Below are 1,153,433 nucleotides of genomic sequence, written 5' to 3'. Positions count from 1 at the left end.
CCCTGGGCCTGTCCTCCCCCTGTCGCACAGCAGCCTTCCCAGTTCCCCTGTGTTCCTGGGCCTCTGTCCCCTGAACCGTGTGCCCACTACCACTGCCCCCAGGTCCCTGGTGTTGTTGGGGTGGTGGGTTAGCCTGGGTTCCCTGTAGTGGTGGACACACTGCTGATTGACGTGTCCTGGGGACAGGAGTATGGGCCCGCTGGGTGGGTGCTGTGCTGGTGTTTCCAGAGGGGGGAAGGTCTGTAGTGGCCTGTGACTGTGTGAGGGGAACCGATTCTCCTGAGGTCCCCGATGGGCCGGGCTGGTCATCTAGATCCAGTTGGACAGAGCTGCTGTCATCACTGTGGGCCTCTTCTGTTGGTGGTGTGGACATGTCTGGACCCTCCTGTCCGGTGACGTTGGGTAGGGGTCCTGCAGGGGTGTAAAGGCATGATTATTGCATCTGTATGTGCCATGGTGTGCAATGGGTGGGTGTCCGTGTACCCCAGTGCTTGCATTCCTGTGTAGGACCTTGTGTGATGGTGGTTTAGGGGGGTGTATGGGTATGTGCCGTGGGCATGCTTTGTTGATGGGTGTCCATGCTTTGTTGTAGCATGCAGGGCTTGATGTTGGGATGGGTGGGTTGTGATAGTGGGCCATGTGTGAGGAGTAGGAGTGATGGGGGTGAGGGCGAGGGTGGGGGTATGTGATAGCATGCAGGTAGGGTGGGGGATGAAGTAGTTAAGATTTGACTTACCAGAGTCCATTCCTCCAGCTACTCCTGCGAGGCCCTCAGGATGCAGTATAGCCAAGACCTGCTCCTCCCATGTTGTTAGTTGTGGGGGAGGAGGTGGGGATCCGTCGCCAGTCCTCTGACCTGCAATCTGGTGTCTTGAGACCACGGAACGCACCTTCCCCCGTAGATCGTTCCACCTCTTCCTGATGTCATCCCATGTTCTTGGGTGCTGTCCCACTGTGTTTACCCTGTCCACGATTCTGCGCCATAGCTCCATCTTCCTAGCTATGGTGGTGTGCTGCACCTGTGATCCGAAAAGCTGTGGCTCTACCCGGACGATTTCCTCCACCATGACCCTGAGCTCCTCCTCAAAGAACCTGGGGTGTCTTTGCTGTGCCATGGGGTGGTGTGGATGATGTGTGGGGTGGTGTGTGTTGTGATGTGTGGGGTGATATTTAGGGGTGTGTTGTGTGAGGTGTGTGGAAGTTCTGTGGGTGATGGTATTGTGTGCCTGTGGATGCTTGGTAGTTGTTTGTGGTGTCTAGGGCCTACCTAGGGGTGACATATATGTAGTAAAAGAGGAGTTTAAGACTTGGCAAGTACTTTTAAAGGCCAAGTCGAAGCAGCAGTAAACTGCACACACAGGCCCCACAATGGCAGGCCTGAAACATGATTATGGGGCTACTTATTTGGGTGGCACAATTAGTGCTACAGACCCACTAGTAGTATTTAATTTACAGGCCCTGGGCACATGTTGTACACTTTACTAGGGACTTACAAGTAAATTAAACATGCCAATTGGGTATGAGCCAATGTTACCATGTTTTAGGGAGAAAGCACATGCAATTTAGCACTGGTTAGCAGTGGTAAAGTGCCCAGAGTCCCGAAGCCAACATAAACGAGGCCAGAAAAAGAGGAAGAGGAAGGCTTACATTTTGGGGTGACCTTTCAAAGAGGGCCATTTTCTAAGAAGTGCCAACTTCACTACTGTTCTGGACTATTTTAGGACATGTTCAAGTGTGTGTGTGTTCATAATTTTTTAGAATGCTCTCTCCTCGCCTTCCATGCTCCTCCAGCTCCAACTATTAACCCAATTTCTTAAAGGCATGTTTCATTCTCGTTGGCTTTCAGATTGTGACCTTGTTTTCAAGACCCATCATCAGGACTAGGATTCTCTGATTCTGACATCATGTCACTTACTTGCTCTGTATTTTCAAGCTCTGTGGGGTTTAGCCTTCTGTATTTTTCACTCCTTTGTTTCATTGGATTTTGTGAATAAGGGCTTGTACTCCTGTGTAGAAAATTGGGTTTTGGTTGAGTAGGCTGCTACCCTTCTGAAGCAACAACTACAATCCTTGACAGGTGAACCACAAAAAGTCACTAAAGTAACTTGTGCTTAACCCTCTGGTAGTTTTGCACAAAAGCAGTGCGTCTTAACTTAGTGGCAATGTGGAACGTATTTATGCAGCACTTAAGAAGTAATAAAGTAAAAACACAATACAATAAAAATCCCACATCAATTTTAAAAAATAGTATAAAAAAGTAAGAAATAAGGTGACATCAAGATGAATTAAGTCCACCCGGAGTTATGAATTCTTAAGGTTTTTAGTGAAAAATAGCACACATAAAAGATCAAAGTGCCAACCGCAAGCATGTAGACATGCAACACTGGGGCAAAGTCAAAATTTATGCCTAACTGCGTGGGAGTGCCATTCGGATACACAGGGTGGATAGGGGCTGGTCTCACCTTACCTTCGGACTTAGAAGAAATTTGAAGAAAAAGTTGCTGAGAAGGTAAAGTTCAGTGGGGTAAAGAAGCCAGTGGTTTCCTAGGAGGAGACTTCGTCACTGGGGAGCCGCTGGATGAAGTCATGGTGAAGATTTCAACATTCAGAGTTTCAAATTTTTTTGAATGTCAAAAATGTACAACAATACGAAGCTGCAAGCCTTAGCCGACAAGGGCTCCATGATGCTGCTTACCTCTTATTGAGAGGACCTGCTGAACAGAAATGTGATGAGAGCTACAGCAAAGTCAGGCCGACTAGAGATGCACCTTGGGCAGATTGGCGAGCAGGTAGGTTCTGGTTTACTGTCAGTTCTCAGCAAAGTTTTTGATGAAAAATATTTGAATTCCTAACTTTCTGTTTTTTGATTTTGGGACACCTGTAGCACCTCTGGCCTCCTGAGGATGTGCCCCCACTCACAGTGTCTGAGTTGCAGTCACTAGTCTTTCTTCTATTTATATACTCTTCTAGCTCCTAGGCACTCTGCTTCAGATGCTGTTCTGTGCCTGGGTGCAGCCAGACCATGCAAGGCACAGGCTAGCATTGATCTGTCTCACTAATCCTCTGCTATGTCTCATCAGGTCCACCGCTAACCAAAGGCAGCCCCAGGTGTTCTCATTCCCTCAGGACTGTGGGCAACCCCGCCCAGGTCTGATCTTCAGCTCCCACTCCAGCTTCCATTGGTGTAAAAGGTCACCGTTCCACCCTATCACCTGAGAGGACTCCAGTGTGGCAGCACACCTCAGTTCCCCTGGGATCAAGTCATCAGTCCTCCTGTAGTGCTTTGTTCTACTGAGTGCTTTAAATGGAAATAGAAAAGGTCAGATACTCACTACTATAGAGTACATGCTTGCCTTTGAGAAGTACTGGTACTCACCCATTAAACGTATTACATCTGTACTAAGAAGCACCTGACAGTATCTGCCCACTAGTCCTATGATGGCCATTTTGTTGTCCTGCCTAGCCTGTCTCTGCTTGCTCCGGGCTTCTACTACTCTCTACTAGCTGATCTTTTACATCTGGCATGAAAGTGTCTGTAGGAATAAAGGATTGTGTCAGATGCATGGCAGCTTTATTTGGAACCAGCACAGAGTACATCTCACTTCAACAACTCCATATGAATCGTCCCAGGTCATTTTTATTAAATGCTCTCAAAAAGTGGCAAAGTATGAATAATGACTCTTTTGGACTATGCATGCTAAGTGGTTTTGTAGTGCAATTAATTTCTGATTTTATGGATGTTTTATCAATCTGAATAAATCTATTCTTGATTCAGTGATTGAAACCTGAGCTACCTTTCTTCAATGGGAATGTATTATCTGCAGGCGCATCTTAACAACTGGTTTATTAATCCCCTTGGAAGTATTATTCCATTTAGTAAAATCAGGATGTCTTGCATGGCTGCCTAGTCTTTCAAACCTTCTAGAAAATTAAAATTCAAAATCTGTTCACAATTGAATTTTCCTAACACATGCCTGCCAAAGAATTGACATAGGGATTCCTGGCAAGCGTATGCCCATTAACACGTGCAGCTATCTCTGCCCAAAGTACAGAGGTCTTCACACCTGTAAATTCCACTCAGAGAGTGGAAAGTAGTCATTCCAAGGCTTGGCCATCCTGGGACATTTGTAAAAACCAGCACACATGGCTGTTTGCTGACATTCACAAATTCCTCTTCTTCCCTTCTCCACCCATGAAAGAATTGGAGATTTACTCCAGGCAAGTGCTAGCAAACGTTCCCTATCAGGTTTGGAAGTAGATGGATCACAGTACTGCCAGTTGGTGAAGGGGTTTCTCCATGAGAAAAATATTTTCCATGTGAAGAAAAAAATTGAAATATGTGCATTTGCACAAAGGATCATATTTCCCCTGTGCAGAGTTCTCTGCTGTAAGGAACTCGAAACAGCAGGAATATGATCCAGTTGTAAATGTCACAAGAACTTCCCAGCTTTTCATGTGTATTTCTAGGAATATTTTTGAATTCCGAAAAGTTTGCAAATGTACATTTGCACATTAGTGAAAATTTGCAGACGTACAACCTTCTTTGTGAATAAGACCCAGGGTACTCAGCTCAGGGATGAGGCTTTTAGGCTTGGAAGGTGCTAGGGTCTGCACGGTTGCCTTTTTTCACTTACTCTGACATCCATCCTGTGTCTTGTTCAGTAAAAAAAACATATTCATTCAGCAGAATGACTGACTTCATGGTCCCTTTTTATCAAGGCCAACCACACTGCGGATTTGGGACATCACCTTCCCTTGTTAGACACTTATCAAAAATGAATGTTTTAGGAAGCTGGCTTTTTATGTGGACTGCCAATGTAGGATTGTACCATGCAAAAGGTCCACATGACCCATATTGGTTTACAGGGGCATACTTTAATAATCCCAAGTGCTATTTGTGTGGTAGTGTGGCCGAGCAGCATAGGCTTATCGGAGGGGAGTGTTGAGCATTTGTTGTACACACGTCAATAAATGAGGCACACACTCAACAAAGCAATCAAAGACTAATTTATTAAAAAAACACAGATTTTTATGTATATTTAGACACTACAATCATCAGTATTGGGTAAGTACTTTAGGAATTGTATTTTTTTCAAGAAAAACAGTAAGACCAACAGAGCTATCAGATTTGTGGCATGAGCTTTAAATGTGGTAATGTTATCTTACTGGAGAAACATACACTGCATAGGTGTACTTGCAAACAACTTTGGGAGTGTGATCCAGGACATAAGGAGCTTAGGAGCCAAGATCCAAGAAACCACCAGCAGTTCGGTGTTACCTGCCCTGGTGTGTCCGGATGCATGGGTGCTGGTTACGTTGATAGCCTCGAGCAGTTCAGTTGAAGTCTAAGAAAGGGGGATCTGCAAAAGAAAGGCTGCAAGTGGGGACTTGGGGACAAGTCCGGCAGGACCCAAAGTGTGGCTCTGCTCCTGGGTACTCTTGTCCTCACCAACTCATAAGCCTTTTTGCCCAACCTTCTAGGGCTAGAAAGTCCTGAATCTACTAGATACTGGTGCAGTTTGTCTGAGGTACAGTTGGTTAAAATGAGCTCTTTCATAATCAAGTTATAGGGCCCTTCATAGTTTTGCACTTTACTGCCTTTCAACCAGCCACCTAGTGTTTTGACTGAGAAGTCCACACAATCTACCCAGGACTACTTTGAGGCTTTATGAGTCTCCCTGGGTTTAATCCTGTACTCTTCAGTGGTGAGTCCATAGCCCTCAATCAGGGTATCGAGTTCATTGAAATCAACATGTTCCTCATACAGAGTCAGAAGTCTATCTCTGCACTTTCTTGAAACATAACTCCCAGAGTAGAGAGTATAGGAGGCTGGCCCTCTATGTAGTGTGCAAAACTATGCACACTGTGCAGGGGGTCCAGGCAACCACATGTTGTTTTCCAGAGGTAAAAACTAGATCACCTAATGCTCTAATTTTTGAAGAAGCTTGGTCGAGAAGATAGGCCAATCGTGGAGAAGTGCAAAGCATTTGTTGTACTCACAGTATTAATCATGCAACTCATACATTTCAAGGAATAACTCAAGACCAATTTATAAAAATACTTTAAATTTGTAGACCAAGACATGCAGTCTTTCTGTGCATAATTATGCACCATAGGAATCAATAGGAAGACATTTTTAAACATTTATATAAAATCACACAGTTGCTTTACCAAGTTACACTTTTGCAGGTTGGTTGAGGTCCTTGGTGGACATGCTGTGTCAGCAGGAGAAGTTTGGGCGGCTCCTGGTTCCGGCAGGAACAGCAGTGGAATGTCTCTTGTAGCTGGTGCAGGGCCACTGAGGGGGACCACTTGGAAAAGGTCTATTCTGGTCAACTTAAAGGTGGTTCCTTGAGGTCACAAGGGCTGAGGGACCCTTGGGGCACAGCTGGTTCTTTGTTGCATGGCACAGGGTGGCCGGGTGCAGAGGGGATCGGTGAGCCAGAAGCTGTGCGCAAAGATGTCCTTTGGATCTGGAGTAGGTCTTTTTGAAGGTTGGTTACAGGACAACGGGGGCACTCTGGTGGGAGGTCTGGGGTGTTCCTGAAATCCCTTGGCTTCCTCTTGGTCCTTTTTTAGCTCCAGGTGAGCTGGTTTTCCTGGTGTCCAACGTCAGCTGACTAGTACCCAGGATATTAATACATTCCGGCCACTGGAGGGTGTAGTGCCACCAAACTTGGCACACTTGCAGGGTTTGTCCTCAAGGTTGTTGGTGTGTCATCAGGGCTGCCTGTGACTTCCGGTTCGGGAGATATCGGCTAGTCAGTGGAGTGTCCCTCACTGAGTTGCTGGTTCTGTCACGACCTACTCGTTGTCTGTGTCTGTGGCCCACTGGATATGTGGCAAGGTTTTTGTTCCTATAGGTTCTGCCTTGGCCCAAGTAGGGGCAACCCTTTTCTGGGAGCCACGGTGCTGCTGACGGAGGGAACGCCAAAGGCAGTCTGTACCCTCCAGAAGGAGTGCCCGAGGGAAAAAAACCCAAAGGTGAAAAAACCTCAATAGGAACTCCTGGAAGAAAAACAAAAGGTCAAAATAAATCTGAACAAAAGGCAAAAATGACAAAGAAAAAGCTGGAACAGGTTCAGAAATCAAATATCTGACGCAGAAGAACAGGAGCGAACATCACCACCCAAAGGAAGTGTTGCAGCACAAAGAGAACAGAAATCACACACCTTATATACCCAAAGAACAGGAAGTGACCAGCAGGAAGTAAAAGACACCATATCGGATTGGGAACATAACATAGAATTCCATAGTAAAGTCACCATGTTAAGTAAGGTTTCAAAGGAAGGCAGGAAGAAGGAAGGCATACTGGGAAAGAGAAAAGAATTATGGACATGAAAGAAAGGCAGAAAGGCAGGAAGAAACAAGGAAGATAGAAAAGAAGAAAGAAAAAGAAGCAGAAGGTAAGTGGGGGAAAATGGAGAGTGGGGAGAGGCAAGAAACTACCGGGGGCACGTTGCGCCATTACTGTAGTGAGGCCCCATCCCCAATTTGGGGCCTCGATAAAGATAAGATATTGCAGAAGCGCGGTGCGTCCTACCGCTGCATGCCGCGGCCGCGCCCTGAGCCGAATGTTCGGCTCGCACCGCGTGCTGCGGCGCGACAGTAGGTCCCCCCGTGGACCCCCAGGTTTGTGCAGAAACAGGCAAAAAAATCGACGAATCAGAAGAGGGGCGTGAACAGAATAGGCATCTTCCCAAGAACATTCACTAAGAGGATAGCCTTTCCAATTAATAAGATACTGAAGATGGTTCCGGAATATACCAGGGTCACATATTTCCTGTACTTCATATTCAGGTTCATTATCTACCAACAAAGGAGGAGGACATGTGTAATGTCGGGAAAAGGGATCAGGAGTATAGGGTTTCAACTGAGAGACATGAAAGACTGGATAGATTTTCCAGGTTTGAGGTAAACGGATACGGAAAGTTACAGGATTAATTTTCTGAAAAATACAGAAGGGTCCGTAGTAGGGAGGATTAAACTTATTTTGTGAAAGACACAGGGGCAAAAATCTTGAAGAAAGCCAGACTTTTTCTTGGACGTGATAAGCTGGAGCCTCACTTCGTTTCTTATCAGCCAGTCTTTTCATGTATCTTTTAGTGACTAATAGATTAGATTGAATAAGTCTTAGAATTCTACATAGTCTTTTGGAAAGAGAGGAGATAGCAGGAAGTGTAGAGGAGGTCTTGGGAGTAGTAGGAAAAGATGTGGGATGGAATCCATATGAACAGAAAAAAGGAGTGACCTTGGAGGCACTATGGACGGTATTGTTGTAAGAAAACTCTGCAATGGGAAGATATGTGCTCCAGTTACTCTGAGTGGAATTACAAAATCAACGAAGATATTGCTCAAGTCCTTGGTTGAGGCGTTCGGTCTGCCCTTTGGTTTGGGGATGAAATCCAGATGATAACACTACAATGATATTCAAGATCTTACAAAAGTGTTTCCAGAACCGTGATATGTATTGAGGTCCCCTGTCTGACACAATACTTTGTGGGAGACCATGGAGACGAAAAATGTGTTGAATAAGGATCTGACTCAATTCTTGTGAGGAGGGTAATTTCTTCAAAGCAGTAAAATGAGCCATCTTAGTAAATTAATCTATTGTCACCATTATAACTCGGTTTCCTGCTGATGGAAGTAATGAGCACATAAAGTCAGTTGATATCGTATGCCAAGGGGCTGGTGGAACTGGTAATGGTTGAAGTAGTCCTGCAGGCCTAGTATGGGGTACTTTCACTTGGGCACAAATGGGACAAGATTCCACGTATCTTTCAGCGTCTTGTTTCAACGTAGGCCACCAAAAAGAGCAGAGAAGTAATTCCTGCGTGGCTTTAATACCCCGATGACCAGCTACTGGTGAATCATGACAAAGCTGAAGTGCCTTTTCTTGCACTTTTTTAGAAGGTAGAAATAAGGTGTCCTTGTAATAGTAGTATTCTTTATGTTTGCGTATCTTGGGACGCAGATTCTTTAGTTCTTGTTCTGAAAGGGTTGTGTATTCAGATTGTCCTTCATCTAGGAATGACTGAACCTCACCAATTATCTTGTCTGGTTCAAGTAGATATTGTGAAGGGGTATTAAAACTGTCAGGATAACGGCGAGATAGGGCATCCGCCAAAATGTTTTGAGATCCTGGAATATAGGTAATATAGAAATTGTATTGACTAGAGAAAAAGGCCCCATGAGATTGTCGACTGTTTCAACAGTGAAAATTGCGTAAGCATTGCAGATTACGATGGTCCGTTCTTACTTCAAAAGGTTCCTTTGAATCCATGATGAATTGTCTCCACTCTTGGGAGGCAGTTTTTAGAGCCAACAGTTCTCTTTCCAGTACTGAATAACTTTGTTCAGAATCAGAGAGCACATGGGATAGATAAAAGATTGGATGTTCTAATCCATCGTAGTCTTGTTTTAGTAATACCGCCCCAATGGCTCTTTCGGAAGCGTCAGTAACAACTATGAATTGTTTGTTGGTGTCCAGATGTCTCAGCATGGGTGCTTGAGTGAAGACCTGTTTTAGGTTTTGAAAAGCAGTCTCAGCCATGTCTGTCCAGATGAAACCGTTTTGCAAACTCTCCTTTTTGAGAGTTTGTGTAATTTGACTGGTTTGTTTCGCAAAGTCCAGGATAAATTGACGGTAGAAGTAGGCCAGCCCTAAGAAACATTGAGTCTCCTTGATTGACAAAGGGGATGGCCAATCTAGAATGGCTTGAACTTTTTCCGGATCCATAGAGATACCAATTGGACTGATATGATAGCCTAAATATTTCACCTCAGTCTTATCAAATTCGCATTTCTCCGGTTTACAATAAAGTTGATGTTGCCTGAGTCTATTTAAGACTTGCTTAACGTGTGTAGGATGAAGTTCAGGGCGTCTGGAATATATGAGGATATCGTCTAAATAAATCACTACAGTGTGGTTTAATAAGTCGGAGAATATGGAATCCATAAATCTTTGAAACAGTGAGGGGGCGTTAGTTAAGCCAAAAGGCATTACTTTATATTCATAATGTCCAAAAGGGGCCCGAAAGGCAGTTTTCCACTCATCTCCCTCCTTAATACGAAAGAGATGATAGGCTCAGTGAAGATCTAATTTTGTGAACATTTGTGCCCCTCTGACAGCCTCCAAAATGTCTGTGATGAGGGGTAGTGGATATTGATCTTTTATGGTGATTTTACATAATCCACGGAAGTCTATACAGGGAAGCAGATCTTTTGTCTTTTTAGGTACGAAGAAGAGGGGAGCCCCGCAGGAGAAGAAGATGGTGTAATAAGACCACTCTGTAGATTTTCTTGAAGATAGTCCTTGAGAATCTTTCTTTCTGGTTCAGTGAGAGAATACATTCTTCCAAAAGGAACAATCGCTCCAGGTTCCAGGGGAATGGTACAATCATAGTCTCTGTGTGGAGGTAATATGGGCATTAATGGCTTTTGAAACACGTCTATAAATTCCAGCTATTGGCTTGGTACCTTCTGGACTGAATTTATGGAATGTCTTACATTTGTCTCTGAGGTTATTATTTTTCTGGGAGACCAATAGGTGTCAGAAGCATAGCAATGTTTGTGACAGAACTTAGAAGACAAATAAATGGTTCTGGTTTCCCAGTTAATATACGGATTGTGTCTTATGAACCATGGGATTCCTAGGATTATAGAATGATTGGGGGAGGAAATGAAATCAAAAGAGACATGTTCCTGATGTTTCCCAAAGTGTAGACCTAAAATCGAAGTGGTAATAATAAGGATCCGTCTACAGTATGCACTTGTTCTGGAACGTCTTTAGGCAGTATTGGAAGTTGTAGTTTTTTAGCCCAGGTCATATCCATATAAATGCCACTAGATCCACAATCTAATAATGCCAGGGTCCTTTCTTCGCGACCATCAGGTAATTGCAGGATAACAGGTAACATAAATAGAATAGTGGCATCTTCCTTGGAAGAACTGATGTAAGGTATTGCAGAAGATCCTGGCCTCTCCCTTCTCACAGAGGACGGCAAGTGGCGTTTGCTGAGGACTTCATAGGACGAACTGCACAAGTGCAGAGCAAATGATCAGGTGCACCACAATAAAGGCAGAATCCTCTTCTCCTTCTGTCTTCACGTTCGCTAGTTGAGAGTGGACCATGAGCAGTATCTACCTGCATAGATTCTCCTTCTGTCTCTCTAGATACAGGTCGAGGTTCTTCAGGACGATGTACAAAGACACATGAGTTGCATGACTGGGAAGGTCCACGATTCTTTCTTTTTTCTAGATGACGTTCTTGGAGACGGTATTCTATAGAGAGAGCTAAATCCATCAAACCTCGGGGATCTTCTACTCTGGTAGAGTGTACTAATTCGTCTTTAATGTCTTCTCGCAAACCTCTGCGAAAAAGAGTTACCATGGTACGCTCTACCCATGTTGTCTCGGCAGCCAATTGTCTGAAGAGTGTGATGTATTGGATAACATCTTGAGTGCCTTGTTGAATATCACAGAACGCTTCTTCTGCTGATGTTTCCAATCCTGGGCGTTCAAACAATTGTTTGAATCTCCTCACAAAGGCTGAGTAATCAGACAACACCGGGTCTATGGAGGCTACTATCGGAGTCGCCCAGGCCAAGGCAGGACCTGACAAGGCACTGATGAGATAACCCACTTTCGTTTTATCTTGTGAAAATTGTGTGGTTCTAAAGGCAAAGTAGACAGTCAGAGCATCAAGGAATTCTCGCAGCTTATTTGGGTCTCCTGAAAATCGAGGTGCAGTAGTAGAGACAGTAGGAACATCAGTACTTCTGGATTCCAAGACTTGTCTTAGAGCTACATTTTCATTTCTTAATTGTTGCAGTTCCTGGGCTTGTTTCTGAATAGTTACGAGTAGGGACTGGTTAGGGTCTTGGGTTGTTGCAGAATGGTACCTCCACTCTAGAGGGAGTTCTTGGGCAATTGGTGAAAACTGGAGGTTCTCTGGGCTTCTTGAGGTAAGTCCAGTGTCCAGCTTCTCCACAGTGGCGATTGTCGGGTCCTGGGTGCAGCAGGGGGGGTTTGACGCCTTTCCTGGCAGGTCCACAGTTCTCATGCCATCGTTCTTCTTTGTGCTGGTCTTCTTTGTGTCCTTCTAATCTAGTTTCCTAGTCTAGGGATGCCCAATAAATACTGAATTTAGTGGGTGTTTTAAGGGGAACCTAGTAGTGTCCAATGGGGCACTTACCCTTGGGTGGTTACACCCACTCTAGTAACCACTTCCTGTGGGTAGGGTCACTTCCCTAAACCTAATTGACTATTTTTATTCCATCTAGGATGGAGGAAAATGAAATGGAGTGTCTACCTCACAGGCAACACCTTAGGTGTGGTGCATGCCAGCTGGAGCCACTCCCCCTACCAATTGTGTGGTTTCCTGCCTTTGCTCCTGCCACAAGTGGTAGTTTGGAAAGAGGGAGGCCATCTGCTGCTAGCAGCAGGCCTGGGGGTCGAGTTTCAAGGGTGGTAAGCCCTTTGAAGCTCACTAGCAGGGCAGTGCACATTCCTGGGGGACGGAGTGCTTTACAAACTAGAGATACAGGGCTCTCCCCAAGGTTGTAGATTGGATGACTGGAGGTGGCAGGCTGGATAGAAGCAGTCAGCAAACATTGCCAGGGTGGTTAGGTTTTGCAGTGGGCACCTCTAAGGTGACCACTGGGTACATCTTCTACTAAATCCACTACTGGCACCAGTTTGGATTTATCATTCTGAGTTGTTTGAAACCAAACAACCCAGGGTTCAGAGTAGCCATCATGTAGCTGGGAAACTCGTGTTGACCAGTGTGCAACACATATATTATAATGGCTGCTCTGTTCACTCACTATGTCCCAGATTTGACAAGGACACAGTGAGGGCACATTGCTCATTCATCTATGCCCTCACATATAATATGTTGCACCCTGCCTTAAGGCTAGAAGGCCTGCCAAAGGGGTGTCTTTTCCATAGTGTATGCATTGTATGGTGGACAGGGCACACAGGTAGTGTGCCGTGTCGAGGTTGTGTTTTAGGTTTGCACCAGGACACCCAGCCTGCAATGGCAGTACTGGTGCATCTGGATGCATGGAGCTAGAGGGTGGCACAATTAGTGCTGCTGCCCTCAGGGGCCTACCCTTTATACCCCACGCCCTGGGTATCTAAGTACATTTTTGTAAGGACTTATACTAGTAGCTAAAGTGTTTGCAATTACCTTTACAACGTTTTAGGGATAGAACACTGGCTCTGTGAACCTGCTTAGCAGGATCCCAGTGCACTCCAGTCCAAGTTGCATCCAGAAACCAGGCAAAAAGTGGGGGTACTGCAACAAGTTTCCAGTTTCCCACAGAGAGCCCCAGTGTCTGCGGTGTAACGATCTCATTTTACAAGCCCTTTCAAAGGCTGTAAACTACTTTGTGATATCATCACCCTCAACATATTTAGGGACAATCCCTTTGGTACCCGTGTGATCAAACATTTTCTTTCTCTCAATATTTAATTTGTTACTGCCACCACTCATGAGTACTAGACCCATCTCAGCCCTCTCTTTTTCTATAACTAGGATTTTGGCTTCAACAGCTGCTCTTCTGGCTAGTCTCTCAAGAATTGCTTCTTCATCCTGTAGCTCTTCTCTGTGCTTTGAGAGGCTTGACCTACCCCCAGCAGTGGAAGGCACTCGAAGTACACTCTTAGGGTATCTGTGAGGAGGTATCTCATCATCTTCCCTATTGAGTTGAGGAGGACAACCTCCTGGAGAACTGTCACCACTTTCATTGTCACTGTCTACCTCCTTCCCTAGAAGGGTGTCAGGATCCTCTGTTAAATGAGTGGCATCAAACTCTGCAAGGAGCCCCGGGAGCTATATTTTTTTAAGGTTTGAGTCACTTTTGATTTTGCTGGCTGTACACAGATTCCTTAACTGCTTCATACTAAATTGGAGATAAGGGATTAGGTTGAGTATCTGCACGATTTCCTCTAAGCCAGACATATTTAGAGCAGTTGGGACCTTTTTAGAAAATCAACAAAACATTTAAAAAATATTTTAAGGCCTAACTCACTAGTGCACTTTTAAACGTTGTAATGCAAAAGACTGGGGGGAACTTAACACAAGGCCCTAACAGTTGAGATTAGAACATTTGAGAAAAAAATAAAATATATGTAAAAAGTTTTAGTGAAATCACCTATTGACAGAGTGGTGTCAGCTAGTGCAAAGTCTTGTATACCACCGCCGAACCATCATTGTAGGAAGCTAGCTTTTTATGTGGTGTACCAATATAGTGGTACACCATGCAAAAACTCCAGATGACTGTTTTTGGTTTACAGGGGTTTACTTTAATAATCCCAAGTGCTATTTCTGTGGTACTGTGGTCGAGCAGCATAGGCTTATCAGAACAGAGTGTTGAGCATTTGTTGTACACACAGTCAATAAATGAGACACACACTCAAGAAAGAAATCAAAAACCAATTTATAAAAATAACACAGATTTTTATGTATATTTAGAGACCAAGATCATTGAAATTGAGTAAGTACTTTAAACGTTATAGATTTTTCAAGAAGAACAGTAAGACTAACAGAGCTGTCAGGCATGAGGCATGAGCCTCGAACACGGTAATGTTATCCTAATGGAGACACATACACTGCTTAAGTATACTTGCTAATGCCTATGGTGGGTGTCTTCCAGGATTCAAAGTGCTTAGGAGCCAAGAACCAAGAAACCACCAGCAGTTTGGTTTCACCTGCCCTTGTGTGTCTGGGCGCAGAGGTGCTGGTCGGTTTGGTATCCTCGAGTGCTACACGTTGAAGTCTATGGAAGGGGGACCTGCAAAAGAAAGTCTGGAAGTTAGGATTTGGGACAAGTCCAGCAGAACCCAAAGGGGAGCTCAGCTCATGAAAGTCTCTGTAGCACAGGGACAGAGTCGGTTTTGATGAATCTGGGCTAGGGGGCTCAGGTACAGAGGTGCTTGGTCCGACAGGTCGCTACGGTTAAAGGTTCTCACTTGATTTTAGTGACCTGGAGAGGGAGAGAAAACAGGTCAGCAGGACCATTCTCAAAGATGGCCTTGTGGATCCTGAAGTCCCTCAATAGCAGGTCACTGTTGGCATCGGTGGTGTCCAGACTGAACACACATCAAGACTTTGTAGTTGCAAGGGCTGCGGTACACAGGATATTGGTGCTGGGAGGCTCTTGGAGGGGTCAGCATCTCCAGACTTGATGAAGCAATAGGGCTGACCTCCTGGACTCATGACAACCTGCGGATGCTGTGGGTTGGCTCCTCTACCCCAAGGCAGATGCTGCTTGTTTGTTGAAGGATGGAACAGTCCTCCAAGGGTTTGGGGAGGCTGTTCTGCTTCTGGACGAGTTGGTCTCCGTGATTGTTGGGGTGCTAGCAGCCAGGCAGGGTTTGGTGCAAGTTACGGAGCAGGATACTCTTCTTTGTCCTTCCTTCAGTTCCCAGTAGACGGGTTGAGGTTCCTGGCATCAGGAGGACACCTAAATACTTAAGTTAGGCGCAATAAGGGGAGTGTAAGGTAGTAGCCAATGGGCTACTTTCCCTTGAAGTGACCATACCTCCTATATCACCACTTCCTGTGGGGAGTGGGCATATTTGTAACCCAGAGTTCCTAGTTTCACCAAAAACAAGAGACGGTAAAACCCTTCCTTGGCTGGGCACTAGCCTACAAGTGCAACATGCCTCCTAAATATCTAATGTCCCACCTGCTCTGGTGTCAAATAGGCTTCAGGGCAGGGGGTGGTGTTCCCCAGGTCTGGGGGGAAGCCAGGGTTGCATATCAGAGGTGGCAGGGGCATTAAAGCCCAGATCTCTGATATGATAAATTGCTACCCATCCTGCTGGAGGAGGTTTGAACACCATCCACTGGAGCAGGCATTATTTTTGGCCTCTGATAGTGCAGGCTCTTACTTGCAGGGGATCAGAAACTAGTCTGTGGTGGCAGGCTGGTCGATACCAGTCAGCCAGCCCACTAAGGGACTAGTAGGTTTTCAGAGGGCACCTCTAAGGTTCTGTAGGAGGCTGGCCTGGTTTGTAGTGGGTACCAAGGGGTACTTACACTCTGCACCAGGTCCAGGTATCCCTTATTAGTGTAGAAGAGGTGTCTAGCAGCTTAGGCTGATAGAAAAGGGTAGCTTAGCAGAGCAGCTTAGGCTAAACTAGGAGACGTGCAAAGCTCCCACTATACCACTAGTGTCATATGCACAATATCATAAGAAAACACAATACACAGATATACTAAAAATAAAGGTACTTTATTTTTATGACAATATGCCAAAAGTATCTCAGTGAGTACCCTCAGTATGAGGATAGCAAATATACACAAGATATATGTACACAATACCAAAAATATGCAGTAATAGCAATAGAAAGCAATGCAAGCAATGTACAGTCACAATAGATTGCAATGAGAGCACATAGGTATAGGGGCAACACAAACCATATACTCTAGAAGTGGAATGCGAACCACGAATGGACCCCAAACCTATGTGAGCTTGTAGAGGGTCGCTGGGACTGTAAGAAAACAGTGAGGGTTAGAAAAATAGCCCACCCCAAGACCCTGAAAAGTAGGTGTAAAGTGCACCTAAGTTCCCCAAAGAGCACAGAAGTCGTGATAGGGGAATTCTGCAAGGAAGGCCAACACCAGCAATGCAACAACAATGGATTTCTGGACGAGAGTACCTGTGGAACAAGGGGGCCAAGTCCAAGAGCCACGACAAAGTCGAGATTGGGCAGATGCCCAGGAAATGCCAGCTGAGGGTGCAAAGAAGCTGCCACCGGATGGTAGAAGCTGTGGATTCTGCAAGAACGAAGAGGACTAGGAACTTCCCCTTTGGAGGATGGATGTCCCACGTCGTGAAGAAGCTTGCAGAGGTGTTCCCACGCAGAAAGACCGCAAACAAGCCTTGCTAGCTGCAAGGGTCGCAGTTAGGGTTTTTGGATGCTGCTGTGGCCCAGGAGGGACCAGGATGTCGTCAATTGCGTGAGGAGACAGAGGGGGCGCCCAGAAAGACAAGGAGCCCTCTCAGAAGCAGGCAGCACCCGCAGAAGTGCTGGAACAGGCACTACGAAGAGGAGTGAACCGGAGCTCACCCGAAGTCACAAAAGAAGATCCCACGACGCCGGAGGACAACTCAGGAGGTTGTGCACTGCAGGTTAGAGTGTCGTGGACCCAGGCTTGGCTGTGCACAAAGGAAATCCTGGAAGAGTGCACAGGAGCCAGAGCAGCTGCCAATCACGCGGTACCCAGCAATGCAGTCTAGTGTGGTGAGGCAAGGACTTACCTCCACCAAACTTGGACTGAAGAGTCACTGGACTGTGGGAGTCACTTGGACAGAGTTGCTGAGTTCCAGGGACCACGCTCGTCGTGCTGAGAGGGGACCCTTAGGACCGGTGATGCAGTCTTTTGGTGCCTGCGGTTGCAGGGGAAGATTCCATCGACCCACATGAGATTTCTTCGGAGCTTCTAGTGCAGAGAGGAGGCAGACTACCCCCACAGCATGCACCACCAGGAAAACAGTCGAGAAGGTGGCCGGATCAGCGATACAAGGTTGCAGTAGTCGTCTTTGCTACTTTGTTGCGGTTTTGCAGGCGTCCAGAGCAGTCAGCGGTCGATTCCTTGGCAGAAGGTGAAGAGAGAGATGCAGAGGAACTCTGATGAGCTCTTGCATTCGTTATCTAAAGAATTCCCCAAAGCAGAGACCCTAAATAGCCAGAAAAGGAGGTTTGGCTACTAAGGAAGGAGGATAGGCTAGCAACACAGTTAAGAGCCTATCAGAAGGAGTCTCTGATGTCACCTGCTGGCACTGGCCACTCAGAGCAGTCCAGTGTGCCAGCAGCACCTCTGTTTCCAAGATGGCAGAGGTCTGGAGCACACTGGAGGACCTCTGGCACCTCCCAGGGGAGGTGCAGGTCAGGGGAGTGGTCACTCCCCTTTCCTTTGTCCAGTTTCGCGCCAGAGCAGAGCAGGGCTGGGGGATCCCTGAACCGGTGTAGACTGGCTTATGCAGAGATGGGCACCATCTGTGCCCATCAAAGCATTTCCAGAGGCTGGGGGAGGCTACTCCTCCCCAGCCCTGACACCTTTTTCCAAAGTGAGAGGGTGTAACACCCTCTCTCTGAGGAAGTCCTTTGTTCTGCCTTCCTGGGCCAAGCCTGGCTGGACCCCAGGAGGGCAGAAACCTGTCTGAGGGGTTGGCAGCAGCAGCAGCTGCAGTGAAACCCCGGGAAAGGTAGTTTGGCAGTACCCGGGTCTGTGCTAGAGACTCAGGGGATCATGGAATTGTCTCCCCAATGCCAGAATGGCATTTGGGTGACAATTCCATGATCTTAGACATGTTACATGGCCATGTTCGGAGTTACCATTGTGACGCTGTACATAGGTAGTGACCTATGTACAGTGCACGCGTGTAATGGTGTCCCCGCACTCACAAAGTCCGGGGAATTTGCCCTGAACAATGTTGGGGCACCTTGGCTAGTGCCAGGGTGCCCACACACTAAGTAACTTAGCACCCAACCTTTACCAGGTAAAGGTTAGACATATAGGTGACTTATAAGTTACTTAAGTGCAGGGGTAAATGGCTGCGAAATAACGTGGACGTTATTTCACTCAGGCTGCAGTGGCAGGCCTGTGTAAGAATTGTCAGAGCTCCCTATGGGTGGCAAAAGAAATGCTGCAGCCCATAGGGATCTCCCGGAACCCCAATACCGTGGGTACCTCAGTACCATATACTGGGGAATTATAAGGGTGTTTCAGTATGCCAATGTGAATTGGTGAAATTGGTCACTAGCCTGTTAGTGACAATTTGGAAAGCAAAGAGAGAGCATAACCACTGAGGTTCTGGTTAGCAGAGCCTCAGTGAGACAGTTAGTCATCACACAGGGAACACATACAGGGCACACTTATGAGCACAGGGGCCCTGGCTGGCAGGGTCCCAGTGACACATACAACTAAAACAACATATATACAGTGAAATATGGGGGTAACATGCCAGGCAAGATGGTACTGTCCTACACAACCACCCCCCCCCCCAAACGAAGGACAATAAGACTAGCCATGAACTGATGAGTCTTCATTGTCTAGGTGGAAATATCTGGAGAGTCCATCTGCATTGGAGTGGGTACTCCCAGGTCTATGTTCCACTGTATAGTCCATTCCCTGTAGAGATATGGACCACCTCAACAATTTAGGGTTTCCACCTTTCATTTGTTTTAGCCAAAGTAGAGGTTTGTGGTCTGTCTGAACAATGAAGTGAGTGCCAAACAGGTATGGCCTCAACTTCTTCAGTGCCCAGACCACAGCAAAGGCTTTCCTCTCTATGGCAGACCAACGCTTTTCTCTAGGGGTCAACCTCCTGCTGATAAAAGCAACAGGTTGATCCTGGCCCTCAGAATTGAGTTGTGATAAGACTGCCCCTACCCCTAATTCAGATGCATCAGTTTGGATAATGAATTTGTTGGAGTAACATGGGCTTTTTAGGACAGGTGCAGAGCACATGGCCTGTTTCAGCTCCTCAAAAGCTTTCTGACAGCTAGCTGTCCACAATACCTTTTTAGGCATTTTCTTTGAAGTGAGGTCATTAAGAGGGGCTGCAATGGAGCCATAGTTCTTTATGAACCTCCTGTAGTACCCAGTGAGGCCTAAGAAGGCTCTCACCTGGGTCTGAGTTGTAGGGGGAACCCAATCTATTATAGTTTGGATTTTCCCCTGAAGTGCTGCAATCTGTTCTCCACCTACAAGGTGTCCCAGATAAACCACTTTCCCCTGCCCTATCTGGCACTTTGAAGCCTTGATAGTGAGGCCTGCCTTTTGCAGGGCCTCCAAAACTTTCCACAGGTGGACCAGGTGATCATCCCAGGTGGAGCTAAAGACAGCTATATCATCTAGATATGCTGCACTAAAAGCCTCCAACCCTTGCAGGACTGTATTCACCAACCTCTGAAAAGTGGCAGGTGCATTTTTCAAACCAAAGGACATTACTGTGAATTGGTAGTGCCCTCCAATAGTCGAAAATGCAGTTTTTGCTTTAGCATCCTCTGATAACTTGATCTGCCAATACCCTGCAGTCAAATCAAAGGTGCTTAGATACTTGGCAGATGCCAGTGTATGTATGAGCTCATCTGCCCTGGGTATAGGGTGAGCATCAGTTTTAGTTACCTGGTTGAGACCTCTGTAATCTACACAAAACCTAATTTCTCTTTTCCCATCTTTAGAGTGAGGTTTTGGTACAAGCACCACAGGAGAGGCCCATGGGCTTTCAGAATGTTCAACCGCTCCCAGTTCAAGCATTTTCTGAACCTCTTGTTTTATGCAGTCCCTGACATGCTCAGACTGCCTATAGATCTTACTTTTGACAGGCAAGCTGTCTCCAGTATCTATAGTGTGCTCACACCAAGAAGTGGTGCCTGGCACAGTAGAAAAGAGTTCAGAAAACTGACCCAGGAGATTTATGCAGTGGTCTTTCTGCTCAGCAGTAAGACAATCTGCCAAAACTACACCTTCCACTAGAGCATCTTGTTCTGTGGAAGAGAAGAGATCAGGGAGAGGGTCACTCTCTTCTTCCTGTCCTTCATCTGTTGCCATGAGCAGGGTGAGATCAGCCCTGTCATAGTAGGGTTTTAGGCGATTGACATGGAGCACCATAAGGGGACTCCTGGCAGTGCCCAAGTCAACCAAGTAGGTGACTTCTCCCTTTTTCTCAAAAATAATGTGGGGACCACTCCATTTGTCAAGACCCACACCTTCTGTCCTGGTTGGTACTGAATCAGAACAGCCTTCTGGTCATGCCATTGCTTTTGGAGCTCTTGGCTGGCCTGAAGGTTTTTGCTGGCCTTTTTCATATACTCAGCCATTCTGGATCTTAGGCCAAGTACATAGTCCACTATGTCTTGCTTAGGAGCTTTTAAAGGTTGTTCCCAACCCTCCTTTACAAGTGTTAGAGGACCTCTTACAGGGTGCCCAAATAGGAGTTCAAAGGGGCTGAAGCCCACTCCTTTCTGGGGTACCTCCCTGTAAGCAAAAAGGAGGCAAGGTAACAGGACATCCCATCTCCTCCTGAGTTTTTCAAGGAGTCCCATTATCATTCCTTTGAGAGTTTTGTTAAACCTCTCAACCAGTCCATTTCTTTGTGGATGATAAGGCGTGTTGAATTTGTATGTTACACCACATTCCTTCCACATGGCCTTTAAGTATGCAGACATAAAGTTGCTACCCCTGTCTGATACCACCTCTTTTGGGAAACCCACCCTGGAAAAGATTCCCAGGAGGGCCTTTGCCACTGCAGGAGCTGTAGTGGTCCTTAGAGGAATTGCTTCAGGATATCTTGTGGCATGGTCCACTACCACCAAGATAAACCTATTGCCTAAAGCAGTAGGAGGGTCAAGGGGGCCAACTATGTCAACCCCTACCCTTTCAAAGGGGACCCCAACCACAGGTAGTGGAATAAGGGGAGCCTTTGGGGTGCCACCTGTTTTGCCACTGGCTTGACAGGTGACACAGGACTTACAAAATTATTTTGTGTCCTCTGACATTCTAGGCCAATGAAACAGGGGGACAAGCCTATCCCAAGTTTTCATCTGCCCTAAATGTCCAGCCAAGGGAATGTCGTGGGCTAGAGTCAGGAGGAACTCTCTGTATTGCAAGGGAATAACCAATCTCCTGGCAGCTCCAGGTTTTGGGTCCCTTGCCTCTGTATACAAGAGGTTGTCCTCCCAGTAAACTCTGTGAGAATCACTGACATCCCCATTTTGCTGTTTGACAGCTTGCTGTCTTAGACCCTCTAGTGTGGGACAGGTCTGCTGTGCCACACTCAGCTCCTCCCTGGCAGGCCCCCATCCACCCAAAAGCTCAGCAGTGTCCTCAGAAGTTGAATCCACTGTAGAGGGAGGGATAGTAGGTAGGGATTTACTAACCCTAGCTTTAGGGAGCACTTGGTCCATTGTTCCAGGATCCAAGTCACCCTGTCCTTTTTGCTTTTTGGCCTGAGCCCTTGTCAAAGCAAAAATATGCCCAGGAATGCCCAACATTGCTGCATGAGCCTCCAACTCCACTTCTGCCCAAGCTGATGTCTCTAAATCGTTCCCTAGTAGACAGTCTACAGGTAAATCTGAAGCAACCATAACTTTCTTTGGACCAGTAAACCCCCCCCAGTTGAGATTCACAACAGCCATGGGGTGGCTAAGAGTGTTGTTATGAGCATCAGTTACTTGGTACTGGTGACCAAGTAGGTGTTGTTCAGGGTGGACCAGTTTCTCTATTACCATGGTAACACTGGCACCTGTGTCCCTGTAGGCCTGAACCTCAACGCCATTTATTAGGGGAAGTTGCTTGTACTTATCCATATTAAGGGGACAAGCAACCAAGGTGGCCAAATCATTGGCACCTTCAGAGACTAACACAGCCTCTTTGGTCTCCCTAACAAGACCAACCCCAACCTAATTACCAAAAGTGAGCCCAGCTACTCCCTTGGATTGGCTATTAGTAGGTTTGCTCCCACCACCACTGCTATTACTAGGGGCACTAGGTGTAGCAGTAGGGGTTGTAGTGGTGGGAGGCTTGGTGCTTTTCTTTGGACAACTGGCATCAGTTGTCCAATGGCCTTTTACTTTACATAAATAGCACCATGGTTTCTTTATTTGTTTAGAAGAGGATTTGGACCCACCACCCCCACCAGAGTGTTTTTGTGGGCCTGATGAAGACTCATTTTTAGATTTGTCCCCACCCTTGTCTGAAGACTTACCATCCTTCTTCTTGCCATCCTTGTCACCCCTTGTATGAACTTTTCTGTTCACTCTTGTTCTGACCCATTTGTCTGCCTTCTTTCCCAATTCTTGGGGAGCGGTCAGATCTGAGTCCACTAGATATTGGTGCAACAAATCAGACACACAGTTATTAAGAATATGCTCTCTCAGGATCAAGTTATACAGGCTTTCATAGTCAGAAACTTTACTGCCATGTAACCACCCCTCCAAGCCCTTCACTGAATGGTCAACAAAGTCTACCCAGTCTTGTGAAGACTCCTTTTTGGTTTCTCTGAACTTAATCCTGTATTGTTCAGTGGTTAAGCCATAACCATCCAGGAGTGCATTCTTTAAAACTGTAAAATTATTTGCATCACTTTCCTTAACAGTAAGGAGCCTATCCCTACCCTTTCCACTGAAAGATAGCCATAGGATAGCAGCCCACTACCTTTGAGGGATCCCCTGTACAACACAGGCCCTCTCAAGTGCAGCAAACCACTTGTTAATGTCATCCCCCTCCTTGTAAGGGGGAACTATCTTATGCAGATTCCTAGAATCATGCTCTTTCACTGGATTACTATCTGTAATACTGCTGCTGCCATCATGGGGTCCAAACCCCAACCTCTGCCTTTCTTTTTCTAAGTCTAAAGTTTCCCTGTCTAGAGCCAGCTGTTGCTGTTTAAGCTTCAGCCTGGACTCTTCCACTCTCAATCTATTGAGTTCCCTTTCTAACATTCTGTCATCGGGGTGGGTGGGTTGGGCATGCTTTGACACAGAAGAATGGTGTGAATGAACAGAGGGAGACCTGTCCCTAACAGTTGGCACCCTAACAACCTGGCCTATAGGAATGACATCCCTACTGTGATGAGAGCTCACATTAGTACCAGCCATGCTAGGGGGTCTGCTAAGGGGCAGGTTGGCAAGAATACCATCTAACATTCTTACTGGGGCTACCCCAGAATCAGAGTGTGAACCATCTGCTAATTTCTCACCTGATGTGCCACCTAAGGCCTTATCATTTTCAATGAGCATATTAACCAACAATTCTCTAGAGGGATTCTTCCCTACCCCTAAACCTCTATCAATGCAGAGACTCCTTGCACCTTTCCAGCTAAGGTGGTTGTGAGAAAGTAGCCTCTTTCTAGCCTTGTTACCCCCACTTTGGGCCTGTTTGTGAGTGTATGTCAGGGTGTTTTCACTGTCTCACTGGTATCCTGCTAGTCAGGACCCCAGTGCTCATAAGTTTGTGACCTATAGGTATGTGTTCCCTGTGTGATGCCTAACTATCTCACTGAGGCTCTGCTAACCAGAACCTCAGTGGTTATGCTCTCTCATTTCTTTCAAATTGTCACGAACAGGCTAGTGACCAATTATACCAATTTACATTGGCTTACTGGAACACCCTTATAATTCCCTAGTATATGGTACTAAGGTACCCAGGGTATTGGGGTTCCAGGAGATCCCTATGGGCTGCAGCATTTCTTTTGCCACCCATAGGGAGCTCTGACAATTCTTACACAGGCCTGCCACTGCAGCCTGAGTGAAATAACGTCCACGTTATTTCACAGCCATTTTACACTGCACTTAAGTAACTTATAAGTCACCTATATGTCTAACCTTTACCTGGTAAAGGTTGGGTGCTAAGTTACTTAGTGTGTGGGCACCCTGGCACTAGCCAAGGTGCCCCCACATTGTTCAGGGCCAATTCCCCAGACTTTGTGAGTGCGGGGACACCATTACACGCGTGCACTACATATAGGTCACTACCTATATGTAGCTTCACAATGGTAACTCCGAATATGGCCATGTAATATGTCTATGATCATGGAATTGCCCCCTCTATACCATCCTGGCATAGTTGGCACAATCCCATGATCCCAGTGGTCTGTAGCACAGACCCTGGTACTGCCAAACTGCCTTTCCCGGGGTTTCACTGCAGCTGCTGCTGCTGCCAACCCCTCAGACAGGCATCTGCCCTCCTGGGGTCCAGCCAGGCCTGGCCCAGAAAGGCTGGTCAAAGGACTTCCTCTGACAGAGGGTGTTACACCCTCTCCCTTTGGAAAATGGTGTGAAGGCAGGGGAGGAGTAGCCTCCCCCAGCCTCTGGAAATGCTTTCATGGGCACATTTGGTGCCCATTTCTGCATAAGCCGGTCTACACCGGTTTGGGGACCCCTTAGCCCTGCTCTGGCGCAAAACTGGACAAAGGAAAGGGGAGTGACCACTCCCCTGACCTGTACCTCCCCTGGGAGGTGCCCAGAGCTCCTCCAGTGTGCTCCAGACCTCTGCCATCTTGGAAACAGAGGTGCTGCTGGCACATTGGACTGCTCTGAGTGGCCAGTGCCATCAGGTGACGTCAGAGACTCCTTCTGATAGGCTCCTTCAGGTGTTGCTAGCTTATCCTCTCTCCTAGGTAGCCAAACCCTCTTTTCTGGCTATTTAGGGTCTCTGTCTCTTGGGATTCCTTAGATAACGAATGCAAGAGCTCATCCGAGTTCCTCTGCATCGCTCTCTTCACCTTCTGCCCAGGAATCGACTGCTGACCGCGCTGGAAGCCTGCAAAACTGCAACATAGTAGCAAAGACGACTACTGCAACTCTGTAACGCTGATCCTGCCGCCTTCTCGACTGTTTTCCTGGTGGTGCATGCTGTGGGGGTAGTCTGCCTCCTCTCTGCACTAGAAGCTCTGAAGAAATCTCCCGTGGGTCGACGGAATCGTCCCCCTGCAACCGCAGGCACCAAAGTACTGCATCACCGGTACCTTGGGTCTCCTCTCAGCACGACGAGCGAGGTCCCTTGAATCCAGCAACTCTGTCCAAGTGACTCCCACAGTCCAGTGACTCTTCAGTCCAAGTTTGGTGGAGGTAAGTCCTTGCCTCCCCACGTCAGACTGCATTGCTGGAAACCGCGACTTTTGCAGCTACTCCAGCCTCCGTGCACTTCCGGCGGAAATCCTTTGTGCACAGTCCAGCCTGGGTCCACGGCACTCTAACCTGCATTGCACAACCTTCTAAGTTGTTCTCCGGCGATGTGGGACTCCTTTGTGCGACTTCGGGTGAGCACTGTTTCACACATCCTTGTAGTGCCTGTTTCTGGCACTTCTGCGGGTGCTGCCTGCTGCTGAGAGGGCTCCTTGTCTTGCTCGACGTCCCTTCTGTCCCCTGACGCAATTTGTGACATCCTGGTCCCTCCTGGGCCACAGCAGCATCCAAAAACCCTTACCGCACGATTTGCAGCTAGCAAGGCTTGTTGGCGGTCTTTCGGCGGGGAAAACACTTCTGCACAACTCTCCACGGCGTGAGGGATCCGTCCTCCAAAGGGGAAGTCTCTAGCCCTTGTTGTTCTTGCAGAAACCTACGCTTCTACTGTCCAGTAGCAGCATCTTTGCACCCACAGCTGGCATTTCCTGGGCATCTGCCCATCTCCGACTTGCTTGTGACTTTTGTACTTGGTCCCCTTGTTCCACAGGTACCCTCAACTGGAAATCCATCGTTGTTGCATTGTTGGTTTGTGTCTTTCCTGCAGAATTCCCCTATCACGACTTCTATGTCCTTTGGGGAACTTTAGTGCACTTTGCACTCACTTTTCAGGGTCTTGGGGTGAGCTATTTTTCTAACCCTTACTATTTTCTAATAGTCCCAGCGACCCTCTACAAGGTCACATAGGTTTGGGGTCCATTCGTGGTTCGCATTCCACTTTTGGAGTATATGGTTTGTGTTGCCCCTATCCCTATGTGTCTCCATTGCATCCTATTGTAACTATACATTGTTTGCACTGTTTTCTAATACTATCACTGCATATTTTGGTATTGTGTACATATATCTTGTGTATATTTGCTATCCTCATACTGAGGGTACTCACTGAGATACTTTTGGCATATTGTCATAAAAATAAAGTACCTTTATTTTTAGTATATCTGTGTATTGTGTTTTCTTATGATATTGTGCATATGACACTAAGTGGTACTGTAGGAGCTTCACTCGTCTCCTAGTTCAGCCTAAGCTGCTCTGCTAAGCTACCATTATCTATCAGCCTATGCTGCTAGACACCCTATACGCTAATAAGGGATAACTGGGCCTGGTGCAAGGTGCAAGTACCACTAGGTACTCACTACAAGCCAGTCCAGCCTCCTACATTGGTGGCAGCGGTGGGATAAGTGCTTTGAGACTACTTACCACTCTTGTCATTGTACTTTTCATAAGAGAAAAATATACAAAACAAGTTCAGTGTATGTACACATAACTAAAAAGTTTTGCATTTCCTCTTTTCACTCTTTTCACTCTTTTCTAAAGTGCTGAAAAGTACTACTAAACTTTCTAAAAGTTCTTAAAAGTTTTTAAAGTTTTTTTTCTGTCTTTCTAAAAGCTCTAAAAACTTTTTTATCACTTTTTCTGTCACTTAAACTCTTTCTAAAATGTCTGGCACAGGCCAAAATGTTGATCTGTCCAAACTTGCATATGACCACCTTAGCTGGAAAGGAGCAAGGAGTCTCTGTGTAGAAAGAGGTTTGAGTGTAGGGAAGAATCCTTCCTTGGAATTATTGCTTAACATGCTTAGAGAACAAGATAAGGCCACAAGGGCCCCATCTGTTGAAAAAGTAGCTAATGGTTCCCAATCTGATCCAGGGACTCCCCTGGAAAAAGATTCAGGAAAGAAACTTCCTAGCCTGCCCATTACTAGACAGTCTAGCATAGTTGGTACTGATGTTGAGTCACACCATACAGATAGTGTTGTCTCACATCATAGCAAGAGCATTCATTCTCACCACAGTAGAACTGATGTTTCTGTTAACCAAGCTGTTAGGGTGCCCTCTGTAAGGGACAGGTCTCCTTCTGTCCATTCTCACCATACTTCTGTTTCAAGACATGTCCCTCCCACCCACCCTGATGACAGATTGTTAGAAAGGAAGCTCAATAGATTGAGAGTGGAACAAACCAGACTGAAGCTCAAGAAGCAACAGCTGGATTTGGATAGACAGTCCTTAGAAGTAGAGAAGGAGAGACAGAAACTGGGTTTAGAAACCCATGGTGGCAGCAGCAGTATTCCCAATAGTCATCCTGCAAAAGAGCATGATTCTAGGAATCTGCACAAGATAGTTCCCCCTTATAAGGAGGGGGATGACATTAACAAGTGGTTTGCTGCACTTGAGAGGGCCTGTGTTGTACAGGATGTCCCTCAAAGGCAGTGGGCTGCTCTCCTATGGCTATCATTTAGTGGAAAGGGTAGGGATAGGCTCCTTACTGTGAAAGAAAGTGATGCCAATAATTTTACAGTTCTTAAGAATGCACACCTGGATGGTTATGACTTAACCACTGAACAATACAGGATATAGTTCAGAGAGACCAAAAAGGAGTCTTCACAAGACTGGGTTGATTTCATTGACCATTCAGTGAAGGCCTTGGAGGGGTGGTTACATGGCAGTAAAGTTACTGATTATGACAGCCTGTATAACTTGATCCTGAGAGAGCATATTCTTAATAATTGTTTGTCTGATTTGTTGCACCAGTACCTGGTGGACTCTGATCTGACCTCTCCCCAAGAATTGGGAAAGAAGGCAGACAAATGGGTCAGAACAAGGGTGAACAGAAAAGTTCATACAGGGGGTGACAAAGATGTCAATAAGAAGAAAGATGGTGAAAAATCTCAAGATAAGCATGGGGATAAGGGTAAAACCAAAGATCCCACTTCAAATCTTAAACACTCTTCAGAGGGTGGGGATAAAACTAATTCTTCCTCTTCTTCTCAACCTGCACACATTAAAAAGCCTTGGTGCTTTGTGTGTAAAAACAGAGGCCATAGGCCAGGGGATAAGTCCTGTCCAGGTAAACCCCCTGAGCCTACCACCACTAATACATCAAGCTCTAGTGCCCCTAGCAGTAGTGGTACTAGTGTTGGGACTGCTGGCAACAGTCAAGCAAAGGGTGTAGTTGGGTTCACTTATGGGTCCATCATAGAAACTGGGATAGTCAGTCCCAAGACAGTTTCTGTCACACCTAGTGGCATTGGCCTTGCCACACTGGCTGCTTGTCCCCTTACAATGGATAAGTACAGGCAGACAGTTTCAATAAATGGTGTTGAGGCCTTGGCCTACAGGGACACAGGTGCCAGTATCACTTTGGTGACTGAAAACCTAGTGGCTCCTGAACAACACATCATTGGACAACAGTATAAAATTATTGATGTCCATAACTCCACTAAGTTTCTTCCCTTAGCTATAATTCAGTTTAGTTGGGGTGGAGTTACTGGCCCGAAGCAGGTGGTGGTATCACCTAGCTTACCTGTAGACTGTCTCTTAGGTAATGACCTAGAGGCCTCAGGTTGGGCTGATGTAGAATTTTATGCCCATGCAGCCATGCTGGGCATCCCAGAGGAATTGTTCCCTCTCATTTCTACTGAAATGAAAAAGCAAAGGAGAGAAGGCCTGAAAACTCAGGATCCCTCTCCATCAACAGGTAAAAAGGGTATCACAGTATCCCCTAACCACCTTGCCATTCAGGATACCATTCCTGTGGTGGGAGAAACCTCTCCTGGGGTGGCACCTGTTCCAAGGGAATCATCAGCTGGCAAAGCTGTACTCCCTGAGGTAGAAGTACCTCTCTGTGGGATAACTAACATTGGTGACAAAAAGAGCACCATTTTAGTTAACACGGAGCATCCCTCCAACCCTCCCAGAGAAACTTTAGTGCAGAAACTCTGCACTGCCTCACAACACTTAGGACAGCATCCCTGTCCTAGTGTGGAGCTCATAGGACAGCATCCCTGCCCTGCTCCAACCCAAGAGAAACAGCATCCCTGTTCTCTCTTCCAGCCATATGGACAAAGTTTTTGCCCAGCTATGGCTTTTCTGAGACAGCATCCCTGTCTGGCATTTCCATCACTACAAATAGGTTCAGTGGGCAATTCCCACTGCTCTAAACTAAAACTTACTGATAGAAACTCTGAAAATACATCTTCACATTGTTGCTTAGCTAAAAAACTTCAAACAGGGTGGTTTACATCCCCACAGGGAAGTAACCATATAGTGGATGATAAAGGGAGTAACCAGTCTATTGCAGAGCTACTCTCTACTTATCACCACTTAGACAATAAAGTCTCAACTGGCCAAGGCTAGCCTTATTGTCCTTCGTTTGGGGGGTGGTTGTGTGAGAAAGTAGCCTCTTTCTAGCCTTGTTACCCCCACTTTGGGCCTTTTTGTGAGTGTATGTCAGGGTGTTTTAACTGTCTCACTGGTATCCTGCTTGCCAGGGCCCAGTGCTCATAGTGAAAACCCTATGTTTTCAGTATGTTTGTTATGTGTCACTGGGACCCTGCTAGTCAGGACCCCAGTGCTCATAAGTTTGTGACCTATAGGTATGTGTTCCCTGTGTGATGCCTAACTGTCTCACTGAGGCTCTGCTAACCAGAACCTCAGTGGTTATGCTCTCTCATTTCTTTCAAATTGTCACTAACAGGCTAGTGACCAATTATACCAATTTACATTGGCTTACTGGAACACCCTTATAATTCCCTAGTATATGGTACTAAGGTACCCAGGGTATTGGGGTTCCAGGAGATCCCTATGGGCTGCAGCATTTATTTTGCCACCCATAGGGAGCTCTGACAATTCTTACACAGGCCTGCCACTGCAGCCTGAGTGAAATAACGTCCACGTTATTTTACAGCCATTTTACACTGCACTTAAGTAACTTATAAGTCACCTATATGTCTAACCTTTACCTGGTAAAGGTTGGGTGCTAAGTTACTTAGTGTGTGGGCACCCTGGCACTAGCCAAGGTGCCCCCACATTGTTCAGGGCCAATTCCCCGGACTTTGTGAGAGCAGGGACACCATTACACGCGTGCACTACATATAGGTCACTACCTATATGTAGCTTCCCAATGGTAACTCCGAATATGGCCATGTAATATGTCTATGATCATGGAATTGCCCCCTCTATACCATCCTGGCATAGTTGGCACAATCCCATGATCCCAGTGGTCTGTAGCACAGACCCTGGTACTGCCAAACTGCCTTTCCCGGGGTTTCACTGCAGCTGCTGCTGCTGCCAACCCCTCAGACAGGCATCTGCCCTCCTGGGGTCCAGCCAGGCCTGGACCAGGATGGCAGAACAAAGGACTTCCTCTGAGAGAGGGTGTTACACCCTCTCCCTTTGGAAAATGGTGTGAAGGCAGGGGAGGAGTAGCCTCCCCCAGCCTCTGGAAATGCTTTCATGGGCACATTTGGTGCCCATTTCTGCATAAGCCAGTCTACACCGGTTCAGGGACCCCTTAGCCCTGCTCTGGCGCGAAACTGGACAAAGGAAAGGGGAGTGACCACTCCCCTGACCTGTACCTCCCCTGGGAGGTGCCCAGAGCTCCTCCAGTGTGCTCCAGACCTCTACCATCTTGGAAACAGAGGTGCTGCTGGCACATTGGACTGCTCTGAGTGGCCAGTGCCATCAGGTGACGTCAGAGACTCCTTCTGATAGGCTCCTTCAGGTGTTGCTAGCTTATCCTCTCTCCTAGGTAGCCAAACCCTCTTTTCTGGCTATTTAGGGTCTCTGTCTCTTGGGATTCCTTAGATAACGAATGCAAGAGCTCATCCGAGTTCCTCTGCATCGCTCTCTTCACCTTCTGCCCAGGAATCGACTGCTGACCGCGCTGGAAGCCTGCAAAACTGCAACATAGTAGCAAAGACGACTACTGCAACTCTGTAACGTTGATCCTGCCGCCTTCTCGACTGTTTTCCTGGTGGTGCATGCTGTGGGGGTAGTCTGCCTCCTCTCTGCACTAGAAACTCCGAAGAAATCTCCCGTGGGTCAACGGAATTGTCCCCCTGCAACCGCAGGCACCAAAGAACAGCATCACCGCTACCTTGGGTCTCCTCTCAGCACGACGAGCGAGGTCCCTTGAATCCAGCAACTCTGTCCAAGTGACTCCCACAGTCCAGTGACTCTTCAGTCCAAGTTTGGTGGAGGTAAGTCCTTGCCTCCCCACGCCAGACTGCATTGCTGGAAACCGCGACTTTTGCAGCTACTCCGGCCTCCGTGCACTTCCGGCGGAAATCCTTTGTGCACAGTCCAGCCTGGGTCCACGGCACTCTAACCTGCATTGCACGACCTTCTAAGTTGTTCTGCGGCGACGTGGGACTCCTTTGTGCGACTTCGGGTGAGCACCGTTTCACGCATCCTTGTAGTGCCTGTTTCTGGCACTTCTGCGGGTGCTGCCTTCTGCTGAGAGGGCTCCTTGTCTTGCTCGACGTCCCCTCTGTCCCTTGACGCAATTTGCGACATCCTGGTCCCTCCTGGGCCACAGCAGCATCCAAAAACCCTTACTGCACGATTTGCAGCTAGCAAGGCTTGTTGGCGGTCTTTCGGCGGGAAAAGACTTCTCCACGGCGTGAGGGATCCATCCTCCAAAGGGGAAGTCTCTAGCCCTTGTCGTTCTTGCAGAAACCTATGCTTCTACTGTCCAGTAGCAGCATCTTTGCACCCACAGCTGGCATTTCCTGGGCATCTGCCCATCTCCGACTTGCTTTTGACTTTTGGACTTGGTCCCCTTGTTCCACAGGTACCCTCGACTGGAAATCCATCGTTGTTGCATTGTTGGTTTGTGTCTTTCCTGCAGAATTCCCCTATCACGGCTTCTATGTCCTTTGGGGAACTTTAGTGCACTTTGCATTCACTTTTCAGGGTCTTGGGGTGGGCTATTTTTCTAACCCTTACTATTTTCTAATAGTCCCAGCGACCCTCTACAAGGTCACATAGGTTTGGGGTCCGTTCGTTGTTCGCATTCCACTTTTGGAGTATATGGTTTGTGTTGCCCTTATCCCTATGTGTCTCCATTGCATCCTATTGTAACTATACATTGTTTGCACTGTTTTCTAATACTATCACTGCATATTTTGGTATTGTGTACATATATCTTGTGTATATTTGGTATCCTCATACTGAGGGTACTCACTGAGATACTTTTGGCATATTGTCATAAAAATAAAGTACCTTTATTTTTAGTATATCTGTGTATTGTGTTTTCTGATGATATTGTGCATATGACACTAAGTGGTACTGTAGGAGCTTCACTCGTCTCCTAGTTCAGCCTAAGCTGCTCTGCTAAGCTACCATTATCTATCAGCCTATGCTGCTAGACACCCTATACATTAATAAGGGATAACTGGGCCTGGTGCAAGGTGCAAGTACCCCTAGGTACTCACTACAAGCCAGTCCAGCCTCCTACAGTGGTCATAAGCAGTGCTGGCCAGATCAAGAGTTTGACCTGTACCAGACATGATAGAAAAAGGTTTAAGGGACAGAAAAAGAAAGAAAAAGTTTCAGAACTTTTTAAGGAAACAGAAAAAAAACTTTTTCAACTTTTTAGAACTTTTTGAATGTTTTAGAGGTACTTTTCAGCACTTAGCAATAGAGTAAGAGAAGAAAAGCAAAACTTTTTGGTTAGGTGTACATACACTGAACTTGTTTTGTATATTTTTCTCTTATGAAAAGTACAAAATGACAAAGTGGTAAGTAGTTGCAAGTACTTATCCCACCGTTGCACAACCAATGTAGGAGGCTGGCCTGGTTTGTAGTGGGTACCAAGGGGTACTTACACTCTGCACCAGGTCCAGGTATCCCTTATTAGTGTAGAAGAGGTGTCTAGCAGCTTAGGCTGATAGAAAAGCGTAGCTTAGCAGAGCAGCTTAGGCTGAACTAGGAGACATGCAAAGCTCCCACTATACCACTAGTGTCATATGCACAATATCATAAGAAAACTCAATACACAGATATACTAAAAATAAAGGTACTTTATTTTTATGACAATATGCCAAAAGTATCTCAGTGAGTACCCTCAGTATGAGGATAGCAAGTATACACAAGATATATGTACACAATACCAAAAATATGCAGTAATAGCAATAGAAAGCAATGCAAGCAATGTACAGTCACAATAGATTGCAATGAGAGCACATAGGTATAGGGGCAACACAAACCATATACTCTAGAAGTGGAATGCGAACCACGAATGGACCCCAAACCTATGTGAGCTTGTAGAGGGTCGCTGGGACTGTAAGAAAACAGTGAGGGCTAGAAAAATAGCCCACCCCAAGACCCTGAAAAGTAGGTGTAAAGTGCACCTAAGTTCCCCAAAGAGCACAGAAGTCGTGATAGGGGAATTCTGCAAGGAAGACCAACACCAGCAATGCAACAATGATGGATTTCCGGACGAGAGTACCTGTGGAACAAGGGGACCAAGTCCAAGAGTCGCGACAAAGTCGAGATTGGGCAGATGCCCAGGAAATGCCAGATGAGGGTGCAAAGAAGCTGCCACCGGATAGTAGAAGCTGTGGATTCTGCAAGAACGAAGAGGACTAGGAACTTCCCCTTTGGAGGATGGATGTCCCATGTCGTGAAGAAGCTTGCAGAGGTGTTCCCACGCAGAAAGACCGCAAACAAGCCTTGCTAACTGCAAGGGTTGCGGTTAGGGTTTTTGGATGCTGCTGTCGCCCAGGAGGGACCAGGATGTCGCCAATTGTGTGAGGAGACAGAGGGGGCGCCCAGAAAGACAAGGAGCCCTCTCAGAAGCAGGCAGCACCCGCAGAAGTGCCAGAACAGGCACTACAAAGAGGAGTGAACCGGAGCTCACCTGAAGTCACAAAAGAAGATCCCACGACGCCGGAGGACAACTCAGGAGGTTGTGCACTGCAGGTTAGAGTGTCGTGGACCCAGGCTTGGCTGTGCACAAAGGAAATCCTGGAAGAGTGCACAGGAGCCGGAGCAGCTGCAAATCACGCTGTACCCAGCAATGCAGTCTAGAGTAGTGAGGCAAGGACTTACCTCCACCAAACTTGGACTGAAGAGTCACTGGACTGTGGGAGTCACTTGGACAGAGTTGCTGAGTTCCAGGGACCACGTTCGTTGTGCTGAGAGGGGACCCAGAGGACAGGTGATGCAGTCTTTTGGTGCCTGCGGTTGCAGGGGGAAGATTCCGTCGACCCACGGGAGATTTCTTCGGAGCTTCTAGTGCAGAGAGGAGGCAGACTACCCCCACAGCATGCACCACCAGGAAAACAGTCGAGAAGGCGGCCGGATCAGCGATACAAGGTTGCAGTAGTCGTCTTTGCTACTTTGTTGCGGTTTTGCAGGCATCCAGAGCAGTCAGCGGTCGATTCCTTGGCAGAAGGTGAAGAGAGAGATGCAGAGGAACTCTGATGAGCTCTTGCATTCGTTATCTAAAGAATTCCCCAAAGCAGAGACCCTAAATAGCCAGAAAAGGAGGTTTGGCTACTTAGGAAGGAGGATAGGCTAGCAACAAAGGTAAGAGCCTATCAGAAGGAGTCTCTGACGTCACCTGCTGGCACTGGCCACTCAGAGCAGTCAAGTGTGCCAGCAGCACCCCTGTTTCCAAGATGGCAGAGGTCTGGAGCACACTGGAGGACCTCTGGGCACCTCCCAGGGGAGGTGCAGGTCAGGGGAGTGGTCACTCCCCTTTCCTTTGTCCAGTTTCGCGCAAGAGCAGGGCTGGGGATCCCTGAACCGGTGTAGACTGGCTTATGCAGAGATGGGCACCATCTGTGCCCATCAAAGCATTTCCAGAGGCTGGGGGAGGCTACTCCTCCCCAGCCCTGACACCTTTTTCCAAAGGGAGAGGGTGTAACACCCTCTCTCTGAGGAAGTCCTTTGTTCTGCCTTCCTGGGCCAAGCCTGGCTGGACCCCAGGAGGGCAGAAACCTGTCTGAGGGGTTGGCAGCAGCTGCAGTGAAACCCCGGGAAAGGTAGTTTGACAGTACCCGGGTCTGTGCTAGAGACTCGGGATATCATGGAATTGTCTCCCCAATGCCAGAATGATCTTAGACATGTTACATGTCCATGTTCGGAGTTACCATTGTGACGCTGTACATAGGTACTGACCTATGTACAGTGCACGCGTGTAATGGTGTCCCCGCACTCACAAAGTCCGTGAAATTTGCCCTGAAAGATGTGGGGGCACTTTGGCTAGTGCCAGGGTGCCCACACACTAAGTAACTTAGCACCCAACCTTTACCAGGTAAAGGTTAGACATATAGGTGACTTATAAGTTACTTAAGTGCAGGGGTAAATGGCTGTGAAATAACGTGGACGTTTGTCAGAGCTCCCTATGGGTGGCAAAAGAAATGCTGCAACCCATAGGGATCTCCTGGAACCCCAATACCCTGGGTACCTCAGTACCATATACTAGGGAATTATAAGGGTGTTTCAGTGTGCCAATGTGAATTGGTGAAATTGGTCACTAGCCTGTTAGTGACAATTTGGAAAGCAAAGAGAGAGCATAACCACTGAGGTTCTGGTTAGCAGAGCCTCAGTGAGACAGTTAGTCATCACACAGGGAACACATACAGGGCACATTTATGAGCACTGGGGCCCTGGCTGGCAGGGTCCCAGTGACACATACAACTAAAACAACATATATACAGTGAAATATGGGGGTAACATGCCAGGCAAGATGGTACTTTCCTACAGGTTCCCTCTGGGTGCATGCCATAATAAATCTGATACTGGCATCAGTACAAAATTATTAAGATGAGGGGGTTGATGCCAAACACCAATATTTTCATTGAAGCCATCAAGTAGCTGGGTAACTTGTAATCACCATTGCCCAGTACATATCCTCAAAATGGCTTCCTGAACACTTGTAGTGTCTAATAATTGAACTAGGCATCACAGGGGTATATCTGCTCATGCAGATGTGCCCTCACTTGTAATATAATGCACCCTGCCTTAGGGCTTTAAGGCCTGGTGTAAGGGTGACTTATATATATTACATACAGTGGCTGTGGGCATTACACATGGTGTGTGCAAAGCTGTGTTTTTCAAATTGTTTGCACAATTTTACACATACAGCAATGGCACTATACATAGGTTTGAGTGTGGGTCACTTAGGCTGGCATAATATATTCTGCAGTCCTTAGGGACCCTCTTTAGTACCCATGCCCTGGGCACCAGGGGTACCATTTAGTAGTGACTTTCAAGGGTGCTAAAGTCCTTGCCAATGGGGTTACAATTGTCATTTACATTGTTTATAGGGAAAGAGCACTGGCACTGAGGCCTGGTTAGCAGGAACCCAGTTCCCTACCAAAGTCACAAAGTATCAGCAAGTAGTCCAAATGGGGGCAAAAATCATAGGACAACCTGCAAAAAGCCTGGGTTCTTACAAATGTATACCAATTTCGATGATTCACTCCCTGATATTCCATAATGGGCTGCTCTGAGTATATACTGTGACTCGTTCTATAATGTTTGTACCTCTCCTCTTCCTAGGTGAACTCTTGTAATATTGTCTTGTTACTTAGCCTTGCCTCCCATGATTTCATTTTTAATACTTCTGGGTTGACTTACTAATCCATTCTCAGGCTTCTTAATTCTGCACCTAGGTTTTAGACTGATGTTGCTTCTAGGTGGGTATTATATATTATTCTCTGGTTGCTGAACTGTGCCATCACGAAGTCAGGCTTATGTCGATTTTTGGTGGACACAATGTAGTTTTGTTGGGGGGCATAGCCATTCCTCCAGAGCTTGGGCTTCTGTAATACATAGGGAAATCCATGTAGGATGTTACATGTAGACTCATTGATCCAAATCACTGCCAGCTACTACTTTATATTTCAGACCATCCTAAAGGTGCTCAGGATCTACTAGCATGACTGGGTATGAGCTCTTAGATATGCAGATGAAAGAGACAACATTTGTGTGGGCCATTTTAGGTGAGTGAGTTATTTTTAAGTAGTAAATAAAAGGTGTTATTGCTACTCAATGTGGTTCTAATTTTACCAATCTTACCAAATCACAGTCTGTTTCTCTGGTATTCAAAGCTATGCGTCTGAAGGTTAAACTGATTTATTCATCTCATATATTCCAAAATTGTCCAAGTATTGAGATTTCGGTACATGCAGCAAGTTAAAGCATACATTCTTATCAATAGCACTACAAATGTATCAGTTTTGGCATACATACCAATGCACATTGCAAATAAAAGACTGAAGCGCATTGTGAGAAATCAGTAAGATGTTGCTGTACTGTGATACCCGGTAGCACAACACAACATGGCTAGAATCTGGGCAGGGCCCTCTGGAGCCCAATATGACCACAGATTTGTGTGTCTCCTTTGAGCACTAAGCGCCTTGGGCCTGCTGGAGTTGGTCAGTTGTGGTTAGACACCAAGGTATACCCACAAGTTTCAGGAAGAAATGAATGGCTAAAACGTGGTGGACAATGAGCAGCTGATCACCAATACCTTGCCTCAGGACTTGGAGGCTCCTGGGGCTGTTATACTCACAGGGCACACTTTTCCTGTTTGGGCCTTGCTGCACCTTTCAAGGGGTGTGCTGAGCGCTAACAGGGAAAGTGCACCCTATGACATTGAATGTGCTGCCTTCAGAACAGGCAGCACTTCCGTAAACATGTGCCTGCTCGGGGAGTGCATTAAAGTGAAATATGGAGCAACAGTTTCACAGTACGGATGGGAACCTGTCTGCACTTCCAAGAGAGGAGAGAGATCCCCTTGCAGGCGGGTGCAGTGACTGACTGCACCCACCTGCATTTGGACATCTGGGGAGTCCCTATTCTCATTTTTAGAAGGCTGCCATCAGGGGGTGCACTAACAATGTGCCTCCTTTTTGTGATGTACCTACAGTGCATATCCTGACAGCTTCTTTGCCTTTTCACCTGCGTCCATAATATGGCGTGTGAGTAGAGACAAAGAGATTCCCTCATTTACATGGGCCACGCCCGATGCAAGTGAGGGAATGCCCCCTTGAGGTAGCTCTGGTGCTACATGTGCACAAGCACTATAAGTATTACAGTAAGGGCCGCATCTGTAATACTAAAGTACCCTGGAGGTGCCCAAAGTGAGCACATATACTTGTTGCACTCTCGGGGCATTTTGGCAATATGGCTCCAAGATGTTACCTTTGTACCAGAATTGATGAAAAGGACAGTATCAAAAGCTAGTCTGAGACTGCCTGTGTTAAGAAGGGAAACATATTTTTCACCCACTGATGCTGATTGCATTAGTCTAAGTACTTGTGGTAACCCAAAGGGATCACACAGTGCAAGGTCAAAGGCAAATGGCAATGTGAGAGAACCGAAAAAAACTCAGGGGCCTCATTTACAAACATTTGGCATAGGGCTGCGCAACAAGCCTTTTAACTGTGCTGACCTACGCCAAATGGAAAAGGCAGGAATGCACAGTTTCTACAAGATATAGTGCATTCCTGTCCTTTCAGCCAGCACCAGCGCAGTAATTGCAGCCTAATTCAATGGTGCAAGGGTGTCTGTGTTGCTGGCACAATTGTTTTTGTGCAGAAAGGGGCACATTCCTGAAGAAAAACAATCATGAGAGGCATTTTCCTCATTCTATGTGTGCTGCAGAATGTAGGGTGGCTTTGCATGGTCTTGTAGATATGGGTCTGCACTGTGCACCACCGAAGCATCAAAAAAGTGACACTCCGGTGGTGCAGGGGGCTCGTAAATATTCCGAAAACTATAATGGCGGTGCACCCCCGGAATAACAGTAGTTTTTTTAGAAAGTCCAATTCTCCTATGGTAAAGATGAGACAAGTCTTCTTTTATTATTTATTGTTGTTTCCTTCCAATTCTACAACGTATTTTCACAAAGATTGTAATGACAGAATGACAGCCAACGCGTTTCGCCCTTTGGCATAGGGCTTCTTCAGGGCTGTAACGTAACATGAGACAATAATAAGAGGTAAAAAGTAATAAAAAGAGGACAAAAGTAAGAGATACCAATAACACCCCAATATGTAAATATACATAAAACAGTATCACAACACAAGACATGTCAATACGTAAACAGAAATATATACAAGAGTAAATGACAGTAAGTCAAATAGAATGAAAAAAGTGATATACAGAAAATAAGATATAACGCAGGGAACTGGCATGGCAATAGAATTGAACCCAAGATGTGAAAAATCAGTCAAAAAGTAAGGGGAAATAGGTAAAAAGTGTAAAATGCTACAAAAGAATAATAGTTTAGCCCAATGTGTGGTCAAAATGGTGCTCAAAACATATATATATGTAGTGACAAGTGTAAAAAAGACGAACATACCAATATAGGCCCTCATTCTGACCTTGGCGGGCGGCGGAGGCCGCCCGCCAAAGTCCCGCCGTCAGGTTACCGTTCCGCGGTCGAAAGACCGCGGCGGTAATTCTGACTTTCCCGCTGGGCTGGCGGGCGGTCGCCTTCAGACCGCCAGCCAGCCCAGCGGGAAAGAGGCTTCCACGATGAAGCCGGCTCGGAATCGAGCCGGCGGAGTGGAAGCTGTGCGACGGGTGCAGTTGCACCCGTCGCGTATTTCACTGTCTGCGCAGCAGACAGTGAAATACATGTAGGGGCCCTCTTACGGGGGCCCCTGCAATGCCCATGCCAGTGGCATGGGCACTGCAGGGGCCCCCAGGGGCCCCGCGACCCCCCCTACCGCCATCCGGATCTCGGCGGTCCGACCGCCGGGATCTGGATGGCGGTAGGGGGGGTCGGAATCCCCGCGGCGGTGCAGCAAGCTGCGCCGCCGCGGAGGATTCAATGGGGCCGCGGTACACTGGCGGGACCCCGCCAGTGGTGCCGGTCCGACCGCGGCTTTACCGCCGCGGTCGGAATCCCCATTGGAGCACCGCCGGCCTGTCGGCGGTGCTCCCGCGGTCCTCCGCCCTGGCGGTCAAAGACCGCCAGGGTCAGAATGACCACCATAATGTCCAGTTGGTCAGATATGAAATATTCTTAAGAACATATATCTAATATGCCTAACAAAAAAAAAGGGGGGGCTGGGGGGAGGAAGAGAAAAAGAGAAAGCAATAAATATGTACTTAACGTCATAAAAACCGTGATACAGTATGAGTCTTGATCAAAGGAATCCCGAAAGGTTATTTTACTTATAACATACATGTTAGCTAAGTAACTGTTGTGATTATCACAACGTAGTAGTTGACAGGCAAACAATAAAACCAAAAGGCAAAAAAGTCAAAAGTACTAACACATGAGTATCTGCAAAAAATATACAGGTGAAACGAGATCATACCTAAGTTCGTTCGGACTCTCAACAAAGTAATGTCCGTAATAAATCATGATCGAGTAAGGAGTCCAGATCAAAAGAAACCCAAAGGGTTATTATACTTATAACTTACATGTTAGCTAAGTGACTGTTGTGTTTGTCACGACGTAGTGAATATAAGGTGAACAGTAAGCCAAAGGACAAAGAAGTCAAAAGTACTCGCCTCATAAGTACCTACAAACATATACGGGCGAAAGGAGATCATACCAAAGTTCGTTCGGACTCCCAACAAAGTGATATCCAAGGCCAAAGTTCCTGTAGACGGCCAATTGTATGGATAGTAGTCATGCCCTTCCGCGCCGGTCCCACTTCGCGTGTATCACGAGCGATCAGAAGCAAAACGCATCTAGTTAAAACGTGTGTAAACCCGGAAGTCCGGGGAGAGCAGGCAGCGGGTGTAAAAGTAGAAAGTGGACTGAATAGTGGCGGCCATCTTAAGAAGTGTCAAAACATGCGTTGCTAGTGTTTTAACCCCTTCGCTGCCAGGCCTTTTCACTCTCCTGTGCCGAGACTTATTTTTGGCTATTTGGGGCAGTTTGCGCTTAGGCCCTCATAACGTTTTGTTCACATAAGCTACCCACACCAAATTTGCGTCCTTTTTTTCCAACATCCTAGGAATTCTAGAGGTACCCAGACTTTGTGGGTTCCCCAGAAGGAGGCCAAGAAATTAGACAAAATACAGTGAAAATTTCGTTTTTTTTTTAAAAATGGGAAAATGGGGCTGCAGAAGAAGGCTTGTGGTTTTTTCCCTGAAAATGGCATCAACAAAGGGTTTGCGGTGCTAAACTTACCAGCTTCCCAGCTTTCAGGAACAGGCAGACTTGAATCAGAAAACCCAATTTTTCAACACAATTTTGGCATTTTACTGGGACATACCCCATTTTTACTATTTTTTGTGCTTTCAGCCTCCTTCCAGTCAGTGACAGAAATTGGCGTGAAACCAATGTAGAACAAAATTCTGAATTCAGCAAGGGGTAATTTGTGTAGATCCTACAAGGGTTTCCTACAGAAAACAACAAATGGAAAAAAACAATATTGAAATTGAGGTGAAAAAAAATTAATATTTTTCTCTACGTTTTACTCTGTAACTTTTTCCTGCAATGTCAGATTCTTTAAAGCAATATACCGTTACGTCTGCTGGACTCTTCTGGTTGCGGGGATATATAGGACTTGTAGGTTCATGAAGAACTCTAGGTACCCAGAGCCAATAAATGAGCTGCATCCTGCAATAGGTTTTCATTCTATACCGGGTATACAGCAATTAATTTGCTGAAATATAAAGAGTAAGAAATAGCTATCAAGAAAACCTTTGTATTTCCAAAATGGGCACACGATAAGGTGTTGAGGAGCAGTGGTTATTTACACATCTCTGAATTCCGGGGTGCCCATACTAGCATGTGAATTACAGGGCATTTCTCAAATATACATCTTTTTTTACACACTATTATATTTGGAAGGACAAAATGTAGAGAAAGACAAGGGGCAATAACACTTGTTTTGCTATTCTATGTTCCCCCAAGTCTCCCGATAAAAATGATACCTCACTTGTGTGGGTAGGCCTAGCGCCTGCGACAGGAAATGCCCCAAAACACAACGTGGACACATCCCATTTTTTGACAGAAAACAGAGGTGTTTTTTGCAAAGTGCCTACCTAGGGAAACCTACCATACCTGTGCATTCTTGAAACCTAGAGACCTAGGGGAATCCAAGATGGGGTGACTTGTGGGGCTCTGACCATGTTACCCAGAATCCTTTGCAAACCTCAAAATTTGGTTAAAAAAACTAATTTTTCTCACATTTCGGTGACAGAGAGTTCTGGAATCTGAGAGGAGTCACAAATTTCCTTCCACCCAGCGTTCCCCCAAGTCTCCTGATAGAAATTATACCTCACTTGTGTGGGTAGGCCTAGCGCCCGCGACAGGAAATGCTCAAAAACACAACATGGACACATCCCATTTTTTGATAGAAAACAGAGGTGTTTTTTGCAAAGTGCCTACCTGTAGATTTTGGCCTCTAGCTCAGCCGGCACCTAGGGAAACCTACCAAACCTGTGCATTTTTGAAAACTAGAGACCCAGGGGAATCCAAGATGGGGTGATTTGTGGGGCTCTGACCAGGTTGTGTTACCCAGAATCCTTTGCAAACCTCAAAATTTGGCTAAAAAAACACATTTTCCTCACATTTTGGTGACAGAAAGTTCTGGAATCTGAGAGGAGCCACAAATTTCCTTCCACCCAGCGTTCCCCCAAGTCTCCTGATAAAAATGATAACTCACTTGTGTGGGTGGGCCAGGTGCCTGCAACAGAATAAGGCCAAAAACTTGTAGAGATAGAGGGGATAGCACAGCAAGTTGATAAGGACAAATTCTTCTTTTATACATCTTTAGGCTGACTCTGCTTTGGGGACCCACACAAGTGAGGTGTCATTTTACTTGGGAGACCGAAGGTAACGCTGGGGAGTAGGAATTTTGTGCTGGAGCGGTGATCGTACAAATGAAATTCAGGAAAATATGCTTTTTTAAGCAAATTTTGAGGTTTGCAGAGGAGTCTGGGTAAGAAAATGTTGGGGGATCCATGCAAGCCACACCTCCTTGGACTCCTTGGGGTGTCTATTTTTAATAAATGTCTGGGTTTGGTAGGTTTCCCTAGACGAAGGCTGCACCCAGGACCAAAAACATAGGTGCCCCCTCCCCCCCAAACACAGGTAGTTTTGTAATATATCATTTTGATGTGTCCACATACGCCTGTGATGTGCCAAACACTAAAATTGTGAAAAGAAACGCACTTAGGTTATGTGAAAAAGTCCCCTCACCCACCAACCAAGTTGGTGGCATGCTTCATCATCGGGGTCCCACCCGAGGCACCTAGCGTGTCACAGGTGTACTGCGACGCCTGATTACAGCGGAGCAGGTTTTGTCATTTTTACCACACATACTGGTTGGATTTGGCACGAGGGTGAGTGATGGTTCAGTGGATCAAATTTTATTAACAAGAGATTTCACAAAAAAGAAATGCACTGTTAATAACTGAAAGGCCAAAAAACTGAACCAATGACTCACAGCTCGTGAGCTGTAAAGCCACGGCAAGGCACCAACCGCTTTACAGTCCATTCACACACCTTTCATACATGACACGCACAAGACCATTCACGCCGCCAGCCACGGGCCCAGCACATTACAACACTCGCATCGACAGACAGCGCCACTCAAGGGCCCATCACTTACATACGCCCACATGCCTGATACAACAATCACACCAGCTGATGGGAGTGTGTGGACTGGTGTTTGGCGGGCAGTGTGTTGCAGTAGCCAACAGCAAGTCAATATGTACACTATGTACACCCTCAGCCAAGCCCCACTCCACACACAATGGCATCACTTTTTTTTTTTTTTTTTTTAAACAAAGAAACCCCTAACTAATTAGAAACAATTACAAAACTACAAACACAAAAGCTCTAACTAAGTACATGACAGAAATGCTAACCATGAAACTGAACACATGAAAATACAAAACAGACATGAGTTTACACTCATGGTTGTTCCCAGTAATTCTTCTGGGTGTGGTAATTCTTAAAACAACCACCCACACACAGCCCAGGCTTTGAAGGACAATCTGGGCAGCACATTCAAGTCTCCCTCCGGATACCTCTTTGAAAACACACTACATTTCTTAGCTGGAAAGTCTTTTTTGGGCGTGGGAGGAATGTGCTCAGCAAAGTTACGATCTTTTAATCTTGCCACATCCTCCACCACTGCTTCTCTAGGAACTCTGGCCTGTTCCACCACAATAAGGCTCTCTATCACTGACTCCTGAAATTTCACAAATGTCATCTTTGACTCTGGAGACCTATCCTTAAACACAATAAAAGCATTAAAAGTTGCTAAGTGGAAGAGGTGAATTGCTAACTTCTTATATCAAATGTAAGACTTGCGCATAGCAGTATAAGGTTCCAACCTTTGATCAACTCTGTCTACACCTCCCATGTGCTTATTATAATCTAAAATGCACACAGGTTTGCACACTTCAGCAACCTGGCCCTAAACAGTCACGGGGGAAGTACTCTCATCATGGATGGTACTTAGCATGTAGACAACCCTCCTGTCTGAAAACTTCAAAGCTAGCAGCTCTTCTTTCCTCAAGGCACTGCACTGTCCCTTCTGAAGTTTTTTACAGACAAGCTCCCTTGGATAGCCTTTCCGGTTACAACGAATTGTGCCACAAGCAACAGTGTCCACTCTAAACAATTCCTTGAACAACTGCACTCCAGTGTAAAAGTTATCTACATACAAATGGTGACCTTTGTTGAACAGTCGCCTACCAAGTTCCCACACAATTTTCTCAGTAACTCCAAAAGTGGGAGGACAACCATGGGGGTCAATACTGGAATCCCTACCAGTGTAGACACGGAAATTATACACATATCCTGTACTACTTTCAGACAGCATGTAAAATGTAATTCCACATCGTGTCCTCTTGCTAGGAATGTACTGCCTAAAAACCAAACGACCCTTGAAGAGGACCAAAGACTCGTCCACAGCTATTTCTTTGCCTGGAACATAGACCTCTGAAAACCGGTCTACAAAATGATCAAGGACAGGCCTAATCTTAATAAGACGGTCAGAATCAGAGTGATCTCGTGGCAAGGCTAATGCATTGTCAATAAAATGCAGCATCCTAAGAAGAAGCAAATACCGATTACGACTCATTGTTGCAGGAAATATAGCTGTTGCCATCAAGGGACTAGTCGACCAATAAGAAGCCAGTGACGGCTTCCTTATCAACCCCATCAAAAGAGTCAAACCTAAAAACCTTTTAATCTCCTCCAAATTTGTGGGAATCCACTGGGCAGCTCTAGAGTGCGGCCTAAGTCTAGCAGCGTTGTCCCTCAAATACTGCTCCACATACAAATTAGTCTGCTCAACAATCTTCCAAAAACACATCATCCACAAATAACTCAAAGAAATTGACAGGCAAAAAGTTCTCAGTATTGACTCTACACCCCAGGAGACCAGTAAAGGCAGGCAACTCTGGCTGCTCCATGTTTGGGGCAACCCAGAGTTCAGGTCTTCTAACGGGAAACCTTTCAGCCCCAGGTTGCTGCACTAATGGCACATCAGTGTCCTCCTCTGAAGCAGGCCCTTCATCTGCACTGAGTGTGGATTCCTCATCAGAAGATTCCTCTCCGGCAGAAACTTCACTGCCAGAATCCCTCACTTCCTCCTCTGCCTCAGATGCAGAGTCCGTCTCATAATCATGATCAATGACTCAAAAAGCATACCAACCACCTGCTGAGCGGTCATCCTGCGGCTAGCCATGATATTTCCTACGAAAATTAACTGGACAAATGCACCACCAACAACTAGCACTGTGTAAGATAAGTAATAAAGTGTAGCTTTATTAGTAAGAGTTATAAACTCAAAAAACTATACCGCTCACTTGCCTGAAAAAGCTTGAATCACCAGCAACTACTCTGCACAGACACAGCAATCACCAATGATATCCCACTAAAAAGAAAGAAAGAAAGAAAGAAAGAAAGAAAGAAAGAAAGAAAGAAAGAAAGAAAAGCAAATTAGAAATAAGACAACACAAATATCATTGTGCACAAATCTAAGGACAATTTCACACAAACCTGCATTTAGTACACCACCTACAAACATGTCATTCATGCATGGCAACAATACTCCTTTGGAGTAAATTGTTTTTACTTACCTAAAACATGCAACTATGCAAACCGCAGGTCAACCACTGCCAAAACTGCAAGGAGCCACAGCAAAGAAAGCAAAAGCTTTGAACTAGAACAAAAAGGAGGAAAAAAATTATCGCAAATACTTCGTCAGTTGACAAACATCCCACCATCAAGCATTTAGAAATTGGTGCCTAAGTGGATTCTGCCATAGAGGCAGATGGGCCTACTAAAAAATAGGTCTATCTGCCCCAAGGAGGGCAGAAAATACCTTTAGTAGTGTGTCCCCAGGGGGAGAGACCCTTGCCCAAGGGCCCACCCCCAAACAAAAAACAAACCACACACACACACTATCCCTGGTGCCTACGTGGCTTCTCCTAACAATAATAGGCTGATCTGTCCCCAAGGGGGCAGAAATGGCCTTGGTACATGTGCTCCCAAAGGGGGGGCAACCCTTGCCCAAGGGGCCGCCCCCCCTTCCACTAACACACGCACACACACTATCCCTGGTGTCTAAGTGGCTTCTGCCTCCTTGGGGTCAGATAGGCCTAAACAAAAAGAGGCCCATCTGCCCACAAGGGGGGCAGAAATGGCCAACAGTTCAATGCCACCTATGGGGGGGTGCCCCTTGCCCAAGGAGACGCCCCCCCACATAAATAAACATATTAAAAAAATCCCTGGCGTTCTAGTGGTTTCTGCTCCCCTTGGGGGCAGATGAGCCTAAAAATAATAGGCCGATCTGTCCCCAAAGGGGGCAGAAACGGCCACAATAAACATGCCCCCAAAAGGGAGCGACCCTTGCCCAAGGGGCCGCTCCCCAACGATAAAAATGTAAAACGTAAAACAAAAATAATTAATCCCTGGCGTCTAGTGGCTTCTGCCCCCCTTGGGGGCAGATCGGCCTAAAAATATTAGGCCGATCTGCCCCCAAGGGGGGCAGAAATTACCATTCAACATGTCCCCAAATGGGAGCGACCCTTGCCCAAGGGGCCGCTCCCGACACACACATCACTCTACAGTAAATAAAATAAAAAATCCCTGGCGTCTATCTGCCTAAAAATATTAGGCCGATCTGCACCCAAGGGGGGCAGAAATGGCCATTTAAACATGCCCCCAAAATGGGAGCGACCCTTGCCCAAGGGGCCGCTCCCCACACACAAACAGCACACTAATAAAACAAAAAGGAAAATCCCAGGCATCTAGTGGGCATTCCTGCTGCCCGATCGCAATGCGATCGGGCAACAGGAATGCTCAAAGAGACACCGGGGGAAAGGAAACGCCTTTCCTTTCTCTGGTGCCTCTTTGGCCCAAACCCCCCACCCGCCTGAGGAGAAACTCACCTGTTTCTCCTTTTGTCGCACTGGAAGCAACCGGCTTCCAGTGCGACCGGCGCGCGCTGACGTCATTACGGGGAGGTGAGGGGGGGTGGGGGTGAAAGGGGAAGGTCTTCCCCTTCCATCCCCGCCTTGGGGGGGTGAGGGGTGAACCCCATGGAGGGAGCGCTAGCACTCCCTCCGGGCTCCGTGCCGAGGATGTAATGGTTACGTCCTCGGCACAGGAGCACTGTGCCACGGGACGTAACCATTACGTCCGTGGCACAGAAGGCGATAAAGTGAAGGAATTATATCACAACAAGTATTAACATAGAAAAAGGACCAATGAGACGCGGCCATTTTGAAAGTATTAAAACACCATTTCTGGAATTACAAAGACAAAGTGAATATTATCCCCTCAATTTACCTCCATCTCCAGAAAAACACAGAATGCTTGAAGGGACTGCAGAGATTTCTGTTGACCGTGACCCAAGGTCTGTGTAGTGCAGAATTCCGAAGGTGCAATTATTGTAACCCTTGTACCAGGTCCAGAGCATGATCCATAGGACTACAAAACCTATAGAATCATTGATGCTGCATTCTATCAAAGACCTGATGCTTAGAAAGTCTATTGAGTACCCTTCCTTCTAGATTGTATGAGAAAATGGCAACTCTTCCCAGGGAGCAGTGTGCCACCCTGCAAAGAATAATATACATGAAAGGTGTCAAGTGTTTCCTTTAGAGGGTATAGTTAGAAGAATAAACCGATAAAGGAGGAACCTCCCTTTGAAAATCTCACAATTATTGATTTGATGTGGGAGGTCAGAACAGGTATGCATCATGAGAACTAATTTGTTGTTTCAGTAATGGAACTGTTGTGCATATCACAGGACAGAATAGATGCACGCTGTGGCACTCATTTTGAAATTACAAGTGGCTTGGGAAATGGGCTAGCATCTGCCCGCAAAGCAACTGATACTGTGGAAATGGGTCACTCTGGCTAGAGCAAAATGTAGCAAAACTAAAGGTAATGCAATTAGGAATGACCACGGAACAAGGAATACTGCACCCAGTTCCCCACGTGATTTGCAATCTCCCTTCTTTTTTCACCTAGCTCTCCAATATACATGTCTGTAAATGGAACATCAATACAAGGAACAAGCAAAATAAAGGAGAATAATAAAAGGCTGTTTACATTATTAATGTTATTGGGGAAGTATATTTTTCCCAAAAAATCTGCAAATCTATTCTGCATTGGCAAAATCATAGCACCAGGCCAGCTCACTCACGACTTGCCACACTATGTGTCACACGATATTGGTTTACCTTCACACAGTCACCCAATTTCACATGGTGGCATGGATAGTGATCTGAAAACCTCTTCAGTGAGTGTTTTTCCACCTTTTCTTTGTAGGCTCTAAGCAGCTGATGTCTACTAAAAGATGTGAAAACACACCAGGACAGCAGCGGCAGTTTCAGTAAGCATTTGTTTGTAAAAAAATTTAATGGGGCAGAGGTAGGTGGGAGTAAGGGACAGACGTGTCTCTCAGGCAGTTCTCACCATGAAACCCCACCACCTTCAAGGTCCTACGTCCTACTCACATGGTGATTGTATTTCAAATTGTCAGGTCAGGTCTGTGGAGCTGTAATAGAAATGAAACTAGGCCCCTTCTCACAAGATATCCAGAGCAGGTCTTTCTCGTTCTGTTTTGGCACTATTTTCTATTATAGCTTTGTGCAGCTATGGATCTTTTTCAGTTTTACACCCATTCTGGAAGTTTTCCAACTTGTATCCTAGGCCTGTTGCCAAGGTTAGATATTTTGTGGGGCATCTCCCTAAGGGGTAACCGCAGTATAAAAGGGGTCTTGGATGTGTCTCTCCCAGAATAATTTTTAAAAAACAGCACAATATAGTGAAGTTATAAAGAACACAACAATTTCGACGGTATTTTTCAAAGTATTCTACATTGACAGCTATTTGTGACACATAGCATTCCTTCCTCCATCTAAACCGGGCCCTATGTATTGTACCTTTTCTGTGAGCCCTGCCTGCTGCCAGTTGCATCTGTTGGGGGAGGCGGGTCAAACATTAATATGTGGGGGGAGGGGGCCTGGTCCTTCCAGGAACCTCTTCCCCCGTGGGTATAGTCCTGTTGTACCCAGTACTGCAGTTAGCAGTTCTTTAACTATTTCAGCCTTTCTTCCACCTTGCAACCCCTATAAAATAGCCTTATGAGTACACCAGGTTAACACCGTCCCAAGCCGGGCTTTTTTCCAAGAAATGAGGAGTGCCAAATGTACTTGTTTTTGGAGTGCTCCTTCCCCCTCCTCGTATGCACTTTCGCTAAAAAGTCACCATAAACGGAGTCTGGATTGCTAGGACTATTATTGTGAAGAAATTGGAAACTGTCCTTGCATGAAAGATTGAACTGGTGCCACCTTTTGTGAAGTCTCCTGCCAGCAAACCTCAGATTCAAGATATTGCTGCCTGAGGATGCCTGCTATTTATTTTTTTATCAGACACATTCAGTCTTGCCTTTTGAAAGTAGATTCGCATTTTTCAGTCAATTTACAAGTTTTATTTATTTTTGTGCAACCTCACTTTTCAAATGGAACGTTGCTGCAAGGTCTGTTGATGCAATTTCCCAAATTGCACCCTCTCTGATAGTCATTGCGCGCTCATTTAGCTTTCTTCAATTTGTATACTACAGACGTGAAAATGTTGCTTTGTCAATGATTTGCATCAGAAACCGTGCCGATATGGATCAAGGAAGAAAATTAATGCAAACAGCGAAACAAAAGGCCCGGCCTGCGCAGCCTTTATGTTTTTTTTTTGCATTGTCCCGGAACGAGGTAAAAGTTTAGTGCTGTCAGATAAGAATGTATGTTGCGAGCGTGTGAGGGTGAGAGACCATTGCTGAATAACCTGTTCCACACGGTACGCTTTGAGAAACCCGTTTTATCAGAGCTTTAAGACGAATGAAAATAGTGTCTGTGTCTCTCTAAGGGGTAATTACAGTATAAAAAGGGGGCAGGTGTCTGGGGGGGTGGTCTCTTACAGGGGAGTGGCCAGGTGTCTAGGGGGGTGGTCTCTTACAGGGGAGTGGCCCTAAAAGCATAACTAGGAATCTTTTCCAAGAGGTGTGTAATTAAGGGGTGTGTCTTAAAACATGTCAGCTAAAATCCTGTGGTTAACACAGCGTGCCCCCCAGCATTTGAGTTAATTTGGCTTTACATCATTCAGACATATTGTTCACACAACAAACACATGCGTGAAACAAGCCAGACATATTGGTTTTGCCAATGCTTGTGAGCACTATCAGATGAATGAATGTAGTGTGGGGAATAATGACCTCGGACACTGAGAGTATCAGATATGGAAAAAAAGGTTGTTTATTCCAGAAGACAATAAAGCCCACAACAGACACTGCTTCCTCCAGCTTCGGGAAACAACGGTCATCTGACCCGTCGTCACCGAAGCTCGAGAATCCCCAACATCCGACCAATGAAAGGACATTCCAACATTACCCCACAAAGGAATGTCATGACAGAACACATTAGAACAAAACAATTACATCACCTATTACAATGAGTAAAAATGATTTTGTTGTGAATTATTACAATTGAAAATATTTTACTTATGAAAATATGAGTCGGTGAATTAAACATTACTAAGAGGTGGTGAAAGAGGAATGGTCTTTGGAGTGTCTCAGTCGCTTCCGTTCTCTTCTACACATCACCTTACTCGTGAGTGTGTTTCCACTCATGTTTTAAATCATTCATTTCAACATTTCACATGACATCTCCTTCTTCTTCATCACTGTCTTTTCTCTGTGCTGGCCTACATGTACTTCCTTGCATCATCTCCCCTTCACCATGCCCTCTCTCTCACAAATGCTCTCGCTCTCTCTTCCTGCAGTCATTTCCCTTTAGTCGTATTTCAAGGGCTGTGCATACCTCCTTTACACCATTTCACAATAAGTGGTAATTACAATTGGTATATATGTGGACTTCACTCTCTGTATTCTGCAGAGCGGCAAAGGACTGGATGAGCATGTACTCTGATCATCTTTATGGCCCACCGATAAGCACCTAGGGAAACTCACTCTGCCTTCTCTCAATTACAGACCTCTCAATAGTGCCCCATCATGAGCACTTAGCCACAAATTGAACTCACCCAGACACCTAGATGCAACGGAAGTCGTAGCATATACAAGTAGTCTCCAACAGGTCCATCACGAGCTACCAGCACACCCTTGTCTGTCATGGAGTAGCTTGCTACCTCTTCCCTGAGTCTTGGAGGCAGGGGCGTAGCTTGGTCAATAAGATTGAGGGGTGTGAGCTTCAGATCTCCTAACCATCACACTGGCACATAGAGGGGCTTAAGAGGTAGTGCAAAGGTAGAGGAATGAGGACTGGTAGGGGGTAGGATGTGAAAATTATTTTTTGTGTGAAATAACTAACATTTTTTAAGCCTTTCCAAACAGTTAGAGGGAAAGAGTGCGGGTGCATTTTTGTCTGTGTGCCTAAAAGTTCCTGGTGAAATCTTACAGATACCTAATCGTACCCGACTGAGAGCACCTGTGCCCTAGTAATTATCACAAAATACATTTATTATGGGGTGTAACACCTCAAACCCCCACCCTCCCCTTGAAGTTACACTCCTGCTGAGAGTATGCAGCTGTGTCCCAGCAGATGCTGCAATTTTAAACTGTGAGCTTGTCATGTGATGCAGGGAAAGGGGACAGGAGCAGCAGGTGCTCCACCCTCTCCTTAAATAAACAATTTTTCCACCTCCGAAAGAAGCTCGACTATAAATAAATGTATGAGATAGGCGTACCTTATTTGGAAACTTTAACCCTGAAAAACATTGAATGCATGACATTTTATTGCGTTAATCTCACTGTAAAGTGTTTGGAGGCTTATTACATTACATCCAAAACACACATTTTTATGAGCTGCACTATGCTTAGTTTTGCCTTCTATTTCTTTATTTCTCTCCTTTTCCTCTCCATCATTTATTTTCTTTCTTGCTTTCTTTCTTTCCCCACCAGGTGCAAAACCAGAAATTTGGTTCTGTGTGGACTACTGAGGCCTCAATCTCGTCACCAAGACTAACGCCCAGCCCATCCCCAGAGCTGATGAGGTCATTGACAGGCTAGGCACTGCCAAATTCCTCAGTACCTTTGATTTGATATCAGATCACCTTGACTGAGAGGGCAAGCATTCTCAACCCCAGAGTTACATTACCAATTCTGGGTGATGCCCTTTGGTTTGAAGAATGCCCCAGCTACCTTCCAGCAGTTGGTTAAAAAGGCCCTGGTTGGTGAAGCGGCGTCCTGTGCCACATACTTAGACGACATTGCCGAGTACAGTGCCAGTTGGGAGGAACACCTGCTTTATCTCCAGGAGGTGCTCTAGGCCTTGTAACAGGCAGGACTGACAATCAATGCCAGTAAGTGCCAAATTGGGAAGAGTTCTATGGTGTATTTTTTTACCCTGTTTTTGCAGGTTTTAGGACTCTGCTCACTTTACCACTGCTGACCAGTGCTAAGGTGCATGTGCTCTCTCCCCTAAACATGGTAACATTGGTTCCTACCCAATTGGAATATTTAATCTACTTGTAAGACCCTAGTAAAGTGCACTATAAGTGTCTAGGACCTGTAAATTAAATGCTACTAGTGCTGCACTGGTTGTGCCACCCACATAAGTAGCCCCTTAACCATATCTTAGGCCTGCCATTGCAAGGCTTGTGTGTGCAGTTTCACTGCTACTTAGACCTGGCATTTCAAACGACTCTTTTTCTACATATAAGTCACCCCTAAGTTAGGCCCTAGGTAACCTAAAGGGTAGGGTACTATCTACATAAAATGAAGGACATATACTTAGGTGTTATACATGTCCTGGTAGGGGAAAACTCACAAATTAATTCTCCATTACTGTGAGTCCTGCTCCTCTCATAGGTCAGCATTAGCACTGCCATTATATACTTTTAAGTGGTATATTCTGATCTGAAAGGAGTAGCCCTGTCATGGTTAGTATGGCCAGAATGGTAATAGAAAATCCTGCTTACTGGTGAAGTTAGATTTAATATTACTATTTAAGAAATGGCACTTCTAGAAAGTGTGCATTTCTCTGCACTTACTTCCATCTGTGCCTTACAGCCTGTTTCCAATCCACATCCGGTCTGTGCTGGTTGACAGCTTTCCGTGTGCATTCCACCCAGACAGCCATAAATACAGGCAACTCAGTCACATCTCTATTCATCTGCATACTGACTGGGTCTCCCTGGGTAGGAACGGCGGAGGGACTCTCTCTTACACTTCAAAGGCCAATGGCCTGTTCTCACACAAAGGACTGATAACCCCCCACAGGGATCCTGGCAGACAAGAGTGGACTGCAAGGGGAACTTGTGCACTTCAAAACCACTCTTTGACGTTTCCCCCACTTCAAAAGCATTTTTGGATATATAGACTGGGTCTCTGACCCCACCAAATCAGACACTTCTGGATCAACACCTGGACTCTGTCAGAGGGACTGCCTGGCTGCCCAAAGGACTCATCTGGACTGCTTTGCTGAGAAGGACTGCTGCCCTGCTTGTTGCCCTGCCTCCCGCTGGCCTGTGACTCTGCTGGAAGGACTCTGCTCTCCCCACAAGTGCTCTCCAAGGGCTTAGATTGAGCTTGCTTCCTGTTCTGAAGTCTTAGGGCCACAAAGACTTCACCAAAAAGAAAAAAATCCCCATGCATTGGAAAATCAACGCAATGCCTGCAGAATTCAACACAGCGCCTGCCTCACGACTGAAAATTCACTGCATCACTTACCAGATCGACGCAGCACCTGCACCTTCTTACCAGCGTGCCAAGAATTTTCAAAGCATCGTCCCTGGACGTCAAAATATCCCCACATCAGTGTGAGGAACCAAGGCTGCACTCCTGGAAATCGAGGCATCACCTTGCATAGTGGAAAGAAACGACCCATCATCCGTGTTGTGTCGGAAAATCCAACGTAGTCCCTTATTTTTTAATTAATCTCCTCCTCCGCTGCCCCGTGCATTCTTGTGTTTGACGAATCCCATGTGCTGTGTGTTACAAGGACACAACCACTGATTCTTAAGGATTAAGGGGGTCATTCTGACCTCGGCGGTAAAAGGCCCTTACCGCCGGTCAGAAGACCGCCATAACACCGCCGCGGCCGCGGTTAACCGCCACGGTCATTCTGACCCACAACGGCCAAACCTCCAAAATTCCGTCCTCCACTGCAGCCCGCCACATCAGCGGGCAGCGAGAAAGTGGAGATGACCAAACCTCCACCGTCACGCCAACAGAAATACGCCCATGCCATTACGACCCACGAATCCACACGGCGGTCATTCAAACGCGGTATTCCATTGGCGCTACACACCGCCGCGGTCAGAATACACACACAGCACCAAAACACAGCCACATTGGACAATTTGAAATACACACACCTGATACACATACACACACCACTCCCACACAATCAACCAACTATAAAACACACACCCACATCACCCACAAACCCCTGCGACCATAATTACTGAGAGAAGGAGAGAGAGACACAGCAGACAATCCAAAGCAAGACACACTGAGGCACACTACACCATCACACACACCACATAGTAGCACAAAGCACCACTCACCAACATACTTATCATCACATACACCACCCCACACCTCACCCACACCACCCCATGGCACCCCAAAGGCACCCACGCTTTTCGGACCAAGAACTCCGGGTCATGGTGGAGGAAATCCTAAGAGTGGAACCCCAGCTCTTCGGCTCGCAGGTGCAGCACACCAGTATAGCTAGGAAGGCGGAGCTATGGCAGCGGATCGTGGACAGGGTCAACGCGGTGGGACAGCATCCCAGGAATAGGGAGGACATCCGCAAAAGATGGAACGACCTACAGGGGAAGGTCCGATCGATGGTCTCCAGGCACAACATCGCAGTCCAGAAGACTGGCGGCGGACCCCCACCCACCCCTCCCGAATTCACATCGTGGGAGCAAGACGTCTTGAACATCCTGCATCCTCAGGGCCTCGCTGGAGTAGCCGGAGGAATGGACTCTGGTAAGTCCAATCTCAACTACTATATCCCCCCCACCCCACCAGCATGCCAACCCACACCCCCACCCTCACCCCCAACCCCCCAGCACACATCCTCCCTGACAATGTCTCACCAGCACAACCCACCCATCCCAACACCAACTCCTGCATGCCAACACAAATCATGGGCACCCATCACCTAAGCATGACCACTGCACTACCCCCCCCCCCACTAACTACCCTCACAACACCTCCCTCAAGGGAATGCCTGCACTGGGGGACAAGGGCACCCATAACACGCACGCTATTGCACACACAGAAACAATAACCAAACTCTCTTACCCCATGCAGGACCCGAACGACAACACACCAGCCAGGAGGGTCCAGAAGTGTCCATCCCACCACCGGAACAGGCCCACACTGAGGATAGCAGCTCTGTCGACAGTGAACCTGATGACCAGCCCGGACCATCGGGGACCTCTGGGCAGTCGGTTCCCCTCAGGCAGCCACAGGCCACACCAGACCCGACCCCCTCTGCCAACACCAGCACAGCTCCCACCCAGCGGGCCCATGCCTCTGTCTCTAGGACAGCTCAATCAGCGGTGTGTCTGCCACTACAGGGCACCCAGGCTAACCCAACACCCCAACAACAACAGGGACCTGGGGGCAGTGGGAGCGGGCACACCGTCCAGGGGACAGAGGCCGGGGGAAACCGGGCAGCTCGGAGGGCTGCTGTGCGACAGGGGGGGGAGGAGAGGCCCAGGGAACCCACTCTCCAAGAGGCCCTCACCACCCTCATGGGGGCATACCACCACTCCCAAGAAACGATGGCGACGGTACTGGCCAGGTTCACTGAGATCCAGGCACAGCAGGAGGAACGCTACATGGGGTTCAGGGAGGAGCTGAGAATCATCGGGACCGCAATGGGGACCATCGTCCTGGCCCTCCACAGGATAGAGGACGCGTTGCGGGACCATGGTGCACCACACAGGGCCCCTGTCACTAGCCCGGACCAGGAACAGCCTACCACCTCCGCCGGCGCTAGTGGACAGGAGGTCCCAACACCTCGACAGCCCCCCAGAACCCCACCTCCTGCTGAAGAACAACCACCCCGTAAGAGGAGCCTGAGACCAAAAAAAAAGACAGAGTAGGATGTCAAGACCCCCGCCAGCAGGACATACCCCCTCAAGTCTTCCCACTGTCCCACATTGCCATCCTGTCCAACCATGAACTGCCTATGCTCCATCCTTCCACAGGCAAAAGGACAATGCACCTGTGAGACTGAGAACTGGACTCTGCCATGGATATTCCTCCACCCCCACCCATCACCCTTAGAATCACATGTACCGATATCTAGCACTGTAAATAAATCACATTTTGCACACAAATCTGTTTTGAGTCATGCTGTATTATTAACAAATGTATTACATATTACTGTTCAATTTCTGTTCTGTCAATTAGTCATGACAACATACCAATGTCAATACGCTGTATTTCATGGGCGAACCAAGCAGAAGTCAGGTACTGAGTCAGACAGCACTGAGAAGGGAAGGGAAAGGCAAAAATTAATGAAAAACATCTGTGGGGAACTACAGAAAGTACAGATGCAGGAGGCTATAAGCAATTGTGAAATGGCGTGGGTGATTCTTACCTGTGTGTTACTGGAAATACTGTTGTATCACTCTGTCCCTATTGTCTGTGTCGTCCTCAGAGTCTTCCTCCTCTTCACTCTCCACAGGCTCCACGGCTTCTACAACACCACCATCTGGACCATCCTCCTGCAGGAAAGGTACCTGGCGTCGCAAAGCCAGGTTGTGGAGCATACAGCACACCACGATGATATGGCACACCTTCTTTGGTGAGTACATTAGGGATCCACCTGTCATATGCAGGCACCTAAACCTGGCCTTCAGGAGCCCAAAGGTGCGCTCAATCACCCTCCTAGTACGCCCATGGGCCTCATTGTACCGTTCCTCTGCCCTGGTCCTGGGATTCCTCACTGGGGTCAGTAGCCACGGCAGGTTGGGGTAACCAGAGTCACCTATTAGCCACACACGCTGTCTCTCTAGCTGTTCCATCACATAGGGAATGCTGCTATTTCGCATAACATACGCGTCAAGCACTGACCCTGGGAACTTGGCATTTACATGGGAGATGTACTGGTCAGCCAAACAGACCACCTGGATATTCATTGAATGGTAATTCTTCCTGTTCCTGTACACCTGTTCATCATCATTTGGGGGGACTAAAGCCACATGGGTCCCATCAATTGCACCAATGATGTTGGGGATGTGTCCAAGGGCATAGAAATCAGCTTTCACTGTAGGCAAATCACCCTCCTCTGGGAAAATGATGTAGCTCCGCATGAGTTTCATCAGGGCAGACAACACTCTGGATAAGATCTTGGAAAACATAGGCTGAGACATCCCAGATGACATGGCCACTGTTGTCTGGAATGAGCCAGTTGCAAAGAAATGGAGGACAGACAGAACCTGCACTAGAGGGGGAATTCCTGTGGGTTGGCGGATGGGGGACATCAGGGCTGGCTCCAGCTGGGCACACAGTTCATGGATGGAGGCACGGTCAAGTCGGTATCGTAGTATTATATGGCGTTCTTCCATTGTCGACAGGTCCACCAGCGGCCGGTACACGCGAGGATTCCTCCTTCTCATCGCTAGTCCCAGCGGACGGTGCCTAGGATGGAGTACAGAGTCAATCCACTCACAGGTACGTACAACACAGCTTGCACAGTACAGGTAAATGTATGGTTTGATATGTTTGTATGTGTGCCATTGCAAGGCCTAGGCCTGTGTGACGCATTAGAAATTAAGCCATGTGGGCCCTTGAAATGGCCGATGCCTGACCTGTGAAGTGGGACAATGGGATGTGAGGTCACTGCGCTGGCGGGGCACACCGTGGCGGTAGGCGGTCGAAGACCGCTGTGCGAAGACGCATTGGTTAACATTGAAGCCTATGGGTTTCAGGAGCCAATGACGATGTGCGCCGGCGGTCGCGGGACGCACCGCCGCGGGCGTGACCGCCATTTTCTATCTGCTCAATCATTCGAGGCCTGATCATCCACAGGAGAGGACCTATACTGCAAGTGCTGCTGTGAACTCGGTCTGGAAGTGACAATGGCTGCTGCTACTGGTGGAAGGGCCCCCGCCTTCAGTTCAGAAGAGTTGGAGAAGCTCGTGGACGGGGTCCTCCCCCAGTATGCGCAACTCTACGGTTCTCCAGACCAACAGGTGAGTACACTCAGTGCACATTGAATGGGTTATGCCTGTGTGGAGGGGGGGGGGTGTAAGTTGGTGGGGTGTGGAGGGAATGGGGAGTGCAACGCACGACAGATGAGAGAATGGGAACCATGACAAGGTTGGGGAGGGGGGGGGCATGTACTCCAAACATGCAGATATGTGACGGTTTCTCTTTCCCACCCGGTACATGTCAAACAGGTGAGCGCCCACCAGAAAATCGATATTTGGGGTGCCATCGCCGAGGAAGTCCGGAACTTGGGGGTCCACAACAGACGGGGCACCCACTGCCGCAAGAGGTGGGAGGACATCCGCCGCGGAACGAGGAAGACCGCAGAAACACTGCTGGGGATGGCCTCCCGACCTAGGAGGGGTGCCTGTCGCACCATGACCCCCCTGATGTCCCGGATCCTGGCGGTGGCCTACCCTAATTTGGATGGGCGCTTGAGGACAGCACAGCAGACACAAGGGGGTGAGTATCCGCACATTCTCCTATCTGTATGCGCATTGGAGGCGTCTGGGTGGGGGAGGAGGGCTGTGGGTGACATTAGGCCCGGGCGCTCTCTGTAGTGTAGTCCGTTCCCTTAGGCATGGCCCTGTGCCCCCGCCCCCCACCTCTGTAGGGTGCCAAGTGCAGCTACCCATGCTCCAGCATCACACATGTGCGCGTGTGTTGTCCCTAGACCTGTTTGCCTAGTCAGAAGTACTGAGTAGTGTACCCCAAGTTCGCGACTTAGTGCACGAGGCACCTGTGTCTGTCCTCTCCGCAAAGGGTATTGCTAAGGCATGCACTCAACTTTGTTTCATTTCTCCCCCCACCCTAAATCTTTGTCTTCTTGTGTTTTAGCATCATCAGGCGGAGGAGATTTGGCGTCGGAGCAGGAGGGAGCTGCAGGTCACCAGGCCCAGGTGGGCACTGACACAGACACCGAGGGCACCAGTGATCCGGAGGGCGAGGGGAGCACCACAACGGGGGCCGGTGGAGACACCAGCGACACGGACACGTCCTCGTTTGGGAGCTCCCTAGCGGTGGCGGCACCATCTGTGCCCCCCGCAACAACAGGTACAGCCGCCACCCAGTGCACCAGCACCGCCCTCCCAGCAGCCCCTCAGTCTTCGCTCTGTGGCCGCTCGGCCAGGAAGGCGCGTGTCTCCTTCGCCCCAGGCACCTCAGCCCCTGCCTCTGTTACCCCTGCTGCCCTCAGTGCGGAGCTCATTGACCTGGTGAGGACGGTCATTGTTGGGCAGACTACCCTTCTGAATGCCATCCAGGGGGTGGAAAGGGAGGTGCATCGGAGCAATGCCTACCTGGAGGGCATTCATTCGGGTCAGGCTGCCCATCAACGAGCGTTCACTGCTCTGGCCTCAGCACTGACGGCAGCCATTGTCCCTGTCTCCAGTCTCCCTCTTCTATCTGCCTCCACCCTTTCTCTGTCTCCTGTACCTCAACCTATCCCATCCACACCATCAGACCAGCCTGCACACACCTCAACACCCAAGGCCAGCTCATCCAAACATAAGCACCACAGAAAACACAAGCATTCACCCAAGCAACACACAAATGCAGACATATCAACAGTCACTACCACCTCTGTGTCCCCGTCCTCCTCGTCTCCCTCCTCCCTCCCTGTGACGTCTACACTCACACCTGCATGCACCCCAACATCAGCCAGTTCTTCCACCACCAGCAAACCCTCCACTACAGTCCGCACACCTGCAGTCACCACCCCCACTGGCATTTACATGTCCCCTGTGTCCTCTCCCACTGTGTCTGTCACCCCCTCTTCCAAGACACATAAACGCAGGCAGACACCCAAACAACAGCCAACCACCTCACCACAGCCTACGTCCCAGTCACCTGCACCCAAGGACAGCACACCTGGCTCTCATACAACCACATCCTCTTCCTCCACTTCTCTCACCACTACTCCTACCCCTTACCTTGGTCCCAAGAAAAATTACCTCTCCAGTTTTGACCTCTTTCCCTCCCCCGACCCACCCCCTCCAACTGGGAAAAGTCCCAAGGGCACCTCAGCCACCACCAGCCCAACTACTACAGTGCAAGTGGTGCATGGCATGTGGAGTCCACCCTTTGGCGGCAGTAACACTTCGGTGAGCAGCAAGGGGACAGCCAGCCCCCCCCCCAGGCAAGAGGACCCAGAAATTGAAGGGCCGCCGTGAGCGGACAGAGACGGCTGCCCCCAAGGAGGTGACTCCGGCCACTTCACCGGCCACAGCAGCCAGGGGAGGCAAGGGCCCGAGAGCCCCATCTAATGAGCGGAAGGACAGCAGGGCGGAGAGGACAACCACCAGGAGCGCGGAGCAGGAGGGCCCCACAAGCCCCATCCCGGCTGCAAGGGACGACACCAAAGGGCCCAGGACTCACTCCCCGAAGGGGCCTGACACAGCACGGTCGGAGGGCGACTGAGCAGGGTGTCCAGGCCAGGTATGACTCCCTTGACATACTGCAAGAGCACCGCTGAACAGGGCCCCGCCGTGAAGACAGGTACCGCTGAACAGGGCCACGCCGTGCAGAAGAGCACCGCTGAACAGGGCCCCGCCGTGAAGACAGGTACCGCTGAACAGGGCACCGCCGTGAAGACAGGTACCGCTGAACAGGGCCCCGCCGTGAAGACAGGTACCGCTGAACAGGGCCCCGCCGTGCAGAAGAGCACCGCTGGACAGGGCCCCGCCGTGAAGACAGGTACCGCTGAACAGGGCCCCGCCGTGAAGACAGGTACCGCTGAAGAGGGCCCCGCCGTGCAGAAGAGCACCGCTGAACAGGGCCCCGCCGTGCAGAAGAGCACAGCTGAACAGGGCCCCGCCGTGAAGACAGGTACCGCTGAACAGGGCCCCGCCGTGAAGACAGGTACCGCTGAACAGGGCCCGCCGTGAAGACAGGTACCGCTGAACAGGGCCCCGCCGTGCAGAAGAGCACCGCTGAACAGGGCCCCGCCGTGCAGAAGAGCACCGCTGAACAGGGCCCCGCCGTGCAGAAGAGCACCGCTGAACAGGGCCCCGCCGTGAAGACAGGTACCGCTGAACAGGGCCCCGCCGTGAAGACAGGTACCGCTGAACAGGGCCCCGCCGTGCAGAAGAGCACCGCTGAACAGGGCCCCGCCGTGAAGACAGGTACCGCTGAACAGGGCCCCGCCGTGAAGACAGGTACCGCTGAACAGGGCCCCGCCGTGCAGAAGAGCACCGCTGAACAGGGCCCCGCCGTGAAGACAGGTACCGCTGAACAGGGCCCCGCCGTGAAGACAGGTACCGCTGAACAGGGCCCCGCCGTGCAGAAGAGCACCGCTGAACAGGGCCCCGCCGTGCAGAAGAGCACCGCTGAACAGGGCCCCGCCGTGAAGACAGGTACCGCTGAACAGGGCCCCGCCATGAAGACAGGTACCGCTGAACAGGGCCCCGCCGTGAAGACAGGTACCGCTGAACAGGGCCCCGCCGTCTCAAGCACCGCTCCGCTGGGCCCTTCCTGTCAAGCACCGCTCCGCTGGGCCCTTCCTGTCAAGCACCGCTCCGCTGGGCCCTTCCTGTCAAGCACCGCTCCGCTGGGCCCTTCCTGTCAGGCACCGCTCCGCTGGGCCCTTCCTGTCAAGCACCGCTCCGCTGGGCCCTTCCTGTCAAGCACCGCTCCGCTGGGCCCTTCCTGTCAGGCACCGCTCCGCTGGGCCCTTCCTGTCAAGCACCGCTCCGCTGGGCCCTTCCTGTCAAGCACCGCTCCGCTGGGCCCTTCCTGTCAAGCACCGCTCCGCTGGACCCTTCCTGTCAAGCACCGCTCCGCTGGACATCGCCATGTCATGCACCGCTGCGCTGGGTCCCGCCGTCTCAGGCACTGTTTATGGTTCACTGTGCCCACCATGCCTCCTCCTTGACCAGTGGACTCTGTAATCCACCTGAGAGACTGTGGCTTTGCACTCCCCAGGATGGCACAGTGGGCAATCCACCCACTGTAGAGACTTGAGAGACTGTGGCTTTGCACTCCCCAGGATGGTCCAGTGGGCAACCCACCCACTGCAGAGACTTGAGAGACTGTGGCTTTGCACTCCCCAGGATGGTACAGTGGGCAACCCACCCACTGTAGAGCCATTGAGAGACTGTGGCTTTGCACTCCCCAGGATGGTCCAGTGGGCAACCCACCCACTGCAGAGACTTGAGAGACTGTGGCTTTGCACTCCCCAGGATGGTACAGTGGGCAACCCACCCACTGTAGAGAGATTGAGAGACTGTGGCTTTGCACTCCCCAGGATGGTCCAGTGGGCAACCCACCCACTGCAGAGACTTGAGAGACTGTGGCTTTGCACTCCCCAGGATGGTACAGTGGGCATGGTGGCTCCTCGTGGATCTGGCGTCGTGGACTCATGTGGCTGTGGTGGCCCCCCCTTCCCTTCCCCCTGAGGTGCCTGTAGTTTTGACATCGGATGCCCCTGCAGTGTTCTCTCCAAAGGACTCAGGTCTCGTGTGTGGGCTTTGCCCTTGTTTCGCAGAACCTTGGCCCACGGACATGTTAGATTCGTAGGATGTGCAGGACTTGTTACTTCAGTGATACACTGATGTGTATATCTTTTTGGTTTTTGTAAATATTTTTCACGGTTGCTCAATTATTTCCAGGTGCTTTTTTTGTACATGAAAATTTATTCCAAATTTGGTTGTGTCATTGTATTTTTAAAGGGTCTTTGTGTGGTGTCACTGTGACTTCCTGCTCTGCATTGGTGTGTACATATTGGGGGGGGTCGCATATGTGTATGCCCATAACCTTTCTTCCTCCCCCCTCCCGTGTGTCGTAGGTGCAGTACTCACCGTTGACGTCTGCGCCGGAGTTCGTACTCGTGGTAGATGAGCAGGTAGACGAGAGCAGGTATGATGTTCAATTCGGGTTCCATGCTGTCCGGATTCCGCGTGGAGTGTCTTGAGGTGAGCGTTTTCCATTGGAAATGTCTGTTTCCGCCGTGTTTTTATCGGCGGTGCTCCCGCCCCGGAAAAGGTGGCGGATTGGTGGGTCGTGATAGGGTGGGCGGTACATTGTCTGCCGCCTGGCTGTTGGCGGTGACCGCCGCGCTGTTTGTTTGTTCCGCCGTGGCAGTCGGAGTGTTAATGCGGCGGGCTGTGTTGGCGGTTCCCGCTAGGGTCAGAATTGCATTTTTTTGACCGCCGGCCTGTTGGCGGGTTGGCCGCCGCTTTATCACCGACCGCCAGGGTCAGAATGACCCCCTAAGTCTCTTTAACCTTTAAAAAGTGATATGTCGACTTGTGCATATTAAATTGTTGTCGTTTTGATCTTACTTTATTCAGATAAATATCATCTATTTTTCTAAACTGGTGTGGAGTACTTTTAGTGGTGTTTTCACTGTGTTCCTGTAGGAGTTATTTCACAAATACTTTACACATTGCCTTGTAAGTTAAGCCTACCTGCTCAGTGCCAAACTTAGGTACTCAGGGCATGGGGTACTAAGGGTAGGCCCCTCAGGGCACTAGCACTGATTGTGCCATCCTCTAGGGCCATGCATCCAGCTGCACCTTGTCTTACTATTGTAGGCTGAGTACTCTGGAGCAAACCTAAAACACAAACTCGACATGGCACACTGCCTGTGTGCCATGTCCAACATACACTACATACACTATGGGTACGACACCGCTTTGGCAGGCCTTCCAGCCCTAAGGCAGGGTGCACTATACTGTATGTGAGGGCACAGCTATATGCGCAATATGCCTCCCATTGTGTCCTTGCCAAACCTGGGACACAGTGAGTGAACAGAGCAGCCATTTTAATATATGTGCTGGTCACTGGTCAATACAAGTTTCACAGCTACATAATAGCCACTCTGAACCCCGGGTTGTTTGGTATCAAACAACTCAGAACGATAAATCCATATTAGTACCACTGTAAGGAAATGCCTCCCTGGCATGGTTACCCCCTAACTTTTTGCCTTTGCTGATGCTAAGTTATGATTTGAAAGTGTGCTGGGACCCTGCTAACTCGGCCCCAGCACCAGTGTTCTTTCCCTAAACTATACCTTTGTCTCCACAACTGGCACAACCCTGGCACTCAAGTAAATCCCTTGTAACTGGTACCCCAGGTACCAAGGGCCCTGATGCCAGGGAAGGTCTCTAAGGGCTGCAGCATGTCTTATGCCACCCTGGGGACCCCTCACTCAGCACATGCACACTGCTCACAGCTTGTGTGTGCTGGTAGGGAGAAAATGACTAAGTCGACATGGCACTCCCCTCAGAGTGCCATGCCAACCTCACACTACCTGTGGCAGAGGTAGGTCACCCCTCTAGCAGGCCTTACAGCCCTAAGGCAGGGTTCACTATACCACAGGTGAGGGCATAGGTGCATGAGCACTATGCCCCTACAGTGTCTAAGCAAAACCTTAGACATTGTAAGTGCAAGGTAGCCATAAGAGTATATGGTCTGCGAGTTTTGTCAAACACAAACTCCACAGTTCCATAATGGCTACACTGTAAACTGGGAAGTTTGGTATCAAACTTCTCAGCACAATAAATGCACACTGATGCCAGTGTGCAATTTATTGTAACATACACCCAGAGGGCATCTTAGAGATGCCCCCTGAATACCTACTCGACTTCTAGTGTAGGCTGACCAGTTTCTGCCAGCCTGCCACACACCACACACCAGACATGTTGCTGGCCACATCGGGAAGGTGCCTTTGTCACTCTGTGGCCAGGAACAAAGGCTGTACTGGGTGGAGGTGCTTCTCACTTCCACATGCAGGAACTGTAACACCTGGTGGTGAGCCCCAAAGGCTCACCCCTTTTGTTACAGCGCCCCAGGGCATCCTAGCTAGTGGAGATGCCCGCCCCTCCGGCCACTGCCCCCACTTTTGCCGGCAAGGCTGGAGGAGATAATGAGAAAAACAAGGAGGAGTCACCCACCAGTCAGGACAGCCCCTAAGGTGTCTTGAGCTGAGGTGACCCCTGCCTTGAGAAATCCTCCATCTTGAGTTTGGAGGATTCCCCCAATAGGATTAGGGATGTGCCCCCCTCCCCACATGGAGGAGGCACAAAGAGGGTGTAGCCACCCTCCAGGACAGTAGCCATTGGCTACTGCCCTCCCAGACCTAAACACACCCCTGAATTCAGTATTTAGGGGCACCCCAGATACCAGGAAATCAGATTCCTGCAACCTGAAAGAAAGAAGAAGGACTGCTGACCTACAAACCTCCAGAGAAGGTGGAAGACGACAACTGTTTTGGCCCCAGCCCTACAGGCCTGTCTTCAACTCTAAAAAACGGCTCCAGCGACGCATCCGACAGAGACCAGCGACCTCTGAAGCCTCAGAGGACTGCCCTGAACTACAGGACCAAGAAACTCCTGTGAAAAGCGGCCCTGTTCAAAACCAGCTACTTCTTTGCAACAAAGATGCAACTTTCAAACACTGCACATTTCCCGCCGGAAGCGTGAGACTTCACACTCTGCACCCGACGCCCCCGGCTCGAGATTCAGAGAACCAACACCTCAGGGAGGACTCCCTGGCGACTGCGAGCCCATGAGTAACTAGAGACGACCCCCCTAAGCCCCCACAGCGAATCCATAGGCTCTCCCTGACCGCGACTGCCTGTAACAAGGGACCTGACGCCATAACCAACACTGCACCCGCAGCCCCCAGGACCTGAAGGAACCCAGCTTCAATGCAGGAGTGACCCCCAGGCGACCCTCTGCCTAGCCCAGGTGGTGGCTGTCCCGAGAAGCCCACCCTTTGCCTGCCTGCACTGCTAGAGTGACCCCCGGGTCCCTTTATTGTTTCCTACCTGAAACCCGATGCCTGCTTTGCACACTACACCCGGCCGCCCCTGTGCCGCTGAAGGTGTGTGTTTTGGGTGCCTACTTGTGTCCCCCCCCCCCAGTGCTCTACAAAACCCCCCTGGTTTGCCCCCCCTATGATGCAGGTACTTACCTGCTGGCAGACTGGAACCGGAGCACCCCTGTTCTCCATAGGCGCCTATGTGTTTTGGGCACCTCTTTGACCTCTGCACCTGACTAGCCTTGAGCTGCTGGTGTGGTAACTTTGGGGTTGCCTTGAACCCCCAGCGGTGAGCTGCCTATGCCCCAGGACTGAGACTTGTAAGTGTTTTACTTACCTCCTAATCTAACCTTTACTTACCTCCCCCAGGAACTGTTGATTTTTGCAGTGTCCACTTTGAAAATTGCCATTTTTACAAAGTCTGTATATGATATTGCTTTTATTCAAAGTTCCTAAAGTATCTAAGTGAAATACCTTACATTTAAAGTGTTTAATGTAAACCTTGAACCTGTAGTTCTTAAAATAAACTAAGAACAGATATTTTTCAATATAAAAGCCTATTGGCCTGGAGTAAGTCTTCGAGTGTGTGTTCCTCATATATTGTCTGTGTGTGTACAACAAATGCTTAGCACTACCCACTGATAAGCCTACTGCTCGACCACACTACCACAAAATAGAGCATTAGAATTATCTACTTTTGCCAGTATCTTACCTCTAAGGGGAACCCTTGGACTCTGTGCACACTATTTCTCACTTTGAAATAGTATATACAGAGCCAACTTCTTACAACCAGTATTGGATGTATCACTGAATGTACCCAGGGGTCAACTTAGAGGTGCCCCCTGCAAACACTAACTGCCCTGGCATGGTTGCTGACTGGTTCTATCCAGCCTACCACCTTCAGACAACCAATCTACAACCATGGGGTGAGAGATACTTCTCTCTGGTTTGCAGAACAAAGCCCTTCCTGGGTGGAGGTGCTAACACCCCCTCCCTCAGGATTGTGCACTGCCCTGGACGTGAGCTTCAAAGGGGTACCATATTTCAAAACTCAACCCTTGCTGTAGCAGCAGATGGCCACCTCCATTGCAATCCCCCACTTTTGGCAGTAATAATGGCAGGAAGTTCAAACAAAGGATAGGAGGGGTGGTCCCGCCTTGCATGCACCACCCCTAAGGTGTTGCATGCAAGATGACCCCTCCATTTAATTTTTCTCTATTGTGGATGGAAGCAAAATAGCCAATCAGGTGTAGGAAAGTGGCTCCTTCCCACTGGAAGTGGTCACCTAGTGGGTGTAGCCACCCTAAGGTAGATGACCCATTGGTCACTACCAGGTCCCCCGTTAAATGCCTACTAAACACAGTATTTAGTGGGTATCCCTAGACCAAGACATCAGATTCAATGGACGGAAGAAGACCAGCACCAAAGCACAAGAAATGTGGACCTGCTGCACCAAAGAAAAGGCGCTCAACCCTGCCTCCTGCACCCAGGACCTAACAATCACCACTGAGCAGCTGCTGGACAACTGAAAAACTCTATAAAAACTACAGAGGACCTCCAGGCTTCACACATCAACAGAGAACTTCCTTCAAAGTGGAGGTACCATGCTAAAACCACAGGAAAGCAACAAGCCAGTGAGGGCCACTCCACTGACCAGCCACTAACTCCAGAACCAAATGCCACAGCTGGAGCAAACTGCACTCCAATGACCTTGAGGACAAACCCTAGCAGTGTGCCATGTTTAGTGGTACTGTGCTCTCTTGCGACCAAACCGTGCCAATACCCTAGGTATTAGTCAACCTACGTCGGTTCCCAAGAAAAACAGCTCACCTGAGGCTGCAAAAGGGACAAGAGGAAGCCCCAGTAAAGAGACTTCAGAAACAACCTAGATCTTCCACCAGAGTGCCCCTATTGTCCTGCAAACGGTCCTTGAACCAACTTACCTCCTGCTCCTGAGGGCATCCTTGCACACAGCTCTTGGCTCATTGATTCGCTATGCACCCGGTCGCCCTGTGCCCTGCACTGAAGAACCGACTGTGCCCTAAGGGTCTCCCAACCCATGAAACCTTAACAGTCCAAGAGGACTCCCAGGATTCACCTTTAAACTTACCTGTGCAGTGCTTTTCCAAGTGGTCCCTCGCAGTGGCCCTGCACCAGCTCCAGAGACTTTCTCCCGCTGCTCCCACCAGAACCAGGAGCCACCCGAACTCCTCCAGGTAGCACGGTGTGCCCACTGACAACCTCCACCAACCTGCAAAAGAAGAACTTAGTAAATCTACTGTGTGATTTTATATGTATTTTTAAAGTTTATCCTCTATTGATTCCTATGATGCGTAATTACGCACAAAAACACTATTTTTATTAAAATTAAAAAATTCATATCTCAAAAAGTACTTAACCAGTTGTGATGGTCTTGGCCTTAAAAACTACATAAAAATCTGAAGTATGTTAATAAATTGGTCTTGAGTCATTAATTTGAGTGTGTGAGTTGCAAGATTGATGCTGTTAGTACAACAAATGCTTTCAACTTCTCACAGATTGCCCTAACTGCTTGCCTAAGCTACCTTAAAAATGAGAACATTAGGTGATCTAGTTTCCCCCGCAAACCAATGTGTGGTTCCCTAGACAGTGTGTCTAGCTTTGCACACTACATAGAGGGCCAGCATCCTACATTACTCTCTGTTTTTTATGTTCAGAAATGGTTACTTGAAATATACTGTTAATCCTTTGACCGCACAGGGACTCAATAAGGATAGGAATGAGGAAAGAGAAGAAATATTTTGAGCCTTGCTGATACTTGAATTGTAAAGAAACACAACAACTGCAGAATCACAGCTGCTTGAAACATGTTAGAAAGAAACATCAGTACATATATCCTTGCCCCTTTGACATTTTCATCAACATGTTATGTGTTCATCAGTATTATAAAAAGTGTCTGTACATTGTCCAAAAATAAATTTGCCCTTTTGTTAACAAGATAGCTTAGAGAAGCATTGGCAAAGATAATGTCTCACCTTCATAATGAGTGCTAAACTGCTGATATTGTAATACGAGTTTATAAAGCATATTTAAAAAAGGAAAGGAAAAATGTAAAATGCTGGAATAAAAGCAAACACTTATCGTAAGGGATCTTGAAAGTGCACTTTGAATTCCATTTTTCCATTCTTTGTGTGTGGCATGGATTCATTTTCTTATTTCGCTCGAAACTCAGAGGACAATTTGCAGGTACTTAAATAACTTTTAACAAATGTAATTCATACAAATACATGTGACTTTAAAATAACTTTAACAAATAACATTCTACAACTAAATGCTAAATTAAAATGAGTTTTCTTTGTACTAATAAAAATAATTCTTAAAATAGTATTATTTGAAAATAAATAATGAAACCCAATAAAACATATACAATACATAATATTTTAAAAGTATAGACATAATATAATGTACTGAACCATTAAGGAAACTTTTTAACTATATTAGTAAAACTAATATTTATAAAATACTACATCACATAAAAATTAAAGCAAATTTTAAAATGAACACACACTTAAAATTAAAAGAACATCTAAAATCTTAGGGCCTGATTTAGATATTGGCGGACAGGTTGCTCCGTCTCAACGGTGATGGATGTCCTGTTCACTGAAATCTAAATCCCACTTATGTCCTGTGGGATTTAGATTTCCGTGGATGATATATCCGTCACCATTGTGATGGAGTTACCCATCCACCAATATCTCAATTAGGCCCTTAGTCCCATTTGGATGGGCCTCACATACCTTGACCTCAATATAATTAACCATCTTGAGGGCTGGATCAAAGCGAATTGGACTGAATACCGCTAAAACACCCCTTTATATATCCTAGTTAGGGTAAATTGTGAAAAAAATAAACAAATGCCCCAGATTTTTCTATTTATTTCAGTCTCTTCTTACTCCCATCCCTACAGCAGATATTAAAATGCCTCAGAACAAGCTCTGAGCATTCATCTCAAGGGGGAGGGAGAGAGAGGGGGGAATGACACCGCATATCAAATAGGTTTCTCATGTTGCTGAGAGCCAAGGGTGGACTCACCTTCCCTAATCAGTTGGAACAGTACTGGGCAGCAAAACTTCTCTCCCTTTCATAGTGAGTAGTGAAGGAAAGTGAGATGCCCTAGTTTCACACAGACTGCACAGCAGCATAATGACCACTGTGGGATCCAGTATGACGTGCCTGCCATAAACGTTCGAAGAGTGCATACCTTCTCACACCCACCAAAACAGTGCTTGAAATTTTGGATTATCTGTCAGCCATCAAGGGTCTTGCCTCGTTCCCCTCTCCCAATATTCCTGTAGCAAGGAACCCCAACTTCACACCAGTAGCATCTTCTGCATTGTTTCCAGACTGCGAGCAGGGAGACTGTAGAATACTGAGTGATCTACTTCAGAATAGTAACATAAAAACATTCGAACAATGGAAAAAAGAATTCCACCTTCCTGAAAAATCCCACCTCAAAAACTGCCAACTTAGACACTGGGCACTACACCCACCAAAAGCCCTTGCTACCACAAAGCCTCTGTCCCACTTTGAGAAGCTAATTCATTCATGTGAGGGTACAAAAGGCCTCATATCTAAAATGTACAGCATCATTCAGGAATTTAAGCTGCCTACCAAACATCCGTTTCAAACTCACTGGGAGGCAGTTGTGGATGTACCTATCCTGGACGACCATTGGGAAGGTTTTTGGTGAGATACCTCTAAGGTGCACAAAAGCATTTCCCACAGGGAATCTGCCTACAAAGTATTGTACCAGTGGTATTTGACTCCCATAAGACGTGGCAGACTATACAGTTCTAGTGACAGCACACCAGGAGAAGACAGCTCCCCCCAAACCACAACTCCTGAGCCAGTTTAAGCCCCTCACTGCTCCTGCATCAGTAGTACTGGCTGAACATTGACTCTGGGGGTGGGGACATATCAGTAACTCTGTTTCCCCCGTCTCCCTGCTGACTTCTCCCACTGCTGGCGGTGACCCATTCCTGAAACACAGAGCACAGACCAAACAGCAAGCAGCTGAGTCTGGAGGCTCTATGGGGTTGGCTTGAAACCACTGCCTGCACCAGCTTTGCACACCATGAGCAGTAGTTTCCACCCGCTACATTGTTCCTCCCCTGACACGGTGTCACAACTCTACAAAACCTCTGCATGAGACATCACCACCCTACTGCAACCTTCCCTGTGGAGTGCAGGAATAGCACAAATTTGTGAAGAGCAACAGCAGAGGAGCTCTGCGGGGACATGGTGAAGCCCATGCCGGCCCCCTAACTCAACAATGGGCCACCAGAGACCATCACAAGGGCCTTCTATGCCGCTATCTCCAGCACAGTCACCAGGATCCATGCATTCAGGAGACAAACTTGGTGCTATTCTACAGGCAATAGAGATGTCCAGATCCTCTATGGAGATGAAGATCAGGGAGCTACGTGTTGAGCTCAGTTTACTCTGAGATGATCCGCAGAAATTAGCCACCGGGGAGACAGACAGTGAACACACCCTGAAAGACATTAAACCCCCAATTTTCAACACAAGAGAGAAACACTCAAGACCTTACCAAGAGGGTAAAACGTCTTGAAGATTGAGCAGAAGACGCAGAGGGATGAGCATGTCCAAACATCAGAGTGGTGGGTCTCCCGGAAAAAACAGAGGACACCAACTTGATGATTACCTACCTGGAAGCCTGGATCTACACTTTCACTCCGCAAAAACAGAATGGTCACCATACTTCTCATTTGAATGGGCTCATTGGGTCTCAGCTCATTGCCCCCTGCTGGGGTCTCTGCCAGGACCTGTTGTAGCCCGTCTCCTACACTACACATATAGGGATACCATTCTGTGAGTGGGTCATTAGGCCAGCCCACTGAAGGTCAAGAACTACAGGGTTTCCATCTTCCCAGACTACATAGTGATAGTACAACGTCAACGCTCCTGCTTCCTTGTTGTCAAGGGTCAACTCTGGGACCTTTATCTCCAATACTCTCTATTGTACCTTCCAAATGTAAAGATCATGCAAAACTCCCATTCTTATTTTTTCACAGAACCATCCACAGCCTGGGACTGGATTGAACAATAAGCAGATGCACATGCTTGCTCCCAAATGAGCACAGCAGCATTGTCAAAGACCGGGACGAGGTGCAGCTGACGAGGTCTCAGAACCAATGGTTCCACTGACTGTCCCATGGTGCCACCTCCCCAAGAGCTACAGAGGGGACAGCAATCTGCCATAGCTATGGCCCTGACACTCTGTCGACCCACACCTCACCCGGACTCGGAGTCCAACTCAGCCACTAGTAGGAACCACCCCAACATGTTTCTTCCACGATCTCCAGAACTTGCCATAGGCCCATAGACAGCAAATGACCTGCTCTAAAGCACCCCTACCACCAGCATGAATGATGATATGCGGATGCCCTCTGAACCACACAACATTAGGTGTGAGTTTCCCCCACCCGAGGGCAGAGTAGCCCGGTGAACCCCCCCTCCCCCCCCATGGCTCACACTCACCGATTGCATGACCTGTGAGGTCTGGACTCACAACCTACACCTGATCTATATAACAACAGGCCAGCACTGAACTTTGATTTCCTGCCATTTCCCAGTGGTACGACTCCAATCTTGGAACCTCCAACCCAGTCATTAGTTGATGTCAACCCCACCCATCTATATAATGTTCCTCGAACTATTGTTTGGGCATGCAGCCTGTTCATACAGGTCCCAGTCACTGTTTCCAATCTTTTCTTTGTTGTAAAGTTTTTCCAGTGGCATCCCACAGAGCACAAGCAAAGCCACACACAAATCCAGAATCTAATGGCGACAGGGAAAGGACTGGCCAGTCCAGGGGGGAGGTGACACCCGACCTCGCAACCAGACACACCCTTGGCACACAGATTGCAAACAAGGGCAGTGAACCTTAATATCAGAGGCATGCATACGACGTGCCACTGGAATTCAATATACTCATATCTCAAGTGGCAACAAGCACACATTTTTTTCCTTCAGAAAACTAATCTCATAAGTGGAGAGCTTCAGAGGCTGAACAGGTGCTGGAGAAGCACAATCTACAGCACTACCTACTCTGCATATGCCTGTGAAGGTCTAATTTGGCTGTATTATGGCACACGCTTCCACCCCATCTCCATGGTCATTGACAGCGAGGGAAGGTAGGTCTTTGCAGAAGGCTGACTTAATGGTACCCAAGTACTCCTGGAATGCATCTACTTGCCCAATTCCAAACAGCCCAGTTTCTGGGCATCCATATCGGAGGTTTTGTCCCAGTGGACACAAAGTCCATGGATACTTGGGGGTGACTACAATAGTGTGTTATAAGTCTACCTCAATTGGTCACGCCCACCTCTCCCCCAAATCCCAGCCCATCTCCAGTTTGTGCACTTCACCTGTTGGACCCAGCACATTGCCAGATGCCTGGAAACACATAACCCCACTCTTAAGCAATACTCACGCATTCAGCCCCCCACAATATGTAAGTCCGTCCTGACCAATTCCTCTGCTCCACCTCCCTCGTCACCCAAATCAAACACTCTGACTACCTTGGACGTACAGTCTCAGATCATGCAGCACACATCATTGACATAGACTGAACTGTCTCACTAGCACCAATCCACACATGGACACTCCCTCTGGACATCTTAGATGACCTAACTTTCCAGGACTCCCATATCACACACATTAGCCAATATTTGACAGAAATTCATGCCACGGCTTCCATATAAGCCATAGAATGGGGCTCTTTCATGGTTGTTGTAGGAAAATGGCTCCCTGTTGCAGTTACTCCCCACGTTTTGCCTGATATTGATGCTGACTTGACTGAGAAGTGTGCTGGGACCCTGCTAACCAGGCCCCAGCACCAGTGTTCTTTCACTAAAAATGTACCATTGTTTCCACAATTGGCACACCCCTGGAACACAGATTAGTCCCTTGTAAAAGGTACCAGTGGTACCAAGGGCCTTGTGACCAGGGAAGGTCTCTAAGGGCTGCAGCATGTGTTGTGCCACCCTTAGGGACCCCTAACCTAACACATGCACACTGCCATTGCAGATTGTGTGTGTTGGTGGGGAGAAAAATGCAAAGTCGACATGGCATCCCCCTCAGGGTGCCGTGCACATAACATACTGCCTGTGGCATAGGTAAGTCACCCCTCTAGCAGACTTTACAGCCCTAAGGCAGGGTGCACTATGCCACAGGTGAGGGTATAGTTGCATGAGCAATATGCCCCTACAGTGTCTAAGTCTATTCTTAGACATTGTAAGTACAGTGTGGCCATATTAAGCATATGGTCTTGGAGTTTGTCAAAAACGAACTCCGCAGTTCCATAATGGCTACACTGCATACTGGGAAGTTTGGTATCAAACTTCTCAGAATAATAAACCCACACTGATGCCAGTGTTGGATTTATTAAAAAATGCACACAGAGGGCATCTTAGAGATGCCCCCTGTATTTTACCCAATCCTTTAGTGCAGGACTGACTGTTCTGTGCCAGCCTGCTGCTGAGAGATGAGTTTCTGACCCCCGGGGTGAGGGCCTTTGTGCTCTCTAAGGACAGAAACAAAGCCTGCACTGGGTGGAGGTGCTTCTCACCTCTCCCTGCAGGAACTGTAACACCTGGCGGTGAGCCTCAAAGGCTAATGCCTTTTGTTACAGCACCCCAGGGCATCCCAGCTAGTGGAGATGCCCGCCCCTCTGGACACAGCCCCCACTTTCGTCAGCAAGTCCAGAGGAGACAATGAGAAAAACAAGGAGTCACCCACCAGTCAGGACAGCCCCTAAGGTGTTCTGAGCTGATGTGACCCCTGCCTTTAGAAATCCTCCAACTTGAGTTTGGAGGATTCCCCCAACAGGATTAGCGATGTGTCCCCCTCCCCTCAGGGAGGAGGCACAAAGAGGGTGCAGCCACCATCCAGGACAGTAGCCATTGACTACTGCCCTCCCAGACCTAAACACACCCCTACATTTAGTATTTAGGGGCACCCAAGAACCCAGGAAATCAGATTGCTGCAACCTAAACTAAGAAGAAGGAGTGCTGACCTGCAAGCCTGCAGAGACGACGGAAGATGACAACTGCTTTGGCCCCAGCCCTACCGGCCTGTCTCCTTACTCGAAAAACTTGCAACAGCGACGCATCCAACAGGAACCAGCTACCTCTGAAGCCTCAGAGGACGGCACTGAACCTCAGGACCAAGAAACTCCAGTGAGCAGCAGCTCTGCTCAACAAACAGCAACAATCTTGCAACTTTCCTGCAACTTCTAAAGACCTCACTCTACCCGCCGGAAGCATGAGACTGCACACTCTGCACCCAACGCCCCCGACTCGAGATCCAGGGAGCCAACACCACAGGGAGGACTCCCCGGCGACTGCGACCAACTGGGTAGCCCGAGATGACCCCCCTGGACCCCCACAGCAACGCATGCAGAGAATCCAGAGGCTCCCCCTGACCGCGACTGCCTGTAACAAGGGACCTAACGCCTGGACCAAGCACTGCACCCGCAGCCCTCAGGACCAGAAGGAACCGAACTTCAGTGCAGGAGTGACCCACAGGCCACCCTCTGCCTAGCACAGGTGGTGGATGGCCCGAGAAGCCCCCCTGTGCCCTGCCTGCACCGCTAAAGTGACCCCGGGTCCCTCCCTTGAAACCAATACAAAACCCGATGCCTGCCTTGCATACTGCACCCGGCCTCCCCTGTACCACTGAGGGTGTGTTTTGTGTGCGTACTTGTGTCCCCCCAGCGATCTACAAAACCCCCCTGGTCTGCCCCCGAGGACGCAGGTACTTACCTGCTGGCAGACTGGAACCGGAGCACTCCTGTTCTCCATAGGCACCTATGTGTTTTGGGCACCTCTTTGACCTCTGCACCTGACCGGCCCTGAGCTGCTGGTGTGGTAACTTTGGGGTTGCCTTGAACCCCCAACGGTGGGCTGTCTATCCCCAGGAACTGAGACTTGTAAGTGTCGTACTTACCTCACAATCTAACCAATACTTACCTCCCCCAGGAACTGGTGATTTATGCACTGTGTCTACTTTTAAAATAGCTTATTGCCATTTTAACAAAATCTTTATATGTTATTGCTCTTATTCAAAGTTCCTAACTTACCTGTGTGGAGTACCTTGCATTTTATGTATTTATTTCAAATCTTGAACTTGTGGTTCTAAAAATAAATTAAGAAAATATATTTTTTCTATATAAAAACTATTGGCCTGGAGTAAGTCTTTGAGTGTGTGTTCCTCATTTATTGCCTGTGTGTGTACAACAAATGCTTAACATTAACCTCTGATAAGCCTACTGCTCGATCTCACTACCACATCATAGAGCATTAGAATTATCTAATTTTGCCACTATCTTACCTCTAAGGGGAACCCTTGGACTCTGTGCACACTATCTCTTACTTTGAGATAGTTTATACAGAGCCAACTTCCTACCGTTGACATCAGGGGGAGCAGTATCCAAAGCATTGTGGTGGTCTGTCATGAGTTAGAATAGGGACCTGGCTCAGGCAGAGCCAGCAATGGCTGACCTTGAGTGACATGCCCCTCCCAGCACCAACACCTGCTCAACACTTAGATCAGCCAAATGCCACCAAGCCACCATTATCAAACGTCTCTGATGCTATAACTTCGCAGCCTATACTGTCCTCATACACTCCATGGGAGACAAAGCGGGTCGTCTCGTAGCTTGGCTTGGAAGTCAGCACTCCCCTATCAATGAGACAATCACAGGTCACAACATTCAAAACAAGGTATCCTCCAAGCATTTCACCACTTTTACTCTACCCTCTACCACTCACCACCCGCACCGCAACCAATATCAATTTTGTTGTTTCTGGCAGATCTTCCCCTTCCTCAGATCACGCCAATCAAGCATAGAGAACTTGATGCTCCTATCACTGTGGACGAAGTGAAGAAAGCCATTCAGGACCTAGCCCATAATCGAACACCAGGCATGGACGGGCTACTGCTGGAATTATATGACTGCTTCTCGATCCACCTACGTCCCAAACTGGTAGCCATCTACAAGGAAGCTCTCAACCTGAGGACACTTCCGCCATCTTTATGTTTTCAGTGGGGACAGCTGGCTAGCCCCACACCTAGTGCCAACAGAAACCAGCCCCAAAAACCTGCAACCTTGCATTTGGGGCTGGCGCAGCCCCAACAAGGACAGATCAACTGCTCATTCCCCCACATGTTTGGGGAGCGATGGTCCGAGACCTAAGGATTAGGCCTGGGTCTCCCCCACCCCTTCTGGCGAGATACAGAGACATCCCAGAACGGCCTGGACTTGCACCACAAAAAGGAACGCAGCATCAGTGCCAATTGTGGGGGGATTGGCCTGCTCCAGGCAACTGTCAGATCTACAATGAGGTGGGAGCTGGCAGATGGGGGCCCGCAACACCCAAAGACTCAGCAAGGCCCGACACCAGAAACGACCCATTAAGGCCCTAATGGGTCATCACATCCCTAATGAAACCCAGTAGAAATCCCACATACTTAGCTTCTTATTGGACCATAGTCATCCTAGGCAAGGTACTAGCAGATCTTTACATTCAGATCCTACCCTACATTATACATCATGACCAGAACCAGTTTGTCCCAGGTCGAAGTACGTCTAACAATCTTCAGCAATTCTTCCATGTAACGGACCAGGCATAACTGACGTTTCGCCAGGATGTAAGCCTTATATGAGACCTGGAAAAGACAGTTGACATGCTGTTCTGGGACTATCCCTTCTGCTTCTTAGCTAGACTGACCAAAATCCAGATTGCAAACAGGTTGTCTCATCCACTCCCTTTTTTGATTCATCGTGACACCCGCCAAGGCTGCCTACTTTCACCAGTCCTGTTTGCAATCACCATGGAGCCCCTGTTCATCCACCTCAGAGTGGAGGGGGAACACTGGGTATACCGCTGGGTGGAGCGACACATGCACTGTCGCTCTACACTGACGATCTGCTACTGTACTTACGCAATGTTAACGTTTTCACTGTAGCAATACACAGTACACTCCAGGAGTTCAAGAGGGCTGCAGGCCTACAAGTAAACTGAACGAATGAAGTCACACACCTTCCCATTCCGTCAGGATGAAACACCACAGATCCTCCAACTCCATGGCACCCAACTGACATGGGCCAGGGAAACAGTGCGATATCTTGCAATCCAGTTATACTACTCACAGACCGACCTCTTTGAGGGCAATCTGAAGCAAGCCCTTACGATTCTCAAATTCCAGATCAAGTTCTGGAAACAGCTGCTTCCAGCCAATGCGGGTAAGATCGCACTTTCCAAGATGATAATCCTCCCCCACCTGCCACAGTATTTTGTTAATGTACCAGTCTGCTCACCCCGGTCATTCTTCCAAGAGTTGGACTCCATGCTGAGGGAGCTCATATGGGCTGACAAACTGCACCATATAGCCCTTCGAAACCTCCAGGTGGCAATAGGTCAGGGAGGGGTGGGCACTCCTTCCTTTAAACTGTATTACACAGTAGTCCAACTCCAATGGGTTTCACATTGGCTAGCAGGCAACAGTTTATACAAAACCTGCACCGGCAATAGACCTCTTCCACTGGGCATCCTCCTGGCCTGAACTTTCTGCCTTACAAGCCACTTGTTCCCATATGCCCCCCGATCCCTTCATAAGGTATGCCACTCTTTCCTGGGTCCTTCACCCCAGTGGATTTTGATCCGTGACATGACTGGTCTATTGAAACAAGAGGTACTCAGTCTACCTAACACCATCCAAGTTAAATTGAATATTCCCGTCTGCCAACCTTACATGAACTAGGTGTCAATCCCAGGTAGACTTCCAATGTATTATTTGAGGGTGCCCCACCCTGACACACTACTGGCGACCATCCACGATGCCACGACCACAGTAACGGAATTCACCCAATTGAACAAATGGGTGGCTAGTGCCCTCTGGATCTATAAATATGACAAAAAAACAAGTACTATGGGCCAGCTATGTGAATATGGCTCTACTGCTAGTGAAGTGCACCCTTACCCTTTACTAGCAAACCCCCCACCCCAAAAGCAACCAACCCAGATACAGTGGCACAAAGCCTTTCTCTGTTGGGGCAAAGCAGAAAGTACAAACCTACACTACGAGGAGGCACATCGCTTCCTGAAGAGCTCCATAGCAGCAGCGTGGAACACCATGCTATCACAGTTTCAAGAGCTTATGTGCGAGGACAACCCCCATCTTCAGGATGACCCGCAGTCACCCTCACTCCATAATAATTGGCCTCCACTGGTCTAGGAAGTTGGCTCTGTATATGCTATCTCAAAGTGAGAGATAGTGTGCACAGAGTCCAAGGGTTCCCCTTAGAGGTTGATAGTGGCAAAATTAGATAATACTAATGCTCTATTTTGTGGTAGTGTGGTCGAGCAGTAGGGTTATCAGAGGGTAGTGTTAAGCATTTGTTGTACACACACAGGCAATAAATGAGGAACGCACACTCAAAGACTTCACTCCAGGCCAATAGGTTTTATATAGTAAAAAATATTTTCTTAATTTATTTTAGAACCACAAGATTCAAGATTTGAGGTAAGTACATAAAATGCAAGGTACTTCACACAGGTAAGTATAGAACTTCGATTTAAAACAGTAATACACACAGTTTAGGTTAAAATAGCAATAAGCTATTTTAAAAGTGGACACTGCAAATATTAACTGTTCCTGGTGGAGGTAAGTTTGGTTAAGTTTCTCAGGTAAGCAAAGCACTTACACAGTCAATCTCCAGGGCATAGGCAGCCCACCACTGGGAGTTCAAGGCAACCCCAAAACCACCACACCAGCAACACAGGGTCAAGTGCTGAGGTCAAAGGAGGGCCCAAAACACATAGGTGCCTATGAAGAACAGGGGTGTTCCAGTCCTAGTCTGCTTACAAGTAAGTACCTGCGTCCTCGGGAAGCAGACCAGGGGGTTTTGTAGAGCACTGGGGAGGACACACACAAGCCCACAAAACACACCCTCAGTGGCACAGGGGCAGCCGGGTGCAGTAGGCAAAGTAGGCGTCGGGTTTACTATTGAAAGCAATGGAGGGACCCAGGGGTTACTTAGGCGATGCAGGCAGGGCACAGGGGGGCTTCTCAGGCCAGCCACCGACTGGGCAGGATGAGGGCCACCTGCTGGTCACTCCTGCACTGGTAGGTGGTTCCTTACGGTCCTGGGCGCTGCGGGTGTAGTGCTTGGTCCAGGCGTCGGGTTCCTTGTTACCAGGCAGTCACGGTCAGGGGGAGCCTCTGGATCCTCTCTGGAGGAGTCGCTGTGAGGGTACAGGGGGGGTCGACTCAGGGTGCCCACGTCATCGTAGTCACCTGGGATTCCTCTCTGCGGTGTTGGTTCTCCTGAACTCGCGCTGGGGGTGTCGGTTGCAGAGTGTGCAGTCTCACAGTTCCGGCGGGAAGAGAGAGTTCTTTGGAAGTTGCTTTAAAGTTGCAAAGGTGTTGCAGTTACTGAACAGTACTGCTGTTCTTGGGAGTTTCTTGGTCCTTCGGGTTCAGGGAAGTCCTCTGAGTCCTCAGTGGTTGCTGGTCCCTGTCGGATGCATCGCTGTGCAGGTTCTTTGAGTCTGGAGACAGGCCGGTAGGGCTGGGGCCAAGTCAGTTGTCGTCTCCGTCGTCTCTGCAGGGTTTTCAGGTCAACAGTCCTTCTTCTTGTTGTATGTTGCAGGAATCTGATTTCCTGGGTTCAGGGTTGCCACTAAATACTAAATTTAGGGGTGTGTTTAGGTCTGGGAGGGCAGTAGCCATTTGCCTACTGTCCTTGAGGGTGGCTAAACCCTCTTTGTGCCCCCTCCCTGTGGGGAGGGGAGCACAGCCCTAATCCTATTGGGGAATCCTCCAAACTCAAGATGGAGGATTTCTCAAGGCAGGGGTCACCTCAGCTCAGGACACCTTAGGTGCTGTCCTGACTGGTGGGTGACTCCTCCTTGTTTTTCTTATTATCTCCTCCAGCATTGCTGCCTAAAGTGGGGGCAGTGGCCGGAGGGGCGGGCATCTCCACTAGCTGGGATGCCCTGGGGCGCTGTAACAAAAGGGGTGAGCCTTTGAGGCTCACCGCCAGGTGTTACAGTTGCTGCAGGGGGAGGTGAGAAGCACCTCCACCCAGTACAGACTTTGTTCCTGGCCACAGAGTGACAAAGGCACTCTCCCCATGTGGCCAGCAACATGTCTGGTGTGTGGCAGGCTGGCAGAAACTGGTCAGCCTACACTAGAAGCTGGTTAGGTATTCAGGGGGCATCTCTAAGATGCCCTCTGGGTGTATGTTACAATACATTGCACACTGGCATCAGTGTGCATTTATTGTGCTGAGAAGTTTGATACCAAGCTTCCCAGTTTTCAGTGTAGCCATTATGGAACTGTGGAGTTCGTGTTTGACAAATTCCCAGGCCATATACTCTTATGGCTACCCTGCACTTACAATGTCTAAGGTTTTGCTTAGACACTGTAGGGGCATAGTGCTCATGCACATATGCCCTCACCTGTGGTATAGTGCACCCTGCCTTAGGGCTTTAAGGCCTGCTAGAGGGGTGACTTACCTATGCCACAGGCAGTGTGAGGTTGACATAGCACTCTGAGGGGAGTGCCATGTCGACTTTGTCACTTTCTCCCCACCAGCACACACAAGCTGAGAGGCAGTATGCATGGGCTGAGTGAGGGGTCCCCAGGGTGGCATAAGACATGTTGCAGCCCTTAGAGATCTTCCCTGGCATCAGGGCCCTTGGTACTGGGAGTACCAGTTATAAGGGACTTACCTGAGTGCCAGGGTTGTGCCAATTGTGGAGACAAAGGTGCAATTTAGGGAAAGAACACTGGTGCTAGGGCCTGGCTAGCAGGGTCCCAGCACACTTTCAAGCCATAACTTAGCATCAGCAGAGGCAAAAAAAGTTAGGGGGTAACCATGCCAAGGAGGCATTTCCATACACAATCCTCCCTCCCCCAAACGAAAGAGGATGAGAGTAACCTTTCCCAAGAGAGTCTTCATTTTCTAAGTGGAAGAACCTGGAAAGGCCATCTGCATTGGCATGGGCAGTCCCAGGTCTGTGTTCCACAAAAAAAGTCCATTCCCCATAGGGATATGGACCACCTCAACAGATTAGGGTTTTCTCCTTTCATTTGCATGAGCCATCTGAGAGGTCTGTGGTCAGTTTGAACTATGAAGTGAGTACCAGAAAGGTATGGTCTCAACTTGTTCAGGGACCAGGCCACAGCAAAGGCCTCCCTCTCAATGGCACTCCAACGCTGCTCCCTGGGGAGTAACCTCCTGCTAACGAAAGCAACAGGCTGGTCAAGGCCATCATCATTTGTTTGGGACAAGACTGCTCCTATCCCATGTTCAGAGGCATCTGTCTGCACAATGAAATGCTTAGAGTAATCTGGAGCTTTCAAAACTGGTGCTGTGTACATTGCTTGCTTCAGGGTGTCAAAGGCCTTTTGACAGTCCAAGGTCCAGTTAACTTTCTTGGGCATTTTCTTGGAGGTAAGTTCTGTGAGGGGGGGTCACTATTGATCCATAATCCTTCACAAACCTCCTATAGTAACCAGTCAAGCCAAGGAATGTCCTGACTTGAGTCTGGGTATTTGGAGCTACCCAGTCCAGAATAGTCTGGATCTTGGGTTGGAGTGGCTGAACTTGGCCTCCACCCTCAAGGTGTCCCAAGTAAACCACAGTACCCTGCCCTATCTGACATTTAGATGCCTTGATAGAGAGGCCTGCTGCCTGCAGGGCCTGCAAAACCTTCTTCAGGTGGACCAGGTGATCCTGCCAGCTGGAGCTAAAGACAGCAATATCATCAAGATAAGCTGCACTAAAGGACTCCAAGCCAGCAAGGACTTGATTCCCCAACCTTTGGAAGGTGGCAGGGGCATTCTTTAAGCCAAAGGGCATCACGGTAAACTGGTAGTGCCCATCAGGTGTAGAGAATGCTGTTTTCTCTTTTGCTCCTGGTGCCATTCTTATTTGCCAGTACCCTGCTGTAAAGTCAAAGGTACTCAGGTATTTGGCAGCACCCAACTTATCAATCAGCTCATCTGCCCTTGGAATGGGGTGACCATCTGTTTTGGTGACAGAATTAGGGCCTCTGTAGTCCACACAGAACCTCATCTCTCCCTTGCCATCTTTGGTGTGAGGTTTGGGGACCAAGACCACTGGGCTAGCCCAGGGACTGTCAGAGTGTTCAACCACTCCCAACTCCAGCATCTTGTGGACTTCCACTTTGATGCTTTCCTTAACTTGGTCAGACTCTCTGAATATTTTGTTCTTGACATGCATGCTGTCTCCTGTGTCCACATCATGGGTACACAGGTGTGTCTGACCAGGGGTTAGGGAAAAGAGCTCAGCAAACTGCTGGAGGACTTACCTGCAGTCAGCTTGCTGTTGGCCAGAGAGGGCGTCTGAGTAGATCACTCCATCTACTGTACCATCTTTAGGGTCAGTGGAGAGGATATCAGGGAGAGGTTCACTCTCTGCTTCCTGGTCCTCATCTGTAACCATTAACATGTTTACATCTGCCCTGTCATGGAAGAGTTTTAGTTGGTTAACATGGATCACCCTCTTGGGGGATCCTGCTAGTGCCTAGGTCCACCAGGTAGGTGACCTGACTCTTCTTCTCTAGCACTGGGTAAGGGCCACTCCATTTGCCCTGAAGTGCCCTGGGAGCCACAGGCTCCAGAACCCAGACTTTCTGCCCTGGCTGAAACTCAACCATAGCAGCCATTTGGTCATACCACATCTTCTGGAGTTGTTGGCTGGCCTCAAGGTTTTTACTTGCCTTTTCCATGTACTCTGCCACCCTTGAACGTAGGCCTAGTACATAGTCCACTATATCTTGCTTAGGCTCATGGAGAGGTCTCTCCCAGCCTTCTTTCAGAAGAGCTAGTGGTCCCCTAACAGGATGGCCCAACAGAAGTTCAAAGGGGGAAAACCCTACTCCCTTCTGAGGCACCTCCCTGTAGGCGAAAAGCAGGCATGGCAAGAGGACATTCCATCTCCTTTTGAGTTTTTCAGGGAGCCCCATGATCATGCCCTTCAAGGTCTTGTTAAATCTCTCAATAAGACCATTGATTTGTGGATGGTATGGTGTAGTGAATTTGTAAGTCACCCCACACTCATTCCACATATGTTTTAGGTAAGCTGACATGAAGTTGGTACCTCTGTCAGAAACCAATTACTTAGGAAATCCCACTCTGGTAAAAATACCAATGAGTGCTTTGGCTACTGCAGGGGCAGTAGTGGACCTAAGAGGAATTGCTTCAGGGTACCTAGTAGCATGATCCACTACTACTAGGATATACTGATTCCCTGATGTTGTGGGAGGTTCAAGTGGACCCACTATATCCACTCCAACTCTTTCAAAGGGGACCCCCACCACTGGAAGTGGAATGATGGGGGCCTTTGGGTGTCCACCTGCCTTACCACTGGCTTGACAGGTGGCACAGGAGACACAAAACTCCTTTACCTTCTGGGACATATAGGGCCAATAGAAATGGTTGACTAACCTCTCCCATGTCTTGGTTTGTCTCAAATTCCCAGCAACGGGAATGTCATGGGCTAAAGTCAGAATTAACTCCTGAGGCACTACCACTCTCCTAGTGGCACCAGGTTTGGGATCTCTTGCCTCAGTGTAAAGGAGTCCATCTTTCCAATAGACCCTGTGTGTTCCACTGACAATTCCTTTTTCTTGTTCAGCAGCTTGCTGTCTTAGGCCTTCAAGAGAGGAACACGCGTCTTGCCCCTTGCACAGCTGTTCCCTTGTGGGTCCCCCTGGGCCCAAGAGCTCAACCTGGTAAGGTTCTAACTCAATAGGCTCAGTTCCCTCAGGGGAAAAAACTTCTTCCTGAGAAGAGAGGTTCTGTTTCTTTTACTGTGCTGAAGCTGGTTCCCCAGTCTTCTTTCCTTTTCTTTTAGAGGATTGGGCCATTATTCCAGGCTCCAACACCTCTTTTTCACCCTGAGCTCTGCACTGTGCCCTAGTCTTGACACACACCAGTTCAGGGATACCCAGCATGACTGCATGGGTTTTGAGTTCTACCTCAGCCCATGCTGAGGACTCCAGATAATTTCCAAGCAGACATTCTACTGGTATAGCAGAAGAGACTACCACCTGTTTCAGGCCAGTGACCCCTCCCCATTCTAAAGTTACCATAGCCATGGGATGTACTTTAGTCTGATTGTTAGCATTGGTGAATGGATAAGTTTGTCCAGTCAGGTATTGACCTGGGGAAACCAGTTTGTCTGTCACCATAGTCACAATGGCACCTGTATCCCTCAGTGCCTCTACTCTAGTCCCATTAATAAAGAGCTGCTGCCTGCATTTGTGCATGTTAAGAGGCCAGGCAGCTAGTGTGGCTAAGTCCACCCCACCCTCAGAGACTAATGTAGCTTCATTGTGGACCTTGATTTGCTCTGGGCACACTGTTGATCCCACCTGAAGACTGGCTATTCCAGTGCTAACTGGAGTAGTAGTTAAAGTGGTACCTTTCTTGGGACAGACCTTGTCTCCAGTTTGGTGTCCATGCTGACTACAGCTGCGACGCCAGGCCTTATTGGGATCAAAGTTTTTACCTTTGTACCCAAATGAGGATTTTGAAGAGGCTTTGGACCCACCCTCCTGTGCAGGTTTTTGGGGCCCTGTAGAAGACTCTTTACTTTTTCCCTTTGGATGTCTCAACACTCTTCTCCTGGGGAGGCTTTGTGACCCCTTTCTTTTGGTCACCCCCTGTGGAAGTCTTGGTCACCCTTGTCTTGACCCAGTGGTCTGCCTTCTTTCCCAATTCTTGGGGAGAAATTGGACCTAGGTCTACCAGATGTTGATGCAGTTTATCACTGAAACAATTACTTAAAAGGTGTTCCTTCATAAACAAATTATACAGCCCTTCATAATCATTTACACCACTGCCATTAATCCAACCATCTAGTGTTTTGACTGAGAAGTCAACAAAATCAACCCAGGCCTGTCTCGAGGATTTTTGAGCCCCCCTGAACCTAATCCTGTACTCCTCAGTTGAGAATCCAAAGCCCTCAATCAAAGTAGCCTTCATGAGGTCATAGGATTCTGCATCTTTTCCAGAGAGTGTGAGGAGCCTATCCCTACACTTTCCAGTGAACATTTCCCAAAGGAGAGCACCCCAGTGAGATCTGTTTACTTTTCTGGTTGCACAAGCCCTCTCAAAAGGTATGAACCATTTGGTGATGTCATCATCATCTTCATATTTTGTTACAATCCCTTTGGGGATCTTTAGTATGTCAGTATTTTCTCTGACCCTATTTAAGTTGCTGCCACCCTTGATGGGAGTTAAACCCATCTCTTGTCTTTCCCTCTCTATGGTTAGGAGCTGTCTCTTCAAAGCCAATCTTTTGGCCATCCTGGCTAACAGGAGGTCATCTTCATTGAGGCTGCCCTCAATGCTTCCAGAGTTACTGGACTCCCCTGTGGGAGAACTAGTTTCTATGACTATCACTTGTGGAGTCAGGGTTTGAGGGACGCTGGCCTCCCTAACTAAGGCAGGAGGGAGGGAATTATCCTCCAAGTCTCTAGTTTCCCCCTCTGTAACGTTATCTTCAGAGGGGTGGTCTCTTGCAAACTCTGCCAAAAGCTCCTGGAGCTGTACTTTGGTAGGGTTTGACCCAGTTTTGTTATTTTTTAGCTTACAGAGAGTCCTTAACTCTGACATCCTTAGATGCATGTAAGGGGTGAGGTTGAGTTCCACCACAATCTCTTCTGTGCTAGACATTATTTTTCTAAAAGTTGGGATACTTTTTAAGAATCTAAAACTATTTCTAGAACTTAATCCAAACTTTTACAAAACTTTTAAACACAATAGAAATGCTAACAGGGACTTACACAAGGCCCTAGCAGGACTTTTAAAAATTTGGAAAAATAGCTCAAATTGCAAAAATCTGTTTCTACTGACAATTTTTTATATTTAGTCACGTGATCAGGTATTGGCTGAGTAGTCCAGCAAATGCAAAGTCTTAGACCCCACCGCTGATCCACCAATGTAGGAAGTTGGCTCTGTATGTACTATTTCAAAGTAAGAAATAGTGTGCACAGAGTCCAAGGGTTCCCCTTAGAGGTAAGATAGTGGCAAAAGTAGATAATTCTAATGCTCTATTTTGTGGTAGTGTGGTCGAGCAGTAGGCTTATCAGAGGGTAGTGTTAAGCATTTGCTGCACACACGCTCAAAGACTTACTCCAGGCCAATAGGTTTTTATATTGAAAAATATATTTTCTTAGTTTATTTTAAGAACCACAGGTTCAAGATTTACATTAAACACTTTAAATATAAGGTACTTCACTTAGATACTTTAGGAACTTTGAATGAAAACAATATCATGTACAGTCTTTGTAAAAATGGCAATAGGCTATTTTCAGAGTGGACACAGTACAAAAATCAACAGTTCCTGGGGGAGGTAAGTAAAGGTTAGATTAGGAGGTAAGTAAAACACTTACAAGTCTCAGTCCTGGGGCATAGGCAGCCCACCGTTGGGGGTTCAAGGCAACCCCAAAGTTACCACACCAGCAGTTCAGGGCCGGTCAGGTGCAGAGGTCAAAGAGGTGTCCAAAACACATAAGGGTCTATGGAGAACAGGGGTGCTCCGGTTCCAGTCTTCCAGCAGGTAAGTACCTGTATCCTCGGGGGCAGATCAGGGGGGTTTTGTAGAGCACTGGGGGGGACACAAGTAGGCACACAAAACACACCCTTAGCGGCACAGGGGCGGCCGGGTGCAGTGTGCAAAGCAGGCGTCTGGTTTTGTATTGATTTCAATGGAGGGACCCGGGGGTGCAGGCAGGCACAGGGGGGCTTCTTGGGCCAGCCACCACCTGGGCAAGGCAGAGAGCCGCCTGCGGGTCACTCTTGTGTCTAAGTTCGGTTCCTTCAGGTCCTGGGGGCTGCTGGTGCAGTGTTGGTTCCAGGCGTCGGGTCCCTTGTTATAGGCAGTCGCGGTCAGGAGAAGCCTCTGGATTCTATCTGCAGGCGTCGCTGTGGATGCTCAGGGGGGTCGTCTCTGGTTACTCACGGGCTCACAGTCGCTGGGGAGTCCTCCCTGAGATGTTGGTTTCTGCAGGTCTAGCCGGGGTGTCGGGTGCAGAGTGGAGAGTCTCACGCTTCTGGCGGGAAACGTGAAGTCTTTGGAAGTTGCTTCTTTGTTGCAAAGAAGTAGCTGGTTTTGAACAGGGCCGCTGTTCACAGGAGTTTCTTGGTCCTGTAGTCCAGGGCAGTCCTCTGAGGCTTCAGAGGTCGCTGGTCCCTGTCGGATGCATCTCTGGAGCAGGTTTTCGAAGTTGGAGACAGTCCGGTAGGGCTGGGGCCAAAGCAGTTGTCGTCTTCCTCCTTCTCTGCAGGCTTGTAGGTCAGCAGTCCTTCTTCTTTCATCAGGTTGCAGGAATCTCATTTCCTGGGATCTGAGGAGCCCCTAAATACTGAATTTAGGGGTGTGTTTAGGTCTGGGAGGGCAGTAGCCAATGGCTACTATCCTTGAGGGTGGTTACATCCTCTTTGTGCCTCCTCCCTGTGGGGAGGGGAGCACATCCCTAATCCTTTTTGGGGAATCCTCCAAACTCAAGATGGAGGATTTCTCAAGGCAGGGGTCACCTCAGCTCAGGACACCTTAGGGGCTGTCCTGACTGGTGGGTGACTCCTCCTTGTTTTTCTCATTATCTCCTCCAGCCTTGCCACCAAAAGTGGGGGCAGTGGCTGGAGGGGTGGGCATCTCCACTAGCTGGGATGCCCTGGGGCGCTGTAACAAAAGGGGTGAGCCTTTGAGGCTCACCGCCAGGTGTTACAGTTCCTGCAGGGGGAGGTGAAGCACCTCCACCCAGTACAGGCTTTGTTCCTGGCCACAGAGTGACAAAGGCACTCTCACCATGTGGCCAGCTACATGTCTGGTGTGTGGCAGGCTGGCAGAAACTGGTCAGCCTACACTAGAAGTCGGTTAGGTATTCAGAGGGCATCTCTAAGATGCCCTCTGGGTGTATCTTACAATAAATTGCACACTGGCATCAGTGTGCATTTATTGTGCTGAGAAGTTTGATACCAAACTTCCCAGTTTTCAATGTAGCCATTATGGAACTGTGGAGTTTGTGTTTGACAAACTCCCAGACCATATACTCTTATGGCTACCCTGCACTTACAATGTCTAAGGTTTTGCTTAGACACTGTAGGGGCATAGTTCTCATGCACTTATGCCCTCACCTGTGGTATAGTGCACCCTGCCTTAGGGCTGTAAGGCCTGCTTGAGGGGTGACTTACCTATGCCACAGGCAGTGTGAGGTTGGCCTGGCACTCTGAGGGGAGTGCCATGTCGACTTAGTCATTTTCTCCCCACCAGCACACACAAGCTGAGAGGCAGTGTGCATGTGCTGAGTGAGGGGTACCCAGGGTGGTTAAGATATGCTGCAGCCCTTAGAAACCTTCCCTGGCATCAGGGCCCTTGGTGCCAGGGGTACCAGTTTTAAGGGACTTACCTGAATGCCAGGGTTGTGCCAATTGTGGAGACAAAGGTACAATTTAGGGAAAGAACACTGGTGCTGGGGCCTGGTTAGCAGGGTCCTAGCACACGTTCATGTCATAACTTAGCATCAGCAAAGGCAAAATGTTAGGGGGTAACCATGCCAAGGAGGCATTTCCTTACAGTGGGTACTTACCTGCAAGCAGACTGAAACCGGAGTACCCCCTGTATCCATAGGTGCCCACGTTATTTTGGCTCCTGTTTGACCTCTGCCCCTGACTGGACCTGTGTTGCTGGTGCTGGGTGCTTGGGGTTACCTTGAACCCCCCCAGTGGGCTACCTATGCCCTGGAGACTAAACTTGTAAGTGTGGTACTTACCTTTGAAACTGTACTTTATTTACCTCCTCCAGGAACTGTTGAAGATTGCAGTGTCCACATTTAAAATAGCTTTCTACCATTTTAATGTACAAAAATATTGTTGTATTCAAAGTCTCAACTATTACTATGCAAAGTACCTTTCATTTAATGTAGTTGCCTGCTAAATGAATCTGGTGGTTCTAAAAATAAATAATATTTTTATGTATAAAAACCTATTGGCCTGGTGTTGTCAATGAGTGTGTGTTTTCACTTATTGGTTGTGTGTGTACAACAAATGCTTAACACTACCGTCTGATAAGCCTAACTGCTCGACCACACTACCACAAGTAGAGCATTAGTATTATCTATTATTGCCTCTGTCAAGCCTCTTGGGGAACACCTAGACTCTGGGCACACTATATCTCATTTTGATATAGTATATACAGAGCCAGCATCCTACAATTCCCCATTTGGAAATCGTATCTACGACTGTCAACAGTTCGTGTATTTCACCAGGGAAACAATGTTTTATGAGTTTATTGCTCCCAAAGAAATGTATAAAACCTGGGTCATTTTGATGTATTATGAGAGACAGTCCTCAAACCCTGGTGCTGTAACCACTCTCCCGGCTGTAATGTTTAATCAAACAAACCAGTTCCTGTTTTGTCCGACTCCTCTTGTCTCTTATATTTTAAAGTAAATCCTCATTTGAGCTACATTTTGGTGAGCCAGTCAGGAGCTGATTGCTTCTTCAAACTCAACTGCTACCAATGGAAGGACCCCATCAAGATTGATTCACATTTGTGCAAGCAAGAAAACAAGAAAGGTGAGCAGACACCACAATTGATTGAAAGTTCTGCTGAATCCGCGGGGCGAAGGTCTGTCCTGAATCCACCGTCACAAGGGAAAGAGACCAAATCAGAGCCTTAATCCTAACATTTGGCATGCGGCAAACACATAGGTATGATATAGGGCCTATACCTCAATCTTATTAGGCTAGCCTGGTTTTCTAAGGGCCACCGGTTTCTTAACTCTGGTGGTATTTGAAAGAAGTGAGAGGTGTGCTTCGCTTGGACCGCTGTGCATGACACAGGTGGTACGCAGGACCCCGAGGTGTGACATATGGGGAATTCGGTAATTAGGGTACTAGAGCCATTGGCATCCCACAGATTAGGAATAGCTGTGTTTTGCCAAGAAGAATCTATGGTCACTAAAGTAAGTCCTTTCTTTCTCCATATAAATTGTTGCAATCTTTTCCACCGAAATGGTATCAGCAAGATTATCAGGCCCGTCTAGCTTCACGCAGTGCAGAGCTTCCCTTGGTCACAGGATAACATGCACTACTAGTTGGAAGGTCTAAGATATTGCGGGCGGGCCATTCCCCTGACGTTTTGGGGCCTCATCAACATCTCCCCTGCCAGTTGAAATGGTGTTGTTATGCTATTGTACTGCTGGTAAACCAGCGTGACTATGTTTGTCTTAAGGGTTGAATGTTGTGTTTTGTCAATGTTTAATCTATACATGATGAAATTGTTGATTTGCACAATTTGTTGTTTGATGTAAAAGTAAGGCTTGGTATTTTGTTGCCAAATTGCAGGCTGTTATGAACTAACAACTGCACGTTTTCCTAGGATTGTGTCTCTTCTTTTATTTGTTTGCTAAACATTTATTTCGATGCATCAGTGAATAATGTTGAGTTCATTAGATCTAGGGATCCCTGTGTGTATATTCTCCCCCACCAGATTCGTTTTGGTAAACTCCTTATGTATATACAGTAACACTCTTGTTCATATTTTCCCAGCACCCGAGTAAAATTTAGAAACCCATAAAAACAGAAAAGTATCAACTAGAGGAAAAAACTAAATAAAAATAAAAAGTTAGAACTCATGTAACTTAAAAATCCCTTAAAAAACATAAACTTAGTAGACTAACTGTCCCCTGAATAGACCACTCAAATACCACAAAGGGATCAGCTTTACAACACATGCAGAGTAAATTCCCCACTCCGGCCAAAAAGCTTATCAAACTCTTCCACAAGTTACATGTACATACCAAGATTCATATGTCCCCCAGGCCAAAAGAGGGAACCGTCAACACTAATATCGCACACACAAGGAAATACATATAAACAAAGATTACAGGGAAAAAGAGGGGCAAAAAGGGACCATTGCTAGAGCTCTGGGCCATTTTTTAGGAAGTCCAGGCTAATAACCTTGACCCATCACCAGTAAGCGAGGAGTCCGCACCGCACCCACCATATGTAGGTATGGAGGTGCTCTTCCCGATGCCTGCTATCCCCACGTTGGGATACACTAACCTGCCTGTCAAGGGAGCTCAAAGGGCCCCTATTGAACAGCAGGCTGTTAGGTCGAGACATGGTGGACCGACAGGCTCAGAGGCCCCTACACGCCCTGCACCACGCCAGTCCAGTGCTAGCCTCAGTGGCATGGGGGCACGCACCCCAGCTGGTTCCAGGGAACCAATGCAAGAGAAGGGAACATTTCTAGCCATCTTGGATAGTGAGATAGCTATCAAGAGTGTGAGAAGAGGACCCAGCCCTCTGAGATCAGGCAGTGAGAAGCAAGCCACAGGGTACCCTTAGGTAGCCGAGGAGACCATGGAGCGTGAGATTGAGAGCAGGTCCTGACTTAGAAGCACAGCACATAGCTCTGACCAAAGGAGGCAATCTCGATGGAAGTCAGAGGAGAGACGTGAATGGAGGAGAGAGATAGAGCTTGCATCAGCATGGAGCAGGGTAGCACACCCTCCACCTGAGGAGAGCAGGAGTTGGTATAGAGCCGCGGTCACAGAAGAAACTGAGCTAGAGTCAGAAGGGAAGCTTTTAACAGTGGTCAGTACCTCATAAGTATACCAGCACAGAAGGGGGGCTGGCCAGGAGATTAGGGACCAAAGCAGCCTGGTGTGGACCCAGCTTAGACATAGAAAGACCAAAATGGCACCATTGTGTGCACACAAGGAGAGGAGTGACAAGGACTTCTGCTACTCCCCCTAAATGTGCAGGACAGGTGAACCAACTCCAAAGGTCATAGTAGTGCAGGAGGAAGGCACAATATTTGCCCGACCCTTTTGTCACCTCTAGCCGTCTGGACCGAGAGAAGTGATCAATATGATAGGCCCTGGCAAGAGGACCAATCGTTCGAACCAGAGGACATAGCGATTGCCGAGGGACCATGCTAAGATAATCCAACATAAGCTAAGGAAGACCGTCCTCGATGGCAGCAAGCGTGCAAATGGCACCAGTCATGAAGGGAACTCCACCACAGGGCCTCCGAGGGTTCCAAAATGGCTACAATGATAGAAATTAGGGTGGCTGTCAGAAGCCAAACCCCACGCAATGCTACTACTGCCATAGGCTGGGCCACATGGCTGACAGATGCTGGTTAAAGACACACCACGTGCAGAAGTCAATGAGCCAAGGGAAACATAGCAGCACCTTAAACTCAGCCGTATGAAAATGAGTCCACTACCACACCACCGCAGCAGAGGTCAGGTAATTGAATCAACGTATGGCATCCACAGCTACAACCGATAAACAGGCCCATCACGGATCTGGGCCACGACAGGGAGAGGTAGCCAGTTGGGGAAGCAATGCGTTCCCGCAGACACAGAACCCAAATGTGCAGTAAGCCTTAGTGCCCCAGTACTAATTATACATTTTGAGCATACCTTAAAATTAATTACAGTACTATTCAAAATGAAAGGCAAATGAGAATAACATTATGGATTTCAATCTTTTACTTGTGTTTTGGACATTCAGGGTTGTTGCGTGGCTGTCGACCAAGTGTCCTCACTAAAGTCAGTCATCCCTGGCTACCGTGTGGCTGTTGATCAGAAATCTTCACCGGGGTTGATCACCTAGGGTGCCCACCAGACTCTGGACCCGGCTCTGCTGCTGGTCTCCCAAGGGGGGGCTAACTGGCCACACCGGGGGGGGGGGCAGCCTGACTGAAAGGGGCAGGGTGGTTTCCCAACCGCTACTTCAAAGGAGGGATCCTTGGTCCTCAAACCCTAAGTAAAGTGGGATGGGTTCCTATTACCAAGTCAAAAGCTCCCCAATTTCGGGCCCCCAGCTGGGACCTAAAATATCTTTGTTGTGTAGTCCTAACAGCAATAGTGCCTCCAATGGCTCCCATTTTTATTCCAAAACGAAGCTGTCCTCCAGTGTCGGGAGTGAGGGCCTCCGAGGCCCTCGGGGTAACATGACCACATAACACTCACAACGCACGCATGAGTTACAACGAGGCACTACACACCATCAAGTTAGTAGATAAGGGGTTCACTAGGACATCCATCCACCCCCTTCTGTCACCAAAAACCTCAGAGTTTCCGGCCTTGCTTCAGACTTCCCACATGGCAATGCTTTCTGTCTCCTCCTTACCCTTGGGGCTTCCTAATAGCAGCCAGGAACATAAGGCCTAAAAGATGTGGTCCAAGGGAGAGTGAGGTGGTAGGGAGGGGAGTCCAAAACATCCATCTCACCCCCAAACAGAGCATAACGCAGGAGTAAGCCCCATAACAAATGAGAGAATGGGGGAGAATTTGGCTCAGAGGAAGAGCCAGGACCCCATACTGTCTCCCCATTATTACAAATCCATATACACAAGGAGTATGGGGTGTGGTTAGGGGACCAGTGGCAAAGAAGTTGCCATTAGTCCTAGAATCACAGATTTTGAGACTTGGTGGTGTGTCAAGAATAACTGTGAAGGGGAAAGGAAAGTTTCCTTTACGGACTAGGTGGTCTCACACACATTCTAGTGTCTTGCTTCATCATATGACAACCTAGCTCCATCCAGGTAGGACAGTGCCACCTGGACAGACTCAACCTCCAAGTTAAAAGAACTTGGGGGGGGTGCTGAAATTAGAATTATCTGGATAAACAGGGGATCCAGTTGTGCTAGGGAAAGTATACAAATACCTAATCAGTCACCTGTGTAATGGTACACCTTTAATCGTGGTGACTGCTGGTATGGTTAAAAGAAGTGATGGGACATGTACTGAGAATAATGACTCGAAGGGTCTCCTAATTGTTGATGCATGGCCAACACGTTTCTGCCCACTTCGGGGAGCAAAAGGAGGTCTGGGGGCATTCGTCAGGGCCTGGGATCCCTAAATATCTATTTTAAATATTCAAGTAAGAGTACAGAGGTACTCTAGTAAGGAAAGGAAAGGAGGCCTACCTGTGGGCAGCTTAACCACAGCAGTCCTATTCCTGGCAGGCTATTTTCCCCTGGCCTATGGGGGGGGAGTCCCCTTATACTCACACATACTCCAAAGGGAGGTGCTCGCCTTGAATATCTAATCCGTTGGTGGAGTAGTAACAGGTCCAAAAGTTCACTGAGTTGGTGGTGTCAGAGGTCCAGTACTTATACCCAGTTTGGCCTTTAAAGTGGAGCAGACTTCAAAGATGGGCCGTTGAAGTGCACAGAGGACCTACCCTTCTTTCCCTGGCTCAGGACTCATTACAGGGGGTTATGCAGCCCTTTCTGTGGAGACAGGACTCAGGGGGTTATTCTAACTTTGGAGGAGGTGTTAATCCGTCCCAAAAGTGACGGAAAAGTGACGGATTTACCACCAGCCATATTACGAGTCCATTATATCCTATGGAACTCGTAATACGGCTGGTGGTATATCCGTCACTTTACCGTCACTTTTGGGACGGATTAACACTCCTCCAAAGTTAGAATAACCCCCTCAGTCTATTCAGGTGTAAGTGAGGCTGTGACCAGCTCCTCTTTCCCATTCTACGAGGATGGTCCATTGAGACCCATCAAGTCACACCTAAGCTTTCATTGTGCATGGCTATCTAAGGGAAATACACAAAACTCAGCTGTCACCCACCCCACACAAGAGGTCAGAGACATGCAGCAGGCACCAAATGACTAAAGTAAGCAATTGCCAACTTTCTAAAAGTGGCATTTTAAGAATTACATAACTCCTTTTGTTTTCCTGCACTTCCTGGGGAGTCTGGGCTTAAATGGCAACCAAAACAACTTAAATACTTGGGAATGTGGTTTACCACCAATTTAGCCAATACAATACAACTCAACAAGATTAAAACTATCAGTAAAGTTAAAAAAATACTTACTTCTTGGTCCCCAAAACATATCTCATGGTGGGGCAGATTCCAACCATTAAATATGATGCTTACACCCATTGTAAACTTTGTATTCTCCATGGTAACTATTAGATTCTTCCCCTCCTACTTCCATACAATAGACAAACTGACATCAAATGTCCTATGAAATGGAAAAAGGGCTAGGAACTCCTATAAGGGTCTTATACATAATCATACTGAGAAAGGTTGCAATTTACTGAACTGGAATCTATATCAATCCATCTTTTTAGCTGCGCAGGGTGTCTTTTGGTTATTATCGGCCCCCACAGATCCTCCCAATGGTTAGCTATTGAACATATGCTATGCTCCCCTTTCAGTATCTCTTCCTTCATCACGTCAAACCACTTCACTTCCAACTAATTATTTCAGACACTGTAAGGGCACTAAAACTTCTTGATAACATATGCTACCTCCCATTCACAGCTCTATGTTGGCATCACTTTGGCACAACTCCAAAATAAAATTGAACGCAACTTAATTGTTGGCCCACTCTTGGGCCTCTAAAGGCATCAATCTAATACGTGATCTATACGATAGCAATACACTTTTTTTTTCTTTTTTTAGACCTTGCATATAGACACAATCTCCCTAACTTGGACTTTTATAGTTTTTTAAATCTCAAAGTAACATTATCTAAACTCTCTTACACAAAAGATGCATCCATCTTACAGTATTTGAATACATGGTGCTCTTCTGGCCACATACCTTCTAAAATTGATAAAACCATGAACAAATTGCAACCTCTTTATAACAATCAATTTTTTTCCACAATTAACCTCTTACACCCACCCACCAGATAATGCAAGTTGAATCTAAGGGACAAAGATACTTGCTGGAACTCTGAACTAGCTCCTGGTTCATAATAATTTATGTTCTTTTAGTGCCAACATCTGAACACCGATTGGTCCTCAATCCAGAATCAACTAGCCTCTATGTTTGGTCTTTGCCATTCCCTTAAACTTCCCATTGATAGCTCTTGGGCCTCACCTACCACACTGAACCTTACACATAATGACAGAGTGCTGTTAGATCTCCTCTTAACAACTGCAGTTAAAGTCATTCTCTCCTAATGGAAGTCTTTCAATCATATCTCATATCACAGATGGTGGGCATGGGTCTCCTACCTCAGAGATGCACACAACTCCAGTGACACAGACCCACTCTTTCCTAAGATATCCAATGCCATTTGGTGAACACTTGACAAATTTATGGAACAAACTAGAGGAAACCTGTTTTCTGTAGACACTTGAGGACCAACTCTCTGGGGCCTCTTAGCCACCTTCTCGTACAGCTCCCACAACTCTCACTGTCCTCTCCCACCCGCCTCTGCTCCCTGCCGTCCCTTCTAGTTGACATTAGCTTATGATACATCGTCATGTCATCCATGTGACTACCTCAATACTCTATTAGATCCAAAATGTAATCCTTACAGAACTGTGTTGTTATCATTCTTTTATCTAATATTTCATCAGCACTGACACATCATCAAATATGCCACGAGCCATTATGATTTGCCGCTATTTTTCACTGATTGCAACCCTTTATGTATCACTGATTTCATCTGTTTCTCCTGTATGTTTTCTTTGAAAAACAATAAAATGTTTGGAACACAAAAAAGTTTTGGGACACTGTAACAGACCACTGAAAACTGCGACTGTCCGATGAAAGCCGGGACATATGGTTACCCTAAGTTTGATAAGTCCACATATGAGCGTCATCAATGTTTATCAACTGTTTTGACCACCGAAGTCATAATGAGGGCCTATGTGTTCTTTGCAGGTATGATCTATGATCTGTAATACACAGGTGTTCAAGGTGCTCCGCATATTCAATTCTGGCCTTCTGCAAGCCTGGAGAGCATGAGGTGCTGGTGCCTCTGCCCTCTACAGGTGTCCAAGACTGTCTTCCACTTGAGCAAGGTCTCAGATGACCTTCTGGCAGGATCCCACCATGGCGCCCATTGCTGTCCCTCTAACCACCACCTTAAAGGCTTTCCACTCTATTAACAGAGAGGATGCCATATTAGTGTATTCTGTAGTGTGTGTCTATGGCCATGGCTAGTGTACTCCAGAATGCCGCATCCTCCAGGATCTGCAGCTGTAATTGCAAGTAGGATGGGTATAGCTGCCCACCCCAGGATAGTGTCACCACTAGTGGATTATGATCCAATAGGGTTTCCCCTAAATAAGTTGCATGTGTTATATGAGATTGGAGAGGAGTGGTGCATAAAATGCAATTGAGACAAGCATGTAGCAAGTTTAGAGGAGAATAAAACAAATATTTGTGCATACACTGATTGCAAATACGCAACACATCTGATAACGTCCAACCCTGCACCCAATTCTGTAATGCCTTCACTTGTTTGATTGAACAAGTACCCAGTAACAGGGGGTGTGAATGGTTAAGATGAGTATCAAAAACTGCATTAAAATACTCCCTATGATTCAGGGAAATTGTGCCCACTCTGCTAGAACAGTGGACTGATGTGTGAGGAATACATCTTATTCTGTATTCAGGGCATGTATGCTTTCCATCACCACCAGCATTACATCCAGTGTACCCCACAGCAGCAGATACTTGCCATTTGTATCAATTTTGGTGTTGTCAACAGCCAAAGGGACCGCTGAGCGAATCCATATTGCTGCCCTTCGTGCGAAAGCAGAGTATGAGGTATGGAATAATTGTCCCTCCATTTCTTACTTTGTTTTTGGGCCTTGTGATTGATTAACTGTGTTTTCTGCAAACATACCACATGTGCCTTACGACGATGTAAGTGAGCTAAAATTCTATGCTGCTTCTATATAGATCCCATCCCACACATGTTTCAGGTAAGTATACTATAATGACGTACCATAGACATTGACATTCAAACCAATAATGAATAATGCATCATGTATATGCCTACAAAGAACATATTGAGGCATATACATCAATCTGAAAGGTGTCACACTTATGTAAACAAAGGTCATAACAAATCTCAATCTAGGTCCAGCAAGTGAAGTTTGCTTGACCAAACCTGAAAAGAAAAACATATGATAAACAAAACATTTTGTGCAATAAATTCCCAGAGTTTTAGTTGGGTTCTATCTCTCGACCATCCAGACTGTCGACCTGTCAAAAGTTCCAATAGTGATAAGACCCCAGTATCTTCCTCCTTCAGAACCTGCTCCAATCTACCATACTGTATGCACTTGTAAGGGTCTCAGTGTTACAGATCATTCACTGTTTGTGAGATGATGGAGGAAAACAGAGCAATAATGCCCTCAGAGTCAGAGCTGGAGGCACCATCCAAATACAAGGCAGTGTCGAGGGGCGAACGTGGGCCCTGGAAGGAAGTTGCCTAACTGAGGGCCTCTCTCTGCCCTTCTAAGACCCGTTGGGGGGATGGAGCAGCTCTCTCCCGAGTTCATTGTTCCGAGCTTTGGCTCCCTCCCTACAGTGGTCGCTGTTTGTTGGGCAGTGGCAGCTGAGACATTTCCGGTCTATGTGAGCGGAAAGAGTTATACCAGCCAATCGCATATTGCTTCAGGCATGTCGAAGAAACAACTCTTGTGCTCATGCACCACCTGCAGCCGAACCAGCAATAATACTGTGAATGAGTGGCCCTTTGCTCGAAGTCGTTGCTTGGCTGCCTGAAGGGAGGCTCTCCAAGGGTAGTCTAAGAGAGTAGAGTCAGGAAATAGGGGTACATGAGCATTGCCTATCATGATAGGCGCTGCCTCTCGGGCGCTGCAGAAGAGGGCATCTCAGTCCCTGCAGTTTAGGATCCAGACCATCATTGAGCGCAGTGGCGCTCCAGGTCGTGGCTTCTCTTCAGGGACACAGTGAGCTCTTTCAATCGTAAATAAGGCAGAGAGTCCGGTTGGCAACACTGTCTTCATCCAGTTCTCAATATATTGTGTGGCATTATGTCTGCCCTTCAGTTCCTTCCAGTTTCTCAGTAATCTGAACATTATTTCACCACGCCCTACCCTCTGCATCTTCTGCCGGCTCCTGCAATGTATCCACTTGATGCTAAAGTTGCATGATTGCTGATGTGCTTTCAATTTGCCAGGGTGACAATGGCACCGTATCCCCTAATTTGTTATGGTGTTCTTTGAGTAGGCTAAGGTCGGAGGTGATGGTCCTGAGGCGCTGTTTCAGCGCTGATCTAGATTTGTGGATTTCCCACAGGATTACATCCAACTTGTCTGCTAGTAAGTCCATATTCGTGGGTGGGATGCAGTCCTCACGCAGCAACACAAGGGAGCTTTTAGAAAGTGTGAGTTGGTTTCTGGCATGTTCTTTTGGGTCAGCATGTTTACCCTTAGTGTGACCCATGGTGTTGGGAATTCGATTTCTGCTGGCTCAATATCCACCAACTATGGCTCCAATTTGCCAATACACCTCAGATAATCTAGGCTATGCAATCTTTATGGAATCAACAGCCTCTAGTCAGTGTCCGAACCGTGAGTGGTCCCTTTAGATCTCCCCTGAAGAATATGGGAGTCAATGTGGGGTGATTTCAGGGGGCACTCATTGTATTGCACTAACTGTATTTGACTTTTGAGAGGCCAGGTGAGTAGGGTCATATATACAGTAGCCCTCTAAGGCAGGTGGTAGTCTTCAAGATGTAACTAACAAAAAGGCACACTGTTCCTAAAAGAAAACATAAACGTATGGGCACTTCTACATTCAGAAGCTAGAACCCTCACGCATCCTTTGGATGTCAAGCTTCATCACTGAGTCTGCTCCTCGCCGGCCTGGCGCTGCAATGCCCAACGGGCCCCTTCAAGGGGGCTCTATGCTGGAGGATTTTTGTATAGTACACATGCCACAGAAGTAAGTAAGAGAGAATTCAGACCTACTACGAATATAGAGAGAACTGAAAAGTAAAAAATAAAATTGACTCGAGAACCACCCAAAATCAGATTTATTAGGGATGGTGGGTCTCGGGCAAGATTAAAAATACTGGAGAGTAAAAGGAAAATAATGTTCCTATGCTCCAACCATAAGAATAAGGGATATAGAGGACAGTGACTCTCACCTTAATTACAAGGTCAACATGTTTCACGCCTCAGCTGTCCTACAGGATCAATTGGTGTTTCATCAGGACCAAAAAAGGTAAGTTCTTCTTAACCAAATCAGTAAGCAATCAGTTAATGAAAAACAAAAACTTACATAGACAGCTACGCAAAAAAGGAAGAAAGCCTCAGTCGGTGTAAACCCTCCTCAATTTGGGGAACGGGCTTCATGGGTCAAGTGTACTATACAAAAATCCTCCGGCATAGAGCCCCCTTGTAAAGATACCTTTATTTCCACAGGCAAAAAGTGATTATTCTTGCTTCGGGCGACGCAGGAGGAGGTAATTTTGAGCCACAGTTCATGCTACCAGCGGATCGGAGAAGCTGACTTAGGGGCAGAGAGGAGGTCATGCCATTTTGCCATAGAGCGGAGGTCTTCAAACTTTCTGATGCCGGGACCCCCTCTTAAAAATTTTTAGGTGTAAGGACCCCCTTCTGATATAAATTTCTAGAACCTGGTATTCCTCATCATCAACAATAATAAACATCCCCATTTCCCACACCAAATCATTTTTACTGTGAGGAAATATTAAACAGTGATTAGCAAACCAAAGGTCAGTGAGTGTGGGGGTGGCCAAGTGTGTGGCTAAAAACAAAGGTCCTCATTTATGAGGAATTGACGTGGGGCAGCGCTACAAGTCTTCTTGCTACACTGGCCCATGCCAATACAAAAGGGCAGGAATGGACTGTATTTATTAAATATAGTGCATTTCTGTCCTTTCCCGCTGCGCTGGTGCACAATTGCTGCATAGTGCCAACATAGGTAGGATTGTGCACAAAAACAATCTAAAGAGGCATTGTACCTCTTTCTATATGTGCGACAGATAGCAACACACATGGAAAGAGAAAAAAACGAGGAGAAATTAAAACATTTCTCCTCATTATGCCTGCTCTGGGGAGGTGTAAGGTTTTGGCACTGCTCCAGTTTACATGATTTTGTAAATCTGGGGCAGCATCAGTGTCAAAATCCATCTGTGCTGCATGGGAACACCCACCACTGCACCCATGGAACGCCTCCTTGACGCAAAGGCAATGCAGTAGCTTGCGCTGTTTGCCTTATTCAATATCTACAAGGCCATTCAAAGCCACTCAGGGTGGCTTTGCGTCACCTCATAGGTATGATTGAGAGGCTTGTGACGCTGGAGCGTCAAAAAAAGTGATGCTCCAGCACCAGCCTCTCATAAATAAACCCAAAATATTCTCTACGTTTTTTTAAAGTCTTTCACCATCAGGTAGCTACATGTAAAATAACAGCGCGCTTAAATGAAAAATAAATAAAATAAAGTTGTTACTCAGTGGGAAATGCACCATAGTGCATTATGAAACCTCTAGTAGTTAATGCACTGCAGAGGTCTGTGTGTAACCGGAGAGGGTGACAGAACTAAATCTTGATTGGTGCAATTGAGAATAGTGACTTGTGTATTTTTTGTGCTATGAGGTCACAGCCTGTGACAGAAAGCACTGTGAATATTAAAGGCATTATTTTATACTTGCATTACACACAGAATAAGATTGGCCACTATAAAAAGGTTTAATATAAAATGGTGCTTTCAAAATGTGGATTTAAGTAATATCAGAGCATATGCAATACCTTTTTTTTAATAGCTGTCCCTTCAACACCTCCAGGTAAGGTAAGCGCTGTGTAAATACAATTAAAATGAAAAGCACAGTTTGTCCTCACAAAGCTTTGAGTGATTCGATCATTTAAAGCTGCTCCCCAGCACCCTTTACATTTGCACATCAGCTCGTAGAGCACGTTTGCAAATCATTCTGGAAGCAGACGCCATAGGATGAAGGTCTCCTTAGCTGTCTGTGCGGCTTTCACAGCACAGGAGACTCAAATTAAAGTTCTGCCGAGGCATTTTAAGGATCGGCTGGGGGAATGCGCGACCCCCTTTCCAGGACTTCACGGCTCCCCTGGGGGTCACGACCCCCAGATTGAAGACCTCTGCCATAGAGGATGTTTTGTAAATGCCAGTCTAAAAGAATCAGCACATTCAACATTCAGAATGAGTCTGTGCCCACAATGGACACAATTATGCTGGATACACCATGTCCACAATCCTTTACTTATCAAGGTGCCACGTGTATACTTTAGGTGAAAGTAACTTAAATCTATATGTGAAAGTACCAGAGCTAGGGCCTGATTACGACCTTAGCGGATGAGATACTCTGTCACAAACCAATATAATGGAATTTGCAATATAGCAGATGGGATATCCGTCATGTTTGTGACGGAGTGTCCCATCTGCCAAAGCCGTAATTCGGCCCCCTTGTCTCTAAAAATGATTTTGAACTGCAATATTCAGTCACAAAGTTTTTTGCAATATTTTGAGGTCACTGCCACACACATACACATTTCCTATATGTCCTCTCACCCTTTAGTCCTACTTGTGTGTCCCTTTTTTTGCTTTTCTAACTCTGGTCAGCCTAATCAAACTCCAGTTTCGAACTGAGGCCCAGATTCTCAAAGCTGTCAAGCAACACAGAACAACACCCAAAGATGCAGCGCTGCGCTACTTTCGGTGACAGGGAGAGACCAGGAGAGCTCCATATTCACAGAGATATCGCACTCTCCTCCCCTCTCCCTAGCGCTGGTGCAGATTTGTGTTGCCGAGTGCCATTCATACATTTTAGCGCCATAGTGCTATGGTGTGTGTGTGAGTCTAGCATAGGTTTAGTACAGAAAGGGTACCCTATCTGTACAAAAATACTATGCCTAAACAAATGTAAAAGCTGTTCCTACTTTGTATGTGTGCTGTACAGTGCACCACACAAAGAAAGTCGGAAAAGCATGAAGAAATGAAAATATTTCTCCTTTTAATGCCTGCTTTCAAAAGGCGTTAATTTTTAGTGCAAAACTCTGAACCTCATTTACAAGAACCTGAAGCATCGATGCGTCACATTTCTTATTCCTGCAGCAAATGCCCTAACATTGCCATGGGTGCGCTGTATTACAATACAGAGCTAACGCATCTTAGATACACTGTTCCAAAAGGGGGAAATATAAGAGAACACAGAGCACTCCTTTTGCTGGAAGCAAATGCCCTCACTCTTCCTATTGGATGTCATGCTTTATCACTGGGCCTGCTCCTCGTCAGACCGGCACTGCAATGTCTGACGGGCACCCCATAAAGGGGTCTCTTTCCCGGAGATCTTTTCTCAATACTTCTGTACCGTGGTAAGAGATATAGAAAACAGTGCCAACCTACAGCACACAAAGGATAGGAGAGCAACAACAAAATAGGTTTAAAATTGGCTCAAAACCTAGCACGAAACCACTATTTATTGATCAAGGAGGGGTCTTGGCCAAGGTTAAAACGCAGAGGGGAGTGAGAAATGAGGTAATGCTCATTCACACTCTCAATCACAATAAAGAAAGAGAGGAGGGAAGTACTTTCACCCCTTGTAATGGGTCAACATGTTTCGCATCTCAGAGGTCCATACAGATCCAGTGATGCTTCATCAGGATCAGGTCACTCAACACTTCTCCTTAGCTATACACGAAGACCACAATAAGTCTCAAACCGTCAATCTAAAAATCTTCGGTCACTTACTCAAATAAACTGCACGTCAGGCTAGTCATATTTAAAGGTCGACCTGTGGAGGAACAACAAATGGCCAAACATCTGAAACCCAATGCATATAATGTCATACAATGTACACATGAATGGAGGCGTGGCACTCTGTGAACAAAAAGTGCTGTCATGGTAGTGTGGGATGCAGCGATATACTAGCTTACCGTCCCACATTATAGATCTGGCTCCATAGGAATCCGCTTGCCGGGAGACTGGCGCAATCACTATAATGATATTGGAAAGATGTTATACAGGTACTTCGACAAGTAGTCCCTCAAATCCAATAGATAGGATAGTCCGAGATCTAATCAATCTTAGTCACGATCCCTCCGAAATTCTTGGGATCAGCTATACAGTGTACCTGTGCACACCCGTAAGGGGCGCCCAGGCATTAAACAAGACCACAAAAGCCCAACCCCTTAACAATAATCAGTCCAAGAGGATCTGAAGCGGCATGTCACCATTGACACAGAAAAGCTTATATCGGTGTAGGAAAGTACCATCTTGCCTGGCATGTTACCCCCATATTTCACTGTATATATGTTGTTTTAGTTGTATGTGTCACTGGGACCCTGCCAGCCAGGGCCCCAGTGCTCATAAGTGTGCCCTGTATGTGTTACCTGTGTTATGACTAACTGTCTCACTGAGGCTCTGCTATCCAGAACCTCAGTGGTTATGCTCTCTCATTTCTTTCCAAATTGCCACTAACAGGCTAGTGACCAATTTCACCAATTTACATTGGCATACTGGAACACCCTTATAATTCCCTAGTATATGGTACTGAGGTACCCAGGGTATTGGGGTTCCAGGAGATCCCTATGGGCTGCAGCATTTCTTGTGCCACCCATAGGGAGATCTGACAATTCTTACACAGGCCTGCCAGTGCAGCCTGAGTGAAATAACGTCCACGTTATTTCACAGCCATTTACCACTGCACTTAAGTAACTTATAAGTCACCTACATGTCTAACCTTTACCAGGTAAAGGTTGGGTGCTAAGTTACTTAGTGTGTGGGCACCCTGGCACTAGCCAAGGTGCTCCCAGATTGTTCAGGGCAAATTCCCTGGACTTTGTGAGTGCGGGGACACCATTACACGGGTGCACTATACATATGTCACGACATAGGTATAGCGTCACAATGGTAACTCCGAACATGGCCATGTAACATGTCTAAGATCATGGAATTGTCACCCCAATGCCATCCTGGCATTGGGGAGACAATTCCATGATCCCCCGAGTCTCTAGCACAGACCCGGGTACTGCCAAACTACCTTTCCCGGGGTTTCACTGCAGCTGCTGCTGCTGCCAACCCCTCAGACAGGTTTCTGCCCTCCTGGGGTCCAGCCAGGCTTGGCCCAGGAAGGCAGAACAAAGGACTTCCTCAGAGGGAGGGTGTTACACCCTCTCCCTTTGGAAAAAGGTGTCAGGGCTGGGGAGGAGTAGCCTCCCCCAGCCTCTGGAAATGCTTTGATGGGCACAGATGGTGCCCATCTCTGCATAAGCCAGTCTACACCGGTTCAGGGATCCCCCAGCCCTGCTCTGGCGCGAAACTGGACAAAGGAAAGGGGAGTGACCACTCCCCTGACCTGCACCTCCCCTGGGAGGTGCCCAGAGCTCCTCCAGTGTGCTCCAGACCTCTGCCATCTTGGAAACAGAGGTGCTGCTGGCACACTGGACTGCTCTGAGTGGCCAGTGCCAGCAGGTGACGTCAGAGACTCCTTCTGATAGGCTCCTTCAGTTGTTGCTAGCCTATCCTCTCTCCTAAGTAGCCAAACCTCCTTTTCTGGCTATTTGGGGTCCCTGCTTTGGGGAATTCTTTAGATAACGAATGCAAGAGCTCATGAGAGTTCCTCTGCATCTCTCTCTTCACCTTCTGCCAAGGAATCGACTGCTGACCGCGCTGGAAGCCTGCAAAACTGCAACAAGTAGCAAAGACGACTATTGCGACCTTGTAACGCTGATCCTGCCGCCTTCTCGACTGTTTTCCTGGTGGTGCATGCTGTGGGGGTAGTCTGCCTTCTCTCTGCACTAGAAGCTCCGAAGAAATCTCCCGTGGGTCAACGGAATCTTCCCCCTGCAACCGCAGGCACCAAAGAACTGCATCACCGGTCCTCTGGGTCTCCTCTCAGCACAACGAGCGAGGTCCCTTGAACTCAGCAACTCTGTCCAAGTGACTCCCACAGTCCAGTGACTCTTCAGTCTAAGTTTGGTGGAGGTAAGTCCTTGCCTCCCCACACTAGACTGCATTGCTGGGAACTGCGTGTTTTGCAGCTACTCCGGCTCCTGTGCACTCTTCCAGAATTTCCTTTGTGCACAGCCAAGCCTGGGTCCCCGGCACTCTAACCTGCAGTGCACGACCTCCTGAGTTGTCCTCTGGCGTCGTGGGACCCTCTTTTGTGACTTCGGGTGAGCTCCGGTTCACTTCACTTCGTAGTGCCTGTTTCAGCACTTCTGCGGGTGCTGCTTGCTTCTGAGAGGGCTCCTTGTCTTGCTGGGCGCCCCCTCTGTCCCCTCACGCAATTGGCGACATCCTGGTCCCTCCTGGGCCACAGCAGCATCCAAAAACCCTAACCGCAAACCTTGCAGCTAGCAAGGCTTGTTTGCAGTCTTTCTGCACGGAAACACGTCTGCACGACTCTTGACGACGTGGGACATCCATCCTCCAAAGGGGAAGTTTCTAGCCCTTGTCGTTCTTGCAGAATCCACAGCTTCTACCATCCAGTGGCAGCCTCTTTGCACCCACAGCTGGCATTTCCTGGGCATCTGCCCACTCCCGACTTGATCGTGACTCTTGAACTTGGTCCCCTTGTTCCACAGGTACTCTCGTCAGGAAATCCATCATTGTTGCATTGCTGGTGTTGGTCTTCCTTGCAGAATCCCCCTATCACGACTTCTGTGCTCTTTGGGGAACTTAGGTGCACTTTGCACCCACTTTTCAGGGTCTTGGGGTGGGCTATTTTTCTAACCCTCACTGTTTTCTTACAGTCCCAGCGACCCTTCACAAGGTCACATAGGTTTGGGGTCCATTCGTGGTTCGCATTCCACTTCTAGAGTATATGGTTTGTGTTGCCCCTATCCCTATGTGCCCCAATTGCATTCTATTGTGACTATACATTGTTTGCACTGTTTTCTATTGCTATTACTGCATATTTTGGTATTGTGTACATATATCTTGTGTATATTTGCTATCCTCATACTGAGGGTACTCACTGAGATACTTTGGCATATTGTCATAAAAATAAAGGGGGTTATTACAATTTTGGAGGAGGTGTTAATCCGTCCCAAAAGTGACGGTAAAGTGACGGATATACCACCAGCCGTATTACGAGTTCCATAGGATATAATGGACTCGTAATACGGCTGCTGGTATATCCGTCACTTTACCGTCACTTTTGGGACGGATTAACACCTCCTCCAAAGTTGTAATAACCCCCAAAGTACCTTTATTTTTAGTATATCTGTGTATTGTGTTTTCTCATGATATTGTGCATATGACACTAGTGGTACTGTAGGAGCTTCACTCGTCTCCTAGTTCAGCCTAAGCTGCTCTGCTAAGCTACCTTTTCTATCAGCCTAAGCTGCTAGACACCCCACTACACTAATAAGGGATACCTGGACCTGGTGCAAGGTGTAAGTACCCCTTGGTACCCACTACAAGCCAGTCCAGCCTCCTACATTGGTTGTGAAGCGGTGGGATAAGTACTTGCAACTACTTACCACTTTGTCATATTGTACTTTTCATAAGAGAAAAATATACAAAACAAGTTAAGTGTATGTACACCTAACCAAAAAGTTTTGCTTTTCTTCTCTTACTCTTCTTGCTAAGTGCTGAAAAGTACCTCTAAACTTTCAAAAAGTTCTTAAAAAGTTTTAAAAGTTTTTTTCTGTTCCTTAAAAAGTTCTGAAAAGTTTTTCTTTCTTTTTCTGTCCCTTAAACCTTTTCTATAATGTCTGGTACAGGCCAAACTGTTGATCTGACCAAACTTGCTTATGATCACCTTAGCTGGAAAGGAGCAAGGAGTCTCTGCATTGAAAGAGGTTTAGGGGTAGGGCAGAATAGAACTGTTAGTTAACATGCTCATTGAACAAGATAAGACCTTAGTTGGCACTTCTGTTGAGAGATTAGCTGATGGTTCCCACTCTGATTCTGGGGCACCCCTAGTAAAGGAGTTAGAAGGGAACCTTCCCAGGCTGCCCCCTAGCAAGCCACCTAGCATGGCTGGTACTAATGTGACTTCACATCACAGTAAGAGTGTTACTTCTCATCACAGTAGGAGTGTTATTTCTGTAGGCCAGAATGTTAGAGTGCCATCTGTTAGGGACAGGTCTCCCTCTGTTCATTCTCACCATTCTTCTGTGTCAAGGCATGCCCAACCCACCCTCCCTGAAGACAGAATGTTAGAAAGGGAGCTCAATAAATTGAGAGTGGAAGAATCCAGGCTGAAGCTCAAGAAGCAACAGCTGGATTTAGATAGACAAGCATTTAACTTAGAAAAAGAAAGTCAGAGGTTGGGGTTAGGACCCCATGGTGGCAGCAGCAGTATTCCAAATAGTCATCCTGCAAAAGAGCATGATTCTAGAAATCTGCACAAGATAGTTCCCCCTTACAAGGAGGGGGATGACATTAACAAGTGGTTTGCTGCACTTGAGAGGGCCTGTGTTGTACAGGAAGTCCCTCAAAGGCAGTGGGCTGCTATCCTATGGCTATCTTTCAGTGGAAAGGGTAGGGATAGGCTCCTCACTGTTAAAGAAAGTAATGCCAATAATTTTACAGTTCTTAAGAATGCACTCCTAGATGGTTATGGCTTAACCACTGAACAGTACAGGATGAAGTTCAGAGAAACCAAAAAGGAGTCTTCACAAGACTGGGTAGACTTTGTTGACCATTCAGTGAAGGCCTTGGAGGGGTGGTTACATGGCAGTAAAGTTTCTGACTATGAAAGCCTGTATAACTTAATCCTGAGAGAGCATATTCTTAATAATTGTGTGTCTGATTTGTTACACCAGTACCTGGTAGACTCTGATCTGACCTCTCCCCAAGAATTGGGAAAGAAGGCAGACAAATGGGTCAGAACAAGGGTGAACAGAAAAGTTCATACAGGGGGTGACAAGGATGGCAAGAAGAAGGATGGTAAGTCTTCTGACAAGGGTGGGGACAAATCTAAAAATGAGTCTTCATCAGGCCCACAAAAACACTCTGGTGGGGGTGGTGGGCCCGAATCCTCTTCAAATCAAAACAAAGAAAAGGAACCATGGTGCTATTTATGTAAAATTAAAGGCCATTGGACAACAGATCCCAGTTGTCCAAAGAAAAGCACCAAGCCTCCTACCACTACAACCTCTGCTGCTACACCTAGTGCCCCTAGTAATAGCAGTGGTGGTGGGAGCAAACCTACTAATAGCCAATCCAAGGGAGTAGCTGGGCTCATTTTTGGTAATTTAGTTGGGGTTGGTCTTGTTAGGGAGTCCACAGAGGCTGTGTTAGTCTCTGAGGGGGCTATTGATTTAGCCACCTTGTTTGCTTGTCCCCTTAATATGGATAAGTACAAGCAACTGCCCCTAATAAATGGTGTTGAGGTTCAGGCCTACAGGGACACAGGTGCCAGTGTTACAATGGTAATAGAGAAACTGGTCCACCCTGAACAACACCTACTTGGTCACTAGTACCAAGTAACCGATGCTCATAACAACACTCTTAGCCACCCCATGGCTGATGTGAATCTCAATTGGGGGGGGGGTTACTGGTCCAAAGAAAGTTGTGGTTGCCTCAGATTTACCTGTAGACTGTCTACTAGGGAACGATTTAGAGACATCAGCTTGGGCAGAAGTGGAGTTGGAGGCTCATGCAGCAATGCTGGGCATTCCAGGGCATATTTTTACTTTAACCAGGGCTCAGGCCAAAAAGCAAAAAGGACAGGGTGACTTGGATCATGGAAGAATGGACCAAGTGCTCCCTAAAGCTAGGGTTAGTAAAGGTAAAACACTACCTACTATCCCTCCCTCTACAGTGGATTCAACTTCTGAGGAAGAAGAATTTCCACCCTGTGCAGAACCTACACCAGAGGAGCTGGAAGCAGACACTGCTGAGCTTTTGGGTGAAGGGGGGCCTGCTAGGGAGGAACTGAGTGTGGCACAGCATACCTGTCCCACACTAGAGGGTCTAAGGCAGCAAGCTGTCAAACAAGCAAATGGGGATGTCAGTGACTCTCACAGAGTTTACTGGGAGGACAACCTTTTGTATACTGAAGCAAGGGATCCAAAACCTGGAGCTGCCAGGAGATTGGTGATCCCTCAGGAATACAGAAAGTTTATCCTAACTCTAGCCCACAACATTCCCTTAGCTGGACATTTGGGGCAAATGAAAACTTGGGACAGGCTTGTCCCCTTGTTTCATTGGCCTAGAATGTCAGAGGACACAAAGGAATTTTGTAAGTCCTGTGAAACCTGTCAAGCCAGTGGCAAAACAGGTGGCACTCCAAAGGCACCCCTTATTCCACTGCCTGTGGTTGGGGTTCCCTTTGAAAGGGTAGGGGTTGACATAGTTGGCCCCCTTGATCCTCCTACTGCTTCAGGCAATAGGTTTATCTTGGTGGTAGTGGACCATGCCACCAGATATCCTGAAGCAATTCCTCTAAGGACCACTACAGCTCATGCAGTGGCAAAGGCCCTCCTGGGAATCTTTTCCAGGGTGGGCTTCCCAAAAGAGGTGTTATCAGACAGGGGAAGCAATTTCATGTCTGCTTACTTAAAGGCCATGTGGAAGGACTGTGGTGTGACATACAAGTTCACCACACCCTATCATCCACAAACAAATGGACTGGTTGAGAGGTTTAATAAAACTCTCAAAGGAATGATAATGGGACTCCCTGACAAACTCCGAAGGAGATGGGATGTCCTGTTACCTTGCCTCCTTTTTGCTTACAGAGAGGTACCCCAAAAAGGAGTGGGCTTCAGCCCCTTTGAACTCCTATTTGGACACCCTGTGAGAGGTCCTCTAACACTTGTGAAGGAGGGTTGGGAACAACCTTTAAAAGCTCCTAAGCAAGACATAGTGGACTATGTACTTGGCCTAAGATCTAGGATGGCTGAGTACATGATAAAGGCCAGTAAAAACCTTCAGGCCAGCCAAGAGCTCCAAAAGCAATGGCATGACCAGAAGGCTGTTCTGGTTCAGTACCAACCAGGGCAGAAAGTGTGGGTCTTGGAGCCTGTGGCCCCAAGAGCACTCCAAGACAAATGGAGTGGACCCCACATTATTGTTGAGAAAAAGGGTGAAGTCACCTACTTAGTTGACTTAGGCACTGCCAGGAGTCCCCTTAGGGTACTCCATGTCAATCGCCTGAAACCCTACTATGACAGGGCTGATCTCACCCTGCTCATGGCAACAGATGAGGGACAGGAAGAAGAGAGTGACCCTCTCCCTGATCTCTTCTCTTCCACAGAACAAGATGCTCTAGTGGAAGGTGTAGTTCTGGCAGATTGTCTTACTGCTGAGCAGAAAGACCACTGCATAAATCTCCTGGGTCAGTTTTCTGAACTCTTTTCTACTGTGCCAGGCACCACTTCTTGGTGTGAGCACACTATAGATACTGGAGACAGCTTGCCTGTCAAAAGTAAGATCTATAGGCAGCCTGACCATGTCAGGGACTGCATACAACAAGAGGTTCAGAAAATGCTTGAACTGGGAGTGGTGGAGCACTCGGAAAGTCCATGGGCCTCTCCTGTGGTACTTGTACCAAAACCTCATTCCAAGGATGGAAAGAAGGAAATGAGATTTTGTGTTGACTATAGAGGTCTCAACCAAGTAACCAAAACTGATGCTCACCCTATACCCAGGGCAGATGAGCTAATAGATACACTGGCATCTGCCAAGTATCTAAGCACCTTTGATTTGACTGCAGGGTATTGGCAGATCAAGTTATCAGAGGATGCAAAAGCAAAAACTGCATTTTCAACCATTGGAGGGCACTACCAATTCACAGTAATGCCTTTTGGGTTGAAGAATGCACCTGCCACTTTTCAGAGGTTGGTGAATACAGTCCTGCAAGGGCTGGAAGCTTTTAGTGCAGCATATCTAGACGATATAGCTGTCTTTAGCTCCAGCTGGGATGATCACCTGGTCCACCTATGGAAAGTTTTAGAGGCCCTGCAAAAGGCAGGCCTCACTATCAAGGCTTCAAATTGCCAGATAGGGCAGGTAAAGGTGGTTTATCTGGGACACCTGGTAGGTGGAGAACAGATTGCACCACTTCAGGGGAAAATCCAAACTATTATAGATTGGGTTCCCCCTACAACTCAGACTCAGGTAAGAGCCTTCACAGGCCTCACTGGGCACTACAGGAGGTTCATAAAGAATTATGGCTCCATTGCAGCCCCTCTTAATGACCTCACATCTAAAAAAATGCCTAAAAAGGCATTATGGACAGCAAACTGTCAGAAAGCTTTTGAGGAGCTGAAGCAGGCCATGTGCTCTGCACCTGTCCTGAAAAGCCCCTGTTACTCCAAAAAATTCATTGTCCAAACTGATGCATCTGAATTAGGGGTAGGGGCAGTCTTATCACAACTTAATTCTGAGGGCCAGGATCAACCTGTTGCTTTTATCAGCAGGAGGTTGACCCCTAGAGAAAAGCGTTGGTCTGCCATAGAGAGGGAGGCCTTTGCTGTGGTCTGGGCACTGAAGAAGTTGAGGCCATACCTGTTTGGCACTCACTTTATTGTTCAGACAGACCACAAACCTCTACTTTGGCTAAAACAAATGAAAGGTGAAAACCCTAAATTGTTGAGGTGGTCCATATCCCTACAGGGAATGGACTATACAGTGGAACATAGACCTGGGAGTACCCACTCCAATGCAGATGGACTCTCCAGATATTTCCACTTAGACAATGAAGACTCATCAGGTCATGGCTAGTCTTATTGTCCTTCGTTTGAGGGGGGTTGTGTAGGAAAGTACCATCTTGCCTGGCATGTTACCCCCATATTTCACTGTATATATGTTGTTTTAGTTGTATGTGTCACTGGGACCCTGCCAGCCAGGGCCCCAGTGCTCATAAGTGTGCCTGTATGTGTTACCTGTGTTAAGACTAACTGTCTCACTGAGGCTCTGCTATCCAGAACCTCAGTGGTTATGCTCTCTCATTTCTTTCCAAATTGTCACTAACAGGCTAGTGACCAATTTCACCAATTTACATTGGCATACTGGAACACCCTTATAATTCCCTAGTATATGGTACTAAGGTACCCAGGGTATTGGGGTTCCAGGAGATCCCTATGGGCTGCAGCATTTCTTTTGCCACCCATAGGGAGATCTGACAATTCTTACCCAGGCCTGCCAGTGCAGCCTGAGTGAAATAACGTCCACGTTATTTCACAGCCATTTACCACTGCACTTAAGTAACTTATAAGTCACCTATATGTCTAACCTTTACCTGGTAAAGGTTGGGTGCTAAGTTACTTAGTGTGTGGGCACCCTGGCACTAGCCAAGGTGCTCCCACATTGTTCAGGGCAAATTCCCCGGACTTTGTGAGTGCGGGACACCATTACACGCGTGCACTATACATATGTCACGACATAGGTATAGCGTCACAATGGTAACTCCGAACATGGCCATGTAACATGTCTAAGATCATGGAATTGTCACCCCAATGCCATTCTGGCATTGGGGAGACAATTCCATGATCCCCCGAGTCTCTAGCACAGACCCGGGTACTGCCAAACTACCTTTCCCGGGGTTTCACTGAAGCTGCTGCTGCTGCCAACCCCTCAGACAGGTTTCTGCCCTCCTGGGGTCCAGCCAGGCTTGGCCCAGGAAGGCAGAACAAAGGACTTCCTCAGAGAGAGGGTGTTACACCCTCTCCCTTTGGAAAAATGTGTCAGGGCTGGGGAGGAGTAGCCTCCCCCAGCCTCTGGAAATGCTTTGATGGGCACAGATGGTGCCCATCTCTGCATAAGCCAGTCTACACCGGTTCAGGGATCCCCCAGCCCTGCTCTGGCGCGAAACTGGACAAAGGAAAGGGGAGTGACCACTCCCCTGACCTGCACCTCCCCTGGGAGGTGCCCAGAGCTCCTCCAGTGTGCTCCAGACCTCTGCCATCTTGGAAACAGAGGTGCTGCTGGCACACTGGACTGCTCTGAGTGGCCAGTGCCAGCAGGTGATGTCAGAGACTCCTTCTGATAGGCTCTTACCTGTGTTGCTAGCCTATCCTCCTTCCTAAGTAGCCAAACTTCCTTTTCTGGCTATTTAGGGTCTCTGCTTTGGGGAATTCTTTAGATAACGAATGCAAGAGCTCATCAGAGTTCCTCTGCATCTCTCTCTTCACCTTCTGCCAAGGAATCGACCACTGACTGCTCTGGATGCCTGCAAAACCGCAACAAAGTAGCAAAGACGACTACTGCAACCTTGTATCGCTGATCCAGCCGCCTTCTCGACTGCTTTCCTGGTGGTGCATGCTGTGGGGGTCGTCTGCCTCCTCTCTGCACTAGAAGCTCCGAAGAAATCTCCTGTGGGTCGACGGAATCTTCCCCCTGCAACCGCAGGCACCAAAAGACTACATCACCGGTCCTCTGGGTCCCCTCTCAGCACGACGAGCATGGTCCCTGGAACTCAGCAACTCTGTCCAAGTGACTCCCACAGTCCAGTGACTCTTCAGTCCAAGTTTGGTGGAGGTAAGTCCTTGCCTCACCACGCTAGACTGCATTGCTGGGTACCGCGTGATTTGCAGCTGCTCCGGCTCCTGTGCACTCTTCCAGGATTTCCTTTGTGCACAGCTAAGCCTGGGTCCCCGGCACTCTAACCTGCAGTGCACGACCTCCTGAGTTGTCCTCCGGCATCGTGGGACCTTCTTTTGTGACTTCGGGTGAGCTCCGGTTCACTCTTTTCCTTGTAGTGCCTGTTCCGGCACTTCTGCGGGTGCTGCTTGCTTCTGAGTGGGCTCCTTGTCTTGCTGGGTGCCCCCTCTGTCTCCTCACGCAATTGGCGACATCCTGGTCCCTCCTGGGCCACAGCAGCATCCAAAAACCCTAACCGCGACCCTTGCAGCTAGCAATGCTTGTTTGCGGTCTTTCTGCGTGGGAACACCTCTGCAAGCTTCTTCACGACGTGGGACATCCATCTTCCAAAGGGGAAGTTCCTAGTCCTCTTCGTTCTTGCAGAATCCACAGCTTCTACCATCCGGTGGCCGCTTCTTTGCACCCTCAGCTGGCATTTCCTGCTTGAGTGTGACTCTTGGACTTGGTCCCTTTGTTCCACAGGTACTCTCGTCCGGAAATCCATCGTTGTTGCATTGCTGGTGTTGGTCTTCCTTGCAGAATTCCCCTATCACGACTTCTGTGCTCTCTGGGGAACTTAGGTGCACTTTGCACCCACTTTTCAGGGTCTTGGGGTGGGCTATTTTTCTAACCCTCACTGCTTTCTTACAGTCCCAGCGACCCTCTACAAGCTCACATAGGTTTGGGGTCCATTCGTGGTTCGCATTCCACTTCTAGAGTATATGGTTTGTGATTCCCCTATACCTATGTGCTCTCATTGCAATCTATTGTGACTGTACATTGCTTGCATTGCTTTCTATTGCTATTACTGCATATTTTTGGTATTGTGTACATATATCTTGTGTATATTGGCTATCATCATACTGAGGGTACTCACTGAGATACTTTTGGCATATTGTCATAAAAATAAAGTACCTTTATTTTTAGTATATCTGTGTATTGTGTTTTCTTATGATATTGTTCATATGACACTAGTGGTATAGTGGGACCTTTGCATGTCTCCTAGTTCAGCCTAAGCTGCTCTGCTAAGCTACCCTTTTCTATCAGCCAAAGCTGCTAGACACCTCTTCTACACTAATAAGGGATACCTGGACCTGGTACAGGGTGTAAGTACCCCTTGGTACTCACTACAAACCAGGCCAGCCTCCTACACAATGTCAATGTACATGTTCACATACCCATGTTACACAGTTGTTGGCCAGCAGTAAACATAGCAGAGGGCACAAAGTGGGACCCAGATCTGTGAAATCGAAAGGCAAAGTGACATGTCAGGGTCCATACACAGAGGTAAAAAGGCAGATTTATGCTAGGTCCTACAATAGTATGATATGTGGGAAGCAGTTCCATCCTCTTACCTGTGTCTCACTGGAAGTATTGGATGATGATGTTGTTACAGTTGTCTACATCTTCTTCTTCTGCCTCCTCTTCTTCACTGTCCACAGGCTCCAGAGCTGCCACAAGACCACCATCAGGCCCATCCTCCTGCAGAAAAAGCACCTGGCATCACAAAGCCAGGTTGTGCAACATACAGCGTGCCACGATGATCTGGCACACCTTCTTCGGTGAGTAGTATAGGGATCCACCTGTCAGATGGAGGCACCAGAATCTGGCCGTCAGGAGGCCGAAGGTGCGCTCTCTTATCCTCCTAGTTCGCCCATGTGCCTCATTGTAGCGTTCCTCTGCCCTTTTCCTGGGATACCTCACTGGGGTCAATAGCCATGACATGTAGGGGTAACCAGAGTCACCTGCAAATATCGAGGGACAACTGTTAGACATCCTCCAAACATTAGGGAATCTCCCATACCCAGACACCTAATTAAACTGTGTGGGGACCTTGGGCTCACCTATTAGCCACACACGGTGCCTCTGGCGTTGCCCCATCACATAAGGGATGCCGCTATTCCTCAGAATGTAAGCGTCATGCACAAAGCCTGGATACTTGGCATATACATGGGAGATGTACTGGTCTGCCAAACACACCATCTGCACATTCATTGAATGGTAGCTTTTCCGGTTTCTGTACACCTCTTCATTCCTGCGGGGGGGGGGACAAATTCCACATGTGTACCATCAATGGCACCAATGATGTTGGGGATATGTCCCAGGGCATAAAAGTCAGCTTTCACTGTGGGCAGATCCTCCACCTGAGGGAAAACGATGTAGCTGCACATGTGTTTCAGCAGGGCAGGAAACACTCTGGACAACACGTTAGAGAACATTGGCTGTGACATCCCTGATGCCATGGCTACTGTTGTTTGAAAAGACCCACTTGCCAGGACATGGAGCACTGACAGGACCTGCACTAGAGGGGGGATTCCTGTGGGATGGCGGATAGCTGACATCAGGTCTGGCTCCAACTGGGCACACAGTTCCTGGATTGTTGCACAATCAAGTCAGTAAGTGATAATGATGTGTCTGTCTTCCATTGTCGACAGGTCCACTAGGGGCCTGTACACTGGAGGATGCCGCCATCTCATCACCTGCCACAGCGGACGTGCCCTATGGAGGAGAACGGTGAGCAGAGGGTCATACACCACATAGGTTTCGCAAGGCTGTTTAGCACAATCGTGAAATTATCTCTATGTGCCTTTGTCTGTCCGTATTCCTGGCCTAAATAGGTGTGACACAGTTAGTTGGCCTGCCATGTGGCCCCCTGAAATGGCAGCTGCCTGACCTGTAAGGTGGGACAAGGGGAAATGAGGTAACTGCGCTGGCGTTGTGCAGCATCGCAGTAGGCGGTCGAAGACCGCTGCGCAATTCAGCATTGGTTATCATTGGGCCCTATGGGTTCCAGGAGCCAATGATGATGTACGCCGGTGGTGACGGTACGCACCGCCATGGACGTGACTGCCACATCTGTTCCCTCACTTGATACCTGACCTTCAACAGGAGAGGACCTATACTGCAAGTGCTTCTGTGACTCCGTCTGGAAGCGACAATGGCTACAGTGTCTGGGGAAAGGGCCCCTGCCTTCACTGCAGAGGAGTGGGAGAAACTGGTGGATGGGGTCCTCCCCAGTACACGCTACCCTACGGTCCTCCAGACAAACAGGTGAGTGAACCGTGTGCATAGTGAATGGGACATAATTGTGTGGAGTGTGGTGGTTGGAAGAGACGGGGGGGACAGGCCAGCATGTGAGGATGGTGAGTGTATGTTTTTCTGAGACCGGGTGGGAGGTTTGTGGCCAATGTGTGAGAAGAACTGTACGGGAAAGTAACATCCTTTTTAACTTCACTATTTCTCTAGGTCAGCGCCCACCAGAAGAAGGGTATTTGGCGTGCCATCGCCAAGGGAGTGCGGACCCTGGTGGTCTACCATAGACGGAGCACCCACTGCTGGAAAAGATGGGAGGACCTGCGATGCTGGAGCAAGAAGAGGCGGAGGCCCAGCTGGGGATGGCCTCCCAACGTGGAAGGGGTGCCTGTCACACCATGACCCCCCTGATGTACTGGATCCTGTGGGGGCATATCCTGAGTTGGATGGGTGCTTGAGAGAATCACAACAGCCACAAGGGGGTGAGTACACTCTCATTCAGCTGACTCTGTGCGCTTGACGAGGTGTCTGGGTGGGGGAGGTGGGCTGTGGGTTCCCCTAGGCCAGGGCAGACGTGCAAAGGTAGATCCATTGATTTGCAGGCTCATTCCCACTCCAACCCCAAAAGTAGTATTTGCCTTCTACACCTAGTCAGGCTCCCATGGGTTCCAGCTGTGCATGAAATGGGTCTAGACAGAGTACCCCTTGGGCATATGCTTTTCCCCTGCCCTGTTAGTGCATGGCTTAGTGCATAGGGCTGCTTCCTGTGTGTTGTGTCTGCCAACGGTAGTGGTGTTGCAGGCATTGACAATGTGCCTCCTCTGTCTCCCCCCCTTTTTGTTTTGTCACCCTGTCCCTATGTGCATTATCATCATCTGGAAGAGGAGCATTGGCACCAAAGCAGGAGGGAGCTGCAACCCGCATGGCCCTGGAGGGTGAAGTAATGGAGTCAGAAGGCACCAGTGGGATGGAGGGCGATGGGAGCTCCTCAACGGGGACAGGAGCAGACAACAATGACAGCAACTCCTTCTCTGATGGGAGCTCCCTTGCGGTGGCGGGCACCTCTGTGCCCACCGCATCAACAGGTACAGCTGCCACCCCCCCCACCAGCACTGCGCTCCCAGCAGCCCCTCATCGAGTTTCCCGTGCCCACTCACCCAGGAGGCTGGGCATCTCCTTCGATCCCAGGCACCTCAGGCCCTGCCCCAGTCAGCCCTGCTGTCCTCAGTGAGGAGGCTATTGAACTCCTGAGATCCCTCACTGTTGTGCAATCAACCATTTGGAATGCCATCCAGGGTGTTGAGAGGCATTTGCAGCAAACAAATGTATACCTGGAGGGCATTCATTCTGGCGTGGTGGCCCAACAGAGAGCATTTCAGGCTCTGGCCTCAGCACTGATGGCAGCCATTGTCCCTGTGTCCAGCCTCCCCCCTCCAACTTTCTCCACCCAGACCCAATCCCCTCTACATCAGCCTACCCCAAGCATACCATCAGACCAGCATGCACACTCATAAACACACAAGCGTGGACATGGCAAACATAAGCACACATCCCACAGGCACTCACACAAGCACCATCCCCATGCAGACACACCAACATCCACTGCCTCCACTGTGTCCCCCTCCTCCACGTCCTTCTCCTCCCTCCATCTTGTCTCCACTCACACCTGCATGCACTACATCTTCATCCACTACCTCCATCACCAGCACGCCCATCACCACACAACGCTCATGTGCAATCACCACCCCCACTACCATTCACACATCCCCAGTGTCCTCTCCCAGGGTGTCTGTGAGCCCTCCTCCCAAACTACACAAACGCAGGCACACACCCACCCAACAGCCATCCACCTCACAACAGCCTCCGGCCCATGCACCTTCACCCAAATTCAGCAGACATACACCTCCTACAACCACTATCTCTTCCTCCACTCCCAAACCCCCTCCATCTTCCCATCCCAGTGTGTCTAAGAAACTCTTCCTGGCAAACACTGACCTCTTCCCTACACCTCCCCCCTGCGTCCTTCCCCTAGGGCCAGGCTGTCCAGGTCCCCACCCAGCACCTCAGCCACCAAATCATCCAGCACTGTGGTCTCAGCAAGTCCAGTCATATCGTGGGCAGCACCCATCAGGGCTGCCATTGTGCCACCTAGCAAGGCCAAGGATCAGCCCATTCGGCCACCTGCCAAGGTGAAGAAGGTGCCCACATGCCAGAGGGAGAAGCTGCACCAACCACCAAGCAAGGGCTCCTCCAAGCCAAAAGGGGACAGTGGCAAAAGACCAGCAGCAACATCAAAGGTGGGGAAGGGACACAAGGTGAATGGCAAGTCAGGACAGGGCACGGAGCCTCCGGCTGAGGGACCAGAGTCACCCCTTCTGTCAACCAGAACATCAACCTGTACGGCGGTGGAGACCGCCACCTGCACTGCCACCTGCACCGCCACCTACATTGTCTGCTGCCTCAGCAACAGTCCCCAGCATCATCCCCAGTGGGCAGCCATCCGAGGCTGCAGGAGACGTCCTGCTGTGTCCCTCCACAGGTGCTGACACATGCACCACTGCCAGCATCTCCGCCACAGACACCGCCACCATTCCCGCGACGTGCTCAGACAGTGCAACCACAGCTGACATGGCTATCATCCCCAGTGGGCAGCCATCCGAGGCTGCAGGAAACATCCTGGACTCTGCACAGCGTACATAAGGCACGACACCCAGCACTGTTTGTACCTGCAGGTGGCAGGCAAAGTCGCAGCAGGGTGGAGTGTGTCTCTGCCTCCATGGAGTATCATGCTACCTGTTCCCAGGCAATCTCGTGGCACACACACCCAGGTGAGAGAATGGGACCTGCCACACTGCATGTGAAGCACTCTGGGCACTAAGCCCCCTCCAGAACCAGTGGAGAAAAGCATCCACACCCCCAGTCCTTGGCAGGATGAAGCACTCTGGGCACTAAGCCCCCTCCAGAACCAGTGGAGAAAAGCATCCACTACCCCAGTCCTTGGCAGGATGAAGCACTCTGGGCACTAAGCCCCCTCCAGAACCAGTGGAGAATCACATCCACTCCCCCAGTCCCTGGCAGAATGAAGCACTCTGGGCACAATGCCCTCTCCAGAACCAGTGGAGAATGACATCCACTTGAGAGACTGTGGCGTTGCACTCCCCAGGATAAAGCAGTGGGCAAACCACCCACCGGAGAGACTTGGGAGACTGTGGCTTTGCACTCTCCAGGACCAAGCAGCGGGCAAACCATCCACTGGAGAGACTTGAGAGACTGTGGCTTTGCACTCCCCAAGACAAAGCAGTGGGCAAACCACCCACTGGAGAGACTTGAGAAACTGTGGCTTTGCACTCCCCAGGACCAAACTGTGGGCATGGAGCCCCCTCGTGGAGCAGTGGCGTCGTCCATTCATCCTGCTGAGGTGGCCCCCTCCCCCTGAGGTGCCTGTTTAATTTAGATCTGATGCCCCAGCAGAGTTCTCTTCGTTTCAAGTCAGGTATCTTGTGTTGGCTTCGCCCATGCATTTTGAGACCACTGGTCCACGGACAATGATTTCATTAATATCCGGACTTGTGTAGTTGGTGTTCATATTTATATATACTGATATTTTAATTCGGCCTACCTGATTTTTCAATGATTAAACTTGTTACAATCATTTCATTTTGTCCTTGCGTTCTTCCAGGGCTTGACGGGGTGCATATGTAATGTTGCTGCATGTCTTTGTGTGTATGTTGTTGTGGGTGAGGGTAGGGGTGTTGCGTGTTGCGTGTGTGTGTGTCACTCTCTTTTCCCTCCTCCCCTCACCTGTGTGCTAGGTGAAGTACCCCACGTGGTCGTCGCCGGCGTCTTTGCTGCTCCTGATACAAGAGGAGGTAAAGCAACATGGGCAGGGCCTGTAGCTCGGGCTCCATGGCGTTCTGGTTCCTCGTTGGGTGTTGAAAGGTGAATGGTTTCTGTTCCACAGACTGTTTCTGCCGTGCTTTTGATGGCGTTGGTACTGCCCCAGAAAAGGTGGCGGATCGGCCTCTTGTAATACAGTGGGTGGAACCTTGCTTTCCGTCTGTCTGTTGCCGGTTACCGCTGCGGTGTTTGTTTCTACCGCCGTGGTGGTCGGAGTGTTAATGTGGCTGTCTATGTTGGCGGTTTCCAACATGGTCGTGATCTCATTTTTTTTACTGCCTGACTGTTGACGGTAATTACCGCTGCTTTAACACCGACCGCCGGGGTTGTAATGAGGGCCTTAGTTTAGTAGTGGCGCGGCCACATCTGATATTACTGCGGTGCTTCTTAATCCTCATTTTGATTGCTCTGGTGGTTATTCCAATGTAGCGTAGGCCACAAGGACAAGTAATCATATAAATACAATTGCAAGTGTTGCAATTGGTATGTTTAACAAACCGCCATGTGCCTATGGGTTCCAGATCAAGAGTGTTCAGTTGTCTGGTAAGTGGACAAACATTACAGTTGCCACATGGGTAATGTCCTGAAATAGGGAGAAGATGCCACAGTGTAATTTGTTTGGAGTCCACAAGATTCAATGGCGGTTGGTATGTACCACCATACAAACAGAGGTTTTGGAATACATCCCCCTCTGCTCACTAGAATGTACCATCTCTTATTGATCAATTTCTTTATGGTATTAGACAGTGGAGTATATGTGGAAACACAGGTCTAACGGGTGTCAGGTTCATTGGGAGTTGGAGTCATTAGTGCTTTTCTGTGGTTATTCCATGCCCGTTAACGGGCAGTATTAACTACATGGCATGGATATTGTTGTTCATGTAGTTTAGTAATAAGATCATTAGCTTGAGTATCAAAAGACTGGGCACTACTGCAGTTGCGACATAGTCGCAAAAACTGTCCATAGGGTAAGTTGTTACGTAACGCTTTTGGATGGTGACTCTCATAAAGTAGCAAACTGTTGTGATCTGTGATCTTTTGATAAGTGCATGTTTTCAATTTCCCCCTATCAATGCTGATCATCGGTTTCAAAAAAGAGATGTTGGTTAGAGAGACAAAGGAGATAAATTTCAAAAAAGGGATCAAGGCTATTGATCCACATAGTGAAGGAATCTATATCCACTGTCTGGCCTTGCCATATAATCAGAATATCGTCAATATAGCGACACCATAATTTGATGTTATCACAAAAAGGATTAGTAGTCAGACGTATGTACAGTTTTTCAAAATCGTACATATACAAACAGGCCAAACTGGGAGCAAAAGTACTGCCCATCGAGGTACCCCATATCTAGTGGAAAACTAGATCCTCAAATTAAAAGAAGTTTTCAGTCATGGCTAAAAGCACATTGCATGATATAATGGACTGGAGTGGAAAAAATCCATGTTCCGTCAAGAAGAGCATTCCCAACTACTCCCAGTGTAGCCTCCTGGGGTATAATTGTATATAAGGCTTTAACATCAAGTGTTATGAGTGCGTGGACTTACACTGTGGAATTGATAGATTCAATCAGATTCAAGACATCTTTTGTGTCTTTTAGGTAAGTGGTGGATTCCCTAACTAAAGGTTGCAGAAAATGATTGCAAAAGGTGGGAAGAGGCTCTAAAACAGACCCTATACCCGAGACTATGGGGCGTCCGGTTGGAGGTACCCTTATAAGATCCCTTATGTATCTTATGGAGGCAATAAAAGTACGGGATACGTGGATGGACAGTATCCAAAAACTCGGGCTTCTTCAATCATACTATGTATCTGGATCTGTAATCTCTCTGTAGGATCGCTTGTGATTGGAGCATAATAGGTGGAATCACTTAAGAGGCGTATGCATTCCTGTCTGTAATCATTTGCATTCATCACAACTATAGCCCCACCCTTATCTGCAGACTTTGTACCAATAGTTTTGGTCAGCTGCCAAGACTTTCAGAGCATTCCTCTCTGTAGTCGGAATGTTGACAAAGGTTTGTTTAGGTCGTTATTTATTTAAGTCAGTCAACACTGCTTTTTCGAATGCAAGTACTTCACAGGGCATAGCTAATGAAGGAGGTACAAACGAAGATGGTTTTGTAAGTCAATAATCCTCCTTATGTGGGTCAATAGGTTTGTCTTTGAAGAAGACTTGTAACCAGCTCATTCTCAAAAATTGCGAAAGTTCACAGTTGAGTCAAAAAAAGTCTTTAGCGGCTGGCACAAAACCCAGGCCTCTTTTCAGGGCATTGGTCTCATCAGTGGAAAGTAGTCTGGTGGATAGATTGACCACTAGATTCTCACTGGCTGATTTTTGCCCTGGCTCCAGGTCACCACCTGGGGTTCTTCCTTGGTCCAATGCACATGTCTGCCTCCCTCTTCGTCTGCCTTTTCCTCTGCCCCGGCCTCAGCATGAAAAAGGCATGAAAGGCATCATAGTGCGAGGATGGTAAAAAGGATACGGCAGTTGCTATGCTATAGATTGATTAGCAGGGAACTGTGGAAAATTATAGTTGTGGCATATTATCATCAGTGCTCCAACCATCAGAGGAGGAACTGCTACTATAGTTGCGCGACTTCTTAAAAGAAGAAGCTGACTCATCTGAAGATCGTACCTGAGTGTCAGCCTCAAAATCTTCCTTCATGTATGGGTAAACCTTTTCTCTACTGAATGTATTTATGTCCTTCTGCAGTTTAGTAATCTTCTGTTGAACCAGGAATTTTTTTGTTTCATTTAATTCAGAATTGATTTCTGCTAACCGACTTTTAATTGCGGAAAAGGAAACAGTTTTTCTTAATGTACTTTCCACCAGATTAATCTGGATTGTTGTGGAATCAGCTAACCGTTTTGATGTATTAATTATAAGGACTAACCAGTCCGTTGTACACTTCCAGGCAATCTGGGACCAATCTTTTCTAAACATCAAATCTTGTAAGAAAAGTCTAGGCATATTGGACACAAGTAAGCCATTCGGGGCAATGTTAGCTCTCAGGTATTCCGTCATAATAGTTCCATGCATAATACAGAGCTCCATGGTACAGGTTTTCATGGATGCGTCAGAGATTCTGATGCATCTGTTGGCGCTAAAGTGACGCATTCCTGGAGTTGCGTTGTAAAACTGACACAATTCCAGCAATGTATCAGAACACAGAGGAGAGTCCTATTTTAAAAGCTCTGCGTCAATCCTTCCGCCTAGTCTGAGCAGGCGTTAGAATTTTGATGCAGTCAAGTCGCAGAGTGACACAGTGAAAAATTGTATATTTCACTGCATCAGTTCTGCATGGCTTGTAACATGGGAATGCCTAGCCTGCATACATTATACCTGGCGCAGGTATAATGTGATGCAGACCTCTACAAACTGGTGTCTTGGACCCAGTACATCAGTTTGTAGATATGGAGCAGTGTGGAGCATTGATTGCGCCACCACTGAGTAAAAACAAAATCACCCAACGGCGGTACAAGCTCCTTGTATATGAGGCCCCCTGTCTACTAATGTTAGTAGATACGGTGTTGCGTCAAAAGGCAAGGGTGGCTGCATAGGAACGCCCATGTACAACCCATGTAACGTCCCCTTGACACTAATGCCCATATTTATACTTTTTTTGCGCCGTTTTTGCGCCGCTTTTTGACGCAAAAACGGTGCAAACGTACAAAATACAATTGTATTTTGTAAGTTTGCGCCACTTTTGCGTCAAAAAGTGGCGCAAATGCGGCACTAAAAAAGTATAAATATGGGCCTAAGTAACACAAAGCAGTGCTTACCACTGCTTTGCGTTACTTTTGGGATACTTTCCAGTGCAAAACTAATGTTGCGCTGGAAAGTAAATTAGTCAAAAAACATTTTGTGCTGCCTGGCGTCACTTTTGGGAGGCTAACCTAGAGCAAAATGTTTGTGGATCTCCCCTGAATCATTTTTTATCATTCATCATGTGAACACGCTCTAAGCTTAGGGTGACCACCCGTCCATAAATTTCACGGACTGTCCATAATTTCGCCCTGCTGTCCGTTGTCCGTGATGAAAGCTTTAACGGACGGCATTTGTCCGTAATTTTAGACTTTCACCTAAAGGGCAACGGAGGCAGGGCGAAATTACGGGCAGATCAGTTTCCCCAGCTGGGCTGGAAGGCAGGGAGTCTCCAGTGCTCTGAGGGAGGGGCAGACAGATAAGAATCAGACCTTCTTGCCAGGGGGTCTCCTTCCCTAAAGACATGCAAATGTGCCCAACTGGTAAATCTGCAAATACAAAAGGGCTTGAAAACCTGCATTGACTTTACTAAAAGGAGTCACTTGAAGTTTTCTGATGGCAAAGACATTACTTTTAGAGAGGTATTGTAATGGTGTTCCAAGGTGAGCTGTGGAGTGTGTGGTTTTAATGGAGTGTTATGATTTTTTTTAGTACTAGGTATAAACTGTATATTATTCAAATTTGTATTTCAGAAGCACTTTTTTTTTATTTAACCGAAATCTATTTGCGCATTTTGTACCAGCCTTTATTATGATGTAATTGTATTTTTCACAGTTCTTTCAGGTACTTTGGTACCTCATAGTACTAGCAAACATTGGCAAAGCAATAGGTCTCACCTACGAAAGAGTTATTGGCTTTGCTAATGTGTTTTAGCCATTAGCCATGTTATACACCAGAGTAGCTGCTGTTCAGCATGGCTTAAAGTTAGTGGCATAGTGGTGTGGAGTGGAGTAGAGTAGCATAGGAGCAGTGGTGTAGAGCCCAGTGGTGCAAAGTACAGTGCAGTGGGGTACAGTGCAGTTGTTTAGAGTGTGTTAGCGTAGAGTGCAGTGGTTTAGAGTGCAGTGGCATGGAGTGGCATGGGACAGAGTAGAGTGGCATAGAGTGCAGTGGAGTAGAGTGCCATACATTAGAGTGGCAGAGAGAGCAGTAGCATAGAGTGGTGCAGTGGCATAGATTGCAGAGTAGACTCACGTTGCAGGGAGTGCAGTGCCACAGTGTAGAGTGGTGCAGAGTAGAGCAAAGTGCTGTAGAGTGGAGTGATGCAGAGTAGAGTGGCATAGAATGCAGTAGTACATAGTACATCGGTGTATAGTACAGTGGTGGAGAGTGCAACGCTGCAGAGTAGAGTGTCAGTGCAGTGATGTAGAGTGGAGTGGAGTGGCACAGAGAGCAGTGGTGTAGAATACAGTGGCATACAGTGCAGTTGTTTAAACAGAGTGCAGTGGCATAGAGTGGCATGGGGTAGAGTTACATAGAGTGGAGTAGAGCGGCATACAATAGAGTAGCAGAGTGCACTAATGCAGAGTGGTGCAGTGTCATAGAGTGCAGAGTAGACTCATGTGGCACATAGTGCAGTGGTGTAGAGTGGTGCAGAGTGGAGTATTGTAGAGTATAGTGCCTAGAGTGCAGTGACATAGAGTAGAGTGGTGTAGAGTGCAGAGTTGCAAAGTAGAGTGTCAGTGTAGTGGTGTAGAGTGATACAGAGAACAGTGGCATAGAGTACAGTGGTGCAGAGTAAAGGGCAGTGGCATACAGTGCAGTTGTTTAGAGTGCACTGGTGTAGAGTGCAGTTGCATATAGTGGCATTGGGCAGAGTAGAGTGGCATAGAATGCAGTGGAATAGAGTATATTGGTGCAGAATGCAGTAGTACAGAGCAGAGTGGTGTAGAGTATAGTGGTGGCCAGTGCAGTGTTGCAGAGTGTCAGCTTGCAGTGGTGTAGAGTGCATTGAACTAGAGTGCAGTGGTCAGAGTGGATTAGAGTACAGTGGCGTAGAATAGATTGTTTCAGAGTAGAGTGCAGTTGCATAGAGTGGAGAGGTGCAGGGAGAGTGCAGTGGAATTGAATGCAGTGGCACAGAGTGCAGTGGCATAAAGTAGATTATTTCACAGTAGAGACAGGTGGCTTAGAGTGGAGAGGTGCAGGTTATAGCAGAGTTGCATAAAGTGGCATAGAGTGTGATGGCATAGAGTAAAGTAGTGTAGAGTGCCGTGGCATAGAGTGCAGGGGTGCAGAGTAGATTAGAGTGATGTATAGTGTATTGATGTAGAGTGCAGGGGCATAGAGTTGAGTGTTACAGAGTAAAAAGCACTAGCATAGAGTGTATTAGCTTCGAGTGCAGTGGCGTACAGTGCAGTGTTGCAGAGTGGCAGAGAGTGGAGTTGTGTGGATTAGATTGGTGTTGCCTAGACTGGAGTGGTATGGCGTGCAGACGAGCAGAGCGCAGTGGTGTAGAGAGGCATAAAGTGTAGTGGCATAGAGTAGAGTGGTACAGAGGAGAGTAGAGAGGCATGGTGTGAAGTATCATAGAGTGCAGTGGCATAATGCGGAGTGGTTCCGAATGGAGAAGAGTGCAGTGGCATGGAGTGGAGTAAAGTAGAGTGATACAGAGTAGGGTGCAGTGGCGTGTAGTGGTGCAGAGCAGAGTGGAGTGCAGTATGGATGATATGCTAACACACTGCCATTACAGACAACACATTTTTTATTGAAATGACCGTTACATTTGCACAGATATACAGTTTTTCAAATCAAACTATACTGTGCACAGACGATGATGTGTGGAAATTGCATCACCTAATGCAATTATTTGTTTTAATCATGTAAAGGAATTTGTTTCCAGCACAGTTCAGAATACAAAAATGTGCTTGATTTGTACTTCTAATTCTGATATATTCTGAAGTTTATTTAAATGTTGTCATAGAAAAAACTCTTTCCTAACCCCAGTATCCAGCAAGATTGTCGCATAAATCCTCTCACTTTGAAGTCAGAGAAAGGAAAGTAAACACTAAGTTCCCACCGAAGACAGAGCCTGACATTTGACTTTGTTCTTTGAATGCACAGCAAATATGATAAGATAAGAACAAGATTTACAGGCCTCTTTACAGAAAGGGAGCACTCGGCAGGATACTGTAAACAAGGTTTTGGCAAGGGAAGGGACGAATTCAAGCTGCATAGCCTAAAACAAATAAAGCCAGCAAATTGGAAGCAACAAATTGTGAGTTACAAACCACAAGGTCAATGGCAAGCAACGGGCAGAATGCATTCACAAGGAAGCACTATGAATTTACTTACAGTTACAGCTGTGGGGTACTTTGTGGGGGAAAGTCCAGTATTTTAGTCCATATCTTGCAGAGGTTTGGCTACATCAATCAGCCAGGTACTATGACGAGAAGACCTGGAGTGGTTTCCATGTTGCAGGATAGGTCTGTACACCCATTCTATCAGTTTGCCACCATTTCCTATGGTTCAGAGGTTCTGGCACACCTCTTGTAGGGTTAGTGCTAGGTGGCAGACATGAAATAGGGCATTTAATGATTATTTAAGGTGGTTGTAAGTAAGGAGTTGACCGGGGTGAAGATGGTAGTCTGCCACAAGGGTTTGGAAATTTAGTAGCTTACTGTTCAGAAACAAAGACCCCAATTTTAAGACACCTGCAACATGCCACTGATGGAGATGCTCTGAGCACAGCCATCCTGTGTGAGTGGGAAGGCTTAGCAAAGGTAGTGCAGGAGCATAGGGTTTCTTCGTGTCAGTTTACAGGTTCTGGCAAGGCAAGAGAAAGCTGTGCATGATAACCCCGGATGGTGATCCGTAGAATGGTCAGTAGGAAACAATGAGCATTGCATTAAGCCTTCCTTAAAAGTCTTTACTAGTAAACCCCCTCTCATGCAGGGAGGTGGGCAGAAAGCCAGTGAGCCACCCATTGGATCTGTGCAGCTGAATAATAGCATTCTAAGTCCAGAAGACCTAATCCACCCGTAGTCACAGTTAGCTTTAGAGTGGAAAGAGCTCCCGATGGCGCTGCAGTGACCAAATCAGATGTGTGGCATATCTGAAGAAGGAATGAAGGACAATCAGGGGAAGGTTTGCAAAATAATACTATCATGGGGTAGCACACCATCTTCACTAGTGCCACGTGGACTTTACAGAAAGCAGAAGAGAAGACCAAAAAGCAAACTGTGCTTGGAAGGACCGTTCGATCTGCCGAGATTTTCATCCTGGAAATCAGTGTAAGAATGGTAGATATTAATCACTAGGTATCAAAAGGTAACTGGTTCCCAGTTCAAGCTGAGATCTAATTGTATATGAAGGTGAAAACAGTGCCATATGTTAAAGAAACACTAATTAAATTTTTAAATTTCTAAATTTTGTGTTTGCAATTTACATCCCAAATATTTTGAAGATTCTATGTGTACTTGACACTTAGGGATAACACAGATCTGTAGTTTGGCTTTTGCTCAATTTCAAAACCATATAAAGACATGGACAAAGCGGGCAATTGCCTTGCACAACCTTGCAAGGGGTCTGGCCCCTGCTCACCCTTCAAAAGCATTAACAGCGGACCATTGCACCAGAAGAGTTTGCCAAGGTGGATTGGTGTTGCTTGTTCAACCACTTGACAGTGCCCCTTCTGTTTTGCCCCTGTGTGCAGAGACAACTCCCCAGGTACCCAATACCTTTGAATAGTCTTGGTCGACCCATCTTGTCTGATTTTAGGAATTGTCCCACCTTGTTCTTCTCTTCTTTATTTATCCAGTTTTTAGCAACAACCCTTTGAATTACTTGCTGTGGATCTCCCATTTGATCTCAATTTCATCCTCCTCTTTTATTATCTTTGATTGGTAGTCCGGGCTCCCATTTCTGAGATAAATGTAGAGTCCATTCATACACTCTAGTGCAGTGAGACTACAGACAAGTTATGGGTACATCACATCCTGACATTAGGTGTGAGACTGTCGCCCACACCATCTGCCCTGCCTCTTTAAAAAAAAATGAGGTTGAAAGTCCATGGGCGGTTGGGGTAAGCCAGATGTTTTTGTTCAATTTGTTTAAACTAGCATAAGGTTAATTGCCTTAATGTGTCCCAAACTGTTTGCCAGGGGTTTTAAAATGTTCAGAAACATAATCAAAATGTTGCTGTTACTTTCTCTTCAGGAAAGATCGGGTAGATTTGGGTAGGTGTGATGGCCTTGCCACAGTACTGAAGGGCATTAATTTACTACTGAACAAGGACGTAATGTGAACCTGAATGTAGCATACCAGGAGACAATCACAAAAGGTCCACAGTGAATAAATAGTGCTATGTTAAAAAAGAGTAAATAAATGCACTGACAACATAGTGAGGCATGGCCTCTCTTGCGTGTGTCTGTAAAACTGACGTTTGTTCTTGAATTTTTGTCCTGAATTTTGACCCTTTGTCCTGAATTTTTGTCCTGAATTTTTACCCTTTGTCCTGAATTTTTGTCCTGAATTTTTACCCTTTGTCCTGAATTTTTAACAGTCCTGTCCAGAATTTGCCTCAATGCCAGGTGGTCACCCTATTTAAGCTGCTTCCAATCTACTTTGTTTGTTTAACACATAACAGTTTCTGGTTTGTCAGTCGAAAATTACCTTATTTGTCTATTGGAAACAAACATAACGCATGCCATTTTTTCAGTTGGTAAAGGACTTAGCCAAAAGCATTCCTTTTGCATTTCAGCTAAGCATTCCGTAAGCCTGAAGCGAGGCAAACATGCAAAGGAATTTCCCATTGCTCAACCTGAATCCTACTAATGAGCGCTAAGGTTACGTAGAACAAGCGTTCTTTATAACAATGTCAGCAAGCTGTGGCTTGGGCAATGCTTAGTACATGACACGTAATGACGTCACGATACGTTGTAAAACTGGCCAGCCGATCTTGTGGGTCTGATTCCGAATAGATTGACTGTAAGAACAACGAAGGCAGTGAAAATCCAAACTGAACTTTTAAAAGTAATATATAACACACCTTAGGAGCGGTGGGCGCGCAACAACCATTTGGGCTGAAAGGGCTCCAGGGTCCCCGACAGGTGCACGGTCTGGGCTGGAAGGGCTGTCCGGTAATCAAACGCAGTCCTTCGAAAGCCGGTCTGAACACAAACATGCGAGCTTCTGCGGTCGCTATACTTTTTTAAAACTTATTTTAGCAGCGTCCTCTGTCAGGACCTTTTCTCGGCCTAATGGCTGCATTTGCATGATAACAGCGACGTCATGGGCACGTAACTCGTCCATAGCTGTGAATTCAAACAGCAGGATTTCTCGAAACACACCCACTAAAAGAAAGGGAATGAGTCCCTCATCACGATCAGCATTCCTCCCGTTGGTCGGGGGAAAGTGAGAAGACCAGGGCATGAATGGGACAGGTGAATGTAAAAAGGCAGGGGTGACAGGTCAACATGAAGTTGCTAGATTTTCAATATAAAAATAGCTGACGTGTACCAGGTCAGAGATTCTCAACAGGCATGGAGCTGGGGCTTAAGTAGGATTTTTTTATATAAACTCTAGCATAATACGTCCATTTTCGTACGATAATGGCATCACTCCTAGTCCTACTCCCTTGCCTTCCTTTACATCAATGAGGCTTCCTGCCTCCCACTAGACCCTCCCTTCCCCTTTTAAACCCCCCCCACACCCCTACCCCCTCCTGTACAAAAACCAAGCCCAAGTAGCAACTCAGACAGTCCGTACCGGGAGGGCGGGAGGGAACGGAAAGGAAGGCGAGGGAGTAGGACTAGGAGTAATGCCATTATCGTACGAAAATGGACGCATTACCTCCCGTCCCTCCCTCGCCTTCCTTTACACCAATGAAACATAGCAATTAACACACAGGAGACGGACACTGAGTTGCAAGAAGTTTATTACCCTGCACAAAGGCCACCAATAACCTACCCCTATTACCTCATAGAGGATAAGACTCGGTGACCCAATACCGACTCCAAACCCCCCAAGTCCGACAGCCTATAATGCCGAACAAACGTCGAAGGAGAGGCCCAAGTGGCGGCCCTGCAAATTTCCACTACTGAAGTCCCCTGAAGCTCCGCCACCGTAGCCGCCATACCCCTGGTAGAACGACCCTGAATCCCTTGTGGAGGAACCACCCCTTTCAAGGAATAAGCCAACATGATCAATGATCTCACCCACCGACTTAAGGAAGCCGTGGAAGGCTTCTCCCCTTTACGGGCCGGACCGAAATTCACAAAAAACGAATCCCCCTTACGGAAAGGAGCCACCACACGCAGATACTCCAACAAAGCCCTGCGTACATCCAACGAATGTAAACGAACGTCCTCCACCGAGGAGGGATTCGGACAAAAAGAAGGAAGGATGACCTCCTGGCGAGCATGGAAAGAAGAATTGACTTTCGGGATAAAAGAAGGCACCGGAACAAGAACCACCCGATCCTGAAAAACCTTACAAAAAGGAAAAGAACAAGCCAAGGCCCCCAATTCCCCTAAACGGCGGGCCGAAGTAATGGCCACCCCAAAAAAAATTTTCAAGGAAAGATGGCGTAAAACACAGTCCCCCAGTGGTTCAAAAGGGGCAGCCGTTAAAACATCCAAAACCAAAGAAAGATCCCATGAAGGAAAGGAACGTACAGGGCGAGGAAACAAATTAAGAAGCCCCTGAAAAAATCTAGGCATCAAACGACCCTCGTCCGTAAGATTACGCCACGGACCTCTAAACGCCTGAATAGCCGCCCACTGCACCCGCAGAGACGCCACTGACAACCCCAATGGCGCACCATCCTGCAAGAACTGCATTACATCAAAGATAGACGCGCAGGTAGGATCCAACTCATGCCTTAAGCACCAAGAAGAAAAAACCTTACACTACCTACTATAAGAAAGCAAAGTGGAACGCCTCCTGGAAGCCAGTAAAGTAGAACTCAAAGCCACTGGCACCCCCAGACCCGTCAAACCCCGGCGTTCAACTTCCAGGCCGTCAAGTGTAACCTCCTCAATGACCCCATCGAGAGGCAGGGAAACTCCAGGGGCGACGGACAAAGAAGAAGAGGCCACATCCGGCCGGATGCCATCAGCTGCAGCAATGGGAACCAATTCGCCCTCGGCCAATGGGGTGCAATCAGGATAACCCTGGCCCCCAGAAGCCGCACCCTCAACAGAAAAGACCTGATTAGCTGAAACGGCGGGAAAGCATACAAAAGGCCCCTCGGCCAAGGACACGACATCCCGTCCACCTCCCAAGCCTGAGGACACCGAAACCGGGAGCAGAAGCGACCGAGCTTCGCGTTTTCCGCAGATGCAAACACATCCAGCACCGGAAGACCCCAGAGACGAACCAGATGAAGAAACAGTGACTTCCGGAGGGAGAAAAGTTGAGAGGAAGGAATCACCCTGCTCAGCAGATCCACCCGAACATTGACCACCCCCCCGAATGTACGTAGCCCTGAGAGAAGGAACCCACTCCTGAGCCCACACAAAAATCCTCCTGGCCAGACTGAACAAAGCCCTCGACCTGGTCCCCCCCTGTCGGTTGACATAAGCCTTGGCCACTAAGTTGTCCGTCCGCACAAGAACCGCAGCTCCCTTCAGGGACACCTGGAAATGGATCAGAGCCAACAATACCGCCCTCAACTCGCGCCAATTCGACGACCGATTGGCCTCCAGCGGGGACCAGAACCCCTGAATCTGTGGCGACTCCATCCAAGCACCCCATCCGGAAAGGCTGGCATCCGTAGTCACCACCACCGGGCTCAGAGGAGACAAAGACACCCCTACCCGAAGATGATCGGCATCCAACCACCATCTTAACTCCCTGCGAATCAATCCTGACCCCGGAATCCTGGTCATCAGAGAACCGGACCCTGGCGTCCACCTTCTCAGGAACCAGGTCATTAAGCACAGCAGATGGAAACGCGCCCAAGGTACCAGAAATATCACAGATGCCAAATGACCCTGCAGACGTAACCACAGAAGAGCATGGGGGAAAGACCGTAACACAACCTCCCTCACCATGGACTGGAGCACACCTAATCTCTTTTCGGACACTATCACCAAGCCTAGAAGAGTCCGAAACCGAACCCCTAGAAAAACCAGATCCTGGGATGGGACTAAATCTGATTTTCCCCAGTTGATTAAAAACCTGTGGTTTTGCAGGACCACCAGAACTTGGGCCACCTGCCTCTGCAACAGGGCCCGCGAGGGTGCATGGATCAGGATGTCGTCCAGATATGGATGAATAAACACCCCTTCTGAATGCAGCAAAGCCACCAGGGGGGCCAGCACCTTTGTAAAAATCCGAGGAGAAGACTTCAGGCCGAAAGGCAGTACACAAAACTGGTAGTGCTCCTGATCCACAGCAAACCTCAGGAACCTCTGAGAAGTCTTTGCCACAGGCACATGCAGGTAAGCATCCTGCAGATCCAGTGACACCAGAAAGTCCCCTTGACTGACCAACGGAAAGATTGTCTGAATAGATAGCATGCGGAAATGCACCATCCTGATCCAAGCATTCACTTCCTTCAGATTGAGCACAGGTCGAAACCCCCCTGATACTTTCTGAACTAGAAATAAGACAGAATAAGTGCCCTGACCCCTTTCTCCCAGCGGAACGCGGGAAATGGCCCCCTTGAACAGTAAATCCCGGACTCCGTCCAACAATGCCTTTCGCCGCGCCCCTCCTGTAGGCAGAGGAGTTGGACGTACCCCAGAGTCTGGAGGCACCACAACAAAACCGATGACATAACCATTGGCCACAATGTCCAGCACCCAATGATCGCTGACACTCTCCTTCCAAGTTGAAAGAAAGTGTCTCAGTCTTCCCCCAACCGGCCCTATGCCAGGCCCACAGTGATTGTCAGGACCCCTTCTTGAACACACCCCGGTTCGAAGGAGCAGACTTCTTAGGGGAAAAACGAGTCTGAAAACGACGTTTCCTAAAATAAAAAGATTTGGCATCCATCTTGGGAGAAGAACGGGAATGTTTCTTCCACCCTTTTCCTGAAGCAGATCCCCCTTTATAAGGCAAGGCATGCTTCCTTTCCTTAAACGCCTTGGAAAGCATGGAAGGCAATTGATCCCCAAACAAGCTACGACCCTCAAACGGCAGTCTCAGTAAGGCAGACTTCTCCCCCGGGTCGGCCTTCCAGGATCGCAACCAGAGGGACCTACGGGCCCCAATCAAAGCACCAGACGCCAGAGCCGAAGTACGGACCACATCTGACGACACATGTGCCAACAACCTGGCCTGCTGTTCCATACCAGCCAGGAGCTCTGAACACTCCGCCCCTTCCTGAACAGCCACCGCCAGCTTATCAAAGTCCTGCACCAAGGACTGGGCCGCATAAGCAGAATATATACCTGCCCTCAGTGCCAGATTCTCAGCCGCAAAAGCCCTCTTAAGCCCTGAATCCACCTTACGGTCCGTGGCATCAGTAGGCACACAATCCTCCGGATTGACTGCCGTTTTGCCAATCAGGGTAGCCAAAATTGAATCCAGGCGGACCGAGGGGGTAATACCACCTCACCCTCAAGTAAATAAAGTTTCTGCAGGAATCGTGGAACCTGAGCCTTATCCACATCCTTCCATTCTCTAAACACCATATCTTTCACAGGTCCCTGAAAAGGCATGGCAAACTTAGAAGGCGTCTGATATTGCGGAAATAAGTGAGAGTCCGAGTTTGTAGGCTGAAACACTGGAAACCCCAAATTGTCCCGTACATGTGCCATCACATCCCACATCTCCTCCCTGGAGACATATTTACCCCCAGAGGACGTAGATGGAGCTTCCCCTTCCTCACTCTCTGAGGAGGACTTCCCTGCAGATGCAGGTGTATGGGTAGCCCTAGACGTACTAGGCCTGACCATCCCCGCTTGAAGAGCTCTGGAAACAGCCACTTCGATCATCTCTTGCACCTCCTCTCTGGACATGAGAGGCGCAGCACCACCACCCGGAATCTGGGAGCCCCCAGGATTCGAAACGCCAGCAGCACCCTCCTCCTCTGAGGAGGAAGAAGAAACAATCCTCCGTCTTTTAGCCGGCACTTTAGGCATGATAGCAACAAAAACACAGTACCACCAACCCTGAAAAACACCCCCCAAATATATAGGGCCCAGGACCTCCCAACACAACCATTAACCAATCCTCACAAAGGGCAAATTAAACAAAAATGCAGACAAATTACGGGCAGAACGCCCGTCCTACCCGTTCAGGAAAGCAAAAAACGTTCCTCGGCATCTCTACGCGGCTCCGTGGCGTAGAAAAACAGAACTTGACACCCCAGCCACAAAGAGCCGGCTGACCATGTCAGCCAACTCCCAGGACGCGTCTTACGAGCAGCCCCGCCTGCTCTGAAAAGACGCGCCCGGCCGAAGCACACTTCGCGGAGCTCTGCGTCCCGAGGAGTGCAGACAACGATGTCCCCCAGGCCCCGCTGTGGGAGCAAGAGAAAAGGTAAGTCTAGCGCGGGCTAGACAAAAAGAACAGGAGGGGGCAGGGGTGGGTGGGTTTTAAAAGGGGAAGGGAGGGTCTAGTGGGAGGCAGGAAGCCTCATTGGTGTAAAGGAAGGCGAGGGAGGGACGGGAGGTAATGCCTTTTACAATTCTGCCTGTTCTGTTAGCTTTAATAATACTTTAAAGAATTTTCTATACATATGAAGTGATTTATATTTGTATGTACTGTTCTAACCTCATATTTAAAACCGGAAAACAATAGCAACTTTCGTTTTTTTTACTGGCCTTTGTATAAAAAAAATTGGGCCTCATTTAGAGTTTGGCAGAGGGATTACTCCATCACAACGCTGACAGATAACCCGTCTGCCGAAATATAAATCACATTACATCCATTGGGATATATACTTCGGCGGACGGAGTATCCGTCACGGTTCTGATGGTGGAAACCCTCTGCCAAACTCTAAATCAGGCCCATTGTCCTTGGTGCCAGAACACTGACTAAAAGAGTACAGCATGAAGGGGAGAAGTGCATGTAAATGGGACAGAACAAATGAGGAAAAATTCAGACAGCGGCGGCCGCCACATATGTCAAGGGGGAGAACGGACAAAACATAAAAAAATAAAAAAAAAACACCTCCGCCACCCGTCTCCCACCCCGTCTTCTGCTGCCTCGCTGCTTTTGTGGTGTCCCAGCACTTTCTCCCCAGGAATCCTGGTGCTGCTTACATCCTAAACATAGCATGGAAGCAATTCCTCTGAGCGGCAGTCACTGCTGATCAAACACAAGCCTGGGGTCTGTGCTGTTTCTGCAGCCCAGCTGTGTATACAGCCAGATTGGAGATCCCTAAGTGCGCATGTGTGTTTGGCCGACGTCAGACAGCCGGGCAAACACATATGCAGACTTAGTGCACTCTCCCCTCCTCCCTGTGGCCCAGCCCGGCCCCTCTCTGAACCTGCTGTCTGAGCCAGCAGATGTAAAATGATGATGAAAAATCAAACAATAGCAAGCTATCATTTTATTTTTCATCTGTTGGCGCAGCAAGGGGGGCGACGCCCCTCCACCACTGAGGAGGAGCCACCCCTGAATTCAGAACCTGGGGAAGAGAAAAGAGGGAAGTAGACTACAGAGGAGAGAGAAAGAAAGAGAATGTATGAAAAAGAGAGGGAGGGTAAAAGGCTGGCAGAGTGAGGGAGTGACTAAGGGGAGTGGTCAGTGTAGGAGGGGTCGAATTAGCCAGAGAATGAGAAGAGAAGCAGAGGTGGCTGTAAGAAGGCAGAACCAGCAAGATACGGTAAAGGGTTGTGGGGAGATGATGATGGGTGAATTATACAGCATTGAAGGCAGTGCTGGAGAACAGAAGGTTAGAAATTGCAAAAGAAAGTTAGAGGCTGGGAGCGGATAGCAATGGGCGAGCCAATAAATTCAACGAGAGCACCGAGCCAAGGGTCAGCTCTTGTTCTAAGAGCCCAAGCACGAGCTGAGACTTGAAAATATTAGGTATGTAATTCGTGCAACAATCATCATGTAATGTTTTGTCTTTTGATTTTTGGGGCATAAGATTAAAACTTGGAAGACAGGCAGAATCCACACTTTATGCCTGTTTTTATAACTAGTGCTTCATCTGTAAACAAATGAGTGCAGTTGCCTGAAGCACTGCTTATTAAATATCGGCGTTCCAAACACCAAGGTTCCATAGCTTAAATCTACCTCATGCCTCTTTAATCCACCACTAGACACTCCCTTCCCTATATCTCATTCCTTCAGGTTTTCCCGTCTTTCCTGTCATTCACTTCCCTTGACTTTACTTTTTGTGTGTTTTTCCCTCTCGTGCTATTGATAACTGTCTAATACAAAAAATAGGTGCTGGTCCCATAAATGAGTGCCGGTGGCCCCCACCTGCAACCACCAATTCAAATTAAACACTATCTATGACCTTGCCAAGGGCCATTAAACACAGGGACTTTTGCTGGGGTTTACAGAATGCTGAACCAAGACCAGGATTCGAACCTGGTACCCATGTTGCATGGACATTACTAGGCCACATCACCTTTTGTGAAAGCTCGGCTCACTTTAGGCTCAAGGTTCCAAGAGAACCTCGAATTGAGCCAGAGCCATGTTTCTGGCATGACCTTTCAAGATCTGGGGGGATCTGTTCAATCAGCACTCCTGAAAGCTCTCCCAACACCTCTTTCTAGAACTCCCTAATCATGGGGCAGTCCCACATAACGTGAAAGAAGGAACCAATCTTACTACAACCCCTGGCACAATTTGGGTGTCTGGCCCTCCCCATTGAATATAGTCTGTGCGGGTCATAGTACACTCTGTGTAGAATTTTAAATTGTATCAGGCGAAGTCTAGACCTAATTGCCACTTCCCTTGGAAACATGAATGCAGCCTCCCAATCTATGTCTTCCATAGGTCCTAGGTCCTTCTCCCATTTAATACGTAGGGTTACCAGCGTATTTGGCATATTATTATTGATGGTCTTATATACGGCCGATGTCGCTTTCTCCATTATTTTATTTGTTAGGAAGCGGCCCTCCGGGGGGAGTGGTCCAAGATTTCTTGTCCCAAAAGACCCTCCACCCTCCATGCATGTCTCAGCCGTATATATTGAAAATATTGCGTTCCGCTCAGGGCATATTCCTGTTGGAGAGACTCAAAGGGCATAAGGTCTTCATTCAGTATCAGATCCCCAATTTTGGAAATTCCAATCATGTCCCAACCCTTGAAGCCCTTAAGTTTCTTAATTTCCTTTAACAATGGGGTTTTACTGGTGGGACGCCTGTACCATCCTATCTTCTTATTGGCTCTTTTACAGGCCAGCTGGGTCAACCTCGTGGCTGGAGTGAGGTGTCCAGTCCCAGTACCCTCGTATAAAAATTGTCTACAGGACCTTCCCTCCCATTGTAGCCGCTCCAGTCGGAAGGTGGGGTGTTGATCTGTGGCATATAACCAGTCATTAACATTAATTAGATGAGCTGCCCAGTAGTATGCCTCAGTATCAGGTAGGGACAATCCACCTGCATATTGGCTTCGCTGCAGCGTTTTTAGGGCTATTCGTGGGTGTTTCCCTTCCCATAGGAAATGTCTAATATCCCTGTCTATGGCTCTGAATTGGCAGGGGGGAATTTGGTATTATGTATTTTGTAAAGCGTATAAGAACTTTGATAAGGAAATCATTTTAACCATTGCCACCCGGCCCATCAATGTCAGGGGCAGTGTTGTCCATCTACCAAAGTCACTACTACATTCCCTTACTATCCTCCTGAGGTGACGCCCATGGCATCTGTCAGCTTCATGGGTGACGTATATTCCTAGGTATTGGAATCCCTCCCCTGTGCAATGCAGCTGCATCGGCAGTGGTGGTAAAGATACTCCCTGCTGTGGTGTGTATAAGATCAATTTCTGCCAATTAATGCAGTATCCCGAGTGCCTTCCATACTCCTCTATCAAGTGAAACAATCTCGGGAGTGTCGCCTCGGGACGGGCGATGTAGAGGAGGACGTCTTCCGCGTACAGGGAGATGCGCTCCTCCTCCCCTCTTCCCCTCCTCCTGGTTTCAATCTAAAGCCATTAATGCCTGCGGAGTTTCTGATCTTGCACGCTAGAGATTCCAGCGTGAGGGCGAACAGCAGGGGGGCCAAAGGGCACCCCTGCCTCGTGCCCCTCTCAATGGGGAACTCTGAGGAGATGACTCCATTCACCCTGACCGCAGCCGTAGGTCTTGTGTAAAGCAATTGTACCCACTCAATGTATTTTGGACCAAACCCAAATCGTTTCAAGGTCGCCACCAGAAATGGCCAGTGCACTGCATCAAAAGCCTTCTCCGCATCTAGGGCAAGAAATAAGTGAGGCTCTGGGCGATTCATCACTGTGGCCAACCATATGTGCGCTCTTCTCAAGTTATGTCTTGTGGACCTTCCAGGCATGAAGCCAGTCTGATCCATGTGAACTAATGAAGAATTGACTCCAAGCATCCAGGATGCCAGCACACTGGCCAAAGCCTTGACCTCCACATTTAACAGGGATATCGGCCCGTATGAGGCGCATCTGTCTTTGGGTCTTCCCTCTTTGTGTATTACTGCAATCTCAGCCCTATGTAAATCGGAGGGGGAACACCCCCTGCTCACGAGCCTCTAGATACATATTTAATAAGTGGGGAGCTATTGTCTCTCTGAAGTTTTTAAAAATCTCGGCCAGGAAGCCATTCGGGCCCGGGGCTTTGCCCGGTCTGAGCCGTGCCAGGGCTGCAGAAATCTCCACCACTGTGAGCTCTCCCTCAAAATCCTCCCGGTCCTCCAAATCCAGTACAGGCATATCTATCCCGTTCAGATAGTCAGTAATAGAATCTACACCTTCTAGTGGTCTCGCTCTATAAAATTCCCTATAGTAGCCTGCAAATGTCTCCGAAAAGTCGTTATCTTCAATAACTCTAACCCCATCTTGGGTCTCTATTTCTTGAACCCATCTAGCTTCCCTTTCTTTCTTTCCAAGCAAGGCAAGAAGTTTCCCAGCTTTGTCTCCAGTCTCATATAGTCTATACTGAGTCGCTCCGAGGCGTGTCTTCGTCTCTTTTTCAGCTATCTCTCTATATTAGGCTTTTGTGAGCTCGAGTTGTCGAAGTAATGAGGGTGTTTGCATCAGTATCGCTTCCCCTTCTATCTCCAGGAGCTTAAGCTCTATGTCACTCAATTGTTTATTATCTCTATGTCTTTTTTGAGCCACTAAATTTTGCGCACTGTCTCTAAGCACTGTCTTATAGGCTTCCCATAGAATCACTGCAGATCTCACTGACCCTACGTTTTCATTGAAGTATGGGTCGGTGTCCACTCTTAAACCTCTTGCCACTTCTCTATCTTGCATATCCCACGAATTCAACCTCCAGCCCCTGCGTCTCTCAGACTTCCCACCTAAAGTGACCAACAAGGGGGAGTGATGTAATCTGCCCTTTGTATCTTACCTATAGCCCCAGCCGGAGCAAAGATGTAGTCTAAGTGAGAAAAGACACGGTGTGCCCCTGAAAAGTATGAGTATTTATTTTCCCCCGAGTCTCCTTCGCCACACGTCTGTTAATCCCAGGGAGGTTGCGAAGTCGTACAATGGGGTACCCTGACCTGTTGTCTGTCTCTCCCCTGATCTATCCAATGCTAGGTCCATCACATCGTTAAAGTCTCCTCCCAGTATGTGAGGGGAGGCAGAAGATATTAGTAGGATTCTTGCAATCTTGTCAAGAAGAGGGCCCTGCAGTCTCGAGGGGGGGCATATGCACTCAGGAGTAGGATTTCTCTTCATCCCCAGGAGCCTTCAACTCCCACAAAGCGCCCGTCCGTATCCTCCCACCTACGGATGACCTGAAAGGGGGGGTCTTACGGATCAATATTGCTACCCCTCTAGAACCTGATGTGTACCCCGCATGAGCGAGCACTACACAGGGACCTCTATTTAGAAAACCACATTTCGTACCTTTCAGGTGAGTTTCTTGTAGGAGCACTATGTCTGGTTTCTGTCTTTTGATATATTGGGAGACCAGACCCCTCTTGACTCCATCACCTAGTCCATTTACGTTCCACAAAAGCACACTAAAGCCTCTCTCATTCTTGGGGAGTGTCACTCTATCTGTATGTAAGGAAATGGCTCCCTGTTGCAGTTATCCCCCACTTTTTGCCTGATACTGACTTGACTGAGAAGTGTGCTGGGACCCTGCTAACCAGGCCCAAGCACCAGTGTTCTTTCACCTAAATTGTACCATTGTTTCCACAATTGGCACACCCCTGGCACACAGATATGTCCATTGTAAAAGGTACCAGTGGTACCAAGGGCCCTGTGACCAGGAAAGGTCCCTAAGGGCTGCAGCATATGTTGTGCCACCCTAAGGGACTCCTCATCTAACACACGCACACTGCCATTGGATTTATTAAAAAATGCACACAGGGGGCATCTTATAGATGCCCCCTTTATTTTACCCTATTGTTCAGTGCAGGGCTGACTGGTCTGTGCCAGCCTGCTGCTGAGAGACGAGTTTCTGACCCCATGTGGTGAGGGCCTTTGTGCTCTCTGAGGACAGAAACAAAAGCCTGCTCTGGGTAGAGGTGCTTCACACCTCCCCCCTGCAGGAACTGTAACACCTAGCAGTGAGCCTCAAAGGCTCAGGCTTCGTGTTACAATGCCCCAGGGCACTCCAGCTAGTGGAGATGTCCGCCCCCTGGACACAGCCCCCACTTTTGACGGAAAGTCCAGGCGAGATAATGAGAAAAAAAAGGAGGAGTAACCCACCAGTCAGGACAGCCTCTAAGGTGTCCTGAGCTGAGGTGACCCCTGCCTTTAGAAATCTTCCATCTTGATTTTGGAGGATTCCCCCAATAGGATTAGGGATGTGCCCCCGTCCCCACAGGGAGGAGGCACAAAGAGGGTGTAGCCACCCTCCAGGACAGTAGCCATTGGCTACTGCCCTCCCAGACCTAAACACCCCCCTAAATTCAGTATTTAGGGGCTCCCCAAAACCTAGGAAATTAGATTCCTGCAACCTGAAGACGAAGAAGGACTGCTGACCTGAAAGCCCTGCAGAGAAGACGGAGACACCAACTGCTTTGGCCCCAGCCCTATCGGCCTGTCTCCCCACTTCAAGAAAAACTTCAACAGCGACACGTCCCCCAGGGTCCAGCGACCTCTGAAGCCTCAGAGGACTACCCTGCATCTAAAAGGACCAAGAACTCCTGAGGACAGCAGCCCTGTTCCACAAAGACTGAAACTTGCAACAAAGAAACAACTTTTAAAGGACTCCAAGTTTCCCGCCGGAAGCGTGAGACTTTCCACTCTGCACCCGACACCCCAGGCTCGACCTGCAGAGAAACAACACTACAGGGAGGACTCCCCGGCGACTGTGAGCCTGTGAGTAGCCAGAGTTGACCCCCCTGACCCCCCACAGCGACGCTTGAAGAGGAAATCCAGAGGCTCCCCCTGACCGCGACTGCTTGCTTCAAAGAACCCGACGCCTGGTAAAGACACTGCACCCGCAGCCCCCAAGACCTGAAGGATCCGACCTCCAGTGCAGAAGCGACCCCAAGGTGGCCCTCTCCCTTGCCCAGGTGGTGGCTACCCCGAGGAGCCCCCCCTTGCCTGCCTGCTTCACTGAAGAGACCCCTGGGTCTCCCATTGAAACCTATTGCAAACCCAACGCCTGTTTGCACTCTGCACCCGGCCGCCCCCGTGCCGCTGAGGGTGTACTTTTTGTGCTGACTTGTGTCCCCCCCAGTGCCCTACAAAAGCCCCCTTGTCTGCCCTCCGAAGTTGCGGGTACTTACCTGCTGGCAGACTGGAACCGAGGCAACCCCTTCTCTATTGAAGTCTATGCGTTTTGGGTACCACTTTGACCTCTGCACCTGAGCGGCCCTGAGCTGCTGGTGTGGTAACTTTGGGGTTGCCCTGAACCCTCAACGGTGGGCTACTTTGGACCCAACTTTGAACCCTGTAGGTGGTTTACTTACCTGCAAAACTAACAAATACTTACCTCCCCCAGGAACTGTTGACATTTGCACTGTCTAGTTTTAAAATAGCTTATTGCCATTTGTGCCAAAACTGTACATGCCATTTTGCTGATTCTAAGTTCCTATGATACCTGAGTGAAGTACCTTTCATTTAAAGTATTGATTGTAAATCTTGAACCTGTGGTTCTTAAAATAAACTAAGAAAATATATTCTTTCTATATAAAAACCTATTGGCCTGGAATTGTCTTTGAGTGTGTGTTCCTCATTTATTGCCTGTGTGTATACAACAAATGCTTAACACTACCCTCTGATAGGCCTACTGCTCGACCACACTACCACAAAATAGAGCATTAGAATGATCTCTTTTTGCCCCTATCTTACCTCTAAGGGGAACCCTTGAACTCTGTGCATGCTATTTCTTACTTTGAAATAGTACATACAGAGCCAACTTCCTACACTGTATATCTGGGGGCCATCTCGAATATTGAATCTTTGCATTAAAACTTCTCAACCAATTGGAGCACATAGTGTCACCATAATGGGATCTAGCGGGATTCTCTGTCCTCCCTTGATATTGAACTGTGCATGCCTGTCTCTGTGGGTTAGCTGTACAACTGAACAAGAACAATATGGTAAACATCCATTGAAAACTTAACACCCCTCCCCACCTCCCAGTGGTCCCTATGAGCATGTTCCCTCATGTCCCAACTCCACTAGAGTCCGGAGGTCTGTAGCCCCACCTCCCCCTTACCCCCTATACCGTGTGGAACTATGAAAAATAGTTCAAACCACCCTAGTATGAAGGGGGAGTAGTCCTTTTCTAAGTTCGGGGTAGGACATAAACAGATCACCATCCCCTTCAGTCTTCAGTCTTTCGGGTACCCCTCCGAACCCCGGGGGTCTGGTTGTCCTTCTCTACCTCCATTCTGTCTATGGCCTCCAGCAATGGGTGGGGGGACTCCCCCCCCCCCGGGCCGGGCCCCTCACTAGGGGTCCGTGGATCAGCAACGACCTTTCCATTTCAAGACCGAGCTCCCACACTGTAGGTTCCTTCCGAGTCTGTAGTGCCCGCTAGCCCTTCTGCTCTTCTGGGAATCCTCCAGGGCGCACTTCTGCCCGTTTTCTGTCTCCTTCTACCTCTACGCACCAGGAGGGACCATTCCTTGGGCCTCGCGCCCTCTGTTTCTCCAGATGTCTTTTCGGGTTCTCCAGTTCCTCCCTTAACAAGCCGTGGTCGCTCCTCGATCCAGTCCCAGGCCTCCTCAGGGGATTGAAAGAAAAAGGATTTTCCTTGGAACATAACTTTAATTTTGGCCGGAAAGAGGAGCATATACCCAAGCTGGAGGCCACGAAGCCTGGCCCTGACCGAGTCAAAAGTGCATCTTTGTTTTTGAACTTCTCTAGTGTAATCCGGAAAGACTAGGATCCTTGAGTTCTCATGTCTGACCTCTCCCAGTTTACGGACCTCCATTAGGATCATGTCTCTGTCTTGGTAGTTGAGAAAACAAGCTATCACTGGCCTGGGGAGGGCGCCCGGGGGCGGTCTCCCACCCAGTGCCCTGTAGGCTCGCTCTATTATGAAGCATGCCAAGAACTTTTCAAGCGGAAGGACCCGCTTTAGCCATGCCTTGAGAAAGCCATTCATATCCGCCCCTTCTATTCCCTCAGAAAATCTCTATTTTCTGCGTCTTCTAGTCGCCATATTACATCTTTATTGATTACTTTGAGCTCCAATACCTTCTTTCGTAGGTCTCTGACTGTGTCTTCCTCTTCTGCTATAAGGGTCTCCGCTGATGTAACCCTCTCCTCCTCCTTGCGTAGATCCTGCCTGAGCAGTGATACCTCTGAATGCACTTCACCCATCCGTTCCTCAAGAGCTCCCCCGGAGGTCTGTATCGCTAATAGAAGCGCGGTATTGTCCGGAGCAGGCGTAGGCTCTGCCACCGACACTGGGCAGGTCACTACTTTCGTATATCTGTCCATTTTGCCCTGTCGGGCAGTTTAGGATCCTTGTCTCGCGCCATCCAGGGTCAGCTACCGCCTTCCGTAAGATTTCAATTTCCGAGGAGCACGGGTTTCGTGCAGGGGTCACTCCTCCACCTCAATCAAGACAAACCACTACAGGGCCAATCCCAAAAGAAGTATCCAAACCCCGATGATCAGTGCAGTTTTGGATCACACCCTGCTCCCCTCCTCATGGGGGCGCTTTCTCTGGCCAAGCCTCTCAATGGGGGAGGGTCATTGTTAAAGTTGTACCATCCAAGTAATCCTTTCTCAAACGCCCTGGCAGGGCATTCAGTATTTGCAATCACAGTATCTCAAAACCAGGTCTCACACAGGCCCTCCCGTCAGAATCTCCTCTTTTTTAGTGAGGGTCAGCAATATTTAGACTCAAACCAGTCAACCACCGCCTCGATGGACGGGCATGCGTGGCACACCCCCTGAGAGCAGGCACCAGTCGGATTCCACCTGGGGAAGGCGACTCCCCCCCAGTCCAAACCGGGAGATCCCCATATAAGCCCTGAGATCACCGGGCCCACCTTCACCTCCTGGGCTCTCGGGGACCACGGCCTCGTCGGGCATGTTGTCGCCCCTCCTCCCTCGCAGTGCTGTAGCGTGGTGTCCGGGAGCAGGCGACTCCCGGGCTGAACCGCACTCGAATGGGAAACCAGCATCCGAGGCCTTCAAATCAGGGCCGGCTCTGCCGTAAGCCGCGCTCGGGCTAACCGGTTTCCCCCTCCTCTCTCTCAGCAGTCGCTCCCTTCGTGGGCCCGGCCCGTCCTCTCAATCCTGTCGCGTGAGTTAAACCCCAGTCGTTCGGCTTCCTTCGTAGGATCCGGGGGGTTCGGAAGGCAGGTGGACCCCTTCCCCTCACCGCGGTTAGTACCGGAGGGGCAAGCCATGTACATAGGATCTTTTTTTCTGGAGACCATCTCGGAGCTCCTCAAGATGCATCCGACTAAGGCGCCATCTTGGCTCCTCCCCTCCGTTAGCAGTACTTTTAAAGCTTTGGAAAACCTTTGCAAATGTTTGGGTCCTGTGGCCCGCTTTGGGTGACCAGCTCAGCAGGGATCAAGTTGAGGGGGATTTGTAAAACAGTTACCTTGTCAACAAGCAATCTAAAGTCCAGTTCCAGAATCTATAAGTAAACTGCCATAGAGATGAGTGAAGTGGTTCTGATATAAGGGATGTAGGTTGCTGAAGATGCTGTAAAATGCATAGGATGCTGTGCAGTCGACGTGAGGCTACACCTCAGTCCATGATCTTGGTGGGGCAACTTTGGCTATAGAGATCAATGTCAATCGAAGTCCCAGTGGAATCCAGCAAAAGTCCAGTTGCCAATGGATTACTGGTCTCCAGTTACAACTAAACTAGTGGTTCTCTTTGGTGGAGACTAGTGTCCTTCTTGACCAACCAAACCACACTCTGTTGATTCTACGAGGACCAAAGGACTCAGGTGCAACTTTTGTGTGCTTGGAATAGGTTTGACTAACTGCAAGTTGGCTGTAAGAGGAAATCAAGCAATTGTGTCTACAGACTAGCCTTCAGCTTTTGTGGCCATGTGTCTGAGAACAGTAAGTCAGCCAACTGATCCTTGAAGTCACCTCTTCTGGCAGGGGCTTGGGGACAACTTTCCTTGAGCCAGTCACCACCGGCACAGTCCTCTATTTACTAGTCCAGGAGCAGCAGATGCAGTACAGTCCTTTGTGCAGCCTATCTATGATGGGTCTAGGGTACAGCAGAGGAGTCCTAATTCAGTACCCTCTAGTCCTGGGGGAGGTGAGTTTGGTGTGATCTGAGGTGTGGGTGTCAGGGGTGTCATATTGATGCCCAGGAAGTGCCCTCCAGATGTGGCATTCACAATGAGGTACTTGAGTCCCTCCTGCCTGATGACATCTTACCTTGATGTGTGTGATCTAGCAATCCTAGAGGTGTGGGCTACCTGGGGTTATACACCCATGGAAAAACAGTTTGGAACTGTGTTCTCCCTCTCTGACACTGCCACCAACTTGTCCACTAGAACAAAATGGCTTGCCCTTCCGTGTGAGTACTGTCTTTGCCCTTCAAAAGTGGCTTCGCCTTTGAAGCGCACCTTTTGGGCTCACACCTAATTTGGCTTTCCTGCCGGGAAGAGATCCACACCTCTTCCTTTGGCAACAGGGCCATCATTAGGAATTAGCAGCATGGGCAAGGGCCCTGCACACAGTGCCCATGTCCATCCTTGTCCTGGGCCTTGCAGCTATGGTGTAGTAGTGCGTGGAATATGGAAAGGAGCCCTTTCTCCCCTGGGCCTCAAAGCACTGGACCACAGCTACTAGTCCTAGCAAATGGGTCCCTTCTCCTCTGGGTCTCGTAGCCCCACACCACAGATGTGAGACCTGTCCCCACTTGGCAGGTTCAGCCTGCAACTGGGGATCCTGTCCCTATGCCCACTCAAAGGCACTACATGACACCCATCATCCTGCATTCTGGTGCCATGGTATGTTTAACCCTTTATGAGGTGCAAAAGAGATGCTTTTCAGTGGCAGGCAGGGAGGCGTTGCATCACAGGAGGGGTCATTCAGGTTCAGGAGCACCTTAAACTACTGAGATGCAAACAAGCTTGAATGAGGGAATGAGACCTTTTTTTTTTGTTTTGTTGCAATTTTATATAGTGCAAACTTGATGCAGGTATTTCAGACTTTACCTTAGCACTGGTTGCATCACACAATGATCAATCCTTTTTTAGGGACACAGAGATTAAGGGGGTCATTCCGACCCCGGCGGGCGGCGGAAGCCGTCCGCCTGGCGGGAACCGCTAGAAGACCGTACCGCGGTCAAATGACAGCGGCGGTCATTCTGACTTTCCCGCTGGGCCGGCGGGCGACCGCCAGAAGGCCGCCTGCCGACCCAGCGGGAAAGCCCCTTCAACAATGAAGCCGGCTCCGAATGCAGTGGCACCCGTCGCGATTTTCAGTGTCTGCTAGGCAGACACTGAAAATCATTATGGGGCCCTGTTAGGGGGCCCCTGCACTGCCTGTGGCATGGGCAGTGCAGGGGCCCCCAGGGGCCCCACGACACCCGTTCCCGCCATCCTGTTCCTGGCGGTTTTTACCGCCAGGACCAGGATGGCGGGAAGGGGGTCGGAATCCCCATCCCCCTACCCATGCTCAGGACCTGTCCAGGGAGTATACCCGTGATGATTATTTCTTATTTCTTACATTAAGCCTATTTCAAAGTGCTACAATATTGTCAGATTAGTGGACGAGACACAGGTAAAGTATTGTTTGCCGAGGATCAAACAGTTGGTTAAATTAGTAGAGCCAGGACTGCAGTGCATTGCTACTTGGAGCAAAGGCTATATATGTCCATCTTTAATGCATTTAGGTGACTATACTATGTGACCATACTATGTGGCTGGCTCCTCACTCCTCACAACTAATGTAGGAATCTGGATCTTTATATACTGTATCAAAATGAGGTATTGGCCCTCACTACAACTCTGGCAGTAAATCCCGCTTACCGCCGTGCTGACGGCCGTCAAGATACCGTTGCCGCGGTAGAAATCCGCTACAGGTATTACGACCCACAACTCGTAATCCGCCACAATACAGATACCCACACAGGTCCGCCACACCAAAGGTCAGTGATAAACTGGCAATAGCAAAACGTACACCATCACGCCAACAGAACTACGCCCACGAATCAACGCGGCGGTCATTCAACCGCAGTAATCCATTGGCGGTACACACCGCTGTGCTCAAAATACACGCACATTCAAAAAACACAACCACATTGGACAATTCAAAATACACACACCTGATACACATACACACACCCACACACCCACACCATTATAAAACGCACACCCAAATTACCCACAACCTCTTACAATGATTTTTTGGAAGAAGCAGAGAGAGAGAGAATAGCAAACACAACACCAGCATCCACAGGCACACAACACCATCACTTATACAACATCCACGCACCTCAAAGAAAACACACCAACACAACACATCACACAGCACAACAAACATCACCTCACACATCACCCACACCACATTATGGCACCTCAAGGACACCCCAGGTTTTCTGAGGAGGAGCTCAGGGTCATGGTGGAGGAAATCATTCAGGTAGAGCCACAGCTATTCGGATCACAGGTGCAGCAGGCATCCATTGCAAGATGGAGCTATGGTGGAGAATTGTCGACAGGGTCAACGCAGAGGGACAGCATCCAAGAACACAGGATGACATCAGGAAGAGGTGGAACGACCTACGGGGAAGGTACGTTCTGTGGTATCCCGACACCAGGTAGCAGTACAGAGGACTGGAGGTGGACCCCCTCCTCCTACCCCACAACTAACAACATGGGAGGAGCAAGTCTTGGCGATCATGCATCCTGAGGGCCTCGCAGGAGTAGCAGGAGGACTGGACTCTGGTAAGTCAAATCTTTACTACTATATTTCCCCCACCCTACCTGCATGCTATCACAAACGCCTACCCCAACCCTCACACCCATCACCCCAACACCCCACAGATACCCCACTATCACAATCCACAAATCCCAAAACTAAGGCCTGCATGTTACACCAATGCATGGACACCCATCACCAAAGCATGTCCAGTACAGATACTCACCCAAGCCCCAAAATCCCCAATCACCCAAGGCCAAAGACAATAAGCCAAGCACAGGAGTAGAGGGTAACTCACCCATTGCACAAGATGGCACACACAGATACAATACCTATGCATTTACCCCCCAACAGGACCACTACCTAACGTCATCGGACAGGAGGTGCCAGACATATCCAGTCCCCCCACAGAAGAGGCCCTCAGTGACGACAGCAGCTCTGCACGCCTGGATCAAGATGACCAGCCCGGCCGATCAGGGACCTCCGGACAGTTGGTTCCCCTGCCACTGTCACAAACCACCACTGAACCTCCCCCCTCAGGAAACAACACCACAGCACCCGCCCAACAGGCCCATCCCTCTGTCCCCAGGACACGTCAGTCAGCAGTGTGTCCACCACTACAGGTACCCCAGGTAAACCCACCAACCCAAGACAATCAGGGACCTGGGGTCAGTGGCAGGGGGCACACGGTTCAGGGGACAGAGGCACAGGATAATAGGGAAACTGGGAGGACTGCTGTGCGACTGGGGGAGGACAGGCCAAGGGAACCCACTCTCCACAAGGCACTCTCCAACATCATGAGAGCATACCACCATTCCCAGGAGACCATGGGCACGGTACTGGCCAAGTTTCTGGAGACCCAGTGGCTGCAGGAGGAACAGTATCTGGGGATCAGGGAGGACTTGAAGTCCATTAACACCACCCTTGTCACCATTGCAGGGGTGCTGGCCGACATGGCCAACACCATGAGGGACACAGTGGCACACCAATGGGTCCCTGGCACTAGCCTGAACGATGAACAGCCCTCCACCTCCACCGGCACTAGTGGACAGGAGGTCCCTCCATAGGACCAAAAGGCCACCAGCACCCCACCCCCTGCTGAAGGAGAACCAGCCCGCAAACGGTCCCTGAGACCCAGGAACAAGACAGAGAACATTGCCAAGACCCCCGCCAGGAAATAAGACTCTCTTGATTGTCACCCTTCTGTCCCACTATGTCACCCTGACAACCTTGAACTGCCATTACTCCACTTCCTATGCCCCCTCGGACAATGCACCTGTGATACCAATAGACTGGACTCCACCATGGACATTCCTCCACCATCACCCCAGCCCATTGCACAGCCCCCTCCACTTATTAGCACAGAAATAAACACCCTTGAATCACAAATCAATCTGGAGTCAGTCTGTACTTTCACAAATGTGTTATTGCAACCTCTCAGAAAAATAGCAATGTCAATGTTCATTTTCACATACCAATGTTCGACAGTTGTTGGGCAGCAGTAAACATAGCAGAAGGCAGAAAGTGGTACCCAGATCTGTTAAATGGAAAGGTAAAGTGAACTGTCAGGGTCCATACACAGAGGTAAAAAGGCAGAATAATGCAATGTCCTACAGTAGTATGATATGAGACAAGCAGTGCCAGTCTCTTACCTGTGTCTCACTGGAAGTATTGCATGATGATGTTGTTTTGGTTGTCTATATCTTCTTCTTCTGCCTCCTCTTCTTCACTGTCCACAGGCTCCACAGCTGCCACAAGACCAACATCAAGCCCATCCTCCTGCAGAAAAGGCACCTGGCGTTGCAAAGCCAGGTTGTGCATCTTACAGCATGCCACGATGATCTGGCACACCTTCTTCAGTAAGTAGTATAGGGAGCCACCTGTTAGATCGAGGCACTGGAACCTGGCCTTCAGGAGGCCGAAGGTACGCTCTATTATCCTCCTAATTCGCCCATGTGCCTCATTGTAGCGTTCCTCTGCCCTTGTCCTGGGATTCTTAACTGGGGTCAGTAGCCATGGCAGGTTGGGGTAACCAGAGTCACCTGCAAATATCGAGGGACAACTGTTAGACCCACACCAACCCTTAGGGACTCTCCCATACCCAAGACACCTATTCAAACTGTGTTGGGACCTTGAGTTATACACCACAGAGCTTGAACAAGGGTGGTTAGAACAATTGTGATGTAATTGGTGTGTTGCGCTGTATGTCCGTATTCCTGCACAAAAGTGCTGTGACACAGTTAATTACCCTGCCATGTGGCCCCCTGAAATGGCATCTGACTGACCTGTAAGGAGGGACAAGGGGAAACGAGGTAACCGCGCTGGCGTTGTGCAGCGTCGCCGTAGGCGGACGAAGACCGCTGCGCAATTCAGCATTGGTTATTATTGAGCCCTATGGGTCCAGGAGCCAATGACGATGTACTCCGGTGGTGACGGTACGCCATTTTCTATCTGTTCAATCACTTGATACCCGACCTTCAACAGGAGAGGACCTACACTGCAAGTGCTGCTATGACCTGAGTCTGAAGCGACAATGGCTACAGTGTCTGGGGAAAGGGCCCCTGCCTTCACTGTGGAGGAGTCTGGTGGCTGGGGTCCTCCCCCAGTACATGCTACTCTATAGTCCTCCAGACAAACAGGGAGTACACTGTGAGCATGATGGATGGGACATGAATGTATGGAGTGGCATGGATGGAAGAAACACGTGGGGGCATGCAGAGGCCAGCATGTGATGATGGTCAGTGTATGTGTTTCTAGGCCAGGGTGGGAGGTTGTGGCCAATGAGTAAGATGAACCTGACGGGGGAGTAAAATCCATTCTTACTTCAGTTTTCCTCTAGCTCAGCGCCCAACAGAGGAAGGGTATTTGGCGTGCCATCGCCAAGGAAGTGCGGACCCTTGGGGTCTACCATAGACGGAGCACCCACCGCCGCAAAAGATGGGAGGACCTGTGCCGCTGGACCAAGAAGACAGCCGAGGCCTAGCTGGGTTTGGCCTCCCAACGTGGAAGGGGTGCCCATCGCACCATGACCACCTGATGTACTGGATCCTGGCGGTAGCATATCCGGAGTTGGATGGGCGCTTGAGGGCATCACAGCAGCCACAAGGGGGTGAGTACAGTCTCCTTCAGCTGACTCTGCATGCTGTATGAGGTGTCTGGGTGGGGGAAGTGGCCTGTGGGTTCCCCTAGGACAGGGCAAACGTGCCAGGGTAGATCCATTGTTAGGCATGCTCAGTGGCAGTCCAACCCCAAAAGTGGTAGTGGCCCTCTACACCTAGTCAGACTCCTGTGGGTTCCAGGTGTGCATGAAATGGGTCTAGGCACAGTCCCCCATGGGCATGTGATTTTACCCTGAACTGTTAGTGCATGGCCTAGTGCACAGGGCTGCTCAATGTGTGTTGTGTCCGCCAATGGTGGTGTTGTTGCAGGCATTGACCATGTGTCTCTTCTGTCTTTCCTCCCCCTTTTTGTTTTGTCACCCTGTCCTTGTGTGCATTAGCATCATCTGGTGGAGGAGCAGTGGCACTGGAGCAGGAGGGAGCTGCAACCCACATGGCCCAGGAGGGTGAATGTACGGAGTCTGATGGCACCAGTGGGACGGATGGTGAGGGGAGCTCCATGACGGGGACAGGAGGAGACACCAGTGACAGTGACTCCTCCTCTGATGGGAGCTCCCTTGCGATGGTGGGCACCTCTGAGCCCACCGCATCAACAGGTACAGCCGCCAACCCCCCTACCAGCACCGCCCTTCCATTATCCCCTCAGCATGTTTCCCGTGCCCGCTCACCCAGTAGGGTGGGCATCTCCTTCGCACCAGGTACCTCAGGCCCTGCCCCAGTCAGCCCTGCTGCCCTCAGTGAGGAGGCTATTGACCTCCTGAGATCCCTCACTGTTGGGCAGTCAACCATTCTGAATGCCATCCAGGGTGTCGAGAGGCATTTGCAGCAAACAAATGCATACCTGGAGGGCATTCATTCTGGCGTGGCAGCCCAACAGAGAGCATTTCAGTCTTTGGCCTCAGCACTGATGGCAGCCATTGTCCCTGTGTCCAGCATCCCCCTCCAACTTCCACTACCCAGACCCAATCCCCTCTACCTCAGCCTACCCCAAGCACACCATCAGACCAGCATGCACACTCATCAACACACAGGAGTGGACGTGGCAAACATAAGCACCACACATCCCACAGGCACTCACACAAGCACCATACCCATGCAGACACACCAACATCCACTGCTCCCACTGTGTCCCCCTCCTCCACGTCCTCCTCCTCCCTCCCAGTCTCGTCTCCACCCACACCTGCATGCGCTACATCCTCAGCCACTACCTCCATCACCAGCACGCCCATCACCACACACCGCTCATGTGCAATCACCACCCCCACTACCATGCAAACGTCCCCTGTATCCTCTCTCAGTGTGTCTGTGAGCCCTCCTCCCAAAGTACAAAACGCAGGCACACACCCACACAACAGCCATCCACCTCACAACAGCCTCCAGCCCATGCACCCTCACCCAAACTCAGCAGACGTACACCTCCTACAACCACTACCTCTTCCTCTACTCCCAAACCCCCTCCATCTTCCCGTCCCAGTGTGTCTAAAAAAAATGTCCTCGCTAACATTGACCTCTTCCTTACACCTCCCTTCCCCCCGTCCTTCCCCTAGGGCCAGGATGTCCAGATCCCAGCCCAGCATGTCAGCCATGAAACCCTTGAGCACTGTGGTCCCTGCAAGTCCAGTAACATCGCGGGCGGCACCCATAAGGGATGCCAGAGTGCCACCTAGTGAGGCCAATGATCACCCTATTCCGCCACCTGCCAAGGTGAAGAAAGAACCCACATGCCATAGGGAAAAGCCATACCAACCACCCAGCAAGTCCTCCTCCAAGACAAAAGAGGACAGTGCCAAGGTCCCAGCAGCGACTTCCAAGGTGGGGAAGGAACAGAAGGCTAAAGGGAAGTCAGCTCAGGGCACGGAGCCTCCGGGTGAGGGACTGGTGACACCCCTTCTCCAAGACAGAACAGCAACCTGTACGGCGGTGGCCACCGCCGCAACCCCCACCACCTGCACCGCCACCTGCACGCCCACCTGCACGCCCACTTGCACGTCTGCTGCCTCTGCTACAGTCCCAAGCATTATCGCCAGTGGGCAGCCGTCCGAGGCTGCAGGAGACATCCTGGTGTTTCCCTCTACAGGTGGTGACACATGCACCACCGCTAGCATCTCTGATGCTGACACCACCGCAGCCACCGCTACCTGCCCCGCGAAGTGCTCAGCCAGTGCCACCACAGATGACATGAACATCATCCCCAGTGGGCAGTCGTCCGAGGCTGCAGGAGACATTGTGGACCCTGCACAGAGTACATGAGGCACCACAACCAGCACTGGCAGTACCAGCAGTTGGCAGGCTAAGTCGCTGCAGGGTGGAGTGTGTCTCTGCCTCCATGGATTATCATGCTACCTGTTCCCAGGAAATCTCGTGGCTCTGACACCCAGGTGAGGGAATGGGAACTGCCATACACCATGTGCAGCACTCTGGGCACCAAGCCCCCTCCAGAACCAGTGGAGAAAACCATCCACTCACCCAGTCCTTGGCAGGATGAAGCACTCTGGGCACCAAGCCCCCTCCAGAACCAGTGGAGAAAACCATCCATTCACACAGTCCTTGGCAGTATGACGCACTCAGGGCACCAAGCCCCCTCCAGAACCAGTGGAGAAAAGCTTCCACTCACCCAGTCCTTGGCAGGCTGAAGCACTCTGGGCACAAAGCCCCCTCCAGAACCAGTGGAGAAAGACATCCACTCACCCAGTCCTTGGCAGGATGAAGCACTCTGGTGACAAAGCCCCCTCCAGAACCAGTGGAGAAAATCATCCACTAGAGAGACTGTGACTTTGCACTTCCCAGGACCAATCAGTGGGCAATCCACCCACTTGAGAGACTTGTGAGACTGTGGCTTTTGCACTCCCAAGGACCAATCAGTGGGCAAACCACCCACTTGAGAGACTTGTGAGACTGTGGCTTTGCACTCCCCAGGACCAATCTGTGGGCAAACCACCCACTTGAGAGACTTGTGAGACTGTGGCTTTGAACTCCCCAGGAGCAAGCAGTGGGCATGGAGCCCTCTCGTGGAGCAGTGGCGTCGTCCCATCATCCGGCTGAGGTGCCCCTTCTTCCCCCTGAGGTGCCTGTTTTTTTTCAACATGATGCCCCTGCAGTATTCTCTCCGTTTTGAGGTAGGTATCATGTGTGGGCTGGTCCACGGACAATGAATGGATCACTATCCGGACTTGTGTAGTTACTGTCATATTTGTATATAATGATCATTTACAGACCTGTTTCCCTTCTGGGTTTTCGATGATTACACTTGTTACAATCATTTAATTTTGTCCTTGTGTTCTTCCAGAGGGTTAAGGGTGTAAATGTACTGTTGAAGCATGTATTTGTGTGAATGGTGGTGTGGGTGAGGGTGGGGGTGTGGGTGCCGCGTGTTGTGTGTGTGTGTCACTCTCTTTTTCCTCCCCCCTCCCCTGTGTGCTAGGTGCCGTACTCACCGTGGTCGTCGCCGTCGTCTTTGATGTTCCTGGTAGAAGAGAAGGTAAACGAACATTGGTAGCACCTGTAACTCGACCTCCATGGCATCCTGGTTCCTTGTTGGGTGTTGAGTGGTGAGTGGTTTCCCTTCCCAGTACTGTTTCCGCTGTGCTTTTGCTGGCATTGGTACCGCCCCGGAAAATCTGGCGGATTGGTGCCTTGTAATACAGTGGGTGGTACATTGTCTTCTGCCTGTCTGTTGGCGGTTACCGCAGCGGTGTTTGTTTCTACCGCCGTGGCGTTCGGAGTGTTAAAGTGGCTGTCTGTGTTGGCGGTTTCCGCCATTGTCATGATTAAAAAAAAAATCCCGCCAGCCTGTTGGCGGTATTACTGCCGCTTTAACACCGACCGCCAGGGTTTTAATGAGGGCCATAGTGTGCACAGAGTCCAGGGATTCCCCAAGAGGCTTGACAGAGGCAATAATAGATAATACTAATGTTCTATTTGTGGTAGTGTGGTCGAGCAGTTATGCTTATCAGAGAGTAGTGTAAAGCATTTGTTGTACACACACAAGCAATAAGTGAAAACACAAACTCATTGACTAACCCCAGACCAATAGGTTTTTATATAGAAAAATATTCTTGGGTTAGTTTATTTCTAGAACCTCAAGATTCATTTAGCAGGTAAGTACATTAAATGAAAGGTACTTTGCATATTAATACTTAGAACTTTGAATGGAATCAACAATGTCACAGTGTTCTTTAAAATAGCAAAAAGCTATTTTAAAAGTGGACAGTGCAATTTTCAACAGTTCCCGGAGGAGGTAAGTAAAGTACAGTTTTTGAGGTTGCAGGAAGTGGGCTCTGTATATAGTATCTCAAAGTGAGAGATAGTGTGCACAGAGTCCAAGAGTTCCCCTTAGAGGTTGATAGTGGCAAAATTAGATAATACTAATGCTCTATTTTGTGGTAGTGTGGGCGAGCATTAGGCTTATCAGAGGGTAGTGTTAAGCATTTGTTGTACACACACAGGCAATGAATAAGGAACACACACTCAAAGACTTAACTGCAGGCCAATAGTTTTTAAATAGAAAAATATATTTTCTTAATTTATTTTAGAACCATAAGATTCAAGATTTGAGGTAAGTACATAAAATGCAAGGTACTTCACACAGGTAAGTATAGAACTTTAATTTAAAACAGTAGTACACACAGTTTTGGTTAAAATGGCAATAAGCTATTTTATTTTAAAAGTAGACACAGTACAAAAATCAACAGTTCCTGGGGGAGGTAAGTTTGGTTAGGTTTTTCAGGTAAGTAAAGCACTTACACAGTCAGTCTCCTGGGCATAGGCAGCCCACCGCTGGGGGTTCAAGGCAACCCCAAAGCCACAGCACTTGCAACACAGGGCCGGTCAGGTGCAGAGGTCAAAGGAGGGCCCAAAACACATATGCGCCTATGAAGAACAGGGGTGCTCCGGTCCTAGTCTGCTTAAAGGTAAGTACCTGCGTCCTCGGGGAGCAGACCAGGGTTTTTTTGTAGAGCACTGGGGGGGAAACATGTGAGCCCAAAAAACACACCCTCAGCGGCACAGGGGTGGCCGGGTGCAGTGGGCAAAGTAGGCGTCAGGTTTGCAATAGGAGGAACCCGGGGGGGTCACTTAGGCGATACAGGCAGGGCACAGGGGGACTTCTCGGGCCAGCCACCGGGCTAGGATGAGGACTGCCTGCTGGTCACTCCTGTACTGGTAGGTGGTTCCTCTCGGTCCTGGGGGCTGCGGGTGCAGTGCTTGGTCCAGGCATCGGGTTCCTTTTTACCAGGCAGTCGCGGTCAGGGGTTGCCTCTGGAGTCTCTCTGCAGACATCACTGTGGGGGCGCAGGGGGGTCCACTCAGGGTGCCCATGTCGTCGTAGTCGCCTGAGAGTCCTCTCTGCGGTGTTGGTTCTCCTGAACTCGAGCCAGGGGCGTCGGGTGCAGAGTGTGAAGTCTCATGCTTCCGGCAGGAAGAGAGAGTTCTTTGAAAGTTGCTTTAAAGTTGCATAGTTGTTATAGTTTTTGAACAGTGCCGCTGTTCTCTAGAGTTTCTTGGTCCTTCCGGTTCAGGGCAGTCGTCTCTGTGTGGCTTTCAGGTCAGCAGTCCTTCTTCTTCTTGTAGGTTGCAGGAATCAGATTTCCTGGGTTCAGGGTTGCCCCTAAATACTAAATTTAGGGGTGTGTTTAGGTCAGGGGGCAGTTGCCAATGGCTACTGTCCTTGAGGGTGGCTACACCCTCCTTGTGCCTCCTCCCTGAGGGGGGATGGGTTCATCCCTATTCCTATTGGGGGAATCCTCCAAAACCAAGATGGAGAGTTTCTAAAGGCAGAGGTCATCTCAGCTCAGGGCACCTTAGAGGCTGTCCTGACTGATAGGTGACTCCTCCTTGTTTTTCTCATTATTTCCTCTGGACTTGCCGCCAAAAGTAGGGGCTGTGTCCAGGGGGCGGGCATCTCCACTAGCTGGAGTTCCCTGGGGCATTGTAACATGAAGACTGAGCCTTTGAGGCTCACTGCTAGGTGTTACAGTTCCTGCAGGGGGGGGGGTGTTAAGCTCCTACACCCAGTGCAGGTTGTTTCTGGCCTCAGGGAGCACAAAGGCACTCACTCCAGGGGGTCAGAAACTCATCTCAGTGGCAGGCTGGCACAGACCAGTCAGTCCTGCACTGAAGGATTGGGTAAAATACTGGGGGCATCTTCTAAGATGCCCTCTGTGTGCATTTTGTAATAAATCCAACACTGGCATCTGTGTGGTTTTATTATTCTGAGAAGTTTGATACCAAACTTTCCAGTATTCAGTGTAGCCATTATGGAGCTGTGGAGTTCGTTTTGACAAACTCCTAGAATATATACCTAATATGGCAACACTGTACTTACAATGTCTAAGAATAGACTTAGACACTGCAGGGGCATATTGCTCAAGCAGCTATGCCCTCACCTGTGGTATAGTGCACCCTGCCTTAGGGCTGTAAGGCCTGCTAGAAGGGTGACTTACCTATGCCACAGGAGGTATTTTGTGTGCATGGCATCCTGAGGGGGATGCCATGTCGACCTTGCCTTTTTCTCCCCACCAACACACACAATCTGCAGTGGCAGTATGTATGTGTTAGGTGAGTGGGTCCCTTAGGGTGGCACAAGACATGCTGCAGCTCTTAGAGACCTTCCCTGGTCACAGGGCCCTTGGTACCACTGGTACCTTTTACAAGGGACTTATCTGTGTGCCAGAGGTGTGCCAATTGTGGAAACAATGGTACATTTTTTGGGAAAGAAACCTTCTCAGTCAAGTCAGCATCAATATCAGGCAAAAAGTGGGGGGTAACTGCAACAGGGAGCCATTTTCCTGCAGAGGTAAATAACAAACATACGGGTTCAGTCTCCGGGGCATAGATAGCCCACCATTGGGGGTAACTGCAACAAGGGCCAATTTCCTACAACTAATATTCAGTTCATTTTTTAAATCCCACTGAATAGCAGTTTTACCTTCATTCAAAATACATCCAATCTTGCAAAAATGGTAGCAGCAGAGCATTAAGTTTAGAAAAGTGATTGCCCAAGAGCACACAATTTACCCAAATGGGAGACCGGGATGGAAAACCACATCTCCTGGTTCCACATTTCCAACCAATCCACCATACCACAACTGGGGTGTCAGTGATTCTGAAAGCAAGGGGAAGGGGCTGCCCCTCTCAGGAAATTGTCACTTTGTAATGGGCCATGTTCATCTTTAGAACACTGTGTTTATTTTCATTATAGAGCTGATATAAGATTTCAAATATCTTAGTTCCATGGCTAAAATTTACCCAATGAGCCAGGTATTGTGGAAGTGGGTATTTTAACTGGACAGTATGCATAGTTAGTACTGATATTTATCACTGGTGTTTCAAAGTTTAGGACTATTTCATTCTGTTTGGATACCAGAGTTCATTTTCTAAATTTGTCGCTCAATATTTCAATAGCAAGTGGTCATGGCTTACTCCAGGAGATGGTATAGGGATTAGAACTCAAATGAATTATAAAGAGTAATCACACTCGATACAGTTAATCTCCATCTGAGTTATCTTTTAACATGGCCTGTTTTAGAGGGGGGATTTAAAACAAAACCGCAAAAAACTCATAGTTGCCCTGCTACCAAACAAACAACTTCTGATTTCTGTGCACATACAATGTTTCTCCAAACGTGCAGTGTGTTTACAAAGGCTCAAATTGTCCTTTGAATTGATAATGGAAAATTGGCCACGCTACTTAGCTCTCACAGCGATGGCTGGGGACCATGGCTGCGAGGCCCAGGAAAGGGGACTCACCTCCCTTCGGCCTTGCAGCTCCAGACCATGGATGTGGGGCCCAAGGCAGTGATACCACAGTCCCTGGGCGTTGTAGCACTAGACCATAGCTTTGAGGCCTACGGGATGGGACCACACCCCTCTAGGTCTCGCAGCTCTGGTTCATGGTGGGGCTGTCCAGGGGAGTGAACTACACCACTGTTACACAGCCCATGGCAGAGGACTCCCCTATTCTGGGTTCCTCTCCTGTGCCTTACCGTACTAGACCATGGTTGTGTGTCCTAGTAGAGTGGTGCCCTACCGAACTCCTCAAAGCCATGGTGTAGAATTGCTAGGCCTTGGGGAGGGCCCCTCTTCCCGGGGTCTCATAGTCATGGTTCAATGCTGTGAGGCCCGTAGGGAGTGGGCTCCCTTCCCTAATCCTCACAGCACTACACTCTGGAACCATGTAAGTGTATACTAATTAATAGTATCAGAACATTTAAAGGGTTCAGAGAATGTTGATAGGAGTGCTGTAGCCCTGGCTCATGGCGCATGACATTGAACACTTTTAGCCTACATAGCATTGCATACTGGTAGCTTCTGGTATTTTACAGTGACTTGGGTAACGGCTGTAACAGAAGCTAATCTGTCTTCATCTGTTTTATTTGCTTTCGTATCTTTCTTGAACATGCCTTATTGGAATTGTAATCCACACCAGACCCCCTTAAGTGTATTCTACATGCTACAGCACACCTCCCTAGGACATGAGAAATATGACCAGATCATTCCACCGTATGGAACTCCACAGATTCCGCTAGCCAAACCGCACCAACTTCAAACCCAATTTAATTCTCTAAATAGCCAGCACAATGCATTAACAGTCCAAAACCCAGCTACGTTTCCGATCGCTACTTGACTTTACGCTTGTCTTTGATCCTGTCCAGTGCTCTGCTGCCTTTTGGATAGGTTTGCACTACAGAAATACCTAATGCACATGACTGACACCCCTGTCTACTGACAAGCTCTCCACCACAAGTGGCAGAAAAGCCACCTTTAGATGGAAGAATTACTAAAAAGAAAAAAACAAGCAAAACACTTTCCCATCTTTGCACTAAGGATCTGGAACAATATCCACATAGCCATCTGGACAGCTTGACCCCTGCTCCAGTTTAGAAAACAGAAAATACTTAACTCTTTAAAAAAACTACATCATGATGCAGTCACAGTCCACAAACTATCTATCCTCCTATCACTTGTTGACCGTGTCGTTAACTTTGACCCTCTACAGCACTTTGCAGCCTTTTGGCTAGGTTGTGTGATATAAATACCGCATACATAGATACATGTCTCATGCACTAATCTGTTACCAAATTATTTACATTTGATAAACGAGAGAAGTTTTGGAGAGACAGGCCAAACATTTCCATCCAATGTGACTAATAAAACGTATTCCCACTTAATGAAAATTACATTATGTACGTGTTGTATTAGTGTTAATCTATGTACTTATTTCATTAGTGTTAATATTGATGTTTTATTGTTTTACTGACATCCACACTAAGAAAGTTGCTTCTTGTAAAGTCACTTCAACGATAGTCGATTGATGCCACTTCCTGCACTGTCATTTCTTGTGATATCACGCTGTATGAAATTGGAGGGGTCTCACACATTCCCTTTCTGCCCAGGGCCGCAAAAGTCCTAGAGCCAGCCCTACATGGCAGGCCCTTGTTGTTCCTTCCTGTGAGTCGTTCACATTCCACCCCAGGAGAGAAGAAAGCTGTCTTGTGGCCTACAACAGTAATGACCACTGGGAACTTGGGCAACATGGTGGCAACTTTCTAAAGTTGCCTTTTACTGAAAAGTTACATTAAATTTGATTTAAGCATTACGTCAGATGCAATGCAATGTCATGATTCTTTTGATACCTTAAAATATCCTTTTTAGTAATCCCATTCATAAATTAGCACTTCTGAGTGGTCAGCATGTAAAATTGCACTTACCAATGGGGAGATTAACTTTGTTCACAGTAAAAATAACAATTTAGAGTTTTTACTGTCAGAACATGTAAAACATGTGTTTGGCTTCCTAATATACTGCACCCAGCCCTTATACTCAATAGGCTTGCTTGAGGGTTGACATTTATATTACAAAAGGAAGCATGGGCTTTACCATTAGTTTCAATGGCACAGTCGAATTAGCAATTTGTTACTGCTCTGCTAGCCTGCAGTGGTGGGCTGTGAGCCACGTTTCACATTGTCACATTGGTAGTGGCACAGTAAGTGCTGCATTCCATGATGGACACCTTAAATTACAGACTCTAAGTACTCCTGGTACCATATACTAAGGACTTTTAAGTAAGTTAACATATGTCACTTTGGTATGTCAATTAACCATGTGTGTTTTAAGGGTCAGAGCACTGACACTGAGGCCTGGTTGGTAGGACTCAGTGCACTTGCAGAGTCAAAAAAACAGCCCTTTGGGGTGATCATGGAAAAAGAGGCATTTCCTTATACTACTTAATGCAATTTCTTAGCTATCTCTTTGTTTTTTTTCTCTTACAATCTATGAAAAAGAAAATAGCCACCAAATCTTCTTCAATGAAATACTAATACTTGCCTCATCCGACGGTTGTGGCCTTACCCTGGCATCTTCTCTCACTTACGTGTTATCCATTAGATTCCAATCACTAAAGGATTTAAATTTAAAGCATGGGTAATGTCATTGTGCACTTCAGAAAATAGTTATTTTCCTTTTTCAGCATTGCATCCCTCCTTATGTTCATTCTAGCTGCTCTGAGTCAACAACCACCATAAAAAAAAAACACTAAATCAAGTTAGTGTGAATGCAAGGCATCATTTTGCACTCATACATCATGCCATAGTTATGCTTAAGTTAAATTTACACGCAGTATTGGCTTTGTGAATTGCGCCTCTAGAATTTGCCATGAGTCAAGGTGGGATTTCCTAGTTCATTGACCTGCTAGCATAAGTTTTGCACAGCCTGCCTTCCTCACATACTTTTTCATTACTTCATGTCAAGTCTCCCTCAAATTATTCTCTATTGATACTAGAAATACAGTTCTCTTCCCCTTCTGCTCTATTCACAATGATAGCCCCGATTCTGTGAAAGCCTTCCGACTTGGTTCTGTTAGCCTTACCAGAAATGCAAGGAGAATCAGAACGGTGAACGCTGCCAGGATACAGTCAGGTAACATTGATAACAGTAGTGGCTATGCCACCAAAGAGAAGTCAAAGGCCAGTACTTGTTTGGTTTAGTTGGGGGCACTCTTGCGATTCCACATATTGTGAATACATGGGTACATGGCAGTCTGCATGGTGTTAAAGCACCAGTGGCAGGCGCCGCAAATCTCAAAGGGAGGGACGGACATGGACGAGTGAAATAAAAAAATATTAATACTAAAAAAAAAGTACATGTACTGCTGCAGCCACTGTCGGCCTCCTTGGTCCTCTTCTTTGGTGTCTCAGCAGTCCCTGGGACACCAGCACAGGCTGCCCACGTAATCCTGGCACTGCTCTCATACTATACCTAGCATGACAGCGGTGTCAGGATCAGTCTGAGTGGCCTTGTCTGATGCTCAGACAGTGCATTGGAGTCTGCACAGTTTCTCTAACCGGGCTGTGCGTACACAGCTGCGTTAGGAACGTAAGTGCGGGTGTCAGTTTGACTGGCCTAAAACGGATGGCCAAATTGACATGCGTACTTAGTGCACTCACTCCACTCCTCCTTCCCCCTCCTGTGGCCCTCCCCGCCCTTCCCTGCAAATGCTGGCTCAGAGCCAGCAGCTGAAAAATAAAAACATAATCAGATATTGTTTTATTTTTCAGCTGTTGGGTCTGAGCCAGTGGGGCGACCATCCTTCGCCATTGCGTAGGAGCCACCGCTGTAAAAAGCACTGATCTTAATGAACCGCGAGGAGTATGGAGGGGCTTCATGACCAATGAAGCTGTGCTCGCGCAGGGCACACGGCAGTGCTGCCACGACAGCAGAGAGAAGCCCTTGTATAAAAGGTGCTTCCGCCTGCACTGCGCTGCCTGTTATTCTCATGAGTCGGCGGGAGGCGGAAAACGGATTCAGCGCGGAAAAAAAATCTTCGATGCGGTAAGGGGCACGTGCACTGTTTATCTCAGTTCTCGAGTGCATGCTGTGGACATATTTACCCTTGCAATATTGATTGTCTGGGACATTGTCGAGCGTATTAGAAACTGAAGTAAGTGAATGCAGATTGCTCAACAAGGATAGTTGTGTGTTACTCTGTAAAAACTGAGAAGCGGCAGGAGCGAGGTGTTTGACTATTCTTTTAGGTGAACTTGCACAGGTAGAACAAGAGGAGTTTTCCCCGCGTGAACGAAACGCCCCAGATAACAACAGCTGAAAAATACCTGTTTCTGGTTATGTGATGCGCATAAGTTTGCAGGTTCAGAGACATTTTTATTGGTTTTCAAGACATTTGGTCTGAATGAAAGCTTACTGAATCCCCGACTGTAGGATTTATCTTACCGGTTTCTATTGCTCCTCTAACAGGTGGTTGTGCAAGGGATCATCTCACAATCTTGCAGCCACCCCTGTGATGAAAGGTTGCTCCTCCTAGTGGTGGGTATTGCAAAAAGACAGTAGCCATGTTGACCTATGTAGCGCTTGAAACAGAAGAAGTGGCAGGTAAGTGGTAACCCATGTTCCTTATCATTGTGTTTTTCTAGAGAAGTATAATTTAGGAGACTTTATGGTAGTCAGGCATATTTCGCCTGTTTTCTTTTTTAGGTAAGGTGAAGGGGGATTAGTAGGGAGTTGAGTTGTGACAGAATTTAAATAAGTCAGGCTCTGGTGTACTAATTCTTCTTCTTTCCTTAGGTCTCTCTCCCACCTGTCCCTACCCCTTCTCTCACTTAATCACCTTTACCTTCTGCACTGTTCTGGCATACAGAATTGAGGTTGTTGAAAGGTTGGCACTGTTGAGCATAAAACTGATCTTGAGGATTCATCCGGCTGACAGGTTCCCTCTCTGGTCTTGTGGTCACTTTTTGTCTATGATAAATTGGTAATATCTTAAATGAATGTTCTCCCCTATTAATTCCAGATTTTAAAGTAATTGTATTGCAAATTGGTAGCTACAAAAATATCTCTACGTGTCAGTATTTAAAATACATGTAAAATAAATGTGAAGCCAAAAGAGCTGAAAATAAAAACATAATTAGAATGCACAAATAAAGTTGTCAGGATTTACATTTGATAATTGACATATTCATTTCATGGATACGAATTTCATAAATGTAACATTAACACAAAGTTATTAAAACCACCTAAGGAGACCATGCCTGTTTCATTTACAGGATGGGTCCCCACTTATAGAAACATACACTTTAGATATTCTTTGCCCAGTTTAATGAGGGATAGGCAAGATCAAGGACACAGCAAGGGCACGTAGAAGACAATTTACCATTCTGGGTCACCGAGTCAAAAATATGATGTTTTGCCCCTCGGATTTCTCCATGGGACCATCTCACCAGGGCATCCCTATCCTGCTCCCCTATGTGTTTTTTAAAATACTTTTTTGTAGGGCACTGAACTGGGACCCCGAGTCCTAAAATAGCTGCTACCACATCTTTGTTGATATGGTCGCAGCCAATCAGATCTTCTTATGAGATCTGTCGGCTCCACTGATCCTCATCAGCATGACATTTCTATATTGTTTTAACCTTATTTTCTCTGAAACTGCTGAACAGAATTACAGCAAATCATACAAAGCAAGCTTTCTTGACCAAGCTCTATTTGTTTGGCAAATTTAGTGTAATTCTGTTCAGCAGTAGTTGTGTCTAATTTTCCTATGGAAAAATTAGTTTTGGGACCTCCCACTTTTTCTTGGCTCCAGCTTGACTGATCACCCCAAACCTTTCCATGTTTTGTGAAGATTTGTCAAACTGCGACACAGTTATAAGCAAATGAATAAATGATTTTCTTACGGATACGTGGTCCTAACTATTCTACTGGGTAATAAAAATGTATGTATTGGGTACTCCTGAAAACCACCTCCCTCATTTTAAAACACACTATGAATTCTCACTTTTTCAGTAAGGGACCAGCACACAAGAGGGGGTTGTACAACTTATTCACCTATGTAGCAGTATAAATGTCTACACATTTCAGCTACCACAGTGCCTTTGTTATGACAACAGAAAACATATTGAAAGTGCACTTTTAAGTCCTTGTAATTACTTGAATTCATTAGACACAGAAAACGATACTGGAAAACATGCTGTGTGGCATTCGTCATCTTAGTGGGCATTGACATGGACATTACAACAATATCAGATAGTGACATTGGACCAAAATTATTCAAAGTCAAGTACAGTTTATAGGAATTGCAATCAATTTTTTTCTTAGATTAAGGTTCTGCATTAATGTGTGCCTAATCTTTCTTTTCAAATACACATGCACTCTACATACCTCAAATCTCCTGCCCCATGTGCACACTCCCAGAATATTCTTTTCCATATTTACACACTCCTGGAAGACCTCTGTTCAGTTTTTCCTATGCCAGTATGGATTGTACCAAGAAATACTTTAATGCTAAAGTCACAGTAATACTGTTCATTTTACAGGCAATCCTCTGATACACCTGTACATCCTGTCACAATTCATGCAAGTTTGGTTGTGTCAAGCCCCAGAGGGCCATTATTCCCAGTAGTTGCTGCAAACAGATACATATTCTGTGTCAACCAGTTGTTCTGTAAAAATTAAGAAATAACTAACATTAAAACCTTCGTTCTGGACATCTAAATCCTAAACATGCGGGAAAGGCTGAAGGTATCTAATGATTGAACATGAAGCTTCACATCATTGTTCAGCATTGAGGTTCCATATTATCATATTCCAGGAACTACCTAGACTCCAGTCTACTTAACTCTGTTTCTCCATCACCTCCCCTGATGCTTCTAGGGACAGAATCTTCCATGAAGTAGAAGACATTTGTCTCATCTCCCATATGGAATTTGCAAATTAGTTTTTAATTGGATAACTCTCATTGTTAAAGCCCTGATATGTTGCAGGAACCTCTTATATAATGATAGTGAGATGCTACTTATGTCTGTCTTTGGACAATGGCATTTGACAAGATACACTATATGATCACTTTTTATAGTTGAAATTCCCTATGATCTTAAAAATCCTATTGAGAAGAATTTTAATAGTATAATATTAACATAATAATATTAACCATCCCCTGTCGACAAGCTTTACATTTGTTACATTTTGTGAAACCATATTTTATTCTCAACAAGTTTTCCGGTTTGGTTTTTATGTCACTCTTCACAAGGCAATACCTCATTTGTCGTGCCTTTTTGAAGGATATCTGAGGCTTTCTGATAATCTCTGACTCTTTACCTGGATTGCTCTTTACTAGATGCCTATAGTTATTCAGTAACCATGTTACTGCCATATGTTGTTTATTGTAGTGAATCTACAGGCTGTATCTCTTTTCCTAGTTACTGAACCATCAGTGTTGATAATTATGTTTTCTCTTTTCAGTTTATACACTCTATTTCTGGATGTTCTAATAATTATAATCTAGCATCCTCTTTTCCTAAAGCATGTTAGCAGCTCTGTATCTGCCTTTTTGTAACTCTCATGTGTGCTATACTTCTTCTTGGCTCTTAAAATTTCCCCATATGGCACACCGTCTTTGAGGGGTGTGTGATGAAAACTGTTAGCTTGCAGATGCTATTGCCCTCTGTGGGTTATCTGTATAGAGACAATGCCTGCTTTTAGTTCTCTATCCTTAACCCCACATCCAGAAATTCTATCTCAGTTGTTATTTATAAAACTCAGATTAAAAATATAGTGATTGATAACTGTCACAAAATATTTGGTCTCCTCTTCACTCCCTTTCTGTATTATGAAGAGGTCATCAGTGAACCTGACAAAATCTCCATATCTGGGCCATTGATCACCATCCCCTCCCACCAGCCCACAGAGACATTTTTAATCATGGGCAAAATGGGCAATAGCCCAGCGCCCCTTCCATCCAAGGGGTCCCCAGGTAATGTGATCTTTTTTCTTTTTTTCACACCAGCTTACCGCTGTTGTGCTGGTTTGTCTGACCTCTTTATCTCTAACTCTGTCTCTCTCTCTTTAAAGTGATATATATATATATATATCACCACAAACACAGTTCCGGTAAATGCTGAGGTCGTTTCTAAGCGGTCCGGTCTTCGTCCCGGAAACCCAATATATTTATCCACAACACTCTCCCAAGAAAAGAGATTCCGTACACTGTAGGAAAGCAGCCATCATAATGTTTAATGACGCGTTTCAGCCGTAGCCTTGTTCACAAAAAAAACCAAAACTACGCCGAAACGCGTCATTAAACATTATGATGGCTGCTTTCCTACTGTGTCCGGAATCTCTTTTCTTGGGTGAGTGTTGTGGATAAATATATATATATATATATATATATATATATATATATATATATATATATATATATATATATATATTGTGGTACAAGCAGCTGATTTTGGTCTAACATAATTCTATCATTTTTAGAATCATTATCATCTGATGATACAGTTTCAGTTGTCTTGCCCTAAGGAAATGCTTGACTGCCCTAAGACCATCTTTTAGCATTATAGTAGCGTACAATAATGACACATCCTATGTCATCATAAAAAATATCACTTCCCTAGCTTACAACAAAGATTTTGTCTTAGGAAATCTGATGTTTCCCTTATGTGTGATGGAAAACACAAGGCAAGAGGTTGGAGGAAATTCTCTCCATAATTAGATGTATTTTAAAAGAGGCTGCCATGTGCTGCTATTATTGGTCTCTCCAAGGGCTGGCGACTGCCTTGTGTATCTTAGGAATCAATACTGGTAACTTAGGATCATCAGTTTTTAAAAACTTGTATTCATCCTAATAAGACTTCCATGTCCCTCCATTCTGCCAGCTCTGATTGATAGTCATGTTCACCCTTCAGGTATTCTGTTTTGGCAAATATAATGTAACATTATCTATCATTAAGCTGAATGCATGCTTCCAACATGTACATGGCCTTGGAGCACAGCACCACATTGTCCCCTTAGAGCACCGCACAACACAATTACTTTTAGCATTTCATTTTTTCACAATTAGGTTGTATTCACTCAATCTCTTATGACTGGGGGTGGCCCCTTTTACACTGTTTTACCTGCATTTTCTCTGGTTCTCTGGTTCCTGACTACTGTTTCAGGGAACATATGAATTTTGTGATGTGATGTGTGGGGTATCAACCTGGAATTAGGTTTGAATGCCGTATCAGCTTCCTCTCATACATTGATACACAAAGTGCTTTAAATGTATCTGCGTCTATTTTATCCCTCACCCTAGCAATTTAATTTTCCAGCTCAATAAGTTCCTTTATTAAGTCCATATCAGAAATCTGCGAATTGTCAACTAGAGAATGACCTTCAGATCTAGTCAAACTCTATTTCTTATATTTGCCGTCCTTAAACACTTTCATTACTTTAGTTTCATGATGAATTTGAATCAATCTATTTATCTCTGTGCATATTTCAAATATTTCATTCCTGGCAATATAGCAGGCCTAATGACAAAAGTTGTATTTGTGTTGCTGTAAAGGTGTCTTTAGTGAGATTAATTACTGTTTTAACATTAACAACTGTTTCTGGTTGTCCCTTGTCAACCTAATTGTCTGTTCCTCTCACTCTTCCTCTGCTTTGCCCCCGTCTCCTTGGCTTCCACCTCCCTTTACCTTTTTTTAACCCTTCCATTGTCTGTGGTTTGTTCTTCTCTCCATCCGCAAAAAATGAAACTCTTCTATAATAGATGTATGGGCTGTTTTAGACAATTTACTGCTTTCTGTGTTTTCTTCTTGTTCTAGCTCAGAACTCACAGGATTATGACTTTTCTCATTCATTCTATTCCATTTGCCCAGATTTCGTCTATGGATAGAATGAAATCTTTGGAAGAATGTGCACTTTTTCATAATCCATTCTGTCTCTTTTGTACTTGTGGTCTTTTTGCTCTTTGATTGTATCCTATAATTTTGCCAAACTTTCTTCCATACCCTGGCGGATTCTGTAACATACTCTTCATTCACATTTTGTCTATTTCATCATTCAGTTCTTTAATTATTCCAATAATGTCCTTCCTGTTGATGATAGCATATTTGCTGAGGATTTGCACCACATACATCAATGTTTTCACTTTATTCTCCGCCAACTATCTCATCATCTCAGGATGGGATTTTCATAGCCAGGTGTGATTAAAGTATCCAGTCCTCTCAGAACCCTCCCCACTGTGACATACCACTTTAGGGAAGCACTCTCCCACCATTTAGCAAGTTCAGTCTTTGAGAGTTTTTCCAGTTTTTGTAACTTCCTGTGGAGATTTTCATCATTATGGAGTGTTCCGCTGTCCTCTCTAAAGTTGCTTCCTTCTACCATGGAGACTTCATTAAATACAATTTCAGCCGCCAATATCCTAGTTTGGAAAATGTTAGCTGACACATTTGTACAGGTGTTTGCTACACCACCTCCACTGTTCATATGAATCAGTCTTATAGTCACAATAAATCCATGACAGCTCTGTCTCCCACTGTGTACACCTATGTACTCACCCAGTAGAGTGTGCCATAACTCAAAACATCCTTTGACCCTCCTCCTACCACTGTCGACCTCAGGTGTGCTTTAACCAGTGAGGTGAAGGGCCTGCCGATCAATATCTCTGCCCTAGCAGAATGGCAAATGCCATCAGGCACCTTAGTGGCAGCAGTGTCTATACACGCAAGGACCGTCATCCTCGCTTAAAAATCAACTATGAACTTTCACTCATTCCAAAGAGAGATCAGCACTTAGAAGGCCGCTTGTAGAGATTATTCACCAGTGCAGGAGTACAAATATGTGTGCGTTTCAGCTACCTGGTAGAGAGATGCCATTTTGCAATTTAAACCCTTGGTGATCACCTGAATCCATTAGACATATAAAGCACCCTCCTAGGTAATCTCCATTTCAATGGGCATTAACATGATGATTACAGCAACATCACGTAGTGTTATTAGACCAAAATTAATCAAATTCAAGTACAGTTTACAGGAACTGTAAGCAGGCGCTCAAAATATTTTTAGATTCAGGTACCATTTTGCTGTGTGCATAACGTTTCTTGATAAATACACATATATCCTCCATTTTTTAATGCAACCTTAAATCTCCTGCGCTAGTTCGCACAATCCCTGACCTTCGGCCAGGCCCTGTGCCCAGCTTGCTGCAGTAGACCGTCTCCAAACAGGCAGCCATGCTGTGTCTCTTAGGAGTACCACAGTACTTGTGGCATGATATGTTTCCTCTGGGTGACCCCGCAGTGAGTGCCAGAGGATCAGGGTGTCCATACCTTGCCCCTTATATGCTTTATAACTTTATCTTAGGACATGGGGACTAGGTCCCCTTGTCCTTTAATGATAGCTGAAACATTTCTGTTGAACGTGCCACATGCCAATAAGTGAAATGGCCGACAGAAAAAAAAATCTGAGATTGCTTCTTTTTTTTTTATTTGTAGTACTACAGGAGTAGAGTACCACTGTCCAGATATACCTTTTTTCAAATCTTTCACTCCCCCCTATCAAGCAGCTCTTTAAACATATTTTCTTTTTAAAACAGCTGGCCAAATTTAAAGCAAATAATGAAAAACCCACTTTAAGAGTAAGGTTCTAACTTTCTGCTAAATTTGATGCAATTTAATTCTGTCAGTTTTTCTCTATCACTTTCCAAAATTTCCTGTGGTAATTAACATAGAAAAAGTATGTATGGGGACCCTCCCACGCACATGCGTTTCTTGACCCCCTGTTGATCAACTCAAAACTTTCCAGGAATGAGCTGAGGTAGATAAACATTTTTCGGAAAGTTTCTTGAAGATTTCTCAAATTGTGCCAAGATTATTAGCAAAACAAAAAACTCTACTCCTTTAGAAACTTTTACTTAGCTACAACTACAAGGTGGAGATACAAATATCCAAAATGTAGTTTTCAAATTTGGTTTAGATATGATGGTAAAATCAGCTCTGCTTAGTAGCTAAAAGAGGTAAATGAATAACATGAAATTGTTCATCTGTGAGGATAGCACTCCATTGATTTTTTTACGCTGCTGTAAATAATAGCAAATAGCAATTTATGTCTCACAAGCATATAGCCATGTCAAGATGTGAAAGGTGCAAAATAACGAAATGAATAATGCAGTCTTGATTTCGTTTCTTGGATGTAGATAAATACTATGGGGGTCATTCTGACCCTGGCGGTAATTACCGCCATGGCGGAGGTCGGCGGTAGCACCGCCAACAGGCTGGCGGTGCACCGCTGCCCGCTGCCCTTGAGAATCCTCGCGCTCCGCCGCCATGGGAATTCTGACACCCCCTACCGCCATCCGGTTCCTGGCGGTTCTCCCGCCAGGAACAGGATGGCGGTAGGGGGTGCCGCGGGGCCCCTGGGGGCCCCTGCAGTGCCCATGCCAATGGCATGGGCACTGCAGGGGCCCCCGTAAGAGGGCCCCACGAAGAATTTCAGTGTCTGCTTTGCAGGCACTGAAATTCGCGACGGGTGCAACTGCACCCGTCGCACCTTCCCACTCCGCCGGCTCCATTCTGAGCCGGCGTCCTCGTGGGAAGGGTGTTTCCCGCTGGGCTGGCGGGCGGACTTTCGGCGGTCGCCCGCCGGCCCAGTGGGAAAGCCAGAATGACCGCCGCGGTCTTTCGGTGGGAACCGCTTGGCGGGCGGCGACCGCCGTCCGCCGCGGTCAGAATCACCCCCTATATATTACAAACTGAGTTAGAGACCCCCAAGGTTAAGAGAAAAGCATGTGGCTAAAACTAAGTCATTGTCCTCAACTAGAACTGTCTACCTTGAATCACTAGCCACCTACCTACTCAGTTGGCACCCCCCCCCCGGGTTCTGTGCAGCTTCATTTTATCTGCTGCTTTTTCAAAAGTGACCAAACCATCTATCTGTTCATAACCACATTTGATGAAAACTTACAATCTCATTTGAATGAAAGGAAGTGAGCACCCCACTTTCTCATTGCATGAGCCAAGTTCCATGAGACCAATGCAATAAAATTTGTGATAGGTTGCTGAAACCCTCATATTCGACAAGATATGCACAGTTGCTGTTCCCCAAGATAAATCCTGTGTTCTAAGTTGGGATTAAACTGGGTTAGAGGAGTTATTAACAATCCACCAAGCCATCTATGACTGTGATGCTGTAGGAACACCACTGTACAATGCCTGTAAATGACAAATACAAATATGGTGCTTTGCTGTATTAACCTTTAAAAGTATATCTAGGTCATACAAATGATCCTAGTGACCAATATTCTTTGTAAAGCGTAAAGGAAAAAATTGCTCACCCAATTTACCTGTCAGCTCCAATGACTTGATAAGGGACTCAGCGAGAAATGTCCTCAGAATGCCAGGATATAACTTTGAAAAGAGGTCATGGTTGTAATCTTATTCAAAGTAACAGTGATGCCCACATCTTCTCAACATAAGCATTTGATACTAAGGTAACCTGACTGCTCTTATTCTGAGGCCCATCTTTTACCGATAAAAACTCTATTTGAATAATTCTAGAAGAGTCGATATGCTTTAGGTCTATGGCTATCTTCATGATGTTTACTAAATGACCTTTATTTAAACAATCATGTAGACTTTGCAATATAATTAAGGAGGTGAAAATATCCTTATTCTAATAATATTTTAACCTCTTAGACAATATAAAACCTTTGTGATATTCTAGTTGCCATCCTATGTATAAAAGCTGTCACAGGGAAGCGGTTTCCCTGCCCGTGCTTACCGCCAGCACACACAAGGCCTTAGCTGGGGTGAAACTGCGTCCCCCAGCCTTACCGTGCACAAAGGAGGGGCCAGGTAGCAGCTGACGTGCTCTTAAATGCCATTCCAGTCCTGCAGCACAGGTGTCTACAGAGATGCAGTTTCCATGACCGCGCTTACTGACAGCACACCTGAGGCCCTGGCTGGGGTGGGACTACGACCTTCAGTCTTCCCCTGCACAAAGCAGGGGCAGGCAGCAGCTGGTACACTCCGCTGCAATTCTGCAGCACAGGTGTCTACATAGAAGAGGTTTCCCTGCCCACTCTTATCGCCAGCACACACTGGGCCTATCTGGGGTGGGACTACATCCCTCAGCCTTCCCCTGAAAAAAGGAAAGCCAGGTAGAGCTTACGTGCTCTTATGTGCAGTTCCAGTTACCCAGGTTGGGTGTCTACAGAGAAGCAGTTTCCCTGTCCGCGCTTACCGCCAGCTCTCATGAGGCCCCGGCTGGGGTGGTACTAAGCCCTCCAGCCTTCCCTTGCACAAAGAAGGGGGCCAGGCAGCAGCTGGCGCACTCTTAAGCGCTGTTCCAATCCCACAGCCCAAGTGTCAACAGAGAAGTGGTTTCCCTGTCTGTGCTTACTTTCAAGTGTAGGACACACACAGGAGTGCGCGTGGGCCAATACCTGGTCCGTCTTCATCTGTCATTGTCCCCCATCTGTCATCTCAGTAGCACACCTGCTGGTGTCTGCACTTTTCAAGTTATGCAGATATTTTTTCCTTGCATTATGTTGAATAGCTTTTCCTCATATTTATAAGGGAAATGTGCTGATTGCCAAGTGGTGAAACCCAGTGGAATGCAAGTGTCAACAGAGAAGTGGTTTCCCTGTCTGTGCTTACTTTCAAGTGTAGGACACACACAGGAGTGAGCGTGGGCCAATACCTGGTCCGTCTTCATCTGTCATTGTCCCCCATCTGTCATCTCAGTAGCACACCTGCTGGTGTCTGCACTTTTCAAGTTATGCAGATATTTTTCCTTGCATTATGTTGAATAGCTTTTCCTCATATTTATACGGGAAATGTGCTGATTGGCAAGTGGTGGAACCCAGTGGAATGCAGGTGGCCAAGATATGGGTTAAAAAAAGGCATCCGAATTACCCAAAGTTAATGCTAAGAAATCAAAGAAACACACTGCCGAGGGTACCCACTGTAGTTTACCTGCAGTAAAGAACTGTACCCTGAATAATATTGACCACCTAATTAAAAAGGTGGTGACAATATTAAGTATGGAATCAACTGAGGGCACAGTGACCACCGTTAATGTGCTGGCAGTGTTCAAGAAAGGTGCGCAGAAAGCTACAACTGTAGCCAGCAAAACTGCATTATAGCTCGGAGAACCTTCTGTAAATGATTCCTTGCCTCAACACACTGAGCTACTGTTATCTCCTAAAATATTATTCTTCCTACTGTTTCATGTTACTCCTATTGTTTTAGGTACTCCCCATTGACAGATGCTGGTATACCAAATCTGCTCACAATCCAAACTATAACCCAGCCTCAATATTCGCTCATACCCAGGGCTAATATCACCCATGCTGGTCCAGGTTTTACTGTGGACACTATACCTTCCATACGTACCTACACCTAAGAAAACTTCCACGCCTCCCTCTATTCATCTACGTCATTCAAGAACATATTCTAGTTCCCATTCTTCTGCTGCAAGAGACTAATTTGTAAATAGGCATTCTGATTGGTGTGGACTGCACAATACGCCATTCAAACACAAGATCTTTATACTTGACAACAGTACCAAAATTGGGAGGCTATTCTTTTGAAGACACTGATTCACTAATAAATAAGGTCATATAATGGATTAGAATCAAAAGGGTCTGCCTATCTATTGTGAGATGTGATGTTAAATGTGCTAAGAGATGCAATACTGGCTCATCCTCCCTTGATTCCATTATGATTGTAATAAAAAAATGAAGTGTTGGTCGATGAACTCATAAACTTCGATCTCCACCATCTTTGCAGATTCCTATCAATAATCTTGATTCAGATCAGAGCATGCATTATGTTGATTTAAGATCTTATTCATCAGGCAACCATGCAAGTGATGGAGTCTGTAGCCTGAATGTGGGAGCTGATGTTTTTGGTGAAAAACAACATTGCATGCTGTCATACATTATTAAACATCGATTCCCCTGATTTAATAGTCCTCCTGCTTAAATTCCCGTTGGGTCTGACTATGGTGATACTAAATGTTTATGTGAAGTCAATGCCTGCTAGCAGTGACTCATCTGTGTTATCTTTGCTAGATGATCTGCTTGGAGCAGAAGACTTTAATGTATCATTTGAGCCCTCACTATTTATTAATATGGTAACAGCAAGAAGATGAACATTGGGCTATCCCCTGCCTGACAGGCAAATTACAACATCATTACTCTAATGTAGCCCTGCAAATTGTACAGTAGGATGGAGTCTTAAAGCATGTAATGGGAGAACTCGCTCTGATCAGGAAAGAGCGGTCACGTTTAAGAGGGGCTGTGTTTCTAATGTCATTGTTTATGTTCTACTTGATGTTAAGCTTTGGCCACAACTTGATGACATGAAGGTTGTAATAAGCACCAATATGATAAAAACCTACTACCTCCCTAATTGGGAATGCCTTTAAATTGACTCTAACAACTTGCTACAAAGTCGTTCCTGAACCTATTTTAGCCAATAACTTTAGAAGACTCTCTTGGCCCAGTGTGATGTCAAACCATAAATTGCATTCAGAGATTTACCAATCATGTTCTATCTGTCTGAATATGAGAATATTCCTGTTACTGCTATACCGATTTTAGATGTTCACAAACACTTTTTTAGCAGATGACCGGGTAATTTTGTAAATAGTCTAATCCAAAGGCAGTCATCTACCCAAGAGATCCCAAATGTTTTAATTCAGAGTGTAAGCCCCGTCATGGCTCTTGGGAATGGTCTTGGTCCTGCAGATGATCTCGGGCCCACTACTGGATCAGTTCCTATGATCGGTCGTCCTTGAAATTCAAGTTCAATTCAAGTCCAAGTCATCATCGGGTAAGTCCAAAAAGAAGAAGTCGTTGAAGTGTAGTAATTAACTTAATTTTGAACTAAAACTAAGGGCCACATGTAAAAATGCAAAACTGTGTGAGTTCCTATTTGCGAATCAATGCGAATTGCAAATAGGACCTCACAAATCCCCATGTAGATATAATGTGAGGCCTCAAATTGTGAGTTGGTAGCAAGTTGCATCGCAATTAGAGGATTCGCTAAAAGCAATTACCTAAATTTGTGATTAGCATAGCAAATTGCGAAATGTAATCCAAATTGTGAACGGCACTGCAAAATAGGAAAAAACACTCCCTGGTTATGGGTAAACCTCTGAATCCAGACGTGACTCACAAAACCTGCCTGGAGACTGGCCTGAGTGGAATAGGAGTGCAGCTGACATTAGACAGTGCATAAATGTCAATGTTTTCAAAGCCCACTACATCCTCTGTAGTGGGCTTTGAAAACATTGACATTTATGCACTAGGATCATCACAAAGTAAGTGTACAATATTTACTATTGTCACAACTCAGACCCCACAGCTAAGTCAAAATTGCAATGGTCCAGCAGCATGCATCAGACATGTGTGTCCCAATTGTAAAGTATGTAACCATCACAGTGCATTATGGGCAATCTAGTCAATAAAGTCATCTTAGGAGTTGTATGCACATTTATTCTGGCAGATTTCAGAAAGGGAATATAATGTATCACATTTATTCCACAGATCCCCCTGAGGTACAGAGTAAGGATGCCAATGTTGAGGCAGTGGATGATGCCAACATGGCAGCAGGGGAACCCATCCCTGTGGACAGCACCACCCCACCACACTGTAGCATGATGCCAATGTCAACAGAGCCTGCATCAATGGAGGACGACGATGTCCTTCGGTCACCAAATCCAATCCCACAGTCAACTGCAGACCAAGACCAATGTCTTCTTGTGTGTGGGCACAAGAGGCGTTGTGAGGCACATGATGCTGTTGAAGATAATGGCAACGCACAGGTGTTTGTTGGTTTAGAGGCATCCCTACTCCAAAGTCAATGCCTGCAAAACAAGCATTTAAAAATAATCAGCAGGAATATGCAGAGCATGCAGCAGAACATGTGTGTTGGCTTCAAAAACATCGGAACAACATTTGCAACACTGAACACCAATGTAGTGAGCTTGACCACTGCCATTCAGGATTTGTGCCAGCAAATGAGTGCTGAATGTGCCCATCAGTGGCTGCTGCTAGAATGGACTGGCTAAATTGTTCCATAAGTAGATTAGACACTTCTACTAACCTCTCTCCAGGAGAATCGTCACATTGCAGGTGGAAGTGGGACACTTTAGCAGTTACGTGTCCAGGGGCCTAGGACAGATCACTGCTGCTGTTGAACTGTCACAGACGGCACATTTTGCAAGAGGTGCAGGCGATGCCCCTCCGTATAGTAAGGAGAATTTCAGTGTGAGCTGTGTATCAGCCACTGCTGCCTTGGCCTTGTGCCGCAGTGGCCGCCTGTTGGTGAACATGCAAGGACAGGGCATGTTGGACGTTGCCGCAAAAAGCCATAATGGACACTTATCTGTAGCTTGGCAGTTACACATGGCTATTATTTGTTTGGTGATGTAACCAACACTATTTTGTATTTAACCTACACTTGGGAATCATATAGTTCAGAATGACACTGCAAAAAGAGCAGTCTGACATTAAAGTTTGCTTTAGTTATATAAACTGTGTCTACTTTCATCATTTTTGCAAATGCAGTGTTAACTAAAACTTACCTTACAAAGTAATGTGTTGCTGTGTGATCCCGTCAGCTTCTCCCCTCCACTGCTATGGTCTGGTCCAGAGGCTGTAGAAGTGGTGTTGCTGGTGTAGGAGGCTGGCCTGGCTTGTAGTGGGTACCAAGGGGTACTTACACCTTGCACCAGGTCCAGGTATCCCTTATTAGTGTAGAGGGGTGTCTAGCAGCTTAGGCTGATAGAAAAGTTAGCTTAGCAGAGCAGCTTAGGCTGAACTAGGAGGCGTGTAAAGCTCCTACTATACCACTGGTGTCATATGCACAATATCATAAGAAAACACAATACACAGATATACTAAAAATAAAGGTACTTTATTTTTATGACAATATGCCAAAATTATCTCAGTGAGTACCCTCAGTATGAGGATAGCAAATATACACAAGATATATGTACACAATACCAAAAATATGCAGTAATAGCAATAGAAAGCAATGCAAGCAATGTAAAGTTACAATAGTTTGCAATAAGGGCACATAGGGATAGGGGCAACACAAACCTTATACTCTAGAAGTGGAATGCGAACCACGAATGGACCCCAAACCAATGTGACCTCGTAGAGGGTCGCTGGGACTGTAAGAAAACAGTGAGGGTTAGAAAAATAGCCCACCCCAAGACCCTGAAAAGTGGGTGCAAAGTGCACCTAAGTTCCCCAGAGAGCACAGAAGTCGTGATAGGGGAATTCTGCAAGGAAGACCAACACCAGCAATGCAACAACGATGGATTTCCTTTACGAGAGTACCTGTGGAACAAGGGGACCAAGTCCAAGAGTCACGATCAAGTCAGGAGTGGGCAGATGCCCAGGAAATGCCAGCTGTGGGTGCAAAGAAGCTGCCACCGGATGGTAGAAGCTGTGGTTTTTGCAAGAACGACAAGGGCTAGAAACTTCCCCTTTGGAGGATGGAAGTCCCACGTCGTGAAGAGTCGTGCAGAGGTTTTTCCCTGCAGAAAGACCGCAAACAAGCCTTGCTAGCTGCAAGGGTCGCGGTTAGGGTTTTTGGATGTTGCTGTGGCCCAGGAGGGACCAGGATGTCGCCAATTGCGTGAGGAAACAGAGGGGGCACCCAGCAAGACAAGGAGCCCTCTCAGAAGCAGGCAGCACCCGCAGAAGTGCTGGAACAGGCACTACGAAGTGGAGTGAACCGGAGCTCACCCGAAGTCACAAAAGAGGGTCCCACGACGCCGGAGGACAACTCAGGAGGTCGTGCACTGTAGGTTAGAGTGCCGGGGACCCAGGCTTGGCTGTGCACAAAGGAAATCCTGGAAGAGTGCACAGGAGCCGGAGTAGCTGCAAAACACGCGGTTCCCAACAATGCAGTCTAGCGTGGGGAGGCAAGTACTTACCTCCACCAAACTTGGACTGAAGAGTCACTGGACTGTGGGAGTCACTTGGACAGAGTTGCTGAGTTCAAGGGACCTCGCTCGTCCTGCTGAGAGGAGACCCAGAGGACCGGTGATGCAGTTCTTTGGTGCCTGCGGTTGCAGGGGGAAGATTCCGTCGACCCACGGGAGATTTCTTCGGAGCTTCTAGTGCAGAGAGGAGGCAGACTACCCCCACAGCATGCACCACCAGGAAAACAGTCGAGAAGGCGGCAGGATCAGCGTTACAAGGTCGCAGTAGGTGCAACTTTGTTGCAGTTTTGCAGGCTTCCAGCGCGGTCAGCAGTCGATTTCTTGGCAGAAGGTGAAGAGAGAGATGCAGAGGAACTCTGATGAGCTCTTGCATTCGTTATCTAAAGAATTCCCCAAAGCAGAGACCCTAAACAGCCAGAAAAGGAGGTTTGGCTACTTAGGAGAGAGGATAGGCTAGCAACAACTGAAGGAGCCTATCAGAAGGAGTCTCTGACGTCACCTGCTGGCACTGGCCACTCAGAGCAATCCAGTGTGCCAGCAGCACCTCTGTTTCCAAGATGGCAGAGGTCTGGAGCACACTGGAGGAGCTCTGGGCACCTCCCAGGGGAGGTGCAGGTCAGGGGAGTGGTCACTCCCCTTTCCTTTGTCCAGTTTCGCGCCAGAGCAGGGCTGGGGGATCCCTGAACCGGTGTAGACTGGCTTATGCAGAGATGGGCACCATCTGTGCCCATCAAAGCATTTCCAGAGGCTGGGGGAGGCTACTCCTCCCCAGCCCTGACACCTTTTTCCAAAGGGAGAGGGGGTAACACCCTCTCTCTGAGGAAGTCCTTTGTTCTGCCTTCCTGGGCCAAGCCTGGCTGGACCCCAGGAGGGCAGAAACCTGTCTGAGGGGTTGGCAGCAGCAGCAGCTGCAGTGAAACCCCGGGAAAGGTAGTTTGGCAGTACCCGGGTCTGTGCTAGAGACTCGGGGGATCATGGAATTGTCACCCCAATGCCAGAATGGCATTGGGGTGACAATTCCATGATCTTAGACATGTTATATGGCCATGTTCGGAGTTGCCATTGTGATGCTATACATATGTCGTGACATATGTATAGTGCACGCGTGTAATGGTGTCCCCGCACTCACAAAGTCCGGGGAATTTGCCCTGAACAATGTGGGGGCACCTTGGCTAGTGCCAGGGTGCCCACACACTAAGTAACTTAGCACCCAACCTTTACCAGGTAAAGGTTAGACATATAGGTGATTTATAAGTTACTTAAGTGCAGTGGTAAATGGCTGTGAAATAACGTGGACGTTATTTCACTCAGGCTGCTGTGGCAGGCCTGTGTAAGAATTGTCAGAGCTCCCTATGGGTGGCAAAAGAAATGCTGCAGCCCATAGGGATCTCCTGGAACCCCAATACCCTGGGTACCTAGGTACCACATACAAGGGAATTATAAGGGTGTTCCAGTGTGCCAATGTAAATTGGTGAAATTGGTCACTAGCCTGTTAGTGACAATTTGTACAGAGAGAGCATAACCACTGAGGTTCTGGTTAGCAGAGCCTCAGTGAGACAGTTAGGCATCACACAGGGAACACATACATATAGGTCACAAACTTATGAGCACTGGGGTCCTGGCTAGCAGGGTCCCACTGACACATAACAAACATACTGAAAACATAGGGTTTTCACTATGAGCACTGGGTCCTGGCTAGCAGGATCCTAGTGAGACAGTGAAAACACCCTGACATACACTCACAAACAGGCCAAAAGTGGGGGTAACAAGGCTAGAAAGAGGCTACTTTCTCACAGCTGGTTCATCATCTTCTGAGTCTGTGCCCTCCAAATTGAGGTGTAGCCCATGCCTGATCGCTATGTTGTGTAAGATGGTACAGGTTTCCACAATTTTGTATGAAACTTCTGGGGAATACTGGAGTGCACCTCCAATTTTGTGAAGGGACCGGAATCTGGATGTGAGCATACCAAAGGTACGTTCAATTACAGCTCTAGTGTGGCGATAGGCACGTTTGTATTGCCTCTCATTGAGGTCTGCGGAGGCTAGGTATGGGGTCAAGATCCAAGGTCGTAACCCATAAGCACTGCCTCCTGGGTGAAACAAAGATAAGTATTAGCATGGCAGTACCTGCTGTTAGACAGACACAAAGATGCGATTTGTGTTAAGGCATCACATCACCTAGTAAATATTCATCTTCAAACTCCCCACATTCCAGACGTTGGTGTACTCCACTGTGCCTGAAGAAGTATGCATCATGGGTGCTTCCTGGGTATTTGGCCACTATCTCTGATGACATTATGAGCATCACATACCACCTGAATGCTGAAGGAATTGGTATTTTTCCTGTTTCGGAATAGGTATTTGAGATGTGATGGAGAACAAATGGGAACATGTGTCCCATCTACACACACTAATACATGGAGGAAGTTGGCAATCCTGTAAAAGTTGGTTTTTGTGTTGTGCATTTTTGCTGCATTCCTGGGGAGGTACATGTAATTGTTTATGTGGATGAGCATGGCATCTAGAAACCGGTTAAAGAAACGTGACAGTGCACTTTAGGACACCCCACCAGCAACTGCAATTACCCCCCTGGTAGCTACCCAAGGCCAATAGATGCAGTGAGCACAACTTGCACATGCGTGGGGATGGAGTTGCTATGCAGGGTACTGCTTTCCATATGGTGCTTTAACATAGCTATTAAATCTTAGATCACAGCACCACTCAGCCTGTATTTCTTGTATCTTTCCTCCTCTGTCTGCTGGAATATGGTGAGCCTGACTCTGAACATTTGCTCCTGTTTCCTCCTCCTCCTCCTCTTCCTCTGCTGGACAGCCAGGTATTGCCCCCTCATAGCATTCACATAAAGTGTAGCCGTTAATGAAACCCCTGATACATTCTGGGCCTCCTTTTATACTTTGCACACATTTACCACCTGATTGAAATCAGTGTATAATTGCATGTGCAAACATGCTGTAACATACAGTTTGTGACTTGCAAATGATTTGGTATTTGCGAATTGCAAAACCCGGTTGCTGTTGTTACTGACTTGCAATTTGGTCGCATCGTTATTGTGACTACCGAATGGCGTTTGTACATACCGAAACGCAACTTTTCAAGTCCCAAATAGGTTTGCAACCATTTTGTGAGTCGCAAACCATAGTACATCTGACCCTAAGTCGCAACTTCAAGTTTTGATCCAACTGTCTGTTGATACACCCAAAGGCGATTCAGGAGCAAGACATGATTCTTCTTGCATTGCAGCAACACAAGTCACCTCATCGCTGTTGGTAATGGTCTTGGCCTTGTAGATGATCTCAGGTCCACACCTGGAGCAGTGCCAGTGATTCGGGGCCCTTAAAATCCAAATCCAAGTCATCATTGGGTAAGTTTAAAAAGAAGACGTTGAAGTGTATTAATCAACTTATTTTGAATTAAAAACTAAATTTATTTTAATATATTTAATTTTATTATAATATTTTTTCTCAAATTTAAATTGAAACATAAATTCCCCGCATAATAAAAAAAATAAAATTATCATGTGTTAGTAACTATTAAAAGTGGTGTCTAGAATAACTCACAGTAATTTAATTAAGATTTTGTAAAATGTTATCTAACAGTAATTCTTTTATGCAAATAAGTTCTTAAGATATTTTATAATTTATAAATATTATTTTTTGCATATTTGTTTATATTAAATCATATTTATATTTATATTTCTAAAACTATTTTAAATGATTTGAATTATTTCAGCATGGTTCACTACAGGCTTTTATTTTTAATCCTTTCCTCCATTTATTTCAATGGAAGGGTGTTGCAGCACCAGTGGTTGGCCATGTGTATTGCTGAGCTTACTTCAGCTCTGAGATAGAGTATTATATTACCATTTTGGGTCTCTTTTGGCTTTAGGAATTTTGGCAGAGCATTTTGTGAAGGGCTGGAGGGTTACTCTTTTGTGTGTGGGTACACGTCCCTTCTGAAGTCCTGAGCAAACTGTCTCTTAACCCCACCTTTATCCATACTAAACATCTCCCTTTTAGTACTAAGTATTCCCTATTTTCAACCCACTCTCCTGTCCCTCCCATGTTTACCACGAAAACATATATTTACGTGTGCAGAGACACAGTAATCAGGGCGGAGGTCTCCACACAGAAAAAGATAGGGCATGCAGAGGCGAAACCTCTGCACGTATGCTTGTGCATCTTGTAGTACATTTGTAGTAGTATTGTAGTACTGTTAAACACACATACTAAACTGAAGCTTTGTGAATAGACCCTTCTGCGGTGATACTGAGTTTCTTTGATTTTTTGGTTTAGAGTGTTAACACTCTTTCATGTGGATGTTCAGACTAATGTTATGTTTCTGTCTTGCCCTCTTCATTTGGAAATTGGAGTTCCTTTTAGAGGGTGTAGTTGCAAATTTTTACTGAACAGTTACTAGTTGAAGTACCACAGAAGGACTGTTTGATCAGTTTGCAGCATTTATTACTTGATTCTTGTACCTGTTGTGTGTTCTGTATCTCAATAAAAAAGATTTATATATACCAATGCAATATCAACTCAGTCCCAGTAACACATGAATTAGTTCAAGAAGTAAACAATGCTCAAGACACAGACTTGTGTGCTGTGGGGAACTTCAACAGTCATCTGGTCTGTCTTTCCCAAGATGTAGTGCTCGACTACTATGTCATCCTACAAGTTATTGATACAGTTGAGCCCAGACAAGATTGCAGCACAGTGAAGTGGTATTAAGCAGCGTGTATACTGGCAGTACTACAGTAATGTGTAGCTTGTGTACCAGAATAGGCTATCGTTCAGATTAGAAATATATCTTGTTTAGAGTAGTGCAGAGTGTCTTACAGTCCGATCTGTTCAGCACAAGAATGTTTGCAGCAAATGCTTGGGCTTCAGTCCTTTAAAACGGTAGACCAGTCTTATTTCTACAATCTAAAAGCTTGTGTGTTAGTGGAGATGTTGCAGCAGTTGGGGCAGAATTGAGCTCCTCAGTCTGGCTCATACTCGTCTATGAGATTTTGGCCTACAGTTAGTGGTAGCAAGCTTACCTTATCTGATTCTGTTCATTCTCTTTGTAGCCTGGCTGATGTCACTTTGGCATTGGAGAGACTGGGCACTTAAGCTAATGGCTTCCATCCTTCTAATGGATTCCATCACTGTAGCATCCTTCCTATCCTTCCATGGCTTCCATCCCATTCCATCCTTGTAGAGAAGCAATGTTCACTTTTTCAAGTTAAGAGTTCAGTACATCAAGGTGTTGAGCTACACAAAATTATCCTGTCTGCATAAAAGCAGCTCAAGCACAGTTTGGCCTACTGGTCAATATGCCCACAACAGTGAGATGGGCGTAAGATTTCCAGATGAATCCATGTCACCAAGAATGCAGAATGCAGTACTCGAGTGCACAAATTTTCTTTCTTATAAATCAGTGTGTTTGTTCATTTCAATCAACTAAAGTGAACCTTCACTTTTTCAAATTTGATTTGATTGTTAATCATCAAAGTATTAAGTACACCAAATGAAAGCAAAACACATTTCTGTAAATTAAATACTATAGTCTGAACATTAAAAGTAAGTGCCTTAAAGAGGGCATGTTCACAAATAATATATATTTCATACATATTGGTTTCTTAAACAAGGTTGCTCTTCGCTTCTCTGTGTGGCTCGCGTGTTAGTCTGTTCGGTCTCCATCATCCCATAGGCCTAGCCCAGGTATTGCACTACTGGTGCCCAAATGTTGTTAGTGCGTGATTTCGGAGGCAACCGTTACTACAACTTGAGAACATATTACTTTCTTGATATAAACCCAGAAGACGAGCACTGCATTCTTGGTGACATAAAGTTACCTGGTAGCCCTGGAACAGGAACATAGTATAGAGATCTCAAAGCTAGAAGGATCCAGTGAGTCTCGTGGCTGAAACAGGCGGGTATTGCTCTCCTGGATCTGGCATCATTGTGGCATGTCCATCTTCAACATGTGCAAAATGATCTGTCTCAGAAATATCAAATCCTTATCCATAAAATCATAATTCTTGGATTCTGTCTTTATGAATCTTTTAGCTTGTGAAGAGAAATGATGCTTCCATGGCACTTTCATGGGATGTTGCCATTCCAAAGCAGTGAACAATGTCAAAGGGCCTGATTTAGGTCTTGGCGGTAACAGTCCCACCGTCAACTTTTCGACAGAACACCCATCATCTGCTGTGACGGCCCACCCACTGTATTTAGATGGTTGCGGTCCCATAGCTAAAAGTGGCCATTAGAACTGCTGTCTCTGCCAAGAAACACTGTTCTCGTCAATGGAGGGAGAGGGAAAAGTGGATGCCAGCGGGAACCCAGGCACGCCTCCCACTGTGCAGATTTGGATGCGCCTTACCACCAAGAAAAAAGAGGCAGTCCGACCTCTACTTCTCAGTTGGCTGACTGGGGGGTAAATGGGTGAAACCCCACCTTTTTCCCTATTTCACCTCTGTCTTCGGCTGGAAACTACTGGACAACACCTGCTGTTACTGCAGCCACCAGACCACAGAGAAAACATGACACACCTATCACCGGATTCAAAGGTAGGGACGCCACATTTCCAGGGTATATTGGGTGGGCACTGCAGGTCAGGACCACTGCAGGCATATACATGTTACAGTAATTTTTATAGATCACTGTGACATGCAAATGTCGGGGAGAAAATTGTGTCACACCTGGCAGGGGACATACTGGCACAACACTTACATGGCACACATACACAACTGTTGTGGTGTCATCATTCATTGCAAAATGAATGCTGACACCACTATGATGGTACACTCACACTGGACAATGTGGCCATGTTTGCCCATTGCAAGGGGACCTGTAGGCATACGTTTCTGCTATCTGTTGTGTATGTGAGTCAGTACGTGTTTGTGTATGTGTGTGTGTGGATTGACTGAGAAGGAGGGAGCTGAAGTGAGTGGTGTGGTGGTGTCTGTATGTGCGTCACTTGCATGTGAGACCGATGTGTATGTTGTGTTGCGGTGTGACCCATTCAGGTGGGTGTTGTTGTGTGGGGGACGTTGTTGTGATTTGTGTAGTTGTACTTGTGTGTGAGGGTATATGTGTATCTTAATGTGTAGTTGTGTTGGTTGTGGTTGTATCGTCTCTGGGCAGTGTCAGTGGTGTTGTGCATGGACGTATGTCAATGTGTATTTTCAGCATGTACGGGTTGTGTTGGAATTGTAATGGATGATAGCGTGAATGTGGTGCGTTGTGTAGTGCAGAGGTACACATATGGCTAAGGAACAGTGTGTCCATTGGGTTCTGCCACCGTCTCCCTACGTCAGGAATCTGTCACCAGTCCACCACTTGCAGAGATGTAACATCTAAATGCAGTGGGCGGACCCCATCTGGCTTGACGGTCATTTTGGGTCCACCACCGACACGGCTTGGGGGTAACACCATAAAGATCTAAATAAGGCCCAAAATTGTAACATTGTATGTATTCAGAACATTTGCAAGGCACAAACATTGCACTTCCAGCCTCTAATCTGAGTGTGGAACAAGATTCCCAGCAACCCCACATTCTAAGGTCTGGGGTTAAGTTCGACCAGCCTGCCTGTTACACTCATGGCCCACCATGCCCCTTCCCATTCCCATTAGCACAGACATTGCCGACCATACATGCTGCACGCTGCCCAGGGCCCATCCACCCCCTACATGAGGCCTTCACACACACCACTCCATGCATTCACGCCCCATGCATCGTACTCACGGTGTACTCACCTGTTGGTCTGGAGGTCCATACAGCATTCGGTACTGGGGTAGGACCCCCATCCACCAGTCACTCCAACTCCGCCAAGGTGAAGACAGGGATCATTTCTCCAGTCACACGAGCCATGGTCAGTTCCAGACACAGGTCACAGCAGCACATGCAGTGTAGGTCCTCTCCTGTTAAAGATCAGGTAGCAAGTGAGGAATTAGATCGAAAATGGCGGTGATGTCCGCAGCGTTGCATACCGTCACCGCCGGCGTACATTACCATTGGCCACTGTACCCCATAGGGCCCAATGTTAACCAATGAGGAGTTGCATGGTGGTTCTCGACCGACTCCCGAAATGGCGCACAACTTCAGCGGAATTACCTCATTTCTACCTGTCCCTCCATACAGGACAGGCGGACACCATTTCAAGGGGGTGAGGGCAGGCCATGGATCCTAACTGCGTCACAGTACACAAATGCACCATTTGGACATCTCCACCAAATAGTGTTACAATCACAACATGCATTGAACTGTAGTGGTTGGAATTAAGAGATAATGACCAGCTGCTCACTGTTTTACCCTATAGTTTGCAACTGCTGCAGATGAATAGGAGATGGAGACATCACCCCGTGTACAGAACCCTGCTGGACTTGGCAACAATGGAGGACAGGCTCATTATCTTCACCTATAGACTTGACAGGGCCACAATCACGGAGCTGTGTGCCCAATTGGAGCCTGACCTAATCTCTGCTATCCTTCACCCCACCGGGATCCCCCCTTTTGTGCAAGGGATATCAGTGCTCCATTTCCTGGCAACTAGCTCCTTCCAAGTGACAATGGGCTTGGCAGCAGGAGTGTCTCAGCCAGTGTTCTCAATAGTGCTGACCAGAGTGTTGTCTGCCCTGATTAAACACATGTTTACTACATCGTTTTCACCCAGGTGAAGGATTTGGCCACAGTGAAAGCTGATTTCTTTGCAATGAGACATATCCCCGACATTATTGGGGCTATTGATGGAACACATATTGCATTTGTCCCCCACCCCCCTGGCGAAAAGAACAGGTGTTCAGAAATCGAAAGAACTTTCACTTTATGAATGTGTAGATGGTGTGTTTGCCAGACCAGTACATCTCCCACGTCAATGCAAAGTATCCTGGGTCTGTGCATGATGCCTTTATGCTGAAGAATAGCAGCATCCCAAATGTGATGACTCAACTCCAGAGGCACAGGGTGTGGCTAATAGGTGAGCCCTGGTTCCCACCCAGTATTTGTTGGTGTATGGGTATGGTGGGGGCCCTAAGGGTTAGTGTATGGCTAAAACTTGTCCCTCGATGTTTGCAGGTGACTCTGGTTACCCCAACCTCTTATGGCTACTGACCCCTGTGAGGAATCCCAGGACAAGGGCAGAGGAGTGTTACAATGAGGCACATGAGCGAACAAGAAGAATAATAGAGAGGACCTTCGGTCTCCTGAAGGCCAGGTTTTGTTGCACCATGTAATAGGTGGATCCCTGTGCTACTCACCCAAGAAGGTCTGCCAGATCATCGTGGCATGCTGTATGTTGCACAACCTTGCCTTGCATCACCAGGTGCCTTTTCTGCAAGAGGAGGAGGCTGGAGATGGCTGTGTGGCAGCAGTGGACCCTGTGGACAGTGAAGATGAGGAGGCAGAGGATGAGGATGAGGACAACAGAAGTGCAATTATTCGTCAATACTTCCAATGACACAAGAGTAAGACAGTGTAACTTCACATTTAATTGACAGTTTTGTGTTTGACATTGTCACTGGCAGGCTGTTTTTCCCACTTCAATGGCCACTCACTGTATCCTTTGGCATCTCTCTTTGCAGATATTGGTGCCCCACTATCGCTCCTGGCGTGTTCACTGCAACCAACTACAGGTCTTTCCTATGTATACATTACTCTACAGTTGAATTGCAACGTTTAAACCTTGATAATCGAATACATACTTACATCATTTGACATACTCCATACTTGTATTTTTTCTAAGGGTGTTTATTTAAGTGATAAGAAGTAGAGGGGGAAGTGCAATCGGCTGGGGTGATGATGGAGGAAAGTTCAGGTTAGAGTCAGTCTATTTGTATCACAGGTGCATTGTCCAAGGGGGCATAGGAAGAGGAGCAATGGCAGTTCAAGGTGGACAGGGTGACAGAGTGGGAGACAAGGGTGACAAGCAGGAGAACCTCATTTCCTGGCGGGGGTCTTGGCAATAGTCTCTGGCTTCTGCCTGGATTGCAGGGAATGTTTGCGGGGTGGTTCTCCTTCTGCAGGGGGAAGGGTGCTGGTGGCCTGTTGGTCCTGTGGCGGGGCCTCCTGTCCACTAGCGGTAGTGGAGGTGGATGGCTGTTCATCAGTTTAGCTAGTGTCAGGGGCTCGGTGGTGCGCCACTGCCTCCCTCATTGTGTTGGCCATGTCTGCCAGCACCCCTGCAATGGAGACTAGGGTGGTGTTGATGTCCTTCAAGTCCTCCCTGTTCCCAGGTACTATCCCTCTTGCAGCCGCATGTTCTCCTGCAACTTGTCCAGTATCTGGCCCAGCACATCCTGGGAATGTTGGTGAGTGCCTCCTGGAGATTTGGTTCCCTGGGCCTGTCCTCCCCCTGTCGCACAGCAGTCCTTCCAGCTTCCCTGTTGTCCTGTGCCTCTGTCCCCTGAACCGTGTGCCCACTGCCACTGCCACTGATCCCAGGTTCCTTATCGTCCTCTGTTTGTGGTGTGCCCTGGGGTCCCTGTAGTGGTGGACACACTGCTGATTGATGTGTCCCAGGGACAGAGGTATGTGCCCGCTGGGTGGGTGCTGTGGTGGTGTTTCCTAAGGTGAGAGGCTCTGTGGTGGTGTGAGACTGTGACTAGGTAACCGACTGTCCGGAGATCCCTGATGGGCCAGGTTGGTCATCCAGATCCAGGCAACCAGAGCTGCTGTCATCACTGTTGGCCTCTTCTGTGGGGGGACTGGATGTTGCTGGTACCTCTTCTCTGGTGACATTGGTTGAGGTACCTGTGGGGATGTAAATGCGGTGTTATTGTTTCTGTGTGTGACATATTGTGCATGGGTGTGTTGCCCTCTGTGGTTCTTTTTGCCTTGGCAGCTTTGCCTTGTGCAAGTTGTTATTTGGTGGGCTAGGTGATTCTCTCCAGTGTGCCTGCAGTGGTGATAAGTGTCCATGCAGGTCTGTGAGGGGTGTCCATGCATTGGTGTTGCATGCAGTGCTTGGTATTGGGATGAGTGGGTTGTGATGGTGGGGTATGTGGGAGGTGGTGGAGTGATGGGAGTGAGAGTAAGTGTGGGGGTTTGTGATGACATACAGGTAGCGGGGGCGATAGTAATAGAGATTTGACTTACCACAGTCCAGTCCTCTTCCTACTCCTGCCAGGCCCTCAGGATGCATGATTGCCAAGACTTGTTCCTCCCATGTTGTAGGTTGTGGGGGAGGAGGTGGGTGTCCACCGCCAGTCCTCTGTACTGCGAGCTGGTGTCTTGCTGCCACGGAACGCACCTTCCCTGTAGGTCGATCCACCTCTTCCTGATGTCATCCCTTGTTCTGGGGTGCTGTCCCACGGCACTGACCCTGCCCACGATTCTCCGCCATAGCTCCATCTTCCTAGCAATGGATGTCTGCTGCACCTGTGATCCAAAAAGCTGTGGATCTACCCGGATGATTTTCTTCACCATGACCCTTAGCTCCTCCTCTGAGAACCTGGGGTGTCGTTGTGGTGCCACGGGTGTTGTGTCAGTGGTATGCGTGAGGGTGTGTGGGGTGATGTGTTGGGGTGTGTGATGTAAGGTGTGTGGGTGGTGTATAGATGATGGTGGCATGTGGCTTTGGTTGTGTGGGTGTTCTTGCTGTCTCTCTCTCTGTTGGCAGTGGTTAGTAATCGTAAAGGTTAGTGGGTAATGTGGGTGTGTGTTTTATAGTGGTGTGGGTGTGGTGTGTGTATGTGTGTCAGGTGTGTGTTATTTGAATTGTCCAATGTGGTTTTGTTTAAGTGTGTGTATTTTGAGTGCAGCGGTATGTACCGCCAATGATTTACCGCCATTGAATATCTGCTGCAGTGATTCATGGGTCATAATGTGATGGACGTAGTTCTGTTGGCATAACAATGTGGGTTAGGATACCACCAGTTTATCACTGACCTCTAGGCTGTTGGACTTGTGTGTGTGGCTGAATAATGATGGATTGGTATGTGTGTGTCATAATATGGTTGGCGGTTATCCGCCTCAGCGGTGTTATGTTGGCGGCTGTCAGTGTGGCAGTAAGTGGAATTTACCACCAATGTCATAATGAGGGCCATAGTTTTCCCTGAGCAATGTCTGGATCTATAGTGCAGAAAACTACTCACATTATCAGCTGAAGCCAACTCCAGCATGGGCTACCTCATTTAAATAAAAATTTCAATAAAATGTATTATGAATTATACCCATATGTGCTCTGAATTACAAGCATTTCTCTTTTGTGTGCACCCTAGAATGAGTCTCAGAATGACTTCCCAACAAGGCAGATATTAGCTTTCTGTTTGTATTGTTATTTGACACAGTCCTAAAGTTTCTCTCTAGTTGCATTGTCTATTATTTTTTGGCACATTGCTTTCTGTATTTGTGTGAACATTTCATAGCTCAGTAACCTACAGTAGCAGCACTCCTTAAAAGGATTAGGCGTAGAAACATTTGCAGGCAGGGCCCAAACAAGTTTGACAAGTTTACTCACCCAAACATTTTGCTGTGGTTGTGATACAAACCCTAATGCCAGTTTACTTCAAGGTGCGTACTCTATTTGTATACTGTTAAGAAAATATATTATGTTTCTTTTTGTTCAAAATGTGTTTTTGCATTTATAAGAAGAACATAAACATCAACACAAATTCTACTTTCAAGAACACATAGCTGAATGTATAATGTAGACCTAGTCTGACCTCAAGCATGAAGTCAACAAGTGATACAAGAGTTGTGTACAATGCAATTGCACATTTCAAATATAATAGAGATTATCAGCATCATGTGTGATCTGAAATCGCAAGTAGTCATAATGTATTAACACAATGAAGATGGGTGATGTGACTGTCATAACTGTTATTTCTATGTAGAAGTCAGTAGTTAGTTTATTACAGTCCACTGCAGTCATAGACAAATGGGTAGAGATTTTGCGGTTTAATGTTCAGGTGAGAAATGTGGATCAACAATAAGGTCTGATGAGAAGATTAGGCGCCAACATAAAGACACAGGGAATGTGAGAGCAGAATGGAGAGGTACAGAGCAGAGCAGAGTCGTAGTCCTGGTGATAGTTGGTCTGGATATAACAGGTGCTCTCATGTGGTGCATTCCTGAATGGAATGATGAGCAAAAAAGGGCCAAGGAAGATCTATATGTGATACTCGTGCTGGAAATGTGGGGTGATTAACCTTTTGTGCATAGGTAACTGAACACTTCTTAGTTACATGAGGCACTCCCACCATGCATGTCAGAATATATGCTCTGAGGATTTCCTTTCTGAGCGAATGAAGTTATTCGCTATTTTTAGCATTAGGTCTACCTAAAACACTGGTAGTAGTGTCCAAATGACTGCACAGATCTGTTTCACCTCTGGCTACTCAGTCCCACTGTTTTGACTGCCCACAAAACTCCCTTTGATAAAAGCCACTCTTGGGGAGTGTAACCAATATATTATACTATTGCAATCCTCCCCGGAGCATGCAAAAATATCTGTTAGTTAGGTGGTTGTATATCCCAGTTCATCATCCAGTGTCTGCAGGTTCATCAAACCTCAAAGAAAAGTAGTCTCCACATCTTTCAAGGTATTTTTCAAATTTTGTTTCCAATTTTCAAATTTAGGTAAGCAACCAATGAGTTTCGTCTCACAACAGAGACTTCATCAGGTCCCACAAAACATATACAAACAATTCCAATAATCATCTGTTACATTAAAAACTATAAAACTTAAAACTTTTTTCATCAATTTTTTCTGAATTTCCATACAAAATATACATACCATCATGGTGTGTATATGGCTGAAACATATTTACCCAACACCTATATCACCCGAATTCATTATTTTCAATCCATTTCTTATGTAAGATCACCTAAAAACCCTCTTATTGACCACATGTACTAGTTCATCGATAAAATTCAATTTAAATAACAAATTGTATACATAATTCATAAATGCATGTCCCAAGATACCCATTGCAATCACTATGCCTTATCAAGATGATCCAATATTTTCCTTAATCCATAAATTCATAAATTATATTATATAGTATTTTATTTTATGGGGGATTTTGATCAAAGCTAATTACAGACTTATGATTGTAAAGGGAATGTGGGACTAAGGTTGTTTTCTTCTTTTAACAGTGATTGGGAAATTAATTGATGTGCGTAATTGAGAACTTGAAGTTGAATATGAGAATTCAGAATTTATGGTATACAATTTGTTATTTAACTTGAGTTTTAATAAAGATGAAGTAGTACACATGGTTAATAGCAGGGTGTTTAGGTGGTCTTACATAACAAATTGATTGAAAATAATACATTTGGGTGATAAGGGTGCTGGGCAAATATATTTCAACATATATACACAATGATGGTATGTGTATTTTCTTTCTGAAAAATCACAAACAAATTAAAAAAATGTTTTATATTTTTTAATGTAACAGGGGATGATTGGAGTTTTGTATATATGTTCTGTAGGCCCTGATGGAGTCTCTGTTCTGAGATGAAACACCTTGGTTGGTCTACCTCAGTTTGAAAATTGGAAATAAAATTTGAAAAATACCTTGCAGGATGTGGAGATTACTTCTTTTTTAAGTTTGATGAATCTGCAGACACTAGACGATGAATTGGGATATACAACCATCTAATTAAATGAGATATTTTCCATGCTCTTTAGAGGATTGAAATAATACATTGTATTGGTTGCCCTCCCCAAGAGTAGTTAGCATGAGGTTTATTAGAGCAAGTTGTGAAGCAGGTAATTTAGGCACCTCGGACAGCTTCTATCCAAAGTGCTGATATGCACATATGACGAAATCAAGGTTGCTGTATGCCTGGAATATGTCTTGGAGGAATGTACTTATGGACTTCCAGAGATGGTTTACAAGCTTTCAAATAAAGGGAGTGTGTTCCATGTTGCTTGTGTTTCCTGTGCAGGTCTCACGTGCATCAGATGTGAATAGACCAAGTCTGGCCAGTTTAGCAGGTGTCCAGAACATTTGCTAAAGTGAGAAGGGTTTGTATTGGCATAGTGTTAATATTATTTTATTTCGACAGCTATTAGCATGGTTGTTTGTCCGTGCCTACTTGGTTAAAGGCATTCTGTTTAAATTCAGTTATTTGTTATTCCACTTACCTAGGAGTGGGATTTTGATGTTGTTTGAGATAATCATTTTCTATCTTCTCAATGCTAGGCAATGCAGCTTGTTTAATTTGTTAAGTAGATTGGTAAATTAGTTTCCCTAACTTAGACAGTCTGGCTTTTAATTGAAGGGAGTTCTAGAATTCAATATTTGGTAATTGGTGTCTTATGTAAAGTTCACATATGTACAACAATGGTTCCACATAAAACAGTTGAATCAAAGAAAGGGATATACAATCATCATTCAACAGAAGAAAATTAATAAGCTATCAAAAAAAAAAGAAAACTTGTAGATATCATTCAAAATTATGCCTGTTATAATTTAAAAAGGTAAGGTGCTTAGTGCTCAGGTGAACACACTGTAAGTTATAGAAGAATGGTGCAATAGTATATGTAATGTAATATATTAGACAACGGAAGAATGAAACAGTTCAATACATTTCTCTCCAAATGTTGGGGTATTATGATTCAGGAACACTGACAGTTAATCAACATATTTAGTTTACAGTGCGCTTGTTGTTTTTGTTGTTGTTTTTTTTACCATCTTTTATTGCTTTTAACAAATGATTATGTCTCATAACAAATACAGATACTAAGTTATTCCCAACTGTGTATTCCGACCCCCCTCCCCCCATCTCACATTTTGTCCATCATCTATTATTCTAATTACAACTCTCCTTGCTGCCAGAATATTAGTCGGTGATGCTTATTGTATGTTATGTCGTAGTAGTTGTTGACTGTGCAGGGTCCGATTCCGAGTCAGATGTGCTATACTCTGATGTGGAGGCGTCCATCGCCTTTAGATTGTCCAGCAGTGTGTCCCAGTGTTTGGCGCTGTCTCTAGGTCTTTGACCTTGCAGCGCTTCTTTCAGTAGTGCTGTGCTTTCGATTTCGGCCCACTTCACTAGTGCATTTTGCCATCTGTCCACCAGAGGACCTCCTGGGTTTCCAGTGGGAAGTAATTTCCCTCTTGGCGAGTATTAGTGCCAGATCTATGAACCTGTTGGATATTTTCTTTGCTGAGGGGCGAGGGAAATCTCCCAGTAGAGCAACCAATGGCGTGGGCGAGATTGTTCTTTCTGTGCTGGAGGCTAGTTTCCTGAACACTTCTGTCCAGAACAAGTTTATTCTTGGGCAGTTCCATAGCATGTGCAGAAGGTCCGCTGATAGTTCTTCGCATCTGGGGCATTTAGAATTATTCGTGTTAAAAAATTTGGTTAGTAATTGTGGAGTCAGGTAAGCTCTATGATAAATGTATAAGCTTATCAATTTGAACCTTGCGTTCCTGGATACAGAGTAAATGTGGGAGGTGATTCTGGCCCATTGGGTATCCTCTAGGGTACAATCTAGGTCGGTCTGCCATTTGGATCGAAGTTTGTTCAGTGGGAGACAGGTGGTGTTTTGTAGGGACTTATATATTCTCGATACTACCCCCCTCTGGTCTTCCGTTGTGCAGAGGAGGTGCCAACTTTCGTGTATGTCAGGTTCAATTGATTTTGTGCCCCATAGTTTTTGGATAGTATTTATTAAGGCAGAGTGGGTGAGGAATAAGCCCGAGGGTAGGTTGAACCGTTCTTGTAATTCTATATATTTGCAAAGTTTACCATTGTTAAACAAGTCTCCTATTTTCATGATGTTATACTTTATCATTTTGTTAGCGTGCACTATGATGTGTCCCTTCGGGTGAGGTTTAGAGCTGTTAGGGGGATCTCAGGTGAATAGGGGGTTCTTGTGCGCGTGCGTTTTAGGAATTGGTCCCAACAATATCTAGGCGCCTCCAATTCTAATGGGAGCTGTTGTGATGGTTTTTTGGGGTTCAGTAAGATGTTTAAAATGTTTTCTAGAGGACAGTTTAAAGAGATCCGTGGGTTGCTATTGTTTAGGAACTCGCTGCTTATCCTTGCTATCCATTGTAGTTGCCCTGCCCAATAGTAAATCTCTAGGTTTGGTGCAGCTAATCCTCCCTCTGAGGTAGGCCTCTGGAGTGTATTAAGCGCGATTCTGCGTCTGTTCGCTCCCCATATAAAATTCACAATTAGGGAGTCTATGTTTTTGAATACTCTTTTTGGGATTATAAGAGGGATGGTGGAGAAATAGTATAGTAGTCTAGGCAGTGCTATCATTTTTGTCAGGGCAACCCTCCCAAAGACAGTCAGGGGGAGTGTATTCCAGAATTGCATATTAGTTTTGAGTCCATTAATAGCTCTCTGTATGTTTCCTTCTAGAAGGTCTTCTATTTTATGGTATACATTGATCCCCAAGTATTTAAATGTATTCGGGGACCAGGGAAGACCTCTAGTATCTGCAGGCTCGGGAGTGTCTGCAGTAAGTGGAAAGATGGTGGACTTTCTCCGGTTGATTCTGAGACCAGAAGCCCTACCGAAATTTTCGAGCATGTCTATTGTCCCTGGTAGGCCAGTGTCCAGCTTTTTGAGAAACAATAGCATGTCGTCTGCATATAGTGCTATGTGGTGTGTTTGATTGTTGATCGATATACCCTCAAAGTACCTCTCTGATCTCGCTGTTTGTGCAAGGGGTTCCACTGCCATGGTGAACAGGAGGGGAGACAGTGGGCAGCCCTGTCTGGTCCCCCTGCCCACCGGGAAAGAGTCGGAAATAATGCCACCTGTGCGTACTCTCGCTGTGGGGTTGGTATAGAGTAGCCTTGTCCAGCGCGCAAAGCCCTCTCCAAGCCCTAGTTTTAGCATAACCAGTTCCAGGTAGTCCCACCGTAGGCTATCAAAGGCTTTTTCTATGTCTATTGAGATTATCGCTGCTTGGGGTGGCGTATTAGTTGATGGCATGGCGTGTAATATTGAAACTAAGCATCTAATATTTTGCGCTGTGCTGCGTTGGGGTATGAATCCTGCCTGGTCTTGATGCATTAGGGACGTCATGTGGGGTAATAGTCTATTTGCCAGTATTCTGCTTAATATTTTATAATCTAGGTTTAACATAGAAAGTGGACGGTATGAGTGAACTTCTGTGGGAGGTTTATCGGGTTTTAGTAGGGGTTCATTACGGCCTCATTGGTTGATTGGGGCAGTTTGTTGTTATGCCAGGCTTCTGCGTATAGTTCACATAGGGGGTCATTACAACATTGGCGGTAAAAGCCGCTTACCGCCGTGCAGAAGACCGCCAATACACCGCGGCGGGAGACCGCCACAGCTATTATGACACACATCACGGATTCCGCCAAAATTCAGACACCCACACAAGTCCGCCACACCAAAGGTCAGCGATAAATATGCGGAAACAAATCCTCCACCTCCACGCCAACAGAAACACGCCCATGCTATTACGACCCACGAATCCACGCGGTGGTCTTTCAACCGCGGGATCCCATTGGCGGTACACACCGCCGCGCTCAAAATACACACACACCTCCAAAACACCGCCACATTGGACAATTACAAATACACACACCTGATACACATACACACACCACTCCCACACACCCAACACAATATAAAACACACACCCACATCACCCACAAACCCCTACGACCACAAATTAGAGACGAAGGCCAGAGAGAGACAGCACAGAATAGATAACACCATCACACAGAGGCACACTACACCATCACCCACACAACATCCACGCACAAAACACCACATACCACTACACTCACCACACTCATCAACACATACACCACCCCACACATCACACACACCACCCCATGTCACGCCAAAGACACCCCCGCTTCTCCGAGGAGGAGCTCAGGGTCATGGTCGAGGAAATCATCAGGGTAGAGCCACAGCTATTTGACTCACAGGTACAGTAGACATCCATAGCCAGGAAGATGGAGCTATGGCAAAGAATAGTCGACAGGGTCAACTCTGTGGGACAGCACCCAAGAAATAGGGAGGACATCAGGAAGAGGTGGAACGACCTACGGGGGAAGGTGCGTTCCACTGTATCCAGGCACCACATCGCAGTACAGCAGACTGGCGGCGGACCCCCACCTCCTCCCCCACAACTAACAACATGGGAAGAGCAAGTCTTGTCCATCCTGCATCCTGAAGGCCTCGCAGGAGTCGTTGGAGGAACGGACACTGGTAAGTCAAATCTTCACTATCATATCCCCCACCCTACCTGCATGCTATCACACACCCCCACCCTCATACCCTCCCCTATCACCCTAACTCCTCACTAATCTACCCATAACACCAACCACCCATCCCAACCCCAAGGCCTGCATGACACAACTAAGCATGGACACCCATCACTAAAGCATGCCCACTGCACATACCCACAACACCCCCCAAATATCACCACACAAGCCCCCACACAGGAATGCCTGCACTGGGGTTCATGCACACCCAACCATTGCACACCATGAAACACACACATGCAATAATCATGTACTTATACCCCCGCAGGAACCCGAAGGAACGTCACCACACCAGAGGGTCCAGACAACACCACTCCACCCCCAGAAGAGGCCCACAGTGACGACAGCAGCTCTGCCCAACTGGATCTTGATGACTAGCCCTGACCATCGTGGGCCTCAGGACAGTCGGTTCCCATTGCCCAGCCACAGCCCAACACCGAGCTTACACCCTCTGGTAACCCCAGCACAGCACCCACCCAGCGGGCCCATACCTCCCTACCCAGGACAGGTCAATCAGCGGTGTGTCCACCACTACAGGGCACCCAGGGTAACCCACAACCCCAACAACAACAGGGACCCTGGGGGCAGTGGTAGTGGGCACACGGTCCAGGGGACGGAGGCACAGGAACACCGGGGAACTGGGAGGGCTGCTGTGCAACAGAGGGAGGACAGGCCAAGGGAACCTACTCTCAACGAGGCCCTCTCCTCCATCATGGGAGCATACCACCACTCCCAGCAGACGATGGCAACGGTCCTGGACAAGTTGCAGGAGACCCTGCATCTGCAGGAGGAGCAGTATTTGGCGTTCAGGGAGGAGCTCAGGACCATCGGCTCCACCCTGGGCACCATCGTAGGGGTTCTGACGGACATTCAAAAGACCTTGAGGGACACCGTGGCACTCCAAGGGGCCCCTGACACTAGCCAGGACGATGAAATGCCCACTACCTCCGCCGGCGCTAGTGGACAGGACGCCCCACCACAGGACCAACACACCAGCACCCCACCCCCTGCAGACGGACAACCGCCACGAAAGCGGGCCCTGAGATCCAGGAACAGGACAGAGCAAGATGGCAAGACCCCCGCCAGGAAATAAGACCACCCTGATTGTCCCCCCACTGTCCCACTTTGTTACCCTGTCCAGCTTGGAACTGCCCAAGCTCCACTTCCAATGGCCAGATGTGCAATGTACCTGTGAGACTAATAGACTGGACTCTGCCATGGACATACTTCCACCATGACCTCTCCCCATTTCACAACCCCCCTACATTTTTATGCACTTCAATAAACACCCTTGAAACCTCAATAATATTGGAGTCAGTCAATGATTGTGAACTTTGTATTGTCAATTACAGTGTTAAAAATGGTTACCCATTGGAAGGTCAACATACCAATGTCACACATCACAAGCCTTTCAAGGGTGCAAGCTGTTGACACGTAGGTTACCACATTACTGAAACTGAAATGTAAGGGGACAACTCAGTTACCAAATAGGGAGTGAAATGTAGGTACAGGATAGAGGTAGACGTGTGAAATGTAATATAATATGAAACATGAAATTGTACTCACCTGTGTCTCATTGAAAATATTGCTGTATGACTCCTTGTTGTCGTTTTCATCTTCATCAGCTTCATCCTCATCACTGTCCACAGGCTCCACAGGCTCAACCGCTGCAACAACACCGTCATCTGGATCATCCTCCTGCAGAAAAGGTACCTGGCGTCGCAATGCCAAGTTATGGAGCATGGAGCAGGCGATGATGATGTCGCACACCTTCTTTGATGAGTAGAATAGGGACCCACCTGTCATATGGAGGCACCTGAACCTGGCCTTAAGGAGGCCGAAGGTGCGTTCGATAACCCTCCTAGTCCCCCCATGGCCCTCATTGTACCGTTCCTCTGCCCTGGTCCTGGGATTCCTCACTGGGGTCAGTAGCCAGGACAGGTTGGGGTAACCAGAGTCCCCCAATAGCCATACACGGTGCCTCTGGAGTTCACCCATCATATCAGGGATGCTGCTATTCCGCAGGATGTAGGCGTCATGCACTGAGCCAGGGAACATTGCATTTACCTGCGAGATGTACTGGTCTGCCAAACAGACCATCTGGACATTCATGGAATGATAACTCTTCCTGTTCCTGTACACCTGCTCATTCCTGCGGGGGGGACCAGAGCTACATGGGTCCCATCAATGGCACCTATGACGTTGGGGATATGTCCAAGGGCATAGAAGTCACCTTTCACTGTAGGCAAATCCTCCACCTCAGGGAAAATGATGTATCTCCTTACGTGTTTCAGCAGGGCAGACAACACTCTGGACAACACGTTGGAAAACATAGGCTGGGACATTGCTGATGCCATGGCCACTGTTGTCTGAAAAGACCCACTTGCAGGGAAATGGAGCTCTGACAGCACCTGCACGTCAGGGGGGATTCCAGTCGGATGGCGGATTGGTGATATCAGGTCTGGCTCCAACTGGGTACATAGTTCCTGGATTGTGGCACGGTCAAACCGGTAGGTCACAATGACATGTCGCTCTTCCATTGTCAACAGGTCCACCAGCGGTCGGTACACCGGCGGATTCTGTCATCTTCCAATATGTCCCAACTGACGGTGCCTAAGAAGGACAACAGCGAAGAAACTGTCAGCATTCCTCCAGGTATGTACCCACAGTCACACACAAGACTACAACAGACAACCCATCCGGGAAAGGTTTTGAGTGTAGGCCTCAGTATGTGTGACGCAGTAGTAATTGAAGCCATGTGGGCCCCTGAAATGGCGGCTGCCTGACCTCTAAACTGGGACATTGGAATTGTGGGGTAACTGCGCTGGCGTTGGACACCGTCGCGGTAGGCGGTCGTAGAGCGCGGCGCAATGCTGCATTGGTTAACATTGGACCCTATGGGTCCTAGGAGCCAATGAACAGGTGCACTGGCGGTGATGATGCGCACCGCCGCGGACGTCACCGCCGCGGATGTCACCACCATTTTCTATCTGTTCAATCACTAGATACCTGACCTTCGACAGGAGAGGACCTACACTGCTAGTGCTGCTGTGACCTCGGTCTGGAAGCGACGATGGCTGCTGCATCTGGGGACAGGGCCCCTGCCTTCACTGCACAGGAGTTGGAGAAACTTGTGGATGGGGTCCTCCCCCAGTATACGCTACTCTACGGTCCTCCAGACCAACAGGTTAGTACACAGGGAGCACGTTGTATGGGCTAGGCCTGGGTGGAGATGGCTGGGTGGATGAGGGAAGGGGGCAGAGTACATAGAACAGTCATGCATGGGGATGAATGGGCCACAGGGATAGAGTTGGGAGGGGGCCAATTACAACGACGGTGCTGTAGGTAATGACTGTTCCTCTTTCCTTGTGCATGTCATGTAGGTCAGCGCCCACCAGAAGAGGGACATTTGGCGTGCCATCGCCAAGGAAGTCCGGACCCTGGGGGCCCACCAGAGACGGGGCACCCACTGCCGGAAGAGATGGGAGGACATTCGCCGCTGCAGCAAGAAGACGGCGGAGGCTCAGCTGGGGATGGCCTCCCAATGTGGGAGGGGTGCCCGTCGCACCATGACCCCCCTGATGTTCCGGATCCTGGCGGTGGCCTACCCGGAGTTGGATGGGCGCTTAAGGACATCACAGCAGACACAAGGGGGTGAGTACAACCTCATCCTATGGACTTTGCGTGCAGTGGAGCTGTCTGGGTGGGGGTGGTGGGCTGTGGGTGTCCCTAGGCCAGGGCGAGTTAGGTAGGCAAGGCCCCTCCGTTATGTAGGCCATGTGGCACTCTACCCCAGCTAAAAAAAAAGCCAAATTGATGTATAGTTGCCCCTTTGCCATCCATGTGGGCAGATTTCTATCATTGCCATGTAGGCCATATCCCAGAAATTGCATGTGCAGAGGGCAGGAGCACGGCGTAATGCAGGGGGCTGCTGCATTTGTCTTGTCCGCCAACGGTAGCGGTATGCCATGCACTAAAACTCTCTTTCTTCTGTCTCCACCCTTTTTCTGCTCTCCCTGTCCTTCTGTACATCAGCATCAACAGGCGGAGGTACAGTGGCACCGGAGCACGAGGGAGCTGCATCCCACATGGCCATGGAGGGCCACACCACAGACTCTGAATTCACCAGTGGGACGGAGGGCGAGGGGAGCTTCACGTCGGCCACAGGATCAACAAACAGCGACACGGACTCGTCTGCCGATGGGAGCTCCCCTGTGGTGGCGGCACCATCTGTGCGCCCCACTTCTACAGGTACAGCCGCCACCTCCCCTACCAGCACCGCCCTCCCAGCAGCCCCTCAGCGTTCGCCCCGTGCCCGCTCACCCAGGAGGGTGGGCATCACCTTCGCCCCAGGCACCTCAGGCCCTGCCCCAGTCACCCCAGCTGCCCTCAGTGAGGAGGCCATTGACCTCCTCAGGTCACTCACTGTATGGCAGTCTACCATTGTGAATGCCATCCAGGGTGTAGAACGAGAGTTGAAACACTGTAATGCATTCCTGGAAGGCATTCATTCTGGTCAGGCTGTCCTTCAGCGAACCCTGCAATCTCTGGCCTCAGCACTGATGGCAGCCATTGTCCCTGTGTCCAGCCTCCCCCCTCCAACTTCCTCCACCCAGACCCAATCCCCTGCACCCCAGCCCATCCCAAGCACACCTACAGACCAGCATGCACACAAGTCAACACACACAAGTAGCTCAAGCAAACATAGGCACCACACACACCACGGGCACTTACACAAGCATCAGACCCATACAGACACAGCAACATCCACTGTCTCCACTGTGTCCCCCTCCTCCTCTTCTCCCTCCTCCCTCCCAGTCTCGTCTACACACACACCTGCATGCACCACATCTACAGGCACTAGGACTCGCACCAGGACACCCAGCACCACAAGCCGCTCACCTGCACTCACCACCTCCACTGCCATTTACATGTCACCTGTGTCCTCTCCCAGTGTGTCTGTGACGCCCCCTCCCAAAGTACACAAACGCCGGCAATCACTCACCCAACATCCATCCACCTCACGACAGCCTCCAGTACCTGCACCTACACCCAAAACAGCTAAAGTGACACCTCCTACAACCACCTCCTCTTCCTCCACTCCCAGAGCCCCTCCAGCTACCCATCCCAGTGTACGTCAGAAACTGTCCCTATGTCAAATTGACCTTTTTGCCCCCACCCCCCCTCCAATTCATCAGTCCCGTCGTAGCGCCTCAGCCAAAAAGCCTCCAGTACCAGTGGTGCGTGTACCAGGTTTTTGGAGTGCCCCGTCCACCAGGGCAGGCAGTAGGACCCGGAGCCAAGGCACTGTCAGCCCACCCCCTGTAAAGGCTCCGAAATTGGAGAGTGGACGACGGGTCCGTGTCAAGACTCCTGGTGGGACAAACAGTGAAATGGGATCCAAGGCGATTGGTGAGTCATCTGTTACTCAAAAGAAGGTGGGGAAGGTCCTGAGGAAGTCTCCCCAACCTGTTGTGAGTGTCACGGCGGAGAAGTGCGCCATCATTTCCGGCGGTCAAGACACAACCGCCAGCACCGTCGTTACTGGTCCGGAGACCACCGCCAGAGTCATAGCCCAGGAGGGCTCAAGTATCGTCACTGGTCCGGAGACCACCGCCAGAGTCATAGCCCAGGAGGGCTCAAGTATCGTAACTGGTCCGGAGACCACCACCAGAGTCATAGCCCAGGAGGGCTCAAGTATCGTAACTGGTCCGGAGACCACCGCCAGAGTCATAGCCCAGGAGGGCTCAAGTATCGTAACTGGTCCAGAGACCACCGCCAGAGTCATAGCCCAGGAGGCCTCAAGTATCGTTACTGGTCAGGAGGCCACCGCCGGAGTCACAGCCCAGGAGGGCTCAAGTATCGTAGCTGGTCCGGAGACCACCGCCAGAGTCATAGCCCAGGAGGGCTCAAGTATCGTAACTGGTCCAGAGAACACCGCCAGAGTCATAGCCCAGGAGGGCTCAAGTATCGTTACTGGTCAGGAGACCACGCCACCGCTGAAGTCACAGCCCAGGAGGGCTCAAGTATCGTAACTGGTCAGGAGACCACCGCCACCGCCGGAGTCACAGCCCAGGAGGGCTCAAGTATCGTAACTGGTCAGGAGACCACCGCCAGAGTCACAGCCCAGGAGGGCCCAAGTATCGTTACTGGTCAGGAGACCACCGACACCGCCGGAGTCACAGCCCATGAGGGTCCAGAATCCCACAGCCCCGCTGGGCAATGATGGAACGTCAAGCCACACACCAACGTCCAGTGTGGAGTTCGTCATGCCACACGCCAATGTCCAGTATGGAGTTCATCATGCCACACACCAATGTCCAGTGTGGAGTTCGTCATGCCACACACCAATGTCCAGTGTGGAGTTCGTCATGCCACACACCAATGTCCAGTGTGGAGATCGTAATGCCACACACCAATATCCGTACCAGAACCGCTGAACAGGGCAAAGACCGCCATGGTGAAAACCGCTGAACAGGGCAAAGACCGCCATGGCTAAGCACCGCTGAACAAGGCCAAGACTGCCATGGTGAAGACCGCTGAACAGGGCAAAGACCGCCATGGTGAAGACCGCTGAACAGGGCAAAGACCGCCATGGTGAAGACCGCTGAACAGGGCAAAGACCGCCATGGCTAAGCACCGCTGAACAGGGCAAAGACCGCCATGGTGAAGACTGCTGAACAGGGCAAAGATCGTGTGGGTATGAATAGTCCGGCACATCAGGCATCGTTCTCCCATGTGCAGCTGGGACTGTGACAGGACATGTACTTTCACGGGGAGACTCATCCAGTCTGGGCACCAGTCCCACCCAGTACCAGTAGAGAACTGCATCTACTTGCGAAGATGTGTCTTTGCACTCCCCAGGATGTAACAGTGGGCAAGCCACCCACTGTAGAGACTTGAGAGACTGTGGCTTTGCACTCCCCAGGATACATCAATGGGCATGGAGCCCCGTCGTGGATCTGGCTTCGCATTCATCTGGCTGAGGTGCCCCCCCTTCCCTTCCCCCTGAGGTGCCTGTATTGTTTCTATCTGATGCCCCAGGAGTGTTCTCTCGGATTTTGGTCAGGTATCTATTGTGGGCGTCGCCCATGCATTTTTGGACTGTTGGTGCACGTACATTGTTGTGTACATCTCTGCACTACTTCTTGTATTGTACATTTATTTTTGACAGATTTCCTGATATATATATCTGTATATTTTTTAATGAGTAGTATATTGGCACAATACAAAGTTTGACCGCTAGTCGCTTTGTCTTTGCATTCTTCCGGGGGGATTGTGGGTTGTTACTGTGATTTTTGTGAATGCATTGGTGTGTATGTTGTAATATGCGAGGTTGGGGGTGTTTGGTGGGTGTCCCTGTAACTTTTGCCTCCCCCCTGCCCTGTGTCGTAGGTGCTGTACTCACCGGTATGTTCTGCGCCTACGTCGCTGTTGGTCGTAGATGAGCAGGAATGCAAGGGCAGGTAAGATTTGTAGTTCCGGCTCCATGGTGTCCTTGTTCCTCGTGGGATGTGTTGAGGTGAGCGTTTTCCCATAGCACAAGCTGTTTCCGCCGTGTTTTTATCCACTGTGAATCCGCCCCGGAAAAGGTGGCGGATTGGTGTGTTGTGATAGTGTGGGCGGTACATTGTCTTCCGCCTGTCTGTTGGCGGTGACCGCCGCGCTGTTTGTCTGTACCGCGGTGGCGGGCGATGTGTTAAAGTGGCTGTCTTAGTTGGCGGTTTCCGCCAGGGTCGTAATTCACTTTTTTTGTCCGCCGGCCTGTTTGCGGTATTACTGCAGCTTTAACACCGTCCGCCAGGGTTGTAATGACCACCATAGTCTTGGAACTAACAGGTCTTGGTACAACAGATGAAACTCCATTGGGAGTCCATCTGTTCCAGGGACTTTTCCCCTAGCCATACCCTGTATAGCTGCTTTAATCTCTGTGATTGAGATAGGCGCAGCTAGTGCCTGACTGTCCTCTGCGCCTAATGTTGGGAGGGTAAGTGCATCTAATTCCTGGATCTGGATATTACAGATAGTAACCGCTGGGGGGGCGTAGAGGGTTGAGTAGTATTCGAGGAAGCATGTGTTTATTTCCTTTTGACCGTGTATACTGCCCCTTGAGAGTGTTTTGATCTCAACTATGGGGGTTTGTTGTTTATGAGGCCTGGCAAGCCAAGCTAGCAGGGCTCCTGCTTTATCGCCCTCTGTATGTTGTCTGTTTAGGTGCTGTTTGTAGTCAAAGCGGGACAATCTTGAGCCAGCTTCGATTATTTTAGTTTTCGTTTTGTTCAGGCGGGACATCAGTTCGGGATGTGTTGGGAGTTTTCGCTCGGTTTCTCTGAGGGAGTCCTTTAGGTTTTTGAGTTCAGTTTCGATAGCTTTTCGAACGCCAGTGCTCTCGCCAATGCAGTTACCCCTTGTTACTACCTTGAAGGTTTCCCACTCCAGGGTTCTAGAAGGAGTTGACCCTGCGTTTAGAAAGAAAAATTCCTCGATGCTTTGGTGTAGGGTGTGTTTGAACGCCTCGTCTTCGAGTGCCTCAGTTCTCAGACACCAAGTGGGGATTGCTGGTTTCTCCCCGGCCCATGCCAGTGAAATCATCAGGGGATTATGGTCCGATATAGTGCGGCTTAGGTATTTGGCTGTTGTTACAATATGTTGCAGATCCTGGGAGACCAGGAAGGTATCTAGTCTAACGTGTAGATCGTGTGTTGTCGAATAATAGGAGTAATCTCTGCCTTGTGGATTGTGTTGTCTCCAACAATCTTCAAGTTGCAGTGTTGTTGACATTCCGCAAAGTATTTGGCAGTTTTTTGAGTTTGCGTGTGTTGTAAGGGGGGGTGATCTATCTAAGTGTGTGTTGGTTATGCAGTTGAAGTCCCCACCGAGAATTTTTGGGCCTGTAAGGGTCGGTCCTAAGTCTTGTGATAACTTATCTAGGAAATTTTTGTGGTCTGAGTTCTGCGCATAGAGGCCTCCTATTGTCACTTCTTTTCCATCCAGCCTTCCCCTGATTACCACATATCTCCCTTCCTTATCTATCGATGTTAGTAGTGCCTTGAATGGGACCCCAGGGCGGATCCATATTAGTACCCCCTGGCATAAGCGGAGCAGTTAGTGGCAAATATTTGGCCTCTCCGTCTTTTTTTGAGCGCTGCGACTTCCTGCTCTAGTAGGTGTGTTTCTTGGAGCAGGGCTATATGCGCTCCTCTACGTTTAAGGAAGCTGTGTACTTTATATCGTTTGGACATGGTATTTAAGCCTCCGACGTTCCATGTTATCATTTTGTAGGTTACACCCCTGTGTTATGAATTGTAAATTGTTGACTATGTGCGGGAATGGACCGCTGGACAGGTCTTCTGTTATGTGAGTTTGTTGAGGAGTGATGACGAGAGTTGTTAGGTTCGTGGATGATTAATGCGACCTGGACCCCTTTAACTATAAGAACAAATTTAAACCCCAACTCCCATACCCCAGGACCGGTAACCAATATTTTCCCCGTCCAAACCATGAACATTCTTAGTTTAAAGTCCTATAGGTGGGTGGCGTGGCAGGGGCCGAGAGCTTCCGTCCCGAGTCGCTCCCGGGGCCCTGCTTTGTCATATCTAGGACCCAAAAGAATGTACTTTGTAAACCTAGCCTAGTGACAGGGTCGGAGGGGTCTCTACCTGAAGACGGTAAGGGTCGTGCCAGTATGCATACAGGGCATGATCTTTGGAGCTAGTGATTAGATAATCTCCTCAGCAGTGCCTGGTGTGATTTTCAGCAGGCTTGTTAAGGTGTCATGCGACAATGAGGAGCTCCCACAGTCCGAATCAAGATCCGATGTATTTTCCAGGGATTGCGTGCGAGGGCTCGTTCCCCCGCTTGGGTTGCTGCTGTTTCCACCGCGTTCCTCATCTCACGGAGGGATTGGTGTCTGGGAGGGGCCGCCATCGTGGTTCGTTTGGAGGATCTGCTGAGTTTCCCACCCGGTTTGCGTGGGGTCCCAGTGGAGTGGATCAAAGTGGACATATTCCGAGCTTCCAGCCACTCCCAAACCAGTTGCGGCGAGGTGAAGAAGTACGTTTTACCATCATGTTCCACCCTGAGTTTAGCTGGGAAGAGCTTTGCATATTTGATGCCGTTCTCGCGCAATGCGCGTTTGGGGACATTAAAGGAGGCCCTTTGTGCTTGCCTTTCCCTGGTGAAATCTGGAAAGATCATGATCCCTTGGTTGTTGCAAGTGATCTCTCCGAGTTGACGTGTTTGTGAGAGAATATAGTCTCTGTCTCTGTGGTGTAGTAATTTAGCCACTATTGGACGTGGTCTAGCTCCTGGGGGTGGGATCCTGTTAGGTACTCTATGTGCTCTTTCTATTGCGAAGAAAGCTGAGAGGCCCTCCGGGGCCACTGTGGTCTTGATCCAGTTTTCTAAGAAGGACTCCATACTGTCTGCAGATGTTTTGGTTTGCTCAGGGATCCCAACCAGCCTAAGGTTACTTCTGCGATCGTGATTTTCAGCGTCTTCTGCTCTGGTTTCTAAGGTTTTGATGCTGGAGGTGAGAGCTGTGAGTTCTGCAGTTGTTGCTTTCTGTGTTAAAGTCACTGCTGCAAGCGATGTTTCGATGGTTCCTACTCTCTCCTTCAATTTGCGATGGTCATCTCTCAGTAGAGTGAGGTCCGTTGCTAAGTTATCTATTTTCTTCTCCAGTGCTTAGCGGGACTCTCTAATGGCCAGGAGAACCGTGTCCAGAGTAGTTTCATGTAGTGACAGATCGTCTGTGGAGTGCGATTTTGTGGGGTGGGTAGTGGGTTTAGTGCTTGCGGCCTTGCCCTGGCTCTGTTCTTCGCGTTTTGGGGTTTTCCCCATGGTTAAAGGAGTCGTTAGATCAGATGTTGGAGTGTTATGTTGGTAGTAGGGAAGTTACTTTCAGGGGGATTCTTCAGAGTCTTTAGTATTTGTTGATTTTTTTCGGCGGGGAAGCCGGGGCCGCAAAAAGAACGGAGGATAGGAGCAGAGCCAGGGGCACCCCCAGTAACTTTTCCTCTCCTAGCCAGCTCAGGGGTCATCGGCGCCGGGGGTCCCCCCTCTCAAGATCCAGATTGGCAGGTAGTCGTTATGGGGATGGGCTTATCTTCCTATGCCTCTGCACAACCTTCGCTAGCTTGCAGACCCCGATTTCTGGGCTCTTCCTCTCTTTGATTACAGCGTTGTGGGATAGGTGTCACGCCGGCATTGTCGATTGGCAGGGGGGTTGATAGTTGATTGTCTCCGGCCCCCCGAGCCACCCGGCTGCCGGTCTTGGTTCCCCCGGGGAGCGCGACTCCCCTCCACTCACAGCGTCTCGTGAGACCTCAAGGGTGCAGGGCCCGATCGTGGTTCGCGACCAGGTGGGGATGCCGCAGCCCCCTGGACTGCTGCCCCTCCCACCTACCGGTTTCACTTCTGCCCAGCCGGAGGATCGTCCAAGTTCGATGGTCCTGCTAGGCCGATCTCAGTCCTCCGGGTCCTGTAGTACTTGCCCCGGCCTCTCCGCTCCCCGCCACAGGATCACTGCTCATTCAGTTAGTTGCGGCCGCCATTTTGACTCGGGCGGTCGCTGTGTGAAAAATCGTTCTGCGCTGCGTTTAAGGCACGATCCGAGTCCATGAGAGTTTCTTTGCGCTCCCGCTGCTCTGTGGTACTATTGCCTGCGGCCAGCTTCGGTTTTCAGGCGTCAATCAGGGGTTTTAAGCTGGCCGGGCCCCGTTTGCAGCCCCAGAGCTCTTCCCTAAGCGTGCGGCTCCATCAGCCGCTAGCCACGCCCCTGTGCGCTTGTTGTTGAAGGTGTTTCGATCCCATGTTGATTAGAGGGTCAGCACCCTTCTGATGCAAGAGCAAAAGAACATCTGGAAGTAAAAAGATACATTACTTGGTATTAATCTTTCATAGTTTTGTTGAAGGAGATGGTTAGTGCCCAAAAAAGGGTGTAGGAAGCTGGCTCTGTATAGACCATATCAAAACAAGGTATAGTGTGCACAGAGTCCAGGGGTTTCCCAGAGGCTTAACAGATGCTAAAGTAGATAATACTAATGCTGTCTTTTTCTGGCAGTGTGGTGGAGCAGTTAGGCTTATCAGAGGGTAGTGCAAAGCATTAGTTGCACACACACAGTCAAGAAATGAGGCACACACTCAATTACTAACTCCAGGCTAATGCATTTATATTGGAAAAAATATACTTTGTTATTTTATTTGTAGAACCAAAAGGATCTTGTTACAGGTAAGTACTTTTGCAAGTTATCAAACATATGAATCAATTGCACTTTGTTTGAGTTTGGCAAATAAAACAGTTTACTGGCAAGTAACACTTTTTACATTAAAAAATTCACAGTGCAATTTTCAGAACAGTCCTGGCGGGGAGTGTTAGTGCAGTTTTGAGGTAAGTACTCAACTTACAGTTCCAGTCTCCGTGGGTTAGGATGTCCACTGATCAATGTTCAAGATGGCCCCAAACTTACACCACCAGCACCACGGGGCCGCCCGGGTGCAGAGGAGTTGTTGTTAGATTTAAAATGGGATCTTATGGAAACTGGCTGCACTTGGAAACAGATCTGCTAGCAGGTAAGTACCCGCAAATTCAGAGGGCAGACCTGTGGGGGTGCCACAGGTCAGCAATAAACAACCCCCCTGCGGCATGGGGCGGCTGGGTGCAGGGTGCAAACCCAGTGTTTGTCTCCCATTGCTTTTCAATAGGGGGACCCCGGGGTTCACAAAGATGCTGCAGGCTGGGTCCAGGGGGTTGGTTCCGAGAAACCACAGGCTGGACAAGAGGAGGGCCACCTGCTGAACATTTCTAGACTGGTGGTCAGATTCACCAAGGCCAGGGGGCTTTGTGTGCAGGGGTACTGTAGGAAGTTGGCTCTGTATGCACTATTTCAAAGTAAGGAATAGTATGCACAGAGTCCAAGGGTTCCCCTTAGAGGTAAGATAGTGGCAAAAAGAGATAATACTAATGCTCTATTTTGTGGTAGTGTGGTCGAGCAGTAGGCTTATCAAAGGAGTAGTGTTAAGCATTTGTTGTACATACACACAGGCAATAAATGAGGAACACACACTCAGAGACAAATCCAGCCAATAGGTTTTGTTATAGAAAAATATATTTTCTTAGTTTATTTTAAGAACCACAGGTTCACATTCTACATGTAATATCTCATTTGAAAGGTATTGCAGGTAAGTACTTTAGGAACTTTGAATAATTACAGTAGCATATATACTTTTTACATAAAACACAATAAGCTGTTTTAAAAGTGGACACAGTGCAATTTTCACAGTTCCTGGGGGAGGTAAAGTATTGTTAGGTTTCACAGGTAAGTAAGTCACTTACAGGTTTCAGTTTTGGGTCCAAGGTAGCCCACCGTTGGGGGTTCAGAGCAAGCCCATATTACCACACCAGCAGCTCAGGGCCGGTCAGGTGCAGAGGTCAAAGAGGTGCCCAAAACACATAGGCTTCAATGGAGAGAAGGGGGTGCCCCGGTTCCAGTCTGCCAGCAGGTAAGTACCCGCGTCTTCGGAGGGCAGACCAGGGGGGTTTTGTAGGGCACCGGGGGGGACACAAGTCAGCACAAAAAGTACACCCTCAGCACACCCTCAGCAGCGCGGGGCGGCCGGGTGCAGTGTGCAAACATGCGTCGGGTTTTCAATGGTTTTCAATGAGAGACCAAGGGATCTCGGGGTAGCCACCACCTGGGCACGGGAGAGGGCCTCCTGGGGGTCACTCCTGCACAGAAGTTCCGTTCCTTCAGGTGCTGGGGGCTGCGGGTGCATGGTCTTTTCCAGCCGTCGGGACTTTAGGTTCAGGCAGTCGCGGTCAGGGGGAGCCTCGGGATTCCCTCTGCAGGCGTCGCTGTGGGGGCTCAGGGGGAACAACTTTGGTTACTCACGGTCTTGGAGTCGCCGCAGGGCAGTCCTCTGAGGATTCAGAGGTCGCTGGTCCTTAGGAAAGCTTTGCTGGAGCAGGTTTCTTTGGAAGGCAGGAGACAGGCCGGTAGGTCTGGGGCCAAAGCAGTTGGTTTCTTCTTTTCTTCCTCTGCAGGGGTCTTTCAGCTCAGCAGTCCTCTTCTTCTTGTAAGTTGCAGGAATCTAAATTCTTAGGTTCAGGGGAGCCCTTAAATACTAAATTTAAGGGCGTGTTTAGGTCTGGGGGGTTAGTAGCCAATGGCTACTAGCCCTGAGGGTGGGTACACCCTCTTTGTGCCTCCTCCCAAGGGGAGGGGGTCACATTCCTATCCCTATTGGGGGAATCCTCCTTCTACAAGATGGAGGATTTCTAAAAGTCAGAGTCACCTCAGCTCAGGACACCTTAGGGGCTGTCCTGACTGGCCAGTGACTCCTCCTTGTTTTTCTCATTATCTCTCCTGGACTTGCCGCCAAAAGTGGGGGCTGGGTCCAGGAGGCGGGCATCTCCACTAGCTGGAGTGCCCTGGGGCATTGTAACACGAAGCTTGAGCCTTTGAAGCTCACTGCTAGGTGTTACAGTTCCTGCAGGGGGGAGGTGTGAAGCACCTCCACCCAGAGCAGGCTTTGCTTCTGTCCTCAGAGAGCACAAAGGCTCTCACCGCATGGGGTCAGAAACTCGTCTCTCAGTAGCAGGCTGGCAGGGACCAGTCAGTCCTGCACTGAACAATTGGGTAAAATACAGGGGGTATCTCTAAGATGCCCTCTGTGTGCATTTTTTAATAAATCCAACACTGGCATCAGTGTGGGTTTATTATTCTGAGAAGTTTGATACTAAACTTCCCAGTATTCAGTGTAGCCATTATGGAGCTGTGGAGTTCGTTTTTGACAGACTCCCAGCCCATATACTCTTATGGCTACCCTGCACTTACAATGTCTAAGGTTTTGCTTAGACACTGTAGGGGCATAGTGCTCATGCACATATGCCCTCACCTGTGGTATAGTGCACCCTGCCTTAGGGCTGTAAGGCCTACTAGAGGGGTGACTTACCTATGCCACAGGCAGTGGGAGGTTGGCATGGCACCCTGAGGGGAGTGCCATGTCGACTTAGTCATTTTCTCCCCACCAGCACACACAAGCTGGCAAGCAGTGTGTCTGTGCTGAGTGAGGGGTCCCTAGGGTGGCATAAGACATGCTGCAGCCCTTAGAGACCTTCCCTGGCATCAGGGCCCTTGGTACCAGGGGTACCAGTTACAAGGGACTTACCTAGGTGCCAGGGTTGTGCCAATTGTGGAAACAATGGTACATTTTAGGTGAAAGAACACTGGTGATGGGGCCTGGTTAGCAGGGTCCCAGCACACTTCTCAGTCAAGTCAGCATCAGTATCAGGCAAAAAGTGGGGGGTAACTGCAACAGGGAGCCATTTCTTTACACAAGCCCCCCCCCCAGCCCACAGGCCAGGAGACTCAGCCAAAGCTGGGAGAGTCTTCCTAGTCTGTCAGGCGAGGAAGAGTAGAGGAAATAGGCTGGTTTGTTGCAGGGCCTACTCTGCCTTACATCCTCCTGTTCAGGTCATTCCCTCTGGGGAACTGACCCACTTCCACAGTGATAGGACCTAGTCTGAATTGCCTCTTGTCTGTATCTTTAATGTCTCCACCCATTCTCTCTATTTTGGGGTTAGAGGTATCCACCTCTGCCAATCTTATCTTAGCCAGGGTCACCCCTAGCTTACCCAAAGAGGTTACCCAGAGCTGGAGTAACCCCACCATGACCAACAAGGTCAGGGGGCCTAACTTGCTATTTGGCATGGGGTCAGACCACCACGCCAAGGATAGTGCAGCCATAAAGACTAACACCCACCAGAAGCCACTGACAGCTGTCAGTGCCCAGAACCATACCTTGAGCTCTTCACCTACAAGGGAAGGGGCTAAGTTACAGGCTTCTTTGGGTTCAGGGTGCCTGTCTGCTGTATTAGAGTGGGGGGTTACTACCTCTTGTAGCAAACACCCTTCTTCCACTCTTTCTTCTGTTAACTGAGGAGCCACCCACTCAGGTTTAACAGTTGCCTGACTAGCCAGGACTTCTTGTTGGTCAGGTTGGACTTTACCAGTGCCACATTTGGAGTTCTCCCCTACTGGAGCAGAATCTCCTTGGCTTGCTGGAACCTTGGCTAAAGGTTGTCCACCTTTCCTACTCTGTTTTCTTTTCTTTTTCTTCTGGGGCCTACTTGCAGTTACTGCAGAGGCAGCACCTCCAGAATCCTTGGGAGAGGACTGGCACTGGACCAGTTCCTCTTTTGGGCTCTGACTAACCTCTGGGTAGTCATTTCCAAGGAGACAATCAAGGGGGAGGTCTGTACTGACTACCACCCTTCTCCAGCTAAAAGTCCCTCCCGCTTCTATGGGCACATAAGCCACAGGCCTATCAGTGACCCTGTCTGGGCTAACTCTTACTCTGGCAGTCTCACCTGGGATGTACTGGTTTGAGAACACCAGCCTGTCATGCACAATGGTGTGACTGGCACAAGTGTCTCTCAGGGCAGTGGCTGGGATTCCATTCACCAGTAGGTGGTGGAAGTGTCTACTTCCCTCTGGAATCTCCAACTCACCTGTTGGGCCCTTTTTCCAGTTGAAGGCTATGAAGACCTCCTCATCTGAGGAGTCATCCCCAATGGCTACAGTGGTCACCCCTGGGATTTTGCTAGGGGGTTTGGTTTTGGGACAAGAAGTGTCCTTGGTGTGCTGCCCTGTCTGTCTACAGTTATGGCACCATGCCTTAGTGGCATCCCAGTTCTTACCCTGGTACCCACCTTTGTTTTGGGTTGTGTCTCTGGGCCCACCCACCTGGTCTGGTTTTTGGGGGCCTACAGAGGACTCTTTTTCTTTATTTCTAGTGTCACCCACTTTCTCCTGAGGAGGTTTTGTAACCCCTTTCTTTTGGTCACCCCCAGTGGAAGTTTTGGTTACCCTAGTCTTGACCCAATGGTCCGCCTTCTTTCCCAATTCTTGGGGAGAAATTGGTCCTAGGTCTACCAGATACTGATGCAACTTTTCATTGAAGCAGTTACTTAAAATGTGTTCTTTCATAAACAAATTATAAAGCCCAACATAGTCATGCACTTCATTTCCAGTTACCCAACCATCCAGTGTTTTCACTGAGTAGTCTACAAAATCAACCCAGGCCTGGCTCAAGGATTTTTGAGCCCCCCTGAATCTAATCCTATACTCCTCAGTGGAGAATCCAAAGCCCTCAATCAGGGTACCCTTCATGAGGTCATAAGATTCTGCATCTTTTCCAGAGAGTGTGAGGAGTCTATCCCTACACTTTCCAGTGAACATTTCCCAAAGGAGAGCACCCCAGTGAGATCTGCTTACTTTTCTGGTTACACAAGCCCTCTCAAAAGCTGTGAACCATTTGGTGATGTCATCACCATCTTCATATTTAGTTACAATCCCTTTAGGGATTTTCAACATGTCAGGAGAATCTCTGACCCTATTTATGTTACTGCCACCATTGATGGGACCTAGGCCCATCTCTTGTCTTTCCCTTTCTATGGCTAGGATCTGTCTTTCCAAAGCCAATCTTTTGGCCATCCTGGCTAACTGGATGTCCTCTTCACTGAGGCTATCCTCAGTGATTTCAGAGGTACTGGCCCCTCCTGTGAGGGAAGCAGCATCTCTGACTATCACAGTTGGAATCAGGGATTGAGGGTCCCTGGGTTCCCTAGTTAGGACTGGAAGGGGGGAATTCTCCTCCAAGTCACTAACATCCTCCTCTGGGTTGTCATCCTCAGAGGGGTTGGCTTTTTCAAACTCTGCCAAAAGCTCCTGGAGCTGTTGTTTGGAGGGTCTTAAGCCAATTGTGATTTTCTTTATTTTGCAGAGTGACCTTAGCTCCCTCATCTTAAGATGGAGGTAAGGGGTGGTGTCGAGTTCCACCACATTCACATCTGTACTAGGCATTATGTTTCTAAAAGTTGGAATACTTTTTAAGAATCTAAAACTAGTTCTAGGTTCTAATTCAAACTTTCACAAAACTTTTAAACTCTAAAAGAAATGCTAAACAGGGACTAACACAAGGCCCTAGCAGGACTTTTAAGAATTTAGAAAAATAGCTCAAATTGCAAAAATCAATTTCTAATGACAATTTTTGGAATTTGTTGTGTGATCAGGTATTGGCTGAGTAGTCCAGCAAATGCAAAGTCTTGTACCCCACCGCTGATCCACCAATGTAGGAAGTTGGCTCTGTATGCACTATTTCAAAATAAGGAATAGTATGCACAGAGTCCAAGGGTTCCCCTTAGAGGTAAGATAGTGGCAAAAAGAGATAATACTAATGCTCTATTTTGTGGTAGTGTGGTCGAGCAGTAGGCTTATCAAAGGAGTAGTGTTAAGCATTTGTTGTACATACACACAGGCAATAAATGAGGAACACACACTCAGAGACAAATCCAGCCAATAGGTTTTGTTATAGAAAAATATCTTTTCTTAGTTTATTTTAAGAACCACAGGTTCAAATTCTACATGTAATATCTCATTTGAAAGGTATTGCAGGTAAGTACTTTAGGAACTTTGAATAATTACAGTAGCATATATACTTTTTACATAAAACACAATAAGCTGTTTTAAAAGTGGACACAGTGCAATTTTCACAGTTCCTGGGGAAGGTAAAGTATTGTTAGGTTTCACAGGTAAGTAAGTCACTTACAGGTTTCAGTTTTGGGTCCAAGGTAGCCCACCGTTGGGGGTTCAGAGCAACCCCAAAGTTACCACACCAGCAGCTCAGGGCCGGTCAGGTGCAGAGGTCAAAGAGGTGCCCAAAACATATAGGCTTCAATGGAGAGAAGGGGGTGCCCCGGTTCCAGTCTGCCAGCAGGTAAGTACCCGCGTCTTCGGAGGGCAGACCAGGGGGGTTTTGTAGGGCACCGGGGGGGACACAAGTCAGCACAAAAAGTACACCCTCAGCAGCGCGGGGCGGCCGGGTGCAGTGTGCAAACACGCGTCGGGTTTTCAATGGTTTTCAATGAGAGACCAAGGGATCTCTTCAGCGGTGCAGGCAGGCAAGGGGGGGCTCCTCGGGGTAGCCACCACCTGGGCACGGGAGAGGGCCTCCTGGGGGTCACTCCTGCACAGAAGTTCCGTTCCTTCAGGTGCTGGGGGCTGCGGGTGCAGGGTCTTTTCCAGCCGTCGGGACTTTAGGTTCAGGCAGTCGCGGTCAGGGGGAGCCTCGGGATTCCCTCTGCAGGCGTCGCTGTGGGGGCTCAGTGGGGACAAGTATGGTTACTCACGGTCTTGGAGTCGCCGGAGGGTCCTCCCTGAGGTGTTGGTTCTCCACCAGTCGAGTCGGGGTCGCCGGGTGCAGTGTTGCAAGTCTCACGCTTCTTGCTGGGATTTGCAGGGGTCTTTAAATCTGCTCCTCTGTAACAAAGTTGCAGTTCTTTTGGAGCAGTGCCACTGTCCTCGGGAGTTTCTTGTCTTTCTTGAAGCAGGGCAGTCCTCTGAGGATTCAGAGGTCGCTGGTCCTTAGGAAAGCGTCGCTGGAGCAGGTTTCTTTGGAAGGCAGGAGACAGGCCGGTAGGTCTGGGGCCAAAGCAGTTGGTGTCTTCTTTTCTTCCTCTGCAGGGGTCTTTCAGCTCAGCAGTCCTCTTCTTCTTGTAAGTTGCAGGAATCTAAATTCTTAGGTTCAGGGGAGCCCTTAAATACTAAATTTAAGGGCGTGTTTAGGTCTGGGGGGTTAGTAGCCAATGGCTACTAGTCCTGAGGGTGGGAACACCCTCTTTGTGCCTCCTCCCAAGGGGAGGGGGTCACATTCCTATCCCTATTGGGGGAATCCTCCTTCTACAAGATGGAGGATTTCTAAAAGTCAGAGTCACCTCAGCTCAGGACACCTTAGGGGCTGTCCTGACTGGCCAGTGACTCCTCCTTGTTTTTCTCATTATCTCTCCTGGACTTGCCGCCAAAAGTGGGGGCTGGGTCCAGGAGGCGGGCATCTCCACTAGCTGGAGTGCCCTGGGGCATTGTAACACGAAGCTTGAGCCTTTGAAGCTCACTGCTAGGTGTTACAGTTCCTGCAGGGGGGAGGTGTGAAGCACCTCCACCCAGAGCAGGCTTTGTTTCTGTCCTCAGAGAGCACAAAGGCACTCACCGCATGGGGTCAGAAACTCGTCTCTCAGTAGCAGGCTGGCAGAGACCAGTCAGTCCTGCACTGAACAATTGGGTAAAATACAGGGGGTATCTCTAAGATGCCCTCTGTGTGCATTTTTTAATAAATCCAACACTGGCATCAGTGTGGGTTTATTATTCTGAGAAGTTTGATACTAAACTTCCCAGTATTCAGTGTAGCCATTATGGAGCTGTGGAGTTCGTTTTTGACAGACTCCCAGCCCATATACTCTTATGGCTACCCTGCACTTACAATGTCTAAGGTTTTGCTTAGACACTGTAGGGGCATAGTGCTCATGCACATATGCCCTCACCTGTGGTATAGTGCACCCTGCCTTAGGGCTGTAAGGCCTACTAGAGGGGTGACTTACCTATGCCACAGGCAGTGGGAGGTTGGCATGGCACCCTGAGGGGAGTGCCATGTCGACTTAGTCATTTTCTCCCCACCAGCACACACAAGCTGGCAAGCAGTGTGTCTGTGCTGAGTGAGGGGTCCCTAGGGTGGCATAAGACATGCTGCAGCCCTTAGAGACCTTCCCTGGCATCAGGGCCCTTGGTACCAGGGGTACCAGTTACAAGGGACTTACCTAGGTGCCAGGGTTGTGCCAATTGTGGAAACAATGGTACATTTTAGGTGAAAGAACACTGGTAATGGGGCCTGGTTAGCAGGGTCCCAGCACACTTCTCAGTCAAGTCAGCATCAGTATCAGGCAAAAAGTGGGGGGTAACTGCAACAGGGAGCCATTTCTTTACAGGTACCTCTAGCCGTCTGGAATATTAGTCCAGTTCTCATGCGGTCAGGGGGTCCTCCGGATTTAGGCTGCAGGCATTGTCATGTTGGCCAGGAGGGGCAAGCCAGGGTAGACACAAGGTCAGAATCGCCTGGGTTTCTGCTCTGGACTAACCTGGAGATGGGTCATGGGCTTCTGGTGCAGAGTGGGCATGATTTGCGGATCCAGGTCAGTTCTGGAGACCTTTTGGAGGGTTTCTTCTGGTCAGGGCTGCTGTGCCCAGGAGGTCTTGGTACTCTGGGGGCAGGCAGTCCTCTGGAGGTTTAGAGAGGTCTCTGGTCCTGCTGGAAGTGTTGCCTGTTGGTAGCAAAGTTCTTGAAGCTGCAGACAGGCTGTTAGGGCTGGGGCCAAGTCAGTTGTCGTCTGGAGTATTCAATACTGGGGGTTCGGCTTAGCACTCATTCCTCTTCTTGTCTTGAGGTCGCCTGGAATCTGGTGAGCTAGGTTCAGGGAAGTCCTTAAATCCTTCATTTAGGGGTGTTACAGGGGTCTAAGGGTGGCTACACCCTTCCTACGCCTACTCCCTTTGGGTGGTGTGCAAATTCTCTGATTGTGCACCAGGGTTCCAATGAATAGTCTGGAATCCCTAACTTGAAAACTAATGTCAGTAAATGGTGGCCTCTTACACTATTGAAAGCATCCATCTGTATATGCGGTTGTGTTTACTTTAAGGGCAGCAAGACATTAGCTTTGGATTCGGCGTCCCGTTCAGTGAATTAAGGATACACCAGAGGAACATCCAACTGTCAAACATGGCTGCCTGTCAGTGCATGGAAATAGACATAAAAGAGACTCTTCAGTTGCAAGTAGAGCAAGATATTTGGAGAATTAAAGTGAGAAATGAAAAGTGAAAAACTGAGTGTTGCAAGTTGGGAAAAGGAAAGATGCATAAACAATATTTTTATTTATTGCTTAAATCAAAAGACTAATGAATTGGGAGTATTGTGCTAAAAAACAAGATTTGTCAGGAATTATATTGAAAGAATACAATAAAAGAATGACTGCAATCAAAAGTTGCCCATGAGCAAAGCATAGTATACAATGTCAAATAATGGAAACTAGGTGGCATATTTAGGAGCCCTGTGCACTGCCAGAATATCACTTTTTTATGCTTCGGTGGCACAGACTACAAATTTATTTCTATGAGGCCACACAAAGCCACTTTGCATGGCTTTGAATGGCCTTATAGATATGGAGTAAGGCAAGGCAGCACAAGTTGCTGCGTGCCTTACTCTGTGCCAGGGAGGGGTTCCCTGGGCATTGCGGTGGCTCTTCCCATGCAACACCCATGGATTTTGTCACATACCCAGATTTAGGATAAACTTTAAACCTTGAGAAGCACCAAAACCTTATGCCTCCCCAGGGCAGGTGTAACAAGGAGAATTATTGTTATTTCTCCTTGTTTTTCCTCTTTCCATGAGTGCTGCATATGTGCTGAATACTGCTCCACACATGTAAAGAGGAAAATGCCTCCATGGATTGTTTCTGTGCAGGGAGATGCCCCTTGCGGCGCAAAACAATCCTGCCAACAACTAAGGCACCCTTGCATGATGCTGCAAGGATACATGCATTGACTCTAGGCTGCCAAAACTGTGCCAGTGCAGGGGGAAAGGACAGGAATGCACAGTATTGCATAAATACATTGTATTCCTTCCTTTTCACTGTGGCATAGGGCAGTGCAGCAAGGTGACTTGCTGCGCTGCCCTACGTCAAATCCCCTTAAATGAGGACCCCAATCTGAGGTCAGTATGTGGAACTTATGGGCCTGATTTAGAGTTTGGCAGATGGGTGTACTCTGTCACAAACATGACGGATATACCGACCGCGTATTATGATTCCATTATAGCCTATGGCGATCGTAATACAGGAGAAGGGATATCCGTCACGTTGGTCATGAAGTAACCCGTCTGCCAAACTGAAAATAGGCACTTTGTCTCTGAATGTGCAGCATAGAGTTGCTACAATGAGCCACAAAACATGCTTTGAAAAGACAAAGAGTAATATATGGAGGAAATCAAACAATATGCCCATATTACAATCAACAAGGAGCATTACAGAATAACTGTTGTCCGAAGATACCAATGAGTGCAGCATGGTCTACAATGTCATATAACGGGAACTTGATATCCTAGTTCGGTATGTGGAGAAAATGTCTTTAAATGTTTCACCTAGAATTGATACACTGAGAGATAAAACATGCTTGGAAAAAACAAAGGGTATAGCAGAGGCAGTTGAGCGATATGCACATACTACAGTAAACAAGGTGTATTACATAGAGGAAATTAGATGATGTGCACACATTATATGGAGGTGCTGTCAATAAGATGGATGATGAAGTGATGCTGTATTGTCAGAGCAAATGAAAGTTGCTTAACAATTGGAATGTGCACTTCAATGTGTCTTATAAAATTGTATTTATGTATGAAGTTGGGTCCATTCACAGTGTCATTACTTTGTGAGAGTCACTGGCATGTGCTTGATTTAGTAAATCTAACATCCCATAAGAATAGAAATGCTAGCATTCTTGAGTTAGGACAGAATAATGTGTAATGTTTACATGAAAGAATAATAATTGAACCTAAATTTGTATCACAAGGCTGCATTCCTCCATGGAATTAAGCCTGTTTATAATGTTGTTTGTAAGAAATTGGTTTGTAAGTTCTTCCGGGTTTTAGGCCTGTGCAAGTAATAGAAATACAATTTCCCCTTAATTGCCCTACTTGGAACCAAGCACCTCAGTATAGCACTTGACTCAAAGTAGTGAAGCAGAGCAGTCCAAGGCCCAGCCAGGGACGTGGTGTGGGCTAATAATCGCCATTTGCTGAACTAATAATAGCCCTCAAAGACTGGTTGTCTAGTCAGTGCTTTTTCTTTGAAAAATGAAAAGTACATTAATTACATTCACAGTACTAAATACTATTCTTTAATTTACAAATGTATACCTCAGGCAGATAGAAATTGATTTGGTGACATACCGTAATCACATTTCATCCCTCCACAGGGTCATGACCCCTAAAATCACAGTTCCGCAACCTATACCAGATAAATCATCACAGTATAGGGGGTGTCGCTTTAAATGAAGCAATAACACACATGTTAACAACCACCTTTTCATCACTGAAATCAACTACCATCTATCTCTAAATGCAACCATTATTTTCAAGAAAGCATTATAATACTTTGAAAATATCTCTGCCAGCGATATATTTTGAAAAAGATTTTAAAATCAACATAACGTGCCTGAATCTTTTAGACCACATAAAATGCAGCCAAGAAACCAACCACTGCACGTCCCACGTTGAAGTATTAGGAATGCTTTAAAAAGATGAAAAATTCTCTCCTAGTTATGCTTCCTTTGACCTAAGAGACATAGGGTTGAGAAAGTGTAATTTATGTGTTTCATGAAGTTCTCCTTTATTCTGTGCCAATTAAGTTTAATTTATTCCTAGTTGATCTATCTGTTGTTCGATGTCTTAGAAATGCTTATCTATTCGCATACCACTAACCGCCAAATGTTCCTGACACTCAGAAACAGCTGAATAGTATTATTCTTTTCTGTCTTGTAATAGCTCAAGGCTTGTTCCTTTACAGCTGACGTCAGCTGAAGTCTGCAGGAAATTCTTCTGAGTTACATGTTTTTACCCTGGAAAGCCTCTGATTAGCCCTTAATTGATTTATGTATGAAACGAATGTGAGAAAGGTGACAAGTCCGAAATTAAGAAGTCCAAAAGTGGTAAATATGTCAGGAACCTGTATGGACCACTACCTTTCAAGGATGGTTGCACACACTGTGATATTTTTGTTTGCTGACTCATCTGTTTCAATTATAACAAATAGTGTCTTGAACATATCTATGTTGTGTGCAAATTTAATTTGGCTGAGTTGCTGGTCTGAAGTGTTCCAGGCTAGCTTCAGCACATGAATAAACAATATAATATTTTCCATGTCTGCATCTGTCCTTTTGTGAGCAGTGACATTATTTACACTTGATCAATCTGGAGGCACTACTGACAGAATCAGTCCAGCTGTATTCTCTACTCCACGGTCCAGGGGCTGTTTTTGTTCCTCCTAGGTCTGATGTGTACACCTCCAGAGGGGATTGCATTTCTGGTAGTCAGCACCAACCGAGGGACTGACTGTATAATCCTGAGACACAAAACTGATTGCTTGCTTTCTCTTCAAACTAATGCATATGCAGACATCGAGATTAGATAAGATTGAAATCTCAGAGGTTTCTCATTTGCTACGTTACAATGTATTAATTAGTCAACAGTTGCTACAGAAAATAGGGATTACATTCGCCAATGAAAAAGAAAGGGTTAAAGTCTTCAAGAAAAAGAAGGGGTTAAAGTCCCCAGACAAATAACAAACTAATAGAGGTTAGAATCTCTAACAAAATAGGTGTCCTATTTCTTCTCTCAATAATGATGTTAAATTACTGTCCTATGAAAAGTTTGCTAAATCTGTGCATGTTTTTGGGGTTCCTGAGAAGTAAGACAATGAGTAACCTATTTGATTCACATACCAAGATGGATCAAGAGCAGCCACAATATTCACCTGCTTTTCAAATAATGATGAAAAAGAGACTTCAGTCTGGACTATTTGTGAAACAGAATTACTATATTAGGATAAAACGTAGACTTACATTACCAACTACAGGCATGTTTGCTTTTGATAAACTAGATTACCTTAGTGAAACACTATACACACCAGGTAAGAAAAAGATAAGATTAGCACAATTTAAAATATTATATGGGGTGACTATGTAGGAGAGCGATTGGTAAAACATGCCATGAAGAAAAGAGATAAGAATAAGAATGATGGAGTAGTGGCCAGGTAAATAAAGGAACAAAGAAAAAACAAGGTAGGCAGAATGAATTAATAGCAGCATCTGAGCCAGAACCAAAGCCAGTGGAGGGAGACCTTTTTATAGAGGGGTTACTAAATGGAACGATACATCTCCCTCCATATGAACAACCTAAAATAGATAAACAGAAAGATGGAAGTGAATCACCTGAACAGTCTAAAACTTCAGCATTAATTATACTGGTTGTATCTCCTAACCAAACTGAAAGGTCTAAAAGATTAGTAGGTACAGTATTGTCGAATGCTGTTACTTGTACAAACAATGTGATATGCCTCGCATTATCATTTTGGGGGTGACATTGAAAAAATAGAGTTCCCTGGAGAATTTACCTTTATCATAAAAAATCACGTTTTAGAATGTGTGGAAACACATATTTCAAGGCATGACAAGAAAGTGGAATTAAAATGAGAATGAGATACAAAACTGCAGTATATTGATTACTAAGCTTATGAACCTTCAAGTTTGGGAAGAAGAGGCACCTTCTATTGAGGCATTTAGTATCTACAATTGAGAAGATAAAACAATTACGTATTGATTTCAATGTGAGAAGCTACTGGGTTTAACGCTACATATTCTGTGTCTCATGTACACACACCTTGACAAAGCACAAAGCTATTAGCTTTCACTAAAGACTATCAAAACATTAGGGAAAATATAAATGGATGGTATACCCACACAAGAAGGATACTAAAGATAGAAAAGTTGACAATAAGGGATTAGATCAGATGTTTTCCATCATCTTGCCAGCAGAGATATGGAAAAAGTGTAAAGAGGACCAACAGGTAGAGAAATGGCATGATGCAACATTTAAAAGAGGAGAGAAAGGATGATGGGACCATACATGATGAAATACAGGCATTGCCAACGTTAATTTTAACATTTTTACAAACGATTATGCCAAGAAAGAAAGTAGAATGGAATATACTAACACAAGTGAAGCAGACTAAGGATGAAACAGCCCATGCCTATTATGCCTGTATACATAAGTTGTTTTTGGCACATAGGCCCTCATTATGATATTGGCGGTAAATCTCACTTACCGCCATGTTGACTGCCTCCAACTTACCGCCGCGGCACCAGATATCGGTTCACTATATTATGACACACACACACCAATCTGTCAGTATTAAGCCACACACACAAATCCACCAGACCAAAGGTCAGTGATAAACTGGCAGAATCAAAACCCACACTGTTACGTCAACAGAACAACGCCCATCAAATTATGACCCACGAATCACCACGGCGGACATTCAATGGCAGTAAACCATTGCCAGTACATACCGCTGCACTCAAAATGGACACACACATACAAAACAACACAACATTGGCACATTCAAACAACACACACCTGACACCTGTACACACACCACACCCACACACCCACACCACTATAAAACACACACACTTTAACCCACAACCCTTTACCATTCCAAACCATTGCCAGTAGAGAGACATCAAGACCACAGACACAACCAAAGTCACAGACTGTACACACCTATACACCACTCACACACTCCACTTTACACATCCCAACACATCACCCAACACACCCTCATCTACACACCTCAAACAACACCCATGGCACAACAAAGACATCCCCATTTCACAGAGGAGGAGCTAAGGGTCATGGTGGTGGAAATCATCAGGGTAGAGCCACAGCTGTTTGGAGCACAGGTGCAGCAGTTATCAATAGCTAGGAAGATGGAGCTATGGCGGAGAATCGTGGACAGGGTCAACGCCATGGGACAGCACCCAAGAACCAGGGTTGACATCAGGAAGAGGATGAATAATCTATGGGAGAAGGTACGTTCCATTGCAGCAAGACACCAGCTCACTGTACAGAGGACTGGCGGTGGACCCCCACCTCCTCCCCCACAAATAACAGCATGGGAAGAGCAAGTCTTTGCAATCCTGCATCCTGAGGGCTTGGACAGAGTAGGAGGAGGACTGGACTCTGATAAGTCAACTCTCTACTTCTATCACCCCCACTACCTGCATCCCATCACATACCCCCACCCTCACTCCCATCACTCCACCACTTCCCACACACCCCACCATCACATCTTACTCATCCCAATGCTAAGCCCTGCATGCTCTACCAATGCAAGGACACCACTCACAGCCCTGCATGGATACTCATCACTAAAGCATGCGTAGCATAGAGAACTAACAATCCCACTATACACCAACATACAAAAGTGAAAGCTGACAGGGCAAATACAACCATAGAGGGGAAGCCACAGAAGCACAATATGCCAGAAACAGAAACCATAACACATCATTTACATCCCCACAGGTATCCCAGCCAGTGTCAGCGGTGAGGAGGTGCCAGCAATATCCAGTCCCCCAACTGAAGAGGCCCACAGTGATGACAGCAACTCTGGTCTTCAGGATCTTGATAACCAACCTGGCCCATCAAGGACCTCTGGACAGCCGGTTACCCAGGCGCAGTCACACACCACCACAGAGCCTCCCCCATCAGGAAACACCACCACAGCACCCACTCAGCGTACCTACACCTCTGTTCCCAGGACAACTCAACCAACAGTGTGTCCACCTCTACAGGGACCCCAGGCCACACATCATACCCAAGTCAATCAGGGACCTGGGGGTCAGTGGCAGTGGGCACATGGTTCAGGGGACAGAGACACAGGCCAACAAGGAAACTGGGAGGACTGCTGTGCGCCAGGGGGAGGACAGGTCCAGGGAACCAACTCTCCAGTAGGCACTTGCAGAGATCCTGGGAGCCTATCAACATTCCCAAGACACAATGGGCCAGATCCTGGACAATGTGCAGGAGAACAGGCGGCTGCAGGAGGAACAGTACCAGGGAATCAGGGAGGACTTGCAGGCCATTAACAACACACTGATCTCCATTGCAAGGATGCTGGCAGACATGGCCAACATTATGTGGGAGGCAGTCTCCCCAAGGGTCATGGTGGTGGAAATCATCAGGGTAGAGCCACAGCTGTTTGGAGCACAGGTGCAGCAGTTATCAATATCTAGGAAGATGGAGCTATGGCGGAGAATCGTGGACAGGGTCAACGCCATGGGACAGCACCCAAGAACCAGGGTTGACATCAGGAAGAGGATGAATGATCTATGGGAGAAGGTACGTTCCATTGCAGCAAGACACCAGCTCACTGTACAGAGGACTAGCGGTGGACCCCCACCTCCTCCCCCACAAATAACAGCATGGGAAGAGCAAGTCTTGGCAATCCTGCATCCTGAGGGCTTGGACAGAGTAGGAGGAGGACTGGACTCTGATAAATCAACTCTCTACTTCTATCACCCCCCCTACCTGCATGCCATCACATACCCCCACCCTCACTCCCATCACTCCACCACTTCCCACACACCCCACCATCACATCTTACTCATCCCAATGCTAAGCCCTGCATGCTCTACCAATGCAAGGACACCACTCACAGCCCTGCATGGATACTCATCACTAAAGCATGCGTAACATAGAGAACTAACAATCCCACTATACACCAACATACAAAAGTGAAAGCTGACAGGGCAAATACAACCATAGAGGGGAAGCCACAGAAGCACAATATGCCAGAAACAGAAACCATAACACATCATTTACATCCCCACAGGTATCCCAGCCAGTGTCAGCGGTGAGGAGGTGCCAGCAATATCCAGTCCCCCAACTGAAGAGGCCCACAGTGATGACAGCAACTCTGGTCTTCAGGATCTTGATAACCAACCTGGCCCATCAGGGACCTCTGGACAGCCGGTTACCCAGGCGCAGTCACACACCACCACAGAGCCTCCCCCATCAGGAAACACCACCACAGCACCCACCCAGCGTACCTACACCTCTGTTCCCAGGACAACTCAACCAACAGTGTGTCCACCTCTACAGGGACCCCAGGCCACACATCATACCCAAGTCAATCAGGGACCTGGGGGTCAGTGGCAGTGGGCACATGGTTCAGGGGACAGAGACACAGGCCAACAAGGAAACTGGGAGGACTGCTGTGCGCCAGGGGGAGGACAGGTCCAGGGAACCAACTCTCCAGTAGGCACTTGCAGAGATCCTGGGAGCCTACCAACATTCCCAAGACACAATGGGCCAGATCCTGGACAATGTGCAGGAGAACAGGCAGCTGCAGGAGGAACAGTACCAGGGAATCAGGGAGGACTTGCAGGCCATTAACAACACACTGATCTCCATTGCAAGGATGCTGGCAGACATGGCCAACATTATGTGGGAGGCAGTCTCACACAAGCGGTCCCCTGCCGCTAGCCAGACATCTGAACAGCTTTCCACCTCTGCTGCCAGTAGTGGCCAGGAGGCCCAGCCACAGGACTCACAGGCCACCAGCACCCCTCCCCCTGCAGAAGAAGAACCACCCCACAAACATTCCTTGAGATCCAGACAGGAGCAAGAACCACTTGCCAAGGCCCCCGCCAGGAAATTAGACTCTCCTGATTGTCACCCTTGTGTGCCACTCAGTCACCCTGTTCACCTTGAACTGTCACTGCTCCCCTTCCTATGTCCCTTTGGACAGTGCACCTGTGCTACAAACAGACTGCAATAAACGCCCTGGACTTTCCTTCATCATCACCCCATCCCCTTGCCCCTTTATATTTAGGCACTTCAATAAATACCCTTGGAAAAAAAAAGAAGTTTTGAGTATGTCATGTGTTTCAATTATGTATTCATTGAAATAGGTACAAACATTGCAATTCAACTGTAGAGAAAATGAGTAATGACCTGTAGCTGGCTGCAGTGATCACACCAGGAGTGTATGTGAGGTCACCAACATCTACAAAATGAATTGCCAGAGGGAACAGTAAGTGGGCATAGAAGTGGGAAATATCAGCATGCCAGTGCCACAGAAATTCAAACAAATGTAATATGAAGTAACACTGTCCTACCTGTGTGTCATTAAAAATATTGTCTGATCACTGATGTTCTGTTGTCCTCATCCTCATTGTCCCTAGGGTCCACTGCTGGCACATGGGCATCTCCAGCCTCCTCCTCCTGCAGGAGTGGGACATGGCGTCTGAGGACTAGGTTATGCAACATGCAGCATGCCACCACTATCTGGCAAACCATCTTAGGTGAGTAGCACAGGGATCCACCTGTCAGATGGAGGCACCGTAACCTGGCCTTCAGGATGCCAAAGGTTCTCTCTATGATCCTTCTGGTTCTCCCATGTGCCTCATTATAACATTCCTCTGCCCTTGTCCTGGCATTCCTCACAGGGGTCAGAAGCCATGATAGGTTTGGGTAACCAGAGTCACCTGCAAATATTGAGGGACAACATTTAGCCACACACTGTCCCTTATGGCCCACACCATTCCCATACACCAACATATACTGGGTGGGAACCAGGGCTCACCTACTAGCCACACCCTGTGCCTCTGTAGTTGGGCCATCACATTTGGGATGCTGCTATTCCTCAGGACAAAGGCATCGTACACCGACCCTGGATACTTAGTATTGACGTGGGAGACGTACTGGTCCACCAAACACACCATCTGTACATTCATAGAGTGTAAACTCTTCTGATTTCTGAACACCTGTTCATTCTGACTGGGGGCGGACAAATGCAATATGTGTTGTATGTTAGGGATATGTCCCATTGCATAGAACTCGGCCTTCACTGTGGCCAATTCTTCTACCTGTGGGAAAACGATGTAGCTGCAAATATGTTTAATCAGGGCAGACAACACTCTTGTCAGCGCTATTGAGAACATTGGCTGTGACATTCCTGCTGCCAAGCCCACTGTCACTTGGAAAGAACCATTTGCCAGGAAATAGAGCACTAAGGGAACTTGCACAAGAGGGGGGATCCCAGTGGAATCACGGATAGCAGATATCAGATCAGGCTCCAGTTGGGCACACTGCTCTGTGATTGTGGCCCTGTCAAGTCTATAGGTGAGTATTATGTGCCTGTCCTCCATTGTTGCCAAGTCCACCAGGGGTCTGTACACAGGGGTAGGTCTCCATCTCCTATTCATCCGCAGCGGTAGGTATCTATGGGGCAAAAGAGTGAGGAGCTGGTCACAAACTAAACTATGGAGCCATAACAGAACTTTGCATGCTGTTAACTTGGAATGGGTCAGTGTGATTTGTCCAGTATCTCCTAATTTCACTAGTGACACAGCCATTTTCCAGGGCCTGCCCCCCCGAAATGGCATCTGCCTGTCCTGTGTGGAGGGACAGGTGGAAGTGAGGTAATTCCGCTGACGTTGTGCGCCGCTGCGAACCGCTGTGCAACTCCTCATTGGTTAACATTGGGCCTTATGGGTTACAGTGGCCAAAGGTGATCTACGCTGGTGGTGATTGTATGCACCACCACAGATGTGACTGCCATTTTCTATCTGATCCCTCACTTGCTACCTGATCTTCCATAGGAGAGGACCTACACTACATGTGTTGCAGTGACCTGTGTCTGGAACCTACCATGGCCTGTGTGACTGGGGAAAGGGCCCCAGCCTTCTGTTCAGAGGAGGTGGAGAGACTGGTCGATGGGGTCCTACACCAGTACGGACTGCTGTATGGGCCTCCAGACCAACAGGTGGGTACACTGTGGGATCGATGCATGTGGCAGGAATGCATGGAGTGGTGTGTGTGAAGGCCTCGTGTAAGGGGGGTGAGTGGATGTCCTCTGGGCGGCATATAGGTTGTGTGCTGGGCCATGTGTGTGTAAATGGTGATGGAAACGAGTATGGTGGACCATATGTTTAACCATATGTTTAACAGGCAGGACTGTTTGTCTAATTCTATTTCCCTGTGTGTGTTGCCTCTGTAGGTCAGCGCCCATCAAAAGAAGGGTATATGGCTTTCCATCACCAAGGAGGTGCAGACCCTGGGGGTCTATGGCAGGGGGAGCACCCACTGTTGCAAACGATGGGAGGACCTGAGACGCTGGGCACGTAAGACGGCAGAGGCCCAGTTGAGGATGGCCTCCCAATGAGGAAGGGGTGCCCATCGAACCCTGACCCCCGATGGCCCACATACTGGTGGTGGCATATCCTGAGCTGGATGGGTGCTTGCGGGCATCACAGCAGCCACAAGGGGGTGAGTACAGTGCCCAGCATTACAACTTACGTGTGGTAGGGTGGTATCCGGGGGAGGATGTGTGTCAGTGGGTGCCCCTAGGCCAGGCTTGACATTGCAGCGTAGGTCCCCTGGTGGTTAGGGTTCTGAAGGGATAATTCTGCTACTTAGCTCGTAGGTACCCACTACTGGTCAGGGCTGCGTGGGTCTGCATTTGGCAGTGTGTGCCCCTCCCCAGGCCTTGGTCGCAAGCTATTTCTCTGCTAGTGCTATAGCATATTGAGTAGGGCTGTTCCCTATGTGTGAGGGTGCTGTGTAAGCCAACAGTGGTGTTGGTGCAGCCATTGACCCAGTGTACCCTTTGTCTCTTCCCCCACCCTTTTTGTTTTGTCATCCTGTCCTTATGTGCATTAGCATCAACTGGCGGAGGAGCAGTGGCACTGGCGACGGAGGGAGCTGCATCCCACAGGATCCGGGAGGCAGAGTCCACCGACGCTGAGGGGACCAGTGGGACGGAGGGCGAGGGGAGCACCACGGCGGAGACTGGAGGGGATAAACCTGACACAGATACCTCCTCCGATGGAAGCTCCCTAGTGGTGGCGGACACTTCTGTGACCACCCCAGCTACAGCACCACCCTCCCAGCAGGCCCTCATCTGTAGGGCAGTCAACCATTGTGAATGCCATCAAGGGGCTGGCAGCCCAGATGCAACAGACAAATGCATTCCTGGAGGGCATTCACACTGGATTGGTGGCCCAACAGAGATTGATCGAGGCTCTGGCCTCCTCTCTGATGGCAGCCATTGTCCCTGTTTCTACCCTCCCCCTCCAGCTTCCACTGCCCAGTCCCATTCTCCTCAACCCCAACCCATCCCAAGCACACAGGCAGATGAGCATGCACACAAGACAGCACACAAGAGTGGTACAGGCAAACACAAGCACCACACTTCATCCCACAGGCACTCACACAAACACCATCCAGATGCAGACACACCTACATCCATTATTTCCACTGTCTCCCCCTCCTCCTCCACCTCCCTCCCAGTTCCATCTACACTCACACCTGCATGCACTACATCATCTTCCACTACCAGCATCATCACCACACCAAGCAGAACACACACCTCACTGGCAGACACCTCCACAACATCCATGCACATGTCCCCTGTGTCCTCTCCCACTGTGTCTGTCCCCCCCCAAAGTACATAAACGCAAGCACTCAGGCACCCAACAGCAATCCACCTCACAACAGCATAAAGCCCATGCACCTGCCCCCAAAACCAGCAGACACTTCCAACAACCACTCCTACTCGTGGTGGAATAGGATCCAGGCCACATGTCCTGAAGGTGAAGGAGGCTGCACCAGGCAGCCTCAAGGGAAAGGAGCCTGCCCCAGCTGCCAGAAAGAGCAAGGAGCCTGCCCCAGCAGGCAAGTAGGGAAGGGAGCCTGCCCCAGCTGCCAGAAAGACCAAGGAGCATGCACCAGCAGGCAAGAAGGTAAAGGAGCCTGCCCCAGCTGCCAGGAAGACCAAGGAGCCTGCCCCCAGCAGGAAAAAAGGAAGAGAGCCTTACCTAACTGCCAGGAAGACCAAGGAGCCTGCACCAGAAGACAGGAAGACCAAGGGGCCTGGGGCAGGAACTGTGACGGAGCCCCCAGCACCAACCATGGTTGTGCAGCCATCCGAGGTTGCAGGGGATGGGCAGGAGCCTCCCCCCCAGCAGCACCATCACATCTACTGAGCAGCCATCTGAGGTTGCAGGGGATGTGCAGGAGCCTCCCCCCACCAGCAGCACCACCACCTCCAATGAGCAGCTGTCCGAGGTTGCAGGGGATGGGCAGGGGCCTCCCCGCAACAGCAGCACCACCTCCACAGAGCAGCCGGCACCGCCGGCGGACGGTATATAATCCTGCCTCCATGGGCTGCTGTGCGGCCTGTCCACTACAGCACCAGTGGGTATGACACCCACCTGAGAGACTGTGACCTTGCACTCCCCAGGACCAAACACAGGGCATGTTGCCACCTCCAGAACCAGTGGGCAAGTCACCCACTCGAGAGACTGTGGCCTTGCACTCCTCAGGACCAAGCACAGGGCATGTTGCCCCGTCCAGAACCAGTGGGTAGGTCACCCACTTAAGCGACTGTGGCCTTGCACTCCCCAGGACCAAGCACAGGGCATGTTGCCCCCTCCAGAACCAGTGGGCAAGTCACCCACTCCAGAGACTGTGTCCTTGCACTCTGCAGGACCAAGCACAGGACATGTTGCCCTCTCCAGAACCAGTGGGTAAGACACCCACATGCCCAACACTCCCCAGTATCAAGAGCATAGGGCACAAGGCCCCCTCCAGAACCAGTGGGTAAGACACCCACATGCCTAACACTCCCCAGGATCAAGAGCACAGGGCATGTTGCCCCCTCCAGAACCAGTGGGCAAGTAACCCACTCGAGAGACTGTGGCCTTGCACTCCCCAGGACCAAGCACAGGGCATGTTGCCCCCTCCAGAACCAGTGGACTTGTAACATCTCCCGGCTGAGGTGCCCCCCCACCCCTGCCCCCTGGGGTACCTGCCTTATTACCAGCTGATGCCCCTTCAGTGTTCTCTCCGTGTTGATGCAGGTGACATGTGTGGCCGTGGACTTTGGCCTGTGGTTATGTGGCCTACGAACATTGTGTACTGGGCTGTGTCCCTTTTTCTGTACATATATATATATCTATTATCTTGCCTAACTTATTTTTCATGCTGTGTTGATATCATTACATTCACTTTTTCAAAATTGTTTTTTCCTTGCATTATTCATTTGAGTTCCGGGGTTAAATTGTTTTTGTAATTTAGCTGATTGTGTGTATGGTGTGTGTGTGGGGGTGTGTTTGTGTGTGTCCCTCTCGTTTTCCTCACTCCCTCCCTTGTGTGCTAGGCAGCTGTACTCCCTGTTGTCGTCTTTGCCGGCGTTGGTGTTCAGGGTGGAGCAGAACGTAGAAGTTCATGGGGAAGACATGCAGTTCAGGTTCCATGGCGGCGTAGTTGTTCCCTGTGTCTCCAATGGTGAGTCCTTTCCCTTCTGAGCTCAGTTTCCACCAGGCTTTTGATGTCGTTGGTACCACCCCAGAAAAGGTGGCGGTTTCCAGGGTCTTAATATGGTGGGCGGAACATTGACTTCCTTCTGGCTGTAGGCAGATACTGCCATGGTGGCTGTTGTTTCCACCCTAGCGGTCGGTGTGGTACATTTGCTGCCTTTCGGAGATCTTTCCGCCATGATCATAATTTGGCGGTAGTTACCACTAGCCTGTTAGCGGTATTACTGCCACTTTAACACCAACCACCAGGGTTGTAATGAGGGCGATAGTGGCATGGATCCTTGAAAGGAAAATAGCACAAGATAGAATTCAGCATATAATAGAACACCCAATTTTCCAACATACAACAGATCAGATCCTTATGAGGCATGACTGGTTATTGTAGACAATCAATTTCAAACTTTTCCCTAATTTTCAAACCCCTTCAACAGTTGACATGAAAAGATGTCATCAGTCGTGCACCATGGTCACAGGAACATCAGATTGCATTCGACCATATTAGAAAAGCGTTATGTGATGTAACACCCTTGGGTATTCCAGATGATGAAAAATAATTCCATTTGTAGGTATATGAACAAGAAGGATATGCCTTTGCTGTTCTTACTCAGCAACATGGTGATCGCAAAAGACCATGGGCCAGATGTATCAAAGCTTTTTGCATTCGCAAACGGTGCGAATGCCCGTTTGTGAATGCAAAAAGCCCTTTCAGAATGTATCAAAGGCATTCTGGATGCAATTTTAAGGAATAGCTAAAATAGCTATTCCTTAAAATTGCGACCCTGTTTAGAGAGTCGCAAGTTGCGACTCTCTAAATAAGAAATCGCAAATAAGGAATCCTTATTTGCGACTTCTTAAACACATGTATGAAGCAATTCCTTAATGCGAATTGGGCATTAAGGAATCGCTATTACCACCAAGTTAAACTTGGTGGTAACCATGTGCAAATTTTAAAAATGCATTTAAACTGCATTTTTAAAATTTACATGTAAAGCACAAATGCCATTTTGGCATGTGTGTACCTTACATGTTGTTAAAAAATGTTTTGGGGTGCAGCAGCCTTAGGCCCCCAGCACCCTGGATTTTGCATTTCCCAAAATTGTGAATTCCAGTTAGGAATTCGCAATTTGGGACATGCAAAATATTTGCACATATGGGCCGATGCGAATGGGGGCCGGTATCGCAATTTGCAATTCGGTAATAGCATTTGCGATTTTTAAGAAATCGCTATTACCGAATCGCAAATATGATACATTGCATTTTGCGAATCAGAAATAGCGGTTTCTTAAAAATCGCTATTTCCGATTCGCAAAAGGCTTTTTTCATACATCTGGCCCCATGTGCATAATTTTCTGTGATGTTAGACCCTGCAGCTAGAGATCTTCCAAATTGTTTGAGAGCTACAGCGGCTGCAGTATCATTGCAACAGGCTGAAACTTTGATATTAGGAAATACATGTCATGTATATGTTCCACATGCTGTTGATCTGATATTGAACAAAACAAAAACATAGGATTTAACTAATATTCAATTGCCACATTATGAATTACAGTTGTATGCCCCCAATGTTATTCTGCATGGATGCACCAGATGCACCACCTTTAACACAACCACATTTATGCCCCTGTTTGAGGAAATAAAGGCTATACCACATGATTGAGTCCTCGTAACTGAAGAGCAGACTAAAGGCCAAATTGATCTAACAGATATTCCCTTTCAGGAAAGAGATGGGATCTATGGGTAGATAGGCCCTGCCCATATTGCTGCATTTGCTGTTAACCACAGTGAAAACTGTTGTTGATACCTGTGGAATTGCATAATTATGCATAGAAGCAGCAGCAGCAGAGATCATCACATTGATTACTGCATGTGAACTAAGCAAGGGGTTGAAAGTAAATGTGTACATTGATAGTCAGCATGCCTTTGGAGTAGCCCATAGCTTTGGAAAGCTTTGGCAAGAAAGAAGGTTACTCACATCCACGGGAGAGAAAATAAAACATGGCTTGCTCATAAGAAAATCATTGATAATGTTGGTAAAGTTAATGCATTTGCAGACTACACCGCAAAACAAACTGCTCAGACTGAGAATACATTAATTTGTATATCTCATTGTGTTACTGTATTGACAATTGATCCTCTACACGTAAGTCCCCAAGAATTGCAGAAGTCAGCAACCCACAGGAGGTACAAGAATGGCAAAAAGAAGGAACATTATTGCCTGATATTGGTTGGGACCTGGGAGAAGAATATGATTACCTAATGCAGTGGTTTAAAATATGGCACTAACCATACACAGATCGATCCATTTGGGGTGGGATGCAATGTGTAGGCATTGCTCACGGTTTTGGTACAACATGAACTTTCACAAATATGCTGAAGCTGTATGTCAAACATGAATGACTTGTGGACGGCATCTTGCTGGAAAGAATATCAACAGAAAGTGTACATTTTATACCATATGACATACCTTTTGAATATTTGCAAATTGACCGTATTGAGATGCCTCCAACAAACAAATATCTGTATGTACTGGTGGTAGGCTGTATGTTTTCAGGCTGGATAGAAGCCTACCCCACTACGTTGAATGATTCCTTGAATGTTGCAAAGAACTTGGTGAAGGAATTATTTCTAAGGTTTGGGCTGCTGAAAATATTATCGTCCGACAATGGGCCCCAATCTTTTTTAACAAGGTGATGAACTGGGTGAGAAAAGCCTTAGTGTAGGAAAGTACCATCTTCCTTGGCATGTTACCCCATTTTTGCCTGTATGTCAGTATGTTTGTGCCTGTCTCACTGGGATCCTGCAGGCCAGGACCCCAATGCTCATAGTTTATGGCCTATTGTGTGTGTAGTACTTAACTGTGTCACTGAGGCTCTGCTATTCAGAACCTCAGTGTGTATGCTCCCTCTGCTTTTACATTTGTCACTGTAGGCTAGTGACTTCATTTACCAAGTTCAATTGGTACACTGGACCCCCCTTATAAGTCCCTAGTATATGGTACCCAGGTACCCTGGGCATTGGGGGTTCCAGGAGATCCATATGAGCTGCAGCATTTCTTTTGCCACCCATAGGGAACTCAGCCAAACCCTTGCACAGGCCTGCCATTGCAGCCTGCGTGAAATAACACACATGTTATTTCACAGCCATTTTCACTGCGCTTAAGTAACTTATAAGTCACCTATATGTCTAACCTTCACTTGCTGAAGGTTAGGTGCAAAGGTACTAAGTGTGAGGGCACCCTTGAACTAGCAAAGGTGCCCCCCACATAGTTCAGGGCCATTTCCCCAGACTTTGTGAGTGCGGGGACACCATTACACGGGTGCACTACATATAGGTCAATACCTATATGTAGCTTCACAATGGTAAATCCGAAAATGGCCATGTAACATGTCTAAGATCACGGAATTGTCCCCCCATTCCACATCCGGTATTGAGGAGCCTATTTCATGCATCCAGGGGTCTCCACCATGGACCCCCAGTACTGTCAAACCAGCTCTCTGAGGCTTGCACTGCAGCTACAGCTTCTGCCACCTCACAGACAGGGTTCTGCCCTCCTGGGGTCTGGGCAGCCTAGGGCTATTTAGGGACTCTCCTGTGGGTTTTCCTCAGATTCTGCTTGCAAGTTTCCTTCAGGAATCCTCTGCAACAACTTCAGCTTCCTCTGGCCTTGGATCAACCGCAGCCTTCTCCAAGAAACTCTGTAACTGCAACAAAATATCCACCAGAGAAACTGTTCTTCAGCAACCTCAGCTCCAAGTCAGCAACTGCAACAGTTTCCACAGTGAGCACGCTCTGAGGACTCCCTGTCTTCATCCTGCACCAGAAGGACCAAAGAAATCTCCCGTGGGGTGACGGAGACATTGCCGTGCTCCAGCAGCCACCTTCCAAGATGACGATTGGTACCCTTGGACTCCTCTCACAACGACGGGTATGCTCCTAAAGACACAGAGGGTGGAAATCATCGACATAGACTGTTCTGAGGTCCTGCTGCACAATTTGGAGGAGGTAAGACCTTGCCTTCCCAGACAGTGACAGTACCCCTGTGTACTGCGTCTTCTTCACCCCCTGAGGCCTCTGTGCACTCTTTGCAAAATTTGTTTGTGCACTACCTGGCCCAGGTCCCCAGCACTCCATCCTGTGATGCTCAACTCGCTGAGTTGTTCTACGGCGGTGTGGGACCTTCCTTTGTTGTGCTGCATCAACCACGTTTTGCACCTCCTTTGTCCCTTGTCCTGGGACCTCTGAGGGTGCTGGCTGGCATCCTGAGGGCTCTCTAAAGTGCTGAGAGCCCCCTCTTCCTCCTCACACAGAGTTGAGGCCCCCAGGTCCCTCCTGGGTCCATCCAATTCCATTTTGACGCAAAACTCACTTTTGTCATAGCCAAAGCTTGTTGGCGACTTCCAACACAAAATCACATCTGCAACGATCTTCACATCGTGGGACATACTATGCATCATGCAGGAACCTGCTGGCATTTTCACAAGGGTACATTTCTGCAGTCTTTGACTAACCGTGGACTCTTCTTTTTGCACCCTCTTCTGGGTTGGCGGGCTCCTGTCCTTCCTGGACCTTCTTTCGACTTCTGGACTTGGTCCCCTTCCTTTGTAGGTCTTCAGGTCCAGGAATGCAACAGTTGTTCTTTGCTGACTTGGTTGGCTGCTGCAAATCCCAATCACGAGGCGTAGTGTGTCCTAAGGAAACTTGCAGTACTTTACTCCTGCTTTTCTGGGCTCTGGGGTGGGGTAATTTACTTACCTTTACTGCATTCTTACTCTCCCAGCGATTATGCACACACCACACTTGTCTAGGGGGGAATTTGTGATTCGCATTCCACTTTCTTAGTATATGGTTTGTGTTGCCCCTAGACCTATTTTCTTCCATTGCATTCTATAGCATTTCCTATTGCTTGCATTGTTCTAGTGTATATATTGTGTATGATACTTACCTCCAGAAGGAGTATTGTCTCTAAGATATTTTTGGTACTGTGTCACCCAAATAAATACCTTTATTTTTGGTAACACTGAGTATTGTCTTTACTTGTGTATAAGTACTGTGTAACTATAAGTGGTACTGCATGAGCTGTGCATGTCCCCTAGTTCAGCCTAAACAGCTCTGCTTTAGCTACCTCTATCAGCCTAAGCTGCTAGAACACTACTACATTTCACTAATACGGGATAACTGGACCTGGTATAAGGTGTAAATACCCAAGGTACCCACTACAAACCAGGCCAGCCTCCTACACTTAGCCATTAAGCAGAAGTTCTATGGGGTATATCATCCATAAGCTGCAGGTGCAATGGAGAAATTAAATGGCATACTGAACACCAAAACAGCAAAAATATGTGCTGAAACACCTTGACACTTATGAATGTGTATGATACATCTGGTTCAGTAAACAAACTTAGCCCCCATAAAATCGTCATAGGGTGCCTGATGTCTGCCTGGACAGACATACCCAACATGTTGCAGCATTGCATTTGCCTAATGAATTGCTAAGAGACTATTGTATTGCCCCAACTAAGCAAGTACAACGTTTGCACCAGCGGGTGAAGGAAGTCTTTCTGGATCCTCTGCAGACCCTGGGGCATGATCTCAAGCCTGGTGAGTGGGTCCTAGTAGAGAGAACAAGAACAAACTGTCTACAGCAGAGGTGGAAAGGTCAGGTACAAATTTCGCTTGTGACCAATACTGGAGTAAAATTTATTAATTATAAAAACTGGATACATGCCTCTCATGTGAAGAGGGCACCTGCATTGATGTGTTAAGAAAAGTCTGAACACAGACCAGATTTACCACAAGCAGTGCATACCAACGAACCACAATATAATCTGAGGCCACAAATGCAAAGGAACTATAAGGAAATAAAAAATTGATAAAGGACTCCTAATTGTCTAAACCTCTGTGAGCCTTATATCTACACACTTTTGGAAATAATGGATGAAGAAAGAACGGAGAAGTTGAAAGAACTAAAAAGGAAAATTTCTACTAATCCTGCATGTATTATGATATTAGCATTCTTGATGTGTTGCTTGATAGTTTATGCCATATTCATCTACAAAATATTAATAGATGTTATGTTGCCTACGTCATCCCCTGTATTTCAAGATGTCTGTGATCATCACCATGAGGAATATAAAGACAATACTGCTATATAGACTATGAATGCTTATCATAAGGAAAGGAATGTTTCAGACTGTTGGATATGTTTGAAACTCCCAGCAACAGTAGAAAAGGAATGCCTTTCTTACATCTTCCTTTTTATATGATTCATGTTTTATTATTCTTAAAATGGTCATTATTTGGGTTCCAAGAAGCAAACAAACTTACTTACGAAACCTATATCGAGAAAAGGTAATTACACCGGGTTGCAGTGATTTTTTTCAGAGGGCAGTTGATAATACAGGGGAGGATTAAGCATACAGAGATTTGATAAATGTTACTACCATGTCTAGGAGTTCTAGGAATTTCCTCATTCAGCTGAATAACTCAGAAATGGAAGACAACAATATTCCATAACACTCCAGGATAATTAGGTATTCATGCCAATAGGTCACCAAGTCCATCATAGTAGGGGACAGTGTTTGTAATACTACATTTTCACTTACCAATAGTTCATGGTCTAGCGTACCTTTATATGCAGGGGATGGAATCTCTTCAATATGTGGAGTGAAAACCTATAGCTGGCTACCTTTAAATTGGGTAGGTACTTCTTACCTTGGAATTATATTTCCCTGTGTCAGATATCACAGTAGAGACAGTATGAAGTATCAGATGGTGGTTTTTAAATAAACAAGGAGAAAAAGGGAAAAACAACAAGACAATTCAGTGGGAGAAAGAGTTTCTGACCTTGCAAGGCGTCTCTTTATAGCGTGGGTATCTATATCTCTCAATTCTGTGCAATCAGGATAATGGGCAGATTGCTGGAAGCAACAATAAATCAAACATCAGTGGGAATAGCTAATCTAACAGTAAAAGAAGCTGCAGTATGTTTAGTAATTTTACAAAATATGACTGTTGTTTGGTTCATGAGGGTCATGGTGGACAGTCCTGCTTAAATAAGCATTAAAAATAATTGGCCTACTAGTTGGTAGTTGTCTGTTAGTGAGTTTGTTACAGAGTTGTTTGACAGCCTGTATGGTTACATGTTGTTCTCAAATTACTAGGTGATGATCGCAAGACCAATGACCACACATCAAGTTGATAATTGTGATGAAATATATGATATGATGAAAATAGAAATAGGTTAAAGTTGAACAAGTGGTTCAGTATTAGGTCAAAAGGAAGGATTGAGAAAGTGTCATTTCTATGTTTCATGCAGTTCTCATTCATTCTGTTCCAGCCAAGTTTAATTTATTCCTGTTCACTAGTTGATCCGCCTACGTGTTGTTCTATTTTTGAAAAATGCTTATCTATTCCCATACTGCTAACCACCAAATATTCATGACTCTCAGAAACAGCTGAATAGTATTCTTCTTGCCTGTCCTGTAATAGCTCAAGTCAGCTGAAATCTGCAGGAAATACTGCTGAGGTATATGTTTTTACCCTGGAAAGTCTCTGATGAGGCCTTTTCTAAGTTATGTTTGAAACTAATGAGGGAAAGACGAGAAGTCTAAAATTAAGAAGACTAAAACTGGTAAATCTGTCAGGAACATGTATAGCCACATTCCTTCAAGGATCTTTGCACCCACTGTGATATTTCTGTTTCTTGACTTGCCTGATTCAGTTATAAATAATGGTGCTTGAACATATATCGTGTGCATGTTTAATTCAGCAGAGTTACTGGACTGATGTATACCAGGCTCTCTTCACTGCTGCAGATGAATTAACAATAGATTATTTTCCATGTCTGCACTCTGTCCCATTTGTAAGCAAATACAATATTTACGCTTGATCAGGGTTAATTTCTGTAAGCTAGTCAGAGGGGGGCTGCTGTGCTCCTGCAGCCCCAACCCCTTCTTTATGAATTTTGGTAGTGCACCTGCTTAGATTAGGGCACCATAAGCTAAGTCACATATGCAAATTGAGGCCATGCAAGCATTATGAGGCATTCCCTCAGCCAGAACAGTGAATATTTTTTTGGCTGCTCTCTCACTGTGTTTGAGAGATCCACCTGAATTTTTTGTGCTTTTTTGTTTCTTTTTTGTTTTTATTTGGAAGGGGTGCCCCAGTTTCATCCGGGACACCCGAAACCATCTACTCTGTCAGGGGCATCCCGGTGAGCCCACTCTGTGTCCAGCCAGCACTGCTATTTGCCAGTGTGGGAGCCAGAAGCTGCATACTCCCTACTCGCTCCATGCGGGCAGCGTGTTGTTTCTGCTGTGACCACCCTGCTCATTTCAAACATGGGAGTGGCAGCTAGCCCACCTCCAATGTGAGGGGTGCAGCGGAGCTCCCCACTTTCGGTCTTTCAGTCTTCAACTTTGCAGTGACCCACTTGGGTGTAGTCTTCGGACTTGAAGCAGACTTCCCTGCACTCCATGTAGCAAGGAAAAGGTGAAAACCTTCAAAGGTGTATAACTCGGTCCCCGTTGGGCTGATTTTGATGATCTTGAACTCACTTTACTCTTAGTGGCAAGTCTCTAGCTTCATGGCCTCTTACATGTGCCTTTGCATGGAGCTGGTTTCATTGGTTTTCTGTGCCAGTTTTCTACTGTGCTTAGCTCCTGGTGCTTCCCTTCTCCTGCTGGGGCATAAAAGTCCAGGTCTTCCCCCAACTGGTTCTCTGTGGGTGTAGGGAGACCAGCATCACTGGCATTGGAGAGAACCCCACTAGTTCTGAGGTCAGCCGTAAGCCAATCCATCAGCCCATCAGCGGGCTTGTCCTTCCAGCTGTCCATGGTGTTGCCTCTGTTGTAGTCCAAGTCCATAGTCTCACTCTCCTTTATATTTTAGGTGCATCCTTTATACCCAGTCCAGCAAGTGGGTTGGGAAATTCCACTTTATCTAACATTTCCCTTTTTCCTGAGATCCGCTCTGGTCTGGCTAGTGACACAAAAGGCTATTGCCAGGAATTGCCAGGACTGTTTGTGTACTGGGGAGTCACCTTGCAGTGTAATGAGGGCAGGGTTCAACTCCTCCCCACCATCCAATCAGGGAGGCAAACTCACCTTTTGTGCACTATCAGGCTCCAACACTAATTTCTCAGTGGGAGTGCTATTACCAGCCCTGGCAGCTGGAAACACCCAGAAACTCTAGCAGAAAAATGTCAACATTTTAAAAGAACGATTTCTAGCATAATTTAAAATCTGACCTCACCTTTAAGGAGGACTTTAAATGACATTACATTACATTAGGTATTTTTCCAGTGGGGGGCATGGTTAAGCCACCAAACATGGCGGGCGCGAGCTGGTAGAGCTACGCACCGCAACCGGCCTGAATAGCACCTAGGTGGGAGTGCGGGGGGGGCACGACGCCCCGCGCTGGCCGCATGGACGCGGGGGACACATCGGAGCTCCTTGCGCTGGAGCTGCTCCTCCGGTGTCCTCGGCCCCCGGGCCGGGTTCACGGCTATGTGGGCCGCATCGGGAGGCGGAGCTGTGAGGCAGTGAATGCAGGCAAGAAAGGACTGCTGACGCGGCCGGGGCCGCGCGTGGGGGCCGAGACGCTGCTGGCCCCCCCACCAGGGACGTCTTGAGCAAACCGGTGAGAGAAGGTACCCCCCCCCCTTGCATAAAAACAACAAATAGCAAGGCGCCCCACCAGGGCTGTGAATGGTGCCCGTGACCCCCTCTCCCCCCTCTGCTTCCCTGAATCTGTGCCCCGGGGGTGCCCACGAAGCCTTGGATACTGGGATTGGCCGGTGGATGAAAGAAAGCCCCACCGGAGTGACACATCGGAGCTGGGGAGCCCTCTTTGACCATTAACTTTAAAGGAGGAAGGGTGAAAAGGAAGGGAGAAGAGGGAAAGAAGAAAGAAAAAAAAAGTACATAGGCCCTACAGGGGAGCTGCGCCGAGACTGCGAGAGACACCGGGGGATACCTCCGGCCCTCCTTCTTCCCCACTTACTTCATTCTCAATGGGGAGGAGGCGATGAGGCCCTGAAAACTGGACCTACGGGCCATTCCCAGGGAGGCCTAATCACGGAAACAGAAACGACTGCTGCAACCAGGACTGAACACCGGGGCTGGCGCGGCTTTCCTTTTGCGCTGTGGCCCTCCTGCCCGAGATGCGACTGAACCCTTGGGGCGGGGGCAGGGTCGATGTCGAAGAGGCAGAATGCGAGTGCGGCCTAACTAATTCTTGTGCCATACATTGAGGTGAACCCGAACAACACGCATGAACACTTGAACGGGCTGGTGGAGACCGGGACATCAAGCCCCTCGACACTGGTGGAAGCGTTCGGAAGAAGGAAGTGAACCCCTCCTGGCGACTGGAGCCCAGTGGGAAACGCCTGGAGATACACAGTCAGAGATCCCCCCTGACGCATATCAAAGCTGCTAAAATCGATAAAGCAAAGACCGTCCGGGACCCCTTGAGGCACGTGAGATGCCGCTGGGGCAGAGGTGGGTGGCGCAGGACTTGGAGGGAGGCGTTGACCGACTGGGCTGCACGTGCTGTCGTGGGGACACAACCTCCCCACCCCCGACAAGCGGGCCCGACCCTCCCTGATTAAACACAGGAGCTCAACTGAGGGGATACAGCACTGAAGCCACGCAACCTGCTGAAGACTAAAGACGAATGAAATACTTCTGAGACGCCTCTGCCAAATGTGATTTCTTGTAAGACTAGTCACGATGGGGAACCCACGCTGAGGACCCAGGAAAGATTTATAATAGGGAAACCCTTCACCAAATAGCCGGGAACTGGTAACAAACAGCATACCCCCCCAACTCGCCAATGGACACCGATCCATGGTATGTAATGTAAGCGAAGACAAGTTGAGCGGAAAGTGACGACCAGAAACTAAACCGAACTTCCCAACAAGCTAAACCATGGCTGGAACCAGGCGACTTCGTTCTGGAGCTGGATCTGGGAAAGCACAAGACCTCCCAACTCAAGATAACCAAAAGTTAGATGCGGTACTTGCTGCGGTGGAACGCATTGGGGACTCGCTGGAGCGTGCCCGCACATCTTTAGAAGCCAAGATAGATAGAGTGGCGAATGACCTTATCCTCTTACACGCGGATCACCGCAAACTATCAGACAGAACCAAGGAGATTGAAGCCACAGTACAGGAACTAACGCCTGTGACCACCCAGCTGAAAACAGGAATGGAAGACATACAAGGCAGAGTGGTAGAACTGGAGCGATGGGCAGAGGACGCGGAGGGCCGATCCAGAAGGAATAACATACGAGTGGCAAACCTACTGGAAGGCACGGAGGGTCGAGACCCGACGACTTACTTGGAGACTTGGCTGCGAGGGCTGGTACCAGATGGAACGCTCGCCCCCTTTTTCTCTGTGGAACGTGCTCACCGGATTCCGGCTCGGGCGAGACCGCCGGGGAGCACTCCACGCCCATTCATCATTCGCCTCCTCCACTACACGGATAGAGATATTATACTGCGGACGGTAAGGGCTGCGCCACCACCCAGAATAGATGACATGCAAATATTACTGTTCCCAGACTACACCTTAGCAGTGCAAAGAGATCGGGCCTCTTACCTTCCCTTGAAACGTAAGCTACGATCACTGGGCCTAACCTATTCACTGCTGTTCCCTGCCAAACTCCGAGTAGTGATTGAGGACAAAACACACTTCTTCCCCACCCCTGAGGCAGCTTGGGAATGGCTTGAATCGACAGGACTCTCCACTGGTGACACGCTGGAGTGAACTTTGCGAGTGCCCCGGGCCAGGCGCAGTCGAAACAAGCGAGATCAGAAAAGAAACACAACTCATACAGGGCCAACCAAATGTGCTTCAGACCTGGAACAACTAATTCAGGAGAGAAGGGAGGCGATACACACCGTGACAGCGATGGGCGCATCCCCCCCAAGCTCTGGATCAGACACTGAACTCTCACAAATGACCGGCGACCATCTGTCCACACCGGACCGCTTATCAGAACCGGGCCCTATCGAGGGACCCCCTGTGACACCGACCACTGCAGATGAAATCTTCTAAAAGACCCTTGTACAACGTAAAGTCATACCACTCTGCAGGAAACATCCAATTAGAGACACCCACGTGAATTGCTCTAATAGGCGAGCAAGCAGCCAACACAACTAAGAAACACCCGTGCCAATCCATGTAGAGCTACGAGCGCACAGACGGAGGCAGGGGCCGGCGCTGCACACTGCTCTGCCCCTCTTCCCCCCCCCCCCCCTTTTTCTTTATTCCTTTTTTTTTTTTTGATGAACAAACGCATTGGGGGTCCCCCTGTGCTCCCACCTATCATCTTAATTATCCGTCGTAGCCGGACTACAAGGCCTAAGACTACACCATAGGCCTAAGACTACACCATCTCCTGGTACAATTGGCCTACCCCCATACTCCTAACAGTGGAGTCACAAAATGTATAGACACGCGTCTGCATGTTCTTGTTTTTGTTGCAATGTTTGGGCAGTGACCAGTTGTTTAACTGCTCTGATAGTATTAATTAAGCCTTGTTTTTGCCGATGGTCACACACAATCTTTTTAAATTCCAGCTGGGAACGGAAAACTAACGAAATAGCGCAACGTAGGGGACATAGGCGGGCGAAGCAGAAAAAAGACCTAAAGCTCAAGACATGGCTACATACACAACAATTACCTGGAATGTAAGAGGTATACATACCCCCAGGCGGTGATATGCTATCTACTCCTACCTTAAAAGACACTCAGTTCAACTGGCATTCCTACAAGAGACACACCTAACAGACCAGGAAATCCCCTGACTGCGCCAGCGCTGGAGAGGGCAATTGTATGCGACAGGCCACTCTGCTTATGCCACGGGCATGCTTATCTGGATTAGGGCAGGCACCCCCTTTGCGGCGGAAGAACAGATTATAGACCCGCAGGGTAGATATGTACTCGTCAAAGGGAAGCTGGCAGGGCGCACAGTTATATTGAGCTCCATATACGCCCCAAACACAGACCAAACTACCTTTCTACATACCCTATCACACCACCTGGCACACTGGAGTACACTCCCGTGGATACTAGGGGGAGACTTCAACAGCTTGCTAGACATTGAACTAGATCGCTCCTTCCCTCCACTGCCAACATCCCCAGTGGTAGCTGCGTCATGAGGTCTGATAAACTGGACTCAGCAATGGCAACTAGTGGATGTATGGCGGCAGAGGCGTAGAGAGGACAGAATCTATTCTTTCTACTCCGCCCGCATTCCTTACATGTACGCCTAGACCACATATTTTGCACTGCAAACCTTGCCTCAGTGGTGGAGAACCCAGAATACATGGTACGCAAATACTCAGATCATAACCCTTTGATAGCGCGGTTGTGCTGGTGATCCCCCCGCTCACCTGTCCCTACTTGGAAGCTGAGGCCAGAACTCTTAGAAGATGCTGATTTTAGAGCATCATTAAGTGCTGCAATCCTAGAGTATTTAGAACACAATTAAGGCACAGCTACCTCGGGACTGATCTAATGAGATGCGTTCAAAGTCTTCATCCGAGGACACTGCGTGGGAGCTCTCTGTAACATGCGCCGAACTATTGAACGTGACTCGACCCGAATAGAGCGGATCCTACCGCAGTCAGAGGACGAAATCACTAATAACCAAACTGAAAAGGCGAGACTAGCAACACTACACACAGAACATCAGACACTATTAGAGCGCCTGAGATGCCTAAACTACGCCGCACATTCCACGAGAAATCATGCATCAGCGGATAAAGCAGGTAAATTACTGGCCTGGCTGATACGACGGGACTGTGAGAGGAAACCGATAATGGAAATTCGCTCACAAACAGGGGAGGTAGTATACACACCTGTAGAGATACAAACCAAATTTATAAGACACTATACGACGCTCTACACCTCAAAGACAGCCCCTGGGGAAGATCACAGTGCAGAATTTCTTACCAAAGTGAAACTCCCAAACCTAGAAGACAACCAGACTGAAACTCTCGAGGCACCTCTTGACCTCAAGGAGATCAAAGCTAGTATCAGAGACCTTAATTCTGGTAAGACACCAGGCCCAGATGGGCTACCAGTCGACTTATTCAAAGCATTCACGGTGCAGCTAGCACCCAAACTACTCCAGGTATACGAGGCAGCCGAGCAGGAGGGCCACCTATTGGATACACAAAGGGAGGCATTACTTGTCTCCCTTCCCAAACCTGGAAGAGATCCAATAGACATGGGCTCATACAGGCCGCTAGCAATGCTAAACACTGATTATAAAATACTAGCCAAGATATTAGCAACAAGACTGGCACCAAGCGTACCAAAACTAATACACCTGACCAAAATGGGTTTGTACCAGCCAGAGACACCTCCCAAAATATCAGAAGACTATTCCGGGTTATGGAATACGCGAGACGTGACTGGCCGCAGGCGGGCTGCCTTGTCCTCGATCTAGAGAAAGCTTTTAATTCTCTGGAATGGCCCTACTTGTTTAAAGTGCTGCAAAAATACAGCATGGGACCATTCTTCACTCGCCTAATTAAACTACTATATACCAGACCAATGATACGGGTGGGTCTGGGCTCCGATATATCAGAACCAATCCGGGTAGGTAGAGGCACGAGACAGGGCTGCCCCCTCTCACCGTTACTATTCTCACTCGCAATGGAGCCCCTTGCGGCCGCCCTACGCGAGGAGGGAGCCAACTGGGGAATACCTCTAGGAGACGACTTACATATAGTGTCGCTCTACGCTGACGACCTCTTGCTATATTTCAGAGACATCACGCAGATTCCGCAAAGGGCTGGTTCGCTCTTACAGCACTTCGCGCTGATGTCAGGTCTTAAGGTCAACTGGTCTAAGTCAGGCCTCTTCCCATTCGACCCAGACCTACCAGACCCGAGACTTATCCTAGCTGAAATTCCTAAAAATGGTGGTACTTCCACAAATCCTATACTTCTTCTCTAACCTACCATATTATGTCTCCCCCAGCTTCTTTAAAGCACTGGAAACAGGGTTGAGAGAATTTATATGGAATGGCGGCCGCTGTTGGGTAGCCCTGAAAAAACTGTACCTACCGCCCGATAAGGGCGGACTTGCGGTTCCCAACCTGGAGCACTATTATCTGGCAGGCCAACTTCAGTGGATATCTAGATGGCTGGCTGGTAAACAACTGGCAGATACAGCAACAGAGGCAGGACCATTTTCGCTTTAACAAATACAGCATTTATTCCACCCTCTCACACATGCACGAACCCCACGACAACAGTTCCTTAAAACAGCTCATAAATGCTATCGCAGATCACTCCGCCTTACGGGACCGATGATCCCATTTGCACCCACTCTAGCACAGGCGGGCACACCGAGGGGCTCTAGGATCACGTCAGACACAGAACTGCGCACATAGCACGAACTAGAATTACACACACTGGGCGACATATATGATGAAAACCAACTATCACTGTTTGCTAGACTCCAAGAAATGGGGCTCCCATCTGGCCAATTCCTTTTATACTGCTCACTAGTGAGGTCTTTGAGCTCCAGGTGGGGAGACATCACAACGGCTCCGCCCACCCACCTGTTGGTCCAGTACCTCCAGGTGGTGGGCTGTGGCCGACACCAGGTCAGCTGACTGGCGGATGCCCTGAGAAATCCACAACTATACAGACACCCACACAAGTCCGCCAGACCAAAGGTCAGTGATAAATTGGCGGTAGCAAAACCGACACCATCACGCCAACAGGAATACGCCCACAGTATCAGGACCCATGAATCACCATGGTGGTCTTTCACCACGGTAAACCATTGGCGGTACACACTGACGCGCTCAAAATACACACACACTAACAAATCAAATCAAATCATTAACATTTATAAAGCGCGCTACTCACCCGTGCGGGTCTCAAGGCGCTAGGGGGGAAAGGGGGGGTTATCGCTGCTCGAACAGCCAAGTCTTTAGGAGTCTCCGGAAAGCGGAGTGGTCCTGGGTGGTCCTGAGGCTGGTGGGGAGGGAGTTCCAGGTCTTGGCCGCCAGGAAGGAGAAAGATCTCCCACCCGCCGTGGAGCGGCGGGTGCGAGGGACGGCAGCAAGTGCGAGGCCAGCGGAGCGGAGGGGGCGGGTGGGGACGTAGAAGCTGAGGCGTCTGTTGAGGTATTCCGGTCCCTTGTTGTGGAGGGCTTTGTGTGCGTGGGTGAGAAGACGGAAGGTGATCCTTTTGCTGACTGGGAGCCAATGCAGGTGTCTCAGGTGTGCGGAGATGTGGCTGTTGCGGGGTACGTCGAGGATGAGGCGGGCCGAGGCGTTTTGGATGCGTTGCAGGCGGTTTTGGAGTTTGGCGGTGGTCCCGGCGTAGAGGGTGTTGCCGTAGTCCAGGCGACTCGTGACAAGGGCGTGGGTCACGGTTTTTCTGGTGTCGGCGGGGATCCAGCGGAAGATCTTGCGGAGCATGCGGAGAGTGAGGAAGCAGGCGGAGGACACGGCGTTGACTTGCTTGGTCATGGTGAGAAGAGGGTCCAAGATGAAGCCGAGGTTGCGGGCGTGGTCTGCGGGGGTCGGTGCGGTGCCGAGGGCCGTGGGCCACCAGGAGTCGTCCCAGGCGGACGGGGTGTTGCCGAGGATGAGGACTTCCGTTTTTTCAGAGTTCAGCTTTAGGCGGCTGAGCCTCATCCAATCTGCGATGTCCTTCATACCCTCTTGTAGGTTGGTCTTGGCGCTGGCGGGGTCCTTGGTGAGGGAGAGTACAAGTTGGGTGTCGTCGGCGTAGGAGGTGATGATGATGTCGTGCTTGCGTACGATGTCGGCGAGGGGGCTCATGTAGACATTGAAGAGTGTCGGGCTGAGCGATGAGCCTTGAGGTACGCCGCAGATGATCTTGGTGGGTTCTGAGCGAAACGGAGGGAGGTAAACTCTTTGGGAGCGGTTAGCGAGGAAGGAGGCGATCCAGTCCAGGGCCTGGCCTTGGATCCCGGTGGAGCGTAGGCGGGTGATTAGGGTGCGGTGACAGACGGTGTCAAAGGCAGCCGAGAGGTCGAGGAGAATGAGGGCGACTGTTTCACCGTTGTCCATCAGGGTTCTGATGTCGTCTGTGACTGAGATGAGGGCGGTTTCCGTGCTGTGGTTGGTTCGGAATCCGGTTTGTGAAGGGTCGAGCAGGTTGTTGTCTTCCAGGAAGGTGGTCAGCTGTTTGTTGACGGTCTTTTCTATTACCTTGGCTGGGAAAGGTAGAAGAGAGATGGGGCGGACGTTTTTCAGGTCGCTTGGGTCAGCCGTATGTTTCTTTAGTAGGGCGTTGACTTCAGCGTGCTTCCAGCATTCGGGGAAGGTAGCAGAAGAAAAAGAAGAGTTGATGACGGTCTGGAGGTGCGGGGCGATGATGTCGTCGGCTTTGTTAAAGATGAAGTGCGGGCAGGGGTCCGAAGGGGCGCCGGAGTGGATAGAGTTCATGATGGATTTGGTTTCTTCCGTGTTGATGTGGGTCCAGTTGTTGAGGGTGATGTCCGGGGAAGCGGGTTCAGTGGTGTATGGTTGGGTCTGGTGTCCGAAGCTGTCGTGGAGGTCGCTGATCTTGCGATGGAAGAAAGTGGCGAGGGATTCGCACAAATCCTGTGAGGGCGTGACGGCGTTGGCGCTGGCGCTGGGGTTGGAGAACTCTTTGACGATGCTGAAGAGTTCTCTGCTGTTGTGGCTGTTTTTGTCTAGTCTGTCGGTGAAAAAGTTCCTTTTGGCAGTGCGGATCAGGTGGTGGTGTTCGCGTGTAGCGTTCTTGAGGGCGGTCATGTTGTCAGCGGTGTGGTCCTTGCGCCAGGCCTTCTCAAGGGCACGACAAGTTTTCTTTGATTCTTTGAGGGTGTCAGAGAACCAGAGAGGTTTTTTGGTGTTGGTCTGTCGATGCGTGCGTTTGAGGGGAGCAAGGTTGTCAGCGCAGTTGGAGATCCAGTTTGTGAGGTTGAGAGCTGCGTCGTTGGGGTCGGTGGTGAGGGTGGGTTGGTTGGCGGCGAGAGCGGAGAAGAGTTGCTCTTCAGGGATCTTGTTCCACTGTCGACGAGGGATGGGTTGAGTGCGGAGGTGGGAGGTCTCGCGTCGGAATGTGAAGTGGACGCAGCTGTGGTCGGTCCAGTGTAGGGCAGAGGTGTGGCTGAAGAAGACGTGTTTGCTGGCGGAGAAGATAGGGTCGAGCGTGTGTCCGGCGATGTGGGTGGCGGTGTTCACCAGTTGTTTGAGGCCGAGGTTGGCGAGGTTGTCGAGCAGGGTGGTGGTGTTGGGGTCGTTGTTTTGTTCCAGATGGAAGTTGAGGTCGCCTAGGAGGATGTAGTCCGGTGAGGCGAGGGCGTGCGGGGAGATGAAGTCGGCGATGGCGTCGCTGAAAGAGGCGCGAGGTCCGGGAGGACGGTAGACGAGGGATCCTCTGAGGGTGGTCCTTGGGTCGGTGCGAATCTGAAAATGCAGGTGTTCAGCGGCGAGGGGGGGGTCTTCGGTGGAGGTGGTGACGCTGATGGAGTCTTTGAAGATGATGGCGACACCTCCTCCTACTTGGTTGGTGCGGTCTTTTCTGGAGATCTACAGAACAAAACTACACCACATTGGACAATTCAAACAACACACACCTGACACACATACACACACCACACCTACACACCCAATCCAATATAAAACAACACCCACATTCCCCACAACCCTTTCTACAAAACAAAAGATAGCAAACTGAGAGAGACATGCCAGGAGCATCCATTTAATCAGAGCAACAAAACACCATCACCCATACACCATCCACGCACATCACACCACACACCCCAACACAGCATCCCTATCCTTGGCAGGATGAAGCACACTGGGCACAAAGCCCCCTCTAGAACCAGTGGAGATATGCATCCACTTGAGAGACTGTGGCCTTGCACTCCCCAGGACACCGCTGTGGGCATGGAGCCCCTTCCAGGATTAGAGTCGTTATTCCATCTTCCGGCTGAGGTGCTCCCCCCCCCCCTTCCCTATCCCCCTGAGGTGCCTATTTGTTTTTGACCTGATGCCCCTGCTGTGTTCTCTCCATATTGAGGCAGGAGTCAAGTGTGGGCTTGGCCTATGAGTTTTGGTCCAGTGGCCCATGGAAATTCTGAGTGGACAATGTACCGCCTTATGTACCTATTGTATATTTTTGCAAATACTGATTTTAAAATTATTACGTATGTCTGACTATTTCTCAAATATCACTGATTTGACTCTATTCCTTTTGTCCTTGCATTCTTCCAAGGGGTTATGGGGTGTAAATGTAATGTTGATGCATGTGTTTGTGTGTATGGTGTTGTGGGTGAGGGCGGGGGTGGGGGTGTTGCGTGTGTGTCACTTTCTTTTTCCTCCCCCCCCCCTGTGTACTAGGTGCAGTACTCACTGTGGTTGTCACCGCCGCCGTTCGTGCTCCTGGTAGATGAGGAGGTAGACCAGCATGGGCAGGATGTGCAGATCAGGCTCCATGGCGTCCTGGTTCTTCGTTGAGTGTCGAGAGGTGAGTGGTTCCCCTTCTGGGTACTGTTTCTGCCATGCTTTTGATGGCGTTGGTACTGCCCCGGAAAAGCTGGCGGATGGGCGGGTTGTGATGGGGCGGGTGGTACATTGACTTCCGCCTGTCTGTTGCCGGTTACCGCCGCAGTGTTTGTTGCTACCGCCGTGGTGGTCGGAGTGTTAAAGTGGCTGTATGTGCTGGCGGTTTCCGGCGTGGTTTTGATCCCATGTTTTTAACGCCGGCCTGTTGGTGGTGTTACTGCCGCTTTAACACCGACCGCCAGGGTTGTAATGAGGGCCCAAATTAGTTATTTAATAAATATACCAAGATTGCCCAATGATTCCCTATGGCACTAGCCAGCCTTGCTAAAGTGAAAATAATTTTTGGGGATATTACACTGTAAAGACATGTTCAACATTAATTCCTCATGTTCTGCTTTTAAATATCTGCACACTGTTTTTAGGGTCAATAAGGCCTACAAAAGGGTGACTCATTAAGACGTAAAAGGAAGATGTATGCTTGTCAAAAAGGGTATTTTGACAGACAGCTCAAATGTGCAGTTTAAAACTGCCACTCGACGATTAACTGTGCACTACTGTGGTCTCTCATTTGCAGCCTATACCTGTGTGTATGTGTGTTCACGTGAAACTAGCCTACTGTTCCTGACTCTAGCTGCATTGTAGCAACCTTATTTTTTTTAAAAGACAGCCACTGGTGGTAGACATGCACAGTCCAATTTACCATAAAATTACTGGGAGTGAGGCACAGGTAGTGAGACTAATCCCCGTAAAGGTCCAAAACCGGTCGATCAAAAAGCATAAAAGCTGGGCGTACTAAATGAGCAGAATCCATTTGCAACACTATTGCAATGTGCAATCCATCGACATTCTGCCCTTTTTTTAGTAGAGCTTGGAGATCACTGCCATGAGGGGTCCTAGTAATAAGCTCAATAACCTCAATAAATGTTCTCTGTGTGACATTTCAACAAAGTGTGCTACCAAACGGTCAGACATGACTGCATTTTATTCTACTGAGATGTTGACACAGTTATGCCTTGATGTTTTGTGTTGTCTGAACCATGTAAAAAAGATTACAAGGACACCAACAGCCGTAGATCACATTGTTGGAGTTGCATTTCCTATAGTATCTGAGGGCATACGTAATTTCCCCTTGTTTAAATTCTTTTATACATTATGCAATTGCCACATCAGTAACAGCCCAGAATTTTGTCTGTCCCAGCAGACATATCGTAGGTCCATGGGCCCATAACTTCTCAATGCTGCATGGACCAAATGGCCTTTCAAGTTCTTTCCCTTCTTGAAAGAAAACATAGGGGAAGTTATCTTCAAGCTCTACTGAGCAAGGCTGAAGGCTGATGTGTATACTGTTATTACAAGAAATTATGCATCGCTGCATTGTGGCAGCGATATGGCAGCAATGCATCAAAATTAGTTACCATGGGCAGGAATCTATTACGACGCCATGGATGCTCCATAGTTACAATATGGGGCAACATGGTGCAAGGACCCAAGGTGCATCAGAAATTCTGATGCATCTGTGGGAATTCTGCCATAAAGAATCAGCCCCAAAAGTGGTGCATTGCTGAAGCTGGCCTCACAACTGATGCAACTTCAGCGATGCGTCAAAATTTAGAGGTATTGTGTCCATTTTAATTGACACAAGTATCCTAATGTTTTAGGACCAATGTAAAAGACTGTAAAATGGCGTAATATCACCTTCTATACTTTTACATTGGCCCTGGATATAAGAGGTTATGTATGCAGTATGCTTATGTGTCACATTACAGTGGGCATGCTCGTTATGTTTATGTACAGACTTCAGTATGTGTGACATAGTGAATTACAGTGTAATGTAAATGAATACTAGTATATGTTGGGATGTGAAGTGCAGTACATGTTTGACCTCCTTACCTGGACATGAGAACCCCTTCCTCCACGGAGAAGTGACAATCGAGGCCAGTCTCTTACTAAAAGTACACAATGTCACATTGCCTTGTTGCAGTGGATGATGAAATCATAGGTGCCATGGTCCCAGCTTGGTCAAGAGGTCCTACAACATGATTGTCATGTGTGTAGACCCACTACTAGTAGAGGGGAAGTGAAATACCAACATATTCCAGTGTATAAATTGACTGCTGGCCAGATTCCTGCTGAAAAGCCACTGCATCATTTTTGTGCCAGGGAGGCGTAGGAATGTTTATGCATTTTGGACTGCACGTCATTTGCCAACGATTCGTCACTTTCCTAAAAACTTGTAAATATGGGTGCGTCAGTTTTGCATGGGATTTTAAGAGAGAACAACCACCTTGCATATGATTAACGTTATCTGACTTAGCTGGTTGTAGTGCAGGTAAAAAATGAACCAGGACAGAGAAAAGGGACACAGTATACCTAATGCGTCACTTTGTAAATATGAAGAACTGAATGCGCCGCTGCTACATCAAAAAAATTACACAGCGATGGCACAAGCTTCTGGTAAATATGCCCCCTTGTCTTTTCAAAGCATGTTTGTGACTCAGTGCATCAACTCTATGTGTCACATTTAGAGACATATGTTCCACATATTGAGCTTAGATGTTGGGTTTCCAGTGTTTGACATTATATACCAGGCTGTGCTCATGTACAACTTCTTATTACAGTCATCCTTTTAATGTATTCTTTCTACATCAATTGTTTCATACCTGTCATGCCTTGTTGTTTTTGGCAAAAAAAGTCCCCATCCAACTGGTCTTTTGAGATAGGCAATAAACAAAAATAATCTTTCTCCCTCCTTACTTTTCCCAACTCGCAACATTCAGGGCCTCATTTACAAGGGGCTTGCTCCGCCCCTGCATCACTTTTTTTTTGATTCAGCAGTGGCACAATCAGTGCTCCACATCAATCCATATGCACAAACAGATGCGTTGGGCCCAACGTATCAGTTTGTAGAGGCCTGCATCACATTATACCTGCACCAGGTATAATGTATGCAGGGTAGGTGTTCCCATGTAAAAAGTCACTCAGAACTGATGCAGTGAAATTTACAACTTTCAAAAATTCTAACGCCTGCTGAGAACAGGTGAAAGGATTGATGCAGAGCTTTTACAATGGGACCTCTGTGTTCTGATGCATTGCTGGAGTTGCGTTAGTTTTATGATGCAACTCCAGCAATGCGTCACTTTAGCGTCAACAGGTGCCTCAGAATTTCTGACTCATCCGTTAAAAACTTGCACCATGAAGCTCTGTATTGTAAATGCAGTTCATCCATGGCGTCTTTAGGGCATTTGCGGCAGGCGCAAGAAATCTTACACATCAATGTGTCAGAGTCTTGTAAATGAGGCCCTCAGTTTTTTTTAGTTTCCATTATAGCAGCATTTTATACACACTTGCCACTAAAAGAGGATCATTTATTGTCTTTCTCAACATCAGTTCATATTACAGGCCACTTTTATTTAGTTTGTGTTAAATCATAATAACCGATTCCTGGGTAAACAAAGAGTGGGATATGACCATTACATGAGAGAAGATTTCCCCATACTGGCCCACCCATTACATTGTTAGATTGATCATGAAGAAGGTGGACTGCCATTTCTTTTTCATCCACAGAAATGTACGTTGACACTCCCGTTGTGAGATCCCAGCCCAAAACACTACAACGGCAGAAATTTGGAATTTGTTTCCCGTTGTTTTTAGAGTGTATGTCATATGTGGTTGGGATGGGAATGTGTGGAAGACGAGAGGATGTATGTGTTCTGGGTATGAATGAGATAGTGGAGTGCAGTAAGGGTTTAGAAAGTATTGCTATTGTAGAGATAGTCCATATGTTACTGTAAAATGTTTTTATGTGTAATGTATCTGACATGCACAAATTAATCATCTCTTTTCTGTACTAATGTACTTTTGATGAATTGGAACAATATATGGAAAAAATTGCAAACAATGTTTAGAATAGATCATTGTACTGCTGTGGGAAAACTGGCACTTTGTTGCAGTCCCCCAACCCCCCAACTTTTTGCCTGGCTTCTGGACTGGAGTGCACTGGGATTCTGCTAATCAGGTTCCCAGTGCCAATGTTCTTTCTCTAAAATTGAAATGGTAATTGGCAACACCTTTAGCTGCCACTGTAAGTCCCTAGTAAATGGAACTTAGGTACCCAGGGCATGGAGTACTAACGGCAGGCCCCTGACTGCAGCACTAATTTTGCCACCTTCTAGGGTCATGCATCCAGATGCACCCAGCACTGCCATAGCAGGCAGAGTGTCCTGGTGCAATCCTAAAATGCAAACTCAACATGGCACACTCCCTGTGTGCCCTGTCTATCATACAATGCATATACTATGGGTAAGATGCCCCTCTGATAGGCCTTCCAGCCTTAATAGCTGCATGAGCAATATGTCTCTACTGTGTCCCTGCTAAACCTGGGACATAGTGAGTGTACAGAGCAGCCATTTTAATACATGTGCAGGACACTAGTCAACACAAGTTTCCCAGCTACATAATGGGCACTCTGAACCTGTGTTGTTTGGTATCAAACACCTCAGAATGCTAAACCCAAACTGGTACCAGTATTGGATTTATCCCTGAATATACCTAGGGGTCAACTTAGAGGTGCCCACTGCAAAAGTTAACTACCCTTACATGGTTGCTGACTGTTTCTATCCAGCCTGCCACCTCCAGACATCCAGTCCACAAACCTTGAGGGTGAGATCTGTCTCCCTGGTTCGTAGACTAAAGCCCTACCTGGGTCAAGGTGCTATCACCCCCTCCCTCAGGAATGTGCACTGCCCTGCTGGTGAGCTTCAAAGGGCTTACCGTCCTTGAAACTTGACCCCCAGGCATGCTGCTAGCAGCAGATGGCCTCACCTTTGCAAACCCCCACTTTTGGTGAGAGCAAAGGTGGGAAACACCAGAAAGGATGGGAGCAGTGGCCCCACCTGGCATGCACCACCCTTAAGGTGTTTTCTGCAAGGTGGACACTCCTTTTCATTTTCCTCCATCTTAGATGGAAGGAAAATAGCCAATCAGGGATTGGGAAGTTACCCTTCCCACATGAAGCGGTCACTATAGTGGATGTAGCCACCCAAAGGTAGGTGTCCCATTGGACACTACAAGTTCCCCCTAAAACACCCACTAAATTCAGTGTTTAGTCGGCATCCCTACATCAAGAAATCAGATTCAAAGGACACAAAGAAGACCAGCGCCAAGAAGATCTAAAGCACGAGAACAGTAGAGCTACTGCACAAATAAAAGGTGCCAAACCCTGCCTGCTGCACCCAGGACCCAACAATTGCCGATGAGGAGAAGAAGGACAACTGGACTGACCTCAAGAACCCCAGTGGTCTTCCAGGCTTTGCCAATTGCCCAAGAACTCCCTCCAGAGTGGAGGTACCACTATGTAACAAAGAAGAAACTAGCAACCTAGTGAGTGTCACTTCACTAACTGGCCACTAACTCTGGAACCGGAAATCGCAGCCAGACTCGATGACACACCAACAACAATGAGGACAAACGTTTGGTGGCTCTACATCTTCCAGTGGCTGACCCGTACCAATATCCTGGGTCCTGGTCAGCTGACGTGGGACACCAGGAAAACCAGGCCAACCAGGGCTGAAAAAGGACTAGAAGGAAGCCCCAGTCAAGCAACTTCAGGAACACCCCAGGCCTCTCACCAGAGTGCCCCTGTTGTCCTGCAAGCAGTCTTTGAAGTGACTTGCTTCCAGATCCAAAAGGTATCTTTGGGCACAGCTCCTGGCTCACAAATTTGCTCTGCACCCGGCCACCCGATGCCCTGCAATGAAGAAACAGCTGTGCCCTAAGGGTCCCTCACCCCTTGCGACCTCGACACTCCAAGGGTACCCAAAGGAACCACCTCTAAACTTACCTACACCCACCTTTTCCAAGTGGTCCCCGGCAGTGGCCCTGCACCAGAGAGACTTTTCACCGCTGATCCCATCGGAACGGGGAGCCACCCGAGCTTCTCCACCTGTTCTTAACCTTCAAAAATCCATATCTCAAAAAGTACTTAACCAATTTTGATAATCTTACTCTTAAAAATTATATAGAAATGTGAAATATGTTTATAAAGTAGTCCTGAGTTATTCCTTTGAATGTGTGATTTGCATGATTGATACTGTGAGTACAACAAATGCTCTGCACTTCTTCAAGATTGGCCTAATTGCTCGACCAAGCTACCTTAAAAAATAGAGTATTAGGTGATCTAGATTTTACCTCTGTAAACCGACGTGTGGTTGTCTGGACCCCTTGAACAGTGTGCCTAGCTTTGTACACTACATAGAGGGCCAGCCTACTACACCTGCATCTTAGGACATATATAGTATGTTGAATAAAATTGAAAAAATATAAAATAAAAATGAATGGCATATTTAAATGTTCTGAATATTGGTGTTGGTCAAGTCATAGACTACTGAGAATTATTTCAGAAGATATACAGGTCAATTGGGATTTTGGAGTTTGTCTGGGTTCAGTTCATGTTATTCATTTTAATTTCCCAACATCTTGCTCCATTCAAAATCAAAGAATTTATTTTAAGTCTATTGCCACACACTCAAATATTTAAGGTACACTGTTCCAAAAATTAAACTGTCGCCCTAGGGGACCACTGGTCTCAGGAGCGAGAGCCCTCAAGCATCACAATGGATGACTAGTATCATCATCGGGAAATGCTCCACACCAGGCTGGTACTGCAATGCCTGATGGGCACCCCAAGCAGGGGGCTCTAGACCATATTCATCTAATCATGACTGGTGAAAACTACTGTGCAGTCAAAGATGCTTACATTCAAGCACCAGTACAAAAAGAGAGGTCACTGACAGGTGGCCATTTTTGACAAATGGTTCTCCTTGAATGCCTCCTTCATTCACTGAATGGGACGATGACTAGCATGAGTGCTCCTGATCAGAAGATGATGTCTTGCTCCCTTGAGGTTAGCACATGATTTATTGATTATTATTATTATTTTCCATTTAGGGATTCCAGACTATTCATTGCAACCCGTGTATGCAACCAGAGCACTTGCATGCCCCTGTATTGACGGTGACAGTGACATCAATATGTAAGTTGCTTCTCACATGAATGAATGTTAACGGCAAAGCTTCACACGTTTTTTCCTATTGCTTGAAACAAAAATGTTTATAGTTTTTATATAAATATCTCTTTGATTTAGATTAATTTTGATTCCTGAGACTTCAAGAAATTGGTTTTCTTTTTTTTTCATTCCTAACTGAGGTAGGAGGTAACGTTTTTGTTTCTTTTTTCTATCCTTAGCCCATGATGAAGATCTTTTTAAACTCATTTTAACTCATTTTGTCATCTATTTTTTCACAGACTGTACTGGTTGACTTCTGACCATAACAGTAAGTCGATACCCTTTTTTATGCATGAAACGTCCCATCATGTATATCCATCCACGTAATATCTCTTTCACTTGCAGATGTTCTTTTGCTCTTGCACCGTATGAACTCGTTATGACCTGATAATGACCTTTTAATCACCTTGTTAAATGCTGCTGACAACAAGGGCAATGTAAACTAAATATGTTGATGAACTGCTTGTCCCAAATTATGAGGACCAACATTTGGACCGAAATTGCACACACTACTGCATTGTTCTCCTATCACTCACTATGGCCCTCATTACAACCCTGGCGGATAGCGGTAAAATGGAGAAAAGTACTGCTAATAGGCTGGTGGTACATTTCCCCATAATATGACATTGGCGGGTTGGCTCAAGCCAAACTGCCAATGTACCACATGGTCTGCCACAGCGGTAACAACCGCTGGCCCGGAGACTGCAGTCTCCAGCCAGGTGGCCGTCACTAGCCCGTCTGCGGGATTATGACCCCGCCTACCGCCACGGTTTTCGTGGCTTCCTTACCACCATGAAAACCATGGGAGTAGTCACTATCAGTGACAGGAAATCCCTTCTCTGTCACTGATAGGGGTCTTCCCTGCCCCCTTCTCCTCCCCTGGTTTTCCTTCCACTCCTGTCCCACTCCAGACCCCCCCACGACATACATGCACCATCTAACACACGCATATACACACTCATACCCAAAGTCATCCACGCATGCATATATCCATTTACACACACATCCACACATACAGACATACATACATGCACATACACATGCACACAACACAACATACACGCACTCACACATCCATACACGCACACTCAGACAACACGCATCTTACACCTGCATACACGCACCAGACAGACAGACACACACCCCCACTCCCCTGTCGGAGCACCCAACTTACCTGATTGCTGAGAGGCCTCCGGCAGGAGACGGGATGGGGCAGCGTCCACCAGCAGAACACCGCCAGGCCGTATCATGTGTCATGATACGGTCTGCGGCGTTCGACTGGCGTGGCGCTGCTGCTGGCAGCAGTGCCACATTACCGCCATCTGCCACCATGGCCGCAGCTGGAATTCCGCCATCCTTCTGGTGGAATTCCGGCTACGGTCATAATTTGGTGGACGGCTGGTAGCCGCAGCGACGGTCTTTTGGCCGCCATCGCCACGGCGGTAGGAGGTATATACCACCAATGTTGTAATGAGGGCCTATGTGTCCTGCTGACAACTGAGCACCTTCTCTTTCTCTTAAATTTTGGATTACGCCTATAAGTGTTCTTTTTTATTTTGCAATAGCTTATGATTTGTTCTTCTGCTGCTTAATGATAGTATATCATTTACTTTCATTTAATTGTTACATGCAGAACCATTGTTGCACATATGTGTATATGCCCTGGTTCCAGGTGGTTATTGGGCAGCCCCTGTTTCTTGATGCTGCTCATGAGTTCAGCAAAGTAAAGGGAATGCCCCAAAATGTCTAGGTCTTTAGTGAATGAAATGGCTTTTTGGGCATAGATGTGCCAGTAGTTGGTTTTATATTTTAGCTTGATTGTTTTGTTGTATGATTGTGCTAGCAGGCTGGATTTAGAGATGGGACAGTCAATCTATGTATCAAGTTGGAGTAGACTGGACCCCGTATCCAAAAGAATATTTTTGGGATGTGGCGTCATAACCTCATAATCTGCTTCGTTGTGAGGGTTATCACAATGTGAAGTGAATATGTGATCCTTTCAGTTTCTAGTACCTTGTTACTGTTTCACTCTAAAAAGGCAGATTAATAGTTATAGCAATTCGGGATATAATAGTCTATCCACACTCCATTCAATATTTATCTGCTTAGTTTTGTCTAATTAATCTTAATTCAAGTTCACAGAGATCACAGCAAAACCCTTGGCCTGATTTAGATCTCGGCAGAGGGTTACTCCGTCACAACAGTGACAGATATCCCGTCCACCAAAATCTAAATACCATTATTTTCTATGATATTCAGATTTTGTCGGACGGGGTATTTGCCAGCCTCCACCAAGATCTAAAGTGGGCCCTCTGTCTTCAGTGGCTCTAGTTCTCCTTGAAATATTCTATTTTTTTCTATATAATCATACAAAGGTCTGAGTAGGGAAGACATCTTTGCTCTTCTAGCATGATTTTGCAGTCTCTGCATATCAATCATTGTGTACTAGATTACTGTTGGAAAGTGGATTATTGCCAAGGGCAGGTAAGTATACTCTTAGCAGTAGGACACAAACCCCCATTAGGTCCAGTCAGGGTTTCAATAAATTAATCCCAGCTCAACCCTTGGTAGGTTGGCAACAAGCAGTTAGGCTTAATTTAGGAGACAAGTGTGTAAAGCACTTACTAATCACAAAACAGTAAATAAGTAAAACACAAAACACAATAAAAATCTAACACCAATTTAAAAAAAAAAGATTAGATTTGTATCTTTAAAATGACACTAACATGACAGAAATTCAATAAAGGGAACCAGAGATATGAATTTTTACAGATTAAGGCCCTCATTACAACATTGGCGGTAAATGCTGCCTACCGCAGTGATGACGGCCGCCAACATACCGTGACCACGGCGGTATACCGCTACGGGTATTATGACCCACACAGAGAAATCCGCCACTATACAGACACCCAAACAAGTACGCCAGATCAAAGGTCAGTGATAAACTGGCAGTACCAAAACCCACACCGTTACGCCAACAGGAATACTCCCACAGTATCAGGACCCACGAATCACTGCAGCGGTCATTCAACCGCGGTAAACCATTGGCGGTACACACCGCCGCGCTCATAATACACACACACTTACAAAACTCCACCACATTGGACATTTCAAACTATACACACCTGACACGCATACACCCATCATACCCACACCACTATAAAACACACACTCACATTACCCACAACCCTTTCAATAAAAAAAAGATAGCTAACAGAGAGAGAAACAAGCCAGGAGCACCCACTCAATCTGAGCCACAGAACACCATCACCCATACACCATCCACGCACCTCACAGCACCCACCACAACACATCACCCCACACATCCTCACACATACCACTCACACCACATCCATGGCACCCCAAAGACACCCTAGGTTTTCAGAGGAGGAGCTAGGGGTCATGGTGAAGGAAATCATCCAGGTAGACCCACAGCTATTCGGATCACAGGTGCAGCAGACATCTACTGCAAGGAAGATGGAGCTATGGCGGAGAGTCGTGGACAGGGTCAATGCCGTGGGACAGCACACCAGAACAAGGGATGACATCAGGTAGAGGTTGAACGACCTACGGGGGAAGGTGTGTTCTGTGGGTGCAAGACACCAGGTAGCAGAATAGAGGACTGGTGGTGGACCACCACTTCCTCCCCCACAACTAACAACATGGGAGGAGCAGGTCTTGGCAATCATGCATTCTGAGGGCCTCGCAGGAGTAGCAGGAAGACTGGACTCTGGTAAGTCAAATCTTTACTACTATATCCCCCACCCTACCTGCATGCCAATACAAACTCCTACCCCTACCCTAACCCCCATCACTCTACCACCTCACAAATACCCCACTATCACAACCCACCCATCCCAATACCAAGCCCTGCATGCAACACCTATGCATGAACACCCATCACAGACCTGCATGGACACCCATCACTAAAGCATGCCCATTAGAGAGAATCACCTAGACCACAAAATCACCACGCACACAAGGCAAAGCTGACAGGGCAATCACATCCATACAGGGAAACACACCCATGCACAAGATGGCACACACATACAATAACACTGCATTTACATCCCCACAGGACCCCGACTCAACGTCACGGAGAGGAGGTGCCACCAACATCGTCCCCCCACAGAAGAGTCCCACAGTGATGACAGCAGCTCTGCACTCCTGGATCACGATGACCAACCTGGCCTATCAGGGACCTCTGGACAGTAGGGTCCCCAGGCACAGTCCCATACCTCCACATACCCTCCTCCTCAGGAAACACCAGCACAGTGCCCACCTAGCGGGCCCATAACACTGTCCCCAGGACACGTCAATCAGCAGTGTGTCCACCAGTACAGGGACCCCAAGCAACCCCACAAACCCAAGACAATCAGGGCCCTGGGGTCAGTGGTAGTGGGCACACGGTTCAGGGGACAGAGGCACAGGACAACAGGGAGGCTGGGAGGACTGCTGTGCGACAGGGGGAGGACAGGCCCAGGGAACCCACTCTCCACAAGGCACTTGGAGGGATCCTGGGAGCATACCACCATTCCCAGGAGACCTTGGGCCATATACTGGCCAAGTTGCAGGAGACCCAGCGGCTGCAGGAGGGACAGTACCTGTGGATCAGGGAGGACCTGAAGGACATCCACACCATCCTGGTCACCATTGCAGGGGTGCTGGCTGACATGGCCAACACCATGAGGGAGGCAGTGGCACACCAACGGGCCCCTGACACTAGCCACACCAAAGAACAGCCCTCCACCTCCGCCAGAGATAGTGGACAGGAGGCCTTGCCATTGGAACAACAGGCCATCAGCAGCCCATCCCCTGCAGAAGGAGAACCACCCTGCAAACGGTCCCTGTGATCCAGGCAGAAGCCAGAGAACATTGCCAAGACCCCCACCAGGAAATAAGACTCTCCCGATTGTTACTCTTGTGTCCCACTCTGTTACCCTGTCCACTTTGAACTGCCGTTGCTCCCTTTTTATGCCCCATTGAACAATGCACCTGTGATACAAAGAGACTGGACTCTAACTGGACATTCCTCCACCATCACCCAAGCCCATTGCACATCCCCCTCAACCTCTTAGCACTTAAATAAACACCCTTGGAACAAATACAAGTCTGGAGTTTGTCACTTGATTGAAAATTGCAATTCATATGTACAGTTATATATACAATGGTATGACCTGTAGTGGGCAGCAGTAAACACACCAGGAGCCAGAGTGGGGCACAGAGATCTGAAAATAGAGATGCCAAAGGGTACAGTAAGTGGCCATAGACATAGGGAAATCATGCAGCCATGTCCAATGTCCAACAAAAACTGCAATGTAAAGTGAAGTTACAGTGTCTTACCTGTGTGTCACTGGAAGTACTGCTGTAGGAGAGAACGTCTGTTGTCCACATCTTCATCCTCTGCCTCCTCTTCCTCACTGTCCACAGGCTCCACCGCTGCCACAAGACCATCTCCAGGCTCATCCTCCTGCAGAAAAGGCACCTGGTGTCTCAAGGCCAGGTTGTGCAACATGCAACATGCAACGATGATCTGGCACACCTTCTTGGGTGAGTAGGACAGGGATCCACCAGTCAGATGGAGACACCTGAACTTGGCCTTCAGGAGGCCGAAGGTTCTTTCAATTATCCGCCTTGTTCGCCCATGTGCCTCATTGTAACGTTCCTCTACCCTTGTCCTGGCATTCCTCATTGGGGTCAGTAGCCATGAGAGGTTGGGGTAACCAGTCGCCTGCAAATACCGAGGGATACCTGTTAGCCACACACTCACCCTTAGGGACAACCCATACACCAATATATACTGGGTGGGGACCTTGGGCTCACCTATTAGCCACACCTGGTGCCTCTGGAGTTGAACCATCACATATGGGATGCTGCTATTCCTCAAGGTAAAGGCGTCATGCACAGAGCCAGGATATTTGGCATTCACATGGGAGATATTCTGGTCCGCCAAACACACCATCTGCACATTCAGAGAGTGAGAGCTTTTTCCATTCCTGAACACTTGATCATTTCTTCGGGGGGGGGACAAATGCTACATGGGTACCATCAATGGTACCAATGATGTTGGGGATATGTCCCAGGGCATAAAAGTCAGCCTTCACTGTGGCCAAATCCTCCACCTGGGGGAATACGATGTAGCTGCGCATGTGTTTCAGCAGGGCAGACAACACTCTGGTCAACACATTGGAAAACATTGGCTGAGACATCCCTGATGCCATGGCCACTGTTGTTTGGCAGGAACCACTTGCCAGGAAATGGAGCACTGACAAGGCCTGCAATAGAGGAGGGATACCTGTGGGGTGGTGGATAGCTGAAATCAGGTCTGGCTCCAGTTCTTGGATTGTGGCCCGATCAAGTCTGTAGATTAGGATAATGTGTCTGTCCAACATTGTCACCAGGTCCACCAGGTGTCTGTGCACTGGAGAATGTCTCCATCTCATATTCATCCTCAGCGGTTGAAGTCTAGAAAGGAAAACGGTGAGCAGAGGGTCATATTCACACATCTATTGTAATAATGATGCATATCTTCATTTACAGAACCAGTGTGTGAATCCGAGAGTCAGTTGATGTGCCTATGTCTGCTGTGACGCAGTTAGGTGCCATGGCCTGTGCCCCCCTGAAATGGGGCTGCTTGACCTGTGAGGAGGGACAAGTGGAAATGAGGTAATTCCGCTGGCGTGGTGCGCCGTTGCGGTCGGCGGTTGACGACCGCGTGCAACTTCGCATTGGTTAACATTAGGCCCTATGGGTTCCAGGAGCCACTGGCGATGTACGCCGGCGGTGATGGTACGCACCGCCACGGACGTGACGCCCATTTTCTATCTGTTCACTCACTTGCTACCTGACCTTCAATAGGAGAGTACCTACTCTGCAAGTGCTGCTATGACCTGTGTCTGGAAGCGACAATGGGTCATGTGTCTGGGGAAAGGGCCCCTGCCTTCACTTTGGAGGAGTTGGAGAGACTAGTGGATGGGGTCCGACCCCAGTACACTTTACTCTATGGTCCTCCAGACAAACAGGTGAGTACACTGTGAGCATGATGAGTGGTCCATGAATGTATGGAGTGCTGTGTGTGTAAGCCACATGTATGGGGGGGCTGAGGTGTCCTGGGCAAATTGCTGCATGTATGGTGGTCAATGTGTGTGCGTAAGGGGATGGAAGGATATAGTGGGCCATGAGTATGACAGTCCAGACGGTATGACTAATCCCTTTTCTGCTGTATTTTTTGTGCAGGTCAGCGCCCATCAGAAAAAGGGTATTTGGTGTGCCATCCCCAAGGAGGTGCAGACCCTGGGGGTCTTTGACAGGCGGAGCACCCACTGCTGCAAACGGTGAGAGGACCAGCGCCGCTGGGCAAGGAAGACAGTGGAGGCCCAGCTGGGGACAGGCCTCCCAACGAGGAAGGGGTGCCTGTCATACCCTGACCCCCCTGATGTTCCGCATCCTGGCGGTGGCCTATCCGGAGTTGGACGGGTGCTGGAGGGCATCACAGCAGCCACAAGGGGGTGAGTACAAACTCAGAATCATGACTTTGCATGCGTTAAGGTTTCACCTGGGTGAGGATGTGGACTGTGGGTGCCCCTAGGCCAGGGCGAACATGGCAGGGTAGGACCCTTTTTGGGCAGGCTCTGAAGCACTCCAACCCCAATGGTGTTAGTGGATATCTCCTACTGGTCAGGGCCCTGTTTGTTTCAGGTGTGTAGCTGATGGCATTATGCTATGTACCCCATGGGCTAGTGACTATCTTTGTAACTGGTAGTGCATGGCCTAGTGCAAAGGGCTGCTCCCTGTGTTTTGTGTACGCCAACGGTAGTGTTGTTGCTGTCATTGACCAAGTGTATCCTCTGTGTCTCCCCCCTTTTTGTTTTGTCACCCTGTCCTTGTGTGCATTAGCATCATCTTGCGGAGGAGCAGAAGCACTGGCGACAGAGGGAGCTGCATCCCACAGGGGCGTGGAGGCCGAATCCACCGAGGGTGAGGGCACCAGTGGGACAGAGGGCGAGGGGAGCACCACGACAGAGACAGGAGGGGACACTACAAACAGCGACTCCTCCTCCGATGGAAGCTCCCTGGCGGTGGTGGACACCTCTGTGCTCATCCCAGGAACAGGTACAGCCGCCACCCCCCTACCAGCACCACCCTCCCAGCAGCCCCTCACCGTGTTTCCCGTGCCCAAGGTGAAGAAGGAGACAGCATCCAGCAAGGGGAAGGAGCCACAACCACCCAGCAAGGCCACCTCAAAGACTCCAGCCGTCAGGCCCAAGGTGACACCACCATCTGCCAAGGGCAGGAAGGGGCACAAAACACCAGCTAAGGCATGTCACCTGTCCGAGCCTGCAGGTGAAGGCCTGGTGGCTACCAGCACAACCGCCAGCACCGTCACCTGCACCGCAGCCAGCACCGCCACCTGCACTGCCACAAGCACCGTCGCAAGCACCACTACTGTCAGCAGCAGCAGCCCCAGTGGGCAGCCGTCAGAGGCTGCAGGAGAAGGGCTTGAGCCCCCCCCACCACTGGCAGCACCGGCACCAGCTCCTGCACCGCGGCCAGCACCGCCACCTGCACCGCTGCAAGCACCGCCGCAAGCACCACCACCTGCACCGCTACCTGCACCACTGACAGTAGCAACAGCCCCAGTGGGCAGCCGTCCGAGGCTGCAGGAAAAGGGCTGGAGCGTCCCCCCACCACTGGCAGCACTGGCACCTGCACCGCGGCCAGCACCGCCACCTGCACAGCCGCAAGCACCGCCACCTGCACCGCTGACAGTAGCACCACTGCCAGCAGCAGCAGCCCTAGTGGGCAGCCATCCGAGGCTGCAGGAGAAGGGCTGGAGCCTCCCCCCACAACTGACAGCATCACCACCAGCACCGGCACTACCAACACTGTGCAGCCGTAGCCGCCGGCGAATGGACTGTAGCCCTCCCTCCATAGACTGTCATGCATCCTGGCCACTGCAAATCTTGTGGCTCTGACACCCAGGTGAGGGACCTGGCACCCCCCATGTGCTGCATCACTGGGCACCAAGCCCCCTCCAGAACCAGTGGAGAAAGGCATCCACTCACCCTATCCTTGGCAGGATGAAGCACTCTGGGCACCAAGCCCCCTATAGAACCAGTGGCGAAAGGCATCCACTCACCCTATCCTTGCTAGGATGAAGCACACTGGGCACCAGTGGAGAAAGGCATCCACTCACCTTATCCTTGGCAGGATGAAGCACACTGGGTACCAAGCCCCCTCCAGAACCAGCAGAGATAGGCATCCACTCACCATATCCTTGGCAGGATGAAGCACACTGGGCACAAAGCCCCCTCCAGAACCAGTAGAGAAAAGCATTCACTCACCCTATCCTTTGCAGGATGAAGCACACTGGGCACCAAGCCCCCTCCAGAACCAGTGGAGAAAGGCACTCACTCACCCTATCCTTGGCAGGATGAAGCACACTGGGCACAAAGCCCCCTCCAGAACCAGTGGAACATGTCACCCACTTGAGAGACTGTGGCTTTGCACTCCCTAGGACCAAACAGTGGGCATGGAGCCCCCTCCAGGAGCATTGGCGTAGGACTATCTTCCAGCTGAGGTGCCCCCCTTTTCCTTCCCCCCTGAGGTGCCTGTGTGTTTTTGACCTGATGCCCCTGCAGTGTTCTCTTCGTTTTAAGGCAGGAGTCAAGTGTGGGCTTGGTCTATGTGTTATAGCCCAGTGGGCCACAGACTATTTTTGTATGGACATTGTCCCTCATTTTGTATATAGTGTATATATTGTACATACTGTTTGTATGTTATGTATTTATTTATGAACGTTTTTCTCTAAATTTCTAACATTACACTCATATGACTCCATTCCTTTTGTCCTTGCGCTATTCCAGAGGTTTACGGGATGTATATGCCTCTGTTTGTGTGTATGGTGTTGGGGTTAAGGATGGGGGTGGGGGAGTTGCGTGTGTGTGTCACTCTCTTTTTCCTCCCTCCTCCCCTGTGTACTAGGTGCAGTACTCACTGTGGTCGTCGTCGCCGGCATTGGCACTCGTGGTATATGACAAGATACACCAGCATGGGTAACACCTGTAGTTCGGACTCCATGGCATCCTGGTTCTTCCTTGAGTGTCCAGAGGTGAGTGGTTTCCCTTCAAAGTACTGTTTCTGCCATTCTTTTGATGGCGTTGGTACTGCCCCGGAAAAGCTGGCGGATGGGTGGGTTGTAAAGGGGTGGGTGGTACATTGTCTTCCGCCTGGCTGTTGGCGGTTACCACCGCAGTGGTTGTTGCTACCGCCATGGCGGTCGGAGTGTTAAAGTGGCTGTAAATGTTGGCGGTTTCCGCCGTGGTCATGATTCCATTTTTGTTACCGCTGGCCTGTTGGCGGTATTACCGCTGCTTTACGACCGTCCGCCAGGGTTGTAATGAGGGCCTAAATGTTTTCTAGTGCATAGTAGTCAAAAGAGCCAATCTGGACATCTGGTTGCACTTGACTGAGAAAAAGTCAAAAGTTGAGGCGGACCTTGACAGAGTCCTGCTCAGCTACACTGAGTGTGAGGCCTCGGCCAAAGTTTTATCTTAGGACTTAGAAGAATTTTTGAAGATCTCTTACCGACCGGGACGAAGTCACAAGTTGAAGCCGACCTCGCTGGAGCCCTGTTTGGATATGCGTTGCATGAGGCCTTATTGAAGAGTTCTACTTCCAGACTTAGACAATTTTTCAGGACAGAAAGCTTCGTCCAGGATCACGTTGAAGTTGAAGCAGACCTCCCTGGAGCCCTATGCGCAGGAGGCTTCGGTCAACTTCTTACCTTCGGATTCAGAAACTTTTTGGGAGCTCTTCTTCTCCGACATCTGACGACCCTCCACACCAAGCCGATTTCGATGCAGCGTTGTCGGATTGCTTTTCCATAACCCTCCGGTGAAATCTCAGAAGTCTAGAGCTCTGAGCTTTTTTGCAGGACGAACTTGCAAGTCACGCCGGGTTGTGATGGACGTTGGCCGGCTTGACTCATGATGTCAGGTCGGTTCACTTATAGAGCTTTTTTCCAAAGGTACTTCAAACATCTCCAAACTCATAGATCTTCTTCCAGGAGTTCATTCAAGGTTCTTTAGGTGTCCGCAACTTACCCGAAGGTTCCAGAAGCTCTGAGTTGCTCCTTGGGTGTTAGGAATCCAACTCCAACTCCCAGAATGCATTGGTTCAACTCCAAAAATGACCAAAGGTCAGTTGGTCAATTTCTTCTGGGCTTGATGCATCGAGCTCTGGTCAGCTATTTTCTACCTGTAGCATACAGGGAGTCCCTCTTTGAATTAGTAGAAGCAAGGCAAAAAAATGTCTTGGTGAAGCCCAAGTGTTTAGCTGGTGCAGTCCTTCTGAGTGCAGTGTCCAGGTACAGGCCAGGGCTCCAGCAGGGTAGTCCTTCTTCCTCTTGTTCCAGTAGGGAACTGAAGTGGGGTGCAGCTCTGCCATATTTATCCTGGCTCCCCGGGTGGCAAGTGGAGGGGGGGCTATGCCCAATCCCGTGCAGGTTACCACCCTCTTGAGTGACCACTTCCTGGGAAGTGTGGCAAAAACTAATCACAGGGTGCAGCATTCCTCCAAAATCCAAGATGGCAAAAATTCAGTCTTAGAGTTTAGATCTGGCTGAGCCCACATTATCTAATCAGGGGGAACCTGGTTGTCTGGGCTGCAGGAAATAGTGGAGGTACAGTTGCTGTCCCAAATGTCCTTCCCTCCATTAAAGTCCAGTTTGCTGCTCTCCTCCTATCCTGTTCTACCATCTGTTGAGGCAGACCTCCTCTCACCAGATGCTTCCTTTGTTTCAGCCCACTTCACACCTCATCAAGGCAACCTGGCTCAGGCTGCCAGAGGCTGGCCAGTCAGATAAGGGCACCACAGGGCTGAAGTTGGTAACTTTTAGCAATAGTTATAAAACTCTTTCTAGGTACAAGTTATATTAAATTTAAAAGTAGCAAGTTGTTGGATTTATTCACTCCTGCGGGGGTCCCAAGACCACATGTGTCCCATCAGTGGCACCTATGATGTTGGGGATATGTCCCAGGGCCTAGAAGTCACCTTTCACTGTAGGCAAATCCTCCACCTGAGGGAAAACGATGTAGCTCTGCATGTGTTTCAGCAGGGCAGACAACACTCTGGAGAACACGTTAGAAAACATAGGCTGGGACATCCCTGATGCTATGGCCACTGTTGTTTGAAAAGACCCACTTGCTAGGAAATGGAGTACTGACAGCACCTGCACTTGAGGGGGGATTCCTGTGGGAATGCAGATAGCTGACATCAGGTCTGGCTCCAACTGGGTACACAGTTCCTGGATTGTGGCACGATCAGGCCTGTAGGTGATGATCACATGTCTTTCCTCCATTGTCGACAGGTCCATCAGCAGTCTGTACACCGGAGGATGCCGCCATCTCTTCACATGCCCCAGCGGACGGTGCCTATGGAGGAGAACAGTGAGCACAGAGTCAACCAACTCTAAGGTACGTAAACATGCATGAGTGTTTAGGCAAGGCCTAGGTATGTGTGACGCAGTCAAAAATAATGCCATGTGGGCCCCTGAAATGGCGGCTGCCTGACCTGTAAGGTGGAACAAGGGGATATGAGGTAACTGCGCTGGCGTTGGACACCGTTGCGGTAGGCGGTCAAAGACCGCGGTGCAATTCTGCATTGGTTAACATTGGACCCTATGGGTCCCAGGAGCCAACGACGATGTACGCCGGCGTTGACGGTACCCACAGCCACGGACATCACTGCCATTTTCTCTCTGTTCAATCACTCAATACCTGATCTTCGGCAGGAGAGGACCTACACTGCAAGTGCTGCTGTGACCTCAGTCTGGAAGAGTCAATGGCTTGTGTGTCTGGGGAAAGGGCCCCTGCCTTCAGCATAGAGGAGTTGGAGAAACTCGTGGATGGGGTCCTCCCCCAGTACACGCTACTCTACGGTCCTCCAGACAAACAGGTAAGTACACTGTGAGCATGCGGTATGGGTAATGCCTGTGTGGAGTGGGGTGGATGAAAGATGGGGGGGTGAGAATGAGGCGTGCATGAAACGACGGTGAGTGCATGTGCGTCATGGCAAGGGTAGGGATGCGGGCCAATGACTGTGATGGTGCAGTTGGTAATTACTTCTCTTTTTGCCCTGTACAATTCCTGTAGGTCAGCGCCCACCAGAAGAAGGACATGTGGCGTACCATCGCCCAGGAAGTCCGGACCCTGGGGGTCTACCACAGACAGAGCAACCTCTGCTGGAAAAGATGGGAGGACATTCGCCGCTGGAGCAAGAAGTCGACGGAGGCCCAGCTGGGGATGGCCTCCCAACGTGGGAGGGGTGCCCGTCGCACCATGACCCCCCTGATGTTCAGGATCCTGACGGTGGCGTACCCGAGTTGGATGGGCGCTTGAGGGCATCACAGCAGCAACAAGGGGGTGAGTACACTCTCATTCTTCTGATTCAGCGCGCATTGTAGGTGTCTGGGTGGGGGAGGTGGTCTGTGGGATTCCCTAGGCCAGGGCGAGTTTGGTAGTTAAGTTCCCTTCTTCAGGCAGGCCCTGTGGCACCCCACCCCACCTGTGTACAGTGCCAACTACACCTAGTCAGGCTCCTGTGACATCAGCGTTTGCCCCGTGCTCGCTCACCCAGGAAGGTGGGCATCACCTTCGCCCCAGGCACCTCAGGCCCTGCCGCATTCACCCCTGCTGCCCTCAGTAAGGAGGCCATTGACCTCCTCAGGTCCCTTACTGTTGGGCAGTCTACAATTTTGAATGCCATCCAGGGTGTTGAGAGGCAGTTGCAACAAACCAATGCATACCTGGAGGGCATTGACTTTAGTCAGGCAGCCCTTCAGCGAGCTTTTCAGACTCTGGCCTCAGCACTGATGGCAGCCAATGTCCTTGTCTCTAGTCTCCCCCCTCCAACTTCCTCCACCCGGACCCACACCCCTGTACCTCAGCCTATCCCAAGAACACTATCAGACCAGCATGCACACACCTCAACACAAGGGAAGCTCTGGCAAACATAAGTACCACACATCCCAAAGGCACTCACGCAAGCATCACACACATGCAGACACAACAACATCCACTGCCTCCATTGTGTCCCCCTCCTCCTCATCTCCCTCCTCCCTCCCAGTCTCGTCTCCACTCACACCTGCATGCACTACATCCTCAGCCACTATGTCCATCACCAGCACACACACCACCACACCCCGCTCACGTGCAGTCACCACCCCCACTACCATTCACACATCCCCTGTGTCCTCTCCCAGTGTGTCTGTGAGGCCACCTCCCAAGGTACACAAATGCAGCCACACACTCACCCAACAGCCATCCACCTCACAACAGCCTCCAGCCCATGCACCTTCACCAAAAGTCAGCAAACGTACACCTCCTACAACCACAACCTCTTCCTCCACTCCCAAACCCCCTCCAGCTACCTGTCCCAGTGTTCCTAAGAAACTTTTCCTGTCCAACCTTGACCTCTTTCCCACACTTCCCCCACCCCTTCAGTCTCCTAGGGCTCGACTCTCCAGGTCCCAACCTAGCACCTCAGCCACAACATTGGCGGGACCAGTGTTGCCAATAGTCACCGGATTATGGAGTGCACTAGGCAGCAGGGCAGCCAGTGTGGCAAGGAGCCACAGCACGGACAGTCCTCCACCTGTCACGCATAAAAAGTTGGAGAGTGCCCGGCGGGAGAGGGGAAAGAAATCAGCCACCAAAGCTGCTCCCAGGGGTATAGTTGGGAGTGTGGAGATAGCTGCAACACCATCCAAGGTGGGGAAGGGGCACAGTAAAACCGGCAAGTCTGGGAAGATCAGCAAGGCGGACAAGACCGCCAGCAGCCCCGCTGCCCAGGAGACGACCGCCAGCAGCCCCGCTGCCAAAGACAGGACGGCCAGCAGCAGCCCGCTGCCCAGGAGACGCCCGCCAGGAGCCCTGCTGCCAAAGACAGGACCGCCAGCAGCAGCCCCGCTGCCCAGTAGATGACCGCCAGCAGCCCAGCCGCCAAAAACAGGACCACCAGCAGCAGCCCCGCTGCCAAGGAGACGACCGCCAACAGCCCCGCTGCTAAAGACAGGACCGCCAGCAGCTGAACCGCTGCCCAAGACAGGACCTCCAGCAGCTGAACCCCTGCCCAGGACACCGCCGCCAGCAGCACCGCAGGCCAGGACAAGACCGCCACCAGGTGAACCGCTGCCCAAGACAGGACCGCCAGCAGCTGAACCGCTGCCCAGGACACCGCCACCAGCTGAACCGCTGCCCAGGACACCGCCGCCAGTAGCACCGCAGGCCAGGACAAGACCGCCACCAGCTGAACCACTGCCCAGGACACCGCCGCCAGCAGCACCGCAGGCCAGTGAGCGCCAATGATTCCGATGCTACTGAGTCCGCCACAGCCAGGATGAAGCACTCTGGGCACAAAGCCCCCTCCAGAACCAGTGGAGTATCACATCCACTACCTCAGTCCTTGGCAGGTTGAAGCACTCTGGGCACAAAGCACCCTCCAGAACCAGTGGAGAAAGGCATCCACTCCCTCAGTCCTTGGCAGGATGAAGCACTCTGGGCACAAAGCCCCCTCCAGAACCAGTGGAGAAAGGCATCCACTACCTCAGTCCTTGGCAGGATGAAGCACTCCTGGCACAAAGCCCCCTCCAGAACCAGTGGAGAAGGGCATCCACTACCTCTGTCCTTGGCAGGATGAAGCACTCTGGGCACAAAGCCCCCTCCAGAACCAGTGGAGAAAGGCATCCACTACCTCAGTCCTTGGCAGGATGAAGCACTCTGGGCACAAAGCCCCCTCCAGAACCAGTGGAGAAAGGCATCCACTGCCACAGTCCTTGGCAGGATGAAGCACTCTGGGCACAAAGCAGCCCCCTCCAGAACCAGTGGAGAAAGGCATCCACTACCTCTGTGCTTGGCAGGATGAAGCACTCTGGGCACAAAGCCCCCTCCAGAACCAGTGGAGTATCACATCTACTACCTCTGTCCTTGGCAGGATGAAGCACTCTGGGCACAAAGCCCCCTCCAGAACCAGTGGAGAAAGGCATCCACTACCTCAGTCCTTGGCAGGATGAAGCACTCTGGGCACAAAGCCCCCTCCAGAACCAGTGGAGAACTGTTATCCACTTGAGAGACTGTGGCTTTGCACTCCCCAGGATAAAGCAGTGGGCAAACCACCACTGTAGAGATTTGAGAGACTGTGACATTGCACTCCCCAGGATAAAGCAGTGGGCAAACCACCCACTGTAGAGACTTGTGAGACTGTGCTTTGCACTCCCCAGGATTGAACAGTGGGCAAACCACCCACCATAGAGACTTGAGAGACTGTGGCTTTGCACTCCCCAGGATAAAGCAGTGGGCAAACCACACACAGTAGAGACTTGTGAGACTGTGGCTTTGCACTCCCCAGGATTGAACAGTGGGCAAACCACCCACTGTAGAGACCTGTGAGACTGTGGCTTTGTACTCCCCAGGATTGAACAGTGGGCAAACCACCCACTGTAGAGACTTGTGAGACTGTGGCTTTGTACTCCCCAGGATTGAATAGTGGGCAAACCACCCACTGTAGAGGCTTGTGAGACTGTGGCTCTGCACTCCCCAGGATTGAACTGTGGGCATGGAGCCCCCTCGTGGATCTGGTGCCGTGCACTCATTCGGCTGAGGTGCCCCCTCCTTCCCTTCCCCCTGAGGTGCCTGTTTTATTTCTAACTGAGGCCCCTGCAGTGTTCTCTCCGTCTTGTTCAGGTATTGAGTGTGGGCCTCGCCCATGCCTTTTGGGCCCAGTGATCCACGGACTATGATGGTGGAATCCCTTGGACTTGTGTTCTTGGTGTATATAATTGTATATGGTATAAATGTATATATTTGTAAATATTTTTGATGTATGTAATTGACTATATCACAATTATTCGGCTCATTTCCTTTTGTCCTTGCATTCTTTCAGGGGGGGATGGGGGGAGTAACTGTTATGTATCAATATGTATTAGCGTGTGTGTTGTAGTGGGTGAGGGTGGGGGTGTTGCTTGTTGCGTGTGTGTGTCACTGTTTTTTCCATCCCCCCCTCCCCTGTGTCGTAGGTGCAGTACTCACCGTGGTCTTCGCCACCGGCGTTCGTGCTCCTGGTAGAGGAGCAGGAAGATGAAGGCTGGCAGAATCTGGAGCTCGGGTTCCATGGCGTCCTGATTCCTAGTGGGGTGTGTAGAGGTGAGCATTTTCCCTTCGAAGTTCTGTTTCCGCCGTGTTTTTGTTCGCGGTGAATCTGCCCCAGAAAAGGTGGCGGATTGGTGGGCTGTAATAGTGTGGGCGGTACATTGTCCTCCGCCTGTCTGTTGGCGGTAACCACTGCGGTGTTTGTTTGTACCGCCGTGGCGGTCGGAGTGTTAAAGTGGCTGTCTATGTTGGCGGTTTCCGCCACGGTCGTGATTCAATTTTTTTTATGCCGGCCTGTTGGCTGTTTTACTGCCGCTTTAACACCGACCGCCAGGGTTGTAATAACCACCTTTGTCTTTCCATTGCTGCAGAATAAATCTGAAACAGAAATTCATATTATACTAATACAAGGGGCTAATTTAATGGAGAGCACTAGTGTTAAAAAAGTGGGGTTGATGGTTGGCTAGGGTATGCACCTCAGCCAGACAAAAACCACCGTTCTAGTCAGGGTAAGTAAGTTACACACTAAAGATAACATGTGCTTCCCCCTTTGGAAGCGTGGATCAGAGCAGTCAGTCTTATCCTCAGAGGTCATGTGTAAAGCATTTGTGAAACACACTCCCACCAATGACACAATAAATACACCAAAAAGGAGGCTCCACACTGAACTATATAAAAATATATGTATTTTGTAGCTTGTGCATCAAACATTTTCAACATGACAATACTCATAATTACCGTGTGCACTATGCACGTCCTGAGTCAGTGCTCATTATCTTGGCTAGGCAAGAATAAAATTGGCATGTATCAAAACATCTGGGCATGAAACACCACAGGTAAGTTATTGTAGTAATTACAAGAATCACCAGGTACCATTAAAAATACATAAATTAGCACATGTGCACCCTGGAAGCTATAGCTTCTATGGGGCTAGCAAAGAGATGTACAGTTTGTACAGTGGTTTTCAAAATATTTATTGTCATGGCCCCTCAGGTGGAAAAATAAATCTTTGTCCCCCCTCAGAATTTTGTCACAATTATTCTACTAAATTGGCAATGCTTAAATATGTCTAGACTTATATAAACATTGCAGTTCAGTTATGTTCCCTTTTTATTAAATGAAATGAATTATTTTCTGCTTAAACAGAGCACTGTTATCTGCATAATGCATCTTTGGGCCAGAGCCTGGCGCCCCCTCCTGGAATCACTTGAGCAGTGATGATCATGTCCTAGTGTCCCAGGCACAGACAACAGGTAAAATGCACACCAGGCATTAGTTCCAAGGTGACAAGGGGCCCTAAACAGTGCTCACCATGAATTGGGCTCAGCAAAGACACCTTAGGGTGGGACACAAAAGTAGGCAACAGTGGACGGAGAGGTCAGCACCCTAAAGGCAAGTAGGGGTGTTTCTTTCTGGAAGTCCAGCAATGCCAGTGAAGTCCAAGTCAGGGAGCAGTGCAACAAACAGAAAAGAAATCCATGGAGTCCTTTATGCCACACAGCAGCAGCAGGTAGGAGTGCAACAACAGAAGAGCAGTCCAGATGAGTCCTTGGTGCAGCCCAGCAGTCCTTCTGACAGAGGTTCCATCCCAGTTCCGAAAGTGCTCTAAAAACCATGGGGTGAAGGTACCTGTACTTATACTCCAGGTGCCCTGCTTCTAGAAGGTGGGATAAGTTTCCAGCTAGATTTGACAAGTTCCAAGAATTTCCCTTCTTCCCTACGCTGGCTCCTGACAGCAGTAGGGGGTAAACAGGCCCTTTGTGTGAGGGCAGGACACAACCTATTCTAGTGTAAATTGTAAACGACCCTTCATCTCTCCCAGCCCAAGAAGACCATCAGTATGTAGATGAATGCGGTTGTAAACCTGTTACACCTAACCCTCCCTGATGGATAGCTGTCTGGAGAGCATGCAGAACTGTCACTCTGTCCTATACATGGATTGCAGTCAGGCTGCAAAGCACCAGAGTTAAAAACACAGAGAAATTACCACTTTCTTAAAGTGGCATTTCTAAAAGAGTAATGTAAAATCCACCAGCAGACTTTCTCACTACCATTCCAAACATACCAAACATGTCCACGCTACTCCTCACAAATCAGAAATTAACACTTAGACATTTATAATGGAGTTCCCAATGCAAACCAATGACAGGAGTAGCACTCACAGGAATGGAAAATGAAATAGTCTATTTGTCACTACTAGGGCATGTGTCACATAAAAATATATGTCCTACATTTTACACACAGAGCACACTTCCTATGGGGCAATCTAGGTCCTTCCTTAGGGGTAACTAAGGTGTAGTAAAAAGGGAGTTTAGGTCTTGGCAAGTAGTTTGACTTGCCAAATCAATGTGGCAGTAAACTGTGCACACAGACACTGCAGTGGCAGGCCTGAGACATGTTTGAAAGGCTACTTCTTTGGGTGGTGCAATCTGCGCTGCAGTCCCACTAGTAGCATTTAATTTACAGGCCCTGGGTATATGGTATACAGTTTACAAGGGACTTACAGGTAAATTAAATAAACCAAACAAGTGTGAGCCAATGATGTCAAGTTTTAAGGGAGGGAGCACATGCATTTTAGCACTGATTAGCAGTGGTAAAGTGCCCAGAGTCCTAAAGCCAACAAAAAGAGGGTCAGAAAATTAGGAGGAGAAAGTCAGAAAGTTTGGTGATAACCCTGCAGAAAGGGCCATTTCCATCAACGAGGCTGGGATTTGTTAGTGTTCCCCAGACAAGCAATATTCCAGGATCCATGACCTGAATTCAAATCGTTCATCTAAGGGCATTTCTTTCTTATTCCAGTATAATATAGAAGGAATCACAAGAAGAACTATCTTGTAGCATGGAGCAGAAAAGTGATTGTAGATTCATTACCAATCGGATTAAAGCAACACCAGCTGGGGTACAACATACGGTCAGTTCTCAACTGGAGGCACCCTACTGACAGTTGTTGTATCAGTCTGCAGATATCGTGGATTACTCTAAACAAGTTGCTGTTTGACAGTGACTCCGATGATGTTGCTGTATCTATTCTTTCAATTATATGTCCTATTTATTGCTACTGTGAAAGTAGAGTGGCTCTAGACTTTTTTTATACCAGGGGAGCAACATCCTGATTGGTTGTGGATTCATGTTTTTATTGATTGATTTATTTCCAAATTGACAATTGGAAATGAAGTTGTTTAAACTGGCTGCAGTAATAATGAGTGGAAACGACTGGAAGCATACTGCTCATCTTCATATCTCTGTGTCTGCATTGCATTGCAATCATTATATTAAATTATTCTCATCATTTGAGTATTTTGTGAGCATTGGTCTACAGTCTGCAGGCATGAAGCACCAACACACTCGTACACAAACTAGAGTTTATGTGCAACTTAGCGTGCTTGTGTATGCTTGTGAGACCCTTCTGTATAGTCGCAAATGCTAAAGCCTATCCTGCATCTCTGCATCAGTGTATGCATGTCAGTACACCTGGGTGCCTTAAAGAAATGGAAAATAGACGGTAAGGAGTGTTACATTCATATTACAAAAAATGATAGAAATTGACCAATAGGTCAGTAAGGTGATCAATCTCTCACAGAGTATCTGGTGGCAATGTATCCTGCCTCATGTTATGGGAGTTGGGCCACTCTGAATGTGACAAGAGGTCTGTAGTTCATGAACGTTTCTTCCATCTCGAGAGTGTTATTGTTGTCCTGAATAGGGATGAGATGCCAGAGGTAGGAAGGGGCCCTGATTGTAATGTGAATACATGTTTGAGTTATCTCAGTCTTTTGAACACTGCCACTACTTCTGTGTCACATTCTCAACAGAATATATTCATGTGCCCGTGGGCCTTCCTCTGCATGTCTCTGAACATCATGAAGAAATAGATGTTCCTGGTGGCTGGCCAATGTTTATGAGCAGCCGTACCTGTGGCTCAAGGTATTGCTGTGATCAGGAAATCCTGGTTTTATCCTCAACTAACATCAATGGTGTCAAACTAGATGACTAAGCACTTGCTGTCCCACTTTTGTATGAGAGGTACAATCGCCAAAGTTCTTGCTCACATTCATTTTTTTTAATTGCACTTTATTCATGCAGGATTCAATGGCGGTGGGCAGATGAGTGCCTGCATGTCTTCAAGAAAAAGACATTGTTTGTGGTTGTCCAAACTGGTGTCTTGTCGTGGCTTTGTTTATGAAAGTTCTGGCTTAATCTGAAACTTTCATTTTGGATGTCAGGCTCACAAAAACACTTAGGGCCTGATTTAGAGTTTGGCAGTTGGTTTACTCCATCACAAATATGATGGATATCCAGTTTGCTATATTATGATGTCCATAGGATAGAATGGAATTGTAATATGGCAGATGGGATAACTGTCACGTTTGTGACTGTCACCCTAGCCGCCAAACTCTAAAAAAGGCCCTTAATCTCACATTTGCGTAACCTACATACCATCAGCTATCTTTGTGCTGTTGTCAGGCATGTGAGGGCTGCTTTGATAGCCCCAAAGTAATCTGAATATGGCTAGTTTTTTAATTACATTTCCTCTTTTGCTATTCCCAGGGATTGAGTATTCATGCAAGTCAAGCTCCTTGACTCAGCTGTGGCTTGAAGGCAGCAAGAAGTAATTCTATGATTGTTTCCAAACTTAGCTGGTAGCAGTGGTGCTTGCAGAATTGTCTGATGGATACTATAGCCCTCTTTTATGGGGATTAAAGGTAGGGAAGTGCAGCAATGTCCTATGCCAAAGTGAAAGGGCAGGAATGCACTGTATTTGTGAAATAAGGTGCATTCCTGTCCTTTCCCTCTGTCCTGGCACTGTTTCGGCTGCCTATCGCTAACACAGGAACCAGTGCAAGGGAGCCTGTGCTGTCGGCAGGATTGTTTTTGTGCAGGAAGGGACACCTTCCTGCACAAAAGCAATCCTCTGAGGCTTTTCCTCTTTTTATGTGTGCTGCAGAATGACACACACAGAAAGAGAAAGTAACAAGGACAAATAAATAAATTTCTTCTCCATACACCTCCCCTCGGGTGGCATAAGGCTTTGGTGAGTCCCCAGGTTGACATTGTTTTTGTAAATATGGGAAAGCATCAAAATCCATTGGTGGTGCGTGGGAACACCCATTGCAATACCTATAGAACGCCTCCGGGTGCAGAGTAAGGCAACACAGACATCTGCACTGTCTTGCCCTACTCCAAATCTATGAGGCCTTTCAAAGCCATGCAGAGTGGCTTTGGGTGCCCTCTTAAAGATGATTTTGTAGTTTGCGCCACTGGGGCATCACAAAAAGTGACACTTCGGTGGCACAAAGGCTCATAAATATGCCCCTAGGTATGTTTGTCAACTACTACAAGCAGAAACTGTCCATTTGTAGGGTTCAGTAGTTACCAAGCAGTGGCTGGAAGTCTGATTTCTCATTACAGATATGATGCTTCATCAGCCACACATATGCCCTCAAGGATAGCACAGTAATTTTCTGCTTTTATAATCTTCCATGTGCATGGGACCCAGCTGCCTTTTTGGCTGTGTGCATGGCAGCCTGTATGTCTGCATGTGTGCATGTGTGCATATATGCATGATTTACGCTAGAAATTGGGCGTGTGTGCATTTGTCTCTGAATGCAGGAACTAGACGAAAGCTAAACTGAATGGGGTTGTCAATGCTTATTTAAACATGCAAATCCACATTGGACATAATCAGGTTGTCACATGTATTCACTGCCCTGGAAGACACTGTTGGCCTTCTGAGGAAAGTCAGTATGGTTGAACCCACAGTAGGGATGCTGGCACAAATCATAACCATCTGAAACACTCTGAAGGCTGAACGGTTGCAGAAGCCTCTAGCTGAGTGAGGAAGGTAAGTTAAGGAAATCGACAGGAAACTGCCAGTTGACCTGCTCTTGTAAAGGTGAAGTAAGGAAGCAGATTGGCCAGTGTGTGCTTGTTTATGTAAATTAAAATAAATCATTCGCAGAGAGTTCTCTGAACTATTTTTATATTGAGTAACTGAACATTGACAGTAATGGGGAACATTTCAGTTGACCTCCAGGTGCAACCTTGCACTAGGTATAAATGTCTAATGCAATCCGAAGGTTTCAGATGGTGTGCTCTTTGACTGGCAGCTGTCTCTTCTCTTTTCTTTTTGCTGAACATACATAGTTCAACCTGTAAAGAGACATATGCTTCATTGGTATGGAGTAGAAACCCGTTGTAAGATCTGAAAATTGTACAAGGCAAATGCTAAGGAGCATTGTTTACACCAATGGCGTAGGAGACACAAGGGGGCATATTTATACTCCGTTTGCGCCGAATTTGCGTCATTTTTCTCGACGCAAATTCGACGCAAAACTAACTCCATATTTATACTTTGGCGTTAGACGCGTCTAGCGCCAAAGTTCATGGAGTTAGCGTCATTTTTTTGCGTGAACACCTTCCTTGCGTTAATGATATGCAAGGTAGGCGTTCCCGTCTTAATAAATGACTGCGATGCATACGCGTCGTATTTATACTCCCGGGCAAAAATGACGCCCGGGAGTGGGCGGGTCTAAAAAACCCGCATTTGCGCGGGATTTTAGCGCCTGGGTCAGGGGAGGCGTTAAGGGACCTGTGGGCTCAGAATGAGCCCAGAGGTGCCCTCCCCTGCCCCCAGGGACACCCCCTGCCACCCTTGCCCACCCCAGGAGGACACCCAAGGATGGAGGGACCCACCCCAGGGACATTAAGGTAAGTCCAGGTAAGTATTATTATTATTTTTTTTTGTGGCATAGGGGGGCCTGATTTGTGCCCCCCTACATGCCACTATGCCCAATGACCATGCCCAGGGGACAGAAGTCCCCTGGGCATGGCCATTGGGCAAGGGGGCATGACTCCTGTCTTTGCTAAGACAGGAGTCATTTCAATGGGGGATGGGCGTTGTAAAAAAATGGCGCAAATCGGGTTGTGGCGATTTTTTTGCCTCAGCCTGACTTGCACCATTTCTGGACGCCCATACGCCATTTTCCCCCTACGCCGGCGCTGCCTGGTGTACGTCGTTTTTTTTAACGCACACCAGACAGCGCCGCCGGCTAACGCCGGCTAACGTCATTGAATAAATACGGCGCCCGCATGGCGCTTCAGAATGGCGTTAGCCGGCGCTAATTTTTTTGGCGCAAAACTGCGTTAGCGCAGTTTTGCGTCAAAAAGTATAAATATGGGCCAAAATTTCTAGGGGCCCAAGGCAGGTGAGAAATGCATATATATATGTTGTATTTTGGTAATAACGACACAACATTGCTCCCCCACCCTACATAGTACCCGGGACGGTTTTTAAGAGCACACTTTCTGGCAGCTTTTAGATTCTGAGGGCCGTATTTATACTTTTTGGCGCACAACTGCGCCAACGCAGTTGTGCGTCAAAAAATTTAACGCCGGCTAACGCCATTCCAAAGCGCCATGCGGGCGCCTTATTTATGGAATGACGTTAGCCGGCGGAGCTGCCTGGTGTGCGTAAAAAAAAATGACTTACACCAGGCAGCGCCAGCGTAGGGGAAAATGGAGCTTGGGCGCCAAAAAATGGGGCAAGTCAGGCTGAGGAAAATTTTTCGCCTCAACCCGATTAGCGCCATTTTTTTTGACTCCCAACCCCCATTGAAATGACTCCTGTCTTAGCAAAGACAGGAGTCATGCCCCCTTGCCCCCTTATGTCCCCTGGGCATGGTCATTGGGCATAGTGGCATGTAGGGGGGCACAAATCAGGCCCCCCTATGCCACAAAAAAAAAATATATATATACTAACCTGAACTTACCTTAAGTTCCCTGGGATGGGTCCCTCCATCCTTGGGTGTCCTCCTGGGGTGGGCAAGGGTGGCAGGGGGTGTCCCTGGGGGTATGGGAGGGCACCTCTGGGCTCCTTCCGAGCCCACAGGTCCCTTAACGCCTGCCCTGACCAGGCGTTAAAAAATGACGCTAAAACGGCTGGACATCATTTTTTTTGACCCGCCCACTCCCGGGCGTCATTTTTGCCCGGGAGTGTAAATACGGTGCACATGCCTCGGAGTCATTTTTTAGACGGGAACGCCTACCTTGCATATCATTAACGCAAGGTAGGTGTCCATGCTAAAAAATGACGCAAACTCCAAGATCTTTGGCGCTAGACGGGTCTAACGCCAAAGTATAAATATGGAGTTAGTTTTGCGTCGGATTTGCGTAAACAAAAACGAAGCAATTCCGGCGCAAACAGAGTGTAAATATGCCCCTGAATACTTCCAGACTTGACAAAAAACAAAAGCAGAGGAATTATTTCTAAAAGTGGTTTCCCAGAAGCACACAATTTAGCCATTTGTAAAGACCAGGATTATAGCCATGTTTCCAGGCTCCACAGTTTCTAACTAACCCACTAGGTCACAAGTAGTGTGACAATGATGCTGATGGCAAGGCCAAGGGAATGAGCTTTCCAGGGAGGTATCACTTGTTGTGGACTCTGCACAGACAATGTATTTCCACTATACATACTTGAAGTGGAAAATTGGAGCTGTCCCAACCAGCAGGCAGAGGAGACAACTATAACTTCCCGCAATAGAACCAATAGGGACAGGGAACCAAGTCACGAAACGATTTTACATTGCTATCCACAACATAACTCTCACTCGAAAACCACACCAGGCAGCAGGACATGAGAACTTCCACCTTTCCACCACAAATATACACATAAACACAAGCCCAGAGAGACTTCAGGCAGGAGATATGTGCCCATATTTATACTTTTTGAGCACTGAATTTGCACCGTTTTTTTATGCAAAAATGGCGCAAATGTACAAAATACAATTGTATTTTGCAAGTTTGCGCCTTTTTTGAGTCACAAAATGTCGCAAATGCGGCGCTAAAAAAGTATAAATATGGGCCTAAGAGTGCCAAGGTCCACATCTACTGCAGTCACTGCACATGGCAATCCATCAAGTTACTACAAGAGTTCAGTGCTTAACTGCGTTTATCATCAGGATAACCAAAGTTATACTTATTGATATTTTTGCATTACTTTGTACAGCACAGGCATGTCACCCAAGCAATTTCAGAACACTGATACTAATCTATAGTGCAATATACCATTCTCAATATACAGTGTGGATAAATAGGTATATAAACATATTAACAATGAAAACATCAATTGATCATGGTGGACAATTATTGTCCTGTTTTTATTTTTAATAATAAATAATGTTTTTGTGTCTCTCTATTCGACTCATATCACAAAGTGGAGTTGCGTAAATACAACAGTACATATAATGAATATAATGATAACACTCAATTCTTAAACTGATACACATAAGAATAAATACAAAAAAGAAACAAATGTGAATAAAAAGAAAATAGAGTCAGTCTTTTTTAATTATAAAAAAGCTGCTAAACCTTCCTCTGGCAAGCAGTCTTGTATCATGAGGTAATGATGCTTGGTATCGTTTGCTTTTAGGGGTATTTATTCCCAATAGTTATGCACAATACCATTTCATTTCAATTGTTCCATTGCTCCAAAATTTTCAAACCGTTCCTCCAAAAAATGGTTGACGCGTTTCGGCCTTTTAACTTCTGGCCTCCTCAGGACATCAGACACAGTGCCTATATACAAATTTACAATTAATTACTATAATTTAACATCATATAAACAACACCACCAATGCTGCAAAAGGCAGCAATGTTCACACTTATCTTACCCCATATATGTACTCTCACTATGTGTTATTTGCTACTTAGTCAGTACAATGCATACCATCCAATGTAGCATGCTCGTCTATTTTGTTTTTCATCATGCTGTTTATAAGTGCCCATTATTAAAATTAGCAAGCAACATCATACATATCCAGATAGGGCAAGGCTTTGTTGTTACAAACTTATTTTGTGAGTGTGATTTTTTGTCCATGCTGACAAAATAAGAATTTGCTGACCTTCTTTTTATTTTTATCTGCAGTGGCCTTTCCTGAAATCGTTTTTTGTAAAGAAGTAGCTGTTCGCATTAAATTGATCTTCTGTAATGCTGAAACCATTGTAACATTATTTTAAATGGATTCGTATTGTTTTCACTTAACCGCTATATTTTTTATATTTTTATTGCCTGTAACTTTGCTTACATATGATGCTCTATCTTCGCTTATGTCACCGCATACGGCGTGTACGAAACCGCTGCTCTCATTTTGAAGGGCAAACCTTTTTCTATATAGGAGCGCGCGTGTATTTAACCGCAGTTATCCTAAGAAGCGATTACCTCAAGACATCAAATTGGCAGCAACATTAAAGAAGGACATTACATCCTGACAGGAAAGCTGGCTACAATCTATATTACCATGTTGCCCATCTTAGACTCTTCAGTGTTATATCGTGAATAAATGCTCCACATTTGAAAACTAACAGTCAATCACTCTGCTGTAAGCGACAAACACTGTCATTAATTAGAGTCTTATTCTTAATTACTCACTAGTATTTCACCAGATTATATTACAAAAAACTACACATAGTGCAGCACATAAAATTTGATTTAACACTCAGCTAGGCAAAACACAATATACAGAGAAAAGAGATGTAAATTTTTTTTTTTTTTATTAATGCCCACATTTCATCAAGGTCATTCAAACCTCTTCTGGCCGTACCGAGTTTTTCAATTAATCTCGCCTCCATACAATGTAAAATGGAGGTACAATCATCAGCTGTTTGTGTTTTCTCTACCAACACAAAAGGATGATGGACGGAGTGCTGAACAATGCAAACACTCACCCCCAGTCACAGATCTGGGTTTAATCCATTGTTCTTTTGCTCACCATGCCACCCCAGTTTGGACCCAGCCATATGCAAATCAGTCTTGACCCTATTCCTCAAGGGAACAGTCCAGCCCGAACTGCCAAGCCAGGGCCTCCCTGGACCAGAAACAAGAATCCTGGAACCAGTTTCAGGGTATCACCCTTCATCAGCCAGGCTAGCTTGAATCCAGTGGCACAGTGAGCTGTAAAATACGCACCTTTACTGGTTGTGTAGTCTGGCCGATGTATGTCAGCTTACATGGGCATATGACACAATAGACTACATTTCTTGTATTGCAATTCGAAAACCGGAGTTGCTGGTGTCTTATCCCATTTACTTCAATGTTTTTTGTATTCTCTGTGTATTGACAAGCCGTACAATTATTACATTTGTAATGACCAATGAGAGGTGGTAACTCTAGCATTGCCCTCAAGTAATCTTCTTTGTTGGTACAATTTCTACGGATACGCAGAAATTGACCATAGGGTACATTTTCTTTCAAATTCCGTGGGTGGTTATTGGAAAAATGCAATAAAGAGTTTCTATCTGTGGGTTTTTTATAAAGTTTATCTCCTATTACTCCCTCTTGTGCCTCAATCCATAAATCTAGGAAGTTGATACGTCTAGGATCAGATGTCATCGTGAATTTCAAATCAGGAGTAAGATGGTTGATCCAATCGTGAAAAGCTGACAAAGCGGCAGACCTATACTATTCCACACTGCAAGATGGAACTATCAATGTTTAAGTGGGATAAGAAAAGTGGGATGCTAAAATGTTTGTGACCAAAAGAGCATAAAGAAGACCCCCTTACAAGGGGCATGACCTATGTAATCCTCTGCTTGACATGCATTTTTTTTTTTTAAATATAGAAAACGCAACAGAGAAAGTCGAAGGTACGGAAAGAGAAAGAAACGAAGACAGGAACAGGGAAAGGCAGAGGGAGAGAGTCAAGGAGATGGAGAAGAATATGAAAGAGAGGAAGGCAAGGGGAGGGTGTGAAAGAAAAACACAAAAAAGGGAAAGAGAAAAAAATCCATCTACATTTCTGTCTATTTCTATCCACATCTGGCCCAGATTCTAAAAGGTGTCACGCAGCGCAGTGCAGCAGCTAAAGATGCTGCACAGCATTGCGTGACAGGGAAGGAGCAGGAGAGCCATATTCAGATAGAAATGACACTCTCCTCCCCTCTCCCTAGAGCCGACGCTGATTTCAGCCGTCGAGCGCTACACAATGCTAGGGTGTGTGCGTGAGTCTAGCATAGGTCTTGTACAGGAAGAGTGCCCTTCCTGTACAAAATACGATCCCTAGACAAGTGGAAATGCTATTCCTACTTTGTATGTGTGCTGTACAGTGCAGCCCACATGCAACGTGGGAAAAGCAGGGAGAAATAAAAAAAAATCTCAGTTTAATGCCTCCTTATCAGCTGTGTTAATTTTTGGTGCTAAACCCTTTCTTTTGATGGTCCAGAATAGGATTTAGCACTATAAAGCATGGGTGGTAGCACAGGTATGCCCATATATCACCCATGTAAAGCCCCCTTGATGCAAAGTAATGCAAAGCAGCGTTTTGCGCTGCTTTGCAATACTTTGTCACACAAACCAAAGCAAATACCAATTTGTGTTGGTTTATGACTCCCCCAAAAGGTTTCGCGTCGGTTTAACGTTACAAAAGTGACGCTAACCCGACGCTAAACCTTTGAGAATCTGGGCCTCTATCTGTATCTTCCTATAGCTCTCCTTGTCTGCTCCTTATCTGTCCATTTATATACACCATTCTGCTTCTTTGTCTCCCACACTCTATCCCTCTCACTATACATTGGTCTGTCAGTCTTTCTATCTATAGTTCTATCTTATTTGTTTAGCTATACACCTACCTCTATGTTTCTCTGTCTGTCTCCGTCTCTATTGGTTGTATGTATTTCTCATTCTCTAGCATTCAATGGCCATCTATCCTTCTCTATACCCATGTCTCTATCTCTCTATATTTATGTGCTTGTCTATATCGTTGTCTCTCTATATGTACTCAACTCTATCAATGTATCTATCTACCTATGTCTGTTATATATGTCTCTAAATATGGTTCTGTCTTTATATCTTCCCCATCTCAATCTCCCCATCTCTGTTTATCTCTAGCTGCATCTATGCATCTACGTGCCTATCTAGCTATATCTATCTAAAAAAACTAGGGCTACTGTGCAGGAGGTGTATCAGCAGAGCGCCTTTATTGAGGGTGTGTACTAAATAGTGAGTGGATGGTGGTGGTGCTGGCAGCCCATGGGGGTGTCAGTGGGACAGAGTTCATTAAGATAACGCTAAGCACTTGGGGTGAGTGCAGAGCCAAGTATGACTGGATTTGGGAAGCACAATTGTTTGAAACATGCAGCAATGTCTGTGGCAGGCAGTGCTGCACGATTACATCCTCATTCCTCAATCCTCATCCATATTTCTCATCCCTACTTCTCATCCATCATATATCATCCCTACTTCTCATCCATCATCCCTGCTTCTCTTCCATCATCCCATCTTCTCTTCCATCATCCCTACTTCTCATCCATCATCCCTACTTCTCATGTATCCTCCCTACTTCTCATCGCTGTGTCTCATCCCTGCTTCATTTCCATCATTCCTACTTCTCATCCACCATGCATCACCCCTACTCCTTTTCCATCATCCCTACTTCTCTTCTATCTTCTCTACTTCCCATCCTTACTTCTCATCCATATCTCTACTTCTTCTCCATCATCCATATTTCTCATCCATTATACGTCATCCCTACTTCTCATCCATCATCCCTACTTCTCATCCATCATACATCATCCCTACTTCTCATCCCTCATTCCTGCTTCTCATCCCTACTATTTATCCATCATCCCTACTTTTCATCCATCATCCTTGCTTCTGTTCCATCATCCCTACTTCTCATCCTTACTTCTCATCCATCATCCCTACTTCTCATCCATCATCCCTTCTTCTCATCCATCATACATCATCCCTACAACTCATCCATTATCCTTACTTCTCTTCCATCATCCCCACTTCTCATCCATCATCCATGCTTCTGATCCATACTTCTCATCCATCACTCCTACTTCTCATCCCTCACCTATCATCCCTACTCCTCATTCCTCACCCATCAGTTAAACCAACACATTTTCAGTTTTGTGAAACACACATTCAGACTGATTGGTTGGCATCCACCAATCAGAGTTATGAGAGGGGCCTGCATTGTTTTTCACGGAAAAACAACATTCTTATTGTATGTGCTGGGTGCAGACGGAGGAGAAGAAATGGAGCTGTGTGTTTGTTTCCAGTGAATTCAAAGCTGTACAACATTTCATTTTATTTAACTAAGTGTTTTTCTGTTTACACAGGCCTCTGCAGAAAGCTCTGCTGGTTTGGGAAATACAAGGAGCCCACAGCTTGGGTCATAAATCAGCTCTTGGAGAAAGGGTTATACAGTTCATCTAAAGCCAGTAGCGGCTCAGTTAGAACCCTGACAGAAGGAGTACTGGAGGAGATTGGCAGACTGAATCCGAGTCTGACTTCCTGAGGACAGAGCAGTAGCTAGGCAAGCTGAATAACAGATAGGAGAAGTGCCAGTGACCACCTGACCAGGTCTGGTAGTGGGCAGTGTGGGTGCAGTATCTCCAGCACCACCACTCCTGCTACTGGTTTCAGGAGAGAGACCTTTTTGCACATGTTCCGCGGCCCACACAACAATTTTGTACCATTCAAGAAAGCCTGAGTCTGCTTTTTCTTACAAGAGGTCCCAAGCCTGCTATTGCCGGTTTTGAGATCCGTCAGTATGGTGTTTACTGGCTGAGTGATGGAAGAACTATTGTTCTTAAACTGCTAAGTGCTGCCATCTACCTATTCTTAGGGGAGGGATATTGTATCATGTTTCTCCAATACACTTCAAAATGTGAAGTGACATTAAGAATCTGGGGCAATGTTAAAACGAAAATCAAGCCTTAAAAATGTGGAGACTATAAAAGATGACTCTAGTTTCACTTTGTAGGCAAGGTCGCCTGTGGTCAGTAAAGGGAGGGAGGAGAATTGTGAGGTTAAGTGTGAACAGGTCTTTGATTCACCAAAATGCAGTCACATGCCCTTTAATCCAGTGTCACCACAGAACCGTTAACCATGAAGCTAATACAGCACGAAGATCACGAGTCCTCTATTCCAGATGACCCTTATGGCATCACAGAACCTAAAAAAGCCTATAATATGTTCAAGGTCAATAGAATAATAGAAACATGATGTGAGACAGGCTCATCAAAGAACATAAATAAGCCAGCAATATGTTTAAATTGAATGAAATTAGAGTAAAAGATAAAAACTAATTTAGTTAACACCGAATTAATGACTAGGGCCAGTCAACAGAGTACAGCCCTTGAAGATGATGTAGTCTAAATTTTAGTGATGTCCCTCATGTCAGAAAAGTCATTAAAATGTGACAGTATATGCCTTATGTTAATCAAAACACTAATGGTTTAAATGTAGAAATTGCACTGGCACATCTTTATTAATATGCATTCATATACACTGTAGAGTTCGACATAGGTGGTATTTGAATTAAATCAAGTGTTTGCAAGATTTAGATGATATGAATTTATAAGTTAAGTATTAGACTAACAGAATATATTGAAATTCAAATTATTAATTATTTAAATACATGTGCAAAAAATTAAAGAAATGTACTTCTCTATCACATTTGATGAAATATATTAACCCAGTTCTTTTCGTTTAAAATTAATGTAACATGCATAGTATTGAAGCATTATCAATGTTGAACAATTTATTCTGTTGCCATGGAAAACCCTTGGTGATTATGTACCTTTATAACTTGGTCTTGCGAATTGTCTACATGACTTTGAGCTTGAGTTTTATTGTCATCATATACCCAAGTAAAACATTAATGGCCTGATAACAAACTTAGATTACCAGGCACCCCAAATACAAATTCAGAATCTGTCATCATATACCCAAGTAAAACATTAATGGCCTGATAATAATCTCAGATAACCAGATACAGCTATCATATGCACATGCACAATCATCATATACAGAGCACAGGCCCAAATGTCCAAATATATCATCACATACCCAGGCAAAGTCTCAAATACTCAGGCATATCCTAAAATAAGCAACAATAGCTTTAATATCCATTCAAATTGTAATGGGCTACTGCTGTAAGATGGGAGAATTAATTTATTAGTCCAGAGGAGGTACACATAAACATGGGAAGATCTTGGGGCAATGGTGGGATTTTTCAGATTAGTCTACCAATGGATATACAGGTAAGCAAAACTAAGAAAGGATTTTTGATTAAGGTGGCCATTTTCAAATGCGCTTTTATGGCAAATTTGATGATCAATAAAATATGCCTCATAAAAAACATATCCATGCACACACTCCAAAATCTGGGTTATAAAAAGGCAGATCCACAGGTAAACTTGCCTTTTAGTAGTTGAAGTGTAAAATAAGTGGATACACCCACTACATCAGAAGGAACACTGGTAAACAACGTTTTGTTAAAGTGAAATCCGGATAGAGTTAAAAACATAAGAAAGGGCCTATTTCAGGAAGTAGCAAAGGTCTGGCCAAAGTGAGAATAAACTGGCAACAAACTGTTCGACATAAAAGTAGAGAAATGCACCAAAATCATCATTTGAGCTTAAACTGCTCACTGACTCATAGGAAGTGACTTCTTAGATAAACCCCACATGACCCACTCAAGATGAAAATGAACGCTATCCAATAATTGTCATAGTTCAACCTAAAAACAAAATCAGGGGGAGAAAGCCCTTGTACCTAGAACAGACCACAGACCAGCAACAATATATCTGTCATCTTCTGCTAACATTTTAATGTTTCACATTAAAAAAAGCTAAATAACTCGAGAATATAGAAAGTGACAACATGCAACCATGTGAGAACATTACTAAACTTTAAAGACAGGCATTGGGAGATTTGACCATAAATATGATCGTAGTCATAGAACCAGCAGATAATGGGGGAGCCATCATTCTGGGTACATACGAGTACAATGAAAATTTGCCAGGCAGCTTGTCAAATTCCCACCTGAATAGAACAGACAAGACTTACCCAGGTGAGGTCTTAGCCCCTATAAACTCATGAAACTACTAATGAGATTTTCAAATTGTGAGTAATTATGAAGGGAAGTACAGTTATGATGTACAAAGAATAAACCAGAAAGCCTCATAGAATTTGTGCTGCAACAACGTTATTGGATTCAGGATCAAAGTGAGCATGACTAAAACTGTAATATAAGACTGCAAGGTGACTAGGTACTTATGCCACTTTTGCATGCATCAGCAAATGAGCATATCCTTGCAGTTAGTATCATCAAGAGCAACGTAAGGCAGAGCACACCCAAGAGAGCCCCAAAGCTAGAAACTAGAAACATGACCATACAGTTGTCAGGACATCATACTGCACCATTAGACCATCCAAGAGACAAATTGAATACATGCAAAGAACTGAAAGAGTTAAAGGACAGGAATTGCATGAGTGAACCAGGGAGAAACACTCTTACAATGGGCATGGGCAAGGATAGATGACAAGAGGTAAGCTCTTATCATGACTAGATTATGAAGCTCGTCTAAAGACAATAAAGATATACATGCTTATATTTCTTCTGGTATTGTGCATTATGCTGTTGTCAACATACACTGGAGAACATTACTAGAAGGAATGGCCCCTCGCTAGTATTTAGCTCACTGCCAACTAGGATAAAACTAGATTTTTTTTTTTTTTTTATTTGTTTATTAAACATTATGCATAAGCAACAGTACATTACGTTATTAAAGATTATACGATCAGTCTACACACATTTGTAATCTTGTACAGTGCAATTGCATTGTGAAATGCTGAAATACAACATAAAACTGTGCAACTAGCGGTTAAAGTCACATTTGAGTACCTAATCATGTACGCTGGTATCAATAATAGCGCGGGCTGCTCCTGCCGGAGGGCAGGGGGGAGGGGAGGCACATCTGTCATGCATGCAAGCTGTGGAGCCAGGGCCGAGGTTGGGGGGCCAGGATAAAACTAGATTTGAGTAAGTAATCTACAATCAAATCATACTGTGCTCTAATCCCTAGAGCAAGGAGTAAGCCCCTGAGAATCTAGATTGTTACGAAAACCAATACAAATTGATGCATGAAAGAGGACAACTTAGGGGCGCGTCAATGTTGTTAACCTTGACCTAACAAACACAGACCCTTGCTGATACTATATTGCTGATTCTATCAAGGTTAACATGGCAAAAGATATCATACATCACTTATGTTCCATATCACTACATTATTACAAACATCTGTTGTAACATGTTTTACCCTTAGAACTTTAGGAGAAAGGATATTTCTACTGACCCCTAAGAAGCACAGCCATCTTTAGCAGATTTTACTTACTATTTGTACATCTGAAAATGTTAATTTTGAAGAGAGCAAGGAAGAATTTACAGAAAATCTAATTGTGGAAAGGGAAGGTATTAGATAGCACATCAATCGGGCAGTGTGAAAAAATGTAACACGGCAATTAGGGAAACTACACTAATACATTCATAATGTGTCATAAATATTCTTTGGGGTTCACTTTCTGTTCATTCTCATAATACATCTTCGTGCTGTATTACCTGATATTATGGTTTTGGTGATAATTATAATATATATGATTAACAGATTTACATTATATTAGCACATAATAAACCCAAATTAATAAATAATTCAAACGTGTGTACATGTTTCGGGAGGACATGGGATTCAGTTACTCAATTGTATATTGGAAGACCCTGACTGTAATGTCTGTTCTTTTCCCAATATCTCCAATATTCCCATGAGTATAGTTAGGAAGTACCTGTCTGTTTATCTTTGTTTTGCAGAGATCAAAGCTATATGCATGCTTCTGGTGGTGTAGTATATCTAGCTTGGTGTTACTCCCAGAATGCAATACAAATTTATAATTGCAACTCAACTTTAAATCAACCACTAGCTAGTTAATTAGAGCTGACCAAGGTAATATTAAATGTGTAGGCATCTAATTATGAGGGGTAGAAATTACGATTAATTTAAGAAGCCACCTAGACATACATTGCCCATTCGAGGCATTGAGATTTCACCACTTTTTTTTATCCCCACAATAATCAGGTTTCCACCATGTTAATTGCAATGGAGGGTTATAATTGCCCTAATAATTGCCCTGTACTTATACTAGCCTTCTTCTCACACTTAAATCCAAAAGGAGAGGGGCAATAAGGGATATGCTATAGTGAAGGGATAATTTGTGCAGAAAATATATACTTGGAAGATTATATATACAACAAGAAAAGATTCTGTTATAATCAACTCCCTTTGACAGTTTGCAGAGGGAGACACACTCCCAGGAGATAGCAGGATACTTTAATTTAGAATGGGATGCAAATCGATACAGGATGTCAGACAGAGAAGTCTGAAAAAGGGTTTCTAATAAAGCGAGGAAGACAAGTATGTGGGAACTAGGTTTGATCAACTCAAAGACAACAGTCATTTTTTCAAACGTTAATCGTACATACTCCAGAATAGATCATTTATGGGCTGGAGAACCTATGATGGGTAAAACAAAAGGGGTAGTGACACAATATTAGACTATGAAACATTCAGATGAACAGTAGAAAAGTGCAATGGTAGGAAAGCACATAAGAAATGGAATTTAATGTAATAGATTATTGTGGGACCTTGTTTGAATGGAAAATTAAAAGAATAAATAGAAAATCACCTTACACTCAAAGATAAAGAAGAAATAACCTAATCCGTACTATGGAATATCTTCAAAGCTACAGTATGAGAGTCATCTACATAATGTTACTTTCTAATATAAATAATTTGTAGACCCTAACCAAGAGAAATTAGTACACAAACTCAAAGAGGTGAATGGGGCAAGATACCACTAAAGAACATGAAGTAGATTATAAACTTGAGAGGGTAATTTAATGAATAAAGATGGATAGGGTTGGAGTTGTAAGGTGATTCCTTGCTTTTAATGTGCTAAGTGTTTACTGTGTCTCGTGGACTTACTGTATCCCATGTATTGTTGTTATATTGCCTCATGATGCTTGGTGAGGTTGGAGATTTCATGATTGTCATTGATTAAGTCATTACTCACGGGACTTACTTGGACAACAGCTGAAAACTCCAGCTCATCCTTGCATCCTGTGGGCCTGTCATGTTACTTGAAAGCTAATAAATGTTTATTAAAGATTTAGGCCCTCATTACAGCAACCGCTGCCCGGCAAGTTGTAACCGCCGCGCGGCTGCCAATGCGGCCGCACTTCCACAGTGGCCATTTCAACATCCAACCTGGGCCGGCGGGCAGAAACTGAGTTTCTGCCCGCCGGCCCAGCAGGGATGTCAGCCGCAACACGGGAGCCGGCTCCAAATGGAGCTGGCGGTGTTGCGGCGGGGCGACGGGCCTGACTGCGGTGACACGTGTGCAGTTGCACCCGTCGAGCGTTTCAGTGAAAAGCTCCATGGGGCCGTGGCAGGGGGCCCCGTGACTCCCCTTTCCGCCAGCCTTTTCATGGCGGCTCCTACCGCCATGAAAAGGCTGGCTGGAGGGGGACTCGTAATCCCCTGGGCAGCGCTGCAAGCAGCGCTGCCCTGGAGGATTACAACCACCGGGACCAGCGTGGCGGTAAACCGCCGGTCCCGTAATTTCATGGATTGCACCGCCAGCCTGTTGGCGGTGCATCCGACGAAACAGCCGCCAGGGTTGTGATGAGGGCCTTACTGTTGATGTAATTCATCTCATCCACATCAGACACAACAGTTGGGAATGACCTAGTAACAATTTAACATTTGTCTATGAGAAGCAATGTATAGGATTAGAACACTAAAAGGTAGACCGAAGGAACAAATAAGGAAGATCCGAATGAAATTCACAGAAATTAGTAATTATAACATCAGATGTTTTGAGATTAAGGTAAATATTAGCAAAATTCGAAAGGTATGGCACTATTTAAATCTCTTAAGAGTGGAGCTCAAAGCAGATTACAGAACAAAGAGTGTCTAAAAGACATTAAGGATGTTACTTCATGATTGACAGACCCACCAAATTTAAAGTGTGTGGGTATTTTCCCCTTGAAGCTGCTCCTCCTTCCATGGCAGGTGTTTCATTTGGGAAAAACAAACAAATGCAAAAGGTTCACCATATAACTAACGTTTTAACACACATTTCCACCTTAGGACACATCATCACAAATACCTCCTCAAATGCCCCCCCATGTACCAGACGTTTCTTGCAGCGTTTGCTTCACATTTCTCCGCTTCTTCTGTCAGCAGCTGCATGGCTGACTTGGTGCACCCAGAATGAATGGACAACAGAGGAAAATGGCTTTGGAATTCATGACCTGCAAATGTGATAATAGTGCAATACTCTATACAAGCATTAACTTTGGCTGTGCCATTATGCATTTCTGAAATAATGGTAAACTGTAATCAATCATATAATGTGTGTTCAAATGTCTTCATGTCAATGTGGTGCACTGGAAAGTCATACAATCAAATTACACTTATAAGTAGAAATGTAGAACAGTTGTATATAAGTTTTGTAGTGACATTTATTGATTTGACTGATGAAAAACATGTAAGTATTCTTATTCAATGTACTGGGGTCATAATACCCTAGTTAAATGTGATTTTTTTCTGTAGTTATTTCTCAATTATTGTACTAATGAGAAGCACACATATAATCATGTATTTGAATTTGTACTGATTTCTATGTTAAGTTAGCTAGAGTTAAGGCCTGAAATGTTTTCGGTGTTTAACCTTCAATGTGGAGTTTTGCTCTCATTGCATATTTCTTTACTTGCAGGTGTGTCTGCACAAGTCTTCAGTTAATGAAGAGCTTATTGTTAGTCTTAGGTAAAAAGGGTATTGGAAGATGGGTTGCTAAGGATAAGGAGTGTTAACAAGGAGCCATGAAAAGGAAATAACTCCCCTCCAGACTCCTGGACACAGGAGGGATCCAAGGTCGTCCTAATGTTTTGTTTTAGAAATGAGAGTTGTAACTTCTAGCTGTGCACAGAAGAAGGAAAGTTACACATCAGCTTTTGAATGTCCTGCGAGGATTAAAGTGGTGTTTAGTTGGTGAGAGAGGCAGACCATTTGAGTAGAGCAGACCCTTAGAGACTTAGGGGCTTATGTATAAGACCCTTGCACCACTGGTGTATCACTTTTTATGATGCTCAAGCAGCACAGAGTGCAGACCCATATCTACAAGGCCATGCAAAGTCACTTTGCGTGCCTTTTCATGGCCTTCTAGATATGTTGTAAGGAAACGCAGCACAAGTCGCTGCATTGTCTTACACTGAGCCAGGGGGCTGTTCCATGGGTGTTGCGGTGGGTTTTCCCATGCAGCACCCATGAGCTTTGAAGTATTCCCAGGTTTACAAGGATTTGTAAATCTGGGAATGTGTCAAAACTGTAAATGAGGAGAAACATCTTTATTTTTACTACTTTCTATGTGTACTGCCTCCATGGACTGTCAATCCTGCCAACAAGGCAGACACCCTTGCTCCATGGTGCAGGGGTGTCTGCGTTGGTTCAAGGCACCAAATTGTGCACCGACTCTGGCTGAAAGGACAGGAATGCACTGTATTTCATAAATATGGTGCTTTACTGCCCTTTCCAAATGGCATAGGGCAGCGAAGCAAAAAGACTTGCGGCTCTGCCCTACGCCAGTCCATTGTAAATATGCACCCTCGAGAGGTACAGACTTCTTTTCCTTTGCTTTGGCTGATGTGACTTTATGCTATGCACATCTCTCATCTGCAGAACTTCTACTGAGGTTTCTGTTATGCTGACACTTTTGACTACTTCTGTTTCCCTATTTCCCAAGAGAAATCTTAGGGTTTCCCTTAACTTAATTTGCATATTTAGATTTATTTAGGTTTAATGGTTCGATAGGAAGATCGTCACTTGGACTCAGAACATCAGTTGTTTTTCTGATCTTTTGTAATGCCACAACTAGAATTTTGATATGCCTTATGCTTATATGATTTAATTTGAATAGACACTTTAATTCGTCTTTAGTGATTCTGTACTTACATAGTATGACTCTGAGACTCATTTACATAAGTCTGGCTTTGAATTTGTAATAAACCTTTTTAAACTTTAATTTCCACCTCTGAGATTCAATGTGTGACCAAATGGATTACACTGTTAATTGATGAACTGTATTAATGCGTCTCTCCTCACCCCTCTGGATTCCTAAAAAGATTCATTGGAACTAGAAAATTATCGAATGAGCCAGACGCGTTAGCAACATCAAAGACAAATATGTTGGTATGAATGTGATTTATGTATTACAAACCTATCTACAAAGAAATAATGTTTTGTACAATAACAATGTTTTCACTGTGTCACAGAAGAGATACAGAAGGGAAAGAAGGAGAGGAGACATGGGGTGAGGCGAGGGTGGCTCGGAGATGAACTGGGAAACATGAGGAAGGCAGAACTGGTGTTGTATTCGTGGAGGAGACGGGTCAAGAGGGTAATTCTACTCCAGCATGATTTACTCCAGAAAGGGATTCTCTACAAGGGTGCCATCTCGGAATATTGTTTTTGTGTGGTGCATGGTAATTGGGTAGTCACAAAATGACATGGTGTTGCTTTGAAGAGATGGGTATTCTGTTTTCTTCAGGAGCAAAGAAGGGATGGAGTCTGCAAGATCTGGACCTTGATTCCCTTTCATATTCTCGTTGCAGGGCAAGAGAAACCCTGATATCGTCTTTCCCTTCCTGCACTTTTTAGTCTAGATCTATAGAAATTAAATTTCAAGCTACACACAAATACATTGGCTGACAATGTGCCAAAAAGCTCTTCTTAAGGTACCTAGGGCTCAAGATGAGTTTGAGTGAATTAGTCAATGACTCAACATGTAAATACGTTTGGTCAAGAGTTGGTACTTTATCTATAGAACGTTCTATATGCAATATGCACACATTTCCTTAAGACGAATTTAGAAATGACAACTCACAACAGTCCATTAAGTAGATATACATACGATACTCAAACGTATGCATTAAGTCTGATGAAAAAGGTGTTGCCCCATATTTAGTAGCCTGACTCAATAATTAATTAATTCTGGCCCGTTATTCTGAATAAATCACAGTAGTATTTTGCCATGTGCACAAGTATTTATACTTTTAAGAGCTACAATGAAAACTATTTAAGTATTCGACTATGATTTTAACCACTCAATTGTTACAGGTACATACAATTTGTGAAAGGTAAAACTGTGGAGAAATCAATTGTGAAACAAAAATATCACAGTTTTAATTGTCACTTTTAAAAAACAGTGCACAGTTAGAACAGATTACTTTGCAGTAACTAGGACCACCAAACTGCAAGATAGACAGTGTAAGAAATGTTCTCTAACAACGGAGGGCACTTGCTATACATTGAGCACCAATAATCAATTATAATGGATAGCATTTGACCTACCAATGCACATTGTAACCTGTAGTTGGGGCACAAACGTGTACATTATTTGCTTCACTGTGACCAGAGTGTCGATTTTTTGGGTATCTTGGATGAACTTTGACAATGATGTATTTGAATGAATCCACCTTTGACCACATACCATATATAACTGGGCATGATGATATCCCCAGCTATCTGCAGACTGTTCTTAGAAGTGGCAAATACAGAATTGCCCCGAACTCCTCCTGAGGATACTGGGCTACAGAATGGCCAAGGCACGGCCAAAAACAAGACTATACATGTGAACCAGAGTCCATTCTGTGAGTAGGTAGCCAATTCTCTCTACAGAACAATTGAATTAATCACCCTGGGGTCCCCAGCATCCCTGTGGAAGATGGCCTATAGACCCCTGATCTGAGACCAATGTGATTTGCATCCTGCATTGAAAATCAGTGAAAGCCTTCTAGTGAACCTATAATGCAGGCCAGTGTCCTTTCACAGCATGTTTTTTTTACATTTCTTTATTGGTTTCAAAATTAAGAACAAAACAATGACAATGTAAGGGCTCACAGAGTGTACTCACCATGTGACCAGCAATACAATTACAGCAATACAGTAACACTACATTACAGTCTTCTCCTCTTTAGTTGTCCAGTTCACAGAGGTGACCCCAAAGCCAATACATCCACGGTATGGGAGGTATGCAGGTGGCAATCTGTGCTGGGAGGCAATACAAGATTAATACATATAGCTGTTGACAGTTCATCCAATCGCCCCCATTCCTGGGTGCACTTCGATCTGACATTGATATCAAGGTAACATGGGTGCTTATGGTATTTCCAGTCTATGGTGGTCTGGTATCATCCTTCGCCTCCAGCACCTTTGCCTCTAGTTTTTACATATGTGTCCCATATCGTCATCCCTTGTTCAGTCCGGGGCTCTGTGAGTGTCGCTTACTCAGCCTTGTGCTGTGTCTGGTGCGCTGGCAATTTCCATGCCATCACTATCTGGCCCTTGCATAAAACGAATGCCAGATCACTGAATCTATGGAAGTATTTATCCCCCTTGGCTCTGAATCGGATACCCAGCAAGCAGGACTCTGGGGTAGGCGGGGCCATGGTGTGAACCAGGGTTGATGTGATCTTCTTCCCAGACTTGTTGCACACTCGGACAGTCCCCCTCCATATGGTAAAATCCTGTGTGTATGATGTGGGGTGTATGGTATACTTGATTTAGATAATTAAATAGGATGAAACAGAAGTGTGAGTTCTGGGAGATGTCTTTAAAGTGACGAAGGGCTTGGGCCCACTGTTTGCCCGTCAATGGGAGGTGGAGGTCTGCTGTCAAACTTTCTCTAGTCTTAGTAACTGGCTTCTGTCCTTGTTCCAGGAGAGCTGCATATAGAGTTGTGATACCTTACGTGTACTCTCATACGTCAGCATGGTATGGAGCAGGAGTGTGGTCTTAGGTTCCATCTGCTCATGTCACCAAGCAGAAGCCAACACATGACAGATAGCTCCATAGGTCAAAAACTGCCCAGCTGGTATATGGAACACTTCACTGAGTTCTGGGAAGGGGCATGCCACTTCACTGCTTAACTCTGTCACACACTCATTTGTACATACCATCCAATCTCTTAAGGATTTTCACCCTGCTGACAAATGATAATATTATCCTATGTTGTAAAAATTCTCAACAACTGCATAGCTAATGTACTTAACTACCACAAGGTCTACATTTGAAACACAAAGGTTGAGATCGAAATGCTTACAACGTTCTTTAAAACTATGCACCATTGAGCTGAATTGTTCTTCTCTCTGCTGTTACAAGAGTGGATTAACCATATACTAATAGGTCTGGCATCACATCTAAATGGGTAGCACAACCAAAACTAGCAGGCCAAGACCTCTCTACATTGAACAAACAATCCCACATGCAATGAAAGATGACTTGGTAGGCTTATATATTTTTGTTTCTTGTATTTTCTTTTCTTTTGGGTTTATTTATTTATGCCCTATATGTAATTGCTTGTGGTCAGTACAAGCTTCTGCTGGTGGCATCAGAAAATTGAATATGTTTTCAACAAGAAAGGTTTGATACCTAATTTAAAAAAAACATACAGTCAGTTGATCTGGTGATGACATGCCTTCAAATCTGTTTATGTATTTTTTTGCAAATACATACAATAGTCATTAACAGTGTAAGTGTAGCAAGAAACTATAAAAATATCTTAATGTGCTTGCACATCTTTGCAGAAACAATTAAACTACAAAGTGACCCGTCGCTAAAATAAATTAAACAAAATCATGAACTGGGCGCAGAAATGAGTAGATATTGTCCTACTACCTCTGGCACTGAAGTATACTTCTTTTCAGACAGATGTGCACACGTGCTAGAGTAAAATGTTGTCATTTACAATTAAGAAAGTCTATGGCTGAAGTGGGCTGACCAGATGCACATTCTGTAGGCTGTAGTGGGCGGAAACAAAATGCGAATTCATTTGTGTATTTATATTTATAACTATATGTAATTCAGTACGGTTTATTGGGAAAGTATAAGGCTAGCAAACAGCTAAGGTTTAAATGTTTTCCGTGATTGTTTTCTCTGTAAAGAAGAAAAAAACTATTTTCTGCCGCAACTAGCCTTGTTTAAAATTTCAAAGCTCACGCCCTGGGGGATTTTAACATATTTTCAACATAACTTTATCTCTTAGAGCATTCACATCCCGTCAGCCCTTCAATTCAAACAAACACTGATGTTTCTTCAAACGGACAAAGGGAACATGTAAGCCCTCTTCGATTTGTGGATAAAGCTGACACCGCTTATTTACTCCCTGGTTGGAGAAAGGGAGAGCGGTCTAATCTTTGTAGTCTTTCCTGGCGCTCGTGGCTCAGGGAGTGTGTGCGAATAAACTGAGTTTTGCTGAATCCTTGGCAAATCTTTTGGTGTCACAACCTCTCACTTATTAATGCTAAAGGTCACATTTTTGATGGCTGGTTAATTGTATCAAAGATGCAAACCTTTTGTATTGACTATAAAAGAGGCAAGCTGAGCGCAGTATTCGCCATTACCCAAGAACTAGACCTTGCTGTTTTGTACTTTTTTCAGTGAGTGTTGTGATGGGGATGGGCGGCCTTGAGAGCCCCGGTGGATCTCCTTCTGCCCAGGAGCCCAAAAACCCTCGTGCTATATGATTATTATGAAGTAATGGCCACATAGATACGTACCAACGTATTACACCGGACAGAAAAATTAGGAAACTAAAAACACCTTTGTAGGGATGCGGCCTCAGAAAAGCTGAACCAGGATTATTAAATGCTCTGAGCCTACCAGTGAGTTGGTTAATTCCGCTCCGTGCTGTTTAAGCATGGGTGGGAATTACACGTTTTATTTTATTTAACGTTAAAACCTGCCGAAATGTAATAGGGGTGGATTGCATGGTATTTACCACACGGATTGGTCAAACTCAGCATGTTACTTCCCACAAACTCGCAATAGGTGGTATTTATGGCACACAATAAATAATGTATGCAATGGTATTGTTATTTATAATGTGTGATAAACAACTTCCAAACTCGTAATCAGGCCCTAAGACACAAGCCCTGCTCCTGAAGAGTAAGGAGACACTTAACCTCAATTGATTTAATCTAATTCAACTCCCAATTTTGTATGCTGCTTGGACTTCCTAGATCTGACTTCAATCACCACTACTCTTTGCGGGGAATCCTCCACATGAGGGCTATGAAGGCAGCTGAGACCCTCAAAAATACCAGTGAAGGATAATCTGATATCTCAACTGCTCCTGGACCCTCGTTAAAAGTTGAGCGAAGGAGGGTTGGGTATTTGCCACATGTGTTAAATACTTCCTACCCCAAGTCTCCATCAGAAGATTGAGATATAAAATGTAAAATCAGTTTTTAACACACAAAATTCTGCAGGTTTCGAATTTTTACAGCCCATCCCCTCTGATAAATTTTGTCAGGTCAGACCTGCTAGAATCTATGGGGGGTGGGGAACTACAGAGGTGTGCTAATTATCATACAAATCGTAATCCGACTCCTGTGCAGACTTCATTTTCACAGAACCTAGTGCTGTTCAAAATGTCGGAGGTGGGGTTTACTCCTCATCCACATTTGATGGGTGACCGCACATTGCTGCACAGATTTGCTGTGTGGGGAGGCTTTCTTACAAGCTAGATACCTAGCATATGATCATATTGATGCCAACAAGCCACAGTCTCACATCCACACACCAAATCTATGTACAACATCTTGGTGTGGTAGACTGTGCTGGATTTTGGCCTGTGCAAGTATCTGTACACCAGCATATCCATGTCACACAATTCCCTTTAATGTCTGTCTCTCCATGCCTTTCCCTCCATTTCAATGTATTGGCCGCAGCATGTTGAAAAGTGGAGCCTGCCCTGTCAAAATTAGAATCTAGTTCTTCATCGCTGTGCTACCTTATCCAAAGTTAGTCTTGTGGTCTTTATAAGCAAGTAAATGCTTATGCTACCACGAAAATCTGAATCTATTATTCCAAAGGATTGGCTAGTCTGCTGATAGTTTACCTAAAAAAAAGGCCACTTGAACCTTTTAAAAATTTTGCTCTTGAGTATAGGGGGAAGAGAGGCAAAGATACAGTGCACGTGGAATATTACCTTGCCAGTTTAATGCATTTAAAAATGATTGTAATCCCACTAGATAAGATAGCCTAGTGAGCTAATGCACATGTTGCTGGGATATGTGTGTAATTTGAAGTTCAAAGACTACAATCCAGGGAGGGCTGTCTCAGTCTTTCACCATTTACAGTGAAGTGTAGAGACAGCCTATATGGAGCTTTGTGTGACTACTAGGTACTGTGTTGCCACTATTCCCTGTCTGTGGTTTGATGGACCTTTTCATGTTTTTTTTTTTAGACTGGCCATATTGTGGATAGACAGGCACAAGGCTGTAATGGGGCTTAGAACAAGCTTGATGATGGCAGTATAGTTGGAAGGGGTGGTGAGCTCCAACATCTATATGCTCAGCCTATGTATGGGACTGAGGGGCATATTTATACTCTGTTTGCGCTGAATTAGCATCACTTTTTTTTAATGCTAATTCAGCACAAACTTAACTCCATATTTATATGTTGGCGCTAGACATGTCTAGCGCCAAAATATTGGAGTTAAAGTCATTTTTTGGATGCGTGAACCCACCTTGCGTCAATGAGATGTAGGGTGGGCGTTCCCACCCAAAAAATGACTCTAATGCCCTAGCGCCCTATTTATCCTCTGGTGCAAAAATGGTGCACAGCAGGTAGGCAGGCCGAAATAATGGCGCTAAGCCTGCTTAGCGCCATTATTTACCACCTGGGTCAGTGCAAGCGCTGGGGTACCTGTGCCCCATTTCGATGGTGGAACACCATGGAAAGAGCCCACAGGTGCCCTCCCCAGGCCCCAGGGACACCCCCACCCACACCAGAGGTACAGTGGAGAATGGGGGACCCACCACAGGTAAGTATAGGTGAGTAGAGGTAAGTATTTTATTTTATTTTTTAAAGGACCATTGGGGGCCTTGAAACGGGCCCCCTACATGGCACTGGGTGCAATGGCCATGCCAAGGGGGCCCTTGTCCCCTGTGCTGGCCATTGGGGTGGTGGGCATGACTCCTGTCTTTTACAAGACAGGAGACATGTGGTATGGTAGGTTTTGCATCAAGAAATGACGCTAGACAGGTTAGAGTTATTTTTATTGACTCTAATCAGCCTAACCTCATTTTTTGATGCAAAACCCCCTTCTCCCATACCACTACCCCCACCCGGCTACTGTAAAAAAAAAATACGCTAGCCCACCCTTGGTGCTGGATTGCACCATTCCATTAATATGGCGTCCGGCTGGCATCCTGGAATGGCGCAAGCGGACGCTATACGTTTTGATGCAAAACTGCGTTAGCTCAGTTTTGCATTACAAAGTATAAATCAGGGCATGAGTTTGCTGAGAATCCATTTGGCCAATAATTTCAGCACCACAGTAAAATTGTATTTGGTATCCCCGAACTATGACAATGTCCAATCAATATTCATGGTGTGTCTGGCTCTCTGAGGTGAGCGTGACTGTCCTAGAAAAGCGCAGCGTGCAAAGCACAAACAGGAAGCCAAAATGTAAATGCATTCACTTAAGGAAAACAGAACCACAGAACGGGGGTCGACTAGACATCCCTGCCTATCAGCTTAAGCTTATTAAGATGATGTTTGATACTATGGAAATGTGGTTACAGTAGGCCTAAATCTGCCTAAGAGAGGTAGCCTAATGCCATTGAAAGAAATCACAAAGAAGCATTGCAATTCTAACTTTTGAATAACTGAAACAGCAAATACAATTATTAATCGGACCCTTGCCTGAGGCATCAACTCTTTCTAAAATTTACTTTTACAGTAGAACATGGCATATTTTACATTGTGATCCGAGGGCTATGGGAATTAGCAAAAAAGACAGAGGCAGATCATGCAACGTCAAGAGTGTGGACCAGCTTCTGAGCCTGCTTCCTTTGCCCTCTGTCTGCACTCTAAAACTCCATACATCCTGCAAAAAAGATACTACCTCAGCTCTGCCACTATGTACACAGTCTCTTCAGGTCACTGACTGAAGACAACTATTAAACTAATATTCTGTGTTTGAGGCTGCTGCACTTCTGACACTTCAAAAAGGCCTCCACTGTATCCCATTCTATAAAAGTGTCCATCTGGCCCTGATGATCCATTTTGGGTGTTAGCTGGTAGTTTTGGGTTCCTGCAACCCAGGGAGTTCAAGTCTATCTTCATTGCAGGGAATGAGCCTCTATTTGCCCAGTGTTCTTGGCCTCTAATTTATGAACCGGAACTGTTGATGCTCACCATAGTGGCCCTCCTTCCATCTGATCACTCCCTATAGGTCCCAGTCCCTCGTTTCCATTGATCTCAGAATCGCTTTCACTGTACCTCCTCTAGCCAGTGCGGTTGTCAGATGCTGTGGCGTTGTAGCTGCCAAATGTCAGACTAGACTATGGGGCAATCAGTCAGTGCCTGATGGGCTGGTCTGATAGGTCAGTGTGTGTGCTGGTCTTTGGCTGTTTGTGGGCTTGTTGTATGGTCTGCTGGGCTGCTTTTTGTTGTTGATTTCCCTGATCTTATCAAAACTATTGCCTGCAGCAAGCACAAATCCATGCAGTCTTTCATACTTTGCAAAACACTTATAGAGCGTGTCTTTGCATGCTCAAAGCTGTCCTAATTTGCAAACATGGGTCACTTTTTGGGATATCTGAATACCTAATGATGCTGTGGTTTTACGGCCCTAAAGATTCTTCAGTGGTAGTGTTCCATAATTTTGGGACTGGTTGTACTGGGAGGTCACCAACATATGAATTTGTACCTTGTTGACTTAATTTTTACCCTGGTCTTCAAGTGAAATAGGTTTCAGGACGTGGGAGAGGCATTCAAATAGCATATTAGAAATCTGATTCATTGCTGGAGTGTGGTCTGACAGTGTGGGTACCCTACAGTGCTGGGCCAGGTGCAGTCAGCATCTCTGCTCGCCAGCAGCTAACCTTTGATTGCCAGGGCCCAGAGGAAGAGAGTGGAGCAGGGAGTCCCATTGTCACTCAGCAACCTCAATGCTAATTAAATCCATCTTCTACCATAGTTACAATCAGCTTTTGCAGTTATGTTTCCCCCTCTCCCTGTCGATTTCTCATGGTTCACTTATGAATTGGTCATATTCTATATTAAATGACCTTTACATATTTTGGCCCTTATTAATACTTTTTTGCGCCGCATTTGCGGTACTTTTTGATGCAAAAGTGGCACAAACTTACAAAATACAATTAGGGGGTGATCAGTGTAGTAGTAGGGAAAGATGCGGAAGACATTGTAACGCGAAGGGTTAATTAGCTTGAACAGTGTAGATGAGCGTGATGCCTGCCGAAGCCAGAACAACGTTTCTTTTGACATTCCGTAGATAAACTTATTTGCAGCTGCATGTGTGAGAAACAGGCTGTAAAGGAGAGTCAGTCTCAACCTTGAGAACGAGACCACAGTAAAAGATGGAATTAAAACAATGGCCAGGTAATGGCAAGGCAGCCAAGAGACATATACTGATAACATAGCTAGAAAATACTGGAAGGGGATAGAATCCAAGCTTCAGGTTATTTAAACACTGAAAGGTGGGTGAGGGAATTTTGAAGTTCTCAGATGGAGTTATGAAACTGTCATCTTCAGACCCAGAGCTGCCTCCCTGTTTTGCTGTTCCAAGACCGTGACGCTCGAGGGGGAGAGAGGTCCAAGCGGGCGGTAGAGGGCTTCCCAGCATTCGTGGACTAAGTTAAGTTCCACCCAGGGATGAAAGGCTTTTTGTTTCTCTGCTCTATTATTATGATTGATTATTATATTTGCACTGTGTTTATAATCTGAGAAATTCAGCTCGTTTATAGTTTTTTCCTGCCTTACTGAACATCGTAGTGTGAGTCTGCCACAGTAATTGAAATGTGCATTTTAGTGTGCAGTAAATCAAAGCTTATCTGAAGTATTCAACTCGTTAATATTCTGGTCCCTGAACATTATAGTGTATCACATGTTGGTATACAGTTATTCCAAGTTTATATCTGTCAATGAACTCTTTACTCAGATGTATGCATAGATGCTCTTTGTAGTGTACTTATATATAAACATTTATATAGATGTTTTTTTTTTATTTACTATTCTTACTCTGTCAATGAACTCTTTGCTCATTCGTATACATAGATATTATCTGTAGTGTACATATATATGAATAGATGCTTTTCATTGCCATTCTTATTTCACTATTGTTAATGTGCAAAATGCCTGCATTTACCTGAAATTATAGTAAAGCTAAATTTATTCATAATTGGCGTGTGGTCCTTCATTGAGCGTCCTTATTGACTTATACCGAACAGGTGTCAACCAGCCACCTGGATAAGACATTTGGTACCAGAAGTGGGGTATAAGTCAATAATGCCTCTTTGGGGACGTAAGAAAAGTGAGGCAGAGAGCGGAAGGCAGCATGGGGCAGAAGCCAGATCCATTCCCGGGTGGTTAGCAACTGACCCGTTCTCTGGTGTGGCAGGGCTCCTGAACCGGTGGGCAGCGCCGGTGTTATGGGAGACATTAGATGAGAAAGTGACTCCCCTTTTAGTGGAAGATGCGGTTGAGAGTGTGAAGCTACAAGGGGCAAAGCTGGAGCTGAAAGCAGCAGGGCAAGTGGGATGGCTTTTCCTGTCTGCGCTCCGTACGGTATACAGGAAAACATTAACACAAGATGCAGAAATAAGAAAACTGCGGGATGAGGTTGCAGCCTTGCAGGAAAGGCAGTTACATATGAAAGAAACTATCGAAAGTGCAGTGAATAGGGGTGATCAAATGGAGGCAAGGTGCACCGCATTAGCAGTTCGAGTAGCAAAACAGAAGAGTAGTCAGAAGCCTAAAATACCCTCAGCTGTGCAAGTGAGGGCATTGGTACGCAAAGAAAACTGGGATCCTCATACTTGGGATGGAACAGTTTCAGATAATGATGATGACTGGAATTGGGAGGATGAGGTGGAAGTACGTGTAGCAGAACTAGGTGGAGTTGAAAGTGGAGAAGGACGTGCAGGTGAAATTGAAGGTGAAAGGGGAAGTGTAATGGAGGTTCGCCCACTCGTGCAGAATAAATCAAAGGGGGTGAATGGTGGGCAAATACAGAATTCACGTTTGGTAAGAGATTATACACAGAGTGAATTGTTAGAAATAACTCGTATGTTTAGACAAATGCCTACAGAGCCCTTGTTTAAATAGTTGGTGAGATTGTGGGACACTGGAGCAGACGGTACATATTTATCACCAACTGAACTTTTGAAAATGGGATCAGTAACTACACACGCTATGTTAGGGCAACGGTTACGAGGTGCACAGGGGCAACAAGCTTTCTCTCTAATGGGTTGGTTGATGGAAGGAGTGAAGCAATTGTACCCAACTGCTATAGATGTGGAGGAGAGTTGGGGTCCTTGGCATACGATTTCAGAGGCAAATGAACAACTGCGAGAAATGGGGATGCAGAACGCAGTATACTCCCAGCAATTTTTAGTACCTGATGTTGAACCCGTGACAGCAGGGATCTGGGCACGGTTAATCAGAAATGCCCCTCTGCATATGAAAGGTGCCTTGTTGGCCCTTCTAAGACCCACTCAGCGAAGACCAGTGGGGGATGTGGTATTATTAAGGGCACAATTAGAAGGGCTTGATAGACAAAAATCAGCAAGAGCAGTGGGGCAGGACAATAAGTATAAGGGAAGAGAATCTACAATAAAAGTGACCAGACGACAAATGTGGATAGATTTGTTGAATGCTGGGGTGAAGAAAGAGGAGATAGATGGAAAGCCTACCCCTTATCTGCTTAATAACTGGAAAGCATTGCAGCGTAGACAGAAAGAGAAAGAGGCAGTTGATGAGAAACAGCCCTCAGCACCACCCATGGAAGAGTCTGAGAAGGAAAAAACGGAATCAGGGAAAAATAGGAAGGTGCCTGTCTCAACTCTATATCCTGACTTGTCCAGCGATGGCTGGGAAGTCCCAGACCCCTTATTATGAAGGTCAGGCCAAACCCCGGGGGTCAGAGCAGTGCAAGAGGTAAGCCCCGGGGACAGGCGGCCATATGTACCTCTCATCATTTATTGGCACAAAGGAACACAACATGTTATGGCACTGCTCGACACAGGTGCGGAAGTAACTTTGATAAATGAAAACCCTAAGAGGCTGCCAGGGAAGGGTGTGATCATTAATGGTTACAGGGGTGCAGATACAGAGGCCAAACCTGTTCAGCTTAAATTGTCAATCGGTAAAGGACCCCCGTTCACGGAGAAAGTTTTAATAGCTGAAGTACCAGAATACATTATTGGCATGGATTTGTTACTAGCCAAAACTATTGATACGCAATGGGGAACATTTACTTTTGGTGTGAGGAGCGTACACATAAAGAAATCTAGGACAGTTCTGGTTGGGCATGCAAAGTGGAGTCCATTACATGTGTGCCTCCTCCAAAGGAGCCGGTGTGCATTAAACAGTACCGCAAACCCGGAGGTCATAAAGAGATTTCAGAAACCATACAGGGGTTGCTAGATGCAGGTGTGTTAAGGCCGGCTGTGAGCCCATTTAACTCTCCTATATGGCCCGTGAAGAAACCAGATGATACATATCAAATGACTGTCGACTATCGACAACTGAATAAAGTGGCTCCACCTTTGGCAGCCACCGTCCCAGACATCATCACACTAGTGGAACAGTTGAGTAAAGATGTGGGGGAATGGCATGCTGTGATTGATCTAGCAAACGCCTTCTTTTCAATTGATATCGATGAGGCCAGTCAAGACCAATTTGCAATAAGCTGGCAGGACAGACAATTCACATTCAGGAAGTTGCCCCAGGGGTACGTGCATAGTCCCACATTGTGTCATGGGCTGATAGCCAGAGATTTAGCCAATTTCTCAGCTGGAGACACCCGACTTGCACATTACATTGATGACATCATGATCACTGTGGACACTAAAGAGCAAGTCACAGACACGCTGGAAAGATTAATTGAATACTTACAGCAGAGGGTATGGGCTATTAACCCAAAAAAGGTCCAAGGCCCGGCACAAGAGGTAAAATTCCTGGGCGCTATTTGGTCAGGACCAATAAAAAGAATACCACAGAAGGTGATTGATACGTAAGGCAGCTAAAGACTCCTTCAACTAAGGCAGAAGCACAACGATTTATTGGTTTGATGGGATTCTGGAGACAACATATCCCTCAATTAGGATTAATATTGAGACCACTATATCAAGTTACACGAAAAAAGCACCCTTTCCAATGGGGACCTGAACAGCAAGAGGCCTTTGAGGGAGCAAAAGATGCATTACAGAACTATTTTGCGTTAGGTCCCATCACAGAAGGAGACCCATTTGAGCTGGAAATGATAGTACAGGATGATGTAGTGATGTGGAGTTTATGGCAGAGGCAAGGAAAAAAGAGAGTGCGACAGGGATTTTGGTCGAAGAGATGAACTCCCTCCATGAGCAATTAAACCCCGTTAGAAAAAGAACTAGCAGGAGCATATTGGGCGTTAGTAGAAACAGAGTGCATAACTGGTGACCGTCCGGTTACCCTAAGAACACGGGTCCCCTTACTAGGCTGGATAAGAGAAGGAGGGGTTGGTACTAAAGTAGGCAGGGCGCAGGAGTCTACCATCGTAAAGTGGAAATGGTATCTGCAGCAGAGGGCAAAACCGGGGCCAGCAGGAGTGTCGAAGTTACAAGAAGATATGCTGGGGGCAGTGGATTTACAAGCAATGGTCCCCTCACCAGAGCCATCTGAGATGGAGTCCTCACCATTTAAAGCAGCCCCACCTTTTGAACAGCTCACAGAAGAAGAACAGCAAAATGCATGGTTTACAGATGGTACCGCCCGGTACCATCAAGGAAAGAGACAATGGCAAACAGTCGCATTCCAGCCTGCTACAGAAACGCTGTTGCTGCGAGGAGGAAATAATGGATCAAGTCAGCTTGCAGAACTGCAGGGGATAGCAGCAGTAATCGAGCAGGCCCCCATCGGAGAGAAAACGTTTGTGTACACTGACAGCTAGACCACCTACCAAGGACTAGTAAACTGGGCCCCGACTTGGCGCAAGGATGGATGGAAAATCAAAGGCACCCCCATTTGGGGAGGTGAGCAGCTATGGGAAGAGATGTGGGAGAAAGGGCACAAATGTCAAATCTATGTGGGACATGTGGACGCCCATTGCCCATCAGACACCTCTCTTGTATCTCTATTCAACAACACCGCAGATCAGATGGCCAAAACACGAACAGTAATCATCAATGAGGAGGCTGAAGCTGCTCTAGCAAACTGGGCTCATGCAACATCGGGACATCTAGGAGAGAATGGCACTTATGCATGGGCACAGCAGCGACAGATTCCAGTCACTAAAGAACAGGTCCAACAAGCAGTAAAAGAGTGCCCCACATGCAACCAGATAAAACAAATGCCCCTGCAAAAGAAGCCTAGCGGCCACATCAGGAGAGCAACCGCAGCCGCTACAGTGTGGCAATTGGACTATATTGGGCCGCTACCAAAGGAAGGAGGAAAAAGCTACGTATTGACCATGGTGGACACCTACTCTGGCCTTATGTTGGGTATGCCCTGTAAGTCTGCAGACTAAAAGTCCACTTTGCGAGGGCTAAACTACCTGATAAAACATTATGGGGTACCTGATGAAATCCAAACAGATAGGGGCACACACTTTTCAGGGAAAACAGTGCAGGATTGGGCGCAGGAACATGGAATTCGGTGGATTTTACATCTTAGTTATTATCCACAAGCTGCAGGCATGATTGAGAGATATAACGGATTGTTGAAAGAACGGCTAAAAAAGTTATCAGCACATCAGACTCTAAAAGGATGGAGTAGTAATTTAGACAAAGCCTTGTTTGAATTGAACAATAGACCAGTTGGGCAGCAGACTCCTTTCATTCGGATGACAGGGCATGATAAAGAAATCACCCACACAATGATTGTCTGGAAAACAGACCCTCGAGCTCGATAACCTTTACAGGCTACTTCTGGCAGTATAGGACTGGACCTGTTTGCTCCAGAGGATGGAGAAATACCCGTAGGACAGGTGAAGACTATTCCCCTAGGAATAGGAGTGAGAGTACCATCCGGAACATATGGTAGAATTGCCCCTCGATCCAGTCTAGCCATCAAGGGAGTGTCGGTGCTAGGGGGAGTCATAGACCCAGATTTTAGAGGAGAGGTTAAAGTAGTATTATTGAACCAAGGAGATGCTACTGTATCGTATCAAGCACATGACAGACTTGCCCAATTGATTTTGTGAACAAGCGTATACCCCCCACATTGAAGAAAGATCTGCCCCCCCGATAACACTCAGAGAGGTGAAGGAGGATTTGGAAGCACAGGAAGAAGAGTATGGGTGTATCATCCAGGGAAAAAGCCAGAGGCAGGAGAGATATTGAGTCAAGGGGTGGGGAGTACATATGTTGTACTTTTAAAGAATTCTAATGTACCTGTATTTGTACCTGCAGTGAGACTTACCCCACGGTCGTAAATGATGACTTCTGCATCGATGACGTGGTTCCTGTTTGCGGTCATGATTATAACCGGGAAAAGTATATTAGTCCGACCAAATGAGGCAGAGAATGTCATCACGGACCTTCATGTCACTTGTGCACCTCAAGCCGCTAAGGTAACTGATGACCAGGGAAATGTTTCACTCTGCAACGTGAAGGTACCTGGAGGCAAATGGATGGCTGCCAAAGCTGTAACCTGGAAGGTAACTGGACAGCAAATCCGACATGCCTATGGACTGAACGAGTTGCAGGGAATGCCCGCAACGGTACAGGCTTTGAATTATACGCTAAACATGATATGTAAATATTGTGATACCGTTGTACCTTTTACACCAGTACAGACATATCCGTGTAGATCCTATGATTGTTAAGACAAACATAACATTTTACCAGGACATATGGTGGTTGTTACAATGTCTAATAGAACTACAGGAGTTCGATACTCCAAACCACCTGCCTTTATGTTTTATGTAGCCGAAAGACGCATGGTCAGCAATTTAGGCAACGTTTCCATAGTTCGATATAGAATAGGATGTAAGCAAGCTTTACATGCAAGCATAATTAACCATATAGTGTTACAGATAACTATTGCCAAGGGGAATGTCTCTAAGTACGATCCATTATGCACACCATGGACACTACAGTTATGGCCCTTGCCGAAGTTACGCATCAGAAGAGATCTAGGATCCATGATAGCCGGGGCCACCGGAATTGGGGTAGGGGCCCTGAACGCTTTTGATATTGAAGCCATCAGGAATAAGCTATCTTCAACAGGATATAATACAGGGGAGGCCATAAAAGTAATTTCACAATGGGGGCCCACACACTCACAAGAAGTATGGAAGGTTCTGCGTGGGTTGTATTGTGATTGGCAATGGCATAATTTCACTTATGAACAATTTGGAAAAAGCTTTCAAAGCACCCAAACAATGTCCAAAGGAATTCAGTGCATACTATGGCAAAGTATTATTAATCAACAGTATGTAGACTTCAAGGCAGAATGGGGACAGCTTCAAGGTGAATATTGGAGACAACAATTGCATTTGCCTGAAGAAATATGGGTAAAGCCTATACAATTCCATTGTGAGGGAGAGGTGTGTTATGCTCATTTTGATATAGCTAGAAGTAATCTTCCTCCTGAAATATGGTGCCCCTTTATATTGCTCCCTGTAGTAATAGGTGAAGAATGGTGGATACCTCACTCTGACAAAAAATGGATTGATCAAACAAATCACACCGTAGATCCCACTAGATGTGCAGATTGGTCTAAGGGGTGGGTATGTACCCACACTGGACGGGCGCTAAACCCATGCCTTCACCCAATACCAGGAGAATGTGAATGGTTACCTTATCCTATGAATGGCACAGACTTATATCAGATAGGAACAGAGAGTATATGTTACGTTACTAATCACCCCTTACTTATTAACAGATTTGTACAAACCACCGGAGAGCGGGTAATGTGTATGTGCAATATTACCAGCATTATTGACATAAGTACTCACATCCTATACCAACCGACTAAGTTCACCACAACCACATTACAGACGCAAATGCAAGCACAGTTAGAATGGAACATTCCGCTTGTTGTGAAGCTACCTAGATTAGAGGCAATCAGGCGCTACGCACAAATCACATTTGCTAAATTCGACATGGCAGCTAAATATACCAAGGATGCAGCCATACAGATGACCATAGATGCCAAACAGCTTATGCACACTGCTACACGCATCCAGCAAGAAAATGAGCACCATTGGTATGACATCTTCTTAGGTTGGGCACCAGGAGCTACGAAAACGCTAAATATAGTGTTACATCCGCTAATCTGGTTACTGATTTTCTGTGTCACGCTAATGATTATACTATGTAGACTATATGTACGCACAAATCAGCTTTATACTAAAATGCAGGCGCTCAGAATAATGCTAACAAGTATTCGTAGCAATCTAGCTAGCGAAGTGTTACAATAAATACTTCTGGCTTCGCAAGCATCGTGCTCATCTAAGGGGTGGAGTGATCAGTGTACTAGTAGGGAAAGATGCGGAAGAGATTGTAACGCAAAGGGTTAATTAGCTTGAACAGTGTAGATGAGCGTGATGCCTGCCGAAGCCAGAACAACGTGAAAGAAATTCACAATGTTCGCTTTCAAGCTTGTTTTCTTTTGACATTCCGTAGATAAACTTATTTGCAGCTGCATGTGTGAGAAACAGGCTGTAAAGGAGAGTCAGTCTCAACCTTGAGAACGAGACCACAGTAAAAGATGGAATGAAAACAATGGCCAGGGAATGGCAAGGCAGCCAAGAGACATATACTGATAACATAGCTAGAAAATACTGGAAGAGGGTAGAATCCAAGCTTCAGGTTATTTAAACACTGAAAGGTGGGTGAGGGAATTTTGAAGCTCGCAGATGGAGTTATGAAACTGTCATCTTCAGACCCAGAGCTGCCTCCCTGTTTTGCTGTTCCAAGACCGTGACGCTCGAGGGGGAGAGAGGTCCAAGCGGGCGGTAGAGGGCTTCCCAGCATTCGTGAACTAAGTTAAGTTCCACCCAGGGATGAAAGGCTTTTTGTTTCTCTGCTCTATTATTATGATTGATTATTATATTTGCACTGTGTTTATAATCTGAGAAATTCAGCTCGTTTATAGTTTTTTCCTGCCTTACTGAACATCATAGTGTGAGTCTGCCACAGTAATTGAAATGTGCATTTTAGTGTGCAGTAAATCAAAGCTTATCTGAAGTATTCAACTCGTTAATATTCTGCTCCCTGAACATTATAGTGTATCACATGTTGGTATACAGTTATTCCAAGTTTATATCTGTCAATGAACTCTTTACTCAGATGTATGCATAGATGCTCTTTGTAGTGTACTTATATATAAACATTTATATAGATGTTTTTTTTTAATTTACTATTCTTACTCTGTCAATTAACTCTTTGCTCATTCGTATACATAGATATTATCTGTAGTGTACATATGTATGAATAGATGCTTTTCATTGCCATTCTTATTTCACTATTGTTAATGTGCTAAATGCCTGCATTTTCCTGAAATTATAGTAAAGCTAAATTTATTCATAATTGGCGTGTGGTCCTTCATTGAGCGTCCTTATTGACTTATACCGAACAGGTGTCAACCAGCCAACTGGATAAGACAGGGGGCATATTTATAGGCTTTTAGTGCCACCTTGCGCCACATTAACATAATTTATTTTGATGTTAATGTAGCCCAAGGAGGCTAAAATCCCCACACAGTATTCACAGTGGTGCAATGCATGCATTGCACCACTCTGTAACCCTTTCCGCTAGGCATAATGTATGCGAAGGGGGCTTTCCCCCATTAGGGGAGCCAGAAAAATGGCGCAAGGAAATCTATGAGATTTCCTTGCGCCATTTATTACTGCACTTTTAATGACTGCCCAAGAGCAAGCGTTAAAAGGGGGCTTCCATTCTTTAGAATGGGCCTCTATGTACTCTGCAGGAGTAGCGCCAATATTTTGCCTCTACTCCTGCAGAGTGCATCGATAGCGTCATAAAAAATGCCACTTTTGCCCCCTACCTTGCACCGTGGTGTGCTGTATATTAAATATGGTGCACACATGATGGAGGTACGGGGGTGTTAAGGGGCACAGGGAAAGTGGCGCTGCACTCGTTGGAGCGTCACTTTCCATAAATCTGCCCCTATATTTTGTAAGTTTGCATTGCTTTCGCGTCAAACAATGAGGCAAATGCGGCGCAAAAAGTATAAATATGGGCCTTTGTGTTTTCTGTAGCATTTGTTCACCCCATTGGTATTTTTTCAAATGCATCATCTGTAAATGAGGACATTCACGGTAGCCTGTAAAAGAAAGTAATGGTAGGAATGCGGGGCAAAAACACGAGGAACACTTGGCCTCCACGCTGCCATTGCCATCAGGCACAGCTTGCCACGCTGGGCACCAGGGAGTGCTAGCAGTTTTATAGAACACACACACAGATATCTGTCAAATAGTTGCCGCTACTCTCGTAAGATCTCATTGTAAAGGTGAAGATGAAATCTAGGATTGCAGGGAAGACGTTGGTCGGATTTATGAGCTTGTCTGCATAACATGACAGTAGCCGACAGGCATGCCACCTCGTACTAGCAATCTCTCTTCTTAAATCTCTTAAGTGGTTAGTGATTAGCCCCTGCTAGTGCTTGTGGAAGAATTCAAGGAGAGGCGCTTCCTAGAAGCATTACACTCAGGCTCAGTCAGAGGGGTGTGCGGAAGCAGTGGTTTGTATGTTCAGACCTCCAGTTTTAAATGCATTTTTCCAATAGCGTAACTTGAAGCGTCCAGGGGCTTGTGGATTCATTAGATTCCGTACGCACGTGCAAACCGAGGTGCCTAAATGCGCTCAGGCACAAAGAGGATCGTGACAAAGCTTTATTCGAGAGCCTTTACACCCCATTCTATTATCCATAAAAACCTATTAGTATGTATTTCTAAAATATTTAATCAAAGAAAAATCAAGAATGGAAAGAAAATTACAACATACATATAAATTAAATATTTTTTTCACAAATTCAGCAAAGCATATGGAGATAAAAGTAATTTGTTCAAGAAATTAAGCTTCGGTAAAGCTAAAATGTGGTTATACAGTAGAACCAAGGTTTACAGGCCTGTATATAGTCACATTTCGCCCATCAACCAGAGCTCTTAGGAGTAAAAGTTCATTAAATTCACATTTTTAAATACAGCTAGATATTTCTCGTTCAACTGAATCATGTGGCGGTGCTCACAAGCTTAATGTGTGTTTGTATATTTTAACAGCAAAGGCGATTACATGTGACACTAGATGGACTAGACATGCATGTTTGTGGAGCGTGGATGGCAGAGTTCAGGTTTGGATTCTGAAAAATAAATATATATATAATGAATAATATATATCTATATATATATATAGATATATATATATATATATCCCTACTGGCAGTCGCCACTGGGTAGTCATGGTTAATCCCATGTTTCCATTGAAAAAGAGTTGCTTGACTTGCCTATAACTTTGGCATCGTTTGAAGAATCTTCACAAGGTTTATAAAAAGAGTGCCCTGCTGATTCTTGTTGCGCATGGAAAGTTTTGGGGTGATCCGTCAAGCAGGGGTTGAGAAAAATGGGGGAATCAAAATAGTTGGGTTTCCCATGTTAATTCCCGTACAGCCACTGATGAAGGCTATAGCCCAAGCCACTGGATGTAATTACAACAAATTTGACAGAAAGTCAGCTATCGGTACACAGATTACGCTTTCTCTTAGTTGGTGTAAACCCGTTGGGTAGTTTTTGAGAAATTTATAGAAATCCAAATTTGTTTATCTCTGGCCGTGATGACTTCGCGGATAATTACAAGCTTGTGCTGGGAAATGCACAGCTCTGATTGACTGTCAACACTTCAAACCAGGGAGTGTTGTCAGCCATCCACTAAAAGTGTGAGAAAAAGGAAAAGGGGCCAGGGAAGGGACACCCTGACTCCTTAGCTCTGGTGGTGGTGTTCCAGAGGGACCCCCCAGAGCTAAAAAGCATTTTCTTTTATTTTTTTGCTGCAAATTCATTTAAAAAAATTAAAAACAAAACAAGCATGGGCTCCCACACTTGTTTTTGTGAGGCGCCGGGTGGACCAGGTCCCGGGGGCCTCCCTAGGGCTTCCAACAATTGAGGACCGCCACCTCCCCGGGGCATTTCTCAAACTGTACGCAGGAGCTGCACAGCCCCCTGCAGCCCTGGGGACCACCACCTCTCTGGGCCATTTCCCAAATTGTGTCCGGTGTGGCCGTGCGGACCCCTCCCTGTGGCAATTACAAAAAAATAGAAAGGGAGTCTGTTTTGGACCCCCCAGCCCCAAGGACCACCCCCTCCCCAGGGCTCTTTTTGTGGGAGCCACAAATTGCCCAGGGCCGGCGCCTGCTATGTCCCTGGATGCCCACCCCCCAGACATAGCTGTTTGCTGTGGCTTGGCTGCAGTTTTGATAGCTGCTGCCAAGCTACAGCAAACACTCCACTTGCAGCAAAAGAGAGCTGCCAAACAGCTGTCCCCACGTGGGCCTCCCTGCATTAATTTAATAATTTTCCCCTGCGAAGTGGTGGTCCCTGGGTCACTTGTGGAGTCCGCATCATTACATTTATAAGTCCCGGGGAGGTGGTGGTCCCTGAGGTATAAAAATGGCCTAGGAGGAGGGACCCGTGTGCCCCCTCCTTTATTTTTCACATGCCCCTGGACCCGGCCCACCCCGTGGCTTTATTAAAACAAGTCCTGGAGACCAAGCTTGTTTTTCAAAAACAATTTTGCCCTGCCATCGTCCCCAGCACCAGACGTAAGGTGTCAGGGTGTCCCTACCCTGGCCTCTTTTCTTTATTCATCTTTCTTTCTAGGACTCGGCTGAAGCTCAGTCCTAAGATGACTGCCAATACATCCCGGTTGAAGTGTTGGCAGTTATAGTTAGGACCATGTTACCAACTACCTAGGTTACATATATATATACGTATATAAAGTGGGGGGTCAAAAAAGTGTGTTTCCCATGTTAATTTCCATAGGAGTTTTGAACATGACTACAGACTAAACCGCTGGCCTGAATTACACCAAATTTGGCAGAAAGCTAGAGTTTGTTCCTCAGATTGTGTTTTGTTATGCAGTGTAAATCTCTGTTCAGTAGTTGCTGAGAAATTTAAGGAATTTCAAATTTGTAGATCTAGGGTCATGGATCCTCCCCGATGACTTCACTCGTGCAGGGCCCCCCTGTGTAACGTTGCGACGAATTTGGGAATATCTGCAACAACAAAAACATTGAAGGATTTACTTATAAACTATTACATTCGGACAAAGTAGCAGTGAGACTGCCATGCTCCCATTTACAGATCCACCCAGTGTTAGACCTGTGCAGACACTCAAGTACCAACTCACAGATCCACTCAGACACTCACGCAGCCACTCACAGACCCACTTAGACCCTCTCAAACCCACTTACAGTCCCACTCAGAGACTGATGTATTCAGTCACAGACCCACTGAGACCCTAATGCACCCACTGACATACCCAACAGCACATCCTTCTGCGCCCATTCACAGACAGACTGAAAAACTCATTGTCTTTCAGACCTACTAAGAGACTCAGGCACTCAGCCAGAGACCCATAAAGACACTTATGCAGAGACTCACAGATCTATTGAGAGCCTCACACACCTATTCACATACCCAGTCAGACTGTCACACACCACTCAAACACCCACTCACACCCTTACGCACCCATTCACAGACCCACTGAGACAGTTGTGCACCTACCCACAGAGCCATTCAGACTCTAACACAGCAAGTGACAGGCCCACTCAGACACTGCCACACCTACTCACAGACCCATTCAGACCCTAACGCATCCAGTTGTAGACCCACTCAGAGACTTACACACCCACTCACAGACCCCTTCAGACCCTAACGCATCCAGTTGTAGACCCACTCAGAGACTTACACACCCACTGACAGACCCACTCAGAGAGTAACACACTCACTCACAAGCCCACTCAGAGACTGATGCACCCACTCACAGACTAACTCAGACACTCATACACCCACTCACAGCCTACTGAGAGTCATGCACTTACTCACAGACCTACTTAGACAGTTTTGCACCCATTCACAGACCCACTCAGACAGTCACACACCCAATCACTGACCTACCTAGACCTTCACACATCCACTTACAGACCCACTAAGATACTGACACGCCTACTCACAGACCCAATCAGAGGACTAACTCACAAACTCTCTGAGAGCCTTATGCACCCACTCAGAGACACACTGAAAAATTAATGGACTTACTCACAGACATACTCAGATAATTAGGTAGTCACTTACAGTCCCATACGGAGAATTAAGCAGCCAGTCATAGACCTACTCAGATCCCCCCAAACCACTCACATACCCAGTTGGACCCTCACACACCCACTCAGAGAGTCATGCACTCACTCACAAACCCACCCAGAGACTAATGCATCCAGTCACAGACTCACACAGACACTCACACACCCAGTCAGAGTCATACAGTCTCTCATATACCCACTTACAGTCATGCACCCATTCACAGACTCAATCAGCCACTGTCACGCCCACTCACACACCTAGTCACAGATCCACTCAGAGACTTACGCACCAACTCACAGACCCATTCAGAGACTCAAACACCCACTCACAGACCTACTCACTCAGACACCCAGTCACAACCCCATTCTGAAACTCACACAGTGTCTCACAGACCCACTCAGACACTCACACACTTTCTCACAGACACACTTAGACACTCATGCCCCCACTCACAGACCCACACAGAGACTCACACACCCACTCACAGACCTACTCAGTCATGCTCTCACTCACAGACCCACTTAGACAGTTATGCACCCATTCACAGACACAACCAGAAACTAATGGACTCTCTCACAGGTACTCTGAGAGCCTTATGCACCCAATCAGAGACAAACTGAAAAACTCATAGTTACTCACAGACCTACTCAGACACTCAGGCACTCACTTACAGACCCAAACCAACAATTATGCAGCCAGTCAGAGCCTCACACACCCACCCCACTCACATACCTAGACAGACCCTCACGCACCCACTGAGAGAATCACACACTAATTCACAAACTCAGAGACTCATGCACCAGTCACAGACTCACTCAGACACTCACACACCCACTCACAGGCTCACTCAGAGCATCACACACTCACTTATAGACCCACTTAGACAGTCATGCACCCATTCGGACAGACACTCACCCAATCACAGACCCACTTAGACCCTCACACACACACTTACAGATCCACTAAGATACTGACAAACCTATGCACAGACCCACTCAGATGCAAATGGATCCACTCACAGACACTCTAAGAACCTTATGCACCCACTCAGAGACACACTGAAAAACTCATGAACTTACTCACAGACATACTCAGATAACTAGGTAGTCACTTACAGTCCCATACAGAGAATTAAGCAGCCAGTCACAGACATACTCACATCCCCACAAACCCACTCATATACCCATTCGGACCCTCACACACCGACTCACAGACCCGCTCAGAGAGGGGAAACATCCTGAACAACTAGGTCCTAAACAACTACTTGCCTAAACCACTACTGCTAAACAACTAAAAAATCTCTACAACGAAGTAATGAACAACTACTGTCTAAACAACGATTTTGCCTGAATAACAATTGCCTGAACAACGAATTTTAAGGTAAGTGTTTCTTTTTTTTATGGTTTATTAGTTGTTTAGAATTTATATATATATATATATAGTTTAGAATTGATATATATATATGTGTATATATATATATATGTATGTATATATATATATATATATATATATGTATATATATATATAAATATATATTTCACCAACAGTCACTATATAGCACGCAGGAACCAAGATTTACCAGCTTCTCGCCGCAAGAATGACGCTGGCACCGTCAATCAGTTCAGACGGTATCTTCTTTATTTCATAATGTAAAGTACAAAGTGCAAAATGCTATTCCAAACAAATATGGGAACGCGTTTCTGCCTGAGCCTTCGACTGGCCATAGAGTTGTGTGCGATGTCAGTATATTTAAATCATGTGATCACCCACCATACACCAATTAAAAATCACTTATTGTTTTTCATCGCTTAATGATGTCATCGTCTATTTTATACCCATCATTAGTCCTTTTTGGTAGTTTTGTGTTTCCTGCTGAGTGTAATTAGGTACTATTTCTTCATGTAATATATATTTATCAATTCTAAACAACTACTAAAACTTTAGAATTGATATATATATATATATATATATATATATATATATATATATATATATAAATAAATTCTAAACAACTAATAAACCATTAAAAAAAAATGTACCTTAAAATTCGTTGTTCAGGCAATTTTTATTCAGGCAAAATCGTTGTTTAGACAGTAGTTGTTCAGTGCTTCATTGTAGAGACTTTTTAGTTGTTTAGCAGTAGTGGTTTAGGCAAGTAGTTGTTTAGGACCTAGTTGTTCCATCACATATCCCTCAGAGAGTCATCCACTCACTCACAAACCCACTCAGAGGCTAATGCACCCAGTCACAGACTTACACAGACATTCACACACGCAGTCAGAGAGTTACACAATCTCTCATATACCCACTTACAGTCATGCACCCGTTCACAGACCCAATCAGCCTCTGTCACGCTCTCTCACAAATCCACTCAGACCCTTACACACCTAGTCGCAGACCCACTCAGAGACTTATGCACCAACTCACTCACAGACCCACTCAGATAATCCTACACCCAGCCACAGCCCCATTCAGAAACTCACACAGTCTCTCACAGACCCACTCAGATACTCACACAGTTTCTAACAGACACACTTAGACACTCATGCACCCACTCACAGACCCACTCAGAGACTCACACACCCACTTACAGACCCACTTAGACCCACAAGCACCCATTTAAAAGCCCATTCAAACTTTCATGCACCACTCACAGACCCATTGAGATCCTGAAGCACCCAATCACACACCAACTGAGACCCTGACGCGCCCACTCACAGACCCATCCAGACTCCTACACACTCAGAGACCCATTTAGAGACTTATGTACTCATTCATGTTGTTAGTTGTTAGTTAATTTGTGAAGTGCACATCGTTGCCTCTATCAATACCATGCTTGTAAAACCGCAGGTTGTTGTGGTAGGTACAGCCCATGTTATGGTCTCTGAGTAATGCAGAAACAGTTTTATTAACATGTTTCCTGGCCTTGTCAATCTGTGGACAGAATAGATTTGACCAATGCTATTTCTGTCTTTGGTATATGCTGGAATATACTAAGACAGTGTGGGGGAAAGTGTAATCAATTGTGCTAAAGTATCCTTCATTAGGATTTCCAGTCCTACGCCAGTCAATGTACCTAGGTCATTACCACCACAGTGCACAATCGTGAGTTCAGGGGGTTGGTAATCTCTAATGCTTTTAACTAAAGTCAGACATTTATGCCACTTCAACCCTCTTTGGCCAATCCATGTAATATCCATATTAGGCAAACCCAAGTCCCTGTCAATGCCACTTTTTCTAGCAGCCTCCCTAGCACAAAAAACATAGCTGTGTCCAACAATTCACACTTTAACCATTTTCAAATTAAGGAATAGTAGCAGAGATGAGAAGGCTGAGGTGAATGAGGTAGCAATTAAAACGGAGGGCAGTTAAAATAGGAGGTCTGCTTCATATTTTTTTAAAAAAACATTACATTGGATACTGTGAACTTCCTACTGAATAAATTTAGGTTGTGATTTGAAAAGATGAATAAGTTGCTCTATAATTGGGTCTGGCAAAAATACAAAAATATAATACTGTCTTGGATATGCTTTTCTTGCTGTACATTAAACCACACCTGTTGTAGCTCATTTTATAACTAGTATGCCCTTTCTAGAATGCTCTCTGAACTTGTGACCTATTGGTTGTACTGGGTTGCTATGGAGACTGTGCTAAGAGTGTTTTGGGGGAAGGGTCCTTAACAAAAGTGCATGAAAGGGTTAACACATGTTAACCATACAAAACTGTACTTACAAAATTAAAATATGAAAGGTATGTTTTTATTTTCTGACTTCCACAGTATCTGATTTTGCAAAGTTGAAAAGGTTGCCATTCATGATTCCTTTGCATGAGAGTGGTCTGTCATTCTTATGCTTAGTTTTTACAATTCCTGAGAAGTTAAAATCTATCCAATGAGAGGAAAAAACTATTTTACCAACAAACTCAATCTTCAGGTATGTGAATTACAGTTAATTGTGAGAAGAACAAATGATTTAAAATGCATATATGTATGTCAATCTGTTAAAAGACTGTATGAAATGGATACAAAATTAAGTAAAGTAGGTGAGATGATTTATTGATTTATGAATAGTATTGTGACAGGTTTTATATATTTATTAATAGGCAATTCTTTGAGGTACAGAGCAGGTGTGTGAGAGGTTGGTGCATAGAATGTTGTCATAGAACAACATTCTATATATGTGCTGTTTTACTTCATGGTGTAATTGCTAAAAAAAGCAGTACAGAAAGGGTTAAAGTTGCACTTAACAATGCATTACTACATATGAAAATTGTAAACATCTGTAAATGATGTGTTCTTCAGAAAGAACAATAATCCTTTGAATTCTGAGAGTTGTAGTGCTATTTATTCCAATTTCAAAGAAGATTATAAAACTAAAAAACTAAAAACAAAAAATGAAAGGGGAAATCATGCACTGTAGGCATATATGAAACTTGAACCTGTTGAAGTTGGCAACAATGTATTAGATACTCGTTTCGATAGGTGTTGGGGTAAATTATAAGCCAGGTTTGTATGTAGTTGGATTCTTCCATTTGTTCTTTGAAGTAATACTAAGACTCATGTGTAGCAGAAGACTGGAAAACATACTTATAAATTAGGGGTTTAGATATGGGTCAGCTCTAGTAGTGCAAACCCTGTCTATGGTGTCACACAGGCAACTTCTGATGGCATGTCAGAGGTGTTTGTTGCCTGTGAAACCAACCTTCTAGTAGCGATTACTCATTTCCAAAATATGATGTTGGTATGTCATATTCTAAGGTGGTTTTGTTTCAAACAAGACAGATTTGTTTTGTAATAGAATAAATTACTTATGCTCTTACAAACATCTATGCCAAGTACTATATATTTATGCAGGACTATCAAAGGCAGTTGCACACACACTCACATACCACTGTATTCCCTAACACATTCAGTACGGTATTTGTTCAGCCACTTGTATACAAATATACAGAGCCATACACGTATTAAAACAGGCACACACATACCGGTACATATACTAAAACATCTCATGGTACTACCACTATGTACACCTACATTCACTGAGATATATAGGCAAGTACTGTAACAATCTTGTCATGTATCCAGACAAAAACTGCTTTAATTATGGGTGAGTCCTGCTAGTGCAGAGCCTGTGTGTGCTCTGTTACTGGCCACTGAAAGTGGCCTGTAAAACCCTTTTCTCAAGTCTCAAACTCACGGTTATGTACAAATAAGTCACCTCTGTGATGTGCTGTAGGTATGTCATCAAACACTGTGGATTGTGCTTAAGTGGTTAAGAAATGTGCTTTTCTGTTTGAGATTCTTAGTGATTCACTTGCAAAGTTGTAGGACAAGTACAATATAAAGCATACCACAAAAAAAGAAACTGATATTCATGTTTCCAAAGCATACATCCTGTCTCTCAGCCACGGACAGAGTGACAGACAGACTTCTACATACACTCACATACTCAGACAGTAGGCATATATGCAGTGCTAAGAAAGGTAATGGAACATACACTCACATACTCCTTTATTCCTTAACAGAGGTAGTGAGGTATTTGTATAGCTACTTAGGTACAAATATAGAGAGCTATACCACTTCTAAAACAGAAACTCACGTACAGTCAGATGTACCTAAATACCTCTGGGCACTACTACGTGTACAGAACTACATTCACTGAGATGTATAGGCAAGTACTGACACAATCCTGTCATGTATTTAGTCAAGTACTGCTTTAACTGTTGGTAAGGCCTAGTAGTGTAGAGTCGGTGTGTGCTCTCTTACTGTCTATGTCAAGTTGGTATGTGAAACCCCTTTCTCTAGTCTCAAACTCATGTTTTAGTAGATATAACTCACCTATGTGATATGCTGTAAGAATGCCATCAAGCATAGTGCATTGTGCTTAAGTGATTAAGAAATATGCTTTTCAGTTTCAGAAACTTACTCATGCACTTCCGGACTGCTAAGCCAAGCACTAAATAGAGCACCCCACTCACCAAGGAACTGATATTCATGTTTCCAAAGCATGGATCCTGTGCCTCTGCCACTGACAGAAACTTTTCTACATTCACTCACATACTCAGAAAGTACTTAAATATGGAAAACTATCAAAGGTAATTGCAGACACACCTATATATTCCTGTATTCTGTAACACAGGCAGTGAGGTATTTATTCACCCACTTACGTACACATTTACAGACCAATATAGGTACTAAAAGAGGCAGTGTAATACTGGCAGATATACTAAACCATGTCATGGCGCTAGTACAGGGGCATACCTACATTCACTCAGATATATAGCCAAGTACTGACACAATCTTGAGTTGATATATAATAACAGAACATTTTACATTGATATTATGTAATTAACATGTTTAATGTAAAAGTATATATTTTAAATAAACAATCTACTGTTTTTCTTTCTTTTCAGATACAAATTTCTTCTTAACTACACATAGTTACAATGCTGTTGAAAAGTCAGAGAAAAAAGAAACAGACACCACAATACTATCCCCTTGCAACTGAGAAACAAAAGGGGCAAAATGCAGAAAGAGCAGAACAAGAAAGTAGAACAACTGGATAGAGAACAAAGACATTTCTAAAGATAGTATGTGGTCAACTTAAAAGACAGCAAAATTAAGTACAAAAGAAACAAAGGGGCTCATTTCCAAGCCCCCTTACGCTGCGGTAGAGTTCTTTTTTTGACACTACTGCAGCGCAAAACAGTCCCCCACCCCATGCCGTATTTACAAACTGGCACAATGTCACCATTGTAAACCCCTCCACCACATTATACCTGTACCAGGCATAATGTATGCAAGGGAGGCGTTCCCCCACAGGAAGGCTAAAAAACATATGGCACAGTGACAGCTACAAGATTTCAATGCACCATTCTAGCATCATTTTTTAACACCTGCCCAGGGCGGGCGTTCAACTGATGCTAGCCCCTTTAAATGGGCCTCCCCAAGCTTTTTTTGAGCCAAAATGCATGTTAAGAAACCTAGGAACAGCATCATGGTTTCTGACACTCAGTTGTGCTGAGTATGCATGGGATGAGCTCCTTCATTTCTTACGAGAAGCAAATTCAAATATGAGAGACATCAATCTCAAGACACCTGGAGAACTCTGCTAATTGGATCCAGAAAATGTTTGCTGATATTTTAACCACAGGTTTCAAGCAATGATGGCTTTCATCTGCAACAAAAGTAATTCTCTTCTTGGCGAAGTAACTGTTTTCTCTTGGTGCAAAGAGTACCAAGCCTGAGGTGCTTCACATATTCACATACTCATATGGATAAAAAATGCAAAAAAGTTTGGAACAGACACTGAAGAGTCTGTCTTGTCTTTTATAGAACAGTATGTATCATGTGCCATCCCAAAAGAAACTGCTATGAAAGGATTGAGACAACAAGTCCTATGATTCCAAAATCATAGGTGTGGTGAATACTATCGTCAAAAGTACATATCAAAAGACAAATTTTACACAAAATGTTGTTTTGGATTCCCGCAACTGGTCATCTCAGAGGGAAGAGTAAACAGCTTTATGTCAGCCTAACACAGAAATTACCAGAAATACTTAGGCCCATATTTATACTTTTTAGCACCGATTTGCGTCATTTTTTTATGCAAAAGCGGCACAAACTTACAAAATATAATTGTGTTTTGTAAGTTTGCGCCGCTTTTGCGTCAAAAAGCTGCACAAATGCGGTGCTAAAAAAGTATAAATATGGGCCTTACAATCTAAAAAAGCCAGGAGCTTCAAAATGAATAAATGACTATAACCCTGTTATTCTAAAGATGTGGAATGCAAATATGGATCTACAATTTATAGCAGATAACTCCATTGCTGTTGCTCGGTATGTAACATCTTACATCACAAAGTCAGAGAGGACAGAGATGAAAGACGTCTGGGAGGAGATTTCTGGAGAAAAGAGTCTTACCAAGAAATTGTACAATTTTGGTTTGAAAATTCTTTCCCACAGAGAATTTGGATCTTATGAATGCACAAATTGGTTGAGCTAGGTAAGTTTGTTTTCCTAATCTAGAGGAATTGTGTAGGTAAGCCTAAGGCTACGCCTTGCAAACACTTGTAATAGAGTATTGAAGGCTTTTCCAGAAATACAGTACCTTGCACAATTTGAACTTGAGAGTACAGACATTCTAAAATGTAAAATGCTGAATACATACTATCCAAGAAGGAGTTCTCATCTTGAAAGCATGTGTCTCTATGAGGTACTTCAGCATTATACTCGTAGAAGTAATTTAACTGAAAATGTATAGGAAGGAAAGTTTGCAGTCATTGGATGTGGCAGTTGTTTGGTGAGACACAACAAAGAAAATCTAATAAACCACAGATTGCAGAGATAAGAGAGTATTTCTATTTGACACTTCTGCAAATCTTCAAGCCTTGGTGTGCTGAATTTGATTTACTTGCACAGTATGATTCTTATGAAGACTCATTCATTGCTGTGAAAGACAGTATTCAGTGTTCTGTGTTTGAGGATTTTGAAAGATGAGATGGAACAGGAAGAAACCATCCCTGCTGGGATAGCCAAGGAGAGCTCACAAAGCAGCCAAAGCTCTGTTCCTGGAAGTCACGATCCTCTGGGAGAACCAGTAATTCAAAATGAAGCAGCAGTAGCTATGAATAAGGTGAAGATTGCAATGCAACAGGCAAGAGATTAAACTGTGGATTTCGAACAGTTAGTGGAATAACTGAATAATGAACAAAGATAAATTTATAATGAAGTGAAAGGTAAAATAGAACATGGATTTCTCCATGGAAAGAAACTATGTGAATGTTCTTCTTATAATCCAATATGAACATATATCAGTGGACCAGCTAGGGCTGGAAAAAGATTCTTAATTAAAGTTCTCACCAGTTCTCCACAGAAGACTACAGATGTGAATTTGCCATGTGTAGTTACTGCTCCAACAGGACTTGCTGTACATAATATTAAAGGTATTACTCTAAATCGACTACCAATGCTACCTGTTGAACATGACCATAATTTAGAACATCAAACATTATCTGGGGACACTTGTCATGAAGTATCAAGAGTTTTGAATTACACTTTTGCTTGAAGAAATAAGAAATTCCCTGGGAATAACTGGTAACGTTAAAATTTGGTTAAACGTTGAATATAAATAATTAGTAAAGAACATGAGGCAAGCATCTGATACGCAATATGGAGGCATACTAAAACACATTAGAGTGGGAGTCCTGATGAAACAAGGGAAACATACTCTGGAAGCTCGCATTATCAAGAGCCTATTCCCATCTAACATTACAGCACCAGAAATATTATTCAATTTCATTAAAGAAGAGACATCTAAAGTTTGTTTAGTGCAAACACTTCAAGAGTGCTCCAACTTTTATGAACAACTACTACAATTGGAGAAAGAAGATCGGCTATTGTTAAAATGGAACCTCAGGGAGTTACAGTACTACTTACAGATAAGCTACAAGCGAAATTGGATTCTTTGGAGAAATCAGTGTCCAATACAGCAGGATTAGAAAAGCATTTACATATCTGATAAAATTGTTGAGTTATTTTGTGACATAAGTTAAATGTTGAAGAAGGCTTAGTAAATGGTGTAATGGGTAAAGTAATTGATTTCATTAATAGAGAAGAGGCTGACTACTTGGCTATTAAATTTGATCAGATAGATGATGGGAAGAAGATTGGGCAGTGCATTGTATGGTTTTTGCTTGTAAAAGATTTATATATCCGACGTCAACAATTCCCTCTCTCTTTAGCATATGCTGTAACCATCCATAAATCCCAAGGTTTAAGCGTATGGTTAATATTGGAATTTCTGTATTTAAAGAAGGAATTTCATATGTAGCGTTGTTACGAATTAGAACATTACTGGGTTTGTGTTGTTTTTGATTGATTTTGAACAAAGTTAGTGCTGATGTAAGCTTTGTAAGAGTGTACAATCAGTGAAAATGTCTATGTGCTTCTCATTTAGGCCAGTACCCTCTTTATGAGAAACGGTGACTCGGTGCAAAGTGGACGATCACAAAACAAGCTACGGACACTTAAGAAAAGAAAGGACAAAAGGACAACCCAAACACTGAAATTGAAGGTTACCAGTTAGAGAACAGTTCAGGTGTCAACTGCTATGAAAATGTCATCCTCAACACACTATTTCATTTATCACATTTAGTGAACAACATTGAACAAAACACAGATAAGAGAATGTCTTTGCCATTATATTTTTTTCTTCAACTTTTACTGAATTGAAGTGTAATACATTCTGCTTCAGGGATCAGTGATCTTTTAGATACATGCACTGGATCAATAATATTTACTCTGAACACTCAACAAGATGCAAATACATTCATTATGGTCATGCTTGGAGTCTTAGAAGAAGAACAACTAAATATTGATAATATCTCTGGACTCAGTTACAAATGGACCCATGACTACGAACAGTGCTCTTTTACATCTAGCATTGAAATTAACTCTGAACGTTTTCTATACTTAACATTAGCAGATTGTAAAACTGTACCTTTTGACAAATTGTACAGAAACGCTATTCAAAATGTGACATGCCCAACTGCAGATCTGACCTCTCCACACTGTTTCTGCAAATGAATAGGAAAATATCTTGTGGTAATGCTACAATGATCCAGACCAGATGGTTCTAAATTGGAAACTGAAATTCAATTTTTTAAAGCTGGACAAATATCACTTAGAGGAAGAACTTTCACTACTCTGGCTATAATTTTTATGAACGAGTTACTACAATGTCTGGACATTGCGCTATGTATTAAAAAAAGTAAATGAGGTTGAACAGAATGCAATGACAGCAACCTAAATCACAAACAAAAACTTCTGTTCAAACTACTAAACTCATATCTTCTCTTTCTTCAACCAAAGTTCTACATATTATTCGGCCTATTAAGGGTAATATCTTTTAAAACGATTTCTCAATGTCAAGACTCATTTTAATATTCCAAAAAGAAGTCAATATAAGAAATCATTACAACACTCTCTAATCAAAGTGTGGAACTGGATAGGCATACTACAATTACAACAGCCTTAAGTTGAAGGAATAAAATTCATTGAAAACTACAAAACATACCCTTTTGGTTCTCCAAGTATTCTTCTACAACCTAATTGAAGAAAAAAACTACTGTTGACGTTTCTGTACATGGCTCATCAGCACTATACACATTATTTGGCCTACCAGGGATGATGTTTTCAAAACGTTTTCAAAAATGTATATTGTACCAGATGTAATCAATAAAAAAATTAAATCTGTTTCTTTATATTATTGTAGTAACTTGATATAAAGATACTACATAATGAAATGTAGTGAGTGTGAAGCATAGTCACTTATTGGCACTGATCTACTGTGCAGAATGTTTTATTTTAGAATCTTTTTGACTGTTTTTCCATGCTGTTCGAAGATGATGCTTTAAACAAACCATAGTTTATGGTGAAGAAGTATAAATGCTGAGACCAGAAATGTTCTCTCTTTTTTAATAGCGGCTGCAATTGAAAGACAGTTTATGAAAAGACTCCTTCAACTATAAAAAGATTAGATACACATATGAATGCAAAATGTTTTTAACTATAAAATGCTGTTGCCATACATTTTCATTACTTTATTCTGTCTATATCCCATTTAAATGTTCAAAGTAATCTACGAAATCTTCAGATTCTGAAACCGGCACTTATTCAATCATTGAAGCAGTTGTTTATGCAAACACTCACTCTACGTTTTCTTTATCGATGCAGTCTCTCACAGAAAGACTCAGGCCCATTTTTATACTTTTTTAGAGCCACATTTGCGTCATTTCTTTACACAAAAGTGGCGCAAACTTACGAAATATGATTGTGTTTTGTAAGTTTGTACCACTTTTGCGTCACAAAATGACGCAAATGCAGCACAAAAAAGTATAAATATGGGCCTCAGTCTGTGACAGACCAACTCACATACCGACACTCACATACCTACACTCATAATCCACTTACACGCCCTCCCAGTTAGTGATATGGCTTCTTAGCCACTTACTTAACCATACATCAACTCACACTACGACTAAATGAATTATATACCCACTCATAATACCATTTGCCATACCATATAAACACACAGCCAGTCACTCAAGTAAAGAACTATTCACTCAGGCACAAACTCAGTTATACAGCCATGCATGCACTCTCTCAATCACTGTTAGAACCACTCACACAATCACTTACCCATATATACATTCACTCATACACTCAGTCACTTATACATCAGTCATACTCTAACTCAATCACTCATAGATGCTCTCATGGTGTCACTAATTCAATTATACACCACTCATACATTAATTCAGTGACACACCTAGCACTTATGCACTCACTCACCCACACACCACCCTCACATTTACTTACTCACTCACAGACGCACTCAAGCAGTCAGTCACTCATTCATACACACATGCATGCAGTCAGGGAATCACCCATAAATACACTAATGTACTCACGCAATCATCTATACAGCACTCATAGAATACTAATGCACTTACGCATGAACCACTATCATACTCACTCTGTCACTCATAGGCACACTCATGTACACACCCACTCACCAATACACACATTCATGCCCTTAGTTGATCTCCCATTCACAACTCATGCCCTCATTCATATAGCCACTCATGCAATCACAAATACATACACTCATGCACTCATCCAATCCCCCATACACCATGCATACATTCATTCAGTCACCCATACAGTAGTCATGCACTCACTCATACATGCACCACTCTCACACTCACTCACTCAGTCATAAACACACTCATGGACTCACTCACCCATGCACAAACTCATGCACTCACTCAATATCCTAAGCACCATTCACACACTCAGTCACTTACTCATAGGCATACTCATGCAGTCAATCACTCACTCATACATGCACACATGCACTCAGTTAATGTTCCACACAGAACTCCTACTCATTTACTTATCTATACATCCACTCATGCACACAGTCAATCAGCTATCTATCATTTGTGCACTCACTTAGACACCTATATACAACACATATACATTCATTCACTCACTTATACACAACTCACACATTCACTCACCCATACCCCACTTATACAGTCACTCACTTATCCATAAACCATTCATCCACCCACTCATGCACCCATACATGCTGTCATGCACTCACTGAATCACCGATACAGCACTCATACATCCATTCAGTCACCCATACAGCACTCATGCATTCTCCTAAATAGCAACCTCACACTCACATACTCATAAACACATCCATGCAGTCTGTCACTTACCGATACACACATGCATGAACTCAATCACCAATACATGCAGTCATGCACTCACTCAATCACCTGCACATCACTCATCCACTAATTCACTGACCCATACAACACTCATGCACTCAGTCACCCATGCACCACTATCACACTCACTCAGACACTCATAGGTGCCCTCATGCACTCACCTACTCACCCAAATTCATATCCATGCATTCAGTCAATGCCCCATTCACCACTCCTTCACTCACTCACTCATCCATACATGCACACATCCACACAGTCAGTCAAGCCGTATCTACACTCACACAGTCACCGATACATGCACTCACTCAATCAACCAGATACCAGTCTTACATTCATTCAGGCACCCATTTACTACTCATGCACTCACTCATAAACACTCTCAAGCACTCAGCCAGTGTCCCATGCACCACTCATGCACTCACTCGCTCATCCATACATGCACTCATACTCACAATAAATCACCCATATACCATTCATGCACTCACTCACCAAAGACCAGTCATACATTTATTGTCACCCATACACAAGTCGTACATTCATTCAAACATCCATACATACACTGTTTCAATACCCCATACAGCAGTCATACACTCAATCACTCACCCATACATGTACGCTTACCTGATTCTCCCACCCATACATAAATAAAGCACACACATAGCACTGTTTTTCTTTCTTTTAACTGTAAAAGGCGGTTCTAAAAATAACAATTTTTTTCTTCTTCTTTAGAATTTTTTTGTTTTTTTGTTGTTATTTTCAAAAAGTTTGTGATTTTTTGGGTATTTCTAGTACAAAGAATGGCATTAAGGTGAAAAACACTGCAACCAGCAATGTCAAAAAATTGTTTGCAATGAACACAAATTAAAATTTGTGCTGGTCTCCAGCTTTAATAATAGTTCTTTATACTTGCTTGCCTGCTGTAAGAGAGGTTTTACAATCCAAGCAGTATGTGCCAATACGCCTGAACTGAGGAATCAAATCAGGATGACGCGTCTGCAATTCAGATAGTATTTTTTGACCAGGGACAGATGGTGTTCTTTGAGAAGTTGAAGGCTTGTCTGCTTCTCTCTCCCTCCTTCCCCTTCTCAAACTGTTTCCATTACATGTTTTAAGATGATAAAGCATTACAGTGGTACCACATGAGTACTTTTTATTAGTACCTCTCGAGAGGATAAGTTGCACTTAACAAGTCAGACAACTGTTTTGGATTCTAACGGCAGGTTGGAAAATAACCCCATGCAATACTTAGTTTATTCTGCAGAGGCTCTTCATCCAGTTCAGTTTCTTTACCCACCTCACGCTGCTCGTCTTGATTGTTCTCTCCTCTGTCCTCTTGATGTTCTGCTATTGCTGCCAATTTTTTTAGCGAAAACATAACCCAAAAAGTAAAGGGTGCAGCACAGCTCCAAAAGTACGATTGTTCTATCTCCAATCCACAATGAAATGGAAGGTTCAAGAACTGAAAAAAGGGTGGACACTTCCTACAGATATAACTGAAAATTGCTTTGACCAAATCAAATTACCCTTTACACTGTCACATGTCATTTGTGTTAACGACTTTGCGGCATCTGACGTTGCAGCGAAAATGGGAAAAAGCTAAATAAAAGTGTTTTATAACTATAGCAACAACAGAATCAAAACTTTTCAAACTTTAGTAAACATCTTCAGTCGAACATTTTACAGAAAATGACTACATGTGTATGTAATGTCCGGCCGTTGGTGCACCGCGCAGGTAATAACGGCCCGGAGACACACAAGTGTTGGTAACGCTTTATTACTTGCTCCGTCTCTTTGCAATTGCAATTCCCGCCTTCTCACCTTTATTTGTACCCTCCCCCCGTGTCCTCCTGGTGCGATCCACCTCACACCTTCAGCAGGGTGGTTTCACCCATTACTCACTTCCGATCCTGTGGAAGTGGTGCTGCCCACTTCCTGTGGCAACACTACATCCCTCCCTAACGGGGAAGGGGAAGTAACCAAAATAACGGAACAGTACAAAACTTGAGATGACGCTGAAACCTTATGGGTCATTGGTAGGGCATATTAGAGCATCTTGCCCCTGGTCTCACCTGCTAGGATCAGTCACATGCAAAGTCTGCATACCGCCGAGAAGGGCCTGGGTTGTGCCTCAGCATGTACCTTCCACTCCCGGACCTGTCGGATACTGGGACCTGCTTTGCTCTCATGTCACAGTTACTGCACGCGCTCTCCGTTTCCTGGAGGCATACGCATTAGTGTTGGCTCTTCTCACCACTAATCGGTCTGGTGGTGGTGGTTGTGTTGCCCACAACGGGTGGTGTGGGTTGGCATCCGTTACTGTTCTTCCAAAGCAGAGTTGACTGGGGGTGATTCCGGTGGTGGCGTGAGGCGTGACCCTGTACTCCCGTAGGAATGTGTATATGGCACTTTCTAGGTTTCCCCCTTCTGCCACGGAAATGCGGACCACTTTGTTTAGGGTTTTGACAAACCTTTCCACTTCTCCGTTTGCTTGTGGCCACTGGGGCGTGATTCACTGGTGTTTGGTGTTTGTGGAGGCCAGGAAATCTGCCCGCTCACGGCTGTTGAAAGGAGGCCCGTTGTCTGTGCGTACCTTGCCAAAAAACCCATGGGTGGCCATGAGTTTCTCGAATTTTGGGATGACCATGTGTGCAGATGTTGAATGTACCATTTCAACTTCAGGGTATCGCGAGTAGTCGTCCGCTACTATGATCATGTAGGACCCATCAGGAAGGCTCCCAAAGTCCGCGCTTACCCTTTTCCATGGGGCTGAGGGCCCCTTTTCTGTGATGACCGGGGCTAAGGAATCTAGAGAGCCACTGGTTTGGCAGACGAGACACCTTTTGACGGCGTCTTCTACTAGCTTGTCCAACTCTGGGAACCACACCTTGTTCCGGAGGTGGGTCTTCCACTTGACAATGCCATGGTGGGCTCCTTGAGCGAGGGACACGGTTCTAGCAGTCAAACTGGATGGTATTACTAGGCGTATGTTGAACAGTGCGTGTAGACAGGCTTGGGCATCTTGTGTCCGGAAGGCGTCTGGGCGTTGGAGTGGCCGCCAATCTCCTGTCCGGGTGGCTGTTATGGCAATTTGTAGGCATTCGTCCTGGTTGATTGCTGTTACTACTTCACTGAGTGGTATGGGCAGAGGTCTGGTTCGATCTACCACTAACCGCACGTACTCTTCTGTTTCTTGGGCCTCTGCTACTTCTTGGGGGGTGGCCAGGCGAGCATGACGACGGGACAGAAAATCAGCAGGGTTCTTTGTACCTGGTTGGTACTCAAGGGTAAAGTCAAATTCTTGGAGCTGCAGGATCCATTTTTCGATCCTGTGTGGCGGTTTCGAGGACGAACCCTTGAAGAGGGGCAGCAGCGGCTTGTGGTCAGTCACCACGGAGAATGGCTTGCCATACAGATAGATATGGAAGTGGCGGCACCCCCAGTGGATGGCAATGACCTCCCGTTCGATTTGTGAGTACCTTTGCTCCGTTGGTGTGAGCGTGCAGCTAGCAAAAGCGATGGGGGCCCACTCCGCACAGTCTTGCTTCTGCGCTAGAACTGCTCCTAGGCCTGTGGGACTGGCGTCGACGACCAGTTGTGACTTGCGTTGGGGGTCAAAGAATGCTAGCGTGGTGTCGGCGGATAGTGCGTTTTTGGTGGCTTGGAAAGCATGCTCTTGTTCCTCGCCCCATTCCCATTGGTGGCTGGCTTGTGTGAGCTGTCGCAGAGGTCTAGTGATGTCTGCCAAGTTCTTCATGAAACGGGCACAATATGTGACCATGCCTAGGAAGCTTCAGACCCCCGAGACTGATATGGGAGCTGGGGCTTCTTGGATGTCCCCGACTTAGAGGGGGTCTGGTCCGGCGCCATGCTTGGAGAACCGATAACTGAAGAAACAGATCTCCTCTTTTAGGAAGTCGCATTTCTCTCGGTGGAGCGTAAGTCCTTGTTTCTGTAGCCTCATGAACACAGCTCGTAGCCTCCTCAGGTGTACTTCCACGGTAGGGGCGTGAACCAAAATGTCGTCACTCACGTTTAGGACTCCTGAAAGTCCTTGCAGGACTCCTTTTATGACATGTTGGAAGACTTCTGCCACACTGGATATGCCGAAATTGAGTCGCTTGCATCGCCAGAGGCCATTGTGTGTGGAGAATGTGGTTATTGGCCGTGACTCGGTGTAGCATGATTTGGTGGTACCCCGACCGGAGATCCATTTTGGAGAACCAGTTGGACCCCGTTAGTTCGCTGAGGATATCGTCTATGGTTGGAGTCAGGTGTCTCTCTCTCTCTTGATTGCTAGATTTGGCATGCGCATGTCTACACAGATGCGGACAGCATCTGACTGCTTGGGCTTCCTTGCTACGACGATCGGAGATACCCATGGTGTAGGGCCTGAAACCCGTTCAATGATGCCTTCTTGTTCTAGGAGTTGGAGTTCGCGTTCTACTTTGGGGCGGAGGTGGAATGCCACTCGCCGGTTCCTGAGGGCAGAGGGGGTGACTGAGTCATCTATGTGGAGCCGGAGTGGGGGCCCTTTCAGGCAGCCGATGCCATCGAACAGTGAGCTGAATTCCTCTGTTAGGTCTCGGAGCGCGTTGGCATGGATGCTAAACACAAAATGCACTAGGTCGAGGTCTTGGGCAGTTTGGCAGCCTAGCAGGAACCCCGCTCCGTACTTGGATACATATATCTTCATGGCTTTCCCGGTGGCATCGTGGGAAACTTCTGTCGTGAATGTCCCCGCTATCTCTAGGGGTTGGGTGTTGCCAAACGCGAATACCTGCACACTTGTGGGTCGGAGTGGCAGTAGTGGTTTGGGCAAGGTTCGATATATGTCCATGGCCATCAGATTTATGGAGGTGCCGGTGTCTTCTAGTGCTGGTACGGGAAGTCCTTGGATTAGAATTTGGCATGTGGGTAGTCGTCGGGTCCTGATGGCATGCACCACGTGGACTGTGTGGTGGTCGCTGTCCGAATCTTGGTCTGGAGTGGCCTCAACCATTTTGATTGACTTTTTTGTGGTATGAGCTGTTGGCTTCGGCATAGATCTGCAGACTTTGCAAAATGGTTGGCTTTTCCGCATGCACAGCATGTTTTGCCCCAAGCTGGGCAGGTGGTAGGGTGTGGTACTGGGCCGCCGCACCACTTGCAGAGTTTGCCTTTGTAGCTGTCACCTTTTGGTCGCAGTAGGTTTGCCGTCACCGTGTTGGCCGCCTCCGCTTTCATCTGGGCTGGTGGTGCTTGCTCCATTTGTGCTGCTCCAGCTCGCGATAGTTCTTGAGACCGTCCGAGGGTGAGGATGTCTTTCATGGGCATGTTTGGTTGTTGCAGGATGCGTTCCCGGAGCTTTGATGACGAACACCCTTGGATGAACTGTGCCCGAATTTCGTCCTCTTCGTTGGGCAGTGTGCAAGTGCTAGCTAGTTCTTTCCGTCTGGCATAGAAGACGTCGACTGATTCGTCTGTTGTCTGGCAGGCTTGGCGCAGCAGGAATCTCTCATAGTCCGGGTTCGCGTAAGGGTCTAAATGTGCGGTGATTGCGCCTTTCAGGGTTTCGTATGTGCGCGGTCTTGCTTCTGTTACTGATTTGAAGACGATTTGAAGGAGAGGTCTCCGTCTTTCTGGCTGGACGTCCAGAGCTTCGAAGTATGTTTCAAGGCGTTCCACCCAGACTTTCCACCTTGCGGCTTGGGTAGGAGGCGAGCCGGTGATGGTGAACAGCTCCAGTGGCGGTATGCTGGCCATGGCGCGAGGGAGTCTGGTTGCGGTGGGGTGCTGTGTGCAGGACTGGGATTTTCTGTTGTGTCTTGGGCTTGCGGGCTTGGGGTTGACTTGTCCAGCGCTAATTCTCTCCCCTTTGTTTTTTTTGTTTTTTTTTTGCTGGAGGAGGTGTTGTGCCAAAATGCTGCTGCTGACGTATCCCTGTGCTGGTGGCGAGGATGTGAGGAGGTGACAAAAAAAGCGTTCTCCTCAAGGTAAGTGTGTCTTCTGTTGGTGGGTGGGGCTGCAGCTGGTGTGGAATGAGCTTTTCTCACCTGAATTTGGCACTTGCCCCAGTGAAGGACGTGTTGGGATGGAGCAGCCCTCAACCGTGTTGAGCGCCAAAGTTCGGCATGTTGCAGGGGCTGTGCTGGCTGCTGGGGCAGTTGTCAGGAGGCGATCGCGGCCGCCGGCAGTGCGCGCCGCGTCCTTCCTGTGTTTTTCCCCTTTTTTTCTTGCTGGGGGAAGCTGGCGGGGAGCGATTGCGGCCGCCGAGCAGTGCGTGCCACGTTCTCCCGGAGTTCCTTTTCTGCCGTCAGGACGGGCGGTGCCGGCATTTGCTGGTGAAAGCCGGGCGGCCTATGGATCCGGCCGGTGGTCGTCGGGGTGCGGTTGTGCATGTGTCGAGCCGTGCAGGTGGGCCGCGGCACCAGGCTGGTTGGTGCAGCGCGCTGGGGTGTCGCTGCAACCAAACACGGTAGGCTCACTTCATTGCCAATTGTAATGTCCAGCCGTTGGCGCGCCGTGCAGGTAATAACGGCCCGGACACATGCAAGTGTTGGTAACGCTTTATTACTCGCTCCGTCTCTTTGCAATTCCCGCCTTCTCACCTTTATTTATACCCTCCCCCGTGTCCTCCTGGTGCGATCCACCTCGCACCTTTGACAGGGGGGTTTTACCCCTTACTCACTTCTGATCCTGTGGAAGTGGTGCTGCTCACTTCCTGTGGCAATACTACAGTGTATTTTAAACTTTTTATCTAACATGCTGTAATCAAGATTATCGTGATATCTGCGAAAGGGGAAGCACGCTGCCACACCAATGAGATTGCAAACACCAGCATCCCCGCAATTACATCATCTAATATGGAATATTTTTTGTACAATAAACAAGGAAATATAATGTAAAATGTAAACTTTATTTATGAAAATACTGGTGCTACATCACACTTATGAAAAATGTCACAATGTCTTATGTACTTTATTGCACTCATGCTATATTCGTGAATACCGCGAAAGCGGACAAACACCCTGTTATATTTCACGACGAATCCGCGAACACAACTTTTAAGTAAAAACATTACCTACCAAATAACCCAATGAAATATATGATACATAGATCATACTGAAATACTGTTATCGTAACGCTTATCCACACATTTTAAATTAACCAACAGCAGAAAAATCTATTACTCATTTTGAAATATTAAAAAAAAAGAAAAGTCAATCTAGCACCACAGTACAAGTAGTGAGTGTCGAACATACATACACTTATCCACTCAGTCAATCACAAACACAGCACTCTTAGGCCCATATTTATACTTGTTTTGTGCCACATTTGCGTCATTTAGTGATGCAAAAGTGGCGCAATCTTACAAAATACAATTATATTTTGTAAATTTGTGCCGCTATGCATTACAAATTACGCAAATGAGGTGCAAAAAAAGTATAAATATGAGCCTTAGACTGGCAATCTCACATATACACAACTAATGCACTCACTCACTCACTCTATCCACTCATGCACTGACACTCACACTTCCAGTCACTCATACACTCCTTCAATCACCCAAACAAAACTCATGCACTCACTTACTCACCCATACATGCACTGATGTACTCAGTCTCTTACCTATAGAGTCATTCATGCACCCACTCACTCACCCATACAGCCGTTAATAGACCCACTCACTCACACATACATGCACTCATGCACTCAGTAACTCACCTATGCACACACTCATGCACTGATTAACTGACTCAAACACACACTCAGGCACTCACCCACATATACACTCATGTCCTTGCTCATTTAGCCAAACATGCACTCGTGCACTGACACAATCAGCCATACAAATACTCATGCACTCACTCACTCACACATACACAACTCATGCACTCAGTCACCCATACATGCACTCACTCATGTATAATAATAAAAATTACTTTTCGGTCCAAAAAACCTTAAAAATTCACTGAAAAAAAACAAAGATTACAGGGACGTTATAGTTAGGAAATACATTTAAAAAACCATACAAATTCACTGAAAAAAACTTTTGTTTTTTTTCAGTGAATTTGTATGTTTTTTTAAATGTAATTCTTAGGTTTAAAAAAAATTATATTTCCTAACTATAACAACCTAAGAAGTCACTGAAAAAAACAAAGGTTACAGGGACGTTATAGTTAGGCTGACATTTCACACACACAAAACCATAGAAATTCAGTATAGTTAGCTGAGCTAACTATTACTTGCACCCCCATAATGCACTGCTTATGACTTCACATATTACATCACATGGTCAGTGACATCACTGCTGACATCTCAAATGACATCACTGATGATATCAGCCACAGAACCACTCACACATCCACTCATACCCCGTAGAAACTCTTGTACATCCAAACACACACACAACTATTCACATATTAATTTATATACCCATAAAACCACTCACTCACTGATATGTTACTAACTCAGTTATTCACCCACTATTACAGCTATTCATAAATCTACTCACAAACCCATACAGCCACTGACACACAAACATTCACATACCCAGTAACAGACCCACACAACAATTTACACACCCTCTCACTCATCCATACAGTCACTCACAATAACAGACACTCAGACATAGTCACAGACACAGCCACTCACTCTCCAATACAGTCACTTACACACCAGATCACTCACCCAAATAAACACTCACACACCCACTCACTCATCTGTAAATGCACTCACTCACCCATACACCACTCATTCACCCACTCATTCTCTGGTATACCTACTCACACATCCCCTTAGTCTCCCATACACTCACTGACACATCCACTCACTTATGAATACACCCACTTACCCACCTATACTCTCACTGTCTCACACACTCACTCACCAATACAGTCACTAACATACCTAGTCATTTACCCATAGTACCGTTCACACACCCACTCACTCACCCATGGAGCCAATCACACACCTGTTCACTCACCAATACAGCTACTCACACATCCATTCACTCTCCCATACAGTCACTGACACATCCACACACGGATGTATTCAGCCATTGATACACCCACTCTCCCACCCATGACAAACCAGTCTCCCAACAGAAGATGCCCCCAGTGACTACAGTAACTCTGGATTTCTGGATCTGGATGAACTACCTGGCCCATCAGGGACCACTGGTCAGTCGGTCACCCCATCCCACTCCCAGTCAACCACAAAGTCTCCCTCATCAGTATCCAACACGACATCACCCACCCTGCATCCCCACACCTCTGTCCGCAGGACACGTCAATCAGCAGTGTGCCCACCTGCACAGGGACCCCAGTCCACACCTCGTCCCCAAGACAATCAAGGACCTGGGGTCAGAGGCAGTGGGCACACCGTTCAGGGGACAGAGGCACAGGGGAACAGGGACACTGGGAGGACCGCTGTGCACCAGGGGGAAGACAGGCGCAGGGAACTGACTCTCCAGGAGGCACTCACCAAGATCCTGGGGGCCTACCAACAATCCCAGGACATGATGGGCCAGATCCTTAACAGCATGCAGGAGAACAAGCGGCTGCAGGAGGAACACCATCAAGAGATCAGAGAGGACTTGCAGGCTCTCAACACCACCATGATCTCCATAGCAGGTGTGCTGGCAGACATGGCCAATATCATGAGAGAATCAACAGCACACCAGCGGGCCCCTACCACTATTAAAACACAAGAAGAGAGTATTGGGAGTGTTTCAACCCCACAATAACTCCCGAACCCAAGGAACTAGCACACAAAAGCCCTCATTACAACCCTGGTGGTAAATGCCGCTCACCGTCGTGCCGATGGCCGCCAAGATACCATGACCGCCGCGGTAATCCACCACGGGTATTATGACCCACACAGAGAATACCGCCACAATACAGACACCCACACAAGTCCGCCACACCAAAGGTCAGTGATGAATTGGAGATAGCAAAACCCACACAGTTACGCCAACAGGAATACGCCCACAGTATCACGACCCATGAATCAATGCAGTGGTCTTTCAACCGCGGTAAACCATTGGCGGTACACACCGCTGCACTCAAAATGCACACACACTTACAAAACCACGCCACATTGAACAATTCAAATGACATACACCTGACACATATACACACACCACACCCTCACACTCATACCACTATAAAACACACACCCACATTACCCACAAACCCCTTACAATGAAAAAAAGAGACCAAGCACAGAGAGACAAGCAAAGTTCACCCACTAAATCAGAGGCACAGAACACCATCACTCATACACCATCCACGCACATCACAATATACACCCCAACACATCACCCCACACATCACCTCGCACAGCCACACACATATCACTCACACCACAACCATGGCACCCCAAAGACACCCCAGGTTTTCAGAGGAGGAGCTAAGGGTCATGGTGGAGGAAATCATCCAGGTAGAGCCACAGCTATTCGGATCACAGGTGCAGCAGCCGTCCATTGCTAGGAAGATGGAGCTATGGCGGAGAATCATCGACAAGGTCAACGCCGTGGGACAGCACCCAAGAACCAGGGATGACATCAGGAAGAGGTGGAACGACCTACGGGGGAAGGTGCGTTCCATGGTTTCAAGACACCAGATTGCTGTACAGAAGACTGGCGGTGGACCCCCACCTCCTCCCCGACAACTAACATGGGAGGAGCAAGTCTTGGCTATCATGCATCCTGAGGGCCTCGCAGGAGTATCAGGAGGACTGGACTCTGGTAAGTCAAATATTTACCATTATATCCCCACCCTACCTGCATGCCATCACATACCCCCACCCTTTCCCTCACTCCCATCACTCCACCAACTCACAAATATACCACTATCACAACCCACCCATCCCAATACCAAGCCCTGCATGCAACAATAATGCATGGACTCCCATCATAGACCTGCATGGACACCCACCACCACAGCATGCACACCAGAGAGACTCACCCAGCCCACAGAATCACCACTCAAACAAGGCCAAGGCAACAGGGAAAGCACAAGTATTCAGGGAAACACACCCATTGCACCTACATCCAGCCCCCCCAGAAGAGGCCCACAGTGATGACAGCAGTTCTGCACGCCTGGATCACGATGACCAACCTGGCCCATCAGGGACCTCTGGACAGTCGGTTCCCCTGCCACAGTCACAAACCACCACAGAGCCTCCCCCCTCAGGAAACACCAGCACAGCACCCACCCAGCCCATACCTCTGTTCCCAGGACACGTCAATCAGCAGAGTGTCCACCACTACAGGGACCACAGGCAACCCCACAAACACAGGACAATCAGGGACCTGGGGTCAGTGGCAGTGGGCACACGGTTCAGGGGACAGAGGCACAGGACAACAGGGAAGCTGGGAGGACTGCTGTGTGACAGGGGGAGGACAGGCCCAGGGAACCGACCCTCTACGAGGCACTCTCAAACATCATGGGAGCATACCACCATTCCAAGGAGACCATGGGCACGGTACTGGCCAAGTAACAGGACAGCCAGCGGCTGAGGGAGGGATAGCACCAGGGGAAGACCTCACAAAAATCGATACCATCCTGGTCACCATTGCAGGGGTGCTGGCAGACATGGGCAAGACCATGAGGGAGGTAGTGGCACAGCAAAGGGCCCCTGACACTAGCCAAACCGAGGAACAGCCTTCCACTTCTGCCGGTGCTAGTGGACAGGAGGCCTCACCACAGGACCAACAGGCCACCAGCACCCCACCCCCTGCAGAAGGACAACCACCCCGCAAATGGTCCCTGCGATCCAGGCAGAAGACAGAGAACATTGCCAAGACTCCCACCAGGAAATAGGACTCTCCTGATTGTCACCCTTCTGTCCCACTCTGTCACCCTGTCCACCTTGAACTGCCATTACTCCCCTTCCTGTGCCCCATTGGACAATGCACCTGTGATACCTAGAGACTGGACTCTACCCTGGACCTTCCTCCACCATCACCCCATCCCCTTGCACTTACCCCCATACTATTTAGAACAAAAAATAAACACCCTTGAAATATAAACCATACTGGAGTCAGTGTAATGATTGGAAAGATGTATTCTTACAACATTGGCAAAGCATTGCAATGTCTATGTTCAGTGAATCATACCACAGGATGACAGTTGGTGGGCAGCAGTACATATAGCAGGAACCAGAATCGGGTACACAGATCTGAAAAAAGGGAATTCAAAGGGAACAGTCAGTGTCCATAGACAGAGGGTAAGAGGCTGCCATGTACAATGTCCAAAAGTATACTGAAATGTGAAGTTGAGTTACAGTCTCTTACCTGTGTGTCACTGGAAGTACCGCTGTATAATGTTTGTTCAGTTGTCCACATTTTCTTCATCTGCCTCCTCTTCGTCACTGTCCACAGGCTCCACTGCTGCCAAAAGACCATCTCCAGACTCATCCTCCTGCAGATAAAGCACCTGGTATCTCAAGGCCAGGTTGTGCAACATGCAGCATGCCACGATGATCTGGCACACCTTCTTGGGTGAGTAGTACAGGGATCCACCAGTCAGATGGAGGCACCGGAACCTGACCTTCAGGAGGCCGGAGGTCCTCTCAATAATCCTCCTTGTACGCCCATGTGCCTCATTGTAACTTTCCTCTGCCCTTGTCCTGGGATTCTTCACTGGGGTCAGTAGCCATGAGAGGTTGGGGTAACCAGAGTCACCTATTAATATCGAGGGACAACTGTTAAACACACACTAACCCTTAGGGACAACCCCATACTCAGACCCCAACTTATACTGTGTGGGGACCTTGGCTCATCTAATAGTCACACCTGGTGCCTCTGGACTTGCCCCATCACATAAGGGATGCTGCTATTCCTCAAGACATAGGCGTCATGCACTGAGCCAGGATATTTGGCATTGACATGGGAGATGTACTGGTCTGCCAAACACACCATTTGCACATTCATCGAATGATAGCTTTTTCTTTTCCTGTAGACCTGTTCATTTCTGCAGGGGGGGACAAATGCCACATGTACACCATCAATGGCACCAGTGATGTTGGGGATATGCCCCAGGGCATAGAAGTCAGCTTTCACTGTGGCCAAATCCTCCACCTGGGGGAATACGATGTAGCTGCGCATGTGTTTCAGCAGGGCAGACAACACTCTGGTCAACACGTTGGAGAACATTGGCTGAGACATCCCTGATGCCATGGCCACTGTTGTTTAAAGGAATCACTTGCCAGGAAATGGAGTACTGACAGGACCTGCACTAGAGGGGGGATTACTGTGGGCTGACTGATAGGTGATATCAGGTCTGGCTCCAATTGGGCACACGGTTCTTGGATTGTGGCACGATCATGTCTGTATGTGATGATAATGTGTCTGTCCTCCATTGTCGCAATGTCCACCAGGGGTCTGTACTCTGGAGGATGCCGCCATCTCATCATCTGCCTCAGCGGTTGTAGCCTATGGAGGAGAACGGTGAGCAGAAGGTCATATTTCCACATAGATGGCACAACTGTTTTTGAATGTATGTCACAGAAGCAGTGTGTGAAGTCGAGAGTCAGTAGATGTGACAATATGTGCTGTGAGGCAGTTAGGTGCCATGCCATGTGCCCCCCTGAAATGGCAGCTGCCTGACTTGTGAAGAGGGACAAGGGGAAATGAGGTAAGTGCACTGGCGTTTTGCTGTGTCGCAGTAGGCGGACGATGTCCGCCGCGCAACTTCGCATTGGTTATCATTGGGCCAATGGCGATGTACGCCAGTGGCAACAGTACGCATCGCCGCGGACATCACCGCCATTTTCTAGCTATTCACTCACTTACTACCTGACCTTCAACAGGAGAGGACCTACACTGCAAGTGCTGCTGTGACCTGAGTCTGGAAGAGACAAAGGCTACAGTTTCTGGGGAAAAGGCCCCTGCCTTCACTGCGGAGGAGTTGGAGAAAGTGGTGGATTAGGTCCTACCTCAGTACACGTTACTCTACTGTCCTCCAGACAAACAGATGAGTAAACTGAAAGCATGATGTGTGGCCAATTCATGTTTTGAGTGGTGTGTATGTAAGCCACATGGGATGTGCTGAGCCGTCCTGGCCTGAGTGCTGCATGAGAGGTGGTCAGTGTATGTGCATCAGAGCATGGGTGGGAACTGGGGGGCAATGAGTATGCCGGCCTGGACGGGTGAGTAATTACATTTTCCGCTGTCTTTTCCCTCTAGGTCAGCGCCCACCAGAAAAAGGGTATTTGGCGTGCCATCGCCAGCGAGGTGCAGTCCTTGGGGGTCTATCACAGGCGGAGCACACACTGCCGCAAAAGATGGGAGGACCTGTGCCGCTGGACCAAGAAGACGGCGGAGGCCCAGCTGGGGCTGGCCTCCCAATGTGGAAGGGGTGACCGTCGCACCATGACCCCCCTGATGTTCTGCATCCTGGTGGTGGCCTATCTGGAGTTGGATGGGCCCTTGAGGGCATCACAGCAGCCACAAAGGGTAAGCACAAATTCCGAAAGATGACTTTTCGTGCTTTAGGAGCTAGCTGGGTGGAGGATGTGGGCTGTGGGTGCCCCTAGGCCAGGGTGATCATGGCAGGGTAGGTCCCTTCTGTGCAGGCTCTGAAGCACTCCTACCCCAATGGTACAAGTGGCCAACTACTACTGGGCAGGGTCCTGTGGGTGTCAGGTGTGCAGATGCTGGAGTTAGGCATTGTAGACCATGGGCTGGTGACTACCTTAGTGACTGGTTGGGCATGGCCTAGTGCATAGGGCAGCTCACTGTGTGTTGTGTACGCCAATGGTAGCGGTGTTGCAGGCATGTATCCTATGTCTCCCCCGCTTTTTTGTTTTGTCACCCTGTCCTTGTGTGCATTAGCAACATCTGGCAGAGGAGCAGAGGCACCGGTGACGAAGGGAGTTCCATCGCACATGGCCCATGAGGGCGAATCCACTGAGGGTGAAGGCACCAGTGGGGCAGAGGGTGAGGGGAGCTCCACGACGGGGACAGAAGGGGATACCAGTGACAGCGACTCCTCCTCCGATAGAAGCTCCCTGGCGGTAGCGGACACCTCTGTGCCCACCCCAACAACAGGTACAGCCACCACCCCCCACCAGCACCACCCTCCCAGCAGCCCCTCAGCGTGTTTCCCGTGCCCACTCACCCAGGAGGGTGGGCATCTCCTTCACCCCACGCACCTCAGGCCCTGCCCCAGTCAGCCCTGTTGCCCTCAGTGAGGAGGCTATTGACCTCCTGAGATCCCTCACTGTTGGGCAGTCAACCATTCTGAATGGCATCCAGTGTGTCAAGAGGCATTTGCAACAAACAAATGAATACCTGGAGGGCATTCATTCTGGTGTGGCAGCCCAACAGACAGCATTTCAGGCTCTGGCCTCAGCACTGATGGCAGTCATTGTCCCTGTGTGCAGCCTCCCCCCTCCAACTTCCACTACCCCGACCCAATCCCCTCTACCTCACCATATCCCAAGCACACCTTCAGATCAGCATGCACACACATCAACACACAAAAGTGGCTCAGGAAAACATAAGCACCACACATCATCATACAGGCACTCATACAAGCACCATACCCATGCAAACATACCAACATACACTTCCTCCACTGTGTCACCCTCCTCCTCTTCGTCCACCTCCCTCCCAGTAGCATCTCCACCCACACCTGCATGCACTACATTATCAGCCACTACCTCCATCACCATCACGCCCATCACAACACACCCCTCATGAGCAATCACCACTGCCACAAGCATGCACACGTCTCCTGTGTTCTCTCCCAGTGTGTCTGTGAGCCCTCCACCCAAATTACACAAACGCAGGCACACACCCACTCAACACCCATCCACCTCACAACAGTCTCCAGCCCATGCACCTTCACCCAAACTCAGCAGATGTACACCTCCTACAAAAACTACCTCTTCCTCCACTCCCATACCGCCTACATCTTCCCATCCCAGTGTGTCTAAAAAACTTTTCCTGGCTAACATTGACTTCTTCCCTACGCCTCCCCCGTCCTTCCACTAGGGTGAGGATGTCAAGTTCGCAGGCCAGCACCTCAGCCACCAAGTCGGCGTCCGCTGTGGTCCCTGCAAGTCCGAGGGATTGAAGGGGGCACCCATCAGGGCTGGCAGTGTGCCATCTACGAATGCAAAAGACCAACCAATTCCGCCACCTGCCAAGGTTAAGAAGGGGCCAGCATGCAGCACGGACAAGATGCACGACACACCCAGCAAGGCCTCATCCAAAAAACAAGAGGGCAGTGCCAAAGTCCCAGCAGCGTCTACCAAGGTGGGGAAGGAAAAAAGAAGCAAAGGCAAGGCACTTCAGGGCTCGGAGCCTCCAGGTGAGGGACTGGTGACCACTATTGGTCCTGACAGGCCTGTGACCTGTACCGCGATAAGCACCGCGGCAAGCACCACCACCTGCACCGCCATCTGCACCACCTCTGCACCGCCGCAGCCACATCGACAGTCACCAGCATCATCCCCAGTGGGCAGCCGTCCAAGGCTTCTGGAGACGGCCTGGTGTCCCCCCACCACTACTACCAGCACCTGCACCACGGGCAGCACCGGCAGCATCTCTGCAGCAGGCACCGCCACCTGCACGGCCATATGCACCACCACATACCCAGCCGGCGCCACTACATCGCATCCCCAGTGGGCAGCCGTCCGAGGCTGCAGGAGACGGCCTGTACCCTGCACCCACCACTTGAAGCACCACCACCAGCACTGGAAGTACCAGCAGTTTGCAGCCTGTCGCCGCAGGATGTAGTCTGGCTCTGCCTCCATGGAGTATCATGCTACCTGTTCCCTGCACATCTCGTGCCTCAGACACCCAGATGAGGGAATGGGAACTGCCACACCCCAGGTGCAGCTTCACTGGGCACCAAGCCCCCTCCAGAACCAGTGGAGAGATGCATCTACTCAGCCCCACCTTGGCAGGATGAAGCAGACTGGGCACCAAGCCCTCTCCAGAACCAGTGGAGAGATGCATCCACTCAGCCCCACCTTGCAGGATGAAGCAGACTGGGCACCAAGCCCCCTCCAGAACCAGTGGAGAGATGCAACCAGTCAGCCCCACCTTGGCAGGATAAAGCAGACTGGGCACCAAGCCCCCTACAGAACCAGTGGAGAGATGCATCCACTCAGCCCCACCTTGGCAGGATGAAGAACACTGGGCACCAAGCCCCCTCCAGAACCAGTGGAACATGTCACCCACTTGAGAGACTGTGGCTTTGCACTCCCCAGGAGCAAGCAGTTGGCAAACCACCCACTTGAGAGACTTGGGAGACTGTGGCTTTGCACTCCCCAGAAGCAAGCAGTGGGCAAACCACCCACTTGAGAGACTTGAGAGACTGTGTCTTTGCACTCCCCAGGAGCAAGCAGTGGGCAAACCACCCACTTGAGAGACTGAGGCTTTGCACTCCTAGGACCAAGCAGTGGGGAAACCACCCACTTGAGAGACTGTGGCTTTGCACTCCCCAGGACCAAGCAGTTGGCAAACCACCCACTTGAGGTACCGTGGCTTTACACTCCCCAGGACAACGCTGTGGGCATGTTGCCCTCTCCTGGAGCAATGGCGTAGTAGCATTTTCCGGCTGAGGTGCCCCCCTCCCCCTGAGGTGCCTGTGTTTTTTCAACCTGATGCCCCTGCAGTGTTCTCTCCATTTTGAGGCAGGAGTCAAGTGTGGGCTTCACCCATGATTTTTTGGGCCACTGGTCCATTGACATTTGCAATGGACAGTGTATGGTCATCTGTACATATTGTAAATATTTGTATAAACTGTTGTTTACAATCGTTAACTTTCTATGCATTTTCTAAATATCACAGATTTGACTCAATTCCTTTTGTCATGGTGTTCTTCCAGGGGGTTACTGGGTGTAACTGTAATGTTGCTGCATGTGTTTGTGTGTATGGTGTTGTGGGTGGGGGTGGGGGTGTTGCTTGTGTCACTCTCTTTTTCCTCCCGCCCTCCCCTAGGTGCAGTACTCACTCTGGTCGTCACCCCGCATTCTTTGAAATTCCTGGTGTATTAGCAGATACACCAGCATGGGGGGGACCTGCAGTTCGGGCTCCATGGCGTCCTGGTTCGTCGTTGAATGTCGAAAGGTGAGTGGTTCCCCTTCAGAGTAATGTTTCCACCGTGCTTTTGATGTTTTTGGTACCGCCCTGGAAAAGCTGGCGGATTGGTGCCCTGTAATAGCGTGGGCACTACATTGTCTTCCGCCTGTCTGTTGGCGGTGACCGCCGCAGTGTTTGTTGCTACCGCCCTGGCGGTCGTTGAGTTAAAGTGTCTGTCTGTGTTGGCGGTTTCCGCCGTGGTCGTGATCCCATTTTTTTTTTACCGCCGGCCTGTTGGCGGTATTACCGCTGCTTTAAAACCAACTGCCAGGGTTGTAATGAAGGCCAAAGTGTGTGGGGGATGTCAAGGACAGGTCTCTTGTAGCCTTTGTAAGGTAATTTTATTATCACCTTTCAACTGGATCCCTTGATTTATCCAGGAAGATAAAATGTCAGCATTCCCTCAGAGTTAATTTAACAACGAGGTTGAGTCCGCCCAGGTAGTATCATCTTACCTGGGTGGAGCTAGGTGGTCATATGATGAAGCATGACACTATAATGAGTGTGAGACCACCTAGTCCGTAAAGGGAACTCCCTCATATACCTAACTTTCATGCGTATGAAGGCGATCGCCTAACTGGCATACTCTCATCCTAAATAGGCTACAAGAGTCCTATCCTTGACATCCCCCACACACTTTGTGTGCTGGACCCTACCACTAGCCAGTCTATTGACCAGCCCTCCACTTCCGCTGTGGGCGGGAAGCCCCACCGCAGGACCCACAGGCCACGAGCCCCCCTGCAGAAGGTGAACCATCCCTCAAATGTTCCCTGCGACCCAGACAGAAGCCAGAGACACTTGCCAGGACCAAGACCACTGCCAGGAAATGAGACTCTCCTGCTTGTCCCCCTTGTGTCCCACCCTGTCACCTTGTCCACTTTGAACTGCCTTTGCTCCCCTTCCTATGGCCCCTTGGACACTGGACCTGTGCTACAAACAGACTGGAACAATACCCTGGACTTTCCTCTACCATCACCCCATTCCATTGCACTTTTCAGTCAATTATTTGTACTACGATAAACACACTTGAACACAACTTGAGTGACACGGTTTTATGTTTTGAAAATGTGCATTTATGGGAACAGTCACATTTAGTGCAAATGATCTGAACACTATGATAGCATACAAATAATTACCTGTAGCTGTCTGCAGTAAACACATCAGGACACTGTTGTTATATCACCAACATCTGTAAAAGGACAAGCCCTAGGTGACAGTAAGTTGAGATGCAAAGGAATTGAATGCCTTCATGCTACAGCCACACAGAAAACATCAATAGTCAAAGTAATGGTCAGTTCCATTGTCTCACCTCTGTGTCATTGGAAGTATTGTCGTATAACTGATGTTTTGTTGTCCTCATCCTCATCCTCTGCCTCCTCATCCTCACTGTCCTCATGGTCCAGTGCTGCTGCAGGGTCATCTCCAGTCCCCTCCTCCTGCAGAAAAGGCATATGTCGGCTGAGGACAGGTTGTGCAACATGCAGTATGCCACTACTATCTAGCAGACCTTCTCGGGTGAGTAGCACAGGCATCTGAAACTGGCCTTCAGGAGGTTGAAGGTCCCCTCGATTATTCTCCTGGTTCGCCCATGTGCATCATTATAATGATTCTCAGCCTCTGTCCTGGCATTCCTCACAGGGGCCAGGAGCCACAATAGATTTGGGTAGCCAGAGTCACCTGCAAGTATTGAGGGACAAACGTTAGCCTTACACAATGCTATGGGGATAACACTTGAAGGCATCCACTGACATACAGTGGATGGGAACTCTGGCTCACCTATTAGCCACACCCTGTGCCTCTGTAGTAGGGCCATCACATTTGGGATGCTGGTATTCCTCAGAAAGAAGGCGTCATGCACGGACTCAGGATACTTGGCAGTGACTTGGGAGCCAGGCACACCATTTGCACATTCAGTGAGTGGAAACTCTTCTGATTCCTGAAGACCTGTTCATTCTAGCGGGGGAGGGACAAATGCAATATGTGAACTGTCAATCGCCCCAATAATATTGGATATATGTCCCATTGCATAAAATCCCGCTTTCACAGTGCCAAATCTTCCACCTGGGGGAAAGAAATGTAGCTGCAGATATGTTTCAGCAAGGCAGACAATACCCTTGCCAGCACGATTGAGAACATTGGCTATGACATTCCTGCTGCCAAGCCCACTGTCACTTGGAAAAAACCAGTTGCCAGGAAATGGAGCACTGATAGAACCTGCACAAGAGGGGGGATCCCAGTGGGACGACAGATAGCTGATATCAGGTCAGGCTCCGATTGGGCACACATCTCTGTGATCGTGGCCCTGTCCATTCTATAGGTGAGTATAATGTGCCTGTCCTCCAGTGTAGCCAAGTCCACAAGAGTTCTGTACACAGGGTTTTGTCTCCTCCTCCTATTCATCCGCAGTAGTAGGTGGCTAAGGGGCACACGAGTCAGTAGGCTGTCACAATTTGAACAATGGAACCACCACCTCAGTGTGCATACAGCATTAATGTGATGGGACAGTGGGAATGGCAATGTATGTGCAATTTTCAGCAATGACACAGTTATGGAAGATCTGTATGTAGTCCACCACCATGAAATGGCGACCGCCTGTCCTTTATCTAGGGACAGGTGAAAGTGAGGTAACTCCGCCGACGTTGGTCGTCATGGCAGAAGGCGGTCTTGCACCGCCGTGCAATTCCTCATTGGCTAATATGTGGCTCTACGGAGTACATTGGCCAATGGGGATCAGCGTCAGCGGTAACGGTGTACACCACCACGGACATGACTGCCATTTTCTTTCTATAACCTCACTTGGGGCCAGATGTAGCAAAGCTTTTGCGCCTCGCAAACAGCAAAAATCGCTGTTTGTGAGGCACAAAAGCCACATCGCGATGCCCATTCCCATTTTGCGAGTCGGTAACCTGGTTACCGACTCACAAAATGGGAATGCAAGTCGCAAATAGGAAGGGGTGTTCCTCTTCCTATTTCCGAGTCGCATCACGGTGCAGAATTACTTTGTGACCGCGAACGCGGTCGCAAAGCAATTCGCAGTTACCACCAGTGTCACACTGGTCGTAACCCATTCGCAAAAGGGAAGGGGTCCCCATAGGACCCCTTCCCCTTTGTGAATGGCCCTGAAAAAATGAAACTGACACGTTTCATTTTTTCGTTTGTAATGCATCTCGTTTTCGTTTAAGGAAAATGGGCTGCATTACAAAAAAAAAACTGCTTTATTTAAAAGCAGTCACAGACATGATGGTCTGCTGTCTCCAGCAGGCCACCATCCCTGTGAGTGCTGCGACTCGCAAGGGGGTCGCAAATTGCGACCCACCTCATTAATATTTATGAGGTGGGCCTTTGCGACCCGCTTGCGACTCGCAGATGGTGTCAGGGACACCATCCTGCATCCGGCTTTGCGACTCGCAATTTGTGAGTCGCAAAGCCGGAATTTCCTACATCTGGCCCTTGAGTCCTGGCTTTCCACAGGACAACACCTACACTGCGTGTGCTGCTGTGACCTGTGTCTGGAACCTACCATGGCCCGTGTGACCAGGAAAAGGGCCCCTGCCTTCACTTTGGTGGAGTTGGAGCGCTTGGTGAATAGGGTCCTCTCCCAGTATGGACAGCTGTATGGGCCTCCAGACCATCAGGTGAGTACACCTTGGGCATGATGCATGTGGGATGGTTGCATGGAGATGTGTGTGCAGGCATTGTGTCATATGTGGGGTGGTATGTCTGGTGGTAGTGTACCTGGTGTGCGCTGGTTGATGTGTGCCAATGGATTTGGAAACGGGATTTGTGGGCCGTTTGTGTGACAGGTTGGATTGTATGTATAATGCTGTCCTCCTGTCTGTATTACCTCTGCAGGTCAGCGCCCATCAAAAGAAGGGATTGTGGCGTGCCATCCCCAGGGATGTGCAGAACCCTGGGGTCTACAGCAGGTGGAGCACCCACTGCAGGAAACAGTAGGAGGACCTGAGACGCTGGGCACGGAAGACCATGGAGGCCCAGCTGGGGATGGCCTCCAAACAAGGAAGGGGTTCACGTTGGAACCTGACCCCCCCTGATAACCCGCATACTGGTGGTGGCCTACCCAGAGATGGATGGGTGCTTGAGGGCATCACAGCAGCCACAAGTGGGTGAGTACAGTGGGCATTACTACAATAATTAGTAGGTGGCGTGGGATCCAGGTGGTGGATGTGAGTTAGTGAGTGCCCCTTAATGCCAGGCCAGACATTGCATCGTGATCCAGCCCAAGGGTAATGGGTGTATGGCAAATGAAGGTAACCAAGCTCACTTGAATTCCATGTCAGTCAGGGCTTTGTGGGTCCCAGGAGGGGTGCAGTTGGCGGTGTTTATCCCTCATCTTGCAGGGGCATCTAGCCAATTCAATGCCAGTGCAATGCATAGTGCTCAATCCTGATCCCTGTGTATGACAGTGCTGTGTATGCCAACTGTGGTGTAGGTGCTGTAATTGACCCAGTGCTCCCTTTCTCTCCCTCCGCCCTTTCTCCTTCTGTCATCCTGTCCATGTGTGCATGAGAATCATCTGGCAGAGGAGCAAGGGGACCGGCGACACAGGGAGCTGCATCCCACAGGACCTAAGAGGCAGAGTCCACCAACGCCGATGGAACCAGTGGGACGGAGGGCGAGGGGAGCCCCACGGCAGAGACAGGAGGTGACAACACAGACCCTGATTCCTCCTCCAATGGAAGCTCCCTGGTGGTGGTGGACACCTCTGTGACCACCCCAGCTGCAGATACAGCCACCACCCCCATACCAGCAACGCCCTCCCAGTAGCCCCTCAGTGAGTTGCCCGTGCCCGCTCACCCAGGAGGGTGGGCATTTCCTTCGCCCCAGGCACCTCAGGCCCAGTGAGCCCTGCTGCCCTGAGTGAGGAGGCTATTGACCTCCTGAGCTCCATCTCTGTAGGGCAGTCAACCATTGTGAATCCCATCCAGGGGCTGGCATCCCAGATGCAGCAATGCTATGCATTCCTGGCGGGCATCCACAGTAGATTGGCGGCCCAACAGAGATCGATTCAGGCTCTGGCCTCCTCTCTGATGACAGACGTTTTCCCTGTTCCTACCTTTCCCCCCTCCAACTACCACTTCCCAGTCCCAGTCTCCTCAACCCCAACTCACCCCATGTACACATACCGATGAGAATGCACACAAGACATCACATAAGAGTGTCACAGTCAAACACAGGCATCACACTTCAGTCCACAAGCACTCACACAAACAACAGACAGTTGCACACACATCCACATCCACTGCCTTCCCTGTCTCCCCCGCCTCCTCCACCTCCCTCATAGTCACGTCCACACTCACACCTGCATGCACTGCTCAAACAGCCACCACCAGGATCACCACACCAAGCAGCACACACACCTCACTAGCAGGCACCTCCACAACATCCATCCACGCATCCCCTGTGTCCTCTCCCACCATGTCTGTCCCCCCTCCTAAAGGACACAAAGGCAGGAACTCAGACACCCAACAGCCATCCACCACACATCAGCACACTGCCCATCCACCTGCACCCAAGTCCAGCAGATGTACTCCTCCAACAACCACTCCCTCAATCTCCACTCCCATGCCTCCTCCCTCATCCCGACCCATCGTCCCTAAGAAGCTTTTACTTGCCCAACTTGACTTCTTCCAACCCCCTCCCCCTCATCCTGCCGTTAAGAGCAGGGTCCCAACGACCTAGCCCAGCACCTCAATCAAACAGTCCACGGGGACAGTGGAGGCACCTCCTAGTCGTGGAGGCAAGACAGTGAAGGATCCCACTCCACCAGCCAGGAAAGGTAAGGATCCCACTCCACCAGCCAGTAAAGGGAAGGATCCCACTCCATCATCCAGGAAAGGGAAGGATCCCACTCCACCAGCCAGGAGGGGTAAGGTTCCCACTCAACCACCAATGACAGAAGTGGTTCCCACTCAACCACCAAAGACAGAAGAGGATCCCACTCAACCACCAATGACAGAAGAGGTTCCCACTCAACACCAATGACAGAAAAGGTTCCCACTCAACCACCAATGACAGAAGAGGGCCCCACTCAACCACCAATGACAGGCAAGAAGCCCTCACCTCCAGCTGGGACACAGCAGCCCTCACCTCCAGTAGAGGCTGCCCAGGAGACACCTCCTCCAGTAGAGACAATGCACCCCTCGCCTCCAGCAGAAGCTGCCCAGGAGACACCTCCCCCCGCAGAGACAATGCAGCCCTTACCTCCAGCAGAAGCTGCCCAGGAGACACCTCCCCCAGCAGAGACAATGCAGCCCTCACCTCTAGCAGAGGGCATGTAGGCCACTCTTAAGGGACTGTTGTACAAGGAGCCCCCTCCAGAAGCAGTGGGTATGTTCTCCACCTCAGAGACTATGACCTTACACTACCCAGCATTGGGAAATGGGCATGTAGCCCCCACCAGAAGCAGTGGGCAAGTTCCCCACCTCAGAGACTGTGACCTTGCACTCCCCAGCATTGGGAAATGGGCATGGAGCCCCCCAGAAGCAGTGGGCAAGTTCCCCACCTCAGAGACTGTGACCTTGCACTCCTCAGCATTGGTAAATGGGCATGAAGCCCCCGCCAGGAGCAGTGGGCAAGTTCCCAACTTCTGCTAAGGTGCCCCCCACTCCCCTGAGGTGCCTGTCCACTTCTGAGATGTGTCCCCTGCACAGTTTTGTGCGGAGTTAGTCAGGGTCAAGTTGGGACATGGACTGTGCCCTGTGGGCATGTGGACCTTATGTACTTTGGACTGAGCATTGGCCCTTTCTGGACAATTGTACATGTATCTTTGTTCTAAAATTGGTTCAGATGGTGGCTGTTGACTTGCTATTACAATTTCAGTACTGCCGACCTGTAGTCCTTGCATTATTATGCCATGTGTCCTTGCCATTGGTTTACGTCTGCAGCTGGTTGTGTGTATGGTGTGTGTGTGTATCATTCTCCTTTTCGTCACTCCCTCCCTTGTGTGCTAGGCAGCTGTACTCACCATTGTCATCTTCGTCGGCGTTGGTGTGCCAGGTGGATCATGGCGTAGAAGAACATCAGGAAGACCTGCAGTTCCGGTTCCATGGCGGCGGCGATTTTCTCTGTGTCTCTGTTGGTAAGCCGTTGGTCTTCTGTGATGTGTTTCCGACAAGCTTTTGATACCGGAAATCGTGGCGGTTTGCAGTGTCATAATATGGTGGGAGGTACCTTGTCTTCCGCCTGGCTGTTGACAGCTACCGCCGTGGTCCGTGGTGTTAACGCCCTGGCGGAAGGTGTGGTACAATGGCTGTCTATGGGAGTTATCACCGCCGTGGTCTTAATTTGGTGGTAATTACCACCAGCCTATTTGCGGTATTACTGCCACTTTAACAGTCACTGCCAATGTCATAATGACCACCTATATTTTTTGTTATTTGGTGTAAATCTGTTAAGTAGTTTTGTATTGTATATCTCCAGCTGATCCTCCCCGATGACTTTGTGAATAATAATGAGCTTGTGCAGGGAAATACAGAGCTCTTATTGGTTGTCAACACATCAACCAGGAAGTGTTGGCAGCCACCTTGGGACTCAGCTTCAGCCGAGTCAGCAAAACAAGTACAAAAAAAAGAAAAAGGTGCTGGGTAGAAGTACCCAGACCAGCAAGACTTGTTCCTGGGTTCCAGAGGGACCCCAGCAGGGGAAAAAAAGCATGTTTTTTAAAAAAAAAGGTTTGCTACAACATTGGGAAATTCATGAATTTGCAGCAAAAATGAAGAAAAAAACCCAAGTGCGGGCTCGTGCGCTTGTTTTGGAAAAAGCCCCCGGGTGGGTCAGGTCCCAGGGGTATTGTTTAAAAAAAGGATAGGGTACACAGGGCCCCCCTCCTTAGACTCATTGAGCCTCGGGGGCCACCACCTCCCCAGAGCTAAATATTAGTCATAGGGGGGCCTCCCAGACCACCCAGGGACCACTACCTCCCTGGCACTGAATCTTTGTAATAGGGGGGCCTTGCAGACCACCTCCGTGCTCCGGGGACCACCAACTCTAACTATAATTGCTGAATTTCTATGGCTTAGTGCAAGTAAATTCAGAACCTAACTAGTTATAGTTAGGATCTAGTTTCCATTGGAAAAGCATTTTTTTTAGTTGCCTATGTAGGAAGATGGCGGTGGGTATCTATGGTACTTACACGTTATACCAGGTCCAGGGTTCTCCTATTAGTGAAGTGTAGGCACTGTCTAAAAGACAAGCTCTCTTGAGGTAGCTGTGGATGAGCAGCCAAGGCTTATCTAGGAGAAATGCAAAGCAAATGCAATACCACTGTAGTCACACAGCACATGAAATAACCACACAGTGTTACAAAAATAAAGGTACTTTATTTTAGTGACACAAATACCAAAAAGTACTAGATAGGCAATTCTCTAATAGGAGGTACGTAAACACACTTAGGGCCAGATTCAAGTGAAAATAACGGTGCTCGTCGCTGCGCCAAATGGGCAGTGTAAGGAAATGCCTCCTTGGCATGGTTACCCCCTGACTTTTTGCCTTTGCTGATGCCATGTTATGATTTGAAAGTGTGCTGGGACCCTGCTAACCAGTGTTCTTTCCCTAAACTGTACCTTGTCTTCACAATTGGCACAATCCTGGCACCCAGGTAAGTCCCTTGTAACTGGTACCCCTGGTACCAAGGGCCCTGATGCTAGGGAAGGTCTCTAAGGGCTGCTGCATGTCTTATGCCACCCTAGGGACCCCTCACTCAACACATACACACTGCTTACCAGCTTGTGTGTGCTGGTGGGGAGAAAATGACTAAGTCGACATGGCACTCCCCTCAGAGTGCCATGCCAACCTCACATTGCCTGTGGCATAGGTAAGTCACCCCTCTAGCAGGCCTTACAGCCCTAAGGCAGGATGCACTACATCACAGGTGAGGGCATATGTGCATGAGCACTATGCCCCTACAGTGTCTAAGCAAAACCTTAGACATTGTAAGTGCAGGGTAGCCATAAGGGTATATGGTCTGGGAGTCTGTCAAACACGAACTCCACAGTTCCATAATGGCTACACTGAAAACTGGGAAGTTTGGTATCACACTTCTCAGCACAATAAATGCACACTGATGCCAGTGTGCACTTTATTGTAAAAATGCACCCAGAGGACATCTTAGAGATGCCCCCTGAAAACATACCCGACTTCCAGTGTGGGCTGACTAGTTTTTGCCAGCCTGCCACACACCAGACATGTTGCTGGCCACATGGGGAGAGTGCCTTTGTCACTCTGTGGCCAGGAACAAAGCCTGTACTGGGTAGAGGTGCTTTTCACCTCTCCCTGCAGGAACTGTAACACCTGGCGGTGAGACTCAAAGGCTCACCCCCTTTGTTACAGCACCACAGGGCATCCTAGCTAGTGGAGATGCCTGCCCCTCCGGCCACTGCCCCCACTTTTGGCAGCAAGGCTGGAGGAGATAATGAGAAAAACAAGGAGGAGTCACCCCCCAGTCAGGACAACCCCTAAGGTGTCCTGAGCTGAGGTGACTCTTACTTTCAGAAATCCTCCATCTTGTAGAAGGAGGATTCCCCCAATAGGATTAGGGATGTGCCCCCCTCCCCACAGGGAGGAGGCACAAAGAGGGTGTAGCCACCCTCAGGGCCAGTAGCCATTGGCTACTGCCCTCCCAGACCTAAACACACCCCTAAATTGAGTATTTAGGGGCTCCCAGAACCGAGGAAGATAGATTCCTGCAACCTAAAGAAGAAGAAGGACTGCTGACCTGAAGCCCTGCAGTGAAGAAGGAGACGACAACTGATTTGGCCCCAGCCCCACCGGCATGTCTCCCTACTTCAAAGAAAACTGAAACAGTGACGCATCCAACAGGGTCCAGCGACCTCTGAAGCCTCAGAGGACTACCCTGCATCTAAAGGACCAAGAAGCTCCCGAGAACAGCAGCCCTGTTCAAGAAACTGCAACTTTTTAAAACAAAGAAGCAACTTTTAAAGACCACACGTTTCCCGCAGGAAGCGTGAGACTTTCCACTCTGCACCCGATGCCCCAGGCTCGATCTGCAGAAAACTAACACTACAGGGAGGACTCCCCCGTGACTGCGAGCCTGTGAGTAGCCAGAGTTGACCCCCCTGAGCCCCCACAGCGACGCCTGCAGAGGAAATCCAGAGGCTCCCCCTGACTGCGACTGCCTGCTTCAAGGAACCCGACGCCTGGAACCAGCACTGCACCCGCAGCCCCCAGGACCTGAAGGAACCAAACTCCAGTGGAGGAGCGACCCCCAGGCGACCCTCTACCTAGCCCAGGTGGTGGCTACCCTGAGGAGCCCCCCCTGTGCCTGCCTGCATCGTTGAAGAGACCCCCGGGTCTCCCTATTGATTCCTATTAGAAACCTGACGCATATTTGCACTCTGCACCCGGCCGCCCCTGTGCCGCTGAGAGTGTACTTTCTGTGCCTGCTTGTGTCCCCCCCGGTGCCCTACAAAAACCCCCTGGTCTGCCCTCCGAAGACGTGGGTACTTACCTGCTGGCAGACTGGAACCAGGGCACCCCTATTTCCATTGAAGCATATGTGTTTTGGGCACCACTTTGACCTCTGCACCTGACCGGCCCTGAGCTGCTGGTGTGGTAACTTTGGGGTTGCCTTGAACCCCCAATGGTGGGCTACCTTGGACCCAACTTTGAACCCTGTAAGTGTTTTACTTACCTGTGAACTTAACATTTACTTACCTCCCCCAGGAACTGTTGATTTTTGCACTGTGTCCACTTTTAAAATAGCTTAATGCCATTTTTGTCAAAACTGTACATGCTATTGTGATTATTCAAAATTCCTAGAATACCTGAGTGTAATACCTTTCATTTAAAGTATTGTTTGTAAATCTTGAACCTGTGGTTCTTAAAATAAACTAAGAAAATATATTTTTCTATATAAAAACCTATTGGCTTGGAATTTGTCTTTGAGTGTGTGTTCCTCATTTATTGCCTATGTGTGTACAACAAATGCTTAACACTACCCTCTGATAAGCCTACTGTTCGACCAAACTACCACAAAATAGAGCATTAGAATTATCTCTTTTTTAACTATCTTACCTCTAAGGGGAACCCTTGGACTCTGTGCACACTATTTCTTACTTTGAAATAGTATCAGAGCCAACTTCCTACAGGCAGCATCACGCACATCATTTATTTTGAAAACGCAGGGATGCACTGTATTTACAATAACATGGCGCACTCCAGTGTTTCCCCCTGCGCCAGTGCTAAATTTGCTGCCTCACACCAGCGCAACCACCCTTGCACCATAGTGCGGTGGCACTGGGGGCTCTTAAATACGCCCCTAAGTACGTACATTAGTAAATCAGAAATAGGCATAAAAAGCAATAGAAATAAGTGCAATAGCAATAGACAATAGTGACCCTAGAAGAAGCCCACACTAAAAACCAAAAAAATGGAATGCGAAAGCAGGACCTTCACCCAAGTAAGTGGAATCTGTAGAGGGGAGCTGGAGGAACTAGGAACCCCAAAAGGTAAGTACCACAGTGTCCCCCCAGCGACCAGGAAGAAAGAGTAAGTTACTGGACTTTCCCCAAACCACAAAAAGGTTTGAAAATAAGGATAATGCAACACCCACACATGATTGCAAGAAACCAGTGGTGGATCCTGAAGAAGGAAGACCTGAAAAAGAAGGGGACCAAGTTCAGAGCTCAGAGAAGTGCCCGGTGGTGGCAGGAGGCACTACCCTGGTTGCAGGGGTTGGTCAACTGCACGACAAAGACGGTCAGCAATGCAGCCCTGGAGTCGGTGAAGAGTTCCTGGAGGATGCAGTCAATGTTCCACGCTAGATGGAAGATTGCAGTCTGTCTGTGGTGTGGAAAAGCCACCAACAAGCCTTTGCAAAGGCAAGAGTTGCGGTAGATGAAAAGTGGAGCTACCCAGAACCAGCAAAGTCCAGGAGGACTTGACCTACGGGGGAGACCTAGGTGGCCCTCAGCAAGTCAGAGAGTCAACAGAAGAAAAGGCAGCCCTCCCAGAAGACCCACTGGAAGAGGACCCAGGAGTCGGAGGAGCCAACGCAGCACTACTGAAGAATGGTACCATGCCACAGGAGAAGCACGCAGAGGGTTGTGCTTCATAGGGAAGAGTGCTGCGGTCTGGGGCTACACGGATCCTGAAGAGCCCTTGGAGAAGATGCCAACAAGCCTTGGTAGCTGTAAGAGACTTGGTTCCCAGGGTACTGTCCTGCATGGGAAGGCAAGGGCTTACCTTCACCAAAGTTGGACAGCTGTCAGAGAGGAACAAGGGGACCACTCCAGACCACCACCCATGATGCAGGATCCATGCAGCTGGTCGTCTTTGCAGTTGGTGCCTGCAGATGCAGGAGAGTGACTCCTTCACTCCAAGGCAGATTCCTTCTTCCTTCTCGTGCTGATTGAAGGCTTGTCACCCTCAGAGGAGGTACAGCCGAGGAAATGTTGCAGAAGCTGGAAGGAGCCGTGGAAACAATGTTACAAGCAGAGTCTTCATTGTGGATGCAGATTGTCGGTTCCTGGAGGGTCCAGTCGCAGTTCAGGTGGCCAGAAATTAAAGTAGAGGTTGCAGAGGAGTCCTGCTGCACTCTTACAAGCTGAATCTGATACCCCACCCAAGAGGGAGACCCTGATTAGCCCTGGAAGGGGAATTGGTCACCTAGCCAGGTGACCACCTATCAGGAGAGGGCTCTTCAAATCATACCAGTGGCTTGAGGAGACTACCCCTCCTAAGCCATGAAACACCTGTTTCCAAAGGGAGAGATTGTTTCCCCCCCTCCCAAAGGAAATCTTTTTTTCTGCCTTCCTGGGCTTGAGCTGATCAAGCAGCAGGAGGGCAGAAACCTGTCCGAGGGACGGCAGCAGCTTGGGCTGCCCGGAAAACTCCAAAAGGCTGGCAGGAGCAATGCTGGGGTCCTCTAAGGAGCCCCCAGAGTGCATGGAATCATACTTACAATACTGGCAGCCGTGTTGTGGTATGATTGTGACATGTTTGATACCAAACATGCCTAGGTTCGAAGTTACTATTATGTAGCCGGACATAGGTAGTGACCTATTTCCAATGCACACGTAAAATGGTGTCCTTGCACTCTTGAAGTCCATGAAAATGGAGCTGGAGTTCGTGGGGGCACCTTTTCTCATGAAGGGGTGCCTTCACACACAGGTACCTGCACCCTGCCCTCTGAGCTAGGAGGGCGTACCATAGGGGTGACTTACAGTGACAGTGCAGTGACCTGTAGTGAAAACGGTGCATGCACCCTTTTAACGCAGGCTGCAATGGCAGGCCTGCAAATACACTTTGCATGGGTTCCCCATGGGTGGCATAATGTATGCTGCAGCCCATGGTGGACCATTGGTACCCCAATACTTTGGGTACCTGGGTGCCATGTACTAGGGGCTTATATGGGAGCACCAGTATGCCTAATGCATGTGTGTGGTTCAAGCAACCAAGTTTAAAGGTAGAGCGCATAGTCACTAGGGTCCTGGTCAGCAGGATCCCAGTGAACACAGTCAAAACATATTGACAACAGGCAACAAGTGGGGGTAACTATGCCAGAAAGAGGGCACTTTCCTACAACCTATATTTTTGGTGCCGGTTGATGAATCTTCACAAATATTTCCTGAAAAGTTTGACGCTCACTTCAGCTGCTGTTTGAAACGTTTCAGGGTGATCCCCCAAGCGGGGCCTGAGAAAAAGGGGGGTCCAGAAACTCTTTTTCCCATGTTAATTTTCATAGGGATTTTGACCATGACTACAGCCTGAGCTACTAGACAATTTATACCAAATTGGGCTGAAAACCTTTTGTTATATGGTGTAAATCTGTTCAGTAGATTTCTTGTTATTAAATGAAACAAATTTGCATATATAGGGACGCAGATCCTCCTTGGATCAACCGTGAATTCAGAGGAAAAGCAAGGCCCTGATTGGCTGGCCACAACCTGACAGAAAAGTTGCGGCCACCATTTTGTTTCCCACATTGCCTGTGGGGTAGGAAAAAAACAGTATAAATACATATAAGGGGTCAGGATATAAGTATCCTGACCCCACAGGACACATGGAGGGATCCCTTTCGTACCCCTCATGTGCAAACATTGGCCATTTTATTCAACTAATCCTCAAATCCTCCTCGAAACCTCCTGCGGATCCTCCTTGAATCCAGGGGAAAAGCTGGGCCCTGACCGGCTGGTTGCAACTTGAGAGAAATATTAACATGCGTGTTAAAAAAACATAGAAATTCACTGAAGAAAACAAAAGTTACAGGGATGTCATTGTTAGGCTGATGTTTTACCTATACAAAACCATGGAAATTCAGCAGTTATAATTATACTTATAGTTATACTTGTCTGAAGAAACTATAACTCATGCTGGAAAGTAACTTTGGGCAATTAGTTAAAGTTTCTTGAGATGAGTATAACTATAAGTATGATTATTTCATACTGATTTTGCTGCACAGCATTTCTCAAGTTTTTGGCCATTAATATATTATTCTGTATTGGATAGCCTTCATGGAAAATGACCTCTGTGTACTTTTATGACATTATTGCTGCAACTGCACCTTAATATTTGTGTATTGTAGCTTTAGATTTTGTAATAAATCTTCATGGTTTTCTAATTTCTAATCTCAAACTCCCTTTTTGAGTCTGCCATTAACTGACTGTATTTTGAATTGCTGTTTTGAATCTTGTTTCTAGGGACACATTGCCTCATTGATTTTGAGGTTAACACAGTTCTCAGTCCACCAATTGTTTGGGTGTGTTACTGTCATGCATATTGCCAGGGGACCCACATGTGTACAGTTTTTGGCAGCAGAGGATGGTTCTCAGAGATAAGATAAGAAATCACTATTGAAACAATTGTACCTGAACTGGATTTTCGCTATATTCTGAAGAGTCCAAATTAGATTAGTTGCTATGTCCTGTTCCTCCAGTATTCTTCCTGAGCAAAGGAATGTGAGCATCAATAAATCAAATGATTGAGGTGATTGAAAGGGTAGTGATGTGTGAATGATGCATTGTGACATTTGTAGGTGACTATGCAGATTTAGGTTGAGACATAAATTGTGATACTGCATGTGAGATCTTTTGTTTTGCGTTGCTGATTCTCGGTTCAGTTGGTCATTCAATTACAGTGTTTTTGATGTATTTGTCATATTTGTCATATTTCGGAAGTGCATCAGACAATTATTGATTTTGTTATTAGTTGGTCAAGGCTATTAGAATGGAAAATGCCAGAATTAAATAATTAAGAGTTTTTCTGCTTTACTACAGGAACCCAGGCAATGAACCTGGAAGGTCTAGTGAGAGACAAGTTGAAGCTGCAATCAAAACATTCAACAGTTTTCAGTATATGGATGACATTTCTTTTAAGAGCCAATGATGAGAGTTTGAATGAAGGTTAACGATATTTATTTTCAATTTTCTTAGCTCTCATTTTTATTGACAAGATCAGAAATCATATATCAAAGATTTATACTTCAAATTTAAACAGACCAAAGCACAAAGCAGGTTCCATACAATTCAATTTCCTAGTCTAATCTAAAGGATGGTTTTATTTTAAAAAAATTGAATCAATCTGCTAAAGGAACACATATTGATTTGATAAATCAAAAATGTGAAAGCATTTAGAAACTCAAAACAGTTTACAGCAAATCTCGAATTTGAAGCTTAGTGTAAAAAATAAAGCAGCTCAAAGTGAGTCAAAGTAGCTTCTCATAGGGCATCTGTGAGAAATCAGAGTATCATAATGGAGGAGGGAATTGCTGCTGAATGAGTCCAAGCTTTTCTGCTAAAAGCCTCTCTGAAAAGTATTCTCACACTAACCTAGGAACACACGTTATAATCTCACCATTTTAAAACTTGTATCTTTTTGTTCATCTCCACCACTTGTTCACCAAATCAATGTAAATGTCTTCATGAGAACAGGACAGCTTCAATCGACTAATCATCTCTCTAGCAAAGCAGCTAAGAAACATATTTATTTATTTTGTTCTAACTTTGCAACTAAACTATCTACTGGATACTGGTGTCACCATTTCAAGAAACAAGAGAGTAAAAGTTCATGGTTAGGTGATATGCATATTTGCAAATCACATTACCATTCTCATATGCTCTTTTCTATCCAGTCTATTCATAAAGAAACAGATTTCGTGATATTACTAACATTTTATTGATTAGATGAACCTATTAACATGTGAAGGTTAAAGGAACTATACTGTATATTATAATGCATGGTTCATTGTTAAAACTATTAAACAAGTTTTAACAGTTGTTCAGTATACATTTTAAACTATGACAAAACAAGTAAAATATATGCTCAATGGAGCATTCTTTAACTAAAGACGGCCACTGGAATTATGCAGCAGGAGAGGACCAAATTATGCAGCAGGGTTGATTAAATTATGTAGCAAGAAAAGCCAAATTATGCGGCATAATGCGGCACATTTTGTGATAGTATGACTTCATTATTTCAACATTTTTAAAATTGGTAACACTCTCTTGGCATTGGTTGCTTTACATAAGAACCACATTTAATACCTAAATATAGCACTAAGAAACAGAGAGGCAACCAGTTAAGATTTCCAAAAGTCATTCTACTGTGTGGCAACACCTGTCATCACATTTTAGTAACTTATGAACCATTCGATCTAGAAACTGTTTGTTTGGTAACACCTGTAGATAATGCAGCGGATGATGGATTAGGTGGCAAATGTACACTCAATAATTTCTGCAAAAATCGCCACAGCAGCACAATCACATAATTCTAGTGGTCTGGACGAAAGGCTACAGATTACTGTTGCCTTTGTGCTTTTCAGCTGCTAGGATAGCAGAGAAAGGAAAATAAATGTATTTCATTCTTGTTTTCAGGCCTTCATGTTATTTCTACACATTTAATTATGAACACCATATTTTGCTAATTAGAAAATGTTCTTACAACCCCCCATCTGATGGTTTGGAACCATCACAAAATCACATCCACAGATATATTCAGTGTTCATGCTCACCTTCTGCTGACTCATTCCTTTTCTTTTTCAGATTTTCTCTTTCTTTTAGTCTATTATATTCTTTAAAAATGCTCACTAATTCTAAAAATGTTTTCATTCTATTCATCCCTCTGCCTCTCTTTTATATTAATAGCATTTTTATTGTCTTTTAGATTACAAACAACTACTATTAGTACAGGAACTAAGATAGCCGTGAGAATTCCTCTTCCTACTGCTTTTATTCAGTTGCCTATTGAAGAGATTCCCTTCGTAAAGCTTTGTACTATGCTAGTGATTTCTAATGGTTCTAAATCAAGCTTCAAGTCATGAATGTTCTTTGCATAACCTATAACCGTCTTACTCTTGTCTGGGATGTATGTGCAACAGTTTTCAATCTTTAGCATCTTGCAGACTCCGACTTTTTCTGCAAGTAAAATGTCTAAACCATAGCGGTTTTGAAGTACCATTGATCTTATCTCTACTAATTCAATCTGTGTTTTTAACTAACAAAGCTCCAGATATACTAGTCATCAGCTTATCTACTCCTGTTGAAAACTTTCTTATCTTTTCATCATGTAATACTATTCCCACTATTGGTATCATGGTTCCAAATGTGTCTCCCACTAAATGCGATCCCTCATTCACACAGCATGAATATCTATGTGCAGATGTCATTGTTAATGCATTTAAACTATGTACATGAAACATTTTTTTTTTTAAAAGGAAACCTAAAAAGCAAATTCCTCCCCAGTCAGTTGGCAATCTAAAATAGTCATTCTCTCCACAGATAAAATATACTCCAGGCATAGTTGGATCATCCTCCTGCAGAATTTTGCATTTTCCTCCTGACAATTCAAAAACATGTTCACAGTTTGTATTCCCTACTGGTGTCTTTCTCCCATGAATTCTTCTTTAAAACACACATATTTTTTTGTTTTGTCTGTTCTCTAATTTTGATTTTGAATCAGGTATGTTCCTTCTAAACTCATCTTCCTCTCACACACATTCTTCAAGACATCTTTTTATATACATTTAGTGCAAACTGTGTGTTTCTCTCCTCCACCATTAGAATAAATGCTTTTTCTAGTTGCTTCATTAAGCAAGTTAGGTTATTTTCATGAGCTTTAACAGCATTCACAGGAAAGAAAGATCTAAAGTTATACTAAGCTGTCCCCATCTCATTAGCTTGTGGATGTAAATTTATGTTTTTCATCAGCAGAACTTTTGAAAGAGCACTGTAAAAGTTTGAAAAGTAGTATTCAAAGTGTCTGTATATTAAACGAAGCAAAATACTGCATGATATAGCATAGGAAAGAGGAATGTGGCAATAGGTTACTTGTTAATCAGCAAAAGAAGACATGTGTTTACAAACATAGCAGTCATTTTACTTTCATAGCTTTTATATACTCTTGCACTAATCTAGAATAAACATTTGTTGCATAATCTTCTTTCATATAAGCTACAAAAGAAGCCTTCAATTCATCTTCATTAGTCGCTGGTCTAGATTTTGTGTTAATAAATGTATCCACAGATTTCTCTGTCTCTGGTGTGAAACGCATTAGCAATATAGCAACTGCAAACAAAACTATTAGTGTGAATAAGATACCCACAATAATCTTACATCTATTTCTGGTTAAGGCACATATGTTTTTCTAGAGTCAAATCGTATAAAGCGAAAAATAAATGTAACAGCAAAGTCTCAGTTTTGCAGATTTTCTTTATTTTCTTTTTGTTTGTTTCTTGCAGGTTTATTTACAGCAATCTTCATTTAGTCTTCCTTAATCCTGCTGTTCTTTTAACATGTTATCCCTACATGTCTTCCACTGCCTCAGGCCTAGGTACTCTTCCTATCTTCTTTAATAACTTTATTTAAATCTCAGTTAAAACAGATAATTAAACAAACTGAGTCACAACCTAATTTCTTTAGAAATTTCAAGGGTGTTCAAGCAATTCCTTACTCCAATCATGCAAATCTGAAATTGGGAAGTTTAGTACTTGGCTCACATAATATGTCCATTCAGGTGCTGAATATCTTCAACAAGATACACTAGCTCTTTTGGATATTTTGAGTATGTGTTGGTCTCTGTCTGTGTCACATCTGCCACTTGATTCTGTTTCTGCTCCAATAGTTGGTGGTATGGATTCAACTGACACATTTGATTTCAGTTTCTTTCAGTTGTAGGTCTTTTGCCATTGAGCAGTGTGGGCATATTTTGTTGATCTTGACCCAGAACGTGTTCCTTTATCTGAATCAGCTTGTAGTTCTTCAGGTGATTCAACTGTCACTTCAACTTGAGTTTCTGTTTATCCACTGTAGGAAAGTTCCCCTTTGTGACATGGTCACCCCCCACTTTTTGCCATCGGTTCTGAGGTTTTTGGACTGAGGTGCCCTGGGTTGCTACTAAATGGGTCCCCAGTGCTAGTGCTCTTTTTCCAGAACAGACTTGCCAAATTTCCCAAAAATCCCACATTGTGAGGTATTTTCACACCCATAATGGACATCAGAGGTTAAAGACTTCAGAAAACTAACAGAAACCAGTGCCAAAAACAGGTAACATTGTGTACAACTGCCACATTCCTCAACCCCTATAAGTCCCTAGCAAGTGGACCCCTGGTACCTAGGGCCTGGGTAGAGGAGAGGGACCCTAAGGGCTGCACCACAGATTGTAACACCCTCAGAGATCCCCTTTAAAAATGAGAAGCCCACAGCTGCCATTGCAATATGCGTTCCTTGGTGCAAGCCAGGAGAAAACACGACATGGCACACCCTTGGTGTGATATGCTCCCTTCACTGCAACTAAGTATATGGAAGTCACCCTTAAGGCAGGCCTAGGAGCCCTAAAGCAGGGTGCAGACACTTACTGTGTGGCAATATCTGCACGAGTGGCTATGGCCCTGTGATGGTCACCCCCATTGCTGTGCATTGCATGTGAACCGGGAAGCCATTTTAAGGTATGTGCTGGACACTCATCAACACGAGTGACCCAGTCACATAATGGCTTCCCTGAACCCTATCATGTTTGGCATCAAACACCTCATCCTGATAAATCTGGATTTAATCAGACAGGCACCTCCTGAACCCCACGAGTCTCTTGGTGTGCTGACTGGCTAGTTTAGTCCAGTCTGCCACCACCAGACATGTTTCTGACCCCCTGGAAGTGAGAGCCCGTGCTCTCAGAGGTCAGAGTCAAGTCCTGCTCTGGAGAGGGATGTTACCACTCACTTCAGCAGGATGGCCAGCAGATCTGCATACCAAGGCTGGAGTCTTCAAAGACCCTGCTGTCTTTGGTATGCATACCTCTGGCTTCCCCAGTCCTTGGTGTAGCCACACCCCCTGCCGTGAGGCCCATTTAAAATCAGGACTGGTGGGAAAATTAGCTAGTCAGTAGGTGTGTACCACCACTGGGCTAACCACACCCCTAAGGTGGGCTACCCGAGGTGGACAATCGAAGAAGAGGTCCACCATCTTGGTTTTGGTTGGAAATAGTCCTTCTAGGACAGGGATCTGCCCACTCCCCACAGGAAGTGGGCATACTGGGGTGTAGGCCCACCAAAGGTAAGTAGCTCATTGGCTACTACCCCACACTCTCCTAAAACATCCCTAATTTAGTATTTAGGTGGCTCCCCAATGCCAGAAGAAATATTTACCTGACAAGAAGAAGAAGAGGACACCGATGAGCCAGAAGAACGACAACTGCGGACGCCTGGTCATCTTTTGGCACAAAACCCTGCCTGTTTACTTGCTGCCATCCTGACAATCGCAACACCACCGCTCATCCTGCAGCACTAGGGACTCCAAAATCCTCAGAGGTTTCCCAGCACTTCACCAGCCCATCAGCATCTCCTTTGGAGTGGAGGAGCCATTTGCCTGCTTCTTGCAGGTACCAATCGCAATGCCCAGTTCCCCGGCCTGCTGACCCCCGGGTCCACCATAAGAGCAGCCATCCAGGAGGAGGTCCCCGTGCTTCAAGAAGTCAGTCCTGTCTCCTCACCAAGTGAGAGGACCCAAGGATCCACTGGAACCAAGCTGCAGCAACACCTGGGGTAGTGGACCACTTGCAAAAACTAAGACTTGTTGAAGTCCACCAGGACTCCAACAGCAGAACCGAAAGCCTGTTGGCAAGGACATCAGCATTGCAGAGGATGGCATTCTCAGTAGTTCAGTTGCTTTGTTCTTTCTTTCCTTCTGTAGGTCACCCAAAGAACCGTGTGGCCTTGATGCAGGAGCACCACCACTAGGACCCATATTTATACTTTTGTAGTGCTGCATTTGCGCCGCTTTTTGACGCAAAAACTGCGCAAACTTACATAATATGGCGCTAAAAAAGTATAAATATGGGCCTAAAGATCCACGGCACCTGAGCAGCCCGGGTCCATGACTTCCAATGGTGTCCCCCTGCTTTCTGAATACCCAGCGACCGAGCGCCCCTGTTGGGAGCTCACGGACTTGTATTCTCTTGCCAGGTGGCCCCCTCGTTGCCAAGTGTTTGGTGCACAGGAACCCGACACAACCAACACCACTGCCCCCCAGACGCTCGTGGGCAAGTAAACCTGCACTGTTGGTCTTGTCCATAACCCTGCACCCCTGGCATCCTCCTACCTACAGGGGACCCTCGAGAACTGAGTGTAAGGACTTCTATGCTGACACAATACTCTGGAACCTGTGCTGCACAAAAACACATTTATCTACAAAAGTGTTACTTACTTGTAAATCGTCTTAAGAGCTGCAACATTATTTATTATTCTGCAAATGTTCTGGTGTTTACTTATAATACAAGCAATGTAACTATTTTTCTAACCAAATGGTCTAGAGTTGCTTCTTAAGTGTATGACTCATTTATTTACTCTGCGCGTTCAACAAATGCTTAGCACTACCCTCTGATATGCCTAAATGCTCGCCCACACTACCACACAATGGCACGTTTGAGATTGTCATTTTTACCCATGTAAACCAACAAGGCTCACCCTGGACTATCTGCATAGTGCCCCCCTTCATTGGGTCACTGCATAGATAGCCAGCTTTCTACACCCACTTTCTACATCAAGAGCTCCAATGCCACTTTGTAAGACATCCGTAAATTTGATTTCTTCACTTGTTTGAGGATCTTCACCCTTTTTTTTCTTGTCTCTGAACACAAGCTCTTCTTTTCTCTTTTTGAGTCTTTACAACTTGCTGTGGTACATTAATCAGTGTTCTCAGTACAGGCTCATAAAACACTATGACTCATAAGGAACTCTTGTTCTCTGGGTATGAGACGCATGCACCCAATTTGGCTCACCAGCATATTTGACAGCTGTATTCGTGAGCAGAATGATTTGGTAGAGGCCTTCCCACCTTGGATCCACACAGGATTTTCATGCATGCTTCTTCACCAAGATTCAGTCTCCTGGGCTAAGGTCATGGCACTGCTCTTGATGTGGATTTACAGTGGCAGCTTCACCCGTCAAGAGACAGAATGTTTCACATCCGCTTGACCTTTGCAATAATTGAGTACCATGTCATCTGTTATGTTCCCAAGTGCATTTGCAGAACAGCAGGTAATCTCACTGCTCACCACATGAGTATCTCATGTGGGGATAAACAAGTCTTTCTATCAGGGTACTTACTTTGCATACTCAGCAATGCTAATAGTAAAGCATCAGGCCATTTCAGTGAAGTTGGAGCACAAATGTTTGCCAATCTGGATTTGATGGTTGTGTTGTTCTGCTCAACAATTCCAGATGCTTCAGCTCAATAACTGTAGTATAGCTTTTGTTCAATTTGCAATGTTGCACACAACATTTTAATAATCTCACTGTTAAAGTGAGTTTCTCAATCAGACTCCAAAGAAACAGGCACACTGTACCTTGGAACTAACTCTCTAAACTGTAATTTGTCTACAGTAAGGCTGTCATTTTTCCTTGTTTGGTATGCCTCCACCCCTCAAGAGAAAATGCACACTATAACAGGACATATCTCAGCCTGTTACAAACAGGCATCTCAATAAAATACAACTGCATTCTGTTGAAAGGACCTCCTGACCTTCCTATGTGGCTCACTGTAACTGGTGTTTGTTTCCCAACATTCATTTGTTGATATGTTACACATCTGTGACATAATTCTTCTGCATGGGCTCTAAATCTAGTATTAAACCAGTTTTGTTTCAAGGACCTCACCAATGCGTCTCTACCTAGATATGTAGTTCCATGGAAATGTTTTGTCATTTGGCATAATAGGTTGTCTGATAACATTGGTTTCCATCTACTGAAACCCAAATGTCATTCACATCTTTACCACATCCTGCTCTGATCCAACTCTGCTGTTCTGCTTCAGACACATTTTCCTGCATGGCTTTTACATTTTTCCAAGTATCATCGGCATTGAATAGACTGTTCTCTTGAGATCCATCTGTGAATGTTCCATTAAATTTACATGCCACAATTGCACAATAGCATGCTACTTTAACTACATATCTATTGCCGACAGTGCCATAACCATTGTCGCTCCTGTGTGCTGCACATTTAGCAACATTTCAGTTGAAAGTTGTAAAGCTTACAACAGTCGCCTCACCTGTACATGGTTCCTGATAGGTGAACTAGAAGTGTCCGAAATCAAGTTATTACAACCCTACTTTATATGAAACAACACCTTCTGACCAATAGTTGATTGAGATATAAACAGTTGGTAGGCTTTTTCAGACTGAGTTGGTTTCTGGGCAATTAGTGTATGTTGTTGGCATAATTTTCAATATTAGATATGCATATCCTTTTGAACAGATGACTATGATGACCCGATCTCTTATTACTAGCTGAATTTTTTTTTCCATTCTTTCATTTTTTTCGTTTTCTTTCGTGCCCCCATCATGGAACAAGTATTTTTGTGTATTTAAGTTTTTTTGGCCCATTCTTCATAGATCAGTTGACTGGTCTAATGTCATGGACGACTAATACATGGTATCAATGGTCAGACTATCTTACTCATTTGAACTTTAAGATGGCCACCCTGTTTGTATTTAGTGGCTTTTGTTGGAAGAGGACCTTCTTATACTAAGACTCCGATTTTTTCTATCTTAAGATGGCCGCCAATACAAAAGACTTTAGTCCTTCCTCTATTTTTAGCAACAGGAACAACCGGCTGGTTGGTTCCGGCATAGATGCGCTTATAGCGTTTACATAAATACCTTCCCGACGCACCTGCACACTGTCTTCAGGTGCGCGGCATGGGGCAGGTTTCCCGACACACCGAGGAGCTAACCAAGTAAGCGTGGGGCTACGGAAGTTATTTTGTCCGTCCCCGTTTATGACTCCCCATTTTACAACTTTCTACCCTTTACTTTCCATTTACTTTCTGAATTGGGCGATCGGTATCCTCCTGACCCGATGATCGTATTGCATATCTTTGAAATTCTTTTGACTGAGGAATTTATATACATTGATTAATACTGGTCTAATTACAGCACACAAGCAGTTCTTGATATCCTGATAGTAGCATTATCAGTAGAGGATGGGTCGAAGATTAAAGAGTGATGGTGTTTTGCCACGTGGCTAGAGTACCTACAATGTTGACTGTATTGACATGTAGTTTAAAATATTTTACTCTTTTGCCATAATTTATTGATAACAGACTATTTTTGACCAATACATGCCATTCTGTCAATTACTGAATCCAGTGATTTGTTCCAGACGGCATTATAATGACCTCCCAATTGTTGTGTTATTATATACTGATTGCGGTATTATACTATTATATGTTATATTATTTTTACCTAGTACTATCTCCTTGGTTGATGCTAGCGCAGACCTAGGAAGCCCAATCTCTAATATGGGATGGTAAGCTTCTAATTTTTACTTATTTTCTTTTACTACACACTGAGGGTGGTTGTCACTATAATTGTTCTTCTGTTTTTTATCACTGGCACTAATTGTTATGTGTTTTTTTGATTCTACGCAGGGCGACCTTACTGACCAACTGACTTAGACATACTTTGTCTTCTACTTGTAAGTGACTTTTTAGCACTTGATTAATTGTTGATATACAGGAGAAGTAGTTTAATAACAATTCCTTTTTTTGGGCCCTGAAGAAGCGTCATAGGATCACCTTGTGACCAACCGAGGACGCGAAACATTTTGACCATTTAGGATTAGGTAAACTCCCTTCCCTAGTTATAGAGTGCAGTGGTACATTATTTCCATCAACACTCTTTACACCCCTGTTTTAATCTTGGCCTGTACCTTATTTCTGACTCATTAAAATGATGGTTTTGGTTCAGAGCCAATTTTAGAGTTTTGTCTCTTTCTATACTCTCCGTTCTTCTTCTTAGTCAGTTTTCATCCCAGACCTCTTTTTGGCAATTTAACAACGGTTGAGCGCCACCCTGAATTTTGGGTGGCCCGCCAGACATTGCAGCACCGGTCTGACGAGGAGTAAGCCCAATGATGATACCTGTCACCCTATCGGGTGCTTGAGGGCTCTCCTAAACATCCAGCATAGACTCGCCCTTGCTGAATAGGACTTTAAAAGTTTTTTTGTCTTTTCTCTTTTTTCTTTTGGAACAGTGTACCTATATAGATATAACGAAATCAAGCACCACACTAAAGCCATAATATCTGTAAATATAGTCACTCTTATTTGGGCCATTAAGCTACAAGCTCTGGTAACAGCAATCACTTCTGCAACTTGTGCTGATGTAACTCCTTTAAGCCATGAAGCTCCTATTATTTATTGTATTGTGCAAATAGCATAAGCTGCTCTAAAGAAACCATCATTTGTTCTCAGACATGAGCGTTCACAAAAGGACATAATGAGAGTTTGTCAAAAGGTCATCCCTTATATCAGGTCTTGGCTTAATGCAGAAATCCATGACATCAAGACAATCACGTTCAAATCCATCTGATGCATCATTTTCAGGTAGGCAGAGCTGTGTACTAGGATTCAAAACTTTCATTCTTTTGAATGTTATGTTAGTAGAACCTAAGATTTGCTGCTCATATTTAGTAAGCCTTGTACCTGTCTTGTATTTGGCTTGGGTTCTGGTAAGCAAAACCTCAACTGAGTGAGGGACTACAACAGTTAAATGATGTCCCATCACTATGCTTTCACATCTTTCCAAACTTGCACTGATAGCTGCAACTGATTTAAGACAACTGGGCAGTGCAGCAGTCATGGGATAAAGTGTGACCGAAAAATAGACCACAGGCTTTTTAGCATCACCTTGCATCTGTGTAAGCACTGAGAGAGCATAGCCCTTCCTCTTACTGCAAAACAAAGTACAGTTTTTTGAATAATCAGGCATTCCCAGTGCCGTGGCATGACAGAGATTTTCTCTCAGGTCTAGGAAAGCTTTCATGCAATTGTTGTCTCATTGAATCGAATCAGGCACATCTGTGCAAGCCTCCATAAAGGCTTTGCTACCAAGGAAAAGTTAGGAATCCACGGTCTACAGTAGCCAACAATTCCCAAATACATTCTGACCTCTCTTTGCATTTTTTGGGGACTTATTCGTAAAATAGCTTGTAGTCTCTCTCTCAATACTTTTCATGTTCCGTTTTCAGGGATATATCCCAAATATTGAACTTCTTTTTGAAAGTATTGTAACTTGCAAGGGGACACTTGGCCCACATTACGACATTGGTGGTATAAACCGCCTACTGCCGCGGTGACGGCCGCCAAAAGACTGTCACCGCGGGTACCAACCGTTCGCCAGATTATGACCACAGCTGGACTTCTGCCACAAGAAGGGCGGAAATCCGGCTGTGGCCATAATGGTGGATGGTAGTAAGGTGGCGCTGCTACCACCAACATTGCCACTCCAGAAGACCGCAGCCAGCCGTATCATGGCACATGATACGGCCTGGCGGTGTTCTGCTAGCAGGGGCTGCTGGCGGTAGCAGCGCCCCATCCCGTTCCCTGACGGAAGACCACCTGGATGCAGGTAAGTTGGTCTTCCGAAATGGGAGGCGGCTGGGGGTGTTGTGTGTGTGTGTGGGGGGGGGGGGGGTTTGTGTGCATGGATGTGTGAGTGTGTGCGTGAATGCGTCTGTGTGTGTAGTGTTGTTTGCGTGGGTGTGTGCATGTGTGTGAATGCATGTAAGAATGGAAATGTGAATGCGTGTCTGCATGTCAGTGTGAATGTGTGCTCAGATGTGTGCAAGCACGAATGGATGTATGCGTGAATGAATGTGTGGATGCCAGTGTGAGTGGGTGAAGCGTGGTGCGTGTCTGCAAGTGTGTGCATGTATGGAGAGGTGGGGAATCGGAAGGGGGAGCATGGATAGGGGGTTGGGGGTTGTCTGGGGAGTGTTTGGGGGTGGGTGAGCCTCCTACCAGTGACAGGGAAGGAATTCCCCGTCACTGGTAGGGCCTACCACCATGGTTTTTGTGGTGTTGCTAACGCCACGAAAACCATGGCAGTAGGCTGGCTCAAAATGCTGCCGGTAGTGCAATAGCGGCCACAAGGCTGGAGATTGTTATCTCCGGCCTGGCGGCTGCTACTGCCATGGCGGTAGGAATGGTAAATTGGCGGGTTGGCTGCAGCCAACCCGCCAATGTCATAATGTGGCGGTATGTACCAACAGCCTGTTGGCGGTACTACTGCCACATTACCACCTACTGCTGGGGTCATAATGACCCCCTTTATGTCTATTCTAAGCAAAATGATTTAGTAAAATGTCTTGTTTACAGGATTCTCTTGTCCCTGATGCCAATACTAGGTCATAAATATACTGGACAAGGACTGAGTTACAGGACATGATCAGTGTTTCCAGACTCTTCTTTAAAATCGGGTTAAAACCAGACAGACTTTCAGTATAGCCTTGTTGGACTCAACACCATGCTTATTTTCTCTCAAAACACGAAGAAGAATAGGATCTGGCTATCCTCATTGTCAGACCACGCATCCTTGGCATGGTTTCTCCAAATGTTTTTCCTTCTGACCTGTTCTTCTGACTTCATTTCTGCTGGCTTTAGGATTCTGTGCACTTTACTACTGCTGATCAGTACTAAAGTGCAGGTGTTCTGTATTTTAAAACATGGTGACATTGGCTTATTCACAATTGGCATATTTAATTTACTTTTAAGTCGCTAGTAAAGTGCAGTATATGTGCTCAGGGCATGTAACATAAATGCTACGAGTGGGCCTGCAGCACTGATTGTGTCATCCAGTAGAATAGACCTTCAAACATGTCTCAGGCCCGCCACTGCAGAGCCTGTGTGAGCAGTTTTTAACTGCTACTTTGACCTGGAAAATGTACACACTTGCCAGACCAAAACCGTCCCTTTTATTACCTAGAATTTACCCCTAAGGCAGAGCCTGATTAGCCCCAACAGCAGGGTGCAGTATATTTAAAAAGTTGGACAAGTACGTTTAAGTTTAAAATGTCCTGGTAGTCAAAGCTGCTAAAATTGTTTTTCACTACTGCAAGGCCTATCTCTCCCATAGGTTAACACTGGAGTTACCTTAAAGCAACCTTCAAGTGTAACTTACAATTGGGAAAAGATAGAAATTTGGAGTTTGGTGTCTCTAGACTCACAATTTAAAATCACAACTTATGGTGAAGTTGGATTTTACATTGTAAGCTGGAAATGCCACTTTTAGAAAGTTTCCATTCTCTTACTTTAACCATTCTGTGCCTCTGCTTGTCTCTGAATACATGTCTGGGGTGAATGACAGCTAGGCTTTGTGCATTCCCTCTAGACAGTCACAAAGGGAGTTTGGGTGTAACATTTGCATCGTGATAGCCCATCACCAGGCTGATGGGTCTTCTTGGGCTAGATGGGAGGGAGGAGCTGACACCTACACCAGAATAGAGCTGTGTCTCTCCCCACACAAATGGCTGCATGACACCATGTAGAGTGTTTAGAGCCAGGTAAGGAAGGACAGGGACCTTGTGCACGTCAAGCTCCTTTCTTTGAAGCCTCCCCCACTTCAAAAGCTCAACTGAGTATAATTACTGGACCCTACACCCCACCAAATCAGAACTCTACTGAAACCAAGGACATTCTACCACGAAGAAGGACTGCTGTGCTGCCAGGAGGGACTGCTACTCTGTTAACTGCATTGCTGTGTCAGTCTACTACTTGCTGTGTGCTAAGCTGTAGGAGGGACTGCCACTTTGCTACTTGCTTTGCTGTGCTGTGCTGTGCTGGTCTCCTGCTTGCTGCTTCCTGCCAGGAGTGAGAAGGACTGGACCTGTTCTCTACACCTTGAACCCAAAATTCTCCAAGGGCTTGTTGGCTTGCCCCGTGTTCTTCTGCAGTCTCAGGGACATCAAAGACTGCCTGCGACTCTGCCTGGTGCTGCTGGACTCTGCCATCGGTGAATTCTACCCTTGCCTGAGGTGCCCCCCTGTGAATCTTGGGCCTCAGAAGTGGGCCCTGCAGCTGTTTTCCTCAATAAGAGGTGCATCTACCTGACAACAGAGAGGCTGCTCAATGACAGCGGATCCACAGCCTGTGCCGCTCAATGATGATGCATCACATTCACCTCAACAGAGTTTGATGCAGTTAAGAGACCCGAGTTCAAGGTTCTACTATGACGCAGTGATCCAACTGCAACGGAAATATTGACGCATAGCCTTCACCTTTTCTCCTCAACATCGACACTTGCTCCATCCAAGGTACTGTGTCACTGGACCTGGTGTGGGTTCTGTATCCGGCCTACTCTCCATTGTGGTCAGCCTGAACTTTGAATTTGTACCAGTTCCTCACAACCTCAAGTAGCCTTTTGACTACTAGTGAATTCTAAACAGTATTTTTAGTTTATTCTTTAAAAATGTATATCTTGAGTTCTACTTATTGGATTTTTTGTTGGTTTGGTTGTGCTTTACTCAGATAAATATCCTCTATTTTTCTAAACTGGGGTGGTGTCTTTCACTGTATTACAGTAATTTAAGTGTTGCACACATACTTTCTACATTGCCTCTTGAATTAAGCCTGACTGCTCAGTGCCAAGCTACCAGAGGGTGAGCACAGGTTAATTTAGAGAGTGTAACTGACTTACCCTGACTTGGACTGTGGTCACTATTTAGACAGGGTTCATACCCCTGCCAACTAGAGACCCAATTTCTACCACTCATGTAATGGAATTGAAAAGAATGCTTGCAAAGATCTACAGCTGTGAACCATTCTGCTGTACATGGAAAATGATAAAGTATGGTGGCAGCATTTGGTACCACAGGACACTAGGGGATCACAACATCATTAACCTTTATCAGGTCCTGCACAATCCTGTACGTGCCATTGGGCTTTTGTAATCCTATAATCAGTGAGTTGTATGGACTACCAACTATTGCTTTTCGAATTCCTTTCTGTATCGTCCTCAATTATTAGTGTTATTCCCGCTATTGTTTCTGGAGTCATTTAATAGGGTGGTGTTCTTGGGCAAATGGCATTCGGTTTAACATTTATCTGGACTGATTCTACTCCTATTATTAGTCTGATATATTTTCCTCTGAAATCCCATACTTTTGGATTCACTGTCTCTTTCAGATCTGGTGGTAAATCCTCTACATCCAACATTGAGTAAAGTTCTACTGTTTATTGTTGAGCCAATTTGAACTCAACATCCTGATCATGGGTCTGAAATTCAACCCCATTTGGTGTACAATAAATTGTATCATTTAGTTTTCACAGTAAGGGCCAGATGTATCAAAGTCCCGGTTTGCCTTTCCTAAATAGCAAATTTTAGGAAATCGCTATTTAAGAAATGCAAAATGGGATGTATGAAAATTGAGAGTCGGTAATAGCGATTTCTTAAAATGCGCAATCACTATTACCGAATCGCAAATAGGGAATGGGACTCCATTCATCCCTATGGGCCTGTAAGCCCATAGGTGCGAATAGTTTTGCATTACATAATTTGCGAATTGCAGTTAGGAATTCACAAATTAGGTAATGCAAACCTCAGGGTGCTGGGGGCATAAGGCCCCCTTTGATACACCCCAAAAAGATATTTGCGGCCAGGAAGCACACAGATGCCCTAGGGGCATGTGAGCGCTACATGTCATTTTTAAAAATGCATTTATAAAGCATTTTTATAAATTGCACATGCTTACCACTAAATTGGACTTGGTGGCAATTGCATTTCCTAAATGCCCAATTCGCATTTAGGAAATGTTTGAGACATCAATCAATCAATCAATTATTTGTTGACTGCACTACTTACCCGGAAGGGTCTCAAGGCGTAGGGGGGGCAGACAGGGGTTGCTACTGCTCGAAGAGCCAGGCACTTCCTGAAGGTCAGGAGGTCTTGGGTCTTACGTAGGTTGGCTGGGCGTGAGTTCCAGATTTTGGCTGCGAGGTGGGAGAAGGATCTGCTGCCGGTTGTGGTGTGGTGAATGCGAGGGACTGTTGCGAGGGCAAGGTTGGCAGAGCGGAGCTGGCGTGTCGGGATGTAGAAGTTGAGTCGATCGTTTAGGTAGGCCTGTCAGGTGTCGTGAAGAGCTTTGTGAGCGTGGATTAGGATTTTGAAGACGATCCTTTTGTCGATAGGTAGCCAGTGGAGGTCCTTGAGGTGGGCAGAGATGTGTTTGTGGCGAGGGAGATTGAGGATGAGATGTGCTGAGGCGTTCTGGATGCGCTGGAGTTTTTTCTGGAGCTTGGCCTTTGTTCCCGCATAGAGGACGTTGCCGTAGTCCAGTCTGCTGCTAACAAGGGCGTGAGTGACCGTTCTTCTGGATTCTATGGGAATCCACCTGAAGGTCTTGCGGAGCATTCGAAGAGTGTTGAAGCATGAGGCCGAGATGGAGTTGACTTGCTGGGTCATGGAGAGTGAAGAGTCTAGTATGAAGCCGAGGTTGCGTGCATGGGTGGTGTGCTTTGGCAATCGCAAATAGGTATTCCCTATTTTTGATTTCCTATTTAGAGAATCGCAATTTGTAATTCTCTAAATGGAGTCGCAATTTCAGGGAATCGCTATTTTAGCGACTCCTTGAAATTGCATTGCAAATGCCTTTCATAAACCCTGAAAGGCATTTTTGCATTCGCAAACGGTCGATCTTTGCGATTCGCACTGTTTGTAAATGCAAAATTGTTTGATACATCTGGCTATAGGTCTCTTCCCATTAAACTTACAAGACGTAAGTCACAAACAACAAATTGGTGATTTTCTTCAAATGGTCTATCTTTACAAAAACGTCTTTTGAGATTGGGTTTGAAATTTCTCTATTTGGCACACCTATAACTTGGATTTTCTTTCCTGAGAGGGGTAAGTCTGGGACTTCATTGTTCTTTCAGTGGCGTGCCTAAATCTAAGCCCTCATCATCAAACAAAGGAAAATGCTGAATCGCATTTTGATTTTCCATTTGCATTGTATTTTTATTTATTTTGTCAAGGGTTTTGATTCAATATTGTGTTACCCACGTTCTGGTGAACCATTGGGGCTTGTGGAACTAGTATCATTTGAACTTGATTTCGCATTGGCATTTTCAATTGCTGTGTGGCCACATTTTGCATTTGCATTTGCATCTGGTTTTCTCCCTGCAACTGATTTTTGTTTATTCTATCTGGATTAAGTCTACACTTGTGCTTTCAATGGCCCACCTTGTTACAGAAATGACAAGGAGGAGTTTTCTTTAGCATTGACACTTCCATTCCAGTACTCAAATCAACCAGAGCCCCTCGACCTCTGCCCTGTGAAACAACTATACCTCCTAGAACAACTCGTATTCCTGCTTGAAGTCCAACACCTTGTATATCACCTTGAGCACCAGCGGCTTGTTCTGCACTACCATTTCTTGAAACAACTGATTCTGAAAGCCTCTTTGTGCTAGCTTTGCCTCAGCTAACATGTCTTCTCTTCAAGCTTTCGCTGTTTCATCTTCTGCTCATCCCTACAATAATTAGCATATTTCAGGATCTTATTTAAACACTTTGGCCCTCATTATGACCCTGGCAGTTGGTGATAAAGTGGCCGTAATACCGCCAACAGGCTGGCGGTAAGTACCGCCAAATTATGACCATGGTGGTGATATCTCCGAAAGACAGCCAATGTACCACACCGACCACCAGGGTGGAAACAACAGCCACCACGGTGGTAGCCACCTACAGCCAGGCGGAAGACAAAGTTCCACCCTCCATATTACGACATAGCAAACAGCCACCTTTTCCGGGGCGGTACCAACGCCATTAAAAGCCTGGTGGAAACAGAGCCCAAAACTCAAAGGACTCACCATTGGAGACACAGGGAAGAACCACGCCGCCATGGAACCAGAACTGCAAGTCTTTCCAATGATCTTCTATGTCATGCTCCACCACGAACACCAATGCCAGCGAAGACGGCGAAGGTGAGTACAGCTGCCTAGCACACAAAAGAGGGGGAAGGAGAATGACAGTGACACACACACACACGACACACACCCCAGACACACAACCAGCTGCACAAGATAATCAATTTGTCCCCGATAATTGGCAGAATACTGCAAGGACAACATGAACCGACGAAAGTGATTTTAAAAAGATCAACATCAAAAATAATAAGTCGATGTGACAATGCAACAGATATGTACAAGTGTACAAAAAAGGTACACTGCCCACTCCACAGTTCACAGGGGCCACATGGCAAAGTCCAAGGCCCCACTCGATCCTTGCACCAATACGGAGAGAACGCTCCAGGGGCATCAGTTGGCAAATAGGCAGGCACCTCGGGGGGAACTCAGCCAGATGCGGAAACAAGACCACTGGTTCTGGAGGGGGCAACATGCCCTGTGCTTTGTCCTGGGGAGTGCAAGGCCACAGTCTCTGGAGTGGGTGTCTTTCCTACTGGTTCTGGAGGGGGCAACATGCCCTGTGCTTGGTCCTGGGGAGTGTAAGGCTACAGTCTCTGGAGTGGGTGTCTTTCCCACTGGTTCTGGTGGGGGCAACATGCCTTGTGCTTGGTCCTGGGGAGTGCAAGGTCTCAGTCTTTGGAGTGGGTGTCTTGCCCACTGGTTCTGGAGTGGGCAACGTGCCCTGTGCTTGGTCCTGGGAAGTGCAAGGCCACAGTGTCTGGAGTGGATGTCTTTCCCACTGGTTCTGGAGGGGGCAAGATATCCTGTGCTTGGTCCTGGGAAGTACAAGACCACAGTCTCTGGAGTGGAAGTCTTTCCCACTGGTACCGGAGGGGGCAACATGCCCTGTGCTTGGTCCTGTAGAGTGCAAGGCCACAGTCTCTGTAGTGGGTGTCTTTCCGTCTGGGTCTGAAGGGGCAACATGGCCTGTGCTTGGTCCTGGGGAGTGCAGGGCCACAGTCTCTGGAGTGGTGTCTTGCCCACTGGTTCTGGAGGGGGCAACATGCCCTGTGCTTGGTCCTGGGGAGTGCAAGACCACAGTCTCTGGAGTGGGTGTCTTTCCCACTGGTTCTGGTGGGAGCAACATGCCCTGTGCTTGGTCCTGGGGAGTGCAAGGTCACAGTCTCGGGAGTGGGTGTCTTGCCCACTGGTTCTGGAGTGGGCAACGTGCCCTGTGCTTGGTCCTGGGAAGTGCAAGGCCACAGTCTCTGGAGTGGGTGTCTTTCCCACTGGTTCCGGAGGGGGCAACATATCCTGTGCTTGGTCCTGGGAAGTACAAGACCACAGTCTCTGGAGTGGAAGTCTTTCCCACTGGTTCTGGAGGGGGCAACATGCCCTGTACTTGGTCTTGTAGAGTGCAAGGCCACACTCTCTGTAGTGGGTGTCTTGCCCACTGGTTCTGGAAGGGGCAACATGCCCTATGCTTGGTCCTGGGGAGTGCAAGGCCACAGTCTCTGGAGTGGTTGTCTTGCCCACTGGTTCTGGAGGGGGCAACATGCCCTGTGCTTGGTCCTGGGGAGTGCAAGGCCACAGTCTCTCAGGTGGGTGAATACCCCACTGGTTCTGGTGGGGGCAGGCCGCACAGCAGCCCATGGAGGCTGGATCAAATGGCACCTGCCGGTGGTGACGGCTGCACTGTGGTGGTGGTGGTTGTGGGAGGCGCCTACTCAACCCCTGCACCCTCTGATGGCTGCACTGTGGTGGTGGTTGTGGGAGGCTACTGCTCAGCCCCTGCACCCTCTGATGGCTGCACTGTGGTTGTGGGAGGCTCCTGCTCAGCCCCTGCACCCTCCGATGGCTGCATTGTGGGGGTGGTGGTTGTGGGAGGCTCCTGCTCAGCCCTTGCACCCTCTGATGGCTGCACTGTGGGGGTGGGGGTTGTGGGAGGCTCCTGCTTATCCCCTGCATTCTCTGACAGCTGCACAACCACGGCTGGAGGTGTGGTCTCTGTGACAGCTGCTGGTGCAGGCTCCTTCCCCTTCTTGCTGGCTGGTGCAGGCTCCTTCCCCTTCTTTCTGGCTGGTGCAGGCTCCTTCCCCTTCTTGCTGGCTGGTGCTTCTTGCTGGCTGGTGCAGGCTCCTTCCCCTTCAATATTTGTGGCCTGGAATCCTTTGCACCAGAAGTAGGTGCTGCTGAAACTGGGCCCGTGGACTGTTTGGCTGGGACCTTGATACCCTGGCCATACGTGCAGGATGGGGGAGTGGTAGGGAAGAGGTCAGTCTGGGAAAGGAAAATATTTTTAGGGACATTGGGGCAGGAAGAGGGAGAAGTGATGGGAGTGAAGGATGAGGGAGTGGTTGTTGGAAGTGTTTGTCTGCTGGATTTGGGTGCAGGTGCATGGGTTGTATGCTGTGGTGAGGTGGATGGCTGTTGGGTGTCTGAGTGCTTGCGTTTGTGTACTTTAGGAGTGGGGGACAGACACAGTGGGAGAGGACACAGGGGACGTGTGCATTGATGTTGTGGAGGTGTCTGCCAGTGAGGTGTGTGTTCTGCTTGGTGTGGTGATGATGCAGGTAGTGGATGATGATGTAGTGCATGCAGGTGTGAGTGTGAACGTAAATGGGTGGGAGGTGGAGGAGGGGGAGACAGTGGAAATAGTGGATGTTGTTGTGTCTCCAACTAAATGGTGTTTATGTGAGTGCCTGTGGGATGAAGTGTGGTGCTTGTGTTTGCCTGTGACACTCTTGGGTGTTGTCTTGTGTGCATGCTCGTCTGGCTGTGTGCTTGGGATGGGTTGGGGTTGAGGAGAATGGGACTGAAGTGGAAGTTGGAGGGGGACGGTAGAAACAGGGACAATGGCTGCCATCAAAGAGGAGGCCAGAGCCTGGATCGATCTCAGTTGGGCCGCCAATCAACTGTGAATGCCCTCCAGGAATGCATTAGATTGCTGCATCTGGGCTGCCAGCCCCTGGACGGCATTCACAATGGTTGACTGCCTGTCGTGGGTGTATGTCTAGGACAGGATTGTAGTATTAAGAGAACTCTGGTTATGTAAATAGTTGTTGATTCGTCTATGTTTATTGACTATACACAATTCACCAATTTTTTTTCTATTATTCTCCTTTCCATGCTCTTTTCCTCGTTGTTTTTTATTGCCTGTTTGTTTTTAGTGTCTTTTCGTCTTCTTTGTCTTTCTGTAGGTAGTTCACTTTCCTTCTTGTGACTGACTCTTTTCTTCCTTCTTTTTACAAGTCTCGCTGTGGTTGAGGCGTCACTCCCAATGGTGTGGAAATGAGGTGACTCAAACAAAGAAAATTGGGAACAGGTAAGTATTTTACTCTGCTCTGGGGTTTTTTCTTCTCCCTAAAGACGAGGGGCGTGAGGGTTTGTGGCTAAATCAGGTGAAAATATTAGCTTTCTTTACTCATGTGCTCCAGTGCCGGTGGTATATTCAAACAGTTGTTCTAAATGTGCTCTGCTTCTCCCTCCCGCTGTTATGACCCTTCTTCCCCCCCTACCTTCCTCCCTGTCACAAATTGATATAAAGTTGGTAGACGCGCACATACCTGTAGTAGCCACGTCCCTCTTGGGACATGGCAGCCGGTGTTAGCGTTTTCAGGTGTTATCTTGTCTTTGGCAGAAGGTTCCGTGTCTCGGGTCTCCTCCGTTGTTTTGTTTTCTCCACCTTGTCCGTTCGGTTGGTCTCCTTTTTCTTCCTCTGGTCCGACGCACTCCTTCTCGGACCCTCGTTTGCCGTCCAAGACGCCGACTTCTTCTTACGGCGTCCTTTCCCCCCCCCCCTCTGCCCGCAGCATTTTCCTCAACTTCCGGGGTCACGCTCGTAAGGAGAGCTGTCCCCTTTTCTGAGGCGCCCCCGGGGGACCAGGTTCGTGGTCCTGTGCAACTACCAGGAACGCTCGTAACAGCCAGTCTGTTACATATGCCACCCCTGGAAGAGAACTGATCGAGTCCCGAGTCTAATGGATTACAAGATAGGAAATCCGCCGTGACCAGCTTCTTGCCCGGGCACTGCTGAACCTGAAACATAAAGAGTTGCAGTTCCATAAACCATTGCAGAATCCTAGAGTTGGTATCTTTATTTCTGGCCAGCCAAGTAAGTGGGGCATGATCAGTGATTAGAACAAAGGGGTGTCCAAGCAAGTAATATTGCAGGGATTCAATAGCCCATTTTACTTCTAAAAACTCCTTTTCATTGACAGGATAATAGGTTTCTCGAGGTAATAATTTTCTACTGATATATACAATAGGATGTATAACCTCGTCGTCATCCGTTTGTGATAAGACAGCCCCGATATCGAAGTCGGAAGTGTCCGTTTGTAGATAGAAGGGCTTAGAAAAGTCAGGGCAACATAAGACTGGTTTGGTAGTCAGGCTCTGTTTTAATGACTCATAACTCTTCAACTGGGTGGTTGTGAGTCCCTTAAGCTTACTAAGGTGCTCTTTTTTTAGAAGGTTTGTCAAAGGAGTTGCCAAAGTAGAATAATTAGGAATAAATCTTCGATAATAACCGACCAATCCTAAAAAGGATCGGATTTATTTTTTTGTTTGTGGGAGTGGTACCTTAAGAAGTGCTTCTACTTCATTGAGTTGGGGTTGAATACGTCCCTTCGCAATAATATAGCCAAGATGGGAAATGGATTCTTTGGCAAGATTACATTTTTCGGGGTGTGCGGTTAAACCTGCACCTATCAGGGTTTGAACCCCTGATAAATGTTGTAGATGATCATTCCAGGTCTCACTATATATGACTATGTCATCTAAATATGCAGCCGCATATCTCGTATGTATACGTAATACATTTTCCATTAAGTGTTGGAATGTAGCTGGGGCCCCATGTAATCCAAAAGGAAGAACTGTGAAGTGATATAACCCTGATGTTGTGGAAAAAGCTGTTTTGACTTTATCTGTTGGGTTTAGGGGGATTTGCCAGTGCCCTTTTGTTAAGTCCAAAGTGGATAAATATCTTGCTTTTCCTAAACGTTCTATCAATTCGTCCACTCCTGGTATGGGATATGTATCAAAGTCAGATATACTATTCAGCTGTCTAAAATCGATGCAAAAGCGGATGGTTCCTTTCGGTTTGGGAACTAATACCACTGGTGAACACCAGGGACTGGTGGAGGGTTCAATAATACCCAATTGTAACACAGACTCTACCTCCTGTTCTACCACAGATCTAAGATCTTCCGGGATATGATATGGTCTGAGACGTACAAGTTTCCCTTCCTTTGTTTTGATTCTATGGTAAATTAAAGAGGTTTTGCCAGGTTTTAAGGAGAAAAGCCCTTTATGCTGCTTAAGGACCTCAGTTAATTGCTCTTGTTGTTCGGGGGATATGTGAGGATTGATATGAGGCAACCAAGATTCTCCACTCTCGGGTTGTGGATATTATGTTATATCTAGGGCATTTACCTTATCCACTGTCAAATTGTGGTATAGAGATGTCTGGTTCTTTCCATTTCTTTAATAAATTAATATGATAGATTTGTTTTTCCTCTGGGACTCAGAAATGGTAAGGCAATATGTAACTGGGTTTATCCGTTCTATTACTTAAGGGCCTTGCCATCTAGCTAATAATTTATTATCGGAACTTGGTAGAAGTACAAGTACTTTCTCACCCACTTTTATTTCTCTCAGGGATGTTCCTTGAGAGTAATATATTTTTTGTCTACCTTGGGCTTCTTCTAAATGAGTCCTAACATCCTCCCAAACTGTCTGGATTTGTTCTTTCAATTGTTGGGTATACTCTAGTAGTTCTTTATGTTCTGATTCCTTTGCCTCCCAATTCTCAGCCGCCATATCTAGTAGGGTTCAGGGCTGACAACCAAAAGCAAGTTCAAATGGACTATGTCCACTTGAAGATTGTACGTGTGTTCTGATAGCATAAAATACTAAATGTAGTTTTTTGTTCCAGTCACATCCCGACTTGGCAATGGATTTCCTTAATATGGTTTTGATGGTTCGATTGGACCTCACTACCAAACCATCTGTTTGGGGGTGGTAGACGGAGGTGCAAATTTGTTTTACTCCCAATAGCTGACATATTTGGGCCATTAGTCTAGACATGAATGGGGTGCCCTGATCTGTTAACAATTCTCTGCGAAATCCCACTCGAGAGAAAAACCTGATCATGGTTGTTGCATAGTCAACTAAAACAAGGATGTACATATTCCCTTTAGATGTCGGTGTTCGGGGTCCTACAAGGTCCATACCAACTCGAGAAAAAGGGATATCTATAATCGGCAGGGGACGTAAGGGAGCTCTCTTGATTGTTCCCAGATTGACTAGTTAGCATTTAGCACAGTGAGCACAGAATCTCCGGTTATCTGAAAACACTGTTGGCCAATAAAAACGTCTGAGGAGGTATTCTTCCATTTTGTCCCTCCCATAATGCCCGCCCCCTATTTGACTATGGGCTAAGTGCAATACTTGAGTACGATAAGGTGTAGGCACTACTAACTGTTTTCTCTCTAGACCGTTGTGTTGTGTTACCCTGTATGTAGGAAGTTGGCTCTGTATATACTATTTCAAAGTAAGAAATAGTGTGCACAGTGTCCAAGGGTTCCCCTTAGAGGTAAGATAGTGGCAAAAAGAGATAATTCTAATGCTCTATTTTGTGGTAGTGTGGTCGAGCAGTAGGCTTATTAGAGGGTAGTGTTAAGCATTTGTTGTACACACACAGGCAATACATGAGGAACACACACTCAAAGACTTACTCCAGGCCAACAGGTTTTTATATTGAAAAATATATTTTCTTAGTTTATTTTAAGAACCACAGGTTAAAGATTTACAAGTAATACTTTAAATGTAAGGTACTACACTTAGATACTTTAGGAACTTTGATTAAAAGCAATATCTTATATAGTCTTTGTAAAAATGGCAATAAGCTATTTTCAAAGTGGACACAGTGCAAAAATCAACAATTCCTGGGGGAGGTAAGTAAAGGTTAGGTTTGAAGGTAAGTCAAACACTTACAAGTCTCAAAGTTGGGGCATAGGTAGCCCACTGTTGGGGGTTCAAGGCAACCCCAAAGTTACCACACCAGCAGCTCAAGGCCGGTCAGGTGCAGAGGTCAAAGAGGTGCCCAAAACACATAGGCTTCAATGGAGAACAGGAGTGCCCTGGTTCCAGTCTGCCAGCAGGTAAGTACCCGTGTCCTCTGGGGGCATACCAGGGGGGTTTTGTAGGGCACCGGGGGGACACAAGAAGGCACAGAAAGTACACCCTAAGCAGCACAGGGGAGGCCGGGTGCAGTGTGCAAACAGGCGTCAAATTTTAGATAGGAAGTAATGGAGGGACCCAGGTGTTACTTCAACGATACAGGCAGGCACAGGGGGGGCTCCTTGGGGCAGCCACGACCTGGGCTAGGCAGAGGGTCGCCTGGGGGTCGCTCCTGCACTGGAGTTCGGTTCCTTCAAGTCCTGGGGCTGCGGGTGCAGTGTTGGTTCCAGGCGTCAGGTCCCTTGTTACAGGCAGTCATGGTCAGGGGGAGCCTCTGGATTCTCTCTGCAGGCGTCGCCGCGGGGGGTCATCTCTGGTTACTCACGGGCTCGCAGTCGCAGGGGAGTCCTCCCTGGGGTGTTGGTTTTCTGCAGGTCGAGCCGGGGGCGTCGGGTGCAGAGTGGAAAGTCTCACGCTTCCAGCGGGAAACGTGAAGTCTTTAAAGTTGCTTCTTTATTGCAAAGAAGTTGCAGGTTTTTTAACAGAGCCGCTGTTCACAGGGGTTTCTTGGTCCTTGGGTGCAGGGCAGTCCTCTGAGGCTTCAGAGGTCGCTGGTCCCTGTTGGATGCGTCACTGTTGCAGTTTTCTTCGAAGTTGGGAGACAGGCCGGTAGGGCTGGTGCCAAAGCAGTTGTCGTCTCCGTCTTCTCTGCAGGGCTTCAGGTCAGCAGTCCTTCTTCGTGTTAAGGTTGCAGGAATCTAGTTTCCTAGGTTCTGGGGTGCCCCTAAATACTGAATTTAGGGGTGTGTTTTAGGTCTGGGAGGGCAGTAGCCAATGGCTACTGTCCTTGAGGGTGGCTACATCCTCTTTGTGCCTCCTCCCTGTGGGAAGGGGGCACATCCCTAATCCTATTGGGGGAATCCTCCAAACTCAAGATGGAGGATTTCTCAAGGTAGGGGTCACCTCAGCTCAGGACACCTTAGGGGCTGTCCTGACTGGTGGGTGACTCCTCCTTGTTTTTCTCATTATCTCCTCCAGCCTTGCCGCCAAAAGTGGGGGTAGTGGCCGGAGGGGCGGGCATCTCCACTAGCTGGTATGCCCTGGGGCACTGTAACAAAATGGGTGAGCCTTTGAGGCTCACTGCCAGGTGTTACAGTTCCTGCAGGGGGAGGTGAGAAGCACCTCCACCCAGTACAGGCTTTGTTCCTGGCCACAGAGTGACAAAGGCGCTCTCCCCATGTGGCCAGCAACATGTCTGGTGTGTGGCAGGCTGGCAGAAACTAGTCAGCCTACACTGGAAGTCGGGTTGGTATTCAGGGGGCACCTCTAAGGTGCCCTCTGGGTGTATGTTACAATAAAATGCACACTGGCATCAGTGTGCATTTATTGTGCTGAGACGTTTGATACCAAACTACACAGTTTTCAGTGTAGCCATTATGGAACTGTGGAGTTCGTGTTTGACAAACTCCCAGACCATATACTCTTATGGCTACCCTGCACTTACAATGTCTAAGGTTTTGCTTAGACACTGTAGGGGCATAATGCTCATGCACATATGCCCTCACCTGTGGTATAGTGCACCCTGCCTTAGGGCTGTAAGGCCTGCTAGAGGGGTGACTTACCTATGCCACAGGCAGTGTGAGGTTGGCTTGGCACTCTGAGGGGAGTGCCATGTCGACTTAGTCATTTTCTCCCCATCAGCACACACAAGCTGTGAGGCAGTGTGCATGTGCTGAGTGAGGGGTCCCCAGGGTGGCATAAGACATGCTGCAGCCCTTAGAGACCTTCCCTGGCATCAGGGCCCTTGGTACCAGAGGTACCAGTTACAAGGGACTTACCTGAGTGCCAGGGTTGTGCCAACTGTGGAGACAAAGGTACAGTTTAGGACAAGAACACTGGTGCTGGGGCCTATTTAGCAGGGTCCCAGCACACTTTCAAATCATAACTTAGCATCAGCAAAGGCAAAATGTCAGGGGGTAAATGCCAAGGACGCATTTCCTTACACTGTATAATAGCCCATCTTGGGTAATAAAATGAGGATCTACCTGTCCGGTTTTCTCTGCCAATGCTGAGACCCAAGCATTTTGTAAGGTAGTATCATCCCTTTGGCTAGCTTGGAAGGTTGGTAACGTTGCTAGGACAGGTTTCTCGGTCAGGGATGAAGATATGGCTGAAAAGGGAGTGGTTAAACGATGTTGCCTTATAAGTTCTCTCTTCCCAGATCTGGACCGTTTAATCTCTTCTTTGCCTTTCGTTAGGTCTGATTGGCTAAACGGGGCCTCAGTTAACCACGAATTCAACACCACTTTTTGTGTTATAGTATTTAATAAATCCGTAAAAGCACTGTAGTCCGTTCCTATGATTAGTTCCACTACCAGGTGGGGTATTACTCCTACTGCAATAAATTATTGTTTTCCCCCTCCATTCTACCTGAATTCTGGCTAATGGATAGTGTCCCAGATCTCCATGAATACAGCAGATGGAAACGGGCGTATCGATATTCGTTTGCTCTGGGGTTACTAGATCTGCCCGAATCACCGATTGGCTGCATCCAGAGTCGACTAACACTCCGATGGGTTTGTCATTAACCATCATTTCTTGCATATATCGAGTAGGTCCTTGAGCTGTGCCCAGTACCCTTCCCCGGGTTACACCTATCTCCATTGGCTCCGGTTTAGCTATTTTATGGGGGCAGTTGCGGGCTATATGGCCCCATTCTGCACAGTTATAAAACTGGGGTGCTTGGTTGGGTTCTCTATCTGGGATATGTACACTGGTGCCTTCTACGGTCTCACTCAATATCCGCAGTTTGGAGATGGTTTTCCCTCCCAGAGATGGATTTTTTTTATGGCTGGCTTTAAACTCGGGGGCTCAATGAAATGCGCATGCTAGGTCTATGGCTGCAGTAGTATTGACATTGGGGTGTTGTTTTATCCAGTTCCAGGTTTGTAGAGGAAGAGCTTCTAAATATTGTTCTAACAAAACCACTTCTATAACTTCTTTTCTAGTGGATCCTATTGGTCCCAACCACTTTAACCCAACATTCTGTACTCTACAATAAAGGGTTCCAGGGTATTCCATGGGTATCCACTTTGTTTTACGGAACTTTATTCTATAATATTCAGTGTCATATCCTACCTGCTCTAAAATGACCCTTTGTATCTACAGATATGGGATTGTACCACCAGGATTTACAGCCTGATATGAGGACTGCAATGTCCCGGTCAGAAGGGGGCTATATACTGGCCCCACTGGTCTTCGGGCCAACTAGCAGAATAGGCGACCCGTTTGAAATTAGTAAAAAATGCGTTGGGGTCTTCCCCTTCTTAAACCTTTTGCAACACTGAGCTAGCCACATTGGGGTGCACTCTAGTGGTGGCAATTGTATCTGTTAATTTTTGTAGAGCCGTTTCGTGTACTGATTGTTAGCAATTATAGTTGCTTGGCTCTTTAATGCACCTTGTAGGGTTTCTCTATCACTTCGAGCTTCCGGTACTTGTTCTTCCTAAATCATTCTAAGGTGTCTCTGTCCCTCCGCCAGCTGTTGAATCATGTCCTCTAGGGTCAGTTTTATTTCCATCTGTACGGCAAATATATATCATATATATATATGAATATCCCACTTCTGACACCAATATGTCGTGGGTGTATGTCTAGGTCAGGATTGTAGTATAAAGAAAACTCTGGTTATGTAAATAGTTGTTGATTCGTCTATGTTTAATAACTATACACAATTCCCAGTTATTTTTTCTCTGATTCTCCTTTCCACGCTCTTTTCCTTGTTATTTCTTATTGACTGTTTGTTTTTAGTGTCTTTTGGTTTTCCTTGTCTTTCTGTAGGTAGTTCACTTTCCTCCTTGTGACTGACTCTTTTCTTCCTTCTTTTTACAGGTCTCTCTGTGGTTGAGGTGTAACTTCCAGTGGTGTGGAAATGAGGTGACTCAAACAAAGAAAAATGGGAACAGGTAAGTATTTTACTCTGCTCTGGGGGGTTTTCTTATCCCTAAAGGGGAGGGGATGTGAGGGTTTGTGGCTAAATCAGGTGAAAATATTAGCTTTCTTTATTCATGTGCTCCAGTGCTGGTGGTGTATTCAAGCAGTCGGTCTAAATGTGCTCTGCTTCTCCCTCCCGCTGTTATGACCCTTCTTCTCCCCCTCCCTTCCTCCCCGTCACAAATTGATATAAAGTTGGTAAATGCGCCCGTACCTGTAGTAGACGTGGCGGCCGGTGTCAGCGTTTTCAGGTGTTACCTCATCTTTGGCAAAACGTTCCGTGTCTCGGGTCTCCTCCGTTGTTTAGTTTTCTTCACCTCGTCCATTCGGTTGGTCTCCTTTTTCTTCTTCTGGTCCGACGCACTCCTTCTTGGTCCCTCTTTCACCGTCCAAGACATCAACTTCTTCTTCTGGCATCCTTTTTCCCCATCTCTGCCCCTCAGCGTTCTCCTCTACTTCCGGGGTCACGCTCGTAAAGAGAGTCATCCCCTTTTCTGAGGCACCCCGGTTAACATGTTCGCAGTCCTGTGCAACTACCAGGAAAGCTCGTAACAGCCAGTCTGTTACACTGCCCTACAGAGATGGATCTCAGGAGGTCAATAGCCTCCTCACTCAGGACAGCAGGGCTCATGGGGCAGGGCCTGAGGTGCCTGGGGCGAAGGAGATGCCCACCCTCCTGGGTGAGCAGGCACGGCAACTCACTGAGTGGCTGCTGGGAGGGCGATGCTGGTACGGGGGTGGCGGCTGTATCTGAGGCTGGATTGGTCACAGAAGTGTCCTCCACCACCAGGGAACTCCCATCAGAGGAGGTATCTGAGTCTGTATTGTCCCCTCCAGTCTCCGCCGTGGTGCTCCCCTCGCCCTCTGCCCCACTGGTGCCCTTAGCGTTGGTGAAAACTGCCTCCTGGGTCCTGTGGGATGAAGCTCCCTCCATTGCCGGTGCCTCTGCTCCTCTGCCAGATGATGCTAATGCACATAAGGACAGGATGACAAAACAAGAAAGGGGGGGAAGAGACAAAGGATACACAGGGTCAATGACTGCACCAGCCAGTGGCGTACACAGCACCCTCACACACATCGTACACTCCTACGCACTATGCATTGCACTACCAAAGATATTGCTATCCACCAAGGCATGAGGAGGAGCACAAGCAGCCAATTGCAGCATACCTGGGACCCACGCAGCCCTGACCAGTAGTGGATGCTAACAAGCTAGGTAGGCAGTATTTCCCCTTCAGACCCTTAGCCACTAGAGGACCTACGCTGCAACATCTGGCCTGGCCTAGGGGCACCTACTGACACACAACCACCACCCGGATACCACCCCTCCCGCCGTTTCCTTCGATGATGGCCACTGTACTCACCCCCTTGTGGCTGCTGTGATGCCTTCAAACGCCCATCCAGCTCTGGATAGGCCTCCACCAGTATGCAGGCCATCAGGGGGGTCAGGCTCCGATGAGCACCCCTTCCTCGTTAGGAGGCCATCCCCAGCTGGGCCTCCGCGGTCTTCGGTGCCTAGCATCTCAAGTCCTCCCACCGTTTGCGACAGTGGGTGCTCCGCCTGCCATAGACCCCCAGGGTCCACACCTCCTTGGCGATGGTACCCCATATACCCTTCTTTTGATGGGCGCTGACCTGCAGAGGCAATAAAGACAGGAAAACACCATTACATAAACAGTCCAGCCAGTAACATGATTGGCCCACCATACTCGTTTCCATCACTATTGGCACACACATAGCCCAGCACTTCACAGGTACCCAGCCAAGAGGACATCTCTCCCCCCTTACACGATGCCTTCACACACTTCATTCATGCCACATGCATCGTGCCCACAGTGTACTCACCTGTTGGTCTGGAGGTCCATACAGCAGTCCGTACTGGGGTAGGACCCCATCCACCAGTCTCTCCAATTCCTCTGAAGTGAAGGCTGGGGCCCTTTCCCCAGTCACACGGGCCATGGTAGGTTCCAGACACAGGTCACAGCAGCACATACAGTGTAGGTCCTCTCCTGTGGAAGGTCCGGAAACAAATGAGGAATCAGATCGAAAATGGCGGTCACATCCACGGCACTGCATACCGTCACCGCTGCGTAGATCACCATCGGCCACTGTACCCCATAGGGCCCAAGTCTAACCAATGAGGAATTGCATGGCGGTTCCTGACTGTCTCCCGCCATGGTGCACAACCTCAGCGGCATTACCTCACTTCCACCTGTCCCTCCACACAGGAGAGGCAGACGCCATTTCAAGGGGGGGGGCTATGGAATAATGCTGCGTCACAGGAGAAACTGGCACATACTTCAAAAATTACACTGTCCCGTGACATGTTTACAGATTGCGGACTACTGTTGTGGCTCCATTGTTCAGTTTGTGACAGCCTACTCATTATTTTGTCCCTTAGATACCTATTGATGCAGATGAATAGGAGATGGAGACATACCCCCATGTACAGACCCCTGGTGGACTTGGCTACAATGGAGGACAGGCACATTATCCTCACCTATAGACTGGACAGGGCCACAATCACAGAGCTGTGTGCCCAATTGGAGCCTGACCTGATAGCTGGTATCTGTCACCCCACTGGGATTCCCCTCTTGTGCAAGTGCTATCAGTGCTCAATTTCCTGGCAACTGGTTCTTTCCAAGTGACTGTGGGCTTGGCTGCAGGAATGTCACTGCCAATGTTCTCAATAGTGCTGGCAAGCGTGATTGTCTGCCCGGATAAAACACATGTGCAGCTACATTGCATTCCCTCAGGTTGAGGATTTGGCCACTGTGAAGGCAGGGTTTTATGCAATGGGACATATCCCCAAGATAATTGGGGTGATTGACGTAGCACATATTGCATTTGTCCCCCCCCCCACCAGAATGAACAGATGTTCAGGAATCGTAAGAGTTTCCACTCTATAAATGTGCAGATGGTGTGCTTGGTGGACCAGTATATCTCCCACATCAATGCTAAGTATCCTGGGTCGGTGCATGATGCCTTTGTCCTGAGGAATAGCAGCATCCCAAATGTGATGGGCCAACTACAGAGGCACAGGGTGTGGCTAGTAGGTGAGCCCTTGTTCTCAACCAGTATAGGTTGGTGTATGCCTATGATGTTGGCAAAATAGAATTGTGTGTGGCTAAATGTTGTCCCTCAATATTTGCAGATGACTCTGGTTACCCAAACCTATCATGGCTGCTGACCCCTGTGAGGAATGCACACCGTTATAATGAGGCACATGGGCGGACCAGAAGGATCATTGAAAGGACCTTTGGCCTCCTGAAGGAGGTTCCGGTGCCTCCATCTGACAGGTGGATCCCTGTGCTACTCACCCAAGAAGGTCTGCCAGATAGTGGTGGCATGCTGCATGTTGCACAACCTGGCCCTCAGACATCATGTACCTGTTCTGCAGGAGGAGGAGACTGGAGATGCCCTGTGGCAGCAGTGGACCTTCTGGACAGTGAGGATGAGGAGGCAGAGGATGAGGATGTGGACAACAGAATGTCTGTAATCCGTTAGTATTTCCAATGACACCCAGGGGAGACAGTGTAACTTTTACATTTCAATGACTTTGGTTGTATTCTGTGTGGCACTGGCATGCTGGTATTTCCCACTTCTATTCCCACTTACTGTTACCGCTGGCTATTCATTTTGCAGATGTTGGTGATCTGACAACTACTCCTGGTGTGATCACCACAGCCAGCTACAGGTCATTGATTCTATGCTCATTCTATTTAAAGTTCATTTGCACTGGTTGTACCTGTTTCAATCAATACATATTTGAAATACATGACATACTTGAAATCGATTTATTACAAAGGGCGCAATGGGATGGGGTGATGATGGGGGAAAATCCAGGGTATTGTTCCAGTCTGTTCGTAGCACAGGTGCATTGTCCAAGGGGACATAGAAAGGGGAGCAATGGCAGTTCAAGGTGGACAGGGTGACTGAGTGGGACACAAGGGGGATAATCAGGAGAGTCTCATTTCCTGGCGGGGGCCTTGGAAAGTGTCTCTGGCTTGTGTCTGGATCACAGGTAACGTTTGCGGGGTGGTTCACCTTCTGCAGGGGGAGGGGTGCTTGTGGCCTGTGAGTCCTGTGGCGGGGCCTCCTGGCCACTAGCGGCAGTGGAAGTAGAAGACTGGCTAGTGGCAGGGGCCCACTGGTGTGACACTGCCTCCCTCATAATGTTGGCCATGTCTGCCAGCAGCCCTGCTATGGAGATCAGGGTGTTGTTGATGGCCTGCAAGTCCTTCCTGATTCCCTGATACTGTCCCTCCTGCAGCCGCCTGTTCTCCTGCACATTGTTTAGGATCTGGGCCATTGTGTCCTGGGAATGTTGATAGGCTCCCAGGATCTCAGGGAGCTCCTCCTGGAGAGTCGGTTCCATGGTCCTGTCCTCTCCCTGGTGCACAGCAGTCCTCCCAGTGTCCCTGTTGGCCTGTGCCTCTGTCCCCTGAACGGTGTGCCCACTGCCACTGACCCCAGGTCCCTGATTGTCTTGTGAGCGAGGTGTGGGCTGAGGTCCCTGTACAGGTGGGCACACTGCTGATTGACGTGTCCAGGGGACAGAGGTTTGGGTACACTGGGTGGGTTCTTTGGTGTTGTTTCCTGGTGGAGGAGGCTCTGTGGTGGTCTGTAACTGGGATTGGGTAACCAGCTTTCCAGTGGTCCCTGATAGGCCAGGTAGATCGTCCAGATCCTGAAGACAAGAGTTACTGTCATCACTGTGGGCCTCTTCAGTTGGAGGACTGGATAGTGCTGGCACCTCCTCTCCAGTGACATTGGCTGGGGTAGCTGTGGGGATGTAAATGATGTATTATGCTTCATGTGTAAGACATATTGTACATCCCTGGCTTCCCCTCTATGGTTGGTGTTGCCCTGCCAGCTTTTACTTATGTATGTTGGTGTATTGTGGTTATGTTAGTTTCCCTATGCTGTGCATGCTTTAGTGATGAGTGTCCATGCAGGGCTGTGAGCAGTGTCCATGCATTGGTACTGCATGCAGGGCTTGGCATTGGGATTAGTGAGATGTGATGGTGGAGTGTGTGGGATGTAGTGGAGTAATGGGAGTGAGGGTGAGGGTATCTGATGGCATGCAGGTGGGGGATGATAATTGTTGAAAGTTGACTTACCAGAGACCAGTCCTCCTCTGACTCCGGCCAAGCCCTCAGGATGCAGTACTGCCAAGACTGGCTCCTCCCATGTTGTCAGTTGTGGGGGAGGAGGTGGGGGTCCACGGCCATTCCTCTGGATAGCGAGATGGTGTCTTGCTGCTATGGAACGTACCTTCCCCCGTAGGTCGTTCCACCTTTTCCTGATGTCATCCTTTATTCTGGGGTGCTATCCCACGGCGTTGACCCTGTCCATGATTCTCCGCCAAAGCTCCATATTCCTGGCTTTTGATATCTGCTACACCTGTGCTCCAAATAGCTGTGGCTCTACCCTCACAATTTCCTCCACCATGACCCTTAACTCCTCCTCAGTGAAACGGGGGTGCCTTTGTGGTGCCATGGGTGTTATGTGATGTGTGTTGGTGAGGGTGTATTTGGTAATGTGTTGGGGTGTGTGAAGTGGGGTGTGTGAGGGATGTATGGGTGTATGTGGTGCGTGTATGTAGTTGTGGCAGTGGTCTTGGTGTCGGTCTTGTCGCGTAGGCTCTCATTATCCTAATGAGACTACTGGATTTTGAGCGGCAAGATCGTTCACAGTGTGGGGGACTAAGTCTGACCCACAGTGAAGGACCCTTGTCACTCTAAATCCGGGTTTTGCTATGGCTAATTAGCAGTGCCTCATCTCTCCCAAAGGGAAGAGACAATTGGGCAGCCGAGCGCATGACATCTTAATACTTCCCAGGGAAGTCGTGGTCACTCAAGTCACAACTGGTTCTCTCATACACAGTGCGGTCTCATGTATAAATGACAAAGGCAGTTTAGGTTTTAAAGATTGGTTTAATAAAACGACTGCATTTTAGATAGCAAAGCGTGAGCTGCAATAACCAGAACTATACAACACAGTAGGATTAAAATAGTAACAATGAGAGTGAAGCACAAGAATAAGGCTATCATAGTGCAACTAGATTAGGTTCTCTCTAAGTTATAGTCTGAGCACAGCATGTAAAGCTCTAAGCCTTCCTTTCAGGTTCCCCCGGGAGGACATCAACCCTCATACCTGAGCAAAGGCCCGTATTCTGCATCAGCATCTGCAACGATGCAGTCAGCATCTAGTTGTAGGTTCCTGGTCGGAATCTCCCTCTTCCGTGTACTAGGACTAGAAAGTGTTTTCATAACTAACACGCAGATGTTCTAAGAAAATGTCCCTACGTAAGAATGTGTATTTTCTACGAACACTAGAGACTAAACTTCTACCACGTTTACCGGCAATGTACCAGACTGTAGCCTTGACTGAAGCACAGAGTGAGCAAGAATGCATTGTTTGAAAACACAGTGCTGAACTAAGCTAAACAGTGTGATAGAAATAAATAAAACAAGACCGTAAAACTGGTTATTGTAAAATAACAGTGCGAGGCTGAATAAAATGTAACTAGGGCAAAGTGTACAGAGGCCTAATATGTTAAGCTAACGCGCATGAAGCTATATTAAAAAATGGCTACACTATATTCTCATGCCTATGATTTGTATCTGTAAAGGGTTGTGGGTAGTGTGGGTGTGTGTTTTATGGCGGTGTGGGTGTGTGGGTGTGGTGGGTGTACGGGTGTCAGGTGTGTGTTGTTTGAATGGCCCAATGTAGTGTTGTTTTATCTGTGGGTGTCCATTGTGAGCACAGCGGTATGTACCGCCAATGGTTTACCGCCGTTGAATGTCCACCATGGTGATTTGTGGGTCATAATGTGGTGGGCGTTGTTCTGTTGGCATAACGGTGTGTGTTTTGATACCGCCACTTCATCACTGACCTTTGGGCTGGCAGATTTGTGTCTGTGGTTGTATTCTGTCAGACTGGTGTGTGTGTGTCATAATATGGTGAACGGATATCTGCCGCCGCAGCAGTAAGTTGGCGGCCGTCAGCGTGGCGGTGAGCGGGATTTACCGCCAATGTCATAATAAGGGCCTTTGTCTGCCAACAAATCACATTCTGCTGTATATGCTGGCTAATCTCAGGTCTCAAACTAAGCACAAACTGTGAAATAAAGAATCCCATATCTGTTGGTCCAAGATGTGTTTGACCCATATGCTCTTGGAATGCTATCAACAACCTCTCATAATATTCATGCACTGATCCCCTCACTTCCTGATGAATTAGATTCAACCTCACATAATCCAAATTCTTAGGAGGAACTCTGCCCTTCAAAAAAAACCAATCCCCTCATTATACTTAGTCATTACAAGAGGTGAGGGCGCATTTGTACAAGGATCTCTTATTACTTTGCATCTGGCTACTGAAAAGCAATTTTACATTCAGCCCTTAAATCATTTGGAACAACAATGTCAAAGAACGTATTCAAACAGGTCCACAACACTTTTGAAATTTTAATAAACCTTTCAACTAGTGTGTACCACTGCATAGGGTTCTCATTCAATTTCGTAAATTGTTTGTAAATTATGCAAGGTATCTTCTACTCAATGGCACATGCACATACCCTCCACCTCAAATTTCTCTTAAAGGGTACGCTGTAGCTCCCTCCTCATCTGCGGATTCAGATGGTGTTTTTTGTTTTCCTCCCATTCCTGCTGATTCTTTCTTTTTGTCATGTTTTCTTGCCCATTTATTTTCTAATTTTTCAAATTCACTCTACCTGCGGACACATTTATCAATTAAACAATGTGTTATCCCATTCCTGAAGAACGCATGTTTTCAATTGACTCATCACACAGATTTACTCTAAACATTTTCTACAGTAGGGTGCTCTTTGAAATATCGACATTGTATTTATTTGCCAATTCTGCTAGTTTCTCATGCACTGTTGCTGCTCTCTGTAGGAAGCTGGCTCTGTATACACAATAACAAAATGAGATATAGTATGCACAGAGTCCAGGGTTTCCCAGAGGTTTAACAGAGGATAAATTAGGTAATATTAATGCTCTCTTTTGTGGTAGTGTGGTTGAGCAGTTAGGCTTATCAGAGGGTAGTGCAAAGCATTTGTTGTACACACACAGACAATAGAAGCACACACTCAATGACTTAACTCCAGACCAATGGTTTTTATATAGAAAAAACATATTTTCTAAATTCATTTTTAGAACCACAAGATTCAAGTTGCAGGTAAGTACTTGAATAGATTCATATTTTACACATGTACCAACAGTACTTTGTTTGAAATTGGTAAGTTATACAGTTTTTAAATTATTGGCAATAATCTGTTTTTAAAATGGACACTGTGCAATTTTCAGAAACAGTTCCTGGGGGGAAGAAATGTTAGATCATTTTACAGGTAAGTACAATACTTACAGTTTCAGTCTCTGGGTTTTAGGAAGTACACCGGTTAGGGTTCAAGTTAACCCCAAACACCCACCACCAGCAACATGGGCCCGGCCGGGAGGAGAGGTCAAAGTTGAGCAATTTTAACGTGGGCTGCTATAAAGACAGGGGGTACTCAGAATCAGGTCGGCAAGAAGGTAAGTACCCGCAACTCAGAGGGCAGACCAGGGAGGATTTCAAGAGCACTGGAGGGGCCACAAGTAGGCACCAAACACACACCCTCAATGGCACAGGGGCGGCCAGGTGCAGGGTACAAACAGGACATCGGGTTTCCAATGCTAGTCAATGAGGAGACCCCGGGGGTCACTCAGAGACTGCAGGCGAGGTCCAAGGGGTGTCTCGGGCACACCACCGGTCGGAGAGGGAGGAGGGCCGCCTGCTGGACATGACTGCACTGGGTGTCAGTTTCTCCAAGGCCTTGGGGCTGCCGGTGCAGGGTGTCTTTAGGCGTTGGATATCTTCGTCCGGCGCTTTGTGGCCAGGGGGTCCTTGAGATTCCCTCTGCAGGCATTGTCGTGGAGGGGTGGAGAGGTCAACCCAGGGTGGGCACTTACTCGCAATCGCCTGAGGATCCTCTCTTGCCGGTGGACCACTTGGACACGGGCTGTGGGTGTCGGGTGCACAGGGGTCAGGACTCACGCATTAGGAGTGAGGTGGGAGTCCTTGGTGGTAGGTTTCTTAGGCAGAGACGCTGTTCTCAGGAGTTATTGATCCTTTTGGGTGTAGGGCAATCCTCTGGAGTTGGATATAGGTCGCTGGTCCTGCTGGTTTTTTGAAGCAGGAGACAGGCCGCTATGGTTGGGGCCAAACAGCTGTCATCTTCCTTCTTCTCTGCTGGGAGTTTCAGCTTAGCAGTCCTTCTTCTTTTATAGGTCGCTAGGAATCTTGTGAGCTGGGTTCAGGGACGCCCTTAAATCCTAGATTTAGGGGCTTTTTAGGAGTCAGAAGGCAGTAGCCAATGGCTACTGCCCCTGAGGGTGGCTATACCCTCCTTGTGCCCACTCCCTTTGGAGAGGGACACACAAACCTAGTCCTATTGGTCCCTATCCTCCAAACCAAGATGGAGGATTCTGCAGGGAGGGGGGTCACCTCAGCTCTGGACACATTAGGGGTGGTCTTGGCTAAGGTGGTCACTCCTCCTTGTTTTCCCTAATTTTCCCACTGGACTTGCCACCGAAATTGGGGCTTTGTCCAGGGGTCGGGCATCTCTACTAGCTAGAGTGCCCTGGGGCACGGTAATCTGAGGCTTGAGCCTCTGAGGCTCACCCCCAGGTGTTACAGTTCCTGTAGTGGGGAGGTGTGAAGCACCTCCACCCAGGAAAGGCTTTGTTTCTGACCCCAGTGTACACAAAAGCACTCACTCTATGTGGTCTGAAACTTGTCTGAAAGTGGCAGGCTGGCACAGACCGGTAAGTCCTACACTAGCAGTTTGGCTAACATGGAGGGGGAATCTTTCTTTTTCTGAACACTGGCTAGTTTTCAGACTTTAACATGGAGGGTAATCTCTCAAATACCCTCTGTGTGCATTTTTCAATAAATCCCACACCGGCATCATTGTGGGTTTATTGTGCTGAGAAGTTTGATACCAAACTTCCCAGTATTAAGTGAAGCCATTATGGAGCTGTGGAGTTCGTAATGACATATTCCCAGACCATATACTCAATATGGCTACACTGCACTTACAATGTCTAAGAACGGACTTAGACACTGTTGGGACATATTGCTAACGCAGGTATGCCCTCACCTGTGGTATGGTGCACCCTGCCTTAAGGGCTGTAAGGCCTGCTAGAGGGGTGACTTATCTATGCTGCAGACAGTGATTTGTGGGCATGGCACCCTGAGAGGGTTTCGATTTTGTCTTTTTCTCTTCACCGGCACACACAAGCAGCAGGGCAGTGTGTATGTGCTTAGTGATGGGTCCCCTAGGGTGGCAAAATGCATCCTACAGCCTTTAGACACTTTCCCTGGCCACAGGGCCCTTGGTACCATGGATACCTTTTACTAAGGACTCAACTGTGTGCCAGGGTGGTGCCAATTGTGGAAACAAAGGTACAGTTTTAGGGAAAGAACACTGCGGCTGGGGACTGGTTAGCAGGGTCCCAGCCCACTTTCAATCAAAGTTGGCATCAACACTAGGCAAAAAGTGGGGGGTAACCATGCCAACAGTGGCACAGTCCTACATTCTTCTTGCAATTTATCTACACAAATAAATCAACTATTTTTCCTGAGAATGATTCAACTCAAGTTAGTATTCGGACTTCAACCAGTACTAGGTATTTCTGCATCCTCAATTTTCATACAATGTCTGGCAGCTTCTTTAAATCATGGGGGGAAATAACATTTTCTAACAGATTAATTTTGCCTGGTGCTGTTTGTGTTGTGAAGACAATTTATCTGCATTCTCCTAATGTTGGAATAGTTTGTGGAGGTGGACATACTACAATCTGAGAATTTTATGATGTCGGAATGTACCCATCACTGGAGTACCCATCACTGGTATACATATTTGTATGCCAATGTCATGCATTGTTGCTGCTCTTCTTGTAATTTCTTTACACAAATAAATCAATTATTTTTCCTGATAATGATTTACATGATCACAATACAGACATTATTTCTTGTAATTCAATTTTTAATCTTGAGACATTGAATGGTCTTTCTTTTTCTGAACACTGGCTAGTTTTCAGACTTTAACTAGTACTAGGTCTTTCTGCATCCTCAACGTTCATACAATTTCTGCTAGCTTTTTTAAATCAATGGGGAAACTTCTGTTGTCTATCAGATTAATTTCACCTGGTGCTGTTTGTGTTGTGAAGGCAACTCATCTTCGTTCTCCTAATGTTGGAATAGTTTGTGGAGGTGTCCATACTACATCACTGGAGTGCCTCCAACAACCCCTTGAGTCACTCTATTTGGGGAAAAAGCAATTTGAGCAGATACTGTCTGTGTCGTAATTTTCCTAGTAATATGTGCTGGTATTGTAATTACAGGAGCAGTAACCCTTGTAGGCATCACAGTTTGAGCAGCTCCTATTTGAGTTTGTACCTTATTAGGAATCACTTGTTGAACAATTGGCTGTGTTGTAACAGACTGTTCCATAATTGGCTGAGTTATAACTGGCTGTGCTCTTGCCATTTCCATCAACACTCACTGTGTAACAACAGGTTTTACTACTTGCAACTGTCTAGTAATCTGATATGCAATAAAGTCAACAGGAGCATTAGCTACTTTTACGTTATTATTTTCTGTTGTATCAACTCTTGCTTATCCAAGTTATTCCAAAATCTTATCCCCAGAATTTGTTTCAGAATCAGTTTTTGCTTTAGTTCTGAATCTCCTTTTGTCTTTTTCCTTATAGGTTTCTCACTTTTCTCTGACTGCTTGCTTTATTCTTTTGCAATGGCAGGATATAATCTAGTTTCCTCTACTATGTATTTTTTTATCTTTGTTTATGTTCATCCCAAACTGCAACTGCATAGTTTTGCATAGCTTGTTTTGTTTGTCTTCGGTATTTGTCTCTATCCCTTTCCCTTGCCATTTTCTCCCAAGCACTTAAGGCTTCAAATTGTGTGGGTCTGTGTGGTGTCTTCATTTCACAAAGAATTTCTCATAGCCTGTCTATAATCCTTGAATTAAATAATCCCCCATGAGGAAATTCAATTGACCCTCTTTTTCAGTGATCTTCCATCATTGGCAAAGCCATACACATGTATGTAACCCTTCCTTAATCATCATATGATACGCAGGCATACCCTCAGTACCGCTTCATTTTCCCGAACAGCAAGAGTCACATCACCCCTAATAAGATTTTTAATAGCCTCGAAAAATTTCATGACCTTGAATTTAATTCAACAAATGACAAATAAAACAAAATACGAAGTTTCATTGTTTTGCCTTTGTTCCGTATAAGTCAAATTCAGGAAAGCCTTTCTTCCAATCTTAGCGCAATTTTGTAATCCAATCCACCAATGAATAAGGGCCACTCAACACAACTCAGACAATCACGGTGCAGTGTTTATACCAACCAACCAATACCAGCACGGCACAATATGGCGCAACAACTCACTCACTGCAACAGTTCACCCTCCTTTACAATTTCTTCGAATATACACAAAGCTTCATTTTTTCAAAATAACAGTCTTTGCCTTCTTCTTATAAAAAAAAAAACATAGAACAATTGTAGGAAGTTGGCTCTGTAAATGCTATCTCAAAGTAAGAGATAGTGTGCCCAGAGTCCAAGGGTTCCCCTTAGAGGTAAGATAGTGGCACAATTATATAATTCTAATGCTCTATTTTGTGGTAGTGTGGTCAAACAGTAGGCTTATTAGAGGGTAGTGTTAAGCATTTGTTGTACACACACAGTCAATAAATGAGGAACACACACTCAAAGATTTAACTTCAGGCCAATAGTTTATATATAGAAAAATATATTTTCTTAATTTATTTTTAGAACCACAAGCTCAAGATTTGAAGTAAATACATAAAATGCAAGGTACTCCACATAGGTAAGTTAGGAACTTTGAATTAGAGCAGTAACATACACAGTTTTAGTTAAAATGGCATTAAGCTATTTTAAAAGTGGACACTGTGCAAAAATCAACAGTTCCTGGGGGAAGTAAGTAATGTATAGTGCACCCTGCATTAGGGCTGTAAGGCCTGCTAGAGGGGTGACTTACCTATGCCACAGGCAGTATTTTGTGTGCATGGCATCCTGAGGGGGATGCCATGTCGACTTTGCCTTTTTCTCCCCACCAACATACACAATCTGCAATGGCAGTGTGCATGTGTTAGGTGAGGGGTCCCTTAGGGTGGCACAACATATGTTGCAGCCCTTAGGGACCTTCCCTGGTCACAGGGCCCTTGGTACCACTGGTACCTTTTCCAAGGTACTTATCTGCGTGCCAGAGGTGTGCCAATTGTGGAAACAATGGTACATTTTTAGTGAAAGAACACTGGTGCTGGGACCTGGTTAGCAGGGTCCCAGTACACTTCTCAGTCACGTCAGCATCAATATCAGGCAAAAGGTGGGGGGTAACTGCAACAGGGAGCCATTTTCCTACAACAATCAACAAGGTTTTTATACCTTCCAATTGTTCAACCAAAAAGAGCTTTACACCCACAATGATGAAATCTTGACCAGCGGGAAATCACCTAATCAATGTAGTCACCTTTGCACATCAAGGCCCGTATTTATACTCCGTTTGCGCCGAATTTGCGTCGTTTTTTTCGACGCAAATTCGACGCAGAACTAACGCCAACTAACGCCATATTTATACTCTGGCGTTAGACGCTTCGGGCGCCAAAGTGCCCGGAGTGTGCGTCATTTTTTAGCGTGAACCCCTTCCTTGCGTTAATGATATGCAAGGGAGGCGTTCCCGTCTTAAAAAATGACTCCCAGGCCTTTACGTGGTATTTATACTCCCGGGCAAAAATGACGCCCGGGAGTGGGCGTGGCCAAAAACGGCGCTTTTGCGCCGCTTTTTAACACCTGGGTCAGGGATGGCGTTAAGGGACAAGTGGGCTCAAAATGAGCCCAGAGTGCCCTCCCCTGCCCCCAGGGACCCCCCCTGCCACCCTTGCCCACCCCAGGAGGACACCCAAGGACGGAGGGACCCATCCCATGGACATTAAGGTAAGTTCAGGTAAGTATTTTTTTTTTTTTTTTGTGGCATAGGGGGGCCTGATTTGTGCCCCCCTACATGCCACTATGCCCAATGACCATGCCCAGGGGACAGAAGTCCCCTGGGCATGGCCATTGGGCAAGGGGGCATGACTCCTATCTTTACAATGATAGGAGTCATGTTGATGGGGGATGGGCGTCGAAAATAAATGGCGCAAGTCGGGTTACGATGATTTTTTCGACGTAACCTGACTTGCCCCATTTTAAGATGCCCATGCGCCATTTTCCCCCTACGCCGGCGCTGCCTGGTGTACGTGGTTTTTCTCGCGCACACCAGGCAGCGCCGGTCTGCTTGCGCCGGCTAACGCCATTCAATAAATACGGCGCCCGCATGGCGCTTCAGAATGGCGTTAGCCGGCGCAAAACTTTTTGACGCAAAACTGCGTTAGCGCAGTTTTGCGTCAAAAAGTATAAATACGGCCCCAAGTTTCACAGACACTGATCAATATTAGTACAACTACAACAATTTGTTATTGTCCCAATCTAAATTGCGCAGTCGACAATATCTCAGGACCTGCACTTCGACTCATTAGCAGACAAGAATACCATAAATCAACATTTATTCCAGGATCCTAAGCTACTTCTTAGTTCAATAACCTCTTGATCTAATTCAAAGAAAAGTGCATAAACATCGGAAATGCAATTAACTTCAATGATCAAACATTTTTTCAAAACAATAAACAATTCACAAATCACACTTTATCATTACAATTATGACACATAACCCTGTTGATACTCACACCTGACATTGAGTTCACCACTCTGCAACTACTACTGGCAACTGCTTCAAGAACTGCACTCCATCAATATACAAACTCAGGCTTTGGGCGATTGGGCATTTATCTACCTTTGACACTTCTGTAATTTTTGCAGTCTCTTTTATCTCATTACCCAACCTTCCCTCTGCTACAAACTTTGTTAGAGCGGAAAATTCTGATATGAAATAATTTAGAGTTTTTTACGTTACTGCTGGACCCCAGACAATGAACCTTGGAGGTGTAGAAGTGCAATCAAAACAATTTTATCAATGACATTTCTTTTGTGTCAATGCTGCTAATTTGAATGAAGGTTAAGCATTTTTATTTTCAGTTTTCTTAGTTTCTCATCTTTATTGACAAAGTCAGAAGTTATGTATCAAAGATTTAGAAATCCATTTTAAACAGATCAATGCATGAAGTAGGTTCCATACGATTTAATTTCCTAGTCTAATCTAGAGGATTGTTTTTATAAAAGAAAGACAAATCAACTTGTAAAAGGAACCCATAAGGAGTTCATAAATCAAAGATCTAAAAGCATTTAAAAAACTCAGTAGAGTTTAGAGCACATATGTTTCAGGCAAAAGTCTCAGATTTGAATCAAAGTGTCAAAAATAATGCAGCTCAAAGTGAGTCTGAGTAGTATCTCTGAGAGCATCGGTGAGAAATCACAGACTATCAGAATGGAGGAGGGAATTACTGCTGAATGAGGCCAAGCCTCTAAAGCTTCTCCACTCGCAGCCTCTCTAAAAAGCATCCCCACTCTAATCTAGGAACACGCATTTTATAATCAGAGAAATTTGAAACTTGGATCTTCTTTCTTCATCTCCACCATGTGTTCGACCAATCAATTTTGATGTCTTCGTGAGACCAAGACAGCTTCCGTCGCATAATCTCTCTAACAAAGCAGCTAAGAAACATGTTTAATTATTTTGTTCTAGCGTTGCAATTAAATTATCTACAGTTTGCCGGTTCTCAGCATTTCAAGAAGCGAATAAGAAGCATTTCATGGTTAGTGTAACGCATATTTGCAATTCACATTTCCTTTTCCATACGCTCTTTCCTATCCAGTATTTTCGTAAAGAAACAGATTTTGTGATATTACTATTATTTTAATCATTAGATGAACTTATGAACATGTGATGGTTAAAAGAAAAATAGATTTTATAACATGGTTCACTGTTAAAGTTAATAAGCAAGTTATAACAGTTATTCAAAATACACTTTAACATAGGACAGTAATGACAAAACAAGTAAAATATGTGCTTGATGGTGCATTCTTCAACTAAAGACTACAGATTACTGTTGCATTTGTGCTTTTCAGCTGCTAGGATTGCAAAAAAATAAAAACAAATTAATTTCATTGTCATCTTCAAGCCTTCCTGTTACTTCTATACGTTTAATTTTGCACACAATATTTTGTAAACTAGAAAATGCTCTTCCAAGGCAATCAGATTTGCTGTAATCATGAGAGATTGTTGAATTTGTCTGCAAATAGAGTGATTTGTGACACTGCATGCATACAAATTAAGGATTTTCTGAAATTAACAAAAAGCCTTCTTTTCAGGGTTAGTGTGTTTAATCTGGATTGGTATCATTTGATCTCTCTTGCACAGAAGTAAATGTGGTAATCGAGAAGGACTACTGCAGGTCGTGAATCTATAGCATAAATTACTACCTCCTACTACTAGTTCTGTTTCCTATTCAATACACTGCTGTGTTTATCAACCTTTTGTTTCTCCTTTTTGTTTACTTTGGTTAGGCAAGATTTAACTTTTGTGGTTGTGTGTTTGGTGGCGAATGGCATTTTAGTTGATTTCTATTCATGGAGAACACTTGTTGCAATTGGTTAACTGATACTGGGAGCCAAGCTGGGACTGGGGAGACATCATCATAATTTGCACTTCCATTGGTTGGTTGTCACTGTAACTGTTCTGTGATTAGTTTATCTTTGTCATATTCATGATGGGATTGGTTGAGTGCTTGTTTTGTAATTGTGTTAATTTTGTGATGTTTTTTGGGTTTATTTCAATTGAGAATAATGGGTGTTGTATTGAATAAGCCTACTATTGGTGTATCTGGTATGAAGTTGTGAGAAGATTTATTCTTATGGATGATTCGAAATTATGATAAATGGCAGATATTACAAGTTCATGTGGTTGCAATTATTATTATTATCATTATTATTAATGGATTTTTGTAAAGCGAATGGCTACCCAACACGGGCTTTCCAGGGCTGATAGGTAAGCTGTTTAAATAAAAAGATAGGTTTCAAGTTGCTTTCTAAAGCTTAATAGGTTTCGGTTTGTCCTAAGATGAATTGGTAGAGAGTTCCGAAGTTTGAAATAAGATAAGGAGTGACCCCTATTTCTTACTTTCTTGATTTTGGGGTCACAAGAAAAGAACAGTTAATGTATCTCAATTCTCTATAATGAGGTGCCAAAGACCATGTGGACCAGGAGTGTATTTTATATTGTGAGTGATACATAGAGCGTTAAATTGTATTCTTTTGTTAATAGGCAGCCAATGAAGTTTGGTGAGGGCTGGGAGTACTGATTGTGTTTTAGGTATAGCCAGCAATACTCAAGCCTTAGCATTTTGGATAACTTGCAACTTCTTGGTGACAGATAGAGGGCTGCCTAAATAAAGAGAGTTGCTGTAGTCTAGGTGAGATAGTATAAGGCATTGGACCACCTATGTGTTTCCATGAAGAGCCACTTCAGCATCTTTCTTAGAGCTCCTAGGAGGCTAAAGCCTGTACCTGCAACTTTATTTGCCTGGAAGGTCATGGTAAGATCTTTGTCCTAAATTACCCCATGACTTTTCACTTCTAGTTGGGGTGGGTCAGGGGGTGTTTTCTCAAACATAGGGGCTAGAGTAGTTGATCCCATAATGAGAGGTTGTTTCCAAATACCATGACCTCTGTTTTGTCAGGGTTCATCTGCGTACAACAATATAGTAGAACCTAGGGCACAGATGATGGCTGATTGAGGGGGGACGTACAAGCTGAAGAACGTAGGCCTAAAATAGTGGCATGGGTGTACTTCTGGGGACTAGGAATTTCCTTTCGAAGGTGTCTTTAGTACTAGAAAGCTTTTTTTCCTGAGACATGCAGTGTGTGACTAAAAGCCACAACCTAGACCTTCCCAATTTGAGGAACTAAACAAATGTGAAAGAGAGAAGATGAAAAGGCAGTTTAAAAATTAGAGTAATCCATTGGTTAGAATCCAAGGGGAATATTTAAGAAAAGTGGTACTGCACACAGTGCAGCGCCCCTTAGCACCCCACTAACGCCACCATGTGTGTACCATATTTAAAATACGGCACATCATGGCAGCAGTTGGGGGACTAGCGTCAACATTTTTTATGCTAGTCCGGGGCTTTGCAATGACGCAAAAAATTACACTGACATGGCGTTGGAATGCAGCTAAGGGCTCTTAAATATGCCCCACGTTTGGCAAACTGAAAAAAGCATGGAGAGAGCATACAATGCAAGGTGTGAGGGTTTTTCCTGCAATAATGACGATTCAGACAAAAATAAAAGTTGATCTATCTAAAACTGAAAATCAAAAGAGAATTGAGGGATTCAATTTATCTGAGGGGGATAATTTCTTAAATAACCCACTGCCTATACAGAGGGTGCAAAGGCACAAGCACAGAGGCAGCCAGTACTTGATGTAGGTGTGGATGAGCCAGGCATGAATACACAAGAAATAACAGTGCTTGACACTACAAATGCAAAGGGTCCTCCTAAGAGTACATTGGCATCTTTAGCTGGCCCTATTGAAGTTACAGCTGCTGTGGATGCAGTGGTTACCATGAATGAATGTAACACTTACAGAGTACACTGTCACTCAAGATTGAGCATCTTGGCACTATGCTAGGGAACAACAGGGATCCTTATGTAGAAGCTTAGCGTAGGTCAGATAAGGGAGTGGCAGAGTGAATCAGGGGCGATAAAGAGCCAGGTCTTTAAAGATTTTTTGAAGATTGTTTACGTTTCAATGAAACAGAGAGAGTCGGGGACTTGGTTCCATGCTTTGGTGCCCTGCACCAGTATGGACTTTTCTCCTCGTGTTTTTAATCTGAAGGAAGGGGGCCTCAATAGATTTGCTTGGGAGGATCTCAACGTTCTCTGAGTCTTGAAGTGGCCGAAATGGGTCATGAGATACTTAGGGCCAGTGGACTTAACAACTCTGAAGACTAACAGTAGTATCTTCAATGGAATTCTTTTGTGGATGGGTAACCAATGGAGTTTTTTTAGGGCGGCTGAAGCGGACCTCCACTTTGGAAGTTGCAGCACCAATCCAGCTGCAGCATCTTGCACCATCTGGAGCCTATGAATTAGCAGTTTGGATCAACCTGCGTACAGGCTATTGCAGTAGTCAAGTCTTGATGTGACTGGGGCAGAAACTATGTTTTTTCTGGCAGCAAGATGTGAGAAAGTGAAAGAAATGTTTATGGATTTAACTAGATTGAAACACATGCCTGCCACAGCAGAGGTTTCTGCACTATCTATTGCTAATTTGAAAATCGAATTTGGAGACATTTTACAGGGAACAATTGATATAAACAGGATACACGTCACAGAGGCACTCGCTGTCCCATAACTCTGCATTGCCCAGTCAGAGGCGGGCCAATAAGAAGTGATGCCCTCGCAAGCCGTGACGGGCTGCAAAGTGCTTTCTGCATCACGCTGTTTGCCACAGACGGACTCTGCAGTGCCCAGTGAGAGGCGGGGCCAACAAGAAGGGATGCCCTCGCAAGCAGTGACGGGCTGCAAAGCGCTTCCTGCATCCCCGTAGCCTGGGACTCTTCTTACCCTCTGCATCACGCTGATTGCCACAGGAGGACTCTGCAGTGCCCAGTGAGAGGTGCGGTTAACAGGGAGGGAAGCCCTTGCGTGCCGTGATCCATTACAAAACACTTTCTGCATCCCCACAGCGCGGGACTCCTCTCAACCTCTGCGTCATGTTGACTGCCACGGAGGGGCTTGCTGTCACATACCTCTCAGAGGTGGGGCCAACAAGGAGGGTACTGGGGTTCCAGGAGATCCCTATGGGCTGCAGCATTTCTTTTGCCACCCATAGGGAGCTCTGACAATTCTTACACAGGCCTGCCAGTGCAGCCTGAGTGAAATAACGTCCACGTTATTTCACAGCCATTTACCATTGCACTTAAGTAACTTATAAGTCACCTATATGTCTAACCTTCACCTGGTGAAGGTTGGGTGCAAAGTTACTTAGTGTGTGGGCACCCTGGCACTAGCCAAGGTGCCTCCACATCGTTCAGGGCAAATTCCCCAGACTTTGTGAGTGCAGGGACATCATTACACGCGTGCACTATACATAGGTCATTACCTATGTATGGCGTCACAATGGTAACTCCGAACATGGCCATGTAACATGTCTAAGATCATGGAATTGTCACCCCAAGGCCATTCTGGCATTGGGGAGACAATTCCATGATCCCCCGGGTCTCTAGCACAGAACCCGGGTACTGCCAAACTGCCCTTCCGGGGTCTCCACTGCAGCTGCTGCTGCCAACCCCTCAGACAGGTTCCTGCCCTCCTGGGGTCCAGGCAGCCCTGGCCCAGGAAGGCAGAACAAAGTATTTCTTCTGTAACACCCTCTCCCTTTGGAAATAGGTGTGATGGCTGGGGAGGAGTAACCTCCTCCAGCCTCTGGAAATGCTTTGATTGGCACAGATGCTGCCCATCTCTGCATAAGCCAGTCTACACCGGTTTAGGGATCCCCCAGCCCTGCTCTGGCACAAAACTGGACAGAGGAAAGGGGAGTGACCACTCCCCTGACCTGCACCTCCCAGGGGAGGTGCCCAGAGCTCCTCCAGTGTGCCCCAGACCTCTGTCATCTTGGATTTAGAGGTGTTGCTGGCACACTGGACTGCTCTGAGTGGCCAGTACCAGCAGGTGACATCAGAGACTCCTTCTGATAGGCTCTTACCTCTCTTAGTAGCCAATCCTCCTTCCTAGGTAGCCAAACCTCCTTTTCTGGCTATTTAGGGTCTCTGCTTTGGGGAATTCTTCAGATACCGAATGCAAGAGCTCATCAGAGTTCCTCTGCATCTCCCTCTTCACCTTCTGCCAAAGGATCGACCGCTGACTGCTCAGGACGCCTGCAAAACTGCAACAAAGTAGCCAGACGACTACTAGCAACCTTGTATCGCTTCATCCTGCCGGCTTTCTCGACTGTTTCCAGGTGGTGCATGCTCTGGGGGTAGCCTGCCTCCTTCTTGCACCAGGAGCTCTGAAGAAATCTCCTGTGGGTCAACGGAATCTTCCCCCTGCAACCGCAGCAACAAAAGACTGCATCACTGGTCCTCTGGGTCCCCTCTCAGCACGACGAGCGTGGTCCCTGGAACTCAGCAACTCTGTCCAAGTAACTCCCATAGTCCAGTGACTCTTCAGTCCAAGTTTGGTGGAGGTAAGTCCTTGCCTCCCCACGCAAGACTGCATTGTTGGGTACCGCGTGATTTGCAGCTGCTCCGGCTCCTGTGCACTCGTCCAGGATTTCCTTCATGCACAGCCAAGCCTGGGTCCCCGACACTCTAACCTGCAGTGCACAACCTTCTGAGTTGTCCTCCGGCGTCGTGGGACTTCCTTTTGTGACTTCGCGTGGACTTCGGTTCACTCCTCTTCTAAGAGCCTGTTCCGGTACTTCTGCGGGTGCTGCCTGCTTCTGTGAGGGCTCCCTGACTTGCTGGGTGCCCCCTCTGTCTCCTCATCCAAGTGGCGACATCCTGGTCCCTCCTGGGCCACAGCAGCATCCAAACATCCTAACCGCAACCCTTGCAGCTAGCAAGGCTTGTTTGTGGTCTTTCTCTGTGGAAACACCTCTGCAAGCTTCTTCACGACGTGGGACATCCATCCTCCAAAGGGGAAGTTCCTAGTCCTCTTCGTTCTTGCAAAACACCAAGCTTCTTCCATCCGGTGGGAGCTTCCTTGCACCCTCAGCTGGCATTTCCTGGGCTCCTGCCCACTCTCGACACTGTCGCGACTCTTGGACTTGGTCCCCTTGTCTTACAGGTACTCAGGTCCGGAAATCCACTGTTGTTGCATTGCTGATGTTGGTTTTCCTTGCAGAATCCCCCTATCACAACTTCTGTGCTCTCTGGGGGTTGTAGGTGCACTTTACACCTACCTTACAGGGTCTTGGGGTGGGCTATTTTTCTAACCCTCACTGTTTTCTTACAGTCCCAGCGACCCTCTACAAGCTCACATAGGCTTGGGGTCCATTTGTGGTTCGCATTCCCCTTTTGGAGTATATGGTTTGTGTTGCCCCTATACCTATGTGCTGCTATTGCAATCGATTGTAACTTTACACTGCTTGCATTACTTTTCTTGCTATAACCTGCATAATTTTTGGTTTGTGTACATATATCTTGTGTATATTTCTCATTCTTATACTGAGGGCACTCACTGAGATACTTTTGACATATTGTCATAAAAATAAAGTACCTTTATTTTTAGTATATCTGTGTATTGTGTTTTCTTATGATATTGTGCATATGACACCAGTGGTATAGTAGGAGCTTTACATGTCTCCTAGTTCAGCCTAAGCTGCTTTGCCGTAGCTACCTTCTATCAGCCTAAGCTGCTAGAAACACCTCTTCTATACAAATAAGGGATAACTGGACCTGGCACAAGGTGTAAGTACCTCTGGTACCCACTAGAAGCCAGGCCAGCCTCCTACACTAGCTTTGAAACAAGGTGTCCCATTGGCTTTACAGGCATTCTAAGTTCAACATTTGGGATTATAGTAACATCCTGCTGGTACACCATGTGGCTTGGATTGGGTCATCTGCGAAGTCTATACAAGGGGACTATGTCATAGTTAACTTTAGGCTTCCAGTCTGTAAGGAAATGCCTCCTTGGCATGGTTACCCCCTGACTTTTTGCCTTTGCCGATGCCAAATGATGATTTGAAAGTGTGCTGGGACCCTGCTAACCAGGCCCCAGCACCAGTGTTCTTTCCCTAAACTGTACCTTTGCCTCCACAATTGGCACAACTCTGGCACCCAGATAAGTCCCTTGTAACTGGTACCCCTGGTACCAAGGGCCCTGATGCCAGGGAAGGTCTCTAAGGGCTGCAGCATGTCTTATGCCACCCTAGGGACCCCTCACTCAGCACATCCACACTGCTTGCAAGCTTGTGTGTGATGGTGGGGAGAAAATGACTAAGTCAACATGGCACTCCCCTCAGAGTGCCATGCCAACGTCACACTGCCTGTTGCATAGGTAAGTCACCCCTCTAGCAGGCCTTACAGCCCTAAGGCAGGGTGCACTATACCACAGGTGAGGGCATAGGTGCATGAGCACTATGCCCATACAGTGTCTAAGCAAAACCTTAGACATTATAAATGCAGGGTAGCCATAAGAGTATATGGTCTGGGAGTCTGTCAAACACGAACTCCACAGCACCATAATGGCTACACTGAAAACTGGGAAGTTTGGTATCAAACTTCTCAGCACAATAAATGCCCACTGATGCCAGTGTGCACTTTATTGTAAAAATACACCCGGAGGACATCTTAGAGATGCCCCCCGGAAACATACCCGACTTCAAGTGTGGGCTAACTAGTTTTTGCCAGCCTGCCACACACCAGACATGTTGCTGGCCACATGGGGAGAGTGCCTTTGTCACTCTGTGGCCAGGAACAAAGCCTGTACTGGGTGGAGGTGCTTCTCACCTCCCCCTTCAGGAACTTAAACACCTGGGGGTGAGCCTCAAAGGCTCACCCCCATTGTTACAGCGCCACAAGGCATCCCAGCTAGTGGAGATGCCTGCCCCTTCGGCCACTGCCCTTACATTTGGCGGCAAGGCTGCAGGAGATAATGAGAAAAACAAGGAGGAGTCACTCCCCAGCCAGGACAGCCCTTAAGGTGTCCTGAGCTGAGGTGACTCTAACTTTTAGAAATCCTCATTCCCCCAATAGGATTAGGGATGTGCCCCCCTCCCCACAGGGAGGAGGCACAAAGGCCATTGGCTACTGCCCTCCCAGACCTAAACACACCCCTACATTGAGTATTTAGGGGCTCCCAGAACCGAGGAAGAGAGATTCCTGCAACCTAAAGAAGAAGAAGGACTGCTGACCTGAAGCCCTGCAGTGAAGACGGAGACGACAACTGATTTGGCTCCAGCCCCACCGGCCTGTCTCCCTACTTCGAAGAAAACTGCAACAGCGACGCATCCAACAGGGTCCAGCGACCTCTGAAGCCTCAGAGGACTACCCGGCATCTAAAGGACTAAGAAGCTCCCGAGAACAGCAGCCCTGTTCAAGAAACTGCAACTTTTGGAAACAAAGAAGCAACTTTTAAAGACCACACTTTTCCCGCTGGAAGCGTGAGACTTTCCACTCTGCACCCGACGCCCCCGGCTCGACCTGCGGAAAACTAACACTACAGGGAGGACTCCCCAGCGACTATGAGCCCGTGAGTAGCCAGAGTTGACCCCCGTGAGCCACCACAGCGACAAAGTCAGAGACTTCCCCTGACCGTGACTGCCTGCTTCAAGGAACCCGACGCCTGGAAACCACACTGCACCCGCAGCCCCCAGGACCTGAAGGAACCGAACTCCAGTGCAGGGGCGACCCCCAGGCGACCCTCTGCCTAGCCCAGGTGGTGGCTACCCCGAGGAGCCCCCCCTGTGCCTGCCTGCATCGTTGAAGAGACCCCCGGGTCTCCCCATTGATTCCTACTGAAAACCCGACACCTGTTTGCACTCTGCACCCAGCCGCCCCTGTGCCGCTGAGGGCGTACTTTCTGTGCCTGCAGTGTCCCCCCCCCCGGTGCCCTACAAAATCCCCCTGGTCTGCCCTCCAAAGTCACGGGTACTTACCTGCTAGCAGACTGGAACTGGGGCACCCCTATTTCCTTTGAAGCCTATGTGTTTTAGGCACCACTTGGACCTCTGCACCTGACCGGCCCTGAGCTGCTGGTGTGGTAACTTTGGGGTTGCCTTGAAACCCCAACGGTGGGCTACCTTGGACCCAACTTTGAACCCTGTAAGTGTTTTACTTACCTGTGAACCTAACATTTACTTAACTCCCCCAGGAACTGTTGATTTATGCACTGTGCCCACTTTTAAAATAGCTTATTGCCATTTTTGTCAAAACTGTACATGCTATTGTGATTATTCAAAGTTCCTAGAATACCTGAGTGAGATACCTTTCATTTAAAGTATTGTTTGTAAATCTTGAACCTGTGGTTCTTAAAATAAACTAAGAAAATACATTTTTCTATATAAAAACCTATTGGCCTGGAATTGGTCTGTGAGTGTGTGTTCCTCATTTATTGCCTGTGTGTGTACAACAAATGCTTAACACTACCCTCTGATAAGCCTACTGCTCGACCACACTACCACAAAATAGAGCATTAGAATTATCTCTTTTTGCCACTATCTTACCTCTAAGGGGAACCCTTGGACTCTGTGCACACTATTTCTTACTTTGAAATAGTATATACAGAGCCAACTTCCTAGAAAGTCATTGCAAGGAGTATTTTGACCCAGTATCATGAGAGGGACACAGTTGGTAACAGCATTAATATCTTACCCCTTGGCTTCATTTATAGGCATCCGCCTATGATTGATGATTGTCCCCTGTAGGAAAGTACCATCTTGCCTGGCATGTTACCCCCATATTTCACTGTATATATGTTGTTTTAGTTGTATGTGTCACTGGGACCCTGCCAGCCAGGGCCCCAGTGCTCATAAGTGTGCCCTGTATGTGTTACCTGTGTTATGACTAACTGTCTCACTGAGGCCCTGCTATCCAGAACCTCAGTGGTTATGCTCTCTCATTTCTTTCAAATTGTCACTAACAGGCTAGTGACCAATTTTACCAATTTACATTGGCATACTGGAACACCCTTATAATTCCCTAGTATATGGTACTGAGGTACCCAGGGTATTGGGGTTCCAGGAGATCCATATGGGCTGCAGCATTTCTTTTGCCACCCATAGGGAGCTCTGACAATTCTTACACAGGCCTGCCACTGCAGCCTGAATGAAATAATGTCCACGTTATATCACAGCCATTTTACACTGCACTTAAGTAACTTATAAGACACCTATATGTCTAACCTTTACCTGGTAAAGGTTGGGTGCTAAGTTACTTAGTGTGTGGGCACCCTGGCACTAGCCAAGGTGCCCCCACATGGTTCAGGGCCAATTCCCCGGACTTTGTGAGTGCGGGGACACCATTACACGCGTGCACTACACATAGGTCACTACCTATGTGTAACTTCACAATGGTAACTCCGAATATGGCCATGTAACATGTCTATGATCATGGAATTGCCCCCTCTATGCCATCCTGGCATTGTTGGCACAATCCCATGATCCCACGGGTCTCTAGCACAGACCCGGGTACTGCCAAACTGCCTTTTCAGGTGTTTCACTGCAGCTGCTGCTGCTGCCAACCCCTCAGACAGGTTTCTGCCCTCCTGGGGTCCAGCCAGGCTTGGCCCAGGAAGGCAGAACAAAGGACTTCCTCAGAGAGAGGGTGTTACACCCTCTCCCTTTGGAATAAGGTGTCAGGGCTGGGGAGGAGTAGCCTCCCCCAGCCTCTGGAAATGCTTTGATGGGCACAGATGGTGCCCATTTCTGCATAAGCCAGTCTACACCGGTTCAGGGACCCCTCAGCCCTGCTCTGGCGCGAAACTGGACAAAGGAAAGTGGAGTGACCACTCCCCTGACCTGCACCTCCCCTGGGAGGTGCCCAGAGCTCCTCCAGTGTGCTCCAGACCTCTGCCATCTTGGAAACAGAGGTGCTGCTGGCACACTGGACTGCTCTGAGTGGCCAGGGCCAGCAGGTGACGTCAGAGACTCCTTCTGATAGGCTCCTTCAGGTGTTGCTAGCCTATCCTCTCTCCTAAGTAGCCAAACCCTCTTTTCTGGCTATTTAGGGTCTCTGCTTTGGGGAATTCCTTAGATAACGAATGCAAGAGCTCATCAGAGTTCCTCTGCATCTCTCTCTTCACCTTCTGCCAAGGAATCGACTGCTGACCGCGCTGGAAGCCTGCAAAACTGCAACGAAGTAGCGAAGACGACTACTGCAACTCTGTAACACTGATCCTGCTGCCTTCTCAACTGTTTTCCTGGTGGTGCATGCTGTGGGGGTAGTCTGCCTCCTCTCTGCACTAGAAGCTCCGAAGAAATCTCCAGTGGGTCGACGGAATCTTCCCCCTGCAACCGCAGGCACCATAGAACTGCATCACTGGTCCCCTGGGTCTCCTCTCAGCACGACGAGCGAGGTCCCTTGAATCCAGCAACTCTGTCCAAGTGACTCCCACAGTCCAGTGACTCTTCAGTCCAAGTTTGGTGGAGGTAAGTCCTTGCCTCCCCACGCCAGACTGCATTGCTGGGAACCGCGTCTTTTGCAGCTACTCCGGCTCCTGTGCACTTTCCGAGGGAATCTTTTGTGCACAGCCAAGCCTGGGTCCACGGCACTCTAACCTGCATTGCACAACCTCCTGAGTTGTCTTCCGGCGGCGTGGGACTCTCTTGTGCAACTTCGGGTGAGCACCATTTCACTCCACTTCGTAGTGCCTATTCTGGCACTTCTCCCGGTGCTGCTTGCTTGTGAGAGGGCTCCTTGTCTTGCTGGACGCCCCCTCTGTCCCCTCACGCAATTTGCGACATCCTTTTCCCTCCTGGGCCACAGCAGCATCCAAAAACCCTAAACTGCGAGCTTGCAGCTAGCAAGGCTTGTTTGCGGTCTTTCGGCTGGAAAACACTTCTACACTACTCTTCACGACGTGGGACATCATCCTCCAAAGGGGAAGTTTCTAGCCCTTGTCGTTCCTGCAGAATCCTCAGCTTCTACTTCCTAGTAGCAGCTTCTTTGCACCCACAGCTGGCATTTCCTGGGCATCTGCCCACTCTCAACTTGATCGTGACTTTTGGACTTGGTCCCCTTGTTCCACAGGTACCCTCGTCTGGAAATCCATCGTTGTTGCATTGCTAGTTTTGGTCTTTCCTGCAGAATTCCCCTATCACGACTTCTGTGCTCTTTGGGGAACTTTAGTGCACTTTGCACTCACTTTTCAGGGTCTTGGGGTGGGCTATTTTTCTAACACTCACTGTTTTCTTACAGTGCCAGCGACCCTCTACAAGGTCACATAGGTTTGGGGTCCATTCGTGGTTCGCATTCCACTTTTGGAGTATATGGTTTGTGTTGCCCCTATCCCTATGTGTCCCCATTGCATCCTATTGTAACTATACATTGTTTGCACTGTTTTCTATTACTATACTGCATATTTTTAGTATTGTGTACATATATCTTGTGTATATTTGCTATCCTCATACTGAGGGTACTCACTGAGATACTTTTGGCATATTGTCATAAAAATAAAGTACCTTTATTTTTAGTATATCTGTGTATTGTGTTTTCTTATGATATTGTGCATATGACACTAGTGGTACTGTAGGAGCTTCACTCGTCTCCTAGTTCAGCCTAAGCTGCTCTGCTAAGCTACCTTTTCTATCAGCCTAAGCTGCTAGACACCCCTATACACTAATAAGGGATACCTGGGCCTGGTGCAAGGTGTAAGTACCCCTTGATACTCACTACAAGCCAGTCCAGCCTCCTACATTGGTTGTGCAGCGGTGGGATAAGTACTTTGCAACTACTTACCACTTTTGTCATTGTACTTTTCATAAGAGAAAAATATACAAAACAAGTTCAGTGTATGTACACCTAACCAAAAAGTTTTGCTTTTCTTCTCTCACTTCTTTTCTAAGTGCTGAAAAGTACCTCTAAACTTTCTAAAAAGTTCTTAAAAAGTTTTAAAAGTTTTTTCTCTGTCTTTCCAAAAGTTCTGAAAACCTTTTTTCTCACTTTTTCTATCCCTTAAACACTGTCTAAAATGTCTGGTACTGGCCAAACTCTTGATCTGTCCAACATAACTTATGACAACCTTAGCTGGAAGGAAGCAAGGAGTCTCTGTATAGATAGAGGTTTAGGGGTAGGGAAGAATCCCTCAAGACAACTGTTGGTTAATATGCTCATTGAACAAGATAAGACCTTAGGTGGCACTTCTGGTGAGAAATTAGCTGATGGTTCCCACTCTGATTCTGGGGCACCCCTAGCAAAAGAGGTGTGAGGGAAGCTTTCCAGCCTGCCCCCTAGCAAGCCACCTAGCATAGCTGGTTCTGATGTGAATTCACATCACAGTAATAGTGTTGTTTCTCATCACAGTAAAAGTATTACTTCTATAGGCCAGAATGTTAGTGTCATCTGTTAGGGCCAGGTCTCCTTCTGTTCAGTCCCAGCATACTTCTGTCTCTAGACATTCCTCACCCACCCACTCTGATGACAGAATGTTAGAAAGGGAGCTCAATAGATTGAGAGTGGAACAATCCAGGCTGAAGCTCAAGAAGCAACAGCTGGATTTAGATAGGCAGTCCTTAGAGATAGAAAGAGAAATACAGAAATTGGGTTTAGAAACCCATGGTGGCAGCAGCAGTATTCCAAATAGTCATCCTGCAAAAGAGCATGATTCTAGGAATCTGCACAAGATAGTTCCCCCTTATAAGGAGGGGGATGACATTAACAAGTGGTTTGCTGCACTTGAGAGGGCCTGTGTTGTACAGGATGTCCCTCAAAGGCAGTGGGCTGCTATCCTATGGCTATCATTTAGTGGAAAGGGTAGGGATAGGCTCCTTACTGTGAAAGAAAGTGATGCCAATAATTTTGCAGTTCTTAAGAATGCACTCCTAGATGGTTATGGCTTAACCACTGAACAGTACAGGATGAAGTTCAGAGAAACCAAAAAGGAGTCTTCACAAGACTGGGTAGACTTTGTTGACCATTCAGTGAAGGCCTTGGAGGGGTGGTTACATGGCAGTAAAGTTACTGATTATGAAAGCGTGTATAACTTAATCCTGAGAGAGCATATTCTTAATAATTGTGTGTCTGATTTGTGCCACCAGTACCTGGTGGACTCTGATCTGACCTCTCCCCAAGAATTGGGAAAGAAGGCAGACAAATGGGTCAGAACAAGGGTGAACAGAAAAGGTCATACAGGGGGTGACAAAGATGGCAAGGAGAAGGATGGTAAATCTTCTGACAAGGGTGGGGACAAATCTAAAAATGAGTCTTCATCAGGCCCACAAAAACACTCTGGTGGGGGTGGTAGGTCCAAATCCTCTTCAAATCAAAACAAAGAAAAGAAACCATGGTGCTATTTATGTAAAATAAAAGGCCATTGGACAACAGATCCCAGTTGTCCAAAGAAAAGCACCAAGCCTCCTACCACTACAACCCCTGCTGCTACACCTAGTGCCCCTAGTAATAGCAGTGGTGGTGGGAGCAAACCTACTAATAGCCAATCCAAGGGAGTAGCTGGGCTCACTTTTGGTAACTTAGTTGGGGTTGGTCTGATTAGGGAGACCACAGAGGCTGTGTTAGTCTCTGAGGAGGCTATTGATTTAGCCACCTTAGTTGCTTGTCCCCTTAACATGGAGAAGTACAAGCAACTACCCCTAATAAATGGTGTTGATGTTCAGGCCTACAGGGACACAGGTGCAAGTGTTACAATGGTAATAGAGAAACTGGTCCACCCTGAACAACACCTACTTGGTCACCAGTACCAAGTAACCGATGCTCATAACAACACACTTAGCCACCCCATGGCTGTTGTAAATCTCAACTGGGGGGGGGGGGGGAGGTTACTGGGCCAAAGAAAGTTGTGGTTGCCTCAGATTTACCTGTAGACTGTCTACTAGAAAATGATTTAGAGACATCAGCTTGGTCAGATGTGGAGTTGGAGGCCCATGCAGCAATGCTGGGCATTCCAGGGCATATTTTTGCTTTAACCAGGGCTCAGGCCAAAAAGCAAAAAGGACAGGGTGACTTGGATCCTGGAAGAATGGACCAAGTGCTCCCTAAAGCTAGGGCTAGTAGAAGTAAATCACTACCTACTATCCCTCCCTCTACAGTGGATTCTACTTCTGAGGAAGAAGAATTTCCACCCTGTGCAGAACCTACACCAGAGGAGCTGGAAGCAGACACTGCTGAGCTTTTGGGTGAAGGGGGGCCTGCCAGGGAGGAGCTGAGTGTGGCACAGCATACCTGTCCCACACTAGAGGGTCTAAGACAGCAAGCTGTCAAACAAGCTAATGGGGATGTCAGTGACTCTCACAGAGTTTACTGGGAGGACAACCTCTTGCACACTGAAGCAAGGGATCCAAAACCTGGAACTGCCAGGAGATTGGTGATTCCACAGGAGTACAGAAAGTTCCTCCTAACTCTAGCCCACGACATTCCCTTAGCTGGACATCTGGGGCAAATGAAAACTTGGGACAGGCTTGTTCCCTTGTTTCATTGGCCTAGAATGTCAGAGGACACAAAGGAATTTTGTAAGTCCTGTGAAACCTGTCAAGCCAGTGGCAAGACAGGTGTCACTCCAAAGGCACCCCTTATCCCACTGCCTGTGGTTGGGGTTCCCTTTGAAAGGGTAGGGGTTGACATAGTTGGCCCCCTTGACCCTCCTACTGCTTCAGGCAATAGGTTTATCTTGGTGGTAGTGGACCATGCCACCACATATCCTGAAGCAATTCCTCTAAGGACCACTACAGCTCTTGCAGTGGCAAAGGCCCTCCTGGGAATCTTTTCCAGGGTGGGCTTCCCAAAAGAGGTGGTATCAGACAGGGGAAGCAATTTCATGTCTGCTTACTTAAAGGCCATGTGGAAGGAGTGTGGTGTTACATACAAGTTCACCACACCCTATCATCCACAAACAAATGGACTGGTGGAGAGATTTAACAAAACTCTCAAAGGCATGATTATGGGACTCCCTGAAAAACTCCGCAGGAGATGGGATATCCTGTTACCTTGCCTCCTTTTTGCTTACAGGGAGGTACCCCAAAAAGGAGTGGGCTTCAGCCCCTTTGAACTCCTATTTGGACACCCTGTGAGAGGTCCTCTAACACTTGTTAAGGAGGGTTGGGAACAACCTTTAAAATCTCCAAAGCAAGACATAGTGGACTATGTACTTGGCCTCAGATCAAGGATGGCTGAGTACATGAAAAAGGCCAGTAAAAACCTTCAGGCCAGCCAAGAGCTCCAAAAGCAATGGCATGACCAGAAGGCTGTTTTGGTTCAGTACCAACCAGGGAAGAAAGTGTGGGTCTTGGAGCCTGTGGCCCCAAGAGCACTCCAAGATAAATGGAGTGGACCCCACATAATTGTTGAGAAGAAGGGTGAAGTCACCTACTTAGTTGACTTAGGCACTGCCAGGAGTCCCCTTAGGGTGCTCTATGTCAATCGCCTGAAACCCTACTATGACAGGGCTGATCTCACCCTGCTCATGGCAACTGATGAGGGACAGGAAGAAGAGAGTGACCCTCTCCCTGATCTCTTCTCTTCCACAGAACAAGATGCTCTAGTGGAAGGTGTAGTTTTGGCAGATTGTCTTACTGCTGAGCAGAAAGACCACTGCATAAATCTCCTAGGTCAGTTTTCTGAACTCTTCTCTACTGTGCCAGGTACCACTTCTTGATGTGAGCACACTATAGATACTGGAGACAGCTTGCCTGTCAAAAGTAAGATCTATAGGCAGCCTGACCATGCCAGAGACTGCATAAAGCAAGAGGTGCAGAAAATGCTTGAACTAGGAGTGGTTGAGCACTCTGAAAGTCCATGGGCCTCTCCTGTGGTACTTGTACCAAAACCTCATTCCAAGGATGGAAAGAAGGAAATGCGGTTTTGTGTAGACTATAGAGGTCTCAACCAGGTAACCAAAACTGATGCTCACCCTATACCCAGGGCAGATGAGCTAATAGATACACTGGCATCTGCCAAGTATCTAAGCACTTTTGATTTGACTGCAGGGTATTGGCAGATCAAATTATCAGAAGATGCAAAAGCAAAAACTGCATTTTCAACCATCGGAGGCCATTACCAATTCACAGTAATGCCTTTTGGATTGAAAAATGCACCTGCCACTTTTCAAAGGTTGGTGAATACAGTCCTACAAGGGCTGGAAGCTTTTAGTGCATCATATCTAGATGATATAGCTGTCTTTAGCTCCAGCTGGGATGATCACCTGGTCCACCTATGGAAAGTTTTGGAGACCCTGCAAAAGGCAGGCCTCACTATCAAGGCTTCAAAGTGCCAGATAGGGCAGGGGAAGGTGGTTTATCTGGGACACCTGGTAGGTGGAGAACAGATTGCACCACTTCAGGGGAAAATCCTAACTATTATAGATTGGGTTCCCCCTACAACTCAGACCCAGGTGAGAGCCTTCTTAGGCCTCACTGGGTATTACAGGAGATCCATAAAGAACTATGGCTCCATTGCAGCCCCTCTTAATGACCTCACCTCCAAGAAAATGCCTAAAAAGGTATTGTGGACAGCTAGCTGTCAGAAAGCGTTTGAGGAGCTGAAGCAGGCCATGTGCTCTGCACCTGTCCTGAAAAGCCCCTGTTACTCCAAAAAATCCATTGTCCAAACTGATGCATCTGAATTAGGGGTAGGGGCAGACTTATCACAACTTAATTCTGAGGGCCAGGATCAACCTGTTGCTTTTATCAGCAGGAGGTTGACCCCTAGAGAAAAGCGTTGGTCTGCCATAGAGAGGTAGGCCTTTGCTGTGGTCTGGGCACTGAAGAAGTTGAGGCCATACCTGTTTGGCACTCACTTCATTGCTCAGACAGACCACAAACCTCTACTTTGGCTAAAACAAATGAAAGGTGAAAACCCTAAATTATTGAGGTGGTCCATATCCCTACAGGGAATGGATTATAGAGTGGAACATAGACCTGGGAGTACCCACTCCAATGCAGATGGACTCTCCAGATATTTCCACTTAGACAATGAAGACTCATCAGGTCATGGCTAGTCTTATTGTCCTTCGTTTGGGGGGGGGGTTGTGTAGGAAAGTACCATCTTGCCTGGCATGGTACCCCCATATTTCACTTTATATATGTTGTTTTAGTTGTATGTGTCACTGGGACCCTGCCAGCCAGGGCCCCAGTGCTCATAAGTGTGCCCTGTATGTGTTACCTGTGTTATGACTAACTGTCTCACTGAGGCTCTGCTATCCAGAACCTCAGTGGTTATGCTCTCTCATTTCTTTCAAATTGTCACTAACAGGCTAGTGACCAATTTTACCAATTTACATTGGCATACTGGAACACCCTTATAATTCCCTAGTATATGGTACTGAGGTACCCAGGGTATTGGGGTTCCAGGAGATCCCTATGGGCTGCAGAATTTCTTTTGCCACCCATAGGGAGCTCTGACAATTCTTACACAGGCCTGCCACTGCAGCCTGAGTGAAATAACGTCCACGTTATATCACAGCCATTTTACACTGCACTTAAGTAACTTATAAGACACCTATATATCTAACCTTTACCTGGTAAAGGTTGAGTGCTAAGTTACTTAGTGTGTGGGCATCCTGGCACTAGCCAAGGTGCCCCCACATGGTTCAGGGCCAATTCCCCGGACTTTGTGAGTGCGGGGACACCATTACACGCGTGCACTACACATAGGTCACTACCTATGTGTAACTTCACAATGGTAACTCCGAATATGGCCATGTAACATGTCTATGATCATGGAATTGCCCCCTCTATGCCATCCTGGCATTGTTGGCACAATCCCATGATCCCATGGGTCTCTAGCACAGACCTGGGTACTGCCAAACTGCCTTTTCAGGGGTTTCACTGCAGCTGCTGCTGCTGACAACCCCTCAGACAGGTTTCTGCCCTCCTGGGGTCCAGCCAGGCTTGGCCCAGGAAGGCAGAACAAAGGACTTCCTCAGAGAGAGGGTGTTACACCCTCTCCCTTTGGAATAAGGTGTCAGGGCTGGGGAGGAGTAGCCTCCCCCAGCCTCTGGAAATGCTTTCATGGGCACAGATGGTGCCCATTTCTGCATAAGCCAGTCTACACCGGTTCAGGAACCCCTCAGCCCTGCTCTGGCGCGAAACTAGACAAAGGAAAGGGGAGTGACCACTCCCCTGACCTGCACCTCCCCTGGGGGGTGCCCAGAGCTCCTCCAGTGTGCTCCAGACCTCTGCCATCTTGGAAACAGAGGTGCTGCTGGCACACTGGACTGCTCTGAGTGGCCAGGGCCAGCAGGTGACGTCAGAGACTCCTTCTGATAGGCTCCTTCAGGTGTTGCTAGCCTATCCTCTCTCCTAAGTAGCCAAACCCTCTTTTCTGGCTATTTAGGGTCTCTGCTTTGGGGAATTCCTTAGATAACGAATGCAAGAGCTCATCAGAGTTCCTCTGCATCTCTCTCTTCACCTTCTGCCAAGGAATCGACTGCTGACCGCGCTGGAAGCCAGCAAAACTGCAACAAAGTAGCGAAGACGACTACTGCAACTCTGTAACGCTGATCCTGCCGCCTTCTCGACTGTTTTCCTGGTGGTGCATGCTGTGGGGGTAGTCTGCCTCCTCTCTGCACTAGAAGCTCCGAAGAAATCTCCCGTGGGTCGATGGAATCTTCCCCCTGCAACCGCAGGCACCAAAGAACTGCATCACCGGTCCCCTGGGTCTCCTCTCAGCACGACGAGCGAGGTCCCTTGAATCCAGCAACTCTGTCCAAGTGACTCCCACAGTCCAGTGACTCTTCAGTCCAAGTTTGGTGGAGGTAAGTCCTTGCCTCCCCACGCCAGACTGCATTGCTGGGAACCGCGTCTTTTGCAGCTACTCCGGCTCCTGTGCACTTTCCGAGGGAATCCTTTGTGCACAGCCAAGCCTGGGTCCACGGCACTCTAACCTGCATTGCACAACCTCCTGAGTTGTCCTCCGGCGGCGTGGGACTCTCTTGTGCAACTTCGGGTGAGCACAGTTTCACTCCACTTCGTAGTGCCTGTTCCGGCACTTCTCCGGGTGCTGCTTGCTTGTGAGTGGGCTCTTTGTCTTGCTGGACGCCCCCTCTGTCCCCTCACACAATTTGCGACATCCTTTTCCCTCCTGGGCCACAGCAGCATCCAAAAACCCTAAACTGCAAGCTTGCAGCTAGCAAGGCTTGTTTGCGGTCTTTCGGCGGGAAAACACTTCTGCACGACTCTTCACGACATGGGACAGCCATCCTCCAAAGGGGAAGTTTCTAGCCCTTGTCGTTCCTGCAGAATCCTCAGCTTCTACTTCCTAGTAGCAGCTTCTTTGCACCCACAGCTGGCATTTCCTGGGCATCTGCCACCTCTCGACTTGATCGTGACTTTTGGACTTGGTCCCCTTGTTCCACAGGTACCCTCGTCTGGAAATCCATTGTTGTTGCATTGCTGGTTTTGGTCTTTCCTGCAGAATTCCCCTATCACGACTTCTGTGCTCTTTGGGGAACTTTAGTGCACTTTGCACTCACTTTTCAGGGTCTTGGGGTGGGCTATTTTTCTAACCCTCACTGTTTTCTTACAGTGCCAGCGACCCTCTACAAGGTCACATAGGTTTGGGGTCCATTCGTGGTTCGCATTCCACTTTTGGAGTATATGGTTTGTGTTGCCCCTATCCCTATGTGTCCCCATTGCATCCTATTGTAACTATACATTGTTTGCACTGTTTTCTATTACTATACTGCATATTTTTGGTATTGTGTACATATATCTTGTGTATATTTGCTATCCTCATACTGAGGGTACCCACTGAGATACTTTTGGCATATTGTCATAAAAATAAAGTACCTTTATTTTTAGTATATCTGTGTATTGTGTTTTCTTATGATATTGTGCATATGACACTAGTGGTACTGTAGGAGCTTCACTCGTCTCCTAGTTCAGCCTGAGCTGCTCTGCTAAGCTACCTTTTCTATCAGCCTAAGCTGCTAGACACCCCTATACACTAATAAGGGATACCTGGGCCTGGTGCAAGGTGTAAGTACCCCTTGGTACTCACTACAAGCCAGTCCAGCCTCCTACATCCCCTGCCTCTGGGACCTTAGTAAATACTGTCCAGGGGGGTGGTCTCTTCCGATGTGCGAACCAATTTACACCACTACAGGATCTCAACTAGTGTGACTGACTTCCCTTGCCTCCCAGGAAAAAGTCACTGGCATCTGATCTAGGGTCTCTTATTCAGCACAGGCCAGGCGGCCTTCTAGACTGTCCTATGGGGCCCCCTTGGAACGGGTCTAGTATTGATCAAAGGGTTCCCACTGTGGTTTCATGTATGCATTCTCATTTTTCCGCTCCTATTTCGGTTTCCAAAGGAGGTACAACCAAGGGTAGGGCTTCTGGGGTTAGTGAGGCTAATCAGGTAGATTATTTTCCCTCATTAGTTGGAATGTGGTTAGGCTGAAAGGCAAGATAGATAATCCAGAGCGGCTGGCCTTTATTAATAAATATGATTTTGTGGTTATGCAGGAGACCTGGGCCACTTCCACTATCTCATGTGAGGGTTCTTCTTGTTGTTAGTGTCCTGCAGTGGCTTCTAAACTTCTAAAGGGAGTGCCAGGTGTGTGTGTGTGTGTGTGTGTGTGGGGGGGTGAGTCTGGGTCAAATTAAACCTTACGCTTGTTGTCTTCTTGGTACACACACTTAATCATACATTCCAAGCCCTGTTTATTAAGGTTAGCCATAGCCTTTTTTGTTTTATATGATTAATTTTAATAATATTGATTTTTCAAGGTCTTATCGTAGTTTATTTGAGGAACTATTTAGATTTGTTATAGGTCTTTCATGAAAGCAAAGTGTACTGCAACCACAACTTCTAATATGTGGAAATTTCAATGCCAAGCTAAGGGCTGAAGTATTGGAGCTGGGCAGGGTGAGCTCTGTTGCTGTGAGTGCAACTCAAGATGCTGGAAGGTTGGAATTGAGGAAGTTTGTTTCCTCGCTTTATCTTGTTGATGCCATCAATTATTTTCAGGACGAGGCACTCAGTAAACATACGTATCCGGGCATGGGTCTGGCATCAGTTATTGAGTACATGTTTGTCACCAAAACTCTTTTGCAGTGGTGCTATAATGGGGACGTTGTGGGGCGATCTTAACGTAATTTTGATTGAAGAGGTCTTCCCGATGTGTAGGGACAAAACACATATAGCACATGATGGAATTAGCCAACACTTCAGAGATGGTCTTAGGGTTGTTTGACTTTTAAAAGATCTGAATGCCACATTGGGGCTTCTTCTTGAAGACTATCTGCTGGTTTTCTTGGGCTGCTTAGCTGAAGACCCTAGGAAAACACTATCTTCTTGTTTCCAACTTTTATGTATTCATAGTAGGAACCATTTGTCAAAGCCTGACGATCCAGCCTCCGAGCACCCCCATTGGTTTAATGCAACCTGCTCAGCGGCCCTTTGCCACTTTAAGAAAGCTTTGTTGAGGTCCCCCAGGGACCTTGGGGAAGTCCAGGAAGCCAGGCTGGTATACAAGCACACCCTTAGAGGGAGGAAACAATTTCCGCATAAACAGGACTGGGAAAAGTTAGAACTTGCGGCTGCCCACAACTGCAGTAAGGTATTCTGGGACACAGTTAATACACTTAGACAGCAGGGGATCCCCCTAATCACCTTTTTGATGGGTAATATTGTGGGACAGGAGTGAGTGAAGCACTTCAATTCTATATACCGCATTCCAAGAGACAGAGTGTGCAATGATAAGTTGCGGGAGCACCTGGATCACTCCCCCTCCAGATTTCGCTTCACAAAGAGGAAGTTGCAGTTAGGGCAAGTCCAAGTGAAAAGGCCCCCGGGCCGGATGGGATACCAATGGGCTTGTTCAAATGTAAATTGGAACTGTAGGGGCCTCTGCTTACTAACTTATTTAACAATTCCTGGTGCTGTTGTTACGCGACCCCAGAGTCTTGGTCTCTATCAATCATTGTTCCTATATTTAAAGAAGGTGATAAGGATCCCCTAAATGTTACAAGCCAATCTCTCTCCTCAACAGCTCTGAAAAGATTTTGGGAAGGGCTAGCTTTCATCATTTTCAGACCTGGGGTTGAGAATATAATTCTATCTCCATGTCAGCATGGTTTCCCCCCTAGGCCTGGTACCGTGGAGCAGTGCCTTTAACCTGCACTTGATTGCAGGAAAGTATACCAGTGCCAGGCGCTGCCCTCAGTATCTGGCCGTTATGGACCTGTCTTCTGTATTCCACCATGCCCTCAGGAGTAAATTGTGGCTGGTTTTAATCAATTTCGGGATAGAAATTATTTTGGTTAACTTTCATTTAGAATATCTTTATTAGAATTAACAGTTGAAAACAAAGCTGTATGCTGAGGACAATCAGCGCCTTGTTGCGGACGCACAAGAGGTAAATACAAAGGATATCAGTTAGCATAGCCACATGCACAAGTAAGAGCATTAAATACAATGCCAAACAGTCAATAGGCCAGCCCAAGTCTGCAGAGGAAAGGCAGGGGAGTAGGGGAAAAAGGGGGAGTAAGGGGGGAAGGGAGTTGGAAGGGGTGACAGCAAAGGCAAGAGATAACCATTAACAATGAACATAAAACATTCACAGGTCATCATTCAGGTCCAATGAAATGAAGGCGGCGCAGTGAGTACTCTGGTGTGTGGTGCACTAGAAATGGCGCACCCAGATGTTTCGGGGGCGGGGCCAGCTGGGTGATGGTAGCAACACTCATTCTGGTGACAAGTTATCATAGGAAGTCTTGCAACGTTCGCAGTTTTGGTGGGTTGAAGCAGGTAAAATCGATATGAGAGAGGCAATGTATCAGTGGTTTCCAAGTGGCCTGAAATATACCATCAGGAAGGGGACAAACTATGAGAGATCCTCTCCATCACCATCACATGCCATAGGTGGGTAAACCACTGGGCTAAGGATAGTGACTCTTTCTGTTTCCAGGTTAAGGGTATTACCTGTCTGGGTGCGTGTATCACAATCCTAATGAGAGTCCATTCTGCGTTGGGCATGGCTTTCAAGTGAGCAGGCCGTAGCCCAACAACTGCCATATGCTATATGGCTGGTAGGTGGAATCCCACTGCGTCTTTGATATGGCTGAGGACTTCTTACCAGAAGGTAGCGATCAGAGAACAGGACCACCATATATGAGGGAAGTTGCCTTGCTTGGCACAACACCTCCAGCAACAGTCTGAGATGCCAGGGTAGATAACAGACAGTCGCGAGGGGGTGTAGTACCACTGATACATGAGCTTGTAGGCAGTTTCTTTAAGAGAGAGACTGCGAGGGATTTTAGGAATGTCCTTCCACAGCTTCTCCCATTGTTTAGATGTTATTTCTTCGGTAGGAGCAGTCGCCCACTGTCGCTGGTAGGAGTAGGTCTGAGGAGGTGTGGAGTGCTGAAGAGTATGATATGTGTAAGGAAAGGCCTTCCTTGACATGATTAACCCCTGACTTTTTGCCTTCGGTTGATGCCAGTTATGATTGAAAGTGTGCTGGGACCCTGCTAACCAGGCCCCAGCACCAGTGTTCTTTCCCTAAACTGTACCTTTGTTCCCACAATTGGCACAGCCCTGGCACACAGATAAGTCCCTTGTAAATGGTACACCTGGTACCAAGGGCCCTGTGTCCGGGGAAGGTCTCTAAGGGCTGCAGCATGTCTTATGCCACCCTTGGGACCCCTCACTCAGCACATGCACACTGCCTCACAGCTTGTGTGTGCTGGTGGGGAAAAAATGACTAAGTCGACATGGCACTCCCCTCCGGGTGCCTTGCCCACCTCTCACTGCCTGTGGCATAGGTAAGTCACCCCTCTAGCAGGCCTTACAGCCCTAAGGCAGGATGCACTATACCACAGGTGAGGGCATAGTTGCATGAGCACTATGCCCCTACAGTGTCTAAGCAAAACCTTAGACATTGTAAGTGCAGGGTAGGCATGAAGAGTATCTAGTCTGAGAGTTTGTCAAACACGAACTCCACAGTTCCGTAATGGCTACACTGAAATCTGAGAAGTTTGGTTTCAAACTTCACAGAACAGAAATGCACACTGATGCCAGTGTGCACTTTATTGTAAAATACACACCCAGAGGGCATCTTAGAGATGCCCCCTGAATACTAGTCCAACTCCTAGTGCTAGGCTGACCAGTTTCTGCCAGCCTGCCACAACCAGGCGAGTTTCTGGCCACATGGGGCGAGTGCCTTTGTCACTCTGTGGCCAGGAACAAAGCCTGTACCTCCTCACCTGTACCTGTGCTTCTCACCTCCCCCTGCAGGAACTGCAACACCTGGCGGTGAGTCTCAAAGGCTCATGCCTTTTGTTACAGCACCCGAGGGCATCCCAGCTAGTGGAGACACTCGCCCATCCGGCCACTGCCCCCACTTTTGGTGGCAAGGTTGGAGGAGCTAATGAGAAAAACACCACCACCAGTTAGGACAGCCCCTAAGGTGCCCTGAGCTGAGGTGACTCCTGCCTTTAGAAATCCTCCCTCTTGAGATTGGAGGATTGCCCCAATAGGAATAGGGATGTTCTCCCCTCCCCTCAGGGAGGAGGCACAAAGAGAGTGTAGCCACCCTCCCGGACAGTAGCCATTGGCTACTGCCCCCCAGACCTAAAACACACCCCTAAATTTACTATTTAGGGGTGACCCTGAACCCAGGAAATCAGATTCCTGCAACCTACAACAAGAAGGACTGCTGACCTGAAAGCTCAGCAGAGACGACGGAGACGACAACTGACTTGGTCCCAGCCCTACCGGCCTTCCTCCAGACTCAAAGAACCTGCACAGCGACGCATCCAGCGGGACCAGCGACCTCTGAGGACTCATAGGACTGCCCTGCACCCAAAGGACCAAAAACTTCTCGAGAACAGCGGCACTGTTCAGAAACAGCAACAAACTTGCAAAAAAGAAGCAACTTTAAAGAGACTCTCACTTCCTGCCAGAAGCGTGAGTCTTCACACACTGCACCCGACGCCCCCCGGCTCGAGTCCAGGACAACAAACACCGCAAAGAGGACTCCCAGGTGACTCCATTGACGTGGACACCCCGAGTCAACCTCCCTGCACCCCCACAGCGACGCCTGATTAGAGGATCCAGAGGCTCCTCCTGACTGCCACTGCCTGGTAACAAAGGAACCCAACGCCTGGACCAAGCACTGCACCCGCAGCCCCCAGGACCGAGAGGAACCACCTACCAGTGCAGGAGTGACCAGCAGGCGGCCCTCATCCTAGCCCAGTCAGTGGCTGGCCCGAGCAGCCCCTGTGCCCTGCCTGCATCGCCTAAGTGACTCCCGGGTCCCTCCATTGCTTTATAGCAAACCTGACGCCTACTTTGCACACTGCACCCGACCACCCCTGTGCCGCTGAGGGTGTGTTTTGTGTGCTTGTGTGTTCCCCCCTAGTGCTCTGCAAACCCCCCCGGACATAGGTACTGCTAGCAGACTGGAACCGGAGCACCCCTGTGTTTTGGGCCCTCCTTTGACCTCTGCACCTGACCGACCCTGTGTTGCTGGTGCGGTGGCTTTGCATTTTGCCTTGAACCCCCAACGGTGGGCTGCCTATACCCAGGATACTAACTGTGTAAGTGCTTTACTTACTTGCAAAAACTAACCAAACTTACCTCCCCCAGGAACTGTTGATTTTTGCACTGTGTCCACTTTTAAAATAGCTGATTGCCATTTTAACCAAAACTGTGTGTACTACCGTTTCAAACCAAAGTTCTATACTTACCTGTGTGAAGTACCTTGCATTTTATGTACTTACCTCAAATCTTGAATCTTGTGGTTCTAAAATAAATTCAGAAAATATATTTTTCTATATAAAACCTATTGGCCTGGAGTTAAGACTTTTAGTGTGTGTTCCTCATTTATTGCCTGTGTGTGTACAACAAATGTTTAACACCACCCTCTGATAAGTTTACTGCTCGACCACACTACCACAAAATAGAGCTTTAGTGTTATGTAATTTTGCCACTATCAACCTCTAAGGGGAACCCTGGGACTCTGCGCACACTATCTCTCACTTTGAGATGGTATATACAGAGCCAACTTCCTACACCACTTTTATCTCTTGGTGCCCATGCTCCATATCTACCTTTGGAGCTCACTCGTTGGGAGAGGTCTCTTCCCTTCAGATTGCGGTCTGGTACAGTTTGGCACAAAATGTGTTTTTCTGAGAGCACTGGGGCATGGACTAGTAACTTGCCCCTATACCACTGTGATGGGAGGTCAGTGCAATCCTTATTGCCCTTCATATGTTCCTGCTATTTTTATTGCAAGTTCTTTCAACCCTGCCTTAAGCAACTTTTGAAATTGCTAGCTTTTAAGAAGTGCAGGGTTGCATTAACATACCTTCAGTCACTTGATAGTCCTCTTGTATGCTTTAGCATCTGTAGTTCCCTCAAAATATCGATTCATAGTAGCAAAACCATGGATTGGTCATAAATGGGATGATGGTTTAGTACCTGATTCTGCACTTTATGGTTAGATTGCTCTGCTTTGAGTTGCTGTAACTGGTTTTATTTCTTTTTTTTTGTTTCTTTTAATCCTGATTTGTCATGTGATCTCATTGCAACATTTGAACTGTCTTTTAAATATTATGTCTAATGATGTGAAGTTTGTGTTTTCCCTATGTGCTTTCATGATTCTTCTCTTAAAGGTCGAATAAATATATTTTGAATTGAATTAAATAATGGGACTCATATATATGTCAGGTAAATTTAAATATTTGAGCAAAGAAGCAGTATAATGTACCAAAGAGGCTAAAAATAAGCTTAAAGATTTAGCTGAAGAATTTGGGGGGGGTTTAAACAAACAGTAGTTTGCATAAAAATTACAAAATGGAACTGAGTGGAACATAAATTGTGGATGGGGTCTAATAACCCTGAAAGCTAATATCAGAGACTTAGTTGAGAATATAAAGGACAGACATGACTTGCAAATAAACAAGGATGAATGGAAGAAGAAATCTAAGTCTAAAAAGAAGAATATAGACACAGGAAAGAAAGTGAACATGGTCATGAGTGAGCATGAAGCAAAATCAGTGACAAAGTTTCCTTTCCAAGAAGTACATGGAGAGAATTATGTGCATATTTTTTGGTCCAGGGGTGATCTCTGTGCTTTTACGACAAAGTTTCTGAAACTGGGAGAGAAACCTGCTAAATGGTAAAAAGAGGTTCACAAAGTAGTGACAATTTCGAAGGTGTTTTGGGATGATATGGATATGTTGTTTGAAGTTGTACCAAAAGATGTGTGGGCAGAATGCTAGCCTGCTTTCACTTGACTGACATATGAACCAGCTAGAGTTCCACCTAATAATGTTCCAGCTGATTGGGTGATGGAAATGATGGAAAAATATACAGTAGTGATACAGTATTTGAAAAATAATGTGCTGGAAAAATAAGTCAATTAGACAAAGATGAGAGCCACATAAGAGCTGAAGGAGGTGGTGCATGCTTATTATGAGAGACTGGCCTATTTATAGTAGGTGCATTGGTGTCGAAAAGCCAGAAAGAGTAGGCATTTTTTAACCCATACCTGCTAGCCAGTATCTTTTTGGTTCCTTAATAAAGTCATTCTTTGTGTCGAATCCTACAATGGTATAACAAAATCCCAAATTTTTTTGTTACATTCCAAAAAAGTTGTGGAGAACTTGAAACTGTCCTGTAAGTGTGACCTACTAGTGGCATTGAAGACAAAAGACAAAAGAAGATTGCAAGTTGGAGATAATTGTGCTCTTGAAATATCTTGCTGACTATGGTCATAAGGGTTTCACCTACAAAGATGCTTTACTGTAAAAGATATGTGATTTATTTTGGTCATCATATTAAAGAGGGGGGCGCAAGGAAAGTGTCCAAAGAACAGGTTTCTGCAATCCTAAAGATGAATCCTTTAACTACCCAGAGGGAAATGAGGATATTTTTGAGAATTTAAACATTCAACCTCCACAGCCAGGTAATGCAAGTCACACTTCTTCCTCTGTTCTCTAACAATACATGTGGCGTGAACACTGTTCAACATCAGCCACTAAACTGCAAGGCAAACCAGTATAGATTCACAAATATATAGGTGCATCCCTAAAACAGTCCTAAATAATTAGTTCAAAGTTTCTTGTATCTTCTTTATTTTCTTCCAAAATTCTTGGGTATCTCACAGCCAACGCATTTTGTTTGAACATCGAACTGCATCAGGTTGTTTAGTCTCCAAAGTTTATATCCTCAAACATCATCCAACACAGCAAGTGCTATGTTACTCCAATAGCATCATAAATCATTTATTTCCAATCGATCCATCTTCTCATTTATTTATATATATAGTCAGTCCACATGCCTAAAGTAGGCTGTATCATATAGTTACACCTGAACGTGTGTCCAGTATCGTAACCAGCACTCCACATATCAACTAGAAAAAGGTTTTTGGGACTAGTTGGCTATTGTTTTCAGTGGCTTCCAAACTTTTCCCTGAGTGCAAATCCTCTACTGATGCTCAGTTGTTCTAACATTAAAGATCCAGTGCCATTTGACAGTTAATGCATGAAAGCTTTCCTAGAGCTCAGAGAAAATCTTTGTCGTGTACTCCCTCTCTGAATACTGGATTATGATAAAGAATTCTACCTTTTTTGTCACAAAAAAGAAAGTTGTGCTCTTTCTGTCTTGGTACAAAAGCATGGTGGAGTAAAGCGGCACTCTGCTACATTAGATCGTACAGCCATAGCTCTTCCTGATTGTTTGAAATCCATTGCCGTTTTTTGCCTTGCAATTGGACAGAGTGAGGGTATTGTCATGTGTCATACTCTCATTGTGTTAGTCTCTCATTCAGTTGAGATTTTGCTGACTCATACACAAACTCAGCATTTGGCAAACAGCTGCCCTTCAAAGTAAGAGTAAATGATAGTGGCAGCTGAGGATATTTAAATCAAGAGATGTAACATTTTAAATCCTGCAACATTGCTTGAGATTCCAAACAATGATGAAGATCCCAACAGTGATTGCATTAATGTGACAGAATTGAGTACCTAACCAAGGCCAGATATTAAAGACGTTCCCCTTAAGATATCTAATCTGATTTTGTTTGTGGATGGTTCTTGTCTGAGAGATCATCAAGGAATACTGAGAGCATCCTATGCAGACTGTTCTATTCCTGAAACTATTCAAGCATCTTATTGGTCTGATGTAATTTCAGCACAAGAAGATGAGCTAACCGCCCTAACAAAGCATGTGATTGGCTAACAAATTGAGTGTGACAATTTATACAGACAGATAGTATGGATTTTGAGTGGTGCATGATTTGGGGCAGTTATAGTCACAAAGGGGCGTTATGACATCTGGTTCTCCTATCTAAAATGGATCACAAATCTGGGATTATTGGAGTGTGTACAGCAACCTCAGGAGATATTGGTTGTAAATCCATTGCTCATACGTCTGGTGATGAAGGAACCAGATTGGGCAATATCTATGCTGATGAGGTTGCAAAATACTGTGCTCTTAAAAATGTAACAATCGAATCAAATATACAGAAACAAACACAAGAGTCAGAACAATGTGACATTAAGACAAAGACTGATGAATAATGTACGTTGTGTTTGTCCAATCCAATGCAGGCTACACTGAATGAACTCATTCAATTACAGGAGTAGGTACCAGAGCATAAAAAGAAAAAATAGGAGTTAGCTGGCTGTAAGAGGGATTTTAATGCTATATGGGTAACTTTAGATCATCAAAATGTCCTTCCTGACTTTATGCTTCAGAATATGGCAAGATACCTACATGACCAGACTCATGTATGGCGCAATGGTAAGGTCACGTTGTTCAAGAAATTTTGTCACAACACAAAGTTCAGAAGCATAGCTGAAGATTCATGTCAAACATGCATTTCTTGCTAGAGAATTAAACAAAGCAAACATACATTAGTTACCATGAGTCATGTAGGCAAATCTGAAGGTCTATGAATTCTACCTGACTTCTTAGAGATGCCTGTTAGCAATAGGCTCTGATATGTTCCTGTGATTGCTTATTTTCTAAATGGGTAAAGGCCTATATGACCAGGAGAAGTGATGGCCTGACTGTAGCCAAACTCTTGTTGAGGGAGTTAATACCCGTTTTCGGCATGTCTACATCTATTGCGGCAGACAAGGAATTCATTTGAAAATTAGGTCCTACAATTACTGTGCACTGCTTTTATAGAAACACTTTATTGCAAGCTTATAAACAAAACATTTCCTCTGTTACTGGTGATTCACTTGCAGCCTGATCCACCTCAATAATATATTCCCACGTCTTGTTCATCACTTTGTCCCTCCAAACATTCTGGGCATCACTTCAGATTTGTCTAACCCTCTAGTCCGTGGTAATCCCACCATTTCTTCCAAACTTTATCATATTTGCAGGGACAGCCCCTTGCTTTGTAAATCCTATTTTCTAGCTTGCCACACCAGTCCATACCTCTTGTCCATGACTCCATTGAGGGGGCCATATCTCTACTGTGCACGGCTTTACATAAAGAGCAAACGTTCCACTGCAGTTACTGACCAGAGGCATCAGGCATTGTTGAGAAGTTGAATAGCACCATTGAATCCAAACTTGCCAAAGTGTGTGCCTCAACAAGTCTGAAGTGGCCTGGTGCCCTTCCCCTTGTTGTCATGAGCATTAGAAGTACTCCAAATAAAAAGACTGGTCTCTCATCTTATGAAATCCTTATAAGCCGAGCTATGTAAATCCCATATTTCCCTTCAGAAGCACTTGTGTGAATAACTGATAACAGTGTGTTGGATTATGCGGTAAAATCTGCCTTTCATCAGGTGAACTTAACAACAACATCAACAAATCAAGTCCACTGTCACACACTGCAATCAAGAGACTGGATTCAAATTAAGTAGCACATTTGTTTAAATTGTCTAGAGTCAAGGTGAGGAGGCCATGTCAATTTGTGCTTATGATAAACACTGTTCTGAAAGGCACAGGAATTCAACAGTGGATCAATGCTACTCACACAAAGAGAGGGAAGCTACATTTGCTGCATGGATCCACAGGGGAGAGAAGAGGATCCTGGTGAAGGTACAAGTAACCAGTTTGAAAATCAGCAAGTTGAAAATCAAGAAGAAACATACCAAAGTTAAAAGTGTATTGAATCCTAGTTTGTTTTAAGGGGATAACAGGAGTTAGCTTAGCCTTTGGCTTGCAGACTTGTGCCCCCATCACCTAGTGACTTTTAACCTACTTAGCTTGCTCTGTCTTAGACCATTTATTTAATTAAATCTTCTAAGATGGCTACTGTGTTTATAGTTAGGCCTTTTTGTTTAGAGTTATGTTATCAGTGTCACCGTGCAAAGGCGTAAACTCATGCAACAAAGACAAACAAACTGTAGGTGCTCACATTAGAAATTACTGTCCCAAGCATGCAGCATTATCTATTGTTTTGGAACAACCTACGTCAAGGGTCCAAGTAGATCTGTATAAATACATCACACTTTAGACAGATAATTAGAGGGATTCCGGCCAGATACCATCACTGCTATTGATGCTGCACGTCGCCTTGATGCTGACCCGGACTTCGTGTTCTTCCGAAGTCTGAGCTCAAGACCTCATTCAAAGTAACCAGGGTTGGGAGCTCCTTCCAGGGACATGGCATTGGTAGATTAGGTTTAACATACCCAGCTCTCCTCTAGGTAGAAGGTTAAGCCTATTATGATAGGGTACACGTGCATATGATACACTTTATGTGTTTCTATGCTAATACAAGAGGGTGAGGGTCTTCATAATCATTACACTCGTCTTTACTATTCTATCTCTTGTACTGTTCATTATCTTAATCATTGCAGCCAATACAATTTGCCGCATTGTATTAAATAAAAACGACTGAAACATTACTGAATCTTTGTTATTGCCTGTGTTTGGTTGAGACATAATATATCTGTGAGAAAGGGGTAATCTCCGTTTAACAACAACACTCCCTGAGTTGTCATACTTCTGAGTCCATGTTTAAAGGCTGCCACAAATCACCTTTAACTGTTTGCGTTGTTGGTGAGGTACTGATAGTGACCTGGAAGGGTTGGGACTACAGTTGCAAATTGTTGTAGGATAGGCATAGTCACCTACAAACATACGTACTGTCATCCTTAAATCAAAAGTCTTGCCCACAGCAAGAGTCCAAACTACGACAAAAGCATGACATTGAACTGTTCCAGTTTGTGAAAAAGTTAAGCTGAAAATCTGAGTCTCAAGAAACCCCAAGGGAGAGCGGTTGGGGATGATTCAAGTTGCTGATCAAATCACAAGTTCGGTAGTAAGAGGAGAAGAGTCAGCAGTAGTCACAAGTTAAGACATAGGAATCAAGAGAGTGCATCAAGGAGGTACGTGGCCATAGTCAGTAAAAAGAGACAGTAAAAGGCTACACTGGAAGACTCAAATACCAGAATCAATCAGAAAAGAACCAGAGTCAAATAAAATTGATTCTGAAAACAGTAAGAGTGAATTTGAATTGGGTGTTGCTAAAAACCAACAAGAAAAAGGGTGCCAAGTGGCACCTACATAAACACCGCTTAAATGGACGTAGCTAATAACTGTGTCAGACGAAGAAGAGGAATCAAATGTAGAAATCTGTGGTCTGACAACCTAGGCCAATTTATTCTGGAAGTCAAACCAGAAGAAGAAGAAAAGCCACCTTGAACTTTTACTTGGTCCTAATGAGTTTTTGTATCTCAAGCTCTTGAATGTTGCAGAAATTATTGATTTTTATTTTCTATCTTATATATCTAGAAGAAGACAATATTGTTTCTGAATTCAAGGAACTTAATCTTTAAAAAAAGAGAGAAACTTGAAGTATGTTTTCAAAGTTTGATTTTCAGAGCCTTTCAAACCTTTTTTTCCTTAGTAGAAGATGGCATACAGTAGATGCTATAAACGTTTTGACATACTTGCGTTGATAACAAAATTTATTGATTTAATTGGCACAATGTTATGTCTGATTTCTCCAGTTGGATATGTCTCACCTTCGCAGAATGAAAACATAATGACGTAAAACACATGAGATTTACACATAGGGAAAGATCATTAGATAGCGTTAGGTAAAATGTATATTGCAATTTGTTATTCGAATACACAAAAATAATGAATATTCAATTTGTTTCACAAGTACATTTCTTCTTTCTTCAGCTGAAGAAGGTTCTACTTATTTACAGTTACCAGTGTCCTGTAGCCTAACATGAAATGCGTTTGTTAGTGTTTTTCATGAGGAAGAGTTTTTGTTGCCATATCCTTGGGATTTCAATGCTTCGCTGGAAGAATGTCCTATTGCTGAAAATTCTGGGAATCATGTGACTTATTCTAAATAATTAAAGAAGATTGCACACATTAATTTGAAAGACAATAGACCAAAATTGGGCATGTATGTAGTTTTAGTGAAGAGCAGTGAAATTGTTTTAGGGAATATAATGAGAGGAAATAAGGGTCTACAGAGAACCAGCTCAGCAGAATGTTTTGGAGAGAGTGAGTGTGAAAGAAGTTATGTTGTCTTTGATTAGTTTTTGGCTGGTGAAGCGCCAATATTTAGAGGGATGTATTGTGTGTGTGGCAAGACTGTTTATTTTAACCTGCCTCGTAACTGGGTGGGTATCGTTTATCTTACTTTGGTATTCCTGAGGGTTTAACATGTAAATGAGATGAGTGATGCTATTTGTTTGAAAAGAGTAGATCATGGATTTGGATAAATTGTGTTAGGCGTGTTGGGTGCTATGATTCCATTTATTGGAGTGGCTGTGAGTGATGTGAAGATTATAATGTTATCTACGCTTGTAGATTGCCTTGCTTCTAACAGTGTTGAAGCATTAACCCAGATAATTGCATTGAGTGCTATAATTATTCAGAATCAATTTGCACTAAACATTCTTCTTGTGAAGAAAGGCAGAGTTTGTCAGGTTTTGAGAGTAAAAGAGTGCTGTATCTTCATCCTGAGTAACAGTAAGCTTATAGATGCATCTATTAATTACATCACAAACATTTATCGTGAAGTCAAAGCTTTTGAAGAGTGTGGCCTGTGAGAAACAGAGGGTTCCTGGCTTGATGTGACTGGAAAAGGCTTTTGAAAGGTTGGAAAATGGTTTGATGGTTTGTGGGGGAGACATGTTACGTGCCATATTAAACCCTTTAATCATTGTGTTATTTGGTGCTATTAGCTTTGTTTACATTATTTGGATTAATCATTTCTGAAATAGGTCTAAATTGTGGGTGCAGGAAGAAACAGTCAGCAATGTCCAAGAGGAAAGGAGAAGAAATGGAGTTGGAAGATGTCAAAGAGCGTGTATATGATCGACTTAAGATCTTGGAAGATTCAAGACAAAAGAGACAGAAAGTGATGCATCCTGTATTGTAAATAGTTTGGATATTAGTGATGACCTAATCATCGGAGAGGGGGAACTGAGGGAGCTTTTGTGCATTTGGACTAAAATGTGCATTAACATTAGTTGCCTTGCACCTTAACACAGATGATTATACTGGCCTAGAGCTATTCCAATTCAAACAAACCATTATAATATGTTGAAGTGTGTTTGCCCGAGGGAGACTTGGAAATATGGCTTACGAGACTTTACTCGTTGGTGAATATTGGAGTTTATTTCGACCAACACACAAAAAAAAATATTTGCATATGAGTATTTGGCAATAACTCTCAAAGGTTATTGAACTGATTGTGTACATTTCCTTTGTCTTGAGGAACTTTCTTGGTTTTTCTTGGCAGATCTGGGTCAGTAGGGTAGCTCTTGTCTGCTTTCTTCCTTTTCCTCCAGGTATTATAGCCCACCAATGCCCTCGGGAGAAGAAACACAACGCAGTGAGTAGCTAGCTAATTTAAATATATTATTCCACCACATAACACCCAGGGAGTGTTGCATGGGAGAGAAAAGTACACTGTCGTCTTTGCGCTCTTGCTGTAAAGGGTTGGAGTGTTCTGGAAAGGCGGTGCCATTTGCGTAACCAACAAAAGATGAGAATTCCCTGGGTACCATCACAAACGGTTCCCCAAGCAGCATGCTTCCATTACCGTAGCAAAGGGGGTAGGGCGGGCTTGACACTGTCTCAAATAGACCCTCAACTTGTGCAGGAATAATAAGGGAAATTAAAGGAAAAGACCAAGAGAAAAAAAAAAAATCAAACAAGCAAAAACAGACACCCCAATGTAAAAAATGAATAGTTGGCTTCCTACCCACTTACTTTGATTGCCACAACTCTCTGTGAGTTTTATCGGGCGCAGGAGTGGGGAATGGCAGTGGTGGACACCATCCGTCCTCCAACCATGTCTCTTCCTCATCATGCTGGTTCTCGTCTTCACTCCTGGGGTTGCTCTACACTATCGCTTGCCTATTGGAGCAACCGTTGTCCTTTTCACCTCTCTCTGACACCTTCTCGGGATAGCCCGTCGGCTCCACCTGTCCTGGGCCTCCGTGTTCCTGTTCCTCCACTCCTTCCCTCATCGTGTTCCTTCTCGGACTCTCGTCCTGGGCCCCAGAAGTCTCACATATTCTGCAGCCTTCCTCTTTATTCCTCCAATGCGGGTCTCCCACACTTGCTGTACTTCCAGGTCTTCTCCCCTGAAATGAGAAGTCCTTTGTTAATGTCGGTTGAACTACTTCCCTAGCCTCCACGCCCTTGGTGTTTAGTTTATTTTCCAGGTCTTGAAACGGCGTGAGGCGGGGAACACCTTGGAGCTCCTATGACCTGAAGACGTGATAGGTAAGGATGGTCCTTCGTCACAGTGTTTTTATGGGTTAGGCTAACCAGGCCTCAGTTAGGCCTCAATGCCATCTTGTTAACCCCTTCGCTGCCAGGCCTTTTCCCCCTCCTGTGCCAGGCCTTTTTTTGCCTATTTGGGGCAGTTCGCGCTTAGGCCCTCATAACTTTTTGTTCACATAAGCTAACCAAGCCAAATTTGCGTCCTTTTTTTCCAACATCCTAGGGATTCTAGAGGTACCCAGACTTTGTGGGTTCCCCTGAAGGAGGCCAAGAAATTGGCCAAAATACAGTGAAAATTTCGTTTTTTCAAAAAATTGGAAAAAGTGGCTGCAGAAGAAGGCTTGTGGTTTTTCCCCTGAAAATGGCATCAACAAAGGGTTTGCGGTGCTAAACTCAGCAGCTTCCCAGCTTTCAGGAACAGGCAGACTTGAATCAGAAAACCCAATTTTTCAACACAATTTTGGCATTTTACTGGGACATACCCCATTTTTTGCAATTTTTTCAGTCAGTGACAGAAATGGACATGAAACCAATGCTGGATCCCAGAAACCTAAACATTTCTGGAAAGTAGACAAAATTCTGAATTCAGCAAGGGGTCATTTGTGCAGATCCTACAAGGGTTTCCTACAGAAAATAACAGCTGAAAAAGAAAAATATTGAAATTGAGGTGAAAAAAGCATCAATTTTTCTCTACGTTTTACTCTGTAACTTTTCCCTGCAATGCCAGATTATCGAAAGCAATATACCGTTACGTCTGCTGGACTCCTCTGGTTGCAGGGATATATAGGGCTTGTAGGTTCATCAAGAACCCGAGGAACCCAGAGCCAATAAATGAGCTGCACCCTGCAGTGCGTTTTCATTCTATACCTGGTATACAGCAATTCATTTGCTGAAATATAAAGAGAAAAAAATTGCTATCAAGAAAACCTTTGTATTTCCAAAAAGGGCACGAGATAAGGTGTTGAGGAGCAGTGGTTAATTGCACATCTCTGAAATCTGGGGTGACCATACTAGCATGTGAATTACAGGGCATTTCTCAAATAGATGTCTTTTTTAAACACTCTCCTATATTTGGAAGGAACAAATTTAGAGAAAGACAAGGGGCAATAGCACTTGTTTTGCTAATCTATGTTCCCCCAAGTCTCCCAATAAAAATGATACCTCACTTGTGTGGGTAGGCCTAGCGTCCGCGACAGGAAACGCCCCAAAACGCAACGTGGACACATCCAATTTTTTTTAAAGAAAACAGTGGTGTTTTTTGCAAAGTGCCTACCTGTAGATTTTGGCCTCTAGCTCAGCCGGCACCTAGGGAAACCTACCAAACCTGTACATTTTTCTGAAAACTAGAGACCTAGGGGAATCCAAGATGGGGTGACTTGCGGGGCTCGGACCAGGTTCTGTTACCCAGAATCCTTTGCAAACCTCAATATTTGGCTAAAAAAACACATGTTCCTCACATTTCTGGGGCAGAAAGTTCTGGAATCTGAGAGGAGCCACAAATTTCCTTCCAACCAGCGTTCCCCTAAGTCTCCCGATAAAAATGATACCTCACTTGTGTGGGTAGGCCTAGCGCCCGCGACAGGAAACACCCCAAAGCGCAAGTTGACACATCCAAATTTTTGAAAGAAAACAGAGGTGTTTTTTGCGAAGTGCCTACCTGTAGATTTTGGCCTCTAGCTCAGCCGGCACCTACGGAAACCTACCAAACCTGTGCATTTCTGAAAACTAGAGACCTAGGGGAATCCAAGGAGGGTTGACTTGCGGGGCTCGGACCAGGTTCTGTTACCCAGAATCCTTTGCAAACCTCAAAATTTGGCTAAAAAAACATATGTTCCTCACATTTCTGTGGCAGAAAGTTCTGGAATCTGAGAGGAGACCCAAATTTCCCTCCACCCAGCGTTCCCCCAAGTCTCCCGATAAAAATGATACCTCACTTGTGTGGGTAGGCCTAGCGCCCGCGACAGGAAACACCCCAAAGCGCAACGTGGACACATCCAAATGTTTGAAAGAAAACAGAGGTGTTTTTTGCGAAGTGCCTACCTGTAGATTTTGGCCTCTAGCTCAGCCGGGCCTAGGGAAACCTACCAAACCTGTGCATTTCTGAAAACTAGAGACCTAGGGGAATCCAAGATGGGGTGACTTGCGGGGCTCGGACCAGGTTCTGTTACCCAGAATCCTTTGCAAACCTCAAAATTTGGCTACAAAAACACATGTTCCTCACATTTCTGTGGCAGAAAGTTCTGGAATCTGAGAGGAGCCACAAATTTCCTTCCACCCAGCGTTCCCCCAAGTCTCCCGATAAAAACGATACCTCACTTGTGTGGGTAGGCCTAGCGCCCGCGACAGGAAACGCCCCAAAGCGCAACGTGGACACATCCACATTTTTTAAAGAAAACAGAGGTGTTTTTTGCGAAGTGCCTACCTGTAGATTTTGGCCTCTTGCTCAGCCGGCACCTAGGGAAACCTACCAAACCTGTTCATTTCTGAAAACTAGAGACCTAGGGGAATCCAAGATGGGGTGACTTGCGGGGCTCGGACCAGGTTCTGTTACCCAGAATCCTTTGCAAACCTCAAAATTTGGCTAAAAAAACACATGTTCCTCACATTTCTGTGGCAGAAAGTTCTGGAATCTGAGGTGAGCCACAAATTTCCTTCCACCCAGCGTTCCCCCAAATCTCCCGATAAAAATGATACCTCACTTGTGTGGGTAGGCCTCGCGCCCGCGACAGAAAACGCCCCAGAGCGCAACGTGGACACATCCAAATTTTTGAAAGAAAACAGAGGTGTTTTTTGCGAAGTGCCTACCTGTAGATTTTGGCCTCTAGCGCAGCCGGCACCTAGGGAAACCTAACAAACCTGTGCATTTCTGAAAACTAGAGACCTAGGGTAATCCAAGGAGGGGTGACTTGCGGGGCTCGGATCAGGTTGTGTTACCCAGAATCCTTTGCGAACCTCAAAATTTGGCTAAAAAAACACATGTTCCTCACATTTCTGTGGCAGAAAGTTCTGGAATCTGAGAGGAGCCACAAATTTCCTTCCACCCAGCGTTCCCCCCAAGTCTCCCGATAAAAACGATACCTCACTTGTGTGGGTAGTCCTAGCGCCCGCGACAGGAAACGCCCCAAAGCGCAACGTGGACACATCCAAATTTTTGAAAGAAAACAGAGTTGTTTTTTGCGAAGTGCCTACCTGTAGATTTTGGCCTCTAGCTCAGCCGGCACCTAGGGAAACCTAACAAACCTGTGCATTTCTGAAAACTAGAGACCTAGGGGAATCCAAGGAGTGGTGACTTGCGGGGCTCGGACCAGGTTCTGTTACCCAGAATCCTTTGCGAACCTCAAAATTTGGCTAAAAAAACACATGTTCCTCACATTTCTGTGGCAGAAAGTTCTGGAATCTGAAAGGAGCCACAAATTTCCTTCCACCCAGCGTTCCCCCAAGTCTCCCGACAAAAATGATACCTCACTTGTGTGGGTATGCCTAGCGCCCGCGACAGGAAACACCCCAAAGCGCAACGTGGACACATCCAAATTTTTGAAAGAAAACAGAGGTGTTTTTTGCGAAGTGCCTACCTGTAGATTTTGGCCTCTAGCTCAGCCGGCACCTAGGGAAAGCTACGAAACCTGTGCATTTCTGAAAACTAGAGACCTAGGGGAATCCAAGGAGGGGTGACTTGCGGGGCTCGGACCAGGTTCTGTTACCCAGAATCCTTTGCAAACCTCAAAATTTGGCTAAAAAAACACATGTTCCTCACATTTCTGTGGCAGAAAGTTCTGGAATCTGAGAGGAGCCACAAATTTCCTTCCACCCAGCGTTCCCCCAAGTCTTCCGATAAAAATGATACCTCACTTGTGTGTGTAGGCCTAGCGCCCGCGACAGGAAACGCCCCAAAGCGCAACGTGGACACATCCCATTTTTTGAAAGAAAACAGTGCCTACCTGTGGATTTTGGCCTGTAGCTCAGCCGGCACCTAGGGAAACCTACCAACCCTGTGCATTTTTGAAAACTAAAGACCTTGGGGAATCCAAGATGGGGTGACTTGTGGGGCTCGGACCAGGTTCTGTTACCCAGAATCCTTTGCAAACCTCAAAATTTGGCTAAAAAAACACCCTTTCCTCTCATTTCGGTGACAGAAAGTTCTGGAATCTGAGAGGAGCTACAAATTTCCTTCCACCCAGCATTCCCCCAAGTCTCCCGATAAAAATGATACCTCACTTGTGTGGGTGGGCCAGGTGCCTGCAACCGAATAAGGCCAAAAACTTGAAGAGATAGAAGGGATAGCACAGCAAGTTTATAAGGGCATATTCTTTTATACATCTTTAGACGGACTCTGCTTTGGGGAGCCACATAAGTGAGGTGTCATTTTACTTGGGAGACTAAGGGGAAAACTGGGGAGTAGGAATTTTGTGCTGGAGCGGTGATCCTACTAAGAAAAGTCAGGAAAATATGCTTTTTTATGCACATTTTGAGGTTTACTGAGGAGTCTGGGTAAGAAAATGTTGGGGGAGCCACGCAAGCCACGCCTCCCTGGACTCCTTGGGGTGTCTAGTTTTAAAAAGTTTCTGGGTTTTGTAGGTTTCCCTAGATGAAGGCCGCACCCAGGACCAAAAACATAGGTGGGCCCTCCCCCCCAAACACAGGTATTTTTGTAATATATCATTTTGATGAGTGCACATACGTCCGTGATGTGCCAAACACAAAAATTGTGAAAAGAAACACACTTAGGTTATGTGAAGAAGACCCCTCACCCACCAACCAAGTTGGTGGCATGCTTCATCATCGGGGTCCCACCCGAGGCACCTAGCGTGTCACAGGTGTGCTGCGACGCCTGATTACAGCGGAGCAGGTTTTGTCATTTTTTAGCACACATACTGGTTGGTTTTGGCACGAGGGTGAGTGATGGTTCAGTGGATCAAATTTTATTAACAAGAGATGCACTGCTAATAACTGAAAGGCAAAAAAGTGAACCAATGACTCACAGCTTGTGAGCTGTAAAGCCGCGACAAGGCACCAACCGCTTTACAGTCCATTCACACACCTTTCATACATGACACGCACAAGACCATTCACACCGCCAGCCACGGGCCCAGCATATTACAACACTCACATCGACAGACCGCGCCACTCAAGGGCCCATCACTTACATACGCCCACATGCCTGATACAAGAATCACACCAGCTGATGGGAGCGTGGACTGCCGTTTGGCTGGCACCGCCAGCCAAGCGCCACCCCACGCACACCGCCAGCCAAGCGCCACCCCAAGCACACCGCCAGCCAAGCGCCACCCCAAGCACACAACCAGCCAAGCGCCATCCCACGCACACAACCAGCCAAGCGCCACCCCAAGCAAACCGCCAGCCAAGCGCCACCCCAAGCACACCGCCAGCCAAGCGCCACCACAAGCACACCGCCAGCCAAGCGCCACCCCAAGCACACAGCCAGCCAAGCGCCACCCCACGCACACCACCAGCCAAGCGCCACCCCACGCACACCGCCAACCAAGCGCCACCCCACGCACACCGCAATCACTTTTTTTATTTATAAACAACAAAGAAACCACTAATTATAAAATAAGCACAAAACTACCAACACAAAAGCTCTAACTACATACACGACAGAGATGCCAACTGTGAAACATATGGAAATATAAAACAGACAGCTTACGCTCACGGTATTTCCCAAAAGTATTTCCTTGTGTGGTAACTTCTAAAACAGCTGGGCACACACAGCCCAGGCTTTGAAGGGCATTCGGGGCAGTACATCCGGCTCTCCCTCCGGATTGATCTCCGGGCACATACTCTACATTTCTTTGTGGGCATGTCTTTTTTGGGAGTGGGAGGAATGTGATCTGGAAAGTGCCGATCTTTCAATCTAGCCACATCCTCCACCACTTCTACTCTAGGAACTCTTGCCGGTTCCACCACAATAAGGCTTTCTATCACTGACTCCTGAAATTTAACAAATGTCATCCTTGACTCAGGTGAACAATCCTTGTATACAATAAAGGCATTAAAAGTTGCCAAATGAAATAAATGTAGGGCCAACTTTTTATACCACACATAAGACTTACGAAGAGCAGTGTAAGGTTCCAACCTCTGATCTACTCTATCAACACCACCCATGTGCCTATTGTAGTCCAAAATGCACGCAGGTTTGCGCACTTCCGGAACCTGACCCCAAACAGCCACAGGGGAAGTACTCTCATCATGGATGGTCGATAGCATGTACACATCCCTCCTGTCTGAAAATTTCAGAGCTAGCAGCTCATTATTCCGCAAGGCACTGCACTGTCCCCTCTCAAGTTTTTTACAGACAAGCTCCCTTGGATAGCCTTTCCGGTTAGAACGGATTGTGCCACAAGCAACAGTGTCCACCCTAAACAACTCATTGAACAACTGCACTCCAGTGTAGAAATTATCTACGTACAAATGGTGACCTTTGTTAAACAGCCGTCTAGCAAGTTCCCACACAATTTTTTCGCTAACTCCAAAAGTGGCCGGACAACCAGGAGGGTCAATACTGGAATCCCTACCAGTGTAGACCCGGAAATTATACACATACCCTGTACTGCTTTCTGACAGCAGATACAATTTAATCCCATACCGTGCCCTCTTACTAGGAATGTACTGCTTAAAAACTAAACGCCCCTTGAAAAGGACCAAAGACTCGTCCACACTTATCTCTTTGCCTGGAACATAGACCTCTGAAAACCGATCCACAAAATGATCAAGGACAGGCCTAATCTTAAAAAGGCGGCCACAATCAGGGTGATCTCATGGCAAGGCTAAAGCATTGTCTACAAAATGCAGCATACGAAGAAGAAGCAAATACCAATTACGTGTCATAGTTGCAGGAAATATAGCAGTTGCCATCAAGGGACTAGTAGACCAATAAGAAGCCAGTGACGGCTTCCTGATCAACCCCATCAAAAAAGACAAACCTAAAAACCTTTTCATCTCTTCCAGATATGTGGGAACCCAATGAGTAGCTCTAGACTGAGGCTTACGTCTGGCAGAGTTGTCCCGCAAATATTGCTCTGCATACACATTTGTCTGCTCCACAATCTCTTCCAAAAATACATCGTCCATAAACAAGTGGAAGAAATGGACAGGCAAAAAGTTTTCCGTATTAACTCTACACCCTGCGAGACCAGTAAATGCAGGTAACTGTGGCTGCTCCATGTTTGGGGCAATCTAGGTGTCAGGTCTTCTAATGGGAAACCCTTCAGCCCCAGGCTGCTGCACTCCTGGCACATCAATGTCCTCCTCTAACACAGGCCCTTCATCTGCACTGAGAGTAGCTTCCTCATCAGAAGAATACTCTCAGACAGAAAACTCACTTCCAGAATCTCCTGCTTCCTCCTCTGCCTCAGATGCAGAGTCAGTGTCATAATCATGGTCTGAAGACGACTCAAAGAGCATGCGAACAACCTGCTGAGCGGTCACTTTGCGGCTAGCCATGATCCTAACAACAAATGGATTGCCAACAACAACTAGCACTAAAATAAGTAATAAACAAAGTGTAGCTTTATCACAAAGAGTTATGTACTACAAAAAACTATACCACTCACTTGCCTGAAATAGCTACTCACCAAGCAACTACTCTGCACAGACACAGCAATCACCAATGATATCCCACTAAAAAGAAAAAAGAAAAAAGCAAATTAGACATATGACAACACAAACATCACTGTGCTCAAATCTAAGGACAATGTCAAACACACAATACTGCATTTAGTACACCACCTACAAACATGTCATTCATGCATGTCAACAATACTCCTTTGGAGTAAATTGCTTTCACTTACCTAAAACATGCAACTATGCAAACCGCAGGACAACTACTGCCAAAACCGCAAAGATCCACAGCAAAGGAAGCAAAAGTGTTGAACTAGAAGAAAAAGAAGAAATAAATTGTTATAATCACAAATACAAATACTTTGCCAGTTGACAAACACCCCACCACCAAGACACCACCAAGAACTTAGAAGTTGTCCCTGGTACCTAAGTGGATCCTGCCCCCCTCGGGGGTAGATGGGCGTAACAAAATTGGCCAATCTGCCCCCAAGGGGGGCAGAAATGGGCAACACCTCTGTGCCCCCTTTAGGGGGCGACCCTTCCCAAAGGGGGCACCCCCAGCACAACACAAAACAAAACAAAAAAATCCCTGCCGTATTGGTGTTTTCTGCCCTCCTTGGGGACAGATGGGCCTACAAAAATAGGGGCAGAGATGGCCAATACGAACTTTCCCCACCTTAGGGGGGCGACCGTTGCCCAAGGGGTGCCCCCAAACACACACCACACACACACCACACAATCCCTGGCGCCTAGTGTGCTTCCACCCCCCCCGGGGGCCAGATCGTCCAAAATATGGCTGGTCTGCCATCGGGGGGGCGAAACAGAAAAAAAAATATCTCCCCAGGGGAGCGACCCTTGCCCAAGGGGTTGCCCCCAAAATAAACAATAAAAACAAAATCCCTGGTGTCTAGTGGATTTCGCCGCCCCCCCCTTGGCGGCAGATCAGCCCAAAAATTGGCAATCTGCCCCCGGGGGAGGGGGGGGGGAACACTAAAAAAATTGACCCGGGGGGGGGGGGGGCGACCCTTGCCCAAGGGGTCGCCCCCAGAATACACACAAAAAATAAAATCCCTGGTGTCTAGTGGTTTTCGCCCCCCCCCTGGGGGCAGATCCGCCGAAAAATCACCAGATCTGCCCCCAGGGGTGGGGGGGGAGGCGAAATACTGAAAAAATTGCCCCCCAGGGGAGCGACCCTTGCCCAAGGGGTCACCCCCAAAATACACCTATTACAAAAAATCCCTGGGGTCTAGTGGAGATTCCTGCGATCGTGGAGCAGGAATCTTGTGAAAACAGGCACAGGGGGAAAGGAAAAACCCTTTCCTTTCCCCCGTGTCTGTTTTCACCACCCCCGCCCCCCTAAAACGGAAAGGACTCACCTTTTAGGTCCTTTCCCGACGACGCGCTGGAAGCAAATGACTTCCAGCGCGCCCGGCAACACTAGATGACGTCAGCATGCTGTGCGCGCGCTGATGTCATCGGATTGCCGGGGGGGGCGGGGGTGGAAGGGGAAGGTCTTCCCCTTCCATCCCCGCCTTGTGGGGGCAGGGGGGTGCACGGGGGGGCGCGCTAGCGCTCCCCCAAGTTCCCCTGTGCCTTGGACGAGATGATGTCGTCCAAGGCACAGGGGAACTGTAGCCTTGGATGAGATCATCTCGTCCAAGGCATAGAAGCGGTTAAAAACGGATGCCGTATCATGATGTTCATTCTGTGTTTATATTTCTCACCTGCAACTGCATGCATCAATATATGAATTTTTTATTTATGCATGATGTTGTTTGCCAAGGGTTCACTAGAGGAAGCCTTTTGCTGCAATCTCAAAGGTCATCCTGCTTACACATTGCATTGCGTTCAATACTATGGCTCTGTGTTGTTTATGTATCTAGGACCTCATTTACAAGGCCTGTGGCACAGGGCGGTGCAACAAGTACCTTGCTGCCCCACCCTGCGCCATCAGGAAAGAACGGAAATGCACAAGATACAGTACATTTCTGTACCCTCCCCTCTCCATGGCGCAAGAGTGCCTGCGTTGTGGGGATGATTATTTTTGTGCAGGAAGGGACACCTTCCTTAACAAAAACAACCACAAGAGGTCTTTCCTCTTTCTATGTGTCCTGCAGCCTGCAGCACACAAAGAAAGAAGAAAAACATGGATAAATAAAGATATCTGTCCCTGCGGTGTCACTCTTACACCATGTGCTGTGCAATAAGTGACGTCATAGTGTTCAAGAAATGTTTAAGCTTGAAATCACAGAATAAATACCATTTTTTGTTATCTTCAACAGAAGTTGCAATCATCTTGTATAGCACAGTGATCTATTTACTAGCATCAAGGTGCTGCATGCAAATAGAACACGGTGATGGAGATACAGAAAAGCAGATTAACCCACCTGCGACCGGAAGGGCTGCTGCTCCTTTGTAAAAACTATACTCATGGTGTGTGTGTGTGTGTATATATATATATATATATATATATATATATATATATATGCGGAACACCCGCCCTCTCTCAAATTGAGTAACTTGACTGCGCTTAGGAACCAAGCATCCGTCCCAGGATACTGCGAGATTCTGTCAAATTGGCACTTGCATATAAATAGCAGTGCGACTGAATTTACTCCTGTATGTCTGTCTTGGAAAAGCCACATGCTTGCTTGACAGTTAGGGGGCGTAACACGTGTTGGATGCTCATTAAAAGCTGCTTTGAGTACTAAAAGAGTCTATGAGATTGTACTGTACATAAATGGATTGAACATGACTCTTGACCAGCTTAGGCGGCTGCACTAATTGGTGCATTGAACCAATATTCAAGGGACTTGCACTTTCCAGCACTCCCTATAATATTTCTATCACTCTTATGCCACCCCTGAGGTGGCGTAGGAATCTGATGAATTCCCAGACTAATGTAAGTCTGGGAATGAATCAGATTCCTTTGGGTTGCATAGGTGTTCTGTGGGAACAGCCCAAGCAACACCCATGGAACACCCCTCTTACACAGTGTTATACGTAGAAGGGGTCCATATTCACAAGGCCATGAAAAGCCACACATGGTGGCTTTGTGCAGCCTTGTAAATATGGGCTGGCACACTGCGCCACCAGAGTATTACAAAAAAAACTGATGCTCCGGTGGTGCAGTTTGCTGCTAGGGCCTCGTAATGAGGCCCTGGTTTGTTATGACACAGACAATTTTAGGTCAGAAGGGGCAAATCAATATTCATAAAGTGGGTTAGTGCTATGATAGACATGATACATGATAGAGTTATGTAACATTTTAAAATGTGAAAATGTAATTCGTTGGAGCAATGATAATACCATCGTAACTTTGGAGTCTTAATAATTTCTATACAAGACAACTGCATATAAACCCTTGAATTGGGAGTGAACGATAATTCTTTTGGCCTCTAAAAGGGATGCTGCCAGAGACTTTGCATTCCTCTGAGTTTTGCCCATTATTATATCATTCTGTATTTGAGTTCCTTCATGGCCAAAGATTTTTTATGTGGCTGAATGAGATTATTGCTGCAACTGCATTTTATTATTTTTGTATTGTACTTTTAAACGTAATAAACCTTCATGGTTTTCTATTGTCTAATCTCAAACTCCCTTTTTTGAGTCCATCCTTTTATTGACTGTATTTTGAAATTCTGTTTTGAATCTTGTCTTTAGGGATGCATTGCTTCATAAATTGTGAGATTAACACTGTCCCCGATCCACCCAAATTTTGGGTGCAGCACTGTTATGGAGCTTTCCCAGGGCCCAGCGCACACATAAGCATATCACCACAGAATCCAGGTTTACCTAACTCAAGTACCCTAGTGCTGTTAAATCCTAAACTCAACATTTCACTGTTCCTGAAAAATCACTTGTCAACATTCACTTATCAGTGACAAGTTACCCATATTACACACTCAAATGACAACTCACATGCCTTAAAAACAAGGTATGTTGGTGAGTCCAGATACTGGGAAAGAAAAAAGCAGAGTGACATAAGTGTTGGAATACTCTCAGCAGTTTTCAGTGAGTGCAAACCTCCCACTACATTTGAAGCAGAGCTAAGAGATTCACACCTAGCCAACATCTTGACATGCCACTTGGGTGGCATGCAAGAGGGGGTTGGGTTCGACTTTATAGCAAATTCTATTTGCTAATGAAGATCTGGCCAATTACTCTGGTATGAACACATACATTCTCTCCTAATGGGTCACCTTGAGTCTTATGTGATAATCTGTAACTCTCCTGAAGACCAACAAAGCTCATTTTCTATGGTGTGCATCTGGGCTTGAAACAAGGAATATGAGAATAGGACAATCTCCATATATGATTACTGTCATTTTTTCGGCAGTGCTCAAGTCTTTGTCTATGTCTACAGGAGATCTGACAATTAGCATTGCGTCCTCGACCTACATCACCACAGACATTCTCCCCTAATGGGTCACTTTGAGTCTTGGGTGATAATCTGTAACTCTCCTGAAGACCAACAAAGCTCATTTCTATGGTGTGCATCATCTGGGCTTAAAACAGGGAATATGCGAATAGGACAATCTCCATATATGATTACTGTCATTTTTTCGGCAGTGCTCAAGACTTTGTCTATGTCTACAGGAGATCTGACAATTAGCATTGCGTCCTCGGCTTACATCACCATCTTTTACCCCTTTGTTAAGGACTCGGAAGAACCACCACTGCAACACCAGATCTTTCCTGATACAGCTTTACAGCTTTGCCATTGTTTCCACGAGGGTTTCTCTTTGAAATCAAGTGAGAATCCAATAATTTGATCTGTGATCCTCTGTATGGATTCCCAAAAGTACTTCAAATTTTAAAATGGTGGCAATATTGATGAACCGCCCCCAAAAGAGGTCTCTGATGAGCATCGTACCCATCCAAGGAAGCTGATTCATTCCTCAGCTCAATTGTGTTTTGCTCCAAAGCAGGCATTTTAGCAGACAGTATCTCCATTTCAGGTTGCACCATATCAATAGTCACCCAGTATTGCCTGTAAACTCTACTTCAGTGTAGATTGTAGATCTAAGCAGCATTGTCTCACCTCTCAAGAGCTCCTACGTGTTCATAGAGGCATTGGTTGTAGCCTGCTTTGGCATTCCTTGCTCAGTGAGAGTCCGGTTTGGACTGGCTTTTTATTCCTTTTGGCATTTTCCTGGTGCGGTGGAGCCATTGTAGGCTGGTTTTGAAACCCCAGTGCTGCTCCAGGTGCCTCTGTCACTTGCCCCAGCTCCTCAAGAATAACTGCAACAGGCAAAAGGGTCTTGAAGAGAGAGAGAGAGAGAGAGAGAGAGAGAGAGAGAGAGAGAGAGAGAGAGAGAGAGAGAGAGAGAAAAAGAGAGTGAGGCATGGACAGTGAGTGAAAGATCAGAGATAGTGGAGAGAGTGAGAGAGAGAGAGGATGTATGGATAGGGAGCTAAAGCAGGAAGAGTTTTGAAAGCTGGTTATCTATATAGTGCACTAAAATGAATTGCACTCTGCAGAGAGAGCAGTGGATCCCCAAAGGTTTGCAGAGGTATAAATAGATAGGCCTAGTGCTCTTTTTGGGGTCGTGTTGGCGAGCAGTTAGGCTTATCAAGGAGTCTTGTTAAGCATTTGTTGTACTCAAAGAGGCAATAAAAGAGACACAAACTCAAGGAATAAATTCAAGACCAATTTAGAAAAATAACAGTTGCTTTTATATATGCTTTGAACCAAATAACTTCGTTATAAGGTAAGCAGTTTTTAAATTAAAAATACTTTGTTTCAAAAATCAACACAGTGCAATTTTCAGTCTTCTATGTTATCCTACAGGGAAATCAAGGATGCAGTTTCACAGGTAAGTACACGACTTGCAGTCCCAGTGTTCAGGGGTTTAGGATATCACTAGGCAAGCTTCAGGTATATACCAAGGTTGCATCCACAGGGGTTTGGGGGTGGCTGGGTGCAGAGGCCAAAGTCAGAGTCAGTGCCCAATGTTAGTCAAAGGAGACAGGGGCGGGGGAAGTGTTGATGCATTGCGCAGAGGTTAGTGCAAGCAGTGTATGTGGTCAGACTCCGGGGGTTGAGGCAAGCTCCAGGGGCCACAAGGCAGCACCATACTTACACCCTCAGTGGCACAGGGGTGGCCGGGTGCAGAGTGGCAACACAGCGTCGGACACCCAATGGAGACATCTGCTGAACTGCAGCTTACAGGTGAGTAAAGCAGTGTCAAGAGTCAATCTGCTGGAGTTGAGGTAAGTACGAGGATGGCCACAATGCAACACCAAACTTACACCCTCAGCAGCACGGAGGCAGCTGGGTGCAGAGTGCCAATGCAGCATTGGGAGCCCAATGTTATTCAATGGCGGAGATTACTTTCAGAAATGGTCTGCAGACTCTGGCCAGGAGGCCGAGAGAGGTCAACCCACAGCTTCCCAGTAAGTGGAGATGCCAGGGGTCATGGGGGCACTGACTGTTCAGCTCCCCAAGGCCCAGAGGCTCCGGGTGCAGGGGTGTCTTTAGGCATCAGGGTCAGCTTACTTGGCAGGTTGCGGTCAGGGGCACGTCCTCAGATTCAGGCTGCAGGTGTCACTGGGGAGTCAAGCCTGGGTCAGCATGCAGTAGACTCTTGGTCAGAAGTGCCGGGTAACCTTCACTGGATGGGTGGGTCATGTGGGCTCGGGAGTCGGGTACAGTGCTCACTTCTGGTGTCATGTTTCGATGTTCCTCAGGTAGGCTTCCCTTCTTTAAAGATGGTTTCTTCTGGACAGGTCCACTGTCCACAGGAGTTCTTGGTCTTTATTGAAGGCACGCAGTCCTCCCAAGGCTTTGGAGGTTTCTGGACTGCTGGATAGTCATCTTTCGGATGCAGGTTTCCTTGAAGGCTGCAGACAGGCCGGTGGTGCAGGGGCCAAGTCAGATGGTGTCTTCAGTCTTCTCTGTTGGTGATGTGTCCAGCTCTTCTTAGGTTACAGGAATCTGATTGTAGGGTTCAGGGGTGCCCTCCAAATACTGAATTCAGGGGCGTTACAGGTAGTACCAGGTGGTAGCCAATGGGCTACTCAACTTTAGGGTGACTACACCCTTCCTTGACCACTTCCTTATTGGCCTAATTCCTTCCATGCAAGATGGAGGAATTTAAAAAGTAGTGTCCACGTCAGCTCATCCACCCTAGGTGTGGGACTGGCATGTAGTGGGCACTCCTCCTAATTTACTTAATTTTCCCACCAGTCCTGCCAGCAAATGTGGGGTCAAGAACTGGTGGTCGACCTACTCCACTATTTGGAGACTCCTGGGTTACATTTCAAAGACGACAAGGCCTTTAAGCTCCCTGCCCTGGAATGTCCATTCCCGCCTGGGAGAGGAGGTCACACCTCTGCCCAGAGCAGGCCTTTGTTGTGAGCCCTTGAGAGCATTGGCTCTCACCTCAAGGGGCCAGAACTCTGCCTAAGGTGGCAGTACTGGTTTTGAGTAGTCAGTGCCCATGCTAGGAGCTGGTAGGCTTTTCAGTGGGCACCTCTAAAGTGCCCTCTCAGTGCATGCATTAAGAAATCCATCACTGGATTCAGTGAGGGTTTATTAATACGAGACAATTGTTGCAAACATCCCTATGGTCAGTGTAGCCATCATGTAGTTGGGGAACTCGTAATGACCAGTGTCCAGAACGTGTCATTAAAATGGCTTAACTGTTCACTTACAATGTCTGAGAATCGATAAAGACATAGCAGGGGCATACCTGCGTATGTAGGTATGCCCTCACATGTAATATATTTCACCCTGCCTTTAGGGCTAGAAGGCCTGCTACAGAAGTGACTTACATATATTGCAAGCAGTGTAAAGGGACAGGGCACACAAGCTGTGTGCTGTGTCATGTTTTCATTTTAGTTTTGCACCAAGACGCACAGTCTGCAACCGCAGCATTGTGTGCACTTACTGAGGGAGTCCCTGAGAATGGCATGATTCGGGCTGCAGCCCTCAGGGAGCTTCCTTTAGTACCCCATGCCCTAGGTTCCAGTGGTACCATTTACTAGGGACTTATAATGGTAGTTAAAGATTTGCCATTTGGGAAAAATGACTGTGCAGTTTTAGGGAAAGAGATCTGGCATTGGGGAAATGTTTAGCAGGGACCCAGTGCACTTTAAGTCAAAATTGCACCAGCAACTCGGCAAAAAGTGTGTGGGGGTGACCATGTCAAAAGAGGCACTTTCCTACAAAGAGCAAGGAAGTGGGGCTGGTTTGAGCATTTTCGCTGGGGCTACTTTTGGTCCCACAGACGGCTCTGTGGAAAATCGTGGTTTTAAAAACTAGTCCCTCTAATTTTTTGTTACTTACTTTATTTCTGATTCCAATTCCTCCATCAGCACAGAGTATTCTGCTTGCTTGGACCTTTTTCACCACACTTAGAAATCAATTTTAGGTGGAGAAAGGGGGCCTCATTCTAGGCAGTTTACTTCAGGCCCACGGCCACTACACCTTCTTCCTGTGGGCTTCTCTGGCTTACCCTAAGACAACTGTCTTGTGTGTTTTTCTTCATGCATTCCTTCATCTCTGTCACCTCCAAAACTCTACTTTGCCTGCAGACTACACAGCTCCAGTCATGCAAGGATTATCAATAGGTAAGCTCCACTCCCTGAGACTCCCTTCAGTTTAGAGAGAGCATCCAATTTGAAAATTGCAGGCGCCTTCTGTAGATTTTATCACCTTCAGTGATGTTGCTACATCAGCTGCTGGGAAAAGGGACAAGACAACTTCATGGAGTTGGCTGTGATCCATTTCAGGTAGGTGTTTGTAGGAAAGTACCCCTTTTACAATGGTTACCCACCCACACACACACTTTGGGCCTGATTACAACTTTGGAGGAGGTGTTAATCCGTCCCAAATGTGACGGATATACCACCAGCCGTATTACGAGTTCCATAGGATATAATGGACTCGTAATACGGCTGGTGGTATATCCGTCACTTTTGGGACGGATTAACACCTCCTCCAAAGTTGTTATCAGGCCCTTTGTGCCTGGTATTGATGCTACCTTGACAGTGTGTGCTGGGTTCCTGCTAACCAAGACCATGCCTCAGTGCTCATTCTCCTCCTTTAAGCTTTAGGACCACAGTCCAATGATATGGGGTTGATATCAATGACCCACAGAAAATGTTACTCAGGATAACCCCAGTAAGCATTGAAACCAGAAGAGGCAGGTAGCTGTCCTGGAATAGCTGATTTGAGTAAGCAAGGGATTCTGGTGCCGATTGTTGGCAGATGCAACACCCTGATTGTGCTGATATGCAAAGTGGGTAAAGAAAGCGTGTAAGATTCGTGCAAGGTCTTAAGGTGATTAATAATGAGGGCATCTCAAGTTTCCATGTGGTCTGCAACCACGAAACCATCCTTTACTGCATTACCTCAAACTTCTAGGGGCTTACTGTAGTAGACATCTGTTCTGCCTTTTTTCCTAGATCTATAAATGAAGAAGTAAGATCCTCTTCACTTTCCCATTCTGAGGCTCTAAACGTTTGTGGCAAAGACTCCCTCAAGAATTTATAGAATCTCCATCAATCTTTTTCCAAGCCTTAAACAAAGATCTGAACAAGTTGGTCTTCTCCCAGGTTTTACTTTAATTCAGTATACTGACAATTTAATATTGGTATCTGTCACTCTGGCCCACTGCAAGTTAGACTCTGTCTACCTACTCAATGAAGTGCCTAAAAAGAGATGCACGGCTTCAAGAAAAAAAACTTTAGCCTTTCTTCCTCAAATATGATATGTTGGTCATGAAATTTTTGCTGGTGAGCACAACCTGTAGCCTGACACAGTTGAAGTACTCTGTAACTTGCCCCATCCCTTCACCGTTTCCAATGGACTTACTTTTCTTGGTATGGCTAGATACTGTAGAAAATGAATTATGGGCTATGCAGCTATGGCAAAGCCATGAGAGGACTGTGTCAGAAAAGACACCCACCAAATCTTGCAGTGGTCTAAGAAAGCCAAAAATGCATTTGTTCAAATTAAATAGGCATTGACGTTTGTGCCAGCATTAGGACTTCCCGGTTATGCTAAACCTTTTAACTTCTACTGTCACATCCTCAATGGATTTTCTCTTGGGGTACTGGTCCAAAACCATGGGTATTGGAGAAAGAGTGTAGTCAATGTTTCCACATTCTTGGACCCAGTTGCAGCTGGTCTTGTGCCACTCTACACTCTTTGACTTATTGAGATCTTACTTGAATGCTGCGGTACCCCATGCTGTTGCAGCAGTCATCTCTCACATAGACTCAACACCTATGTACCGCCCTGTTATCCCAATATGCAATTCTATTGTTGTCCACTTCTCACATCACCTTGCACATTCCCCAACTCTGAACTCTGCTTCTCTGATGCTCACTGTCGAGGAGGGAGAGCCATATGACTGTCTAATTGCTACTGATCATATCACCAAGTCCCTTGTTGATATGACATACTCAATTTTACTGAGGGATTCTGTCTCAGAAAGGATGAAAGTGCCCTGGTTGCAGGTTATGCTGTTTGTAATGCATATCAATGGAAGATGCATGGAGGAAAAGAAGATTTGTAGGCGCCGATATAGAAAAACTCAATGTCATTGGTCTAACAAACGGACCACTTAGTCTAATAATATTCTTTTCCTTTTGGGAAGTGCTTTACAGAGTAACTGGAAATTCCTTAAATTCAGTCTTTTCCGGATCTGCCAAGAATCCAAGAATGGGGAACATTATTAATTATGCAAAGTAATTAGCTCCATATCGTTTGAGCCGAAATTCAAACAGTTTATTTGGCATACCAGGTAATCATGCAATTAAACAATTGCAATTGGCAAGTAGTTTTAGAAGCCAGCAAAGACACTTTAGGCATTTCGTTGACCTTCTTGTGTTGGGATATGAAAATCTACACATTGGTAAATAGCACATTTTCTATCCTTCATAAAAGAAGTATCGATTATTCTGTTGTATTTCACAGAGGCTAAAAGTCAAGCAAGTGACAGAGAGGTGCCATAAAGATAATTTGGCTCACTGCCTAAGCCGGAGTAGTGACATATGAAGTATGCAGATATTGATATTGAAAGCACCTAGGATTGTTTTCCATGAAGTAGGAGAAAGATTGTGCACACCGCATGGGGCTCACCCAAACAGGCTAAAGGGCTGAATCAATTCATCCTATCAAATAAGATGACATAGGAAAGGACTATGTTTTTGTCCAATTCCTAACAAACATAGTTCAGATTGTAGAAGACGATTCATAGGTTTGGTAGACCTTCAGCTCCATCCCCCACCTTCTAGTCACTGGCTACCTGAGGGTCCATCATTTGTTGGATCCCTGACTGATGTTCGGGCACTCAGCCTTAACAAGTTTGGAGTAATCATTGACAAGACTGACAAACACCACGGTCACGAACAACTACATCGTCCTTACTTGGAATTAATGGTTCCAAAATAGCACCGTATCCCACCTAAAGACATAACTTTTTGAACTCCAGGAACTGTGAGCTAATAATTATCAGCCAGATAATAGATCCCTAATGCATCAGATCAGAAGTTGTTTTTGAGCTGCACGTGATCAATTTGGTTTGCCAGAAATTCAGATCAAAGGGTTCGGGACTTGTAGCTATCAAATCATTAGACATCATTAATCCCAGTATCTCTAATCCCATATTTACATAATGTCCGGATATCAACGTTGAAATATGATGTTTCATAAAACATTAACAAATCAACAGTACTTTACATTACAAAGAGTATAAATCCAAGAGAGGGTTCATATTCTATATTACAATTTCACATTCTACTCTGAGAACATTACTGAACAAGCACCAGTTTCCCCCTCTGCTCCAGTAGGTATTTAAATGCCACTTTTCTTTCTATTTCACATTCCGTCCATTGTGTTTTTGACAACCTACTTTTTTTACTAGAAATCTTTTTATTGGAAGTTTTTTGTTTCACAAAACAAGATGGCAAGGAACACTATGTGATGATAACGTACAAAAGTATCCAGCACAATGCAGTTCAGTGTAATATCACAGTAGACTGGGCAGGCTCAGACTGTGCAGATTTGGCAAACAATACGATGCTAAAATAGGAGGCCAAACAAAAGCGACCCAGCCAGTATGGAGTCTGCACGCATATCTGCAAATAATAAACCAAAGAATACAAAGAGAAATTTATACAGAGAAGGTCAAGTAGATGCCTCCAAGGGCTGGCAAAACACCAGGAAGTAAAAGGGACTTAGGGAGGAGGGTAGGGGCAAAGGGGGTGGGGGGCGGTGAGAAAGGGAAGGGACGCAGGTGGACACGGGCTGTCACCATTGAGAGATTTGATGCTATAGCTATGAGGTATCCTAGTTGAAAGGTTGTAGCGCTCTAAGCCTGGGTGGTGTAAAACAGGAGTCTCTCAGGCACTAAAATAAGCTATCAAGAACTGCCAAGTGTGGGTAAACGTAGCTCCCATGTGTTTTTTTAGTGGGATAAAAGCTGCATAGCCATGACATGCCATAGATCTGTAAACCGCTGGGCTTCAGTAAAGAACAATGAGCTGTTTGAGGGTGCCTAACATATGACTAATTAGTCGCCAATTCATTGCTTCTAAGTGTATGGGGCACATGCCTAAAACCTCTGTGTTATGAGAGTCCATAAGAGGGTAGTCCACCACCCTTTTGATATGACCAAGGACCTCCTACCAATATGTGGCCAGTAGGGGGACATGGCAACCATATGTTATGGTAATCTCTGGATGTTCCACTACAGAGCCAACATAGAGCTGAGGTAGTGGAGTAGATAGTGCAAAGGCACGTAGGAGTACCATACAACTGTGTCATCAATTTGTATGCTGTCTCATGCTAGGGTATGCTTCTATAAATCTTGTTGAGCCACCTTATTTGCCATTGTTTCTAGGAGATTCCCTCGTTGGTGTCAGTCCGCCATTGCGATTGGTATGTGTGTGCTCCTACCTACATTGAATGTTGAAGCACCTTGTAGGTGTGCGATATAAGGCCTCTTGTCCCATTGAAAGCCCTAACAAGAGTTTCAAATGCGGTGTATTGTTGTGTTGCTCCTTGTGCGTTAGAGGAGTTGAGCTTCCAATGGTACACCTGATAGAATTGTAGGCAGGCAGACTCTGGTATGTAGAAGTCTGTTTTGCATTGCTCTAATGCCTTGATGTTCTCTCCCTCTAATAAGTCACAAAGGGTGTGACAATCTCCCTCTTCCCAGATGGGGAATGAGTGGGTCGGCAAGGCCTGGGTGAATCCGGGTTGTGAGCAAGTGAAGTATTGGGGGAGGGGAAGGTGGTTAGGCCCCATTAAAGCACTATTTTGTCCCAAATATCCAGGACAGTTCTAGTGGGAGTCGCTATGTAGGTGCTTCGTGGTCTTGCATGCTTGGGAAGCTACGCCATGTCCGAGAGAGGTCGACAGGCAACCGCTCGGTCCATGTGAAACCAATTGTTTTCACTCTCCGAGTTGGCCCAATCCGAAATATAGCAAAGGTGTGCCACCCAGTAGTATTCAAGAAAGTTGGGGCAGGTCAACCCCGTGAAGGTGAGCAATGTCATCTTGGGGATTGGGGGTGGACAAAAGTTGAAATAAGTAGAGGAGCTTGTGGAGGATGGACATTTTAACTACACTGAGACAGCTCAGCCAGGACACATGTAACAGCCTCCACCGGCGGAGGTCTTTCAGAACAGAACTCCAGAATTAGGGAAAGTTGGCCTGCATCCAAGTAGTCAAAAAAGAGGTTAAGTTGAGACCTAGATATCTTATGGTTCGTGGGGCCCACTGGAAGGGGGCAAGAGATTGCCTAGTATGGAGGTCCGAGGTGGGGATGGTGAGGCTTAGGACTTGGGATTTAGCATATTTGCTAAAACAAGAGCCAATGAGAGCTTGTGGGGCATCTTCCCTTTTGTATAGGGCTTCGTAAAATCTATGGAATGCTTGCGGTTTCTTCTGTTCATTGGTGGCCCAGGTTGCCTCCCCTGTTTTGATCTTGGAATGTGGACTCATGCTTGTTGTTGTAGTTTTCAGGCAAGGGAAGACCTCACTTTGTCTCCCTGCACCATTGTTTCAGGGCAAGTAGGGACCATTCAGCTTTATTAATCTGGTATGCCCTTAGCTGGATCCTCAGAAAAAACAATTGTTTCTTGTTGCATCTGGAAGGGGCGGATAGATCAAGGCGCTCACGATTATTGATCTTGTTTGCTAACCCCTTCTCGACCAGTCTAGATGCCCCTGTATGGGCTATGGCTATGGAGGATATAACTACCATTATGGTGGCCTTGAAGCCACCCCAGAGTGTATGTTTTGATATCTTTGGCTGGTCGTTTAAGTTGAAGTAGTCTATGATTTATTTTTGGATCTCATCAACAGGGTCCCTAAATAGATGTGGAGGAAGGGGCCAGCGCTGGTGATCTGGTTTCAGACTCCCTCCTCTGATCCAAACCAATTCTAAATGGGTGCGATCCAAAGTAGAAATGTCTGAGATAGTGGCTGTGTCTTAGTCATGCAGCAGTGAATGGGTGAGGAAGAGGTGTCAGGGTGCTTACCGCGCTCTGCATCTACTAACCCCAGGTCAGCAAGGTTGCGTTTAAGAGCAGCAGACATTGCCCCTGTACCCTGGAAAAAAAGCAGCACAACAATTGAGGCCTGGGTCTCAAACTAGGTTAAAGTCATCCCTCACTAGGAGGTCTCCCCGTTCATTGCCTACCAAGTGTCGTAGGAGGTCCCTACAGTAAATGTCCTGTGCCTGGTTGGGGAGTAGATGTTCAAGAGGCTGAGGCAGCAGACTCCTTGTTGAAGCGTGAGTTTTAAGTAGAAGCCATTTACATCCCTTACCAATTTCAGAACCTTGGTACAAAACCTGGCTTTGCACTTGATGGTGACCCTGGTTGTTTTGGTTGAAGTGTAGGCCCAGATACAGGTTGGGTATTAAAGATGGGACATGCAGCGGGCATTCTCACGCAAGAGGTGAGTTTCTTAAATAAAGTGGACTTCGGTTTCTTGCAAGAGGATATAATACCAGACCAGCCGTCGTTTGTTGGACAAGTTTAAGCCCCCAACATTAAAGATAGTAGTTTAGTGTGGTGAGTAGCAGCCAGTATAGGAAAAGTTAGATTGAGCGAATGTGCCACGCGGGGGCTTAGTGAGGGGCTGATGTACCGCAGCTTTAGGATAAGGATCTGGGTAGGAATGAAGGAAGGAAAAGGTGAAGTGGATGGGCAAGGAATAGGCTGGAGCGGCAAGTTTTGGGGTGGAGGGGAACAGTATTGTGCCGCATATGACAGGGGGGTGGGAAAGGGGTACCCCTGGGGTAGCTGTTGACCTAGAGAAAAATACACTCTTCTAAGGTTGAATCGATGGCGGGAGGAGGGTGTCCAGCGGTACAGTTAGTTCTCCGACTGTCCCGGACCGTCTCAGCTGGTGAAGGTTAACATTTATATCATTTGAAGGTGCAAGGAGGCCAATTAGGTGCCCATGACTTCTTGCAACCGCAGAACCACAGTTAGAGAGCTGAAAGGAAAAGTTGTGGAGGAGTCTGTGGTGGCAAGTCATACACCATGTCTCTGGAAGAGAAGCGGAGATACATTCATTCCACGTGAAGGTGCACAATGCTGGTGGTGCAGGATCTGTCCAAGGAGGCTAAAGTCACAATGTGGGAAGGGCAGTAACATGTCTTGTTTAGATCAGGTTAGTGTAGGATAGTGCCCCTTTTGGATATGGTCACCTCCACTTTTTGCTCACTGGTACTGAGGTTTTTTGACTGAGGTGCACTGGATCCCTGCTAAACAGGTCCCCACTGACAGTGTCTTTCCCTAAAACAGGTAACAATATGTACAACTGGTACACAACCCTTTACTTTTGTAAGTCCATAGTAGAGGGCACCCATGGTAGCAAGGGCCTAGGTAGTGGAGAGGGATTCTAAGGGCTGCAGCATCCATTGTGCCACCCTCAGTGACCCCTAAAACAAGATGCATGCAGTTGCCATTGTAGTCTGCATGTCCTGATGCAAGCCAGGTGGAAGCAAGACATGCCACACCCACTGTGTGCCATCCCCCAGTCTCTCGATCTAAGTATATGTAAGTCACCTCTACAGCAGGCCTTGGAGCCCTAAGGGAGGGTGCATTTATTTGATGTGTGGTTCTATCTGCATGAGCAGATATGACCTTGTGATGCACAGCCCCGTTACTGAGTACTGCAAGTGAGAAGGGAAGCCATCTTAAGGTATGTGCTGGACACTCAACATCACAAGCTACCCAGCTACATAATGGAGTCACTGAAACCTATGACGTTTAGTATCAAACACCTTGTCTTAATACAGCTAGGCTGATGCCAGCCTCAGATTTAGTATGACATTCACCCAGAGGGCACCATAGAGGTGCACCCTGAACCCCACCAGTCTCTGAGTGTGTTGGCTGACTGGTCTCGACCAGCATGCAGCCACAGACAGGTTTCTGACCCCTGGAGGTGAGAACCTACACTTTCACGTTCAGAGGCCAGAAACAAAGATTGCTTTGGAAAGAGGTGTTGTCATCTACTTCAGCAGAATGGCTAGCACATCTGCATACCAAGGTCGGGGGACATACCAAAGGCCCGGTCACTGGCAACTCCTGGATGTAGCCACCCCCTTCCCTGAGGACCACTTAGAACCTGGACAGGTGGGAAAATTAGTTAGTCAGTAGGTGTACCACTGTTGGGCTAGCCACACCCCTATGGTGGGCTACCCAAAGAGGAAACATGAGTAAGCATTTCACCATCTTGTTTTTGGTGGTACTATACCTTCTGGGATAGGGATATGCCCCCTCTCCGCAAGAAGTGGTCAAATAGGGGGTGTAGTCTCTCAAAGGGTAAGTAGCCCATTGGCTACTAATCTACACTCCCCTAAATTGAGAATTTAGTTGCCCCCCAACACCAATAGAACAGATTCGAGTGACACAAAAAAAAGGACACAGAAGGGCAGGAAGAGAGAGAATTGGGGATGACTGGTACATTTGTGGCACAAACCCTGCCTCCCTACCTGCTCCTGTCCTGCCAATTGCAACATCATATCTCACCCTGCTGCTGTGGGGACTCCTAAAGCCTCGGAGGTTCTCCAGCACACTTCGCCAGCGTACTCTACCCTGCTTCTAGCAGGCACCAACCGCAAAATCTGGTCCATCGCTCTGCTGACCACTGGGTCCACCAACACAGCAGCCTTCCAGTAGGTGGTAGCTTGCTCAAAGAGGCCATTACCGACTCCCCTTTAAGTGAGAAGACATCAGCACAAACTGAAGCCGAGCTGCACCAATACCTGGGGCACTGGACCCCTTGCACCAACCAAGGCTTGTTGAAGCCCACCCCGGACTCCAACAGCGCATCTGAAGAACTGCCAGCAAGGGACATCAGCATCGCAGAGGGCATCCTTCACATTCATCCAGCTGCCTTGTTTTGTCTCTCCCTCTGCAGGCCACCCAAAGAACAGTGTGTGCCTTGATACAGGAGCACCGCTACTAAGGTTTCTCTGCTCCTGAGGCCTGCGTCCATGGCTTCCAATGGTGTCCCCCTGCTCCCCAGATGCCCACCGACCAAGCCTCCTGTTGGGAGCTCCCGGACTTCTTCCCAAGTCCACCCTTGCACTCTCCCTCTAGGTGGCCACCCTCGTTGCCAAGTTTGTGCGGTGCATAGGAACATGATTCAACTACCATCACTGTACACTGATGCCCCAGGGCAGATAAATCTGAACTGCAGGTCTTGTTTGTTACTTTACACCTCTAGCACCCTACTTCCTGCAGGCGACCCCGAGAACTGATTGCAAGGACCCCTATGCAGTAAAAGTACCTTGGAACCTCTACAACATAAAAGTACATTTGTGTAAACGTGTTACTTGCAAATCTTCATAAAGACAGCACTTATTCTCTTGAAAGTATTCTGGTTTTGAAACATACTATAAATAAAGTAAAAACATTTTTTAAACAATTGGTTTATTGACTGTGTGTTCAACAAATGCTTAGCACTACCGTCTGATAAGCCTAACTGCTTGCTCATACTACCACAAAAGAGAGCTTTTGGGGTTAACCCTGTAAACTGAAAAGGGTTGCCTGTAATATCTGCATAGTATACCCCTACATTTGGTACACTACATAGATAGCCAGCTTCCTACAGTGAGCATGTAAAGAGGCAGCTCACACACGAGGATCCAGTGACTGAGGGGGCTGGGAAGGGGCCCCTTTCTATATTGTGAAGGTGTTGGATGATGTCTCTTTTGGTTTTCCGAGAAGCAGCTGCTTTGTTTTTTTTTTTTATCAGAGCATTGGGATTTCTCTGTGGTCCAAATGGGGGGCAGTGATTCATGAGAGGTGGAGCAAGGTGAGGTTGGGCTCTCCTCTTGGGAGCTCGTCATTAGTTTCAAAAGCATCAGTAAATGGAGGACCTGGTGTTTGCCCTCCCATGTGAAAATAGCGAAGCAGTTGCCCCACTGGTATTGGATGTTAACTTCCTACAGTTTGTCGGTGACAGGTCTGAAGTCCCTGCACCATCACAGAATAACAGGCAACAGATCTTTGGAAAAGCTGAACAGTGTGGCCTAGGAAGATCAAATCAGCTTTACTCCGTGATGCCTTCAAGATGGCTTCCTTTTCAGTAAAGAGGTGGGCTCCTGTCAAAGTATCCGGGACTAAATCAGGGCATCCTGGTATAGATTCCATGCTGTGTGCTTTGTCCAATGGACGGGGAGAGGCATCCGCATATTCGTGGATTGTGTGTAGCAGCTCGGCAGTGAAGTCCATTGTGTCAGTGCCCTCTGCACCCCTGGGTACTCCCAGGTTTCGGATGTTGTTTCTCTGACTTCTATTCTCAAGATCTTCCTGCTTCATCTGTTGATCTATTTGCTGTTCTTCTAATGCTGACCTTGGGCCATTGTGCTTCTTTAGCTTCTGATCCAATGTCAACAGAGTGCTCTAAATCATCTCCTCGCCACTCCCCCTGTTTGTTGACATCATGCCTAATGTCCTGAATGCACGACTTGAAGAAAGCAGTCCAAGTAAGTCTAAGATATGGGCACGGGGAACCATGTCTCTTGCCACATTTGCAGGTTGAGCATAGGAGTCCATGGCTCCTTGGGATGCTTTGTGCCACAACAAGGTAACTGGGTTGTATTTAAGCAGCCCACTTACAGCATCTTTTGAAGACTTGCTGCGTGGCATGGCAAGCAACAATGGGCGCCTTGGGGGCAGATGGCGCTCAATTAGAATGTTTTGCATAGCACGACAATTGGGGGTCGTTTCAAGGAGAGCAGAAGAGCAGTGTAAAGCAATATTTGATGCTAAAGGGGGGCTGAAGTTGAGAACAGGCCAGTGTTTCGTTGAAGTGGCGAGCGCTCTTCCGATATAGCAAGTACGGGCTAGAGCTGAGGTACAGGCATCACAGTGTGCTTCCAGGACCAGGCTGGAGGGCAGCACCTCAAATAGAAAAATTCACTGAGCACATGTTAAGGTCTTCCAGCCCCCCTCAAAGGGTTCAGTGATGATAAACTCAAGCAGAGAGGTGGCCAAAGTCCTTTCAGGAGTGCAGTGGCAAACTGTACTCGGCCTGCAGAGCAGTTTAAGTCTGTGTGGGCATTGAGTGTCTATGAGGGCAGCCTGTGCAAGATTCCTTGGCAGGTGATGGGGTGTAGGCTGAAGGTGCAGCCAATAGCTGTAAAAAGGGGGTGAGAGATGTATGTCTGACCAGCAAGGCCACAACAGCCCTCCAGCAGTGCACAGGGGATCAACATTTTGGTGACTTAGCGCAATAAATAGTGGTGGGAGTCGAAAAAATTGCCACAGAAGATTGCACTGGTAGTTGGAGGCCCAAGGAAGAGGTGAAGGGGATGCTGCCCCAGTCACAGTGTATCTGGGTTCAGAGTCAGTGTAAGCAGGGGAGTCAGAGGTGGGTAAGTGTGAGACTCAGCAGAAGCAGCGGACAAGAGCAGTGGGTCCCCAGTACGGTCACAATCTTCCCCTATGCCAGAACAAGGGGGGGGAGGGGGGGGAGGGGGGGGAGCAGGGAAAAGCCGTGGTGCACATACTACGCTCGTGAAGGTGGTCATTGTGCAGCCCCCTAAGGCACTGTGTGATGGGTAGAGGCACCATGTCACGATAAAGGGCGGCCCAGCTTTGAGGCTCAGAGATGTTGCAAGGTAGCTCAGAGTAGGGAAGTGTATTCAAGTGTGGTTATGCTTCGATGGGCTGGAGGAATGAGTTAGAATGCCCAGTCTCACCTTATGTGTACAGTTCAATCTATGAGCAGTTGATGTATAGGCCTGGCAGGGACCACTCCGGCTCGGCAGACTGCGTTGTGTCCCTCGCGAGATGTTGGTCCGTCAGATGAGAGCCGCACCCATAACAGTTGTTTATTCACTGGGGACCCCAGCAGTGTGAGAAAGCTGAGAGGCCTAATTATCTGCAGCCGCAGACTCAACACTGGTCCACTCTGTGTTTCCTCACCCCAAAAGACTTGCAGAGATGTAGGTCGCAGAGACATCACCACGCCGCCCACATCGCTGGGGATTGTGCCTTCCGGTGCAGGGTTTCCCGCATTAGCAGGCCAGTGGACATGTCTTCAGCAGCCAAGGGAGTAAGTTGTGGAGGCTGAAGGATCGCCTCTTTTTTTGTGATCTGGCCCAGAACGGGAGTCAAACCAGGCGGCCGGGAGGGCCCACTCTGGTGTGATAGTGGACGGGATGTTCCTTGTGGTGAGGCAGCCTGGTAGGTGTGGGTCATGCCCTGGTGTTTATGTCCCTCTGCTGGGAGCACTGGAGGATGAAAAAGTCAGGGGGCTCCGACTGTGACTGCCATGGCCCCAGCATGTTCTGGAAGCCAGGTAGATCTTCCCAGCAACCTCTGCTCTCTAGGCCTGTCAATGAAAGCTGCAGGCTAGATGGCGGCTTAAGGTAGGCTGCTGCCAGGTGTCCAGGCTGTTGCTGCCAGTCTCTTTCTCAAAGCCGTTAGAGCTCCCCCTTTATACAGAGGGAATGTGAATGTTTTGCAACTTTTTTGCTGTGTGGGCGAGGTCCCGGTGCCATGAATGGCACTGGAAAGCGAGCATGGGTCCAAAACAGAAACAAAACGCATCTCACTCCATGCTCTGTTAGGCCAAGCTCCCCCATAACCTACTTTCTAACAATTTCCACTAAACAAACAGCTACTTTATGCTGTTAAATTCCACTTCATAACATTTTTACTTCATATGGTTTATATTAGGTTTTGTAGCTGGTAACTTGAATATAATACATCACTTCATTCGTTCTGTAATACTTAAAGGCATATAAACTGCTTTATGATAGTAATTTCCACATAAAGAGATACAGAGTCAGAATCAAATATGGGCTTTCAGTAAGTATGACAAAATCGCTGTATTTGCAGATTTATTGCTATGGGCTGGATTGTGGTGTTTCTAGCTGGGGAATCATGGAGAAGTAGATGAACAAGTGTCAAGTGTACATGAGTGTTAGGTGCTGGAAATTTTCAGAGTTTGTTAGGTCATCAAAGCAACAGTGTAAGTTGTGATTTGGATGAAAAATCAGAACCTTGTGTGTGTTTTGAAACGGCTAACAAAACGTAAGAGCTAGTGCAGGTTATGATCTGTGATGGGGATTCTAACTGTCAGGAAATGATTACAGATCTGGGCATTAAGGTAAAGATTGAGAAGAAAAGGTGTATTACATAATCAGATTCATCAGCTCGTACCACAATAGTGTCAACTGACAAAATCATGTTGTTTTGGGCCAGAAACTTTTTGCTACCCCCCGATGTCACTACCACGACATTAAGGGGAAGCAAAATTCATGTGATAAAATATTTTTGGGTGGACTTTGAAATCCAGATTAAGAGAATTAGGGGTAATGTTTAGATAGAAAAAATATTTTAACATTCTGGTCTTGCAGCATCACATGGAGTTACAGAGTACCATCAACCCAGGATTAAAGTATACTCTGTTTAGGGATGACTGTGTGTCATCGGTAAACGAGATACGTAGCAGTCTATGGGGAGAGAAGTCTAGCTCTATGTTTTAAGAACAAATGGTTAAGGCAAAGGTTTTATGCTGTCAACCAATATCAAGCATGATGCCATATAGTTTAGGCACAGGATGAGTACAGTGTAAGGAGTGATCTATAATGTATGTTTCAAGATGTGTTTGCAGAGATAGTCGAATCAGTACACTGAGAAAACTAAGGTTGCCTCATATAATCTTGGCATGGAAAAAGACTTGCAAGTTGTGTTTGTGTGTAGTTTGAGATGCCTGATGATGCCACCTGGGTCAAAAGATGTCCCCTGTCAAGGATTGAGGATCGCATAACCAAAATTAGTCATTCCAGTTTGTTTACAAACCTGGATTTAAAGGTAACCTATCATCAAGTAGAGATGGACCATGACAGCATCTTACAGCATTTGTTACACCAGACAGCATGTTTCAATTTTTCAGGGTACCCTCTGGGTTGTTGGTTTCTCTGGACATGGGTCAGGGGCATCGGGTGCAGAGTGGTGGGGACTCACGCTTCTGGAGTGAGGTGAGAGTCCCTTTAAAGATGGTTTCTTCTTTCTTGGTTGGACAGGTTAGCTGTCCACTGGAGATCTTGATCCTTAGGTGCATGGCAGTTCCCTGAGTCGGCAGAAGTCGTTGAGCCCGCAGGATGCATCACTGGGGTGCAGGTTCTCTGAAGTAGGAGACAGGCCGGTAGGGCTGGGGCCAAAGCAGTTGTTGTCTTCCTTCTTCTATGCGGGGTTTTTCAGCTAAGCAGTGCTTCTTTGTAGCTTGTCAGGAATCTGAAATCCTGGGTTCAGGGTGGCCCCTTAATATTGAATTTAGGGGTGTGTTAGGGTCACAGAGCAGTAGCCAATGGCTACTGTCCTTGAGTGGCTACACCCTCCTTGTGCTCCCTCCCTTTGGGGAGCGGAACACATCCCTATCCCTATTGGCTAAATCCTCCAAAACAAGATGGAGGATTTTCCAAGGAGGGGGGTCACTTCAGCTCTGGTCACTTTAGGGGTGGACCTGGCTGAGGGGGTGATTCCTCCTTGTTTTTCTCATCATCTCCCCAGACTTGCTGCCAAAAGTGGGAGCTGTGTCCGGGGAGTGGGCATCTCACTAGCTGGAGTGCCCTGGGGTGGTGTAACACCAGGCTTGAGTCTTTGAGGCTCACCGCCAGGTGTTACAGTTCCTGAAGGGGGAGGTGTAAGGCACCTCCACCCAGGACAGGCTTTGTTTCTGACCACAGAGTGCACAAAGGCACTCATCCCATGTGGTCAGAAACATGTGTGGAAGTGGCAGGCTGACACAGACCGGTCAGTCACACACTAACAGTAGAGCTGGCATGCAGGGAGCATCTCTAAGATGCCCTCTGTGTGCATTTCTCAATAAATTCCACACTGGCATCAGTGTGGGTATATTGTGCTGAGATGTTTGATACAAAACTTCTCAGTATTCAATGTAGCCATAATGGAACTGTGGAGTTCGTTTTTGACAAACTTCCAGACCATATACTCAATATGGCTACCTTGCACTTACAATGTCTAAGAATTGACTTATACACTGTAGGGGTATAGTGATCATGCAGCTATGCCCTCACCTGTGGTATAGTGCACCCAGCCTTAGGGCTGTAAGGTCTGCTAGAGTGGTGACTTACCTATGCCATAGGCAGTGCGTTGTGGGCAGGGCACTCTGAGGGGAGTGCCATGTCGACTTAGTCTTTTTCTCTCCACCAGCACACACAAGCTGTGATGTAGTGTGCATAGACGGAGTGAGGGTCCCCAGGGTGGCATAATACATGCTGCAGCCCTTAGGGACCTTCCCTGGCCACAGGGCCCTTGGTAACAGGGCTCCCTTTTATAAGGGACTTAACTGTGTGCCAGGGTTGTGCCAATTCTGGAGACAAAGGTACAGTTTTAGGGAAAGAACACTGGTGCTGGGGCCTGGTTCGCAGGGTCCCAGTACACTTTCAATCATAACTGGCATCAACAAAAGGCAAAACGTTAGGGGGTAACCATGCCAACAGTGCCATTTTCCTACAGGGAGACCCTAAATAGCCCTGGAAGGGGGTCTGGTCATCTAGCCAGGTGACCACCTATGGAGAGGGGGCTCTGATGCCACCTGCCTGACATGGCCACTCAGATGCTCCCAGAGGTCTCTGCTCACCTTGGATTCAAGATGGCAGAATCAAGGGACCCTGTGGAGGAGCTCTGCGCACCACCCTGGGGGGGGGGGGGGGGGGGGGGGGGGGGGTGTACAGGGGAGTGGCCACTCCTCTTTCCATTGTCCAGTTTCACGCTAGAGCAGGGACTGAAGGTCCCTGAACCGGTGCAGACTGGTTTCTACAAGGAGGGCACCAAATGTGCCCTTCAAAGCACACCAGTGGCTTGAGGAGGCTACCCACCCCGCAAGCCATGCAACACCTATTTCCAAAGGGAGAGGGTGTAACCCCCCCCTCCCCAAAAGAAATCCTTTGTTTTGGCTTCCTGGGCTTGAGCTGATCAAGCAGCAGGAGGGCCGAAACCCATCTAAGGGGTGACAGCAGCAGGGGCTGCATGGAAAACCCCAGAAAGCTGGTAGGAGCAATGCAGCAGAGGGGGAGGTCCTCTAAGGAGTATCCAGAGTGCATGGAATCAAACAACCAATACTGGCAACAGTATTGGGGTATAATTCCAATATGTTTGATAGGTTCGGAGTTACCATTATGTAGCTGGACACTGGTAGTGACCTATGTCCAGTACACGTGTAAAATGGTGTCCCTGCCCTCACGAAGTCCAGGAAAATGGAGCTGGAGTTTGTGGGGGCACCTCTGCCCATGCAGGAGTGCCCTCACAAACAGGTTCTTACACCCTGCGCTCTGGGCTAGGAGGGCCTACTATAGGGGTGACTTACAGTGACCTGAAGTGAAAGGGTGCATGAACCTTTTCACATAGCCTGCAATGGCAGGCCTGCATACCCATTTAGCCTGGGCTCCCATGAGTGGCACAATACATGCTGCAGCCCATGGGGAACCCCTAGTGCCCCCAATGCCCTGGGCACCTAAGTACCATATACTAGGGACTTGTATGGGGGTACCAGCATGCTAATTGTGGGGTGTGCTAAGTCCTAAGCACCCACATTTTGATGGATAGAGCGCAATCACTGGGGTCAGGTTAGCAGGATCCCAGTGAACTCAGTCAAAACACACTAACAGCACCACCAAAAAGTGGGGGTAACCATACCAAAAAGAGGGTACTTTCCTACATCAGCCAACTTAACTCAAATATTCAGCTTCTAAATACCCGGATGTCCCAGGAAGAGCAAAGGATCTTAGACTTGGAGAACTTGAAACAGAAGACTAATCCAGCAATTTTAAAATTATAGTCCGCACTGGCAGATTTAGTGTGGAAGTTTGATGATATGGAGAATCAATCTCACAGGTCCAATCTGCGCTTGGTCGGTGATCCAGAAGGACGTGAGAATGGAACCACCATTACGGCTGGTTGTAACTGAGCTCATAAATAAATATATCTGCCCTGACATGCTAGCTAAAGAGGTGGATCTCACTATTTCTAGAGCACTTTGTGTGCTTCCAAATCAGAATCCTAACTTTCAGCAGCCACAAACCATATTGGTTCACTTTGGAGCATTTCGGATAAAAGAGCATATCCAGTCTAGTGCGATCAAAGCTGGGGTGTTTCACACAGCTGAAAACTTTTTATTTAGAGTGTTCTCTAGCATATCACTTATGGCAACTCACCGCAGCAAAAAACTAAAGGGCATGATTGACACTTAAGACATATGGGGCACCGGCAGGAATAGTCCAACAGTCAAAATTGAAAGTCTTACATAAGGGCCACTCATGTCTTTCAGTAAGTAGACCAAGCCAAGACTTTCTTGGACCAAATTCATCCGAACTGATCAGTTGTAAAATTGGATGGTCTATCTTCATATATCAGCTTTCTATTGTAGCAGGCGGTGATAGGTGGTGTGTGGTTCATATACATGAGATCAACTAAATGGGATCTGTTGAGGGACATTAAATTATTGATGGTTAGCAAGTCTGGAGCGTCCTCTGACACTCACAGAGAGACACACATGTAGTGTAAGTGAAGAAACCCAATTAGTTGGACATTTTTGGAGTAATCATCCCACCGGAGGGAGTTGTCTTAAATGACAAAAAGATGCAAAAGCTTTCAACAGCAGTGGGCAAGCTAGCAAACAGTACTTCTGGCACTTTATTAGTTGCTAATACAAAGTGAGTTACTGTTAGAATAATGGCTTTACAAAACTGTTTAGCATTAGACATTTTACTTGCGGCAAAAAGGCAGAGTCTGCAAGGTGCTGCAGGTTCAGCATTGCTGCACTTACACACCTAACAAGAGTAAGAAAACCTTTAGAATACACAAAGAACATTTCATCACTGAATCCTGAATTAGCATAATTCGAAATCACTAGTGTGTTACTGAGTTTAGGTAAACTGGTTTACAACAGCTAGTGTGTTACTGAGTTTAGGTAAACTGGTTTACAACAGTTGGAGAAGGGATTATCAAAGCAATGTTAGTACCTATTTTAATTTTCGATGTTTGTTTCCTAAACTTTTTAGGATTTTACAAAGGTATCAAATGCTATCTTGAAAAGAGAAAGCGCAGAGAGAGAAACAGGCAGAGAAAATTCGATTTAAAGGAGCACATCAATCGAGAATACCAAAGGTTGAAGGAAATCAGAGTTTAAAAAGAAAGATAAAAGACTCAGCTGACGATAAGGATGAACTTTGAAGATTCATTTGTGAAGAATTTATGATGGTTGATAACCATCACAGGCAGGAGGTTACAAAAGCATTTTACATGTAAATCATAATAATAATAATAATGCATTAATGTGCAGACCTTAGAAGAAAATTGGTGCTCTGAAATGCAAAGAAATGTATTAGGCAGTCATATTTACATGCACGAGGCCTGCATAGCTGAAGCAGCATTTACTGACTAGCTAACTTGGTTTACGAATGTGAAATATATTTTCCTGACATTCCCACAGGCATATTTTTCATAATGAACAATAGTTGTAAAAAACCTTTCATTTAACTTTGCAAATCTTTCTACTTACACAAAGAACATTGTTGAATGATGAATAAGCAACGTGTCTTTCAGTGAGGTAATGTAGAAGCATATACTTCAAGATACAGTTTTCTAAAGGCAAATGAATGGTGAGAAACCTTTTAAGCTTAAACTTTCTATTTGATAAAAATGTTTCATTCAACACTGCTGCATGTTGACTATTGTGTTCCTGGTGAGAAGATGGGGTGATCCTGTTCACAGGAGGGCAACGAAAGCAGATTGGCTGACTGGAGAAAGAAGAAGCAACATGTTTCAAAGGGTTAGATTATACTGTCAATATTAATGTGTGTTCCTAGAGTAGGTTACCACTTACCTCATTGCCTCTCATTCTCCCAGACCATTTCAACCTTGCCATTCAGACGCTGAGTATGAGACTCTACTGAGGGTCCCAACCCACTCTTTATGGAAAATTCTGCTTTGATTACTTATTGAATCCGAAATGGTAGTCGACACTGAAGCTTTATTCTTTTGAGCTCCCTCTAACTGGAACTCTTTACAGGGTGTAGCAGATACCTTTTCTAACCATCCTCCTTCTGAGAATAGGGATTCCTGCCTTCGTGGAACACACATTATGCATTGAATATGAATTATTGATTGCTTATATAGAATAATGACTAAACTAATAATTGATATTGCTGAATTTAAATGTTCACTCAAAGATAAAATACTAAAAAGATTTGATTACTAAAACGTTTTAACTCACACAAACTCTCACTATTGACCGAAGAATCTATTGAAATTGTGATAATTATTTGATTTGATGAACAGCTCTTGGTTAATCTAAACTAATGTCAAAGACCCATCGGCACAAAGTTAAAACAGTGGGATTTCTCCTTGATGAATTGGTAAGCCTTACCACCGATATTTAAACTGGGATCTCCACTCTAGTACAGAGGCTAAGCAGTGGGTAAAAGGGAGAAGTAGAGTAGCAGATGAAGTACCATGGAGATGTTAGGGGTGTTAAGAGTACAGTGAAGTAGGGTTGGGTAGAGTGGTGTTTGGTATAGGAGTAAATAGAAGGACAGCTAAGGGAGAGAAGATGGGGAGGGAATGCTGAGAAAGTGATAAAGGTTCAGATTCTTGACAGGGGAAGCAGGAGAGGGGTGAGCTGATTCATGGCCTGGAGGCTACAGTGAATTGAGATTAGGGAGGACGTGTAGTGAGAATGATATTTCCTCAAAGGGTTCTTGTCACCCCACAGTGGTTGAGGTGAAGTTTGGAGATTTTTCCTTCTTTGAGACATTTTGTTCCACTATTGGGGTGGAAAGTACACGCAGGCATTTCCCTTAGGATTAACATATGAACATCTCTGGAGGTACCTATATTGTTTGCAGCTCTGACGATAATTTATGGAGATGATGGCCTACACCTGCAACCACAAATGCCCACCCCTGGACCGCATGTTTCCTATATTATTGTTACTTTGTAATTTTCAGTAGTAATGCAGCTCTAGTAATAATTTATGGAGACAATGGCCTACCCCAGCAACCACAACTGCCCACCCGTGGACTGCATGTTTCCTACATTTTGGAGTTACAGTGTAATCTTCAATAGTTGGTGTGAGGTCTGCTCTGAAACAGTATTGCTGCTATTCTGTAGGCACCTTACTCGAACCCAGACCGCACAGGTGCAGTTCTGGGGTTGTAATAATAAAATGTGTATGTGAAAAGGTAAGAGTTGCACAATAAATCATATTAGTTGTAGTAGTATCAGTAGTAGCATTAGATGTGGTAGTACCAACAGACGTTTGACAACTACTTGTAGCACAATAACATGTAAAGATCCTACTAGTAGGATATGTTTAGTAGTAGCAGTGGAGGAAAGGGCAATAGTAGTAGTAGTAATCATATAAGTAGTAGTAATAAACTCAATAACAGTAATGTTTTCACTAATGTTAGGGCTTAGAGTCATATCATCTGTACTGGTAACAGTAGGACAAGTAATAGTTATTACATTACTGTTGGTAGGTTGTATTCTGGTACAAGACTTACTAATACCAGTAGTTGATGGTGCTGTGTGAATAGAAGTACTATTAGCATTGTTAATGAAAGTAGTACCAGTAGATGTAGAAGATAGAAGTGGCGTTGATGGGAGGTCTAAAGGGACCACTGCTAGGATTAGTAATAGAGAATGAATTAGCCACTATATATCAGTCCCTACTGAATGTTATTTTGAATAAAATAGAAGTTATTATTTTAATTTTTAAAAGAAGATAAAATGGAACACCTAATGCTAATATGCTTTTTAGATATGAAGGGATGCAATGATATTGACTCCTTGATTTTGGTAGAAGATGAATTTGGAGTCTATTGAATTTGGGTTCCCAAGGTGGAATGTTTTTGCAGATGAACATACTGCTTAGAGTCTATCATGTTTTTAATGATCACAGTTGTTGCGGAGAATTGTTTTTTCTAAATGTGAGGATTTTGTCCACCTATGAATCAATTTACACTCACTTATTTCCAGAATATATGCACAAACTGTTTGCCAGCACATCCAATGAGAAAAACCTTTTGCTTCTCATTGCCTTGACAGTTGTAAACATTTTTATTCAACCACATGGCAGGGGCGTTACTACAGTGGTGCAGCAGTTGCAAAATACTGGGGCCCAACTAAAACAGTCCTTTGAGGCCTGAAAGGGCACCTAAATAACAATGCAGGAGTTGTACAACTGAACAACCATAAACTATGTCTTTAAAGTATGTTTTTAGGTTGTAACATTTGCTGTGCATTCAAAGACAAAGGCCAAATGCCAGTCATGTCTTCTGACAAACTTCTGCTTACTGGTTTAAAATGAAGACTTGTGTTTACTTTTCTTTCACTTAGTGCAAAGTGTGTGGATTTTGTAAAGTGAACTATGTGAAAATGTTGCTGGTGTGAAATGAAAGACTGTGGGATGTTGTGCTCTTCTTATACACAACACAATTTAAATACCAATAAATGAGCTGTACATACATTTTAAAATAAACATGAAAGCACAAATGAAGCATTTTGTTTTAACTTCAAAGTGTGATGGAAAAAAAATTAATAGGGCCAAAACAAATCAAGACACTTTACTTGGTGATGCGCATATGACAAGTATTTGTTGACAAAGAGTATTGATGTGCGCTATATAGTTTTATCAGTAACATTGTATGTCAGTGCAAATGTAGGGGTCGCTTCAATTGAAAATGTGTTGTTTGTAAATGCCAGTGGATCTCACACCATGCTTTAGTAATATATTTGTGACAATGTGCTCCTATATGCAACACCAGCTATATATTACACCCTTACTACTCTCCCCTATGAATGGGTGTGGTTCATCTGCGACACATACTTTGTGTGATACTTTGAATTTTCAGAATCCCTATGGGTTCAGTGATGTACCACCGAAGGTAGCACCAATAGTCTGAAACATTGCTCCAGCATCACTTCCTGCTAGGACCTCTTAAGGCACTGGGAGTTTGCTATTATCTCTGTCGGATTCCTTCGGCTTCAGGAGTATGACTCTAAGCAGCAGTCGCACATGCGTGGGCACTGGACTCATTGCGAGCATACTGAATGGCTCACTTTTGTGAATGCAGTGTGTGCCAGTGGCTGTTTGACACCACCAGAGGTCATGCCATGCTGCTGGGTGGCCTCTGAAGACCAGACAGTCACAGTAATCACTGCATTCAGCCTGATTAGTGGAGGGCGTATGGTGGCAATTAGTAAAAGAACACAGACCTACTTAGGACAGAGTGCTTGATCTGGGAAAATAAATAGATTGAATGTGGTTTGTTCCTTTTTTGCTAAAAAAAATGCACTACTTCTTAGAGTTGTTAATGCACAAGTCTTCCTTATGAAAACAAGAAGTAGGAATATTTATCGGAGATTCGTGAAAACTGACCAGAATCTCAGAAAACAAAATGTTCCTCTCCAGAAGGAGTTACTCAAGAAATTGTTATACACAGTACTGTAACAGAGGTGAATACGCCAACAAATTAACACATAGAGCCAAGTTAAGGGCCTGACTTGGCTCTAAGAGCCAGTCTTTGCTCTCAAACCCAGGCACTAGCTGGCCCAACTGAACATTTGGCATGCCACAGAATATGCAAAAATATAATAAAGGGCTTTAAATTAAAATTCAATATAATAGATCTTTGACAAGTGTTTCATCTTAGTACATCAGATGGTATCACTGCATTCAGGGGCATTTATTACCAGTGATCATTTTTAAGCATTCACATCCCCATCCCTCACTCTGGCAACAATACCTTTAGTGAACACAGAGGCAAGTTGGCTGTAATGTACACCCTATATGTGAGCTACATTCTTATTTTACACAGAGCAGTTTTATAGTTAATGAAGTTAAAAACAAGAGACTTTTTGTACAGCACACATCATCCTATTTATTTCAATATTTTCTTATATGTTATAATGGGAAAATGGGGGCACAATAAAATAATATAATTGCCAATGATCACACAATTTGGTCATGTAGCCATGCCTGGATTGATCCTAGGTTTCTGGTCTCATATTGTGTAATTCAGCCACTAGATTGATACCCCTTTCTTGCTCCAGTTTGATGTCAAAGATTAATGCTTTGTCTTTCATTCTTGGTTGTTGAGGTTAGAGGGTGAGTAGCAGGCAAAAGCCACAAGACAGCTAAGCCCATTTGGGGCTTGAGGGCACAAAAGGACCGCAAGATGAACCAAAGCCTAGCGTCTAGCTGGAGCCTTCAGTGACTATGCCACTTCTAAACTTTACTCTGGGTATTTAAATGCTGTTGCCAGTTGGATACCTGTTTTGTATGTGAGTATATCTTAGCTTCCACTGCTGAAGACCATCTTGTGCTTATTATGCTGCATGTGAGGAGAGCTTACAAAGCTGCCAAACATTGGAGAGAGAGAGAGAGAGAGAGAGAGAGAGAGAGAGAGAGAGAGAGAGAGAGAGAGAGAGAGAGAGAGAGAGAGAGAGAGAGAGAGAGAGTGTGTGTGTGTGTGTGTGTGTGTGTGTGTGTGTTGCTGTCCATGTTCTGTGAGTGTTAGGGAAGCTTACGTTGTCTCTGACTAGATTGGTTTGTGTTCTATTGATGTGAGGGAAGCATGAATTTCTTCCTTCTCCTGTTCTTCTTTTGTGTGTAAAAATCTTTCTTTGCTTCTGAGACAAACTTGCACCTATACACCTCAGTTTTACCAAATCTGAAAAGCTGCTTTTTTATTGTATTCAAGGGAGGTGGTACATGGTGCTGCCCGGTCCCATATTTTGTTCATGTCTATGAAGGCAGCTTCAAGTGGTCCTGCAGTACCACTCTTGTTCCATGTCTTCAAAGCAAGCTTCCATTAGTTTCTAGTACCACACGTTTTCCATGTCTTTGAAGGAAGCTTGGCATCTTTGAATGTAGCTTGCACTGACCCTGCAGTACCACATTGGTTCCATGTCACTGAAGGAGGTTTGCATGGACGGGCCTCCAGTGCAATTCTAGTTTGATGTCTTTGAAGGAAGCTTGCAGTGGCTGTCACTACAGTTCTACACTTGTTCCATGTCTGCAAAGGAAACTTGCACCGTTCCTGCAGTGCCACTCTTATTCCATGTATTTCAGGGAAGATTGTGATGCTCTTGGCGATTACTTCAAATCTTTTTCATATGAACCAAGGACCCCTGCACTCCTGCCTCCTGTGGTCTATCTATTTATGCGTTGTTCAGGTCTGACCAAAATACTAGTCTAGCGACCTCTCCACTCTCATTTCTTTCTCAAAAATAATGCATAATCCTTCTTAGATAAAGTGGGATTTTGGTAAAGCCACTTCAGTTATTCATCAGTGTCATTCACATAATAGTTCAGCCCTTCAGAACTGCATATATAAAACTGGGCAGTGGATCAACCATTTCTTAGCTAGTGGCTTTGTTACCAATGTTTGTCTCTGCCTCATAGACCATCGCTGGTCTTTAAGATGTGAGGTAGTCTGAGTAACAGTATTTTGTCTGCTTCCTCTGCTACCCTGAACCACAGGTGATATTTACTTAAGTTCATCCCCAAGAGCTCATCTGTATATGCAGACTAGTGCTAATTGAGTAATGACAGTAATGATCCATGAAAGAGAGTACCAGCAGCCCTGCTGCCACTGAACCACAACTTTCATGTCACGAGCATCAGGCATCACTGCTTCAAGCTTCAACACCAGGCCACCATATTGAAACGGTATTCTGCATACTCTAACAAATGTAACTATTCCAAAAAGACAGACTAGTGTAAAGAAACCACCTCCTTGTTTTCTAGGTGGCAAATGGGACTTTTTGATGCCAAGACACTCCCTCACAAAAGTCCACAAAGATCAGACTTGCAGAGGTGATCCAAGTGTGACCAATGGGAGATTAGATAAGCTCAGTAGACATTCAGGTTTCAATTTAGCTTACTTCAAGAGCTTTGAATTATACCAGAGAACCAATGCAAAAGATAATCAACCTGTGTCTCTTATGCCACTGTCAGTCAAAACTCTGTTCATTCCTGTTGAGCGCTGCAACTGTGTGTGAGCGGTGTGCTAATGGGAGTGCAGAAGAGCCACCATGTTTTGTGAGTGCATTGTGAGGAAATTGCCTGTGTGGATGCAGGATTAACATTGTCTTTTGTGAGTGCTCTCCGGAGTGGCTGGACGCTAGGTCGCGCTGGTAATAAAGCTGTCTTTCAAGCTTGTTTATGCTGTGGACTTTATAGCTTTCATTCACCACAGTTTGGCGACGAGAGTTTTGCGCGACCTAGGTCAGCCCTGGATTCTATTTCTGCTGTTCTTTTGTTCCGGTTGTTGGTAGCGGCTGGTCGTGAGGATCCTGTTTTGCCTGGCGGCGGCTTTCAGCAGCGGTGTCTCAAAGAAGCAGCTTGAAGGTGCGAGAACACGGATTTGGGGTCATTTTGGCCATACTTTCGTCTGTTTCTTCTTGCTGGCTACTCTGGAAGGGGCTGATTACTGCGCTCCTACGGCATTTCTTATTTATGGGCCGGCAAGTGTGTCAGCGTCTCCTAGGCAACCAGGAGCGCTTCGCACATCGGCCGGCAGCCTGTCAGAGTGTTGGTGTCTCCGGGGCAAATTTAGACACTCTGCATTTTGGCCGGTAATGTGACAGCATTCTAGCGACGTGAAATCTTAGACTCTCTTTACTTTGTTGAGCCTTAGCGTCTACTTGGCAACAAACAGGGAAATCCTTTGATTTATTCAGGAACACAGGTTGAAGGAAAGGAGCTTGCACTATAGGGACCCATGGCTACCCAGGCAAATATTTCTCCGCCACCATTATTCCTTCCACTTCCAGGAGTTCCAACTCTTCCTTGGGAAGATTGGATAGAAATGTTGGAGAATTATATTGTAGCGTTGGATGGACAAGGTTTTTCTTCTCTAAGGAAGAAAGCTATTCTTTTAAGTACTTTGGGGTGTGAGGGTCAAAGGATTTTTAAATATCTTCCTCCTTCCATGGGGCCAAATGGACAGCCTATGGATGATGTTTTTAAAGAGGCCATTAAACGGTTGGAGAATAGGTTTGCTAAGGAAACCAATTTGGTACTAGTTAGGTATAAATTCTATACGCAACCCCAGGATTTTCATGAGTCTATTGACGATTTTGTGTCCAGGCTGAGGGAATTATCAGTCAAATGTAGGTTTGGTACTATGACAGATGAACTGATACGTGATCAACTTATCGTTCAGTGCCGTGATAAAAGGATTCAGGAGAGGTTGTGGGCGGCAAAGGATCCCACCTTGCAAGAAGCGATTGACCTTGCGAAAGTTATTGAAGAATCGAGGCGTTGTATAAAAGAAATAGAAAGGAAAGAGAAAACTGGAGAAGTTATGGTTTTATCAAGCGAGTCTACTGGATCTCAACAGGAACTTGGAACTGTACCAAAGAAAGTGGGGGGTACTAAAAGCAAAGGAAAGGAGTGTTTTCGGTGTGGCAGTACTTTACACTTGGGGGATTCCAAGAAATGTTTTGCTATCAATAAGGAATGTCGCAAATGTGGTCGCAGGGGGCATTATGCTCGTGTGTGCAGGGAAGGTAACCGATTTGTTAAGGAGTTGAAACCGAGCATAAATATTGTGGAAGACTGTTGTGAATCAACTTGTGAGGACAGGATATTAGCAATTGAGGATGGAAGGATTCCGAGTGTGTGTGTGAGTGACCGTAGATGCTCTAGACCAATGGCTCAATTCTATATTGGGGATATTCAAGTGAATCTCATGGTGGATTCTGGTTCTTTGTACACCATAATCCCTGAGAGTCTCTTTAAATGTTGGTGGGCGAAGGAAGAATTGTTGCCAAAAGATATATCCCCTGGTGGGTATCAAGGTGTGGAAATTCAACTGCTGGGATATATGTTAAAAGAAATTCAATTCAAGGATAGAAAGGTTATTGGGAAAATCTATGTGGCAGTTGAAGGTCCACCCATCCTAGGTTGGATGCATCAATTTGATCTCAACATAGTTATCAGTCCCAGGACATCCAATCAGGTTTTGTTGATACATAACATTCAGTTGGATGATATATTAAAGGGGGCTGGTAATGTTTTTAAGAAAGAGTTGGGATGTTTAAAAGGTTATGTACATAAGATTATCTTGAAGGATGATGCTTACCCTACTCAACACAAGGTTCGTAAAATACCATTTGTTGTCAGGGATGAAGTCAAGAAAGTAATAAGCAACATGTTGAAAGAGGGTATCATCGAACCTGTGGAGGTTTCTCCATGGGTTTCTCCAGTTGTTATTACACGGAAGTCAGATGGCAATGTGAGGTTGTGTGTGGATTTGAGGTCTGTCAACCAGAATGTTGTGGTGGATGTCTATCCTTTGCCAAATATTAATGAGCTGTTAACCTCAGTTAAGGATGGTAAGTTTTTCTCAAAATTAGATTTGAGAAGTGCCTATCATCAGATTAGGCTTCATTCTGAATCCAAACATATTACGGCGTTTATCACTCCAGAAGGTACTTTTCAATTTACCCGCATGCCTTTTGGTTTGGCATCTGCGGCAAGTGTGTTTCAGCGAATGATGGCTAAATTGTTTGGGGATGTTAAAGGAGTATTATTTTTCCAGGACGATGTGCTAGTGATGGTGGAAACAGTTGGTGAACACAACATTACACTCCGAAAAGTTCTTAAGATTATTGATGAGGCTGGTCTGAGCTTGAATAAAGAGAAGTGCACCTTTCTGGTAGAAGAAATTGACTACCTAGGGTACTCGATTTCGAATGGGAGTATCAAGCCAAAGAAAAGCTTATTAGAAGCTATTAAGTTGGCACCAGCTCCGACTGATAAGGAACAGTTGAGGTCCTTTTTGGGTCTTGTGGAATATTACTCTAAATTTGTAGATAAGTTTGCAAGCAAAACTGAGGATCTTCGGAAATTGTTGAGGAAGGGAAGTAAGTTTTGTTGGTCGGATGAGCAGGCGTTGTGTTTTAATGGGATCAAAGAAGAAATTTGTGGAGCTGGTATCTTAACAGCTTTTGATATTAATATGCGCTCTATTTTGACTGTGGATGCCAGTAGCACAGGGTTGGGAGCGGTGTTGTCACAAATGCATGGTAAGGGTGAAAAAACGGTGGCGTTTGCGTCTCGAACTTTGACCATGACAGAACGTAACTATTCTGTTATTGAACGTGAGGCCTTGGCGGCTGTCTGGGGAACAGAGTACTTTAGAACATATTTGTGGGGATTGGAGTTTACTCTAAGGAGTGATCACAAACCACTATTAAGGATACTGTCTGCTGGTGGTGTGGGAAAGGGGTCAGCGAGGTTGGCCAGACTTTCTGCTAGATTACAAGAATATTTGTATCGTGTGGAGTATGTTCAAGGTTGGAAAAATGTTCAGGCGGATTGCCTGTCTAGGTTGTCTATTGATTGGGAGGGAGTTGATTCTCAATCGATAAGGTGTTGTGATACTGATGATGCTGTGGCCTCCATTGGTGATGTGGTAGAGTGGGGTTTAGGTACATTCACATTGGAAGAATGGAAACATGAGATGGCTATGGATGATTGTCTGAAATGTGTTTTTAAGTTAGTTTCTTTAGGGGTTAGAAGAGGGAGTTCTCTTCCACTGTCTGTGAGGCCATTTTTGGATGTGTTGGATGAATTGTCGTTTTGTGGGGAGAGTGTATTGATGCGGGGTGAGCGTTTTATTCCACCAATTGGGTTGAGGTTTAAATTATTTTCTCTGGCTCATGAGGGTCACTTGGGTCAGGGAATGACAAGTAGGAGGTTGAAGGAGTTTTTTTGGTGGCCAGGCTTAGATGGTCAGGTTAAGTGTTGGGTGGAGCAGTGTAGGCTGTGTAAGGAGAGTGAAAAAAGGTTGAAAGTCGGTGTGGGCAGGGTGGAAGGGCATATTGAGGATCCAGGGAAACCTTGGCACACAATTTGTTTGGATTTTATCGGTCCACTATTGGAACTTCCGCTTCAAATGCGTTTCGCAGTGGTGGTGATAGATGTGCACTCAAGATGGTTAGTGGTGAGATTTGTACGTGATATCACCACGATCACAACCATAAAGGTTTTGGAGGATATTTTTATGGAGGAAGGTATTCCCACGGTTCTTATTACAGACAATGGCACTCAATTGACTTCAAATGAGATGTGTTTATTTTTGAAGAATTGTGGAGTGCGTCATACCAGGACGTCCCTATATTATCCACAGGGTAATGGAATAGTTGAAAGAATCAACAGGTTAATCAAGGGTACTATACAACTAGCTCTGGCTAATCATTGTTGTGTGCGGAAAATGATAATTGATGTTGTACGAGCTTATCGTTCCACGATTCATAATGCTACTGGTAGCTCTCCTTTTCGAGTGATGAGGGGACGATCGGTGGGGACTAAATTGATTCCTTCTTGGCTTCAAGAGTGGGTTGCATCTGGTGGATGCAAGACTTCTGTACCCTCTCAGCACAAGCATGGATTGAGGGTTGGAGATTGGGTCAAAGTCAAGTCTGGTAGACTGAAGGGGGGTGTTTCTAAATTTAGGGGGCCGTTTTGTGTGAGGAAGGTGGGAAAATTTCATGTTGAGTTCGAAGGAGGAGAGAAGTGGAATGTGAGGAATGTAGCCTTGTACCAGAGGGGTGGTGAGTGTGATTTAAGTCGGGGGGAGGAAGAATGTTCTAGCTCTTTCTTCTGGGGAGGAGAGGAAGTGTCTACTTCTGGTGTAAGGCATGGTTCTGGTCATGAAACTGAGGGGTGTGAGTCACAAGGTACCAGTGCAAATCAAGAGGGGAAGAATCAAACAAATGTTGCTGTTCGTGAACAACCGATGAGGACTCGGAAATGTCCTAATTATTTGAAGGATTATATAATGATGTAACAACTGGTTTGCCATAGATGTTCTCTGTTTTTCTTATGTGTTCTCTTTTTATAATTACAATATAAGTTTTCTTAGCATCCTTTATTAGTTATTTAATGTGAAGGGAAGAGGATAATGTTATGTGTGTGTATTCTTAGCACGTTCCTGCGAACGCAAGCGTCTGAACATTCGGGAGTTGGCAGTTGAACCTGTGCTCTCCGGAGTGGCTGGACGCTAGGTCGCGCTGGTAATAAAGCTGTCTTTCAAGCTTGTTTATGCTGTGGACTTTATAGCTTTCATTCACCACATGAGTGCATGGTAAGTTGTCTAGAGGTTGAAAGCCGTGCTTGTATGAGTGCAGAATAAGGCCGATGTCTGTGTGAATGTGGCATGAGGGATAGGTTATGCCTATAGAAAAGCAGCAGTGCGAGTGTGGGATGCTTGCATTTGTCTTTCTGCGTGTGCACTTTACAAGGGCCAGACCTGTTGGCTTTGGGAATGCATTGGGGTCAATAGTGTGTGTATGAGAGTGGGAGTGAGTTTTTATAAGGCAGATGTAGACTGTCACAGGAGGTTGAGGAGTGCTGGGGGCAGTGGACAGACTGAGATATCATCCTACTAAGGGGGCCTAATTACTTTGCTTGCACTAGGGCGCATAGCAACCTACCTACGCCACTACCAGCCAGATCTACGTATTTTTAGGACGTGCTATGACTACACCCAGTTTCGCTTCCTATTGCAACCAACAATGTTTTTCGCTTGAACTTCGGCAGTGCACCTTGCAGTATAAAGGTGTATGATGCTAGTATGTTTTGTAATATGCAACCTAAACAGACTCCTCTCTTGGCGCTCACATAATTGGTGTTATCATAACCCAACTCGATAATTCTTAATTTAATGGTCAAGGCATGACGAACGGCTGAGCCTGCCACTGTACAGTTCAATCAAATGAACTGGCTTTTGCTGACGGATGCCTGCAAATTGCCTTATTAAAGTCTGTGTGAAATGTAAAATAGATATGTAAAGTTACTTGAAACTTCACATGATTTCACTAAATTTTCACTCGTGGAAAAATGTCCGGCACAAAAATGTCTTGTTGAGAGATATTTGCAGCTCACACCAGTCTACTGCCGTAATCTCAAGTGATTGTTTTACGAGAAGTATGCCATCGCATAAAAAATGTACACCTGACACTGGCAAACCACATTTTATGCTAAAAGGGTAATTCATGAAATTTCCACTTAATTTCACGAAAAAATTGTACCATTTTGCACACCCTTAGCGTCACTAGCTAAAAGCTGCTGAATAAAAACCTTGGCTATAAAAATAATACATCATGAATAATTAAAATATAATTGAAATGATCGCAAGATTACAGTTTATATGGCTCGTTTTTCCATCAGTGCACCCGTTGTTTTCCATAGCTCTTAGATTTCAAATATATAGCTTGAAAGCAGTTACCATTTTTGAACGACAGAAGCTGTGGGGAAGACCGAAGGCGAATTCATTTAATATTTGACCCCTGTTTCCAGAGATCTGGAGTTCATTTTTTCAGCATGATCAGGCGCTCAGAATGTGACACCATGGCTATGGTGCCATCGAGGGGCTATGGTGTAGCAGAACAGGCTTCCTAAAGAGAATTTCAATGGCTTTTGTATACATCGTAAACCTATACGGTCAGTGATTGTTCATTTTCTCGAACAAATGCTGAGTGTGATTACATATTTACTACAGAGCGCAGGTCTTTGAAATATATTTGTACTCAGTGGAGACTAATATCGAAATTGTACTATGTTGTGTGGTGGTGTCTGTTATCTCGGTAGGTTCTTGGGAGCAAGCTCAAGATGGTTCTTTATAGAGTAAGAGTTTGGACCAAATCATTAGTGAACCATATTTGTTTTTAGTAAGAATACATTTTTTATGATAGTGGTGATTATACATGCTGTCTTAATAGAAGCAAGATGGAGTCTTGAAACTGCATTCAATATCAAAGCCAGCAACATGGCTAATTTCACATTGGTTTTAGGTCAAGGCCTATAAGACGTCATCATTTTCTGGTATGCTTATGTCTGCTTGGGAACATTCTGAAAGCTTCCCTAGGAATGCATTCCGCCCATTGCTTAACATTAGCTTTGTGTTCTGTAACTCCCATTCGCTTGCTTTCTATTTACTGGCTTTATTTGTTTTAAGCGGTCCAGCTTCACTTCACCCCTTCCATCGAGTGTAGCCTGTTTACTGTATTTATCCAAAAATTCTCACTTTCTATCAACAGACCTTTACAGCTGGTTCTTATCTTATCACAATAGTTGTGCATTCAAAGACAGAGGTAGGTCAAATGTCAGGCTTTGTCTTTAGAAGGAGCTTGATGTTTACTTTTCTTTCTATGACTTCAAAGTGAGAGGATTTATGTGACAATCTTCCTGTGAAAGGAAAGTTTTTTGTGTAGCACACAATAACATGTAAATGTCTGTAAGTAAACTAGACAGATATTTCAATATACATCAGGGGTAAGGAAAGCACACTCTATGTCACTCCACTCTACAAATCTGTATGCCACGCCATGACACTGCTTCACAAATAAATCCAAGGAGAATTTTAGTATCATCTCTGAATTATCAAAACCAGACAGAGTTCATTACCCATCACTCTATCTCAGTCCCTCTGTGACACACTTAATTTTTTCATTGATAAAATAAAGATCATTAAAGAAAGCATAACAACAAGCATATTGGAAAGCAAGACTACTCAGGAATATATGAACTCTGTCTCCCTCCCCTCATTCCCGGTCATCAGCAAAGATTGCTTCAAAGATCTGCTAATTAAAGTAAAATCAGGATCCCCAAATAACTCCTGCCCACCAAAACCCTAAAAAATATATTCTTTAATTTTCTGAACCCTGCACCCTCACTCCTCAATCATTCTATTAGTTCAGGGGTGGTACCTAGCACATTCAAGGAGGCCATTGTGGTACCCCGCCAGAAGAAAAAGGGTGAAGACCCATCAACAATGAAAAATTATAGCCCAATATCTTTACTGCCCTTCCCGGCTAAAATATTAGAAACCCATGTGGCACGAAACCTCTGCACCATTTTTAGATGAGACTAAATTCTTGGTCTCATGTCAGGCTGGTTTTCACCCAGTCCACTCAACGGAGACAGTCACCTTCTCTGCAATAGAATGTGATATAGGTATTGCACCTTGGCTATGGTCCACCTGGACTTGTCCACAACCTTTGAAATGGTGGACCACAATCTCCCTGTGGACAGTGTTGAGACCACAGGACTTGGCACTCCGCACTTGATTGGCTCAGCTCCTTTCTAAAAAAAATAAATAAATAATTACAAGTCAGTTTGTCTAACCCCATTTAACTCACCTATGGCCCACCTTGATTGTAGAATCCCACAGGGCTCGTCCCTCTCACCACATCTTTTCAAGCTGTACATCTGTCCACTAGTCCACTCTCTTAAAAATAGGAAATGTACCATATACATCTATGAGGATGACTTAAAATTACTTTTTAGGATTTATAACTCCCAAAAATTCAACCACAAAGAGGTTCACCCATGACTGGATGAACAGCAACCATCTGAAAACTAATTCAGATAAAACTGAAATTGTCATTACTAAAAGTAAGATTGATTATTGGACAGCCTCATTCTGGCCCCTTGTGATAGGAGACCCCTCCACCCCCAAAGAAAAAAAACCGTAGAGAGCCTCGGAGTGATTATTGATGACGAACTATCCATGAAGCCACAGATCAGCACAATAGTCTTCATCTTTTTTAATGCTTTGTAGAATCAGGAAAACTGAAAAAGTCCAGACCCCAGAGGCTTTTACCCAAGCTGTCATTGCACTCGTGATATCTAGGATAAACTATGCCAACTCCCTATAGATGGGCCTTCCTAAATGCCTCCTCAATAGTCTTCAAATTGTTCAGAACCAGGCAGCCTGATTAATTTATCGACAGCCTAAACTATGTCATATGACCCCTCTGATGAAAGAACTCAACTGGCTGATGGTGCAACAAAGAACAATATTCAAACCGGCTGCATTTTTTAAAGCACTTAACACCACCAGTCGGGCATTTATTATTTTTCAAATTAGGAAGTACACTCCCAAATGAACATTAGATCCACACATATGAGCTAACTGTTGGCACCCAAATTAAGAAGAAGAGGATAGGATGTCTTAGATTTTCAGTCATCACACAATTATCTGGAACTCCTTCCCCCCAGAAAGCAGATCAGCCACTCGTTCCAAAAAATCAGGAACCTATTAAAAACATGGTTATTTAGTCAAGCATACAATTACATTTTCGCCAGCAATACCTTCACCTCATCATTCCATTTCAGCACCAAGAAACCGCCATGTGTACATGCGCTTTAAAGGCTTTGCAAACATAACACACTAGACCCCTTCCACTCAACTTTAATCCCTCCACAACTATCTAATCGACTCTGAGCCACCCCACAACACTTAATATTACTCTATTCTATGACACTCAACTCTCCCCATGCCACTCCACCCTATGACAATCTACTCCACTCCGTGTCATAACACTCCACTGTACGACACTCTAGAACACCCCACTCTCATCTGTGCCACTTACTTTTGGTCATGCTGATCAGCAGCCACGCTTGAGGGCAATATGCCTAAAAATCATTGGCAAAGGCAGGACCTATTGGTTTTCTTAATGCTAGCTGGTACTTACTACAGTAACAAAATGTATGTGTGTGTCCAGTCACATAACTGGCATTGGTGTTTAAGTGAAAGCTGCCACAGGAAAACCATGTTGTTCTCACAACAGAACAGGATAGTGCAATTTTCACAGTTTCCATTTTGTTACATCATCGGGAGAGCCAACATTTCAGAAGATGGCTTAGGTACTTGTAAGGCTATTTGTATAGCATTCCTGTGGTTCAACTGAATATTTAAGAAGCTATTTTATATCTAAATAAATATGGATTTATTTCATCTGTGGTTCAACATCAGTCACACTGGCTAAAAACACGGCTTGTCTCCCTCACTCAAAATCAATGGTCTACCATGTGTTTCAAAGAGTGTGTCATGGATCAGCTCTTTCTTTACTCTTTTTAAAAAATTACATGTGCTCCTGCTTTTTTCCATCATTGTTTCATTCACTGCATGTCAGCATTTCATACTTGGACACACTCAAGTGGTTAACATTCAATAGCAGTAACACCAAGGAGATCCTCTTAAAGAACTGCTCCAACCGAAGGGTCTTTCACTATAGTACCCTTTTATTGGTCCCCTACTGTTCTCGCAAATAAAGACCCTTGGTTTATATCTTGATCCAGGCCACTCTTAAGGCTTCCAAGTGCATATTCTACTTCTGTATTACAGGGAAAGAAATGTCCCCTTATGTGTCACAATAATGCAGGCCCTTCTCCTAGCCCTGGAGTATCGAAATGCATTCAATCTTGGCCTCCTATAGTAGCTCATCTATACTTTGCAAAGAGTTAAAAACAAAGTATCGTTTCTTCTCTTGAAGGTATGCAGATCTCCCCTGCCGTGGTATCACATCACCTCCTACTGACCACATGCACCTAGTTAGAGATTTTCTCCATGTAAGGTTTAGGTGTTATGTCAGACTGTTTGTATGATCTTGTTATGCTATTGGCCTACATAACAAAATCAATATTGCTCTTGTATCAATATAAACATCCATTATTCGTGTTCGTAGCTTCTGTCTTTAGGTCAGTCGATGCTGTGGATTCTCCACACCTTTTGTTCTGTCCCAGCTGGAGGATGTACCCACAAGCTCAAACAGATTTAATGGAAACTTACATATTGCACCAGACTAGAAAAGATGCTAGTTTCCAGGAGGTGCTGAAATACTGCAACGACGTTGTATTTGAGTACTGCTCTCATTGGTTCCGTCCGGTTCTTGTCTGTTTAGTATAAATGTTACATCCTCTAACTTCGAAGACACACAGCCCTTGCATGGCGCCACGTTACTAATAAATTCCAGCGTTGGACATTCTATCAATAACCAAGCGCACCACATATTGCGCTCCTCTGTTGTTTGCTACAAGATTTCACATTGCTCTTGCGTTCCTTTCGAAAGCTCCTATAAAGGTCAGGCTTCTAAAGGGTCAAGGCCAAGTTTCTGTGCATTCCCCACAGTCAACCTCCGGATGGAATGCTATCTTCAACTCACTACCTAAATGAAGAAATAATGAGACTCTGGAATCGCAGAATGAATGGAAATCTACATAATTACTTGGAGTCATGCTTGGGTGATTTTTCTTCTAATAATTCTAGACATTCTTGTAGAGGAGTCAGTCCTTTTGTTGTACACATGCTTGCTATCGCCAATGTCTTCATGGTAGTAGCAGAAGTGCAATTTAAGGTGCCGCTGTAACAACAGGTTACTTGTGATATAAAGGTTTGGTGAAAGCAAAAGACTTAAACCAGAATCGACTCCAAAATTGAGTATTAGGCATGAATTAGCCCACACAAAATGCAGATTTCTGGGTCTAGTAAAAAGGACAACTTTCAGCACCTTCACCATTTTAGGACACTGAAAGCAACGTATTCTTGAACCATAAATGAGAATTTTCAATGCGTCTCTGCTAAAACCGGCTGGGCACACACTTAAGGTGGCATCTTTTCCAGATTACTGACTACTACTCCAAGAAGGCTCCCAATGTATTGAGGTAGATGATATTTTCAATCCTAGTGTAGCCAAAGGTCTACTAAACTACTGACTTACTGGAAAGCTTCTGGTCTTATGAGTCGGTCTTAGGAACCATGTCAAGTAGTTCATACAACATGATGGTGCTGTTTTCATTTATACTACCCTGATAAACCCAGAACTTGCTGACTTTGTTCCATTTACTCTGCACTTAAGCCTGCTGACAATATCTCCTCTCGAAAAAGCAGTTTCTATTGCAGTCACTGATCTGAGAATGTAAGCAAGAAGTGGTTCCTGGTCATATGGCCAACGGATTTGTCTCTGCCTACGCCTGCCTCACCAGAAAACACCTGCTCAATTGCTTGGACCCTGCACCAGATCGTAATTGGCAAAAAAAAAAAAAGGTCTGATGGACTAATTCTCTTTACCAAGATGCACATACCTGTAGAAAATGCTTGCAATATAAATGTGAGCATGGGACAGTTACTGTACAGTGCAGCACACTTTAAATGCCATGATTACAAGGAGTGATCAATTCAGATCCCTGGGAAAACCCTGGTTCGGTAAACACCGTAACCCCAATTATGCACTGGTAAAATAAGATCAAACCTGCCAAAAATCATTTGGAGAAAAAAGTACTGTAAAGTAATCCATCCCATACCTCTGCATGGCTTTAAGTCATTCCACAAGTGTGCAGTGGCTCTGACAAAACATTGAGGCACAGCAGCTGGGAAGCACCACATCGGCATCATGGAAGGAGCATGTCCTTTGAGGTGAATCTGGTTACAATAAATAGAGTGAGGAGACTTTACAAGACCACCTAGCAACATTTGCTGCTTTAGGGCACATAATCCTATTATTTCGCACCCACAGCGAGTCCTGCACATTCTTTATTATTATTTTTCTGTTTTTCTGTGTTGGGGTTTCTAGGTTATCCATTGCGAAGGAGAAGCCCTGCTGTTAAACAAGGACATGTGGACTATGTTCTATTTCAGCCCTATCCCATACACATGCAGACTGCTGCAAAAATGAGCAGAAATATTTAATGTCTAGTGTATTCTGACACCGTGCCCAGGTAAAATCCTATAATCAGGTACTTGCCGTTACTGAATGAAACAGCTTAATTTGTCTCCACATGTGAAGTGTAAATGCAGCGTTACAAAAGAGTTCCATGTCTGCTGTACACTACAAAATAAATTCAAAAAGTCTGTGTAAAAGACAGTACAAATTTCATAAACATTGTGGAAGGCACTTTATCTAGCCATCAACAACATATACTGGTAACACATAGGTCCACATTTGTCAGCCTGTGCAGTGTTTTCGCAGTACTTCATCAGATCGCCATCCAGAGTCCTGCAGGAGCGATTTATTTTTTTGATGCAGAAAAGGCCTTTGACTTGTTGGAGTGGCCATTCCTTTTCCAGGTGCTAATGAAGGTGGGCATTCTCATGGACTTTATTGCACCCATTAAATTACTGTACATTAATTTGACTGCCTGTATTCTGGTTAATGGCTATCTCTCAAAAAGGACCCTATCCCAATAGCTAGAGGTACAAGGCAGGGGTGTCCCCTATAGCCTTTATTGTCAGTGCTGGCTATGAATCCTCTGGCCAGCTGGCTGCAGTCACTTCTTTCTCAAAGGGGCCTGGTGTTTCATGCATGGCCCCTCCTCTTGTCCACGTATGCGCATGATGTTTTGTTGTTTGTTCATGACCCTGCATCCCATCTTTCTAATATTATTCTTGGGACAACATAATTTTTGTTGTTAGTCTGGCCTACCTATCAAGTGCACAAAATATGACATTTTCCCCACTTAGAGACTGCACCTTACAGGTTCCCCCTAAATACCTCATTTGTTCAGTAAATGACACAGTCACATATCCAGAGGTAACACTACATTCAGATAAACAGATTATCTAACAAAATTATGGCCCTGTGCTGGAATGTCCTGAGGAGCAGGTGGAACTCTGGGTCAACTGCCTCTATCCACGGCCGACACATTTGCCATTATCAAGATGGTGCCCCTTCCATGTTTTCTCTCTCTCTTTGTCAACATCCCCATCTCACACCTGTAAACCTTATTCAATATGCTCAATAGCATTCTAACGAAGTTGATATGGGTTGGAAAGCAACCACGCATTAGTTGGTGCACTCTTACGTTGCCATAGGAAAAGAGTGGCCTAGAGGTCCTGGACCTGGAGCTTTATTATATGAGGCACTGTTCTCATCCTAACACCAAACTCCCTTACTTGCGACCAGAGCGTGATCAAGCCGGCAGGATACACCTCCAGGCGCTCCTCTTGGTGGGCCTTCCTAGGGACACATGCACAATGAAAACAACTGCAATGACTCGCTGGGCCTGAAACGACTGAGCAGACAATTGGGCCACCCTAGATTATACTCTCTGGCCATACCCATTTCCAATAACCCACTAATACTGGTGGTGGTACTCCTCCTCCTTTGGACTGTTTCCTCTACCTGAGAGTGCAGCACACTGCCCAGGAGTATTTGCCTGCTTTTCCCAATGAGCCCCCAGTGTTTGCACCCTTGTCCTTCATTATCCGCTCTACCGAAGCCACTAAATGTGTATCCCGCCTTTATAAAACCTTCTCTGCCACACGCTTCGACCACCCGGATGGCTCTAGCCCAGCATGGATCAGGGACTGCCATCACCATTTCCCAATGGACATACTGATGCATGCTAATTAAACTAGTGTCATTGAACTACAAGCACAAACTCATACACTTCAAATATTTGCACCGTTTATATTCCACACCTGCCTAGCGATCCAAAATAGATCCTTTGGTTGAATCGCCATCTGTAGTGCTCCCATGATTATACAGCCTTTCTCCTCCTGGTGTGGGGCTGCCCTGACATACAGACCTTTTGGGGGAGGTGGCGGACACAAAAACGGACATGACTGAGTTCCTAGTTGCCATATTGTGTTTTGTGAAACAGACCCCGAAAGGAGTACATAGATTAATCACAATAGCTCTACTAATGAAAAAGAGACTTATAGCAATGAGCTGGGTGAGTAAGAGGGTGCCACCAAGCAGGACTAGAAATTTGGTGCACTGCAATTCGCAATGCAAAATGTGTACGTAGATACATCCTCCGAACTCCCGACCAAGGGACATCTAGGAACACTTAACAACTTATCTGGCTCGAACTCTGGACTCTGACACCTACTCAACAATACTTGATGATGAAGAAGAGCCAGCCCTTCCCTCTCCCTTGGACTAATATAGGTGAGACTGCTGATAAGCCTTCCCGTATGTACTTTTCCTAGTCCCCTTCTTTGATTATCCTGGAGGGAGGGCTCATTCAAGACTACCAGAATTGTGTTACTCTTATGTTCCCTCTTGTATATGTGTTCATGTCTATTAGCTCATAGTGTGCTCATGCCTAATTAGGTCTCAAAAAAGCTGATTAAAGAGTGAACCAATTACAATAAGGTAGGTGAATAACTCTATAGGCAGAGTACGTTACACATGAACATAAAACTCAGCCAAGGAAATCCCATTCGAGGGATGGTAACAGGGAAACATTTCTTCCCCTAAAACAAATTTGCCTTGAGCCATCATAGACACGTACCGTGAATCAAATTAAAACTGAAGAATGCATGACTGAATAATCGTACAAATGGATACTTTTCATTTGGTAAAGAGTCACCACATTTTGATGCATTACATCACATGAGTTACAAGTAATGGACGTTTTTCAAATCAACATTTTTGTACTAATGCAATGGTTTCATATAAATGATATTCCCTTCTCCAAACCTTTCACACTGAGGACAAAACCTTAATGTGATCTTTTTGAGGCTTAGAGCAACTGGGACAATCTATTTTACCTTGTAATTCAGAATATAATTCATCCATGGGCATGCACAGTTATTTTTAAAACAATGCAAATGCTGTGGTGAGATGTGGTCAGCTCCAGGACAGCTGAGTTAACCTGCACACAGAGCCATCACGTGTTAATACATCTACTATACTGATAATTTTAATTTGGAAATAAAATAAGGGCAGCCGTTTTAAGAAAATTGTGACACATCATTATTTAAATGCTGAAGCTATCATCTGTCCAGAGCCCTATAGTCAGACCTAAGAACTATTCTTCTTGTTCAATGTAACACCCACACTTAAACACTCTGAAAATCACTTGAATATCATGCTTTACTGCAATCTGCAATGCATAAAAATAGGAATGGAAATCCAAAGTAATCTGAGAGAGGTGTGAACAATAAAGATACTGTAATACAAACATATGGCCAAAAAATACTATATTTTTAACCAGCAAGATCATTTGGGGCATTATCATACAACATTAGTTTCTTTTTTCAAAAAACTATTTCCCATCCCCAAACAATAGACAATACATGCATTTGAATGACATTTTAAGAACAGCAAATATGATTCCTTAAATACTGCAGATTAAAAATGTATCTGACAAAACCCCCTCAATATACAGGTCTAATAAAGGTTTGCACAGAATACTGGGATTCCCAGCAACATGTGTCGTGTAGCATACTTGGAGAAAAAAGTAACACTCTCTTACAATCAGATTGGTCCGCTTTTTCCAAGAGTACTATTTAGGGGTTGATTTTTTTTATTTTTTTTATTTTTTTACAAAAGTGCATTTGAAAGCCAATTTAGTCCCCAATCACATTAAGGACAAATAAAACAACGAGCACTACAATTAGATATGTATCTCTATGCTTGGGGGACAGAGATACAAATTGTTTTCTATATTTGATGTGCTTTGCAACTGACTGTAGACGTGTAGTACTGGTGAGGCGTCCACCCTGCCTATATGGAAAGAGAACTGTAAGAATAGTTGTATTTTGCCTTAGTGTGACATCAATATAGGGATTTTCTAAATGGTCTAAAGAAATCTGCCAAAAAAAGTCTAACAGATAACAAGTCGAATATGTTACATGTGAAGAATCAGGTGTAAACGTCAAAAATGCAGAAATGTATTTTAACTGCATCAATGTCCATCTTCCATTCCCAACTTAACTAGACCAGTATGCTTAAGTCAGGAGTCATTATGGTAGCCTTTTAATACATACATAATGTTTAACTGGAAGGCAGGTCTTTGGTAGGCCAAGATGCACCTCAAATATGTCTTCAAATGCCTTTGATGATAACTGATATGCTAAAATGTTTGACAGCCCTTATTGTGGGCATCAGTAACAGCAGCAAATAATTAATCACTTGACTACACTTTCTCTTCCAATGTTAAACATTTCAGTCTGCTCAGCATTGTCATTCTACCATGAGAGAATGCAGAACACCTTTAAGGGATCAATAACCAGTGAACTGTAAAGAGTATTTGCATCTCGCAAATAAAGGCTTCAGGATACAGCGCATTCCTCCACAAACCAAGTAGTAAAATGTTGACTGATGGAGCTTTCAGTACAAGGAGTCTTCTCCCCTATTGAATAAAAAAAAAAAAAACAGCAAAAACCCAGAGGAGTAACTGAAACAAACGTCATATGACACAGAATGACTTAAAAAAGTTACAGTCCAAAAACAAAGTCACAATCAAAATAATCTAAACTATAAAAAGTAAACTGCCCTTGTAGCTGCATTACACATTTGTGTCAGGACACTGATAGTTAACTTGTTAAAAAAGGCAAGTTCAAGGTGTTTTCTTTTTTAGCACTAACATTACTGCTCTCTTGTGCTAGTCAACATCTTGTATACACTGAATCCCAAGTCTTTTTATGACATTCAATTAAACACATACTTTTGGCAAAGTTAAAAATAAAGGTTTTTTGCCTCCAGCTTTAGATATGAGGCACACATTTCTGGGACTGACTCTGTAAGGCATAGTAAAGAAAGAAATCACCAATTTACAAATGTTCTGTGATACATTCTCAGCGGGAACTGCTGTGCCATTGAAAAGGGAAAGCCACTTTGTAAACTGAGACTGCACAATGGGGCACCGGATGATCACATGTTGTACGTAAAAATTATATGCTCATTCTATTTTTATTATCTCCACCCTTCCCCCGACAGTCTTTTTAAAATTTGCCATATACTCCAGAGTACCTCATGAGGCACAAGTAGCTTAGTGGCAAACATTCACCAAATGTTTCTGTTAAAAGAGTTGTAATTATGAAACACAAGTTAATATTCACAGTCCCAAAACTGTCACAAAATTATCTGGGATGGTGATGTGTTTTCAGAAACAGATACACAGAATAAAACAATGATATGTGTAATAAAATTAGAAAACCTGACAGGATTTCTGCACTTGAAATAATGGCCGTGGTGCTTCAGGCAGCACTAAATATTATTTGTTGCCAATATTAAACAGTATTAACCACCTGTTCAACAGAATGGAAACCTGACAATTTAACACATGCAAGGTATGCTCTAAAGCTGACAATTTATAGCACTCAACAGATCGTGGCTCATAAAGTACACTGTTGATGGCGCAGTTCAGAGGAGCAGTTGACGTGCAAATGGTTAACTATGCCTTCTTTCCTGTTGGGGGTCGATTTACATTTATGAAGTCATCACGGATACTAATGTATATTGTGAACCCACAGAGAATGTATTTTACATAAAGCTGACAACCCATTGGATTGCAGAATATTAATGTATAAAAACAACTTCTTACTGTAGCACGGACAGTTGAGCCCCTGAATCTTGAACACAGAAGCCTTTAGATCTTCTTTCCAATTTACCTCGACTCGGAAATGCAAATGATTTTGTATAGTATGATGCTAGTACCATTCTGTACAAAAGTCAATTTGATTTATTGTCTAAAAAAATCTGTCCCTGGTCAGAAACAAACTGACAAACTTTACATTCTCCTCTTTTAAAAAGTAAATAAAATAATATTGTTCAAATTGTGAATTAGCTATAAGACATACATTACAATTACATAGATACATTTCATCAATACAGCACATTCAAGTTGCCCAAAAAATTAATGATTACAAAGCCAATATGGATGCTGCCATATATATAGAAAGATGTATGTACAATGATATCATTCATAAACTGAATTATACCTACAACCAGGATTTTTTTTTTTTTTACCTTTGTTACGTTAAATTACAGGTGTATTCCCGATGGAGCAAAAAATGCGGTTGACTGGGTTTTTATTTCAAGAGAGGATGGAAATGAGAAGGACAAATGAGGATGAAAATCATTTCATAAGTATGCATTTTTTACTTTGGTATTTAACCAACAAATCATTCATTCTTCACCTCTGTCTCTACGCCACTCAATAACACCAATATCTTCAGTACACCAGCCAAGAACCTCACAACAGGTGGAAGAACCATTTGCACGGCTACTACACGCTTGATTGCTACACAACTTGATTTGCAATCTTCTTGTGTGAAAAGAGGGAAATATTTTCAAGCTAAGATTCAAAACAGAGACACATCAACATGTGCTTCAATTCATTTCTATAAACCATGTAGTAAGATTTTTTACAACGTTTGATTCCTCAACAATACTGACCTCAAAAAAAATGTGAAAGAGTAGTGAGTAAGAAGCCATGAGAAATAGCCTAAAATGATTTGTCAGCAACTACAGCGAGAGAAGTTCTCAAGAATGAAAACTCACCAGTTATCTCTGAGCTGCAATACATATACCTCAATAATACCACAAAGTGTTCTCCATATCCACCTGTGGAGTTATGGAAAGAGCCAAGCTTCCTTCTACTCATTTCTGAGTCTAGTGCACCCAGTAGCAAATTCTCTTATAGAGCCAAACTTTTGGCATTGATAATTATTCACTTGCTTTGAAAAAGCAAAGAAACCTTTGACCAAGACACAACTCTAACAACTCTAAATTTCAACTCAGTTGTGTTCACAACAGTCAGTTTGGCATTTCAATCAAATACAATAATGAAAAACTCAAGATCTTCTGAAAAAGCCAGATTAAGAATAATGAAATTGTCAAAAAAAAAATCAAAATCAAAATATAATACATCTCCTCTACATGAAGAGCAAAAAGTATACAATAAAACAACTTGTGTCTGACTGCAGGCACTGGGAATCGTGTAGTGTTAACGGTATGCATGTGTTAGGCTTCTGCATCTTAAAATAAACCATAGAAAATGGCACTTGAAAATGGGAATTCTACCGAACAGGTCACCCATTTATGCCTTTGCATCTTTTCCTTCTGCTACAGGTACTTGTTAACTGCCTTCTATGCATATGGCTAGATAACCCAGTTATGGCTAAAGGTAAACTCCATGTACAGTGATCTATTGCTTGATGAGCTCCCACTGGCTTAAAACAAAGTGTCAAAGACAGTGCCAAAATTAGATGTGCTTTATACATAATAATTTAAAAATCACAGTATCAATATGTCTTATCCTTCAGGAAAAAAAGACATAAATTAGAAGACTGATGGCTTGATGTATACTGGAACTAAATTATGCCTAACTTTACTACACTAGAGAAAGACAGTCTAAAAAGGTGTCTTAAGAAAAGGAGAACAAAAAAGGTTTGTATGGAGTTGACAAAGGTGAGACTGGGATAATCCAACTAGATTTTGCCTCAGTAGCCAAAGAAATAGTCACCATTACCCTGCCCTTGTAAGTGCACCACTAAGAGTTCCAAACACATTGTGTCACAAGGTTTCGCTTAAAAACAACTGAAAAAAATCAGGAACTGTGCTGTAGTGAAGGTTCTCCAGCATCTTTTGTTTCCTCTATATAGTTTTAAATAAGATGATATTTACTACAAACTCTGTGAACACTTACAGAGTCCAGGACGGCAATAAATTAGTATTATGCAAATCGTTTTTCACAGATAATACAGTCCCTCTTGTATTTTCTTCAATGGCCCGAAAGGGGAAGGGAGGTTGAAGTAGGCACAGTTACACTAAGTTGTATTCCTTCAGATTTAACTGTAAGATAGTGTCCTTGACGGCTGCAAAGACAAAGCGGATGTTCTCTGTGTCTGTGGCACACGTGAAATGGGAATAGATGATTTTGTCGCTGTCGGGGTTCAGGTCCACAAACATTTTCAAGATGAATTCTCTTGCTGCTTGTGCATCACGCTGTGGTCCTGGTTTTGTTGAAGAAAAAAAAAAAAAAGAGAAGAAGAAAACAGCATTAAGGCTAGCTTTCTTTAATGTTCTTATAATAGCACAGATCTTGCCAAATGAAAATTTTAAGATGAAAAATGCAATAAGGGCTCCAATACCATACCACATGCACCTGAATAGACCAAAATGTGAGGCAATTGTAGGGGAATATTTTCGAAAGGCTGTTGGGCTTACTAAATCAGATATTAATGTGAAATCCTACATAGTCAGTTTGAACAAGAGCATTATAAATGGATACAATGTTCATGCTTCTGCTGGAGTGCGTATTTGAAATTGTGTATTAGTAAATAAAAACGTATAGCTGACACCATAAATAACATATATCATGAGAAAATAACTGTCTAATGAAAATGTATTTTGACTAATAATTAAATGTAGTTAAAAATAAAAATTAATGTACTAAAAGGATTAATGGTTAAATATTATGAAATGTTTTTTTCTTCATGTTTTAGCATTGGTTTTAAAAGGTCTCACATTTTAGTCATTTTCCAGAAGCAAAGTTTTAAAAGTGTTAACTATGCGAAATGGTGTTTCACTAAGCATCCTGTGTGACTTGCTCACTGTAGAAAAGTTATGTTCTTATGTTGTAACTTTAGTTTGTCTTCCTGGGACTAGATAATGTGTACCCATGAACAATAGTCCTCATGTATAACCTGCAACAATTGTGTTATACTGCAGAAACTGGTGACCAAGAGCAGAGAAGATGAGCCAATCGTGAATGGAGAAAGTGAAGAAAATATTCTTCTGAAACGTGGATCAATAGTTATTGGCTGAACAATAAAACATCCCATAGTCTGACCAATAGAAACTTAGCTAGTTGCACTTTAGGAATTTAATATAGCAAAGTTTAGATGATGTAAGGTCAGATTTTCCTTTTTTCAACTACTGAAATGATGTGTTTCTGTTTGTTAACTTTTTGTCTATGACTCTGTCATTTCAGATACATTGAGGCCAAACATTACTGAACTGTTCGCTATTATGCCATTGCCCAATTAATGAAAATCATACATGCGCTACTGATAAAGATGTCGCTGTTTGCTGATCCATTTAGGGGAGGTATAACCAAATGAGCATCTATCTTTCTTGCAGATTTTATGTTATTCTCTCTTAAGAAAACCCAACCTCTATTTGTGGTTAGCGCCATAGATGTTTTCCAAATAAATTTTTGTCTTTTTCTTTTTGTATAAAAACATGCTTATCGAATTACAGTGAGTTAGGGATGCCAAAACCTAAATTCAATTGTAAATAATGAATCTGCAATAACTAAATGTATTCTGTTATCATTCGTCTGTTATTGTTGTTATTCTGTGTTATGGTATTGTATGGTTCTTGAATGTTTAATGAGAAATATCTTGTTTAGGTTAAGATTCTTCTAAATATTTGGTCAGCCTTTTCTTTTTCTGTACTTGTATCATTTGGTCTTGCGTTTGATTTGTGTGATCTTAGCATTGTTAATCTAAAGAGCAATAAATGTTTGAACTTTATTAAACTGGTGTGGTGATTCATTGCCACACTGGTCACGGTGCGTGTAAATTACTGACTCAAAACTGAATGTGAGGTTTATTGATTTGATATTGTTAATGTTGTTTATTAGGGGGGGGGCGTGGCCAACCAAGATCCTACAGGCATCCTGCGTGCCAGACGGCAGTGCACCCCCGCAAAGCAAGAGGAAGTGCCCTGACGACGGCAGCAGGTTCCTGCCCGCTTTTGGCCGCAGCTGGAGTCCCCGGTCGGCTGGAGCGCCGAGTCTGGCCTGGTCGGACGAGCGCAACTAACACTGGTGCGGTGGGCCTATTGCGGCCTTCTCCGCCAGGCGCAGCTGCCGGCCGGCCTCTGATCGGGTGGCTGGTGTGCAAGGGGGGGAGCTTCTGAAGGCTGTTCCACCCCCTCCTCCCCTGGGGTCAGCAGGGTGGATGACTGGAGCCAGGACGGGCATTTGCACTGGCTTGCCCCGTAACACCGTTGCGAGGTGGAGGAGGTGGGGGGCGAAACGTTTTATCCTCTGTACATGTGGGGAGCAATATGCTGGCAGGTAATCCAGAGAGGAGGCAGACCTGCACGCCAATGGTGAGGTGCAGGGACAGGAGTGGAGGTGGTGCATAGCCGAGTGGAGGTGGTGCATAGCCTAGTCTGGGTTACATAGGAGTGGCCTGGGGTGGCACACCGTTCTGCAGAGCTCTCTGGTGAGAGGCGACAAGGGATGCCAACCTGGGGGCCGACGGATGTCTATGCTGAGACAGCAGGGTGTTCGTTTTTTGCGCTTTTGGAGTCTGTGCAGAGGTGTAGAGGACTGGGAACTGTGATCCTACGCGCAGTGAGTACACCTGATCCATGGCAGGTTGGAGTGGTCGGCACGGTGGCGTGGGCATTCGGAGGCCCCTACTGTGGACATTTGGGCTAGACAGCGGATCCCTTAGTGGAGGTAAGATGAGGAGACATTGGCAGACCGCGCCGTCGCAGGGGAACACAATGGAGCAATATAATACACCTATGCTGCTCCCACAGAGACAGACTCGTTTGGGAGGGTCTGGAGAGGCATTGGTGGTGCCAGCCACAGCGGACGAGCCCACACGTGCTGAGCTGTTAGCCACCATTCATGAGTGGCCCTGGAGGGGAAAATAGACATGGCGGCTATGGAGGTAAACCTTCTGCGGGCTGACCTCTGCAAGGTATCTGGTAAGGTCAAGGTGGCGGAGGGGTCTATTGTGGATTTGCAAACAGAGGTTGGCGCATTGCGCAAACAGATGGCTCAGGTCACTTCTACTGTCAGGACATTAGAGGTGAGGCTGGAGGATTCAGAGGGCAGATCTTGACAGAACAACATGCGCCTCCTTGGATTCCCAGAACACGCGGAAGGCTCCACGTTGGAAAGTTTTGTTGAACAATGGATCAGGGAAGTATTGCAGCCGGAGGGGTTGTCCATGGTGTTTGTGGTGGAGCGTGCTCATAGGGCTCGGACTGCTCATCCTGGGCCTGGGGGGCCACCGAGGGCCATCATAGAGTGCCTCATTAACTATAAAGACAGGGACTGTATCCTACGGACCGCCTGTGAGACTGACAGGGCTGTTTTGAGAATCACAACATTTCCATCTACCCAGACTATATAAATATGGTCCAGCCTCCGGAAAGGGGTTTCTGGAGGTAAAGGCCAAGCTTCGTGCCATGAACATCAGATACATGTTATTGTATTCAGCACGGCTGAAGGTGATCTCCGGAGGCAAATCGCAGTTTTTTTGATTATCCCGATGGAAGACTGGAGATGGCTGGAGATGTGGAACAAGGTTGGCCTGGGTCCTTCTGGGCGGTCTGGAATTGGTTTGGCTTGTACTTCTGGAGTGGACGGTACAGACTGGAGGAGGCGTGAAGATGGCCCGTCTTGGGTCTCTTTGCAGCGTTGTGATAACTCTGTCAGCAGAATCGAAATCCAACAGGATGGTACTATGGCGGTGGTGGATCCTGAGCAGGCTGTTGAACTTGCTGACCCATCGGATGTGGAGGCTGGGGTGCTGTCTGTTGATTCTTGAATATGTTAGCCTTTGGTGGATACTGCACTTGCGGCCCAGCCGGGGGTCTTGTATTCAGTCCGTGGAACACACCTCGCATGATTGGGAGCAATGGAACTGTTACAGATGTTAGTTTGAAGGGGCTTCATATGTGTTTGAAGGGGCTTCATATGTATTTGTATTTAAGGGGGGAAATGCTTATCCTAAACAATTATTGGATGGAGTAGAGGGCACTGTGTATACTGTTGTTTGGACGGGGGTGTTCACTTCCACCGTTGTGGTAGGGTTTTTGGGTGTTGGGGTGTGGGCTGTTGTCGTGGCAGCATATCTATGTATGGATCTACAGTATGTTTTGATATGTATGTTTAACTGTTCATACAGGGTGGGTATAGGGGCTTGGGGGAGCACAGTTTGCCCAAGATCGCAATGGTTTGATGTTTATAATGGCAGTGCATTGCTGAGTGTGAGATGGGCGGTTGGGACTTGTCTTGCCTTCTCCTTTTGGGTGTGGGGTTGGAGGAGGGGCCCTAGCGGGAGGGCTGGATATGCAATCTTAACATGGGTCAACATATTAATATACTGACATGGAATGTTAGGGGACTGAAGAGCTACACTACGTGTTATAGAGTACACTCCTTCCTGAGACGGCATAAGGTTCATATAGCGTGTCTCCAGGAAACTCATATGACAGAAGAGAAATCACATAAGTTGGCTAGAAAGTGGTGGGGTCAGGTGTTCTCTTCATCCTTCTCCTCCTATGCAAGGGGAGTGTTTATATGGATCACTCTTGGGGTCCCATTTACACATATCTACAGTGAAGCAGATGTGGTTGGCAGATATATACATTTACATGGCACTTTGGATGGAATGCCCCTTACCATTCTAAATCCTTATGCAACTAACATAGATGTTCCCTCCTTTTATGACAATATACCTGAAATGCTGGGGAGGGGATAGTCTCCGCTCTGATATGGGCTGGAGACTATAATTGCATATTGAATGGCAAGGTGGATCGTTCTCCGCTTAAGTTGGGAACAAAACCATTGATGACGAGACCCTCACAGAGGTTATGCACAATCTAGGGCTCTGGGATGGATGGAGGGAACTACATCCGGAGGCTAGGGAATACCTGTCATTCTAAGACACAATACATATAGTCGGTTGGACCTTTTCCTCTTGGGTGGACCGACTTGTTCACAGGTAATGGATGTCAAGCATTTGGAGAGGTTTTTGTCTGATCATGCACCAGTCCAGTACTGATGCACGTGCTGTGGGGATCTGATGCTAAAGTGTCTCGCAGTTGGCGAATGCCTGCGTCGTTTTTGATGGAGGCTGGCTGTTGTGAGAAAATGGCGGTGGCCCTTGAGGACTATTTGGATTTGAATTGGGGTACGACTAACTCAATGGGCACGGAATGGGATGCCCTGAAGACGGTATTAAGGGGAGTGTGTATTGGCACTGCATGTGGAGTGCGCAAACAACTAGAACAGGATCTTACAGAGTGGGAAAGTGCACTGGAGGTAGTGCAGCACCAGACACCGGTAACTCAAGAGGTTGAGCAAGAGCAGCTTTGGCTGTTTAAGAAGGTCAGTAACTGCTGGGACATGGTGGATAAGGTTAAACTTACATCGTATAGACAGAGTCTCCATAGGGAGGGAGACAAGTCTGTTAAACTGCTGGCATGGTTCCTTAAGCGGGTGGTTGACTCTCCTCCCATTCTGCGCATTAAGAACGCAGAGTGGGTACAGGTTACTAATCGCAGAGATATTTTTCAGGTATTAGTGGAGCATTTGCAGGTTTTGTCCAGGGCTGGTCCTCCTGTCTTGAATGTTAGCTTAGGTGAGTTTCTGAAATGGATGAGACTTCCGCAGCTGGAGCCGGACTGTATTGAAAGTCTAGAGGCTGAGATAACAGTTGAAGAAGGGGGTGTGGCTCTGGAGGCGTAGTCTAAATCGCCTGGTGGGGATGGTTTCCTGATCAAGTTGTACCAAACGTTATCTCTCTTTCTGAGGGAGAGGTTCTTGGTGGTGTTTCAGGAAGTCCGGGATCAGGGTATTCTTCCTGAGACCATGCGGCAGGGCATTGTCTGTCTAATGCTTAATCCGGGGGGTATCTTGATGACCCTTCCTCAAATCGTCCGCTCGCTATGCTCAATACAGATGTCAAGATTCTGTGTAAAACTTTGGCTACTCGACTGCGTGGACTGATCCGGGTCTGGTACACGAGGATCAATGCGGATTCATTCCCAGTCGTAGTATGACTTACAACTTACGCAGTTTGGCACACGTTCTACATTAAACTTCTAGGGCGGTAGACGAATTGGTATTAGTATCGCTGGATCTAGAGAAGGCTTTTGATACTGTGGAGTGGGACTACCTATTGATAGTTCTGCAGGGAATGGGATTTGGCCCTCAATTTTGTGCCTGGGTTCGTTTGTTGTACACTCCTCCCACTGCACGTGTTCGGGTGAGCAGAGAGCTTTCTGATTCTTGGGTGATTGGTAGGGGGACCAGACAGGGATGCCGTCTGTCACCGCTCCTCTTTGCCTTAGTGGTAGAACCGCTGGCGGCATGGCTACGTGAGGAATTGGAGCCCTGGGGTGTACAGGTGGGACGGGTCACTCATTGTCTCCCTATATGCCGATGATGCTTTGATATACCTTCGAGAGCCACGCGTTTCGGTCCCTTTGTTGTTACAGTTGATGGAAGAATTTGGGGCTGTATCTGGTTTACGGATGAATAGGAAAACGTCGCTGCTGTTTCCTCTGGGATCACTATATGATGCCCTGCCAGAGGATTTACCGGAGGTCGGGCTCAGGTGGGAACTTGAAAGTTTTCGATATTTGGGCATATGGGTTACACATTCGACGGTGGCACATCTCACGCACAATGTGGAATGGGTAGTGAAGGGTCTGGAGCACTCTGTATCATTCTGGAATAAGCTGCCTCTATCCGTGATGGGAAGGGTGGCTGTGGCCAAGATGGTGTTCTTGCCGCAGTGTCTTTACCTGGTCCAGAGTTCTTTTTGATTCCGTTGACAGCACAGCTTTTTAATCGTCTGGATAGCTTGTTGATTTCCTTGGTTTGAGCTGGCCGTCGTAGCAGGGTGGCGTTGTCCATGTTACAAAGGGATACGGAAGATGGAGGATTGGCACTCCCTAAGAAAATACTCTGACGTGCCCCCTTTGATAGGGAGCTGAAGATCTGGAGTCTGGCCCCCTTTCGGGATATGGATACTTTAATGTCAATGGAGGCTTGGAGAATGGGTTGCTGCTTGGTGGCTGGTGATTTATATCCCAATGGGGAGTTTATTTCCTTTCGGGAGGCGTGAGATACGTTCGGATTGAGCACTGGACAGTTCTTGCAATATGCCAAGGTTGAGAGTGTGGCTCGAGAGGTCTGGTCTGGATTCCCGTTGGCCCCCTCAACATCAAAGGTGTTGAATGGGTTAATAAACTGGGGAAAGGATTCCCACTTGGTTATTCTGTTTTACTAAGTGCTGCATGGGGATAGTGTGGGGGTGGAGTGTGCAGCACTTAGGGCCTGGGATCGAGAACTGGAGAACCCTCTAGAAGACGTGGACTGGAATATAGCACTGTCTCTGGTCAGAACGGTCTCTTGTAACCACAGACTTAAGTTGTTGCACTTTAATTTTGTCCACTGTGTATACATCACGTGCACTCAACTAAATAAGATGGCCCCGAAAAGGGAGACTGGGTGTTACAGAGACCACAGGGTAGGTGAGTCCCATACAGATTTGCACAGCTCGCTCTGGTGCTGGATAAGCGGAGGGTGGCTATAGGGTGGATGAGTGCACGAAGCCCATCCCCTTCTAGCTGGTCCCGTGATGTTTTGGAATGGGGTGTGGCCGAAGAACAAAACATGAGACTGACACATAGGGAGGAAGGGGCTCTGACTGACATAACGGCTTGGAGTACATTATTAGAACGCTTCACAGGGGTTCAGGAGTTCAGCTCCGATTGGAGCACTGATGATGATTGTTGACCGTGGAATGTAATGCTATGCACACAGGTGACAACCAACTGTAGTAATATAGTAACACTGGTAAACATGATGTATGAACGACTTAGTTACATACGAGGTCCTTGGGGAGCGGAGGTGGGGGTAGCTATTGTTGGACTGATTGGATATGTTCCATGTTTTTGTATGTAGGTGTCGTCATCCTCTGCCCAGGAGAACAATGGACATTGTGGTATCTCATATGGAAATGCACTGCTTGTTTTTTTCTTTATTTTTAAGTTGTTTATTATAAACTCAATAAAATAGAGTTATAAAAAATAAAAAAACAATTGTTTATTAGGAAGTTATCACACTCCTATCTGAGTCCAAAGATTTGTGTTGATCTCGAAGGGTAACCTCCATGCCACCACAGAGGCATGCAGAACTTACAAAATAAGCAAGCGTACTCATACAAACATACTTATGTCTCAAACGTACTTATGAAAGGTCTCCTGTCACTTTTGTTAGCTTCTTTCTAAAAATTAAAAGGAGAGGTAATTGCTGTTCACAATTTCACATAGGGCTGGATAAATATACCTCTATGACTTGTGGAGATTACTACAGCTTTGCTAATTCACAGTCTGCAAAGGAAACATGCATAAAACCTGAACACAGCGTGGACTTCTGAAAATACTCAACCACTGCACATGCTTAAGCAGATTGTCAGCAAATCTTAACTTTTTCACTCTGAAGTAAGTTCTCAATAGGGTTAATTTGTGAATGTTTTTCTGCGGCATAAAGAAGCCACAAAACATTTTGTGTATACCCACAAATGTATGGGCGTTCACCTCCGTATGCACGCCTGCAATGCCAGGTCCCACTTCCCATGAAACACTGATTTTTCCACCCCGCCTCTACAATAACATCTGCATACAATTCACTGTACACTGACTGTTCACAGGTAAAAGCGGAAACTTCCAGTGATCAGAGATCAGTGATAAGAGATCAGTTCATTTCTTCCCACATAACACTCTTATACATGCAAGTCCCAGTAAATGTACAACATTGAATACATTAATTCATTAACAAGTGTGATCTGATAATTTTCTCTTTAGTTTAGGCTACTTACTGTTATCCACATTAAATCTTTGAATAATGGTGAGCCTTTGGCTGTCTCAAAGCCAAAGAGCAATGTAGGAAACTCAAGTATAGGGATGAAGTGGGCAGTTACATTTAAGACATGAACATCTATCATCTCATAATTTGTATACTTCACAAAGTTGTGTAATAGCAATAGGACTCTGAGTGCCCATTTCAGTCAAACAAGGTCAGTCTTATGGCAGCGTAAATAATATGATGTAGTGACATGGTGCTGGCAGTGCTTAAATGTGCTTGTTGTTTCCGGTGAAGAGAACCAGCACTTATATTTGAGAGCCAGCACTTATTTTTCTGCCTCAAGCATTTGCTGCGGGCAAAAGACACACATGGGAAAGACTGAGGAAGAGAAAAAATGAAAAACTGTTACAATGGGGAAAAAACTAATGCTGCAAGAGAGAGCTGAAGGGGCAGGGAGTGGCTGTAAATGGATTGAAGAGCCCGGAGATGGCTTCAGGATTACGCTGCCTCAGTAGTCTATGTTCACATTTAATTGCAGCAGCCGAGTGTTTAAGAGGGAGGATTTGGGCACCAGCACTTTTTTTCTTTTCTTTTTTTTTTTTAACAAATTAAGCACTCGGTGCTGGAAACCTATAAAGTTCGCACCGTGATATTTTCTGTGAGGTTATTTCATTCTATATTCAGTGAACAACTGCTAATTGTGGATGCTAGCTGTAGGAAAATGCCACTGTTGGCATGGTTACCCCCTAACTTTTTGCCTTTTGTTGATGCCAGCTTTGATTGAAAGTGTGCTGGGTCCCTGCAACCAGGCCCCCGCACCAGTGTTCTTTCCCTAAAACTGTACCTTTGTTTCCACAATTGGCACAGCCCTGGCACAGAGATAAGTCCCTTGTAAAAGGTAACCCTGGTACGAAGGGCCCTGTGGCCAGGGAATGTCTCTAAGGGCTGCAGCCTGTATTTTGCCGCCCTGGGGACCCCTCACTCAGCACATGCACACTGCATCACAGCTTGTGTGTGCTGGTGGGGAGAAAAAGACTAAGTCGACATGGCACCCCCCTCGGAGTGCCAGGCCCACAAACCTAGGTAAATCACCCATTTAGAAGGCCTTACAGCCCTAAGGCAGGGTGCACTATACCACGGGTGAGGGCATAACTGCATGAGCCCTATGCCTCTACAGTGTCTAAGCAAAACCTTAGACATTGGTACTACAGAGTAGCCATAAAGTACATGGTCTGGGAGTTTGTCAAACACGAACTCCACAGTTCCATAATGGCTACACTGAATACTGGTATGTTTGGTATCAAACTTCTCAGCACAATAAATCCACACGGATGCCAGTGTGAGACTTATTGAGAAATGCATACAGAGGGCATCTTAGCCCACTGCTAGTACTAGGCTGATTGGTCTCTGCCAGCCTGCCACTTCCAGACTAGTTTCTGGCCATATGGGGTGAGTGCCTTTGTGCACTCTGACCAGGAACAAATCCTGTCCTGGGTTAAGGTGCTTCACACCTCCCCCTGCAGGAACTGTAACTCCTGGCGGTGAGCCCCAAAGGCTCCAGCCTGGTGTTACAACGCCCCAGGGCACTCCAGCTAGTGGAGATGCCTGTCCCCCGGACACAGCCCCCACTTTTGCCGGCAAGTCCTGGGAAATAGTGAGAAAAACAAGGAGGAGTCACCCCTCAGCCAGGTCCACCCCTAAGGTGTCCAGAGCTGATGTGACCCCCTCCTTAGAAAATCCTCCATCTTGTCTGGGAGGATTTAGCCCAATAGAAATAGGGATGTGCCCCCCTCCCCAAAGGGAGGAGGCACAAGGAGGGTGTAGCCACCCTCTGGGACTGTAGCCATTGGCTCATGCCCTCCACCCACTAAAAAAACCCTAAATTTATTATCAAGGGGCAACCCTGAACCCAATAAATCAGATTCCTGACGACCTACAAAGAAGAAGGACTGCTGACCTGAAAACCCAGCAAAGAAGAAGGTAGACGACAACTGCTTTTGTCCCAGCCCTACCGGCCTGTCTCCTGATTCAAAGAACCTACACCAGCAATGCAACCTAAGTGCCCAGCGACCTCTGCCGACTCAAAGGACTGCCCTGCAACTACGAAGGACCAAGAAACTCCAGTGGACAGCGGCCCTGTCTAAATAAGCCAGAAGAAACCGTCTTTACAGGGACTCCTACCTCACCCCGGAAGCTCTGCACCCGATGCCCCTGGCCTGTGTTCAGAGAAACGAACTACGCAGAGAGGACCCCCAGGTGACTCAGACGACGTGCCCACCCTGGGCCAACCTCCCTGCACCCCCACGACGCCGCCTGCAGAGGGAGTCCCGAGAACCCCCTCTGACCGCGACTGCCCAGTGAAAAGAAACCAGACACCTGGAAGACGCACTGCACCCGCAGCACCCAGGTCTGTGAAGAACCAACCACTGGTGCAGCAGTGACCAGCAGGCTGTCCTCACCCTTGCCCAGTCATTGGCTGGCCCGAGAAGCTACCCTGTGCCCTGCCTGCAACGTCTGAGTGACTCTCTGGTCCCTCCATTAATTTCTATATCAAACCAGACGCCTTGTTTGCCCACTGCACCTGGCCGCCTCTGTGCCGCGGAGGGTGTACTTTGTGTGCCTACTTGGGGACCCCCCCCCCCCCCCAGTGCTCTACAAAACCCCCCTAGTCTGTTTCCCAAGGACACAGGCACTTGCCTGCTAGCAGACTAGAACCGGAGCACCTCCTGTCTCCATAGGCACCTATTTTATTTGGGCCCCTCTTTGACCTCTGCACCTGACTGGCCCAGTGCTGCTGGTTCTGGGTGTTTGTGGTTTACTTGAACCCCCAACGGTGGGCTGCCTATGCCCTGGAGACTTAACTTGTAAGTGCTTTACTTACTTCAAAAACTAACCTGTACTTACCTCCCCAGGAACTGTTGAATTTTGCAGTGTCCACTTTTAAAATAGCTTATTGCCATTTTATGCCAAACTGTTCTGATTCAAAGTTCCTACCTGCAATTTGAATCTTGTGGTTCTAAAATAAATTAAGAAAACAATATTTTTTCTATATAAAAACCTATTGGTCTGGAGTTCAGTCAGAGTGTGTGTTCTCATTTATTGCCCGTGTATGTACAACAAATGCTTAACACTACCCTCTGATAAGTCTAACTGCTCGGCCACACTACCACAAATAGAGCATTAGTATTATCTATTATTGCCTCTAGGGGAACCCTTTGATGCTGTGCACACTATCTCTCACTTTGAGCTAGTACATACAGAGCCAGCTTCCTACACTACAGTTTTAAATGTGTACTCACCTCAGACTTGCGCCCAAATACACATCAAACTCAAACATCACCATTTTGGATGAGAATAGTTAGTCTCCAAGTCAATCCTTTCTTTTGGATCGCTGAAGTTTGTATTTAAAAACCCTGCATCCAGTCCATAATTCATTAAACATCTTGCGTTTGTAGCAGGATTCATTATCTGTCAACTCTTTGGTGCCCGAAACATCATTTACATCACTGCAAAAAGGTATGATGAATTTGTTTGAGCATAACACTACTTAGCATCTCTTTGGTATGATATTACACTGCCCACTGTCAATTTAGTTTTTCCAAACTAAACATTGCGCTTGATTTTGTGAACCTTGGCTATCTATAAAATCAAGTTCAATAATATCTAACATTGCATCAGAACCAGTATAACGACATCTAAAACACATTTAATCACAAGAAAGAGTAAATCAAGTTCCGTAATAGGGTACTACAAATTTAAATGTTCAAAATTAATGATGGTCAATTTGTTTCCAGACGGCTATGCTATTTATAGGTCTCTTGATGTTGACTACCTTAATTTAGTCAGTCAGCCTATCGCTACCATTCAACAGGGGAACACTCTTCATGACTCTCCTTAAGACCCAAGCAGTGATCCAAAGGTACACTGCACGTTCGTCCCATTATTAAAGTCTTTTTTATTTTTAAGTTATTAGTTGATTACTCCGTTTGTTTTTGCTTTATCTTGTGCACTCAAGTCATTGAATGTCCTCAGTGTTGCAGCTATTTATCTTGGCAATGTAGATCTCACCCTCTGTTTCGTCCCCTAGGTGTCGAAAACACTTATCAGAGGGCTATGTAGTATCTTCTTGGGTAATTCCATTCAAGTCTTACACTCTGATGCAGTCACTCATCTGGATCTCTCCCTTCTGCGTTGCCTGCCATATTTCAACGAGCCTACCGCCAACCTTTCCTATGCGTGAGGACAACTGATGGTATGCTGTGTAGTGTCAACACAGGCAAACAATGCATGGATGCATATAGATACAGGGGTGACAGTCTTCTGTCAGAGGTTATGGGACACCTTAACAATAATCAAACAAATTTGGGATTAACCATGATGTGTTTTGCTGCCTTGCAAAACCTAATATTAATAAACATAAACTAGTCCTTACATACAGAAACACAGTTATGATCTTCCTCGCATCTGAGCAGGCTACAGCTAATTATAGCTGACACTGCCAGGGCATTTGTACAAAAAAAAAAACACACACATTAAAATGGCACACTGAGAAATATAGTGGGTAAGGTCATTTCAATCAATTGTATTTGGCTGCATAGTATTTGCTCCTGCAGATTTGCTGCTTAATAACATAACCAAAAAAAAACTCACTTTTGACTCAGATGCTTTTTTAATGGCCTCGAACTGATGAAAGGCTTGACCGGTCATACCAGGATTCGACCTTATCAGGTGTACAGAAGCATCACTACAATGAATCTACACTGTTTCACTACCAGCAACATACAGAGCACAGTCTTCAATGGAGGTCTCAAGTTGGACAGTTAATCTCCATCGGAGTTGGTGCATGCTAGATCTACTCAACTCTGTCTTCGTCATGGTGCGCCACTGGTACAAGCTCAGTTCTATACATAAATGCACACACAGAGACTTGGAAAGCAAACAAATGCTGACAAATCTACAAGCACACTGATGCATACACATCAAACATTTTAGGTGCAATTTCTTTGAAGCATCATTCAGTGAAATGTTTTGATGCATCTAGTCTTTCCAGAATATAGTCATAATGGAAAATCATTGAAACCAGTTCCAACAAGATTATAAGAAACATGAAAACAAACAAGCAATGGCAAAGCCAATAGGTCTGACATTGGTGGTCAGTAGTTTGGTCTTATCAATGCGTCTCTTATTTTGACATGGCTTTTGTAAAATTTTATTTTTGTTGGAGCTGCTGGCCCCTCACCATTGTAACAAATATTGACAAAAAGCAAAAATATTTTTTGGTCTCCAAAAAGCACACATTGTCACAGTAGTTTCTGGGACCGAACGGAACTATTTTGTGTGCCAATATGCTCCTTGTGAAAGAACAGACTGCTATCACTCACTCACAGTGGAAAAAAAAGGGAAAGGATTGATTTTAATAAAAAACAAATGGTCTTGGTTAACGCCAGACCTAATTAGGGGCCCTATTGTTAAAATAAAGTTGCAAAAGATCATGCATGTAATATGTCTTTGTATTAGTGGATTTACATATTTCATGAATTCAAATGAATTTACAAAAGTAGACCAGGAACTGGTACTCCTAGAACATATTTGTGAACTTCATTTTAGCATGAGCAAATATGCATATGTATATGTATATTTAGAATTTCACTTTCCCATTAACCACTATTTAACCAACCCTGGAAGAAGTTTTACTTCTGCCCTTGTCAGGAGTCAATTTCCAACCTTTCCTAGTATGGAAAAAGATAAAGGAAGAGTGTGTGAAAACCCCTAAAAAACATGCAAGCTAGTAGGTTTGCACAGACTCAAAAAGGGCATTCCAACCCTGGAATGTTTGCTTACTGCTGCCTCCAGCCCCAGAATGTAGATCTGCAGAAAAGTGGCAAATTAAGGAAATTGCTAGTATTCAAACCCTACTATAGTATTAGCCCTGGCATAATCAGAGAGGCTATTATGAGAGCTCTTGTATAATGAGATTGCTGCCATGGGTCGCTGCTCTACATGGCAACAAAGGGACAAGCAGTTTTTGTTTTGTTACAGGACAAATAGATTTATGAAGGAACCCGTCCTACGGACAAGTAGATATTTTTATTAAATTCCACATCCTTGGGTAAGTTAGGCGTTGATTCAGACAGTGTGTAGTGGTAGCACAACTTGTTGACAAGGGCCTGGGTGACTGTTCTACATGTACTGAGTGGGAGTCATTTGGAGATGTGTGTGAGGATCTTTAGGGTGTAGAAACAGGTTGAGATGACAAAGTGGACTTAGTTGATTATCAAGAGTTTCTTGCCCACCACTATACCCAGGTTTCTAGCTTGACTGGTCAGACACGATGTTGATTCAAGTTATGCTGGCCACCAGGCAGACGTCTATAAAAAGGTGTTCTTGTCAAAAGAGTCACTTCTGTTTTGTCTGCATTGAGTTTAAGTCAGTTGGTCTTTATCCAGCTGGTGGTGTCAGATATGCAGGAGGTGAAGTTAACTTGGGTGCTGGAAATTTTAATCGGAGGGAAAGGATGAGCTGGATGTCATCATCACAGGACATTTATATTGATTTGGTGGTATTGGATGATGTTGGCTACCAGTGCCATGTAGGCATTTAAGAGCATAGGGCTGATCCTTGGGGTACTCCTCAGATGAGGTTGGTGGTGGTTGAGGTGTAGGGTGCCAGACTAACCATCTGACTTGCCGCATCTGGTGAGGAAGGAGCAGATCCAGTAGACAGCGGGTCTTTGTATGCCAGCTTCACAGATGTGTTGAATGGGGAGGGGTGGTAGACTGTTGAAGTGTTTCAGGTAAGTATTGTAGAATCACAGCTGTGGTGTCTCCTCTGTCATGATTAATCAAATGTCATCTGTGGCAGCCATGAGGGTTCCTCCTTGCCATGGTTGGGTCTGAATCCGGATTCGGTGGGATCGAAGAGGTGGTTGGCGAGTAGTATGTTGATAACCTTCTCCAGGACTTGGGTAGGTTAAGGCCACAAGGAGATCAGCTGGTAGTAAGATAGTGTCTTTGGGTCTGCAGAGGGTTTCTTCAGAAGGGAGAGTATGGTAGCATCTTTACGTGTATCTGGGAAAGTGGCTGTGCTGATGGAGTTGCTGAGTATCAGGGTCAGAGTGTGCAGATGGGGTCCAGTCCTTTGGTGAAGCTGAAGTGTGGCCCATGATCCAATTAAACTGCTGAGTGGATGGGTCACACACAACTTCCATCATGGTGATGATAGGTCATGAGGTCATGGCCAGATGCATGGGATTCATCTTGTCAGGCAGGAGGGCTGAGATGGGGGATAGAATAGGTCTGGCTTGAGGTCGAAGTTGTTGTAGATGTTGCAGAACTTCTGGCTGTAATAGTGGGCGAGCAGAGTGAAGGGTTTTTTAAATGGGTTGTCTGTTGAGGATGTGGCAGTGGGTGATGTGAAATCCTTTGCATTGGCAAAAATGTCATTAGTGTCCTTTATAATATTTTGGATGCGTTCAGTGAGTGCTGATCCCTTGGTGGATCTGATCTGGTAGCGCTTGAGGGCTGCTTTTAGGCGCTTGTCCGTTTTATTGTTTTTCTCTCTCTCCATTGGCGTTCGAGTTGCTTACAGTGGCATTTGGTGAGTGTACCAACTTGGATGTGATCTGGTCCTGGTGGTTTTGAGCAGGACCAGTGTGTTGCCGCAGGTTGTGATCCAGGTGCTGAAGGTGGTGACAGATTGTGCAAGGTTGTCGTGGTTGGAGGACTTGAAGCTCTATGGTCCATGTTTCTTTCAGGATCCTTTGTAACATTAGGAAGGATATTGATATGTCTGAGTGCATTTGTGCCTGTCTGTACTGAACCCTTGCACCTGTTTATGATTTGCCTTTTTTGTATTCATATCTCGATTACGTTGTCTGTGCCTTTAATGTTACCAAGTTTTCAGCCACTATAATAAAGCCAGACCTATTAACTTTGCCACTAATGCTGAATAATTTTTTCTTTACCGAACCGACATGTGTCTACCATGGTGAAATGGTAAAAAGCCAAAATGGCAGCTGCAGCATCTTACACACGTGATGCATGTGCACATATGCGAGCACACACATGCAACACAGCTGCTAGCTTTACCATTTAGAGATGGCTGCTCTGTGTGTATATGCATGTACATACAACTGTCTCAATCAATCAAGCATGAGAACAGTTCCGGGGAGGGCAGCCAAAATATAAGCTTTCTCTTTTTTTTTTATTGCAAAAAGTAAACAATGATCGTGTTGACTATAACATCTGTAATCCAGTCAATCCATGGTTTTTATTCAGTGCAAGAGAAAGAATTCTCAAAACATGTAACGTTTCTATAATATAAAATATCTGAACAATTCATCTGTGCCATTGGACTGTTACATGATGGATCAAGTAAGTCCTCAATGCATTTTGCCTCATCAGGTCCTATACGGCGAAGAATACTGCAAATGGATTAACACATTTCACAACATGTCTGTTATAAGCAGTGAATTAAGAGGACACTGTCTGTCAATGTAAATATGTATATTTTTCACATGTATATCAGTTTAACATAGGAACACAGGTTGTCGTCAATTTACATTAAATTAAGCCACAAGTAGTAATAATAGTACATTCCGTTCTTCCTGGAATGTTGAGACACTGGAATCACCGGGAGCTTGAGGTAGAATGTTGAAGTGGATTTCTGTGAGTGGCTTGTGAGGAGTTGAGAATTAAACATCTTTCCTGCAGTATCCGTGAGTTGTCTGTGTGGTTACTACAGATAACTTAAATTGGCGACGAAGGTGGGATCACTAATCTACTAGTAAAGAACTGCGCTGGGGCAGTGTGACTCCTCACCCCTGTACCAGTTAATTGACCACTCTTCCTCCCGGGTGATGGTGCATCGTGACGTCCATCGTGAGCAGATTAAACATTCCTTCTGATCAGCAGTCAAGTCGGGGTGAGTCTTAAATTGTCTCACCGTCGTGAACTTTTGTAGTATACCAGTCTCCGAGATGCAGGACGTGCACAGTCAGGACTGTGGCTTGTGAAGGTAAAGGGAGGTGATTATCGCAGCAGTATTCGTCGGAGCAGTTTTCCTTGCCGAGTATAAGGATAAAGGAAGGGAAGCATCCGGAAGTGTTCCCTATAGCTTGATCGGCGCTAAACACGCGTTCCTGGCTTAGCAGGAGGTGTCTTACCTGTGGGAAGAAGAAGGGCGTGGAAACACGGTAGCTGAACCGGAGCACCTCCAAGTGCTTCGGAGGCGCTCTGGTGTACAGAGGAAGTTCGTCGTGGCATGAACGGTGAATCTCAGCGGCGTCACTTGGGAGAACTCCTGAGTGACTAGAGACGCGCTTGTAACAAGCTCATAATCGCATTAGGAAAACACGTCAGGAAACCTTCGGACGCAGCGCGATTTGAGGGCGTCATCGGAAGGCAGTCCCTAGCGGCTAACTCCAGGGCAATGTATGGTCTTATTTTGCATGACAGCAAGCTTCCGCATCGCGGCGAGAACTTAAAAAAAAAAAAAAAAAAAAAAAAAGCAAAACTACATAGCCCAGCAGGTTTGACGCGGATGTATTAGGATAAGGTCATATCTGTCAACATTTTGTCGTTATTGTGTTAATGTGAGGAACTTCATATTTTCCTAGTGATCCGAAGAATTCTTTAGTTCTTCAAAAGGGCATGAGGTATTTCATATCACGACAGTGTGTAGTCAAGCAATATCTAGCTAACTGTTAAAGTTATATGTAAACACAAGATAGTGTGACAAGTACGAATATATTGGTCATAATACTTAATGGTGCAATCCCGGTAGGCAGAATACACTGTGTAGACTTTGTATGAATAGGAGGATCTGTTGGGAACATGGCTGCAGCTAGCATGAATCCACCTCCTCCCTTCCTAAATGATGCAGGTGAATCAAGCCTATTAAGGAAGGACTGGAGAAGATTATTTGAGTCCTACTTAATAGCGATTGGTGGAGAAAGGTTTTCCCCACTAAGGAAACAGCACATTTTACTGCACAATTTAGGTGTACATGGGCGCAAAGTGTAGGACAATTTAACGGATTTTGAGGAGGAGGAGGATGAGGATGAAGAACTTGATGTATATGATAAAACTCTTAAAAAGTTAGAAGGACATTTTGGAGTCAAAGTAAATATTGTGTTAGAAAGGCATAAGTTTTTCAGTAGAATCCAAGGGAGGGAAGAGAGAGTGTCAAGTTACATAGCTTGTCTAAGAGGTCTGGCTGCGACCTGTGATTTTGGTCACCTGGAAGACTCACTCATTAGAGACCAACTAGTGAGATGTAATAATAATAGTAAAGTTCAGGAAAGACTATTAACTACAAACCCGTCCTTGAAGGAAGCTATAGAAATAGCAAAAAGCATTGAGCAAACAGCAGAATGTATAAAGGCTTTTAAAAATTCTTCCATTAAGGAAGAAGTAATGGAAGTGAAACCTACACTCAACCAAGAAAATAGGGAACATAATGAGTTAGAGGAACACAAGGTTCATGAAATCACCAATAAGAAAAGTGTTATGGGGAACTGTAAGAATAGGTGTTTCAGGTGCGGTAGTGTGAAACATTTGGCCAACAGTCCAGAGTGCCCAGCTCGTAATTGCATATGCAGGAAGTGCGGTTATAAAGGGCATTATGCAAGAGCTTGTAGGGGAGAGAAAAGTGAGAACTATGGTAGGAAAATGGTACATAAAGTGGAAGAGACCCAAGATAATCACAACAAATTTGTACTGCAAGTGGTAGAGAATAACACAAGCATGAAGTCCCGGTATCCATCATGTGAAATAGATCTCGATGGAGAACGAATAAAAATGTATGCGGATTCTTGGTCACCATACACATTTATAAACTTTGACACTTATGTGAGTAAATTCAAAGATAAAGGGTATGAGTTGCAACCGGCGGACATTAGTCCAGGAGGATACAATAGTGATCCAATACCACTGAAGGGAATGAGGTCTATGCAGATAACCTTTAAGGGTAGATCGACTAGGGCCAAAGTGTACTTCACCAGCAAGGGCTCGAATATATTAGGATGGGAACACCAACGTGATCTAGGGATACGTTTAGACCCTAACAGAAAGGAACCAGTTTGGTTAGTGGGAAATCCAGAGAATGATTATATTGTATGTGATGAATTTCCTAACCTTTTCGAAGATAAACTGGGCAGATTAATAAATTATCAGCACAAAATCATACTTAAAGAAGGTGCAGTTCCCGTCGCACATAGGGCCAGGCCGGTGCCACTAATGATGAGAGAGCCTTTAAAACAAGAATTGAGGCGGTTAGAACAGCTAGGAGTCATCGAACCTATTGACAGTGCACTATGGGTTGCTCCAGTCGTGATCACCAAGAAATCAAGTGGTCAGGGGTTGCGTGTGTGCATCGATCTCAGGGATTTAAATGCAAACATTTGGATAGAGAGGTTTCCACTGCCAAAAATAAATTAAATGCTAAGCACCATGGGTCCAGCAAAAATCTTTAGTGTGCTGGATCTTTCGTCAGCGTATCATCAAGTGGAGCTTCATCCATCATCACGCTCCCTCACTTCATTTATTACACCGTTTGGAGCCTACCGATATCGCAGGATGCCCTTTGGGTTGGCTTCGGCGGCAGCGGTATTTCAACGCATCATGCAAAATATTTTGAGAGATGTGGAACACGTGTTGTGCTTCCAAGATGTTGTGTTGATTTATGGGAATTGCAAATCTGAGCATGACGACACTCTAAGGAGTGTTCTTCAAGCTTTAGATAAGGCTGGCATGACAATGAAGAAAGACAAATGCCGATTTGGGTTGTCATCAGTAGAATACCTGGGTCATAATATATCGGAGGAGGGGATCAAGCCTAAAAATGATCTAGTAAAAGCAGTCAAAGAAGCCTTAGCCCCCTCTAACAAACAGGAACTCAGATCCTTTTTAGGCCTTGCAGAGTACATGGCAAAATTTGAAAAGAACTTTGCAATGATTACTACTCCTTTGAGATCACTTTTGAAAAAAAACACTCAATTTGAATGGAATCAAGAATGTCAGCAAGCATTCGACGATATAAAAGAAGCCATAATTAATTCACCTCATCTAGGAAAATGTTATCCTAAACTAAAGACTTATGTATCGACAGATGCTAGCGGGCAAGGGTTAGGAGCCATGATATGTCAGAAGGCCAATGGGCAAGAGAGAATTGTAGCCTCTGCATCAAAAGCATTAAATAATGCAGAAAAGAAATACTCAACCATCGAGAGGGAAACATTAGCTTGTTTCTGGGCAATAACACATTTTAAATTCTTCCTATGGGGTCTACCATTTGTAATCAAAACTGACCACAAACCCTTAATTAACGTATTCACCACACAAGGCAGGGAACGTGCTACCCCACGTATAGCCAAATGGTTATTGGGCTTGGAGGGATATAATTTTAGCATGGAATATGTACCGGGAAATAAAAACAATGTAGCCGATTTCTTGTCCAGATCCACAGGAGATAACAAAATAGAGGGGAAGGTAGAGGAACAGGAAGAGGCTGAATCCATATTGTGGGTAGATCTGACTTGTCTCACTAAGAAGGAATGGATTGAAGAAACAGAGAAAGATCAAATATTGCAGTTAATAAAAAGCAAGATTATAAATGGTTGGCCGGATAGGGCAAAGGATGTAGAAGAACCTTTAAAGAATTACTGGAATGTCAGATTTGAACTTCACTTATCAAATGATTTAATTATGAGAGGTGAAAGAATAATACCTCCTAGTGCTCTGAGGACCAAGCTAGTCGAATTGGCACACGAGGGACATTTAGGGCGTAGTCTCACAAAAAATAAATTACGGGCTTTGTACTGGTTCCCCCAGATGGATAGCGAAGTAGAGAGAGTAGTGAAGGATTGTTGGGCATGTGCGGCAAGTGACAAGTCTCATGTGACACGTAAAGTCCCACTGTCTCCAGTAGAAATTCCCTTGAAACCGTGGGATAAACTGGGTCTTGACATCTTGGGTCCTATGAATCGTTTGGGGAACAAAGGGCAGTATGTGTTCGTATTAGTGGACTATCACTCACACTGGACTATGTACAAGATAGTTAACCAAATAACCACAAGTGAAACCATCAAATTCCTGACAGAAGCTTTCATGAGAGAGGGAATCCCAAGCACCTTAGTGACGGACAACGGGGTTTAGTTCACGTCGGATAACATGAAAGAGTTCCTTAAGAATTGGGGAGTGCAACATTTCAGAACGGCATTATACAATCCGAAAGCTAACGGGTTAGTAGAAAGAATGAATAGAGTAATAAAAGAATGTACTCAAAGGGCCAAAATATCAGGAGTTCCAGGAGATCGAGCACTAAATGAGATGCTCTGGTCATATAACACGCCGAATTTGGTCACGGGTCTGTCACCGTTTCAATTGTTGAAGGGCAGACAACCCGGTACTAAATTGAATCCCAATTGGCTAAAGGGTGGAGAACAAGTACATGAACAAAGAAATGTATCGGTAGAGTGCTTCAAGCGTAAACAGAACAAATATGCAGAGTGGTACAACAGGAAATTTGGAACCAAGAACAAACAATGGTGTGCAGGCCAATGGGTAAGAGTCCGACTTCCCAGATATAATCCAAACGACGGAAGCAAATTTTCTGATCCCATTAAAATAAAGGAAGTCTATCGGAATGTAGTCAAGTTACAGAATGGTAAGGTATGGAGCATGGATCGAATCGTACCTTGCTATGAAGGAGAAAACAGGCCTGAAGAAGAGACCGGAACAATGAACAATGCCGGACAAGTTCCAATTACGTCTCGAAGGACAAGTACACGCGACCGAAGTGTCACAAGGTGGCAGAGAGACTATGTTTTCCTTCCGTGAGGAAAGGAGATATGTGTTATAAGCAGTGAATTAAGAGGACACTGTCTGTCAATGTAAATATGTATATTTTTCACATGTATATCAGTTTAACATAGGAACACAGGTTGTCGTCAATTTATACATAAATTAAGCCACAAGTAGTAATAATAGTACATTCCGTTCTCCCTGGAATGTTGAGACATTGGAATCACCGGGAGCTTGAGGTAGAATGTTGAAGTGGATTTCTGTGAGTGGCTTGTGAGGAGTTGAGAATTAAACATCTTTCCTGCAGTATCCGTGAGTTGTCTGTGTGGTTACTACAATGTCATTGAAAGGCAGGAGCAACAAACTTGGCTGGTAGTAGTAGTTTACAAATGCATGCGAACCGCACAAACATAAGTGCCTTTAATCCATAATTACAAGCAACATTGTGATTTTTTCTGGTCATTCGTCCTTATACAGCAGCAACCTTGAAAACAGATGGTAGGCAATTACAATTTTCTCTTTAAGCACGATTCCGTCCGTTTAGTTGGTTTGCATCCAAATCATTCCACGTTAAACAGGTCAGCTTGTTCTGTTAAATTCCCTTTATTCCTTAACGAGAAACTATCACGACTATTGATGCATTTACAGCTTTCTACTCCTTTTGACACTTCCTCTCTTCTATGTGCTCTAGAAACCTTGAGTATTTCAAGGTCTGTTCTATTTTTAGTTTTCATTCTATCTTTCAAATCGTTCTTTTTCGGTTTTTGAAAAGGATGTTTGTCTTCACCAGTTCCTTTAACGTAGAATGATCTTCGTGGCTCTGTGCTTGGTCCTTCATCGTTTACTTTTTATATCCTACCACAGTCTTCCACTATTTGCTCTTTCGCCTTTAACATAATGAGCATTCAAGTTTTTAATTTCTTTGTTTCAATGGCTCTTTTAATATACCTTATTGCCATCGAAACATGAATGGCCTCCACCCCCATTTTCTTCACTTGAAAGCATCTAAAAATTAACTACCATACTTTTCTTTCTTGGTTGCTTCTGATTCTTCTTCTGTTCTTTCTTAGATTTATCTTCTTCCATATGGCCTTGGCCTTTGAGTGCTGATATTGTTGTGTTTTTTTATTTTATTCTGGTTCAGCTTTCCAAACAAATTCCTCCAATCTTAAACATGACTATTTCAACTTCACAACACCAGGAAACCTGATGTGTTTCCCCCTTCAAACCAAACGTTTTACTCAATCTTCTGAACTGTCACATTTGGATTAATGTGGTTCACTCTATGCAGATTTCCCACACGCCTCGGGGTTCCCATTATAATCTATGTGCAAGTCTTCTTTTTGCAATGTGTTTGAACTTAGGAATTTTGCTTGTATTACACCCTACTTTATCTTGTTTACATTAAATGTATATATTCTATTGTTATATATGTAGTTATTTGTGTATCACTTAATGGTGTAGATCACCTTGCTCCATCTTACCACATTGACTTACTCAATTTTAACAACCTGCTAGAAATGCACAAGCATTTGGATAGAGCCTCTTTGTGAGTCCTTGCCTTCTCTATGGTACTTCCCAATTTAAGTAATTTGTTCTGCTTGGTCAAAAATTGTGGAATGAACTTTCATTATCTAACTATGCATCGACATCATTGAATGTGAATAAATGAATGTTAGCTTATTTGCTTACTTTAATAGTTTTTTGTGGTGTTTAAATCTGGTACTGTCTGTTGTCTTGCTATTTTTTCTAATTTGCTCATTTTTCTTTTATATCTGCATTTTTCATTTGTAGCAGCACTTTTAATAACAGTGCTACATGAAATGAAGTAAATATATAACCAGGGAGGTTTTCTAGTTTATTGTAACAAATGCCTTGCACTTAACAACCATCATGAACTTTGCAAATCCTTCCATCTTCTTTTTTGTAGTACATCACTATAGTGTTTGTAATATCTTATTGCGGTGATCAAGAATAACAGGCAGTCTTTACAACAGTGTGCCTAACTGCAAGAGATGTACAGAGTGATGGGACGGAAATTTATCATTTTGACTAGGGAAATAAGCAACACAAAAGAAATGGGGAAGTCGATTCAGAAACCTCCAGCACATAGTAAACACTAAACACACAATTCTACAACACCTCCTTATCCAGGAGCGTGGAATTTAATAAAGTATCTACCTGTCCATGGGAGATGCTACTTTATAAATCTACCTGCCCTGTAAAAAATCTACTTGTCCCTTCGGTGCCATGTTGTGCGGCAACAAATTAAGGCATCAATCTCTTTCTATAAGAGCTCTGTTATCAGCCACTCTGATATCAGCCTTTCTGATTACTCCAGTGCTAATGTTAGGGCTTGAATACTAGCAATTGCCTTCGTTTTGCCACCTTTCGGCAGATCTACATACTTGTTCTGGTGGTAGCAGTAAGCAAAGGTTCCAAGGCTGGAATGCCCTTTTGAGTCTATGCAAACCTACTAACTTGCATGTTTTAAGGGGTTTCACTGGCTCTTCTCTAATCTTTTCCCATTCTGAGAAAAGTTGGAAAATTACTCCTGACAAAGGTAGAAGTAAAATGTCTTCCACGGTTGGAAAAAAGTGGTTAGCGGGAAAGTGAACTTGTAAACAGTCAACAGATTTTTGCATGAGTGAATCTACACACGAGTAGTTACTCGTGCTAAAATACAGTTCAATTTTCTTTTCTAGGAGTACTATTTCCTGGTCTATTTCTGTAAATTCTTGTAAATTCACAAAAAACGGCAATCTGCACTAATGCAACAACATGTTCCATGAGTGCACTTTTGTGATTTTCTTTAATATTTGGGCCTCTAAATAGGTCAGGCATTAACCAAGACTGTTTGTTTTTATTAAACTGCTATCTATCTCTCTCTCTCTCACTGTGAGTGATAGCAACTTGCTCTTTAACAAGGAGCATACCGGCACACAAGGTAGTTTTGTTCAGTGCAAGGAACTACTTTGGCAATGTGTGTTTGTCACAATGGTGAGGGCCTGGCAGCTCCCACAACAATAATATTTTACAAAAGCCATGTCAAAACAAGACATGCATTGACAAAGCCATAAGAAGGGCCAATGGAATTATGAGGCAGGAGAGAGTCAAATAATACGGCAGAGTTCAGTAAATTATGCAGCAAGGAAAGGCCATTTTGTAATAATATTACTTCGTCGTTTTTAAACTTGGTAACACTCTCTTGGCATTGGTTGGACCTCATTAGTACCAATTTAACATCCAAATATAGCAAGAAGTAATAGAAAAGTGACCAGTCCAGTTTTGCAAAGGGCGTTACGCTGAGTGGCAGCACATCTTTGAGTTTTTATTAACTTTTGAGCCATTTGAGCTAGAAACACATTTGTTGTTCAAATCTGTAGATTATGCAGCATATGATGGAAAATGTAGCAAAGGCAGCTTATCTATAATTAGGCAAAAGTCATCACACCCGCACAATCACATCATTTCAGTGGCCCTGGCAATAAGACTGACCACCAACCGTGGACCTATTTCCTTTGGCAATGTTTGTTTATATTCATGGTTTCCATAATCTTGTTGGAACTGGTTAGACTTATTTTCCTTTATTAATATTTTTCGGAATTACTGCCATGCATCAACCCATTTTACTAAATTATGCTACAAAGAAATGTTACCTAAAATTTCACTGCAATTTTGCAAAACATTTTTTTCTTAGTTGCCTTTTTGTGAACATTTTATATTTTAAAAGCAAAGAATCATCGGTTTTTGCTTTCAAGCTTCTGCAAATATTTGCCTCTAATCTGAGAGCATTATACGTAGCCTCATATTGTTAAACTTTTTTAATGTTTGTGTACACATTTGTTTATTGGAACCTCTGTCAGATGTGCAGATCGAGCTTACAACTCTTATTTACAGAGCTCACCCTATTAATAAAGGCTTTGCATGAATCATAAATACAAGTTCGAACAGCATTAACATTTGGACACAAATATTACCTCAACCGCAGGCAATTCCCTTCTCTGCTCCATAACGTAAACTGGCACCCAAAGGATTTGTGCTTAAGGGGGTTGGGCATACTTGACCCACAGACAAAATGGAAATGAAAACAAATTGTCCTGGGTGTCGGGCTATAGGAATTCCACGCCCCTGTTAAATCTCATATTTCCCAACTACATAAAGGTTTTGAGAGGTGTTTAGTAAGTAAGGCGGGAGGCTCACCGGGTCAGCAGAGGTCGTAGTGGAGACTTCCGGACAAATCTAGAGAACCTGACCTAAATGCATTTATGATTTTTTTTTTTTTTTTTTTTAACTCCAGGCATTCCTTTTTGTTTTACAAAAACGAATTCAGATTGTGGAAATGAGTTTGTGTAAAACAAAAAATATAAATATCCTGACAGAGTTTCCTTCTTCTATTTGTGGGATGTAAAACATTTCTCTGCTTGGTCTGCGGTGCCTTGCATGCTAGATCCAGGCAGGGGAAAACAAAATAAAAAAATCAATAACGATTAATAGTTTGGCGAGCTCCACTGTGACTTACTGGTCGATGGCAGACAGGTCATCAGGTCAAGGGTTTTCAATGGCAGAGTCTGTTGAGGCTCTGCTGTTGGAAAACCTGCTGTTTCCCTGACTCCATCTATTCTACATTTACTATAGCAAATACCTAGCAGTCTTACCAATGTTGGAAGTGCAATGTATACTGTCGATCGCACAACCATCAGATTGTAACGTGTTATACAAGTTGTTAGGTTTGCTCTAGTAGACCGATTTTCCAGCTCTTCCTAATGTGGGTCACTAGTTAAAGTATTTAAATTAATGGGTTGCAAAGAACTTAAAGACGTTAACATTAATATTTATATCCATCTTCTAGGTGAAGCAGAATCAATCTGACTACCCTATTGCATGTTACTTCATAGCAATCTTATCGTAGTCAACAGGTCATCACAAATTTGTATAAGGTAAACTTGAGTCCTAATTCTCTGATTTCTGTTTAAGGAAGGATAAATATCAATCCTAGCTGCTTGCAACGGTGTACTTTGGATATACCTCTTTCCCTGCTTTCATCTGAAATCACATTGTCCTTCGTAGCATTCTCAGGAATTGTTTATTTCTAGTACCCTTCATTGTGAATATACTCACACTTGCCTCAGTTTCACCTTTACTACTATAATTGAGCCGACACTCGATTCATGACCAACTCTTTGAAAATCTTCCCATACAATGCTCTTTGGTTATTTAAATAATTGAGTCACTCCAGTGGCTTTCTCTTCACAATTTCTCCATCTGCAAATGTTTCTCAGTTTATTACCAAGCTTTACCTTGATGCTGGTCGACAAACCTCATTTATCTCTGTATCCACTAATCACTGTGTAATCAATTTAATCCAACCCACCTATTTCAATTTTCCCTTCCACTGACGATCATGAAAGCCTTCACTACAATATTTAGAAAAATGTTCATGACCTTCTTCGAAATATCAAGGCCAAGCATCCAGGAGCTTATCTTCAGAGGGGTGTATGGATGGAAAAACCCCACTCCCCGAATACATTCACAATCTGCTCAGATGCCTTGGGTGCTTGGTAACAGCAGGTTTGTTTGCTGAGTTACTGCGGCTCCAAGGCGTTGTCACCATCCTACTGATGAGCCTGCAATGTAAAGGCAAGGGTCCAAAGGCTGAACCGGGGTACAATTGAGAACTAACTGCTGACTTCACCTTTGCCCATTACACCACTGCCAGTCCGTTAGCCTTTGTGCAGTGGGTTTTCTAAATTCGAAAAATATCATCACTGTGGTCATGGGGTCACATGTCCAGCCCTGTAGTTTTGACAGTGAGCTATAGGATCCTATGGTTGCTCAAGGGCCAAACATTTTAGCATACATGTTACATCCTTGGAGAGTGATATTATTTTAACCAGGATATGGAGAAATATGTAAAAAAAAAAAAGTGTATTGTTTTTTAAGAAGCACTTCATATCTCAGTTTGATGGCACCACACTTTAAAATGGGTTTTTCAATGCCCAATATTATGTGGAAACTCGAGTGGTTAATGCACTTGATTTAGAGTTATTTGTGTGGCCTGTGGTCAATAGTCTGAAGCCTGATAAAACAGTTTGTTGGGTAGGGTGAGGTGAGTGGGAGAGAGGGCGATAAATGTCATAGTGGCATGGGCCAGCAGCAGCTAACTCCTCTTCAGGATTAAATGTGTTGGCAAATCGGTTTATTTGTCATTGAGTGGTGGATACAAATAGCTTGGCCAGGTCAGCGTTAATTGTGTGTCAGTAGAGGCTACTGGCAAAGCTCCTCACTGTTATTCTAGCATGGCTAGTGGTGAGTAGCAATTGTGTGTGTATGCGCCTAGCGGTAGCTGGAGGTCAGAAGTGATTGCATTGTCAGAGCTCTCTTTGGCACCCAACATAAAAGCAGTAGGGGCAGGTAATGACTAAAGCTCTCTGGTAGCGCACTTTTTCTGTCAGGTGTGGGATAGCAGGGACTCCTGATGTTCAGACGTAAGTAAATCAGCAGAGTAGTCTCTGTGTCTTAGGAGTTACTTTGCAGGAGAGAGCTGGGTTTGCTACACTTGACAAGTAGTTTTACGGGAAATAAAGCATGTTTTAATTCAAGAGCTGTAGGTCTAGACTCCATTGCTATGGTAGAGATGTGGGTTACTTCAGTGAATAGAATCAGGTGCTGCACTGTCAGGCTGTGTGTCTCAAAGGCTGTGTGTTTGTCAATCGTGAGTATCTAAGAGGAAGAATGTGTGTGAGAGAGAGTACACTCTAGCCTACAATGGGCATTTTTAAACAGGGACCTCCCTTTAAACATACTTTAAAAAAATATACAGTTCAGTGATTCAAACCTAGGACACATCATCGTGCAAAAGTGGCACAGTGCCATAACTCATGTGCATCAATACTGGTGTGTATTATGTGAATTTGGCATTGCATTGTGCCACTTTGCAAACATGGTACTATGGCACTTCTTGGATTATAATATGTATTTCTCATGCAACTTGGCCTTATGGCATGTATTTGGCTAAGGGTGTAAAATGGTTTGTTTTCACAAGAGTATGGAACTATGCCCGAAGAAAGGGTACCAAGAAGGTTCCTTTGTTTGCCGGTAGAGACCACCTATGTTATTTTGTAGTCTAGTGCACCCTATTGTCTGTTGGGAATGATCAGACTCACACACCCTAAAATTATTACCTGACCTTCGCCCCACCAGTATCTCAAAATATACTTTTGTTTACATGTATAATCTACCTTGCACTATCTTTGCAAAATCAACAGCTACTTCACTTTTCCCACAGCATCTATATTCTTTAACTTTTTGTGTAATTTTTCAAGTATTCTGTACTTCATGAATGGTGGGACTACAATACCGGATTAATACACACTGAATTAATTTTATCTCTCAAACAACTGTTAGATTTTGTTGAATTGTAATGTTTTTTTAGATGCTACTACACTACAGAGAACCTGTCAACTGACCAGCCCTTTTGTAAATATGACTAAATAATGTACAGAATAATCTGTCTTCTACTATTCATACAAGGGCTGTGTAAAGTCACCAGTACCCCGGTCTTCATAAGAAGAAACTCCATAGGTGGTCACTGAACCTTAACCTTTTACGGACCACGGAAATACAGGATGAGTCCTTTTTAGTATATATGTACAAAACATATCATGCACAATAAGCTGCATTTAGTTTGGAAAAATCAATTGTTTGGTCTCATGTGTTTCTCACTTGGTAGCTGTATAGCATACTTGCCCTTAGAAATCTAATTCCTTGTGGAAATTATAGAGATCACACATTGCAGCAAGTTTCTGTCTACTGGCTTTAGTTGATGCACAAGGTATTTTGGACGCTAAATTACAGGTTCAGTAAAATAAAAAAAAACAAATAGAAATTCTTGTGATCAAATAAAATACTAGCTGAAACCAATAGGCACAACTAGAAATCCATAATCAGTTACCAATTTCAGAATTTGGCCAAAATCCATATGACATTAACTAAATCCACTGTAAACTATTTGTAACTGGTCATCTTGAATTTCCAATTTAGGGGAAAGGCAAGTACGCCTTTTCAGTAATGTGTCCCTTCACCTGCTAAATAACGTCGCTTTGACCAGATATTAATTTATGGCTTTTATACTACAGACCGATCAAATTATACCACATAGTTTACAGATCTCAAATATATGACCATATACGATCTATAATATATGACCATATACGTCTATGTTTGCCTCCATTTTCCCCATGTGCTTCATCTGTAATTTATTCACCCCACACGACTTTAAATAAGTCCTTTTGTCGGGGGTGAATCAGATGTCAGTGGTCACATAGTTATCTTCTCCCTGACCTGCCAAATAAGATATCCTGAACAGAAGACAACAAACAAAACATCCTTGCAGTGCCCCACGGAGCAGTGAGGAAGAGCAGGATTACAGAGACATCCGAAGGTGCGCTGAAGCAAAGATTTTGCAGCCGATGTGGGCACAGTTTACCATGGGCCACACAACCAAGATGGTACCGACTGGCACCTGTTCTTGAAGGAGGAACCAGCATTGCCCTTGGCTCAACTACCCCTTTCCCTCCCTCACCTGCCACAATGGACAAGCAAGAGTGGTCCCATGGGGGTGTTGGATTGGGAGGGACAGGGAATCTGCTGCACCGCTGACCAGAGTAAGCAGAATTGAAGCGAGGACTGTGGGAAGTTACGGCCCAGTTCTCAAAATCTAAGGACACTGTGACTAGGAGACTGCCCAACTAGGAGGGGCTAGGAATCAGGGAGGACAGTGGTGATGCCCTGTTGAACAGAACTTAGTCAAAGTGAATTACTGGTGATATCCTTTGCTCTTGGAAAAAGCTGAGAACTAAAGTGGCAGCGGATTACAGAGCTTGTTTTCACCCAAACATTAAAAGAGATCAAGCCTCTTCAATCAAACTATTGATGAAGGAGGCCTTAGTAATAAAACACTGATGGAGCAATGTGAAACTTTTATCTGCGTTTATTAAGTTTGCAGCCACATAAGGGCACGTAAAGTGGTTGCTACCAACAGAAAAGGGGGCTTTCACTCTGCTCATAACAAAGGCTGAGCAGTGTCTTATCTTCCAAAAAAACTTTTGGGAGCGAAATTTAACTTGCGTCGGTAGAGCAACTGGGGCCTGCAAACATCATATACAAGTTCCTCTGATATATAGCAGACTTCATAGGTGGAGAACGTGTTAAAACACTAAAGGGTGTAAAGAGAAGAGAGAAAACCAAATACCAAAGAATACTGGGGAGATAAGATACTGCCTCAAAGGGTGTCAGAAGAGCAAAACAAGAAGCAGAAACAGAGAAAGGATCAAGGCACACACAAAGATGGGGAGACCTAATGCAACAAAAGACACCACCAGTGGAAGATTTCCCGTCAGATAGGGGAATAGAGAAACTATCAGAGATTACCTCAAGATTGTTGAAAACATACCAGTTGGGCACATTTACTAAAATAATGCACAGTATCCAGAGCATCAAGAAATTACAATTCAGAGCAATGAATAGGGAAGGACTCCTGTGACTCAACAAAGGAGCCTTGGATGACCCTAAATAAACAAAAGGCCCAAGGTTCTTAGAGAACTGGTTAAAGAAAGAATACCTGAAGGAATACAAAGTCATTTCCAGTCCTGAACCGACCTTCACCCCCACCTGCCTTCCCCCCAGCCACCCCGCCACCCTTGAGGGTTCATTCCAGGCCAATAGTGATGTATTTGCTTCTCTTCCGAGATAGACTATATCCAGAAAGTGGTTAATACTAGATACATGTAAGAAAGTACCCATTTTGGCATGGTTATCCCCCCCCCCCCCCCAACACACACTTTGTGCCTGATATCTGATGCTAACTTGACTGAGTGGCTGGATCCTGCTAACCAAGCCCCAGCAAATGTGTTCTTTCCCTAAACTGTGCCATTGCTTCCACAATTGGCACACCCCTGGCACACAGCTAAGTCCCTTGTAAAAGGTATCAATGGTGCCAAGGGCCCTGTGACCAGGGAGGGTCCCTAAGGGCAGCAGCATTATTATGCCACACTTAGGGACCTCTTACCAAACACGTGCACACTAGCATTGCAGATTGTGTGTTGGTGGAGAGAAAAAGGTAAAGTCAACATGGCATCCCTCCCTGGGTGCTATGCGCACAAACCACTGCCTGTAGCATAGATAAGTCACCCCTCTAGCAGGCCTTACAGCCCTAGGGCAGGGTGGACTACACAACAGATGAAGGCATAGCTGCATGAGCAATATGCCACTACAGTGTCCAAGTACATTCTTAGACCCTGTAATTGTTGTGTAGCCATACTGAGAACATGGGCTGAGAGTATGCAATTACGAACTCCGCAGCTTCCATGGCTTCAATGAATGCTGGGAAGTTTAGTTATCAAACTTCTCAGTTCAATAAACCCACACTGATGCCAGTTATGGATTTATTGAAAAATGCACACAAATGGCACCTTAGAGATGCACCCTGAAATTCACTCAACACTCTAGTGTGGGGCTGACCGGTCTATGCCAGCCTGCCACCCCCAGACAAGATTTTGACCCCATTGTATGAGGGCCTTAGTGCTTTCAGGGGACGGGGACAAAGCCAGCTCTGGGTGGAGGTGCTTCACATCTTCCCACTGCAGAAACAGCAACGCTTGGCGGTGAGCCTCGAAGGCTCCTGCTTTTTGTTCTGCTGCCTCAGGGCACCCCAGCTAGTGGAGATGTGCCCACCTGGGCACAGGAAGGGTGTAGCCACCCTCAGAGTCAGTAGCCATTGGCTACTTCCCACTTACCCCTGTAACTCCCCTAAAACTAGTAGTTAGGGTCACCCATGAACATTGCTCTTCAGATTCCTGGCAACCTAAAGGAGGAGGACTGCAGAGCCGCACCAGCAGTGAGGACTCCAGATGACAACTGACTTGGCCCCAGCCCTACCGGCCAGTCTGTAGCTTCAAGACTCCTTCTACAAGAAGATGACTTGTCCTGCAGGACCAGCGATCTCTACAAACCGTTAGAGACCAACCTGCCTTCCCAAGGACAGTGGTCCTGTCCACCAAGAAACCTCCAACAAGGCCTCCTGAACCCTCCAGATCCGCAAGCCCTGCCCACTCTTCACCTGCCTGACCAACGGGAGTCTCTTTGCCATTCTGATCTCTAATCCACCCTGGGTTGACCCCTCCAGGCCACCACATCATCTGCAGCCTGAATCCAGAGGACCCCACCCGAACGCGACTGCATCTGGTGAATATACCCGATCCCTAAAGGTACCCCTGCACCACACCCCCCTGGCCTTCAGGAACCAAGCTGATGGTCCATCAATGTCCAGAGGAGCCTTAACTGACCTCTCCAGCAATCGGTCTTTTTCAGCCGACCCCTTGGACCAAGCTTGCAGTCTCTTTGTGAACCCAGAATTCCTCATAGGAAAGCACTGGGCGTCCGACATTGTGTTTGCACCTTGCACCAGGCTGCCCTAGTGCCACTGAGGGTGTGGAACTTATCTGTCCCCCCCCACCCCCCACCCCCAGGTGCTGATCTAAAAAAATGCAGGGCCCGAGCCCGGAGACTGCAGGTACTTACTTGCAGACCGTTCTCTTTTGAGCACCCCCAGACTCCAATGGATTCCATTGGGCACCCAACACTACTTTGACCTCTGCATCCAGTCGACCCCATGTTGCTGGTGGTGCACTCTTGGTGTCTTCCTAAACTTAGTCATGTGGACATCTTAACCCCGAAGACTGGGACCATAAGTCTACTACTTACCTGAAAACGGTATGTACTTCTCCCACACTAGGACTGTATTATCATCAATGAAAATTGAACTGTCTACTTTTGATATTGAAAAGTATTACTTACCTGAAAGCGGTTTTATCTGTGCATTACAAACAATGTCCATTTGATGCTTGAAAGTGATACATTCTTGAAACTGTACTTACCTGCAACACAGATCCTTTTGGTTCTAGAAATAAAGTAACAAAGTATATTTTTGATACATTAAACATTGGACTGGAGTTAGATATTGAGTGTGTGCCTCATTTCTTGACTGTGTGTAGAACAAATGGCTAGCACTACCTTCAGATAAGCCTAACTGCTCGACCACACTACCACAAAACAGAGCATTAGTCTTATCTACTTTAGCCTCTGTAAATCGTCTTCGGATCCACTTGACTGTGCACACTACTCCTCACTTTGGTATTAGTATATACAGAGCCAGGTTCCTACAGTACACACTCAAAATACCCCAGCAAAACAGAGGGGAATGGACACACACACACGTCTTCACAACTTCCCAAGAGGCGTGGACATGGCTGGAAACAAATGGATGACAATTACAAATACTAAACGTTGAGACAGAAACGGAGAAATCACCAGACACCGGGGGACACAAGCTAGAAGTCAAAACAGAGGGAGCCTACTAAAGAATAAGGGGAAAGTGAATGAACCATGTGGGTAGAGGAAGTCGTTCAACATCGGCGCCTCAATGAAACCAAGACAAACACTAAAAGAAACACCTTCAGAGAAGATGCAGAATCTACACCTGGAGAAATCGGGATGGAAACTAACAGGGTCCTATGATTGTACGTGTGCCAGTTGAGAACATATTCTGAACCCCGTAAAGAACACAAGAGGCTGGATCAATGGATAACAGCGTGCAGATGCACACTAGTAACCTAACTTTATGCAAGCCACTTGGGTTCCCCTTGAATAGCCGACTGGCATTACAGAGTTCTCTGAAACAGACCATCAACTTGGTAATTTCCAGTTGTTGGGAATCCCTTCTCACGCAGGATGTGGAAATTACATTTGTAGGGGGGCACATAAATACCTTTGGCTCACAAACCACAATCCCTTGAAAGCCAGCAAAAAGGCTTTCACCATTAATGGGGTAGTTCTAATTTTATTATCAGACCTGCTATGAGCTTTGCCCTATGGGTGAGGGTGCAACATATATTGGAGACAGCATCTTTGATTTTGTGTTCTCTTGTCCTGATGGATTTTCCTCAAATTCAGTTTGGCAATGAAACAACTTGGCCTGGCACCAATAATTGGTCCTAACATGTAGATATGTTTTAACATGTACCACTTGTGTGGTATTAAATACATTACAGCTATGCATACATTCTTAGCGGTTTTGTGCATTATAGCGCACACGAGAGGACACCCTCATAGGAGATTTTTTTAACATCCCCATTTAGTCATATTGATTTAGTCATACTGCTCTATGTACAGGACATAGGAATAGTTAGGCACTCACCACATACAAGACAAGAGGGGCTGAAAGTGATATTCTACCCCCCTTGACATTGCCTATTTGGTGAATGGGGACGCCTGTGATGAACCCCAGGGTGCAGTAGAGTTGATATCTGCAGCTCTATTATATTTTTCCCATGAAGAGCATCCTCGTATTTGTATTGTTTGTGTTTTTATGCATTGCGCTTGTAAATACCTCTTTCAATAATGATCACTGCTGGGTGGATTATCTGTAGCTGGAATTATCTGAGTACCTACATCCAACTGAGTAGTTCACTACCATGTAGAGCGGAGTCTTGTTTATTCCACATGGCAAGATACATAAAATAATTTTTATACATGCTTTGCAGTGTCCTACTTGGCTCTGTAGGAGTATTATAGCGAGTTGAAGGCATCTTCCAACCGTCTTCCTCTCGGTTCTTTTTTGATAGCACATATCATTAGAAATTGGTCTGCCAACTATACATTGAGAAACATTGACGCTACACTCAAGAGATATGGGGGGCACTAAAATAGTGTGCACACACATTCAGTGCACACACATTCAGTGCACCTTCTTCGGAGATGGTGAAAACATAGAAAGAGAAGACATACGTGTTTCATTGCCTGTTGTAACCTTACTTGAGGCAGTGCTAGGGAAAGTGAATCTAACAGCAGAACACCTGCGCGTCTGATCACATTTAGGTACGGCTCGCAAACATATGAAAAAGCTGAACATGCAGGCAATAGCTGCACCAGAATTGCCATTGTGGTGTCTTTCCAGTTTTGTAGTATCATATTGGATATAAGGCAAATGAACATGGTCAGAGGCTGGTTCGAGAGGGTACATCAAAGTAGGTTAATTAATGGCAAAATGTGCTCTGATTTGACCACCATCAGTAACATTTGATAAGAAGATGCTGGACCACCTAAATCAGAACTACTGCAGCGAATGCGGACGAATAGATACATTAAACGAGCTGAGCCCTTGATACACAAAACAAGCATTGCCACAGATAATAGACATCTCAGGGATTTTAGGGAAATGGCAAACTAAACTGGGCAAACAGATCTCATGACATGCAATGGACTAAAGATATGGAATAGGTGAAAAGGATTACTAGAATTCCCAGAATCAAATTTACCTACCTGCATCAAATATGCTCTCTTAAAAAATAGACCAAACTTACTAGGTAGCAGCAAATAAGGGTCTTGTATTTTTAACGCTGAAACGTTTTACAGGCTTTATTTTCAATTACCAGGGCTGTATACTTCACTGGAAGGAAGCCAATTAGAAAAGGCGACCCTTTAAAATATGCATGGAAAGAAAAGCACGCTTTAAATGTGCGAAAACAAAAAGAGTAATTTTAAAAAGTGGGTCTCCCGGTTCTGTTGTAGGGATATGCCACTCACATACAGCGTGACAATGTTTTGCCCCACCATCTACACAAGAAGCATCATATTCCAACACTGTTTATCCAGGCGCCCAGCAGCAGTTACTGCATCAATCTGTGGCCTTAACTTCTTTTTTACTACTTTGTTACATATTTGCTTATTTCAAGTATAACCCAAAAAAGGAGACGCCTGAATTAATCTATGTCTTGGGTTATCCCCTAGGGACCCTATTAGGACGGGTGTACACTATTCCCTTGTCAAAAGACAAATAGGTATGGTCTGCGGGAACAGTGTGCTTTTCAATCAATCGAGGATCTGGCCCACTAATTACAACATCAAGATAAACTGCACTACACAGAGGAAAACAGCGACGCACATGGGCCTAGGTGCAGACACGCCGCATTGCCACTAGCAACCATGCAGACTAACAGCCCGCGACAGACCTTGAAACAAACCTCTACCACACCAAATCATACATTAACAGCTCAAGAAATATCTAAACTAACCACTAGGGCATACCTACCACTGAAACTAATGCTCAACCTTTACATAACTCCTTATACACAATACAGTTTTAGGAATTAGCCTGGATACTATACCCATAAAACTTCATTGTGTGGAGGGTCAAATTTTGGTGTGGGGGGAACCAAGAGAACCATGTGGAAGTAACCATTTTAGAGAGCCCAGTGCTATATGAATCCATACTAATGGCAGATATCAGCTATACAAATGCTGGTCGAATCACATGCATCAACATTTTCAGAACAACAGTATCTTAAACCCTATTAGTCTCTTATCTTCCTCCCCTCTCTCATCATTAAAGAAATCTACCGCTTAATCTCAGAAAGAGGACGTTTTTATAAAATGTGGACAAAAGCAATTGAAATTCTTTTTCAACGATGAAAAACTTAGAAGACAGCCAGATAAGACCAGGACATCGTTATAAATGATGAGCACAAGCAAATTGCCTTCTAGTGGCAAAAAACAATAGCAATCCTATTAATACAGGTAATGCAGCAAAAGAAAATATTCTGTGCATCAATTTTAACTCCAAGGCCCTACTTACCGTCATACTCTGGAAAATAGTCAACTAGATGTGAGTACATTATTTTCTCCTCCAGAAGATCCTTCTTGTTTAGGAAGAGAATGACTGATGAATTCTGGAACCAGGGGTATGTAATAATCGTTCTAAAGAGTGCTTTGCTTTCCTCCATCCGGTTCTGAAACAAAAGGCAAGAACACACACATTTATGAGTGATGCTACTCTTCATTTTATGTCACCCGGAGTCCACAGGAAATTAAAAAGCATATGCCAACACCATATATCGATAACTGCATGCCAGGAAATTCAGAAGATGAGGGGAAGAGTAACTATTAGTTCTCAGGCCCTGCTGCATGCACGCCCCCAATTGTTTAGTTAAAGTTATTTATATATTTTTTTAATTGGAAACAAGCTTGGCATCTTCTTTAAAGATAAAGAGGTAACTTGTGTGCACAGCCTACTAAATGGTGCCAAATCAGATGTTATGTTTCCTCTTTATTAAGAGCAGATTTTTATGTTACTGCTTAGAAACAGATGCTTAGGCATTTCGACTATACAGAGGAAGTGTCTGTAGGGCCCCGCATTACATTTTTCTCTTCGCCTCGCAAAACTAAAGTCTTCACATTGCAGCACAGAGAATGCTCTTCATTTTCTTCAACAGCATCACTAAACAGTTTTTCTTTGCAGAAATGAACACTGGATTAGGAATACCGGTTTAAAGTATTCTAGACAAGAGGTGGAACATGTCTAGGTCTCATCTTCACTTTTTTAAAACAAATCCAAAAGTTGAGTCTCGGATCTAGAGATAGTGAAATCACTGGACCAGTCCGAGAAGACAGGAATAATCTACCCATGTCGCCTTAACAGTTAGTAACATCCAAGACCTTTCAAGGAATACTTGCCCAAAAACTAATGTGGCAGACATTTAGTATTTTAGGGCAGGGACATTTGAGGCAAACCACATCAAACAGTAGTCGGCTTACCAGGAGATAGCATCACAGTAGTTGCGATAAGGTGCAAAGCACTGAAGATCTGTGCCAGAGATACCTTGTGCTAGGGGGTTCCATTAGATGCTTGTGCCAAACATTTTTGTGAAAGGTGTTAGTCTAGTAAATTTGGGCCTATAGCAATTGTGCTGGCTACTTTAATAGCAAACATCCAAACAGTATAGATAAACAATCGGATTTCACAAGAACAATGCGTTTACCAAAATGCGATGTTTTTCATAGGCTTCAAGGCAAAGCTAAGGTAGGCGAAAGCAGGCTTTAAGCAAGAATTAACAAACAGCTCAAGAAAGCCGAGTTCTGCAGAGAAAGAAGGATACATAAATACATTTAAAAATCTGTGATACGAAATGATCCACACTGTTGTGAATAGAAAGAACTTAGAGGCAAAAAAAAACCATACAAATGGAGAAACGCGATTCCAAAGTTCCAGGGGTACACATGACTCCAGATAAGAGGCACAATGTCCTGCGATGACTACAGACAAACCCAGCAATCAACTGCTACAAGAAAAATCATGTTGATATAATAAAATGTGCCAAATGCCAACTCCAGATTATACACCAGGAGAAGCCGCTCACAACAAGCATTACAAACGCAATGCATCAGGCCTGGCTTGCATTCCGAAGATATGGATGCAATACGTACAGTAGGCCACACGGCGGTGCCATTAGACAGCGTAGTTAAATTGGAGGCACTACTTTGTCACAAGAAAGCCATAACGGTGAGTCAATGGCACGGTGTGTAAACATGTAACAACCAGGAATATATGCTCAGTACAGCAGATGTGCGACACAAACACTTGACAACTGACGGCTACAGCAGTCCGTAGCGAGAAGTATACACCAAATTCAGAATCCGGGAAGAACATAAAAGAACGATCTATTTAAGAAGTTTACTATGAAAACCCCTGGGAAAAGAAATAGCTGCGACAGTAGATGAAAGTCGGAGCTAAATAAACATGAACTACCACAGAGCAGGACACAATAGATGTTTTCCCAACCAGGGAGCAATGCTTATGAAATAGGGGAAAAGTACACCCCCTTATTCGAGCTACTGGCCAAATGGAAGCACATTCATTCCTAACCAATAAGACAGATGCACCTAGAAAATATGCTTCACAAGATAGCCAATGAGAACATACTGAGAGGGATCCCCTTTAAGGAAGGATGGATTAGCGCGATAATTCCCAGGGAGGACTAAAGTGCTTTCACTTAGACACTTCATTTACAATAGATGGGAATCTGAAGATGTTAAGTGAGAACAACTGCCTGGACTGCAGGTTGGTGACTTGGTGCACATACACTTAAAGCAGACAGTTTACTAAAGCGAAGTCAACGAGGAATGTGCAAATGTAGCACATGAGCGCTACTGAATTTGTTAACTATTTACTTTGTTAGGTATAGCGGAGTCAGGATATTCTAATAACTGCGTGTTCACCCTAAGGTGAAGCAAAGTGAATATTCTGCTAAACACCCGGAACAACGACTCCTTAACCACGAAGTCGTGGAAAACGAAAGCGAAACAACAGTTTCGTTTTCCATGACTTCCTGGTTTTCGTGCCTTTCCCACGCATGTGTGAACCACGTACATGCGTGGTTAAGGCACAGAAGGGAGTCGACGCAGTGAAGGAGGAGGTAAGTTGGGCTGGGACTGGGGCTGTTTTTTTTGGGGGTGGGGGCTCGGGGTGATTAGGGTTTGGGGGAACAGGGGAACAGGGGGCCAGGGTTTAGGTTTTAGGGGTGGGTTGGGGTGCTCTAGGATTTAGGGGCGGGGTAGGGACTCGGGGTATTTTAGTTTTTGGGGGTTGGGGGTTTGGGGTGATATGGGTTGGGGGGGTCAGTGTTTAGGTTTTAGGGGTGGGTTGGGGTGCTTTAGGTTTTAGGGGAGGGTTGGGGTTGTGGTAATTTTGGGGGTGGGGGGTTGGGGTGGTTGTGGCGGTGGGGAGGTCGCAGTAATGTTTAGGGGTGGGGGGCTAGCGGGTAAGCATGTTGGAACCGTGCATGCTGATCACTAATGCCTTTACCAGGAATGCCTTTACAACTAAAAATCGTTGTAAAGGCATTCGTGGTAAAGGCATTAGTGATACCAACAAGTTCGTTGTTCCGAACTCGTTGTTGAGCCATGGGTGCTTGAAGCACTCGTGGTTTCGAGATATAACCGAATATTCTGACTTCAGAAAATGACAATTTGAATGCAGTGCATCCGTTTTATATTCCTAAAGTACAAGTTACTTACCTTCGGTAACACAATATCTGGTAGAGACATATTCTAGTTGCAGATTCCTTAACTTAGAATTTTCCCCAAGGCATGAGCCTGGATCTCGAGATTTTTCTTCGAGCAGTACCCTTGCGCGTCGGTATGTGGCGTCGGTCAGTTCCACAGATGTCGTAGGCATTGTGGTCGCCGTGATGACATCGGAAGTAGTACATAGACGCCCCCTTGCGCAGTGATGTCAGTTTCTTTTAACGACTTTCCACGCCAGAGCGCAGAGCCACTAAGAACACAACACTGAGATTGTTGCGCCAGAGCTAAGGACCTGAAAAGGGGAATCCCTGTCTCTAGAAATCAGTTCGCAAGCGGGGAGGATGGTTGGGCGGTAAGGAATCTGCAACTAGAATATGTCTCTACCAGATATTTTGTTACCGAAGGTAAGTAACTTGTACATCTGTTAGAGACTTCTAGTTGCAGATTCCTTACCTTAGAATAGATAGTCAAGCAATGCCATCCTCAGGTGGTGGGATGCAAACCAAGATAATACTAGAAAGTCCTGCAGGACCGAACTACCAAAGTAGCCATCTCGACGGACCTGACTATCCAGGCAGTAATGCTTAGCAAACGTGTGCAGGGATGCCCAGGTAGCTGCCTGACAGATATCCAGGACAGGAACTCTGCGTGCTAACGCAGTGGAAGCCGCAGTTGCTCTGGTGAAATGAGCACGCAAGCCTTCAGGAGGTTGCTTTTTAGCCAAACCGTAGCACATTTTGATGCAAAGAAGCACCCATCGAGAGATGGTACGCTTTTGCATTGCCTTCCCTTTCTTAGCACCCACATAGCCAACAAAGAGTTGATAGTCCACTCAGAAATCTATAGTACGTTTGAGGTAGAACGCCAACGTTCTTTTTGGATCCAGACGGTGGAGTCTCTCCTCCTCATGGGAAGGATGTGGGGGTGCTTAGAAGGTAGACAAAGGGATAGGCTGGCCTACATGAAATGGTGTAACCACCTTAGGAAGGAAGGAAGCTCTAGTGTGTAACACCACTTTGTCAGGGTGTACAGACAAGTATGGAGGCTTTGAAGAAAGGGCCTGAAGCTCACTCACCCTGCGAGCAGAGGTGATAGCGACCAGAAAGACAGTTTTGAATGTGAGGAGCCGCGACGGACAATTATGCATTGGTTCAGAGGGGGTACACATCAAATAAGTAAGTACAAGATTAAGATCCCACTGAGGCATGATAAATGGAGTGGGAGGAAATAAATGGGTGAGCCCTTTTAAGAACCTACTCACAATAGGAGACTTAAAGAGGGAGGGCTGATCAGGTAGCCTAAGAAAGGCGGAAATTGCAGACAAATACCCTATATAGCTCTGGATACCACACTCTTCGAGCCCAGTCCAGAGCCACCAAGATGACTTTGGTCCGGTCGTACTTGATTTTCTTGAGAACTCTGGGCAGAAGTGGGACAGGCGGGAAGGCGTAAAGGAGGCCGGAGCTCCACTCGAGACAAAAAGCGTCTCCAGGCGAGTGCCGCCTTGGAAACTCCAATGCATAAAACAGCTGATATTGCGTGTTCTCTGTGGAGGCGAACAGATCTAACCAAGGCTCTCCCCACTTGAGAAAGAGACCTTGCGCCACCTCCGGATGGAGACACCATTCGTGATCGACTGTACGTAAGCGGCTGAGTTCGTCTGCTCTGGTGTTGAGAGAGCCCGCCAGATGTTGAACCATCAGGGTAATGCCCTGATGAGCCAGCCATGTCCAGAGGAGTAGTGCCTCCTGACAAAGGGTCCAGCACCCTACCCTGCCTTGTTTGTTGGAGTACCACATGGCAGTAGTGTTGTCGGTGAACACCTGCACCACATTACCTTTGAGAGAGGGAAGGAATGCTTTCAATGCAAGTCTGATCGCCCGGAGCTCCAGCATATTTATGTGGAGCCCTGACTCCGCCATAGACCAGAGGCCTCTGATCTCGACCACTCCCATGGGGCCGCCCCAACCCAGAAGTGACGCATCTGTCACGATAGAGAGATCTGTTTGGGGAAGGGAGAGGGATCTGCTGTTGACCCAATTTGGATTCGAAAGCCCCGACTGCAGGTCTTTCGCAGTCCCCTCCGAGATCTGGACCATGTCAAAGAGATTTCCCTGATGTTGCCCCCACTGGAACTTCAGATCCCACTGCAGAGCCCGCATATGCCATCTGGCATGGGTTACTAGCAGGATGCAAGAGGCCATGAGGCCCAGCAGCCTCAGAGTCAGTCTCACAGAAACCCAAGACCGAGGCTGAAAGATTGGAATCATAGCCTGAATGTCTTGGACTCGCTTGTTGGGAGGATAAGCCCAAAATTGCACTGTATCCAGCACAGCTCCCATGAAAGGGAGCATCTGTGATGGAGTCATGTGTGACTTCGGCACGTTGATAGTGAACCCCAGCTCCGTGCCGTAGTCTGAAGGTGGGAGACGACTGTCTGGGGCGAAGGTGCCTTCAACAGCCAGTCGTTGAGGTAGTGGGAAGACTGAGACCCCTAACCTGCGCAGATGAGCTGCAACCACCGCCATCACTTTTGTGAACACCCGAGGGGCGCTGGTAAGGCCGAAGGGGAGCACGGTAAACTGAAAGTGCTTGTGACCTACCATGAATCATAGGTAACGTCTGTGGGCAGGCAGGATGAGGATGTGGAAATAAGCGTCATGCAAGACCAACGCAACCATCCAGTCTTCAGGGTCTAAAGCAGACAGAACCTGAGCCAGGGTGAGCATTTTGAATTTCTCCTTCTTGAGGAAGTAGTTCAGTTCCTGAAGGTCTAGGACAGGACGTAAGCCCTTGTCCTTCTTTGTTATCAGAAGGAAGCAGGAATAACAACCACAACCTACTTCTGGCACAGGGACCCTTTCTATAGCTACCTTGGCCAAGAGAGCCGCGACTTCCTGGCGGAGAAGCACCAAATGATCCTCCGGAAGATGATGGAAGGATGATGGCATGTGTGGTGGTGCGGATTCGAAAGGGTTTTGCAGATTCAAAATGAGCTGCAAAACCCACCCGTCCGTGGTGATATATTCCCAGTGGGGCAGGTGATGGTGGATCCTGCCACCAACTGGGTGGGAGTGAGGGAACGGACTAGGAGGGTTTGGGTGCTGCAGTGGGGGCAGAGGTGGACTGGACAGACCTCTGGTTCCCTGTCCCACGGCCGCGTGGGATTCCGCGTCATCGGCCACGCATAGGCTGGCCAGCGTGCGTGGCATGGAGGCTGGGTGGAGGACGCGACAGGGCACCCCTTCCGTGTCCACGAAAGGGACAAAAAGCGAACTGTGGTCGGCGAGTGGCAGAGGAAAGACCAAGGGACTGAGTCTTAGCCCGGGAATCCTTGAATCTCTCGAAGGCCGAGTCCGCTTGGTCTCGGAAGAGACGGGTGCCATCAAAGGGCATGTCCATGAGTGACTGTTGGACATCCCCCGAGAAGCCTGAAGTGCGTAATCAGGCGTGGCGCCATGAGGCCACGGTCGTTGCAACCGATCTGCCCAGAGAGTCGGTCGTATCCAGCCCACAACGGATAGTGTACTTAGCCGCATCTCTCCCATCTTTCACTGCTTGGGAGACAATAGCAGGGGCCTCCTCCGGTATCTGCAGCAGGACTTGGGCAACTGTATTCCACAGGGAGTGGGTATAATGGCCCAAAAGACATGCAGTGTTCACAGACCGCAGTGCGAGGCTGTAGGAAGAAAACAACTTCTTGCCAAATTGTTCCAGCCTTTTGGATTCCCTATCCGGGGGTGCGGAAGGGAACGCGCCTGAAGAAGAGGAAGCCTGGATAACAAGACTCTCAGGTGTGGGGTGTTGGGACAGGAATTTTGGGTCGTTCGGTGCAGGCCGATGGCGGTGAGCGATAGTCCTGTTCACAGGAGTCCCTGTGTTGGGTTTTGACCATGTACCCAAAAGGACATCAGTGAGGCCTTCATTGAATGGTAGAATGGGTTCTGAAGTAGAAGCCCCAGGCTGAAGCACCTCCGTCAGGAGATTAGACCTGACTTCCACAATAGGTAGCTCAAGGCCGAGGACCTCAGCTGCCCTACTGACCACCATGCTGTAAGTCGCTCCCTTTGCTGTAGCCACGGTAGGAGGAGACAGCATGCCAGCGTCAGGAGAAGTATCCAGACCACTGGCTTCGCCAATATCCTGTGCCCAGTCCGTAGCAGGGTCATCCTAGTATTCATAAGGGTCCGGGGACCCCTCCAATTCCTCCCTGTATTCGTACCCATAGGAAAAAGGTTCCGAATCTGACCTCGGGCGAATAGGCCCCACCAAAGCCAATGGCGACGTCTGCGGATGCCGCTCCGACTCCAAGTCGCCGGGGATAAGAATTGGGTTGACGTCGATAGTGGGCACTACCGATGTCTGGAGCACTGATAATCGACCCGGCGCCAGGGAAGGACTCGAAGGTGCGACCGACGTTGGTGCAGATCTGCGCACAGGTCTGGAGGTGACCTTGGTGGCTGGGGCCGAAGTCGCCGGCGCAGAACCCGAAGGCCCCTCAGCCGAACCCCTTGGGCCCGAAGGCACCGTATCGGGGTCGGCCCGCCCAAATATGAGCAGCAAGGCCTCGTAAAACTCCTTTAGTTGGGCGGGGGTCGCTCCGGCAAACTCTGGGAAGCGCGGAGTCAACCCAGACACAGGCTCCGAGGACAGAGGCCTAGTGTGTGGACGCTCGTCCCATGTCGTGTCGGCCGAGCGACGGGGTGAAGTCTGAGATCGATGGGACTTCTTCGACTTCTTCTTCTTACCTTGACCCGAGGATTTCAAAGAAGACGAGTGGTGATGACTCCGCGACCGATCTCCAGACCTTCCTTTCGAGTGAGACCAGGACCTACGCGGAGTCGAGTGCCTGGCCGCCATTAGCTTTAGGGACCGCTCCCTCAAAGCTTTTGGGTGCATGGCCCGACACTCGGAGCACGACTTCGGGTCGTGGTCACGCTCAAGTCACCACAGACAAATGCGATGAGGATCCGTCACCGACATCGTCCGATGGCAGTCCTCACAAGGCTTGAACCCGGTATTCGGGGACATCTTGATGCACCAAAGTCGTACACAAAAACTTCGACAAAACGGTTGAATTCAGCTACAAAAATAGCCAGAGTAGCTCTCTCCGGATCAGCGCGTGGCGCGGAAAGAAAAGAACTGATGTCACTGCGCGAGGGTGGCGTCTATGTACTACTCCCAACGTCATCACGGCGACCACGATGCCTACGGAGTCGACCGATGCCACCTACCGACGCTCAAGGGTATTGCTCGAAGAAAAATCTCCGGATCCAGTCTGACACCTGGGGGAAAAGTCTGAGATAAGGAATCTGCAACTAGAAGTCTCTATCAGATCTCTCAAGCATGTCGGGAGCAATATAATTTGTAATATCAAGTTAATGCACGAGGCATTATATTTGATGCGTTTTGGCTTCTGTAAACTAAATCTTTGTCATATGTATTGCTTTCTATCAATAAGTAGATAGTTGACAGCCCTGAAATAATTACATTCTTCTCAAAATCAGTTAGTGATTTCACACTCTAAGATCCCAAGACAAGTTCAATGATTAAACCTGGAGGTGCTCACACATATTTTAGATAAATTACTCTCAAAGTTGGTATATTTAATCCGAGTTGTGTGGGATACTCTAACTCTCTGCAGGTCATGTGACCAAGTCTTACACTAAGCCTGTTTTGTGTCAAATAAAACATTCACTGTGTATATCTATGGACCACCAGGATGCAGCCCTATCGGTCAGACTCCGCCAACATCGAGGAAGATCACTGAATGTCTGATATTCGGGCATCTCCTTATATTCCAGCCGAGACACTGTCACACTCTCCATCACCTTCTGTTTTAGAAGGATATTCAGATAAATTGTTGTGATCATAAGATTATTTGCTCTGAGTTGCTCTAGTGCTCTTCAGAAGGACATCCTTCCACATCTGTCTCTAGCGCAGTTCACCTATGGCTAGCATGCTCAGAGTATGGGCTCTGACCTCAAGAAATCATGCGCTCTGCCCTGGAGGATAGAGGGCTGCACAACAGCAGCTAATCTGTCTGGAACGCCTGACCACCAATCTGCCTTTACATCCCACATGAGTCTTGGAATAACAAAGTTATTAGATAACAGAACTGTAATAAAGTGCTTAATTGGAGTAGATGGTAGTCCACTGCAAGCCAAGTCTCCAACTTGGTAGGTCCAACACAACATTTCAATAGTTTAAACCTGAGCTCAACCCATGTAGCTATGGCACAGAGCAGACAGGCTTAACTTAGAGAAAATGTATAAAGCTTTAGCAAGTACCAACAGATGAAAAGTCAAAACCAATACAATAAATTCTACTGCACTTTATACTTATAGAGAAAAAAGTACTAGGTATTACACCAAAACCATAAGGGGAAATGGAGATATGATTTTTTTTTCAAGATTTACAAGAAAAAGTTGCAAGGAAAAGTAAAGCGACAATCACAGGTGACCATAAAAAATAGGCATGCTTTCAGGGCAACCACAATGCAGCACTGATCAGATAGGATAAGTGGGGTTCATCCTGGTCAAAGACTTTACCTAAGGACTTAGTCTTGGAAATGCAAGTCAAAATCCTTCAGCAGTCCAAGACTCCAGACTACATCTGAGGATATTCTCTCAAAGCTAGAGATCTGTTTAATGAAGCCCTGCCAAAAACTTTGGGACTAGCAGGAAAAGGTCCAAGAGGGAACAGTTCAAATTTCACAGCCAGGTATGTCGTCTGTCAGATATGTTTGTTGTCTTTGACCAGTCAAGTTTTCTATGTTCAGACTTAAGTCTTTTTTGAAGCTCAGAATCCTGCAGTGAGGCAAGGCTGCAGACTATTTCTGTGAAGGCTCCACAAAGTGGGATAGGTGTGAGGGTCTCTGAACACGTTTAAGTGGCAAAAAGCTGAGATAATGGCCAACTTGATTTTCTTCCACAGCGAGGTTGCACCATAGGCAGACTAACTTGGGTGGTTTTCCCTGTTCACAAGAGGTCTGGGAGTCCAAACTTTTCAGAGATTTCAGAACAAGACCTTTTGGACACCGCTAAGGCTCTATGGACCTTGGGGTCAGAGCACAGGGGTCAAGTCTTACTCCAGCAGAAACCATTGCAAGAGTCTGGTCTTCTTTCAGTTGCAACAGGTCACTGGTAATTCCATGAAAAGGGCCTCTTGCAGTTTATTGTGTCCCTGTGACCACACAGGAGGAAAGCCAACTGTGCCTTTGAGTCTACTTCTTTGCCCCGAGTACAAGTGGGAGCAGGTTCAGCCTTTCAGGTCTCCTCAAAGAACTCAAGTAGCAGGTGTTTTCCTTTTCTGTTCTTCCAGCAGTCCAGAAAGAGCTCAGAAGAGCTGATGGGGAAGTCACTTTTTGTACAGTTCAGAAGCCAGTGGGTGGGGGAGACACCTAAACACACCCTAACCATTGGGGAAAAGGTTCCCAGGGGCAACCATAGCTACTTTTACAGCACATATTGTGGGGTTTGCTGCAAACTGTTCCAGAATGTACTATATTAAGGGGAACCCAAGATGGCACAGGCCTTCTGTCTTTGGACAGAACATGTTTGCCAGGCAGGGGTGTGTTCAAGAAATGACCAGCCCACTCCTAAGATACACAAAACTGGCTCTAGGACCAACTCCCTCTCCCACAGGGCTATTGTTTAATTGACTACCCTAGGCTTGAAGAACAAAGGTTTTCTCTTTCTCAGGTCTCTCCTTACACTTAACTAGGAAGAAGCAGGCTTCACTTCGGCCCCCTTCAAGTTGATGAGGTTCCTGAAACCACTCAAATAGCCCCTCTTCAGCTGATAGGGATCATCTGGCCTGCACCAGCCCATCCTGCCACCAGTTCTGAGCTCGTGCCCTGCTTTGGGGCAATTTTCACACCTTGTTAAGGTAAAGCACTGCAGAGAAGATCCTATGGGGTTAATGCAAATTAGTCTCCAGGAGCTTCAGGGAGGGGAAATGTAACTTTATAAATGTCACTTTTACATAATATTTAGTACACATCGAATCTCACCATTGAACTATATTTTAATTTAAAAAAATAAATAAATTGGGATAGCATAATAATTCAATCTGTACTCTAGTTGTCTCATAGGACAGCCAGAGACTTCCACAGTGAAAATGCCATCTGGGGGTTGTCACTGCAGTGCCATTGTACAAATTTCTACATGTCCAGTTTTAAATGCCATGCACCCTATTACAAGGTTGCAAGGCCTACTTAGGGGTGTCTTATTAATATTTAAAGAAAAGTTGCTCCCTAGTCAAAAGGGTTATTTTGACAAGTCGTCCTGCAAGTTTAAGCTGAAGCAGTCAGGCTACAATGATAGGGCTGAATCTATGTTTAGCTTTGTGACACTATGGGATGGCACAATATATGCTGCTGTCCACAGGTGGAAGTTAGGTTTTAATGCCATTTGGGAACGTTGGTTATGGCAAACGAGGACTAGCCATGTTTAGGGTTCAGAGCACAAACACTTGGCAGCAGTGCCTAAGTGTTCATAGTCTAAAACAAGCAATAAAATTCAGCAAAAATGTCAGCACAAAATTAGGGTGAACGTGCAAAAAAAGGGCATTTTCTCACTAATACAAATAATCTGTTTATCTCTTAACAAGAGCAACAGGTGTTACTTTTAACCTTCCAGAAACCTAATGGGTGATTTTGTCAACAAACGAATATGTTGCGAATATTAATGGCAGGATTAAATTCAAGATGGAAGTAAAACGCTTTTGCACTCTGGGATCTTTCAATGTATTTTAATCTTACTTTCAATTTCAATGTTCAACTGCTAATAATACATCAGCAATGTGTATTTGCTACGACCTTCTTGGATCTCATTTAAGTATTTACCATTTCCCAAATACTAAAAATAGTATGCAGGCCAATAGTTATTTATGGCACTAGTCAAAGAAAAATAAGTACAGTGCTTTACAAAAATACGGCAATAAAAGCAGAATATACGTATGTGCACTAGATAATTGCGTGTATTGGAACAGATATAGTAATGCATACAAAAACGTACTTTGTAGCATCGTAAAGCTTAAATTTGAAGCAGCTGTTTCATTTTACAGCACCAAAGGCGAATTACAAATTTAATCTAGAACAAGATTAAGTCTGTTGCAGCTCAATGGATTATTAATAACAAAAGTAGAAAATGTAATTTCTTTCCGCTAAAACCCTGCCAGGCTTTAATAACAAAACATGTTGCTCTAATACACTGCAAATATTAGCATGACTGCATTAGATGTTTATCATGCAGATGTATTTAAAGCATACGGTTTAAAACAGATCTTCACCCAACAAGGGCAAACAGTAAAGTACAATCAACACTAGAGGATTTTACTATAATACAGGATATTGTTTTTAAATCGGGGTCCGAGATTTCAGATATTTGTGCATCTTTATGGTGGTTCACACGAGGTCAGGTTTAAAATAACTAAGCATGCTGGTACATCTAGTTCATACCTATGGGGTTGGAAATATGGCCATAAAAATACCAAATGAATTAAATCATACACATACTTTTAAAATTGAAATAATATTGATTTAATACATAACTGTAGTAGGTCAGCAACAAAAATGAAACCTTTCGATATAGAATGGGGAGTTTGCCCTAGGGTTGGAATAGACCCGTTAAATAACATGATGAGCTTAGAATTAGAAAAAAGAGCAGAGCGTACCACCCTCCAAACTATGAAGCTTTCTCCTAACCCCCAGCATTACTCCGTCCTCGCCCTATACCACACCATGGCACACACAACAAGTAAAGTTGGCGGAGAGAAGTTTAGGGACAAAGAATCCTTATATTAGAAGTTTTGCAGAAGTAAACCAAGGCAGCAATTTAACGCACCAATAATTTAACTTTTGAAATTAACTATTTTTGTGATTGCAGGTGACCTCACAGCTTCTGTGGTATTCAAATTGCAAGTGTACAGTCGTGTTAAGTACTACAGGGAGTGCAGAATTATTAGGCAAGTTGTATTTTTGAGGATTAATTTTATTATTGAACAACAACCATGTTCTCAATGAACCCAAAAAACTCATTAATATCAAAGCTGAATATTTTTGTAAGTAGTTTTTAGTTTGTTTTTAGTTTTAGCTATGTTAGGGGGATATCTGTGTGTGCAGGTGACTATTACTGTGCATAATTATTAGGCAACTTAACAAAAAAAAATATATACCCATTTCAATTATTTATTATTACCAGTGAAACCAATATAACATCTCAACATTCACAAATATACATTTCTGACATTCAAAAACAAAACAAAAACAAATCAGTGACCAATATAGCCACCTTTCTTTGCAAGGACACTCAAAAGCCTGCCATCCATGGATTCTGTCAGTGTTTTTATCTGTTCACCATCAACATTGCGTGCAGCAGCAACCACAGCCTCCCAGACACTGTTCAGAGAGGTGTACTGTTTTCCCTCCTTGTAAATCTCACGTTTGATGATGGACCACAGGTTCTCAATGGGGTTCAGATCAGGTGAACAAGGAGGCCATGTCATTAGGTCTCCTTCTTTTATACCCTTTCTTGCCAGCCACGCTGTGGAGTACTTGGACGCGTGTGATGGAGCATTGTCCTGCATGAAAATCATGTTTTTCTTGAAGGATGCAGACTTTTTCCTGTACCACTGCTTGAAGAAGGTGTCTTCCAGGAACTGACAGTAGGACTGGGAGTTGAGCTTGACTCCATCCTCAACCCGAAAAGGCCCCACAAGCTCATCTTTGATGATACCAGCCCAAACCAGTACTCCACCTCCACCTTGCTGGCGTCTGAGTCGGACTGGAGCTCTCTGCCCTTTACCAATCCAGCCACGGGCCCATCCATCTGGCCCATCAAGACTCACTCTCATTTCATCAGTCCATAAAACCTTAGAAAAATCAGTCTTGAGATATTTATTGGCCCAGTCTTGACGTTTCAGCTTGTGTGTCTTGTTCAGTGGTGGTCGTCTTTCAGCCTTTCTTACCTTGGCCATGTCTCTGAGTATTGCACACCTTGTGCTTTTGGGCACTCCAGTGATGTTGCAGCTCTGAAATATGGCCAAACTGGTGGCAAGTGGCATCGTGGCAGCTGCACGCTTGACTTTTCTCAGTTCATGGGCAGTTATTTTGCGCCTTGGTTTTTCCACACGCTTCTTGCAACCCTGTTGACTATTTTGAATGAAACGCTTGATTGTTCGATGATCACGCTTCAGAAGCTTTGCAATTTTAAGAGTGCTGCATCCCTCTGCAAGATATCTCACTATTTTTGACTTTTCTGAGCCTGTCAAGTCCTTCTTTTGACCCATTTTGCCAAAGGAAAGGAAGTTGCCTAATAATTATGCACACCTGATATAGGGTGTTGATGTCATTAGACCACACCCCTTCTCATTACAGAGATGCACATCACCTAATATGCTTAATTGGTAGTAGGCTTTCGAGCCTATACAGCTTGGAGTAAGACAACATGCATAAAGAGGATGATGTGGTCAAAATACTCATTTGCCTAATAATTCTGCACTCCCTGTAGAGTGATGTGAAAATAAAGACAACTACAGAATTTAGGATCACCACTCAGTGATCGATATAATGTGCAGCATTCCCAATAAACTTATGGGCGATCCAACAACTAAGTTAATATGGATTTTTATTTTAAATCCACGTTGACTGTTAGATCTGTGACACCTGTTAACAGTTATGTTCTTCTAAGGTAGGCCGAGACTCATTAAGTTATTGCGCACCTGCAATGTTTCACTGGATGAGCAGGTTAATCCAATGAGATTCCTACACTGAAGAAGTCACTCGGTGCCTGAGAAATTAGCCTACCCAGATTGCTGTTCACTAACTGTTGTGTGAGATGGGCTGTTCTGACCAATATGTAACACCACCAATGACGAGTGGTCCAGTAATCCACGTCGAGTGGCAGGTACCACAGGCGACAGAAAACAAGCACTTTCGGGCAGCTTTCTTTAGGGTACAACATTCTAGCTGGTGTCTTTTTTTTGTTTGTTTGTTTGTTTTTTAAAGGAAAAAAAGGATTAGGGCAAACAGAGGACAAAGAGTCCCAGAAAGACCGACTCTGTGGGACAAAACATCAACCTTCTAATGAGGAGGAAAGTCAATGCTAAATCAAATTTTAACACAGACATCTCAGAATTTGAGCCAATAATGCGATTTTTCGGCAATCTAGCGTCAATAACTGAAACCGGTTATGTTTCTAATAACAATAACCGAATATGAGATTTCCGAGACAGTTACAGCGGGTACTCAACACACTGGCACAGTCCAGCCGTCATCAGGACTGTATTGACAGCAATTTAACGTATTTGGGTATTCACTCTTTATAAATCTGTATTCAAGGACAGAATTATTAACAGAAAAGATAAAAATATGTATGTCAAAAGGGTTAGAAGAGGGGTCAAAAATATTGATATATAATTTACAACTATGTATCAACCACCATTAATCTTTTGAACAATAACCTGTGGTATCACCTCACTGAGCAGCACAAAAGGATTAAAATGAAAGCACTAAGATCATGTTTTCCAGCACTTACAGCGACGGGCACAAGTTGTTTATCTTAGTTTTTGCGTGTTTAAGGCACAACGAGTGCTACAAGTCTTGAGTGCCAACCACAAAGCCTGAAGAGTTCAGGTCGTTTTCCCCTAAATACTAACAGGCGTTCAGCAGCTTGGATGTGTTCCGGAGATGTGGCTCTAAAGGATGTGCGTCCAGATTTGGTTTTGGTGGGTGCCAGTCTATGCAGTGTTTTTTATTTCTATACGGAGTTAACAGTTCCAAAGTGCGCCAATGCTTTATAGGAAATAGGGCAACGCAAAAGGAAAAGTTTAAACAGGTTACAAAAATGGAAAAACATCAAATATGGTAGAATATAACGAAACAGTGGAATGGAAATATACCATGGTAGCAATAATGGAAAGGGAACAACATATACAAATATAATTCAAGAATAAAACAGTCACATTTCCACAACATGCATCTCATAACAGGTGTCACAGCAGAAAATGGCAGATTCAGTTAATGGGTTTGATGGTATGTGTTAGACCTGACAGCCTTAGGGTGGTCACCCCCAACTTTATGCCTGCCTCCCTCCACTTTTTGACACTGTCTTCACTGGTTTAAGGACTCTGCACACTTTACCACTGTTAACCAGTGCTAAAGTGCATATGTTCTCTCCCTTAAAACATGGTGATATTGGCTCATACTCAACTGGCATACTTAATTTACTTGTAAGTCCCTAGTAAAGCGTGTGCACAGGGCCTGTAAATTAAATGCTACTAGTGGGCCTGCAGCACTGATTATGTGATCCACATAAGTAGCCCCTGAACCATGTCTCATGCCTGCCATTGCAAGGCCAGTGTGTGCAGTTGCACTGCCACTTCGACTTGGCATTTAAAAGTACTTGCCAAGCCTGACACTCCCCTTTTTCTACATGTATGTCACCCCTAAGTTAGGCCCTGGATAAGGGCAAGGTTCTATGTAGGCAAAAGGCTGGACATATACCTGTGTGTTTTATATGTCCTGGTAGTGGAAAACTCCTAAATTCGTTTTCCACTACTGAGGCCTGCTCCTTTCATAGGCTAACATCAGGGCTACCCTCATATACTGTTCGAGTGGCAAGGTCTGATCAGAAAGGGGTAGACAGGTCATATTTAGTATGCCAAGAATGGGAATACAAAATTCTGCTGACTGGTGAGGTTGGATTTTAATATTACTATTTTACAAATGCCACTTTTAGGAAGTGAGAATTTCTCTGCACTTAAAATCCTTCTGTGCCTTACAGCCTGTCTCCAATCCACATCTGCGCTGAGCTGGTTGACAGCTCCTTTGTGCATTTCACCTAGACAACCACAAACACAGGATGCTTAGTCACACCTGCACACATATGCATACTGAATGGGTCTTCCTGGGCTGGAAGGGTGGAGGGACTGACACATTTCAAAGGACAGTGGCCTGCCCTCAAATAATGGACTGCCAAACCCCCTATTGGGACCCTGGCAGACAGGGTTGCACTGAAAGGAGAACTTGGGCACTTCAAAACCACTCTTTGACGTCTCCCCCACTTCAAAGCCACTTTTGGGCATATAAACTGGCTCTTTGACCCTACCCACTTATACACTTTCTGGAACAGATACTCTGAACCAGACCCTGCAACCTGCCAAGAGGAGCTGCCTGGTTGCCATAAGGACTCACCTGGACTGCTTCGCTGTGAAGGACTGCTGCCTTACTCTTGCCCTGCTGCCCTCTGGTTCTGCTGAGAAGTGCTCTCCAAGGGCTTGCCTCCTGTTTCCTTAAGTCTCAGGGCCAAAAAGACTTCATCTCTGCAAAGGAACTCCTTCTGCAGCGAAAATCGACGCACAGCCTGCCTAGTGGTGAAAGAATCATCGCATCGCCAAACCGGAATGACGCAGCCTGGCTCTCTGAGTGGAGATCGACACAGCGCCAGCATTGCAGCCAGAACTTGACACAGCCCACCAGATCGACGCATGGCAAGCCAGAACAACACAGCCCAACTTCCTGTGGGAGGAATAGACGCAGCACCTGCCGTGCGACAGAAACTCCAATGCATCGCCCACCCAATAGACGTAGCACCTGTGACTTCATCCTGCACGCCAGGATTTTCAAGCATCATCCCTGGGCGTCAAAAGATCCCCATATGACAAAAAGGATTCAAGCCTGTGCGTCGGAATTCGACGCAAAGTCCTTGCCGGGTGCAAAATAGTGTGCACCCAGAATTCCGATGCACACCCTTCATTTTCCTTGTATACCTTCCTCTGCGGTCTCCGGGCGTGTAATTTTGATGCATACCAGGTACTTTGTTCTTGCAAGAGACAACTGTACTTTTTAAAGACTTAAGACTCCTCTTAGCATTACAAAAGTGATATGTCAGCTTATCAAATCTTGATTGTTTTGACCTTAATTCATTCAGATAAATAACTTACGAGTTTTCTAAACCAGTGTGGTGCGTTTTTGTGGTGTTTTCACTTTGTCGTTGCATGATTTACTGCACAAATATTTTACACATTGCCTTCTAAGTTTTGCCTGATTGCTCAGTGCCAAGCTACTAGAGGGTGGACACAGGATAATTTGGATTGTGTGTGACTTACCCTGACTAGGATTGTGGTCAGTACTTGGACAAGAATGTATACCTCTGCCAACTAGAAACTCAATTTCTAACCGTATGGCAGTATCATAGTTGAAACAGACAAAAAATGCATTGTAGGTGGGGTCTGTCTGTCCAGAGGGAAAGAGTGAATCCAATAATGCAAGACAGGAGCAGCTTCTGACAGAATGGATAAGTGTGCTATGTTCTTTCTTTTTTTTTTTTTGAGGCAGCCTGTTCAGAGGAAGGGTTTCAGAATCTCAAAGCAAAATAAGGGCGAATTATGAGTGTGGCAGTCCTAGGACCACAACACTCGCTGTGGCTAGGGACCGCCGTGATTGTGTCGGTCCGACCGCCACATTACGAGGTTGGTGGGCAGCCCCACCAACCTACCTCCATAGATCCCTATGGTCTGACGGCGGTGCAAGTTGGAATTAGTCAGCACCGCCCTGCTGATTGCGACCTGGTTCTCTGCCAGTTTTTTTCATGACAGTTTCACCGTCATGAAAAGGCTGGCAGAGAACAGGTGCAGGGGGCCCAGGGAGCTGTGCAGACAGTGCGTATTACAAGGGTGATGGTGCCCCCTGAGGGCAACAGCATTGCTGCCAGCTCAATTACGAGCCAGCGACAATGCTGCCGCCACTTTCCTGCTGGGGAGGTTTCCTCCAGTCAGCCCAGTGGAGAGGTTTCCGCCAGTCAACCCAGCGGAAAGTCTTTACGGGGCTGGCGGAGAGGTAGCCAGCATGGTGGCAACCACCCCATCGGGAGGTTGGCAGACGGGTGTTCCCGTCCGCCAAACTCATAATCGGGCCTTAAGTCCACCACAGATGAACAGTTTTAGGGCTCTATGATCAATGCAGGTCAATACGTATAGACTTCCAGCTTAATTAGGAAGCCACTGGAGGGCGGAGAGAACTGGCACAGCACAGTTAAATGGTTTAGTCCCTGAAACCAATGTAACTGCAGCAGGTAAGGCTGCCTTAAGAGGGTGAATGAACAACTTTGTTGTTGCTTTTTTTTTTTGCTAGGTGGAGCACTGCCACAACCGAGACTAGATGAGACTGACAGGCAGTGCACTGCTTTAAAATTAGAGTGAGGGAAATTAAACTTTATCTCTTTCATCCCTACCAAAGGAGTCTCAATTGAAATTAGGCACTTTGAGCAGGTTAGTGTAGTTTTATTTCTACAGTGAAGCCTTCTGATATTCAACAGAGGGTGGCTTACAAACTTGAGTGTTCTTGAATGTTCAACCAGAGATCGCAATGGACGTCATGGCGTCCGCTCCTGAGAAGAAATAATCAAGAACTCTATTCTGTCAGGGTTCAGGTTGAGCTGAAGGTTGAACTACCATAGCGGAACATCTTGAAGAATCGGAATAAGGTAGGGAACATCTTCAGGGGAAAGAAATGGATGACACTGCAGAGATGACAGGCTGTGAAGGACTATCATTTAGAACTCGAGAGATCAATGTAAAGATTGAAACGAGGCATAGCAAGAAAGGTACATTGAATAACTCCTTGAAGACAGGCTCAGAGTGCTTCTCATTTTTATGTGGATTTCCTAAAAAGAAGGCAAGCCAGATCAGAACTCTTCTATTTACTCCCATTCATTTGTTCAGAATTTCAACAAGTACAATTATTTCATATGTCAAAGGCTCTTAATGGATCTAAGATTATAAGGCGACATGAGCCGCCACTGTCTAGCATCTGTAAAACATCGTCAAATATTTGGAGTATAGCAATATCTATGCAGAGACAAAGTCATTGAGAATGTCACTATCTGAGATGAATTGCTTAAACAGTTTCCACAAAACTTTCCAGAACTTTTGTCAAGAAAGTAAAGATTGTGTTGGGACTGAAATTTAGGTCGTTAGGATTGCCTTTAGTTTATTTAAACAGAAATGAGATCAGTTCGATCTATGAGACAGTCAGGGGGAGTTGATCAAATTGGCCCAGTAATGAGTAGATTACTGGTCATGCCTTTAACCAGGATTTAATAGTAGAGAATGAGGGAAGTATGTTTAAAGTCTTAAATTGGCAACAGTTTTAATCAAATAATGCTGTATTCACCTCAAATTATGTCCGATCACTAAGGAATTTCCAAACTGCGTGAAGGTTTAAGGAAAGCTTTCACATTTTGACTTTTGCATCAAAGAAATGGACAAAATTCCTGTAGTAATTTGATAATGGCTTTCCCTAAGAAATATTTTTTTAAACTGCTGGTTAACAAAGTTTTTCCTTGCAAATCATGGTAGAAAACATATTGGGATGTTACATTTTCGCTTCAATTGTTCCCCTATACACTATCAGTGATGAATGACTACATGGTGCCCGAAAGCATCAACATGTTTGTATACTGAGGTAGTCAGCTGACTATTCACACCAACACCTTTGATTAACAGGAAAAGAAGAAACCTCATGTGTCGCACTGAACAAACACAAGAAACATGTGTTCAGAGCTATCAAAGGGGATGTCTGGATCCACCTAGGGTTTCTTGCTGCCTGTCTGGCTAGAAGCATTTGATCGGACAATAGTTGTGTGGTTCACATATGAAAAGGTTCCACTGCAGTTTAAACAGTTTGAAATATCCATGAACGGTGATGCAGTTGTAGCAAGTAGTGATTTCCTTAAAAATATTTAGAAACTGGAGCCGTTTATTTTTCAATAAAACAGTGTTTCATGTGGCTGAGCCAGCAGCACTATGACTGGCAGGGCACACAATATGACTGGCTAGAGAACCCCCTACATGAAAGAAGTCTGCAGAAATGTCATGATGTGATGACAGTGTACATTACCTCATTCTCTTTCTGAATGGTGGTGAAAGATGTCACCATGACCAGTGGTTGTGCGACAAGGTGTCTTTGAAGTGGTATTCCCTCCCACTTCAGAAGTGGAGGAACTTGGTTCTAGTACCTTATGACCCACACAGACAGCAGGAGAGGTTCCTTTCCCAAGGCAAGACCCACGGACTAGCCTCTGTGGCTTTCTGTGTGCAACAACTCTCTCCCTGGTCCCCACACCATTGGGCACCAGGATTAGTACTGCAAGCGCACCTGGTCCTTAGTAAGTAAACTTACAAGGGGACGCGTATAGGACGATGAACCTTTTGGATCGCATGGGGTATCCTAGCTATGCAGTAATCGATGAACATCTATTATCAATGTAATTAATCAACAACCGCTAAGAGAATCATTAATAATGAGACAATAAATCAACATTTCATGAATAACCACATCTCAATTATACGTTTTATCAATTTTATTTCCCTATTAGTTACAATACTAGATCATCAGGTTAGATCAAACTTTATTCAATCAACTCAGAATTAGTTCATTAATGACCACCAATAACAATCTAATCATAACTTGAGAAAACATATGCTTGAATGCTTCAGCATAAGCCAAAAAAGATGAATATAACGGCATTAATAGCAGAGTTCAGCAATCAGTCCGTCAATCATTTGTCACTGTCAACATCACCCAAAGGAACCTTACCTAACCCAGATTAGCATTTAGCATGTGGGACTTCATGCAAAAACAATTTAGGAAACGTGAATTTGGAAAACATCTAGCTAAGAGAAAAACTATAAAAACAGTGCAGTTGGTAACTAGAAAGAAAGGCATAAAAGTTAATCAGTCACATTGTCATAGCTACCTATCCAAGAAATGGATCAGCAACAAAGTCAGTCTTCGTCTTCAGGTCATCAATCAATCAGCAACACATCAGGCTCTCAAAAGCATGAGCCCAATGACAGAATCTCGAACCGCGTCTCTTTATGTCAATTCTCCCCTCGCGTCTGAAGTTTTAGCCCTTTGTCATGACTTTTTATTAGAGTTTTTCAGTCCATCCCCCTAATTCCTAATTGGTCAATCAGTTCTCCATATGTGACGCTACCCAATACTTTTTATTCTACATATCTAAGAGTTCTAATATTTTGTCTTTCTGAGTTCATGGATTGGTCCACTGTACGAGGTCTTCATCATCCGGCTCTCCAGGTACCAAAAATGTTGCATGTTCCTCTTCAGTCAGTGTCTCTATTGTTCAAGTCCTGGGAAAGTACATTCAGCCTACCCTACACATAATTGTAACAAACTGACTTCATCATCTCCTGTCCATCAATACATTGCAGAAAATTTTAGCTAAGCCCACAGTTCACGGTCAGTTCATAGGCACCAGCAACTTCTACATTGTGCGTTTATTAATTCTGCTTCTGCCTGAGGCCTGGCACGTAGGCCACAACTTCGGCTAAGTTAGCTTCTACGATATAATGCAAACATAGGTTATACATCTTAATATGACATATTACTACATTAGTCTTATACATTTTCATTATTTCACACATTTTTAGTTCTTTTAGTACAAGTTTGTATAAGTGGCTGACATACCCCGTGAGCACATTTTCTAAACATGCACATACATTTTCCGTACGATTAATTTCTCTATGAACTTTTATAAATCATAACATATACACATTTATTAATAATTTCTAATTAGCATATCTGCGTCAACAGTACTCACACACACTGTATGATGGAACAAAGAAAAGCAAGGCGAGAGGAGACAGTCTGACCAAAGGAGAAGGCACACAGTTTGATCGAGAGGGTGGGCAGTCACAAGAGGAAAACAGCATACCCCAGGAGGCCCAGGTCAGCAGCAGAAAGAGTTGGTCACCCCATATGGCAAAGAAATTAAGTACCCGGAGAAGCTGCTACTGGGCTACAAAACAAAAAGGGCAGAGTTAGATCAAAAGGTCGCTGTGTGCACCTGAGCCTAGCTGTCATGGTTGCTAGTCAACCTTGGACAAACAAGGCAAGCTCACTAGCCCATACAGAAATATGCTAAGTGTTAGGTCTGCCTATCGAGACCCCTCATTCTAACCATGCTCCATTTTCAAGTCCAGCCAGGGTAAAGGTTTACGTGTCTGATCAGAAGTTTTAAGCCCATGGGAGGGACTTGGTGAGTAATGTGCCTGTGTGAGTGCAGAACGCAGCACATCAAAGTCAGATCTATTAGAATTTCTAATGCTTGTTCATGTCTGTGATAACTGCAGCAGGTGGGTTGTTGTGCACAGGTTAAGCTTCTTCTTTAGATGCACTGGGACTGGGCCATGGTGGAGAATGACTTTCTTAATCTGAACAAGATGAATTCAAAGGCCATTGGAATTATGCAGCGTGTAGTACAAATTTATGCGGGAGGGCTGACTAAATTATGTGGAAAGAAAGGCAAATTATGAGGCGTAATGTAGCACATTTGTAATATTACCTTATTATTTTGACATGTATACACATGTTAACACTATCTGGGCAAAGGGGTCACCTCAAAAGTACCAGGTAGACACCGAGATACAGGAATAATCAACTGAAAGGAGACCAATCAACCTTTGCAAAGGGTCTTCCACTGTGTGATAGCACATGCCACTCCATTTTTAGTAACTTTTAATCCATCTGAGCTACAAACTTTTTTTTTGTTAAATGCTGTAACCTATGCAGCAGATGATGGATTATGTGGCAAAGCCATTTAGAGAGCGTAGCTTATATAATCTATATTAACATGAAATGTCTATGAATTAATGTGTGATAATGCTGCATAGAAACTATAATAATAATTTTGCTTAAACGTGCACTTGAAATGTGACCACGAGGAGTGGCCGCCAATTTATACATGGACTAATACTGATGGCTAAAATGTTTATGTATTACTATTATATCAAATAAGTTTATACTAATTATTAATAATTGCATTATTGAATTTGTGCTGAAATCCTTATAGGCTTTAAGTTAGCATGAGCCGAAGTTTAGCTGCTTGGCTCTCCTATTAAATGTATTTTTCTATCTTGCAGTGTGCTGACTCACAAAAGGACACAACCTTATTATTTTTTTCCTCCAAACTAGAAGACGAATGTAACTATGCTAGATCCGTTTCCCATGCAATTTTCCATTGCTTGTAGAATAATGTTAAAACAAAATGAAACAGTGTAGATTAATGTAATGTACAAGGTCATTCAAACCGGTGAAGACAATGGAGCTACTGACCAAAAGATGTGTAAAGAATTACAGAAAGATGAAATCATACCGGACGTACCACCTCTGAAGATATCGAACAGGACAACCAATCAGAGACTTGTAAATCAATATGGGGTGAAAGAGTAGGTGACCTAATGTGTTTTCTGATAGGTTAAAGATAGTGGGGTATAACAAATGTCCAATAAAATTTTGGGGGAATGTACAACGAAAAAGGATTAAAAACCCATGTCACGGGGAGTCATTTAGGTGGGTTAGGGAATGCTATTGATTTTATCCAGAAACTCTGTCACTCTGGTGACTTGTTGGTTTACTTAAAACCATCCTCGCCCTAAGATTTGTCCATTTTATACTTTACCTCCTTATGAGGGAAGTGCCCTTTTTGCCCCGGAGTTGGGTCCTGACTGATGACGATTTGACTGATGTCCTGAAGACGAAGACTGAACCTGTGCGCTGACCTAAACTTTGGAGGGTAATTATGACAATGCAATTGTGATTTGTCTGTTTTCTTTTCCTTTCTAGGTACCAACTGCTTACTTTTGACAGAGACCATAGTTAGATGTTTTCCAAATTGGTGTTCTAAATTGTTTTGCATGAAGCCCAACATGCTAATGCTAATCAGTGGTTAGGACAGGTGTTCACTAAACTGACGCAAATAGACAAACGACCGAATTTATGCTTTGTTGAACTGATGCGTTATTGACACTCTGCTAAATTGATCTATGTTCACGCCTTGTTATGTTCTGATGTTTGTGATTCTCGCATTTATAAAATCTTACCAAAGTTGCCATATCGTGACTATGCTATTATGTTTCTTGGTGTTAAGATTAACGTATCTGCTTTTAGCTCTGTAATCAATAGGGAATACAACTCATAAAATTCTACTAAACTGGTGTGGTTATTCATGGCTGCAAGGTCATGGTAGAATCTTGAATTGATTAATGACTGACTAAAGTGAAATGTATTATCGTGATAAATATTGATGACATTATGGACGTATTGACATATTGATTAGATATCTCGTCCTTTGGTGTCTCTCAACTGGGTCAAAAGATTCATTGGCCTAAAACGAGTCCTGATGTGTAATAAATTATCATAAAGGGACGCGTTAACACCATATTTATGTGGAATACACTGGCCACAAAATCGCTTAATTCCGATGACCCTCCATGTAACACACTGCACAATGCATTCTGGATTATTGGAAGGCAGAGGTAAAAATGATTGCTATTATGTAATAGCTCTCATAATAGCTCCGACTGGTGTTCATATCCTTTCAGTTAGATTTTTTTTAAAAAAATTTTTAACAAGCCCAATGTTTTAGAGACCTTCATTTGGGTTAAAATGTGGTCTTTGATTAGCTCTTATTACATCAATACAAAAGTGCGGCTAAGAGTTTGTTGCAAAAACGTATGCACAATAATAAGGGCATCATTACAAGGAACCCCAGGTTTTGGTGTGATAAATCTGCCCCTTCCTGTGACCCCCTCCTCCAAAGTACTAGGAGTACCAGTAATTCTGGGGATCCAGAGTTACTAGGGGATCACAAGGTCTACCGTAAGGGTCTTCTCAGAAATTAGGAATAGCTGGCATTATCAAACATGCCAGACTTAAATCCTCAGGTTATTTTCCATTATCTCTGGTCCTTCTAACAGGCTTGAGATTTTGTGTTTTTTTCTCAACAAAAGCTGCAATGTGAAATACTACAGATTAAGTGTTACCGTGGACCCTAGAAAAAGGGCTAGTGAGTCTTGTCCCACAGAGTCCAACAATGATAGTCAAGATACTGACGGGTTCACCTCTGAAATGAAGGCAGTTTAGTGGTAGAGTCAGTATCATGTAAGGATCGACTCTGTAGCCACATGACAGCTGTGACAAAAGGCCAATAAGGCCAAAGATGAAGCCGACAAATTAAACTGTCATCTGAGAAAGGTCAGAAGCACTGGATTAAGAATTGCTGGGATGTCAAGATGGTGTCTCTGATATCCTAGTGGATCTAAGCTATTCGCAGGTGGGCCGTTGCTTCTCGAAGGCCAGCAGGGGCGCTTATTGTCAGTACAGAACCAAGAATAATTGTTGTTTAACTCATTATCATCAAATTGTTTTGTAACTGTTTACTGTTGAGATGAATGTAGAGATGGTCTGTCACATGGAGATTAGTCGCAGGGTTAAGCGTCTGGAAAAAAAAAAATCATCAGCGTCCTCCTGAATGTAGGTAATGATGGTCGACTTCTTAAATGCAAGGGCATTCCGCTGTTTTGCCGATGCTACGGTAAAGTAATCATCGGCTACTGTGTTGCTCCATTCCACAAGCTTGGTCATATAAAGCAAAAGACACTCGCTTCCTCCTCTGCCTGCAGGTGGGCCACCCATCTCTTCCATGTTTCTCACTGCACTTCATGACAGTTTATCTTACTGCTGCTCTTCCTTGAAGACTAGGGACACCAGACTTTGTTTTGCGTCTCCAGTTTTACTATAGTCAACCGCTCTCCATCGTGATTGCCTGGATTTTCTTGTGGGTCTAATCACACCTGCCCTACCACGGACTACAATGCAGACTAAAACAATTGTGGCTGCAGTACCCTTCATTTTTATGCATTGGGTCTCCTCTAGCCAATCACACTGTGCTCTCACTAGAATGACAGGTATGCATTGTCTGCCCTAAACACATTTATAGTTGCACCTCTTGTGACTGGTCCTCTCCACCATTGGTTGGGAGGGGGTGGGGAGAGTGGGCGGAGTTATCTCGTAGCACTCTTGAGAATAGATGTGTACAACTAAGCTGTACCAATGGCCCCCATATGGTTTTCTGTTGGAATTTATTTTACATTGGACACTTTCTTGCATTTCACTAATTTGGGGGCTCTACTTATTATTTTCCACTTATTTGTGGCAAATTCTTTGACCGCTTTTGTGTTGGTAATTTCCTATAGACAACTCATCATCTGCTATAATAGCTTCTGCACGACAGTGTGGGCTTTCTCTCCATTACCTACAGTCAAAAGGTGAGTCGTGGATCAGTACTGCAGGGTGTGCTCACGCAAAATAAGAGTATCTCGGCATATACTAAGTACTGTAAGTATTTGTATAGTGCATTACTGCCAGTAGTATGGTTGTGAATTGCTTTTGTAATCTAGATGTCCTTTTCGGTTTTCGGATTAAAAATGGCCTCTTGATTGGTTTTGTTTTGTTCCTAGCTGCCTCCCAAGTGGGTGGATCAGGAATTTTACTTGCCCTAATCTAACTCTGAAGACGAAGTAACACAGTGACAAAGTCGAGCCATGGTAAAGATTTCAGAAATCATCTTATTTACTATGCCTTATTGCACTAGCTGTAAGACTTCGCCTTACAGTGGGATAGGGTTGTACTTGGCATTTGAAACATAACTACAGTGCGTGTCCCTCGGTACCCTTGCATGCTCTGCAGTATCCACTGTGAAGTGTGGGGATGGCTGAGTATGTGCAATCTGGTGCAGAGGTTTCTGAGCATGGCCAGAGGAGGGAGTGGTACCTTTGTGTTTGGTGACCACTGCAGATTAAACTTTGATCTGCAGTGGTTTTTAGGTTGAGCATAGCAGCACGCAAACCCTGCTTTTCCAACTAGTTGTTATTGTTGGAGCAGATATGCTAATATGAGAAATTTCTAATGATTTGCATATGAATACTTATGAGAACTCGATAAAGAAACTAATTTTTTGAAATAACATGTATGAGCAAAATGTGCCCACGGGGAGTGGTCACCATGTGTGTTAACAAGCTGCTAACTAATGAACATATTCATTTAAAATGTATTAATATGTCACATTTGGATGTATAACCTATGTTTGGTGTTAAATGGTATTCTTAACTTAGCCATACTGGAGGCCTGGTTTTTGCTGGGCCTTGCCTGCTTTAACGTGGAGACACCGCAAGGCTGCCGAGGACTGGAACTGGAGAAAAGGACCTTGAACTGTACAGAGTTCAGAAAACTCTGCTAGAAAATTCTGCAAATGTACCAGTGGACAGGAGATGATGAGGACAAATTGATACAATTATGTGTAGTGTAGGCTAAACGCACTTTCCCAGGACTTGAACAATGGCAGCACTGACTAAAAGACTGTGAGCAACAGTTTAGTTACCTGAAGAGCCGAATGATGTTCTCATTGACAGAAGAACCAATCAAACTAATGGAACTTGAATCCTGAACTGACGTGTACATGTGGCAAACAAAAACTATAGGTTAGATTCATAACTTCTGATAAGGTTGACCAATTAGCAATTAGTGGGATGGACTGAGAGACCCTAATAAAAAGGCATGACAAGGGGAGAGATATTGGAGCGGAGAGGCAGAAGTTGATGACGTCAGGAGACGCTGTCCGAAGAGCTGAAAATTGGGCTTACTCTCTCTGTGAGCCTGATACTTTGCTGCTGACTGATGACCTGGAGACGAAGACTGACTCGTTGCTGACCCATCTTCAATAGGTAGGTATAACAATGTGACTCACTAATGCGTGCTTTTCTTTTTAGGTACCAACTGCGCTGTTTTAAATATTTTTCCTCTCTTAGGTAGATTTTTCCAAATTAATGTTTTGCCTAAATTGTTTTCGCATGAAGACCCACATGCTGATGCTAATCTGGGTTAGGTAGGCTGACAAGGGTGACTTGGACGGTGACAATTGACTGACTAAATTACATTGCTGAATTAATCCATTAATGTTGAAAATTTCTGACTTGTGTTGTCTTTTGATTGATCGAGATTCTTTTGGTGAAAAGTATTTTGTGATGTTTAATAAAGTTTGATTAACAATAAAGTTGAATAAAGGTTTTTGATTAGAGCTGTAACTAATAAGGAATAAAAACGATTAACCTAAGAAAGATAGTGATGTATGTCTTATTAGTTTTAATTAATGTTTGATATTGAGTATGGTGATGTTAATGGTTCAATAGTCTACCGCTTAACTAGGATACTCCATGCGATCCAAAAGATTCATCGACCTATACGCATCCCCTTGTAAGTTTACTTAACAAGGACCAGGCGCGCTAGCATTATCTATGTGGGCTTTTAACCACACCCACCTCATGCCCATCACTTTCACTCGTTCATGGGCTTGCCTTTCAAAAATCCCTTGTTATCATTGGAAAATGCTTTACGTTTGTCCCTGCCTTGGGGCGGTTTGGTTACCATATTAGACACTGACCCTGCTACTTGGATAACTGCATGATTGCTGATATGTTGGACTGTGAGCGAACTTCTTCAGTGGGACGAAAGCTTGTGCTTTTAGTGCCTGCTGCGCCTGATATTACGTGCCTAGGTAGGATTAAATGCTGTGCTATTTGGGGGGCTGCTCCTTGTTTTGCGCGAGTCAGTGGTTTGAAATGCAGTGTTTTCTCTGGTTTTCCTTATATGATGCATGTCAGTGGGATGAAAGGATGCGTCTTTTGCGTGTCTGCTCCCTGTATTTCGTTCATCAGTGGGAAGAAAGAATGTGTTTTTTTGTTGTTTATCTATTCCTTGTATTACGCACCTCAGTAGGATAAAATGCTGTGCTTTCTGAATGTCTGCTCCTTGTTTTACGATCCTCGGTGGTGTGAAACGCAGTGTTTTCTGTGCTTTTCCTTCTATTACGTGTCTCAGTTTGATGACAGGATGTGCCTTTTGCGTGCTCTTTCTTCTCTGGGTCTGCTCCCCATATGCCCCAGTGGGATGTGAAGCAGCGCTCCTTGCACCTGGTTTCTTTGTTGCGAGCCTCACTGGGATGAAAAGGCTGTTCTCGCGTGGTTTGACTGGAACCGGTACGTTTTAATTTGTCTGTATATGGCGAGGTCCTAAACTTCAGATTCCCTTTACTGTAATGCAGCGGGCAGGAATCCAGGCTTAGAGGTAAGTGATCTCTCCGTGGTTATAATATTTGTATAGATACAACTTTCAACCAGCATTGCTACCCGTCATCGAAAAGAGACATGTCTTTCGTGGGCTTTAGACAGCAGAACTATTTCTGATGTTATTTCGGACATTAGTTCTGTGAAAGACCGTGGCATGAAAATCACCATCTGCCGTGTTAATGATATTTTCTATGCACTGGCATTAGAAAGCAAGGCTGCCACTCATCCAAAGGAAATATGATGAATGGGAGCTTTAAACAGCAGAGCTATCTCTCATTTTAGAGCTATGTGATAGGCAGATGGCTTAGCAGTGCAGTGTCTCATCTTAAAGTGATGTACTTGACAAGAGCCTTAGAAGTTACCAGTGGACAGGAGATGATGAGGACAAATTGATACAATTATGTGTAGTGTAGGCTAAACGCACTTTCCCAGGACTTGAACAATGGAAGCACTGACTAAAAGACTGTGAGCAACAGTTTAGTTACCTGAAGAGCCGAATGATGTTCTCATTGACAGAAGAACCAATCAAACTAATGGAACTTGAATCCTGAACTGAAGTGTACATGTGGCAAACAAAAACTATAGGTTAGATTCATAACTTCTGATAAGGTTGACCAATTAGCAATTAGTGGGATGGACTGAGAGACCCTAATAAAAAGTCATGACAAGGGGAGAGATATTGGAGCGGAGAGGCAGAAGTTGATGACGTCAAAAGTTATACTGCACAATACACAGAACTCATAGGCTAACACCTGGGAGAGCAGAGATCTCACGGGTTGACACTTGAAAGGCAGAGCTATGCGCAATAATGCTCGGATCTCGAAGGCTGACACCTTGCACAATACACCATGCTCACAGTCTTAAACCAGGGACAGCAGGGCTACCCATCACAATATAGAGAACCCACAGGCTGATACCTGGGACAGCGGAGCTAGCCATCACAATATACAGAACTCACAGGCTGACTGACGCCTGGGACAGCAGAGCTAGTCATCACAATATACAGAACTCATAGGTTGACACCTGACACAATACTCACAGCTCACAGGCTAATACCAGGGACAGCAGAGTTATCCATTACAATATACAGAACTCACAGACCGAAATCTGGCACAATAATTTGACCTGTTGTAAGTATTGTGGGCTTTTAACCACACCCACCACACGCCCATCACTTTCACTCGTTCGTGGGCTTGCTTTTCAAAAATCGTTTGTATCATTAGTAAATGCTTTACGTTTGTCCCGACTCGGAGAGTTTTGGTCACCGCCTTTGACACCGATCCCTGCTACATGAATAATTGCATGATTGCTGATATGCTTGACTGTGAGCAAACTTTTTTCCTTTTGTGTCTCTCCTTCCTGCTCATGTTGCTTTGAATCAGCGCCCATATGTCAGCTGTTTTACTTTTCATTTTCAATTTATGTGACAAGTCCAGTTAGGATTCATAATGCCAATGGCTCTTACTGGAGCGAGACCACTTGCATTGCAAATGCTTGTTGGACATGGAGCAAATGCTTGTTGGACAATCCTTCTTTTGGTCTTGTTTGGAAATCAATCACTGCAGATTAATTCTCTCGGCAAAGTGGCGGAATTTATCAGTAATTCCGTGTTACAAGATTAACAAGGGTTGTCAGGTTCCTCCGATTCTGCTAGCAGAATTAAACATTCTGCCCAGGCCTTCTTACTTTATGCTTACCATGTATATAGGTCACTGCATAGATTACATGTAATTTATTTGATTATATGCCTATGGGTATTTGTTTTTATTTTAATTTATCTATCACAATGTGCAAATATGATCATAACAATTGTATGACTACGTGCTTCACTATCAAAAATATTGGGGAAAATATAAAATAAAAATAAATATGAATACAAAAACATAAAAATCACCAACAAAAAAGTAATAAAAATACATAAATTAGCTTTATGTTAAGCAACACTTGAAAGTGAGTTTCTAAACATTTATCCATGCATGTATGTATGCAAACTTACATAATTCAATTTTATCTATATTTTCCATATATATGTATACCTTTTTATGCATCTATTTACGTATCTTTACTCCCACTGTAGAGAGAAAAAAAATCAACTCTCTCCACTTGATTACTCTGTCTCATCCTATACCACTTTCAATTTATCCTCGACTTCCACACCCTCATCCCAATCCTCATTTTACTACAATGATCTCCTAATTAACACTTTCTAGACTCTTCCCTCTCCTCTATTCCTCCTTTATCCTATTTAATCCAATTTACAAACTCACATGTCCCCCGCTCCATTTAAAAACCATATGCTAATCCACCACAAATCCACTTTAGGTTCCGGAGTAGCGTGCTTCTTGCCGTAAAGCGCTTCACCACCTCGTCAACGGTAGTAAGAGCTATATAAAAACAATTACATTTTGAAAACAGCGGTGTGGTATGAATAATGTGGAGTCAAGTTCAATGTTTAAATACTTTTGGAGGATACTTATTTGTGGTTCTGTTACTGCTTTTGATTCCCTTTAGCCACCTACCAGCTAAAGAACAGAAGATTATGCAAATTATCCCATTCTAGAAGCTTATCATGTTTGGTATAAATGTGTGCTACACCTCAGGTAGCTCCTCCCCTTGTGGCTGCGAAGGAGATCATTGCCAGTTTTTTTGTGTGACCACAACTTTTAATACAGTTTGCAGACTCCACCTAAAGCAGAGTACTTAATGTTTTGTTTGACAATGAGTAGATTTTTTGTCACCCAAATATTTACGAACAGTACAACGTTACACTGTAACAATATTTGAATCTCATTAGGAAAAGAGAAACAACCTTTGGTGGTGGAATACCTTTCATGGTATGTGAAAGAAACGGTTCCATTTTGTTTATTTAGTATACCTACTACAAGCATAAAGATGGGTCAATTTAAATCCCCATAAGAACTTCTCAGGAAACGTTTTTCAGTTTCTTTTAAGTGCCACGCATCATGGGTTAGACTCACCCATTTCAGTACTTGTCCCTACATTGGTGTATTTAAATGAAATGTTATACAGATTAGAGGTTCCCTTGCCTCTCGGATTGCTCTAGGTGCTTTCAGCATATTCAAAATGAATACAACAGCCATCCTGCTCCTCAGAACTCATGGCAGAGCCCAGGGTCAAGTAGAAATACGTCTTATTTTTTTATTTTTTTTAAGTATAGCTTTAATATTTTTGCACTTGTATGTCATGGAGATTATGACTGGCGCCTGGGGCAGACCCTGGCCCTTTATCTGATGGGGATGTGCACTCAGGAAGCAAAGAAAGATGCCCTTTCCGAATCTGGCCACATGTGAAGCCAAGTGGTGGTCTTGTCAGAGTGCTGGGGATATTCCTGTGACTGAGAAGCGGTGAGGAAGATCCACTGCTGTCCTTCGACTGTACACAGAATGCTGCCTGAATCCAACATTGATGTGAGAGCGCAGAGAACCTGCGAGCTAGCCTTTTATGCCATACATTTTATGTAATTGTCATTTTATTCACAAATACCTGTGCTGTAACCTGGAATTGGTCACAGTGGAGATGGAACAGATGTTATTTCCTTGGAAAGTAGAACATGGGCTCAAAGTGGTTTTTGGTGGTAGGTGCTTGGAGACAACCATGTGCTGTCTTTGATGGACGTTAATGTTATGGCTTAACTAAAGTATATACGTGGCATAACCTATAAGTTTACCATACAGCTGAGCTAGCCCTAAAAATTAATATTAGGGTGCTATGCATTTCTGCAAGTTGGTTCTAGTAGCAAAGGGAAGCACTTTAGTTACCTTGCACAAGAACTTTAGGAGCGCTGGGCAACTTCAAAGCAGTTATTGTACCACAACACAGGCTAATTTGTGAAACTGGCCTCGCTACATGGGCATTACTGCTGCCCTCTGCACCACTTGAAGTGCCACACATAAGGCAGAGAAATGTCACTCATAAGCAAACTAAAAAGTTGGAAATTTTACACATAAGCAATCTCAAATCTTAGCAGCTTTTGGCCGGGGAGCATAGAAAAGAAAATAAGGATGTCTGAGAAGCTCACATCACTGTGTTGAGAACATAAGAGTCCATTATGACCAATACATGACTTTCACCTCAACAATTCAATGCTATTTCCTATATTGAACAAGACTGACATGGAAGATTCATAACAATGCAATCTATCTTATTTTATGGGTTTGCAGTATGAGTGCTCCTGTAGAGGGAAAAGTCTGGTGTTTGTCTTTACACAGTCGGACAGGACTGCAGTTGGGTGATGGAAGACTCCATAAATCCTTGCTTATTTCACCTATGATGACTGCTGACTGTTTATGACTGATTAACTACAAGAATCCTCTCTGATAAAGTAAGAATTTACCGGAATGCATGGAAACAACTGAATGCAATCAAAAATCGACCCAATAACGCATTTCTTGCTAAAATACAGTGTGAAATGACAGGTTTGCATTTTGCATAATTAAGAGCAAGTTCACATAATTCTGCCATATTGTGGTGCAATTACGCAAAAGCAAATAGGCTAATTTCGCACAACACACTGATAACAATAACAACTTTCCCCTTGTCAGATTCCACATACTGACCAGGTTTTCTGATGTTTTAGGAGCAGTTAGGAAATATATCTGTAGGAAAGTAGGATCTTTCTGGCATAGGTACCCCCACTTTTTGCCTGGTGTCAGTGTGTACTGACTGTAGTACACTGGGATCCTGCTAACCAGTATCCCAGTGTCTATGTTCTCTCCCCTAAATTTAATTGGTAAGCAACTTTTACACACCACAACTGGCATAGTGGTGTACCCCTGTAAGTCCCTAGTAAATTGTACTTGGGTAGCCATAGCCTTGGTACAACCAGAGGACCCCAATGGACTGCAGTATGTATTATGCCACCCATAACAGCCCATGTAAACTGACTACAGGTCTGCCACTGAAGCCTGTGTGGAATGGTGCATGCACCTTTCACCCCAGATATAAGGTTCCCCTTATATCATGGTCACTGCAGCACTCTGACTCTATAAGTCACCCCTAAGGCAGGCCCTTCAGACAAAGAGCAAGGTATGATTCTAAGTGTGAAGGTACCTGCATGAGCAGAGGCACACCTGCAAACCCCAGAGCCTTGTGAGATCTGGGTTTAATCCATTGTTACCTTGCTCGCCACGTCACCCCAGTTTGGACCCAGCTATATACAAATCAGTCTTGACCCTGTTCCTCGAGGGAACAGTCCAGTCCAAACTGCTAGGCCAGGTCCTCCCTGGACAGGAAACAAGCATCCTGGGACCGGTTTCAGGGTATCACCCTTCATCAGCCAGGCTAGCTTGAATCCAGTGGCGCAGCGAGCAAGGGACCCACATGATCAAGACCGAGAGGTCGAAACACGTTGGTGGTGTCTTCTCTTTTTTATACTTCTTTGGATAGAAGCAATAAAACTCTCCTTGAGTGCAACAAATCAATTGTCTTACAATTGTTGGTGTTGGATATGTCAGAGGAATGGTCCCTTCCTCACGTTTGCACCCGTAAAATGTGTGCGCCACAAGGTGGACCTAGGATGGTATAATATATATATATATATATATATATATATATATATATATATATATATATATACACATATATACATACATACATACACACGCACATATATATACATATATATATTGAGAGAGAGAGAGAAAGCGCTCTACATTGTAGGCTTAGCGAGAACATACGGGGGGCTAAAAGCCCATCCACTGCTTACCATTAGCTGGCTTTCTTTTCACTTCTATTTGCCTGCTTTTAATTCATGCCAGAGTTTGTCAATCATGTGTTTGTCACACCCATAGAGCATTCCCTCTTTACCATCACTTTTGGTTGGCTAGCTTCTATGTTTCTTCTGCTTTCTTTTCAAGCACTACTTTTTTATTTTCGGGTTAAGCACTCCACAAGAGTGCATGCTTAGTTTCTAGTTGTTTCCCTCTTGTACTTCACTTGCTCTGCACTTTGTGCTGCTCGCTGTTGTCCTTGTGCTTCTTCCCTACCTCCCTCTATGCTGCGCTCAACCTTAAGTTCTTCTCCCATTGCTTTCTCACTTGTGTGCATCTCTCCACCTACCTCTCTTCATTACTCTCACCCATTGCTTCTCCTGCCCAACTCTGCCCTCTGTGCTGCTTCCCCCACCCTGCCCTGCCCCTCTCACCAGTTTCTTCACATACTGCCCCTATTGCCTGCTAACCCATGTGCTTCTTTCCAACCCGCTCCACGTTGCTTTCTCGTCCACTGCTTCTCCTCCTAAGCCCCCTGGGTTGCTTTGTTCGCCCACCTCTGGGGTGCCTCTGCACTCCACCATATTGCTTTCATGACCCTCCCCGTTACTTTTCCCTGTTATTTTTCCCCTACCCCAAAAAATATTTTTCCAGCATTCATTTCTGATCGGTAACTAAAAAGTTGAACACGCCCACAACATGACACCTATCAGCCACGTGAAAGGCTTATTCTTTAGCCATGCTGCATAGCATCGGGATGCTATGTGGCATACGCTATGCTCATATACAAGCCTCACGTGTAGCTGCTGCAATATGCTATCACATTACAGTATACATATTGAGAGACATTTTAAGACTACCTGATTTTAATGTTGGAGATATTATGCCACAACCCAGTTCCTTCACTCCTTGTAGTAGGAATCATACTTTCTTGTATAAAATCCTACTAATACAAGTTATGCTGTTCAGGAGGATGCAGTCAGCAGCCTCTTACCTCATTGTCAGACTCCACAAGCACTTGATCGTATTCACTAAGGGCCACTAGAAACATGATGGACGTGACATTTTCAAAGCAGTGTATCCATTTTCTTCTTTCGGATCGCTGGCCCCCGACATCCACCATTCTGCAAAGTAATGAGAACCATATCAAAAACATTCAAAAAGCTCCACATAAATCATCAACTTAGGGAGAACAATTCACCCCAAACATGTTAAACAAATGATTATGCATTGCTGGTGTTCATGTAAACCTTGTCAAACATGGTTACTAATATCACTCCTCACTTCCCTACAACTCTTCGAAGAACTGTCTTTTCTCATCCCTTCTGTCGACAGAATTCAACCAGAGACTGTATTATATACTTGGCGCACTGCCAAGGTGTCGACTGCAATGTACCCTCAGAACATGTGTGTCCAGTGGAAAGAGACAGCGTGTGTAATTCCAGAAGAAAATACACTCTGCTCAACACAGCCTTCAACTAGGACAGTTAGTGCCCAATACCATCGCAAGGCTCAGACTTGTTCACCAACCCATGAGGCACACAATAACCATGCTCCTAGACAGCTTATTTGTGCCTGCCTGTGTTTCAAAACCGTGCACAAGTGCAGGGGCAAACACGTTTTCTCATTACCTCAGGGCCACAGTCCTCCTTGGGCTCATACCTGAGCACATTTTGCACCAGTGCTAAAAGCCTGCACATGCAGTGCCTTTTCCAGTACCAAATTGCCATCAGGGTGCAAAAAGCAGACATAAGCACCTGTTGCTCCCCGGGAGCACCAGACCAGAGGAACATAGTGCCTCTTACAGGCTGAATAATCAACCTAAACAAGAACAAGGATGATATCCAGTCCTCCGGGCACAGAGCAAAAAGAACCTGAGCCACAAGCAAATATTGTTAATGTGTCTTTTCAGCCTCTGAACACCTTCTTACCGAGGTCCAATATGGGTCTGAGCCCTTTATTCTACTTGGGTAAAAGAAAGTACAGTAGCAGGAATAACAACCCTCTCCTTTTTCCTAGCTCAGAACTCTCTTGATGGGTCTCTTGTTCAGTAGTAAATTTACCTTCCTCAAAAAGATGATAGTTTGGTCTGATAAAACTTAGGCGGAGAATGTGCAGATGGGATGAAATGAAAGGTAGGGCTAGCACCTTTAAATGATCTGATGGTCCTCCAGTTGGGGAGAAAAATGAAAATGTCACTTACCCAGTGTACATCTGTTCGTGGCATCAGTCGCTGAGATTCACATGTTCTGCAATAGCTCGCCATCTGGTGTTGGGTCGGAGTGTTACAAGTTGTTTTTCTTCGAAGAAGTGTTTTCGAGTCACGGGACCGAGTGACTCCTCCTTCTGTGCTCATTGCGCATGGGCGTCGACTCCATCTTCGATTGTTTTCCCCGCAGAGGGTGAGGTAGGAGTTGTACTATAGTAATAGTGCCCGCGCAATGAAATGTGTAAGTATGTACCTATTAAAGGTTTAAATAATATATATACAAATGTACAAAATTGAAGGTAACTTCTGAACTGCTACAGGCTTCCGGGGAGGTGGGTGGGCACATGTGAATCTCAGCGACTGATGCCACGAACAGATGTACACTGGGTAAGTGACATTTTCAGTTCGATGGCATCTGTCGCTGTAGATACACATGTTCTGCATAGACTAGTAAGCAGTTATTTCCCCATAAGCGGTGGTTTAGCCTGTAGGAGTAGAAGTTGTCTGAAATAGAGTTCTTAATACAGCTTGACCTACTGTAGCTTGTTGTGCGGATAGCACATCTATACAGTAGTGTTTGGTGAATGTGTGAGGCGTAGACCATGTGGCTGCCTTACATATTTCATGCATTGGGATGTTTCCTAAAAAGGCCATTGAAGCACCTTTTTTCCTTGTTGAATGTGCCCTGGGAGTAATGGGCAGTTGTCTTTTTGCTTTAAGGTAGCAGATTTGGATGCATTTAACTATCCATCTGGCTATACCTTGTTTTGATATTGGGTTACCTGCATGAGGTTTTTGGAATGCAATAAATAGCTGTTTAGTCTTTCTGATGTTCTTTGTTCTGTCAATGTAGTACATTAATGCTCTTTTGACATCTAATGTATGTAGTGCTCTTTCAGCCACAGAATCTGGCTGTGGGAAAAAAACTGGTAGTTCTACCGTTTGATTTAGATGGAACGGTGAAATAACTTTTGGTAAAAATTTTGGATTAGGTCGTAGGACGACCTTATTTTTATGTATTTGTATAAAAGGTTCTTGTGTTGTGAACGCTTGAATTTCACTTACTCTTCTTAGAGATGTAATGGCGATGAGAAAGGCAACTTTCCAGGTTAGGAATTGTATTCCGCAAGAGTGCATGGGTTCGAAAGATGGGCCCATGAGTCTTGTTAGGACCACGTTTAGGTTCCATGAAGGAACAGGTGGTGTTCTTGGTGGTATAATTCTTTTAAGACCTTCTATGAATGCTTTGATGACTGGTATCCTATACAAGGAAGTTGAATAGGTAGTCTGCAGGTATGCAGATATTGCTGCAAGGTGTATTTTAATAGAAGAGAAGGCTAGCTTTGCTTTTTGTAAATGGAACAAGTAATTTACTATATGTTTTGGAGTTGCGTGTAGTGGTTGTATCTGATTATGATGGCAGTAACAAACAAATCTTTTCCACTTACTTGCGTAGCAGTGTCTAGTGGATGGCCTTCTGGCCTGCTTTATGACTTCCATACACTCTTGGCTAAGTTGTAAGTGTCCGAATTCTAGGATTTCAGGAGCCAGATTGCTAGATTCAGCGATGCTGGATCTGGGTGTCTGATCTGTTGGTTGTGTTGCGTTAACAGATCTGGTTTGTTGGGCAGTTTGATGTGGGGTACTACAGAGAGATCTAGCAGTGTTGTGTACCAGGGTTGTCTTGCCCACGTTGGTGCTATTAAAATGAGTTTGAGTTTGTTTTGACTCAATTTGTTTACTAGATAAGGAAGGAGAGGGAGAGGAGGAAAAGCGTAAGCAAATATTCCTGACCAGTTCATCCATAGGGCATTGCCTTGGGATTGCTTGTGTGGGTATCTGGACGCGAAGTTTTGGCATTTTGCGTTCTCTTTTGTTGCAAATAAGTCTATTTGAGGTGTTCCCCAGAGTGTGAAGTAGGTGTTTAGAATTTGTGGGTGGATTTCCCATTCGTGGACTTGCTGGTGATCTCGAGAGAGATTGTCTGCCAGTTGATTCTGGATCCCTGGAATAAACTGTGCTATTAGACGAATTTGATGGTGGATTGCCCACTTCCATATGTTTTGAGCTAATAAGCTTAACTGCGTTGAATGTGTTCCTCCTTGTTTGTTTAGATAATACATCGTTGTCATGTTGTCTGTTTTGACAAGGATGTATTTGTGGATTATGATTGGTTGGAAAGCTTTTAGTGCTTGAAAAACTGCTAATAGTTCTAGATGATTTATATGCAGTTTTGTTTGATGTATGTTCCATTGTCCTCTTATGTTGTGTTGATTGAGATGTGCTCCCCACCCTGTCATGGAAGCATCTGTTGTTATTACGTACTGTGGCACTGGGTCTTGGAAAGGCCGCCCTTTGTTTAAATTTATACTGTTCCACCATAGAAGCGAGAGGTAAGTTTGGCGGTCTATTAACACCAGATCTAGAAGGTGACCCTGTGCTTGAGACCACTGTGAGGCTAGGCACTGTTGTAAGGGCCTCATGTGCAGTCTTGCGTTTGGGACAATGGCTATGCATGAGGACATCATGCCTAGGAGCTGTAGTATTGTTCTTACTTGTATTGTCTGATTTGGAGACATGTGTTGAATGACTCTGTTGAAATTGTGAATTCTTTGTGGAGTTGGCGTTGCTACTCCTTTTGTCGTGTCTATTATGGCTCCTAGATATTGCTGTACTTTGCTTGGCTGAATGTTGGATTTTGCAAAGTTGACGGTGAACCCTAGTTTGTAGAGGGTTTGTATGACTTGATTTGTGTGGTTTGAGCATTGTGTGAGCGAACTGGTTTTGATTAGCCAGTCGTCTAGATACGGGAATACATGTATTTGCTGCCTTCTGATGTGTGCAGCGACTACTGCTAGGCATTTTGTGAATACTCTTGGAGCGGTTGTTAAACCAAAAGGCAATACTTTGAATTGGTAATGTATTCCTTTGAATACAAACCTTAGATATTTTCTGTGTGATTGATGTATTGGTATATGGAAATATGCGTCTTTGAGGTCTAGGGTTGTCATGTAGTTGTGTTTTTTGAGCAATGGTAACACTTCTTGTAGTGTAACCATGTGAAAGTGGTCTGATTTGATGAATGTGTTTACTACTCTGAGGTCTAGAATTGGTCTCAGTGTTTTGTTCTTTTTTGGTATCAAGAAGTACAGTGAATAAACTCCTGTGTTTATTTGTGTGCTTGGTACTAATTCTATTGCATTTTTTTGCAGTAGTGCTTGAACTTCTATCTCTAGAAGCTGTGAATGGTGTTTTGATAAATTTTGTGATTTTGGTGGTATGTCTGGAGGGAATTGCAGGAATTCTATGCAATAACCATGTTGGATAATTGCTAGGACCCATGTGTCTGTAGTTATTTCCTCCCATGCTTCGTAATATTGGCCTATCCTTCCCCCCACTGGTGTTGTGTGGGGGGGGTGAGTGACGTGTGAGTCACTGCTTGTTGGTAGTGGTTTTGGGGCTTTGAAATCTTCCTCTATTCCTAGGGAATTGCCCTCCTCTATACTGGCCCCGAAAGCCTCCCCTGTACTGTCCCTGGTAGGTGGACGGTGCGGACTGTGAGGTACTAGCTTGTGTGGCCTGACCCCGAAACCCTCCTCTAAAAGGTGTTTTACGGAAGGTGGTATAAGATCCTCTGCTCTGCGGGGAGTAGAGTGCGCCCATGGCCTTGGCAGCGTCAGTGTCCTTTTTGAGCTTTTCTATGGCTGTGTCGACCTCCGGACCGAACAGAAGTTTTTCGTTTACTGGCATGTTAAGTACTGCCTGCTGAATTTCTGGCTTGAATCCAGACGTTCTGAGCCATGCGTGCCTACGGATGGTAACCGACGTATTAATGGTCCTTGCGGCTGTGTCTGCTGCATCCATAGAGGAGCGTATTTGATTGTTGGAAATGTTTTGACCTTCCTCAACAACCTGTTTTGCTCTTTTTTGTAGATCTTTTGGGAGATGTTCAATGAGATGCTGCATCTCATCCCAGTGGGCTCTGTCGTATCGCGCTAGCAGCGCTTGTGAGTTTGCGATGCGCCACTGGTTTGCTGCTTGGACAGCGACCCTCTTCCCGGCTGCATCGAACTTTCTGCTTTCTTTATCTGGGGGAGGTGCATCCCCAGAAGTGTGTGAATTTGCCCGTTTTCTGGCAGCCCCTACCACCACAGAATCTGGTGGCAGCTGAGAGGTGATGAATACAGGGTCCGTAGGAGGCGCCTTATACTTTTTGTCCACTCTAGGCGTTACTGCCCTACTTTTAACTGGCTCCTTGAAGATCTCCTTTGCATGGCGTAGCATGCCTGGGAGCATAGGCAGGCTTTGGTAGGAGCTGTGGGTGGAGGAGAGGGTGTTAAATAAAAAGTCATCCTCTACTTGTTCAGAGTGTAGTTCCACATTATGGAACTGTGCTGCTCTAGCCACCACTTGTGAATAGGCTGTACTGTCCTCAGGTGGTGATGGCCTAGTTGGGTATGTGTCTGGGCTGTTATCAGACACTGGTGCATCGTACAAGTCCCACGCGTCTTGATCTTGGTCATCGTGGCTCATGGCGGTGTGAGCTGGCGAATGTGACGGGGTGTAAGTTGGCGAAGCCGGAGTTACAGGTGGAGGCGAGGGAGGAGGTGTTACCTTCTTTGCTGTTTGTTGCTGAGGAGCCTCTAGTGCTATAAACTGAAGTGTTCTCTTTCTTTTGACAGGTGGAAGGGTACTGATCTTCCCTGTCCCCTGCTGAATAAAGATACGCTTTTGCGTGTGATCCACTTCAGTGGATTGCAGTTCCTGTTCGAATCTGTGGTTTTTCATTTGTGAAGACATAGAATGTTCTTCAGTATATGAGCCTGAAACTGGGTCTGTTGGTGCTTTTTTCGGCTCCGAAAACCCTGTTGTTTGTCTTTTCGGCTCCGAGGTAACCTTCCTCTTCTTTTGTGCCGAAAAATCTTGGCCTCTATGGTCTTCGGCGCCACTGTCTCGGCGTCGATCCGTGTCGACACCGAACTCTCGGTGTCGATGCTTCTCTTTAGCACTCTCTCGGTCCCGAGGAGGCTGCGTGCCGGTGTCTCGACCGGAGTCGGACGATCTCGACACTGAATGGGCCTTTTTCGGTGCCGATTGTTGGTCACCGATAATTTGGGTTGAGCCATGGCCGGTTGGCAGTGGCGTCCCCTGGGCCTTTTTGCCTTTAAGTTCTGATCTCGACGTCTTACTCACAGTTTTTGTATTGTCGAGTTCGTCGGAGTCTGAATCCTGGATGGAAAAGGATTCCTCCTGTTCCTCTTCTGTCTCGAACTGTCGATGCTCCTTTGGCGTGGACGCCATCTGCAGTCTTCTCGCTCGACGGTCGCGCAGAGTTTTTCGGGACCGGAACGCCCGACAGGCCTCACAGGATTCTTCGCTGTGCTCGGGCGACAGGCACAGGTTACAGACCGAGTGTTGGTCCGTATAAGGATATTTGTTGTGGCATTCAGGGCAGAATGGAAACGGGGTCCGTTCCATCGGCGTTGTTCTCCACGCGGTCGGGCCGACTAGGCCCCGACGGTGTGCCGAAATCTACCCCGAAGGGCACCGAAGCGCTTCGATGTTCAATGCGTCGTCGTGTGTGTTTATCTCGAACCGGATCGCAGCGATACCGTCGAAAATCTTCCGTTTTCAGCTAACTTTCCGTTCCGAAACTCGGAGCGACAGGAACACGTCCGAACCCGATGGCGGAAAGAAAACAATCGAAGATGGAGTCGACGCCCATGCGCAATGAGCACAGAAGGAGGAGTCACTCGGTCCCGTGACTCGAAAACACTTCTTCGAAGAAAAACAACTTGTAACACTCCGACCCAACACCAGATGGCGAGCTATTGCAGAACATGTGTATCTACAGCGACAGATGCCATCGAACTAAATAATTCTGCTATCCGAACATTACACTGGTGCTCATGGTGCAACCTACAGAGTCTCTGGTGTAAAGGCCAGCATATAAACGTACTTCTCCAAATCCTACTCATCCAAGATTGTCTTGGCAAAAACTGCACAGAGCTCCTTCACAATGACTGGCAAGCTCTCCCTGTCCTTATCCCATAGATTGTCTCGCACACAGACGACATTCAAGACCTTAATGTCAGGCTAACTGAAGATAATAACTTATTTCTAATGCATCACTATGCTTAGATTCCCTGCTTAGAAACCATTTGGGTTAACTTTATTTGTTGAAGCTTGTGCCACAAGGCTTTCTGGAGCAGTGTGCTGGGAGAGGAAGAGTCGGACTGAACTATGGAGCAATCGGGCACTGCTCAATCCTGGACATCACCTCCCTCCAGAAACCTTGAACCCCAGTGCAGGACCAAGCCAAATGCAAAAAGGTGACACTCCGCTTCCCACATCGCACACATCTTGGCATCCCAGGCGGGTCCATTCTGTTCAGTAAACAAGGAGTCACGCAGGTGTGGAGTAGGAAGTTAAAACGTAATAACTTGAATCTATTGTTACAAGACACCATTCTTACCACTTTGCATGTGCGCAACCAATTCTGCATCTTTAATGGGCTCTTCCAGGCCCGGCGTGCTACATAGGTTTATTCAACATATCCTGAGCACTTTGTAAATTAAGGTAAACGGGTGTCCTCTCCCCACATTTGAGCAGACCACCAGGTACCTGGGAGGGCTGCGGCGCTGCTGGAAAGCCATTCCACACCTCCCTCGCCGTGATTTCTAGTTTGGCGAAATGAAGGAAGTGACCCAGCCCTTCGCCAAAAGCCTCCTGTGCATCTTGAAAGGTGAGGAAAACCTTGCTAGAATATAGGTCACCCGCCACCTGATAGCCCCCCACCCTCCACTGCTCCACAGACATGCCAGCCTCAATCGCCCAGAACGGTGCAAGATCCCAGAGCCTCAACTCCTATCAAAGGGAGACCTGCAAAGTACCTTCCCAACCACTGTTCCCCAGAGGGCAACTATATGCCTCATCAAGTATGGGACCGGGCATTCCGGCCAACCTCCTTGCATCAGGAGGCGTGGCAGCGTGTTTTCCCCAAGCATATCCTTATGCAGCTTTTTCTCCCAATTGTCAGGGTCTAGTAGCCACAACACTGCATGCTGTAGATGTGCCACAAAATATTAAAATTGCATGCTTAGTAGTGATAGTCCTCCATTTCTTTTAAGGACGGACAGAGCTACTCTGCTTCGCCTCTCAGCCCAGACTAATGAAATTAGCAAACTATCCAGTTTGTGAAAAAAACTGTGGGCTGAGTGGGAACAACAAATTCTGGACTCGGTAGAGGTAGAGTGGGAGGAACACCACCTTGGCTATTGCTGCCCTGCCCATTACCGACAGAGGGAGCTTATCCCAGAACCCTACTGAACCTTCAGACCTTCTATGACCCTGTCTATGTTCAAATGCTTATGCATTTCCTCTGTATGTGTAACCTGTATGTCAAGATACCGGAAGCCCTCCGTCTCCCAGCGCAGGCCCAGAAAGGGGAGTTGGTCAGCCGGTCTCCCTACTAACCCCACACTCCCATCTGGGGGGGGTATCAGTGCGGGGTGGGGTGGGAGAAACAAAAGTGACTCCCAGAGATTAACCATGAGACCGGGAAACTCACCAAAATCAGCCAATAACCTCAGCAATATCGGTACCGACTGGCTGGGAGAGTGAACATAAATCAGCACATGTAAGGAAATAATCTGTTGATCCACCCACTCCAATTCATCATGGCTCCAGTTCTTCGTGCACAGTAAGGCCAGTGGCTCAACCACAAGTGCAAAAAAGGGTGGTGAGAAGGCATCCCTGCCTAGTCCCCCTACCAATCGACCAGCCCAACGAGAGTTCATCCCCTATCATAATGTGGATCAATGGGTCAGTATAAAGAAGCTGCACCCAACTGCAACACATGGGCTCAAATCCCATCCCCCTTCAGTACAGTCATCCAATAAGCCCACTCCACAGTGTCAACGGCTTTTTGCTAAATCTAAGGAGACATGGGCAAACACCCAATCATCATCCATGGTTTAATGCAACTCGTGTGTGAGCCTACATAGATTAAATGCTGTATAGCCGTCCAGCATAAAGCTACATTGATTCTCATGTACCAATCCCCAGATGGCCCATTTCCCTCCTCCCCCCAGAGTCTTTTCGCCAAAAGTTTAGATAATATTTTTATATCCGAGCTAAGCATAGTGAGGGGACTATACGAGGACGCGTCTGCAGATCTCCTACAGGTTTCAACATGAGGCGTACAATCCCTTCCCGCAAGGTAGAAGGATCCCATTTGTTTCAGCCTTGTGGAGGACTTAGTCTCTCCAGTGAGTGCAGTAGAATAAGCATGATAAAACTCAACTGGGAAGCCATCCCTGCCAGGGTCTATTGAGGGCACCAGGAGAATTACCTAATTCTTCCAGGGAAATTTCCTCCTCCAACTCCTGCACACAGTATAACAGATAAGGTAATCCCACCCTGGCAAGAAATCCCTCCATTGCCCCTGCAGGGCCCACCTCAGTGGTACGATACAACACCTTGAAATGCTCCACAAAAGTGTACAGAATGTCTCGCCAGCTGGTCACCAGAGTGCTATTGAGAGTGTGAAGATACAGTACTGGAGTGCCCTCCCATTACCCCAGGAGGATCCACACTAGGAGCTGACTGGACTTGCCCCTCTCCTTATGTAAGCTGATGATACGTCCTAAGTGGTCACCTGTCTAGGGTGTCACAGAGCCTCTGCACCTACTGCCAAGCCTGCATCACTTCTGCACGTGCCTCCGCCTCTGACCCATGCAGATCTGCCAGGCACTGCTTCTGTACCCCAAGCTCTATCTACAGCTGTCCCAGTACGCCACAAGTGGTCCCTATACATATCCATCTCATGATCACCTCGAGGGCCTCCCAGTCAGTAGCTCTGGAGGCTGTGGCCCCCCAACTCTCAGGTAAATATTCAGCAAGGGATGTCGCTAGCACATCCCAATACACCCCATCAATCAGAAGTCCAGGAGGCATGCGCCAAATCCACACTCAATGGTGGCCATCCCCCACCTCAATCAGAGCAGCTTAGGAGCATTGTCAGAAAGGAACCGCCTCAGATGCATCACCGCGATCAACCTTTCAAGATTCACCCCAGCCACCAACATGCGGTCCAGGCAGCTATACATATTGTGTGTTGGAGAATGACAAGTATGCTTCCAACCCTCTGGGTACAACACGTGCCATCAGTCTACGATACCTAAGTAGCGCATGACCCTGGAAAGAGAGCTTGTCATTTGGGGGTTTAGTGCCTGTTTCAGTGGGTGACGATCCATCTCATTATCCAGGATGCAACTGAAGTCCCCTGCCCATATCACGTGAGAACCCATACTACCCTTCAGGAGAACTTGGCTTTGCTCAAAAATATCATCCACATTAGACACATAAGTATTCAGGTCTGTAATGTCCCATCTAGCATACCCTGGAGCAGGAGGTAACACCCCTCTACATCTGCCTCACTGTAAGTATGCTGAAATGGGACCTCACGTGCTATTCGGATGGCTACTCCCCTAGTATATAAGGAGTAAGTAGCAGAAGTTCCCCATCCGTTAGATAAGTTTACTGTAGGCAAGATATATGCACCTTGTGGTGCCTGAAGAATGAGTGCATTCTGTACCTCTTGGAGTGGTCCTTGAGGCCAGTGACATTCCACATTAGGATATTTGTACATTCAATCATCGATCACTACAAATTCAACCCTGGGGGACAGACCTCTGTCTCCCCCAACAATTGGCCATCCCAAGAATCCCAGCCAATGAAAACTAAGGACTGGGTACAACATGTGCACTGCAACCATAAAAGGGCACTCCACAACTGTAGGAATACAGAACATTTGAACACCCCAACCCGACCCCGGATAAACAGTAACACAACAACAGCTCTTAAAGCATATCCATCAAGATCTCTGCTGTCAGGACCCACAGACTAAACCTCTGACGCACAACCATGGCCTACAACTAACAGTGGAGAGGCCCACTTAATCCTATACACAATGTAATGTTGTGCCAGGACCATAGCACAAACCAGCCCAACATATGATCAGCACAATGAGACATGCCCCAAGTGCACTCAGGAAAGCTCCATCCACACCCCCTAGAAAACAGGAGAAAGATAGCATGATACAGTGCAGAGTCACAAATCAGGCAGTAGAATCACTTAACTCAGAAACAGCCGCCCTAGTAGGCAAGTCTCTCCCCAGAGTCCAATGCACTGTTGGGAAGCGAACGCCATGGTACCATCTTCTTGAATAACTCTTGCTGGGCTCTCCCCACCAGGCGCCGAAGTCTCTCCAGACACAGACTTCCCCACCATTTTCTAGTTTGGAATGCTAGCTTCCCTGACACCCTGAGCACAGGCCAACCAGGTGCCCATCCTCTCCTTGGGGATCTTGTTCCACACCTCCAGCCACTTTCAGACATCCTCTGGAGAATCTAAGTGGGATTTGCCCTCGGACAAAACCAGCAATCAGGCCGAATACAGTAACATATACAGGAGGGCCATCAATATTAGCTTAGCCGTAACCTCCAGAAATCTAGTATGGGTACCCTGTATCTTATTGGTGTAGTCTGGATAAATGGAAATCCAGTGGACAGTATCCTTCTCTCGGCTGTTCTGTCTTTACAGTTCAAGATATGGGCTATGATAGCCCATGGTCGTGCCTCTTGCTTGGCTGGTGCTACCAATGCCCGATGCACCCTGTTGATTACAAAGAAGGAGGATAACCCATTCGGCTTCAGGATGTCACAGATTCACTGATCCACAAATCTTTCAGAGGTTCCCCTCTCAGCTTGTTCTACAAATCCCAGAAGACTGACATTCCCTAAACAACTTCCCCATAAGCCTCTAGCCACCCAGTCTTAAGAGGTAACCGTAGCTACCTGTTTCGGTAGTGTGGCCACTTCAGATTGAAGTTTAGCAATAGCTCCTTCAGTGACCAAAACCTTGTCAGATACTTTCCTGAGATCAGCAAGGAGGAGGTTCACTTCTACCAGCTCAGTCTCAATCTTTCCTTTAAGAGCCACCAGGGAGCTCTGGATCACAGCAAGGAGTTCCACCCTTGAGGGCTCCTCAGCAGACAGCTCTGGTTCCTGATCTACCCGGTGACCAGCCTGTCATGTTTGTCGCTGCGAGGAGAACAACAGCTTGGTATTCAGTTTCATAGTGTTTCCCTGCAGAAGGCAGGCTGCTTGTTCCTCCCCATGTAGAGGATCAAAGGGATCCGACAGCCCTACCACAAACAAACTGAGGCCATCAGAGTTGCCGCCACCAGACATCTGGGGCATCCCACACCCTATGTTCTGTCCCCACACCAGCATCAGTCCAGGTCCCAGACATCCTCCAGTCCTTAGGAGGTCCTGGGCCAATCCGCAAGGCAACCCAGAACAAGTGTCCTCAAACTGTTCCTTAGTGTGTGGAAATAGCCCCTGTGGCTGTCCCCCAGCATGTCTATACCAACAGCCACCAGGTGTGGGAACAATGGGGTGACTGTGCCAAGCCACAACATGCAGCCCCCCACTCTGGCACCAATGAGGATCCCCAGGGGCCCAGTATTAGTGAACTGTCCGGTCATGGGCAAAAATAGAAGCAGTATGTGCACCCAGGAGTCCATAAACACAGACTCGGGTACCCAGCCCCCTTTAATTGAGGGACAAGCCCAGAACCACTCGGACCCTCGGCCACAGCCTCCCGCGGCACCAGGGAGAAGGCCCGGGACCCCACTGAAAGACGACCCTCAGTCCAATAATCTCTACAGTCCAGCCAGGCTCACAATGCAGCAAAGGCTCCCAAGATGGCCCCCAGAGACACCACAACTCACCAAGGGTGCCCCTCAACATGGCAGGTCCATGTAAAAGGGGAGATGTCGGCCAACACACTCCTGCAGCTCAGTCGTGGGGCACAGCAACAGAGCCAAGCAAAAGGCGCAATTGGCTGCACTATCAGCCTCAGCTCCCAGGCCCGAACAAGCCTCAAAGGCACGATCTAGCTCAGTTGGGGTGTCTAGGTCCTACATGGGCCTAGACTGAGGTCCAGCTCGGAGGGGACGGCTCCCTCACCGTCAGTCCAATCCCAGGGGCAGGCTAACGCCTCGGTGAGACACGCCAACTGTCCACCAGGTAACCTTCCCTTAAGGGCAGAAGGGGACGTCTGAGGGCCGCCCATGCAGTCCCAACACCACAGGCCACAATGAGCCCCGTAGGCCCAGCTAGGCCTCTGCTGCGGTGCCCAGGCCAGCCTCGGGCCACAACGGTCTTCACTATACTGGAGGCTGCCCCCTCGCTGAATTTTGCTCCGAAGGTGCATGGGCACTTAGGGGTGTTCAGTGTCGGTCGTCTGAATGTGGATGGCACTGTGTACAGCAGGGTTCAGCAGGATTAGGCCGGGGCCATCTTGCATGGACAAACAGTTGTTAAAGCAATAGGAGAGATCTTTAACTAATGCTGTGAGTTTCTGATAAAATCTAACAACATTTTCTTCACGGCCCTTGGAGAAGTATTAATTATTGATTGAAGAAAGGTCTCAGATAGTAGCCTATATCAATATCTATAATATACGGCTATATGAATATGGATAAAAACGGAACGTCTCAAAAATGCAAAATTGAGCAATTAAAGTTTGAAATAATCAAGTCGTAAAGGACTGCCAACTCCTACCACAAAAAGCGATTTAAGGTGGCATTATAGTGAAATATTAAATGCATCTTTCTTGAATTATCATTTATGTAGATGCAACAACATTACTCTTCCCACACTGAATTCAAAGATCTATCTTATTGGAATATTATGTAAGCAAAGGACAGATTCAGTTCTGTGAAAACACATAGGTTTGGAGCGAATGGATTTTATTTATTTTTTACACTGAATTATTCTACATCCCATATGTTAAACTATCAGGGACACAAAAACTGTTGAAACATGTCTTTCTCAGGACGCGGGTTAGAGAGAGAGTGTCAGAAACAGAGCTAGGGAGGGGGCGAGGTTTTGAAAGAAAAATTGAAGAGATTGAGGTCTATCGCAAGGAAACCCTTTGAAGGTGGGCGGGGCGTCGTTGTTCCGGATGTTCCCCATGCACAAGATCGCAAGTTGACTCCACAAAGAAGAAACAGCCCACCTTAACTCTAGCTTCCCTGTAATCACTCACTGCATTTATGCTTTTGACCCTATAAAAAGCTCTGCTGCCGTTTAGCTAGGTTCCACTATAAATATACAACATACATATATACATACATATATATATACATACATACATACATTCACCTTCCTAAAAGGGTTGTGCGAAATGCCACTGGCTGGCTTACTGATCCAGGAAGAACGTTTGTCCACATAAAACAAAATGCAATAGAAAAGACGTACCAAATAACACAGTCAACATGTTCTAAAAACAAACTTCAGACTAATGAAAGCTAACTACGCCTTCATTGTCATTTCATTGAGTGGTGTTTAAGGTCTTGAATGCGAAAACCGACCAACTGTTGACGTTTCTTTAAAAAGAAGTTTTGAAGCATTTAAATATACCCTTGTTAATAATGTTTTAAAATTAGCCGATGATTTCTCCAACCGGATTAAGTGTTTTCATGGGCAAAATCATAGTTATTTAACAGCGTATAGTATGCATAACATCTAGCACATAATTAGCAACCAATACAATAAAATAACAACTCAACTGGATGTTGTAGACATGTTTTCTACCTGAAAATGACGCTTTGTAAGTCGAAGGGATACTCAATGATGCCTGTTGTTGGGACTCGAACTCTAAGTACATCTTGCTGGGAAGGCAGATAGGAAGGAGCTGCTATACGGTCCAGGTCGTTAAGGTAGCTGGAGAGGGAGAAACAACAGGAATGAAAAGATGGTGACAACTATCCCACTGATGCGTGAGCAGAGGAGCAAAGGAACGGGTTATTTACATACTTGGACCAGGAGAACACAACGGTGGTGGTTAACACCAACGTGTTCTCTGCTCAAAGCAGAGTGAGCAGGCGCCTTCTGGAATCATCATCCACAACCATACAAGCCCTAGAGGTCGGACATCTTTGTCATTGGTACACATAACAAGCTTCTCCATGGAGACAGAAGCTACACTGAGTCACCTGTCAATGTGTGATATCAGCTGTAGGGTGGCAAAGGGCTGTTAGCCCGGCACCCTCTTCCCTCCTGCACCAATACCCCAAATGGCCAGTGTGAAGTTTAAAGTATTCTCATGGAGGTTAATAATATAACTGATATTCTCACATTCGTGTTCCAGTTCAAATGGTTTCTTTATTTCATGAAAATATATTATTTCAATTAAAAAAATATTATTACAACTAATTAGTTCATTACATCTCTCAAGAAATCGGAAAAGGCACAGATTACACGTGTGTAGAGGAATCTCCTCTTACTTAAAGCTGCAAAGTAAACAAACATCAAGATTTCTTAAAGTCCAAGTGCAACCTATAATGTACACAAAGTTAACACCGTCCCAAAGAAAAACACTGTTCCTCTATGTTCCAAACTTAGGGCCTGAGAGTTTGGCAGACAGGTTACTCAGTCACAAACGAGAAACGTCCAGAACTTCAATGCTGGAACCACAACAACGCTGTTAACACAAGCGGAACCACGCTTTCGTTAACAATTACTCCCTTTTTCTCTGCCTTAACCATACATGTGCTGAACAACGCACGTGAGTAGATAAGGGAGTCAGCATCGGGAGAGGATGTGGTCAGGTAAGTGGGGCTAGGGGGTAGTTTTGTTTCTAGGGTGGGGGTGGGGAGGTCAGGGTAATTTTGTATTTAGGGCGGGTGGTGGTCAGGTTTTTAGGGGTGAGGGTTGGGGTAATTTTTTTTTTTAGGGGCAGGAGGTCGGGGTAGGATGAGTTCACATAAATGGGGCTGGGAGAGAGTTGGGTAATTTTTGTTGTTTTTAAGGGGCAGGGGTGGGGGGTTGGGGTGATTTTGTATTTAGGCGGGTGGGGGTAGATTTTTAGGGGCGGGGTGAGGGGGTCATGGTAATTTTGTTTTTAGGGGAGGGGTAGTTTTATTGTTGGGGTGGGGGTCGGTTGTTTTTTAGGGCGGGTGGGGGATTGGGGTAGTTTTTAGGGCTCAGGGTAGGTGGGGGTATCAGGGTAGTGTTATTTTAGAGGCGGGTGGTGGGTCCGGCTAATTTTGTTTTTAGGGGCAGGGTAGTTTTATTTTTGGGGTCTGGTAGGTTTTAGGGCTCATTATCGGGGTAGTTTTTAGGGGTGGGGGTCAGGTGGTTTTATTTTTAGGGCATGTGGGAAGGTTGGGGTAGTTTTATTTTCAGGGTGGGTGGGGTAGTTTTATTTTCAGGGTGGGTGCGAGGGTGGGAGTAGTTTTATTTTTTGGGCGGGTGGGATAGTTTTATTTTTTGGGCAGGTGGAGGGTCAGGTAGTTATATTTATAGGGCGGGTGGAGGGGTCGGGGTAGTTGTGTTGATAGGGCAGGTTGGGGGGATGGCATGCGAAAAACTTCTACACATGCCTTTACTAGGCATGCCTTTACAGTGAAAAATCGTTGTAGAGGCATGCATGGTAAAGGCATTTGTGAAAACAACGCGGTCGTTGTTCCGACCGCTTTGTTCAGGCATGCGTGGTTGGCGCATGCGTTGTTCTATCATACATCCGTCACAAACGTGATGGTTAACCTGTCCGCCATATTACGATCGCCACAGGATATTATGGGATTGTAATACTGCAGCCAGGATATCCGTCACATCTATGATGGAGTAACCCCCTCCACCAAACTCTAAATCAGTCCCTTAGTAAAGATTGTGCACCTTTAAAATATTACCACAAACCAGGTAGGGATTTATTAGCCTCGTTTAAATTTAATTCTCGAATTCCCATTATTTTGTTAAACGCACATTTCAAAGCCTAATGTATAGATATGTTCCTCGAGCCACAATTAATGCAGTCACTTTCTTTTATTACTATAAGATATTACATTAAAATATTTTACCATCCTCAGAGAATTAAGAATGGATCTTCGGCTCCATACTCTGAAAATAAGCCCCAATCAATCTATTCATAAACACAATTTAGATAAGATCTTTAGTCTCTTTTTGAGAAAGCAAACCACGATCAAAAGGTAAATTACTTTCTGGAAGACTGAATACAGACATGTAGGGATAATCCTAAAACTACTATCCATTCATAAATTTATAAAATATAATGCATTAAGCTTCACTCACCCCAAAATATTCCAGTATTCCTATTCAATGTAGAATGTACTTCCAAGGCCACCACTATTATGAACTCCCCAGTATATGGTATCTATGTAGCGACATGAGGAACATACAGAAAAACACCCTTGGACTTATCTCAGGAAAATATTTAAACAACCTGTTGCAATTTAGCAAGTAAGCTCAGAAAAAATGTTGACTTTTCGCTACAAGTTTCTGAACTTTGCAACTGCAGCACCATTTTGGCAGCGCTTTTTATACTCCTCAGATCACACACCGAAACAGTGTGCCACATGGTCTCAGTCGGAACAGGAAGAATATCAGAAACCACACTAGTATGTATAAAGAAAAGACTATTCCATTTCTTTTAAATTGCTTTCATATTGCAATTCAAATAATACAATTCATTAAAAACATTATTAAGCATTTATAGGAAGCTGGCTATCTGCATACTGCATCAATGTAAGGGGACAACATGCAGATAGTTCAGGTTGACCCTTATTGGCTGACCGGGATTAAAATAATAATCCTAAAAGCTATTTTTTTGGTGGTAGTATGGGTGAACAGATAGGCGATCAGAGGATTGTGTTAAGCATTTATTGCACACACAGAGCCAGTAGGCGAGACACACTCAATAAAATAAATCTGACATCAATTTATAAAAGTAACTGAGTTATCAATTCTTATAGGTTTCAACGCTTCACACTGTGCTATTGTTGGAGCGGTAATGTTATCCTACGGGGGTAAACCAAATACTGCATTCGGGCACTTATCAGCGACTTACGGGACTCTCTTTCTGGACTTAAGTTAGGGCAAGCTCCAGTCAAAGGAAGCACTAACAGGTCACCCCAGGTGCCAATGAGGAGCCCGGGTGCAGAGATTCTCTTTCAGCATCAGGTGCCCCATTTAAGTCTATGGGAATTGGTCCAGGTCACAAAGAGGCTGCAAGCTAAAACTGGTAACTGGGGGACGAGGCGAGGTTTGGGCTGGGAGGTGAGGAAAGTTTGGGGGGGGGGGGGAAATCAGTCCTTAGGATGCTCAGGTTGACAGGGACACCTTTGATCCACTTCTCCTTGGCCTGTGGGGCTTTAGTGCAGTGGTGCCTTTAGGTGTTGGGATGTGGTGCAGGTGTTGCTCACGGTTGGAGGGGGCCTGCATAAAAAGGCTGCGGGCAGGGACTGGGTGTCCAGTCATGCAAACGTAAGGGTGAGCTCAGGTTTGGAGGGTCTCAGAACCCTACTGGCACCTTCACCTCCCTTGGACTAGAGCTGTAGGGTGCAGGTGCAGAGGTATTTGAGGTGTTGGATGGTGGAGGTTAGAGACGCCACTGTATCTTGGTTCAGCAGTAGAGGGTCAAAACAGGACAGCTGGGCCACTCTCGATGTGGGTCTCACTGCTTCTGAAGTCCCTCGACACACAGGTTGGGTTTTCCCATTCTGAGTGTCCGGATTGAACACAACAAGCTGCAATTGCTCTGATACACAGAGTATTGGTACTGTGGGTCTCTTGGTGGGGTCAACGTCTTGAAACTTACTGGGGAGACTGGCCTAACCCAGAACCTCTTTGTCTTCTTCTGGCAGCTTGGTCCCTTGGTGGACCCGATGTTCAGCACCACGGTAGACTGGACAGCTGCTTGCAGTGCCTGCAGATGCAGGAGCATATCTCCTCTACTCCAAGGGAGATTTTTCCTGATCTTTGAGGTGCTCAGCAGTCCTCCAAGGGTTTTGGTGAGTTTGTCCAGTTCTTGGAGAAGTTGGTCCAGCAATTGGCACAAAACCCTGCCAGGCTGCTTGTACTTCAACAACCTTTGTTGCAGAACTTCAGTTCTTGCTCTTGTCAGTCCATTTTCTTTCTTCCTCGGTTCCCTGTAGTTGAAGTCTTGACTTGATCTGCTTTCTTGGTGTCGGTGGGGGTCCTAAATACTCAATTCAAAGGTGTTAAGGGGAGTGAAGGCTGGTTGTCAATGGGCTACTTGACCCCGGGGTCACTACATCCCCTAGGTGACCACTTCCTTTCGGGAATGGGCATCACCCTGCCCCAGAATGACTAATTCCACCACACACAAAATGGTGGAGTTCCCTCTTTGGTGTACATGTCAAGCTGTCCACCTTAGGGGTGTACTCAGCCTGTAAGTGTGACACACCTCCTAGCACAGATAATTTTCCCATCTATCCTGGTGCCAAGTGGGCCTCAGGGCAGGGGGTTGCCTCTCCCAGGTCTGGGAAAAGCTGGGGTCGCATATCAAAGGCAGCAGAGACTTTGAAGCCCAAGGTCCTGGTATGCAGATTTACTAGCCATCCTGTTGACAGAGGTGATAAAAACTTCTGCCAGAGCAGGCATTGTTTCTGACCTAGAGGAGCAGGGGGTCTCAGCTCCAGGGGGTCAGAAAATCATCTTTGGTGGCTGGCTGGTTTATACCAGTCAGCCAGCACACTAGATGACTAGAAGGTTTCAGGGGCCAACTCTAAGGTGCCCTCTGGGTGCATGCAGGCAACCACAAGTTGGTCTACAGAGGCAAAACCTAGACCACCTAATGCTTTAATTTTTAGGGTACCTTGGCCGGGCAGTTAGGCTTATCTTGGAGAAGTGCAAAGCATTTGTTGTACACACAATATCAATAAATGATACCACACACTCAAAGGAATAACTCAAACCAATTTACAAAAATAATTCAGATTTTTATATACATTTTCAGACCAAGATCATCAAAAGCGGGTAACTTTGAGTTATGAATTTTAGAAGTTTTAATAAAAAGTATTTCTGTGTGCAATTACACACCATAGAAATCAATGGAGAAAATACTTTGAAAATGCATATAAAATCAGGAGGTGCATTTACCAAGGTCTCCCTTTGCAGGTATGTTGAGGTTGTCTATGGGCACTACGGACCAGCTGGAGAAGTTTAGGCAGCTCCCGGTTTCGGCGGGAGCAGCTGCAGAAAGACTTTGCAGATAGTGCCAGGCCACTGTGGGGGACCACTTGGAAAAGTGCTGCACAGGTGGGTTTAAAGTTAAGTCTGGTGGGCCCCTTTGGAGTGTTGAGGTCGCAAGTGGTGAGGGACCCTTAGGGGACAGCTGGTTCTTCAGTGCATGGTGCAGTGCATCAGAGTACAGAGCGAATCAATGAGCCAAGAGCTGTGCGCAAAGGTGCCCTTGGAAGCAGAAGGTAGGTACCTTGGAGGGTCACCTGAACGTCAGCAGGGGAACTCTGGTGGGAGATCCAGGTGATTCCTGAAGTCCCTCGACTGGGGCTTCCTTCTGGTCCTTTATCAGTCCGGTGTGGTGTGTTCTTCTGTGTGGTCCCACGTGAGGTGACCACTACCTGGGGCTATTGCACGGTCTGGCCACTGGAGGGCACACTTAGCACACTGGCAGGGTTTGTCCTCACGGTCAGATGGGTGAAATTTGCATTGGCTATTGCTTCCGGTTCCTTGGTCAGCAGCCAGTCAGGGAAGTGGCCTTCACTGGGTCTTTGGTTCCTTGATGTTGTAGGGTGATGCCTTCACTCTGGAGGGAGATCTTTGGCGATTTGTGAAGAGTGGGGGTCTTCTGGGGGGTTTGTAGAGTCCACCCAACATCAAAGCAACCCCTTGGCGGCGACTGTTGTGTCCTGGGTGCAGCAGGCAGTGTTTGGTGCCTTTTCTTGGTGCAGCAGGAGTTCTGTTCTCAAGCCTTGGGTCTTCTTAATTGCTTGTCTTTTGTCCGTGGAAACTGAATTCTTGATCCAGGAATGCTCACTAAATACTTTATTTAGTGGCATTTTAGGGGGTTACCTAGTAGTGAAACGATGGGTCATCCACCATAGGGTAACTACAGCCACTAAGTGACCACTTCCTGTGGGCAGAGCTCACTTCCTGCACTTGATTGGCTATTTTCCTTCCATGCAAGATGGAGGAAAATGAACTGGAAATGTCAACTTACATGCAACACCTTAGGAGTGGTGCAAGCTCGGGATGACCACTCCTCCTATCCTTTGTGTGGTTTCCCACCGCTGTTCCCAATAAAAGTGGCGACCATCTGCTGGTAGCAGCAGGCCTGGGGGTAGAGTTTCAAGGGCAGTAAGCCCTTTGAGGCTCACCAGCAGGGCAGTGAACGTTCCTGAGGGAGGAGGTGTTAGCCCCTTTATAAGAAGCTGGCTCTGTATATACAATATCAAAATGAGATACGGTGTGCACAGAGTCCAGGGGTTCTCCAAGAGGCTTGACAGAGGCAATAATAGATCATAATAATGCTCTTATTTGTGGTAGTGTGGTCGAGCAGTTAGACTTATCAGAGGGTAGTGTTAAGCATTTGTAGTACACACTAGCGATAAGTGAAAACACACACTCAATTACTTAACTCCAGACCAATATGTTTTTATATAGAAAAATATTTTGTTAATTTATTTCTAGAACCACAAGATTCATTTAGCAGTTAAGTACATTAAATGAAAGGTATTTGCATAGTAATACTTAGAACTTTGAGCAGAATCAACAATGTACACAGTTTTCTTTGAAATGCCAAAAAGCTATTGTGGACACTGCAATTTTCAACAGTTCCTGGGGGAGGTAAGTAAAGTACACTTATTGAGGTAAGTAACAAACTTACGGGTTCAGTCTCCGCGGCATAGGTAGCCCACCGTTTGGGGTTCAAGATAACCACAAACACCCAGCACCAGCAACACAGGGCCGGTTAGGTGCAGAGGTCAAACAGGAGCCAAAATAACGTGGGCCCTTATGGAGATGGGGGTACTCCGGTTTCGGTCTGCTTGCAGATAAGTACCGGCGTTGTTGGGGGGCAGACAAGGGGGCTTTGGAGGGGCCCCAAGTAGGCAGGAAAACCACATCCTCAGCGACACAGAAGTGGCCGGGTGCAGTGTGCAAAAAGGGCATTGAGTTCTCAATAGAACTCTATGGAGGGATCCAGGGGTCACTTAGGCGCTGCAGGCAGGGCACAGGGGGGCTTCTCAGGCAAGCCACTGACTGGGCAAGGGTGAGGGCCGCCTGTTGGTCGTTGCTGCTCTGTGGTTGGTTTATCTCGGGCCTGGGGGTTGCGGATGGAGTGTTTCTCCAGGCAATGGATATCTTCGTCCCGAGTAGTCGTGGTCAGGGGGGTCCTCGGGATTCCCTCTGCTGCGTCGTCTTGGGGGTCTGGAGAGGTCAGCCCAGAGTAGTCTGAATTGCCTGGGGATTTTCTCTGGCTAGTTGGTTTCTTTGGACACAGGTCGGGGGTGTCGGGTGTAGAGTAGTTTGGACTCACGCCCCTGGAGTGAGGTGAGAGTCCCTTTAAAGATAGTCCCTATGTCTTCTTGTTGGACAGGTCCACGGTCCACTGGAGTTTCTTGGTCCTCAGTGATGCAGGAAGTCTTCTGGAGGCTTTTCATGGGTTGCTGATCCTGCAGAAAGCATTGCTTCTTCTTTTGCAGCTTTTCTAAGCCGGAGAAGGGCCGGTAGGGCTGGGGTCGAGTCAGTTGTTGTCTCCTTCTCTTCTCTGCAGGGTTTTCAGCTCAGCAGTCATTCTTTCTTGAGGTCGTCAGGAATCTGAAGAGCTGGGTCAGGGTCGCCCCTAAATACTAACTTTAGGAGTGTATTTATGGTCGGGGGCAGTAACCAATGGCTACTGTCCCTGAGGGTGGTTACACCTTCCTTGTGCTCACTCCCTCTGGGGAGGGGACACATCCCCATCCCTATTGGTCCTAATCCTCCAATGCAAGATGGAGGATTTCTCAAGGAGGGGGGGTCACTTCAGCTTGGGACACTTTAGGGGTGGCCCTGGCTGAGGGGGTGACTCTTCCTTGTTTTTCTCAGTATCCCTCTGGACTTGCCGCCAAAAGTGGGGGGTTGTCTGGGGGGCAGGCATCTCCACTGGCTGGAGTGCCCTGGGGCACTAACACCAGGCCTCAGCCTTTGAGGCTCACCGCCAGGTGTTACAGTTCCTGAAGGGGGAGGAGTGAAGCACCTCCACCCAGGACAAGCTTTGTTTCTGACCACACAGTGCACAAAGGCACTCACCCCATGTGGTCAGAAACGCATCTGGAATTGGCAGGATGGCATAGTCCGGTCCGCCTTAAACTAGCAGTTGGGTGAACATTCAGGGGGGCATCTCTAAGATGCCCTCTGTGTGCATTTTTCAATAAATCCCACACTGGCATCAGTATGAGTTTATTGTGCTGAGAAGTTTGATACCAAACTTCCCAGGGTTCAGTGTAGCCATTATGGTGCTGTGGAGTTCGTAGTGACAAGCTCCCAAACCATATACTCAGTATGGCTACCCTGCACTTACAATGTCTTAAAAATTGACTTAGACACTGTAGAGGCATAGTGCTCATGCAGCTATGCCCTCACCTGTGGTATAGTGCACCCTGCCTTAGGGCTGTAAGGCCTGCTAGAGGGGTGACTTACCTATGCCACAGGCAGTGGTTGGTGGGCATGGCACTCTGAGGGGAGTGCCATGTTGACTTTGTATTTTCTCCCCACTAGCACACACAAACTGCAAGGCAGTGTGCATGTACTGCGTGAGGGATCCCTTAGGGTGGCATAATACACAATGTAGCCCTTAAAGACCTTCCCTGGCCACAGGGTCTTCAATACCGGGGGTACCTTTTACAAGGGACTTAACTGTATGCCAGGGCTGTGCTTATTGTGTAAACAAAGGTACAGTTTTAAGGAAAGAACACTGGTGCTGGGACCTGGTTAGCAGGGTCCCAGCACACTTCCAATCCAAGCTGGCATCAACAGTAGGCAAAAAGTGGGGGGGTGACCATGCCAACAGTGGCGTTTTCCTACAACCTCCACCCAGGAAGGGTGCCAGAAACCAGGATCCCTCACTTCAGGAGCTCAGATTCTTGTCTGGTGGTGGCAAGTTGGTTGTGACCGGCCAGCAACCATGGAGGGTAGTTAGCTTTTGCAGGGTGCACCTCTAAGGTGTCCTCTCTGTACATTTTGTAATAAATCCAATACTGGTACCAGTGCAGATTTATCATACCGAGCTGTTTGATAGCAAACCACCCATGGTTCAGAGTAGCCATCATGTAACTGTGAAACCTGTACTGACCAGCGTCCAGCACGTGCATTAAAACTGCTGCCTTGTTCACTCACTAAGTCCCACATTTGCAAAGACACAAAAGGGGCACATTGCTCATGCATCTATGTCCACACATATGCTATAGTGCACCCTGCCTTAGGGTTCAAAGGCCTGATAGAGAGGAGACTTACTATAAGTGTACTCAGAGTGTAGTGGACAGGGCACACAGGGTGTGTGCCATGTTGAGCTGGTCTTTTAGGACTGCATCAGAGCACTCAGCCTGCAATGGCAGGGCTGGGTGCTTCTGGATGCAAAGCCCTAGAGGGTGGCGCAATCTGCGCTGCTGCCCTCAGGGGCCTACTCATATTACCCTATGCCCTAGGTACCCAAGTACCATTTACTAGGGGCTTATAGTAGCAGCTAAAGGTGTTGCCAATTGTGCCAATGCATCACAATAGTTTTAGGGAAAGAGATCTGGCCCAGGGAACCTGGTTAGCAGGAGCCCTGGGCACTAACAACTTTGAGACTACATCACATATCAGGCAAAAAGTGGGGGCTTACCATGACATAAGAGGCCTTTTCTCACACTGGCATCAGTATTGATTTATTACGATGAGGTATTTGATACCAAACACCATTATTTTTCCATGCAGCCATCATGTAGCTGGGTCACTCATGCTGACTAGTGCCTGGTACACCTTTTAGAATGGTTGCCCGGTCACTGGCAATATCTAACAATAGAACTAGATATCACAGGGCCATAACTGCTCATGCAGATTTGCCCTCACATGTATTACAATGCAACCTGCGCCTTAGGGGGTCTTAAGGCCTGCTGTAGGGGTGATATACATATAATGCAGTGATAGAGCGGTCCGTAGTAATAATTTACCTGTATTCGGACGCTCTTTAGGCCGATGAATCTTTTGACTAAGTGGAACTCTCCGTACTCTCTATATCGATCAATTGCATCAAATCAATAATCAATAACGAACATAGGCAATACCTTGATCGACAAAACACTTAACAATTAATCCAGAATACATTTCGGCGAACCCTGACCTTTCAGTCAGGAATAACCACACCAGTTTATTCAAAGTTAGTGAATTTTATTTCCCTATATTAACAAAGCTAGCACAATATAAATGTGTCTCAACACCAAATGATAAACGTAAATGAACATTAATAGCTGTCCATAGCGGCGAAACAAGTGCAATCTATGCAGCATTTGAATAACAAGGCATTCGATAATAGCAATGCAAATCACTAATACGATAATCCGTAATGAACTAATTGCATACATTTAGTCAGCATAACAAGATCTCAAATTGCATCGTGCAACAAAAGGAATCCTCATCTAACTTCAAATTAGCATCGGCATGTGGGGCTTCATGCAAAAACAATTTAGCAACATTAATTTAGAAAACTCCTAACTAGGGCTCTTATCAAAATCAGCAGTTGGTTACCTAAAAGAAACACAATGCAATTTTACAATTTACTTTCATATTTACCAATTACGATCAGCATACAAGGAAGGCTTCGTCTCACAGGTACCGTTCTTCGGTCAGCATGGGTACCGTTTCGATCGCCATGGGACGGGGCAAAGGGGCAGGGGTGGACGGGGCAATTGCCTCACGGCGGCAAGGTAAAACTACTATTTCATGCAAAGGGACAAATCAAAGTTAAAGTCTCTAGGGCAAGAATCATTTAAGTCTCTTTCTCTCGATTAGAGAAAGCATCGAAGCCTCTTTCAAAATGGCGTCGCAGCAAAGTGGGCCATAATAGCTGCAAAATCTACAAAATGGCGGGTATCGAGCTGGTAATGGCTACTTTCCTCTCGTGCACCTGGGTTTTATAGACAACAGTTCGAATCCAGTAGGGTCTTCCATTGGAGGGTTCATAGGTTAGCTTCAAATTGTCCAATCAAAAACAACAGTTCTCAAGCTTTTACTTAAGCATACATTATCCTTGGAGATGGGTACGCAAGTTGCAACATTTTATACCAATTAACTCACTTTCAGAGCTTCCATTGTCCGCACCTGCAGATTGACCTTGGAGTAAAGAGAAAATATGCCAGGCTGGCACTAAACCTTAAGATAAGCATGTGAACGATCTCAGTGGAAAAGTACAGCTTCAAGCAGAAATACACGTTTATTAACACATTGGAAAAATACGAGCATCTAAACCGTGAGACCAGGCAACTAGGCCGAAGCCTGCACTAAAGTAATGCTAAGCTAAAACATTTCAAACGAGCAAATCATAGCACACGTTTACGATTATGTCAGATTAGTGCAATTCTAATACACCACGTTATATAGAGCACGCTTATAAATGTTGGCGAACTACTCTAAGGGCACATTTTGTCCCCGTACAATCTTTATTAGTTCGGTTAAAGTCACACATGATTATTTCACACTACGTTTATGCGCTAATAAATGTAAAACCTTCATTTTCTGATTCATCAATCCCTCCTCTGATGACTACTTGTCATCACACCAAATCATGCCCACAAATTTAATTCCATTAAAATTCTGTCAGTTCTCTTTTCCTTTTAGTTCCCCTAGTTTTCTCTTTGTATTCTTCTGCCATTCTCTTCATTATTTTCTCTTCCTTCCTTCTTTTAATTCTTTCCATAATCATTATTATTCCCCTTTTTATTCCCCAAATTCCAAATATGCAAATTATAACTATTAAAATTCCCTCTATTATTTTTAGCAATATTCCATTCCAAATTCCCCCAATCCAATGTCCCACTGAAGCAAGTCCTTTTCCAACCTTCTCCCACACTCCTGGTTCTTTCAGTTCCTTCAAATCTGCACTTTCTTTTGTTAGATTAGCAAGCATAGTTTTAATTTTCACACTATTGTCAGGAATATACGTACAACAGTGTCGTGCACCAAGCATTTTGCAAACGCCGCCATCCTTTGCTAAAAGAATGTCTAAAGCAAGCCTGTTTTGAAGAGTCATAGCTCTTTCCGATGCAAGTTCAGCATCTATCAGGATTATAGCACCTGAAAACTTTGTCAACATGTTATCCCCTATAGTAGACAACTTTCTTATTTTGATGGAATTCAACACAACTCCCAATGAAGGAATCATGGCTCCAAATATATCTCCTACCACAGCAGCTGCGGTCTCTCTTTTCTGGATACGATGGGATCCAGATGTCTTTCGAATCATCGATAGGTCATCCAGTTGATAAACCTTTGGGAACACTATACCCAAATAACATCTTCCCCACCAACCCTTTGGAAGACGATAATAGGCATTATACCCACAAATGTAATATACACCTGGAATGACAGGGTAAAGTCCGTTCATCATGAATGTCCATTTGGCCTTAAAGATAAACGTATGTTTACACTCACTCGCTCCTACAAAAATATTGTCATAATAGGATTCACCCAGATATATACAAAATTTCCCTACATGCCAAGCATCTAAAGCTATTCTCCCTTGTGTCTTTATTGCGGCAAAATCATAATTATCTACTGAAGTCCTCTTATGTAGCTCTTTTTCTAATTTCGCATTCATTTGTGCTCTTCTATCATCTGTGCGATCTAAAAAGCTTATTTCTATTGCAGAGAGCGAGCAGGTAAGGTTTTCCCTATGAGCGTGAGCCGTTTCAAAAGGTTGCATTGGCTCGAAAAATTCCCTCATTATTTTAGCATCCCAATCTTTAGCAATCTGGCTTAGCTGCGCTATTATAGGAACATATGCAAAGGTAACATCATAATTTGAGTAAAAATACTGTATGTTAGTCTGACCATAAAACCTAGACATTACTATACTACATGTAATCCCGTATGTAAGAGGCATGTGGTGATATGTCACCCCTTCCTTTACTGATGTCGGTATCTGTGTACACACATAACAATCTTTCGCATCCATAGTCTCAACATATTCTGTTAGTAAGCGATAGAAAACATTATACGAAAGCTCTTTCTTATCATGCAAGAGCCTCTCATCTAATTCTAATCTTTTTAATGCGGTTAGTTCAGTGACAGTAACAGGAGCAAAAGTAGAAGCATCAATTTTCTCATTCTCGCCCTTTCCATGCATTGTAAGCACTATTGCCATTATTATTAGTACACATGCAGTTACCAAGCCTATACACGCATATTTACAATATTTCTTTCTACTGTTTTGTGTAGCGTACCCAGTCATGATCTGTATAGAATCAGAAAGCTGGAAGCACCTGTAAAAGAAACTATTTAGCAATTCAGTTACAAAGCTGAGCGAGCGCAATGTTCACACCGTCTTCTTCGAGAGGCCAGTCACTTATCGGTTAGCAGCATTTGTCTCAATTCGGCAATAACTCAGTCTTTTATCAGTTCAGCAAGTGTCTCATCCGGTTTAGCAATGTCTCAGCTGGTTGTTTGTATCACGTTAGATTGTAGCAAGCAATGTCATTTATCACCCTCTCAATCAACAGAGTCCATAAAACTTTTCTTTTCTATTGGTATCTCTTCTTCTTCGTTCTCGAGGCTAAGAGATACAAATTCGTCAGTCCAATCGTCATTGACTACATATGCCCATTCAGGACCGGAATACCTTCTGTTCGGTATCCTTTTCCTTTTCAATTTTGCCTCTCTTTTCGATTCTGCCTCGCTGGTACTTTCCTCTTTGGCCAAGTCGTTTCCCTCACTTGAGGATTGTTCCACAACAGTCACTTCCTTTCTTTTCTCCTTCACTTTTGGCCTTTCCCAGTCGTTCAAACTTTCTTTAGCCCTTTCTTTTATTGGTGATATACTTAGTCTCCTCTTTGCACCGTGTCCATTTGATGGACCTGCGATCTTTTCTGTGGAAGCTTGAACTTTTTCGTTCTGTTCTGCCTTGTCCCCTCCTTCTGGGGAATCAATCACGTTCTCCTTTTCTTTTTCTCTATCGTCTGCTTCTGGGACAGCCCTCCTCTGATCAGGCTCTCCTGCTTTTTCACCTTTTTCGAGGCCTTCGTCACCGTTACTTTCGTCAGGTTCTTTATCGCTTTCAGCTGCTTCAGGCTCTTTGTCACCTTCGGCTGCTTCAGGCTTTTGGCTACCCTCAGCTGCTTCAGGATCTTTGTCACCTTCAGCTGCTTCGTCGCTGTCTGAACTTTCTCCTTGGCCTCCCCCAAGCGAGTTGGTCTCTTCGTCCTCCGAGAATATCTCTCTCTCTCCCGTTTCTGCTTGTTCACTCTCAGTTCGGTTTTGTTCTGTCTCAGCACTGTTTTATCGGGCACTGGCAGTTTTAGCGCTTCAACTTCCTCATCTGTGGGACACAACACCTTCTTTGTGTGAATGGCGTGAATCCAGTTGGGAACCCCCGCACACTTCACAGCGGTAGTTGTCGTCAGGATCACTTGGAAAGGGCCTTTCCAACGGGGTTCCAAACACGACTTTCTCACGTGCTTCTTTACCACGACCCAGTCACCTGCTTTCAGTGCGTGTCCTGGACCTTGGATCGGTGGCAAGGTGGTCGCTTCCACCTGGTGAGAGAAAGAGCGAACCACGTCAGCTAGACCCTTGCAGTAGTCTAACACCATATCATCTGTAATATTCAAAAGCGCATTTGCGGGAACTGCAGGAAGTCTCATAGCCCTACCCATGAGAATTTCGTGCGGAGACAATCCAGTCTTTCTATCAGGGGTGTTTCTCATTGACATTAGCAACAAGGGCAATGCGTCAGGCCATTTCAAATTTGTCGATGCACATATTTTCGCCATTCTTGATTTCAATGTGCCATTCATCTGCTCCACCAGTCCTGAGGCCTCAGGGCGATAGCTACAATGCAGTTTTTGCTCAATGTTCAGCGCTTCGCAAAGTAACTTTATCACCTCGTTATTGAAGTGACTTCCCCTATCTGATTCTAAAGAGATCGGGAATCCGAAACGTGGTATTAACTCCCTCAACAATAGCTTTGCAACTGTAAGGCTGTCATTTCTACGTGTGGGGTATGCCTCAATCCAGTGACTAAAAATGCACACAATCACCAACACATACTTCAGACCTCCATGCACAGGCATCTCGATGAAGTCCATCTGCATTCGACTAAATGGTCCACTGGCCCTACCAATGTGGCTGGCGTTCACAACTGTTCCCTTTCCTGGGTTCATCTGCTGGCAAGTGACACATCGATGGCAAACTGCTTCTGCAGCTTGACGAAATCTGGGGTTAAACCAATCAGTTTTGAACAACCTTATCATGGCATCTCTCCCTAGGTGAGCTTGCCCATGATAGAACCGCGCAAGCTGTGATAAGAGACTGTTTGGCAAAAAAAAATTCCCTCATTTGAAACCCATAACTCGTCTGGTCTTTTTATACATTGTGATTTAATCCAGGAATCTCTCTCATCCTCCCTGACATTATTCTGCAATGCTTTTAGTTCATCTATTGTATCTACAACCTTCAAGGCAAATGCTTCAGCTGGTTCGAGTTCTGGTTCACTTATCGAATTCCATTAATCTCTGAGCAATATACAATTCAAGGCGCAAAATCTTGCGACTTGATCCGCATATGCATTTCCCAGAGAAACATAGTCCTGTCCTTTTGTATGAGCACTACACTTTACCACTGCAACTTCAGCTGGCATTTGAATGGCGTGTAACAATTCCCTTATTCTTTCCCCGTTTTTCACTGGGGATCCTGAAGAAGTCAGGAAACCTCTCTGTGACCATAGTTGTCCAAAGTCGTGCACAATTCCAAACCCGTACTGACTATCAGTGTAAATGGTGACTTTCATCAATGCAGACAGTTGACATGCTCTTGTAAGGGCTACAAGTTCTGCTACTTGTGCAGAATAGACTCCTTGAAGCCATCCCGCTTCCAAGACACCTGTTACAGTGCATACAGCATATCCTGCTTTCAAAATTCCCATCCCATCTCTTAGACATGAACCATCAACGAAAACAATTTGGTCATTTTCATCAAGCTTAGTATCCTTAATGTCAGGTCGAGGTTTTGTGCAAAATTCAGTCACCTGAAGGCAGTCATGCTCGACGTCTTCAGCGTTCTCAATTTCAGCATTTTCTCCAGGAAGCAAGGTTGCTGGATTCAACGTAGTGCACCTTTTCAGCTGCACATTCGGTGAGCACAGAATTATCGTTTCATACCTTGTGAGTCTTGCTCCAGTCATGTGCTGCGTTCGGGAGCGGGTCAAAAGTATCTCAACTGAGTGAGGGACCATGACTGTTACTGGGTGTCCCATCACTATTCCTTCACTCTGAGTGAGGCTGATACCAACTGCTGCTACGGCGCGCAAACACCCTGGGAGTGCTGCTGCGACCGGATCCAAAGTAGCTGAAAAATACGCTACTGGTCTGTTTACGCCACCATGGGCTTGAGTCAAGACAGACAAAGAACATGCATCACGTTCATGACAAAACAATGTGAAAGGCTTTGTGTAGTCAGGCATACCTAAAGCTGGAGCCCTGCACATGCATTCTTTCAATTCAACAAAAGCATCCATCTTGTCTCCTTTCAGCTCAATTTGATCCAAGGCATCCTTCTGGGTCAGCTTCAGTAAAGGCTTTGCTAGAGTCGAGAAGTTGGGAATCCACTGGCGACAGTAGCCCACCATTCCCAAGAACTTCCTCACCTCCCTCCTGGTCTTTGGTGGACTCATCTGAAGTACACTCGTTATTCTTTCCTTCATTATTTTCCGTGACCCTTTCTCTATCTGGTGACCCAAGTATTTCACTTTCTTCTGACAGAACTGCAATTTGGAAGGAGACACCTTGTGTCCATTCCTTCCCAAATGGTTCAACAGAGCAATGGTATCTGCTGTGCAACCACTTTCTGTCTTTGATGCAATCAGTAAGTCATCAATGTACTGTACTAGGGTTGATTCGAATGGCAATTCCAATGCTTCCAAATCTTTCTTTAGAATCTGATTGAATATTGACAGTGACTCAGAAAACCCTTGAGGAATTCGACACCAACTGTATACTCTGTCTAAGAATTTGAAACAGAAGAGAAATTGGCTGTCTTCATGAAGGGGCACAGAAAAGAATGCTTGTGACAAGTCGATGACTGAGAACCACTCGGCATCGCAAGGAACTTGAAACATTATCACAGCTGGATTCGGTACTACAGGGCAGCATTGGACTATGATGTCATTTATTTTCCTCAAGTCCTGCACAAGTCGGACCTTTCCACTCGGCTTTATTAGTCCCATGATTGGTGAATTACATGGACTGCTTAACACTTCTTTCAGTACTCCCTGTTTTACAAATTCGTCAATGAGTTGGGCCACTTTCATGAGGGTGTCTTGTGCCATGTGGTATTGTGGGGTCAGGGGAAAGATCGCATTGGGCTTTACAGTCACTTTCACTGGTTCCACTCCTTTCATCAATCCCACCTCTTTCCCTGTCATATCCCACACTTCCCTTCCGACTGTTTCCCGTAATTCAGCTGGAATATCTTCTTCAGTTATCATCGGGAAAAGACAAATCAGAGGATACTCTTCATCAACAGTTTCCATCTCATCCCCCTCTACACTGTCCTCTTCTTCCCCATCACTGCTCGTCTGAATTTTTATTCCATCGTTCGAACACATAATCGAACATCCCAATTTGCACAATAGGTCTCTCCCTAACAGTGCTATCGGGCTTGAGTCACATACCACAAACTGATGTAACCCTTGATAATTACCAATGCTGACTGGTACCGGATCTGTAATTGGGTTTGTCAGGTGCCTGTTTGCTACTCCCACCACTTGAACTGTCCTCCCTGAGAGTGGCAAATTTGGTACTTCACTGCTCTTAACAGTTGAACGTGTGGCTCCTGTGTCAACCAAGAATGAAATACGATGACCCATTACTCTTCCCTCTACGTACGGACCCTTTTGATCAACTTCCAAGGATGCTGCAAGCACACAATCTCCTTCTTCTTCTGAACTTTCACTCTCCCATACATTGTTTATTCCACTCTCACTGTGTAATGGGAACTGTTGTACGGTGCCACTTGTACTCATTACCTGACCCGAGACCTGTGGAGGAACCATCACTTGCTGCTGACGCATTGGTGCCAAGGGTATTTGCATTTGTTGATTAGGTACCATGGGTGACTGCTGTTGCATTGGCTGCATTTGCGTCATCTGCATACGAGGCATCTGCATCTGCTGCGGCTGCATAGGTTGTAATCCCTGCAACTGATTTACGGTCTGGAAATTTGGGTTTGGACCTCTCATTTTCGGTCCCCTCATTGTCTGAAATGCATTGACATCATTGTTTTGCTGACCAACACCTGCACCTGCACCTTCCTGCACCACCATCGGGCACTCGCGTTTCCAATGACCGACAATTCCGCACACGTGACACGGCATCACCTTCTTCATTGCCTGTACACCCGTCACAACAGTGTTCAAATCCGGACCATTATTCACAAAACCTCCTCTGCCTCTGCCTCTAGGCTGTGACTGAAACGCCATGTTTCCCTGCAACTGCGGCTGCGGTTGCGGCACCTGCTGTTGGAACCCTTGCATCCCTTGCAAACCTTGTAAACCTGTCTGAGCCGCCTTAAGCTGCATCATCATCACCTTCTCTTTCAACTTTTTCTGTTTCACCTCAATTTCGTTGCTACAGTATTTCGCGTAATTCAATACCTCATCAATCGGTTTCGACTGCCAGCAAATCAAATGCGACTTTATCATCTGACTTATTTCTGGTCTCAGCCCTTCCACAAATCTAAATACAAAATGAAGCATGTCCTTCGCCTCTATTGTTTCCGTGCCACTGTAGTTCTTGAACGCCTTCAACAACCTCTCATAGTAACTATGAATCGACTCTTTAGCCTCTTGGGCTGTTCGATCGATCTTCTGCCAATCCACATTTTTCGCGGCCACCTTCGTCTTCAAATGCTCAATCACCTTGTAGTACAAGCTCATCACCATAGGTGATGGTGCACCCGTCTCCCTGTCTCTCTCTGGTTCACTTGTCGGCCAACCTACAGCTCTTTTGCAATCCTCCCACAAATCTGCCGGAACCACAATCTCAAAGAGGGTGTTCAGGTCTTCCCAGAGACATTTTGCAAGCTTCACAAACCTGTCAGTCTGCTGATACCATTCAATGGGTTTGTCTCTCAGTTTGGGAAAATCATCCGTAAAAGACTGAATGTCGCTTCTGTGCCATGGTACATGTATTAATTTTCCCCCTGCTGTCTCCCTCATTGGTAACATAGTTACTGTATCACTACTCTGTGGTCTTTTCTCATTGTGCTCTGTAGCGCTGTCCCTCCTCTTTTCCTTTCTCTTTACCCACCTGCTTTCCCATTTGTCTAAGCACCTCCACACTTGTGCACTCTGCAGCAATTCTCTAAGGTGTGCCTTCATGCCTGCTGACCTCATGTGTTCAAAATCTGTGGCCCCAAAATCCAACCTGTAGCTTCTGCTCAAGTGTTTTGTCTTGTCTATGTCAACCCCGTTTTTGTCAGCTATTTCTTGCAAGCTTTTATGTACCTTGTTCACTTCCTTCGTAATCTTTGGACATAGATACCTCAGCTCTTCTTCCGAGTAGGACTCTAACCTATTCACACCCATTGTCCCTTCCACCAATTCTTGTGCTTCCATGTTCAACCTCATCCTATTCATATAATCTTCTCCCTTCCCACTGGCTGAGCTTTGTGTGGAATTCAGACTGTTGAACCACTGTGTCAGCTGTTGCGCATTCAACCCCATAAGTGTAGCATTTACATCGACTGCCATTGATGGTTCGGCAACTTTTCAGTGTTCGATGTTAGAGGTATTATCAGTGGGGGGCTTGACCTCACCAGCGTTGACTGAGCACATATGGGACTAAACTCCATCAAGGACCCAGATCCATTTGGCTGAGCCGCTATAGGAGTTATCCCTGGAGTGTTTTCTATGCACCTCCTTTCGGTCCCATTCTGCAGCATTGATCCCTGACCGCTCATACCTAGGTTAGGCTGACTATACAAAGGTACTGGTGGACCTACAGTAATGGGTAGTGATATCGCATCTGGGTTTTGTCCATTTCCCATGTTCTGAGGCATGTTCATTCCCACACCATGGGTCATCATTGCCGGCATGCCCATCTGACTCCCCGTCATCTGAGCATGTGCATTTCCCCCCTGCATCTGCTTTTGAGGCATCAAAAACTGGGTTGATTCAGCTTGTGCCATTGTTGGGTTGTGACCATTCTGTCCTCCCATTGCGGTTGGATCTAGAATCATTCCCGCACTATTGTCACTGTTGTAGTACCTTGGGGCCTGCGGCTGATAATTTTTTGCTGGTTTCAACATGGGCACATCTGGATATATTCTCCTAACCTGCGGTATCTGCGGGGTGAACAGTAAACTCGGGTCCTTAGATCCCGATGATGCTCCTGAACTCTGAGTCTCACTGTTCTGTACCGGTGCTGGAGGGGCAGAACTGGTACTTGGACCTTGTCCACTCTCCGCATAAGGTGGTGGACGGTCGTTCAGAAATTGCATTATTAACTCCTCATCCTCTAACTCCTCTTCTCTTCTCAACTTTTCCTCGTCCTCCCTATCCTTGGAACACCTCCTGTTTGTCTTACAGGTAGCTTTCTTACCTGTCTCCTCTTCTTCCTTAGTAATTGCGGGGAACAATTTTATCCCCTGCAATACATCTGACCTCCACACCTTCTGTGCATTATCCCACCTAGCGTCCGCTAGTGTCTTTTCTACCTTTCTCATTCTGGTCTCGAACTTCTTTTGCTGTTGCTGTCTAGCCATTAGTTCCCAAATTGCCAGAGCCTCAAAGTGGGCTGGCCTTGGAGGCACCTTCATGTCATACATCGTGAATCTCAAATTCTCTAGAATCCTTATATTGAATGTCCCATGTATCGGGAACGCTACGCTCCCATGTTTCTCTGTCAGTTTGTGCCAGTGCTTTAGCCAAAGACACGGAGCTACCCCCTTCTCTTCCATTACAATGTAAGCTGGTGTGCCTTCGGGCGGCGTTTCCTCTCCTACGCTCGCTTTAATGTAAGACTCCCCCTTCATCGCACTCCTAAATGCTTTAAAGAATTTCATTTTCTCGTCCTTTTATTTCACAAAGTTTGTAATCAATAGGTGACTTTAATTCCCGGAATACTCTTCGCTTGCCTTTCCCCTTCCAATCGAGCCCCACGGACTGCGTCCAATCCGTGCGCGACCCTTCTCTTCAACCAACCTATCCCAGCGCAGCTCCTAGTGACGTCACACTCACACACACTGCGGCTGACAAAGCCTCGCGGCTAGTCCTCCTTCACTCAGCTCCTCTCGTAACAACTTCTGGCATGTATCGCGAGCTACCAAGAATAAAACAGATCTGTCGGTTTACTACAGGAAGGGTAACACAATCGCTTCAGGACCTTAGGGATTTTTCACTAGCCTCGGCAGTTATTCCATCTTTCTCGGTCCCCACATTCGCAAGCAAATCTGACCCGCAGACCTACTCTCAACTTGTCAATGATCTATTCTAGTGCACTTAGAATCTTGTCAAAGCCCGAAGTCGAAGTTTCTTTTCACTCCCTAACACACGTACCGACTCGTTGACCACGCCCGATCAACCTACTAAACCGCCCAGACCACAACATAAACAACATACTCCGGAGTCTCTTGACCTCGCAGGGCCCGTCTCAACAACAACAACCACGTGGACCTTTTTATGCACGAAGCGCCACACGCACATGAAGTTGGACGACTTCCCTACTCTCACACTCGGAGTCGCACCTCCGCTATTTTCTATGAAGTTCGACGACTTCTCTACTTCTACACTCGGAGTCGCACCTCCGCTATCCTCTAAAAAGAAAAAAAATTCCTCGCAACCTCCTCACACAATCTGCGGCAATAAGCTGTGCAAGCGCAAAATCCTAACTTCACTCATACCATCACTAGTACCGCCAACGCCGATTCCACACCTCCGTTCTCTCCATTCGCAAGCTCCGAGATCCCGGGAAAGTCGCGGTGGACCTAGCCCATCATCATTCTGTCAATCTGTTTACCCAAGAAAAATCTAATTCAACTTCTCGAGTGGGGTCTCAAAATGCGTAACCGTTAATTCAACACCATGTACTTTAAGAGTACAGGGTCCCAAAAGACGAAACCATCCTCTGCTACCATCTACTGATAGAGCGGTCCGTAGTAATAATTTACCTGTATTCGGACGCTCTTTAGGCCGATGAATCTTTTGACTAAGTGGAACTCTCCGTACTCTCTATATCGATCAATTGCATCAAATCAATAATGAATAACGAACATAGGCAATACCTTGATCGACATAACACTTAACAATTAATCCAGAATACATTTCGGCGAACCCTGACCTTTCAGTCAGGAATAACCACACCAGTTTATTCAAAGTTAGTGAATTTTATTTCCCTATATTAACAAAGCTAGCACAATATAAATGTGTCTCAACACCAAATGATAAACGTAAATGAACATTAATAGCTGTCCATAGCGGCGAAACAAGTGCAATCTATGCAGCATTTGAATAACAAGGCATTCGATAATAGCAATGCAAATCACTAATACGATAATCTGTAATGAACTAATTGCATACATTTAGTCAGCATAACAAGATCTCAAATTGCATCGTGCAACAAAAGGAATCCTCATCTAACTTCAAATTAGCATCGGCATGTGGGGCTTCATGCAAAAACAATTTAGCAACATTAATTTAGAAAACTCCTAACTAGGGCTCTTATCAAAATCAGCAGTTGGTTACCTAAAAGAAACACAATGCAATTTTACAATTTACTTTCATATTTACCAATTACGATCAGCATACAAGGAAGTCTTCGTCTCACAGGTACCGTTCTTCGGTCAGCATGGGTACCGTTTCGATCGGCATGGGACGGGGCAAAGGGGCAGGGGTGGACGGGGCAATTGCCTCACCGCGGCAAGGTAAAACTACTATTTCATGCAAAGGGACAAATCAAAGTTAAAGTCTCTAGGGCAAGAATCATTTAAGTCTCTTTCTCTCGATTAGAGAAAGCATCGAAGTCTTTCAAAATGGCGTCGCAGCAAAGTGGGCCATAATAGCTGCAAAATCTACAAAATGGCGGGTATCGAGCTGGTAATGGCTACTTTCCTCTCGTGCACCTGGGTTTTATAGACAACAGTTCGAATCCAGTAGGGTCTTCCATTGGAGGGTTCATAGGTTAGCTTCAAATTGTCCAATCAAAAACAACAGTTCTCAAGCTTTTACTTAAGCATACATTATCCTTGGAGATGGGTACGCAAGTTGCAACATTTTATACCAATTAACTCACTTTCAGAGCTTCCATTGTCCGCACCTGCAGATTGACCTTGGAGTAAAGAGAAAATATGCCAGGCTGGCACGAAACCTTAAGATAAGCATGTGAACGATCTCAGTGGAAAAGTACAGCTTCAAGCAGAAATACACGTTTATTAGCACATTGGAAAAATACGAGCATCTAAACCGTGAGACCAGGCAACTAGGCCGAAGCCTGCACTAAAGTAATGCTAAGCTAAAACATTTCAAACGAGCAAATCATAGCACACGTTTACGATTATGTCAGATTAGTGCAATTCTAATACACCACGTTATATAAAGCACGCTTATAAATGTTGGCGAACTACTCTAAGGGCACATTTTGTCCCCGTACAATCTTTATTAGTTCGGTTAAAGTCACACATGATTATTTCACACTACGTTTATGCGCTAATAAATGTAAAACCTTCATTTTCTGCTTCATCAGCAGTCAGTGACTTTGGCATGGCACACAATGAGGGTGCCATGTTGTATTTTCACTCAGGGCTTGCACCCGGACATGCAGTCTCCGATGTCCTGTGTGCAGTTTGTATATGGGTCCCTTAGGGTGTCACAAGATATGCTGCAGCCCTTAGGGACCCCCTTTAGTAACCATGACCATTTACTAGGGACTTACCTCTGCCAATTGTGAAACAGACAAGCTTTGTTTTAAGGAAAGAGCACTGGCAGTGATATCTGATCAGCAGGCCTCAGTGCACTGTCAGAGTCGAAAACCAGCATCCAGTAGCTCTAAAGGGGCAAAAAAGTAGAGTGGTATCTGCAGAGAAGTCCAGTTTCCTACAGCATCCATCCACAATATCCACAGTATGACTGTTGTGAACACTGTTCAAAATCAATTTGCAATCCTTGTGAAATAGGTGTTCTCCTACATTACAATATTATCTCCACAGCAAACCTTAACCTCCCCCTTGGGGCCACCCAGTACATAATCTCAAGAGAAACTTAACATAATCAATAACACTCCCCTTATTCAGGGCACAAGTCAAGGGTAGACATGGATAGACTGGTCTACCCAATTTTTACACAGGCTTGGTGCCGTCTATCCTGCCAAGAGGCTAAGGCCCTCAGAAATATGCATAACTTGCCCCAGTGTAATATTTAAACACCCAAACACATTCAACAGCGCATGCATGTTATCTGCTTCCGGTATGAGTAGTGAGGTTCAAGCGGGGAGGAGGCTTATCAGTTTCCAGCTGGGTCCGTAACAATGGCTGAAGTTAAGGGGCCATTAGGTTTCCTTTTGTTGGAGTATCCTGGCAGGGAGCCATCAGGAGCCTCACACATAAACGTAGTGAAAACAAAGGCACGCAGCTTATCACTTCACAGGTAGTTAACAGACTTTTGACTGTTCAGTTCTGCATACAAGACATATGGAGGTAGTGTAAGAATGTTGTGTTTTATTTATTTTATAGTGCTGCTCATCCAAATACAGGGTTTAAGAGCACTTTCCGGTATGCACACACATTATACATTGAAAATAAATTATGTGTTTGTAAATCAATATACAGGATGTGTTACATAAGGCAGTAACAGTTACAAGGTGCAGGAGCCACATGTCCTTCATAGCGCACTGTGCTATATTAGAAGGATTATAATTTATGATTTTCAAATAACAAAAAGATCTGTTATGTTATGTTACACTTATTTGTAGAGCGCACGTTCACCGGGCAGCTTCATGGCACTAAAGTCACAGAAGCATTGCGTGCAGCGTACTATTTAATCATAGGGTAGCATAAAAAGCCAAGTCTTCAAAAGATTTCAATAGTTTGGAATAAGAGGAGACGAACCAGATATCAGATGGGAAGGCGTTCCAGATGCAGGAGGGCAAAGTACGGAGAATCTAGGACCGCCAAGTTTCTTTTTTTGTTTTCAAACTTTTTTTTTTTGTTTCTTTTTTTTTTTAAAGAGGAATGGTGAGAAGGTTCAGGTGCACAGATCTCCGATTACAGCTGGGGTGTATTTTTGAATACCGGCTGAAATTAAGGCAGGAGTGCTACTCGAATGATTTAAAAATAATGCGGCCAGCCTTGAAGATGGAGTGCTGCTCTACTGGCAGCCAGTACAATTTACTGGCTGCCATTTTCTGGGGTGGGGGGCGGCGGGGGAGGTGGCAATTCCAAGATTGTTGATTTAAAAACCTGGCTGCCTGATTTTGTACTACTTGAAGTCTGCAGATCAAGCCTTTGAGAAAGCCCAGATAGAGGCAGGGGGGGGGGGAGGGAAGGTGGTGATGAGGGGAGGTGGCAATTCCAAGATTGTTGATTTAAAAACCTGGCTGCCTGATTTTGTACTACTTGAAGGCTGCAGATCAAGCCTTTGAGAAAGCCCAGATAGAGGCTGAGGGGGAGGGAAGGTGGTGATGAGGGGAGGTGGCAATTCCAAGGTTGTTGATTTAAAAACCTGGCTGCCTGATTTTGTACTACTTGAAGGCTGCAGATCAAGCCTTTGAGAAGGCCCAGATAGAGGCAATTTAGTTGTCCAATCCTTGAGATAACCAGTGCAATAATGACCTGAGCGAAAGCCTCAGAGGAAAGAAGTCTGCCAATCTTTCTAATGTTGTAAAAAGCAAGAGGAAATTACAGCCCCTAAGTGAGGTTTCATAGACCAATGTGTATCAATCAGAACTCTGAAGCTCTTGACTGATTTCTTGGGTTGGGGAGTTGGGGCTTGAAGGGGATTTTGGCAGGCCAAAATGTGGAGTTCTGCAAATCATATTTGCTACTAGTGATGACGATCTCAGTTTTCTCGGAATTCAATTTGAGTTGATTATTATTCATCCAATCACAGATAAATAACATTGTGTTTTGAAAAGTTGTTTTGGATTCCGAACAGTTGCATGCCAATAGTGTAGTTTTAAACGTAACCTTCTTTGTATTCACAGAAAACAGTAAAGGGCGTACATATAGCTTGAAGAGGAAGCGGGACAGGGACAAAGAGGATCTTTGAGGTAATCCACAGGTAACTCAACCTTGGGAGAATAAAAGGAAGAGAGCTTAACTGACTGGGACCAGTCCCTCAGGTGTGATATACAACGCTCCCGAGCAGTACCTTGGAAGCCCACAGCCTCACAACGATACACCAGAATCTCATGGCCAATCCTGTCAAAGGCCGCCGCGAGATCTACCTATGAATATACTTCTTGAAAAACATCTCAATATGCTTCATGCTGCTGCCCAGTCAATGATAAGATGTAGGTTATACAACCACTGCCTACGTGCAAGATTAATTGTAAATACATTTACATTTTCCAGGCAAAATTGTTATGTAGTTGTGCCAAAGGTTTATAGTTTCAAGTCATGTTGCAGACGTTGCAACAGTATGTCGCTTTTGACTTGTGTGACATCTGCATACGGTGCCTTGATCATAGCACAATACTGCGAACTTCCATTCGTATAACTCCATATACTATAAATATATATATAATATTTTTTTTCTTCACAAAACCCGGCGAGACCGCACTCCCAGGGAAGTATTCTTTAGATCTTTATTCGAATGTTGCCAAAGTAAACAAAAGCGTTTCGGCGGGTGCCCTCATCAGTGTCGTCAATTATGAAAAGAATCCATTCAGGGTGTTATAGTTTATTACATATATACAATTTATGTGGATTGATAGATATATGAAAAATTGGTAATGTGATGTATTAACTTATGAGGGTGCAATTGCTTCCTGTTTATGTACTTTGATGATATGTGGTTCATCTCCCCTTCACCCTCAGATACAACTAAAATGAAAAATTGTGATTGATTACAGCAAGATGAAGTTGAATGACACCATCGTTATTAAACGCACAGGCAAGATAGATTCATTTATTTAAATTGCCCATTCTGGGCCTACTACAATTTTGAGTGTAATACAGATAATGAACTGAAGGTAAATTATGATTTATTATTGTGAAGAAATATTGTCAGATGGCAGACGGTGTTTCTCTAACGATTATGTTGCAATAAGCGATGTTTATTTGTCAGCCTTTAGGGTTGTAGAGAATACATTAACCAATCATATGAAAAAAAACGAGTGACCCGGGGCGTCAAGATGGCGGTCGCACTCCGAGTGCTCACGACCCCTCCGTCATCCGCCGCCATCCAAGATGCACAGGGCCCCATAGGGCTGATATATGTGGCTCTGCCCTTATGCAGGGACACTGTGAGCTAAACAGAAGCCATTCTCCAATTCTCTCCAAGTGGTGGGGAGACCCGGGTGGCAGATACACAAAATGGCGGCCGCCAGCTGGGTCGTGGCAGCACCTAGTGGGGAGGCTTGAGGCCCGGCGTGCCCAAATGAACGTTGGGGCCTGGGGGTGCGGGCCTGGGTGCCGCCTGGTGGCCCGGCCCGTCTGGCCGTGGATGAGATCTGAACCCAACTTCGGCCCCTGGCCTCACCTGGGCTTGGGGTTCTGGTGGTTTGACCCTGCAAAACCCGACGAGAGGCACTGCTCCCTTCTGGAGGCCTGGTGAGCGGCGAGGGAGCCTGAGGCTGGGTGAACGACATCCAGGCTGCGGGGGGGAAGAGGGGGGCTTGTCTAAATAGGCACCGGCTGCCGAGAGGGATCTGTCCCATCCTGCTGGAAAGACAAGCAGGTGAAGCCATCGTCCTCCCAGCCTCGCATTGATAAGTTTGCAGCTCCGGTGGGGGGCCCTGGGAGGGATGCCCCCAAGGAAGCTGCCCTGGCAGAGGACACCAATGGCGATACAGAAAAGTTCCTTCAAGCAACACAGTCCACCCAGGCAGTGATGGAAAATAAAATAGAGGAGGTGAGGGTGGACATGACATTGCTGAGGCAAGACCTAAAAAATGCATCAGCGCAGCTCACGGAAGCAGAAACGCAAGTTTCTACAGTGGAAAATGAGGTTCATGACCATAAGACCAAGGTGTCCTGCCTCCTAATGTGCACCAATCAACTACAACAACACGCCAACGATGCCTAAAACCGCTCAAGGTGGTTTGTGCTTTGTGGGAATCCCAAAGACATCTGAGGTCCCTGGCCCTGCCGTCTTTCTTGAAGAATGGCTTAAAACATGGATGCCCCAGGACAAAGTGTCCCCCTGGTTCGCCATCGAGCATGCGCACAGGGCTCTCTCTGCCAGGTCCCTGCCTGGGGCACTGCCACAGGCTTTTATCAATCGCTTCCTCAACTACCGAGACAGGGACACCATCCTGCGTACGGCTAGAGTTCAGCCAGAGATCCGATACCAAAACAGGAAGATTCTTATATTTCTGGACTATTCCCGGGAGGTCCAGACCAAGCAATGCTCCTATGAAAAGGTTAAGCATAAACTAAGGGCACTGCAACTGAAATACATGCTCCTTTTCCTGGCTCGTCTTAAGGTGCTGCATGCTGGTAGAAACTACTTTTTCGATGCACCGGAGGCAGCTTGGGAATGGGCCATGGTGGAGCACCCACTTAGGAGAGATTCGTGAGAGACCATCTTCTCCCCGAGCGAACCATCTGCCAGTGCGCACAAGATGGCTGCCGGAGAGCCTCGCCGCACTAAAGACTCTCAGGCTTGCTCCCGTCGCAGAAGGCGCAGGTCCCAGAGGGCACTGCGATCCCTTGGGGCAGGACTTGTCTCCCCACCATCCCTAGAGGCACAGGAGAGGCTGAGCCAAACCCCGCCTATTTGACTATCTGACAAGGTGCTAGCGAGCACTGTATGGGTCCTCCAGCAGTGTCTATAAGAGATCCGATCTACTGGTGGGGTTCTACCGCTCCATGCCAACAGAAACTCGTTTTACTCCTTTTTTCCTTTTGTGGTTCCACTGGGTTTTTGGGGCGACAGATGTTTCTTCAAGTTGGGAGGGGAAGTATAGGGAGGGGGGAGTTGGGAGAGTTTCATCAATGTCCAATTCAATTGTTATGTTCTTATATGTTTACGACCCTTTATGCCTTGATGTCACAGGCAGGAAGATGCACTCGAACACCTCAGACACTATAAACATGCAGGAACCCCTCCTATAAAGGCCCCCCAGGTGAACATCCTAAATCCCTGATGTCACGAGTGGATATGGGTACTCCCTCCCTTTTCAATGCCACATGGCTCCCACTAATATAATCTTATGAACGTCAATGGTCTCCTAGATAAAATTAATCAAACAGCCGTACTGAGGCAGGCGCAGCACCTCTGTCCCTCCATTCTACTTCTCCAGGAGAGACATTTGATGGGATCATCTGGCGTTATGGTTTTGACCAGGTATACTGGAAGCCAGGGGGGTGGCGATACTTCTACACTGCGACTACCCCTTAGTGCTGCAGCAGAAATGGTTAGACCCACAGGTGCGCTTCGTGGCACTGACAAGTAGGGTTGACGGCCACAATATCAATCTACTCAGTGTATATGCTCCCCCCAACGGAATCCGATAAGTTTCTTCACACTCTTACCACACTACTGACTCAGATGCCTGCGGGCCCCACTTTCCTCAGCGCCGAAATGAATGTGGTTTTAGAACCGTCCCTGGACATTACAGGCCCCAAATCTGATGTACGTAGGAGGCGCTCCTTATCTCTTGCCAATTGGATGACCCGTACCGGTCTATGCAATACATGGCATTCTTATCATCGGCAATACACCTACACCTCAGCAGCACATCGCACACAGGCCCGCATTGACATGATTCTCACCCCTGCGACAGACCTGTCCCTAGTCACTCAAGTCCAGATACTAGCCCGTGGCCTTTTTGATCATGCTCTCATTTCTCTGGCCGCAAGTCATTCTGACCTTGGCCTACAGCCCATATGGCGGATCAATGCCTGGTTTTTACAGGACGAGACATACTGCACCAATCTCCGTAACAAGATCCACCACTACTTCCAAGACAATGAGGGTTCGATCCAATCACATATCACATTCTGGTCCACAGGCAAGGTCACCATTCGTGGCAATGCTGAGGGCCTTCTGAGATGGTGGGAGAGAGAGAGAGAGAGACAGTCGGGTCCGTATCATGTCCCTTGAGACCCAGGCACTCCAGTTGGAGAGCGAACTGCTTGGGACCGCGGGGAGGAATCTGGGCGAGCTTTAGAGATGGTGCAACAAGAAATCACAACCCACTTCCCAGGCCCAGATCTATGGCTGGGGAGACAAAAACAGTAATCTCCTTTTCTGGCTAGCAGCTAGACCGAGGATGGGGAGCGTGAGCCCTGGAATACTAGATGACCAGGGGGCTGCTTACAAAGTCCCACAGGATATAGTGAATAGGTTTAACCAGTATTACTCCGCACTGTATATGGTGGCGCCTAGGCCCACCATTGAACAGCAAATGCCTTTACTGAATAAGGTGGGCATGCCGACCCGCTCAACTCCAGTCAGGGGGGGATTCTATGATCTCGTAACACTAGAGGAAACTGGGGAAGCTATCACGAACCTGAGAAGACCCCGGCCCGACAGATACCCCGCAGAATACTACATGAAATTCCAACACCTTTTGTTGCCTCGACTCCATGACCTCTACATAGAGGCCTCGGAGAGCAGGGCCTTCCCTTACGATCTGGACCAGGCCACAATAGTGGTGTTGCCTAAGCCTGCGCCCCCTCCTACATCATGTGCATATTATCGACTGATATCACTCATCAACAGATAAATCAAGATTTTTGCTAACATATTGGCCACCCACCTTAAGACAACCTTACGGCAGCTGATTCATCCTGACCAATGCGGCTTTATGCCCACTCGCAGCACTAGGCACTGTTTATGGAGGCTGCAAGTGGCTCTGGCAAACAAACACAAGCTCCTCTCCCCACTGGCCCTCCTAATCGACTACGAGAAAGCGCTCAACACTGTAGACTGGGGTTAACTGGACCGTGTAATTCCCAAGGCAGGACTGGGAGGCCCCTTTTGGCACATGGTCCGCCCCCTAGATCAGGCGCCAACTGCCTGTGTTTTAGTGAACGGGAAACTTACTGAAATTGTTCCCATTGGGAGAGGCACAAGACAGGGATGTCCCCTGTCCTCTCTCCGCTTTGCCCTAGTCATTGAACTGCTTGCACAGATGATCCATAAAGACGCCTTCATAGAGGGATGGCGACTGGGGGAGGGAGAGAGGTGGGGGGACCGCATCACACTTTATGCAGATGATGTTCTGCTCTATTTGTCGCGGCCAGAGTCAAGCAGACCCAGATGTCTCCAGCTGCTGTGCATATTTGGAGAGACCTCTGGCCTTAAGGTGAACTTCAAGAAATCCCTCCTGCTCCCATTGTCAGAGTCTTGTGACCAGACTGACCATGCCCATCAGACGCCAAAGTTTTATGTACCTGGGCATACAAATAGCGCTCAAACTGAATTTGACCTATGCCCTTAACTTCACCCCTCCTACTCGAAAGGTGAAAGCGAAGTTGGGGCGGTGGCAGATGCTACCACTGAAGGTGATGAGTCGTATTGCACTATACAAAATGCTCCCTCTGCCCAGATTCCTCTATATTCTTCAAAACCTCCCCCTCTGGCTCCCTCACCAATGGTTCCGAGAGATGGACGCAATGGCCGCTCCTTGTTGTGACATGATGGCCGTCGACACCCATCATGGGAGACATGCCAACACAATGCATACGATGGTGGCTTAGCCATGTCCAACCTATACTGCTGCTACCTAGCAGCCCAACTCGACATCATCAATGACTGGCTCACTAGGGAATGGGACAATACAATTTATTGCCTTGAATTACCCGTAATGGGGTTCCCACACCTTATAAATATGCTCTATGGAAGCCCCATCCCCAAAACCATGCCTGAAATTACTAGCGAGGTCTTACATAGTTGGTGGGTCACTCAGAAACTGACGGGGTGGTGGGGTCGCATCACACAACTTACCCCACCATGGCATAGACAGTGGCTATGGAAGATTGCAAGCCTAGAAGGCTTCTTGAGTTGGGACAGCATAGGAATAACAACAATAGGAGACATGTGGCAAGACACACACATGATGTCCTTTCAGCAGCTTCAAAAAACATATGCCCTGCCCCCGACAGTTTCATAAATTTCTGCATCTGAGGCAAGCATTGAGCACACACGTTGGTAATGATACCCCGCAGCTGAATTTAGCCCTCTTGAAGCCAAGGAGATGATGGGGACCCTGGGAGCCGGGGGAATCTCTCCAATCTACCACACACTTGTGCTAAATACCTCTCCATCCCTCTAACCCCTGCGGGCTCGCTGGGAATCCTGTATCTGCACCTCCCCCCCCAGACGATGACAACTGGTGAGACGTGTTGATGGCACCACGAGTCCTTACGATCTCCGATGGATTGCACATGGTGCAGACGTACTACCTGCACTGTGCATACCTGTCCCCAGCTAGGTTCTTCCGGGCTGGATCAGACCGGACCCTCACTGTAACAGGTGGGCTTATTCACCATTGACTTCTTTCATGTGGTGTGGTCCTGCCCTACGATCCAACAGTATTGGGTGCAAATCCTAAACAAACTCTCAATCCTGTTTGACCTCTCACTGGTCTCCTCACCCAAGATGGCACTGCTGGGAGTGATGGAGGGCATTGGAACCTCCTGAGGAATCTAAACACTGGTGGGTACAGCCCTGCTAAGTGCAAAAAGGGACACTGCTGGAGACTCTGGGCACCTAAGACTCCCCCCTCGATGCAATTGTGGAAGAGGGGAATGGACTGGTGGAAAGACCCATTTGCCAGGCAAGGGGATGCGAGGGTAAATACCGTAAGATCAGGGATGTGTGGCTGGGACTTACATGACTGCAATTAGTAAGCGAGAATTTGGGATCTGTCTTCCTGTATGTGACATTGTTATGAAATAACTAATAAAAGTTGGTTATAAATAAAAAAAAGTATGACTCGCTGCGAGACACAGACACTGACGAAGCGCTCGCCGAAACACATTTGTTTACTTTGCCAATGTTCGAATAAAGAACTAAGAATACTTCACCGGGAGTGCAATCTCGTTATGTTTTGTTAAGATTATTTCTGCAGCGAGTCCACCCTCATGTGAGGCTGCACCCATTGGAGAGTGCTGGAGAAATTGGCAGCCCACAACAGGATGGATATATATCATTTTTGGAGTCTGGGTAGAGATGGAGAGGGAGTGAGGAGAACGACTGGAGGAGGTGTGAAGACATGGTACACTTTATCATGGGCAGGATAGGCAAAGACTGATCAAGGGTTACAGTTACGGGTAAGTTGGCAGGTATTGCTTTTTTTTAATTTTTTTTAATTAAGTTACTTTGGGGCTATAATTCCATGGCTGGCAAACTGAGAAGAAGAGGGTTGGAAGGTTAGGTGAGGGAACAGGGGAATGGGGGAGACACATAAAGCCTTTACTTTGGTCAGTTCTACGCAGAGGGGTGAGTGCCTACCCAGCCCATATGCACAGATCATTCAGAGGAGGTTCTTTTGTCCTTGTTAATGATCTGAATGCTTTCTAGGGGCATTTCGAGTATCAGAGTTACTGGGGGGCGGGGGATTGAGGGAATAGTAGGGATTTGACTCTGAGAATGTAAAGCAGCATACTATTGGTGAAAAGGTAAAAAATGCACAACAGGGAGAGAGGGAGGAAAATACAGTTTAAAGCATACCCAATATAGCATTTGTGCTTTGGGTGTACCTGTAGCAGAATATGGGACACTTCAGGATAGGTACAGAAATGGAGGCAGCCAAGGGCAGTTGGTCCAGGGATGAGATACTGCAGATCAAGCAGCGGTTTTCGGAGTGCTACATTAGACACGTATGAGAAGGAGCTGGTGAATAATGTACTTAATGTTCTTTACTGCTAGTTTATTTTAGGTACTGTTCCAGGCCTGCCGCAGGATGACATGATTATCTGGATAGTGGGTCATTCATTTCCGAAATGGGCAGAGAAGGAGATAAGCACAAGACCGGGGCCCAGTGAGGCTTTGAAGCTGACAGAGTTCGGGTTAAGTGCTATGGGGAAGGGGGTATGTGCTGCCTGTGTTGAACATGCGGCTGGACGGGGAAGGCTTAGCAACACATCTTGGTGAAAACAATTTAGTGAAAAGAGAAGGGTTGGCATTAATAAAGACAATGAAAGCTGGCATAAAACATATTAAAGTGCATTGGTCTGGTACCTTCATATCGTGGAATGAGTTGATTCCCAGGAGGAAATGGCACAGGGAAGATAGGCCGCGAGTCATAGCCAAACCACATCGGAAAGTAAAGAGAGCTAAGGAAGTTTTGCATGGAAGGAGTTGGGAGAGTGAGACAGGCAGAGTTGCGGTATGAGGAGTTAGCTGTTCCCTCCCTACTGACGGAGAGCATTTATCTGCCACAGGGATGGATCTGTGATGAGGCTCTGGGTGTTTGAAAGTGGCGAGGTGTACAGGTTAAAGGTGGGGAGGGGGTGGCAGAACAGCTCCATGTGCAAGGTTTTTACGACTGGCAGTCTTGGTGGGGTGCTTTTATCGTTTGGAAAGGTTTTATTGTCCAGCGTTGTGGGCAAATTAGTCTGAAGGGGAGTGGTGGGAGTATGTGGGTACATGCAGAGGGCGATAAGTTGAAGGTTTAGTGTTATGAAGTAAATACAGCTCAGAATGCAGGGTACAGGTACAGTGACTGACAGTTGAGTTGGGGGGAGTTTGTGGGTGGAACTTAAGAGTGAGGATGGGTAAGGACGTAGGTGAACAACAATTTATAGTTAGCTTTTTATGGCTTGTACAGCGATTTTGCCTAGAGTTTTATATATATCTTTGTGATGTGCACCTTCTTCATTAAAGTGGCCTTTTTCACGCTACAGGTTATCTGTGGTCTGTGCTGCATCCCCTTGCCCAAATTTGAGGGATGATAATTCAGCCACCCTTTGGACCCTACACCAGCTTTTAGAGGAGACAAACAGATTAGAAGAGATGGTTATTTTGGCTAGAGCACTTTCTCAAGACTCACCTGGTTTTCTAGTTTTCTTGCAGCAACGTTCACCTGCTAAGAGTTTCAATGCACTCTCGGATCAATAAATTCATCTACATTGTTTGCCTGCAAAATATAGGCTTAACAAGAGTAAGGGACACAGCCTTTTCAGTAGCAGGAGAAACATTATGGACCAATTTCCCACTGTGCCCACATAAAAAAATTATAGCTTTAGAAGTTTAAGACAGCTAATATCTGTAACACTCGAAAACTGTTTTATATGTGCTCTATAAGTGTAATTAAGTAACTGATAAAATGTTTTGCATCACTTCACCACACTACTTAAAAATGTGTGAACGGATTTACGTTTGCATTTCAAGGTTGGCATTCATATGTGCAGTATGTTCTTTCAGTAACGTGTCTAAAGCTTCCTCTTGTAAATTAAAAAGAGGGAATTACATTTTAGGGATTCCAAGCCTGATCACACTTGCTAATCTGATTTTGTAAGGTCGAACAAAGCTGAATTTATTTTTACTTAAACTTTTGTATAGATATAAAACAATGAGAAAGATTAGCAAAATAAAAAGTCTTTTCCTATGGATTAATATAATTATAGAGGAGTTACTCTGTGTACATTACAAACAGGAGCACACAAGTGTGTATTATATATTACATATTTTAACTGCACTAAATTCAGTGATATAAAAACCCATATTGCACAGGAAACCATGCACTGTTTCCTGTGAAATTTGGCTTCTATCACTATGATACTTCTTAAACCACTGCATAACTATATTAATTGTGAGGGACACAAGAATTGTACTACTTCTAGGGGATAAGTTGTGTCAGGGTAATTTAAAATATGAAATAGAAAATGAAAATTATGCAGTACATTCTCTGGCAGTATTATTTTCATCCATCTGAGCTAGAAACAATCTTCCCAAAATTTGCAATTTATACAAATTATGTGGCAAATGTGGTAACCTCATACTTATGTAGCAAATGCTGCTGCCACAGAATCACATAAATCCACTGACCTCATCATTGTTGATTGTTTTATTTAGTTAAGCCTAAAACATTCTAATTCAAATTAGTGGCCTTTTTTAGCTGCCCTTTAAGTAAACTTTTTCAAGCGACTTCATTTATTGACAAACGGGGCTCTGGTGACATTTACAAATTATTCACTCTTCAGCCTTGTAACCTATTTCATCACCTGATGACAATAGTGGACCATCTAGGACAGTTTCTAGTTGTGGGTGTGTGTATAATATATATATATATATCTCTATCAATGCATTGATTCCACATTCCAATTGGAATCTTCACTCATGATGCTTTTTGAAAATCCAGCAGTGTCAGCCGTGCAGCCACTGAGCAAACCATTGTGTACTACCTGAGGAAGGCGGAAGCTGAAAACGTAGCAGAAATATATTTTTGTTCTTTAGTGAGATCATCTGTTTGAGTCACTTTTTTTCTTGGATATTACATTTTCTTGTGACTCATTGTATCCTTTGGGATCCAGATTCTTGCCCTGGCTGGCTGTTTTCTTGTGATCGTGTGTGTGTGTGTGTGTGTGTGTGTGTGATCGTGTGTGTGTGATCGTGTGTGTGATCGCGTGTGTGTGTGTGTGTGTGTACACACACACACATATGGAAAATGTCACTTACCCAGTGTACATCTGTTCGTGGCATGAGACGCTGCAGATTCACATGCTGTGCATTATCCTGCCATCTAGTGTTGGGCTCGGAGTGTTACAAGTTGTTTTTCTTCGAGGAAGTCTTTTCGAGTCACGAGACCGAGGGACTCCTCCCTTTCGGCACCATTGCGCATGGGCGTCGACTCCATTTTAGATTGTTTTCCCCGCAGAGGGGGAGGTAGGAGTTGTGTATATAGTAAAAGTGCCCATGCAATGGAGTGAGTATGTATGTACATAATGTGTATAAAAATAGTATATATTTACAAATTTACAAGTTTCATCAACTTATAACGGCTACAGGCTCCCGGGGAGGCGGGAGGCCACATGTGAATCTGCAGCGTCTCATGCCACGAACAAATGTACACTGGGTAAGTGACATTTTTCGTTCAATGGCATTTGTAGCTGCAGATACACATGCTGTGCATAAACTAGTAAGCAGTTATCTCCCCAAAAGCAGTGGCTTAGCCTGTAGGAGTTGAAGTGGTCTGAAATAATGTTCGTAATACAGCCTGTCCTACTGTGGCTTGTTGTATTGTTAACACATCCACACAGTAATGTTTTGTGAATGTATGAGGCGTAGACCATGTGGCTGCCTTACAGATTTTTGTCATAGGTATATTTCCTAGAAAGGCCATTGTGGCGCCTTTCTTCCTAGTGGAGTGCGCCTTTGGCGTAATAGGTAGACCTCTTTTTGCTTTAGCAGGTCTGAATACATTTCACTATCCATCTGGCAATGCCTTGTTTGGATATTGGATTTCCTGCATGAGGTTTTTGGAAGGCTACAAACAATTGTTTTGTCTTGCGAAATTGTTTTGTTCTATCAATGTAATATATTAGTGCTCTTTTGATGTCTAACGTATGTAAGGCTCTTTCGGCTACTGAGTCTGGTTGTGGAAAAAAGACTGGGAGTTCCACTGTTTGGTTTAGGTGGAACGGTGATATAAATTTTGGTAAAAATTTTGGATTTGTACGGAGAACCACTTTATGTTTATGTATTTGTATAAAGGGTTCTTGTATAGTAAATGCTTGTATTTCACTTACTCTTCTAAGAGATGTGATAGCTATTAGGAAGGCAACTTTCCATGTCAAGTATTGCATCTCACAAGAGTGCATGGGTTCAAATGGTGGACCCATGAGTCGTGTTAATACAATATTGAGGTTCCACGAGGGAACTGGTGGTGTTCTCGGGAGTATGATTCTTTTTAAACCCTCCATAAATGCTTTGATGACTGGGATTCTAAAGAGTGATGTTGAATGTGTAATCTGCAGATAGGCAGATATTGCTGTGAGATGTATTTTGATAGAAGAAAATCCTAGTTTTGATTTTTGTAAGTGTAATAAATAGCTTACAATGTTTTTTGCAGAAGCATGCAGTGGTTGAATTTGATTATTATGGCAGTAATAAACAAATCTTTTCCATTTGTTTGCGTAACAATGTCTTGTAGTAGGTTTCCTAACTTGCTTAATGACCTCCATACATTCTTGTGTAAGGTCTAAATGTCCAAATTCTAAGACTTCAGGAGCCAGATTGCTAGATTGAGCGATGCTGGATTCAGGTGTCTGATCTGCTGTTTGTGTTGAGTTAACAGATCTGGTGTGTTTGGTAGTTTGATATGAGGTACTACTGACAGGTCCAGTAATGTTGTATACCATGGTTGGTGAGCCCAGGTTGGTGCTATTAGTATTAGTTTGAGTTTGTTTTGACTCAATTTGTTTACCAGATACGGAAGGAGTGGGAGAGGGGGAAAAGCGTAGGCAAATATCCCTGACCAACTCATCTAACGCACTGCCTTTGGACTGAGGGTGTGGATACCTGGACGCGAAGTTTTGGCATTTTGCGTTTTCTTTTGTTGCGTATAGGTCTATTTCTGGTGTTCCCCAGCGTAGAAAGTAAGTTTGTAGTATCTGGGGATGAATTTCCCATCCGTGTGTCTGTTGGTGAGCTCGACAGATTGTCGGCCAACTGGTTTTGAATCCCTGGGATGTATTGTGCTATTAGGCGAATGTGATTGTGAATCGCCCAATGCCAAATCTTTTGTGCTAAGAGACACAGTTGTGATGAGTGTGTCCCTCCTTGTTTGTTTAAGTAATACATTGTTGTCATGTTGTCTGTTTTGACAAGAATGTGTTTGTGGACTATTAGCTGTTGAAATGCTTCCAATGCTAGAAACACTGCTAACAGCTCTAAATGATTTATATGCAGTTGCCTTTGTTGAACGTCCCATTGTCCCTGTATAATGTGCTGGTTGAGGTGTGCTCCCCACCCCATCATGGAAGCAGCTGTTGTGATCACGTATTGAGGCACTGGGTCTTGGAATGGCCGCCCTTGGTTTAAATTTATAGGATTCCACCATTGAAGTGAGAAGTGTGTTTGGCGGTCTATCAACACTAGATCTTGAAGTTGACCCTGTGCTTGTGTCCATTGTGCTGCTAGGCACTGTTGTAAGGGACGCATGTGTAGTCTTGCGTTTGGGACAATGGCTATGCATGAAGACATCATGCCTAGGAGTTTCATTACAAACCTCACTTGATAGTGTCGGTTTGGGTACATGTTTAGTATTACATTTTGGAAGGCTTGTACCCTTTGTGGACTTGGAGTGGCAATTCCCTTTTGTGTGTTGATTGTTGCTCCTAAGTATTGTTGTATTTGACACAGTTGTAGATGTGATTTTTGGTAGTTTATAGAGAACCCTAGTTTGTGAAGGGTTTCTATTACGTATTTTGTGTGTAGAAGACACTGTTGCTGAGTGCTGGTTTTTATTAACCAATCGTCTAAGTAAGGGAATACGTGCATGTGCTGTCTCCTGATGTGAGCGGCTACTACTGCAAGGCATTTTGTGAATACCCTTGGGGCTGCTGTTATGCTGAATGGTAACACTCTGAATTGGTAATGCACGCCTTGGATTACAAACCTCAAGTATTTCCTGTGGGAAGGATGTATGGGTATGTGGAAATAAGCATCCTTGAGATCTAATGTTGACATGTAGTCCTGTTGTTTGAGCAAGGGAATCGCGTCTTGAAGTGTCACCATGTGAAAGTGATCTGATTTGATGTAAAGATTCAGTGTTCTGAGGTCTAATATGGGTCTCAGTGTTTTGTCCTTCTTTGGAATTAGGAAATACAGGGAGTAAACACCTGTTCCTTTTTGATGGTTGGGTACTAGTTCTATTGCTTCTTTTTCTAACAATGCTTGGACTTCTAGTTGTAACAGGTCTAAGTGTTGTTTGGACATATTGTATGCTCTTGGAGGCACATCTGGTGGCAAATGTAGGAATTCTATGCAATAACCATGTTGGATAATGGCTAGGACCCATGCATCCATAGTTATGTGTTCCCAGTTGTGGTAATAATCTGTAAGTCTCCCCCCCCACTGGTGATGTGTGGTGGGGGTTTGTGACATTGAAGTCACTGTTTGGTTTGTGGGGTTTTTGGGCTCTGGAATTTCCCTCTTGTTTTAGGGAACTGTCCACCCCTACATTGTCCTCGAAAACCTCCTCTCTGATACTGGCCCTGATATGTGGGTCTGACTTGTGAGGTGGAAGGCTCTGTGGTTTGGGCCCGAAACCCCCCTCTAAAGTGCGGCTTCCTAAAAGTGCCTCTGCTCTGTGGGGAGTAGAGCGCGCCCATGGCTTTGGCCGTGTCCGGGTCTTTTTTCAGTTTTTCTATCGCAGTATCCACCTCCTGCACAAACAATTGTTGTTCTTTGAAAGGCATATTCAGCACAGCCTGCTGGATTTCTGGCTTAAATCGGGAGGTTCGTAACCATGCGTGTCTACGAATGGTTACTGCCGTGTTCACTGTCCTTGCCGCCGTGTCTGCTGAGTCCATAGCCGACCTTATTTGGTTGTTCGAGATAGTTTGGCCCTCCTCAATAACCTGTTGGGCACGTTTGTGGAACTCTTTGGGAAGGTGCTGAATGAGATGTTGCATTTCATCCCAAAGTGCCCTGTCGTATCGACCCAGTAGAGCTTGGGAATTGGCAATTCGCCATTGATTGGCTGCCTGTGCTGCCCACCCTCTTTCATGCTGCATCGAATTTCTGACTTTCCTTGTCGGGCGGTGGTACGTCCCCTGAGGTTTGCAAATTTGCCCTTTTCCGGGCTGCTCCCACTACCACCGAATCAGGAGTTAATTGTTGTGGGATATAAACAGGGTCAGTAGGGGAAGGTTTATATTTCTTCTCCACCCTAGGCGTGATAGCTCTGCCTTTTACTGGGTCCTGAAACACTTGTTTGGCGTGTTTTAACATGCCTGGCAGCATTGGCAAGCTTTGGTATTGGCTGTGTGTAGATGACAGGGTGTTGAACAAAAAGTCATCCTCTATGGGCTCTGCATGCAATGCTACATTATGGAATGTAGCTGCCCTTGCAACCACCTGCATGTATGCAGTGCTGTCCTCTGGTGGTGACGGCCTTGCCGGGTAGCAATCAGGACTATTGTCTGAGATCGGTGCATCATACAAATCCCATGCATCCGGGTCATCTTGGGACATCCCTGTGTGTGTCGGTGACTGCATCACTGGGGGTGTTGCTACTGGAGACAGATGTGGCGAATGTGCTGGCGATTGCTGTGGCGAGAATTGTGGTGGTATCTTTTCTTTAGCCACTTTAGCTTTTGGCTGCATTTCCGTTTCTTGTAATGCGAGCTTGCACTTCATCTTTATTGGAGGAAGAGTTCGTATTTTGCCCGTGTCCTTTTGTATATGTAACCTCCTTTTGGTATGGTCTGGCTCTCCTATGCCCAGTTCTTGTTCGAATCTGTGACCTTGTAACTGAGTTGAAAGGCCTTGTTCTTCTGTATAGGAGTCTGGTTTCGGCTCCGAGGCTGCATGTTTCGGCACCGAAGTCTTTTCGACAGTCTTTTTCGGCTCCGAGGAAACCTTTTTTACTTTCGGGGTGCCGAACTCTTGGTGTCGAGTTTGGTCGGAGCCGGTATCTCGACCGGAGTCGGATGTCTTCGGCTGCTGGGAGGCCTTTTCCGGTGCCGATGTTTGGTCACCGTGTTTTCGGGTTAAGCCATGGCCTGTTGGCGGTGGCGTCCCCTTGGCCTTCATTATTTTGGAGTGAGTTTTTGCTGGGGCAGGTTTACTCATGGTTTGCTGCGTCTTCGGCTGCTCACTCTCGGACTCGTCCGAGTCCAAATCTCGAATGGAGAATCTCTCCTCTTCTTCGACGTCGATGTGCCCGGCCGATGTCGACACCATCTGGAGTCTTCGAGCTCTTCAATCTCGCAGTGTTTTCTTGGATCGAAATGCCCGACAGGCCTCGCAAGTATCCTCTTTGTGTTCCGGGGACAAACACAGATTACAGACATAGTGTTGGTCGGTATAAGGATACTTTGCGTGGCAGTTTGGGGCAGAAGCGGAAGGGGGTCCGGTCCATGAGGTTTGAAGATGAACGCGGACGGGCCGACCAGGCCCCGCCGAGGAGTGGAAGCCCCGAAGGGGCGCTGGAGCTCTTCTTTCTTCAGTGTCGATGTGCTAGCACTAACCCGGTCCCGAGAGCAAACAATACCGTTGAATTTTCCAATGGATAACTATCTTTTCCGAACTGAAATACGGAGCGAAGAGGAACACGTCCGAACCCGATGGCGGAAAGAAAACAATCTAAAATGGAGTCGACGCCCATGCGCAATGGAGCCGAAAGGGAGGAGTCCCTCGGTCTCATGACTCGAAAAGACTTCTTCGAAGAAAAACAACTTGTAACACTCCGAGCCCAACACTAGATGGCAGGATAATGCACAGCATGTGTATCTGCAGCTACACATGCCATCAAACACACATATATATATATATATATATATATATGGAAAATGTCACTTACCCAGTGTACATCTGTTCGTGGCATTAGTCGCTGCAGATTCACATGCTGTGCACATCCCGCCATCTGGTGTTGGGCTCGGAGTGTTACAAGTTGTTTTTCTTCGAAGAAGTCTTTTCGAGTCACGAGATCGAGGGACTCCTCCCATTTCGACTCCATTGCGCATGGGCGTCGACTCCATCTTAGATTGTTTTCCCCGCAGAGGGTGAGGTAGGAGTTGTGTATACTAGTAATAGTGCCCATGCAATGGAGTGAATAGGTATGTACCTAATGTAGTTTAAAGTTATGTATTTACAAATTTACACATTTACAAATTTACAAATGTTCAAGATCAACTTCTGAACGGCTACAGGCTCCCGGGGAGGCGGGTGGGCACATGTGAATCTGCAGCGACTAATGCCACGAACAGATGTACACTGGGTAAGTGACATTTTCCGTTCGATGGCATGTGTAGCTGCAGATACACATGCTGTGCATAGACTAGTAAGCAGTTATCTCCCCAAAAGCGGTGGTTCAGCCTGTAGGAGTTGAAGTTGTTTGAAACAATGTTCGTAGTACTGCTTGACCTACTGTGGCTTGTTGTGCCGTTAACACATCTACACAGTAGTGTTTGGTAAATGTATGAGGCGTAGACCATGTAGCTGCCTTACATATTTCGGTCATTGGAATATTTCCTAGAAAGGCCATGGTAGCACCTTTCTTTCTGGTTGAGTGTGCCTTTGGTGTAATAGGCAGTTCTCTTTTTGCTTTAAGATAACAGGTTTGAATGCACTTAACTATCCATCTAGCAATGCCTTGTTTCGAAATTGGATTTCCTGTATGAGGTTTTTGAAAGGCAATAAATAATTGTTTTGTTTTTCGAATAAGTTTTGTTCTGTCAATGCAGTACATTAACGCTCTTTTGATGTCTAATGTATGTAGTGCTCTTTCAGCTACAGAATCTGGCTGTGGAAAGAACACTGGTAATTCTACTGTTTGATTTAAGTGGAACGGTGATATGACTTTTGGTAAAAATGTAGGATTTGTTCGTAGAACTACTTTATGCTTGTGTATCTGAATAAATGGTTCTTGTATGGTAAATGCTTGAATCTCACTTACTCTTCTTAGAGATGTGATGGCAATTAAAAATGCAACTTTCCATGTTAAGTATTGCATTTCACAAGAGTGCATGGGCTCAAAAGGTGGACCCATGAGTCGTGTTAAGACAATGTTGAGGTTCCATGAAGGAACTGGTGGTGTTCTTGGTGGTATAATTCTCTTTAGGCCTTCCATAAATGCTTTTATGACTGGTATTCTAAATAGAGAAGTTGAGTGCGTAATTTGCAGGTAAGCTGAAATTGCTGTAAGATGTATTTTAATGGAAGAAAAAGCTAGCTTTGATTTTTGCAAATGTAGTAAGTATCCCACGATGTCTTTGGCAGATGCGTGTAAGGGTTGAATTTGATTATTATGGCAGTAATAAACAAATCTTTTCCACTTATTTGCATAGCAATGTCTAGTGGTAGGTTTTCTAGCTTGTTTTATGACCTCCATACATTCCTGTGTAAGGTCTAAATGTCCGAACTCTAAGACTTCAGGAGCCAGATAGCTAGATTCAGCGATGCTGGATTTGGGTGTCTGATCTGTTGTTTGTGTTGCGTTAACAGATCTGGTATGTTTGGTAGTTTGACATGAGGCACTACTGAGAGGTCTAGTAGTGTTGTGTACCAAGGTTGTCTTGCCCATGTTGGTGCTATTAGTATGAGTTTGAGTTTGTTTTGACTCAGCTTGTTTACTAGATATGGAAGGAGTGGGAGAGGGGGAAAAGCGTAAGCAAATATCCCTGACCAACTCATCCATAACGCATTGCCCTGAGACTGATCTTGTGGGTACCTGGATGCAAAGTTTTGGCATTTTCCTTTGTTGCAAATAGATCTATTTGTGGAGTTCTCCAACTCTGGAAGTAAATGTTTAGTATTTGGGGGTGAATCTCCCATTCGTGGATCTGTTGGTGATCCCGAGAGAGACTGTCTGCTAACTGATTCTGAATTCCTGGAATAAATTGTGCTATTAGGCGAATGTGGTTGTGAATCGCCCAATGCCATATTTTCTGGGTCAGGAGACACAACACCGTTGAGTGTGTCCCTCCCTGTTTGTTTAGGTAATACATCGTTGTCATGTTGTCTGTTTTGACAAGAATGTGTTTGTGGCTTATTATGGGTTGAAAAGCTTTGAGCGCTAGAAATACTGCCAATAGTTCTAAGTGATTTATGTGAAACTGTTTTTGCTGAGTGTCCCATTGTCCTTGGATGCTGTGTTGATTGAGGTGTGCTCCCCACCCTATCATGGAGGCATCTGTGGTTATTACATATTGTGGCACTGGGTCTTGGAAAGGCCGCCCTTGGTTTAAATTTATACTGTTCCACCATTGAAGTGAGATGTATGTTTGGCGGTCTACCAACACCAGATCTAGAAGTTGACCATGTGCCTGTGACCATTGTGATGCTAGGCACTGTTGTAAGGGCCGCATGTGTAACCTTGCGTTTGGGACAATGGCTATGCATGAGGACATCATGCCTAGGAGTTTCATCACTGTTTTGACTTGTATTTTTTGTTTTGGATACATGGTCTGTATTAAATGGTGAAATGCCTGAACCCTTTGTGGGCTTGGCGTGGCAATCCCTTTTGCTGTGTTGATTGTCGCCCCTAAGTATTGCTGTGTTTGACACGGCAGAAGGTGTGACTTTGTGTAGTTGATTGAGAAACCTAGTTTGTGGAGGGTTTCTATGACATACTTTGTGTGTTGTGAACACCGTTCTAGCGTGTTTGTTTTGATTAACCAATCGTCTAGGTACGGGAACACATGTATTTGCTGCCTTCTGATATGTGCAGCTACGACTGCTAGGCATTTTGTAAAAACTCTTGGCGCAGTTGTTATTCCGAACGGCAACAACTTGAATTGGTAGTGTACCCCTTGGAATACAAACCTTAAGTACTTTCTGTGTGAAGGATGTATCGGTATATGGAAATATGCATCCTTTAGGTCTAGTGTTGTCATGTAGTCTTGTTGTTTGAGCAGTGGGATTACGTCTTGTAATGTCACCATGTGAAAGTGATCTGATTTGATGTAGGTATTTAATGTTCTGAGATCTAATATAGGTCTCAGACTCTTGTCTTTTTTGGGTATGAGAAAGTACAGAGAGTAAACTCCTGTTCCTTTCTGTTGGTTTGGTACCAATTCTATTGCTTCTTTCTGTAGCAACGCCTGAACTTCTAGTCCTAGAAGATCTATATGTTGTTTTGACATATTGTGTGTTTTCGGTGGGACGTTTGGAGGGAATTTGAGAAATTCTATGCAATAACCATGCTGGATAATTGCCAGTACCCAAGTATCTGTTGTTATTTCCTCCCAATGTTTGTAAAACTTGCTTAGTCCCCCCCACCCCCACAGGTGTTATGTGTTGGGGATGTGTGACTTGTAAGTCACTGCTTATTTTGAGGAGTTTTGGGACTTTCCTCTATTTTTTTTGGAACTGTCCCCCTCTATATTGTCCCCGAAAACTTCCACGCAGATATTGGCTCTGATAAGTGGGCCTTGTTTGTGAGGTTGTGGGTTCTGTGCTTTGCCCTCGAAACCCCCCTCGAAACTGTGTTTTTCGAAATGTGCCTCTGCTCTGTGGGGAGTAGAGTGCGCCCATGACTTTGGCCGTGTCAGTGTCCTTCTTAAGTTTTTCGATAGCAGTGTCCACCTCCGGCCCAAACAACTGCTGTCCGTTAAATGGCATATTGAGCACAGCTTGCTGTATTTCTGGTTTAAATCCTGATGTTCGCAGCCATGCATGTCTCCTTATTGTCACTGCTGTGTTGACAGTTCTAGCAGCTGTGTCTGCAGCATCCATAGCTGACCGTATCTGATTGTTGGAGATACTCTGTCCTTCTTCAACTATTTGCTGTGCTCTTTTGTGGAACTCCTTGGGCAAATGTTCTATAAAATGTTGCATTTTGTCCCAATGAGCCCTATCGTATCTGGCCAACAAAGCCTGTGAATTTGCAATACGCTACTGGTTTGCTGCCTGTGCCGCCACCCTTTTGCATGCTGCGTCGAATTTGTGACTTTCCTTATCTGGAGGTGGTGCATCTCCTGAAGTATGTGAGTTTGCTCTCTTGTGAGCTGCCCCTACTACAACTGAGTCCGGTGTTAGCTGTTATGTGATGTACACGGGGTCTGTTGGTGGCGGTTTATATTTTTTCTCCACTCTTGGAGTAATGGCCCTTCCTTTTACAGGCTCCTGAAACACTTGTTTGGAGTGTTTGAGCATCCCAGGTAGCATGGGAAGACTCTGGTACTGGCTGTGTGTGGACGACAGTGTATTAAATAGAAAGTCGTCTTCATTGGACTCTGCATGTAGGCTGACATTATGAAATGCCGCTGCCCTCAACACCACTTGTGCGTAGGCTGTACTATCTTCTGGTGGCGACGGTCTAGCTGGATAACAGTCAGGACTATTATCTGACACTGGTGCATCATAAAGGTCCCATGCGTCAGGGTCATCTTGACTCATCCCTGTGTGGGTCGGGGATTGCATCATAGGTGGAGTGGCTACCGGTGATGGTTGCGGAGAGCATTGTGGAGATGGTGGCGGGGTTACTTGTTTAGCCACCTTTGCCTCTGGCTGCTTGTCTTTCTCCTGGAAGGCAAGTTTGCGTTTCATCCTAATAGGAGGGAGAGTGCTGATCTTTCCCGTTTCTTTTTGGATGTGGAGCCGTCTTTGGGTGTAGTCTGGCTCCATTGTCTCTAATTCCTGTCCAAATATATGTATTTTCATTTGTGAGGACAGTCCTTGTTCCTGTGTAGGAACTTGATTTCGGTTCCGAAGCCGGATGTTTCTGTATCGAAACCTTTTCGGCTACTTTTTTCGGTTCCGACGAAACCTTTTTTGTTTTCGGCGTCGTGGTCTCTCGGTGCCGACTCATTTCGGTGCTGCTGTCTCGGTGCCGAACCTGCTCGGAGCCACTATCTCGAGCCCGAGATTGCTGTGTGGTGGTAGCTCGACCGGAGTCGGATGACTTCGCCACCAGCGTGCCCTTTTTCGGTGCCGATGATCGGTCACCTATTTTTCGGGTTAAGCCATGGCCTGTTGGCGGTGGTGTCCCCTGGGCTTTTGTTGTCTTCTCGTGAGTTTTATGTTTCGACGTCTTACTCACGGTTTTCGGCGTTTCTTCGGGATCGAGCTCGTCCGAGTCCGATTCATGGATGGAGAAGCTTTCTTCTTCCTCCTGGAAACGCCCTTGTCCTGTCGGCGCCGACGCCATCTGCAGTCTTCTTGCTCTTCGGTCTCTTAATGTCTTCCTCGACCGAAACGCTCGACAGGCTTCACAGGTATCCTCCTTGTGCTCTGGAGACAGACACAAGTTACAGACCAGATGCTGATCTGTATATGGATACTTGTTATGGCATTTTGGGCAGAAGCGGAATGGGGTCCGTTCCATCAGCCTTGAAGAGACACGTGGCCGGGCCGACCAGGCCCTGACGGGGGATCGAAAAAAACCCAAAGGGCCACCGGAGCTCTTCAAAAGTCGGTGTCGATCTGTTATAACTAACCCGATACCGAACGCAAACAATACCGACGATTTTTCCGAGATTCTACCTAACTTTCCGACCCGAAACACGGAGCGAAAAGGAACACGTCCGAACCCGATGGCGGAAAAAAAACAATCTAAGATGGAGTCGACTCCCATGCGCAATGGAGTCGAAATGGGAGGAGTCCCTCGATCTCGTGACTCGAAAAGACTTCTTCGAAGAAAAACAACTTGTAACACTCCGAGCCCAACACCAGATGGCGGGATGTGCACAGCATGTGTATCTGCAGCTACACATGCCATCGAACATATATATATATTCATTGAAAAAACTAAGGTTACAGGGATGTTACAGTTAGGAAACAGAATTAAAAAGAGAAAACAGACAAATTCAATTAAAAAAACCAAAGGTAATAGGGACGCTTTAGTTAGGTTCACATTTTAAATGTACAAAATCATAGAAATTCACCTGTTATAGTTACAAGATATTTGAAGTAACTATAACTCACGTCCCTGACATTCAGTTTTCTCCTTAATAGTTTTACTACAAATGTTACAGTAACATTATCTCTGATGTCATCAAAGATGTCATGAGTGCTGCAATTTGTGGAGTAATTAGCAGTGCATGGCGAGGGCCTGCGCCAATCACTATACCCACCCAACCCCGTGCTGTGGAGCCTTCTGCCATGCGTAGCAGGGATTGGCTGCAGGGCTTGGCCTGTGGACAGGCCTTGCAACCAACCATTATACACACACAACTCCATGCTGTGCACAAGCTGTTTGCAGCAGGGGTGGCAACAGGGCCTGGCATGCAGTCAGGCCCTGTGGCCAACCCCTATAACCACCCACCCCATGCTGTGCACGGCCTTTGGACAGGCGCAGCAGGGGGTGTTGGCCACAGGGTATGGCCTGCAGCCAACACCCCAACCACCCAACACCACCTTGCACACAGCTTTTGGCCATGTACAGAGGTAGTTGGCAGCAGATCTGCATGCCTCCCCTCTCCTGGATGATTTCAGACCCAGGAACACCATCGCCCGAGCCTTCTAAAAAAAAATTGGGTAGGGGGGGGCAACCATACACCCCTTGAAACCCCCCTGCCCTTTAAGGCCTATCTCAACCCTGGGGACCCAATTCCCCAAGGCGCGCCCTAATTTTTATTTTTTGGGGGAGAGGGGCCACCGGTCCCCCTACCCAGGCCGATCTGACAATCCCAGCCATGGGGACCCAATACCCCGGTGCCCAGGCCTAAATAATAATTTTATTTTGGGAGGTGGTAGTCTCCAGGGCCTCTGGGTGGGCGTGTAGAATGGGGAAACTCATTTTGGGACCCTCCCCATAATTTTAAAAAAGGCCAGTGATTCTTGACAGCTCTCTGTGGGACACCTCCCTGTGCAAAGTCTATCCTGCCACTATACTGGATCCCCCGCCACCCCCCACCCGCCAAAAAGCGTTTTGAAATTCTATATGGTATCACTATTATGGCCTGCAATACTGTAATGATGGGGTACTCCCCTTCTGGTTGGCTTAAGTTTTGTGCATTGTTTACAAAATTTCAATTATTAGATTTCAAGAAAAAGAAAAGGCCCTGGGGGAGGGGGACCCCAGGGCAGGCGACATACATACCGCCCTCCCCTTTTAATTTTTTTTAAAAAAAGGCCCCTAGATATAAGATCACCGGCCGAAATGGCTTGGTGAGGGTACATTGCTAATGAGTTGGACGTAAGGCCTGGTCAAAGGCCATATGGGGTTTGGCTGCCTGTGGGGCTGGCCTGAAGCCAGATTAACACCATGCACAGCTGAAGGGCATGCTCGTTTTGGGGTTGGCTGCCAGCAGGGCACAAGTTATAGTTACTTGCAATAACTAACTGGTGAATTCGGTGTTTTTTTTGTGTTTTTTTTCAGTTTAAGACGGCTGGCCTACAAAAACAGATTTCTCGAGTGTAACTTTCATAGAGCGTTTTAGGACGGGCTGCTGAATAAACTGCTTGGCATAATGACAAAATCTAGCAAAAACACACAGATCGCATTCTTATTGCTTTTCCTAATATGGTGCATAACCGTTCAGTAGTTGTTTTGTAGTTTCACGAAGAAAACTTATAGTTATCTGTGAAGGAGCACATTCTGCAGACTTCACAGTTTTATGAATGAACATGGATGAGCATTAACTGTGCGGCAGCGAGCATTATCATTGTACAGGATGATCAGCGACTGCCACTAAGTCTGCAGACATCATTATGTATACAATGTTCCTAGGGCCATAGGATGAGTCGTTCTCCCCATCCTCATACAAGCACTGTGCCGCCAGTCTCTCAGGCGCGATCTCTTCAGCCAACAGTCGTGGGGATGGCTGAGGGCAGGGGTAGATGTCCACAGAAACTTGCCTATGCGCAGGTTATGCACCCTGTTTCCTGTGAGGACCAACCCTCTGGGTAGCCAGGGTGGTGCGCAATAAGGCCTGGCTGAAAATCCCGTCACGCACGCACGTCGCTTGAAGAGCATTTCACCAACCGATCATTTAAACTGGCCTATATTTACTGGCAATGTCAGCACATGTAGTCAGAAATATGTATTTCTTTATGTATATTTAAGTACGATATCAGCGTTAAGCCGAACAGTTAAATAAGTCATGGTCTTTTTAAATAACGATGTTTCACAAAAGGAAGCATTAAACCTAAGCTGCAAGTCGTTCTGCGAAAACGTTTTTGAGTGGCTGTGGCAGTAATTACCAGCAGGTTGCTATGGGGACCGCCTTTCGCTGCACTACCAATGTAAACGATGCGCAGCCGGCTCCTGTCAACGGCTGCATCCGCAAGAGCAAGCCTTTTTAGCACACTTGGGATCTGCGTGGTCACCGCTAAGCAGATCAAGGCTTTACTTGTTTGCTTTTACTCGAATTGTTAAGTAGGAGGGTTAATGAAAGCTGCGTCGTGCGTCTCATGTTCGTGGCAATAGGAAAGCGCTGCTTTAAGAGGTACATAAATCCCACGTTTGAATTGCAGGTGCAAAGACAAACTTCGTAATCAAAAAAGGGAGTTTCACAAACTAGTGATTTAAAACAGGCCTATCTGATGGTTAAGTTACCCGAAGTCGGGCGAAGGGGGCAGCTCGCGCACTGCGCACGATTCAACATCATGGTTGCCTTGTTAGATCAGAAAAAATCATAACCAAATCTATAATATGAGCATTCGTCTTTTATTTAGAGCTGATATTTTTTCCAGTTCGAGCTCACGCTAATGCCAAACATAATAACTGTAAAACCAACGAGTGTGCAGCAGCCTCACATTGCAGGTGAGTTCTGACGTCGGACCTTGCCTGTAATAAGACAAACGCCAATAGTGACCGGCAATAACATATGACAGCATAACTACGACGACCAACTCGCACACTATCCGAAAGTCAGGTAGGTAACAGGCAGGTGTGCCAGACTGCGTTCATTTGCCCGAGACTGAGAAAGTGATTCAAGCTTTGGTAAAGCCTATATGTTTTGCTATTTCATACGTGAATGTGCTTAATTCACTGATGCGTGTGTGGATGGGGAGCAAGTGGGTGACTGTGACAATCCGTCAGCGGACGGGCGAGTGATTGCAAGGGTGGGTGAATAAATAGAAGGACTGCTGGATGTACAGGAACGTGCATAATCAGATGGATGGATGAAAACTTGACAACAATCCTACAAAGTAGTATTAGCACTAATGAGGTTATAAAAATGACCAGAATTAGCATTACCCCTGGCGCTGTAAATACTACAGAAGGGCTGGTACAAGTTATTTTAGCATTGCACTTGTCATTATTCTACTCCATTGCTTTGCTTAGTGCCGTTGCACTGTATAGTAATATGATATGTATATGAATATCATATATTATCTTCCACAGTACACAGCACTGCATAGTATTGAAGCACTGCATAGTACTTTGTTATGTTTCGTACTGCACAGTACAATATATTTGTATAGGATTGAATTGTATGGTATTTTGCATTGTACAGTATGGCATTGTGTAGGATTGCTTTGTATGCTATTGCTGCGGTGCACAATGTTCTAACATTGTATAACCCCCATTGCACTGTTTGTTGAGTGGGATTGCTGCATTGCAAGGAACTCCCATAACCAGCATTGCATCATTAAAGATTGGCAGCCTTCGAGGCTGGTGGCAGGGGAGCTTATAAGCAGCAGAAACCAGAGCAAGCGAGGAGGGAAAGCCAAGCAGGAGCCATGCCTGCAGCACAAACTGAGGAAGCTTCCACCCGAGCAGCCGCTTTCAATGACCCACCGCACAAGTATTAAATCTGTTACGGGTAGTTGTACAAAATTGTTTCCAAGCAATATAAGTTCACTTCAAAATCAGTTATTCAACGAGAGGCGGTACTAAAAAGAAAAAAATACATTCTTACAAACACACTAGGAGGCTGGCCTGGTTTGTAGTGGGTACCAAGGGGTACTTACACTCTGCACCAGGTCCAGGTATCCCTTATTAGTGTAGAAGAGGTGTCTAGCAGCTTAGGCTGATAGAAAAGGGTAGCTTAGCAGAGCAGCTTAGGCTGAACTAGGAGACATGCAAAGCTCCCACTATACCACTGGTGTCATATGCACAATATCATACGAAAACACAATACACAGATATACTAAAAATAAAGGTACTTTATTTTTATGACAATATGCCAAAAGTATCTCAGTGAGTACCCTCAGTATGAGGATAGCAAATATACACAAGATATATGTACACAATACCAAAAATATGCAGTAATAGCAATAGAAAGCAATGCAAGCAATGTACAGTCACAATAGATTGCAATGAGAGCACATAGGTATAGGGGCAACACAAACCATATACTCTAGAAGTGGAATGCGAACCACGAATGGACCCCAAACCTATGTGACCTTGTAGAGGGTCACTGGGACTGTAAGAAAATAGTGAGGGTTAGAAAAATAGCCCACCCCAAGACCCTGAAAAGTGGGTGCAAAGTGCACCTAAGTTCCCCAAAGAGCACAGAAGTCGTGACAGGGGAATTCTGCAAGGAAGACCAACACCAGCAATGCAACAACGATGGATTTCCGGACGAGAGTACCTGTGGAACAAGGGGACCAAGTCCAAAAGTCACGATCAAGTCGGGAGTGGGCAGATGCCCAGGAAATGCCAGCTGTGGGGGCAAAGAAGCTGCCACCGGATGGTAGAAGCTGTGGATTCTGCAAGAACGAAGATGACTAGGAACTTCCCCTTTGGAGGATGGATGTCCCACGTCGTGAAGAAGCTTGCAGAGGTGTTCCAGTGCAGAAAGACCGCAAACAAGCCTTGCTAGCTGCAAGGGTCGCGGTTAGGGTTTTTGGATGCTGCTGTGGCCCAGGAGGGACCAGGATGTCGCCAATTGCGTGAGGAGACACCCAGCAAGTCAAGGAGCCCACTCAGAAGCAAGCAGCACCCGCAGAAGTGCTGGAACAGGCACTACGAAGAAGAGTGAACCGGAGCTCACCCGAAGTCACAAAGGAAGGTCCCACAACACCGGAGGACAACTCAGGAGGTCGTGCACTACAGGTTAGAGTGTCGGGGACCCAGGCTTGGCTGTGCACAAAGGAAATCCTGGAAGAGTGCACAGGAGCCGGAGCAGCTGTAAATCACACGGTACCCAGCAATGCAGTCTAGCGTGGGGAGGCAAGGACTTACCTCCACCAAACTTGGACTGAAGAGTCACTGGACTGTGGGAGTCACTTGGACAGAGTTGCTGAGTTCCAGGGACCACGCTCGTCGTGCTGAGAGGGGACCCAGAGGACCGGTGATGCAGTCTTTTGGTGCCTGCGGTTGCAGGGGGAAGATTCCGTCGACCCACAGGAGATTTCTTTGGAGCTTCTAGTGCAGAGAGGAGGCAGACTACCCCCACAGCATGCACCACCAGGAAAACAGTCGAGAAGGCGGACGGATCAGCGTTACAAGGTCGCAGTAGTCGTCTTTGCTACTTTGTTGCAGTTTTGCAGGCTTCCAGAGCAGTCAGCGGTCGATTCCTTGGCAGAAGGTGAAGAGAGAGATGCAGAGGAACTCTGATGAGCTCTTGCATTCGTTATCTAAAGAATTCCCCAAAGCAGAGACCCTAAATAGCCAGAAAAGGAGGTTTGGCTACCTAGGAAGGAGGATAGGCTAGCAACACAGGTAAAAGCCTATCAGAAGGAGTCTCTGACGTCACCTGCTGGCCCTGGCCACTCAGAGCAGTCCAGTGTGCCAGCAGCACCTCTGTTTCCAAGATGGCAGAGGTCTGGAGCACACTGGAGGAGCTCTGGGCACCTCCCAGGGGAGGTGCAGGTCAGGGGAGTGGTCACTCCCCTTTCCTTTGTCCAGTTTCATGCCAGAGCAGGGCTGGGGGGGATCCCTGAACCGGTGTAGACTGGCTTATGCAGAGATGGGCACCATCTGTGCCCATCAAAGCATTTCCAGAGGCTGGGGGAGGCTATTCCTCCCCAGCCCTGACACCTTTTTCCAAAGGGAGAGGGTGTAACACCCTCTCTCTGAGGAAGTCCTTTGTTCTGCCTTCCTGGGCCAAGCCTGGCTGGACCCCAGGAGGGCAGAAACCGGTCTGAGGGGTTGGCAGCAGCAGCAGCAGCTGCAGTGAAACCCCGGGAAAGGTAGTTTGGCAGTACCCGGGTCTGTGCTAGAGACTCGGGGGATCATGGAATTCTCTCCCCAATGCCAGAATGGCATTGGGGTGACAATTCCATGATCTTAGACATGTTACATGGCCATGTTGTGACATATGTATAGTGCACGCGTGTAATGGTGTCCCCGCACTCACAAAGTCCGGGGAATTTGCCCTGAACAATGTGGGGGCACTTTGGCTAGTGCCAGGGTGACCACACTATAAGTAACTTAGCACCCAACCTTTACCAGGTAAAGGTTAGACATATAGGTGACTTATAAGTTACTTCAGTGCAGTGGTAAATGGCTGTGAAATAACGTGGACGTTATTTCACTCAGGCTGCAATGGCAGGCCTGTGTAAGAATTGTCAGAGCTCCCTATGGGTGGCAAAAGAAATGCTGCAGCCCATAGGGATCTCCTGGAACCCCAATACCCTGGGTACCTCAGTACCATATACTAGGGAATTATAAGGGTGTTCCAGTATGCCAATGTAAATTGGTGAAATTGGTCACTAGCCTGTTAGTGACAATTTGGAAAGAAATGAGAGAGCATAACCACTGAGGTTCTGGTTAGCAGATCCTCAGTGAGACAGTTAGTCATAACACAGGTAACACATACAGGGCACACTTATGAGCACTGGGGCCCTGGCTGGCAGGGTCCCAGTGACACATACAACTAAAACAACATATATACAGTGAAATATGGGGGTAACATGCCAGGCAAGATGGTACTTTCCTACACACACTTCTTCAAAGATTAAATCCAGTGCATTTCTTGAAGAATAACAAGTGAATGTATTTTTATGCTAGGTCTGTAGGCATGTCTATATTGTGTAAATAACTAGAAATGCAGGTTCCGTGAAAATAAATGTGGTTACTCCACAAGAACTCTAAAGTCGAGGACAGCACTAGCTGTGACGCAAGGCAGCAGAGATGTTGGGGTTCCGTCCGAACTGTAGCACGGGTCAATGTCATGACTCAGGCGCCATCTTACATGAGAAGACTGACCCAAAGGACCCACTGGACTGACAGGAAAATTCCCTTGCATAATATTTCATCAAGTAAACATCTTAGTGTAGCAGCCATATTATATGATGGGATCCCTTTAAAGTATGCAATGGAACCCCACTAGACTCCGAGGAAATCCCTCATTTAAGTTGGCCATGCATCTGTCTCATACACAAACAATGGATACTGCCCACAGTAGAAAGGCACGGTATGGCAAAATAGTGCATCTCTTATGCAATGGGCGTGTGGGGGCTTCTAAAGGGTTGGGTTTGGACACTGGCAGTGGTTTGAGGGAAAGGGTGGCACCGATCCTGCAATTTCAGAGGAGGGCTAATTTTCAGTCAATCATCAGTACAAAGTCTAGGTAAACCTTCACACTATTCCTGCAGACTACCACATGTAAAAGAGGGCTGACTAAATGCAACTAGCGGCGGAAGAAGTTTTGACCCCAAGTAAAATTGGTTACTATTCAACACTTATGGTTGTTAGCTGCGCATTGCTCCAGTGCAAGACCACAGGGCTGACAGTCTCTGACTGGGTTATTCAAGTAGTTGGAGCGCCCCAACAAATCAGAGTTGGGAACTGGATGGAGGGGTGGAGATTGTAAGGAATTTGGTGGTTTAAGAGATGTGCGCAGGGAAAAAAAATCTTTTGCCTTTCCAGGCACACAGAAAATTGAAAAAGTTTGGATGAAATCTGTTGCAGATATAAGGTTTTCCCGGAATTATGGATTATTGTTGGGCTGTAGTCGTCTCTTGTCTATATTTAAGTGGACCATGAAGAAGAACTGTTCAGGCACATTTGGGAGGCCCTGATGGTTTTGAGGCAGGCTAAAGGTAGGACTTCTATGCACCAACGACAGAGAGGATGGTTACCGCACATGGGCAAGGCAACAAGGCAATCAGCTAGTGGTATGGCAACAAGAGTGTTGGGCCTGCTCTTCTACGAGCTGGAGGTGGGAGAAGTGGTGTAGGCAAAGGTAAGAAAGGAATGGCAGTGGAGAGCTCAAAAGTGAGTGCCACCAGGGAACGCTTCAGAGGAGCCAGCAGGGATAAAGTGTATGGTAGACCAGCTGCACAGAGCATTGGAGCATGACAGTAGACAGTAGAATCCCCAGAAAAAGTAACTGTTTTGCAGTGAGGGAGGGTGCAGGCAGAGGAAGCTGCATGATGGTTGACAAAGCCATAGCTTTTAGGGGGCTTACTTCAAGGAAAGGTTCTTGTGGCAGGGTCTGTACAGACAAGGTGAGATGGAGGCTGAGAAGTGTGCTGTACCCTAAGCAAAGGCAAATCAGCAAGAGGGGAATGGTCACAGTCAGCAGGGTCCATAAAACCTCAAATTACAGCCATAAAATGGCTGGTGAGGTGCCAGCAGCGCAGGACAGTTTCTGATGTAGGTCCTCTTTGAACCAGGAGGAACGGGGTTAAATGTCTGGGGCACAATTAGAGGAGGCTGTTGGAAGCCCTGGAAAGGGGCAATCTAAGTAGCTGACAGTGAGATGCCATGGCTGGAACAATATCAAAGAATGGAGATGTTAACAGGAAGGAGTTGGGTCAGGAAGTCAAAAGGCAAACGAGTATAGGAAAGAAAAGGAGGAGTGGAGGGAGAGGGGATCTGAGAAAAAAAAAAAAAAGAGAATGAACGTTAAATAATTCCCCACTTCTTGTGTGACCCGGAACATCTTTTTAATATATATAACCCTTGGAGAAATTAGCATTGAAGAATGTTTCACATTCAAGTTAATTTCCTATGGATCCTCACTGTAGTCTGTCAGGGATGTCACTTTCTTTCTGAATGATGGAAAACAAAGTTGATGACACTGAGTAGCTTTTTAAATGTACATCACCGGTCATAGAAAAAAAATACCTTTGGCATGAAGAAAAATGTGCTAATAGGCTTACACAGAGGAGAAAAAAGGAGACTGTTCCTTTAAAGATCCGAGAGGCACCCCTACCCACAATGCCTTGTAGAGGCAGTTTGCCTGTGAGAGTCAATTTTTTACGTGAACTATAACTCATATGCCTAGACAGCCTGAGACAAGGGTGGGTGTTTATAACTTCAATTAAGATAACTACAATGCGGAACTAGGCTACAGGCATGCAGTCTTTCCTTCTGCATTGTATGATCTCCACTGATAGCCACACTTTGAACAGAATAGCAAGCTATAGTTACACTACCAAATTCAAGGAAAGGAGAGTTGGATGTAGGATCTGACCGTGAAGTCTGGAAAGAAGGTCTGATCTGAGCCATGGATAAGTGGAAAGGAACTGTGTAAAAGCATTGTCTCATGCAGTCTGGTGTGATTAGTATCATTTTCAGGTTCGATTACCGTAATTATTGGATCACTGGTAATATTAGCGGTATTGGTGGAAAAGCACAGGCAAATGGAGTTGATCAGTTGATGAAAATTGGCATTGCCCAGTGAGTGTGGTTCTGGTACCCTGGATACAAAGTCTCAACATTTTTTGTTTTCTGCCATGGCAATTAAATCTAATAATGGTGTATCCCATTCTGCAAAGTTGTCCTGTATAACCTCATTGTTGAGAATATCGTCATCGTGGTATTGCCTGTTGTAATTATCAGATCTTTGGAGGTGATGTGGTGTGGTTCCTATTATGAAACAGGACTTCGAGTTTGGGACGGCAGAACTTCCGAATGTGTGGGACAGAGTCCTTCCTCAACATCAGAAACTGTCCGCCTAGCCCCTGGCTAGCTTGTAGTGCCTCACCTGAACCCCTAACCTACAGGGAGAAGGTGATTTGTGGCAACCTGGAAGATGACACTAGGACTCCCAAGGGAAGCCGTGGAAATAGGTCTCACCCTTTTCTCATATTACTCCTGTATGCCAAGTGAAAACACAAAGAAGATATGTGCTGAATTTTCAATACATTTATTGAAACTAACGTAATCCTATAGAGAGTGAGCTGCTATAAATAGACAGCTGAAACAAAGCAAAATAAACAACACCATGAACAGGGTGAAAACAAGGAACAATCCCACTATGGTTAGTCAGTTCTAGAAGCTCTAGAGATTCCTATTTGGCCTTAATACCCTAAAGAGAGCATATTTGGTTGTACCATTCTGCCTGCCCAATCCAATGGATTAGCCTCAGCCTCCCACCTGAACCTGGTGTCAGGAGTCTGCCTGTGTGGTGAATGGCAATCCTCGTCAGAAGGCGTGTGGATCAGCGCCTGTAAGGCGCACTGTCGAGCACACCAGTTGCAAGACTGTCACGGCTGGAATACCCTTCAGACCCTTCTGGTTAGCGCATAGCTTATATAATAAAACTGCACTGTTAGAAGATGCAGCTCTAAAGTGATGCTTTGTCTTGGCATTAGAAGCTGTCACCGAAACTGGCAACACAGCACCCAGAATATCTCATTCCGTATGTAGCATTCCTGATTATGTGACAAGAAATCTAACTAGAAACAAACGTTATGTACCCTGCCTTGTCAGCATATTATCATGCAAGCTTGTACATAAAAAATAATACTGCTAAAATGAGATGCCGCTAAAATGTACAACGTGTAAAATGTGCAGTGCGAGAGAAAGCTAAAAAACCGGGGGAAATAGACTCTGTCCAAGACGGACATCCCCACAGTGAAAGATGGTAGGAAAGCCTTGAGACCTAGATGTACTGCTTTTAGTTCAAGGAAGTTTATGTGGTAAGACCTTTCCTTTTCTGGCCGCAAGCCCTGAAATGTGAGGTGGTTCATATGTGCGCACCAGTCAGAGTGGAGCATATGTGACAACAGTTTGTGAAGGTGGTTACTTCTACCGAATTGTGAGTTTTGGACCACAAGGTCCGAGATTGCTGCATATTGTATGTTAAATATATTTGTTCGCCCCAGTGTCCAGTTTCTTTTGTGACCATTGGTCCTCTAGACAATACTGAAGAGGTCTCATGAAGAGTCTTGTATTTGGGATTATGAATATGAAGGATGCCATGGATCCTAGGAGGAATGCAATCTGACAAACAGTTGGTTTGACTTGTTGAATTAGGGCTGCACATTCCATCTGTATTGTTAATACTCTCTCCTCTGAAGTATACACTTTCCTTTTGAGTATCTATTTTTGCGCCTTGAAAAGTCAGGTGCTTTACTGGTGTTGAGATCAATTTGTTGAATTTTATTTGAAAGCCTAGCCTGGACAGTAAGTTTGCTGTGGTATTGAAGTCTCACTTTACTTTCTACAAAGAATTTGTCTTTATTAGTTAATCGTCAAGATAAACATATAAAAATATTCCTTTTTTTCTCAAATGAGCTGCACCTACGGTCATACATTTTGAGAAGGTGACTTTAGGTCGAATTGCAGAAAAGCATATTGATAGTGTGCATTCCCTACCAGAACTTTTGTTTTAAATTTATTGTTTTCACTGATACACAACTGGTCGTCAAAAACACTGTTGACTAGACTTCAACTGCAATAGTTATTATTATCGTTATCCCCTTTGCTACAGGTAGATCACCCTAACCCCCATCTAAATCTAGGTCTTCCTATCCTTTCTTTGTCAAATGCTCCATCAAACCTCCAGCTCAGCAGTACCCAACACCCCCAACATCTGCATTCACCTCATCCTCCACCTCAGCTCTCGCACCACAACATTCTCATTCCCACTTTGGGCTCCTGCCTCCATTCCCACTGATGCTTCCTCCACCCCGCGAAAAGCCTTCAGCAACCCAGCCCAGACTTCTAGATTCTCCCTCACCTTTTCATCCATCCTAGACATTCTGGTGTGTTTTCCTCGGCTAATGCCCATTTAACCATGTCCCTACTCCATAAGGCTACCGACAGGACCCTCTGACCAAGCCCCTCTTTCTCTTGGCACCCACCAGTGTCAGTTGTAGGAACTTGTTTCCTTACAGTTGTCCAAAATGCACATGCCATGAAGACACATCAAAGCCTTTTGGAGAAAGATGGCCCCTCCCCACACCTCGGGCAGTCCACCACCCTGCCCCCATACATTATGCTCAATTTAAATGGTGTCAAGCAGATGCAGAGAAAATAACTGAAATGTATCAACTTGAATGTGGCATTGCAGGACACCCATCTGCTAAGGGCACAGGCCCCCTCCCAATCTTTCTCTGTCGTATTATCCTCCACATCTACGCATCAGGGCTGTCTAGCAGGAAAACTCTGCTTCACATGCTCCCCTTTCTCACCAAGTTGCTCTACTAGCTGTCATGTCCCAATTACCATTCATATACTCCATCAAGGCATCGCTGTAGGAAAGTGCCCTTTTTGGCACGGTTACCCCCCACATTTTGCCTGATATTGATGCTGACTTGACAGAGTGTGCTGGGATCCTGCTAACCAGGCCCCAGCACCAGTGTTCTTCCCCAAACTGTAACATTGTTCCCACAATTGGCACACCCCTGGCATACAGCTAAGTCCCTTGTACAAAGAACCCATAGTACCAAAGGCCCTGTGGCCAGGTAAGGTCCCCAAGGGTTGCAGCATGTATTATGCTACAATAGGGGACCCCTCAGTGAGCACATGCACACTGCCATTGCAGCTTGTGTGTGTTGGTAGGTAGAAAAAGGCGAAGTCAACATGGCACCCCTCTCAGGGTGCCATGCCCACAAACCACTACCTGTGGCATAGGTAAGTCACCCATCTAGCAGGCCTTACAGCCCTAAGGCAGAGTGCACTATACCACAGGTGACAGCATAACCGCATGAGCAATATACCCCTACAGTGTCTAAGTCCATTCTTAGACATTATAAGTGCAGTGTGGCCATATTGAGTACATGGGCTGGGAGCTTGTCATTACAAACTCCACAGCTCCATGACACTTCACTGAAGTCTGGGAAGTTTGGTATCAAACTTCTCAGCACAATAAACCACACTGATGCCAGTGCTGGATTTATTGAGCGATGCCCCCAGAATTATAGACACACTTTTACTGCAGGATTGACCGTTCTGTGCCAGCCTGCCACTTCCAGAGAATGTTGCTGACCTCATGGGGTGAAAGCTTTTGTGCTCTCTGAGGCCAGAAACAAAGCCTGCACTGGGTGGAGGTGCTTCACACCTCCCCTCTTCAGGAACTGTAACACCTGGTGGTGAGCCTCAAAGGCTCAGGTTCTTGTTACAGTGCCCCCAGGGCACTCTAGCTAGCGGAGATGCCCGCCCATCAGACAAAGCCCCACTTATGGCTGCAAGTGCAGTGGGAAATTTAGATAAAAACAAGGAGGAACGACCATTTAAGCTAGGACCACCCCCCTAAGGTGATCCCTCCCTGCAGAATCACCCATCTTGGTTTGGAGGACAGGGACCAATTGGGTTAGGAGTGTGCCCCACCTCCCCAAAGGGAGTGGGCACAGGAAGGGTGTAGTCACCTTCAGGCACAGTAGCCATTGGCTACTGCTCTGTGACCTCTGTAACGTCCCTAAATCTAGTATTATGTGCACCCCTGACCCTAACTAGTCAGATTTCTGGTGACCTCAAGAAGACAACAAGAGGAAAGAAAGAGGACTGCTAAGCTGGCCCCCAGCAGAGAAGACTGAAGACACATACTGATTTGGCCCCAGCCCTACAGACTGGTCTCCAGCTTCTGAAGCCCCTGCTACAAAAAGGCATCGCCTCCTGCAGGACCAGCAACCTCTTAAAAGCCCCAAGAGAACTGCCTGCCCACCAGAGGACCAAGATCTCTCGAGGACAACAGCCCAGTCCACAAAGAAACTCCAACAAAGGACTCCAGAACCACCCCAGATCCGAGAGTCCTTTCCACACTGCACCAGACACCTACGGCCCGAGACCGGGTGGCCCAATGGTCTAGAGCAGGTCACCAGGCGATTCTGACCTGGTGCCTAACCCTGGGCTGACACCTCCTGATGAACGCAATGATGCCTGCAGACCAAATCCAGAGGATCCCCCCCACCCACTGCCCATGAAGGATCCGGACGAAGATATGTGATGACAAGAGACCCGCAGCCCCCTGGCCTTGGAGAACCCAATATCCGGTGCAGCAACGTGCAGCATACAGCCCTCCTCCTTGTCCAGCCTGTGGTTTCCCTGGACCAACCTTCTGGACCCAGACTGCAGCCTACTTGTGACCTGGGGGTTCCCCTATTGGAAAGCATTGGGAGACCAACACTTAGTTTGCACCCTGCACCCGGCTGCCTCTGTGCCGCTGAGGGTGTGTGTTTGGTGCTGACCTATGGCCCCGCCGGTGCTTACCTAAACCCCACAGGTCTGCCCTCTGAAAACGAGGGTACTAACCTGCTGGCAGATCTAATTCAGAGTGCCCCCAGTCTCCATAGGATCCCATGTTAAATCTTGCAGCATTTTGACCTCTGCACCCGGCCTGCCCCTGTTGCTGGTGGTGGGTGTTTGAACCCCACCCTATAGAACGTTCTAACCCCCAGAGGCTGGAACTGTAAGTCTTGTACTAACTTTTCTTACCCCCCAGAACTGTGTTTGAAAATTGCACTGTCAACTTCTAAAACACATTATGTTATTTATCTGAAAAACATTTAACTTGCAGAGATTGAAACAAAGTGGTGTTGGTACATATGCTTGCTACTCACTTGTAAATGTACTTACCTGCAATTAGAATTTTGTGGTTCTAGAAATAAAGTAACCAAATAGATTTTTGCTATATAAACCAATTGGCCTGGAGCTAGTCATTGAGTGAGTGTTTCATTTATTAACTGTGTGTGTGTGTGTGTACAACAAATGTTTTGCACTACCCTCTGATGAGCCTAACTGCTCAACCACACTACCACAAAAGAGAGCATTAGTATTATCTACTTTAGCCTCTGTTAAGCCTCTGGGGAACCCATGGATTCTGTACACACTATCTCATTTTGGTATGGTATGTACAGAGCCAACTTCCTACAATCACCCAATGCTTTTTGAAACACTGAGTCAATAAGTGTGCCGGGGGCAATATCCAGCTGCAAGGGCCACGGACCCCGTGGCCTCCCACCCATCTACTCCAATAACAAGGTGAATGGTTTGAACAAACGTGGCAGTCCATCGCAGTGGCTATGTTCTCCGTGCCTAGCCTACTGTATTAGCCATGTGTTAGCGAGTGACATGAGTATTCTCTAGCCTCTGGCTGCATCTCCCTCCAAATGTCCACACATGGCACATTCAGAATTACCGCTCTCAGTGACTCCACCATAGCTGGCTACGCTGTAGGTCTCAAGAGCTTCCTGTTCAAATCCCCATCCAGCACACAATTAATATGTCTCACCACAGCAACCTGGTGGCCATGGTATCGGTTAGAAATTCCAGCATGTTTAAATAACTGTTTCTCATTGTTAGGTACATACACATCCAGAACACAGAGAGCCATACCATATGGCAATGCCTGCACCAAAACATCTGCCACTCCGATTTGCCTCACAGTAGTACAGCTTAAGTGGCATACCAGGTGGTAACCACATAGACACTACTGGTATAGGTTGATTAAGCTGAAGAGTACAAATGACCCCTACACTAGTTTCAGCTTTCTTTCCTCCTGGTCTATTAGGTGTGTTTATTGGAGGCATTCTATACCAACAAACAGCCTGTGCAGTTTGGACATAACCCTATGTCTCTTCATATATTCTCCTAGTCCTCCAACATCCCAAGTGGCAATCTTATAACATTGCACCATGCCATCCCAGCTTGTCCATTCAGTACCAGTCCTGGTTCGCGCCATCCCCGTCCACCCACCCACTGCAACACCCCATCTCTGTTAACATACAGTAAGTGGGCACATAACCAACTTCCTGACCAGTATCATGGCCCTCTACTTAGGACCAGTGGATCTTTCTGAACCAGAACTAACATCAACTCCCCCTCTCCCGGCTTCTCTCCCCAGGTAAACCTATCAAAATAACCACACAATGTGCATACCAACCATGTTCAGTCAGTGTCTCCACACCAACCTGGTCACCCTATCCCCTACTATCAAGTACAAACTGGCCTTATCCAGAGGCCTAACACTTATCTAACCACTAACTAACAAACTAAATACACAGGAGCAACACCCAGCAGACCTCCAATCTCAAGTGGATGAGACACCACCAGGAGTCGCACTCCAACTGCCCTACCATTCCCTATCTAAGTAGCACAACAAGCCACATCTTTGCTGTTACTCATTTCAAACAACTATTACTTGTCCTGTTTTCAAACTTCAATGTTCACCCCTTCAGGTGCAGCCCTTCAACAGTTCCTTGCAGACCATTCCTGCGGTTTCAAAGCAGGATCAACACCATCAATCCCTCCCCCCCTCTGTGCTGGCATCCAATTGACTTCAATGTCCACTCGCTCCTCCACAAACGTGCTGCTGTCATCCGTAGTCATCTCCCATTCACCACCACTCTTTACCTAGTGTACCATCCTGTTGCACTATGATTCTAGATGTTATCTGAGGCCTCAGCATTCCTGAGCTCGAGGAGCCACCTTCCCTTCCCCAGCATGGTCATCTGTGCACCTACAGTCAGTTCTGTGTAGTCCCTTCTCCCACCCAGGTACCGTGTCCCATATCTCCAACCATGACCACACCATCTATGGTTTCTCAAAGAAGTGGGTGTTGCCATCTGCAATCTCTAAGTCAGGCTGGGTAAATCAGCATTTAGGTTAGTTTCAGGACCTTTAGCTTCTCTTTAACTTCCAGAAAGGACTTTCTTTGTATCTGCACTTTGCCAGTATAGCCTGGAAAGATGGTGATGTTATGGATCTTGCAGTGCAGCTCAGCTGCTTCACAGGCAGCCCTCAGTATGACGTCCCGATCCCCATAATTAATGATTCTTGCTATTATATCTCTCAGGAGTGTCACCACCCCCTGGGAGGCCGTACCGTCAGTGCCCAGTGGGCCCTCGCAACTGCAAACATGGGAGAGACATCCATTAAAATCAGTATTTTTCAGCTGGGCATCCTGAAAGCTTTCTACGGAGACTCCCTCCACTCTTCTCAGAAACCCCAGAAACTGAAGTTTGTTCCTCCAGGACCATCCTTCTGTATCCTTCGCCCTACCTTCCAGTGTTGCAGTTCATGCCATCAGACAGGACACCTTTTCCTTAACGGTTGTGACTTCCGTCTGCGAGTGTATGTTCAGCTGCCGTAACACATTCCATCACCCTTGGGAGGTCCACACAGGGCAGCCTCACATCAATCTACCCCGCATCCATCTTCCCCTCTAATGCCGTTCCAGGGCCTTGGATAGCCTTCAGCAGCACTGCACGGGTTTGCTCATCCTCCTGCTCCAGTGCCTCCAATCCCAGCAGTCCAGCAGCTCTCAGGGTAAGCCCCTGTGGGGTGGGCTACTGCGTGATTGTGTTGCCCTGGTACCCATTGGTCATCTTATCCTTCCCCCATCTTGATAGGTCCTGGCCAAGGAGTGGTCCCCCACCTTCACAGAGGGCCTCTCCAGGGTACCTATCCTGTCTGTTTAGCACTATTCAGTGTCATGCTTGGTCAGCCAACCAAGCACCACGACAGGGTGAGTCAATCAACAGGTTCAAGCCGAGCAGTCTTTGCCCCCTTGTCAGCACTTTCACTCGGAGTCCTCAGCCAGTTCAACTGTGCAATGGGCTTTCTGGCCGTTAGAAAAGGGGTCTCTAGCTGGCAGTGGTTTTCACCCTGTCCAAGTACCCTCACTCTCGTCAGAAAAAGGGAGTCACACAGCTAAGATAATCCCTGCTCATCCCCTCTAGTAGCTTGGCACAAGCAGTCAGGCTTATCTCAGAGGCAATGTGTGAACTAACGACACACACACTCTTGAAAAGACCATAAAAAGTACTCCATGCCAGTTTAGAAAAATAGCAGCCATTTATCTGAGTAAGACAAGACCAAAACGACAAAAATCCAACATACACAAGTAAAGATACACATTTTCAAAGATTAAATCTTAGTAAAGCGCTTAGAAACACAATAATTTCAACTGGGGCTATCACAGCGTTTCGAAAGAGTTGTTCCCAACAGTCCGACGCCACACGTGAGGATGTGCAGGCCGGTCACAGAGTTACACGGTCCCAAAGTACAGTACCTTGGAAAATGATGAGGAAACAAAGATGATGCAAAGAGTCTGGGAGTTGAGGCGTCGCTGGAGCCGGTGCGGAGGGGGCTCCTTACTGCTACCAGGGAGGTGAGGCGTTGGTTCCTCACTGCTAGGCAGGGGAGGTGAGGCATGGGTTCCTTACGGTTGCAGGGGAGGTGATGCGATGCTGGTGGTGAAGCGTTGGTTACTTACGACAAGGCGGGTTGCTGAATCCAGCAGGTCAAGATGCAAGGCATCGAATTTGCGGTGTTGTGATCACACCACAGGGTCACAGGTGCTGCTGCAGAGTCGAGTGGCACGGACGTCGGTGACACAGCACTCAGGACTCATGCTGTGGCAGGACTTCGAAGGTGCAGCAGCTGCATCGAGTCTGTGTTGCATGATTTGATCGTTGCACTCAGCAGGGACCATGGCTCTGGTGCAGGCGGCGGTGTGGAGTCGGATTGGGAGCGCCGGTTCTGAAGTTGATCTGGAGTCTATGTGCTGAGTTTCTTCTTAGTTGTACCAGACCAGGGCCCAGGAACTGGATTTGGCACCAGTTTGCAAGTCAGCACTTTCAGCAAGAGAGCCCAGGTGCTGACAGATGAAGCCCTTGATATCCCTAAAACTTCTATCAGGAGGCAAGCTCAGTTTAAGCTCATGGAGAACCTTGGAAAGCATGATGCAGAAGGCCAAGTCCATTCCTTTCACTCCCAGGACATAAGCAGCAGGCCAGCACACCAAAGCAATAGGCAGAGTGGCAGACCCTCCTACAGTATGCAGCTCTTCTTCGTGGCAGAATATCCTCAGTCCAGATGCTTTCTAACTATGTAGTGTCAGACATTCAGTACTTATACCCATTTCTGTCTTTGAGGTAGTCAAACTTCAAAAAGAAATCTTTGTAGTGCCCAAGACCATGCCTTTCCCTGCCATGGCCTAGGACACACTCCAGGGGGGTGGAGGTGGAAACTGCTTTGTGTGAGGACAGGAATAGGCCTATTAAGGTGCAAGTGACAGCTCCTCCCACCACTCTAGCTCAGGAAGACTCATCAGCCTGGTGATGAGCTATCAGGGTATGCCGGGCACACCTTAGCTCACTTTGTGTGACAGTCTAGAGTAAATGCACAAACAACCTGACCCAGATGTGAAGCCAACAGACAGGCAGAGGCACAGAATGGTTAAACAAGTAAAGTGCCCACTTTCTGAAAGGGGCATTTCCAAACTTACAATTCAAAACCCAACTTCACCAAAAGTTCTATTTTAAACTTGTGAGTTCAGAGAACCCAAACTCCACAACTCTACCTTCTCCTAATGGGAAATTACACTTAAAAGATATTTCAAGGCAATCCTCACGTTACCCAATGGAAGAGAGAGTCCTTGCAATAATGAAAAACTAATTTAGCAGTATTTCAGGACACATAAAACGCACCAGTACATGTCCTACTTTTTAAATACACTGCATTCTGCCCATGAGGCTGTGCCTTGGGCCTACTTTAGGGATGACGTACATGTAATAAAAAGAGAGGTTTGGCCTACCAGGTGGGTGCACTTGCCAGGACAAAATGGCAGTTTAAAACTGCATGCAGTGGCAGGTCTGAGACATGTTTACAGGGCTACTCATGTTGGCGGCACAATCAGTGCTGCAGGCCCACTGGCAGCATTTGATTTCCAGGCCCAAGGCGCACACAGTGCACTTTACTAGGGACATACTAGTAAATCAATTATGCCAATCATGAAGAAACCAATCACCAATACCTGTAGACAGACAGCATATGCACGTTAGCACTGGTTAGCAGAGTCCTAAAGCCAACAAAAACAGGTCAGAAAAAATAGGAGGAGGAAGGCAAAAACTTTGGTGATAAACCTGCCAAAAGGGCCAGGTCCAACACTGACCGTCTACAGTTCATGGGTCAATCTCATGTGGAAGCCCCCTGTCAGTGACACCACCTCACCGCAGACAATTGCAGCACGCTCACCCTCAATGCTGCCCATACCAACTCTTTGGTCCCTCAGCCCTCACTCCAGAACAGGCTGACCGTGCAGCATCAGGCCTTCCTTTCCTCCTTCCTCAGTACCAGCATGCCGTTGTAACTGCTATAAAGGATGGTTTTAGTCCCAACTTCCGAAGTCATTCACTAAGCCACATGCCTTCAATCAGTGGTGTCTGCTCTGATTTGGCACACTTCCCCAGATCCACAGCTCCTCACTTCCATGAGAGCAAAAACAGGCCAATCCTTGCAGCGCTACCTTCAACCATCGGGGCAGCTCACCCTCCATCATTCCCCATGCAGCCACAGTAGGCCCTGGCACCTCTAGCACCACCACGGGCTGCAGTGCCCTCTTGCCACAGACTGCAGCATCCTCTCTCCATAGCCCTGCTCGCACCACAGAGCACAGACAGTCGTACTCAAGACTTCCACCTGCTTCTCCGTGCTTGCTGGCATGGGGGTGGCAGGCTACTCCCACAAGACATGGGAAGCCTCTCCAATTCCATGAGCTATGCGGTTTCTGGAGCTTCCAAAACCCCACGGTCAACTGCTAGGTGTGCTTCAGTGCATTCAATTGCAGGGGCAATCGGTTGTCAGAGGGTCCCCAGCCACACAATGAGGGACATTGGTGGCTGTATATCCCAGGATGGTTCAGGATTTTAACTAGGGGCAGCAGAGCGCTCAAAGAGTGCATCTGAACAGCCATCTTTCCTGGCCACAACCCCTCCCTACCAGAAACCTTGAATATTTTCTGTGTGGACGGGACACTGTACGCGTCTTGTAAATCTACTGCACATAACCAGTCATCTTTTCTTATGTGTGGATAGATTTGATGAACGCCCAGCATGCTGAACCTCTCTTTTTTGATACATTTGTTGAGAAATCAGAGGTCCAGAATCAGTCAAAATTGTTTGGGATGGCTTTTCTATTGGACCAGAAAATATCTTGAGTATATACATTTATTGATTTGGCTTGATGGAATCTCTCTACTGCTCGTTTTTTATTGTAGACTGGATAGATAACCATTTGAAAAAGGCCTTGGTCGGACAGATGGAGAAGTGTTTCTGAAGGGGATTGAATATTGGTTTTGTACGATGTTCAACACCCATCTGTCTGTAATTTTTCCACTCTTCCAGGAAGAAAAGTCAAAGTTTCCTCCACAGGAGTGGGAAACAGTGGAGCTGGAGTCAGATTTCCATTGTTTATTGTTTGAAGAATATCTTCCCTTGGGCTGAGAAGATTTTGTTGGAGTTGATCTTTTTTGGTATCTCCTCTGATACTGCCTTTTTGATTGCTTCTGTTGGTGCTAAGGCTGGTATGACCATCTATGGGTTTAAACTTGATAATATTATCACCTGTCTTTGGGTTTATACTGTTGCTTGTAAAATCTTGTTTGGTCTTCTAGACCAACAGCTTTAAGTGTTTCTGCTTCATTTTTCATCCTGAGCATTTCTTCCTCAGAGAGTAGTCCGAACAGTGATAGACCTGAAAAGGGCAAATTTTCATTTCTTTTTTCAACTGAGCATCATGTCTTAGGAAGGATAAATGAAGCCACAATGATCTCCTCAGGGAAATCTCCATGGCAGAATTAAGAAGTGGAGAGCTGACTGAATCAACTGCAGCACTAATGGACTGACTCTAAATTAATGAGCCTTTTTTTTTAATATATAATTTCCAAAAGGTCTTATTGTCTGTGATTTGGAAGATCAGATACAAATTAATTCATGCTATCCCATACCTTTCTGTGATGTCTACCCAGAAGAGCCGATGCTTTGGTATTCTTTAAATGGGTGGAGGCTGTACCGAAGATCTTTTTCCTAATAGCATCCACTCTTTTGCTCTCTCGATCCAATGGAGCTATGGATTCTGGGACAGAAGCATGTTTACTTCTAACTGCCAGAACTATAATTGAATCTGGTTTGGGATCCATTTAAAATAAATAAATAAATAAATCAGGATCCTGTTGTGGTGGCTCATATTTCTTACGCAATCTTGGTTTTGCACCTTTAACAGTAGCCGGTTTGAGGAATTTTTCTACTACAATGTCTAGTAGACTTGGTAGTAGAGGTAGAAGAGGTTTTGGAGCTTCCTTTGGTTGCAAAGTTTCAAGAATGACCAAATCCGTTGGTTGAGGAGTGTCTTTGTTAATGTTCAGTTTGGATGCACGTCTTACCAAAGCAAGTTTATCATACACGGGAAATACTCTAGATGGTAACTGGGGTGAATAAATTGGTGTACAAAAGGAGGCAGTGCAATCAGTATAAGGCGATCTCAATCCTTATATGGAATCTGAGTAGGCCATCCCCATTCTGTTAAAGGGCATGCTGGATGGTGTTGTCCGAACAAGAGAAAAGGAGGTTTCCATTTTCTGGCAGGAGACATGTAAGTAGCTCTGGAAACCCTTCTAGCTGGTGAAAGGACTTAGGGTCTAATGGTATCTATAAAGGGTCATCTGGATGTATTATAGGCTTTAGTAGGTTAAGTGGTGTATCTGTTTGATCCACTGGATCATTAGATGCTTGAGAAGCTGTGGAGTGGGCATAAGGAGAGACAGACCACTCTAGGGATGAATAAAGCTTGACCTGGGAAATATTCTCACCAAAATAGATGGAATTTATGTAGTTCACGACCTTTTCACCAGTAAAGGTTGCAGCAGCAACCGTTGTCTTTTTGACACTGTCTGTTGTGATTCCGAAGTCAATAGTGTGTGACGGCAGTCTTGGTGCTGTCATGGTGTTCCTCGTTGACGTCTATGGTGGTGATAGTCTTGATGTCAATTTAGACATCAGTGATAATGATGTTCTGATGTCAGTCCTTCTTTTGAGAGAGAGCATTTCGATACTGAAGCTCTCGATGCCAGTGGTCTTGACGTCGATTATTTGTGTTAAGCAAGTGATGTTGATAGCGAAGTCTAGGAGGAGATCTTTTATCTGTAGAGCATCCTCTGTGGGAGTTTTTGCCAGACTGGCAAGTTTTTTCAGAGGAAGGACGAGATTAAGCTCTTTCTAATAATCACCTTTTCTTTTTCTCTAACTCTGCTCTCATGTCTTGCATCAGAACCCCAAAACCGATGACCTCTCTGTCCTTAAGATCCTTTCTTGATATTTTATTACAACTGTCACACCCTTTTGTCTGATGTGATGATGAGGGGCAAACCACATATTTTTTACGCATCAGACTTTGCCTTCTTTTTTCCCACATGAGGAGGGGTTGGCAAAAAGAGAAGACATTCTGACAAGAAAAAAGCATTATAACAATGTAAACTCGGTTTTACTCAACTGAAGGGATGATAAAACAGAGTTAAAATGGTTTGAAAAAAAGCTGTTGCTAAAAACAATTGTTTCAAAGGTGTGAAGATCAAGTGATGTGTTCAGAGAGCCTCCCAGAAGGAGCCGGAAAAAAGATCAGACACTCACAGGCAAACTGACACTACGAGGCATTGTCAGTAGGGGTGCCTCTCAAATCCTTAAAGAAGCAGTCTCCCTTTTTCTCCCCTCTCAGGGCAAGCCTAACATGTTGCATTTTCTCTTCAAGCGAAAGGTAGCTTTTTTCCCATGACAGATGATGTACATTTGAAAAACTACTTACTATCATAATTTTTTTCAAGCATTCAGAAAGAAAATTAGATCTGACAGTTTATAATGAGCAGGGGTGTGGCATTCCTATAGTCCAATGCCCAGGACATGTTTGGGGGTCGAGAACAACGTTTCATGTTTATTTTGCTACTGGGACATGTGTGCCCAGCCCCCAGCAGGACAAAGCCTTTGGCTGTCAGTTTACAGTACCACATTATGGAGCAGGGAAAGGAATTGTCTGAAGTTGAGGTAATAATCATGTGCTTATGTTAATGCTGTGCAAACAGTATTTATGGTTCTTCAATGCAAAGCATTTATTATTAGCGTGAGCACTCCAAATAAATGTGGTAAGTTCGGACTGCACTACTGACAGTGGTTCGTGTACAAAATGTGTACACACATTTTTAAAGGTCAACAATATGAGGCTATGTATAATGGTCCCAGAATGAACTCTGGTTAGATGCAAATATTTGCAGAAGCTTGGAAGTAAGATTTATGATACTTTGCTTATAAAATAAAATGTTCACAAAAAAATGTCTTGTTAAATTACTTTGAAATTTTAGGTACCATTTCTTTGAAGCATCATTTAGCAAACTGTATTCATGCATGCTAATATTTCCAAAAAATAGTCGTAGTGGAAAAATGAGTGTAACCAGTTTCAACAAGATTATGGGATACATGAAAATAAACAAGCACTGGCAAAGCCAATAGGCCCAACATTGGCAGTCAGTCTTTTGGTTTTGGCAAGGTGTGTCTTGTTTTGACATGACTTTTGTAAAACTTTGTTGTGGGAGCTGCTCAGCCCTTACCATTGTAACAAACATTGACAAAAAGCAAATATATTTTTTTATGTCTGAAAGCACACATTGCCACAGTAGTTCCTGGGACTGATCAAAATTACTTTGTGTCCAAATGTGATCCTATGAAAGATCAGATTGCTGTCACCAACAGTGAAGCCAGCCAACACAGGGAGAGGGAGAGAGAGAGGGAATTTTAATAAAAAGTATGAGCCTAGTTATGACCCCACCCCAACTGAAGGAGGTAAGTCTTTCAGCTCTCACCCCCCGCACACTAAAACATCTTATCTGATGGCAAGCAAGAAGACATTTGATTATTTGGGGTTTTGGCTTTACATTTAGGTGATGAGAGCTTGGCTCAAAATTGTCCTACTTGGAATGGTGTGCGCTGCACTTTGGGATGCTGCAATGTAGAAAAATCTGCAAGACCTAGACACATCTGAAAACTAAACATTTGGGGGAGTCCAGGGTGGTGTGCTTTACATGCACCCTGCACCATTTTCTTACCCACAATGCCCTGCAAACCACCAACTTTGCTGGAAATCACACATTCTTCCCACTTTTTTGTGATGGAACCTTCTGGAATCTGCAGGAATCCACAAAATTCCTGCCACCCAACATTGTCTCATCTATACCAATAAAAAATCTGCTGCACTTGTCAGCCTAAAAATGTTTTTTTTTTTTTCTCAAACTGCCCTTTTGGACCCACTTTGGTTCCCCCTCAATTTCTACATGTTTTTGGCTCTTCCCTGTCACAGGCACTTGGCCTAACTACACAAATGAGGTATCATTTTTACTGGGAAACTGAGAGGAACATTGGGTGGTAGGAAGTTTGTCCCGGTGTGGTGATCCCATACAGAAATGTGGGAAAAATTAGATTTTTTTAGCTATATTTGAGGTTTGCTGAGGATTCTGGGGAAAAAAAATAAAAACATTGGGGGATCCACGCAAGTCCCACCTCCCTGGACTCACTCGGTGTCTAGTTTTTAGAAATGTCTGGGTTTGGGAGGTTTCCCTAGATGGTTGCTGAGCCAAGGACCAAAATGCATTTCCTGTGGCGGGCGCTAGGCCTACCCACACAAGTGAGATACCATTTTTACCAGGAAACTTGGGGAAACGCTGGGTGGAAGGAAATCTGCGGCTCCTCTCAGATTCCAGACCTTAGTCAACGAAATGAGAGGAAAAATATTTTTGGGGCAAATTTTGAGGTTTGCAAAGGATTCTTGGTAACAGAACCTGGTGAGAGCCCCACAACTTTCTCCATATTGGATTCCCCTAGGTGTCTAGTTTTTAAAAAATGTGCAAGTTTGGTAGGTCTCCCTAGGTGCCGGCTGAGCTAGAAGTCAAAATCTACAGCTAGGCATTTCAGATTTCAATGTAAAAATATGATGTATTCATGTGGCGTTTCCTGTTGCGAGCATTAGGCATGCCCATGCAAGTGAGGTACAATTTTTATCAGGACACTTGTGGGAATACAGAATAGCAAAACAAGTGTTATTGCCCGTTGTCTTTCTCTACATTTTTTCCTTCTAAATGTAAGACAGTGTGTAAAAAAGATGTCTATTTGAGAAATGCCCTGTAATTCACAGGCTAGTCTGGGCACCCCAGAAATCAGAGATGTGCAAATAACCACTGCTTCTCAACACTTTATCTTGTGCCCATTTTGGAAATACAAAGGTTTACTTGATACCTATTTTTCACTCTTTATATTTCAGCAAATGAATTGCTGTATACCCGGTCTAGAATGAAAATCCACTGCAAGGTGCAGCTCATTTATTGGCTTTGAGTACCTAGGGTTCTTGACAAACATACAAGCCCTATATATCCCTGCAACCAGAAGAGTCCAGCAGACGTAATGGTATATCGCTTTCAAAAGTCTGACATCGCAGGAAAAAGTTACAGAGTAAAAGGTGGAGAAAAATGGCTGTTTTTGGTTATCCTCAATTTCAATATTTTTTTATTTCAGCTTTTATTTTCTGTAGGAAACCCTTGTAGGATCTACACAAATTACCCCTTGCTGAATTCAGAATTTTGTCTAATTTTCAGAAATGTTTAGCTTTCTGGGATCCAGCATTGGTTTCACACCCATTCCTGTCACTAACTGGAAGGAGGATGAAAGCACAAAAACTAGTAAAAATGGGGTATGTCCCAGTAAAATGCCCAAATTGTGTTGAAATGAAAATGTCACTTACCCAGTGTACATCTGTTCGTGGCATTAGTCGCTGCAGATTCACATGTTTGGCACAGTCCGCTGCCTGGTGTTGGGCTCGGAGTATTACAAGTTGTTTTTCTTCGAAGAAGTCTTTTTGGTCACGGGACCGAAGGACTCCTCCCTCTTTGGCTCCATTGCGCATGGGCGTCGACTCCATCTTAGATTGTTTTTCCCCGCAGAGGGTGAGGATGGAGTTGTTTGGTATAAATAGTGCCCATGCAATGGAGTGAATATGTATGTATGATAAGAGTTTCTAAAAATTATTTACAAATGTTCAGATGTTTAAGGTTTATGATCTACTTCTAAACGGCTACAGGCTTCCCGGGGAGGTGGGAGGGTACATGTGAATCTGCAGCGACTAATGCCACGAACAGATGTACACTGGGTAAGTGACATTTTCAGTTCGATGGCATATGTTGCTGCAGATACACATGTTTGGCATAGACTGTAAAGCAGTTACCTCCCCTAAAAGCGGTGGTTTAGCCTGTAGGAGTTGAAGTAGTTTGGAATAATGTTCTTAGTACAGCTTGGCCCACTGTAGCTTGTTGTGCATTTTGTACGTCTACACAGTAGTGTTTAGTAAACGTATGAGGCGTAGACCAGGTTGCAGCCTTACATATTTCGCTCATAGGAATGTTTCCTAGAAAGGCCATTGTAGCACCTTTCTTTCTGGTTGAGTGTGCCTTTGGTGTAATAGGCAATTCTCTTTTGGCTTTAAGATAGCATGTTTGAATGCACCTGACTATCCATCTAGCAATGCCTTGTTTAGAGATTGGATTTCCTATGTGTGGTTTTTGAAAAGCTATGAACAGTTGTTTTGTTTTCCTGATTAGCTTTGTTCTGTCAATGTAATACATTAGTGCTCTTTTGATGTCCAATGTATGTAGTGCCCTTTCAGCCACAGAATTTGGTTGTGGGAAGAACACTGGCAATTCTACTGTTTGATTTAAATGGAATGGTGAGATTACTTTTGGCAGAAATTTAGGATTTGTTCTTAGAACTATTTTATTGTTGTGTATTTGAATAAATGGTTCTTGTATGGTAAATGCCTGTATTTCACTTACTCTTCTGAGGGATGTGATTGCAATGAGAAATGCGACCTTCCAGGTTAGATATTGCATTTCACAGGAATGCATGGGTTCGAAAGGGGGACCCATGAGTCTTGTTAAGACGATGTTAAGGTTCCATGAAGGAACTGGTGGTGTTCTTGGTGGTATAATTCTTTTTAGCCCTTCCATGAATGCTTTAATAACTGGTATTCTAAATAGAGACGATGAATGAGTAGTTTGTAGGTAAGCAGATATAGCTGCGAGGTGTATTTTTATAGATGAAAAAGCGAGATTCGCTTTTTGCAAATGTAGTAAGTATCCTACTATGTCTTTAGTAGAGGCATGTACTGGTTGTATTTGATTGGCATGGCAGTAGTAAACAAATCTTTTCCACTTAGATGCATAGCAGTGTCTAGTGGAAGGTTTTCTAGCTTGTTTTATGACCTCCATGCATTCTTGTGTGAGGTCCAAGTGTCCAAATTCTAGGATTTCAGGAGCCAAATTGCCAGATTCAATGATGCTGGGTTTGGATGTCTGATCTGTTGTTTGTGTTGTGTTAACAGATCTGGCCTGTTGGGTAGTTTGACATGCGGTACTAGTGAAAGGTCTAGTAGAGTTGTATACCAAGGTTGTCTTGCCCATGTGGGTGCTATCAGTATGAGTTTGAGTTGGTTTTGACTCAACTTGTTTACTAGATATGGAAGGAGAGGGAGAGGGGGAAAAGCGTACGCAAATATCCCTGACCAATTCATCCATAGAGCATTGCCTTGTGATTCGCGGTGTGGGTACCTGGATGCGAAGTTTTGGCATTTTGAGTTTTCTCTTGTTGCGAACAAATCTATCTGGGGTGTTCCCCAAATTTGAAAGTACTTGTTCAGAACTTGGGGGTGAATTTCCCATTCGTGGACTTGTTGGTGGTCTCGCGAAAGGTTGTCTGCTAGTTGGTTTTGTATTCCTGGAATAAATTGTGCTATTAGGCGAATGTTGTTGTGAATCGCCCACTGCCAAATTTTTTGTGTTAGGAGGCACAATTGTGTTGAGTGTGTTCCTCCTTGTTTGTTTAGATAATACATTGTTGTCATGTTGTCTGTTTTGACAAGAATGTATTTGTGTGTTATTATGGGTTGGAAGGCTTTTAACGCTAGAAATACTGCCAACAGTTCTAGGTAATTGATATGAAGTTTTGTTTCGTGTATATCCCATTGTCCTTGAATGCTGTGGTGATTGAGGTGTGCTCCCCACCCTGTCATGGAAGCATCTGTTGTTATAACGTATTGAGGCACTGGGTCCTGAAATGTCCGCCCTTTGTTTAAATTTTTGCTGTTCCACCATAGAAGCGAGAGGTATGTTTGGTGGTCTACCAACACCAGATTTTGAAGTTGACCCTGTGCCTGTGACCATTGTGATGCTAGACACTGTTGTAAGGGTCGCATGTGTAGTCTTGCGTTTGGGACAATGGCTATGCATGATGACATCATGCCTAGAAGTTTTAGCACAAGTTTTGCTTGTATTTTTTGGTTTGGAAACATAGCACTTATTAGCTTGTGGAATGCTTGCACTCTTTGTGGACTTGGAGTGGCAATTCCTTTTGATGTGTTGATGGTTGCTCCTAGATATTGTTGTGTTTGACACGGTTCTAGGTGTGATTTTGTGTAGTTGATGGAAAACCCCAGTTTGTGAAGGGTTTGTATGACAAAGGTGGTGTCGTTTGCGCATTTTTTTACTGTGTTGGTTTTGATTAGCCAGTCGTCTAGGTAAGGGAACACATGTATCTGTTGTCTCCTGATGTGTGCTGCTACTACTGCTAGACATTTTGTGAACACTCTTGGTGCAGTTGTTATTCCGAATGGCAACACCTTGAACTGGTAATGTATTCCTTTGAATACGAACCGTAGGTACTTTCTGTGAGAAGGGTGTATTGGTATATGAAAGTACGCATCCTTTAGGTCTAATGTGGTCATGTAATCTTGCTTTTTGAGCAGTGGAATGATGTCTTGTAGTGTGACCATGTGAAAATGGTCCGATATGATGTAGGTATTTAGTGTCCTGAGATCTAATATTGGTCTTAATGTTTCGTCTCTTTTTGGAATTAGAAAGTACAGGGAGTAAACTCCTGTGTTTTTTTGTTGTACTGGTACTAATTCTATTGCATCCTTTTGCAGTAGTGCTTGAACTTCTAGTCCTAAAAGTTCTAAATGATGTTGTGACATTTTGCGTGTTTTGGGGGGGATGTTTGGTGGGAAGTTGTGGAATTCTATGCAATAGCCATGTTGGATTATTGCTAATACCCAATTGTCTGTTGTAATCTGTTGCCAAGCTTGGTAGAATTGGCTTAGTCTTCCCCCCACTGGTGTTGAGTGAAGGGGTTGCGTGACTTGAAAGTCACTGTTTAGGTGGAGGTGTTTTTGGAGTCTGGAATCTTCCCCTACTCCTTGGGAATTGACCCCCCCGATATCCCCTGAAACCACCCCTTTGGAAGGAACCCTGATATGGTGTGGTTCTTGATTGTTGGCTGGTGGTGTCTGTGGGTTGGCCACGAAACCCCCCTCTAAATGGAGTTTTTCTGAAAGTGCCTCTGCTCTGCGGGGAGTAGAGTGCGCCCATGGCTTTGGCCGTGTCTGTGTCCTTTTTAAGTTTTTCAATGGCTGTATCCACTTCCGAGCCAAACAGTTGTTTCTCGTTGAAGGGCATATTAAGGACAGCCTGCTGGATTTCAGGTTTGAAGCCTGAAGTGCGTAGCCAAGCGTGTCTCCTTATGGTGACAGCAGTGTTGACTGTTCTTGCTGCAGTATCGGCTGCGTCTAGTGAAGAGCGGATTTGATTGTTTGAGATCGTTTGTCCCTCTTCCACTATTTGCTGCGCCCTTTTTTGGTATTCCTGGGGAAGATGGTCTACGAGAAGTTGCATCTCGTCCCAGTGTGCGCGGTCATATCTGGCCAGCAGCGCTTGTGAATTTGCGATGCGCCACTGGTTGGCTGCCTGTGACGCCACTCTTTTCCCTGCCGCGTCAAATTTTCTGCTTTCTTTGTCCGGAGGTGGGGCGTCGCCAGATGTATGTGAATTTGCTCTTTTGCGAGCTGCCCCTACTACCACAGAGTCGGGTGGTAACTGTGAAGTAATAAACACTGGGTCTGTGGGTGGTGGTTTGTATTTCTTATCCACCCTTGGGGTGATGGCTCTTGATTTTACGGGCTCCTCAAAAATTTGTTTTGCGTGCCGTAACATCCCTGGTAGCATTGGGAGACATTGATATTGGCTATGTGTAGCCGAGAGGGTGTTAAATAAGAAATCATCCTCTATAGGATCGGAATGCAGTTGGACATTGTGGAAGTCTGCAGCCCTAGCCACCAGTTGCGAGTATGAGGTACTGTCCTCTGGCGGTGACGGCTTTGTGGGGTATGACTCGGGATCATTGTCCGGCACTGGGGTGTCATACAGGTCCCAAGCGTCTTGATCCTGATCGTCATGACTTATGGTAGTTTGCGCTGGTGAGTGCATTTGTGGCGGTGTTTGTGCCGGCGATGCCTGTGGAGGAGAGGGCGGAGGCGTGACTTTTTTAACCACTTTGGCTTGTGGTTGTGTGTCATCCTTTGGAAGTCCGATCTTTCTTTTCCTCATGATTGGGGGAAGGGTTGATATCTTCCCTGTATCTTGCTGGATGCACAGTCTCTTTTGTGTGTAGTCCGATTCTACACTTTGGAGCTCTTGTCCAAATTTGTGCATTTGACCACTTAGTCCTTGTTCCTCTGAGTAGGATGAAGGTGTGGTATTTTTCGGCGCCGAGAGAGAATGTTTTTTCGGTTTCGGCACCGACAGTATTTTTGTTCCTTTCGGCACGGATTCTCGGTGCCGATGTCTTTCGGTGCCGGTATCTTGTTTTTGTCTCTCGGAGCCGCTTTCTCGGCTCCGAGGTTGCTCCATGGCGGTCCCTCGACCGGAGTCGGGTGTCTTCGCTATGGGCGTGCCCTTTTTCGGCCCCTTCGACGGGTCGCCTGATTTATGGGTCGAGCCATGGCCTGTTGGCAGTGGCGTCCCCTGGGCTTTTGGTTTGTCGATGGATTTACTTTTCGACGTCTTACTCACAGTTTGTTGCTGTTGTTCGACGTCGGAGTCTCCGGATTCTGATTCCGGAACCGAGAATGTTTCCTCTTCGTCGTCGAAACGTTGTTTTGTCGACGTGGACGCCATTTGGTGACGCCTGGCTCTTCGGTCCCGGAGTGTTTTTCTGGACCGGAAGGCTCGACAGGCTTCACAGGTATCCTCCTTGTGCTCGGGGGACAAGCACAAGTTACAGACCAAGTGCTGATCTGTATAAGGATACTTACTGTGACATTTTGGGCAGAAACGAAACGGGGTCCGTTCCATCGGCTTCGATGTCGCACGCGGTCGGGCCGACCAGGCCCCGATGGGGGATCGAAACTGCCCCAAAGTCTTCCGATGATCGGTGTCGATGTACCTAACTATCCCGATACCGAACGGAACAATACCGACGCTTTCTTCCGAGATTCTGACTAACTTTCCGAACCGAAACACGGAGCGAAAAGGAATACGTCCGAACCCGACAGCGGAAAAAAAAACAATCTAAGATGGAGTCGACGCCCATGCGCAATGGAGCCAAAGAGGGAGGAGTCCTTCGGTCCCGTGACCAAAAAGACTTCTTCGAAGAAAAACAACTTGTAATACTCCGAGCCCAACACCAGGCAGCGGACTGTGCCAAACATGTGTATCTGCAGCAACATATGCCATCGAACAATAGGATTTCTGATTCAAGTCTCCCTGTTCCTGAAAGCTGGGGAGATTGTCATTTTAGCACTGCAAACCGTTTGTTGATGCCATTTTCATGGAGAAAAAAAAAACACAAGCCTTCTTCTGCAGCCCTTTTTTCCCATTCTTTTGAAAAAAAAAAAAAACGATTTTTATGCTGTATTTTGGCTAATGTCTTGGTCTCCTTCAGGGGAACCCACAAAGTCTGGGTACCTCTAGAATCTCTAGGATGTTGGGAAAAAAGGACACAAATTTGGTGTGGGTAGCTTATGTGGACAAAAGGTTATGAGGGCCTTAGCACGAACTGGCCCAAACAGCCAAAAAAAGACTTGGCACCTGAGGGGTAAAAGGCCTGGCAGCGAAAGGGTTAAGCAAAATTACTTTTTTTTTTTTTCAATCTTTCATGAACTTACTCACTCTCATTTTCACATAGATATGCTTTTCAATGCCAAATGTAGCCCACGGCCAATAAGCGAAACTCAGTCAGAAATGGACAGTCTTTGTTCCCCATCTGGATAACAGTCGCACTCAGATCATTGATCGAAGAAACTATCTTTTAAAATTTAGTCTGAATCATCAAAATGGATTAAAGGAACATCAGGTACACAAGTCATCATTACGTTACATCACCAAACTGAAAATCTATGAACAAAAGTCTGGTACCATTGCACATATCCACTAACAAACAGAAAAGTGCCCTTCTCATTATGTTTTCACCAAACACTCAGGAATCTTTTTTGTGTTGTAGCAATTTTATAGGAAGTTAACCCTTATCAACGTACCAAATTTGAAGAGAGGCACTTTTTTCACAAATTTGGCCTCATAACTTCGCTGGAAATATATATATAATAACTAGACCTAAAAGAAGTGTAAGTCCCTCCGTGCAAAGATGCTGAAATACAACCGGCAAATTAATCCCCTTCATCTAGGCTACATAAATAATACAATTTTTGACTGGGGTCACTATACTTGTAAGCTTATTTATCACCCACTCCCTTCACCTCTGACCATACTAATCAAATAAAACATGGAAATTCCCTTTCCTAGTCATTCTTGGGATCTAACAGATTTGGCTGCATGAAATGAGAAAAGATCCCTCAGTAGAAAGCAGCAGGAAGACAACAACTTGTGCTCCTTCCTTTTAATTGGCAGACATTGCCCATAAAGTGCTTAGACTTCAAAGCATCTGGGCACTTTTTCAGAACGTCTAATTTAGGCTGTCAATGCAGCTCCACTACCTCCCCCCCCCCCCCCCCCCCGAGGGTCATTTTCTTTTTATTGCAATGTGCATCGTTTTTAAGTGAGATGCTGCTTACAGCAGAGTCATACTTACTATTTTGTTGAGTCAGAGAGCTGATATTCCCGTCGCCTATCGTAACACTCTTGGATCCCAGGATCATTCCAAAGGTACTTAATTGCATCTACATACGGATTTTCAAATGCACACACCTTTTCTATATCAACCTCTCGGACCAATTGTGCGTGGCCCTATTGGAAAGAAAGAGAAGACAATACTTTACTTTTTGTTTTTATATCTGCTAAAAAGCAACAACTGAAGACTGTGTGAGAAGACCATATCACAAGTAAGGATTGGAAACTTTTCCAGATCTTCATAAAGAAACAAATCTTTTGATAAAGACCGATCGCCTGGTACCGTCTCCAGTTTTTAAATAGTTTTTACTGGCCTTATTGATTATATTTCCAATGCAGTAAATTTGTTGTATTACAATAAGGTATACAATAAGTCATGTGTCCATAAAAATAGACAAAGACAGCACAACAATATATAACAATGCAATCAGTAAATGCTGAGCATCTGCAAGAAGACATCAGTGAGAGCCAAAGAGACAAACAGTGAAAGTAGCAAATGGTAATTCAACTAACACATAAATCGTGGCATAGATAGGAGTGCACTACATATCTACGAGAGGGGGTATGGACACCCTCCAGGTGATGATATTAGTGGCAGCCATGCTTTGATGTCTGGGAGTGTGCGAGCCCTGATTGCCCTGGGCACAGGCCCATGTTTTCGATTAAGCATGTGAGGTAAGAACGAGTGTGCATCATAATAAAAATAAAAAAAATGCAAAGGCATAACAAACAAATAATACCACTGAGAGCAGATGTACAACAGGCACCTACCCAAAAAAAACAGTATACGTAAAGGGACTGGTAAAATGGAGCCGGTCTTGGGGGTGAGCAGGGAAGTGAGATTTTGAACAGTGACCACCTCCCATATTGAGAGATTGGTTCAAAATCAGTCTGGGTCATCACCTAGAGCCTCAAAGCACAGGAACAATTGAACCCAGAAATGCTAAGGACAGCATGATAAGTCTACAAGGATAGTTAAAAAAGAACCAGTTGTGTAGTTCTCTCCCCACTAAATCAGGAGACATATCGCAAACAACTTTCAAACAGGTAGGGGGAAAGGAAACGAGGTAAACATGCATGGAGGAACACACAACTTGTCAAAGGATATCGTATGATATTTATGGGGTCATTGTGCTCTGGGGAACAATGTCAGATGTAAGAGTCACTGTCGCCCGAAGATCTGCAGCCGCCTTTATGCACACTATGATGTGGTACAGGAGCTCGAATGTCTGCAGCCATCTGTAATGCCTTACGGCATTCTTTGATTACTTCCTCCAGATTTAGGGAGCAGTATGTCTGAGGGGCCATCAGGTTCAGGCATTGTGCTTGTTTCTTGCATTTCATTCTAGCTGACAGTAGTTGTCCATTGATACAGGAGAAGGGGGCCCAAGCCGGGTATTTTGTGTTGTTCCATCCAAGACCAACCGCCTGCAGGGTCAATGAAGATTGATACTTTGCCATCAATCTGGACGTGGAGACGAGCCCAAAAAATAGTCCATATTGAACATGGTGTTTCTGCAGTTTGTGCTCAACTTCAAGGAATGTGTAACATTTTTGCTTGACTGCTAGTGTGTATTCCAGGTGCTGGATTATCCAAACATTGTAAACCCTCAAACTGTCCTGCTTGCATGCCTTGTTCTAGACAATGTACTTGTCTCGACAGTGCATTAGGTGTGCCACTAATGGGCAGGGCACTAGGAGGGAGTTTTCGCCTGGGGACCATATGGGCACTGTTCTACTGAGAAGAATGATGAGAGTTCCTCAGGGACAAAGCTGCATATCCAGGTGTCAATGTAGCCCTTCACATTGCTGCCTTTAGGAAGGCCCACCACCCGATACTATTCCGCCTAGATCTCCCTTCAACATCTTCTGCGCATTCTTCCAGGATGCAAACTTACTCTTGTAGGGTGGACATACGGGATTGCTAGTTTGAATTTTGCATTTGTAGTTGCAACTGCTTGTTCCGCAGAGTGCACCCGATCCGATGGCTTCCGATAGTCATCATGCAGAAGGGTGAAGATGGCACCAATCTTCAACTCCATAAATACGCGAGATCTTTCTATTGCAGCAAGTGCCACATCCAGTTTGCCAGTAAAAGTCTGTGTCTCATGAGACACCTGCTAGTTCTTCGGCTCATTGAGAGCCTGGTGGTGGTGTTGATGGACGTGAGTGAGTGGCTGCGGCACCAGTCCTGGGGCACACCATCATGAAGGTATTGCTTAGCAAGTATGGGCCCACTTGTGAGTGTTAGAACAGGTTGCAACACCCCACAGCACAAGCAGCCCAGTATGGAAAACAAGCAGCAAAATATGAGGGAGGGCTCGCAGAAAACAAGTTGATAAGTGAACGATGTCACTTATACAGGAGAACACAAGACAAGTTCTGTCCAGGAGAACGCCAGGAGTAACAAGGCTAATGGTAGTAAGTAGCAATGTAAGCAATCAAAAGAGAAGAAAAGAGTAGCATGGGGGCCCTGCTTTACAACATGTGGCAGCAGACAGTTCATTAAACTTTGGGGGGTCCAGTTACCTGAGGATAACATCACCATGTGTGGTGCAGGAGGGTTTATGACAATACTGCATCCCTCGAAAGGAGACTCACTGGCGGGAGCTCTGGAGCAGTAACAGTCAGTGTTCGACCAAAATCTTTTCTGAATTGGGGTCCGGCAGATTACTAAGTAAGCCATGACAGCACTCCAGCCACATCTCAATGTCAGTAGGAGGCCATGAGGTCCCAGCGGTCCCCCACCAAGACGCAGTGATCAGGGCTTGGCAGTTCAGAAGTTCTGGATGGAGCGGCTCGAAGGGGTGGTGTACAGTAGCTAATTGGGCAGCACTTCCGAATTACCGCCATCGGTTGTATGTTGGTTCACCAGTGTTGAGGTATGTTGTATTGCAGCAGCGGCAGGCCCGACATGAGCACCTCGCAGCATTCTACTCGGTGCAGGTGCCGAAATATATATCCCTCTGTAGTCTGACAGTTTGCAATTTCGGCAGAGGCAACCTCCTGGTAACTCCCTCAACAGAAGGTGAAAAGTTAGGGGATCTGATGACCGCCCACCGGGGTGTAGGATTTAGAATGTCGGGAATGCAATACTGAGCACTCTTAGCTCGCTCCCGCCATCTTGGCTTACTCAGCCACGCCCCCATCGTCAGCTACTGTGTCCATACTGTTTAAGTACTTTTACTTTTGGGCAATTTTGGGGGTATTGTACACCATCCTGGAGCACAAGTTTTATTTGCATTTGTTTACTTCATTTGTTTGATGTAGTGCCAAGCATGGCTATTCGGGGAACATTTTATCTACAAAAGAAAGTAAAGAAACACTAAGGCTAGCAGCTTAGCTCTGTACTTGTTAAAATATATTCATGTGTATTTGTGCAGATTATGAAGCAGGGGTCCAGTGTAGGGGTTCGGGGATCTCCATCTGGTGATTATTCTGAAGGAGTGGTAGGACATGTCAAAGCATGAACAGTTACATCTGAATAAAAGGATAAGCCCCTGTTATTTCTCTTTTGAGTCTGTCATAAGAATAATTTCAGAGGTTGGGTCCAAGATAAATGGTACCAATTTGTCACAATCTCTAATTTAGATCCAATAAAACAAAGGGAACTCTTCCTTAATCCAGAAGCATTCCTTCTCCAGCCCTTTTGTAATAGTCGTCTGGTTTACAACTTTTTAAGGCAAAGTAACTGAGAATCGTCTGTTAATTCCTTGAATCGCAATGAATAGAGTTTCAGCACTTGAGTTGGGAGACGTGTATGTTAAAGAATAGGGGTGAAATTTGGGTTGTGTTACTTAGTAGTTTTCTTAGATGACTCGGATCACCAAATTCACATTTCTTGGGCAAGGATAATAAAAAAATTAAAGTGCCCTGTTTGGAAAGGTCGCATAATCTAGACAGCCTAGCAGACCTCTGTCCTAGACTCCTGCTAAATCCACTCATTGTCTGCATGCATTGGCTCACCCACAAAGAAGTGATCAGCAGAGGAGCACCTAATGTTGGGGTTGTGAAACTGCACCCCCAACTTAAAACCAGAAGCAAAACAATGATGTAGCCAGGTGCCAAAGCAGAGTTCGACATGGTGGAAGAGTTGACAAAGTATTATTGGTTGGTTCCCTTGCGGCATGGTATTGACCTGGAATACCGAAAGGTGAAGAGACACCTTGGGTTGAGGAAGTGTGAAATAAGAGGGAAAATTAAGAACTCTGATTAATATTGTGCCTGCAGGCTAAACGAGCTATATCAGTGGAGTTTAAATAAATATAGGAGTGATGCATGGTGGTGATTATGGAGCTAGCAGATGTTGGATAATAGGTTCTGGCCCATTTAACACTCTGCCTTTTGACAACCTGGTTTGGACTTTCACTGTGAATGAGTCTCACCGAGTCTCATTTACTGTCAACTTTGTTTTAAAAGGCAGACACTTGCGGCCCCCAAAGCAGTCTAACAGTCTTCTGCGGCTCAGCTGGTCTAAAAGGCTCTGGATTATCTGCATGTGAACAAATGCAGAGCGTATACACATATGCTGGCTGGATGAGTGAAACAATCGTTTAGCTCAGCCTGTTAACTGCACACAGGTACCCTCTCAGAAGGAACACTTCAGGGATTGGTGCTGACCTGGCACAGGCAATATGAGTGGGCATTCATAGTGAAGACTGTTGTGCTTCATTGAAAAGGGCGAGTACTTTATTATACATGGAAGACAAAATCATCATCTTAGTACAGCTTCACCATAGCTGGGATTAGCATGACGCACCAATTACATGGTAAACATGAATCCTGAGTGCAGAACAATTTTTGTCATATTTGAATTCCTTCTTTTACTTGAGAATTTGTCATATCACTCTGCTGGCCAGCTGAAGAATAAAAGTATTCCCCACATAACAGGACAATTTTCCAGTGACTGGGCCTGTTCCTAGGAAAGGAAAGGATAGGGACAAAATATACACAATACTTACTTTTTAACACTCCTCTATGGCTGTGAAGGGTCATTCAAAGTTGAACAAAGGGGACAAGGCCAGTCTACTGGAGTCATTTACAGGAGGGGCCACCTTTTGTAGTTTTTGAGGAAAACGATAAGGCAATTGTGACATTAAGGGGGTGGTTTCAGCCTTCTAACAGACTACTAAAAATGTTCTAAAATGCTGTACAGAAGGGTTGAGGCATGGGATGGCGTCATGATGCATCCTCCCAGGACTTTACAGAGCTAACCCCCTTATGGAACTTTCCACCGCACTTAATTTTGCATCTGATTTTGATATGTTGTTGCAACAGTACATAACTGCCAATCAAACCACATTTTTCACATTCAATTAGGAATTACAACAAACCACACAATCGCATATAGCATACACATACCTAGGAAAATATAAAATTATAAAACATTCAGTTCAAAAATATAAAAATCTATCTAAGTGATAGTCTTCCAGAATCAGTGACTGTGTATTATATGCCAAGGAAAGAAGACTTTCCTCTACAAAGTAGAGAATTTAAGACGGACTCTTTGAAGGCTTTTCAGCAGTAGTGCTACTCTTTAACTAATGATACGGAGTCCTAGAGCTTAGCAGTGGCATTTATTAGCTTACTAGGTATCCTGTATTCCAATGATAAACCTAAGTCTAGCCATCAAGACTCTCAGTGGGAGCTTGTCAGATGTACTCACAACTTCCTCCCAGAACCGTTGCATGGTGGGGTAGCGGCGGGGCTGGTGGGACAAATGTGTCTTTCTGCTCATGTCAAAGCTACTAGATGTTCAGACATGATTAACTCTGAGATGAACTAAAACACGATTTTTATAAAAACATTACTTGAATTAGAATGAACAACTCCAAACAAAGCCCTTACCATCACTATGGTGAACTGTTATTAGATTCCCATGCATTGTAAAACATTTACCCGAAAACTCTTTTACTCTACATTTGATATCTTTCAACCACCACATGTTGAAGACTTCAGAAATAAAGGCAAAAGCTCACCAAAGGAAGACTGAGGAGAACTTGCATGAGATATTTACCAAGGACGATACAAGATAAACGTTTTTAAAAAGAGTGCTGGGGAGACAATTACAAGGTATGAAAAAATTGCTCTGTGACTCAAGGTAAGAAAACTAATCATTAACACAGTCCTCTAGGTTACGGTACAAATCCTCAACTGTAATAGCAACAAGCCAGAGCAGATGTAGCTTCTGTTCCATGCAGACCCATTCCTCTGTATTTAAAAAGAACTTTGTTTTGAAACTGATTAAAAAGTCGGGCAACAATCCCTCCTGAGCAGTGTATTCTGATGGTACTACCACTTATGCCCCTAATCTTCTGAAAACCACCCTTCATTAGACAGCAAGACAACTTCTATCAGAAATATTAATACATCACCCTCACTGTCATCAAATGTGACTGGCTTCTAATGGAGGCAAGAACTAGGTTTAAATGTGTGCTTAACTTACAAAGCATCTCAATATACCATCCTATCTCACAAGACTTGTAAATCTTTCTAGTGACAAAGGGAGTTCAGAAGCGGACGCTCTTTTACTGGAAAGCATGAGAGTCACAATTACTTTTTCAGCAGTGTGTCTCTCTAACGAAGCTTCTCTTGTGACTCACTGCAAGCAGACTTAAGGATAAAGACCTCCTGATCATCGCTCCAAAAACATATGAAAAGACACCTTTCCAATCTGTCACTAATCTAGAACTGCGAGGTCATGCAAGTACACTTGCAGGGCAACAGACTAGCTACAGTCGAAATCACATTTTTTCTGATGTACAAATGCCAAAGCAGTTCTCAGTGTTGTATGACTAAACCACTGTAGCCTCTTCATGTGCTTATTTTCAGATCATTGTTTCTGTACAAAGTCTGTCCAGGCATACTATTTTAACATTTCATTGACCTTGTGCAGACTAGGCACTAACTTAAGAGTTCTTGAATGTAAAGTGCCGTACACTTCAAGTGACTGAGCACTATATCAAGCAGCAAATAAACAGCTAGATAGATAAATGTGAACTTACTAATGAAATCGGGGTAATGTGCTCTGTTTTTGCTCACCTGGAGATTGGGTCAGTATACTTATTCATAACATTGCACTTGCTTCATTGCGAAAGATCCCAGAGATCAACTATTTTGACTCCGTGAAATGTACAGTTCTTCTGTTTTAGGCTGATCAGTTTGTATCGTAGAACTCTTGTTTAGACTGAGACTGTTCCCTTCATCTTAAAACACAGAACCCCTATGACACTGTTGAACTGGCACTCGCTCTACTCATGGTTCTTAAGTGAGCACTATAGCATCCACACTTCAAGGACCATTAGGAAAACAGTGTCTCAAACACTGGAAAGCTGGAGAAAAAGCCATGTTAGGAGTCTCTTTTTAGGTCTGGTGTTAGCCAAGACTTTTGATTTCACTAAAATAGATGTATAATACACCTATTAAAAGGGGCTTTCAGCATGCTCTCTTCATCCACTGGTCTGTTATGTCATTCACATTTATCTTTAAACCACTACAGAATATAGCACAGGGCAGTGGATCAGTTTACTTAAGCCAGTGGCTAACGTCACTCTGACTGATTGTATTTTGCTCTTTCACAACAGCACACACAAGGTAGTATCCATGAGTGCCACAGTTTTTTTGTTTTATCATTACTTTAGTGTTGCCTTTGCGTCTAGAGCTTGATGCAACAGCAGGACACTTCATACCTCCTCCAATAATTTGGTGGGAGCACAGGGCACATTCCAGCTTTATCAGTGCCTACCTATTGTTAATGCGGTTTTAAATTCCATTAGTAATGACCTTTATCTCGGTGCTGCTATTTCACAGCATGCCAGATTGCATTCATTCGAAAATGTTTTTTTTTTTTTTGTAGAGTGATCCTCTTTTTTTTTTTTAATGCATGCAAAGACTTGCATTTATAATTGCCTTAATGTATGTCATGCTGGTATACAGCTTACTTCAGGAGTACAGTTAAACTTGTAAACAAGTATACTGTAGGTGAATGTCCTGACGATATTTCTTCCTAGTTTGCTTTCAGTGCTCTTGTATGCCATACTTATATAGACATTGAACTAATAAATTACTCATTGAAGCTGTGCCATTTATCACAGTTTTTTTATTTATTTTTTTACTTTACGTAACTGGCTATCAACCAGTCTGACTGCCTATCTATCTGCCTACCTGTCTTTACACCTACCCAACAGTCTAAATAGCAACCCATCTATGTATCTAACTGTGCCATCTTTATATTGGCATGTCTATGCAATTGCATCAATTTTTATACTCTTTTCCATCTTTATCAATCTTTGCAAATTTTTCGTTTGGCAGACTTTAATGTGAGATATAACATGCTGCTTTTTTGCACATCCACACACAAAGTAGTCCCCTTTAGTGTCGAGGACTACTATGCTGTGTGCTTATTGAGTCAACAATAGTTTGTCTTCAGCCAATACTTTTTAGATTGATTAGGGTACTGCAGCTACCTCAAAAATAAACTTTTGCAAAAACCATGGCATAACAGAACAAAAAGTGGCAAAGTCAAAAGACTGTCATCTGGCACCAGACTTAGGGCCATATGTACGAACACATTTTCCCATAGACACAGAATGGGCAAAACTGCTTGCTACATCTGGCCCTTATTGGCTCTGAAGTGAGCAACTTCTTGAGACATCGGTTGTTACAAAGACGCACATTCAAACACTGCTCCGGTTATTCCAGTGAAGGCAACAGGGTAGCCAAGGGTAATAACACTACATACTGCCTGAAATCAGGGATTGAATGTATCTCACAGTTCACTTTATTTACCTCTATGTACCTCGAATGCAGGCGAGTGTACGCTCATAACACGGACCAAGAACACTTGGTAGATGTACGTACATCACTCAAGGCTTTCACACAACTTTACACAGTGCTCATCTTTTTGAGTGAAGAATGTGACTCATCTTCTGCACACAGTCTTGGGAGAGTGTGGGGGCCACTGGGGTGCACCTTTAAATGCTGGGAGCCTACTGAAACCCCATTATACAGAGATAGAAGAGATTATTCATCTCCTGTGCCATTATACACCAGCGTCAGAATGCGCATAGTAAAAGTATGTGTCTAAGCACCAGCCCATTAGCGTCCGGAATCCAATACATTGCAATGCACCAGTCCTACGTTACAGACCCACAATAGCTTTCTTAAACCATTCCTTAGGGAGCACCACTGCATGGGTTTTCTGATGGCCGAGCTTTCTCAACACCCCCTGGTTCTCCATTTTCATTACACTACGCAGGAACATCTTCAGGATTTTGGGGGGCTCTTGGCTAAACGTATGGGGGGGGGTGAGAGGTCTGTTCAGATTATCTTTGAATTTACGATACAATTTCAGTTCTTTCATGCCCTCTTTGGCCAGGTCACAGAAAGCTCACAGGCAAACATGTCCAAATTCTAATTGTGTTTACATCCAATATTCAGGAATAGTGACATGTTCTTTTAATATTGTAACACACCAGCAGCTGACTAATATCACTGAAAATCTCGGTGACGCCCTCAAACTTCTCATATGAGGTCTCCTGTTTTGAACTAAGAGAAACTTTTTATGGATGCTGCATGAAACAAACACCACATTTCTCTGCAAAAAGTCTGTAACAGACTCTCTCACACTGCCCACATGAAAAATAAATTAAAAGAAGACGGTACTTTAAACAGCGCAGTTTAAGAATTATTCAAATTCATTAGGACAAGACTCTATCTTACTCTATCTGGGGGTTCCTGAAAGGCTGCCCATGCCTTGAAACGTCTCTTATACTGAGAGGTACAGAATTCATGTGGGTGTTATACTCCACAGCAACACTCACTCAACATTAATATATATCTTAAAATATATGTTTCACATCCAATTGATTTTCGATTAAAATAATGGCATTGATCACAAGGTACTACTTTTGAAAGTAGTGAACGTGTCGCCCAAAAAATAGTTTTTAAACTTTAAAAAAGGTGCGGACAAAGCAGACCTGGTCAGTGACTGGGAGCAAAAACAGCTTTGTCAGTAGACTTTCCTGATCACGTGTACACATCCCCATTCTGTGTCAGGCTGGCAAAAAGAGCGAACACGTTTTAGCTGCTGGAACAGTCATAGCAAGGTCTACCCCTCTCCTCTCGGCGATTTTATTTTATGTTTGACCCAGACTCTCCCTATGCTGTCTGGACAGCCCCTGCCTGTATGAAATACACCCCACCCCTTAAATCCCCACTGCAACCTGCCGCCCTCCTCTGTTAACCCTGAAGCCACTGCCCCTTCCCTTTCCTGGCACCCTCTTGCCTGGAAGACAGGAAGTATTTTGGAAAAGGTCAAGATGGCTGTGTACAGCATGCTCTTTGTCTTCTCATTAACCGAATGATCATGATTTGAGGCACAAATAAGTGAAATGAGCGGAACATGCAGAAAATAGGTGGAAGCAAAGACTGCAATATTTACTGAAGGATGGGGCAAAATGTAATCCACACACACATGGGACAAAAAAAGCAATTCACAGATAGGTTGGCTGAAAAGCATTTACACCAGACTCTTAATACATTCCACTTGCTCTAGTTGTAAAGAGTCCCTTGGAACAAGTGCTGTCTCATCCAACAAGTCCAAATGCCACCAGGTGTAGAACTGACACTCCCAGGCTGGAAATAAAAACATCTCAGGCAAAATACGGGACATCAATGACAAACAAGCCGAGCTAGAGAGGAATCAAACTAAAAATCCACTAGTAAAGAGCCCATGTCCTCTTGAGCACACAGTCCATAAGGGTCCCCCCTTAATTGAGGAAAAACTAAATTTCCTTCAGCAATGCCCCCACCCAGCCTTTTTGTCCTAGGCCTGATAAGCAGACAACAGCCCTCTATAAGCAAAATCACAATCATACCCAGACGCCCCTGGCTATCAATCACACTTTTGCAGTACGGTAGTGTGGTGTGGCAAGGTAGCATGTTCCAAAGATAGTTTGATCATGCATGCTTTATGCACATTTAACATTAAACAACTCGTGCCATATTCTATAACCTTATCACGTGGGTCCTTAAGCAGTCCTTGTGTTGTGTGTAGGTATTATCTACCAGAAAACCACCCTTTCCCCTTCATTTTCTGAAGAGTCTTGAAGTGAGTGAACCAGGCATCATGCACTTCCTTTGAAAGCAGGGATCTTCAAAACACATACGTTTCCACAGCCCCCTGAGGTTCTTAGGAAGAGCCCCTTGGGAGGACATTCTCACAAGGCGTCGGGCTGCTGACATATAATACTCATTGCAAACATGGTGGGTAGATCCAATAAAATAAATAGGAGGACACCTTCGTCTATTTCCCAAAAGATTGCCAGAAGGTTGTAAGGACAGCCATCACTCAACTTTTTAAGGACTTCTCAAATAAACGCAATAAGAATTCACTGTGAGGTACACAGACTACCAGTGGCACATGCAGACCAGGTAACAGTCATTCTAATTAGTAATTTAAAAAAAATGAATTTGGCAATGGAGAGAGAGTTTACATATCCTGAAATGCCCCCAGGAAGAACGGATACATCTGCCGCTTCATTACAGGGACTCTGGAGGTATAAAGACATATTTCCTGGAATGACCCCACTTCCTCCCTTCTCACAATCTGGAGATACTGGATCAATGCAGATTAAACAGAATTAGGTTAATACCATTTAGATGATCTTGTTAAACATATTCAATGAAATCTTCTTAGAGCACCAGTTATGTTTTCAACAGTTGATCCACTTGCAGGATTACAATAAATGCGGTCTTAACTACCAGCAGGTGTAACTATTATGAAAAAGCATAATCTCAAATTAAATAATTAGAAAATATTTCCATAAAACAATATTACCTCATTTTACATTACTAGTAATTGTTCTGGGAACTTCAGCCGGGTGCCGTGGCTCAAACAAGGAAAAACAAACAGAACGGTAGAACGGAAATATTTGTTTCTTTATTAAATAAAAACAAAAAATCAGGAACTCGTTTTTCAGCTCAGCAGCTAGTTACAGCACCAGGTTTGCTCCACTTATGCCTGGAGCTCTGCCTAATATTTCCTAAATTAAGTTAATATCAAGGTCTATATGACAATGTGAACCTTTGACTGGAAGCACAGTGCTATGCATTTGCCAGTAACAATCCATCAAAAATAGGATAATTCAAATAAAAGACATGATATTGATGGGCCATCGGCGCTCTGAAAATAATAATATGAGTGTTCTCTGGGCTACTTTTTTGTATCAAGTCCTTCGCTATATTTCACTTATAGTTTATACCACATTTTAAATTACAGATCACTGTTAGGTCCTCCTCACATTTTCTCAAGTGCAACAAAGTACACAGTGCAAAAAATGTACCTTGGGACGTTACTATTTTCTGAAAGTCAGGCTCTTTCAGTGGGTGGGACATGATGTTGAAGTCAGCAAGTTTCTTTGGAAGTTGGATTAACTGGGCTTGCACAGAGGCCTTTGTCCTGCTTGAAGCATTTGGCGCCAAAAGCAAAGAAATGTCAAAGCCACTGGAATGAATTTGTCAACCTATTCCAAGTCCTATGCTTGGTCTTTTATGGGTCCTTTTTCTAGCAGGGTAAGAAAAGTGGTTGTAGCCAACTAGGGCTCCACAGGACCAGACCTTTCTTTTGGAATGTCATGTGGTAGCCTTAAATTTCATTGACAAAAGCTGAAAGCAGGCCAAATCAACAATTCTCACACATCAAGGCCACACCTCTCTTGGGGAACATCGGTGCCTGAGGATGCTACTCTGCAGCCCAAAAGACCCAATTCTTTTTGTTGCTGGAAAGGTCACTCCTGGCCTCTTCCACAACTTGCATGTCCTCAAGGAAGGAACTTAGGGTCCATGTCTCATTCCAGTAAGGGTGGCTACAGGGTCCAGTGCACCTACTCAAACAGGGCAACTGACTCTCCTACACAGGATGGAGCCACACTTCTGCCTTGTGCATCACTGAACCAGCTGCAGGAGGTGAATCAGTTGACCCCTCGAGAGCAGTTCCAGCGCACTGGCCCAAGTCAGTCTTCCCGGGTGTGCCAGGCAAGGGTCTTGCTTCAACAGATATTTTCTTCAAAGTCCAAGAATATTCTGATGATCTGGCTGTGCGGTGTTACTTTTACCCAATGCACCAGCCAGTAAATGGATATTTTCCAGGACCTAATATCACAGAATTACTACCAATAAGCCTACTCCTTTATAGCACTTCCTGTCATATTGAACTGTAAACCTTCCTAGAGGTCTCTTTGTAAGACAGCAGAGGTCAAGCTTCCTTCTCAGGATTCTCAAGTCGCCTACGAGATACTACTTATGAAAATAAGAACCCACACCATGTTTGTGATCGATGAATGGCTTTCCATCCTTCTATGGGCAGAGAAAAATATCTGAGACAAATGTTTGAGACACAACAAGTACTAGCAAAGCCCAACAGGTTCGGCAAGTGAATTTAAGCTCTTAAAAAGGTGTTAGAAACAAACGGCCGCTGCTAGTAAGAATGTGATTACTGTACTTTTTAGATGTAAATAATCACTCATGGTTTCTATTTGAGAAATAAGGATTCAGTCAATAGAAAGAAGACATAAAATGCTTCCAAAATGTGATTATACGTCTCAAGTTAACAGCTGCCTGCTCATGAGTCAAAGAGGCCAATGGATGAAGGAGGCTGAACCAGACCTCTGTACGGATACAATATATTTGCTATGAACTGCTTTTGTGCCAGTAAGTTACAATCCTAAAAATATAGTTTCACTAGTGAACTAGATTATTGATTAATAATAGAAATGAACTCTTAATCCAGTACCTAGAATTTTCCTGGCTGAAATTGTAAAAATAATTTTGATTGGCTGCTCCATATGTTATCTAGACAGCAGCAAACAGTATTTGGTACATGTTCACCGTATAGATGGGCGTTACACAACTTTTAAAAACTGGAATCCTTGAATATAACAACTCTGGTCATGTACTTCAACATCCATTGAGAACGTGAAATATTATGATGCAGATATCAGTGGGACGACCAAAAATTCGGAGGGCTTTGAGTAGCCAAATAAATATCTGAGGGTTAATCCCAATTTATTTAGAGCTACATACTGAATTCAGTGCTCAATTTCCCAGAAATTCGCTTTATGATTTAATGAAACTTTGTCGGATTAATTAAAATCATCACAAAGAAATACAGTGCAAAACATTGTCAAGCATTTATCATCTTATATTTTCTATAAAACAATAACTCTTCTATTATATTAAATAAAACCATACGCATAAAACTCATCAAGGTTGAAAACATAGCTACAATTGCCCTAGCCCGCGGGTAACTAATCAGGTTATTTCTTAAGCAGACAAGCCTTCAGGATTTGAAATATCCTTCAAGATGCCATTTAGCCTGCATTTATCTTATCCCATACTTAACCTTACAGGTTGCTTCAAAGTGGAGTGTGCTTATAAATTACACACATAAAATTTGTCAGAGGATATATTTAAGTGCTGTACATTCAACTATAATATCTGTTTCTAATTGTCAAAACCCCAGACCTGTTTAGGTACAGAATAAGTCAGGAAAATGTAACAAGCATTTGCAATGTAATGGGTCTTGCATTTGCTCGAGTTAGAGCTATTAGCGTTGCAAATTCCTAACTGTACTTTTCGTGCCACATAAATTGAAATTGAAAAGTAAAACAGTTGACATAAGTAAGCCGATTCAAAGCACTATGGCCGCCATGAGCACGAAGGACGGACAAAAAAGGGAAAAGAAGTTCGCTTGCAGCCAAACGTATCGGCAAAACTGCAATTATCCATGTAACAGAGTTGGTGTCCAAGACGGTAACAAAACCGCCCCAAGGAAGGACAAACGTAAAGCCTTTACCAATGATAACAAAGGATTTTTGAAAGACAAGCCCATGAACAAATGATAGTGATGGTGTGAGGTGGGCGTGGTTAAAAGCCCACAGATAGATTACAACAGCTCAAACCGCTTGCGCTCTCGACCTAAAAACACAGCTACATTTGACCTAAACCACCTAACCTAACCAAACGGGCTACCTCATAAGTGCCAAGTGCATGTAACCATTATATACATAAGTATGCAGGATTAAAAATCCATCAAAAAGTCATGTGAACTGCATTTACCATATCACACTCAGAACCATACTGGTTGCTTCAAAGTGGCAAGTGCTTGTAAAAAAAAAATATATATATATATATATATATATATATATATATATCCAAACGTACAAACACTGTCCTGGTAAAGTGACGAGGCAGATTCTTAAGAAGTCCGGTGAGGGTTCCAGGAACCCAAAAATCTCACTTAAATCAATTTCTCAATCCAGAAAAGGAAAACCGGACACCATGGCCATGCAATTTTACATTTATTGACGCGTTTCGGCCGTAGCCTTTCTCAGTAGGATGATATAACAGAGTGGCACATAATTCAATACAATATATGCCCATAATTGCCCAAACGCATAACCTATTTAGATGAAGGCAATTGTAAAAAGAATAAGTATAAGACTTATTAAAGGAAATGAACACGCTGGAGCTAAAAAAAAAAAATGCTTTATGATGGTAAAGATACAAACATTCTTTCTACCATGGTCAAAAACTATCAACTGACAAGTTAATGTATTTGAGGCACCTGATAAGCATAAGATAAGGGTCAGGTGGACATATCTCACCCCAGCATCAAGAAATGAAGACCAACAATATGTGATGAGAAGGAAGCAAGTTTGGGAGGACGCATGCAAAAGTCTCCTGTAAGTGCCCGCACAGTCTACATCCACTAGATGCCCATTACTGGATCCGTTTTCGGGTGCCATCTTTGGTAGGATATCTGCCTAATCGCAATTTTAGAAATGTGTCCCTCATGCGTGATGGAACATAGAAGTCCAGATAAGGCTGAATTGCCAGTTCATGATGGAAGCTAATCACATTCCAGGCATGCTTCTTTGCACCTAAGGCCTCCGTATCAGCAAGGAATAAATTAAACTTTTATCTTTCTGTTCAAAAACTGTTTAAAACAAAACGTATATACGTCAGGAAACCCAGACTGCAAACCAAAACTTTGGAAGCACTCTAAAAAGGTAGGATCTCCAAGCACCAGCAGATTCCGAATGATATATTTCAAACCAGCAATTATTTGCTGAGGATCCAACTTCTGATTTAAAAAAAAAAAAAAAAAAAAAAACACAGTTGCCTCATTGTAATTCGTCTTTGAAGACCAAATTCCAAAGGTATTTCGACTTGGCCAATAGCTTTTGGGATTTTAAAAACAGACTGGCAGGCCTTTATTACCAATAAGTCCAACATATTGGTATCCTTTCCCTTAAAGATAGGAGAGCCATTGGAAATAGTCAGAAGCAGCTTTGCTCCGGTACCTAAGATGATGATTACATGATTGGAATTTTAGTGAATCATGTAATGACTTAAATGCAAATATTAACAATGATTTTCGACGTATGTTAAAATGGTTTTAAATGAAGTTTTATCAAATAGGATACCTTAATATTTATAAGACTTTACAATCTCAAATGACTTGCCCTTTGCCTGCTATAATAGAAGTTTGGTATTAGAAGGGTCTATTGGCATTACCTTAGTTTGCTTAGTCTCCAGTTCCAAACTGTTAGCTATAATATATTCAACAAATGTAGCAATTAGTTGTTGCAATCCTTTACGGGTTTGGCTAAGTATTATTGTATTGTCAGTATACTGTAAATACTTTAGATGGCAGTTAGCAAGTTTAGGAAGGTGGCATTAATCTAAGTCCTGGAACAAATCTGACATAAAAAGATTTAAAACACACGGGGCCAACACAGTCTTGTTTAAGGCCATTGCAAGTTTTGATTCTTCAAGACAGACTGCAACCATCACCTAATTTAACTTTTACCCATGAATATAATAGCATCCAACAGTTTATTGGGAATTCCCCTAGCCTGCAAGATTGCTCCATGATATAGCACGTGGAAGAGAATCAAATGCAGCTTTTTAATCAATAAAATATATATTTAAAGAAAAGAGAAGTCCATGCTAATGCAAATTGATATATATACATTTGTACAAATGTTTTTAACTTAAATGATTTCAGGCTGCCGGGGAGGGCGCATGTGAATCTGCATCAGAACATGCCCCGAACAGATGTAAATTGGGTAAGTGACATTTTCCGGTCGATGGCATGTGTAGCTGCAGATACACATGCTGTGCATCGACTACAAAGCAGTTAGTCCTCCCATAAAAGCGATGGTTAGCCTGTAGGAGTTGGAGTTGTTTGAAATAATGTTCTGAGTACAGCTTGAGCCACCTTGGCTTGCTGTGTTGCTAAAACATCTACACAATAGTATTTAGTAAATGTATGTGGTGTTGACCAAGTAGCTGCTTTACATATATCAGCCATTTGTATGTTTCCTAAAAAAGCCATTGTAGTGCCTTTCTTCCTTGCGGAATATGCTTTAGGAGTAACTAAGAGTTGTCTTTTGGCTTTAACGTAGCATGTTTGGATGCATTTTACTATCCATCTTGCTAATCCTTGCTTTGAAAGGGGGTTACCTGTATGAGGTTTTTGAAAAGCTACAAACAGCTGCTTAGTTTTTCTGAATGGTTTTGTTCGGTCTATGTAGTACATTAGTGCTCTTTTAATGCCTAATGTATGTAGAGCTCTTTCAGCCACAGAATCTGGCTGTGGGAAGAAGACTGGCAGTTCCACAGTTTGATATGAAAAGGTGATACTACTTTTGGAAGAAATTTGGGGTTAGTTTGAAGTACAACTTTATGTTTGTGTACCTGTATGAACGGTTGTTCAATAGTAAAAGCTTGAATTTCACTGACTCTTCGTAATGATGTAATTGCGACTAGGAAGGCAACTTTCCATGTCAAGAATTGCATTTGACATGAGTGCATAGGTTTAAATGGTGGACCCATAAGTCGCGTAAGCACAATGTTTAAATTCAAAGAAGGAACTGGAGGTGTCCTGGGTGGAATGATGCGTTTTAAGCCTTCCATGAAGGCTTTAATAACAGGAACTCTAAATAAAGAGCTGTGCTGTACATTTTGCAAATATGTTGAAATTGCAGTAAAATGTATTTTTATGGAAGAGAATGCTAAATTTGATTTTTGTAAATGAAGTAAATAGCATACAATTTCTTGTATTGATGCTGTAAGAGGGGCAATCTGTTTAGACTGACAATAATATAAACATTTTTTCCATTTGTTAGCCTAGCACTGTCTAGTAGTGGGTTTTCTTGCTTGTTTAATCACTTCTATACATTCTGATGGTAGTTGTAAATACCTAAACTCTATGACCTAAGGATCCAAATCGCCAGATTGAGTGTGTTGGGATTTGGGTGTCTGATCTGTCCTATGTTTTGTGTCAACAGGTCTGGTCTGTTTGGTTGTTTGGAGTGTGGTACTACTGATAGGTCTAATAATGTTGTGTACCACGGTTGACGGGCCCACGTTGGCGCTATAAGTATCATATCGAGTGTGTTTTGACGCAATTTGTTGACTACAAATGGTATGAGTGGGAGTGGGGGAAAAGCATAAGCAAATATCCCTGACCAATTGATCCATAGAGCATTCCCCTTGGATAGGGGATGTGGGTGTCTAGATGCAAAGTTTTGGCATTTTGCGTTTTCGCTTGTGGCGAACAGATCTATGTTTGGTGTTCCCCATCGTTGAAAGTATTTTTGAAGTACTTGAGGGTGAATCTCCCACTCGTGTGTTTGTTGATGATTTCTGCTGAGAACATCCGCTAGTTGGTTGTGTATCCCTGGAATGTATTGTGCTACCAGGTGAATTTGGTTGTGTATTGCCTATTTCCTAATTTTTTGAGCTAGGAGGGAGAGCTGGGATTAATGAGTCCCTCCTTGCTTGTTTAGGTAATACATGGTGGTCATGTTGTCTATTTTGATTAGGACATTCTTTTGAGTGAGAAGAGGCTGAAGAGCTTTGAGTGGTATGGAGACAGCTAACAGCTCTAAGTGATTTATGTGTAGCTGTTTGTGTTGGGCATCCCATTGTCCTTGGATGTTGTGATTGTTGAGGTGAGCTCCCCAGCCAATCATTAATGAATCTGTTGTAATTATGGTCTGAGGCACAGGGTCTTGAAAAGGCTGCCCCTTGTTTAGATTTGTGGAATTCCACCACTAAAGGGACATGTATGTTTGGCGGTCTATCAATACTAGATCTTGAAGTTGACCGTGTGCCTGTGACCATTATTGTGCAAAGCACTGTTGAAAGGGCTGCATGTTTAGTCTTGAATGTGTGACGATTGCAATACATGATGCCATCATCCCTAATATTTTCATGACAAATTTGACAGTGTACTGTTGACCTGTGTGTATCTGTGCGATTATATTTTGGAATGCTTGTGTTCTTTGTGTAGTTGGACTTGCTAGCGCTTTTTGAGTATTTAGTATTGCACCTAAATACTGTTGTATTTGCGCAGGTTACAGTTGCGACTTTTGGTAATTTATTGAGAACCCTAGCGTGTGCAGGGTTTGTATTACGTAATGCGCATGGTTTTGACATTGCGTATGACTGTTTGATTTTATCGGCCAATCGTCTAGATATGGAAAGATATGTTGTCTTCTTAGAAAGGCTGCGACTACTGCTAGGCACTTTGTGAATACCCTTGAAGCTGTTATTCCAAAGGGAAACACTTTGAACTGATCGTGCTTTTCTTGAATGACAAACCTGATATTTTCTGTGCGCCGGATGGATGGGTATATGAAAATACGCATCCTTGAGGTCTAATGTTGCCATGAAATCGTGTTTTTGAAGTAGTGGGATAACATCCTGGAGAGTTACCATGTGAAAGTGTTCTGACAGGATGTAAGGGTTGAGGGTCCTGAGATCTAATATTGGCTTTAGGGTGCCATCGTTTTTGGGAATCAGGAAGTATAGTGAGTAAACTCCCGTCCTTACTTGATTTTGTGGCATGGGTTCTATTGCTTGTTTGAGTAATAGAGATCCGACTTCTTCCTGTAACAGACTGATGTGTTCTGTGGATAATGTGTGTGGTTTTGGTGGAATGGTTGGGGGAGTTTGTATCAATTCTAGGCAATAACCATTGCGGATAATTGATAGTACCCAATTGTCTGTGGTAATGTTTTGCCAATTGGTGTGGAACTTTTGTAGTCTTCCTCCCACAGGGGAGGTGTGGAGTGGAAGGGAATGAAACAAGTCACTGTTTAGTGTGTTGTGAGGTTTGTTTAGCTGTTTGATATTTCTCTCTACTTCTGGGATACTGCCCTCTATATGTACTCTTAAATCCACCTCGTTGGTATTGAGGTTGGTAGGCTGGTTTTGCCTGCGATGTGGATGCCTCTGCAGTTTGAGCCCTAAATCCACCTCTAAACTGGTTTCCAAAATGACCCCCTGTATTGTGTGGTGTATAGTGCACCCATAGCTTTTGCAGTGTCTGAATCCTTACGCAATTTTTCAATTGCAGTGTCCACTTCTGGGCCGAAAAGCGTTTTTTTGTTGAACGGCATATTCAACACCGCTTGTTGGATTTCGGTTTGAAACCCGAGGACCTGAGCCATGCATGCCTACTTATTGTTACAGCCGTGTTGACACTCCTGGCAGTTGTATCTGCTGCGTCTAGGGTAGACCTAATCTGATTATTGGTGATGGCTTACCCTTCCTCCACTATTTGCGGTGCCCTTTTTTGATGTTCCTTGGGGAGATGCTGAATTATATCTTTCATCTCATCCCAATGGGCCCGGTCGTATCTAGCCAACAACGCCTGTGAGTTGGCTATTCTCCATTGGTTGGCTGCCTGGGATGCAACTCTCTTCCCTGCAGCATCAAATTTCCTACTCTATTTGTCTGGTGGGGGTGCATCACCTAATGACTGAGTTTGCCCTCTTTCTGGCAGCGCTTACCACTATTGAGTCTGGAGGGAGTTGCTGAGTTATATAGACAGGATCAGAGGGAGGTGGCTTGTATTTCTTTTCTATCCTGGGAGTTATTATCCTTGCTTTGACTGGCTCGCTAAATATGTGATCAGCATGATTTTAGCATGCCTGGGAACATAGGGAGCAACTGGTATGTTAAATGCGTGGAGGAGAGTGTATTAAACAAACAATTGTCCTCCAATGGCTCAGTGTGCATGGTGACACTATAGTATACTGCAGCCCTAGCTAAAACTTGATTGTACCCTGTACTATCCTCAGGTGGTGAAGGCTTAGAGGGATAGCAGTCTGGGTCATTGTCGGGAATGGGATCTGGATCATAAAGATCCCATTGGTCTACATTGTCTTGTTGCAAGTCAAACGAATGTGATGGTGACTGCATTGGTGTAGGACTGGTAGGAGGAGAGATATGCAGGTGTGAAGAGTGAGGAGGAGACTGAGGAGGAGAAAATTGAGGAGGTGGTGGTCTCTCCTTTGGCTTTGGCTTTGGCACTTTAGCTGGAGGCTGTGTAGTGTCCAATTTCTCCTGAAAGGCTAATTTCCTCTTAGGTTTTAGAGGAGCTGCTGTTAAAATCCTGCCAGTTTATTTGTGGATATGAATCCTGGCTTGCCTTTCGTCCATTACTTCCAGTATTGGTTGTACTTGGGAGTCCTCCTCAGAAGTCTTATGGCTTTCTTTGAGTGTCTGAGAAAGTCCATGCTCCTCGGTGTAACCTGCTCTTTTCGGCTCCGAAGCTGGCTTTTTCAGTATCGAAAAAGATGGTGTTGTGGATGGTCTCAGCTCTGAAAGAGATTTCTGAAATTTCGACTCCGAAGAGCGGTGTTTGCTTGAGTCGGAAACTGAGCCTTTCATCAACTCCGATTTTTTCAGAGCAGTGGCCTTTTTCGGTGCCGAATTGGCGGTTTGGTCACCGGGTGTCTTCTTTCGGGTCGAGTCATGGCCTTCCGGCAGTGGCATATCCAAGGCCTTATATTTCAGTCTTTGTGATGGTACAGGGGCAGGCGTACTCACGTGCTGTCCTGCCGTGACCGGTCTGTCTTCCTCTGATTCCTGGTCGGAGTCTGAACCTCGAACGGAGACTGCTGTCTGCATGATGTCTTCCTCTTAGATGTCGAGATGTTCGGAGCTTTTAGACGCCATCTCGAGCCTTCGTGCTCTTCCGTCTCGAAGTGTCTTTTTTGATTGAAAGGATCTGTAGGCCTCACAATTTTCTTCCCAATGATCTGGGGGAAGGTAAAGATTACAGACAAGGTGTTGGTCTGTATAAGAGAATTTGGCGTGGTACGGAGGATAGAATCGGAATAGAGTCCAATCCATGAGGCTTCCACGAGGTCAGCCCGACCAGACCCGAGTTAGGCACGCACACCCCGAAGGGCGAGTAGAGATGTCTTTTCCGACTATACTGAAGTGTTGATAGAAGATGTAGACCCGATCGATACAATACTGACGAAAATAAAGCGTTTTCGAAGTTTTCTGATTCGAACTATCGAAGTGAAAGGAAACACGTCCGAACCTGACTGCGGAAAGAAAACAATCTAGCATGGAGTCGATGCCCATGCACAATGGAACCGAAGAGGAGGAGTCACTCGATCCCGTGACTCGAAAACACTTCTTCTTCGAAGAAAAACAACTTGTAACACTCAGAGCCCAACACTAGATGGCAGAAGTATATGCACACCATGTGTATCTGCAGCTACACATGCCATCGAACATATGTATATGTGTGTGTTTTTTTTTTTTTGGGGGGGTTTGTGTCTTTTTAAACAGCTTGCTCTCCCAGCAGGGTGAGGGACAAAATGTTAGTAATAGTAGATTGGCCATTCCGAAATCCCAATTGGAATTAATTCCTGTGCTGTTACCCTCTCTTCCAGATCGACCAGTAAACGAGAGGAAAAAACCTTTGCCTCAACATCAATTAAAGCAATTAGCCTATAGTTTGCAGGGCTGTCTATCGGGCTACTTTTATAGACTGGCTGCAGAATACTTCCTTGCCAAAACACTGGGATTATTTTCAATGATAAAACCTCATTATACAAAGGAGTCTGTACTTCAGCCCACAGATCGGGATTAGCTTGAAATATAGAGTTGGCAAGACCATGTGGGCAAGGGGCCCCATTTGATCTAATCCAACAAATAAAAGTGACTATTTCTTTTTTACTCAACAGTTTGAGATCATATAAAGTCAAGGATGTGCTGTGACTACTCCAATTGTTTCAGATATGTTTTTCATCGCAGGATGATGAATCATTATTGGGCCAGATGTATTTTCTGAACTAGGGCTATACAGATTAATGATGAACCCCACCCATACATTCGCCATAATATTAGCACTATGGGCCCTATTACCTCCTTTTTCCAAATTGTTAATTACACCCCAAAAAGCTTTAGCATTTTTAGACTTGGTGGTACTTAGAGCTACAGTACCAAGAGACTCTGTGGATTAGGCTACTGTCTTCCAAACTTCTTGTCTATACTATTTTCTTAGTAACCTCAATTTTTCCATAAGGGAGCGATGGATTAACCAGTGACACTAACTGAAAGCAGGCCTTGAGGCCTTGTTTAAAACTTTTATTGAATGAAACAATTTTGGCGTATACTATTTATTAGTGGTAGATATTAAGGGGTTGCCTTAGATAGATTCTTTGCAGTACATTTCTCCACCAATGGTTTTCCACTTGTCCAACATACTTCCTCCACTTGTCATACCCATACTACAATGGAAAAAAAAAAAAAAAAGCTAATTTCTGTTTTTTTGACTTTGCCAAACTAGCCTTATCAAACTATTTGTCAAAAGAACAGCTTGTTGAAGCACATTAGCTTTATGAGGACAGCAAACTGGCAGATCTAAAATTAGTGACAGAGGGTTCTGATCACTTTCTGCTCTTGGAATGACACTATAATCAGCTAGTTTTGGGCCCAAAACGTCTGATATAAGAGTATAATCAATGACTGAACCATATTTTAAGTTTTTAAATGTTTGCCAACATCTAAAAATTTCGATGGGAAGGACTCTGAGCATTATTAGGCCTAACAGCTGAATGTTTCCCCGACAGAACTTAGCTGCCCCCTTCCTAGTCCTATCTGATGAATTGAGCAATACACAGTGTATATTAAAATCACCAGAGATGACTAAACCAGTAGTCGGATAACGGAGTACCAAGGTTTTTACAGCACATAACAGTAAACAGTTAGGTCATTTTATTACTTCTTGTACTGAGAAAAATATTCAACAATATCAGTTGGAAATCAAACTGTAGAAGTACATCTTTCAACCATGGCAGCAGCAAGTCCATAGATTCTGCAACAATGCTCAATTCTGTTGCAATATAAAATGAGAGGCCGCCATTGGCACAACCTTGGTTTGTTGTCTGTGGAGCTAGAAGGTTGAATTCCTTGTAATCAAAGGGGTATCTTGTTCTTTCCATTTTTCCTGGAACATTAAAATATTGAAGGTTAGTAAAAAAGTTACTGTATTTGGGTCAGCCAGCAACCGAGCAAGACCATGAACATTCCAGTAACAGAATCTATTTTGCTTGTTTTTCTTCCAGATATTATTGAGATTTCAGTCTCTTCTGCCAGATGCTGCATTGGTAAGGGTTGAGGGGAGCCAAGCATAATCTTCCAATATCACTTTACTTTTAGTTAGTTTGCGGGCACGGACCCCTGACGACTAATTTGTGATTGAGAGGCCCATGGCACTTAGTGGAAATCTCTGTACATTTGCGTTTAAAAATAATAAATAGGACTTAACTTTGCAATTAGCCATTTGCTAAAGGCTTGCAGTTTGGACCAATTAAGAAAATGAGGTGAAGATAAATACTTAGTAGAAGAGGGCAACTAGAATCTCTGATGAGTGTGTTTAATGTAACTGAAATTACGATCATATTCAAAATTAGTTTTTTTACAGTGTACACTTGCATAGTTTGATACCCCTGTAAATACTAAATGCTAACGTAACAAAGGAAAAAGGAAAAGCTATAATTCAGGGAATGAGCCTTTAAATGGCTGGTATAGCTCCTGCAGCTAAAAATAATGCAAACAACTGGGCATACCCTGACACTTAAAGAGGCACAGTGATCCAAGACTGTATATTGCTCACATTATATGTTTTGGACCATTCTGCACGTGCAGAAAAACTCCTTACTAGCCCCTGTGGAAGAAAGACACTGCTTGGTAATGGAGCCATAGGCATACACAAGGACCAATTATCAGAGAGATCCCAATACACAACGGGGAAGAGAAGCTCACCTTCAGCAATCCAAAGAACCAGCAAGTGTTCTCAATTGTCTGGAAAGTCTCCCCATGTAGTTGCAGGGGTGAGGAATTCCTATAGCCCGACGCCCAGGACATACTGTTTGGGGTCAAGGACAACACGTTTTCAGGTTTATTTTGTCCTTGGGACAATTAGGCCCAATCCCCTGCAGCACAAACTCTTTTTCCAGTTTACAGTACCACATAATGGAGTGGGGGAAGGGAATTGTCTGCAGTTGAGGTAATGCTTGGGTACATATGTTAATGCTGTTTGAACTTGTATTTAAAGTTCATTAATGTAAAGCCTTTATTATAAGGGTGAGCGCTCTAAATAAATGTTGTAGACTCGGACTGCACTACTGTGTGTATACAGTAAAAAACATGTATACACACATTTGCAAAGATTAACTATACGAGGTTGTGAATAATGCTCCCAGAAAGCTTTTATTAGATGCAAATATGTGCAAAAGCTTGACAGCAAGATTGATGATTCCTTGCTTTCAGAATAAAATGTTCAATGCAACTAGAAAAAAAAATGTTTTGTTAAATTGCTGTGAAATTTTAGGTACCATTTCTTAGAATCATCATTTAGTAAAATGTGTTGATGTATGCTAGTATTTCCAAAAATATATATTCATAATTGAATATCAGTGTAACCGCTTTCAACAAAATTATGGGAAACATGAAATTAAACAAGAATTGGCAAAGCCAATAGATCCAACACTGGTGGTCAGTTGTTTGGTTTTGTCAATGTGTGTCTTATTTCAACATAGTTTTTGTAAAACCTTATTGCTGTGGGAGCTGCCCGCCCCTCACCATTGTAACCAACATTGGCAAAAAGCAAAAATATTTATTGGTCTCAAAAAGCACACATTGCCACAATAGTTCCTGGCACCTAACAAAACTACTTGGTGTGCCAATATACTCCTTTTGAAAGAGCAGAATGCTATCACAAAAGTGGACCCATGGAAAAGGTCTTTGCATTAGTGCAGATTTACGTATTTCATTAACTCACAAGAATTTAAAGAAGTAGACAAGGAAATTGAGCTTCTAAAAATATTTGAGAACTGTATTTTAAGCATGAGCTAATACGCATGTGTAGATTTGCTCATGCAAAAATCTGTTGAGCTTCTACAAGTTCACTTAACCGCCAACCACTTCTTTGCCCCAGCCCTGGAAGAAGTTTTACCTCTGCTCTTGCCAGAAGTAAATTCCCAACCTTTTTCATCATAGGAAAAGATTAGAGAAGAGCTGGTCAAAACCCCTAAAACATGCAGTTGGTAGGTTTGCACACTCAAGTGGGCATTCCAGCCCAGGAACTACTGCTTTCCGCTACCTCCAGCCCCAGTATGTAGATCTGCAGAACGGCACTGAACTAGGTTCCATTAATCGGTCATAAGGGACAACTTTTGTTCTTGTTGCCCCCTTGCACATTACAATTTCACACAAATATGCAAACAAAAATAATATGCTTCTATAGGGTTTCTTTCCTTCGATGTTTACGATGCAGATTCTTATATGTTTTTATTTCAGAATGACCCTTTGCACTTGGTCATCTCCACTATCTTTCACCATTAAAAAGATTGGAAGAGGGTCATTCTGAGTCACAAAAGCGGAAGTTTTAATTGATGATCAAATGTTCCCTGTCAGCTTTTCTAACCGTAATTCTATTTCACTGTCTGCTATGGTGTAATGCAAGTTTCTGTTTGACTAAATATAGCTGATATAGCGAACACTGGCATCCGATTAATAAATTAAATAACCTCACTTCACGTCTGTTGCTGCGAGACTGATGCTCTGCTGCAAAGTTTTACAAAAGGAAACTACACAGTGATTTGGTCCGTTCATTATATACTACTTTCCTAGACAGCCCTGGTTTAGGCATACTCTTCAGAAGGAAGCGCGCGCCCTCAGTTGGTTACAATGGGAAATGCGGTTAGCTTTTCTCTGCTTGAAAAAGATGCCGAGAATTATTATCGTCTGCACGAAATACTCGACAAGGCTGTTGTTCAAAGGAGAATGCAGCGGTAAACGCTTTACTTGTCATAATTTAGAAAAGCAAACTCAAGCTACGGCCCGTTAACTTGATATTAAAATCCTGGCCCTACGTTCCATATTTTTAATACATTAAACCTACAATTATACAACGGTAGGCCTGCTCAAGAAAATGGCGGCTCCTCCCGCCGGGCAGATACCATCAACAATTACTATGCATGGAAAATAAATAAACATACACAGAGCAATGCAATACCAGAGGACCAAGAGACTAATCCGCATATGAAGACTGTTATTTTTATACAGCACATACTACAAAAAGGCATCTTGGCAAAAAGACCTGAAGAACACCTTCATCTTAAAAGCAAAGGACTAGGATGACGCATACCTGAATTACAAGCACTATTAGTACCAGATTCGGAGATGAAAATAAATGGTCTCCTTTCTTGCACTTCCACTGTCGTCACTTCACCAAAGTTAAACTGTCCTGGGTCACTTTGCGCTTTCTTGCCTCTCCTCTCCTGTGTCCTTGCCCGAAGCCTCCTCCTTCCGGGGGCAAACTTGGAACTAACAACAGTCCTAGGGAAAACGCTCATACCAGTCTCGCACCGCACTGGGCGACAACATCTCCAACATTTGCGAGTTAATTTTAGAGGTTCTCCCCATTCCCTAACAATGGGGGTCAAAGAGGGCATTTCACAGCACAATTTTCCAAATAAAAAAAGCTAAACACGGCATTTACAGTACATAGGCGCATCGAAGAGCTGCCTGATGAATTATGCGCAATAGGGCCAGCTTACTTTATCTTGCTTAACCCCCAAAAAACATAATATGTACTTCACTGTGAATATAAGCCCAGATTCAACAGACTGGCTTTCTAAAATGCAAACTGGTGGCTTTCTTGCAATGCCGGTTTTACCACAGTAGTGCATTCTTCCTCTTCTCAATCATTCCATCTTTCCCTCCTCTCACTCTGAGCAGATCTTGTTTTACATACTTGCCCCCTTACTCTCTGCCGTTCCCTCACTTTCAGTTGCCGTTAGCCCGGTTTTACATATTTTCGATTTCTCTGGTTTCTCCACAGGATGACAGTTCTTGCAGTCCAGGCCTTTTACCCGGTATGCCACCTCCCTTTCGCTTGTAATACACCTCTCAGTTCAGCAGCTTTCGATCTCTCCACTCCCCCGATGTAGTCATCCTCATCACTGACCCTCCTGCCCTGTGAGAGAATACATTACATATGCACAAGGCCTGGGTGGTGATCAAGGTCGTGGGGAAATCAAAACTAAGCAGTGTTTCTATACCTTTTGCAAGCACACCTGCCAGCTAGAAAACAACCATAATCTTACATAGAAATTATCTAAATGTTTTTTTGTTTTTTTTTCCAAATGTGAACATTTTATTTTTTATTTGCAAGCATATGGATGCCACCTTTAGATGGCGACAAACGCAAACAAATGATGGATGGAATGCGGAACCAATCAAACATACACCACCGGTCACAGATTTGGGTTTAATTCATCAATATTTTTGCTCACCACGCCACCCCAGTTTGGGCCCAGCCATATGCACATCATTCTTCACCCTGTTCCCCATAGGAAGAGTTCAGCTCAAACTGCCAGGCCAGGTCCTCCCTGGACCGTCAACAAGTGTCCTGGGACCAGTTTCAGTGTATCACCCTTCATCCGCCAGGCTAGCTTGAATCCAGTGGCATGGTGAACCCGGGACCCACGTCTGGGCATATCCAGTGCACTTAGGGTGACAAAATCTAACAGAAATGATAGATGGAATGCAAAACAAACCTAACATTCATCCGAGGTCATAGATCTGGGTTTAATCCATGAGTTATTTTGCTCACCATGCCACCCCAGTTTGGACCCAGGCATATACAAATCAGTCTTGACCCTGTTCCCCCTGTTTAGATGGCAGCATGTTCTCTTTTTGTTTTTTGTATCTGTTTTTGTGGCATATGCTTGTAATAATAATTCACAAAATAGCAAAATAACTATTGCACCAGTTTGATAAGCCCAGATCTAATTTCATTTAGCATTCATGAAAAGGGTCAGTGAATTTAAGGGGTCCAGAAAGAGGGTATGAACTGAAGAATACGAAAAGGTTTAAATAGGGAGGGTTGCATAGGCAAAGATAGAAGTGCAACAGTCACAGACGAAACATTAAAGGTTTAATTCTGCCTTTGAGACCAATTTACGTTACAGACAAAAATAAGGGTTGTAGACGGTAACTACACAAAAACGTCACTCTGAGAACCAGATTGATATATAAATATAAAAATGCACCCATTTACGCTGGATTTTATTAATATTTTAAACTTTGCAATAACTACAGAATTACTCATGGGATGCTGAAACAGCCAGAGCTTACCAGGAGTACTCCAACGCTTAAGCAGTTGCATACATGTAATTGTACACGGTGTATAACATATGTATGCGTAAATGCTTACCAAAAGTGAATTTGCTCATGGTAACTAAATTAATTTACAAGGCCCTGAAAGCCCAGCCCATTTAATCAAAATGACCTGGCGTTCTTCCCCGTAACGGCGAGGCATCTTCCCAGGGGGAGAGAATGAACGCACCAGCATTTCCCCGGTGGTGGTATCAAACGAGCATCCCAGTCGACACTTCACAGAATCAAAAGGCACTGAATGTGGCAGACGCACAGGCTGCTCATACCAAATCCAGGTTACAGTAAGCAGCTCTGATATTAAGCATGTTTTAGATCAAAGGCACTGGTTTCTGAGGATAGAGAGCCCCGTGCAAATGCCAGAAAGAAACAGTTGATCCATTCACAGCACAATCATTCATGACGCGCCTAGACGGCTCGAAATGCAGAGTGCTATATTAGGTAGTAAATAACTTTGTAGCCTCAACAGTCAGCCAACAAGCTATCCTGGGATCACTATGAACATAAGTCACAATCGTTATCTAACAATCACTATGACGGTTCTACAAAGACAAAATGAAAGGCGTCCACGGCCTCAATCATGCAGGTGAGAAAACTGACCGCACTCCTGTCTTTATTGGAATGGACCATTTGTTTTTAATCACAAAATGCAAGAGCCACAATACTTAATCCCCTTTGTAAAAAGGCCAGAGGATAGATTTTTCATAATTCCAAAAATTATAATACCATAAGCATTTTTTCACAATAATACCAAAAAACGCAATTCACGCTAAATCAACATTTGAACAAACATTTAATGCGTTATCAAATATAAGGGGGACAGTAGCACTGAAATGTAAGCGTCACACTCCACGAGAATCTGGTTTGCGTTGTGCCCAGAGGAAATGTCCTCCAGGCTCCTCCATCTTGACAGGGTCGTTATTCTGCAGCTGTGGCTTTTCGATGCTGGCTCCACATACCTAACTCAGCATTGTGATTCGCGACATGCAGCCAGTCATACTAAGCAGATTTACAATGTTCCGCCTGTTCATTCAGAAATCTCAAACGCCTCAAACAATTTTCATTGATGGATGGGTGACTCACCCTCCTCAGCCGCAAGATGCAAAGACGTGGGAAAGCCGACTTCACTCTGCACCACAAACATCAATCCACTGCAACGTTGTGCTGTTTAGTTTTTCCTCACGTTACCCAACATTTTATCAGGCAATAGATGTGGTTGTAAGTGGGGCAAGGAATCCAAAACAGGCGATCATTGAAAATTTCTGTTAGTTTACCACCGCCAACTCCTTCGCTTGGTGAAGGCTGTGGCTTCACATCATTACTTTACACCAACCTATACTTGCATTTTTATTTGGCATTGTGGTTTGATGAAAACAAGCACTGGCAAACACAACAGGTGTGTCCCTGGCGACATCCTTTGGCTTTACTTATGCTTATTGCTTATTTTGTGTGTTTTCGTATAACGACACACGGGTGGCCAGATGTTGTTGGGGATCCTCCAGTCTCACACCTAGGTAAAATAAGCATTGCCTAAAAGGACATATATATATATATATATATATATATACACACATACATATACATACATACATATATACATACATACATATACACACATATACCTATATATATATATATACACAAATGTATATACACACACATATATATACACACATATATATACACACACATATATATATATATATATATATATATATATATATATACATACACACACACACACATATATACTTTTTTCCACTGGAAAAGAAAAACTAACGTTTAGGTGACATTATAGTTAGGTGCTGAAATGAGATACAAACTAATGTTACATTTTACAGAGCTAACTATAACTTGCACCTCCGCCATGCACTGTTTATGACCTCTCATATTACATAACTCATACCTTCAGACATGCACAGCAGGGGTTGGCAGCAGGGTATGCCTTCAGCTAGGTCATGCTCTCAGTTCTCTCACTACCCCCCCACCCACCCTTCCAGATGTCCAACTCCCACTACACACATCATTCATCGTCATGCGTGCCAGACCTGCATCCTTTTTATTTTTTTTCCCCATTTTTCCTATACCACACATCTCTTTCAGTACCCACCATGCAAGCTTCAACCCCATGGTACTACAGTACCATGCAAGCTTCTGTGAGAAGTTTGCACGGTACCACAGCACCAACAAGTGGAGGCTTAAACAGCAGGGGAGGGCAGCAGTGGGCCCCACAAGAGAAAAAGGAAATTATTATAATCTGGGGGTCGGGGTGGGGGGGGCTTCTGGGTTCCCCAAAGTGCCGGGGGGTTAGGGTGTTCCTACTCTGCCCCTTTATTCCTTCATCCCAAAACCTTTTCAGAACAAGGGGATACAGTCCCGACTTCTGTAATGATGACACGGTTACCGAAATGGCCAACAGGGGGAAAAGCTCCCTTTTTCAATAAGGCCCTATTTTATTTTTTAAATTGGTGGTACTGCAGAACTCCTAGGAGAATAATTGTCTAGATATACCCAACTTTTTTGTTTTGTTTTTAGGTGTGAACCCCTTCATGCCCAACCCGAGCCACTCTTTACGAGTTCATTTCTCAGAAATGGCTGATGGATTTACACCTGTCGAATGTCCTGCCATATTTGGTGCAATTCCTATCAGCTGTTCTTTTTTAGACAGACAGTAAAGTTTCCTGCAGAGTTTCGCTTGTGGACGCTGGGACAAAGCAATCATGCGCAGTGTGCAGCTACTAGCTGTCCTTAGGAGTCTGGCAGGAAGACCGGAAGGAGCACAGGAACGTTAACAAGGAAGCGAAGAGCAGGAGAGGGGGAGCTGGGGTAGAAGAGGGAATGTGGGAGCCGGAGACTGAAGAGAGGAGCAGGAGAGATTAAAGGCACGAAGTCTGACACACTGTAACTAGGACAGGACAGTCAGATCTTGTATACAGTGGCGCTGGAAGTAGGGGTGCGTCAGTTTGTGCAGTACCCCTCGATTCTATTACACGTTTTCTGAAAAGTGCGTTCGTTGGCCATTTTCTTTTGCAGCAATGTAATATATCTGATTAAGGCAGACGCTGGACAGTCATTTATGGGCAGCTCTATTCTTTCAGTCAAGTTGCTGTATCAGGAAACAAAACAAGGACATGATACTTGAAGAAATGTCACATGGATTTTTTTCTGCAAATCACTGCTCCCTGAAACTACTGTCATCGTTTAATTGAAATTCACAGATTAAACAATATTGGTAAAATCAACACCCCACTCCGCTATGCTTCTTGGAGTTGATCATTTTAAGCTGAAACTGAAAGGGTTGGCAGACTTACCTCTGCCTCAAAGGGAGGGCGAGTCAGCCTCTGCAAAAAAAATGCCAGGCATTTGATAGGTTTGAAATCCTGGAGCGGCCAGGAACTGTATTTTTTTTATAGATTACATATAAAATCCTCAATACCTCTTCTTAGCTGTCAAATCTGCTTTTGTTTGCATTAATGAGCATTTACAATTATTATAAACACCCCCAAAATCCTCTGAAGTAGTTTTGTCTCTTATCATATATACTTCAGGTTGACATTTCAAAGTAAAAAGTACCACCTTTTGCTGATTTTCCCCATCTACTTTAATTACCCTTAACACAGAAATCCTGCCATCACATTAAAATACCAGGAATGTAGTATTCTAGTAGTATAGCTCCCCCGACTGAACAGTGGGCGAGCTTGCCCAGCCTCAGCATCTAATGAGCTTTAAGTAACCAGCTGTTTTATTTATCCCTGCTCGACCATTCTCACTAACTAATGCTTACATGATCGTTTGTCTATGGATTTCTTTGTTAATGAATAGATTAGTGAGAAGAATGAAAATGTCACTTACCCAGTGTACATCTGTTTGTGGCATCAGTCGCAGTAGATTCGCATGTTCTGCAATAGCTCGCCATCTGGTGTTGGGCCGGAGTGTTACAAGTTGTTTTTCTTCAAAGAAGTCTTTCGAGTCACGGGACCGAGTGACTCCTCCTTTTGTCTCCATTGCGCATGGGCGTCGACTCCATCTTCGATTGTTTTTCCCCCGCAGAGGGTGAGGTAGGAGTTGAATTGTAGTAATAGTGCCCATGCAATGGAGTGACTAAGTATGCACCTATTTAAGGTTGAGATGATACATATATAAATAATTGAAGGTAACTTCCAAACTGCTACAGGCTCCCGGGGAGGCGGGTGGGCACATGCGAATCTACTGCGACTGATGCCACGAACAGATGTACACTGGGTAAGTGACATTTTCAGTTCGATGGCATCTGTCGCTGTAGATACGCATGTTCTGCATAGACTAGTAAGCAGTTATTTCCCCAAAAGCGGTGGATCAGCCTGTAGGAGTGGAAGTAGTCTGAAATAATGTCCTTAATATGGCTTGACCTACTGTGGCTTGTTGTGCGGATAACACGTCTACACAGTAGTGCTTGGTGAATGTGTGAGGCGTAGACCATGTGGCTGCCTTACATATTTCTTGCATTGGGATGTTTCCTAGAAAGGCCATGGTAGCACCTTTCTTTCTGGTTGAGTGTGCCCTTGGTGTAATGGGCAGCTGTCGTTTAGCTTTAAGGTAGCAGATTTGGATGCATTTAACTATCCATCTGGCTATACCTTGTTTTGAAATTGGGTTTCCTGCGTGAGGTTTTTGAAATGCAATAAAGAGTTGTTTAGTCTTTCTGATGTTTTTTGTTCTGTCAATGTAATACATTAATGCTCTTTTGACATCTAATGTATGTAGTGCCCTTTCAGCTACGGTATCTGGCTGTGGAAAGAACACTGGAAGTTCCACTGTTTGATTTAGATGGAACGGTGAAATAACCTTTGGCAAAAATTTAGGATTGGTCCTTAGGACGACTTTATTTTTGTGTAGTTGTATAAAAGGTTCCTGTATAGTAAACGCCTGAATCTCGCTTACTCTTCTTAGGGAAGTAATGGCGATGAGAAATGCCACCTTCCAGGTTAGGAACTGTATGTCGCAGGAGTGCATGGGTTCAAAAGGTGGACCCATAAGTCTAGTTAGGACAACATTTAGGTTCCATGAAGGAACAGGTAGTGTTCTTGGTGGTATAATTCTCTTAAGGCCCTCCATGAATGCTTTAATGACTGGTATTTTATATAGGGAAGTTGAATAGGTAGTTTGCAGGTATGCAGATATTGCTGCAAGGTGAATCTTAATGGAAGAGAAAGCTAGGTTAGATTTTTGTAAGTGAAGCAAGTAACCCACTACATGTTCTGGAGTTGTGTGTAATGGTTGTATTTGATTAATATGGCAGTAGCAAACAAACCTCTTCCATTTACTTGCATAGCAGTGCCTGGTGGATGGCCTTCTTGCTTGTTTTATGACTTCCATACATTCTTGGGTAAGTTGTAAGTGCCCGAATTCTAGGATTTCAGGAGCCAGATTGCTAGATTCAGCGATGCTGGATCTGGGTGTCTGATCTTTTGGTTGTGCTGTGTCAACAGATCTGGCCTGTTGGGCAATTTGATGCAGGGTACCACTGATAGGTCTAGCAGCGTTGTGTACCAGGGTTGCCTTGCCCAAGTTGGTGCTATCAATATGAGTTTGAGTTTGCTTTGACTGAGTTTGTTTACCAGGTAAGGAAGGAGAGGGAGAGGAGGAAAAGCGTAAGCAAATATCCCTGACCAGTTCATCCATAGGGCATTGCCTTGGGATTGTTTGTGTGGGTATCTGGATGCGAAGTTTTGGCATTTTGCGTTGTCCCTTGTCGCAAACAAGTCTATCTGAGGTGTTCCCCAGAGTTTGAAATAAGTGTTCAGAATTTGGGGGTGAATTTCCCATTCGTGGACCTGTTGGTGATCTCGAGAGAGATTGTCTGCGAGTTGATTTTGTATCCCTGGTATAAACTGTGCAATTAGGCGAATTTGGTTGTGAATTGCCCAATGCCAAATTTTTTGTGCTAGCAGGCTTAACTGCGTGGAGTGCGTCCCCCCCTGCTTGTTTAGATAATACATTGTTGTCATGTTGTCTGTTTTGACGAGAATGTATTTGTGAACTATTATTGGTTGGAAAGCTTTTAGTGCTTGAAAAACTGCTAGAAGTTCTAGGTGATTGATATGCAGTTTTGTTTGATGTACGTTCCATTGTCCTTGTATGCTGTGTTGATCGAGGTGTGCTCCCCACCCTGTCATGGAAGCATCTGTTGTTATTACGTATTGTGGCACTGGGTCTTGGAAAGGCCGCCCCTTGTTTAAATTTATGTTGTTCCACCACAGAAGCGAGAGGTAAGTTCGGCGGTCTATTAACACCAGATCTAGAAGGTGACCCTGTGCTTGAGACCACTGTGATGCTAGGCATTGTTGTAAGGGCCTCATGTGCAGTCTTGCGTTTGGGACAATGGCTATGCATGATGACATCATGCCTAGGAGTTGTAATACCATCTTTGCTTGTATCTTTTGTGTTGGATACATGCGTTGTATGATGGTGTTGAAATTTTGAATTCTTTGTGGACTTGGAGTGGCTACTCCTTTTGATGTGTCTATTATGGCTCCCAGGTATTGTTGTACCTTGCGTGGCAGAATTTTGGATTTTGTGAAATTGACGGTGAACCCTAGTTTGAAGAGGGTTTGTATGATATGATTTGTGTGATTTGAGCACTCTATTAACGAATGGGCCTTGATTAGCCAGTCGTCTAGATATGGGAACACATGTATCTGCTGCCTTCTTATGTGTGCTGCGACTACCGCTAGACATTTGGTAAAGACTCTTGGTGCGGTTGTTAATCCGAAAGGCAGTACCTTGAATTGGTAATGTATTCCTTTGAATACAAACCTTAGGTATTTCCTGTGCGATGGGTGTATTGGTATATGGAAATAAGCATCCTTGAGGTCTAAAGTTGCCATGTAGTCGTGCAGTTTTAGCAATGGCAATACTTCTTGTAGTGTGACCATGTGGAAGTGGTCTGATTTGATGAAAGTGTTCACTACTCTGAGGTCTAGGATTGGTCTCAGTGTTTTGTCCTTCTTTGGTATCAGAAAGTACAGTGAGTAAACTCCTGTGTTTATTTGTGTGTTTGGCACTAATTCGATTGCATTCTTTTGCAATAGTGCCTGCACTTCTATCTCCAGGAGATTGGAATGGTGTGTTGTTAAATTTTGTGCTTTTGGTGGTATGTTTGGAGGGAATTGTAGAAATTCTATGCAATAACCATGTTGGATAATTGCTAGAACCCAAGTGTCTGTAGTGATTTCCTCCCATGCTTTGTAATAATGACCTATTCTTCCCCCCACTGGTGTTGTGTGGAGGGGGTGAGTGACCTGTGAGTCACTGTTTAGTAGTAGGGGCTTTGGGGCTTTGAAATCTTCCTCTATTTCTAGGGAATTGCCCTCCTCTATATTGTCCCCGAAAACCTCCTCTATACTGTCCCTGGTAACTGGACGGTGTGGCTTGTGAGGTGCTGGCTTGTGTGCTTTGACCTCGAAACCCCCCTCGAAAGGGCGTTTTACGGAATGTGCTGTAATTCCCTCTGCTCTGCGGGGAGTAGAGTGCGCCCATGGCTTTGGCAGTGTCCGTATCTTTTTTGAGTTTCTCAATCGCTGTGTCCACTTCTGGACCGAACAGTTCTTTTTCATTAAAAGGCATATTGAGAACTGCTTGTTGAATCTCTGGTTTAAATCCAGACGTTCGGAGCCATGCATGCCTTCTGATAGTTACAGATGTATTAATTGTCCGTGCAGCTGTATCTGCAGCGTCCATGGAGGAGCGGATCTGGTTGTTGGAAATGGTCTGTCCTTCCTCGACCACTTGCTTTGCCCTATTTTGTAAGTCCTTGGGCAGATGTTCAATGAGATGTTGCATCTCGTCCCAGTGGGCTCTGTCATAGCGCGCAAGTAGTGCCTGGGAGTTCGCGATGCGCCACTGGTTTGCAGCTTGTGCTGCGACTCTCTTACCAGCTGCATCGAACTTGCGGCTTTCTTTATCTGGGGGTGGTGCATCTCCAGATGTGTGGGAGTTGGCCCTTTTCCTAGCTGCTCCTACAACAACAGAGTCTGGTGGCAGCTGTGTAGTGATGAAAACCGGGTCCGTAGGAGGCGGCTTATACTTTTTTTCCACCCTTGGTGTGATTGCCCTACTTTTGACCGGCTCCTTAAATATGTCTTTTGCGTGCCGGAGCATACCAGGGAGCATAGGCAGGCTTTGGTATGAGCTGTGGGTGGAGGAGAGTGTGTTGAACAAGAAATCATCCTCGACCTGTTCTGAGTGGAGGCTTACATTGTGATATTGTGCTGCTCTAGCCACCACCTGAGAGTACGCGGTGCTGTCTTCTGGTGGAGATGGCTTTGTAGGGTATGCCTCCGGGCTGTTATCTGACACTGGGGCGTCGTATAGGTCCCATGCGTCCTGATCTTGGTCACCCTGGCTCATGGTGGTGTGAGCTGGGGAGTGTGATGGAGTTTGTGCTGGTGAAACGTCAATCACGGGCGGAGGAGAGGGTGGTGGTGTAACTCTTTTCACCACTTTTGGTTGTGGTGTTTGTTCCGTCTGGAACTCCAACCTCCTCTTTCTCCTAATGGGGGGAAGGGTGCTTATTTTTCCTGTCCCCTGCTGAATGAAGATACGCTTTTGCGTATGGTCCACATCAGTTGCTTGTAGCTCTTCCTCAAACCTATGCTTCTGCATTTGGGAGGTTAGCGAGTGCTCTTCTGTATAAGAGCCTGAAGCTGGGTCGCTTACAGTTTGTTTCGGCATCGAAACTTTGTCTGCGTGTTTTTTCGGCTCCGAGGTGACTTTTTTCCTTTTCGGGGCCGAAACCTCTCGGCGTCGATCTGTTTCGGTGCCGCTGTCTCGGCGTCGAGCCGTGTCCAGACCGGCATCTCGGTGTCGAGGCTTGTCTCCAGCACTTTCTGGGTCCCGAGAAGGCTGCGTGCCGGTGTCTCGACCGGAGTCGGACGATCTCGGCACTGTTTGGGCCTTTTTCGGTGCCGACGGTCGGTCACCGAATTTATGGGTCGAGCCATGGCCTGGTGGCAGTGGCGTCCCCTGGGCCTTGTAAATGTTTCTCTGTGTGGTTTTCGACGTCTTACTCACGGTTTGTGTATCGTCGAATCCTTCGGAGTCTGAGTCTTGGATCGAGAAGGTACCTTCCTCTTCCTGTTCCTCGAACTCCCGTTGGGCTGTCGGTGCGGACGCCATCTGAAGTCTTCTGGCTCGACGGTCTCGGAGTGTTTTTCGGGACCGGAACGCACGACAGGCCTCGCAGGTGTCTTCGCTGTGCTCAGGTGACAGGCACAGGTTGCAGACCAAGTGTTGGTCTGTGTAGGGGTATTTATTGTGGCATTTGGGGCAGAAACGAAACGGGGTCCGTTCCATCGGCGTTCTTCAGCACGCGGTCGGGCCGACGGAGGATCGAAAAACTACCCCGAAGGGCACCGGAGCTCTTCGATCTTCGATGCGGTGTTGAATGTAAGTACGCCGATCCCGAACGCAACAATACCGACGAAAATCTTCCGAAATTAGCTAATTTTTCGTTCCGAAACTCGGAGCGACAGGAACACGTCCGAACCCGATGGCGGAAAAAAAACAATCGAAGATGGAGTCGACGCCCATGCGCAATGGAGACAAAAGGAGGAGTCACTCGGTCCTGTGACTCGAAAGACTTCTTCGAAGAAAAACAACTTGTAACACTCCGGCCCAACACCAGATGGCGAGCTATTGCAGAACATGCGTATCTACAGCGACAGATGCCATCGAACATATAATTTTCCCTATATGCGCTAAACTGTTTTTAATCTTAACAGACACCTCTAAAGAATAAAAACGACTATTCGGGGTCTATGGCTAATTTTAATCTTCCCACGCCAATCTTCTTAAGCAATTTTGTTGATGTCCGCCAACAATGGCCGCATTGGAGTTACTGTTTTGATAACCAGATTGGTGATAAAAGATCTTTGTCAAAGAACCACTTTGCGAAGCCTGTTCAGCATTGCAGCGTCAGCCCAAAATTGAGCATGGCCGGATGATGAAGCATGCCACCCTAGGGTGGGTGAGAGCTTTTGCTCTATTAAGCAAACACTTCTAGTGACCTTTAAGATTCAATCTGGATCAGCATACTTCATTTCTATTTGTAGCACCAACCTCATTTTGCAGGCATGCCAAAATGGAGACCACTACCCTGGCTGACCCAGCATGGGGAAGTTACTATTTTGGTGAATTTCCAAAAAACAAAAAACACTTTTTTCTCAAGATTTTGATGCATAAGAAAAACAAAAAAATTGATAGATAAGACAAGAAAATGGGGAGGTGTGGCCTAAGGACGTCAAGATGGCAGTTGCACTCTAGGAGTAATCCCAGACATCATTCATCCCAATATTCTGCCACCCACAACATTGCTATGCCCCCGACTGCCACCCAAGCTGCTTTCTCCCTGCTGCCAATGCTGTAGTGAGCCCTGAGATAGAGATACGCCACTTGGGAGATTGTAGTAGAGATCAGCCAGGCCGAGTCAAGATGGCAGCTCGCAGGAACTGAAGGCCCTGTGTGTCATGGAGGGCCTCGGGCGGTGCAGCGCTGAGCCACGGGGCATCAGCTCTAACGGAGACTCTGGGTGGAGACCCGACTGCAGTGCTGCCTGGCACTCCCGACCGGAAGCAGAAATTTGGTGAGTGTGACTGCCGACGTAAGGCTCATCGAGCTGCAGCCTCAGTTTCCTTTCCGGACACAGTAAGAATCTGGGAATCTAAACCGCATTAACGCTTCCCCCCCCCCACCTGATGACGTGTGACTGGAGGGGGGGGGGTTCAGAGGCGTCCAGACATCGGCCGCCCCTACCTTGCATTCTGCACTGCACATGGAGTGTGACCCCTTCATGAACCGCTGACTCGAGCGGCTTGCAAGAACTACTGCAGATAACCACTTGACGCCGTGCTGCACCCAGGAGTCATGTAGGAGGGCTACCGGGCCTCCAAAGATACGGAAGGTGCAGGGGAAACCCAGCAACTGATCCTGGGGTCACATACAATAGTCAATCTCATTCAATAGGGGGGTGATAAAGAGTACGTGGTGCTCTATATCCCACAAATTAAATCCAAAATTTCATAACGCTGCTGCTGAAAGAGAGCTACACCCCCACTAAAGCCCTACTCGATAACCATGGTTATCACTAACAATAAATCAAATCAGCCTGCGATGTAACTATCAAATCAAAATTATCTAATACAGTTACTCAAAAACCTGCATTATAACTCTCAAAAAAGCCATCCGCAAATAGGTGTTAAAATACATATAATGATACTCTGTCAAATTAATCAAAAATAAGTTTCGTTTTAATACATTTTAACACAAAATACAAGTTTGTCACACTCTTATATAATGTTCCAATTTATATCCAGAAGTCATCACAAAATCTTCAGCAAGTTGCGATTAAATTCATGGTTAAATACTCAATCAGTTAAGCCGTCCATAAGCCAAGCCAACACATGTTTCGTCTTGGGAGTGCCCTTTGACTTCCTCAGGACTTCCTAAACGGCATTTATATAAAATATACATTAATTACCATTCAAATTAACACTTTAACCATTGATAGTTACAACGCAGGCTGATTTGATTTATCACATACAATAGTCCACTCAACCGGACCTGGGTGACTGCCTCCAAACCTGTGCATCTGCCACAGCCCTGTCACTTGGCCGGGTCCTGGCTCAGCCCGACTGCTACCAGTGGCTGGGTGTGGTGGCCCCATTGGGGAACTCATTAGGACCTGGTGTGCAGCCTGATCTGGATGGTGTGGGTTACCTATAGGCTACCCAGGGCCGCCCCCGCCTGCATGGGACCAGGACCCAACAATGCTTACAGGCACAATCCACTCAATCCAGGACCCGGGGCGAGGCTGGGAGGTATACTGGGCTTAAAATCTACAGATGGATGTGATGACGGAGCTGAATTCACGACTACTATTTACCTCACGCCTCACTGAGGCCCCTGGCTTTTCCTTCTGTAATGAGGGCTCCCGGCCTGGACCAACCTCCTCCCTAGGATGTGGTGCGAGCCCCCTAATGGTGCGGTTGCCTAATCTTACACATGAATATCAAGGACAAATTGGTGAAACTATTCTCTCCTCCCTACCATTCCCCCCTGTGCCACAAGGGTTGTGACGACATCGCAACATTTGCCAGAGTCTCCTGCTCAAGACTTGTCCCATCCAATTTCTGGTTTAGCTGCTCATGGTGCCATATTGTGGCAAGCGGTCCACATCCCTATGGGAGGGATCAAGGAAAGGTAGGAAAGATAAACCAGCACACTCAACATCAACCTAAGCCCGCATGGACCAATACACTACTGGCCCAACCACTGGCACCGCTGGTAAAAGCACGATGGAGATGACTTCTGCTACCACCAATGATCCGACGTCTATCCTCCACGTCATTTATGCCTCTCATTCAGCTGTGGAAACTAAAATAGGTGAGTTACCCGAAGATAACGCCCTGCTCAGAAAAGATCTTCAAAACACTGGAGCACGAATTACTGAAGAGAAATCAAAGCTCTCTATGGTAGGAGAGAAAGTCGTAACACTCAAAACACAAATGTCAAAGCTACTCTCACACACAGCAGAACTCCACCTCCACACCGAGGATACCGAAAACAGATCCAGGCACAACAATATAGGAGTAGTAGGTGTACCAGAAAGAATGGAACTACATCAGGCTGTGGACTCCCTTAAGGTCTGGATTGAAGGATGGATGCCACCTGAGCTCTCACCCTGGTTTGCAGTTGAGCACGCACGCAGTGCCCTAACTCCTAAACTGCCACCTGGTGCTCCTCCTTGTCCAATGGTAGCACATATTCTGAACTTTCGCTACAGAGATGCTGTTCCCAGTGAGGCTCGTAATCGCCCTGATCTTCACTGTGATGAAGCCTGGTTCCTCCTCTTTCCAGACTATATCTATGAAGTTCAGTAACAACGTGTAGGAGGCTGGCCCTCTAAATAGTGTGCAAAGCTAGGCACACTGTGCAGGGGGTCCAGGAAACCACACATTGGTTTACAGGGGTAAAAAACAGATCTCTTACTGCTCTAATTTTTATGGTAGCTATTTCGAGCAGTTAGGTCAATCTTGGAGAAGTGCAAAGCATTTGTTGTACTCACAGTATCAAGCATGCAAATGAGAACAATTTATAAAAATACTTCAGATTTTTATGTCATTTTTAAGGCCAAGTTTATCAATATTGTTTAAGTACTTTTTGAGATATGGATTTTTTAAGTTTAAGAAAAATAGTATTTGTGTGCGTAATTACGCACCACTGGAATCAATTGAAAGCCACCTTTAAAAATACATATATAATCACACAGTTGCTTTACCAAGTTCTTCTTTTGCAGGTTGGTCGAGGTAGTCGGTGGCCACTGTGCCAGCTGGAGAAGTTCAGGTGGCTTTGGGGGCAGTAGCAGGGGAGAGTCTCTTGAGCTTGTGCAGGACCACTACGGGGGACCACTTGGAAAAGGTCTGTGCAGGTAAGTTTACAGGTGGTTCCTTGGGGTCCCCTTGGGGTGTCAAGGTCGCAAGGGTCACAGCAGGTTCTTCGTTGGAGGGCACAAGGTGGCTAGGTGCAGAGCGAATTAGTGAGCCAGGAAGATGCCCTTTGGATCTGGAGGTAAGTCACTTCAAGGTTTGTTTGCAGGTCAACGGGGGCACTCTGGTGGGAGGTCCGGGGTTTTTCTGAAGTTCCTCAACTGGGGCTTGCTCCTGGTTCTTTTTCAGCCCCAGGCGGGCTGGTTTTCTTGGTGTCTGACGTCAGCTGACCAGTACTAAGGGTATTGGTACAGTTTAGCCACTGTAGGGCACAGTGCCACCAAACTTGGCACACTTGCAGGGTTTGTCCTCATGGCCGCTGGTGTGTTGTCGGGTCCAGGTGTGACTTCCAGTTCGGGAATTAGGGGACAGTCAGTGAAGTGATCCTCATTGGATTACTGGTTTCTTCGTTGCAGACTTGTACCTCCACTCTGGAGGGTGTTCTTGGGAGACTGGCAAAGTCATGCCAGGGTAGTTCGCTTTTGCAGGGGGCACCTCTAAGGTGACCCCAGTACATTTAGGGATAAATCCAATACTGGTACCAGTTTGGATTTATCATTCTGAGTTGTTTGATAACAAACAACCCAGGGTTGAGATTGGCCATCATGTAGATGGGCAATTCGTGTTGACCATTGTCCAGTACATGTATTAAAATGGCTGCTCTGTTCTCTCACTATGGCCCAGGTTTGGCAAGGACACAGTGGGGGCATATTGCATATGTAGCTATGCCCTCACATATGATATTGTGCGCCCGCCTTAGGGCTGTAAGGCCTGCCAGATGGTTGTCTTACCCATGGTATGTGCAGTGTATGGTGGACAAGCCACACAGGTAGTGTGCCATGCCAAGTTTGTGTTTTAGGTTTGCACCAGTAACCCAGCCTGCAATGGCAGTGCTTGGGGCATCTAAATGCATGGCCGTAGAGGGTGGCACAATCAGTGCTGCTGCCTTCAGGTGCCTACCCATAGTACCCCATGCATTGAGTACCTATGTACCACTAGGGACTTACATTGGTAGCTAAAGGTGCATCCAATAGTGCCAATGCATCACAATTGTTTTAGGGAAAGAGCTGTAGCCCAGGGAACCTAGTTAGCAGATGCCCTGGGCACTACAATTTCAAGGCTACATCATACATCAGGCAAAGTGTGGGGGCTAACCATGTCAAAATGTGGCCTTTTCTCACACAAAGCGCTCCCATACTGAAGTCAAACAAAAACTGAGAGCCATTGGTCTCCAGTACCGCATCCTCTTCCCGGCACGACTTTGAGTAGCCCACAACTTTGAGGAAGACTCATTTCTTTGACACCCCAGACTTGGTGTGGCAGTGGCTCACAGAGGACAGTCCTAGACGGCACCCGATGAAGACCCATATAGACTTTTCTGGTGACCCAGGTCCTCCGGTTGCGGGCCCGAAACCTAAACCATAAAGCTATCGGACCCATTGACGATGGTGCTGTCATAGCCCTGCCTCGGATTCCTCCTCCCGGGCCAGAGGAGGCCCTCCATCCTCACCTGCAATGCAGCAGCTCGCTGGAGAAAATTTAGAGCTACCATCTGATAAAAACGATCTTGTGAGACAGCCAAATGCTCCAACACACAGCGATGCAGACTCTGATCTTTCTCATAGTAATCTATTGTCCTTCGCTTGCAACGACCTGTGACTGCGGACAAGACAATGCTGTCGCTAGGGATCGTGTATTGAATTATCAGTCGATGGCTAACACCTATTCTTCCTTGAGGAGGGTTCAACTGCACTACACTATGCCACTCTCCTTCTGTTGATTTTGTAATTTATTTGTTTATGATGTTTTCATTGTTTGAGAGGGTGACAGATGCTTCTGGGGGGAGGAAATGGGAGGGATCTGGAGTGGGGAATTCAATATCCATCTACTGTTTGACTTGTTGTTTGTTCAGTTTTCTACGGCACTTGCTCCTTCCAGAGGTCTTTCTATAGAGACTCGCTTTCAATCCCAATCCATAGGATGCTTCCAGACTACCACTGATTTCCACGCTCACTATTACTTTCTAGGTGGGTTGCGACACTTGCGGTCCCTCCTCCCCACATTCACACATTTTACCACTCTGGCCATTGTACCTCTACGTGCCTGCTCATGAAATGTTAACGGTCTACTAGACCGTGTGAAATGTGTAGCTGTCCTTACTTTTGCTCACTGACATTCACTAAATGCACTTTGACTTCAAGAAACTCACCTCCTAGGTAGCTGCTGTCCTTTCCTAGCCCATAAAGGCTACGACCCGTTGTACCATGTGGGACATGCCAGGATATCCAGAAGAGAGGACATTCTGCTCTGCCGATTCTTCCCCGTGGTGGTCTCCCAGGAGATTTGTGGCCCTCTAAGTCACTTCCTAATCCTCTCTGGCACACTGGAAGGACACACCATTAATCTAGAAAGTGTCTATACCCCACCAGTGGCACTCCATGCCTTCCTTCGAGACCTCTCCTCACACTTGTTAGCTCTCCCACAGGGGTTAACATTGATAGGGGGTGATTTTAATGCAATCCTGACTCCAGAGCTTGACGTCTCTGGCCCTCCCTCCGTGTACCTGACATACAAATGTCCATCATTAAACCACTTGGGTCACCTCGTTTGGCATCTGCGATGTGTGGCAGATTTGGCACCCACAAAGACAATTCATGCATACCTCGGCAACACATTACACTCACTTGCACACAGATTCGATATTTATGCCAGCTCAGGACTGCCACTCTTTCAACCAAATTCAAATCTTACTGAGAGGCATCCCTGATCACTCCCCCATCCTTCTAACCTTTGGAACCCCTAGGGAGGGTCTGTGACCGATGTGGCGCCTTAATGCCTGGTATCTGCAAGATAACTTCTATGTCCAGGAACTTGAAACAGAGCTCCAGAACTATTTTAAAGAAAATTATGGTTTGGTCACATCAGCGGGCACCCTATGGGCTGCCAGCAAGGTGACTGAGGTTTCGCCAAGGGTTTATATACGTGAAAAAACCCATCCTCTCCAAATCACTTATCAGGACACCTGTGCCCTTTGAATGGAAACCAATATTGTGTGGGATTCTGGGGTGGAGGTGGCCTGTGAACTGGGCCAGCGGAGAGATTAAATTAGTCGGCAATCTCTCGAAGCAGCCAAACATCTCTTGCGCAATACTCAAGCGAATATCTACAGCTGGGGTGATAAAAATGGTAAGCTCCTTTACTGGCTTGTTCCCCACCAAATATCCAGGATTGTGCCAGAGCTCATTGATGAGGAGGGCAATGCGATCCACACACTGACTGATGTGGCACAAACTTTTGCCCATTATTACACAAAATGTATACTGTCCCACCCGGCATGACTCGGAATACTCCAGGTAGTTCTTAACAGAGTCGTACTTCCCTCATGTATCTCTGGCAGAGGCTCAGATATTGGATGAACCGCTGTCCGATATAGAAATCCATGCTGCTCTCCCAGCAATGGCCTCTGGGAAAATCCCTGGTCCAGATGGTTTTCCAACAGAATATTACACTACATTTCGAGAAACTCAAGTCCTTAATTTGCTGGCCCTTTATAAAGAGGTGGAGAGTACTGGCACCTTCCCATCTGACCTCAACAGAGCAATGATTGTGGCGATACCAAAAACCCAACCTGCACCTACATCTTGTGCGGCTTATAGACCCATATTGCTTATTAACTGAGGTCAAAATATATACAACCATGCTAGCTTCCCGGCTCAAACATTTCCTCCCCACTCTCATCCACCCAAATCAATGTGGCTTCATGCCAACGTGAAGCATGAGGCACTGCATCCAATGCCACCGTGTGGCCCTTGCCCACAGACATCGCCTCCCCTCTGACCTAGCGTTCCTTTTTATTGATATCACAAAAACATTTGATACAGTGGATTGGGATTATCTGGGGGCAGTCTTGGTGCGTGTCGGGCTGGAATTTCGCTTCTGCAAACTTGTTTGAGCCCTTTATTCTATCCCTACATCACGAGTACAAATCAATGGGGTGCTGTCTGATGCTTTCCTTATCAGGTGGGGAACTAGGCAGGGGTACCCCTTGTCCCCACTCCTATTCACTCTTGCGATTAAACCACTGGCATACCTGATTTGAAATGACCCCCAAATCCATGGTTGGAGCTGGGGGAGGGGAAAAAGGATTGCATTGCTCTATATGCTGATTATGTTTTCCTTTATCTGGCCAATCCAGCCCTCATGTGCCCCTGTTGCCTACAACATCCTCCAATGCTTTGGTGAGGCCTCAGGCCTTCAACTGAACCCTTTCAAGACAGTGCTCATGCCCTTGGCCCCCTCTCTGGATTGTTTTGCCTGACAGAGAGACATCCCTATCCATTGCCTTAGTGTTAAATATCTGGGTATATGGGTGTTTCTACACCCAGAGCAGTCCTGGACCCTTAATCTGGACAATTTAGTGAGGAGGAGTAAGCAGGACCTTGCTAAATGGCAATCTCCATCTTTAAACACACTGGGCGGAGTTGCTGTTTATAAAATGATGATCTTGCCAAGGTTCCTTTTTGTGTTCCAGAATACTCCATTTCCTATCCCATGGAGCTGGTTCCGCCTCCAGGACAGGTATGCAACCTCTTTTCTGTGACGGGGTGCTCGACCCGGACTGGCTCTCACAACATGCCAATGTACAGTTTACGAGGGTGGGATGTGGATGCCAAATTTATATCTATACCATCTGGCTTCACACCTTCTCGTGATTCACAAATGGTTTAACGGTGGGTTGGATGACCCTGCTTATTGCTTGGAATCGCTCTCCTCCGCTTCCTTGCATCCTTAGTTATATGGCTCCCTGATTCCCCAGGCTACCGCCCCATCACCAGAATAGTACTAAAGGCCTGGAGGGCCCAGGAAGTTGACTTGTGTGTGCAGCAGGTGAGATCTGCCTAGAAGGCCTGGGGTTGCCCTTGAAAGCACAATAGAATATGGAGGAAATGGCTGGGACAGATTGTTTAAGGCATACTATGTGGCGGATCGGTAATCGGTCTGATACTAATGGATAGTAGTTTTTTTTTTTCTTTTTTGTTAAGTCTGTTGAACTATCATATTCTCCATGTTGGAAGTGAAGTGCTTGGAGCATTCTGTATAAGTTACTTTTCATTATACATGGCAAACCTTAATAAAATTTGTTATAAAAAAAAAAAAAAAAAAAGAATACAGAAGACAAAGAGCAAGAAACAAGCATTGGCAAAGACAATAAGTTTTACCTATGTGAATTCTATTGGTTTGTCTTTTTTTTTTTTTTTTTTTTTACATATTGCAAAGCAGTGCTGATTGTGTGTATGTGTCTGAAGATCACTGTGAGCATGTCACATGTGCAAGTGCTTGAGGGATTGTGTTTTGAGAGTGCCAATCAGTCAGTGGAATCTGGATAGGACTGTTCACGTGAGTGTGTGTAAGAGAAGGTCACATCCAGGTATGTATGTTTGGAAGTGCATGTGTGTGCATTTGTGCCCGAGCGTGAGTGGCAGTATTTGAGTCTTTTGGTGAGTGTCTGGGTAGCAAGTACCAGGCTGTATACAAATGCTTCTAGAATCTTAGAACAATGGGGTGAATACAACAATGTAACTGTCAGCACTTTGATAGACAGACCATTACGACGGCTTTCAGTTCCACGATTACTGCTGCATTCAGCAAGGAAATGAAATGCTGGAGAGAACTTTCCTAACGTGATCCATGCTCACAACAATGGCCACACTCTGATGTTAACTCCACAAAGTCCGGAGGACCCACAATTAGTAGTAAGTGGCTTATTTTCAGAAGAAGAAAAAAAACACAGGGGCCTCATTGTCTCAGTCTGCACTATGCAGACTTTCTATTGCTCAGATGTGAACCAAGTCAGCAATTTGCTGTGGCACAGCGAATTGCACAGCGCAACGTGCCAGGGAGTGCTATGGGGTAGTGTATTCCTGGGCAGAATAGTGTGTAGGAAAGAGGAACCTTCAACATGTAGGCTTATCAGAGGGCAGTGTTAAGCATTTGTTGTACACACACAGGCAATAAATGAGGAACACACACTCAAGGACTTAACTCCAGGTCAATAGTTTTTATATAGAAAAAAATATTTTCTTAATTTATTTTTAGAACCACAAGTTCAAGATTTGAAGTAAATACATAAAATGCAAGGTACTCCACACAGGTAAATTAGGAACTTAGAATTAGAGCAACAGCATACATAGTTTTAGTAAAAATGGCAATAAGCTATTTTAAAAACGGACACAGTGCAAAAATCAACAGTTCCTGGGGGAGGTAAGCAATGATTAGTTTGTCAGGTAAGTAAGACACTTCCAAATCTAAGTTCCTGGGCATAGGTAGCCCACCGTTGGGGGTTCAAGGCAACCCCAAAGTTACCACAACAGCAGCTCAGTGCCAGTCAGGTGCAGAGGTCAAAGAGGTGCCCAAAACACATAGGCGCCTATGGAGAACAGGGATGCTCCGGTTCCAATCTGCCTACAGGTAAGTACCTGCGTCTTCGGAGGGCAGACCAGGGGGGGTTTGTAGGGCAATAGGGGGGACACAAGTAGGCACATAAAACACAGCCTCAGCGGCACAGGGGTGGCCGGGTGCAGTGTACAAAGCAGGCGTCGGGTTTGTAATTGAAATCAATTGAGGGACCCGGGGGTCACTCTAGCGGTGCAGGCAGGGCACGGCACAGGGGGGCTTCTCTGGCCAGCCACCATCTGGGCTAGGCAGAGGGTCGCCTGGTGGTCACTCCTGCACTGAGGTTCGGTTCCTTCACGTCCTGGGGGCTGCGGGAGCAGTGCTTGGTCCAGGCGTCGGGTTCCTTGTTACAGGCAGTCGCGGTCAGGGGAAGCCTCTGGATTCTCTCTGCATGCTTCGCTGTGGGGGTGCAGGGGGGTCGTCTCAGGCTGGGAGTCCTCCCTGTAGTGTTGGTTTTCTGGCGCTCGAGCCGGGGGCGTCGGGTGCAGAGGGTGAAGTCTCATGCTTCCGGCGGGAAGAGTGAGTTCTTTAAAAGTTGTTTCTTTGTTGCCAAATATGCTGCTGTTGTTGAGCAGAGCTGCTGCTCATGGGAATTTCTTGGTCCTTTGGTTCAGGGATAGTCCTCTGAGGCTTCAGAGGTCACTGGTCCCTGTCGAATGCGTTGCTGTTGCAGTTTTCTTCGAGTCAGGAAACAGGCCAGTAGGGCTGGGTCCAAAGCAGTTGTCATCTCCGTCATCTCTGCAGGGCTTTCAGGTCAGCAGTCCTTCTAGTTTAAGGTTGCAGGAATCTGATTTCCTAGATTCTTGGGTGCCCCTAAATACTAAATTTAGGGGTGTGTTAAGGTCTGGGGGGCAGTAGCCAATGGCTACTGTCCTGGAGGGTGGCTACACCCTCTTTGTGCCTCCTCCCTGAGGGGAGGGGGCACATCCCTAATCCTATTGGGGGAATCCTCCAGTCTCAAGATGGAGGGTGTCTAAAGGCAGGGGTCACCTCAGCTCAGGACACCTGAGGGGCTGTTCTGACTGGTGGGTGACTCCTTGTTTTTCTCATTATCTCCTCCAGCCTTGCTGCCAAAAGTGGGGGCAGTGGCCGGAGGGGCGGGCATCACCACTAGCTGGGATGTCCTGGGGTGCTGTAGCAAAAGGCATGAGCCTTTGAGGCTCACCGCCAGGTGTTACAGTTCCTGCAGGGGGAGGTGAGAAGCATCTCCACCCAGTACAGGCTTTGTTCCTGGCCACAGAGTGACAAAGGCACTCTACCCATGTGACCAGCAACTCGTCTGGTTGTGGCATGCTGGCAGAAACTGGTCAGCCTAGCACTAGGAGTCGAACTAGTATTCGGGGGCATCTCTAAGATGCCCTCTGGGTGTTTTTTTTACAACAAATTCCACACTGGCATTAGAGTGCATTTATTGTGCTGAGAAGTTTGATACCAAACTTCACAGATTTCTGTGTAGCCATTATGGAACTGTGGAGTTCATGTTTGACAAACTCCCAGACCATATACTCTTTATGGCTACCCTGCATTTACGATGTCTCTCCACTCCACAGCCACCAAGATCATCTGCGGAGTCCCCCAAGGGTCCTCCCTCAGCCCCACCCTTTTCAACATTTACATGACCCCGCTCGCCAACATCCTCCGACCACACGGAATCACCATCATATCCTACGCAGACAACACCGAGCTCATCATCTCCCTCACCCGAAACCCTACCACCCCCAAAACCAACCTCCAATCATCTCCCTCACCCAAAACCCTACCACCCCCAAAACCAACCTCCACGCTGGACTCCTTGACACCGCAACATGGATGACCGCTAACCACCTCAAGCTCAACTCCAACAAAACCGAAGTCATCATTTTCGGCCCCAACAAAACCATATGGGATGACTCCTGGTGGCCCACCTTCCTAGGCCCCCCACCAACACCCTCAAACCACGGACGTAACCTCTTCATCATCCTGGACACCTCCCTCTCCATGACCCAGCAAATCAACGCCATCACCTCCCCCTGCTTCAACACACTCCGCATACTGCGAAAAACCTTCAAATGGATACCCTTAGAGACCAGAAAGACGGTCACCCACGCAGTCATCAGCAGCAGGCTAGACTATGGTAACGCCGTCTACGCAGGCACCACACTCAAACTCAAACGCAAACTCCAGAGGATCCAGAACGCAGCCGCCCACCTCATCCTGGACCTCCCACGCCATGAACACATCTCCCCAAACCTCAGGTCCCTTCACTGGCTTCTGATCGACAAGCGGATCACCTTCAAAATCCTCATCCACGCACACAAATCCCTCCACAACGCAGGGCCAACCAACCTCAACGAAAGAGTGAACTTCCACACTCCCACTCGCCACCTCCGCTCGGCCGACCTCGCTCTCGCCACAGTCGCCCGCATCCAACGCGCCACCACCGGAGGCAGATCCTTCTCCTACCTCACCCCCAAGGCCTGGAACTCCCTCCCCACCAACCTCCACAAGACTCAAAACCTCCTGCTCTTAAGAAAAGAATTCAAGACGTGGCTGTCCGAACAGTAATCCACCCCCCCAGCACCTTGAGACCATCACGGGTGAGTAGCGCGCTCTATACATTTTTTTGATTGATTATCTAAGGATTTGCTTAGACACTGTATGGGCATAGTGCTCATGCACATATGCCCTCACCTGTGGTATAGTGCACCCTGCCTTAGGGCTCTAAGGCCTGCTAGAGGAGTGACTTACCTGTGCCACAGGCAGTGTGAGGTTGGCATGGCACTCTGAGGGGAGTGCCATGTCGACTTAGTCATTTTCTCCCCACCAGTACACACAAGCTGTAAGGCATGTGCTGAGTGAGGGGTCCCCAGGGTGGCATAAGACATGCTGAGGCCCTAAGAGACCTTCCTTGGCATCCGGGACCTTCGTAACCGGGGTACCATTTGCAAGGGACTTATCTGAGTGCCAGGGCTGTGCCAATTGTGGAAGAAAAGGTACAGTTTAGGGAAAGAACACTGGTGCTTCAATCATAACTGGCATCGCAAAAGGCAGAAAGTCAGGGGGTAACCATGCCAAGGAGGCATTTCCTTACACCGCCCCTGGATGAGACATTCCCAGATAGAACCTGCTGCCTTGCTCCACTGAGAGATTATGAATTCCATTTTTCAGACTAATTCCAAAGGTAAAATCCTCAACAGGGCCATCTTGCTTGGTGCATCAGGCCTTGGGATTCATCTTTGTTGGCCTCAAAGTGCACCTAGGTCACTGGCTCAAGGCACTTGTTTGCATTATTTTCCACTTAAAAACTCTTTTGGTGTCATTTTTGCTATTAAAACGTACTCTATTTTTCTATTTTTCTAATACAGTTTAGGATTTTAATCGTTTAGGGTTTTGACTCTATTACTGTTATGGAAACTGCAGAAATACTATGCATATTGCCATAAATTAAGCCTGCCTGCTCGGTATCATGGCCATCAAGGGGTTAAGATCAAATTAACCCTAAAGGGATTAAGTTATTATTTCTCGAGGTGGCGGTCATCCAACCCCACATAATCCTCTTTCCTAAAGATACACACCCTGTCGTCTATTATACGTATATGTTTACCCTGACATGCAGCAATAAATACTCGTTGTTTATTAACTTTCTATCTCATCTAATTATATCTTACCTTAACCAGTCGGTGTTTTAACGTATATTCTCAAATTCCTTGGCCAACGCTAAATGTTCTTCTTCAATCTATTTTACATCCTTATATAATTTATGTTTTTCTTTATGGACGTGCATTCCTTACTTCAACAGTAATTTACAGCTCGCTGAGAATGTGTGTCATAGTGCTACAGCCGGTGTTATTTTTTGCACCAAAAATGCAATGCACACCGCTCTAAAACTCGTGCCTGACCGATGGAGTTCGCGATATAAAAAGCAATACGTGGATTAATGCTCTGGAAACACTGAAAACTAAAGACGCCACATAACTTTGTCACTAGGTGGCAGCACCAGCTGGTTTATTACCTTTGGAACATTCATGCAGTTTGCTAACAGTGGAATGCTGCTGCCCACGAAGCGACAACCATGAGAGCACCGACGTCGGTCTCGGTGGGTTCCTGGCGGTGTGTGCTGCACTGCGCAGTTCCAGTGGTGTACTTGTAAACAACATGAAAGAACAAGCCGGGGGAGGGTGTTTCTGTGGTAGGAGATTGGGGAACTTCCCACGGAGTCGATTTATACAATTTGCTACCGAGCAACTGCAATATCACTGAAATATTTATTTCAGAAAAAATAAATGGAGGTTGTCCAAATTAAAAGCACATGATGATGAAAGACTTGGACAAGAGTAAAATGTAAGTTTACTATACGTGGAAAAGGCCACATCGTAAGCCTTTCATTGTTTTTGGGACCATTACGTGTCTGTAAACAGATTTTTTTTTAACATAGCCTTCCTCTGTTTCGCTGGCAGCTCGCATGCCAAAAGGAGCGGTGCGCAGATTACTCCCCATTTTAGATATTTAAGGGCCATTTCACAAAGGCCCATAAGAGTACAGAAGCGTACTGCAACAGTACTTTTACATACTCTTAAATGGTTTGTGAATCAATCCGTGTGTCTTGTAATGTTTTCCGTTTCAGGGACAGAGGAGGAAAAGTTCGATTTCTGTGAGAAGTTGTTTCAGTGAACAGCAGGGCGCTGTAAACAAAGTTGTTAAGCTTTGCTTTCAGCAAGTGGCCTCAGGTTGTAACCCTTCTCTTTCTGCCAGCTGAAATCCTTCACAATACGTGCTCTCCTGCAGACACCCACAACACTTCATACCAGGGACTCGAATTAGCATCATGGCCCTGTACGAAACAGTCCCACAAACTTGAAAATTGTGCAGTTTTATGACATGAGTAGTTTATATTGCACCTTGTTATGGTCTGGCTTGAATGAGCAGCTGTCGCCAGACAGACAATTTTTATGGGAAAGCTTCACCTTCATGTAGACATTCAAAATTACATGTTTTGATTGGGTAGGAGTTGTGTGCTTTCATGAAAATAGTGCTTGCCATCAACCAGCAGTGATCATTTTGTTTATTTATCCAGATTGCTTAGCTTGAACTTTCGGGGACACACACGTGACATTGTAATGCTGTAAAACTGTTCGAGATAACCAGCTACTTTATGGTGTTTGTCTTTCTCTGGCAGCAGCAGAGATGAGAGGAAAACAGTCATCAGCCTACATGGATTTTAGGTCTGGCTTGGCAGTGCAACTGTCACCTGACCTTTTAACCTATACCAATAGTATTCTACAGGTCTTTACTTTAACACAAATATATATTAATTTCCATACTATTAACTTGTAATGCTTCACATGACCATACAGTATTCCTTTAAAGCCAAACCTTACTAGCACTGCCATTGTTTGAATTTTTTCTCCTCTGTCAATCCACAACCTACGAGCCCTCCGTTCCAATAAAATAAGACTAAATTAAAGAGCACATAATCGAGGCTCATCATATCTTTTTTTACTACTAAACAACCAGACCTTGTTTAAAGAATACAACTGCTCCACAAAATTAACACATTTGGTTGACTTCTCTCCTAATTGCGGTGGCCACGAGGTCACTAACGAGCAATAAAGGAATTAAGGCTGTACAATAAGATAAAACCTTAGTGTATAGATTTGTAACCTCGTGAAATAAACACAAGGAAGACACTTTGTAACAGGTCCTGGTTGCAATATATCGCAAATACCAAGCGGAGTTTTTGAAGACAATATAAGGAAGTTGTGCAGGAGAGCATGCCTGAGCTCCCCATTTCACGTCCAAGTATTTCAGGTTTATTTTCTTAGCTTACTGGTACTTTTGGTCCTGAATTTGTAAGGTCTACAACTAACAGCATGCTGACAAAAACTGAAAGAGCTATTCCTAGATAGAATCGGAACGCTTGAGAGCTTTAAACGTGTGTTTCTTTTTACTCATCACAGGAGTTTAAACTTTTTGGGAATAATATTGAGGTGCTCCGTGCTGCTCTGAGACATCTTCTCAGCTTTATTAGTGCCCTCTGCTTTTCTGAATGTACTAGTCCTCGCTAGTAGGCTAGATTAAGCTACGGTTTCTACAAGTGTAGTTAATAAGTGGGTAATATTTATGATAAAAAAAACTATTGTTCATTCAACAGAATAACTCTCATTCTTTACACTGTATAATGGCCTATACTTGAAGCTCATTCTACCTATAGGACCACAACTCTCCCATATAAAGCCATACCCTCACCTCTCCACCTTACGTTGCTCAAAAACTAGAGCTGCTTGGTAAAAATTGGACCTAGAGCAGCAAAATGACATTCTTTCTCAAAAGACCGTGGGTTACAAAGACAGCCACCTTCAAAGACCCCTGTGAAGCGCCAGGACAGGGGTGCAATTAACAGATAGCCACATCAGGTAACTGCCTCAGACTGACGCTTGACCACACCCAGCTCACATTTATTATGGCAATGCCACCAGGCCCATCATTGTGCATGCTGTGTGTTAAGTTAAGGGGTGCTGGGTAGTACACTACATCTCTTACCAACTCCCTATGAAATAAAAGGAACATTCACAAACTTTTCGATAATACTTGGAATGAAACAGGGTTTTTGCAGGTTTACACCAAATGTTTGGCCCCATTTGGACTATTAGCTGCTGGTTTTCGACTCCGAGTTCACTGAAGCCTGCTAACCAGACCTCAGTGCCAGTGTTTTAACACCATACAAATTGCAAGTCAAATCAGATACATCCAAATGGCAAGGCCTGGCTAACTTATAGGTCCCTAGTGTATGGTACCCAGGGTACTCGGGGCATGCATGTCCACTCAGGGTCGTAGCACTGTTTGAGCCACCCTTTGTGTGACAAGATACAAAATGGCCCCCAGCCTGCCACTGCAGACTAGAAGGACAGTGTTTTCACTGCCAGTTTGACTCTGCCTATGGCAAAGCCACCCTATCCCTTAACATTATTTGTAAGTCTCCTCTATGGCAGGGAGCTATATTTTGTTAAATAAGACATTTGTTTTATGATATATCTTAGCAGCTACCCTTCCAAATTATCATTTTGCTGTGAGTAACGATGGTAGCCCCATTGGCTAATACCGAGTTACCAGGTGGTATCCCAATGCAGCTCAGTTTTGACTGGGACTACCATGTAAGGTATCAAATTAATCGTGGCATTAAGAGCAACTTGATGCCAAGTTTAAATTATGCCAATTTTTACAAAGTTGCCTCTCTGTGCCTCAGCTAGTCCAGTGGCCTCACAAAGGCATTAGCACACAGACAGATTTTTGCCCACCTGGGGAGATGTGTAAACGTCTCCCAGGCCAAGAACAAAGGCTGTTGCTGCACTGGAAGGTGTAACCTCCTCCCACACGATGGCTGCCTGGGGTATTAGCCCAAAAGGTGAGCTTCTGTGGTGAAGCGCCCTTTGAAGGGCCCCTGTGACAACACTCTCGGGCAGAATGCCTTTTGTTTCCTGCAGACAGAGTAAAGCCAGGGACAAAGAAGTGAAAACCGGTTTGCAAATTGGTTTTCCAGGGGAAATTATCCCCATGGTAGCCACCACTTTTGGGGGTGGACTACAAAGGTCTTTACAGGCAAGGAAGGATTCTGCCATGTAGGTTCTGGCACAAATGTTGCACTCAGATAGCCAGATGCCACACATCACCCGGACTATGTCACCAGAGAGGAGGGGACCAACTAGCACATTGGCTAGTGACTGAATTGTACCCTCTGGGTACTTTTCTGGGATATAATCATCACCCCTGGCACCTGAGACTTCAGTACTCACTGGACTTGAAAGTAGGACAAGAAAAAGACCACTTTGCACCTGTTGGAAGCACACAAAGAGTCTGCAACACCAGAGCAACTGCATTTGCTGCACTTTGGGCTAGCAGAGTTTGGACCCTGTTCTGCGTGCCTGGCTGAGTGAAAAGTTGATTCCCAGCCACAATCCGAAGCAGAGACTCCAAGGGTCAGTTGGCTGGACCACCAGAACAGCACTAGGAACATTTAGGCAGAGGAGCCCAAGTCACATCTCTGGTAGCCACTGCAGAAGTTATGCTGCTACCAGATGACGGAACAATTCGGAGATAGCCAAAAAGTGTACCTATGTCTGCTGGACTCGCAAGTGTTGGTTGCAACCGGATTCATCACCCAAGGCGGACATCAGCCTCCACCAAAGATTTGCTCTGTGACCACTGTGTGCAAAGGCAGAAGGTCTGCATTGCCAGGCTTTGGAACTCTGCAAAGTGGATTTTGTGGGATCCCGAGATCCGTGGACAGTGTCACCCCAACTCTCCTGTGGACTGCTTAGCATCAGGAGCATCTTTAAGCTGCATTCCTCAGCAACAGGACAACTCCATCGTAGTCTACGGTAGTCATCCTGTAAAGTTTGTATTTGACTTTAAAACACTCTGGTGGCCAGGTAACTGTCCAAAGTGTCCATTCTGGCCCCCTAGACCTCATTCCTGCTGGACTTGGTCACCCACCTCAGGCTGAAGTTGTCGCACTAACTGTTTCAAACATTTCCAAAGTTTCCAAACTTTTTCTTGGCCAATGCTTGGTTGTGGTTGATTTTAAAGTCATTTATTGCTTCTAAAACCTGTATCTCCTGAACCCCCCATGGAATTTAAATGATTAAGGTCTCTAAAAATTCATAAAAATAAGCTCTATTTTTATAAATTGGTGCCTTGTGTCTTTTGTGTCGTGTGACTTTATTTTGTTGTTTGATGCTGTTAAATGGTTTACACATTTTCCTTTGCCAAGCCTTACTGCTCGTAGCAACAGCTACCCAGGGTTGAGCTTAAACTTAAGTAAACAAACCAGACTGGACCGAAGATGGTATTTGACAGTGTACTGCACGATAATGCCACCCAGCCATATCACATACCACTCAGAAAGCCTCACTATACTCAGTGTTTTTTTTGTCTTAGCAAAGGTTTTGGGTTCTCAGAGTTTGTATCTTGTCCTCAAGCTAAAGGGGGCTAGAAGTGTTTTTTCATTTAACTCATTGTCTTCATGATTGTCTTTCACCATTGGCAGCCCTCTGCTGCATTTCTGGTTAAATTAACCCTATAGGAATACCATATAGATACATATATACAAGTGAAAATTTTACATTTCCATCGGATTGCCAGGGCTTCTTGTTCTATTTAAGAGCGCCTTTTCTTGGTTTCAGTTAGTGCTGTGCTAGCAAACGTGATAGCATTTTATCGATCTTGATTGGGCTCCCAGATTAGGACTGTCCCTAGGTGCACAGGGTAGGTGTCTATGATGAGGTCAGTCTTGGAATGGATATCAAAATAATGCATAGTACCCTCTTTCAGAATGGCTCTCTTGAGGACATTGAATGGTTCTTGGAGTTTTGCTGCCCCTTCTAAACAGTGGCTGATTGGGGAGGCTGTGGAGGAATTGTAACATTGTTAGCAAGTTCAGGATAAAACAACCACAGTAATTTATCATGCCTAAATAACTCTTGACTACTGTGGTGTTCCTAAGTCACTTACTTGTTTGAGGTCTTTATTTATTTGAGATCTGTGCTGAGCACTCTTCTGGGCACATGTATCCAAAGAATTTGATGCTGTTTTTTTTTAGAAATAAACATTTGCCTTTCTGCAGAGTCAGCCCTCTTCTCTCAGTCCTTGAAGACTGTCATGGAGTAGTTTGTTGTGCTCATCCAGCGTTTTAGCATGAATTAGGATACTGTCATTCAGGTTAATGACACCTAAAAGTACATTAACAGTTTTTGCTGATTACACCCAGAAGCTTAACTTTTTCTATCATCAGAGTCAGACATTGGTAGAGAAAGTGGTAATGTAATGACCAAGTAATAGTTGGGTGGTATCCAGAGTTTACATTTATTTAAAAAAGAACACTTGCCATTTAAGTCTGCCAGGATATTATTTAGGCTGGGAATGATGTGTCTCTCAAGTTTGATGGCTGCATTTGGTAGCCTCATACAATACCCAGCCTAGTGGTATCGGGTTGATAGTGTTTTGGCGGCTACCACTATGCGAGAGACTGATAACATTTTCATTACCCTTGATGTCTTCCAGTCTTTTTGGTCTGGCATCTACTTTCTTCCGGAAGTAAATAAGAGAGCATTCTATGCCAGAGTGAGACAGGATGGATGGTGTTGTTACTATGGTGCCTTATAGGTTTTGCCTTGAGGCACCTCAGTCCTTTAAAGAGATCACAGCACTTGTGGACAATAGCATTAACTTTTCTTGTGTAGACACAGAAATCAAAAGATATCAAGCCTCAAGTTTCAGATGTAGATGTCGCTGAGAGTCCCATTAACTTTGTAAAAGAATCTGGCCTTCAGTGTGTTAGCCTTGAATGGGATGGCCCTAGTGAAAGCACATGTTACTGGGAGGGGGCTTTGCCTGCTATATCTGAAGAAGTTTGTTTTTGGCAGCTTGGGGATGGGTGTGTCTGGCTCAAAGTAAGCCGTAAAGTACCTCTTATGGTATTAGTGGAAGCTCTGGTGTCGACTTTTGCTCTCTGGATCAATATCTCATATTTCAGATGAAGTCTTCAGCCTCTCGACCCTGGGTTAATTTCTGAGACAAGAAAGAAGTTCTCATCACCTCCTTCCGGGCCAGTACTGTTGAGGGTCAGAGAAGTTGTCATCCGATATGTCAATCTTGGTGGTTGACCAAGAGTGGAGAAGATGGTCCCTGAAATCATGACTGTGTCCTCCCCCTCTCCTTCCAGTTACCCTTCTGCTAGCACCCCTGCACACTCAGGCAAGGTGATTTTCTGTCAGCCATAAATGAAGCTTGATTTGCCTTGTGCTGGGCAGTTATGGTTGAGTGAGGTTCCCTTCCGCCGTATTCCAACATGTGGATCTCTCCTAGTGCTTGTGGGTCAGTGTGGGTTTAGTCTGTGTGACGCTGTTTCCATCTTTATGGTTTGTGTTATTTCTTCACACTCTTACCTCTAGTTTTAACAGGTTCTCTAGTTTCCATTGTGGTAGTTCAGGAGTTGGCTACTTTGTGTGACTTTCCCATTATGAGGATCCCAGTCCGATCCTCCGTTTTCAAAGGATCCATCAATGTAGACTTCTGAAGCAGCAGCCCTGTAGCAGCACAGGGCTGCTGACCTCTTTGCTGGTGTGATCTATGCATGTGCTTGCCTGTCTTCTCACGCAGCTGCAGACATCACAAATAGTTTTGCCGCTCTTTTGCTTTGCTTGCCCATGGACGAAATACTAGTAGTCTGGGTTGAGCTGGGGTTTGAACTGGGGTTGTGGCACTGCTTCAGCTGCATTAAATACGTTGTCAAATCTCGTCCCCAGTAAATTCAGAAATAACAGCTACATTTCTTTCCATGTGTAGTGAAGCAGGAGTGTCTTTTTTATTCTCTAGACTGTTTCCCATGTAGCAACAAACTAACTGTTCAACTGACTCATCAATATAGCGCACTGAAGAGCAGATGATAAAGGCCTGTCAATTCAATGAATGTAAGAACGTTGCACACCACATTGCACACTTGTACGGCAGCTCGGGCTGTGGCCTCCACAGGTGGAGGAGTCTGCATTGTTGTGTCCTGTGATGGGGCCTGTGCTGGATTCTGGGAGTAACCCTTTATGAGGTGCTATTTCATATTTCTTTTCTCCATGTACGTTCAATAGTGACTTGATTATTATTATTTTGTTTAGTTGCACAAGGTTCTTATGGTACTAACGGTGCCAGGTGCTTCTCTTGTTTTATAGGGCTATGTTCCAATATTGATTGCTGATGGTGGTAACTGAACCAGATTCTTTTTATCTGCATGATAGAGTCTTAAGCTGACTGGAGCTCGTTGGCAGATGTCAAGAGGGGCTGACAAGAGGTTAGGTGCTATTTCTAGTGGTAGGGCACGTGTCTACTGGAAGTCTCTATGGTTGGGCAGGCTGTCTGTGCTGGTATGCCTGTAAGAAGAGTCACCAAGAGAACCAGACAAGGGTCACAGCTGCATCCACAGCTGGTGCTCAAATGACCGGCAGCTTCTGCAGTGAATAGAGATCCTGGGCATGGGTTAGTCTGAATATAACTTTGAGGGTCGTACAAGAAATTATACACATCAGAGAATAAAAGTGGGAGAAAAAAAGGCAAATAATTATCACAGCAAAAAAACAATCCCAACCGCTGCAATGGAATGATGCAAAAACAGGCAATGAAAAGCAGTGGGACTCAAAACAGAACTAAAAAAAAAAAAAAAAAAAAAGTGAAACTGTTGCTGCATTACCTTAAACTTACTGCCTGCAGAACTATCACCTCTCTACACTACATGCCAAACAAACCCTTGATCACCAACTGTATTGTCAAGCATTGATCCTTCAAGCATCTTAAACTTAGAAGCAGATTAGCTTCAGTAAAGGTCCACAGGCTATGCAGAACCAAACTCCATTTCATTCAGGAAATACCAGGAGCCGTAATACAAAGGATGCACATTTTCCGTGTTTGCTCCAGGGGGCACCTTTCAAAAGGCGTGACCTGCACAAACAAGGGGAGTGTGCCATCTTAGAATGAATGAGCTGCCTCTACAGCAGCTGCAAACTCATGCTGCTCTGTGTGCAGCGCATTCAAGTGAAATATGGAGCCGCTCTGAAGCAGCCTCAGTGTTTCACTGTGCAGGCAGCAACCTACCTGCACTTTTAAGAGGGCGATACCACTGCTGGCGGATGCGGTGAGGGACTGCATCCGTTTCCAGGGGGCTATCTAGGGGGATCCATAGGACTCGCTTCACCACTTTCAGGGGGCTGTCATCAGGGAGCGAACTGTGAGTGAGCAACCTTTTTGTGGAGCGCTGTCAGTGCGCCTCCTGCCTTTGCTCTTGCGTCTATAGTAGGGTGTGGGTGCACAGGTAAAGAAATTCCCTCATTTGTTTTTGGCCACTCCCCCATGCAAATGAGGGAACACCCTCTGATGACCGCGCTGGAGCTATATGTGCACCTGCACTCTCTGTATTACAGAAGGGGTTGCACAAGCTCCTTCTGTAATACCAAAGTGACCCAGTGGACACACAAAGCGGGAGCAAATGCCTGTTGTGCCACAAGGCACTGTGTGTAATATAGTCCCAGATGATTAAACCATTCAAGCTCACTATTCAGTGATATCCACACAGAGCAGAGCTAAAGAATATTGATGAATGGCTCTAATCATACAGACTGAACTTCTACTGCCTCTGCCCATACTTTCATCTAAAACAGAACTGTGATGTCAATGAAAGGTAGCTCAATTCTCTTCATAAAACAAACAGGTCAGTCATAATATTGCCCTTCAGCTACATCATTATATTTTGGATTTGTAAATAGTGTGTACAAAGATATGACTTCATAGCGACCATATGAAGCTTTTGTCTCAGCATATGAGACAACCATATGCGCTAAATTTGAAAATTACACCTTTGAAAAGGAAAGCAATGTAGGTGACTGTAAAGGCAAAGTAACAGAAAGACGAAAATATACTCAACTTGGACAAAAGACAATCTACCTTACTGCCATGTGGCGTAGCCTACCAAACACATCTTTTCAAACTACAAACACAACGTTCGGGTGCACAATCACTGCAACATACCTTTTGCTGCTGTGCCTTCAAAGCATGTAATGAATCAGCTGTTGTATTATGCACTGAACCACTCACAGCAGTACACAACATTGAACTGAGGGTGTCACAAACAGGGTACCCAACTGGGTGAGCACTACTAGTGATGCCACAAGACTGCAAAATTGAAGACCTGATAAAAAAAAAAATGCATCGACAGTAAACATAAAATAGGACATGTAAAAAATAAATAAATAAAGGAACGTAACACTTACTAGATTCCAACAGATAAGTGTTCTTGCGGCAACACTTTAGAAATATCAGGCTACACTGAGGAAATGCCACTATACTCTGAGTTTCCATCTTGACTTGGTTAATATCAGCAGCACCCCAAAAGGAGTCCACACCAGTTTAGAAAAATAGCCATTATTTATTTAAATCAAACAAGACCAAAACGACAAAAATCCAACATATGCAAGCAAAGATACGAATTTTTTAAGTTTAAAAAAAATAAAAAATAAAAAAAAGAGTCTTAATCCATAGAAATCAATGGATGCGTTTTAGCACAAAGTACCTAGAATGTGTCGAAAATAAAGCTGCACGGGCGAGCGGTAATCTGAAAAGCAAGAGATGCCTTGATTCCTTACTCGCAAGTATGACTATGCATCGATTCTTTTACCACCGGGAAAGCGATGCATCAACTCTTTTCTTGCAGGGGAGGGATGTGTTGATTTCCGGACAAGCGGCCTCAGGTAAATGCAGTGATGTTGAAGATTTTGACATCCAGGGTTGATGCGCGGAAAATGCCGATGTGATGTGCAAAGGGTCCACGTTGAGAACAGATGCGTTGATTCTCCAGATGCGAGGCAGGTGCGGAGTCGAATTTTCAGTCCCAGGACAGGCGTTGTGCCAATTTGTGTGACGTACACATAGCGGTGCGTGGATTTTCTCCTGAAGGTTACCAGCTTCCACTTCTAAGGCCTCAGGGACTGGATTTGGCACCTTTAGCAAGTCAGGACTCTCAGCAGAAGAGCCCAGGCAGTTGCAGATGAAGTCTTTGATGTTCCTGATTATTCAGAATAGGGTGCAAGCTCAGTCCAAGCCCTTCGAGAAACTTTAGAAGCGGGATTTCAGGAAGCAAAGTCCAGTCCTTCCCCTTTTCAGGCAGAAACAGCAGCAGCAGGCCAGCACAGCAAAGCAACAGGCAGAGTGACAGGTCCTCCTCAAACATCAAGCTCTTCTACTTGGCAGAGGTTCCTCTTGATCCAGAAGTAATCTAAAGTTGTGAGGTCAGCAGTCCAGTACTTACACTCATTTCTGCCTTTGCAATAGGCAAACTTCAAATAAAAGTATTTGAAATGCACAAGACCCTGTCTCTCTCTGTCCTGGCCCCAGCCACACTATAGGGAGGGGGAGGGATTGGAGACTGTAATTGTGTGAGGGCAGGCACAGCCCTTTCAAGTGCAGGTGTCAGCTCCTTCCTCCCACTCTAGCCCAGGAAGCCTCATCAGGATATGCAGACACACCTCAGCTCCCTTTATGTCACTGTCTAGAGTCAATTCACAAACAGCCCAACTGTCAGTCTGACCCAGACGTGTTTTAAGAATAGTTAAGCCACTTTCTAAAGTGGCATTTTCAAACAGACAATCTAAAAACCAATGTTACCAAAAACTGTATTATTAAATTGTGATTTCAGAGACCACAAACTCAGTAACTATCTGCCCCCAATGGAAAACTACCTGTGAAAGACCCATGTTAACCTATGGGAGAGGTAGGCCTTGCCATAGTGAAAACCGAATTTGGCAGTATTTCACTATCAGGACATGTAAAACACACCAAGACATGTCATACCTTTTAAATACACTGCTTCCAGCCCATGGAGCTACATAGGGCCTACCTTAAGGGTGACTTGCACTTAGTAAAAGGGAAGTTTAAGCCTGGCAACTGGGTACATACACTTGCCATGCCAGGTCAAGTTGTCAGTTCAGAACTGCACACACAGACATGGCAGTGGCAGATCTGAGACAGACATGGTTACAGGGCTACTCGTGGGTGGCACAATCAGTGCTGCAGGCCCACTAGTAGCATGTGATTTACAGGCCCTGGGCCACATAGTGCACTTTCCTATGGACTTACTGGCAAATCAAATATGGCAATCTTGGAAAACCAATTACCAATATCATTTAGACAGAGAGCACTTGCTCTTTAGCACTGGTTAGCAGTGGTAAAGTGCACAGAGTATCAAAACCAACAAAAATGAATTACAGCACAGGTTCCAAAAACAGATGGTCAGAAGCAAAAAACACAGGGAAACCACACCAAGAGCTAAAAGGTACGAAGCTACACAATGCAACAAAAGCTTCCCAAGAGCATACTGTAAACATTCTTTCCCACCCCTTCAATTTGGAGAGAGAACTTCTCACTTTTATTTTAAATTAGTATAAAGCTGAATTTTCAGTTAACAGAACAAATAATAATTCAACACCCTGTGGGCCAAATTAAGTGTCTGAACCATAATAAGGAATCTTAGGTGTCTGAATCGTGAGCAAAGTTGACACACCAGCCAAGGCGCCTAGTTGGATGTGAAGAATGACATGCTAGAAGAGCAGGAGCAAACACTACCTCTCAATCAGAAGACCAAGCTACTAATCACAGATAGAGCACTATCCTAAAAGCCTCACGGAGAGCCATCTTTGCATACATTCAAAACAAATACAACAAAAATACAAAAAATCCAAATGCTGTGAAGGTAATTAAGTTATGATTAGAAAGCAGTTATGGAAATTCTAAAGAGCATCTGGGCTTCCTGTCTGGAGCCTGCCCGAAGCAAAAGAGTGTTGATAAACAGAACCAGTTACAAGTTTAGAAGAATAAAAACTGGAAAAGATCTGAACTCTGCCTTTCTGCAGCTCAAATACATTGCAAGTTCCAGGAGATAGCAGGGACAGCTGCAGAGGGAGACGGAATGGCAGGGGAGAGAGTTTCTCTTTTCACTGAAGGATCTTGACAGTCAGCTTGTAACTTCAAATGCTCTGTGATAAATAATAGTACTGAGTGAAAGACGTCAACTAAAATTAGAACAAAACCAGAGGACATTGTGATGGAGAAAACAGTGAAGGGGTTCAAGAGTTGTTATGCTGTGAGTGGGTGGAGGGGCCAATAAATGGACTATGAAGAATGACAAATACTCTTTCAAAACCACACCCTACATTGGGTAGTGTGCTACCCAAGTAGGCAAGCGCTTCAGTGGTACACAGAGGGGTATGCACTATATAAATCTTGCAATACGAAACAAAGAGTATCAAGGGATAAAGCAGGAGAGAAAGTAAGTGGTGAGGAGGTAGACAAGGGACACGATAAAGAGGATTGAGAAGAATGGCAGAAAGGAGACACTAAGTAAATTAATGGTGAGGGGCATGGTGATTGGAACAGGGTAGAGACAACAAAGTGAGTAGACAGACTAGGGAATGAGAGAATGTGAGCAGTATGAGAAAAATGAGCAGCATGTGTTTGGAGGGGAATAAGCATGGCAAGGGGGATGGGGGAAGATGGGCATGGTGGCAGGTGAGCAAGCAGGTACGAAGAATGTCAAAGGAATTATCATTGTTCTACAGAACAGCTTTCATCTACAGGCATCATGGCATTAGAAAGATGAAGGTGTGGGAGGTGAGGAAGACACCAATCCAACCAACATAACATTGGTTAAAAAAAGAGATGGGTCTTTATGGACCGACAGGCCAAGATTGGGCATAGGTTTTTCAGAAACCCTGCTGCTCCACCAAACATTGAAAGAAGGTGGGATTCTCAGTGTGAAGACCAGACCAGGCCTCTGACCAGGAGGAAAAACAGTGATTTAAGTTTAGTTATAAGTAATCTCAAGAGTGAGACACCACAGAGCCAGGAAGTTACTGCCCAGAATAACCCATTAAGCATCCATGTGCCCTAAGCTCAAGGACCTACAGAGATGCTTTCGAGGGGAGTGTGTATACAGAGTCTGCATCATATCTGACTCACCTGGTCATGTTCCTTAATGATGGACACTGAATTACCATAAAGGCTGGGGCAGCAGTACTTTAGCAACACAAAAGGAGGATGGACGGAGTGGCGAAAATTTTTGAACACTCACCCAGTCACAGATCTGGGTTTAATCCATCATTCTTTTGCTCACCATGCCACTCCAGTTCAGACCCAGCCATATACAAATCAGTCTTGATCCTGTTCCCCATAGGAACAGTCCAGGCCGAACTGCCAGGCCTGGTCCTCCCTGGATGGAAACAAGCATCCTGGGACCGGTGTCGGGGTATTACCCTTCATCAGTGTTAGAAATGGGGTCTCTAGTTGATAGCCGTTTTTCGCCCTGTCCAAGTAGGGACCCTCACTCTAGTCAGGATCAGGAAGATACCCAGCTCAGATAACCCATGCTCACCCCATTGGTATCTTGGGCTGAGCAGTCAGGCTTATCTCAGAAGCAATGTGTAAAGCATTTGCACATAACACACAGTTAATAGAGTGAAAGCACTACAAAAGGACACAAAAATAGCCAAAATGTATCTGTGTAAAACCAGACAAAAAAAAAGAAAAATCCAACATACAGTAATAAAGATATGAATTTTGCAAGAACTAACTTAAAAATACAGTTCCTTGAAGTCGATAGCTCCATCTGAGGCTATCATGGTGTTGTGAACAACAAATCCAACAGTTCAGGCCGGCCACAGTGTCACAGGCCAGCTACAGTGTCGGGAAGACCCGCGAACAGTACAGCGGAAATGCAGGGCATTGTGATCCTCGCAATGAGATCCGGAGTGCGGTGTCTGTTCCAGAGGTCGGTGTGGTGCTCTGCAGGCCCTTGAAATCACATGCGTTGCAGACTGAACTCCGGGCTGATGATGAAGTCAGGAGCGCTGGCATGGATGGCGTCCAGGCTGCGGTTCAAAGAGGGACGGTGTGACGTGCAGTGTTCACAGGCCACGTTGAGGCAGCAGCTTGGTGACGGCATCCTACAGTGTCAGTGAGACCAGGGCTGCAGTGTGAAGCATCACAGTGCGTTGTGTGGAGACTCCATGTCACGGTGCAGGCAGGCAGGAGCGTCATCGTTGCTGATGCGCTGTCGTCCGGAGGCCCAAGATGACTGTGTGGTGTGGGCTCTGTGTGCCACCCATGGATCGCCATGCAGACAGGGACATCTGTTGACGACACTGGAGTTGATGGCGTTGGTGGACCAGGGCTGCAGTGCGGGATGGGACGGTGCTTCGTGTACCTCGCAGGCAGTGTCCACAGACCAGGGTGCTGGCACCGGTGTCAGAGTGGAGCAGCGGCATCGGGGATGCCAAGGCTGTGGTGTGAGCAAAGCGATGCAGAGTGCGCGGCCCAGAGGTCACAGTGAAAACAACGGCTCGGTGACGGCGTCAGGTGGTGGCATCGAGGAGACCAGGGTTGCAGTGCAGGGTGGGGCACGGCTCTGTGTGACGTCGTCAGGTCACAGTGCAGTCAGCGGCCGTGTTGCAGTGGTCTTTCTTCTGCTGCAGCACAAAACACACAGTTCCCAGTAGTGTAGGCAGATGAAGCTGAAGTCTTTAATAACCCTGAGACTTCCAACAGGAGGCAAGCTCTACTCCAAGCCCTTGGAGAAACCTCACAAGCAGGATACACAGCAAAGTCCAGTCTTTGCCCTCTTTAAGGCAGAAGCAGCAGCTGCAGGCCAACCCAGCAAAGCACACACAACAAAGGGGCAGTACTCCTCCTCCAACTCTTCTCCTTGGCAGCGGTTCCTCTTGATCCAGAAGTGTTCTAAAAGTCTGGAGTTTTGGGTCCACTGCTTGTACCCAGTTCTGCCTTTGAAGTAGACAAACTTCAGAGGAAAGTCTCTGTTGTTGACAAGATTCTGCCTTGCCCAGGCCTGGCCCCAGGCACACACACCAGGGGTCAGAGACTGCATTGTGCGAGGGCAGGCACAGCCCTTTCAGACGTAAGTGACCACTCCTCCCTCCACTATAGCCAAGATGGCCCATCAGGATATGCAGGCTATACCCCAGCTCCCTTTGTGTCACTGTCTAGTGGAGATTCACAAACAGCCCAATTGTCAGTCTGACCCAGACATGGAATAAACAAGCAGGCTGTGGCACAGAATGGTTTAGGCAAGAAAATGCCCACTTTCTAAAAGTGGCATTTTCAAATAGACAATTTAAAAAACAACTGTACCAAAAGATGTGTTTTTAAATTGTGAGTTCTGAGACCCCAAACTCCCCATCTCTATCTGCTCCCAAAGGGAAACTGCACTATTTAAAGGCATTCCTCATGTTAACCTATGAGAGAGAGGGGCTTGGCAACAGTGAAAACCAAATTTGGCAGTATTTCAATGTTAGAGCGTGTAAAACACATCAATACATGTCCTACCTTTAACATACACTGCACCCTGCTCACGGGGCTACCTAGGGCATACCTTAGGGGTACCTTACATGTATAAAAAGGAAACGTTTGGGCCAGGCAAATGGGTACACTTGCCAGGTCGAATTGGCAGTTTAAAACTGCAGGCACAGACACTGAGGTGGCAGGTTTGAGACATGTTCACAGGGCTACTCATGTGGATGGCGAAACCAGTGCTGCAGGCCCACTAGTAGCATTTGATTTACAGTCCCTGGGAACCTTTGGTGCACTTCCATACAGACTTATCAGTAAATCAAATATGCCAATCATGGATAAACCAATCACCAATATAATTTACAGAGGAAGCACTTGCACTTTAGCACTGATCAGCAGGGCACAAGGACAATAAACCAGCATAAACAGAGTCCAGAATGCCATTAAAACAGGAAGTCAGAAGGCAAAAGACTGGGGAAACACGCCAAAAGATGCCAGGTCTAACAATCAGCCAGGCTACCTTTAATCCAGTGGCATAGTGAGCACAGGACCTACATCTGGGCATACCCTTTCCACTTACTGCAACCTTAGCAACACAAAAGGATGATGGACAGAGTGCTGAAACTTTTCAAACACTCACCTCACACCAGTCACAGATCTGAGTTTAAACCATCTTTCTCATGCTCACAATGTCACCCTCGTTTGGACCCAGCCATATGCAAATCAGTCTTGACCCTGTTCCCCATAGGAACCAGTCCAGCCCTAGCTTATGGCTCTTTTAGTGTCCTACATGATCTATAACAGAACCTTTCCATCTCCACAAGTAGACTCTCTATCAGTGTGACAATCACTAGAATAGAATGTATGAAAGCTTGGTTTTGAGTGTTGTAGTTCCCAGGTACATGCAGAGGAATAAAGACGTGTGATTTACAGCTGTGTGTGGCCTAGTTATTCATTGGGTACCAGGCTGGAGAAGATGCTACAAATTGCGACAAGATAGGGGATAAGTAACCCGAAAAAGAAAGTGCTCCCCTGGAGAATTAGCCTTGGTCCAAGCAAACTGCTCATGTGTGCCACGTGCACCTTTGTCGAAGTGGCGAGTCGACGGTTGGTGAATGTGGAGTCAAAGCGCAACTCCAGATGGTGTGAAGTGTGTGAACGGAAAGAGCTTCACGGAAAAGTTCACTCATTGTTGGTCAGGAAATTATGACCACGATCCTACAAAAAGGTACTGTGCTGCTGTGCAAATTAAAGCTATACAATATATGGACGGTGAATGTTGAAGGCATATTAAACCAGATTTACAAAGCACAGTTAAAGACAGTTATATACCAAATAGCGCTACAAGGCAAAGATCAACCAGGTGTGGGGCAAAACAAACTGAAGTATAAAAGGAATAAAGTAGATGACATATCAAACCCGCTAGAGAGTCATTGTGCCACAACAGTCACCAAAGCGGCTTGAAGAGAAGTGCCCCGGAATGTCCTTACAGAGTTGTCACTGCCAGAAGCAGTTGCTCATCAAGCTACCAAGTGGGCCTCAGGACAACTTCATAGGTCTTTCAAGAGCAAGGATTAAAGGCAACAGTAAGATCTGTGAAATTGTAAGCTGAAGATGGCAACTAAGCAAGAAGATACCATTCCTTTTAAAAGTAGAGATGATCCTGAGATTCAAACGTCAAAAGACTTTAAACAGGATCCGCACAAGCATAATCAATCAAGGAGCGAGCTACTCTCAACATCAGTAAGTTCCAAACTGGTCTACAATGCTGCCGCCTTCCTCAAACCACCACCATTCGACACCGGCGAACAGCAAAACATTAGAGCTAGAGCCCAGATAGAAACTTAAGAAGGTTTCATAGATGCACTTGAAGAGAATGATAAGAGGAGGATTATCATATATCTTAAAAATTCTTGCTGGTGAAGGGTGAAAGAAGTCATAAAAACAATGCCAAGAACCGACGAAGAAGTCACATGCCATTAGATTAAGAATGTGTTAAATCTCAAGTTTAATCCAGTACCAAACGTTAACTATGAACAATATGTTTTCAGTCAAGAACATCAAAGAGTTAGCGAAACAAAGAATGAATTTATGGAATGACTAGACACGCTCAAACACTAAGTTAAATTAATTTAATGATGAAGAAACCATGAGATTTAGAGTGATCGATAAACGCTTGTCTGATTCATTCAGACGACGAATGAGGGGAGAAAAACTGGAGTGAATGCTGATGGCTGCCAGACCTGAGGAATATGCTGAGACACAAGCTGCCAACATGGAGGCCTGATGTGCCCACAGCAAGTCAGGAATAAGTGTGAAAAGTGAATCGAAACAAAAGACTAAAGGGCACAAAGTGATGTCTAAATGCAAAAAAAAAAAGTTGTGTATCACGTGTGGGTTTGCATTTTCACATGAGGGAAAGTGTCAGATAAGCAAAGTCTGGTAAAGAGAACCATTTTGTGACAATGTGCAAAGCGAAGGAAAAAGTATGTGCGTCACGGCAAAAAGACAAAACGGCCACCAGAACGTTCCAGTAGTAACATTCAACACCCCCCCCCACAAGGCCAAGCAGTGACTTCAGATGAGGTAAACAGATACTAAACAAAGTCGATCCTCATCTAAATCATTGCTAAACAGTTCTTCAGCCTCAATAATAAGTGAAAATGAAGAAATTGATTGCGCTATGTCAATGCTTACCTCAAAAATAACATGCATATGTCAGACTGGTTCCAGGTGAGGCCAAAAGTCAATCAAAGAAAAGTCGACATATCAAAGTAGCAAAATCCTACAAACACTCTCCAAATGAATGGACGATCAACACATTTCATTATCTATAGTGGTGCTTCGATAATATAATCCCTGAAGAAAAGTACAATGAACTGTCGCTGTTAGCGCGGTTTACGCCGTCAATGATCAAAGTGTACACTTGGGCTGCATCGACACCCATGAAAATTAAAGGTTTGTTTATGGCGATAGTGAAACACAAGAAAACAAAGGTACAATCACCACTCCATGTGCTTTAAAGTACAGGGCAAGTGCCTGCTTGCTTAGCACAGCTGCTGACATGGGACAGATTTCAGTGAATTACAACATGAATGGTCATCATGAGATAGTGAGTCTAATTTCCTTCACTGATCATGGTTTAGGAAAGTTTAAGACTATGAAAGTAACACTGTATATTAAGGAAGATGTCAGTTCTGCTGCTCAGAGACACAGATGAGTTGCTTTTCATTTTCAAGAAGTCGTTGAAAAACTTGAATCATACGTTAGCATGACATTATTGAACGTTCCACAGTTCCAGTACCATGAGTTCCTTCCATAGTAGTGGTGCCTAAAAAGGACAATAAAGGAGCTGTGAGCCTATACTCTTGACATGCGCCAGGCGAACAATGCAACTGAATGAGAGCAACATCTAGGGCTGAACATTGCTGACGTGATCACGCAATTGAATAGTGCCTTCGACTTCATTTGAATACAATTTATCATCAGCTAGAATTAGATGAAAACTGTAGATGTATTACAACTTTTGCTATACATGTTGGCTTGCTTAGATACATGAGACTTAGTTTTGGTGTGTCATCAGCTGCATAATTTTTCCAAGATGTCATACGACACATTATACAACCTGTTGGCAATGCATTTAACTATAGCAATGGCATACTGATTTATGGAGCTACACAGGAGCATGTTAGAGCCCTCACACAAATATGTCAATTACTCTGTGATCCAGATTTGACTTTGAACTCAGTCAAGTGTGAGTTCAATAAGACAAACGTGAAGTTCGTAGTGCTTATCTTTTTTGATGGGTGTTTGATGTCTGATCCTGCAAAAGTTCAAGCCTTGACAAATGCTGAACCCCCAAAAGATGGTGAAATGGTACGTTCTTTTCTTGGAATGGCCAGCTACTGTACACAATACATAAATGACTTTTCCACTATCAGTGCTTCTATTACGGTAATTAACAAAGAAAATGGTTTCCTTTAAATGGTCACAAGAATGTAAAAAAGTTTCAAGAGAAGCAAAAATGCCATTGAAAATGCTACAGAAATGGAGTGCTTCAATCCGAATCTCCATAACAAGATTGTGGTTGATGCTAACCCCATTGGGTGAGGACCTATACTTGCACTGCATAGTGGACACCCAAATACAAGACCACATATTCTGGTTTATACTAGTAGAAATTTGTCTCAAACACAACATGCTTACTCACAGCTTGAAAAGGAAAGTTTGGCTATAGTATGGGCTTGTGAACATTTCCATCTACTCCTGTAGAGAAAGCCTTTCACTCTGATGACTGATCAAGCTTTGCTGACCATCTTTGGCAATCAAAAAGCCATGATGCCTCCTCAAACTGAACGACGGGGCTATGACTGAAACTGTGATTATACAATTGCAATCTCCTTTAGTGCCACTATTCACAGCAGCCCCCCTAAAGAGCATAAGAGCATGTAACACAAACAAACGTTTAATCATAATAAAAAGTAAGACCACCAAGCCACCTTCCTCCTTTTGAAGTGAGCTGTATCCTAACAAACATTCACAAAATCATTTCAAATCCAAACTATTAAATAAATATATAACAAAGATCAGAGTCCAAAGTCAAACAGCAGTCATCTAGAACATCTAACACTTTCCTCGTCCTCTGTAGATTCTCTTATTCATTACTGTTGTGCTCAAACTACAAAATATATAGTAACAATTAACCCTTGGTTAGGTAAATGGGAGGGATAATTTTAGCTTCTGTGTCTCTAATAAAATCCAGATTTTCTGGCCACCACAGCTGAGGAAAATCTACATTTTATGGGAAGACCGGTCGCTAACATTATTGCAAGTTTAAAGCTTCTCAAACAAATTAGCCACTCTTTCAACATGCTTAAAATAAAACATCCGAAATATTGTATCATTTGACCAACTGCACACCTTACAATGCCTTGCAATGCACCCACAAGCACAAAACATTTCAAAGTGGACGCACCCCTAACAGAATGTGCACCAAACATGTTATCATCAACACCAGACTTCATCACATCCTTCTCCCAGCAAGCAAGTGTAGGTGAAGATACTGCTTTATGCAAATGTCTAAAAGAAATGAACTGATTCTCAGATACAGCACTTAATTATGTTGTTCTCTTTTCACACCCATACCACTCATGCAGACACCCACGCTCATGTTCGTCAAAATATGGATAGGAAATAAAGATCAAATTTGTTTTTGTTCAAAGGAAAACACTCTCTCAGGTGAAAAAATTCTGCTTGAAATGTCTAGGGCTCTAACATCAGAAACACACCTAAAAGAAACTAGACACAACAAAGTTGTCAACTTTTGAGACAACACTTTTAAACTCAAAACATCGCTGGCACCTAAACCCTCTAAATAATCCCAGACCTTAGACACATCCCAAGCTGAATTATATCTAGAAACTGGTGTTTTTGAAATTCTTATACTCTTCAAGAATCTCTTCACAAAACATCCTGACCCACCTTCCATTATGCAAAACATGTCCTGCATTAATTGCTGACCTATGCACAACCTCTATCAAACAATTCTGAGAAATAATTAACCACTTCTACAACATCCACTGAAATAGGATCAAAATCTCTCTCCATACATCAGCAAACCCATTTCTGTCATGCCAATCTATACTTCTTCTTAGTATCTGATGCCCAGGACTCCTTAATATTATCCTGAAATTTTCCAAGCCATCAGTCTCAACTGCCCTAACATGACATGACCAATTTGTGTCTCTCTCCTGAAGGACTTGTAATTCCACTTACATTTCTAGGAGTATTGGATACCAAATTAGTAACTTCCAAAGTGGCATCACAACACTAGTGTCTCCTACCACTTGTGTACCATTCAAGTCATACGAGTAATCATTGAAAAAGCAGAAACACGTGAGGCCACTCGAATTCTGTTCAAATACATCTATCCCTGCTGACGCCAGATCTGAACGCCACCTAAAAAAAAACCTCTGTAACTGGGCATTCAACCTGTTTGCAAATAGGTCCATCTGACATGGACCCTAAAGATCCATTAATCACAGAAACACTGATCTGTTCAGTGTCCAATTGCTAGAATCCGTTTAATTCTTTGAACACCAATCCACCTCCACATTCCTCTACCCTGGAATATGCTCCGCTTGGACCAAAATATTCTGTCTCAAGCAGTATTCCCAGAAGACTTTCAGCAGATCTGCAAGATCCTTTGATTTCTGACCCCCTAACTGGGTCACATACCTCACTGCTGAGACGTTGTCCATCCTCAACATGACTGAACACATTGCTTTGTCCTTCATGTAACTCCTTATTGCGAAGGACCCTGTTGTCTGCTGTCCTCCTCTGACCATACACGGTCAGTTGTACAGCGTGCTCCCCAGCCTGCCAAATTCACATCTGATTCTATAATAATTTTGTGGCTCTTCCCAAAAATAGCTCTTCTATTCCACACCTCCATACTCCTTAACCAACAAACAAGTTCCCCTTTTGCTTCCACAATCTCCTTTGAATACTTCAGACAACCCCTTAATGTTTGGCTTCTAATCTCTCAACAGCCCGATAGTGCAAATGACCTGGGAAAATAGACTGTATCGTAGAAGACAACAGAAAACAATATGAGGCCACCCACAATTTTACAATTTCAACAATCAAGATGTATATTAACTCAATTGAGTAATGTTAAAGAAAACAATTCATTCAAAATTTAACAGAATTCCGAAACGTCCGGTGCACTTCAATGATCTATTGAGTCAAATCTTCACATCACTCAGCAATTGATCCATGGAAATACATTTCAAGCCAACACATGTTTCGTCATGGGAAATTCTTTCATCCCAAACGACTTCTTCAGGGCTAGAAATTGCAAGCAAATTGTTTGAGTTAAAAACCAAAATGCTCAAACGCCGAAATTAAGTGTTGTGCAAAATACCCCAAATTTTAGAACCAATAATCTAGACACCCAAAACAAGTGAGAGGAAAGAAATTCCATTAAATTATGAATACATACTCTAAACTTCACTCGGAAGAGAATAAACCACAATTAAAACTAACCAGTGACGAAATAGAATCCCTAATTTTCACCTGCTCACACAGCTGTGTAATGCCACATCATCACCACTTATTTGTGAACACACACCCTACGTCATGCTATTTGAGTTAGTGATAAGATGCAAATTAATGTCCAATGATCAATAACATCACATTCAAAATTATTTGCACAGTAACCAGTGAATTAATGGTGCTGTCCCAATAATTATATTAGACCAATTCCATACAGCTCATGGCAGTACCTTATCATCAACCGAAATCCACTGTAAACGGGTAATCCTGTCCGTCTACAACCGTTGTCAATACATATAACAAACCAATCAAAATTGTCCAAATCTAATCAAAAAAGGGAAACCAAAATAAATATATAGATAAATTGTTAAAGACAAATCCAATACAAATATAGCATGTCCACAGTCCAACATGTGGCTCCTGAAATGACATTGTCTAAATACCTTAAATTTATGGCCCAGTAATTAAAAAATAGTAGTGCAAGGCTCATATAATGGTCAAAAGCCCGTCTCCGTACACAAACTACAAAAAAGAAAACAAGTATTTAATGTAGAACCTCCCTAATCACCAGGATTCCTAATTCATATCTTATTCTTTCAGAAAGACAATTTTGATTGGTTTGTTATATGTATTGACAACGGTTGTAGACTGACCGGATTACCCGTTTACATTGGATTTTGGTTGACGATAAGGTACTGCCATGAGCTGTATGGGATTGGTCTAATATAATTATTGGGACAGCACCATTAATTCACTGGTTACTGTGCAAATAATTTTGAATGTGATATTATTGATCATTGGACATTAATTTGCATCTTATCACTAACTCAAATAGAATGACGTAGGGTGTGTGTTCACAAATAAGTGGTGATGATGTGGCATTACACAGCTGTGTGAGCAGGTGAAAATTAGGGATTCTATTTCATCACTGGTTAGTTTTAATTGTGGTTTATTCTCTTCTGAGTGAAGTTTAGAGTATGTATTCATAATTTAATGGAATTTCTTTCCTCTCACTTGTTTTGGGTGTCTAGATTATTGGTTCTAAAATTTGGGGTATTTTGCACAACACTTAATTTCGGCGTTTGAGCATTTTGGTTTTTAACTCAAACAATTTGCTTGCAATTTCTAGCCCTGAAGAAGTCGTTTGGGATGAAAGAATTTCCCATGACAAAAACACGTGTTGGCTTGAAATGTATTTCCATGGATCAATTGCGGAGTGATGTGAAGATTTGACTCAATAAATCATTGAAGTGCACCGGACGTTACGGTATTCTGTTAAATTTTGAATGAATTGTTTTCTTTAACATTACTCAATTGAGTTAATATACATCTTGATTGTTGAAATTGTAAAATTGTGGGGGGCCTCATATTGTTTTCTATAAGTTTGTTGGGTTTATTTTAAACTTTTAAGGGATGGGTGTTTTCCCTTGTGAGGGCGCCTCATAGGTTATTGTATTTGGGCTGACTTGAATCCAGAGCGCCTTGCATTCCCTCATCAATACACCCCATTAATTAAATCATAGAAGACAACAGTCCTACCACTCTTGCAAGCATCCTCAATGATTCTAAAGTCAATACCTTCTGCACCTCTTTCCTAATCTTCCTCAACTTTTCTCGTGGCAATTTCAATTGCCCCTCTACTGTATTCACCATAAACCCTAAAAACTGTTTCTTAACTCTGGGTTAGGCATGACTTTTGTCTGTTTACAACAAAACTTAAATCCTTCAACAAGGACACTGCGATCCTCGTGTATTCCACTACTTTCAATTTGCTCTGATCCTTCAACAAACTGTCGTCCAGATAGATAATCAGATGCACATCTCACTCTCTCAAAAAAGGTGCCACTGGTCAAAGAACCTTTGTGAAGCACCAAGGGGCTGATGACAATCCAAGCGGGAGACATACAAACTTCAAATTATTTTCTTACCATCTGAACTGAAGAAATCTCTGATGCGTTTCCTAAATCAGAATTGACAGGTAAGCGTCTTTCAGATCTAAAACTTTTCAACTAGTCCCCTGTCTTCAAACATGTGTCAACAAATACATGCCCTCTATCTTGAAATGATGGCACTCCATCCCATTGTTTAGACTCTTTATGTTATTACTGGACTCATACATTTGGTCTTTTTTCTCCACCAGAAATATATTGCCTACAACCCCATCTAAATGTTTTTACTCTCACAATTGTTTCCTATGCTTCCAATTTCTGAACCTCCTTGCATATCAAGATCTGCACTGAACCATACCATTCCTGGAAGATAGAAAACCTATATGATAACCTTGAACCATCTTTAAGACCCAAAGGTTTCCTGTAATCAGAGTCCAGTTGTTGAAAAATTTAGCAAGTCTGCCGCCCAATTATAATGGGGTAACATTAGGGTCTAGTCTTACCTTATCCCTTGGATGGACAGTCACCACGTCCTCCTCAGCATCTAGAGCTTTGCTTTTGGGGGTAGAAATCCCCTGATTGATAGGAGGTCTGATAAGGACTCGGCTGAAATGATGATCTAATAACGCCCTGCCCACATCCGCCCACTTCTCCCAGCCCCTCCAAAAACACGCTCATGAAAAACATTTTAATCTCCTGCTGTGACTTCTGCAACAAATATAAAGCTCCTACGTATTTGGATATTCTCTTAATAAAATCATCCCCAAACAGCAATCCATTTGCAGCCAAAACTGCTTCCTTATTTGCCAACTCAACCAATTTAGGATTAATCTTTAATAATATGATTTATTTCTATGCTCTACTGATATTGCCATATTTGCATTAGGAAGCAAACTATACTACTCTTTGTAACCACTTCCTCATCTCTTCCATATTCAATGTCTTCTTTGACTCATATGCCTCCTTTGCCATATCACATTTCTTTGTTATATGACCTTTTAGGTCCAACAATCTATACTGGCACATCTTCAGGCCCCTGTCAAGCCCTTTTCTGGGATCTCGTCCCACTTTGCCTATGAAAACCTGAACATCAAGGTCTGGTGTCAACATAACCTTATTAGCCAAACTAAGCCTCGGGCACTCCAACCTCAATCGCAGCCTGACCTCCTTTGGAATCTGCCTTCTCAACCAGGTTTCCACTTATTCAGCCACATGGGCTGCGGGGACCAAACTGGACAGAGCAGATGCTTTATAAGCGTAGAGTGGAACATAATGTATTAGAGATTCGGCTTCCTTGTTTCTCACACACACTACAGGCTCCGATTTTAAAACATTCATTCCATTCTCACCATCTGAATTAAATTCAAACAAACTTAACTCTTCCTCTGCGCTTCCCGAAGACTCAACAGATAGAGTGGTGGAATGCCTGTGAATCTCAGTAGGCTTACTAATTGCTTCTCTAGGCCCTTCCATTGGTCCCCAGGCATGTCCAATACACCACCATGTTTTGTGCGATCACAACATCCCATTTCTGCAGCAGCAGATTTAATCTTTTTAACATGTATTTGATCCTCATCAAGGTGTTTTGTTATTCTACTCACTTTCCCACCTTTTTTTTTCTCTCCATCGACCCCTTGCCAGCTGACCAAAACCTCTGTTCCTGAGAGACTAAGCCTTTTGCCTGCAACATATCTTCCATTTTCCTCTCCATTTTATCTTTAAAATTGGAAGAGAACTTATTTAACATCTTTAGAATTCTCTCCTCCAATGAGGCCTCCATACTTCCAAAGTACTTGGCTCAGACATTCTCACATATCACAATATAAATTCAAAATTATAATATACACCTTTAAATACCTCACTAAAACAAAACTACTTATTTCTTTAACCTCCGTAACACCTCAATTCACTACCCTAGGTGCACCTCGAGCTGACTGAGCAAAAATGGCTCTGGGCATCCCAAGCAGTCAAGTAGGTTTTCCACTTTAATAATATAATCAATTCCTAATTTCCTAAAATGTCCGCCTTCACGTCACATTTTACGTGAGGCAGCCAAGCTAAACAAGCCTTTCTTGTATTTCCACTAATCTATGCAAGCCGTCTCCATTTCACAATCTGCCTGCTGGTGTAAATGCCAGTCATCAGCTACAAACTGCTCGCCAATTTAAATGCTGCATGTCACTACCCTTCCACTAATCAGAAATGTTGATAAAACTGCACGCCATGCCTGCCATGACTTCGACACACATACACAACACACGCCTAGCACAAGTAAAAACTCATCTTGGCCCCAGGCGCTCAGATCCCAGCATGCTCGCATTCAACGGTTGTATCCACCAATGGTCTTAGATTCTAAAACACACATAGTAATCCTTATTTTCATGTAATGTCATTAAAATAAGATAATTAAATGCAAACGCTTGTGAAAAAACACAACGATCTTTAAAGGAATCAATAAATCTCCTAACCCATGGCGGAATCATAAAACCTTAACCACACAAACTTAAAATATTATCTATGATATGTTAGTCTCACATGAATTATGCTATATGGTGAAAACTTCCAGTTCTCAGACATTCAAAAGCTTAACACTCACTTCATACAAAGCACTCATTAAATGTACATAACTGAATGAGCAGCAACTAAAAAGAAGGAAGATGGCTGGATATTATGACAGAACTTTTGTTTCTGTTCCATGTTCTTTAAATGGGGAGCTGTGAGTAGTGGGAATAAAGGAGGCTGCAATGATATTAGCCTATGTGTTTTTAATAAGATCCAGATTATCTGTCCACTAGAGCTGAGGAAAATCATCATACAATTGTGCATCGACCAAGAAAGGATCAAAATCCTGCTGACTACTTTTCGAGAGGGTCTATTCAAGGTTGTGGTATTCCATCCAAAACTGTTGAGGCCCTCGTCAATTTCATTGTTAAGTCAAGTACACCAGCTGCTGTATTGTTAGCCCAAATTGTCACTGCTATGAGTCATGATAATGACCTGCTAACATTAAAAGACATAATTACATATCAGTCATGGAACAAACACATTCGAACCCTCAGTAAGAATGGTGAATATGAAAAGTTCATGAATGTCAAAGACAAATTGGTAATAAATCAGGAAGGAGGATCCTGATTCTGGAGAGTCTATGACAAAACGTGATAAAGGCAGCTCACAAAGAACATTGGGGTATTGTTGCTACAACGCGAGCACTCCGAGAGAGTTTGGTTTCCATATCTAGATAAGAGTTGAAAAGAAACACAAAGCTTGTCACATATGTAACTGCCTATCATACAAAGTTACTCAACATATTCTGAATACGTCAGAACTTCCTAATCGTGCCTGGGAGAGAATAGCCATTGATTTCTTTAGTCCACTCAACAACAGACATCATATAATTGTGACTCTAGATTAATATTCACGTTTTCCTTTGATCAAAGATCTCTCAACCACAACACACAAGAGAGTAATCGAAAAACTTGATGGCTTCTTTGAAACATGGGGCTTACTAGCCATTGTGAAGTCTGACAATGGTCCACCCTTCAGCAGCAAAATATTTGAAGAATTTCTGGAGCATCAGAACAAAAAATGTCGAAAGATCACACCCTTATTGCCACATGCCAATAGACTTGAGTGTTTTATGTTTTAGTGAATACACTAAGGAAAGCAGTGCAGCACGCAACTCTTGAGAATGTAGTTGGACTCTTGTTCTAGGCAAGACTGCTGGTTTAAGGATGAATCAGTACTTATGTTTGTAGGCGACTATGCTAGTCCTACAACAAGTCGCAACTGTCGTCCCAACCCTCCCAGCTCACAAGCAGCACCTCACCAAAAACCCAAACAGTAAAAGGTGATTTGTGGCAGCCTTCATTCATGGATGCAAGAATGTGACATCTCAGGGAGTGTCGTGGTTAAACGGAGATTACCTCTTTCTCACATAAACACCATGTCTCAACCAAACACAGGCAATGAAGAAGATGCAGTAAAGTTTTGATAGGTTTTATTTAGCAAAACTGCAATCGGCTATAAATTGCATGGGCTGCAATGATTAAGATAATGAACAGTGTAAGAAACAGAATGATAAAGACAGGAGTCATTAACACAAAGACCCCCACCATCTTGCAATAACATGTAATGACATGAGATGTGAAATATGTTCTAATACCCTAGCATAATGAGCCTAACCTCTAACCTAAAAGAGAGCTAGGTATGTTACATCTAATCTGCCAATGCCATGTCCATAAGAAGAGCCCCTCAACCCTTGTTAACTTGGAATGAGGTCTCTAGCTCAGACTTTATAGGGACACAAAGACTGGGTCAGCGTCAAGGCGATGTGCATCACCGATAGTAGCGATGGCATCTGGTTGGAATCCCTCTGACTATCTGTTTAAGTAAGGAGTATTTATACAGATCTGCTTGGACCCCTGGCGTAGGTCTGTTCCCAAACAATAGATAACAAGACATGCTTGAGACGGAATTAACAATTCCCTCGAAAGCGCGAAGAGGGAAAGTAACTAATGTGAACACCTACAGTTTGTTTATCTTTGTCTCTTGATATTGACACCTTAGCGCGATGGCACAGATAACGCAAACTAAAACATAGGCCTAACTAAAAATAAGGCAGCTATCTTAAAAACAGTACTGAAGTCTACTCTACAAGCTTATTGTTCAACATCACACTTGACCACTGGTTAAAGTCCTGCAACGTTGATGTTTGGGAGAACAATGGCAACCATGATACCCCAATGTACCACAGAAAGGAATAGTAATGAAAACTAATTCGTACAAGGGACTTAATTCAAGAACAGAAAATAAAAATGTACGCAGAAAGAGGTGACATGCGATAGACCTCTTATTCCGAAAAGGAGATTTACTGATCGCTCGATAGTTATGGAAAATAAATTTTGATGCCCCTTCTGATGCCAAACCTTTTCAAGTAGTGTCTACGAAAGGACACATGGTGACTGCCCAATGACACCTGGGAAGTCCATTACCAGAGACTCTTCTCACTTCAGGCCTGTGTTTCATCGGTCTTCAACTCCAGATGGTGAAAGAAAGACGGATTCTGAAAATTAAATGACTGTTGCAGATTCCTTGCCATCATTGGCAATCTCTGACATTGAAGATGACCATTTACAGCTTCCAGTAACCACACTGGGTTGACAGATCAAGCCACCAAGAAGAAGAACTTAGGAGATATAATTGTAAATGTTTCTCTACACCTGCAGATTTTGGTGTTTATCTCATGATTTTCTAAAAATTTGCAATTTTTCATGTAACAGAGGGGTGAGATGTACTGTGTGCATGATTTAGAACTGAACCTTTCTAGCTCCCCGATGACTCCTTACCAGTATGTCATAATCACTATCTCAGGATGCGGCAAAGGAATTCACATAGTATACTATCACCACAAAAGAAACCTTAATAATCCTGAAGGCCATTCGCTCGAGAGCCCCGTGGACCCCCGTCCCCTCACGCCTTTGGTAAAAGAGTCATCCTATCAGCAGGGCCCTCATCCCTATCCACAATACCTCCATCCAGTCAACTCCCCGGAGCCATGCAGCCGTCAATGCCCTTCTAAACAAACATGACCAAACTAGCAAATTACAGACCAATATGTCTCCTTTTCTACCCAGCCAATGTCCTGGAAAAAGCCATCAACAAACACCTCTCAGACACCCTCACCAAACAACAGTTTCTAAAAAAAAAAAAAAAAAAAAAAAAACACACACACACACACACACATTCAGGATTCAGACCCAACCACAGCAGAGAATCCACCCTTACAGCAGCAACAGATGACACTCAGATATCTTCAACATAGGTGAAACCACAGCCCTCATGCTTCTAGACCTATCAGCAGCATTCAATTCAGTCTCGCATCCTTGAATGGATCTGCTCCTTCCTCACATGAAGGACCCAAACCGTCAGCATGCTCTCATTACACCTCTGAAGCACGAGAGCTTATTTGGGGAGTCCCGGAGGGCTCCTCCATCAGCCCAATGCTCTTCAGCCTCCACATGACTCCACAGGCCGATGTCATACAAGCTCACAACAAACACTCTCTTACGCAGACAACACACAACTAATACTGTCCTTTCCAGACAAAACACCGGGAACAAATTCACCACATGCATTACAGAGGTAGCCATCTAGGTGAAATCCGGATCCCTCGGATTTAACTCTGACAAGACCGAGGTGGTAGTATTTGTGAGGGTATCCAGTGCCTGGAAACCCTCACGCAGCACCTGGATATACTCAAGGGTGATAAGCAGTGGTCTACAAACCCACCTTACATTACAATCTTTGTGAAGAACGCCTCTCCATGGGACTCCACCTGGTGGCCTAAAGACCTTGAACCCAACACAATGTCCTGCTCACTAGTGAGAAACCTCAGAATCTTCAGACAACAAACTGGACATGACCACCCAAGTCAACACAGAGGTCTGACCCTGCTTCAAAACACTAAGGATGCTGAAGAAAATCTTCAAATGCCTACCAGATAACACCAGAAAAATGATCACCAAAGTCCTCATCACCAGCAGACTGGACTATGGCAACATCATGTATGCAGGGATTACCAATCAGCTCACAAGAAGATTGTAGACCATCCAAAACGCAGCAGTCAGACTAGCCCTCAACCTCACATGCCAAGCCCACATCACACCACACCTATGGAACTGTACTGGCTCCCGATACACATGTGCACATAATGCAAATTCATAATGCATACCTACAAAGCTCTCCACAACACTGGCCCTGCCAATCTCGACAGCAGTATTCTCTTCCATTAACCTTCCAGACACTTATGCAATGCTAGCCTCTCTCTAACATACACCCCCACACATATAAAAAAGCAAAGCAGGGGGCCAAGCCTCCTCATACCTGTACTCTAGAGCCTGGAACAACCTCCTACAACACAAAGCTTCCTCCTCTCTTCTTGAATGGCTGGCCTTACACATCTGCCACAAAGAACCTTGATACTCTGACGGGTGATTAGCAGTCTATAAAAACACAGATAACCTGACAGGGATGGAAAAGCCGGTGCCACAGTACCCAAGACCAAACCAGTGTTAGCAGATGCTATCCCTGGCTACCCGCAGGTGCCATTGCCCCACATGACTCTTAACCTCCTAGATTCCAGACCGACAGGGCAGATGTTTTCCCTCATGCACTGGGACAGTGCCTTAGTGACTGTCTTGTCACCCTGAGTCTGGATCTCTGAATTCTTGCCAGAGCTGAGGCTGCTTTGGAGTTGTGATTAGCTCCGGACCCTTAATTACAATTCTTAGTTCTAACTGGTGGAACCTCTGGTTCCAGTGGGTGCCCCTGGCACTCTGTGTATGCCTGCTAACAGAAATTCATACATGCAACCAGTCGGTTCTGAGACAAGGTCCTCTAAAGTGTGCTAACCCCTTGGGACATCACAATGAGTAGCAGACCCATTAAGGGGCCCAAGTCTTGTGCAGTGGCTCGAGATCCGTATGCCTCTGAACTGGCCTCACACTGAACTATATTCCATAGAGATACTGGCAACTACCATAGTCTACATACCCATTTGTCTTGACATAGGCATTCTACCCAACATTTCAACTTGAGGCTGTTTCGTTTGAGAAACAGGCATTTTACTATTCCTACATGCCACCACACTAGTATATAATGGGGTCTGTCCTCTGCACTGTACTCTTAAGAAATTATCCAAGCATTGATTACTGGACACTTGCATAAATATCGTCCATAGATGCAAGACAGACAGTTAATGTACAGCTCAATGAATGGTGTACCCTTATACCAAAGCATCATTTAAAAAGATAAAGAGCAGAGGAGCAGGAGATGTCAACAACCCACTTCCTAGTCCAGACAGCTGGTTCACTCAAATGTGGTGTCTGACCAAAACAAGAAAGTTCTGATTCTACACAAAGATTTCTAATAGAAATATAGTAACAGAATTTCAAAACAAAGAATGTCTGGAGCCACTCAAAACACACAAATGACTTCACTTTTCACTGCTGCAAGGTAGTGAGGGCCCTTCCTCTGTCCAGAAGTTAACACAAGCTAAAATCGAATTAGGATTTTTATCCGGCATGGCCCAAAATGTGACTGGAGAACAAAGAAGCTAGAAAATCCAATGTGTTATATCTAAGAGGCAGAACCACTGGAGAGGATATATTAGCACCTAAATTAAAACTTTGTTTGTACACTGTTTGGGGTTATTCCATTGACTAATTCATACGGAACATGATAGAATTTTGAGAACAAATACTCCACAAACATTACAAGAACTGACCATAAATATTATTATAACATTGGAATGTTGGGAGCTCCATTGAAGACAATTAAGTGCTAAGGGTTTCTAATGGCTAGTAAAAGCCAGGAGCATCAACTTTCAAATGTTTGTCGTTCACAGCAACAGCTGTGCACCGAGGCCTCATGAAGCCAAAGGAGTTTCAATCCTCTCTGGCTCAGTGAGGCCTTTGTTTTTATTAATTAGAACATTGCACCTTCCATAGGGTGGAATATTTGTTGATGAACAGATATACTGAACATCTTACACGTGTGTAATATGAAATTTCCACGACAGGTATGGCAGATGTATCAATAGAGAGTGAATTAACTTATCTTTCATACAGAGAAGGTGACCCTCTGGGGCTTCTGTAAAGGCAAGAATGGGGTGGTGGCCAAATCTTGACCTCTAAGGAAGAATATTCATGAGAATTGGAATAAGAGAGAAGCAGCGGAATCTGAAGCATACTTGGGGCCCACACAGTGGACTTTGGAGAGTACTCAGTTCTTCTTGAAACCTCAAGAATGAAGCAAGAAAACTGGGTGTTTGAGTGTACTTTACTAGGTACAATAAGTCATTCAGACTTGTGGTGGGAAGAAGTGGCAGGGCTAGAACAATGAAAATGCACTAGATGCATGTGGCCTAAGTAGGAGCCTCATAGAAGGTTTGGAATATCTGTGCTTGCAAACCATCAGTGATATACTTAAAATCTGTTGGGGAAGAAAGGGAGGTTAGTACAGATTGTACTTTGCCTGCTGATGGGAATGGGTTGCAGTAGTTGGAGTGAACAGAATGGAAAAGGAGAAAGTATTAGGTGTTGTAGATACAAGGACCTAGATTTCCATTTTAGCTGGATGTTACCTGAAAATAATATAGTGATTCATATTGCATAGCAAAGGAAGTGACTGAAGCAATTCCTAAGAGAGAAATGGATGTGAGAAAGGAGAGAAGCCTTATCGGTGAATAGGTGGTAAAGCAATATAAAGGACATTACATACGGATTAAAGGAATAGTGTACACTGTAAAGATTACACAGCACAGAAGGACCTGCATTTCAGAGAGATGGAAGTATTACCAATTTGCAAAACAGAGAAAGAGCAGAATTTGGGGCAAGCCTGAATCAGGTGGTACCATTAATGCCTAGGTCAACTAATCTGCCAGTGTTGCAGTCTAGCATGTCCAAGGCTGATGTGTGTATATATGTATTTCTACAGTGAGAAGCTAGTTCGACATCAATGGCTTGCTAAACAAGGGTGAGAGACCTGTGATTCCATTCTGGGTCATTTACAATGAGGCAGTGTCTTAGGGGTGGAGATTCCCCTTCTGAATATCAACAGTGTTCTCTGAATAGAAGAGACAGATTAATTCTATATTGGAGGAGTGTGGGGCGGTTCTATGTTGACATAGAAGTGGTGCAGTTGTTAGAAACAAAGATGGGGAAAACCTGTTTAACACTGTTCTTTTTCTTGCAATTTTTTGTTACCCGTCCTGGTGTTGGCACGGGTTCTAGTGTGATAATAGAGGCAAGCGGTGATTATCTACTTGGACAGGCAAAAACTTTCAGGTGGCCTTAAGTGTGATGCAGCGTGTGAAGCAGCTAGACTTGATGATACAGACTTGGAGGGCGAGCCAGTGTAATTCTTTCATGGGTTCAGTAGTATGGTCTATGTTTCGGCCTTTCGCGTAACATTATTAAGCATTAAGGATGTCATTCAGGAGACTGACGTGTAGGGAGGCAATAGAGCTGGTAATAGAGCAGGGTGTTTGCCTCTATTCAGGGGTGACTGGGACTTGGACTGTTGTTTTGAAGTTGGTTCTGGGAAGTAAGAGTATAACCTTTTACAAAAGGGAGAGTTAGTGTCAGGCTGTCTTGTTTTTTTCTTGGAAATGTGCAGTTTGAATGAGAAGTATATGTTGAGATTAAGGTTCGAATTTGAGGTGTCTACTGCAGCTGGCGAAACAGGGGAGGGGGGGTATCTAGTTTTCTTTTTAAGGCCTGAAGCCAGATTGGTAGCCCTTCTAATTTCTGCTTTATTGACAGCTTTCTCAGGGATTTTTCTGAAAGGGCTTAGGTAAGATTTTTATACAGAGTGGGTTTTGTCAGCAGCAGTAGGATTTGTCCTATTTTAAAGTTCACAGGTTGCTTAATTGAGGCTGGTGTGTAATATGTTTAAGAGGGAGTGAGGGATTTTAAGATGGATGAGGATAGGATGCAGTCTTTGTGACATTAAGAAAGACAGGAATATCTATGAAGTCAATATATGTGGGACGTGGATGAATGGGATCTATTCTGGCACTGTTTGGGAGGGCTGGGAGCATGATTAATGTCTGTTTGCCATTGTCAATTTGGCTCTAAATTGTATTGGTCTTTTTAATGAAATGATTGATGGCACTGCACTGGACCACTGAATATGGAACTAGAGGGTCTGGCAGTGTTTGACTGCAGTGAATCTCTGGTGATGATTGTTTGGTCAAAGTTTGTTAGTGATGAGATGAGGAAGCACCTACATGCAGTGTGGAGCTTCTTGATATGCAAGGGTTCTTTATGGGCTTTTTTCTCTATTTCTTTTTGCATCTACTGTCCTTCTTTTCAGTGAGCTCTAGGAGGTTCTTTGTTTGAAGGGATCCGGGTTCACTAGTATTCTCAGTGTGAAGTTGGGTAAGATGAGAAGTGTGTTGACACTGGCTATTGGCTGGCAGCAGTTGGAGAGATAAATTAGTTGTTCCTTGAGAGAATCTATGAGAAGTCTTGGTTAGTTTTTCTCATTGTGGTTGGCCTTGGTGGACCCCACCAAAGAGAAAAAAACATTCAATGGGCTAAGGAGATGTGTAGAATGAGGGCCACGGTCTGTACCATAATTTGACTGATTTCCTCTATTGTTTGAATAGATTGGATCTAAGGCGATTGAAAACTTGTTTTGTTGGCAGCATTTGGGATTTTAAAGCGTATACATATAATGTTGTAAGTAAAATTACAAGGTATCTCACAGAACAATGACTACTTAAAAGAAACATATGTGAATGAAAGGACTGAAAAAAAACATACACCTACCACGCTTCAAACAGAAAAAGTGCCTTAATTAACAAGCATCAGCAAAGCCAGTAGGTCTAGCCTATTTTAAATGTTGGCCTTGCTGATGCTGTGTAGCAGGCCAAAAAAGAAAGGTAATGTGCCTTGGTCACATCAATCCTCAGGCACAGATATGCATGATGGCACTATTTGGATTGGTAATAAAAAAAAGTATACATTTTATTTGCGCAAACATTTTTTATTTTTATTTTTTTACACTGTGCCGTGGCACAACTGAAAATGGCAGCTCCAGCCCCACTTCAAAAAAGTTTTTTAAAAATATGTAAAAGGATTGCAAGGGATTTGGGGAGCAACAAAGGAGCAGATGGGGCAGTGGGTGGAGATGAGGAAGTAATGCAGACACTTGAGGCTGGGAGAGGCCAACTAAAACAAAATAATGCTAATAAAAAATAGCAAAGGAAAGCAATGGACAACCGTGTATGTAGGGATGAGGTCGTAACATCAATTATGCAGCATGCAAGGGAGAGAGCTGGAAAACACTTGCACTCACAGGTGCTGAAAGAAAAACAGATAGTTTAATTATCAGCAGATGAAGAATACAAGTAATCACTATGATCTATGGGAGGGATTCACATAAAAAGATCAAGGAAAACCATCTAATAAGAAGCAAGCAAATGAGAGGGACAAAGCCAACCAATGGTAAGAAGTGGGCGCTTGGTAGTCGAGATCTAAAAATGGCTCAATTTTCTTTTACCTGATACCTCTCAAATGTTCCCCCAAAAAGAGGAGTTTACATTGAAATTCAGTCAGAAGTGGTCTGCACAATAAATTGATGTAAAGAGAAGTCTGAAAAATAAAGCCTTGCTTGGCTTTCGTCATTCAATGTGCTGCCTATCTTAAATTACTTCTATAAGACTGGATTTTTATCCAATTGTTCATCAATAAAAATATCATCCAACATACAAAAAACAGTCAAAAACGAAATTCCAGTCCTGGAGAATAATACCCGCAGCTCAATCAATGACAAGGCCAACAATTCCACCTGCAACACCAGTTGTCTCCTACTCTTGGACATCTCAAAAGATTTGCAACATGAATGTTGAAAGAGAAACTCATAACCCAAACATTAAAGCTAAGAAAAATGTCAGAGTTGAAAAAAATTACCATCTTCTAATTGAGAGAAAAATGCGTTAATCTTTGCCTCCTCGACAACAAGTCCTCACCTAAGAAGGCCTGGGGGTCTAGTTTCAAAGGCGGTTAGCCCTTCGAAGCTCCCTGCCAGTGCAGTGCACATTCCTGAGGAAGTGGGTGTTAGCACCTCCACCCAGGAAGAGCTTTGTTCTACAAACCAGAGAGACGGATCTCCCCCCCCAAGGTTTTTAGATTGGATGTCTGGAGTTGGCATGCTGGATAGAACCAGTCCACAACCATGCCAGGGTAGTTAGCTTTTGCAGGGGAGCCCTCTAATGGGACTCCTGGGTACCTTTTATTATAAATCGAACACTGGCACCAGTGTGGATTTATCATTCTGAGTTGCTTGATACCAAACAACCCAGGGTTCAGAGTGGCCATCATGTTGCTGTGAAGCTCGTACTGACCAGTGTCCAGCACCTGTATTTTTAAATGGCTGCTCTGTTCATTCACTATATCCCAATTTGGACAAGGACGCAGTGGGGGCATTTTGCTCATGCAGCTATGCCCCCACATACAATATAGTGCACCCTGCATTAGGGCTAAAAGGCCTGCCAGAGGGGTGACTTACCTATATGGTATGCAGTGCAGAGTGGACAGGGCACACAGGTAGTGAGCAATTTCGAGCTTTCACTTTAGGTTTGCATCAGGGCACTCAGCCTGCATTGGCAGTGCTGGGTGCACCTAGATGCACCGCTTTAGAGGGTGGCACAATCAGTGCTGCTGCCCTCACGGGCCTACCCTTAGTATCTCTTGACCTGGGCACCTAAGTACCATTTACTAGGGGCTTATGGTGGCAGCCAAAGGTGTCTCCAATTGTGCCAATGCATCACACCAGTTTAGGGAAAGAGCTCTGGTCGAGGGAACTTGGTTAGCAGGGGCCCTGGGCACTATCAACTTCTAGGCTTCATCACACATCAGGCAAAAAATGGGGGGGCTAATCATGTCAAAAAGAGGCCTTTCATCACAAGACAAAGAAGAACAGGTGTCTGTTCACCTTTACAAATATGTAATGTGTAGTTTGTTTATACAAAAACAACAAGTGATGGACGGAATGCTGAACATTGTCAAACATTCACCCCCAGTCACAGATCTGGGTTTAATCCATCGTTTTTTTGCTGCCCATGCCATTCCAGTTTGGACCCAGCCATATGCAAATCAGTCTTGACCCTGTTCGCCATGGGAACAGTCCAGCCCGAACTGCTAGGCCAGGTCTTCCCTGGACTGGAAACAAGCATCCTGGGACCGGTTTCGGGGTTTCACCCCTCATCAGCCAGGCTAGCTTGAAACCAGTGGCATGGGAAGCAAGGGACCCACGTCTGGGCATACCCTTCCCACTTAGGGCGACAAATGCAAAAACAACAAGTGATGGACGGAATGCTGAACATTGTCAAACATTCACCCCCAGTCACAGATCTGGGTTTAATCCATCGTTTTTTTGCTGCCCATGCCATTCCAGTTTGGACCCAGCCATATGCAAATCAGTCTTGACCCTGTTCGCCATGGGAACAGTCCAGCCCGAACTGCTAGGCCAGGTCTTCCCTGGACTGGAAACAAGCATCCTGGGACCGGTTTCGGGGTTTCACCCCTCATCAGCCAGGCTAGCTTGAATCCAGTGGCATGGGGAAGCAAGGGACCCACGTCTGGGCATACCCTTCCCACTTAGGGCGACAAATGCAAAAACAACAAGTGATGGATGGAATGCTGAACATTGTCAAACATTCACCCCCAGTCACAGATCTGGGTTTAATCCATCGTTTTTTTGCTGCCCATGTCATTCCAGTTTGGACCCAGCCATATGCAAATCAGTCTTGACCCTGTTCGCCATGGGAACAGTCCAGTCCGAACTGCTAGGCCAGGTCTTCCCTGGACTGGAAACAAGCATCCTGGGACCGGTTTCGGGGTTTCACCCCTCATCAGCCAGGCTAGCTTGAATCCAGTGGCATTTGTTTATACACATCTTTGTTTCTTTGCTATTTTGTGAAGTTAAAAAACTAAGAAATATGTTTTGTTATAAATCAAAAAGGTAGTAGCCTTAGCAAAAAAGGTTGGATTAATTTAAAACAACGAGGCACACACTAAACTTTTATTTAGTCAGCTGAAGTTTACTCCTTTGGGACACATGGCTCTATGAAAACTAGTACACAGGGGTAGCTACTTGGCCAAGAGACACTGCCCAAATTAAGAATATAGGGCTCTCTCTTCCTGTAATATCTTTAGTGCAGTGGCATCAAGCAAAGGCTATCATTTCCAATCTGAAAAGTAAACTGATCACACTTACACTGGCTGCAGCAAAGCAGTCAATACCTAACTTTAGGAAATGTCTAAGTCGCTTGGCCTTGGCTGGAACAAAATGTGAATGACCAAAGTTCTTGGATAATGAGAGCAGTCTTGTCGATTTAAACTCCCTTGATTGGCGCAAGCCTCAAATCAGAAGCCTGCTGTATCACTTTCAAAGTATTTTTTTTCAAATATCCATTCTAGTCCTTGGATAAGCTAAATCCAGCGGAAGAATCCAGGGGAAGGGGAAATAAATTTCTCCATCGCAACACTTAAAATGTGAAGAGTGAAAAATTTAAAAACTCTTGACTTTCTCAAGCTCAAAACCCAGAGTCTTAAACTATCACCCAGTGAGGTGCCTAGCCGTGTCAATTTCAGCTAAAAGTTGAAAGCATTCCTGAATAGCCTTTCTTTTCAATTTGAAGTTAAGATTCACTAATTCGTCCAATGATTTCGATCTTTCTATGTATTATTCTGTGTGCTATATTTTGAAAAGCTGCATTGCCACTAGAAATCAAGGTTAACTAGATCAATACGCTAATTAATAAATGAAGTGAGCAGATGGCATGAGGTAACGTCTAATCGCAGCTAACTACACAGCCATTTGTCTAAACAATGAAAGCTAAGAGTGATTGATCCAGAGAGAGACCATGATTTTAAGGATGCTTTTTCGGCAGTGGAAAAACTCAGGGACAGAGGTTTGGAAATAACGTGACCAGCATTCATCACAGCTAACTGAAACAAAGGAAGGCGACATACAACGAGATCATAATCTGTTTTATGATGTTTTTTCCACTTTGTCATTCCTTGCGTTTCAAACGCCAGCGATGCCCAAAATAACAACTTTGGTATAAATGGCAATAATGTCTTACGGTGGATCACAAAGCAAAGTATGTAACATACCACAGCACCAACGGTGCTGTGCTGCATCGAAGAATGAGCATCTACGACATTCAAGCATTCACACCCATGTGCGTTAACTTATTCTAAGCTGCTGTGTGCATAGGAGTCACAATGAAGCCCCCTAAAGACCATACTGGAGAGGTTTTAGGTTTGGGGGGTGAAACGTGGTAAATCAGTCTTTATGTCAGGTGCAGTGGGAAGAGACCTAACTTCTAGCAGACAGTCCAGTGGAAGTCGTACAGTGAAAGAATCTTGGCAAGTGAGACTGCGCAACAGGGAGTTTTAGGCCCTGTGACAAGTGAAGACTGGTGGATGCAGACATTACTGTCAGGATGCAGTAGGAGAGATTGGCTGTGAAGTAAGCGAGGCAAAGAGCGAGAACTAGGCTACGTTGGTGTCTGTAAACCAACCAACTAAACCAGCAGATGGGGCTGGATTAATGGCGTGGCAGACATAGGAAAGGATTTATGTAGTAAAGTTGATTACTTTGTCAAAGGGAGAGAAGGCACTGTCGGAAAACTCAGGATTAGTGCATTTCTGAGGTGGGGCTTTGCTGTATTGAATGGAAGGTAGAGAACCTTTTTTAATAGGGAAAATCCCAGAAAATGCAGCTGTGGGGAAATAAATGTCAATTCAATCAATAATTAGAAAGCGCTATGCATCTTCAGGTTACGGACAAAGAGAGGCTGTGCAGGGATAGGAGACGAGCGGGGTTGGGTCGTAAGAGGAGAAAATAGTAGAGGCACAGAAAAAGATGATTTAAGGCTCAACAGAGATGAAAATCAGGAGTGCAGAATCATCCAATAATTGATGGCTATCTATAACTCAGTTAGGGGTTGCGATTCAAGAGAGAAATAATTAAGAAGATTTCGGTATCACATGATGTACAATATATAATTAGAGAAGGATAAGACCTGACTCCAGGAAGTGTGACTCAAGTGCAATTTCACCAATTTGGTAGCATGCAGCCCATGATCCAGTGTTCAATCGCATCGTAAAAAGCTGAAATATGATCTGATTTGTTTATCTATAAATCAGTGCAACCCAAGTATACACCATTTAGGCTGAAAAATGCCAGGGAAGATTAAATGTACGCCGTTTTGCCAGTTATGTTGTAATTTTGCAAAACCGAATGCCTGAAATGATGAATCTACAACCACACTGTCGGCTGGAGCAATGTCTTCAAATGGCAGGTACAAAGCAGAAATGCCTTCACCTTTGTAAATAGTGCGACCAATGTTGTGTATATGCTAAAACCTGTCTTTTACACTACCACAGTCAGACATGAACTATACAGCGCTCACAAACCCGGATTAATGAAGTCCGCTCTAAGTGACAAAAAAGAAATAAACAGTGTATCGGGAGAAAGATTAAAAATCACAATGTCTGGCGAGTTTCAAAGCGCACTTAGACCCACTCTCTCTTTACAAAGCACATACCTTAGAAAGTGACTAGCTGAGGCCGCAGGCTTCAAGCTGTAGCACCCAAAAGGGGTTCATATTCGGTCTACCCTTGGGAATCAGTGTGTTTCAAGTGACAAAGCTTGCACCCGCATTCTGACTGCCGTTATCGGGGTACCGAGAGTGCATCGGCAGTCATGTCTCCTGCATTTCCAGCTCCTCCATACAATTACTTGTAGCTTGCTGCTCATTAATGTAAATTGACATTACAATTAGGAAACACACCAGCCGCTTAATTGAGCATTAGGACACAACAGGGAGTGCTTTACCTGGCATTACAACATGCCCCAGGCGAGTTCTGAGGCATGTGTCCAACGCCAGATAACACCTTCCACTGAAAGAGTGTTTGATATCCAAGTGCGGCCTAGTGTGCGCAGCAATGCCATTATCACTGAGAAAAGCGATTTAAAATCTTTAAAACTCAGCACACTATTACTTTTGTGACCATTTCATTCAGATCCGTTCCATTCTGGCTCTAAACATTGAGTGATTTGTGGACAGCCTAGAGCCCTCTGCACGCGTCTGTCTGTCTCTGTCTCTCGATGCCACGAATGCTCCTGGATACAGACTGTTCATTCTTTGCCATATAAACACACCATTGGAGCTGTGGACGTCTCTGTTCCTTTTATTTTTTCTTTTGCAATCTAAAATGGGTTGCAGTAAAGTGTTTGCATCGAAGGTAAATCTCATCCACTTCGACAAATGCGAAAGGCTCCCTTCCCTCTCCACCTCATCAGCAGGTTCATTTTAATTCTGGGATCTGGGCATCACTATTGCTATGCGGTCATCAACTAGTTTGGTTGCCTGCAAGTTTCTCTTCCCCCCCCCCAGGTGAGATCATTCCTGGCTCTGATACTACTTCTTGTCCTTGGCTTTTGCTTCTTCCATAAACTCTAGCAATATCAAGCCGCAATTTACAAGGGCCCATCGTAGGGATTACTGTAAAGTGTACTTCCCTAGGTTTTATCTTCTACAGTCAGCTCTGGGTGATCAAGCCTAGGACAACATTTGGGCAGTTGTACCCCATGTATTAACAATCGTTGTTAAGCTTGGTGTACAAGGATGCAGTTATCGCAGATGAATTAGAGCTTTATTCCCCCAACAGAGCACCTGTTTCTAAACTGTCATGTAAAACTGATGGCCTCTAACTGCCGATTCATCCATTTTCAAATTTACTGGAGCCTGAACATCCAACTGCCCCCAGCCCCCCCCCCCCCCCCCCCAAAGCACGTTTTTTTTTTTTTTTTTTTTTCAAATGCTTGTAAAATGACAATACTGGATCACTAGAAAGGGGTTATAGGATACTACAAACATGACCAGTCATCTGGTCAGAACTACATAGATGTTCCTAAACTGGCTTAGTCCTGCATAGCTCATGTGGACTTGTTGACTCCATTAAGAATATTACAAACAGGCCTACACCAAGAGAAGAATGATAGAATGAAAAGGCGATGAAACATTGCCCTCCCACGCTGCATCTGATATATTGTTCCATATTAACCTCTTCTGGCCCAGCGTTAGGTCCTGTTTTGTTCGCATTATTGGTACTAGGTTTCACAACTGTTTAGGAGATCAGGCTGTAAACTACTTTTGCTGGCAATATATGCTATCTTCAGAAAAACTACACTTCCAGATCATATCATAGCCTTCAGTGTACAGCAAATCACTACCTTATTTCATGTTGTCGACATTTGCATAGCACACATTTCCCCACTGGTATGAAGTCGTAGCACGTTCAACACTGCAGAGACTTCTTACAAGATTTCGGTGTTATCACAGTTATTTTATAAAGCTTGTGATGTTTTTGGTGAGGTGAAGGAAAACATATTTTATATTTTAGGCTTATCAGCGAAGGGCTAATAAATTGCATTCGAGAAGGAATAGAGGCAAGACTATAGGTGCTATTTAACAAATTTAAATTTGTGAGCCTTAAAAGGCAGAGATCCCAAACTACAACCATTAGAGTAACAAGGCAATGTTTCTGTTCATTTGGTACTGTTATTTAGCACCGGTTTGGGACACAACATGCCAACAGTGTAGCATCACACCACCTTTAACTGCTTCGCCTATGACTTTCCAAATGTTTCCATTACAGACCAGATCCTGGTTCCCTTTTGTTGAGGTGAGCAGCCTGTACTATAAGTGTTCCGTTTTCATGAATTGTGAGGGGTTGTGGTTTTAGGGGAAGTTGGAGACCGGCATCAAATTCCACAAATATTACCACAGGTCTGAAGGGTGCTCATTGGTGAGTGGATGTGTTGTAAGTATCCAATGGTAGCAGTGCTGCTGGATGCCTTATTAGCCAGTTAACTAAATATTCAACACACGTCATTTGCATGTTCCGAATTCTGCCTTCATGTGTGCTATTGTAATGTGGTGTGTATTACGCTTTCATGGGCAGTGCTGCACTTAGCACCTAGACACTCTACTGTAGGGAGATTTCTGTGATGTTTCTGTTTACAGAGCAGTCTAATCTATTCTGTAGGTGTGTAAATTACATAGACAATAGTCCTTCAAAACGATATGCCTAAGGAATACTACGTCAGATATTAACTGCATACAAATAATGTAGATACTTGCAGCTTTTAAATCGCAAAATCGAGGCTGCTTGTACAGAGAACAATAAAGTGCCAAGAAACAGAGGGTTAAAGACAACCATTTCCTTATTATAAAGAGGATCGCAGTCCATCTGAGCAATAAAAGATAATGATTCACCTCGGACTAAGGGAGAGGTCACAGTGAATTCTAGGAGCGTGACTCTGATTAACAAACTGTTCTAAGACAGCTCAGGCACCCAACCAATTAACAGATAGTGACGGGCGTGCACTAGGTGCAGCTACTGGTGGAAACATGCCGGAACTGGGACCTGATTGGGTGGAGCGCCACAGTGGAACGCATGGCCAAAGTCCATTCTAAACATCACTGGCTAGGATATCCCGCAAGTTGAGCAACTGGTGGGTTCCCTGAATGTGCCTGCTATAAACGCATAACACTTAACATTGCAACAAACCTTCCTCTCCATGCTCTCACCTGTTGCTTTTACTTGTGGGTTTGACCAAAACACTTCTAGGAACAAGTACTGGCAACCCTAAGCGGTCTGGTTTCAATGTAACACGTACATAAATACAGGCATGCACAAATGCACACTTGTGCATGCATTAGTGACGGCTTGCTTTTAATCTAGGAGAACTATGCCCTGAGAAACGGCTGTTAAGGAGCCACAGAAAATCATCTATGAAATACTGACAGAGCAGCTCCTTAATCTGAGGACCACACAGGTCATTTGGAGAGCCAGTTGGATTTGCAAGACAGTAAAAGGCATACCAGCTGGTTGAAGCTTTCTAATACTAGTGTACTGTGCTCAGGGTAGACCAGTGCACTGTGAATATCGTGTTTACTACAATATTCTGTGGTGTACTGCTCTGTACCCATCACAGAGTGGTATATACAGCCTCAGGTTGGCACATTAATGCTTGTGTGCACTGCACAATAATGAACTGACCAAGATTGAAGCCTGTGAGTGGGAGCCGCTCAACAGCACTGTGTGCACGCATTGAGTAGAGGCCCCCATGAGGCAAATCAAGGCTGCTTCATGTGCCCTCCTACCTGATGCCTGCAATGACAGTCACCACCCCACTACTGGCTTGAAACCAGAAGGTATACCTTGTTATCAAAGGGAATCAGCCAAGTACAGCTAGGTCAGATACCAAAGGCCCACACGGAATATTAGAACATTGGAAGTTGGCAGCTCCATTAAAAACAATGGAGTGCTGCGGGCTTTTACTGGCTGGTAAAAGCCCGCAGCGCCAACATTCCAATGGGCTTTGTTCACAGCAGCAGCTGTGAACAAAGCCTCACGGAGCCCGAATCCCCTCGGGCTCCGTGAGCAATTTGTTTTTTTTAAGAGAACATTCTGCCCTGAGTGGCAGAATGTTCTAATAGCCTTAGAACCCGCCGTAGCGGGCTCTACCGGCTATTAAAGGCCCTTTCCCTTGTTAAATGCCCTCGCCTTCGGCTCGGGCATTTAACTCGGGATCGGGCCTTTAATAGCCGGTAGAGCCCGCTACGGCGGGTTCTAAGGCTATAATATATCCTACACTACCCAAGCAAGTTGCCATCAACCTGAGAAAGCGTATCAGAAAAGCAGGCCTGCGATACACCTGCTGTTAAGGATAGCCAATTGCGAGTCAATGGCAGTCAAAAAACAATGTCATTCAAACAAGTTATTGTCAACAAATGACTAGAGAGTGCTTTAATGGAGAGGTGTTACAAAACAACAGTAGGTTGAAGGTCTTCTATTGATGTTACAGAGTTTCCAGAAGAATGTCATTAGAAGCACAATATTGAAGATTTGACTTCTACAAACAACTGTGATCTAGAAAGACATGTCAGCAATCTGGCTATCCTTGCTTACACTGCCAGAGGACCCATTCAAGAAACTGTGGTGTGTATATATAAAACAAGCATTTGCAATGCAATGGGTTTTGCATTTGCTTGAGTTGGAGCAATTAGCGTTGTAAAGTTCTAACTGTAACTTTCTTGCCACACAAACTGTAAATAAAAAGTAAAACAGTTGACATAAGCGAGCTGATTCAAAGCGCCACCGTGAGTGCGAAGAGAGACAAAAGGAAAAAGAAGTCCACTAACAGTAAAAGTTATCTGCAATAGTGCAATTATCCATGTAGCAGGGTCAATGGCCAAGGCAGTAACAAATCTGCCCTAAGGAGGGACAAGTGTAAAGCAGTTACCAATGAAAACAAAGGATTTTTGAAAGGTAAGCCCATGAACGAGTTTTCGTGACAGGCGTGTGGTGGGCATGGTTAAAGGCCCAGATACTTACCAACACATTGGAAAAGCCATGCTTGCGTGCGGCTATGCTCGACCTAAAAAGGGTGGGCTTTAATGAAGGATACAGCACCTCCATACAGTCTGTGCTCACCAACTAACTGTTAGTAATTGAATGAGTCACACAACACCAAACAATTACACAAGATGAGAGCAAATACGGCCACATATTTACATGACATACAACTGAGGCATAGTAAGATGCGTTGCCTATAATCGTAGGATGTTTAAGGGCAGACAGGTGAACTTCCAGGTTCCAAGGTTGGCAGTTTTTAGCTAGCAGAGGGCGCCACTTCTGCCATTTGGAAGCATTCTTGTTGTGACGATTGTCGCTGTAGTCAATTGCCTTGACAAACAAATTTACAGCAGCCAGCACTGGAATCCCCAAGATTCAGCTGCTAAATAGACAAAGCAGACACGATTTTTCTGCCATATTTAACAAGCAACAAACACAAAAGGTACACAAAAGGTAAAACAACACCTGGTTTACAGGCTTTTTATTGAGATTGCTTAGCATTCAACAGTTCAGCACCCTATTCACGTCCCAATAAACTAACTCGCAAACTGTGAAAGGAGGAAGTCCTGTTCAATGAAAAGGAAACTGTAATGGGAACATCGGCGGGAGGAATTAAGGTTACATAACGGTGCTAACAGAGAAGGATAAGAGAACGGGTATGTGTCTGAGCCCAAGCAAGCAGTCCTTCCGAGAACCAAGCACAGTACGTCCAGCGTCTGTAGCCCGGGTTACAAAACACACAAATAACAATATACATATAAAATAATCCACTGCTCGCATCAAACTGAAATGAATATAGCCTTCCGCAGGATGCGAGGATGCGGTCAGGTTAAAGAAGGGTCATCTGAAAAGCCTTAGTCGTATTTCATGTCGTCGAATCGGCGTTTGCTTTGTCAAGTGCAAAAGTGATCAACACAGCCTCTTCGGCACCCAACAAATTCTGTTGGCCCTTTCTTTTCAATGGTTCTTTTTCAGACATAGTGTCTATTCTATTCTAGAAATACATGAGTCTGTGGAGGGCACAGAAGCATACAATTTTTGCATATCAGCTCTCCTCCCAAGATAAACAAGAAAGCCTACTATAAAGATGTTATTATTGCAGAGGCTAGAAAACTTCCCTCTCCCTCTATACAAATCAGAATTTATTGGTTACATTTTGAGAGTGGTATAAAGCCAGTGTAGGAAAGTGCACTTTTTGGCATGGTTACCCACCACTCTTTGCCTGGTGTTGATGCTAACTTGACTGAGTGTGTGCTGGGATCCTGCTAACCAGGCCCCAGCACCAGTGTTCTTTCCCTAAACTGTATCATTGTTTCCACTATTGGCACACAGATAAGTCCCTTGTAATCAGTTGTACAACAGGCTCTATGGCCAGAGAGGGTCCCAAGGGGCTGCAGCAAGTATTGTGCCACCCTAAGGCACTCCTCACCAAACACATGTACACTGCCATTGCAGATTGTGTGTGTTGGTGGGGAAAAAAGGTAAAGTCGACATGGCATCCCTCCCAGGGAGCCATGCCCACAAACCACTGCCTGTGGCGTAGATAAGTCACCCCAATAGCAGCTCTTACAGCCCGAAAGGCAGGGTGCACTATACTACAGATGAGGGCATAGCTGCATGAGCATGGTCGAGTACTTACCAGTTAGCTGTGCTAACACTTTTCCTCCTCTAGGGCATCATTGGTTCCTTTGAGAAATAGCACTGTCAGCTTTTAAAATTGAGAAGCGTTACTTACTTCTAAACTGTTTTATCTACAAAACCTAAACAAAGTACATTTGTTACATATGCTTGATACCTAATTACAACTGTACTTACCTGCATCAAAGACCTTTTGGTTCTAGTAATAAAATAACAAAATATTTTTTTGCTATATAACACTGGCCTAGAGCTCGTCATTGAGCGTGTGCCTCATTTCTTGACTGTGTGTGTACAATAAATGCTTTGCACTACCCCATGATAAGCCTAACTGCTCAACAATACTACCACAAAAGAGAGCTTTAGTATTATCTACTTTAGCCTCTGTTAAGCCTCTGGGGAACCCCTGCACACTACACCTCATTTTAGTACAGTACATATAGAGCCAGCTTCCTACAGCTAGCGCTGGGAGAACAGGGCCCGTCGGCAGAAAGCAGCAGGTGGATTCTTCACAAAATTCCTTACAAGCCAGAAAACATGTTTAAACTGCAAAATAAGAGCTTCCATCGCCGCCCATGGACGGTTAAGTATCTATTTAATAGAATCGGAAGCACATGTCTCCCCTTTACACAAACAGCTTTCACCATCTTACAGTGGTAGAGGGACTGGCACTTAACAGTGGAAAGAAAGTTATTTTGGACAGAAGTGCTGCGGTGACTGGTGAGGGAGTGACCCAACAGTTCAGCACAGCACTGCAAGGCCGAAGCCTCCTTGTGTTCTCTTAAATCTCCTCGTCGCTTGCCTATGTCCTGGTTTGCCAGGGTTCTTTTCCCCTGGACATCTTTGTCCCACCGTACCCCCGGCCCCCTACCCTGATGCAGTTTGCAGTATCAGCTGCAAAGCAGGATGTGCAGAGCATGGAACAGACCACTTTCAAACACACTTGCTGTAAGTACACATGGCTTACTGTGATATTAAGAAACAGACCCTTGTTCCATGTTAGCTCAAAGCCATCACTTTTGCCTCTGGCTGCTCCCCAACCTCCCTTGACATGCTTGCCCATCTTCTTAAATAAGCAGTCAACGAGATGTCTCTCTGTCTGCTCCGGATACTGTGAACATGCGCAGAGGTGCCTGTGAAAGGCCAGTGTTGTTATATAGCGACCAGGAGGCTTTCCATGGAACCCTCAAAGCACTATTGTATATTGCCTTGAAGTGCTATAGAAGTGTCATGTTATTGCTCTCTACTTTTCTCCCCAGCACCGCGCCTGGTCTCCTTCCCTCCCTCACCATGTCCTGTGACCAAGAGCAGACCAGGATGCCTTGATAGACATGGATAATGCATCCCTTGAACAGGTAGGTACCGAATAAGAGCAGTACAGGGGTGCCTGTGAGGGGCCAGGCTTATATGGTACCAGGGATGGAAGATGTGCAACACAGCAGGTGTATTGCAGATTGTACCTGTTGAAAGGCATTTATCTTTCGTGATGCTAAAGGTGTCAGTCTTAAACTAGCAGAGGATTGTTACACTACTACTGTCAAACTGGTACGCTCTGTGAGGGAGAGGAGCTTGCACCGTTGCTGCCTTCTTAGCCTGTTCCACAAGAAAACGGAATTTGAACTGTCTGGCAATAAGCAGACTTCTTTGCAGCAGCATGTAGTCCCAGATCCAGAGTTGATCCACCTCATCCTCAAGTCCATTATGCTGGACCTTGTGCCCTTCCTTCGCCCTGACGCAGATCTGCTCAACCCTGTGGGATGTTCCACCCCTAGTCCATGTGCTGCTCTCTTTCCACAGAACCTGAGCTGTTCTCCTATAAGCACTGCATGGCTCTCCCAGAACCGCAGATGCTTCCCCCCCCCCCCACCTTACCTGATTCCTTCCTAGACTCCATCTGCTCCTAGATCCCCTTGACAGTACTCTGTACCACTGCTAGCCTTGCAACATACTCTGCTCCCTACTCCATTGTCCTCCACACTGCTGCATCCATGGATGTGGAATTCTGTGTCCAATGCTAAGGACACATTCTTTGTGCGAAAAACAGCATGCTTTCATGTATTTGTTGTCCCCTGGACAATTGTTTTACCCCACCTTAGTAACGTTGTACTGCTGTCCTTGTCAGGAGTGCATTCCAAACTTCTTCCAATGTGAGATTGTAAAGGCCTTGGTAAATACCTCAAACGTACATTTGCTGGTGTGCACATACTCATAGGGCACTGTAACACTGGAACTACTGCCTATTGACTACTTCTAGCCTCTGTATGTAGCTTTGCCTAAAAGTGGCAAAATCGCTAGATGCCAAACCTTGTCATAACACAGGCTCTAGCACAATCAGAGATGCATTATCTGTGCCCTAATAATTATGCAAAGACTGACAATTTATAACATTGCATTACAGTGAAATGGGCCCACAGTTTTTGTCTGTACATCACAGCTAGATTTCAGAAACATCACATCCACTGAACAAGAACTTTGTAAAACTTTCTAGACTCTCGTTTCCTGGGATTCTGCACTGCCCCCTGTTCTCAAGACTATGTTGTTCCCTATTCTTCTGAACCTGTGCAGTTCACTGCCCATTGAACCCCGTCCTGACCCCAATCCCTTGGACACTGTGCCACCCTCCAGGGACCCTGTGATGTCTTCCCACAGGATGGAGGTGTCAAAGCCTAGAGGTCTAAATGAAATGGTTTCACCAAGAAACGGTTTGTAGTCTTCGATGTCTGGTCTTCAATCTCAGTCCAACATACTATTTCGAATTATTTCTTTTGAAGCAGTTTGATCCAAGCCACAGCTCATTTGTACACATTTGGATAGAACCTCAATCAGTAAAAAAGAAGCCCCACAAAGGATGTGACCGCGTCCTGCAACAGACGAGAAGACCTTATATAGAATCAAAGGGAAAAGACTACTACCCCCTTTTACACTCCCAGACTGTCAGATAAAGCCTCTCACAGCGCTTGAAGCTAATAAAATAAAATTAATGAAAAGGATGAATTGATATGTGGAAGTGAGCCAAACTCTGTATGCGCAGTCAGGGGACTTGTGTGTCATTAAAATAAACAATTGTTCCATTTCTCATGACTGTGCTTATGAGTTAGAAAAGGATTCTAACCACTTCCGCCATTTATACCTCAGGGAAACCTAAGAACTGTCACAACTGTGCATTCAGGTGCATGAAATTTGTGAAATAAATTGATAGCAATTAGGCCATATAATAACCACATGAAAGGATTATTTTATTGCACTTGCCAGGCAGTGTTCAGCAACGGGGTGCAAGCAACAGAGAACGAGGTTGGAAGAAACAGGGGGTGCAGAAACACGGAAGGGCTGGAGGCAGAATTAACACAGAGGGCACAGGTGGAGTGTGGAAGCTACAAAGAGGGCATGGGTTGGGCAGACGCAACACTGAGGCGTGGGATGGGGCAGAAGTAACACAGGGTGTGGACGGGAGAAAAGCAAACAAGTGAGAGTGAGCAATGTGGTGCTAGGGCGGGAAGCACTCGGGGTAGAGGAACGCTGGGCACAATGGTGCGGGGAAGAGAAGTACTCAAGGTAGACAGCTGGTAAACACAGCACTCTTGTAGAGTGCTTAGCAAAAGGAACAAAAATAATATTTGGAAAATGAGCAGCAGAAGGACACAAGTGATGAGTCAATGCTCCGGGGGGGGCAACTCCAAAAAGAGGAAGGGAAGCCCGCACAAGGTGACTAACAAGAAGCAAGTAAATGAGAGAGATAATAAACCTAACACATTCTAAGCAACGAACAGGCTCTAAGCTTAGCTAACAAAAATACTCGCGACAGGCTTTGCATGCGCTGTCCAGCAGGTGAGATCTGAAATTGTGAATGACACCAACAATAGACCAATGGATAAAGAGGGTTGGTTGAGAGCTACTATAACTTGGATATCTCATACATATAATTTTAATAATATCATACGGTTTCGACTAACAACAGACCTAGAAAGCAAAGTTGCCAACGCCTTCTCCAGCTTTGCTTTGTGTGCGAGGGAAACCGAGTCAAATGTGATCAACAAGCCTGTCTGAGGTTCAGCGTTTAGCTTGTCTAACGTTATTGTGGCTTCAAAAGAACGACTTTGCACAGCAACCACTGCTCTGCTACAGTACTGGGCATGGTGGCCTTGTTCTCAAGCTAAAATGCCAGAAATCGTGAATATCTCAGCACTTTAAGGTAAGGCATCTGACTAGTCACTTCTGACACGAAGAGCTATGAATTACATAAGAATTCTACTGGTGTTATCTCTGCCAGCTCAATGATATAGTTAAGATAGGTGGATTACAAACGTTTCCTGTAATAAAAGAATGCTTTTACCACAAATTTCATGCAAATTCAAAATAACATGACCTGCTGGGTAATGCAAACCGCAGATAAGCAGCAATCTCTGGTATAAAAAAAGTCATCGTTATAGTCACGTGAAACGGAGAAATATGGAAAGGCGCCTGCCTGTTATCGGGATACAATTCCGTGTCGAGTCCCCGAGTTCAACGTGTCTCACTACATTTCCTGATTCTCACACCACACAGCTCCTAATTCCTGGAACCCATTAATCTGAAAGAACAACAGAACCTTGAACCATTTCAGTCAGAACATTTCGATTTTTCGCGCTATCGTGGGGCCTATGATTTTCAAGACTTGTTTTACCTCACTTCATGGCACTGTTTATTCCAGGAGAAGCACGACCATTTATTTAATGGGACAGTTTTCACAGGGAATGAGTCTGATGGTGAATAGGACACACGCATATCACAGCTGGGTTTTTTACGATGAATTATTATTCCTTATTCGGGCATTTAGAAGACGTTATAAAATGGTGGCTTTCAAACTGCATCAGGCGGTATTCATTAGATTTACCCGTCCTCTTGTGCCCTGGTAAAATGTAATTTGAACGTACACTCACAGCCTATTAGTTGCACTCTAGGCCAGCATCTCCGTTTACAGGGTTGGTTAAGGATACGACTCGGTACCGTTTGAGAGCTGTGAGGAACCAGCATGGTTTCGAAATGAGTGTAAACATCCGGTTGTGAGAACTATTCTAAACACTGACCGAAATCCCATGCCGGAGTCGGAGACAAGGTGAAGCAAAACATACCATCCATGCTCAGGAAGCGGTCTTGCTGTCCCACTTGTACGGATGAGGGCGGCACATTTTTGGCCACCTAACTGCCATTCCTAGGTGCGAAGAAGTGAGTGACACAGCCAACGAGGCAAATAATATGTTTAAGTGCCAAGGCGCCCCCAGGCAATCACGTGCTTTATAAATATAAATGGCATTTTATATATCACATTCAAGGATGTTGGAGGCCCATTAGAAAACCCACAAGAGTTTTGGTAGAATTGTGTATTCGAGACCACCTTGTGATGACTAACCTAATGTTTATGCAAATTAATAGTTTAGAAGGAGTCGTTTTTGGGAAAACACCAACCACTGAATTAAACAGTTGCGATAGCCCTAAAGTGCGGAGTACACCTTGCAGTCTCAGAGTGCCAAGATCCAGGTACGGAATTAATAAACAACTACTTTTATCAGGTTACCTAACAAAACGAGTCATAGTGGTGATCAGGAGAAAGGAGGGATATGCTTCCTAAAATGTTGGCATAAGAAACGAGTGGAGTAATCGGTCGTGTACCTCTTGCGGATCTCTGGGAGATTTCCTTTTCAACTGGCCCTTCTTTGCTGGTTGACTTATGGCTTATTCCGACATCTACATTGGTCAGGAAGTGACATCTGGCTCACTTTAGTACTATTCCACCCACCTTGGTCTCCTGTCAATGGTACTTCGTAGTTTACCTTTACATGAACTGAGAATTTGTGATTTTTTATTTTTTTATTTTACACATTCATTTTTTTTTTTTTTTAAACTGCATTATGTTTTTATTCCGAATCCTGTGGATTTCCCTTTTCTCAGAGTAGATGTATTGCTTGCAGTCTGTGACACTAGAGGTAGGGAGCATACATTTGAAAATGATGTACCATGATGGGCTGGCAAAAGGATATAGTTGTGATGCTATCGCAGGATGCACCAGAGCCAGGTTCTCGTGCCACACAAGACAGACCCACTGAGGTACAGACATATCTAAGTTTACACAGATGAACTGGTTAAGGAGTTTGATCTGAACATACAACTCTAATACAGAAAGACACATAGTGAACTGTGCAATAGGTATGCTCTATTCCATTGCTGATGAGAGAGACCTGAAAACAAGCTGAATGTATCAATGGCATTCAAGCCAGAGTTGAATACAAAAGAGTTGATTTTTTAAAATTTAAAATTTAGATGGTAACATTGAAGTTGATCTCCCCGCTTAACTTAAAACTGGTGAACTGCTGGCCATGATGGGAAGGTAAGTATTTTTCGATTTAAGACCTTCTCTGCATATGACCAGGTGGATTTCCATGAAGAGAATTCCAACTCTTTTGCCCGTAAGGTCCAATTATCAGGTTAGCAATTGTTTGTGACACGTATCTTAGCACACCAAGCTACACAAGTAATGGTACACTAAACTTGAATGTTGTGTGTTTATGGATAGTAATCATTGTATAAAAGCTTGGGGAGGTGGAGTCAGACTGGCACTATGACGGTAACCATACCTTCAAGCATCTGTCATTGGTTGTACTCCAGACCACCAGGTTGTGATTAGAGGTGTGAACCTGCATTTGAAGGGCAGGTCAGTGACGTGAAAGAGGGGTGGGTGTAAACAGTCTGTAGACTCCTCTCTACAGTGCACTAACATCCAATGATGTAGTGTATAGAGCATTGTGAGGAGAGAAGAGAGGCAGCTAACTCAACAGCTAGAAATCCCATTCTCAGTTGCAGATTGCAAATTATGAGAAGCAATAAGGCTGATCATTTAGGACTTACAAGGTTAAAAGGCAGCAGTACTGAATGCCTATGGACTGCTAACAAAGGGCCCAAAAGTAGAAACATTCAGCACAGGCAGAGTCATGGTGAAGTAGGGTTTTCCAACAACAGTGGAGTCTGAGTCTTCAGTGTAAAATTGCAGCAGAAGAAGCTAAGATTAAAATGTCAACAGATCATTTTATTCCCTGATCTGAGCCCTGAGACTTTAGAGGAAAATGGCATTACTGAAGGTTGAAAGTTAACTCTTTAAACAGAAAATATAGGCGGCACTCAACATTCTGTAAAGATGAAGACATTAGTGGGCAAGCCAATCATCATCACTCAGGAGAGAGCCGCAAAATCCATCCTGGAAGATTTAAAGCCTAACCAGGGTGCACGTTTGAGAGTCGTTCTTTTTACTGTTACATTTCTTAGGACGCATGCCCGCTGAGAACCTTAGGTGATACGCTAGAACATGTCCTCCATTTAGTGATTGTGGTCTGTAGAGGATTAAATAGAGTGCACTGCATTTTAGTAACAACTGCTCTTCCTTCCTAGCACCCATTTTTTGCATACCCTAATTTTGAATCCTTGTTGAAAGTTTGTGAATATTTTTTTGCTGTGAGTCTTTGTGGAGCCTATATCTAGGAAAGTTTTGTTTGCAGTTATATATTGTTTTGGTAACTCCCAATCAGCTGTTTCACTACTGTCATCATCTGTATTTTATATGCTGTATGTACCACTTACTTGCAATAAAAAATAAAAGTAGGCACATATTGGATCTTAACAATTATAGCACAGATAGGATACCAATGCTAATGTTTAACAAAGAGCTAGCTACTTGAAGCTTTTAGTCTCGCTTAAAAGCACACAATCATTGATTGCTATGACTTTATTTATTGATCACCAAGTAAGGGAGAATACTGTATTTGTCTAAGAAAAAGAATTGAATAAGAACTTAGTCATTGGTGATCACAAAATACAACATAGAGCTTTTCAGCCTTTGCATCCAGGACCAGAATCACATTTTCTCTCATCTCATGCAAGGGTTAGAAGTTTGCAGATGCTTTTCTAGACATGGTGAGGTAAGTTTTTTTTTTTTATCCAAGCAATCTCAGAAAAACATATCCAAAAGGAAACTAATTCCCTACCAGCTCCAAAAATGTTACTGAAAACTCCAAGCATGTTGGACCTAGTTCAGGGTATTACAAGATCAAAATCAAAATCACTTTCAGGGACATTCACTGGAATCAGTTTTTGCTATGACTTCTTTGATGAAAAGCCTAGTGGTCTATTGTTTCACTGATACAACTAGAGCAGCGCTTTATTTTTTGGATGTCATTATGTTGGAGGGAGTTGAGGGTAGTCATCTTGGATACAAAGGGTGAAATTGTCACAATAGAGGCATCTAGGTAAGGACAATTTGTAAATGCCTTGAGAAGGGGAATTTACAAAACCAAAGATTCTGTTCAGTTTTGCCTTAACATAACTGAGCAGCGCCAAAATGGTTGAATCCACTAATAATGTTTTTCCTATCAAGCTAAACAAAAAGAACAAATTTGCTCAGAGGCTTGATTGTCAATGGTGCATTACATTTGATCAGAAATTAGAATATACAGCCTAGCCGAGACATTCCAACGGTAGTAACAAAAAAGGTCAAAGCAAAATCTCATTTGGGGTTAATGCCAAATGCCTTAAGTCCATTAAAAATAGAAGTTCGGCATATTTCCAAAGGTCCTACAGTTACTCGCACTAAATTATACTTATTGCAGGCTTTATGTGATAAACTCCGAGTTCTCCGTGTACTGAATGTTGAAGTTAAGGGGAGCGGGGGTAAACTGCAGACTCCGTTACTCAATCCTGAATTAAATAATTAAATATGAAGATACCTCTAAGGAAACTGATAATACAGACTGTCCTCCATAAAAATAAATAAATGCTCTCCCCAATTCCCAGTATTAGAAGGAATCCAGAGTGCTTTTCTAATAAAGTTCGCCCTGGACCCTCTTCCAGCCAGTATCTTTAAATCACTGGACTGGATAATTCTGGTATCTCTTTTGCCAAGGAATGGTTTAACATTTAGTAAGACAACCCGGAGTTAAAGCAACTAATAAAATCTATTCTGGCTGCATGCACTGCTAGTAGTTTTATACCAGTTTCAATAGTTGATTGCATGGAGAAGGTTGCAAGAAATTGCAAATGATTTAGTGGAGGCTTAAAGATTTTAAAACAGAGGAGGACCAGATGCTTCATTTGAATTTAGTTCAGGAGCCAGAATCACCAGAGAACGGAGTACACCAACTACATGGTACTATTCTGCATAAAAGGAGGAAGCTCAGGTTTAGTGGTTGGATTTTGAATGGTCTATAAAGACTGCCTTTGCCACAGACTGGCTATTCATGTAGAAAGTAAACGCAAGAGAAATGGCTAGGTCACTCTTGTTCTACTGGTTCATTTGGAATGAAAGCGCAAGAGAGCAGCTGATGCAACATGCAGAAGTCATGTCTAGATTCCACCATATGCAGTGGACTAGATCATTTGGTGGGTGCCATAGGGAGGCTGGAATTCTCGGCATGCACATTTGTCCAGGCGCCAGGGCCATCTCAATGCTAGAAACACAGAGTCCATCAATTTTATAATAGACACTTATTGTTCTGCCACTTTCTTGCATATTTTTGATGCCATACTGTTCCGACCAAGAATGTTTCCATATGAATGTGACTAAAGGTTCTCTGTGACTACAGTTGCAGTAGAGGTGGTGGTTGATGGGTGCTCTTAATAAAGATCAGCCTTGAATTTTAACCTGGCCTCCTAGGTGACCCATTTACACCATTCTTCCAAGAGGATGGCGTGCCCGAGACTATGTTTTGCCCTTGACTGGTCACAAACCTGGGTTTTCTTGCTACGAGGATGGCATCTCCTCCCACCGAGAGTCTTACAAAGAAAAAACACCATAAAGAGCAGAAGACAGTGAAAGCTCTGGAAAGGAGCCGCTTCCTCTCACGCTCTATACAAGAACTATCATCAGGGGAGGATGTGTGTAGAGACACATTGCCATGACAACTAATGAGAACAGTATGGGTTGATTCTGCCTAATTTCTCATACTGATATTCGTAATGCAAAATTGGAGGACATATTAAATGTTGTAAAAATAGCTCACAACAGATGGAAACTGTAAAACTGCAATTCAAAGGCAAACTTTCAATAATGCGATTCTGGGAGTCGATACATTGTCAGTTCTCTACTCGCATGATTCGAAATTATGTGATGGTTGCCAAGTTTAATGAAGGTCTGCTGCTAAGCCACGGGCACAGGCATAAATGTTAAGAAGCATGTGCACAGGGTAGGCAGATGCAGGAAAATGGAAGTGAAAAATCCTAGGAACTCCAGCACCACACACACACACAAAAAGATGTGTATTGCCAAACAATTTATGTTGCCAAATTTAAATATAAAGCAAATCCAATATTTTCTTGACAGATCAAAACACACAAACGCAGCATCAAGCATACAGTGGTACAACTATGTACTGCTTGTGCTGCAAAGCAGCAGCAAAGGGGACAGTGTTATGCAGCACTTTTTGCAGATCTAATAACTTCAGTTATTTTAGTACCACAATGGAAAATTTGATGGTTTACTATAGAAACACTACACACCACAAGAACACAGGAAATGTAGTAGGGCTGCAAGTGACACCTAAGAGAGGCCACAAATAAAACCAAACTGGTGGTACGTAATCTAGTTCTTGACCATAGTCTTTAGTCATAAAGCCAAACATTTGCCTACAAAGTGAAAACAACCTCTGAGATATTCGCATGCCTATAAAAAGAACCCAGGTTTTGCTCGGACCAAGTCTGCACTAGCAGCAGTCGCCTTGAGAGAACAATTTAGAGCATCAACTACTGCTGTTTTTTGGTGGTGCCCTCATCCTTACTCCTTTATGCTCATGGGCAGGAGTTGAAAGTAGAACACAGCAAAGCAAACAACACAATGTTAATGGCTGAACTACGTATTGGTAAACTTCATTAATTCATTTTGATTCGTTGCCTTACTTCAGCGAGAATCAGTCTCTTTAAGGTGGAACTCTCCACAAAGCAATCTCCGAGTCCAAGCGTTGCCATGAGTGGGTGAACTAAACAGTAAGAGTCGGACGGGTGAAACATCAGAGCTTTCCTTACTACAAACTGCTTTTCAGGGGCTGGTGTCTTTTGGGAGCGGATTCTTCTCAATGTGACAAGGAAGAAGATGAAAAGGTAATAGAGTTTTTCGTCATTAGGTTATGTTCCCTACATATTCAGGTCCGAAGCACTGCTTTTAGCTAGTAAGATACAGAGGTGAGAGAGCAATGGGTTTGTCAGAGGACTTGTAGTCTTTGGGTAAGGTTCACTAAACTGCAGGCCCTTGGATACAGGCAGCATCTCACGCCTTGCAAATGTGCCAATCTGTTGAGGTCGCTAGAAGGTCACAAATCGCAAATTATCTGTCTCACTGAGGAGGATAAGGACAGCAGCCTAAGTGCTGCTGTGCCTTCCCCGAGCAGGTTCTCCTTGAATAATAAATCTCTTGGTGCATGCCTGCAAGAAGCAAGATTTGAGCAGCTGTCAGTATGGAACGCATCTAGCACACGAATCGTTATCCCGAACGCAACTAACTTAATGTAATAAATAAATCTTAACTACCTTACATTTAGTTACACTTTCTGGAACAAAAGTTGGCAGCATGGAAAGCAATCAGTGACAGCCCGCTTGAGTGCTGGGGTGTGAATGGAATATTTTGAGTGACACTTGCAGAGTTTTGGGTATGTCATCCTGTGCCTTTATGGTTAAAACAAATATGATGGTTGGCGAGGTACAACAAGAAGCTACTTAGCACTGGCTGGGCATCAGATGCGTATAGCTCGCTTTAACCTGTATCAAAGCTTAATAAATAAGCACTGGCAAAGCTGACAGGTCTTACCTTTTGACGGCCAATGTAGACCTATTAGCCATGCCATTGTTTTGTTGCTGATGATGTTCAGAATCGGCAGAAAGATCATAAATAAGTTTTGCTAATGCTATGCAGAAAGAGGGGAAAAATAATAAAGCATTTGCATCACCTTGCTTGGGCGTGAAGGAATGATGATTCAGCATCACCACACATTCACACACATGTACCTCATGCATGTGAGCACATGCATCACGATGTTGCAGGTAATTGTGCTTTTTAATTTACTGTTCCAAGATGGCGGATGACCCTATGTGTGGCACTGAAGTGCTTACCTACATGGGCATCAAGCTACGCCAGATAGGGTAGTGTGTGATTGCAAGGGAGTGGTCTTTCTTTTGGGAGCCATTGTGGGAAGTGTTTCCATGTTGTGCGTGATGACCACTGAGGTACAGTCATAGTGTTATGAGACACAGTGCATAGCCATGTGGAGGATGATGAGATGTAACACACAAATACACATGGTTTTTCAGTAAGCTGGCAGCTTTGAACACCTTTCCAGATCTCAAAATAGTATTTCTTATGACTATAGTCTGCATAGCTGGCTACTGCCATGGGCTGTCCAATCAGATAGTTTGGGGCAGATTTACTTACATTTCATGCAACCCTGCAAAGCAACTTGCTGCACTGTGTTGTGTTAAAGGAGGACAGCAGAAATGTGTCATATTTACATAGATATAGCACTTTTCTACTGTTTCCTAACATTGCCACACTGTGTGGTGCCTAGGCACAATGCAGGCACCCATGGGCCATGGGGCAAGGGTGCCTGCATTAACCACTTCTGTGCCTTGGACGAGATGATCTCGTCCAAGGCTACAGTTCCCTGTGCCTTGGACGAGATCATTGGGGGGGGGCAAATTTATTTTAGGCCATTTCTGCCCCCCCGGGGGCAGATCGGCCTAATATTAGGCTGATCTGCCCCCCGGGGGGGGGGGCAGAAACCTCTAGGCGCCAGGGCAATTTTTTTTTTTTGTTTGTTTGTTTTTTTAGAGATGGGGAGCGACCCATCAGGCAAGGGTCGCTCCCCTGGGGGGCAAATTGTATATAGACCATTTCTGCCCCCCTGGGGGCAGATTGGCCGATTTTAGGTCAATCTGCCCCCAAGGGGCAGAAACCACTAGGCACCTGGGATTTGTTTTTTGGCGCCAATGTCACGCAGGGGGAGCGACCCCGTAGGCAAGGGTCGCTCCGGGGGGGGGGCAAATTTATTTTAGGCCATTTCTGCCCCCCCCCCCCCCCGGGGCCGGCTGAGCTAGAGGCCAAACTCCACAGGTAGGGACTTTGCAAAAAACATCTCTGTTTTCTGTGAAAAAATATGTTCTGTCCACGTTGTGTTTTGGGGCGTTTCCTGTCGCTGGCGCTAGGCCTACCCACAGAAGTGAGGTACCATTTTTATTGAGACACTTAGGGGAACGCTGGGTGGAAGGAAATTTGTGGCTCCTCTCAGATTCCAGAACTTTCTGCCACTGAAATGTGAGGAACGTGTTTTTTTTAGCCACATTTTGAGGTTTGCAAAGGATTCTGGGTAACAGAACCTGGTCCGAGCCCCACAAGTCACCCCTCCTTGGATTCCCCTAGGTCTCTAGTTTTCAGAAATGCACAGGTTTGGTAGGTTTCCCTAGGTGCCGGCTGAGCTAGAGGCCAAAATCTACAGGTAGGCACTTCGCAAAAAACACCTCTGTTTTCTTCCAAAATTTTGGATGTGTCCACGTTGCGCTTTGGGGTGTTTCCTGTCGCCGGCGCTAGGCCTACCCACGCAAGTGAGGTATCATTTTTATCGGGAGACTTGGGAGAACGCTGGGTGGAAGGAAATTTGTGGCTCCTCTCAGATTCCAGAACTTTCTGCCACAGAAATGTGAGGAACATGTGTTTTTTTAGCCAAATTTTGAGGTTTGCAAAGGATTCTGGGTAACAGAACCTGGTCCGAGCCCCGCAAGTCACCCCTCCTTGGATTCCCCTAGGTCTCTAGTTTTCAGAAATGCACAGGTTTGGTAGGTTTCCCTAGGTGCCGGCTGAGCTAGAGGCCAAAATCTACAGGTAGGCACTTCGCAAAAAACACCTCTGTTTTCTTCCAAATTTTTGGATGTGTCCACGTTGCGCTTTGGGGTGTTTCCTGTCGCCGGCGCTAGGCCTACCCACGCAAGTGAGGTATCATTTTTATCGGGAGACTTGGGGGAACGCTGAGTGGAAGGAAATTTGTGGCTCCTCTCAGATTCCAGAACTTTCTGCCACAGAAATGTGAGGAACATGTGTTTTTTTAGCCAAAGTTTGAGGTTTGCAAAGGATTCTGGGTAACAGAACCTGGTCCGAGCCCCGCAAGTCACCCCATCTTGGATTCCCCTAGGTCTCTAGTTTTCAGAAATGCACAGGTTTGGTAGGTTTCCCTATGTGCCGACTGAGCTAGAGGCCAAAATCTACAGGTAGGCACTTCGCAAAAAACACCTCTGTTTTCTTCCAAAATTTTGGATGTGTCCATGTTGCGCTTTGGGGCGTTTTCTGTCGCTGGCGCTAGGCCTACCCACGCAAGTGAGGTATCATTTTTATCGGGAGACTTGGGGGAACGCTGGGTCGAAGGAAATTTGTGGCTCCTCTCAGATTCCAGAACTTTCTGCCACAGAAATGTGAGGAACGTGTTTTTTTAGCCAAATTTTGAGGTTTGCAAAGGATTCTGGGTAACAGAACCTGGTCCGAGCCCCGCAAGTCACCCCTCCTTGGATTCCCCTAGGTCTCTAGTTTTCAGAAATGCACAGGTTTGGTAGGTTTCCCTAGATGCCGGCTGAGCTAGAGGCCAAAATCTACAGGTAGGCACTTCGCAAAAAACACCTCTGTTTTCTTCCATAATTTTGGATGTGTCCACGTTGCGCTTTGGGGTGTTTCCTGTCGCTGGCGCTAGGCCTACCCACGCAAGTGAGGTATCATTTTTATTGGGAGACTTGGGGGAACGCTGGGTGGAAGGAAATTTGTGGCTCCTCTCAGATTCCAGAACTTTCTGCCACAGAAATGTGAGGAACATGTGTTTTTTTAGCCAAATTTTGAGGTTTGCAAAGGATTCTGGGTAACAGAACCTGGTCCGAGCCCCGCAAGTCACCCCATCTTGGATTCCCCTAGGTCTCTAGTTTTCAGAAATGCACAGGTTTGGTAGGTTTCCCCAGGTGCCGGCTGAGCTAGAGGCCAAAATCTACAGGTAGGCACTTCGCAAAAAACACCTCTGTTTTCTTCCAAAATTTTGGACGTGTCCACGTTGCGCTTTGGGGTGTTTCCTGTCGCCGGCGCTAGGCCTACCCACGCAAGTGAGGTATCATTTTTATCGGGAGACTTGGGGGAACATAGATTAGCAAAACAAGTGTTATTGCCCCTTGTCTTTCTCTACATTTTTTCCTTCCAAATATAGGAGAGTGTGTAAAAAAGACATCTATTTGAGAAATGCCCTGTAATTCACATGCTAGTTTGGTCACCCCGGAATTCAGATATGTGCAAATAACCACTGCTCCTCAACACCTTATCTTGTGCCCTTTTTGGAAATACAAAGGTTTTCTTGATAGCAATTTTTTACTCTTTATATTTCAGCAAATGAATTGCTGTATACCCGGTATAGAATGAAAACGCATCTCAGGGTGCAGCTCATTTATTGGCTCTGGGTTCCTTGGGTTCTTGATGAACCTACAAGCCCTATATATCCCCGCAACCAGAGGAGTCCAGCAGACGTAACGGTATATTGCTTTCGATAATCTGACATTGCAGGGAAAAGTTACAGAGTAAAACGTAGAGAAACATTTATGTTTTTTTCACCTCAATTTCAATATTTTTCTTTTTCAGTTGTTATTTTCTGTAGGAAACCCTTGTAGGATCTACACAAATGGCCCCTTGCTGAATTCAGAATTCTGTCTACTTTTCAGAAATGTTTAGGTTTCTGGGATCCAGCATTGGTTTCATGCCCATTTCTGTCACTGACTGGAAGGAGGCTGAAAGCACAAAAAATTGCAAAAATGGGGTATGTCCCAGTAAAATGCCAAAATTGTGTTGAAAAATTGGGTTTTCTGGATTCAAGTCTGCCTGTTCCTGAAAGCTGGGAAGCTGCTGAGTTTAGCACCGCAAACCCTTTGTTGATGCCATTTTCAGGGGAAAAACCACAAGCCTTCTTCTGCAGCCACTTTTTCCAATTGTTTTGAAAAAAACGAAATTTTCCCTGTATTTTGGCCAATTTCTTGGCCTCCTTCAGGGGAACCCACAAAGTCTGGGTACCTCTAGAATCCCTAGGATGTTGGAAAAAAAGGACGCAAATTTGACTTGGTTAGCTTATGTGGACAAAAAGTTATGAGGGCCTAAGCGCAAACTGCCCCAAATAGGCAAAAAAAGGCCTGGCACAGGAGGGGGAAAAGGCCTGGGAGCGAAGGGGTTAAAGGCAGGATTGTTTTTGTGCAGGAATGGACAACTTTGTACACAAAAACAATCCTTAGTGGCAGGTTCCTTGTTCTATGTGTGCTGCACAATGCAGCACACATAGAATGAGGAAGTAACAAGGAAAAATAAATATTTCTCCTTGTTACGCCTCATTGGGGAAGGCGTAGCATTTTCCTAGGTTTACTAACTCTAGTAAATCTGAGAATATGCCAAAATCCAGGGGGTGGAAGCATAAGAACGCCCATGTTCCACCCAGGGAACACCATCCCAATGCAAGGCAATGATATTCGCTGCCTTACGTTGTTTGTATTTACTAAACTACGCAGAGCCCTGCAAGAGGAGTGTGTATGGCTTGGTAAATACCCAAAATGATTGTTTCTGGGCTGCAATACAAAAATTATGCTACCCTGATGCAAAATCTTAGTAAAGCTGCCCCCGTGTATAGATTGGGCCACAGCTGGCATTGTAGGAGAAAGAGAGAAATGGCGAGATCTTCTGGGATGTGCATTTCTACTACCATGTCATACCTGAAGCCATTGTTAGATTAAAATAAGCAGCCATGGAGTATAGAAATTTGGGCCTGCAGCCATGGCCTAAATTAAAGTCCTTCAAGTGACCCGGAGCGTGCAACAGATCTCTGCAGTTATTCCATTCCTGTTTATTCCATGCCTGTTTGGTTGCTGGTTCATTGGCTGCACAGCACTAGTGATGGACAACGCTTGTAGCATATATGCTCTAAATGAATATAAGAGGTTTAAGTTACAGTTGACTGACAACCATTGAGCGTTTTAGTATTAGTATTAGTTTGGGCCAGACATGTTATGTATGAACTGACATAATGGAATACCCCAGCAAAGCATAGGTCAGCTCTCCTCAACTTACCAGCTTATTGGAAGTAGTTCAATTATTTCCAGTCTGTGGATTGTAAACTAAAGATGGAGCTTGAGGGTACAACTGTCTTTCCAGGATGTTTAGTGGTAAAGTTGTCTTGGAAATAGCTGTGTTTCAACTGTCTTCTAAAGTGTATCTGCTGCTGGATGCTCTGAATGCCAACCAGTAGTGTGTTCCATAGTTTGGCTTGTATTGCGAAACCAATGTCTCCTATGTGTTGCTTATGGTAAGGTGGCATATTATTAAGTGATGGAAGCCTGGAGCATAGTGTCCTGATTTGTTTTTACTGCTTGAATTTATCTTAAAGGTACAGTGGTCTTTTTCCTTGGAGGCTTTGTGCAAAGTGACTTGACTTTTGCCATTCTTGATATAGGTAGCCTCTGGAGTGATTGCAAGACTGGAGGTCTCTGGGTGAGGACATGGAAGAAATCTTGCATCAGTATTTTGGATCAGTTGTATTTTGCATAATATGAATGCTGGTGCGCAACGGTATAGGCTATAGGCATAGACAAGCGTAAAGATTATGAGGATGGCTTGCAGTTTCTGTTGGTATCCAAGGTATGGGAGAACACAATGTGTTTTTTCCATTGTGGGGTATCTAGTATAGTTCTGAATCCACGGTTACCCCTAGGTTTCTGACTTCTCTTGAAAGTGTTGGATGGGCCTCATATTTCTAAGGCCTAAGAGACAGGCTGGTATTTTAGTTATTGTTCGCAGGTCATAAGCAGTATTTAGCTTTAGATGTTTATTCGTCATCCATGTGTTTATGGCCCAAATGCAGTCATTAAGTTTTAAATTGTAGACGTGTTTTAGCCCATCCATTTAAAAAAATGATTGGGTGTCAACTGCTCAGTTGTAACAGGTGAGGTAAAAATATTTAATCAGGTTCAGTAAGGGGGGTTAGGTAGATGTTGAAGAGTAATGGGGATATGTTGGGCCCCTGTGGAATGCCACAGTGTTGCGTGTGAAGAGCTGATATGAGAAGTAGTATTAACACTAGTTCGGATCACAGCTGAGAGGCCAACAATTCAATGGGCATTAGCTGGACTCCCTTCTCACATTTCACATATAGTATTGTCAAACACAAATATGATGTGTGAAGAGATTGCACAATTATACAGGACATTTAGGCATACTGTGCTTAAGACAGAAACATTTATGACATTTCCTATTCTTGATAGATAAGCGGTTGCCACTACCCAAACCTACCAGTCATTCAGAAGTTATATGCAATCAGGAAACTCCAGATTCCAATATGGCATGGTGCTTTGATTAGCATATTGTCCAAGGGAAGAGTTATCACAAGTCACGTACGACTTATATTTGACTGACATTGCTGTAGCCTACAATTGCCCAGTGTGAAATATAGCCTAGATAATGTATCTGCTCTACTGATCATTATTTTGTGTGTAGGAGCAAGATACTTTGCTAGGTTGATGTGCGTGCTACGGACAGGTGCAAACAACCTAACTTGCAGTAGTCCGAATCTGAAATAACCCAACATAGCCTGCCTTGTAACAAAGACCTACCGTAACAGACTATGGTTTAATATCTAGATAACCCTGCCGGGATCAATACACAGAGGGTTTATATCCTTGAACCAAATATTGTGGAAGCCATAATCAAGGCATCTGAGGCTGAAAGCATTTATACTGTAATTGGCCTCTCTAGACATATCTGCAGAACATCAACTAACATTTCCTGATTTTTGTATATTGTAATTTATGATCTTTGTAGTATAAATCTGCTTTTTAAAACTGGACTTCTTTGAAATTCTGCTCCGCTTTATCTTATGTGTAGTCAAATCAAATAAATTGCTTTTATGAGGCCCTGTGTCATTAATATATTAAATGCATAATAGTTGGTGAACATTTGGGGCAGTTTTCTATTGGGAGAAGTGTGAAAATGCTGGTTGTTAGGAAATGTATGGATTCTCTCAGATTCCAGAATTTTCCTTCACATAAGTATAAGGAAAATCTGTGATTTAGCCAAAGGCTGGTGTTTACAGGGCATTCTGGCTAAGAAAAATGATTTGGAGCCATGCAAACTACACCACGGCAGACTTCCTTAGGTACCTTGCTTTCAGAAATGTCTGGGCCTGGAAGATTTCCTTGGGTGCTGACCAAGCCCTGGCCAAATACCTTATCTCCCACAGTGCAATGATTAGTCAATTTGCATGGCAAAATCTTGATCATTTTTGCATCATAGGGATCTTGGGGAACCATTCCTTTCAAATGCTTCAGCCCAATCACACAAATGTTATGCTACTGGGATTGGGAGAATTGCAAACACTTGTTGTTTCTCTCGGGCTTGTTTATGTGATCTGCTTTCACTTTGTTTTGCTGTGTGTCATTAGTGTGTATAATACAACAAAACAAAAAAAAACTAAAATCAAACTTCAAACTATTGGGAAGCATGTCCCCTGCATACCAACTTTGATTATAGAAAAGAAAATGTTTCTGGTGTTTTTACCAGAAATATTTTATTTTCCAGTACTGTGGATGACCGCTGAAGTCCATCGCATTGTGAAAGTAGTGTGGTGGACATCAGTGGGTCGTCCTCTGCCCTAAAGCAGTTAAAACCCACCAAATCCATGCAGTTGTATCTCCTGTCCAACAAGAATTGACAACAAGCTGCAGGGATATGATGGCCACATTGTATTAACTTCTTTGTTCCATCATTGTAAGGGACCTCTCCAGTTTCAGGAGGCCCCCAGGATGGTAGGCTTCTGGGACTGAGGAACAGTGAAAAGCACAGTGGCCAAAGAAAGGTGGCAGGTGCTGCTAATGGCCATGCATAGCCAAGATAAATTTGCAGTTGTCACAAATGGTATATGGAGAAAAGGAATAGAGAGAGAATACAAATATTGAAAAATGTAAAGAAGATAGAAGAAACGATAGAGAGAAAAGGGTCTAGAATAGGAGACAAGAGCACGAGAAAGAAAGTAGAGTAAATAGGAAATGCAAACAAGAGCAGGAGAGACAGGAATGGCGATGTAGATGCAGCAGCAAACAGAAAGGGATAGTACAGAAAAGAGAGGCAGTGGGGGAAGGATAGGAGTTTGGGAGTGAATAGAGAAAGCATGAGAGAGCCTAAAGGAGCAGAATGACAGGTAGGTAGATGTAGAAAAATGATGACTGGAGAAATTAAGTCTAATTTATAGCTTATCACGTTATTGGGCAAAACACTTGGCCCACTATAATTTCAAAGCATAATTTTGTTTTTATTTTCTAGAAGTGCCTTAGCGTAAGGTCCAATAATCACCTTGCATAGGGGTATTTAAATACTAGTAAGGTCTAACCTTTGTTACGTGATACACACATTGCTTTTTGTAAATTGCTTAACAGTGGTATCCCCTTGTTATTTGTTGCTATAAATTATTGATTAGAAGTGCTGATGCCTTCTCTTTTATTGCATATCAGCCATGTTTACAGCTGCTGAAAAGTACAGACTGCTTGCTAAGAAGTTAAAGTTCTATTAAGGAAGATATTTGACTTTCTAGTGTACATTTAAATATGGCAGTTTAACGGTTTCATAACATGAAGCTGGACTTTTCTGCTCCCGTAGTAATGCAAGTAAAAATGTTACATTTCTAATACACATGGCAGGCAGCCATGCTTTCTACATTCATCACTCAGAAATGTGCATGCTCGTCCAAGCAATGCCAGCCACATATAGAGTGCCACCTTGAGGTTCCTATGCTAGTAGCCTGCTGCATGTGAAAGAGTAGAGAATGCCCATAATTCTGGACGTGGTGGACCCTGTTGCATCCAAATAGGAGGTACCATGCAAGCACCATCAAAGAGAGAGGTTATCACAGAAAAAAATCCTAGATGCAAACTGTGAAACTATCACTCAGCGCATTAGAGGCAGTGCAGTTGCTAGTGACCTCAACCTGGCTACAGGACTCAATAAATCCATCCAGGGTTCACAGAATCACCTATACTTTACCATGCCTACCTGTCCTGCTGGCAATGTCTGACAAGGGTCTCCTTTTGCACAACCTGCCCGTAACTGTAAGGGTTGTATGCCAATGACGGAGCCTGTCCATGCAGTTTTGATGGGTGCTTTTGATGAAATGGAATTGGACTATCTTTTGCCACAACTTTACAGTGAAATATAATTGGGGGACCTTCCCACTTCCCCTGTAAATTGACATTAAAATTCATTTTTTTTTCCCATTGTTGCATCCCTAAAATGTTTAAAACACACTGTTCATCACTAATTTCTCAAAATGCTCTTGGTGGATATGCTGCAAGCTCTCTGTAAAGTTACTTTAAATTAGTTCCAAATTAAATTAAAACTTCATTTACAAAGTTGGCCAGAATTAGGAAACTCCAACACTTTATGAAGCAGATGAGGTTTCCTAACCTTACTTGAGGAGAAACCAATACTTGGGAAAGAACGCACCTATAGAGCACAGCTTTAACGTTTAGTCATAGCTGAGGGCCATGCCCCCCTAAAAATGTACTGCTAGCTACAAGGCCTGCCAAAGGGCTTTTGTAAGCATTTAGGGTTATGAGGCATAAAACAGAAGCTCCCACAAAGCCACATAGGGTGCAAGAAGGTGTAGCTGTGGAATGGTTTATTGATAAGTACAGCTTGGTGAAATGTAGGAGCCTTACTTATGGAGCCACTGACTAGCAAAATACAGATGTTTTTTCAGAATGACTTCGTCACCTTCATTGGGGACATCTGAAAATCAGATTGTATTTTACTATTTGGTGGCTTAATAACCCCACCCCAAGTGAAGGTGGGGGACAGGTGGTGACTGTGGCCATCAACCTCTAACATGTTTATGGAGCCACTCAAAAGTCCGTTGACTCAAGACAAGCAATGGCCCCCCCAACTCAAAAAAGGCAATACACTATTCCAGTACACCTTTCAGTTATAGTACAACAAAGAGAAGCAAACTGTTACGGTCCTAAAACTTCAGCTTTTCAGAGAATAAGATTAATTATGTTGAGTGAACCTTTTTTGGACAGCTAGAGGTTATAATCAGGTGGCCAAAACAATGAGCAATTAGGAATGAAAAGGCTGATCGAGGTTGACAGGCATGCATTTTAAACTACTTTAAAATCATTTTTGGTCAACAAACACTTTTATTCATATCAATGTGACCCATCAGTAAAAGATTGACAGTTCTATTATAAGTTGCCTCTGCTCATTCAAAGTAGAATCTTAAAATTAACTGCTGAATTGACAACACACCTTACTAATTCCCATTCAACAGTCAGGACAGCAGTCACTCCTCAAATTCATACAAATAAACATGCATGCAACATGTTCCACTGCAGTTGAATGCTTTCTGTGGGGTGACGTGAAACACTGTTGAACTAAAAACATTACTTTACTCCATGTGACTGGAGCTCATTTTCATCAGTCAACAATTTGCTCACATAGTAACATAACAAGAAAACAACAACAAAATAGGTTCACTCCAGCTACCAAGTAATCTTGAAAAAGGTCAGTGTTGTTGCTATTTAAGAATTTTAGGGCAAATATAGGGGACCATGCTCATTCTCTATCAAATTTGAAGACAGATTACCCGCCAGTGATTGCAGGAAGTCTAGTTTTTATGTGCAACACACAATTCCCAAGCACTCATATGGAATCACAGGCAAATGTTCTAGTCATGATCACCGCCAGCCTGAACCATACAACAACCATAAGAAAATAAGTTTAACTGAATGTGAACACAAATCAAACAGTCAACAGCATGATCAACTGATCGCTACAAAGTTTTAGGTTGGGGGGCACTCACCTTGTTGTGTTCATACTTGTAGGGGATTTTGAGTGTTTCGGCTGCACGAATCATGGCCTGCATAGCTGTGAAGATGTTCTGGTACACCAGTTTAGTGAAGCCTCGCTTGTCTTCATCAGAGTATCCCGATCCATGGATGATCCTCATCTGTTTGATGAATGTGCTTTTACCGCTCTCACCCGTACCTGCCAAAGAGCAAAGGCAACAGACCCCATCAGTCGAGTGCTGAGCTAGCAAATAAACAACTCCACGGTTAGAACAGGTTTTTGAGATGCTACAACCACCATTATGCAGCCTACCTGGAAACTTTTACTGGTTTGATCACAGTGTGCTATTGCTTCAATGTTAAACATGCACTTCCTGAGCGGATTGAGACAAAGTCAACACACACTGCTCCTTATTTGGTTAAGTTTTCTCAGTATTGTTTTGGGCTGTGCTTTCATGATGCTCATTGGTGGATGGGCTGGCCAATGAGTGTAGAGGGGAGATAGTGAAGGGGAGCATGCTTTTTAAGCTTCAATGAGACAAATAAGATATGGCCCTTGCAGAAACTTTCCATGGGGTTCTATTGAGTGTACAGTTGGCTTCCGCAGCATTGGGCTCTGTAACATCATGGATTTTCCTATCCACGTTCTTCACTGAGAAAAACAAACCTTATTTAGAATACTGCTGTATTTATATGTATTGGCACTTTGACACAGCTGTGGAAGAATCCATTTTGACCACTAGCCACTGGGAAGTCGGATAAAAATCAACAAGATCAACATTTTGCCTCGACAAATAACAATTATGAGGAAGATCATACAAAATGATGGCTGGGGTAACAGAAAACAGGTGGCCTTATAATATTTCCAGAAAAGGTGTTGTCTAGCGCCTCACTAAAGACCACTGTTCTTAAACGTGATTCAGCAAAACTACCATCTCTCTCTCTAAGGCAGTTTCATAATACAGTATAATTGCATGCCATTACTTTTATAATTACCTTCAGGTAATAGACAGTATTCCCGCCTGAGTGTTATATACAGGGCACAACAATTATAGCCCATGCCCTGCAACAGCAATCTAAATACAGAAATAGCAATTTTGAAGTAGATATTCCTTAATTCGCTCTGAATTTTAACAAACGATGGACAAGAGAGGGGGCTAATGGCTAAATTGCTAGTTTTGAAACCAGGTTATTGTATTCTAACCCCGGCTTTGCTGCTTGACCAAAACACTTGTGGGCCTCTGGTCCCTTCATCCCCCTCTTCTTCAAATTACATGTTCCCAGCAATACCACCCATTGGTATGTGATCAGGTTCAAACAGGACACAACACTCAACCACGCTCTCTCCCTCCCACTGATGCATTTACTTTAAAAAATCCACTGTTGCTACTTGGCACTAGGTCGCTACTAAACCTTAAATACACAAAATAATCTGAAAGCAAACTCTGGCCTTGCAGTTCCCTCTTCCTCACCAGGTCGGAGCAGAATGGTCTTAAAGTCCCTCTGTTGGGACATCACAGGTCGGATGGGGCCCATTAAATGTGTTTGTATATAGCTCAAACTAAGCAAATAAAAAAAAAAAAAAGACACAAACGCAGTTATAAATAACTTCTATGAAAACAAAAATAACAGAAATGCCGATTAGTCCGAAACTGACATCAGTAAACCACTAAGGTCTAACAGGCTATCCTGACTAGTGGCAGAACACTCGAAGTCTCTTACCCATTTCAGTCATCGTGACAAAAGAGCATCCCTGTAATTTACAGAATCCAAGCCTTTGTATTGTAAACCAGTAGCAAATTATGAACTGATCACATTTCGGGATTTTGCAAATGCTCCTCATGCTTGCACTCGTACAAACCCCTTGCAACATGACTTAAAGAAAAAAAAAAGCACTATGATGTAGCCAAGATTGATCATGTTGTAGCGCCTTGTTTTTTTTTAAAGCCATGTTGCATAGCAGCCACCACTGCTGTACAACATGTAAAAACAAAACAGGAAACAGTGCAGGGGTTTGAGGGTTCAAGCAACATGAGGAAGGAGGGTGGGAAACACAATGGAGGGATGGAGCGGTGGGTTAGAAACAATGGGAAATAGGAAAAGAGCAGGTAGGTTTACAAACCAAGTGGGAGGGTGGATTCAGGAGAGTAGGAGGAGAGCGGGGTAGGTTAAGAGAAAGGTAGAGAGCAGGCGGTAGGTTAAAAACAGAGGGTGGGGTGAAGGAGAGGGATTGCAGACACATGCACTTTCTAAGAGTGCATGTAGGGAAAAAACTTTTTAGAAAGTACCTGCTGCCATTTGAAGGAAACTGGCCACAGGAAGCATACTTTGTCCATGCACTGAAGAATGCTCTAAGACTCCAAAAACCAGCAGGAAGCCGAGGCCAGGAGGAGCCGAGGACCAATAGGAAGCAAGGAAACAAGAGTGACATCGGAGCCAACCAATATCAACTAAATGTAAATAATGGGCGGGCTCTAAGCCCCTTTTAAAAAAAAAATATTTCTTCATTACAAGAGATTTCACAAACAGCACAGTGCAGACGAACCATACAAAAAAAAAAAAAAAAAAAAAAAAAAAAAAAAACTTAAAAGGAGCTTTTTTGCTCACCAATTACTTATTATTCATTGGCATCATTAGCACTCTTCTTTGCTGCATTCTAATTCGGCAGCACACAAGATGATTTTAGGGTCCGTCCGCTTCTCGGCTGTTAAGGAGGTAGTATTTATTTGCATTTTTATATTACACGAACCGAAGGTACTGGAGTGCTTTATATGAGTCCACATTCATTTTTTGCCATGTTGAGATTATTTTCCTACAGCCTCGTGTGTCCGGATTTCACACCATATATGTGTTTTGGTTGAATAAGAGGCCTGGTGTGCCTAGTATTTGTACGAGTCCGTTTTGCACTGTTCTTACTGAGTGAGGCACAATCTTGCATTTCGGTGTATCTTTTCTGTGAAGCACAAAATATTTCCTGAAAACTTAAGTGTTTCTCTGCGGCTGAGTGCACACACTGGCAGGCCTCTGTGAACTGCCCAGAGAGGCGCTGATGGGAGCCTGGGTCTTCGCAGCGCTAAAGGTGAGCATTTGAAACCATACTCTGCCTCTGGATCTTCTCGCACCTCCAGTCCTCGTGTTAATGTTGATGATAAACCTCCAAAGACTTGAGGCTATGTCATTGTTTAGAAGTGGTACGAGTGTGCACCTCAGCTGTTAAGTAGCTATTTACATTGTATGGCTTTACATTCCAGCGACTTCAAAGTGATAAATGACTACAACGACCCCTCACCCTCATAATTCATCAAAAGGATCCTGGTGTAGCATGCAAAGACTACAGCTCCTAGAACAGTGGTTCCCAACCTGTGGTCCGGGGAACCCTGGGGGTCCGTGAAGCCTCCTCAGGGGGTCCGCGACTGCTTAAAAATTAAATAATATTAACAGATTAGGTCCCCCGCTTCCCGTAATGACCCCCGGATTCCAATAAAGATTCAGCGGGGGTCCCCGGGCACCAGTAAGGATAAAGTGGGGGTGCACAGAAGTCAAAAGGTTGTGAACCACTGTCCTAGAATGTATGGCATGGTTAAGTTAAAATCAAGGGCTGGAGTTGCGGTATCTCCCGTGTCACAGGTCACACAGTCTTGTTAAGTGCGCTGCCTTTAAATACATCACTGTGATGAAGTACGCACGCCCCAGAATGTCCTGACCTGTTGAATGAAAGATCGGGACGAACAACGAAAGCAACTGGATTTAAAGCTCTGCAAATTTACTTCACTTGAACACCAGTGTTTTGAAACAAAAAATATTTTGATAGGGTTATTCATGTCTTTATGCATTCTTAAGTGGGTCATCAAGCCATATTAAAAGTACACATTTGGAGTCGCAGCTCGGACATCAACATTTACCCGCACACGGACACGGATTTGCAGAACCAGATGTGTGGACATTTACTGTCAGACTGAAGTTAAAACAAAAGAAGGTATGTCGAGTATATCACATTTTCAATGGTCTAAAGTATGGCAAGGGGGTATGAAAATGGACCACTAAGTAGCCATTAAGAAGACAATAGCACCTATCCGCAATCAAAGTGGCCCACATTAGAATCAGAAATTATGAAAATGTTTTTTTGAGTGCCAAAAATATGTTTGCGTTTAGCAAATTTGATTTTTTTTTTCACTATATAGCACAAACTTGACCAGAATGTATTGGAGAGCTTTATCTGAGCACCAGTTACATTGCACAAGGACCCGTTTATATATATATATATATTATAGACACGGGGATTAAATGATTCACCCAGAATCACAGGATGTTGAGCAGACGCTGAAATTTAACCCTGGTTCCCTAGTTTCAAATTCAGCAGCTCTGGTCGTTACACCACATCCTCGCCCCTCAATATTAAATGTTAGCAGGGCTCCGACTACTTCCCTAATAACAACTACACCATATATTCCTACTTCAAACAACAGCAGACACATTTTTCTTCAGGGGACACACTACATCACCGTAACTGCCCTATCTATGAAAACGCTGGCGCAGGTCAATATACTCTGCACATGCAAGGGGCACCATGGTGTGGGTTCGCCCCGGCATTCATTTTCAGGCCTGAGAAACCATTATAGACGGGGAGGGTTGATACGCATTACTGGAGGGTCGCCTCAAAGGCCTTAACATCCTCCTTGGAAGCATTACTGCCCCAAACTCCAATTAGGACACATTCTGGATGAGGTTCTCTGAGGTGTTGGTCCAGAAAACCCACATACCATACATCTTAGGGGGTGACTATAATTGTGCCCTTGACCTACAGCTACATCGCTCCCCCGCCACTCCCATGCTCCCTCCCCTATAACCAGACGGAAATCTTTACCAACTGGGTGGTGCACGGTGCACTAGCGTACGTGTGGAGGGCCCTCCATCCATCCTCTGAGGTCTACTCCTTCTATCCTGTTCCACATGACATGTTTGTTTGCCTCAACCATATGCTATGCTCTTACACTCTACTACCCTCATTACAAGCTGTGGACTATCTAGGCCACATGGTGGGTGACCACAATGCCCTTATTGTGAAAGTACAGTGGGGAGTCATTCCCCACCCGCCACCCCTACATGACACCTGCTTGGAAGATCCAGCTTTGTGAAATTATTGTATATGTGAGAATTCCTAAAAGAATGAAGGTACGTACTGTAACAAGCTCCTTGAAGGTAATCTTTCATAGTGGTCACCTGTGGCATCTGCATTGAGGAAATAGCAGGTACTTGAAAATTATTGAGGTTGAGCAGCATCGGTCATCCCTGGAACGCCAAACCGAACAAAGTCCCTCCCATCGACCCGCATTAGTTGAGGCCAAATGTCTACATGCAGCCCTCATGGAGCATCCATGGTGCTTTGATTTCACTGATATGCAGCTAAAATCCATATGGAATGTGATAAATGTGGTTGCCTTCTCGCCTTGCTGGTTCACCAGGAACAAAGGGAGGCATTAACCTCTCCTACAGGTATCATTCCCACATTCACAGAGCACCTCTGTCTGGACGGAGATTGGGATTCATTTCTTACTCTCCTTTTCCTGCCATCTATCGCTACTTCCCACTGCAACACATCAGATGCTATAATAATGATGGAAGCTATTAAACAGGCAACCTAAGACCTGGCCAGGAATACATTTTACCCAATAGTTTGGCACCCAGACTGGCTGGCATGTACAACAAAGCCCTGAAACTGGAAGAACTGCCAGCATTTGTCCAAGAGTCTCTCCTGGTCACTCTTCCCAAACCAAACCGAGATCCCACCTTCACATCCTATCGCCCAATCACTATACTAGGAGCAGACTACAAGATATTTGAAAAGATCCTAGCCACGAGATACGCCCAAATCCTCATGGAACTTATCCATCCAGACCAGAATGGGTTTATTCGAGGGCACAGCATTTCTCACAATCTTCAGCATCCATTTCATGACCAGGATCATCTCTTGGGGCAGTTCCCTTTCGCTGTGTGCCTGGTCTTGGACCTGAAGAAGGCATTTGACTCCCTGGACTGTAGCTATCTGTTCTAGATCCTGTTGTGGATGGGAATGGGAAGACGCCTCCTTGCATACACCGGACTCCTGTACGCAAAACCCCTCTCACTGATCCAGCTGGGGAACCACATATCTGCCACATTCTCTGAAGAGTGTGGCACCCGGCAGGGTTGCCCCCTCTCAGTTTTGCTTTTCGCGATGGCTATGGAGCCCCTGGATATCCGCCTCCACCAAGATGGTGGGCACTGGGGTACCCCCCTTGAAGTTCGGATACAGGCAGCATTGTTGTACGCTGATGACCTCTTACTGCTTATCTGTGATGCCCAAACTGCCCTCATCCTCATTCAGGAGGCGCTTCTGACATTTGCTCAATCATCCGGCCTTGTAGTCAACTGGGGCAAGTCATCTGCATACTCACTTCGCTCAGACCTGGCCCCCACTGGGTATCAACCTGGAAGGGGCACCCTTCACCTGATAGAACTCTGCAGTAAGATACATGGGAATCCACTGCTACCAATCCCTGACTGACCTCTTTGATGGCAACCTACAGCCCGTGCTGGCAGAACTGAGATCCTCAGTATCCCTTTGGAACAAGTTACCACTTGCGACAACATGGAAATTGCTCGGTCAAACACCTTGTAGCACTATAGTTGACCAGAAACAAACATCCCCCACATACACGCTGTTCTCTAGGCGCTTCTCACTACAAGAGACAGTGGACACTTCATTATTTGGCTCTAGAGAGCATTTCGAAACCACACAGGAATTTCCTTGGGACCGCTCCATGTAAAATAGAAAGACGATGTCAGGAGGGCACTGAACAATTAGGAATGGTTCCCGGCACTGGCCTTACTCCACAATGTCTCCAGAAATGCCAGATTAAAAAAAATCACTCGATTTTCACATTCCCCACTGCGCTTAGTTAACCCTCGAATTCAATTACTATTTCCTCACCTCCGTTGCCCCGGATGCAACTCGGGAGAGGTGGACCTCCACCATATGATGTGGTCATCCCTGTCCTAGTCACCTGCTGGCAGGACATCCAAAATACTCTTCGAGAGGCCACCATACTCACTGACACATTTAAGGGAGTTTGTGCCCTCTGTGTTTTCAAGTGCAGAAATACACGGTTTGCACATACTTCTCTGACCTAGCCCTACTACTGGCCAAGAAAATGCTCACAATGCAATGGAGGGCCCCATCCGCACCACACTTGGCGGTAAATGGGGGACTGCTGAGAGAACAGCCCTACTCTATGAAGAAGCACGTCACTCTCACAAACACCCCATAACCCTGTGGCAGGACACACTGCCAACACAATTCCTCTGCCCTATGCCTCAAAACGACCTCCCGCAATGATCATCCCATCCCGAAAACCTCGCCCTTCAGGACTTATTTTGACCGAACACCTTATTTATACCTTAGAATTATTTGTGCCCGCACCTCTGATATGCTATACCTCTTTCCCCCTTCAGTTCCCTACCTGCCATACATATACATGGGACCCGCCCATCCGCATGCCCCTGAAAATCCTTGTAACACAGTCACATCACCATCAGCCCTACTTGCTCTTTGCTAATACACAATAAATGGTGTCTGCCTCCACACCCATCTCTCTGCCAAGTTCTTGTTGTGCAGGTTGCAAATTGCAATAGTCAAGTTCTTTTCTTTATGTAACGGATGTCACATCACTGTTTGAAATATTGTGTTTACATAGCATATTGCAGAGTTTTGCAACTTTTTATATCTTTGAACTTCCCAAGACTGTGACTTTTACTACATCACTGTGTTCATGTCCCTTAAACTCTAATAAAAACATTATTAAAAAAAACAATCACTCCCAGGAAGGTCCTGTAAATGGACAAAAATACCCCATTGCTAACTATTCTGTGGAAAGTGCACACACTATGTGCAGGTGAAGTCACTATATTTGATTAACTCCTCACTGCTAAGGTTGTCAATGGTCAGTCCTCATTTTTAACAACCACTTTACCACAACAGCTGAGAGAAACAAAGAAACAACTCTGCTTCTGCAGAAAACAAAAACAGAAAGGAGTGACTGTTTCAACAGATGTGACAGAAGTAATGTCGGTATGCATTATGGAACACACAGAAGTAAAACATTTATGCTCAAAGAGAGAAATGAAACAACATGTGCCTGATTGTGGAGCAAGATCCAGAGGAGCACTTTTAACAGGCATCCCCCACAATACAGCAACATGCATTGCTTTGTCAAAAACTGAAAGCCAACCCTCTCATTATACTAAGGATGGGAACACAACTGACGATTGAGCAATATGTAAAGAAATGAAAGTGTTGCATAGCTGTCAAGAAGAGTACCTGAAAATTTAAGACTTGGAATGGACCTGAATTTCACCTACATTCAGAGTAGAATTTTCATTCAAAATTAGTCATTAATTTCCAAGTCTTAAGCTGCTCAGGAAGTATTTCTGGTGCGCAATATGCATTCACCGGCAGTACTAAAAGTTATGTCATACGGACAGAATATGTATCAGGCTTATCCAGAGCTGATATAAGAGTATCATGGGAAAAGACAATGGACGACATGGATGAGTGAATGATGCAGAATTCAGAGGTGGTAAAAAGAGCAAATATAGATCAGAAAAATACAAATTTGCTCCAAAACTAGTTCAGAGAAAGGCATTAAAAAAACCTTTGGAATCTAAAGTCCTTTAAGTTTTCTCATTATGATCTCCATTCTGAATATTTTCTTTACCCCAAAGTGGTACATGTGGCTTTTACAAATGCGACTACCATAACAAATATTTCTTACCACAATGAATAATTATTTCATAGACCTTAGGTGACTTGCAAGTTTGTGCCTTTTAAAACCTCAACACAAGATATCGTAATATTGTACTTCATTATAATGTTAGGAGAAGGCAACATTGTGATTTGTATGGTGAGAATTTCTATTAAGTGTGTGAAGAACAAAAGAAGAACTCTGAAGCAAGTCCTGTTAGACAAGAGTGGAAGAGGCTCATAAGCTGAAAATACATGCTATGTACTGATGTACTGCTCCACTCCCATCACGGTTGACCACACCAAACACACTGGCATGTCAAGTGTGGCAGCATCCACATAATTACATCACACCCCAAGCCATAGTGTAGAAATCAAACTAGGGCAGGTATATAAAATGAAAAAACAAGTGGTAAGGTGCCACAGAACCAGTAATAAGTACATACACCATCACCTAAGAAACGTAATACATCTTTTAACCCTGCACTACCACTTACAGATTATAACCATAATGGTATACATATTCCAGTAGTAGTGTCTGTTGGGAAAGCGATTCATAAATCCTCCTGGGTTCAAATGTAGACTATTCATTAAGGCCGAAGTCTAGGTGTCTGGCACTGTAGAGACTTTGGGTAAGTGCAGTAAAAAAAACAACCCACTAAAATAGGAATCCTCCTACAATGCCTCTACCTGCTTTTCTGCAATAGAATCATTACCATCTGTCCAACTAGAACGCAAACTGGGCTACAAAAAGTGGCTTAAACGTGCCGGCTTGGATAAATTGCTCTCCAAACCCTAAAAGATCGAATTCTGCAGTGAGACTCTTGCATAGCAAATCCACAGGATTAGCAAACAGGGATGATCCTTGGAAGGGTCATATTCAACAATTAATTTTATAGATTGGTTAGAAGTCAAAAACATGGAGTTTTCACCTCAGGGTACAAAATGACATTGGACAACGAGAGCTTCATTCTCATGGATGTAGCTTCAAACTCCTTGGTGGAAAACACCTATTATTGCCACTTACTCATCTGAAGAAATCCACCTTTTCTATGTGATCCCCCCAGATTTTTCGTCTTCTGCTGGACCTTATATTTTTGCTTGTTTTAGAGCTTTGTGTACTTTTTCAGTGCTTACAGGTAGTAAAGTGCTCCCCTTTTAAATGTGGTTAAATTGGCTTATCCCCAAATGGAACATTTAACTTGCCCGTATGTCCCTAGTATATAGTGGAAAAATGCACCCAAAGCCGGGTAGTTAAATTTCACCTGTAGACTATAGCATATATTTTGCCATTCACTAGCGTGACAAGCAAAACATTACCTCAAGCCTACCATTGTATCTGGACTGCTGCAGTTTAAACCTGCAGCACAACCTTGTTAAAATAACCATTTTTGACAAGAAAAATTGTTAGTAAAATATTAGCATGTAACCACTACATAGGCATTGTAGCCCACAAGGCAGGGTGTATGGCATTTAAAAGTTAAAAAATTAATGTTACCATGTCTCTACAGTATAAGGCCATAAAAGCTATTTTCACAGTTGCAGGCCTAAACCACAGTGTAGGTTAAAAATAATACTGATCCAGCTAGAAAAATAATTAACTATTTTTAATAGTAATTAAAAAACACAAATCAACAGAGAACATAGATTTCTAATAATTATTAAGGAAAAGTAACTTTGAGAAAATTATCCTTTAGCTGCCTGAACAGTAAGGAGGCCAATCAGCATAAACCTCTACCAGCTCTAAGCCTGTTACTCGAGCACTGAATGGGGGTGAATGAGGTGTGAAATGCTGACCAGGCGCAAATAAAAGGCTGCCATGAATAGGCAGCAATGACTATTCTGAGGTCAATAGAATACAAAGGGTGGGGGCTGTGGACCTCCTTTTGACACCGCAGTGTCAAGTCCTGCTTGAGCCTGTTGAGCCACATGTAACACTTCAGGCACACTTGAAAGGTAAAGTACAGGATGCCATGACAATTGTTCTGGATCCTCTGTTCGGTTGCTGAAGGACCCTCCTTTTGTTCAACCAGACCTCTAACTCTGGGTTTGTTGCAGGTACTGTACCTGTTTTAATCTGGTATTTTAGTGTTCGGTGTAGAGACACTAGAATTACCATACTACACTCCCCACTCACAGCCCCAGCTTCAAAGCCCAAGTTTAGTGTGGCCAAAGACCTTCACCATCTTAGATATTTCCTGATACTTTGCATTTTGGGTCTGTTTGCAGTAAGGCAACCAGGATCTACTGAAAAGGGAGTAGGGCTGGCCCTAAGAACCTTTACCTCACTGGTTAGCGAAGGAGCCAGGTACCCCCCCTCCACCAGGCATAAATGTGTCATCTCATCAGAAGACTTTTTGGACATGCAGAATATCATAGGAGGATTGGACTGGATGCCTGTGCCCTGAGGGGAACCCTGAAGTACTGGATCTGCTCCCTACTGTACCCAGGTCAAAGAAGTTGACTTCTGTTCAAGCTACAGGGAAACAACAAGCTACAAGAAGCCTTTCCTTCAACTGCCCAGCTGATCAGTGGCAAATGGACTTGGACTGTACTTTGCTCGACACCCTGAGAGTCTCTATGTGCCATCCATGAGGTCCTGGGAGCCTTCAGAAGGGTACTCCTGTGGTGGACTGAAATATATAAAAGACTAAATTAAAAGGAAAGAACAAAAGTAGTTGGTGTATTCAATTCATGCTCCATCGAGCTCAGCCTCAAACTGCACCTAGGTTACGGTCTACCACAACCAACTATTATTGGCACTTTGTGCTTTTTGGCATCATTTTTATTCAAAACTATAAAAATTCATATCTCCAATTCCCCTTAACTGATTTTTGACACTTTATTCAATCTTACTGTATTTTTATAAGTCGCGTTGGGATTTTTATTGCTCCGCATTCTGACTTTCCTACTATTTTCATCCTGCATAGATACTTCACACACTGTCTTAAATTAAGCCTGTATGCTCGATGACGTAACTATTGGTGAGGAAAGAGGGAGACTTTAACCCTGACAAAAATTATGATTATTCCTAGGAGTGGACAGGTGCCCATCCCAAATAATCTAATTTCTTACACCATTTACAAAAGCTAAACATAAACCCTTGTCTTATGGCAGAGATTCAGATTTTATTTTTTAAACTCCTGCCTCCTTCCCAGCTGATCAGGCCAAAATACTCTGCATAGGACACATGGAGTAACTAGAGTGCAATCCAGGGGGATTCAGAATCTGGTCTCTCCATATTTCATATGGCATATTAAGGTTTACAATATCCATGTGGGACCATTCTTTATGCGCCACAGCTGCTAAACGAGTTCTGAATTCAAGTGCTCATCATTGGCATAAACGGCAATAAACTGCAATAAGCAGAGAACTTGTGGGACCATATTCCTGTCAGCCAAAGCAATCCACACTCTTCATGGAAACTGGGAACTCCAGATACAGCTTCATTGCCTTTCCTGAACTGGAGACTAACTAATATATTTGCATCATAGACCCTTATGTAGCTCTTAACGGCCTGTATGTGCAGTATCTATAGGACGTTTTTGACATGGTCATAGGAAGATCACTGAATGTGTCACAGTCAAGGCATTCATAATAAGAGGGCTCTCAGACTACAGCTCACCCTAATGCAAGTATATTATTAGTTCAATGTTCACCTACACAAAGAATCTGGCTGTTTAGACACGGTGCTACTAGAGAGGGCCTCTCACATCCCGGCACATATCCCTTGATGCTCTATGCTTGCTATTTTAACATCTGTCATTGTAGACTATTCTAGATAAAATACAACATTTTCACAAATCAGCACAAAGGCCAGATATGTGCAATAAAAATTGTGTCTTCTCTGAGTAATCTGCCAATAGATTCCAGAACAAGACATTAAATCTCTTGTGCAATCACTGGTGCTCTCCATTATTTATATTGCAACACTCTCTTGACTTGTCTCCCCAAGGCCCATCCCACCCCATCTGAAATCAGTTCTTCATTCAGCTGCATGCTTCATTTATGGGGCCAAAAGGAACAATCACATTTCACCAATGCTGGCTACTCTCTGCTGGTTGCCCATTGAAGCCAAGTCAATATACAAGATCATCCACTCATCCACTCTTGGCAGACAAACTCTCTGGTGGCACTAGAGCGAAGAGTTGTAAAGCCGTTAAGGGTATACTTGTAATTCTATGCACTATTTAATGCAATTGTGGACCTTATATAATGATCTTATTTCTACTGTAAACCTCTGGGTAATGTTCACGTGATATAAAAGTGCATAAATAAAAAAGTAAAACTTCAACTCTTCCAATACCTCTGTTTCGGCGTTTCTAAACACCTACTGTGACTTGTGAGTGCTGATGTTGATGTAAGGCATGCCAGCTCAAATCAGGTCTACAAATTAAGAGGGGCATAGCAGAGATTTGGACTAGCTTCATAAAAAAGTAAAACTCGGAGATCAACATTCAATTATGAAATATCTCAAAGATAACAACTCATTACACTGCGTGGAAACTATAAAAGACATTGTCCGGGTAACACAATATACAACTACAATGTTCAAATACAAGAAAACAAACAACTTCGAGAGGATGGGCCTTCGAAATAAAAGTTGTTAAATTAGAACGTTAAGAAACCAGTCAACTTTAACTCCTGCAAATGTTTTTGAGATTAGATCATGTATGGGTGCACCATCAATTATGACTTTATCAACATCAGTACTCATGGGCCACACACTTGTTGACATTGCTAGGTTTATGAGAGATTAGAAAGTTTTGAAAACCAAACATTTAGATTATCATGATGAAATGGAGACTGTAAAGTAATGCCAAAGTAGACTAATTACTATTTTGAAAATATTTTAAAAGTGCACAATACATTGAATTTTAAGGCTGTTAACACATATCTAAACTTTACACTATGAGTTTAGCTCCTAAATGTGACAAATTTGTCTACAATGTAAAAAGACCTAACACGGCTAAAAGATTTGCAAGTCCAAACAATAAGATTCAGGTAATTATAATAATAAAGAAGCTGCTGTATCTTGTATGCAAGAGAAGAGAAACACGGCGGGTTAAGAGGATATAAGGTTGCCACTAAAGTAAGTACTTCAAAAGTACTAAAACAGCGCACAGTCTTATTAACTAGCTATTTTTCAAGGCAAATGGATCAATATTCCACAAACCCTTTTCCTTAACAACAATTTACAAATAATTCACAGCCAGCATAAGAGTAGCACATGTGCAGACCATAAACACATGCAACCAAATATAAGCAACACACACTCAGGATGGCTTCTCCATTTTCCAAAAATCTGATTTCTCTAGCACAAATGGTTGGTCAAATCAGCATTTTAACACTGGGAAGTCATTACGCACATTGCCTGCCTGGCAATCAGCATTGCGAATTCACCTTCATTAGGTGTCAAATATGATATTTTAAGTGATGAGAGCAGGCTTCAGACCTCAACATGTCCTGAAGATCTCCACAAGCTATGAGTGAATTAGAGGTAATGGTAGACAATGGTCTGAATGACCGTCATATGACTCAGCATTTCACAAACTGTGGGTCATCGCGGGAGCAGATTTTCAGTGGGTCGGGAAAGTCAGAGCAAGAAATAAAGATGCCTTTAAATGTTGCGTTTATCTTGTCACATTTGCTGGTGCTTCAAAGACAGAGGTCTATTGTCAGGCTGTGTCTTCTGACAAATTGCTGCTTGGGATCGGTGTTTACTTTTCTTTCTCTGACTGGAAAGGGAGAGGAGTATTTTTAAAGTGAATTATGTGACAATCTTGCTGGAGTATACAGTGTGTGGAAGGAAAGTCTGTGGGCTGTAGTTTTTTGCAACGCACAACAAAATGTAAATAAATGTATGAACTGTGTGCATTCTATAGTAAAGGAAACAAAAATAAAGCATTTTTTGGTAATTCTGAACTCTGCTGGAAACACATTTTAATATCACCAAAACGAATCAAGACACTTTACTTGGAGATGTACAAATGATCAAAATTCACGGAAATTTAATTTCTCTAAATAATTTTTGTGCTGTATACAATACTATGCCCACTAAAGGGAGGCGAGTCATGAAAGTTTGTCGTTCTAAAAATTGGGTTGTGGTTCTAAAACATTTGGGGAGCACTGATAACCACATTTTGCAAAATGCATGGTGAAATTGATTATTGTGTATATCACCCTTGTCCTCTAATTCTCCTCTGATGCCTTGTTCCTTAAAATATGAATTAATGCACAATTAGCATTATGATCAAAAAAGGAAATCAGAGATAAAGGCTGCACGCATGATTTCTAATATGAAAAAGGTCAAGAAAAGTTGTATGCATGGCTCTTAGGCAGGAATCCATTTTGTGCCTGTGGTTTTGTTGGTCTTATCTTCCTTCACCAAGTCTTGCCCATTAGAAGCCCCACTTTTTAGTTAGCTACAATCATTTTTATCATTGATCATAATCGTCAGCATCTTCACACACATGAAGGAGGCTACTAAACAGTTATGATAACATCTATTAATGTGCAGATGGGTGCTGGGATTTTCCACTTTTCTGATACCATATTAAATATTTACTCTTAGATTGACTGTAGGACTCTCATGAATTGCCTTATTATAATGGACTTTGTTGAAACCATCTGTGGGCTGCTACATACTTATACTTTATAAGCTGTGTGTTTCACAGGCTCAACTTCAGTCTGCAACAGGTTCGCATGAATTTGTCTAGGTGCTTTCCATACCGTAAGAAAAGGAATGCCTTGGCATTGTTGATATTAAACTCCATTTCTAAACGATATGACCTGATTTGTGTTTCAGTGGATCCTGTGGTAACACTAGCAGATTCCAATCACACTTACAACCGTGTTTTTTGCTGCACTGTGTATGCAAAGATAACTGCAATAGAAAACAGCACGAAAAACTGATTAGAACGCAGTAAAAAAAAAATAGATGGTTACTCGCATCAATCTGAGGAGAACACTTCTTGTTGACTAGCCAGAGATCAGGGGCTTCAGTTTGTAGTTCCATCTCATCATGATTGCCATTTTTATTTTCAAGATCCTCAGCAGACCAAAAGCATTTCCTTCATTACACAGCATAAGGCTCTATTGGCGCTAGACGAGCTGGACGGGAGAACATCCGTGAGTGTTTGAATTTAATCGCCCCTGTACTGACTTACTCATAATTCAATGCCTACATATCGAAAGTGAAGGTAGCCATCATACCCACTCCAAATAATTAAAGTTGTCTCACATTTCTATAATGCTAAAATCTCTGTCACTTTAATGAATTTCTTAAACTTCTTTAGGCGTTAAACATGAATGCACTTTTCATTCGGGTATATAGACAAATTAAAAACGTACCAATTTGTTCCCACTAAAGAAGGCAAATTCAGTAATGAGGTAAAATGTGATAAAACACCAATTCTGAAATCCTGTGACAGGTCCACTGTGTGGGAAAACAAAGAATTTAGCCCTACGTTTGATGTGCGCAAACAGGAATAAAAGTCTACTGAGACCCTGTACTGGATACGCATCTTACTGCCACTGCCTCGTTACTCACCCAATGTCGCAGCAGGCCCATATTCATGCACAAAATGTGCCACATGGTGTTATTACCCAATGTCTTCAAGAAAGCTGAGTGCCACTGAATCAAAAGTGATACATGCTAAAAACATCTTCACCGAGGAGATTGAACCAGGTACATGTTGCAGCTAATGAGAAGTACACCAAACACACCTTGAACCATTAAACCTCTTTTAATCTGTAGCGTGCAGAATCGTCACAACTGACTGTCACATAGCAAATAGTCAGTTTCCTGCCAGGGCCTCCGAACTAGGTCAAAAAAAATAAAAAAATAGAAACATTTAACAGTATTTCATGCAAGAAGAGTACCCATGCAAATTCAATTCCTAAAATGCTCAACATAAAAACGGTACTATGAACCCACATCCAATGATGCCCCTAAAATAATGTCCTGAAAATGAAACAATTAACCCATTAACGAACCAAACATAAGGGAAGATTAAGAGTTCCAGAGGACCACTGCCCCTATTGTTAGTTGGGACACTTCTAAGACTTTTGTACTCCACAAATCAACAAAAATGTATGGCTTGGAGCAGCTGACAAAGTACTGCGCAGGGGTCTCATAAGTGTAGCACGGTGTGTGACAGTATCGCGCATCATAGAGGAAAGCAAGAGAGGTAGAGGCGGTTACGAGAGGCACCCACAAGCTTCCACTCAATCTTGGCGGCTGGTGGCTGCTTGTGCACTACTTATTATTTCTACACATCTAAATCTTGCACCCAAGGAAGAGCTAAGATCTGCAAGAACTTGAGTTTATTCCATCAATATAGGATTGAGGTTTCAGCTTTTGATGCTTCCTGCTCCCTCTATCATTTTTCATTACTTAAGAACTATACAGAATATAGAACGCGTGGCATTTTAGGTGTACATTTACATTGCATGTCTAACAGACTTTGTTAACAAACCCCAAATTACACAAAGAAGTACTAACAGGTGTGTTAGACGGTACTGGAAAATGTAAAATCCCACTCATAGTGTCTGCACAATAGGAAAACTAGAGTGTAACTTAGAACGTGGACTTTCTTCAGAGGGATAAACACAATATACAGAAAATGTACACTAGGTACACACGCCTACCTTTGCACAGCTCTGGTTACATACTCGGAGGCCCACAGGCTCTATCTGATTATTTAACCAAGTCCAAACCCAAACAGGATACACACTAGTAACAAGTTCATAATCTGGATTGCTGCAAATAAGAATCTTTTTATGCAATATTTAACTTGATACAAACATAGCCCTCCTAAGGCAATACAGTTAACATGAAACAATTGTATAGGTTGAATTTGGCACATATGATGAAAACGAATGTCCCCGCCCTCCTACTCTAGGTCACCAGCACTTATTGTAGCCAACCTGGAGACCGTGACCTAAACACTGCTCAATTTCCTGCACACATGGGATCTGAGTCCTCTGCATTGTTTTTTAAAGGATCCAGCCACCATTTTCCTACAGGGTGGATGAAGTAAGAAGAAAGCAGTGGCCACATATTCCTTAAACAAAGGATTTCAGTTATCAACACACACAGTAAACACACTGCCTTTAGCAATGTAATACTCGTGTAAAGTGGTAGAGGTGGGTGAGTATCTCCTAAGGAAAATACAGCCCTACAAAACATCTGGCATAATTTGCACAGTCAGGCCTGGTCACAAGTCCATCCAATTAAGGGTGTCCAGCCTTCCATCACCCTCTACCAGCATCCATTTTATGTCTGCTGGATAAAATAGAAAAAAAATAGATATCTGTTATTTCTCCATAAACCCAATGCTCGAAGCAGAAAAGGACAGTCTCTTCTGATAAAACCACGCGATGTGAAACAAGGCAGCAAAACACAATTACGCTGCATATTATGTTAGAAAAAAAGCTTATTATATACACAGAGCTATCATTTAAATAAGCAAATCTTGACATGAGAACAGGACACAGCACCCAAAACCCATGCTACAACCAAATACGAAATGACCAGCAAAACATATATGCTTCAGCTCACGTTCAGATGAAATTCTGACCACGTGACTTTATTTTGATTTCACGAAAGCAGACTCATCTAGTGAGGCCAAAACAAGGAAGAGTCAAAGTGACGTAGATTTAAAAAAAAAAACAGACGAGATGCAGAGATGTACGTCACCTGTATGTATATACATTTTCACAACATTTTAAAGCAGCATTTTAAAAGGGAGGTGTTAGAAATGGGGTCTCTAGTTGGCAGAGGTATACTCCCCTGTCCAAGTAGGGACCACAATCCTAGTCAGGGTAAGTCACACACAATCCAAATTATCCTGTGCCCACCCTCCGTTAGCTTGGCACGGAGCAGTCAGGCTTAACTTAAAAGGCAATGTGTAAAGTATTTGTGTAAAAATCATACAGTAACACAGTGAAAACACCACACAGATTTAGGAAAATATATGATATTTATCTGGGTAAATTAAGGTCAAAACGATAAAGATTCAATAAGCACAAGTTGAGATAACACTTTTGCAGGATTAAAAAGAGTTTTAAATCTTAGAAATCAACAGCTGTCTCTTGTTTGCACAAAGTACCTGGTTGTAAAAAATAATACGCACGGAGACCGCAGAGGAGGAGATGCGAAGAAAAATAGGGTGTGTAGATTTTCCGGCGCAGCAGAGACGATGCATTGTTTCTTTGCTTGCTGAAAGGGGCTTTTTGACGATTTCAGATGCGGTTTTAGTTCCTCCCTTTGATGCAGGTGTCTTTTTGACACCCAGGGATGATGCAGGCGTGCAGGGAGAAGTTACAGGTGTTGCACCGATCCGGTAGGCTGTTGAGTCTAATTTCCAGCCGCAAGGCAGGTGCGGCATTGATTCTTCACTCGGGAAGTCGGGGTGTATCGTTCTGGCTTGGCTGTGTGGCGATTTTATCGCCGCAAGGCGAGCTGTGTGTCGTTTCCGGCAGGCTGTGTGTAAACGTTTGGCGCACAAGGAGTTTCCTGAAGAGATTAAGTCTTTTTGGCCCGGAGACTTCAGAAAACAGTAGGCAAGCTCAATCCAAGCCCTTGGAGAGCACTTCTCAGCAACGTCAGAGGGCTGTTAGGCAGCAGGGAAACAGCACAGCAGCAGTCCTTCTCAGCAAAGCAGTCCAGATTAGTTCTTTGTGTAGCCAGGCAGTTCCTCTTGACAGTTTATGGGTTCAGGTCCGGAATTATCCGATTTGGTGAGGTCAGGGACCAAGTTTATATACCCAAAAATTTCTTTGAAGTGGGGGAGACTTCAAAAGAGTGGTTTTGAAGTGCACAAGGTCTCCTTTCGGTACAGATCTGTCTGCTAGGGTCCCAGTACGGGGATTGGCAGTCCATTGTTTACAGCCTTCAAAATGTGTCAGGCCCTCCATCCTTCCAGCCCAGAAAGACCCATTCAGTACACCGATGAGTGCAGGTGTGACTGAATGTCCTGTGTTTTTAGTTGTCTGGGTGAAATGCACAAGGAAGCTGTCAACCAGCCCAGCCCAGACATTGATTGGAGACCGGCTGTATGTCACAGATGGATTTAAGTGCGGAGAAATACTCACTTTCTAAAAGTGGCATTCCTAAAATAGTAATATTAAACCCAACCTCACCAATAAGTGGGATTTTCTATTACCATTTTGGCCATACTAAATATGACCTTGTTGCCCCTTCCAGATCAGAATCTATCACTCAAACAGTATATGAGGGTAGTTATAATGCTATCCTATGAAGGGTGCAAGCCTCACAGAGGTGAAAAATGAACTTAGGAGTTTTCCACTACCAGGACACATAAAAAACACAGGTATATGTCCTGCCTTTTACCTACATAGCACCCTTCCCTATGGGGTACCTAGGGCCTACCTCCGGGGTGACATATGTAGAAAAGGGGAGTTTGAGGCTTGGCAAGTACTCTTAAATGCCACGTCAAAGTGGCAGTGAAACTGCACACACAGGCCTTGCAATGGCAGGCCTGAGACATGGTTAAGGGGCTATTTATGTGGTTACACAAACAGTGCTGCAGACCCACTAGTAGCAATCAAAATACAGGCCCTGGGTACATGTAGTGCATTTTACTAGGGACTTACAAGTAAATTAAATATGCCAATTGGGTATGAGCCAATGTTACCATGTATTTAGGGAGAGTGCATATGCACTTTAGCACTGGTTGGCAGTGGAACATGTGCGCAAAGTCATATAGCCAGCAAAAATTAGGTCAGAAAAAGAAGAGGAGGAAGGCAAAAAGTTTGAGGGTGACTCTGCTGAGAGGCCATTTCCAACAGGAGGCAACCAGTCGAGGGAAAAAACCTGTCTCTACTCCCAGTCTCGTTTCTCTAACAACCCCCCCAAAAAGAGCATTCTGAAATGTTTGTCTGTTTGATGTAGGCAGGAGTTTTGAGATGGCTCCTTTCCTTGCTAAAGTTTATGTGACCCTGCTGAGTGGAGGCAGTGGGCAACTGCTGGAACTGGATTATTCTACAATATAAACTAATTGGAGCTCGAGACGGGACGCCACGAGGCATCAGGCTGAACTCTAAACTAAACGGTAAGTGGGGAGTGTGGTCACGACGGAACAGTGATCTAAGTGCATTAAAAAAAGTATGAGAATTGTGATGCTGCATGCAAAGGGGCAGGGTCAGTGAGCATGGGGAGGGGACAATACAAAGGTCTGTGTGTAACCAGAGGGCCACAGAATCTTGGTTAGTGCAGTGGAGAATAGTTACAATTTCAATTAAAAGCATGCACTTCACAGCTCAGTTGTTACTTCTTTGCACTACCACTCAAAAATAAATCTTTGTTGCCACAAAGCTTTGAGTGATTCGATCAATGAAAGCCAGTACCAGCTCCTCATCGTCCTTTACAGTTGCAGATTACCCTATACATTTGAAAATTAACTTGTTGCGCACATCAGCATTTCTTTTAGGTAAGCAGGCACCTTGGGCAGAAAGGTTTGTTTAGTGGTATGTTACACAGCACAGGAGACTTAATGCATGATGCTTCAGGTGAAGCATTTAAAATATAGAAATTAACCGTCCCAGGATGGTTGTCTTTTTACAAGTAGGGGAATGGTTTCTCATAAATCAGAAAAGTATGGTATGTCGTGCTCCTCCGATCCCGCCCACTTCGACTACTGCCACAGGATCAAGCATGGGGTGTAGTCTGGTTGTCTTGCTATTTCATTTAATAAATCAGAGCTTCTCCAATAAGTCACCAGAGCTTTGCCCATCCAGAACATTTCACCAATGTCATTGTTAACTCACAAGTACAGTTTGGTCTGGAATGAGAAGACAGGCTTCTCAGCTCTGCGTCCCCTTGAACATTGTACCATTTTATCGGTTGTTCAAATGTGCTCGTAACATCCTAGCACCTGTACTGTCCTTGGCAAACACCTCCAAAGGATGCATAAAAACATGGACAGTTAATTTATAAGTGCTGGTGCCCACCCCATTTAGTTATGTCTCTAAATCCTGAACAGCCCACCATCAAAATATTTTTTTCCTCTCAAAGATCCTATTTTCTTACTGGTACGACTTATACTCAGTGCTTAGTGTGTATATGTAGACAGGATAGGAAGTACCATTGTAACAGAAAAGGTATACAAAGATATTGACCCAATGATACATGTTACTTTAATAGCAGATACAGAGGCTGCCCATAATCCAGAGGACAGTATATGGCGTGTCCAACTTAGTTCACCACAATAGCATCTTGTGCACGGCCCGCATCATGTCCTCTAATGACCACCTCCCAACAATATCTTATCACCAGCAATGGGGGCTTAAAGGTAGTAGGCTGCAAATGGAGCTTTTTCTGGCTATCAACACACATAGGTTGTTACATTAGGTGGGCAACTTATTTCCATCCCTCACACGTCCAGCGCCTCTACTGTCAAAGTAAGTGAAGGTTATTAAGGAGAAAACAAGAGGCTGGACAACAGCAGCAAGAATCAGTCAGACCCGTTATGTAGGACTTTGTGTGAATGCGACAACTGGGACAGAACTGGTATCAAGAGTTTGGAGTTGTGCAAAGCTTGAGGACCAGCCCAAATGACCCTCCTCGCCACATGCCTCCAGAAAACAACTGCCACAGTCTGTATCCTGATAGAGTTTTCAGGAAAGTTTAAACCCTGTCAAAAAATAACACTTACAGTACATACGTTCAGGTCAACCAATCATTGATTAATAACAAAGGGAAAAGAAAAAGCATACCCTCACCAGAAAATGAATATATTCCACTTGTAAGTATGAGCTAGAAGTATTTATGCAAGCAGTCTACTCAATGGAGAAACCTTTACAGATGCATGAAGATAGACATCGGGAGTAACGGATTTCTTGGAGGCTTGTTTCCAGTGGTCACTACAATTCTAGTGGACAGAAGAACATGGAATACTGCTCGCTTCATTTACTCTGTCCAGATAAAATGTCTAAGCCCTCCTAACTTCCAGGTTCTAGATGGTCTCTTGCCCCAGAGATAGAAATCATAGGGGAATTGGTCTGGAAGTTAGGCTTCAAATTGGATGTGAATCTTTTCCTGTGCTACAAAAGAACATTGCCCTGCTTCCAAGTTACTTTGGGGAGGAATTATCTATGTATTAGCCCTGAAGAAGGTGGTGCTTAGCAACTGTTGTCACCAAAATCAGTCAACAGATTTTTAGAACACACTCTATGGTGCACTGGTGTTCTTTACATGTCACTACGGAATATCATGGACCCCAAGTGATAAAGCAGTAGAGGTGCACATACTGAAAGACACATTATGCTGTCTTTGAACGATCCTCCTAAGTTTTGATGTTTATGTATATGTGCCTTTTATACCAAATCTGTTTTTAATTAATGTTTTGAATTATGTAATAAGAATTAAAGGTGTGTGTGCGTGTGTGTGTGTGTGTGTGTATACTAACTTTCTGTGGTATTCGATTATGTTATAACTTTAAGTAAGTGTGGAGTTTGCAATAAGACTATTGGTTTGGAAAGTGAAATTGGTGTGTTATTTGTACAGTCACTGATGGGAGTCTGATATTTTGTTCATACAACCCTGCCCCTTCGGTCTGAGGCATTACCCTGCTTTTTCTGATCATACTGCTTTAAAGTTTTCCCATCTTTGCATTCTGCATAGGAACCTCCTATACCCACAAAGGAGCAAAGGTTAGTGGCAGTCAACGCCTTAACTGCATTTAGAGCCCATTGAAATTCCATATATTTTGGCTCTTCCGGAATAACTTTTATTTCCAAGTTGTCCAAAATAAGGCAGAGATGGTAATACTCAACCTCAAGAAACGAAGGTCCAGATCTTTCTTTATTAAATTGAATACCTCTACAGCTTTGTGGGATGCATTTCAAAAATGAAAATGAAGTTTTTTTTTTTTTTTTACTTTTTTCAGAGCAGACAGTGGTCCATAGGACCACTGCCTGCTTTCAAAAAACAGTTTCGCTACCATTCACACAGGGGATGCGGTCCCATGGGGACCCTTCCTGTTTGCGAATGGGTTAACACCAATTTGCAATTGGTGTTAACTGAGATTGTATTGCAACCACAATTCACAGACACAAAACTATCATACATCCTCCTGTGAGTCACAATTATGAAGGAACACCCTCAGGATTCCCCTTCCTATTTGCGAGTCACAATCCCTATTTTGCTAGTCAGTAACTGGATACCAACTTGCAAACAAGCATTTTCAATGCAACGGGTCTCGCATTTGTTCGAGTTAGAGCTATTAGCGCTGTAAAGCAAAAAAAAAAAAAGAAACAGTGCGATCGCGCTATGTACAAGATAAAGTAGTCCGGACTCCAGGCTTAAAACATCGAGCCTCATATGTTTTTGGTACTTTACCGGTGCTGTGTAGGTGGGCTAAAGACCGGAAAAGGTATGACGTATGCATGCCTTTCACAAATGAAAGCAAGCGGACTTTAAAAGGCAAGCCCACAAACCAATGTAAGTGACTGACGTGGCGTGGGCGTGGTTTCAAGCCCAAAGAGATATTACAGAATGGATGGAGCACTTTGTGCTCGCCCATAAAAAGGGATAGTACATTGTACAAGGCTATTTTGCGGTCGCAAACTGCAATTTTTGCCTTTTGTGACCGCAAAATCACATTGTACATCTGGCCCTATGTTCTTACTCTCAAGATCTGGTGTGCATTAACTGCTGGATTAAGGAGGGGCTGATTAGTCATTCATTTTCAATGCTGGCCATAGCTATAGAGAATACTCTGCATTTTATCCTTTCTAACTGTGCCTCGTGCCATCCAGAAGGAAACTAAAAACGTACTTGCTGCCCAATTCTTTTTCAACTTATCATACAGCATTGAGAAAACTGATGGTGCTAGAGGACTCTACAAAAGACCGACTGTACCACAGTTTAGGATTGACACGGATCGCAACCTGTAGTAATCACACAGATAACTCAAGATGATTCAAGAAAAGATGTTTATTCTCCACTCCTCACAAGCCACTCTAACAATCCACTTCAACATTCTAAAGCAAGCTCCCGGTAATTCCACAGTCTTAACATTCTAGGGTGAACGGAATGTACTACTATTGCTACTTGAGGATTGAAATATGTACAAATTTAACAAATTCTCTATGTCCTTATGTTTATCTAATATACACGTAATTATATACATATTTATATTGACTGACGATATTCTCTATGACATTCACTGCTTATAACATATCTCCTTTCCTCACGGAAAGAAAACATAGTCTCTTTGCCAACTTGGAACTCTTCGGTCACGTGAACTTATCCTTCTTCGAGGAGTATTAGGTACTTGTACAGCATTGTTCATGGTTCTGGTCTCATCTTCAGGCCTGTTTTCTCCTTCATAGCAAGGTACAATACGATCCATGCTCCATACTTTACCATTCTGTAGTCTAACTACGTTCCGATGCACTTCCTTTATTTTAATGGGATCAGAATATTTGCTTTCGTCACTATGATTGTATCTAGGAAGACGGATTCTTATCCATTGACCTTCACGCCACTGCTTGTCCTTGACTCCAAATTTCCTGTTGTACCACTCTGCATACTTGCTTTGTTTACGCTTGAAGCAATCTACAGATACGTTTCTTTGTTCACGTACTTGTTCTCCACCTTTTAGCCAATTGGGATTCAATTTAGTACCGGGTTGTCTGCCCTTCAACGATTGAAAAGGTGACAGACCAGTGACCAAATTCGGCGTATTATGATATGACCAGAGCATCTCGTTGAGTGCTTGAGCTCCTGGCACACCTGATATCTTAGCCCTTTGAACACATTCTTTTATTACTCTATTCATCCTTTCTACTAACCCATTAGCTTTCGGATTGTATAATGCTGTTCTGAAATGTTGCACTCCCCAATTCTTAAGGAATTCCTTCATGTTAACCGACGTGAACTGAACTCCATTGTCCGTCACCAAAGTGCTTGGGATTCCCTCTCTCATGAAAGCTTCTGTCAGGAATTTAATGGTTTCACTTGTGGTTATTTGGTTAACTATCTTGAACATGGTCCAGCGTGAGTGATAGTCTACTAGTACGAACATATACTGCCCTCTGTTCCCCAGATGATTCATGGGACCCACGATGTCAAGACCAAGTTTGTCCCATGGCTTCAAAGGAATTTCCACTGGAGACAGTGGAACTCTACGTGTTGCATGAGACTTATCACTTGCCGCACATGCCCAACAATCCTTCACTACTCTCTCTACTTCATTATCCATCTGGGGGAACCAGTACAAGGCCCGCAATTTATTCTTTGTGAGACTGCGCCCTAAATGTCCCTCATGTGCCAATTCAACTAGTTTGGTCCTCAATGTACTAGGAGGTATTATCCTCTCGTTTCTCATAACTAAATCATTTGATATGTGAAGTTCCAATCTGACATTCCAGTAACTTTTTTAAAGGTTCTTCAATATCCTTTGCCCTTTCAGGCCAACCATTTATAATCTTGCTCTTTATTAATTTCAATATTTGATCTTTCTCTGTTTCTACGATCCATTCCTTCTTAGTGAGACAAGTCTGATCTACCCAAAATATGGATTCAGCTGCTTGTAAATTCTCTTCCTGTTCCTCTACCTTCCCCTCTATTTTGTTATCTCCTGTGGATCTGGATAAAAAATCAGCTATATTGTTTTTATTTCCTGGTACATATTCTACACTAAAATTATATCCCTCCAAGCCTAATAACCATTTGGCTATACGTGGGGTGGCACGTTCCCTGCCTTGTGTCGTGAATATATTAATTAAGGGTTTGTGGTCAGTCTTGATTACAAATGGTAGACCCCATAATAAGAATTTAAAATGTGTTATGGCCCAGAAACACGCTAATGTTTCCCTCTCGATTGTTGAGTATTTCTGTTCTGCATCATTTAATGCTTTTGATGCAAAGGCTACAATTCTTTCTTGTCCATTGGCCTTCTGACATATCATGGCTCCCAACCCTTGGCCGCTAGCATCTGTCGATACATATGTTTTTAGTTTAGGATCAAATTTTCCAAGATGAGGTGAATTACTTATGGCTTCTTTTATATCACAGAATGCTTTTTGACAATCATCATTCCATTCAAATTGAGTGTTTTTTTTCAAAAGTGATCTCAGAGGGGTAGTAATCATAGAAAAGTTCTTTACAAATTTCGCCATGTACTCAGCTAAGCCTAAAAAGGATCTGAGTTCTTGTTTGTTTGAAGGAGGTAAGGCTTCCTTGACTGCTCTCACCAGATCATTTTTAGGTTTGATCCCTTCCTCTGAAATACTATGACCCAGGTATTCTACTGATGACACCCCGAAACGACATTTATCTTTCTTAATTGTCATACCAGCCTTATCTAAAGCTTGGAGGACACTCCTTAGTGTGTTGTCATGCTCAGATTTACTATTTCCATAAATCAACACATCATCTTGGAAACACAACACGTGTTCCACATCTCTCAAAATATTTTGCATGATGTGTTGAAATACCGCTGCCGCCGAGGCCAACCCAAAGGGCATTCTGCAATACCGGTAAGCTCCAAAAGGTGTTATAAATGAAGTGAGGGAGCGTGATGATGGATGAAGCTCCACTTGATGATACGCTGACGAAAGATCCAGCACGCTAAAAATTTTGGCTGGACCCATTGTGCTTAGCATTTCATTAATTTTTGGCAGTGGAAACCTCTCTACCCAAATGTTTGCATTTAAATCCCTGAGATCGATGCACACCCGCAGTCCATGACCACCTGATTTCTTGGCGATCACGACTGGAGCAACCCATAATGCACTGTCAATTGGTTCGATGACTCCTAACCGTTCTAACCGAATGAGTTCTTGTTTTAAAGGCTCTCTCATCATGAGTGGCACCAGCCTGGCCCTATGTGCGACGGGGACTGCACCTTCTTTAAGTATGATTTTGTGCTGATAATTTATTAATCGGCCCAGTTTATCTTCAAAGAGTCTAGGAAACTCATCACATACAATATAATCGTTCTCTGGATTTCCCACTAACCAAACTGGTTCCTTCCTGTTAGGGTCTAAACGTATCCCTAGATCACGTTGGTGTTCCCATCCTAGTAAATTCGAGCCCTTGCTGGTGAAGTACACTTTACCCTTAGTCGATCTACCCTTAAAAGTTATCCGCATAGACATCATTCCCTTCAGTGGTATAGGATCACTATTGTACCCTCCAGGACTAATGTCCGCCGGTTGCAACTCATACCCTTTATCCTTGAATTTACTCACAAAAGTGTCAAAGTTTATAAGCGTGTATGGTGAGCATGAATCTGCATACATTTTTATTCGTTCTCCATCAAGATCTATTTCACATGATGGATACTTGGTCTTCATGCCTGTGACCTCATTCTCTACCACTTGCAGTACAAATTTGTTGTAATTATCTTGGGTCTCTCCTACTTTATGTACAATTTTTCTACCATAATTCTCACTTTTCTCTCCCTTACAAGCTCTTGCATAGTGCCCCTTGTTTCCACACTTCCTGCATATGCAATTTCGAGCCGGGCACTCCGGGCTGTTAGCCAAATGTTTCACACTACCACACCTGAAACACCTATTCCTACAGTTCCCCACCACACTTTTCTTATTGGTGATTTCTTGAATCTTGTGTTCCTCAAATCCATTATGTTCCTTACTATCTTGGTTGGGTGTAGGTTTCACTTCCATTACTTCTTCCTTAATGGAAGAATTTTTAAAAGCCTTTATACATTCTGCTGTTTGCTCAATGCTCTTAGCTACCTCAATGGCTTCCTTCAAGGAAGGGCTTGTAGTTAATAGTCTTTCCTGTACTCTACTATTATTAGTGCATCTCACTAGTTGGTCTCTAATAAGAGAGTCTTCAAGGAGTCCAAAATCACAGGTCGCTGCCAGACCTCTCAGACAAGCTATGTAACTCGAGGCTCTCTCATCCCTCCCTTGGGTTCTACTGAAGAACTTGTGTCTCTCTAATACGATATTTACTTTTACTCCAAAATGCCCTTCTAGTTTTTTAAGAGTCTTATCATATACATCAACTTCTTCATCCTCATCCTCCTCCTCCTCCTCCTCCCCAAAATCCGTTAAATTGTCATACACTTTACGCCCATGTACACCTAAATTGTGCAGTAAGATGTGCTGTTTCCTTAGTGGGGAAAACTTTTCTCCACCGATCGCTATTAAGTAGGATTCAAATAATCTTCTCCAGTCCTTCCATAATAGGCTTGGTTCTCCTGCATCATTTAGGAAGGGAGGAGGTTGAGTCATGCTAGCTGCTGCCATGTTTTCTACAGATTTTTAATTTTTTTTTCCTTCTCTCAATGTCCTCACAGTATTATACTTACAGGGATTATAACATTAAGTGTTATGAGCACATATCATTCACACTTTTCGCAATTGTTTTTTTTTTTTTTTTTTACTTTGTGTTACCATATAAATCATAACAGTTAGTAATTACTGTTTAACTACAACCCTGTTCTGTTACAAAAATACCTTATTCCTCTTGAAGAACTAATGAATTCTTCCGACAACACTTGGAAAATACATGTTCCCACCACACTAATAACCATAACACGCTTGAAATGCTGACAGCATATGGTTCGTTTCTTAATACATTCGATAATACGTCCAAACCTACTAGGATTTGTTGTTTAGAGTTCTTGCCGCGATCCGGAACTTGTAGGCACACACAAAACAAAGAATCAAAAATGCCACCCCGGAGTTGGTCGCTTAGTAACTGCCTCTGATGACGCCCTCAAATCGCGCTTCATTCAAAGGCTTCCTGACGTGATTCTTTTTTTTTTTTTTTCTCCTGACGCGATATTGACTACAATTCAGGCGCGTCTGTGGCCGTTCAGGAACTCCTCCAAATGACGCCCTCAAGCGCCGCGAGTAAAACTCTAAGACAAGTTTACTCTCCGCAACTGTCAGTGCTGAGGTCCACTGTTCTGCCCGGTCGGACTTCCTTTGTGCGAAGGCAAGCCTCCCAAGTCTGGAAGTTGCTCCGGTTCAGCCGCGTCAGCCGCATCTCCACATTTTCTACAGGAAAGACGCCTCCAGCTGAGCCAGGAAACAGATTAGCGCCAATAGCTCGCTATAAAGAGGCGCTACCGCATATTGCTTCTCTTCTCTTTGTTCCGATTCCCAGCAACGCTGATGGAATGATCGCCTCCCTCACACTTCATCAGCCATAGTCCTGACGGTGCACGTCCAGTAAGTTGAAAACTGGTCTACTCCAATTTCACGACGTGGGACAAAATAGGACTCACCCCGCTTTGACTGTTAGATTGAAGAAAGATGTTTTAACTGCTCACAATGGACGTCTCGATTCACCATCACCCGGGAGGAAAAGTGGTCGACTACAGGTACAGGGGTGAGGAGTCACACTGCCCCTGCGCAGTTCTTACTTGTAGATAAGGCATCCCATCCTCGTCGCCAATTTAAGTTATCTGTAGTAATCACACAGATAACTCAAGATGATTCAAGAAAAGATGTTTATTCTCCACTCCTCACAAGCCACTCTAACAATCCACTTCAACATTCTAAAGCAAGCTCCCGGTAATTCCACAGTCTTAACATTCTAGGGTGAACGGAATGTACTACTATTGCTACTTGAGGATTGAAATATGTACTAATTTAACAAATTCTCTATGTCCTTATGTTTATCTAATATACACGTAATTATATACATATTTATATTGACTGACGATATTCTCTATGACATTCACTGCTTATAACACAACCTTTAAGCAGTATCTCTAGCGATCATGTGCAGGTCGACAGGAAATAAGAAAAAATGCCATGGTTGTCCAAGACACGAGTTAAATATCCTGCCTGGTATGAACTTGAACAAGTAGTAAGCCAATATGAAAATAACAAAACAAACATCACAAAGGTGGCTTCACCAAAGAGGAGGTGAAATAATACAGGAATAGACATAAAATGCTTCACTTCTTCATTGGACGATGTAAAATTAGAGCCAGACTATTTCTGTAAAACATTATGAACAAATATCCTATAAAAGGAGTAATATGAAACGGTGAATGAAAGGCTCACCTTACCAGTACAGCACAGCAGGTGAAGCTTCCTCCCCAGTGACAAATTCCAAAATCAAGGTCTTTGTTGTAAATGTAGCAGTCACGCAATCAGCAGACTGGTATAGACAGATGGAAGGTAGAACTCAAAGAAACAGGAACTACAGTTCAGAAATTGTGGGAAATGGTGCAAAAACATGCCTTCATTCTACCTTACATGCAGCACCCATTGCTTAGCTAAGAACTGGAGTTGAGTGAACCTCATTAATGGTTCTTCCCTGAGTCAGGAAAGAGATTCAGGGCCTGTATTTGTCTTGGTCAAATTAAGGCAATGAGAATAGCTTCACAAGGTACAGTTTAAAATAAATATGCGAGAAAACATGCACGACATTTCCTATTCAGGGTGAAGGAAGACATTCTCTAAGGAGACCTACAGAACGGTAAGTAAACCCCCCTCCCAATCTACCCACACGTTTAGAATCAGTTTCTACACTGTTAACATCAATCCCTAATTAAACCTGAGGAATATAATGCAGTCTGCTTAGCCTGTCCATTCTTCATACACATTAGGGTGATGAGAAACTAGATGGAAGGTAACCAAGAAGATTGAGCTTTATCAATGCCTTAGTCCACCAGTACAATTCCTAATAGCAGAAACTCATAACTGGGCGTCACCCAGAGTATTCCATCGTGCCACAACAGTGGTGTTTTGATGCAAAATGTGAAGATGCAGGCAATCCCAAACAAAACCAGCATTGGCAAACCCATTTAGTCTGCTGATGGCTCCCAACCCTTTGGTCTTTACCAATGATATATATATTCACTGAAAAAAACACAAAGGTTACAGGGACGGTATAGTTAGGTTCTGAACTTACTTCCACAAAACCGGAGAAATTCAGCAGTTACAGTTACCTGAACTAACTATAACTTGTACTCCTATAAGGCACTGCTCATGATATCACATATTACATCACTCATGACACAGTCAGCGACATCAGTGAATCAGTGAATTTCAACATTTTTTTAAGTTGTATTTCCTAATTATAACATCCCCGTAGCCTTTGTATTTTTTCAGTGATTTTCTGTGTGTTTTAATTCTATTTCCTAACTGTAACATCCCTGTAACCTTTTGTCAGTGAATGTCTGTTTTCTTTTTAACATATAGTAATTTTCATTACTATACATTAATCCAACCATTGCCGCGCATGGCCAAAGGGAGTTGGCCGCAGCCTATCTCTCTGGGTGTGAGAATAAATGTAAGAGGGTGTATCTGGAGTGATAATGGCTGTAAGAGTCTCTGGGTGTGTGAGTGCGTGCATCAGTGTTTAAGTGGGTGCGCCAGTGTCTGAGGCTCCGAGTCGCCTGTGAGTGGGTGTATGAGTGTCTCACTGGGTCTGTGAGTGGGTGCATCAGTGTGAGTGGGTCTGTGAATCGGTGCATTAGGGTCTCAATGGGGCAGAGTGGATGCATGTGGGCCTGAGTGGATTTGTCAATGGGTGCTTGAGGATCTGATTGGGTCTGTGAGTGGGTGCATGAGGGTCTGAGTATGTTTGTGTGTGGGTGGGTGAATGAGTGGGTGCATGAGGGTCTGAGTGGGTCTGTGAGTGGGTGCAGGAGAGTCTGAGTGGGTCTGTGAGTGGACGTGTCCGTGTGGGTCTGTGACCAGGTGCATGAGAGTGAGTGGATTTGTGAATGGTAATTGAGAGCCTCAATGGGTCTGAGTGGGTGCATGAGGGACGGTGTGGGTCTGTGAGTTGGTAGGTCAGTGAATGAGTGGTTGTGTCGGTCTGTGTGTCTGTCAGTGGGTGCATGAGGGTCTGAGTGGGTCAGTGAGTGGGAGCATCAGTGTTTGGGAGGGTCTGCAAGTGTGTGTGAGGGTCTGAGTGGGGGCATCAGTTTCTGAGTGGGTCTGTGAGTGGGTGCATCAGTCTCACTGGATCTGTGAGTGGGTGCATGAGAGTGAGTGGATTTGTAAGTGGGTGCATTAAGGTCTGAATGGGTCAGTGTGTGGGTGCATCAGAGTCTGAGTGGGTCTATGACGGGATGTGTCTGTGAGGGTCTGAGTGGGTGCATAAGGCATGGGTATGTGAGAGGTCTGAGTGGGTGTATTAGTTTCTCAGTGGGTCTGTGTGTGTCAGTGTCACACTGGGTCTCTGAGTAGGTGCATGAGGACCTCAGTGGGTCTGTGAATGGGTGTGTCAGTGTCCAAGTGGGTGTGTGAGTGGGCACATGAGTCTCAGTGCATGTGTAAGTGAATGAGTTAGTGATGGAATCAGTCTGTGGGTTCTCTCCCAAATGTTTTCATATTTGCAAATATACTGTGAATAAATTGCGAAAATTCACGAATATCGGGCATGGTGACACAAAATTATTTTAAACTCATATTTTGCCCCTAAAACACACCTATATCACTCTTCTGCAGTCAGAGTACCTCCACCCTGACCCCTTAAGCCACTTTCAATTAGGATTTTTACCAGTGGGGACCGTGCCACGTGAAATAAAATGGCAGTGCAACTTAATAATCAGGTTGCCGTCAGCCAATTACAGCACTTCTTTTTGCACTCGTATTCATGAAAGTTCGCAAATTATTCACGAGCCCAGATATACAAATTTGGATTTCCTTTAACATCTCAAAAACTACTGAACGGATTTACATCAAAAGCTAGCTTTCTGCCATATTAGGTGTAATTCCGTCCAGTGGTTCGGGCTGTAGTCATGTCTAAAGGTCTTATGGGAATCAACATAAGAAACACAAGTTTTTTGACACCCTCCCCTTTTTTCCCAGCCCCCGCTTGACAGATCACCGCAAAACTTTCCATGCGCAGCAAGAATCACAAGGGCATTTTTTGGGAAAAATTTCGTGAAGATTCATCAAAGGTGACAAGCATGTAGGCTAGTCGAAAAATGCTTTTTCTGTGGAAACTAGATCCTAACTATAACTACTTACTGGTGACCACCAGTAGGTTATATTATTATATATATATATATATATATATATATATATATATATATATATATATATATATATATATATATATATATATATATATATACACACATATACATACATACACACACGTACACACACCACACAGAGAGATCTGGCTATCGTAATACTTGAAAGAACAAATTTTAAAAAAATGTTTAAAACTTAGGAAGATTGTGGTCACTCCATGTTTTACGAGTTAAATAGCAGAGATCGGAGCAGTTGTGCAGTCTTTTATTTCATTATTTATAAGACAATGAAAAGGGTGGCACATGCAACACAGGTGATGGACTATTGCAGGATCTGAAAAGTGAGTCACATGAGAGAAGGGGCTGAGAGGGCTCTGTATGAAGTTTGACCTTGGAGGCAATGGCCTAAATTAAGAATGCTTAATTGCACTATCATTTAACAAACACCATCCCCGGGTTTTTGGTAAGCCTCGGGGTAAAAGAGGAGCTGTGGTTTGAGACTTGCGGATCTTTTGGATCAGAAGTTTTGTTTTTTTAAGGAGTAAATGAAGAGTTGCAAAGCTACATGGCAGATATCAATTCGGAAATAAAAAATATCATAAATAAAGTAATTACCTGCCCTTCTATCTACACAGGGCGACCGAATCAAAGTCTTTCACTGCCTCAAAAGTAAGCCCAATTATTAAATCATGTATTTTAGCAGGATCCTGAAGACATAATAAAACACACGGCATCATGTGCCAGATGCCCAAAAACGTCTCCCCTGTGTCCTGCATCAGTAAACAGCTCACACAACTCCTCTATTACTCCAGCAGCCACTGGCACACGGTTTATGAACCTATGAATACCAGTTCTTGAAATAATAATTTATAGATGGTCCATACGGCTACTGCATTGGACTATTTTATAGACCAACATTTTGTCAGACATTGTTCTTCCTTGCGATATTCCTTAAGCTCCAGATCACCCTTTGTTAATTCAAAAACTTTCTTTCTGAATTTGCTAGGCACCAAGAGACACTAGGTCCATTTTTGGCATTTTCTACTTTGTGGCTCTTCACTGTTCTGGGCCACATTCTACTGCTTTTAGGCTCACGGGATAAACACACTGGTATTAAACATATTTTCCAGAGAACCCCTAGATTCACCGTCCTACAGAAACATTTGGGATAGGAAATCCAGTGAGAATCAGGTCCTTTTTTCAGGATACTGTAGGCTAGGTAAATCCTGAAGGAAGGCGCTCCTTTTTTGAGGAAATCCTTTAAAAAATCCATAGTGGTAATTGACAGATTCCCTCATAAGGAAATCATCTTATACTGACACGAACATCATTCACAGCTCTACCTGTATACCTACATTTGAGTAGTATATTTGTAGCACCTCCGCTGTCCTCAGGTCAGAAGGAGGTTTATTAGGTTCATGAAACCAATTAAAATGGTGGTTCTGGCTGGGTCTGGGCCTTGCATCCCAGCCAGTCTTCTGTATTCAGTGCATGGCACACTGAACCTCCTTTGTGGACAGGGAGAATTAGTGCCCATAACGAAAACAGAAGGGTCATCTTTTTTCTATGAGACTAAGAAAGCTTGGTATGTATGTATGCAGGTGGTATTTGTAAAGCGCAAATCGAACCAAAGGGCATCTGCTGCTTTTTTTTTTAATTTTATTAATGCAGCCGAGCACTCCAACACTGCAATTTCCCCCCTTTTGGGGGCTTGGGTTTGTTTTAAACCTGGTACCCACATTACCACATACTGGTTCTGCTTTAACAACGGAGTCCCTATTCCCACAAAGTTAACACCTGCAAAATAATTTGCTGATATTTATACATTAAAATAAAGGGCATATGTGCAATCCCTCTTGTGCCTTCCCTTCACTACGTACTTGAGCGCTGCAACCTAATTCACCTCATTGCACAGAGCAACAACTGCTTACAACGCGTATGTTCTATTGTTAATTTCTTAAATATCAGTTTGTTTTACTTTTTTTATTTTTATTTAACATTCCTTTACTTTCGGATGTTTTTTTTTTTTTTTTTTTTTTTTTAACATGATCGCACACTTTTTTATGATAGTAAAAAAACTGTTGGACGATTGCAAAGTTCAACCAGCACCATCTTCAGTGCTGTGACTAAATATGTTGAAAACATATGTTGCATGCATCTGCCCAGTGAGATGTCTCCAGGTCTGGGCAACAAATGGAAAACCTCAAAGAAAGGACTGACACATACTGCTTTTCATTCCTCGATGCACTCCACCCAAAAAATGAGATTAAAGGATATATATACGAACTAAACCAGCTTATATCTTTCTTACTGCACGCTGAAACACACCACTGCTTATTACCTCCAGACCAGCATCAGCACGTCTGCCAGGGGTGCGGTATCGAGACAATGCAGAGAATTATTTTAGGGTCAAGAATTTTCTCCGCAGCACAAACATCATATGTATTTTCCAACACGCGGAAATCGTACCAGATTTATTTCTATAATTTCAATTGAAAAAGGGAGATTGCTGAAACACCGAATTCAAGAAATGCATTGTAAATATATTAACATGAGCTTTTTTACCCATATGTGTATACTGGTAAAGTGGTATAGGAGTGTGGGAGCAGGGCACAAACAATACCCCTACAAACGTTCTGCATCTTCCTCCTAAGTGCCTTCAAATGAATACAAGCATTTGCCATGCAATAGGTCGTGCATTTGCTTGAGTTAGAGCTATTGGTGTTGTAAATGCATATCTGTAGTTTTTTGCTACATAAATTGGTCAGCTCTGCTGCACAAATTAGTCCTCTCAGCCACATAATTCCAGTGACCTGCATTTAACTAAAGGACTTATTTACCTTCTCCCTCTATCTGCAGCAAAAAATGAAAATATTGCCACTCTATTATATTTTTTTAATATTATTATTTTGGGATCCCACCCAACCTAGTGTGGGGACTCAGATGACCTTGATAGAAAGAGCACATCGTGTGGTGAGTTATGGTAAAAAATGTTTTGTGAAAGGAATGCCTCGCAAAGCGAGTGCAGCGAATATTGTAGTATCTTGACTGCAATGCTCAGAACAGCCCCTAGAGGACACCATAATAAAAATAGCATTTGTAAGAAACATGGTCTTGTAACCATATAATCAGCCCCTAGAGGACATAACTGACATGAAAACACAACGGTAGAACGTAATGCAGTGTAACGGGCTCTTAAAACAAACTACTCCCAGCTGTAAAATAAAAGTTCCAGCCATGAGAGAGCTTAAAAAGACACTGAATGGTGGGAGAGGTTACTATTTTGCCTCTCCCCCTTCAAACATAGCGTGGGGACCCGGAGATGACACCGTCTCCAATGTGGTAAGAACCAAGGCTCAAGGCGGGACAAACGTAAAGCACTTACCTACGAAATCAAGGGAATTTTGAAAGGCAGGCCAAAGAACGAATGAAAGTGATGGGTGTGAGATGGGTGTGTTGCAGACCCACAGGTGTAGATTACAACATGATGTTAGAGCACACTTGCGCGCTGCCTAGACTCAACCTAGAACGGCATTCAAATTATGCCATATTAGTACCAGAGGGAAGAAACATGTACTGGCCACACCACGGAAAGGATACAGTGATATATAAACAATTACATATGCAATATGGTGGTTCTTATAGCAATTTCAGAAGCCCTTTTTAAAAAAAACTATTTGAAAAAACAATCCTTAAATTTACTTCAGTCAAAGTACTATCACTACAACTGCAAAAAAATAATAGTTCCCCTTTGGCACAGCACAGCTACTGGAATGAACTCTTCTGGTAACTGAGAATTATTGTAATATAGGCCTTTATCCGAACAAGACATGATACAGGAAGAAATTTAGGGGAAAAAAAAAAGCACAGAGACTTCCCTGATTCGGCTACTATAAGGTAAGCATATCATCCTAGTCACCACTTCAGCTACCAGGTATCGCGAGGACTGGCTTCCACTGGCCCACTGAATGTCATCAAGTTCTTCTTAACTATTCGGATGGCTCCCCTCTCCCAGAGGCCCTCCAAGTACTATCAAGTTATTTTTAAGCATTAGGATGTCTGAGGCCAATGTAGGATTACAGACTTCCGCAAATAAGAGGGAAACAAAGGAGACGAAACGGAAGCCTACAAATAGAAATCATTAGAAATTATGGTAGAATTTGTGCTGTAACAGTACCACAAATATTTGTTTTTTTTTCCTAGCAAAGAATATGTTAACTTGCCTCTCATCATGCTAAATGATGGAACTGTATTATAAGATTTGGTTAAAATGTTTGAACTTGAGGGATGTACACCACGAAAAACAGAACTGATGAAGAATAATGGTCATATATTTTATGAGAAAACTTAAAAAATTAAGTTTACAAAGAAAACAGTTGTATGACCTAATTTCCATAGCCTCGTCTGGTGGTCCTTATTTCTTCCTTACCAAGCAGATGATAATTTTACACCCTTCCCCTAATTTATTTCCATGATTGACGCATCAGTGAATAGACATGCCTCTGTAAATTCGTAAATTCCTTTCACAAAAATGGTCTGTGGGTGGATATGGAACATGGAGGCAAATTAATCTGAGTTTTAGCAGAAGCTCATTGCAGTCGAATACGGGTTTCCAAGGATTCCTGCAACAGAGTATGTTGGCAAGCACAAGTGGGTTAAAGATCTTCTTCAGCTAGGCAATGAGAAGAATGTGACTGTGTAAGCAGTTTTCAGATAGAGGCAGTTGTTTCTTGCAAAAATTGTGTAATGTGCCTTAGACTTCTACTGAAGATAAGAGTCTGGTTTTGTAGTAGAAGCAGAGGAAATGAAGTGTAAAAAGATATACAAATGGTCTTAAACCACTACTTATCTATCAGTTTACGTCTTTGGAGGTTTGCCTTTTCTTCCTGAAAGGCACTTATTTTCTATACACCTTTACAATACAATTACCTATACAATTTATTGTCTTCTGAATTCTTGTGATGACACAGTATACGTACAAGTTGAATCTTTTCATTTGGAAATTAGAGCTGTAGACATTCACAGTCTTCATCAGCTTGATTTAGAGCTAGGAGGGTTCAAGAGAAGTAGTGCTTGCAGTCTGTGCCTTCTAAATTCCATAGCAAGGTTTCTTCACAAATTTCAGACTTCACAGGTTACAAGTGGTCAAAGTTGCTCCTTTACTACGTCGAGCCTTGTAGCACCCTGGATTTCCTAGGTCAGTGGTTACCAACCTGTGGTCCGGGACCCCACGGGATCCGCGAAGCTTCCTCGAGGGGTCCGCGACTGCTTAGAAAATTAAATAATCTTAACAGATTAAGTCACCAGCTTTCAGTAATGACTCAGTGGGGAGTCCCCGGATTCCAATGATAATTCAGTAGGGGTCCCCGGGTTACAGTATTGATAAAGTAGGGGTCCACAGAAGTCAAAAAGTTGGGAACCACTGTCCTAGTTATATGATTTACGTTTGTCCCGCCTTTGAGGCTGCTTTGTTACGCCTTGCAGACTGACCCTGTTACATGGAGTATTGCACGATCGGCCATATACTTTCGTGTGTGCGCACTAGTTTTTCTTTTTGTCTCTTCCCTTCAAGCTCCATTGCGGTCATGGCGCTTTGAAGTTTCATATAGCGCAAACTAGATCTGAGGTATTGCAGCGTTTTGCATGATTATCAGTTACATCATACTGTTACCAAATCTGAGTCAATTACATTTTTCTTTTGTCTCTCCCCTTCACGCTCCATGGCAGTTTGAAGTGTAAACTTGATCGGAGGTATTGGAGCGCTTTGCATAAGCATCAGTTACATCAAATTGTTACAGAATCAGAGTCATTTAAATTTGAAACACTATTCCTAAATTCTTCCCAGGTTAGCAGTTGAAAAATTTAGCCAAAAAATTTAGGTGTTTCAATAGAAAAAAAAAAAAAGAAACAGAAATCCTGAAAGCTGCTCTCCCGGCACAGCAGGATAGATGATACTACAGTATTCACTGCACTAGGAAAACTCGCCCCATAATGCTTTGTGGTGCATTCCTTTTACAAAAAACATTTTTGCTCATAACTAAGCCTCTGGTGGTCCTAGGACAATGGGACCACCACCAAACCGTCCAGAACAACTCGCTCTTTCGGTCTAAGCCATATCTGGGTCCCCACACTAGGTTGGTGGGGACCCCAAAGTGATAACCCCTCCCATCATTCAGCTTCTTTTTACGCTCTCTCTCTAATGGCTGTAACTTATTTCACAGCTGGGACTAGTTTGTGTTTTATGGGCCTTGGTAGTAATATTATTCTAGTAGGCCTGAAAATGTGTAATGCACTACACCCTCTACGGGCCGTTTTGAGCATTACAGTTAAGATACTACAAAGCCATGTTTTACCAATACTTGTTTTTATAAGTCATGAGATCTGCTATCTCAAAAACTTGGACTGAATCCATACGGTCAGTTAAAGGAAAGACACACAAGGTAACTGCTAAGGGGAAAAATTAATTACAAATCGTTTTGACACAGAATTCAGACCACATAAACCAATAATTCATACTTTACCAAACTATACCTAGAAGTGAAGTAGTTCTTGTAAGAAGCCTTTGACCAGAGTCCACATTTAAGTCCCAGGATGAACAAGAGTAGCATGGTATTGCTGGCTCTTCAGCAGGGCAAGAATGGTGTTTGAGACTGGTAGATCTAGCGGACAGCACAGTGTGCATAGGTTCTAGGGCAGTAAATCGCAACAAGTCTGGAGATCACACCACACCATGCACAGTATTTCCTGCCCAAAATATGCTCATTCAACATTGCTAAACATAATGTGAATAACATCAGATTCTATCCTAGCATAGCATCTTTAGGAAGAAGGATGGATAGTCAATTCTAACCAATGATGATGTTTTCATATCAGACTGCTAGTAGGACAACATGGAGACCCATAATAGATACAGTTGACAATTGCTAAAAATAACCAATGAGTGCCGAACTTAAAGACAGCTGTATGTCAAAATTCTCCCAAGAAATCTAATCACACTCACTCCCTGAATCGTTTTATTTTCAGGACTTCAGAACTTGTGTATCAGCTATTAGTATAGTGGAATGTATTCCCTCCTAGACTATGACTTGTAAAAAAAAAAAAAAAAAAAAAAAAAAAAGAAAGAAAGAAAAGTGTAAAAGATGGTCTCCATGGATCCCACGTTTCTTTTCAACACTCAGACCTGATCAAGGAGATGACGATACCTCAACAAATCAAATCAATGGATTTGAGTTCAAAACCTGCCTAATAGCTTTCTGTCTAAACTGAGCCTCTTTGAAGCAGGATGAATTATAACTTTTGCCAAAACTACCACAGCACTGACTTCAGATGCACTTCGCTCTGGTCTCCTGTAGGGACCCAATCAAAGTCTGTTACACTACAACTAACAAGGAAAACATCAAATAACAGTCAACGGTACAAGCCAAATAACTTAGAGGGGCTCTAGAATGACAGCTGTACATTCAAGTGGCTACAGTTTGAGAAAAGTACCATGATCCATTGCTGACCTTTGATGCACAACCTAAGATGTGACAGGTTTTTAGAAGTAACCACCTTAGCTACTGACTCCTCAGTAGGAAGACAAAAGGTACTTTCTACGTTGGGGATTGAATTGATGCAGAGATGAAGGAGATGAAGGCACCAGGATCACCAAGAGCAGGCGGTACAACAAATCTAAAGCTCCAAGTGAGCTTCTTTACCATGCCATGAGTGGAAAATACTGGGAGCCACGAAAAAAGTAAAACATGTGTTAGACCTGACCGCCTTAGGGTGGTCACCCCTAACTTTTTGTTTGCCTCCCTCCACTTTTTGGACACTGTTTTTGCTGGCTTTTAGACTCTGCGCACTTTACCACTGCTAACCAGTGCTAAAGTGCATATGCTCTCTCCCTTTAAACATGGTAACCTTGGATCACACCAAATTGGACTATTTGATTTACTTGTAAGTCCCTAGTAGAGTGCACTATATGTGCCCAGGGCCTGTAGATGAAATGCTACTAGAGGTTCTGCAGCACTGGTTGTGCCACCCACTTTAGTAGCCCCTTTACCTTGTCTCAGGCCTGCCATTGCAAGGCCTGTGTGTGCAGTTTCACTGTCACTTCGACTTGGCATTTAAAAGTACTTGCCAAGCCTAAAACTCCCCTTTTTCTACATATAAGTCACCCCTAATGTGTGCCCTAGGAAACCTCCAGAGCAGGGTGCTGTGTGGGTAAAAGGCAGGACATGTACCTGTGTAGTTTACATGTCCTGGTAGTGTAAGACTCCTAAATTCATTGTTACACTACTGTGAGGCCTGCTCCCTTCAGAGGCTAACATTGGGGCTTCCCTCATACATTGTTGGAGTGGTAGCTGCTGATCTGAAAGGAGTAAGAAGGTCATAGTTAGTATGGCCAGAATGGTAATACAAAATCCTGCTGACTGGTGAAGTTGGATTTAATATTACTATTTTAGAAATGCCACTTTTAGAAAGTGAGCATTTCTCTGCACTTAAATCTTTCTGTGCCTTACAATCCACGTCTGGCTGGGTTTATTTGACAGCTCCTTGTGCATTCACTCAGACACACCCCAAACACAGGGTACTCAGCCTCACTTGCATACATCTGCATTTTGAATGGGTCTTCCTGGGCTGAGAGGGTGGAGGGCCTGCTCTCACACAAAGGACTGCCACACCCCCTACTGGGACCCTGGCAGACAGGATTGAACTGAAAGGGGACCTGGTGCACTTCTAAGTCACTCTTTGAAGTCTCCCCCACCTCAAAGGCACATTTGGGTATAAAACAGGGCCTCTGCCCTACCACCTCAGACACTTGCTGGAGAAGAAACCTGAACCAGAACCGGCACCCTGACAAGAAGAACTGCCTGGCTGCCTAAAGAACTCACCTGACTGCTTTCTACAAAGGACTGCTGCCTTCCTGTTGCCCTGCTGTCTTGCTGAACTCTTGCCTTGCTGCAGAAGTGCTCTCCAAGGGCTTGGATAGAGCTTGCCTCCTGTTTCCTGAAGTCTCAGGACCAAAAAGACTTCTCTCTTGCAACTGGACTCCTTGTGCAGAAAAAATTTCTACACACAGCTTGCTCCGCGGTGAAAAATTCACTGCACGCCGGACCGGAAAGACGCTGCACAACCCCACGAGGACAAGATCGACGCAACGCCTGCGGTGCGACCGGAACTTCGATGCACGGCCCCCCGGACAACGCCGCCCGACTTCCAGAGAGGAAATCGACGCAGTGCCTGCCGTGAGGGAAAAAATTCCACGCAAAGCCCACCGGAACGACGCACAGCCGGACTACAAGCCTAGGATTCCACGCACAGACCCCGGGGCGTCTGAAAACCCCGCGACCCACAGAGGTGACCTGTCCACGTGCCGGAAATCGACGCAATGGCTTCCCCGCGTGAAAAATGACGACGCAAGTCCGTGTGTGAAGGGGCGAAACCGACGCACACACTATTTTCCACGCATCTCCTCCTCTGCGGCCCTTTGCGGAGATTTTTCACTCCAAACCAAGTACTTTGTGCTTGAAAGAGACTTTGTTTGCTTTTTAAAGACTTAAGGCACTTTATACCACTTTCCAGTGATATCTTTACAATCTCTTATTGCATCTTTTATCGTTTTGACCTACAAATATCCAGATAAATATTATATATTTTTCTAAACACTGTGTGGTGTATTTTTGTGGTGCTATATTGTGTTATTGTATGATTTATTGGACAAATACTTTACACATTACCTTCTAAGGTAAGCCTGACTGCTCAGTGCCAAGCTACCAGAGGGTGGGCACAGGATCATTTGGATTGTGTGTGACTTACCCTGACTACAGTGAGGGTCCTTGCTTGGACAGGGGGTAACCTGACTGCCAACCAAAGACCCCATTTCTAACAACATGAATCAACAAGTGCGAAAACCGCACCAGAACCGCAGTTAACTGAGTGCGCATAACTATCATTGAAGGAGAGCGGGTGTGGCTTGAAACTGCAACATACAAACGTTGTCATTTTGTACTAAATCTGTAGTATCCGACTGGACTGGTAGCCATGCGCTTTATAAATACAGGTGATTGTTTACGTACGGTTAGATTATTTACAGAATCATTTAGGTCAAACAATAATTGATTGAAATACACAAGATGGTAATAGGCTGATTAAGGAACGATTATGAGGAGATAGAGTTTGAAAACTCGTGCCTTTTTTATTTTATATATTTAGGAATCTTTACCAATATGGAGATACAATTATGAAGTTTAATGTAATTTGTATTACGATTGACATAGTTTAACTTATATTGTTCTGTAGGATCCCTAACTGTGTTTCTATGTGGCTTTCAAAACATTAAGGCCCTAATTCAGGATTTGGTTTGTGAGCTCCAAACCACTGGGGCTGTGGAGTTATCGTCTCTGCCCACTCACTACGACGACCTCATCGGATTTAACAAATCCTGTTGAGTCGTTAGTTTCTTTCCACTGACATGGCAGGGGCCACTCCAGCCAGGAAAAAAGTGTGGGTGCTGAGAGTGGTTTAGGTGAAGGGGATTTGAGGGCAAAGGGTTCTCGTCCTACGAAAATATAAAACTGTCAGTGGCGCACTGGAAGAGGTCGTCCAGAATTCAAGTGGCAGTCTAGCATTTTTCTTGACTGGAAAAAACGGAAGCCACTTGGACGCCATTTTTCACTGGTAGTGGTGTCAGATATTTTTCAGTCAGTGGAGCTGGCAAGGACTCCACTATCAGCTATAGAGAGTTTCTCCTACATCTAAATGATGCGGGTGATCGGAGGATTCAGCAGGTGAGACATCCATTGACACCCTACCCTAAAGAGGTTCAATTATTTTAGTTTAGATCAAAAACCTTTATAAACTAAAAATCAAGACAGAGCTTACCAGTCAGTGAGCAAAGAGTACATTCAAAACAATTTTATGAAAGTAAACTAGTGTTTTCTTCGAGGAGTACTGCGTTAATAAGTGACAGACACTTCATATGCTACAGTTCGCATTTCACTTTCCTATTGAAAAACATCTGGCACTAATTAATTTCTGCATGGGTTCACTCTAGTTAGGCTTGGGCAGCTCCTATGCTTATTGCTGGCATGGGCCAGGAACAAGGAGATTACCTGGTCATCTTTCTTGTCAACTATAGTAGAGGTGCTGTGAGCCCTAGAGTAGTTGGACTTTGGTAGTGAGAGTCTGGCTCATCTTCCTAATAAAAAACAAGATGGCAAAATCTGCAAAATTAATGTGGAATTTCCTCTCATGGACTGAAGCCTCAGCACTCACTTGAGTTGAAAATATTAACAGATGTAATGATGACCAAGTAAGGCCAAATGCATGCAACATCAATTCGTTTGACCAAATTTGGCTGCCAGTTTTTTCTGGCTCTACCTAGCGTCTTCCTTATTGCAAACTTCCGACATCGTATTTGATGCTCAAAGTAGAAAAATTTACAAATCAACTGATCTCCCGAAATATATACTCTATACATAGAACAACTATGGGCACACAAATGCATGCGAGATATTCATACTGGAGGGTAGGCTGGTGGATGGATATGGAAAGATCTGTCTACAAGGGCAAGGGCTGTCAAAAAAAAAGTGGTAAAAGATATGGAGTAACAGGAAGCAACACTAGAAAAAGGAGGACTCCTCATACTATTCATTCAAGAGTATTTTTCATATAAAATGGGGAGAAAAGTTGGTGGGAGGAGGCACATTTTTGTACTTTGTGGATCAGGGAAAGGCCCTGGTTCATAAGTGTTAATATACATGTCAAAAATATGTATCACATGCTACTGATGAAGGATGAGTTGTGTTGACAAACTTATCCTTACTAGTCAGTAGACATTTGTAGGGTAACAAATGCTTTAAAAAAAAGCTTTGTTGAACTTTTGATTTTGTTCAACCTGGTAAAAAGACCAATAAAAGAGTTCCCCAAAAATATCTGCCAGTGTCACTTATCTGAAGGGTTCACATATCTTGGAAGACCTACAACATCTTTGAAAATGCATAACATTTCAACACCTGCAATGGAAAAATGGTTTGTGCTGGATATTAATCCAAACAGATACACAGGAGGATGCCATAAAAGGACATTTCTTGAGATTCTTAAAGAATAATGTCTTCCTCCAGACCAATCTCAGTTACCAAATAAATCAAAAGATGGCTCGTTCTATATTTTTTTTAAATAAGGGCTCTTCAGTGGTAGAAAGAGCAGTATAACGCTGAAACTAAACATGCTCAAAGTTCTTTTGGTAGAAATAAGGAGTTAAGATATCGAGATAAAATGTTTATTTTGGTAATGTCAACAAGGGACAAGACCTCTTAAAGCAAGGACTCTGCATGAACTGCAGCATGCATTGCATTCGGCCATCCAAAGGCTGGCAGCACACTGCAGATCAAAATCAATGCCCGCTCGACCAGAGGCAATACAGGCTCAACCACTCAGCCCGCTGCCATTGAAAGGCAGACATTTAGGGTTCACTATTTTGTTTTGCTTTTTTAATAAAAAAAAACTATAAGCAGACATGAATAATGCCAATTTACATATGGAATACGGGAATACATCTCCCTATCTCAGTTTTGCCAGGAACTAAGCTGGAGCTAATCTCTAAACATTTCCAATTAAATGCCCTCCAAAAGCATCATGTAACAAAAACCACCAACAGAGTCTAAGAAGGAAAAAAGAAAGAGCATAGACAGCAGGTGATACAAGTAGAATTATCCTCCAAAATACATTCATGTATAAACACTCCACTTGTATTGTCACGTCTCAATGGAGATCAAGCAATGACAAATTCAGGTGAGGGTCCCAGCGATGTTCCTATCTGCGTTAACAATGCTCCCTTATGTTCTGGCTACCCATTACATTTCAACCGTCCAGAAAAGCCCAAGCGTGAAAGAAAAACGTGTTCCCTTCATGTCTCACTTATAGACGTGCCAGGTGGCCCCTGGTTGCTGGAGCCTCAGCAGCCAGTAGCTCCTTCCTGATCTTCTGCTGCGCATACTTCAGTTTCCAGGTCGCATGGCTAAGGTCAACAACAAATGCATCCTGAGAATGGTAAACCACACTTTCATTGTTGGGCTACCAGTTTGAAAAATCAATCACGGTCCAACCAAATACCAATCACGCTTGCCCCACCTCCCTGCAATTATTCCTCGGGGGTCTGTGTGTGGCAAGTATTTTGGAGGCAGCAACAGAAATGGCACACTGTTTTGAGCCACTACGTGATTTGATATCCAGACTTGGTCAGGCGCGGATATCAAGGTAGATGGTGCTGCAAAACCTGTTTAATCCCTGAAGTGGGTCTTAATTCAGTCACGAAACACTGAAAGATTCAATGCTAGAAAACTTAACAGTAACTAGAGTACTCCAAAAAAAAAAAACGTGAACCAGTTTGATCATCAACAAAAATAATTTTTCTCATTTTTCTTTTTTTTAACCAACCAGACGATTTCAATTTAGTAAAGATTTGAGGACCATAAACAAAAGTTCCCAGACAATTGCACACTATATTGACTGAAGGTCAGGGCAGATGGGGTAGCTGCTTGTTAATTAGGGCAAAATTAATGTCTACCATCAGTGAATGTGAGGGCCGGCATGTTCAGTCGTTATATCTCTCATGGGCTTCAGAACTAATGCTACATTAGGGTCTCTGAAGTCCGATTACAATATACAGCCTTAAGAGTGAATTCCTGCAGAAGCTTCCAAACGCAAAACACATTTTATTGAAGGCTCTGAAAATCCTTGTGCAGGAACCATCATTCTGTTCGCTGCTTTACCCTGACTTGCTGTGGTGGTCATATGGCCTAGAAGTCCTGCACCTAGCCCATGTTGCTGAACAATTATCCCTATAAATAAACAGGCTTTCCGAGGAAAGGTTCATGATTTCTATATTACAACAATAATCAGCATTTGGATGTCATAGTAGAGTTAACTATTTTACACTTGTCAGGAGTTGGGGCAAGGAACTCTGACCATGCTACAACCTTGCCGCACTAACATCACACTGTTGTGTATGATAACAGGGTGGACAGTAGCTCTTTGCCAAGGAGATCACCTTTCATTGGGACGGTACACTGGGTGGTTTTTGCATGGCACATTCATGAACTGTCATGGTAGCCTGTGGGCTGGACGCTACAGCATTCTACGGCTCTGCACCAAGACCTGCCTAAGCTTGCGGTTCATGTGGTTAACCTCTGGATGTTCCTCTGCTGGCCACATATGCATGCCCATGTGTGTAGATGGTTTCCCAACCTGCCATGCATTATTACTCTTCTTCGAAACCCAGGGAGATTTGTCATCCACCATACTTTTCTCCTCAATCACTTATTTCTGGAACCTAGCAGCACTAAAATGGCCACTTCTCCATTTCTATTTTCCATACTGCCTTTCCAGGTCAAGACCACTACCACAGACTATTCACAGAAAGCGGGTTGCTACTTCAGGTATGTCACAGTGTCACTCGTTTTGACAGCTTGCTCCATAAGCATTTGCCTCACAGCTGCTTCTGTGTCTCTTGGAATGTTGAGTCCCTCAGAGGTTCTTCTTGGTTCCAGTTTTTGTCCTCTTAAGGAATTGGCATATTTACAAGATTGCTTTTTTTCCATTCCGTACTCCAGTCCTCCACTGTGGAATTAAGGGTGTTATAAGTGGCAGGTGTTTTCAACGTGATGTAAAAAGAAGCCAACATCTGCAATGCCATGAAGACCAATCATAGACAATACTAGCAAGAGGCCTTCAAAAACGTACCAATTCCGCAAAACGGTAAAACCCAGAGATATGCAAAATACCACGTAGGTAAGAAGGAAAATGACAAAGTGTCCAAATAATTAAATGGAGAAGAAAAATTGTACGGGAACAAGGGCAAATAAAACACCCCATCAAGCCTTGAAGAGGAGCGTTCTTTAATTGGAATCTCTGGTCCTCTCGATTTCCAACAAACGGCCCGAAATGGCTGTCCAACAGTTATCTACATTGCTCAACAGAGGACAGCCATAAAACATTTACATTCTCTTGGCAGCCTTTTGTTGAATTCCTCTAGGATACATTACCATAAATGAAAAAAAAACTAATTCGTACAAGGCCAGGGAAATGCGCTGCAGTGACATAAAACCAGACATACCTCCTGCCAGCTTAAGTATAAAACAGACTGCCCAGCCCGGTATCCCGTACATATCATCCGATGGTTTTCGAAGAAGTCGATTGGCAAACGTGTTAGTAAAGCTGCCTCTGGCCAGTAAAACACCCTACAATAAGTGTTATTGCCCCTGTAATATTTCCAGTCCAGGGAAGTGAATGGAGCAATAGCCCCAGAAGTAAAATGAGCAGGCAGGGGTAGCATTCCCATTGCCCAGAGGGAGTATCTACGTAGATGGAAGCTGAGGGGACGGGGGAGGAGAAGAGGGTGTTGTGCCACAATTGTGAATATGTTGAGGACGTATAAGACGTTTTGTGCTACACAAAAAAGTTTGATAAATTGACATACCATACAACCTCCAATGAATATGTTTGTGGTTTTCTTTTAAATGCAAGTGTGGGACCTTAAAAGGGTGTCACTATGGTCTCATAGGACGCTTTGAATTTAGGGGAGGGCTCAAGCTCCCCTGCTAAATGAATCACTCTGCACCTCTCCCCAAGGCTCCAGTTTCCACCTGGACTCAGGGAACATTATGTTCTGATGAACTCCAGGACAACATTATTCAGGTTGATGCTTGGCCCGGTCAAAGGGCTGGGGATAAAACATCCACCGGGATGGTGAGGAGTCCTGGTTTGCACTACTCCTTAGCTCAAGAAAGATTATGAGGAGCTGAGAGACAAGCCCTCTCGTGGAAGTGGGTCAGCCAGCCCCCCAGTCCAGCTCTGAACACATGTAAGGAGAAAGACAATGACCCAGAAAGCCATCTCCCTGGACGGGTAAGGAATCTATCTGCAGAACTGAGCTGAGAAAGGTCCGGATCCTGGATAGGCTCACAGACAAAGACAATGGGTACACAAATTGGACCTAGTACTCTGCTCTGACTGGATGCTGAATTCAGGTGGCCACCCAACATTACAAGAATGCTCTTGAAAACTTCGCCCGGTAGTAGGGCGTGCTATGAGCTAAGCTTGAATATCACTGGCCGTGGAGCCTGCAAACCATAGGAAGTGTCTGTCTTGCCCATTAGCCTCCGGGGAGACAAAGGCAAATGCAGCCAGGTGCTCCTATGAACTAGGGTGACCACCCGTCCGTAAATTTCACAGACTGTCCGTAATTTCGCCCTGCCGTCCGTTGTCCGTGATGAAAGTCTTCACGGACGGCATTTGTCCGTAATTTTAGCCTTTCACCTAAAGGACAACGGAGGCAGGGCGAAATTATGGGCAGATCAGTTTCCCCAGCCGGCCTGGAAGGCAGAGAGTCTCCAGTGCTATGAGGGAGGGAGGGGCAGACAGATAAGAATCAGACCTTCTTGCGAGGGGGTTTCCTTCCCTAAAGACTTGCAAATGTGCCCAACTGGTAAATCTGCAAATACAAAGGGGCTTGAAAACCTCCATTGACTTTGCCACCAGAAAACTTCAAGTGACTCCTTTTAGTAAAGATATTTCTTTTAGAGAGGTATTGTAATGGTGTTCCAAAGTGAGCTGTGGGGTGTGTGGTTTTAATGGAGTGTTATAACATTTTTTTAGTACTAGGTATAAACTGTATATTATTCAAATCTGTATTTGAAAAGCACTTTTTTTTTATTTAACCGAAATGTGTTTGCGCATTTTGTAGCAGCCTTTATTATGATGTAATTGTATTTTTCACATTTCTTTCAGGTACCTCAGTACCTCATAGTACTAACAAACATTGGCAAAGCCAATAGGTCTCATCTACAAAAGAGTTATTGGCCTTGGTAATGTGTTTTAGCCCTTAGCAATGTTGTACACCAGAGTAGCTGCTGTTCAGCATGGCTTAAAGTTAGTGGCATAGTTGTGTGGAGTGGAGTAGAGTGGCATAGGAGCAGTGGTGTAGAGCCCCGTGGTGCAAAGTATAGTGCAGTGGGGTACAGTGCAGTTGTTTAGAGTGCGTTAGCGTAAAGTGCAGTGGTTTAGAGTGCAGTGGCATGGAGTGGCATGGGACAGAGTAAAGTGACAGAGAGTGCAGTGGAGTACAGTGGTATACAATGGAGTAGCAGAGAGAGCAGTAGTGTAGAGTGGTGCAGTGGCATAGATTGCAGAGTAGACTGGTGTTGCAGGGAGTGCAGTGGCGTAGTGTAGAGTGGTGCAGAGTAGAGCAAAGTGCTGTAGAGTGGAGTGATGTAGAGTGGCATAGAGTGCAATGGCATAGAATGCAGTAGTACATTGGTGTATAGTACAGTGGTGGAGAGTGGAACGCTGCAGAGTAGAGTGTCAGTGCAGTGATGTAGAGTGGCACAGAGAGCAGTGGTGTAGAGTACAGTGGTACAGAGTAGAGGGCAGTGGCGTACAGTGCAGTTGTTTAGAGTGCATTGGCGCAGAGTGCAGTGGCATAGAGTGGCATGGGGTAGAGTTACATAGAGTGCAGTGGAGTAGTGTGGCATTCAATAGAGTAGCAGAGAGTGCAGTAATGCAGAGTGGTGCAGTGTCAGAGTGCAGAGTAGACTCATGTGGCATAGAGTGCAGTGGTGTAGAGTGGTGCAGATTGGAGTATTGTAGAGTGGTGTAGAATAGAGTATAGTGCCTAGAGTGCAGTGGCATAGAGTAGAGTGGTGTAGAGTGCAGAGTAGAGTGTCAGTGCAGTGGTGTACAGGTTGGGCAAGGCAAGAGAAAGCTGTGCATGATAACCCTGAATGGTGATCCGTAGAATGGTCAGTAGGAAACAATGAGCAGTGCATTAAGCCTTTCTTAAAAGTCTTTACTGGTAAACCCCATCTCATGCAGGAAGGTGGGCAGAAAGCCAGCCACCCATTGGACCTGTGCAGCTGAATAATAGCATTCTAAGTCCAGAAGACCTAATCCACCCGCAGTCACAGTTAGCTTTAGAGTGGAAAGAGCTCCTGATGGTGCCGCAGTGACCAAATCAGATGTGTGGCCTGTCTGAAGAAGGAATGAAGGACGAGCAGAGGAAGGTTTGCAAAATAATACTATCATTGGGGTAGCTCACCATCTTCACTAGTGCCACATGGCCTCTACAGAAAGCAGAAGAGAAGACCATAAGGCAAACTGGGCTTGGAGGGACCGTTCGCACTGCCGAGATTTTCTACCTGGAAATCAGTGTAAGAATGGTAGATATTAATCATTAGGTATCAAAAGGTAACTGGTTCCCAGTTCAATCTGAGATCTAAATGTATATAAAGGCAAAAACAGTGCCATATGTCAAAGAAACACTAATTAAAATTTAACATTTGTATATTGTGCAATTTACATCCCAAATATTTTGAAAAATTCTATGTGTACTTGACACTTAGGGATAACCCAGATCTCTAGTTTGCCTTTTGCTCAATTTCAAAACCATATAAAGACATGGACAAAGCGGGCAATTGCCTTGCACAACCTTGCAAGGGGTCTGGCCCCTGCTCACCCTTCAAAAGCACTAACAGCGGACCATTGCACCAGAAGAGTTTGCCAAGGTGGATGGGTGTTGCTTGTTCAACCACTTGACAGTGCCCCTTCTGTTTCGCTCCTGTGTGCAGAGACAACTCCCCAGGTTCCCAATACCTTCCGATAGTCCTGGTGGACACATCTTGTCTGATTTGGGGAATTGTCCCACCTTTTACTTCTCTTCCTTATTTACCCAGTTCTTGGCAACAACCCTTTGAATTACTTGCCGTGGATCTCCCATTTGCTCTCGATTTCATCCTCCTCTTTTATTATCTTTGATTGGTAGTCCGGGCTCTCATTTCTGAGATAAATGTAGAGTCCCGGACATACACTCTAGTGCTGTGAGACCACAGACAAGTTATGGGTACATCACATCCTGACATTAGGTGTGAGACTGTCGCCCACACCATCTGCCCTGCCTCGTTAAGTTGAAAGTCCATGGGCGGTTGGGGTAAGCCAGATGTTTTTGTTCAATTTGTTTAAACTAGCATAAGGTTAATTACCTTAATGTTTCCCAAACTGTTTGCCAGGGGTTTTAAAATGTTCAGAAACATAATCAAAATGTTGCTGTTACTTTCTCTTCAGGAAAGATCGGGTAGATTTGGGTAGGGGTGATGGCCTTGCCGCAGTACTGAAGGGCATTCATTTACTATTGAACAAGGACGTAACGTGACACCTGAATGTAGCATACCAGGAGGCAATCACAAAAAGACCACAGTGAATAAATAGTGCTATGTTAAAAAAGAGTAAATAAATGCACTGACAACATAGTGAGGCATGGCCTCTCTTGCGTGTGTCTGTAAAACTGACGTTTGTTCTTGAATTTTTGTCCTGAATTTTGACCCTTTGTCCTGAATTTTTGTCCTGAATTTTGACCCTTTGTCCTGAATTTTTTATAGTCCTGTCCAGAATTTGCCTCAATGTCAGGTGGTCACCCTACTATGAACTTTGGTGAATTCTTCCAGGGGAGAAGTTGTGTTCCTCACTGCTTCCTTGTAGGACTAAAGATCCACCACCTCCTCTCTCTGTGAAGCTTAGATGTTTTTAGGGGAGAGTTAGAACGCCATGCCTTCTTTCACTTTGAGAAAGCAGCTGCGCTCAACAGCATGTGCTGCCATGCATTCTGCCCCCCAAGCACAGTCTGTATTGTGCTGCGCATCATCCATCGATTGCAACACTTTTCTTATTTACGTATTCTGTCCCAAGACAGGTCCAGATGGTGAGCCCCTTTTATCCTAGTCCAGATGAGACAGGCCATACTCCCAGGAAGGGATGCCCAGACATTGCTGTATTTTTTCCAGAGAACCGTTCGGAGGGCTGCCGCTTTCCAGATGAATTTGCTATATTCGATCTTTCCTTCAAAAGATGCTCACCTGCTGCTGCCTCTATCTAGCTGCCCCATGCAGCCATCTTGTTGTTGCTAGATGATCAATACCTTGCATCTTTGGCCTTCCAGATTCGGTCATCTCTGCCCAGAAATCAATGTCATTACTAGGCGTCCTCACAAAGCCCCAAACCATATGGCGGCAGCAGCACACTTCTACTGTGCTGTAGTGTAGTCCTGGGTGGGACTGTTTTGAGATCTTGGAAGACTAAAGGCAGTTTCTTTTGTTTTGTTTTTTTAACTTGCTCCGTGCTACTTTTCCATTCTAATGGTAGTGAATAAATGAAAATGTGTTTAATGTTCATAATTTACACTGTTTCATCGAGTTCCAGTGACATTTACTAATGATGTGTATTGCCTGGATTTTGCCCATCTTGCTTATTTCAGGTGCCCTGCCAGGACCGGATCCCACAGCTGTGTTGGGACTTTAGCTTAGACAGTCTCCTTACATCACATTCAATGCCTGGGTGAGGAAGAATATACACAAACCTTGTAGGCACTCATCAGCCCTTGCTGCATTCCCCTCCCATGACTCATGTTACTTATCCCTCACTGAACTTGTCACCTCAGTGCAGATGCTTAGCAAGAACTGGGATTACCTCTCCACTTTTCAGCTCCGCTCCAATTCTCCCTGCAACATTCGGAAGGGGCTTAATATCCCAGGATGTGTCCAAGTACTACACCGAAGAAAGGAAGCTACAATGCAGGGCTAAAATCCCTAAGAAGAGGGAGAAGAATGTAAAAACAAAAAACAAAACAAAAACCCACAACACAACAAACTTTGGGTAAAACAGTCCCACTGAATCACTGCCGTCAAAGAAAACCTGCAAACCTAGTGTAGCCCCTTGGCGTTGTGACAGTCTCTCGGAGACACACCAGTGAGATGGGGGAAAGCAAATATTTCAAGACCAGGCACCTGAACTGTAACCACTCTAACTTGCACGTCTACTCGCTACCAAGGAAATCAGTTTACGATCGCCCAGAATGGATCAGGGGTAAATACTTTTGGGTTATTTATTCACTATATCAAAGGGTTTGCAGTATTACCACTAATTTGCCAGCCGTCATACCAGACGTATTCCAAACACTTTTATTCCGCCTGAGCTACTGAACACTTACCACACTTAACGTTCACAGCAGTTTCCCTAGTTTAGAAGTGTTTTCAACTGTCTTCCAGGGTACAAAAGGACTCTGCAATACGCCACTTGCGTGGTGTATTATAGTGTATTGCAGGAGGCCACGACCTTCCCATACTTATTTCCCCATAGGCAGCCAACAGCGGTAGTGGCCACCATAGCCTCTCTACTAGTAGTAAGTTGCCTGCTTCATCTCCCCTTTACCTCCCTAAACAAGGTGGGAGACTACACCAACGATTAGTAAGTGTGACAAAGAAGCTGGTGGGACTAAGCAATCCCACAAAATCCCCTAGGAGTTGGCAGAGAACCTTGTTAAAAATGGTACTTCACACTTCATATAAAGGAGAGGCGAAGGCTAGAACAATTTGTGGTTCTGGCCACAACTTTTTGCTTCACATTTAAAACGTTACTTGCACACATTTTCTAGAGACAACTTTACTTAAATAACCCTACTAACAATTTGTTGCACAAATTTAAAGAACATGGGCGTTCAGAGGGAGGTGACTTATGGGACTCTCAAGCAATACTATAGTCATGAGCTACTGGATAAGGCAGCGAGGACAAGAATGCAGTAATTTCAAATGGCAAAATGGTATACAGTTAATAGATTAAGAAAAGTAAATAAGAAGTTGGGGAAAAAAATAAAATTGTAGAGTTTTAAAATGTCTTATTTGCGTGGTTAGACTAGAAGAAAATTGTTAGCTACCCTGTAACCATCAGTTTATAGCTTGCAGAACTGTAGATTCACATGTTCTGCATTATCTTGCCATCAAGTGTTGGGCGCGGATGCTTGCAAGTTCTTTTTCTATGAAGCGGTCTTCGGTCTTGAGATATCTCCTGACTCATTCTTCAACCACAATGCACAAGAACAAAAACTCCACCTCCGATTGTTTTCCCAGCAGATGAGTAATGTAAAAGAGTGAAATGTAGCAAGACTAAAAATGTGTACTGTGCATTGTGGCTAACTAATAACCAGCATCTTTGCTCACTTCTGGGGGTGGAAGGGCATGTGTGAATATACAGCGCTACAAGCGACAAACAGATGTTTACCGGGTAACACTTTCAAATTTGTAGCATGTGCCGCTGTATATACACACAACCTGCATAGACTTCCCTATAAGCAGTGGCCTAGCAAGCAGATGGTTGGACTAAAGTTCTTTAGACAGTCTGGCTAAACAATGCCTTCTGATGGGCTTGCACAGCTACACAGTAGTGCTCAGTAAGCCTGTGTGGTGTTGACCATGTAGCAGCTTTGCAGATATCTGCTATTGTAATGTTCCATAAGAAGGCAATAGATGCTCCCTTCTTTCTGGTGGAATGCACTTCAATAACAGTATGTATTGTGCATTTTTCTTTAGCATAGCATATTCTATTCGTTTTAATATCCATCCTGCAATCCCCACTTTCAAAACAGGATTTCCAAAATGAGGCTTTGTAAAAACAACAGATAGTTGCTTGGTCTTAAGTACGGATTTTGTCCTCATACTACTCGGTGCCCTTTTGACAGAGAATGTCTGTAATGTCCTTGCACATTGCGGGAAGAAGAGTAAATCCAAGTGTCTGATGCTCATGGAAAAGGCAAATTACTTAGCATGTAAAACTTGTGCGACGGGTTCTTCCACTGCGAGTACTTTGAAGTAATTAATTCTCCCCAGCAAAGTGAATGCAACTACAAAAATGTGTTTCCACGACAGGAATTGCATTTCACAACAGTGTAGTGGCTCAAATGGAGGTCCCATAGGTACTTTAAGTACCACAGTAAGGTCTCAAGTAAGGCCTGGTGGGGGTTCACTTAAGCCCCTCCATTAAAGCTTTCCCAATGGGTGTTTTGTACAGGGAAGTGTGTTCTACATTTCGGAGGAATGCTGGTACGGTGGCTAAATACAATTGAATAGGAGTGCAATCCAATCCAGATTTTTGTAGGTGTAGAAGGTAAACCATATCCTGCACAGATGCTTTGAATGATTATTCATGTTTAAAAAAAACAATAATTGGAAACCTTTACCATTTTGCAGTGCAGCAAGGCTTGCATGATTGACGTGTGTGCTTTATGCAGGATTTGCATAAGCTCTGGAGGGAGCTGTAAGTTAAACTCTGGTCACTCAAGTGTACGGCCACTCGCTTCACTTCCCTGAGTTCTGATGTCGGAGTTGATCCTAAAGCTGCATCAAGATGTCTGGTCTGATGGATAATTTCTTGTACATGTGGACTAACATTTCCAAAAGCATTGAGTACTAATGCTGTCTTTCCCAAGTAAGTTTGACTAGAGTAAATCATGAATGTCTGCCCCTACTTCCTACCACTCACCACATATGGATTCAGAAGCACTGGAGAAAAGGCGTAGGCAAAGCCCCCCAACCACTCCCATCCATGGTGCATGGCCTCTGGACTGTGGGTGGTGGTACCTGGAGGCAAAGAATGTGCATTTTAATTTCCTACAGTAGCAAACAGATGGACTGAAGTGCTCTGACAAGATAGAGCAGTTTAATGGCCTGAGGATGAAGACAGCACATAAGGTACAGTCTCTTCTGTGAATGAGTAAGTTAAAGAAGTGCAATCCTCGTCTCTGCTGGTGAGGGGGGACTGGCTTGATGGAACCCTTGCTAAGAAGTGTCTGTGCTTCATCTTGCAATAGTTGTAGATGTTTCTGTTTCACTGCATGCAGATGAGGCTGTATGTTTGGGGGAATGCTGTGGACTGGAACTCAGTACAGTACCCCTGCTGAACTACCGACAGGAGACAAGTTGCCTGAGATGGTTTCCTTCCACTGTAAAACGAATGACATTTTCTCCAAAAGGTTTTGGGTGAGCAGGGAAAATGAAAGGCAAGTCACTGTTTGGTGGTAGAGGTGCTCCTAGGGGGCCTCCTTTACCTATGCTTCTGCCATTCCAGTGGTAGCCATCTCTTCCATAGAATTTGGAAACATGGCCCTGCTGACAGGCTGTGGTTGCTGGTATACCAGCTGCTGTGTTGAGGTAGGTGTATTAGCTGTTCTCCTAGTTTGTTGTTTTTGCTGGGTGCATGGCACTCATTACATTGGCAATATCAGTATCCTTTTTTTTTTTTGCAGCTTATTTACTTGCAGTCTATAAAGATGTTCACCATCAAATAGTATGCTTATGAGATGCTGCTGTAACACTCTGAGCCATGCATAGTAGTGAAGGATTATGCTGGTATTTACGTGCCTGGAAGGCGTCAGCAGGGTAGAGTGTACATCAGATATTGGGGTTGGAAAGGATTTTAATTTCAGTGACATTGTCTTAACCCCTTTCTCAATATGCCGCTAGCAGGTGCTGCGCCAGCTGCTTAATTTCCTCCCAGTGGTATCCGCCAAAGAAGGAAAGAAGGGCAATGGAATTTGTGATTCATTCTGGGGCAGCCGGCCCAACAGTGACCCACTTGCCTGAAGCAGCTATCTTTTTGCTTGCCTTGTCTAGAGGAGGGTAATCCTAGTTACCTCAGGGAAAGCTCTTTCAGGCCGGGTACATGTCCCCTGACATTTGGGGATAATCTGGAACTGGTTTGCGTTTTGTTCTTTCCGGACCACAGGAGTGACCACATGCAACTTGACTGGATTTTTGAAATTTTTGGCACTGCACTTGAGTCATGCATCTTAGCATGGGCAAATACTGAACAGACTTCTCAGTTGTTGAAACTCCAAAGGAAATTCTCCTCCTCAACCACACGGAGATTTACTTCATAGCGGTCTCCTGCTCTGTGTGATAGCACCTGGGGGTGAAGGGGATGTCTTGGCAGGATGGGGCTCCCAGCTAGAGTCCTCAATTTTGTAGTCTTCCCAAAGGTCACATTACTCCCCATGCGCTGGAGGATACAAGTCTTGGGGGTTGTAATGACTCTTGTAGTTTGATTCTGAGTTACACGGGTGAACAGACTACTGATATGACTGAGGGCATGATGGGGTGAGGGGTCTGGTGAAGGCTGAACTCAGTGCAGTGGAAGTTGTGGAACAGGACTAATGGCCTTGTCCTTGCCTTTCTCCGGAACAGGATAGAATTCTAATTCTGCTGAGATTGGTTCCTCACAAATTAAATTCCTCTCTGATGGTTGTGGTCATGTGTGGCGGTCTTCATGAGATGGTAGCCCAACGAGAATCCTCCCAGAGTGTGTGTGTGTATGTATATATATATATATATATATATATATATATATATATATATATATATATATATATATATATATATATACATATATATATATACATATACATATATACACACACACACACACACACACACATCTGACACTGCTGGGAGCACAATGCGCCCAAAAGGTGCACCTGCCCCCATGCCCCCAATTTTCCCATCAACATCTTATCTGGAGCCATCATTGACTTCGAAGGAGGCCTGCTGGACACTCTGGTCACGTTAAAATCTTCTAGTGCTGCAGCTGAGAGACTTTGGATCCAGGCTTCTCTGGAGTAGCGGGGGCCTCTTAGGTCAAGAGGAATCTGTGCCAAGCACTGAGCCCAAAGACCGGTACCTCTTATCGTCAGTCTCTGGGCTTGATGCAAGACTCTCCCTGGAGCTGTGCTCTGCCTCTGTTTGAGACAGCTTTCAACAGTCTATCCCAGGCCTGGGTCAAGGAATGGTGGCTCGGAGTTGTTTTTGTGCTGGACCCTTGGGTTGACTCAGTAGTAACACTCTATTCCTTGACCTCCGATTCCTCGGAAAACAGCATCTTGGGGGTCTGTTCACCTTGAGCCGGTGGAATACCCGACAAATCCTGACCCTGCAATGCAGCTTTCTCCATGTCTTCGGAGCCAAAGATGGCTAGTGTGTCCGTGGGATCTCAACACTGCATTTTGTGGTATGCTAAACCATGTTCTCTGTAATATCTGATTGTCTTCTTGTTCTTGAATACATAATATCTGATTGTCTTCTTGTTCTTGAATACATGGCAAACGGAGCAGATCAATTCCTTGCACTCTGAAGACAGACAGAAGTTGCAGATCGGATAGTAATCCAACCACAGGTGGTATTATACTTGGCCAAACCTGGAAGGGAGCGCCCTCGATACAGTAAAGGAACTGTTCCTGTGCCGTTCAGAACTGAAGCAACACAGTCACCCATGCACTTGACGACAAGTATTCTGACGATGGACATGATACGCTAAGTTGGAACAGTGTCATGGCTCGAGGTGGAACGTGTACGAACATTTTACCTGCTGCATTTCGGGCTAAGGGAGGAGTGACAAGATATCCCACGACCAAGGCCGAATTCGAAGGAAAACAACTTTCAAATGTCCACGTCTAGTAGTAGATTGCAAAAATATGCAGATTATGTGAATCTAAACCAGTATATGCTAAAAACTTAGTGTTAAGTCTTATGTTGATTTAGGTCACCACATGGGTCAAGGTCAGGATAAGAATTAACATTAAAACCAGCATCGAATTCTTAGAATGGTTAAAAGTTGTGGTTACAATGTCAGCTGGGCTTTGGGTCCAGTGCAGGGCAAGACTTCATATATTTTCCAACAGCTCGTCATTTACATCAGTTCTTTACCTCCTCTCACATGGAAATTGATGAAAGTAACAAGGGGAGGACACAACGGGGGCAAAGGGCTTTTTCCATAAGGCCTAACTGTGTGGCACACGGTCTACGGCACACCTTGATGACGATATCTTTTTTTTTTTTTACTTTTCACCTCGATCAAAATGATTACTGCAACAACACCGGGAATCAACAGATGCAGACATGAAGCTCCGCATACGGACACAATCCATTAGAATCACTTGCCTGACTTACTTGGATATGAGTAACCTGGGATGCGAGTTGGTATTTCTGTATTTTGCATCCCTGTTCCTCGCCCTTCTCCACCTCACTATACAGTTTAAAGGTTACTGATGGTACAACTGTTTTGATAATAACGTTGTTAAGATAAATTGATCTGATTGTATTAACAGAAAGGTGTTCGTTGTGCATGATAAACACATCTAAAAATGAAAGTAATCCTAACAAAACTCCGGTGAGATCCACAGACGTATGCCACTGTTGATAAAGTAAACTGCAAGGATGAGGTAGGAGGAGGAGGTAAGTGTTCTCGTGCAATTATTTATCCGCAGAGTGACAGCTTACCTGCTCACTCTCGAGTCACATTCCACTAACCTATCCTGATGCCAAAGGATGCTGTCATTTATTGTGCTACATTTTTAGTTGTAAAGGTGCCGCATTAAAACATCATCTTCACCTCACTACTTTGATGGAAGGTATCCCTCTTAGCCAAAACTTGTCATACGTAGTTTCCATCCGGAGGTAATGTGATCGGGTGTTGAAGCATTTGCTTCCAGGCAAGCATGTCCAGAGTGCTCATCTGACAGCGGATGCTCAGCCAAGTTATGGTAGCAAAGGAAGGTTGAGAATATGGGCAGCCTTTTGTCCCCTAGGTCTATGCCAAAATGAAACCTTGTACTAGTCAGTTTACAATGGCCCAGCTGCTGTATTACTTTTATTAACTGTTAAGAGGTAAACATTTCCAAGTGATTTTTGTGAAATCCAAATTTCGCACTGAAGTGTTGGTTGGAATTGTCGACTAAAACATTAATGCGATAAATATAGGTTAGTCGTGTGTGAACTCAGGCACACTGCCCATCTCTCATGTGTAAAAGCTACCCAATACTGGGTACAATATCACACTCCGAAAACATTCACAAATCAATCCACAAAGGTCAGAAACCCATGATTCACAAGTACCCCTCCGATAATGTGCAAAGCTATCTGTCTTTTCAGAATCTTTTCCCTTTGAAACATCGATTGTGCCATAAAGAGTACCTGCATGTCTGGTTCGGTCGAAAGCTTCTATCCTGAAGGGACCTTAAAGCAGGATAACTATGAAGTGAAGTATGAAGTTTATTATGCATAGTTATTAAAAACACTAAGCATGCATCAATTAATTTTAAGAGGAATCACTACATCTTACCATAGAAAATACCCACACCTTAGAAAAGCTAGTAGCATTTTTCAATAAAAACAATTATCTACAGCCATATGTTAAAGAGGGGAGGCCTCAGAAGACGACCTGCATTTTAAGGTGTGATCTCACAGGATTCCAGTTTCCGATTAAAGCAGGATAAAAAGGGCACAGGCTGACATTTTGAATAGGGATCAATGGGTCCGCAACAAGCCAAAGGTCTCATTTTTTGCCTTCTCCATTACAAAAAGCTGGATGGACCCTGTGATTTTAGACAAAACTAGAAGCGAAGAACGCCATAACTGTCCAAAAAGAAACTGTACGAAAAGAAAATCGTATGAGATTAAGTTCCTCTAAAACGCAGTGTCATCATATGCTGTAATGTCACAAACAGGTGCACAACGCAAGTTTTGAGTTTGACAAATTCAACAATAAATAAATGGACATTCAATTCTCAACCAAACAAGTGAAGGAATTAAACACGCATCGAGTGATGCATCAAAAAGAATCTCCTGAAGGTGTTGCTCTGCAGAAGAAATGGAGGCATGAAGGTAAATGGAGCTATGGCAGTTAGAAGCAGTGCAAATTTAGTGTTTCTGAAAGTCAGCTGGAAAATGTAGTCCCTAAATAGGAAAACGGTGTCCATAATTAGACTCGCAGCTTGCCCTGAAGATGCTGAATGGTCTGATTGGAAATGCGGAATTAGTGTCAAGGAAATATTTTATTTTTAACTTGTTGGCGAGACTATTTCTGGCTTTTCCATTAATCTGCTGTGCTTAATTTCAACCCCGGTTTGCAAATGGTGCCCACCAGCTCTCATACTTTTACTCAGACTGTATCCCACAGCATGAGTGAAACACAAAAGAAGGTAAGGAGGAGGAAGAGAAAGGTGAAAAACCCATGACAAACGGACAAAGCAGCGTAGAACAGACCCAAAAGAGTCACATAAAAGGGCAGGGGAGTGTGTGGTAGTGAATGAAAGATACATGAGGAGGAAGCAAAACTATACATCCTTGGTATTTGGCATCCCCAACCGTGGGCTTCTGGTTGAAACTGTGATCCCAGACCCATATTCGTTTAAGAAATTGAGCCTGGACACATTAAACAATCAAGGCTATACATGAGCGAAAGTCTAGCGAGGGGGTAGCACTGTTAGAATCAGACGTTTTCCCCCATCTCACCAGACTGGCTAAAGTGTTCTGGCCAATGCCAAGACAGGGACTTACTATTCCAACAAATGATACAGATGGAGTATACTTTTTTTTTTAAAGTAAGACGTACATATCCACCGTCTCTGGACATAGATACAAATGACCCCACCTCTATTTGGAAGGATACATTTACCCAAAATGTAATCTTAATAAATGCTAATAAGCAAGATGTATTTCAGATAGATGCAAACACCTCAAAATATCTGCCACAAAATAAGACTTAACTGGGTTTCTTAGAGGAATATTTCAGGTCTTAATTTTACTTCTAAAGGCAGATGGACAAATTATTTTGACACAAAATGTTATCTCCCAGACACATCATCCAAAAACAGGAGGAACAGTGACAGCTCCAGCTAGTGAACAGACATGGATGGCTGTCATAACGCAGTTGTTACCAGAGTTTTGAATAAAGGTGATTGCCATGGAAGACAGGCTTGATTTCTATCCATAAAAATAGCTTACAGAGAAAAACATTGATGGATTTTAATAAAATAGACCATCAGAATTCCAGAAAGACAGCCAGCAGGGGTGGACATTGCCTTTGATGATTTTCAGGGATATGCAATCTGGTCAATAATGTGACTTATAGAAAAAGTAGAGAAACTAAAGCAAACGATCCTAGACTGAGGATCCTTGACTGCCTAGCATCGCAACAGGGAGGACATATTTATGGCTGCACATGTCCCTGTGCGAGCTCAATACACTGAGGAGGGGGAAAGTGTGAAGGAAAAAAGTGACTGGCGTTCTAAGGAACCCATGAAAATGAGAGGTTGTAAATGGAACTGCAATCTATTGACAGGACACATTTTAAAGGTGGTCATTTCCAAACTTAGCAGGGAGTTGTAAATCCACCACCAGAAACTGTAAGCTTTAAGAAAGCACTGAACAATCACAATTCTGAAGTGTCTATGCGGCAGCTTGACAAAACTGATTTATCAGCAACAGGAAAAAAACTTATCTGATTAAGAGAACACTGACCGGCCTCATTTGCAAGCTACCAAAAACACAGACATGAAAGGCAAGGATACAAAGGCTTTGATCTGGATTCCTGCTTATGGTTCTAGCAGTCGCTGACGGACTCTTGGGACATCTTGCCAAGAGAGGTAGGGACAGTAGTGACAGTTGCATTTGTTGCTAAGATGTGATGACAGAGTAACCTTGTATGCATGACAACACAATACATGAGTTACTTAAAAATCAGGAGATATGCGGAAGAGTGCCAGAGTTGCCGATAGTTGTTTGTGATATGAGTGGCACTGTGAAAGATATTTGTAAATATAACTTTCTAATGTACAACATATCTGCCTAAAAGGGGGTTAAGAAATACTGTAAGAAATTAAGTTACTTCCCAATCTGAAAGCAGCAAGACCTCAATCATATTATGATACAATTTCATCTTGTGCAGAATACGTATATAATTCTGAAAAGCGTGGGCCAAAATACTTTTGCCAATCAATACATTTGTGGCAATTAACTTTTTTTTCTGCTAGGAGACCTTCAATGGCAATTCTGTTTTTTGGGCCCATCGATATTGTGGCTTAAAATAATTTTGTTACAAGACTAAAATAGAATAAATAGGGCCGTGACTATACTGATGACGGCCCAGATGACAGTATATTTACTGGCATTAATATTGATCATGTTCTGACTGACACAGAATCAGTACTGACAACGACCTCCCAGTACTTTTAATGGAATTTGCATGCTATATGTGACAAAGTACCTCCTGTTGTACATTCTAAGGATATTGCAAGTCACCGAGAATGTTCATGACCATATAGAATAAGAAGCTTGCTGTAGGAATTCCTTTATAAGATTGCAGAACTCCAAGGGGACTTGCAATATTCCTTTTAACCTACCACAGAGGACTTTTTATTTTTTATAATCTATAGTCACACCATCTCTCTTTCCACAAACCTTAACTACCCGATGTCTTGCTCCTTCACATGAAAGAAATAGTACCAACTCAGGCATGAAGAATAAAAGCAGAAATTGCAGTATGAAATTAGACATACCACAAAACTTTCTAATATGTTTTTGCAAAAAAATAATGTATCATTTTAATATAATTCAGATTTTTTTAAAAAGCTGAATATCAGAATGAACAGTACCGCTTTTCTTTCCTATATTTTTTTATTCATTAAACATGTTGCCACAAATTATTCCTTTCTGCTGAACACTGTTCAAGTAAGAAAAACAGATCAGAAGAACGAAAAATAGTCCTCCTTTTTGTTGTTTAAACTGGAGTCTCAATGATGCTCTGTTACCTGCCTGTCTCCTTGGCTGGTGACGTTGGCAGCAGGCATTATGACATCACAACTCAACTGTAATACGTTATTACAGTTGAACATTCAGGCCATTTTCTTATTACCACAGCATTACTGTAATAAATTAGACTAGTTTATATACTGAGACTATATTATATTTAGCATATAATTTGTCAGCAATAGAGTAAAAAAATTGGCAAGTAAATCCCTTCATAACACCAGGATTAGTTAGGAAGGCAAAGAGTGTGTAACAGTAAAAACTCACCAGGCAAAGGGCTGCTTGATAGTTATCTAAGCCAGAAACATTACCCACAATAGCTATAGAGGGTTGTGGCTAGGATTATATCAACAAAACACCAGATCCTCCCAGACTAGTTAATTCAAAAGTAAGATACCACCACAAGACATCGTAGCCAGGTTAGTGTTGATGAGCTGTTAAGGCTAGTCTGTAAAATAATGTCACCAGCAAGGTTACACTATTGTGCATGCTAGCATATGGTTTATTGGCATTAACCTGAATAGACAGGAAAGAACTCCAAATGAAACATGATACCCAAGATAACATTTTCATATTAGCTATTCTAAAGCTAAAGTATAGTCCTAAAAGACTCTGCAATACATTGTCCCTAGTTATGTTAAATCAGCAGGAATAATGTTACGAGGATAGTGAAGCTAGCTAGTATAATCCCACCAGTATAGTTAGGGTGCCATCATTATGTTCAGAGGAAAGGGGGCGATGGTTAAGGCAATACCCCTATAAAAAAAAAGTAAATTAAGCTGGCCTGGCTAAGGACCCCAGGTTAGCAAAGTAAAACATTTGTCGCCAAGAAACGTTACACTAGCCAGTGTAAAAACTGCAAACTACTTGAGCAAATTAGGGCATTCTTAACAAAATATATCTCGCTCCACTAATGCCTCTTGTAGGTTCCTGCATGGTTTAGGGATATGTAAAAGACATGAAAATAGGGACGGGTCATCAAAGCGGTGCACCCAAATCACAGAGGCCTCCTGGGTGGTTGGATAGGGTCAAACTATGGCCCACTGATCTAGGGCACTTTTCAGAAGCAGACAATTTTAATTATGTCTGCCAGTACACAGCCAAAGTCAAACCAGGTCACTTCCCTTCAGATACAGCTAACCCAGTCTACTCCAGCACGTTTTCCCCATGTTGCCATTCGAGCAAAAGGATGGAACAACAGGAGTGAAGGGAATCTCACTCCCACCACATGGAATCCAGATTACTATACTTGTGCTACAATGACAACTGTCATTCTCATAGGACCTACTCAGACAGGCCTCAAGCAGAGCAGTGGAAGTGAAAAGGCAACTGGGGTCTTTAAAGAGTGAAGAGTACCATTAGGCTGGGGTGGGTTCCAGGAGACTATTAAAACTAAGCAAATACATTTTGCTGGAAACTGCTCCTGGAACCTGTTGCCGGGTTGCAAGGTGCTGATATCTAATAATTATTATGGAGAAAAGACTATCAGTTACATCACAAAATGAGTCTTAGTGTTCAATTGGGTCTATTTGATTTGACTGGATCATTCACAGGGCACACACAAAGAACCAAACTGCCTCTTGGCACATTTAAGAAAAGCTCTTTTGCAAAGACAAAGAGCAGACTACAAGAACTCAACTGCTAGTGGGCAGACATTTGTTTTGAAGAAAGAATTGAACTATTTAAAAACAATTATCTTGGCTGATCTACTGCCACGTGAATCCTGTGACACACTATCTTTTTTGAAGGACAGATTCCTATTTTATTGTAACTCAAGGAGCTTGAGAATAGCTACATCAGAAGTCTCTGATTTTCTCAATTTGCTTACCAAGCCATGAAATGTGAACTTTAGGCTGGGAAGCATGGACATCCATGCGGTGGGGTCTTGCCCCCCACACCCTCCCGGGATATAGGTACAGCCTGGTGTGCAGGCTTACAGTGCAGTATAACACTACAGTTGCTCGTGTGTTTTACTGCCTGCACTAGCACAGCAGTGGCCCTGGTTAAGATTATGCCGCCCCCGACCCAGAAACAAAAGTTCTGCCGATGCCCATGCTAGGAAGGGATCTATTAAGCAAGGAAGAAGCCCTTTAGTGCACTTTCACAGCCCTTATTAGAGCTGCCACACATGGTCTAGGAAAGACAACAGAATACTGAGAAAAGTCATCAACTTAACATGACAATTCACACATGACACAGTTATGTTATTTATCTAGTGGTCAGTCTTTGTGTACTAGATGTCCAGATTTCTTTTCGCTGCCTAAAAGAAAACTTTAAAGTTGAATTTCGGTTTCTTTGACTCAACATTACCTGGTGGTATCCTGCTCACACATTATTTCTAGTGGCTGAAGAGTTGAGTGGGGAGAAGTGGGTCACAAATTCAAATATATTTAATCAGTTCAATTTGCCTTGCATTGTCTTAGGTTACATTCTTTCTCCTGCATGGTTTCTAACAATTTTGATTTATTTGAAGTGAAAATAACCTTATAATATAATTCAGAGAAAAATCAAATTGATCTTAAATAAATGGGTATTTGATTACTGATTAATGCGAACTGCTGGGAAGCAAAGTGTCTGCAAAAACAGCTTTTGTTTTCAGATGCATGACCGTCAGAATCCTTGAGATTAATCTATGCCAACACCTTAACCCCATCTAAACTACTATAATATTATGTTGATTAATGTGCAAATTAAAAATAACTTTTGTAAAAGTTGGATAGAAAAACAAGTCTGGAAAACCAAACAAATGTGGGCATCTGGGATGGTTTTCTTTAAGAGCTTCAAAATACCTCTAAATATGTATTCCTCGGGGAAACATCTGAAGAAACCATAAGCTACAAACTGTTGAGATAATCGTTCTTGTCTGATTATTTGGGATTATATGGCACATGTATTGGACCCATGAAAAAGATGCTTAAATCTGAAATTCAAAATTACAGCATTTGTTGCAAATGTAAGAAATATCAAGGCAATCTAAAACAAATGTTCGAATATGTGTCAGAGTTCACAATTAGTTTGAAAGAATAAGTTTGTAGACTAATCTTGTTTCTCAAACTCAAATTCCTAGATCAGAAACTGCTCGAGACTTTTCCAGAGCCTTTGTAGTCCTGGCGCAGGTAATGAATTGTACTGATATAAAGAGGCATAGCAAAAAATGGTACAACACCTTCAACTCGTTCTACAAGCTTTATATTGAGAATTAGCTGGAACAGTTGTGTAAGAAAGTTGCTTTGCAGCATTTAACTATTGAAATGGTTAAATAATGTTTAAATGTTTTGGTCTTGCTATTTGAAAATGCATGTGAAGGGCAATGGCTAAAATGGGTTGGTGAGATGGAGGAGGAATCTTTGTAACCTGTATTATGTATCTGCATTTTTAAAAACAAAAGCAATTGTTGTACATTTTAATGCTGAGCAGTACATTTTCTTGGACATGGAAGCACGTATGAATGACACAAAGAGCTTTGCTTCAAAAACAATCTTACTTGCCCTAAAGAATTAAGATTTACAGTGGTAGTAGACTCACTTGTATCAAGCAACCCAAACAGTAAGAGACAGACATAGTAACGCCCCATCCATGATAGTTCCTCACTTGTGGTACCCCTATTTTGTTTCTATATCTTGTATTTCAAAAACCGGTAACCTGTTTTGCTTTTCTGCTGTTAGTGGGGCCCTAACAAAGAAGGTTTCTGGGTGCATTAGTAAGAGTTGAATTTAGTTTGCTTTAAACAAACTATATTTCTATTACTTTTTGCTATGTTGATTACATTCATGAGGTGAGGTAAGGTGAGGTGACATTATATGGCAAACCCTGAATTTGAGTTTAGATTTAGCCTAATTTATAGATCTGTTCTACGGTGCCCAGATACCCAGTGGAGCAAGGGTTGGGCTTTAAAAAAATGTTTAAATATAATAAAGCATTTGCCTCGTTTTTCTTCTACAAGAATGTAGGCAAAAGTCTAAAACCAATACCTGGTAACTGAATCTGTGTGTTACGAGTAACCATCAGCCAGGACACCACCCCTCTGCAGACTAAGAATGTTTAAAAAAAAAAAAAAAAAAAGTTAGCAGGCCTTTTCCATCTCTGCACCCAGGATCTGGAACAACCTCTTTGTATCCATTTGGAACATCCCAATGCTACTCCAATTTAATAAGTTGAAGATTCACCTCTTTAAACACCATTCATCAGAGTGTAGCAACCAGGCACAAACTACCGACCTCTAACACTTGTTGACTTTATGCTGGTCTTTGACCTTGTACAGCACTCCGCTACCTTTTGGGAAGGTTCACGCAACAGAAATATTCCGTGCATACTAACAGACAGGTCAAATGTAATTTTTACATGGAGACAGTTGAGACATGTTGCAAACCAAGGAACACAAGTTTGTCACATCTATTTTACATGGGTAACTGGAGAAAGTCAGCACTGCCTATTCAGAATCAGTTTTCACCATCTAGGTCTGCCATCTATAGGGTTAAATGATGGTGTTCATTGCCGACAGATTCTTTCTAATGCCTACCTTTCAACTAGTTCCATGTCATGAGGGTGTCTAAGCAAGCCTTATTGTTCATCTAATCATCTAACATTATTAGTATGATGGGAACAGTGGGCTCCACTTGCCAATTTTAAGTAGGGCATATACGTGCCAGCATGTTTAAAGAGGTCACAGGGTGAAGAGAAAAGCACAGTTCTATCTATCCAGTCTTGCATCACCAACAGGTTTGCCCAGTCATCACTTTGTGAACTTTTAGATTCCAGAGGTATGCTGAGCACGGTGCTCATAGAACACAGGAACAGCACTGCAACGTTATGGGGCAGCACTGTATTGCGACTACAGAAAGCACAAAGATCTTGGACTGGACCAAACTGAAATTCTGTTTTTCTTCATTCATCTCTTCCATGTTGCTATGCACTCATTGGCTTCCCTGCCTGGAAAAATGAAATGGGCTGTCCAATTCCTGCCACTTCCTAGCCTTCCAATGAGCCTCTGCAGTGACATAACTATTTTCTCCAAAAAGGGGCTGGAAGAGGGAGGGGTTTTTGGGGTCTATACTTGTCCTTTCCCTACAATAGGATATTCAAAACCTAAAAAAATGTATTTTTTTTTTTTTTTTTTTTAAATAAATAAAAAAGAAACAGCCTGCCAAAAGGGACTGTCTGCCCAACTTGGGTTTGGTGCCAAAGAAGGATGTCTGCCCGCAGCAAACTGATTGACTTACACTAAAAGCAATGCTAATGACCTCGTAGTATTAATACCAATAAATCACACCAATTAAAAGCACAGCACAGTGTCATTTAATACATACTCAGACCTATAAATAATGAGAAATTTATAGTTGTCTCATATTTTTAAAAGTATTATAGCATGTAACCTCATCTGTAAGGTTAGGACCAGAGCAACTCAAATTGTGCAGCAGGGAAGAATTAAATTATATAGCAGGGTTGATTAAATTAGGTGGCAAGAAAAGTCAAATTATGTGGTATAATGTGGCTCATTTTGTGAAAGCGAAAGTGTTGCCTTATTTGTTGTCACTGTTACACGTTAACACTATCTAGGCAAAGGTTTCACCTCATTCTTATCTATACGAGGCCCAAATACAGCAATAAGCAACAGAAAAGTGACCGGTTAACCTTTGCAAAGGGCCTTTCTCTGCGCAGCAACACGTTATCACATTTTTTTGTAACTCTTGATCTGTCAAGTTAGAAACATTTTCTTGTTAAAACCTGTAAATTATGCTGAAGATGATGGATTATGGCCTAATGCTGCAATCGCTAATTAAGTAGAAAATACCACAAGCCATACAGTTGGATAATTCCAATGGCCCTGATAAATGACACTTAACTGTATATGTCACAATAAGAGTGAGGTTATGAACACTGCATTATAACAACTATAACTTGCAGGTTTATGTGTTTTCTCAGTTTTAATTCCTAGTCATAACTGCCCTTTAAATGTTTTGAACACACACACGGACACACACAATTGCTATTGAGAGGTTCTGATGCAAACGGCAAATAGGTTTGTAAATGCCAACTACATGCCAACAGAGGAGCACATTATATGTTAGCCTTTATGTATTTTTTGTATTACATATTTATTTGGGGGCAATTAGTGCTCTCTTGGAAAAAGCACCTTTTTCAAGCTGTTTCTGGACAATTGCAAGCGAAATACTGAAATATACTGTTTGACCATCTCCAGAAAAAAACAGAAAATAATTATGTGGTTAAGAATGTAGTCTTGAGCAAAACAACATTTTGCCTGAAGCAGAGAGACTGTCAGAGCTGTTCTCTTCAAACAACAGTTAAGAACGGGCACAGGTTGTATTATACTACAGAACATGACTGGACATGATCCGACATACTAGTGGTAGGTCTAGAGAGCATGATTTTTTTTTATTTTGTTATTGTTACACAGTTGATATACCCATAAGAGGCAGGTTACATGAAAATACACTATAAAATATGTACAGCTGATGATCCAATTTCATATGTAAGATTTAAAAACGCGAGTACAGCATGTAATGATGATATTGCAATAAATCTAATAAAAAAAGTTTTTTTTTTTAAAGTCAGTGCAAATATAATTAAGTGATTCTCTGCGGCTGCAGCGTTTATCTCATTTACGCCATAATAAACATATTTCATCAGCAAATAATGTTTGTTGCTCAGATAGACCAAAATAGCACTGCTAGAGAAAAGGTCGCATGATAGTGCATAATTTGCATTTTCTTACAGCGCAGTATGCAAAACATGGCCGCATAATTTAGTAATCAGATACAGCATAACTCTAAGGGCTCTAACAATGAGATGTTAGGGTGTCCTGTCATTGTGGTTAAACCTATATTTCACAGGTCCTTCTGAAATAAAGATGTATATACCACTATATTTTGTGTACTTGAAGCACCCAAACATATTCAATGAAAAACTAAGTTCATTGCAAATTCATAGCTGGCTCTGGGTATAACTCTAACATACATTAAAAACTCACGAAACTCACTGATGCACTGAGCAGTCTGTTAATTGTAGACTGCAAGGGCAGTTGCATGTATAGGTCCTTATATCCCAGTCACCTGTAAGACGTTCGGCTCAGCTGCCAGTGCAGGTACTGCACAAACTAACTGCTGGGCCATACTTACCTGCTAAAGCAGAAGACAATTTGTCTAATTGTGTTCTGGGAGCAGTATGGCCCCCTGTGGAGGTGGTGACAGGCGTCTGGCTGATGCAAGCGGACAATTCTCCAACCGCATGGATCAGGAAGACCATTTGCCTGGAACTGCATAAAGAAATTGCCCATTAGAAAAGGATCTAGATTTCATTTATTATTTTGAGTTATGGACAGAAATGACATTCTTTACACTCACTCAGGCCAAATATAAGCAGGTATGCAGAATTACACAATGCAAGAAGGAGATATATTTGTCTCATGTCTACATTGTGACTTGCTCGAGTCATGCATCAGATAAAGACTCCTGCAAAGGACAGGACCTCATAGGGATCTGATAGCCTAACACATTCCACTGTGAGTGATTAATACAAATGGCTCCTGGCCCACCACATCCCTGGGCCCACTCAAAGATACATATGTTGTGCAAGGCAGATCTGTCAAATGACAATTGTGTGAGCTACTGCAAATTCTGTCTACAAATATGACATCGGAAAAATGTGCACAGCTGGTTGTAAGACATTTATTTAAACGCCCCCACCCTCTCTGTTACTGGCTAAAAGTATTACCAACCCAAAGTAAGAAAGGTCCATCCACCATGCAGACCCAGATGAACACATGTAGGGTCTACACCTGAGCCATTAGATTCTCCCAAGGGTGGAGGCACTGTGACCTCAAGCACCACTGGAGGCCACTTGTTGCCCTCTGAAATATGATGCCAATAGAATATGCAAGGCTGTAAGATGAGGCCAAGCAGTTGTCCAAGTATGCAAATAAATATACTCCTGGCAGTTGCAATGAAGCTACCATAACCACTAGCATTTTCATAAATATCATGGCGTGTTCATCATGCTGAATGGTGGAACCATGAACTCATAGTGCTGGGATCCCAACATGAAGTTCTGGTAACATCTGAGGGCAGGAAGATTGAAATAGGTGTGCTGAAGGTCAAGGGACTCCACGCAATCCCCACATTCAAAGCGGAGTAGGAGGTGGCTTACGGATAACAACTTGAACTTATAGAATGAACAAGTTCAGAAGGCAGAGATGAAAGATGGGACTCACATAAGGTAAAGGGACGGTGTAAGAAATAAAGAGTTTTAGCCATCAGTGTCATGGAGGATGCTTGAGACTAACAGCTGATGGCATTTATGGCATCCCCGAGTTGCAGTTGTTAGGCGGGTGATGTTAGGCAGAAAACGTGTGCCATAGCGCCACAGTTTTTGATGTACTCTAAGGGCTTGTTTTTTAGTTCATTTAGAATAGTGGGCAGATATTGCACAGCTGATAATTCTGCATACTAAATAATACTGGAGAGTAACAAATACAATGTGTTTAGTGTGTTTTATGTAACACGAATGTTCAGCTTGGCATGAATGAGACTTTAGAACTACTGTGTTTTCAGTTTGCACATTTTTTATATGTGTGGACTTCAGTGCGTGATACAAACTCATTTACACCGTCCCTACCTTTGATCTGTGGGGCTCAGATGTGAACTTCATTGGTTATTTAATAGTACGAAATTCAGTTTGCTCAATTGTCTTGTTTGTTCTGTAACATTTATAAAACGTATTTTTTTATGGTCCTGGACAGGATGGATTTTACAATTGAATATAAATTGAAGGAAACTTCCTTCGGCCAAACATAGGTGCCATTAATGTTCTGAATATAGTGTTCTTTTCAGGGTAAGGCGAAGTACAGCAAATTAGGGCAAATATCAATAATACCACGTGATGTGTTTTCTATTTACCTATTGGACAATGCAATATTACTTTCTTTGTCACACTGCAGTGACTGCAGTTTCTCGGTCTAAAAATGACTAAAGGATACCCGTTTTGGGGATGAGCCCTCTTCCTTTCTGATTCTTCTCAAGAGGCAGACTCCATTCTAGTTGGTATATCATTCTGTAGCTAGAATATTTTTCGGGTCCTTCTGAGCAGTCCTTATTACAAATGCTCCTTGACTGTCATCTGTATAGTGCTAGACTAAATTCTGTGCTGGCTATTGATTAGATATGAGTTTAGTTTCGTAAAACCAGTCATTTTCACAAGTTTGTTTTGAACATTTTGATTTGAATTGACAGCTTGTTCCCTTCTGTATAAATCCTTATTTTTTCAATAAACCTTCATGGTTTGTATCTTAGATATTGTCCCATGTGTGGATTTTCTAACGTGTGCCAGTCAAAACTTTACACTTTACCTCTGCAGAAGGCATGTAATTTCCAAGGTTTTAGCTGGTTTTCGAACCAGTGTCATAAATCAGGAGACTTCAGAAGGTTAAGGGATGTCCCATACTTGTAAAGTGCCAAAGCCACTTGCATAATCTTAATCCAGATGTAATACAAAATCGGTTTCCAGGGAAAATCAAGTTAGCCTCCCACTCACTGATGTGATGGCCTTCAGGTGTATGGAGGTATAGGAATCGCAGGTAATGTATTGTGCTCTAATTCCAGGCACCGCGTTGCAGATGTCACGAGTCGAAAGGAACAACTTCTTGAGTCATCTGCAAAATGGCTAGAAACCAGACATCTGAGGACATATGACCTAGTTGCTGCTGCAACGCTCAGGAGTTTCGGGAACACCGAGGAAGAGCTTTTGGTGTTGCACAGATGATGTGCCAAAAAACAGGAAATGGAACTAATGCAGCGATTTTGATGCATAAACTCCGATGCAGTCATGTCTGGAGATTGATTTGTAGCCAAGACGCTACTGGGCCACCTGGGTGCGCAGTGAAAGTAATAAAGAAGAAAAGCTTTTCTGAACTAGTTTGGAGCCTTTAAGAATAATTCATAAGGTGACAAAACTGCTCAGAATCTATCAAGCAGAAATATTGCATGCATTGGTCTGCATACTTTATATATCATAATTATAAAATATAAAAAGGAATCACGTGGCTGTATGTTTATGCCCACCAAATGTGCTCACTAAAATAATGCTGGTGCTTAGGAGGTGGGTGTAGGAGGCTGGCCTGGTTTGTAGTGGGTACCAAGGGGTACTTACACTCTGCACTAGGTCCAGGTATCCCTTATTAGTGTAGAAGAGGTGTCTAGCAGCTTAGGCTGATAGAAAATGGTAGCTTAGCAGAGCAGCTTAGGCTGAACTAGGAGACATGCAAAGCTCCCACTATACCACTGGTGTCACATGCACAATATCATAAGAAAACACAATACACAGATATACTAAAAATAAAGGTACTTTATTTTTATGACAATATGCCAAAAGTATCTCAGTGAGTACCCTCAGTATGAGGATAGCAAATATACACAAGATATATGTACCCAATACCAAAATTATGCAGTAATAGCAATAGAAAACAGTGCAAGCAATGTATAGTCACAATAGATTGCAATGGGAGCACATAGGTATAGGGGCAACACAAACCATATACTCTAGAAGTGGAATGCGAACCACGAATGGACCCCAAACCTATGTGAGCTTGTAGAGGGTCACTGGGACTGTAAGAAAACAGTGAGGGTTAGAAAAATAGCCCACCCCAAAACCCTGAAAAGTGGGTGCAAAGTGCACCTAAGTTCCCCAGAGAGCACAGAAGTCGTGATAGGGGAATTCTGCAAGGAAGACCAACACCAGCAATCCAACAACGATGGATTTCTGGACGAGAGTACCTGTGGAACAAGGGGACCAAGTCCAAGAGTCACGATCAAGTCGGGAGTGGGCAGATGCCCAGGAAATGCCAGCTGTGGGTGCAAAGAAGCTACCACCGGATGGTAGAAGCTGTGGATTCTGCAAGAACGAAGAGGACTAGGAACTTCCCCTTAGGAGGATGGATGTCCCACGTCGTGAAGAAGCTTACAGAGGTGTTTCCGTGCAGAAAGGCCGCAAACAAGCCTTGCTAGCTGCAAGGGTTGCGGTTAGGGTTTTTGGATGCTGCTGTGGCCCAGGAGGGACCAGGATGTCGCCAATTGCGTGAGGAGACAGAGGGGGCGCCCATCAAGACAAGGAGCCGACTCAGAAGCAGGCAGCATCCGCAAAAGTGCCGGAACAGGCACTACGAAGAAGAGTGAACCGGAGCTCACCCGAAGTCACAAAAGAAGGTCCCACGACGCCGGAGGACAACTCAGGAGGTCGTGCACTGCAGGTTAGAGTGTCGGGGACCCAGGCTTTGCTGTGCACAAAGGAAATCCTGGAAGAGTGCACAGGAGCCGGAGCAGCTGCAAATCACGCGGTACCCAGCAATGCAGTCTGGCGTGGGGAGGCAAGGACTTACCTCCACCAAACTTGGACTGAAGAGTCACTGGACTGTGGGAGTCACTTGGACAGAGTTGCTGAGTTCCAGGGACAACGCTCGTCGTGCTGAGAGGGGACCCAGAGGACCGGTGATGCAGTCTTTTGGTGCCTGCGGTTGAAGGGGGAAGATTCCGTCGACCCACAGGAGATTTCTTCGGAGCTTCTAGTGCAGAGAGGAGGCAGACTACCCCCACAGCATGCACCACCAGGAAAACAGTCGAGAAGGCGGCAGGATCAGCAATACAAGGTTGTAGTAGTTGTCTTTGCTACTTTATTGTGGTTTTGCAGGCTTCCAGCGCAGTCAGCGGTCGATTCCTTCGGAGAAGGTGAAGAGAGAGATGCAGAGGAACTCTGATGAGCTCTTGCATTCGTTATCTGAAGAATTCCCCAAAGCAGAGACCCTAAATAGCCAGAAAAGGAGGTTTGGCTACTTAGGAAGGAGGATAGGCTAGCAACACAGGTAAGAGCCTATCAGGAGGAGTCTCTGACGTCACCTGCTGGCACTGGCCACTCAGAGCAGTCCAGTGTGCCAGCAGCACCTCTGTTTCCAAGATGGCAGAGGTCTGGAGCACACTGGAGGAGCTCTGGGCACCTCCCAGGGGAGGTGCAGGTCAGGGGAGTAGTCACTCCCCTTTCCTTTGTCCAGTTTCGCGCCAGAGCAGGGCTGGGGGATCCCTGAACCGGTGTAGACTGGCTTATGCAGAGATGGGCACCATCTGTGGCCATCAAATCATTTCCAGAGGCTGGGGGAGACTACTCCTCCCCAGCCCCGACACCTTTTTCCAAAGGGAGAGTGTGTAACACCCTCTCTCTGAGGAAGTCCTTTGTTCTGCCTTCCTGAGTCAAGCCTGGCTGGACCACAGGAGGGCAGAAACCTTTCTGAGGGGTTGGCAGCAGCAGCAGCTGCAGTGAAACCCCGGGAAAGGTAGTTTGGCAGTACCCGGGTCGGTGCTAGAGACTCAGGGGATCATGGAATTATCTCCCCAATGCCGGAATGGCATTGGGGTGACAATTCCATGATCTTAGACATGTTACATGGCTATGTTCGGAGTTACCATTGTGACGCTATACATATGTAATGACCTATGTATAGTGCACGCGTGTAATGGTGTCCCCGCACTCACAAAGTCTGGGGAATTTGCCCTGAATAATGTGGGGGCACCTTGGCTAGTGCCAGGGTGCCCACACACTAAGTAACTTAGCACCCAACCTTTACCAGGTAAAGGTTAGACATATAGGTGACTTATAGGTTACTTAAGTGCAGTGGTAAATGGCTGTGAAATAACGTGGACGTTATTTCACTCAGGCTGCAGTGGCAGGCCTGTGTAAGAATAATCAGAGCTCCCTATGGGTGGCAAAAGAAATGCTGCAGCCCATAGGGATCTCCTGGAACCCCAATACCCTGGGTACCTCAGTACCATATACTAGGGAATTATAAGGGTGTTCCAGTATGCCAATGTAAATTGGTGAAATTGGTCACTAGCCTGTTAGTGACAATTTGGAAAGAAATGAGAGAGCATAACCACTGAGGTTCTGGTTAGCAGAGCCTCAGTGAGACAGTTAGTCATCACACAGGTAACACATACAGGGCACACTTATGAGCACTGGGGCCCTGGTTGGCAGGGTCCCAGTGACACATACAACTAAAACAACATATATACAGTGAAATATGGGGGTAACATGCCAGGCAAGATGGTACTTTCCTACAGTGGGGTAAAGCAGCTAGCACCTGAATTTATGGGTAGGAGCTTCAGAGGCTTTGCTGATTATGGGCAGTCACGTCACACTCAAATACTTCTGTCCAACCATCAAGCTTCAACTGCAATCTATTAGACAAGCATTTGCAATGCAATGGGTCTCGCGTTTGCTTGAGTTAGAGCTATTAGCGTTGTAAACTCCTAACCGGACTTTTCTTGCCAAAAAAACTGAAAATGAAAAGTGAAACAATTTCACATAAGCGAGCAGACGGCCGCCATGAGCGCAAAGCAGACACACAAAGGGAAACAGAAGTTCGCTAGCAGTGAAACGTATCGGCAAAAGTGCAATTGTCCATGTAACAAGGTCGATGTCATGCAAAGGGCTCGACCACTACTCAACGAGATCCGGCTCCCTACAAAATAAAGAGAAAAAGTAGTCCAGAAACCATGCGAAAAACATGGAGCCTTGAATGTTTTCAGTAGTTGGCTGGTGCGCTCGAGGCGGGCTAAACACCGGAACGGAAAAGACATGACGTATGCATGCCTTTCACTAATGGAATCAAGCAAATTTTAAAAGGCAAGCCCACGAACCAACCACACTGATAGGCATGACATGGGCGTAGTTAAAAGCCCACAGAGAGATTACACCAGGGACAGAGTGTTTTGTTAGCGCGACCCTAATAACGAGAGACAGAACCCACTTAAATTCTTCAGCCTACCCAAGGATACCCCTTCTCAGTTGTTCATCAGTTACTTCACCCCTCCCACCTCTTCCCCTTTCCCTTCCACAACCTCTGGTGACCAATGACGCCATTTCTCATTTTAGGGGCTAACGGGACACTAAGCTTTGATTATGATGCAGTGTTCAGGAAAGAATTATTTTAAAAATATATTCTTATGTTACAACACTGTAGTATGGTTTTGACGATCAAGCAACACTCCAAGTAACAGGAATGTTGACTTTTTTTTATTGACTTTAAAATTAAGGCATGATTTTGTGAAATGAAGCTTATTTTGGTTAGAAAACAGTCTGGGTCATTCTTGCAGCATAGCTTAAGTTTAGAATTTTCTAATGTTTATCTTCCTTTCTGGTGCGCAATTGCAAAAAAAAAAAAATATATATATATATATATATATATATATATATATATATATACTCTTTGCATGCGGTACTGCAGTTTTCATTTATTTATGCATAAAGACTGGATCTGCTGTTATTTTTCCATTATAAAATAATAGGAATGCTTGGCCAGTGGAGCCTCGAGAGAACCCTGAAACGATGTAATTGCTTGAAATCACTAAACATGTGTTGGAGAACAACACACTGCTTCAGAAAGGCTGATTTTTTCCATTGCAGCTCATCCTTCTAAAGCTTACCATTTGACTCTCAACAAAAGTATCCACGATGGATTATTTAATAATTCATGAGCCTACCTTGAAAGTAAATCCATAATTTATGAGATAAGCGAAACACGAGTCTACATCTTTATTTTAAAACAATACAGTGGTGCATAGTAGAACACGTAATATAACGACTAAAAATGCCATCATCCTGCACACACAAATCAGAAATGTTAAGTGGGGGGACTTACAGTACAGGTGTGCTGACATTATATCTAATGACCGGATTTAAAGTCCATGACCCCTAATACTTGGCAGAAAAGAAAACAAGCTTTTGAAATGCAATGAGTCTTGCGTTTTTTCAAGTTAGAGCTATTAGCGTTGTAAATTCCTGACTGGACTTTTCCTGCCACAGAAATTGAAAATGAAAAGTAAAACAGTTGACATAAGCAAGCCGATTCAAAGCGCCACGGCCGCTGTGAGTGCAAAGGAGAGACACAAAAGGAAAAAGAAGTTCGCTCGCAGTCAAACATATCAGCAAACGTGCAATTATCCATGTAACAGGGGAGGTGGCCAAGGCAGTAACAAAACTGGCTCAAGGAGGGACAGATGTAAAGCATTTACCAATGATAAAGGATTTTTGAAAGGCAGGCCCATAAACAAGTTATAGTGATGGGCATGAGCTGGGCGTGGTTAAAAGCCCACAGAGAGATTACAACATGCCAGAGCACTTGCACGCTCGACCTAAAAATATACATACAATTACACGTCCCAGAATCTCAGACAAAATGAATTATTCAAAACCGGGGACTAGTTCATTCATCTAAACAAGAAAGACGTGTACAAGTATTTACAATTAAAGCCAAACACCTCTTAGTCATAAGATCTTTATAATTTTATTAAAAAAGAATGTTGTGAGTTGAAGAAAAAAAAAAAACTGTGCTTAATTATCACATCAATCTTTCAGGTACAGCATGTTGTCTGTCTGTTGCTCTGCACTTCTGGATAACATGCTATAATTCCATGATATGTACAGCAGAGTAACAAATATTCGAAAAGGAGTCCCTTAACCTGTAAATGACTGAAAAAAATGCACCTTCAAATTTCCAAGATTTTCAATTCAAAGTGCAAGGGAAGATCTAAGCTATGTTTGGTAGGTTTGACCCACATCAGGAAACATTCTGTTAATTATAACATTTGAGCTGAAGATTCCTACTGAACAAATGGAAGTTAGTAGCTACTTATGGCCTGAGGGTACTTTAAAACGCAAGTACCATCCCAAAGTGTTATTGTACATAAAATACTATGGGGGTCATTTTGACCCTGGCGGTCCGAGACCGCCAGGGCTAAAAGGACGGAAGCACCGCCAACAGGCTGGCGGTGCTTCCAGCCCTATTACGACCGCGGCGCTTCCGGGGCCGGCGGTTTCCCGCTGTTTTAGCCCCGGCGGTGATAATCCGCCAGGGCAGCGCTGCATGACACCCCTACCGCCAGCCTGTTTCTGGCGGTTTGCACCGCCAGGAAGAGGCTGGCGTTAAGGGGTGTCCTGGAGCCCCTGGGGGCCCCTGCACTGCCCATGCCACTGGCATCATTTGTGACTTTTGGAGAAGGCCTAAACATCCTACACACTTTAGAAAGAAGCATTGGAAAAGTCAGTAGGTCTTACATTGGCTGCCGGCTTTTGGCTTTGTCAGTGCTCGTTTTGTTTTGACATGATTTAAAAAAAAATACATTTATTGTTTGGGGGTGGAGGGGGTCTGTTGGCTCTGATCATTGTGAATGAAGACATTGACTAAAAGCAGAAATATGTATTCAGTCCAAATAAATCTAAATTCCATGCATGTCATTGGTACTTAAAGGAGCTATATCGTGTTTGGATTTGGTCCTTGTGAAAGAGCAAAATGCCATCACTGAAGTTAGCCGATGCCCGAAGCGAGCTGACCCACTGCCCTGTGCTTTATGCTGCAGTGGATGGAAGAAAAACTGGAGTGGCACAACAAACAAACGGGCATGGGCAGTGCAGGGGCCCCCTAACAGGGCCCCGGCCAGCTTTTCACTGTCTGCATAGCAGACAGTGAAAAGCGCGACGGGTGCAACTGCACCCGTCGCACGGCCGCAACACCGCCGGCTCCATTAGGAGCCGGCTCCTATGTTGCGGCCTCATCCCCGCCGGCCCAGCGGGGATGTCGTAATGGGGGCCGTGTGAGTGCGGCCGCATTTGCGGCCGCACGGCGGTTACCGCCTGGCGGGCGGCAGTAGCCGCCTGCCAAGGTCATAATGACCCCCTATATTACTTACCCTACCCTATCTAAAGTGATTTTACATCTGTGGGCACAGGGGTACTGCCCTCTACCTAGGGTACACTATCCGCGTCACCCATTTAGCCAGCATAAGTCAGCGTAGTCCCAGGATTTCTATCCCTTTGTGCATATCTACAGATTTGATTTAGGTAAAATAAGTTAGTACTTTCCTCTTAGAAAGACATAGTCAACATTTCGTTTTGAAAATGTCATAACACCCTGTTCCAGTTAGAAACTGCACTATAAATTGAGCAGATTTGAAACTGCACTATTTTGTGCCAAGAAAGTAATAATGCACATATCTACGAAAGGTTATCAGTTCTTAGTTTTCTCGCTTCAAGCAACAGTCTGCAATCACTAAACAAGAGCTATTGCTGCTCATTTTATCATTTTAAAATGTACGCTGCATGAAGCGCTGCGCTTTCTGCTATGGGTTTACTTTGTAGGCATGCACATTTTGGTTGTTTAGCACAAACAATTGAATGATTTAATTGTACATTTGAATCAGCAGTACTGTACACAGGATCTTATGACATTACGTGAAGGTATTTGTCTGGGTCAGCACAGGTATACATATTCTGTAGCACTGAACCTGGTCTGGAAGCAGAAACACTCAGTGTGAAGTCCTGTTTTTAAGTACGCTGTAACCATGTGAATGTGTTACTTAATTTCTAGGTTAAGGCTATATGTCGATGCTACAAGGGCACTTCCACGTCGAAAAAGTGTCCCCCTCTGAGACGTCTATAAATGTAAATTAAAAGGTCCAGGTGGACCTCTAATTTATTTTAACTGCTGTCCCTCCCTACTCAAAGTACACACAGGATTGCAAACGTAATTATTAGCAATGACTCCAGATTCAAGCAGGCTATTATAGTTAGCGAAATTACCGAAGAAAAGAATGTGAGGATTACACATTTTTAAAGGGGGATGGGCAAGTTTGCCAAATATGTTGGTAGAAGCTAAGGAGCCAGATAGAAAAAGTCCTTTTGTGGTTGCAAACCCATGATCTACAAAAATCCCAGGATTTGAGATCACAAAGGAGTATTTAGAATGTCCAAAAGCCCTTTAAAGTCAAACTTATTTCCAACCTGCTAAAAGGCTTTTGGGACCCTAAGTCACAAATAGGATGGGTCGTCAAAGGGGTGTCCCTAAACTATTTAGGAGTGGGAAAGGTATGCATTATTAGTTTGCAACTATAATTGCAGTTGCACACCACTGATCAGATATCGACTGTTGAGTTAGGGATGGTGAATGTCTGACAAATGGGAAGCTACCTCTGTGGAAAACCTCTCTCTGGCTGTTCCTTATGGGCCTTTAAGCATTTGCCGCATCTACAGGAGGTTGAGAATTGAGATCGGACTAATTCATATTGCAGTGCAACCAATCAATACATATATCACAGTACAAATTAGATGAGGGTTCGCAAACCATACATCCAGGTTTGGGAACTGAGATGGTACATCTGGGCTAGATTTTTAAATCTGATATTAGCCAAGACCTTTTGCTTTTACTAAAATTGTACACGTACCATACTTACATGGCTTTAAACCTGCAAGCTCCATCCATTGGTTTGTTGTGCCACTCCAGTTTTTCTTCCATCCACTGCAGCATAAAGCACAGGGCAGTGGGTCAGCTCACTTCGGGCATCGGCTAACTTCAGTGATGGCATTTTGCTCTTTCACAAGGACCAAATCCAAACACGATATAGCTCCTTTAAGTACCAATGACATGCATGGAATTTAGATTTATTTGGACTGAATACATATTTCTGCTTTTAGTCAATGTCTTCATTCACAATGATCAGAGCCAACAGACCCCCTCCACCCCCAAACAATAAATGTATTTTTTAAAAATCATGTCAAAACAAAACGAGCACTGACAAAGCCAAAAGCCGGCAGCCAATGTAAGACCTACTGACTTTTCCAATGCTTCTTTCTAAAGTGTGTAGGATGTTTAGGCCTTCTCCAAAAGTCACAAATGAAGCTTGTACATTGCCAGAAATATTGTTCAGGTATCTGAACAGGCTAGTAAGAGTAAAATATCAAACCAGGGCCATGGCCAGAGATGCTCGGACATGACGGAAAATGCAGTTGATCGAGAATATTAATTTGAAGTCACTACCAGGGGAGGGAACTGCATGCCATTCCAGTGAATAAGAACAGAACGGACTGTGATTCTGAGCAAGTCAGGGGTTGCAAAGACCTGAATACAGCAAATACAACACAAGGTGGTATTATGTGCTGGCCCAATACCGCACACATTTGCCTTTGGATATCACCTTAACCTTTTTTTTTTTAGAGCTTTACGTTGCATGATGCACTATCATAAATTAATATAAGCTCAGATATTGCCTTAACAGTGCTTCAACAATTTGTGTTCATTGCAGTACGGAAAGATGTGCATCAATGTAGGGATTATCCATCTGCCTTCAGCAGATCACCTTTTCCCATTAAATTATTCCTGTCTGAGTCATAAAGGATAACGCAGGCATGACCAGGCAGCAGAAAAGATGACAGCTCCATTCTTGCACATCACTGCCCAGAGAGGCATAAACGCAGATCCACTTAAATTTGTTCACGGACTACAGAGGGGAGCATTTCTTGTGCCTCTAATCTCTGTTTGCAGGCCAAGGAGAGTGGTGTGGAAGTGACCCCTAGCAAGTTCGAAACTGCCCTTCTCAGCAGGGAACTTTTACTAGATGCATATCTAAGCAGGTGTACCTGTGCCTCATCAGCCCCAGGTAGGTTCTGTCTTCAGAGACAAAACATGCAGATCAAAGGTAAAATTGGACATTAAATGCAGATTAGTGCAGAATCTTGAAAGCATGGTGAACGTTGCAGAGCGAAATTTTGTGTGTAACTAATTCAGTGGTTAATTTGAGCGGGTGGTTTCCAGTGCTCAGCACTGGTACTTAATTCTCAACACCGGTACTTAATTCTTAAAACCGGCGCTTGTGAAAGTCTGTCACAAGGTAGCGCTGTCTGGCTAATTTTGAGATGATCACAACAACTGTTAATTATGAATTCCATATCCATCAAAAATTACTATTAGCTGCCTCCTAAACTATTCTTATAGATTTGAGGGCCTGAAATATTCCAAATTGTTACACTTAAAGAAGTGTGATGGGTTTTTGTTACTGTCATTGGCAGTGCTGGCAAGCGCAGTGTGGGTGGTGCAGGCTGCAGTGTCATCCTGACAAGAGCCCTGGCACTTTTTTTTTTTTATACAAACTAAGCACTGAACAAATTAAACCCACAGGCAAACCTAGGAGATAAAAACAGAGAGCGTGGCTTATATAATCTATATTAACATGAAATGTTTATGAACTAATGTATAATAATGCCACATAGAAACTGTATTAGTATGTTTAGCTAAAAACGTGCACTTGAAAAGTGACCACGGGGAGTGGCCGCCAATGTATACGGGGACTAATGAAAATAACTAATGTTTATGAAACATTGCATTGAAATAGTTTTATACTAATTATTAATGATTATGTTATTAGATTTTTTTGTTAATAAATTTCGTAGGCCTTAGCATGAGTTGAGGCCTAGCTGCCTGACTCTCATATTAAATGTATTTTTCTAACGTGCAGTGTGCTGACTTGCAAAGGACATGAACTCTTGTTTTCTTCAAATTAGAAGCTGAATGTAACTATAGTAGATCCGTTCTCATGAAATTTCATATTGCTTGTAGAAATGCATTAGTTAAAATGCAACAGTGTAGATTAATATAATGTACCAGGTCGCCCAAACCGGTACAGACAATGGAGCTGCTGACCGAAGATGTGCAAAGAATTACAGAAGGATGAAATCATACAGGACGTTCTACCTCTGAAGATGTCAATCATATGGACCAATAAACTGCTTGAGAACTAATGTGGGGGGAAAGATTTAATGACATAATCTGTTTTTAATTGGCTAAAGATAGTGGGGTGCAACATTTGTCCAATCAAGTTTTAGGGGAATGTACAACGGAAAGGGGATAAAATCCTATGACACGGGGAGCCATTTAGATTGGTTAGGGAAATGCTATCGATTTGATCCAGAAACTTTGTCACTCTGTTTGGTGATTTATTGGTTTTACTTAAACCATCCTCTTCCTTAGATTGCCCATTTACACTTTACCTCCTTATAAGGGAAGTGCCCCGTTTTTCCCCGTGAGCTGAGTCTCGGACTGATGGCGAATCAACTGATGTCCTAAAGACGAAGACTGAACCTGGGTGCTGACCCAAACCTTGGAGGGTAACTATGACAATGAAATTGTGATTTGTCTGTTTGCTTTTCCTTTCTAGGTACCAACTGCTTACTTTTGACAGAGACCATAGCTAGACGTTTTCCAAATTGGTGTTCAAAATTGTTTTGCATGAAGCCCAACATGCTAATGCTAATCAGTGGTTAGGACAGGGGTTCACTATACCGACGCAAATAGACAAATGACTGAATCTATGCTTTGTTGAACTGACGCGTTAATGACACTCTGCTGAAGTTGATTTATGTTGACGCTGTGTTATGTTCTAATAATTGCGTTCCTTGCTTTGATGAAGTCTTATTCTAGTTGCCAAATTATGACAATGATATTGAGTGTTTTGTTTCTGAAATTAACACACTTGCTCTTAGAATTGTAATCAATAGGGAATAAACCTCATAAAATTCTACTAAACTGGTGTGGTTATTCATGACTGCAAGGTCATGGTGATGTCTTGAGTTTGATTAATGTCTTTGACTAAAGTGAAATGCATTATTGTGATAAATATTGATGACATTATTGATGTATTGATTGACATGTTGATTAGCTATCTCGTCCTAAGGTGTCTCTCAACAGGGTCAAAAGATTCATTGGCCTAAAACGAGTCCTAATGTGAAATAATTTATCATAAAGGGACGCGTTAGCAAAACAATTCTAAGTCTAGGTGAGGCTGAGCTGATTGAACGCAGGACTTTGAACAGAGCACAGATTCTTGAAAATGCTATGAAGGGTTTCGATCACTTAAGACTGGGATTTTACCCAGCAGCCAATGGGAGGGATATAGAAGAATTTTTAGGGGCAAACCTTCAGGTGATGGTCAAACACTATCGTATTGAAGGTAAAACACAAAAAAAGAGACAAAATGGGTAGTTCATCAGGCAGCAGCTGGGCAATAAGGCAGCCCAAAAAACAGGGCAAAAAGTTTATTTAGACTACGGGTTATTTATGTGTCTTATAGATTGCTCAAACAAGGAACATTAGCTTGCATGGATGTCAGCCTGTTAGTTTTATATGACTTGCAAAGGCTAAATTCGGTCAATTTCCTAAAGACATTTATCACATTAAGGCCCTTATTACAGGCTGGATGGACATCAGTGTGAAAATAAGAGGGCAAGGGGGCAGGATTGTCCAAGTTCAGTCAATATTCCCACACGTTAATCCAGCAATATCTATTTACAGTGCCAATAATGGAGAATTTTATGTAGGATGAGCTATTCTACAGCGGCTAGAGCATTATGGGTGGGGGAGAAGGCATCAAGGCTATGGACTGGCTGGGGCAGGCAGGGACAGTTCTGTTCCCCCACCTTATGCTTCAGTGTGTTGCAGGGGAAGGGGCAGTCTTGGTGGTGAGAGGGCATCAGGCTCTGGCCTGTATGGGTGGGTGGAGTGAAATGGAGTTTGTAACTCCCACCTTGTGCTACAGTGTGTCTGGGGGTAAGGGGCAGGCTCTGCATTTGACCATAGGACCAGACTCCTTTGCTGGTGTTTTCTCAGGTGCAGATCTTCACCCACAAAAAACAAGCACTGGCAAAGCCATTAGGTATTGCTTATACAAGACTAAATGGCTTTGTCAATTTTATTTTAACCATGTTGCATAGTAGTGCGGTCGCTGTGCAACATGACAGTGAAGAAAATTAAAGCGCCTGACGAAGCCAACACTGATCACGTTGTAGCACCTTTATTTATCTTAACTTTCAGCCATGTCGCATGGCGATAACGCTGCTATACAACATAGATAAAAAACACTGGCAAAGGCAAGACCATTTGTTTAAGCAAGACCTAATGGCTTTGCCAGTGCTTGAGCTCCCAGGGGGCTCTGTCCTGACAGTACGTGGATGATCTTTTGTTGTCCAGTGTCTCTGCTGAAGTCTGCCGTTCTGATACCCTTGCCCTACTTACTGAGCTTGCCGAGCAGAGGTCACAAATAGTCACTCTCCAAGCTTCAGTTTTGCTTCCCTGAGTTCACATATCTAGGTCATGTCAATCTCTTATGCTTCCACCTCCATGACCCCGACTTAGTGCAAGGAATGCTCACCATTCCCAAGCCTGTCAGGAAGCGGGAAGTGCACCAATTTCTAGTTGCTGCTGGATATTGTCAGTTGTGGATCCCAAATTTCACTTGATTGCTAAACCACTGTTTGAGCTGATCAGACCCACTACAGTGGACCCCTTTAGGGGAGGAAGCCTTTACTGCTCTCAAGCAAGCCCTAGCCTCCGCTCCAGCTCTGGGTCGCCCCGATTACAAAAAGCCATTCACATTGTACTGTTATGACCGCCAGGGAGTGGTCTCTGGTGTCCTTACACAGCACTTTTCAGATAAAGGGCAATGGGCTACTATTCTTCCCTCCTTGACCCTGTGGCCCAGGGCACGCCACTGTGCCTACGCGCTGTTGCTTCAGCAGCCACCCTTGTGGAGCAGGTGGCTGATTTTGTCCTGGGACATCCATTGACTCTTGCAGTGCCACATGCAGTTGCAGCACAGCTTCTCTGCTCTAGTACCTAGCATCTCAGTCCAGAACCAACCCCACTATGAACAGGCTCTTACTATAGAAACAAACTTCACAATTGTTAGGTTTACTACCCTCAATCTTGTCACTCCTCTCCCTACTGCGGAGGATGGAGAGCCTCATGATTGCACCCAAGTAATGGCCATCACTACTAATCCACGTCCAGACCTCACTGACACACCACTGCCCAATGAAGACTCTGTTCTCTATACTGATGGTTCTGCTTTGCTGGCCGATTTTAGTGCACTATGCGTTGGCTACGTGGTGTGTGTTTACAATCTGCTACACTAGAGGCTGCTGCCCTCCCACAAGCTCACAGTGCTCATGTTGCAGAACTGGTTGCTCCCACTAGAGCGTGTGAGTTGTCTGCTGCAACTCGGGCCACTATTTACACTGATTCATTGTATGCTTTTAATGTCTGTTGTGCTACTGGTCAGCTATGCAAAATGAGGGGTGTCTGACATCCTCTGGTTCAACTTTTTCTCATGCTGTACTTAATTAAGCTCTGCGTGGTGCTATTCACCTCCCCACAGAAATTGCAGTTGTCCACTGTCGTTACCACACTAGAGAACAGCCAGATGTAGCCCATGGTAACACCTGAGCAGATGATGCTGCATGCCATGCTGCGCTGCAGGGGACTGATGACACTTTTCTTTAAGTGCTTTGCAGAAACCCCAGTTGTCTCATTCTGTCCCTGACCTGTATGCAATGCACCAGAAGGCCACTATTGAACTTAAAGCATTTTGGACTTCCCAGGGCTGCACCGTAGACACTGCTTTGCAATTGTAGGTTTCTCATGATGGCAAGCCAGCCATTGGATCTGTTGACAACTATCCAGGCATCCAGGGGACCCTAAAGGGCTGCATTCCACACCCAGGGGTATGGGAGAATATCAAGAAAGAGATGAGTGCCATGTACCAGATGTCATCTGGACGTGTGTGGCAGGGTTAGATGGGAAGCAGCCCCATTGCACCTTCCCATTGAGCTTCTGAAATCAGTCACTGGGACGCAACCCAGAGGTCCAGCATTTGGGAAACTTGGAGGATGAGTGTCTTAAACTACTGGACTTTGTCATAGTCTCAGGGGACTGGGAGATGAAGGGGAAAGAGTTAGAGTAGAAACTGGACCCTCGTGACTGGGTCAAGGAGCTTCAACTACACAGTCTATTACTGGAACCTGACTATAGACAGAGCTACTGTGCTGGTGGCCCCTGAGGGGCCATATGCCATGCCCTGATGGAAGCTCCCAGTTCAAGCAGTACCCCTCCACAAATGGTCTCCAGGCTCCTGCAGTTCCTGCTCTGGTGGTCCGATGCTCATACGTTTCCCCTTGGATGAATGTCACAGGCTTGAAAATACCCTGGCGAGACTACAGGTGGTATAGCAGCTTCCGTCATGATGTGCCAGAAGGGGTAGGCCTCCCTACTAGTGTATTATATGAGATGGACACCCAAGTGCCAGGAGGCATGTATTCTGTAAGTGGTAATAGGACCTAAAGGTGACCCCCAGAGACTGGGAGAGAATGTGCTCTCAAGGTCACCTTATTCCCAATATCACAGTAGTGCCACGTGAAGCAGCTCATGAACCTCTGAATTTCAGAAGCTCTGCACACCACTACAAAAGAGGTACCTCTATACTGGAGACAAAACAGAATGTGTTTTATAAGATCCTCCATATGTATGTCCCTTGATTTGGGATATATGACATAGATCAAGCGGTTAATGTTTCTGCAGAATTGGCCATTGACTTCTATACCACCAGGGATGCTATTCAAGGACTGCAGGTGGAGGTTAACTCTGTAGCCACCATGACGGTGTAGAACCGATTGGTGCTTGATTTATTAACATCACAGCTTGGGGGGTCTGCAGACTCACCAATGAATGTTGTTGTTACTATATCAACAGATGTGGAAACGTGGAGACCGATATCATTAGAATAAAGGGAGCTGTGAAAGTATTCAGAAGGGGGAGGGGAGGGAAACCTTGAGGGCTTAGATTTTTCATGGTTGTGACAAACATGCCCACAGGGTGGATAAAAAAGGTGGTGATAGCAATTATAGGCATCCTCATAGCCATCATCCTGGGATTGTCTCTATAGCAATGTTGTTGCTCTTTGATACAGCAGCTCTGCCGACACAGTATATTTATTCCACCATCAGCCATGGAATTGCCAGCAGGAGATGGCTCAGATGTATCAGAGGACGCAGGAGGACAAAGATCATGAAAGGAAAGAAACAGACTGATGTTAATAACCGTGTAGGTGTGAGCCATTAGGAGCATAGGCTCCTTTGGGTCAAAAAGGAGAGGGGGGGGGGGGGGGGCAATTGAGAGCGAAAAATCAAAGGAAATATCAAACTCCTGTGTAATGAACTTTTGGACACTGTTACAGTGAAACTTGAACTCTTGACTGAACTTTTTTGTACTGTGACCTACTGAACCCTTGACTACGTGCGTATGTGCAAACACCTGCTCCTGCTTCTCTCTACCTGTCTTGGGCCCTGAGAGACCGAAGGATTCGGCAGGTGTAGGACTGCTTGGAATGTGGTTTGAGTCAGGTAAGACGAATAGCAGGCTCTGGGGTCTCTTAAGGGTCATGGGAAAATGCCAGAGCCCATCTCTCTGTTACTCTCATTCCTAAGATATGTCGGAGTTATGATCTGAACTGCCTTCCTGACTTTTCCTGGTCTCCATATGTAGCCTGCAAAAAGTGTATAAATACTCGCTCGACAAAAAACTGTGTGTGACATGCTCTCAGACCTCTGCTGAGTGTGTTGCACTGCATTGTACGATGCAATAAATTTATGACACTTTTAACAGACACATTGCCTGTGGCTAGCACCCAGGTTGAACGGGTAAGACTCCAATTACACTTGGGGTCAGTTCCACGACACTTAAATTTTCACTATATCAAACCATGACTTATCACAAACATTCAGACTGTTATCAGGTGGTTTACATAGGGATGTGCTGATAACAGGGAAGTTGCGAAGCAAGGGTGCCCTGGGCCCCATTGCACGTAAGTAAAACAAGGATAATTAGCCATTCTAGTGCCACTATTACTAGTTAAAGACCACCATCATTAGGATACAGTGGGACCTTCACTGCTCCGTCAGTACAAATGCACCTGCGTGACCAATGATAGTTACGCCACTGGATTCACTAAAGTCACATGACAGACTGGTCAGCATTGCACACTTGAACGTCCTGTATCTTGAGTTTGTTTCTATGAGGTGCTGTCTAGAATGGTGCACAAGCTCAGTCGGTTAAGCGGCCATTTTCCAAACCTGCAGACAAAATATGGGTCACAGCTCAGTTTCATTTAAAAATAAAAAAAATGCCTGCTGTTCATTGTGGAATACAAGAACCTACGTTTCAATACATGTAAACATATATTGAAACTGGACATCTTTCTCTATAAGTATTAGATTCCTTACTCTACTATTATTATTAAAAGTATCTTCTCAGAGCGCTATAAAGTATTCACAATTGAGGGAAGCATCCGCGTAGGTAGCAATGTTAACTTAGTTTGAATACTTCACCGTGAAAGACCACGCACTTGAAGCAGATTTAGTATCGCATTTATATAGCGCAAGTCATACAGAAAGGGTTTCGGTGCGCTTTGGAACAATGCACAGCAAAGTAGCTGCAAAATGAAAATTACGACTATTTAAAGAGGTCGGACAGCTGGAGGAAGAGAAATCATACTTTTCCTGAAGTACTTAAAACTTGATCTGCTGCTCTTGCGTCTGTGTGAAAAACACACCATTGCCAGGGTTTGGAGTCTCCGGCCCTCATGAATCCCAGTAATTTAGATTACCTCCCGTCCCTCCCTCGCCTTCCTTTTAACCAATGAGGCCTCCTGCCTCCCCCCTAGACCCTCCCTTCCCCTTTCAAACCCCCCCCCCACCCTTATCCCCTCCTGTTCTTTTGTCTAGCCCACGCTAGACGGTTTTCTTTCCCTTTCTTACCTGCACGGCGGGGCCTGGAGGTCGTCGATGGAGGCACTCCTCGGGACGCGGAGCTCCGCGAGGAGTGCTACGGCTGGGGCGCGTCTTGAACGAGCAGCATGGTTGCTCGAGAGGCGTGTCCTGGAGGCCGGCTGACGGGGTCAGCCGGCCCTCTGTGGCTGGGGCGTTAGTTTCCGGGTTTCCGCGCCGCGGAGCCGCGAGGAACTTCAATTTTTGGATGCTGGTCAGGTAGGACGGGCGTTCTGCCCGTGGTTTTTTGGATTTTTACAAGGATTGTGACCTTTTTAGGGTTTGGTGGAGCCCTGTTAGGGAGGACCAGGGTCCTATATGTAGGGTAGTGTTTTGGAATGAAAGGCAGTGTTATTTTGGTTACCATGCCTAAAGCTCCAGCAAAGAGACGTGGTTGTCTCTTCTTCCTCCTCGGAGGTGGGAGGGGAGGGTAGCATTGCTCTTCCTGAGAACCCACAGGTACCTGGCAGGGGTACTCCCCTCATGTCTAGTGAGGAAGTGCAGGATATGGGTGAAATGGCTGTCACCAGGGCACTGCAAGCTGGCGTGGCCAGGACTGATCAGTCTAAGCGTGCGCAATCATCGGTAGCGGCAAGAAAATCCTCATCGGAGAGTGAGGATGAGGCCCCATCAACGTCATCTGGGGGGAAATAGGTTTCCAGAAGAGGTAATGTGGGAAGTGATGACACATGTTCGGGACAGTTTAGGTTTCCCTGTGTTTCAACCTACAAACTCAGAGTCTCATTTATTTCCTCAAATATCAGACGCCTTTTATGTTTGCCATGCCTTTCCAGGGACCTGTGAAGGATATGGTGTTTCGTGAGTGGAAGGATGTGGAGAAGGCTCAGGTTCCACGATTCCTTCAGAAACTTTACTTACTTGAGGGTGAGGGGGTTTTTCCTCCTTCAATACGCCTGGACTCTATTCTGGCTACTCTAATTGGCAAAACGGCAGTCAATCCGGAGGATTGTGTGCCTACGTATGCCACAGACCGTAAAGTGGATTCAGGTCTTAAGAGGGCTTTTGCGGCGGAGAATCTGGCGCTGAAGGCAGGGATTTATTCTGCTTATGCGTCACAATCATTGGTTCAAGGCTTTGATAAACTGGCGGTGGCTGTACAGGAAGGGGCGGAGTGTTCGGAGCTCCTGGCTGGTATGGAACAGCTGGCCAGATTATTGGCGGAAGTGTCTTCAGATATAGTCCGTACTTCGGCTCTGGCATCTGGGTCTTTGATTAGGGCTCGTAGGTCCCTCTGGTTGCGTTCATGGAAGGCTGATCCAGGGGAAACGGCGGCCTTGTTGAGACTGCCGTTTGAGGGTTGTAACTTGTTTGGAGAACTATTACCATCCATACTTTCCAAGGCGTTTAAGGAGCGGAAGCATGCCTTACCTTATAAAGGGGTTTCTTCTTCGGGTAAAGGGTGGAAGAAGCATTCCAGATCTTCTCCTACTAGGGTTGCTAAATCCTTTTCGTTTAGGAGACGGCGTTTTCATCCGCGTTTTTCACCTAAGAAGTCTACTCCTGAGACCCGGGGTGGTTTCAAGAAGGGGTCCTGGCATTCGCTGTGGGCCTGGCAGAGGGCCGGTTGGGGGATGACTGTGTCACTTTCTTTCAGCTTGGGAGGACAGTGTAACCGATCATTGGGTACTAGACATGGTGACCAATGGTTATGTCATAGATTTTGTGGCGGTTCCTCCAGATTCCGGGGTGCATCCCACACCTCTGCCTTCAGAGGGGTCTTGGAGTGGAGCATTATTGGACGGAGTGCGGGACTTACTGGTCATGGGGGCCATTTCCCATGTTCCACTAGACGACCGAGGTCAGGGCACTTATGCGGTCTTGTTTCTTGTGCGGAAAGTTTCAGGGGGAATTTCAACCGGTGCTCAATCTGAAGGAGGTGAATACCTGGATCAGGACAGTGCATTTCCGCATGCTGTCCATTCGGACTATTTTTCCATTGGTCAGGCAAGGGGATTTTCTGGTGTCACTGGATCTGCCGGATGCTTACCCACACGTACCGGGGGCATGGTCCTCTCAAAAGTTCCTGAGGTTTGCTGTGGGGCAGGATCATTTCCAGTTTTGCGTTCTGCCTTTCGGTCTGAAATCTTCTCCCCGAATTTTCAGGAATATGCTGGCTCCTCTAGTGGCTTTGCTTCATTCAGAAGGGGTGTTTCTGCACCCTTATCTAGTCGACATTTTGATTCATGCCCATTCACGAGACCTTTTGCAGAGGAGGTGGCCCAAGTTCTGGGGGTCCTGCAATAACACGGGTTTTTGATCAATTGGGTGTAATCAGACTTTGTGCCGTCCCAGGATCTGGTTTTTCTAGGGGCTCGGTTTCAGCCTATTCCAGGGTTGGTGACTGTGTCCGAAATGAGGTTGGATGCTCTCCAGGCTTTGGTAAAGAAGGTATGGTTACTGTCTGCTCCCCGAGCTCTTCTATGGTTGCGACTGCACATTTGGCGTCAGTGATATTTTGGGTTCTTGGGCACGTTTCCATCCCCTGTGCTTGATGATGTGGTTCTTGAGTAGGTGGGATCCAGGGTCCGGTTCTCTGAAGGACGGGGTTCCAGGGTCCGGATTGATTCACAGAGAGTTGCAATGGTGGTTGGATGCAGACCACCTGAGGGTAGGGGTGTCTTTGTCACCTCTGAGACCCGTGGTGGTGACGACGGATGCCAGCCTCTCCGGTTGGGGGGCATGGATGGGGTCAGCTCAGATTCGGGGGTTTTGGTCCCCTCGGGAGGCGAGTCGGTCATCTAATTGGCGAGAATTGCGGGCTATATTCCTGGCTCGGGTCCATTTCCAGGATTCCCTGAGGGGGTTGGCGGTTCTGGTTCGCACAGATGACTTAGTGGCCGAGGCTTATGTCATTCGGCGAGAGTGGTAAATGTTCGGGCGGATCTACTGAGCAGAGTGATTCCTTCCTCTCAACTTTTCTCTCTCCGGAGGTCTCTGTTTCGGCATCTGGTTCGGCTTTGGGGTCTTCCAGTGCTGGATGTGTTTGCGTCAGTAGAGAATGCGATAGTGGAGTGCTTCTGCTCCCGGTTTCGGTGTCCCCAAGCATGGGAGGTGGACGGGATGTCATGTCCTTGGCCGCAGGGCCTTTTATATGCGTTCCCTCCGTTTCAACTATTCAGGGCGTTTCTGTTAGGTGCCAGTGGCTTTGAGTTCTACCTTGCTGGCTTCATGGAGACGTTCAACTTTGCTTTCTTATGGTAGACAGTGGAAGGTGTTTTCGTCTTGGTGCTTAAGTCGCGAGTTGGATCCTTCCTGCGCTTCTCTCTTTGAGGTGATGCAGTTCCTGCAGGACGGTGCTCGTTTAGGGTTGTCAGTGGCTTCTCTTCGGGTACAGTGGGCGGCTATTCAGGCATTTAGGGACCATGGCGTAATCTTCAAGTTGAAGGGCGATTGATGCCTGGATTTTTTCAGGGGCTTATTAATTTATTTCCTCGCCCGGTACGTTCTTTTCCCTCATGGGATCTGTCCTTGGTTTTGGATGTGTTGACGGGGGCCCCTTTTGACCCATTGGGGGACTATGATTTGCGACGTCTATCTTTGAAGACGTTCTTTTTGGTCGCCATTACTTCGGCTCGTCGGTTGGGGGAATTGGGGGCATTGGCATGTTCCTTTCCTTTTTTGTAAGATTTTTCCCGATAGGGTGGTTCTGGTTCCGGTGCCTTCCTTTATTCCAAAAGTCAATTCTTCGTTCCATTCCAGGCAGGCGGTCATCCTTCCTTCATTTTGTCCGGATCCCTCATCTGGGGAGGAGGTCCGTTTGCATTTGTTGGATGTACGTAGGGTTTTGTTGGAGTATCTGCGGGTGGTGGCTCCTTTTCGTACAGGGGATTCACTGTTTGTTACTTTTGGTCCGGCGCGCTAAGGTGAGAAACCTTCCACGGCTTCCTTGAGTCGGTGGGTTCGATCTTTGATTCTGTTGGCCTATTCCTTGAAAGAGGTGGTTCCTCCTCTAGGGATTCAGGGGAGGTCTTCCAGAGGCATGGCAGCGACGGTGGCAGAGCTTCAGGGGACTTCAGTGGTGGAGATTTGCAGGGCCGCCACTTGGGCTTCTCCTTCGGCGTTTGTGCGTCATTATAGGCTATCGGACTTGGGTGGTTTGGAGTCGGTGTTTGGTCACCGGGTCTTATCCTCTATGAGATAATGTTTGGGATGTTCTTGGTGCAGGATATTAACTAAGGGTCTTGCAACTCGATGTCCGTCTCCGGTGTGTTTTTCTTGCTATGTCTCATTGGTTAAAAGGAAGGCGAGGGAGGGACGGGAGGTAATGCTTCCATTTTCTTACGATAATGGCATTACTCCTAGTCCTACTCCCTCGCCTTCCTTTTCCGTTCCCTCCCACCCTCCCGGTACGGACTGTCCGAGTTGCGGCTTGGGCTTGGTTTTTGTACAGGAGGGGATAAGGGTGGGGGGGGTTTTTGAAAGGGGAAGGGAGGGTCTAGGGGGGAGGCAGGAGGCCTCATTGGTTAAAAGGAAGGCGAGGGAGTAGGACTAGGAGTAATGCCATTATCGTAAGAAAATGGAAGCATTAACTGTTTCTCATTTGAGGTGAGGATTCGGGGTGTCCCTGAGGAAGGCTTCGAAATCAATTATGGTTTGACGCAGCCACCTAACAAGCACCAAGTACGCTATAAGCGCCTCTTGCTGCATGAAGCATAGGTGGCATGTAAAGATTACTGTGTGTTGTGGGGTGACTGTTGTGTGTTGGTAGGGTGTGTGTGTGGTGGGAAGGACTATTGGAGTGTGTGTGTGGGGGCGGGGGGGGTGTAGTAGTTTGTGTATAGTAGGATATTATCTGTGGGGTGATGGTTAGGGGAGGGGGTTTAAGCACAAGACTATCCTCTGATCAATAAGAAAGCTCTGCTTTCACGGGACACGTTGGCGCCTCTTGTACCCCGAGGAACCCAGATGTGGCGAAAGAATGCACCTCCGTGACAGCTCCTGTCTTCTGCTTCAAAGCGCATATAAAGAAGAGCTGTTTCTGAGGCTCTTTCAGTACTTGTCTCACAGGCTTAATGTACACTCCCCATGTCTACGGTTGTTTTTCAGCGCCGTAGTTAACAAGTGTTACTATAATCATATTTAATGGACTCAACAGCCCAACCTCGAAAGGATGTAAGGCTGCGCCAGCTAATCTACCCTGCCACCAAGTGGCAAGCGAGTGTCACTGACATACACAATGAAGGAGGGGAGTGGGAGCAGCAACAATGGGAGGGGGGAAAGCAAAAAAGAGGGAAGTGGGGGAGGAGAAGGGATCAACGTTAAAGAAAAGCAGGGAAAGGGTGGTGTTGAGAGCAGGAGGGGGAAGAAGAAATAGTAGTTAAATATCATCTACAAGTAAATCAAATCAATCTGTGCTTTGTCTATGCGCCACAGAAAGGAAATAAAGTGACGCTTGGTGTGAGCTGGCCGAATAGGAGTCAGCAAAGGAGAGTAACAAAAAGCCAATAAATGCTAAGCAATGGATCGGCTTTAAGCCCTCTACGTTACACAATACCCCTCGCAGGTGAAAGCGCATGCGCTGACTCGACCTAAAAAGGTCTGGTTTTTCCAACCTCGTAATCTCGAGGCAGGAAACACTGGGGAACTCGTATTGTAGTAGAATGTATCCCCACTATACTCGTAATGAACGCTTAAAACGAAAGGTGAAAGGGCGTTCTCACAGGGCAGCAATAAAGCTATTTTGTTCAGCCGTGCTCCAAGAGATAAAAAAAGCACATTAAAAAAATATATATATAGTTTGTCTTTTGCAAGCTCAGGGCCATCGACATATTTGCCCCTAAGAGGCCCCAAAACGAATTTAGGATGAGTGGTGTCCATTATGGTCAAACGATGGAGTAAACAGAGGGAAAATAAATGCTTAGGCTAACGCTGCTTTGTATTTATTTAATAAGGACATAACTTCAATAATTCTGTGCAAGTAGAATTAGCAAGAACAGGGTCACATTTTTCCTCTTTCCAAAAGTGTAAACTTTATAAAAAATGACTTTTATAAGGGCAGCCACTACATAAATCTACATCGGTGCACAATCCTATTATTCAAAATCACAACCCGCGATAGTTTTGCTGATAATTAGAAGACATTTATTCTCGATCGCCCGGTTGTGTTTAACGCTTGTGTTTAATATCGCATGAAACAGGTTTATGTAAAACAACCATTCGATAATCAAATGCATTTTGTCGACACACAAGCGCACACCCCACACACCAATATATGTTTACACTATTAGAGACTATGGATTCCTTTGTTGTCACGTGCTTTTACTACTCTCGTCCTTTTGGATAAGCAAAGCCCTTGAACACTTGAGAACAGCAGTTAATGTTTAACTTAGAATTCATAAATCTGTCCTGGAATATACAGCAGGTTTTGCCAATGGACTTCTGAAATGAACAATTAAAAGCCAACTCTTCTTCATTTTTACGAAACGTAGGCGCAGTAGCCAACAGAGGATGAATGGTAGAATATCAACTCCAATTTAGACTATTTATATAATTGTTGACTCTAGACCAAGACACAAGGTACATGTGACTGATGGCATTCTTTGACGCCTGTGCATGGGGAGTGTGCAGTGGTGTTTTCAGTGTGTGAACATTAATGTTCATCAGCGATGTTTTGCATAATCACACGTGTTTGTGCCTATTGCGTAAACAAATATTTCACAAAAACTATAAAGTTTGGGTTAGAGTATTCGCGCACTGCTATGTACAGACTTCCCGAACCACCGTTTCGCGGTGGTTGGCGCTTTAATAGACCTACAGCACAATATGCTGGTTAGAGCATTAGATGAGTGCAGGTAAGTAAGGCTCACGGGGTGATGAATTCCCTTTTTGCCTGCACTGAGCAATACACATTGGTAAAGTAAATCGGTCTAGCCGTTTGGCTGCTAATGGAGGCCTATAGTGGTAAAAAGACGAAAAAATTGGAATTGATGTTGTGTAGTATCAATAATAAAGAATACAAAAAAGAGAGCAATTAAAACATGGTGTCATCACGTATACGTGTCATGATGCTACAGCAGTCCAAAATGACAACATACAGCCGTGCGCACATCATCATGCCAGTTTTTTCTTTTTAACAATTCGAAGATGTGGACACCAATATTGGAGCAGGAAATAGAAAGGAAAGAAAAAAAAAAAACATTTCAATGTGTGTGAAAGCTTGTTTTGGATAACGAGTGGCCCAACAGGAAACTACAGTAGACAGACTTTCCAAAAATATACAGAAGGTATTTTTTTTATTATTTTTTTATTTTTTTTTAAACAAAGCGCCAAGGAAGGTTGGAGTGAAGGTATAACACGGGACCTCGAAACTTAAAGGGAGGAGGGAAAAAAATGAAAGAAAAAAAAAAAAGGAGGAAGGGGTAGAGAAATCAACAGACAACCAAGAAAGAGGAGAGTAAGGAGCAACAGTAAGCATGAGTGGGGATGTTGAAGGAAGAAACAAGAAGTGAGGGAGAGACCAAGAAAATACACAGTTCAATGGGGTGTTAAAGAGTAGTTCCCTGAAAGTCAGCAGTGGAATGATACAAGCCATTCACCAATCAAAAGAATGGTAAAGAAGCCAAGTACCAGGGAGCTACCAACACAAGAAGAAGCTAGGATATTTCTTTCTGACAATGTACACGAAGGCTCACCTTTCCTACAGGTATATGTGAGTGCACATGAAGGGAGCTGTGACTGCAGCAGGTTTGTTGTGCCGCTGAGCACAAGGCAAGGCTCATGTTTGGAGGAACTGGAAATAAAGTATCAGTTTCCTTAATAAAGGAAAATGCAACCACAAGAGGAGGTAACAGATTCCAGGGACCCTTGGTGGTCCGCAAAGTCTAGTAAGGGTGTCCGTGAATGCCAAGACAATTAAATACTATTACCAGATTAATAATGCGTATATAAATAAAGAGGCAAAATGAAAAACTGAAAATTTGAAAATGTTCCAGAAATGTGAAGGAATTTAAAATTAGAGGCTAAAAATTAAGTTAGTATTCTCAGATTGATTTGGGGGAGTGGGCAAGCAAATCAAACAGAATACAGTGGATGGCTCTCTACTAAAAACAAAGCTCTCTATAAGCGGCTGACTTCTGTCTCCTCAGTGGTTCATGGAAATATCGCACACTACCACAGAAGCGTTACGACCTGCTATACAACCCCCTATATCTTGCATTCTACTACTAATGCATGAGAAATGATAATGAATAAGACTAAGTCTACATCAAGAGTCTTCCTTATGGTGGACAACTGTGTCACAAGGTTCTTCCAGCAGCAATCTCCTATACACTGCCGATGGCACAGTGGGTGAAGCACTCACTACTGACCTCATTTTGTAATCTGCAGGTCTCAAATTTTATTACGGACAGTGGCAACTTCACCTTTCATACACAAAGTCGACACAATAAGTCCCTTCAAATTAGGTAATAGGATTCACCTGTCATAGCATTACAGTAGGAAAAGCCTCCATCAGCAAACTATATGCAAGCTTGCAGGTTTTATTTCCCTACAATGCTTTATGTAGCACAGCTATGATGTTGAAGAATGTGGATCCTTCCACTTTTTACGTAATTTCAAGTGTCTTTCTGCTTCAACAAGTATTCAGGCAATCTGTCCACTTTAGATTTATGAAAACTTGATTTCTGTTTGATTTTATGTTAGAATAGGTTTCATACTCTGTCCTACTTTACAGATGTGAATCTTCCACTAAGAGACACATTTGTGGATGAAATTAATTCAACACACATACACAGACACATAGTACTGCAAGGGACATAACACGTGCCGCAAGGGACATAATAAATGCCTCGCATGCTTAAGGACATCTTAATGATTTTCTTGACTTGATATTTGACACTTCATTTAGTACCCTTACCATTCAAGGAATACAATTAAAATGCTTGGTTTGTGTACTAATGAACTATGAACTAAATATCTTAGCCTTGAAAAATTCCACAGTTACATTGGACGAAACATGTCTAACGTGTGTTAGCAGGATCTAACAAGACTAAAGATGTGTCTTTAATAAAAACAGATAAAGATTGGAAGGGTTTCACTCTTGGCCTTCCATCTATTACACTTGGAGTGACACAATATAGAAACTTCCTTCACTTTATCTAAAAAGCTTTTCTTTAAAATGTATTGCCTCTTTCGTGTACTTAACAAAACAGCCATATGGGAGTTTGAATGCATTTGTGATCACTACCACTAGATTCTCCGTTTTGTCCTGATTATTTAGAAGGGTGATTTTTGGTTAACAACTGGAGCGCAACTTTTTTGCTTTTTAAGGCAAAATAGACGGCTTGGGAATTATCGAGTGTTATTTTGAGAGCTGCACAAACTTACGTGGACATATGGAGGAGTGCAACAGGAATGGCTACATTTGAGAGACGATGTAAGTTATTGACTCCAAGTGATACTAGAAGAGGCTGTGGGTGAATGGCGTTTTGAGCAACTGCAAGAGTTTTAAAGCTTCACATGAGATGTGTCTAAAGTTATCTGCCTGTGTCAGGAAAGGTAAACGGATCCTGCTTACTTTAATGACCATTTTCGTTGTCAATGAAACAAAACTAGGCACTCAGTTGAAGACAAACCGAGTTGTTGGTCAAAAAAGGCACAAAAAGTCAGCATATGAGTTTTCATAAAAATTATTTTAAGGAACAGCCTATCAATTTTGCCTCAAGAAAGGCTTTACTCATGTTCTAAAATGTTAAATTGTTAAGTGCATAAGTATTTTGTTTTCTTTTTTACTACAGACAACGTAACAGTGCAATGAAATATTTCACTTACGGTCAAAAAATTTCACTGTTTGAAAAAAACAAAATTTAGCTGCCACAAAACAAATATTACAGCGGATACCAAATAGGTAAAGTATCATTATCCTACACTTACTTTTGGTGACATATTTAGTATTTAGTGTAGTATGGAATTTATTACAGTTGTTGCGGGTGGCAGCGAGTCCAGGACTCACAAGAGGTGAAGTCTCAAGTGGATCAGGATACCCTTTCTCTTTCTCCACAAAGCCAATAAATAGCATATCATGCTCTGCACATATGCATAGTTGGTTGATGCCATGGCAGTTTTTCATATGTATTCGTTTTAAAAAGTATTTATATTAAAGCAGGGTGCAGGGGGTTAAACTCAGAAAGACCATATGAAGATGTGCTGAATGTAATACGCAATTGTTGAGGGAGGGAAGGGCATAACGAACTGCTTCGCGCCTCCAGTGAATTACAGTATTCGACACACTGGACTATTACATAGACATTAACAAGGTCATTCATGCTAATATCATACATTTTTTGTTTACTTTAATGCCACTGAATTACTTTATTCACTTTACGACAGTTATTTTTCATTCTTATGTATGCCGTTTTATCATTTAATTGTTTAATATTGAGTTTACAGATGGAGCTTTTTTAATCCCAATGGTCGAGGCTTTCCTTACAATGGGAAGGAAGCGTTGTGGAGAAGAAACTACTGCTCTGACCTTCTCCTCACTCCCTGCCCCATCTGCCTTATATATAATCACTACAATTCATTATACCCAAATATCCATAAAGAAACAAGGAATATTGACAAATGTGAAAACGTATTGGTAAATACAGATTTGACTCAAACAGATACAAATTTGCTTGCAGTGAGGAAGAAGTCTTCTAAGGATTATGCCTGGGGCTGAAAAAACTCCATGGGCACAAATTTGTTTTTTTGAAGAATTTCGGATGACCAAATTTGTACAGAAAATGGTCACCCGCCTTTGATAAATCCTGGGTCATTGCATCCCAAAATGCGGTATACATAGATCTGTCCCGTAACAAAATCCACACATTCTTTAGGTGGAAGGCAAGATATTATTTATAAAAATCTGGAGCCGCAACCTCCCCCAATTTTTTTTTTTCTGCATAATTTTTGCCACGCAATCCGCACCCATTTAGATGACCATACAAACAAAGTCAAATCCCCCTGTAGCTTTTTAAACCAACACCTTTCAAATTCCAGTGGGATTGCATTGAACAAAAAAGTTAATTTTGGGAGAATAATCATTTAAAGAATATTTACTCTTCCTATGAGAGACAAGGGGAGACCGGCCCAAATTCTAAGCAATCTTCTGGTATCTGCACAAGCTTTATCAAAATTAACCTTGGCGACTTCCACTAGGCTAGATCTAACTTGGATCCCCAGATATCCAATCTATTGCTTGACTAAAGGGCTGTTATAGATAGCATTCCAGCACATTATCTCCGTCTTCTCCGGATTCACAGAGTATCCCAACACCCTTTCAAAATCCTCTAACAATAAAGTGATACTGGGAAAAGAATAAGTCAAATCGCTAGTATAAATCAAAAGATAGTCAGCACAAAGCCACCTTCTTTATCCAGCCCATGCTTTGGAAAGGAAGAATCAGACTATCAGCATGGATTTTTGCAGCCAATGGCTCAATATACAGATTAAAAAGAAGGGGGGATAATGGACAACCCTGGCGAGTCCCACGCTCAATCCTACATTTCCGAGATACCTTATTAATCAGAATACTAGCGCTCGGGCTTTTATAAATAGCCTTAACCGCCCTAGCAAATTTAGGACTGTACTTATATGCCTCCATAGCAGACTGTAAAAAGGACCAGTTAACCCGGTCAAAAGCCTTAGCGGCATCAAAGGTAAAAACCGTCAATGGAGCCCCCTCATGGACTGCCATATCTACTTCACCTAATAAGTCGTGAGTGAGTTCATGCAGTTGTCTTCCCTTAATAAAAACCCTTCTGATCTTCATGATTCAAGTTGCTAATCGGGTTCTGGAGCCTTTTCGACAAAACATATGCATAGAGTTTATAATCCGAGTTCAATAGAGAGATGGGCCGATATGAATTACATTGTGCCGGATCTTTCCTGGGTTTTAGGAGGAGGCAAATTAGGGCATCCTCCCAAGATTTTGGCAAATCTACGCCCTCAGACAAAAGGAGGTTAAACAACTCTAACAATATTGGCATAAAGCTCATCCCCCAACAAACAATACAGCTCATTCGGCAACCATCCGGGCCAGGAGCCTTGCCCTTTTTTAATTGCTACATCTACCTCCCCCTGATCTATCCTCCTCTCCATCCCTAGTTGCTCGGATTCACCTAACTGGGGGAGATGGACCCCCTCCAAATAACCTCTGGCCTCCTCTTCTGAAATCTTCAACTAATCGAAGTAGAGATTCTGAATAAAAACCTGTAAAAGCCTCCTCTATTTCAGCATCAAATGTGCAGTAGGATCCAGTAGTCTCCGATTTGATTATCGAAATATGATTCCTAGAATGATCAGTTTTTGTTTTCCATGCTAAAAGCTTACTACAGCCTTCCCCATATTCATAATGAGCATATCGACTACTATCCCAACTCCTTCTGTTTTTCCTCTCAAGAAATAAGTTCAAATCTGTTTTAACTGATTCTAATTGATCTTCCAGAGTGGCTAACGGACTATCTTCCTGGTGATGAATATTAAAAATCACTTCCTGCAAGGAGGCTATCTGGGATTCTAAATACTTTAGTTGTTTTCTCTCTTCTCTATATTTATAAGCGGCCAAATTCACAAGCCTACCTCTAATAAAGGATTTATATGTGTCCCAAATTATCTGTAGAGTGGCAGAACCACAATTAATATCAAAGAACTCTTTAGGGTCCTGCCTCAACCCATCAACTATCAGTTCATCCAAAAAAAGGGCTCAATTAACTGTCTACCTGGGAATAGAAGGCTGAATATTGAAAGAGACATGCAACTTCACCGCAGAATGATTCGAAAGATGCGCTGGGGCGTGGCCTACAAAATTAACTATACTGCTTAAACTATTCTGTACCAAAAAAAGTCTATCCTAGACCGGTGACCATACTTTTTGTTGTTAAACGTGAGCCCTCGCCCTCATTCCATGGCCAAATAGCTACTAAACCGAGGTCTACCATTGCTTGTTTTATCCATGACCGAGTTCTGGGAGAATTCACCGTCGATCTAGAAGTAGACTTATGTAACACAGGGTCCAACAGTACATTAAAATCCCCTCCAATCACGATTGGGTATTTGGCTACCAGTAAATTACTATGCAGCTCCTGAAAAGGTGCCGGATCAGCCACATTAGGGCCATAATATCCAACAATTGAAAACCAAACCCCATACAGGCCCACATCCACAGTCAGCCACCTGCCTTTGGAATCCGTTACAACATTTGCTGCAACTGCCTTTAAGGATTTCTTAATAAGGATTGCTACACCCTTAACTGCACATGATTGATTAGTGCTAGCATTTAAACCCACCCAATTCAGTTGCTTAAGGAGGTTATTCAATTCTGACTATAATAATAGAGTCTCCTGCAAAATGATCACCTCCTCATCTATCCTTTTTAAAAATTCAAACATTTTCCTCCTTCTCCCTTTAACCCACAAACCATTAACATTCCATGAAAGGAATTTCACCAAAGCATTCTTATAGCCAACCATTTTCCGAGAAAAGGGAGAAAAAAGAAGGGAAGAAAAAAAAAAATAAACAGAGGAAAACAAAACCAAGCTGCAATGTCAGACCCTTAGCAAAACCACATATGATGCTCCTGAGGACACACGTGTTCATATTTTTTAAAAAGATCCATCTGAAGATTCTCAAAGACAGCGCTAGGGTGTGGTGTTTGATCCAACAAGTTTTAAGGATCTCATATTATAGCTTTTTGGCTCTGGTATGGGATTCACCAGGTGCCCCAGATTGTCTTACAGATAAGCTGGCACTTCCGTTAAAGGTTAATGGGGTGGCGTGGTGGGGACACATTTTGGAGGGGACCAAGTTGATCTCCTGGTCTGAATTTGAGGAGTCAGCTGGACATAGGATTTCGAAGTTCAAATATTATCTGTTAGCCAGCTGGGTCACCACTCTCCAGGATGAGGGAGCTGTGAAGAACGTCTGGGAGGAGAAACTAGTTCAGGCCTCGGTTCACAAAGAGATTGCCTCATGGTATCAGGCGTTACTAGAGGCCTCGGATGATGTGCAGTCTCTCCCGGTGAAGAAATGGAGGGATGTTTTCTCAGCTTTAGATGTTGGTAAAGCATGGGAAACCTCATGCTCCATTCTTTGGTCCGCCATTAGATTGCCCTCACTGAAGAAAAAACATTTGTTTACGTTACACAGGGTATATTGGTCTCCTGAGAAACTGTCAGTCTTAGGGAAGATGAAGAGAAGCTGTCCACGCTGTGGCGAAATAAAAGCTAATGATGTGCATATGTTTTGGAGCTGTACTAAGCTCAGTGACTTTTGGGCCGCCATAGGAAGAGTACTTAAGGTTGTCATCAGCTCAGAGGTGGAAGTAACCCTCCCTTTGATAATCTTTGCGGTAGGGCTTGGGTTATCATGGGATCAGAAGCTTTCTGGCTGTTACAAGCAACTGATGTTCTGGCTGATTCTTCTGGCTAGATGGCAAATTTGCCTGAGGTGGACTTTTGTCATCTCCCCCTTCAGTGTCTGCCTGGATGGCATCCATGAACTATTTTTGCAGTTTGGAGCGCATGGGCCCCCTTAGCAAAAGAGATGAGTGTTGGGCTATCTGGGAAAATGCCCAGCAATGTGGTAATCTTTCTTTTGGATAGTCCGATGATTATAATCCCCCCCCGTTTTTACGGGGTTTAAACCTGCGTGTCCCGTTCTGGTGCCTCCACGCCACTATGGACCAGGGCGGGGAGAGGAGAGGAGAGCTACGGGAGCCCACTGGTGAAGACCGGCCAATTTGGAAGGGCCGTCCCCTTTCGGGCATATGTTTATGACCCTTGATCGCTGGCATGGATTATTAGGAGGACAAAAAAAAAATGTTTTTTTTTAAGCTCAGAGTTCCTCTGGTTTCACTGGATGCGACATAACAGCACTGATGGAGGAACACTTGACCTTGATATTGAGAAATACACATGTGCAGCTAATTATGGAGGTGTTTTATTAATCTTTACCAATAAGCATTGGCTTATTGAGCGGGGCCAAATATTTAGGTGTTAAGTTACAGCAGTGTGGCTGCGTGGGATAAGCATTTAGTAGGCAAATACCTAGCAAGCAATGCTTAATGTGAATAAAGGTGCAAGTACTGTCAAAATGCAAGCGAATGACAAGTTTGGCATCCAGCAGTAACTCAATTTGAGAAAAAAGGAAGCAAAAAAAGGTCTTTCTGACACTTGAGGATCAAAATGCTAATTCAAAAAGCATAAAGACACTAGAGGTGCATCAAGAACAGCTTCTTCATCACTAGGCCTTTTAATGATTAACTAGCCTTGCACGTTAAAAGAAAGCACCCAATCTGGCATAAGGTTGATATAGACCTTAATGGTTTCGGGTCTGAGATACAAGGGCCCTTCCTGGCACAAATAAAAGACCATTCGCTGCTGTGAAAGAGTAGTGTGAGTCAGATTATTGAATTTGAAATGTCGAGGATGGGTGAAAGATTTAGCTTTACCTTTATAAAATATGGTGACTGGTCACAATTAAGCACATAAAAGAAAAGCTTAAATAGCTCAAATATGTGTTTGAACCTCAGATCCACAAACTGCCACCGGTCTTACTTAAAATTAATCAATTGAGAAAATATATGTAAATTTAACCCACTCAGATGTGAATGACTTTGGAATATGGGATAAGATTCACCAGGCCAGACTAAACAATGGAGTGGCTATTTTGTGAACTGTTGCAATAGTCCTAGAAAAACTGCCGGTCAACGTCTAGAAAGGTTTTGTTTTCATGTTATTTTCTTGAATATGCTGCGCCACATAACTTGACAACCACACACTTTACTCATAGGCACATATCCTGTGTGAAACTGCAGTTAAAAACCACTGTATGACAAACACACTTGATTGTTCTTAAGAGCCGCAAAAGAATCAGTTTAGGAAAAAACAAAATACTACTCACAGTTTAAGTCCCCAAGTTTTAAGAAATTACCCCTCCCAGTGAAAGCCCTGAAAGTTTCCTCACAAGGTAGGGCCATAACTAATGCTTGGTTCTGCTAAACGTAGCCCCTCACAACCACTTGCTTGTTTATAATCCTTTCCTTTTAACAGCTACACTCCTCGTCTCCCCTCCGTCTCCGGTGTGGGTGAAGGAGTCCTAGTCAGTGTGCCAACTGTCTGCAAACACGATTGCCCACTATATTCCGGGACTAAAACGGGTTATCATCATATTCAAGGAGTGTTTAAAGTAGAGATCCAACTCTTGAATCTATTCTAGAATAGTTAGTGAGAAGGGATTCATAGGGCCTGGATGAAGCGAGTCAAGCAGTGAGGTATGTGTTCATAGGCCCAGCATAGGCTAGGAATCAGTCAGACTGTAGGGGTGAGACTCACAAAGGTGCACACATCAGGCATTCCATCTGTGGACTGAAGATAGGACAAATGGTTGAGATAAAGTCACTCACTTTTGCAGAGCAAAGAAAGCAAGTAGAGCCCATGATTCATTTACAAGACACCATGGGTTTTTCAGAAGTCTAACAATTTGAGATTTGCAGTAACAGAAGAGAAGGGAATTACAACTGCAAGGGCAACAATCACGCACCAACCAGTCTAAAAGCGAAGAAGACACCCTCTTACTCCCAAGTCTATTCTGACAGGCCACATTCCCCCTCCCCCACCACACCCACAGCAAATGAATGGAGCACCACTTCTCAGTTGTTCTCCTCGCCTCTTCAATGTGCTCTAGGATCAAGGCACAATATAGTGTGGTTAGGAATCATTGTGAGCTTCCTCAGAATTGTAAACAATACACCTTTAGATCTGAACATCAGCCTGCAATGTTCAGCATTTCGTGACTGATGAAGAAACCTGAAGAACACTAATGCGAAAGGAAACCGGCACTCAATTCGGCATGGTCAGAATGAGCGCAGTTTAATGGCCGCTCTGATTCTATGAGACAGCGGGCGTTTCAAAATGGACGGTCCTTCTGATAATTACTCCGAACAGTGAATAGATTCATACGGTTAACAACCATACATTTCAAACAAGACCATACCTCAAAGGAATATACATACAAATTATTATAAACATTTCAGCCCCAAAGGTGGGCGACAAATACCGTCAGGGAAGGTATTCCCAGACAAAGAAAGGCGTAGCTGACTGCACATAGGGCCAGATGTACCAAAGGATTTTACCCATTCTGTGTCTATGGGAAAAAGCTTTCGTACATATGGCCCATGGTCTCTAGTGTCTGACCTCTTGAACTTGAGACTAGCGCTATTCTTGAGCCATGCAGCAATCACAGCAGTAATGCTCTGATAATATTGGGCAATCCGTGTCGCTTTGTGTTTATTTTTGCCTTTGCTTCCCATTTGTTGTTCTGTTGCAGGCACTTGTTTCTTCCAGTGTCCGAGAACTGCTAGCACAACAAAACAATGCACTTTTGGGGGGTGTCCTTTAAGGAGGAGGCTCAGTGCTACACAGATGTGTGCGCTCGGAAATTTTAACCATAACTCAGAAATGCCGCAAACCCAGGTAACAAAACAAATGTCAGCTTGCTACATGGTTTGATAACTGCAGCATGAAACACACATGCCCTTATAGTACAAATCACACAAAAAGGACAACTCTTACAAACACATACTTTATCTCTCTCTCTCTGTAAATCATATAGTCTGCTTGCACGCAAGGAACACAGAACAACTAAGAGTAGAAAACAAAAAGATGTATACAAGAGGATGAGAACCTCAATATACAAGAATAATAAAAAGGAGGAGATAAGTCGATGTAGTTTTGCTCTCGAGTAATCGCCAGAACAAAGTCAAACTGAGTTATTTCTATGGCACTCACAAAGGTGCGCCATGTAAACCTTCTCAATGCTCAGATTTAACCCAAAGAGTTTAACACCACTGTAAAGAAATGGCTCCCTGTTGCAGTTACCCCCCACTTTTTGCCTGATACTGATGCTGACTTGACTGAGAAGAGTGCTGGGACCCTGCTAACCAGGCCCCAGCACCAGTGTTCCTTCACCTAAAATGTACCATTGTATCCACAACTGGCACACCCTGGCATTCAGATAAGTCCCTTGTAACTGGTACTTCTAGTACCCAGGGCCCTGATGCCAAGGAAGGTCTCTAAGGGCTGCAGCATGTCTTATGCCACCCTAGAGACCCCTCACTCAGCACAGACACACTGCTTACAAGCCTGTGTGTGCTAGTGAGAACAAAATGAGTAAGTCGACATGGCACTCCCCTCAGGGTGCCATGCCAGCCTCTCACTGCCTATGCAGTATAGGTAAGACACCCCTCTAGCAGGCCTTACAGCCCTAAGGCAGGGTGCACTATACCCTAGGTGAGGGTACCAGTGCATGAGCATGGTACCCCTACAGTGTCTAAACAAAACCTTAGACATTGTAAGTGCAGGGTAGCCATAAGAGTATATGGTCTGGGAGTCTGTCAAACACGAACTCCACAGCACCATAATGGCTACACTGAAAACTGGGAAGTTTGGTATCAAACTTCTCAGCACAATAAATGCACACTGATGCCAGTGTACATTTTATTGTAAAATACACCACAGAGGGCACCTTAGAGGTGCCCCCTGAAACTTAACCGACTATCTGTGTAGGCTGACTAGTTTTAGCAGCCTGCCACAAACCGAGACATGTTGCTGGCCCCATGGGGAGAGTGCCTTTGTCACTCTGAGGCCAGTAACAAAGCCTGCACTGGGTGGAGATGCTAACACCTCTCCCAGGCAGGAATTGTCACACCTGGCGGTGAGCCTCAAAGGCTCACCTCCTTTGTGCCAACCCAGCAGGACACTCCAGCTAGTGGAGTTGCCCGCCCCCTCCGGCCGGGCCCCACTTTTGGCGGCAAGGCCGGAGAGAATAATGAGAAAAACAAGGAGTCGCCGCTGGCCAGTCAGGACAGCCCCTAAGGTGTCCTGAGCTGAAGTGACTCTAACTTTTAGAAATCCTCCATCTTGCAGATGGAGGATTCCCCCAATAGGGTTAGGATTGTGACCCCCTCCCCTTGGGAGGAGGCACAAAGAGGGTGTACCCACCCTCAGGGCTAGTAGCCATTGGCTACTAACCCCCCAGACCTAAACACGCCCTTAAATTTAGTATTTAAGGGCTACCCTGAACCCTAGAAAATTAGATTCCTGCAACTACAAGAAGAAGGACTGCCTAGCTGAAAACCCCTGCAGAGGAAGACCAGAAGACGACAACTGCCTTGGCTCCAGAAACTCACCGGCCTGTCTCCTGCCTTCCAAAGATCCTGCTCCAGCGACGCCTTCCAAAGGGACCAGCGACCTCGACATCCTCTGAGGACTGCCCCTGCTTCGAAAAGACAAGAAACTCCCGAGGACAGCGGACCTGCTCCAAGAAAAGCTGCAACTTTGTTTCCAGCAGCTTTAAAGAACCCTGCAAGCTCCCCGCAAGAAGCGTGAGACTTGCAACACTGCACCCGGCGACCCCGACTCGGCTGGTGGCGATCCAACACCTCAGGAGGGACCCCAGGACTACTCTAATACTGTGAGTACCAAAACCTGTCCCCCCTGAGCCCCCACCGCGCCGCCTGCAGAGGGAATCCCGAGGCTTCCCCTGACCGCGACTCTTTGAACCTAAAGTCCCGACGCCTGGGAGAGACCCTGCACCCGCAGCCCCCAGGACCTGAAGGACCGGACTTTCACTGGAGAAGCGACCCCCAGGAGTCCCTCTCCCTTGCCCAAGTGGAGGTTTCCCCGAGGAATCCCCCCCTTGCCTGCCTGCAGCGCTGAAGAGATCCCGAGATCTCTCATAGACTAACATTGCGAACCCGACGCTTGTTTCTACACTGCACCCGGCCGCCCCCGCGCCGCTGAGGGTGAAATTTCTGTGTGGACCTGTGTCCCCCCCGGTGCCCTACAAAACCCCCCTGGTCTGCCCTCCGAAGACGCGGGTACTTACCTGCAAGCAGACCGGAACCGGGGCACCCCCTTCTCTCCATTCTAGCCTATGTGTTTTGGGCACCACTTTGAACTCTGCACCTGACCGGCCCTGAGCTGCTGGTGTGGTGACTTTGGGGTTGCTCTGAACCCCCAACGGTGGGCTACCTTGGACCAAGAACTAAGCCCTGTAAGTGTCTTACTTACCTGGTTAACCTAACAAATACTTACCTCCCCTAGGAACTGTGAAAATTGCACTAAGTGTCCACTTTTAAAACAGCTATTTGTGAATAACTTGAAAAGTATACATGCAATTTTGATGATTTGAAGTTCCTAAAGTACTTACCTGCAATACCTTTCGAATGAGATATTACATGTAGAATTTGAACCTGTGGTTCTTAAAATAAACTAAGAAAAGATATTTTTCTATATAAAAACCTATTGGCTGGATTTGTCTCTGAGTGTGTGTACCTCATTTATTGTCTATGTGTATGTACAACAAATGCTTAACACTACTCCTTGGATAAGCCTACTGCTCGACCACACTACCACAAAATAGAGCATTAGTATTATCTATTTTTACCACTATTTTACCTCTAAGGGGAACCCTTGGACTCTGTGCATGCTCTTCCTTACTTTGAAATAGCACATACAGAGCCAACTTCCTACATTGGTGGATCAGCGGTGGGGTACAAGACTTTGCATTTGCTGGACTACTCAGCCAATACCTGATCACACGACAAATTCCAAAATTGTCATTAGAAATTGATTTTTGCAATTTGAAAAGTTTTCTAAATTCTTAAAAGACCTGCTAGGGCCTTGTGTTAGATCCTGTTTAGCATTTCTTTTAGAGTTTAAAAGTTTGTAAAAGTTTGAATTAGATTCTAGAACCAGTTGTAGATTCTTAAAAAGTATTCCAACTTTTAGAAGCAAAATGTCTAGCACAGATGTGACTGTGGTGGAACTCGACACCACACCTTACCTCCATCTTAAGATGAGGGAGCTAAGGTCACTCTGTAAAATAAAGAAAATAACAATGGGCCCCAAACCTACCAAAATACAGCTCCAGGAGCTTTTGGCAGAGTTTGAAAAGGCCAACCCCTCTGAGGGTGGCAACTCAGAGGAAGAGGATAGTGACTTGGAGGAAAATTCCCCCCTACCAGTCCTATCTAGGGAGAACAGGGTCCCTCAAACCCTGACTCCAAAAATAATAGTCAGAGATGCTGGTTCCCTCACAGGAGAGACCAACACCTCTGAAATCACTGAGGATAACTCCAGTGAAGATGACCCCCTGTTAGCCAGGATGGTCAAAAGATTGGCTTTGGAAAAGCAGCTCCTAGCCATAGAAAGGGAAAGAAAAGAGATGGGCCTAGGTCCCATCGATGGTGGCAGCAACTTAAATAGGGTCAGAGATTCTCCTGACATCCTAAAAATCCCCAAAGGGATTGTAACAAAATATGAAGATGGTGATGACATCACCAAATGGTTCACAGCTTTTGAGAGGGCTTGTGTAACCAGAAAAGTAAACAGATCTCACTGGGGTGCTCTCCTTTGGGAAATGTTCACTGGAAAGTGTAGGGATAGACTCCTCACACTCTCTGGAAAAGATGCAGAATCTTATGACCTCATGAAGGGTACCCTGATTGAGGGCTTTGGATTCTCCACTGAGGAGTATAGAATTAGATTCAGGGGGGCTCAAAAATCCTCGAGCCAGACCTGGGTTGATTTTGTAGACTACTCAGTAAAAACACTGGATGGTTGGTTAACTGGAAATGAAGTGTGTGACTATGTTGGGCTTTATAATTTGTTTATGAAAGAACACATTTTAAGTAACTGCTTCAATGAAAAGTTGCATCAGTATCTGGTAGACCTAGGTCCAATTTCTCCCCAAGAATTGGGAAAGAAGGCAGACCACTGGGTCAAGACTAGGGTAACCAAAACTTCCACTGGGGGTGAACAAAAGAAAGGGGTTACAAAAACTCCCCAGGAGAAAGTGGGTGACACTAGAAACAAAGAAAAAGAGTCCTCTGTAGGCCCCCAAAAACCAGAACAGGTGGGTGGGCTCCAAGACACAACCCAAAACAAAGGTGGGTACCAGGGTAAGAACTGGGATGCCACTAAGGCATGGTGCCACAACTGTAAACAGTCTGGGCACCACACCAAGGACACTTCGTGTCCCAAAAATAAACCCCAGAACAAAATTCCAGGGGTAACCAGTGTAGCCATGGGAGATGACTCCTCAGATGAGGAGGTCTTCATAGCCTTCAACTGGAAACAGGGCCCAACAGGTGAGTTGGAGATTCCAGAGGGAAGTAGACACTTCCACCACCTACTGGTGAATGGAATCCCAACCACTGCCCTGAGAGACACTTGTGCCAGTCACACTATTGTGCATGACAGGCTGGTGCTCTCAAACCAGTACATCCCAGGTGAGACTGCCAGAGTAAGAGTTAGCCTAGACAGGGTCACTAAGAGGCCTGTGGCTTTAGTGCCCATAGAAGTGGGTGGCACTCTTAGCTGGAGAAGGGTAGTAGTCAGTACAGACCTCCCCCTTGATTGTCTCCTTGGAAATGACTACCCAGAGGTTAGTCAGAGCCCAAGAGAGGAACTGGTCCAGTGCCAGTCCTCTCCCAAGGATTCTGGAAGTCCTGCCTCTGCAGTAAATGCAAGCAGGCCCCAGAAGAAGAAGAAAAGAAAACAGAGTAGGAAGGGTGGACAACCTTTAGCCAAGGTTACAGCAAGCCAAGGAGATTCTGCTCCAGTAGGGGAGAACTCCAAAAATGGCCCTGATAAAGTCCAACCTGACCCACAAGAAGTCCTGGCTAGTCAGGCAACTGTTAAACCTGAGTGGGTGGCTCCTCAGCTAACAGAAGAAAGAGTGGAAGAAGGGTGTTTACTACAAGATGTGGTAACCCCCCACTCTAATGCAGCAGACAGGCAACCTGAACCCAAAGAGGCCTGTAACTTAGCCCCTTCCCTTTTAGGTGAAGAGCTAAAGGTGTGGTTCTGGGCACTGACAGCTGTCAGTGGCCTCTGCTGGGTGTTAGCCTTTATGGCTGCACTATCCTTAGCATGGTGGTCTGACCCCATGCCAAATAGTAAGTTAGGCCCCCTGACCCTATTGGTCATGGTGGGGTTACTCCAGCTCTGGGTAACCTCTCTGGGTAAGCTAGGGGTAACCCTGGCCAAGATAAGGTTAGCAGAGGTGGATACCTCTAAGACCAAAATAGAAAGAATGGGTGGAGACATTGAAGAGGCAGACAAGAGGCAATTCAGACTAGGTCCTATCACTGTGGAAGTAGGTCAGTTCCCCAAAGGGAATGACCTGAACAGAAGGATGTAAGGCAGAGTAGGCCCTGCAACTAACAAGCCTATTTCTCCTACTCTTCCTCGCCTGACAGACTAGGAAGACTCTCCCAGCTTGGGCTGAGTCTCCTGGCCTGTGGGCTGGGGGGGGCTTGTGTAAAGAAATGGCTCCCTGTTGCAGTTACCCCCCACTTTTTGCCTGATACTGATGCTGACTTGACTGAGAAGAGTGCTGGGACCCTGCTAACCAGGCCCCAGCACCAGTGTTCCTTCACCTAAAATGTACCATTGTATCCACAACTGGCACACCCTGGCATTCAGATAAGTCCCTTGTAACTGGTACTTCTAGTACCCAGGGCCCTGATGCCAAGGAAGGTCTCTAAGGGCTGCAGCATGTCTTATGCCACCCTAGAGACCCCTCACTCAGCACAGACACACTGCTTACAAGCCTGTGTGTGCTAGTGAGAACAAAATGAGTAAGTCGACATGGCACTCCCCTCAGGGTGCCATGCCAGCCTCTCACTGCCTATGCAGTATAGGTAAGACACCCCTCTAGCAGGCCTTACAGCCCTAAGGCAGGGTGCACTATACCCTAGGTGAGGGTACCAGTGCATGAGCATGGTACCCCTACAGTGTCTAAACAAAACCTTAGACATTGTAAGTGCAGGGTAGCCATAAGAGTATATGGTCTGGGAGTCTGTCAAACACGAACTCCACAGCACCATAATGGCTACACTGAAAACTGGGAAGTTTGGTATCAAACTTCTCAGCACAATAAATGCACACTGATGCCAGTGTACATTTTATTGTAAAATACACCACAGAGGGCACCTTAGAGGTGCCCCCTGAAACTTAACCGACTATCTGTGTAGGCTGACTAGTTTTAGCAGCCTGCCACAAACCGAGACATGTTGCTGGCCCCATGGGGAGAGTGCCTTTGTCACTCTGAGGCCAGTAACAAAGCCTGCACTGGGTGGAGATGCTAACACCTCTCCCAGGCAGGAATTGTCACACCTGGCGGTGAGCCTCAAAGGCTCACCTCCTTTGTGCCAACCCAGCAGGACACTCCAGCTAGTGGAGTTGCCCGCCCCCTCCGGCCGGGCCCCACTTTTGGCGGCAAGGCCGGAGAGAATAATGAGAAAAACAAGGAGGAGTCGCTGGCCAGTCAGGACAGCCCCTAAGGTGTCCTGAGCTGAAGTGACTCTAACTTTTAGAAATCCTCCATCTTGCAGATGGAGGATTCCCCCAATAGGGTTAGGATTGTGACCCCCTCCCCTTGGGAGGAGGCACAAAGAGGGTGTACCCACCCTCAGGGCTAGTAGCCATTGGCTACTAACCCCCCAGACCTAAACACGCCCTTAAATTTAGTATTTAAGGGCTACCCTGAACCCTAGAAAATTAGATTCCTGCAACTACAAGAAGAAGGACTGCCTAGCTGAAAACCCCTGCAGAGGAAGACCAGAAGACGACAACTGCCTTGGCTCCAGAAACTCACCGGCCTGTCTCCTGCCTTCCAAAGATCCTGCTCCAGCGACGCCTTCCAAAGGGACCAGCGACCTCGACATCCTCTGAGGACTGCCCCTGCTTCGAAAAGACAAGAAACTCCCGAGGACAGCGGACCTGCTCCAAGAAAAGCTGCAACTTTGTTTCCAGCAGCTTTAAAGAACCCTGCAAGCTCCCCGCAAGAAGCGTGAGACTTGCAACACTGCACCCGGCGACCCCGACTCGGCTGGTGGCGATCCAACACCTCAGGAGGGACCCCAGGACTACTCTAATACTGTGAGTACCAAAACCTGTCCCCCCTGAGCCCCCACCGCGCCGCCTGCAGAGGGAATCCCGAGGCTTCCCCTGACCGCGACTCTTTGAACCTAAAGTCCCGACGCCTGGGAGAGACCCTGCACCCGCAGCCCCCAGGACCTGAAGGACCGGACTTTCACTGGAGAAGCGACCCCCAGGAGTCCCTCTCCCTTGCCCAAGTGGAGGTTTCCCCGAGGAATCCCCCCCTTGCCTGCCTGCAGCGCTGAAGAGATCCCGAGATCTCTCATAGACTAACATTGCGAACCCGACGCTTGTTTCTACACTGCACCCGGCCGCCCCCGCGCCGCTGAGGGTGAAATTTCTGTGTGGACCTGTGTCCCCCCCGGTGCCCTACAAAACCCCCCTGGTCTGCCCTCCGAAGACGCGGGTACTTACCTGCAAGCAGACCGGAACCGGGGCACCCCCTTCTCTCCATTCTAGCCTATGTGTTTTGGGCACCACTTTGAACTCTGCACCTGACCGGCCCTGAGCTGCTGGTGTGGTGACTTTGGGGTTGCTCTGAACCCCCAACGGTGGGCTACCTTGGACCAAGAACTAAGCCCTGTAAGTGTCTTACTTACCTGGTTAACCTAACAAATACTTACCTCCCCTAGGAACTGTGAAAATTGCACTAAGTGTCCACTTTTAAAACAGCTATTTGTGAATAACTTGAAAAGTATACATGCAATTTTGATGATTTGAAGTTCCTAAAGTACTTACCTGCAATACCTTTCGAATGAGATATTACATGTAGAATTTGAACCTGTGGTTCTTAAAATAAACTAAGAAAAGATATTTTTCTATATAAAAACCTATTGGCTGGATTTGTCTCTGAGTGTGTGTACCTCATTTATTGTCTATGTGTATGTACAACAAATGCTTAACACTACTCCTTGGATAAGCCTACTGCTCGACCACACTACCACAAAATAGAGCATTAGTATTATCTATTTTTACCACTATTTTACCTCTAAGGGGAACCCTTGGACTCTGTGCATGCTCTTCCTTACTTTGAAATAGCACATACAGAGCCAACTTCCTACAACCACATACTTCGATCGGAAGAAATTAGAATTACTCAGCAATGGCTAGGCCACGGCTTGCTCCTCCAAGAACTTCACAGAACTTCACAGAGGCTAAGCAGCTGCGTCTTAAAAGGTCAGCGATGGTAATAAAATTAGTAGGTAACATCGACCCGGCATAGGGTGCTTGTCATCTTGAAACAAGGTAAAGCTAATGGCTCAATGTCAACATGAGGATGACGAAACCCAATAAATCATGCCTGATTAACTGAAAAGCACATTATGTTGCGATTATTTTTTTCCTTGGCAAATTTAACCTCACAAACTGGCATTTTAACAAAATTAAATCTGATTTTCTGTCTTCACTGTGGGTGTGGGAATGGGGTTGTTGGGTGAGAGGAGCAGGGCAGGGGCCTTCAAATGTACCCTTCCACCTCTTTTTTATGCCAATCCCTTCTTCTCTGCCTCGCCCCTGACCTTCGGTTTTTCCTTTATGGCAGAGGGAAGGCCAGTTCTGGGTTTCCTCTGTTCTTTCCCTTTACTGCGTTCATAGACTATTCTCCTTTCCAGTCTGCTCTGTGAAGTTTTCCTTTCATTGTTATTTTCCCCATCTGTACCCCAACCACCCTTTTTTTTTCTTACTTTTTTTTATTGAGTTTACTTTACATTTCCGCAACAGGTTGGAGGAACAGCAACATCAACCTTCAACACACAGGGGGGTCATTACGAGTTCGGCTGATATTTTTCACCTCTGCTGAACTTCAAACTGGGAGGTTGCCACCACACAGGCCACCCCTACGCCAGCCCCATTAAGAGTTTCCCACTATGCTGGCGGGAGCAAACCTCAATTTCTGCCTGCCTAGTGGGAAACAGGCTATAGTACTGTCATCGGCTTGCATTCAAGCTGGTGGCAATGCTGTAGCCCGCAGGGTGCACCAGCACCCTCGCAATGTTGACTGTCTGTAAACACAGTCAACATTGCGAGGGTGCCAGGCAGCGGGGGGGCAGCACTGCCCATGCCAAGTGCATAGGCAATGCAGGGCCACCCCCGTGCCCCCTGCACCTGTTCTGCACCAGCCTCCTCATGGCAGTGTTACCACCATGAAAAGCCTGGCAGACAATGAGATCGTAACCCCCCAGGGCAGAGCTGCCCTGGAGGTTTAGAATCTCTGCCACCTCCAGGATCTTGGATCTTGCTGGTTCCCTGGCGGAGTTGCCGGTTCCCTGGTGGTCTGACCGCCAGGGTTTTAATGTGGCAGTCCAGACCACCACCACAATAGTGGTGGTCTATAGACCTCTATACTCTTAACGACCCCCATAACCTTGATCCTCCTTCACTTGACACCTCTTTAATCATCATCATCCCTTTCCACAATTCAGTCAGAGTGCACATTTCAGGAGTGTCACTGCTTGATATGCATAATAAACACCATAAGTGATACCAGGCTCTGGTCACTGGACTTAACTTGAAGGAAGCAGGTCTTTACTTCGGTGACCCTTGACCTTACATGCCAGGATATGTAAATAGAGAAGAGGGAGGTTTAGCAAAAAAATAATAATAATAATACAAAAATAAATTAAAAAAACAATTCAAGAACCTCCATTTTACAGGATTAAGTAAAAATGTCACATCTTTGGCACGCATGCGCTGCATGCTTAACCCTCCACATGCCAATAATAACATTAACGCTGTCATGGATAAAGTGGTGTTATGTCTGAACACAGTATCCAAGCATGTGGGGCACTCAAGGCACTAACAGTAGCATTTAATGTAGTGTTCTGGTCGCCTGATATATTCCAAGTTGGAATGAGCCCACCCAGCATACTATGGTTTAGTAGACATGCACACGGGGTTCCCACTTCACAAGAAACTGCAAATGGTGCTTTGTCTGTTTGTTGAAGGGTATACGAGTAGATGTCTACCCATACTGAATTGAATATTCTAACAGGGACCTCTTGACTTGTTACAACTTCTTTTCAGAAACACCTTTATGTCCTCCTTGGTTAGCTTCATCACCTGACTGTGGTTGCCTGATAATCAGACTGGTACGGTCCCACGGACATAGCTCTTCAAACCGGTACAGTAAAGTGGATTTGCTTCACAGGCATCCACACCATCTCACATCTTGAAAGAATCTCGAAGAGGCTAGATTGCTTTCAATGAGCGTTACTCTGCATCTTCATACAGAGCCCATTCCCTCACTTACTGCATCCACTTGTGGTTGTCAGTTTCCAAACATCTTTCAGCTGCCTTGTCCCCTTAAGACTCTTGCTCAAACATGTAGAAAATGTAAATCCACCACCTGTCTATATGTATATATTTAACTCACAATCCAGCAGCTTCTGTGTATAAAATACTGTAAAATAAATATCAAAAACGAAAACGATATTAGAAGGCTTGTTCACAAAGGCATTTTGGCTATTAAAGTAGTTCACCTGTATTGCTGTTTTACATACTTTCACATGCATTTGTAGACTGGGCTTAAAACATAAAAAATGACAATAAAATTTGAATAGTCGGATAATATGGATAGCATTTTCAATACATGTTTAAAATAAACACAGCAATACAAACGAAGGCAATTGTTTTATGGGCTTACATATAGCATAATAAATAATAAAAACAAGAATACACAAATATGATAAATGAAAAAAAAAAAACATTAAATATATTATATATTATATTGTAATATATAGTTGAGTGCAGTAGGGATTTCTGCAACCAGCAACCATAAATGCAAAAAGAAATCCTTAATGTACGATAGTCAAATATTTGGTTAGTAATTCAAGCGAGGTATAATTAATAGGGCATATGAAAGACTCATGGGCAAAAGTGTCAGAATTTACTATGCAAAACAAAGCCAACTGATTTTCATATACCCGTTATTCATATACAGTTATTGCAAACAAAGAATTGTCCCTTCTTTGAAATTATCCTAATAGATGTTGGACATTTCGGAATGATTCACAAAAGTATGGAAGACCATGGAAAAGAGCACCAATCTAGTACTACTTTCCGTATGACACCAACACGTAAGTCAAATTAATGAACAAATCTAACCTACAGCGTCACCCCAACAATTAAAGGCCATCGATGTCGCACATTTCTGCTGCACCGCAGCTGGCAATATGTAGGCAGTAGTGCCTAATTTGTAAAACAATAAGTGCCAGGCCAAAGTTTTTCACAGAAGCCTGCAAGAGGCACTGCAGAAAGCCAACGTTGTCCAGTTTCCATTTCCTCTCAAAGCTCTTTCTTCCGCCGCCACGCAACCCACCTCTTTATTTCACTCTTACAAGTTCTTTTTCCAACCCTTCTTTCTCCCTTTGTCCCTGTTTTTCTATCTATCTATTCATCCTCAATTCTTCCTTTTGTGTTCTTCTCTCTTGCTCTGGGTCAAAGTCTGATGAGGATAAATTGAGATCAGAACAAAAAATTAGTTCTGGTGGGCCCCATCTGCAACCAACAGCTCCAATTAAGGACTGGCGGAATAATTAAGTTCAAAGGTACATACGGTAGTAGGGCTTTTCACAACTGCAAATTCAGCCATATTGAAAAATTAATCTTTGCCACCGTATTTCAAGTAACATTTAGGATGTTTTGAATAACAATGCATTAACAGTAGATAAATCGTACCAGTAGCACATGGCAAGCTCAGAAGTTGAAATAGTCTAACACGAATATGAAATTTTAAACATCAAAAGTGTTTAGGGGATCCTGCATGCATGGTTAAAAGGAAGTACGTTAGGACACAAATAGGTCGTTATTCCATATCTAGTGGGCCTTTGCTTGAGGAACTTCCAAAGAGAAAGTGGACACCAATGCAATGAGGTAGGCTTTGGCTGTTACAAAACATCGTTAATACAGCTTTTACTTTTTTAAAGGTGCTTTCCGAAATTAATTGGATATTGTATGAACTTCAAAGCACTTAATAATAAAAGGTTACATTTTGGAGTCATGCAGGATGGACTGAACAGCACTATCCACCACGGTTCCATCATGAGTACAAAAAGAGAGACTTAACCAGATGATTTCTTGACAAATTAGCTTTTTAGGAGTTTTGTGAAGCCAAGTTAGTGTGGCTGGACTTCAATCTGGGCATCCGGGGTACTGCAACGTTTAGAACTCAGAACTTCCTGTGAGCAGCTCCAGTGCTTATGGTGACCGAAGGGGATGTTTTATTAGGGAGCTTTTTAAGTAGGCCCTTTCTTCCTGCCTTAAGGGTAATACATAAAGTCTTGGTTTTGATAGTCAATGCCACAACGGCCAAGTCGAGTACTTTCCGCACTGGTTTTAATAAGTTTTTAAGTGATCTACTGGTTGGCCACCGGATAAGGCTGTGTATCTTTGGCCACTGGGTAGCTCTGAGGTGTTAAGTAGCAGGGTGGAAACTTTTACATCTATTACACTATATAATGTTTCAAACCCAATAAGTTTAGTGAAAGTGGTATTTAATATTAAAGGGATTATAGAAGAGTGTTTAAACATTTCTCTGATACAAGCAAAGCTACGAGAGAGAGCTCAGAGAAGTCCTTATAAATGGCAGAACTAACCTAATAATGTCTAACAGGCGGTGGAGCATGTGGGGAAGGATAAGAATGCAAGTAGAACAAAGGGATTAAAGGATTCATGTGTGGTTGTAGAGGTAAAATGTACTGACTGTCGGAAGATGAGAAGAGATAAGTCTAGTAGACTAGCTGGCCTGCTACAATACTCCATCGCACCCTCTTCGGCGTCATATATTTCTAATGCAGTGCTCTGTATGAGTCACGATATGGTGTACATGAGCTGGTATCACTATACGCACTGTGGGGCACTACCTACTGATGGCGCTCCACTGCCCATTTGTGTTGCTACTATTTACATATGACCCACCTGATTTCTAGTTTGCTCTAGGAGCTTATACTATTAGCCATCCTGGGTAATATACCCTCTAGCAAGACCACAACTTAAAACAACCCATACAGTGTGTTAAAGAGGGGCGCCGGAAGCAGAAGGATAAAGACATCCTCTAAAAAGAATCCTGTCAAAAACCCACCCGATGCGTAAAGCTAAGCATGCAACATCAAGGCAAAACATATAGAAGTGCAGATAGTTCTGTCACTCAAAAGTGTAAAGCCTTAGTAATCCGTCTCAAACACAGTGACTGAGGCGAGAGTACCCGCCAGAGGTAAGTGAAAAGTTGGAATGCATTTGTGTTTACGGACATGCATTATTTTACCTCAGGTGTGGTGTGGTACTCACTTTCTTAACAGAAAGGCGTGAATGACCTCATACAAGACATGTTGAACGATGGGCTAGACAGTTTAGGAAAATGACCGAGAGATAGCAGTCTGTGATTGTTGGGTACCTACTGGACTCTGGGGTGTGATTAGTAAACTTGCACCAAAACCACACAGCTTACAAAAGTCATGCTCCTTAACATAACCCACTCCTCATAGAAAAACAAACAAAAAGAGATTATAACCTGCTAGACAGATTTCTACACTTTTCCATATGTAAAATACAGCACCAAAGCGTTACTTGCCTTCTAAGAATACAACATGCTCTTTACGCATGCCTAGATTGACAGACGCAACTGAAAATACAACCCGGTACAAGACACTGCCAATGGAACAGCATTCACTCTTGTGTAACAAGAAAAACGTCGAAGGCCTACAACATGCTCTGTAGGGTTCGAAACAAACACAAAACTCCATACAAACACAGGCTTAATAATGCCACATAGGGACACGCCATTAAAATATGAGAACCATCACTACTCACTATCATAAGTATAGTCACTGTTACATTATCCTAATGTGTTTTGACATTAAAAAATTCCACGCCCTCTTGCTTCTTTTACAAATAGATGCTCCAATTCAACCAATTAAATACCTTCACAGAAGAAGTGCGGCCTCCAGCCACCACGGATGGGAACATCATTAAACAAGTATTGGCAATGCCAAGAGGTCTCGCCTTTGGGGCCTACTGGCTTTGCCAATAGTTTTTAGTCTTTTAGCGTTCCCAATGCTACATGCAGCATGGTTAGGAAAAATAAACAAATAATTTGATGCTGTCAGACGATTTCTGGAGAGGTAATCTCATTTCCAGGGACAATGATAAACACACCTTTATCCTGGAATAAAATTCCTAGAGTAAAGAGTGCGATAATTATGTGGTATGCCTCTAAAAGGCACATTCTGAAGAGTCTAAAAGAAACCTGCAAGAAAGAGTTGCATCCAACAGAGGGCATGTCTAACAGCCACAATGTCCTGGTGTTTTACAAGATGTCCGAGTTCTTCTAACCAATTCATAATGGAAAGACTCCTTCTCTGTTCAAGGGTGGTGGAAAAAAGTGAGCAGAGCACAGTGAACATAGAAGCGGATATAATAAATAAATATTTCTTAGCAATGGCTGTCAGGTCAGCAAACGAGTAACTAGAGCTGTTACCTTGCCTCTTATCTACTCCCATGACTGAAGTCACTGGTCTGAGTTACAAGGGGATATATGGCTACACTATGGCTTGTTAGTATGCGTACATCGATAATGCCGTTGGACATGCTCTTGAATGAACAGTGTTAAAAACTAGTGAGCCAGTGCACAGTAAATGGTGCTATGCCTAGGCCACTCATGTACTGCCATAGGCAGAGCTCTTCGCATGGCTGGCACTGTGCTTACAAATCCTCAAATGTGAATAAACAGTAGTATTAATACGATTGCTGACACTTCCAATAACAAAGGTATGCAAAGAACTCACTGGGACTAAAACATGGATGATGGGTGCCATGGGAAGAGGAAGAGTAAGGCCTAAAAACAAATGGTGTACAACCATGAATGGTGCAGATTGCCCATTGAGTCTATAACGTGAAGGATAGGTGGTGTAAATTTTTTTATATATATTTATATTAAAAAAAAAAAAAAACACTTTTGACAAGATTAGTTTTTTCCTTTTTAGTTACTGACCCGAGTTTGACTCCTAAATAAAAAGAAAAACAAAAGTATTGTTAGGTCAAGCGCTTTGACCTGTTCCAAGTATTGTGGGCTTTTAACTACACCCAGGTCACACCCATCACTTTCATTTGTTCCTGGGCTTGCCTTTCAAAAATCACTTGATGTCATTAGTAAATGCTGTATGTTTGTCCTGCTGAGCAGACTGCCCCCGTTATATGGATTATCACACAATTGCAGATATACTTCAGCATAGGCGAACTATTTTTTTTCTTTGGTCTCTCCCCTTCGTGCTGCATGGCAGCCAGGGCGCAAAAAGCTTGAACAGGCACAACAGCGTGAACTCGATCAGCGGTATTGGAGCGCTGGTCACATTTTCACTGTTACCTAATGAGTAATTTTTTGTGGCTCTCCCCTTAAAAACACTTGAAATTGGTAAATGCTTTACGTAAAACAGTAAACCTCAAAGCGAAAGCGGCTCTCCGGGCACAGCAGAAGAGCAGATACTACAATATTCACTACCCTTAGGAAACTTGCCCCATATTCGCAGGCCATTACATTTGCAAAACATTTCTGCTCATAACTTAGCCTGTGGTGGTCCTAGGACAAAGGGACCACCTTCAAAACATTCAGCACGATGCACTCTGTCTAGGTCATCTCTGGGCCCCCACACTAGTTTAGTTGGGACCCCAAAATAACAACCCCATCCACCATTCAGTGTCTTTTTAAGCACTCTCATGGCTGAAACTTTTCTTTTACAGCTGGAAATAGCTTGAGTTTGAAGGGCCTTGTTTGTAATATCATTGCTATAGGCCTGCTACCACTGAAAATGAGTAATGTACTACGTCCTCTTGGGGGTAAATATTTGGTTACACTGCATTACTTCTAATTTTTGGGCTGGGCATAGCAGCGCACAAGCGCTGCTTTTCCAACAGGTTATCTATGTAGGCTTTTAACCACGCCCACCGCACGCCTATCACTATCACTCGTTCATGGGCTTGCCTTTCAAAAATCATTTATCATTGGTAAATGCTTTACGTTTGTCCCTACTCGGACAGTTTTGTTACCGCCTTGGCCATCGACCCAGTTACATTTGACGGGAAGCAAACTTCTTTTTTCCTTTTGTGTCTCTCCTTCGCGCTCATGCTCATGGTGGCCGTGGCGCTTTGAAAAGGCTTGCTTATGTCAACTGTTTTACTTTTCATTTTCATTTTATGTGGCAAGAAAAGTGCAGTTAGGAATTTACAGCGCTAACAGCTCTAACTCGAGTAAACATGATACCCATTGCATAGCAAATGCTTGTTTCAGTTTTGCTGGAATCTCACAAGTTTGGGAGCATTGAACTGTCTGTGAGTGGGAGTATAAGGTACAGAGCAACTTAGGAGAAGGGGCTGCTTTTTCACTTGGTCCTAGTCACCACTAGTAAGAGTATCTGCTGAGCTCCTATAGTGTATGCAGTGGTGATGTGTAACCTTTACCACATGTAGGAGGGGGTGAGGTGGAGGCAAGGGTCTCCGAGACTTAAGACTAGAAAGCAGTGCAACATTATGGAGTGATAAGGACACGTTTGGCGTTTTCTTAACCGGTTCTGTGCCTTGGACGAGATGATCTCGTCCAAGGCTACAGTTCCCCTGTGCCTTGGACGAGATCATCTCGTCCATGGCACAGGGGAACTTGGGGGCGCGCTAGTGCGCCCCCGTGCACCCCCCTTCCCCCCCAAGTCGGGATGGAAGGGGAAGACCTTCCCCTTCCACCCCCGACCCCCCCCCCCCACCACCCCCCCCTGTGACGTCAGCGCGCGCTGATTTGTCACAGGGGCCTCCCTAGTCGCGCTGGAAGCTCTGTTCCAGCGCGATTGAAAAAGAAATGCAAAAGCATTTCTTTTTCAATCACTTGGGAGGCACGGAGGGGCTTCAAAGGGAAGGAAAAGTATTTCCTTCCCTTTGAAGTCCCTCCGAGGGTTTCAAAAGCCGGATTGCTTGCAATCCGGCTTTTGAAACCCCACTAGACACCAGGGATTTTTTTTTTTTTTATTGAAACTGACAAAAGGGAGCGACCCCTTGGGCAAGGGTCGCTCCCAGGGGGGGCATTTTTTTGAGAAGGCCTTTTCTGCCCCCCCCCGGGGGCAGAAACCTCTAGGCACCAGGGACCATTTTTTTTTTTTTTTTTTATGTTTCATTTCTTTTTTTTTTTGGTGGGGAGCGACCCCTTAGGCAAGGGTCGCTCCCCTTGGGGGAAAATTATATTTTGGCCATTTCTGCCCCCCTTGGGGGCAGATTGGCCTATTTTGATGAGGCCAATCTGCCCCCAAGGGGGGTAGAAACCACTAGACACCAGGGAGTTTTTTCTTTGCGTGAATTTCACGCAAAGGGAGTGACCCCTTAGGCAAGGGTCGCTCCCTGGGGGGGGGAGGGCAATTTATTTTAGGCCATTTCTGCCCCCCCTGGGGGCAGTTCGGCCTATTATTAGGCCGAACTGCCCCCAGGGGGGCGGGGGGCAGAACCCTCTAGGCGCCAGGGCAATTTTTTTTTTTTTTTTTTGTTTCTTTTTTTTAGAGATGGGGAGCGACCCATCAGGCAAGGGTCGCTCCCCTGGGGGGCAAATTGTATTTAGACCATTTCTGCCCCCCTGGGGGCAGATTGGCCGATTTGAGGTCAATCTGCCCCCAAGGGGGCAGAAACCACTAGGCACCGGGGATTTGTTTTTTGGCGCCAATGTCACGCAGGGGGAGCGACCCCGTAGGCAAGGGTCGCTCCCGGGGGCGGGGTGGGGACTGGGGGGGGCAAATTTATTTTAGGCCATTTCTGCCCCCGGGGGGGGGCAGAACCCTCAGGGCACCAGGGCAAATTTTTTTGTTGTGTTTTTTTTTTTTTTTTTTTTTTTTTTTCAAGATGGGGAGCGACCCATCAGGCAAGGGTCGCTCCCCTGGGGGGCAAATTGTATTTAGGCCATTTCTGCCCCCCTTGGGGCAGATTGGCCGATCTTAGGTCAATCTGCCCCCAAGGGGGCAGAAACCACTAGACACCTGGGATTTGTTTTTTGGCGCCAATGTCACGCAGGGGGAGCGACCCCGTAGGCAAGGGTCGCTCCCGGGGGTGGGGGCTGGGGGGGCAAATTTATTTTAGGCCATTTCTGCCCCCAGGGGGGGGGGGGGGGGGGGGGGGCAGAACCCTCAGGGCACCAGGGCAATTTTTTTTGTTTTTGTTTGTTTGTTTTTTTAGAGATGGGGAGCGACCCATCAGGCAAGGGTCGCTCCCCTTGGGGGGCAAATTGTATTTAGGCCATTTCTGCCCCCCCCGGGGGCAGATTGGCCGATTTTAGGTCAATCTGCCCCCAAGGGGGCAGAAACCACTAGGCACCGGGGATTTGTTTTTTGGCGCCAATGTCACGCAGGGGGAGCGACCCCGTAGGCAAGGGTCGCTCCCGGGGGTGGGGGCTGGGGGGGCAAATTTATTTTAGGCCATTTCTGCCCCCAGGGGGGGGGGGGGGGGGGGGCAGAACCCTCAGGGCACCAGGGCAAATTTTTTTGTTGTGTTTTTTTTTTGTTTGTTTTTTTCGAGATAGGGAGCGACCCATCAGGCAAGGGTCGCTCCCCTGGGGGTCAAATTGTATTTAGGCCATTTCTGCCCCCCTGGGGGCAGATTGGCCGATTTTAGGTCAATCTGCCCCCAAGGGGGCAGAAACCACTAGGCACCGGGGATTTGTTTTTTGGCGCCAATGTCACGCAGGGGGAGCGACCCCGTAGGCAAGGGTCGCTCCCGGGGGGGGGGGGGGACAGAAACCTCTAGGCGCCAGGGCCATTTTTTTTTTGTTTGTTTGTTTTTTTAGAGATGGGGAGCGACCCATCAGGCAAGGGTCGCTCCCCTTGGGGGGCAAATTGTATTTAGGCCATTTCTGCCCCCCCCCGGGGGCAGATTGGCCGATTTTAGGTCAATCTCCCTCCAAGGGGGCAGAAACCACTAGGCACCGGGGATTTGTTTTTTGGCGCCAATGTCACGCAGGGGGAGCAACCCCGTAGGCAAGGGTCGGTCCCGGAGGCGGGGGTGGGGGCGGCAAATTTATTTTAGGCCATTTCTGCCCCCTCTGGGGGCAGTTCGGCCTATTATTGGGCCGAACTGCCCCCGGGGGGGGGGCAGAACCCTCAGGGCACCAGGGCAAATTTTTTTGTTGTGGTTTTTTTTTGTTTGTTTGTTTTTTACGAGATGGGGAGCGACCCATCAGGCAAGGGTCGCTCCCCTGGGGGGCAAATTGTATTTAGGCCATTTCTGCCCCCCTGGGGGCAGATTGGCCGATTTTAGGTCAATCTGCCCCCAAGGGGGCAGAAACCACTAGGCACCGGGGATTTGTTTTTTGGCACCAGTGTCACGCAGGGGAAGCAACCCCGTAGGCAAGGGTCGCTCCCGGGGGGGGAGTTGGGGGGACAAATTTATTTTAGGCCATTTCTGCCCCCCCCCCCCCCGGGGGCACATCGGCCTATTATTAGGCCGAACTGCCCCCGGGGGGGGGGCAGAACCCTCTAGGCGCCAGGGCAATTTTTTTTTTTTTGTTTCTTTTTTTTTTTTGTTTCTTTTTTTAGAGATGGGGAGCGACCCATCAGGCAAGGGTCGCTCCCCTGGGGGGCAAATTGTATTTAGGCCATTTCTGTCCCCCTTGGGGGCAGATTGGCCGATTTTAGGTCAATCTGCCCCCAAGGGGGCAGAAACCACTAGGCACCTGGGATTTGTTTTTTGGCGCCAATGTCATGCAGGGGGAGCGACCCCGTAGGCAGGGGTTGTTCCCGGGCAGGGGCAGCTTGAGGGGACAAATTTATTTTAGGGCATTTCTGCCCCCCCCCCCCCTCCCGGGGCCGGCTGAGCTAGAGGCCAAACTCCACAGGTAGGCACTTTGCAAAAAAACACCTGTTTTCTGTGAAAAAATATGTTCTGTCCACGTTGTGTTTTGGGCCATTTCCTTTCGTGGGCGCTAGGCCTACCCACAGAAGTGAGGTACCATTTTTATCGAGAGACTTAGGGGAATGCTGGGTGGAAGGAAATTTGTGGCTCCTCTCAGATTCCAGAACTTTCTGCCACAGAAATGTGAGGAACATGTGTTTTTTTAGCCAAATTTTGAGGTTTGCAAAGGATTCTGGGTAACAGAACTTGGTCCGAGCCCCGCAAGTCACCCCTCCTTGGATTCCCCTAGGTCTCTAGTTTTCAGAAATGCACAGGTTTGGTAGGTTTCCCTAGGTGCCGGCTGAGCTAGAGGCCAAAATCTACAGGTAGGCACTTCGCAAAAAACACCTCGGTTTTCTTCCAAAACTTTTGATGTGTCCACGTTGCGCTTTGTGGTGTTTCCTGTCGCGGGCGCTAGGCCTACCCACGCAAGTGAGGTATCATTTTTATCGGGAGACTTGGGGGAACGCTGAGTGGAAGGAAATTTGTGGCTCCTCTCAGATTCCAGAACTTTCTGCCACAGAAATGTGAGGAACATGTGTTTTTTTAGCCAAATTTTGAGGTTTGCAAAGGATTCTGGGTAACAGAACCTGATCCGAGCCCCGCAAGTCACCCCTCCTTGGATTCCCCTAGGTCTCTAGTTTTCAGAAATGCACAGGTTTGGTAGGTTTCCCTAGGTGCCGGCTGAGCTAGAGGCCAAAATCTACAGGTAGACACTTCGCAAAAAACACCTCTGCTTTCTTTAAAAAAAATGGGATGTGTCCACGTTGCGTTTTGGGGCGTTTCCTGTCGCGGGCGCTAGGCCAACCCACACAAGTGAGGTATCATTTTTATCGGGAGACTTGGGGGAACATAGATTAGCAAAACAAGTGCTATTGCCCCTTGTCTTTCTCTACATTTTTTCCTTCCAAATATAGGAGAGTGTGTAAAAAAGACATCTATTTGAGAAATTCCCTATAATTCACATGCTAGTATGGTCACCCCGGAATTCAGAGATGTGCAAATAACCACTGCTCCTCAGCACCTTATCTTGTGCCCTTTTTGGAAATGCAAAGGTTTTCTTGATAGCAATTTTTTACTCTTTATATTTCAGCAAATGAATTGCTGTATACCCGGTATAGAATGAAAACGCACTGCAGGGTGCAGCTCATTTATTGGCTCTGGGTTCCTCGGGTTCTTGATGAACCTACAAGCCCTATATATCCCCGCAACCAGAGGAGTCCAGCAGACGTAACAGTATATTGCTTTCCATAATCTGACATTGCAGGGAAAAGTTACAGAGTAAAACGTAGAGAAAAATTTATGTTTTTTTCACCTCAATTTCAATATTTTTCTTTTTCAGCTGTTATTTTCTGTAGGAAACCCTTGTAGGATCTACACAAATGACCCCTTGCTGAATTCAGAATTTTGTCTACTTTTCAGAAATGGTTAGGTTTCTGGGATCCAGCATTGGCTACATGCCCATTCCTGTCACTGACTGGAAGGAGGCTGAAAGCACAAAAAATTGCAAAAATGGGGTATGCCCCAGTAAAATGCCAAAATTGTGTTGAAAAATTGGGTTTTCTGATTCAAGTCTGCCTGTTCCTGAAAGCTAGGAAGCTGCTGAGTTTAGCACTGCAAACCCTTTGTTGATGCCATTTTCAGGGGGAAATCCACAAGCCTTCTTCTGCAGCCACTTTTTCCAATTTTTTTGGAAAAAAACGAAATGTTCACTGTATTTTGGCCAATTTCTTGGCCTCCTTCAAGGGAACCCACAAAGTCTGGGTACCTCTAGAATCCCTAGGATGTTGGAAAAAAAGGACGCAAATTTGGCTTGGTTAGCTTATGTGGACAAAAAGTTATGAGGGCCTAAGCACGAACTGCCCCAAATAGGCAAAAAAAGGCCTGGCACAGGAGGGGGAAAAGGCCTGGCACAGGAGGGGTTAAGACACACTGCGTTGTTATGGTTCATTTGTTCCCTTTTAAGTATGCGTTTGGTCAGACAAGAACTGTATCTAGAGTACGGGTGAGATTTCACTCTGGTGCCGATTCTTATGCTGTGACTTATGGTGGGTGGGAAGGGCAGCATTTTAGTGGGTTTTACTGGATATAATGACTCGAGTGCTGCTCCTACCGGGAATATAGGGATACACAAGACAGGTTACCAAACGTGTATCTTCAACCTGCAAAACACAAAGTACTGTGAGGTAAAATCACACGAAGAACAGACCTCAATTCAGGAAAGGCACATGAAACGAAACAATCTGTCAAACGAACTGTGTACAGACTGGGCTGCATGCGTACATTTCGCATCTTACATGAAAGAGAAACATGGCGAGTTTTAACAAGAGTTTAAAGGCAACATCACCACCTTTAGTAGATTCTTCAGAATATACCACCTGCAGCTCTGTGTGATCACAAAGCGACCAGAAATTTGAAGTCATCAAAATGGAATGCACAGCACTCAGAACTCGCCAATAATTGAAAAAACTGTTACAAACACTTCGAAAGTGTGTACTAACTATCTGGAGTCTGTGCCCCTCGCAGTCGAGCCAAGCTACTCTGTTTACCTGATATTTATAGAATGCCCTTACATTGTGCACTATGACATGGCCCTTAAACCCTACAGTGACCACTCCAAGCCATTTTTCAATAGGGAAGAAAGCACAATAGACCAAAAGCGCTTTCCATACGCAGCTGAGCATTTTCGGGCAGGGAGCAAAACACGAACGTCCATCAACAGACACAAACGCGTGCCTCACGAAATGACAGCAACATTCTCTCTCCCTTTCCAACTGAAATGTTATCTTCCGTCTATGCAGTCTCTTTTGACAGCGACGCGAATTATATGTCGGTCCCCACCGCAGCAGAGCCCCGCGCACGCGTCCTGCCAGCAGTCACTCCTGTGCGGCGCTCACGTCACTCTCGCGCCAATATTAGGCCTGTAATTGTGGATCCCAGGATGTTCTCAGAGTATATTCATATTCTCGCCATGACACCCGCTTACAGACGCGGAGACGCGTCTTGTTTCATATTTCTCGCTCTGACAACAACATGGCGGCGCCGTCGATTTACAGAAGAGAGGGGAAGGTTCGGAGAGTATACATTTCAAAAGTGACATTTGAAAATCAGAATCCTACATAACAAAAATGTGTCGTCTGCCTGGAGGTAAAAGCCTTGTGACAAAGTGACTCCCGGGCGGTAAAATGTGTCACGGATTTACTCACCATCGATGCTCAGTAAACGCGGGCCGGCATTACACTCCGTGCCAACCACCAACCGTGGGATGATGGTTCATACGTCGTTTCATTCAAACCAATGAAGGTAAAAAGGAGGGGGGGGAAGAGCAACGGTAAAGACAGATCAAAACACAACACTTATGCAAAATAGAATCCGATCAAAACCTACTGCATGACTATATGTTATCTTGGAAGCTGTGTTCGAGTCCTTTATTTAAGAACACAATGCATTCTGGGATTTGAACCTTTTGGACCAAATGAACTGTGGAAGGAAAGCATGAACTGCTTACCGCCTGCTCCATAACCAAGCAGGACAGTTGATGTATATCGTGACAGTGAGATCAACAGTAAACATACAGGAGCAACCCGACTATCAAGAACATATCAGTGATTTCGAATGCCAAAAATTCCTCGTAAGTGGCTTAAGACATATAGTCACCTCATTTCAGAACCCTAATTAGTTCATAAAATTACACTCATCCAAGGCATTCCTAATTTATACAGGCACAACAGTCTAACAACAGCATTGTTTTGCTGTGAATGTGAAACAACCCGTAAGGATCATTCCACCAACTCTGGGTTATATGTTAGGCATTGTTTAACATGTGAGCACAACATTGGCTTCTGTTTCTGGTTTCAGTTGCGGAGAGGCACAGTTTTTCACTCTAGCTCCATCCTCCTGCTGAAAGGACGATGCAGATATCGGGAAAAGTGAAAAGGGCGGTATAGTAAAAGGAGACCACATTTTAACAGAAAACCCAGACTAATACTGGATGGTACTTGAAACAACACTGATTGTTTACCCCTCTTGGATGATAATATGGTCCAATAGATTGTGACTATGGACCCTTGCACCTGCTTATCCTGGTGCTTACACGAACCTGTCTAAACGGCCTGATAGGTAGCTTGATTAACAAAAACAAACACCAACATATTGAAGATGTTGCAGAAAAACGAACGAAACAACAACTTAAAAGATACCCCAAAGTCTCATGATAATGGTAAGGCAAAAATCTCCCAAAACTACAAAAAAGGCCTTCTTCAGTTGGACAAGACAATTTGCTTCCTCCCTCAGTCGCAAACCTTTTGTGCCCTCAAGCATTTGCACAGTAGCTGTAGACGATCCGGCCAAGTGCACGGTTACACAGCTCATGTCTTCAACTTTGAGGCAAGCAAAGAATTCCGGTAACATTGGTCGAAGACGGGCTTCTTCTCAGGTTCCAGGCAACAGTCATGACTTTTACAAGAATCTATTCAATAAAAGGATGGATATTAGAAATGTCTGTTCCTCCAAATCCAGGATTCAATCTCAGATTTGGCTCTCGCAATCGATAAAACAAATATTTATTCCCTCAGTGAACTACATACAGACGCAGAAGATGAAGCAAGCCTATTCGATGCAAATGATGTGAGAAGCAAGACATCTCGAGTCAGCACTAACCAAATACCAGCATTAGACTAGTGACCTGCCGTCAAATCTAATAAAAGGAGTCCTCTAGGCGCCACACCCTTTCTTCATCCATGTGCCTTTTGGGACCTTTCATATTATAATAATAATTTGCCCTGAGAGATGAGTATCTAGCTAGAGAGACATGATCGCACTCCCAAAAAGGAGAATATCCCTCCTTCGTCTTCCAGATCTTCCTTTGTGGAAATAAAAGTTAGGCTCAGAATTTTAGTTTAAACCTAAGTTTTAGCATCCTAGGAGTTATGCTGATGCTAAAGCACAGTGTTCAATACACACACTCTATGCTTCACCCTTGCTGGTCAGAAATAAGGCAAGATTCGAGGCTTGCTTCTGAGACGTTTATGTGGTTAAACTGGATGAGACAGCCGTTTGCTAGTACTTCTCTAAATTACGCCTAGGACTGATCAAACTATTAACCGAATTCCATTCATTTAACATATAAAGGGATCAAGTGTTTGAGTCCTGGCCTCCAAGGGACTATGCCAAACAGCATGGCATAGGGCTATGCCATGGGTTGAACTGGAGAGATGCGGCATGCAGAAATATCCAGATAGCACTCACCAGTGAGTATTTGCCACTATGAAAGTCCACACAAGTCCTTGGAACGTTAGAGTCAAACTGCTTCCACAACCCACTGCACATGAGCTGAAGAGGTAGCAGCACAGTTCACAGCTACTTTGTATTCTATATCGTGTGAAGCCTTATTTTTTTTGGAGTGGGGGGGGGGGAGAGAGAGAGAGAGAAAGAGAGAGAGAGAGAAAGAGAGAGAGAGAGAAAAAGAGAGAGAGAAAGAGAAAGAGAAAGAGAAAGAGAGAGAGAGAGAGAGAGAGAGACACTATGCTTAAGCAGGATCGTGCAACTATGAAGCAAGAAGCGAACTGGCAGCCACAATGACACTCTACTAATCGGTTTACCACAGTGCTTAATTTGCAAATAAAAAGTGTGCCGTGCCCAAAGCTCTTCGTTGAAACACGCAGCTTCTGCAATCAAATGTGCGAGCACATAATACAGAACCAGTGTAATCCTAAAGCCATCTTGGGCCTTCTTAATCCATTTACAGCCACTCCCTACCCCTTCAGCTCACTCTTGCAGCTTTCTCGCTTTGTGACGCTTTTTCATTTTCTCTTCCTCCCTCTTTCAGATATGTGTCTCTTGCTCTCAGCAAACGCCTGATGCACATATGTAGGTGCCGTCCCTCCAAAATAAGTGCAGGTGCCCCCACTGGAAACCAGAGACTCAAATTAAGCACTGGTTTACCAATACATTCTCTAGTAATGCAAATACGGCTACACCTCCTATATCTAAGCAGGTCTGCATAGGAGAGAAAGGTATTTTCTTGCTCCCTGAACTTGCAGCTCTTTATGAAAGCCCCCAAATGCGTGAGGCATGATGAAATCGAGTGGTTTGCTAGTTGCAAGCTTCAGCACCCCAATCGAATTCCTATATGGCACGGATGTTGTGTCTCAATGTTGTCTTCTTCAATTCCTCAAAAGTACTTCTATGTCCCTGGGATTCATAATGCCCCACAAGTAACATGCATTTAAAACCAGGTTCCAATAAGAACCTGCTCTCTCTCAAACCCAAAATCATGGCATTTTAGAATTTTCCCATTTTTCTCCACATGCAGTTTGTACAGAAATCTAGGACAACCAGTCAAGCTCAACGTTAGAGGGGTTAAATGCCCCACCACCCACGTCGTCAGCAAATGAAAGGGGGACACAGTGCTATGTAGCATAAAATGTCTCATTCTGGGAAAAACACATACGTAAACTCAGAAAGCTTGGGAAGTCTCAGCCATCAGTAAACATTACGGCTGCAATTTCAGTCATTTTGCCACTACCGACAAAGACTAGCAATATGCAAATCACTATTAGTCCTACTGAAACAGGAACACTCCAGTCCAAACTGCACGGCCATCTTCCCTGTACGCGGGAGAACAAGCAACCTCGGAGTGGTTTCGGCCCTACTGCGGCTAAGTAAGAGGTGTAGCTTGAGTCCTCCGAAGAGTGAGCACAGGACACATACCTAACCATACCCGTCGCACTTAGGGCATCGCACCGAGGAAGACTCTGTCTGTAATGTAATAGAGAGTGATTACAAAAAGGACTGAAATGAGGCACTAAACAATTGTCAATGGCTGATACGTTTACGGACATTCCACCCCATTGCCTTTCGGGCTTTCCTCTGTGCAATGGATGTCTGTGGTTTTATGGGGTTCGGAATGGGCATGCCGGTGTGAGTGAGAATATGCTTAGCTGGAGATGGATAAGATTTTGCAGTTGTATCCATTTCGAGGCACAGTGCTGCCATAATTTACGCTGCCCCTAGTTTGTAATGGCCTTTCTTACGCTTCAAGCACACAAAAAAAGCAGTGTAATGAAAATGTCACTTACCCAGTGTACATCTGTTCGTGGCATCAGTCGCTGAGATTCACATGGTATGCATGAGCTCGCCATCTGGTGTTGGGTCGGAGTGTTACAAGTTGTTTTTCTTCGAAGAAGTGTTTTCGAGTCACGGGACCAAGTGACTCCTCCTTCTGTGCTCATTGCGCATGGGCGTCGACTCCATCTTCGATTGTTTTCCCCGCAGAGGGTGAGGTAGGAGTTGTACTATAGTAATAGTGCCCGCGCAATGAAAAATGTAAGTATGTACCTATTAAAGGATTAAATAATATATATACAAATGTACAAAATTGAAGGTAACTTCTGAACTGCTACAGGCTTCCGGGGAGGTGGGTGGGTCCATGTGAATCTCAGCGACTGATGCCACGAACAGATGTACACTGGGTAAGTGACATTTTCAGTTCGATGGCATCTGTCGCTGTAGATACACATGGTATGCATAGACTAGTAAGCAGTTAGGTCCCCATAAGCGGTGGTTTAGCCTGTAGGAGTAGAAGTTGTCTGAAATAGAGTTCTTAATACAGCTTGACCTACTGTAGCTTGTTGTGCGGATAGCACATCTATACAGTAGTGTTTGGTGAATGTGTGAGGCGTAGACCAAGTGGCTGCCTTACATATTTCCTGCATTGGGATGTTTCCTAAAAAGGCCATTGAAGCACCTTTTTTCCTTGTTGAATGTGCCCTGGGAGTAATGTGCAGTTGTCTTTTTGCTTTAAGGTAGCAGATTTGGATGCATTTAACTATCCATCTGGCTATACCTTGTTTTGATATTGGGTTACCTGCATGAGGTTTTTGGAATGCAATAAATAGCTGTTTAGTTTTTCTGATGTTTTTTGTTCTGTCAATGTAGTACATTAATGCTCTTTTGACATCTAATGTATGTAGTGCTCTTTCAGCCACAGAATCTGGCTGTGGGAAAAAAACTGGTAGTTCTACCGTTTGATTTAGATGGAATGGTGAAATAACTTTGGGTAAAAATTTTGGATTAGGTCGTAGGACGACCTTATTTTTATGTATTTGTATAAAAGGCTCTTGTGTTGTGAACGCTTGAATTTCACTTACTCTTCTTAGAGATGTAATGGCGATGAGAAAGGCAACTTTCCAGGTTAGGAATTGTATTCCGCAAGAGTGCATGGGTTCGAAAGGTGGGCCCATGAGTCTGGTTAGAACCACGTTTAGGTTCCATGAAGGAACAGGTGGTGTTCTTGGTGGTATAATTCTTTTAAGCCCTTCTATGAATGCTTTGATAACTGGTATCCTATACAAGGAAGTTGAATATGTAGTTTGCAGGTATGCAGATATTGCTGCAAGGTGTATTTTAATAGAAGAGAAGGCTAGCTTTGCTTTTTGTAAATGGAGCAAGTAATTTACTATATGTTTTGGAGTTGCGTCTAGTGGTTGTATCTGATTATGATGGCAGTACCAAACAAATCTTTTCCACTTACTTGCGTAGCAGTGTCTAGTGGATGGCCTTCTGGCCTGCTTTATGACTTCCATACACTCTTGGCTAAGTTGTAAGTGTCCGAATTCTAGGATTTCAGGAGCCAGATTGCTAGATTCAGCGATGCTGGGTCCGGGTGTCTGATCTGTTGGTTGTGTTGCGTTAACAGATCTGGTTTGTTGGGCAGTTTGATGTGTGGTACTACAGACAGATCTAGCAGTGTTGTGTACCAGGGTTGTCTTGCCCACGTTGGTGCTATTAAAATGAGTTTGAGTTTGTTTTGACTCAATTTGTTTACTAGGTAAGGAAGGAGAGGGAGAGGAGGAAAAGCGTAAGCAAATATTCCTGACCAGTTCATCCATAGGGCATTGCCTTGGGATTGCTTGTGTGGGTATCTGGACGCGAAGTTTTGGCATTTTGCGTTCTCTTTTGTTGCAAATAAGTCTATTTGTGGTGTTCCCCAGAGTGTGAAGTAGGTGTTCAGAATCTGTGGGTGGATTTCCCATTCGTGGACTTGCTGGTGATCTCGAGAGAGATTGTCTGCCAGCTGATTCTGGATCCCCGGAATAAACTGTGCTATTAGACCAATTTGATGGTGGATTGCCCACTTCCATATTTTTTGAGCTAACAAGCTTAACTGCGTTGAATGTGTTCCTCCTTGTTTGTTTAGATAATACATCGTTGTCATGTTGTCTGTTTTGACAAGGATGTATTTGTGGGTTATGATTGGTTGGAAAGCTTTTAGTGCTTGAAAAACTGCTAATAATTCTAGATGATTTATATGCAGTTTTGTTTGATGTATGTTCCATTGTCCTCTTATATTGTGTTGATTGAGATGTGCTCCCCACCCTGTCATGGAAGCATCTGTTGTTATTACGTACTGTGGCACTGGGTCTTGGAAAGGCCGCCCTATGTTTAAATTTATACTGTTCCACCATAGAAGCGAGAGGTAAGTTTGGCGGTCTAGCAACACCAGATCTAGAAGGTGACCCTGTGCTTGAGACCACTGTGAGGCTAGGCACTGTTGTAAGGGCCTCATGTGCAGTCTTGCGTTTGGGACAATGGCTATGCATGAGGACATCATGCCTAGGAGCTGTAGTATTGTTCTTGCTTGTATTGTTTGGTTTGGAGACATGTGTTGAATGACCCTGTTGAAATTGTGGATCCTTTGTGGAGTTGGCGTTGCTACTCCTTTTGTCGTGTCTATTATGGCTCCTAGATATTGCTGTACTTTGCTTGGCAGAATGTTTGATTTTGCAAAGTTGACGGTGAACCCTAGTTTGTAGAGGGTTTGTATGACTTGATTTGTGTGGTTTGAGCATTGTGTGAGCGAACTGGTTTTGATTAGCCAGTCGTCTAGATACGGGAACATATGTATTTGCTGCCTTCTGATGTGTGCAGCGACTACTGCTAGGCATTTTGTGAATACTCTTGGAGCGGTTGTTAAACCAAAAGGCAATACTTTGAATTGGTAATGTATTCCTTTGAATACAAACCTTAGATATTTCCTGTGTGATTGATGTATTGGTATATGGAAATATGCGTCCTTGAGGTCTAGGGTTGTCATGTAGTCGTGTTTTTTGAGCAATGGTAACACTTCTTGTAGTGTGACCATGTGAAAGTGGTCTGATTTGATGAATGTGTTTACTACCCTGAGGTCTAGAATTGGTCTCAGTGTTTCGTCCTTTTTTGGTATCAAGAAGTACAGTGAATAAACTCCTGTGTTTATTTGTGTGCTTGGTACTAATTCTATTGCATTTTTTTGCAGTAGTGCTTGAACTTCTATCTCTAGAAGCTGTGAATGGTATTTTGATAAATTTTGTGATTTTGGTGGTATGTCTGGAGGGAATTGCATGAATTCTATGCAATAACCATGTTGGATAATTGCTAGGACCCATGTGTCTGTAGTTATTTTGTCCCATGCTTCGTAATATTGACGTATTCTCCCCCCCACTGGTGTTGTGTGGGAGGGGTGAGTGACGTGTGAGTCACTGCTTGTTGGTTGTGGTTTTGGGGCTTTGAAATCTTCCTCTATTCCTAGGGAATTGCCCCCCTCTATACTGGCCCCGAAAACCTCCCCTGTACTGTCCCTGGTAGGTGGGCGGTGCGGACTGTGAGGTGCTAGCTTGTGTGGCCTGACCCCGAAACCCTCCTCTAAAAGGTGTTTTGCGGAAGGTGTTATAAGATCCTCTGCTCTGCGGGGAGTAGAGTGCGCCCATGGCTTTGGCAGTGTCAGTGTCCTTCTTGAGCTTTTCTATGGCTGTGTCGACCTCCGGACCGAACAGAAGTTTTTCGTTTACTGGCATGTTAAGCACTGCCTGCTGAATTTCTGGCTTGAATCCAGACGTTCTGAGCCATGCGTGCCTACGGATGGTAACCGACGTATTAATGGTCCTTGCGGCCGTGTCTGCTGCATCCATGGAGGAGCGTATTTGATTGTTGGAAATGTTTTGACCCTCCTCAACAACCTGTTTTGCTCTTTTTTGCAGATCTTTTGGGAGATGTTCAATGAGATGCTGCATCTCATCCCAGTGGGCTCTGTCGTATCGCGCTAGCAGCGCTTGTGAATTTGCGATGCGCCACTGGTTTGCTGCTTGGACAGCAACCCTCTTCCCGGCTGCATCGAACTTCCTGCTTTCTTTATCTGGGGGAGGTGCATCCCCAGAAGTGTGTGAATTTGCCCCCTTTTCTGGCAGCCCCTACCACCACAGAATCTGGTGGCAGCTGAGAGGTGATGAATACAGGGTCCGTAGGAGGCGCCTTATACTTTTTGTCCACCCTAGGCGTCACTGCCCTACTTTTAACTGGCTCCTTGAAAATGTCCTTTGCATGGCGTAGCATGCCTGGGAGCATCGGCAGGCTTTGGTAGGAGCTGTGGGTTGAAGAGAGGGTGTTAAATAAAAAATCATCCTCTACTTGTTCCGAGTGTAGTTCCACATTATGGAATAGTGCTGCTCTAGCCACCACTTGTGAGTAGGCTGTGCTGTCTTCCGGTGGTGATGGCCTAGTTGGGTATGTGTCTGGGCTGTTATCAGACACTGGTGTGTCGTACAAGTCCCACGCATCCTGATCTTGGTCATCGTGGCTCATGGCGGTGTGAGCTGGCGAATGTGACGGGGTGTAAGTTGGCGAAGCCGGAGTTACAGGTGGAGGCGAGGGAGGAGGTGTTACCTTTTGTGCTGTTTGTTGCTGAGGAGTAAACTGAAGCGTTCTCTTTCGTTTGACAGGTGGAAGGGTACTGATCTTCCCAGTCCCCTGCTGAATAAAGATACGCTTTTGCGTGTGATCCACGTCAGTGGATTGCAGTTCTTGTTCAAATCTATGTTTCTTCATTTGTGAAGACATAGAATGCTCTTCAGTATAGGAGCCTGAAACAGGGTCTGATGTCGCTTTTTTCGGCTCCGAAAACCCTGTTGATTGTTTTTTCGGCTCCGAGGTAACCTTCCTCTTTTTCTGTGCCGAAAATTCTTGGCCTCTATGGTCTTTGGCGCCACTGTCTCGGCGTCGATCCGTGTCGACACCGAACTCTTGGTGTCGATGCTTCTGTTTAGCACTCTCTCGGTCCCGAGGAGGCTGCGTGCCGGTGTCTCGACCGAAGTCGGACGATCTCGACACTGAATGGGCCTTTTTCGGTGCCGATTGTTGGTCACCGAGAATTTGGGTGGAGCCATGGCCGGTTGGCAGTGGCGTCCCCTGGGCCTTCTTTCGTTTTTTAAGTTCTGATCTCGACGTCTTACTCACAGTTTTTGTAGAGTCTAGCTCGTCGGAGTCTGAATCCTGGATGGAAAAGGATTCCTCCTGTTCCTCTTCTGTCTCGAACTGTCGACGCTCCTTTGGCGTGGACGCCATCTGCAGTCTTCTCGCTCGACGGTCGCGCAGAGTTTTTCGGGACCGGAACACCCGACAGGCCTCACAGGATTCTTCGCTGTGCTCGGGTGACAGGCACAGGTTACAGACCGAGTGTAGGTCCGTATAAGGATATTTGTTGTGGCATTCGGGGCAGAATCGAAACGGGGTCTGTTCCATCGGCGTTGTTCTCCACGCGGTCGGGCCGACTAGGCCCCGACGGGGTGCCGAAATCTACCCCGAAGGGCACCGAAGCGCTTCGATGTTCAACGCGTCGTCGTATGTGTCTATCTCGAACCGGATCGCAACGATACCGTCGAAAATCTTCTGGTTTCAGCTATCTTTCCGTTCCGAAACTCGGAGCGACAGGAACACGTCCGAACCCGATGGCGGAAAGAAAACAATCGAAGATGGAGTCGACGCCCATGCGCAATGAGCACAGAAGGAGGAGTCACTCGGTCCCGTGACTCGAAAACACTTCTTCGAAGAAAAACAACTTGTAACACTCCGACCCAACACCAGATGGCGAGCTCATGCATACCATGTGTATCTACAGCGACAGATGCCATCGAACTGCACATTTCTTGTATCCTCTTTTATTTACTCTGTGAACTGTGTTGGGGGTGCGTATTGATTGTATTGGACCTTAGGTGTGAAAAGTACACCCCACTAAGATATTCAATGATATGTTAAGGTTATCTAATTCTTGTTACAAGGAACTGGTACTAAACACAAACACTAAGGCCATGTGCTTTGAAATCAAACTACATCATTTTACGCTATTTGCGCTTCAGCTACAATAGGACAACGAGATTGACGATAAACGTGGAATGAAAAAGTTGGTAGGTGAGACGTCCGTGCCATAAACACTACCCAAAAGTTATACAAAATATTTGAAAAAGAAAAAGAAAGACGTCCTTCTTATTGCAAATCTGTCAACTTGTTGTTTACTTGCACACCTCTAACAAAAAGTACAAGACAACTCTCTTAGAAAGTGCAAATGTAGATTCGGTAAGGACATTTTTATAATAAACATACGTTGACCCGAAGCAAAAATGGATTCCCTCCGGGCAGATAAGGTATGGACTTTGACAGGAAAATGGGAGCAAATATCTTATCCGCAGGTCTTGAGCTAATAAACATTCGTCCGATGGCATAATAATTCACTATTGTGCCATTATCAGAACTTCAAGCATAAGCTGATCAAGTGGAATTTGCCATGTATCACAGGTATAGGTTTGGACTTTTTTCCAAGAATCTGGCCATAGTAAATTGGCAGTAGTAGACAGTGTGACAAATTGTTTAGGGACTATTTAATACCTTCTAATATGACTATGATAAATTAAACAGTTACTGCGCATTTCTGGTGGGCATACATCACACGTACCTAAATGAGGACCAAAAAGAAGTTTTCTGTGATACATAAACCGATAGTCATACTTTATCAATTAATCAATGCACAGTTACATAATAACATCTATAATTATGTGTAATATGGACTTAAATTCTCAGCTCAATGAAGGAAGGAGAAAAACCCATCCAAGACATCTATACACAACATGTCCTCTTGATCTCAGATGTCAACATATAGATTATCTCTGATATATGTACACATTTAATCAGATTAATAAATTGCGTAATTTATGAAAGATGCCACAGGGTCAATTCTTTCCTTGAAAATAACGGGCAAGGTATTTCCAACTAAAAATACAACAATATTTTTTCATATACTTAGTAAACTGCAGCGACTATGGACACCATGTAATCGGGCTGCTTAAACTCTGACATTTTTGTCAGGAAAAAGTAGTCCTCAGGCAGCATGTGAATTTATCAAGCAGAATCTCCGAGTTCTGAGTTTCAGAGTTGCAAAAAAAATCTTAAAGATTAACTATCTCACTGCTCATTCTTACAAGACTTGTAAAATGCTATATTTTTATTCTTTCAGAAAACAACTTGAAACTATTGAGAAAACATGGAGAAGATTGATCAGTCCATTGCTTTCCTACATGTATGGCCCTTAAATGGTATTTATCCACTCAACTTTACATTCCATCCATTCAACTTTCCGATTACTTAGATGAAATTATAGACATACTTAGAAAATTAAAACCTACCTCTTCCCAACTTGAGCGAGCAAACTTCACACCAATTTTTAGCAAACCATTACCCAGTCCTTGGGGGGAAAAAAACCTTGGTAGACCTAACAAACACCATTATCTGGTCTTCCTGTACCAGCCAAAACTGCAGATACTTATGGCCAGACAGGAATTGCTCCAGACTCACCTAGCAAATCATCTCTTTTAGAATCTGCTGATCCACGCTTAGAAGCATGAGATGGGATGGGAGAGAACACTAAAAAGAAATAATGGCAATGTAGTGCACATGCAAAGTTGAAGTCCTTAGGCACAAAGATAGTAATCTAACACAATTGTGGTCTTTTTATCAACCTCAATATGGATGGCTGTAAGATGCAAATTTTAAACCAATCACCTCAGGTCCCTGGGTGGCTACTAAGTTCATTAATCTATCTTGTTGACTAGTGGCTGCAGGTTACCAGTGCTAGCTCTCCTTTCCTTAAGTACTGGCTCCGGTTTATGCTCCAGTGGCTAGTCACCCTTAACTGCAGGAGTAACACCGATGGTACTAAAGCATCAGTTTGGCGTTATGAGGTAATAAATACATTTTGGAAAGACGTTCGGTCATCAATCTAATACTTCTGTATGGAGAAATCAACTTCTAGCGAGGAAGCCCTACTCTGCTGAAGACACCTATTTAAAATAGCTAATGATCAGGCTTGTACCACAATCCCAATGCTTTGTTGCCAACATCCGGGTTAAGTTTTTCTCCATATCCCTTTTATATTCTTCGAACTTCTACAATAGTAAATTAGTCTTTTCTGCTGCTCTTGTCTCGGTGTAGCTGACTGAAAGCCCTACCCTTCGCTTTAATTTTAGCGAAGCTCATACCTTAGTTTATCCCAGAAATATTTACACTGATTTAGTAGTTCATTGCAAAGACCTTTCAGTTTTTGTTTATTTTATACTGAAAAACTAACAACTAAGCATGTTAAAATAATTTTGTTCTTGTAAGAAAAGACTTTGCTAGGTCATCTTGTCCCCAGTGCTCACGCTTATTCGAAACTATTCATTGTTAGTTTATATTAGAGACATGCCTTGTTGTATCAGACCATTTCAGACAATAGCTAGAGGGCAGTGCAAACAGAAGAATCCTGAACAATTCTATGCTCTCCCCAGATGATTGTCAACTACAATAAGCTGCATGATACATAATGGATTTTGCGCAATGGAAACTACAACAGTGATCTTTGTCCAGTCAACAAAAAAGTGCCATCCTCTTACCCCCTTCCAGGTGGGACAGGCCCACTTGGTAAATAACCATTTCACAATAAGAAAGGTTTGTAGTGGGGGCACAGTATTACCAGCTAAATCATAAGGCACTTCAGTAAGACTCGACCCTAGTTTCACTGCTGTATTTAGAGCTTCTGTCTTTGGATCTACACTTGGGTTGTGGGAAATTATTTGTTGCTGGGTTTCGCATTTCCTACTCCAAAGATCTCAAAACACAGATCCATGCTTTATTTTGAGTTCAGAAATATGCTTAATGGCTTAACACAACTGCACTCCGAGCAGTGAATTACAGATTGTGAAAGGAAGCTGTTCAACATCAAGTTTGTAGTGCATAAACCTTGATCAACAGAGGCTTTGTAGGTGTGTCATTTCCTACTCAAGATCACATTTCAAGGCACTTCAACTCAACAAAAAGTCCATGGCATTAGCAATTCAACATTTTGACCCTTCTCTACCAAGGAAAGAGCACTTCCTCTGCAGACCCCTTAATGCTGGAACTCGGATAGATCTCAAAAGAACACTTGAAAGTCTGGAATGTTTTATTAAGACCGTCATCCGAGCCGTCACACCTATTCATACAGTGTGATCAACAAGTACCTCCTTAGTTAGCTCCATGGAGTGCACAATACAAACACAGTCAATCGCTAAAATGGTACAGAGAACAGACGGATGGATGCACAGGCGGTTTGAGGAGGCTGCAGATCTCTTCCATGGCTCTGAGTGTTGGAAATATCAGAAATAAATACAGAATTCAAACAGTAATAATAAAGTCACACTAATATAAACTAGGTGTGTGCTCAACTGACCGTCAAGATTGGCACACTTCTGACTATCAGAGTGTAATACCGTAGGTAGGGCAACTTGAAATTGAAGAACACCACCTATTTATAGCGGCCATTTATGAGCTCGTGATGTGGAACTACTGGGGGCCCATATTATATAAAACGAGACCTGAGCTTAAGGAAAAACAAACTTGATTTTGCTCAAATCCGCATCTGAGTACTTGAATCAAATAACAAAAAAACAAGGATTCGTGTAAAAAGAAAAAAAAATCTAAATATCTTGTGTGTTGTCTTCTCCGGGGCTCATTATTCAAACTTGGGACAGAATAAAGTCTAAAAATGAAAATGATTTTGAGCAAGCATCAAGCATTACATTTACAATTACAATTACATCCTATTAACATTATGATGATGCGACTCTGGACCAGGGATAACTTGACCTTCACAACAGAGGCTGATCTGCTTTCTGCTGAATACTAACCAGGCCACATTCAGCAGCTGCATTAGTGGGCACAGCACCCACACTCGACTACTTCTGAGACGGCTTCTCTCGAAAAACAAGTGGAAAAACAGGACTTCCTATGTAGATGTTCAGAGTATAGAATAATTATTAAAGAAAACTAAGGTTCACCCTTAGAAAGATCAAAGGGCAAACTTGCAGAATGAACTATTCTATTTATTATTATTATTGTTAATGGAAGGGCGCTTTTCGCGTGTGTCCGCTAGAGACACTCAACAATGGCAATAAATAACAAATGATCATGCATTGCCATATGGAGTATATATACAGCTCTCAAGAGTACATATACAGATCCTCAGAGTCTAACATGCTATTTAGTAGCACTGCGTGCACCGTCGACCACGTGGAAAAACAATAATCGAGCTAAAAGAGGCCCTGTAAAAACGAGTGACTTTTTAAAATAAACATACAGGAGAGAGAGGGAAACAAGAGAACACTGTCGCGAAGCTGGTTAGTTTTTGATTTCTCAATGATAAAAGTGCCGCACTGCATGACCAGCTCATTTCAATTCATATGTAAGGCAACTTCAAATGAATACATTGTTAAAGAAGGTAAATAAAGTCTTATGATTTCTTCAAAACAATACACTATTTATGTACATTTGTTTTTGTAAAAATTTACACTAGCCAAGATGGCGGTCATTCAATTTCCTTTGTCTCAGTAGTGGTTGCCCACATTGCTGAATGAGTTGGGCAAGCTCTACCGATTCCTCGGTCAGTGATGCACAGTGTTATCAATCAGTGGGGTAGTGTGTGGGAAGGTTATTCTCTTATTCCATTCCGCAATGTTATACCTTGTCCCACTGGGTTAGAGAGCAGACCAAAGCTAGTGTCATCATCCATCCTCTCAATGCAGTTAATTCTGTGTAGCGCACATGCCATAGAGCCGCCAACATTACTATCCCATAGCATGCTCTCGTTTTGTCCCAAAGCTTGCTCTCATTTTGTCCCATTTGTCCCACAGCTTACTCTCAGTTTGTCCCAAAGCTTGCTCTCATTTTGTCCCATTTGTCGAATAGCTTACTCAGTTTGTCCCAAAGCTTGCTCTCATTTTGTCTCATTTGTCGAATAGCTTACTCTGTTTGTCCCAAAGCTTGCTCTCGTTTTGTCTCATTTGTCCCAAAGCTTGCTCTCGTTTTGTCTCATTTGTCCCATAGCTTGCTCTCGTTTGGTCTCATTTGTCCCATAGCTTGCTCTCGTTTGGTCTCATTTGTCCCATAGCTTGCTCTCGTTTGGTCTCATTTGTCCCATAGCTTGCTCTCGTTTGGTCTCATTTGTCCCATAGCTTGCTCTCGTTTTGTCTCATTTGTCCCATAGCTTGCTCTCGTTTGGTCTCATTTGTCCCATAGCTTGCTCTCGTTTGGTCTCATTTGTCCCATAGCTTGCTCTCGTTTTGTCTCATTTGTCCCATAGCTTGCTCTCGTTTTGTCTCATTTGTCCCATAGCTTGCTCTTGTTTGGTCTCATTTGTCCCATAGCTTGCTCTTGTTTGGTCTCATTTGTCCCATAGCTTGCTCTCGTTTGGTCTCATTTGTCCCATAGCTTGCTCTCGTTTGGTCTCATTTGTCCCATAGCTTGCTCTCGTTTGGTCTCATTTGTCCCATAGCTTGCTCTCGTTTTGCCCAACAGGCTTGATAATTCCACAGTAGGCGACTGCGCTGCACTGTATTAGAAATTAGCCATCTGAAAACCTTGAAATGTGCAGGAATAAACAGTGGAAAGTTAATAGAAAACAAAAAGTGGCGCATAGCTTGTGGGAAAGATAACCACAGTAAAGCAAAGGAACAGGATTATTCCGACTTCAATGATCACGTTTGCAGTTCCCCAATGGCCATTGCAGGACAACAAGTCATGGGCAGAGAGTCACCTGTTCCACGTGAACTACTTGGAAAAAGGCATCATTCACCGCTGTCACTTAAAAAAAGTGAATCCTCGGGCATCCCTTCCCTCGGTGAAATTGGAGCCCTAAAGTAGAAAGGCCTCACTCCACAAAGCTCAATTTCAGAGACAGCCTATCGGAGGAGACGTGTCACTACTTTAATATATCTGCATTTGATAAGATAGGTTAGAAGAAGATGGCGGAGGCATGCTTCATGGTCTATGAGCATGCTGAATACTAGACTGGAATAATAAACAACGTACTCCTGGGCTGAAGTGCTGGCGACGTGGGATGCAGCTGTTATCTGAATTATAGGGAGGATGGGGAAACAGCCTATTCTAGCTGCCCACAGAAGTGTGTTCAAGCGCACACTGCACAGTGGAAACTGAGCAGTTTAGAAGAGTTAAGGAAACTAACAAGAAATGGAGGGTTAGCGAAATTTAGGGGAAGACTGGAATGGGGTGAAACTATAACACCTCGCCTCCCGATATGGACTATTGAAATGCTGATGATGTTGGACGTTTAGGAAAGGGGAGGTTGTGACTTCTTTTTAGACGTGTTGGTATGTAGGTGGGCTTTTAATCACGCCCACCGCCCACCACCACTATCGCTAGCTCGTGGGCTTGCCTTTTAAAGATCCTTTGTTATAATTGGTAAATGCTTTACCTTTGTCCCTACTTGGGGCACTTTTGTTACTGCCTTGGCCATCGACTCTGTTACATGGATAATTGCCAATAACTTTGACTGCGAGCAAACGTCTTTTTCCTTTTGTGTCTCTCCTTTGCCTCACGCTCAAGGCAGCTGTGGCGCTTTGAATTGGCTCGCTTATGTCAAATGTTTTACTTTTTATTTTCAGTTTGTGTGGCAAGAAAAGTCCAGTTAGGAATTTACAATGCTAATAGTTCTAATTCAAGCAAATGTGAGACCCAGTGCATTGCAAATGCTTGTTTTGTACAGCTCTGCAAATGACTACAGGGACAGCTTACACCGATTTTCCTTCTCAACAAAGTTAAAAGTCACAATTAGATCATCATTTAGACATTGACTGCTATAATTTCAGCATGAAAAACAACTGTTCATAGGACATTCGAGGTAAGAAATTTGACGTAGTCAAAAAAGAATATATGTTAAATGATAAATCTATTCAACTAGAGTGAGGTGGACGGGACCAACAAACATAAATAATCAAACAAAGTAAGGAAAAATGGCCAGGAAACAGCAGAAACTTAAGAAATACTGTAATCATGGGAAAGGCCATCTGAAAGGAGGAGGATTTGGGGGGGTGGGGAGGGAGGGGCAGAATAAAAGAGAGAAGGGGAGAGAGCGAGAAAGAGAGGAGGAGCAAGCGAGAGGCAGCGAGAGAGACCTTTTTGTAATAAATTGAGACCACAATCAAAATACACCCAGGCAGTGGTTTAACATTATCCCCCACAGCCCCTGCGGTGCGGGGGGGAGGTGTGCAAGCTCGAAGGGGTCTCGTCCTCAGTACAACTGGTTCTGTGCTGCAGGCCCCTGGCCTGAGAGCTCTAGACTGGGTCTGGGGGAGGGGGCTCCCTCCCTGTACTTTGCTGGGGGTGGCTCAAATTTCGTCACATCACTGCACCCAGGAAGCTGGGGGCAGAGTGGAATTAGAGGTTATTTCTCTCCTCTTCACCCTATTGGGATCAAGTGTAAAGATTACGTAGAAATCTTACTGCCTCCCTCAAAAAAGCACTATAAACACTCAAAAGAATACACTGGTGCACGCAGAAAATAACCAAGACCAAAAAACATTTCTCAGCATATTTTGTATTACTACCTCAATAAATAAAACATGTAGGAAAGCACCTCTTTTTGGCATGTTTAGCTCCCACATTTTGCCTGGTATCTGATGTAATTTTGACTGAAAGTGCACTGGGTTCCTTCTAACCAGGTCTCCAGTGCCAGATCTCTTTCCCCAAAACTGCAGTCATTTCCTTAATTGGCAAAACCTTTATAACCCTCTAAGTCCAGAGTAAATGGTACCACTGGTACCTAAGGTCTGGAGCACTAAAGAGGGTTCCCTAAGGGCTGTAGCACAAATTGTGCCACCGTAAGGGATCCCTTACCAAACACATGACAGGCTGCCATTGCATGCTGCATGTCTTGGTGTAAACAAAAGTGAAAACACAACTTGGCACACAGCCTGTGTGCCATGAACCCTAAGACTGCATATAATATATGTAAGTCACCCCTCTAGCATGCCTTACAGCCCTAGGGCATGGTGCATTATATTACATGTGAGGGCAGATCTGCACAAGAAGCTACGCCCCTGCTAGATTCTCAGACATAATAAGTGGCCAGGGGAGCCATTTTAAATGCATGTGCTGTATACTGATCACTACGAGTTCCCGAGCTACATGATGGCTGCACTGAAGTTTAGTATCAAACATCTCATATTGGTGAGCCCACATTGATGCCAGTGTTCTGAGTTACCAATACATGCACCCAGAAGGCATCTTAGAGGTGCCCTCTGAAAAACTACCAACTACTCGTGTGTTAACTGACTGGTCCTGAGCAGTTCAGCCACTTTAGCCACGTTTCTGACCCCCCCAAGGTGACAGCAGCGCTCTCTAGGTCCAGAGACAAAAGCCTGCACTGGGCGGGGTTTTTTGGCACCTCATCCCAGCAGGATCACCATTCCAGGGCAGGAAGCTTCAAAGTCCTAGCCGCCTTTGTAATGCAACAGAGGTCTCGCCAAATGGCGGAGATGACCAACCCTCTCCGTATCCTGACACCACTTTTGTCTGCGATGCAGATGTCAACATTTGTCAGATTAAGAGGTGTGCCCACTTCATGCCAGTCCCACCCCTAAGGTGGACGAACTGAAGTGGACACCGCTCTTTAAATTACTCCATTTTGTTTTGGGTGGAACTAGACCACTAGGGTCAGGATTATGCCCACTTCACAACAGAAATAGGATGCATTCACCCTAAAGGTGGGCAACCAATTGGCTGCCAACTGGCACTCCCTGTAATGCCCCTAAATTGAGTATTTAGGTGGCACCCCTAAACCCAAGCACTCAGCTCCTGATGACCAATAAGACCAAGAACAAAAAAAAAAAAAAAAAAAAAAAAAAAAAAAAAAAAGAGTGGCACCAGCTGAAGAGGAAGAGAAGCAGCTGACCTGGTACCAACTCCGCCAGCCTATCTGCAACCCTTGATGGACTCTGCACCAAAAGACGGCTCACCTGCAGCTGAACCTCCAGAAACCTGGAAGGACTGCCTGACTTTGAAAAAGACTTGTGTCTCCCATGAGCAGCAGACCTGCTTCTTAAACTCAAAAGAAAGGACATTGCAGCTTCCGGAACCACAAAAACCCAACATCTGAAGTCACCACTACACTCGCCGTCACCAACCCCAGTGGGAGTGGACCTCTAGTGCCAACAAGGTTCCCCAGCTCCCCAGAGTTAAAGTCCATTGTGGTTTCAAACCACCCCGACTCCCTGAAGTCACCTGCAGCCTCTACATGCAGGCCCCCTCTCCTGCAGGTTCTGCAATGCAGGAAACTTGACGTCTCAAGCAACCACTGCACATGTTGCTCCTCCAGCTATCCTGAGTTCGATATCACTTTGGTTTCAGCCCTCCTGAACTCCATGATGACGGCTGCAGCATCAGAACCGCAGGATTTCCCCAGCCGAGAGTGCTCCTGGACAAGAAAACCAGTCACCAAAGAACACCCCTGCATCCTGGCCCCTAGGCCTTGGAGAAGAGAACCAAAAGTGCACCTACATCCCCGAGCACCCCACGTTCATGATCTACCTGTTGGTTGTCCCAGACTGGTACCCCCGCCAGCCAGAGCCGGCTGCCTAAATCCACAGGATCTGACACCGTACTACACCGCTGTACCCGGCTGCTACAGTGCTGCCCGGAGTGACCTGTTGGTGTGGTCCTGACCCTTGCCCAGTACTCACCTTAAGTCTGCAAGATTGGTCCTGTGAGTTGTTGTTAAGTGCTTGTTGGCGAAATGTGTTTTCCTTCCATACGTTAACACTGAAGAACTCTGAAATTGCACTGTGTCCATTTTTGCAAGTGAAAAGAGTTTATGCTTAAAAAATTACTTACCTTACTTAACTTACGTTCTTGAGTTTAAAAATATATATAAAAAGAAGGGTTATTTTTCTAAATTGGTCTTGGATTAGTTCTTTGAGTGTGTGTCTCATTTATTGCTTCTACGAGTACAACAAATACTTAGCACTGCCCGCTGATAAGCCTAACTGCTTGCCCACACTACCACAAAATAGAGTGTTAGTATTATTTACTTTTGCCTCTGCAAACCAATTGGGGATTCAATGGACTCTGCAAGGTATACTTATTTTTACTGCACCACATTGAGAGCCAGTTTCCTACAAAACATCACAAGTAAAACTGAAAACAATGATAAACTCTTGCACAATTTTGTTTACCCATAGTTTCGCTCTTTCACCATGTAACCCGAATAGTCCTTATATTTATTCTTTTGGGACTGTGCGTTTCATTCTGCCTCAGAAATTCACATTTTTTACAAGGTTTTTTATGTGAAGTCTTATTATCTAGACCAGAGTTTCAGTCAGCTCGATGCAATTATACAAATAAACTCACACTCCGCATCTTGGCAAAAGAACATCAAACAAGTGGTTGTGAACAACCCCATTGTGAAAACTATGATGAAATATGCATAATGGGGTGGGGGGTTGCAATGGTGCTGACCTGATCAGTTGTACACTTGAGTGACACCTACTTGGCTCTTCCAATGTAGAGTGCTTTGAGATGTTATCCAATCAAAATTAAACAGAAACCCTCAAGGATATGGGCAGGAGACAGACTAACCAGAGATCTCTGGTGGAAATCCCATTTTGTTGGGAATTATAAACTGCAGAATTAAAAACTGGGACACCTCACATGGCATCATGGAATGTAATGGTGTTCCTATCAATTTCTAAAGACATTCACACATCAAGAAGGAGTCCTTCCAATAGTCTCCCTCATGACATTTGTATACACAAATGGTCAAATAACACAAATTCAACAATAATGGGCCGTTAGGAAAAGGGTGCTTATGCACACCCTGGGAAAGTGACAGGAGGGATAGCAAAACACATGTGGGCCAAACAGCCTCGGATACATATTAATGGATGGACTCTTAAAGGAACCATCAATACATAAATATAAACTATACAGTGAAACTACTTTTGAACTTTGTATTCAGGAAGAGAATGTATAAACATGTTATCACCCTTCACAAATTTTGCATCAAATGGCACACATGACAACACACAAGATAAGTGCAAACATTCAGAAGAGTAGCTGGCTAAACTGCAACAAATAACCTGGCATTTGAAGGGTTAAAGATGATACAGTGAAGAATTGAAGGATTATTCTGAGGTATTTCATCAAATATGAGAGTACAATATGTAGATGAAATTTTTAAGAGTTTATTTCTTATAACAGACTCCTTCCACAATTGTCCATCTTCATCCCAGCAAAGCCAGCGTTCAACTGCCTCTCCAACATTCCATACATCCATCCCCCTATACCAACATTCTTACCTACCTCACTCTAACCTGTATTTACATTCAAATACCACAAACCCCCTTCCTTTAACCAAAGTAAAACAAACTTATCTTAACTTTACAAATAATTCCATGATGATATTTGACAAAACAATGTCTTAACTAGAAGGAAACTAACATTCAAATATACTATAAAATATTACATATACATTACTTGTAAACCACCAAGTATTATATTTATTTGGCGGTCTTTTTTCTCGTTTATCTCCCTTTCTGCATGTGTTTTTTACCATCCTTGTTCTCCAAAGTTTCTCTTGCATCTTCATCTGTATTCATCAATCCTTCTTTAGTCACTTTGATCACCATGTTAGGATGCCAAATCTTTCAATGCATCAAGTTTCACTGCCTTATAAATTTCTATATCAATGTCTTGCGAGATCTATATTTAGAATATGGTTCATAAGTAACACGAGCTCTAACCTAGACTATATCTCCCACATTTACATTTAGAGTTTTGGCTGCTTTCCTCTTATCAATGTTCTCCTTCCTTGCCAACACCTTACTTTTTTCTCTTTACTTCCATCCATCATCATTTTCTTCCCATCCAGCCAAACCTCTGCATCGTTTGACCCATGCAGGGGATAACATGGAGTTACCTCTTATGCCCTTCAGCAACTCAAAATCGAAGTCTTAAGATTCCTCCGCAAAGTCACTCAAAGCTTTCTTCAATATGTCACCTCCATAAGAAGAATTCAATAACAGTGGTCTTAGACCTAAATCTAGATTCATGCGCGAAAAAAATGACATGCCCCTAGAAATGAAGGTCTTTGAAGATATAGTACTTAAAGAACTTGATTTACTGAATTCTAAAAATATCTACATTAAAAGACAACTGTACCAAAACAGAAAAAGAGGCTATAACCAATTTGGCCAACAAAAAATATATTATAATCAAACCAGCCGATAAGGGCGGCGGTATAGTTATTTGGGATCTAGAGCAATAAATACCATGAAGAAGTCATGAGACAACTTAATAATACACAACATTACAGCTCGATAGAAGCAGACATCTTAAAACTTGTTAGGTCCCAAATTGAACTTATTACACGCGAAGCTAAGGATCACAGATGGATCTGTAATAAGGAATACGAATTCCTCAATCAGAAGGAGGGCAGAATTCCATGCTTCTACATCCTACCTAAGATCCACAAAAATATAGAGACGCCCCCTGGGAGATCTATAGTGTCCCCGCTTGTGGTTCCATTTTGGAACCTGTGACACAATTTATAGACATTTTTCCAAAACCTTATGTCACCAAGACCCTTGCTTATGTCCGTGTCTCCATGGACATTATTAATAAAATAGAAGGCTGTCCCTTCGATGAGACTAAACAAATGTTGGTCACGTTCGATATTGAATCTCTTTATACAAACATCCCTCAAGATGAAGCTATGGAGGTGGTCAGGGAAGTACTTAACACTAACACCAGTCCTATAAATACTCCCACAGAATTTATAGTCTCCCTAGCCACATTATGCCTTAAACATAATTTCTTTAAATACAAAGAAAAATGGTACCGACAGATCAAAGGAGTGGCTATGGGGTGCAGCTTTACACCGGAGATAGCCAATCTAGTGATGGACTTCTCTGAGCAGAAATGGATCTAGCCACAATCCAACCCTTACAAAAAAACCATTGCTAAATGGTACAGATATATTGATTACATCCTGATGATTTGGGAGGGAACAGACAAAACTCTCAGCCTTTTCCACGATTGGAGAACCAACAGACAGGAGATTTCAAATTCACTATAAGCAAACAACAATAGAATCAATTTTCTTTACCTATGGATTCAGACTAGGGACGGACAGTATCAAGTGAGTCTCTTTAAGAAACCGACAGGCCGCAATACATTATTACACTTCTCCAGCAGCCACCCCAAGACACTTAAGGAAAACCTTCCCTACGGGCAGTTCCTCAGAATCAGGAGAAACTGTACTGACAAAGATGACTACTTTCACAATGCACGTGAACTTATAGAGAAACTTATAAACAGAGGCTACCCCACAGAACTGGTGAAAACAGCTTCCAAACGGGGATGGTTCACACCTAGACTGACACTCCTAGTTCCCAAAGTAAAAAATAAGGAAGCTCCCCTGACTTGAGTCATTACATCTAGCCCCAAGGCCAATAAAATTTGGTCCATAATAGAACGTAACTCGAAAACAGTCAAAGATCTGGGCATTACCAAACCCCTTTTCGCGTTCAAAAAAGCACATAGCCTGAAAGATCAATCAGTGAGAGAAGCCATCAAACAAACAGAAAAGAAAACGTTGAGGACAATGATGCAGCTACCAGCCATTCAGGGCCATTATAGATGCTGTAAATGCCTAGCTTGCCAATATACACAGGATTCGAAAGAAGTGATACTAAATGGAAAGGTTCACATTCAGAAAGATTTCTCTAATTGTAACACTAAAAATGTTATCTATTGTATTATGTGCCAATGTGATAAAATATACATTGGACAGACTTCCCAACTGGTCAAAACTCGGATTTTACAACACAGATCAAGGGTTAAATGTGCCACAAAAGGAGCACCATTAGTTGAACATTTCACTGAATACAAACACACAGCAGAAGACATCCGTTGGACAGTATTGGCTGTAGTACATACTAAATCAGACGGACAACCGACACTGAACAAACTCCTCAAATTAGAAGCAAGAATGATTGAGAAGTACCAAACAGCCCGTAAAGGGCTCAACGACATTGATGAAATATGGACACTTATCTAGTATTAAAGCTGTGTCTACGTATGCATTCCTTTGCCCTCATATGCATTGTTCACCGTGCCTGTGCATATTGCACCTGTCACACTTGTAGTGCTATTTCCGTATTTATGTTGTGTCTGCCTGTTTCATTATGTTTGATTATGTTGATCTGTGTTCCCTCTATGGTGTTTCTACCGGTCATGTTCACATTAGACATTAGTTTCTAAGTTGAAATTTAGCCATGTCCTTTTTTACAGATATTAAGCACCCACTTGCATCCAAGTGGAACCGTAAGTAAGAGAAGTACTTCACTACCGAACTGACTGGTTTCTGGCAATTGCCATGCCCCATTCGTTTCAACACATTCCCAGCTCTAACGTAGTGAGTACCGTTTCATTAGGGAGAGTCTTCCCTTGAGCTCTTTAGATGCACGTGCTCCTTGGCACTCTTTTGGCCACTCACATGACCATGGGCGCACACACAGCACTTTCAGGCTAGCCCATTTTCAGCCTCCCCAATATGTCCACCCCCTGGGGCCCCGGTTTCGTCTCTAGCGATGCACCCCTGTTCACGCGTCCGCCATTTAAAACCAGCGCGCGTTGACGGGGCACGCCTTGATTCACAGAAGGTCTTCACACTACATGCCGATTCCCTTCGGATCGCACTTAGGCTCCCGCACAGGTGGTTGTACCCAATGTGGACTTGTGCTGCACACCCATAAGTAAAATACTGAATAAAGAGATGGTAAGCTCCCACCAAAAGCGTTTCTTCTGTTTTGTTGCATTAAATGTGTAGTACAGACGTGCCAGAATGAATTGTACCGACTTAAGTGACTTTAACCTTTTTTCCTCACAAATAACAGCGAGACTCCTATCCAGGGGGTATAATCTTAGGCTCTTGAACTCATCAAGAAAAGTTAGCCAAACTAGACCGTAACAAGATGATCAACTCCATACATCAGCGAAAAGAGGACACAACTATCCGTCTGATTACTGATTTTCATAATGGTCATCACTCTATCCGCAAGTATTTACGGAAACATTGGCACTTACTGTACAAAAACTCCTCTATTCAACCATACATTTCTCAACATCCTCAAATTGGGTTTCGTCGAGCCCCCAATCTCAGGGATAAACTCAGCCCGTCTTTTCTTCAACTGAAATTCTCTGGATTCCTTTTTTCGAAACCTAAGGGGTTCTACACCTGCACCAAATGTTCGGCATGTAAATTAGGTCTCAATAGATTGACCAAGATCAACATTAATGACAAAGATTTTATTATAAAAGACTTCATCAATTGTGAGAGTACCAATGTTGTTTACCTAATCTTCTGTCCTTGTCACAAGGCCTACATTGGTAGTACTATTCGTCCTCTTAAAATTCGAATTCAAGAGCATTACCGTAATGTCCTCAAATTGGAGGCCAAGGCACGTCTCGTGGAACATTTTTAAAAATTTCACTTTAATGAACGTACTTTTACTTTCTGTGGCCTTCAACGCATCACACTGTCCCCAAGGGGGGGCAACTTACATCTACGTTTACGTCAAGCAGAAAGTCGGTTGATCATCCATCATGATACATTGAACACTGGACTAAATAAGGACCAGGAGTGGCATTATTGGCTGCTATAAAAGTGTTTGAAGTGCCTCATATACTATTTTTCTGTTTACCTGTATACGTTTCTGTATTAGTTTTCCTGCTGTACAAGTCTATGTATTTACTCGTGTTTGATATACACATATTTTTTCTGCTGCTTCTTACTATATTCGTTACCCGTTTTTATTCTTCCTTTTCCCTTTTCTCTTTCTGTACTTCCCCCTATGTTTCATGTCATTTGGATAGTGCTATCTTCTGATTTTATACCTTAGGTTTTTGTCCAATTTTTCAAGTTTGCATGTGGTTTTCCCATTATTATTTATTGACTACACTTTATTTCATATTATTTTTCCTTTGTTATTGCCCATTTTTCATTTCTGCCCGGTCATTTCGGTCTTTATTTGACCCTTGTCCAAAATGGTGCTGCTTTTTCTCTATTTCCTTTCTTTTAACAACTGTTTTTCTAGTCCTTCCTCTGTTTCCGCGTCCATGAACAAAGGAAGGACTACCGTTATTTAAAAGCGTCTTTCCACGGCGCGTCCCTTGCGATTAACCGCAGGACGCGTCGGGACGTTTCCTACTTTTTCTTTTTGCTTATTTGGGTAAGTCCCGATTTCTCGCTAGCTCTTTAAACAGAACGGCAGGTCTTCGGGTGGCACATTTTACTCTGCTACCGCTCCTCTCCGATTATAATCCTTACAGTCCTTCCTCCGTTCTTGTATTATTGAACAGAGGAAGGACCACTGTGACCTAATGTGGCCCGTTCTTTTCTTCCCCCGCGCGCCCTCTGCGATTAACCGCAGGACGCGACGGGTTGTTTTACCGCCTATTTCGGTAATGAATTATTTTTACCGGCCCTCCTCACTTGAAGGAAGTTTTAGTTTGGCCACCACTCACAATGCTTATTCAAGTTAGCATTTTATGTTGGATAGCACTGTAACGAGTTCATTGCATTCTGTCCTTATACATGAGCTTAGCATGGGATATTGTTTGGTTCTATATGGTTTAATTACTATTTGCATAACGCGTTATTTTGGGGTCTCTTCACGTGCCCTACATATATATTTTTTTTGTGTATAGATCATAAAATTGGGACATTTTAGTCCGAAGATTCTGCTATTGTTTGACAAATGGTATGTTATCAGTACAGGTTACCTTTTTCACTGTTTCCTGTTTAAATATTTTTAGCATGCCCTGGTTGTGATCACATTTAAATCACATGAGTGCCAGCATGTTTTCAGTTCTTCACTTCTTCACTTAGTCAGACAAGACACAGCCTTTTCTTGGTTCTTTTCTGTTTTCACGTACATCATTTCCCCTGCTCTCTTTTCATCTTTACAGGGGATTTTTCATTACAGGCCAATAGTTTTCTGTCTTATCTCTTCCTTCCTTTATCTTTTGACTACAGAGAGCACAACAATACGCATGTTGCTTTTATTATCCTACATTATCCCTTAGTCGTACCCCCTTCAATAATAACCTCTTAGTAGTGAACCCTCAGATGGGGTTACACTTGTAATATTATTTCTTTTGAAGTTGTTCTTCATTTCTCATTCTTCACCTTTTGGGAGCATGGCAGACAAGGATGCATGTTTTTCCCGTCTGCAATTAGGATATTCACTCCTTGGGTAGCACCACTCTTTTGTGTGTGACTGACCTTTAGTCTTACATAGTTTATTTATATACATTTTTTCCAGCCTTGAGAAAGCCCTGGCGTATTGGCTGCAGGGGGCGAAACACGTGTTGGCTGTTACATCCTTGTACATTGGAAGCTTCATTTGAATTAATAGGATTGTACTAATTGAAGCATAACATCGTTGAACATTGGCTGCAACATTTTTGAACATTGGAAGCCTCCTTTGAATTCAGGATTGTGCCAATTGGAAGTATAACATCCATGAACATTGGAATTTGCATTTCAGAATTAAAAACTGCTGTACTGGATTCTTTTTTCATGTATTACACATTTAATGCAACAAAACAGAAGAAACGCTTTTGGGGGGAGCTTACCATCTCTTTATTCAGTATTTTGGCTAGTAGGAGGACAGGGGTCCAGGTCCGCTGGTTTTAGTTCCCACAGCCCTTGTAAACACGGCATTTTTACAGGAAGTTAACCGTCAGGACCCTCTTTTTCTTTTGAAGATACCCATAAGTAAGTCGATCTCTCGCCTTTCCTCTTGTAGTCTACAAGGTTTTTTCTGCCCATGAGCCCTAATTTGTGTACGTATTGCCTAGAGCAAGGACCATACGAGTAGGACTTCCCCACACTCAGATGCCGACTGTAGTCCAATCAAGGTACCAGCTGTTTCCTTGACCGTTTACATCAACATAACACTTTAAGCATGTGCACACTCTTTATAGTTTTAGCTACTACTTTTTAACAGAACATAGCGTGTGCCCCGAGTTGCTGACTGGTTGTAGGGTTATAAAGGTGTCACTTAATCAAATAGCATAATTAACGCATTAGTTTTGGGTTTTTTAGCCTTGTATAGTTGTTCTATTGTTAGCCTCGTGCTTTTTTTCTTGATTTTGGTAGAGACTGTCCTGTCCCGTGTTAGTCCTGATGAGGCCCAGACTGGAGAGGCCAAAATGCGTCGACACTTACCTCTGCGAGATTGGGTCCACATTTGTATTCAACCCCACAGAGCATTTGGCTCACACTGATAGGAACCTCAGGAAGAAATAGATAGGGTTCCTAGAGTGGTTGCTACAGGAACCTTCAATCATTGCTTTCAAGTGGATTACAACTGCAAAAGACTTGGAGTAACCACTATCTCTTTCTTAAGAGATGAAGTAGTGGGACAACCCCACGTTGACAGATTGCCTGTATCCAAAATCTGTAAAGTTCTGGTTTCACTCTCGAGCAGTTCTAGCTTTGTGAAATATATTGTCTTTAATGTATGTGCTATGTGTTTTGAGAATTTAGACATTATTGCCATATAAATAACCTTTTGTTCTACTGTCTGCCCTATGGAATCTGTATTTAATAAATTTTGGAAAGTAAATAATCCACGAAGAAAGCAAATATTACTCTTTCTTCTGAAATTCAGAATATCAAACCCACCTCTTGAACAATCTTGTTTTGCACTACTTCAGCAACTCAAAAGCAGTTCTCCCAGTGGTTCCATGTGGTTTCACTCTATACATTTCTAACCACTTCCAGAATGCCAAGAGCCAATCCTTCCTGCACTTCTTGCTAGATGTATAGCAACCTTTATAGTACAAATCACTCTTTCTACAGTACCATTTGTTTCCTGGTGATACAATGCAGATCTTTTATGCACAACTCCTCTTTGTGAGAAAGTATCCTCTTTCTAGCATGGTTACCCCCCCACTTTTGGCCAGTTTGTGAGTGTGTGTCAGTGTGTTTTTACTGTCTCAATGGGAACCTGCTAGCCAGGACCCAAGTGGTCATAGTTTGTGGCCTATGTGTGTGTTGTCAGTAATGCTTAACTGTGTCACTGAAGTTCTGCTATCCAGAACTCCAGTACTTATGCTCTCTCTACTCACCAAATTAGTAACTATAGTTTAGTGACTTCAAATTCCAATTGGCACACTGGACCCCCCCTATAAGTTCCAAGTATATGGTACCTAGGTACCCAGGGCATTGGGGTTCCAGGAGATCCTTATGAGCTGCAGCATTAGGAGCTCAGACAAACCTTTCTTCAGGACTGCCATTGCAGCCTGAGTGAAATAGTGCCCACACTATTTCACGGCCATTTTCACTGCACTTAAGTGACTTATAAGTCGCCTATATGTCTAACCTTCATTTACTGAAGGCTAGGTGCAAAGTTACTAAGTGTAAGGGCACCCTTGCACTAGCAAAGGGGCCACCACACTGTCCAGGGCCAATTACCCGAACTTCATGAGTGCGGGGATACCATTACACGTGTGCACTACATATAGGTCAATACCTGTATGCAGCTTCACAATGGTAATTCCGAATATGGCCATGTGAGGCGTCTAAGATCATGGAATTGTCTCCCCATTCCAAATCGGTTATTGGGGGGCCAGTACAATGCATCCTGGGGGCTCCACCATGGACCCCAGTAGTGCCAAACCAGCTCTCTGGAGTTTGCATTGCAGCTCCAGCTGCTGCCACCTCACAGACAGGTTTCTGCCTTCCTGGGGTCTGAGCAGCTCAGTCCCAGGAAGGTAGAACAATGCATTTCCTTTGGGAGGACGGTGTTACACCCTCTCTCTTTGGAAATCGGAGTTACAGGCTTGGCAGGGGTAGCCTCCCAGAGCCTCTGGAAATGCTTTGAAGGGCACAGATGGTGCCCTTCTTGCATAAGCCAGTCTACACTGGTTCAGGGACCACCAGTCCCTGCTCTGACACAAAACTGGACAAAGGAAAGGGAGTGATCACTCCCCTATCCACCACCACCACCACCCCAGGGGTGGTGCCCAGAGCTCCTAGGGTGTGTCCCTGGCGTTAGCCATCTTGTTTTCCAAGGTGTGGGGACACTCTGGAGATCTGAGTGGCCAGTACCAGCAGGTGATGTTAGTGACCCCTCCTGATAGGTGCATACCTGGGTAGGAAGCCAATCCCACTCTGAGGGCTATTTACGGTCTCTCCTCTGGGTGTTTCAGCTTGCAAGACTCCTCAAGGAATCCTCTGCATCCTCTGTTTCAGCTTCTGACCGTCGGATCAACCGCAGACTGCTCCAGGACACGCTGTAACTGCAACAAAGTATCCAGGACGAATCCTGTGACCTGCAACTTCAGCTACAGCCAGCATTTGCAACAGTTTCCAAGGTGTGCACGCTCGGAGGACTCGCTGTCTCCACCCTGCAACAGAAGAACCGAAGGACTCTCCTGTGGAGTGACGGAGTCACTTCCATGCTCCTGCAGGCATCTTCTGCGACAACGACCGGTTCTCTGGGACTCCTCTCCTGACGAGCGTGCTCCCTGGAACATAGGTGGTGGAACAACACGACCCAGACTGTCCTAATGTCCAGCTATCCAAATTTAGAGGCGGTAAGCGCTTGCCTTGCCGGTTTACGAGAGTACCCCTTTGCAGTGCATCATCTCCAGCTCCTTGGCCTTCTGTGCACTTCTTCCAATAATAATTTGTGCACAGTGTAGCCCAGGTCCCCAGCACTCCATCCTGCGACGCACAACTCGCTGAGTTGTTCTACGGTGGCGTGGGACCTTCTTTTGTCGTGCTGTACCAACCGCACTTTGCATTTTCTTTGTCCCCGTGTCCTGGGACTCCTGTGGGTGCTACCTGGTCTTCTGTGGGCTCTCTCGTGTCTTGGGAGCCCCCTCTGCCTCCTCAGTCCAAGTTGGGACCCCCCCAAGTCCCTCCTGGGTCCAAGCAGCACTATTTTGACACAAACCGCAACACTGCTTCAACCAAGGCTTGTTGGACGAATCCAGCAACGCAAACAGCCTGCATCCAACATCTCGACGTGGGCCATCTCCTGCACCACGCAGGAACCCGCAGCCATCTTCTTTGGTGCTCTTCTGTAGAATTCTTCTAACCGGAGAATCCACTTTTGTACCACCTTCTAGGTTGGCAGGGGCTCCTGTCCTTCCTGGAATCTTCTGCGACTTCTGGACTTGGTCTCCTCTCTTCACAGGTCTTCAGGTCCAGGAATCCACCGTTTGTTGATTGCAGTCTTGCTTGGTTCTTGCAAAATCTCTTATCACGTAGTGAGTCCTGAGGAAACTGGCAGTACTTTACTCCTACTTTCCTGGGCTCTGGTACTTTGCTTACCTTTGGTGTTTTCTTACACTCCCAGTGCCCCTCTGCACACTACACTTGCCTAGGGTGGAATTTGTGATTCACATTCCACTTTCTTAGTATATGGTTTGTGTTGCCCCTAGGCCTATTGCATTCTATTGTATTTTCTACTGTTTGCACTATTCTATGACTGTTTACTTACCTGATTTTAGTCCCTAGTGTATATATTGTGTAAAATACTTACCTCCAGAAGGAGCACTGCCTCTAAGATATGTTTGGCCTTGTGTCACTAAAATAAAGTACCTCCATTTTTGGTAACACCGAGTATTGTCTTTTATTGTGTATGAGTACTGTCTAACTATAGTGGTATTGCAGGAGCTTTGCATGCCTCCTAGTTCAGCCTAAGCTGTTCTGCACAGTTACCTCTAGACAGCCTAAGCTTCTAGACACTGCCTACATTTCACTAATAAGGGATAACTGGACCTGGTATAAGGTGTAAGTACCTTAGGTACCCACTACAAACCAGGTCAGCCGCCTACACCCTTTTAAAAACAAAATCTTCTATTAACATCAATGTGAACTGTACTCCATTGTCAGTAAGTACAGACTCTGATAATTCTTCTCTCAAACAGACTTGGGTCAAACTCAATCACCTTTTGTGAGTTAACTTCATTGACAATCATAAATTCAGGCTACCGTGAATAAAGATTTACCAACACAATTATGAACTTCTTATGCTCATTATTCGTTAGAGGACCAAGAACAACGCCTCATCCCATGCTTTTTTTTTAGGTGCTTCCTTCACCATAATGGGTTGTTCTTGTGTCTTGCATACCTTGGCACTCTTGTGACACTCCCAACATTCTCTCACTTCTCTCTCAATATCTCAATCCATCCCAGGCCACCAATACTCTGATCATAGCCTTTCCATAGATCTTGATATCCCTTGATGTCCACCATGTGCCAATTTTATCAGTTTCTCTTGCACTGTTGTGGGAGTTACTAACCTAATTCCTCTAAACAATAACCCTCTATTACTGGACAATTCTTACTTAACTCTCCTGTAGAGTTTCACTTCAGTTTGTAATAATTTATTGTCACCCCACCCATTTTGTAACTTGAGTGTTACCTTATGCAGGACTTCATCCTTCATTATTTCTTCTTTCCAAACGTCTTCACTTATTACCCCCATCACACAAAATACATTTTCCAATTCTACCTCATCTGTCCTCACCATCCCGACAAACAATCTGCTATCATATTGCTCTTACCAGAAACATATTCAATCTGGAATTCATACTCTTGTAAAGCCACCACCCATCTGGCTATCCTACTTGATACATTGTTGATGGTTTTCTGAACATAAACTTCTGTTAGGGGTTTGTGATCCGTCCTGATGGTAAACGTCCTCCCCCACAAAACATTTTTAAGCTTCTTAACTGCCCAATATATTGCCAGAGCCTCACATTCAATCATGAGTACCTACATTCAGCTGGCCTCAATGCACGAGATATAAATGCCACTGTGTTCCACTCCATTTCTTCTTTGCATTAATGTAGCTCCTAAACCTTTCACACTCATATCCGTGCTAATTATACATTCTTGGTTAGGACAGACCCTTTTAAACTTCTGAACACTCTTCAACTCTTCTTTAATCTGATTAAATGACACTCTCCACACCAACTAAATTCCACATTATTCTAAGCAAACTTCTCATTTTTAATGTTTTTGTCAGAAAGCATTTCTACAATCTTATTATAAAATTATATAAATCCTAAAAAAGAAGCTAATTCTTCCTTACATTGCGGAACCATTATTACCTCAATTACTAATTCATGTTTAGGTTTGAAACAATCTTCAGTCAAAATGTGACCCAGAAATTCTAATTCTTTTCTGTTGAATTTACATTTCTCAAACTTCAGTGTCAAACCCTTTTCCTTTAATTGACATAACACTGCTCTAAATCTTTCATTGTGTTTCTCACATGTTTTCCATAGATCAGAATGTCATCCTGATATATCTTAACTCCAGATAAATCACTCAACACCGTTTCCATTAACCTTTGAAACAGAGGCAGCTGACACCAATCCAAAAGGCATCCTCCTATATCTGTACATTCCACAAAATGTAACAAATGCAGTTACATCCATAGAATCCTCTTGAAGCTTGATCTACCAATTTCATTTTAGAAACATATCCTTCCAAACATCCTATTGTATTTGAACGTACCTCTGGAAATTCCTCTGAAAATGTACTGGCCCTAAGTATTTTAGAATCTTCAATTACTTTAACATCTTCCCTCAACTCAATAGGAGGATCAGAGTTTACATCTAAGATAATTCCTAGATCTCTTTGATGAAGCCAGCTAATAACTGCATCTCCCTTTACTGCAACATATATCTTTCTGTCATTCTTCCTTGATATGCCACCATTCCTTGAAAGTTACCCACCAACTTTATGGGGTTCAGCCTGTCAATCTTTAAAAAAATGCACCTTTCCCTTTATGCCATTAACAAACACATCATTAGAAATGATGGTTAACTTCGCTCCGGAGTCAAACAGCATTTTTGCACTCAGACCTTCCACTATTACATTGTCATGTGGATATTCTCCACCTTTGTTAGAAATTTGCATAATTATCGCCTCACCATCCTCTCATTCATCTTTTATTGAATGTTTTTCACTCTTGCTCCTACAGTTAACTCATATGTCCTTTGGGTAGACATAACTTACATCTCATTTTCCACCCTGGATACCTATCATCAATAACTAAGTAATCCATTGTTCCACATCTAAAACATTTCCCTGTAAACGGTTTACTTTTTTGTTGACTTTTGTCACTCTTAATACTGAAATAGTCATTCCGTTGCCCATTTCTGATCCATTTTTTTTTATTCTTCCACACATGCCAAGCTTTGTGCCAAACTTTTAGCTAAATTAATCAACTCGCCCTGAGAAGGATCATCCTTAGTCCAGAATTCGTCTAGCATTTTATCATTACTGCACCCCAACATAAATTGATCTCTTAATTGCTCATCCAATGTTGGGCCAAATTTGCAAGTGGAAGCTAACTTTCTTAATTCAGTAATATATTCTTCCACAGACTCTCCTTTGTTTTGCGTGCATTCTACAAAATTGAATCATCCAAGGATTAAAAAAAACCTTTCGCAGATAATATGCATCCAACTTTTTAAAACATATTTCATATTCACTTAATCCCCCACTCTCCTCTTCAATTAAATCTGGTAGGTTATCATATATCTCCTGACACTCAGATCATAGATGATGTAATAATAAGAGGAGTTTCTTTCTGCACTTGTATTTGTTCCACAGACTAAAAAATGCGGTTTTCCTTTTTTCCCACCTTATTAGTTGTTCATCTGGGAAGGGCAGAAAAAAAAATGGAGCAGGTGAAATTCTGCATGTTAAGAAACTATTAGAACCTAACTTTGTCTTAAATAGGCTTGAATGAATGAAGTATAGGTGTGTGAATCACCAAAGCTCACACTAATGAAATACCTTTATGGCAATGCGATCTGCACAGTCCAGTTCAAGTTGTCCAATAAACTCCTGAGAATACCTTGCAGATAGGGATTGAAAATGCCCGTCAAAATGTTACTCTGATGACAAAATAGCCGTGCCTAGCAGCGTAGAGACACGTTATAAGCCATGTTAACGTGTTACAATTAACGATGAAATTGCCGTGCGCATCGCCATACACATGCATACATTTGTTTACTGTTAGTTCCTCTTACGAAGAAATCCTGAACCAAAATGGCCACCAAACGCGATGATGCGGGAGGCACAGCGTAAGAGTAATACTCGTTTATCCTTACACTGAATTCCCTCGTCGCATGTATAGTGACGCGTCCATATGTAGATAGACAATCCTCGGAGACTCACACTGCACAAAACAAGTACACTTGCTCGAGGACACGGTCTTTCAAATAACACAATGTCTAGCTCAAAAGGCAACAGAAAACCAAACTTCCAGAGAATTCATCCAAAGCTTTGTTGAGTAGTAAGAAATATTTAAGGGTTACCTCTACTGTCTACGTTCTGATGACATTGCCTGGAAAACTCTTTCCACAAAGAGGATGCAAAAATTGTGATTTCTTAAATTAATTATGAGCTAATGAAAAAAAAAAAAAATGCTATGAACTGCCACAAAATGAAACAAAAAAATGAGCGAAGTACAAGCTGTTCTGCTGGCAGCAGCCATGAAAATCTGCCAAGCTATCATAACTGCAAATGTTTCAAAATCATCATGAACTGTGCCCAAGAAAAATATATGTAATATTTCTCAAATCGGTAACTAATGCCCTGAAATAAATACAATTACCGTCCCACGATCCGCAAAAAGATTTTTTGTCTTGACCTCAAAATAAACATTAAGTGCCCAGAAAGCAGTACAAAAATGCACTGAAAGCCCAGTCAAATGTTTGGGAAAGGAGTCCAAATTTCTGAAAAGTAGGCCCAGAAAAGAGACTTACACATTTTCTAAAGCATCAGTTACAAGCAGTCGAGAGGTCAGATATGAGGTCAGATAAAAACCACTACTGAGGTTATATGTAATACATTTTTTTTTTTTAAAAGACAGCTTTTCAACAGTTATCACGCATGAAACCCACAGCCACCATCATAGTTCCATTTCACCCTGGCACCACGGTATGTCTATTTAGTTTTATTTCTAGTATAGTTGAACTAACTTGAAACAAATAACACAAGGCTGCCCTGTCTGCTGGGACATGCCCCGTCCTCCACCTTAGTTTGAATAACAAAAAATATTTGTGTTGGATTTAAGAGAGCAAATTATGCCACATAGCCCTGTGAACTGTGCAGACTAAGATTGCGATTCACGGCAATAAATCAATCCTTCTTTCTAATATCATTTGTTCAGTTTGGAACTCCTTTCACAAAATTGATCTTCCTACCCTTCTCTAACCCTCTGCTGGATGGAACCATCCTCCTGATCTGACTTGCCCAGTCTAGCAGCCGGCCTAAAAATGTGCTTCATGGAAAGCTCCGATTCTCCTTACAGTTGAAAGGCCAAATCATGCCCTTTATTCTGGAATAGAAAAGCAGTGTTGACCTTGCCCAGCATTCAAGATAGTAGTAATGTGATCAAACTCTTTTTTTGTGCAGCTAATTGAGGATATCAGGAAACACAACTTGTTTCCTACCAGCAGCTGCTCTAGAAAACAATGTAGTAAAGAGACGATACAGCAGGTCTTGGAAGATGGGCAGACAATTTGGTTCAAAGCAAGTCCTTTCTCTTAGCACTCCTTAATCTCCCAGCTACTATCACATGGTTGGCCACACAACCTTTTTGACAAAACATTTTCTTGTATGGATATAGGCGACAACTCTGTACTAGTTTGCGTCATTCCTCCCTGGCTGAACCCCAGTTGGTTAAGATAAACATTTACATCTGCCCCCTACTATTACCATTTGGGGAGCACCGAAGATCTGTCCTAATAGCCCTTATACTCTCTAGGTCAACATGGAGATTTCAAGTTAGTGCTATAAAGCAATGACATTGCAAGTCACAGACATGCAGATAACATCAAATTCTACTTAAAATTTGTTCAGTTTAATGCAACTCTGCAACTGAAGCATTTCACTGAAAACCATTAGGACCAAATTGCATCAACACTTCTTTTCCTGTTTGGGTGAAGGAATTTGTGTAGCACTGGATGAGTCATGTGCAGAGCTGATGGGAGGATACTGTGCTGTCTTATGCCACAAACAATACAAGTCCCACGAGTACAACATTGACATAATAGATGTGTAAAATCAATTACAGGGTTGCCCTTGGAACTAGAAATCACCTCTGTTTCTCAGGAAAAGAGAATCAGGCCAAGGCAACACTGCTGGTCAATCTGGTTCCAAGGTCCCAGCTGTTCCATACCGTTAATGCTTGTTCAAATTCTTCGTTGGACATCTGGATATTTGTTCTTCAGATTCTAGATACTGACTATGTGGAGTGTTGACACGTGGTCTTCTTCCTTCATTTTCAGCAACCCTTGCAATTATCAAGCATACATCATCTACTTGATAAGAGTTGTCATGGCACAGGTTTATCTAAAAGCAGATACTTTTTTTTCCTTCAAGGTTATTCACAGGGCGTGAACTCGGGCTCACAACTCAAATTATGTGCAGAAACAGCAATAAAGGATTCTCTAACCAAATACTTGCTTTTATGAAAAAAGAAGCATTCTACTTTACGGCTCCTAACACAAAAACAACTTTTACAATCCTGAGGCCAGGACTCTAGGGTTTCTTTAGGCAGTTTACCCGAGTCCCACGTCCTCCTTTCCCAAAACAATGGTGGTTATTCCCTTTCACTATAGGGGACGTTCATGTGAAGCCCCTCTCACAGTCTAAGTCTCAAGAGTCCCACCCCACTCTGTATTTAAAGTCAAGAAGTATTCCACTGCAGAAGCGCTATCTGGCAAGCTAGCTCCATAGGGGCAGACCGGCCCGAAACCAGACTTTACCACACCTGCACGACCAGATTGACCGGAGTCTCAGAGTGCATCCCCTCTGCAGGACCTGCAGCAGCTGTCTCTTAAGTTCTCTCACGCTGCCTCTGGTTGCTGCATCTGCACAACTGTATGTGAGGAACTTAGACTGTCAAGCACATGACAGTCTATGTTCCTCACATACAGTTGTGCTGATGCAGCAACCAGAGGCTTTTCATGGTTCCTCCAAGCTGGGCAAGTGCTTTGGTCCTCATAACAGCAAGTCGGTTGGGAGAGGGAGCAGTGTGAAGTTTTGCTGGTCCTCAGGCACAATGCAGTTGCACAGGGGTCTCCACGGAGGCCTCTCCTCCAGTGATGATCCTGGCCAGGTCACACTTCTTGCTTGGTCCCAGTGGATCTCTCTGGAATAGGAGGTCACCGCCTCAACTGCACACAACTCCAACCTGATTGGTACAGCAGATTTCTGCACAGCGCCCTTCCTGTCTTATGGGTCACCAGCTTACCAATGCACAAAGGATATGGCCCTCTCAGCACAACAATCTCTTCAAGGCGGCCCCTCCTGGCACACAGGGTCACCAGTTCCTCCCTGCACCTGCACAATACCAGTTAGGCATCCCTGGCGTACAAGGATCATTGACTTTATGGGCACATGGGTAAGACCAGAGTGGTGCAGCAGCCATCTCCTCACACCTCGCTAAGGGAATCTACTCGAAACCATCATCTGTGTGTACCTAGAACAAAATTCAACATTCGTGATCCAAACATTAGTACAGTTGGGGTACTCAGAGGCAGGGGTGCACGTCATTCTATGCTGAGGACTACTCTGTTCCAAAACACACTAATCTCTTCATCAGGGCTTGGTATTATCGCACACAGCATTTGGGAATGTGGTATTGGCATGCTACATCTACAATACAACTATGCTACTCTCCTCTCCATCTTCCCCAGCTTACACAATAAAGCAGTCTTTGTACAAGAATACTGGCACCACCTAAACTGCTGCTCACCTCAAACAACCTTACTTGCCCAACAAACTCCTCATATATATTTTTAATCTAGACAAAGTACACACTACCTGGGCATTCACATAATGACAAATTGAAAAGCCTGCTGCTCGCCTTACCCTTGCTTTGCCCCTAAGAGCTGGAACTCCATCTTAAGATACTTTCTGTACGAGACATCTTCTACTACGACGGATTTATTGAAAACGCTCCTTTTACAGATTTATTCAGACGTACAATGTGTGGCGAAATCTGCCCCACTTTACCTAGTTCGGTTAACATCACAATGTAGTGTCGTTGCAGATAGTTACGTGGACCTCCTGCACATTGCTTAGCTTTCCATATGGTAAGGACAGCACTGCAGAAATCCACTTAAATGAGTAAATACATCCTGAAAACAGCAAGCCAATTGCCAACTTAAATCGTGACAGGTAAAGATTAATGGGCAAGACCATTTCTAAAGCAAATGTGAAGTGCAACTGAGTTCAGCAAACTGCAAGATGTGTAAATTGTCTCGGTTCATAATCACGCCTTCGTCCCCAAACAGCAGCAGAGTCCAATTCAGTGTTCGGCGTCTAAAAACTTTAATCAAAAAGTTGAAGGCAATTTTAATGCCAAAAAATGTTTTCCCCGTCGTTTATGATATAATTTCCTACTGAGTGCACAGAAAACTACACAAGTATTGGATTTGTAACAGAGAATCACAGGAAACACAAGGACCTGCAATTGCAAGTCTTAAGAAAGCCCAGATCCGCGACCAGATGTTTTTTTCCTGTGGAAAAAAAACCAGGTGTTTTAGTTCTCTGCAAATTGTGGACATTTTGTTATTTTTTTTCAAATTTGGGGAAGTTCCCGCAGATATTCTATCTCGATCTTATTTCCCAGGCAGTGCAGTGTATAGAAATATCACAAATGAAGGCGGAATGACAGAGGGCTCAGGGGGAGCCACGGTGGCAGCCAGACTGGCAATACATCAGGTACTGACTGATGTACTCATACATTTCAATATAGTCTCTCAGTGATTATAATTCAAATAAAAACGATTTAGTATTATTTGAAGGAAATCTGCCATGCCAGGCACTCAGCGACTTCTATTGCCTAGGAATGATGAATGAATGCAGCAAAGGGGTAGGTACAATGAGGTGTACACACGAAGTTTATTTTAGTGGGTGGCGAGTTGAGGAAATGTGCGATTTACCCAGACCTCTAAAAAAAGAGCTGCGTAGGAGACACAGAGCCCTTGGCTCACAAATTTTACCCGCTTACCGCGCAGTATCACATAAAAATTGCGGCAGATATGCTCTGCTGTAATAATAAATAACGTGCTCTGCAATGCTACCTCACAAAATATTAATTTCTTCTGTCTAGAATCGAAAACATCTGCCTCGGAAAGCATCTAGTGAAAAATAAGGCCGGCTTTGAGGGTCTTAAAACCAACAATCCAGCTTGCCTACTGTGCACGTGCAAAATGTGTTTGAAGAAGGCCTTTCATGTATGGCCTATTGTGTCAAATGACAGGTTTAATGAAAAGGCACATTAATACTCTCTGGAATGTCTCGACGCAGTTGGCTTGTCATGATAAGCGATTTGATCAATCCACGCAGTAATAACATTTGTTAGCACTGATTTTTTTTCTACAGGCCACTCAAAGATCTTCACCTTAAAAATATTTGCAATTTAGGGCTTCACTTTTTGCATTGTTTTTTTAATATTAAAAATGCAAGTTCTGTCATTGTAAGGTGTCACTATTTGACATAGGCAAAAGAAAAATCAAGAACAATCTAAATGTGTGATGTAATAGTCTGACCCCACAATTTCCTAATGATACATATATTACCTAGTGGCGGTCACCACTAGGTTCTTATAGTTAGGACCATGTTACCACACAAAAAACGTTTTTTGACTTCTCTATATCTTTGGCACCATTTGATGAATATTCACGAAATTTTCCCAAAAAAGTGGGCCGGAAATTCTTGTTGCACACAGGAAGTTTTGGGATGTTCCGTCAAGCAGGGGCTGAGAAACAATTGCGTTTTTCATGTTAATTCCCATAGGACCTGTCAACATGTCTACAGCCCAAACCACGGGACGGAATTACATCAAATTTGGCAGAAAGCTAGCTGCTGGTATGCAGATTGTGCTTTTAATTATCTGGTTTAAATTGGTTCAGTAGTTTAGAAGATCTTTAAGGGCAAATAAATTTGTACATCTCTGGCTCCAAATATTTTGTGATTATTTTGCAAATAATTTGCAAAAATTCACAAATACGCATACGTAAAGAAGCGTTGCAACTGGCTGACCGCAACATGACTGCAAAGTTGAGACTGCCATTTTAGTTTCTGGGACATGGTTCCCGGGGATACAAATTCAACTTGAAAGAGAAATAAGAGATCAGGATGAAGGTACCCCGACCCCATGGGTGTGATATAGGTGTGTTTTAGGGACAAATAATAAGCTTAATATAATTTTGCATCATGGCGTAAAATGTTCATGAAAATTCACAAATGTTTGTGAAATTCCATGAATTATTCGCAAAATAATCACAATTATAGAAAGATTTGAAAGAAAAACCATAGACTCATTCATACACTAATTCATTCACTCATATATGTACTCTGAGGCTCAGGCGACTATTCACACACCCACTCAGACACTCATGCACCCACTCAGACCCACACGCACCCACTCACTGACTGAGACAGGCCCTGGGGCCAACCTGCGCTGCGCACGGCCAAAGGCCATGAGTGGTGGGGCTGGGTGGTTATAGGTGCTTCGCTGCTAGGCCTGGCTGCACGGCCAGGGCTTCACTGCAAGGCCTGGCTGCATGGCCAGGCCTTGCGACTGACCCCCCTGCCGTGCACAGCCAAAGGCTGTGCGCAGCAGGGGTTGGAATAAGTTATAGTATTTAAAATTACTTTACGTTAAAAAAACAAAAAAACATAGAAATTAACTAAAAAAACCAAAGGTTACAGGGACGTTATAGTTAGGTTCTGAACTTCCTCAAAAAAAACCATACAAATTCAGCGTTATATAGTGCTTTCAAGTAACTAACTTGAGCCCTCAGGTGACTATAATTCGCACCTTCCCTTTGCACACCTAATTACTCCACATATTAGGTCATTGATGAAATCTTGTATGGCATCTTTGATACCACTGCAAAGTTTGCAATAACATTATTGAAAAAAAAAATGTGTATGGCAAGGGCATGAGTTGTAACTACCTTAGGGCGGGAGTGATAGTTACTTGAAAGAACTGTGCTGCATTTCTATGGTTTTGTACAAGTAAATTCAGAACCTAACTATAAAGTCTTTGTAACCTTTGTTTTTTTCTCTCCGTGGAATATATATCCGCGTTTCCTTGCCCCATAAAAGGAAAAAGGTCAGGACACTTTCGGAAAGTTGCAAAATGATTTACTGTCCCCAGATTCTTCCTCCCAATGCGTTTGTTCACGAATGGGTGAGTCGTAAAATTAACACAATAAATACCAAAATTCACCAACATTAAAAATCTACTAACAATACAGTCCAAACAGACTACTCTGTAAGGCTCTGCCATGTTGGAATGTTAATACCCGTTTTTTTACCAGCAATATCACAAATCAAACTGAAACTTGTAGAAGAACCTAAAAAGCATTACAAGTGTAGTAAAAAATAAAACAACATGTGCAAATATTATATATCAATCTTCAACCCAATAATATTGAATTGTCATATAAATTTACAATCCCATTATGTACACCTATTCTATATCCAATTAACATCCCACCATAATTTAATGGGGCCTAATTTATGTTAGGCTGTTATAATAATACCTCCATAAGCCAATTAGGTTCAAATATTCCCCTCTACAAGTTATACATGATTTTTCAGAATTCTAACGTTATAACAATAAAATTATCTTACCTTATTATGTCTAACCTGATCACATACCACATAACTGAGCAATTTCTCATCTCCCTGATGTACTTCATGGAAGTGTCTTGCTACCGGATAATTGCCATGAAGATTACGAATGGCTCTTATGTGTTCCAGCACTCTCTTTTTTGCTTTATGTATAGTGCTTTCCACATAAATCTTGTCGCACAGGCACCTTAGACAATATACACAGAAGTCTGTTTTACAACTGAAATGTCCTTTGATCTCAGTCATTTTGTCCATTACCTAATCTGACATTCATACAGTTAGTACTATATTTATATGCCTTCCACTGCCTGCAACAATAGAATCCCACCGGACTCAATCCATTTTTATCCCCATTGCTGGAACTTATCACCACATTATGGCTCAAACTATCCCGTAGTGACCTTCCTTTTCGGAAGGTGACCAATGGCATATTAGAAATATAAGTCGCCAGTCTGTAAGATATGCCAGTATCTTGTAAGTATTCGTCTCGTATTAGAAGCCTGATTAGATTAAGTTGTGATAAATCATATTTTCTTCTCATTTATACATGGTTCTTGTACATAATATAAACTAGATTTACTCTAGGACAACTGTCAACTTTTCTTTAAGCCTGTATAATGGCATCATTGCTATATTCTCTCTCTAAATCTCTTGCACATTATAGTACATTCCTGTTGGTAATCTTCCCATGTACTGCATATGCGCCTAGCTCTCAATAGTTCCCCATATGAGATACTCCTGATCAAATTTGGTTGATGTGCACTGCTGGCATTCAATAAGCTGTTGCCTGCCGTTGCCGTTCTATACAACCTACTGCTCAAAAGATCATTTTCAACTCTTATTTCTACATCCCAAAACTGGATTTGTGTCTTACTATGTTGTTTACTCAATTTGATTTTATATTCATTATCGTTTATAGCTGCCACAAAGTTAATTCCGGAGTTCTCATCCCCTCTCCAAATTACAAAAATGTCATCTATATAACCGCACCACAGCACAACTTTGTCCTCATAATCGGCTATGTCAATGGACACCTGCTCTTCCCACCAGGCCATGAAAAGATTTGCATAGCTGGGAGCAAAGCAGGTGCCCATAGCTGTCCCTTGTAATTGTCTGTATATTTGATTGTTAAATTAGAAAAAGAGTGTTGTTAAGACAATACCAGACCATATCACAAATCATTTCAGTATGCATTAGGTAGGAGATGGATCTGGCTCTCATATAATGTCTGACTGCCACTAATCCTAAGTAGTGTTGTATTCAAGTATAAAGACTAGTGACATCCAATGTCAAGAGCAAGAAGTCATCCTCCCATCTTAGCCATCCATCATCTTCAACAATTGTGTGGTGTCTTTGACATACGAAGGCAAACTTTCTACAAATGATCTGAGATAATAGTCAATATATCTTGAAGTATTTTCAAGTAAAGTATCTATAGTTGACACAATCGGTCTGCCTGGAGGGTTCTGTCCATCTTTATGTAACTTTGGTAAAAGGTAAAGAACTGGAATCTTAGGCTGATCGCATTTAAGAAACTGGTATTCCTCCCACTCTAATAGACCTTTTTCCCTCCACTCCACTAAAAGCTTATGATATTGGGCAGTGGCTAGCTTTAAATCCATCTTCTTAGCTCTGACATAACAGTCTGGATCCCCCAACTGTTGTTCTCCTTCCAGCTGGTACTGGTGCTTCTCAAGGACCACAACATTACCATGCTTGTCTGATTCTCGGACCACAATATTGGTATCCTTTTTTAGATTTTGAAGGGCCAATTTTTGCGAGATGGAGAGATTGTCATTCTTTGTATTTTCGGATCCATATCTTATTTTCTTCAGCTGTTTGATCACATCCCTCTCAAAAACCTCTATAGCATTACTATGTATGATTGGTAGAAATGTTGATTTTGGTTTTGGTTTAAATAGGCTGGGACAGGAAATATCCGTCTCCATCCCCAAAACCTCCAAATTAAACTGGATCAGCATGTGCTTCTGTACCATCAAGTAAGATTGATAATGTTACTTTTTTATATCCAAGATACATAGTCTGCTAACCTCAACTTCTTCATATAAACCAGGCTTCACTGTAACTTTAATTTGATACAATTTCTTTATCTTCAATTTTCTTACAAAGTGAAAAAGATCTATCCTTGTTTGAACATAATCTAGATTATTGGTGGGACAAAAGATAAACCCAAGGCTAAAAGCCCCTTCTCCTTATCAGTCAGTTCTCTACTAGAAAGATTCACTACAGTCATTGTGTTATCTTCCGTACCCTTGTGGTCACTCCCAGTGTCATGGGACCTTCTTTTCCTTCTTCGTATCTTTGCTGCATAGTTCCTCTTCCTCTGCCTGTCAACCCTCTGCGCCCTTGCCCCTTGGTGGGAATGTACCTTTCCTTTGTTCTGTCCTTCCTTGGTTCAACAGGTGGAATGGTTTTAAAAAATGAGATCTGTTTATATTTTTGTCGGATCCTTAGTTTTTTGCAAGAGGTATCTGATATACCAGATCGAATACTGTCTGAAACATCACTTTCTTCAGATACTCTCAGACTGGAGTCAGAGTTCCCACCTGCAACAGAGAAAGCTGGTTCCTTATAATCATCTGAATACATATTTACGATTAAATGTCAAAATTCTTCCTGATTGACAATCTTTAAAGTCACAAATACATTTTCTCTGTTTTTTTAGTGTGATCTCTTCTTCAAATTTATAGAGTTTTTTTTTATCCAAATTTTCCTTAACCTCATCAAAAGTGGCCTGAGACACCATTGTCAATATTTCCACAGTAATCTTGACAATCTCTTCAATGATCTTAGCTCTAACTTTGGAGGCATATTTAATCAATATGCTCATCATATTGAGAGAACTCAATTTAGCATTCTCTGCCCATTCCTCCAATAACTCTGGATCCGGGTCCTCATAAGTCTGGATTGTATAAATCCATATACCCCTAGGTACTCGCTCCATTTCAATATATTGCTGAAGTGATTCAATCTCCCACCATTTGGAGAGTTCTTTTCTCAATAATTTTTCCAATTTGTCATATAACATCTGTAACTTCAATGCAGTTCCTACAGTAGACACCCCCTGTTGTACACCACAATCAGGGTCATCCTGGCTAAAGAAGAGTTTGCTGGATTTTTCTTTTCTTCAAGCCTCTAATGAGGAAGCCATCTCTATGACAAGTGTCAATTTTCTAATTATGCAGTTATCCGAATGTGGGCATTCAAAATTATAAACTACTATAGACCACCATATATATAGCATACAGTGTTTAAACTGAGGTTCAAGAGACGGGAAACGTTTACAACTTCATGGAGCAGGAGAGGTATAATTAATGGTCTTTAGTCATACATGAAAGGCTCAACTGCTTTAGAGTGTCTGTCAGGCAAGTTAACAACATATGCAGCTACATAGCACCTATAGATGTGGCTAGATTTAATGTGTGTCTGGTTTACGTGATTGCATGGAAGAGGTGGAGGATGGGACTTACAAAAGCACCAACTGGTAGTGGAAAGAGGACGAGGGAAAGGGATTCGCAGTTAGGAAACGGTTAAGAGGCCTGAAGTAGTGACATGTGCAGGCAGGGACCGCAGTGTCATGGAAGTGTGGGTAGGCCCAATGACATGGAAAAAAGCAGAACAACAACATGACGGGCAGAGGATGTGGAAGTGAGAAATAGCACATATTTGCTTTAAATTTACTGTAATAGCAGAGAACTTGTTGCTTAGCAGTTACCACCTTATCTGTCAATGTTAAAAACTCACCACTGACGTACTTAGCCTCCTTCATGTTTGGCATCACTAAGCGAGGATTCGTAATAAACATTTGCACCTAGAAGTTACTTTCTTGGGTCTTTTTTTAGAGGTCTTTTGGACTCTTCACAGGAAAACCTAAACACCTGGGGCCATATCATGATGTGATTTTATGAGATGCTGGACTCCAGAAGGGGTCTGCTCACTTCTTTGTGGTGTCTTCAGTGCATACATTAGACTGAAAAATCTCCAAATTAGTTCAGGTTTTCTTTTGTGTGCGTCTCAACACAGCGGAGCTCGGAAACACAAACAGCCAATTTACCGCCCTGAGTTTCTGAGCTCTGCTGTCAGCAAAACATGCATAAACTTGAAGTCTTTTCTATTAAATGTAGGCGCTGAGGACGCTAAAACCCTTCTGCGCAGGACTAGCGCAGAAAACTGTACCATGATAGGGCCCTTGCAGTACTATCCAAGTTTCAGTTTCTAACACATGTATTCAGTTTGATGTGTGCATGAAGTGAAGCGATGAAGAAGCCCAAGTAAAAGGGGGGTGAATTAGAATTATCTGCTCAATGCAAATGAGGGGAGATCCTTGAAAGTTTGCATTGAGTTACAGGATTTTCCTACAAGATGTTAAGCTGGCGTACAAGTAGTTCTTATCCTTCCACAGAAGGAAGGTGAAATGGAAGGACACAGAGGAAGATTCCAGTGGCCTGAGAAACAGGGCAATCATGATGTGGACGGTCCATATGAAAAAAAAGGAAGTCAGACTGCAAAAACAGACTTAAAATCATCTTCTGCCAACATATCTACTATCCGTAACGGTCTTACTACATTTTAAATTACACAAATCCAGTCTAAATCATTTCACAACTATTGTACGGCTGGAGTAATTTACTATTCTAGCTAGAAAAGGAGGATATTTTGGTAGCAACTGCTTGAGAGTGGATTCCGATGCTTGTCAAACTGTTGCAGGGTCATTTGTATCTACTTTGTTTGTTGTACTGCTGCCAGTTGTTCCTGATTACATGTTTATTAATTTAAGGTTTTCAAATGATACCATCATCGGAATGCAAAATGGCTGTCAATGAGGGCGGCCGAATATAATGGGGTTACAGTGGCAAAGGGGAAAAGGAAGCCGTCATATCATTGGAAGAGGCAGAAGTTATTGAGATATCATAGGTGGGATTCAGTTGTTGCCAACTGGTGGGGAAAGAAGTCAAGAAAAGCAGTTGGAAGGAGCACAGAGGAAGTCAATGCAAAAGGAGCTGATCACAAAGTTCAGAACAGAAGACTGGCTGGTTAAAGCAACGTGCATAAAATGAGATGTCAGAAACGACACATCAGAAGGGTGTGACCCAAAATGACCCAACTATTTCAGAAGCTGCCAAAGAGCCGAATAAGCAATGCAAGCCCATTAAAAGCATTCCGCCTAAACACAACTAAAGAAAGCAGCAAACACATAAAATAAGGAGATTATGCTTCACTAGGAGATTCCATGGTCAAGAACATTTCAGAGGATAGTTTCTCTGTTGTCCGATTATGTTAAATACAGAATTCCACGGCTGAACATGTTTAACCTCCCTGGGACCTTCTTCGCATACCTTTGCATTCTAAGGGATTAGGAGCTTATCTTTCAACCTGTTCAGAAACTACGGACGCTAAATACCATGTTTATAAGTATACGACTGTCTGCACGTCACGTTTGTTATGGCCAGGCAGACAAATGTGCCTTGGTGCAGTTTGCTAATAAAATGTGCCCATTACCTGTCCAGGAGTTTACCATGGGACAGCAGTCTTGTCACAACAAGAAGTGTGGAGAAGGTCCACCCTCCCACTGATCACAATTTCTTAACTTCACGAATCCCTAGTCCCGCATCACTGACCTCAGCAACTCCCCTCATTCTTCTAGTACTGATTGCTCTAGTGAGCCATGCTCCGCCACAGTTACATTTTGGGCCGGCATCCATTAGAATGACTAAAAAGCTTATTACCCCGGGAACAAAGGCAGGGCCTGCTCAAGAGTATATGATGACCCAGGAGATACACAGTGGAACACTGCCAACTGATAGACTTGGATTTAAATGCACACACATTGAGAGAAAACACAGAATCCTCTAAGTTTACTGTCACACAGAACCCAAAGATGCACACATATGTGCAATACCACCACTTTATTATACAAAACTAATGCCATGGCTTACTCCAAGTACAAAATCAGAGCACTGCATGTCCCAGGACTGCAGAGTGGTGTAGGCCACCCTGCTTAAGTGAGTAAGACAAGTGTCAGGTTTCAGGAAGCATGGGATTGCAGTCGTTGGGTGTTATGGCCCTCAGAAAAGAAACAAACAAAAAAAAAAGTCACAGCTTGGAATACTGTGGACAAGTGCAGCATGACCTAGCTCGAACAAGCAGGACAGAGATGACAAGAATCACCAGAGGTCATCGTACAGTCCGTGGGACTGCCTCTGCTACTCCCACACTGGAGTTCAACCCTCATCTTTTTGCCCTACCTCACACTAAATAGAGAGCAGAGGTGCTGCACGCACATTTGGGGCAGCTTAACACCAATGAGCAACTGAAATATTTAAAAACATGGGTGTTCATATGCCTCACATAGGCGGACCAGACTTGAAAAAAAGGCAGGATGGTTAACTCGTGAGGAAGCAGATTTTGGCTGCCTCTTAGACCATGCCACCCGATGTCCGTGTGCTCAACAGATGTGTTCACAATTGCCCCTCTTCCAACTATTCCTGAATATTATAACACAGTTCAACATCAAGGTCGAAAATAATCACCCAAGATCAGTTACCGCACTAAGGACCTACTCACCTGATAAGCAGTTACAAATAAAATAATGGATATGTCACTTGTTTTGGAAGCCACAAGGAATCACTCCCTTTGGTCGATTTCAAAGTCTCCTGACATCACACAATGCTTCCAGCACCTCTTCCCCTGCACATACTCCCACACACCATTAATAGTGGCTCACCAACAACACAAGATCAGCACTCCGATGGGCTCATTCTAAAATAAAATGTCATATCGGATGCACATACCTAGGTATTTTGTTTAACCAAAGCCAGGGTAGCCCAACTCATGGTATTTGCACCATTAATAAGATGTGACAATATATCTAGGCTGATCTTTTGTGATAAATCATTAGTCTTCGTGATAAATCATTAGTCTTCTTCCATGTGCTCTGGAAGGGATTGATTTGCAATAGATCCACTTTTCCAATACACTCAAAAGAGACTTACTATTGGAGTTCTAGTGGCTGTGACATGAGTATCAACCAGCCTCAATCAATAGTGACATACCGTGCCCAATATAAAGTATATCTGAGTCTTCATTATGAGCCACATTAGCAGATAAACTAAGCCTACTCAATGCTGAAGAAAAATCACAAAAGAAACATGATAAATAAAGTCCACAACAGGCACAGACCTAAGACACGCACTGGCAAAGAAAACAGGTCTGGTGATAGATACGAGCCCTTTTGCTTTATCACTGGTTGTTTTGTCATGGTTTTGGTTCTTGCTGATGGAGCGGCTGGCCCTTCCCAGTACCAAATAAAAAAATATATATATTTGCTAACAGCAACAATTTTTTAGTATCAAAAAGAACCCATTGTTATGGTAGTCCCTGGCACTGAAGGGGGGACTACTTTGTGTGCATATGTGTTCCGTGTGAAAAGGAAGAACACCATCACACACAGTGAAGTAAGCCAGTGGATGAAATGGGTTGGCCCACTGCCCAATGCTAAGAGCTATCGGCAGAATTTTTTTTTTTTAATGGCACAATAGATCAATGAATGAAGGCAGGCAGCTGTGATCTCCTAAAAGTATGTGTGTTTGTGTGTATTCTCTCTCTCTCTCTCAAAACTTAGTAAACAAATTGTGGCGCACACAACTGTTGGTGCAAGCATATGGGGATTGACTACCTCCATAATAAATTAAAAAAGGAAAAAATGCTGCCCTCCAAAGGATTTATTTACAAAGCTTTTATTCACGAATTGCATCCATGTAAAAAAAAAAAAACAACAACAAAAAAAAAAAACAATCACCAACGTGGTTTGACAGGTTGTCTCCAATGACGCCATTTTTTGGTCTTAGTGCTTTTGGGAGCATATTTATCAAAAGGATCGATGTGGCCCATTGTTTGAAGTTTTAGGGCCAGGAATGCTATCAAATGTACGAGGTGTCATCGATTTTGGCTAATAAGGAGACTTTATACTTTGGATGGGTGTGCATTATGAAAAACATGTTAAATGAACTGAAGGCATTTGGAGGAGCACACGAGGGACTGTTGAAATCTTTTCTAAGTACTCACCGTGAGCGATAAGAAAAGGTCAGCTGTTTTGCCAATAATAATGAAATATACAGAGCGTTAAGCTATGAGAATGTGAAGGCATTAGAAGAGAATATTGGTGTATACTTCATGCTGATTGTAACACTCTTATTCTGCCACAATGCATACAGAGCAACAAATCCCAGGATGCACTGTCACAGATGGAGACAATAAATTGGCTAATTATTAAGAGAATGAACGCATTCACCAGTAAGCACACTGAACAAGACAATCTGTTGTCACATGTCGGTGATGGTGTTTGTTTCGATATGGATGTAATTCAAAGCTTTGTAAACACACACACACACATATATATATATATACATACATACATACATATCTATATCTATATCTATATATACATACACACACACACACACACACACACACACACATCCACACACCTCACCCCCCCCCCATTCTAGTGGTGGTCGCCACTAGGTAGTTATGATTAGGATCTAGTTTCCATAGACTGAGCACTTTTTGTTTCGCCTATAAACTTTGGTGCAGCTTGACAAATCTTCACAACATTTTCAAAATGTTTACCTTGGTCAATTCAGCTTCTGTTTTGAAAGTTTTGGGGTGGTCTGTCAAGCGGGAGCTCAGAAAAAAGGGGGTCCCAAAACATGTTTTTCCCCCATTTCATTTTTCCAAGGGGTCTTTAGACACGCTTGAAGCCCAAGCCGCTGAACAGAATTACACCAAATTTGGCACAAAGTTAGGTTCTGTTCCACAGATTACGCTTTTTGTGGTTTGGTGCAAATCCATTTACTAGCTTGGGAGTAACTTTATGCTAAAAAATAAAGATCCTGTGCGGATCCAACTGTCCCAGTGCTGATACCCTACTGGCTGCCAACACTTCAACAAGGAAGTGCTGGCACCCATCTTGGGACTCAGCTTCAGTAGTCCCAGAAGTTTAAAAAAAAAAATAAGTAAAGAAGGGGCAATGGAAGAATCATCCTGACCCCTTAGCTCTGGTGCTGGGGAACCTAAGGGACCCCGCCAGTGATAAAAAGGTTTTTTTTTGTTTTTGTTTTTTTTAAACTAAAAATAAATCTGTGGCTCTACAGTGGTTTCTGAGTTTTTGCAACAAAAAAAAAGGGGGGGGCAATCTCCCACCCTTTTCTTTTTATAAGTCCAGGTCCCGAGAGAAAACCACAGAAATTGACTTAAAAAATACCCAAAGATTACAGGGACATTATAGTTAGGTTCACATTTCAATTATATAAAACCATAGAAATTCACCCATTAGAGTTATCTCAAGAAACTATGACTCGTGCCCCAAGGTTACTATAACTCGTGGCCTCGCCTTGCACTGCTAATTACCCTACCAATTACAGCACTCATGATGTCTTTGACCAAAAAAAAAAAAAAAAAAACTGTGCATGGAGAGAGGGCAAGTTATACTTACCTTAGGGCACGAGTTAAAGTTACTTGAGATAACGTACTGTAACAGGTGAATTGCTATGGTTTTGTACGTTTAAAATGTGAACCCAACTATAACGTTCCTGTTATCTTTGGGGGTTTTTAAGTGAATTTCTATGTTTTTTTAAATTTCTATTTCATAACTATAACGTCTCTGTAACCTTAGTTTTTTTTAGTGAAATAAATAAATAAATATATATATATATATATATATATATATATATATATATATATATATATATCCTCCAACTCTCCTCCAAGAGTTACTCAAGTAAGGCTGCTGCCGAAACGCGTTGGATTTGTGTGCTGAAATAAATTGATTTGCACCTTGGAGGTGTCCTGGGTCTCCTGTTATTTGGAGGAGAGTTGGAGGATTTATTAGGGCCTCTCGGAGCCCACCCGGGACCGCTGTGTGGTGTTCCTGCAGTCCGAGTGTTTTATGTGAATTATATATATATATAAATAAATAATTTTGTTTACATTTATTTCACTTACAAGAAAAATAAAACAAAGATTACAGGGATGTTTTAGTTAGGTTCTGAATTTACTCACTCAAAACCCTAGAAATTCAGCAGTTATAGGTAGCTATTTCAATTAGGTATAGCTCCCGCCCGCGCCATGCACATTTTTTCTTCAATAAATTTGACTGCTAATATTTTATTTATATTTTTAATTACATTATATAAGTTGTCATGAGTACTGTAGTATGTGGGATAACTAGCAGTGCATGGCGAGGGTGCAAGTTATATTTACTTGAAATAACCAACTATAACTGCTGAATTTCTATGGTTTTGAGCGAATAAATTCAGAACCTAACTATAACGTAACCTTTGTTTTTTTAAGTGAATTTCTACGTTTTTTTTTAAATTCTATTTCCCAACTATTACGTCCCTATAACCTTTGATTTTTTCAGTGAATTTCTATTTTTTTTTAACGCGAAGTAATTTTAATTACTAAACGTTAATCCAAACACTGCCTTGCATGGCTGAATGTGGCCAGTCCCTGCGGCCAACCACCTATTACAACTCAACCCTGCATCGCGCACAGCCTTGGCTGCGTGCAGCGGGTATTGGCACCTGTCAAACCCCCCTATAATCACCTAACCCCACGTCACACATGTGCAAAAGGATGCATGAGTCTCTGAGCACGTTAATGAGTGAATGAAAACATTAGGGTCTGAATAAGTCTGTGAATTTATTTTTTTGCGGATATTTGCAAATTCATCACAACGTTACATGGGGCACACCGAGTTTTTCGATATATTATACACAGCAGGGGTCCCTCAAAGGCCCCTATATTCCACCCATGGGGTCAGGGTATGTCTATCCTCACCCCTTATAGCACATTTTATTTGAATTTTGAGTCCTAGGAACCATGTCCCATTACCTAAAATGGCAACCGCAACTTTCTGCTCACGTTGCAGCCAGCCAATCACAGCATTACTCTTGGCATGTGCATTCGCAAATTCGACACTATAGTCATGAATTCGAGATGAAAGATCTGTGGCCTTAGATGTACAAGTTTCTATTCCCTTTAATATCTCGAAAACTACTGATTGAATTTACACCAAATAACAAAAAGCACAATCTGCTGAACAAAATCTAGCTTTCTAGATATTATAGTTAGAGTTATTTCAAGTAACTAACTTGCACCATAAGTTAACTGTAACTCGTGCCCTCGCCATGCACTGCTAATTACCCCAGATAATACAGCGCTCATGACATTTTAGAACACCATTGATAATGTTACTGCAACATTTGCAGTAAATTATTGATGTCATAATCATATTTAGTGGGGGCGTGAGTTATAGTTACCTTAGAGTACAAGTTATAGTTACTTGAAATAACTAACTATAATAGCAGAATTTCTACAGTTTTGTATGTTTCAAATGTAAGACTAACAATATCACGTCCCTGTAACCTTTAGTTTAAGTGAACAAATATATATTGTAATTATATATATTTAGTTAAATCAAAGATATCTTGCCTAACGCCAGACCGAAAAATATGGGTCAAAACAACCTTGTGTATAAGTTTAACTTACCTAGTGAAAAACTCCCTCCACAAACGTTTTAAAAGGTAACATCTACCATGCCAGCACATTATTGGTTAACATCTTTACTAGAACTTCTACCAGTCAAATAAGCTTCACCTTTGTCCCCATCATAAGAACTGCATAAGCACCAAGTGTTACCCTTCTAGTAGGATGAATTCAATGGCTCGATTAGATGTGCAGTTTCTAAAATTCTCAAAAACATTTAGGAAATCACAGAAAAGACAATACTACAAGATGCACACTAAGCACCTCTCTAAATGCCTACTTAACACGGATTGTAACAAAATATCCAGTTACATCAAATATTGTCTCTCTCCAGCACAAGGTATACTTTGCCAAACCACCTCATATTTATACTTACTCTCCCTTACCCCAAGATATTCACCAACCTCCATACTTTGGTGATACACTTCTGTTTACACCTCCTCTCAAATTAAACTCTTACAAGTGATTGCCCGGAACTCCAAAAGATTGATGTGGAGTCTGGATTCCGCCGGAGACCAGAGACCCCCTCACCTCTGCCTCTCCCACGTGGCCGCCCCGTCCTAGGAGTGATACATCCATCACTAGTGTGATATCTGGTTGGGGAAGGGATCTGACGCTGATCCAATCTAGATTCAAAAGCCACCACAGCAGGTCGTTCGCAGTTCCCTCCTGGATATGAACCATGTTGGAGAGATTCCCCTGATGTTGCACCCATTGGAACTTCAAGTCCCACTGCAGAGCTTGCATATGCCATCTGGCGTGTGTCACCAGCAGGATGCAGGAGGCCATGAGGCCCAGCAGCCTCAGTCATTCTCACCAAAATCTAGGATAGAAGCTGAAACATCCAGCAGGATGGAGGAGGCCATGAGGCCCAACAGCCTCAGTCCTTCTTACCAAAATCTAGGATAGAAGTTGAAACATCGGAATCATAGCCTGAATAGCCTGGACTCGCTTTTCGGGACGACAGGCCCAAAACTGCACTGTGTCCAGAACAGCTGCGATGAAAGGGAGCATCTGAGAAAAAGTCAGGTGTGACTTTGGCACATTTAAAGTGAACCCCAGCAAATGCAGAAGGTTCACTGTGGTCTGAAGGTGGATGGTTTTTGGGGCGTGTTCACCTTCAACAACCAGTTGTCGCTGTAGGGGAAGACAGAAACCCCTAACTTGCGCAGATGAGCTGCAACCACAATCATTTTTGTTAACATCCAAGGGGCACTGGTAGGGCCGAAGGGGAGCACAGTAAATTGAAAGTGCTTGTGACCTACCACGAATCGCAAGTAGTGCCTATGGGCAGGCAAGATGGGTATATGGAAGTAAGCTTCCTGCAAGTCCAAGGCTACCATTCAGTCTTCTGGGTCCAAGGCAGACAGGACCTGAGCCAGAGTGACCATTTTGAACTTCTTCTCGAGGAAGAGATTGAGGGCCCAAAGGTCCAAGATAGGACGTACCACCTAGTCATTTTTGGGCACCAGAAAGTAGCAGGAATAACAACCAGAATCTGCTTCTGGCATTGGGACCCTCTATGGCTCCCTTGGCCAAGAGAGCTGTGACTTCCTCACTGAGACGTGCCAGATGATCCTCCTGTAAGCCACCATAGAATGGTGGCTTGGACGGAGGGGCAGTTGCAAAGGAGAGGGAGTAGCCTCTTCGGACAATCTGCAAAACCCACCTGTCCATTGTGATGAATTCCCAGTGGGGCAGGTGATGGCAAATCCTGCCTCCAACTGGTCTGAGATGGGAGGACGGACTAGGATGGCTTGGAGGCTGCTGCAGGGGTGAAGGTGGACTTGGCAGACCCGTGGTTCCCTGTCCCACGAGCGCCTGGGATTCCAGGTCCACGGCTGCACGGTGGCTGTTAAGCATGTGCTGCTCGGTGGCTGTCAGGGTAATGACAAGACAGGGAGCCCCTTCCCTGGACACAAAAGGGGGCAAAAAGTGGACTGTGGTGGGTGAGTGGCAGTCACTAGGCCAAGGGACTGAGCCGTAGTCCAGGACTCGTTGAACCTCTCGAGCGCTGAGCCCGCTTTGTCTCCGAAGAGAAGGGTGCCATCAAAGGGCATATCCATGAGAAACTGTTGGACATCCCCGGAGAAACCAGAAGTCCTCAACCAGGCGTGGTGCCTCAAGGCCACCGTCGACGCAACCAATCTGCCCACTGAGTCGGTCGGTTCCAGCCCACAATAAATCGTGAACTTAGAACCCGAAGGGCCGCCATCCAAAACCCCAGGCCCAATGGGCACCGCAGGCAAATCCACCTACCTAAAAATTAGGTGCATGACCTCATAAAACTCATTAAGTTGGGCAGGGGTGCTCCAGCTCCTGGAAACTCTAGGAGGCGCAGAGCGGACCCAAAAGCAGGCTCCACAGGCGAAGGCCTTGAGTGTAGACGTTCATCCCACATCACATCAGCAACTGGTTCAAGTCAAAGAACGTTTAGCCTTCTTTGACTTCTTCTTATGACCCGAATGTCCCGCCAATTTTGAATGGGATGAGGAGTGGTGAGGACACTGCGAGCGGTCGCGAGTGAGACCGGGAGCAATGCAGAGTCAAGTGCTGAACCGCCATAAATTAAGGGACTGCTCCCTAAAAGCCTTCAGGTTCATGGCCCGGCACTCAGAGCATGACTTTGGGTCATGGTGGCACTCCAGTCACCACAAACAGACCAGGGGCGGGTCTGTCACGGACATCATATGGTGACAGGTATTGCAGGGCTTAACGGCGGTGTTTTGAGACATCCCTTGATGCACCAGAAAGTCCAAGAATCTGACAAAAAAGTCAAAGTCTAAAGAAAAATTGACCAGGGTTGTTGTTCTCTGGATCTGCACGTGGCACAGACAGAAAAGAACTGACGTCAGCGCACCGGGGTGGTGCTTAAGTACGACTGCAGTATCACAGTCACCACGCCGAACACGGAGTTGACCGACCCCACCTGACAGCGCTCAAGGAGACTGCTCAAAGAAAAATCTCCAGACCCAGTCTGAAACCATGGGGAAATTCTAAGGTAAGGAATCTGCAACTACAATTCTCTATCAGATAAGGATTTATTAATTTTTACTGTCTGTTCAATGAGTTCTGGGTCCATATCCCATGCTATGGGGGTCATTACGACCCTGGCGGGTCAGGACCGCCCCACCGGCAGTGGCTGTAGTACCGCCAACAGGGTGGCGGTCCCAACTAGCCGTATTATGACCGTGGCGCATTCGCCACGGTCATACCGCTGGTACGGCCAGGCGCCAGCCTAGCCGTCGTAATCTGCCAGCCTGTCCATGGCAAGGCTGGCGGTAAGGGGGACTCTGGGTGCCTCTGGGGCCCCTGCAATGCCCCTGCACTTGGCATGGGCAGCGCAGTGGCCCCCAGGTACAGCCCCATCGCGCATTTCACTGCCCGAATTATGGGCAGTGAAATGCTCGACGGGTGCTGCTGCACCCGCTGCACATCAACATTGCTGCCGGCTCGATTACGAGCCGGCTTCAATCTTGTTGTGACTTTTCCGCTGGGCCAGCAGGCAGAAACGCGGTTTCCATCCTCTGGCCCAGCGGAAAGGTCGTAATCGGGTGCCACACATACCTCCAGCACTGGCAGTATTGTGGCACCCATGGCATTGGTGCTCTTTTACAAAGACCACCAATGTCATAATGAGGGCCTATGTCCTTTAGTGAGCCTTGGGCCTTTCTGCCGAGGCAGCTTGAAGGCCAAATGATACAGGGGTATGCTTGGTGATCCAACACTGCTAAATAGGTGGACCTGGTGACGCAACAGAAAGCTAAGCCCCAGGAGACCAGAGGTAAAAATCTCTCATTGCCAAAATTTAAGCCCAGTAACCCAGGAGTGCCCTGGGGCGCCTTTAAAAAAAAAATCTCTGTGGGCTACACTGGTTTAGTGTTTTGCAATTTCCAGGTTTTGTGTGGATTTGCTCCTCAAGTTCTTTAAGCTACTGACATTTATTGTTTCTCTGCTAGATGAAGACAGGGAAACTACATGTAGGTGGCTTTTAAACTTATGAAAGCCATGCCAAATTTAATTGTGGGCAACAGAGACAATTAGTGCAGATTTCTCAAGTTTTAAATGATGTGTTTGAATTAGTTTGCCCCAGATGCCAGTTCATCAGCTTTACAAGAGCTGCTTCTAGTTAGGCTTTAAAAGCTGAGGGCCCAGTTAGAATGGACTTCTCGTAGTTGACATAAAATATAAGCATTCCAGATAATGTGTCATGGGAAGTGGACAGAGTCACTGATTTGAATCATATGCAATCTCCGTTTTGATCGGAGTATAGCAGAAGAAGCCTAAGGGTTTAGACGAAAGGCAATGGAGGTTTTTGGATAATGTCTGGAGCACTGAAGCTTGACCACTGTTTGGTGACGTGAGCTTTGATTTGGGGGCGCTTAACAAGAATTCGTTTTTATAGATTCCGTTTTAGAAATCTTCTTCCATCCAAGATTCAATTTTAGTGAGACAAGCTTTGCCTGCTTACCAAATACACATTGATGTGACATTAGAATAAAATCAGTGAATTGGATTCCCACAATGAATCGTAAAGCCATGCCCCTTCCAGGAAATGCTCTTCTTAGTTTGAGGCTTGAAGGGTGTAGCGATCATCAAGTGTTTCTTGGCTGTCTTAAAGTTGGAGGGATGGACTCCAGTGAGTTCTTCTGGCCCACTCTGGCGATTGACATTCGGGTCGATATCGTGCATCGAGTTAATGTTGGTTTTAGTTGATGGCTGACTTGAACACAATACTAACAGGTTCTCTGTGGTTTCTGGTGAAAGGGGGACTGGGTACTAGATTGTGCAGCATTTGATGTTTATTCATCTGGGACCTGCTAGAAGAAATAAGAGACTTGATCAATGATTTAGATAAATGGCTGGCTCAGGGAGTATTAAAGACAACCGTACACACTAGCTGGTGCAAGAGAATAGAGCTTTATGAAAGGGAGCCAAGAGAAAAGCTACAGAAAATGATCTCATTTAGTGTGTCTAAGCACTGCAAAAAAGTCTTGCTTGGAGCAAAACTTGAAATATTTATTTTTGTTTGGTGAAGAATTATTTACTTGTGGATGGGATATATGGGTCACAGCGCTAAAGGCATACAAATGTGTTTGGCAGGATTGTTTGTCAGCAGCATAAAAGCATTATTTCAGACCAGGCTATCACTAGACAATTATGTAGGAACCTGCAAATGCAGTGTAAACGTAAAGAGATATGGTGCACGCAAGAAGACTATAAGATTAGTGAGAGACTATACTACTACATTTCCAAAAAATTGCACAACTCTCCAGCAAAGAAATAAACAGGAAAAAAATAAGTGAATCCGGATCCAGCACAACAGACTGCGCCTTATGCTGCAAAGTTCTGTTAACCTATGCATTTACAGATGTGTCTTAACGCATCGTTTGCCAGCCTTTATTTAAATCAGTGGCAGGAGCGCCTAAGAATGGGGGGGGATTTGGAAAACAAAGTCATGGCTTCTTATGCGACTTTCTGCAGGCAGCCTCTTCTCCTGAACAGCTGGGCAGCCCTCTACAGAGGACATGGAATTGGGGAAAAGTTTGGGTTTTGGAAGTGGGAGAGGGGTTGGATTGAAAGGTTGGGAGTGCCTTTATCCTTCCCGCCTCTGCACAATAACGGGCTCATTTAGAAAGCAGCACTGAGTGCAGAAGTGCAGCATAATGAAACACAAAAGAATGCTTTGGCTTAGACCTCGGGGCTACCACACAATAGCTAGACTTTTTAAATTCAAGCATGAGCTTCACCAACAATTTGCTCAGATCCCTAGATCTCTGACAATTCCTCCCCAGGGGGAAGGTCTTCATAAAAATGGCCTAGATTGAGGTAAAACATGTGGAAAAGAAATAACGACACACTGACATCAGCTGTAATTCTCCAGTATCGAGGGACATATATTGGATACTTTTTGGAACTGTTGCACGGTATCAAATAAAAACACAGATACTGAGGGTCGTTTTGCTGTATGGGGATTTCTAGGTGTGGTATTATTATACATTAGAAGTGCTGAAGGCCCGATAATGAAGCTGTAAAGCTCACAATGGCTACTAGTCACTGTGGGTTTACTTACAGAGATGTTGCTGAATCGTGCGCTTCGCTTGTTATTTTTGTTATAATAAGCAGGCATTCTTTTGGGTGAGGCATTTCCTGTTTATGTCGTGGAGTGACAGGGGTCTTTAAAGTTAAATGAATCCTAGGCTTAGGAAATGCCCAGCCACGATAATTATTGGCAAAGGTACCTGCAACCCCAAATAGGGGTTTCTGAGTCATTTATGCAAATACAGTATTTATACGCAAGTTCCAATAAATACTTTATAGATATATTTGAATGGTCCACGAAGTAATAAATATGCTATTCACGCTCATTATGTTCTTCCAAAAAAGAGATATCTTGGTACATGCATCATGTGATGGACCTCTGTGTTAGAATGCAACACCATTCTTCTTAATTATACACATGCAGAATCATTTCCTTGCTAGAGATAAATGGTGTTAGTTGGAATGGAGTTATCCTTCGTTATTCCTATGGCCGAAGCGTGAAAAAAAAAAAAACATAAGATATTTGGGGCCATATGTACAAACACTTTTTCCCATAGACACAGAATGGGGAAAACCCTTTGCTACATCTGGCCCTAAGTCCTTTGCAGCCCTTGATCACAAGCTAAGATTGATTCTCTGGTTACTGAGCACATCCACAGCTTGCAGCCTTCTTAAAAAAAAAGAAAAGTGACTCTTTTTTTATTGTGACATTAAATTGTTTAAAATGATGTTAAGCAGCTTAGAAATTACTTCCAAAACAATGTATCTGTCCAAAAATATAGTTTCAATATTGGAAGCATGCGCAGCAAAAAGCAGAAATTGAGAATCAGAACAAAACGTTTGAAAGAAAGGGCTTATGTTTTTTTTCTAATATCTCCCATGTCCTGTCTTTGCTTAAAGGCAAATGCTTCGATATGGCAGAGTGGTATTATTTCTTTTTGAAAATCAAATTGATGGATTTAATGATGAGATATATTTATATTACTATTGTTTTTTTCAACATAGTGCTTTGCACCACAGTTTTACTGTCTTCAAGTTCTTAAAATAGCAGGTGTTCTTAAAATAGCAGGTGTAATTGTTTGCCCATTAAACAATACTCATTTCAGCCTATTGATATTTCAGCTGAAACGTATAACGTCATCGTTATTAGCAAGCAATTATGCCCCTTTTCTTTTTTACATAATTAAAAAGAAATTATTAATTTGCGATTATAATCTGAAATTTGCGATTATATCTGAAAGCACAGTGGCAAATTTACCCCTCCCCTTGTTCACATCGGTATACTGGCTGGGTTGCACTCATTATTGCGGAATAAATATACATGAATTAATCCAGCATTCTTTCTTCACTGTTTATCTCTTACAATGGTCCCTAGATTCAGAATTATTATATTGCTTGGGGGTACACTAAAATGCTGCCAAGAGATCAAAAGAGATGGCGTGTAAAACCACACAGATAAGAATATTTCAAACAATTATATATCCTATATTATTTGCCTTTATACTTCTATCAAAACGGTCTCAGAACAGTCGTCATTTCATCTGCATATGCTCAGGGACTGCATTTTTTTAAAACTTAAGGTCAAGGACTGCGGACAGCGGTCACCGTTTTTTGTCATTCCATGCATGGATCCTTTACCTCATGTTCCCAAGTTGCCCCACTGTCTCAGATTACCAAACATAATCATGTAGACGCTGGGGAAGCTGAGGACTGCTCTGAATGTGATAATGACCAGCATCTTGCGCCCATTTGCATGTTTGGTTGTGACCTGGTCAGGTTATGTGGCTCCTGCTTGTTGGTTTTTCACAAGAGCCATATTGGATGGCTGAAAGGGGCTTGCCTTGCCCAGCTGGCAGCTTTGTTGTTCTACTGCCTCATCTGTGGACTATCCATGGGATTCAGTGGTTTGGAGACTACGTAGTGGCAATCAGGATTGGATTTTGTGCCGGGCTTCGAAACATGAATGTTGGGGGAACGCTTTTTGGGCAGCAAAGCGTATTCCTATAAGTTTGGGGAAACTTGTGAACTGCCATTTCAAACTCCTCATTCTCTTCCAGGAATACACTGATCACTTTGTTCGGGGTCCTCATGTTGGCTTGTGGACATCGCAAGGCTGTTTTCTTGAGGGGGATCCCGAGTGACTGAAGGTACTAGTAACACTCCACCTTTTGGAACTGTGGTCCCTTATCAGCCTTCATCATCTTCGACAGCCGAAAAAAACTAAGGCTCTTCTCTAGCTTTGGGCGGACATCTTGCATGTGTATCTGCAATGATGAGCAGCTGAACTGTCTTCTTCCCGGGCGTGACCCAAAATTGGTGTTATATCAAGCCATGGATGAGGACTATTCTTCCACAGGGAGATTGTGTGTCCGGGGTTTCTGCCACCACTGGCATTCTCGACTATCCAGTCAGCCAGTGTCCATTCCCTGAAACCATACTTTCACTAAAAAGTCTGGATTTTGTTTTTTTCTGTTCCCAGCAGCACTGGTGTGCCACATGGAAACAAACTGACTGTGATGTGATCAGCCGAACACTTTGGAGCAGCATGCCTCCCTCTGTGCTACCTAGTTCATTTAGGACTGACCATTGCACCTTCAAATCTGTCTGGGTATCTTCCTTTCATGTACATCTTACAGGGAGAATTTCCTTAGGCTGGTTTCCGCTGCTCATTTCGCCCTCTCTGGTGTCAGAAAAATCTCTTTGCCATGCCTTCTAGGAGATGTGCTCACTGTTATGCAATGGCAGCTATCCAGTCCACAAATTTGTCAGCTTCTGAGCATGGGCTCGTCTGGCTTGACCCGTTCACTGTTTTGCAATGGCAGCTATCCAGTCCACAAATTTGTTGGCTTCTGATCGTGGTCTGGTCTGGCTTGACCCGATCATTGTTATGCAATTACAGCTATCCATTTCACAGATTTGTCAGCTTCTGAGCGTGGTCTGGCTCACCAGTCGAGGATGCAAGATAAATAGTATGCTGAATTGTTGCATCTAGGTAGATAGTGCAAGGAAAACTGGTATATTTGCTGTTGAAGTGTCAGATGGGGGCAGTTCCGGTGAACAATAGCAGGAGTAGTTTATGGTAGGTTGTGATATTTAATAAACGCACAAAAAGGTATGAATGCAAATGGTTAAAGCCCCACTTTATTGCCAGCGTTTCTCTCTCTATCAAACTATCGCTTTCCAGAGTCGGATAGAGGCCAACTGGTAAAAGTGACTGCCTTCCATTCTTCTCTCTCCTGGGACTTCACAAAGACCAATGGGGCTGGCATCAACTACTAACTCAAAGGGTCAAAGTACCCCATCAAAGCTTACTGCAGGAGTGATTCTTTTATTGCCTCGAATGTCATATTGTGGTTCGCCCAACTTCCATGCAGAGGTTGACATTGAAAAGGCTTCAAATGGTTCAAAGAACAGTGCAAGGTTCAGGATGAACCGTCCACAACACATTGCCATTTAGAGAAAGCTCCATATTTCCACCACTTGTTTAGATGGGGCAACATCTTTGATGTAGGACACCTTGGAAGAGTTCACTCCTAAACCTTTGCCTCAAAACACCTTATCACTGAATTGCCCTAAAGAATTAAATAATTCACACTCTTTCCTGTGAAGCGTTAGCTCCATGTGGGCCACTCTCTGCAGAGTGGCCCTAAGTCTCTTGTGGTGCTGAGGGATGGTATTGGCATACACCAGAATGTCTCCATAGATATTGAACACCACTTCAAGTCCTGCAAAAACCTCTTTGATGGCATTCTGGAAAATCTCAGCAGCAGAAGAGATCTAAAATTTCAGTCACTTGTACCTTCAGAGGTCAGTGGAGAGTTGAGAATGTAGTAATGTACTTACCGCTTTTCTCAGCTTCTAGCTGATGGTAATCAGATTTCAGATCTAGTTTTGGAAAACACCTCACTCTGTTGAGATCTGTGATAAGGTCATCAGTGGTGGGCATAATGTTCGCCATCTGGTGCTTCCAACTGGGTCGCTCTCACCAGTCTCCCATACTCCCCTCTTAATATCAATAGTCCTGCACAGTAAGGTGGATGATTGTCACCCTGATATGAGAACAGACTTATCCTTTTTTGGAATGCAAGGGTTGGCACCTAAGAGGACTCACTGATGTGTAGAAGTCAGTGTGTCCTCCTCCTTTTCGCTGTGCTCAGTAGACATCCAATGCTAATATGCAGCCAGTGAATCAGCTGGTGATTCATGGATGAGCCCACTTAACTTTTCCAGTGGTTACGGAGTGATGCAGTGTTTCAGATGCTGAAGCAGTGTTGCATGGGTGATATTAGCATGGCGAGCCTTGTCACCAGTGTGGTATTCGCAAGTCAAGGCAAGGAGGAATCAGACACTCACAGATTTTGTCAACTGGCAACAAGTGCCCTAAGGCTTCCCTTTTCATACTCTTGACACCAGTCATTACTGGATGCGTGGGACGTGTGTGCTGGTAGCACACTGCAGCCCTTTCAAAGCTGTGCTGCACACTGCTACACATGTAATGGGTAAAAGCAAGTCTAAAAACACTTCCCGTTCTGCACGCCTTTAAAAGGCAGACTTGAAAAAAAAAAAGAACTAGGTTTAAGGTGGCCTGCTCAACCTAGAGGGGTAGTCATCTAGAAAAATCCACTTACTTGAAACAAAAGGTGGTTGGATCCGGTTGGGTGGACATCGAATAGCCAAGAGATTTCACCAGTGACTCCTATTTCCACAAATGGAAGACTACTGTACAGGAGAGACAGTTCCTGCCCTGTGCAGAGAGCTATTCGGCCCTGCCCGGGTCTTGTTTTTTCCAAGCTTACTTTATTTTTACCCCTCAGTGTGGTCAATCAGCAAATGCATTGAGAGGGCAAGTCTTTTTGATGTTCCATCAGCAGAGTGCAAGACTCTGCTGTAACGAGGTGTACAGAAACAGACCACCTTCAACCATAGTAATGTGTGGCTACTGTCCCTCACCAGGCTATGGAGAGAGCAGTGACCGGTGGCGTAGCGACACACACCTCTTACCTGCATTTCTGGGAAAAAAAGGAGTATATTCAACTCTCACTTAGTCTAATTTAAAAGAGGTTCTTCATTTCCCCTTGCATAAAAAGGAGTAGTGACGAGTCATACATGTAGTATGTTCATATACTCTGTGGATGTCCTCCCCAAGGACAAAGAACACAGCATAAGATGGAGATTGTCTTTCATGTTGCTTTATAGAACAGTAGACTTCTTGATAATGATTTGTTGAGTAATCAGTGTTACAAGGTCTACAGGCACAAAATCGGCCACCATGTTTTGATCAGTCCTTTGTACTCTTGAAGGAATTCGAGACTGAAAAGACTGAAAGCTCACACAAGCTGTTATAGGATGAGTCATTTACTTACAAACTACAAACTTTCATTGAAGTGGGGAATATGGGCTCCTCTTAGGCTCATGACTGCATTGAAAGTTTCGAGGGATTAAAGGAGAATAGAAATATCTGAATCTAAATAAATATCCTTTTAACTGTAGTAGGAGAAAAGTAATACAATGTACACAAGATTACTAGATGCTAAAATGCTGAAGCTGACAAACCTTAAGGACTTATAAGAAAAGAAAATTGAGAGATAGGTGAGAGATAGGACATTCAAAAAGACAGAGGGGAATGCAGGGCACCTCTGCAACACAAGTCTTGAGGGAGGTCTCACTGACCTAGTCAGTTTCATTTCTATACAGCATGTACATGACACGAACTCTCCTATATAAAAAGTATCTAGAAATCACCGAAAGCATCCACAGGAGTAAGAGTGATAGGGCAATTATCAACATAATGTGGAAATACCGGTTCCACAGATGTTATGAAGGGTCCCAAATAAGATACTCAAGTAGAGTGGCAGAATAGTATTAAGCACAGCAGCAGCCACATTTTTGAGACGTGGGACTCACAAAAGAGGCTGATAACCAACACAACAGCCTTGGCACACAGAGGACAAGACTGAGTATAAAAACAGATTTACCACCACAGGGCACACAAAATGGCATCCTGATATGAGAAAATGGAGGTCCGCAGGGTGGATGATGTTGGAAGCCGTCCAGGAACGAATAGGGTATTTTAATGTGCACTCTTATATCACACAGACTAAATTGCACCCCGAACAAAGTAACCATTAAGAAAAAATGGGGGGGTGAATTTTTAATAACACAGTCTGCTATTGTTAACTCAATTGGCAATGTTTCGTTAAATAAACCTGTACAAGGTATATGACTAAGATGACAACATCGGTTGCTCTTCTTTACTATGAGTGAATTATTTTATTTTACAAGTAAACCATGCATTCCAGCGAAAACATAACTGTCCTAGGACTTTGCTGGCAGTGACTGTGGTAAAGAGTTCCACCTAAATCAAAGAGCACAACTGTTATCAACGTATAGAGAAATCCATATCTGTTGCTGATTTAGCTTCCAATATTGCCAGTTTTTTGTATGCTAAACTTAGAGACAGTTACTCACCTAGCTCAAAGTTCAGAAGAGGCAAGTGTGTTTGGAGTTTTATAATGGCCATTTATTACAAAGAAAACTTAACCCTTAGAAAGTCTTGGCAAAGAAATGCATAAACCACCTTCTAACACAAGCATGAATCCCTGGATACTAATCAGGTAGAGTCTTTGTTACAAATATAAGTATTTGATGTTCTTAGATAATAATGTCATAATATGATCAGATGAGTAAAAAATAATTTATTGCTAAACAACACTGCTTGTGAACATAACAATAGGGAAGATAGTGAGTGACTTCAGTGTTCAACAAAACCTAATGAACAGTCAAAATACACGTCTACTGCCAACTTCCCTTCTATCTGGAAATTACAGAATATATCACTCAATAAATACACCCCCACTTTGATGAAACTGACCCTCATGCCACCTCAAATCTGTTTTTAGGTTATGTACAGTGATGAAGTCCATTGCAGCGAAGTAGGTCCAATAATGAGCTTAACTGATTCATTTGGTGAACAGAAAAAAAAAAAATCCTTCCTGACCAACTTCACCTCCAACATTGCACCGGCATCTAGAAACCACAACTTCACCTCCAGCACTGCACTGCACTGGCATCTAGAAAACACAACTTCACCACCAACACTGCACTGGCATCTAGAAACTACAACTTCACCTCCAACACTGCACTGGCATCTAGAAACCTGCTCTATAAAGTCCCAACAGAATCAGGGAAGAAAGTTTAGATCTGAGAAATTATCGTTATCAAGAAAAGTACCTGTTTGCAGTTTATTCATCTTGTAAGAAGCACACAAGTGTATCAACCTCTCATCAGAGAGAGATGTGCACCTAACTACTTGATACACATAGGAGACTTCATGGTCTCTCTTCCCAGGTAAAAGCCCATATGGCAAGAAAGAAACCAATGAAGTCCTATTCTACCATCCTCACCTCTTTACAGGTTTCATGCTCACTGTTGTCCAACCGCACGTAGGAAATCTTAAAGTTAAAGGTCGAAAAGCCTGTTCATGATGCACCCCACCTTACAAGAACAAACTGACCACAGTTTTGACAGTTTAAGCCCCCAGGGCAGCAGCATTGCCTGAAGCAGATCAGCAGCTAAAAGCCATAGGTCGCACTCAGGCGAGAATGCAGGACTGGTGGCAGCCATCTTGGGGTCTACCAGAACCATGCAGAATTTAAAAAGAAGCCAGCTATGGGAAAGTATGCTGGCCTGGGAGAGTGAAAATGGATGCCGAACACGTGGGTGAGACAGGCCAGAGCTCAAATTAAGATTGGTGAGCTGCTCGTAAGAGCCAAAGGAAAGTGGGAGAGCAGAACATAAATTGCAACCAGCACAGGGAAGGATTTTATTAGAATGTGCAGTTGTATAACACAAGAGGCCGAACTATCCCCTGTGGCAATTGAGATGGAACAGGTGCCCTGTGAACACACCCTAGCTGGGACAACCGGAGTTCAATTAACTTTCCAGTGCCTGGTCTTCACACTGAATTAGGCTCACAAGTTTGTGTCACCTTGAATTAAATACCTTCATATAGCTTAGAAAGGTGCTGGAGATCAACTTCTCAGCAGAGCAGCATTAAGGATCTGGGATTGAGACAGTAATACCTGCCTCATTTACCTCCCGACAGCCGGCAAACTCCACTGAGCCATCACTGGGGGCCACTAGTGTGATTGCAACCCTGCACCACTACTCGCTGACAATAATCAAAATATCAGGAGCGCAAAAGGAGATCACTGGCTTTTGGTAACAATCATTAGGAAAGGTAGAGACACTCTGGAGCAAAAACCCAAAACTCGGAGAAAACTGAAATGGCCTTAAAAAGGTGAAGCTGCTACCTCCATTACAAAAAAAAAAAAAAAAAAAAAAAAAAAAAAAAAAAAACGAACAACTTTCAAACTTGCCTGGGAGATTTGCAGAATAAAACATCGAAAGTGGTTACCACACAAGTGGAAGCATTGAAGGCTGACTTAGCAGTTGTCATTTCCAAAGTAACCAAAGGGATCCAAGCTCTGGGAGACTTCTGGCACTCAAACAATATGACAGCATCAGGTCAAGAAGAGCAAATGCAAGAACACACAATGTGCAGAAAAATGAAGAAAGTGCAGAAGTTGTTCAATTCAATGAGACACTGTTTCACTTTGCCCTAAAAAACCTGTGAAAGACTCGCTGTCCGAGTACATAGAGTAGGTGCTCCGAGAAGTGAACCTGGGGGTCACCAAAGAAACATAACCGCTAAACGAGGATCGTCCCAGCTTAAAGATAGGATAATGAGGGAAACCCAGAAATTGAGGATCTAATTTTTTCAGTCTATCAAACGTTTTCAAGATGTCTCGCAAGCCACTTTGGATAAGAGACGGATGCTCATGCCAGTAACTACAGAACGTATAAGGTGGCAGATATGCTAAAGATTGACGTTACCAGTCGATCTGTGGCTAAAATCCAACACGCATGTAATTCAGACATTGGAAGAGGCTCAGGAAACTTGGGGCCATCAATTGCAGGCTAAAGAAGAGGACTATCAAGCATCGAAGCCCAGAGAGAGAGAGATGGGGAAAGTCAGAGCACTGCAACAATCATAACACAAATGAAGACACGTTAGACAAGAAATGACACTAAGACTTGTAATAGAACTTTTGAACCCAATAAGCAAATATTATCTTGTGATAAACGCAAGAATATACGAGACAAGTTTAAGATAGGGGATTTCTAAAAAGTGATATTAGAGCTATCTAGGTCTCTTGGTAGTGGGGAATGTGCAAACTGGGTATAGAACATACCTATTGGTTTCAAGCCAGAAGTTATAACTACTACTACACAAGAGATGTATTTAAAAGCTTCCCCATCAGGAGGTTACAGGGAGACAGACAGGTGGGAATCGGAGTATTTTATTTTTTCTAGTTTCAATGTTTACTTGTTGAGTGGGAGGTTTAATCAAACCAGAAGTTATAGACAGCGCACTATTACATCAAGTCTATAGTTAAGATTATAATGTGGAATAGAAGATCCTTGAATTTCCCAGTTAAGCACCATTAAGTTATGGCGAGAAGTGAATGAAGTTCTCCCTCATGAGTCTGGTTACAGAAGGCTCATTTGAGATCTTCCCATACCCACCTGATGAAAAAACAGTGATAGCCTACCAAATAGTTTGCACCAAAAAAAAAAAAAAAAAAAATGGGGAGGCAGGGGTATGACTGACTACATAAAGACTTTAACTTTTAAGAAACCCAGGTAGTATGAGATTTAGCAGATGTTTTATATATTTGGAAGGGCTTCAACAGGGGTTCACTTTAATATTGTCAATGTCTGTGCTACAAACTCTGGTCAGGAACATTATCTAATTAATATTGTGGCCAAGATCAGAGTCAGCCTTATCTGGTTGGTGACTAACTTAACTCCCGAACACACAGTTGGATATACATCCACACAATAGTTATGTGCAAGGAACCAAGTCAGTCTTGGAAACAACAGCTGAAGGGCATGGGCCTTGTAGACCTATGGAGAGACAAAAACTCTGATGAGAATGAGTTCACCTTTTTTCACATGTACACAGATCTTGTTCAAAGACAGCTCTAATGTAGGTAACACAAGAGAGTAGATACCACTAGCTCAATCATGCATGGCATACTAGCTGACCATGCTATGTTAGTGCGAGAATTGGAATGACAAATGAATAGAGAGACAATTAATGTGGGTTTGCTAAATCCTCAATAAAAGATCAGCTGATTACGCAAGCGCTGCGAGATACAATACAATACTTTTCAGAAAATTATACTGGAAAAGTATACCGCATTATTCTTTGGGAGGTCTTCACAGCTACAATATAAGGATGATGCATACTGAAAAGAGCAAAATAAAATCTAACAAGAAAAGCCTATGGGGAGTCCCTAGAAGCAGAATTGGGAATACTGGGCAAAATCCATAGAACCTCAGGTTAATTGAAAGTCTTACGACACGCAACTTCTGTGAGAGATAAGATTAATTGTATAACTATGGAAAAGTCAGAGACAGCATTATTATGCTTAAGGTGACAATTCTATAAAAAAAAGCAAATAAGAACGACTAACCCCTAGATCAGAGTATACAAACTATGTATAGGAGAATGTCTATGTTTGTGTCTATGTCTATGTTTATGTCTATGTCTATCCTCCTTAGAAGATAACAGGGAAATATTAAGGCATTCCAAGGTTACTATACTAATCTTTATTGTGATGAGCTGGTGGAAGTATAAGAGGTTGATGCCTTTATAAGTGCAGACCATCCTCCTGAGGCAAACCGTGAAATCTTGGACAGTTCGACATCATTTAAAGGCATCTCAAATACCATTTCTGAGCTACACCCCAATACGTCCCGGGGCCAGATGGCCTGACTAACAGGTATTACATACAGTTCCAATCAGTGGTGCCCCACGATTACTGAACTTCTTTAACTCTATTCTCCATTTGCACACAGTAACACCCTCGATGGCTGAAGCGAACATCACCTTTATAGGCAAACCAGGCAAACCCACTAATAAGTAAGAGACATATCTACCTCCAGCACTTTTGACTTCTGGTATGAATACTTTTACGATAGTGTTAGCCAACAGATTGATGCCCCATCTGCCCTTCATTTTATGACCACACCAATTGGGATTTATACCATCAAAGGCGAGCTGATAATATTTGAGTGTCCTTCAAAACATAGAAAATGATAACTTTAGGAAAATAACCTTTGGTATTCACTCAGATGGTGAAAAGCTTTTGACAGAGCCAACAAGGTATTTCTTTCTAGGGTCTTAGAAGCAATAGATCTGCCCAATAGTAAATCTCATTGTAAAGGGAGTCAGGGCTGAGGGGATTTCCCCAAGCTAGAGGGATGCAGCAGGATTGCCTCATCTCCTCTTTCTTATTCGCACTTGGGGTAAAGCCTCTGGTAGCCATTACAACACCCAGAAATCAAAGGTAAGCCTTTTGGTGGGACAGCATCACAAAATATACATGTGCCCTGATGATGTCCATCTCGCAATGAATGACTTGGAATGTTCCATATCAAGGACTTGGAGTTTCTAGAGACATACAGCAGAGTGTTGGGGTTGAATTTAAACCATGAATAATCAAACTCTCACATTAAGGCTCTCTACAGCAGTTATGGGCTGATTAAGCCATGCTCCCTTTCACTAGGCCAACAACAAAAATTAAATATCTGGGAATGTGTACAACGTCAACACACTAACACCTTTTTTCATACAAATTACCCAAGATTGCTTAATGCCATTAACACTGAAATGCATAAATTGTACAATATCTGTGTCATGGCTGGGCAGAGTGGCAGCAGTAAAGTTAAATGTGCTACCTACTTTATCATACATTTTTCAGGCCCTTCCAGTACAATTTCCAGATAGGAACATGAAGGCTATCTTGGGGGATACAGATACTTTTATTTGGGCTGGGAATAGAGCATCTTTTTTTCCAGAAAACACAGGAAGAGAACAAAAGATCTGGAGGATTGTGTCTGCCACATGTGAAAAGATATTTTCAGGCATCCAAGTCTAGACTTTTTGAGAGCCCTCTGTATGAGACAGAGCATCACTGGCTACACATGGATGCTGACGTGATGAACCAAGCTCCATGGGTAGTGAGGCCATCAGTTTGTTATTGCTCAAAGATTTTGCTGCCTGCTCTACAAATATGGGACTCATTCACAAGAAATCAAGGGATGACTAATTTTCCACACTTTTGTGCAACCCAGTCTTCTCTGTGGGCACTATAAAAAGCAACACAGAGACAGTCAACAGGAGGGTGAAAAAAGCTTAGAAAGGTGTTTCTGGGTTTCAAGGTTAAATTGTTTTTTCATTATTTTTTTTAATATTTTTTTTAAGTTATGTGCACTATTTTCAGCTGAGGTATTGAGCTGTACGTCCAGAGAACAAGGAAGCAGCAACAAGATCTCTTACTGTACTGGAGAAACGTTGTTACCAACACTACACCCAAGGTTTAATTTGAAATATTTATGCAGTTCTTGTGGCTATGGGCCCCAGTGGACTTATACAAGAAAATGACAAGTATTTAAAAAAATCCCACATATCTATGTATCAATGACAAAACTCTGGCCGGATATCCCTATTTCCTAAGACTGTGCAGAACAGGAAATCAACGTACAAACATGATGGTATGGCAAGTTACTCCACTGAAATTGAAACAAATGTATGGATGGAAAAACAGAGGGGAAGTGCTGGAGGGGATGAGGGAAGGAGGGGGTGAGCTGCACATATGGCAGTTTGGTCCAAGATTAAACATTCTTTTGCATGGACGTTTTTAGTCCTCCTGAGGAAGAAAGAGTAGGACAGTAATTTGGGGATGCTACTGGCAATGGAAAATTGACTTGTGAGCTCAATGATATGGAAGGCAAGTATAAAGAGCACATGAATCCTTCTAGCAGACTACTTGATGGTTAGGGGTTTGGTGTACAGCTATCTAAATTTGTTGAGTTCAAGTTCATTGTGACTTTCCGACTACCCAATGGGATGGCCTACACAATGTTTGAAAAACAATAGGCGACAGGTGATATAGTGGATGTTATAACGAGAATCAAACTTGGCAAGGTTTTGGTTTTGTAACTCCTTCTAGAAGGGAGAGGAGGAACTACAGGTGCCTAAAAAAAGAAAAACAAAAATGTTGCAGAAAAGTTTATACACCTGCTTTATTATCACATAGACTTAATCTTGAGCCATCTGTTGTGACAGTGAGTGTGTGTGTGTCTGTGTGTGTGTCTTGTTCACTAGCAATCTGTGAAATTTAACAAATGGAAACAACCCTTCTACAATCTAGCATTCTTATTGGTGCTGCTCATCAAATTCCAGTACTTCCTGGCTTTTAGATTTGGAAGTTGCTTTCTCTAACTCCCCTCACCATCACCCATAATTGTCATCTGCCTACGGAACAACATTTCAAGGGATCCTTCCCGCCACTGTTAAATGACCTTCGAAAAAATATTTAAAACAAACCACTTCACCAAAATGTTTCAATTTATTTCTCATCCTTTACTGCCTCTTTGCTTAGACTGACAACCCAAATGGTCACTTTATATTTACATAATAGGAGTACTAATAATAAATAAATAAATAAGGTAGCTGCTGTAAACAACTTATTCCTAATTAACAGGGCCTTTCAGTAACCCCTGTTGCCTTAACACAGCTGCACTCCACTGCTATTTCATTCAACAGTTCTTGCTGACAAGCTAATAAGCCACCTGGACCAAGCACAGTAGAAAGGGCCGAACATTGCCACAAACAGCTTTCCACAATTGGCCATCGTATTAACACATGAAAACAGAAACCGAGGAAGAGCCCAGCAATGCCGGCCAGCGTCAGCAGAAAGAAGCAGCCGCCTTGGCTACAGGACCTGAGACGCAACAGACGCCGGCGACGCAGAGGTCGGAAGTCAGAGAACTGAGAGGCAGGAGGAGGAGCGGAGGAATGGCGGTGAAGGTGTGGACCTGACCACTCGAGTAGGGTCTGCATGTCGGGCTCCGGACAAGCGAAAGTGCACAGAGCTGATCGGGGCTGAACGGAGCAGAGCAGCGCAGAGTCAAGAAGAGTGGAAAACAGGTCAGGCTTTCTTCGCCCTCTTTACATGCACGCAGGCCATAGCCCCCGGTCCTTGCTCCCGTCACCTTGCAATCCAGCTTACATCCCCAGCATTCACCTGTCACACTACTGGTGAGTATCTGGGGGGGTCTCTTCTGAATCTCTCCTCCATTTACCATCACTTGTCCTGTCCTGCCCCGAAATTAACTGGCAACATGGCAATGCCACTCCTGCCTCCTGGACCACGCTTTGGCCAAAGTCCTTGTGGCACTCCCATAGAAGCATATGAAGAACTTTGAAGCTCTGACTTCAACTGTGGAGAGGACGCTCAGCGACACGCTGCATGCCACACATTGACAGGAGGGAGAGGAACCATTACCAATCGCCAGTGCAGCTGGGAGGGAAGCGGAGCAGCCGGGTCGGATGGCGTTTGAGCTTCGGTGGCCCCTGGCAGGGCCCTGGCCCCAACAGCCCTGCCCCTGCCTGCTCTCATGTCTCCTGCAGGCGGATCGCACGCAGGACTTGGCACAGTGAGTAGACGTCGGCGAGGCAGCTTCTACCAGGGGCTGTGGGTGAGTGCCCAGAATATGCCAGGAATTACCACCATGACACCAGGCCAACCGTTGTCAAAGCTCACCTATTAATAACTCCAACCAAGAAATTAAATTAGAATCTTGTCTGCTGCACGCCTTACTGCTATCGTGCTCGTGCCCACCACCTGTGTGTTACAACCTCTGAGCCTTTGTGTGTAACTGCCCACAACTACGTGGAATCGAAGTGACCACTGGAGTATTGGAGCAACTGAATTGTATCTCACTCCACTGTACCCTTATGTGCTTGCTAGTCAGCGTTGAGTATTCAGGGCTGTGGGCAGCTTGAGTCAAGACATACAGTGTGCGGAGCCAGCAGTAGAGGATTTAGAACTAGGAAAGCTGGGAAGCTGAGTATTGGAGATATTGAGAAGATGGAGAGGAAACTCCTTAATAGATTTTACTCACTCATTGGGGAACTACAGGCCTTAGCATGCCCAAGGGCGGACACATGTGGGGTGTGGCCAAAAGAAGGGCATTAAAGGGGGATGCCAGAACAAAGGGAACCCCAAAGGACTGCCGGCTTTTGGGAAATACTGTTATTAGTCCTGAACGAGGAGGAGATGTGCTCCCATCATTTGCATTAATATCACATAAGGAGGACGCCCCGAACACCAGCAGGGAAGGAACAGCCATAACACCACTGGGTGCACCCATTAAGGAATTTGTAGAGAAATACTTTAGAAAGGCTCCTAACGTACTCCAGGTCACGGAAAAGAAAAATTCATCAAAAATTAATCAGCCCAACGATGAATGGCTCACGATCAGTGACTTTTTCTTTACAGGCCGCGGAGCTGTTCTTAGGGGAAGGCAGTGGAGGGTTGCATTTGCTGGGGTCAGAGCCAAGGTTATCCTCTTTGCCCTGTCTGTCCCCACAAGCAAGGCTTAGCCCTAGGCTGGAGGAGAGTCATTTGTGTTATCCTGTGTTGGAGAAGGAAGGGCTTGAAGAGGAAGATAAAGGGGATATATACCCCTCCATGGACAAACAGTCGGCTTCAGGTTTTGAAACAACTGCAATCCCTGCAGCATCCCTGTTAGACGTTATGTTTTTAATGCAGAAACCTTTACAGGCTATCCTAAAAGTGCTGACAGTAAATAACAGCCTAGGAAAATCACATAAAAACCAACTACAAGGAATAATCTGAGAGTGGAGACAAATAAATAGTTGCATGCCAAATTTGGTGTGGCCAGTGAGAGAATAGGGATCAGAAGACAAGTACACCGGTTGAAAGAAGTGAAGGGAGGTTAAGTAATGTAATAATGCCAACAACGATCCCGAGAGAATATATCTCAAAACAACCAATGCTGATGATAAACAGAGGCCAATGGTGCAGCAGAACGGGTTATATGTTATCCCTTGACATACTAAGAAGCAAACAGAGGAAAATGAAAAGGAAAAGATCCACAAATAGAAGGGGGAGGAGAGTTCCTAATATAAAGTCTATAGCAACCCAGCAACAGGAGCAAGAAGTGGGTATCTCTAAAAGTGGTACTATATCTCAAGAGAACTCTAGGTTAGTAGATGATATTCAGCTACCTAAAAAGAAGAGGTGCCCCAAAATGATTATAACGAAAGGAAATAAGGAAGATCAGGAAGATAGGGTCACAGAAAGGAAAGCAACAATTGGTAAAGCCAGAGTGGAGGAAAGATTGTGGAGGAAAATCCACCATCGATGGAACTCAGGGAAACGAGGAACTTTGAGTGTGTTAACGGAAGCGGGAGCATGTGGGTGTACCTGGAACCGTGGGGAAGGACACTGGGAGAAAAAGGCAGAGTAAGCTTAAGCCCTTGAATCGCTCGTGCCTATTACATATTATGAGTAAATGCCCTAGCCTATATGGGGAAGACATAAAGCAAATAGGATTCACTACAAATCGTGACAGAAATTAGGTGACTCTTTTTTATTCTGGATATGTCAGACAATTAGTACTAAAGGGAGAGAAAGAACTAGAGAAGGAGGGTAACTGGAGAAAGGAGAGGTAAATTGTAGAGCCCTCAATTACCATGCAGGGAGGCTCGCTGATCAAGTACAGTACAGGTATGTAAGTCCTAAAAATTTTATAACATGTGTAGATGGGAACAAGGGCATATTAAGTGTAAAAATAGCGGCAGACCCAAAAGGTCCAACATGGAGGAATCGCTATGAGCTCCTTCCAAACCCCCCTCAATGTCTATAGTGAGGGGGAATTGAGTGAGGTGGATTAGGAATCAGCTTCTTCACACAGCCATTTGTTTTTTTCTTGGAATTTAGGGGCTATGAGAAACATGAAAATCAAGATTCATTTAAAGAAAGGTTAGGAAAATATGATATAGCGTGTTTCCAGGAAACCTGGTTGTGTGAAGGATCAGAGCCAATGGATGTTTTTTTAGACTCTTTAAAGAAGCTATTAGGAAAGGCCCGGATGCCCTTCCGGTGGCCTAAGCAAGTTGACTTCAACTAGAATAGCTAACTGATTTACAGAAATAAAAAAGAAAAAGTTGCTGGTTACTAGCAGGCATGGTAGATCTTTATGACGTCATTGGAGGGTCTAGACAGCTTATCATAATAAAAGTATACATCCAGCTGGAGATGACAGCAGATTATCGTACCCAGCAGAGTCCATTTGAGGAGGATCTGGAAATAATATGAACAGGGAATATAGAGCAGTTAGTCCTGATCTTGGGAGATTTTAATCATAAATTATACCCAACAAGTAATAGTATATACTATAGAGTTGATGTTAGCTGCACATATACCACAAGCCACTTCCCTAGAACAGAGAGTACGGCTCGGGACAGAGCCTTAGTTAGATTCTTAGGCTCCCTAGGTCTATTCTGTATTAATCGTTGCTTAGAAACAGACCTCCCAGAAAAGCAGACTTTCCAAATAGGCACCCAGGGTTGCCCTATTGACTATGCCTTCGTAAACGCCTGTCACTTCAGTAAAGTGACAAGCTTTGAAGTCGTGTATCTAGAAGGTAGTCACACCTGGCCCCTACAGCTAACACTCAGGAAAGGGAAAAATGCCACAAAAGAAAGAGTAACTGGTGGCACTGCAGGTGGGGTACCTATGTCGTGTAACTACTCGAATTACAGAAAGTAGCTTAAAAGTACTTAATGAGCTGATCATAAATTATAGAGATCTCAGAGTAGAGGAGGATACTAACAATATATTTAAGAGATATAATAGGGCAATTAAACAAGTAGCAGATTGTTTTAAGGTAGAAATAAAAAGAAAAAAGAAAGCTGAGGGCCAAATCAGAAGGGACTAGAAGAATACCTGGTATAATCAAGTGTGTAGGATCCAGAAGCAGAAGGTACGGAAATTGGAAAGAGAATTTAGGAACAAACGCACCAAGGGAATAGAACAGGAGTTAAGTTTAGCTAAGCAATAATATAAGAGAAATCTGAGGAAGAGGAAACATGAATATATAGATACAAATTGGGAAGAAATGTTAGATGTAATAGAAACCCCCAATATCAGGAGATTCTGGCAGTTGGATAAGGAGGGGAAAGCTACGGGGCATGTGTGGTGTTTAGTTGGAGAAGATTGGAATAAGCATCTATGTAAACTATATGGAAGGATGGATGTGGGAGCAGAACAAGGAAATAAAATTGAGGTAGGTGGGACCCTAAGATCATCTTACTCCCTGCAAAAGATAAAAGACGTAATTATGGCTCTTAAGTTAACTAAAGCAGCAGGCCCAGACAACTTGCCAGCAATAATAATAAAAAATAATAGCAGTTGGTGGGCAGACCTCTTTTTATGTCACCTTTCATAAAATCCTGGACTCTGGTTGTATCCCGGAGAATTGGAAAGGAGCAATAATAAGGCCAATCCACAAAAAAGATGACGCAACACATCCAAAGAATTATCGCCTAATTCGTTTGTTGGACGTGGGTGAAAAAATGTACGCAAAGTTATTACTGGGGCAAATGAAGGCATGGGTAGAGTCAAATAACTTGATCCCTGTAGAGCAAGGGGGCTTTAAACAAGGCCACTCGACAATAGATAATTGCTTTAGTCTGTGGGAACTAGCAACAAAACAAAAAAATAAAAAATAAAAAAACAAAATAATCAACAGAGGTAAAAGTATGCCTGTTCTGTTGCTTTGTGGAATTCCGTGCTGCTTTTGATCTGGTGGACTGAAATTTGTTATGGGATATGTCGAAGCGGCTTGTGTTGATGTTGACTTACTTTTCCTCCTTCAGGGGCTACACTCGCAAAACTGGGCCCAGGTGATCTTGGAGAAGATACCTATAAAGAATGGGTTGCAACAAGGATGTGTCCTGGCCCCGCTATGGTTTGCTATATTTCTGTCTGACTTGCCAGGGGCATTGAAGGCGGTTAAAGACCTTTCCCCAAAAACGGGTGGCACTCATATCTCCCGTTTATTATACACTGATGATTTGGTGATAGTTGATATGACAGAACTGGGGCTACCAAGAAAATTAGATACCTTTTACAAATATTGCCCAAAAAAAATAAAAATAAGAAACTTATAGTAAATTTGGACAAAACTAAAATAATGTTGTTAGGGGAAAGAAAGAGCGAGTTCTCCTGGTCCCTGATAAAGTAGGACTAGTTGATAAATATAAATATCTAGGAACGTGGTTCGATTCTAAACTAATATGGAAAGAGCATATTGAGACATTTAAAACCATGGCAATAACAGCGGCTGTGGGTTTAAAACAATTTAGTCGAAAGTATAAAGGTCCATCCCTTCGCCCAGTAATTTCTGCCTTTAATGCTATGGCGTACCCTCAATTTCAATATGGGGTGGAAATTCTATCCCTTGCTGGGAAGCTGAATTGGGATGCAGAAGAAAGCAGATGTGTAAAACGACTGCTCTCGTTCCCCCTCTACAAGTATGATTCAGGCAATAGGGGTGGAATGCCTAATGACGGGTGGAGCTATTAGGGAATGCAAGCAGGACTGAAATATTGGCTGAGTCGGTCTGATGTGGAGATTCCCAAAATTGCAAGATTATGTAAAAGGAAAATACAGGCAAGTGAGCTGAGCTGAGCTGGGCAGCCCAAGTGAGAGGATGGCTAGAAAAGATCTGTGCCTCTCTAGGCTTAGAGCCTACACAGTGGCAAAGAAAACAGATTCCGAAACAGGAATTGCGTGCTGTGGTTAATAACAGGGATAGAGAAACAGATGTAAGGTATCTGGAGGGGAAAATAGCCACCCAGTTTACGTCGCATAGCTGGAGAAATTAGGAAAATTTCCCCTATATAGTCTCTACAGAACCCAAAATTAAGGGATACACTGTTAAAATGTAGGGTTGGGCTAAACCCTTGCTATAATGGATCAAAAAATAAAAATGGAAATTAGAGATGAATTGGGCTTAAATACATGTGGCGTAAAACAAAAATGTAGTGCCAAACACATTTTATTGGACTGTCTATGGTTTTGAGATGCACGCAGGAAGTTTCTAAAGCCAATTTTACAGGAATATAATATTATTAATCAGGTTCAAGCTCTTAAGTTTTTGGTAGATATGAGATTTTTAAATGTGACTTGCCCCCTAGGCCGATTTCTCATCAAAATACAAGGGGCTTTAGAGGATGATATGAAGTAGTAGGTCGGGTTGTGAACATACTTTTAAATATCTTAATATTTAATCTTGATGAGATATTGTAAGTAGAAATGGAAAAAGAGGAACCTAGACTAAATCCCGCTCTTATTTGCTGAAGATGTTATATATTGGAGTTAGAAGGGTGAAGTTTTCTTCAGTGTATGCTCAATGTTAGGCTCTAAAGGGAAGCACTGTCACTTTATTAAGAGTTCTTCCCTATTATTAAATAGTAGAGTTTTTGAAGGATTGATCTGGGGCTAGGGCGTATATTGTACTGAAGGTGGGGATTACAATTATGAATTGCTAGGAATTTATTGTGTTACATTGATTGCTTTCATTTTAAAATTGTAAATATTTGAAAATTATTTTAGGATCTTGAATGAATTTTATCTCAGAATTTTTTTTATCGAAGTGCATTGTCTCACTGTCACAGTCTTATGCATTGTATTTCTTGTGTGGCCAGAGAGACAAAATAAAGTAAAAAAGACTGACAACAGTTCTTGCTTATTCTGTCGTCTCAATGTGTAATACATAATTGCAATGCCCAACCGCAGTATACAGTGCACTTGAAATCAAAACAAAAATAAACTCTAGAAATTTGGTGATACCAGGACAATAAATCTGTGCCACCTGGCAGAGCAACAATGGGAGATGGGTAAACCTCAGAGGATAGGCCTGTTCTATGGATACTGCTGCCTCATCACAAAGCCCTTTAAATAGTGTTGAACCTACAAGATGATTGCAACGATCTAGCTAGACTCCAAAATGACTAGCATTCCTTAAATTAACCAGTACAGCTGCTGAACTTGGTGTTCAGCGTACCCGTACGGCTTTAATGATATGTTGTATTTGCAATAATTATTATAGGTACATTTAGATATTACTTCATGCCCCTGACAAGGCAGCAAAAAGCTACGGCGGATAGGTAGGAAGTGACTAAGTATGCTCTGCTTGGTTTGAAAGATGGGGGTTTGCACTGAGGCCTATGTACCAAGTGTTCACCGCCAATATGCTGCTGCATCTGGGCACGTAGTCAGGCAAAAAAAGAGTTAAAGGCATCTTAAATTTGCAAGGCATAATTGTGTTCTACTGTAATGCTGTGAGAATGCAAGTGGGGCCTATGTGGAATTCTTTTTTGATTAGGATTGACTACTACTAAGTGAGATTTAGGTCGGGTTCTCGGGTGCTCCATCCATGCCCACCATATGAGGCAGGCTGGCTCTCTACCTTGGATGGTGTAATCCGTCTTCCTTTGGATGGCATGCACAGTAAGGACCTGCCTTGCCGAAATGGTAAATTCCTTGAGTCTGATTGCAACCCAGTGAGCACCTCCGCATTCATTGATAAAGGCAAATCTAAACACCTTTCCTACATACAGTTTATAAACAGAAATCTCTCCTTTATTTGACATATCTCGAAACATTGTCTGGTTCCTTTGAACTGAGGGAGGACAGATCCGCGCCTGTACACTTTAGGTCTACTGTACACCACTGTTTCGATAAATGTCAGTAGAGGATGCCATGCCACCTCTCATTCTTCAGGGGGGATTCACTTAAGTGAGGTGAGGCTTTCCCTAAGAGGGGGTGAAAACACACTCGTTGATCATCTTAGCAAGACATTTCACTAATACAAAGGTTTGACTGCCAAATATTGTCCCTTGATATCGACTTCCTCCACATACTAACACTTGCGCTAGATAAGTAGCTGCAATGGTGCCTGTCTGGGAGTTAAGCTAGTAATCTGCTCCAAAACGTTGATATTAAATCCATCTACGGAGTTATGCTTTCCAATGGCCTTTTATCATAGTGGAATACAATTTTACAGGTCTGTTCAGTCTCAAACAATTGCAGATGGTCAGAATAACCGCTTTTGAGCAATGTATATTCCCTTCGGTAGTAGGCCCTCCGACAATAAATTACATAGTGCATTTGAACAGAACCCCATCCAAGCCATGGTGCAATCAAAGATTTAATGTCCTGTGATTCTCCAAATACCAACTGTCTAGGATTTGACATATTGTGTCGTAATAAATGAAAAAATATAAAGTAGGTAGAAGACATTCTGTACAATGCTCTAGGTTTGAGCACCCTAACCATCAATAAATCACAAAATATTTACTACAACAGGGAGCATGGGCATTGACAACACTTCAATGATTAATGTAAAAACACGGAGAGATTGTATTCGTATATTTCTACGACCCATTCATCGCGAAAAGTTACTTCACTATGTCCACCCACGGCGCACCATAGTCGCGACAAAATGGGTGCATTCGAACGCCACTATACACCATCGCCTTCCGTAACAGGGGCTGTGGTACAGTCTGGGCTGCGTTTCCATCTCGGCCTTACTTGGGCCTTGTACAAGAGTAATGCACACACAGAACGCATCCAGGCAAAAGCAGTACACAACAACGAAGACCTTCAAGGCCATGCGTGACGAGGCATGTGCGAATAAACTCAAACTGCACCAAAACGTGTATCAATTTACAAGCCAGACGCATGCAATCTATGTTTTGCATTTGCCATCTTTCTTCTTACATTCCAGACGCCCTCTCCTGCGTTCATGTTTCCCGAGGGCCTAGAAATCAACATCCAACAATCAGGCAAGCACCGCTGCCTTGCAGGGATAAGGGCAGGAAATGTGGTATATTTCTACTTTCCGAAACAACGACAACCCACATTTTTTGTAGACCTGACAAGCGAGTCCCCGAATGTGAGAGGTCAAGTATCCCTTTGTATGCAATGAAATCTGAAAGGTAGCAGACACACACAGCAGCACCACTCCCTAATCCGAGCGGATGCCTCGAAAACGCCCTCTCCGAGGCGTGCGGAAGGCATAGCGCACAGAGGGATGTGTGAAGAAGCATGCACACATCCCTCACTTTACGACCCTGCTCTGCCCAGGCATTTACACAACAGCCAGTGCCCCACGTACTCTTATACCCTCGGTCGAGGACTGTTGCCGCCGCGCCCCCGCCCCTCCCGCAGGGGATGACAGCAAGGCAGCATTGTGAAAGAAACACATAAACTGCTAGTGTGTCGTTCAAGCATTTTCAGTGCCATCGTTTAAAATGCATAGAAGGGGGCTGGTGACCGAGAAGTGGCCAGCAGGGTTGAGGAATGGACTAGTACACAAAACATGTTGGATGTGGGTCTGGGCGGGGTAGGAGGGGGCGCTGGCCGCAGCCTGCCCGCCCGCTGTCACTTACCCAGCAGCAGCAGCTTGAGCTCCCGGCGGGCGTCCCGTTTGTCCCTGCGGAGCTGCCGTTCGATCTCGTCGTTTATCCGCCGGGCTTCCTTCGCCTCCTCGCTCAGGCAGCACGCCATGATGGACTCCAGAGTCATTTTTCCTCCCGACTCGTTCCGACAGCCCACCCAGCAGCCACCACCACCTTCCCTAACACCACCACCACCCAAAAAAAAAGCAGCGAGACGCCCCACGCTCTGCAGACGCTGGCCGGCGCACTACGGCCACAGCAGCAGCGAGCGCAGAAGCCCCCCGAGCAAAACGCAGATCATCCACTCTGAGGGGGGCACAAAACACCCACTAAATCGGTCCTGCTGCTGCTGCTTCTCTCTGTCAGTCGCCTGGTCCAACTCCTCCTCCGCCTCCTCCTCTCTAAATCATGCAGCAAACAACATGGAAACATCCACGGGAAGCACAGCAGAGAGACGAGCAAGTCTCCCCCTCCCTCCCACCCACCCTTTTTTTCCTTTCTATTTTTTTTTTCTCGCTTTGCCCCACTTGTCGAGAGTAGCTAATATGTGCTTCCTTTCAGAAAAAAAGCAACAGCATCCGCCCCTCCTCCCCCCAAAAAAATCCTTGTCAAATGCTAATAGGGCTAATCACCGCCCCCTTGCTCCCTCTTCTGCTCACACGTTTATTTCCTTCTCCTTGTAATTCAAGCATGGAATCCTCGGAGGCGATTGTTGTATCGCTATATTTTTTTCTTCTGACTGAATTATTTGATTAATTTCGTGCCTTCGCCTTAGCTTGGTTGCTGTTGTCTCTTCCTGTCTTTCTGACTGCTCAATTCACAGGCAACTTCCTCCTTTCCTTTTTTTTGGTTTGTGCGGCGGCAGACAGGAATTGGAAAGATCCAAATGTACAATATGTATCCAGCAGCAAAGCCGAGCCTCTGCCTTTGCAATGGTTTTGCTCCCGGGCGTGGTAAAGCAGAATATGGCGGATCTTTCTTTCCAATCCACTAGAAAGGGATACAGTTAGGAAGAGAGAGAGGGGAAACTACGGGAATCGACATCAGAAATCCGCCCGGCGCGCACACAGCAGAAGAATAGTCCTAGAAGAGTGCGGGTACTTTTCAGGTTTAAGCGTTGCTGGTGCCTCACGTTAATAGGCTTATTTCGTCGATAGAGAGTGAGAAAAGGCGGGGGTACTTTATGCAGTATGTATGATTGGTATATATATATATATATATACACACACACACACAAATATTATTTATTTTTCTAATGCATGTCATTTTGTTTTTCCCGTCTTCTTTCGAGTGTGATGTTAGAAATGTGGAAGTGGGAACAGCGAGGTGCGTGAACGGCGTTGACGGGAAGTTCCAAGCCAGTGCTGCAAACGTTGGACCCTTTTTGAAGTTTGTAAATCTTCAGGTGTTTGTGACAACGTCTCGTGCAAATGAGCAGCGCATGGGAAGCTTTCGGACCGCTTTCTTTCTTGTCAGTCATAGGACACGAACTGTAACGGTAGCTGTATGTCTCCACGCCCTGTAGTTTGCTAACTTGTTTCCAAGGAAATACATATACACACTCTTACATGACTGTAAAATGCAAAGTTAAAAGAACACCAGAAAATCACACTTCTGTTAAATTAAGTCAATTTTCCTTATTTTTAAAATTCGGATTCAGGAAGCTGAAATAAAGGTGCCAACTGATGAATACGTAAAAATAGGTCACAAAACAAAACCGAGTCCCTTTCCAACTAAGGAACACGAGGGAATACTTATCGTAGAACAAAATTGCTCAAATATAGTATGGCTTGTTTTCCTTTCCTAAGAATAAAGGTGGTGTTTACTTACCTTATGGTGACTGATTAATGCCAGTCATATCCATTACTACAAAATATATGGGTACACACACTCTTTATAAATAAGGGTATATAATTTGCAGAGGGGGAAACACAGTAATTCGTGGCATTGGTTAAAGAGTACTTATCAAATGATTTATTCATTCATATATTGCTGTTAAAGACACAGTGTATCCCTTACTTGGACTGAATGGTCTTTCTGTAGCAACTTAATATCACACATTCGCAACTTTTTTTAGACCAACATCAAATACGTTTTTTGTGAAGTAATGTGTTCATGTGCAAAAGATACAAGTGTAAAACGTTTAGACGTTCACTACATAGAATACTATATGAATATGTGCAGCAAGTCCCCACAAATAACACAGAGTTGCCCTACAAAGTTTTTTTAACTTGTCGAGGGAGTTCCTCAGTGGTAGAAAAGATATGTTTTAAGTAGTCCAAACAGGGGCTCTTGGAAAACTGGGGGGTGCACTTTTCAAATCTTTATTGTATAGAGTCGTTTTAGCTTTCCAAAAGTGTTTATCCTTTAGTTTTAGGATCTTCCTGGCAGTGGTAGTCAATATTATGCATTTTGATGCTGGGGGAGTGGCATCACAGATCTTTTTGAGATAAAGGCCGTGAGGTGGAGAATTGGTTGCAGCAGGTACAAGGGCTAAACTGTATTTTCAACTGGTTTATATTTCTTCTAAGCCATATGTCATTGTTCAGGTTTCTTGCGCTGGCAGATAAATTGGTAAAAATCTGCTAACGCGTCCCTTTAGGACTAATTTACTCACTTTGGGACTCGTTTAGGCCAATGAATCTTTTGACCCTGATTGAAGACACCTTAGGACGGGATAATTAATCAACATGTCAATCAATATGTCAATAATGTCATCAATATTTATTATAATATTACAATTCACCTTAGTCAAAGACATTTAATGAAACTCGGGACACCACCATGACCTTTCAGTCATGAATAACCACACCAAGTTAGTATGAATTTTGTGATATTTATTCCCTATTGATTACAATTCTACTAGTAAGTTTATTATTCTCAAAACCAAGAAGCACATTAGCATGGTCACAATATGGCAACTCTGATAAGATTTCATCAAAGCAAGAATCACGAATATTAGAACATAGCACGGCATCAACATAAGTTATCCTTAGCAGAGTAACATTAGCGCATTATTCAACAAAGCATATATTCAGTCATTTGTCTATTTGCGTCAGTTTAGTGAATCCCTGTCCTAACCTCGAATTAGCATTGGCATGTTGGGCTTCATGCAAAACTATTTATTGACACCAATTTGTAAAACACCTAGCTATGGTCTCTGTCAAAAAGAAGCAGTTGGTACCTAGAAAGGAAAAGCAAACAGACAATCACAATTTCATTGTCAAATAGTTACCCTCCGTATTGGGTCAGCACTCAGGTTCGGTCTTCGTCCTCAGGACATCAGTTGGTTCGCCATCAGCCAGGAACTCAGCTCAGGCAGGAAGGGTAAAAGGGGGGTACTTCCCTCATAAGGAGGTAAAGTATAAACAGGCAATATAAAGGCAAGGTTGGCTCTCAGAACCAAACAGCAAAGTCTCTATGCAGAGTGACAAAGTGTCTGGATCATAGCAAATCGCATAAGCATCTCCCTAACTAACTCTCTATTCTTTCATGTTCTCCAGTCTCGTCTACTTCCTGGTGTCAAGGGTTTTTATCCCATTTTCGTTGTACATTCCCCTAAAATTTGGTTGGACAAGGGGTTGCATCCCACTATCTTTATCCAATTGTCTTCAAATTAGCTCATCAAATTTGTCACCCCATAACAGTTCTCACGTATTTTATTGGTCCTTATGATTGATGTCTTTAGCGGGTGGAATGTCCGGTATGATTTCATACTCTTGTGGTCCTTTGCACATCTTCAGTCAGTGGCTGCATTGTCTGTACCGGTTCAGGCGACCTTGTACCTGCCAATGGTCTACAGTGTTGCATTCAGCTAAAATGTTTCTATGAGCAAGTTGAATTTCATGAGAACGGATCTACTACAGTTACATTCAGCTTCTAGTTGGGAGAAAAACAAGAGTTCATGTCCTTCAGCAAGTCAGCACACTGCACGTTTAGGAAAACACATTTAATATGAGAGTCAGGCAGCCAGGCCTTGACTCATGCTAACTAAGGCCTAATGATTTATTAGCAAAACTTTAGCATATAGATTTTCAATATTAATGCAAAATCACATTTTAATAAAACATTTCATAATTATTAGTCAGTTTCATTAGTCCCCGTGTATATTGGCGGCCACTCCCCGTGGGTACATTTCAAGCGCACGTTTTAGCAAAACATATTAATAAATTTTCTATGTGGCATTATTCCATATTAGTTCATAATCATTTCATGTTAATATTGATTATATAAGCTACGCTCTCTCAGTCTCTCCTCTGATGACACTTGTCATTACACAAACCTTTCCCTTCTCAACCTTTCACTTTCCGCATTATGCGCATTTCAACATCTTCCCCTTTGTGTGAGCTTTCCCAAATTTCATTAAACATTTTCTCCCTTTCATTTTCTTCATTTCTTTTGTTTCGTTTTGTCAGATTTCTTTTTATTCTTTCATTAACTTTGCATGATAACCATGATCCCAATAAACAAATCAGTACAATCAATAGACCCCCTAATATTTTTGCAAGAACCCCATTCCAAATATTACTAAACCAATTCCCTACTCTGGTAATTCCTCTCCCAATTTTCTCCCAAACTCCAGGTTCCTTCAGCTCCTTCAAATCTGCACTATCTCTTGTTAGGTTAGTAAGCATACCTCTAATCTTTTTGCTGTTATCTGGTATGAACGCACAACAATGGCGCTCATTAAGCATCTTACAGACCCCACCACTCTTCGCTAAAAGAATGTCTAAAGCAAGCCGGTTTTGAAGAGTCATAGCTCTTTCCGCAGCAAGTTCAGTATCCATCAGGAGTATAGCCCCTGTGAAATTTGTCAGCATGTTATCCACAATAGTAGACAACTTTCGAATCTTTATGGAGTTTAAGATAACCCCTACTGAAGGAATTATGGCTCCAAATATGTCACCAACGACAGCAGCCACTGTCTCTCTCTTTTGTCTAGTATGTTGTAATTCAGACATTTTAGGAATTTGCTTTAAGTCATCAATCTGGTAGATCTTTGGGAAAACTATTCCCAAATAACATGTCCCATACCATCCTTTAGGAAGACGGTAATAAGCATTAAGCCCACATATATAATAGATCCCAAGGATCGCTGGATCCTGTCCATTTAACATGAATGTCCATTTACTTTGAAACAAAAAAACATGCCTGCACTCACTCATTCCCACAAATAAAGTGTCATGCTCAGATTTTGGCCTATATATACAAAGCCTACCTACATGTAATGCATCTATAGATAATTTGCCCTGTGTCTGTATTGCAGTGTAAGCATAATCATTTGCAAGCATGCGCTTTTCTAACCCTTTTTCTAGCCTTTCCTTTAATGCCTTGCGTCTATCATCAGTATGATCTAAGAAGCTCTTCTCTACAGGCATTAGTAAGCAGGTTAGATTATTGTGGTGCGCATAAGCTGTCCCAAATATCAGTGTCGGCTCATAAAAAACCCTAACTAATTTTATGCTATGTTCTTTAGTTAATTTGTTTAGAAACTCAATCACAGGCACAAAAGAACAAGTTACTTACCTTCGGTAACGCTTTTTCTGGTAGATACACTAGCTACCTGTGGATTCCTCACCTTATGAATTCGATCCTTGCGCCAGCATCCGACGGAAAGTCTTCTTCCTAGCTGTCTACGTCGACGAGGACGTCATAATGGCACGGCTCCACGTGACTCCGTCTGACGTCAACGTGCCAATAAGAGGACCTCGTCGGCGTACTGATGTCAGTTTCACCTCACTTTTTTCGTGCCTTTACGGCTAGCAGGTGTAAACCGACCATGAAAACTGAAATATATAAATATATACGAACACAAAAATCTTGTCTATTGAAACCATATATTCACATTATCACCTCAAATACATGAATATACCAAAATATATAGACAGATATATACAAATATATAAATATAAGAAGAAATATTAATGCAACAAGTGCAAGATATGAGTGTAACCAGGCAGGGAACGGGGAGGCGGGAGGGACTGTGAGGAATCCACAGGTAGCTAGTGTATCCACCAGAAAAAGCGTTACCGAAGGTAAGTAACTTGTTCTTCTGATGGATACAACTACCTGTGGATTCCTCACCTTATGAATAATGTCCCAAGCAGTACCGCACTCGGTGGTGGGTGCCCGCCTGATTACACTAAGAAATCCTGCAATACAGAGCGAGCAAAATGACGGTCCCTCCTCATTTCAGAATCTAAACAATAATGTTTCACAAAAGTATGGAGGGACGCCCAAGTTGCCGCTTTACATATGTCTATTAACGGAACTCCTCTCGCTAGGGCCGAAGATGCAGACTTAGCCCTAGTAGAGTGGGCCCTGATACCTTCAGGAGGGACTTTTTTCGCCAGAGAGTAACAAATCTTAATACACAAGATGACCCACCTGGAGAGTGTTCTTTTCTGGACCGCTCTGCCCTTTCGCTGTCCAGCTTACCCAACAAACAATTGATCATCTAAGCGAAAGTCCTTAGTTCCCTCTAGGTAAAAACTCAGGGCCCTCTTAGGGTCCAACCTATGGAGCCTCTCTTCCTCTTTAGACGGGTGGGGAGGAGGCTAAAACGCAGGCAGAGTGATAGTTTGCCCTATATGAAAAGGGGTGACAACTTTCGGCAGAAAAGCAGCCCTGGTTTTTAGAACCACTTTATCAGGGAAAAACATGGTAAAGGGAGGCTTGACGGAAAGTGCCTGAAGCTCTCCAATCCTCCTGGCAGAAGTGATTGCTATTAAGAAAAAGGTCTTAAAGACTAAAAATCTCAATGGACATGAATGCATGGGCTCGAAAGGCGAACCCATTAAGAATGTCAGAACAAGATTCAAGTCCCACTGAGGCATGTGAAAGGGAGTAGGAGGAAATCTATTCACCAAACCCTTAAGGAACCTGTTTACAACTGGAGACTTAAATAAAGATGGCTGGTCCGGAATGCAAAGAAACGCCGACAGAGCTGCCAAATAACCCTTAACTGTAGCTATCGCACAACCTTTCTTAGCCAGACTAAGAGCAAACAAAAGTACATCTGAAAGGTGGGCTTTCAAGGGATCTTTTTGGGTCTCTCCACACCAAAGCACAAATTTTGCCCACCTACCAGCATAAATCGATTTAGTGTAGTGTCACCTGGACGATAGTATAATATCCACTACATCCGGTGGGAGAGAAAAGGAACTCAGGTTGCCCCGTTCAATCTCCAGGCATGAAGGTGCAGGCTCTGGAGGTGGGGGTGTAGAACCTGCCCCTGCGACTGCGAGAGGAGGTCTGCCCTGAGCGGGAGACGGAGCGGAGGGCACTGAGAGAGTTGAAGCAGGTCTGTATACCATACCCTTCTTGACCAGTCCGGTGCTACCAAGATGACTTGGGCCCGGTCTTGACGAATCTTCCTCAAAACCCGAGGAATCAAGGGTATGGGGGGGAAACGCGTAAAGCAACTGGTCGCTCCAGGACATCTGAAACGCGTCCCCCAACGCCCCTTGCATCGGATACTGGAGGCTGCAGAATAACGGGCAATGCGTGTTCTCCCGAGTGGCGAACAAATCCACCTTAGGACCACTCCACATCCTGAAGATGTGGAGGACTAGATCCGGGATGGAGACACCACTCGTGATCTATTGAGAAGTGACGACTGAGACCGTCCGCTCGTACGTTCAGCACCCCGGCCAAATGATTTTCTATTAAGCAAATCTGATGGTCCTGAGCCCAGGACCAGAGTCGCAGGGCTTCTCTGCAGAGAAGGTACGACCCTACTCCTCCCTGCTTGTTTATATACCACATCGCAGTAGTGTTGTCTGTCAGGATTTGAACTGACTGACCGCGAAGGGAGGAAGGCCTTGAGCGCCAAACGTACTGCCCGCAATTCCAACAGATTGATATGCAACATCTGTTCCGCTGGAGACCAAAGACCCTTGATCTCCAGGTCCCCCGGATGAGCTCCCCACCCTAGAGTGGAAGCATCCGAAATCACTGTGGCCACTGGAGGAGGCAGTGAAAACGGTTTTCCTTGGGAAAGGTTGCCGTCCTCTGCCCACCAGAGAAGATCCGCCACAGCGTCCTTGGAGATCTTTATTGAATCCCTGAGATCCCCCTTGTGCTGGAACCACTGTCTGCGGAGGCACCACTGAAGAGCCCTCATATGCCAGCGAGCATGAGTGACCAACAGAATGCAAGAAGCAAACAGACCTAGCAGGCGTAAGACCTTGAGGACTGGAACTGCCGCTCCAATTTGAAACAATGGAGTCAGCGCCTGAATGTCCCGAACCCGCTGAGGCGGGGGGTAGGCCCAAAACATTGTTGTGTCCAGTACTGCCCCTATGAACAGGAGGCGTTGAGAGGGCTCTAGGTGAGATTTGGGCACATTTACAGAAAAACCCAGATCGAACAACAACTGGGTTGTCATTCGCAGATGAGACAACACAAGCTCTGGAGACTTGGCTTTGATCAACCAATCGTCCAGGTAGGGAACAACTGCTACCTCCCTCCTTCTGAGATGTGCTGCAACAACTGACATCACCTTCGTGAAAACCCGAGGTGCTGAAGTAAGTCCAAAAGGAAGGACAGCAAACCGGTAGTGTTGCGATCCGACCACAAAACGGAGATACTTCCTGTGCGATTTGATTATGGGAACATGAAAGTACGCGTCCTGCAAGTCGACAGACACCATCCAGTCTCCTTCGTTCAACGCGAATAGCACCTGCGCTAGGGTCAGCATTTTGAATTTTTCCTGCTTGAGGAACAAATTCAATATCCTCAAGTCTAGGATCGGCTGCAACCGACCGTCCACTTTGGGAATCAGGAAATATCTTGAATAACACCACTGACCCCTTTCCTGCAAATGCACCAACTCTATAGCGCCCTTTGCCAACATGGTGACAACCTCCTGTTGCAACAACAGAAGATGGTCTTCTGAACAAAAGGAGGGACGGGGGGGAAAGGGAGGAGGGAACTCCTGAAAGGGGAGAGCATAGCCCTTTTCTACAAATCCTAGCACCCACGAGTCTGTTGTAATTGACCTCCATTTCTGCAGAAAAAGACTCAATCTTCCCCCTACAGGAGAAGTATGGATGATAAAGTGGGGAAAACTAGGGCTGCTTCTGCTGTTGTCCACCAGAGGAGGATGAAGAAGAAGAGAGCTGCTGGGCTGGACCTCTAGCCCTACCCCAACCCCGCCCTCTAAAGGCACGATAGGGCGGATTGGCAGGTTGCTGGGCGTAAACTGTGACCTTCGAAAGGCAGAGGCTCGAATGAACCCTCAGAACCTACGAAACGGTCTATAAGGCGTTGTAGTAGAGGTCTGTAATCCCAGGGACTTAGCTGTAGCCCGACAGTCCTTAAACCGTTCAAGGGCAGAGTCTGCCTTGTCCCCAAACAGCCTTTCCCTGTCAAATGGAAGGTCCATTAAGGTGGATTGCACGTCTGATGAGAAACCAGAGGACCTTAACCAGGCATGCCTCCTTGTAGCCACCGATGTTCCCATGGACCTGGCAACGGAATCCGAGGTATCCAGGCCAGATTGTATAATCTGCTGTGCAGCAGCTTGGGCATCCAAGAAAAGGGACCCAAACGGTTTCTGCATCTCCTGTGGCAGATCCCTCGCCATTTCCTTGGCAGAATCCATTAGGGCATGGGTTGTATCTGCCTAGCACACAGGTGGAATTAGTAGCTTTAAGGGCCATGCTGCAAGATGAAAAAATCTTCTTTGAAGACTGATCCATCCTCTTGGATTCCCTATCAGTCGGAACTCCCGGGAATGTTCCAGGGGCAGTCTTTGCAGAACATGACGCCTGAACTACCAAGCTCTCCGGAGTCGAATGACGAGACAGAAAAAACAGATCTCCTGGGGCACTTCTATGTCTCCTCGCCACTGCTCTGTTCACAGCAGGAGATGTCACTGGCTTTTTCCACAAGTCCAAAATGGGCTCAGTCAAAGCCTCATTGAAAGGCAGCAAAGGGTCAGCACTAGATGAAGAGGGATGAAGTACCTCTGTGAGCAGGTTAGTTTTTACTTCTGCCACGGACTAAGGCAAATCCAGATACTCAGCTGCCTTTCTCACCAGTGCATGGAAGGAAGCGGCCTCTTCAGTAAACTCCCCCGGAGACGCAATGTCCCACTCCGGGGAAGTATCCAAACCACTTGCAGTGGCAAGACCCTGGAAGTCATCAGAAGGCTCGATCTCGCCTTCCTCAAGCTGTCTGTATTCCTCCTCCTCCAGAAGTCTCAACGGCTTCCTCCGAGATCTAAGATGTGTTTCCAAGGCCGGCGTCGACATAGAATCCATCGACGCCGACGATCCCGAACCCCGAACAGGGCCAGGAAGACTCTTCGGCTCCACCGGCGCAAGTGCCGGCGCCGACACGAAGTCGGCTGATGACCTTCTCGAAGTTAAATGGCCGGAAGGTGATGGAGCCGGTCTGGACGGAGACAACAACAACGCTGGATGGCGCGGAGAAGGAGTCGGTTGACGTGCAGGCGGATCCACAGTCACGGGTGGAGGACTCCTGCTAGGGGAGACCCTAGGCGCCGAACCGCCAGTCTCTGTAGGGCAAAAGGGCATGAATGGAGCAGCCCTGTATGACGCCGGTGAGCCCAAATAGAACACCAATGGCCCCGTTGGACCCGCCGGTGAACCAGCAGGGGCCATGGACCGAAAGATGGTATACATCGCATTCAAAAATGCGGCCGGATCCGTCCTTGGCGTCGGAAAAGCCGGGTACTGTTGCGCAGAAGTCTGCTGAACATCTGGATCCCTCGGCGCTGGCGAAAAGTGAGGACTACTTCGAGTGACCTCAAAAACTGAAGGTGCCGGAGACAACTCCGGACTCTCCTGCTGAGGCGTGACAGTAGGACTCATCTCCCATGTCTTCTGGCGTCGTGAAGAACGAGACCTCGACCTCGATCGGCTCCTCGATCGGCTCCGCTCCGAACGGCGCCAAGAGTCATGACGGCGCAGAGAGTCATGATGACGCCGCTTCTTATGCTTTTTGGGAGAAGCATGGGATGATTCCTTTTTATGTCCTTTCTTCTTTGCTTTAGCTAAGAAGAGCTTTGCCTCGCGCTCCTTCAGAGCTTTTGGATTCATGCTCTGACACGAAGAGCAGCCTTCTACATCATGTTCTGAACTAAGACACCAAATACAGTCCGAGTGGGGGTCGGTCACTGACATCCGACCCCCGCATTCTCTACACGGCTTGAAACCGGACTTCTTCTGAGGCGACATTGTAACCTTCAAAAATCGTTACAGTTAACAACGAGCCAGGAAGAAAAAACGTTGGCGTCGAAGGCACGGAAAAAGGAAAAACTGACGTCAGTACGCCGACGAGGACCTCTTATTGGCACGTTGACGTCAGACGGAGTCACATGGAGCCGTGCCATTATGACGTCCTCGTCGACGTAGACAGCTAGGAAGAAGACTTTCCGTCGGATGCTGGCGCAAGGATCTAATTCATAAGGTGAGGAATCCACAGGTAGTTGTATCCATCAGAAGAAAACACTACATCTAAGTTAGAGTAGAAGTATTGCACATGTTCTTGATCATAGAATCTTGTTAACAGCAAACTACAGCTTATCCCATAAGTTAGTGGCAGGCTATGGTAAGTAACCCCTTCTTGTACTGACAAAGGAATCTTTGTGCATACATAACAATTCTTTGCATCCACTGTGTCAATATACTCATTCAGCAAGTGATAGAAGACATTAGTAGATAGTTCCCATTTTGAATTAGTTCCCTCATGCAAGTATTTTGCATCCTGCTCAAACTTCTCCCATGGTGTTAATGTAGCAGTCTCAGGATTTGAAGCATTGTTAGTCACTTTCTTATCCATCCATGGCATTCCCACAATCACACCTATAATTATTATTGCACACACAATACCTAAAATGGCACTCAACCAACCACACATCCTGCCCTTTTTACTATTACTTTTAGTATAGCTCATGATCTGTAAAGAATCAGTTAGTAGAATAATACAAAGCAAACAATCAATTTGAGGACGATATAAAAGCCCTTTTTTTTTTTTCTCTGTGCAAAAGTCTCTCTCTCTCTGCAAGTATTTACAGCGTTTCACTCACTCCAGGACCCCTTTTGTCAAATCAGGTTATTCATTTTGTCATAATCGGTTTCTCAGAGTCAATTCAGGTTATCAGTGTCACATCCGGTAATTTATCAGTCTCGTTTCTCAGGTTTTCAGCTTTCAATTTCAATTTCAATTTAACACAGTCTCTTTCTAAAGTTGAATTCAGGTGCCGTAGTATTGACCTGGTACCTCCCGATCAAAACAGAACACCAAGAATTCTTGTTGCCATTCGGCTGATGTTGCATACGCCCATTCAGGACCTGCGTACCTTCTGTTTGCGACTCTTTTTCTTTTCAGTTTGCGTTCACTCTGCAACTCTCCTTCACTGAGATCCTCTTTTCTGGTTGTGTCAACTTCTTCCTCTAGTGTTTCACTAGGGACCACTTTCTCTATTGCAGCTTGTGGCTCCAGTCAATTATATCCTTTATGAGTTTTCTTCCTGCTTGGCCTTTCAGAACGTTGAACTGCGCCCTCCTCTTTTGCTATGGTGTTTTCTATTAATGGACCTGCAAGCGGCTCAGGAGGAGTCAGTGCACTTTGACCTCCCTCTGCTTCTTCCCCCTCGCCTTCAGGGTCTGTTACGGGCTCAACTTCAAACCTGTATCAGTCTGCTTCTGGGAGAACCTCTCTTTGCGTCGGTTCCCCTGTTACCTCAGCTGAGATAGGCTCACTGTCACCCCTCTGGAACTCACTTTGAGTGACTAAGCCGTCCTCAGTGGGCTCTCCTTCAGTCTCATTTCCCCTTTGAATATTATCCAGCCCTGAGACTTCCTTCTCTGCAGCTGTTGTTTTGGACACTTCAAGTTCCTCATCAGTTGGACACGTCACCTTCTTTGTGTGACTGGCATGTACCAGTTTGGAAGGCCTGCACATTTCACAGCAGTGGTTGTTGTCAGTATTACTTGATATGGCCCCTTCCAACATGGCTCCAAACACGACTTCCTCACGTGTTTCTTGATAACCACCCAATCACCGACTTTCAAGGTGTGACCTGGATCACTTATCAGTGGCAATGTGGTAGCCTCCACCTGGTGAGAGAAAGAGTGGACCACATCAGCCAGACCCTTGCAGTAGTCCAACACCATATCATCCGTGATATTCACAAGAGAGTTTGCAGGCACTGCGGGCAATCTCATAGCTCGACCCATTAGAAGCTCATGGGGAGACAGTCCTGTTTTCTTGTCAGGTGTGTTTCGCATTTACATCAGTACTAAGGGCAATGCATCTGGCCACTTCAAATTGGTAGCTGCACACATTTTTGCATTCTCGACTTCAAGGTACCATTCATCTGTTCCTCTAGTCCTGATGCTTCAGGGCGATAGCTACAATGCAGCTTCTGCTCAATGTTCAATGCAGCACACAAGAGCTTAATCACCTCATTGTCGAAGTGTCTGCCCCTATCTGATTCTAAAGAGATCGGGAATCCAAAACGTGGTATTAACTCCCTAAGCAACAGCTTTGCTACTGTGAGGCTGTCATTTCTATGTGTAGGGTAAGCTTCAATCCAATGACTGAAAACACACACAATCACCAACACATACCTCAAGCCTCCACACACAGGCATTTCAATAAAGTCCATCTGCATCTTGCTAAACGGACCTCCAGCTCTCCCTATGTGGTTCAAAGTCACCACGGTCCCCTTCCCTGCATTCATCTGTTGACAGATGATGCACCTGTGACAGATAGCCTCTGCAGCTTGTCTGAATTTCGGATTGAACCAATCGATTTTGAACAACCTGATCATTGCGTCTCTCCTAAGATGTGCATGACCATGGTAAAACCTTGCAAACTGTGACAAAAAGACTGTTTGGCAAAACCATTTTCCCTTCCTCTGAGACCCACAAGTCATCTGACCTCTGTATACATTGCATTCTTTGCCAGGAGCGTTTTTCCTCTCTGCTAGCACGTCCCTGCAGCGATCTTAGCTCATCTAATGTATCAACCACTCTTAATGTAAAGTTTAAGCATGTTTCATTTTCAGTTTCAGGTAACAATTCCCATTGATCTCGGAACGATATACAGTTCAATGCGCAAAACCTTGCGACTTGATCTGCATAGCCGTTTCCCATTGACACAAAGTCTTGTGACTCAACATGAGCATTGCATTTCACCACGGCAATTTCAAGAGGTAACTGAATCGCGTGCAACAAATCCTTAATCTTTTTGCCATTTTTCACTGGTGAACCAGAACAGGTTATGAAACCCCTCTGTGACCATTGTTGGCCAAAATCATGTACAATTCCGAATCCGTATCTGCTGTCGGTATAGATAGTGACTTTCAGGTTTTCAGCTGCGTGGCATGCCTTAGTAAGGGCAATTAATTCAGCCACTTGTGCAGAGTACACTCTTTCAAGCCAAGAAGCTTCTAGAATACCAGTGATTGTACACACAGCATATCCAGCTCTCAGTACTCCTTCTGAGTCTCTCAAGCATGAACCATCAACAAACATAGGTGGTCATTCCGACCCTGGCGGTTTCAAACCGCCAGGGCCGGGGACCACGGAAGCACCGCCAACAGGCTGGCGGTGCTTCCAGGGCCATTCTGACCGCAGCGGTAAAGCCGCGGTCAGAAAAGGGGAACCAGCAGTTTCCCGCCGCTATTCCCCTGGGCCAGGGAATCCTCCATGGCAGCGCTGCTTGCAGCGCCGCCATGGGGATTCCGAACCCCTTCCCGCCAGCCTGTTCCTGGCGGTTTTTACCGCCAGGAACAGGATGGCGGGAACGGGTGTTGTGGGGCCCCTGGGGGCCCCTGCACTGCCCATGCCACTGGCATGGCCAGTGCAGGGGCCCCCTAACAGGGCCCCACAAAGATTTTCACTGTCTGCTTAGCAGACAGTGAAAATCGCGACGGGTGCCACTGCACCCGTCACACCCCTGCAACTCCGCCGGCTCCATTCGGAGCCGGCTTCATTGTTGCAGGGGCTTTCCAGCTGGGCCGGCGGGCGCTCTTTTGGAGGGCGCCCACCGGCCCAGCGGGAAAGTTGGAATGGCCGCCGCGGTCTTTTGACTGCAGGGCGGTCATTCGGCGGCCAGATATTGGCGGGCGGCGACCGCCGCCCGCCAATATCAGAATGAGGGCCATAATGTAGTAATTTTCTTCTAATTGGGTATCTTTGATGTCAGGTCTTGGTTTGGTGCATAATTCTGTTACCTCAAGACAATCATGTTCTACTTCCTCAGCATCATTAATGTCTGCATTTTCAATGGGAAGTAAAGTTGCCGGGTTCAATACAGTACATCTCTTGAGGGACACATTTGGTGAACCCAATATGATTGTCCCATACTTAGTCAACCTAGCATTTGTCATGTGCTGCGTCTTGGTTCGGGTTAACAGAATTTCAACTGAATGTGGAACCATTACTGTTAAGGGATGTGTGACGGGCTGGAACCCGTTCGCCCGCACATGTCCCTCACTTGTGCTGACGCTGGCACTGGTAATCACAGGCTTCCTGGCTTCCCATCCTGTGATTGGTGGGGAGATCGGCAGTGACGGGACGTCGGGAGGTCAAAAGCACCGCTGTCAGAACATACAGCGTTCGGAGGTTGTGAGGAAGGAGTTGGAGACGAGGAAGCAGCAGTGAACCACCCCTCGGAGGAGGAAACCGGAGATAGAGAGGCGAACGAGGAAGACAAAGAGTGGAGCCCGAACAGGATCTGGAGACAGCGGAACCCTTATTGCACTGGAGGAGAAGGCTGGAGACGTGTGACAGAAGCCCCTATACCAGGCGACCGGGAGGACGAAACGCTGCATCCCGCCACGCTTCTGGAGAAGCGTGGCAGTTCAGGTGCGTGGGACCACGTCCCTGAACGAGAGTGAGAGAGTGAGAGAGAAAGAAGGGGGGGGAAGGGGTAAAAGGGAAAACAAAAGGGCACGGGCACTGAGGGGGGGGAAAGGGGAGGAAGAAAACCAACCGGGAGAGACATAAATACTTACCACCGGCCACCATAGAGCTCAGTATCCAGAATAGTCCACCTAAGGCACCGCGCACGGGAACGTATGAGCACTGATGAGGAATAACAAGGCAGAAAGCACAAGAGTTAGATCAAGAGTAAACAGACAGAGGAAAGTGCATAGAACAACGAGAACCAGTCTGAGAAACGTAACCCTGAAAAGAACAGTGAAACAGGAAAAGAAAATAAGAAAATCTTAAGGAAACATAAAATAGATACAATTACCTTGTCCACTTACCAATATTATTCATACTCTCCACATGCGCCTCCCGGGGAACAACCTGCGAAACAGGGAGACAGAAAGAGAAGAGTGAAGAACAGACCTCAAGAACATCCCACCACCCTATCCCCAGCATCCGAAGACTGACGTATACGTATCTGATCAATACCACATCAAATACCACAAATAAAATTTCCTTTTTCAAAACTAGAACACGGTCCAGAGTGTTTCATCTGCATCCATACGGTCACAAGTGGTGTCAGAAGTGGGATTTTTGGAGAACCGCCACCATGGAAGAGAAGGCAACAATGGCAGACATAATCGCCCAGTTGGCTGAAGGGCAACGGCATCTCCAGTTGATATGGGAACAAAAAATGAAAGAAGCCAAAGAAGAACGGGAGGCGTTGCAAACTGCGCTCAAAAGCCAGGCAACAATTATGGCCAATAACCAGCTGGTACATGAAACAGCACTGGGCAAGCTTACCGACACCATCGCCCATACCAAAGTACACCCCACTGTACCAAGTAGTGTGTTGCAACGTTATCAGGAACAGGAAGATCCAGATTCTTTCTTCACAAACTTTGAAAGAGTGGCCAGCACAGCTAATTGGCCTGAGGACAAATGGGGTCAGTATATCGTCCCCCTTCTCACTGGTCACTTACAAACAACATACCAAGCCATTAATCCAAGTGGCACCCTTCCGTACAAGGACATTAAGAAGACCATTTTAGAAAGAGTGGGTTTAGATAGTGAAAGTTACCGCACCAGGTTAAGACAAATGAAATGGCAGCATCAGGAGAACCCCGTACCTTATATTACAGAGTCCAACATGCTGCCGGGAGGTGGTTACATCCCACGTAAAAAAACTAGGGAAGACATGTTTGATGTCATAGTCTTAGAACAGTATTTGGATGCCTTACCACCTACCACCCGGAATTGGGTACGGCAACATCCCGGACTCACTTATAAGACAGCCGTAGATCTTGCCTGTACTTATCATAGAGGCTCGGACTTCCGTGCTACCGTTAGTCGGGCTCCTCCACCTCCTATCAGACCGGCCATGCCTAGAAATATTCCACATAGACCGATATTGAATCACGGTCCTGATCGATCTCAACCAGTGGGCCCAGCACCCTCCGGATATTCGGGCCCTGGTCCCCAGTGCTACAACTGCTCAGAGTGGGGGCATATTGCCCTCATAAAAAAGACGCAGAGGAACCCTTGGAGATAGGTCTGACAAAGGGAAGAGTGTTCTGGACTGGAGGAGAGAAACCTAAATATATCCTCCCCATTGTTGTCAATGATGTGGAAAGAATAGCCCTAATTGATTCCGGTTGTAGCCAGAGCGTGATCAGGGGAGACTTAGGGGGTCATTCTGACCCTGGCGGGCGGCGGCAGCCGCCCGCCTGGAGGGAACCGCCGAATGACCGCACCGCGGTCAAAAGACCGCGGTGGCCATTCTGGCTTTCCCGCTGGGCCGGCGGGCGACTGCCAGAAGGCCGCCCGCCGGCCCAGCAGGAAACCCCCCTCAACAATGAAGCCGGCTCCGAATGGAGCCGGCGGAGTTGTAGGGGTGCGACGGGTGCAGTGGCACCCGTCGCGATTTTCAGTGTCTGCAAAGCAGACACTGAAAATCTTTATGGGGCCCTGTTAGGGGGCCCCTGCACTGCCCATGCCAGTGGCATGAGCAGTGCAGTGGACCCCAGGGGCCCCACGACACCCGTTCCCACCATCCTGTTCCTGGCGGTAACAACCGCCAGGAATAGGATGGCGGGAAGGGGGTCGGAATCCCCATGGCGGCGCTGCAAGCAGCGCCACCATGGAGGATTCCCTGGGCCAGGGGTAAACCGGTGGGAAACCGCTGGTTGCCCTTTTCTGACCGCGGCTTTACCGCCGCGGTCAGAATGGCCCAGGAAGCACCGCCAGCCTGTTGGCGGTGCTTCCGCGGTCCCCGGCTGACCCCCTTAGTATTGCCAGGTCAAGAGGATATGGAAACCCAGGTCCTAATCACCTGTGTGCATGGCGATCAACGGTATTATCCCATTGCCACTATAAGGTTGAAGTGGAGAGACCGAATCGAGAGCCTCCGGGTTGGGGTACTCTCCACGCTAAATGAGGACATAATAATCCGTACGGATTAGGAGGATTTTCCCTCCTTATTAGAGAAAGCCGGGCAAGAACACCTTTTGAGGGATTGGTGGACAGAGGCACCCAGTGGAATGGTTACAGAGGAATCAAAACAGGTACGAGTTACCCTCAGTAAGAGACAAAAAAGAGAGCAACGACATTCTTATACACAGAACTGCCCACCCAAAGATGGTCCTATTGTTACTGGGAAGGTTTGCACAGTCACTGGGGATTTCCGGCAGAATCAGAATGAGGACCCCTCCTTAAAACACGCATGGCAGCAGGCAGAGTCCGGGGCAGCACAAGGGGTAGGTCCCAGGTTCCTAATTCGTAATAATCTATTATACCGAAATCCCACACCCACAAGGAGAAATGACCTTCAGTTAGTGGTGCCTAGATGTCACCGCCAACAAGTGTCACAATTAGCACATGGGGATAATGGGGAAGGACACTTGGGAAGGGAGAAAACCGAGGAAGCAGTGCTTAGACGGTTTTACTGGCCGGGGGTTTATGGAGAAATACGCAAACATTGTTCCGAGTGTCCCAAATGCCAATTGTACAACCCCTCAACAAAAACCTGTTCCCCTTCAACCTCTTCCAATTATAGATATTCCCTTTACCAGGGTTGGAATGGATCTCATCGGTCCCCTCACCCCTTCCACTCGGGGTAGACAATGGTGGTCATTCCAACCTCAGCGGTAAAAGGCGCTTACCGTCGTTCAGAAGACCGCCATAACACCGCCGCGGCCGCGGTAAACCGCCACGGTCATTCTGACCCACAACAGGCAAACCGCCAAAATACAGACATCCACAAAAGTCCGCCACACCAAAGGGCAGCGAGAAACTGGCGATGACCAAACCTCCACCGTCACGCCAACAGAAATACGCCCACACTATCACGACACACGAATCCACGTGGCGGTCTTTCAACCACTGTATTCCATTGGCGGTACACACCGCCGCGGTCAAAATACACACACTTCTACAAAACACTACCACATTGGACAATTCAAAATACACACACCTGAGACCAGGGGTGTGGAATTTATTAAAATATCTACTTGTCCAGGGGACAGGTTGCTTCTCAAATCTACTTGTCCTGTAAAAAGATCTACTTGTCCCTTTGGTGCCATGTAGTGTGGCGACAAATTATGGCAGCAATTAATAGCCTCTCTGATTATGCCAGGGCTACTACCATAGTAGGGCTTGAATACTTGGCGTTTCAATCGCTACTGTAGCAATTTCCTTATTTTGCCACCTTTCTGCAGATCTGCATACTGGGGCTGGAGGAAGCAGTAAGCAATAGTTTCAGGGCTGGAATGCCTTTGAGTCTGCAAACCTACTAACCTGCATGTTTTAAAGATTTTTACCAGCTTCTCTCTAATATTTTCCCATAATAAGAAAGGTTGGACATTTACTCCTGACAATGGCAGAATTAGAACTTCTTCCAGGGTTGGGAAGAAAGTGGCTGGAGGGAAAATGAACTTGCAAATGCTCAATAGATTTTCACATGAGCAAATCTACACATCGTATTTACCCATGCTAAAATACAGTTCACAAATATTTTATAGGGGTACGACATATACCATGGGTGCACTTTTGTGACTTTCTTTAAGAATTTGGGGCCACATGTAGGTAGGTTCAGATTTGTGACCTGCAAATTGTGAGTCGCAAATCCGAATGTAGGATGGTGTCCTTGACACCATCTGTGATTCGCAAGGGCTTCGCAAATGCCCACCTCATGAATAATCATGAGGTGGGTCGCAATTTGTGACCTCCTCGCGAATGGTGGCCTGCTGGAGACAGCAGACCACCATGTCTGTGACTGCTTTTCAATAAAGCAGTTTTTTTTTGTTTGTTTTTGTAATGCAGCCCGTTTTCCTTAAAGGAAAACGAGATGCATAACAAAAACGAAAAATGAAACGTTTTCGTTTCATTTTTTCAGAGCAGGCAGTGGTCCGCAGGACCACTGCCTGCTCTGAAAAAATGTTTACAGTGACATTCACAATGGGGAAGGGGTCCCATGGGGATCCCTTCCCTTTTGCGAAAGTGTTAGCACCCATTTGAAATGGGTGCAAACTGCGATTGGTTTGCGCCCGCGTTCGCGGTCACAAAACAATCCTACATTGCACTGCGAGTTGCAATTAGGAAGGGAATACCCCTTACCAATTGCGAGTCGCAAACCCGTTTTGTGATTCGGTAACCAGGTTACTGAATCGCAAAACTGGGTTTGTGTATCGCAATGTGCTTTTTGCATGTCGCAAACAGCGAAAGTCGCTGTTTGCGACATGCAAAAAGCTACCTACATGTGGGTCTTGGTCCCTAATTAGGTCTGGTGTTAACAAAGACATTTTGTTTTTATTAAACTTCTATTTCTCTCTCTTTCGGCTGGCTTAACTGTGAGCGATCGCATTCTGCTCTTCCACAAGGAGCATATTGCCACACAAAGTAGTTTTGTTCAGTGTCAGGAACTACAGTGGCAATCAGTGACGTAACAAAACTGGAGGGTGCCCCTTTGCAAAGAACATGGAGGAGCCCCCTCTCCAGACTCACTCAGGGCAGGTGCTGTGCTGGAGGGGCCCCCTGGAGGGCGGCTGCGGGTCCTTTGTTATGCCGCTGGTGGCAACGTGTGCTTTAAGAGTTCAAAAACTTTTTGGGGGGGTTTTGCCAATGTTTGTTACAATGTTGAGTGCCTGGTAGCTCCCACAAGAATAAAGTGTTACAAAAGCCATGTCAAAACAAGACACGCATTGATGAAACTAAAAGACTTATAAAAATATGTCAGATCAGTTGGCTTTGTCAGTGTTTGTTTATTTTCATGCTTCCCATAATCGTGTTGAAAATGGTTACACTGATTTTCGATTAGAAATATTTTTGGGAAATACTAGCATGCATCAACACATTTTACTAAATGACACTTCATTTGCATATAATCAGAGAGCATTCTGGGAGCATTATACTTAGCCTCTTAGCCTAAACTTTTCAAACATGTGTGTACACGTTTTATTTTTTTTTGTACTGGAACCAACGTCAGTAGTGAAGTGTGACCTTAAAACATTTATTTACAGCACTCACCCTAATAATGAAGGCTTTCAAATAATGAACCATATATACAAGTTCGAACAGCATTATCTTTTGGAAACACATTACCTCAACTGCAGAGAATTGCACTCTCTGTAAACAAGCAACCAAAGGGTTTGTGCTGCAGGGGGTTGGGCCTACTTGTCCCAAGGACAAAGTAAACATAAAAACTTGTTGCCCTTGACCCCAAACAAGATGGCGTGGGCTATAGGAATTCCACATCCCTGGAGACACATACACACACCACTCCCACACACCCAATTAAATATAAAATACACACCCACATCACCCACAAACCTCCACTCCTAGAGATTCGTGAACACGCCGAGATCACTGTCACCCAGCAATATTTGCACGCACAACACAACAATACACATCACCACACTTAGCACCACACAATCCACCCTACACATCACCCACACCACCCCATGGCACCGCAAAGACACCCCAGGTTCTCTGATGATGAACTCAGGGTCATGGTGGAGGAAATTGTACGAGTAGAGCCACAGCTGTTCGGGGCACAGGTGCATCACACCACCATTGCCAGGAAGATGGAGCTATGGAGCAGAATAGTGGACAGGGTCGACGCTGTGGGACAGCACCCAAGAAATCGGGACGACATCAGGAAGAGGTGGAACGACCTACGGGGGAAGGTGCGTTCCATGGTATCCAGGCACAACATTACGGTGCGGCGGACCCCCACCTCCTCCCCCAGAATTTACAACATGGGAGGAGCAAGTCTTGAACATCCTGCATCCTGAGGGCCTCGCAGGAGAAGGCGGAGGAATGGACTCTGGTAAGGCAAATCTTAACTACTTCTTCCCCCCACCCCACCTGCATGCCAACTCATACCCCCACCCTTACCCTCACCCCCATCACATCCTACTCCTTGCAACTGTCTCACCATCACAACCCACCCATCCCAACACCTAGCCCTGCATGCGTCCACAAAGCATGGACACCCATCACCTAAGCATGCCCACTGCACATACACATACAGCCCCCCCCCAACCACCATCACAACAGCCCCCACAAAGGAATGCCAGCACTGGGGTACACGGGCACCCACCCATTGCACGCTATGACACACACAGAAGCAATAACCATACTTTTATACCCCTGCAGGACCCGAACGCCACGTCACTGCGCAGGAGGGTCCACAAATGTCCACTCCACCCCCAGAAGAGGCCCACAGTGAGGACAGCAGCTCTGTCTCCCTGGATCTAGATGACCAGCCCGGTCCATCGGGGACCTCGGGACAGTCGGTTCCCCTCACACAGCCACAGGCCACAGTAGACCTTCCCCCCTCTGGGAACACCAGCACAGCACCCACCCAGCGGGCCCATACCTCTGTCCCCAGGACACATCAATCAGTGGTGCGTCCACCACTACAGGGAACCCAGGCTAACCCACCACCCCAACAACAACAGGGACCTGGGGGCAGTGGTAGTGGGCACACGGTCCAGGGGACAGAGGCCCAGGGAAACAGGGGAACTGGGAGGGCTGCTGTGCGACAGGGGGGGGACAGGCCCAGGGACCCACTCTCCACGAGGCCCTCTCCTCCATCATGGGAGCATACCACCGCTCCCAGGAGACGATGGCGACGGTCCTGGCCAGGTTTCAGGAGATCCAGCTTCTGCAGGAGCAACAGTATATGGGGTTCAGGGAGGAACTAAGAAACATCAGTTCCGCCATGGGTACCATCGTAGTGGCCCTGACTGAGGTAGTCACGACATTGCGGGACACTGCGGCACCTCAAAGGGCCCCTGACACTAGCATGCACCAAGAACTGCCTACCACCTCCGCCGGCGCTAGTGGACAGGAGGCCCCGACACAAGACCAACAGGCCACCAGAACCCCACCCCCTGCAGAAGGAGAACCACCCTGCAAGCGGGCCCTGAGATCCAGGAAGAAGACAGAGTAAGATGTCAAGACCCCCACCAGCAAAGGATACCGCCCTGATTGTCATCCCACTGTCCCACATTGTCACCCTGTCCAACCTTAAACTGCCCCTGCTCCACTTCCCACAGGCATTTGGACAATGCACCTGTGAAACTGATAGTCTGGACTCTGCCATGGACAATCCTCCACAATCACCCTCTCACCGATTTGCAACCACCCATCCAATTTAGAGCACTTGAATAAAAACACTTATTGCACAAAACAATCTGGAGTCTGGCTGTGATTTAGAACAAATGTATTAGACATGACTGTGCCAAAATGTTCATTCACATTGTGATGCTAACAAACCGCTGTCACACAGCTGTAGTCCATGGGGAAACAAAGCAGATGTCACGCAGTGGGGCCCACATCTCTGAAAACGGAAGGGAAAGTCACAACACAGTTACCATACACTGGGGGAAAAAGTCAGACAGTAGAGAGGTAGGAGTCATTAAGTAAATGTAATATGCCGGTGTCTACTCTTACCTGTGTGTCACTGAAAATACTGCTGTATTACTGTGTTCCTGTTCTCTATGTCGTCCTCTTCGGCTTCCTCCTCTTCACTCTCCACAGGCTCCACAGCTGCTACAACACCACCATCTGGACCATCCTCCTGCAGAAAAGGCACCTGGCGGCGCAAAGCCAGGTTGTGAAGCATACAGCAGGCCACGATGATCTGGCACACCTTCTTTGGTGAGTACATTAGGGATCCACCTGTCATATGGAGGCACCTGAACCTGGCCTTCAGGAGGCCAAAGGTTCGCTCGATCACCCTCCTAGTCCACCCATGGGCCTCATTGTACCGTTCCTCTGCCCTTGTCCTGGGATTCCTCACTGGGGTCAGTAGCCAGGACAGGTTGGGGTAACCAGAGTCCCCTAATAGCCACACCCGGTGCCTCTGGAGTTGACCCATCACATACGGGATGCTGCTATTCCGCAGGATGTAAGCGTCATGCACTGACATAGGGAACTTGGCATTAACATGGGAGATGTACTGGTCAGCCAAACACACCATCTGTACATTCATGGAATGATAACTCTTCCGGTTCCTGTACACCTGTTCACTCCTGCTGGGGGGGACCAAAGCAACATGTGTCCCATCAATGGCACCTATGATGTTGGGGATATGTCCAAGGGCATAGAAATCACCCTTCACTATAGGCAAATCCCCCACCTCAGGGAAAACGATGTAGCTCCGCATGTGTTTCAGCAGGGCAGACAACACTCTGGACAACACCTTGGAAAACATAGGCTGGGACATCCCTGATGATATGGCCACTGTTGTTTGAAATGACCCACTTGCTAAGAAATGGAGTACTGACAGCACCTGCACTAGAGGGGGGATCCCTGTGGGTTGGCGAATGGGTGACATCAGGTCTGGCTCCAGCTGGGCACACAGTTCCGGTATAGTGGCTCGGTCAAGCCTGTATGTCAGTATGACATGTCGTTCCTCCATTTTCGACAGGTCCACCAGCGGTCTGTACACGGGAAGATTCCTCCATCTCCTCGCATGTCCCAGCGGACGGTGCCTATGAAGGACAGCAGCGAACACAGAGTCAAGCAACCCACAGGTACGTAACCACAGCTTGCACATAACACGATTCCCAATGCATTGAATGGCTTGTATGAGTGTTGGTGCATGGCCTAGGTATGTGTGACGCAGTTGGTAATTAGGCCATGTGGGCCCTTGAAATGGCGGCTGCCTGACCTGTGAAGTGCGACAGTGGGATGTGAGGTCAATGCGCTGGCGTGGCACACCGCGGCGGTAGGCGGTCGAAGACCGCGGCGCTAAGCTGCATTGGTTAACATTGAACCCTATGGGTTTCAGGAGCCAATGACGATGTGCGCTGGCGGTCGCGGTACGCACCGCCGCAGTACGCACCGCCGCTGGCGTGACCGCCATTTTCTATCTGCTTAATCACTCGATACCTGATCTTCAACAGGATACGACCTACACTGCAAGTGCTGCTGTGACCTCGGTCTGGAAGAGACAATGGCTCATGCGACTGGGGAAAGGGCCCCTGCCTTCACTGCGGAGGAGTTGGAGAAACTTGTGGATGGGGTCCTCCCCCAGTATGCGCTACTCTACGGTCCTCCAGACCAACAGGTAAGTACACTGGGACCATGCTTAGTGGGCAATGCCTGGGTTGAGTGGGGTGGATGAAAGATGGTGGGGAGGGGAGCGATTGAGGCATGCATCAAACGACAGATGAGAGCATGTGCCACATGGCAAGGGTGGGGATGGGGGGGCCACTCACATCGAGCATGCAGAAGGTGCTGAAAATTTTTCTCTCCCTGTACATGTCACATAGGTCAGCGCCCACCAGAAAGTCGCGATTTGGCGTGCCATCGCCAAGGACATCCGGACCCTGGGGGTCCACAACAGACGGGGCACCCACTGCCGGAAGAGGTGGGAGGACATCCGACGCTGGAGCAGGAAGACGGCGGAGGCTCAGCTGGGGATGGCCTCCCAATGTAGGAGGGGTGCCAGTCGTCATTTGACCCCCTGATGTCCCAGATCCTGGCGGTGGCCTACCCCGATTTGGATGGGCGCTTGAGGATATCACAGCAGACACAAGGGAGTGAGTACACTCTCATTCTGCTGACTTTGCTGCCAGTGGAGGTGTCTGGGTGGGGGAGGAGGGCTGTGGGTATCCCTAGGCCAGGGCGATTTCCGTAGGCTAGGCCCCTCCGTAAGGCATGGCCCTGTGCCCCCGCCCCCACCTCTGTAGGGTGCCAAGTACAGGTATCCATGGCCCTGTGTCATCTATGTGTGCAGTTGTCGTCCATAGGCTTGTAGGCTATGTCCCACGGATTGCGTAGTGGACCCCAAGTGCGCGGCGTAGTGCAGGGGGCTTCTGTGTCTGTCTTGTCCGCCAACGGTAGCGGTAATCCATGCACTCAACATGTCTTTATTTCTCCTCCCCCCCTTTTTTGTGGTCTTCCTGTTCATGTGTGCATTAGCATCATCAGGCGGAGGAGAAGTGGCATCGGAGCACGAGGGAGCTGCATCTCACATGGCCATGGCGGGCCATGCAACTGACTCGGATTTCACCAGTGAGACGGAGGGCGAGGGGAGCTCCAAAGCGGGGACTCGTGCTGATGTCAGCGACAGCGAATCGTCCTCTGAAGGGAGCTCCCTTGTGGTGGCGGCAACATCCATGCCCCCCGCAACAACAGGTACAGCCGCCACCCAGCGCACCAGCACCGCCCTCCCAGCAGCCCCTCAGCGTTTGCCCTGTGCCCGCTCACCCAGGAAGGTGGGCATCTCCTTCGCCCCAGGCACCTCAGGCCCTGCCCCTGTCGCCCCTGCTGCCCTCAGTGAGGAGGTCAATGACCTCCTAAGGACCATCATTGTTGGGCAGTCTACCCTTTTGAATGCCATCCAGGGTGTACAAAGAGAGGTGCACCGGAGTAATGCATACCTGGAGGGCATTCATTCGGGTCAGGCTGCCCATCAGTGATCGTTCAACGCTCTGGCCTCAGCACTGACGGCAGGAATTGTCCCTGTCTCTAGCCTCCTCCCTCCAACTTCCTCCACCCAGACCCAATCCCCTGTACCTCTGCCTATCCCAGACACACCTACAGACCAGCCTGCACACACCTCAACACCCAAGGGTAGCTCATCCAGACATAAGCACCACACATCACACAAGCATTCACACAAGCAACATCCACATGCAGACATACCAACAGCCACTGCCTCCACTGTGTCCCCCTCCTCCTCGTCTCCCTCCTCCCTCCCTGTGACATCTCCACTCACACTTCCATGCACAACATCTTCAGCCACTACGTCCATCACCAGCACACCCACCAGAACACTCCGCACACGTGCAGTCACCACCCCCACTACCATTTACACGTCCCCTGTGTCCTCTCCAAGTGTGTCTGTCACCCCCTCCTCCAAACTACACAAATGCAGGCAGCCACCCACCCAACAGCCATCCACCTCACGACAGCCTCCAGCCCAAGCACCTGCACCCAAAGACACCAGACTTCACACTCCTACAACCACATCCTCTTCCTCCACTCCCATACCCACTACACCTACCCGTCCCTCTCTTTCCAAATTGCTTTTCCTTTCCAAACTTGACCTCTTTCCTACAACTCCCCCACCCCGTCCATCTCATAAGACTCCAATCAGCACCTCAGCCACCACAAAACCGGGACCAGTGAAGACTGTTGTCCATGGACTGTGGAGTCCCCCACCCTCAAGGGCATCCAGTTCAGCTAGGAGCCAAGGCACGGCCAGCCCACCACCGGAAAAGCATCCTAAGATGCGACCAAAGACCCCAGGGACAAAAATCCCTACATTGGCTCCGGCAGGAAGTCAGGTGCCACCTGGCACACCGCCAAAGGTGGAAAAGGGCCACAAGCGTGCAGGAAAGGGTGGGAAGGGCAGCACGCCCGACAAGTCCGGCAGCAGGCCAGCTGGCCAGGAGGGTCCCACCAGCCCCATCCCAGGTGTGCAGGAGGACACACACAGGCCCGGTACTGCAGCCCAGGAGGGCCCCGCAAGCCACCAGACAGATGGGCAGGAAGGCCCCGCCAGCCACATGTCAGGTGGCGAGTGACATCCATGCCTGGGCCGGATCCGCTGACCAGGACACTCATCTCAAGCACCGCTGAACAGGGCACCGCCGTCTCAAGCACCGCTCCGCTGTGCCCTTCATCTCAAGCACCGCTCCGCTGGGCCCTTCATCTCAAGCACCGCTCCGCTGGGCATTGCCATCTCAGGAACCGCTGAACTGGGCCCTTCATCTCAAGCACCGCTCCGCTGGGCCCTTCATCTCAAGCACCGCTCCGCTGGGCCCTTCATCTCAAGCACCGGTCCGCTGGGCACCGCCGTCTCAGGAACCGCTGACCTGGGCCCTTCATCTCATGCACCACTGAACAGGGCCCTTCATCTCAAGCACCGCTCCGCTGGGCCCTTCATCTCAAGCACCGCTCCGCTGGGCACCGCCGTCTCAGGAACCGCTGAACTGGGCCCTTCATCTCAAGCACCGCTGAACAGGGCCCTTCATCTCAAGCACCGCTCCGCTGGGCACCGCCGTCTCAGGAACCACTGAACTGGGCCCTTCATCTCAAGCACCGCTCCGCTGGGACCTTCATCTCAAGCACCGCTCCGCTGGGCACCGCCGTCTCAGGAACCGCTGAACTGGGCCCTTCATCTCAAGCACCGCTCCGCTGGGCACCGCCGTCTCAGGAACCGCTGAACTGGACCCTTCATCTCAAGCACCGCTCCGCTGGGCCCTTCATCTCAAGCACCGCTCCGCTGGGCACCGCCGTCTCAGGAACCGCTGAACATGGCCCTTCATCTCAAGCACCGCTGAACAGGGCCCTTCATCTCAAGCACCGCTCCGCTGGGCCCTTCATCTCAAGCACCGCACCGCTGGGCCCTTCATCTCAAGACCTGCTCCGCTGGGCACCGCCGTCTCAAGCACCGCTCCGCTGGGCCCTTCATCTCAAGCACCTCTGAACTGGGCCCTTCATCTCAAGCACCGCTCCGTTGGGCCCTTCATCTCAAGCACCGCTCCGCTGGGCCCTTCATCTCAAGCACCGCTCCGCTGGGCACCGCCGTCTCAGGAACCGCTGAACTGGGCCCTTCATCTCAAGCACCGCTCCGCTGGGCCCTTCATCTCAAGCACCGCTCCGCTGGGCACCGCCATCTCAGGAACCGCTGAACTGGGCCCTTCATCTCAAGCACCGCTGAACAGGGCCCTTCATCTCAAGCACCGCTGAACAGGGCCCTTCATCTCAAGCACCGCTCCGCTGGGCCCTTCATCTCAAGCACCGCTCTGCTGGGCACCGCCGTCTCAGGAACCGCTGAACTGGGCCCTTCATCTCAAGCACCGTTGAACAGGGCCCTTCATCTCAAGCAACGCTCCGCTGGGCCCTTCATCTCAAGCACCGCTCCGCTGGGCACCGCCGTCTCAGGAACCGCTGAACTGGGCCCTTCATCTCAAGCACCGCTCCGCTGGGCCCTTCATCTCAAGCACCGCTCCACTGGGCACCGCCGTCTCAGGAACCGCTGAACTGGGCCCTTCATCTCAAGCACCGCTGAACAGGGCCCTTCATCTCAAGCACTGCTCCGCTGGGCCCTTCATCTCAAGCACCGCTCCGCTGGGCACCGCCGTCTCAGGAACTGCTGAACTGGGCCCTTCATCTCAAGCACCGCTCCGCTGGGCCCTTCATCTCAAGCACCGCTCTGCTGGGCCCTTCATCTCAAGCACTGCTCCGCTGGGCACCGCCGTCTCAGGAACCGCTGAACTGGGCCCTTCATCTCAAGCACCGCTCCGCTGGGCCCTTCATCTCAAGCACCGCTCCGCTGGGCACCGCCGTCTCAGGAACCGCTGAACTGGGCCCTTCATCTCAAGCACTGCTCCGCTGGGCACCGCCGTCTCAGGAACCGCTGAACAGGGCCCTTCATCTCAAGCACCGCTGGCCCATTGGCGGAAGGGGCAGGCCCGCATCTGTGTCGGGCAGGGCTGCACGAAGCACTCTGGGCACTAGTCCCCCTCCAGTACCAGTGGAGACTGTTATCCACTTGAGAGACTGTGGCTTTGCACTCCCCAGGATGGCACAGTGGGCAACCCACCCACTGTAGAGACTTGAGAGACTGTGGCTTTGCACTCCCCAGGATATGGCAGTGGGCAACCCACCCATTGTAGAGACTTGAGAGACTGTGGCTTTGCACTCCCCAGGATATGGCAGTGGGCAAGCCACCCACTGTAGAGACTTGAGAGACTGTGGCTTTGCACTCCCCAGGATATGGCAGTGGGCAAGCCACCCACTGTAGAGACTTGAGAGACTGTGGCTTTGCACTCCCCAGGATATGGCAGTGGGCAAGCCACCCACTGTAGAGACTTGAGAGACTGTGGCTTTGCACTCCCCAGGATGGCACAGTGGGCAGCCCACCCACTGTAGAGACTTGTGAGACTGTGGCTTTACACTCCCCAGGATGGCATAGTGGCCATGGAGGCCCCTCGTGGATCTGGCGTCGTGGACTCATCTGGCTGAGGTGCCCCCCCTTCCCTTCCCCCTGAGGTGCCTGTAGTTTTCCTATTGGATGCCCCTGCAGTGTTCTCTCCGTTGGAGGCAGGTATCCTGTGTGGGCTTTGCCAATGTCTTTTGGCCCAGTGGCCCACGAACAATGGCTGATAGACATATCGGACTGGACAATTTATGTATATAAAGTTATAGATGTGTGATATATTTTATACTCAGTCTTACAGTATAATTCTATATTTATAATCATTTCCTTTTGCCTTTGCATTCTTCCGTGGGGCTTGGGGGTGTAACTGTGATGTGTTGCTATGCATTGATGTGTGTTGTAGTGGGTGAGGGTGAGGGTGGGTGTGTCGCATATGTGTGTCCCCGTAATTTTTTGCCTCCCCCTCCCCTGTGTCGTAGGTGCAGTACTCACCGTTGTCTTCTGCGCCGGCGTTCGTGCTCCTGGTAGAGGAGCAGGAAGACAATGGCTGGTAGGATGTGTAGTTCGAGTTCCATGCTGTCCAGATTCCTCGTGGGGTGTATGGAGGTGAGCGTTTTCCATTTGAAATGGCTATTTCCACCATGTTTTTATCGGCGGGGCTACCGCTCCCCGGAAAAGGTGGCGGATTGGTGGGTTGTGATAGGGTGGGCGGTACATTGTCTCCCGCCTGTCTGTTGGCGGTGACCGCTGCGCTGTTTGTTGGCCCGCCGTGGCGGGCGGTGTGTTAAAGTGGCGGTCTCTGATGGCGGTTTCCGCCAGGGTCGGAATTGCATTTTTTTTACCGCCAGCCTGTTGCCGGTTTGACCGCCGCTTTAACACCGACTGCCAGGGTTGGAATGACCCCCAATATGTCTTAGTCTTGGTGGACTATGCCACACGGTATCCGGAGGCCATACCCCTTCCTAGTATACACACTAAAGCTATTTCCCAGGCAATGATACGTTTTTTTTCGAGGGTGGGCTTCCCAAAAGAAATATTGACTGACCAAGGGACCCCTTTCGTGTCTAGATTGATGGCTGAGGTATGTCGGTTGCTAGGGGTGAAACAAATCCGTACCTCAGTGTATCATCCTCAAACAGATGGGCTGGTGGAAAGATACAACAAAACCATTAAATCCCTACTAAGAAAGAGCATATCTGAGGCCGGTAAGGACTGGGAGAAGAAGCTACCGTTAGTTTTATATGCTATCCGTACCCACGAACAGGCTTCCTTAGGACATAGCCCCTTTGAGATGCTGTTCGGCCGACAACCACGTACACTGTTGGATATGTTAGCCGAACAGTGGGAGGACACTGAGGAAGAAGTAAAAGATCTATTAACGTATACCCGAGATTTGAGAGAGAATCTTCATACAGTATGGGAAGAAGCCCATACTGCTTTACGTGAAGCTCAGAATAAGCAGAAGCGAATATATGATACCCGAAGCACAGTTCGGACCTTAACAGTAGGAGAGAAAGCGCTGGTTTTACTCCCTAGCACTGAAAATAAGTTATTGGCCCGATGGCAAGGACCATTTGAAGTGATAGCACAGATTAGCCCCACCACCTATAGGCTGGCCATACCCCAAGGAAGTGGCAGGGAACAGATATATCACATCAATCATCTTAAAAAATGGTTAGATCCCACAGGGGGGCATTCCATTCATGACATTAACTCCGATGTTACTGAAGACATCCCCTATCCCATGCTACCTAACCATGACTTGTCCAACCAGGCACAACCATGGATCAATCCTGGTCTTACTGGATCGTATCACAACCAACTAACCCGCCTAGTACATCACAATCAAGATGTCTTCTCTAAATATCCGGGGAGAACCCCCCTAGTCCAACATCCCATTCGCCTCAAAATGAATACTGTATACCGACAGAGGCCATACCGCATCCCAGAAGCCAAACAGACGATTATTGAAGAAGAAGTCCAAGTCATGTTAGCAGCCGGTATTAGAGAACCTTCAGCCAGTCCTCGGTGCTCGCCAGTCGTGTTGGTACCCAAGCCAGACGGCAGTACCAGGTTTTGTGTAGACTATAGGGGGGGTCAACAACTTAACCTATTTTGATGCCTATCCCATGCCTAGAATCAACGAGCTTATTGAGAGATTGGGCCAAGCCAAGTATTTATCCACCCTAGATCTCACAAAGGGTTATTGGCAAATACCCTTAAGAAGGGAAGACAAAGAAAAAACAGCGTTTGCCACCCCTTCGGGATTATACCACTTTACTGTCCTCCCTTTTGGGCTTCACGGGGCCCCCGCCACCTTCCAAAGACTCATGGACGAAATCTTACGACCCTTTAGGCAGTATGCTGCTGCCTATCTCAATGACATTGTTATCTATAGCAATACCTGGGAGGATCATATGTCACACCTAGATACAATATTACAAGCTCTAAGAAAAGCCCAGTTAACCGCAAATCCAGAGAAATGTCGGCTAGGACAGACCAGTATCAAATACCTGGGCTACATTGTGGGGGGTGGCCGGATTAGGCCCCAAGTCGAAAAAGTAGAAGCCATCTCACAAATGACGTTCCCTAAAAAAAAAAAAGATATTAGGGCTTTCCTGGGATTGATTGGCTACGATAGGCGCTTTATTCCCCATTTCTCCACGGTGGCAGAACCCCTTACTAATATGCTAAAAAAGACCTATCCCAACACCCTTGGTTCCCCTTCTGTGACTGCGTTACGCAGCTTTGACAGTCTAAAAACCGCTCTTACTTCTGAACCGGTGTTATGGTGCCCTGATTTCCATAAGCCCTTTGTTTTACTAACTGATGCCTCCGACGTGGGTCTTGGGGCTGTGTTATCCCAACCGCAGGATGATGGAACCCTCCACCCCATCTTATACATCAGCAGGAAACTTCTACCATGAGAATCGCATTATCCGGTTATAGAGAAGGAGTGTTTGGCGATTAAATGGGCTATTGAATCTCTCAGATACTATCTGTCCAGCAGGACCTTTACCCTGATTACTGATCACACTCCTCTTACCTGGCTCGCCCATAATAAGGACACTAATTCCCGCATTCTACGCTGGTTCCTTTCCTTACAGCCTTTCTCAATTCAATTCAAAGAAGCTTTATTGCGGCTACAAGAGCCAAAAAAGCGCGAGCAGTAATAAATACAAATAAATGCACATGATAAAATAAAATTGCAGGTAAATATGGTGATAAAAGGGAATAAAATATAAATAAAAATTAAAATGGAATAAAAATGAGATAGAATAAAATGGAATGAAATTAGATAAAATGAAATGAAGTGAAATGCACTCTGCAGGATGTTGGGACAGTCTTATTTGGAGTCTTTGTCCAGGAGAGTTTTCCCTCTAATAAGCCAACTAGCTCCGAGGAATTTGGCGATAGCGATCACTAGCGTTGGCCTGGTGTCTGATCTAAGGATTCGCAGAGCTAGCGCAGAGCAGCGTGCTCCCAGTAGTCTGCATGCCGGGGCCAGCCATTTCCTACGGGGGGCAGTATACGCGGGGCATGCAAAAAGGAGGTGAGGGAGATTCTCCACGGGGGCTTTGCAAGCAGGGCATGCGGTGGATTCGTTGTGTGACCAGCTGCTGGTGAAAAGTCTTAATGGGAGTGTTCCAATGCGGAGCTGGAAGTACAGTTTCCTTTCCCTTGGGGCCGTGATTAGGTCCCAAAAAGTTTCGTACTTGCATGACTCTTTTAGGTTGGCAAAGTCACAAGATAATGTAGTGTGGAGTGCAGCCCGAGTGTCTTCGTTGTTGGCCCTTTGCCAGTAAAGTTTCTTTAGTTCGCTTTTCGAGGGAAAGACTGACGTGGCTGGTGAGTTCCAGAGATCATCGAGCCCGATAGAGTGGAGTAAATCCTTGATGGATCGTAGCCAGGGGATTCTGTGCAGGTGGTCGGCTTTTAGGATGACCTGTAGAGCTTCGGTGAAGATGACAAGTTCCGGAGTGGTCCAGAGACGCCGCCAGTACAGCAGAGGTCGCAGGCGGGCTTTGTGACCAATGCGTTTGATGCCGAGGTCCTTGAAAAGAGGGAACAGTGGGGTGCTTAGCGGAAGGGACACAAGGTTTCTTAAGAAGTTGTTTTCAGCGGTGGTTAGGTCTTGGGTTTTGGTATAACCCCAAAGTTCAGCCCCGTAGAGCGCTGAGGAAACTGCCTGGGCTTCGTATAATTGTAATGCTGGGCGAATTGGTTTTGTGTGTGAGAGGTGGAAGTTTTTTAGTAGAGCCCCAGTTGTTTGTCTTAATTTAAGGGCTTGTTTTCCTATGTGTGGCTTCCAGGACATGTTGTCAGTGAGTGTTATGCCCAGGTAGCTGAAAATGCACACCTTCTCGAGTGAGGAGCCCTCTAGAGTAAATTTCCCTTTGAAAGATCTGTGGGGATTAAGGGTCATTAGTTTGGTTTTCGTTGCGTTGATTTCGAGTCCCTGGGATGAACAGAAATGCTCGAAGCACGCAAGGAGTTTCCTTAGACCACTAGGGGTCTTAGATATCAAAAGAGTGTCATCGGCAAAGAGTAAGACTGGGATTTTTTGTGTGCCAAGTGAAGGTGCGTCAGCCTGCAGTCTGAGGAGGGAGGGGACAATTTCGTTGATGTACAGGGAAAAGAGGGTCGGGGCAAGTACGCAACCTTGCCGCACACCCCTAGAGACGTGGATTCTATCGGTAAGTTGGCCCTTGTTGCCCCACCTGACTTGTGCGTAGTTGTCCTCGTGGAGTCGTATCAAAATGGCAAGGATGTGTTCCGGGATTCCCATCCGAGAGAGAGTGACCCACAGTTTGTTGCGAGGTACTAGGTCAAAAGCAGATTTGAGGTCCACGAAAGCTACATAAAGGCTGCCTTTACCGATGAACACTGTTTTCCAATATAATAATAGGAATCTGAGGGCTTGATCAGTGGTAGAAATCTTCTTTCGGAAACCGGCTTGGAGGGGGCTAAGGATATCGTGGTCAATTATCCATTCTTCTATCTTCCCTAGGAGGCAGTGGCAGAAGACTTTTTGGACACAGTCAATTAGACTAATGGGTCTATAGTTACAGGGAAGAGATCTGTCGCCCTTTTTAAAGATTGGAATAACAATGGCCGCTTTCCAAGAGTCGGGAATTGGCGCCCCAGATGCTATTGCGTTAGCTAGAATGGTGAGATATCTTGACCAGGATGCTAGGTCTGTTGAGAATAGGTCTGCTGGGACGCAGTCTGAACCAGGGGCCCTGCCGCGTTTTAGAGTGCTTAGAGAGTAAGTTATATCACTTTGGGAGAACAACAGGGGTGCTGCGGTGGTTGGTGCTAACGAGTGAAATAGGAGGGGGCCCGTACAAACAGAGGTGGGGCTATCATGATCAGGGGAGTACAGACTACTAAAGTGGGCTATCCAGTCTCTTGGGGCAATATTGGTTGTGATGTCCAAACCACTGGTTTCTGGGCCACGCGCTGCCAGGGACCAGAACAGACTATAATTTCTCTCGCGCACAGCGTCGCTGAGTGATGTCCACCATTTGCTATCTTGATCACGCTTGGCTATGTATATTGCAGATTTATAGGACTTCCTAGCTACGCGGATGGCGATGGGGTCCTTGGATTTAATGGCTTGAACTAGGCGCTTGTTTAGGGACCGGCACGTTTTGTTGAACCAGTGGTGCCTGGCTTTGGGTCGTTTGTCGTCGTGGGCTGGGGGTGCTGAGAAGTGGGTTGCGATATCCCTAAAGCAGGAGGTGTGGATTGAGCTAATTTCCTGGTGGGGTGTTGCAGAACCTGCCTCTAGGTCCCTTAGTGTGGATTTTAGGGTGTTGTTGGCAGCATTGATGAGTGCGGGCCGGGCCACAATATTGACCCATTTTAGGTGTCTTTTGTTGTTGGCCAGGTTAATACCCTCGGGTGCTACTGCTGCGGGGTTAGACGTGGCTGGGAGGTTACCTAGGGCTAATGTGTGGACAGAAAGAGGGTTGTGATCACTTTCGGTCCGTTCGATGATTGTCATATCGATGACTAGAGGCCATAATCTTATATCGAATAGGCAATAATCGATTCTGCTGGTGTGGTTCGTTTTGTTGTATGTGTGACTACCGTTGGTGTCTGAATTAGTTCTGCCATTTAGCGCCCTGAGTCCAAACTCCATGGTCAATGATTTTACCTGAATCGCAACCGACGTCCACCTTTTGATGGGTGCAATGGACAGGGCGGGGATAGACCAGACTTGATCTTCCTCGCGGGTGGACCTGAGATCGTCCCAGTCAAGGGGTTCGAATGTGACGTTGAAGTCCCCAGCCACAATGGTTTTATGATGGCGGGGATAATTTTGTAAGAGGGCTACGAGGGCGCAGAGGGTTTTGGAGACTTGACCCCCCCTGACCCCTCGAGCGTAGATATTAAAGATGTTCACCACAGAGTCAGGCCCAAAGGATAGACGAAGGCCTAACAGGTCGGGAGAGGCGGTAGGTAGCTGTGATATATGGCAGCTAAGCGATGTTTTGATCCAGATGGTCAGACCCCCTGAGGGCCTGCCTCTCGTGCTGGCCACAGCGGGGATGTGGAAATTTGAGTAGCCTGTTCGGAAGAGTGGGTCGAGTGACCATGTTTCCTGTAGGAGACATATGTCATGTTCGTCAATAAATGAGGAGAAGGATGGAAGGGGAAGAATAGATTTCAGACCTGCCACGTTCCATGAGACAAGTCGTACCCCAGATTGTGACTGAGTTGTCCTACCTAAATGCCTGGGGTTTTTGAGGTTGGCTGTCAGGGGTTGGTTTGGCAGATGTGGCTGGGGGAGCAGGGATGGGTTGATGCCAATGTTTGCCCGTGAGGTTTGTGGTGGTTGGTGATGTTCCTCTGTTGGAACAGGCCTGGTCCTGATCAAGGAGATGCTTGCGGGCCTAGACAGCAGCTCTAGGTTTGGTGGGCAATGTGCCTGCAAGATGGGTGGAGCATCGTTGTCATGATTGCTCGGTGAGCCGGAAATGGTCGCGGTATCATGGGTAGGGGGGTGAATACATGGACAGACAGTGGTGGGGTAAAAGGATGATCTGGGGGTGATGGATGTTGGAAGGTTGCAAGGTTTGCCTGCATAGATTTTAGGTGGGGCTGTGAGTCAATCATGTTTACCAAGAGGGGATAGGTTTTCTGCCGGGTGGTAACTCGGGCGTTCCTCGTGGAGCGTGGGTGACCTGGGCTGTTTAAACTGGATGCGTGAGTGTGCAGGTGGGCTTGTTCTTGCGTCTAGGGCCACCAGATTGTTCGCCATGGTCCTGTTCTTGAGTGTCAGTTTTAGGATACAAAGTGAGTTCCCGGGTCTGGCCGTCGTACTACGGTAATTAGGTCCTCACGTATTATGGATCGGCAGCCTCTAACATGGCGAATCCAGTGGATTGCCTTGTTTTTGATAGAGTCTACCCCTTCCTTGCGCGCCAATGTGGTTAACTTGGGAACGTTAACCATTAGAACTATATTACCTAAATGGGACTGGTCAGTGGCAGGTTGCGTAGAGTATTTTGAGGCGGTGTTGCTCATGGGTTTGAGGGTATTATGATAGATGTCTAGTGAATTTCCTATGCCTAAATTGTGGAAGAGGGGAGACTGGTGGGAGTTCATGGTCTTTTCTTTGGTAGGGTGAGGGCCAGCGTGGCTAGAAGCAGAGGAGTTGGGCGAGTTTGTTGTGATGCCTGATAGGATTGGATTTTGGGCAAGGTTACTGGTGGTCGTGTTATTTGCGTGGGTTAGCTGTTTTACTATTGCAAGTAATGAGTTAACCATATGCTTGAGTTCTGTGACTTCCTTCCTTAGAGCTTGTATGTATTCGATATGCTGTGGGGTTACATGAGGAGAGTGCGTGTTGGTTGCTGCTGGCCCATCTGCCAGGGTGTCTGGGTTGATGTCGTCGCGTGATTCAGGGAGGTTGGTTAGGGGATTGAAGCGGTTACTGAGCTGGATGGAATCGTTGGTGGTAAGTGGTAGGTCTTCTGCTAGGGAGGGGGCCGCATGGGTGATAACGTTCCTACTTTCACCCGCCCCTGTAGTGTCAGTAACTTGTTGCCCACGTTTCATGAAAATCTCAGCGATTTTCATGGAACCTTCCTTCCTGCTAGTTAAAGTGGGCCCCTCCCCAGTTGCAATAGAAATGTTTCCCTGGGGGCTAGTTAGTATTCCGTTGCATTCGCCCAGGAGAGAGTCGATTCTATCCATAACGCAATTGCTAGCAGCATGCTTATGCCTTTTTCGCTTGGCTTTTAGTACTGCCCCGGCCCCTGCCTCTATTGCTTTCCTTTTGCCCATCTGGTGTTAGTGTAGGTGCAGGGTTAAATGATAAGGTGTCAGATTAAATGGAGCAGCTGACTGGGGAGACAGAGTAGGAAATAGCAAAAGGGACTGAGTACAATATGGCCTTCTTGGGAGATAGATGTTAGGGGGGTGGCCCAGCCCAGCCTCTGTCAGCCGCGGACGGGCGCAGGACGGGCCCGCCCTTCGCCCGCCCTTTGCCCGCGCGCGTCCCGCGCTGCGGGAGCGCGAACAAGTTTTAAAGGGCTCCTGCCCCGCCTCCAGAGATCACACAGCGCTTCTCGCGACGGCGGGAGCGCGGACAAGTTTTAAAGGGCTCCTGCCCCGCCTCCAGAGATCACACAGCGCTTCCCGCGACGGCGGGAGCGCGAACAAGTTTTAAAGGGCTCCTGCCCCGCCTCCAGAGATCACACAGCGCTTCCCGCGACGGCGGGAGCGCGAACAAGTTTTAAAGGGCTCCTGCCCCGCCTCCAGAGATCACACAGCGCTTCCCTTTCTCATTTCAGCATCTCCCAGGAAAACAAATGGTGACTGCGGATTTTCTTTCACGTTATCCGGTCTCTGAGCGTCTCGATAGGCCGCTCTCTAGGGGGAGTGTATGTGACGGGCTGGAACCCGTTCGCCCACACATGGCCCTCACTTGTGCTGACGCTGACGCTGCCACTGGTTATCACAGGCTTCCTGGCTTCCCATCCCGTGATTGGTGGGAAGATCGTCAGTGGCGGGACGTAGGGAGGTCAAAAGCGCCGCTGTCAGAACATACGGCGTTCGGAGGTTGTGAGGAAGGAGTTGGAGGCGAGGAAGCAGCCATGAACCACCCCTCGGAGGAGGAAACCGTATATAGAGAGGTGAACGAGGAAGACGAAGAGCGGAGCCCGAACAGGATCTGGAGACAGCGGAACCCTTATTGCACTGGAGGAGAAGGCTGTAGACATGTGACAGAAGCCCCTATACCAGGCGACCGGGAGGACGAAATGCTGCATCCCGCCACGCTTCTGGAGAAGCGTGGCAGTTCAGGTGCGTGGGACCACGTCCCTGAACGAGAGTGAGAGAGAAAGAAGGGGGGGAAGGGGTAAAAGGGAAGACAAAAGGGAACGGGCACTGAGAGGGGGGGGAAGGGGAGGAAGAAAACCAACCGGGAGAGACAAATACTTACCACCGGCCACCATAGAGCACAGTATCCAGAATAGTCCACCTAAGGCACCGCACACGGGAACGTATGAGCTGTGAAGAGGAATAACAAGGCAGAAAGCACAAGAGTTAGATCAAGAGTAAACAGACAGAGGAAAGTGCATAGGACAACGAGAACCAGTCTGAGAAACGTAACCCTGAAAAGAACAGTGAGACAGGAAAAGAAAATAAGAAAATCTTAAGGAAACATAAAATAGATACAATTACCTTGTCCACTTACCGATATTATTCTCTTTTCTCCACATGCGCCTCCCGGGGAACAACCTGCGAAACAGGGAGACAGAAAGAGAAGAGTGAAGAACAGACCTCAAGAACATCCCACCACCCTATCCCAACATCCGAAGACTGACTTATACGTACCTGATCAATACCACATCAAATACCACAAATAAAATTTCCTTTCTCAAAACTAGAACACCGTCCAGAGTGTTTCATCCGCATCCATACGGTCACAGGATGTCCCATCACTATGCCTTCACACTGTGTGAGGCTTTGACCAACTGCTGCAACTGCACGCAAACAACCCGGTAAGGCTGCTGCCACGGGGTCCAAAGTAGCTGAAAAATATGCTACTGGGCGGTTTGCAGCTCCATGGACCTGTGTTAAGACAGACAAAGAACAAGCATCACGTTCATAGCAAAACAATAGAAAAGGCTTTGTGTAATCAGGCATACCTAAAGTTGGTGCCCTGCACATACATTCTCTCAATTCCATGAATGGCTCCATCTCTTTCTCTGACATTATTATGGTACCCGGGTCATCCTGGTCCCCTTTAACTGTCAACTTCACTATAGGTTTAGAGATAATCGAGAAGTTGGGAATCCACTGACGACAGTAACCCACCATTACCAAAAACACCCTGACATCTCTCTTGGTTGTCGGGGGATTCATCTGCAATATGGCTGTCACCCTTTCTTTGCATATTCTCCTGGAGCCCTTTTCAATCAAGTGACCTAAGTACTTCACCTCTTTCTCACAGTATTGCAGCTTCTTTGGGGATACTTTATGTCCGTTCTTTCCCAAATGGTTTAGTAAGGCAATTGTGTCATACCTGCAGTCGTCTTTTGTTCTGGACGCAATCAACAAATCATCAATATACTGCACTAGAGTCGAACTGAAAGGCAATTCTAGCGACTCCAAATCCCTCTTCAATATCTGATTGAAGATGGAAGGTGACTCAGAAAACCCTTGAGGAATTCTGCACCAACTGTACACCTTATCCAGGAATTTGAAACTGAAGAGAAATTGTCTGTCCTCATGAAGAGGCACCGAAAAGAATGCTTGAGACAGGTCCACAACTGTGAACCATTCTGCATCACACAGGACCTGAAACATAATCACTGCTGGATTTGGCACTATGGGGCAGCATTTTACCACAATCTCATTTATTTTTCTCTGGTCTTGAACAATTCGAATTTTCCCACAAGGCTTTTTCAGACCCATTATTGGTGAATTACACGGGCTACTCAATATCTCCTTCAGAACCCCTTGCTTCACAAAGTCCGCAATTATCTGCGCTACCTGAATGAGGACATCTTGTGCCATGTGGTACTGTGGTACTTGAGGAAACACTGCATTCGGCTTTACCTGTACTTTAACCGGTTCTACTCCTTTTATCAGTCCCACTTCTTTTCCTGTCAGGTCCCACACTTTCTCTGTCACTGTTCCCTGCAACTCAGGTAGTAAGTCAGTCACTGTAAGCACTGGGAATAAGGTTATCAAAGGGTATTCCTCATTTGCAGTCTCCGTCTCTAACTCTAGAAACTGGCCATCGTCCCCTTCATCATCACTGTTTGTCTGCACTTCAATCCCTTCATTGGAACAGGTAATTGAACATCTTGTTTTGCACAATAAGTCTCTTCCCAGGAGGGATACGGGACTCGAATCACAGACTACAAATTTATGTAATCCCTGAAAGTTGCCAATTTCAACTTGAACCGGATCTGTAATCGGGTTTGTCAGGAACTGATTTGCTACTCCTACCACCCTTATGGTACATCCTGAAAGTGGTAACTTCGGAACTTCTGCACTTCTGACTGTAGAGCGTGTAGCTCATGCATCAACTAGGAACAAAACCTTATGACCCATCACCTTTCCCTCTACATAGGGTCCCCTCTGGTCTACTTCGAGGGACGCTGCAAGCCTGCACTCCTCACTGTCTGAACAATCATCCGACCATTCATCGTTTATTCCATCCTCACCACGCAATGGGAACTGTTGCACTGTGTTAGTTTGACTCATCATTTGGCCTGTGACCTGTTGAGGAAGCATCACCTATTGCTGTCCCATTGGAGCTAATGGCATTTGCATTTGCTGTGTAAGTACCATGGGAACCTGCTGTTGTACCTGCTGTATTTGTGCTGGTTGAACACGCGGCATTTGCATTTGCTGCACGGGCTGTAACCCCTGCATCTGAACCATGTTATTCTGGAAGTTTTGATTTTGGCCCCTCATCTTTGGACCCCTCACATTTTGAAATGTACTGACATCATTGCTTTGTTGAACAACACCATCCTGCACCACCATTGGGCATTCCCGCTTCCAATGCCCCATGCCCCCGCACGCGTGACATGGTGACACCTTTTTCATCCCCTGCACATCGTTTTGAACCACAACAGTATTCAGGTCTGGACCACGGTTCGCAAAACCTCAACCTCGGCCTCTCGGTTGTGCCTGAAACATGCCATTCCCTTGCGGTTGCTGTTGTACCACCTGTTGTATTCCATACCCCTGCATCCCTGCTTGCGCTGCCTTAATCTGCATCACCATCACCTTCTCTTTCAACTTTCTCTGCTTCAACTCAATCTCGTCACTACAGTATTTTGCATACTGCAACACCTCATCAATCGGCTTTGCTTGCCAACAGGTCAAATGATTCTTAATCATCTGGCTAATCTCTGGTCTCAGCCCTTCAACAAACCTGAACACAAGATGATTCATGTCTTTCGACTCAATGACCTCAGTGCCACTGTAATGTTTGAATGCTTTCAACAATCTCTCATAGTAGGCATGAATCGATTCTTTGGCCTCCTGTGAGGTTCGATCGATCTTCTGCCAGTCAGTCACCTTTGGCGACACTTTCTGCTTCAAAAATTCAATCACTTTATGATAATACTTCATCACCTCCTCAGATGGTGCTCCAGTCACCTTATCCCTTGCCGGTTCCTGTGTTGGCCAATCCACACCTCTCTTGCATTCAAGCCATAAGTCAGGTGGAACTATAATCTCAAACAGGGTATTCAAGTCCTCCCAGAGATATTTCGCAAGCTTCAAAAACCTGTCCGTCTGTTGGTACCACTCTATCGTCTTCTCCCTCAACCTGGGATAGTCATTTGTAAATGACAAAATATCACCCCTAGACCACGGTACATGGACTAGCACCCCTCGGCTGTCTCTCTCATTGGTAACATTTTTATTGTCCCCGTGTCCGGTGCGGCTTTAGCCTGCTTTGGTTCTGGACCATCTCCCTTTTCTTTATCTCTTTTCTTTGCCCATCTGCCTTCCCATTTCTCGAAGGCTCCCCAAATTTGCGCACTTTGCAGTATTTCTTTAAGATGCGCTTTCATTCTGGTAGACCTCATGTGATCAAAATCTTTAGAATCGAAGTCTAATCTGTAGCTTCTTTTCAAATGTTTAGTATTCTCAATATCTATGCCGTATTTGTCTGCCAGGTTTGCCAACCTCTGATGCACATTGCCACTTCTTAAGTGATTTTGGGGAACAGATACCTCAATTCTGCTTCTGTGTATGACTCTAATCTGTTCACTCCCATTGTTCCTTCCACTAGTTCTGGAGCTTCTACACCCAGTCTTACAAAATTTAAGTATTCATCCCTCTCTGACCGCTCTGCAGTCACTGCAGTAGTCTGTGAAGCTCGGAGTTTTTCTAACCACTCATTCAACTGTTGCGCGGAAAAGCCTTGCAATGAAATGTTTCCTGACTGCATCAATGGTGTCTGTGTCGTATTTGTACCCATTATCTGGGGGGTTAGCACACCTAACCCTGCTTGCCTCATTGTCTCCAAAGGAGCCCCAATCGGACTGAGGTCTAACAAAGACCTGAGCCCTTCTGCTGTCTGTTCTCTTGGCGTCATCACTTGGGGAGTCCCTGTGAACCCTCCTCTTATTGCCTCTTGGATCATTATTCCCTGATTAACTCCATTAACTCCATGAGCATTAACTCCCATAGCTTGATTCATCATTGGTGCTGTAGCTACTGACTGCAGTCCTGCAACTGCATTGTAACTCGGAACCAGCTGTTGCTGTGGCTGGGGCAGCAATTGCGGAGTTGGCTCAATCTGTACTAGCTTTGATCTCGTGTATATCGGATCAGGCAGCACCATCAGACTCGTATTTGTCTCTAGTACTGGGACATCTGGATAAATCCTTTGAATCTGTGGTGGCTGCAACTGTATCTGTGTGTCTGGCGCAGTGGGTACACTGACACCATTCTGTATCAAAACTGTATCACTTGTCTGCACTGTACTTGAGATGCCCTTACTCTGGGCTGGTTCTTCAGAGCTCATGCTAGTGCTCTGTGCATTATCATTTATGGCATATGGTGGCGGGCGATCATGTAACAACTGATTAAGAAATTCTTTGTCGTCTGAATCATCTTCATCTAACCAAGACCTCCGAGTCTCTTTTGACTTACTAGAGCCGTTGTCTGTCTTGCAGGTGGCTTTCTTTCCCTGTGTCTCATCTTCCTGGGTTATTGCCGGAAACAATTTAAGTCTGTCAACTATTCCTCTTCTCCACATTCTGCTCTCATTGTCCCATCTAGCTTCCGCTAAAGTCTTTTCTGCCCTTCTCATTCTTTTTTCAAATTTTTGCTGTCTTTGTCATATGGCCATTAAATCCCAGACTGCTAATGCCTCATACTGAGCTGGTCTTGGAGGCGGCTTTTGAACACTTAACATCCACCTTAAGTTCTCTAAAATTCTTGTATTGAACGTTCCATGCTCCGGAAACGCTAAACATCCCTCCTTCTCTGTTCATTTGCGCCACTGCTTCATCCAAAGACATGGCGCAACTCCCTTTTCCTCCATTACAATATAAGCTGGAGTACCCTCGGGCGGTGTAGGCTCCCCTTCACTCGCCATAATATATGTATCTCCCTTCAAAGCACTCTTTAGCGCCTTGAAAAACTTCATTTTCGCGTCTTTTATTTTGTTTAAAATCTAATCAGAAAGTGACTTTAATTCCCAGAACACTCTTCACCCACTTTTCTCAACCAATTTGCCTCTCACGGACGGCTGCCAATCCGTGCGTGACCCCTCTCTGCAACTGACCTAACCCAGCGCGGCTTAACTGACGTCACACTCCCACACACTGTGGCTCAGAAAGTCTTGCGGCTTGTCCTCCTTACACTGGATTCACACAAAACTAATGCAAAATTATTGCAAGCACCTTTAACAACAAAACTCAAATTTGCCGGTTTATTACAGGAAGGGTATAAAATCACTACAGAACTTTACAGAGATTTCACTTGAAGCCTCGGCCGCTACTCTCTCCGTCTCAGCTCCCGCACTTGCAAGCAGAATTCGACCCACAAATCCTACTCTCGACTTGTCAATGGTTTGTTCTAGTGCACTTTAGAACTTGCCAAATCTCCATTGAAGGTTTCACTCACACAATTTGACTCAAACCCGACTTGTCAACCACGCCCGATTGACCTATTAAACCGCACAAATTACAACATAAACCCAAGTGTCTCCTACACTTGTCAATATACTCCGGAGTCTTAGACCACGACGGGTCCATACATCACCAACAACAACCACATGGATAATTTTTTAGCACAAAGCGCCACACTCACATGATGTTCGCCAACTTCCCTACTCTCACACTGCGGAGTACGCCCACTCCTACTAAAACAACATGACCGGACCTAAATCCACACAGACTTCACAAATCACCTGCAATATGCATAAGCTGAGCAAGCGCAAATTCTACACCACACATGCAAAAACGCCAAGAACATTCCCAACTCACTTAGGCAGGCTCAGAGATTCCGGGAAAGTCATGGGGAATTTAGAAACACATCATACCTCCAATTTGCATTATCTCAAAAAACAAATCTAAACAATGATTCTCCGTCCCAGGGCCCCAAAGGGCCTAAACTGTCGCTCTGCTACCAGAACTGCTAACGCGTCCCTTTATGACTAATTTACTCACTTTGGGACTCGTTTTAGGCCAATGAATCTTTTGACCCTGATTGAAGACACCTTAGGATGAGATAACTAATCAATATGTCAATAATGTCATCAATATTTATTATAACAATACAATTCACCTTAGTCAAAGACATTTAATGAAACTCGGTACACCACCATGACCTTTCAGTCATGAATAAACACACCAAGTTAGTATGAATTTTGTGATATTTATTCCCTATTGATTACAATTCTACTAGTAAGTTTATTATTCTCAAAACCAAGAAGCACATTAGCATGGTCACAATATGGCAACTCTGATAAGATTTCATCAAAGCAAGAATCACGAATACTAGAACATAGCATGGCGTCAACATAGATTATCCTTAGCAGAGTAACATTTGCGCATTATTCAACAAAGCAAAGATTCAGTCATTTGTCTATTTGCGTCAGTTTAGTGAATTCCTGTCCTAACCTCGAATTAGCATTGGCATGTTGGGCTTCATGCAAAATTATTTAGTAACACCAATTTGTAAAACATCTAGCTATGGTCTCTGTCAAAAAGAAGCAGTTGGTACCTAGAAAGGAAAAGCAAACAGACAATCATAATATCATTGTCATATAGTTACCCTCTGTATTGGGTCAGCACTCAGGTTCGGTCTTCGTCCTCAGGACATCAGTTGGTTCGCCATCAGCCAGGAACTCAGCTCAGGCAGGAAGGGTAAAAGGGGGGTACTTCCCTCATAAGGAGGTAAAGTATAAACGGGCAATATAAAGGCAAGGTTGGCTCTCAGAACCAAACAGTAAAGTCTCTATGCAGAGTGACAAAGTGTCTGGATCATAGCAAATCGCATCAGCATCTCCCTAACTAACTCTCTATTCTCTCCTGTTCTCCAGTCTCGTCTACTTCCTGGTGTCAAGGGTTTTTATCCCATTTTCATTGTACATTCCCCTAAAATTTGGTTGGACAAGGGATTGCACCCCACTATCTTTATCCAATTGTCTTCAAATTAGCTCATCGAATTTGTCACCCCATAACAGTTCTCACGTATTTTATTGGTCCTTATGATTGATGTCTTTAGCGGGTGGAATGTCCGGTATGATTTCATACTCTCGTGGTCCTTTGCACATCTTCAGTCAGTGGCTCCATTGTCTGTACCGGTTCAGGCGACCTTGTACCTGCCAATGGTCTACAGTGTTGCAATCTGCTAAAATGTTTCTACGAGCAAGTTGAATTTCATGAGAACGGCTTACATTCAGCTTCTAGTTTGGAGAAAAACAAGAGTTCATGTCCTTCAGCAAGTCAGCACACTGCACGTTTAGGAAAACACATTTAATATGAGAGTCAGGCAGCTAAGCTAACTAAGGCCTAATGATTTATTAGCAAAACTTTAGAATATAGATTTTCACTATTAATGCAAAATCACATTTTATTAAAACATTTCATAATTATTAGTCAGTTTCATTAGTCCCTGTGTATATTGGCAGCCACTCCCCGTGGGCACATTTCAAGCGCACGTTTTAGCAAAACATATTAATACATTTTCTATGTGGCATTATTACATATTAGTTCATAATCATTTCATGTTAATATTGATTATATAAGCTACCCTCTCGCACATCTGAAGCAAGAGTCCCTGGAAAAGCTATTTCAAAAGTAACCTCCAGATGCTTATACTGAAAGAGCAGATGGGATTTCAGTTGAACCCTGCTCTTCTCTAGTAAAGGCTATTTGGTCAAAAGGGTAAATACACTTTTGGGATGGAGAGCACAGTGCAAGCATGAGGGCTTATGCAACCCCTTTCATTCAGAACAAGGATTGATAACTATGGGATCTGCTCGAAAAATATAATTGCAGGAGTTCTCAAATGTGTTTTTTTTTAAAGTTGGGGTGTTTGAAAGGATTTTCCAACCATTCATTATTGAGGTCTGAGAGAGTGGTCAAGGTGCACCACAAATCCAAATATTGTTAAATCAGTGGAGTGTAAACCATTCAATCCCCAAGACAAGGTCATAATAGTCACCCCATACGTTGAGAAGTGGGTACATGGAAATATATGGCCTTCAGGTATACTCATTTATGATTAAATATTTACCAGTCACACACAGTTTAAAGACAGACTGTTAGGTTGACACATTTATGTAAGTGATGACGTGAAAGAAGATGATTGGATGGTAGCAGAAACAAACATGGCATGTGAGGAGCCATTTCAAAGTAAGAATGGAAAACTAGGATGAGAGATTATTGTGTCTTGGTGAGCAATAAAAGGGCATAGGGCTGGTGTTAGGCTAACCACAAGAATGGTAAATTGTATGATTATAAACTGGTGTGGTAGCAATTGTCTGAAGATGATGGAGTGTAAAGGAGGGTAAATTGATGTTCGGTGCCATACTTCCTCCCAACAAAGTTGATGGAGATGATGCTGAAAGACATGGTGGCATGTCTTGAAGTAAAAGACAAGAATATTTTTTTGGCGGCAAGCTTAGACAGGTATCAATACACAGATTAACGGTGACACTATCCATGGTAGGGAACCAGAGGCTGTAAGGCCTCATGGATGAGCTGGCATCCAACTACAGCCATTAAACACAACTAAGCCACAGAGAAAGTATTTAAAATAACGTTACATCTTACATCAGCCTACTTCTGGGCATACACCAAAATGTGAAGGGATGCCCTCACACACCACCAAGTGTCATGCTTCATAGTACCCCATCGCCACTCAAACGGTCAACATGACAAAGTTGGGGTAAGATGATGCGAGCTGGCCTCACAGTACACTTATTGTTTATATATAATACACAAGTGCAGGGCCACCTGTACATTGCATGCGAATGCTGCATGTTATTTTTGCTTGCCTATCCTTGCAGGTCAGCCTATGTTCAATTGTGAAGCACAATTGTATTATTATTGTTTTACAGGGACCTAAGGGATGAGAGGATCGACAAAGGTTAGCCCTATGCTGATGGTGGCATGCACAATGGTGTGCGCTATACAGGGATACCGTGTTTCCGCCCTGAAGAATGCCACAAACTCTCATGAGCCAACAGGCAGAAAGAAACATGTTGATGGTTTGAGTGGTGATGAGGTACTAGTTCCCCTTGTCCACGCTGGTTTTTAATACCAAGTGATATTCCGTGTAATTTATAGGTTAGTTTGGCATATCACATTGGTTTTTAATTATACTATGTCACTGGTCCATACTTTGTTAGAAGTGCCTCCCTGATCTTCAGGTGTAAGCCTGCTCTGCATCAAACTGAGACTTTGAAGAGTTTGGGGAGTCCTAAGATGGAGCATGTGTCACAGTTTCGGGTGGGTCTGATCAGGACTCTGGTAGGGACACCCCCTGAGGTCACCGAATATCCTAACGAGGTAGTATACTGGGGAAGAAGAGCAGCTAAAGGCATACACGGAAAGGACAGCTATGAACAGGCACAGGAAAGTAAAAGCAGAGCAACCCTTGTGTGAACAAACAGGTAACAGATTACTAATGGACAAACACACTGGGGTTGTACACAGAGTAAGGCACAGAACCTCCCACAGTGACAGTGAATGTCAATGCCTCTGTGCAGTTTGCTCTTACAGATAGTCACCCTGCCAGCCCCATAGAAAGGAGGCAGCAGAAGTGATTCTGTCTCTGGACCCTAGAGCACAGACAAGGAAAGTACTTACATACACAAGACACGCTCTTGTGGGTCCAGCTGGAAACACAGTGGCGATTCCTGAGAAAACAGCAATAGCACACTGTCACTGTTAGGCACGAAAGACAACGTATAACACTGGACAAGGATGGATGGGGGCTGGAATTGCCTCCTGGAAACCAGGAGCCAACCCCAGAACAAAGGAGGACACATATACTGGTGAAGACTGATAGAACACTTACCAGACACAAATAACAAAGAAGAAACAGAAACAGAAGGGAACAAACTAAGAGGCAGAGGCAAGAACTAGGAACAGGCTCAGGCTGAAGCAAAGGCGGGACTAGGACTTGAAAACAGGGCGCAAACTTCTGGCTGGGACAAACAGAGACAGGACTGGGAAACTGAGAGCAGGCTCTGGTTGGAACAGGCAATGACAGGGCTGGAATACAGGGAGTAGGAAAAGAGCAGTAAACAGGACTGGGAAACAGAGAGAAGGTTCAGGCTGAAACAAGGCAGGAGCAGGGCAGAAAAACAGGGAGCAGGCTCTGGAAGAAACAAACAGGTACAAGGCTAAGAGATAGGGAGCAGACTCTGGCTGGAACAATCAGGAGCAGGGCAGAAAAACAGGAAACAGGATCAAGCTGGAACAGAACAGGACAGGACAGGAACAAAACTGGAACACCATCCGACAAAGGGTCTGTAACACAAAGGAATCGAACTCCAATGCACGACGGGTATCTTGAGGAAATGGCTGCTTATAAGCAGTTCCAAGCTGGGCTGCACAGGAGAGGACTCAGGTGTGTGTAGTATCAGACACTTGCAAGTCCTGGAGGAGAGGATCCAGTGAAAAGGAGCAACTGGACTTCTCCCATAGAAAACAATGGGAAACAGAATCCGGGCTTTCCTTGCTACCAGGCTGTGCATTATGGGATTTGCAGTCCCAGGAAGCAAATGTAGTACTACACAAGTCTACCATGGATGGAGGTGATTCCCAGGCTTCCGACAGTCCCCTTACAGCGCCCCCTAGAAATGGGACGACAGAGTCGTAACAGCATGACACCTGCTGGTGTGTGAGGGCATCCCGTTACATTTTGGTGTATGCCCAGAAGTAGGCTGATGTAAGATGTAGCATCATTTTAAATAGTTTCTCGAATGGCTTAGTTGAGTTTAACAAGCATAGACAGTGACATATATTTGTGAGAAGATGTTTAATTTGTACTCAGTATGACAAACCCAGCATTGTGAGGGAAACAAATACATTATCCATCAAAGTTCCAGCGAACAATGCAAAAATTGGTGATACACATATGTGGTAATTTTCATGTACCGAGTCTCAAAGGAAAATATGCCAGTGTGATGGTAGATGGTTCTCAAAATGGCTGGAGGTAGGATTTATTTGTGAAACATTAGAACTGTAAATGTGATTGGAATTTGGGAAAATGTGTTTTTGAGGCAAGGTTGTCTCAAAGAGGTAGTCATGGACAATGGTCCTCAATTTCTATTGCAGGAAAAGGAGATTCTGCTGAAGCAACCTGGCATTGAAATATCATAAACAACACTTTATCATCCCCGTTAAAATGGTTTGGCATAACGTTTTATTAGAGTAGTTAATGAATGTGTGCAGTGTTGGTGGTGCTAAATAGGTCGAATTGGAGGGAGGTAGTAAGCAAAATATTTTGGACTCATAGGACCACTGCCCACTCACTGAGAGGGGAGTAACATTTTGGCTTGCTTAAAAGTATGGTACCATGAAATGTAACATCCTCTGCATGGATGGAGGTATGCAGAGTCTGACTAGTGGATAAAAAGAACCTGACTGCTAAAGTGAAACGAAAAGAGCAGAAGTACATACAAAGACATAGCGATAGAATAACGAGTCTATGAAGTGGGTGTAAGGTAGGAGATTTGGTAAGTTTAAAATCAGGTTCCTCAAGGAAGAAGGGAAAGTCTAATCGGTCTTAGTGGATGCACATTAAAGAAGTTTTGGGGTACACTGTTATCATGGAACAGGAGGCACTGGAACATGAGGAGGACAGCGCCTTGGAATGAGGGTGAATGTGTGGAGAGGAGAGTTTGTTAAGACATAACAGTCACAGAAAAGCTCTAGATTTGTTTTAAGAAAGTTTGATAGCTATGTATCGAGAGTCTTGTAAATGCTAAAGTAATAAATCTTCTGAATTTGCACTTTGCAGTTTAGTAATATTCGTTTTTTTGCTCAACTTTGGTAGGTAAGTAACATTTTTCTTATACTTTAATTTTTCTTATATGTATAGTTTTTTTGTACAAAGATGGGAGGATTCCTATATTCTACTTTGTTTTCATGTATAGGGTCATCCATGTGTGAACTAAGGCAGTAGAAAGAGACCATCGCCATGGTTTATGCACAGTTAGTCTTGTGAATAAACCCTCTTGAAGGAGATGAGTCATGATGGTTCTTTTAGGATAAATGCAAGACATCTGGCACCACCCAGGCAGTCAATATGGCTATGAATATGGTACACTGGAGTTATTATATGTTTTGTGCTGTAGGCCTCACTATTTCCTTTTGCCTGCACTCAACGTGCCTTTCCATTTTAAATTGAGAACTATGTGAATGGCAACAACGAATGGACATTCAGTTCACCATGCACACCAGTTCTGGAGATTTCACCAGTGCCAGACCGTACATCCTTGTAACTGCACATAAAATTCCCTAATTCATATTGTACTCTCCCTCTTACCCACACGTGTCTGATGTTGCTACTGTCTGTTGGACATCAAAGTCAGAGCAATGGTTCAATGAGACCTTAGGTGTGTGCAGCTCCAAGATCATGCAATCTTGCACACGCTCAACCTCAAGCAGTGTTGAACCCACAGTACATTCGATTGTGCTAGGACACCTCGGAGCACCATTCAACATTCAAATTAAGGTTTTGGAAAAGCTTAACGGAGGAGACATTATTGATAAAGTAGAAAGGCCATCCTCTTAGTTCTTCCTGATGATTACTGTAGAAAGACTGAATCAACCAGGACAAGACTACACCTGCTGGGAAAAGTGCTTAACCAACCAAACCACTGTAAGAGAGTGGAAAGTATTCCCTACTGTTGACGATCTGGTGGCTGAGGTGGACTTTATGGTGCCACAACATAAAAGAATACAGAGGGCTCAAATGAGAGGGGCTGGCCACTTTAGAGCACTTGCATCCTTAATATGGAGAAGATCTCTAAGACCAACTGACTGACTATTGTAACTCATGGAGGGAGTTTTCGATCCATAGCCCATTGATTGCTCACCATTTTGGAGTGGTGGATGTGGTCTCATGTCTGGCCTTATTGTATGATAACTATTGGATATACACATTTCACGCAGTGAAGCACCATTTAACTGTAAGGTATTTGTGTGCCTGAGTGTAGGAGGCTGGCCCTCTATTTAGTGTGCAATGCTAGGCACACTGTTCAGGGGATCCAGGCAACCAGACGTTGGTTTACAGGGGTAAAAACTAGATCACCTAATGTTCTAATTTTTAAGGTAGTTTGGCCGAACAGTTAGGCCAATCTTGGAGAAGTGCAAAGCATTTGTTGTACTCACCCCATCAATCTTGCAACTCACTCAAAGGAATAACTCAAGACCAATTTATAAAATACTTCAGATTGTTATGTAATTTTTAAGACCAGGATTATCAAAATTGGTTAAGTACTTTTTGAGATATGGATTTTTGAGGTTTAATAAAAATACGTAATTATGCACCATAGGAATCAATAGAAAGTCACCTTTAAAAATACATATGAGTTGGTTTACCAAGTTCTTCCTTTGCAGGTTGCTCTAGGTCATTGGTGGGCACAGTGTGTGAGCTGGAAAAGTTCGGGTGACTCCCGGTTCCAGCGGGAACCCTGTGAAAGGTCTCTGGAGTTGGTGCAGGGCCACTGAGAGAGACCACTTAGGAAAGCACTGCACAGGGTAAGTTCAGAGGTGGTTCCTTGGGGTCCCCTTGGTGTGTCGAGATCACAAAGGGTGGGGGACCCATAGGGCACAACAAATTCTTCATTGCAGGGCACAGGGCGGCCGGGTGCAGAGCGAATCGGTGAGCCAGGAGCTGTGTGCAAGGATGCCCTTTGGAGCTGGAGGTAAGTCGGTTCAAGGGTCGTTTGCAGGACCATGGAGGCACTCTGGCAGGAGGTCCAGGGTGTTCCTGAAGTCCCTCCACTGGGGCTTCCTCCTGGTCCTTTTTCAGCCCCGGGCGGGCTAGTTTTCCTAGTGTCCGATGTTAGCTGATCAATACCCAGGGTATTAGTACGGCTTGACCACTGGAGGGCGAAGTGCTGCCAATCTTGGCACACTTGCAGGGTTTGTCCTCGCGGTCGTCGGGGTGTTGTCAGGTCTAGCTGCAACTTCTGGTTCAGGAGTTAGTGGCTGGTCAATGAAGTGACCCTCACTGGTTTGCTGGTTTCTTCTTGTTGCACAGTGGTACCTCCACTCTGGAGGGAGTTCTTGGGCGATTTTCAAAGCCCGGAGGTCCTCTGAAGGTCCTTAGAATTTTTCCAGTTGTCCAGGAGTTCCTCAGTGGTGATTGTTGGGTCATTGGTGCAGCAGGCAGGGGTTGGCGCCTTTTTCTTTGTGCAGCAGGTCCACAGTTCTCGTGCCTTGGATTTTCTTTGTTTTGGTCTTCTTTTATCTGTCGAATCTGATCACCTGGTCTAGGGATGCCTACGAAATACTGAATTTAGGGGGCGTTTTAGGGGGAACCTGGTAGTGTCCAAGGGACACCTCTAAGGTGCCACCTGGGGACATCTAGGGATAAATCCAATATTGGTACCATTTTGGATTTTTCATCCTGAGGTGTTTGATACCAAACAACCCAGGGTTCAGAGTGGCATCATGTATCTTGGAAACCTGTGTTGACCAGTGTCTAGCACATGTATTAAAATAGCTGCTCTGTTCACTCACTATGCCTCAGGTTTGGCAAGGACACAGTGGGGGCATATTGCTCATGCACTCACCTATAATATGGTGCACCCGACCTTGGGTCTGGAAGGCCTGCCATAGGAGTGTCTTATCCATAGCATATGCAGTTTATAGTGGAGAGGACACACATGCAGTGTGCCATGTCTAGTTTGTGTTTTAGGTTTGCAACAGGACACTCAGCCTGCAATGGCAGTGCTGGGTGTATCTGGATGCATTGCCCTAGAGAGTGGCACAATCAGTGCTGCTGCCCTCTGGGGCCTACCCTTAGTACCCCATACCCTGGATACCTAAGTACCTTTTACTAGGGACTTATAGTGGTAGCTAAAGATGTATCCAGTTGTGTCAGTGCATCACAACAGTTTTAAGGAAAGAGCTCTGGTCCAGGGAACCTGGTTAGCAGGGGCCCTGTACACTCCAATTGCTAGGCTACATCATACATTAGGGCAAAAAGTGGGGGCTAACCATGTAAAAAAGAGGCCTTTTCTCACACTGAGTTCACCCACCCATTTTGGTCATCCATCTTTCCTTGCACCCTGGAGCACCAGTGCTATCTTCCTACCTCTTCATCTTGTATTTCATTATGCCTTTCTGTTCCGACCCTCCTCATCCCTCCTTCCTCCTTCCTCTCTCCCCCTGTTTGGCTTTCTTCTCCCAATGGAAGAAAAAGCTTATACCTTTATCTATCTTATTGTGGGGAATGGAAACTGTAGGGCAGTATTGACATGTGACTACTACCATTCACAGAAGCATGGATTACCCGAGGACTCCCAACTGAGTAATGTTTGCTATATCGATATACTGACATATCGATATATGAGAATGAAAGTCTACTTATAGGAAGGTATTAGGACATAAATTATTTATCTAAAAAAATATTTTTATATTAAATCAGAATGTAAATTCATTTTATATTTTTATTTTGATGTGTAGAACAAAATAAAAAGTACTACAGCACTGTGATGCTAGCATTCACTTGGCAATGAATACTGACACCACAATAACAAATGTATTTGTGTGCAATATGTGTCTTGTACCAGTGTGTCCCCATCAATCACTGACACTAATGTGCTCCCGACATATGCATGTCAGAGGCATTTAGAAAAAAATCCCTCTGACATGTATATTTCTGCAGAGGTCCCAAGCCCATGTGCAGTGTCCACACAATGTACACAGTACATACAGTAACCCTACCTTTGAGTCCAGTGATGGCGTTGTTGTGTGTCCTCCATATTCCAGTGGCAGCAGCGACTGAAGGTGATGTCCAGTCTGGTCCAGTCCAAACCGGTAGTGAAAATGTGGAAAAAGGTAGATTTTTTGCCCCTGCCCCCTCCAATCCGCCAACTCAAGCATGGAGGTTGGACCACCACAGTTAGCCTGGTGGTAAGGCAAATCCAACTCTGCTCTGCGGTAAAGGTGGCTAGAGTCCCACCATCAGCCCCTATTCCCAATGCCACTGTCACAATGGCTGTAGATTCTTGGCAGAGTCGGCCGGACTCAGGCGGTGTTTCGCCTATTATCCCACCAACATCTAAATAAGGCAGCCGGACAATGTTTTTTTCAAAGGAAAACTGTCAGAAGGGCCCTTACCACCAAGATCTAAATCTGGTCCTGTGTGACTTGGAAAGCTGGGTAATATTTGGTATTACTTTGGTAAAAGAATAATGAACGTCAGGCAGATGGCAATCAGTATCCATCTCCAATAAACTTAGATGTGCAGCAACCTAATCCCTCCCAAACATGTGGATCTTAGCCCAGAACAATCTACAGCGCCTTCAAAATCCGACTCATTGACTTTATGGCATGAGCCAATTATGACTTTTGCCAACATTTCTTCTTATTCACCTTATGGTCAATCTCATCTAGCTGACTATGATGTTATGTCTCTGACTGCCAAGCCCGTTTGTTTTGTAAGTTACCCCCCATTCTAATATTTATCTTTGGTTATGTCCTGCAACCATAAATAAAATAAATGCAAGCTCTCTGGCAGCAAGGCCTGTACATTGACCTCTAAGTGCTGCAAACTGAGGTGAGCATCATTTTATTTTGCTGGCCAAGCTAATGCCTCTTTATGGTACTTTAGGGAACATGCTGATGTCCTCATGTTTGAAACAAGCAGCAAAAAATTATAATATTTAAAAATAAACCTGAAAATAAAATGTTTGCTGCAAAAGAGTATGTCTGAACCATATGCATATTCTAATAAGAAAACTTGTTTGAGGTAGAGAACAGACCATCATAATAGTCTGTTTTTTAATTCTGTCTCTAAAGCTGGGAATGTTTTCAGATTATTTTTCTTCTGAAGAGCCTGAATATAATTTCTGAAATCTTTATAAATGTTAAAATCTGCCTTTCCAAAGAATTACTTTGTTTTTATCTACCCATGGTCTTTCTTCGTATTTCTGAAGTAAGCCATATTTGTCTATTTTTTCCCACAGTTGTTTTATATTACAATTTCCCAGAATTGTCTCTGAAGCACTAGGGAGATGCAGAAAAAGGCTAGGGTGTAAGAGGAAGAATAGAAATGCAGTAGCTGCCCTGAAATTGCATCATGTCTAGAGCCACCTTTAGCCTGGCCTCATTTTTTTTTAGTCAACAGCACTCTGTACCCTGGGAAATTGTAAATATTTATAATTAGAAAGACATAAATAAATGAGTTATAAATTAGAGTGCAATTGGTTAAAACCAAGGACTCACTGCCAGTGACCCTTTCAAAGCTATGACCTGGCAGCAACAAGATTACTACAGCCTCAAGGATCCTACCAAAAATTATTTATAGGGTGATGTGCTGAGGTAGAACCCGCCCCTCACCTTCAGAGATGCTGCTTTGCTGAGGGATGTAGATGAAACTTGGAGTGCCTGACAGTTTTGGGTGGAAAATTGCATAGAGGGATGGACAAATCCCTTTTGAGCAGTGTTAGAAATGGGGTCTTTGGCTGACAGTCAAGCAAGGACCCTCACTCTAGTCAGGGTAAAAGAGAATCACCCTCAGCTAACCCCTGCTTACCACCTTGGTAGCTTGGCAGAACAGTAGGCTTAACTTCAGAGCGCTGGGTGTAAAGTATTTGTACCAACACACACAGTACCTTAATGAAAACACTAAAAAATGACACAACACAAGTTTAGAAAAATAGGAATTGTTTGTCTAAACAAAACAAGACCAAAACGACAACAATCCACAATACACAAGTCAAGTTATCAATTAAAAAGCAAAAACAGTCTTTATGTATTTTAAAACACACACTAACACTGTTAGCGTGTAAATGTACCTTGGGTGCATCAAAAATAACCCTGCATGGGCGAGTGTGCGTCACAAAGGGCTTGCGATGCGTCGATTTCACTCACTCACAAGACCTTGTGCTGTTTCTCCTTTCGTCGGGTCAGGGCGCGTTGTTTCTTTTCTCCGCAGGGGAGCGATGCGTCGATCCGGTCAGCACTCTCGGTTCCAGGCAGGCCTTGCGTTTTTTTTTTACACGCCCAGTGGCACTTGCGTAAGAAATCCAGCCGCACAGTGAGTAAAAAAAACACGCAGCGTGGGTTTCGATCTCCGACTCTCCGTCAGCGATGCTGCGCATCGTTTCTCCAGCTCCGTGCGTCGATTCTTCAGTCGCATTTCTGGCAAGCGTCGATTTTCAGCTGCAGAGCCGGCGGCGCAACGTTTCTTTAGCCGCAGATCAGAGTTACGTCGATCTTTTCCCCGCACGGCGCTCTGTGCATGGATTTCTTCCTCTTAGGCTGCCAGCTCCTCCTTTCAGGGGTCCAAGAAATGGATGGGTACCACAGGGCAGAGCAGGAGTCTCTCCGAAGACTCCAGGTGCTGGCAGAGAGAAGTCTTTGCTGTCCCTGAGACTTCAAACCACAGGAGGCAAGCTCTAAATCAAGCCCTTGGAGATTTATTCTCAATATGGAAGGCACACAAAGTACAGTCTTTGCCCTCTTACTCTGGCAGAAGCAGCAAATGCAGGATAGCTCCACAAAGCACAGTCACAGGCAGGGCAGCTCTTCTTCCTCAGCTCTTCAGCTCTTCTCCAGGCAGAGGTTCCTCTTGGTTTCCAGAAGTGTTCTAAAGTCTGTGGTTTTGGGTGCTCTTCATATACCCAATTTCTCCTTTGAAGTAGGCCTACTTCAAAGCAAAGTCTCTCTTGAATGTGAAATCCTGCCTTGCCCAGGCCAGGCCCCAGACACTCTCCAGCGGGTTGGAGACTGCATTGTGTGAGGACATGCACAGCCCTTTCAGATGTAAGTGACCACTTCTCCCCTCCCTCCTAGCACAGATGGCTCATCAGGAAATGCAGACTGCACCCCAGCTCCCTTTGTGTCACTGTCTAGTGAGGTGCAACCAACCCAACTGTGAAACTGACCCAGACAGGGAATCCAAAAACAGGCAGAGTCACAGAAATGGTATAGGCAAGAAAATACTCACTTTCTAAAAGTGGCATTTTCAAACACACAATCTCAAAATCAACTTTATTAAAAGATGTTGTAACCGGGTTGGCACGGAGGGATCACTCAGAACTCGCTTGCTCTATAAACAAGTGTTTTATTGAGTCATTTGGCAACTGGTAAGGTTAAGTACAGGTAAGTTTTTGTTTTTAATCTTGTTTTCAGATACAGTGGGTGGGATGGCTGTTTCCTCTCGTGCTCCGTTCTTCACTCTTTTTCTCCCTCTGTCTCCTTGTCACACAGGTGTCCCCGGGAAGCACATGTGGAGAGAACAAAATACATAAGGTAAGTGGTCAGGGTCTCTTTTGGTTTTAGTCTTACTTTGTCTCTCTTCCTGTCTCTTCTCCTTTCTTCTCTCTCAGAGTTCGTTATCTGTCCCTTCTCTGTTTTACTTATGTCTAGTCGTGGTCCTCTTGTACTTCGTTTGGCCTTGTTCTATTGCTTCGGACCTCTCTCCCTTCTTTTACCCTTATTGATCTTGTGCACGGTGCCTTTGGTGTGTAATACGCTCAATATTGTGCTTTCTTGTGCTTTCTTGTGATTAATGGTGTTTTTCTTATTTTCTCCCTCCCCCCCCCCTCTCGGTGCCCCTCGTCCCCCTTCTCTCTCCCCGTTCTCTCTCACTCTCTCACTCGTTCTTCACAGGGACGTGGTCCCACGCACCTGGAACAGCCACGCTTCTCCAGAAGCGTGGCGGGCTGGATCGTTCCGCCCTCCCGGTTGCCTGTCTTCGTTGTGTTCGCCTGGCGCCTTCGGATGTCTTCTCGCATGGAAGACTGGATTCGCTGTCTCTGGTTCCTGGGCTGCCACCGCTCTCCTTCTCCCTCGTCCGGTCTGGTTTTCTCCGTTTCCCTCCTCCTGTGGCCGTTCGTCTTCCTCCTCCTGTGTTCGTCCGTCTTCCTCCTCCTGTGTTCGTTGGTCTTCCTCGTCCTGTGGTCGCTTGTCCTCCGCTTCCAAACCTCCGACACCTGCATGTTCTGCCAGTGGCAGTTTTAACCTCCCGGCGGTCCGCCACCATCGATCGTCCCACCAATCACAGGACGAGATGTTTGCAAGGTCGAGGGCGCCAGAGGCAGAGTCAGCACAAGACAGGGCCATGTGCGGGCGATCAGGATCCAGCCCGTCACATACACTCCTCCTAGAGAGCGGCCGGTCGGGACGCTCAGCTGCCGGATACCGGGAGAGAAAATCCGCAGTCACCATTTGTTTCCCCGAGAGATGGCGAATCTGAAACGAAAAAGGCTGTAAGGAAAGGAACCAGCGGAGAACCCGGGAATTAGTGTCCTTATTGCGGGCGAGCCAGGTAAGAGGAGCGTGATCAGTAACCAGGGTGAAGGTTCTGCCAGACAGATAGTACCTGAGGGATTCGATGGCCCACTTAATTGCCAAACATTCTTTCTCTATAGCCGGATAATGCTTTTCCCGTGGCAAAAGTTTCCGGCTGATGTACAAGAGGGGGTGTAAGGTACCATCCTCCTGTGGTTGGGACAGTACAGCCCCAAGCCCCACCGCAGAGTCGTCAGTTAATAACACAAAGGGTTTTTGGAAATCAGGACAACACAGCACAGGTGCAGAAGTGAGAGCGGTCTTTAGACTGTCAAAACTGTGTAACTCAGAAACTGACGGGGAACCAAGGGTATTGGGACACGCCTTTTGTAGCAAGTTAGGCAGGGGTTCCGCCATCGTGGAAAAATGGGGAATAAAGCGTCTATAATAGCCAACTAAACCCTGATGTCTTTTTTCCTCTTCGGGAATGTCATTTGGGAAATGGCTTCCAGCTTTTCTGCTTGAGGACTAATCTTACCTCCCCCTACAATGTATCCTAGGTATTTAATACTAGATAGCCCCAGTTGACATTTCTCTGGATTGGCGGTTAACTGGGCCTTCCTCAGGGCACTTAAAATATCATCTAGGTGCGCCATATGTTCTGCCCATGTTTTGCTATATATAACGATGTCATCAAGATAGGCTGCCGCATACTGCCTGTATGGTCGTAAGTTCTCATCCATGAGTCTTTGGAAGGTGGCAGGGGCCCCGTGGAGCTCAAAGGGAAGGACGGTGAAGTGGTACAATCCTGAAGGGGTGGCAAAGGCTGTTTTTTCTTTATCTTCCCCTCTCAAAGGTATTTGGCAATAACCCTTCGTGAGATACAGCGTGGATAAGTATCTGGCTTGGCCTAATCTCTCAACCAGCTCGTCAATTCTAGGCATGGGATAAGCATTAAAGTAGGTCAGGTTATTGACCCCTCTATAGTCTACACAAAACCTGGTACTGCCATCTGGTTTAGGAACTAATACAACTGGCGAGCACCATGGACTGGCCGAGGGTTCTATGATACCGGCCTCTAACATGGCCTGGACTTCTTTCTCTATAATCTTTTGTTTGGCTTTGGGGATGCGGTATGGCCTCTGTCGGGAAACTGTGTTCACTTTGAGTCGAATGGGATGCTGTACTAACGTGGTTCTTCCTTGGTATTTGGAAAATACATCTTGGTTCAGGTTTACCAAGTGAGTTAACTGGCTAAGATGCAACCCGGTAAGAGCGGGGTTGATCCACGGTTTTGCCGGGTCGGGCAACTCCTGGTTTGGGAGGAAGGGATAAGGGATGTCTTCATTCACATCGGAGTTAATATAGTTGATTGATTGCCCGCCGGTGGGAGCCAACCATTTTTTTAGAAGGTTGATATGGTATATCTGTTCCCTTCCACCGCTTTGGGGTATGGCCAGCTTATAAGTGGTGGGGTTAATCTGGGCAATCACGTCAAATGGACCCTGCCATCGAGCCAACAATTTGTTTTCAGTGCTAGGGAGTAAGACCAGTGCTTTATCCCCTACGGCTAATGACTTAACAGCGTTTCCTGTGTCATATACAGTATTTGCTTCTGCTTGTTCTGTGCTTCCCGTAAAGCAGTGTGTGCTTCCTCCCATACCGTATGAAGATTTTCTCTTAAATCTCGGGTATATGTTAACAAATCTTTAATCTCTTCTTCCGTGTCTTCCCACTGTTCTGCTAACATGTCCAGCAACGTACGAGGTTGTCGGCCAAACAACATCTCAAAGGGGCTATGACCTAAAGAGGCCTGTACGTGAGTACGGATAGCGTATAGTACCAAAGGGAGTTTCTTTTCCCAATCCTTACCCGCCTCAGATATGCTTTTTCTTAGAAGAGATTTAATGGTCTTATTGTATCTTTCCACTAGCCCATCTGTTTGGGGGTGATAGACTGAGGTACGGATTTGTTTTACCCCTAATAATCGACATACTTCAGTCATCAGTCTGGACATGAAAGGAGTCCCTTTGTCAGTCAATATTTCTTTCGGGAAGCCCGCCCTTGATAAAAACTCTATCATTGCTTGGGAAATGGCTTTAGTATGCATACTAGGGAGGGCAATGGCTTCCGGATATCGGGTGGCATAATCCACCAATACTAAGACATATTGTCTACCCCAAGTGGAAGGGGTGAGAGGACCAATGATATCCATCCCAACTCTGGAAAAGGGAATATCGATGACCGGAAGAGGTTGGAGGGGAACGGGTTTTTGTGGGGAGGGGTTGTAGAGTTGGCATTTGGGACACTCGGAACAATGTTTGCGAATCTCTCCATAAAACCCAGGCCAGTAGAATTGTCTAAGCACTGCTTCCTCGGTTTTCTCCCTCCCCAAGTGTCCTTCCCCGTTATCCCCGTGTGCTAACTGTAACACCTTTTGTCGGTGACTTCTAGGCACAACTAATTGTAGTTCATTTCCCCTTGTGGTGGTGGGTTTCCGGTACAATAATTATTACGTATCAGGAATCTGGGACCTACCCCTTGTACTGCCCCGGATACTGCCTGTTCCCATGCGTGTTTCAATGAGGGATCCTCATTCTGACTCCGCCGGAAATCACCTGTGACTGTGCAAACCTTCCCGGTGACTTTAGGTTAATCTGGGGGGAATTTATTCAGAGCATAAGAACGCCGTTGCTCCCTTTTTTGTCTCCTACTGAGAGTATTCCGTATGGGTTTGTGTTCCTCTAGAACTGCCCCACTGGGTGCCTCCTTCCACCAGTCCCTCAGTAGGCGTTCTTGCCCGGCTTTCTCTAATAAAGAGGGAAAACCCTCATAGTCTGTCCCTAGGATAATGTCCTCATCTAATTTTGAGAGTACCACAACCTGTAGGCTCTCGGTTTGGTCTCTCCACTTCAACCTTATAGTGGCAAGGGGGTAATATCTTTGATCGCCATGTACACAGGCGATGAGGACTTGGGTTTCGGTATCTTTCTGACCTGGTAGCACTAGATCCCCCCTGATCACGCTCTGGCTACAACCTGAGTCAATTAGGGCTATTCTTTCTACGTCATTGATGATGATCGGGAGGGTATATTTTGTTTTTTTCCCTCCGGTCCAGAACATTCTCCCTCTTGTCAGACCTATCTCCATGGGTTCTTCTGCGTCTTTCTTTTGCGGGCAATACCTGGCTATATGCCCCCACTCTGAGCAGTTATAGCACTGTGGTCCGGTGCCTGGGTGCCCGGACGCCACCGGGCCCGTGGGTTGGGTACGGTCAGGGCCATGGATCTCTAATGGCCGATGAGTGACATTCCGAGGTATGACCGGTCGGACAGGAGGTGGAGGGGCTCGCCTTACTGTAGCACTGAAGTCCGGACCTCTATGATAAGCACAGGCTAGATCCACAGCCGTTTCATTAGTTAGACCGGGATGTTGCCGTACCCAGTTGCGGGTGGTTGATCGTAAGGCATCCAGGTATTGCTCTAAGACAATGACGTCAAACATTTCCTCCCTGGACTTTTCCGAAGGATGTAACCATCTTCCAGCGGCATGTTGGACTCTGTAATATAAGGTGCGGGGGTTCTCCTGGTGTTGCCATTTTGTTTGTCGAAATCTGGAGCGATAGCTTTCGCTGTCTAAACCCACTCGTTCTAAAATGGTTTTCTTGATTTCTCTGTACGGAAGGGTTCCACTTGGATTGATGGCTTGGTAAGTTGACTGCAGGTGACCAGTGAGAAGAGGGGCGATATACTGGCCCCATTTGTCCTCCGGCCAATTAGCTGTACTTGCTGCCCTCTCAAAGTTTGTGAAGAATGAGTCAGGATCTTCCTGCTCCTTATAACGTTGCAACACACTACTCAGTACATTGGGGTGTACTTTGGTATAAGCAATAGTATCGGTTAGTTTTCCCAGTGCTGTTTCATGCACCAACTGGTTGTTGGCCATAATTGTTGCTTGGCTCTTAAGCTCTTAGTTTGCAACGCCTCACGTTCCTCTTTCGCTTCTTTCATTTGTTGCTCCCATATCAACTGGAGATGCCGTTGTCCTTCAGCCAATTGGGCTATGACGTCGGCCATGGTTGCCTTGTCTTCCATGGTGGCGGCTGTCCCTTCCAATCCCACTTCTGACACCACTTGTAACCGTGTTGGCACGGAGGGATCACTCAGAACTCGCTTGCTCTATATACAAGTGTTTTATTGAGTCATTTGGCAACTGGTAAGGTTAAGTACAGGTAAGTTTTTTTTTTTATCTTGTTTTCAGATACGGTGGGTGGGATGGCTGTTTCCTCTCGTGCTCCGTTCTTCACTCTTTTTCTCCCTCTGTCTCCTTGTCTCACAGGTGTCCCCGAGAAGCACATGTGGAGAGAACAAAATACATAAGGTAAGTGGTCAGGGTCTCTTTTGGTTTTAGTCTTACTTTGTCTCTCTTCCTGTCTCTTCTCCTTTCATCTCTCTCAGAGTTCGTTATCTGTCCCTTCTCTGTTTTACTTATGTCTAGGCGTGGTCCTCTCATACTTCGTTTGGACTTGTTCTATTGCTTCGGACCTCTCTCCCTTCTTTTACCCTTATCGATCTTGTGCGCGGTGCCTTTGGTGTGTCATACGCTCAATATTGTGCTTTCTTGTGATTAATGGTGTTTTTCTTGTTTTCTCCCTCCCCCCCCTCTCGGTGCCCGTGCCCTTCTTTCAACCCCCTCCTCCCCCTTCTCTCTCCCCGTTCTCTCTCACTCTCTCACTCGTTCTTCACAGGGACGTGGTCCCACGCACCTGGAACAGCCACGCTTCTCCAGAAGCATGGCAGGCTGGATTGTTCCGTCCTCCCGGTTGCCTGTCTTCGTTGTGTTCGCCTGGCGCCTTCGGATGTCTTCTCGCATGGAAGACTGGATTCGCTGTCTCCGGTTCTTGGGCTGCCACCGCTCTCCTTCTCCCTCGTCCGGTCTGGTTTTCTCTGTTTCCCTCCTCCTGTGGCCGTTCGTCTTCCTGCTCCTGTGTTCGTTCGTCTTCCTCCTCCTGTGGTCGCTTGTCCTCCGCTTCCAAACCTCCGACACCTGCATGTTCTGTCAGTGGCAGTTTTAACCTCCCGGCGGCCCGCCACCATCGATCGTCCCACCAATCACGGGACGAGAGGTTTGCAAGGTCGAGGGCACCAGAGGCGGAGTCAGCACAAGACAGGGCCATGTGCGGGCGATCAGGATCCAGCCCGTCACAGATGTATTTTTAAATTGTGAGCTCAGAGACCCCAAACTCCACATGTCTATCCGCTCCCAAAGGGAATCTACACTTTAATCATATTTAAAGGTAGCCCCCATGTTAACCTATGAGAGGGACAGACCTTGCAACAGTGAAAAACGAATTCAGCAATAATTTCACTGTCAGGACATATAAAAAACATTACTATATGTCCTACCTTAACCATACACTGCACCCTGCCCTTGGGGCTGCCTAGGGCCTCCCTTAGGGCTGTCTGACATGTACGAAAAGGGAAGGGTTAGGCCTGGCTAGTGGGTACACTTGCCAAGTCGAATTTACAGTTAAAACTGCATCCACAGACACTGCAGTGGCAGGTCTGAGACATGATTACAGAACTACTTATGGGGGTGCAGGCCCACTAGTAGCATTTGATTTACAGGCCCTGGCACCTTCAGTGCACCTTACTAGGGACTTACTAGTAAATCAAATATGCCAATCATGGATAAACCAATCAACCATACAATTTACACAGAGAGCATATGCACTTTAGCACTGGTTAGCAGTGGTAAAGTGCTCAGAGTTGCAAAAGCCAACAGCAACAGGTCAGAAAAAATAGGAGGCAGGAGGCAAAAAGATTGGGGATGACCCTGCATAAAAAAAGTCCAACAAGCAGTGCCTCACGTCGAGGTGGCTGTGCCCATGCGCTGAATTAATGTACAGCAGAATGGCATGGGCCTGTGGCGGGTAGTGGGATGAAGAACAAAGCCTCACCAGCTTACCTGGCTGCCAGGGAGGGCCTTTATACTTGAATTCCCAAAGGCTTTCTACTGAGTGGTGATTTATAAATTGATGAACAAGGGCAGAGAAAAAGATACACATGCCTGGCAGAATAATACACTTTACAAGCATGCCTTTCTTAGGAACAGGAGAGACTCTGTCAGGATTTGTAGTACTTGTGCCCATCCCTTGCCGTAATATGTGAAATGAGAGTTCAATCTTAGTGGAAAAAGTCATATTGAGAGGGGCGCCAATGGTGGAACTGCTGGCATGGACGTAACAAATGCAGGTAATATTTAGGTTACCATATAAAGCTTTCAGGGTAAGATGGCTATCGATGTGGTAACATTAATACGTATATGCACAATCTTGCAAGCTCGCATCATTTGGGCAGCCATTTTAGGAAAGTAATTCTTGATGGGAAAATGTGGGCCTGGTGCCTGCTATTCCGATGTTCCTATCTTTGTTGAAAGCTCATGATTGAGATCGCCTTGGGCAAGTTCAGGTTTGTTAGCGTGGCCACTGTGTTAAGACTACAGGGAGTGCAGAATTATTAGGCAAGTTGTATTTTTGAGGATTAATTTTATTATTGAACAACAACCATGTTCTCAATGAACCCAAAAAACTCATTAATATCAAAGCTGAATATTTTTGGAAGTAGTTTTTAGTTTGTTTTTAGTTTTAGCTATGTTAGGGGGATATCTGTGTGTGCAGGTGACTATTACTGTGCATAATTATTAGGCAACTTAACAAAAAAAAAATATATACCCATTTCAATTATTTATTATTACCAGTGAAACCAATATAACATCTCAACATTCACAAATATACATTTCTGACATTCAAAAACAAAACAAAAACAAATCAGTGACCAATATAGCCACCTTTCTTTACAAGGACACTCAAAAGCCTGCCATCCATGGATTCTGTCAGTGTTTTGATCTGTTCACCATCAACATTGCGTGCAGCAGCAACCACAGCCTCCCAGACACTGTTCAGAGAGGTGTACTGTTTTCCCTCCTTGTAAATCTCACATTTGGTGATGGACCACAGGTTCTCAATGGGGTTCAGATCAGGTGAACAAGGAGGCCATGTCATTAGATTTCCTTCTTTTATACCCTTTCTTGCCAGCCACGCTGTGGAGTACTTGGACGCGTGTGATGGAGCATTGTCCTGCATGAAAATCATGTTTTTCTTGAAGGATGCAGACTTCTTCCTGTACCACTGCTTGAAGAAGGTGTCTTCCAGGAACTGGCAGTAGGACTGGGAGTTGAGCTTGACTCCATCCTCAACCCGAAAAGGCCCCACAAGCTCATCTTTGATGATACCAGCCCAAACCAGTACTCCACCTCCACCTTGCTGGCGTCTGAGTCGGACTGGAGCTCTCTGCCCTTTACCAATCCAGCCACGGGCCCATCCATCTGGCCCATCAAGACTCACTCTCATTTCATCAGTCCATAAAACCTTAGAAAAATCAGTCTTGAGATATTTCTTGGCCCAGTCTTGACGTTTCAGCTTGTGTGTCTTGTTCAGTGGTGGTCGTCTTTCAGCCTTTCTTACCTTGGCCATGTCTCTGAGTATTGCACACCTTGTGCTTTTGGGCACTCCAGTGATGTTGCAGCTCTGAAATATGGCCAAACTGGTGGCAAGTGGCATCGTGGCAGCTGCACGCTTGACTTTTCTCAGTTCATGGGCAGTTATTTTGCGCCTTGGTTTTTCCACACGCTTCTTGCGACCCTGTTGACTATTTTGAATGAAACGCTTGATTGTTCGATGATCACGCTTCAGAAGCTTTGCAATTTTAAGAGTGCTGCATCCCTCTGCAAGATATCTCACTATTTTTGACTTTTCTGAGCCTGTCAAGTCCTTCTTTTGACCCATTTTGCCAAAGGAAAGGAAGTTGCCTAATAATTATGCACACCTGATATAGGGTGTTGATGTCATTAGACCACACCCCTTCTCATTACAGAGATGCACATCACCTAATATGCTTAATTGGTAGTAGGCTTTCGAGCCTATACAGCTTGGAGTAAGACAACATGCATAAAGAGGATGATGTGGTCAAAATACTCATTTGCCTAATAATTCTGCACTCCCTGTAGTTTTGGATCTGACCTACTTCAAGGAATGCAGTGCAGCTGAGAACTTTCTTGTGCGTGCTCTTTTGGACTGGGAAATCTTGTGTAGAACATTTCCAACACTGTGTTTGGCGAATTGGTAAGTTCATCTGCAGCATTTGTTAACATGGGTGTATCGGACTGGTTACGCATGTGCAATGCAGCTTCCAGCAGGTACTCAATGAACTGGTAACATCTATGCAGCACGATTACAGGCGTGTGAGCATTGGACTGGCAATGCGTATGAGATGTAGGCTTTAAGCAAGTGCAAAAAAAACTGCTAACATCTATGTGGCAGGGGAACGGGCGTGTGCTCCATGGATTTGTTGGTTGAGCAGCAGCACTCTGGAAAGCAGTGTTTAGAGAATTATCCTTGCCCTCGATATTTCCATTTAAAAGTCTGTTCACGTCTCAGTTAAATGGTGTGTGCTTACATGTAGGGCAATAATCCTTTGCTGTTCACGTTTTTAAGTGGGACATTGTTCTTCCTAATGCAGAGCATCTTGTATTTCCTGAAGTGTACACCATAAAGAATGATTGCATAACCAAATAACATATTTCAGGCACATATGATTATTACACAATTCAATATTTATTGTGGTTACAATTGAGTTCAGTTACATTGTTCTGCAAACAGCCTAGAAGAGAAATAGCATAGAATATGCTTTAACATTTTGGTTCTTTTGCAAATGTTTTTTCTCTTTGATGCAATCACTGTGCTGAGGATATTGCCAGAAATCTACATTACTCCAGCTTTTCATTTGTTGGTTATGTTTTGTGTTTCGGGTCCCCTCCCCTGTGTACCTACCCTAAATGTCCTTCCCTCTTCTGTCCACACCGTTCCTCTGGTTTATTGTAATCAGAATCAGAATTGCCGGAAGGTGAGCTTCCGGAGGGTACTGTTCCTGAGGATCTCAAAGTCTGTGACAGAATAGCAGGCCCACAAATTGCATGATCCTCCTGAACAGTGCCTACCAGAATGGCCTCCTTAAATGATTTATGCATCAAGATTGTCAGAATTGAAAGGGATAATTACTTTGTCACGAATGAGACAACCACTTTAGCAAACCGAGTAAACCAATTGCAGACTCACTTAGAATCACATTATACTTCACTGACACCACAGGATAGGCCAGTGGGAGCCCCTAGTAACCCGCATCCTCTCATAGTTACATTGAATGTCCCCTCTCCAGTTCCTTTAGCTCATGTTGAGAATTTTTGAGGGGATCTACATAAGGTGCAAGTCTTCCTTATGCAGGTGCAGTTAAACTCTATGGTACGTCCACAGTCTTTTCTGAACGCCTAGTCTCATATTGCCTTTTTATTCTCTTATCTAGTGGGTGATGCAACAGCATGGGCTACACCACTGGTTAATGAAGGTAACACCTTATTATATAATTGATCTAGATTTAAGGCTGAGTTTGAGAAGGTATTTGCTAGAAGGACTATTATACGGTCTGCGGACTGCGAGTTATTGGAATTATGTCAGGGTAACAAAGATTTGGTAACACATCTAACTCAATTCAATAGGTTAGTGGCGGAAACATAGGTGGCCTGAAGAAAAAAAAGAGGACCTTTATTATAGAGGATTTAAAGATGAACTAAAAAGATGCTCTGCCACCACATCTTTTCTATGATTGCCAGGTAGATGATCTTATCCCAGGTACTATAATTCCAGTCAGTCATATTTACGCATTCACAGAATAAGAGAATCAACATCTGAAGGAATACTTGAATAAATATTTGGCAAATGGGTTCAAACATCCCTCCAAATCACCAGCTGCTTCCCCCAGTTTTCCATACCAAAAGTCAATGAGGAGATATGTGCTTGTATCGATTACAGGGCTTTGAACAGTATAACCATTGAAAATAGGTATCCACTTCCTCTCATTTCAGTTCTCTTAGATCAAGTGTGAACAGCCAAGGTCTCCACCACATTGGATCAAAGCCGAACATACCAATTGGCCCACAAGAGAGACAGGGGTGAGTGGAAGATGGCCTTTTGTACAAGGTTAGGAATATATGACTATTGTGTATTGCCCTTTGGGCTGTGCAATACCCCTGCCACCTTCCAATATGTTTTGAACGATATCCGACGAGAATACTTAGACCAGTTTATGATTGTCTGCATAGAGGGCATCTTGATTTACTGAGAAATGGAGGAGGAACATATATAGCATGTTAAAACAATTTTAGGAACCTTAAGATAACCTGGCCTTTACTGCAAACTTCTAAAATGTGAATTCCATGTGACAGAAGTGGAATTTTCAGGGATAATTTTTGCTCCACAAGGGTTAACCATTTCCAAGAGGCGCTGCAAGCCGATAAGGACTGGCCACAAACCGGCCGCAGAATGTCAAGGACACACAGAAATTCTTGGGGTTTGCGAATTTCTATTGCCGTTTTCTACCCGATATCTCTGCAATAGTTGCCTCTATTACAAGATTATTATGTAAAAATACACCCCTGAAAGTGAGAGAACCTTTCTCATTCTTAAGGAGGCTTTCACTTCTGTTCACCCTGATGTAAATAAACCATTTCTGGTAGAAGCAGATGCCTTGAAAGAAGCAATGGGAGCAATTTTGTCACGAAGACATTCTGAAATAGGTAAACTACATCCAGTGGCGTACTTATCTAAAAAAACTCAATGCAGTAGAAGTAAATTACACGCTAGCTGAAAAAGAAGTGCTAGCTATCTGCACAGCCTTCAAGGAATAGAGGCATTATCTGTTAGAGGCCAAATTCCCAGTAACAATATCTGCAGAACATCTGAACCTACAGTTTTAAAAATCTGCCAAAACCTTGACCCCCCCCACCAACTATTTTGGTAAATTTTATTTTCAGAATTTGCTTTCGTGGTGACCTTTTGCCCAGGATCTAGATACCTTGAAGATGACATGTCACAGAAAACAGATCTTTTGCCTCATATCATTACCCCTCAGCACATTATAGGGGCTTTACTAGATCTAGCTAAATGGGTTTCACAAAACTCCAGTAGGAAGATTCACGAAGGGTTACTTTTTCAGGGTCCGCAGTTATATGTACCCACAACGTCATTAAGGTTACAAACTATCATTTGGTGTCATAATACCACTATGGTTGGCCATACAGGCAGAGCCAAAACCATTGACATTGTTTTACAGCACTTCTGATGCTGGCCTAGGCTCTTAGATGATGTAAACAATTATGGCCCTCATTCTGACCCTGGCGGTTTGAAACCGCCAGGTCAGAGGGCCGCGGAAGCACCGCTAACAGGCTGGCGGTGCTTCATGGGCAATTCTGACCGCCGCGGTAAAGCCGCGGTCAGAAAAGGGCAACCGGCGGTTTCCCGCCGGTTTACCCCTGCCCAAGGTAATCCTCCATGGCGGCGCTGTTTGCAGCGCCGCCATGGGGATTCCGACCCCCTTCCCGCCATCCTGTTCCTGGCGGTTCTTACCGCCAGGAACAGGATGGCGGGAACGGGTGTCGTGGGGCCCCTGGGGGCCCCTGCACTGCCCATGCCACTGGCATGGGCAGTGCAGGGGCACCCTAACAGGGCCCCATGAAGATTTTCAGTGTCTGCTTTGCAGACACTGAAAATCGCGACGGGTGCCACTGCACCCGTCGCACCCCTTCAACTCCGCCGGCTCCATTCGGAGCCGGCTTCATTGTTGAAGGGGCTTTCCCGCTGGGTCGGCGGGCGGCCTTCTGGCAGTCGCCCGCCGGCCCAGCGGGAAAGTCGGAATGACCCTCGCGGTCTCTTGATCGCGGAGCGGTCTTCCGACGGGGTTAGTCGGAATGACCCCCTATGTTTCTAACTGTAACATCTGTGCCCAGGCCCAGGCAGATCATTCCAAACCAAAAGGGTTTTTTCTTCCCTTAAATACTCCAGAAAGAATGTGGGAAGATATTTCTATTGATTTTAAGGTTGCGTTGCTAGTGTACAAACTGTATGATACTATTATGGTGGTTATAGGTGGTGCATTTTGTTGCTTGCATTGGACTTTCCACTGCTCCTTGCTTCACTCAGTTGCTGCTAGAACATGTAGTTCTCTTCCACGGCCTTCCACACACTAGCACATCTGACCAAGGAACCGAATTTACCTCTCAGTTCTGGAAGCCGTGGTATACTACCTTAGGAATACAAACATGTTCTACCTTAGGAATACAAACATGTTTATCCACCAGCTTTCAACCCCAAAGTGGTGGGCAAACTGAAAGGGTAACTCAGTACATAAAATATTATTTCAGTTGTTTCCTACAAGACACCCCTCGGGCATGGAAGGAGATGCTTTGGCTTGCAGTGATTTATACAAAGCAGTCCCACATTCCCCTACTGAGTTCGCCCCATTTTGTGTTAGTTTGGGGTATCATCCAAATTATCTTCCATTTTTAATACTGCACCAGACGTATTCTGTCCCACTTGTAATAGAACACATTTGAGATCTAGCTCGTATTGCTGAACAAACCCAAAGGCATGTCTTAGCAGCTAAAGAGCGGATTAAAATGTTTGTTGACAATTCGAGATAAAATGGACCTCAATATTAAGAAGGTGACAAGATGTGGTTATCAACTCAGAATTTGAAATTCAAGGCACAACATAAATTCAAGCCAACATTTGTTAGGCCGTTCGCAAACACGAAGACAATTAACCTTGTCTGTTTTCAGTTACAATTACAAAGCATTTATGAAAATCTATTGAGTGTTTCATAAATTCCTCCTCAAACGTGCTTCAGATAAAGCTTGCCCTTGTCCACCCCTTGTTTTCATTAATGGCTCACCAGAATATCAAGTGAAAGCTATCAAACATATATACAAATACAATGGTCATGTATGGTATCTGGTGTCTTGTGCTGGATATAGTCTGGAAAATGACTCATGGAACCCAGCACACAATGTGAGCAACTTGGTTACTTTAACTGTTTTTGTCTACCTGGAAGACTTCTTCCACGCAGCATGTGCCTAGAGGGAAGAGATTTGTAGTACTTGTGCCGATCCCGTGCTGCAGTATGTGAAACGAGAAATCAATCTAAGTAGAAAATGTCCTATTCTAGGGTGAGCAATGGTGGAACTGCTGGCATGGACGTAACAAATGCAGGTAACATTTAGGTTACCATATAAAGACTCCAGATTAAGATGGCCGCTGCTTTGGTGACATTAATATGTATATGCACAATCTGGCAAGATTGCGTCATTTGTGCAGCCATTATTAGAAAGTACTTATTGATGGGAGAATGTAGACGAGGTACATACTATTCTGATGTTCCCTATTGTGTGGAGAGCTGGTGATTGAGATTGTCTTGAGTGAGCTCAAGTTTATTAGCCTGGCCACTGTGGTAAGACTAGTTTCAGATCCTATCTACTCCAAGGAACGCAGTGCAACTGAGAACTGTCTTGTGTTTGTATATGTTGGACTGGGAAATTGTGTGTGGAATGTTTCCAACATTGTATTTGGCGGATTGGTGAGCTAGTCGGCAGCACGATTTTTAATGTGTGTCCATCAAACTAGCTATGAGTACACAACGCAGCTTCGAGCAAGTGCTCAATGAACTGGTAACATCTATGCGGCACGGTTGCAGGCATGTGAGCATCGGACTGGCTACACGTATGCAATGCAGCTTTGAGCATGTGCAATTAAATACAAAAATCCAACATGACCTATATACTTCTTAAAAAGGTCTCTCTGCTGAATTGCCTGACCAACAACAATATTCAATACATTTATATATTGAATTCATTTTTTTATCATTTCAATTTTATTCAACATAGTGAGTATACCCTCCAATGCTGTGCAAACACTATTTAGAATTGATTCCATATGTTCTTCTGATTCATCAAGACCACATTAGTACAGAAAAGACCAAAGGATTAATTTATGCATTTCAAATACATTTCACATAAAAACAGTTTGCCTAAGCATATCCGTTGTATATTCAATGGTGATTACCAACCCCATATTGCACTACAAAATCTTGTTTGTACACACCACACACATCCTCTCATATATTCCACGCACTCTCATCCTAACCACATCTAAAAAACACTATAGATTACAACAGGAAAAAAGGATCTCAGATTTCTGCCATTGTGGTGTTGCGGACTGAGATGTCCCAGTAAAAGCAGTCAACCTATATTTCCGTGGATAAAGAATGATTATAGTTCACCTTCTTCAGGACTTAGCAACATAAACCATGTGTTGAGGTGGGCCAAAAAAGAGGACATCTCTTTCTGATGTGGTGGTCATACCCCACTCCCCGTGTACCTTTAAATGGGTTATCCAGGGTTTTCAGACTCTAAAAGTGGGTGTTCTGCTGTATAGACTGTAGAGATGCTGCCATAAGCATTACAGGCCAGTCAGGAACCATTGTTGACAGAATTGCTGGGAAACATGCCTGAGGATTTCACCAGGATGGTAAAAAGTTTTTTTTTTTAGCTTGCCCATATTAGAGGAGACCAAAAGTTCAGTTAGTACAGTGTTGGTGGTGGTGAAAACAGTAGAAGTGACTGAGTGGCCATTGTGCAAAAGGGGTGACACTGTGAGGACAGAGATTGTTTTTTTTCTTCTGATTTACACCTATCGACGTTTGCACGTAAGAGAGCCGTATTGATCTTCAAGTGAGGCCCACAGCAAAACATCCTCTTTATTTCTATTGGTTTCCCATCGCAAGTCCGGATGGATCACAATGGAATAAAATATGTTGTCTCACAGGCAGAATCAGGGCAGGTGTTTCTAGATAATCTCCATGTTGACTGTGTCTAACAATTATTTGATAAACATATGGGCTAACAAAAGGTATGAGAAGGGATGGATTGGGACACAAAATAGGCCCGGGCACCAAAATAAGCACAGCCCCCATTCGTGAATTAGCAAAAAAAAGGGGTCAATGTTTTCAAATTGGGACAGTTTCAACTTCTAAAGACATGCTGTATAACTGTGTTGGAAGATATGGAAGACTTTACGCCTTTGTGCTTGCTTCAGGCAATGTTTGTTTTATTATCAATGAAATCAAAAGAAAAAATGGGCCAGAAGGACATAAAACGGCCCCACAAACAGCCCAAAACCAGGCCACATACTGGCCTGTCAGACTAGCCTATCAGGCACTACCTGGCTGCCCTTTAGGCCAATCTGACCCTGGGCCTGAGGGTGGCAAGAGTGATACATATCCAGGGTGAAGTAACTCAACGTCTCCATTGAACAAACGAGGGCCCAGCAGATTGTTTACGGCTCTCAGCTCTTGACAAGTATGGGACTTCAGGGCACAGGTACCTTTATGTCCTTGATGCAAAGGCAAGCCATATTGAAGGTTTCTTAAGACATCCTACAAGATTAGATAATGCTATTGGTTATATGCATGTCTTTGCGGGATGCATGAAAAGAGTGAATTATAGGTAGGGGTATTAACTTCAGTATAGCTCTGACGAAGGCCACTGACCTCTATTGGCACAAGATATGTCCAAAACATGCAGGCAAGCTTACAGTGGAAAAGTGGCATATTATATCCCATCAGTAATCCACACATTATCTTTTTAATCTTATATAGGGTACTCCATTAATAAAGTAGTAGTTCCATAGAAGTTTACCTCAAGATATTTTTAAGTATCTGGTCCCCTGTGACTATCCAGTCAAACTTTAAACTCCTGAATAGCAGTTGGGTCAAGGAAAATGATATCCACCTACCTTGGTGTGGATAGGTCGCCAATGATGAAGCATGCCACAACAAGTGAGTGAGGTGATCTTTCCATATCTTTTTGGATGCTTGAAGTTGACTTTGGGCTCTATTAAGTGATAGTCTTAAAATCCAAGCATTGTTTTATATGATATACTCTACATTGGGAGGATGTGCTTGAGTAATATCCTCTTGTTCTCTTCAGGTGGTTATGTGGAGTGTGCCCAGATTAGATCTCTCTAGGGAGACTAGGTGGTTTAGATGGTTTTGTTTGTAGTAGTTGTTGTTGTCTTTTGTGGGATCTTCTCTTTCCCTTGAGCTCATCTAGGAGAGTCGTGCTTACTTTCATACACTAAAAAGAACCGATGATGGACGGAATGCTGAACAAATAAAGCATTCACCCCAGTCACAGATCTGGGTTTAAGCCATAATTTTTTTGCTCACTGCGCCACCTCAGTTTGGACCTAGCCATATGCAAATCAGTCTTCACCCTGCTCCCCATGGGAACAGTCCATCCCGAACTGCCAGGCCAGGACCTCCCTGGACCAGAAACAAGCATTTTGGGACTGGTTTCAGGATATAACCCCTCATCAGCCAAGCTGGCCTGAATCCAGTGTCACAGTGGGCACGGGACCCACGTCTGGGCATACCGTTCCCACTTAGGGAGACAAAAGCAGAAGAACAGGGGAGGGCCTGGCACTTCAGGCTGGACTGTTCCAATGGGTAGCAAGGTCAAGACTGATTTGCATATGGCTGGGTCCAAACTGTTATGGCAGGGCGAGCAAAAAAATGATGGATTTAGGTGCAGCTCTGTGACTGGGGCGAAAGTTTGACATTGTTCAGCATTCCCTCCATTATCTGTACTTTTTACTTTCATATACTGGCATTATTGCATTTACTAATTAGAATGTGATTGCTGGCCCCAAGAGGATGTAGGTGCTTCTATCCTGTTGACATGCTGAAAGAATACAGGTACACCTACAGAGTCTGTAAAATGAAAAAGGAATAATTCAAAGTCAGCAGGGAGGAGGGTGCAGGAGGGCAGATTCATGTGTACCAAAATGTGACTGATTGGGGTTCTGGAGAAGGCTAAAGGCCATAGTCTGATTCCCTCATACAGAAAGTATTGTCATCCTTTTTTCTGCTGAAGGAGCTACAGAGTGCTCATGTTACATCCATGCCAAAAGCAGAAACAAGAACCTGACTTTGTGCGTCTAAGAAGGAAAAAAAAGTGGTAAATTCTCTGCCCTGCAGTGTGTTCTAAGACACTGCATTTATCATATGGCTGAATGTCCCTGCTACCTGACCGCCCTGGCATATCTGCACACATGGTCACCCAATAGGGATTCTGTGAGCAGCCTGGAGCTAGAGTCATAAAGGTGGGGATGGGACTCAAATTCAACACAGAATGAGGAATATCAAACCTGGGCTTCTCCTTTGTTTGCTGGACAAATAACACATCTTTCTGGAAAACAGTGTCGAGAAGCCTTATAACCACTCCTTGTGTTGGGTCTTTCGAATGATATTCAAGGTTCCTGTAGCCGGGAGTTGGACTCCCCGACTACATTGCATATAAAACCAGGAGCGGAATGCCGCTCCACTGACCCCTGCGGACACAACAATAATGATATCGGGAATCCGGATGGCCGGATTCCCGAACACATACCTGAGGGACGCAGAGACGGGGAAACGATCCTCGAAACTAGGAATCCGGATATCCGGGTTCCCGACAGTGTAAAAAGAGACGATGGACTACGCGCGCGGAGCGCGTTGACAACAAGGGACGCCGAAGAAGGAGACGCAGGAGGAGGCAGAAGAGAGGAGACGGTCCACGAACAAATGCCGAAGGAGGAGCAGACGAACACCGGTCAAGAAGATACTGTTATGGGGCAGGACGGTCCCGAAGAGCTTAAATGCCGCCACGTCCCCGGAGGGACGTGGCTAAGTCAGGTACGGTCCTGCTTAAAGGACAGCCTTCGCTACATGGTGGGAAGGGAGGGGGTTGGTGGAGACGAGAGGAGGAGAAGGGGGGGGTGGAGGAAGGAGATAAGGAAGGGAGAGGGAAGGGGTTGAGAAGGGCACCTGAACACCATTAATGGGCACAGAGACAAAGAGAAATTATTAAACAAATTACAACCCACAGAGGTGATTTCACTGGACGCCTCTCTCTCTCTCTCTCTCTCCCTCTCTGTTCACGAAAGCACACCACAGAACCCACAAACCCCCTAGACTTACCGATCTTTCCGTTCCTCTTGTTTTTCCGGTCTTCCTGGAAACACCGTCGGGGGAAACCCATCTCCAGTCATCAGGAACTCTGAGGGAGAAGAGGACAGCGGAGATTAATAACCAACAGACCTTAAAACATTGGACATTGCAAAAGTTAAAACTTTATACAATAAAACCACGTTTATTCACCCTTCCGACTGAGTACCTTCGTCCTTCTTATCGCTACACCCACTGCCACAGTGGTGTCAGAAGTGGGATTTTTATTGAGCGATAGAGGACAGAAGAAAAGGATAAAATGGAGGGGAAACCCACTTTGGAAGATATGATTCAGCAGTTGGCGGAAGGTCAACGTCATCTCCAGTTAGATTGGGAGGCCCAACAAAGAGAAGCCAAAGAGGATAGGGAGGCCCTCCAGAACGCGTTAAAGAGCCAGGCCACCATCATGGCAAACAATCAATTAGTACACGAAATGGCCCTCCAAAAGCTAAAAGACACTATTGCGGCTAGCAAGGTCCATCCTAATGTACCTAGCTCGGTCCTCCAAAAATATCAAGAAGGGGAGGACCCCGACGCATTTTTTACAAACTTTGAAAAAGTAGCCTCTTCCGCCCAATGGCCTGAAGAATGCTGGGGTCAGTATGTAGCCCCGTTATTAACAGGCATCCTCCAAACAGCCTATCAAGCTGCTAATCCGGGTGGAACAACTCCATATAAAGACATCAAAAAGAGTATCCTAGAGCGGGTAGGCCACGACGCAGAGTACTACCGCCTGCGTTTCTGGAAAATAAAATGGGGCCCTACTGAAGACCCCCGGACACTATATTATAAAGTAAAGGATCTAGGACTTAAGTGGCTAGGCCCCTTAGGAACAGAAAGGGAAGACGTTATAAAAGCCGTGATTTTAGAACAATATCTAGAATCCCTTCCTCCCCTCACCCGTAGTTGGATACGTCAACACCCCAACGTAGATACAACTATGGCTGTAGACTTAGCCTGTGCCTACCATAGGTCAACAGAGTTTAGGAGCGGAATACCTAAAACAGCAACCCATTCAACCCGATTGTCACCAGTACCTGCTCGGTCTTTTCCCCGGAAAACCACAGAGGACATGGCGCTAACCAAAGTAGGCAAGGTACAGTATTAAAATCAGTCTCCCCTGTTACTTACCTCGTGGAACTGTCCAAGACTCCAAAAAGAGTACAAATCTACCATATCAACTTATTAAAAAAATGGGAAGAGCCCACTATCTCCCTAAACCCTACTGCTACAGGTTTTTTGATAACACCGGAGAAACCATTAGACATTGAACTGTGTCACACCAACCCGGATACAACCCCAGAACAACCCCAAATTAATCCAGACATCCCAGAACAACAACTAAAACAATTAGAGAGCCTTTTGACTCAACATAACAGCTTTTTCTCAGGAAAACACGGTAAAACACATTTGATACAATATCATATTAGAACCCCGGAGGGTCAAATAGTACGACTTCGACCCTATTGTATCCCCGAGGCCCGCCGACATCTAATCCAGCAAGAAGTACAGGCCATCTTACAAATGAAAGTAATAGAACCATCTGTTAGCCCTTGGTGTTCCCCCGTCGTGCTGGTGCCGAAACCGGATGGTTCTATCCGTTTCTGTATTGATTTTCGCCGTTTAAATGACATTTCCCTATTTGATACCTATCCTATCCCTCGAGTTGACGATCTGCTCGAGAGATTAGGCAAAGCCCAGTACATGTCAACACTTGACCTAACAAAGGGGTACTGGCAAATACCCCTAGCTCCAGCAGATTGGGAAAAAAACGCTTTCTCCACTCCCTCGGGGCTCTATCAGTTTACAGTACTCCTGTTTGGTCTCCACGGGGCTCTGGCTACCTTTCAAAGGTTAATGGACCATCTCTTACGACCTTTCCAAAAGTATGCCGCCGCATATCTAGATGATATAGTGATCTTCAGCGAAACATGGAAGGACCATCTTGACCATCTAAATAGTGTTTTCCGTGTTTTACACACAGCTGGTTTCACAGCTAATCTGAAGAAATGCCATATGGCATATGATCACATTGCATATCTCGGGTACTTTATAGGGAAGGGACAACTCTGACCTCAGAAGAATAAAATAGAAGCTATCCAACAAGTTCCTATTCCCACAACAAAGCAAGAGCTTATTTCCTTTTTGGGGTTAATAGGTTATTACTGACGATTTATACCCAGATATTTCACCTTAGCAGCCCGCCTTACAGACCTCCTTAAAAAAAAACTACCGTCCAAACTATCAACCCTAACAGCCGACCAACTCTCTAGCTTTCAACACCTAAAATCCTGTCTCATTACGGAACCTGTCTTAAGGTGTCCTGATTTTACTAAGGTCTTTCATCTTCAAACTGATGCCTCTGACGTGGGGTTAGGGGCAGTGTTGTCCCAACCAGACGAAGATGGCCATAACCACCCCATCGTGTTCATTAGTAGGAAACTGTTGGCCAGAGAACGTCATTATCCGGTAATCGAGCTTGAATGTCTCGCTATCAAGTGGGCCATTGAGAACCTTCAATACTGTCTCTTGGGGCATCCTTTCATTTTGTACACTGACCATGCTCCCCTAACTTGGTTGGCCTCCAATAAGAACACCAACTCCCGCATCCTCAGGTGGTTTATGGAACTCCAACCCTTTTCTTTTCAGGTTCGTCACATTCCGGGCGCTCTCCAATGTACTGCGGTCTATTTGTCTAGGTTCCCTGAACCTTCGGAACTGTATCAGTCCCGACCTTGGGATGAGGTGTGTAGCCGGGAGTTGGACTCCCCAACTACATCGCATATAAAACCAGGAGCGGAATGCCGCTCCACCGACCCCTGCGGACACAACAATAATGATATCGGGAATCCGGATGGCCGGATTCCCGAACACATACCTGAGGGACGCAGAGACGGGGAAACGATCAGCGAAACTGGGAACCCGGATATCCGGGTTCCCGACAGTGTAAAAAGAGATGATGGACTGCGCGCGCGGAGCGCGTTGACAGCAAGGAACGCCGAAGAAGGAGACACAGGAGGAGGCAGAAGAGAGGAGACGGTCCACGAACAAATGCTGAAGGAGGAGCAGAAGAAAACCGGTCAAGAAGATATTGTTACGGGACAGGACGGTCCTGAAGAGCTTGAACGCCGCCACGTCTCCGGAGGGACATGGCTAAGTCAGGTATGGTCCTGCTTAAAGGACAGCCTTCGCTATATGGTGGGGAGGGAGGGGATTGGTGGAGACGAGAGGAGGAGAGGGGGGGTGGAGGAAGGAGATAAGGAAGGGAGAGGGAAGGGGTTGAGAAGGGCACCTGAACACCATTAATGGGCACAGAGACAAAGATAAATTATTAAACAAATTACAACCAACAGAGGTGATTTCACTGGACGCCTGAACTTACTATCACCACGATATTCTGTCTGTGGGGAGAGGACCCTTATATACCACACTCTCTCTTTCTCTCTCTCTCCCTCTCTGTTCACGAAAGCACACCACAGAACCCACAAACCTTAGACTTACCGATCTTTCCGTTCCTCTTGTTTTTCCAGTCTTCCTGGAAACACTGTTGGGGGAAACCCATCTCCAGTCATCAGGAACCCTGAGGGAGAAGAGGACAGCGGAGATTAATAAACAACAGACCTTAAAACATTGGACTTTGCAAAAGTTAAAACTTTATACAATAAAACCACGTTTATTCACCCTTCCGACTGAGTACCTTCGTCCTTCTTATCGCTACACCCACTGCCACAGTTCCTTACCCTAGATGAAGTGCAGCTTTTGTCTATGATGTTAGTTCTTGCTTGAATCACATATAAGGGAGGCAATCACAAGAAGATAATGTATCTCAACACATTTGTTCCCTTATTTTTTGTTATGTTCTTCACTCCCTTAGTCTTACTTTTGACCTGGATTTTTCCTTCCAGCAGCTGGAGCTTGCTTCCCTCTTTCCATCCTTACTGATATCAAGGAATTTTAGTGCCTTGCTGATTATTTCAATATTAACCTGAAGGGTGCCCTGGACGAGCTAGTCCCGCCCTCGGCCACGGTCGCCATGTGCCGGGGACGAGACCAGCTCGTCCTGAACCCGGCCCATGGGGGGAGCGCTATAGCTCCCCCCATGAGCCTAGGGTCAGGGATGGAAGGGGAATCGCTTCCCCTTCCACCCCCCCCAGTGACGTCTGATGATGTTAGCGCGCAAATTGCGTGCTGACCTCATGAGAGCTCACCTCCGATCAAAGCTTCCAGCGAGATCCCGGAAGAGAAATGCAAAGCATTTCTCTTCTGACCGGGAGATGGAGGCGGGGAAGGCATCAAAGGAAAGGAAAGGCCTTTCCTTTGATGTCTCTCTCAGCATTTCTGCTGCCCGATTGCTTTGTGAATATATGAATAAGGGGAGCGGCCCCTTGGGCAAGGGCTGCTCCCTAGGGGGCAGTTATTTTTAAGGCCTTTTCTGCCCCCCCTGGGGGCAGATTGGCCTACTGTGATTAGGCCGATCTGCCCCCGGGGAGTAGAAACCATTAGACGCCAGGGATTTATTATTTTAGTTTTGTTTTATAGGAGGGGAGCAACCCCTTAGGCAAGGGTCGCTCCCCTGGTGATCGGCCTATTTTTATTAGGTCAATCTGCCCCCAAGGAGGGCAGAAACCACTGGAGACCAGGGATTTTTAAAAAACAATATATGAATATGGGGAGCAGCCCTTGGGCAAGGGTCGCTCCCTAGGGGAGCAATTTTCTTTAAGGCCTTTTCTGCGCCCCTCCCCATGGGGGGAGATTGACCTACTGTAATTAGGATTCTGGGTAACAGAACCTGGTGAGAGCCCCACAAGTCACCCCATCTTGGATTCCCCTAGATGTCTAGTTTTCAAACATGCATAGGTTTGGAAGGTTTCCCTCGGTGCCGGCTGAGCTAGAGGCCAAAGTCCAGTTAGGCACAGCTCTGTTTTCATTGGGAAAATGTGATGTGTCGACGTTTTGTTTTGGGGCATTTCCTGTTGCAGGCATTAGGCCTACCCACACAAGTCAGGTACCATTTTTATCGGGAGACTTGGGGGAATGCTGGTTGGAATGGAATTTGTGGCTCCTTTCAGATTCCAGAACTTTCTGTCACTGAAATGTGAGAAAACATTGTTTTTTGGGACAAAATTTGAGGTTTGCAAAGGATTCTGGGTAACAGGACCTGGTGAGAGCCCCACAAGTCATCCCATCTTGGATTCCCCTAGATGCTGGTCATAAAAGTCATGCTGACAGCAGCTGCCCACACAGACAGGACAAATACAAGGATAAATCAGAGCTGCCTTGTGCTCTTTAGGGTTCCCCTGTAGATCATGATTGCATTTGACTAACAAACAGATGAATGTGCTGACAAACGGATGGTTCTGACTGAGGGAACTGGAGAGCACTGCGGCAAAGAGAGTTAGACTCTAATGAGGCAGGATCCTGTTAGGAACCGTGCCCTGTGTAGGACACAACAGCATTGCGAAGCTAACAACAGAATGCAAATATGAAGATGGCTACACAGAAAAGGGGTTTGAGCATAATACATATGTCGGAGATTGTTAACTGTACCCTGGAACACATCAATTGGGTAGGTTTAGAGCAGAAGCTCTGTACAAAGCCATTTCCTTTTTGGCTACAATTTGCTGATGGACAAAGAGGTTGGGCAGAAGATGCCTGTGCCTTCTCTCCTTGGATCTGGTGGTGTGTTTAGATCACTGGACTCTAAATAACCATATTATTGGCATGGCCGAAATACACTTTCCATGTTGAGGGCGAGGAAATTAAGAACTCATTGTGAGTAAGTGAGGATTTACTGATATGTTTCTTCTTGTGTGTGGTGTTGTGGAGTGGAAGGCACTGAAACAAAGTGTTGGCTGTGTTGGTGCCAGGCTATAATGATTGCAGATGGAAACCTGTCTGCTGATGGATGCACCAATAAAATTCTGTGGAACCTTAATGAGTCTGAGGGACAAATCAAGTGGAGGTGATGTGCCAATTCCTATAACTACTTTATCCAGACCTTGTGCTCCTGCAAGAGATTCACAGTGAGGATACAAAACGTTAATTTCTTGGCAACGAGGCCATAAGCTGTTGGTACATACTGGATTTACAAGAGAATCCCGTGGCATGGCGATTTTCATTAGAAAAAGAAGTAGCTAATTGGCCAGATCTAGATGAGTCTTATATTGAGGTGCAGGGAAGGTGGGGTAGACAAAATGTTATAGGTTTGTTTCTGGATATACTCTGCGAGATCACAAAATTGCACCCTTACAAACTGAACCACTTTTTGATGAAGACCCCAAAAAATCATCATATCCTAGGAGGTAATTTCAATTGGAGGATTGATGCAGGCCTGAACATTCACTAAAGGAAGAGTAGAAAAGGGGACATGCAGGACTCATATGCGATTCACAAGTTTTAATTCTGAGTAATAATATTTGACCTTTTCACATTTGCGTTTCATAATAAATATGTCTGACCTACTGCTTTTATCATAACTCTTCATATTAAACAATCAGTCATATATCCTTTATCATTGGCTTGTCACCATAACCAAATTAATGCCCTCATTACAACCCTGGCGGTTGGTGTTAAAGCGACGGTAATACCGCCAACAGGCCGGCAGTAAAAAAAATGGGATTTGGACCTTTGCGGTTACCGCCATCCAACACCGCCACTTTAACACACCGACTGCCAGGGTGGTAACAGCCGCTGGGCTGGAGACTTCAGTCTCCAGCCCAGCGGCCATCTCATTCCCACCCTCGGCATTACGACCTGGCCTACAGCCATGGCTTTCGTGGTTTCTGTACCGCCACGAAATCCATGGCAGTAGGCACTATCAGTGCCAGGGAATCCCCTCCCTGGGATTGATAGGGGTCTCCCCCATCCCCCACCCCCTCCCCAGAGTCCTCCCCCACCTGCTCCTGCCCCCGCATCTATACACACCCACATGCGCACCCATATACACACATGCACTCATCCGTACCCACCTCCGCCCACGCATGCAGACATACATACCACATACCACAACACACACCAACATACCTTGTAACACACGTGCATCCACAACACTCACAATCACTCATTCATGCATGCATCCAATGCGACTCACACCCGCATGCACGTATCCCAAAACATACACCCCCTAACATACACACAACGTCCCCTACCCCCCTCTCCGGGGGGTAGACTTCAGTCTAAATTTAGAGCAAATCACAGCACCAAAACTACTTAAAATATCCAATGATACTCTCAAAATCCTGGAGAATGGGCACCCATTCATTCACATTCTCCTAAACCTGTCAGTGGCCTCTGACACAGTAAACCAATCCTCACTTCTTGAAACATTTAAGAACAGTACAGGCTTGAATGGCACAATCCTAAATTGCTCCACATCCAGTCTGGAAAATCAGGAGCAGCGTGTCAAAATAACTAACTCCATATCCAGCACATTGAAAATTCATCAGGAAGCCCCCGCAAGGCTCCTTCCTTCTCACCCAATTTATACAATATCTATATCAAACCTTTTGCTTCAATTCTCAGTCAGTTGAGCACAGACTTACTTCCACACTGCCGACACTCAGTTTATATGAAAATATAATATGCAGAAGATGTCTCCTTCACTTCACAAACCCTCATTGAGATTCAGTCCTCAATGGCTCTGCACCATATAATTCTGAATCCACTATACATCAAATCTCCCAACCAATACCCACACACCAGGTCAAAAGTGACTGTAGGAAAGCTCACTGCTCAACAGCAAACCAAACATTGTAGATTGTGTGAAATCCCTAGATTACATTTTTTACAAACACCTAATCCTTGAAAAGAGCTTTAACAACTTGGCCAATGGTGTTCAACTCAGAATCTTACAAAGGATCAATTGATTCACCCTAGTCTCTAACTTCAAACTAGGCATTTACACCCTAGTCCTATCAAGGTTAGATTACAGCAACTGCCTTACTGTAAACGTTCTCAAAATTCACTTTGTTCCTTGTGACAGGGCACGACAATCGGCGCTGGCCCTGAAGTACCCTGGGGGCACTAATCATCGTACTGGAATAGAGGATGAGCCCCTACGTCAGGACGGCTCCGAGACGCAGGGGGCAGAGCCTTTTGGACCCGGAAGACACAACGAAGAAAAAGTTAAAGCGTGGACGGGAACGAGGAAGGGCGCGTTGGAATTATGCGGAAACCAGACAGCAGAGGAGGAGACGGGAGGACCACGAAACCCGACAGCATAGGAGGAGACAGGAGGACCACGAGACCAGACAGCGGAGGAGGAGACAGGAGGACCAAAGAGGGCAGAGTTTCACAGAGACTGAGAGGGAGACCACACAAAGAAGCCAGCCACGTTCCAGGAGGAACGTGGCCCCACCAGGTACGTGTAACAAGCTGGGGAAGGGAAGGGAACCACAAAGAAAGGCATGAAAGTGGGGAGCACTGTATGTTTGGTCTACACTGTTTTTCTGTTTTAAATACCTAATAAAACACTGAAAGGAAAAAAGAAAAAAACACTGGGTGAAAGGAAAACGGGTTACTAAATTAAAGAAACAGAAATACAAGATACTATAAAGGTGCTTAAGAAGCCAGGTTGAGATAGAGTAATAGGTCTACAGACATAGAAAGTAGTAGCAATTCACCAAGAGACTAACAAATCACGGAATAACGAAGGAGCACAGAGACTCAGAGAAAGAAATAAGACAGAAATAGAGAAAGGAAAAGCTAGAAAAGAAGAAAAAAGTAATACTTACTAAATATTCAAATGTACCTTTTAAAATGGGCTTCTTATTTTTCTCTTCCTCTCCCGGTGGACGAACTTCCGGATCCATGAGACTCCAACCTGAAACAGGAAAATAAGAAACAGGGAAGAACAAAAGGAAAGAAATAGCCTACAAACCTACAGAACAACAGAAACAGACATTAAGGAGAGACATTTATTGGAATAGACAAATAAAAAGAAAAAACGTAAACCTAAATTGTGTACTTATGTATCCATTTGTACTGACCTGTCACACTCCTCCAAGAGCAGCATTTCAGTCAGCTGCTAGACTGGCCATGTAGTCCAGAAAATCCTTTTCAGAACATGCACCCCAGAATTTGGAACTCCTTACCTCCAGGCATCAGAACAATCCATTATTTCAATACATTCAAAGACAAACTGAAAACATACTATTTCAGTGCTACTTCCTACCATAACTACCAGATTCCCCAGTGATTGAATTCTACCACCGATATACCTCTATGCTGTTGTGTGGCCATTTTAGTTATAAGCTTCATGCACGTTATTTTAGCATACTAGGCCTGCCACTGTGCACTTTCACCTAGATATGTTTTATTCAGCTCTGCTTTATTATTTTTACGGTAGTGACTTTCACGGTCTTGTTTTATTTTCTTCTATCTGACTGTTTTTGCCTAGGCCAGTACTCTGTTCTCAAACAAGACGTTCTTGCTCACTCTGTGCTTCTTCCAAGGCTATAGAAAGATAGCTTGCCGGTGAACGTGGTATAAGTTTAGTCTCTGACATTCATAGAAAACACACATCCGTATGTAGGGGCATTTCTCAGAACATGAGTTGTTTTATTATAAAAACACTTCCCTGTCCTTTACACGTTAGAGGGAGATTCCAGCCAGAGAATCACGACTGTATGCTGATCGCCGAATGCTTCGTTACAGATGCTAATGCAGAATTCAGGCTTTTGCTCAGGTATGGGGGATGATGTCTTCCCAGGGTAACCTGAAGGGCAGATTTAGAGCTTAACATGCTGTGCTCTATTATACTCCAGGTAGGGATTAGTCTATTGACTCTAGTGACAATATGGTAGCGTTATTTTTATGCTTTACTCTCTTCATCACAATTCTAATCCTGTTATGTTGAGTCATCCTGGTTATTGCAGCTCACGCGTTACTAAATAAGATGCAGTTGCTTCATTAACATTTTATTGAAACATATACTGCCTCTGTTTGTCATTATGTATATGAGACTAATGTAACTGAGAGAAACGAATGTGACCTGAGTGACCATGGCTTCCCTGAGAAACCATTTATGTCATGCGCTCCGCTGCCCAATCATCCCTGCCCTTGGGTAGAGATGAGGCACTGCTAGTTATCCAGGGCAAAACTCAGATTAGATGGACAGGTGTCACCCGCAGTGGGTTAGACTCAGTCTCCCACACCGCAGGCGATTTAGCCGCTCGGAACTCAGTAGTCTCATTAGAGTGATGAGAGCCTACGCGACATGGCGCCACCAACTTTTGGTCAGACTTTTGGTAAACCTCAGGATAAACATAGAATTTTAATGATGCGCTTGCCATTTGGGATGGTCCCCACAGTGGATAACTGTAATACATGGGGCACAGTGTTTGTCGCGCTCTACACTACCGCACACGGTACACCGACACTTGCAAAATTGCTGGAAGTGTTAAAACAAATTCAAGATGAATATGGGGCTGCCCCGGCCCTAGATGTGGGGATGCAGCTAATGGGCAACTTTGCCACGGTATCCTCAGTCATTTTAAGTTACCTTAAAGGGGAAGCAGTCACACTAGCAGTGCGCATGCTCCGTGATGTTCCTCAACAGGATCAAGAACATGAGCTGCCAAAGATTATTGTAGAGACCTATTCTAGTATTGGTCGAGATAGTCTAGGGGCCAGACAAACTAAACCACAGTTTCAGGGTAAATCTAATAAAGATTTTTCCAAGCAAGCACCTGAGGGTAACAACAAACACTGGAATAAAAAACAACAAACTCCTAAAAAAGAGAGGGGAGAATCTCCGCGTGTGGAGACCCCACAGAATAGATATAATCTCAGAAATAGAGCTAATGTAAAAACTCCTGATAGATATCAATATACTGATACACGCCAATATCGTTCCTTTCAGGACTCATTGGAAAAACGAAATGAGAGAGGTAGGTGATCAGAGCGAAGAACAGAGTACATGAAACCGAGACAGGAATCACAACGCTCATCGGAGGATCTGTTAAAAAGGAAGAGAAACCTCCCCAACAAAAACCCCAATTAAAAAAAAAAAGTGGCAGCAGTCACAGTTCGACATGCCACTCAAGAAGAGGGTCCTCTTGAAGAACAGGAACTGGGCATTAGCACTGCTAGACAGCGCGGCAGAGGTCACAATAGTTCGCCGGAGTCTTCTAGAGTATCTGGAGGTGAAAGCAACTGATGACTTTCTACAGGTAGAGACTGCGGACATGTGTGGCTCCACACCTGATAGGGTGTATAAAGTAGTTAGAAGGAGACATTGAACGCACAATAGATGCGTTTTTTTGGGATCGCGTAGTAAATATATCTGATATTTTATTGGGCGAACAAGATTGGCCACTAGAATTTGTCCGTACCTGCCCATATGGGGAAGATGGTATTATACCTTCTTTCTCGCCCCTTGTTCCGGAGGAACTCGCAGAATCCTACGCCATCGATTGGGCATTGGCGCAGGCACCCGTGTTATATTGCAACCACGTAGGATGGGACAAGGATTCCCCCTACACTGTAATTCCTATTGAAAATCAACCCCAACCACAACCTCAGTATCCAATAAAACATGATGCTAAAGCACCTGTGAGAGAAATACTCACACAACTAGATTACCAGGGCGTAATTGAACCCTGTGTCTCCCCAATGAATGATCCTTTATTCCCAGTAGCTAAACCGGACAATTTATACAGAATAGTCTTAGACTACAGACATTTAAACATTCATACACGCACATTTGCTATACAAAACTCACATAGCAGAGCACTGATGAACAATATAGTGCAAAAAATATATAAAACAACGTTGGATATTTCCAATTGTTTCTTTTGTTGTTTACCTAAGGGGTACAAGAACAGCCCAGGACTGTTGCAGCTTGTGTGACTGCAATTTGACCCTGAAGCATTGTCCTATGTAGATGATATCTATCTTACGGATGATGAGTTACTACAACATTTAAGACAGGTAGCCCGCATTGTTGTCGGATTTGCTGAATTTGGCTACAAATTCAACTTCAAAAAAACAAAAATTACCTTCCTCAGCGTCCTATTTCTGGGATATGAGCTATCGAGTAAAGGAAAGAGCCTAGTGCCACAATTCTTAGAAAAGTGCGCACAATTACAATCTCCAAATACGGTTAAAAAACTCCAATCTCTATTGGATTTCCTACATTTTGGCAGAATTTACATTCCAGATTATGCGTCAAGCATAAAACCATTATATGACTTAATACATCCTGATTTTTCAAGTACATTTTGGACAATCAAACACACACAAATTCTCAGAGATCTGCAGACAGGCATGCTTGCAGCACAACACCTACACACAAGGGACCACAAAACACACTTGGTCATCAGAGTAATTGCTGGTGCCATCAGTTTCACATATGTGACATTTAATGAGGGTGAGACAGTCCCGACTTCATACAAATCACACTTGTACTCAGCAGCAGAACAATGCTTTACTCCCACTGAGAAAATTCTCACTGCTGTTCAGATGGCTGTCATTAAACAAAGACCTCTAGCCCAGGGCAAACGCATAATTGTTGTTTCCCCAATTCCAGCCCTAGAGGCTGTCACAAAAGCTAGCGTTCCAAATGCTAAAGCATTACATCCATGTTGGATACAATGGGCCACGTCGTTGACAGCCACTGATGTAGACTAAATTTTTGACCCAAAGTTACAAACTCAGGAATTTTTGCAATACGAACTAGAATACCCAGTTCCAGCAAACACATTGCTTATTGAGCAATATCATAGAGTCATGTACACCGATGGCTCTGCACAAACTGCAATTGGTACAAAGCACCAATATTCCTCTGCTTGTGCAGTCGTAAGCAGCTTTATGGAGGACAATACATTTTGTCCCCTACATACATTTAGGCAAACCCTAGGGGATTGCACAGCACAATTGGCAGAGCTAAAAGCTCTGTTGATGGCACTGCAACATACAGATCCTGCACAGCCAACGCTGATTGTTTGTGATTCGTACTATAGTGTCCAGTCCTTCAATGAATACATGCATTATAGGCGCCAGGATGGGTTCAGAGATTCTAAAGGCAACACCATTAAACACAGACTCCTGTGGGGGAAAGTAGCGGATCTGAAGGAAAGGCTACCAAATGTCCATGTTGTACATACACTTGGACACCAGTGCATTGGAATACACGTGGCTGGAAATACATTGGCTGATGAAGCCGCAAAGTTAGCAGTTGTTACGGCTACTGTTGCTGCAGTAACCCGATCCGGAGCGAAACCGGATGCAGACATATGGGCTGCCGTGAAAGCTACGGCTGATGGTACGCCCTATCCAAAAGCATTCCCTGCTAAATATTCCTACCGAATGGGAGGCTGCCTAAACGCTGAAGTAAAAATACCAGGCGTAGAGGTTCTAGATATTCCCAACAGAGACATAAGACCAGAGTTGATTAAAGCAGCGCATGAAGGGGTGGCATCTGCTCATGCTGGTGTGGCGGCTATGATATCTATCATACAAGCCCACTATTGGTGGCCAGGCCTCTACAAGGAGACCAAGCAGAATGTCCTTTGTTGTGACATCTGCCAACAAATTAAAGTTTCCACCGCTAAGCGCCCACCGCAGACACCCCTCCTAATTTCCAACAAACCTTTACAATGTGTGTACTTGGACCATTGCGGTCCCCTAACACTGGATAGTGAATACAAATACATCTTAGTCGCTATTGACTCTTGCTCCAGATTTCTATGGGTGTGGCCACAACGCTCGGCTGATACTCGGACTGTTATTAAAGATTTACGAGTCTTTATCGGTACATATGCAGTTGCGGCTTTCCACTCGGACCAGGGCCCTTCTTTTGCCTTAAGGGCTTTCAGGGATGCCATGGCTTTGTTGGGGGTCCAACTCCAGTACTTGCCTCTATTTCATCCTGAGGGAAATAGTGTTGTGGAGCGATTAAACCGTGATTTAAAGCAATCCTTAACAGCCAGAGTCTTAGGTACAGGTCGTAGTTGGCTTAATCACCTGTATGAAGTCCAGAGAGCACTTAACAATCTGACTAGAAGGTCCCTGGGGGCCGTACTTCATATGAGTGCCTGTTTAGCACTCAAATGTATGTTCCAGATCTTGATGGTCCTGGCATGGAGGTGGCAGGAATACCTTTTGACATAATTGAACGTGTCACTGTCTTACAGGAATTAAATCAGTTCCATGAAGACAACTCTTCTGCCAATGCTGCCTCCACGGGAATTAAGGATGTACCTGTAACACCTACCGGCTGGATTCCTAGAGTGGGGGATCTAGTACGTGAAAAGGTTGCTGTGAAAAAGGAATTTGGTCCTTCTTATCGTGCACCAGTCTTAGTCTTGGGACTTTACGGTACCAGAACTGTCATTCTACCACCGTTGGCAGGTGCCAAAGAAAATCGCTTTGTCTCCATCAACAATGTCAAACTACACCATGTGGCCGATCCTGCACAGCCGACCAAAAGGAACAGCCAGTAGTTCCTGAATCCCTTTCACTACTGGTCAAGAAGTTCCTCTACAAGTTGTAAGCAGCAACACTGATACCTCTCCGAGCTTGGGGAGGGTGGAAAATGATCTTGCATTGGTTCCACTAACAACAAATAATACAGAATTAATTGATCGATTTGATACCACTTCGAAACAGACAGATAGGGCTATTTACTTGGTGCTACCACAGGAAACACAGACTCCAGCAATTAACATGGCTCTGGTATTTGCACAAACTGCTTCTGGATATTTTGCCGACATCCATGATGACGTCTCAGACTCATCCGCCTCTTCGACTCCAGAACTGTCAAAAACACATAAGCTGATAAACTGGCTTAAAGTAACTTATTTAGTTCTTCCAGGGAACTAGCTGTGGTTTTCTTTGACTGTTCTAGCATTCCTGCTTTGGATTGGGTTTGTCATCACTTTCTTTTTATTAATTCATGGTCATTTCCTTCCTGAATGATCACCAGTTGAACTGGTGGATGAGGTTCTGAAACCACATTATTCTTCCCACAAGGTCCACAGAGACTTGTCCTTTGTGAACATTTCCACTATTCCAATTCCTGATGGGATTGTTTGGGATAAAGTAATATTTCATATATACCTCCCTACGGAGGTCATTCAAATACCATATGTATTCAAACTTTCAATGAATGATATAATGTAAGGAAATGCCTCCTTGCAAGGTTACCCCCTGGCTTTTTGCCTTTGCTGATGCTAAGTTATGATTTGAAAGTGTGCTGGTACCCTGCTAACCAGGCCCCAGCACCAGTGTTCTTTCACTAAACTGTACCTTTGTCTCCTTTGTCACAATTGGCACAACCCTGGCACTCAGGTAAGTCCCTTGTAACTGGTACCCCTGGTACCAAGGGCCCTGATGCCAGGGAAGGTCTCTAAGGGCTGCAGCATGTCTTGTGACACCCTAGGGACCCCTCACTCAGCACATGCACACTGCCTCTCAGCTTGTGTGTGCTGGTGGGGAGAAAATGACTAAGTCGACATGGCACTCCCCTCAGAGTGCCATGCCAACCTCACACTGCCTGTGGCATAGGTAAGTCACCCCTCTAGCAGGCCTTACAGCCCTAAGGCAGGGTGCACTATACCACAGGTGAGCACTATGCCCCTACAGTGTCGAAGCAAAACCTTAGACATTCTAAATGCAGGGTAGCCATAAGAGTATATGGTCTGGGAGTTTGTCAAACACGAACTCCACAGTGCCATAATGGCTACACTGAAAACTGGGAAGTTTGATATCAAACTTCTCAGCACAATAAATGCACACTGATGCCAGTGTGTAATTTATTGTAAAATACACCCAGAGGGCATCTTAGAGATGCCCCCTGAAAACATACCCGACTTTCAGTGTAGGCTGACTAGTTTCTGCCAGCCTGCCACACACCAGACATGTTGCTGGCCACATGGGGAGAGTGCCTTTGTCACTCTGTGGCCAGGAACAAAGCCTGTACTGGGTGGAGGTGCTTCTCACCTCCCCCTGCAGGAACTGTAACACCTGGCGGTGAGCCTCAAAGGCTCACCCCTTTTGTTACAGTGCCACATGGCATCCCAGCTAGTGGAGATGCCCGCCCCTCCGGCCACTGCCCCCACTTTTGGTGGCAAGGCTGGAGGAGATAATTAGAAAAACAAGGAGGAGTCACCCACCAGTCAGGACAGCCCCTAAGGTGTCCTGAGCTGATGTGACCCTTACTTTTAGAAATCCTCCATCTTGTGAGTGGAGGATTCCCCCAATAGAATTAGGGATGTGTGTAGCCACCCTCCAGGACAGTAGCCATTGGCTACTGCCCTCCCAGACCTAAACACACCCCTAAATTCAGTATTTAGGGGCTCCCCAGAACCTAGGAAACTAGATTCCTGCAACCTTAACAAGAAGAAGGACTGCTGACCTGAAGCCCTGCAGTGAAGACGGAGACGACAACTGCTTTGGCCCCAGCCCTACCGGCCTGCCTCCCAACTTCATAGAAAACTGCGACGCATCCAACAGGGACCAGCGGCCTCAGAGGACTGCCCTGCACCCAAGGACCAAGAATCTCCTGTGAACAGCGGCCCTGTTCAACAATCTGCAACTTTCTTGCAACAAAGAAACAACTTTAAAGACTTCACGTTTCCCGCCGGAAGCGTGAGACTGCCCACTCTGCACCCAACGCCCCCAGCTCGACCTGCGGAAAACCAACACTTCAGGGAGGACTCCCCGGCGACTGTGAGTCCATGAGTAACCAGAGACGACCCCCCCTGAGCTCCCAAATCGACACATGCAGAGGAAATCCAGAGGCTCCCCCTGACCGTGACTGCCTGTAACAAGGGACCAGACGCCTGGAACCAACAATGCACCCGCAGCCCCCAGGACCTGAAGGAACCAAACTCCAGTGCAAGAGCGACCCCCAGGTGACCCTCTGTCTAGCCCAGGTGGTGTCTACCCCGAGGAGCCCCCCCTGTGCCTGCCTGCATCGTTGAAGAGACCCCTGGGTCCCTCCATTGCTTCCTATCTAAAACCCGACGCCTGTTTGCACTCTGCACCCGGCCGCCCCTGTGCGGCTGAGGGTGGACTTTCTGTACCTGCTTGTATCCCCCCCGGTGCCCTACAAAACCCCCCGGTCTGCCCCCCGAGGACGCGGGTACTTACCTGCTGGCAGACTGGAATCAGGGCACCCCTGTTCTCCTTTGAAGCTTATGTGTTTTGGGCACCTCTTTGGCCTCTGCACCTGACCGGCCCTGAGCTGCTGGTGTGGTAACTTTGGGGTTGCCTTGAACCCCCAACGGTGGGCTACCTTGGACCCAACTTTGCGACTTGTAAGTGTTTTCCTTACCTGCAAACTTAACCTTTACTTACCTCCCCCAGGAACCGTTGATTTTTACACTGTGTCCACTTTTAAAATAGCTTATTGCCATTTTTACAAAGACTGTGCATGATATTATGATTATTAAAAGTTCCTAGAGTACCTAAGTGAAATACCTTTCATTTGAAGTATTACTTGTAAATCTTGAACCTGTGGTTCTTAAAATAAACTAAGAAAAGATATTTTTCAATATAAAAACCTATTGGCCTGGAGTAAGTCTTTGAGTGTGTGTTCCTCATTTATTGCCTGTGTGTACAACAAATGCTTAACACTACCCTCTGATAAGCCTACTACTCTACCACACTACCACAAAATAGAGCATTAGAATTATCTCTTTTTGCCGCTATCTTACCTCTAAGGGGAACCCTTGGACTCTGTGCACACAATTTCTCACTTTGAAATAGTATATACAGAGCCAACTTCCTACATTGGTGGATCAGCGGTGGGGTCTAAGACTTTTCATTTGCTGGACTACTCAGCCAATACCTGATCACACGACTTAATTCCAAAAAATTTCATTAGAAACTGATTTTTTAAATTTGAGCTATTTTTCTAAATTTTTAAAAGTCCTGCTAGGGCCTTGTGTTAGTCCCTGTTAGCATTTCTTTTAGAGTTTAAAAGTTTTGTAAAAGTTTGGATTAAGTTCTAGAAATAGTTTTAGATTCTTAAAAAGTATCCCAACTTTTAGAGAAATAATGGGGGTCATTACAACATTGGCGGTAAAAGGCGTTTACCGCCGTGCAGAAGCCCGCCAATACACCGCCGCTGTGGCGGTATTCCGCCACAGCTATTATGACACACATCTTTGAATCCGCCGAAATTCAGACACCCACACAACACCGCCACACCAAAGGTCAGTGATAAACTCGCGGAAACCAATCCTCCACGCCAACAGAAACACGCCCATGCTATTACGACCCACAAATCCACGCGGCGGTCTTTCAACCGCGGTATTCCATTGGTGGTGCACACCGCCGCGCTCAAAATACACACACATCTCCAAAACACCGCCACATTGGACAATTACTAATACACACACCTGATACACATACACACACCACTCCCACACACCCAACACAATAAAAAACACACACCCACATCACCCACAAACCCCTACAACCAAAAAATCACTAACGAAGGCCAGAGAGAGAGCACAGAATAGACAACCCCATCACACAGAGGCACACAACACCATCACCCACACAACATCCACGCACAAAACACCACACACCACTACACTCACAACACTCATCACCACATACACCACCCCACACATCACACACACCACCCCATGTCACGCCAAAGACACCCCCGCTTCTCCGAGGAGGAGCTGAGGGTCATGGTGGAGGAAATCGTCCGGGTCGAGCCACAGCTATTTGGCTCACAGGTATAGCACACATCAATAGCCAGGAAGAAGGAGTTATGGCGCAGAATAGTGGACAGTGTGAACGCCGTGGGACAGCACCCAAGAAATAGGGAGGACATCAGGAAGAGGTGGAACGACCTACAGGGGAAGGTGCGTTCAACGGTCTTCAGGCACAACTTCGCGGTACAGCAGACTGGCGGCGGACCCCCACCTCCTCCCCCACAACTAAGAACATGGGAGGAGCAAGTCTTGACCATCATGCATCCAGAGGGCCTCGGAGGAGTCGGTGGAGGATGGGACACTGGTAAGTCAAATCTTAACTATCATATTCCCCACCCTACCTGCATGATATCACACACCCGCACCCTCCCCCCCTCCCCTATCACTCCAAATCCTCACTAATCTACCCATAACACAAACCACCCATCCCAACACCAAGCCCTGCATGACACAACTAAGCATGGACACCCCTCACTAAAGCATGCCCACTGCACATACCCAGAACACACCTTCAACCATCATCACACAAACCCACACACAGGAATGCTTGCACTGGGGAACACAAACACCCACCCATTGCACACCATTACACACACACATGCAATAATCATGCTCTTATGCCCCTGCAGGAACACGAAGGACCGTCACCACACCAGAGGGTCCAGACAACACCACTCCACCCCTAGAAGAGGCCCACAGTGACGAGAGCAGCTCTGCCCTACTGGATCCTGATGACCAGCCCGGACCATCGTGGGCCTCAGGACAGTCGGTTCCCCTTGCACAGGCACAGCCCAACACTGACCTTCCACCCTCTGGTAAAACCAGCCCAGCACCCACCCAGCGGGCCCAAACCTCCCTACCCAGGACAGGTCAATCAGCGGTGTGTCCACCACTACAAGGAACCCAGGATAACCCACCACCCAAACAACAACAGGGACCTGGGGGCAGTGGTAGTGGGCACACGGTCCAGAGGACGAAGGCACAGGAACACAGGGGAACTGGGAGGGCTGCAGTGCGACAGGGGGCGGACAGGCCAAGGGAACCCACTCTCCACGAGGCCCTCACCTCCATCATGGGAGCATACCACCACTCCCAGGAGACGATGGCCACGGTCCTGGACAAGTTGCAGGAGACCCTGCGCCTGCAGGACAAACTGTATTTGGGGTTCAGGGAGGAGCTCAGGACCATCAGCTCCGCCCTGGCCACCATCGTAGGGGTGCTGAAGGACATACAGCAGACCTTGAGGGACACCGTGGCACTCCAAGGGGCCCCTGACACTAGCCAGGTCGATGAACTGCCCACCACCTCCGCCGGCGCTAGTGGACAGGACGCCCCGCCACAGGACCAACACACCAGCACCCCACCCCCTGCAGACGGACAACCACCACGCAAGAGGGCCCTGAGATCCAGGAACAGGACAGAGCAAGATGGCAAGACCCCCGCCAGGAAATGAGACCACCCTGATTGTCACCCCACTGTCCCACTTTGTTACCCTGTCCATACTTAAACTGCACCAGCTCCACTTCCTATGCCCAGATGGGCAGTGCACCTGTGAGACTAATAGACTGGACTCTGCCATGGACATTCCTCCGCCATCACCCATCCTCATTTTACAAACCCCTCACATTTCAGAGCACTTCAATAAACACCCTTGAAACACAAAACAATCTGGAGTCAGTGTCATAATGGGTTTACCATTGTAAGGCCAACATACCTATGTCACACATCACAAGCACTTGAAGGATGCAAGCAGTTGACACGTAGGTAACCACACCTGTGAAACCGTAATGGAAGGGTACAACTCAGTTTCCAAATAGTGATTTAAATCGAGAAAGAGGATAGAGGTAGACGTGTGAAAGTTAATGTAATGGTAAAAATGAAAATGTTCTCACCTGTGTCTCACTGGAAATATTGCTGTATGACTGACTCCCTGTTGTCGTTGTTTTCTTCCTCAGCATCATCCTCATCACTGTCCACAGGCTCCACAGACTCCACAGCTGCTAAAACACCGTCATCTGGATCATCCTCCTGCAGAAAAGGCACCTGGCGTCGCAATGCCAAATTATGGAGCATGGAGCAGGCGATGATGATGTCGCACACCTTCTTCGGTGAGTAGAATAGGGATCCACCTGTCATATGGAGGCACCTGAACCTGGCCTTCAGGAGGCCGAAGGTACGTTCGATCACCCTCCTAGTCCGCCCATGGGCCTCATTGTACCGTTCCTCTGCCCTGGTCCTGGGATTCCTCACTGGGCTCAATAGCCAGGACAGGTTGGGGTAACCAGAGTCCCCCAATAGCCATACACGGTGCCTGTGGAGTTGACCCATCATATCAGGGATGCTGCTATTCCGCAGGATGTAGGCGTCATGCACTGAGCCAGGGAACATAGCATTTACCTGCGAGATGTACTGGTCTGCCAAACAGACCATCTGGACAGTCATGGAATGATAACTCTTCCTGTTCCTGTACACCTGTTCACTCCTGTGGGGGGGGACCAGAGCTACATGGGTCCCATCAATGGCACCGATGACGTTGGGGATATGTCCAAGGGCATAGAAGTCACCTTTCACTGTAGGCAAATCCTCCATCTGAGGGAAAATGATGTATCTCCTTACGTGTTTCAGCAGGGCAGACAACACTCTGGACAAAACGTTGGAAAACATAGGCTGGGACATCCCTGATGCCATGGCCACTGTTGTCTGAAAAGACCCACTTGCAAGGAAATGGAGCACTGACAGCACCTGCACGTCAGGGGGGATTCCAGTCGGATGGCGGATTGGTGACATCAGGTCTGGCTCCAACTGGGTACATAGTTCCTGGATTGTGGCATGGTCAAACCGGTAGGTGACGATGACATGTCTCTCTTCCATTGTCAACAGGTCCACCAGTGGTCGCTACACCGGAGGATTCCGGCATCTTCTCATATGTCCCAGCTGACGGTGCATACGAAGGACAACAGCAAAGAACCAGTCAGTATTCCTCCAGGTATGTACCCACAGTTACACACAAGACTACACCACTCACAAAACCCTTCCTGTATATGTGTTGAGTGTAGGCCTAGCTATGTGTGACGCAGTAGTAAATGAAGCCATGTGGGCCCCTGAAATGGCGGCTGCCTGACCTCTAAACTGGGACAATTGGATTGTGGGGTAACAGCGCTGGCGTTGCACACCGTCGCGGTAGGCGGTCGTAGACCACGGCGCAATGCTGCATTGGTTAACATTGGACCCTATGGGTCCCAGGAGCCAATGAACAGGTGCGCCGGCGGTGATGATGCACCCCGCCGTGGACGTCACCGCCGCGGACGTCACCGCCATTTTCTATCTGTTCAATCACTACATACCTGACCTTCGACAGGAGAGGACCTACACTGCAAGTGCTGCTGTGACCTCGGTCTGGAAGCAACGATGGCTGCTGCGTCTGGGGAAAGGGCCCCTGCCTTCACTGCACAGGAGTTGGAGAAACTGGTAGACGGGGTCCTCCCCCAGTACACGCTACTCTACGGTCCTCCAGACCAACAGGTTAGTACACAGGGAGCACGTTGTATGGGCTAGGCCTGGATGGAGAGGGCTGGTTGGAAGAGGGAAGGGGGCAGAGTTCAGGGAACATTAATGCATGTGCCAAATGGCAAGGGTAGGGAGGGGGGACACTTACATCTACGGTGCAGTTGGTAATGGCTTCTCTTCTTCCCTTGTGCATGTCATGTAGGTCAGCGCCCTCCAGAAGAGGGACATTTGGCGTGCCATTGCCAAGGATGTCCGGACCCTGGGGGCCCACCAGAGACGGGGCACCCACTGCCGTAAGAGATGGGGACATTCGCCGCTGCAGCAAGAAGACGGCGGAGGCTCAGCTGGGGATGGCCTCCCAATGTGGGAGGGGTGCCCGTTGCACCATGACCCCCCTGATGTTCCGGATCCTGGCGGTGGCCTACCCGGAGTTGGATTGGCGCTTGAGGGCATCACAGCAGACACAAGGGGGTGAGTACAACCTCATTCTGCTGACTTTACGCGTAGTGGAGGGGTCTGGGGGGGGGAGGTGGGCTGTGGGTGTCCCTAGGCCAGGGTGAGTTAGGTAGGCAAGGCCCCTCCGTAATGTAGGCCATGTGGCACTCTACCCCACCTCAGCTGAGTGCCAAGTCGAGGTACAGTTGTCCCTGTGGCATACATGTGCGCAGATGTCCACCATTGCCATGTAGGCCATATCCCAGAAATTGCATGTGCAGAGGGCAGGAGCACGGCGTAATGCAGGGGGCTGCTGCGTTTTCTTGTCCGACAATGGTAGCGGTAATCCATGCACTAAAACTCTCTTTCTTCTGTCTCCACCCCTTTTTCTGCTCTCCCTGTTCTTTTGTACATCAGCAGCAACAGGCGGAGGTACAGTGGCACCGGAGCACGAGGGAGCTGCATCCCACATGGCCATGGAGGGCCACACCACAGACTCTGAATGCACCAGTGGGACGGAGGGCGAGGGGAGCTTCACGTCGGCCACCGGATCACCAAGCAGCGACACGGACTCGTCCGCCGATGGGGGCTCCCTTGTGGTGGCGGCACCATCTGTGCCCCCCACCTCTACAGGTACAGCCGCCACCTCCCCTACCAGCCCCGCCCTCCCAGCAGCCCCTCAGCGTTCGCCCCGTGCCCGCTCACCCAGGAGGGTGGGCATCACCTTCGCCCCAGGCACCTCAGGCCCTGCCCCAGTCACCCCTGCTGCCCTCAGTGAGGAGGCCATTGACCTCCTCAGGTCACTCACTGTTGGGCAGTCTACCATTGTGAATGCCATCCAGGGTGTAGAACGAGAGTTGCAACACAGTAATGCATTCCTGGAGGGCATTCATTCTGGTCAGGCTATCCTTCAGCGAACCCTGCAATCTCTGGCCTCAGCACTGATGGCAGCCATTGTCCCTGTCTCTAGCCTCCCCCCTCCAACTTCCTCCACCCAGACCCAATCTCCTGTACCCCAGCTCATCCCAAGCACACCTACATACCAGCATGCACACAAGTCAACACACCCAAGTAGCTCAAGCAAACATAGGCACCACACACACCACTGGCACTCATGCAAGCCTCCCCACGTACAGACACAGCAACATCCACTGCCTCCACTGTGTCCCCCTCCTCCTTTTCTCCCTCCTCCCTCCCAGTCTCGTCTACACACACACCTGCATGCACCACATCTACAGGCACCATGAATCGCACAAGGACACCCAGCACGACAAGCCGCTCACCTGCACTCACCACCTCCACTGCCATTTACACGTCCCCTGTGTCCTCTCCCAGTGTGTCTGTGACGCCTCCTCCCAAAGTACCCAAACGCCGGCAATCACTCACCCAACATCCATCCACCTCACAACAGCCTCCAGTACCTGCACCTGCACCCAAAACACCTAAAGTGACACCTCCGACAATCACCTCCTCTTCCTCCACTCCCAGACCCCCTCCAACTACCCATCCCAGTGTTCGTCAGAAACTGTCCCTCTGTAAAGTTGACTTTTTTGCCCCCCCCCTCCAATTCATCAGTCCCGTCGTAGCGCCTCAGCCAAAAAGCCTCCAATACCAGTGGTGCCTGTTCAAGGTTTGTGGAGTGCACCGGCCACCAGGGCAGGCAGTAGGACCCGGAGCCAAGGCACTGGCAGCCCACCCCCTGTAAAGGCTCTAAAATTGGAGAGTGGACGACGGGACCGTGTTAAGACTCCTGGTGGGAAAACAACTGACATGGGTTCCAAGGGGATTGGAGAGTCAGCTGTGACTCCACCAAAGGTGGGGAAGGGCCAGAGGAAGTCTGCCCAGTCTGTTGTGAGTGTCACGGCGGAGAAGTGCGCCATCATTTCCGGCGGTCGACACACAACCGGCAGCACCGTCGTCACTGGTCAGGAGACCACCGCCAGAGTCACAGCCCAGGAGGGCCCAAGTATCGGCACTGGTCCAGAGACCACCGCCAGAGTCACAGCCCAGGAGGGCCCAAGTATCGTCACTGGTCCAGAGACCACCGCCAGAGTCACAGCCCAGGAGGGCCCAAGTATCGTCACTGGTCAGGAGACCACCGCCAGAGTCACAGCCCAGGAGGGCCCAAGTATCGTCACTGGTCAGGAGACCACCGCCGGAGTCAGTGCCCTGGAGGGCCCCGGCTGCCACAGCCCCGCTGGGCAATGATGGAACATCATGCCACACAGAAATGCCCAGTGTAGAGAACGTCATGCCACACACCAATGTCCGTAGCAGAACCGCCATGGCAAAGCACCGTTGAACAGGGCAAAGACCGCCATGGCAAAGCACCGTTGAACAGGGCAAAGACCGCCATGTCGAAGCACCGCTGAACAGGGCAAAGACCGCCATGGCAAAGCACCGCTGAACAGGGCAAAGACCGCCATGTCGAAGCACCGCTGAACAGGGCAAAGACCGCCATGGCAAAGCACCGTTGAACAGGGCAAAGACCGCCATGGCAAAGCACCGCTGAACAGGGCAAAGACCGCCATGGCAAAGCACCGCTGAACAGGGCAAGCACCGGGTAGGAATGAATGGGCCGCCACATCAGGCATCCTTATCCCATGTGCAGCTGGGACAGTGACAGGACAGGAACTTTCACGGGGAGACTCATCCAGTCTGGGCACCAGCCCCCCCCAGTACCACTAGAGACCTGCATCTACTTGAGTGACTGTGGCTTTGCACTCCCCAGGATGGAACAGTGGGCAACCCACCCACTGTAGAGACTTGAGAGACTGTGGGTTTGCACTCCCCAGGATGGCACAGTGGGCACCCCACCCACTTGTGAGACTTGAGAGACTGTGGCTTTGCACTCCCCAGGATACATCAATGGGCATGGAGCCCCGTCGTGGATCTGGCTTTGCAGTCATCCGGCTGAGATGCCCCCCCTTCCCTTCCCCCTGAGGTGCCTGTAGTATTTCTATCTGATGCCCCGGCAGTGTTCTCTCCGATTGTGGTCAGGTATCCTTTGTGGGCCTCGCCCATGCATTTTTGGACTGTTGGTGCACGGACATTGTTGTGTACATATCTGCACTACTTCTCGTATTGTATATGATTCTGACTGATTTTCAAATATATATCTGTAAATTTTTGTATGACATGTATATTGCCACATTACAATGTTTGACCGATTTTCGCATTGTCTTTTCATTCTTCCGGGGGGATTGTGGGTTGTTACTGTGATTTTTGTGAATGCATTGGTGTGTATGTTGTAATATGCGAGGGTGGGGGTGGGGGTGTTTGGTGGGTGTCCCCCTAACTTTTGCCTCCCCTATGGTGTAGGTGCAGTACTCACCGTTGTCTTCGGCGCCTACGTAGCTGTTGGTCGTAGAGGAGCAGAAACACAAGGGCAGGTAGTATTTGGAGTTCCGGCTCCATGGAGTCCTCGTGGGATGTGTTCAGGTGAGAGTTTTCCCATAGCAAAAGCTGTTTCCGCCGTGTTTTTATCCATGGAGAATCCGCCCAGGAAAAGGTGGCGGATTGGCGGGTTGTAATACTGTGGGCGGTACATTGTCTCCGCCTGTCTGTTGGCGGTGACCGTCGCGCTGCTTGTTTGCACCGCCGTGGCGGGCGGTGTGTTAAAGTGGCTGTCTTTGTTGGTGGTTTCCGCCAGGGTCATAATTCCCTTTCTTGGTCCGCCGGCCTGTTTGCGGTATTTCCGCAGCTTTAACACCGTCCGCCAGGGTTGTAATGACCCCCAATGTCTAGTACTGATGAGATGGTGGTGGAACTCACCTCACCCCTTACCTACATCTTAAGATGTCAGAGTTAAGGACTCTCTGTAAAATATAAAACATAAAAACTGGATCAAACCCTACCAAAGTACGGCTCCAGGAGCTTTTGGCAGAGTTTGCTAGAGACCACCCCTCTGAAGACAACCTTACAGAGGGGGAAGCTAGTGACCAGGGGGATAATTTCCCCCCTCCTGTCCTAGTTAGGGTGCCGAGGGTTCCTCAAACCCTGACTCCACAAGTGATAGTCAGAGATGCTGCTTCTCCCACAGGGGAGTCCAGCAACTCTGGAAGCAATGAGGGCAGCCTCAATGAAGATGACCTCCTGTTAGCCAGGATGGCCAAAAGATTGGCTTTGGAGAGACAGCTTCTAGCCATAGAAAGGGAAAGACAAGAGATGGGTTTAGCTCCCATCAATGGTGGCAGCAACTTAAATAGGGTCAGAGAGAATACTAACATCCTAAAAATCCCCAAAGGGATTGTAAAAAAATATGAAGATGGTGATGGCATCACCAAATAGTTCACAGCTTTTGAGAGGGCTTGTGCAACGAGAAAAGTAAACACATCTCACTGGGGTGCTCTCCTTTGGGAAATGTTCACTGGAAAGTGTAGGGATAGACTCCTCACACTCTCTGGAAAAGACCCAGAATCCTATGACCTCACGAAGGCTACCCTGATTGAGGGCTTTGGATTCTCAACTGAGGAGTACAGGATTAGGTTCAGGGGGGCTCAACAATCCTCGAGCCAGACCTGGGTTGATTTTGTTGACTTCTCAGTCAAAACACTGGATGGTTGGATTAATGGCAGTGGTGTAAATGATTATGAAGGGCCATATAGTTTGTTTATGAAGGAACACCTTTTAAGTAATTGTTTCAATGATAAACTACATCAGCATCTGGTAGACCTAGGTCCAATTTCTCCCCAAGAATTGGGAAAGAAGGCAGACCATTGGGCCAAGACAAGGGTGACCAAGACTTCCACAGGTGGTGACCAAAACAAAGGGCCACAAAGCCTCCCCAGGGGAAGAGTGTTGAGACATCCAAGGGAAAAAGTAAAGAGTCTTCTACAGGGCCCCAAAAACCTGCTCAGGAGGGTGGGTCCAACGCCTTTTCACAATCCTCATTTGGGTACAAGGGTAAAAACTTTGATCCCAAAAAGGCCTGGTGTCGTAGCTGTAATCAGCAGGGACACCAAACTGGAGACAAGGCCTGTCCCAAGAAAAGTTCCACTTCTACTACTACTCCAGTTAGCACTGGAATAGCCAGTCTCCAGGTGGGATCAACAGTGTGCCCAGAGCAAATCAGGGTCCACACTGAAGCTATATTAGTCTTTGAGGGTGGGGTGGGTTGGACCTAGCCACACTAGCTGCCTGGCCCCCAACATGAAAAAATACAGGCAGCAGCTCTTTATTAATGGGCCTAGAGTAGAAGCCCTGAGGGATACAGGTGCCAGTGTCACAATGGTGACAGACAAACTGGTTTCCGCATGACAATACCTGACTGGACAAACTTATCCAGTCACCAACGCTGACAATCAGACTAAAGTACATCCCATGGCTATGTGTGACGGGCTAGCTGTGGATCGCCCGCACATACGACTGACTGGTGCTGGCACTGCCTGTGCTGTTCTGGACCTCCCTGGCTTCCCTTCCCGTGATTGGCTGACGGCAGCTCCGACGCGGGAAGCCGCGAGGTCAAAAATCCCAGTAGCAGAACAAGGTGTTGTTGGAGGAGGAGACGAAAACGGAATCGGAGGAGAAGACGGCGAGGAAGACGGCGAGGAAGAGGACGAGGAAGAGGACGAAGAAGATCAGAGAATCGAGAGGTGCCTGAAGACGGAAGAAGGGTGTCTACCCAAGCGATGGGACCGGACACCACAGACGGGAACCCTGACAGCAGGAATCCGGGAAGACGGAACGCTGCACCCCACCATGCTTCTGGAGAAGCGTGGCAGTCCCAGGTGTGTGTGGGCCCTGTCCTGAGGGAGCGGGAGGGCAGAAAGAAGGGGGGGGAGAAAAGACAAGAGAAGGGTAAAAGTACAAAGGGGAAAGGGGTGGGAGAGCACTATTGCAGGCAATCACCGAAATATCGAGCACAAAGCAAGGAAGCAATACCAGTGAGATTCAACACCAAGGCACCGCGCACAGAGAACAACCAGACAAGTAGGATAATAGGAGAACACTAGACTGAGGAAGAGAATAAGGGCAAGAGGGTAGACCTAGGAAGAATCCCACTCTAAGGAGACAGAGCAGAGAAGTAGAAAAAAGAGTAAAAAGAAGAAAAGATATCAAAAGTGGAGCAGAACAAAAAGAAGGAAAGACAGGAAGGAGACAGAAGAGAGGAAAATACCCAGAGTGCCTTAAAAATCACTTTCCTCTGTTCCTCTCTTTCTCTCCACATACGCTTCCCAGGGAACCTGTGAGACGAAGAGACAAAGGAGAAGTGTGAAGAGCAAATCCAATATCACAACATCTAAACAAGCTAGAAGAAAGAAAAACAAAAGAAGAAAGACCAAAATCTACCCAACTCGAACCCAAAATACTTCAAATAAACATCTTGTACATAGAACAACCGGTTCATGTGTGATTACTGCACGCCAATACCATTACAAGTGGTGTCAGAAGTGGGATTTTGAAGGACCGCCGCCATGGAAGAGAAGGCAACTATGGCAGACATGATAGCCCAGTTGGCAGAAGGGCAGCGACACCTCCAGCTGGTATGGGAGCAACAATTGAAAGAAACCAAAGAGGAACGTGAGGCTTTACAGACAGCACTCAAGAACAGCTATGGCAAACAACCAGCTGGTACATGAAACAGCTCTGGGGAAGCTTACAGACACCATCGCACATACAAAGGTACACCCTAATGTACCAAGTAGTGTACTGCAGCGCTATCATGAACAGGAGGACCCAGACTCTTTCTTCACGAACTTTGAGAGCGTTGCCAGCACGGCCAACTGGCCAGAGGAAAAATGGGGCCAGTATATAGCCCCACTACTCACAGGCCATTTGCAGGCAACTTACCAAGCTATTAATCTCGGTGGCACTCTGCCCTACAGAGATATCAAGAAAACTATTTTGGAAAGGGTTGGGCTGGATAGTGAAAGTTACCGCACTAGGTTCCTCCAAGTGAAATGGCAGCATCAGGAGAACCCTCGCACTTTATACTACAGAGTCCAACATGCAGCAGAGAGGTGGCTACATCCAACACAGAAAACCAGGGAAGAAATGTTTGACATTATAGTCCTGGAACAGTATCTGGATGCTTTGCCTTCTACCACACGAAACTGGGTAAGACAACATCCCGGGCTGACTAACGAAACAGCTGTGGATCTTGCATGTGCATATCATAGGGGCCCGGACTTCCGTGCTACAGCTAGCAGACCACCACTTCTCCCTCCTGTCCGGCCCACCATGGCCAGGAGCACCACCCATCGGCCGGTACTAATCCATGGTCCAGAATGTTCACAACCAGCCGCCCCGGTGACTCCCGGCTACCCAGGCACAGGTCCCCAGTGTTATAATTGCTCGGAGTGGGGTCATATCGCCAGGCATTGCCCCCATAGAAAAGACGCTGAGGAACCCATGGAGATTGGATTGACGAGAGGGAGGGTTTTCTGGTCCGGAGGGGAGAAACCTAAATATACCCTGACTATCATCATCAATGAGGTGAAAAGAACAGCCTTAATAGATTCAGGGTGTAGCCAGAGTGTAATTCGGCAGGATCTAGTATTACCTGGTCAAGAAGATGCCAAAACTCAGGTCCTAATCGCATGTGTTCATGGCGATCAACGGTATTATCCAGTGGCTACCATACGGTTGAATTGGAGGGATAAGACTGAGACCCTACGGGTGGGGGTACTTTCCTGACTGGACGAGGATATAATCCTAGGAACCGATTATGAGGACTTTCCCTCTCTATTAGCTAAAGCAGGGCAAGAACATCTCTTGAGAACCTGGTCGGAGGAGGCAACCAGTGGATCTGATATGGAGGAACCCAAAGAAGCCCGGGTTACCCTCAGTAGAAGACAGAAACGGGAGCAGCGACATTATTATGCACAGAAATCCCTACAACGGGACAGGCCAGAGGTTGCTAGAAAAGTCTGTACGGTTACGGGAGACTTTAGGCGGAATCAAAACGAGGACCCCTCTTTGAAACATGCATGGCAGCAAGCATTGCCTCCAGAGGAACAATGGGTAGGTCCCAGATTCCTGATCCACAATAACCTACTATATAGGAGACCCACCGCGACGGGGGAAAAAGAATTACAATTGGTTGTTCCTAGGAGTCACAGACAGCAGGTGTTACACCTAGCCCATGGAGATAACGGGGAAGGTCATCTGGGAAGGGAGAAGACGGAGGAAGCAGTGCTCAGGTGATTCTATTGGCCTGGGGTATTCGGGAAAAATTCGTAGACATTGTGCAGAGTGTCCCAAATGCCAACTGTATAACCCCTCTCCACATAAACCCGTTCCCCTCCAACCCCATCCCATTATAGACATCCCGTTTTCTAGAGTTGGGATGGATATTATTGGACCGCTCCCACCCTCAGTCTGGGGCCGACAATGTGTCTTAGTATTGGTGGACTATGCCACCCGGTATCCGGAAGCGATTCCCATACCCAGTATGCACACCAAAGCCATTGCACAAGCAATGATAGAGTTCTTTTCTAGGGTGGGTTTCCCTGAAGAAATATTGACTGACCAAGGGACTCCCTTCATGTCCAGACTCATGACAGAGGTGTGTCGATCCTTAGGGGTGAAACAGATCAGGACCTCTGTGTATCACCCACAAACAGACGTGTTAGTAGAGAGGTACAGTAGGACAATTAAAACACTCCTGAAAAAAAGCATATCAGAGGCCGGTAAAGACTGGGAGAAAAAATTACCTCTTGTATTATACGCAATCCGTACCCACGTTCAGACCTCCCTAGGACATAGTCCCTTTGAGATGTTGTTTGGCTGACAGCCCCGTACCCTGCTTGACATGTTAGCCGAACAATGGGAAGACACTGAGGAGGAAGTAAAAGACCTCTTAACATATACACGAGATTTGAGAGAAAATCTTCATACAGTGTGGGAAGAAGCCCACACCGCTTTACGTGACGCCCAGATGAAACAGAAGCAGGTGTATGATGCTAAAAGTATAGTTCGTAGTTTAACCGTAAGAGACAAGGAGTTGGTCCTACTCCCTAGTACTGAAAACAAACTGTTGGCCCGATGGCAGGGACCATTTGACGTTATTGCACAAATTAACCCCACCACATATAAACTGGCCATTCCCCAAGGCAGCGGAAGGGAACAGATATACCATATCAATCTCCCAAAAAAATGGCAAGAACCCACCTGTGGGCAGCCCGTCCGATACATCACCCATGATATTACAGAAGAAATCCCATACCCCTCCCTCCCCACCCAAGCCCCTTCTGACACTCCAAGACCATGGATCAATCCCGCCCTAACAGAACCCTGTCATAGACAACTTATCCAATTGATAGATGTAAATCAAGACGTCTTCTCTAAGACTCCGGGAAGAACCGCTCTAGTGCAACACCCCATTCGGTTCAAAGTAGATAAAGTTTCCCCGCAGAGGCCATATCGCATCCCGGAGGCCAAAAAAATGATCAGAGAACAGGAAGTCCAGTCCATGTTAGCAGCCGGCATTATTGAGCCATCAGCCAGTCCTTGGTGCTCTCCGGTTGTACTGGTTCCCAAGCCGGACGGAAGTACTAGGTTTTGTGTGGACTATAGAGGGGTCAATAACCTAACCCACTTTGATGCATATCCCATGCCACAGATTGACAAACTTATTGAGAGATTGGGGCAAGCCAGATACCCATCCACCCTTGATCTCACCAAAGGATATTGGCAAATACCCATGAGAATAGAGGACAAAGAAAAAACAGCCTTTGCCACCCCTTCAGGACTATATCACTTCGGGTCCAGTGTTATGTTGCCCGGACTTCCATAGGCCTTTTGTTTTACAGACCGACGCCTTCGATGTGGGGCTTGGGGCTGTACTGTCCCAGCCACAGGACGATGGAACTCAACATCCCATTTTATATATCAGCAAGAAACTCCTCCCGAGGGAAAAACACTATTCTACTATAGAAAAGGAATGCTTGGCAATAAAATGGGCCATTGAATCTCTCAGATATTATCTGTCTGGCAGGACCTTTACTCTAGTTACCGATCACGCTCCTCTCACCTGGCTCGCTCATAATAAGGACACAAATTCCCGTATTCTGCGCTGGTTCCTTTCCTTGCAGCCTTTTTCCTTTCAGAATCAGCATCTCTCGGGAAAACAGATGGTGAACGCCGATTTCCTCCCCCGCTATCCTGTTTCCGAGCGTCCCGGCCGGCCGCTCTCTAGGGGGAGTGTATGGACGGGCTAGCTGTGGATCACCCGCACATACGACTGACTGGTGCTGGCGCTTCCTGTCCTGTTCCGGACCTCCCCGTCTTCCCTTCCCGTGATAGGCTGACGGCAGCTCCGAAGTGGGAAGCCGGGAGGTCAAAAATCCCAGTAGCAGAACAAGGTGTTGTTGGAGGAGGAGACGAAAACGGAAGCGGAGGAGAAGACGGCGAGGAAGACGACGAGGAAGAGGACGAAGACGATTGGAGAATCAAGAGGTGCCTGAAGACGGAAGAACGGTGTCTACCCAAGCGATGGGACCGGACACCACAGACGGGAACTCTGACAGCAGGAATCCGGGAAAACGGAACGCTGCACCCCGCCACGCTCCCGGAGAAGCGTGGCAGTCCCAGGTGCGTGTGGGGCCTGCCCTGAGGGAGCGGAAGGGCGGAGAGAAGGGGGGGGAGAAAAGACAAGAGAAGGGGAAAAGTACGAAGGGGTGGGAGAGCACTATTGCATGCAATCACCGAAATATCGAGCACAAAGCAAGGAAGCAATACCAGTGAGATTCAACACCAAGGCACCGCGCACAGAGAACAACCAGACAAGTAGGATAATAGGACAACACTAGACTGAGGAGGAGAATAAGGGCAAGATGGTAGACCTAGGAAGAATCCCACTCTAAGGAGACAGAGCAGAGAAGTAGAAAAAAGAGTAAAAAGAATAAAAGATACCAAAAGTGGAGCGGAACAAAAAGAAGGAAAGACAGGAAGGAGACAGAAGAGAGGAAAATACCCAGAGTGCCTTAAAAATCACTTTCCTCTGTTCCTCTCTTTCTCTCCACATACGCTTCCCGGGGAACCTGTGAGACGAAGAGACAAAGGAGAAGTGTGAAGAGCAAATCCGATATCACAACATCCAAACAAGCTAGAAGAAAGAAAAACAAAAGAAGAAAGACCAAAATCTACCCTAACTCGAACCCAAAATACTTCAAATAAACATCTTGTACATAGAACAACCGGTTCATGTGTGATTACTACACGCCAATACCGTTACACTATGGTAACTTTAGAATGGGGAGGGGTCACTGGCCTGAAACAGGTGGTAGTCTCCTCTGCTATACCAGTAGACTGTCTTCTAGGAAATGATCTGGAGTCCTCAGCATGGGCTGAGGTAGAACTCAAAACCCATGCAGACATGCTGGGTATCCCTGAACTGGTGTGTGTCAAGACAAGGGCACAGTGCAAGGCTCAGGGTGAAAAAGAAGTGTTGGAGTCTGGAATAATGGCCCAACCTTCCAAGAGAAAAGGAAAGAAGACTGGGGAACCAGCTTCAGCACAGAAAAAGAAACAGAACCTCTCTTCTCAGGAAGAAGTTCTATCCCCTGAGGGAACTGAGCCTATGGAGTTAGAACCTTATCAGGTTGAGCTCCTGGGCCCAGGGGGACCCACAAGGGAACAACTGTGCAAGGGGCAAGAAACATGTCCCTCTCTTGAAGGCCTTAGGCAGCAAGCTGCTGAGGAAACCAAAGGAAATGTCAGTGGAACCCACAGGGTCTATTGGGAAGGTGGACTCATTTACACTGAGGCAAGAGATCCAAAACCTGGTGCCACTAGGAGAGTGGTAGTGCCTCAGGAGTTTAGGGAGTTCATTCTGACCTTAGCCCATGACATTCCACTTGCTGGGCATTTGGGACAAACCAAGACATGGGAGAGGTTAGTCAACCATTTCTACTAGCCCAATATGTCCCAGTAAGTAAAGGAGTTTTGTGCCTCCTGTGCCACCTGTCAAGCCAGTGGTAAGACAGGTGGCCATCCAAAGGCCCCCCCTCATTCCACTTCCAGTGGTGGGGGTCCCCTTTGAAAGAGTGGGAGTGGATATGGTGGGTCCACCCGAACCTCCCACAGCATCAGGGAATCAGTATATCCTAGTAGTAGTGAATCATGTTACTAGGTACCCTGAAGCAATTCCCTTTAGGTCCGCTACTGCCCCTGCAGTAGCCAAAGCACTCACTGGTATTTTTACCAGAGTGGGATTTCCTAAGGAGGTGGTTTCTGACAGAGGTACCAACTTCATGTCAGCTTACTTAAACACATGTGGAATGAGTGTGTGGTGAATTCACCACACCATACCATCCACAAACCAATGGTCTTGTTGAGAGGTTTAACAAGACATTGAAGGGCATGATCATGGGGCTCCATGAAAAGCTCAAAAGGAGATGGGATGTCCTCTTGCCATGCCTGCTTTTTGCCTACAGAGAGGTGCCTCAGAAGGGAGTAGGGTTTTCCCCCTTTGAACTTCTGTTTGGCCATCCTGTTAGGGGACCACTAGCTTTTGTGAAAGAAGACTGGGAGAGACCTCTTCATGAGCCTAAGCATGATATAGTGGACTGTGTACTAGGCCTGCGTTCAAGGATGGCAGAGTACATGGAAAAGGCAAGCAAAAACCTTGAGGCCAGCCAACAACTCCAGAAGATGTGGTATGACCAAAAGGCTGCTATGGTTGACTTTCAGCCAGGGCAGAAAGTCTGGGTTCTGGAGCCTGTGGCTCCCATGGCACTTCAGGACAGATGGAGTGGCCCTTACCCAGTGCTATAAAGAAAGAGTCAGGTCACCTACTTGGTAGACCTAGGCACTAGCAGGACCCCCAAAAGGGTGATCCATGTGAACTGCCTCAAACTCTTTCATGACAGGGCAGATGTAAACATGTTAATGGTTACAGATGAGGACCAGGAAGCTGAGAGTGAAGCTCTCCCTGATCTCCTCTCCTCTGACCCTAAAGATGGCTCAGTAGATGGAGTGGTCTACTCAGACACCCTCTCTAGCCAACAGCAAGCTGACTGCAGGCAAGTCCTCCAGCAGTTTGCTGAGCTCTTTTCCCTAACCCCTGGTCAGACACACCTGTGTACCCATGATGGGGACACAGGAGATAGCATGCCTGTCAAAAACAACATTTTTAGACAGTCTGATCAAGTTAAGGAAAGCATCAAAGTGGAAGTCCACAAGATGCTGGAGTTGGGAGTAATTGAGCACTCAGACAGCCCCTGGGCTAGCCCAGTGGTCTTAGTCCCCAAACCTCACACAAAAGATGGCAAGAGAGAGATGAGGTTCTGTGTGGACTACAGAGGGCTTAATTCTATCACCAAGACATGCTCATCCCATCCCAAGAGCAGATGAGTTAATTGCCAAATTGGGTGCTGCCAAATACTTAAGTACCTTTGACTTGACAGCAGGGTACTGGCAAATAAGAATGGCACCAGGAGCAAAAGAGAAAACAGCATTCTCTACACCTGATGGGCACTACCAGTTTACTGTGGTGCCCTTTGGCTGAAAGAATGCCCCTGCCACCTTCCAAAGGTTGGTGAATCACGTCCTTGCTGGCTTGGAGTCCTTTAGTGCAGCTTATCTTGATGATATTGCTGTCATTAGCTCCAGCTGGCAGGATCACCTGGTCCACCTGAAGAAGGTTTTGCAAGCCCTGCAAGCAGCAGGCCTCTCTATCAAGGCATCTAAATGTCAGATAGGGCAGGGTACTGTGGTTTACTTGGGGCACCTTGTAGGTGGAGGCCAAGTTTAGCCACTCCAACCCAAGATCCAGACTATTCTGGACAGGGTAGCTCCAAAAACTCAGACTCAAGTCAGGGCATTCCTTGGCTTGACTGGGTACTATAGGAGGTTTGTGAAGGGATATGGATCAATAGTGACACCCCTCACAGAACTTACCTCCAAGAAAATGCCCAAGAAAGTTAACTGGACCGTGGAATGTCAACAGGCCTTTGACACCTTGAAACAAGCTTTGTGCACAGCACCAGTTCTAAAAGTTCCAGATTACTCTAAGCAGTTCATTGTGCAGACAGATGCCTCTGAACATGGGATAGGAACATTCCTGTCCCAAGCAAATGATGATGGTCTTGACCAGCCTGTTGCTTTCATTAGCAGGAGGTTACTCCCCAGGGAGCAGTGTTGGAGTGCCATTGAGAGGGAGGCCTTTGCTGTGTTGTGGTCCCTGAAGAAGTTGAGACCATACCTTTTTGGTACTCACTTCATAGTTCAAACTGACCACAGACCTCTCAGATGGCTCATGCAAATGAAAGGAGAAAACCCTAAACTGTTGAGGTGGTCCATATCCCTACAGGGAATGGACTTTATAGTGGAACACAGACCTGGGACTGCCCATGCCAATGCAGAGGGCCTTTCCAGGTTCTTCCACTTAGAAAATGAAGACCCTCTTGGGAAAGGTTAGTCTCATCCTCTTTCGTTTGGGGGGGGAGGTAAGGAAATGCCTCCCTGGCATGGTTACCCCCTGACGTTTTGCCTTTGCTGATGCTAAGTTATGATTTGAAAGAGTGCTTGGACCCTGCTAACCAGGCCACAGCACCAGTACTCTTTCCCTAAACTGTACCTTTGTCTCCACAATTGGCACAACCCTGGCACTCAGGTAAGTCCCTTGTAACTGGTACCCCTGGTACCAAGGGCCCTGATGCCAGGGAAGGTCTCTAAGGGCTGCAGCATGTCTTGTGCCACCTTAGGGGCCCCTCACTCAGCACATGCACACTGCCTCTCAGCGTGTGTGTGCTGGTGGGGAGAAAATGACTAAGTCGACATGGCACTCCCCTCAGAGTGCCATGCCAACCTCACACTGCCTGTGGCATAGGTAAGTCACCCTTAAGGCAGGGTGCACTATACCACAGGTGAGGGCATATGTGCATGAGCACTATGCCCCTACAGTGTCTAAGCAAAACCTTAGACATTGTAAGTGCAGGGTAGCCATAAGAGTATATGGCATGGGAGTTTTTCAAACACAAACTCCACAGTGCCATAATGGCTACACTGAAAATTGGGAAGTTTGGTATCAAACTTCTCAGCACAATAAATGCACACTGATGCCAGTGTGCAATGTATTGTAAAATACACCCAGAGGGCATCTTAGAGATGCCCCCTGAAAACATACTCGACTTCCAGTGTAGGCTGACTAGTTTCTGCCAGAGAGGGGAGAGTGCCTTTGTCACTCTGTGGCCAGGAACAAAGCCTGTACTGGGTGGAGGTGCTTCTCACCTCCCCCTGCAGGAACTGTAACACCTGGCGGTGAGCCTCAAAGGCTCACCCTTTTTGTTACAGTGCCACAGGGCATTCCAGCTAGTGGAGATGCCCGCCCCTCCGGCCACTGCCCCCACTTTTGTCAGCAAGGCTGGAGGAGATAATTAGAAAAACAAGGAGGAGTCATCCACCGGTCAGGACAGCCCCTAAGGTGTCCTGAGCTGAGGTGACCCTTACTTTTAGAAATCCTCCATCTTGTGAGTGGAGGATTCCCCCAATAGAATTAGGGATGTGCCCCCTCCCCACAGGGAGGAGGCACAAACAGGGTGTAGCCACCCTCCAGGACAGGCCACTGGCTACTGCCCTCCCAGACCTAAACACACCCCTAAATTCAGTATTTAGGGGCTCCTCAGAACCTAGGAAACTAGATTCCTGCAACCTTAACAAGAAGAAGGACTGCTGACCTGAAGCCCTGCAGTGAAGACGGAGACGACAACTGCTTTGGCCCCAGCCCTACCGGCCTGTCTCCCAACTTCGAAAAAAACTGCAACAGCGACGCATCCAACAGGGACCAGCGACCTCTGAAGCCCTAGAGGACTGCCCTGCAACCAAGGACCAAGAACCTCCCGTGAACAGTGGCCCTGTTCAACGGTCTTCAACTTTCTTGCAACAAAGAAACAACTTTAAAGACTTCACGTTTCCCACCGAAAGCGTGAGACTGTCCACTCTGCACCCGACGCCCCCGGCTCGACCTGCGGAAAACCAACACTTCAGGGAGGACTCCCCGGCGACTGCGAGCCCGTGAGTAACCAGAGACGAGCCCCCACAGCGACGCCTGCAGAGGAAATCCAGAGGCCCCCCTGACCGCGACTGCCTGTAACAAGGGACCCGACGCCTGGAACCAACACTGCACCCGCAGCCCCCAGGACCTGAAGGAACCGAACTCCAGTGCAGGAGCGACCCCCAGGCGACCCTCTGCCTAGCCCAGGTGTGGCTACCCCGAGGAGCCCCCCTGTGCCTGCCTGCATCGTTGCAGAGAGCCCTGGGTCCCTCCATTGCTTCCTATCTAAAACCCGACATCTGTTTGCACTCTGCCCCCGGCCGCCCCTGTGCCGCTGAGGGTATACTTTCTGTGCCTGCTTGTGTCCCCCCCCCGGTGCCCTACAAAATCCCCCTGATCTGCCCCCCGAGGACGTGGGTACTTACCTGCTGGCAGACTGGAACCGGGGCACCCCTGTTCTCCATTGAAGCCTATGTGTTTTCGGCACCTCTTTGACCTCTGCACCTGACCGGCCCTGAGCTGCTGGTGTGGTAACTTTGGGGTTGCCTTGAACTCCCAATGGTGGGCTACCTTGGACCCTACTTTGAGACTTGTAAGTGTTTTACTTACCTGCAAACTTAACCTTTACTTACCTCCCCCAGGAACCGTTGATTTTTGCACTGTGTCCACTTTTAAAATAGCTTATTGCCATTTTTACAAAGACTGTACATGATATTATGATTATTAAAAGTTCCTAGAGTACCTAAGTGAAATACCTTTCATTTGAAGTATTACTTGTAAATCTTGAACCTGTGGTTCTTAAAATAAACTAAGAAAATATATTTTTCAACATAAAAACCTATTGGCCTGGAGTAAGTCTTTGAGTGTGTGTTCCTCATTTATTGCCTGTGTGTGTACAACAAATGCTTAACACTACCCTCTGATATGCCTACTGCTCGACCACACTACCACAAAATAGAGCATTAGAATTATCTCTTTTTGCAACTATCTTACCTCTAAGGGGAACCCTTGGACTCTGTGCACACTATTTCTTACTTTGAAATAGTATATACAGAGCCAGCTTCCTACACATAATAATACCTGGCATTGTTTCTGATGATTGGGAAGTGAAAACAGTTGATTCTATGATGACTGAATTGCAATATTATACTGTATTTGAAAACGAAGATGTTTATCAATCTAAAGAAAATTATGGTGATATGTTTTGCTATAATTATTATGGGCACCATTTCGTACACAGAGCAAGTAGTCCAAAAACTGTTTTTAATTATACACAATGGAAACATTGTCCGACTCCATCACAAGGGAGTTCCAAAACGTATTCTGAAAAGTTTACATATGTTTCTGTGCATGATGTTAAAAATGCTGAGTCATATTATTTTAAATTGCCACCCACAGAAAACATACGCTTATTGTTGACAAACACGAAATTTCTATATTCGGGTTCCTTTGTTTCCCGATTGACAATAGAAGGCTATGAATATTGTCTGAAGTCGATTGACTTGAAAAGTGTGTGGGAAACTAGACATTGGCAAAAGTAGGGGGAAGGAAGCTTTGTTTAGAGAATGCCTGATACCTATTCAAATGATATTTTTTAATGAAACTGTGCAACAAACAAGTTGCTTAGGCTTAGCAAAAATTAAGGAATTAAACATGCCCAGTATAACTGCCCCTGCGAAATTTTAGAAATGGGAAAAATATATAAATGCAACTGAAGATCATTTCGATGAATGGGTCCAGAATGGTACATTTAATGTTTCACTGACACGTCTTGGCGGGTGGTCATTGTGGCCAATAGATACCAATGGGTGTCACAATTGTTTTATTACCTCCTCGGGGGTTTTAGAACAAGTAGACCGGACCCTCGCTATATATCGTCCGAACATGCGAGTATAGTAACAACATACAGTGTAGGGAAACTATGCCAGCAATGGTTAAAGACTTCCTCACTAGATGCGGTTAGAGAACACCTCAGTCTCCTGTCTAATAACACCGACTTACAGGACTTCCTGTTAGGCCCCAGAAAACCAAGTAGAAAACGCTTCCTATATGAAGTGTACAATGAAATTTGTAAGCTTTCGCAACAAGAAGCTGCTGCCTGGTTAAGGCAAATAGACCAGGAAACTTTGATAAAGGCATTAGCTGTAGTAGATAATGTGAATAAATCCCTGTCCGACCGGATATACATCTTAAACAACATTGTTGCTTCTGCAATAAACATTATACAAACTGATATGTCTTCATTACATCATGGATAGAGTCAACTGAGGTTAATTATGCAGTTAGGTTAGACACCTCAAACATTGAAGGCGGGTCGCGTTCCCTGACAACATGTCAGTGCATGGGAAATATTTTCTTCCTTTAATTTAACGCGACAACAACAACTAATGGCTAAGAAAGAAGTGACTTATGTCATGTTAAACATCAAGAAATTTGAACTGTGGCTGAAATACCATCTGCTGAATGGTTAATACACAGGGTCATTAATCTACCTATTTCCACACTACAATTCACCTCCTGTTTAAAACACATTCCGGTAGGCAGTAATGAAAAGCTGGGAGATAGTTAGATGCATGACGTGTGGGAGCTTCCCTTCTCGTACAAATGTCTCAGTGGCGTGAAAGAAGTCTTTCTTAGTGGTAGTGAATGCGAGACTTCAGTCAGCCATTCGATGGTTTGTAAACAGCTGTCCTTGCCTGGGGCGTGCAACGCGTCTGCAGCGAACTCGGCTTGTTATCTGCAGGGAGTTCCAGTCCCCTTGATTAGACCTACGTTTCAGGTGCTTTCAAACAGCAGCTATGTCCTCCTCAATGGTGAAGACCGTTGTGGGATGCGAGCCGGAATAGTTTATGTTGTTTCGGTCTCTAAGATTGTTACATTCTGTGGGAACATACTTTTTCCTCCCACAAGAGTAAAAGAGGTAGCTGACATTTGGCCTCATATTGCTACTTCTGATGTGAATTTTGACAAGTTGAGCAGACTCAAGGCTTTATTGTTTCAAAAACATGTGGTTCTTACATCTGCATGCGAGACCTACGCACTTCAGCTGGCAAGGTCGTCAGCAGAGATACAGTCCCTTTTAAGTACCAACTTTCCGAGACACTTTGATGAACTCGTGGGACGGATATTTAATGCGTCCAGTACTACTGGAATCGCAAATTTCCTTAAGGCTGTTGGTTCTGGTTTCATTCACACCTTCTCCTCCATACTCGGTTTAATACCATCAGCCATCCACTCAAGATTCTCCAGTATTTCCGGGGTATTGCCAATAAATTTGGCTATAATAGCTGGCGTATTGCTGTTGCTATTTTTTATGTGCAATGGCTGTCCCGCCAAAACAAGGAGGAATGAAAGCGCTCCCATCACCGCAGCTGTGTCGTGAACGCATGATGCAGTACTTTGGAGCAACTCTCCTGGAGCAATTGAATGTGATTGGCCTTTGTCATTCAGACCGGTTTTACATTGTGTGCAGCCCGTGATTTGGTGCCTCTGGTGCGCTTTTGAACATGCACTGGTAGTTTGTCTTTCTACGCAGTGCTTGCTTTCATTGGAT

The 1,153,433-nt window shown here is 45.3% G+C and overlaps 1 protein-coding gene across 1 annotated transcript; it reads right to left on the bottom strand.

Moving 5' to 3' along the window:
- Positions 1–513,127: 513,127 nt before the first annotated feature.
- LOC138288559 (guanine nucleotide-binding protein G(q) subunit alpha) lies at positions 513,128–1,033,662 on the bottom strand. Its single transcript, XM_069230080.1, has 7 exons — positions 1,033,072–1,033,662; positions 815,694–815,878; positions 690,764–690,918; positions 607,837–607,965; positions 592,955–593,084; positions 556,017–556,170; positions 513,128–517,905 (listed from the first exon to the last, which is right to left on the bottom strand). The coding sequence occupies exons 1-7, from the start codon at positions 1,033,205–1,033,207 to the stop codon at positions 517,715–517,717; spliced, it is 1,080 nt and encodes a 359-aa protein (XP_069086181.1). The 5' UTR covers positions 1,033,208–1,033,662; the 3' UTR covers positions 513,128–517,714.
- Between the last annotated feature and the right edge of the window lie 119,771 nt (positions 1,033,663–1,153,433).

Source organism: Pleurodeles waltl, chromosome 1_1 (assembly GCF_031143425.1).
Source record: "Pleurodeles waltl isolate 20211129_DDA chromosome 1_1, aPleWal1.hap1.20221129, whole genome shotgun sequence".
NCBI classification, from domain to species: Eukaryota; Metazoa; Chordata; class Amphibia; order Caudata; family Salamandridae; genus Pleurodeles; species Pleurodeles waltl.
This window is presented reverse-complemented; position numbering and strand designations above follow the sequence as displayed.

Excerpts from the sequence above, each read along its gene's own strand:
- LOC138288559 (XM_069230080.1), bottom strand. The coding sequence starts at position 1,033,207 with ATGACTCTGGAGTCCATCATGGCGTGCTGCCTGAGCGAGGAGGCGAAG. Across the intron at positions 593,085-607,836 it reads TTACAAAGCGTCATTTTCAG|AATGGTGGATGTCGGGGGCC; the intron begins GTAGAAAACATG and ends ATTACTTTGCAG. Across the intron at positions 517,906-556,016 it reads CTATTTTCCAGAGTATGACG|GACCACAGCGTGATGCACAA; the intron begins GTAAGTAGGGCC and ends CAACAAAACCAG.